The sequence below is a fragment of the Arvicola amphibius genome, chromosome 9 (assembly GCF_903992535.2).
Source record: "Arvicola amphibius chromosome 9, mArvAmp1.2, whole genome shotgun sequence".
NCBI classification, from domain to species: domain Eukaryota; kingdom Metazoa; phylum Chordata; class Mammalia; order Rodentia; family Cricetidae; genus Arvicola; species Arvicola amphibius.
This window is the reverse complement of record NC_052055.2, coordinates 72,215,139-73,173,633: the sequence shown is the minus strand read 5'-3', so window position 1 is coordinate 73,173,633 and position 958,495 is coordinate 72,215,139. Positions and strand designations below refer to the sequence as shown.

Here is a 958,495-nt window from a genome sequence, read left to right as displayed (position 1 = left end):
ACGAAGGGGAGGGGAGCCTGGAGAGACAGTTCAGGGGTTAAGAGCATTTGTTGCTCTTGCAGAGGAACTGGGTTTGGTTCTCACATCCACTTGGTGACTCACAACCATCTGCAACTCTAGTTCCAAGATCTATAATGGCCTGTCCTAACCTCCTTGGGCACACATACAGACATACATGGAGGCAAAACATACATACATATAAAATAAATAAATGAATAAATCTGAAACCAGTTGCCCATGCATCTTTCATTTTAAAGTATTTGGATTTATTTCATGCAAATGTCACCTGAACTAAACTAAAATAATCTGCTGGAGAAGAGTCAAGGCTTCTAGAATCCTATCCCAGAAGATTCATTGGGTCTTAACTACTTCATTTGCTAATGGGATGCTCAAGAAAAGCCACAGTTTGTTCTTTCTAGGGCTGTTCCAATGCCTAGCAGGGCAAGGTCTTCATATGACCTCAGGACAGAAAGAAAGAAAGAAAGAAAGAAAGAAAGAAAGAAAGAAAGAAAGAAAGAAAGAAAGAAGGAAGGTCACCAACCACCCAGCAGGCTGGAATTTGCTAGTGTATAAACTTCTCCTGGAACTGCCCTCTGTGAACCCCAAAGTGTCACTTGAGGCTCTTGAGACCACACTCATAAAAATAACGATAGACCTCATTACAAATCAGGAGTGCTTCTATTTGAACCAACAACTTCACTTCTTTCTCAGCCACTCTCTACCTAGCCGTAGGAAATCCCTCGGTCAGGCAATGAGGAACCTTCCTTGGCATGTGATTTCTGTCTCCAAAGGCCCTTGCCAATTCAAAATGAAGAGAAGAGAGATGTGGAGTGTGTGAACCTACAAATATTCAGAGGACAGGAAAGGGGCTCCTTTGCTTAGCCGAGTTGATTTGATACTTACAAAATGATCTGCCCGGCCAAGAATACTTTTACTTTGTGTCTACATAAATAGTCTTTATTTTTTATAGAAAGCACATCACTGGTCTCTAAAAGAAAATGTGGTTTTGATTGAACCAGACTCGAATTTCTATCTGAAGCCCGTTTGCTAACAATAGAACTGGCTTTCCCATTTGCCAAGATCAATGTTGACCTGTTTTCACCTAAATTTTATAGATGTCAGAAAAAGAAACTGTTCACTGCTCTGTGGTGTACCCTGGCCTTTTTCAGCCGCACTTTGCTTGCATTTTTTGCAGCTCCTTTAAATTCCCCTTGTCACAAAAACTAACAATAAGGTCAAGTATTTCAGTAAGAAATATTGAATTATTATCCAACATTGTCAACCAGCCAAGAAACTACGAAAGCTAACCACGAAATGTAGAAGAGAGAGGCTTAACCTCAGGCCTCTGAGTCCCGCCTTCATGGTGAGGGGAGGATTTTGGCACTGGGCGGGGGGGGGGGACGTTATGGAGGGAGGCGGGCTGGCAGATGGGTGGAAAGGGAACTGGACAGCTCGCAATCACGTCCAGACTCCTGTCCCTCAGGAGTGTCTTGTTGCACTCGCTTGCTGCTGCAAAAAGCCAACTTTGATTTTTCTTGGAAAGGACTCCGGGCACCCTAACATCTAAGCCATGCCAACAGCATGAGTCTACTGAGCTCTCCTGATCTCCTGGCCGTATCCCTGTCCATCAAGGCTAATTTCTGTGACAACATAAACTTCGCTGCCTAGCCAATAAACTCAAACCCGATGGAACTTGATGTGGCCAGGAAGAATGACAAGTTGGCATGATGTCAGGACTGGAAATAGAATGAGTTTCACCAGGCAGTGGTTTGGGAGGGGTATGGGTGGGTTTATGGATATGTACATGTGCTTTATTTGTTCTGATAACCCTAATAAACATTCCATTAATCAATAAACTGACTCCCATAGGAGCAGAATAAGTTCAAATAAACCTCAGGTAAAGTCAATCCCCCCGGCCCCGTCCACCTATCTAACCCTAACCCATGATGACTAAAGACACAAATCCTCTTATTTCAAGGGATCTGGACAGAGTGCTTGGGCAAGAAGGAATGAGGGTTGGTTTTTGGCTGGACAGGGAGACACAGCTCGCCTGTGAGGATGCAGCAGCTCCAGGTGCCAAAAAAGGATCTCCATGAAGCTCCCTACAGGGGCTTTGGAGGTGAGGCTCAAATGGCTCCCAAAAACTTCCCTTGAAATTCACTCTCATTCTTCCAGGGTGAGAGTTCGGACTAATTTATTTTTATAAAGGAGAGATCTGCAGCCCAGTCATGGCTGGGGTGGACTTGGAGGAGTCTGTGTGCAGTCTTGGAGGGCATGGTGGGCCTCTGAAGGAGAGCTCAGAAGTGTGGGTAGAGATGGAGTCATAGGCATGACACCTCTCAGGATAGGGTGGCTCAGCACATGCCCAACCATTCAGAGTACAGACTTATCCCAACTATTCATGCCCGTCACCCTTTCCTACTGAATGCTGAAGGCCTTTTGTGCCAAACCTATCCCTCATTGTCCCATCTGGGCTTTAAATAACCTGGATATAGGTGTTGGGTAAGCAACTAGATAAAACAATCCATGGTATGGGCTGAAAGCTGATTGATTTCTGCTGTCTATACCCACTTTTGTTAAGCATTAAAATCTTGCATTTATTTTTGTCATGTATCTTGGTTTTCAATTATTCGATCTGAATCCCTTACTTCCCAAGCTCCACAACCTATTCAAAGGGCTGGTTTGGCGCTGCTCATCCTGGGACTGCTGCATCTCTAAAGCACGGCCTTCCCCGCCCGGTTGAAGCCAGCTCTCGTGGTATGTGATTCCCCAAAGCATGACTTCTATTCCATCGCCACTCTTCTGCTGCACAGCTGAGTCTGTGCCCACCCCTCAGCCTTCACTCCAACCCCTTTGAGAACCCGTCCTGCTCTTCTCAGTGGAGTGGGGCACTGCCCCCCTCAGCCTCTTCTTCCTCTGGAGAGCCTTGATGCTCCAGGGCAGCACATCTTTATTCCTAGGTACTGTGCTAAAGGAAGGGTGCAGGGTGGGTGCTGGTTTAGCTTCAGACCCAAGATGGCATAAAACCACTCATCCAGATGAGGCTCACCTGCAGTGTCTTTCCCAGGAGCTTGCTGCTCCTGGTGTCCTCAGGCCCTTGGATAACATCTCTGTTATACCACCTGCTGTGCAAGGGGGGTGTCTCTATCTGTCGCTAGGGGCAGATCAGGTGCTCTTTATGACGTTAGGGTGTGTCTCGGTCATTTACATATCCATCCTGTCTTGAAAGTGTTCAACTCATATTTGAGTTTACTGAAATAAAAATGTAACCCCTCCGTTAAGATCAGACTAGGTTAGGAAATTGAGATGCAAAGCAAGAGTCCCTTCTTTTCTCAAGCTGTGGATAGGCTAAAGCTGGAGTCCTCCTGGCATCCCACCTCCTTCTCCGTAATGCAGAAGCTCTTGATTTGGAGAGCTTTTGGCACAACCACAGCGGGACTATCATTGAACCAGGAGGGTGTGCTACACCTAACTACATTGTAACTTCTGTCAGATGTCAACATTCGACTCCCATGAGCTCTCATTGCCCTGTTAGCATGCTCTGCCTCTCCTTGTTCTTTTAATTATTTATTTTTATTTTATGTGCATTGGTGTTTCGCCATGGGTGTCGGTTCCCTGGAACTGGATATTACAGACAGTTGTGAACTGTCTTGTGGGCACTGGGAATTGAACCTTGGTCCTCTGGAAGAACAGTTGGTGCTCTTAACCATCGAGTCATCTCTCCAGCCCCCTCTCCTGATGATTCTTAAATTAAAGAGGCATCAGCTGTAGGTTATAGGTCATACAAACAGAAAAAGGAAAACAAAGAGGTACAAGTGAAATGACCTTTGTTATCAGGTTAAGTGACAGCGTGGCCCCGCCCTAGGGACCAGCATGGGAAATGAGAGAAGAGTCTTCATTGCATGGCCCGTGAGCCTACCCTGAGCATGGACAACGGGAGCCTGGACTGAAAAAGCTCTCCTATCCAGCCCAGGAGAATCAGCTGCAAAAGCCTCACCAGTGGATAGGACAGCTTTGTCCAGCAATGAATGGCTTCAACGCTCTTCTACTGAATTCCAGACATGGCAGGCTGACTTCACCTTGCTTTTTAGAGAGCAAAGCTCCATCTTTAACATGATCAACTGAAGCGTGATATAGAGTCAGTGGGCTGGGAATTTCAGAAAACAAAATTTCAGGGGATCTGTCAGACTCAGTTTGCAACAAATGGAAATTAAGTTCGTGGAAACTGGGGAGGCCACTAAGTGCTTGGTGAAAATACAATGCCAACAATGTTTCTGTTACAGAAGTGACGGTCCAGGGGCTCCGGGAAAGAGACCTCCTCGCTCCTGATCTCCAGTCTTGCACCCACAGGGTGATCTTGCAGAAATGATTTCACCTCTTCGGGATTTCATTTCCTCTTTCTCTACAAAATGACCATTTTTTCCAGGGCCATGAGAAACAATGGAGCCCATTCTCTCTCTGCCGTTAGACAGGCTCTAGCTGCCTCTTAAATCTCCCCATAATTTCTCCATTTTAAAAGCCAATTCAAGGCTATAGGTAAACGTTGTATGGTCAACAGACCATCTGGCAGGCAATTTATTATTGTCCATGCTTAGAGAGAGGGTCAAGAGAGGTGAAGTGGCTCGTTCAAGGTCATGCAGCAAGTTAGGAGGAGTTAAAGACCTGGAACCCACATGTCTCTGCAGCCTCCTGCTGTCCCCCTTCCACTGACTCCCCAATGCAGAGTTGGCTGCAAGGCTGCTATGACAGGAAGGAGAAGCTGCTTCTGTGTGGAGCCCCGAGTTACACATGCATGTGGTGGGAACCAAGGTTTCCTGTGACTAAGATCAACGTTAAGTAGCCTACAAATGCTCAGCGCTAAAGGAAGTGAGCAAAAGGAAACGAAATTGGCCATAAACAAAAATCAAAACTACCTCAATTCTCTCTACAAAGGAACGGTGAATGCTTCCCCCCCCCCCCCAGTGTGTGTGCGTGTACATGTGTGTGTGTGTGTGTGTTTGCCTGTTTCTGTGTATGTAGGTGCTTGTAGGCATGATGTCTATGGGTGTGCATGCACTAGTACTTGTGTGCATGTGTATCCCAGGAGTTCATGCTTGGTGCCTTCTTCAGCTGCTCTTCACTTCTTAATGGGGCTTCTCCTGAAATGCAGAGGCTATCAATATCCCAGCTGACACGCCACGTCTGTCTCCTGAGCACTGGGATTACAGGCGGCTGCCACACCAGCCCAGCATTTATAGGCGTTCTGGAAAATGTGGGCTCCAGCAAACATTCTACCCACTGAGCAGTCTCTCTGGTCCCCAGACCTAACTTTTTAAACCATAGCTTTGGTCATCCTGACTGACTTAGAGTAAATAAAAGAGTGGCAAAAACATCTGAGGTGGACTAGAAGGTGTAGGAGTGCGCCTCAGTAGCTTTCTGGTGGTGGCGGCCATCTTACATACTATTCTGCCTAGAGCTCTGAACTGAATATGAATAAAGATTTGGAGAGAGAGAGAGAGAGAGAGAGAGAGAGAGAGAGAGAGAGAGAGAGAGAGAGAGAGAGAGAGAGAGAGAGAGAGATTGGGAGAAAGAGGGTCATTTGTGAACCGGGCTTCCCATTAACAGGACCCCAGTTGCTGGGAAGGTGTTGAAGATACTCAGAAGATGGGAGTGATTTAGGGCAGGGAGCACTCATAGTCTCAACTCTGGCTTCCCTCAGAACCCCAGACTCTGGTGCTAAAACCTAGGGCCCCCCAGGGGTTCCACTGCTAGCTGTAGCAGCTTTCATCAGGTCTGGATCCTCTAGGTCAGCTACCCTTCCCTCCACTGCATGGCTTCACCAGGTGTTCTCCTTTCCTCAGAGGTGGGGTGGGGAGACCCCATAGCCATGCATAGAAAAAAAGAGAATTGGAATTGACGGAGATCTCTTGGCTGTGGTCTTTCTCTTTTCTGTTAAATGAGTCAAACAACTGTCAAATTAAGTTTAATAATACTTTTTTTTCTCCCTCCAGTAGCGGTGTTTATATAAAACTAATGGAAAGCCTTGGAAGAGACCGCAGACACCTGGGGTCAAGTTAGGGCCACCATCTCTGCTCAGAACGTGTGGATGTGCTTTGCACTTATGTCCACTGTGACAGGACAGCTCTGTGCTCTGCAGGGACGGTGCCTCTGGTAAGGAGCTTGTGCCAATGTAGTTTTCATGTTTTATAGAAAAACAAAACAACACATACTCAGGTGATTTGAATCAGGGATTTAGCTCAGTGTCAGCCCTTGCCAAAGCAAGCACCGGCTTTGGGGTTCAAGCCCTAGAATCACATGCACATTTTCTTCTTAAAGAAAGGGAAAGGGGCTCGAATTCTATAGAAAGCTATCACTTTCAGATTTTTAAATGTCAGAATTGTATTTAAAAATCATCCCACTTGTGGCTCTGGCTTTATTGTGATTCAAACTAATTGAAAGTTTTTTTCGTATGCTTTTTAAAATAATCATCTTAATTATCATGAGTAATAATAGGTACCATCTATTTTACACCTATTACGTGCCAGACACCTTGCAAGGCATTTTCATATCTCGTTAACTCATTTACTTCTCATAGGCTCCATTATCCAGATGAGAAAGGAGATTGTGTGCAAATCCATGGCTTAGGAGGGCTGGCTTTGCAATCAGGCAGATCTAGGCTTGAGACTTAATAGGCCTGTAACCTGGGACAAGTCTGAACCCCAGCTTCCTATCTGTGAAATGGGAACAGAAACACTGCTAACCTGTCCCTGGGCTGCTGGGAAAACTGAGATAAGGGCCAGAGAAACCTTGCAAACAGTACCAGGTGCACAGGGCATTCTGTGACGGCCACCAGATCTAATTTACTCCCGGAGAGCAATCAAAGCAACGGCTTTCAAAGGCATCCTAAGCACAGAGCCCCTTGTGCAATCTGGGCCACCTGGACTCGAGGCCAGGGAGGAAGGAGGACAATAGAAAAGCGCCGGGAGAGCTTTTAGCATTGGAGGAAAAGAATGACAGTTGGGAAGAGGACCTTTGAGGTATGGAGGATGAAGCAGAAAGAACAACAAAGAGCCTCCTTGGGAGGGGCTGTGGGGTGAGCCTCCCGCCGATGCTGGGAGCCAAGTCCCAAGAAATCTAGAAAGCTCTGCATAGACCCGTGCCACAGGACACCTCTGTCTCCTGGAAATAACATCAGGCAACCTGCCTCCTCTCAGAACACGAAACTCCATACCATCTCTGATAGGTCACTGGGAACGAAGAAAGTCTGTTGCAAATGGGTCACATTCTAAAACAAAATAGTATCTGGCAGATTGATGGACTCCGACAGGGGGAAGAAGGAGTCAAAAAGACGGAACAAAGGTGCCGTTTGTAAAGATCGGCTCGCGGTCAGGATCTCACTGTTTTCTATGGCAAAGGAACCAGTGAAAAGTTCCTCCTACTGATGGATATTTTTCTACAGTCATTCAAAGTCCGAGGGCCCAGAGCTTCGGATTCTCCCTCTGGAGCCTGTCCCCTGAATAATGCGGAACAGGGTTACATGGCAAAAGCAAGAGGCTCCAGGGTCCCAGTAAGCAGCAGGACAAGGAACGGGTGCAGGGGGACACACTGTGTTTTCAGCTCGGATTCTGTGATCTTCCTGCCAAACAGGGGTTTACAAAGCAGAAGCTTCCAGAGAATTCTCATACTTTCTGGCTTATTCTCTCGGTGTTCTTCTTAACAGGAATCAGCTGTTTGCCTTCTCACTCATCCAGCATGTCGCTGGGGAGCAGTTAGCATCTGGTCTGGCTATTATTAAAAACAAGAACATCCCGCTCTGTCGGGAGAACAGTACCCATGTAATAAAAAGGCAGAGATCATCTGCATTCAGGACCAGGGATGTGGTCCATGAAGTGTCTGCTCTTCCTCCCCGCCAAGGCTTTCCAAAGCCTCCACTGTGGGTCTCCCTCTCCTGAAACACAGAGACAGGGCTTATGTTTTCCTTCCTGGGGAGGCAAGAATCTCTGGTCCAGAGCTCCAGTGTGATAAATCTGAAGTACTTTTTTTTTTTTTTTACAACTGCGGAAATGAAAAAGTAAACAAGACTGGAGCTCCGTTGGTATTTAAGCTCTAGCCTTTTGCTGTTGTTTTTGTCTTTTTCTGTTTTTGAGCACTGGGCCAGGAGCCTGGAGGAACCATATAATATAAAAAATCTTGAGAGGTTTTATTAGCCAATAAAAAGCCTTAGTTCCTATTAACCACTTAACTCCTTGCTCAGATTCAGCACTTGCTTCCTTCCTAATACTCCTCTGCCTCCCAAGGCCCAGAAGTGCAAGTTGGCCCAGTAACCTCTCTCTGAACAACCTGAGTTCATGCTCTGTTCTGGAAGGTTTCGGTAAAAACTATCGTCAATAGAAATCTTGGCATTTGTCCGCTGCCAATGCACCAAGGACAAGATGTCCACACTAAAACATGCTTTTTTCTTCCCATAGATCCCCACCCAATTTCCTCAGCACCTGCTAAAGAGACAAAGCCATCATGACTTTCACGATCTTAAATATTAAATATCAGAGGAAAGTTCAGGCCAAAGGCGTGACCAGCAGAAGCCATGAACCTCTCTCTCATGTGGAGCCGGGAGAATGGACAGAAATGAGAGAGAGAAAGTGAAACTGGTCAGTTGCTTGACTGGCTGGAAAAGATGACATTCTACCAAGTCAATGGCTTGGCGTAGGAAGCAGGAGGGCGTCCGAGGCATTTAAAGCCTTCAGGCACTTTGTGGGCACTCCCGCCCCTGTTAATGCTGTGCTGTGCGTTGGCTTTTTGCTGGCTTTAAAGAATAAATCTGCACACTTACATCAATCTATTATGCGATTCTGCTTCGAGAGCTCTTGCTACCCCTATCTGACACACCATCTCTTACTGCGCTAACCCCTCATTCAGGATAACTCTAGTACTTCCGGTGCCCCAGAAGGTTCCTAAGACCTGAAGAGCACACAGCCACTTGAGGACTGCTTTTATTTTTGTTCTGGTCCTAACTCAAGTTGCATTCCTTTGTTACTTTGCCTTCCGGTAGAATTCTTTGCTGGAAGTTGTGTTTGCTTGCTTTTGTTTTATGAGAATGGCAGGTGGAATGCTTCACTTTCTAGCAGCTCGAGTGGACCAAATGAGCTTGGAAAAACACACAGCCAGAAAGAAATGAGCGGTTGGAGGTGGCTTGTTGGGTAAAGTACCTAACTCAAAATCATGAAGACCAAGTTGAGTTTGCATGCCCAGAACCCACAGGAAAGCAGGCAAGTGTGGTGGACTGCTGGCCATTCCAGAGCTTTTTGAAGGTAGAGTCAGGGAAAACAAAGAAGAAGATCCGAGATGAGCTGGCGAGCCAGGATGGCCATCTCAGTGAGCCCTGGCTTCGAATGAGAGACCCTGCCTCAATGAACACAGTGCGGAGTGATTGAAGATGATTCCCTATGTCAACCTAGGGAACCCCACATGCATGCACATCTTCCCCATGTATGTGTAGGTATACACACTCAAACAACACTTGCCCACCATGCCCACACACATGGAGGTGATAGGAAAAAAGAAGCAACATTTGCAATGCGAAAATGAATACATAAAACAAGTTTAAAAAAAAAAAACCCTGCACTAAGTGGCCAGACATCACTGTGACATAATAAGAAAATGAAGAAGTCTTAGTAAGGGTTAGGCAAGTTTCCCAAATTGCATCTTCCTGCTTTCTGACTGGCTGAGCCTCTCTGAACAACAGGGCTGGATTGAGTCACAAGAGACATTTGAAGGAAAGCTTTACAAAAATTAGTAATGACCTCTTCTTAAAGGTCATGCCCAACATGCCTTGTTAACCCCAGGAGCCTGCTGCTCCTTGTTCATGTGAAGAAGAATTAGAAACTATGGGGCGGTGGTGCTTCTCCCAAGCCCCTGAGAAGTTATAGCCATGACAAACACCTCAGGCAAATCAATGCCATCCCCAGGAGTGGTTCGCTTCAATTTTTTTAATGGCTTGCCATCCTCTCCCTTCCTCCCTTCAGGTGTGCCTGCATGGACCCACCACCACCACTTCCACCTCCCAGGTCTATTATATCTTCACCTAATCTAAGTTTTGAAAAAACCCTTTTAAAACTCCTTTTTCCCAAGGTCTCCAGATTGAATAGCTGCGAAGTCCCTAGGAAGTCCCAGCAAGGCTGATCAGGATGCATAGGAAGAATGCAAGGAGGGAGGAGTCTGTTGCCTTTGCTCAGAGCCCATAATAAATGGCAGTTCCTACCTGACCTTTCTTAAACAACTCCAAGACCAAGGAGAGAGCCCAGAAAGGACAAGGAGAGCCATGGGTGGGGGGACACATTGCATTGTGCATAGATGAGCAGCCCTGGGGTGGCAAGCAGGGTAGACCTGTCCTTCAGCACGGGCTCTAGGAGCAAATGTGTAAGGGTTCATGGTCTTGCATAGGGTACCTGGTGAGACCACTGAAATCACAGGAGTCAGCCAAACAGTCCTCCACCTTCCCTGAAAAAGCAACACCTCAGGCTGTAACACTGTTGTCCTAAGTCACCGCTTTTTCAGTGCCCTCCATATTCTCTTTTCTAGAATGGTCTCTAAACTGATTTTCACAGACCTGGGACTGCGATGGAGGCCACAGATCCCTGCCTCTGACCTGACAGCACAAATAGAGGCGGTGGCTTAACTCACAGGAATTAATCCCCGCTTTCACAGTGACTCTTGGTTATATCTGTATTGTGTCTCATCCATTCTCAGAAGAAATGGGGGGGGAGGGGCAGAGAGTCTGCATTGCTGTAAGACCTGTGCTCACTGTGACCAAGGGCTCCCCGACGTCCTCCTTTGCTTTCCAGACTGTTTTCAAGTCTCATAAATACAAACATGTGGCTCTTCAACCACATCTGTAGATAATAACTTCAGGGGCTTCCTGTTTACATGGCGATACCCATTGCCCAGCCAAATAAACTCTGTAACAGAGAGCTAAGGTGTTTATTGGGCCAGTCTCGGCTGGGATTGAGTTAACAGGAAACTCCCACTCTCACAGAAATGTCTCATGGTTAAATATTTGGGACACGAGGGGTCAAAAGCACTGGAGAACTGACTTTCCTCTTCTGCCTGCTGTTGCAGAGAGAAAACAGAGCAGCCAGGGGGAAATGCCGGCCTCAGGGCAGCCTTCAGATCAGCTGAGAGGCGGCAGAGAGGAGTACAGCAGGCGCATTCTTCCGCTCGAATCAATCCCTAGGTCCATCGGGTGAAGAGATGGATAAAGGCCCTCATGCATAAAGGGAAGCCCTTCAGCCTTCTGCTAGTGACCTTGGCTTAGTGGGCAGCATCCCTTCCCACCAGCTCAGTTATAGCCTCATCCCAGTTCCACAGAAGACTTTAGGCAAAGCCTCCAACCCATGGAGATGCTGCCCATTTGGTAATGCCTAGAGGTATTTTTGGTGGGGGGGGGGGACTGAGAGGTTCTCTTGGCATCCAGTAGGTAAAGGTTGCTCCTCAAGACTCTGGGCACAGCAGAGAATTCTGAACAGAGAACAGAGACACATGTTTGTATTCATGAGGCTTGAAAACAGTCTGGAAAGCAAAGGAGAATGTCAGGGACATGTCCACCTCAAGGTCTAGATAGTAAGCAAGAAACTCAAGGTTCAGAGGAGTGAAGGGATGTGGCAGGGGACAAAACAGGAGAGAGTGCTTCTGTGCCCCTCCCCATGCCTTTAAAAGCCACGGGAATGTTTAATTGAAATAAATAAATATTCATCTTGAAGGAGTTACAAATTCTCTGGCCATAGCTCAGCCATGTTCTTCTAGGATGGCTCTTCCCCTAGAAATAATCTGCTTCCAAGGTTTCTTGGGGAACAGCCCTCTTAGGGGAAATCACTACCCTATTGGGATAAAGAAGCAATATGGCCAGTGACCTGATGTCTCTAACCAGGGTCTCTGGACCCCTACATTAGAACCTTGGTAAGTCAAAACAGACAGACCATGAAGCAAGTAACTTCTCAATCTCATGGAAAAGGAAGGACTTACCAAAAATAAGCACTGGCCAAAAGAAAGAACAAAACCCCCCAAATACAGTTAGGTTCCCTAGCAGAAAGCGTCTGAGGCCAAAGTCCTTCAGGCCAAGGTATGTTTTAATCATCACTGGACTTAGGTTTTTATTTCTGAAGACCCAAAAGGAAGTATAGGAAGGAAAATGGACAGCTCCCTCTATCTGGGCTGCCTGGGATCTGACTAAAGCCGGAAGAGGGGTGGTCAGCTGCTGGGTCCCATTCTTGTCTCAGAGGTCTATACACCCAGGCTCATCCAGACCTGGATTCAGGGGCTTTGCAGGAGAATGGCATAGGCACCCCATTCTTCAGGCTCGGACGCTAAAGACATGTTGATGGCTGGAGTTTCTGTCTACTCCTCCAGAAGCACGGCAAACAACAGCACAGTGCTCACTATGACGCCCCCCCTCTCACAAGGAATAAAGAACCTCTGCTTTTACCTAGCTCTGGTACATCCTGGAAGGCGTAGGCAGGAGTAGATGTCAGACACGAACGAGAAAGACCCAGGATACACACATAACGAAACGAAAAACAAACAAAAAAGCCTTTTTATTGAAAATTAAATTCAAACTTCAAATTAATATTACAATCATGAGGGAAAAATGCCAAATAATTCAATTTACAGTTGCAACATACAATACAAATAGTCCCTTTGAAGTCCAGAGTAAACTCATCCACAATCATGACCTGTGGCACAAAGCAGAATTTGTACAATACGTGCATGGGAAGCAAATCTCGGGCAATAGCAACCAGAAAAATAAAAAATAAAAACAAATGCTGTATTTACACAAAATGCTACAATTTTTTTTTGTTGTTCCACAGAAATCTAAGAATGGTAGGCATATCAGAAGACATGGAATTTTATTCAGAATACCTAAGACATGACTGTAAGTTATGGTTTTGGCTGGTATATTTTTAAAGTACTGCATTACAAAGCAAACAATTATTTGTAAACATGAAGTAAACAGACAGCTATGAAAGTTCTCACAAAGGAAACAATCTTTGTTTTAGATGCATTATCTATTTTAAGAACAACAAATTCAAAGTTTGGAAGAATCGTCTTTTATTGTTTATTATTCTTTTCAATATTGTGGCTATCATTGCTTCTACTAATGCTCTTTCTCTGTAGGTTTGTCAGTCCCTTTCCTTGGAGTAGACGGAACCCCCAACATGGCTCCTCCCTTCTGAATCTACCCTGGACAGTCTCTAAGGGTGTGGAGATGGTTCTCTGTTTGTTTCCCAAGGGTCTCTGGGTAAAGGAGGAGACAGTTTAGAGAGCAAACAGTAGTTAATCTGTTAAGTCTCTCATTCCCTAACCTAAAACTAAAACCATGGTACCTGATCTGAGCTATGGCCTAGGTTAAAATTTCTGAGACACTGAAGAGTGTTTTTCTAAAATCTGGCTGTGCCGGTCCTATGTAAATCCCATGAATGTTTGTGCTCCTTTGAGAACTCTCTCTCTCTCTCTCTCTCTCTCTCTCTCTCTCTCTCTCTCTCTCTCTCTCTCTCTCTCTCTGTGTGTGTGTGTGTGTGTGTGTGTGTGTTGGGGGTGGGGAGGGCATTGGTTAGTACACATAGATGGTTCCAGAAGTAAATAAGACATTGCTTTGGTCTTAAAACCAGAAATCATACATGTGACCCAGTGCAAATGGAGTGTTAAAGAGACAAGGGAAGAGAAAGGGGATTTTAAATCCTAGCCGCACCCCCCCGAAAAAAAAAAAAAAAACAGAAGAAAGAATGGGTTCTGAGTAATGGGAGCCACCCAGTGAGGTGGCCGAAAGGTGGAGAGAAATACTTGAAATTTTCTCAAAGGGGAGGCAGAGGGAAACAACCTGTTTTCAAAGTGTCTCAGGGTTGCTGCCTGCAGCCACTACAGTAACATTTGGGCACTAGCGCATCCCCTCTAGTCCCTTAATATGTGTATTGTAAACTTTAAGAAGCCCTTTAACATTAAGAAATAATGTACAAATATAGTACCCTTTTTTTAAAAAAATTAAATAGGGTGCAGCTGGCACCGATGGTAACATCTTCATGTCAATTAATGCAAGCTGACAAGTGTGACCAGACACTGGCTTTTGTAAGCACTGCTGAAGTGGAGTCAAACACACACATGGACGGTGGTCTGCTTCAAACTACCACATGCGACAATAAATAGCATCAGTTACGGCTTCCCGCCTGAGAAATACAAAGTGGCTTATCTATCTGAACATACTTGGTACACAGCCTTTAGAAGGCAAAGTGTTTTGGTTCAGTGGGGGCTTTCTTCCCCCCTCGATTTGTATCAGAAGGAGTTAGGAGGGATTCTAAGGAAAACCCAGACTGGAGGCACACACAGGACCACCTGCGCCCAGACTGTCCCACATTGTGACAAAGGTCAACCTGAGAAAGGACAGAAAGCAAGGGAGTCTAGGGGGGGCGAAGGCAAGTGTCTGCAGAGCTCTGCTTAGGAGGACTCAGGATTCAAAGGAAGGGGGTTCCCACCCCACCCCCTGGCATTTGCCTAGTGATGTCATCGAAGAATCCCTGGCTTGGGTTAAGGATTCACACTCAGGGATTGGCTGCAAGGTTCCAAGAATGGTCAAAGTGCATCCTCCAGGAGGGCTGGGTCTCAAATGCACACGCAGTGGCGGACACCAGTTGGCACATGGGCTTCCCTGCTCCTGGCCCTTCCTAGTGACAGCTGCTAATATCAAGGGATTCATGGAGGTTCTCACAGGCCATGTCTACTGACAGCAGCCACGGTGGCCATGACTTGAGCTGACCAGCTCCCCTAGGACAGTGGCTTCATTCTGCTCCTTGGAAGGCCGCTGGAGGCCCTCCTTGGCTAAGGCACTTTGGGTTCCCATGAATGACTGTGTGGTAAGGCTGACAGGGGCAGAGTCCTGGTGTGTCTGAGCTCCCTACACTACACATGTCGTGATTGAGCCTTTACCACATGTGTGGCTTTCAGCTGACTAGCTTTTCAACCACGAAGCCTGCGATTTAGAGTTCTGCTTAACTCTGAGACCACAGAACACTTTTCTGCAGTTATTCACTTGTTTTTGGCTTTTTAATACAACAAGAACCATAAAGACCATGCCACCACCACCACCCCCAAAAAGAAAGGAATTAGGAAACCACATGTCTCCAGCATTTCATGCTGCTAAAGGGACCACATTAAGTGTTAAAGGGCTACAGGTCCATGGGTATTTTGTTTTTTGGTTTTTTTTTAATCTTTAATTATTGCTTTAAAAGGTAAAAAGCTGTATCAGAGGCAATCAAAGACCTGAAAGAATGAAACAGCATTTCCTTCATACATCACAAAAACAACTACATCTAAAATATTTGGAGATGGAAGTTATCTTCAAAAACCACATTGTGCCTGAAGGAATTGAAATTGCTTAGCAATATTTCAGATATGGCTCTAGCCCACTGAAGAAATTTGTTATTTAAGAAAAAGCACTTTTAGAGACCGAAGTCAACATATCATTACACTAAGAAATGTTCCAAAGGTCCAAATGTCATTAAATAATTATAAATATATCTTTAAAGTTATATGACCATTCACGTTAGCAAGTTACCTCAGATTTTACACATATTCATAATTTAAAAAAAGAAAAACAAATAACACACAGCCAACTCAAACACTATATCATTATGGCTATAATAAGGTATTGCCATTTTCAGTTTTGCATAAAGGGAGAAGGGGAAGGAAAGGTGGGGTCGGGAGGATTTCTTTTTGGTTAAATGGGGGAGATGGGGGAGTACAAAAAAGTAAAATAAAATAATCTATCCTGATCAGTATTTCTGAAGTCACTTTCTTAAAGTAGGAAACAAAGGTAATAAGTGAACTCAAAAGTTCAGACGAGTGCCTACAGCAAGTCTGAAGGCAAACCTTGGAACAGGCATTCAGAATGGACAGCCCTGGATGCGGCATTCATGCTACCTCCGCCCTTTCTGAGCGAGCGCACCACACAGCCGGCTTTGCAGGCTGGTCTGCAGAGTGCACGGGCCCCTACACAGCCAAAGCTGTGGTTTCAAAGGACAGGGAGGAAGTGGCTTGGCTCTTCTTCCTCCTGAACCCGGAGTCCTCCTCTCTGAATTGGCAAAGGAACAGGTTATTTATGAAAACAGACCAGACAACAACACCTTTGACCATTTGTTCCTTGGTAAAGGGGGCATCTTAAATAGTAAACAACATGAGACCCAGTTATGACTGTCTCTACCCTCTTAGGGTTGCAAGATCATGACTAGGGATTGACTGAAAAATCTTCTAGATAGACTAATCAATATACATATATATGCACTCTTTTTATATATGTATATATTAACACATGTGGGATGTGACCCCTGGATGCCACTGGGCCACGGCTGAGGAATTTCAATATGGTCGCCAGACAGATTCATCCATTCTGCCACTAGAATTCAAAACGGTTGGGGAACTGCTGTGGCTTCCATCAGCGTCAACACCATCATTCTGGTTAGGCAAATTTGGATTTAATAGCGTGCTGCCATTCGAGGTGGTGCATGGCGGAAGCATTCTGGAAGGAGACCGGTCTCCTCCCGGTACCACGGGGAACTGATAGGGCGCTGACGAAGTGCCATAGTAGAGATATGGAGTGCTGCTGGTCTGGAAGGGTCCACTCTGGCTTTGGGAAGAGCCGGGGTAGGGTGGTGGCAGGTAGGTGTGGTAGTGAGTGGTGGCAGACATGCCGAGGGACACGCCTGACGTGACGGGCGGGGTGTAAGTAAAGGTAGCTGGATAGTGCATTCGTGGGTTGGAGAAGCGGCTCTCAGTGAGGGATGAAATGCTTGGGAACTGCCTGGGGTCTGAAAAAGGGCCCAGTTCTGAAGCACCTAAAAATTATAACAGAAGATGGGGAGGGGGGGGAAACATCTGTAAATATCAATTAAAATGGTAGAATTTTTTTTTTTACAAGATTTAAGAAAAAAAAAAAAGAAAGAAAACTTTAGCTTTCTCCCAAGGAACAGCAAGTCACAAACAGATTTTCAAAGGCACTGCTCACCTCGGGCTTGGCTTTCCCCACGTTACAATCTTAATGACATTTATCCTTAAGTTCTCCAGCCCCGAAAATCCCAAAGGACTTTTTAAAGCCAAATGTATGGTAGGCCCTGTGTGGAAGCCAACCCAACACCCCAGTCACCGGATCTGTCACCAAACTTTAAGACTGGATCTTCATCGACAGTTCCCACCCCACCCCATCTCTCTTTTTGTTTCTTATTAACACTTCGGGTATCTGACGTGAAACTTGTACTAAATCAGACCAACTCATTTTTCCTAACTCAGTGTAAACAAATTCTAAAGATTTATTATTTTACCCCCGGGGTGGGCTTCTTTGTTAAGATAAGTACATCAAACAGATTCCCTCAACATATTCCTCCTAATTCTTTTTAAAAGAATTTAAGACCTTGTTACAATCCTCATTGTATGTAGCCATGGTAAAAATCAAAGCAGACTTCAATGTAATCTAACACTATCTTGCTTCTCTGGGGGTGTTGGGGAGAGTCCTCAGAAATTCTCCCTTGAGTCATAACTAAGTGAGAAAGTATTGAAGGTGGGGTGGGGTGGGGTGGGGTGGGGTGCGTGGGAGGGTAGAGGGGGTGAGGACCTAGACAGTCACTGCCTTTCAGAGTCTTGGTGAGTGACACAGAACCGGATTTAGGTCGGGTGCCCACGGCAACTTTTGTAAAGGTTTCAGGCCGAGGAGAGATTAAATGGAGGGCTCTCTGCTGACTGCCTGAACCTTGCACTAAAGTGGGCTTTAAAAGTTTTGGGGGGCTTTAAAAGCACAGAAGCAGATACGGCTTCCCTCTGGAACTTCCGCATTTGAAGCTACCAGTGTGCCTCCTTAGCAGACACCTCTGCCGTCTACCTCCTGAAAGCACAGCTAGAGACTTTGCCCATGCAAGCTAGTCTTCTGAAATAGATAAAACTCATAGCTGTGATCTTGGGGTTCCTTGTAATTTTCTAGAATTGACAGAATTATGGCAAGCCCCTTGGTAACATCAATGTCGCCCGCTAAGACTATGACGCTGAAGCTTCCTTTTCCTTTTCTGATTTGGCTTTTCTGTATCTGCTTTTGCCGCAGGTTTTAGCTTTGAGCGAAAGTCCCTCGGCCCAGTTGGTGTTCAGTCTTTCTTCTGGGATCGTCTGATGTTTACTGAAGGGATCATTCAAATAAGTGTCCCGAATGGGCCTGTTGGCTGGTGGTTGGTGTTTGTAAGAATGCACACTGCTTGTACCTTCACCTGGAGCTGGGATTCAGGCATGGAATGCATTTGTCATACAAAGTAACTGCTTGAAAGCAACATGGGGTTAGCAAAACCTTTCTCTCACAAACCAGAAGACAGCCCAGCCCAGCCCCCCAGCAGTTGTGAAGTCTCACCTGCCTGGCTCTTCTTGCTGAGAGAGGAAGGCCAGAGGCAGAAGTCAGAGGTGGCAGTGTCATCATCTGGAAAAGGAGGGGACGAACTCTAAGTTCCCTTCCAGCGCTAGCATTGACATCTGGTCTATGACATTAATACCAAGGCGGGAGGAGAAAGAACGGCCTTGGGGAGTGTGGGGGGTTCCCATCCCTCATTAGTGCCTTCCCAGAACCCACGGGCCCATCTGCAGAAGGCACACAGCAAATGAACTGCCTCCAACAGGAGAAGCAAACACTTTCAAGATGACAAACTGAAATGCATGCAGCCAGGAGCTTAGGGTCTGCTCTTTATAAACCCCTCCCTCCCTTGCCTGTCCTCTCCCTAAAGGAGAGTTGGATAAGCTCAAGTTTTAGGCGATGCTGTGCAAATCAGAAACGGGAGCAGATGAGAGTCCCCACCTCCCTGCCCTGTATTTATGGCCCACTGCAAACAGTGCGGACCCCAAGCAGAGGCCACAGGTGGTCCTCAGCTGCCTTCTTGTCCCACAGCGTCTAGATGGAGTGGGGGGGGGAGGCGCAGCCTAACAGATACAGGCAGCCACTTCCCTGTGCAGGAAGTTCAGTACCCAGAGCACATGGCCAGAATAACTGTAGTCATTTAAAAAGGAAAGAAGTCACACTTCAAACGTCAACATTCTCCCCTCCAAGCAGCGCAGACTTCACTCACAGATAGGCAGGTTAATGTTTTTTTTTAAAGGCTTCTACGTGTTTTTATTTTTCCTTAAAACTACATTTTAGGAATAATTAAAATTCCATATGGCTTTACTTATTTGGATGCAGAAGTTTTTATTAAAACTCTTTATGGGGGACCCTGCTAGTAAAGTCTGATAAGGCTTTGTGTTTTCTCCATCCACACACCACTATTTTAGCTGCTACATTTTGCTGATGTTTTTATTGCTTGGCGGCATATGCCAAGATCGCTGTAGTTTTGGAGTTTAGAGACATTAACTAACACAAACCGACAGTCACCTTCCAATGGGTGAGGTCTGGTTGGGGTTCATTTGGGGCAAGTGCCTGCTGGGGTCACAGCACGCTGACCAGCCACTTTGAGACTGTGACGTCTTGAGGACCAGCTCTTTCTTCACTGAGTGAACTAAAGTAGACTTGAAAGGGACTAGAAGAGATTCCTTGAAATCTATGAACAATAGTGTTTTCCAGAATTTGCTCAGTCATTTTATGTGAGGAGGTGTTATTTCTGAAGCTGACTGCGCTGTATTGGGTATGAAGAAATAAGAACTTTTCATGTAAGATGGGCAGGTGGGAAGAATCCTAATAGAAACCCCAATTTATTTACAATCATTGTTCCAGAGGGAAGAAAGACAACTACAGTTTCTCTCCCTGACTAGGTCTGCACCTGAACTTGTCATCTGTCTTATATGAGTGCTGTGGGATTTTTTTATATCTCCTTTTTGGGTAATTTTTGACAATGACACTGCTCCTTTGTGTCATCAGCCACATTACAGGCACCAACTTTAAAAAAAAAAAAATTAAAAAAAAACACATACTGAATTGACTATGGGAAATGTCAATCTGACTTGTTAAAAAAATGCCCACAAGACGAAAGCCTGGAGTATTCTAAAAGTACTGGTAAACCCATCTAACTTTGTGCATGTAACCCCTCCTCTCTGGTGACAGGCCTGTCGCCTCAGGGCAACCCAGACATCTTAAAGCTCCAGCAGCTGTCATCCACTGAGTAAATGAAGCTAAGGTCATTCTTTGTGTTGTTGGCCATAAATGATGTTGACCATGTACAAGGTACACTAAACCTACTGAAAAACGGAAACAGCCAGGAAATTGAGGGTTCTACTAACCACATGAGACCTGGTTGGAAGAGTCTCAGAATTAACCTGGGGTGCAGTTAAGTCTGCAATCCAGCACCAGAAGGCTAAGGTAGGACTATGCATGTTTAAGCCTGGACTACATAGTGAGTTCCAGGCTAGTTTGGGCTACAGGGCTGAGATCGCTATCTCAAAACAAAATCTAAGCTTCAAAATGGTGTTTCAAGTGCCTGGTGGCTGACAGAAGTCAATGGACCTCCAAGATGATGCATCTTCCTGATAGGCTAGCTTGACTCGACCTGGGAATGGAAAGACACTAACACAGTAAACCTGAAAACCGTGGCGGGGGGAGACTGCACCACTTGGGTGACTTTTTTGGAGGACTAAAAAGGAATTCCACAAAACTTTGTACCTATCAGCTGGGCAGTGCTGGTGAGTATCCTGGATCCCAGCACTCGGGAGGCAGAGGCAGACCAGGCAAATCTCTGTGCGTTTGATACCAGCCTGGTCGACAGAATGGGTTCAGGACAGCCAGGGCTGTCTTGGGAAGAAAAACAATGTGCCTATGACACTTTGTGCTATGTCCCCTGGTCTCCCAAGTTAGCCATGCATCTCCTGCTGGTCGAAGCATGCTAATGGGAAAGTCTAACCTTCCCATGGATTGCCGTCTAATCCACACTTGACAGCTAGGGGAGTCCAAGTCAGAGAGGAGTCCTTCCCTCAATCAGCATCCCCACACAGTGAAGCACAGCGAAGGAGGCAGAGCCAGAGACAGACACCCTGTGACTGCTAAGAGCAGACAAGCAGTCTGTTCTACCCTTACCCATTACAGCCCTCCTCCCCACTTCACTCACTTTGTCTAATTGGAAACTATTTAAGTAGACTCTTTAGGTATCTCAGTGTCACCCCAGTGATAATTACCACTTGGGGAGACCCTCTTAATGCTCCACTCTGGCCACATCGTTGATCTAACCTGATAAACAGCAACCGGTTCCAGTTGCTCGGGGTACAAGAAGAATGGAATCCAGGTCAAGGGCTCCATCCCTTGGGATGCCCTGGCTTCCTACAGATGTGCTCTGTTCTGAAGCTGCTGTCTCCACTCCCAGCCACAGCTGGACAGCATACAAACAAACGCAACCACCTTAAGGGGGATTTGTAAGTCTTGCTGTGGAAAGCAGCGGCAGGAGCCCCTCACAGGCTCACACAGACTGGGAAGGATACATTCATAAAATGCATGAGGCCCAAATAAAAACAAAACCAAAGTTAAAAGTAGAAAAAACCCTGCCTCTCCCCCACAAGGTCTGTGAGAGGAAAGCCGGCAGGCTCTCCTTAGCTAGTGAGGTTTCTGGAGTCTTCAGAGAAGGGGAAAATGTGTGAAACCCGGGCAGGAGGAATACAGGAGAACCTCGGACTTGGACTTAGCTCTCCGATCGCCTACCACAGCTCTTTCATGATCTGCTACCCAGTGCTGCTTACCCGGATCATGTCTGACTCACAATTAAAGACAGCTGTGGAACGCACAGATTACTCCTGTCAGGGCTTACGAATGGGAATACTCAGTCTTCTCTTTTTTAAAAAATTATTTACTCCGTGTGTGTGTGTGTGTGTGTGTGTGTGTGTGTGCGCGCGCGTGCGCACGCTACACATGTGTGGGGACCCATAATGGCTGAAAGACATCATTGGCACTGAGCTATCTTTCTGGCCCTCCTCTCCTTTTTGGAAGTACTGGGGAATCAAACCTACAGCTTCAGGCATGCTAGACTAGCTCTCTGCCACTGAGCTACTCAGCTACAGCACAGTAGCTAATAATCGCCATTTCTACGCCCTGTCTTTAAGATACATATATCATTTAGTGGACGTCACTAAACAGTTGTTATTGAAAACAGCAAGGAGGTCTTTACAATCAAAGGAAATTGGAGTTTGGGGATAGTAAAGTACTTGTTACTAAGGGGTGTCAGCTGGGAAACGGGGCATGTTAGCTTCCTGACTAAACAGTAAGCAGAACCGACATGACCCAGCCGAAGGAGCAGACAGAGGCAGAAGAAAAACAAAGAGCCTTGAATCTAACTAAACATCGGCACATTCAGAGCCCGTCCGTGCGTGTAAGGACACCACTGTGCCACAGGAAAAGCCAGCAGCCTGGCAACTAGGTGTTAATTTCAGAGATACTTTGGGGGCAGTTACATGGCAGGAGTTATTGCTTCAACAAATCTCAAAAAAACCTCATGAACTTTTTATTAACCTAAGACATCCTTCCCGGGCACACAGACCACACAAGACCCACCCAGGACTGCTGTCCTCTGCTCTGCAGAGGCTCCTTCCACTTCAATACTTCAGCTGCCCCATCCCAACTGCCCGCGTATGGAACAACATCCTATTTGGCTCCTCTTCCAACAGGAGTCCTCTGCAAAGCTCTTCCGAGTCCTTGCTTGCACCTCCGCTGACTTAGTAGCTGTTTCTTAGTCTGTTCTGCCTCACTAGAGTCAGCTTTGGATGGCACAGGATTGATTTTATTTTCCTCTCACATCCCTCCCAGAACCTAGTACATTGTAAGAGCCTCAAATGAATATATGTGTATGTATGTATGTATGTATGTATGAGCGGTTGGATGGAAAAACATGTGAATGAGTTTAGTGTCCGCATCTCTGTGACATGGCCAGTACACTCACAACACAGTAAAAATCAGGCATCAAAAGCCCTGGCGAGGGCTGAAGAGGTGACTCAGCATGTAAGAGAGCCCACCTGTAACTTGGTTCAAGGGAGTCTGATACCCTCTGGCCTCTAGGGCACCTGCATACACATAGCATGCGCCAAGTCACGTAGCCACACAGTTTACACATAAATAAAAGTAATAATTAAATCTGTTTTAAACATGCTTTGGGTGGCTCATGTCTGTAATCTCAGGACTCAGAAGGTTGAGGCATATGGAAAATCACCATGAGTCTGAATTCAGAATAGACAACATAGTGAGTCTGAGGCCAGCTTAGCTTAGGCTAAGAGAGTTACATAGAGAGATACTGTCTTAACAAAACATAAAACTATTAAAAAAAAACAAAAAACAAAACTAAGCAATGCTGACACCCAACCTAAAATGTAATTTAAGTGCATTTCATACCTAAAACCTTGTTAAATGCTCTTTAAAAGGGACACCAAGCTACTCGCAGTATGATGCACTATGCATGCATCACCTGACCTCACACTGCAGATGGAGCGCCTGCCTGGCAGCATTTGCAACAAATGTCCCTGTTTCTCTAGCATGCTAGTCCTTCCTTCCTGACGCTGGCCCTACCTCAGAACCAGCATGCATGCAGCTGTAGACTGGAAAGACCCTGGGGAAGAGATGAAACCGAGGGATGGGGAGACTCAGATCAGAGATGCAATGCGTGTCCTTCCAGCCAGTTAGTGCATTTGTCCCTGCTCGTGAGCTTGGGCCCGCCCACTGCTGCCTTTAAAGTCATGGTATTTATTTGGAATCAGTAAGGTAATGGGGACAAAATTTGAAACTTTCTGAATGTCTGCACTTGTGTAAACAGCCAGCATTTCAGAGTCATTAATCATCATTGATGGGGGTTTTAGCTCAATCAACAATCATTGGTGGGTGTAGCTGGATGGTAAGAGCACTTGTCTCCCTCGTAAAGACCCTCAGTTCCATGGCTAGAATTGGAGGGATAAGGAGAGAGAGGGAGGGAGGGAGGGAGGTAGGGAGGGAGAGAGAGAGAGAGAGAGAGAGAGAGAGAGAGAGAGAGAGAGAGAGAGAGAGAGAGAGAATCATTGATGCATTGATGGTCTTGACACGTAAGACATAGGGTCTCTGGATCCATGAGAGCCAGGGGCAGCAGGGACTCCAAAGTGTCCTCCCGCCCCACACCCAACACCCTCCCTCCCTTCTGCTGCCTGATGAGGCAGAAAGTGTGGGTGGGGAAGGACACAGAATCTGCACTCTGTAGAAACACCAGGGAGAAGGGACTCTTTTGCCTGCAGAGCTCCCTTTCCGAGCCAAGGCAGCCGAGCTTGAAAACCACGGATGGCCACCCTTACCATGTGCAGACAGCTCTACCACCTCTGGTGAGGCACAGCTGAGTTACTGTGCAAAGAATGTGTGAAAATGAGAAGGAGCCTGAGCGTGCATGCAGAGTTACTTTCCACACGCAGACACCTTGTCCTTCAGCCCCTCGGGATGCATATGCTTCCTGCTGATATGACACAAACTTGGGGCTCGTGGGTGGGCTACGCTGTGGCTACCCCCTCAGGGTTCTCAGACCAAGATAAGCAAGCACCAACTGCAGAACTTATGGCCAAAGAAGAACACCCCCTCCCACAGTGTGCAAATTTGTACTTTGTTCTTATCAAGCATCCCTTGAATATTTGTGTCTATAAGCTTGCCATGCTGTTTAGATTAAAGCATAGCTGTTGGCATTCGCAATGTTTTTAGATAGGTATTTTTATTTTGAAATGACCCAGCTGTTTCTCTCCTGGGTGTACACCACAGCATTCTCTCTATACTCTATCATACCCCATATTTACTGTTGCCTTATTCACTATAGAAAAGAACTGGAATCAGCCCAGTTGTCTATCAACAGATAAATGGATAATGAAACATGTGTGTGTGTGTGTGATATATCACATATCACTTACTTAACTCTAAAGAATAAAGTTAAAAATTTGTAAGAAAATGGATATAGACTGTATATTGTTAAGGAAAGTCACATGATCTCAAAAAGAAACTATTTGCACTCTCATATGTGGAGTGTAGCCAACAATATGTGCATCTATGGAAACAAATGTGCATACAGGTTCAGTATAACATGAAAGAAAACAAATTAAATACGAAGCAGTGAGGAAGGACAGAATGCAAGCACTGGATGCGAGTCATAAAATAGAATATAAAGCTTTTATAAGTCTAATTCTATTATGGATTTTTTTGTTTTTGATGGTGGATAAGTGCATAAAATTTATTCAGTACTAAAAGTGTAACATTTAATGTGAAGCTTCACAGCTTCCATTCTGAACATCAGTTCTAACTATCTAGACGTTCACTGAGTTGCATAGACCACAGGCCTGGTTAATTTTGGTGTGCAATGTTTTTTACTTATTTGCAAAATTTTTTTACAATAATGTTTATTTTAAAAAGTTGTTTTGTTAACTTAGAAAAATAAAGCACACTAAAGAAATGAACTCTCTCTTGGTGTGTGTGTGTGTGTGTGTGTGTGTGTGTACAAGCGTGCAGGTGAATATGCACGCCTATAAGTGGAAACCCAGAGATTGGAGTTCATCAATAAGCTTGAGGAACCCACCCATTTCTACCTCCCCAAGTGGACTTTCACATGGGTGCTGGAAATCTGAACCTGGGTCCGGAACCCCATGCTTCAAAGGCAGGCACTTTCCCAAGTGAGCCACCTCCCCAACACATCCTTCCTTTAGACGGTATCTAATATGTCATGGAAAAGACAAGTGTGTCAAAGTCCTGCTGAGCAAGTGAATGCGAATTTAGTCTCCAGAAGACATGATACAAGAGTCAAATTCAGACTATACACAAAACACTACTCTGCATGGTCACACCTAGATTTGTCCCTGAATTAATGCCCTCATACTAAATACGACTAAGCAACACAATGTTTAACTTAGCTTCATGACCTCATAAGCAGGAAAGCACACATTTTAGGGAATGCAGAGGAACACACTGAAGAGAACAGCAGAACGAGAAATGGAAGCAATCTTTAAGACAATAAAATGACTAGCAAGCGCCATAGTCTTAGGCATTTAAAAAAAGTGCCTCTAGTCTCCAGTATAAACATTTATTTTCAGCATTGTAATAAACTGTGCTTCCTACAGCATGCTCCCAAATTCAGACAGAGCAGCTGATCCTAAGGCTAAGAAAGTCTGTTACACGGAAGGCAGGAGTAGGGCGAGAGCCCAGCCCTGGCAATCTCGAGAAATACAACTATGCTTTTAAACCCACCCCAATTTTAAGGATATTGCTGGAATAATACACTTCCGCTTTGTGGAAGGGGAAGGGGCAGACGGCAAAGACGTGTGAGCCTGTGTGGATGGATCCCGGGACCCAGGGCCGAGGAGAAGGAAGGAGCCAAAAGCCGCGAGGGTGGAAAAGTGGGACGACGGGAAGAGGGGAATGATCTCGCTAGGCCTTGATTAGGAACATTTTAAAGGCACGGTGGATAGTCTTTGAAACCAGATCCACTGCAGGAAGGAGGCCAGCACCCAGGACACCCTGTCTTTCAGAAGGGGCCACCCACGGTGCCGCGAGTCATATGACTGCTCTGTCACATCCTGAAGCCATTTCCAGCCCATGCACACGTCTGAGCTCCCATTTAGAGAGGATGGGATATATTGGGAACACACATATGGAAACACTTTCAGAGAATCAGTTTCCATGAAATTCATAATGAGCCAAGTGGCTTCAGATGTGGTTGCGTTCCTCCGATTAGCCAGGAAAAAAAAGAGGAGGGAAAAGGGAGGAAAAAGGGGGCAAACCCACCCTTTCAGACCCTATTTCAGTTTCAGAAAAATTAAAAACCACTAATGAGTTATGGCTACAAAAACATGGAGCCACGATTAAAACGGGAGGAACTAGGAAAATGAGGCAGAGAGATCGGAAAGCAATAGTCTTTAACCCCTAAAAATAACAGCTTCTATATCGGTAATCTTATCTTGAATCTGGGGCGGCTTTCCTGTGATGGTATCTACCCCGCGCGGCATAATTAATTTTCTGACATCCTGGCAGAAGCCAATGCAGTGCGCATGCCCACACTAAGGAGCACGAGGAGGAGGGGAGCAGGGGCGGGAGGCAGAGGCTGCAAGACCAACTCTTATTTGATAGCACATGTGGTCAATTAAGATTATTTTTAAAACTGCAAGTAAATGATAAATTGTTCCTAAGAATTTCTTTCTTTGAGCTAGAACTTAGAGAGGGTAGTCTGGTACTTTGCCGTGGTTTGAGCTACTGGTAACATGGACTGTACTGAAAGTAGCGATTTCTGAACTGGCTGACAGGTTATCTATTAGCCACCAAGGCTCAGCTGATCAGGAGAAGGAGACAAATAGGGAGGTTTCTTACAGGACACCTATGTGATATTAGTGAGGTTAAACATATTAAAACAAACCTACAAAAACTTCACGTGAATTTTTAGATAAAACATGAGATTTGAAAATACTCTGCTTAGGGGGAACTGTGGATGTTAGTCGGCTGGGGGAAACATGGCGAAGGAGTCCTGGGTTTTCATTTGCCCTTTGGGGTGCTGCTGTGGAAAAATCTGAGCAGCATTTCTTTGAAGCCTGGTGGTAAGCCCAAACCCATGGTGGAAGAATGCTCTGACCTGTCATTGCCTAGTTGATGGGCTGGCAATCAGAGCTGGTGATTGCTTAACCAACCAACCTTTGCTTTTCCCCAGCCTCATATGTCCCTCTAAGAGATGTGATATCCACAGCAACCCACGGGGTGAGCGGAGGCTGGCTCAGAGGGAAGAGCAGCCAACCCACGGGTGAATGGAAGCTGGCTCAGAGGGAAGAGCTGCCAGCCCAGCAGCTAAGACACAGCTGCCACAGCAGCAGATGGGATGGTTTCTATGAAACCCCTGCCACTTATATTATGTCATTAAATCCACGAAGGAGACAGTGTCACCCACCCTATTTTCTGAATGACAAACTTTTAAAGTTGCAGATGAGTTCAGAGTGGCCCAGAACCTGACCTAGACCTGTGTGGCCCTGGTGCCATTCAGGAACACTGTCAAGTCATCTCTGACAGACTGGCTAAGGATGAGAGAGGTCATGGTAGACTGGGGGTGGAGGTGGGGGTGGGGGCAACCGTGCGGATGGAGCCAGGATAAGTGTGCTTGGGGAACTGATATCCTGATGTCTGCCACCTTCCGCCATACTTGATCCTGCCCTTGAATATGGATATTGTCCATATTGCTGATGTCCTGGAGTTGTGAGCCGCAGTAAATCACACTTTATAAATCTTAGGCTGGCTGGCTCTTGTCATTGGAAAACAGTAAAAGCACACAGTGAAGAGCAAGCCTCTCTCTCCTTACCTCTTACCTGTTGCCAATTATCAGGTGCAAGCTGAAAAACCCACAAATCAAGACTGAATGATGAAGTTCCTGATTAGCCCTCACACTCAGTCCCAGGATCCAACAAAAATCTCTTCTAAAGACCCTGCCCAGAAAGAGAGATTCGTGGGGAAGAGAGATGCCCGGGAAGAGAGATTCATGGGAAAGAGAGATTCATGGGGAAGAGAGATGCATGGGGAAGAGAGATGCCTGGGAAGAGAGATGCCCGGGAAGAGAGATGCCTGGAAAGAGAGATGCCTGGGAAGAGAGATGCCTCGGAAGAGAGATGCCTGGGAAGAGAGATGCCTGGGAAGAGAGATGCCTGGGAAGAGAGATGCCCGGGAAGAGAGATGCCCGGGAAGAGAGATGCCTGGGAAGAGAGATGCCCGGGAAGAGAGATGCCCGGGAAGAGAGATGTGTGGCACAGGGAACGGGGCTAATTTCCACACCCTCTCCCCTGTTGCAAGACTGTATTTTGGGGATAGATTTTGACATCTTTGTCTTATAAAGTGGCACCTCTATATCAAAGCCCAACCCAGCCTCAGACTAGACCTCTGGGGTGGTTTGAATTAGAAGTCTCCCATAATTGTCAGGCATCTGAATACTTGGTCCCCAGTAACCCGTGCTGTTCTAGGAGCCTTGTGAGAGGAAGTGTGCCACTGGAGACAGACTTTAAGGTTTCAAAAGCCACATGTCACATTCCCAGTTAGCTCTGTTTCCTGTTTGTGGTCTGAGATGCAAGCTCTCAGCTTCCAACTCCAGCCGCCATGTCTGTTGCCGCCAGTATGGACCATACCCCGCTGGAACCATAAGGCCCCAGATAAACACTTTCTTCTCCAAGTTACCTCAGGCACAGTGTTTTATCATAGCCATAGAAAATATCAAAGACACCTCCCAACAGACCTCACGCTGACTCACAAGACAGGCCAAGGGAAGGAGGATCTGGTTCCAGATGGCAGAATCACACAAATCCAATCTACACTTTTCCAAGACAGACTAAGAGAGCTTAGTGCATGCAGCCCAGCCAGTCCAGCCCAAGCTGCCCACAGCCCAAACTCAGACCCTGAGCCAGGTGACCACCATTCTCATTCTCATTTGCAGCTCATGTGCTCCAGGTAACACAGTCAAACTGGACCCCTTTCCATTTGCTCTCATGCCTACATCTTCCCGTTTCCTTTGCCTTGGCCTCCATCCTCCCCACCCCTCTTCCTCAGCACTGGGGATTGAACCTAGCTTCTATAGATAGCTAGGCAAGCATGCAGCTATCTATCCCTGTCCTCTTTTATTTTATATTTTGAGACAGGGTCTCCATCATTCACCTCACTCTGCAGGCTCCTAAGGAAATGGAACTTGATTCTCCTGAAGACTCCTGGCCCTCGGCCCACTGGGCAGTTAGGATCACAGGCCTGCTCATCTGGTCCAGCTTGCCTTGGTTCAGCCTTTAAAGTCTTTCTTCTTGCAGCCTCCTCTTCTCTTGAAATTACAAGCAGCCTTTAAAGCCTGCCTCACAATCCCATCCTACTGGGAGCTCCCCCTACCTTTCATGGGCTCTAGCAACTTCACCTTCCTCCATGCTTCTTGGAGTCTCCACTTGTACCCAGCAGAGGTATGCGGAGGGACACAGAGGGACAAAAGCCACCTTGCCATCTCTACTGGCCTGCATTCTTTTGGAATTGGAACCCCATCCCACTTCCTGTGAACACCTCGAAGCCTTTCTCGGAGCAATGGGTGAACAATGTCACACGCGCGAGGGTGAAGAGGGTGGCCTGCAAACCCTTGTGCTGCGGCAATTTGTGTGACCCTTCTGCCTTCTCCTGTGGAGCCAGCAGCCGTGCCTGCAGTAGTGCAGCTGTGTGGTCCTGGGCCACAGGACTCGCTAGAGGTAGCTCTCACCCGCAGATCTCCTGCAGCCTCCGGTCCCACAGTGAATCTCTCGCCCTAATCCCTGCTCCCTTATTCTACACATTTCATTATGGGCTCTCACTCATTCACCTGCTTTAAAACCTTTCACTGTTTTTACGTACATCTGACTTAATCTTCACAAAACGCCTGTGAGGTAGGCTTGACAGGCAACAATGACGGAGAGGCTTTTTGTCAAGAATGGAAGCCCCCACCACCACCACCTCCATAACCCAACTAGTTACTGGTGGGAAAAAATTGTTTATGCCCCCTTTCCACACTGGGCTTACCCTACTGGCATCTAGTACTTCTGTGCAAATAGAATTCCTGATTGGAGATCACATAGAATTTCTTTCCAATCAGGCATCCTCGCTTGCTTCCTACTGATATGATAAACACCATGGGCAGAAGCATGGGCACGGAGAGGAAAGGGTTAATGTCACCTTACAGGCTACATTCTATCAAGTCAGGAACTCAAAGCAGGAACCCGGAATCAGGAACTGAAGCAGTGACCAGGGGGGAACAATGCTTGTATCCCATAACTTGCTATCCTGCCTTCTTAGACAACTCAGGACCACCCCGCCAAAGGTGGCACCACCCACAGTGAGCTGGGACCTTCTACATTAACCATTAATCAAGACAGTTCTCCCACAGACTTTCCTATGGGCCACTCCAAAAGAGGCATCATGCATGTTCTTGATTGAAGCTTCTTTTCCCAGATAACTCTAGCTTGTGTCAAGCTGATGAAAAAAGCAACCAGGACAATAGGGAACCAATTAACCGGGCTTGGTAGCATACGCCTATAACCCTAGCACTCAGACAGCTGAGGCAGGAGGATAGCAAATTGGAGGGAAGCCTAGGCTATCTAAATAGACCCTGTCCCCCCAAAATGAAACAAAACAAACACCAGGAACAACCAATTTTTTTCCATGAGTGCTGTTATGGCTTCCCATGTGACTATGTCGATACAATGGCATCAAAAATCAAATATCACCTTCTATTTAACCGAAAATTGGACTTAATCTGAAAGGGTTCCTTTCCCTTTGTCACTAAACATTAGTCTAAAGCCAGGAAGAAGAGGCTGGGACAAGAGGCTGGGACTACCGCAAGCCTTATGTAACCTCGGAAGCTAAGTGTGGCATTACTCTAACTAGTTCCTCTGACTGTCTCAAAGGTTTTCCACTGGAGCCCTGAACACAGAATTAACTCAAAACTTCTGCAAGAAAAACGTCCCTTTTAGAGTTTGATTTGGCATCCATTTCAAAGAACTGTTTGTATATTTTAGAATAAGGAGACTTCTCCTTTGATTGAAACCTTTCTTTTAACAATGGACAAGAGAAGATTTCCCCTCTGAATGACTTAAACAAAAACAAACACATCTTAGTTACATAGACCCTTGTTCTCAGAGTGATCTTTTTTTTTAATGAGAAATTGAGTCCTACAGATTGTTAAGCATTTGGCAAAAGCCTTCAAACAGCAAAAGTTCAATAATGAACTTCTCCCTTTTGTGGGAGATAAATAAATAGTAGCCTCCAAATGGAACTTTCACTTTCTCTTCACTTGCTAGCATTCCAGTCAGTACACACGCCACACACACACACACACACACACCACACACACGTACCACAACACACACACACACCACACCACACACACACACACACACACACACACACACCACACACACACACACCACACACACACACACACCCACACACCACCACAGACACACCACACCACACCTACACACACACACACACACCACACACAACACCACACACACACACACACCACACACACACACACACACAACAACACACACACCACACACACACCACACACACACACACACCACACCAACCACACAACCACACACACAGCCCACACAACACACACCACCACACGTACACCACACACACCCACCACACCACTACCACCACACACACCACACACACACCACCACACACCACACACACCACACACACATACACACACACACACAGACACCACCACACCACCCCACACACACCACACCACATACCACACACACACACACATACACCACACACACGTACCACACACACTACACACACCACACACATACCACACACACACACACCACACACACGTACCACACACACTACACACACACCACACACACGTACCACATACACACACCACACATACCACACACATACCACACACATACACCACACATACACACACACCACACACCACACACATACACACACACCACACACACGTACCACACACACTACACACACACCACACATACCACACACACACACACACACACACACACACATACCATACACACACCCCTCCAGAGGGCTTCATTCAGTGTTTATTCTTGGTGCTGTGGCAATAAACTTACCACCAATAAAACCATCAACATCTGTTGGTGGCTGCTCCTGGCCCCCTTGTGTGTCTTTGAGACATGAAACCCTCTGCTTCCCAATGATAAAGAAACGCACCTAACGGTGTATTGAGGTGCTGCTTGTTTTAACAAGGAGAAAAAGAGGGTCTGGTGTATCTTGTGGGGTTGTGGGATAAGAGAAGTGAAAAGCTGTCTAGTCACGGCGCTTCAAACAGTGGGCAATCTCTGTGTGCTGACATCAAAACCCAAGTCCCCTTTCTCTCAGAGTCAGAATCATTTGCTCTGAGCCCACATTAGACCTAGACCCAGACAGCCCCAGAGAGAGAATGTTACCAACCACAGGGCAAATAAATGTTTCTGAGGCTATCAAGAAGGCTCAGTGTGTAAGAGTGCTTGTTTCGTATGTGTGAGGAGCCAGCCGAGTTCAGATCCAGAGCCTCTGTAGATAGCCAGCTATGGTCATGTTCATGCCTATAACCCTAGCGCTACAGGGCAGTGGGGACAAGGATTCCTGGGGCCTGTTGACTTGCTGCCAGCTTAGCTCCAGGTTCAGTAAAAGACTCTCTCAAAGCCGGGCGGTGGTGGCGCACGCCTTTAATCCCAGCACTCGGGAGGCAGAGGCAGGCGGATCTCTGTGAGTTCGAGACCAGCCTGGTCTACAAGAGCTAGCTCCAGGACAGGCTCCAAAGCTGCACAGAAACCCTGTCTCGAAAAAACCAAAAAAAAAAAAAAGACTCTCTCAAAGGCACGAGGTGGGGGTGATAGAGCAAGCCCCCACGAGTACACACATTCACACATGTGCATGTATAAACCACATGTCTTCACAAATTTTCCTGTCAGGATGGAGAACAGTAAGACTGGGCTAATTCCTGGTGAGGTGTCTCTCTTCGTTGGGTCAATATGTCGTGTTCAGCAATAGAGAGAATGCCCATGGTCTGCAAGGGTGGTCCAGCACAGATGTGGGCTCTGCCCAAACAAAGGTCAGAATGGAGGGGCCCCTGACTCCAGGGCTCCCGGATTCTTCAGTAGGAAAAGGTGGGGATTCTTCTTTGCTACACAACAGACAGCTGTGAGGCTCCCCAATAATCGGCAGCTCTACCAAACACACCGCCCTTGTCAAGAATGGCCCTCATTTACTGAAAGCGGTACCAACATTTCAGATGAGGCAATCAACTAACCACAGCTATGCTGTGCAAAAAACACCCAGGTGTTCATCCTACAAAATAAGTGTGTAACACAGGCCAAAAGAAAATGGGAAAAGGAATCAGAGAGATGGTTCAGTGGGTAGAGGTCCTTGCTGCCAACAAGGCTAATGACCTGAGTTGTATCCCTGGGCCCCACATGGTGGAAAGAGAGAAGAGATTCCTAGAAGTTGTCTAATGCATTATTCCTTTTCTAGGGAAACCTTTCATAGTTAAATGTAGCACGGAAACCAAGTTCTATGGGTGCAACACTGTAAGCCATTCCTTCTCACTGTTCTATGTCCTTTAAGCGATCTCTTTGTCTCTTTGATTAGAACTATTTAATTTTATGTCAAGGGTCTCAACTCCCACAGGGACATATGTGTGTGTGTGTGTGTGTGTGTGTGTGTGTGTGTGTATGCACATATAGTGTTATGCATAATAACACATAAAAACATAGACTTTACAGCTTCAGGTTTCATTCATATGTATATTTTAAACCTTTTCAGCTAAATATCATGTTTACAAAACCAAGAGGCAGATTATTTTCACCACCGTTTCTGGCTAGAGACAAAGTGAGTCTGACCCATTTAAGGGTCCTGGAACCCATTTCTCACGGGACCATGGGCTACTTTCCGAGCACTGCAGGTGTAATCCAGGTGCGGCCTGGAAAAAAAAGGAGGATGCCAAGCCCCCTAAGAAGCTGCCCTGGAGCTGAGGCCTCTCAGTAGTGTGGCTCTGTGACTGGGAGATGTCTCAGACACTGAGTACTCACCTCACACTCACAGGGACCTGATTTTGAGTGCCCATGTCAAGACAGGTGCAGTGGTATGTGCTTGTAGCCCTAGCAAAGGCAAGAGGGGAGAAGGAACCACGAAGATCCCTGGAGCTCACTGGCCAGCTATTACAGCGCTAAAGTTCCAGGCCAATGAGAGATGCTGTGTCAACCTAAAAGGGGACACTGCAGAGTGGCAGAATGATGTCTGAGCATGCATGTGTGTGACTACAATACACACATAACCCCCCCCCACACACACACACACAGGCATTTAAGTCTGAAATGGAAACTCCTTTGAAAAAAAAGAATAGTAGGAAAAAGCACATTTGAAACCTAAGACTTTTTGCTGTATCTCGATTCTCCTTTGCTGTCACTGTGTAGCCCTAGACAAGTCCCTTGAGGTCTCTGAGTCCTGACTCCCAAGTGGGATTATCCAGACTGTGCGGCTATCAACACCCCAGGAAACTGCTGTGCTGACCCAAGGGAGTCATGTCTAAGAAAGGGTTTTCTACATATTTGGGGCACCATGTAAACAGAAACGCACTTGGTCCTCCCCACCCATTGGTCTGCATCCATGCAACAAAATAATGCTATTTTCATATTTTATTTTTATTTAGTTGTATGTGTGCCTGCTTGTCAGGATGTATACCATGTGTTTGTGGGTGCATAAGAGGCCACCAGTTGGAGGAACAGGAGTTTGTGAACTGTTTGATATGGGTGCTAGGAATCAAACCAGGGTCCTCTGCAAGAAGCAAATACTCTTAACTGCTGAGCTACCTCTCCAGTCTCACAGGTTTTATACTGTATACATAGACTTCCTTTTTGCCACCATTTTCCCCAAATACAGCAAAAACAATTATTTATACAGCATTTACATTCTACAACATAGTACAAGCAATCTGGAGATTGCTTACACAGGAACACGTGAGCAGGTCACATGTAAGCAGCATACCACTTTATGTAATGGAATGAGCATCTGTGGTATTCACAGAGGGTTCTAGAACAAACCTCTTGGATACCAGGGGCTAAATGTACTAAGTTTTCTATGCACTGTGTGTTACTGAGCTGCTATGATGATTCTTCCTATTTTTCTCTACATTTAATTTGTCTCAGATGCCTTGTACTTATCTCTAAGGTTTACATGATTAAAAACAGTATCATTTTTGATGGTCTGAGTGTCTTGGGACTTTTCAATTCTCTAACTCTATAGAGTTCCTAAATTGAGGTTAAAAATGCCTCCTCCTTCCCAGCAGATCCTTAGACTCTTTCTTCAGGTTCTGCTGTACTCCAATCTCTACCCCTCCTGACTGGACCAACTTTGGGGAGCATCCCCAGATGACAACAGCTTGACAGACTGCCAGAAAGTGCTTGCCAGTGGCCTCGTCAAGAGCAGTGTGATGGGTTTGAGCACATAAGCAGGATCTGTATCCGTCAGTCGTTATCCTTCCCCTGATTTCCCTCCATGCTCATCTGTGTTCAGCTAATATGACTTGAAACCGGCTACATTTGCCTGCCCCATTTTTTCCAAGTAACTGTTCTCAACACGAATGGCTCCAAGTTGGGTTCTTCTGCTACACTTTTATCTGATTTGTTAGAACTCCGTTAGAAAGATTGTTTTCAAACCTTTAGCCCTAAGTTCTGTATCTTATGGTTTGAACTTCAACCTCATTTAAATGTTAGAGAGATACTTGGAAGAAAGCAAAATGATGAAAAAAGAGAAAGATGCAAGGGCCCCTCCCTCCTGGGGGGACCTGCGGTCGGGGGACCTCCAGGGGGAAGTCACCGCTCTACGAGGCTACCGCCTACACTTCAAACAGCGGCTTGTAGACCTACAAGGAAAGTGCCTGCCAAGCAAGCATAAAGGCCTGAGTTTGGATCCTCAGCACGCACGTGCAAAGCCAGGCACTAGGCCTATAATCTCAGTGCTAAAGGCAGGGGGAGGGAGACACAGGCAGGTCTCTGAAGCCCCCTGGCCTGTCAGCCCAGCCCAGCTATGAGCTTTCCCATCTCAAAAAGACCGAGGTGAGAAAGGGGATGATAGCTGGAGGGGTTCGAGAGAAGGGAATGGGGTGAAAATGAATAAAATGTATTATATTAATACATGAAATGCAAGCAATAGAAATTTTAAATAAAAGTGAGGAGTGATTTTGGAAACACCTGATGTAAACCTTGGGTCTCCATACACACCCCATGCACAAAATGCGCATGTTCACACGAATAATCATACAACCACAAACACATACATACACCTTAAAAAGTAAGAATAAAAAAAAATAAAGTCTTGAGGGCTGGAGAGATGGCTCAGAGGTTAAGAGCACTGACTGCTCTTCTAGAGAACCTGAGTTTAATTCCCAGCAACCGCATGGAGGCTCACAGCCATCTATAGTGGTATCTGATGCCCGCGTCTGACATAAACGTAGAAATACAGATACAGCACTCATACATAAAATAAATAAATTAAAAACATAAAGTGTTGGAAGAGTGAAGCACAACGCGTGCTCAGCTCCCTTCTTCTGGGCTCGTCGACCAGGTCTTCACCTATTCCTTCTACACTGACACAATGAGAAGGGGTCAGTCCCAAAGTCTGGTGGCCAGGGTGAGACTCAACAGGCCAGTCCAGGTCCCCATCTTAGGAGGAGGGAAGCTCACACTCACAACTGCACCAACAACCGTTATACATCCTGGCTCCTGGGGGGGGGACACCCCTCTTTCCAGTAGATCATCCAGGCTTTCCATTTTGTTCTGTTTGCTTTGGGTGACTTTATCTGCTATCTGTCATCCTGGTTTTGCCTCTACTTTTTCTTGTTTATTTTTTTCTTTTACAATGAAACTCTGGTTCACTGCCTTGGATGATTAGTTCTGATTGTAAACTTGGCATGTCGGCCTTGACAGGCTCACCGAGATGCAAAGCTCTGGACATGTTTGTGGGAGAGTTTCTGAGGTTAAGATGAAGAGATCCGTCCTAACTGGGGGGTGGGGGTTACAACGCCATGTGCTGGGGTCCTAGAGGAGAAAGTAAGCTGAGCACCCGCACTCATCTCTGACCCCTGAGTACAGAAGTCATGTGACCAGCTGCCTCTGGCTCCTCCCACCACATCTTCCAACCACGAAGGAAGGAATCCTTAGGAACCATGAGCTAAAGTCGGGCCTTTGTCACAGCAGGGAGAAAGCAACTGCTGAACCCAAAACTGAAATTCTCGGAGAAGAATAGTTTCCTGTTTTGTATCACATTCGTGTGTGTGTGTGTGTGTGTGTGTGTGTGTGTGTGTGTGTGCGTGTGTGTGTGTGTGTGCATGACAATGGTTCAGAAGTGGCTGTCAGAGGACAGCTTGTGAGAGTCAGTTTTCTCTTTAACCATATGGGGCCTGGGAATCAAGCACAGGTTGTCAAACTGGGTCACAAGTGTCTTGGCCATGAAAATTTTGTCATCATGAGGAAAATCTCTTTGGGGCACAAAGATGCTGAGGAAGGAGCATAGGTTTAGTACCAGGACAATGGCGACAGCCCTGCCAACCCAAACCTTTCTCCTTTCATTTTAGCTTATGAGATCCTGCTTAGAACAAGGTCCCAACTCTTCAGAGTTCAGGGCCTGTCTACCGAGTACAGAATTTTTGAGTCCTATCCCCTCCACTCACATGACAACACTCACCCTGCCTGGGTGCTCACCCTGCTGTGACTTTCTCAAAGGGAGGATGCTATCTCATGGGCCTGAAGCCACTAACCACTCCCTACCCAGGGTTCTCTTCACTTCCTGAGTCTTGCCCTATGCTCCCAGCATGGTTGCCTGGTGAGCACAGGCAGAAGCAGCTTACTCACACCTACGTGCTGCTCTTAAAGGCAGCCAAAGGAACCTGTACGCAAACCTATGAAAGATCTGAAAACGCACAACCTGCCTTTTAAGAGGAAGAGCACATACAACACCATTTCTGTCCCAGAAGGCACCTTGTCAATGCCTTCCATTGTGCTGAAAGCTGGCCCTACCGCTGCTCTGGTGTGAATGAGCTAAACATCCTCAGCATGATAATATCCAGGGGAGGATTCCCAGGGCTGAATCACTGCCCCCTCACAACACAAAAGCTCCATGAGTTGTTCTGCCTTCTTCATCAGTTTCCCTCCTATGAGTAGAACAGGGTCAGTGGATGAGTGAATTACCATTGGTAATAACCTATGTTAAGGAATCTTTTTATGAGACTGAAGTGTTTGCTTAGCAGTTAAGGTGGCATGCTGCTCTTCCATGGGACTCGAGTTCTGTCCCCAGCACCCTCAGCAGGTAGTTCACAACTCTCTGTATTAGAGGTACAAAGGGATCTGGTCTATGGTCTCCATGGGCACCTGAACACTGGTGCACACATGCACACTCGCAAACAATTACATTCAAAACTTTTCAAGAAACATTCTACCACCAGGAAGTGGTGGTGCATGCCTTTAATCTCAGCACTCAAAAGGCAGAGGCAGGCAGATCTCTGAGTTCAAGGCCAGCCTGGTCTACAGAGCTAGTTCCAGGTCAGACAGGGCTACACAAAGAAACCCTGTCTTGAAAAACCAAAAATGAAAGAAAGAAGGAAACATTTTACCATGTGACTCTAAAACACTATAACACTGATGAGTCATCAAGAGGAGCCGAGTTGGGATTCAAATAATACTTTTTTTTAACAATAGCTAATTTCTAGCTAATTTCTTTAATAGAGACTTGTCTTCTGTCTCATTTATTCTTTGAGATAGGGGTCTTACTATGTCACTCAAGCAGGCCTCAAATTCGTGGACTCAGATGGTTCTCCTGCCTCACCCCCTGGGCAGCTGGGGTTGGAAGAGGCTCCGCTGCCCCCGGAAGAATTAGCTGTTCTCTCATCTCAGACACACTCATTCTTAAAGTAAAAATGGTGAGCACGGGTCGGCTGCATCAAGTCATGTAAAACAGAAGTAAAATTAAATTCCTCAATTAAAAAATTAAATCTTCAGTGTTCAGACACATTGTATAGTCTGGCATAGGAGGCCCTAAAGCAGGGGTTCAGCTGAGGTCAGGGAGCAAGGTCTGAATGCTCATGGTTTTTGGTATTAATTAACCATCATAATCAATTAATATATCAAAACACAGTTTTCCTTAACATCCATGTGTACTCATTAGTGTTAATTGAGGTTTTGAATGAATTACCACCCCTAGCCTTCATGGTGATTATTGACAGAGTATTTGGTCTGTCACACTGATGATTATGATATCTTTCCCATAAGGAAAAGCCTACCCTTTCCTGTTTTAATTTACACATACCGACATTCAAAGCTCTATGGTCTTCCTTGGAAGAAACCTGTGCCCAACAAATTCTGTTCACGTGTGAGGAAAACTAAGACCCACAAAAATTCAGCAATCAATCCAAGAACCCGGAGGCACACCCAAGAGAGAGGTCCTCAAATCCCAGCCAAGTCCTGTGCTCAGTACAGTCTCAATGATGCCATGGTTGGTCAAGGGATGTGCTATGTGCCTGGGCCATGGAAGAAATGTTTGCCTGACAAATCCCATCAACGTGATCTGATTGAGGTCCTGATGCTGGCTCGATGTCAGGTCCAGTATCCTTTGGGAGGTGTTACCCAATCCAAGGCTTCAGCCACTTGTCAAACTAAAGGGACCCGAGGAAGTCTTATTAACTCTTCAAAGATCATTTTGACACCTACCAATTTTTAAGGTCAGGAAACTTTTATTTTCCCTGTTAACTGCCTGGAGGACAAAACTCTTTCCTTTCAGAATCATGTGGTCAGTTCTCCGTGTGCCTTTAAATCATGATAATTAAACAGCGTTTTCCTAAGGAGCTTTTGGGTTGTTTCCTTAAACGATGATGACCACAACACTATTATGAACTTTTTACTTAAGTCTGTTTTCATTTCTTCACAGTTTTTTTATTTAGAAAGGGTTCTTCTTAATTATACATGAATTTACTTAATTTACTTAATTATGCATAGATGAATTGGTTATTGATTCTGTGCTCCTCTTGGCGCAGGGCAGGATTATTTATAGTCATCCTTTTAGCTGTTATTATCATTTCATTAACTATAGCACTATTACTAATTGCACAGACAGCTGGAACCATGACCACTTTGGCTGGAGAGAGAGCTCTAAAGTAATGTGAGACAACCAGTCTCTACCACAATCTCTACCGGCCGTGAGCAACCCCTGCTTCCACAGAGGTCAGTGCTCAGTGAGGCAGTGGGTGATGCCATGAGCAAGTAAGTCCAGTGTCTCTATTGTTTCTAAAGTACACGGCCCTGGTTTACACTTACTAAGATAACAAACAATATTCCTTCTCTTCTAGGTCAACTGGACACGGGCTGGAGTGCCCTGTGGAGACTCTGTGTGGGAAGAGAGAACCTCATCTGAGGGACTGCCTCTATCAGATTGACCCACGTGCAAGTCTATAGGGCCCTTTCTTGATTAATATTGATGTGGAAAGACCATTCCACTGGGAACAGTGTCACCCTTGGTCTGGTGGTCCTGGGGTGTATAAGAAAGCAGGCTGAACAAGTTATGGGAAGCAAACCAGTAAGCAGCACCCTCCATGGTCCTGCTTTAGTTCCTGTTCTGGTTTCCCTCAATGATAAACTGCTACCTGGAAGTGCGTGGTGAAATAAACCCTTTCCTCCCCAAGCTGCTATTGGTCATGGTGCTTATCACACCAACATAAAGCAAATCCAGACACATGTCAAGAATAGTTGCGTGTCTGTCCAGTGCATGGTGAAATAAACCCTTTCCTCTCCAAGCTGCTATTGGTCATGGTGCTTATCACACCAATATAAAGCAAATTCAGACACATGTCAAGAATAGCTGCGTGTCTGTCTATTCTAACTGTAGGAACTTAGAAATGGATGTGCTCATGCATGTTAAATCATAGTGCAACCGTGTTGTTTCACCTTTCACGTTAGCTGATTCCACAGTGTATCTCATGCTGGAACATACATATGTTTACAGAATATGAAATTCAGGTAATGGCAACAGTTGGTCATCTCCCACAGGACTCCACCTCTGGATGCATTAACATCTGGATAACCGTCAGCATGGTGAGACCCTAGGTTTGCAGCACTGGCTTTTGGGCAGACTTTCCCATGACCATATGGAAGCAAGGTGTGGACGTTGGAATTACAGAGAGAGAAAAGGATTGGGGAGCCAGGCTTGAGGCCTAGGGGAGCTTTCAATCTATCCAGAGTTATAGAGAGATAGCAAAGGATTAGAAGCCTAGGCCCCGGGCTTAGGGGACCTTTCAATCTAGCTGAGGAAAGATCCCATAGATTCCTATAAGATATTAAAACCATTATGGAAAAGAATCAATATGAATCCAAATGTCAAACAGGCCATTTTTAAAGTTAAAAATGTAATTATTGAAGCAATTCAGAATAAAAGGATAACCTTTTATTATGAAAAAAAACGAGTTTTTTAAATTTCCTAAAGGAATTGGCTTTAAGTTGGTTACAAGTATAAGTTAACAAAGCAGAGGAGCAGAAGAGGTCTCTCCTCACTAAGAGTCTGAGCATCCGTGGCTTCTGCTGGCCTAGCCTGGGCTGCATTCCAACATGACTGGATAGCTACTAGCTGGCCCTGTCGTGTCTTCTAGATGAGTGGCTACCTCCCCAGCACAGACTCTGTCATCCCTCGCCCGCCGTCACACATTTCAAGTGCATGAGAACCACTCAATGAGTAGACCTGAGCTGTCCCTTCTAGGAAAAAATTAAAAGGCTAACAGGACACAGGGTATCAGCCAAATCGAAGGCATTCTTAGCAGGCAGAAGCCGCCTGAATTAAACAAAAAGCCTTTGTAGCCGGCAAGCGCAAAGGCTGAGAATAAAGATGGAGTTTGACTATGAGAACTAGCCATAAAGAAGGACACAGACAAACAAAACTCAGAGGTCACTAGCTGGGACAACAGGGTGACATGAAACCTTATCACACATGAAGGCACGAGAAGCCAAGGAGATACATCAGGGAAATTCAGGAGGGTGAGGCTCGTGAAAAAGGACAGTAGTCGAGAAGGGGTCATTTGCTTGTCCTGGAAGAACAGCTTCTCACTCAGTTTACAGCTGAGTCCATGCACCCTTCCATCATTTTCTCAGAAAGGCCTCTGACACTTTATTGCATGATGGCTATAATTAATGTCAGACTTAAAATTAGAAACCAAAAAATTCTATTTGATCCTTTGGTTTCAAGTTGGACCTAGAGTATGTTTTGGCATGATTACTAACTGTTAGCAGAAAGTTCTGGAAACAGATGTAGTCTTGATATGTGCTCTAAATATGAAACACATTGCAGAAAGAGTTGGAGATAAAAATATATACCACTTATGCACACTCTGGCCGTGCCATTTCCTGTCCTCACCAGCAATAAAGTCTCTCTCGTTTACCCTTCTTTTGTTATTCCAGGTGAACAAAATCCTTTCTTCTTTTTCCCCCTTCTTTTTTCAAATTATAAAGTCATTTATTTATTTATTCATGTGTGTGTCCGCATGAATCCCCCCCCCACACACACACATACGATGACACACATGTGGAGGTCAGAGGACAATTGGCAGGAGTCAGTCGGTTCTGCCCTTCCATCATGTAAGTGCCAAGGGGTGTCATGTTTGTGGCAAGAGCCTTTGCTCTCTGACCTACGTCACCAGCCCTTCTTGTCCTTCTCTGTCACGCTCTTGTTTGTTTGTTTCTATCTTCTTTATCATTCTTAGTTATTTCATTGTGCTATATTAAGCACTAACTACATGTCAGAAATCGTGGAAGGCTACGATGATCGGAGAATATGTAAGACATAGCTGCTGTCCTTGAAAACTTTGCCCTGAGTGAAAAGAAAGCCACATGTAACGTAATCCCAGAGCTGGCTTAAAGTAACCATGAAGCTTCCGTTATTTTGCGAGAACCAGCAGTGAGGGACCACTGTTTCCTCCGAAGCTGGTAAGCACACATCTTCTCAGAAAGACATGGACATTGGAGAGGCCCAGGCAGAGTACAGAGAGGATGCGGGTGCAGTGCAGATAAAGGAACAGCTTGCTAAGAGCAAAGTGCTGGTTGGAGATGAGATGCCTGAGAGGAAGCCACAGGGCCCTGCACAGCAGCTCTGAGAGTTCTTCAGAAATGCCAGCGTCTGGAGAGATAGGGAACACCAGTCCCTAGGAGTTACGGCTAACACAGAAGGGCAAGCGCAGGAATGGACCGTGATTTTTAACTAGTCTGTTCTGTGTTTGCGTCCATGTGAGTGACCCCTAAAGGAGTTTGTCTACAGGCCAAATTAAGAGGAAGGCCTCTACGGGGTGCGTAGATATGTGGTTTGTGTGGTATGTGTGTGCTGTGTGTCGTGTATGTGATATGTGTATGTGAAGTGTGTTGTGGTGTGTGTATGTGTCTGCATGTATCCTTGTGTAAGAGCATGCACAGGTGTGTGGGGAGTATACATGAAGATATATGCATGACGATATATGGAGGGCAAAGAACAACCTCAGGTGGCATCCTCAGGAGCCATCCACCTTGTTTTTGAGACAGGGTCTCCTACCCAGTCTAGAACTTGCCCATGAAGGTAAGCTGGCCAGCTAGAGAGCCTCAGGAATCTACCCACTGCCTCCCCTTGGGCAGGGTGACAATTCCGTGTTATTGTGCAATGGTGGCCATGATAGGATTGGCAAGGCCACAGAAGGTGCGGCACCAAGTGTGAAGGAGCCTAGGATAGGCTGTGGGCTCGACTTCATAACAGCGATCAATACTCAGTTGTAACAATGCCAGGCGTAAAGATCAGGAGTCAGTGGGTGGCGGCTGGAGGATCTGCAGGCTGTGAGCGCCACTTAGCCTTCCTGTAGAATCGGCAAGGCTGCTGTGAAATAAATAGTAACTTAAATAGTGTGTGTGTGTGTGTGTGTGTGTGTGTGTGTGTGCTGTGTGTGTGCTGTGTGTGTGCTGTGTGAGTGCTGTGTGTGTGTGCTGTGTCCTGTGTGTGCTGTGTCCTGTGTGTGTGCTGTGTGTGTGCTGTGTGTGTGTGCTGTGTGTGTGCTGTGTGTATGCTGTGTGTGTGTGCTGTGTCCTGTGTGTGTGCTGTGTGTGTGTGCTGTGTGTGTGGTGTGTGTGTGGTGTGTGTGTGGTGTGTGTGTGTGGTGTGTGTGTGTGCTGTGTGTGGTGTGTGTGTTGTGTGTGTGTTGTGTGTGGTGTGTGTGTGTGTGTGTGTGTGCATTTTCTATTCTTTCAAAAGTAATATGCAACTTAGTTTTCTGGCTGACATTCATTGGTAAGTCCTAATGTCGTCTTACTCTTTGTAAAATTCTGAGATACAAGGACAAGCAATTTTGAGTCCCTTCACTCCGTGGGACCACTAAGGCACAAAAAACCATGTGATGGGTCTGAGAACAGTAGGAAGAATCTTTAGCGACCCTGAAACTAAAACCAGGTTTTCCTCAATTAAATTGTCCCTGTGCTCTTCCTGGATCACAGCAGCCGCTGTGCCCTGAAAAAATCAGGGCATCTGGTGAAAGCACAGCCCACTCTGGTGAAAGCACAGCCCACTCCTGAGTGGATGTCTACCGAAGGAGGCTGCGTCATATCTTACGGGAACATCTGTAATCATGTGCCTGACATCTCTGCCTAAGCATGACCCCTCACTTTAACCACCCTACGTGTGGGTGACTGCACAAGTGTCAGAGGTAAATCCCACCCACACCTACACCCCTACCCTGCCCTGGCAACAATTGACAAGATACACGTATTAAAAAAAAAAAAGCTCAGAGCGAAACCACGTACATAGGTTACACTCTGAGCTGGGGTACGTCAGGCTAACTACAAATAACCGCAATTAGCCATGCAAACAGGCTGAGTCAGCCTTACGGTCTGGGCCAAGATTTTCCAACAGACAGGGTAGGATTGAAAACCAATCTTTATTCCCAGTACTTGCGTAAACTGAGGTTCAAGTGGGATTAAATCACATCTGCCCTTGTTAGGAGACAGGCTATTTTTAGGGAAAGCAAGATGAACTCTGACCTACAAATTTGAAAATGCCTGGATCAATCACCATTGGTATGATGAGAGGCGTATGGAGCATGCCATTGTTAACACGTGGGACGTGTCTTTGTTTAGGGGCCATTAAATTTAATAACTTCCCTCTTTAATAGGGACCCTCTTCAAAATAAAAGTGGCTCCATCGAACTTAATTACTTGCCTGTGGCTGCTGCGGAGGGGCGAGCTTACCAAACAGGTAGTACTTACTATAGGAGTGGGTCTGCCGGGGGGGGGGGGGGGGGGGGGGGGGGGGGGGGGGAAATGGAGGATCTCCAGTAAGTTGTCTTAACTTTCTGCTTTATTAGTATTAATTGCTGGGGCTTTCTTTTTAAACTTCCTGAAGGCATTGCTCCCTCCGGGGGTTTGAAAGCTGTTCTATAGAAATAAATGCTCACATGGATCTAGCACACCAGAGCTACTTACTTCAAAATCTGAACTCAGGAGATTTGACAGGGACCGGGTCATGAAGGACATTTCTGAATGAGCTGTTTCAAACACCAGTGGGTTTTAAATGACATGGACTGATCCTCCTGACAGATCTCAAGTGATCAAATGGGTCATCCTCCTGCCCCCAGCAACTTCTATATTTTGTGATAGTGATAAAATCATATTTAGTGACTTTACTTATTAGGCTGATGTCACTCTGCTGACTTTCAATTTATTATATAATTTAACTTTTTCTTAATAATTTATTGACCTTTTTAGCTTAAAATTTAATAACATAACTTTAGAAATTCTATGAGCTACATATCGCATGAAGTGAACTTCATGAATTGTATGATTTTTGAACTACATGGGAGGATTAATTCATTTAAGTACTGAAATATTCCAAGGCATGTTTTGTTTTTAAATATGTTCTGTAACACATTTAAAAATACCAAAGTGGATATCCATTTTTGTTAAACAAATAATCTTTTAAAATTTCAGTTTCCTATTTATTTTATTAATTTAAGCCAAGCTTTGCCTGCAAACGACATACAGATATACAATTTTTAAAACAAGTTTAGTTTCAACATATCAGCTATAGTATGTCGCATATTGTGTGTCAGGTGTATCCTAAATATTTTACATTCTCCCAGGAATCCTAAAGGATCATTATTATGTCCCAATTAACTAAGTTTTATAAGCCTAACTTTTAGACAGTTGAGGAACTTTTGCCTGATGTTTACATGAGGTGCGAATCTGGGTTGGAGCCCTACTGTTTTTCTCCAACACCACCTGCAAGTGTGTTGTTTATCCCTTTGGGCAGAGAGATATGAGCTGAAAGCATCTCAAAAATGACATTTTGGGGATGGTAATGGAGATTAGCATTTGAACTGCCCATGTTACAGCCTAATAGTGAGTGGACAAGAGAGCTAGGTATGACAGACTAGAGGGCTGGGTATGACAGACAGACGAGAGGGCTGGGTATAACAGACAGACTGAGGGCTGGGTATAACAGACAGACTGAGGGCTGGGTATGACAGACAGACTAGAGGGCTGGGTATGACAGACTAGAGGGCTGGGTATGACAGACAGACTGAGGGCTGGGTATGACAGACAGACTAGAGGGCTGGGTATGACAGACAGACGAGAGGGCTGGGTATGACAGACAGACTAGAGGGCTGGGTATGACAGACAGACTAGAGGGCTGGGTATAACAGACAGACTAGAGGGCTGGGTATAACAGACAGACAAGAGGGCTGGGTATGACAGACAGACTAGAGGGCTGGGTATGACAGACAGACTAGAGGGCTGGGTATAACAGACAGACGAGAGGGCTGGGTATAACAGACAGACTGAGGGCTGGGTATAACAGACAGACTGAGGGCTGGGTATGACAGACAGACTAGAGGGCTAGGTATGACAGACAGACTGAGGGTTGGGTATGACAGACAGACTGAGGGTTGGGTATGACAGACAGACTAGAGGGCTGGCCAGGGTAGACAGACCAGAGAGCTGTCTACAGCCACAGTACACATAGATTCCATCCAAAGAGTTTTATTTTCTAAAGAAAAAACAAAACCTTCAAGTCTTGCTTGGAGGAAGGTCAGTCTTGTATATCTTGAGAATGGTTTTATATATTGAAGAGAATAATAATAAAGTAGAAATTGTGCCATTTGATCCCTGGAACCCTAAAAAACAATCATCTCCCTAGCATAATCCCCAGGATGGGCCCCAGGTTGTGGAACAGGCACCCACTTCTGGTCCATCAGGTAATGCCGGGGTGCATGGCTCCACAGGCAAGAGCCAGGTCAGGAGTTGCAGGGTTCCTCCTGCTCCTGACAGTCCCCAGCTGCCTGTTCCTTCCTGTTTCTGTACAGGCTGACAGGAGGGATTTTCTGTTCTCTTTAATGTTTATACAGAACCTCCCACCTTGGCTCCATGTTATTCCTTTACCAGTCACAACTCACAGAGATGCTCAGAGAGGAGGAAAAAACTGGACGAAGCTGAATTTTAAACCAGTATAAAGCAAGGTCTCATTTCTGCCTTTGGCTCAAGATCAATACCCAGCTGCCTAGCCAGTCGGTTTCTGTTCCCACCACCTTTTCTGTAGAATGGAAAGAACTAGAATGTCATTTCATGGAAATGCTTGAAGCGACAAGATCAAAATAGCCTTGTTCCACATCACGTGTGTGAACGGTGAACACTGAGGACTAGCCCATTGGGTAGTCATCTGCTCAACGTTGTTTACAGCAGTTTCCATGGTGAATTCAGGTATGAACACACCTCGACAAGAAAATTCTGTAGGCTTGTGTCTCTACAGCTACAATTGTCCTCTGGAACCCTTTCTTTTAAAGAAAATAGTTTACTTTTATTTTCTGTGTGTGTGTGTGATTGTCTGAGTATATGTATGTGGACCATGTGTGTGCCCGACACCCATGGAGCTCAGAAGATCCCCATAACTAGAGTCATAGGTGGTTTTGATCTGCCCAGTGTGAATGCTAGGAAACAAACCTGTGCCCTTTGCTAGAGCAGCAAGCGCTTTTAATGGCTGAGCCATCTCTCCATCACCACTGGGGCTTTTTAAAGAAACAAAAACCTGCTTTAGCTACAAAGATTGGTCAGATGGAAGCCCGAAGGGACCCTAAACACAAGCAAGCCTGCACACGTCTATTCTAAGAGTCCCACTGGCTCTATGCAAATTCATTTCGTCCTATGGAATACAGATGAAACGATCAAAACTAACTCAACTCCATCAAACACTGTGGCCTCAGCACCGCGCTAACTCTCTCGCTCCCCTGTGTGTCTTCCTTTTCCTCTCCCGTGTCCCTGATTGATGTGCTGCCTAAAGGAGATTTCACTCGAGAGATGAAAAATATACGTCTAGACTTGGCCCAGCTCCCAAGAGATGTCATGTGATTCATAGGCAAGGACAGCAGTGGTCAATAAAATGTGGTAACATGGTTATCCAGAGAACCTTCCAGCTCTCCCCACACCCCTCTCCCATCCCTACTCACCCCCGGGAGTCCATCTGCAGCAGAAAATGTGAAGGCACTAGGACCAGAGAGCCCTTTCCTGCTACTCGCTTGAGAAACAAAGCCTTCCCTCCTCCCAAGTTGAAAGAAATAAAGGAGAGGAGACTAACGGAAGCCTGCTGGCGGAGCTTCAGCTTGTCAGTGACGGGACTCAGCGCAGAGAGTAACGGCTCCGAGCTTTGCAGAAAATTGATAGAGGGAGAGAAACGGAAACAGAGACAAAGAGAGAAAGAAAGGCATTAACCTGGCCAGGAGTCAAACAGGTGCTTGGGGCCCAAACGCTGACACAAGATGACATGAGATACAGTGGCTGTGTGCCCCTGCGGAGTCATATCTGATTATTAATATGAGCGGGGTGTATATCAGGGCGAGTGGAGAGATTTCCCCCCTTATTTATGAGACTCATGTGTTCGGGTGAGGGCCTTTAGCTTCTTGTTACATGTCTGCCTGGAGGCTTATGTGAAACTCCCTGACTCCCTCTGCTAAACTCTGTTGGATGGAGAAGAAGGTGGCCAGGTCACTTCAGACATACCCTTCCACTATGATCATAAGCTTTGGGTGTCTTTGGAGTGGTGGATCTGTGAGTACCAGGGCTGCCACCCAGAGTGACAACGTGCCTTAGTGTGGAGCTGCCGCATGCTGCCTTCCAAGCTCCTCTGGGTCTCACTGCGCTGTGAGTGACTAGGTCTCCTAAGCATCCTAATCTTAGAAAGGGTTACTGCGGAGCCCAGGCAAGAGAAACAGGGTGGTGCCATCAGTCTGTTCTTTGACTTATACGCAGAGGAAGGCCTGGGGCGTGACCTTTGGGAGAAGGCTCTAGGTGTAAGACCACCCCTCGACTGGGATACAATTCAGCAGGCCACTAATGAGTATCATTAAAGGTCATCTTAAGAAAAGCATGCCGTCTCTGATGGATTTTCACTCTTGAATTAAAAATGTTCAAATGTTCAAGTGTTTGATAGTCCCGTAAATTCAGAAGATCGGGTGCCTAATGTCGCGTGCCTCCAATAGACAGTGACTGTGAGCATAGATAAGCCAGGCTTGTTCCATCCCCACCCCCAATCCCCTGGCCCTGTGCAGGAGTGGGCTTCTCGTTAAAGTTTGGTCTTTACCTGAAATGCGTCTGGGCACGTCGGTGATGGCAGGTAGCCCAGTGCCCCGTGTGGAAGACAGCGGCGTGGTGGAGTGGATGGATGGGGACGTCATCTGGCTCAAGTATGAGGGGTAAGACTGGTCGTAGGACCACGGTGGGGAAGATTGTGCCTGCCTGGGATCTGGAAAAAAAAAGATAAAAAAAAAAAAAAGCAGTTCAGAATTCCAGCTACTGCAACCGTAGAAACATGCAGCCCAGAACTTAGAGCACAGAAACAGAGGAACAAGACTACAAAATAAATAATAATAATAAATATCTCCCACGGCCTCTCCCTCTTAGGCCTTAAATAACCCAGAGCTCTCTAGACTTGATGTCTCAATGAACGCGACAAAATGAGTGTGCATAAGGTCCATTTGTCTCTCTTATGCATAAATATTTCTATTTGGAAAGTCCAGTGGCCATTTAGAAAACAATCCACTTTGCTTATTTTATGAAGTGGAATTTATTTTATTTATTCTCCATATTTTCTAAAGCTCCTTTCCTGAGCATACTTTTTGAACTCTATTTTTTCTATCAATTAACTTGTGTAAGTTTGCAGGAAGATGCAGGCTTCTCCTTTAACTGTTGTTTCTCTGGGTCCATGCTTCAGTGGGGCTCTTTAGATCTAAACATGTATGACTCTGCACTTCCCTTAGAGTGGCCTTTCTTTCGGGGAGGGCCACTGGATGCCATCTAATGGAATAGGGGGGCAAGGATGGAGGTGGGCATGAGAATGGAAGAGGTAGAAAGGAAGAAAGCAGTATGCACTATCTCACAATAAAGCTAAAACGGAAAATAACCTTTGAGAAAAGACAAGTCAGCTTTAAAACCGATTGGGATTGACTATAGAAAAGCTTCATGGCTGTACAGGCTCGATGTCAAACACACGAGTTCAGTGGTGGCAGGAAGATGACCCCAACCAGGAGAACAAGACAATGGTTTAACCCCACTGAGATCTTTTTTAAAAGTGTCAAGTGTTTGGACTGTGGCTTTGTGTTCCCTGTAGCTGCTGATAATAAAAATAATGGGCAGAAAGCTGCTCAAGGTTAATTGGCAAGAGCTGACGATGCCTTTGATCCATCTCCACGGGGTCTCTGAGGGGTGGAAGCTCAAGGTTGTGGGGTTTAATAACAGGTCATCCATTTGGGTAAGGAAAGAGAAGGCAAGTGTTTTGTCTTTCTTTGTTTTCCCTTTGAGACTACACCACCTGGTTTTCCCAAGGGGTCACCCATTCAAGTACTAAGTAGGCCCAGCTCTGCTTGGCCTCCTGGGTCAGATGAAACCGGGTGTGTTCAGAGTAGTTTGGGCAGAGATGAGAAGGTAAACTTATTACTACTTCCAAGAAGACTGTGTACTGTCTTAATCTTACTCAAAAGTTAACAGAATCATCAACAAATTTAATTTTAAATGCTAACTTAAACTTTTATGTTAATTTAAAAAAATAATAGAATTGGGTCTTACCAGATATAATCTGAATATAGATGGGCTTTGGAGTGCTTACAACTAGGTCAGAATTACCTCTGAGACTTCCACTCTCTGAATGGCCTTGGCCACACAAAGCCTTGGCTTCCTCTCATGATAACCCGATCACAGGAACATGAGAGTAAATGAAAAACTATCAAGAGAACAGCACAACAGCAGACTTTCAGTACAGGGCCATGAGCTTTTTAAGATTACTCTGCAAGTATATATGTCTTTGTGTGTGTGTGTGTGTGTGTGTGTGTGTGTTTGTGTGTGTGTGTGTGTGTGTGTGTCCAAATGAGTGCAGGTGCCTGCAGGGGCCAAAAGAGGGCATCAGATCTAGGACATCCCCTAGAGCTGGACTTCCAGGCAGCTGGGAGTCATCCAGTGTGGGTGCTGGGAACTGAACTCCTGAACCCTGAAAGTACAGCACATAATTCCAATTTCTGAGCCATCTCCCCAGCCCTCCTTCTTACATTCCTAGCTTAAAACTGAACAAACAAACAAACAAACAACAAAATACTCTTCATAGCAGATTGTTCCATCCTTAAAACACATTTGAGGCATTTGAGGTGGACTACCTTTGGAAAAGGTATAACATTCTCCCATTGACTATTATTGCTTGAATATTAACAGCTTACTTTTTTAAAAAAATGTATCTGAACAGTCAATTCAGGTTTATTTCTCAAAATAAAAATGAATACATAATAAGACAGATTTTTTTTCCTAGGCTCCTTCCTCTTTTAAAGCTGTTAGGGTTTTTATTTCTATGCAGTTCAGCTATTTCTTGCTTATTTGTTCAGTTTGGAAACAATTTATTTAAACACTAACTAAATAGAACATACTTCCTTGAGTGGAAATAATTAAATACATCTGGATATTTATCTGATGTTTACTGACATTAATAGATATGGGGAGGCACCCAATTCAAGTTTAAGGACCATTTACCTGAGTTTGCAATTCAAGAAAAGGGTAGGGCTGTATTAACATATTCTTTCCTTCAGAAATCTAAAAGATACTGGATGATTAAAAATAATGAATTTCTATGCTTTAAGACTCTCAAGGTTGAGGCTGTACAGATCGGCAGCCTTTCAGCTCTGAGTGGCTGGTCCTTGTTATCCTCAGATACTGATATATTCCTAGCCTTCTGCCACAAATGTAAGTTACTATTTAGAGAAATGGAAAATCATCTTCAGATGGAGAGGGATTCGTTCCTGACAGAGCAGGAAGACTGTCTCGTAAAAGCAAGGGGCTGGACTCGAGCACATTTTCAGCAGATGAAAGAGACAACTGCCACACAGCTACAAAAATGGCTTCCTGCAGGAATAAAAGCTGGGCTTGCATCATCCAGATTGAGCTGCACCAGACAACTTCCTGAACAAGCAGTTTGATCTGTGCATCCAGTCCTCAAATGCAGCAGCATATCAGTGGGCTAGTCCACCATGCCTACACTGGGGGAAATACAACGAAATGCAAGGAATGGCTATAATGATTAAACATATATGAAACGGAGTGAGGGTGCTTAACTTGGTTGTAACAAGCAGCCTTGGACATTCCATTTGTGCAGAGAGACAGCCTAGGACAGTGGGAAATGAATGGGCCTTCTAATGAGAGAATGTGGGATGAAGGGTCACCCTACTATTTATAAGCTTTATGACATCAGCTGGGGAGCAAACTCTCTGAGCCTCCAATTTCCTCGTCTGGAAAATGAGACTGCACAGCGTGCTGAAGTGACTCTGGCCAAGTGGCTGTACCCACTGGCCACGAAGACAGACTGAGGCTAGTCTTACAGCCCCCACTGTTTGGAGTAGGTCACTTGAACTCCTTGGCCCAATGGTTTATCTGTAATGTTGGGATAATGATCCTGATTGGGTTTTCATGAGCATGACATGAGCTATGCCAGATCTGATCATCTATCTGCCTCTCACAGGCCCTATTAAGTAGATAAGGACAGTGGTGCTAGCTGTAAAATGAACACAATCATAACTACGGGCATGTTTGGGAAACCAGGCAAAAATGAAGCATTTGATAACACCTACGATCTATGCTAAAACTATCATTGGGCTTTCAGTGCATGTGGGCAGGCTCTACCATGTGACCTGGGATGTCTTTCTTAGAACTGCTGGTGTCAAATGAAGGTGGAAATATCATCTCTGAGTTAGGCCCCCACCAATAAAATCTAATAATTCACAGTGAATGGCAAGTCAGCATCATTATTCAAAGAAATAAAAATCTGACTCCACATTTTCTGGGCTACCTTGGTGTGTGTGTGTGTGTGTGTGTGTGTGTGTGTGTGTGGCTATGAAATAATTCTGAGATCAGATGGTATAATTAAATATAGGCCTTGAGCGGACAAGCTACCCAACAATGAACTTACAGGTGGCTTGAATAAATACCAGAATAATAAAATGTCATAATTAATCATTCTAATTTTCTCTTAAGCCATGAAAGAGTTATTATATCAAGGAAGTTTTACATAAAATTTCTGCCTGCCAAATATTAACTTGATCGGTCTAATAAAGGACAACTCGGCTTTCAGTAGAGGCTTTTCACAAGGATGCTCTCACCAACACTGAGCAAAGAGAGGGTACTTGTACTCTGTCTCCCGGAGGGTTGGCTGTAACCCAGCTGGTCTCTTTCAAGGTCCTCGTCCTAAGACTGTATGACAATAGTGGGGGAGACAGGAGAGAGACTAAAGAAAAATAAAATATAAAGAGTGCCACAGTGTGTGCATGAGATCAGGTGTGAGCGACAGTGACCTTGAACTGAACGCGAGTGGTCTGAAAACCCCAGGCCTTACCTATCACTAAGTGAATAACAACAGACCATGGCTCTCACAGACACCATTTCTGGGCCACTGGCTGGACAAAGGACGACCTGTCTAAGCTTCCATTTCATCAGCAACATAGGAAGAAAAAAGACCTCCTCCTCCTAAACTTATGAAGGCTAAGCGAGAGTGTAACAGAGCTTAGCATGGTGCCAGGCTGCCTCTTTGCCCATCAATAGACGTCATGAATTGACTGTCTTTAACTTGGACCCTGTTCTTCTTGGACTTGGTTTCACCTCAAAAAGAGAAACTCCCACATTTTCAAATAGCTTATCCTCCAATTTTTCAGTCGTGTGGTGGGAGAAAAATGACTAAAATAACTTAGTTTCCTAAGAATGTATAAGCCTAACTTAAATATATAGTCACAACGTGTTTGTGTGTGTGTGTGTGTGTGTGTGTACGTGCGTGCGTGCGTGCGTGTGTGTGTGTGTGTGTGTGTGTGTGTGTGTGTGTCACAGTTATTAATGCCCACAGTGGAGAGAAATCAAGGACCTGGCTGGGTGGTGGTGGCATACGTGTTTAATCCCAGCACTTGGGAGGCAGAGGCAGGCAGATCTCTGTGAGTTCAAGGCCAGCGTAGTCTACAGACCTAGTTTAGTTCCAGGACAGCTAGGGTTGCTACACAGAGAAACCTATCTTGAAAAACAAGAAAGGAAGGAAGGAAGGAAGGAAGGAAGGAAGGAAGGAAGGAAGGAAGGAAGGAAGGAAGGAAGGAAGGAAAAAAGAAAGAAAGAAAGAAAGAAAGAAAGAAAGAAAGAAAGAAAGAAAGAAAGAAAGAAAGAAAGGTAGGTCAAGGACCTAGTGCATGGTTTCTGAACTTCACTTCCTGAAGAAACCTGAGCCTTCTCTAAACTCAGTGAGTCAGAGCAGGTATTGCTAAAATCACCACAGAGCGCCTAGCTCCACAACAGACCATCGAGTTAACCATGATCAATGGGAAACTCTCGTCAGTTAAACCTTGGCTTCCTTTGCTTAATCTCACTGGAGCTACCGAGCATGGCTTGTCTTTCTAGGTCTTCAGAAACGTGAGTCAAGCATCAGGAGCTGTTTCTCCAAAGTAGGAATAGTCTTGATTCTGAAGCCCCAAAGCATGGAAGTTTGGAGATTATGTCTTCCGGGACCAGCATCTACCCAAAAGCATCTACAGTCTCTCAGAAGATATCAAAAGAAATCAAGCCTGCTACTGAAGATCTTAAAAATTATTTTTAAAGACTTTTAAATTTATTTTCATTTTATGTGCATGGTGTTTTGCCTGCATGTGTGCATGTGCAAGCAAAATGTTTGTATTCCCCAGGGAAGTGAGGATTCCCTGGAAGTGAAGCTGCATATGGCTGTACATCACCAAATGTGTGCTGGGAACTAAAGCTGGGTCCTCTGGAAGAGCAGTAATGTTCTTAAACACGGAGCTACCCTCCAGCCCCTGATTTAAACTTTTTATATTTTTATGGGTCTTTAAAACTACAATTCATTCTTTTTATGTGGCGACCTTCAAAAACAGTATCAAAAGCATCTCCCTGTATTACAGAGGTGTAAATGTTTTTACATCAATATGGAAGCTTCAAAGCAAAACCTTTAGTGCTATCTTTATGTGCATACATTCTTTAGTGTTTGAGAAACCTGAAATACTAAGTTATCACAAGCATATTACTCCTTATCTATTTCTGCACAAACTTCTGCCACCTAAATCAAGGTCTTAGCAAGGAACTGAAAATCAAATTTGACCTGTAACATAAAGTTGAGAGAGAAAAATTAGGTCTTTCCAATAATGGGCCTCACAGATAGGATGTGATAAGTCATAATGACTAAATGCGAGAGAGGAGAGAGCAGCAGAGACTCCGTGGATGAACCCAGAAAGGAGAGCCTCCACATGCCTCCACATGCATGAGAGCAAGCTCTGAGTCGCCACCAGGCATGCACAGTGGCCATGTAATGATCGGAACTACTACGATCATGTGTCCAGAGGAAGCCACGGCTTCCTTCGTGAACGCAGCTACTAAGAGCACAGGTTGAACTCTCATTAAAAACTAGAAAGAAGAAGACAAAACCAAGCACTGACATAACGAGGCAGTCTATCCCAAGCATGTATTTGTGTTTTCGAGAACACGCCAAGGTTAGAAACAAGCCACAGAGTACCAATGCTTAGCAGTTTTTCTAAGTGCTCCACCCCCAGTAGCATCCCTTCATCTCGGACTTCTAAGCATGGACACTGCCTTCCTCCCTATAAACCCCAAGCACAGCAGCGTGGAACACTCTGCACCCAGGATGCTAAAGGAGCAATGGGAAAGTGACAACTCCAGTGTCTTAAGCTGACTTCCCTCAGGCACACTGGAAACGGCCGTTTATGCAAAGGTAAGGACACCAGGAAAGCAGGCAGTGTCCGTGGAGCCAGACAGGAAGGTGGCTGCACACTCCTAAAGGAGGTGTGAGCACTCTCTGACTTTATACTCACAAACAAGAAAAATGACAGAAACAAAAACTCCACGTCTGTGTGACTGAACATCAGACACTAAGAACAAGAGCGGCAGTACTGAAAACGGCCTGGTGCTGGCATCAAAACAGACAGGAGGACCAATGGATCCGAATCCACACAGCTACTACTGAAAACAGCCTGGTGCTGGCATCAAAACAGGCAGGAGGACCAATGGATCCGAATCCACTCAGCTACTATTGAAAACAGCCTGGTGCTGGCATCAAAACAGACAGGAGGACCAATGGATCTGAATCCACACAACTACGAACACCTGATTTTTGACAAAGAAACGAAAAATATAAAACGGAAAAAAGAAAGCATATTCAACAAATGGTGCTGGCATGACTGAATATCAACACATAGAAGAATGAAAATAGATCCATATCTATAACCATGTACAAAACTCAAGTCCAAACAGATCAAAGACCTCAACATAAAACTAACCACACTGAGAAAGTGGGAAGTACACTTGATCACATTGTCACAGGAGACCACTTTCTAAATATAACTACCCAGTAGCACAGACATTGAGAGAAACAATTAATAAATGGGACCTCATGAAACTGAAAAGCCTCTGTAAAGCAAAGAATATGGTCACCAAAACAAAACAGTAGCCTACAGAATGGGAAAAGATATTCACCAATCCCACATTGGAAAGAGAACTGATCTCCAAAATATACAAAGAACTCAAGAATTGGTCATCAAAAGAACAAATAATCTAAAAAGGGGGGTGGGTACAAACCTAAATAGAGAACTCTCAACAGAGGAATCTAAAATGGCTGAAAGACACTTAAGGAAATGCTCAACATCCTTAGTTATCAGAGAAAGCACATCAAAACAGCACTGAGATTCTATCTTACACCTGTAAAATGGCTAAGATCAAATACTCTGATGACAACTTAGGCTGGAGAGGATGTGGGGAAAAGAGAACACTCCTGCATTGCTGGTGGGAATATAAGCTGGTACAACCTCTTTGGATGTCAGTATAGTGATTTCTCAGAAAATTAGGAAACAACCTACCTCAAGACCCAGTAATACCACTTTCGGGTACATACCCAAAGGATGATCAATCATACCACAAGGATATGTGCTCAACTATGTTCATAGGAGCATTATTTGTCATAGCCAGAACCTGGGAACAACCTAAGTACCCCTCGACCAAAGAATGGATTAAAAAAATGTGGTACATTTCCACAATGGAGTACTACACAGAGGAAAAAATTAACAACTTCTTGAAATTTGCAGGCAAATGGATGGATCTAGAAAACATCATATTGAATGAGGTAACCCAGACCCAGAAAGACAAATATAATATGTACTCATTCATAAGTGGCTTTTAGACATAAAGTAAAGAAAAAGCAGCCTACAATTCACAGTCCCAGAGAACCTAGACAACAAAGGACTCTAAGAGAGACATACATGGATCTAATCTACATGGGAAGTAAAAGAAGACATAATCTCATGATGTAAATTGGAAGTGTGGGGATCATAGGAGAGAGTAGAAGGGGAGAGGGGAAGAAGGAAGGGGGAGCAGAGAAAAACATATAGCTCAATAAAAAAAAAAAAGAAGAAATTCCAGAGAGCTCCACTATGAACTGGCTATAGGAAAAATACATGGAACTTCTTTCTGAATGTCATTAGGGTTAGGGTATGAAAGGCAGAGAGCTTTGGCAAAACCTCATAGAAGAAGGATAAGGGAACCAGGGGTTGCAAGCCTCTATCGATTAACACTTGGGTCATGCGTGAGTGTGGATTTCCTAAGAATCACTCCCAAGGGGACACACCACGGATGTGGTGCCAGGCTTCACAGAGATGGTAGGAACTGGGGTGCCATGGTCGAAGACCAGAGAAGCACATAAAAGCACTACCAGCAGAACTCTGTCTAAAACAGGACAGCTGCAGAGATTTGCCTTCGGTGTCTGCAGTGCCACTGGCTACAGATGCGGAGTATAGTGAGGGCTTCTCAGCGCTGCCACCTCTTGCCTTTATCCATTTTCCCTGTGTGAAGCTCAGGTGATCATTGGGGAAAATGGACGACTGAAGCTGCAGCGTAAAGAGATTCCACACTGCTTTAGAGCCATACCGCTGGAGCACTCACTCCAGGGTCAAATACAGCCACCTGCGTTAACAGCTAAGAGGATACGCGTATCGTTGCCTGTCCTCTTTCCGGCACATTGCTGTCGTAATACACATTGTCACGACCATCCATGCTTTCATCCATAGACATTCCTAATTCAAAACAGTGAGCCCGGAATGTTCAAGGTTATATGCTATGTGTTCTTCAAAACCCCTTTCGGCTAGCCTGGGTTTTTCGAATGAGCTTCCTCACTCTGTCCAGACCCTCAAGACAGATGGGTAGAACACGAATAAACTCCTTCACTTAACCATGCTGCCACAGACCAGCAACTTGCATTATCAGAGACTTGTTCTCCTCACAAAATAAGAATGGCTCCGTCATGGTGGGAAGGATTGCCGTGGAAAGTGAGCCCCTAACACACAGTCTTTCCTGGAGAGAGCAGTTACAGCGGAAATGGCAGAAGCCATGCAGAGCTGACTTGGGATGACTGTGAAAGCCAGTTGAAGGAAAACGACACAGAGAGGTGCTTTCCGCCACAGGACACGGTGGCTCATGCCAGGAAAGTCCAAGAATAGGATTCTGGCTTCTCATCTGGTCCCCAAACAAAGCAAACAGAATCGCTCAGTAGGAAGCCATTCCAACTGATTCACAGAGCCAGCCATGAACAGAAATTTGAGAAAAGAGCAGCAAGCAGGAAAAAACTGGGTGCTGTATAGGCATGACAATGGCTTATGAAACAACGGAAGGGAGGCTTAATAAATCCCAGGAGATAATAGCAAAGAAGAGAATAAGAAATGGTGGGTGCCATCAAAGGTATTGTATCCTACAACATGATCTAGAAACAGGAACCAGAATCAAGCTGTGCATCTAAGCAGGAGATGCCAGGGCTGTCGCAGCGACACCAACCCCAGACTGTGTGGGACTCACAACTGTCTTACAGAAAGGAGGGGCTGTTTGTGTGAAAAGAAAACCCCAAGACTCAGGAGGAGCTGGCCTTAGCTCAACCTGGACATCAGTGGTAAAACAAGGAAAGGCATAGGGCGCGAAGCAGTGTGCTCAGAATTTGACTTCTAATTGGAATATGGGGCTGGCCGAGGGGCATCACACTAAGTTCAAGCCAATGCGGTCAGAGTAAGTCCACACTCAGATCGGGCTAGTGTCCATTATGCTGGTCAGGCAGAGCACCTAGAGTGTCACACCCAGGGCACAGGAACACTTACTATCCGTTGGATGATGATTACCCAGGATTCTAAAATTTGTCCACCAGGCATTCATCATTCATTGAAAACTATTCATTCTCTACTATGGTGTTGTATGATGGATTAAAAACAAAACCACCAAGCCCAACTTTCTGGAGTTTGCAGCTGGATAGGAGAGACTGGCAATGACATCGTCATCTAACTGTGATAAGAAGGGGATATCCATGACACTTGGGAATGTATAGTGAGAGAAACCTGGGCATCGGGCATAGCTTCCCTAAGGCCATGATGACTGAGCCAAGACCTGGTGAGGAGGCAGAAGCCCAGATGATGTTTGTGTGGGGCTAAGAGGAGGCTGGGCAAAGGGATGGCAGGTATCTAGTTCCTGGGAAAGAGACAGTATCGTCTTTTTGAGGACCTGACAGACAGTGTGTTTATGGGGACTGGCAAAAGCCTGAAAGTGGAGGAGAATGCAGAAGCGGCAGGGGGGAGGAGCCAGGTGAAGCGGAAGTTGCTGGCCGGTGCTAGAATCACGGGTCTTCACACTAAGTGCAACAGAAGGTCATTCCAGGTTGGGTTTTTGTTCTGCTTTATTTGTTTAATAGGGTGGCACAGCCAGTTGTGCATTTCAAAATCTCCCTCTGACAGCATCATAACAGAAACAGGGCAGAAATCCAGCCAAGGGGCAGACACAGGGAAGGGCATGCAGGGAAAACAGCAGCTGAAATCAACACAAAGGTGGAGTCCAGGGGCCGCATTTGGGAAACCCAGAAGCTAGCGGAAGACACTAAGTGGCCTTAACCGATCATCTGACTATGGAATGGGGCTCCTCAACATGCTCCAGGCTGGGTCAGGATTGGCCCTGGATGGGCAAGGTTATCCTGGGGTGCTCGACCAGGGGCATTTTTGTTGATCTCACCTCCTACACTCTGATCAAGGTTGAAGAACACTTTTAACAGGCTCCCCCACTGATAAACAAAATGCACCAAAGTTGAGAACAATGGGCGTATTTTTTTCACTTATGACAGAAGGGAAAATTACACTGCCTCCTTTGGATTTAATCTTCCCTATCAAGAAGAATGTTTTCAAATAAAAGAGAAGCACAGACACACTGAAGAGGAAATGAAAGCTGAGCGAGGCAGTGTGATTAGGAGGAGCAGCTTGCTTCTTTAGGTGAAGCCAAGACTCTGCTCCAAAATAAATTATGTCTCGGGATGTTGCAAGAATTTATGGCACCCATAGGCAAGGGGTATCTACTTGACAGGGCAGCGTCTAGAAAGTTCCTCTTTAGATGCATCAACTACATCTCTCAATGACGCTATTCGTTGGCGATCTTCACTTATCCTCAGGGGGTTACTACTCCAAGGTACAGAAGGATTTATAACTCTTTATTCTACCTTCTTTCTTCTGAAAATGTCTTTGCTGTTGGTAAACATCTTATATCTGACTAATATTTGGTAGCCATTGCGAGTGTTAGCATGCAAACACTTAAAGCCAATGTGCAAAGTGCACTTCAGTCTTGATCTCCGTGTGACTCCGTGGGCAGAAGAGGCTCACTTTTAACTTGCCCCCAGGACTCCTAGAACAACCAATTAGTAGCAAGTTCACCTGCCTCTTGTGTACCTGAACCTCGGCAAGATAGATGCTTCCTCTCTAATGCCATGTATAAGCAGCAAAGAGGCCTACCAGGAAGTGGCCACTAATACAGACCATGGCCAGCTTTGAAGATAGCATCTAACAGCATTCCACTCCTAAATCTGTCTGTTAACTTGACCAGAGTCTAGAAGGGTGAGAAGCAGTCTTTACAAGCTCTACAAGGAGGTACAGTTGTGAGAAGTAATGACTGGATGAAGAATTTGAACCATAAGACAATCGTACAAACACAGACAAGGATAGGAGAGGGACCTTCTGAATAAGTACGCAAGGACAGGCTTGCTCTGGTCAACTGCGAGACAAGATGGATGGGGGTAAGTCCAACAGCCGAGTTTTCCACACACAGTGCAAATCACTGAGTGATGTGATCCCCCAAAGTCACCACAATCAGTAATTAAAAGTCAACCCTTACTTTAAAACCTCAAAGTCTCTTTCCTCTCCATTCACTCTGATGACATCTCTGAACACAGAAATTAACACTCCTCCCGAAACTTCCCACCCCTCCCCCACTTAAAACCACCCTGTCAATTTTCTCTTCCAGAAACATAGATTTCTGGTTTCAGCTCTGTGGATTTTAGAAATCTCCTCAGACCCCAATTTTTAGCCACGAAATAAGGCTGGCAATACTAAAAACCTCTGCCAAAGTTGTGTTAAATACCATTAAAGCAAATTGATTCCAAACTGTTAAAAACTGGAACTTGATGGAACAAAGCCCTAAAAAGATCAACTAGATGTTCATAAATGAGAATGGTCTCATACAATTTTATTCCTGGAGTGTGCTTTCGTATATTAAATGATAACATATTACATGCAAATTAGTATCGAATGTTACATATAGTGTGTTTGCATATTTTGTATGTTCAATATAGTAAATTAAAAGTGGCTTAGAATACGTTTGAAATTATATAAATAAATTGTTGTTATTCTCTCCCATAGGCATGTCTCTGAGAAAAGCCCCAGAAACTTAACCATGATGAAAATAATCTTCAGAGCACCCAGGACAGACACACCAGAGCCCTCTCCTGGATCTGCTGTCTAGCTGTGTATTTCCTTCTAATGTCGTCTCCTGAGCCTTTGGCCTACAGGCCATCACCGAAAGAAAAAGAAAGTGAGAAAGGTTCCTGGCAACTAATAAAGAGGGGTGGCACACATGTGTTTGTATATGTACATTACATACATGAACATAAAACCAACATGAAACTATAAGAAAACAGGATGCCTTGGGAAAGAATGGAAGAAGGAAGTCAATGCTTTCTGGAAAAAGTCATAAGACATTCAACCAGGATGGAGCAAACAGACTCCTCTCATCACAGCTAAACACCAGCTATGCATCTCCTGGTCCAGAGAGAGGAAAATACAAAGAAGAGTCTTTGGAACAAGAAATTGATTGCTCTCAGATAACTAGCCCTCCCTGATTCTAGAAGCATCCTCAGAGACTAAGGAATGCTACCACGCAATCAGAGCACTTCCTAGAAGTTCATATGTGGACTTCCCCGGCAGGCTGAGCAACAGCATAAACCTGTAACCACCACCCCCTTAATGGAGCCCTGCTCTCTCCAGACGGCAGCACAGCCTTCGCCGCAATGGTGCTTTTTACCTCAGAGGCTGCCCCCAAACCTAACAGACGCAGACTGTGTTCACACACAGGATTTGTGTTCTTTGTCTAAAAACGCGGACTGTGATTAGCAACTTCTCCAGTGAGGTTTCCAGTTACACACACGGGCAATGAAGCAGCCTATTCACCTGAACACCCTGCCCAAAGACTCTCAAAGGAAGAAGCCAGGGCAGGCTGGCCAGTGACTTCAGAAACAAGCTCAGTGCCACCAAAGGCAAACAGGATTACTTCCAGTGGTGTGTCTTTGAGTTGGAGGTTTTTTGAGTTGGAAGTTCCTTTAAGACCCATGATAGGATACATAGGCTCTGAAGCCTGGGCCCTCGCTTACTCCCTGCTGGTGGAATCCTGCAGCCACTCTGCCTCTCTTGGGTTCCTTCCCTGTCACACTTAGAACCGCTATCACCACCCAGACCCATGTCACCTCCCAGCTTGCTTCCTGTTACAGAACCATGTGGTCACTCAGCACTTAGAGAATGGTAACTTGAGACACACACTACCCAGCTGGGTTTTCCTGTTTCTGAGAGGATTATGCTGGGAAATGCCTCAGGACAGGCACAGTGGACGAAGCCCAGGACAGCCAGCCTTGCACAGACTGATTCCATGGGCATAGTTGGCTGCAGAGTGTTAACCCTTTTAGAGGAGCTTTGCTTGCTCAAGGGAATACAGAATCAGACTGGAGTGGGGAAGAGATGACTTCATCTCCACTAAGGTAACTAATCCTGAAATTTATAATACCTCAGACTGTCTGGAAAACTGGTTTTTTTTTCCAGATATTCTTTTTTAAAAAGTATTACCATGAACACAAGCTTTATATAATTGAACTTTAGTCGTTAAGCCTGATAATATTGCATATTAAAATACAAGTCAGATATTCCTAATGTTTCTCTTTTAGGACACTATCTTCCCTGGGAATCCTAAATACCCAGTGGAAAGAAGAAAGAAACATTCACACAGGACAAGTCACAAAGATGGTTAATGACATGTGCAATGTAATCGAGGTACAGGTGACTGCCCACCAAAAATCCGGAACTCAGAAATGATGAATGCAGCAATGGAACTGGACTCCAGTCACCCACAAAGTACTTTTTTTAGAACAATCTTAAGACATCAACAAGAATTTTAAAGACAAATTAGACACTTCTGAGGTATCCCTCTAAGAAAAGCATCTTCTCTGGCTACCCAAGATAATATCCAATCAGGCTAAAGAATGTCATGGGCATGTGGCAATTAAGAGCACAAGGCTGAAGCTATGTGCATCTTTCTTAAATCCTATATTTAAAACTAACCGGAGTGGGATCCTGGGTGAGTTACTCTATTCCTTTGGCCCTCAGATTCTACCTAAAAGACCCATTGTGTAAAGGGTGTGTGACTTGGAACAATGCCTGGCTCATGATATGCAACAATAAATGACAGCTAATAGGATTCCAATCAAATAGGAACTACAAAAATACTAAGTCTAGGATAATACTGAATCACACTTCCTGAAGATATTAATGACCTGTTTAATTCACTCACTGCCAAACCAAAGTCACCAAGCCAAGGGCTTTCCTAAAGACAATAGGGACACAGAGATGAATAAAACATGGCCTTCGACTTTGAAAAGAGGGAAGTCTGATGCAAGATACAATATGTATACATGTAATTGTCCCCACAGGGAACGTGATGTAATGGACTATCGCACAAGGTGGCACGGGGACCTGACTTGGAGAGTGGGTCAGAGAGGCCTGGCAGAGGCCAGACGGGGCAGAATTGATCCAAGTTTGTAACAAATAATGTCTCTGGTAAAACTATGAACAGAAGAATGTGCTAAATAAAGAAAAGTATTATTGCAATGACATATTACTAAAGAAACCGTGAGTGAAATGTCAAATGAGGGGCATGCACATTCCACAAGGATAGCACCACAGCCAGTAATACGATGGCCCATCATTTAGTAGATGTTCAACAATCTATTCCTGGCTGAGGGACCACTGAAAATGGAAGTCAGAGAGAAAACAAACAAACAGACAAACTCACCACTATCCTATATACTTTTAGCATCCACATGTGTGGAAAATTAATGTTTATTAAACATTTAACAAACAACTTCCCCAGTCTTCCCCATGTCACTATCCTCTAGCTGACTAGGTCGAAAAGCCTCAAGCTCTGTATTCCCCTCGGTGTCGGCACAATCAGCTCTTGGAGCGGCATCTTGACCACACGCTTTCTACTTCTGGACCATTGGACACAGCCTATACAAAGCACCTACACTGGTGCCATTTAAACATGTCCATGATCAGAAAACGCCCTTCCCCTGGTTTCCATCCCTCAGCAGCACCCCACTACACACAGAATCTCCCTGTGAAGGCCTTTAAGACTCTCTGTGGCTTCACCGCCACCTGCATTTCTGAGCCATCCCCTTTGCATGAGCTCTCCCATCGCACAACCCGCTGCTGTTCCTCACAGGCCAGCAGCCTCCAAAGGCTGTTTTTTCAAAGGCTCCTCGCCCAGCTTTGAGAAGTTAGTCCCTTCCCTTCCTAAGCTGCTCTGCACTGGGTGCCTCGTTTTATTTTCTCGGGCACTTATTATTTGAAATGATCTCTGTGTACTCTTTCTGCTCCTTTATTGCCTATAAATGTCAGGGAAATGTAAGCTAATGAGAGAGAACCAGGCTCCGTTATAAAAACATCGCCGTACAGATGATTACATGAGCTCGAATGCAGATATGAAGTACTCCAAAGAAGTCATAAAATCCATAGAAAAACGGCATCTATTCGATTCGCTTCCGATAACTCCCGACAGGCACTAAGCATCAATCAACTCTTGCATGAATGATTAAGAGAATAGTAGTACATACAGTCCTCCCCGTGATGAGATGAACATTCCATCCCACCAAACCCAAGGGCTTGAAACACTAGAAATTACTTTTATGGAGAGCTGTGTCATACAGAGTATTTAAAGCAGCAACTGTCTGAAGGGACGGCATCCTCACCTCTGACATCCTCACCTCCACAGCCAATTGCCAAACACTGAATCAAAAGGGGTTGATGTTTGCAACAGACTAGGTGTTTCCTGATGCCAAGAGACAGGCAGCAGATGTCAGAATGATAAAAAAAAGAGGTGGGGAGGAAGCAACTTCCTCAGGAAACTGTGGGGAGGCCCTGATCCCTCAGGCAGAAAGAACATGAGCCATCAGAGTCTTCAACAGAAGGACACCACCAGCCGGGTACTGCAAAGAAGCCAGCCCACCACATGGCTAGACCCTCTGGCCCTATGAACTGCAAGAGATGTTAGAAAGAGCTAATGATGAAATATTAAATGCTAAGGATTTCCTTGAATTTCGTTTTGCTGTTCTGGGACTTAGAAGTCATCTGCCTCTGATGTTGGGCAAGACAAAGGACTGTAGGTGACCACACAACCGTGGCCACCGTGTGCTGTTTGGAGCTGATAATTCAAGAGGGCCAAGTTAAAGAGAGAGAGCCAGGTCCTGTCATAAACACCTCTGAACAGAGGATCACGTGAGCTAGAATGCAGATACCAAATACTGCACAGATGTTACCATTCCAGGCAAGTCTCGAGAATGTAAGTTATGCAGCTCCTTGCGGTGTGAAGCCAAATGGTTGAACTACATGGCGTTGATATAGAAATGTGATTTCTGCCATTTTTTCACCTTCAGGAAACAAGAAGAGCCTAGCTAAGAAATTAGAAAGTGCAGCCCGTGCTAACTAACCATTTTGGCACCAATTTCTTCTCAACTGGATTCTCATTAAGTGAGCAGTTAGTGAGACTCGACTTAGAAGTTAACAGTAGCCAGTAGAAAAGACAAACGCACTTAAGCTAGGAAACAGGGCCATCCCTACAAACACTCAGATGATGGAGAAGAGCCTCTGGACAAAGTTCTTCCCCAGGGGGATAATGAAGAGACCTAAGGAGGACTTCACGCTCATTAGCAGACAACAACTGGGAAAAGTACAGTGTGTGAGAGCTTCTTTAATTAGACCAGAGGAAGGACAGCGTTTTCCTCCACCCTCGGCACCGCCAGAGACGGGAGCTCTACATGTGCTCGCAGGCACACGTATTAAGTAACCAAGAAGATGAGTCCTGAGATTAAATCTGCCTACTCATCGTGATGTAGCTACTGTCCTGGGTGCTCCTGGATTTCCTACTTATCTGGGTTCAGAGATCCATTGTTATCCTCGACTACATAAAGGTATCCTTGTTGCCTCCCTAACAATGTGCATTTAAAGGAAGGTAAAGTTTACCCAACCAAGGCAGAGTGTGTCACGGATATACATGGGTAAAGTTTACCCAACCAAGAGCAGAGTGTGTCATGGACATACATGTACACCTTCATGTTTGGGAAGCTGCAGAAAAGCTATTGTGGTCACAAGATGGATGAGGTGGAGAAAACCAGCAACAACACTGATCTATAACTAATTCCACTGATACCATATCACCTAAATGAAGAGCTAACATTTTATAGGATGAACTTCTATGACGCTATCAATTCTTTCATATTTTTATTTTAAGAAATATACTCAGAATATTCATTGTCCTTTCATTCCTGACCTTCCCAAGAGGGTGGTGGAGAAAAGTTGCTAACTGGGGCTAAATCAGCTCTACAGAGGGGGCAGTCACACTCCTGGCCTGCTCTGATGCTCTGACCCCTATACACTCCTGCGTTCTCAGAGGTCATTCTTACATCTATGCATAGGAATGCTGCTAATGCTAGCTCTTCTCCACCATCTTTCCAATCTCTTGTTTAATGGTGCCTAAACCATTCAGGTTCTAAACTTCTGGAGCCTCCATGGGATGTCCCTTTTAGATTTAAACGTGCTAAGTGAATCAACATTAGCCAAGTTCAAAGGACCATTGTGAAGACCAAGAGTAGGAGACTGGAGAGATGGCTCAGCAGTTAAGAGCACTTGTTGTTCCTACAGAGGATCTGAGTTTGGTTTCCATCACTGTCTGGTGGCTCAGTACCATCTGCAACTCCAGTTCCTGGGAATCTGATGACCTCTTCTGGGCTCTGAGAGCACTGCATGCACATGGTACACATACATACATGCAGGCAAACATGCATTCACATAAAACTAAAGAAACTAAATATTAAAACCATTAGCCATTAATATATTAAAAATAGTTAAAGATTAGAACATAGAAATAAGAAATTAAAGTAGCCTAGAGGTTACTAAATTATACAATGTATTATGAATGTATATAAAATTATTCACAATTACAAATAATATATAAACACATACCTTTCTCTCTCTCTCTCTCTCTCTCTCTCTCTCACACACACACACACACACACACACACGATGTAAGAATCACTATAAGATGGCTATTTCGAATGTTAATCAATAATGAAGGTCCAGGTCTTTAAATACATAACAGTCGCATGCTAGTGTGCATTTCCCCCTTGCACTTTGATCTTCCGCATGCCTGGCACATGCTTCAGCCTTTTGCTTCACACACACTGCGAAAAGTTCCAGGTAGGTTCAGCTGTGGCCGTTCATCATGGAGCACTAACATTCTCCTATAATGCAGATACCCTGTGCTCGCCAAAGTACTGGTGCATGCTATTTTTTGCAATTCTGCATTACTTTTTAAGTGCATGCTCATGCAGGCATGTTCATTTACTGAACACACCCACAGGGATAAAAAAAAGCTGCTCTAAGGAGATATCCAGGAACAGAGCCGGAGAGTAGAAAGAGCTAGGCTATGGACATGTATGTTTTGAGACCACTGTAGATACTCAGATCTACCCACTACAGAGGAAACCCAGCCATGGAAAACATTTGCAATCTAGGGTTTATTACATGTTTGGTTTTGACATGTTTTCTCACTAGTCTAGTCCACCTCTAGCAAAGACAGCAAGTAGATGATGTAATATTCTTTGGCCTCTCAATATTTTTGATATGCAAATTAAAGATCTACCATGATCCACATATTCTTGTGACTGGGCCTCAGAGTCGCAATACTGGTCCTAAAAAACTGGAAGATCTGTTTTTGCACCCGTGGGGCAGAACACAAAAAGAGCTGGGACCTTAATGCATCACACATGAGTGATGAGATGATGCTGACATTAAGAAGAAACATAAAGTGAACAGCTCAGTGGAACATATAAAAAGAACACAGTGTGGAGAACCGGAGCTAAATGTGCACTCGAAGTGACTTCTGTCTACCTAAAGAGCCACTCATTGGCCTGCCTTGTAACTACCAATCAAGGCTTCCTGCTAGCCCTGGGCAATTTTGAATCAAACTAAATGAAAAAGTTATCCATGTAAGAAATTTAAACTCAAATCAGGGTCGGTGACACTAATCTTCTAATAGCACGGGTGGGATGTCCCCTGGATCACCTGGATACAATATAGAATTCTGTACACATTTTCCCGGAGCACAGTTCTTCCCATCCCGCCGGAGTGCACATAACACCACTGCAAAGCACAGCAATAGCAGAAACCATCTCCCAATTTTTATCCCAAAGTGACTGAATGTCAAAATGGTCTTAATGAAGGAAGAAATCAATATCTTCGCATCTCAATTCTTTAACAAGCCAATCCGCAGCTCCAGAAGTCATGAAATGAACACATCTTTTCTGTTAGCCCCTCACCCCCAGCCTGCCAGACTCCAAGTGAAACCTATGTGTCTGTCTTACCTGTAATCTGACTCTGTCCTTGTGGATTAAAAGGACTTGGTGCAGAGTTCAGGGAGGGCCGTGGGTTCTGAGGCGGGACACCTACTCTCATACTGGGATGAGGAATGCGCCCTAAATCACTGAGGCGGTCAGAGAACAAACTAGGTTTAGAGTCATCAAGCTTCTGTCTGTGCCCTGGAAACAGCAAATCATAAAATAAAAGCATATTAATTATCTGAACAATTGACCATGCTAAATAGATATGTGAACATACATACTGGGTAGGGTAAGCCAAGGAATTATCAATACTGATATCTATTATGATGTGTCTATGCAAGCTGCTCTTCGAACATTGTAAGGTGGTGAGCCTTCCTAATTCTACTGATATAGAGAGAACAGCGGGTCCCAAGGATGAAGTGGAGTCAAGAGCTCAAGAGGAACTCTCTGGGTGCACCCCCCCCCCCGGCCCTGTCAATAAAAAGATGAGAAAATGAGTGTCACCTTCTCTAGGTCACCTTTCTAATTTCATGATGGGGGTTCCCCATCTGAAAGCTCAGGGAGCCTGCTACACTGTCACCAACCTGGGGCAGAGTCAGGGGCAAACACATTTTTTGAAGACCAATTTCCATAGTGGCTACAGCGACTTTTTCTTTCTTATGCTACAACTACGTACCTACCCTTGCAGAAAAAAATAAAACTCAAAAGGGAAAACAGAAATGAAGAGAAAGGAAGAGAAAAGAAAAGAAAGCAGGAAAGGAGGGGAGGGGAAGAAGAAGGGCAGAGACAGAACAAAGAAAATGGAATTGTCAAAGCAGAGTTGCATGGTGTGAAATATGCCGAAGCCCCAGAGCATGCAATGAACCCGGGTAAGTCACACAGAATATGTTTCATTTTAAATACACTACTGTAGTTTTATATGAGGAAATGGAAAATATTGGTGGGCTAAATGTAACCATCCATTATGAGAGAGAGAGAGAGAGAGAGAGAGAGAGAGAGAGAGAGAGAGAGAGAGAGAGAGAGAGAGAACTTTTCTTCTGGTTTATTTAAGTTGTAAAGCAACAAAAAACTGAGTGTTAAAGAAATGTGCAAATTAAAATAGGTGCACTGAAACATCTTCAAAAGTCACCAACTCATCCATTAGAAGGAATGTAGTAGTGCCGTGACCCAGGGACAGAGCATGGCTGTGCGCCTAACTTGAGAGCCGAGCTTTGTGTGCTAGGAAGCCCCTATCTGCTGCTCAGCACTTTGGAATGCATACTCCAGCAGCTGGTGTGAGGAACGTCATTGGAACAATGGCTAGATGAAAAAATGCAATCGCTAGCAAAACTGAGGGAATTTGTATTATTACTCATCAAAAAAACCCCACTGAATGTGGATTGTTAATAACCTGGGGAATGGGTGTCTGCCACTACTCTAAGTGCTGGGACATTTTACCTTCCCCTTCACACAGGGCAAGGGGAATGAATGTGTCAGGAGAGGGTTAAGCTGAACATTAGAATTCCCCAACTATACGCTGTCTTCATAAGACAAATTCCTTATTTTATTTGCCCCAAAATGTATTTTCCTGTCTCCCTTTTCATTGCCTACCCAGCCCAAAGAAAACAGACAGGAAGCCAAGGCTTGGTAATATGAGTGTAGCTGTCTCCACAGCCAAACATGTTCCAACTGAGCCCATTAACTGAAATGCACCCACCACCCTATTTCCTGCCAGTGTGTGTTTTGGGCATTGGCTGTAACAGAAGGACTAGACCTAGTTGAAAACATGATCAGGAAAAAAACAAAGGAAATCCGTTGTTAATTGTTGTTTCCCCCCACGTTATACAGATCACAAATAGATTTTAGAAACGTAAGGGTTTTTAGAGGTGACCTGAAACAGCCCCTAGACCCCAGCTAATAGATTGTGCACAGATGAAGCGACCTAGGCCGGCTCAGGCAGGGTAACAAGGTCGTGGCCCTTCGTTATTGGCTAGCTTGGCGAGGCTGAGGCTCCAGCCCTAACTGTATGAGGCAAGCTTTCCATTCCTTGTGAGGGACCATCAATGTTGCTTTCTACCTTCCCCTCTGAGTTGTCCCTAGTGACTCAAAGTGCCTAAAACACTTAAGAAGTCAGCCCATGAAGTATCAAGACTAGTTTTCAACATAAGTAGCAAGAGTGGTCAATTACAAAAATAACTTATTCGTTATCAAAAATAAATGGCTGAAGCTTAAATACCGAACTTCTATCCGTACAGCTCCCTGGGTCTAGCTAATTTCACAACAGAATTATTATATAATACTTGTCACAGTCAGATGCATATAATCTTTCTGTCCCTGTCTCCTCCCCCATCTATAATTTTTTGACACAGCAATAAATGCCTATGGAAGGGAAACCCTGCCTCGAAAAAAAAAATGCTTATGGAATTGTTTTGTAAGTTATTTTTTAATGAGCCACTTTTTGGAATGGCGAATTCCCTGAAGGTTAGTGAGAAGGCTGTGTGATCTTCCATGGACGCTTGTACACTGGGATGTGAGTTCAGTGTGCGCAGGTGTGGGCACATTTTTATTTACTATTAGCCTAACGTTATGCCTAATGCTTGCCTACCGCAGGCAAGAGGAAAGGGCTTTGAATAGCCCTTCGATGTGAAAATTTGCAAGAGCAAGAAAAACTTTTAAGTTTCAATGACTTTTTAGAATCATCCCCAAAGACAGCTACCATGAATCTACAGACAACCTAGAATAACCTATAGAGCTTCTAACAGAAGATGCCAATGTATAAAAGCGTTTATATGTAAAATGCATTTTCCGTGTGTTTCTCTACCCTCTCCTAGCAGCCACCACAACTAAAACAAGATTCTTACAGCACAAGGCCAAGCAAAAGCCAAACAGGTTCTTCATCTTTCAACCATGACAAATAGCGGCTGCCGCTAAACCACATCAGGGTATACTCCAATGATGGATGAAAGATGTGCTGGAATCATCGGCACCCAGGCAATCCTTTCAGACACTCAGAACGCAGGGGACAAAGGAGTCACAGACTCAGACAAGGACAGAGTAATTGGTCGTGTTGTCTGGAGGACTGAACATTACTCATCCCCAAGGAGAGGCTGTTCCAATCAGGAGGCAGATGCAAAGAGTGGGCAGCTTTTAGACGGCTGCTCTAGGACTGGGAACTGGAGCGGGGGCTTAGCTCGGTGGATAAAGCACCTACCTGCCATGCAAGCATTAGGACCAGAGTTCAGATCCCAGAACCTAGGAGTGTGGGTGAGCATGAGGGCCCACATAGTTCCAGCACTCAGAAGACACAGACAAGAGATCTCTGAAGCAAACTGGCTAGCAAGACTACCCTATACTGGTGAGCTCTTGGTTCAAATGGGAGACCCTGCTTCAATGCATTAGGTGGACAGTAACTGAAGAAGAAACTTGACATCAACCTCAGACCTCCACATGGACACACACACAAAGACACACAAGAGCACACACATGTACACACACATGAAAACTGATCTGCACAGCTCATTCAAATCACACACATATATGGGGGGCACTATATAAAAGCATGGTCCTGGAACCTCTCATATAGCTGAATCTTCTCCTGACAGAAGTCACCCTTCCAGACTGGCGGAATAGGAAAAAGCTCCCTCCAGCTCTGAATGATATGGGCATCTAGATCCCAGAGTGGGTTAAATTAAATTCTTAGGGTAGGTTATGGAGGAAAGTTACCTTTTTAAAAAAAAGCTTTGCATGCTCTAATGTACAGGCAGGGCTGAAAAACCACTACTCAAGATAGTCCGAGATCCAGCACGAATGCTAGCCATCTACACCAATGATTTCTCCACTTCCAGACGGAGCCCTGTCTTCGGTCCAGAATTCCAGGTTTCTATCTCCCATTGCCTCCTTGGCAGATCCCCCGGGATGTATCACGGTATCTTAAATGCAGTATGCTCAAAACAGAATTCTTGAGTCTCTCTCCAAAGCGTCCTATTGCTTCAATGGAATGCCTAATATCAATGGCCATCACTTGCCACTCGGTTGCTGGCAGTCAAGAACAGAGATAGTCTCCTTAGTCCTCACTCCCCATATTGAGTCCACCATCACGTCCTGGCCTTTCTGTCTTAAGACTCCATCTCCTACCTATTCAGTTCCCTGCATTTCTCCCGGCACAACCCTAGCCTCAGTGCCTACCTAACTCTCTCTGAGTGTCTGGCATTGTCTTCTTTGAAGTTTCCCATATTCCTGAGATAAAAATCTTCTTGGTTTTTCTGTATGGCCCACTCCTTCTTGCTTAGATCTAGCGTGAATACCATCTCCTTTGAGAGTCCTGGCCTGCTTCCAATAACCAAAATATGTTCCCACCCTTTTGAGCACAGCCTTTCTTTATTTCCTTTGTGGCAGTTGTCACAATCTGTAATTATCTGGTATATTTATTTGTCCCTCCGCAGAGATTCCAAATCCCATGAGAATGAGTGCCCTGACTTTTGGGTACAGCTGGATTCTCACAATCTACTCAGTGCCTGCCATACAGTAGGTGCTCAATGAATATTTATGAAAGCAAAGAAAATATGAATATGAGAAATGCCTTGATTAGGAGAAAATTTACTGGTACAGGGTATCATATTACAACACTATCCCTAAGAAATGCATCGTAGTTTTCTGCAGCGTAATGAAGCCAGTAGGTAAAGCCTTTATTTAGAAACAGTCCTGCTTGGTGCTTCCGGGAAAACTGGACTAATGGGCCTAAATTTAGGCAAAAGCTCATTCGCTCTTTGAAAATTTCTTATTTTTCTCACTGTAGTATTTAAGCTTTGTTAAAGCCATTTAGAATTGGGGAGATTAAAAGAGTAACAGATGTAAGCTGGACTCTACATTTTGAAGCAGTGCACTTCTCTGATGGGTGAGGACCCTGAGTCCCCATGAGGGAACATGCTTCCTCAAAGTCACATGGTTAGTGGTGGGACTAAGGCTTGGATTTCCTGGTCACTGGTCCAATGTTCTTTCCTCTCCCGTTGCTGGCCAGCTTATTTTAGGACATAACAGTAAGGCAGAGCTCGTTCAGGGGAAATCGTGACCAAAAAACAAAAAAAAAAAATGAGTTTTAAATGGAAACGAAAAAAAGGAGTAGTTTTTCAGAAAAGATCTCTTTCAAAAAGTCCCAGTGTGCGTGGGTGAATATGACTTTTGTTGCAATAAATTCAGGGGCACAAGAAGAAATCATGAGTAAAAGGTCACGGCATTCACACATGCTTACAGCAAAGACACATGAGGAACTAACTGCTCAGCCCCTGGGCCACAGGGCAGCCAACAGCCCCACTGATCCCGACACACGAGACTCACAATCGGCCAGAGCCACCTCTGCCTTCAAACACAGGCATCAGAAATGGGCACGGAAAGACTAGTGAGTGTGGTGTTTGGACAGTGAAAATGACCTCCTTTGTAAAATTAAGACACTGAGCGATGCCCCACAGCTCCCGAGAACAGCTTTCCCCCAGCCAGGACCTCCCCCTGCATGCAACTGTCTGGCCACATGAGTCACACTGGCCAGTGAGACAGCTACTCCTCCAGGAAGCCAGATACACTAGGAAAAGATGAGACGGGATATTTTCCTGTATTTTTAAAACATTTGCTGTCTTTTCATTTAATTTAATTTATTTATTTGGGGTTTTTTTTTTGAGTCAGGTTTTTCCTTGACTGTTCTGGAATTCCCTCTATAGATCAGGCTGGCTACGAACTCAGAGATCTGCCTGCCTCTGCCTCCCAAGCACTGGGATTACAGGTGTGTGTCACCACCACCCAGGATATTCTTCATGAAGAGCGTGCTGAACAATATCTGGTCCACCCTCGCATGGACCAGAAGAAGCCACATGACTAACCGCTGTGTCTGTCATGGGTTTATCTAGTCTAGTCGGTGTTTAGTACATCTCTAGCCTGTGTGATTCACTCCTGGCATCATAAGGAGGAGGAGATAGGAAAGAACACGAGATAGCATCTTTGCCTTCGAGGAGCTCACAAAATAGTGAAAAAGGCAAGCCATTCCGTGTGACAGGAGAACATCCAAGGTGAGGGTAAGCGTGAGTGTCTAGCATAGAAGTCAACTGAGAGCATTAGACTAGGGGCCGCTCAAAATATTAATGAAGCCATTCTTTGTGTGATTCTCTTTGTCTTGTGCTCTCAGGAGAACTGGCATATACTTAAGGGTCACATGTCATGGTATCTAGTACTCAGTTCAGCTAATTAATAGATGAAGCAAGCATGGCAAAATAAACATATGAGATGCTAAGCAGATATGGACATATTAGATATGATATTTTCATGCATGTTTTTATGCTCTTTCATTATAAAATGAGAAAAGATAACAGAGGTCAATGTGGAAATCACATGGGAGTAATTGGTTTTGACTAAAAGGAAGCATGCACTGAAGAGAGTCATGCCTGTTCTAAGGCCAAGAAAGATGCTGATAAGCACAGAGGCAGAGGACAGCTAGCTGGAAGGTGCGTGACAAAAACACGGTCACAAGAAGAGGGGACAGCTAGGAATGTGCGTGACAGAAACACGGTCACAAGAAGAAGGAAGGGAACAGCTAGCTGGGAGGCACGGGACAGAAACATGATAACAAATATCTTGTGAGAACAGATGACGTTAAACATTTATGCGATGTTAATCTAACCCCAGGCACACCCTCCTTCATATAGCTTAATAAGTGGACTAGGCGTTGGCTCTTAGCTACACACAGCAGTGTAGAGAGCTGCCCTTGAAAGGCAGGTCTCCTGACCTACAAAATGATGTTTGGCAGCCCACAAACCTCCTCTGCCATGCCTGTGGGCTTCCCTGGAGCAGAGAAGCGACTGGGGAGATGTTAACTAATTATGCTGTCACTAAGTATGTTACAGAATGAACTCCGCTCTGATGCTAAGAGGTCTGAAGCCACAGGATGCGACAGATGGGACAAAGATCCTCTAAGTGAAAAGGGAAGGCTTGCATCTTTCTTCCAGAGTAAATTTGCTACCACAGCAGTTCTGGGGCAAATTAAGAAGCCCTTTGATTGTAATCCCCCTATCCTGACAGTGGCACAACAGGTGTGTGCCTGTAGGGGGTGGGGGGGGGCGCTTTTAGAGCTTCCTGTATTTAGTGCCATCCTGTTGTTGGCGTATTTATTATCACCTTTGGGCCGCTCACCTTACAGAGAGCTCCGACTCCACACGGCTTATCGGGAAATCTGTTACTGAGAAAAGAGCTTGGCTCTGTGTCTCTTAGCATTTTGGCTGATGGCTTTTAGCAAACACAGGGAGGGGTTCACAGGCTATGGCCCCTGAGGTTAAGAACTTTGACCTTCGGCACGCCTACACGGATGTGAAAATGGAGAAGCCCTTGAGAAAAGCGAAGCTGTCCTCCGCCTGCATTCAGAGGTCTCCATTCACCCGCGCAGTGAGGGTAGAGATGGGGGACTCAGGTCCTTGCACTGCCAAGTTAGCCTCCACCATCCGAATCGGCTCCATCTCTGATCTCTGCTTCTGAGACATCACTGTCTGCTAGTCTTCCACGTCCCCAAATCCAGCCTCCATCACATCACCAGAGCCCATGTTGTCCAGGCCAGGCCGCTCCTACAGCATCCAAAGGGAAGGCCATCTGTTTGCTGTCCTCACCGGAGCCACTCCCTAAAAGTTGTGGCCTGAGGCTCAGACCTCAGAGCATCAGTAGCAGCCTAGGACATTCAAGAGGACACTGATTGCTCATGGGCCCCCAGGAAGGGACTTTGGGACTTACACTTCTTCACCTACCACAAATGAAAGTATGAGTTTCCCTAACCCCTAATACAATTTCTGCTCCCCAACCCCAAATCTCAAGTTACTCACCTGCTAAGATCCCATTCAACTATCCAAAGAGACACGGCTCCACCTTACCCCCTCAAACCCAGCAGAGAAGAACACTAGAACAGGGTTCTAGTGTGTGCTGTTACTACTATTTGCGGTGGCTCACACTGATCTACCCTCCACTCCTCAGGTAAATTTGGTGTCTTTGTCCAAGCTGTCCCCTCAACTTAACACACATTGCACTTGGAAAAATCTTCTCCCTGGCTAGACTCAGTCATCACAGCCTAGTGTTTCCTGTATATGTGACTCCCTCCGGTTTCTATCTTGGTAGCTGAACACAGGCCCAACTGAGTGTTATGTCCAGGGCACATGGTTACACTTAGGTCCTAGAGGCATTCAGTGAGCATTAGCCTTCTGCAAATTGACATAAAATATTTATTCAGAATCTCAAACCCTATTATTCTAAACGTTCTTCAACTTGATTAGTCACCCCTTAGAGATGGTTGTCATATGTTATATCTACAACAATCTTAATGCATACAAGCACCAATTGACTTAACAAAGAACCGAGATAAATTTAAAATTATCTCTCCTTTTGTCCAGTGGAAGACAGGGAGGAGGGGGAGGAAAGCTGGGAGGCATTTCCCACGGTAAAACTGATGATTCGATCACCTCTGTTGGAAAGGCTGCTGAGTCATCCTAACCGTACACTGGCTGGTGTAGGCCAACACTATTGCGAGACTAGAATAATGAAAGGAACTTAGACATCATTTTCACAGTTAAGGCCTCTAGCCATGCTGAACCGCTGATAAGAACAGCTATGCAGGACCAGCTATGCAGGAGCGCTCAGGAGCAGAGACAGCCCTAGAGCCATGTTAGTGAGCAGCTAGAGACAGAGGACCCCAGATCAGAAACAAACCAGGAGATTCAACTCTCATGACATTTCAAAAGTGAGCTTCTCTTTCAGGGACCCTCTTAAGATATAAACCAATTTCTTAAGGAAAAGCGATCACAGTCTCTGCCATGTATCTCTAAACGCCCCCTCGCCCCCACACCGAGTCAGGCGCAGGGAGTCAGAGAAAAGACAGGAAGAATCGCTTCACCCAAGAAAGGACTGAAGCTCTTCCAGCCTCTTGGGTAAAATATAATTATGGAAAAGAAAAATATAATCTACTCTAGAGACATAATTATAGAGCTAAGCCATAGACTCCATAGAAATATTCTAGGAACTTCAGTTCATTTTTTTAAAAATGTTAACGTTTGAATTCGCTGCCTTTTACTGCGAAGCACCAGTCTAGAGCAGCAGCAGAAAGTTTCATCTCCTTATTACATCTGCAAGCATTTTTTAAAAATACAACTAGTTAAAGTGAGAAATAACCGAGGGCCTGCCAGGTCAGCTGCCTGTTTCCAAAGCTAGGCTTCTGAAAGTTGAGGAGTTCAAGATCTTTCGAGAAATATGCAAATCAAAGAGCTGGGGCAAAATTTGCATGAATATAGATTCGAGTTCTTTTATAACTTTTACCTTCTGGGGATGTGGCAAACACAGCGACCAAAGCCTAACTAACATCAGGGGGAAAGAAGAGACAGGGTAGAGCTGTGGAGATAGTCCCCTACCAGTCCCACCTCAGGAAGAAAGCCCAATAGAGGAGCTTAATGCATGCTCTCTTGTCTTGGGATAATGGACTCGAAGAATTTCATATATTTACGTAGAAAGAAACTCCTGAGAGGTTAAACAGAGAACAGGGCTTTATTTAACTTCTGTCTCCTCTCTCTCTCTTCTCCTCCCTCCACCCATCCCTCACTCCTCCCTCCCTGCCCCAGTCTCTCTCTCTCTCTTCCCCTCCCTCCACCCATCCCTCACATCCCTCATTCCTCCCTCCCTGTCCCAGACTCTCTCTGGTGATCAAGCCCAGACCCTTCCTGGTGCTAAGCAAGCAGTGGACCACTAAGTCATGGCTCTAGATCTTAGAAGAAGGATTGTAACGAGCTAGAAAGAGCAGGCAGTCTTGACCACAGCTCACAGTGTACATATGGGAGTCAAAGGACAACTTGAGAAGTCCATTTTCTCACTTCTATCCTGTGGGTCCTGGGGGTTGAACTCAGGGCCACAGGCTTGGCAGCAAGCTCCTTTAGCTGCTGAGCCATCTCACCGGTCCAGTAACAAACTCTTTACCTTTCAGTTTTCTTTACACAATTAATTAATTCCCAGAAAAACAGGCGTGGTTGGCTTATTTTTCACTCCTCTGCCCTGATACAGTCGTCATTTTTATAGGCCAAATGCCACAAAAGGGAAGACCAAAAGAGAGAGGGAGCAGGGGCTGGAAGAAAGAGAACTTGCTGATATTACACTGAGCCCTACTGATTCGTGGACCATGACACATCTCATCCCACTAATGACACCTCAGCATCCATCACCATCCCTGGCCATCTGACTTTAACTTTCTGGGAAATGAACAAAAGGTCCCCTTCTTCTCCCTGCCTATGGTTAGCTCCATCATGTGGTGTGATGCTGGAGGCAGGCCCTCTGAGTGCTGTAGTACGGTATAGTCACACGCACCATGGTTCTTTGTGTTACTGACACTCGCAGAAACCCCAGCGAGAAACGGAAAGTTACTCTCCATGGTAAGATGGTTCCCAGGGTAGAACAAAAAGCATTGCTGTTTGTTTGCCAGTGACTCAGCTGATCGTGGATGGCATTATTCTTCAACGTGTCTGGTGACAACCAGCCCACAGGCTGTTGTCACACAACCCCTGGATCCTAGGCTTGGTTTCCTTCACAGGCTTACTGTTTCTCTTCCAGGGTTATGGTTTGGTAGGTAAGTTTTGGGAAGTGCTGGGGGTGGGGGGGTGAGGAGGAAAGATTAGGAAGTGTGAAGCACTCATCTTAGAATTGCCACCCAGAGTATAGACCATCATCCTCAATTTTCCCATTTCTGTGAGGGGTCGAGAATGTTAAAAAGCAATAACCAAGTGCCCGCAGCCGAATGGCAGCGGAGATCCCAGAAGGAAAAGGAAAAGATTGGGAGGGGGTGGATTTCTTACTTAAGCTGGACCTGTTCCAGCTGGCAAGACGAGGTGATTTTCTTAACGCTTGCAAAACCTGATTACTTTTTTAAAGGAATGAAGAAGAGAGAGATGTAAACACAGCCATTAAAGCAGATTTGAAGTACTTAGTTCTAAGCTAGTCTAAGGCTCCCCCAATTGTACACCGCTCTGCACTTCTCTGCTTGTGAGCCGTCAAGATGACACATGGGGTCTATGTCAGTGTCCTCTGACTGGCAAATTAGGTTGGCCGAGCTCTGCTGTGACCCTGTCAGGTCAGATGTGGACGAAAGAGCACCTTAAACAATGATAGATGTGTCTATCAGAAGCATGTGCGACGCCCGAAAGATTCTGTTTTACTTCATCAAGGGCCCATTGTGTTTATATCTATGCAACAGGTCTTAAACAGACTGTTTAAACATGATTAAACAAGAGCTGTCTTTGAAATAAACCCCTAACAAAACTCAGACGGCTAAGAAGCTGAACAACAGTCAACAATACAACATATAAATTATTTCTCTCGAAGCTGCAAGGGTAATACGCTATAAACTCCCAAATAAAAGATGTTTTATAAGTGAAACTCGAAGGATTACTGCATATATCAACACCTTCTTGCAACGGAATAGCATTTATCCACCTATCCATCCACTCCTCTTAATGCTACTGCACACTTTACTCTCCATGATAGACAGATAATTGCTCTTGTCAGCCGTGTGTAATGAAGGGAGTCTGCTGTGCTAATCCCGACATTCTTATCTTCTGTGAACCCTGATTAAGGAACTCAAAAGTCTACTCCTCCATCCCCAAACTACTGGAGTTTTCTGCTCCTGCTCGGATCTGCTAAAGTGTTCTTACATTCCACTCTGTCATGAGAGGTGCCAAGTGTTTTGAGTAGGATCAAGTCAGAGTTTTATAAAAGGGACTTTAGCACAGTCTTCAAGGGTGTTAGGTGGCAGCAAGCTTTGCCGCCTTTCAAGACACAGAATATCAGAAAAGTATGTTATTTGCAGGCGAAAGCAAAAAGTGGGCTGAAATTGGTTAATATTTGTTTAAAACTACCAGAACTCTTTCATTTCAAAGGCAAGTTAATGCTGTGGATTCCTGTCTGCAGGTTTCATGTTGAATCATCATTTGTGACAGTTTGTCCATAGGAAACAGAATGTATGCATTTTCCAGATATACACATGATGAGTTAAAATTCCTATTACTCTACCATACCCATGTATGTATATGGATGGATGGAGGGGGAGTCCAGTTAAAGGGACAGAAACGCTACTATCCAAGTTCTAGGTCATTCTAGATATCACTGCAGACAGAGATACCATTCTCTCAAGGCTCAACATTCCCTGAACACACACCAAGAAACCTCTGCCCCCTAAACATATCTTTCCTTCTATATGAAGTCCCCAGACTTTAGTCTGACTAGATGTCTTTCATTTATTTCAAAAATGGTACATGCTCACTGGAAAAGCAAAAGTGGACTTGTCAACTGAAGAATTTCTCATGGTTTGACTATTCCTTTACTGGGTCCTGTTTGTTTCTCAGACTTCACACCAACAATGTTCTCAGAATTAATATTCCTCCTTCTTGGTGTATTAACTGGCCTAACAGCTTAGCAGACCTTACTAACCATCCTTAAGATCACACACACACACACACACACACACACACGCGCGCGCGCGCGCATTTCCAGTTAGTTCCTGGTGTGGAACTGTGCCTCAGAATGGACAACTGCTCAGAATATGGGAAGAGAAAAAGTAACTAAAGGGGGTGGGTATCAGTCACTAATGGGCAGACAAGAGCTTCTCAAGCCCAGAACTTCTAGCAAAGCAACAAACTGACTTCCAGTCTAAAGAATCGGTGAGGCTGGGGACTAACTTCCTGATAGCATGGGTATACACACACTAACCATGACAGTGTCACCTAAACAGTGAGGAGGCGTGGGACAGGAAGGGAAGTCCTGCTCCTAACCCTGGGTCTGACTGTACAGAAGCATGAGAGCCTGGGGCTCTGTGCCTATTGACTTTGGGGTCAGGCTGCAGACAGTACCCTCTCATCTCCACGACTCTACCCGCTAATGTGTCAAATGAGGATCTTGGAATCTGTACCATGAGAGGCCACCAGGACGAAATGCATGAGAGGAGACGAACCGCACTGACAAAACCACCAGGCAAGATTAACACGACTCACCAATGACCATTTCCAGATAATGTATCCTGACTACAACATACCGAGGAATAAACCAGAATGAGTGGAGCAGTGTGATCGGACGGTAGAGAAGACGAATAAACAAACCATAGAGGACTAGAAAAACATGGGCTTAATGTCCAAGAGCGGTGGAGAAGCCTTCCCAGAGGAGACACCCTCGGTGAAGATTTAAAGCGTAGAATTCCGTCAAGCAGATGCAGAAGACACCTGTCTCGGGGGGGAAAACAATACAGAAGGCATTGCAAGCAGAAGGAACGGCAGGTGCAAATGCTCAGAGATAAGGAAGGTACAGAGTGAAGCAATTAGGCACTGGCTGGCACCGGGCCACAGCGCTGTGGGTGGAAGGCAGTTGGGCAGATCGGATGCTGAAGGGCCTTGTCATCATGCCACGGTGTCTGAACTTCATCCCACAAACAACAAGAGCCGCTGAAGTATTTAAAGCAAGGGCGTACCACATGCTGCTTAGAGCACAGGGAGACCATGATGTTCACAGGAGAAGAGGGATAAATAAGGGAGGCATGAAACGAGCTGGGAAATCACTTTTTCTGTTACAGGCCAAGAGGGCAATGCTGTGTTCACTGAGGCAAGGGAGTGCCCGTGAGACAGGAGTATAGACGCAAGCACACTGAAATAATTAGATGTACAGAGGAGCGAATAAGGTATGAGCTCCATGGTTGGCTGAACTCAAACCTGCAAAATCTGACGGAAGTTCATGTTCAGGGAGAGAAGAGCAGCCTCGGTGGAGGCTGGGAATCCCAGATGCATATCTTCAGATATGTACTTTAAGTATTAACAGAACTCGCGCAGTTGGAGACACCAGGAAGTGAGGGGAAGTGGGTGTCTCGGGCGCAACTCCCGGAGTCGTGCGCACGTGGAGCCAGTGTGTGTCTCCGGCGCGTCTCCAGGACCCATGCGCACATGGAGCCAATGTTAGGAGGGAGAACCCTGAACAAAATGGGTCGAGAATGGGTGGGAGTTTCCTGTAGGGATCCCTATGGAGAACAGACACATAGGTGGGCACCAGAATAGTTCTGAGTCACAAAGGAGCTTCCTGAGAGAGCTTTTTACCTCAGGTGCAAGGATATGAAATTAATTTGGTCGCCATGGTCAAAAGCAAGCTTCTCCCCCGCCTCTCTGCCCCCCGCCCCGCCCCGCCCCTGTCACTCCAGACCCAGTTCTCAAGCAACCTGGTTGATACCAATGACTTCAAGTTTGCGAAACTGTCAAAAGTGTAAGTGGAGTCTCTCCCAACCTCTAGAGTCACACTCTAGTTGTCTCTTGGGCTATCCTTCTAGGGGTGGTAATGAGTGTGCCCAGAGTTCACCACGGCCATGCTGTTTTAAGGAAATGGAAGAACCTGGCCGGAAAACCTTCACAAAGACCCAGCAGTCAGTCACCAGTGAGACCGCGGCTCTGGACCTCTTGTTTGCATGAACAGAACCACTCTGGCCTAAATACTACACTGGAAAATGTTGAGCTCAGAGTCTGCATCCAGGAGCACACAGGAATCATAAAGTGATAGCAAAGTCCCTAAAAATGCCTTTAATCCCAGCACTTGGGAGGCAGAGGCAGGTGTTTTTTCTGGGAGTTTGAGGCTAGCCTGGTCTACAGGGCTAGTTCCAGGACAGGCTCCAAAGCTACAGAGAAACCCTGTGTCAGAAAACTAAAAAAAATAAAAAAATAAAAAATACCATCTCCCCCACAATGATTCTTGTAATTTGATGGCATAGTTTATCTGACCACCTTTTATTTTTTTTAATCTTTGAGATTATAACTTAATTACAACACTTCTCCCTTTTTCTCCCTCCAAAACTTCCTATATACCTCTTAATGCTCTCCTTTCAAATTCATGGCCTTAAAAAAACTATTACTGCATGAATATATATACATATATGTATATAATATATCTACACATTCATAAATATAACCTGTTCAGTCCATATAATGCCACCTGCATGCATGTCTTCAGGACTGGGCCATTTGGCGCTGAACACTCTGGGGAGGGCCGCCTCCTCCCGTTCTCAGCTCCCTCCGTTGCCTATAGTCTTGATGGAGAGTTGACTGTGTGGCCTTTTCCCCATCCATTTGGTATGTCCGTCGGCGTCATCCTGGTTCAGCTCGCCTCTTATCCGACTACTTCCTATCCTACTGTTTGCCACTCTGATACCCCAAAGGGGAATGGGAACAGGTAACAGTCAATCTGTCTTCTCTCCCTCCTCTTCCTGGTGCCCATCAGAAAATGATCAGAAGAAGGAAAAGGGTCTGTCCGCAGTGGGTGAAGACAGGACATGGATTCGAGGCAAAGAACATAAGCAATACCATTAACAAAGCTGCCAACTGAAGCGAGAGAGCCACATACAAGCGGACTTGGAAAGAAAGTCTGAGCAGCCAAGTTGGCATGGAGATTCTCGGATCTCCTCCTTTTCCCTATATGAAAACAAAACTCCAGCATTTGCTAAATTCTAGAACAATCTCAAAACTAATGATCTCTTCCTTCTTCCTACACGAAAACAAGACTCCAAAAGGTTGCAAAGTTCTAGAGCAATTTCCAAAACTCCTTAGAAAATAAACAATTATTTTTACATAATTATTTTCTATACACTTGAAATCGGTCCCTAGACTGGTCTGTAATTCCGTGTACCTCTTCACAGTGTGTTTGTATTCCTTAATGCTCATCGTGAAAATCAATTCAGTGTGTACAGAAGGGCCAGACTTCATTTGCTGATCTCTCTTATTCAGATGATACATGCTGGATATGTCTACAGTGTCCAAGTATTATCACATCAGCACTGGTGCGGCCCAGGATTGCAACCAAGATTGTGGCAGGATTTGAAGTTCCCAATGAACGTTAATGGGTCCTATGCTAATCGAGGGGGAAACAACAGGTGCTAGAAGGAACCACCTGAGAGTAATTGAAAACATACACCATTCCATTCTCACGTCATAACTTCCATCCACAGACCTGAAAAGGGAGCCAAAGAAAAGATGGAGGTGGGGAGCCTCGGGTCATGAGAATAAGGGATATGTAGTCTACCCACAATTCTATGCCCCAAATTCCTGTCAATAAGTCAAATTACCGATATTTGGGATTCCCCTCAAATGCCTTCCTATCTTAATAAAAGCCTCCTGTGAGCTCCCAAACTAAAGAGAAACCGCTCCTGAATGCCCCTGCCCACTTCAGCCTCTAGTTCTTATGGGCTTTCTCGTTTTTCTGTTTCTTTCTGTCACATGATCACAAGGTCACTAATATCTGCAGCTTATCTCTCTGAGAGTAGATTTCATGAGCTTCTTTTAAATTCAACTTCTTTCTGAGGCAAGCAATGGGTTAGAGATGACTAGGTTTTTTCTCAATTCCTACAGCACTTTTGAAACTACGCATGGCAGGTACCCTCTGAATGCTTGCTGAGCAAACAAAGGTTGACTCCAGAGTTTGCATCAGTGAATGGAGGCGTCTAGTTGCTAGCTGCCATTTAATCAAAAAAAAAAAAAAAAAAAAAAAAAAAAAAAAAAAAAAAAAAAAAACGATCGCCACAAAATACCCATGAAAAAGAAACCTTCTCAGCCACTCACAGAGTTAGGAAAGTTTGCTTTCTACTTAGATATGGGATAATAAAGCTGGTTTAGCCAAGTGCAGTGGCTCGCAACTCTGAATCCTGTCATTTGGAAGGCTAAGACGGGAGACCTGAAACTTTAAGACCAGTTTGGGCTACTTGTGAGTTCTAAGCCAGCCTAGCCTATACAGAGTGAGGAAAGGAAGGGAGGGAGGGAGGGAGGGAGGGAGAGGAGGAGGAAGAGGAGGAGGGAAGGAAGATCATGTTGGACTTTGTATCTATAGGCAGCCTAGGGGGTCTGATACTGCTCTTGGGGACATTTCAATTTTCTACCTTTGCCAACAGCCTGAAGGAACCTCTATGGATTCTACTAAGATTCCAGGTTTGTGAACAGACAGTAACAAGTATCAGCAACTTGCTTATGATCCTCTTGCCAGCAAAAACTAAGCAGGAGCATTCCCCAAAAAAGATAAGGTCCTAACAGCTCATCCCTATGCTCGCCCTGTGCCATGTACTTAAATACATGCCCCAAACTGCAAAATGGTCATGATTATTTAATAGAGTTCCTACCTCACTCGTCCCCAAATGTTCCCCAGCCATGACACAGCTAGCTGCACGTCACTCACCTGAATTTCCACTCCGTCAGAGCTATCTAGTGGGCACACTAGCTCTGGGGGGTGGGGGACACTTCAGAGAACGGTTTTGTGTCATTGATGCTGGGCAAAGGCAAAAATCAATAAAAACAACTGTGTCTGCACCTAGGGGTTAGAACACTGGTTCTCAACCTGTGGGTCCCACGTGGCCACACTGGCAAACTGCTATCTCCAAAAATTTTTACATTACACTTCATAATGGTATCAAAATTACAGCCATGAAGTAGCAACAAGAATAATTTTACGGTTGGGGGTCACAACAACATGAGGAACTGTATTAAAAGATTACAGCATTAGAAAGTTTGAAAAACACTGCTTTAGAAAAAAAAAGACAAGCTGGGTTTCCAGTGTTGACAAATCACATTTCACTGGATTAATGGTGATTTTTCTTTTCTTTTGAGAACAAAATCCCTTGGCCCAGATAATAATTCAAACGTTTATACCCAGAGGCACCAAGCTACTCCTGCTTAGCCAGCTTCTCTTCAGGGGGACTTGATTCCAACCCTGTGACCACAATGGCATTTGTCAAGGAAACATCTGACTGTCACAGCTGAGAGGGTCTGAGGGGCAGTGGATGAAAAGTCAATGCTCACATACATTCACGACTTCTTTCAGGAACTCCTGACTCAAAATGTCCAGGGGAAGTGGCCGGGTGCAAGCATCGCCTCATCTCTTCTGAGAATAGAGCCATATGGTTTTAACAGAGGTCCGTTTCCTGAACCTAAAGAGACTGCTGAATCTCAATCCAAGTAAAATAATTATGCAGACAATTCCACTCTCTTACTTGCAGTGAAACCCATTCTGTGTGGTCCACACACGCCTGCTCACACCTTCAAAGAAATATTAAGCCATTTTTATGTACCATACCCTTAATGGGTGGAATGCAAGGTAAATTTCCTGTACAGTTAGCACCTGCCTGATACTCAAGGTACCATTGCCTCCCCCCTTTATTTAGCTACACACCAACACAGACACACACAAACACACACACACAGCAGAGAGAGAGGGAGAGAATCTGAAATTCTCCATCTCCCAAAGTCAACATTGATGCTGGGAAATCCTTCAGACACAATTGGCAGGTGAGAGGACTAGAGAGAGGGGAGGGCAAGGGGAAACAGGGACCCACACTCCCTTGTGTAGATTCTAGAACTCTCAACTACTAACCTTAAAATAATTGAGAGAATAGGAAAATAAAATCCCTTCTGCACAAAAGCCAGGCAACACAAATGCTGTGAAAATGAATATTTAAACCGAAGAACCCAACTATTAAACGGAACTCTCAAAAAGACCACCCTTTGGGCCTGAACACTCTCTTGCGAACAGAATGTGCTAACACATGCCAGATTGCCCCTGAATCTGAATTTTAATACAGCAATTGGCTACAAAACAAACTAGCTCTCCCTTACAGACTATTGAATATCAAGTCTGAAAAGGAACTGGTGAAAACCTTTTCATTTTGCCAACATATTTGGCGCATTACAAAAAGAATCCTCTCTCCCCGTCAGAAGATCTCTGCTTTCCAGTACCCACCCGCCTCTCTTTGAATCAATATAAAAGCACCCCTCCTCAAAAGGACAGGATGGAAAGGTGACGTGTCTCTAGATGGGCAAAGGAATTTCACTAACGTGAAGCACAATCACACACTCCCTCTTAAAATGAAAAACTGAGACAAAGTTCATAAGGAAAGCAGAGGCCAGGCCGCCAAGGTCAGAGCGCAAAGCAGATACTAGCCAGGCCAGGACTAACCACAAGGCAGGCCAGAAGCCTTCTCTGGTGCTGTTTTCTTTAGACTGCCTAAAAGTCTTGCCAAGAAACAGGGGGATACCACTGAACAGATATCTTCCACAGCTGAGCATCTGAGGACTGACAGACTGCCCTGCCTCTGTGTGTGTGTGGCCTATAGAACACATGGAGTGGCTATGCCTGGCAAAAATGGGAGAAAACCGAAGGGCGCTTTTTCAGGTGAAAATAGAACAGAATTCTAACTTCATACACATCTAATAAAAACTCTCCCTAGCCCCTCACACTCCTGTCTCCCCAAAGATCACTTATTGATTAGACAGGAAACTTTCTGCCTGCTTTCATTTTCAGTAAAACTTTTTTTATTCTATTTTATTTATTTCTAATATATCCCCATCCACTTCTCCTCTGTCCCAGTTCAGAAAGGGGCAGGGCCTCCCCTGGGTATCAACAAAGCATGGCATATCAATTTGAGGCAGGATCAAGCTAATTTTCAATAAAACTCTTACACTTTGCTCCAGCCCAAACCAGAGATATTTGTGTATTTATTTTTAGCAATCTACGGTTATTTTATTTTTATTTAAGCAATCTATGCTTAAATAAAAAATAAACTGATAATCTTGAAGCCAAAAAATGCAAATGCTGTTGCCATGAACAAGAACTATGTTACCAAGCAAGTTTTGGTTGGATTGTCTTAAATGATTGAAAAACGTATCTACTTAACCTTCATTTATCAGATTTCTTTTCATCAAACATTCAATAGCAAAGTTTAAGAGCAGTGGGCACTGGCTAAAAGCATGGAATAAGGACAGAGCTCTAGGAATAGAAGGAGGAGAGGAGAGGAGACAGCAACTAAGGCTATATAGATGGCTCAGCGGTTGAGACTGCCCTCTTGCAGACAACCCGTTTGGTTCCTACTGTCTACATCAGGTGGCTCCCAACCTTCTATAACTCCAAATCCAGGAAACCCAATGCTTCTGAGGTCACCTACACACACACACACACACACACACACACACACACACACACACACACGTAAACCAAATAAACCCACTTCCGCCCCAACTTGCTTTTTGGTCATGGTGTTTTGTGGCAGCAATAGAAACCTTAACTAACTAAGACAAATAGGTACCAGGAGTCGGGTGTTGCTGGGACAGACCTGATCATGTTTTGGGGTGGATTGTGGAAAGACTTTGGAATTTGGGGCTAGAAACGTCACGGAGTGTTGGAAGCTCGGGGAGCTCTTCTGGAAGAGCCTGGAAGATAAGAGAGTTGAGAGCAGTGCAGGAGATGGAGGCCTGACTTGTAAAGCTTCGGAGAGAAGTTTAAAGACTCTAGCCAGACCATTTGCTATTTTGAGTTGAGATTCTGTCATTCTGGTCAGCTGGGGCTGAAGAGTCAGCTGTGATTAACAAGAGACCGGCACCATTGAAATGCAACCTTGACGTTACTGGGACAAGGAATGCTGGTCAGCTGGAGCTAAGAAGTTAACACTGATTGGTAAGAGACCAGCATCCCTGAGGCGACCACTTCTGAGAAGTGTTTGCTCCGGGTCTGCACACAGGCTGGGGTCCAGAGGCAGCCAATGTTGTGTCTCATGGTGGCAACCACGCTTGAGAGTGGAAGATTCGTCACCCAGGTGGTGCTGGTTTTGAAGGAAGGGAGAGCAATTGAAGCTTGGCATTGTCAGAGACTAGGAGAGGCCATTGGTGAAGGTGCAGCCTCAGGGGCAGTCGGAGGCCCAAGACGAAAGGGCTCATGCAGAGTTCAGGTTTGGAGCCATAGAGAGAGCTGTGAGAGGTTTACTGGTGAAAGTGCAGCCCAGTTGCAGCAGAAGACTCCGGTGTTTCGGAGATGCCAGCACCGTGGGATGACCACCAGGGACAGCAGCAGCAGTGGAGTGGAGCCAGGCGGAGCCTAGAGGACAAGCTGCGTGTGCTGCTGGGGGCGGGGTCTTAGGAGGAGCCCAGAAGATCATGAGTGAATTACAGATAATTGGATATTGAGCTATTTATACTGTTGGATATGGCTTCTGTTTGCTTCACATTGCGACTGTGCCCTAGTACATCATTTCTCCTTCCTGTCTGGTTTTCCCGCCTGTACTTCCTGCCTGGCCAATCAGCGTTTACCTAAAACATGATTGACAGAACACAGACAATTCTCCCACACCACTTCTCTCTTGAGGAAGGTATTTAATTTAATTTAATTTAATTTAATTTTGATTTTAGCAGAATCCACAGGTGAAAGACTTTGAACTTTTGACAGAAATTTTAGACTTTTTAGAGAGATTGGATATTTTAAAGAGACTGAAATTTTAATATGTTTAAGTTTATAAAGACAGTAGAATTTTTTAAAGTTATTCGTGTTTTTAATGTGAGCTCTTGGGGATGGATAAGTAAGGAAATGTGTGGCTTAATGGTGATGTGTTTGTGTGTCAAGTTGGCAAGGGGTTCATTGTGCTGGGTAGACACACGAACTTAGTTATCTGAAAGGAGGGAATCTTAATTGAGAAAATGCCTCCATAAGATCTGGCTGTAAGACATTTTTTTAACTAGTTATTGATGGGGAAGGACCTAGCCCATTATAGATGTTCCTACCCCTAGGCTGGTGGTCCTGGGTTCTATACAAAAGCAGAGTGAACAAAGCATGGGAAGTAAGCCAATAAACAGCACCCCTCTATGGCCTCTGCATCAGCTCCTGCCTCCAGGATCCTGACCTGTTTAGTTCCTGTCCTGACTTCCTTTGGTGATAAACAGCAATATGAAGTATGAACCAAATAAACCCTTTCCTCCCCAAGTTGCTTTCTGGTCATGGTGTTTCATCACAGCAATAGAAATCCTAACAAAGACACACACTAAAAATAAATTGTTAAAAAGTAAAGAAAACTAGTTCAAATGGAAAGTCCCTCAAGTAAAGAAACAGAGCTCACTGGAGAGAAGAAAGGGAAATGAGCCTGGAAAATTGACCATTATAACAAAGCCCACCTTCCAAACTTAACATCACATCAACAGGCCCACGAGATAGATCCATGGGTAAAGGCATTTGCCATTTAAGCCTGCCAATCTGAGTTCCATCCCTCTTGTAAAGTTACAAGAAGAGACCCAACTCACAAAGCTGTTCTCTGACATCCACACACTAACCGTGGCATGCACATGTACATATTTGCAGGAATATCTACACACGTATGTGTTTGTGCACAAACACATCAAAACAATAATCATAATTAAGTAAACATTTTTTAAAAAAATAGCAATCATCTTCTTGACCAGTTTAATTAAAGGCTGAGATTATAGCTTGGTGTTGTACTTTGCTTAGCTTGTAGAAGATCCTAGGTCCAATCCCTATTACCAACGAATTGCTTTGAAGACAGCAAGGATGGGGGTATAGGTACTGCCATAGTTCTGCAGGGCAAGGACAAGAAGAAGGAGAAGGGAGAAGGAAGAGAAGGAGTGAGAGGGGAGGAGGAGTGAGAAGGGAGGAGGAGGGAGAGGGGAAGAGGATGGAGAGGGGAGGAGGAGGAGTGAGAAGGGAGAATGAGGAGTGAGAGGGGAGGAGGAGGAGGAGTGAGAAGGGGAAGAGGAGCAAGAGGGGGAGGAGGAGGAGTGAGAGGGGAGGAGGATGAGTGAGAGGGGAGGAGGAGGAGTGAGAGGGGAGGAGGAGGAATGAGAGGGAAAGAAGTGAGAGGGGAGGAGAGGAGTGAGAAGGGGAAGAGGAGAAAGAGGGGAAGAGGAGGAGGAGGAGTGAGAGGGGAGGAGGAGGAATGAGAGGGGAGGAGGAGGAATGAGAGGGAAAGGAGGAGTGAGAGGGGAGGAGGAGGAGTGAGAGGGGGGGAGGAGGCAGCAGCAAAACACAAAATATTCTCCATGAATTTAAAAATAGAACAATTCTGATTTATACCCATAATTGTTACTAAGGACTATCAGTTCAGAATAGTCATATGTCCTCCTTACAGCTAGGGACCTCCTTTGTTCTGGGGGTGTGTTTGGGTGACAATCACGAGTACAAATTGCTCCATAAAATTTTAAAAGTTGAAGAACATTCGCTAAAGACTTGGAGAAACCTTGGCCATAGTTTCTTAGTCCCATTCCCAAGCTGCAAGGGTCCTGGCTTGTGCAAGTGACACTGGGCTTGGTTTTCCTTCCTCCTTAGCACCAACTAGAGAAGAAACTTCCATTTTCGTGACTACTAGAATATCACCAAGGTTTGGTTTTGTTTTGTTTTTGAAGCTGAGAATGACTTTGAACTACTGATTGTATACAGTGTTGGGGACCAACCCAGGGCTTCCTGCTTGCAAGGACGGTGGAGTGGGTTAAAACGAACCCTTGTAACTTCTGTGGAAGTGAATTGCTTTCCCAAAAGCCACAGGCCCTCTCTGTGTCTTCAGCTAACAAATATAAGAATACAGTTAATCTTCAGAGAAGTGTTCAAGTTGAAACCCCAAACCTGGGAAAACCAAAATGCCCCTCAAATTTAAAACTTTCTGAATGCCTACTGATACTTTTTGAGTTTCACATTTTGAAATATGCATTTCAGATTTTTGAATCACGAATGCTCAACTGTTAATATGTACAAAAATATTCCAAAACTTACTTACTCCAAAGTCTGAAGCCCCTCCAGCCCTGAGAAATGAATAGAAGACTCTGACTTGTATTGCAAAGGGAAAGAGGCCTGGACATGAGACATTAATATCCATTCTTGGTACTCTAGGGGGCACAGTTCCTGGGACAAAAGGAAAATCCCATAGAAAGTCTGATAAATGTTCCAGATACTAGAGACAGGATGATCTGATTGTAAGGCAGTCCTGGAGGAAACCCACATCACTGCGGACCCTCTCTGTGGTGCCCTATGGGTATCACTTTCTACATCCACACACACTCCTTTGCACTCTCTGGCAGGTATTTCCGAATTCCTTGGCTCTATGTAAAGTCTCTGAAAACAAAGCATATCTTTGTGCTCAACATTGTCTCTTGTGATATAGAAAAAGTTGGTTTTAATTGAGCAAATCATCCAAAGACTGGATTTTTTTTCTATCAAGCTGAAGTCCTAGCAAAGCTTAAATGTATCTGAGGCAAGAGATGGAAAGAGAGTAATGAAAATTAATCATGTCATTTGGTCGTATCATTTTCTTGGCTCACTTTAGGAGGCCTTGATATTCAAAGAGAAAATACTTCCTACTTCAGGGAAAAGAACTAAACAAAGAGCTGTTAAGTTTCTTATCATAAACACTCACAATATGTGCATTGACTAGCACCTAGCGTTTAACACTTTAATACATGAAGACAGCCACAGAAGCTGCACACTGTCGAAATGCTGCAGCTAGATTGACGGGGGATAAAAGCTAGTATCTGCTTTTTTCAGTGGCAGCGGTAGTGTGCAGTAGCTTAAATATGTTTTTCATTGTCGAAGGGGTCTGATTTCTCTCAGACGGATATTGTTAGGGAGCTGAGGGCTGGTGATGGAGTTAAGATGACAGAAAGTGAAGCCGTGGCAGGAAAGACTGCGCGGCCGCTTCATACTCCCCTCGTTAGAGATGAAAGGTGGGTGGGGTGAGCTCCAGGCTCTCCTAATCATGTCACTGGAGAGGGATGCTCAACAGTATTGAAAGCGTTCCGTTCTGGGAACGCTTCCTGACTCTTTAGACTGGATGTGTGAGATGCAGATCTTGAGGGAATTACCCACAGTGGTTTTTGAGGTTTCTGAATAAAGTCGGGGGGACGGGAAAACTGCACAGGCATCCTGATTGACTTCAAAGTTGATTTTATCTGTACCTTTCCGAACTGAACGAAGGAGAGGCACTTTAGTCACGTTTCCCCTCCAGTGTTGGAGCGCTGGTTTCATTTTGCTCCAAACCCTTGCTAGGGAAAGAGAACGATCTTATCTTTAATAACAGTTCCTAAATGATTACATATTTGTAAATATGTATACAGACCAAGCTATAGGTGCTTCTTCTCTATTAATTTATACTATTAGAGGTTTAGGTCATGAAGATCAACAAGTTTTAAATGCTAAAATGAAAACCAAACTTTCCTTTTGTTCTCCCACAAACGCTCTCTCTAGATGGTCAGTTCATTTACTTACTCAACACCTACCAGGCAGGCAAGAGACTTGTTGTAAAACATTAGAATATATACCCCCAAAGTACGCGTTGTCTACTCCAGGACCTGAAAAGCTCGTAGGTGATGCAATAGCTGTACATAGCAACTGCCGTGAAGCAATGTGTGCTAAGAACTGTAAAGGGTCACAGCCACAGTAACTGCAAAACTTGAGACAGGCAGACACCCCTACTGAAGAAAAATACTGCCCTGTGTACCATTTAAACTAGGAGGTGGGGTTTCCCAAGGGTAAGGTTTCAAAAGGTGGATGAAAGAAGCCTTTTCGAAGCGGCAGGCACAGCATGAAGATAGATGTGCAACAAGAGATTGTTCAGGAGAGGAGAGGACACTGGCTAGAGCCGCACTAAGCTCTTTCCTGGCTGGCACAGGTTGTTCAAACTCCCAGGGCATTCTGCGTCTCTGAGGAGGCAATGTTTGTTGTCACATAGTAGCTACTCTGCTTTAATCTGGTGGGTAAGGGCTGAGGACCGTGATTATACTGTAATGCATGGACCAGTCCTACAGAACGGGAATGTTTTCCAGAGCTCTCACCACCTCTGCAAAGGCCCCAACAGATAGTCAAGTAGGATGAGTTACTATGCTCTGAGCTTAAATCCTAACACTTCTCAAATATAAAGGACTATTTTGTCATATAGTTTTAATTCATTGGGTTTTCTAGAATTAAAACTATCTAGAAACCAAGGAATAAAGTTCTACATTTCAGAAAAATCTTCACCAACAACTGCATCACCTTTGGCATTTGAACCACTAATACATGCCTGCATTAGTTTGTAGCCACCACATTCGAGGTGGTTCTGCACATGTTCACACGCCTAGTTTGTCCAATTATAGTTTTCAAGGCATTGACTATTCTTTTCCAATATTTAGGTATTAAAATGAGTAAATAAAATTCTATTTATGATGATGTTCCTTTCTTTTCTTTTCATATTTAAGTCATAAAATTACATTGATCTTTTGAAAAATTGTTTAGACAGATATAAAATATAAAGATTTCATCTTGGGATAACAAAGGGGCAGTAATATATATGATATTTTATATATATGATATATATATACAGCAAACATATATATATGTACATACACACACATACACACATAGAAAGCTGCTGCTTCTAAAACATTTAAAAACCACCAGACTGTGTCGAGTGGGTGGACAAAGATAAGATTGAGCTAAATTGTTCTGAGCCTAGGGAAAGAGCCAGAGAAGCCTGTCACTGATTGAGTAATGTGGACACAGGGCACCTAGGGGATTTCACAACATGACATCCCTGCCCCATGGTGACATAATCAGAGCTGAAACTTCAGAAAACTGAGCTGTGGTCATGTACAGAGACTGTTGAGGGGACAGACACACACTGGTAGCCTAGGCAGCACCAGGAATCCTGGCATATTACAGTTCCCTGTGTCAAGGCACGGGAAGGGGAACTTTTACGGGGAGATTATTTAGAGATCAAACAGATTTTGAGGCATTCATTTTAAGGATAAGACAGAGGTGGAAACTGAAGATGGTAAGGATGAAAGAAAGGGATTTGAGAGTTGTTTACAAAATCAAAGCGACTGCTCATGGGCCGTATTTTAAAGGAACAAGCAAGGAAGCAGCAGCGAGGCAGAGAGCCAAGTTCAGGACTTTTGGTAACGTCCACATAGGTGGGAGTTGAAAAGACAAAGAGCAAGGAAAGCGGGGAGAGGCTAGACAGGCAGGCGGTATCAGAGCGGGGACAGCGAAGACAGGCCTTTAAACAGAGGAGCTAATCAAGGGCCAGAGGCTGCAGAAGGGACAGGATGAAAAAGCCCAGCAGAGGAGCGTGGGCCACTGCTAGCAACCTTCAGGGAAGCAGTCTGGCTGGGGGAGTGGGAGCCAGACTGCAGGAGACAAGGAGGGAGTGGGCGATGAGGAAGTGGAGGCGACTAGTCTGAGTCTTTCTAGAAACTCAGCGGTTAGGAAGGAGAGGGAGAGAAATTAGATATTAGCTCAAAAGAGCAATAAAAGAAAGGGATGCTTGTGGGCCGCAAATCTGACCCACTGAACAAGAACACATTACAGGGACTTGTCTGTGTGTTTCCTTTGCTGTCAAATAAAATAATAATAACTGAACCAAAGTGGCCTGCGTTGTTACTCTGAAATTATATGGCAACCTGTTCAGGTGGGCAGACTATATTGGTTAAATATTGACAAAAGCATTTCTAACAAAAATTTGGTTTGTAAAATGGGTTTTATCTCTCCATGAGATAAATAGGAGAAAAGATAAACTTTTGACTCTTTCTGTAAAACACTAAAAACTACAAAGCCTTGGAATCCTTAAAGGGTCACCAGGGCAACCTGTGATGAGAAGCCAAGTCACCTACCCTTCCTGGGATCTAAAAGATGGCTCTTCAATCATGCAGGGCTGTATTCCAACCTGGCCAGCACCCAAACTTGGACCACAGTGCTGGATTACAGTCTGGCTCTGAGACTCACTGGACCTGAAGACTCTGGTGCATTATTTAACTTCTCCAGGCTTTTGGCCTCCTATGTACATTAAGATTACATTCTTACCTATTTTATAGGGTTATCACAAATGCTTTTTTAAATTTTGCGTGGTGTATTGTGTGTATATGTATGCGTGTGTGTGTGTGTGTGTGTGTGTGTGTGTGTGTGTGTGTGTGTGTTTCAGAGGACAGTCCTCATATCCTACTTTGTTTGAGATGGTGCCTCCTGTTGTTTTTCCGCTGTTACCCCCAGACTGACTGGGCAGAGCTTCTGGGAATTTTGCTAACTCTGTTTCTCATATTCCTATAGGGATGCTGGGGTTACAGTCACTTGGGCTACACCCTTGACTTTTCCCTGGGTCCTAGGGATCTGAGTTCATGCTGTTTGAGGAAGTGCTTCTACCCACGGGCTAATATCTCAAGATTAAAGCTCTAAGTGGCTTTCCTCAGTCTCTATAGACACAAAAGGCAGATCTCTAAGCAAAAAACACAACCATACTGACTAACACCATCTGCATTGTTTCTGTTTTTGTTTTCAAAGCCCAAAGAGGTTCTACTAGCTCAGCTTAAGTATTGATATTATACAAGGAAGTATGGCACTAAAATTAGTGTCCTTTGAGAATAGAACTCTCATGACCAATAATATTTACCTGTTGGCAAGTGCCCTCAAATATAATATAATTCACTGTGAAAGGCTCCTATTACAAGAGAAAAAAGTTCAAGTCATCATGTCCTTAGGTGATTTTGTGTCCTTAGATGATTCTGCTGAGCTCCTAAAGGATCCTCAAGGGCTATACCAGAATTCAGACATTTCCTGAGTTTCTACAAAATGTCTATGAGAAACTTCTTGGGCAAGACACACAAGCATGTAGCTCCCCCCAGAGTCACTGGATAAATTATAAGGAACTCTGGTAGAGACAGAGAGTCACATTTAAATTCTAAAGACTGTCCTCCGCCTTTAAGTCACAGAGAACAGCAGCGAGTCTGATTTACTCAGGGATTAATGTCACAGCCTTCGCTGTACCCTTGCTTCACAAGCAGTGTAGCAGCTGTAGCATAGACCAGCCTCCCCGAATGCAGGCTGCCACCATCAGACTGTGCAATGAGAGACAGTGTGAGTCACGACCCAGGCTCAGCCGATATTTTGTCCAGACAACTTAAAAGACCATAGACGGGGCTGAGGCCCTGGTGGGTGCCTATGCTATCAAAAGGGCATGTTCTGGTGTGACTGGCGGTGTGGGGGGTGTTGATCAGGGGAGAGTGAGAAACAAGATGAGGACCTGTTCAATCCTGTACAAATTCTAAGACAAAACTCCTCCTTTTCCAGCAAGAAAGTAGGATTGGATAATGCTGAGACACTGGCCAAAGCTGGTTTCTCCAGCTCCATAAAGAGCAAAGCAAAGGACTCAATAATCTGGTTTGAGGCAGCGCTTACCACCCAGAGCCTCTTTAGAAGCAGCTTTGAAGCACTGACCTTCGGCTAAATGAAAGGGGGCGGGGCCTGGGTTTCGGTTTCCACAATTCTTACTTCTTCATCCTGTTCCACTAAAGAGTGTGTGTGTGTGAGAGAGAGAGAGAAAGAGAGAGAGAGAGAGAGAGAGAGAGAGAGAGAGAGAGAGAGAGAGAGAGAGAGAGGGAGGGAGGGAAGGAGGGTGGGAGGGAGGGAGGGAGGGAGAGTATCTGCATGGATTTATGTTCACCACGTCCTTATAGGAACCTGAGAAGTCAGAAGACGTCAGACCCCTGGAACTAGAGTTACAGGCCACCATGAGCCACCATGTGAGTGCTGGGAATTGAACCCAGGCTCTCAACTGAATCAGTAAGTACTATTGACTATAAGCCGTCCCTGAAGCTCCCCAAACCACATTTCTATTTAGGGCAAGTCTTGGAGTTGGCAATCACTGAGCAGATCACCTTTCCATCTGAAAATGATGCAATTACCAAGCAAGGGAGAGATGCTAAGTTGTGAGTTTGGGCATCAAGGTGAGAAGACAGTTCTTCCGGCAGAGAACCGAGAAATGGTTGTTTAGGAGTGATGCTATTTCTCTGGTTCGGAATGCGATGCACAAAGACTCCAAGTCTTTGCTTGGTAGCTCCTATCCCATGAATTAAAAAGCATGGACATATTCCCACTGACTTGCAGGACACAGACCCAGAAGCAAATGCTTCACTCCACGGTCTCAAACATCCAGATTTAAACTCACAAACTGAGGCAAATTAAACAGAAAAGGGTGGAGAAAAGAAGAACTTTTAAAATTTTTTTAAATAAATTTTCGCATCACTGCATAGGTAGCTCTGGTTTCATCCTATGATACTTAGACAGAGAAAGATCTGCCACTTTTAACTCTACTGGCAAGATGGAAGGGATAAAAGAGATAGGCCAAATAAATAGACATTAATATCAGAAATATTTTCTCCTCAAGAGAAAGGAAGTATTCTCTTTTCTTGGAGTAATAAGTGCACTTAAAATATCCAACAGAGCCAGTTGTGGCTCACACACTTAATCTCAGCCCTTGGAAGGCAAAGGCAGGCAGATCTCTGTGAATTCAAGGAGTTCCAGGCCAGCCAGGAATACACAGTGAGATCCTATCTTTAAAAAAATAAAGGAAAAAGAAAACACAGCCCTGTGGCTATAATGTGACTTCTATCTTAGCATTATTTTGTTTCCGATATTTACCAGACCATAAAGAACAAACTAGGACCCTGCCTGGCCAGGGACCCTTCTCTTAAGAAGCTGCTAAGCAATATTAAACGAGTGTCTGGCTGTGATATGTGTCCCTCGCTTCAATTCACACACCCAGGTAGCGTCTGCTCTGCGAAGCTGCTGGGCCCGTGTGTGTCCACCATCCCGACTCCGATGCCCAGGACTGACGCCTGCTGCGTCAACGAATGGCTGCAAATCTGGGCTTTTTCAAGCCTTCTCTTATGTAGGCATGCAGAGAGAGAATGTTACAATAGAGATTCCACAAAGCGCGATCATTGGTGAAGCTCTCCAGCCGGCGGTGTCAGAATGAAGTTAGCGCTAATGCCCACACGCTCAGATTTCAATCATTCGTGTTCCAATTATTTGCTCTGGAAGGGAAATGTTTACTCTTGTACACATTTGGGTTTTAACCTCTGAAACCATTGCTAGAGATTAATCTCAACCACTGAACATCTGCTTCAAAACCCAAACTCGAGTCCGTCATTTCAATAACATTACAAATACACTAGGCCATTTTCAAGATTCCACTGAGCTGGGACATCCTGTTACCACACAAGTCATTACAACCAGAGCTAGAGCCCTGACGAGGGGTCCAAAGTGACAGCTCACACAGCCAGTTGATGGTGAGAGGAAGGCGCATTTATTCACCTGTCTGTTCATTACATGGAAATCTACACACACAATTTCATGTGATCTTCTCCCACCTACTTTGCAAAGAAGCCCGGGAAACCTACAAGACCGAAGGTGTCAAGGAAGAACAAAACAGAATTACCACACCCATTAGCTTAGTGCAGAATGGGTGTTGGTACAACAGCCCCACCCACTCTGGTCCCCTCTTGTAAGGATCGGGCACCTGCCACATGATTAGAAACATAAACCCGAGTTCCTTCACATGACAATATGAATAACTGTAGTGTACCTGTGGACTCTAAATACCTGCCTGTAAATCAATATCCTTAACAAAATATCCTTAACACAGACTCGAAGGATCCCCTCCCCCCCCCCCCGCCGGGTTTTAATTAAAGTTTTCTGTATGTTCTTTTTTGCTTAATGTCTACATCTGAATATTGACTTGTATGAATGTCACCAAAGTGTCTGGAATGGCCTGGGTTTGACAGTCTGCTTTACCAGTCAGACAAGCCAGGTCTAGTCACACATTCCAGACACAGATGCCCCAGGGACAGTTTTAAGGCTTAATTAAATTACAATGCCTATCACATTTTTTAAAAAGAAAAACTAATATTTCCAATTCATTTACTAAATACAACCAATTCCATTGGCCAACCCTGTGATAGGCACACAGCAAACTGCAAAAACGTTGCTCAGGAACCAGAAAGGGCCATCAACTGAGTTCTGAAATGGTTCGGCCTAGTCCGATAATGGTTTCTAGAAACCCAAACTAAGCATAGTAGGGGACACCCTTCTGCAGCACACAGTCCCTTGCTTTCTGGACATGACACTATTTGGAGCTCTCCCTGTCGCTCTGGCTGCACCTGCACAGTGACCCTCACCAGCTCTTTGTCCTAATCTAACTTCAAATCTTGGGGATTTTCCCAGATCTCTGTCCTTGGCTTTTTCTTCCATCTAACATGATTTCTGCCGGTCTACAGCTTTAAACACCACTCCAAACTTGACATAGTTGACATTCTGGCATTGCAACAGGACATTGTCATCTACAAGGTCCACACTCAAGGTCCCCACAATCACATTACTAAAAAACAAAAAAGAAAGAAAAAAATATGGATGGAAAGACAACACCTAGAATCACTACCTAGACATTTGAGGGGACCCAAGTTGGGTTCCCAGCACCTACATTACATGGTCCAAAACTGCCTGTAATTCCAGTTCCAAGGGTTACAAAGCTTCCTACAAACCTCCAAGGGCACTCATACACACGACGTACATTCACGCACACTAAAAAAATTTTTTAAAAAAATTAGAGAATATCTCTTTGTATTTTAAGTGGGTTTATAATTTTGTGTGGGACTAAATTGGTTGCCAGCCTGAAGCACGTGCAGCCTGTGGACCAGGAGTTTGACATACCTGAACCCTACGTGACCCAGGCTTTCTGGTACCACTTCTATGTAGGTCTACCTCTGAAGCTTCAATGCCAACCATTCACCCATTCAATCGCTCTGCTGAAACAACCCTTGTCTCCTGACTGGGCTTCAGTGAGTCAAAGGGTTTAGTGAAAATGCCTGCTTTTGACATGCAGCCTAGCTCCTTCCCCTAGATACTTACAAAAGATTCACTTGTTAATGAATCCAGGTCTAGGCTTAAATGTTGCATCTACCTGTCTCCATTAGCTTTGCTTCCTTTCTCATTTTTTATAAAACACTTAACATCATATATATTTGAATATTTATTTATTTGCTTATTGTCTCCTATTTCCAATATAGTGAAGGAAAGCAGGCGTGTTAACACATGAGTCCCTGTCACCTTATAACATCTGTCCTTAACTAGTCAACATGCAGAAAATAAGACTGTGGAGTGGTCTGCCTTAAATAGGACATTTATATCACATCTCTACCCCTACTACAAGGCAAGGCGGGTAAATGGCATGGCTGCAACAAAATACCATGTCCAGATGCAGCAGTGCATGGCTGCAACAAAACACCATGTCCAGATGTAGCAATGAAGATGCACATGTGAGCTCAGTGGTTACAACAGCACGCCCAAGACCTGTGCAAATCCATGCCAGAAAGAATTGCAAGGCTCCTCAGCATGAGTGTTGGGGCTGATCAGGGGGCCCCACCCCTAGGTAAGGAGCGATTCCCAACTGACAGCTGCCAGGAGAGGAGAGTGAGTTTGCTTTAAGGGTGTGGCCCCTGCTAAGTCAACCAAGCTCCAGCACATGGCCCCACACCCTAGCACAAACTGGACTTCACTGTTTGTGTTTGTTATTAAAGAGAACACAAAGCTGAGAGGGTAGGGAGATAGGATCTGGAAGAAGTTGGGGAGGGGATGAAATGTGACCAAAATACATTATATGAAAATTTCAAAAAAATAATAAAATATTTAAAAACAGTTTCTGACCAATTATAGTAGGATAATGGGGCTCAATAAACACTTGTTGAAAAACTAAACATACAATAGCATCATACAACTGAATATTCATTGTGTTAGTTATTAATTGCCTTGCTGTCTTCTGAACCATATTTCAATGCCTTCTGAGGAGAATTGCATGCCTTTAATTCCCATCTGTACACTGCTGGGATAGTCGTATGCAGAGTGGTTCTTAAAGCCTGTGCTACCTGGCTGATTCGAGCAATGGAGAGCCAGAATGAGCATCTACATACAGTCAGCACACAGCTGTGCTTTTGCTTTGCTTTGCTTTGGTTTTCAGGTAATTCTACATGGAAAGATTTTAATGAAGAAGGCTAATATACTCACTTTCTTATGAGAATAGTTTTACGGTACTGAAAACAAAATCAATGTATATAAACAGAGACAAAATATAAATAAAACCATAATGTCAAACAATAAATGACATGGCAAGCCCTTGGAGCCAAGAAAGCAAGCTGGGGTAAATTCAGCAGGAAAGTAGAATAAGAACTGAGAAGGAAGAAAGAAGGTGAGGTTTGACCTCAGGGAGTCGGCACAGAGGCAGGGACTGAACAAAGTCACCAAGAATGAAAAGGGGGAATCATCAAGAGGAAAAGGGAGAAGTGAGTGCTTCAAAGCTGCAGGGCATGGCCAGGTTTGAGGAACAAAGACTGTGGGAAGCATCTCCTTCAGCAAGGCTTTCCTCAGAGAGTAGAACTCAGGCCTTGAGATCATCAGGGTTTTTTCCCTTTGCAAGTTGTTATTGCTACCTCCAGTCCAAAACATTAACAACCTAGCAGATCTAGACTCTCAAGATGTTAGAAGTTTCTAGAACATCTTTAAAGCCAACTTTTTTTGGTCCTGTCACATCTGAGTGTTACTAAAAGTCAATATTTAGACCTTGCCTGGATCACTGAGCTAAATGGAAGATTCTGCCAGCACTTTGTTTGTTATATATTTGTGATTTGTGATGAAAGTTCTTGTGATAAAGAAAGGAATCAGTATTTTGTTTGCATTTAAAGTCAAAATAATGCCTTCTCTTTTTTGTCATTACTAAGATAAACCAGAAAGTAATGAAGAAAAATGTCTTATATAACAAAAAGTAAGAAAGAAACGAAAAGAAGAATCAGCATTTGTTTGTTGACATAATTTACAGAGCCAAAGGGATTGGAAAACGAAGGAGGTGACATTGTACTCACCAGCTGACACACATGGGGCTCTAAATGAGTGCACACTTGAAGCTGGCACAGCCGGTTCTCAGAGGCCCACTACTGCCTTCCGATGTTCCAAACTACCATAGTGAAGTCCAGGCTCTACTCAGCTTCATCAAGAGATGAAGATGCTGGGCTCAGGAGGTCGCTCAGTAGAGCATTTGCTGTGCAAGCAGGGGACCTGAATCCCATCCCCAGAACCCAGGTGAACACAAATAAACAGTAGGTAACTAAACAGCAAGGAAATGGCCCAGTGTACTTTGAACTCCTGCACTGGCGGGGGGGGGGGGGGTGGAAACAGGCGGATCCCTGGGGTTTGGTAGTCAGCCAGCCTGATGCAAGGGAAGAACTCTAGGCCAATGAGAGATTCTATCCCAAAACAAACAAGAAAAGGAGGAAGATACCTGTGGACCACTCCAAGGCTGCCCCTGGCTGTGCAACACAGAGAGAGAGAGGGATGGAGAGAGAGAGGAAAGGAGGGAGGAAGGGAGGGAGGGAGGGAGGGAGGGAGGGGGGAGGGAGGGGAAGGGAGGGAGGAGGGAGGGAGGAGGGAGGGAGGGAGGGAGGGAGGGAGGGAGGGAGGGAGGGAGGGAGGGAGGGAGGGAGAATTTCAGATGTTAAGTTTTCTGCATTACCATCCTTGTCATTAACTTCATACCTCAGAACTCACTGTCTCTGTTTGGAGTCCAGAGTCTCTCAGGCACCCCCATCCACTGGCTTTATAAATTGTGAAGACATGCCTCAGAACCCCAAAACACACACTTAGACAGAGCATTTAAGCTCAGTGGTTCACTGGGCCTCCAATTCCACCCACCTCAGTCTCAGACCCCCCAGTCTAAGTCACCCTGCACTAGTCTGTGTGACAGACAGGCCCGTTTCCGGTCTCCACTCCTTTTTCTCATCTTCAGTTAGCCTCCCTGACACTAAAATCAAACACCTGGCTGTGGTGGTGCACACTGGTAGGGCATGCTGCAAAGACAGAGGCAGGAGGATCATGAGTTTGAGGTCAGCCTGAGCTGCGCTTTTCCCTCCCTTGACTTTGCTCTGTAAAATAAAAGCAAACCCTTCACGGCTGGTTTTCTTTCTGAAAGCTTTCTTTTCCAAAAGCTTTTCCGAAAAAAAGCAATGACAACTTAGTTTGCACTTGTGGGCCGATTTCACGGCATTTCTTCTTTAAGGATTTGCTAAGACAGACCCTTCTCCCCGGCAACCTTTCCAGGTGTCCTGATGAACAAACCTAGTCCAGAATCTGCACACTGCTCTCACTCGCCTGCCTTTCCTTAAAAGACATCATCTGATCTTGCACCTTCCCTTCCCCGACCCGATTTCTAGACACCCCATCTTCTGTGGAGATAAGCCAGAGAGGAAAAGAACTCCTGCACTCATGGGGTTGGTTACCCTAGACCCAATCTGTAGCCCTTGCTGTGGGGGGACGGGGCTTAACCAACCCTTTGGTTTCCAGCCCCAATAAGGAGTGAGGAGTGAGTTATTGTGACCAGGCAATCTTTCCTATAGACTTTGCCCTTTGCTCCATTAGAACAAAAAAAAAAAAAATAGCAAAACTACCAATACTTAACTCCACACACTGACTTCGATACTCTCACTTCTATATAGTTCCTGCCTACTGGCACACAAGCACAATGTTAAAGCAATCTTAAAGCATTTTGATTATTGGAATTTAGAAGACTTTCTACATTTTTCTTTATATTCTTTGTTTTGAATCTCAATGCTTGACTTTAGTCTTTGTTGCAGCAAACCATTTCTAAAGCATTCACTAGAGATGCGTGGTGCTGGTAAGACCTCAGCTCTGTTAAGCTTCTTTCTCACTGGCAAGATGACTTCTTCCCTGCCGAGCCCACAGAGTTATTATGATGTCATTAGTATTAGGGTGGATTCTGTAAATGACACAGTGAGGCCAACAGGACAAGCCTGAGCATCCTGGCTAGGGCACCAAAGCACCCCTCGGAAGGATGCCACAGGCAGATAGAACTCTGAAGAAGTTCAAAGAGGGGAGCCAAGAGGCCCTCTAAGCCTGCAGGGTAGGGTTTTGTTAAGCATACTGAGCATGTGGAGAGAACCCCCTGAAACAGAAGAGGGTGAAAGGGGAAAAGAGACAAGAAAAACGAGACAGCTCAGCAATGTCAAGTCATGTTCTGAGGCCAGCAGCAGGACAGGAAATGACTAATCCAGTCAGCTAGGACATTCTGAGAGGAATGAGGATAGGAGATTTCTTCACAGCGATTTTTGGAAGGTAATTTTCAGAATCTTTATCAAAGCAGAAAAGTTCTTATTTTGAAGGGGACAATCGGGGGCAGCCTGCTACTGCCATCAAAAGACAAAGTCAGCTCATGAAGAGACATATAAAATACAAAGGGTGCCCAAATATGTTCATAGATATCAATAAACTTATAGAAGCAGATACTAAAGGAATTTTATCTAAATATGAAATGAGTTCTCTACAATGCTGTGTTTGAAATGGCCTGTTTATGCTTTCGGAATTTTCTGCACTTTTTACAAATGTTTTTCTTATATAGTAATTAAGTGCTATTTAAAATGTAAACAAAGGAACTAGAAACACTACACATAAGACATAGGTCTTTGTTACTAGCCCCACAATTTTGTGACTTACAAAAATAAAACATTTTCCACAGGATCTACCAAAATTAGAAAGCCCCTCAACAGCAGCAGCAAATTGATCTATGAGATCTCAAAGAAAAATGCCCTATATGATAGGTGAGGGCATTCATTTCTTGTGACTAATAATCTGTCCAGTGTCCCTAAGTAGAGAAAGTGGACTACCAGTATCTGGAGGGACCCATGGATGTACACTGTTTCCCATGATGTCTTCTCTACTGCAACCCTACACCTTGTACCTTAGACCTTCATACTTCATGTTAAACACAGATGAAATGATATTTGGGTCTCGGAATTAGTCTAGACTTGCCCTAACCTCTGCTATACAGCTTTTCCCCCAGAACTACCCCAGGAAATTCAAGCTGTAGAGCAGATACTAGTCTGAAGAAAAAAAAAAAGCGGAGTCAACCGTCTCTCATTAAGGACAATGCTACCAAGTGTCACTTCCGTGTCCCCCTTTATAAAGAGACTTTATTGGATATAAAGAGTCCAGTGGAGGCTCACATAGACCAGCAAACCTTACCCTGTATCCTCTATCCCCCACAAAATATCCCTTCTCATTAGAGGAGCTTTTCATTTTGCTCTGTGTGGAACCTGTGACGGCTAATTTTGACTGCTAATCTCATTGGATTAAAAAGCACCTATCCAGGACAATAATGAGGCTCATCCTTTGGATGTATCTGTAAAGGAGGTGCCCAGGGAGGATTAGCTCAGGGGACAAAGACCTGACTTGAATGACACACACCATCTCCTGCAGTCCCAGACTGAACATAAAGGGAATAAGATCACTTACTGACACCAGAACTCCCCTTTCTCTGTTCTTTGACTGGACAAGATGTGCGCAAGCAGCCTCCATGGCCACTGACAGGAGCCGCTCCTGTCCTTAGACCTTCCCACCATAATGGGCTGACTGAGCCTTGAGCCAGACTTACGCTATTTCTTTGCAGGTGTTTAGACACAACACCAACAAAATAACTAGTCCAGGAATGAACTTCAAAGTCAAGCGTGTGGAGGGCCCCTCGATGCCAGCCAAGACAGTATTCCCCTGCCCTGGCCAGGCAGTAGGTATGGCGTCTCAAGGAGAGAAGAAAGCAGAGAAGGCACACAAACTGAGATGGGGAACGGAAGCCGGATCATCAAGGATAGAGCAGACGTCCTAAAGACAGGGCTAGAAGCCGCTCAGTGTGACCAAGGCCGGAGTGGTTGGCAGTGCTGCAGGACTTAGGAGGAGTGTGCTCTTAGACGGTGTTAGAAATGAATTCGGGAAGGCATGTTCATTTCTCTACAAATTAAGCCCTAAGTGACCAGGCATTGTATGAGTGGGCCCTCCTCTCAGTTTCATTCCAGCTCTGCTGGTGTCCTTTCCAGTAGGTTCTCAAAGCCATTTCATCAACACTTGGCATTCAAAGGCCCCAAACCAGAGCAAGTCAAGGATGAATGCTTGCCCAATTAATATGCATACAAAGGATAAGGACATGTTGTTAAAGCGGCTTTCCTGTCTTAAAGTTGACTTATTTTCATTGCCAAAGTCACAGAGGTTACAAGCCTGATGTAACTATCAACAGTCACTGAGATCCAGTTCACATCAGCAACAACAAAATAGAAGGAAACATTAAAAGAGGGGATGGAGTACATAGCTCTGGGTACTCCTTGCCAAGTTGAGAGAAGGCTTAGGAATGCAATCCTAATACACAAAAACAATATTTTGAAACAGTTACACTAAACGACTGGCAAACCTTATGCTCTTTAGCAGCCTGGCTAAAACGTGCCATGACTTTTTCCTGAAAACCAACTAAATCAACCCTAAGATCAACCCGCTCAGGGATGGAACAAGGTGAGAACGAGGCCACTATCCACCTGTGGGAGCTCTGTGCAGTAGCAACGGAACAACAGAAGGTATGGTTTTCAAACTAGGCTTGGTGGCTCACTTCTATAAACCCAGCCCTGGGGAGGCTGAAGCAGGCAGAGTGCTGAATTCAAGGCAGCCTGGGACACATAACGAACACCGGGCCAGCCTGGGCTAAAAGCAAGACAGTATTATACATGAACAATGAATCTTTTGAAAAATTTTTGGAGGAATGGGTTCCAGTTTAAAAGGAACAAAAGGAGGCAAATACAAATTAGCCAGACATTCTCGCTACTTCTCCCAGGGCAAAGAGTTCTGCCTTCCCTGTAAAGTCTTTGCTTACAGCCATAAGTGACTCACTCTGCCCTTAACAAGCAGCAAAAGTGGTCAGAACCAGAACCATCTATCTCGACCATCACGTTTCCTTCCTCTGGTCAGTTTGTGCCACAAATCTCATGGGACAAAAGCTACATTTCATCTCTCGATGTCAGATTTTTTTCCCTCCAGTTCAGTTGCTATTTTTTAACAAAGTGGAATGAGGTGGTAGGTTCACATCCCGTCATGGTTTCCAGATCTGTGACTGACAGTGAACAAAGCGACCCTCAGCAAAGATGTATGCTTGAGACCGTTCATCTTGCGAAGTCCCTTTCTGTTAGTTCACGTCCGCTCAGTGTTTCCCCTGGGCTACTAGATGACAAATTGATTATAATTAAACAATTTCTTTGCTTCCTACCCACCTTTAGCCCCTTTCTAGACAGTTAAGGAAAAGACATCCTTCCTTCCTGTGTCATTCAGGGGCCACCAAGGAACTGCCATACAAGGTGTCTAGAAGCAAGGAGTGTTGCATAGAAAACAGATCAAAAGCATAGGTGGGTGGGGCTGTAGGAAGCCGGTTCCGTTCTTAGAGCGTTTGCTGTATGAGCGTGACAACTGGGTTCCATCCCCAGCGTCCATGTAAATTTCTGGGCATGGTCGCACAGTAGCACACTCTAGTAATCCCATTGCTGGGGAGGAGAAGACAGGCAGAACTGTGGGCTTACTGAGCAGCTAATTAGGGTGCTCCAGGTTTAGCAAGAGACCCTGTCTCGAAAGAATAAAGGAAGTGAATGGCTTTCAAGGAATGTGTTTTGATGGCTGGCCGCTACCCTCCACATATACCTGCACATGCATTGGCCTGCACACACATATACCTGTAGACACATTGACCTGCACACACATCCACCTGCACATCTGTACACACACTGACCTGCACACACATATGCCTACACACATACACCTACACACACATTGACCTGCACACACATATGCCTGCACACGCATTGACCTGCACACACATTGACCTGCACACACGCATCTGCACACACATTTACCTGCACACACATACGCCTGTACACACACACATACACCTGCACACACACACAAGCACCACTTGACCTGCACACATATATGCCTGTACACACACATACACTTGCACACACACACATCTGCACACACATCGACTTGCACACACACACTTACACACACATTGACATGCACACACATACACCTGCATACACACTGACCTGCACACATATAAATCTGCATATAAGCATGTGCAGATACACAAATAGGTATTCTGCACCTTGGACTATGTTTTCCTTATTATTTAGAGACCCAGAACTCCCAGCCTTAGACAATGTCCTGTAAGTCTGTTCCACCAGTGTGAGGCTGTGTAAATGGCCAAGGGGAGGTCAAGGAAGTCCTGAAGAAGTGTCACGCAAGGCCTTCACTGACTGACTAAATCATCCACTGTTGATCCCTTTGAGTCTCCAGACTTTCACTAAATCCTTTGTCCTTCTAGGCTGAAATATAGACATTACTGTGGCCATGTGTCCAACTTTCTGGAAGACCCTGCCCCGAAAGCTCCTATTCGGACCTCTGCCATATCCCCAAGTAGAGCAGAAGATCTGCTTCACAGTGTTTCTCTCAAAAGGTGTGGCTGGGAAAGAAGAGTTCATCAGAGAGCAGACAAGCAAATGACTCCGTGCAGTGTAGAGGCCTCTGAGAGTTCAGAATAACCAGTATGTATTCAACCTCATTGCTTATTCCTCAGAAAAAGTCAGCTTCAGTTGAGGATGTGTCCATGGCCCTCCATTGCCCTCCATGTGCGCAACAATAAAAGAGGAAACAAAGTTGTCCTCAATAAAAACTGACAATAGTGTGACTCCCTAAAAGCAGTGACCCAGGCCTCTCTCTCTTCACCTGGCCTTCTTTCCAACAGACCCTATGTTGACCTCAAGAGCAAAGTTAAGGCCATTAATCCCTTCCAGGGTACCCCAGCTTGAAAATAAGCCACATGGAAGGGACAGGGTAGAGCCAAATGTGGAAACCACAAAAAGAACTAAAGACTGGAGGTACCAGGGCCACTGGGAAAAGTTCACAGAGAAGGAAGCAGGTCAGCCACAAAAGTGAAATGGGATGTGACTTCTGTCCCCTATTGCCTGTGGGTGGCTCTGTCATGCGGACCTTTGGTTGGCTCTCGGGTCTAATGATGATCAATGATCCCAGAAACCCAAGTCATTTTAGAAAGAAAGAAAAGTATGTTTTCAGAGTATCTTTCCTTCCCCTGGTCAGCACCACGCCCACTCAGCCGCTTCCACTGTCACCTGCGTCAAAGCCTGCGCCTTAGCTTCATTATTGTTTTCCCTTTAGAGAAAATTGGACCCATGTAGTTCCTAACAAAGAACTCGTCTGCAGACTACATGTGTGTGCGCTTTGTTTTCCAGTGTTTCATCGGGAAGGTATCCTGGCTGCCTAAAGGAAACCATCTGCAGACATGCTAATGTGTTATTACAAAAGGGGTTTAGGAAGCTATACCCAATGCAGAAGAGTGGATTAAAGAATAAATACAAGGCTGGAGAGGTGGCTCGGTGGATAAAGCACTTTCCAGGCAAGAGTGAAGATGTGAGTTCAAATCCTGGCATACAGGGGTGTACCTGCACCCCTGGTGTTTTACAGCAAAATGGAGCATAGGCACAGGAGAATCCTCAGAAGCCCATGCGCCAGCACAAACAAGAAAGACACTGTCTGAAACTAGGTAGAAGGTGGGGGCCAATGCCTGAGGTTGATCTCTAACCTCTACACTAGCTCTATGGCTCGCCCTCATTCACATGAGTACACACACACACACACACACACGAGAGAGAGAGAGAGAGAGAGAGAGAGAGAGAGAGAGAGAGAGAGAGAGAGAGAGAGAGAGAGAGAGAAAGAGGTACAAGATAAGACACATGAAACTTGGCTTCTCCTCTGAGAAAACAAGGCAATTCAGCAAGCAGTGTTCTCGGCTTCCTGGCAGCTCCAGCCTTGAGCTAGAAGAAATGATAGGCTCAACCAGCCTTTCTCAGCTCAGCTCTGTCCAGTGCCTCCATACTTCTACCAGCTTTTAAAACCATGGAGGTTTCTGGTTTGGGGAAGCAGATCCTACCTACTTCCTTGCTCCTCTCCTCCCTTGTGACCACAAATTCCTTGAGGGTGATTTGGGGGATCACATCTCTCCAGATCCGTGTTAAATGAACTTTGGTGTCACTGGGAAATGCTTTTCACTTTTTCCAGTAGGAGAAAAATTAACCAACTTCCCAATGTACTACCCTTGGTCCCTGGAACACACAGATCAAATAAACCCCAATTTTAATGCCAAGAGACCATTCTCACCCAAAGTCCTAAATTCCTCATAATGGATCTTCTCTGGTTATTAATAGAGATTTTTTGGATCACATGGCAGATCTGTTCCTCTTTTGGGCCATATTTTTCTCAATTAAAGATTCTAATGGCCACTGAAGCAAGACAAATTACCCTCATCATTTATGTCTACAAACCCCTGTGATTCTGAGCCTCAGAACCGTAATGGGAAACAGAAATCAGGCCTTTGATTTTCCAAACAGAAAGGTGGCATTTGGCTGCCCGTCCTAAGCACACAAAGGGTTGCTAAGATGGACGGAGTCTGCGGAGTCCCCCTTTGCAATCCTGTCTCCAGGAACCCGCTCTACCCAGCAATTCCCCCCAGCCAGTGCGTTCTCCTTTAAATCTCACCCAAATCCCTTGTGCACCAGTTAAATGACCTGCTCTTCTTTCCTGACTTCCCCAGAAACAAAACAGCTGGCCACCATACAGAGCTTAATAAGTCTCATAATTTCGAAGTCTGTTATTAAGTCATTTTTCAGTCTCCTCGTCTTGGAGCTAAATAATCCCAAGTCTTTCAACTTATCCTTACAGGTTCTATTTTACAGCCTTTAATCATCACCAATGCTCCTCGCCGAACATTCTGAAGTGTTTCACGCTGCTCTCATGTTCTGAAATCCAGCTCACCTTTGGAATGACTTGGAAATCATTGTCCAGAAAAGCCCTGGGTCTTTATGTGTTACACGTAGTCTGGGGCGGGGGGGGGGGGGGGGGGGGGGGGGGGGAATTTACCCCAATAGGTAACTGACTGCTCTGTCTGGTTTATTTTTAGCATAAGCCCGCTCCCCACATGCTGCCTGGGACCCAGTCATCCAACCAACTGTCAGATGCCAGTGAACTATCCCAGCTCGACCAGCACCCACTCCATTTTCCTCAGCAGAGTACTTCAAGGTCTCGCTTAGCATACTTCCCCTGCCGAGTCCGGGCTCACGATCCTCTACAGCAAACTCGGAATCTAGTTAAGCTGATCTGGTCCACTTAGTGTCATCAGCCAAAAATGGTGCGATGCGTTATCCTTCGCACGTGACGTCTGCAACGCACGCCGCCCTCAGGGCCTGCACTCCCGGCGTGAAGCTCGGAGATCGGAGATCTGCTAAGAATGCTAGGTGGGACCCCTGAAGCCAGGGGAGAAAGGGTGACTCAGGGTGTCGCTGGATTTTCTTCAGATCACACTCCACCAGCGCCAGGGAGATTACGGAACCCACACACCACTTTGAGGAGCATGATGTCTACCTACTCTTTCCACCCAGTGTCCTCCTTCTCAACCCTCAGGCCCTCTCCTGTCAAAATCAGATGTTCGATTCTGATATTGATCATGGTCAGCCTCGTCACACAACAGACACTTTGCCCTGAAGACTCTTCACCAGCTTGCAAGTTGGGCTCTCCTCATCCTTCAGGCTCTGTACCCAGTGTCGCCTCCTTGAAGAGCCTTTCCTGGGGTCATTCAAAAACGAGTTCCTCTCCTATCCCTGCTGGTTTTGTTGTTGGTGGTGGTGGGGTTTTCTTGTTTGTTTGTTTAATTACTTATGGAAGTTCTCTTTGTGGCCTGTATCACAGTTTGCAAACAGATGTGGGGATGGGTGCTTTTTCTTACTTCTGACCTGTCTTGGCTCCTCAGAGGAGCCAAGACACACATCTGCAGCACCGATAATCACTAATTTCTTCTTTTTGGCTGTTCAAAAAAGTATTTTATTACTTTATGTACCCAGGTGTTTATGCCTGCATGGATGACTGCATGCAACTTTTGTGCCCAGAACCTGAGAGGCCTGAAGAGGATGTTGGCTCCCCTGGAACCGGACTTACAGATGGTAATAAGCTGTCATGTAGGTGCTGGGAATCGAACCCGGGTCTTCCGGAAAAGCAGCCACTGCTCTTAACCATTGAGTCATCTCTCTGGCCTCTTCTTCTGGTGTTTATTTTGTAATGATTTTTTTTTTTTTGGCCACAAATGTACTTGTCTACATTTTCTATTTGTGTAATTATTTAAAGGTTTGGACGTTTTCAAGTACTAGCTTTATTTCAATTATTGTTGGTTAACTTCTACAACTCATTAGCTTCTTCTCACAAAATGCAAGGCTTTTAGATACTACATAAACACTCCCCTGAGCGAATACAGGGTGTGCTAAATACACATGGAGACGTGTGCACATGCAATCTCATGCTTCTGTGTGTTCCCTTATCCCTTAGACTTCTACTCCATTTGGCAAGGCTACTACCTAATCAAGCTTGCCTCTCATAGCGCCTCCTTCTCGACAGTAACGAAGACTGCGCTGGGCTCAGCCCCAGGAGCGTCCGCATTTTCAGTGACACAGATGTCAGCGTGTTCTCGTGGTGAATAACTGAACAGGAAGAGCCCTGGGATCCTTGCCCAGCCCTATAAATCATCTGCTGACTTGCAGAGTGACACAGGGAAAATTAGCTTTCAGGTGCCCGTGCCTCAGTTTCCCCGCCTGTAAAATGCCCGATGCTTTCAGGCCAGCGCTGTGAAGACAATCGATGAGGTAATGTCTCAGCGTTTGGGAGTCCTTGGCAGCAAGGCGCTACATAATTACTGTTTGGTATTCACACTGCCCTTTATGTGTGCCAAGCACTTTATGATCCTTCCTCGGGAGCTACTCCCAGCTACTGTGAAGTTGCCTTCATGTCTGTTTCCATTGAAAGAACGAAGGAGTAGAACCACAGAGACATTTGGAGATGCGCTGAGGGTCACAAAGGTGGCTCCCAGGTTTTAAAAGGAGGGTCTTCCACACTGTCCACGTTCCTTCAGGACACGCAAAGTCACACCTTCCTCTGAACCAGCCCAACAGAACACTTCCCTACTGAGTGACTCAGAAGGTATCTTTGGGGTGCCACGCATAGCCACTTGCCTTTTCAGGTTGGACCAAACTATAAGATGGTGAAACCGAAACCAGTGTTCTAGAATTAGAAGCCTGGGCTCCCCCTTCTTGGCCTATGCATCTGTCTTTCTCCTCACTTTCTGTCCAACTGTCTGCCTTGGGTGCCTTGGCCATTGCTTGCAGGAGACGGGTTTTACTGCTATTCATTTCCAAGCCGTGAGGAAGCATAGAGAACAGTGCACACCATCTTGAGCTTCCATCTACCCGATCAAAATATATGCTGGCGTATTTATACCCCAAGTGTAGTTCCTGAACATTAGCCTCACAAAAGCAACAGTGAAAGAGATGGATACACATAGAGCGGAGAGTGCATAAGCAGTTCAGGGGTTAACAGGAAAGTAGAAAATACCAGAACGCTACCCAGTCATCTGGCCTCTTCCTCACCAGCCACTTCCTGCTTCCAGGGAGAGATACACCAATCGACAATGCAATCACTCCATGTACCTTGCCCAAAGACAGCTCACCTTAGAGTATAGTCTCTTGTCTCTCAGAAATCATGTCTCTCTGGTCCACATGTTCACTTTCTGGCCTCCCTTTCATTTGATCCACTTACATATAAAAGAAGGATCCTTTCGTTCTGAGGCTATACTGTCATTAAAATGACCAAAAGCATATGGCATAAGCACGTGACCATGGTTACTCTGGTGGGTCGGTGAGGAGGTAACATCTGACCCTCAGGTATAGTCATGGAGTTCCTTAGCATAAATTTGAATAGAAAATTCCGAAGCAGCAATTTCATTTTTCCGTAGCCAGGAAAAGAAACAGAGAATTTACTTTCGCTCCGGTTCTCTGTCTCCTCTTAGAGAATACTCTTTCCCACCTTCTCCTTACACACTGGTGAACTCTGCAGAGCTCAGGGTGGCAGGCAGTTAAAGCCCTTTCCCTTCGTCTTTTCCAAGATGCTTTATCGGCCTCACATTCCACTCTCTTAAACTCTGCTCTAGCTAGAAAGGGCCTGCGGGTCTTAACTCAAGGGACCCTAGGAGAGAGACTTTTGGGCACTCGCAGCAGACAGGCTCAACCTGGTGCCTTCTTTGCTTTGCAGGAGCCAGTGCACCCATTGGCCGGCATTTCAGGAACAAGAGCCGGGTGCTCACGGCCACTAGTTGTCACCAAAAGAAAAATTGAAGGACCTAGATCAAGAGAAAGGAAGCCGAGGCCAGAATGGTGGGTGAATGTATCAATAAGTGTCATGGGTAATGTAAGCTTGGTATAAACGGGTTAAAATGGATGCTGCTGACTAATCCCGAGAGTCTGAAATAAGGGTAAGCTTAAATATCACACAGCAGGGGACAGAAGGGAACTGCAGTTTAGAGTGTGCAGACCTTTTCACAAGGACAGACAGTGCGATTAATTTCACTAAGGTGAATATGAACATTAACTGGTAAAGATAATCAATAAAAGAAAAAGAAAGTAGAGGGTGTTTCTCCTCCACGGAGGGGAAGGAAAGTTACATGTATCTAGAATAAAACTAGACAAGGAAAATTCTGTGACAGGAAAGCTTTGCAAAAAGGTTAAGTTCAAAATATAGAAGCCTCTGAAAAGACTGTTAAGCTTAAAACTGCAACAGCAAAAGTGCACTCATGTTTGGTTGCCAAACCTACGTGCAACCCACTGCAAGAGGCAACGTGCAACCAACTGTGGTGCTTAATGTCGGCGTCCACATCTCCAAGGTGGGCAAAGACTCACGATCTGGACACTGTGTCTCACTGTTTACCTTCTACCCCTTACTCTCCAAGACCTTGACCAGTGGAGAGAGATCAGAGAGTTTCCCTTTCTCCCAAATCAGCTAAAATCAGCTCCCACAGAAGGATCCTATTTCATTTATTTTTGCCCATGAATGTGAGTCCAAGGTACTTTTTCTGGAGACAATTTAAGCAAAAGCCTCCATCTGCAATTTAATGGAAAGGCTTTGGTCTACTAGCAAAGGGTTTTAAGTACCAGTGCGCAGCAGAATAGAAGAAACTTCCAGAAGGACGCATGCCCTTGCATTTCCTGCATGGCACCCCACTCCAAATAGCCTCTTATTCTAGCCATTGCCTGTAAGATTGTATTAATATTTAAAAACTAAGTGGTTTTTATGTTCTCTTCATTTCCCAAATCACTTGAAAGTCGAGAATAATTCTTGTTCCATCAGCTGCCCAAATTGAAACTTCAACTTGAATTTTATGTGGAAGGAAAACTGTGATTCTGTTGACATCATAAATGTCATCCTATAAAGATCCTAGTTAGAGACAATTCTGACCACAAAAAACAAAACAATGATTCTTTCCCCCTTTTGATTTGTAAGTATAAATTATTCTACCCAAGTCCAGTTGCCCTTGGATAAAATACTGCAGGACACGAAACAGAAACAAGGAATCTTTCTGTGATCTGTCACAAATTGTCTCTCAGCAAAAGGAAAAGTCATTTTCTTAAACAAATAAGAGGTTCCCCCCCCCCGAAAAAAAGAAATCAATCTTTTTTTTCTGAGTCCCTAGCACTATTTTAAGAATGAATCATTTCTGACCTACATTGAGACACAAAATCCTGACACTATTGGATGGAGCCTGTGTGGAGACTTAGAACACATGTATTATTTGAAAGCCTGCCGTCCTAAGTTTAGTTAGGAGTAAATACATCAACCTGGATGTATACATATGGAAAATGGGTCACTATGGCAAAGGCTCCTGCTAGCAGGAGTCCCAAGCCATGAGAAAGCACACTGAGAAGGAGGAAAGCCAGAGGAGGGCACAGGGGGGACACGAGCATGTTTTAACGGCTGCGATAATTTGCCATGAAAGGATGTTAAGGCCATGGCTCCTTGCTGCAGCATGCCATGCGCTCCTGAATTAAATTACTGCCATGCAGTCTGCTAGCAAAGGAATGTGTAAACAGGCCATATAGCCTTGCATCAGTTCCACAGACTGTTGCACAACGCGAAATGCCTCTCGATGTGTCATTTCCTTCTTGGCCTCCTTCCCAGCTCCTGACAGTCAGTCAACAACAGAAAAAAGGACTGAAAGAGATTTAAAACTGTTCTTCTAGAGAGCACATTGCTCCAAAGTCTACCAAATACCAGAGCCAACCTCCACCAGCACCGCTTGTCTCAAAGAAGTGGGGATTGGGGGCGGGGGTTCTTCCTGCCGCTATTAAAATATTTAAATAATGTTTATATACTAGGGGCTGAAGGGTTGGCATCTATGACAAGGAAGCTGCTGCTTGTATATATGCACGTTTGTAAATATGAAAATGTGGACTTCGTCTGTAAACTCTGTTCCTTGGGGACTTCGGAAAACAGTGGCCAACCCAGGTGAAAGTCTACAAGTCAAAAGCTTAGGATTGAGGAGGGGCTTTGGTGAGTAAAATGCTCACTATACAAGCATGAGGACCCGAGTTCAGAGCCCCAGCACCGCAATGTTTAAGGTTGAGCACAGCCGTGCATGCCTATGGCCCCACAGCTGGGGAGGAAGAGGCAGGGAGATCCTGGAGGTTTGTCAGCTCGTCATTCTAGGTCAGCATTGAGCTGTGGGTTCAGTGAGAGACTTTGCCTCAAAAAATGAGAGGGAGAGTCATTCAGGAAGACACCTGATGTCAACTTCATCTTCACACACATGTTCATGTGTGCATGTGCAAACACACACACATATGTACACAGACACACAGGCACATGAGCACACAGACACACACACACACACACACACACACATAAGCACACACGCACAGAAGTTAAGGAGTTTTTCTTGTTGGTGTTTCTCAGGAAGAACTAAACTTCAGGGCCCGGGCATCAGGAGGAACACAAGACCTATGACGGTTTTCTCAAAGTGGCTTCATAGACAGCAGGAATGTGAATATAGGAAGTGTATCCAGAAATATCAAATAACCTTAATGTTTTTCTACTCTCCGTCCATACAACACAGCTACCTGTCCCCCACCTTTGTTCACATGTGAGACCGTGCCCTCAATAGTCATCTACCATGGCTAAGCAAGCAAAAGTCATGGCCAGTCATCATACGAAGCTCAAGGAGGATACAAAGGAATGGCAGGAAAAAAGTGAGCAACCCCAGATGTTCTCTGGAACGAGGAAGAGAAAATGTCAAGCTCTCTGCTCACCCCACCCTCACAGGCCTGGGAAACAGTCCCAGAACTCACTAGAACAGCAGCAGAGAACAGTGAGATGCTACTTCAGGGTAGGAAGGAAGAAGTGCTGCCACCAGACATGCCTCGAGACGACGAAGGAGGAGCTGGAGAGATGGCGCAGCGCTTAAGAACACGGACTGCTCTTGGCGGGGACCACATTTGGGTTTTCCAGCACCCACATTGGGAGGCTCACAGCCCCAGTGACTCCAGCTCCAGAAGGCCCAGGGTCCTCTTCTGGCCTCTTCAAATGCCCACACCCATGTGCTCACACCCAAGCACAGACACACACACACACACACACACACACACACACACACACATAAATAAAATCAATCTTAAAAAAAGAATGCAGAAGAGTAACGCCTCTTTGGAGAATTTTGAATTTGTTCATGAATTAAGGACCAGTGAAAATTTGTGTACAGGGGAAGTGGATGTTTTGTATGTAGGGCCCGGGTCATAAGGCATGCCATCAGGGTACGAAGTACCCTGTGCTTCCTTACAGCCTCCCAGACACTGAAGAGACCAGCAGAGACGCTGCCTTCATGTGCCCTGTACCTGCAGGAAAGGGGCTGGAACACTGTGGGGAAGGCAGGGCTTCTCCATTTTCTCAACCTATCTGGGGCAGGTGGTTGGCCACCACAAAGTGCTGCCGCATAGACGTGGTCATTGTTAACCTCTTTTTGAGAGCACCTAGTTTACTTCCTGGAAGTTCAACACACAGAAATGCTTAAAGGTTCACTTACACATATTACATGTTATATGTCAGAATGTTCCAGACTGGATAACGTAAGCTACAAGGTTTCCAGGCATGGGCTCTCTATGGGTTTATAAGACATTTCTGCTACAGGGTACTGTTACCAAGCAAGGCTTGTAATATTGTTTTCTTCTTCTTGCCTATGGCTATTGATATGGCTCACTTTGATATTAATCTACTGATTAACATCAGCACCATATGATTGTAAGGTGCAGTCTCTCCATAGAGGTTTAAATAACCCCGATTTTAAGTCAAGGGATCTTTCTGAGTATGAACCTTTGAAAACAATCCCACCCCACGCCCACCTTGCAGGTGTTCCGCAGCTAGTCACGTATGCAAGCCCATCATCACCCAGGTGGTTCGGTGAACCTCTCACCTGTCACTCATGCCTTTGTATCATCAGTATCACCAGTGTAATGAGTGTGATCGCTTCCTCTTCGATCTGGGCTTCATCTGTGTCTTGATTTAACCAGGAGAGTGTAGAGGAAGCAACTCCATGCAGGCTCTAAGCCTGAGCTTTAAGAAGGTCTGGCAGCAGGCAGCCCCTATTCTGCACCCTCAGAAGCCCTGAACTGCCATGCAGGGAGTCCGTCACAGCTGGTGAGAACTTCTGGAGAGGCCCTAGAGTCCCACGAGGGAGGGAAGACCCCTTTTGCTGGGGTCCCTGCCAAAGCAGTAGACACAGGAATGAAACCCTTGTGGACTGCCCAGTATTGGTCCCCATCTGACGACAGTCACATGTTAGACCACACACAAGAGCATAAGAAACTACTCTCCAGTTAAACTCTGTCCAGCCCATGGAATCATAAGAAATGCTTATTAAAAAATAGGTGTTGTCCTTGCATAGGGGTCATGTCAGAAGATGCAGCACAATGATTCTAGCTAGAATGACTTACCTTTTCAGGTTCTTCAGCCTGTATCTATTCCCATCAGTCCTCTTCCCTAATTCAGAATCACTCCTAGAGAACATGGCACTGCTAACTGATTCCCCCCCCCCCGCAGAAATCCTTTAAATCAGACTAGAGTTGGAGGCAAGTGCATAAGCAGACCAGAGGATCTTAATAGGGAATGATGTGTAAAAGAGTTAGAAATCCAAATTCATTCCTGCGGCTGCTGACGCTGTCCTGGCTTCTCCTGCTGGTGAGCATACGGCACTTGTTCTTCAAAGCTAGCTTGCCAGCAGAAGGTCAAAGCTCCGTGCCTCCGTACAAGACTTACAAATTTGGGATCTTAAGTATGATGTCATGTCTTAAAATGATAAGCTGGGCCAAGGAAAGAAACGTGCACCGTTCTAGTGTTTACGCTGCTTAAGATGAAGGTCCTAGTCAGGCATGGGCTATGTTGCTTTAAAGGGAAGTTTTATAACTGAGATGAATCACAACTGCAGAAGATCAAAGTTGAAAGACATCAATGATGCCATGGGGTACTTTTTAATCTTGTAATGAGTGATGATCATGTGCTCTTATGAAGTGAGTCCAAACTGCCAACGCCAGATGTGTATATTAAGAAAGGGAGTTGTTTGGGATGCGACAGTCCTGGCTCAGCTGCCAGAGACAAAAACACACAGAAGGGTGAACCCTTTCGGTTTGGACTGAACAGCAAGTCTTGGCAGATGTGTTGGTAAGTAGGGCCTCCGCGTGGTACTGGCGTGTCACATAGCACCCCGTCCAAGAGTTTGTAGCACACAAAAGTGTTGCTCATCAGTTCTGCACATTTCTCCCCAGGCGGTGGGACATAAACAGCTGCTCAAAGCACAGCTTAGAACGTGGATCAGTGTGATTCACACTGATCGTGCAAAAGTTAGTAAAGTTTCACTCAAGAAAAAAAAAAAAACAACACAGTAGAGAGCAGATTGGGTGGCACCTGGACACATACATACAACTCTGCAGCAAACTCATGCCGGGGCAGCAATCGCTACCATCTGATGAACACTTACTACACGACAGCTACCACACTATCGAGTTTACATACCATGTATTGCCTAGCATTCTACAGCAACTGTGTGAAAGACAGTATTTGCATTAGTCTTTAAAAGATGAGAAAAGGGAGACCAATGACAGCTAGGGAATATGTCTGTCTGCAGACACCTAAGCGATGCTGGCTTTGGGATTTCGGTCCAGGCAGTGTGACAGACACAACCAATGAGTTTATTATGTGTCCTAATCCAGTCATCTGGGCCTCTGGAAACAATGATTTCAATATATACGCAGGTCTTTAAGGAGAGGGCAGGGAAGACCCCTGGCAAACAGGAATAATAACACCAACCCCTGGACTCCTTCAGGACACTCAAGTAAGAAACAGAAATACGCCACTTTGGTGGCAAGTCACAGCTCACTCAGGAATTACAGTTGGGAGGAAAAGCGACTGAACCAGTTGTACTGATTGTCTTTTCCTCTCTGTTTACGGAAGCCTTTTATGAAAACCTCTCTCTGCTGAAGGTTGATAAAATAAGCCACTCTGAAATCTAGAACAGGGATGGAAAACAACTATAGTTTTTGGTCACATACGGCCACTACTTGTTTTTACAAAGCTTAGGGGTTTTTATAAAGATATCTTTATTATTATTTATGTGTGTATGTGTGCCTACATGAGCTTATGTACACCATGTGTGTATGTGTGCCTACATGAGCTTATGCACACCATGTGTGTATGTGTGCCTACATGAGCTTATGTACACCATGTGTGTATGTGTGCCTACATGAGTTTATGTACACCATGTGTGTATGTGTGCCTACATAAGCTTATGTGCACCATGTGTGTATGTGTGCCTACATGAGCTTATGTGCACCATGTGTGTATGTATGCCTACATGAGCTATGTACACCATGTGTGTATGTGTGCCTACATGAGCTATGTGCATCATGTGTATGCAAGGGCTCACAGAAACCAGAAGAACTTAGGTCCCCTGAAACGGGAGTTACAGGCAGTTGTGAGTCACCTAATGTGAGTGTTGAGCACCAAACAAGGGTTCTCTACAAGAGCAGTTAGCACTGTTAATTGATGAGCCATCTCTCTGGTCCTGTAAATAAAGTTTTATTTAAATATACCTGTGACTACTTGTTTGTGTGTTGGCCTAGACTGCTTTTGCAGGAATCCTTAGGACATAGTCGGATCCTTTTGACAGGTGACAAAGAGCGAGGTAGAAAGATAGAACCCAGCAGAGTCCAAGCTCTGTAGGTTTAACTAGTTACTGATACCAGAAACAGCCTACATTCAGCAAGTAACCACACAGTGTGTGTGTGGTGGTTGCGGGGGGAATATCATCACATTTTCAGACGGTATTCATTTCATAAGAAAAGCTATCTGGATATGAAGGCGCACACCTTTAAACCCAGCACTTTGGAGACAGAGGCAGGCAGATCTCTGTGAGTTCAAGCCCAGCCTGGTCTACAAAGTGAGTTCCAGGACAGCCAGAACTGCTATGCAGATTAACCCTGTCTCACAAAACCAGGGCTGAAGGGGGCGCGGGGAGAGAGAAAGAAAAGAAAAGAAAAGAAAAGAAAAGAAAAGAAAAGAAAAGAAAAAGAAATGCTACAAAGATAGTTGGCCTTGCAGTGCCAGATCTGCGTCTACTTCCTACCCTCGCTCAGGACTACCCAAAGCACAAACTCAGATCACATATGCAGCGTGCATCTTCAACTCCAAAACTTGCTCATCCTTCAGGGCACTTGTCTGTCTTCACAGGCCAGTAGATCTTTGAAATGAGATACTACCATACACACTGGAATCAGAAGGAGCTTTGGCAAAGCTACCAGCCTGCTCACCTTTTCCCAACTCTTTTAGAAGGGGGCAGCACCAACCCTTCCCTGCCTCTCCCCTAACCATCAATTCAGACGCACCTATCTCCACTAGAAATACACATACACCCAGACAGACAGACACACAATAATAGCTTCTCTGTGTACTGAAGAAAGCTGCAGGGATGAGCAGGAACCATGTTTCAAAGGCAAATATTAGTAGTGTTGAATAAATATTAAAAGGCTATTTGTTGTCTTATACACCAAGGACTGCCTCTTCATCCACTCAAGGGCTTGTCAGGTAAATGGTTAGAAGTCAGAAGAAATCAACCCTGACTTGTGGCGATCCAGAAAAGACTAGCAAAGTCCTAGCTAGCCAAGACATCCTTACTCTGATCTCTTCCCCTGTGCAGTACGACCTCTGACCCTTGAAACTTAAGATTTGGAAGCTCTCACACACACCACACATGAACCAAACCACCTAATGGGCTATTCCCAGACTAGACAGGGCGAGCACTGACCCAATATTAGGAATTGGGAAAAAGACCATACACAGGAAAGGAGGGGGACCAAACCTCACAGACTTCTTTGGGAGGCAGGAAGCCTTGGTCACTCAGGCAAGCAGTCAGCCTTTGTAGAAAAAACAGCGGCAAAAGGGATGGGGCTACTGTATGAGCCCCTCGCTAAAAGGCAGGAGGTATGGAGAGAGCTTTTGCCTCTGTGGACCTCCTCTCTTAACTCTGGGGGAAGGAAGGAGCCCACCCTCACTGTCTGGGTGGGGGAATCATCTTAGAACTTCTATCAGCTGCCCACCCCATCATAAGCCAAATTTAACTTCCTACAAGCAATGCCTTGAACTCCAAAATACCCAGCCAGCAAAGGCAGAGCTTGATATAATGTTTATATCGTATTATATGGCACAGAACTCTTCACACTTCAACTTCAAATAACCTTTTCTCTGCAAATGTGTTTTAATGCTGCTATGCCAAGCTTGCTCAAAACGCGGTGGGTGGCAGGAGCACGGGGTGGAAGCCAGTCAGATCTGCTTCAGATTCAGGAAGAGAACAAATATTGGCCCGGACAGAGGAAGTACACTACCTTCAACTGACTGCTGGATAAACCTTCTGGATAGACAAAGAAGCCAACGTGAACTTAAACCTAGTTTGTATCGTTCTGCTACAAGGAGCTATCTAGAACACTTACTAGAAGAAAATGACCGTACACAGTGTTGTAACAATGAAGCAAGTTATCATTTGCAAATAAATTCTTTGTAATTAAGCCCTGTGCTCTTTATAAAGGGAACTGAGTGGGCGAGCTAAAATGCATTCTTGGGCCATGGGAAACACACACAAATGCTTTTTGACTAAGTTTAAGATTTTTAAGTTTATAATTTGCTTCCTAAGCCTCATTGGTCCCTTTGACCCTGCCCACTGCACAGAATGGATGAGCAGAGTTTCTTAGCTGAATGTCTCCAGGATGAGTAGCTATCTGCTTGTTCCCCAGCATCTTAAAGCCTTAAGCAAGTCTGTGAGGAAAGTGGCCCTATGTTTTTTTGTTTTCTAGAAGCTGTTAAGTTCTATTAACAGCTCTTCCCTAAAAATCCATAGTGGCCTGGGACTAACTCCTTCAGAACAAAGGCTTCACAGGGTCTCCACAGACTCCATTAGCATTGACAACAGAAAGGCAGGTACTTACTTCTTGGTTCCCGGGGACCGTCCACTGTCACTTTAATCGCTCTGTGATAAGTGGCCACTTGGGGAGGATTTGTGAAGACTGTTATGGTCAAGGTGAAACTCTTGCCTGCAGATGGAAGAAGGGAAAGCACAAGTAACTATAAATGGCTGGCATTGATGACCCTACAATAATATATGTTGACATCCAGATTTCACCGAATCATCTCTTAGGGCGCAACCAATCAGGAATCCTTCCTCTGAACCCAAAACCCACTCAGAAACACTTCTACTTTTGTTCCTGATTAAGATCTGCCCCGGAATATCTCCTCAACCATGAGAACAAAACCCTGGGGCCACCTGAAGAGGCGGCTCTACTTTTCCACTTTCTCCAACAGTCAGGAGCACAACCCTGCCTGCAGGTTGACAATTGAAGAAGTCTTTATTTAGGATCAGGTCATGACCCCTTGAGAGAACAATAGTAAATTACCATTGGTGATGCTATTTCCTTCACATGGCCTTAGCATCACATCTGCTTAAATGAACCGCAAGAAGATGAGTGAGGGAAGCTGTTATGGGAATCATTTCAACGGTAGCCCAGGTCTCCTGTCCCAGACTTAGCGCGCCTGTGGTATATGATTTCATCATGGAACGGTTTTCTCTTCCCAGCTCACGCCTCCCCTGACATACATCTCATAGCTAAATCTTGAAGGAGCTCACTATAGTAACTTATAGTAACTTAGTTTTGGCTAAGCACAAAGTTTTACTTTTGGAAGAGATTCTCTGCAATGATACATTCCTTCCTTCTGATGCCTCAAATTAATGAGCTAAAAGTGATGAATCGTGGTGTGGGGGCAGGGCAAAGTGTGGTAACAGATCTGAATGTATGCTTTCTCCAGAAGATACTGCTCTCTGTTCTACAGACTCACTGACAGTTGTAATCAGTTAGATTTGCAATGGTTAGTCATGTCAGATAGTCAAAACTGCAGACTGTTACAAGACAGGAAGAGGTGGGCGTGAAACAGTGACTCAATAAAACAGCAGCGGGCTGCGCTGAGAACCCGGGCGTCTGCCCCTGGAGCAGATAAAAAGCTCCTTTTGTGTTGCTTTGTTTTTTCGGTCAGATTTTTCCCCCTTCTACTGAAAGCTGAGAGTACTAAATCAAAACACAAATCTTAGACAATATGTAGCAATGTGAAGTTTAATACAATCTTTTCATAGCTTAATATGGAACAGGTTATGCGCCAGGCTTAATGGAGAACAGGTCTTTGGCTGTCAAATCTACTGAATGGCTTTTCTTTTCAAACCAGACCATGTAAGTTCCTAAAATCTGGTTAAGAAACATATCATTTGTTACTGTGTGTGGATAGTCTTAAGACTCTCGACTGCTTTTCCATAGCTAAGGGGGTTAAGAAGGCAAGGCAGGAATGTGGGGATAGAATTAAGACAGATGAATATTGATTAGAAACTTATTAAGCTCCAGCCACATCGACCACATCACCTCACTTAACCTTCCCAAGTGAGAGTCATCACCCCAACTCATGAAGAAGGAAATCTTAGCCCAGAGAAGCTCAGTAACTTACCCAGGGTTCTGCAATTAATGAATGGGGAAAGTTGGGAACTAAACTCAAATCTTTCTGAACTAATATCAAATATTCCAGGGAATATAGAGATGGGTAGCGTGTGTAAGGCCCTGGGTTTGATTCCCCACATAGAAAAGAAAAAGGAAAAGGAAAGAAGGGGCAAAGGAAGAGGAGGAGGGAAGGAAGGAAGACAGGGGGGGAGAACAGAATGAAGGGAGGGGAGAGATGAGAAGAAAGAAGAGGGAAATAAAAAGTTTCCCCTGTTTTACCATAGAATATGAAAAAAACAGGTAACTTACTTCTAGGTGTGTCCCAGTTAGCTCCCTGTGCCCAGGAAATAATAAATATGAATAGATTAGTAATGGATGAAATTGTCTATTTCTCAATATTACTGATGTATCACATTGTATTACTACACACTAGATATTACATGGAATTGAGAATTTAATTCAGTACAGAACAGAGGATTTATTGTAAACATTAATGTTGGCCGGAAGACTAAGACAGCCAGGAGTCTAAACTAGTCCTAGAAAACTCAAAGTCAACAGAAATGGAGATCAAGAAGTTGAGTGGGAGTCCTAGATTAAGAACTCAAAACAATGGCCAAGTCTCCGGATTCAAAGTTAATTTGCATTAAGACATTTCAAAACACCATTCTAGAAGAGATCAGTGGTCCACAGACTTGGGGTTACATTTCTAGCAGTGGCTCCAAAGGCCATGGTTGGAAGACAGCATCCCTGGTGCCAATATTAATACATCAAAAATGCCTATGGTTTGCTATTCCTTACTGTCTCTGCACGACCTGCTAGTGAAAATGCCCATGAATGTATCATGACTGTTCTGGGAAGCGTTCCTATTGTGAACATTTACAACCTGCTTGGAAAATAAGTTCTTTGCTCCTCTCAAAGTCAGAGAAATACACTTCATATTGAAACAGAACCAGATACAAAATTCTGAGCATCAAAATACTCAGAAATGAACCAATTTTCCCCCTTAAAAAATGCCTTTAGGACTGGAGGCCCAGTGGTTAAGAGTGTTTATTGTTCTTGTAAAGTACCAGGGTTTGATTCCCAGCACCCACATGGAGGCTCACCACCTAGACACCAAGCATACATGTGGTACACAGCACATGTATGACATGCGTGACATGTGGTCATGGCACTCATACACGCAAAATAAAGCAAATCTAAAAAGTATTAGTGAGTAAATATATAAAATCATAAAAAATATGATTTTTATAGGAAAGTTATAGAGTTATAGGAAAGCTGTCATCTGTCATCTTCCAGAGTCGATTCCTATGCCTCAAACTGTGCTTTCACAATGAAAGCATAGCCAGAAAATGCTCTTTGCACTTCTGACTAGCCCCTGTATGCAGTGTGGAAGAAACTTCCAGAAACTCTGACCTGACTCACTAATTAGTTCACCTTATAATAATGCATTTCCTGAGTCAAATGTAAAATTTATGTGGGCATTTGTGACTTCCTTAACTTAAAACAAAAAGTTTTCCAAATTCTACTTTCTAAAGAGATCAGTGATACATGGATCCAGGATTGCAATTTTTTACATAATTTTATGTGCATGGGTGTTTTGCCTGCAAATAATGTCTGTCCACCGTGTGCATGCCTGATGCCATTGGGAGGCAGAAGAGGGCATCGGATCTCCCTGGAACCAGTGTGACAGACCATTGTGAAGGGCCATGTGGGGGCTAGGAATCAAACCCAGACTGGTCGTCTTGAAGAGCAGCAACTGCTCTTAGCCACAGAGCCATTTCTTCATTGTTAACAGTGGCTGTGGTGGACAGAAACCATCTACAGATGATCTAATTCGAGACTAATTTAAAACTAATCTTACTTGGGCTGGAAAGGTGGCTCAGTGAGTAAAACAGACTTAAGGTCAAATTCTCAGTACCCATGTTAAAAGGGGGGGGGTGGCAATGTGTGCCTGAAACCCCAGCACTGGAGGGCAGTAAACAGGAGAATCATGGGATACAGAGTCACCCAGTCTAGTTGACACAGTGAGCTGCATGAGAGACCACGTGTGGAAAAGAGACTGAACACGTCATCTCAGCATCAACCTCTGACCTCCACATGTACTCACACAGGCACAGCTACCAACACACACATGTGCAAACACATTCATCACCCTCTGACACACAGAATCCAAATCCCCCTTAGGCAAAGCTAATTATATCATCTACAGTTTTATCTAGAAACTTGTCCTGTGGCACTACCCAGGATCAGATCACTTCTTAGACACAGAGAGGGACTATCACTGAAAGACACTTCAATTTAGCCTTAAAGGCTGACAGGAAGGGCCAGACGGCAAACAGGCTTATGTCCTAAAATGACAAAACACCATGCTTTGTGCACTGGAAATGCTTTAAAAGGCTTGTAAATTAAATGCAGCATGCTTGATGTCAAAAGAGAGGAAGCAAACGAAAGGAGGATGAACAAGGAGAGAGGGGAACACACAAAAGAGGACGGACAAGGAGTGGGGGTGGGGAGCACACCAATGGAGGACAGACAAGGAGTGGGGGGTGAGCACACCAAAGGAGGACAGTCAAAGAGTGGGGGTGGGGGGGGAGCACACCAAAGTTGGACGACGACGAGGAGGAAGAGAACGAAGGAGGAGAGGAAGGAGTGGTCAAAGACATTTTAATCACTTCTGTGTAAAATATTAAGGAGAAACAATTAAGAAATATTAAGGAAGAGACAATTAAAAACCATGACTTCATGCCAGTTTCATGGATGCTGAACTTTATCTCAGGCACTGAGTGTCGGGTCCTGAAATGATCTAGGAAGCAAGAGTGAATGGAAGCTTGGATGCTTTGTAAACCTAATGTTCAATTGCAGAGAGTCTATGTTTCCACAAGCGAAAAGGTTAAAAGAAAGATAATATTTATGGAGCTTGGTTTTTGTTTTGTCTTGTTTATCTTTTAAACATCACCGAAGATACATTTTGTAAAGTTGCGAGAGAAAAATCCATCCACTGGGCAAAGCATGCGGTGAAGACTTAGAGACAGAGATGAAGACCTGTGAGACTCAAAGAGGAAGCTGGGGACAGACTTGTAAAAAGCAGGTCAGGCTTGAGGGTTTCCTGCCACCGAAAACCTGACTCATTTCGTCGAGAGCCGTCTCTGTCTTCTCTCTCTCTCTCTCTCCTCCCTCTCTCTCTCTCTCTCTCTCTCTCTCTCTCTCTCTCTCTCTCTCTCCATTTTAGCTTAATCTTATTGCTTCCTCTCATTCAAAGTAACACAGTCATATAAAATCTATTATTAGTGATAAATCAATTTCTCTCTCGTTCTCTCTCCACCCTCTCTCTCCACATGCACCCCCCTCCCCCGGTCTCGAAGACAAGTCTGGACCAATTTCTCCATCCTGCCTCTGGCAGCAGACTGGAGCACTTCAGATCCTCCACCACGTCCCAGCTGCTTCAAAGGAAAAATCCTACTTTCTTCAGTTAAGATCATAAGAAATATAGGGGGAGGGGGTCAGCTCTGTTTGGACATAATTACACTTCATCAAAAGAGGCTTCCTTCATCTTCCATGCGTGAAAAGTCTGCAAGCAGTTAAGTCTGTCTTTTTTTTTTAATATAAAAATTGCTATTTGGGAAACCAGCCAAAACTCCGAAAGCCAATATAGTAAAACAGCACACACCCTTTGCTTCCTTTTGAAGTTTCTTAAATAAATATGTTGAGGGTTTGCAAAGTATACTATCACTCTGCTATAGTTTCTAGTCAAATTGATCAGAAAAAAAGGGTGAATTAGTGTCTATATAACACAAAAGTGCAACAAATGAAAACACAAGTTTGGATCTGTAAAATAAAATTAAGAGTAGCAGTCCATCCTTTAAATATTAAAATTCACTACTCTGCTCACAGTAACCTAATAAGAAAGATACAATTTAGGCGAGTGTCCAGGTACATCGTCATGGTTACATCCAGAGTACACAGGTACCTCGTTATGTTTACCTTTTTTTTTTTTCAGGAGAAAATGGGAGAGACAACTGTATTGTGACTCTGCAACAGTAACTAAGAAACAAACAGAACCACGAAAAGAGTAGATGAAAGAATGAATGAATGAATGAATGAACCAACGCACGCATGCCCTCCAAATCTAACCAGTCAAGCTGCGTCTTCTCATTCTTCTAATGAACAGAACCTGTTCCGGAGAAGAACCCTGCCGTTCCCCTCTCCCAGAGGCTCGGCACTTCAGTTTGGTCCAGACAGCCTCCAGTGACAGCATCTCATTAGCGTGCTTTCTTTTCTTTTCCTTAAGTTAAAAAGTACAGCTTCTTGGCCCCATTCCTAGAAAGTAACTAAAACCTACTCATCGGAAACAGTCTTGCTTAAATTTCCCTTATCAAGTTTTTACAATGGTAATAATTTGACATATGACCCAAACTAGAGAGTAATTATTAGACACGATTGAGAATGGGTGTTTCTCATTTCCTGATTCAAACCTGGGCTGCAGGGAGCACACACGCAGGTGTCATGGTTTTACTTCACCTCAGTTCTAAAGTGCTCCTACTTTTTTTCTCTTAGTGTAATACTTAAAATGGAAATATTAGATTCAATAAATTGAATGAACATAATACTTCCAACAGGTGAATAAACAGTAGCAGTCTTTCTGGAGAACAAGCAAATAAAAAGCAAAGTATTGATTTTCTTAGGAACTCCACCAAAAAGATAATTCCCTTTCTGAAATCCTTATAAGGATTATCTCCTGTTTCGTGACTCCCCTAAATGCTCCTAATATCTAAATGCGATTTCAGATGATTGAACACCCTAAAGGCCATGAGGCCATTGGGGTCCTAAGCATTGCTAGGCAATGTTATAGTCACTCTAAGTAAGTAATTCACTTATTCAAACAAAAAAGTCTTCAGGCAAGCTTGGTGGCCTTTAACCCAGCACTCTAGAAACTGGAGCAGGCAGATCTCTGTGAGTTCGAAGCCAACCTGATCTACATAAAAGTTCCAGGCCAGCCAGGGTTACATAGTAAGACCATATCTAAAAATATACCCCCTAAAACAACCTAAACAATTATTTTTCAAAGATTCTTATTATCAGACTAATTAAGTCATTCAAGGGTGACGACGCTCAGGGAAGACATTGTTCTAGCTGTCCCCATTTCCGCTCCGGGCAATGCTGACACTGCGGGAAATGCTTCCAAAGCAATCACTTTCCTGTTCCCATTGCCTTTCAATCTCCTCAAGTCACGTGACTCCTCCCACTTCAGAACTTGATGCTCCAAGCATCCTTCTCTCTACTGAACACACTGAACCCTGTGAAGTTCAGGAGCTAGTTCTTCTGAGAACACTGTTTGACTCTTCAATATCATAAAACAAATGAAAACGGCCTACATACTCAGGAGAACACTCCGGGGCATCTGGATCGGTTTACAGAAACCTTCGGTGGTTCTGTCTCAGTAAGAAGATGCTGGGTTGCACACAGACAAGTCCATGTTGCATCGGAGAGCTAAAGTGTTTACTCCACGGCCAGCATTAAAAAGCAGAGACCTACCTCGTCCACTGCGGCCCACAAATCTCAGATCGTTGAACCTTGCTACTTGGTTTTTCATAACAGCGGAGGCATTTCGGAGCTCAGCAGAATAGTTCTCGTCATTCCCTGCCATGACAGTAACCACAGTCCCATCTGGTACCTCTCCGAGGGCTACCACCTACATGAAACAGGAAACACAGAAGGAACAGGGGCACATCAGAAACACTTAAGGACGGAGAACACATGCTCACTGTAAATGTCTTATCGGAACCCAGTGTGGTGGTCCAGTGTTGGCAGACCACAAGGGAAGCATCTGTACTGGGGCTGTGACACCTCTTCAGACACACTGATGTCTCCGGGTCCACCCATTTTGAAAGCAAGCTAAATTTCCCTTTATTTATTGTTCAGTCCTCACAGAATATATGCACGTTTTTATTAAATCCCCATGTTAGACTGTCTGCAGGAATTACACTCCAGAAAGAAGGCTGATACCCATCTGCAGATTGCACCATCCATATTACGGTGCCAGCTGTCTACAGCTCCAAGAGCCCTGAGGTGTGGTCTTAAGTCAGATCTCCAGCTAAAAGCAGAAGAGTATTTAGGGGCTCCAGAGACAGCTTAGTGGGTAAAGCACTTGCTTTGGAAACATGAGGACTTGAATTCAAATCCTCAGCACCCATGCAAAAAGTTGGGGGGTGGCAGTTTGTACATGCAGTCACTGCTACAAGGTGAAAAACAGACCATCTTGGGGGCTTGCCAGCCGTCCATCTTAGCCTAATTTGCAAGCTGCAGTCCCCAAGAGAGGACCTGTCCCAAAACCTAGGGTAGAGGGGAAAAGAGATGGCTCCCTGGATTAAACACTTTCCACCAAGTTTGGCTTGAGTTAGTCCCTGGGACCTACAAGAAAAGAGAAAGTGCTGACCATTTGTCCTCTCACCCCCACATGCACAAGCATGTATGTGTGTGCTTACATAAGAGATAAGTGCAACTTCAAAACAAGGCGGAGAACAACTGAGGAAGACACACCAATGGCCTCCAGATGCACTCTGCCAGCACAATGCACATGCATGCATGTGTGTGTGTATGTGTGTGTTCATGTGCGCACGCGTGCACGCTCACACACACACACACACACACACACACACAGAGAGAGAGAGAGAGAGAGAGAGAGAGAGAGAGAGAGAGAGAGAGAGAACCTAATTAGCTCTACGGAAAAAGGACTTTTCAGTGATGTTCCTACTTCCTGGATACAGACCAGGTGGGGGCAGGTGTCTCACAATTCATCTCCCTACACGGGACCCATGATACTGTGAGTGTGCGCTGCACACCATATTCCCAGCTGCAGGGCCCCGTGAGATAGCCAAAGCTATCAAACGAATAAAGTCTAGGCACAGAAGAAAGGTCTACCCAAGGCAGAAAACGATCATGACAAACAAGTAGTACAATCAAGAACTGTGCCCTGAGCTGGGGAGAAAACTTGGTTGGGAAAGTACTTGCCTTGCAAGCGTGTGGCCCAGAGTCTGGTCACTGGAGGAAATGAAAAATGCCAGGTGTTATGGCATATGCTTGTAATCCCAGCTCCGGGGAAGCAGAAAAAGGAAGATTGGGGTAGATCAGCCTCCCGACCCTAAGGACAAGTCCTAGGACCCACAGAAAGCCAAAACAAAACAAACAAAAAACCAACACTTAGTGTTGTTGACCTCTGACCTCTAAAAATATGCACATGCACCCGCACCTAAGGAAGCACACACCCATACCCACAACCCCATTTTATTCCTTCTGCCATGTTGGAATGCCACATTTACCTCACTGTGGTCTTCAACAGTTAATCTGAAGCTTATCAATTCAGGCAAAATACAGGCTAACCCATCTCTGAGGCAAACTCATTCAGAATCACTTCACCCTAGGTCTGCTGTGTACCTTGAGTTAACATGGAACCTTGTTGAGAGAATGCTTACCATGGGGAACCTTCCCTGTCACATACAAAACATTCTGTTTCCAGTCCACTAAGAAGACCTTACTTCTCAGGGGCAGTCCCTTCCTCTCCAGGAGCTCCCAGGATCCTCTGCACGGCCTATTTCCATTTCTTTACTTAGTGCCAAGATATCTTACGATAACGCGGCAAGAGCTGCAGCGGAAGTGGCCATTCCAACAAAGTACCCCTGTGCATTTGTCCATCTAACAAACACCCCACTCTGTCTTTCCCCACTTCTGCTTCTGGGCTCCCATTTGTTAAAATTTTCACACAACAAATTAGATATTCCCGAACATACTCGGTATGGATCCTCCTTAAAGTGTATTTCCTGTCCAGTGATACACAGGTACTATATTTTGGGACTGAGTTATCCCTGTCTGTGATCCCTACCCCTAAATGTCCCCATGATATTTTCTCTCCCAGCCAGGAAAACAACCAAATGAAATAAAGCCTTGCCAAGGTGTCTGTCACTCTTACTTGACTCTTAGGCTGTTTCTCAGTCTCTTCAAATTCATACCTTGTTCAGTTCAAAATCAAAACACTTTACTTAAACAGTAGGGCTCACATTCCCAGTGTCCCACTGTGTCTAGTTACCCTCCTTTTTTCAACACAGAAATTGATGATTAATATCTAATTTGCCCAAAGTTTAAAGAATGGCCTTCATTTCGTCTAGATTTTTACATGTCTCAACTCCCAAAACAGTGCCTGGCACCTTAGGAGGGAGCTTGATGGGTATTTAAAAAATAATAGGAGACAGAAAGATGGCTCAGCAGGCAAAGCACTTGCTATGCAAACATGGGGCTGATTTCAAACCCTCAGAGCCCACGGGAAGACTAGACACGAAAAGATGCAGGGCTGACATTTGTAATACCTGTACCCTTACTGTGAGATGGGGTGAGAAGAAACATATGAGTCATTTAGCCTGGTACCCAGCAGCACAGCAAAGAGACTGCCTCCAACACGGTAGATAACAAAGACCAATATCTGAAGTTGTTCCCTGACTACCACATGCCTGCCATGGCACTCCATAGTCACACACACACACACACACACACACACACACACACACTGTGAACGAGAGGAAAAGTATATGTGTGCGCGTGTATGCATGCGTGTGCGTGTGTGTGTGTGTGTGTGTGTGTGTGTGTGTGTGTGTGAAACAAGTAAATGAAAGAGTTCCATAAAAAGCACTGTTCCCAGCAGCCAGCAGCCTGTGGGCTACCAGCTAAAACGCTGAGAGGACCAGTTGTAGGATGACTCAGCCTCCCGCAGCAACAGCCCAGTGTCCTTGATGCAGACCGGTATTGCCTGGAGTACACAGCTATTCTCAACTCAAGAAGTCTCCTGGGTCAAAGTAAATCCCTTGAGAACAGACTTCCTCTCTGCCACCGTGGTCTAGCAACCCGGGTGGGGTCAGGGGAGTTTTCTAAAACCAGTGCTATACTCCTGAAGGTGAGGGTTTCTCCGAAGCCTAAACTGCACATTTGAAAATACAGAAATAATTGACTTCTCTGCCTGGATTTATCTGAATATTAAGGCATTTTGTACATTCGGCAGATTGTATTTTAACATCTGCTGCCTGCCTTTCTATCTCAAAATACATGTTAATGAAGGTGAGAGAAAGCTAAGTAACGTTTTTAGAAGAGACTTTATGCACTGAAAAGCAAGAGCCACCACTTCCCCTACTCTTTCTTCCTACATATCTACCATGACCCTTACACCAATCATTTCCTCTCTGAGAACCACAGTTTTCCAATAGAAATTGAAAATAATTTTTAATTCTGTGAAATGCAGAAGATGCCACATACGCAGAGTGTCCATACAGTGATGAGTTGGGAAAGGTAAGGAGACTGGCAGTTCCACGTCTGCTGCCTGCTAAACACAGGCTTTTCGTGACAAACATTCTTTAAGAGTGCCACTGAGTATGTGACCCTTCTCTTCATGGCCTCAAATGTTTTGCAGTATTGTTGAAAGATAAAGGATGACCCCTTGCGGGTTTCACTCCAATCGTGAGGAGTTTCAGAAAACAATAATAGTAATAATAATGAACTCTGCCTCAGTTGAAAGTTTTTAAATAGCTTGAGACATTATTGTTCTGTTACATATTTTTTAACATAATGGACTTTTTTAAGTTAGAAGAGAACAAAAAATTGATTCAATATGAGAAAATGTAAAAGAAAATATGCCTAAGAGTGAAATACATAAATCCACTTTCCTAAAGCAGCATAATAATGGTCATATTAAATGTGGGTATGTTTTACATATCATATTTAGCAAAACATATGGATTTTCATGAGTTGTGTGAACCTTCTATGAGGCTTAGAACTGGGACTGGAGAACATGGCAACACACACAGTGACAATCTTTCTATTAAGCCTGGACTCTAATCCAATGGCTAAAATAAAGTATATTTTCTGTTATTCATTCTATCAGATCAGACTGACCAATGTTTTTTTTTTTTTTCTGAGAAGGGGGCGGTACATGTCTTGGGAAGGGAAGTACTGTATTTAACTGTATATCACTCAGAAGTATAATTACATGTTTGAGACTTTCTAAAGTAGATGTCTAAGGCTTAAAAGTTTCCTTTGAATATTCTCAACCATGTTTATCTAAAAGAAAACCAAAGAATGAAGAAATTTTTACACATTTCATCTGTACCAAACCTAAGCAATGGAAAAACATTTTAAAGGGGGAAAAAAACAAGAAAACATTTTTTTAAAAATCACTCTTTAGCTGGTTAAGCAGAAGCATGAACTGAATTTTTTTCTGATGCTACCCAACACAAAGCATTGTTCTGCAAAGAATAATTCGTGATGAAATCCTAATAATTACATTTCTAGGTGTTCTTAAAATATAATAATTACAAAGTCAAGAAAAGCATGAGAAAGAGAGAAGTCACTTTCTGTTCTGGCTTTCCAGAATTGAGAAAGAACTCCCTTTAGTTAGTGCATCCCACTGTAACCAGCATTTAAACCACACAACATACAGCTTGTACAAAATGAACTTAAAAAGTATTTAATGCTAGTGATATTGAAATTATGTCTGAGACCCATTCTGACTAAATCTGGGCCTCACGCTGAGGCAGGAGCGATAGGGAACCTAACGTAGACCCCTGATCCTGTGGTCTTACCACACTGGAAGTTTGAAATTGCCCATGACTTTTCCATGGACAGCAGTTTAGTCTAACCTAATCAATTACTGTGACAGATTAACATTATTTTGGCATATTGCAATGCAGTAAAATGAAATATAATTATTTCCAAAATAGAATCTGATCATCTTTTCCTTTGTAATGAAGAGAGGAGGCAACTTAATTATTACAAGAAACAAAAACAAAAGAAAACTGTATCTTTTACAAATTAAACTATGAAACATTTCAATAAATACTTCCGTGTGGCTTTAGAACTTAAGCCAGGAAGGCTTCCTCAACTACAAAAAAAAAAAAAAAAAAATGAATCCTAAAAGAAAAATAAATACAATATATCATCTCAAAAATTTAAATAAATGTCTAACAGAAAAATGGTGAATTTTTTTTCAGTTTAAGCTAGCAATCGTGTGCCACAAATCACAACGGCTTAGGTCAGCTAGCAGTGAATATTCTGGAACTCTGAAAATACACAATCAATGATGCCAAAGGAGAAAGTAGGAAGAAGGACGCCTACCATACCTTTCCTCCGACATAAGTTTTCCAAAGCTCAAAAAATTATATATTTTCTATCTGAAATTTATTCTAACTTACAATAAGTTATATATTCAGTCCCACAATATATGCCTTTAAGTGAGTTTTACAAAAAAAATGTATCTTGTCTTCACACAACCTGATGGACTAAGATCGACATAACCGCAAAAACAGTAGCGCTGGGTTAATAACGCTTGACAAGCTCAATGGTATTTTCCCGTATTAAACCACGATTATATTTATATATATATATAAAAATCTAACCATTAAACACTTAAGAAAACCATAACTCCCTATCACCAAGTACGTATAAGTTGCAAATTTGCATTTGAAGGGAGAAAACCTGACAATGATGTCAACAAATCCGTCTCAAATAGAAATTGCCCCATCATTTGGAAACTTTTCATCAACACTGAAAGATGCAATTAAAAAATATAAAATTAACTATGAGTACTTGATCGTGTATCTAAATATGCTTTCTTCTACAACACTGCTAGAAAAAAAAAAGTGACCTTGGTGAATACAGATGGTCTCGTGTTCTCTAACTTAAAACAGTGATATGGGCCTATCCTGCTCTGAGTTTTAAGATATACATCTGGATGGCAACATAGTGTTTCAGCTTGAAGCTATTTAAGTCAACTTAGTTATGAGCCCTGAACAGCAGGCTTCACAGTGAAGATGCTGACAGGCCTCTAACTCAAAGGACGCTCGCTCCTGGAGGCAGGGGTCGCCCATTCTAGCCACTCTGCCCACCAGACCAACCATCAGCTACTGAGCTGAATTTGTAAATTGCTTCATCCTGTCACTAAAATCATCTGTGACAGAAAGGGCCTAACATCCTCGAATAGGAGCCCTAAACTATTTTGGGGTTTTAGTGAGATACACCTGAAAGAAATGTTAAAAATATTTATTTCCATTTCCTTGACACCTGGAAGGACTGTCTATTTCAAAACTACAGAACTTCGGTAAAAGTACAATGGTGACAACTAACTTTGCATGGAGACCACTAGCTGTTTTGTGGGGTTTTACGTGTTGAATATAAATTAAATAATTTTTATTTATTCTTTTTTAAATGCCCAAATTATATCACATGAACAATACCAATAGCTTCTGTACTTTTTAATATAATCCACAGTCGATATCATGTTGAAGCACTATTTAAGTCATCAGAGAGCAACACAGTCTACTGAATTCACTTCTGGCCGGCTGCAGACAACTGTGTCACAAACCTGAAGAATAGGCTCAGTAAATATTGTATTGATTTGAATACTAGATTTCTCAACAATTGTGTCCTCTCAAGGGTGGGAGCGTTTTAAGGCATCTACCGCTCTGCTTTTTACCTAACAATGCTATAACTTATTTTGTACATAGCTCTGCATATGATAGCCAAATTGCTGTCACCACTTTTGAAACGGGGGACTTCATACTATTTCTTCACTGCAGATGTATTTCATTACGTTGAGAGAATAAGACGTCTGTTACACTCATGCGTTTACTCCCTCCCAATGCAAGTTATTTTTAAAAGGCTGTTGTTACATCATTGAAATGAAAATCATAAAAGTCTCTGTCAAAATGTGTACCTTCAAATATCCCTAAACATTTTAAGCAGAGAGACCAAATTGTTAGGAGTGAGCTTCAACTCTCACCCACTCTTCGAATGCCGTTATACAGAATGGGAAGTACACGAAGTCAAACTCTAGGTAAACCCAAGGTATTACTAATTTAAATATTACAATATGCCCTATGCTATCAATGCTCTGTCTGCTGGTTAAAATAAGAAAAATGCACTCTGTAATTAGAATGCCTAACGGCAAAGAAATTCATTTCCAAAGAGTTTTAGAAACTAGTTAGAAAATCCAGCTTCAAAATCCAAGAAAAGTTCAGATTGAACGGCATTCCATCTTTATACCCAAACCCTTTCCCTGCAGAATGCTTGTGCTCAATATCAATTCAGCATTTAAAACGAACAGTTCAAGACAATTATATCCTAAACACACTCACACTAGAAGATGCATAGAACTCTAGACAGTGAATCAATTAAGTTAAATTCTTACACTTTAATGCATGGCTTTGCATAGACAAAATATCTACTGATTTGCAATTTCCCCTATTTTCATTTAGAAAATTTTGGAAATTTTCATTTGGAAAAAGACTTTAGCTTGGTTTTTATTTTTTTTAAAAAAAAAAAAAAAGTCTACCCTCACAGAGACTGCTTAGAAAATTCTAGGCCCTTGGCTGATAAACATTGTAAAAGATACCTCTAATACGAAATATCATTTTCTACAATTTCACCTATATCTGACCTTTTCACATCACAAAGAAAACATTAATCTACAAAATGGACGCTCTCAAAGAGGAAAACAGCCGTGTGTGATTTTTTAAAGAGCACTACTTGATCCAACTACAAAAGGAAACTTGCGAGAGAGAATGCAACACACACCTCTTCAATAAGAACCCGTTCAGATTGCTGCTCAGATAGAAGACCTAAAGAGATAACTGCTCCAATTGACCTGGGCTCCTCCTGCCACCCCACCCACACGTGGAATCTGAATTGATGCGTGGGGTACCGGTAATCAACAACTGGGAAATGCAAGGGGCCCGTGGGAGTTTGGCACCAGAGTGAAGGATGAAGGAACTGGCACAATTCCCCCCTTTCTTACCTGCCCCCCCCCACGCCTCCCGCTTTCTTTCTTTCAAGATCATACTTAACCTGCTCTCCACAAATGCTGGGTCCCAGGCCCACCCCCTAGAACTGGAGGTGCCTTTGGATTCATCTTCCTGGCTACCTCACCCCCTCCATCCCTAGGGTCTAGACCAGCGAGAGTGGATAGTCATCAATCCAGCAGTCTCTTCTGGTGGGGGTGTTCCACGCCAACAACACCTTCCCGGATAGCTCCAGGAATCCCAGACTACACCATAGCTATGGCCAGAGGCTGAGGACCCGAACACCTTCAACCTGCTGGCGTCTGCCCATGACTCCCACCGCTACCGGTGCTGGCAAGCTAACGGACTCTGGCGGAGGAGGCCGCGGGGGCGCACCTTGGCGCCCAGGCCTCCGGCGGAGCCCTTCCCAAGTAGATGGGACTTCTGGGGTTCCGGCTCTTTCAAGGCAATAGAGCAAATCTATGAATTTCACCTCCGTTTTCTTTCTGACCAGCCAAAGTTGCTCCACTAGTTTCTATCTTCCTCCCAGGCGGAGCGCGGCGGGAGAAAGCAACCTAAGCCCTGATCCCCCTTCCCCGAGGTTCATCCATGCATTCGGGATCTAGTGCCATGAACCCCGCAGCTGCCAGACCTCAATAAAAGCGGGGACCCCGGCGACACCACCTTCCTCCGAGTAACGGGAACCGGAGCCCGCCAAGGAGGGCTTGAATGTCCCCGTCCGTACCCATTACCACGCATCCCCAAGTTTGCTGAGCACCTCAACCCTCTCGCCAAGGCTGGCACCTCATCCCGCCCCAGGGGCAAGCATCCTTTGGCGCCGGCACCCCGCGGGCACCAGGCCCGAGTCCGGGAGCTGCCGGGACTGCCAAGCAGCACCCAATCCGGGAAGGGGACGCCTAGTCCGGAGTAGCGGCCTGCGGCTGTGGGGGAGGCGGGAAGGAGAGCACGGAATCCTGGAGAGAAGGGGCGCGGGGATGAGTTTGGGGAACCCGCGCCACGGGGGAAGGGGGCGGGGTGGAGCTAGGGGTTTGGGGTTCACAGTGGGCACCTAGGATCGTCTGGGGCCGAGGGACTCCAGCAGGGGAATGGGCAAGAACCGAGACCAGGAGACAGGAAGGATGAACAAGCAAGGAAACCTAGGCTGGGATGGGAGTGGTCGTGGGCACAGGTGACCTCTGCGGGGTATGTTGACCATGGCCACCTCGGTCCCTGAGTCAGAGCCACCAAGACTGAAGTCTTGGAGGACACCCGTGGGCACCGAGACCGCTGCGGGAAGGTTCCACCGAGCCCGGTCAGGGTCTAAGGGTGGCCAGTCTCTTACCTTGAAGGCCACGGGCAGGGTCTTGTTGCACCGCCAGTGCGAGGGCAGCACGGAGCACAGGAAGTTGGGGCTGTCGGTGCGAACCAGTTCGGCCGGGTGGTCGGCGATGATCTCCACCATGGTGCGGTTGTCGTGCGGCGGCCTCAACCGGGGCACTGCCGCTGCCGCCGCTGCTGCCGCCGCCGCCGCCGCTGCGGCCGCCTCCTGCTGCTGCTGCTGCTGCTGTTGCTGCTGTTGTTGCTGCTGCTGCTGTTGCTGCTGCTGTTGCTGCTGCTGTGCAGCCACCACCGGGCTCACGTCGCTCATCTTGCCGGGCTGCAGGCTGCTGGAGGGGGGGCTGAAGCGCCGGCTGGTGCTCGGATCTACGGGAATACGCATCACAACAGCCACAAGTTAGCGAAGTGGCCGGGGGAGGGGGAGGAGGGTGGAAATGGGGGGCGAGGAGGAGGAAATTGAGGGGGTGGAGGCGAGACGGGGGTAAAGAGGATGGAGGTGACGGGACTGAAGAGGTGAGAAATCAAGTTCGAGGAAGCCGACTGCCGGGCGGAGTCTGATGGGGGCCGGCGGCCGGCGACCAGGCACAGTTGGGTTGGCGGGTGGGGACACCCGGGAAACGCAGATCTCCGCCCGGACGCTTGGGAGTCCCGGTGGCAGCTGCGAGAGGGGCGCGGGGGCGTGTTTGGCCGAGCCGAGTCAAGGGACTTGAAGTTAGCAGCTTGCAATGGGGGGTGGGGGTGGGGGGAGGCTTGGGGCACAGCGTCCCGGGTGCACGGGCGCCCCCCTCCCTGTTCCAGTTCGGTAGTGGAGCCTGGCACGTTCAGCAATCCATCTCAGCGGTCCGTGTGGCCCCGCGCTGCCCGACACCGCCAAGCCGAGCGCGGCTGCCCAACTTCTGGCGCCGCCGCCTGCCCGTGCCTCCTCCTCCTCCGAGGCCGCTGCGCGCTCCCCTCGCCGGCTGCGCGCTCCGAGTCCTCCCGCCGCCGCTTTTTCCTCTCCCCGCTTCTCCTCTCGCCCTCTCACTCGCCGCCTCCTCGCAGCCACGTCCTTCCTGCTCTTTGCAAATGCCCCTGGCCCCCTCGCGCTTCAAGGTGCCGGGAGGTAAGTGGGGGCAGCGGATCTCGGGGCGACAGCTCCGGAGCCTGTGGATCGCAGCCGCTGCCGCCGCCCGCCGGCCGCGAGAAGCGCCGGCACGCTGCGCTGGGCTGCGGATGCTGGAGGGAGGCGGTCCCCGCCTAGGGCATCCGTGCCTGCTCCTTCGGCTCCCCCCGCATCCCCAGGACCAGGAAGCCCCTTCTTGGTCTGACCACGCTGAAACTGAGAAGCTGGAGAGCCGCAGGCTGCTCCTGCTATCGTTATTTTTCGTTGTAACTTCAAAAGAGGAGGAAGGAAAGTTCTCGAGTCCCCTCGTTGACGTCTGGACACTTTTCACCCTCCCCCACCACCCCACCCACCCAACCTCGGCTGGGGCGGGGGGGTGGGCAGATATTTACAGGATTCGGGGTTGGTTTTTATTTTCCTCCTTAGGTGACACCAAAAAATGGGTGACAGAAGAACTTGTCAAAATAGTTCTAGAAATTCAAGTGGATGCCTGGACGCTTTCTTCTTACTTATTCATTCTTGTCATTCTTGGACAATAAGGATGGGTTGCTTTTTTTAAGAACTAAAAAATGACAGCTTGATAATTAAAATAAGTTGTAAATTGCAAAAGCACTTGCTGAGAGGGGAAAATGTAAATAAACAGCGGTAATCTGTGAATTTTCAATCGTTTATTAAGCCGAGTCTTCAGCTCAGTCTAAGTCTTGACATTCTTCCTAATCACTTCCCCCCGGGGGAAGGATAAAATAAAAAGTTTTTTTTTTAAAAAAAAAAAAAGTCTTCAGTAATTATTTATTTATTTATGTATTTGTTTCCGACATTTTTTTTAAAGGCGATTTTGGAATCCCCAAAAGGTTGTGGTCGAGAGATGAAGGAGTGCGGAAAAAGGCGGCAGTTTTTACCTAAAATGTGGTTTTTGGAGGCTGGGATTTCTAATGATTAGGTTTTTGTGGTTTATATAGACACGACTCAAGCTAAGGCGATCATTAAGCTGATGGGAGACAGAAGCACGTGGGTGTCTCCAACCAGCCTCCAATTCTGAGCCTTCAAAACAAATCAAACAGATTGCGCGCCCACAGAAGCCGGGAAATCCGCTGGAGGCTGCTACACCCTAAGGACTAGGCAGCAGCAACATGGGGCCGGTTCACCTCTCGCGTGATGTTCTGTTATGTCTATTTAACCGATTTTAAAAACTTCCAAAGCTTCCAAATAAAATTATTTACCCAAGTCCCGATGCTTCCTAACAAGGTAGTTGACACAGTCGCGACTTCGTGCAATCCATGAAAAATTGGAGTCCTCCCTTGAAGGACTAAGGTAGAGGGATAGCTGGATACCCTACCTCTATCTCCTGTCTTGTTTAAAGCTCTTCGCGTGGCCATTAATTAGAACTTTTATTGGGGGATGCAAATGCCTCCCAAGTTCTTCAAGAGACCTGTCACGACCCTCCCTATCGATTTTCAAAGCGCAGCTGCCACTCTTACCCCGAGCGCCCAGGGAAAAGGTAACCAGGACGCGAAAGAGGTTGTTTGCGCCTCTGCAGGACTCAAGAATCTGACAAGCTTAAGACTATCACGGATCTCTGTGCCCAGGTGACCTAGGGACCTGTGTTCCGGTGCCTGAGAGGCGCTGGGGTCCCAGAGTGGACACGGATGAGAGGGACTGTGCCTTCTCACTGGCGTAGAGATGAAACTGGAGTACACTACTATGCCCTTCCTCTTTGTGTCATTATTTCTGCCTCCCTTTTCTGCTCGCTCCACTTACAACCGCCTTGTAGGTGTTTCCTTGTCTCTTGCTCTTTCCGGATTCTTCCCCTGTATCCTCCCCGCAGACCCGAGCCACCTCCCCATGCCTCTCAGTTTCCCTCTTCTGCCACCGCCTGCTCCTCCACGCCACCGAAAAGCAACACCTACTCCCGACCCTGCTCCTCGCACCTGGTGGCCTCCATGCCCCTAGCGCTCGGCTCCAGGACCACTGAAGTCACTCATCCCATCGCACTACGGATGCAGCGAGTTGCTGAGTTATCTCCCAAGGGTGCTACTTTTAATAATCTTTTTGATCACAGGGGAGAGCTCTAACTCTGAGTACAGCTGCATCGCGTATGCCTGCTAGCATCCCCATGCCTAAGTGCCAGTTCAGTAAAGGAATGCCCGCTTCCTTACACACGTGAGAGACTGCACCCACCACCCACCTTCCTTACACACTCACTTGTATTCTCACATGCTCACACACTGGCATTACAACACAATTACATGCGTTCCTCTCCTCTCTTTAGTGGGACAGTTTTCTTTGGGGACACATCTAACGGAGATGGCTTGTTTGCCCTATTCCCCCTTTTAAGTGTCTGGGGACTACTGACTAGGGGAGGAGTCTCAGGAAATGAAATGATTCTGTAGTCATAGAGAGATAGAAAGTCATTGGTAGGTGATATTGCCTCCTCCTCCCAGGAAACCCACAGAATAGGGAACTTTAAAAAACTGACAGACACTGAGAAACAGTCCGTATTTCAAATAGGGGCTCTCAGAGAGGGGCTTTTCAACAAGAAATTCTAGGGTCGTTTGAATTTAAGAAATCCTATCTGGGGACTTTTTCTTTCCTACCATTGCTGATTAGTTACCACTACCACCACCACCACCTTTTTTAAAAAACTTAATGGATAATGAGACAAGCAGTCCTCAATGGTTGGAGATTTTAAGGACAATTTAATCAAGGTGAGATTATTTATTTTAATTAATCGTATCCGGTAATTCGGCTTTATAGCCTTCCTGGACACCCTCTCTCCATTAAACATTTTGGTAGAACTAATGTAAGCAGCTCTTGGAAGTTCCCAATCTTGGATCCCTTAAAATATCCTACAGTTATTTATAATGTGGAAATGAAATTTTTCACTGAATGCCCTAACAACGGCTCAGGTATCTGGCAAAGAGGACTTCGGTCCCCTTTCAAAAACACACTCTCGCTGAACACTCACACTCTCAGCTGGAACTGATGGAGCCCTGTACTGGCCAGGACTTGGCTCTGAGCATTAAACTTCAGTAGGAAACATTTCCACAGCCCCTTCACTCAAACCTCTCCTAATAGTAAGCACAGAGGGAAATTATGAGCCTTTTGCTTATGTCTTTGGTGCTATGGAATGCTTGATCTTACTCCTCGGCTTCAATTTTTCTTCTACAGGAAAATGCTCTAAGCAGAGGCTGAGAGCAGAGCTCATTTGGTAAATGCTTCCTGCAGGAGCGTGAGGTCCTGATCCCCGCCCCCTCCCCAAGAAGCAGAGCCAGAGGTACCTTTGAAATCCGGGTGCTCAGAAGGCCCTGAGACTTGCTGCCTAGACAACCCAGCCTATTCAAAGGGCTCCAGGCCAGTGAGAGCCTGTCCCAGAAGACGAGGTGGACTACATGTATGACCTTTGTCTTCCACAGGCAAGCATGTACACACACACACACACACACACACACACACACACACACACACACACACTTCTAAGCAAATCACCCATTGGATTCCTTTCCAGAAATATTCCTTTCAGTTACATCTTACAGTGCTAAAAAATGGATTTTGTTTGTGAAGATCTAACTACTATGAAAGATACAAGCACAGCCGTCTCCCTCTACTGTGTCCTTTAATGTTTAAGATAACTGTTAAGTGACAATACCTAGCAATTCTAACTTTTCAAAGTGCAATGTGAAAGCAATCTTCTTCCAATCTCTCTCTCTCTCTCTCTCTCTCTCTCTCTCTCTCTCTCTCTCTCTCTCTCTCTCTCCTCCCAAAACAGGAACAAAATTCAGGGAATTCAGGCTTCTTTCGCTTTGGTTTCTAATCCTAACCCCTTCTACATTATTTTTTATACTTTTCTCATGATGAAAAGTGGAGAAAGACCCTCTAAAAACTTCAAATAGGGCTCAATGAACCAGCTAATAAAGTAGGATAGCCACTGGAAAATTATGACCATCCTGAGCTCTGTGAAGGTGTGTGTGTGTGTGTGTGTGTGTGTGTGTGTGTGTGTGTGTGAGAGAGAGAGAGAGAGAGAGAGAGAGAGAGAGAGAGAGAGAGAGAGAGAGAGAGAGAGAGAGAGAGAGAGAGAGGAGACTTTATAAGCAGAACTCTCTGTGGAGACTTTTCTTTGAGGTTGACTGTATGAGGTTAGCCTGGAGAACCAGCACTACCACCAAACCAACAGTTATCATACTGGAGCCTATGGACTAAATCTGACCTAATGACTCTTTTTGTACTGACCTACAGGCAGTGGTCTTCATGAATGCGTATGCACGTTTGCATATTTGTGGGCACACCTCGTAGGTGCATGCAAGTGAGTTTGTATGAGATGCCCTAGGTTGATACTGGGGAGTCATCCTGGATTGCTCTCAAACTCACCAGCCAACTTGACCTGAGGATCCCCAGGCTTTGCTTCTGAGACTGGCAATGCAGGCTGTCCCAACAACCAACATTTCCATGTGTTCTGCGAATCTGAACTCAGAACCTCTGTCTTACATGGCAAGAACTTTTTAAAATTACATATTTATTCATTTTATGTGTATGGGTGTTTTGTCTGTATATATGTCTGTGTAACACTTAAATGTCTGGTACCTTCAAAGGACGGAAGAGGATGCTGTATCTCCCTGGCAACTGGAGTTATAAATGGTTATGAGCCACCAATGTGCGTGCTTGGAAACAAACCCAAGTCCTCTGGAAGAGCAGTGTTCTAAACTGCTGAGCTTCCAGCCTGGGGTAGCATTTATACCACGGAGCCACACACACACACACACACACACACACACACACACACACACAGCTAATATTTTGATAGATGTGTTACCTCTGTTTCATTCATGGTTCCACAGGAACACAAATGAACACACCAAGAACTTTCTGGTATTCCGTGTGTTAACAAGGCTTATATACACTTTCCAGACAGCTTAAGAACTTACGTGATGCAAAGGCCTTCTGACATAGTTTTCCACTTTAATTTCTAGACAGTTAAATGCTGTCTGATTTGTTTTAAGCTCGGTACATTTTCCCCGTTGTCGGTGGACCTATAACAATGTGCCTGGCTGTAAAAAGAGATGAACTGTTTGTAGCTTAGCATCATAAACCTCTCCTTGTTGTGCTAGTTAACATTCCCATGGGCCTTTTTCAGACATTCATAAGAGTGCAGGGTTGTCGTAAAAAGGGTGATGCTTGCCATATGATCCTTCAGAGCTGCGTTTACAGAGCTCCTATGTAACCGCTGTGCCCTTAAAAGGGACTTAGGATTTGTGCGACTAAAATACCAACTTCCTTAATAATATCCTAGATACGTGAAGACCAGTATTCTAAAAATTAGTCATTTCCCAGAATTTAGAGACGTAGAATTAACTTTTTTTTAAATTATCCCTCTGGTATTTCAGGTCAGCTATTGGTCCATGGCAGTAGCAGTGATCAGCCATGGAATGTTCTATATAAAAGTTTATGGGGGCTTGTGATGAAACTTCTGAGAACCCCTAAAATTAAAAGTTTCCTGGAGTAACCCAATTATCTTATCAAAACGTTCTCCTCTTCCCCAAGCACAGCAGAAAAGGCTCTATTCAATTCGAATCCCACTGCCTTGGGTGGTAAGGCCTCTCTCTAGACCTTGGCAAAGACCACAACTCATGCCCCTTCAACGGGCGAAAAGCAAACAATGACATTCTTGGTCCATCTAAAAAAGTACGAAATTCATTGTTTTCACCAGGTCAGAAGTTTCAATTACAATCAAGAAGTGGGAAAAATAGGTTAGAAAGACAAACTGAACGTCAAGAGCCCAAATCTTTGCACGCGCCAACTCTTGCTGTACACAAGCCGTAGATTGCCATTCTTGGTGTTTTGTGTCTGTAGTATTCTCCCTCAGAAATGGCTGGGTGTTTCCCCCTAAGCTTCCATGAGCTAGACTTCTATCAGAAAACAAAAACAAAAACCACTTACTTATTCCGACCTAGCTATGATCAAGTTCCACAAGCAATGATTCCTTCATTCCCAACTTTGAATGACTGTCCTGGCATACCTTTTTAATGGCCAGATTGGCACGGGGCAATTGTTTGGATGGTTTCCATAAGCCAGTTGTGATTATTTCATTTGTGAATAAATTAAAATACAGTAATTTTGCTTTTTTAAAAAAGTGGTCAGACCATTCTGGTCAGTGGCTAGTCTTGTTGCAGGGTCCTGGCTCTCCCTTGTAGGTTTCACTTAACTTACTGAGTCTCAGCTCCAAATTCTCCCATTTTATTGTGTGGAAATGGATGGGCCCATTGACTATTTCTCTTTACCAGCTGACAGGGACATTCATCGGAACTGGAAAAGGAAGAGAACTTGTAGGAAGAAAGAATTTTTGTTCTGGTTCCCTTGTGTCAATAGCAATTTTCTACAATGTAACTAACACACATGGCCCCTGCCTCTGGCAGTAACACACACACACACACACACACACACACACGGTGGGGGCGGGGAGTGGGCCGGGAAGAGAATTCAGGCATAGGTGCTACAGAAAGCTAGCTCATCTGGCTGTCCAGTGCTGAGCACAAACAGCATTTATCAACCAACAGCAGCGTTAGCAGTCAGCAGCTATCCGCAAACCACACATATAGAACGTCCCTCCTCCAGGATACTCATAAGACTTCTCTAAGGAAAAAAACCTTTTCCAGAAGCCTGCAGAAAACTTTTCCATCTTCCAGTATCCTAAACTGTGAGAGATCTGGATCTCAGTTTTGCAGGCACGGAGGGAAGGACCCTTCCTTGGTTGCCCTATTTAGCTGGAGAACCGTATGTGGGCTCTGTGAGTCCTCTCTGTCTTGCTTGCTTTCAGCCCCAAGGATTGAATTTAGGCCCTCGATCATTACCACACCACTGGGTTATCTTCTCAGTTCTTTTTCCAATTGTATTTTGTTTGATTGTTTGGTTTTTTAGACAGAATCTTGCTAAGTTACCCAGGCTGACGTTGAATTTACTCTAAAACCCAGTCAAGCCTGGAATTTGAGGTCCCCCTGCCTCAGCCTCCTGAGAGAACAGAATTGTGGGATTTTGCCATCAGGCTCAGGTTGCTTTTTGCAGGGGCATGGGGAGGTTGTGTTGTGTGTATGAATGTAAGGTGTTTCGTTGGTTTTTTTGTTTTGTTTTGTTTTGTTTTGTTTTGTTTTTGTCTGTATGTACATAAGTGCACTAGGTGCCTGCAGTGCCCCCAGAGGCCAGTAGGTGGCATTAGATGCCATAGAACTAGAGTTACAGATGGTGGAGTCGTGCTTGAAACCAAACCCTGGTTCTCCAAGTGCTTTTAGCAGCTAAGTCTTCCCTACTTTCTGAATTCTTTAGACTTTGTTTTACCCCTTTAAAGTCAAATCCTTATTACTTCAGTCCCATTATAATAGATTATTCTTCAGATTAAACTTTTCTTGCTCAAATTATTGTGTGACATCTCTTCACTGAACCCGGATATACCAAAGCTTCCATGTTCTAGCCCCCAGCATGTCCTTATTCACACTGGTTTCCACTCGGAACACTCCCTTTGGGCCACATGATGAGCACTTCCAACACAGCATCACATCTCTAAATGATTTATCTCCTCCTGCTAGAGAAGTGTATAGTTAGAGGATACCCGTATTCAAGAGATGACGATGCAGGCAGAAAAAAAATTAGCTATTTTAAAGTATGGGGTGAAACCACTCAAGATTGAGTTGTCTTTATAGCTTCCATAAAATCTTAGAGTCCGCATGTTAATGGAAATACATATAAATATGAGCAAAGCTAAGTGGAGTCAGTGGCTGAAAAGAGATGTGTGTGTATGTATATATATATATATATATATATATATATATATATATATATATACATACACACACACACAAATATATACATATCAATGTGCTACAGTAATAATGATCTAGAGATCCTGTGTCTGGGAGTGGGCGGGCAGGAGAGGAGTGGGAAGAGTCTGGGAAGGGGTGGGAGTGGATGGGAAGGGGAGGAGTGGGAGAAGGGTGGGAAAGGCTGGGAAGGAATGGGAGTGATGCCCTGGCAGTACTCCTGTACAAAATTCTAAGAAGAAGGAGGGGGGGAGGAGGAGGAGGAGGAGGAGGAGGAGGAGGAGGAGGAGGAGGAGGAAAGGAAGGAAGGAAGGAAGGAAGGAAGGAAGGAAGGAAAGAAAGAAAGAAAGAAAGAAAGAAAGAAAGACAAAAGATGTTGTTTAAAGGTATGCAAATAAAACCACAGGCAAAACTCCAAAGCTGACCCACGCCTAGATCTAACAGAGAGCCAGTGGCAGAGAAGGATACTCAAGGGAGCAGAGAGGCACAGTGCAAGACACGGGCGAAGAGGCGCTGCCTGGCTGCAGTTGAACGTGGGACCTGGCAAGGCTATGATTCTAGGAAAAAATAAAGCTAAGACAACAAAGGATTAAACAAAATAAATGGATTGAATATTGGCAGTTTTCTCCAGGCTTTTAATATGTTGCTTACATCTTCAGTCTCCATGAAAGAAATGTTAAAACGGTGTTTAAGAGCTTATTTAATTACTGCTTTTAAAGAATTATAAAGGTCTGTGAAGTTTATTGGGTTTTGTTTGTTGTTTGTTTGTTTTAATAGTAACTGGACACCTGGTAACCAGCATCAAGCCTTCATAGACACTTCCCTCAGACACACACACACACACACACACACACACACACGAAGGTCTGGCTTCCAAATTCTCATCACAGAACCAAGTGTGCAGAGTTTCAAAGCTGAAACCTAAACTTAAAACCACTAGCCTAGGGGCTGGAGAAATGGCTCAGAGGTTAAGGGCATTGCCTGCTCTTCCAAAGGCCCTGAGTTCAATTCCCAGCAACCACATGGTGGCTCACAACCATCTGTAATAGGGTCTGGTGCCCTCTTCTGGCCTGCAGGCATACACACAGACAGAATATTGTATACATAATAAATAAATAAATATTAAAAAACACACTGATGTTTAATTCATTATAAAAAAAAACAAAAAACAAAATAAAGCCACCAGCCTATTCATCTTCTAATATCTCCTGCACCCAGCTTGACCATTTTCTCTCTGTCCTTCAGTGCAGTTTGTGCTAACCTCCGTTATCACACTCATCACCTAAATTTGCTGTTCACGTGTTCTTCCCACATAGAGTGTATGTTCCCTGAGGACAGGAATTGATAGTGGTCATTTCATACTTAGCAATTAGCATAGTATCTGCAATGCAGTAAGTGCTGATAAATGTTCATTAAAATTTGTCAGTAAGGGGCTAGAAAGATGGTTCAGTCATTTAAAGCATATATTGCTTTTGCAGTAGACCTGAGTTTGAATCTTAGTAACTACATCAGGTGGTTCACAACTGCCTATAACATCAGCTTCAGGGAATCCAGTGCCCTCGTCTGGACTCTGCAGGCACCTGCAATCATGTGCTCACACACACAGAGACATACATGTACCACCCACATTATTAAAAATAAAAACTACCCTGGTCTACAAAGCTGGTTCCAGAACAGCCAGGACCATGACACAGAGAAACCCTGTCTCAAAAAAACATTTAAAAAATTAATTAACAAATCAGTGAGTTAATACACCTACTTAAAATTATCTTTAAACCTGGGTTTTTAATCTTCTTGAAATATAAAGTTTTTCTGTTATTGAATCCTACAGTTTTAACTCAAATTATCAAATGTTGCTAATACTTCCAAGCATCCTTTTACTAGAAATGTGAATTGGAGAGCATGGACTGGGGAGAATCGTTTAGCATTATCTACCAAGACGGAAACTCCGAGGGCTGGAGAGGGAGACCTTTACTTACTATTATGAGCTGCACTTGGACATAAGAAGTCTCAGCTAAATAAATAGCCATGAGGATCCCAGGTCCAGCTGATATATCTACAACACAACGTGAGCCCCTAAGGTTCAGGGGACATTGTAGGATGGGTAGAAGACTATAAGAACCAGAGGACCTGGACACCTGCTGCTAGATAGTGTCTCGTAGACAAGACAGGGAAGCTGTGCCCACGAAATCTCAACAAACAAGATTTGCATAATGACACCAGTTGACATGCCAATATGGATGAAGGAAACTTCACAAGGTCCCAAACCTGGAGGAGTAGCTGATGATTGCAGAGAGAGGGAGCACTTAGGTTTCTCCAGGGATGAACTCCCAGATAGATTATCCAATTCCTAAACACACATATGAGCAACACTGAATGGACTCAAGAAGTAGAGTGTGTGTGTGTGTGTGTGTGCGTGTGTGTGTGTGCGTGTGTAAAAATGACTGAAGAAGAGACTATAAGTCTGGAAGGGCACTAGAGGTAACAGAAGGGGCTGTAGAGAAAGGAGGAGGATATCATGTAAACACAACACTCACATATTAAATTCCCCAAAAGATTAAATTAAAAGATACCTCTTGCCTGCCATATAAAGCCTGAATTAATCAAGATACCAAATACACCACTTCATTCAATGCCTTAAAATGCCCCCCAAAAGGCTAAATATTTACAATATTTATCAGAAAGTATAATGCACTTACATTTTCATCAATTGTATACTGTAGCAATAAAAATATAATAACTCAAAACAAAACTTTTTAAAAATTGTCTGTAGTATATCATATATGTATATGTGTTCATATGTGTATAAAGATCCATGTAGAGGCTAGACAGTGGTCAGAACCAAATGTCTCCCTCTGTTTCTCTCCACCTTCGTTTCTTGAGACAAAATTTCTCAGTGAACCTGGAGCTCACTGACTTAGCAAGTCTATCTGGCCAGAGAGCCCCAGGAACTCTTCTCCCCACACCCCCCCCCCCCATGCTGGAATTACAAGCGCACACTACCACATCTGGCTGTGGGGAAGGGCATGAACTCGGGTCTTCATGTCTGCAGGGCAGCCACTTTCCTAGCCAGACCATCTCCCTGATGCCCAAAGATTGTTTTGCTTTGCTTGAGACAAGGTCTGAAACACTTTATATCCCTGGCTGGCCTACAACTCGCTCTGTAGACCAGGCTAACTTTGAACTCACAGAGATCCACCTGCCTCTGCTTCTTGAGTACTGGGAGTAAAGGTGTGCCACTTTTTAAAATACCCTGGAGTATTCCAGTCAAAACTTACATAACCTAAGGCACTTAGCAAGGTTTGGTTTCAATTTATGTACTTATTTTTTTCATCTGAGAAAGTCAAATATGACTAATTAAATATGTAAGGCACAAGATATATAATATAAAAATGTATTGTGGCCGGGTGGCGGTGGCTCACGCCTTTAATCCCAGCACTCGGGAAGCAGAGGCAGGAGGATCTCTGTGAGTTCGAGACCAGCCTGGTCTACAAGAGCTAGTTCCAGGACAGGCTCCAAAGCTACAGAGAAACCCTGTCTCGAAAAATCAAAAAAAAAAATGTATTGTGTCAGAAGTGTAATAGAAGTGGTATAAAAATAAGTCAGGTAAATGTCCTGAGTGGCAAGATCTTCTCCTATTTCTGGGGAGGACGAAGGTGACTTCAAGGTCTCTGATCACTGTGGTGTTTAGCTTGTACTCAGTGAATCTAAAGGAGGGATGCATCTGTTTTAAGTGTCAATTATTATAATAAACCAGAAATAGCATCCTCTGCAACTGTTTAAACATATGCTAGAACCTGTTAGCTATTTTATAAGTCAAGTATAATGGGAAGGAAGTACTAGTTCCAGGTTCTTTTTAAACATTAAGAATCAAATAAAGTATTAAAGATTATGCAGAACTGAATAATCGATTGGAGCTATAAAGTGACAAAGGTTAGCAACAGCTGGAGCTGCTCCCAATCCAGGACTGTAGAAACATCAGGATGAGGTAGTATTCGAACCAAAACTCAGAAAACAAGGCTGCCTAGGAGGTGGAAGCATTATGGGATCCCCACAAGGAAGCACATAGAAAAGATATCTAGTGTAATATAGACCCAGGGAGACAACCCAGTCACTGATGGAGGTGGGCTCTGCAGAGAGCCTCTGGCTTCTCCTCTACCCATGTGCTCAGAAGCCTTCATATCAGGGCTGAATATGTCCCCATCTGTATTTAAATCTCTGATAAAGTTGCATGTATAGAGGTTGGCTGTATAGCTCAGTGGTAAACCTGGTCTTTTGGAAAGTCCTGGGTTTGATCACAAGGGAAAAAAGGATGAAAGGAAGGAGGGAGAAAGGGAGGGAAGGAGGGAGGGAGGGAGAGAATAAAGATTGAGAAAGCCAAATTAAAAGAAATAAGAATAAAATAAAGGAAGCAGCGGCAGAGATTCACAGTGGAGCACTGGACTGAGCTCCCAAAGTTGAGTGGAAGAGTGGGAGGAGTGAGAATATGAACAAAGACGTCAAGACCATGATGGGTTCACCCACTGAAACAGCTTAGCTGAGCTAATGGGAGCTCACCAACTCTGGACTGACAGGAAGGGAACCAGCATAGGACCAAACTAGGCCCACTGAATGTAGGTGACAGTTGTATGGCTGGGGCAGACTGTGGGGCCACTGGCAGTGAGAGCAGAATTTATCCCTACTGCTTGTACTGGTTTTTTGGAACCCATTCTCTTTGGAGGGATACCTTGCTCAGTCTAGATACAGTGGGGAAGGCCTTGGTCCTGCCTCAAAACAACGTGCTAGATTTTGTTGACTCCCCATGGGAAGCCTTCCCTCTGGAGGAGTGGATGGGGGTGAAGGGGAGGAGGGAAGGGAGTGGGAACTGAGATTGGTATGTAAAATGAGAAAGGATAGTTTTTTAAAAATAATTTTAAAAAAGAATAAAATAAAGCCATAAAAGAAGGCTGACATGGGAGTTAGTGGCCAATAGCACTGGGAATGTGATTTCCTAAAACATAGCAGAACCAGAAGGGAAAATTGACAAAGGGCTGGTAAGGGCATCAACCCAAACAAGGGCTAGTGGCACGTAAAAGAGAAAAGTCCAGAGCCAACTTCACACCAGCTGCAAAAGTCAAAAGCCAAGGTGTGAAAAACAGAACTAGAAATCTCAAAGCAAACAAGTACACCTTTCTACGACTATGGACCGGATAGTGGCTTTCAGTTTGTAGATGCCATATCCAGAAAATAAATGACTAAATAAAAATAAATCAGATCTCAAGCTTTAAAATACTTGAGTTTCAAAAGCCACTTTGAAGAAAATGTGAAGACAACTTATGAAATGAGAACAAATACAGTATTTGCAAATCATCTATGGAAGAATGCAGTCTCCAGAATATATAATGATCTCTTCCAACTCAACAGCAAAAAAGACAACTCAATTTAAAATTGGGCAAAGAATCTGAACAGGCATTTCTCCAAGAGAAACTCTTATAGCCGACCAGCATATGAAGAGGTGCTCACCATATTATCATTAGACAAATAAAGATCAAACTTAATCTGAGATATTACTTCACGGTTATTATGATGGCTACAGAGATTGAGCATTTTCAATAAAAAAAATCGAAACTCTGAAATCTCTGAAATCTGAAACTGCTACTCTGAATAGAAAATTCCACACCTGAGCTCCTGTGATAAGACAGTCAAGGACAGGTACACGAAAAGAGGCATAACTATTTATTACATTTAGGTCAAGTACATGAGGTCTACATAAGGCACAAGGGAATGCCATGTTTGCAGTTGAGAGGTAGCTCTAAGTTATCGTATATATTTATAAGTATTCCAAACTCCAAACAGTTCTAGCCCCAGGTATTTTGGATAAAGAATACTACATCTATAAGAAGCAAAGATAGATGTTTAAAAAAAATGTTGGTTGCCGGGTGGTGGTGGCACACACCTTTAATCCCAACACTCAGGAGGCAGAAGCAGGTGGATTTTTGTGAGTTCGAGGCAAACCTGGTCTACAAGAGCTAGTTCCAGAACAGGCTCCAAAGCTACAGAGAAACCCTGTCTCGAAAAACAAAAAACAAAAAACAAAAAGAAAGAAAGAAAAGAAAAGAAAAATGTTTGAAGTCAGGGATGGTAATGCCTCCAGAAGTTCCTTTATTGTATACGATTGTTTTGACTATCCTGGTTTTTTTGTTTTTCCATATAAAGTTGATTATTGTTCTCTCAAGGTCTGTGAAGAATTTTGTTGGGATTTTAATGGGGGTTGCGTTGAATTTATAAATTGCTTTTGGTAGAATTGCCATTTTTACTATGTTGATCCTACCCATCCAAGAGCATGGGAGATCCTTCCATTTTCTGGTGTCCTCTTCAATTTCTTTCTTCAATGCCTTAAAGTTCTTGTCAAATAGATCTTTCACTTCCTTGGTTAGAGTTACCCCAAGATACTTTATGCTATTTTTGGCTATCGTAAAAGGTGAAGTTTCTCTGAATTCCCTCTCTGCTTCTCTATCCTTTGTGTATAGGAGGACTACTGATTTTTTTGAGTTGATCTTGTAACCTTCAAACATTTCTTCTGTAAACATAAAATAGTTCAGCCACTGTAGCAGTTTTGTTGGGAGCGTCTTAAAAAGTTAACATAAAACTAACATGCAACACAGCAATTAATGCCTATGCCCTTACCCAAGAGAAAAGAAAATTTACATTCACAAATGAGCAATGCTAAACGAATTCAGTAGCTTTATGTACACAAAAATGCATATGTATTTAAGTTCACATATGCATATATATAACAATAGTAATTAAAAAGAGGTGGTCATAAATTGGGAGCACATGGGAGGAGTTGGAAGTAGGAAGGGCGGTTGTGAGTTATGTAGATACAATGTTCATCCATGACAATCTCTAAAAGTTTTTTAAAAAGCCTTGTGCCTCATATGTAAATACTTAAATAACATAGCTTAAAATAAACAAAATGTGGGAAATACTCAACTGAGGAATGGGTTAAAATTGTGGAAGATTCCATCCACAGAATATTAATAAGCCATAAAAAGGCACAAACTATCTGGGTAGTGGTGGCACACACCTTTAATCCCAGAACTTGGGAGGCAGAGTCAGGTGGTTCTGAGTTCAAGGCCAGCCTGGTTTACAGAGTGAGTTCCAGGACATTCAGAGTTGTACAGGGAAACCCTGTCTTGAAAGTGGGGGTGGGTAGGAACAATTGATAAATGCTATGCACGTTTGAGTTTTGAAAACATTGCAGTGGATGAGAAAGATGGCCCTGTGGTTGAGAACACTTCTGCTCTTGTAAAAAAACACAAGTGTTGTTCTCGGAACCCATGTTGTGTCTTACAATTACCTTTAACTCTAGCTTAAGGGATCCAATGCTTTTGGCCTCCATGGGCACCTGCACTTATGTGCACACACCTACACACAGATACACACACATAATATGGTGGTTTGACTAGGAATGGCCCCCATAGGCTCAATTATTTGAATGCTTGGTCATTAGGGGGTGGCACTACTTGAAAGAGATTAGGAGGTGTGGCCTCATTGGAGGAAATGCATCACTGTGAGATTTCAGAAGCCCAAGCCAGACCCTGCTGCTCTCACTATTCCTGCTCTCTGTGAATCCAGATATGGGACTCTTGGCTCCCTCTCCAGCACCACACCATGTCTGCCTGCACACTGCCATGAGGCCCATGATGATGATAATGGACTAAACCTCTGAACTGTAAGCAAAAGCCAATTAAATACTTTTTTCTAAGAGTTGCTATGGTTATGGTGTCTCTTCACAGCAATAGAACATAATTAAAAATGAAATAAGTCTTTATATGCATTCTATTACATCAAAGAGGCCAGACACAAAGGACTGAATATTATTTGTATCCATTTGTGATAAATGTCCATGTCCTTCTGGTGTAGGAGGTCCTTCTGTATTTGCATTGCTTTCATTGGTTGAATAAAGAAACTGTCTTGGCCTTTTGATAGGTCAGCCCTTAGGTGGGCAGAGTAGACAGAACAGAATGTTGGGAAGAAGGGAAGTGTGGCAGATGCCATGAATCTTCAGCCTGAGACGGACGTAGGTTAGAATCTTGCCGGTAAGCCATAGTCACGTGATGATACACAGATTTATTAGAAATGGGTTAAATCAAGATGTGAGAGTTGGCCAAGAAGAGGCTAGATATAATGGGCCAGGCAGTAATTTAATTAATACAATTTCTGTGTGATTATTTCAGCAGTTAAGCTAGTCAGGCAGCCGGGAGCTGGGCAGCCGGGAGCTGGGCAGCCAAGATGAAAAGCAGGCCCGTGCCCTCCTACTACACTCTTCTATTACTGTGATAAGACATCATGACCGAAAGCATCTTCAGAAGGAAAAGGTTTGATTGGCTTACATTTCCATATAACATCCTATCATTAAAGGAGTCAGGACAGGAACTCAAGGCAAGAACTTGCAGGCAGCAGCTGAAGCAGAAGCCATGGAGGAATGCTGCTTGGTGGCTTGCTCCACAGTTTGCTCATCTTGCTTTCTTACATACACCACCCAGGACCACCTGTGCAGGGACGGCATTGCCCACAGGGAGTGGAGCCCTTCTTCATCAATCATAATCAAGAAAATGTCTCACAGGCCAGTCTAATAGAGGGATTTTCTCAATTAAGATTCCCTCTTCCTAAGTAGATCCAGTTTTGTGTCGAACTGATAAAAGAGAGATAGAAAAGAAGGAAGGAAGGAAAGAAAGAAAGAAGGAATGGAGGGAGAGCAATCACAGCCCATAACAGATATCCATGAGACAGACAGTAAATTACTATTTGGTAGGGACTAGTGAACCAATGAACGCTGGTGAGTATAGGATGCTAAAAAAATGGTTCTGGCACTATTTAACCCTCACCAACCTTCGGCATATGCTTAAAGCTATCAAATCATATACTTCACAAATTTCTAGAAATGTTATTTTATTCTGAGTTATTAACACCTGCACGTACATTAGATGCACTGCATGCATGCAGTACCCGTGGGTGCCAGAAGAGGGTATCAAATCCATTAGAGTTGAAGTTACCTTGCCAGTGCTGGGAACTGAACCTGGGACCTCTATAAGAACAGCAAGTATGTTTAATCCCTAAACCATCTCTCTAGCCCTTGCAAATAGGATAGCTTAGTGAGTAAAGGTACTTGCCCCAAGCCTGGAGATCCTGCCTTCAAGTTTCAGAACCCACATGGTGGAAGGAGAGAACTAACTCTTCAGGTATGCCAAAAAGGCACACAGAGAATTTCCAGTAGGTGGGCTTCCAGATGTGTAGGTCCTACTTTGGTCAGGATACCTACCTGGCTGCCTCCCCACCTTTTTATAAAGTCGTGGTCTCAGTGAGTTTCCACAGACTATGTCAGTAAGTAGCAATTCCCATGGCCCCAATCAGCTCTCCATTCACTCCCCAGTGTTTTCTCCATTTTTCTAATGGTTCACCATTTGCTGTATGCTTTTGTGTGTTGTGAAGATGTGTTGATCTCATTGTTAATAGCAACCTGACTGGCCAATGGCTAGGCAGGAAGTGTTTAGGTGGGAGAGACAAACTCAAAACACTGGGAAGAAAGGGGGTGGAGTTCCCAGCCTGATGCAGAGGAAGCAGGAGCTGAACAAGCCATGCTGAAAAATGGTGCCACCATGTGGTAGAGTGTAGATAAGAAACATTGGTTAATTTAAGAAGTAAAAGCTGGTTAGTAATAAGCCTAAGCTATAAGCTGAGCATTTATAATTAATAAAAGTCTCTGTGTGGTTATTTGGGAGCTGGTTGGTGGGACAGAATAGTACTCCTACAATTATATATTTACCTGATTTTATTTATTTGTTTATGAACTCTCTTCTCCCTTCCTCTCTCCTCTCACACTTGGGCTGTCAGATCAGTGAGTTTCGTGTGTTTTGTCTACTGCCAGACACTTTATGCTCAGAATGGTGGTCATCCAACAAGTATTACTTATTACTTGAATACAAGTATCTGAAGCAGATAATCAAACATAACAAAGGGGTTCTAGACCCTGGCTTGAGCCTTCACTGCTGGTCATCTGGGTTAAACAGACCTCTACTAGTTAAAAATCAAAATGATAAAGAAACTATGGTTAGTCAAAATTGATTAACTGCTGAAGATAAATAGAAGTTCTTCAAACCTATTTTTCTAACAGTAGACTTACTGAAATGACCAAAGGTGCTCGCTATAATCAGTTGCTGTAATCATATCTTGTGGCTTGATTATTGACTTACTTCTAGATTGCTGGGGATTGAACACAGGACCTTATGTATGGTAGGATATGCTGTATTCCAGCACACATGTGAATTTTATAAACTTAGAGGGGAAAATGTGCTGTGAACGTGGATTACTCTATTCCATTGTGCTGCTTCCTCTTCCAAAATGTTTTACTCTATGTATCAGAGAGGCATTTTTTTTAAAGTGTTCCTTTCTCTAGCTTTTATAAAAAGGTGGGAGCTATTAAGTAGCTTTTTAAGAAATGACTGTCATATCCAAGATTTTAAAACCTCTTATAACCGGGATTTGGCATTGTATAACATGTTCCATAAAACTTCTAAAATAGCACCTGAGAAATTTATGCAATATTAATAACTATCAACTTAGGTAAAAGACATCTCAAAGGTCTTTACAGATAGCTTTCATTTTCCATTTAAATGCCAGTTTCAAATGTGTTTCACTAGAAAACATTCTGACATTGAAATATCTTCCCTAATTCAGCTTATGTTGCCTGTTTTTGCAACTTTTGATATGAGAAAGTCTATAAAATTTTCCAGTAGCCAAAGCAACAATTTGTTTTAAACTGTCCATTTATACCAGCATCAAATAAGGAACTAGACAAGTCAAAGAGGATAAGAGATGTTTAAATTATTTTCTGAAAGTGGTTTTAAAAAAAACAACTTCAATGGACAAAGCAAATTTGAAGAGAGACAGATGAACCTTCATAATGAACTACTTCTGCAGACTCTAAGAGCATCACTGACCGACACCCCTTGGTATTCTCTAATTTGTTTCTTATACTCTCACAGGAGGCTGAATGATACACTGCTCCATGCTTCCCAAATGACTGCTAGAACCCACGGCGCTAGTGTCCCAAGATGAAGACGGTAGAAGACTAGGTATTTTTTAGGATCACTGCATGGAAGGACAGGGAGACAGGAGTTTTGTGTGACAAATGGGCTCTGGAGAAGCTGGGAACTAGAGTTAGCTAAAGCATGTCTTATTTAACGGGCTTGCACACCAGGACTACACGTGGGCATGGGCATGTCTGAGTTTCCACATCAGGCACCTTAGAGTGTCTGTTGCTCATTATTGGGAGAGTCAGGAGCCCCCAACAGTCAGGCCCCATCCAGTTACATAAACAGGTCCCGCCCTCTTTTCATTATCCAATTATTCAATTACTGGTTACAGTTTTTAAAGCTCGTATTATCCAATGTAATTCCTACAGAAATCTAGTGAGGTGGGCAAGATTTAAGAATCATACCTCTTTTCTACATTAGGTAACTTGGAAATGGTCTCTGAGAGGTTCAGGATCGTACAATCAGTGGACAGCCACAACTTAAAACAACTTCTTTGAGCGTTGAGTGTCCTGTTTATTCTCCTGTGCAACACAGCCTCATGAGAGCATCCTACACACAACACTGTTGAAAGCATCACAGAATGTGTGAATGTGGAGCCAGGCATGGTGGTCACACCCTAACTGCAGCACTTGGGCGATAGAGGCAGGAGGGTCAGGAATTCAAGTCCATTCTTGGCTGTGTAGTAAGGTGAAGGCCAGTCTAGGTTAAGAGAGGCTGTATCAAAACTAACAGGTGAAAACAAAGAATGCGTAAATGTATATGAGCCTTGCCCTTACAACTTAAGGAGGCCTTAACTAGTTGAGAAGACTTCAAGCACCTTGAGTGAGAACCCAGAAATGGTATGGTTAAAAGAAAACACAGCTCAAACTCCTTTCAAATTTCATTAGAAATGGAAGGAAATTTCATCAGAGTCCCCATGAGAAGATAATCTAGAAGAGAAGAGAGTGTGGGAAGGAGGACTGGAGGACTTGGCAGACAGGCTGAAGGGATTTATTTTTGTTCTTGTTTTTTTTCCTAATATCTTATTAGAAATTGCAAACAAATTACAAAACTGAAAGTTAGATTGTTACTATCATCATGATCCTCCTCCTCTATTATTTTATTTATTATTATTATTATTATTATTATTATTATTATTATTGTATGAACATTCATGCAGTGCCTGGGAGGCCAGAAGAGGGCATCTGATCCCTGGAGCTGGAGTTACAGCCTGTGGTAAGCCATGCATAACAATGCAAGTACCAAAGTAGGACCCTCTGCAAGATCAACAGGTGTGCTTAACCACTGGCCCATCTCTCCCACCCTGAAAGCTACTTTGACTGCATATACACATCTAGATATTCACCACCTAGATTCTACATGAATGCTCGCTTGCATTAGTGTTCCATTTTGAGTTGTTTGTGGGGTTGCATTGAAATTCCTCATTCCCCTTACCTTCAGTAAAGCTTACTATGCACAAACCCTTGAGCAAATGGTATTTTTAAATTATAGGAAGTAAGGGGAGTGGAATGGATTCTATGCATAAAAAGATGCAGAGGTTGAAAGAAAACAATACATAGTCACCACCCGCCACCAACATCTGCATATTGGTTGCAGGACCCTTCTTGGATACCAAATTTTGTGGATGTTCAAGTCTCTCCTAGAAGTGGGTTATCTAAGCAGTGTTTGCCTACAACCAATACATAGCCTCAATGTAAATGTTGCATGGCTTCTTACTGTGTGTAAATAAACGATAAAAACTCAGTATATGTTCTGCACAGACACGTTTCCTGAAACACATCGTAGCTCTCGGGTATTGAGTGCTTTCTTCACAATTATAAAGGATAGTATTAGGTAACTCCCAGTTTAATGGAGTTAGGAATCAAAAAGTAGAGGCAAGCCGGGCGGTGGTGGCGCATGCCTTTAATCCCAGCACTCGGGAGGCAGAGGCAGGCGGATCTCTGAGTTCGAGGCCAGCCTGGTCTACAAGAGCTAGTTCCAGGACAGGCTCTAAAAAAGCTGCAGAGAAACCCTGTCTCGAAAAACCAAAAAAAAAAAAAAAAAAAAAAAAGAGCTAGTTCCAGGACAGGCTCTAGAAACTACAGGGAAACCCTGTCTCGAAAAACCAAAAAAAAAAAAAAAAAAAAAAAAAAAGTAGAGGCAACCAAAATATTATTAACCCTTGGGGATTAGAGGACCTCTGGAAAGGTCAGAAGATTTTACACATGGCAGGAATAGAGATCTGAGTTTTATTTACCAGTATCTTTTAAGGACTAGCCAAATGTCAACTGACAAACAGATTGCCATCTTTTAGGGGTACCATTTACTGGAACTAGAGGTTTTCTACCACTATGGACAGCACTGGTAGTGGGCTGGAGAGGGGGTGGAGGGCACAGAGGGGAGGGAGAGGACCAGAGGCTCAGACACTGCCAGGAGTTGTCCCCTCTTTTCTCTACCTCCTCTGATATCCGAGTCCATTCCCTTCTTCCGTCTTCCTGCTTCCATCCTCTCTTCCCCTCTCCCCCTACTTCCCACTTCCTCACCTCCTCTTCTTTCTTTGAATGGGGAAAGAAGGAGCAAAGTGGAGATAGAATAATGAAAGAAAGAAGCAAGAGGGAACGTGAACAGAAGAAATGGAGTCACATTAGAACCGGGCATTCTGCCTGCTTCCAATGGGGTCTTACTCTATTTCTACTGATTCTATTCATTACCAGAGAGAAAGGCGAAGGGGGAACAAAGTGGAGGCAAGGCCCGTAAAACTATAGGAGAGAAGAGAAAACCTCATGTGAGGTGTGTTATTCAGTTACTATATTTTCAAAACGCCCTTCGTATCCACGGAGATCTCAAATTCCCTCTCAGCAGCTCCACCCCACAACACAGGCAGGCCAGTGATTTCTTAGTTTGCTTTTGTAGACACAAACTTTAAACCATTCTTCTGCCAAAAGAGACACCCCTGGGAGTCACCAGACACTAGACTCAGCCTGGACTTTTCGTTTACTGTGATAAAACTTGGGAAAATAGTCACACCACGTCTCCATTTTCATGTATCTAAATTGAGACCAACAGCGATGCTTTCTTAAATTGCTGGGTATATTAAAGATGAGGTGCATTGGACCCCAGCTTCTTAAGCTGGGGGTTGTGACCCTACTAAGGGTCAGAGAACTGAATGTGGCTGCTGTGAAATTTTGGCAACAGTGAGAGATTTCTGAATGCACAGTGACCAAATTTTAGTGCAAAATCAAGCATATAATCCTAGGTGTTTCTGGCAGAGCTCACCCATGTTGCAGCATGCAGCTCCACTGCAGTCTTGGTTCTAGATATACACTGTGAGCGCTTTGCTCTGTGCATGCTGTCACGGCACACAATGCCACGGAACCTCGGCTCAGGCTCAAGACTATCACACGCTATGGCTTACAGTGTTGCTACTGTACATACAAACTTCTCTCCTCTTAAAGCAACAATGATTTAACTACATCCACTCTCAATATTTTCCTACCATTTTCTTTCATTCGGTAAAGTATCAAATTAGTGTATTTTTGAATGAAATATATTAGAATGTTTGATTTTAAAATTTTCTGTTTGAGTTAGCGATTTGTATTTCATTTAAGAAATGTTCAATGAGCTGGGAATCACCACACATCATAGTCTCAGCAGTTGGGAGGTAGAAGGCACATGAATCTCTGAGTTGGAGACCAGTCTGGTCTACATGTTGAATTCCAGACCAGTCAGAGATAGTGAGATCTTGTCTCAAAGAAAATGTATTTGGCCTTGGGATTAGAGTAGACTTTTCAACAATTTCTGAGATGGCCCTGAACATCCTACTTTGTTTGGTACTACATATTTATAAAAAGTGGTGTGAGTAGCATTTTTCTTTTTGTTCTTGCTATTTATTTGTGAGATAGGATCTGGAACTTGCTATGCAGACCAAGCTGGCTTAGAACACACAATGACCACCTCCTACCCCTTGCATGTGCTCTGCCTCCCAAGTGCTAGAATTATAGGCATTCACCATCAGGTCTGGTAGTGCTAATGATTATTAAAATTAGCCAACTCTAAAAATTGCTGAAGATGCTCCAAGTTCCACAGTGTCAAATATTCAGCCAATATTTAATTCTGTATATAACTGTAAATAAGTGTATATATCTTAATATTATGCAAATTTGATCTCATCTTTAACCAATAACAAAATTATATGTATACCAAAATTAGCTTAAGATTTTTTTTTAGGATTTATTGTTAGTAAATGTTCGATTTTTTTGGTACTTTTTTATCTTTCCATACCTATTTTAAATACCTATAGTAATGGTTAACCATTGTCAGTTTGATGGAACTTAAAATCACCATAGAAACAATCTCTGGGCATGTCCGAGATGGCTTATCTACATTAGGTTAATTTGGTTAATTAGGTTAGTGTGGACTCTTGGATTCCAGACTGAGGAAGAGGAGGAAGCAAGCAGAGCACCAGCCTTCATCTCTGTCTGCAATGGGAACAAGTGACTCAAGCTCCGGCCCCCAAGACGCTCCCACCACGGTGGACCAAGCCCTCAAACTGGCAGCCAGAATTCTTCAAGTTTGTGGGTTGTGTCTTTTTTTCTTTTTTCTTTTCTTTCTCTCTCTCCTCTCTCTCTCTCTCTCCTCTCTCTCTCTCTATCTCTATCTCTCTCTCTATCTCTTTCTTTCTTTCTTGTCAAGTATTTTTTTTGTAGCAAAGAAAGATACAACTATATGCCCAGGGCCAATACAGACTTCTTGGGTAGAAAGGGATGTGACAGGGGACTGTTTACAAAGACTTCCATTAGGTCGTATGCCACAAAGCATGCAGTAGAAGAGATTAATTAATGACACAGGGAGTAAAGTCCTAGGCTGGGACCATAGATGACAAAGCAATTCAAAGGCCAGAGGAGCTCCTCTGGGGAACCAGCTGATTTACAAGAGTGACTTAGGGGGATTTATAAAAATCATTCTTTTTATGTTTGGGGATGAATGCAGTTACGCTGGGTGGCATTTGAAAATGGATAATGAAGATACCACCTTCTGTATACAATTTTGTTAAAATCTTCTTATTCATGTACTTTTGCATACTCATAATGTTGAAATAGGAATTGGTTTCTAAAGAATGTCCATCAAGAATGTGTGTGTGTGTGTGTGTGTGTGTGTGTGCACATGCATGCATGTGTGTGGTGTATGCATGCATGCCCATATATGCATGAATGGGGTGTTTTCATCCACATATGTGTGGAGGCCAGAGGTGGTGGTCAGAATGTTTTCCTTAATCCTTTTCAACTTCACTTTTTGAGACAGTGTCTCTCAGTGAACTTGGAGCTATTTTGACTAGACTGACTTTGGATCCCTGGGGCCCACCTGTCTCTGCCCCCCAGTGCTGAGGGTTGAAGACACACATTGTCACATTCAGCTCTCTATCAGGACCTGGAGATCCAAATCCACGTCCTAATGTTGTGCACCAAGCGCTTTACACACAGAGTCATCTCTCTAGCTCTGCTTGTAAAAATACTTTAAGAAACAGAATAGCTAAGCAACCTCTGTAAATCAAGCTATAGCTGAGATCTGGCAGCACAGCCCCTTAGCTGCTGTGATAACAGCTCATGTTTGCTAGGCACTGACTACAACTAGGCGCTGTGCTCCAAGCTCTGTGTGGCTACTCTTGCCTGCTTCTCCCAACAATGCTCTGCAGGTTTAGTTAGTAGGTGGGGAAACTGGAGCCTAATGAAAATGGGGAGCCCTTCTCATCTGCACACTGGTAGAAAACAGTGAAGTTGAGCACTGGACTACAAGCAGACACCCAACATGATTACAGAAAGTGCCACCTGGGAAGCAAATCAATGGAACTACTGGCAAAGTTCAAAGGAGAATAGGTTCCTATAGTCTAGACTTCCAAATATGAGTATAGAAAAAACATCACCTGGACAGTGAGTATGTTCTAGGCACAAGGCTAGGTTCAATGTTAGATGCAGGGAATACTAAATTCAGGTAGACCCCAGCAGGTCAACACTGATGTCTGATTGTGTTCTTCATAGACAGTGTTTCCACTGTGCCTATAGTAAATGAACAAATGCATAAAACAAATAACAGAGATCAGTGAAGCAGTGAAGCATGACTGTGCTCTAAGCTCTGTGGGAGGCTGAGGCAAAAGGACTGAGCACAGAAGTTAGGCAGGCATCTTTGTTAACTTGGCCAGACCTATCTTAAAAACAACAATAACAGCAAAAATCCACAAGCACCAATCAGATATGAACAACTTGGTGATGATTTTTTTAAATTTTAGCTCTATAAAATAGAAAAAAAGGATTTGAACAGACGTTTTACTAAAAGAACAACAATGGCATTCTTGAAATATTAGGGAATATCATGAGCCTGGTCGTTAGTCTTTGGGGAAATGCAAATGATACCACTAGGAGATGCCATTTCCCATCTGCTAAGATCCCTGCAATCAAATAGACAATAACAAATGCTGACAAGGGGTGTGTAGACAGGAAACCCCAGACACTGCTGGTGGGGATGGTAAACGGTGCGGCAACTTCGGGAGACATTTGGATTGCTCCTTTAGAAGGGAAACATAAATTTACCATACGAAATCAGACATTCTACTCCTAGGTTTGCAAAGTGAAGTAAAAGCATGCATCTACAAAACTCGCAGCAAGCACATACGACCATTATTCATGCAGCCAGAAACTGGAAACAGCTCCATTGTCTATCAGTTAGAGAATGGACAAACAAAATGTGCTGCATCTAGTCAATGGGTACTGCTATGCAGCCATAAAACCTGAGAGAAACTCGGGTATATTTCAAAGCATCAGAACATGGAGGAGATTGTGGTAAGGAAAGACGCCATGTTCAGATAGCCACGTATTGCATGTCTCTCTGCCATGGGTAGTCTTAATTGGCAACAGGAGAGGGCGGAGAAACACTGCAGAGATAAACAGAGCACTCCTCTAGATCTGAGGCTGTTTGCAAAGAAACTGCCCATCCTGATTGCGCGTGGTACCAACCAACGGTGGCCAAGAGCTGGTGGGCCAAAAGGAGGAAAGCCATTGCTACCTGCGTTCACTTGGCAGACATTTTTCAAGCCAGTGTGAGCTGTTCTGCTCCACCATGCCTTCTCTACCATAGAGGACTGAAAATTCTGAAACCATGAGCCCAAACAAATCCTGTCTTCCTTCTCTCATTTCCCCAGAGATTTTATCCAAGAAACTAGAAACTAACCCACTTCGTTTATGAGCTGTCCAGAATTGTCAAATACACACAGAAAGAAAGTAGACTAGTGGCTGTCTCGGGCTGGCCATGGAAGTGGGGAGCAATCATTTATTTGGGCACAACTGATCTTCCTGAGGCCATGAAGATGCTTTAAATCTCAGTTCTGGTGATGGTCACCCAGCTCAATAAACTGATCAAACCAGTGAATTGTACAACCAAAATGGTGAACTTATGGAATAACTGTAGCTTATGGTTTATTCATAATTATAAAAATTAGACTTTTAGTTACTTTGTATGGAATAGTTTCTTTTTTATAAGCTCTTTTCGTTCAAAAAATTGTTCTATAATATCTGTTAGAAGAGGTTCTTATTTGAAAGCATTTGCATCTGTCAAGAGGTCATACCTACTCGGGTTTCCTGTCTTAACTTTAACTAAGAAATCTCTTCACAGCTAGTCATAATGGCACAGGCTTATAATCCCAGCACCGGGGAGGATGAGACTGGAGGATTGTGAGTTCAAGGTCAGCCTGGATTGCATATGCTAAGATTCTTGTCTATGAAAAAAAAAACCCAAATCCTCAAAATGCACTCCTAAACCAAAAATAGCACCCCAAAAATGAAGAAAACTTTCCATAAAACAAAGAATCTTTTTGAAGTAATGTAATTGCTATTTCTCTAACTCTAAAATTATTTGAGTTCCATTGTGTATGACTTATTTAAAATGTTTATTTTTACAGGTTGTAGCATACGGTAAAGAATAACAGAAGTCACCCCCTGAATTTTGTGACACTCTTTCCTATTTCAAATGCTTGTCACATGTTCTCCCTCCCTCCCCTAAACCCACGTTCCAGGATGAATGGCACAATTCCTGCTTTGCAGACCAGGATCAAAGGTGTGGATCAGTGGTAGACTTCCTGCTTGCATGAGCAAGGTTCAGGTTTAGTTCCGAAGAGTTCCAAAGTAAAACGAAAGAAAAGAAGTATCTAAATTTTGTATTTCAGAATAATTCTGATGTTTTCTCCAAAAGATGTGCGTCCCTTGCTTCACACACCCAACATCCTTAGGGACCTGCACTCCCAGCAACCCTCCTTCTCCAATGCACAGTTTATATCAGTGGTTCTCAGCCTTCCCAATGCTGTGACCCTCTACTGCAGTTCCTCATTCTGTGGTGATCCCCAGCCATAAAAAAATATTTTCATTGCTACTATATAACTGTGATTTTGCTACTGTTGTGAATTTTAATATGGATTTCTGATATACAGAATGTTTGAGATGCGACCTCTGCGAAAGAGTTCTCAGAGGCTGAGAACCACTGTTTCACATCTGTTTCCACTGACTGCCTCTCCCACCCTCCTGCCCACCCCTCTCCTTTCCACGGCAGGGAGAAAACCTTACAGCTGCCTTTCCATTTACCAGCGTCTCCTTCCACCTCCTAACTCGCTAAACTTTTGAAATGAGTGATCCGCTTCACCCGTTCATACTTAACAGCCTAGGAAGTCATCAATGCTAGTTAGGCCAGTTACGGATTAAAGGCCTGGAGCCTCTAGGTTGCTGTGACAGGCGCCATAGATCTTTAGAGGGGTGAGTGTATCAGGGCTTTTTAGGTCACTGGAGAATATCCTTGAAGGAAACTGTGAGGAACTGGCCTCTTTTTCTTCATTTCCTTTGCTACCTAGTGAAGAGGACCAGTTGATCATCGGCATGCCCACCAGAGACTTAAATCAACCAACCTGCCTAGTCCTGGATTGGAACATCCAAACTATGACCCCAAATAGATATTTTCTCTTTACAAATTAATTGTTCCAGTATTTTTTTTAAATATAGTTATGGGACACTGGCAGATACAGCAAGTAGCTGGGCTGGCTTGCTGCTGCAGAGGGGGTGCCTAAACCCCTCAGAGTGCAATTCGGGGGTTTGTTTCCCCACTCTTACCAGGCAACTTAGCCCTCCTGTAGAACAAACTCCATGTATAGGCGATCCAAATAAAACCCAAACTGCTGAGTTACTGACTTACAGTGGGAAAATGCAACCTGCTGTATGAAACGAAACTTTCTAATGCAGTTCATCGTCATAGTTGGAGTAAAATATTATTCACAGAAATCATTCCATCATTCTTGGAATTAAAAAAGTAAAATGTAAAATTGCTTGGTCACAGGAAAGTCAGGTTAAGGGGAGTTAGATGCCTAATTTGAATTTCAGAGTACTGGGGCCCTGAAAACTCTACTCTGTGTCTTTCCCACTCAACTCTGTTGGAATGTGCTAAGCTGATGTGCTGAAATGTGTTTTTACAATGTTTCATGGCAATGTTTCTCCTTATTTACATAGTGCCTTAATCAGGTTATAATTGTCTTGCTCGTTATCCTTCCTATGAGTCATTATTTGCTCGCTCTACAAATTCACTTGGAGAGCTCCGTCTTATCTGTAAAAGTAATTGGGGGGATGTCTCATTGCTTTCTGCATGCTCACATCTGGTTTTTAAATATGAATTTCTCGATGCCATATTTCTTTACGCAAGGCACACCTGGATAAGTCAGCTTGCTCACCCACATATACATTTAGCTGTATATAAATTCTTAAAATCCTTCTTGGCTGTGAATCTGTTGCCTTTTCCATTGTTTGTGGTAGTCAAAAGCACATTCCCTAGGTAGCGACAGTGGTTCTAAACTAACTCTAAATATCTGAGCAGTGATAACATTGTTGGAACAATGGTAGAAAATGACTTTATTACTGGTACGTAATAAAAAAGGTTCACTTGTGAACATGCATGTAATTACACACACACTATTGAGCTATGCTTGACTGGCCATATCCAAGATAATTAATAACCACTTCCTATTTGCTCACTTATTTTGTCATATGCCATAACTTGCTGCCAGGTAGACAGTAGCCAGGATCAAGACCTGAAGATAAATTTATGGGAAACTTAAAATTGAGAAAATTTCATTCATAACTATTTCCCCGTTAGAGCTGATCACCATCACTTGGACTGACCTGTCAGTGCCGCCCAAGCATAATCCGAGCCCTGATATTACAGTGCGGGGCCCAAGAATACTTTTGATGAAGTGAATGACAATTTCATTATTTCTCTATTATAAGTTTAAAACTTGAGTAGAGAGGCCCTTTTTGAAAACAGCATTTGCGTTGTACGGTTTAGATGAAAGGACTCTCTTTGTTCAGACTTCGCAAACCTTGCATGACACCCGTTTCCACATAGATTCACAGAATCTCTAACATGCCAAGTAAGTGTGCTTTATACTGTAATATGGAAAATATTACTAAAAACTGCCTAGGATGTGGTTGAGTATCAGAGTTTGTACTTCGTCATTGCTTGTTGCTTGGGGAAGCCACAGATTCCGAGGAAACTCTAGACAAGCATTTCCCCGAGAGGGTCTACTTCAAAACCGCCTAGGGGCTTGCTAAGGCAGACCCCTGAGTCTGTCCTTGGGGGTTTCTGATTCTGTAGGTGTGGGGTGGGGACCACATATCCCTTTCTGATAAGAAGCAGATGTTGCAATTCCTTATTAGAACCACTGCTCTGTCCTGGCTAGCTTCGACTCGACCAGCCTCCTGGGCTCCCTGCTGCTCACAGAGGCTCAGCAACCCCGAGTCATTTCATAGAGGATTTATCTTGGCACCCACCTTGTCAGGCAAACAGCTTCCTTTCTACAGTAGGAAAAATCGGGGTCAACTTGCATGGATAGCTTCATGTTCGTTTCTTTCTCTAGTCTAGCTACCTTCTCTCTTCCATGATAGGTCTCAACCAGTCTTGGATTCTAGTAGAGGCTTCTGCGGTATCTCATGGGACCCGATACTATCCACTCTTGCCAAGACATTTATCATCAGCTTTCTTCTCTCTTAACTGTTCAACATTTTTCTCTTGGCCAGTTTCTTCTCCAAACCGTGTAAGCAGGCCCAAGAGTCTTTAACTTTTTTTTAAAAAAAAAAAAACCTATTCCTTGCCCCTAAATAAGTTTCTAGTCACCCTGCTTCTTCTGGGCAAGCAGTTCTTGGAGAGAATAAGGATTTTCTTTATCCACTTCTCCCATCTTAAGTCAGAATAATCAAGTTTCTCTTCCTAGCTTCATAAAAATTTATTTTGCCAGAGGCCATCTTGAACTGGCTAAGTTCAGTTCACATTAACATGTTAGTATCATTAGTATGACTCTTGGAAACTATTCTCCTGCATAAGGAAACTACTACTTTTCTCAGTGGGCTTTTTTTTTTCTGGTTTTGGTTTTGGTTTTTTGAGACAGGTTTCTCTGAATAGCCTTCGGTGTCCTAGAACTCATTCTGTAGACCAGGCTAGCCATGAACTCACAGAGAACCCCTGCCTCTGCCTTCTGGGTGCTGGGATTAGTGTTAAAAACATGCACCACCCACTGCTCGGCTTCTCAGTGTTCTTTAAGACAATCTGCCTCACCACATCGCAAATGTTGAGGACCTAACTTCTGACTCACTTCTCATTGTTCTAGAAACTCCCTTGACCATTTCATTGTTTTCTTTGGCTTCTGTTGTGTCCGCATGGATCCTAGTAGAACATTTTTTTAGGCTGAATATAGGGATGGTAAAAAAAAAAATCATACCTGAGTGATGTGTGTAAAATAATGAATTATGTAAGCATCAGGTTCCTCAAGCTATGTATCCATTGCTGTGGTTTGAGAATCTCGCCATTATATTAGATTTTGAATGCTTGGCTCCTGGTTAGGGGTGCTATTTGGGTAGGTGTAGGAGGTGTGGCCTTGCTGGAGGAAGTATGTCACTGGAAATAGACTTGGAGAATTTAAAGACTCCAACCAGTTCTAGTTCATTCTCTTTGCTTCATGCTTGTGGTTCAAGGGGTGAGTCCTCAGCTCCCTTCTTCTGCTACCATGACCTAACTATGCCATCACAGACTCTAGTTCTCTGGAACGATAAGCCCAAATAAACTCTCTCATCTTTGTTACTTGGGCCACATTTTCTATCACAACTAGAAAAATCATGCATCCATTTAATCTTGTAGCTTTAGACTTTAGTTTAGACTTTGCTCTAAGTGTTACCTCCACCATTCATTCTGTTTGGTTATTCCAGTTGGCTATTGGTTAGAGCTATTTGGGATTTTGTGCAGTTACCTGAAAACATGGCACATCTAAAACTGTCACTCCTAGTCTTCCTTGTCTTGATAAATGGTACCACTACCCATTTGGTAATTGAAGAAATCTTGAAACCATCTGTGAGTTCCCTGGTTGAACTGAGATTGTGTGTGTGTGTGTGTGTGTGTGTGTGTGTGTGTGTGTGTGTGTGTGTGTGGTGTGTCTGTGATGTATAGGATGTTCAAATGTGTGTGTGTGTAGGTCAGAAGATAACCCTGAGTGTGTGCCCTTGCTTTCTACCTTGCTTGAAATAGGTTCTAAATTCTTTCTTTTCTTTTGTAGTTGCTTATGGCATGCTAGGTGGCCCGTGAGCTTCAAGGGATTATTTGGTCTCCATTTCCCATTTCGCCATGAGAACATGGGGATTATAAGCATGCACTACCATGCCCGACTTTCTATGTGATTTCTAGGGATTCCTTAAAGGTGTGTGGCAAGTGCTTTCCCCAAAGTCCTGATCTTCACATATTACCAGGGAGGAACCAGATTCTAGAACATTTCCCCTCCTTCCTATTTCTGCTGTTATCTTGTTTCCCACTTCACTGACTCAGTGCTTCCTATTTTATGTCTTTACTGAACTATTAGCTTCTTCCAGTTTTTCTCCTAACTTGTCTTGCACATGACTTCCATCTTTCTAATCATGACATCACCTTAAAAACAATTCCAACACTCCCAATTTCTAACTACATAAAGCCTACATTCCCGACCGTGAGGCCCAAGATCCTGACAAATGTCTTTGCAAACTCTGTGGTCCATCATGCTGAGCTTGTGATTCCCTTTAATAAATCATACCTTTCCTAACGCTGTCCCATCTGCTTAAATCATCTTTTCCTATTTTGTTCACCCTTGATTTACTTTCAAGAGTGAGTTTGAGTCATCTTCTCTGCAGTAATAATGACAAATATGAAAACCACCATTTATTAAGTGTCAGCAATGTGTGAGGGTCTTCACATTCATTCCCATGCTATACCGACATTAATGTAAAAGTTTATGCTGCTGTGCGCAGTTGAGGATTGAAACTATTGAGACGCGGAGTGGCTGCCCGCCTTGACATCTTTTTCTGTTCCCACATTTACAGCTCTCCTTGACTACTTCCTGATTTTCTATCTTCTACAGTTTGTACACAGAAATGGAAATACTTAATATTAGAGTCGACAGTTGTAAAGGAAATGAACTGCAAATTATTCAGAAAAATACAAGCAGCGGGTGGCCAGGTAGCCTCAAAGACTAGAGTTGCTAGAATCTCAGTTGTTGTTGTTTTAAGAGATAACCAAAATACTCTCAGAATTAGCAGTGCATAAGGGCATAGGACTGTGTGGGTAGAGATTTGAGCGGAATGGTGAAAGGGGCATGACACCAACTCATACTCATGCAATGGGAGGTCTTCTAAGAGCAGAATTCACATGGAGCTGTGGCTCTGTAGTGAAAAACTCCTTCCATCATCTCCAAACATTAGTTTGCTGCGCCTGTATAGAACTCTATGGAAACACATGAGGGTGAAATCTAGGAATCAGGTTATGGTCATGTCTGAGTGGTTGTTTGCGAAGTGAGGACACACTTAGCAGTTGATCCATAAACTGCACAAATTCAGTGTCAAGTGGAGTCCAGTGCCATAGGAGGGAACATTGGCTCCAAAGAAACATGAAGAACTGTTGGGTTGGGCATAGGGCTTACAGATGAGGTGGATCTTGACCTAGAGGCCAAAATTCAAGGAGAAATCAGCTGACAATATGTATTGTTCCAATGCCTTTGACTCTACTAATTCCAGTAGCAACAGGCAGGATCTCTGTTGCAAATCTTTCTCTAGCGCTAAGAATGCTTTCTGTGACTACTGGAACCTCAGTACATATTTGTCCCATTAATGCAGGACTTGGTGGTGTATTCTTGCAACCCAGATGCTGGGGATTGATTGAGGCAGAAGGATCATGAGTGCCAGGCTAGTTTGGAGGCCAAGTGAGGAGGACCATGAATTTGAAGTTAACATGAACTACACAGTACAGTGCTATTTAGAGAAAAAGAAAAAAAAAAACCAGAACAACAACAACAAAAAAAAACTGTCAAGTGGACATACATTTACTGTATTAGCAGAAATAAACCCTGGTACTTGAGATAAAGTTTCTCTTTATAGTCCCATGTCTAATGCATGGCAAGATAAAGGTTATCAGATTTTACTGATAGCTCATTAAAAGCTGGAATATAAAAATCACTGCACATTACAGAGCATTTTCAATTGGTCAGGACTTTTCCATCTAAATCCTGTAACAACACTACTTTGCAGATGTTCTTTCCCTGATGTATAGAGGATGATGCTTGCGTTCAGAAAGACTGAGTACCACTACCAGGCTTCTGTGGCCAATATGTGGCACCAGAGCCCATCTGTTTTACACTATATCTGACTGAGTTAATGATGTTGTTTAAAAAAGATACTAGAAAAAGGAAAAAAGAACATATACATCCCTATATCTGTAGAATGCTAGAAATTAAGCCTGTTTGTACATTCTTTGATCATTATTTAACAATTGATTCGAGCATTACTTAGTCAAAATAGGTTTATTACAACCAGCTTTGGGGTGTGAAATAGGAAGGACAGGTTGCATAAACCACACACATGGTACCAATTAATTTTGGCTCCATTTCCACATGTAACAGAAAGGGAAATCAGTTATTAAAAATTCAACAAAATGCATCCAATTTTATATCTAAATATTGTGGCTAAAATACATTTCAGAACTGGATATTCTATATATTGGTCTCAACTTGATCTCTGTCTTATTTTCAAGTACTAATGTCCCCCCAATATTTTACTTTGGTTTTGTTCTTTTATTATTTTAAATAAAAAGGGTCTTCAATTTCCTCATATTTCCTTAAAAACACAATGAAATACACCTGTCGCGCTTTGACTCTGCAGTGTCTTCTGGAGTCTCCCACTGAAGGCTTAGCTGTGGGCTCGGGGGCTTTGGGAAAGTCATTTTATTGGGCAGATTCTTACCTTATTGGTGGTTCAATCTGCTGACAAATTCATAATTTGATAACATGATTGGGAGGGAGTGGGAACTAGAAGATGGGGTCTAGAGAAAGAAGGTTCCTGGAGGTGTGTTACTGGGACCTTTCCTTTGTCACATGAAAGGTGTACTGCTTCCTTTACTCTCTGTCTCTCTCTAACTCCAGTCTGCCTTGAGGTGGGCAGCTTTCCCGAGCTAGACCCTTCTGCAGCGATATTTTGGTCTTTCTACAGTCTTAGTCTTATGTAGCCAGTTAACTGCATATCTGGGACACAGTGACCAAACATCTGTAGACTATCTCCTTAAGGGAGGAAAGCTTTCAGTGAAAGAGGGATTTCAGCCTGCCACAGTGGGAAGGACACAGGGGTGTGGTGGGGATCCTCTCCGGGGAGCAGTGGTTTTGAGGCTGGAACCATTCATAGGCTGAGAACGCAGGCCAGAACCAGAACAGGTACAAACCCTTAGTGGTCCACTTCTTCTAGGCAGGCACCACCTCCAAAAGCCTCCATAGACTTAGAGCTTTTAAAATAAAAGCCTGGATCTCTGTGGGTTCAAAGCCAGCCTGGTCTACAAGAGCTAGTTCCAGGACAGTGTAGAACTGTTACACAGAGAAACCCTGTCTCATAAAAAGCAAAAATAAATAAAAATAAAAATATAAAAGCATCTTTGGCCATTTAATGCAATCATCACAAAGAAGGGAGGAGGCCTCAGAATGCACACTTTGTACTAGTGAGTTTGTCTGAAGATGATCATGCCAGAGATGTGTGGAAGTTGACACTAGCAAGCTTTATTTTCCTTTAATGACACCAAGAGACGGGACGTCTGCAGTCATGGTGGTACACGGCACACGCCTTTAATCCTTGCGCTAGGGAGGCAGAGACAGGCGGATCTCTGAGTTCGAGGTCAGCCTGGTCCACAGAGAATTCCAGGTTCCAGGACAGCCCAGGTGCTGTTACACAGAGAAATCCAGTCTCAAAAACCCAAAATGGGGGGTAGAGGGGTGTTTGGTTTGTTATAGGGGTGACGTGACTTCACTTGGTCTCCTGCTCTATTTCCCCTGGTTGTCTCCAAAGCTTTAACTTCAGCAAGAGTTTGTTGTTTTAGTTTTGTTATTTTATAAACCGAGGACATGGCCTTTACAAGGTATGGTTGAGGGGAAGGGTTTTCTTGTAGATATGATGGAGAGTACAGTCAGAGGCATCTGGAAAAGTCTAGAACAGGGAGGAAGCATCAGCCTGAACATGGCCAGCAGACTCACCTGGCCATGGGAGGAGAGATGTGGAGAGCAAGAGAGGAAGACAAGGAAACGCTTGCAAGGGAGGGGAGCAAGAGAGCACAAGGCTGAAACAGCAGGGTTATAAGGGATAGGAAGAGGGGCAGGAGCTGGAGAAGTTTAGGGTAGGGGCTCGGGGAGAAGACCTGAGTCTTGCCCCAGGGAACTGTGACAGAGGGAGCCTGAAGGCCAACCTGCACTTTGGTAACCTGATAGGTACCATGAATCTATCCTGATTTTTGTTTTTTTTTTTTTGGACCTGACAGTTATACTTTGTTTATAAGTCAAATTCTGGTCTTTATCTTTGGAGGTGAAATGCCTGTGCAATGGCATCTTAATTAAAGTGATCCACCTGCAATTTTATTTTTTTATTTCTTTGGATACTCTGTCTCTTGTTTCCACAGCAGGTTTTTTTTTTTTTTTTTTTGCTTGTTTGTTTTTAAAGAAAGGTCTGATGTAGCTCAGGGTGGTCTTAAAATCACTATGTAATCAAGACTGACCTTGACTTTTCCAATTCTGTGCCAGCCCTATCCCTTACTTTCTTGGCCATATACTAAGATTTGTCTTTTCACCTACTGCATATAACCGAATCTTACTTTTTAAAAGAAGTAATGACAATTTTGGCTACTTTCCCATACACTGGTACACTCTGCCTAGGATGAGTAAGCCTGGATTTACACTTACTTCATGCTGAGTCTCCACATCCTAAATAGACTTTTGCAAGTGTATTTGACGAATAGTGAAGTGTCTGGCAATTAGACACAAGACGACTGCAATCCACAAAGAAGATAATGAAATGAATGGCTGTTAAAGAAGCTAAGCAAACAGGATCATTTCAAAACACATACATTCCTAAGCAAGACGTTAACGGAAGTAGTAGTGCTTGAAAAGCCCTGGAAAAGGTGAATCACTGGACACTTATTAAGTAATATTTGAAGTGGTAGGATTTGAGTGTGGATAATGTTTTCTTTCTTAAACGGCTGAAAAAACTGCTAAAAATATAAACAACAGTTCACAAGCGCCATAAAAGTCAGGAGACCCCACTGTCTCGATGCTTTAAAGAATTGCTTCTGCGACCATCAACCGCGAGAGGAGGTCACATATACAATTCAATACAGGTGGTGCAAGAGGAAAAATGACCACGCCTTGCTTATAAAGCCTCCCAGATATCGCAAGTTATCAACAACAAAAGCGTGCTCTTTAAGTAATTAATCTTAGTAGAAACGAACTGGAGGAAACTTTGCAGATGGGCTGTCATAGGCGGGGTGAATGAAGCTGGTGTTTCAAGGAACCCAGGGTCAGCACACAGTGCTTCTCCGAGGTGCAGGTCTTTCCGAACTCTGTGCCCCTTTGTCATTCGAAACAGGATAAGATTCTAATCACCCCGACCCCTGAAGAGAAGCTTGCACGGACAAACTTCCAGTGTAGACACCGACTCCTTAAAAAAAAATCCTAGACCCACAGGCTCACTCCTGCAGGCTGCGGAGTGTGTCTGCAAAGGGTATACCCGGTTCCTCAGCCCGACCGGCTCAGCAACACCATCTCTGAGGCCGCTGCTCCCTCCGCCTTGGCGGGAGCACGACGCCCCGCCCCCGGAGTGTGGCGGAAGTAGAGAGAGCGGCGCGCGCCACCTCGCCGGCTGCGCATGCGCTCTCCCCGCATGGGTTGGCGCGTCCGTCTAGTTAGCTCAGTCTCCGCTACCCCCGCCCCTCATAGTGGCGTTCTCGCCATCTTGCACCCCCTCCAGCCTAGCCCAGTCACCTTTTCCCTTTCCACAATTTCTGTCCCCCCTATTCCCCACCCCCTGCCCATCGTGTCCCGGGGCCGCCGCTGCCGCAGACACCGCGCCATCTCTGTCCCCTCTCATTCTCCACGCGGGACGCGCAGACGTGCTTCCACGTGTCCTTAAGCAGAGGTTGTGGGGCGCGTGGGGGCGGCGGGGAGTGGGGCGAGGTCATGGGAACGACAGGGACGTGGCAGCCAGAGGTCAGGCCCAGGGCTGCGGGCCCAGCCGGGTGCAGGCCGCCGAGTGTGGGGTGCGCCATGGCTCCTCCCCGTCGTCGGTGGGCGTGGGGCGAGGGGATCCCAGGACTGGGCGGAGAGGCACCTTTCGGGTGTCACCCAGGTTGTGTTGGGGTGGGGAGACCTTCAAAAAGGAAAGCTCTGCTTCATGGAAGTTAGGTAGCATTAGTGGAAGTTCAGCGTGCCAGGAGAGACCCAGAGGACACAGAGATGCTGCTGTCACCGCCCGCCTCTGGGACCCCTGGAGAAATCATTTAGGTCGTGTTGTGGGGTGTAGATGGGGATCACCATAGCCTAGCTCAAAACTCAGGTTTACGAGAGAATATTTGTGTACTTAAAGCTTACTTCAACGCCAGCAGAGTTCTCCGCTGTGATTACCTATGAGTTCCATGTTAAGAAATTGTCACCTTGCCTTCTCTTAGGAAAGTCAGGACAGTTGGTGTGACAAATGAGAATGGAGTTATGGGGATAGTAAATATATTTGACGTTCAGACAGTGTCCCGGAAGCAGTGTCGTTATTGTAGACCCGGATAAATTAACATCATGTCCCTGGAGTTTAGTGGGAACTCAGAAAGAAATGGGGACATGTTTATCTGGGAGACACTTGGGTCTCCCAGATCACCGTTAAAAGATTACTTGAAACAACTGGTAGAATTTCTGTGTGTTCCAGAGAGACAGAATTTGACTACTAAAGGGTTTCTTGATAATACTTGATAAAACCAGAACATGATGAGTTATGCTGTTGTGAGTCGTGGCCCCTCAAATCCCCTCACGCACCCTGGGGGCCTTTAAGTACATTAGGTCTACCCTGAGGGCTGCGCTGCCTAGGGGAACTTTCTGTCAAGCTGAAAATGCTATACCCTGTGGACTTCCAGCATGGTAGCTATCAGGTGCAGGTGTCTCTTGAGCAATGGAAATGTGGCAGGTGCCGCTGATGAGTAGCAAATTAATTACAATTTAAGTGGCCACCCATACGCACGGTGGTTGTTGCATAGGATTGCACAGGTCTGCAAAGTTGAGAGCTGTTGCTGTCTTTGATTTGGTGGAGTTTTAAGTCAGCTCAGCTTTTGGAATATTTATGCTGTAAGGATTCATAATTATATCCAAATATTGCCTTTCATTCAAAGCGTGGGTCTGCTAGTATTTATTTACAGCTTGGCAAATTAAAGCAAAACACTCCTTTGACTCCTTGGTTTGAAAGCTAGCGCCAGATTTAGCTGGAAAGAGAACACTAGCTGGAGTTTTCTTTAATCAGTGCTGGCTTCCACCGTCTTTTATCACTGAGTTCTTCGTGAAAGGTTGCAACTCTTTATTGCTGCCGTTTGTTTTTTTCCTACCATCTTTGAAAGCTGGTGCCTCCCCTTTTAACCTTTTGTATAAGACAGTTTAATAAATTATAGTGGCAATCTTTGAGCCATTTTAGAAGTCATTTTAGTATCCATATTCAAACTTCTGAAGAGAAAAGTGAAATTTGGTGATCAATGTGTCGTGAGATTACTTTCTTTGAAATATGCCTATTTTTTTGACTGAGTATTTGTAAATCTTGAAAATAAAAACCCTCTCCTTTTTCCCTTTTTCTTCCCTCTCCCTTCCTTCTTCTTCCTCCCTCTTTCTTCCTTTTTTTTTTTGTACTGGGGATTGAACCCTGGCCCTCCCACTTACTAAGCCGTGGATCTGCCACTAGGCTGTACACCCAGTCCTTGAAAATAAACCCTGAGAAACAGAAACAAAACGAAACCGTCACGGTGTCATGGTAGCTGTACACCCTGAACTCCAGCCTGATATTTGTCAAACGTTGCCCTTGGCCTCAAGGCTGGAGATAATCCTTGGTTCTGGAATGACAGTTTAAAGCTCCCGTGTTACATCATCTGCAGAGACTAGTTCATGACTTGCAAATCAGACTGAGCTGGCCTCGAGTGGACAGACTATCTTAAGTTTTCTGGGACAGTCTTGTCCCAGCATACCTCCTACCAGAAGCAGTACCCCTTTCGTACTGTCAGAAATATTCCAGTTTGGACTGTGCTAACGTGGCCACACTTTTTAAGCTTGTCAGAACTCTTAGTCTTGGAAGGATTAGCTATTTTGCAGTCTCCAAAATACACGTGCTGAAAGCAGTGACAAAGCCCATGCAGCTTCACTTGTGGGGTGTTTGGAATAAGGCCAGATAGTGACTTGGTCCCTTTAGCCACTGACGATTTAAACGTTTTACTTTGTATAGAATTCTCGGATAATACGCTTGTTGGTCCCTTTTGGTGTAAAGGGCTACAAATATGTCGGTACAGTAAAAATAGTGAGATCGAGTCATCCTGTTTTCCTTTTGAGAACGGGTGTTTTGGTGAGGTCAGAGAGTAAATCAATCAGAAACCTGCTTTTCACGTATTAGAATGTCAGTGATTTTGCTTATAGTTCACTTACATTATGAGAAGGGATTCGGCCATTGCATTACTGTGTTAACTGAATTCATGTTAACTGAAGGGAGATGAGCTGTTCTGTTTGCTATTTTAAATGTTGATGGCCATGCCACTGAGCCATGTGTGTCTTCTGTAGTCCCACTTAGTTTAGCCTTGAACAGACTGTCACACTCACAAGCTGCCCTCTTTGAGCTTGCTCAATGTTAAAACCCTGACGTGTTTGTAAAGCGCTGTGCCTTTTCTTATGGTTATGCTCGTGTTTCCTGTGTCACTTTCTGTGTACCCTTGCTTAGCCGTTATCTCAGGAACCCTGGGAGAGAAGTACTTTAAGTTTCCACCCTAGAGGAACTGAGGGAGAGAGAGAGAGAGAGATTGAGAGAGAGAGAGAGAGAGAGAGAGAGAGAGAGAGAGAGAGAGAGAGAGAGAGAGAGAGAGGGGTGGCCTGAGTTGCCCAAGGTCACATGATAAGCCTCAGAGCCTGTGTTTGAACACCAGAGCTCAGCGCTTTCCTGCTACACTGCCTGAGCCTAGGCAGAGAGTTCACAACCAAGTTCACTGTGACAGACTCCTTGTGGAAAGGTCTTGTGAGTTAATTATGATCCACTTTTATTTGTGTGTTCTCATTGTGTAGAAGAAAGGATTCTGGGCGAGGAGTTAGGGGGACCTCAGTTTTAGTCCAAGCTTGTGTCACTAAAAAGGGGTGTGTCCTTGGGCAGTTCAAGAAACCCCTCTGGGCTGCAGTTTCCTCACCTGAAAAATGAGGGATTTGGATGAAATCAGTGATTTTCAAACTGTGGTTTGAAGTCTGCTCACTTCTTGGCCCCTCCCACCGGTTTGCACGGTTCAGTCGGCCTGTTTAGTCCTGGCCTATGGTCTCCTTTAAACGAAGACTATCTGGACGTAGCATTTAATTTACTAGACTCTCAGATAACTAATGGCTGTGTCAGCCCCTGACTGCAATGATTGTAGCTCTGATAATTTCATATTACTTTAGAGCATCTGGAGATAGGCATCTTTTACAAATGAAAAATCTAGGCATTTTAAAAATTGATAATTTTTTGTTAAGATATATGCCTACATAGATCAGGTTATCAGCTACTTGAGATCAAAGCCTCCCCCTTTTTTTCTTTTTAAAAAGATTTATTTTAATTCTATGTGTACACACACATCTCTGTGGGTACCAGCAGAGGCCAGAGGTGTTGGGTTCTCCCGGGACTAGAGTTACAGCAACTTATGAACCTTTGATGTGGGCTCTGGGAACCAAACTTGGGTCCCCTGGAAGAGTAGTGTGTTCTTTTAACTACTGAGTCAGCTCTCTGGCCTAAAGCCTTACATTTAAAAAGAAAAAAAAAAATAGGTCTGAGACGTTTAGCCAGTATTTTTAGTTTCCTCATCATTAGTGGGAAAGTACTGGCCTGGTAGGGTGATTGTGGAAAAAAAACAGAAAAAACAGAACAAAAAGTCTGAGTTAGTGCAGTAGAAGACCAAGTAAAGCCAAGACATTAATTCTTCATGTACATGAATTAAATCGCCATTGACCGCACAGGCTGTGCTGTAACCACGTCATTAGTTACCATCGGTGAATTGTATATGCTTAATATTAGATGACAATAGATTTCTTATAAGGATGACTATTTATAAAACATGATTGTAGGCTAGAAGAGAATTGTAATGTTTAAAAATACCCACTTGTTGAAAAAAATCCTCGTTTTCTGCTATACGACTTACTATTAGGATTGTTAAGTGATGGCTAAATTTCCCAAATACTTAAAGAAAACCCCATAAAGTCATTGAATTTTCTGTAAAAACAATATTGTCAAAAAGTGAGTTTGCTATGGGATTTGCCAGTATGGATGCTGTGTGTTTTCGGCTGAGTTGTTAGATGTAGTCTACAGTGCATTTTTTTATGTATACGTTCAGTAAAGAATAATTTTTTTTTAGAACAAAATTTTAAAAAGCCAATAATGGGCATTAAAGCACATGGAATTTTAGGCTAATATGAACCTAGGGGAAAATATAGTAAGATTCTCCCATGTTTGTGTGACAGAGAGTTCTAATGTCTGTAAGTTAACTTATCATTAGGTAACAAGGAAATGAAATGTTTTGTTATTTTGTGTGTGTGTCTGTGTGTATTGTATTGCATTGCTGTTTATGAGCTTATGACTTATGCATTTAAGGCAAGAATTCTGTTGCTGAGTGATAGTCCTTCCCATTTTATAATTTTTATTTTCAATTCAAATATATTTTTGAGTCCTTATTATATTGTGGGCTTATTCTTTTGTATTTTTTTTGTTTTTTTTTGAGACAAATTTTCACTGTGTAACAGAGCCCTAGCTGTCCTGAAACTCACTCTGTAGACCAGATAAACCTTGAACTCACAGAGATCCACCTGCCTCAGCCTCCAGAGTGCTGGGATTAAAGGCGTGAGCCACTGCTGCCCAGCGCTACCTAGGAATTTCAAGGCCAGCCTGTGTACACAAGGCATTGTACCAAACCAATGCTAGCCAGACCAAATCAAACCAACGAAACTCCCTTCGCCATGGTGTTACCTTATAAGGCTTGACTCTGTCAGCCTGTAACAGTCCCTTCTTTCTGAATCTCACAAAGCTTTGTGGGTGCTCCTCCCCAAGTGTCTGATCATTGTCTAATACATTCTTAACTGGAATTGTGTGGACTTTTGTTTGTTTGCTTCTGTTGGTCTCATTTCCAAGCTTCCTCTTTTTTTTTTTTTTATCAAATAATAGCATAGTTGTGTTGTTAGTTTCTGAGGTCAAGCCTCTGTCACCTTTGCTCTTCATACATTGCCTACTCCACCTGCAAGTTAACTCGACATTTGTAATATGTTCTTATTTCCACTTGTTCCAGAAATCAAAGGCACTGACCTCTCTTGTCCATACAACTTAAGTAGCTTCTGCTTTCCTGGGTCATTCTGCAACTATCCTTAAAAAATTCCACGTTCAAAGTTCTCCAATAGCTTAGTATTTTCCTTCAGTAAAAATTAACCTCTGTTGGCCTTCAAGGCTTTCTAGTATGCTTCCTCCTATGATCAGATCTCCCTTTCTGTTGCTTGCATCTTCTGTTCACTGCACTCTGCCCACAGTGGTCTTAGGGGCAGGTTCTTGAACACTGCGTCTTGCATTTTGTTCAGATCATATATGGTCACCCTGTAGGTGAAATTCATTTGTTTGCTTTTTATCACACTGCAAATTGTTTTTGTCTGAGTTTTACACCTTACCCTATAATGGTTTTTTTGGTTGTTGGTTTAGTCATTATTATATCCTGAGGCCATAGAAGACCATTTGGCTTTCAGTCAGTGTCCAGTAATTATGAATGAATAACCAAGTGCTGAACTACCCTCATTCAGGCTTTTAAAAAGTCATTGACAGTGTCTTTATGATAAGAAGGGGAATAGAAGGCATGCTACTTCTTATAGGGGAGAGTGAGGGGAAACCAATCAGTGATGAGTTTCTGTTTCTGTGTCATTTTAGAGATGCTGTCCTCTGCCAGTAGCTGGATGAGGGATTCAGTTTGGGACAGAAGTTTGAAATGAAAGTAATGCACATTCACTAAGATAGTATTAATCAGTTGTGGTGGTTGATCTTCACTGTCAGTGGGACTGGACTTAGAATCATCTAAAAGACATATGGGAATGCTTCTGAGGGTGTTTCCAAAGAACTTTAACTGAGGAGGGAAGACCCATCTGAATGTGGGTAACACAGCCTATAGAATCAGGTCCCAAACTTAATACAAAGCCAAGAAAACACATGAACCCCAGCGTTCATCTGTGTCTGCTTCCTGATAGTAGATCGTGTGACTAGCTACTATCACCAATATGCCTGCGTCCTCTCTAACTGTGAGACAAAATAAATCCTTCCTTAAGTTGCTTTCATCAGGCATTTGCCATAGCATTGAGAAAGAAAGAAATACAGAAATAGAGAAAATTGGTTTTTGCTGTGACTATCTGACCATTGTAGGCCTTTGGAACTGTTTTGTAAAAGGAATTTGGAAGAATTTGGACCTGTGGGCTAGAAAAGCCCTAGAGTGCCATAAGCCATAGACATCCGACCTTTTGACATTGTGGTATGATGCCATCTATAAACCAGCTGGGCTGCATTCGTAGCTTTGCTGGGCTGCATGTAGTTTGCAGACTGAAGGTTGGATGTGACTGCTGTGAGCAGAACTTAAAGGGTGCGGTATGGGCGGCTGGAATGCTGAAATGAAAGAAACTAATCCTGGCTCATGGGATTTCAAATGGAAAAGAGGGACTCTAGCAGGACCTGGGCTAGAGGCTGCCTGTGCTGTATTCTGGAAAAGAATGACTATGTTTTGCCCATGGCTAGAAAACTTGTATTGTTATTCTACATGCTATAGACGTTTTATAGATGCTTTTACACCTTTTGAGTTTTTGCGTTTGTAGTGATTGATCTTTTGGTATTTTTTCATATCAGTAGAAATTTAGTTTATGATGTAACTTGATTTTTTTTTTAACACTAAACCAAAATGGAGCATGTAATAATGTTGAATTACCTATATTTTTCCTGCTTTTGGGGTTTTATAAAACTATTCTAATTAAAAATTATTTATATTAGATGTCTAGGTTATGAAATATTAAGATTGAATCTCTGTAGATGTTTGAGTAAGTACATGGATCTGACTTAATGTTCCTCACCAGTAATAAAGCAGAACTAGTCATTTCCATTATGTTTCTTAATTGCTGGTTGATTGATAGACTTATAGCCCAGATTTTGATATTACTTCTAGGATATAGAAACTAATAATAAGTCTCAGTTCTTTGAGGTGTATGATGAAATGTTGTTCATGGGATGTCTTCTTTGGTCATGTTGTCAACAGAATATGTTCTTTAGTGGATACCCAGTAACATATCCACTGCATTTTGTGATATCTGTCTTTACCCTTTACTACAATTGGAACTTTTTGTGTTTGGCAGCAATACTTTCTAATGAAAGGGATTTTGCATGCATATATACATACATACACATGTATGTTTAGATGAAATAAGCAAATTTTTATTTTCCAGAATGGAAATATGGTTTAGTGATCAGGTTAACGCAATATTAATCAGACATGAACTTTTTCCTGGGGTTCACTTTTAAGCTGGCATGTTGAAATGATCTGGGGCTCAATCTGCACATCTGAATTCATTTTGTAAAATATGGCAAGCAGCTGCATCCCTGTGGAAGCTGAAACAACTGCAGGACATTAACCCATTGAGAAGATTACAGTAGGGTTTCAGTTCCATGTTAACTGTATTTATTAGTGAAAATTGACTTGAGTGCTTCTGCTTTTAACAGACTTTTTTATGTCTAGAAGAAAGGAAATAAAGCATTGGAATGATAGGACTTTGATGTGTAAAGAAGTTAATGTCTAAAGAAGTAATTATCTAAATCAAACAAAAGTGGGTACAGGAAAGAATTATTTTGGAGTCTAATGAGCTATCAGCTCATCATGTCAAGAAAAATGTTCTTCACCTGTTTGATTTAGAAATTAAGTAACTTGTCTGTGGAAGACTGGTTGTGGTTGCAATAAATTTGGATTGGAACCCCTTACCTCTTACCAATAAATACCCTTGATAGGAACCATTTCTAGTGGGAGACAACTGAAAGAAAGCTGGGCATCAAACCAGGGCTTGGCCCTTCGTATAAATTCGCTGTATGAAATCTGTCCTCTTTAGAGAGTTAAAGCAGGGTGACTGGATTTGAACTGAAGAAAGGGACAGATTGCTTCAGAGGTGCCTTGCTCACTTTAGGCCATAGTAACCCCACACAGTGCTGTGTGTATCAAATCTGAAACTGCTCAACTCAAGGCCTGATTTGGGAGGTTGGGGTTTATACACAATCCTAGAGGTTAGTATTTCTCCAGGTCTTGTGTTTGAACCACTAAAAACACTGGGTGTGTGGGGTGTGTGTAAGTGGTTCTTGAAAAAGGGAGGCTGTGTGTTCTCTTTCTGATGGTCTGGTTCTAGAAATCTGTAGTTCTTGTTTTCTCCTAGTCATAGACTGGTGGGGTAAATTTTTTTTTTAACCCAAGTTTCAAGCTGGAGTTTTATGGCACGTGCCTGAAATCCCAGCACATGGGAGGTGGAGGCAGGGAGTCTACATAACAAGTTCATTGCCAACTTGGAATATTAAGGGTATCTCAGAACTGAAACAGAACAAGGCAATGTAGGTAGTTTTCCTTACTTTGTTTGTAGAAAAATAGTAATCATTTCAAAAGTTATTGTGAAAAACAGAGAAAATTTAGGCTTAAAGGAAAGTGACTTTTCTTAGCATTTGATTTTTTTTAAGTGTGTTTGGGCATTAGTTTCGGTTTGAGTGCAATGGTTTTGTTTTTTAGAGTGTTCATGTTGTGTGCCTTAGTTAGTTCTAGCCTGCTCAGCATAGGCCAAAGGAATATCAGGGTATTTTAGACATTATCACATTTAAGTATCGTTACATACTTATTATGGCATAACTAAGGTGCTGTTCGCCCTAGAGCCCTGTGCCGTGTGGCCTTTTCAAAAGCTGCTCATCTTGAGTGCCGTAGCTTTTTCTCTAGCTAGCCTCATGGACCCTGTCCTTGAGGAGTGCCCCTGGTCTAGATCCCCTTGGTGATTTTTATCATTTTCCACACATTTGGTCAGATTAAAAGGGCGTATTATGAAAATGAATTTGACAGCCATATGGCGAGTGACCTGAGCGTGAGCGAGAGAAGAGTTAGTGGAGGGCTGTCGTGTAGAGAAAGGGGCGGGGAGAGGACCTTGTCTTCCTGTACATCGTGGATACAGAGAGGGTGAAAGATAGGAGATTTTTAAAGTTAGGTACTCTAAATTGATATAAAAGCTTTTGTCAGATCAAGATGGGGTATTTTAAATATCTTTATTTTAATAGCTAACATTTATTGTGTACTTACTGTATCAAGATTGTTCCAAATTGTTTTCTGTATGAGTTCATCTAATTGTCACAATAATCTTTAAAAAGCAGGGCTATTATTCACATTTTATAGATGAGATAATGGAAGCAGAGAGAAGTAAAGTAACTTCTGTAAAGTCTTAACAAAGTAACAGAGCTGGGGATTGAACCCAGACAGTCTGCGTCTGAAGCCAAACGTTGAAATCATATCTTTATGCCCAACTCTAACTTCATCTCACACTTTCCACAGAAATCAGGTGAAGCATGTTTTCTGCCATTACTGTGAGCCTGGCAATCAGCAAGAGGGCCTCAGGAGATAGCACCCTGTGTAGACATTGTGTGATTTGCCAGAAACTGTGTGTGTGGGGAACTAGTTAGTGACTCATAGCCCAAAGAGATAATATGCTCTGCCTTTGAGATGTGCAGAATGGGAAAATATCTGTAGGCTGCTGAGAGCTGATGCACAGGATTGGGCCGCGTGTCTCCACTGGTGGGAAGCCTGTCTCCTGTTAATATGTAGTTTGTGACCCTTTAGACTGTCTCTTCAGGCCAGATACTCCATCCTAGAAAAGTTCTTTCTCTGCCTGGGCTTTGCCTTCTGCACTGATATCAATGACCAGTCCTTCTGTGTGTCTCCAACTCTAGAGGCTGTCGTACAATTAGATTATTCCTGGACTTCTCTCAACTGCTTTAACATGTGCTCTCAAGTTTGGATGTTCTTCCACAGAATCTGCAAAGTATTTCTAATTCCCACCTTAGGGAAAAATGATGGCATTATCAGATTGATATAAACATAGGGAGTAATATTTATTATGTGTATCATATGGTAATTAGTACTTACTTTGATGACCTTTATGTTCTTTTAACTAGTTCTTGTTTATTATTTAATTTAGTGCCATGTACAATAAAAATACATGCGTTAGATTTGGCTAGTTTCCATTATATATCAGCCTGATTTGATAGGAAAAATGTCACATTTTAAATTGAGCCAGTTATTTGCTCATAAGATTATAAAATATAATGCCCACTTCTGATCTATTGATTTTCTACCATAATTTAGCCTTTGGTTCAAATGAGAACTAGATTATGCTGTGGTTTTCTCATTTTGTGTATTATATTTATAAGAATGTCTTTAAATTCTTATCTGGTACTCCTAAAGTAAGTGTGTGTGTTCATGTGTGTTCCTGTGTGTGCGCACATATGTGTGTCCTATTTGTGTGTGTAGCATATATGGAGGCCAGAGATTGACATCAGGTTGTCTTTCTCAGTCACTTCTTCACAGTAATTAATTAATTATCAAAACAGTATTTCTATTTGAAAGTATCCAAAGCAGTTGCTACATTCTATCCTAGATGCTTAAGTTTTCAGCAATGATTAGGTATGTTGTGTCATGCTAGATAATAGATCAGCAGATCTATTATCATTTTATAGTAATTCAGCGTAGGTCAGTCCTCAAAGTCATTCCTCAAAACCCAGAGCTCCCTGTTTCAGCTAAACTGGCTGGTCAAAGAGCAGCCAGAATCCAATTGCCTCTCTCTCCCTCAGGGCTGGGGTTACAGGAGTGTGTTGTTGTGTCAGCTTTTACGTGGGTGTCGGGATCTGAACTCAGGCCCTCATGCCCACAAAGTAATCGCCATTGCTACAGCCAACTCCCCATCTCCCAAAGTGACTTTTGTTTTGTTGGTCTGTGTGAAATAGGGGAATATGTGTTAAGGGGCTGCTGGACACTCCCTGAAGAATTGCTAATGGGACTTTGGGTGCTGTGCAGCACTCTGGAGAGCTACCAAGTGATGCCAAAGTAGTTGATGAGTATTTCTGTTCCAGTACTTACTGTAGTGTAGATACTGAATGTGTACCAGCCACGTAGGTGATTCTTTGATACCTGAGCTGACCAAGCACTTTTCTCCCGCTGTACTACTTTTCATTTGAATAAAGACTTTAAACAGAAGACAGTTGGATTTACTACAAAACTGAAATTATCTGAAATTTGAAGATTTCTGTACTTTTTGAAGTAGTTTAGAATTGCTTCTATTTTGTGTACTTTTTAATAGCTAAATATGTTTGTAAGTTTTATTATTTTTTCCTTTTACTTTAGATGAATAATACTGCAGCTAGCCCGATGTCTACTGCCACTTCGAGTAGTGGAAGAAACACAGGGAAGGCTGTAAGCTTTGCTGCAGAACTGCAGAGCATGATGTGAGTGTGTCTTTACATGTGTTACTGTTGCTGTTTTACCCTGATTAGTGTTGAAAAAGGAAACGGAAATAAAATGCATAAATCTTAGCTTCATGTAATTTGTATTTAAACAGAAGTGCTCTCATTTAAATAGCTGCAGTAAGACCGCAGGATTGGCTCCGAGGGCTGCACTGGTGCACTGCATCTGCACTGGGCGCCAGCTCATCTTCTTTGGACAGTCAAAGTATTTTCAGAGAAGGTTGCAGTTTTTCTTAGTTCTCCTAAGTCAGTGAACCTAATTTAAAGTAGTTTTTAATTTTGGTAATATTTGAACCATTGCATTTCAGATTATTGTGAGAAACACAAAGCATTAAAAAATCACAGGTATTGAATCTTTGAGAAATTGTCCATTTGTTTAAGAATTCTTCCCAGAAGCTATCCTCAGCTTGCAGTGAATGAGACAATTTATCTTAGTTGGGTAGGGAAGCAGATTAGTTAGGGAACCATGTAAGCACTGAATTCTTTCCTAGTGGTTCAGGAGACCAGTATCCACAGGAAGAGGCAATGTTACTTCTTTCCCAGTGGTTCCCAGTGATTGCAATGATCAGGGAGTTTAAAAGAATATTTCTCTGGAAAGTTTAAATGCCTTCCTCATGTGTATATTGACAGCCTTTAGAGTGGGTTGATTCTACTGTGTGATAATAATAGTTCAAAGCACAGTTTTGATAAGTTTGATCACATTTGATAGTCTCTCAGTAGACATACTTCAAAGAAAGTATTAGCATTGAGAGCGTTAATGTCATAGTATCTCAGACTCTGTGCTTTCAGCTTATCTTTATAGTCTTAACTATTGAGGATCTTGAGAACTTTGGTTGTATGGATCATCTATAAATACTGAGTTCTTAGAATTTAAAACTGAGAAATAAAAATTTATGCTTTCATTTGAAAAATAATAAACATATGTAAATATAGTCTATTTCTTTTAAAATAAGTTCTAAAACCAAAAATTGGTAACTTGTGTTGCTAAGATGGGGATAAACACTAATGTAGAGCTGAGTTTTGTGAACCGCCTATATTTTAAATTGTGGAATGCTTTAAGAGTCTATATGTTTGTTACATGTTTGAGTTTTTCATTATAGTTTAATGGACTTTTTGTTACCAAACTTTTGTGTTATGTTAAAGTAATTATATTTAAAATATTAAATATATACTTTATGATAAGTTGATAAATTTCATTTTTTTCCCGTGTCACTAAATTGATTTACTTGTAGTTTTTAATGTGAATTTGAACATGTTCAGAGTCCTTAAATTATAATATAATGAACCCCATGTATCCTTTATACAAATTTAACAGTAATTTCCCTTTCATAGTCTTATTTGACCTTTCTTCCTAATATCCATTAAAAAAAAGAAATATTCTAAAGCTAATCGCATAGGATTTATTAAAACAATATATATTAGTAGGTAAAACACTGGGTGATGTGCAGCGTGAGGCAGCAGACTATAGCCATGTAACCCGTCTCAGCAAATGAACTTTCCTTGAATGTCAGTGATGTTCACACATTTATCTGCCACTCATTGCTGTCTTCAGGATTCATGGCCAAAACTAGTATTTATAGCAAGCACCATGTGGACTGTGAAGCGGAAAATATTTACTATCTAGTTTTTTTTTTTTTTTTCAGAAATTGACCTCTGAGTTATAAAACCAGCTCTATAAAAGGAAAACAGAAACTTAGAGGTGGTTCTGCCTAATATTTATTTCTGATATACCTAAGACCATTTAAGAAAGTTGAGCAAAAGAAAAGCTAAATTCAGTACTTTGTATTAAATACTTTTGCACACATCTTCCCAAGCGATCTACCTAAGCTGGGTTCGGAATGTAAAGGTTATTGTTGGCTGTGACTCTGGAATAAGTGTGCACTTTTCCTTCATTTCAGACCTCAGGGAGAGGCCACTCCTAATAGTACATTCAGCATGGAGAGACTAAAGTTTTTCCCTTCATGAATTTTTCCTCAGAAAGGGAACTAGAGTCCAAATGAGGGGAATTGTTTTAAATTTGTCAGTATATCCTATTGCTTTAAAAGTTTCAGGCTTTAGATGCTACATGAGTGAAGTCAGTATGCATGTCATGCTTGGTCGTGTGCGGCCTTTCAGATGAGCAAGTGCAGACTTAATCCCCTGCATACTGTAGGAATTTCACTCCAAATCCTTGCTGCTGCTGCTGCTTCATAGTTAAGCCTGTTGATGTTGTTGTTTCAGTCCTCTGTTGCTGCCATCTTCCCTATCTATTAACTAGTAGTAAGGTGTTTGTCTTTTGGCTACAAGCTGTCTAACTGTGGAACATTACTTAGTCTTTTTCTTTTCAAGGATTGGTCTCATTGAGAACTAACTAGTTGTCAATCACAATGAAAATCGTCCAGTTCAGTTAATAAATCCAAAGTGGCAGCCTTAATAAACAGAAGAGAAAGAGCCTGGGGGCAGCTCCTGAGTTCTGTGAGCTAGAGGAGGTAGAAGGCTCACACAGCCAGAGGAAAGGAGCGGTCTACTGTGGCCCTTGCCAAGGGCAAGTTGTGTACCAGGGGTGTGGATGTATGGGAGCAGATTCCTTGTGGTTCTATTTTGTGTGGGGGGGTGTTTTGTCTGCAAGTCTGTCTGGGCACCACTTGTTTGCCTGGCGCTGGAGAGAGCCAGAGAGGGTGCTGGATCACCTGCAACTGGAGTTACTGTTGGTTGTGAGCTACCAGGTAGGTGCTGAGACTCTAACCTGGGTCCTCTTAAAAAGCAGTCAATGCTCTTAACTGCTAAGCCATCTCTCTATTTTTCGCTTTCTTCTGTTTTCGTGGTTCTTAGTAATCTGTAGTTACTACTGACTTTTGTAATGACTGTCTTTTGAACAGCGTGTGTGGTCTTAAGCTTTATTAATCAAGTTTTTTAGTGTTACCAAAACTATGAAATAAAATATTGGCACCTATTACCTTAAAATCAAAGAAGAAGTTTTTAATTTAATAACCTTTTTGGTACTAACTTTAATTTTCCTTTAAGGAAGCTGAACTGATTTACATTTTAACCTTATTCTGAGAGACGACCCCTCCTCACCCATCAACATGGCTTTGTGTTGTCAAACTGCTTGGTCACTGAGCTTCAGCATAGTTGGTCACTTACATTTCCTATATGTGTTTTTATGTTCTGATTCTCAGGATTTTTTTTTTTTTTTTTTTTTGTCTTTTTAACCAACATCTTGGGTTCCTGTAGTTTATTAAGAACTTTCAGTGTCTTAAAAAGCTTTCTCCTTTGAGGATCTCCCTTGGCATTCCCTTCTCCCAGCATTTGGGAGCACCCTTAAGGTTGTTTAGTGTGTGAGTTTTCCTTTTCTTCTTCCTTTTAAATGTAGCTTAGTCAGTTGTACGCTGCCTGTTGCTTCTGTGTTTGACCTGAAGTCCTCTTAATTTCGTGCACTTCCTATATTTCAGGTTTTGGTTTCCACAGTTTAATATTAATCCATTTTGTTGTTCTATATTGTCAGGGAGGGGTCTACCATCACAAATTACATAAACCTTCCTTCCTTCACGACTGAAACGCTACCTTTATCAGATAATAAATGATCCCTTTGCCTCTGCTTTGTTCATTGACTTTCTCTTCCTTTGCCAGCACTGCATTACTGTAGTTATTAGAGCTTCTTAATGTGTTTTAATATTTGCTGTTATAGTTCAAATCCGTCCACATAAGTTTTCTCTTTTAAAATATTTTTGGCCCCCTTCTTATTTTTATGCTTCCAGATGAATTTTAGGAATCATTTCAACAAGCTCCAAACAAATTCTAAGTGCAAATTTTAAGAACTTTCATTTTTTGTTTCTTTTTATGCCTTTTACTGTATTCTCAGATTTCAGACATGGGTCTTTTCAATCCATTTTACTTTTAAAGTTGATTAATGAAGTAATTTTACATTTGGAAAGTTTATTTGAAACAACCCCTGATAGAAACAGTAAAAACAACCAGACTAATGAGTGGGCTGCTTGGCTAGTGTATGATTAGAGACCAAACCTTCTCGGTTTTCTTTAATATTTGCTTTTCTTGTTGAGTGTAGAATTGTGCTGTGACTGCAGTATGCAAAAATCCAGCCAATTTATCACCTTAATTTTAAATCATGGTAGTGATTTTCTTATTTTTGAATGACAGAATTGGTCAGTTTTAAGTGGTCAGTTCAGTTTTTAAAAATGGATTTCTAAGATTGCATTCTGACTAGTAGAGTAACATACATCAGTGTCCACTCAGTAGAGTCCAGAGAGGCGGAATAGATTTAATGTATTCATTTTTGAACATGAGAAAAGATGATAGAGTGGGTCTTCCTCTGACTACTTCAAAGAAGGTATTTCTGCAATAGATCAGGAGTGTGGATGCGTAGTGAGAGTACAGGCAGATAGAATGCGGTGAGATTCACTAGAGTCACATGCGGTCTGTTCCTATGATAAACTGTTCCTATGATAAACTGTTCCTATGATAAACTGTGCTAGTTTTTTTTTTATAATTTATCTGCTTGTGTAGTTTTAATTTTTTTCACTCTTTGGTATTTGCTGATTTGTTGTTGTTCCAGACATCAGCAGTGCTTTGCTACCATGCCACTTGGAAGGCATGGCAAGGCCTCTGGCAGTGACGGGTAGGGACGCTTTGAGAACAGTTAGTGAAGGAGGTGGGCAGAGAAAACTGGTTGGAAGTGTTCACTGTGGCATGAACTGTCAGGACTTAGCTGAGGCAGGTGGCCTGCTTTTCCTATAGCAGTGCTCTGCTGCTCTGCATAGGCCTGGGAAGTCAAGGCATTTGGGTGGATGTAGAATTCTGAAGGGCAGATGGTATAGCAAGTTATTAATTTGACATGCTGGAGGTTCTAGCCTACAGGTGAGGTATAAAATACAATGGAGTTGATCAGCATGTACACAAAGTATGGGAAAGGATTGGAGCCTTCAGTGCATCAGTATAATTATGTAGAACATAAGCAGTACCTATGAGAGCGTAGAGGGTCAGCCATCTGACCTGTTCTCCAGTCTACTCTGACTTCCTGTGATGTCCCAATTTGACGCCTTGCTTTGTTTCTTATAAATGACCTCATTTTAGTTTTTTACAGTGCTGTATTTGTCTGAATCTAGTCCCTGATCCCAGGGCTTTAAATCCTTTTCCTGATGTGCTCTATCTGGCATTTTGTAGGTGCTGGTAAGTGTGAAGTTGTGATCGTACTGACATAGTATTTGGGAGGATAGCCTTCAGGGGAGGGCCCAGCTATTGAAATCTTAAAAGTTTTCCAAATAGAAGGGGTAGGGAATAGGAGCCTGGATAATCCTTATGCTTTCCATATTTTTTTTTTTGTCTTACATGCATGAAAATATTCTCAAGTGTAGCTTTCTGTGTTTAGGGTTTTGATTTACTTTAATACCTCTTCCCTGCTTCCTTGACAATTCTATATTTATAACTACATATAGATGATGGATAGAGGAGGGGGTAGTAAAGTTTGGCCAATAGGATACGATCCATAACTAATTTTAAGTATTTCTGCAGTGTTACAAGATGCAGTAGCAATATTCATCTCTAAGGTGGATAAGTCAGATGATGCATTGCAAATCATTTACATGTATCGTAGTTGTTCAGTTAGAACTTGATGTAAATGCCTTGCCTTTTAAATTAGTCTTTGTTGGATTATAGGAATAGAACTTAATTTTAGCACTTTTATTTGTTTGTTTTTGTTTTGTGGACCGCTGATCAGGTATTCAGAAATAAAGGAATCTATCTTAATAATGCCACTGAAGAGAAATCTGAGTGTCTTAGAAATGGATTAGGCCAGTCTTTTATTGATTCATGAAGAAGTAGAAAAGGACTAATTTGTCTTAGGGTGGTTTGTTGGTTAGTTGATTTGACCCAGGGTAGCTAGCTGGTTAGTTGATGTGTCCCAGGGTAGCTAGTTGTTAGGTGATGTGTTCCAGGGTGGCAAATTGGATATTATGGGTTCAGTACTTAATACCTGGATTCTTAATATCCATTTCCCTATTCCTTTCTAGTGTCTCTCTGATATAAATAGTGACAGGTCTTATTCTTCCTTATTCTTTTAAACTGTCAGCGTTTCTTTAGTTTTTCATCGTATGTTTATATTTGAGATTAGCACTACAGTATTGGACTCATTTTAGAATGATGACCGGTGTATATCACTTGACACATTTTCAAGGCATAATCTTTTTATGTGCTTTAAGTTCTACATTACTGTAGATATAGAGTGTTTACTGAAAATTTTCATTCATTTAAACATTATGGGATGTTTTAAGTTTAGACAGTTTTGAAGTGACAAATATTATATATATGACATATATAGCTGACAAAACTACATTTCCTTTTCAAGCTTTTGTTGCTTTCCTGGTCAAAGACACAGTGATGTACTTAGAGTCACTTTCCAGCACTTATCTATTTTTATAAGTAATTCTTTGAAGTTAGCTCCCCCTCCCCTATTTCTCCAGTCTCCTTTAAAGTCTTAACAGTTAGACTAAAGCAGTGTGACTCTGGGTAGCCAACCTGTGTTGTTTGCTCACTATTGGTCAGCCCACTTTCTTCCTGTGATGACGGTGTCTGCAGTGCTGTGCAATGGGATGCTCTATAAGGCTTACCCTTACAGTGTAACAAATAGTTCCGAGACCATATCTGTTCTAGAGTACTCTTGTATCATCCTGCTTTGTTTTTTCATTCAAAAAATAGCCTTGATTGTCTGCTATGGGATAGTCAGTGTTCTTGGGCTCTGCAGATCTATCAGTGGATACAACATACGGGATCCCTAGTTTTGTGGACCTACCTTACATCCCAATTTTGTTAGAAATACTTCATTTCTCTCTCTCTCTTTTTTTTTTTTGAAAATACTACTGCTTCTGGAGCAAACCATGTTCTTGGAAGTTTACAATACTGTACATTAAAGTCTTTGACTTAATTATATATACTTTTGCGTTATGGTGGTGGCATTACTTTTGATTGCAGTTTTGGCTCAAGACTTGTTTTTCCTATGACATATGAAACCTTTTAAAATGCAGTGTATTGGAGTCACCTTCTAGTTTTACTTGAAATTAGTTTTTTAAAGCATGGATATTTTTTTAAAGGTAATAATCAGAAGAAATTAATTTCCAATAAAAGTGAATAGTAGCAACACGAACTGATTGTGTATTGAAGGACTAGATATTAAGCAGCATTTTCTGTTTCCTATTTATAGAAAACCCTTTGCCTAATTATAGACTATTTTATAGTTCTACTGTAAATATTAGAATTTTAATATTTAAATAAAGATTGGCATGTTAAATTAATGAAACCCTAATACATAGAACAGGCCGAACACTTAACAAGTGTCTAACTGTCATTTTCCAAATTTTTGTATGCTAATGTAGTGGTTTTGAATAAGAATGGCCCTCACAGGCTCACAATAAGTGCTAATGAACTCTTCCATACAATTAAAGGATGAGGAGATGTCGATCTTGGAGTAGGAGTCTCACTGAGGGTGAGGCTTTGAGGTTTTAAAAGCAATCTCTCTGATCAGGATGTAGCTCCAGCTACTGCTCTAGGGCTACACTCCCTGCCATGATAATGGACTAAGTCTCCTAACTATAGGCAAACCCCCAGTTTCAATGCTTTCTTTTATAAGACGGTGCCTTGGTTGTGGTGTGTCTCTTCAATAGAACAATTAGAACAGTGAATAAGATACCAAATATGTACAATTATTGATAATTAAGCATACAGTCTTAATAAGTCTACATCTGCCTTTGAACTGCTTTTTTAAAAAATCTCATTTTTAAGCAATGTCACTTTGTTGTGCTTATTTATTTATTTATTTATTTATTTATTTATTATTATTTATTTGGTTTTTTCAAGACAGGGTTTCCATGTGTAACAGTTCTGACAGTCCTGGCTGTCCTGGAACTCATTTTGTAGACCAGGCTGGCCCCACACTCATAGAAATCCACCTGCTTCTGCCTCTGATGTGCTGGGATTAAAGGTGTGTTGCCACCACTACTGTGTGGGCTTGACATATGCCAATTCCTTTTGGTCCATTTATGTTATTGTGTTGTATGTCTGAGGTATTTCTTTTGTGCCACATTCTATTATTCAAACATTATAAATATAGAGTTGAAAAACTTTACATTTACAATGTGAGAAAACATGGTGATATATCTTTAAAAGAAAATTGAGACAACATTCCATAATAGATATAATCAATCAATGAAATAGAATTATTAAAAGCAGTTGCTTACTGTAGGTTAATTTATCTACATTAATCCTAAACTGCCAAGTGTTATCACATTATCTGGTTAATATAGTGATTAATTCTTTTTGTTTTTTTAAAATTAATTAATTTATTTAGGTTTGTGTGTATGAATGCTCTATCTGCATGTATGCCTGCAGGCCAGAAGAGGGCATTAGATCCCATTATAGATGGTTGTGAGTCACTATGTGTTGCTGGGAATTAAACTCAGGACTTCTGGAAGAGCAGCCAATGCTCTTAGCTGCTGAGCCATCTCCAGCCCTAAATATTTTGTGGTGTGTGTGATTACTTCTTTAATGTTATCTTCTTTTTTGTTTGGTCATAAACTCAGAATTTATGAGATTTTTTAATGAAAACATGTTTCAGCTTTTTTTTCAAATTATATAATGTTTCTACCACTTTTCTTTATTCTAATCATAATTGTCATTTAGAAGTATTTTCCCTTTTTTCCTTTTTTCCCTTTTTCATATATATTATTTCTTTTGTGTGTTTTTCTTATAACTTAAGTTTTTTTACATTTATTAAGTAATTATGATTCATTCAGCTACTCACATTCAAGCTACATTATCGAGTTCCTGTGGTATGTCACGCCTGAGCTAAATAATGTGGAAGAGGAGAGGGAATGGGATTTTTGTGTGCTTATGTTGCTTAATACAATGTAGTTTGTATTTCATGTGTCTTATGATCCTTTGGTCATTGCAGTTTCCCTTGTTTCTACTGTAAATATGTGTTTAGGTGCGGAGACATTAAAGATTTACACAGAAAATTCAGGTTTGGTTTAAGTTCCCAAGGTAAAATTGACCTCAGCATATCTAATTTTGTATAAACACTGCCTTTGTGTATGGGAGACAGGTGTATAAAAATAAGTATATTCTTGTTTTCATGGAGAGAAGAAAACCTTAGTGTATTTTAAGTTCTGCTTTGCAGGGTGTCTGTGGGCTGCTCAGGAGGTGTTGATGAAATCCTCCCAACCCCCCCCTAGGGCTCCTTTACAAAATCCACTTCATTTACTAGCTTTTTCATAGCATATCATGAGACAAATGGATTCTCCTAGAGTCACCAAAGTAATAATTAACTATACTTACGTATGTGTGTAAGTAGAATGAGGATCCTACCCTCAGACAGAAATTGAGACAGAATGACAGACAGTTGAGAATGTAAGTATGTAAAGAAGGTTATTCAAGTCCTTCTGTATACAAGTGGGTAAGAGGGTTTTCAACTCAGAGGACTGAATCTTATGAAATAATGCCATTTTATCTCTTTCTTTAAGACTGGGTTGCTGTTTAACCCATTGCTAAATTTGGGGTAAGGTAACAGGATCTGGTAAGAAACATCACAGAAAGGAGAACGCGGTATCAAGACCTGAAGGTAGGAATGAGGTTGTAGCAACGTTTAATGTATCTAGAAGGAAATTTGTTTGTAGAAAATACTGATAAAACTGGTGATAATGTAAATGTCAGAATGTGGTAAATTGAATGGCATGACTAGGATACTAATATTTACCTAGGGATAGTAAACCTTTCAAAGGTGTTGCCAACTTGCAGGTATGGTTGCCTTGGCACTGAGTGAGGAAGATGTGGAAAGAACGACAGGAGCACGGTGACTGTTGTCTTTGTGAGGACACATGGTGCCAGGAGAATGAAGCAGAGGAGACAAGCTCTAACAGACATTGCACAGGCCAACTTGCCAGGTCTTGGGGACTGCTGGGAATCAGGGACTAGTATAAAAGAAATGGTTCAAGGTTACATTCCTATCCTAAGAATGGGACGTCTAATGATATTAAGTTGAACAGTGAAATTTATCATTTGTATCTTGATTCCAAAAAAGATTTGAGGCATCTGTCTAGAATTAGGATATTGTTTACAGCAGGATTATAATACAACAGGAAGGGGCAGGGAAGGGAAATGAAAGTGAACCCCAAAGCAGTAGGTAGAGACACACATTTGAGAAATGCATATGGTGAAGTCCTCTCACTGATGCTAAGATGGGAGTTCTTATTATTCTTACCAACAGCCTATAAAAAAATTAAAAAAAACCATGTCACTGTGTACTGTCTCAACACAAATTAGAGTAGTCCAGTAATTAACCATATGCCAGGTTTTAGGAATATCCACCATGTTTTGGAGGTGAGGCATGAGATACATTTCCTTCCATGGCAGCCTATGGGGACACTTTATTGTGTAGTGAGCAAAACAGTATTGCTAACTGTATGTCCCTAGTAAATAATTAAAATCCACATTGGTTGAATTTGTTAAGATTTAAGCTGGGGAAAAAAAGCACTATTAGTAGAAATACATTTGATTTGTTTTTTAAAGATGATGGTGGCAAGTCTGATCTTAAAATTGGTGGTTTTAAATTGTGCTCACTAGAAGAATTTAATCATGGGCTCTAAAAGCCCTTCCCTTCATTCTCTCTGCAATGAGAGCTGCCCACACTGTGTCTGTTTGAGATTAGTAGGTACATCTTTAAATTTGGTGTTTGAACAGAATTGTAGCTCAGAAATGTTTGAACACCACTGGTACATAGTCCTAATTCCCAAAGTAAAGTTCAGGAAAAAAATCAATTAAGTAATTGATTATTTCTAGTTTTATGAATAATATGATGCTAAGATGAATGATGATGCTAAATCAATATTACGTACATATATGATACTTTTGGACATTTATAATGCTTACTTATTGCCATTTTTTGTGCCTAGGATCTATGATAAAAAATATGTCCCACTGAGCTTGAGGAATGGATAGAGTAACATTCCAATGATTTTAAATAAATGAACATGATTTTCATAAAGTTGAGCCTTTAAAACTGTGGTAATCTGACTGATTTTCACAGTTTGATAAAAAGTTTGGACTGCCCCCCGAAACCTTCCCTGCTCTTTTAATGACATGTTGATGATAGAAAACAGTACATGGTGGGAACTTAGCTATTCAGTTACAGCCTCAGGCATAGGAAGTTTTACCTGTGTCTCTTTGACTCACTGTCTCCCTGTTCAGGGAGTGAGTCAGACGTGAGTCATTTGCTTATTTCTGAAGGTTGCCCTCCTCTCTCTTTCCATTTATTCTTACTTGTCTTAGGCAGATTCACCTTTCATATTTAGTATTTTTTTTCTCCTTGGGCCTTCCTAGTCAAAAGCAAAGTACATGGTTTATGACAATTTCTATACCAAAATATTAACATGCTCTTTGATATTCTTACTTTTCAGTGATTTTTATGATGTGCGTCTAAGCATGTCCCTTCTTTGTGGGCTCTTACAAGACATTGGCCAGATTTTCATAAAACTACTAAATGCCCTGACTGGTTACACAATTACACTAGACTGCTTTTCAAAGGGAAGGCTCCAGATTTTGACCTCTTGTTGGAAATTAATTTAAGAGCTAGGGCAGTGCTACAGTTCATAAATGAAACAATAACAGTACAAGTAGGCATAAATGGACAGCAAAACATATTTGCAGTTAAGGACAGATCTGTGTTATAAGGTGTAAGCATAGGTAGCGTAAGTTCAGGTCAGTGAAATTAGGGACTTTCTGGAATTCCTGTGTAAAGCAGTTGAGCTAGAGGTCAGCACCCTCCCTTTACTGTGGACCACAGGGACAGTTCTCTACTGCAGGTTAAAGGGGATTGGAGTCCCTCTTTGACAATTGTCCTATTTACATAAGCATTGTTTTCTTCAGTCAGTAGGCAGGTAGTAGTGGAGGAGGGGACGGAAGGGCACTCAAGACCAACATTGTTTACCATAAGAAAGTGCTATATAAAGCCTGCAGTGGTGGCATATGCACTTAATACCAGCACTCCGGAGGCAGAGACAGGGCAGCTCTGTGAGTTTGAGGCCAACCCAAGTTCCAGGATAGGCTTCAAAGTTACACAGAGAATAGAAACTCTATCTTGAAAAAACAAACAAAAACAAAAAACCAACAGGCAGCAAAATAAATAAATAAAATAAAAAAAGGTAATTGCTGTAAAATACCCAGAAGAGGACTTGTTGCTTGAGATCTCTGTGGGTCAGAGTTTGGATGAGGATTATGAGAGTGGTTTGTGAGCATCTCGACATACTAGGGGCAAATACTAATTTAAACAGCCAGCCATGTCTCACAAATTCTTAGTCTATGCACTGCTAGATATTTGAAGGAATTTTGAACCTGAACTTAGAAGCAATGTGGGGAGAGGTGAGGCACGGGAAAGATTGCGTTGTGTATGTGTAATCTGCCCCAGAATGGAAAGACATACATGGATGAGAATGTTCATGATTGTATATTACAACTGAAAAATAAGCAAAAACCTTTTCATGCATCTGGAAAATATATAATATATGATGGGATATTGTTGATAGCATAGATAGGCCAATAGCTGACATCATTATGCAGTGTCACAATCTGTAGGATTCTTGAGGGAACCATTGTGCAAGTACTCAATCATTGTGGGGAAACTACAGGGGTAAGGGGATAGGAGTTTCTCTTCACATGTTGAAAGTTGTGTTTGGAAGTAGAATTGGGTTAAATATTTTCCTTCTAGGCTCTTGAATCCCTCAGAATGAGAGATTAGTAGGATGCTACTGGATGCTCTCCTCAGTTTGAGAAGTAAGCAGTTGGTCTGCAGTAGGCCTAACAAACCAGGACTTCCCGCAGCAGAGGTGGAGCCAGGGCCTACACTTTTAACAAGCTTTTCAGGCCCATTGCTGTTGCTGCTGCTCCTGCTGGACTGTGAACCCCATCATGAGAGATGAGAGTCAAGTGTATTGCAGAGAACTGAAGGACCAGAGGGCTGATTATACATAATAACTCTGAGTTTTGTCAGGTAGGATATAGGCACTTTACTTTTTATTTCGTTTTCATGGGAAACTTTGGGGATTAGGTGCTATGCTTATAGCTGAGGGAGTTCAGACAGTGCGCTCTCGCTCAAGGTTTAGTGAGAGTATAATGGAGATTCAGATCCTAACTTAAATCCTTGATAGTCTCTCATGTTCCTTGTTCTTTTCTGTTTGCTTTTTATTTTTTTCATTCCCTCCCTTCCTTCCTTCCTTCCTTCCTCATTACTTCCTTCCTCCTTCCTTCCTTCATTCCTTCCCTTCATTCCTTTCCTTTCGTTTTTTTTCTGAGACAAGGTTTCTCTGTAGCTTTAGAACCTGTCCTGGAACTAGCTTTTGTACACTAGGCTGGCCTCTTGAACTCACAGGATCCACCTGCCTCTGACTTCCTGAGTGCTGGATTACAGGTGTGTGCCACCCACGCGCCTGGCCCAGAGATCTTTTCTTAGAATATGATTTATCATTGGAGATCTTTGCTCTATTTCTTCAAACTTTATCATGGCAGAAATGAAGGTTTTATGTAGATTCAGAGCCCACTAAATGATTTGTATAATTGTAGTGTACGGTTCTGTCTTTTAGGTCTAAGCATAGCTGCTGTTACCTGTTTGGTTCCTCAGGTATATATACATGCATACATACTTATAATTTGCAGTGATGGGATTGTAGCATATGTAATTTAGCATGCTGTTTTCCCTCTAAACACAGCTTTAGCGGTGACAGCTCCCTACACTCTGCCAGATTCCTCAGTCATTAGCACATTCAGGAACTCTGTCTGGGTACCATCCATTTTCCTCCCTCTCCCAGAGCTCTGCTGCCAAATTCTTCTGCTAGTTTCTTTGTGATATTTTCAATTTAACCTTTTGTTTTTTTGGATGCTGGGGATCAAAGGGCCTTATCCATCCTAGGCAAATACTCTATCATTGAGCCAACATACATCCCTGGTGCCTAGTCTTGTTATATATATGTTATTATATATGGGCTTATTATAAATATATATATGTAATATTAGTGTTGAGTCACTTTTCTTTTTAAGATTTATTCTCTGTTTCTTTGTTTTGGCTGCACACAATTTCTCTGTCATTTTAGTGGCTTCTGATAATGTAAGGGGAATACATGTGGGGTTACATTGCCTTATCTAACAACCACCTTTCCTTTCCTATGCCATCCTTTTCTAATTCCCTGCCTTCCTGCATCCATTGACAGGTAGGCTAGCAGAATCAGAACAGATAAAAACTTTATCTGTTATTCAAAGATTAGTTTTGTATTTCCACTGTTATTTGCCCATTTCCTTGATTTCTAGTGCCTTGAGTTATACATCTTAGGGAAAATGTCATGACAAACTAACTTCTAAGATTCTTTTTTTTTTTTTAAATTGGATGTTTCTAATTAAAACTAATATGTAAATTTATGTTTTCTTTTCTAAATGGTTTCTAAACTGTTATACCTATGATTTTTCATTTGTATATTTACTTAACATGTGAGTTTTCTTTTTTTCGACATTAAAATATTCCATGACAAATGAAATGTGGGTGCATGAATGCTGTTGACATTTTGAGATCCCCAGACAACTTTCTCATCTGGGTTCTTTGTGTCTCTAGAAATGTGAACTGTTCAACTACCTCATGGCCATCTGGGCAGGGCATTCCCCCATGCCCCAGTGGCACTGAGTAGACTAAAACAATAAATGTATCTCCAGCTCTACTCCAACCCTGTAGAGAAAAAAAACAGGAGCTAGAGCGTTTTTTAAAAAACTTTCTGGAGATTTTGAAAACATTAAATCCTGGATGAAATTGGGCGAATAGGACATGGCAGTAGTCCTGGAACCTTGGCATACTCTCTGTTGGAAGACAAAGTGTCTGGGTATAATGATTTTAGTGGGTAAATTCTTGTATAAGGTGAATTTTAATTTCTGCTGATATTTTTAATCATGTGAAGGTGGTGTGGACAGGCACAGACTACTAAGTATGATGACTCAATGGTCAAGTTTCTGATCAAACTCAACAACGTCTCCCTTTGATAACCTTTACTTTGTTTTAATTGCTTTGACTCCCTGATCATTATTATGAAAGCAGTGGCCTAGAATAACCTGAAGATAACAGAGATGGCCTGTTTTGTGTTTGTATTTTGTCAAAGTTTGCCAACGTTAGAGGACTGTGCTTGAGAACCAGCACCTTCATAGAGAAATGAAGGACCAGGAAGTGACTTTATTAAGGCCAGTGTATAATGCACTAAAGCAGCTGTCAAGAGTAGAAAGGCGGGCTAGCATGTCACTTACTCAGCTTTGTGACGGGGCAGGTTTCATGACTGCATCCCTTTTCCTTATCTGAGTAATTTAAACTACTCATCATACAGTTGTGAGGATATAAAAGAAAGAGTGTTACAAAGGGTTAGCATAGCACCTGATGAGTAAATACTCAACCCAGAAAGCTAATGGATAAACAGACTCAACCAAGAAAGGTCCCAGATAAAACACTACAGTTTCAGCATCAGGACCACAGGCTGCATTGGGCACTCAGACTCTTCAAAGTTGTTAATTTAAAATACAAGGTCGGGTATTAGATTGATTATATACTTAAAAACATTGGAGAAATAAACATTAACTTTTTGGTCTACTCATTTTACTAAGTGTTTATGTTTCTTTATTTCTTTTTAAATTGCCTATGGTTACACACAGCTATAGACCAAAATCTGTTAGGAAAAGAAAAAAAAAGAAAGAAACTGTAATGTTTTATTGTAAACAACTTTACAAGAAAAATTGTTTTTTGGGTGAGGAGACAGTTTTTTCAGTGAATGTTTTGCATGTTCATCCTGGCTTAGCTTATTTATGGACATAAATTTGTTAGACCAGTGACTCTCACATTTTAATTTATGGAGGAAGGAGAGGGAGGGTGTGTTGTCTTGTTTAAAAAGGCACCATGGCTGGCTGTTGATAAACCAGATTGGGTGCCATTGGACCACAGTAGCCAAGTATCACTCTCGGAACAAGGTGTGGTGTGTGTGTGTGTGTGTGTGTGTGTGTGTTGTGTGTATATATATATATATATATATACTATATATATATATATATATATAGAGTAAGGCTACTTAGTTTTACTTTGCATGATAGTTTCAGTAATACCCACATTGTGAACTACATGCACCTTCTCAGGATTAACAATTGGTTAGAGATAAAGTGATTATATTTATTTTCTTATTGTGTTTTTTTTTTCAATATAATCCTTTCTATAAAGCAAATATAAAGCATGCCCTAAGTGCATATATATATTCTTCCTTGAGCATTTTATTCTTGTATTAGTGTATCTTTGTGTTTTTCTGTTACCTGGCTTAGCACATTGTTTATGCAGAAGACCCTATTAACGAGTGCCCTCTCCGGTTGGCACCAGGCCCTGGGTGGGGCAAACACAACACAAGGGAGCATCCAGATTAGCCCTCGTTTGAGGGTTGTAGGAGATCCTTCCGCGAGATTTTCACTCTCGCACCTCCCCTGTCTCCACTGTGTCTCAGCCTTACTGTGGAGAAGTAGGCTGCATATAAATGACTCTTGATTTTCAATTAGCATAGTCTCATGCATGCTTAGACATTTTATATAAAATATTTATGACCAAGATGAAATAATGTAGTTGAATTCAAGTTATATTACTTGGGATTAAAAGTAAGTTAACAGTTTGAAAAAGTAAACAGCACTATGTCTTTATTCTTGCACGCTCAATGGCTGCCAGAGCTTTAGAAAGCCCCGTTCAGCAGAATCTTGCCAGCTCCTGAAATATGCTGCTGTTTTACCTACTGGCGGCTACCTGCTGCCTGTGCTGGTAGCTACCGTACACTGCTTCATTGGAGACATGTTCCTGTCAGCTCTTACTTTAAACACACAGATGTTCGTTGAGTGTAGTAGCAGTGAGTCTAGTTTTATTATGCTGTTATTTAGAATTCTTTGAGAATTTGTCTGTGATGTGTGTGTGTGTGGTGTTTATATGAATTGTGTGTGTGTGTGTGTGTGCGCGCGCACGTGTGCTCGCGCGTGCTCGTGCGCGTCCGCTACATCTGGAAATGCTCAAAATTTGTTTGCATTTTTAAAAGAACAGTCTGCAGTGAAAGTAGAACTTTTTGAGAGGTGAGGTTCAAGTTAAACTATGAGGGAACACTAGTGAGGATAGCATAATATTGTACGTTATTATTTGGCAAATGTAGCTAATGCAGGCATTAGCTGTGTCTGCGTTTGTAAAGGACCATGCATAGGGAGCTAGAGAGATAGGCTCCACAGAACTTTCTCTGTAAGCCCCAGAACGTAACTAGAGCAGAGCTTTTAGTTATTAGTGAGGACTAATTTCTGTAAGTTTTAGAGTGATACATGTGTCGTTTTCATCACGCAATGTGCATTAGAGTGTAAAAAGAGCCTTTATGGTTATAAATTTGTCCATCATTGCAAGTTAGGAGTTGTATTTCTTAAAGTTAGAATTTACTTACATGCACCTTCTCTACTCTGAAACAAATTTTTATTCCTACAGAAGTGTGGCCAAAGTAAGTTTTCCCAAAAAGACTTATTCCATATTAGGTCCACTGATAATGTTTCAAATAAAAATGAAACTCCTACACAACCAAGGGTGGAGGACTGTCTAGATGTTGTTTCTAGCTTTCTTTTTCATGGCTTTTCAGAAGTGTATCATATTATAAATACATTCAAAATGTTTTGCTCTGAGGATATGTAGCATTCCTGTAAAGGTTAAGTCAATAAAAATGATTTGGATACATTCCTCGGCCTGGCTGGAACAGGTAGCCCGTTGTTTTGGGTGCCCTTGAGCTTCTGCAGCACATGGCTATGGTGTAGCCTGGAATCGACTAAACTTGCCTTCAATGCATCAGCTTTAAAAACCAAGATTTTCTTGCCTTCTAGAAGCGAGTGATTTTAAAGCAGGCCTGTATGTGACTCAGTTCTTTTAAATGTAGCTGGAATTTTGGAGCCTTTCTGTCTCCTCAAATGCCGAAGATAGACTGTAATGGACAAGGAAGAGGTGTGGGCGGGAAAATGCAATGGCCAAGCCTTCCCATAGGGCTTAGAAAGATTGGCGGTTCTGGGGTTAAAGACGGTAACACACGTTATAATGATGGCTTTAGATGTTAGACCTTCTCTCCTAAACAAGTTTAGGAGAAAGTTCTATGCCCATTGGGTGGTTCTGTTCAAATTAAAGCTTGCTGTTTAAACTGCTCAAGAAACTTTTGTTTTAAAAGTGTATGTATATTTCTTATGTCAACAGTGTTTTCTCATTCTTCTTAAGTACTTACATGATCTAGTTTGTATATTTTGTTTATTTCAGATGCTTCGATAGTGACTTTTCGGGTCTTATTATTTTTATAGCGACTTTTCAAAAAATATCTGTCAGTTTATGAGCATGAATAAGGGCATTTTTCTTCATTGTTTCCTTTAAGGAAGTGCAGTGATGGTATTAGGTATTTCTGCATTAAAAATTACTGATCATGTATCTGCATAAAAGTAAATACAAACTTAAATTGCATGTTTTAGTGAAGTTTTATTATGGAATATTTGTTTTTTGTACATATAATATACTTACTTTGTAAATAAACACTTAGGACAAAATTTAGTGTTTTTTTTTTTTTTTTTTTTGTGGGGTAGTACACAAATTTCATGCCAAGGAAATAGATTGGGTTCATCTCAGTAAGAATTGATCACGTATATGAGAGATTTAAACCATTTAATAAGTAATTAGCAATTTAAGACATATTTTGCTCTATTTATGATTTAAGTTTTGCTAGATAAGAATATTTTGATAGATTAAAAATGCATATAAAGATTAAAAATAAGACTTTTAGTCAACTGGTTGCGTTAAAGCTGTCTAGGTGATTGATAATTAAAATATATTTGCCAAGGGCCTTTTCTCTGAACACTGGAGCACTCAGCTCTTCTGTAATGTGCTTTGTATGACATAAGAAACTTGACTAGTGAATCTAGAGTAAAGTTCATTTGAGAATACTTCTCATTCATATCTACTTTAGATAATAAGATTTCTAAATGAGGTGGATACGAGTGGTAAAAGGTTTTAAAAATAAAATTTCTTCCTAAATTATTGAGGCAGAGATAGGATATGTGTGCACATGTATGTGTGTTTAATTTCACCAAGTGTGAGAGTGTAGAGAATTTTGTTTGAATCCTGGCGGTCATGAGCATGTAAGGAAGTAGTTTCTGGTGTGGATTAATCATCAAAAGTTGGATTACACTGAATTTTTTATTTATATTGCTTACTAATGTGCTGTAATGCACTTTTTAAAAAAGTAGTATTTACCTAATTGTTTTTTAAAATATTGTGTGTGTGTGCGTGTGCATATGTACTTTAGTGTTTCTAAGAACACTAGCAAAATTTTAATGCTTTTTTTCAAAAGCTGAATCACATAAAGGTTTACAAGTTTCATGACAGTAAACCTTAATTTTACTCGCTTACCTTTTGTACTCAGTTGTCTGCTGTTGGGGCACAGCTGTAGAGGGGAGTTTCTCATAGGCTTCTCATAATACCCCTGAGTGTTTGGGGCCTTACCAGGAAATGCTCACATAGATTTTATTTTCTCTCTCCTTTGTAAAAGAAAAATGTGCTGAGGAAGGAAGCCAGGACCTTGAACATGTGGCAAAGGCTTTAGCCCTAGCCCTGACATACATTTATGGTTTGGTACCAGGTTCATAGAAAACTTATTTATATAATGTGGATTGTTACTGTAAATTTTTTTTCTGTGTGCTATACTATTGTTGTATATAACTCTTGTATGGTAGAAGTCTAGGAAACAAAGTAAGAATTGTTTTCTCAAACAAACAACCAAAGAAGAAACTCCCCCAAGTTCCCCCTTCACAAAAAACAAAAACAAAAACCACAAAACCCAAAACTTTTAAAAGATGTATTCACATAAAATATCTAAGAGAGTCTTTACCTTCCCCCTCTTGATGCTCAGGCATCTGTGCTCTGGGGTCTAGTTACAGTGATGAAGTGGAGGGCTGGAGCACTTAACTACATAATGTGCATTATTATAGATTAGAATAGAGTGCACCTGATGAACTATTTTCTGCTCAGATTCATTGAAATAATTCTAAATTATGTATTAGAAATAATGACTATTACTAAATATTCATTAAAGAATATCACTTTGAGAGCTAGTTCCAGGACAGGCTCCAAAGCTACAGAGAAACCCTGTCTCGAAAAACCAAAAAAAAAAAAAAAAAAAAAAAAAAAAAAAAAAAAAAAAAAAAAAAAAAAAAAAAGAATATCACTTTTCACTTAAAGAATATCTTGGGAATTTATTCTTAAGTTGAGAAGTTTAGTACAGAAATTTAAAAAGAAAATTGCAGTTATTATTGATAAATAGCAGAAATAAAAGTCTAGTGCTTTAATGACTTACCCAGGTTATACGGGCAGTGAGTGATGTAGATGTGTAGTGCCAAGCTTAGACAGCCATAAGTAAGGACCTCTCAGCAGATTGTTAATGCTCACATTTGCATGTGTATACTGAAACGAATGATCTTACTATTATCAGTGACTATTTGGATTTATAACTGGAAAACAATGTCTTTGGATTTTATAAGCATATTACTGTTTAATAGGATGTTTCTTCATAGATGCCTAATTTTTATTTTTATTTTACAGATTGACTTTTTTTTGCAGTGTACAAAGTATTGTCAGTCTAGAAAATAATTTTTCCCAGAAGATACAACAGACCCTTAGTTATATAATTTAGTTATTTTTCTTGCTTTATAATCATTATTCCAAGTTTCATAGTCATTAGTGTATATACACATGTTTATACTATATGTAAAAATTTAAAATCAGACTAATAACCAAAAGGAATTAAAGTCGAGTATCTGTGGCAGGTATTTTGTTTCAGTGAAAAGTATGTCTGTGTCCATATAAAGGTTGTGGAACACCACAGCATCATTATTATAATTTTTACAAAGAAAGCCTGTGTATACATATGTTTTTAAAACTTTATTGGTAATTGTTATTTGGTTTTGGCTAGTGTTTTCCCTTTATTTACTTTTTGCTTTTATTGAACCACAAAATAAATTTAGTTGTGAGATAGCTGACCATAAGGAATACATAAATAATGGTTTGGCACACTCAAGTCTCATGTAATTTTAAGAGGACCTATAAATGTGTATTTAAGCTTTTGGAGTTTTAACTTAATCTTTTATGTAAATATATGTTTATAGTTGGTGGTGTAATGATCTAACAGACATCTTTTGTGTACAAAAGTTAATGTTACTGAGAAGCAAGTATGATAAAATTAATCTATTTGACTTTGTAGTCAAAATTAATTGCATTACATAGACTATTTAGATCTATCTTGTTGAGAATGCCTTTAGTTTAACATCACTCTGTTGTATAATTTCTGAAGAGAAATGACAGTAGGATTAGTAGCATTCACAAAATTTTTAAAGTAGTTTTCAAAAACTATAGTAAGTACATTTTGGACAAGAATATTAACTTGGTAAATTTTCTAAAATCAACATAATAATTTTTAACACGCTTCAGCATTACAAAAATTGTGTTATGTCTATCTGTCCTTTTTTCTTCTAAACAATAGACTTAAAGAATTTAAACATGGTTAATTATCACTTCTTGTTTATTTGCAGCAGCCATCCTTATGCTTCATATGTCTTTTGTTACTTGGATGTATATTGGATTTAAAAATTATTATCATTTAAAATTTTTTTTGCTAAGGATTGAACTGTGGTCATTGGGTTTGTGGGGCAAGTATTTCATTACTAAGCTACACTCCTAGCTCCTATATGTTGGATTTTTGAGTATTAATAACAATTTAGAATATTTATAGGAAGAGAATGAATAGCACATTTAACACATTTTTCTTTCTGTAGGAATATTAAGCACTTTCATAGCAACTAGCCTTTAAACTGAATTCTGTAGTTCATCTCATTTGGGAACATTACAATAAGGGCTATAGTTTCTGTTTTCTAGGGGAAAATATGCCTATGAAAAAATAGGCTTTAGAATTAACTCCTGTTTAATAATAGCACGAGCTTGAAATGTTTTATAGGGTGTTTCTCACATCCATTCAACAGTGTTGCAAACTTTGAATCCCTTGACCTTAATAGTAGTATATGGGGAGGAAATTCCTAAGAACTCTGTGTGAGCTGGAGATATTATAAACAGCATCATAAAGGAACATTTCATCTAGAGGCTGCTGTAGATGTCTTAAAAGTTATATGGTCTGCTTTATTTGTGTTTTCTTTTGAATGGACAAAAGTTTGTGGTTAACTGTGGTTAAAATTGCAAGGAAACTCCCTTTGCATAAGGTATAGAGTTTCCCCATTTTATATGAATTGTAACACATTAATCAGACTTCATCTCCAATAAATACTGTTGTCCTTTTGAAATGATAAGAGGTTATTTTAAGGTGTATAAATCATGTGTAAAACTTTATAAAGATCCATTTTAAATCATTAAACATTTTGTACACTTGAGATAATTAGAATATTTTACTGTTTAGAAAATATCAAGTATTAGAGCTTACTATTTTCTTTAATATAGGAGCTTAGTGCTGGTTTTGGTTTTGCCTATTTTAAATCTTGAATTGAGTTATACAACTTTGGTTCATTGGTATAGGAGAGGAAAAAAATCCATTAAGGTAACCTGTTTGGAAGCCTCTGCCTAAACTAGCATTGGGTTGGCCTGTGTCCATTTAATGACAGGTCTGGCCAACTGTGAGAAATAGTCATGTATTGTCACAACCATGGTTTTAGCTTCTGCCATAGGATTTCTGTCACCTTGGATTGATGGCATTTATTTGGCCACATATGTAATATTTTTGGAAAGACACTGCAGAGGTTTACCGTTTCAGTGAACCGTTTATATAAACACGTCTCTAAAGACTTGATAGCATTTGCAGTCTCAATGCCTGTGATGAACTTGCGCAGCCTTTCTGCTGCCCTAGACGTGCCGGACACTAGTGTCCTGGCACGGGTCTTAAAGAGCATGGAAGTCGGTACACATGTGGTGTGGAGAGGACTCTGAGATGTCCCTTTGTTCTGCTGTCAGTTTCTAAGTGTGCGCGGGGGCTTCATTAATCATCGGAAATGCAGAAATAAAGAATCCAGTCCCATTGGAGTTTTGATATGAATACTTACCTTTTCTTTTTTTTAATATATATACAGTTGAGGTATTTGGGTAACCCCTAACCTTTTGCTTTAACAAGGAAGCACAGTATAAAAATATTACCACAGTTTTCATGCAAGCAGCTCTTGAGGGGTGGGAAGAAAGCCCTCTAGATGAATATTTTTTTTTAAAGTTGTGATACAGAATGTCTTAACTTAACCCAGTCTAGTACTTGCGGACCACCAATGTGTAAAATTGAAAGCACATGAGCTCTGAAGCAGTAGAGAAGGTTTGTAATTGATTAGCACTGCTTGAAAGTATTGAAGTACAGTGAGATTTGATTTGTGAATGGTTCTATTCAATAAAGATTAATTCTGTGTTCTTGATAACATCTTAGTCCCCTCCATGAGTCAGCTCCCACCCCCCAGTTTGCTTAACCATGGTATATTTCAGTATTCAGTCTTCTCTTAATGAGCTGGAACATTTCTACCTTACAGAGTTCAACTTAGACTGACTGAAGCAAGTCCGACCATCAGTGATTATTAGCTTAAAGGATATAATTGAATAAATCATTTTTCTTTTATTAAAATAATTAAAATATATTATAATGTAATGTGTATATTTCATGCCTTTTTCGTGCTTTAGAAACTACCAGGAAGCTTATTCAGACTTAACGGATCTTTTTCTAAAATTCCATTTACATTTCAAAGCGAATCTTTATTATTGAAAAGTGAAATCTGTATTAACCTTCTAAAGTGGATTCATTTATTAAAATACATGGTAGTCTCTTTGGGTATCACTTGGCAGTTTTTTAGCTTTTACTAAATATTAGAGTAGCTGGCCATGTTCGTTCTTTTTAGTTCTTCTCTTTGGTTTATCGAATTTATCTCTATTATTTGGGAAGCAAGTTGAAAAACTTGGTCACTAGGGAATCTTGAAACTACAAAATGATTATTGTTGATATAGACCACAACTATTGTTTTGGAAACGACTGTTTACACATTGTGTGTTATCTGTGACTTTGGTCTGTTAGAAGGATTATGTGTAGAAATGTAATCAGCTAACTTATGTGATTTCACAAGCGAGTCCCTAATGGTGAGATACTTGTTGAGTCAATCTGCTGTTTCAACAGGATTTATTCATATTAAGTAATGATTTCAAGTAACACAGATTGAAAACCTTGATTAAAGTGCAGAGATCAAGGACACTGGGGCTCTCCCCGCTGTCTGCTGTTCCCTTACGCCCCTTCCCTCATCGTGACTGAGGTGAGATAATCATAAGTGCATGCCTTGTCCCTTACCCAAACTGTAAGCATCTACAAAATTGGCACATGCACTTAGGACACTGCGTTAGGTGGTTATGCTGAGCACTATAAGAATTTAACCGTGAAAAGAGGTTTTAGCCTTCACATACATAGTGGAACAGAGAGACATGAGATGTGATGAGAACCTGGAACGATTGTCCACCCCTCACCTGTAATTAGTCTGGTGTAGTAGGTTCACGTTAAGCTCTCTAGCCTTTCCTAAGGTATTGTTTGGAGGAGGGGTAGGTAGGGAAGGTGAGACTCACCTTCCAGAAGAGAAGGACCGGTTATAGTGTGAAAAGGTACTGCATGCTGAAGAAGATGACTTTGATTGTCTTTTAAACTTGGTCAGGTCTTGGAAATTTTAATTTAGAATGGTCATTAAGACCCACTGCCACCCCTATAGGATAGAAGTTCATACAGTGTCTTCTTTGGGACAGTTCTGCCTCTAGTGCTGAATGTTCCTAATTGCTTACTGTGCCTGCCTGAGTAATCCTTCATAACAATAGCTTTAGCATTGTTTTTACCCCCTTTTTTGCCTCCTAGTTACTAAAAACAAATCTTCTTCTCCTGTGAGAACTGTACTTATAATATGGAGTGTGCTGATATAGTGCAATCTAGTTGTAGCTACTCTCTGCTTCCTAAAGCAGAGATTTTTAATGTAATGCTTATGCCCACTATTAAAATTATAAAAGAATCTATGATTGTTGCATTGCAACTGAGGTGGACTTACTTTTGGCTACTATGGGAGTCATTACAACAATTTCATTTATTTTAAAAATAAAAACATGAAGTATATTTCTTTACCCTTTAAGAGAACCCCTTTCCCCTTTTCAGGTTGACTTATTTCTCTTTAACTTAGGACGATCCTCTTCTAGGAGCCAGTTAAGATGTGTGAAGGAGGAGGAGTAATGGGAACTCCAATCGCTAGTTTGAAAATTCTGCAGCTAAGTTTATATGGGTACACACAAGCAAAGGATTTTTTAAAGGCTAAAAGACAGTCTTTAAAATCTGCCGTGTAGTTGGGACATGTTGGATATCATAAAGAGAATCATGTAAGTGAACATTTTCCTAAATCCCATGACAGTTGGTCAGGATTGAAGTCATTTACATATCTGTATCAGCACCCACTGGAAACTCAGTATTAAGAGACTGCATTACGTTTGTTTTATTTTAAAAGTCTAGCATGATTTCGTCGGCATGGCTCTTTTAAATCCTTCAGGGTATCCTTGTGAAGTTTATTTTTCATGAGACTAAAAAAACGGTATTCATTTTGGTAGGTCTAAGAATGTGCTCAGAAGAATCTTAGAGCTTTCAGTGTTTGCTGTATGTTTGCAATGAGTTCTGTGTGGGACTAATAGCATGTAAATATAAAATTAGAATTATTTAGAAAATTGTAGTTTCATGTAGAGTAAAAGATTTAAACAGTCTGTGTCCTGAGCTACTGGAGATCTTTTCAGAACAGCTCCGATGTCCTGAGAATGCTTCTGTTCTAGCTGAATGTCTGTCTCAGTCACAGAAAACACTTTAGAAACAAGCTAAGAGAGATATCTGAGGGCACAGTTTCAGACAGTAAAGAGAATTCTTTCAGTGGAACTGCTCTAAATGTTAACTTTCCTCCAGCTTTATTTCTGTGTCATACACGCTAGACCATAATGTTTCGATAATTCTGTGGTCTGCTGTTTTGTAAAAATTGCTTCCTTTTTAAAATTTGTTTCAATATAGGGAACTGCCGAGTCAATAACTTAACAATACTTAGATTAATTCAGCGTCCAGTTTATTCTAGTGAAGTTCATGAGGATATTAAGCTTTTACTGTTTTAACATCTTTGTTTCTGTTACTCTGAAAAACATTTTGATTAACATGAGCTCATTTAATTTTGTCGATTTCAAGCCTTTACCCTGAGAGTTAGTTACACAAGCCAAGTGCAAATATTTACAGCAATTTCATTTTTCAATTTGTAGTGCAACAAAATAGCATCCTCATGATCTTTAACATGCTATGACCTAGGAAAGCCAGCAGCTCGTCTAAGACGGCCCTTTATGCTCAACAGGTTCATAGGGAACAGGATGGAAACATGGTGACACTTACCCCAGAAGAAGTTCTGCTGGCATGCTGTCACTGTGCTGAAGAGGCTGTTTGATGCCATAGTCCCTCCTTTTTCTTCCAGATAGAGCTTGTGCCCTCTCTTGTAAATACTGCTTGCAGCCTTAGACTGAAAACACAAACCATACCCAGTCCTTGTTTTAGTTGTACAGTATGCCCGGAGTACATAGACTTTATATTTATTTTTTTCTGTCAAGAAATTATGTATCTGGTAACATGTGAAAAGCAAGGAAACAAAACAGAAAAGAATGAGCAAATATTTGAAGGACCTACTATTACTGCATAGACTGTGGTTAGGGCACTCACTGACTCGGTTGGTCTCGGTGGCTGGTAGTGACCTGCGGAGATTAACCATTTAAAAACCAAAGACTTCTTGCTGTCCTCCTGGAGAAAGTTTGCACCGCACTTGTGGTTCTGTGGTTGTTTGTGAGGCGAATGAAGCATTCACACAATCCAAAAAAGCAAAAGCTTTAAAACTCCTATTTTTTGCAAGCACTATTACTGGAGAGACAGAATCATGTGGTTTGTGACCTCACAGTACTCAAAGGAAAGTGGGACTGCCTACCACTGTGGCTTTCCCCCTTGCTTTCTCTCCCCCCTCCCTCTTTCTCAATCTTTTTCCTTCTTACCCCTCCCTCCTTTCTCTTCTCTCTTCCTCTCCCTTTCTGTCTTTTTGCTTATGGGTTCCCTTTCTCTCTCCTCCTTGCTCTCTCTCTCTCTCTCTCTCTCTCTCTCTCTCTCTCTCTCTCTCTCTCTCTCTCTCTCTCTCTCTCTCTCTCTCTCTCTCTCTCTGACAAAAGGCTTGTGGTAAGGCCTTCCTGGCATCCAGAAGGATATAGCTTTTTAATTTTTGTGACTCATGAGGATTTGGATAGAATACAAATGCTGAAGGAGCCCACACTCCTGTAAGGTTAAGCATTTGGAGAACAGAACTCTGCAGCTAAGGATTTCCTTTCTCCCACCTCCCCACTCCCGCCTTCCCTCTGCTTTTTTCTTCTCTTTTCTCTACCCCCTCCTTTCCCTTCATTATTATGTCTATGGAAAAGTGAACAAAATTGGCTCAAGCCAGCCTGTGACGTTCTGAACAACAGTGCTGATTTACAGTAATTTACATCTTGTATCACATGCAGAGCTGCTTCAGGTTTACCAGGGTGACCGATCCCTTCTGTTTGCCTTTTGCTTGTCTTCCTAAACTTGTGAATCTGTAACTCATTGTAAAAAAGTTTACCTTTCCAAAGCTCCGCTTGCAAACTTCTTGCTGAGATTGACTGTAATTGGCTGTCACAAAAGTGTTAGCCTGGGGATTCCTTTACAAATATTAAATCATGGCTGTCTAGTTGATTTTTATTAGGTGGCGGCTCTTACCATAAGGATTAAATGTAATTAGTATCATTTATGTTATTTTTACTATCATCTCATGGCTACTTAGAAGATCTTAAAAAAACAAATGTTAAGAATTGCAGGATAGTTTGTTGGGATAATGTTAGTTTTCTGTATGATTGGAATTTATCTTTCACAGAAATGTGTTTTGTGGAATTCTTTAGTCAGCTTGCACATTGACTTTCACAGGGTTTTGGATTGCAGATCTTCTGCATATATAGTGGAATTCTCAGTAGCTTCTACAGTTCAGCACTGCATTTTACAAGCTCAGAACAGAGTGGGTTAAAAGAAACTGTATTTTTTTTCTGTTGTTTATAATGGAAGCTTTGAAATAAATTACAAAATGCTGTGTGTAGTAAGGAATAATGCACAGACAGAGTATGTTAGTCGTCTCGATTTGCTAATTCTGATTCAGAAGAAAATTGAAACCATCTTTGGCAAACTATCTCTTCTTTTGCCCTCTTGGACATGTATGTATAGAGCTCATTTTCTTATTAGGATGATTATATATCATAGGCAGTGAATTTCACATTTATGAATAGAGCTTCCTGTTTTCATCAGTTGGGAGCGATGGAGGATTTTTCAACAAACATTATAAAGGCGAGCAGACCAATTTCCTAGGCATTTTTTGCCATTTATCCACGCCACTCTGAATTTGCATGTTAGATTTCTTTCTAGTGTGATGGTAACCAGGAGTGGCATGAAATAGATGACTGAAATGGTGGGTGGGGACAGGGAAGCCCAAAAAATTTTGGGGGGTATACAATGGGGACAAGAGGGAGTGACTCACGAGGTGACAGAAGTAAAATACCCTCGTGTCTATTCATTCCAGCGTAACTCACTATCTGTCTTTGTTACTTATCTATGAAATCATGTTCATAAGATTCTTTAAATTTTTTTCTACACACACTAGAAAGATATAGGAATGATTTTAACCCCTTGTTTCTCAAATGTCTAGAACTTTTTTCCAGAATGAACCTTTAATGACAAAACCACAGAAATACATTCTGTTGTCTGATTTTGAGGCGAGACGCATACTTTACTGTAAAACAGATTTTACATTGAAGTTTTCATTTGGGTCATTACTCATGCAGAGGAGAAAAAAGTCACTCTGTTATCCTCTTTCATAAATACAATGTGCCAGTGTGATCTTTATCTCTGTTATCCAAAGTAAATAAAAGAGGGTTTTATCCACATAATTTGTGGAATTTCTGAACTTAATTTCATATTTACATGTAATAGCAGCACTTGCAGTTGAAGATATTTTCTCTGTCTAGAAAAACTATACATATATATATGTATATATATATGTGGCAACTATCTATAAAAACAAATGCTTTTCTTTTAGAATGTTCAGGTCTTTTAAGCCCTATTTTTTTACAAAAATATTTTTTCTTGAAATATTTCTTAAGGTGTATACACTTTTATTATTCAAATTTACCTGAATGAATTTGGATAATTTTACTACTGTCTCATCTGTCTTCCAGTTACATGATCTCTGTTTGCAGGTAACCTGTCTGCTTGTGTCAAGCTCTCTTCCCACAAGTCTAGGGGAGACACTGCTAAACATGGCTTCTCTATACTGTGGGAGGCTCATCAAATTCTGGCAGGATTTAAAAAAAGGGAAGTTACACTTGTGGTTTAAATTTGTGTACTTATTGTCCACGTACCCTTCTCCCAGTTCAAGTTGGCCTCTCTCAGGAGCGAATAGTACATTGTTGTAGAAATTCAAAAGCATCACTGATGAGTGGTGTCACCTTTGATTCTGACTGCAGTTCATTAGAAATGGTCCTGGTGATGGAGAGCCAGCCTGGCGTAGTGAAGCCATGAGAGAGCTCCTGTATAGAGATGTCTGCCGTGCGTGTGTGCAGAGATGGAGATCGCAGACTTTTAAATCCGTTAGCATGCAGGCCGTCTGGGGTATGCTAGCAGTTGCTTGAAGCAAGCAGCAAGTTCAGGTTTACTCTGTAAATTCTGTATTGTAGTACTACAGCAATGAAGTACAGCTTTAGATTTGAAATCAGTCTTTTAAAAGTCATGAAATTGGTTTCTTGCTTTATTACTTTACAATTTAGCATTTTTTCAAAATTATCAATTTTTACATGACAGTATAGTAAGGTTTTATATGCTATTCATTTCTTTATTGTTATCATTTGAGTTAATTATTTCTCAACTACTGCTTGAGTTTTAATACAATTGCTTTATCAATACCATGCCAATATCTATCTTTTTAAAAAGGATCATTTAGACTCATATTTGCTGCTTTTCTCTTCTTTTAATTGAAAACAGTAAGAAAAAGAGTAACAAACTCTAGATGTCCACCCTGACTTAAATTTTCTGATTATTAAACTTGTGCTAGGAACTTTCTTAATTTATTTTAACTTATTTGGTAATTTATGGTTTTTTTGGGAGGAGTTTTTTTTTTCAGATTTGATGCTTAGCTGTTTAAACTTATCTAGCTAGCACTTATCAGACTTTTATTAAAGACAAAATTTTTCTGTGCTTGTAAAGTATTATAGCTTTATATTTTAAATTATGGTTATGAGAAATTAATTCCTAAGTCTTTATATATAAAACAGTAATACATTTTCAGTTGTGAGTACAGCCTATTATTTTGTACTTTGTTATGAGTTTTTAAATTAGGTAATATTTAAAAAGCCCATTGCCACAATTTTCTTGTTACTGATTTCATGTGTGTATTGCTAGCAGCTGTCTTTCTGAGTATGGCATAATATGCAGATTGGCTATCCAAAGAGAATCTCTTAAATCATTGTCTACTCTTCCCTGCTCTCCCTCCCTCCCTCCCTCCCTCCCTCCCTCCCTCCCTCCCTTCTTCTCCCTCCTTTTCTTCCTCTACCTCCATTTCTGTCCCTTGCTTTTTTATCTCTACTCCAACTCCAGGCTTTTTTGTTTTCTTTTCCCATGCTTTGACATTTCTATATATTAAGAACTTTGTAAAATGTTTATTAAGGAATGTTGTCATGTTAGTACTCATTAATGAGTACCTGGTGGGTCTGAAATACAGTCCTCTGTGTACACTGTTGTGTCTTGATCTATTGGCATTTCTTTGTGGGGATTTTTTATTTCTTCTAATCTGTTCCTTGAATCTTTGCTTTATACTGATTCAATTAAGGGCATTGCTCTGCAGGACATCAGCACTTTGATTGTGAGGCTCACTTTTGTTCTGGGATTATTTTTGAAGTGTGATGATGTACACTTCAGTAGTGTACCTGTATAAAGTGTTTATCTTTCTTGTAATTATTAAAACACTTCATCTTTGAATTCTGTCATTTTTGTAAGATTTTTTTTTTTAAAGGGGACAATTTACACAGAATGTGGGAAACATGCTCATATGACAGCTGAGGATGTGGCCAGACTAAAGCAGGAAACGACTACCCACAATGCAATGTTACGTACACTGCCACTTAATAAAATTTATATCAAACATGATTCTGACCAAACCGAAGAAAAATAATATCCTAGCTATGCTAGTTAATGTATCTAGGGAAAAGCGAAACTAACATCTGTGCTTGCACAGTAAGTGAAAATGTGGGAAGTCTAGTACAGGGGAGTCTTGCTGTCACTTTGTCCTTGTGGTTTAGGACTTGAGTGCAGGTGACATTATTCTAAAGTGAGAACTTTATGCCACTCGTCTTGGAAAAGACCCCATAGGCCACTGTTCCCATGTTTACTTGAGTTGTTTCAGTATTGACTAGTTAGAGGTCTTGCCAACTACAAGGGAAAAAAATAACAATTTTAGATATGGTTTGGCTTACCTAAATTTTTTATAGAGCCAGGTGCATTTTTTTTTTCTTTTTGCAGTCTGCTTTATCCTTTGTTGTCAGTGGTCAAGGCTTGAATCAGTCCCACCAAGGCATACTTCTTTCTTGAGTAATTGTTCCACATCTTCCCCTTTCAGTCCAGGACTTGAGGAAGTCGGGTAAAGCAAAACTGAACTGTTACATGATGTGGTTAAAAAGGTATTAATGCATCTTATGAAAAGATCAGCTTAAATATATTTAGTGTTCCCATTTGTAAATCTTCAGCTATTGAGCTCTCCGCTGTCAAAATTCAGCAATTTTGATGAATTTAATACCTTCACAATTTAGATGAAATTTAAGATTTTACAAAGGAGGTTGGGGCACATAAAGTTTTTAATTTGGCAAATAATGTAGAGATTTTATTAGACAACTATAAAAGGCTGTCAGTATCACTTACAGTTGGTCCCATCTGCATATTTCAGTATATATAAATGGCAGTGTTTTGCTTTGGAACTGGTGCAATATTGTCGTCTCAGCATTTAGATGTAGATGTTATTGTCTGTATCTCTATTAAGGATGATTTGCTTAATTGTTTGGAGGTTTTCCCCCTTAGAGGATGCTTATCAATAACAGCTGCTGCAGTGTGGCTTTTTTCCATGGACCCATGGTGGTCTCTGGAAGAGTGTTCCTCAGGTTTGACAGGTGAGACAGAGGCTCTCCAGTGCCACTACTTTTGGATGAATCTGACTGTGGTCGGAGAAAGTGCATCTTGCCAAAATATATGGGTGAGACCACACACAGCCTTAGAATAGTTATTGTAGGGTTATTTTAGGAGTGCATGTCTTGACAGTTCTTTTATCTGCATGCCAGTTTCATTGCTGTGTATAGGTTTTTCATTGGGTTCAGAAAAGGCTATTGTGGATTGAAGTCTCTGTTAAGCTTTATGTATAATTTATGGTGAGTTCAGGCATAATTAACAATACAGAAAGAATATTGAATATGAAGCACTGGAATACAGATCCTTTTGTTTTTACAAATTTGACAGTATTCCCACTGGAAATCTCAATTTCTCAGACATTTTAGTAGTTAAAAATTACTCTATTTGAACTAGAAGATTTAAAAAAATTAGAAATATTAAAATATTTATATCTCTGATTATATTAATATTAGGAAAATTACTATTTCTCACAATAAATTTTAAAATGAATGTTGCTTATAAACAGAGTGTTGTTTAAGCATTGAAATAAATTACCAAAGAAGTCAGTTTCTAAATATGTAGGAACAATTTGTAGGCTACCAGTCTTTTATGAGATGATTAAAGCTTTGTTCAAAACTAAAAACTATAATTAAAAGTATGTTTTTTTAAGAGAAATATTTGTAGCTTTAAAAACTGACAATTTTAATGAACAGTAGCAAACTCTAGACTTTCACAAAAATGTTTCTTTTAATAAAATGATGTATTTGGATATGTATTCATAGTAATTATTTGTAATAACTATTAAAACAATTCACAAGACTTTTTACTTGATTAGTGAGTATATTTAAATATATGTTTGTGATAATTCTACCTCTCTCCGATAAGTCGGTTTCGTTCCTGTTTTTCTAACATAGTTTGCAGAAGCAGTTGATTCCTGCCCCGCTGAGACTGATGTACTTCCTGGCAAGAAGACTGCTCTGTGGCTTTCTCCATGAACAAGTATAATAGAGAGATGAGAGCATTCTATATGCAGATAGGTCCTTTAAAAAGGATTGGTATTAATCTTTCAGATGTTAACCGTATCTGTGGACCGCAATTGACTGCCATGTACAAGCTCTTTCCGACAGCTTGAGGAGATGTGGGCATGGACTCTGTACCAGCGAGTGCTACTGAAGGGTAGGTAGCGAGTTAGGCTTGGTTGTCACAGTGTTACCACTGACTTAGATGACTTATATAGAAAAAGTCCTTATTCTTAAAAGAGGTACGTGGTGAATTACTAGAATGGAGTCAGTAGCATACTTGAACAAATACATACATAAAAATTTGTCAGTGTTGGCTGTTGAATCTGTGCAAAGGGATAGAATGGCATTTTTCTACTTAAACAGTGACTTCTGAAACATAAAGCATTTTGTGTTTCAGTGACTTAGGAATTAGTTTTAAAATTGAAATAAAATAGCTGGAAAATTCATTTGTGTGGTATATAAAGAATAAATTAACTGTATGGTGGGCACTCACACATTTAGTTCCAACACTTGTGAAGCAGAGGCTGGCAGATCTCTGAGTTCAAGGCCAGCCTGGTCTACAGTGCCATTTCCAGGACAGCCAGTGCTATACAGAGAAACCTTGTCTTGAAACAATAAAATTAAAAATGGATGCATGGAAATAGATTGGGCTATACTTAATAATTTATGGTTTTAACTTTTATTCTTAAATATTATTCATGGAAAGACTTTATCCTTAAATTTTATTCATGGAAAAGCTTACATATAAGGCAAAAACTTGAGGACACCTGTAGTGGAACACAACAGGCTTGTGCTGCTGATGTGTCTTTTGTGTTTAAGTTGGACATTCCTGGAGTATATAAGAATACCCTAAACGGTCATTCATCCATGCTAGGCATGATGATATAAATCTGAACACCAGGCATGCTAAGACAGGGGCATCAGAGAATTTAAAGTCAGCATGTACTATATAGGCAGAACCTGTTTCAAATGGCAAAGCTAGACTGATGGCTCAGCTTTGAAAGGCACTTTCTGCAATTGCAATCGCCGGGTTCTGAGCACTCACATCGAGGTTCACAACCATCTTTAACTCTTAGTTCCCGGGATCCAACACTCTCTCTGGCCTCTATAGGTATAAAAAGTATGCATGTGGGACACAGATGTGCATGCATATAAAACATCCATATATTTAAAACAAAAGTAAAGTTAAAACCAAACAGTTCATTCACATCAACTAATTTACTATTTGCTTATGTTATTACTGTTAAATCGTATCTTTCCAGAAATTATTCTAGGGAGTAGAAGCCTACATCTCTATTTCAGAGTTACTGAATCTTGAATTTGTTTCATACTAGTTGATAGTCTATCAAGGGCTGACATACCTTTTCTATAAAGAGGCAGATAAATATTTTTGACTTTGGGGGTTATAGACTTTCTGTCAGCAACTCTGCTCTGGTTGTGCTCTCAAAGCTGGCAGTCAGTAAATGAATACATGTGTCTGCATTCCACTAGGACTTTACCCACAAACCAGGCTCTGGCTCCTGCACCTGTACTGCTCCTTGAGAGTGGTGTGGTCCAGTGGATGCCAGCTACAGAAGAAGCAGCAGTGAGTTGTAGTAGTGATCAAGTTTCTTATTCTTATATGGTTTACAAAATCTTTTATTGAAAGTATGTTTTCATGTGGAGCATTGTGTCTATGGTGCTTCATAACCATCTGTTGTATTGACCCAGCTAATTACCTTGTAGTACAATTTCTTTTTTATCTGTAAATTATTACATTGTGTATATCTATGAAGTATCTTAGAAAACTTTTAGGTCTGAGGTTGGAATCTAAATAAATTATCTTGACTAGAGACATTTATACATTATATGTTCTAGAAGCATTCTTAAATTATTGTAAGTGTTGATATTTAACTGTTCATTATCATTAATAAAAAATGTTAAGACGGAAGATCCTATGCCCTTTAGCCATAAAAGTATTTCTTCTTTGAGAATTCATTAGGCTTGATGCCCATGAAGAAACTATTTACTTCAAATATTATTAATAATCATGATCAGTTCTTTTTCCCAATATCATTTGGGTGTGTATAGTATATGTGTATGTACGTGTGTGTGTGTGTGTGTGTGTGTGTGTGTGTGCACATGCATGCATGCATGCTTGCCTATGTATGCATGTGTGGAGGCCAGAGACTGAATCTGGGTGTCTTCCTCAGTTGCTGTACCTTATTCTTGAGACAGGGTCTCTCACTGAACCCCAAGCTCACTTTGTTCAGCTTGACTGGCTGGCTAGCAATCCCCTAGGGTTGGCCTGTCTTCTTCAGTGTAGTTAGCTAGGCTTCATTATTTATTGGGTAATGGTTAACACTAAGCAGAAAAAGAAACTATCTTGGGCTGGCAAGAGTACTCAGTGGGTAATGGTGCTTGATGGGATTCACAATGCTGGAAGGAGAGAACTGACTTACAAGGTGTCCTCTGACCTTCACATGCAGACCTAGGTGCACACGTGCAAAGAAATAAATTAATGAAGTATCTTAAAGTAATAATACTTATGTAGTTTTATGGCTAAAGAGCTAATGAACTGTTTTGATCGAATGTCAGAAGTTTGCTATATTAAATGATATATATATGCATATGTGTATCAAATGTATATAAATTGACTTTCAGTAACAACTCAATATTTCATATTTTTTAAATGTTATTTAAAATGTTATTTTTTTTCTCATGGTTTATTTTTTTTTATATTTAAAAATTTCCATCTCCTTCCCTCCTCCTCCCCCCTCCCTCTGCTCCTCCTCCCCCTTCCTTCCCCTCCTTCTCCCCCTTCCCTCCCCTTCCCTCCACCCATACCTCCACTCCTTCCCTCTCAAGGCCAAGGAGCCATCAGGGTTCCCCACTCTATGCTAAGTCCAAGGTCCTCCCAACTCCCCCCAGGTCCAGGAAGGTGATCGACCAAGCTGAGAAGGCTCCCACAGAGCCCGTCCATGCAGAAGAATCAGAGCCCAGCGCCATTGTCCTTTGCTTCTCAGTCAGCCCCCGCTGTTGGCCACATTCAGAGAGACGGGTTTGGTCGCATGATCCATCAGTCCCATTCCAACTGGAGTTGGTGATCTCCCTTTAGTTCTGTCCCACCGTCTCCATGAGTGAACGCACCCCTCACGTTCCTGACTTTCTCCCTCATGTTCTCGCTCCTTCTGCTCCTCATCAGGACCTTGGGAGCTCAGTCCAGTGCTCCAATGTGGGGCTCAGTCACCTTCCCCATCTGTCGCCAGCTGTAGGTTCCCTCACAGTCCTGACTTTCTTTCTCATGTTCTCTCTCCTTCTTCTCCTCATCAGGACCTTGGGAGCTCAGTCCGGTGCTCCAATGTGGGGCTCTGTCATTTTCTTCATCTATCGTCAGGTATGGCTATAGGAACTGGCCTTTTCAGGCTCCCTCTCCTCAGCTGCCCAAGGAACTAACTGGGGGCGTCTCCCTGGAAACCTGGGAACCCCTCTAGGGTCAAGTCTCTTGACAACCCTCAGGTAGCTCCTTAAATTAAGATATATGCTTCCCTGCTCCCATATCCACCCTTCCTATATCCCAAGCACCCCATTCCTCCGAGCTCCCCCCATTCTCCCCTTCACACTTTTCTCTCCCCATCTTCCCTTGGCCCAGTCTCGCCCAACCCTCAAGTTCCCAATTTTGCCTGGCGATCGTGTCTACTTCCAATATCCAGGAGGATTACTATATCTTTTTTTGGGAGTTCACCTTCTTATTATCTTCTCAAGGATCCCAAATTTATAGGCTCGATGTCCTTTAATTATGGCTAGAAACCGATTATGAGTGAGTACATCCCATGTTCATCTTTTTGGGTCTGGGTTACCTCACTCAGAATAGTGTTTTCTGTTTCCATCCATTTGCCTGCAAAATTCAAGATGTCATTGTTTTTTACCGCTGAGTAGTATTCTAGCATGTATATATTCCACAGTTTCTTCATCCATTCTTCCACTGAAGGGCATCTAGGTTGTTTCCAGGATCTGGCTATTACAAATAATGCTGCTATGAACATAGATGAGCATATGCTTTTGTTGTATGATTGGGCATCTCTTGGGTAGATTCCCAATAGTGGAATTGCTGGGTCCTGTGGTAGGTTGATCCCGAATTTCCTGAGCAACCGCCACATTGCTTTCCAAAGTGGTTGCACAAGTGTGCATTCCCACCAGCAATGGATGAGTGTACCCCTTACCCCACAACCTCTCCAGCAAAGGTTATTATTGGTGTTTTGGATTTTAGCCAATCTGACAGGTGTAAGATGGTATCTCAAAGTTGTTTTGATTTGCATTTCCCTGATAGCTAGGGAGGTTGAGCATGCCCTTAAGTGTCTTTTGGCCATTCGAACTTCTTCTGTTGAGAATTCTCTGTTCAGTTCAGCGCCCCATTTTTTAATTGGGTTAATTGGCATTTTACCATCTAGTCTCTTGAGTTCCTTATATATTTTAGAGATCAGACCTTTGTCAGTTGCAGGGTTGGTGAAGATCTTTTCCCAGCCTTTGTGTCTTAGTGACAATGTCCTTTGCTTTACAGAAGCTGCTCAACTTCAGGAGGTCCCATTTATTCAATGTTGCCCTTAATGTCTGTGCAGCTGGGGTTATGCGCAGGAAACGGTTCCCTGTGCCCATTTGTTGTAGAGTACTTCCCACTTTCTCCTCTATCAAGCTCAATGTGTTCAGATTAAAATTGAGGTCTTTAATCCATTTGGACTTGAGTTTTGTGCATGGTGATAGATATGGATCTACTTTCATTCTTCTACAGGTTGACATCCAGTTATGCCAGCACCATTTGTTGAAGATGCCCTCTTTCTTCCATTGTGTACTTTTGGCTCCTTTATCAAAAATCAGGTGTTCATAGGTTTGTGGTTTAAGATCCGGGTCTTCTATACGATTCCATTGGTCAACTTCTCTGTTTTTATGCCAATACCAAGCTGTTTTCAATACTGTAGCTTTGTAATAGAGTTTGAAGTCAGGGATGGTAATGCCTCCGGAAGTACCTTTATTGTATAAGATTTTTTTGGCTATCCTGGGTTTCTTGTTTTTCCATATAAAGTTGATTATTGTCCTCTCAATCTCTGTGAAGAATTTTAATGGGACCTTGATTGGGATTGCATTGAATCTATAGATTGCTTTTGGTAGAATTGCCATTTTTACTATGTTGATCCTCCCAATCCACGAGCAGGGGAGATCCTTCCATTTTCTGGTATCCTCTTCAATTTCTTTCTTCAAAGACTTAAAGTTCTTGTCAAATAAATCCTTCACTTCCTTGGTTAGAGAAACTCCCAGATATCTAATGCTATTTGTGGCTATTGTGAAAGGAGATACTTCTCTGATTTCCCTCTCTGCTTCCTTATCCTTTGTGTATAGGAGGGCGACTGATTTTTTGGAGTTGATCTTGTAACCTGCCACGTTACTGTAGGAGTTTATCAGCTGTAGGAGTTCTTTGGTGGAGTTTTTGGGGTTGCTTATGTATACTATCATATCATCTGCAAATAATGAAAGTTTAACTTCTTCCTTTCCAAATTGAATCCCCTTGATTCCCTTATGTTGTCTTATTGCTATTGCTAGAACTTCAAGCACTATATTGAAGAGATAAGGAGAGAGTGGACAGCCTTGTCGTGTTCCTGAATTTAGTGGGATAGCCTTGAGTTTCTCTCCGTTTAATTTGATGTTAGCTGTCGGCTTGCTGTAAATAGCTTTTATTATATTTAGGAATGACCCTTGTATCCCTAATCTCTCCAGAACTTTTATCATAAAAGGGTGCTGAATTTTGTCAAATGCTTTTTCAGCATCTAATGAGATGACCATATGGTTTTTTTCCTTCAGTTTATTTATATGATGGATTACATTGATAGATTTTCGTATGTTGAACCAGCCCTGCATCTCTGGGATGAAGCCTACTTGATCGTAGTGGATAATTTTTCTAATGTGTTCTTGGATTCGGTTTGCCAGTATTTTATTGAGAATTTTTGCGTCAATGTTCATGGTTATTTTAAGAATTCTAGTCATCATATACAGTAGCTAAAGATAAGATAGTTGAAAATTACTGCTTTTTGCTAATACTTTTGATGTAGAAATGAAATCTGCCTTCTTTCCTTTCCTGTTATAAACTGGTTATTGCCCATTTGCTCTCATATATGGCAAAATTCAGCATAATTATTTTTAAATCTATCCCATATCCTCATTATTTAAATATTTTAAGAATTAGTGTGTGTGTGTGAGAGAGAGAGACAGAGAGAGAGAGACAGGGAGAGAGAGAGAGAGAGAGAGAGAGAGAGAGAGAGAGAGAGAGAGAGAGAGAGAGAGAGAGAGAGAGAGAGACCCACTGAGTTTAGAGACTAGGATGGAGCTGGGCTTATAGTGGGTTGTGAACTACTGTACTTGGGTACTGGGAACTAAACTCCGCGAGAGCAGTCTATATTCTTAATGACTGAACCATTTCTCAGACCCTCATTTAATTGGATGACACACATGTAAGTCATTGTGAGTAGTGATTAAGATAGCTTGTCTGGTAGGAAACCACAAAGAAATGCTCAGACACTCCAGCAGCAGCATCATCCGTGATCTTTCCACATAAGGTTGCATTGCTTAGTGATAATGCACTTTAAAAAGTAGTCACTGTTCTTTCTCTAGAAAAACAAAAACAAAACAAAATAAAACACCCCAAATCAAAACAGACAAACAAAAGAAATAAAAAGACAAAAAAGAAAAATGAAAAACAAATGCGAGAGGGTAGAAGGGGAGGGGTGAGGAAGGGAGGGGAATGGAGAAAACAAAACAACAAAACCAAAAACCCCCAAACAATATAAAACATGAAGTTGGATGGGTAGGATATTAGGGGTATTGGGAAAGGGATCAGAATATTATCAAAATGTATTATGTAAAAAAATTTAAAGAAGCAATACATCTACACAAAAGGTATCATTGTGGTGTAGTGATCTATACCACAATCTAGCTGTCTGGAAGAACATTATGGTAATCACACTTTAAATGGTTAGAAAATGCTTAATCTTTACATAGGGAATATATCTAAATCAATAAATTAGAAGTAGTTTCAGCATTTAAAGTTTCAATATTCACTTAGTCAGAAAGCAAAAAGCTCGCAGAATGGTTTGCCAGCTAACATCAGTCATTGCGGGAAATCTATATTCTTTATCTCTCTGTGGCTATGTGAAGTCCTTAGGGTTCTTGTCCTTTCAGTTATAAATTCATTGTTTGAACAAGTCAAACTCCTAAAGATTGTATAGTTCTGACAGTTTATTTATCTTTGGATATAAATCTTATTGCTGCATTCAACTGTTTAAAAATGAAAAGAGGTATGTGTGAGACAAACCATCTATATGACATTTTGAAAAAGCCAAAAACAGCGAGAATGTTTAAAAGATTAGCAGGTAAACGAAATATTTGGTGTATACTTATGAAAAGTAAATCAGTAACAGTAAAAGAGGGGAAAGTTGTTGGGGTTGGAGGCCATACAGGCTGCTCTGCACGGTACAGCAGTGTTGCACACATGACGTTATTTATTGGCAAAGTGTACAGAACTGCATCGCACAAGGCTTTGTTTCTAGAGGCGTTCTAATGATCATACTGTATCTGTATTGGCTCATCAGTTGTGACACCTTCAGGCACCAATGCAAGCTGTAAGTAGATGGTGTCCTGCAGGAGCTTATAGGAACCCTGTACCTCTGTCTAGTCTTTTCTCTAAGCTGAAGACTACTGAGAAACACCATTACTTTGCTGAAAACAGTTCTTAAGATTGACCTGCCTTAGGCTTCCCAGTAGCAGGAGTTACTGCTGTGCCACCAGGTCAGGCTTCCTATGTTACTAGTCTTAAAGGCAAAACATCCTAGTCAAGTGGACTGACACTTCCCCTCCACACTTCCTCTCCTGTTATTCTTCCCTTCTTTTTTCTCCATCCTTTCCCTCCCTTAGTTTATTGAAAAGGCTTTAGCCTGAATGGTGTTAGATCGTATCAAATTCTTTTCCTGTTTATCCTTAATGGGATAATATGACTTTCTTGAGCATATTTTATTGGGTGGTTTAGATCAGGAAGTTTTTGAATGTTGAAAGCAGCTTGTGTATCTGGAAGAAGTTGCACTTGGTTGGGGTATATAATTTTTTTTTAGACTTTATTGAAGTTGATTTGCTAATATTATATTGGTGATATTTACATCTGTGTTCTTGGAAGATACTATTCTGTAGTTTTCATTATTTGAATTTCTTTGGTTTTGATATTTGGGTACTATTGGCTTTATAAGCATGAGTTAGGAAGTGTTTTCTCTGCTTGTATTATCTGGAGCAGGTTGCAGTGAACTGTCATCATTTTTTTCTGAAATATTGGCTAGTATTTATTAGTGAAAACATGTAGACGTAATGTTTACAATGTCTGCATGGTGTGTAGTAATGTCCTGGACATTCACATTCTCTCAACATTCACCATCTCTCACAGAGCGGTTTTCAGTGCCCTTAGCTCATTCATCCTAGGTGTCTGCAATGGTTCTCTGTACTGATAGATTTCACTGCCAGTCATCTGTGAAGAAAGGAGTGCCCAGCTCAAACTGGCCTGGTTGCATGTCTGTGGAGGAATTGTATTGATTGGTGATGGATGTGAGAGGGAACAGCGCACTTAGGAAAAGCACCATCCCTAGGTAGGTTAGCCTGGGCTGTATAGCTAGCTGTAGGAAAGCTAGCAGAGGAAGCCACAGAAAGTAAGCTAGTTTCCTGTCTTGATCTCCTGCCCTGGCTTCCTTCAGTGGTAGACTGTAACCTGTAAGCCTATAAGTAAACTCTTTCCTCCCCCAAGTTGCTTTTGGTCAGTGTTTTATCATAATGACAGGGAAGAAAACTAGGATAGTATTATTATTTAAATCTTTTATAGAAAGATTATGCAAGTTTTAAAAGATACTCTCCCCTTTAGATGTTTACATATGTGTTTAACATTGTGCTAAAATCCCCTACTGTATTTCATGAAGTATCATGATCTTTATGTTTGTAGCCCAAGATGAATAACAGGCTGACCCATATAACCTTGGTGTACTGTAAGATATGCCCTTGGGACTTGATAACTATGCTTTAAAATGTTCATATAATAATGAAATTCTAAAACAACATGTTTTAAGAACTTATTCTCATCTTTAAGCCATGCACAAATATAGTATGAAATATATATATATATATATATATATGTATGTATGTATGTATGTTTGTGTGTGTATCTGTATCTATCTGTGTGCACATGTGTTTGTGGAGGACAGAGGTCAGTGTCAAATGTCTTTCTCAATCACTTCATCTGTTTGTGAAAATAAAAAAAGATCTCACTGAACCTGGAACTCGCTTGTTTGGCTGACCTAGGAATCCATGTAGTCTGTCTGTCATTCATCACTAGGTTACAGAAGGCTGCTGCCAGTTTATCTGTGGATGTTGTGGATCCAAACTTGAGATCTCATGTGATTGCAGCAGTTTTTTTATCCACTGAGTCATCTCCCGAGACCCAATCTAAAACACTTTTAAATCTGAGACTCATTTTGTGCCTCAGGATTATTGCTATAGTTGGATTACCGTCATATTGTCACTCACTGTGCATTGCCCTTAACCTTTTTCTTCTTTTCTTTCATTTCCTTCTTTTCATTCCTTGGTTTTTGTTGGGAGTTTTAAATAACTCCATTTCTCTTCTTCTAGTCTATCACATATACTTTAGTTTCTTTTTACTTGTCTTAGTTGTTGCCCTAGAGTTTGGGATATATCCATAACGTTAGCCCGAGTCTACTTTGAAATAATGGTATATAACTTCACAGGTACTATGGATACATTTTTAAAAAAAAATCCCTCGGCATCTGACATGACTCGGTGTAAGAGCACTTGTTCTTCTAGAGGACCTGAGTTTGGGTTCCGTCACCCATATCAGGTGGCTCACAGCCTCTTGTAACTTCAGCTCTGGGGTGCACCCTTTTTGCCTTGATAGGCATTGGGTTTGATGGGCTTGTGCACATATGAGCACACATGCGCGCAACACAAACACACACAAAATTAATAAAAAGTATCTCAAGTTTTCTTCTACTTCAAAATTTTGTTATTCTTTATGTTACTTATTATAAACTGTAATCATTGAATATAGTTGCTCTTTGAATTAAAACACAAACTAGATCAGTTAAAAATAAGAAAAGGTTTCATTTTTTGCCTTCACTTATTCCCTTTATAGTGCTGCTTATTTATTCAGAACTGTATTTCTGTTGTATATTTTTCATCTTTGATTACATCCTATGAACATTTTTTAAATAACAGATCTACTGATAACAAATGTACTTAATTGTTTTTGGTATATATGAATCTCTGTTTCTGAAACATAATTCCAAATTGATGGGATGTTTTTGTTTCAACATGACATATTTTACTTACTGTATGTTTTTTGAAGAGAAACCAATATGAACTATTAATCCTTTGTAGGTGAGATAGATTTTAATTTTAACTCTGGCTTCTTTGAAGATTTTTCTCATTGTTCTTAGATTTTTCTGTAGTTTGAATAAAATAGGGGTTTTTTTCTTCCTTTTTTTTTTTTTTTTTTTTTTTTTTGGTAATGATACTAGTGTGAACATCGTCCCAGCAGGTGCTCTTATCATCCTGCTATGTATCATTTGGCCTTCTTGGAATGGTGGTTTCATTTCTGTTATTAATTGTGGTTAATTTTGGCCACTGTTACTTTAAATATTCTTTTCATTTTACCTTTTCCTTTCTCCCTTACATCAACTTTATGGATGTCATGTTTTTAGGGGTCATTTTTCCAGAGTTCTCAGAATATTCCTTTTTTCTTTCTTCTTTTTTTTCTCAGCTTTGGAAGTTTCCTCTGACATTTTTTCAGCTCAGTGGTTCTTTCCTCTTCCATTTCTAGTCTCCCATGGAGCCTGCCAAGGCATTCTTCCTTTTAAGTGCTTGAGTCTTTAGAAACCCTCCCTTCTTCCTTAGCTTTTCCTTTTTGTTCTCTCAGTTCTCTTCCCTGCTTATACTCCTACCTCACAGCTGCTGTTTTCAGTTAGTGCCCTGAGCACACTGCTGGTCAGAATTGTTTTCAATTTCTACTATAGTGATTTAAAAACATACAGCATGCCTATTTTGGCTCCTGATGGCTTTTAATTTTTTTTTTTTTTTTTTTTTTGGCCTTTAGGAAACTTGTAATTTTTGTTGACCCTCTTTGCGATATTTCAGAAGATCTATGGTGGGTATGTGAGGTGTTCTCTTTACTCTGCAGAGTTTTGCTGTCAGAGACTGTTATTTCCTCTCTTGACCTTAGGTCTACTTCCTTACTGTGTCTGGGTCTCCCTTGAGAACCCGAGGCTTCTCTGTCTTTGAGCAGCAGTCTTGATATATATATATAGGCAAACTTCTGCATGAAGGAATGCTAAACACTGTGTAACCTCAGTCTTTTAATGCTCACTAGCCTGGATAGGACTTTCTAAATTTCTTTTGATGATGCATGGTTTGTATATAAAATCCTACTGGTTTTTATATGACTTGTTTTCTGCAACTTCACTATATTTGTTCTTTGTTTCTAATAGAATTTTTGTTGTTGTGTTACTGTTTTCTGTTTGCTCTGGGATGGGAGTTCATGTAGCCAAGGCTGTCTCAAACTTTCATTGTAGCTAAGGATGCATGACCTTGAGCTCATAATTGTCCTGCTTCCACTTTCCAAGTACTGGCATAACTGGTACGTACCACTACACTTGGCTTGAAACGAAACATTTTTAAGTGGGATCTGTATGCTTTTATAAGTAGGTTCATCTTCTTCCTTTCTGACTTGCATGTCTTTTATTTTCTTCTCTTAACTAAGTATTATTCTGCCCAAGTCTTTCAGTACTTTGTCCAAGAGGTGATAAGAGTTGGAATCCTGTTTATAGAAGAAAACATTGTATTCATTGTTGAGTCTGGTATTAATTATGGGTTCATTCTATATGGTAGCCTCTATTTTGTTGGGCTATGTTTCTCCTATACTTAATTCTTCTAGTGTTTTGTACTTCTAAAGGGAATAGCATTTTGTTTAATGCCTGTTCCGCATCTATTGATGCCATCATATCATCCTTTTTGTTGATATATCACATTGACTTGTGTGTTACACCATCCTTGAATTCCAGTGGCATTTTTACTTGGTTATTATCTGGGTCAGTGATCTTTTAACCTGCTGTTTAATTTGTCTTGCTGTTGTTCTGTTAAGGACTTTTCATCCTTTTCCTCAGAGATACTGGACTGTAATTTCATATCCTTGTAAGTGTTGGCATTGCTATAAATATGGTCTTATAAGAGGGGATCACAATTTTTTCTTTCCTTTTTCTTCTTTTGTCTTTTTCTTTAAAAATTTTTTTTTTTTTGGTAGAACTTGGGAGTGAGGTAATCAAGTCCTGGACTTTTTTTTGATGGGAACCATTTATTACTGATTCAGTCTCCATGATATTGGTCTGTTTTGATTTGTATGCTTTCATGATCAAAACTGTTGTATTTCTCTGGTGCCAGTGTTAATACCTCTTTATCTGAGTCTTTTCTTTTTTCTTAGTTTAGCTCAGGGTTTGTTCATCTTTTAAAAAGCAGTAACTCTTACTGTCATTTTTTTTTTAAAGTCTTATTTACTAGTTTGTATTTCTGTTGCAGAAATTTAAAGATTTCATTTTTAAGATAATTTATTTTTATTTTTTAAAATATATCTGCATTTGTGTTTTGCCTGCATGTGTGTCTGTGTACTGTGTATGCCTGGGTCCCAAGGAGTCCAGAAGACGGTATCAAATTCCCTGGGCCAGTTACTGACAGTTGTGAGACACCATGTGGTTGCTTTCAAGATAATGACAATGTAAAACTAAGTAGATATGTAAAATCCCAGATATGAGCAGGGCCTTTGCCTCCAGAAATGAGAGGGAAAGGGAGAGAGAGAGACAGACAGACAGACAGACAGACAGAGAGAGGGGGGTAGGTAGGCGGGGAGAGGGAGAGAAAGAGAGAGCAAGCACATTGTCATTTGTTACATAAACTGGGAGTTTGGCAATGAAGAGAAATGATGGCCAAGATTGTTTGTGAAAGTGAAGTAAACAACCCTATGTTCTTCTTCAAAACAACCAACCAACCAAAACATTCCTAAAAGCAAAGTCTTAAAACAAAGGAGCCTAAAACAATGATAGAAGAATAAACATGGTTCAAAAAAGGATAATAATGAAGACCATGCTGTGTTTTTGCAGCTGAACTCCGCAGCGGTGGAATGGGAAGGAACCTGAGTTACAGGTAGAAGTGTGGATTTTACATTCCCATTGTCACTCTGTGACCCTAGATAAATCATGCCGTTTTCTAGGGTTGCACTTCTTATGTTCCTAGTAGATGCTGCTGCACAGCCCACCATATCTTCCTTCCCTGTCCCTCTCCTGTAGAGTTGGTGACTCACAGCTCTCAGTATTGCTGCATTCACAGAGCTGCTGAGATAGGAAGTTCTCACTTGCTGAGGGCGGAGCGTGACTGGTATGTGAGGTGTAAAGTTTGAACTTGTTTCAAAATATGATGACTCTCTGGTTCCACTTAGACGCCAGAGCTCACCCTGAGGTCAGTTTAAGGCCAGACTCGAGTTGACCCCACAGCTTTGTTACCCATATCCTTGGATTGTTTGTCTGAGGAATATTCCCTCAGTCTTGCAGATTTGTTGTCTTAGGCTTCATGTCTCAGGAGCTTAAATCTTCCACTTTTAAAACTACTATCAAATACAAGTAAGTTTACAGTAACATAAAATTTACCATTAAATTGTCATTCAATGAAGTTACGTATATTCACAATATTGTTCAAATATTCGCTATCTAGTTTCAGAACCTTCTCTTTTGGGGCAAGTTCCAGTGGGCCCAATTTTAAATTATTAAATTTTCATCCCCCCCATTAAAAAAAACCCTCCAAGATTTTACCAGCCATGTTTTCTAAACCCACTGTTAATGGTAGAACTGGTCCCTGGTGGCTAGGGGTATCAGAATTTTCTTCCATTTTTACTAAATAAAAATTGCATATTTTTCAAGCTTCATTAAAAAAGGGGGGTGACTTTCTTATGTTCTCCTCCTCAGCATCCACTTGTCAAACCATAGCAGCTTGTATTTTATTAACCCATCACTAACCAAATGTTGAGGTGGGGTGAGTGGTTCTAAGGACTTGTTTTCAGAATGTGATGGCGTTAGCTTGGCCAGCTAACATTGTGCCAGATACTCTTGTACTTGATTAGATCGAGACAACTTAGCACAAAGCTCTGAGTGTGAACTGTCAGAACCAGAGCTTTTCTATCAGTCCATACCCTAATCCTAAACCCAGTAAACAGCCCTTCCAGTCTACCCTGATAACCCTCAAACAGGCATGCAACACACCCATCCCTGATGTCAGCCACGGATGATACCAAGAACCAGAATTGCTGAGTTTATTGTTTTGAGGGGCTGGCAGCTATTTTCCAAAGAGGCTGATTAACTTTGTGTGTCCACCGGCAATAAACTAGGGTCACCATTTAGCTGGTCGAGGTTTTTTTCTTTTTTCTGTATTAGGCAAGAAGCCTTTCAAATGCTGGCATCTTGCAAGTGTCCTTTTCCTGGGGTTTGGTAGCAGTAGGCAGAGGCATCGGCAGGTGGGAACAGCAAGTGGTGCCTCCCTGTTACAGTCCTGTGAAGCACTCAGGTCTGAAGATCTTTGACAGTAGCCAGTGTTGTGGCTCCCAGGGAAAGATGTGAGATACTCAGCCCATGTCTTGCCAGCTCCGTGGGACTCCTGTGGTGCCCAGGGCCTTCAGGTTCTCCTCTCTGGCTCCTCGTAGTCTTTTAACAGCTTTTTGCTAGCCTCTCCTCTCTGTTCCAGCTTTTCTTCTTGTTCCGGCTGCTTTTGAATTCTTCAGCTGTCGTTCTGTTATTAGTGACCGCTGTCAGGATGACTTGGGCTGCCTGCCTATAACAACATTCAGGAGCTGGGGCATCCTTAGGATGGCTGGGATCATTTAGGTGAAGGTACATACAATCCTCTGCTCACCCTCCACCCCCGTTGAAAGAAGGATCCCAGTGGTTAGATGTGAATCTTGAAGCAGATGCCTGACTATGGGTGGTGCCTGTGGGTGGGTTTCCACCTCTTCATCTATTAAGAGGCCATGCCAAGAGCTCCATCCTGTTGCTGCTTCAATTGCAAGCAGTTGTTACCTGGTATTTGCATTTGAGAAGCTGGGCCCTGGGACTTGTCGCAAGTAGGGATGTTTGGACATTCAATGCTAGGTGTCAGAGCTGGGTTCAAGCTTCTGGGGTACCTCCATAGCCTCTAGGACTTTTCATCTCTCAAACTCAGAAGTCAAGCATCAGGATCAAAATTACCAGATATAGGGCAGCACTAGGCAGTGTTGGATTTGCATGGTTCCAGATACTCTCATATTCTTCCAGTACCCATGGAATCTGCAGCTCTCAGCACTAATGGGTGTGCACATCAAATGTGCACAGTCCCCATGTGATGTGTTTGTTCCTAGGTACCGCTTCCTTATGTTGGTGCTTGTTCAGTTCTCAAGCCACCCCTGTTTTTACTGCTACTGCTTTGTGATTCCAGCTCAGCCTGTTCTACTGAAAGTAGCCAAAAACAAGACCACATAAGACAACTTATTAGATCTGATGCTGCAGTACTACGGGAGATGTGCCTAGCCAACTCCCCAAATGAGATCCTGTGACCTGCTTATGTAGCCCCACAAAAGATGTTTGGATTCCATCACAGATACCTCTTTGGCCAATCACAACTATTCTCTTCAGACCAATCACAGTCTGGCCAGTAATCATTGTTACTCCACTGGGGGAAGTGGTCTTCTTCAGGTTAAACTTTAAATGGTTTATGTAGGTTTATGGTTATAAAAAGAATGATGCAATCTGCTTTAAACAGCCATGAGTAGGCCTGGGTCTTTGGGAGCCAGGGCAGTCAGCTGGACTTTTATGCAAAGTTGTGCCAAGGCATCATGGCGTGCTTAGAGTGGCTGGTGCAGGCAGGAGGGTGGTCTGGCTGTTTGACTACCCTTTTGCTCAAGACTACAGGGACAAGAGAAATATTGGTTATTGGAGAGTCAAGGTGCTCCACCCCACCATCTTTGTTAATTTACAGGAAAATGATTTTAACAATGCTTTCAACAGTATTTTGCCCCACCTAATTCCCTGGGGGGAGATGGAACCCTCTTTTATCTCACTTGGACTCTGCTTCTCCACATGCTTGTAAAACTTACTGTTTGCCATTTTCATTCATGTGGTTGTGCACACACTCTTGTTGGAAATTGAACTTATCCCAAGATTACTTTGGGAGTCAAATAATTTGGCAGATAAAATATTTGGGATATTATAAAGCACCATGGAGATGCTTTTACATGTTTAAACTGAAATCATAAACTTAATGATATGTTTGTTCTACCTTAGTTGTATCTAAGACCTGCCTTGAAATGAGGTTCTTTTCTGATAAGCCATGTTGCAGACTGGGGAGATGGCTCACTTGGGAAAGTGTTTGGCATGCAGGTGACCTGAGTTTGATATCCAGAACCAACATGGTGGATAGAGAGAACCAACTTTCACATGTTCTACTTTGACTTCCATATATGTGTAATGGAACCATCCATGTACACATACATATACATACACACAATGATATTGTAATAATAATAAAAAAGCCCATAGAGCTATTCATGATGGCTCATGCCAATCCCAGCACTCAGGAGTCTGAGACCAGGAGAATTTCTGTAAGTTTGAGGCTAACCTGGGGTATATGGCCTTAACTACATAATGAAATCCTGTCTCAGAAAACAATAAGAAAACCTAACCAAACTTAAAAAGCCCATAGTTTTGAAAACCCATTACTTTAATCTCTGGTATGTTATAGAAAATTTTAAATATAAACCAAAACATAATCATTATGAAATTCAAATGAAATAAAGATGATAGGGCTGGTGAGACGACTTGGTGGGTAAAGGCACATGCTGCCAATTCTGACAACTCGAGTGCCTTCTTATGACCTCCATGGAAGAAGGGGAGCACTACCCCAAGTTCCCTCTAACTTGCATATGTGTCATTGTACTTACACACACACACACACACACACACACACACACACACACACACGAATAGTTCTGGGGATACCAAAGAAGCTGACGCTAGGAATTTCAAAGAAAACATACTGTTTAGTCCTGTGAAGGCATGAGAGGCCGTGGTGCTCTTAGGTAAACTAAGTTCTGTATTTGGCACTTAACCAGTATATGTGAATCATACTGAAGCCAAGGAGAAATAGTTAATAGAGTCAAAAGCCAAAAGTACTGCCCTCCACTGTTAGAGCAGTAACTTGTGCATCAATTCAGTTGACTACTTTTAGATTAAATCCCTTACCCGTAGCTTAACTTCTCATCATGGAGTAACAAGGTGATAGGCTATGAGCATGTTTCCACTGGAGTTTAGTATGTAGGGGTTTGAACAGCATCATAGGGCATTTGTTCCAGACTCTGAAGCAAAGCAGTGACATGATGTCAAGGTTTATTTCCTCTGTGTTAAAATAGATGATAGCAGGCCACTGGTACATTGGGCGCCCTGTTAGAATGGAGGCAGTTCCAATTTTCAAGTGAGAGCTGGCTTGGGCCAGGGCAGTAATACTGCAAGTGGCTGCATGACTAGAATCTGGGTGTATTGAAAGGTGGAAGCAGAACATAATGCTGAGTAATTCAGTGTGGGCTTCGCAAGGAGAAGAGGAGTAAAAAAGTGCAACGCGCAGTTGTACTGCCCGTCCAACTGAAGGGGAGGGGCGGCTGTCAGCTGTCAGCTCTAGAATGGGCCTAGGACAGCAGCTCTGTCAATAATTGGGTTTCTTTCAAGTAAACTTTGAGGCACCTATTACATGTTCAAATGGAGATATCATTTGGACAGTTAAATATGAATATGGCCTGGAGATCACAGCTCAATACTGTGAAAGATTTTGTACATGTATATGACACACACATAAGTGCAACTTATTGTTTCTCTTTTTTCATTAAATATGAAGATTTTGTGTGGACCATGAATATTCTCTCTAATGCCTTGTTTAATGGCTGTGTAGTATTCCTTTCCATGGATGTACTATAAATTGACTTAGTCAATTAATTTTGGTTAATATTTCAAAGCAGTTTTAAAGTACTTAAAATAATATATGCTACTAAGCGCAAAGAAAACCAGACATTTTAATTGTGAATTAATCACAAGTTTAAATCGGCACTTCTTTCCCATTATACTTGGGATCTGAGAGTTTTAGATTTTATTAATTATTTTTAAAATTTCCAGAAATAATATTCAGATATTCCTTTTGAAATAAGGTAGCTATGAAAAGTTGTGCATTGCCTGTCATGTTTACGGGGCTGAAGATCAGAATAGGCTCTTGTTTACTGCCTTACTCACTGGTGACTTCCAGTGCCTCTAAATGTGTCTGCCTGTTGTCCAGGAATTTCCCAGTCAAGCTTTTCCAGTCTGCCTCCTTCCTCCTTTATAATCATCCTTGCTGAGCAAGGCATAAACTTCTCATTGTATTCTCCTCAATACAATTTCTTGTTCATACATTGTGATGCTTTGAAGAATCATTAGTCCTTTCAAAATGACATTGTCTGCAGCAGTAGCAGCTGTGACTCTATGGGCTCCTGTTAGTGGCTTTGGAAGCTGGTTGGTGTGTAAGCTGTCATGAGGTCATTTTCCAGAAGAAGATGAAGTCATTTGCCATCTTGTTTTAGTCATAGAGGGCTTTTCTTTGCCCAAACATTTGAAATTACACATCCCCACCCACTTATTTTTACAGTTTTTGTGTTTTACAAAATAGAAGATGATACAACTTTTGAATGGTCACAGCACTCAGCATGATTAGTGTGACTTATATTTATATGAAGGCCAGTATATGGATTTGAATAGATTAAGGACCACTGCCTGTTTGAATGTTGCTAATTTATATTTCCTATGGGAAGCAAAGTAGTATCTTGAATCTAAGCCTAAGTCTCTTCATACAGGATATGGAATTCTGGCAGGAATAGAGATGTGCTTAGTGAGAAATAGAGCAGAGAAAGAATTGTGTGAGGATTAATGTTCGATAAAACCAGGGGAAAGAGAGAGCCTGTCTATTCTGGAAGTGCCTTCATCTCTCTGGGTAGGAGTTAATTTCTGACATGGTGAACACTAAGAGAAACAGCCTGAGATTATCGTTCTGTGGTTCACAATGTCTACCTTTGGAGACCGGATTAATGTCTGTGGGAAATACTTGGGTATTTACAGAAGGAGAATTTACATGTCACAGTCTTGACTTTGAATCTCTGTGCTAAACATTTGCTCTTTGCTCTGACATTTCTTATCCCTCTCCCCATTTTTTGCTGCATTTGATGTTTTGTTAATGATGGTGGCTTTTTCTAGGATATCAAAATAAAGTCTGACAGGGCTTGTTGGAAAACCAGTGTGGTTTTCCAGCATGGAGCACCAGAATTTGAGACCAAGTGCTTTATTCATTCAGGCCACATGGAAATCCTTGACTAGTCTTCTCATAGTGATGGCATGTGTGTATAAAGATATGGAGACTGCCTTGGGGTCTTTTTGACCCTTCATGCATTGTATATGGCTCAGATTGTCACTGATTATTCCATGTTCTGATCTGTGGTCATTTCACTAGGGAAAATAGGGGTGGCGATGGAGGAAAATGGTTGGTTATGTGCAGTAAAATGGAAAACTGGAAGAACTGCAGAGGTGGATTTCTGGTATTCTAGCTTATATTATCAAAGTCTTTATAGTTTACAAATTATCTATGTTCATGTCTAATTTTATTGTTCATTTGTACCTTATCAAAACCTCATGAGGCAAGCACATTAGGTAGCAACAAATACACTTTATAGATTTAAGGGGTGAACCTGATTTAAAATGTGCATCTGGCTATTATGTTTCTGCCCTTACGCCATCTCCCATCCTCTCCCCAGTCTCTGGCTCAAGGTGGAAAAGCTGGGGCTACGGACTGAATCTCACAGCAGAAGTGCGAAGAAAGCACTACTAAACACTGGAAAGAGGAAACCTCTGCTCTTCGGTGAAGTTTGTTCCTGATTTTATTTTTTTCAAAACCACCTGCTTATTAAAGGGAGGAAAGAAGCAAAGGCAGAAAGATAAATACTGCGTGAGCCACCTCACTCCCATGTCTACGTCTGAGCTCACTGTCTAGCTCAAAAACAGACATCCAGACAAATCCCCTCACAACATAGCATGAGTAATGGCTAAACTGAAATGTAATAATGTGTATTTGTTCCAAATATCTTTATCATAATTTAGACTGTGTTGGTGTTTCTATGCAAACACTTTTCTCAGGCTTCATCCTCCACTATTCCAAATGTGCTTTTTAGCAGTTAACTTCTTTACTCCTAAACCCACCTATCTGCCTGCCTGCCTGCCCTCCTTTCTTCCTTCCTTTCTTTTATTTTCATTTATTATTATTATTATTATTAGTTTCTCAAGACAGGGTTTCTCTGTATAACAGCTCTAGCTGTCCTGAACTTATCTTTGTAGACCAGGCTGGCCTTGAACTCACAGAGATCCGCCTGCTTCTGCCTCTTCAGTGCTGGGATTAGAGGCGTGTGCCACCACTACCCTGCCCAAACTTTTATTAGACATTATTTTTTTTCTCCAGTGCCTTTCTTCCCAGTCCCAAAGTTCTGGGGTTCTGTTGTGCCAAGTGTAACACTGTTCTTCAATTACTCATGTTCTCTCTGACCTATTGTGATAGAGGGTGTTTCATGCTTTAGAAGGTATCCTATTTGAAACTGAGCTTTTGATGCTTAGCTTGGGGCTTAACAAGTAAGGATGCTTAAGAAAGATTCACTGGATAAAGTAGATGGGCTAACTGTTGTCATTGTGTTCACAACTCACAACCCAGATGTTGTATTTTGGATCCTATAGCTATTCACGTAAAGTTTTACCCACAGTATTTATTAGAGCAAAGGTATGGTTTGTATTTTTCTAAAGTACATTGTACAAGGTTTTCTAGACAGCTAGAGATGATGAACTGTATTGGAGCAGCCTTACCTCTTTAAATATTTCAATGTTTGAAAATAATGGAAAGTAAAAATGTCTGGGAATCATTATATGTTTGCAGTAGAGTAAAAATATATTTGTTTGAGATGTAGACATTTCAGTGCCTCAGTGTAATCTTATTAATATATTAACAAGTTGAGCTTAGTAACCATGTTTTGGTCATGAAAGATGAATATGCTGTAGAGGGAGACTCTCCTGGGAGAGGGTTAGTGCTGTGATGGGGAGAGAGGGTACACTGTGATGGGGAGAGAGGGTACACTGTGATGGGGAGAGAGGATTAGTGCTGTGATGGGGAGAGAGGGTACACTGATGGGGAGAGAGGGTACACTGTGATGGGGAGAGAGGATTAGTGCTGTGATGGGGAGAGAGGGTACACTGTGATGGGGAGAGAGGGTTAGTGCTGTGATGGGGAGAGAGGGTACACTGTGATGGGGAGAGAGGATTAGTGCTGTGATGGGGAGAGAGGGTACACTGTGATGGGGAGAGAGGGTACACTGATGGGGAGAGAGGGTACACTGTGATGGGGAGAGAGGGTACACTGTGATGGGGAGAGAGGATACACTGTGATGGGGAGAGAGGGTTAGTGCTGTGATGGGGAGAGAGGGTACACTGTGATGGGGAGAGAGGGTACACTGTGATGGGGAGAGAGGGTACACTGTGATGGGGAGAGAGGGTACACTGATGGGGAGAGAGGGTACACTGTGATGGGGAGAGAGGATTAGTGCTGTGATGGGGAGAGAGGGTACACTGATGGGGAGAGAGGGTACACTGATGGGGAGAGAGGGTACACTGTGATGGGGAGAGAGGGTACACTGTGATGGGGAGAGAGGGTTAGTGCTGTGATGGGGAGAGAGGGTACACTGATGGGGAGAGAGGGTACACTGATGGGGAGAGAGGGTACACTGTGATGGGGAGAGAGGGTACACTGATGGGGAGAGAGGGTACACTGATGGGGAGAGAGGGTACACTGTGATGGGGAGAGAGGGTTAGTGCTGTGATGGGGAGAGAGGGTACACTGTGATGGGGAGAGAGGGTACACTGTGATGGGGAGAGAGGGTACACTGTGATGGGGAGAGAGGGTTAGTGCTGTGATGGGGAGAGAGGGTACACTGTGATGGGGAGAGAGGGTACACTGATGGGGAGAGAGGGTACACTGTGATGGGGAGAGAGGGTTAGTGCTGTGATGGGGAGAGAGGGTACACTGATGGGGAGAGAGGGTTAGTGCTGTGATGGGGAGAGAGGGTACACTGTGATGGGGAGAGAGGGTACACTGTGATGGGGAGAGAGGGTTAGTGCTGTGATGGGGAGAGAGGGTACACTGTGATGGGGAGAGAGGGTACACTGTGATGGGGAGAGAGGGTACACTGATGGGGAGAGAGGGTACACTGATGGGGAGAGAGGGTACACTGTGATGGGGAGAGAGGGTACACTGTGATGGGGAGAGAGGGTTAGTGCTGTGATGGGGAGAGAGGGTACACTGATGGGGAGAGAGGGTACACTGATGGGGAGAGAGGGTACACTGTGATGGGGAGAGAGGGTACACTGATGGGGAGAGAGGGTACACTGATGGGGAGAGAGGGTACACTGTGATGGGGAGAGAGGGTTAGTGCTGTGATGGGGGAGAGAGGGTACACTGTGATGGGGAGAGAGGGTACACTGTGATGGGGAGAGAGGGTACACTGTGATGGGGAGAGAGGGTTAGTGCTGTGATGGGGAGAGAGGGTACACTGTGATGGGGAGAGAGGGTACACTGTGATGGGGAGAGAGGGTTAGTGCTGTGATGGGGAGAGAGGGTACACTGTGATGGGGAGAGAGGGTACACTGTGATGGGGAGAGAGGGTTAGTGCTGTGATGGGGAGAGAGGGTACACTGATGGGGAGAGAGGGTACACTGATGGGGAGAGAGGGTACACTGTGATGGGGAGAGAGGGTACACTGATGGGGAGAGAGGGTACACTGATGGGGAGAGAGGGTACACTGTGATGGGGAGAGAGGGTACACTGATGGGGAGAGAGGGTACACTGTGATGGGGGGAGAGAGTGTACACTGATGGGGAGAGAGGGTACACTGTGATGGGGAGAGAGGGTACACTGATGGGGAGAGAGGGTACACTGATGGGGAGAGAGGGTACACTGTGATGGGGAGAGAGGGTACACTGTGATGGGGAGAGAGGGTACACTGTGATGGGGAGAGAGGGTACACTGTGATGGGGAGAGAGGGTACACTGATGGGGAGAGAGGGTACACTGTGATGGGGAGAGAGGGTACACTGATGGGGAGAGAGGGTACACTGTGATGGGGAGAGAGGGTACACTGATGGGGAGAGAGGGTACACTGATGGGGAGAGAGGGTACACTGTGATGGGGAGAGAGGGTACACTGTGATGGGGAGAGAGGGTACACTGATGGGGAGAGAGGGTACACTGATGGGGAGAGAGGGTACACTGATGGGGAGAGAGGGTACACTGATGGGGAGAGAGGGTACAGTGATGGGGAGAGAGGGTACACTGATGGGGAGAGAGGGTACACTGATGGGGAGAGAGGGTACACTGATGGGGAGAGAGGGTACACTGTGATGGGGAGAGAGGGTACACTGATGGGGGAGAGAGGGTACACTGATGGGGAGAGAGGGTACACTGATGGGGAGAGAGGGTACACTGATGGGGAGAGAGGGTACACTGATGGGGAGAGAGGGTACACTGTGATGGGGAGAGAGGGTACACTGATGGGGAGAGAGGGTACACTGATGGGGAGAGAGGGTACACTGATGGGGAGAGAGGGTACACTGATGGGGAGAGAGGGTACACTGTGATGGGGAGAGAGGGTACACTGTGATGGGGAGAGAGGGTACACTGATGGGGAGAGAGGGTACACTGATGGGGAGAGAGGGTACACTGATGGGGAGAGAGGGTACACTGATGGGGAGAGAGGGTACACTGTGATGGGGAGAGAGGGTACACTGTGATGGGGAGAGAGGGTACACTGATGGGGAGAGAGGGTACACTGATGGGGAGAGAGGGTACACTGATGGGGAGAGAGGGTACACTGATGGGGAGAGAGGGTACACTGTGATGGGGAGAGAGGGTACACTGATGGGGAGAGAGGGTACACTGATGGGGAGAGAGGGTACACTGATGGGGAGAGAGGGTACACTGATGGGGAGAGAGGGTACACTGATGGGGAGAAATTGCAGTGTTGCACTCTCCTTTCTTCATCCTCATTGTAAGTTCCGTTTATGGAAGAACTTAGGGAGTAGAAACCCAAGTTAAGTTGGCTCGTGGACTTTATCTCCCTTTTTCAACCACAAACTAAAAAATGTAAACACTATATAAAAGAGTTTGATTTAAGACCTTTCTATAAGTACAGCTTTATATCTTTAAACTAAGTAATAATTCAGTTGTGATTAATCAGTTTTATATTTAGTAATTAATTCAGCATTAGTAGAATTCTATTTTTCATCTATTTCCACAGTGTTTGTGGTAGTAAAATATGATCAATATTTTTTCAGTAAGCTGAAATTGCTTACTTGATATGAGTTTGGGTTTTACTTTATGTTGGATGGAAAATATTTAAATAGAGTACATAAAACATTTAAGTGAAGCTTACTGGTACTCCATTGTATATAATTCTAAAGTAGCCTTTATCTTTCTTAATGGAATATGTATATGAAATCGTTTCTTTTTAACAGAAAATAAATTACAGTCTATAATGACACTCTGGAATCACCATAGTGATTGTGTAGTGGTCACAATTGTATGTGTTGGAAAAGTGCACCTGTTGGGAAAGAAGGGACTGAGTCTGTGTCTTTTACTAAACTGGAGGCTGCTGGGATCCAAGCCTGGTGTTGGCTTGCTTCGTCTTCATATAGCACATCAGTGGTCTCTATTGTACGCTTCTGTGGCCCTTTGATTCAGTCTCTACCCTTCAAAACCCTATCCCTTTCTTAATCCAAGTCAGATTTTGTTTTCTAAAGCAAAAAAAAAAAAAACTTCAGCAAAGGGCTAGGATATAGTAAAGAAGCAATCAAAGTTATAGGGTTTCAGCCATCAAATACACAGATGCCACGTGGTTTGGGTGGGACTGGTGCTGTTGGGTTATCATTGCAATGCTTCTTTAATGTGGCCAGTGTGAAGGATGGAGGAGGTGGGAAAGGCAATCAGGCCAAGAAAATATAGATGCGAGGAAGAGCTCAAAGCAGGGTGCAGTCGTTTGTCACTGGTAATTGTGAGGAAGAGAAGAGGACACATCTCTGTCCTGGTCACTGTGGACAGACTGGCTGGTCTTTCCCTTTGGACTTCGGTTACTCCTCTACTCCTGGGGAACACTGCTAATGCTGCAAATCTTGGTGAAAGTTCTGACTCTGTATAAACCTGAAGTTTGCAAAGAAGCAGAGACACCTTTAAATACCACTTGTAATTGCAGGTCATCTAGTGTTCCATTTATTTGCTTGAATCTCTTTTTGTTTTTCCTTTGAAACTTAGGCAAATATATTGCCATATGCACCCTAATAACTTCTTCACTTCTGGAATCTGTGCTGTTATTCTCGTCCTTGAACACTTCCTCCAATATTAAGGTTGTGGAACAGGGTGCAAGAAAAATTATTTGCTAGATCAAGAGTGATTGTTTTAATATTTTGGTATAGTTAACAATATCTTAAAAAGCACTAATGACAAGCTAAATTCTATTTTAAATATGTAAAATTGATGGCAGCTGTTTAGAGTTTTGTAGATCCGGATTGCATTCTTAGCTACCTTATTGCTGTCTGAAGATGCTCGCTGTTATGTTACTTCTGTAGATCTATTTACTGACCTGTAAAATGGGGGAGGGTGGGTTTTAGACATGGATTATAAGGGAATATCAATAACCTCTATAAAATAAGTAACATACTTCCTCGCACAGTGAGTATATGTTTTCTGTTTTCAAGTTAGTTTTAACCTTTTCTTATTCTCGTCTCTCTTCCCTTCTTCCCTTAAATAACGAGTGGATTTTAATAAGACATTGGTGTGCAAATAATCTGTGCTTCTGTGCTTTGTGACAAGATCGAACTCAATCCTTCATGAAAAAGACTTACTATTTAAACACCTATTTGCTTGAACTTACTTTTAAAGATAATTTTAGTTTCCAGCTTTGACTTTATGTTGTTGTAAACATTAGCCAGCTCACTGGGTGTTTTAGGTGACGAACTGTGGTTAGTTTTATCTGCTTAGAGGAGAAGTTTTATACAAAGAATAGGACTGATACCCTGTGTGCTGCATCCAAAGTCTCTGACTGATTCCTTCATGGCCACTTGGTTAACTCAGTTACCATGATCATATATTTCTCTACTTTGAGAATAGATGTTACAGTGTGGTGTCTTATTTGGTTGGCTTGCTAAGAACTCTTTGTTTAGAGATGTTGTTGAATATAGGTGGCCCCCATATTGTTTAATCACTTGAATGAAAATATAGAGACAAAAGATAATTAGCTTCATTAAGAGACCCCAATATTAATAAGTGACCTATTAATTTTGGTACAATTTAGATATGACTTATCTTTTAATGAACAGCTGGCAGAAAATTTGTCTTTAGCTCAGTTTTCCAGAGAAGTGCTAGCTTTAGAGGTGCGCTGATTATGGATGACACGCTGAGTGTGCAATGACCTTGGCAGCATTGGTCATGATTATTTAGGTAAACCACAACTAATTCATAGAGTGCTGTAGACCTTTTAATAACTAGCAAGAGTGGGAAGGCTGTCAATGTGGAAGTTTCCATCTGAAACATATTCTTTCACTTGGCCCCTGAAAAACTCTCGGCAGTACCCTGCATGGAACTTAGTTTATTTACTGAGAAGAAGGAATGGTTGAGTCAACTCACAGGAGATAAATCTGTGGTAGGTGTTGTAGGGCTGATCTTTAAACCACACAACATTTTGCTCTTTTCATTTATTTTACTTGCTAATATGTAAATTTTATTGATGAAGCCAGCAGTACTCATCTAGAGGTATTTTAGACTTTTTTTCAGTGAAGAAAAACAGTGGTTTTGTTAGGAATAGTAAATTAGTTTTGCCAGAGTTAACTGAGTTCAGAACTTTTGAAAGGAGATTAAATTCTTTATTTAATCTGTGTTAAGATATGCAGAAGATACTTATCCAATGTTAATTCATAGTTCAAGGCTTAGTATACAGTGTTGATTTGAAATACCCTGCTTTCTTCCCTCAGATGAACCGGAGCAAACCTGTCATTTTTAGGATCAGTTTTGAACATTCTTGTTACACTGCCTTTCATGGAGGAGATCTGTGTTGAAATGTTCAGGTTCTAACCCAGGCCCAGAGCAGGAACCAGTGATACTGCTTTTCATGTAGTTTGAATTTTGAAAGAGGAGATTCTTGTGCAGTAAAACTTTCTCTTTTCGGATGGGCACACTTCCCAGCGAAAACATGATACGTTTTACTAATCAGAGTGGAGTCTCAGCCTGTGATGGGACTTGCATTTTGGGCTTTTCACCACATCATTGCTGTTTTCTACGTGGTCAAAAATAGATATAGAGTAAACCAACCCCACAGTCAATTACAGGGTTTATAGTGATGTACTGTGAAAAATTTGGTCGTGTTTTTCATTATGCAGAATGTTCTTTCCAAAGACATAAACAGAAAAAGCACATATGTTTGATTTTAAAAATAACTCTGCTTAGCTCTTTAAAATGCTGGAGTCATTTTGGATACTTGTAAATGATCATCATTATAATTACATGATAAGCCCTCTCTACCTAAAGCAGGCCTGGTTTGTAATTATTTATTCAATTGCCTGTTCCCAGTTTTAAAAACATTTTCTTTTCTTAAATGAGGAAGCAACATGGATATGTTGGAAGTATTTCTGGTGCAGAGTTAAATGATCTGCTAAACTCGTCTCATGTCCACATCTCTACTGAAGAAGGAAACACTAAAGTATGCAGTATCACTTTGTGTCACATAAATACTGATTTACACATCTTGTAAAAGTATGGAAAATCAAAACCATTTGTCCATTATAAATTAATTCTGTGCTTAAAATATGATTTATAAGAACCAAACTGCTAATATAAATTCTAGAGTGATATGAAGTAGTACTCCGTTTTCCACTCATTTTATACATTTTTAATATTTGTTTCTTTATTTTACATTATGTGTCTGTCTGTGAGTATGTGCATGTGAATGCAGGTGCTCAGTGATGCCAAAGACATCAGATCTCTTTAGAGCTGGACTTCTAGGCAGTTGTGAGCTGTAGGATGTGGGTGCCGAGCCCCAGACTCAGATCCTCTGTAAGAGCAGTATAGTGTCTTAACCACTGAGTCATCTCTCTACTTCTTAAACATTATATCCTTAAGTAAAACTTACTGAGCCTCATAAAATCTGAAAAGTTCTGAGAGAAGGGTGTGTCATAACAACTTACTTTGATGCACTTTCATTTGAAATCTTGTTTTTTATTAGTGATCATTTGCCATCTTTTGAGCTTTGAACTCATTTTTGTGTGTTTTGGAGGTATGTTCTTATTTGACACTTTCCTCTGACAGTTAAGCTCTTGGGTGAGATTCCATTCTCTGTGGCTTTTGTGCTCTGTTGAAATGGTTGCTCCCTTAGTTGTTGCTCTGATTATTTTTTGTCAGCTTGACACAAAACTAGTGTTAACCTGGGAAGAGGGGACCTCAAGTGAAGAATTGCCTCTTATCAAATTGGCATGCCTGTGTGGCATTATTTTGATTAATATTTGATGTGGTAGGGTCCAGAGCACGTCATGTAGGTGATGGCACCCCTGGGCTGGTGGTGCTGGGTGGTATAGGAAAGCCAGCTGAGCAAGCTGTAAACAGCACTCCTCCATGGTGTCTGCTTCAGTTAGTGCCTCCAGGCTCCTGCCTTGAGTTCCCGTCATGGCTTCGCTTAGTGACAGATTGGAAAGGGTAAGATGAGATAGACACTTCCCTCTACAAGATGTGTTTGGTGAGTGTTTCTCACAGCAACAGAAAGCAAACTAGAATAGGTGTGTCTCTTATGCACTGACACTATTTTTTGCACACTCATGCAAATAATATCATCCCAGTGGTAGCTGAATGGTAGCTCTTTTCTACGTCTGGCCACTTACATCATTTCCGAGATTGCATAATTATTGAAAAGTAAAATTTGTTTTTTCATTCATCTGTAGCTGTCAGATGAATTGACGGATCAGGAGCTGTTTTGTTTCCTGTCATCTGCTGCCTCTTGCTTTTCTGGCCAAGGAATCTTGCTGCAAGAAGGCTTTGATCCCACTTTCCCAGGAGTAATCCCAATGCAATGCTCTGTTTTTTGCCTTGCTTTCTTATTTTCTGATGTATGATGCTTCCCACTAATAAATGTGATTTGCATGATAGAGTGCTGCGCAAGACTTTTGTTTCGAACGGACAAATGAGTTCCGTGAGTCAGTGTGTAGGACTCTGTTCTTTTTTTTTTTTTTTTTTTTTTAGGTTTATAATCACCATTCATTAGATGTTAACTCTTTTTTTGTTTGTTTGTTTTTTTTTTTCTCATTTTTTTTTATTAAAGATTTCCATCTCCTCCCCTCCTCTTCCATCTTCCCTCCCCTCCCTTCCACCCATACCCCCACTCCACCCCTCTCCAAAGACAAAGAGCCATCAGGGTTCCCTTCACTATGTTAAGTCCAAGGTCCTCCCAGCTCCCCCTAAGTCCAGGAAGGTGAGCAACCAAACTGACAAGGCTCACAGTGAGCCCGTCCATGCTGTAGAGTCCAAGCCCATTGCTGTTGTGTTTATACATTTATTTTAGTATTTATTTAGAATTCCTGGGATTCGTTTCTCCTGATTATGATGAATTACTTTTCACATTTGTTGCATTGGAGTGTCTATTATTTTATATATAATTTTGCATTATTATTTATTAGCGAAATGCTTATGTGATTCATTTCCTTGTGTCATGTTCTTGATTTTGGTATCGAGACTTCACTGATCTTATAAAGCTGTCTGGCCTTGCAAAGACGTCCGTCTACTTTTCAGCCCCTTGGGCATTGTGTGTGTGGCCTACAGTGATGTCTGAGAAAGCGATAGATTGACACCTTAACTGTACTGACATTTCCAACTCCTGAAACAGGATATTATTTTCATTAAAAAAAGTTCTACTTTTTTCATCAGATTTTTGTAAGTGTTGGTATTTAGTTTTTGCATAGTTTGTAAATTTATTTTTATGGCACTATTTAAATACTAATACAAGTTTTAGTTCTAGTTGTTCAATGCTTGTATATAAAAATTAGGTCTGTGTTTGCACTTTCAGCTTGATTCTTGCAATTTTGCTAAACTCTCGTATTAAAGGCATGTGCCATCTCATCCAGCTTCTTTTAACCGTGTTGTCTGGTCTAGGATTTCTTACATAGAACTTGTAAACAGTGGTAAGAGGAGCCATTAGTGCTTTTTCCTCCAGCTTATACATTAATATTACCCTTTGTCATGAAATACAAATCATGTAACTGTTAAATTTGTCAATTTCTTTTTCCATTTCTGATAAGGGCATGCCAATTTTTCCTAGGTGTTAATGCTTTAGATTATGGTGTTTGATATTTAAGTGTTGAGCTAACCAGCCTTACCTCCTTGATTTCGGCCCCAGTTGTTCATTTAGTGATATATTTATTTGTATCTGGATTTAATTTCTAATGTTGTATTGAAAGCTTTTTATCCATGTTCCTAAGGGACTTGTGTTTGTGATCTTCTTGCTTCTCAGGTTGCTGGGTATTAGAGTTCTATGACCTCAAACTCTATACCTTGGTTTTTCTTTGTAAAAAATTATTGCATAGATCTTGTCATTTAACTAATTACCTGGTACCTGCTTGACTAGCTATAACTAGTCAAAGTCTAGCTCCATGAAGGAAAAGGAGATGTGTATATGCACATACAAAGCTTCTGGGGATGCTTGTCAGTGCCCAAAGAAGGCTCATAGCCCATGGTGAACATGTCAGATGCAGACTCTGCAGCCAGGCTCTTCTAAGACATGTCAAGTTCAATAGGTAGAGTCTAAAACACAACATCCATGTTCCTAAAGATTTATAGTTTGGTGTGCTTTCAGGAAGTGACTTAAAATGCATCCATAGTTATATTCATATATTTAGAATGTATCCTATTAATAGCCTTTTGGCTTCTGTAGGGTCTGTTATAGTAACTCTTGTTGCTGACTAATCTTTAAAAGAAATGGTTTCTGGTCTCATTGAATTTTGTTTATCCTTATTTAGAGTTTCATTAATTTCTGTCCTTTATTGTTTTGATTGATTTAGATTTACCTCTTTCACTTTAAGTAGGCAACTTAAATTCCTCATTTACCCTTTCTAATGTGTGCAATTTTGTTACAGTTTTTCTCTTAGCACCACTCTGTGGATATAAAACAAATACTGATATGTTTTGTTTACATTTTCACTTACATAAGTTTCTTTTGTAAGATTTCTATTTCTTTATATGTATTTACATTTGTTTTATGACCTGAAATATGTTCAATCTTGGTAAATTTTTATGAGCTCTTGAAAAGATTATGGAACTAGTTCTTGTAGACCAGGCTGGTCATGACCTTACAGAGATTTGTCTGCCTCTGCCTCCCAAGTGCTGGGATTAAAGGCGTGTGCCACCACTGCCCAGATATAAGTAAATTTTATAATCAAATTGTTTGATATACTTACCTAGTCTTAGATAGCCTTGCTATCTAAGTTTTTCTTTTAGATTGTACTTGTAAATGAAGGTATATTTTTTCTGTTTTTGTTTTAAGATGTTTTAGAATTAACTAGAAATTGAGCTTGTTGCTGAATTCTTATTTTAGGATGTAGTTGTAGTTAGATTATGCCACTGGACCGTAGTATCCAGGAGGTTGTAAGAAAAAACCCAGTGTATTTCTGGGAACCATAACCATGCTGTAAGTTCTGAGCCTGGAGTAAACTCCTTTATAGTCTCCATCCCAAAGGCTCCTACCCAGTTACCCCTAGATTAAGATTGTTTAGATCACTGATGGCTTTGCTAGATATTTAGGGACATTAGATGTTTTTTGGGAGGTATTTTTTAAGTAAATTATACAAAACTCAATATTTTCATCCTGATGTTTCAAAATTATTTTACATTGACATTAAAATAATGACATTATAGCCTGCTTAAAGTAGACCCTGAATTCAGTGGTATGTACCAATACGTTATTGACATTTTTATTGAATGAATTTCCTGGAAACATGCACATCATTAAACATACTATAATAAATATTTCTTGATGGTTCTGATAGTTTATTTCAGATTTTCAAATGGAAATACCAATATTTGCATAATAATTTTTAAAAGGAATTAATTTACCTTTTTATAAAATAGGCTGTATAATAGTTACCAAACCTGCCTATTTTACTTGTCTTCTTTTAGGTCATACTACCCTTAAAAATGGTTAAAATGCCACTTACATCCTGATGACCAAAGTATAGTGTCAGTTTATCTTTCTTGAACTCTAAACTACTGAATATAGTTACCTACTTGATATATTGTTGACTTCCATTTATAATAGGTTAAAACAAGAGTTTTGGTTACCTCCTTCATATATTGTTTTTTTTCTGTTGTCTTTCAACAGAATATCTGTTATTTAATATCTGATTGGTAAATGTCCTTGTTTTCTTTGTAATTGACATTTACTCTATCCATCTGTCCATCTATCTATTTTTCCATCCATGTATCATTGAAGAGTTTTTTTTTTCTTTGGAGACAAGAGTTTTCCCATGTAGTTCAGGCAGGCTTAGATCTTGGATAGCTTGACATTTACTTGGTAAAAATTTAAATCTCAACAGCATTTTTAAGATTTGCTTATCACAGGCAACTGCTCCCTAACACTACTCTCTGCCTAGACTACCAGTTTCACTTTTTGACATTTCTACTTTGTAACATGAGGGCCGGCTTGTTGGGGTTTCTGTCCCGCCCCGTACTCCACTGCTGGCAAGTCCCAAAGAAAATCACACTTAGGTCTCCACAAGATTATAAACTGATTGGCTCATTAGCTCAGGCTACTTATTAGCTCTTGTAGCTTATATTGACCCATTATTTTTATCTATGTTAGCCACATGGCTCGGTATCTTTTTCAGCGGAGCAAGTCACATCCTGCTTCTTCGGTGGTCTGGGCAGGATTCTGAGGAATGGGGAAAGGGAGCTTTCTGCTTCCCAGAATTCTCCTCTTCTCATCACCCTGCCTTCTACTTCCTGTCTGGTTGACCCACCTATACTTCCTGCCTGGCCAATCAGCGTTTATTTCAAACATGATTGACAGAATACAAACAATTCTCCCACATCACTACTTAGGATTCAGCTTGAGTATATATAAAGAAATTGGATTGCGTAGGTTAAAACATCAGTTGTATAATAGTCTAGTTGTGTGGCCTGTGGCAGTTTATTTTTAAAATCACCCTTGTGAGCCATTTTTTTTCACTTGCAAAATGTTTCATATGATTGCTATGAAAATGGAAATAATTAAATATGTTTTAAGAATAGTTTGGTACATGGCAAATGTTTTCTATGCTATTACTAATTAGAATATCCATATTCTTTGATTATTTCTCTATGTAATGGCCATTTTTATAAAATAAAAATTAATTGAAAATAATTCTTTTGTTCAAAGACATTTTATTGCCTTTCTTTCCTAAGAAGAGTAAAACCCAAAAGTTCTTGTGTATTTTGATGTCCTAGATTACACTGTCTTGGCTCCACCTTGGGCAGTTTCAAGAAATTCCTAATTATATTGATAGCTTACTAGCCTACTTAAGATTTATTGCATGTAGTAAACAAATTTCTACTGTCTGCATTTTTTAACTTCTTTGTTTATTTCATGTCTACTTCCTAGGATGTAAGTTCCCGGAAACCAGGGATCTTATGTGTTTTTACATGTTGTCTGTAGTGCTTCAAACATGGAGAACTTAAATATTATCACATGAGCGATAAAATGAAACAAATCATTTGATTTCATTTCCTGGACTTTATAAACCTGAAAATCCTGGAATTTTCTGTTTCTGTTTAAAATAATCATGGATATTTAGAACTGGAAGAGACATTTGAGATCATCATTTTTTATTCCTCTCTTTAGTGCTAAAGAAAACGAATAGAGACTGAGTTAGACATGCCTATCACATTCTATGATTGTTCTTTGCTGATGCTCCTTTCTGAACCATGTGATGTAGAGTCGGGGCTGACATCCCATTTTGGTGTTCTGCTCTCATAGGAAGTGACAGTCATGTTTCTCCATTTAAACCTGCCTCAATTTATTTTTACATACTGGTCGGACTTGACATAAATATTTTCTTCTGTTAAAAGTAAATATCTTTATTGTTTTAAAAAACTTAGAATTGATTATTTTAAATTAGTTATACTTCTTATTCTGATAATATGCATATATGTGAAAAAGAACATTACTCACATATTTTCCTATCTGCTCATCAGTTTTAATCATTAATTACTGTGTGCTTCGTGATAAAATAATTGTAGGAAAAATTGCCCATTTATAGACTATTCCAATGAAGATCTACCTTTTCTCATAGGGTGAGTGTGGTTGCCCATGGACTGTTTATTTGGGAAGATGGGCGATTGTATTTTATATAGATTGACAGTGGAAGAGCTTAGATTTTGATGAGACTTTCATTTTGGCCTGACACAGCATTTTTAAAAATTAATACTTTTTTTTCGAGCTTTGCCCTCACAGCAAAATAGCCCATGCAGTATCAATAGAGTTTAATAGATTTCTAGTATAAATCTTTTTATATTATAGGCTAGTAAGATACTTATTATTTTGAAAATGTGGTGTCTTACTTTTGGGTATATTTCACAAATTGCTTATGTCAAAGACAAATAACAGTTAAGGCTATAAAAGTCAAAGAACAAAAGAACAGAGAAGAATATTCTTTTTTTTTATTTTATTTTTTTCCCAGTTTATCTATTTTTTATTAAAAATTGCCATCTCCTCCCCTCCTCTTCCCCCTTCCCTCCCCTCCCCTCCACCCATACCCCCACTCCCTCCCTCTCCAGGCCAAAGAGCCATAAGGGTTCTCTACACTATGTTGAGTCCAAGGTCCTCCCAACTCCCTCCAGGTCCAGGAAGGTGAGCAACCAAACTGACAAGGCTCACACAGAGCCCGTACATGTCGTAGAGACCAAGCCCATCGCCATTGTCCTTGGCTCCTCGGTCAGCCTCCACCATCAGCCACTTTCAGAGAGTCCGATTTGGTCGCATGTTCCATCAGTCCCATTCCAAGTGGACTTGGTGGTCTCCCATTAGTTCTGTCCTGCCGTCTCAGTGGGTGAATGCATCCCTCATGGTTCTGACTTTCTTTCTCATGATCTCTTGATGTGGGAGAGTCTTCTGTTTGAGTTGATTTCATTGGCTAATAAAGAAACTGCCTGGCCCATTTGATAGACCGCCCCTTAGGTGGGTGGAGTAGACAGAACAGGAAGAGGAAGTGAGGTAGAAGGATCAGTCAGATGCCATGCCTCTCTTAAGTTAGGCAGACCGCTGTGCCTCTCCTCAGAGAGAAGCCAGACGCGATGAAGCTCCAGCCCAAGATGGACGTACACTAGAATCTACCTGGTAAGGCACCACTTTGTGGTGCTACACAGATTATTCGATATGCTTTAGTCAAGATGTGAGTAAGAGGCTGGAAATAATGGGCCAGGCAGTGTTTAAAAGAATACAATTTGTGTGATGTTATTTTGGGGCATAAGCTAGCCGGAGGCCAAAAGCCGGGCAGCAGGAATGCAGCCTGCAGCTCTTCACTACAATCTCTCTCCTTCTGCTCCTCATCAGAACTTTGGGAGCTCAGTCCGGTGCTCCAATGTGGGGCTCTGTCTCTATCTCCATCCATCGCCAGGTGAAGGTTAAGGCTCACAGTGAGCCCGTCCATGCTGTAGAGTTCACGTTCATTGCCGTTGTCCTTGGTTTCTCAGTCCTCCTCCACCGTCAGCCACATTCAGAGAGCCCGGTTTGGTCCCCTGTTCCATCAGTTCCATTCCAACTGGACTTGGTGGTCTCGCGTTAGATCTGTCCCACCGTCTCAATGGGTAAACGCACTCCTCTCGGTCCTGACTTCCTTGCTCATGATCTCCCTCCTTTTGCTCCTCATCGGGACCTTGGGAGCTCAGTCCGGTGCTCCAATGTGGGGCTCTGTCATTTTCTCCATCCAATGCCAGGTGAAGGTTCTATGGTGATATGCAAGATATTCATGAGTATGGCAATAGGATCTGGACATTTCTGGCACCCTCTCCTCAGCTGCCCAAGGACCTAGCTGGGGGCGTCCTCTGGACACCTGGGAACCCCTCTAGAGTCAAGTCTCTGCCAACCCTAGAATGGCTCCCTTAAGTAAGATATATAATTCCTTGTTCCCATATCCACCCTTCCTATATCCCAACCATCCTATTCCCCCAAGCTCTTCCCATCCTCCACTTCACACTTTTCTCGCCCCATCCGCCCATCCCACCCCACCCCCATGTTCCCATTTTTTGTCCAGCAATCTTGTCTACTTCCAATATCCAGGAGGATAACTATATGTTTTTCTTTGGGTTCACCTTCTTATATAGCTTCTCTAGGATTTTTACGAATTATAGGCTCGATGTCCTTTATTTATTTATGGCTAGAAACCAATTATGAGTGAGTACATCCCATGTTCATCTTTTTGGGCCTGGGTTACCTCACTCAGGATGGTGTTTTCTATTTCCCTCCATTTGCATGCAACATTCAAGATGTCATTGTTTTTTACCGCCGAGTAGTACTCTAATATGTATATATTCCACACTTTCTTCATCCATTCTTCCACTGAAGGGCATCTAGGTTGTTTCCAGGTTCTGGCTATTACAAATAATGCTGCTATAACATGGTTGAACAGATGCTTTTGTAATATGATTGGGCATCTCTTGGGTAAATTCCCAAGAGTGGGATTGCTGGTTCCTGGGGTAGGTTGATCCCAAATTTCCTGAGAAACCTCCACACTGCTTTCCAAAGCGGTTGCACAAGTTTGCATTCCCACCAGCAATGGATGAGTGTACCCCTTACTCCACTCCTCTCCAGCAAAGGCTATCATTGGTGTTTTTGATTTTAGCCATTCTGACAGGTGTAAGATGGTATCTCAACGTTGTTTTGATTTGCATTTCCCTGATTGCTAAGGAGGTTGAGCATGCCCTTAAGTGTCTTTTGGCCATTCGAACTTCTTCTGTTGAGAATTCTCTGTTCAGTTCAGTGCCCCAATTTTTAATTGGGTTCATTAGCATTTTAAGGTCTAGTCTCTTGAGTTCCTTATATATTTTGGAGATCAGACCTTTGTCTGTTGCAGGGTTGGTGAAGATCTTTTCCCAGTCAGTAGGCTGCCTTTTTGTCTTAGTGACAGTGTCCTTTGCTTTACAGAAGCTGCTCAGCTTCAGGAGGTCCCATTTATTCAATGTTGCCCTTAATGTCTGTGCTGCTGGGGCTATATGTAGGAAGCGGTCTCCTGTGCCCAAATGTTGTAGAGTACTTCCCACTTTCTCCTCTAACAGGTTCAGTGTGTTCAGATTGATATTGAGATCTTTAATCCATTTGGACTTGAGTTTTGTGCATGGTGATAGACACGGATCTACTTTCATTCTTCTACAGGTTGACATCCAGTTATGCCAGCACCATTTGTTGAAGATGCTTTCTTTCTTCCATTGTGTGCTTTTAGCTCCTTTATCAAAAATCAGGTGTTCATAGATTTGTGGGTTAAGATCTGGGTCTTCTATTCGATTCCATTGGTCGACTTCTCTGTTTTTATGCCAATACCAAGCTGTTTTCAATACTGTAGCTCTGTAATAGAGTTTGAAGTCGGGGATGGTAATGCCTCCAGAAGTTCCTTTATTGTATAAGATTGTTTTGGCTATCCTGGGTTTCTTGTTCTTCCATATAAAGTTGATTATTGTCCTCTCAAGATCTGTGAAGAATTTTTTTTCCTTTTTTTTTTTTTTTTTTTGTAGACCAGGCTGGCCTCGAACTCACAGAGATCCGCCTGCCTCTGCCTCCCGAGTGCTGGGATTAAAGGCGTGCACCACCACCGCCCGGCAAGATCTGTGAAGAATTTTGATGGGATCTTTAAGGGGATTGAATTAAATCTATAGATTGCCTTTGGTAGTATTGCCATTTTTACTGTGTTGATCCTCCCAATCCAAGAGCAAGGGAGATCCTTCCATTTTCTGGTATCCTCTTCAATTTCTTTCTTCAGAGACTTAAAGTTCTTGAGAAATCTCTCAGAAAAATAACCAAGCCACCACCTGGTTTCCCTACAATAAAAGTCTACCTCACATACATTTGTGTGTGTTTGTTTTGTAAGCAGTGGGGCCTAAATCTGAGACAAACACAGACAGACACACAGACACACAGACACACACACACACACACACACACACACACACACACACACACAGTTTCAGTTCTCTTCCAATATTAATTTTAACAGTCTTAGTAACTTGCCCAGCCTGACCTTTGAACTCACTCTATAGCCCAGACAGGCTTTAAACTTCTGATCCTTCCTGGCTTAGCCTCCTAAATCACAGAGCTCGGTCCTCACATCCATTTTGATATCTCATTCTTCCTTGGTTAGAGTTACCCCAAGATGTTTTATGCTATTTGTGGCTATTGTGAAAGGTGATGCTTCTCTGATTTCCCTCTCTGCTTCCTTATCCTTTGTGTATAGGAGGGCGACTGATTTTTTGGAGTTGATCTTGTATCCTGCCACGATACTAAAGGAGTTTATCAGCTGTAGGAGTTCTTTGGTGGAGTTTTTCAGGTCGCTTATGTACACTATCATATCATCAGCAAATAAAGAAAGTTTAACTTCTTCCTTTCCAATTCGAATCCCCTTGATCCCCTTGTTTTGTCTTATTGCTATTGCTAGAACTTCAAGCACTATATTGAAGAGATAAGGAGAGAGTGGACAGCCTGTCGCGTTCCTGAATTTAGGACTCTGTTCTTGAGGACTCTCGCTGACAGCATTCCTTTCCCTTTCACACACCTATTTGTGTTCTACTGTAGAGCTCTTGAGTTGTAGAATTTCTACGTTTAGACGTCTGCTCTGGATCTAAAATTCTGTTGGAAAAGCTGTAGCCTGGAAGCGTTTTTCCGAAATAGTATGAAGGGAGTCAGTAGACAATGAAACAGATGAACAAAGTAGAATACAGGACAGTGTGAGAACACCTTTTACCAGAATCTGGTTTGCTTCGTGGTCTTTGTAGAACCACTACAGGCTTCAGGCCATCAACAATCCATTCAAATTAGAGTTTCAAATCACATTTAAACTGTGGTAGAAATAACTCGGGACAATTCTGTGGCAAGTTACCACGCCCTCATTAACCGTGACCTTGGGTACTACATTTGACCATTTGTGGTATAACTTAGTGTCTATAAAGTGGGACTAATATCCATTGATGATGGGCACTGAGGAAAATGTCCACAGAATAATATGTAGCACATTGCTGAGAATAATATATTTGTGTGTTTTTACCCTTCCTAATGTGGATCTGAGATATCCCACAGTGCCCACAGTTGGCACTAGAGAGAGAGGGGTTGGAGCCTCACCAGAGGGTGGTAGTCAACCTGTCCTCAAAGGGGGTTGTGAGATATTGCTCTCCTCTCCCTCCTGGCAATGAGATGAATAACCCCTTTGCTGCAGTCTTTCTTCAGGATAATCTGCCTCACCACAGGATCATGATAATGGATCCATTTGTTATGGGCTGAAAAAGTCTAAATCTATAAGCCAAACAAACTCTTCTCTTGTATAGTTGGCTTGTCTTGGGTATTTGTTATAGTGGCTGAGAGCTGGCTCACTTGTCATCTGTTCCTTTCCTTTGGGACATAGAGCTAAATTTGAGCATGTCCTCTCACCTCCCATCAGCTGCTTATTTTCTCCAGTTTTCCCCCTCTGCTTTATTTATAAAACCCATGTGTCTCAGAGTAACTTATTGAAAATGAATGCTTAATATAATGGCCAGATTTTGTTCTTAGAGGCTGCTTCATTTTCTTGGTGCCTTATCCCCTTTGTCTGTTTATGTAAGCTGTTGGAGACCATATGACCAAATGAAGAGTAATTCACTCAGGTCTCTGGCTTTTCCTAATGACCAAATGAACCTGGTTTTATTATGTGAAAATATATTGAATTTCTTTTGAGACATATTTGAGTTCTGAAAATATTAGTAGTATTTTAGTGATACATACTTTTTTCTACCCGAAAACTTGATCTTTTCAATCTCACCTTTTACACTCTAACTTCCTGATGATCCTGTTATTAAGAGATGAGTTTAGGGCTGGAGCACTCTGGAACATTCTGTCATTACATTGCTGTTCAGATTGAAACTGACAGCCCCACATTTCTTCACAGTCCCCCATGCCTTGGGGACTTCCCACAGTAAAATTTTGATCTTACTTTGACTTTCTGCTGGCATTGAATGGTTGTCTTGGCAGATCCCCTTCATAGCCACTTAGAATATGTCTGGAGAAGAAACTAATTTGTTTTAGAAAAATGTAATTTAGATGTTGACTATTGTTGAAAGATTGTACATAACAGATTTCATTGCCAAGCATAACAGTGAAGAATGCAGACATCCACAATCCAGATGATGTGTGTGCATCTCATAGCATTTGCTGGTAGACTTTAGGTGCCACATCATTTTCTGTAAATTTTGTTTCACTCCTTTCTACCTTCCATCGTTGCTTGAAAGGTGTTCCACTTCGTCCCGACCCCTAGTGTCCGGAGAGAGGGGCCTTACACCCTGTCTTGCTGGGAGTGTTTGAACTTGGAGTGTTCGCGCTGTTCTATCTTTCTGTTGGAAATCTTTCTTTATTATTTCTGTTATAGTCTTGTTTATTTTTTTGTTTTTAATTTTTTAGGATTCACTGCTCAATAGTTGCACATATTGAGCTAAATTTTTTATTTATTTTTAGATTTTTTGTTTTGTTTTGTTGCTTTTCAAGGCAGGGTTTCTCTGTCCTAGCTGTCCTGGAACTAGCTCTTGTAGACCAGTCTGGCCTCAGACTCACAGATATCTGCCTGCCTCTGCCTTCCAAGTGCTGGAATTAAAGATGTGCACCACCACTGCTGGGCTTGAGCTAATTCTTATCATATCTATCCCATTTTCCACCCTTTTTTGTTCTTTCTCCTACATTAATCTCAAATGTATCCTTTAATTTTCATTTTTTCCTAGGTATAATTTAAATTCTAGAGTATCTTTTTTTCTTCCATGAGTGTTTCCTTAAATACTTTGCACTTGTTCATATGTAAGAATGAGATATCAAAATGGATGTGAGGACCGAGCTCTGTGATTTAGGAGGCTAAGCCAGGAAGGATCAGAAGTTTAAAGCCTGTCTGGGCTATAGAGTGAGTTCAAAGGTCAGGCTGGGCAAGTTACTAAGACTGTGTGTGTGTGTGTGTGTGTGTGTGTGTGTGTGTGTGTCTGTGTGTCTGTCTGTGTTTGTCTCAGATTTAGGCCCCACTGCTTACAAAACAAACACACACAAATGTATGTGAGGTGGACTTTTATTGTAGGGAAACCAGGTGGTGGCTTGGTTATTTTTCTGAGAGATTTCTCAATGTCATCATTAAGTACAGCTCCCCCGCCCCGAAACTCAGTATTTCACCAAAAAAGTCTTTGGTATCTAGAGCTTATAAGCTTGGTAATGAATATTTTAGCAGTTGAGCCTGAGATAAAGTTAAAAGTTTTCTCAGAATGTAGATGTCAACTTTTCCTTAAGCTTTCTCTTTTAGTGTGACACATCATGATCACGATGCCTTGACCCTGTCTATACTTGCTGCTTCCCACCAGATTCTCCTGAGTTATTTCCCAAAGATGGAAAGTTCAGTCTCTTGTAGGTGTAGTGAAGTGATAGTGGCAAGTCTGACCTGAGGTCAGGACGCGGACCAGGGACCTGCTGTCTGTGCACATGTGCAGTGCGCTCTAGTTGTCAGTCCCACTAAGGCGCCTTGCATTTGGTTCCTGTCTTATGAGCTTTATTAACGTGGAGGCAGAAGACTAATAAAGCAGGAAAGGGTGTATTTTGACTTTTGAGCTTTCAGTCCAGGATTCCTTGCAGCATATCATGACAGGAAGCATGTGGTGGATAAGCTGCCATCTCATTGCATCTGGGAAGCAGAGATGTGGGGATGGGGAGAGAGGGAGGACAGAAAAGAAGGCATAGGTGATATAATCCCCCAGAGCATGTGCTCAAGGATCCATGGCCTTCAGTGGTAGCCAATCTTCTAGGCCTCTCAGTAGTCCATCAGATTATGACCCCGTCTATGTTTTTGCTTGTTGATGAGCTCAGAGCACTCACGAGCCAGCCACTTCCTATAGTTCCACCTCGGAACCTTGCAGCACTGGGGACTAAGCCCTCAGAAATGTTTGTTTTTTTTTGGGGGGGGGCTTGGTTTTAAATTATTAAAATTTTCAAATTTTGTCAGAATTTCTATGGCATAAAATTCTTGATTTTTGTTTACTTATTTCCTCTGGATTAAGCTCCCATCAAGAAAGATAACTTTCTGCCTTACATACATTCTTTTTTGTTGTTGTTTGTTTGTTTTTTGAGACAGGGTTTCTTTGTAGCTTTAGAACCTGTCCTGGAACTAGGTCTGTAGACCAGGCTGGCCTTGACCTCTCAGAGATCAGCCTGCCTCTGCCTCCCTGGTGCTGGGATTAAAGCACTGCCCAGCTATGTGCATTCTTAGAGACCTTGCCTCCTGTCTCCTCTTGTCCTTTGTATCCCTTTAGTACTCACAGTAAAGTAAGACTCCTGTCTTTTCCCTTTCATTTTCAAGACAGAGCAGAGGTAAATGTCTTTTAACTAGAAAAACTGTTTCTTCCTTAAATTACACTGTGCGGTGCTTACATATGATTTTATCTTCATAATAGACATTGAAATGAAGTATAAGAAAATACAAACAACATAACAGTGCAGGATGTAAGATAGTTATCTCTAGTAGTAATGTGAGGAGAGATGAACGTAATACAGTCGCAGGCTGCTATGCAAACCTTCTTCCCACTGGGAGAGACTACCTTCTATTGCTCACCCATTGTTGCTGTGGGACTTCCTAGGGGCAGATTCCTAAGCCTGGAATGCCAGATCACATAGTAGTGTATGCTCAGTTTTTATAGAAATTATCAAGTCATTCTGTACATGGCTCACACACTTTACATTCCACTCAACAGTGTGTGAACTTCTAGGTCTTCAGCAACCTGAGTGGCACTTGTGACTGCTAGGTTAATTTAGGTTTTGGTGGTTTAAAAAATCTTTAGCCATTTTAATAGGTATGTGGCATTAATATGCTGTGCTTCTATTTTACAAATCATTAATGACTGATAATACCACAGGTCTTTAACTTGTGCTTATTTGCTATCTGTAATGAGTTTTGTTGTTGTTGTAGGCCTGTTTACTGTTTTCCCATTTATTTGATTAGAGGGCTGAGTTTTAACCTGTGAGGTTTTTAAAAAAATACATTCTGGAGTTCAATACTTTAGAAATTCTTTCTCTGAACTGCAGCTGACATTTCCTCTCAGCCTGTAGCTTCTTTTTATTCTCTCGGCATCTTCTGGAGAGCCAAAGGCTTAAGTTTTGTTTAAATCTATTTTTTTCTCCATCTCCTTTTATGTATCAGAACTTTGGAATTCTGTTAAAGAATTCTTTGTTTAACCAGAGCCCAGAAAGATTTTCTTTTCTTTTGTTTCAAGACTTTTATAATTTCTTGTTTTAGATATAAGCCTATGGTTGTTTTGAGTTATTTTTGTGTAAATTATGATGTATAGGTCATTGTTGATTTCTTTTCAAGTTTATTTTATGTGTGTGGGTGTTTTTCTTGCATGTATATCCTATGTGCATGCAATATCTGGGGAGGTCAGAAGAGAGCATCGGATTCTAGGGAACTAGCATTGCAGATGATTGTCAGCTCCTCTCTGGGTGCTGCAACTCAAACACAGGCCTCTGCAAGAGCAGTAAGTTCTCCTAACTGCTGAGCCAGCTTTCCAACCCCTCATGGGTTTTGCATATAAGAAGCCAGTTGTTCTGACTTGACTTGTGTCAAGTCTGTCATTTGTCTGTTGCATCTTTATGAATAGTCATCTGAGCATATTTGTTTGCCCTCTCTTCTGTTCTACATCTCTTGAAATCTAGCCTTTGGCAATCACCACACCATCTTGATCACTGTAGCTTTATGGTAAGTAAGGAAATGTCTTTGGATGAGCTTTTTAATTTTAAGAAACTATTTGAGCTATTGAGCTACTTGTTTTGAGCTATTCTAGTTTTGGTTTTACCTTAATAAATGATGTTTAGAATTTGTCTTTGCCTACAGTGATGTCTGAGAAAGCGATAGATTGACACCTTAACTGTACTGACATTTCCAACTCCTGAAACAGGATATTATTTTCATTAAAAAAAGTTCTACTTTTTTCATCAGATTTTTGTAAGTGTTGGTATTTAGTTTTTGCATAGTTTGTAAATTTATTTTTATGGCACTATTTAAATACTAATACAAGTTTTAGTTCTAGTTGTTCAATGCTTGTATATAAAAATTAGGTCTGTGTTTGCACTTTCAGCTTGATTCTTGCAATTTTGCTAAACTCTCGTATTCTGAAAGTTCTGGGGCCTAGATCTTTTATAAACAATTTGGGGTTTCTTTATTGAAAGTTGTGTTTTTTATTCCTTCTCCTTTTACCTGTTTTCCTTCTCGTTTTTCTTTCTCCTTCTTCCTTTTTCCCCCACTATCCCCCTCCTTCATGTGTTATCTTCTCTCTCTTTTTTTCTTGGTTTTTCAAGACAGGGTTTCTCTGTGTAACCTTGGCTGTCCTGGAACTCACTATAGACCAGGCAGGCCTCAAACTCATAGAGATCTTCCTGCTTCTGCCTCCTAAGAGCTGGCATTAAAGGCATGTGCCATCTCATCCAGCTTCTTTTAACCGTGTTGTCTGGTCTAGGATTTCTTACATAGAACTTGTAAACAGTGGTAAGAGGAGCCATTAGTGCTTTTTCCTCCAGCTTATACATTAATATTACCCTTTGTCATGAAATACAAATCATGTAACTGTTAAATTTGTCAATTTCTTTTTCCATTTCTGATAAGGGCATGCCAATTTTTCCTAGGTGTTAATGCTTTAGATTATGGTGTTTGATATTTAAGTGTTGAGCTAACCAGCCTTACCTCCTTGATTTCGGCCCCAGTTGTTCATTTAGTGATATATTTATTTGTATCTGGATTTAATTTCTAATGTTGTATTGAAAGCTTTTTATCCATGTTCCTAAGGGACTTGTGTTTGTGATCTTCTTGCTTCTCAGGTTGCTGGGTATTAGAGTTCTATGACCTCAAACTCTATACCTTGGTTTTTCTTTGTAAAAAATTATTGCATAGATCTTGTCATTTAACTAATTACCTGGTACCTGCTTGACTAGCTATAACTAGTCAAAGTCTAGCTCCATGAAGGAAAAGGAGATGTGTATATGCACATACAAAGCTTCTGGGGATGCTTGTCAGTGCCCAAAGAAGGCTCATAGCCCATGGTGAACATGTCAGATGCAGACTCTGCAGCCAGGCTCTTCTAAGACATGTCAAGTTCAATAGGTAGAGTCTAAAACACAACATCCATGTTCCTAAAGATTTATAGTTTGGTGTGCTTTCAGGAAGTGACTTAAAATGCATCCATAGTTATATTCATATATTTAGAATGTATCCTATTAATAGCCTTTTGGCTTCTGTAGGGTCTGTTATAGTAACTCTTGTTGCTGACTAATCTTTAAAAAGAAATGGTTTCTGGTCTCATTGAATTTTGTTTATCCTTATTTAGAGTTTCATTAATTTCTGTCCTTTATTGTTTTGATTGATTTAGATTTACCTCTTTCACTTTAAGTAGGCAACTTAAATTCCTCATTTACCCTTTCTAATGTGTGCAATTTTGTTACAGTTTTTCTCTTAGCACCACTCTGTGGATATAAAACAAATACTGATATGTTTTGTTTACATTTTCACTTACATAAGTTTCTTTTGTAAGATTTCTATTTCTTTATATGTATTTACATTTGTTTTATGACCTGAAATATGTTCAATCTTGGTAAATTTTTATGAGCTCTTGAAAAGATTATGGAACTAGTTCTTGTAGACCAGGCTGGTCATGACCTTACAGAGATTTGTCTGCCTCTGCCTCCCAAGTGCTGGGATTAAAGGCGTGTGCCACCACTGCCCAGATATAAGTAAATTTTATAATCAAATTGTTTGATATACTTACCTAGTCTTAGATAGCCTTGCTATCTAAGTTTTTCTTTTAGATTGTACTTGTAAATGAAGGTATATTTTTTCTGTTTTTGTTTTAAGATGTTTTAGAATTAACTAGAAATTGAGCTTGTTGCTGAATTCTTATTTTAGGATGTAGTTGTAGTTAGATTATGCCACTGGACCGTAGTATCCAGGAGGTTGTAAGAAAAAACCCAGTGTATTTCTGGGAACCATAACCATGCTGTAAGTTCTGAGCCTGGAGTAAACTCCTTTATAGTCTCCATCCCAAAGGCTCCTACCCAGTTACCCCTAGATTAAGATTGTTTAGATCACTGATGGCTTTGCTAGATATTTAGGGACATTAGATGTTTTTTGGGAGGTATTTTTTAAGTAAATTATACAAAACTCAATATTTTCATCCTGATGTTTCAAAATTATTTTACATTGACATTAAAATAATGACATTATAGCCTGCTTAAAGTAGACCCTGAATTCAGTGGTATGTACCAATACGTTATTGACATTTTTATTGAATGAATTTCCTGGAAACATGCACATCATTAAACATACTATAATAAATATTTCTTGATGGTTCTGATAGTTTATTTCAGATTTTCAAATGGAAATACCAATATTTGCATAATAATTTTTAAAAGGAATTAATTTACCTTTTTATAAAATAGGCTGTATAATAGTTACCAAACCTGCCTATTTTACTTGTCTTCTTTTAGGTCATACTACCCTTAAAAATGGTTAAAATGCCACTTACATCCTGATGACCAAAGTATAGTGTCAGTTTATCTTTCTTGAACTCTAAACTACTGAATATAGTTACCTACTTGATATATTGTTGACTTCCATTTATAATAGGTTAAAACAAGAGTTTTGGTTACCTCCTTCATATATTGTTTTTTTTCTGTTGTCTTTCAACAGAATATCTGTTATTTAATATCTGATTGGTAAATGTCCTTGTTTTCTTTGTAATTGACATTTACTCTATCCATCTGTCCATCTATCTATTTTTCCATCCATGTATCATTGAAGAGTTTTTTTTTTCTTTGGAGACAAGAGTTTTCCCATGTAGTTCAGGCAGGCTTAGATCTTGGATAGCTTGACATTTACTTGGTAAAAATTTAAATCTCAACAGCATTTTTAAGATTTGCTTATCACAGGCAACTGCTCCCTAACACTACTCTCTGCCTAGACTACCAGTTTCACTTTTTGACATTTCTACTTTGTAACATGAGGGCCGGCTTGTTGGGGTTTCTGTCCCGCCCCGTACTCCACTGCTGGCAAGTCCCAAAGAAAATCACACTTAGGTCTCCACAAGATTATAAACTGATTGGCTCATTAGCTCAGGCTACTTATTAGCTCTTGTAGCTTATATTGACCCATTATTTTTATCTATGTTAGCCACATGGCTCGGTATCTTTTTCAGCGGAGCAAGTCACATCCTGCTTCTTCGGTGGTCTGGGCAGGATTCTGAGGAATGGGGAAAGGGAGCTTTCTGCTTCCCAGAATTCTCCTCTTCTCATCACCCTGCCTTCTACTTCCTGTCTGGTTGACCCACCTATACTTCCTGCCTGGCCAATCAGCGTTTATTTCAAACATGATTGACAGAATACAAACAATTCTCCCACATCACTACTTAGGATTCAGCTTGAGTATATATAAAGAAATTGGATTGCGTAGGTTAAAACATCAGTTGTATAATAGTCTAGTTGTGTGGCCTGTGGCAGTTTATTTTTAAAATCACCCTTGTGAGCCATTTTTTTTCACTTGCAAAATGTTTCATATGATTGCTATGAAAATGGAAATAATTAAATATGTTTTAAGAATAGTTTGGTACATGGCAAATGTTTTCTATGCTATTACTAATTAGAATATCCATATTCTTTGATTATTTCTCTATGTAATGGCCATTTTTATAAAATAAAAATTAATTGAAAATAATTCTTTTGTTCAAAGACATTTTATTGCCTTTCTTTCCTAAGAAGAGTAAAACCCAAAAGTTCTTGTGTATTTTGATGTCCTAGATTACACTGTCTTGGCTCCACCTTGGGCAGTTTCAAGAAATTCCTAATTATATTGATAGCTTACTAGCCTACTTAAGATTTATTGCATGTAGTAAACAAATTTCTACTGTCTGCATTTTTTAACTTCTTTGTTTATTTCATGTCTACTTCCTAGGATGTAAGTTCCCGGAAACCAGGGATCTTATGTGTTTTTACATGTTGTCTGTAGTGCTTCAAACATGGAGAACTTAAATATTATCACATGAGCGATAAAATGAAACAAATCATTTGATTTCATTTCCTGGACTTTATAAACCTGAAAATCCTGGAATTTTCTGTTTCTGTTTAAAATAATCATGGATATTTAGAACTGGAAGAGACATTTGAGATCATCATTTTTTATTCCTCTCTTTAGTGCTAAAGAAAACGAATAGAGACTGAGTTAGACATGCCTATCACATTCTATGATTGTTCTTTGCTGATGCTCCTTTCTGAACCATGTGATGTAGAGTCGGGGCTGACATCCCATTTTGGTGTTCTGCTCTCATAGGAAGTGACAGTCATGTTTCTCCATTTAAACCTGCCTCAATTTATTTTTACATACTGGTCGGACTTGACATAAATATTTTCTTCTGTTAAAAGTAAATATCTTTATTGTTTTAAAAAACTTAGAATTGATTATTTTAAATTAGTTATACTTCTTATTCTGATAATATGCATATATGTGAAAAAGAACATTACTCACATATTTTCCTATCTGCTCATCAGTTTTAATCATTAATTACTGTGTGCTTCGTGATAAAATAATTGTAGGAAAAATTGCCCATTTATAGACTATTCCAATGAAGATCTACCTTTTCTCATAGGGTGAGTGTGGTTGCCCATGGACTGTTTATTTGGGAAGATGGGCGATTGTATTTTATATAGATTGACAGTGGAAGAGCTTAGATTTTGATGAGACTTTCATTTTGGCCTGACACAGCATTTTTAAAAATTAATACTTTTTTTTCGAGCTTTGCCCTCACAGCAAAATAGCCCATGCAGTATCAATAGAGTTTAATAGATTTCTAGTATAAATCTTTTTATATTATAGGCTAGTAAGATACTTATTATTTTGAAAATGTGGTGTCTTACTTTTGGGTATATTTCACAAATTGCTTATGTCAAAGACAAATAACAGTTAAGGCTATAAAAGTCAAAGAACAAAAGAACAGAGAAGAATATTCTTTTTTTTTTATTTTATTTTTTTTCCCAGTTTATCTATTTTTTATTAAAAATTGCCATCTCCTCCCCTCCTCTTCCCCCTTCCCTCCCCTCCCCTCCACCCATACCCCCACTCCCTCCCTCTCCAGGCCAAAGAGCCATAAGGGTTCTCTACACTATGTTGAGTCCAAGGTCCTCCCAACTCCCTCCAGGTCCAGGAAGGTGAGCAACCAAACTGACAAGGCTCACACAGAGCCCGTACATGTCGTAGAGACCAAGCCCATCGCCATTGTCCTTGGCTCCTCGGTCAGCCTCCACCATCAGCCACTTTCAGAGAGTCCGATTTGGTCGCATGTTCCATCAGTCCCATTCCAAGTGGACTTGGTGGTCTCCCATTAGTTCTGTCCTGCCGTCTCAGTGGGTGAATGCATCCCTCATGGTTCTGACTTTCTTTCTCATGATCTCTTGATGTGGGAGAGTCTTCTGTTTGAGTTGATTTCATTGGCTAATAAAGAAACTGCCTGGCCCATTTGATAGACCGCCCCTTAGGTGGGTGGAGTAGACAGAACAGGAAGAGGAAGTGAGGTAGAAGGATCAGTCAGATGCCATGCCTCTCTTAAGTTAGGCAGACCGCTGTGCCTCTCCTCAGAGAGAAGCCAGACGCGATGAAGCTCCAGCCCAAGATGGACGTACACTAGAATCTACCTGGTAAGGCACCACTTTGTGGTGCTACACAGATTATTCGATATGCTTTAGTCAAGATGTGAGTAAGAGGCTGGAAATAATGGGACAGGCAGTGTTTAAAAGAATACAATTTGTGTGATGTTATTTTGGGGCTTAAGCTAGCCGGAGGCCAAAAGCCGGGCAGCAGGAATGCAGCCTGCAGCTCTTCACTACAATCTCTCTCCTTCTGCTCCTCATCAGAACTTTGGGAGCTCAGTCCGGTGCTCCAATGTGGGGCTCTGTCTCTATCTCCATCCATCGCCAGGTGAAGGTTAAGGCTCACAGTGAGCCCGTCCATGCTGTAGAGTTCACATTCATTGCCGTTGTCCTTGGTTTCTCAGTCCTCCTCCACCGTCAGCCACATTCAGAGAGCCCGGTTTGGTCCCCTGTTCCATCAGTTCCATTCCAACTGGACTTGGTGGTCTCGCGTTAGATCTGTCCCACCGTCTCAATGGGTAAACGCACTCCTCTCGGTCCTGACTTCCTTGCTCATGATCTCCCTCCTTTTGCTCCTCATCGGGACCTTGGGAGCTCAGTCCGGTGCTCCAATGTGGGGCTCTGTCATTTTCTCCATCCAATGCCAGGTGAAGGTTCTATGGTGATATGCAAGATATTCATGAGTATGGCAATAGGATCTGGACATTTCTGGCACCCTCTCCTCAGCTGCCCAAGGACCTAGCTGGGGGCGTCCTCTGGACACCTGGGAACCCCTCTAGAGTCAAGTCTCTGCCAACCCTAGAATGGCTCCCTTAAGTAAGATATATAATTCCTTGTTCCCATATCCACCCTTCCTATATCCCAACCATCCTATTCCCCCAAGCTCTTCCCATCCTCCACTTCACACTTTTCTCGCCCCATCCCCCCTCCCCCCATCCCACCCCACCCCTATGTTCCCATTTTTTGTCCGGCAATCTTGTCTACTTCCAGTATCCAGGAGGATAACTATATGTTTTTCTTTGGGTTCACCTTCTTATATAGCTTCTCTAGGATTTTTACGAATTATAGGCTCGATGTCCTTTATTTATGGCTAGAAACCAATTATGAGTGAGTACATCCCATGTTCATCTTTTTGGGCCTGGGTTACCTCACTCAGGATGGTGTTTTCTATTTCCCTCCATTTGCATGCAACATTCAAGATGTCATTGTTTTTTACTGCCGAGTAGTACTCTAATATGTATATATTCCACACTTTCTTCATCCATTCTTCCACTGAAGGGCATCTAGGTTGTTTCCAGGTTCTGGCTATTACAAATAATGCTGCTATAAACATAGTTGAACAGATGCTTTTGTAATATGATTGGGCATCTCTTGGGTAAATTCCCAAGAGTGGGATTGCTGGTTCCTGGGGTAGTTGGATCCCAAATTTCCTGAGAAACCTCCACACTGCTTTCCAAAGCGGTTGCACAAGTTTGCATTCCCACCAGCAATGGATGAGTGTACCCCTTACTCCACTCCTCTCCAGCAAAGGCTATCATTGGTGTTTTTGATTTTAGCCATTCTGACAGGTGTAAGATGGTATCTCAACGTTGTTTTGATTTGCATTTCCCTGATTGCTAAGGAGGTTGAGCATGCCCTTAAGTGTCTTTTGGCCATTCGAACTTCTTCTGTTGAGAATTCTCTGTTCAGTTCAGTGCCCCATTTTTTAATTGGGTTCATTAGCATTTTAAAGTTTAGTTTCTTGAGTTCCTTATATATTTTGGAGATCAGACCTTTGTCTGTTGCAGGGTTGGTGAAGATCTTTTCCCAGTCAGTAGGCTGCCTTTTTGTCTTAGTGACAGTGTCCTTTGCTTTACAGAAGCTGCTCAGCTTCAGGAGGTCCCATTTATTCAATGTTGCCCTTAATGTCTGTGCTGCTGGGGCTATATGTAGGAAGCGGTCTCCTGTGCCCAAATGTTGTAGAGTACTTCCCACTTCCTCCTCTAACAGGTTCAGTGTGTTCAGATTGATATTGAGATCTTTAATCCATTTGGACTTGAGTTTTGTGCATGGTGATAGACACGGATCTACTTTCATTCTTCTACAGGTTGACATCCAGTTATGCCAGCACCATTTGTTGAAGATGCTTTCTTTCTTCCATTGTGTGCTTTTAGCTCCTTTATCAAAAATCAGGTGTTCATAGATTTGTGGGTTAAGATCTGGGTCTTCTATTCGATTCCATTGGTCGACTTCTCTGTTTTTATGCCAATACCAAGCTGTTTTCAATACTGTAGCTCTGTAATAGAGTTTGAAGTCAGGGATGGTAATGCCTCCAGAAGTTCCTTTATTGTATAAGATTGTTTTGGCTATCCTGGGTTTCTTGTTCTTCCATATAAAGTTGATCATTGTCCTCTCAAGATCTGTGAAGAATTTTGATGGGATCTTTAAGGGGATTGCATTAAATCTATAGATTGCCTTTGGTAGTATTGTCATTTTTACTATGTTGATCCTCCCAATCCAGGAGCAAGGGAGATCCTTCCATTTTCTGGTATCCTCTTCAATTTCTTTCCTCAAAGACTTAAAGTTCTTGTCAAATAGGTCTCTTTCACTTCCTTGGCTAGAGTTACCCCAAGATATTTTATGCTATTTGTGGCTATCATGAAAGGTGAAGCTTCTCTGATTTCTTTCTCTGCTTCCTTATCCTTTGTATATAGGAGGGCGACTGATTTTTTGGAGTTGATCTTGTATCCTGCCACGATACTAAAGGAGTTTATCAGCTGTAGGAGTTCTTTGGTGGAGTTTTTGGGGTCGCTTATGTACACTATCATATCATCTGCAAATAACGAAAGTTTAACTTTTTCCTTTCCAATTCGAATCCCCTTGATCCCCTTGTGTTGTCTTATTGCTATTGCTAGAACTTCAAGCACTATATTGAAGAGATAAGGAGAGAGTGGACAGCCTTGTCATGTTCCTGAATTTAGTGGGATGGCCTTGAGTTTCTCTCCATTTAATTTGATGTTAGCTGTCGGCTTGCTGTAAATAGCCTTTATTATATTTAGGAATGACCCTTGTATCCCTAACCTCTCCAAGACCTTTATCATAAAGGGGTGTTGAATTTTGTCAAATGCTTTTTCAGCATCTAATGAGATGATCATATGGTTTTTATCCTTCAGTTTATTTATATGATGGATTACATTGATAGATTTTCGTATGTTGAACCAGCTCTGCATCTCTGGGATGAAGCCTACTTGATCATAGTGGATAATTTTTCTTATGTGTTCTTGGATTCTGTTTGCCAGTATTTTATTGAGAATTTTTGCATCGATGTTCATGAGTGAGATTGGTCTGTAATTCTCTTTCTTGGTTAAGTCTTTGTGTGGTTTACGTATCAGGGTAATTGTAGCTTCATAAAAGGAATTTGGCAATGACTGTTCTGTTTCTATATTATGAAATACCTTAAGGAGTATAGGTAATAGGTCTTCTTGGCAGTTCTGGTAGAATTCTGCATTGAACCCATCTGGTCCTGGGCTCTTTTTGGTAGGGAGGTTTCTGATAACAGTTTCCAATTCTTCACGACTAACAGGACTATTTAGAGCATTTACCTGGTCCTGGTTTAACTTTGGTACATGGTACTTATCTAAAAAAGTGTCCATTTCTTTTACATTTTCCAATTTTGTGGCATACAGGCTTTTGTAGTAAGATCTAATGATTCTCTGAATTTCCTCTGTGTCTGTGGTTATGTCCCCTTTTTCATTTCTGATCTTATTAATTTGTGTGTTCTCTCTCTGCCGTTTGATTAGTTTGGCTAGGGGTTTGTCAATCTTGTTGATTTTTCTCCAAGAACCAGCTTTTTGTTTCATTGATTCTTTGGATTGTTTTCTGTGTTTCTATTTTGTTGATTTCTGCCCTCAGTTTGATAATTTCCAGTCTTCTACTCCTCCTAGGTGAGTCTGCTTCTTTCTTTTCTAAAGTTTTCAGGTGTGCTGTTAAGTCTCCAATGTGTGCTTTCTCCGTTTTTTTTTTTTTTTTTTTTTTTTTTTAAAGTGGGCACTTAGTGCTATGAATTTTCCTCTTAGCACTGCTTTCATAGTGTCCCATAAGTTTGAGTATGTTGTGTCTTTATTTTCATTAAATTCAAGAAAGGCTTTAATTTCTTTCTTTATTTCTTCCTTGACCCAGCTGTCGTTCAGTAGTTGACTGTTCATTTCCATGAGTTTGTAGGCTTTCTGGGGGTAGCATTGTTGTTGAATTCTAATTTTAATCCATGGTGATCTGATAAGATGCAGGTGGTTACTAATATGTTTTTGTAACTGTGGAAGTTTGCTTTGTTACCGAGTATGTGGTCAATTTTCGAAAAGGTTCCATGAGCCGCAGAGAAGAAGGTATATTCTTTCCTGTTTGGGTGGAATGTTCTATAGATGTCTGTTAAGTCCATTTGGTTCATTACCTCTATTAAGTCTCTTAATTCTCTGTTAGGTTTCTGTCTGATTGTCCTGTCCATTGGTGAGAGAGGAGTGTTGAAGTCTCCCACTATCAGTGTGTTTGGTTTGATGGCTGTCTTGAATTCTAGTAATGTTTCTTTTATATAAGTGGGTGCTTTTGTATTAGGGGCATAGATATTCAGGATTGAGACTTCATTCTGATAGATTTTTCCTGTAATAAGTATAAAGTGTCCCTTTCCATCTCTTCTGATTGATTTTAGTTTGAAGTCAACTTTGTTAGAAATTAGTATGGCCACACCGGCTTGTTTCTTAGGTCCATTTGCTTGATAAACCTTTTCCCAACCCTTTACTCTGAGTAGATGTCTGTCTTTATGGTTGAGGTGTGTTTCTTGTAAACAGCAGAATGTTGGATCCTGTTTTTGTATCCAATCTCTTAGCCTGTGCCTTTTTATAGGTGAATTGAGTCCATTGATATTAATTGATATTAATGACCAGTGGATGTTAACTCCGGTTGGCATTTTTTATTTGGTAGTAGAGATTGTGTTTCCTTTCTTTGCGATGTGCTGGTGAAGGGTCGCTAGATGTCTGAGTTATTTTGGGCAATGCTGGACTCCTTTGTTTGTGAATTTCCTTCTATTACTTTCTGTAAGGCTGGATTTGTGGCTATGTATTGTTTAAATTTGTTTTTATCCTGGAATATTTTGTTTTCTCCATTTATAGTGAATGAAAGCTTGGCTGGGTATAGTAATCTGGGCTTGCATCCATGGTCTCTTAGTTTCTGCAAAACATCTATCCAGGACCTTCTGGCTTTCATGGTTTCCATAGAGAAGTCAGGTGTTCGTCTGATAGGTTTACCTTTATATGTTACTTGACCTTTTTCCTTTGCAGCTCTTAATATTCTTTCTTTATTCTGTATGTTTTGTGTTTTGATTATAATATGGCAAGGGGATTTTTTTTTTTGATCCAGTCTATTTGGTGTTCTGTAAGCTTCTTGAACCTTAATAGGAATATCTTTTTTTAGGTTTGGGAAGTTTTCTTCTATAATTTTATTAAATATATTTTCTGAACCATGGAGCTGTATTTCTTTTCCTTCTTCTACGCCTATTATTCTTAGGTTTGGTCTTTTTATTGTGTCCCAGATTTCCTGAATGTTTTGTGATGAGGATTTGTTGGATTTGCTGTTTTCTTGGTCAGTGCATTTATTTTCTCTATGGTATCTTCAGAATCTGAGATTCTTTCTTCTATCTCTTGTATCCTGTTGGTTATGCTTGTTTCTGTAGTCTCTGTTCGTTTACATAGATTTTCCAAATCCAGCTGGCCCTAGGGTTGTGTTTTCTTCCTTGCCTCCATTTCAGTTTTCAAGTCTTGCACTGTTTCCATCATCTGTTTGATTGTTTTTTCTTGGTTTCCTAGGATATCATTTACGGATTTACTCAATTCTTCAAACTTTTTGTTATTCTTCTCATCCATTTCCTTAAGGGAGTTTTTCACCTCCTGTTTAAGGGACTCTATTACTTTCATAAAGTCAATTTTTTCTACTTCTTCTTGATTAGTGTGTTCAAGTCCTCCTGTTATAACTTCGTTGGGTTCTGGTGCTTTCATGTTGTTTTTCAAATTGTTGGAGGAATTCTTGCATTGGCGCCTGCCCATTTGTTCCTCTGAATAATCCCCTTTGGGTCTTCTTTTAGAAGTTCAATTCACCCCAATGAATTAAATTCACTCACCCCAATGAATGATGGATACTCTGGCAGACTGTCAGGTCCCCTTGCAGGCCAAGCAGCTCTCTGACAAAGGCCTACCTTGCTGCAGGCAGGCTAATGTAGGAGGGGACCTCCCACCGGCCTGGGTGCAAGCAATTCCAGGTCCCCAGCGCCCAAACAGGCTGAGCTGTGGGATTTTGTGGCCCCAAAGACGGGAGGATGAGGCAGGGGGGGGGGGGAGGATTCTGGGTGCAAGCTGGGAAGGGACAGGAAGAGAGAGGCAGTATCCGGGGAGAATAACCCCTACAGGAAGAGCAGGAAGTGTGCGGGTGGCGTGGGGGGGGGGGGGGGTTGTGGAATGTTGGTGGTCCCTCTCTGGGCAGCTGCCGTGGTTCGGGCACTCACTCCTCACTCACCCCAAAGAATGATGGATCCTCTGGCCGAGAATATTCTTAAGATTGAATTTGGTTAGGGTTTCTTAGACCAAGACTCTAAAGAAAATGTAGACAAATACTGAACATGAGAATTGCTTTTGTATGTGAAGAAATCTTATCAGGAGAGGGAAAGAATAGCCTGCAGAGAGAATATACTCAACAAACATCTGGACAAGGATGGCTTTAATACCCAGGACACACTTGTGTTTAGAGATAAAGCTCAACACTAAAACCAAACCGGGGTTGGGGGTGGGCATAGCCTTGAGTGGATACTTCTCCAAAGAAGCTGTAGGAGTGACCACTGCAACTATGAAAAGCTGCCCAGAGAAAAATGCCTCAGCGAAATGCCAGGGCTGGGGAGATAGCGCAGATAGTCCCAGTGAGACATTGTCTCTAAAGACAGGGTGAACAGCTCCTGAGGCGCTACACCAGAAACTGACGCGGACATGCACGGTCTGGAGCATGCATACCTGTAAGAGCATGAATGCTTGCACAGGGGCAGATTGGGGACCTTTGCCTAGTGCTGTCAGAGTTCATTTGGGGGGATGACAGGAGCCCACTCATTTGAATGTACTTAATGCCATTGAGTTGTACCCTTTAGAACACTAAACACAGTAAAGTTTGTGCTGTAAATATTTCCTGCACAAAGAAAAATTGACTTTTACCTGGAAATCAAAATACTTTTCCATAGTAATGGTATTAATTTTTAGCTAAGATTACCTGGTTAGCCAAAGTGAATAACGCCTGGAAAAGAAAAAGAGGAGGAGGAATGGGGGAGGAGGAGGAAGAGGATAAATAAAAAGAAATATCTGGAATAGTGTACATTTATAAGGAAAAGATTAGGTGCTAGTCACAGTTTTGTTTGTTAATTATAGTCTTACCAATATTGAAAAAATATTCTGAATGCTTTTGCTAAAACGAATATAGCTAAAACCAAATTTTTTAAATACTAAAAAATGATGGTGTTGGACTACTTTGTGCCTTCCTAATATTCATTGTTTTACTTTATTAAGTCAATTTTTAGCCTAAACCATCAGTTAAAAAATATGCATTACATATACCCATTCCAACACTTTTAAATATTCAAAAATGAAAAGTGGGGAAAATACTGGGAGGGTAGGGGAATGAGCATAAGTCTTGGGGGAAGAAATAGAAATTAGATTAGTATTAAAGTGCATTGTGGTTAAGAAAAAAGCTAACAGTAGTAATAGCAAAATCCGAGGAAAAAGAATTTTAAGAAGCTTTAAACAAAATGGTAGTGTGGTAAGCATCATCTCTGTGTAACATTAGTGTAGGAAGGAATTTGCTAAGTTGAGTTTTGTGCTGTGTGGCAGGGTCTTGTATTCCACTAGGGATTACTTTGAAAATGCTATTCTGGACAGGATTCAAATGATGGATGGAAAGTGTAAATTTGGAAAAATTAGTACAGTCCATTCAGAAAAATGATGTGCTTCTGGTCGAGACAATTTGTGAAATTAATTGTTAGGGGTGTAGATAAGGCTTGGTGGGTAGGTTTTAACTCTACCCTCAAACTCATTTGGAATCTGGATATGGTGGCACCTGCCTGTCACCCCAGCAATCACGAATTGGAGTCTGGGGTTATTGTTGAGTTCAAGGCTGTTCAAGCTACATAGCAAATTCCAGGCCCACTTGGTACCCTGTTTGCAGCACATGATCCCTGGTGGGATCGGCTGAAAGCATACATAGCCAGTGGCTCTGGATATAGTAAACCATCCGTCCACGTGACCCCTGACTTCTTGTGTAACCTTGCATTTTGTCCTCAAAGGAGCCTGTCTGTTCTTCATTCTTGCATATTCCTAATTCCATTATCTTTTAATCTGTTCCCCTTTGCTGTTGGTTATTTTTTGTCTTTTTGTCTGCTGACTCTGCCTTTTTCTTTGCCATCTGTTTTTTACCCTGTCTCTATGATGAGGTTTATCTGCTCCAGCTCCTTATTCTCTGTTTTATGGTTGCCTGACTCCTATCTACCATTGTTGTGGTACCTGGGACCCAACGTTGATTGCTTTTCTCAGCATATGTAGAGGGTATGTATCTAGGCTTTTTAAGTTTATAGTGCATAATGTAGGTACGAAACAGTCACGTGTTTGCTAGCCTTTTTGCGAAGGAAAACTTAAAACAAATTTTCAGATGGATTGTATCATTTTACCACAGTTGATCTGTTTTCTATCAGTTTCTCCACAAAAATGATAATAGTGTTCATGGGCTAAAGCAGCATAATGTAGATAGCACAAACATTTAGAAGATGACTCCAATTTTCCTCTGAATATAAAAGCTAATCAAATTATAGATGATTACATTTTCTATTTCTTAGCAGCTACCCTTTATCCTTAATAGTATTTAGACTAGTGTGTACGAGTTTGGTTCTCAGTAATGTCACTTGAGCCACCCAGCTTTCAGAAGAGAATTTATTCTGAATGTTAGTACTTTAGTGAGCATAAAGATATGTATGTGGAGAATGGGCGCACATGGTCTTTTATGGATAGTTTAAATAGTGCACATTTACTTATCTCTCTCTATCATCTGTGCATGCATGAGTGCACACATGTGCGCATGTATATGTGTGTGTATGTCTGTGTGTGTGTGCGTATGAATTGTAGAGGTCAGAAGACAGCTTGTGGGAGTTGGTTCTCCCTTTACACCATGTGGATCATGGGAAATGAACTGAGGCCTTCATGCTTGGCTTTACCTCTGAGCCTTCTTCCAGGTGCTTAAGCTCTTTATCTACTGAACTGTTCATTAGTGTTTATGTGGTAGGGTGAGACTAATTAAATTTAAAATGTAGTTGAAGAAACTCCTATATTGATTCAAAAACAACCAATAAGAGAGTGTGCCCCCTTGCTCCATGGTAATTGGATCTCCTAGAGTAATATTTCACGATGTATCTGAGAAGCCATTCCCATCAGTCAAGTTTATGCCGAAAAATGACTCTTCTAGAACAGTGGTTCTCAAACTTCCTAATGCTGTGACCCTTTGATACAGTTCCTCATGTGGTGACCCCAACCATAATAATTGCTTTGTTACAACTTCATAACTGTAATTTTACTACTGTTATGAATCATAACACAATTATCTGATATGTAGGATATTTGAAATGCAACCCCTGTGAAAGGGTCATTTGACCCCCAAACGGATCACAACCCACAGGTTGAGAACTGCTGTTCTAGAAGGTAAACAGAAAAAGATAAACAGCCATTGTCTATTGGAGATCTGGTAAGTTAAATGAGTTCAGTTGTTAATACAACCATCAAAATAATTACAAATATAAAACAATTTCAGAAGCAAGTATAATTTTTCTAAGTTTACTAATTTAGTTTTCAGAATTTGTAGCCCACATCTATCTAAATGTTGACACAATTCTTTTTTCACTATTTCTTTCTCAATTAAGCAAGGTTGATATTGTCTAAGAGGAGAAATTATACACACACACACACACACACACACCACACACATATATTCCTTATGAGACTGTGTTTGTTTGCACTGTAGAAGGTCTATGTCTGGCTGGACTAGGTATTTCCAGGTTCTTGGAAACTTTAAAGAAGCACAGCCCACAGTTGGCAAAGCAGCAAGGGACTTTTCTCAAAAACAGGGTCTAAGTGCAGAATAGATACTCTGTAAGGGAGCAATAGGCTCTGAGCAAGATTTACCCAAGATTCCCCTACTTGTACCTCTGGTCTCCTTACAAGGAGGAGATGTTTGTTTTCTGTTTGATTGATAAGCCTGGGTTATATAAACCTGTTTACGGTTCATGTTTCTGGTGTTAATCATATGCATGCCCCATCATGTGTAGACCTTAGATTAATAAATAGGGACCCAGTTTGCTTATTGTGTATGTATTCCAAACTAGCTCAGGCCAAATCATGCTATGTTCCAGGATTTGTCTGACCTCAAAAGTGGGATGGAGCTTAATAGGGGGGCTGCCAGGGAGCTGAGGCTAGAATATACAGGTGGTTTGTTTAAAGAAGGTCCACGTGTGTTCCTTAAGCAGGTGGGATCCCAGGTTTCTAAGCTATCCTTACAGAGTACATTTGGAGCTTGTATAGTTCATGATGGCCCTGAACTAGGCCCAAGCATCAGCCTTCTGCGTAGTGGGGTACAGGCTCTTACATTGATCTGACTGGTTTCATAAACGCAACTGGGAGTTTATGTGTACTGGCACATACATCCCTTTGTCATTAAACCTAAAGTTAGTTTTCTTTATTCTGGTAAACAAGTTTTATTTTTATGTAGCAAAATATATGTATTTAAGTAGTGTCTGCTTAGCGGTGGCTAAAAACAATTAAAAATGCTTCAACTAACTTAAAATAGGATTTTTCTGAAGCAAAATGTACAGTTTTAATATCTCAGTGGAAAGACACCAGTATTTCCTGTATTTGTTCAGAAACCATTGCTATAACATGCAGAATTAAGGAGAAGGTAAAGCAGCCGGTAGATGAATATCAGGGTGCCCTTCTCAGTATACTGTAAATGCTCACTAAGCACACGGTCTGCTCTGCCTTGGCTGAAGATCACATGTTGATGTCTTCTGAGGCTAACTTTGTCTCTGTCCTGTTATCCCTTCACCCCCTGCCTTTGTGTCAGTCGCCAGATATGTATCGCTGACAGCACCACCATTGTGGTGACGGGGACAAAAGGTAATAACTTCTTGTGTCCCAAGGGATGGTTTTTGACATGTGGGTTTAAATGAGGTTTTCAGACTTAAGGAAGAAGTAGGTTGAGAAGGAAATAAATAATAGTATGTTGAGAAGGAAATATAATAAATTGTGTATTTTATTTAAAATATCTCTGTGAAAATGTAGATTTTTGTTTACTTTAAGGTGAGCCATAAGACAAATGTCTAGCATACTTTCTGCTTTTGAGGGGAAAAATCCACACAGCTGGCTTTCTTTATGTAGCTTCTACTTTGCACATTTGACAAACTGTTGCTCAAATATTTAGGAAAAAATTAGATCTGTAATGAGTATGGTTTTCCTGTTACTCTTTGACATACAGGTATTTAACAGGTATGTTGTGTTATGTATTATGAGTGATACTTAAACTAGGAGACTTAAAATATGCTGGAGGTTGTGTATGTGGTGTATGCCAACACCGCCTGAGTGTAGATGAGGGACTGTGTCCCTGGAGAGTGACAGTGCGGTGGTGGGCCTGCAACCAGCCCATCTCCAGAACGTCAGTCCATGGCTCTCTGTGGAGAAATGGACAGAAATGTTCCTAACCTGAATGCTGAATATGATCACATGTAAGAAATCCATAAAATACGTAGATTAAATGAGGAAGCTATGTTTGACATGGTTCTTTTGTCTTTATTAGCAAAGAACATAAAACTCTTCCTTTACATTTCTTTTCATTATTGATTATATAAGAGCATTTAGCAAAAAGCTACACAACTGTCACATATATGCTAAGGGCCTAGGTTGTTCCTATGCAGACTCCCTGGTTGTTGGTTCAGACTCTGTTTTTCTCTGAGCCAGGTTAGTTGTTTCTGTGGGTTTTCTTGTGATATCCTTGAACCCTCTGGGTCCTACAATCCTTCCTCCCTGTCTTTTGCAAGATTCCCTGAGCTTGATCTAATGTTTGCCTGTCTAATCTCTGCATCTGTTCCATCAGTTACTGAATTAAGGCTCTCTGATAACAGTTGGGGTAGCCACTAATCTGATCACAGGAGATGGCCAGTTCAGGCTCTGTTTCTACTGTTTCTAGGAGTCTTAGCTGAGGTTATCCTTGTAAATTAATTGTGTCTCTATTTATTATTTTGTCAAATTATAATACATCAAGATTTATTTGGTCTTTGTCATCTGTTGGTAGTTAGATGCATACAATGCAATGTCTTCATACTATTTTTTTTAAATGGTAAGTTCTGTGTGTGGATTGTTCCAGAACCACATAGTGCGAAATATTCCTTTAATGTGTCACAGTTTGTTCTGAGCCAGCCACGAAAAGCTATAGGTCCTGTACTGATCCAGTTGAGAGAATCTGCACTCCTGTGGGGTGGACTTACTACTGTGTCGGTCATGACAGCACCTTTAAGTGAGTTCTGCAACTGAAATAGGAAAACCTCAATAGTGAATGGCAGGAATAATGTTCATTAGCCAAATGACACTAAATTACATTTAAATCTGAGGGAAATGTTAAACGTGATAAATTACATCAACAAATAACAATAAAACATGTAAATATGAGATGAATAGAATATATATCAAAACAGGGTATGTGACAATACCGTATCAAACAAAGTAATTTGAAAACTCCATGAGAGGCAGTACCTTTTAAGTTAGAATTTACTCACAGGATTGATAAATCACACACCATTTCTAGGCACACACAATGTAAATACTATTAAAATTAATCAATATTAATGTTTTAGATTAAGAAATTTAAAATAAAATAGAAATTTAGAACTTTATAAGGCTTTAAGTAGAACCCCAAATTTGAGTATATTAGTGTATTTATAATAATTGCATCATGATTTGATAATTATAGCAATGTATCTTTGAAGTTAAACTTAATAAGGATAACACCAATAGACATGTTATGGTGGAAGGGGCGAAGTCCAAAAGGTACTAAACAAAGGACTGCAGGAAGCTAGGAATGCTGAAGGTAGGAGAAGTTGTCATCTGTGAGGAAGAACACAAGCACCCCTTGTATCCGATACCAAGCTGTCAGCTCTGAAAACATACATATGAGTAACATTATATGAACTGGACAGGATGTGTTTATATATTTAGGAATGCATGCGCGCGTACACACACACACACACACACACACACACACACACAGAGAGAGAGAGAGAGAGAGAGAGAGAGAGAGAGAACAACAATGAAAGAAAATGAGGCCATGAATTGAAAGACAGCAAGGGGGAAGAAGATTTAGAGGGAGGAAAAGGGAAGATGAGATGATATAATTATAACATCACAAAAGTATTTAATAAATGATCGAAAGTATATATTTAAAGTTTCCCAGAATTTGATTCACCTTGCAGCCTCACTTTTCTTTATCTTTCTCTATATATTTTATATAGGAAGGTGATGTCCTAGTTTGGTTTCTGTAGCTGTGATAAAACAGACTGAAAGTCACTTGGAAAAGGCAAAGGGTTATTTGGCTTATAGGTTAGTCTTGCCATTAAGAGAAGCCAACGGGGAGCTGTAGCAGAAACAACACAGGAATGCAGCTTAAGCACCTGGGTGCCCTGGCTTGCTCAACTGTCTTTCTTAAACAACCCAGGCTCGCTTGCCCAGGGATGGTACTGCCTATAGTCCTACATCAATTAGCAATTAAAAAAAAAAAAGGTTAGTCTGCTGGAAGAAACTAGGATCAATTAAGGAAATACATCAAATTAAAGTGTGATTTGTATATGTTGTGTGATATAAACAGTGTAAACTCTAGAGACTTTGTTTGGAGGTTCAGCTAATGAATTAGGGGCTACTCAATTTAGGCATTGTTTTAATTTTAGGACTCTGATAGAAATTAATAATTAAATTTAGGAAGATTTGCCTTATTGAGCTTTTATATCAATCAGTCTTTCTTTTAGTTACTTTTTAAAAATTAAACTTGTTATTTTGAGTCTATATAATAGACTCAAGTATGGTTATAAGAAATAATTCAGAGAGATTCTGTGTGTCCTTTCTCCAGTCCGCCCGTCAGAACAGTATGTAGAACTACCGTATGTATACTCATGCAATTCGGATGCAGACTGGGTAAAGATCCTTAGTCAAGGTTGGTGGTAGTTGTGTGGATACTCTTCATTTTGTATTATTCCTGGAGCCATGTATCTGCTACTGTGGTTCAGATCCAGGCCTGTTCCTTCCTCCTAGATCCTTTCTTTTCTTTTCTGGTCTCAACTCAACTCTGCTATATTATATCTCCTCTCCCTTGATCTCTTTAGAGCCACTAATTTTCTAAAGTCCAAAATCATAGAAATAACCTCTTTTTCATTCTTAATGTTTGTGACTTTTTTATTACTTTTTTTTGCCAGAATTTAAATTTTTTTTAAAAATTTTTTTCTTTGTGTTCTTGTATTTTCAGATTTGTATCTTCTTATCCTTCTTGACTCTCTGTATTTATTTGTTCCCTTATCCCAGTTCTGTGGGATGATTTATGTTAAAGGTTTATTTTTATTTCTCTGTGTATTTCTGTATGTATGGCACATGTGTGTGGAGGCTAGAAGAGGCCATTGGATCCACTGGAGCTGGGATTACAGTCAGCTGTGAGCCTCCTGACATGAAAAATAAACCCAGGTCTTCTACAAGAGCTCCGTTTGCTCTTAAACCATGAGCCTCTCTCCAGCCCATACCATTATTCGAAACATTTTTCTTTGTGCTCTCAGCTTTGGCTGTGCAATTTCCTGACATGTACTTACTTGAGAAGTTATATTTTAATTGTAATTCAGTTTTATGCATTTTTAGAATTTCTTCATGATTTTCTCTTTACCCCTGAAGTATATATATAGAATTATCCTCTTTAATTTTCATGCGTTCAGGTTTTTTTTATTTTCTCATTTATCATTTCTAGTTTGATTCCATTATGAATAAATAGGTGACTGGTTAAATTTCACTTATTTTAATTTATTGAAAATTTGTCTTTAGCCCAGGATGTATAATTAGGGAGCCTCCTGCAAGCATTGCTGTTGGGTGAAGTGTTCATTATGTTTCAATTGGACTCTCTTGGTATATGTTTAGAGTTCCTAGGTTCTTGATGACTTTCTGAGTGCCCCTCTAGCACTTACTGAGAAAGGGCTGTTAGAATCTCCAGTAGCTTTAATATTGAAGACTCTGGTGTTGGTTAGCATCTATAGAATTTTTCTGTTTTCCTAGTGAACAAAGGTATTGTACTTAATACCTTTCTTTGTGTCTAGTTATTAGCTCTGAAATATAAATTGTTTGCCTTAATATTGCTACTCTGTTTTTTATGTATTGGTATTTTCATGTTATATGTTTTCGTTGCTTTTGCTTTCAGTGCCCACATACCTCCCTTTCCTTCTTCCAGGGGAGTTTTATTAGAAGAAATTACAGCAATAATATATTGTAGAGGGGAGATGCATTAGCTACATTCATGTTTATGGAGTTGGTGTGTTATTTTGATACATATAGATACTATCAAATACAGAATCTGGGCAATTAGTATACTTTATTATCTTAGACATCTGTTTCACAAAGGATTATTTTTAGGTACATTGCCCAACCCTGTCTATTTAAATGATATTTGAATTTCCACTAAGATGTTATAGATTTTTATCAATTTTTTTTCTGTGTACTTTTCCTGTCTTTTATTCCTTTCCTTCCTAAATGAGTACTTAAATGTTTTTTCTCTTTTGATTTACAGTAGGGTTTAATGCATTTTTTTTAGTTAAGTATAATTTGCATATTTGTTGCTTTGGAAATTACCTTATGTGTAAGTGACTTAAAGTTTGTGATGTCAGCATTTTAATTCTTCAGATGAAGCCCTACACTCTTATTTTTACTTGGGTTACCTTAACTTACTTTCTCTTAAATGTTATCTTCATCATTAGCTTTATTGATTGATTGACTGATTGATTAATTGTAGTTTTTGTTTTGGTTGTCAAACATGACTTTAAATCATGGAAGAACAACATTATATAGCATTTAGCCAGCATTTCAGTGTTTTGTGTTTTGTTGATAAATGATTCTAAGGTACTTTCCCCCCAACTTTCTCAACCTTTCTATAGCATTTTTAAAGTACAAACTCCTCAATTCATTTAAAAAATATGAGATAGAACAAAATTATTCAAGTAACTGTGCTATATACCCAGGACATTATCTGTCTCAGCAGTTTTGAATACATTCTAGAGCCCTAATATAAATGAATATCTTGTTCTTTGTGTTAACGAGTGACATGTTGGTTTGCCATCAAACACTGAAGAGCAAAACAAATACCATTTCAGATGTAAAGTCCACGGTAGCAATGCTTGAAAACTGTTAGTTGTATTTTTTCAACCCTTAAGGAGCTAAGGGCTAAAACATTTTAAAAATCACAATTAATCTTTATATTCATATTTATTAAATTCAGTGTGCATAGGGGAGATGCTCATGTGCATTTGCTGTGGCATGGATGGAGAGATGGGAGGACAAACTGCAGGAGTCACTTCTCTTCTCCTGGCACAGGAGCTCAGACTTCAGTTTGACAGTTGTCCACTCACTGGTGCCAGTTAGTACGGTGTGTTCAGTTTGTTTGGGATGTCAGAAGCAATTATTTTTTTTTTCATTTTTCTTAGGATTTTGAGAGTGTCTCATTATGTAGCACAAGCTGGCCTCCAGTTATTATCTTTCATCCACATCTCAACTGCTGAGACTGTAGGCTTAGTGAAGAGTTCCATGTAAATGTTGTTACCTCGCAGGAAGTTGGGGTTGTTTGCGCTCTCGGTACTTGATTCTCTACTTTGTTTTATGAACTGGCACTTCATATCTAATAACTACCTTTCATGCCCTCATAAATTTGTTTTTTCTGAATATTCGTAAGTGGTGGATTGGAGCTATCTCATTTTAAGATAATCAGTTCTCTATGTGGCATATGAGAATATGATCCATATTCTCATAGAATGTCATACAGCATATTTTCAGTGTTTTACCTCTATAGAGTTAATCATTAGACAGAAATTCCTTCACCCTCTTCCACAGTTGTTGGTGTTAGAATTGATTTCCTTTTCCCTTATTTTACTGTCTTTAGTTTTTACTGCTGTCAATCACATGTCTTCCCTGTTTGCCATAATTTATTCTTTTGCTTAAGTTTTAGATAATTTTCCCCAGTTACTTTTCTCTCTTCTCTAACTGCATGAATTGGGCATGTGTGTGGTCACATTTAAGCTTTTTCCTAAGGTTCTTTAGAGAACTGCTTTCTCCCTTCCGAGCGAGCTGTTCTGAACTTGGGTGGTCACTGCCCCTTTGATACTGTGTTCTGTGCTATGCTTGCTCATTTATACATTGCTTTATTGTTTTAATCTCTTCCTGGAGTTAATTGCTTTCAATATATTAACTTTTTTCATTTCAAAATCTTGGAATTATTTTGAATGCTAATGACATTATTGGCATGGCTGTTTACATTTAAGTAGTAACTTATGTAAACTGAAATGCATTGTGGGAGCTTTGAAGTATTCTTTTTTAGCACCAACTTTCAAAGATCCACATAGTGTATTGCGTCTCAGAGGAGAATTTAGTAAATCTTCTGTGAAACATAGGGAATTAGTGATTAAGCCTATTGTCTTAATTCTAAGTTTCCTTTTTTTCTAGGATTTATTTTCATTTTAGGTGTTTGAGTGTTTTACCTACATGTATGTCTGTGCATCTTGTGCATGCCTTGTACCCTCCAAGACCAGAGGATCCTTGAATTATAAGAGGTGTGAGCTGCTATGTGGGTGCTGAGAACTGAATCTGTGTCCTTTTGTAAGAGCAGCATGTGCTCTTAACTTTTGAGCCATCTCTCCCGCTCCTGCATTTTCTCTTCTATGATTAAGGCAAAAAATATCAGACGTTTATACTGTTACATACTTCAGAAAATCCTGCCAACACTCTATCAACTTTGTTTTTAATGACTTGGTCCAAGATAGTTATAGACTTCAGTTCTATAAGTGAAACCAGAGTTTTTGTGGGGTGGACATTTAGAATTATAACTAATTGTTTTAGTGTGTGTGTTTGTCTACTGTGTGTATGCATGTGTGTGTTGTGTGTCCATATGCTCCTGTGTGAGGGTGAGTCCAGAGATTGGCATTGGACGTCTTCTTCTATTGCTGCCTACCTTATTTTGTTGAGACAGATTGTCCTACTGAACTAGGAACTTGCCAATTTATCTAGATTTGATTATCCAACAAGCCTCTGGGATCCTTACATGCTTGCTCCTTCCTGACTGTGGTATACAAGCACAGGTCGTCACATCTGGCTTAGTTTTTGTTTGTGAACTGTGGGAGCTGGGACTGGGGATTGGACTCCGGTCCTCACGCTTGCTTGTGCAGTCATCACTCTATTGACTGAGTCGCCACCTCAGTTCCATTATCAAAAAGTTTAGTGACTATTCTATTCCTACTCATTAACAGTGGCTATGAATGTTTCTTTCTCTGGCAATGTGCCAATACTAGTATAGTAAGTGGATTTTTATATATTAACAGAGTTAACCCTTTCTGTTTGTTGTACTCTTTGTCTAATAGCCACCTTAGGATCAGTTGAACACTAGAATGCTTGTGTTTGACAAGTGGATCTGACTTCATTCAGTGCAGTGTGCTGAGATTCTCAAGCTAAGGAAACATGAGAGCACTGAGGCAAAATGCAGAAAAATCAAGGGGAGGAAAAGGTCAGAAAGCTTAGTGGTGGATCCAAGCCACAGGCCTATGTATGTACATATACCTCCAAGGTGAGTAGCTGACCTGAGACCACGGGAAGAGCAAGTTCCAGGAAAAGGGACACCTTGTAGTGGAGCCATAATTATGACCTGATTTCAGCTCAAAGAACACAGCTAGCCTGCCTGCCTGAAAATTTACACAAGAAATGCAGGAAAGAAACATGAACTATGCAAAACAGCATGATTTTAAGTCATCAGTGGAGTTGAAGACAAGAGTATGTTAAATCTTGCTACTAGAATGTTAGCCTAAGGATAGCTGGATAAATATAGACCGTAATCATCATCATCATTTGTTTTGGGCTGTAAGGTCATTTTGTGGCTCAGATACAGGCAACTTAGATGTACTTAAGGGACAACATAATAATCTTTTATGTGCATATTAAACTTGGAACTTGCTGATTGACTAGACTGTGTGGTCCCATCTCCCCAGTACTGGGATTGCAGGTGTGTACTGCCACACCTGCATGTTTACCTTGGTGCTGGGGATCTTTGAATCTCAGATCCTCATGCTTGCATGGCAAGGACTCCACCAGCTGAGTCCTCTCTTTAGCACTCAGGCTTTGAATCCTACTGATGAAGAGGGAATGGTGTGTGTCTTTCAAAGAATTGATGGTAGAAACTCCATTCGTGTTACCATCATGATTGGAGGAGGTGATCTGAAAAGCCCTGTGAATTGGATGAGTGTCACTCACAGAGCCATAATCAAGGAAGTGGATAAGTCACTACGGGAGGTTTTCAGGCACACACTCGATGTGTGTGTGTGGTGTGTGTTTGCCTGTCTGTGCTATTCTCACCGCTTCACTAAAGTACTCAGAACGAGGGGCAGATACCTAGGACCTTGCTGTTTTCATTGCACAAGAGCTGTAGAATGTTAAGAAGTGAAAGTGTAAGTTTTAGAAAAATTAGCATTTTTAGCCCTCATTATGCATACTTACAACTTTTTAATTTATTCTTATTTTCAGTGGTAGCTATTTATGTTGGAAGATTTCTAGCTCTTTTGAGTTTTCCCTCTTTATACAAAAGGGTGAACATAACAGTACATTTAATATATAGTTCTTCATAGAATGATCAGTGAAAATAAACTTCACGGGGGTGGGACAGTTCAGGGGACAGTGTATCAAAGGACTTAGCTCAGCTGAGGCTCGTCTCATTTTCCCCTGGGCTCTTGAATTTGCACCTGATAGCAAGCTATAACAGCCGTTCTGGAATCACAGACCTTAATATATTACCAAGACCTATCAAATAAATACCTTACTATTGTCCTCACTCCTCACCCTACTCTTCATGTGACAACCAGAGAAACTTCAGAAATCCTAGTGACATTCCTTTACTGCAGTTATTAGAGTAAAAGCCATGTGTTTCATCATGGACTGATGGCCTTGTTCCTGTTTTCTGATGTTTGTTCCTAGTGCTGGCAGCCCCACTCTTAATTGTCAGCTATAGCCGTACTAAGAATACTTTAACTGAACTGCCTTAGGGTCATTCTGCAGTTTAAACTCTTTGGAATCTTTTCTTGGAGACTCATGTACTCCTTCATGCCCTTACCTCCTTCACAGCTTTGCTCCGTGATAATGCCTTCATTGAAGGCCTCACTAGTCACCTCATTTGAAATGGCACCCATTCCTCTAACTAGTACTGCACCTCCTATCTGACACTGTATGTTAAGTTACATGTTTGACTGTTTGCAGCAACTCGTTAGTCTCGCCTGTTAAGACAGACTCTTCTCAGCTCATGCCAGAGTCTCGGCAAATGTTCATTAAATGAGGGCATCTTGAACAAGCAGAAACACAAATAGCTAAAAGTCAATATAATGGAATATTAATTACATGTTATTACATTTGTATGGAGAATCCTGTTTTATAATTGTTGTACTAAAATGGCTCCTGTGAAGACAACTGTACTTTTAGAAAGAGGTGAGGGATGACATAAATGACCACCAGCACCACCAGCAGTGCCACTGCTGCCCGTGTCACCTTGAGCATGTTGCTTACTGTTCTTCTGGAAAATGTGTATCGTGGGTGCCACCCCCCCCATAATGGACATACAAACTATAGAAATGTGGGAAGAACTAAAAAAACATTTCTGTGGTTTAAGTTTTCAAAACTGCCTAGTGGGCCTCCATTCTTGAGTCTGCAACTTCCGGTTGTGTAGAGAGGAGTGGAGAGAGGCTAGCACATGGGCTGCAGTGAGTGTGTGCTTTTGGGGAAACTGAGGAGCTCGATCAAACAGAGCAGGAGGCTAATATTTTGAATCTATGGTTTGCACAAGTTGTAGAGCAGTGGCCCTCACTCTTCCTATGCTGTGACCCTTTCATATGGCTCCTCATGTTGTGCTGACCCCAGCTATAAAGTTGTTTTCATTGCTACTTCTTAACTGTAATTTTGCTACTGTTATGGATCATAATGTAAATATCTGATATGTGACTCCAAATGGGTCACAACTCACAGGTTGAGAACCCCTCTTCTAGAGGAAGATTTTGTTTTTTAAACAAGTGAGGGAATTTTGTTTGGTTAGGCTATGAAACCATAATCCCTCACCATTTTTTATTGGTGAAATGACAAGACTGAGAAATATGAATCCAGCATGCGTGTATTTCAAGAAGGAGTTACTGGAATCAAATGAGCTGCTTTAAGAAGCTGCTGATTAATTCCAGGAACAAAACGAATCCATCTATTTAAGCTGGCAGCAGTGCTAACAGACAAAAGGGAGGAAGAGAGAAGCAGCAGCACTCATGACCGACTGGCTGGATGTGGAGAGCAAGGAATGGCACTGCAGTGCTTTGAGATCAGCTTGGGTGGCTGGAGTACCACTTGGTGTTAGCAGTGCTAGCAAGAAAACAGAGAGATGATCTAAGTATGGAGAGAGTCTATCTTGGTCTGGAAATTATCCAGCATAGAGGCTTTCAAACTGTTCTTTCCCTCCTCAGTGGAGTGCTATATGAGAGTCAATATGTAAAAACCCCGAGTGTGAAGTGTGAAGCTGATTTGGTTGAAGCAAAGATGAAGGGGATGGGTGGTAGGAGTGTCAGCAGAAATCAGGGTCATGTGTGTGTTCAGAGTGTCGTCTGAGTGCCTGTAGCCTGGGTCTTCATATCTTCTTTCTGTTTTCTTGTAGCAGTTAGTGAATATTTATTCTTTTAAATGTTTGTCTCGAGTTTCAGGATTAGTAGAATGTAAGAGAGACATAAAATTCCTCCCCATTGGAACTTAGAGTTTATTAAAGAAAGCCACAGTTTGAAATAAAGTTAAAAATGAAATCATTGTAATATCCCCATCCTATAAAAGCCTTGTGATAGAGAACTGTTGCAGAGGGATGGTCAAGGACATCTTTCGGAAAGTTGTCATTGAGCTCAGAGGGAGAGGAGGGAGAAGAGGAGGAGGGAGAGAAGCAAAGAGGACAGGCACAGCGAGGGAATGGGAGGCTGAAACAGTGAGGTTGAGATTTACTAGGTTTGGATGCCTAGCTCCTTCGTGTCTTTTCCCACGTTGTCTTCACATTCCAGACCACCAGACAAGACATCCTTTGTGGAGTCTGCCATCAGCAGGACCTTATTGTTGTGTGTGATATTCTTTGTAATTTGTATGTTATACCTATATTCATAAACTGTTAGATTTCTCCAATTTGTATTGTATTTTCCTTCGAAGTGATAAATATGTATACCTGAAAACCAGAGTAAAAGAAAAACCCATCATCTACTTTGTTAATTTTCTATGAATGGAGATTTCTTGCCTCATCCTGCATTTAATAGAAAGACTATTTCATGGTAGGGATTTTTTTTTGGAGGAGTTGTGATATTGTACATTTTTATAGTGTTAGCTATTAAGGAAAGTTTATGAACAAAATTATTTAGGCAGTCTTTCTAAATGGGACATTTGATTGTTCAGTACAAAAACGACATTGAGTAAAACCAATCTAAGTTTCCATTAACTTTATTAATGGTTTGAATTTTCAATCAGATAAATAGAAGATTAAAATTGTGTTGTCAATATCAGATTTTTAAATATTCCGCTAGGAAATATGAAGGCCTTTTTTGTTTTCTCTACATTTTTAATTCTCTTCTTATTTTTAAAATGATTAATTTGAATCCTTTTAATTTTATTTCTGTAATCTTAATAGGTATTTGCATTCTTTTATACGTGTTCAAGAATTCATCATCACCCATTAGAGAGCAGTTTGATACGACACTAGCATATGATTTGTTTTAGTTTTTTTTACTTTAATTGATTAATTAATATTTATTTATTCATTTATTTATTCATTCATTCATTTATTTATTTATTTATTTATTTATTTATTTTTGTTTTTTGAGACAGGGTTTCCCTGTAGTTTCTAGAGCCTATCCTGGAACTAGCTCTTGTAGACCAGGCTGGCCTCGAATTCAGAGATCTGCCTGCCTCTGCCTCCCGAGTGCTGGGATTAAAGGCGTGAGCCACCACTCGGCCTTATTTTTAATTTCTAATTATTGTGTTGGTCTAAAAAAAGGAGAAAAACTGGAAACTGTTAGCACTGATTTTTGACAGTTAGTCTTATAGATTTCATCCTCTTTAGGGAGGAGGCATAATCAAATTTGTAATTGAAAATTAAGTCACCTTGATATTAAAATAGGAGAATATATGGCTTATATCATTCTAGGAAGTTGCATGAAGGGAAATTGAAAGCAAGTGAAATTATGAAAGCCTGAAAAGTCTCTGATGGAAACTGTCGATTAGGGACATACTACCACTTTCTCGTATGTAACGTAATTTGGAAATTTGAACAGCATTTTATTAGTTTAACTAATTGTAAATGGAAGCAAAACAAAGTGGTAATATTTTACAAAGTAAGTAAAAGGCTTAAGGACACAGCTGTTTTTGTTGGAGCAGACATGAAGGCATATTATTTTAAAGGAAACTGAGGTCTGTAGGTATCTGTTTGGGAATGTCTTTTAGTTAGTTACAGTGGTGTCCACAAAAGTTAGATCTGAGTGAAGATCTGGCTAGCAGCTCCCTCTGTCCTTCTCTGTACTTGGTAGAGTGAGTAACATCATGTGTGCAGTATATTTGTTCTACTGCAGTCCGTCCTGGGCAGCTGACACCCTCTGAAATTAGCTCCATTATCCTTTTTACTTTCACCTAGCTATTTTAACATTTATACAAATGTTAACTTATTGTTTAAATGGGAACATGGAGTAACTTAACTCTCATTATAGATAATCACATTCTGTTGGTGGTTGTGACTTCCCGTATTTATCCAAATAGGAAACATTATTCATTGATATAAATCACTTCTTCTTAGTGAACAACAAACCAGCAATTTAAATGAATGTCTCATATTTCAGTTGCTGAATGAGAATATTTTTGTTTGCCAATTCTTATAGCTAGTTGTAGATTTCTGTTTTGATTTTAATGCAGAAGACAGTTGCAGGGTAACTTTTAGTTCACAGTGAAGTGTAATGTATGGTTATGTTATCCGTGTTATTATCCACTCAGTTTAAGTATGAAAATTTCAATAAATTAAGAATTAATGTAGATATTTATTTTCTAATATATGAGTTACTTATCAGAACAACCATTTTATCTTTAATTTTAACAAGTTTGGTTAGATTGAAATCTTCATCTTTTCATAAGACAGTGACATCTCTGTACTTGTCTGAATATTTAAACATGATTATTTAAGACTAATAGGTCACCATTGCATTTTGTTATTTCTAATGTAGGTTGTAAAAGTACAGAATGAGCATTTATTACATCTATATTAATTTTGTTGAAGGCTTGTGGATAGTCAGCTCAAATAAGAAAGTGTTACAGATTTGGTTAAGAATGCCAGAAAAACCTACATTTTATCTTCCAGTTTTAAAGATTCCTGTATTGCCGTGATGTGTGTACAGGGAGGCAGGCCCTTTAAGCACGAGCCTCTTGAAGCCCGCTGCCTACTGCTGTGTGCCCTGTGCTGCTGCTCAGTTCTTTAACTCTCTGCCCCTCCGTTAAGTGCAGCATGTTTGACTGCTAGATGCGTTCTCATAGCACATTCCTGGTATGTTCCCTTAGGATGTATGTGAGATAGCTGTACTTCACACAAAAGTACATGATTTTAGGTTATATGATATTATATGCTACAGCTGTTTTACTAGACATTTTGGTTGCGGGTTAATTTTTCATTGATGCATTAATTCTTATTTTCAAGTTACATTGCAATTTTAACGTTTATTTAATATTGCTAACATTTTAGAAATATGTAAAATATATGTGAGCATTTAATGAACAAACCTTGTACAATACCACTGAGGAATTTCTAAATGTTTATCGTATGGAGGGGTCCTGGTATCATAAATCTGGTACTCACCATATTCTCATATTTTGGCTTTATTAATAACTATTTGCTGGCTCCCAAAGTGATGTTGTACAAATGTTTACATTTATGATCCATTGTAATTTTAAAAATTATAAATGTTTTATTTTCTCTAGTTTGGCTTTTTATTTTAGTCTCAGATTTCATTGACAAAGGTTATAACATTGGCCTCAGTGCCTTTCCTACACACGTTTATATCGGTGGATGGACGCTAGCTTACGGCATTTCAGACTCAAACTAACTGACTTTCCTTGGAACAGAAAAATTGTTTTCAGTTAAGCCACAGACTCCCATAAATAAGGCTCTGGTCTTAAAGAAACACAGCATTTAACTGATTTTTGAAATAGTCAGAGTTCAAAGTCATGCAGTGCAGAAAGGGAAACAGTTTCTGAATTGTGAATGCTTCCGGTGCTGCTGACAAACAGAAGACAGACAGACATCCACAACAGGGCTAGCAGAGGTCTGAAGGAATGTCAAAGCCATGCTGCTGGGAGCTCCTGCAGAGTCACCTCCTCACTGCTGAATTACCTGCCTTGCTGATCTTCAACCCTCGCAAGGCTTTGTGGCCTGCCCATGGTAGAAGAGAAGTCTGTTGGTGTTCCTGTTCCTCTTAATATATTCTTTGCTCCCAAAGAAGTGACTTTTTTTTTCACGACAAAAAGCCCAGGAAACAATCTTAATGTGGAAAATGATTTTTTCATAAAATTAATGTGTAAGTGACCATGGAAGTCATAATTGCTCATTCCTCAGGTAACCAGACAGAGGGTCTCAAATTACAATATTTGTATATGATTAAGTTCTAAATGGTATAAAAATAGTTAAAAATGAAGGTAATTTTTGGGGGAGAGTGCAAGAAAATTAAACTTACTATATTTGAAATAACTATTAATCATGTGTAGATATTTAATCCAGTTAAACAAGAACATTTAAAAATTATTTTAAAATAAATGTAGGTCATTTCATTTTAATAAAATTTTCCATTTCTGATTTAAAGGAGCTTGTCTTCAAACATCTCAGCATCCTTCTTAAGTGGTACTGTGATGTAATTACTTGTTAGTATTTAACAATGTGATGAAGCAACAGCAGTTTCTAGAGGATGACACTGTTGTAACCCGCCTGCTGGAACTATTTCCTCACAGTTCCCTGTTGTCTAGAGCTTACATCAACAGTGATGGTAGCAGTTAGTGTGTCCTCTCTGAGGGACAGATGACAATTGCATGGTAGTAATGAGTGTGTTGGTATCACCAGTGCCTTAATTTCAGATCACATAGACTGGATGGGGCTGTTCGAGACTGTAATCAACCCTTGATCAAGTGAGTTTTCTCGATATCAGTGCATCCCTCCACTAAGAGACGGAGGGCTGTGTCTTGTCATCTATGAGGCATGGCTCACTGCTGTGTGCCATTCCCAGGCTCTGAATCTAGATTTGTTTCCATAAGTTAAATATTCAGCAAATCATTGTAACATGTTGGCAGGGATATTTTTTTCTTTTCTCTATGTTCCTCATGGTTAATATAAAGGGAAAATGTTCTTTTAACCCAAACTGACTTATACAGTATCAGGAGGAAGCTCTTTTCGTTTTAAATTGCAAGGTTTGTATGTTCCATTAGCTGCAAGTGTTGAATTCTGTATTTCTTTCCATCTCAGAACTTATGATTATAGCAAATGAGGTAGACGTTTATACTTTCATTCTTTATTCTCTGCTGTTCTGAATACAAAATAACATTCAAACTTGTAAAAAGCGATCTTGTTTCAAATCAGAAAACTGCATCACTAGACTATAAATTTCCATTTGGAAAGCCCTTTGAAAAATATTATTCTGTTCCTGGCTTTCATATTGATTAGATCCACTCTTATTTTAGGAAAATGTGATTAAATGACATTCGAAAGCAATAATAGGCAGTTTCAAACAACTAACCTTTCTTATAATATGTCATTGAACAGACCAAAAGATTTAGCTGCAAACTCTGAGACTTCCAGATATCCCCTAGGTCCATGGCTAGGCTATGCTGTCAAACCTGTGTTACCTACACAACATCCAAAATAGGGTAAGACTAACCAAGAAAGACTTTATAGATTATATTCTAAATCAGTGCTGGTGGGGATGAGAGAAGCACACCTTTATCTTTCTCCAATTGGTATTATTTGTTCCTTCCACTTTTTTTTTGTATTTGACTTGGTACTTACAGGTTCATTTTCCAGATCACACATTCAACATCATCTGGCAAAATCATGTGCTTGGAGGGGGTGGGAAAGAGGCACTGCTTAGGGAGGACCTCAGGACCTCAGCATGCCTGCAGTTCACAGTCTCCATTTTGTTTTCAGTGAGTTAAAAAAACTAATAAATTCCATTTTTTACCAGTACTCAAGAACATTTTTTTAGTTGACTTTCTCATTCAGTTGACCTTAGTTTTGTTTCTTTGCACAATTTGATTTTTCATTTTCCGTAGTAGTTTACTGAACTTTTATAAGAGACATGAATACTCTCATCCAGTGAAAAATCATGTACTTAGTGAATCTGAAAATGTTTATCTATAAAGCATGAGTGATAAAAATTATATGATTAGGGCCCTTAAAAATAGCTTGTTAGGTTTATTTTCCTTCCAACTCATTTAAATAAGTAGATTGGAGTGTAGAATGTTGTCGTTAATCTTTGTTCCCTCTTGAGAATGGATCTCATTATGCTGCCCAGACTCGTGAGTACCTAAGCTCAAACGATCCTTTTGTTTCAGACATATGCCTCGAGACCCCAAGACACCAACTTTTGGATTATTCATTAAGAATTTTTTCAATAAAAGCAAATATATAAATAAATAATATAAAATTACCAAGTGCTATTTTTCTCCATTTATTTAATCATTTAATCATTTGTCCTTTTAGTGTTAAATTCTGTAGGTTCTAAATCTTTTAGTATTCCTTGTTTAAATATGTAAAGGAAGACATTTTAACAGAGGTAAGAAATAGATTCTTGAATATTTATTCCATTGTAAAAACTTACTTCTTTGTTGAGTTTAACATTAAATATTACTTATTTTTAACAACCTTTCACACCATGAATGTTTTTATTTCTCGAACTCCTACAAGCAGAGAGTATGTTATTTTTTATATACTCATAACAGTGAAAATCCGTTCAAGTTCATGCTGTGGCTCTTTACATGTTTCCTACTGTTTTGTTTCCTTCTTTCAATTTGTATCTACACAGTAAGGCAGTATGAACTGTTTTGTATTCATGCCTTTTCTCCATATTTTCACAGTATATTTTATAGAACTAAATATCTAGTAGTTGAAATGCTCACACACTTTTGAGAAATTCTAAAAACACAATTCTGCTAGTTAATGATATCCAGAAAGTATCCTATTCTGGAAAAAGATCATCTCTTCAGTGCATGTCCAATTAAACACCCAATTCGAAAGGATATCTAAGGTGAAGGATGTTTGTGTAATGCTAAACATAACCAGAGACACTGTGGTTTTAGCAAAGGTACCATTGCTCTATTTTATCAAGTGCCAGAAGCTGCATAATGAAAGTCTTTCAGCGAGTGAAAATGTAAGTGAAAAAACATGAAAATACCACCCAGCTGGTAGAGATCTTCCTAATTTTTACCTGATTGTATTTCTGAAGAAATATGGCAGGCTGTCATAAATTTTCAACATGAACTGTGTTTTTGTTGCCAATTTCCATATCCTTTAAAAAGTGCTGAAGCGTGCATTTGCTATTTATGTTTGCAGTAGACTGAGTACACTTTTACTATTTGTGGTCTGAGAAATTGGAAACAACCAAACAGTGGTGCTATGGTCTAAAAAAAAAATAAATTTTAAACAGCTGCGGACAGTATTTTTAGAATGCTAGAGTCCTAAAGCCGTGCAAGTACCCCCTACTCCTTTTTTTTTTATTGAAAATGGGGGCTGTGTCACCCATAGAAAGTCAGGCTTTCATTGTCACATCCACAATAGATTAAAAAACTAAACTCAAAGTCTGCTTTTGACTAATAGAAAGCACGGCTAGCATCCCTGTGCCAGCTGTTTGCCAGAGTGTAAATGTTTGTTGTTATATGCCAAGTGCCAAGCTTAATCAGTTCATAATTCTTATCATTCCCCAACCATCACACGGATAAGACTATCATACAAAGGAGAAAACTGAGTAAGCAATGAGTCAAGGTAAGTTGCCAGCATCCCAGAATTTATCAACAGTAAATCTACAATCCAAGTTACTTCCCCTAGCTACAGCCCACTAACCCAATTTGTTGGTTAAGCCTCGTGTTTTGTGAAATGTGGTTTTTCCTCATAATGTTATTAAAACATGTATAAATGTGTTTCTAAATAGAAACTCCTGAAAATATTTAAATGTAATGAAATTATAAAGTCAAAAGGGTTATAAATTAAAAAGAAATCCATGACATCATTCACAATCAAAATGAAGGTTTTCATTTGATGTTTTGTTTCTCTGTCCTGCAAATAAGTTTTCTTCCCTGCAAAGCTATTGTTCATGAGGTTGTGAACAGCACAGTATGGGTACTGAGAACCTGTACTCAGGTCTTCTGGAAGAGGATCAGTAAGTGTTCCTAACTACGAAACCATCTCTCCAGCTCCTTAATCTCATTATTTTTTAATGTTACTCAAGTTTCTGTGGTCCAATTATTCTCATTTTAAAGCACTATTCACACCACCATATTTTTGTTTTTACATAGACTTTTGTTTGGATAAATCAGAATGTGATGGGACTTTAATCTCCTTCAAAGCCTTGATTTTTTTTTCACCCCATAAAGTCAGTATCAGAAACAGGATCTATAATGCAAGACTTAGAACCTGAACCTCTCTGCTGTAACCAGAGCACAGATTACCCATGTGAGTGGCTGCAAAAAAAAAAAAAAAAAAAAAAAATCTGCTCCAGGAAACTGAAAGACTTTGGTGGATAGGAACACTGAGCTAGGAGTCAGGCCTGGCTTTGTGCAGCAACTGGCTGTGAACCCTTTTAGCCTTTTTTATTGCTCTCTTGGACATCTCAGTCCTTTTGATATATTTTTTTCTCAGGAGAATCAGTGAATATGAAAGCAGTGCAATAACATATGTTAGAGACATAGAGGTCTCAAATCTGAGGGCACCAATTTCAGAAGCTCAGTAATTTGATTCTTATTTTCTCACAACCTTCATTGTTCTGTGTATCATGTATGCCACGGGAGCATTTTCCTGCTTCTACTGGGGCAGTGGCATGCATGCCACAGGAGTGTTCTCCTGCTTCTGCAGCGGCTGTGGGCATACATGTTACAGGAATGTTCTGCTTCTGCAAGGACAATGCTACAGGAGTGTCCTCCTCCTTCTGCAGGGGCAGTGGGCATGCATGCCACAGGAGCATTCTCCTGCTTCTTGGAGCAGTGGGCATGCATGCCACAGGAGCGTTCTCCTGCTTCTGCTAGGAGCAGTGGGCATGCATGCCACAGGAGCGTTCTCCTGCTTCTGCTAGGAGCAGTGGCATGCATAGTTTTAAATTAGCCTTAACAGAATTTGTGCTTTGAAAAAAACTGTTATGAAATTTAAATATAGATAACTTTTTCATTACCAAAATGCCCACATTTTAGTTTTATAGACGTTAGTTATCAGTACATTGTCATGTTGCAGAAAAGCTCTTCCCCTGTACTCCATCCTCCATTGCTATTTGTCTCCTACTCCAGTGTCAGTTATAGTTGGTGAGCCAGTATTTGTCATTATTATTTGAAGCCAAAGTTCGCATTAGGAGTTGGACTCCAGTTCACATTCTGTGGACTTGGACAAATGTCTATAGTGATGTATTCATGATGAGAATATAGTATAGATGTATAGATAGTTTGATCTCTTTAGCAATTTATATGTTCCACTTGGACCACTTTCTTCCCCTCTGAATTCTTAGCAGTCAGCATTTATAATTTCTTCATACCTTTGCCTTTCCTGAGTCTCATAGATTTAGTCATATAGCTGAGCATATTTTCATGTGTGCTGGCTCATTTTTTTTCTGTCAGCTTGACACAAGCTGCTTTCATCTGGGAAGAGGGAACATCAGTTATGAAAATGCCTCCATTATATTGGCATGTGGGTAGGTTTGTGGGGTATTTTTTAATTTTATATTCCTTATGGTAAATGCTAAGAAATTTGCCTGCAGTATTGCATAGTAACAGTACATTTAATTTTCTTTCAAATGCATAGCAGTCATATTGTAAAGGTTTACTGATAAACCTTTGTGTTGGGTACATTAGTACTTTGTGTATTGATCTTCTCTGTATGCTTCAGTTATCCATCATCTAAGACTTTGCTTGCTTCTGAAGAGGACAGTCAAAACCTGTTATCTGTATTGGATTGAATAACACTGTATGTTAACTGTAAATACCAACAATGCTCTAAACGTAGCAGTCATCCTGTCTGGTCATGGTTTGTACTCCTGCATCCACTTCTCCCTATTGCCCTCTGCTTTCCCCTCTGGCTTCTGCCAGCCATTGCTCTTTCCGCTTGTTTGTTCTCTGAACTAAGCCTATTTATATTCTGCTTAGGTGGAAACCTGTGGTGCTTTATCTTTTCCCTGTCTGGCTTACTTCACTCAGTGTCTTCAGTTCCACCCATGTTGCTATAAATGACAGAATTTTGCCATTTTGTGTCCCTTAATGGTAAAAAGTAACAGCTAATTTTCATTCTCAATCCCCTAATTGCACTCACTGGGCATGCTTTCATATAGGTATTTACCACCTGTCCTTCATCATCATCATTTTTTTTTGAGACAGCCGTAGTATGTAGCCCTGGCTAGCCCAGAACTTGTAGATTAGCTGTCCTTTCAAATCCACAGAGATCTGCCTGCCTCTCCTGGGTCTAACAGTCCCAAGTGCATGACCAAAAGTCACTTCATAGATGTTTCTTCTAATGAGGCTCTTTGGCCTCTAGTTAGTTCAAGTTTTTCTCATTGAGTTGTAGAGTTGTTTGGCTATTTTCATGTAAGTCCTTTATCAGATAATTAGGTTTATCTTCTCTTAAAATACTTGTGTTTTTAATCTTACCTTACTGGCTAAATTAATTTTTCAGATCTGTTTTTATTCTTTCTTGAAGATCTACTCCCAAAATCAATACAATGGTCCAAATGAGAGACTGACCGGAAATCCTTACAGTTTTACCCTTACATGCTTAACAGAAAAGATTGTTTATAGAAATTAAATATATAAAAGTACTCCTAGAAATTAATGGTCATGCTTGAAGGCATTTAGTGTGTTTTGCATCAAGAAACTGCATTCAACTCACTTGGTTTCTTTGGACAAAATGAGAATTCTTCAGTTATTCAATATTTAAAATGCCACATCCCAAGGTGTTCCTGGAATTTGACTTTCTCAAGAAATGTGCAGAATTTTTTTAATCCACTATTTTTTTATTGTCTTGTCCCATTTTGAGGAATCATATTCTATGTATCACATGGATTTTTTAATTATTTTAAAACGCTAACTAGGTTCCCCATTGAAGAAATCTATTTCAATTGTTTTATGCAAGAGGTTAAGTTCTTTAAAACAAAACCTGTTATTTGCTGAAAGCTTCTAGAACTTTACCAGTGTCTTATGCAGAGCAGTAGTAAGGAAGTGAGGCCAGAGGGCCACATGATGTGGGAAATTCTTGGCCTACTGCCACAGGGACGTCTGTTAAAAAGTTTAAATTTTTTCTGTGGTATTTTTTTCAGAAAATATTTCCAATTCCCTACATGTTAAAAGTGACCATTTGTGTTCCCTGTAGTGAGACACAAAGAAGCAAGGGGTTGCTGCAACTTAATGGTTTTCTAATCAAAATAAAATTGTTGTGCTATTCATCTGTAGAAAGGGGTCTGCAAGTATGATTTTTGGTTTATTTTGTAAACAAATTCTTCTGGAAAGAGCATTGTTTGTGTTGGTGCTGATGACTATGCTTATTTCCTTAGCTTTCACTGTTGAACACATCTTTGGGTGGTCTTTTGCCTGGGGGCATGATACAAATATTTGCCTGTCTTGACAAATAGCCACCGCCCTTCTATTTACCCCCACCCACTACCCTAACGTCCTTTTTGAAATTGGCCAAATGAGTGTGATTGGCTCATGTACTTCTGTGAGGCTTGCCTTTAGAGAATTTAGCTTAATTAAATCTTTATCATGTTTGATTAGCTGAAATGATTCTGAAATATATTCCTATTAAAAATCACATTATTTACATTTTAAAGACTGTTTCATAGGATTTGTTTCCAATTTAAGAGTCTGATTTTTTCATGCCAATCCATAATTCATGAAAATAACAGACGATAAGTATTTTTCTTTTGGCCTTTACTTTGTTCTTAAAACATTTTGTGCATTCAGATTTTATAGTTTAAATTTTATCTACCTTCCTGAATCCTCTTATATACATATCCTTTTTCCTTGACTGTTTTGTTTTTGTTGTTCTATGGGTCTACAATGCATAATTTCATAGTGTAGGAGACTATTAAGGATGGTTTGTGCTTCCATTTTTAAGAATCTTTATTAAGAGAAAAGCAGAATATGAAGAATAAAGTTAAACTCCCCCTTTTTTAAAAAACAAAAAAAGAGAAAAGATATTTTATGTGTAGTGTTTTGCCTGCATACTTGTTTGTGCACTGTGATATTGGTGCCTGTGGAGGCCAGCAGAGGGCGTCAGATCCCCTGGAACTAGAGTTACAGATGGTTGTGAGCTGCCATGTGGATGCTGGGAACTGAACGTGGGACCTCTGCAAGAGCAGAAAGTGCTCTTAACCACTGAGCCATCCTTCTGTACTTTCTAGTTCTTTTATAAGGAAGATGGACTTCCAGAGTTACTGTATAATCTCCAAATGACACAGCACTTCTAAATTCTAAAAATCTTTATTAATGTCTGGTACTTTTTTTTCCACAAAAAGCACTTAAATTTTACTGATCTTTGACTTTTCGTACATGACTTTTCAAAAAGGGTGGGAAGGTCAGGAATTTCCTTTGATGAGGCTTTATAACCGTTTTCCGTTCCTCTCTTACCTGAGACTTCTCAATAAGACTTTCCAGCTTAATTAGACTTTTACTGCGTAACTCCAAAAGCGGGTGTGCGTTAGCCTTTTCGAAGTCCCTCATCTCTTTCTTTACTCTCTCCAGCTTCTCTAGTGAAGGGAGTTGACTCTGGCTTCTTCTCAAGAGTCTTTCCTTGAGTCTTTGCTCTATCAGCTCCCTCCCTCGAAGCATGCGCTCCTGGTGGTCTTTGATTTGCACCTGTTCCCTCTTTTTGACCTGCTGCCGCCTTTGTGCTGTCTGGCCTTCATGCACAATTCTCGGTAGCCTTTCATTGGGAAAAAGTCTACACATTGTGTTCTTAAACTCTCTGGCCTGGCCTGTGCGGTGGGCTTGCCTTTCCATCTGTTTCTTCTCTTTCTCGGATACCCAACAGTATCGTTTTCGTCCCTCCATGCTGCGTTGCTTCTGTCCTGGTTTCACAGCACACTCCTTTCCCCTCGTCCTTTCCACTGTTTTTTCGTCATGGTAAAGCTGCGTTGGCAAGCTAATAGTCAAGAGAACACGCTCACTCTCTGGTGCTGTATATTCCTTTGGTTACTCAGTAACCCAATGTCTTTGTGCTGTTGTGTGCATGCCACCCAGGTTCCAGAGTCAGGACCTTTACACCAGTGGAGACTCTTGACTTTTATCTGACTAGTACCTTTAGATGTGTTTGTCAAACCAAAATCTTCCAACTGCTGAGAATCGCTCCCAAAGAAGATGAGGGAGATTAACTTGTGAGGAGTGGCCACCGAAGGTAACTGGGCCCAAGGATGCCGAAGAATATGTAACTCTGCTTCTAGCCACTGTGCAGCTGCAAAGACAACAGCTTCAGGAGCAGTGGGGGTTGTAGGACTCTTACTCCGAAGCCTCAGAGTCAGTAAGTATTCAGGAGAATTAGCACGGTGGCGTTTCTGTTCCCCTCACCTCCTGTTTGTAGGTTTTGTAGGTTTTGAGATACAGGTGAAAAAAAATATTCTGGGATGGGGTCCAAGCTAGAAAAGCAGCCATAGACCCCTTACTACTTGAACTAATAGGATGTCACAATACGTGGTTGAAAATACCATGGCAACCTAGACCTTTCTTGCTGAAAGGTTCTGTTCCCTCCCTGAAGCTCTCAGATGAAGTGTTCCATTCCCCCCTCTGTTTTAAAGACCAAAATTTGTTTGCATGATATAGTTGAATTGGTAAACAAAACACATGCTCGTTCATTTATTTTTATAAAAGTTCTTTCAGATGGTCTTGGTGGCATTGGCCTGTAGTTTAAGTGTTCACCTGAGCCTGGATTGTAAGACACCCCTCTTAATGTAAGAGGAGAAAATGTTCTAAGAAAACAGATGTGATCTACTTATCTTAGCACTCTTATTATTTAGTGGCCGTGTTTCTCCCTAGAAAGTAGAACGATGATTGCCCTGATTTGTGTTCACAGTACCTATAAAAATGGATGTCATGACATCACGTGTTAGCATTAGGCAGAGGTTGCTCCCACAAGAAGAGACCTGGAGCATGGACAGTCCTTCTGGGGTTTTCTCTCCAGCCTATCCTTATCGGTATTTTCATGCTCTTACTCAATTTTCTACTAATACATTTCTTGAGATCACTCCCCTACAGCTCAAACTTACCCCTTGTCATCTGGTTGTACTGCACTTATTCCTGCTTGTACTAAAAACTTGAGACTTTTTTGTTGTGAATATAAAAGTGCTGTAAAAATAAGAAAATGAGCTTTTCTTCTATGTTTTTGGTAGCAGTAGAAGTAGTGAGAACTCCTTCAGGATCCATAATTCTGAACAGAGGTTATTCAGTCCTGATGTGGGATTCCCCTCTGTATGCTATGAATATGTTTTATTACCATTGGTTAATAAAGAAAGCCACCTCGGCCTCTAGCAGGGCAGAATATAGCCAGGCTAGAAAAGATAGATAGAGATAGAGAGTAGATGGAGTCAAGGAGATGCCATGTAGCTGTCAAAGAAGAAAGATGCCAGCCACCAGCCAGAGCCTTAGAGGGAGGCCATAGCCTCATGAGGATACACAGATTAATAGAAATAGGTTAATTTAAGATGTAAGCGTTAGCTAGAAATATACCTAAGCTATTGGTCAAACAGTATTGTAATTAATATAATTTCTGTGTTATTATTCAGGTCTGGGTGGCCAGGAAATGAACAAGCAGACTACCCAGTCCTGTCATCTCACATTGTACATTACTCTTGACCGCATTTGCTAAAGTGACTCCAGTGCATAAAGATGTATTACAGTATAAGAAAGGGATGGAGAGGAAAAAGTAGCCTGATGTTATATCCAGGGAATAAAAAGATTTATTCCCAGCTACTATTGGGCCTTCAGTAATACAGCTATGACTGTATTATACCCCTAAGCACACATTTATGTAGACTTTTTCTAAAGTCAGTTTCATTAGATAAAGCAGACTTTAACCATGATCTTGAGCCTTTATGAAAGTCAGATCCTGTTATTAGGAGATACTAGTTGAGAATGCTCATTAGGAACAAGTTGGTGAGTCCTTCACCTCAAAGATTGAAATCCTAAAAGCAATCTACTAGTCAGGTTGTGTTTATTATAATCTCTAATATGAACCCAATATCTGAAACAGAAGTTTTAAATCACAGAAGAACTTATCTGTTTGTCAAGGAAGATTCCTCATTTTTATTTCAGTCTATGAAAATTCTGCATATAGTCATATAGGAGTTTGAGATCTGTCAAAAGTTAATTGCCCCAAAGTATAATATCTTTCCTATTATTCACATCAGCTTCAAAGTCTTCTACTGTTTTCTTCATAGATTTGCTAGTGTATATCAAGAGCTTGTATATGAGACTGTAGAGACAAAAGGGTTGGTAAGAACCCACCTGTCTTCTCTGGAAGCTCAATCTACAGGGAAAGGTTATATGTACACACTCAAAGATATGAACACATGTCCAATAAACAATTTTGATTAAATGTTAAACTTATGGTAGGAAGTTCTATGTGGGTAAATATCTTAGGCTGACTTCTAGACAAAAATCTTGGCAAAGAAATGATGTTTTAAGATGAATCATGTCAGGAGAAATAAATGAAGATTTCAAGGAATGTCTGATCACCAGAAACAAAGCCTATCTGCTAAAAGACCTAGAACAGTAGATGAGGTGGAACCCATTTATCACTGAATACATGAATTATTAGGTTAGATTCCCAATATAGCCATCCTTGCTATGATTTGCTAGAAATGTGGCATGTGTTAATAACTTTGTGTTACTAGGCTCAGTGAGTAATAGAGGGTGGTAGAGAGGGCAGAGAAAGAATAGTAATGGCGCTTTATGATTGGTGTTGCTTTGTAATTGTCCGTTTGTAGTCATTCTCCTCTGAGGTGCATAGGTGGCCCTCTGTGGCTTAATGCCAACCAAGTTCTCCCTCCATCCTCAAATTCCATGCCCTCATTGAAAATCTGAGGCTTGCAGGCATTGGTTTAGAACTTTAGAAAGAAGGGAATCATCATATGTTCTGTAGTCTGAGGGATGGCAGTGACAATAGCCCTCCACAGAACCCTGACTGCACTATAGTTAGTTCAGAGGTCTGCTCTGGAGTTTTGTAGACCCAATTTGTTGAAATTCCATACATACGTAGGCAATACTATAGTTAATATGTTGGAAAGTAGGTAGAGATGTAGCACAGTGCCTGTTACTAACTCGCTAGTATCTGCTATTTATCAATAAATGAGTCTTACATTGTGTATGTAATTGCAAAAATTTAACAGTTTAGTAAATGTTAAATCAGTGCTAAATTTGTGCTTAAAAACTTGTTCCATTAAAATTTATATAGACATATATTCAATAGTAACCACAAATTTAAATCTGTGTGAAGAAGTAAGAACATTCTGATTTTGGTAAACAGATATTAAACTGCTTTTCTAAGAAATCTACCAGGAATTTACCCATGATTCCTCAGTTTGTGGCATCAGGAGAGCGGTCTTCAGTTGTTTACAAGTCCTTTCCCAATACTTGGAAGTCTCTCTGCTCTGTGTAAATCCCATTTCTTCAAGGCTCTCTACTGATAGCTTCCCTGCTGATTTTTAATCACATCTTTTATTTTTTGAACAATTGCTAATTTGGTCTCTCAGGTACTGTTTGTGTGCCTTGCATTGGAGTTTTAACTTCCCTTTGTTGTTGCTTTGGGGAACATATTGGGGCCAGATGTAATCATAAGAAAATTATAATCCCTAGCTTCAGGAAGTTTGTAATCTGAAATACCGTCAGTATAGAAGCATGCAAAGGTAATGTAAGAATGGTATCCACAGGCAATACAAATGAGAAAATAAATACATATAAATTACTGTTCTCCACTGGAATCCCATCTTTATAAAAGTGAAATATTTATGAATGCATTACCAGGAAGGGATAGTTTGATGAAGTTTCTAAGTTTTATGATACTGACATACTGGTATTACATTATATTATCATCTTTTATCAACCTTGAAGTGACTTACTGTTCAAATTGGGGACACTGGTTTGAAAGGTCCTCTTCAGTCATAAGCCATAAAAATGCCATGGCGGTTTTGGGGTTTTGGCTAAAAATAGCTTGTCCTAATTCTGTGTTGGTGTGCTTACCATATTTGTTTATATTTGCTCAGTGTTGGTACTGCCTTTATTTCCAGAAAAAAAATTTAAATGTATTTATATCTTGTTTGTGTTTGAAATTCTGAGCAAACAAAATTGAAGATGTAAAATCACACACAATTTGCAACATTAAATAAGGTATCTATTTTAGACAACACCAGCATCTTTGCCTGTCTTTCAGTTGTTTTATACTTACTAAATTAGAGCTCCACATGTGAAAACTTGCTGCTGTCTTCATCTTCAAACTCATGATTGAGTCTAATATAGATAAATACTTCTGAAATCCAGATAAGCTATCTAATGCTTATATAATACTTAATATTTCTAAAGCTTTGAAAGGATAGGGTATTTCTGTCTTTCCTTTTTAGCTTTTTGTTTTATTTAAATATAAAATGTGCATATGAATCATCTATTAATTTTCTTAAAATCTTTGTATTTATTATTATCTTAGTGTGTTTGTATAGTGCATGTGTGTTATGGAGCACTTGTGGAGGTCGGGGGCATCTTAGGTTCTACATATCCATCTTGGTCAATCAAGCTTACCAGCATATTTGTTTTCATCCCTGTACGGAGATTAGTGACTCTGATGGGGAGATTAGTGACTCTGATGGGGAGATTAGTGACTCTGATAGTTATTTCGGCTGGTCTTTCCACCAAAAAGCGCTCTTAGCACAGTAAGATGTGTGATTTGGCAGACTAGGCCCTTGTGGGACCTTGTGCCTTTGTTGTCTTGGGACTTCCATTACCAATGCTGTGCATTAGATCTGACCTTGAATTTCTCTACCCCCTTTAGATGCTTCTGGGTTTTCTTCACTTCCCTTACTTTTGACATATCAGCAAGACCGGTGCCAGATGAACCCGCTCAGACCTCACAAGATGTCAGACAACTGCCATGATGCTGTGTGGAAGGCAGCTCCCACTTCCTCATGCGGTGCCAAAGAAGGGAGGTCTTACTTAAGATTTCACTGCTACTGGATCTTAAAATTACTTTTCACCAGTATTGGGCTCATGATATTTTATACACTATCCATTTTTAAAAAGAAAATTAAAGTTATAGCATCATTCTAATGTTAATGAAAATAACAACTATGGAGTTTCTGGGGAAATGCTAGGCCAAGTGGAAATGAAAGCATTGTAGGATTATTTTTAAGTAAAATCAACTTACCCCCCCCCCCCCTTTTTTTTGAATGCAGAAGTAGGTGAGGCTATCAGGTCCCAGATTCTATTTACTTACTTATTGGAAGGAACAGAATTGGGTTTATTAAGTAAAATGTGGGGTTTAGTTAGAAAAGATAGTACATCTTTAGGTTTTAATAGGGGAGTAGGCATGACAGGGTCAGCAGAAAGAGAGGAAATGGCAATAGCAGTGTGGTCTTCTTGAGAGTTTGCCAGATTAAGGTTTTTAAAGGAACGTAAAATAAAATTCAACAGTCTGGGCAACACAGTGAGATCACCATCTCCAAAATAAATGAATTAAAGAAAAAAAATAAGTTCTACAGAATCAGAGCTTGTCCAGAGCTTTCCAGAGCTCAGAGGTAACAAACACCAACAGGAGACTTTATAAGTGCTGTGAATGGAAGCCCGATGAGGGCATCAGATCCCCTAGAATTTGAGTTACAGACTTTGTAACTGTCATGTGGATGCTGGGAATCAAACCCAGGTCTGCTAGAAGAGAGTCAGTGTTCTTATCTGCTGAGCCATCTCTCCAGACCTTAAATATAGTCAGTTCTTACTATTTGTTATAGGATCTCTAAGATTGCCACAGATGCTAAGTTACCAAATAGTGACCTGTAACTGCTAAGTAAATAAGTACCTAAGCATACATTCTGTAGATTATAATCTTATATCCTAAAGGCAAATAATCCTAGTGGATTTTGTTTTCTTTACTTAACAGCAGCAATAACAAACTGAGATTCGAATGCTGATGTGTTGTCGGAGGCCACTTGTTTGTTCCTAGACACCCAGACCTGAAATAATCACACAGAAACTATATTATTACAATACTACTTAGCCTATTAGCTCACACTTCTTATTAGCTAGTTCTTATATCTTAAATTAACCTATATCTATTAACCTGTGTATCTCCACGTGGTTGTGGCCTACCAATAAGGTTCCATCCAACTTCCCATATCTGTCTTGTGCAGCGGCTACATTGCTTCTCCTTGACTCTGCTTACTCTTTCCTTCTCTATCTGCTTGGAATTTCTGCCTTGCCCTATTGTGCACTGCAATAGGCCCAAAGCAGCTCCTTTATTAACCAGTGGTATTTACAGCATATAGAGGGGAATCCGGCATCAATGATGGACTTTCGGAGGCTGTTTTCTCCAGCCAGATTCTGAGTTAAAGCCATTGGCAGTCAGCTGCACTGCCCACTATATATGCTCTTGCATTAGCTGCTTCTCCTCCAGCGACTAGACTCACCAATAAGCAGTGGAAGGGAGGAAAGGTTTATTTGCTTCAGAGTTTCAGCCCAGTCTTGGTGAAGAAGGTGTGATGAAGATGTTGCGAATGCCTTGATCTGTGGCAGCAGGATTGATTGTAAGGCTTTTTACTCACAATTCCGGTGGATCAAGAAGCAACAAGAAAACAGGCAATGGGGCAGCACTAGGCTGTAAGACCTTGTTTTCTGCCCTCACCCTTCCATGATTTCTTTCTTACAAATAGGTTTCATTTTCTTATGATTCCATAACTACCCCAAATATGGAATAGCTACAAGTGGAGGACCTAGGGTTCATAGCCATGAACCTGGAGGGAGGGTACTTCATAAGTAACCATGACTACCCTCTAGTCATTACTTAAGTGAGCTGAAGCAGGAGGGCAGTGTGTACCCTCAGAGCAGCTGAAGGAGGTATGCACATGGGCAACTCATTTTGTCATAGTTTTATTTCTTATAAAGATCCTGACCACTTGAAATGTTCCAAGTATGCAGTTTGCAGAGGTACAGCAAGTCACTACAAAGTTGGAGGACCAATAAATAGTATTTAGTTTTGTGCTCTTGCCTAAGAGTTGGGAGTGTGTATTTGATTGTAATTGGGCTAAAAGAAATAGCTAAAATGTGATGAAAAGAGCTTTCATTTTTCTTGATCAAAGTGACAATTCCCTGCTTGGTGCTTTCCCCTGGTTCAATGTTGATTTCAGTTGAAATTGTCTTAGAAGTCCCAGTGAAGAGAAGAGGAAGAAGGCACATAATGGTGCTTAGATGTGCAGTGAGCAGCTAATCCCATCAAAACAGCCACCTACCTGCATTTGTCTTAACTGAGAAGAATACTTACATCATAAATGATTAAGCTTCCTCTATTTTACAGAATGCAAAATTGATGGAGCCAGCCATCCTCCTTTTGTGTAAATTTTCCTGGTTTTGTTTTATTTGGAAAGGAAACTCAGGTCCTCTGAAACAGTAGCAAGTCTCCTGAATGCTGAGCCTTCTCTTCAGCCTTTTCACTTAAAAATTTAAGTTATCATTACATCATTTCCTCCTTTTCTCTCTCCTCCTTTTAACCTCTACCATGCACCCTGATTTCACTCTCTTAAATTCATGGCCTCTTACCCCTTATTAGCTGCACATACAACAGACACTGCTCAGTCCATGTAATGCTACTTGTATGTTTGTATGTGTTTAATTTCAGGCTGACCAAGTGGTATTAGATAACCAACCAGGAACTACTTCCTGAAAACTTTTCCTATCTCTCAGCATTCCTAGAGGTGTGTGTGTGTGTGTGTGTGTGTGTGTGTGTGTGTGTGTGTGCGTGTGCGTGTGCGTGTGTGTGTGTGAAGATTTTATAGAGGTCAGAGCTCTCTAGTGGCTGGCTGCTTTACTTTTCTGATCTTCAGCTTGAACCCCAATATCTGTCTTTGGGTTTTTATCATTCAGCTACACACTCCCAACCCTGGCTTTTGGATCTGGATGCTGGGGATGTGAATTCCAGTCCTTCTGCTCTTACTGACTGAGTCATCTTCCCATTCCTCTCTGCGAAGCATTTCTAGCATGACTTTAAACTATTGTTCTTCTGAGGCCTAAGAGTCAGTTTCTTAACGAAGACCTGGCAATTGCTTTCTTCTGGACAGCATAATTTATCAAGCTTCGGTCCCCACTACAGAGGCATGAAAGTGCCTGTGCTTCTTAGATGGTTTCATGTGGAGCTGCATTCTGAAACCTAGAGTCTGAGCCCTGGAAATGTAGATTAGTGCAGCACAATTTGCTTCCCCGTGCTTTTACTGTGTTTATTGCTTGTTTCCCTTGACACTTTAATTTCTCATTCTATTTTTCCCATTTAAGCATTCAAATTGTACAGATTTTTTAAAATGTCAATTCAGTCTGCATTTCAGGCAGTTAGGAAACACCATAATTCACTTACATATAAAAATGTTTTTACCAGCTAAAACAATATTTTCAGTTTTAGGTTTTGCCTTGCTTGCAGAATCTGTATGTGTTATACTTGTTCATTTTCATGGAAAATCTTTATATCTCTACACTTGAGCCATAGTGCTTATATTTTTGGTCATCTAATTTTAGCCTACTCTCAAGAAATCACTCGTTCATACATTTGACACATTTTCTTTTTAACCCGAAAGTTCTACGATGGTGCTGCTTTCCTATTCGCCCAGATCCTTTGGTAAATCTCCTTGAATATTTCAGAAACCTTTAATTGCCTCCTTTGGAGATCTGCTTCTTATTAATAATTTTTAGAGTATACTTTATTTTAGTTATTTTGTAGTTTAATTGATAAGAATATAAATATGAGTCACATCTCAGTCAGCCAAATGGTGTTTTAAAGAAATATACCAGTGTTATTGTAAATGACCTTGGTTTTAATAACTGGGCTCATATGTTATTAATACCTCAATAGCTTTTCTGATACTTCTTTCAAATGGTATTTTAAAGTTTTGTTTCATTTCTATGTTAACTATGCTTCAATTTATTTTTTAGTTCCAAACTTCTTTGATGTATAATTGTCAACCCTCACATACTTTTCTGTAATGTGGAAGTACCATCAGATTTCTACTTTCGGGAAAAAAAAGATCAGGCTGATAATTGTTTTTTGAAAAATTTCTGACATTGCCAAAATGAAATATATTAACATTCCACTCTTACAATTTAAAACATCAAAATGAATTGAGATCAGGACCAACAAACAACAGCAAAGGAACAAAAACCAGTGATGTGCTTCCTGAATCTCGGTCTCACTGCTCATAGCAATGAAAACATTTTAAATTTATGAACATTTTTCTTGTATTTATTTTTTTGATACAGGGTTTTATATAGCCTAGACATTCCCTGAACTCACTATGTAGCCAAGGAATACCTTAGAGGATTATAGACCTTTTACTAGCATGTTTAATTTTATGGGGTGCTAGGAGTTGAACTCAGGATTTCATTCCTGTTGACCAGCACTTTAACAATTGAACTGTACCCCAGCCTTTTGTTTTATTTATTTATTTACGTACTTACTAACTTTTCATCTGTTTGTTTGTTTGTATTTGACAGGACCTGGTGTATCCCAGGCTTGCCTTGAACTCCCTTTGAAACTGAAAATAATCTTGAACTTCTGATCTTCTTGCCTCTAGCAGCTGAGTGCTAGCATAACAGACATATGCCTCCTCTGCCTTCATATTTGATTTATTCAGTACTGGTGACCTAGGGCTTTCTTTATGGTACACAAACACTCTAATGACTGATCCTCATCCCTAGTCCTACAATTTTAAACTTATGATAAGGTCATGTAAAAACTGTATCCTATAGCCTCCTTAAGAGATAGGATCTCAGGGCTTCACAGATGGTTTGGCCGTAAAGAGTACTTTCTGTTCCTCCAGGGGACCTGAGTTTGGTTCTTAATACACCCATGTTGGCAGCTCACAACTGCCTATAACCCTAGCTCTGGGGGATCTAATATCTTTTTTCAGCATATATATGTATCTTCACACCCACCCACACCCACATACCCACACCCACACTCACACCCACACCCCCACACCCACACCCCCCACAGAGAGAGAGAGAGAGAGAGAGGGAGAGAGAGAGAGAGAGAGAGAGAGAGAGAGAGAGAGAGAGAGAGAGAGAGAGAGAGAGAGAGAGTTGCAGGGAGGACCTGCTTGTTTGTCCTGTCTGCCCAGAACCAAAATAACCACACAGATACTGTATTAATTAAAACACTGCTTGGCCCATTTGCTCTAACTTCTTATTGGCTAACTCTTATATCTTAATTTAACCCATTTCTATTAATCTGTGTATTGCCACGTAGCAGTGGCTTACTGGCAAAGTTCACAGCATCCTATCTCTGGCGGCAGCCGCTCCATGGCATCTCCTGACTCAGTCCTTCTTCCTCCCAGAATTCAGTTTCATCTTTCACACCTACATAAATTCTGCCTCATCAACAGGCCAAGACAGTTTCTTTATTCCTTAATTCTAATGAGAGAGAGAGAGAAACAGAGACAGAGACAGACAGAGACAGGGACAGATAGACATAAATTTTAGAAAAGGAAGAGATGAACTCTTTCTGGTTTTTTTTTTTTTTTTTTTTTTTTTTTTTGTTTTTCGAGACAGGGTTTCCCTGTAGTTTCTAGAGCCTGTCCTGGAACTAGCTCTTGTAGACCAGGCTAGCCTCGAACTCAGAGATCCGCCTGCCTCTGCCTCCCGAGTGCTGGGATTAAAGGCATGCGCCACCACCACCCGGCTCCTCTTTCTGGTTTTAAACTAAACAAATGAATTTTGAATTATGACTCAAGCTGCATGGCTCTGTCTGGTCTCCATGATCCTATCCTTGCAGAAAGCTTGCTCTTTAAATGTTGGTTGAGACTCTGATGGCATTAGAACCTAAGACCACACCTACCTGTTTATATAGCTCCTTTCCCTGGGATATTTCCCACCTGTGCCTTGGATCCTACTAGTGCTGATTTTTGAGGCGTTAATAGTTTGGAATTGTGACTTGGTGAGATATCATTTAAGCAGAATCTTATCGATACGTCCAGTCGTAATTTCTTACTTCTGGAGAGGTGAAATCACCATGGAAAATGATCCCTTTGCTAACCAGTGCAGCTTGATCAAATCTGGTCAGTGGAGTAACACAGTGTCCTTGTATAGGTAGAGCCTGACCATTTGCAAATGTGACTGGAGAATGAAACAACTTGATTGTCTCTTCAGTGGGACTTAAAAAATGTGGAGGTGAAGGACGGGACTCCCCGTTCAGCTTTCCTTTTGACATACTCCCCTGTGGAATTTGGAATACAACAAATAGTGAAGGACAGTCAGTAACAATAAAAGGTATGTTTCATACTCTTTAGAGTTGAATTCATTTGCCCTTCTTTACACTTCCCTCATGAGCAAAACCCATTAACTAGCAAGGACTGTCTTCTGCAGGGTAACTTGAAGGGTGTCAGATGTCCATTTCTTATTATCTGCATATGCCAACCAGCTTGTGTTTTGGGGCATGTGTTCATATTAGGATCTGACCCATGATGCGGCACCTTCATAATGAATTATAAGGGAGTCACTATGGTAGGTGAGAGAAATATTTCTGGGTGCTTGTCATTTCTATACCATAGCAGTAAGCTATACAGGGTGAGTCCCTATAGGCCACTACATGTGTGGCACTAATATCAGGCGATAGGTACTGCTCTGCATCCTTCCCTTAACAGAATTCCAAAGATAAGAACTCTAGACAGGTAATATTCTGCATAACTCTCAGGTCTTCTGAGATGATTGTGGTCAGGCTGTAATTTATAACATGGCTGCAAACTAGCATTTTTTCTCCTAGGTTCCAAGAGTCAATTTTATAGTCAGAAATAGCTGATGCTTCTCAGAGACACCATACTTTGTCAAGTTTCCCAAAGACACCATACTTGGTTGAGTTAAATATTATCTGATTTTAGAATGAGCAGAGGCCTGGACTAATGTTTGGGAAAACATGGCTTAATTAAGAGCTTTACGTTGTAAGTTTTACTAAACAGCTTTGTAGAGTTTTAGAAATACAAATTTTAGAATGCTGATTATGATGCTGAGTAAAGATCTTCAACATTGGCTGTACATTAAAAGACCGGTTGAGTTGTAGTTTCTTGTCTGGTGCTCAGGTACTCTTGTGTCCTTTGGTATGTGAGGGCTTCTAATGTGCACCCAAGGATGACAAGGACTGCACAAAATAAGGTGGTGTCTGGTATGTAAAATAGATAGTAAATAGAGTTTTAGAAATTTGTTTTTAAATGAGTGCCTTATAGGATAACACAGCATTTCAGTATTAACCCTGTATGTCTTCCCATTTATTATGTCATTGCTGAAGTCTTTGCTGTATGATATAGAGAAAGAGTAAGACTGCGCTGTCGTCATGGGTGCTGACAGACAAGCGAGGCTTCTTCCAATACTTTTAGTTGGAAGCCGTGTTTCTGTCTGATTCTTGCGTGGCCAGGGACATTTATGGACATTTCAATTATTTAAGTTACTAACACTTTTGATTAAATCAACAGAGTTCACTATAAATGGCATTGCCAAATTCTTGTGCATTTGTATATGCACATATATATGTGTGTCTTACAGGTATTCATGCATGTCTATTACATATGTGTGGAAACCAGTCCAAACCATAGGTGTGTTTCTCAGCAGTTTTTTTCTTTTTTGAGATAGGATCTCTCTCTGGCCCAAATAGATAAGGCTAGACCAGGTTGACTAGAAAGCCAGCGCCAGGGATCTGTCTGTCTTTGCTTCTCTAGTATTATGATTACTCATGCAGTACACCATTCCCAGAATACTCAGGTACTCTAGCTTTCAACACAAACACTTTCATGGCTGTTACATTCTTTACCCAATTTAACTAGATTATCTGAATTAGCATTATTTTCACTGAGACCATGGGAATAATGTCTTTAATTTTGTAATTAATTCATTAAAAATGTTTAATCCTGAAGCAGTATAAAGTATCTCTAAAAGTTATTATAAAAATTATACTTTTCAAAAATAAAACTAAAAACTATTCCTATCACTGTATTTTATGAGAATAACAAACTTTTTACTAAATATGTATTTCCTTGTGTTTTAAATTTCTGTAACATAATTAGAACATTAAAACATTTTTTGTATTAGTGAAAAGTATTACTATTTTTCTACCAAAGCTGATATCAACTTATATTTATAAGTATAAAACCCAAAGATATTCTTTTCTCTATTTTTTTTTAATCCCCCTAAAGGTCTGATTTTTACAGGGTCTGTCTGGCTGTGTAGCCCAGGTGGCCTTGAACTTGTAATTCTCTTGTGGTCTCTTTTCTCAGCCCTTATTGTTCATTGATTTCAAGCATGCACCACCAAGGTGAGTCATGGGAACTTTTAGAAAACAAAGTTAATCATGTAAGCATTAGAGGAACAAAAGTAGCTCAGAATGGTTGTGTTTTGAAACTTATGATCTTGAGCCTGTCTCTTTAAATGAAACAGCCAAGTTATCCTAAGAAGTGTTTGCATTGAGTCTTTTGACCACTCTAGAACTCAGGATGGACGACACATCATTTTGTTAGTTAAAAGGTACTATACAAATGTTGAGGATGTCCATGCGCCATTAGGGGATTGAAAGCATTTTGTCATCCTGTGATAAGAACGAAACCAGGTGGCTCTGTCCTGTGGCTTAGGATGTGGGTTCTGCTAGTCTTAGATACTGAGGAAAACAAGGCATGTATGCAAATAGCATGGACTATTGCTTTTAAAACTCCATGTGTTTTCATAGCATAATTACTGGTCCTGGGATCTTTTATATTTTTCCTGTGTGTTTCTAATTCTCTGTATTAGATAGTCATGAGGATGAATTTCCAATTATGAAATTATTGCTTTTTAAAACAATCTAATCATTGATAACTTTTTCTTAATTTTGTAATGTCTTTACAAATATATAATTGAAGTATCTTGTAATATGTATGAACATGACATTATTGAGTAATATGTGAAGTTGAATACATGTGTACATGTGCTTACCTTTAATCCTTGTTTATTTGAATGTCAGATAAATTGCTTGCTGTAAATGTGTATTTCAGAACTGGGAATTTACATACTCCTGGGCAGAATACACAATCGTATGTGGTGTTCATTAGGCATGGCTCCTAAAAAACATTCTCAATTATTAATAATGTAAAACTGAGTTTTCTAAAATCTTTATGAGAAAACTTTATGTTTTTTATATATGTATGGAAGTTGGAAAGAACCACGTTAGCCATATATTCTGATCATTCCAGTAAGGTACTCTTTTTAGCTTATTTGTTTTATTTTAATTTTGGTGTGCTGTCCTTTTCAGAGTCACATGTGTCTACTTTAAAATGCCTTGACTTCTACTCTTCAAATCATATAGCACAAACAATACCTTCTCCATGAGAAACATGTATTAGCTGTCCGTCCTTATACCAGGTTTTTAGGCATGCTTGCTGTCTCATATTCCTTCCAGCTTCCATACATATTTTTAGTTGTTGGGGTTTGAGTCATGTGCAGAAGAGCACTGATGTACAGGAGGGCAGATGAGTGTGCGGATCCTCTGGAACTTGTGTTTCAGGAGGTTGTGAGCTGCCTGATATGGGTGCTTGGTACTGAACTTGGGTCCTCTGAAAGAGCCGAATGTGATTTTAGCTTCTGAGCCATCTCTCTGACTTCAGTTACCGAAGTCATTCTTTAAAATTTTCTTATTTATTTTTTGTTTTCAGTTGGTTTTTGTTGTTCTTCTTTGGAGCAGTGTCTTTCTATGTATTGTCAACAGTCCTGGAAATCGTATGCAGACCAGCTAGCCTTGAGTTCATAGAGATCTTCCTTGTACATCCTGGGATAGAAGGTGTGGCCCAGCAGACCCATTTTTAGTAATTTTTATTTTTAAAGTAATAGTCTCTAAGCATATCATTCAGTCATCTAGTTTATAAAAGTTCCATAATCTTTGGTCTATAGTAAATGTGAATAAATATACATCTGTATTTTATAGTGCTAGGGTTTGAATCCTCAAGGCCTAAAAAACACTAAGAAGATACAAATAAACTAAGTCCCGAGGTAAATATAATTTGAATGAGGGAATGGATAATACAGATATGAATGACCTGTGTTTTGTTCCAGATAAGACTTTGATTGCCAGCTAATATTGTTAAGACCTTGATTCTAATAATTGTAAAGGTAGTAAAATATTTGTAATGAAAGGTTGCCTTTACCTAAAAAAGTTTCAATTATGTTTTATGTTTATGCTTTCTTGTGAGGAAGACTTGAAGACACGGTCCAGTTGTTTAGCAAATAAAAGAAAATACAGTAAGCTAGCTGGTCAAGATAACCTTCAGATCTGTTCTCCCCACTTACTATCTTCTTGGAGTATATTCTTATTCTAAGATTGCCTGTAAATATGAAGATAAAAAACATATTTTCTTGATGTTTAAATTATGTGAAAGATAATATTTTTCCACATCCTATCAGCAAAAACTTAGTCGATGAATTATGGGTAAATGGTTCTCTCTTGGGTACCTATTTGAGTACTTTCTGTGATGTGATTGGTGCTGATTAATGAAAATGTATGATTGGACAAAGCTGGGGTGCAGAATAATTAGTGTCTCAGTTAAGACACAGACTAAGCCTAATGGAATGGCCTTTTAAAGTTCTCTTTTAATTACAATTTGAAGTCACAGTGCTTAGGAATGTTAGGTATAACCTTTTGACCTTTGGTAACACAGATATGTACAGTCATTTTCTGTTTAATTTTCAGGAATGAGTTTTGTAAAAGTATTAATTTTACTTTATTATTACAAATTATTTCATGAACATGAGAGGCTTATTAAGTGATTGGTTTCTTGTTTCTGCTCATGTCCTTCTTAAGTACTTACTCATTCTGATTGAGTGCATACAGTTTACCTGAGACATTGTTCTGCCCGTTCACGGAGTTGCTCCCCAGAGTGAAGTTTCTGTACAGTGAAGCTCGCCTAGGCAGTGGGTAAGAGCATGTGTGGGCTAACCTAGGAATAAAAGCTGTAAGAAAAAGATAGGATAGAAACTGATGTTTTCAATGTGGTGACCAAAAAGCCATCAATCTGAAAGGAACAATTGGAGCAGAAATTTGAATGAAATTATGTTAATATCTAGGGAAAGAGCAGTTTCCTCTGATGGATAGCAAGCATAAAAACCTGTAGATGATAGAGTATGTGGTCTGTTCCAAGAACATCAGGAAGTTATTTGATAAAGATGCATAGAATACAGTAGATGAGGAAACAGAAGCCAGCTCTTGTTGGACATAGGAATTAAGATTTTATCTAAATGGGTATAAGCTTTGCCGTGTAGTGCATGTTGGCTTGAAGCTTGTGATCCTCTTGTTTCTGCCTCCACTCTATTGGCGATTACAGATGTGCATTCCCACACCCAACTAAATGGATATATTTTCCTTACTGGAGGATTTAGGTGAGGAGACTGTTACTAGATTGGACAGGATTGCTGCAGAGGCACATGGGAGGACACGAGACCTAGGTGTTGCAATGGAGAAAGTAGAGAATCAGGTAGAACCCGTGATAATTGTTCTTGCCAGAGGGGATGGCTGTTTGGATTGGGGCAATTCCAGAATTATAATTCTGTGAGAGGGTAGAATTAGAGCCAGAATCTAGGACCTTCTGTGTGGTAGACAAGAAGTCTACTGGTGACCTTCACCTCCAGCTCATCAATTCTGAAAATCTTTTCAGGATAGTTGAATATTTACTGATGGATCTGAAGTGGAACACAAGCAAAAGAAGAACTTAGAAATAATTCTGAGGCCTTTATGCTGGATAATTGGGTGAATAATGGTGCCAGTAAGATCTGATGTCCATATGGTAAAATAGGGTCTAAACGATGGGCTGATAAGTAAAGATCAGAAGCAAAAATGGGATTTGGGGTTTGAAGTGTTCTTTTTTGTGGTGCTAACTTGGTGACAGGAAAATGCTGGTAGCAGTCAAAGCAGAGTCAGTCCGAGGACTGACCCACTTGGGAAGAGTTGTTTTCAGGAAAGAAGAAAAAAGCCACAGGAAGTGAGCTGATGCTGCCATGGAGATAAAGGAGAACCAGTAGAGGGTGCTATCCCAGAAGCCACTAGAAGAAGTGTTTTGTGTTGAAGGCTGGGCAGATACCTCAATCATAAAGGCCCTGACTTTGATCTCTAGAACCCACTTTTAAAGAGCCGTGGATGGTAGAAGAAGTTTATATGCCAGCACTGGAAAAGTGGAGACAGAGCTCGGGGGGGGGGGGGGGTGGCTTCCTGGCTAGCCTGCCTGGCCAATTTCAGGCCAGTGAGAGACCCTGAATCACAAAAAGGTTGACAAAGCCAGAGGAACAAAATCTGAGGTTATCCTTTGTCTTCCACATACATGCGTGCATTAGTACACTTGTATCCACACACAACTTCACCTATGTACACATGTATGATGCATACATAAGTACACATGCATCCACACACAACTTCACCTGTGTACAAATAAACAGATACATGCATAAGTACATGTGCATCCACATACAGCTTCACCTGTGTACACATGCACAGATGCATACCTAAGTACTTGTGCATCTACACACATCTTCATCTGTTTTGAAAAATCTTATTGTTTCATGATTAAATATTTTGCTTATTTTTGACATATTGCTAACTACTTTCAGGCCTAATGTAAGCATTTGTTTGCATATGAGTAGTATAGTCTCTATGTATTGATTTTATCAGGATCTCAGCATTTCCAGGAGCATAAACTTTCTGAGCATTTGTTGAAGTGTACACTATCTGAAAATGTTTTTTTTTTTTAATATGAGCATTGTAATATGTGAGCTTCAACCACCTGTTTCTGTACAGGGAATGTTTACTAATAAAGAGAGGTGGAGAAATAGCTCAGCTTCTAAAAGCACTTAGTCCTTTTCTAAAGGACCTAATTTTGGTTCCCGGCACCTGTGTCAGGCGGCCTTTGGTCATCTAACTCCAGCTGCAGGGGCTGTGACACCCGCTTCTGTCTTCCATAGGCACCTGTACTCAGTTGCATATGCACCCACGCATAGGCATACAGATATACATAAAAGCTTTTGTTTTTTGTAAAAAGTAAATTGGTGGGGATGATAAGATGGTTCATTGGTTAAGAGCACTAGCTGCTTTTCCAGAGGACCCGAGTTTGATTCCTAGCACTGACATGACAGCTCACAACTGCCTTTAACTCTAGTTCTTAGAGGTCCTGTCCCCTTCACTGGCTTCCTGACACAAGGCATGCAAGCAGTGCATGGACATACATATAGACAAAGAACTCATATGCTTAAAATAAAATGTAAAATGAAGCAGTAAGTTAGAGTAGATTTTCCTGCCGTGTTGAATTGTCCATTCTCAATAAATAAAACTTTGCTATCAGTACTGAATTTGCTAAAAGATTATTTTTAGCTCATTTTGTTATTTAATAATTTTTCATTCCTTAAATATTTAAACAACTGACAACTGGGGAGCCTGCATGGGACGGAATTAGGCCCTCTGAATGTGGGTGACAGTTTTGTAGCTTAGTCTTTTTGTGGGGCCCTTGGCAGTGGAATCAGGATTTATCCCTGGTGCATGAACTGACTCTTTGGAGCCCATTCACTCTGGGGGGATGCCATGCTCAACTTTGATGCAGTGAGAAGGGGCTCAGTCCTGCATCAGTGACCTGCCAGACTTTGTTGACTCCCCATGGGAGGCCTTACCCTCTCTAAGGAGTAGATGGGGGCTGGGAGCTGTGGTTGGTATGTAAAATGAATAAAAATATTTAAACAATTGTGTCCTATAAATGAGCCATGTATGTTACCAAATTTGAAAAAATGTGTCTTAACTTTTTTATATTTAAGAATTTTTTTAACCATCTGGTTATATTTTTCCTGTCATTGGAAGTTCAATATTCAACATAAGAATGTTGGAACGACTCAGATAGTCCATCGAATTGCCAATCTGTATGTGCTTGTAAAAAAGGGCTTCTGGCGCAAGTTAATGGAGGCAGAGTACTCTCAGCTCAAAGATCACTAACATCACTTTAACTGACAGTTCTTGAAAGCCACATTGGGCTCCTTTGCCACCTTGGCAGCATTCATCACATTCCTTCCTGCCCTCACTGGACAGAGGTGGCAACTCCATAGGCTTGTACTACTACACCTCCAAGTTACTACATCGTAAGAGCGGCTGACTTTGGCGGGGCTGACATTAGTGTTGCCAGCAGGTTTGTCAAGCTGTGTATTTGAAGGAATCACAGGGGGTTTCTTGCTGTCCTATTCAGCAGCAGTAGTTGCATTGCAACTAAATCTTTAGTGACCTAAAATTATATAAATGTAAATTATAATCAGCTCAGGATTGCTTAACCACCAACTTCTTTCTCTGAATATTTAATATTTTGAAGATTTCTACTGTTGAAGATAAAAATCCAGTTGGCTCATATTCTAAATCACACTGGAAATGCATGCATTCATTTGTTTCTCAAGTTTAGAACATTGACAAATTGTTTTAATTTGAATTTGTCATAAGTAGACTAAAAGGTTAAATAGAACTGGCAAAGTAAGCAGATGAAAGCAATAATGGTTAAGTGTGTGTGTGTGTGTGTGTGCGCGCGCGCGCGCGCGCGCGCACGCGCACGTGCGTGCATGCATGTGCATGGCATGTGTGTCGAGGTATGTATGTGTGATTGTGTGTGTATGCATAGGTGCATGTGTGTGTGTTCAAAATTGCAAGATTATTGTTCTTTGCTCCATCATTACCCAAGTTGTATCTGGACAGGAGATTATACTTGCTCTGTAAGAACTCAGGGGGTGACTCAGACTTTAAACACTTATCTCCTGGGTTCTTGGATAACTCATGTGACCCCTGGATACTATCTTGCTTTTTGTAAAGGAGGCAATGCTAATACTGTTTTCTGTTTTTCTTTGTGAATGGAATTTTTTCTATTCTTACATTTAGCAATTTCTAGACTAACCTTTCTGTAGACAGTCGTCTCCTACTGTTGAATCATTTTTGAAGTAAATATTATGTCTAAGAAAAGCAACTTTTTCAGAGTGCATTCATAAGCTTTCATACTCACTCCCATCATGCTAGTAAAGCATACCCTGAGGCATTTGGGGCTCCATTAACAGTCACCAGTAGAAGTAAAGAAACAAGAATTTGGTGAGGTTCTTTTTATCAGAATTATTTCTTTAAACTTGACAGTCTCTGAGGTAATTTAACAAGGAAAATGCAGTGGTCTTAGGAAAGGTTTAGTAATTTTTTGTTCAGTGTTATATTTGTATTTGAAGTCATCTTTTGTGCAACTTTGTTTTGGAAAATGAAACTGAAAGACCTTACTGCTGCATGTGGACTGTTCCGTGTGTCAGGGTTGATGAGAGCCCTGTGGACAGTGTGAAGGAGGAGGACTTCCTGAGCAACAGTTGTGTTGACTTGCAGAGAATGCGGGAGCCATTTTTAGGGGACATTTGAAGTATCCAGCACCCGGGATCAACCTGGCACCCTCCCAGGCAGTCTGCAGTGCCTGCTTGCTGTAATCCCAGCGAAGGAGAATTTACTGAAGCTGTGATATACCTGCCGTTCTAGGGCATGCTACTTCTTGGGAATATTTGTTTCTTTTTTTTTCTCATTTTTTTTTTATTAAAGATTTCCATCTCCTCCCCTCCTCCTCCCCCTTCCCTCCCCTCCCTTCCACCCATACCCCCACTCCCTTCCTCTCCAGGTCAAAGAGCCATCAGGTTTCCCTTCACTATGTTAAGTCCAAGGTCCTCCCAGCTCCCCCTAAGTCCAGGAAGGTGAGCAACCAAGCTGACAAGGCTCACAGTGAGCCCGTCCATGCTGTAGAGTTCATGTTCATTGCCGTTGTCCTTGGTTTCTCAGTCAGCCTCCACCATCAGCCACATTCAGAGAGTCCGGTTTGGTCGCCTGTTCCATCAGTCCCATTCCAACTGGACTTGGTGATCTCCCGTTAGTTCTGTCTCACTGTTTCAATGGGTGAACGTACCCCTCACGGTCCTTACTTCCTTGCTCATGATCTCCCTCCTTTTGCTCCTCATCAGGTCCTTGGGAGCTCAGTCTGGTGCTCCAATGTGGGGCTCTGTCATTTTCTCCATCCAACGCCAGGTGAAGGTTCTATGGTGATATGCAAGATATTCATGAGTATGGCAATAGGATCTGGACATTTATGGCTCCCTCTCCTCAGCTGCCCAAGGAACTAGCTGGGGGCATCTTCCTGGATACCTGGGAACCCCTCTAGAGTCAAGTCTCTGCCAACCCTAGAATGGCTCCCTTAATTAAGATATATAATTCCTTGTTCCCATATCCACCCTTCCTATATCCCAACCATCCTATTCCCCCAAGCTCTCCCCATCCTCCACTTCACACTTTTCTCTCCTCATCCCCCCCATCCCCCTAGGAATGAAGCCTACTTGATCATGGTGGATGATGGTTCTGATGTGTTCTTGGATTCAATTTACCAGTATTTTATATAGTATTTTTGCATCAATGTTCGTGAGTGAGATTGTTCTGTAATTATCTTTCTTAGCAATGTCTTTATATGGTTTGGGTATCAGAGTAATTGTAGCCTCATAAAAAGTGTTTGACAATGTTTCTTCTGTTTCTATTGTGTGGAATAATTTGAGGAGTATTGGTATTCGTTCTTCTTTGAAAATCTTGTAGAATTCTGAGCTAAACTATCTGGTCCTGGGCTCTTTTTTTGGGGGGGTGGGGAGACTTTTGATGACTGTTTCTATTTCTTCAGCAGTTATAGGTCTGTCTAATTTGTTTATATGGCCTTGATGTAATTTTGGTAAGTGATATTTATGCAGAAAGTCGTTCATTTCCTTTAAGTTTTCCAATTTTGTGGGGTACAGGTTTTCAAAATATGATCTGATGATTCTCTGTATTTCCTCCATGTGTGTTGTTATGTCTCCCTTTTCTTTTCTGATTTTGTTAGTTTGGATATTCTCTCTCTGCCTTTTGTGTAGTTTGGTTAAAGGTTTATCTATTTTGTTGGCTTTTTTTTTTTTTTGATCCAGTCTGATTGGTGTTCTATAATCTTCTTGTATCTTCATAGGCATATCTTTCTTTCTTTTGGGAAAGTTTTCTTCTATGATTTTGTTAAATATATTTTCTGTGTTTTTGAATTGAACTTCTTCTCCTTCTTATATATCTATTATTCTTATGTTTGGTCTTTTTATGGTGTCCCATATTTCCTGAACAATTTGGGTTAAGCTTTTGTTATATTTAATGTTTGCTTTGACTGATGAGTCTGTTTCCTCTGTTGTGTCTTCAGCACTTGAGATTCTCTCTTCCATCTCTTGTGTTGTGTTGTTTGTGTTTGCATTTGTGGTTCCTGATCATTTTCTTATGATTTCTGTTTCTATAATTCCCTCAGCTTGTGTTTTCTTTATTGTCTCTATTTCAGTTTTCAAGTCTTGAATAGTTTCTTTCATATGTTTGATTCTTTTTTTTGGGGGGGGGGGGAATTTGCTGATGTCTTCATCCAGAATTGAACTCCAAATTTAGAATGGGTACAAAGAGAAAGGAAAAGGCTATCTTAAGAATACTCTAGCAAGAGATCTCAGATGACGACATCATTTTTGTCTTTTCCTCCATTTCTTTGAGGCAATTTCTCATTTTCTTTTTAAGAGTTTCAAACATTCTCCTGAAGTTATTTTTTAGTTCATTTTCTTCTGCTTTGTCTATATTTGGTTGTTCAAGTCTTGCTGTTGTAAGGTCTTTTGGTTTTACTGGTGCTGTGTTGCTCTTCATGTTGTTGCATGTCTTCTTATCTTGTCTACTCAGCTTTTTCTTTAATAGGTGTGTTTGGGGCTGTCTTTGATTCTGTTGATTAATCTTCTAGGTGCCAGTGAATACAGGGCTCAGATGTTTTTTCCCCGTGGTACAGTCAGTGCCATGGTTCTAGTTACCCCGTTGGTCACTCTGTGTTCCTGTTGATTGCTCAGTGCTCCCGGGCTTTGTTCAGATCCCTTGGAGTTTTCTGTCTCAGGCCTGCTCTAGCCTAGGTTGTCGGCTCAGACCTTTTTCTGTAAATGTCTATGGGCTGGATCGGTTCCTACAGAGGTCCCTGACTTGAGGTTGTTGTTGTAAAGGACTCTGGCCCTGATCCACTGCCTTGGAGTTTTCAGGCTCTGGTGTGTCCAGACCAGCAGAGGTTCTGGCTCAGGCATATTCCCTCAGAGGTCACAGACTCACGCCTGGACCATCTGAGATCTCTTGTTAGAGTATTCTTAAGATAGCCTTTTCCTTTCTCTTTGTACCCCTTCTAAATTTGGAGTTCAATTCTGGATGTGTCCATTGTGGAGCAATGTGAATATCTTTTAAAGCCCTTGACAAGAACAGGGAAAAGGTTCCTAGCAAAGTTTCCCTCTAGGCCCGTTGTTGCCAGAGTTTCTGTCAATAGTAATTGCCATGCATCTATTCTAAGTCACTGGTCCTTCCCTCAGAGGGCCAGTATGCCACCCTCACATCTCTGATGCTGTCATTCATATCTTTTGGGGGAACCTTTAATTATCAATCTCAGAACATCCTATAAATCTTCATTAGGAAATTCCTTATGAAGTTTTGCTGAAAAGTAGTTACTGTGAGCTGTGTGTGCAGCAGCTGTTTGCCTAAGTTTTAAAAAAAAATGACCGTTTTAATTTGTTTTAAAAATATCCATTGGCACCGGTTCTCATTACAGATGTGTGGTTGTAACATTTCATTTTTAAAATGTGTATCCATCTTTTTTCAGTTCCAAAGGAGTCCAAAGAAACCATCTCAAACCTTAAAAATAACCACTAAACCTACAGTGTTTTTGGTTTTTAAAAATTCTCAAGGGAGGACATTTTTTATCTTGGACCGAAGCTTCATGCAGGGTGGCCCATTTAAAAGAGGCCCTGTGCACAGCCACGTTATTAAATGGGAACGTCTTAAATGGGCCACCCTGTAAATCAGGCTTTCTTCAGTGGGTATTTACTCCCTGCACACTGGAGAGTTTGGTGCAAGTTTTCAGTCGCTGTGCTTGGTAAACAACCCTGCAGCATAAATGCGCACATCCAGGTGATATGTTGTAGTGCAGATCTGAATTCAGACATTGGGCTGAAGCTCCAAGTTCGTTCTGTGCAATGTCATCTTTCCAAGATCTTCTGGAAATTCTGGCCAGCATTACGCAGATCTCCTTTTTAAAAAGCTTTTTAATGGATGAAACACAAGTATACTAGGAATAACTTTTGATTTAAACAGTAATACAACTTTGGATTTTCTTTTACTGGAAATCTTTTAAATCAGGACAGACATCTTTCCTTAAAAATACTATAGGATATGCCGTACTTGATATTTTTAATCTAAAGATTCCCAACATATTATTCTTTTGAATTATATATGCGTACACACACACATGCATACACACAATCTTTTCCAGAATAATATCTTATTTGAGCAGTAATCTTTGTAATTCAAATTTGGTGAAAGCCCATCCAATTTTTTAAGGAAAGAATATAAATTGATGTCTGTATATTATATGTTATTCCAAGTTCCTCAAATCACAAATCAAAACAAAAAGAGAAGCAAAAGAATGGGCAATTGGCACTGTATGAAAAAAGGCACTTTGCCAAGCCTTCCTTAGTCTATTATGTCCGTGCTGGGCGAAGTGGTTTGAGACCCTCAACATTCCTGCCATTTAACCTTCCACTGCCCAGAGCAGTGCCCCTTTTTCACCTGCAGTAACACAGCTGCATGCTTTGTGATGTTCTGTCTTTTGTTTTGAGCTTCCTGGGGTGTTTTCCTTAGGACCTTTATGGTGTCATGAGATGAGAAATTTTGAGTATTGGGCAACACTGCCATTAATGAGTGTGGAGGTTTCTGTGTTTATGACTTTAGACTCAGCATAGGCTTCTCTATATCATGTACAGATGATGGTGTTAATTAACCCTGCACACTTGATTGCATAGTTGATTGACTGTAGAATTTCTATCAAAGGTATCTGAATCTCCAAATTGTTCCTGGTGTTTCTCTAGCTTACCTACAAGGGATTTAAAAAAAAATTCTATGGGTCATACTTGTTTGTTTTATTCTTAGAACATTTTAGGCCATTACAACTTGAGGATGCTGGTTAACAGCTTCCTGTAAAAAACAGCTATCCTATTTTAATTCTATATATCATGGAAACTAGAGCCTGGAGGGCAGATGAGAAAAAATTCCTAATAAAGAAAGGGTTTTGAAATAGGAATCCCAAGAAGGTAGAACAAGGTGTCATGATGGTTGGTGTGGTCTAGGCCGATCATTTTCCTCTGGAGGAATGTAAGGAATTGCAAGTGAGAAATAAAGTAGGCTGTTTGTTCGTTTGTTTGTTCGTCTTTGTAGACATGCTGCGCTCACATCTTTAGAAGTGTGTTCTTTTAAAACAGAGTACAAATAATTTGAGTCTGTTTCTAAAGTCAGTGGTTTTCATTTTAAAAAATTTAAGTCAGTGATTCTGAACATGATAACAAAAAAAACCATGTCGCAGCTCTTGTAGGCAACCTCATGTTATTGTCTCACCTCACGTTCTATAAAATGTATCAACTAAACAGTGTCTCATTTATTCTTCCCTCACCCCGTAATGAAGTGACATTGTGCTACCAACTTACTAACTGACCACTTAATGAATGTGTAAAGGTGTAACTAACAAAAATATAGTTTGTTTCCTTAAAATTTTTGTGTGCTGTACGTGTGGTTATGTGTGCACAAGTTTGCACACATACGGAAGCCAGACAAGAGCATTGCGTGTCTTTCCTTCTCACTCTCCACCCTGTTTCCCAGGCAGTGTCTGTCACTGAACCTGAAGCTGACTTACTAGCCTGGTTCAGTGAACTCCCTGGATACTACTCTGTCCAACCCCCAACACTGGGGGTTGCAGATACTCATGGATATGACTAGCTTCGGAGTGGAAGCTGGTAACTGGAATTCATGATCTCATGCCTTCAGAACATGTTCTCTTACCCACTGAGCCATCTCTCCAGATCCCCCTTTTCTTTCTTTTTTTTTTTAAATTTTTATTATTTTCTTAAAAATTTCAGCCTCCTCCCCGCCTCCTACCCGCCTCCCATTTCCCTCCCCCTCACCCCACACCCCTCCCTCCCTTTCTCCTCCCTCTCCAGTCAGAAGAGCAGTAAGGGTTCCCTGCCCTGTGGGAAGTCCACAGTCCTCCCCTCTCCATCCAGGTCTAGGAAGGTGAGCATCCAAACAGGCTAGGCCCCTCCCAGAAAAGAACACAAAAGTGACATGGATCTAAATGAAGTTTTCACTTGCCTGTGCCCCCTCTGTTTGAATAGATGGTGATCTTAGAGGTCATTACCTGACTTACTCAGGACCAGTTAGAATTAATGCCCATGATACCTTTTGGATATTGAGGATTCAGGATTTAGTTACTAAGGGGACTCATCTCCTTCGGTCAGGATGTTTTCATTTTACACCAAGACAAGGTAGGTAAATAGGCCTGTCTTTCCTTCTGCCTATTAGCCATTGAAGGCAGAAAAAGAGAGTTTGTGGCTGTATCATGCATAGAAAGTTGATACAATTTTAGTGGTGACACATGCCTGTAATTCTGGCACTTGTGAGGTGGAGGATTAAGGCCCAGGAATTCAAGATTGTGCTAGGCTGTGTAGCAGTTTCTAGGTCAGCCTGGGCTACATGAATTCCTGTCTCAAAAAAGTAAATGAAATGAATCTAGATATAGTGTTTCAGGGAGAAGCTGCATTATTCTTCCTGCTCCGGTTTGACCGTGGTCCTTGGCTTTTGGCTGCTTGACTCTCGTCACATTGCTTTCTTCTTATAAGTGTTCATATTGTTTTTAATCTGTGTCTCTTGTGCATTTTTTTCCTTTTTAAGTCAGGCTACTTACTGTATTGGATCAGAACCTACCTGATTGTCAGTGTCTTACATATTCCTTTATAAAGATCCTGTTTCCAGGGCAATCATACTCCGAGGTACTGGGTGTCTTAGTTTGTTTTCTATTTCCATGATAAACACCATGGCCTAATACAGCTTAGGTAGGAAAGGGTTTGTTTCACCTTACAGCTTTACAGTCCATCATGAAGGGAGTTCAGGGCAGGAACTTGAGGCAGGAACTGAAGCAGAGGCTGCATCGTGGCTTGTTCTCCATGGCTTACTCGGCTTGGTTTCTTATAGCACTCAGGAGCACTTCCCACAGTGAGCTGGGCCCCCCACATCAGTCATCAGCCAAGAAAACGCACCACAGCCTTGCCAACCAGTAAAGGCATTTTCTTAACTGAGGTTCCCTCTTCCAAATGACTTCAGCTTATGTCAATTTGACACACAAATATCCAGTAAAGCTGCCTATATTTGTCCAGCATGTTTAACTAAGAATGCATTTTTCATGTTTTTTTGAATTCTTGTGAAATATCCAAAAGAAGAGTAGTATTTCATGACTATACTCTTCACATTTTAGAGTCCATTCACACAGTTGAACTGGACCTTGACTACTCCTACTCATGCGTTTCTGTATTGCTGCTTCTGCTCTATTGTGAGCGGTGGATTCACAGCAAAGGCTTTATGATCTTGTTCCAGAAAAGCGAGATAATAAATGACTCCGGAATTGAAACAGGGGCTTTCCCCCTCATTTATTAAAATGGGTTTTAAGTAAATGTAGTAATATATTTTAAACATGTATAATTTAAAGTACATTCTCTAGACTTTCATATATTCTGTTGTCTCCATACAGTTTTATGTTAGACCAACTGAAAATAAAACTTGTGCAAGCACTTAGGAGTGCCCTAACTGTATGTAGACCGACGGTTCGGCTTTTTTTTCAGTGTTGTATGAGAGAATACTGCTGAAATTAATTAAACTGCTATATAGATTGTGGTCAACATATATAAACGTGCACACACATGTATGTAGTCAGCATTGTAGTTGGGAACCCAATTAGGAAACAGGGTTTCAGTGTTGGCAGGTACACTTTTGGAGTTCACCTCTATAGATAGAAAACTTAGCTAATAAGGGATGCTTAACCCCACATCTCAAACATGTACACATCTAGAAACTATATACTCCATTCACTGCTCCAGCATTAGCATATTTGAGAACTTGAAGGTTGTAGACAGTTACTGCTCACTGAGTGAAAGAATAGTCTAACTGGAATTTAAATCTAGAAAATGTTCTTGAATTTAAAAAACTCTCCTTTGGATCTTCAACAGTCCTCCCAGTCTTCCCTCTCTATCCTTAGAATAATACCATTTTGTGGAGCAGAAAGGATGCTCTGGAACTGTTGTTCTAGTGCCGGTATGCTGATTTATTCTTATTTAACTAAGTGAGTCTCTACTTTTGCATTTACATTATATTATAATTACATAATTTTACTTTTCCCAAATCCACTTCTTTTTTATTTTTATTTTTAAAAGTTTTTTGCTTTTGATTTTGGATTTTTTGTTTGTTCGTTTGTTTTTATTTTTATTTATTTTTTTTTTTTTTGAGACAGGGTTTTTCTGTATAGCTTTGGAGCCTGTCATGAAACTTACTCTGTAGACCAGGCTGGTCTCGAACTCACAGAGATCCATCTGCCTCTGCCTCTTGGATTCTGGGATTAAAGGTGCGTGCCACCACACCTTTTTGACCACTTGGTATTGGACAGTCCTTTAGGTAGCTCATCCCTGAGGAAGAATAATTCTCCTTTTCTCGTCAATGGTTAATTTCCTGGAGGTCTTCTTCTAGGCGTGGGCACTAGAAAATCCCCAGTGATTTTCTACCTACTTTATTAGGAAAAATATAACCTTGGAAATGAATGGAAATGTCACACACTAAAATTAAGCAGATCCAAAGATTATACACCATAATGAGCTTCTGTGCCATTAGAATGGCATTCAGAAAGATTTGCTCATAAAACTTGCTTTTGTTCTCAAGTCCTGTTGATAAAGTTGGGTGCCAGGCAAGTCTGCGACTTGGTTTCAACTCCTCTAAAGCTCACTGTTTACATGGAAAGCAGATCAAGGAAAACATTTAAGTCAATATTGCATAAAATTTTTGTTTTTATTGTAAAGTTATGGTGCTGCAAAATCACTATTAAATTTCACTTTTAAAGAACCTTTAAAGAAGCTTTTAAAATCTTGTTTGATTTTACAAAATAATTACACTGAATTAAATGAGCATTTTTTTCTATTGTAGTAAAATTGTTACACAGAGCATTGTTGGTTTTCTTTTCCCTTGCCCATTCCTACCCCACCCTGACCCCAGATTACTGCAGGCTATTTTGTTTTAACAGCATAGTAAAAATGACAGTGACAATTATGTGAAAATATAATAACAGTAAATATATCAGATTTTCTCTTTTGAGATTGAAACTTATATATGTAAAAATACATAATCTCACTTTAGTTCTTTTGTTATTTTTGGTTTTGAAAAGAAAAACTCATGTTTACTTGATTGATTTTTTTTGTAACTTGGGAAAATCAGCAGGTAGAGATGACCTGTATAAATTTGTTGTAGAATGGAATAATAGGTTATGAAGATTTTAATGTGAAAACTCTGTTTTGGATCTTGTGGTTAAGACTGATAGGCTTGGACAACACCTAAACTAAATACATGGGCTTTGAAAGTCTGGGGAGTGGGCAGAAGGTGAGGTGTCCCACCAGAGAGAACACAAGTTATGTGATACTCTGGTTCTATATAGATACAGTGAGAGACAAGTTGTTCACACGCAGGTCCTGGACTTCTCTTGGACCCAGGATATATGGCCACACACTGTTTCCTCAGAGCTGAGCAAGTGTTTTCTCTGTAAAGAAGAAGTAGCATTCTCTGACCGAAGGGAATGTGTCCATGACAGCAACACTCCAACCATTACTCCTGTAGACTCTTATGGAAATCGGAGATACAAACAAGATCTTTGCCATCTCTGAGATCTCGGAGATGCTTCTCTGCCTGTCCTCTATACATGGACTAGGAAAGGCATTCATGTATTAAGCTGCAAAAAAATATACCCTCAATATTAATAATAGTCACATACCTAATTAACTCATTTCCTAGTCAAAATTTTAATCTCTGTAGTACCTGTATTGTGTTATTTTATTGGTAATGTGTTTAGTCTTACACTTACTATTGTAGGGTTTCTAGAGTAAATTGTTTTTTAAGGTAATTAAAAAGTTTGTGGGTGTGCACCTTGTATGCAGGTGTCTTAGGAAGTCAGGAGAGAGTGTTAGATCCCCTGTAGCTCAAGTTAAGGGCAGTTTTGAGTAAACCCAAAAAAGTGGGTGCTGAGAACTGAACTTGGATCCACTGGCAGAGCATCAAGCATTTTTAACTGCTGAGCCATCTCTCAAGCCCCATTACTGAAGTATATTTTTAACAAGGTTTTAACCTAGGGAAAGTTTTGCTATTACCGAGTGGTGTCTAAACTTGGTCATGTCCTTACCTTACAAACCTCTACTACTGACCTGCACTCACTCAGTGGTTCAAGTCTCAAACCCCACATAGAAGAGACTGTAATGTGGCCTCATTCCAGCCTGCCCTCTCATTTCTCCTTTTCCCCTCTACCCATACTCATCAACTCTGAGTTTCTCTTGTTTCTATGTGATTTATAGGTAATAGTACCATGATGGCATGTAATTTACTTAATTCCAATTTTTGTTTTAATTTATTCTTCTCTCATACAATACACCCCAGCCACATCTTCTCCTACTTCCACTTTTCCCAGTTCCATCCCACCTCACCTCTCCCCTAGAATCAACTCTCACCTATCTCTCCCGCTACTCAGGGACATGAGCTAAACATGGCACAAGTTACAATAATACCAGTCATAAAGCTTCATATCAAGGCCGGGCAAGGCAACCCAGTAAGAGGAAAAGGGTCCCAAGAGCAGGCAAAAGAGTCAGACACCCTACTCCCACTGTTAGGAATCCTTCCAAAACACCAGGCCAACAACCATAATATATGGAGAGGACCTAGCAGAGAGCCACGCACACTCCACATTTGCTGTCTCAGTCTCTATGAGCCCCCCATGAACCTTGCTTACTTGATTAACTGGCCTTGCTCAGGTGTTTTCAAACTCTCTAGCTCTTTCATGGGGTTTCCAGAACTCCCAAGGGATGTGATGGAGACCTCAAACCTGAGCGCGCTCTCTCTCTCTCTCTCCCTCCCTCCCTCCCTCCCTCCTTCCCTCCCTCCCTCCCTCCCTATGTCCCTCTCCCTCCCCCCCCCCCCACAGAATGTTTGGCTCTGGGTCTCTGTATCTGGTCCCATCAGTGCTGGGACTGTTAAAATATGTTCTTGAGACTTTTAAAAAGCAATGTGACTTTCGTGTGTGTGTGTGTGTGTGTGTGTGTGTGTGTGTGTGTGTGTGTGTGCGTTGCATGTACAAGCCCGAGGTTAATACAGACAGCCTTTATTGTTCTTCACCTTGTTCTCTGAGGCAGAATCTTTCTCTGAATCTGGAACTCTTATTTATTCTAGTCTAACTATTTAGCTTGTCCCCAGGAACACCATCTCCTCCTCTGAGGGCTGGCAATACAGGCTGATGCCATGCCCACCAGGCTTTTATGTGGGTGCTGCAGATCCTGAAGCCTATCTGTCATCAAGCATGTTGCTCACATTAACCATTGAGGGAGCTCTCCTGACGCTAAACTCAACTAAGTAGAAACAAGTCATTTGTTTACATGACTTTAGAGATAATTCTTAATAATGTGCTTAATAATGTGAAAAGCTTTGATTTTTACAGTGCTTTTCCTCTCCCCATTATTAATTTAGCTGCTGTGTTCTTTACACAAGATTTGCATTTCTTCATATCCCACATTTAGCTGTCAGTATGTCTTCCAGAAGCCTACTATAAGCTACTCCATTTGTCATCTGTAACCTCATTTCATTGTTTTCATTGTAGAAGCTGAACTAGCCTAAATCTCTAAGTATTGGTGAAACATCATATTATGAAGTAGTCAGGAGTTCATTTTTAGAGCTTGTAGAAAGAATGCTGGGAGTGGAAATCCATCTGATGCCATCCATTGACTATTCGCCCTTGGGCCATCTAGACCTGGAATGGAAATAGTAATGGTTACGTAAAGGTTCTTAACCAGATTCTCATTTACTGTGGTGATATAAATCATTATTAATACATTTCCTTGAAGTTAGTATCTGTGACGATGACGATATGTATACATGTATACTCTGGTAGTTGCTAAGTACACAGAACAGTTGGCCCTCTACATCCATGGGTTTCCTATCTGTGGATTCACCTTCAGACTCTGGTCATGCTCCTAAACAATGCTGTATAATAATTCTTTCTGTAGCATTCACATTATAGGAGCTAATCCCACAAAGGGCATATCCAGGCTCTGTGCAAATGCTGTACTTGTTTTGCATAGGAACTTTAATTGTCCTCACATCTTTGTGTCTATGTGAAGCCTGCAACTAGTACTCTGCAGATACCCAGGGGCAACAGTATGTTTTTACTGATATTTTAGTATACTTAGATGCCCTCATATGTGTCATGGAAAGCTTGTTAAAGTATTGACAAAGCTTTCAATGGTACAGCTTAATAGATGATTTTAATGATAATTTGTGTAGACTTGTATAAAAAGTTATTTATACATACCAAAATTTGAAATTCTTGTCTATAATCTAAAATGAAACCAAAAGATCGTTTAATATATGCTGTATGTTTATTCTCAATAGAATCATAACATATAATTATATCTTAACATCTTTCTCATGTCATCACTTTTTTATACATGTTCAGAGAATAAATTGAAACTGCATTTTTTCTGGGTATACTAAATTCCATTTTGATTTGAAGAATATTGTTGAGACTAGAGATAAATGTTTTCTTTATTTTCTCTGAACAAAAGTGACTGATCATTGTCTAGTTTACATATTCTATAAAGACAGTTGTCTTGTATGCTTTATGATTTAAATTGAATCCTTTTCTGAATAAGCAAATGGAATATATTATGTAGTACAACTGGAATATATTATGTATTTTCCTTACGGCAGTCACAGATATTTGTACAATTAATTTTTAAATTTCTTTAGTAATTCTACAATGACTTTGCAGTGCTTTCCTTGTCTGTATCTTCATTTGCACACCCTTGTATTGTGCTGGACTAATGCTTTGACTTTTGTGAATAAAATTACCAGGAGAAAATCTATGCATGGCAGTTTTATTAATTAACTGATGTTAGAAATTATGTACTTTTTTTCTAGAGTGCTGCTTATAAGAAATATAATTACATTAGGATTTTGGCATAATTTTGCCTCACTTTTAAAATTGTTGTGGGAAGGATGGTTTTAGTAGGAGACACTTTTAAAAAGATGATCAGTTTTTTAACTAATTTAAAATTTTTTGTTTGTTTTGAAACAGGGTCTCACTCTGTAGACCACCTCAGCGATCTGCCTGTCTATGCCTCCCGTGTGCTAGGTTTAAAGGCGTGCACCACCACATCCACATTGATATCTAAAGTTATCAATCTTAAGAAAATTCTGAATGTCTAATTATTAGGGACTTGAATGAGTTCACAGTTCATAGATAATTTGTCTTCATCTGGGATGATGCCATGGCATGGGGTAGAAATTTCAGCAGGATGTTGCATGTCATATTACATGCCGCCTTTATGGACAAGATGGAGAAATGACGCAGTCAGTCATAAAGCTGGCTCACTCTTCACAGTCCACAGCAGTATTGACTGTGGGATCCATTGTCTGTATTTGGCTTGTTCTCCATGTAAGAGGGCTGTTTTGTCTCTGTTGTTATTTATTTATTAAAATCTGAGGAACTTTTCTATTCAAATCAAAACTTAAACCTCAATACATAACCAAATGAATACTAACCGACTTTGACTAAATAGAGATTTGACAGTGGTGGTCTTTGGGAAAGTCTCCCCAAGGCTGTAGCAGTTATTCTGAGACCTTGTCTTGTGACTCTTCCTGGGGAGACATAAACAGATTCTGTTCACTCTAGAAAGGGCACTGACTACAGGCCAAGAAATAGTTCGGCAAGTCTAGGTTGTTGGACTTGAGAGCTTATTGAGGTTACTTAGGAGCATGGCTGACTCCAAGGCCGCTATGTCAGTGGCTGGTTGCTCCAGAAAGCCACACTTTGGGGTTGTCTGCACAATACACAGGCCGATCAGCAGTAGAGCGTCAGGGATTGCCTTGCTTAATATGGTCTTTTGACACTCCTGACTCCCTCAAGTCCGTGCCTGGTAATGTACATTACCCTCACTTGTCTTTCTAGGAAGGCCTGTTTCAGTTCTGGGAAATGGCTATACAACAGACCTGCATGCTAAGAACTGAGAAATGTTGTACCTTGACAGGAAACATGAGGTCTGGTGTCAGTTAGGTCCTTGCATAGATTGCCCTGGGCAAGGGATGGGAATAGGGGGTTATTGTCAAAGGACATAAAGTTTTTGGGTACAGGAGAAAAGTCCTAAAACTGTATTGTATAGATGAGCATACTACTCTGTAAGTTTACTCAAAAATCATAGGATTGTGTACTTTAAGCAATCAAGTTTGCAGGCTATGTAAATAATATCTCAAGCTGGTTTTTAAAGATACTCTTTAGCAGACAAAACTTTTGAAAACAATGCTTATTCAAAGTTTTGAAAGTAGGATTTTATATTTTCATGTAAGCTGATGTCTGGAATGAATTCTACTTACATAGAGAGCATCTCCCCAAAAGGCAGAGGACAGGCACAGTAATGGCAGCTTAGAGAGCAGTAGGTTTACGTGGCACAGTGCACATAATAATGCCGGGCACATGCAAACCTCAATGCATATTGGTGAGTTAAAGGAAAGTAAACATCGATAAAGATGTGTCTATAAATGTTGAGTTTGAGAGAGAAAGAGGCATGGGCACTAAGATATATGCAAGTGACTTGTACAATTCTTTGATTTTATCTGTTGGTTAAAAGTACCTCAGGATAAAAATGAAACGAGAGGGATAAGGCTGACTAGGTTTATGAGAACAGGATTCTCAAACACTGTATCAGAAATATTGAGATTATCCAGCACAGGAAATCAAATCCATTGTTTCTTCCCAGGAACATACTTGTAGGAAGTTTCTTGGAGGTGAAGATGCTTAATTTCCTATTGTGAGAAAGCATGGCTGTCCTGTATTGGCATTCTGGAGATTGGCATCCTCTATAGAAAAATATCCTTGAGAAGACACACTGTTCATTATTCAGAGATGTGTTTATTGTAAGGCACCCTTCCTGGTTGACTTTTGAGTGGTCACTGCTTAATACCATGGCAACTGAAAAACCAGTTGTTAGATTATGAGGTAAAAGAGTCTGCTTCCTGGTTTGTAGGATTCTCAGCTAGTGTAAGAAAATGAGTGCCTGACACGATATACATACACAAGAAATATTTGTTGGATACTCAGTGGAATTCTTTAAAAGCCCATTGTTTGCTCTTGTTACCCTCATCATCTTATTGTTTAAAACTGGAGAACTTGGCTTGAAACTTCTAGCATCTTAGACTGCAGCTCATTTGGAATCCTTTTGCCAAAGGCCTTAAGTCATTTGGAGTCTTTTCCTCCAGGCAGGGTTCCTAAATTGATGATGCTCAATGTTGTATAATTAACATAGCTTAGAAAGATAATCATGTACATGGCAAGTATATTGGTGATCACGTTTCTTTCTTGAAGAATGTCTCAGAGCATGTGATAGGGTGGTAACGTGTGTTTCAGTTGTAGACAATAATACTAGGATATTTCCAAATTCGTTTAATTGAGAAATAAATTGTTTTTGAAAAACCAAGAGGTCTAATAGACCAATGGTTTTCTTGAAGTGATTGATTCTCTCTGCAAAAATCTTGTAAAAGATTTAATTATACAAAGTAATTGAACCAGGAATCCTTATGTTAATTGTTAATCTTCTTTTCTGATAAATGATTGCTTGTGGTTAAGTTCTTGAGTGTCTTAGAGTTTTGCTCCTTTAATACTGCACCACACAGAAAGACTTCACATATCGAGTTCCATCTTTTGCGTTTGACTGGGTTCAGGACCATAAGCTGGTTGTAAAGCAGAGTGTGTGACTGGCGTCAGCACCAGTGATTGTCGTTTGCCTTTACCATCTTTTCTATTTCCCAATAAAGTATCTTATAAAGGATATTAGAACATTTGATCCGCAACTTGTTAGAAGTTCATTTCAAGGAAAGGTGGATCTTAAGACATGAAGCAAGCAGGAGAAACATTTATTATAAAGAAAGCTTTTGTCTCAGCTTTGGTCTGATAGATGGCTTAACCATTACTTTGGCTTTCACAAACATTTGTTTAACAAGTGTATGTCTGAGAAGTAGATAAGAAGAAATTGTGGAACTCAGAAACATCAAAATTGGAGAGTAAGGTAACTGGCCTATATCCGTGACTCTGATTGCCCAAATCTCTCCTTCTGCCCGTTGGACAGTGGGCATTCGGTCTCAGGGTCTGTCAGAAGATGATGGAAGGCGTCGCATAGCCCGATGATTGTGCTTTGCATGTTTTCCAGTGCCAGATTCATGGATTGGGCTGCGTGCTAGGGCTGTAGGCTGTTCGTTCATTCCATCCACCTGGGAGCAATCCCTGGGGATTATAATGGTACCTAGCCTAGGGAAGTATAGTCAACCAAGGGCCCGGAAGGTAGAAAAGAAACTTTGGTCGGGGCTGCAGTCAGTCATCCAAAGTCTTCTTTAAACCAAGGAGTTGTCACACAGTGTCCATTACAGAGTAATCTGTTACCTGATGTAGGGAAATGTCCCAGAAGACCAGAGCTAAGGGGGAAAAGTTGACTCCGTCACAGCATCAGCATAACACAATACATTGTGTACATTAACATCTGCAGCCATTGTAAATATTGAAGCAACTAGCATCCAAGTAGACACACACATGAAGCTTCTGGTTCTTGTCTTGTGGACTTGGTTCCTGGCACGACAGTAGACATATTCATATACCGTGAGTTCTTGGGTCACTGGCTCAGCGGTCTGCCACAGACTATTACTGTACTTTTCTCCTCTGCTGCCTTTGCTCGGGAGCTTTCCGTTCAAGGTAGTCGGCTCTCCTTTCTGTAATCAGAGTGTGAAAATGTGGAAACAATTATTTGAACTAGAGGAGTGACCTGCTAGATGTACTAAACAGAACAACATAAAACCACAGAGCAGTGTCTCCAGCCTTCTAGAGTAAATATTTTAAGGGAGGAGATGATTCTTGGAAATGACTTCCATGTCTAACACCAGAAATGAAATAAAGCTCTGCTCCCTCTTCAGATTGTTTACATTCATGGGTTTCAGTTTATGTTATCTACTTTCTAATTTTCTGTCTTTTTCTTATTTCAGGATTATTGCTTGATTTATTATGTAGATTTCATCATCGTGTAGTTTTGCTCACTCCTACAGGTGTTGTTCAGGACTTATGGACTGTAATTCTCATGAACTCAAATCTGCACCTGCAAAGGCTTTTTCAGTCTTTGTGGGTTTGAGGAACCTCTGACCCAAAGTGACTTAGGTTTTAGTACCACAGAGCAGCAGATTGGGGACTAAAGCATCTTACCTGACTTCCAGAATATTTCTCTTTCATCAGGCAGGGATGCTGTGCCCCCACTCCCATGGCTGGCCTCCCCAAAGCCTGCCATGCCCTGGGGAGCCAGGTGTGGGAATCTGTGCCCCACTGTTCCACAGCCCCCATCTGTTGTATAATGGGGCTATGTGACCTACAGGTTTTCTAGACTCAGGAGTTTCGTGGCCACATCATTTGTTGGGTACTTCCCCTCCCCTGACTTAGAGCCGTGACACCAGCTGAGTCTTTACTTTGATTGCATTGAGGGACACATAAGGTCAGTGAATCCACCTCTGGCATGGCAAAAGGCATTTCATAAGACTGTACGGTGTGATCTGTCTGACCAAGTCCATGGTGTTTCACTGAGGGATTCAGTAAGTGAATAGCTTACCAGAAGATACCCCCCACACACACACCCAGGGAGATTAGGACACATCTATTTGGAGAAAGTGGTCATTAGGAGTCATTCAAGGTTGCATCTTGCTCTGGCCTCTTGTTACTCTCCCACTGTTTCATATCTGCCCTGAAATGAGCAACTCTGCCCTATCATACCTCCCCACTCCCTGCCTTCCACTAGCCCACTGAACAGGGCCAGGCAAAAGGCTGGGATGCTAAAACTGTTAAAATGTTTCCATTGTTTCTGTCAGGTATTTCTGTTTAACACACACATGCATATGCACACACACAAACACATGTACACATACAAATACATGAACACACACACATACTCCCATGCAAACACACATGTGCTCACATATATACACAAATGCACTCACACATAAACATACACACACACACACACACACACACACACACACACACAAAACACCACTGTGGTTTGGATGGGATTCCAGTTTTGTTATAGAAACAGTATTCGGCTGTGTGGAAAAAGACTTCCTTTCATCTTCATGAATTTACTTTTTATGTACCTTGTCTTTCCTTAACTTCAGCAGTCTTACAGGTTCTAGCTGGTAAGCCTTTTGCCTATTGTATTAAATGTATTACTTTGAATTTTATTCTTCCTGATTCTATTGTCAGTGAACATATTTTGTAAGTTTTCTTCAGATTTTTAATTTCTCGTATATAGGATTGTGAGCTGCCTGCTGTGGGTATAGGGAACCACTCTTGTACTTTGCATTTTGACAAAGCAATTCCCCCTTACAAATACTTTGTAAACCAAGAAGGGATGCAGATAATAGTATATTTTCTTTGGAAGATACAGTTTGTAAGGAAGACATTTATTTCTTTAGTCTAGAAGTTAGAGTGGATTGTTGTAAAGAACAATAACCTCTTTATTCAGCTGATTCTTACAATGAATAGGAAGCATATATGTTTGCTTTACCTAGTTTGCAGCATTAATAATGGTATGTCTTAATTTTTTTCTACAGGTTTTCTTTAGGGGATGCTAGGAGGCCTCTCCATGAAACAGCAGTTTTAGTAGAAGATGTGGTTCACACACAACTAGTTAACTTGGTAAGATCACATATAACCCCATTTGCTATCTCTTTTTCATTCTGTTTTTATTGTACTTCCAACTGAACACATTAAAAAATTTTATTTACAGCTAGATTTTTGGCTTTATTGACATATCTATATAATAATACCCACTTAAGTATATAATCTGATACATTTAATAGTGGGATGTTGCCATAACAACAGTACGTTCAGCTATCACTGATGTGCCCAAGAGGCTTGTTAGAATTCTTTAAAACCTGTTCACTTTAGGATAAAGAATATTTGCACAAATGGTGTGAAGAATTCTCAACTGTTGTTCTTCCTCTGATGTCATTATCATACATAACCATAACAGTTATGGAAACCTGGAAATAATCCTGGCACAATAATTTTTATAGCCTCATTCAAATTCCATCCTCTTTGCCACCAGAGACCCAATCAAGGACACCACACTGGCTGTTAGATTTAGTTGCTATACCTGAGCTGTCTCATTCTGTCTCTGCTAAGCCTGCAGTATTTTCTATCCTCTCATAATCTGAAAACTTTGGAGAAGTGGAGTGTCTTCTGGTTCTTTGGACTGCTCTTATAATTAGAATATAATCATACATGTTGAACACTATTTTTCATGAAGTGATTGGATCTCCTCAGTGCTGCATAGCAAGGATGTCCTGTCTTACTGTTGTGTCTTATTTTTACATTTCTTGGATACATATCGAAGGTGGAAATGCTGAGTTATTTTATTGTATAGATATATTTGTTTGATTGGTTCATATTACAGGTCAAACCCATGGTTTTGTTCATGCTAAATGCCTGCAATAGTACTGAGATATACTCTAAACCCATGTTACTGTTTGTAGTGTGGAGCTGCGGGCGGCTTCCCGCCGCCCTGCTCTCGGCCACCGGCTAGCTTAAAACCCAAAATAACATCACACAAATTGTATTCTTTTAAATACTGCCTGGCCCATTAATTTCAGCCTCTTACTCACATCTTGACTAACCCATATCTAATAATCTTTGTAACACCACGAATGGTGTCTTACCGGGAAAGATTCAGCATGTCTGACCTGGTGGCTGGCTTCATCGCATCTCTCTCCCTGAGGAGAGGCATGGCAGTCTGTCTAACTTAGGAGAGGCGTAGCATCTGACTGAGCCATCTACCTCACTTCCTTCTTCCTGTTCTGTCTACTCCACCCACCTAAGGGGCGGTCTATCAAATGAGCCAGGCAGTTTCTTTATTAGCCAATGAAATCAACTAAAACAGAAGACTCTCCCATATCAACTGTTATTTTAAATATTCAAGTTAGGTTAGTAAAATACATTGGGACATATATTTTTATAGCTATGTAAATATTTTCTTTTTGAGTATTTTTTAACCTATTAGCATTATAACTTATCAGGAAATTTTATAAAATTATTACTATAGTTTTTGCACAGAAGTGATTTTTCTTTTCTTTCTTTTCTACTTATTACTTGGTTTTCTTCTTAATTGAAAAGCTTTCCTGCACTGTTTTTGTTACTTTTTGGGGTTATCAGGAAAGATATTTAATATTTAAATTCTTTCCTAGATGTTATTATCCAGTGTCATCATTATTCTTATTACTTACGCTATTTTAGGGCTACCCACTAGGAGCACATCAATTAACTCATATCCCACATACATTAGTGACCTCAGCACCTGCTCTATGGCATATGGCACAAAGATATTCTTCTAGTGTGTTAATTTTATCAATTTTTAAACTTTGCTGTTAAAAGATTTTGTTTGGCTTACAATTATTTTTACTATATTCAGGGACATCAATCTTTATTGATGATGAATTTTGAATCATAATTTCTTTTTATATAATAACATTGAGGAATAATTCATTTATGTTACTTTCTAGTTTTTTAAATTATTTCATTGTTTCCTTTATATCCTTAGTTCTTAATTCTTTTTGGATATATGGAATCAATTTTGTCTTTTGTTGAATAGTCTCCCAGTTTTATTATAAACATTTGTTAAATGCCTACCTTTTCCCAGTCATTTAAGCTACCTTCTTTATCAATATAGGTTTATCTGTAGCAAGAGTTATAGCTCTTGTACTCTGTACTAGTTTGTCTGTTTTTGTACTCAGGTGATATTTGCTTTATTATATAAGTCTTACAGTGTGTTCTAGAGATTTTAGGGCTGTATTACCGTAACCCCTCCTATTTTTCTAATGTATCTTCCTGGTCTGGTATCATCATACCCCTTATCTATGTTTTCTTTTTCTACAGCCAGAAAATATTAAATAGAGAATTCCAAAAGTGAACAATTAATAAGTTTTTAATGACAATCCATTGTGAGTATTATGCTGAAAATACACATCATCTTATCTGGGAAGTAAATCTCTTTGTCCCAGTATCTGTGTCACATGTCCCACCTCCCTTACTGCTTCCACAGTTACCAGACTGATTGCTGTTCCCTAGCTTCTTCTGTACAAGTCATTCATTTGAAGAAAAATGTTACATTTACATAGCTTTTCTGTAGTATATTGTTTTTTAAGATTTATTTAGTGTGTGTGTGTGTGTGTGTGTGTGTGTGTGTGTGTGTGTGTGTGTGTAGACTGTGTGCACATGATTGCACAATTGGAGGTGCCCTAGAGTCCAGAAGAGGATTTTACATCACCTGGAGCTGGAGTTACAAGTGGTTGTGAGCTGCCTAACATGGGTGCTGGGAACTGACTTTGGATCCTCTGGATACTGAGCCATATTTCTAGCCCCTTCTATTACATTTTTTTTTTTTTTTTTTTTTTTGGTTTTTCGAGACAGGGTTTCCCTGTAGTTTCTAGAGTCTATTATATTCTTAAAGTTGATTTTTGGTTGTTGAACTCTTACCATGCCTAATTTATAGGGTGAACTATAGATGTGTTTGCGTAGAAAGAGTTTAGTACACACAGGGTTTATACTTTCTGCTGTTTCACAAATCCCTTTGAGGCATTGGACAGAACCTAATACTACAGGATAGGGAAATTATTTACTCACTTTTAATGTAAATATTATTACAGTTGCTGCAGGAGCTCCTTCCGCTCCTTCAGCCAATAACCTTTAAGATACCAGCCTACTTGGGCGTGGTCTCCTTTGCTTTAAAAAGCAGTGGTAGCCATGTGCTTGCTCTCTTGCTTCCAGCTCCACTTCTGGCTATTAGATACTTTCCTGGTTGTGCAGAGGGCTGTTGTCTAGGACGGTAATCTGTAAGTTTTTCCTTTTCAATAAATAACCCTTTTATTAATCATAATTCCAAACTGGTGTGGGATTGTTTTGTGACTTACGCCTTCATACCATCTTGTCTAGCATGTATAAAATGTATTAGTATGTTTACTGACATCACATGAGTTTATAATGTAGAATTGCATTGCTAAAGTATTGACTTTTTCTTTGTAACAGTCAGGGGTCTGTATAGTTGTTAAAGATTGCTGATGCCTTTTAGGGAATTTCTTTTGGCTTGCATATTTCTTGTTACATTACTTCCTAAGTACTTTGTGTTCTTCATTGGCTTTATATGTGGGGATTTCCTTTTGTAATTGCATTGTGAACACATAAGCCTGTATACTCAAGATGCAGAGCAAACTCCAAATAGGATAAACCAAAGAAATATGGGTTCAAACTGCTAAACAGTCATAGCATAAATTCTCAAAATCAGTAGACTTTCTTAACCAGTAGCTAAAGGTGTTATAAAGGTATTGGAGTTCTTATCAAAACTCTACAGTCCTGAAGTGTTATGGATTTGTGGGTTAGCAATAATTTTTTTATCTTCTCCCACTGTCTTCAGTTGCCTCTGCTTTTCTCTTTTATAGGGATTCAAGTTATATATATTAAGTAGAGTTAGATTTCTGAGTGCTAGGGATTACAGGTGTATACCACTGTGCCCATCTTTTTGTTTTGTGCATGGGTGCTAGCAGTTGAACTCTGGTTATCGTGATGCGTGGCAAGCACTTTGCCCTCTAATCAGACCCATGATAGCAGCTGTTCAGATTATGTTGTTTGATCTTCTTCATATTCCACCATTCTCGATTCCTCTGAAGATTCAGTATTACATGTCAGCTTGGCTAAGATGCTTTGTAGACCCGACAGAAATGCAGATTCCCAGTCTGTATTTCCAGAAGATTGTTTTGTAGTAGGAGGCCATGGCCAGGATCAGAGCTGCTATTTTAAATATATCCTGAAGATCTTTGTTATCTCAGTAGTGCAAAATTCAGCTTTGAGTGAATCAGTTTAGAATAGTAATTTAAAACTTGGGCTAGATTGTTTTGTGAGATTTGTTTGTGTTGCTGTCTGATACTGCTAATAGAGTCAGATCTAGGTTCATAGGGTGGAGTACACACTAAACTGGCCAGAATGGATCATAGAATTTTATGGCCAACTGAGAGGAAGCTAGATGTAGGAGGAAGAGGTCTAAGGATATGCATTTTTCCCTAGTGGGGGAAGTAGAGAAGAGAACAGGCGATCATTTCTCTGTCACTCCATGGATCTCTCATTTAGCTGCTCCTATACCAGCTGTTCTAGTGTTTATAATTTTTTTGATGTCAAAGGCAATTGTTCCATCCACATAGGTTTGTCAGATGACTATTTTAAAGGTAGGGCTGTTGGTACCCTTGAAAGACCACAAGGTGTTGTGTCCATTTAATGTACAACCTGAATGGCTTTTGACTGTTCTTGATAATATCTTTTAATATTTCTTTCAGAAGCATTCTTTAATTTTGATTTGTTTCTGAGATTGGAGGAATGTTAATCTGTGTTTTTCAATTCTGCAACAAATCATGTCCCCATAATTTCATTGCTATGTTAGCCACATATGGTTTTAATTTTTCTGTCTGTCCTCTGACCCTATATACTTGACCCATCCTGCACTTTGTTTTACATGAAATAAAGTTCCAATCCCTAAAAGCTGGATATTTACCTCCTAAGAGGCCAATCTGGATGCCAAAATTTTAGTGAAATTATTGTTACATCTGGACCTGTGTCTTGCAAACCTTCAATTAGAATGTCATTTATTCACCTCTTTTTCTTTGTTCTTTGATCATTTATAAAAGTTTGCCAAAGTACTTGTTTTATGATCTCTTTCAAAAATTTTGTTTTGTTTATTGAAGCTTTTCTATTATCCAGAGCAGTATGGCTTTTAACAACAGGCATTAGGTCTCCTAATTGCTCTGTGGAGGAGTTTCCCTAATGCTGGCAAGGAATGATTGAACCAAATTTGACATTGGGGCCTGGCAGAGGCCCCATAAGGCATTTCTCAATGGCATATGGTTATCTTACCTATCCCTGGTTATCTGCATTCATTTGTCCAGTGCTGGCCTTTGCCACACCTTCTGCATATTCCGTAAGGCTGGGGCCTTCTGTTTGGATGATCGCTAGAAAAAACATTGTTTCTAGGGACATCTTACCTACAATCCCTTTTCAAACAACCATGTTTACCACAATTAGAACATCTGAGATTTTTATTTTTCTTAAAATTTCTAGAAATTACTTCTTTCAAAACAGCAACATACGTGTGAGATCCAGTATCAGGAATCTTTCTAATCCATTCATCTATTGGTGTTGATCTTGCCTTAAAAGGCCTAATAATCACCTTTTTCCATTCTTAAATAGCATTTTCAAAGGCCAAAAATCCAACTAATATTTGACTTAACTTCTGGATCTCATATCATTTTGTTTATAACTGAAGTCTATCTTTGTAAAACATCAGTAATATCTTCTTTGGGCCTTGTGTAATTTTCGTAAATGACTCAGTCCTATTTCCAGATTCTTTAACCCTGTCCCAAGTATTCAAAGCTGCTATAAAACATAGCGTCAAGCTGTGATCATCAAACCAAGGCTGTCTTTGTATATCAGAATACTGGTCTTCACTGAGAACCCAGTCTTGGGAAATTTCCATACCTCTAGCCCTAACTTGTTGTTCTATGACCCTAGTTTCCTCTCTCCATGTTTTCCATTGTAACACTGGGCCATCTCCCAATATTGCTAGATAGATCTTTTCAGACTTGTAGAATAATTCTTAGTTGCCCGTGAATTTTACGTCTGCTTCACATAGGATGAATGCACACTATATGAAATGACTGATTTTTAAAATCACTTCAAATCTAAAACTTCTACATGCTTCCAGTTAACTTCTGCATAGGCTTGTGGGATGCCTAATCTGGTGGTCATTCTTTTTTTTTTTACTTTATTTTGTAAGATTTCCATCTCCTCCCCCTTCCCTCCCCTCCCTTCCACCCATACCCCCACTCCACCCCTCTCCAAAGACAAAGAGCCATCAGGGTTCCCTTCACTATGTTAAGCCCAAGGTCCTCCCAGCTCCCCCTAAGTCCAGGAAGGTGAGCAACCAAACTGACAAGGCTCACAGTGAGCCCGTCCATGCTGTAGAGTTCATGTTCATTGCCATTGTCCTTGGTTTCTCAGTCCTCCTCCACCGTCATCCACATTCAGAGAGTCCGGTTTGGTCCCCTGTTCCATCAGTCCCATTCCGACTGGACTTGGTGGTCTCCCGTTAGATCTGTTCCACCGTCTCAATGGGTAAAAGCACTCCTCGCGGTCCTGGCTTCCTTGCTCATGATCTCCCTCCTTTTGCTCCTCATCAGGACCTTGAGAGCTCAGTCTGGTGCTCCTATGTGGGGCTCTGTCATTTTCTCCATCCAATGCCAGGTGAAGGTTTTATGGTGATATGCAAGATATTCATGAGTATGACAATAGGATCTGGACATTTCTGGCACCCTCTCCTCAGCTGCCCTAGGAACTAGCTGGGGTCGTCTTCCTGGACACCTGGGAACCCCTCTAGAGTCAAGTCTCTGCCAACCCTAGAGTGGCTCCCTTAACTAAGATATATAATTCCTTATTCCCCTATCCACCCTTCCTATACCCCAACCATCCTATTCCCCCAAGCTCTTCCCATCCTCCACGTCACCCGTTTCTCTCCCCATCCCCCCATCCCCCCATCCCACTTCACCCCCATGTTCCCATTTTTTGTCTGGCAATCTTGTCTACTTCCAATAACCAGGAGGATAACTATATGTTTTTCTTTGGGTTCACCTTCTTATATAGCTTCTCAAGGAGTTTTTACGAATTATAGGCTCGATGTCCTTTATTTATGGCTAGAAACCAATTATGAGTGAGTACATCCCATGTTCCTCTTTTTGGGCCTGGGTAACCTCGCTCAGGATGGTGTTTTCTATTTCGATCCATTTGCATGCAAAATTCAAGATGTCATTGTTTTTTACCGCCGAGTAGTACTCTAATATGTATATATTCCACACTTTCTTCATCCATTCTTCCACTGAAGGGCATCTAGGTTGTTTCCAGGATCTGGCTATTACAAATAATGCTGCTATAAACATAGTTGAACAGATGCTTTTGTAATATGATTGGGCATCTCTTGGGTAGATTCCCAATAGTGGGATTGCTGTTTCCTGGGGTAGGTTGATCCCAAATTTCCTGAGAAACCTCCACACTGCTTTCCAAAGCGGTTGCACAAGTTTGCATTCCCACCAGCAATGGATGAGTGTACCCCTTACTCCATATCCTCTCCAGCAAAGGCTATCATTGGTGTTTTTGATTTTAGCCATTCTGACAGGTGTAAGATGGTATCTCAGCGTTGTTTTGATTTGCATTTCCCTGATTGCTAAGGAGGTTGAGCATGCCCTTAAGTGTCTTTTGGCCATTCGAACTTCTTCTGTTGAGAATTCTCTGTTCAGTTCAGTGCCCCATTTTTTAATTGGGTTCATTAGCATTTTAAGGTCTAGTCTCTTGAGGTCCTTATATATTTTGGAGATCAGGCCTTTGTCTGCTGCGGGATTGGTGAAGATCTTTTCCCAGTCAGTAGGCTGCCTTTTTGTCTTAGTGACAGTGTCCTTTGCTTTACAGAAGCTGCTCAGCTTCAGGAGGTCCCATTTATTCAATGTTGCCCTTAATGTCTGTGCTGCTGGGGCTATATGTAGGAAGCGGTCTCCTGTGCCCAAATGTTGTAGAGTACTTCCCACTTCCTCCTCTAACAGGTTCAGTGTGTTCAGATTGATATTGAGGTCTTTAATCCATTTGGACTTGAGTTTTGTGCATGGTGATAGACACGGATCTACTTTCATTCTTCTACAGGTTGACATCCAGTTATGCCAGCACCATTTGTTGAAGATGCTTTCTTTCTTCCATTGTGTGCTTTTAGCTCCTTTATCAAAAATCAGGTGTTCATAGATTTGTGGGTTAAGATCCGGGTCTTCTATTCAATTCCATTGGTCGACTTCTCTGTTTTTATGCCAGTACCAAGCTGTTTTCAATACTGTAGCTCTGTAATAGAGTTTGAAGTCAGGGATGGTAATGCATCCAGAAGTTCCTTTATTGTATAAGATTGTTTTGGCTATCCTGGGTTTCTTGTTCTTCCATATAAAGGTGATTATTGTCCTCTCAAGATCTGTGAAGAATTTTGATGGGATCTTTAAGGGGATTGCATTAAATCTATAGATTGTCTTTGGTAGTATTGCCATTTTTACTATGTTGATCCTCCCAATCCAAGAGCAAGGGAGATCCTTCCATTTTCTGGTGTCCTCTTCAATTTCTTTCTTCAAAGACTTAAAGTTCTTGTCAAATAGGTCTCTTTCACTTCCTTGGTTAGAGTTACCCCAAGATATTTTATGCTATTTGTAGCTATCGTGAATGGTGACGCTTCTCTGATTTCTTTCTCTGCTTCCTTATCCTTTGTATATAGGAGGGCGACTGATTTTTTGGAGTTGATCTTGTATCCTGCCACGCTACTAAAGGAGTTTATCAGCTGTAGGAGTTCGTTGGTGGAGTTTTTCGGGTCGCTTATGTACACTATCATATCATCAGCAAATAATGAAAGTTTAACTTCTTCCTTTCCAATTCGGATCCCCTTGATCCCCTTGTTTTGTCTTATTGCTATTGCTAGAACTTCAAGTACTATATTGAAGAGATAAGGAGAGAGTGGACAGCCTTGTCGCGTTCCTGAATTTAGTGGGATGGCCTTGAGTTTCTCTCCATTTAATTTGATGTTAGCTGTCGGCTTGCTGTAAATAGCCTTTATTATATTTAGGAATGACCCCTGTATCTCTAATCTCTCCAAGACCTTTATCATAAAGGGGTGCTGAATTTTGTCAAATGTTTTTTCTGCATCTAATGAGATGATCATATGGTTTTTATCCTTCAGTTTATTTATATGATGGATTACATTGATAGATTTTCATATGTTGAACCAGCCCTGCATCTCTGGGATGAAGCCTACTTGATCATAGTGGATAATTTTTCTTATGTGTTCTTGGATTCTGTTTGCCAGTATTTTATTGAGAATTTTTGCATCGATGTTCATAAGTGAGATTGGCCTGTAGTTCTCTTTCTTGGTTGAGTCTTTGTGTGGTTTAGGTATCAGGGTAATTGTAGCTTCATAAAAGGAATTTGGCAATGACTGTTCTGTTTCTATATTATGAAATACCTTAAGGAGTATAGGTATTAGGTCTTCTTGGAAGTTCTGGTAGAATTCTGCATTGAACCCATCAGGTCCCGGGCTCTTTTTGGTAGGGAGGTTTCTGATAACAGTTTCTAATTCTTTGCGACTAACAGGACTATTTAGAGCATTTACCTGGTCCTGGTTTAACTTTGGTATATGGTACTTGTCTAAAAAAGTGTCAATTTCTTTTACATTTTCCAATTTTGTGGCATACAGGCTTTTGTAGTAAGATCTAATGATTCTCTGAATTTCCTCTGTGTCTGTGGTTATGTCCCCTTTTTCATTTCTGATCTTATTAATTTGTGTGTTCTCTCTCTGCCGTTTGATTGGTTTGGATAGGGGTTTGTCAATCTTGTTGATTTTCTCCAAGAACCAGCTTTTTGTTTCATTGATTCTTTGGATTGTTTTCTGTGTTTCTATTTTGTTGATTTCTGCCCTCAGTTTGATAATTTCCAGTCTTCTACTCCTCCTAGGTGAGTCTGCTTCTTTCTTTTCTAAAGTTTTCAGGTGTGCTGTTAAGTCTCCAATGTGTGCTTTCTCTGTTTTTTTTTAAGTGGGCACTTAGTGCTATGAATTTTCCTCTTAGCACTGCTTTCATAGTGTCCCATAAGTTTGAGTATGTTGTGTCTTTATTTTCGTTAAATTCAAGAAAGACTTTAATTTCTTTCTTTATTTCTTCCTTTACCCAGGTGTGGTTCAGTAGTTGACTGTTCAGTTTCCATGAGTTTGTAGGCTTTCTGGGGGTAGCAGTGTTGTTGAATTCTAATTTTAATCCATGGTGATCCGATAAGATGCAGGTGGTTACTAATACGTTTTTGTAACTGTGGAAGTTTGCTTTGTTACCAAGTATGTGGTCAATTTTCGAAAAGGTTCCATGAGCTGCAGAGAAGAAGGTATATTCTTTCCTGTTTGGGTGGAATGTTCTATAGATGTCTGTTAAGCCCATTTGGTTCATTACCTCTATTAAGTCTCTTAATTCTCTGTTAGGTTTCTGTCGGATTGACCTGTCCATTGGTGAAAGAGGAGTGTTGAAGTCTCCCACTATCAGTGTGCTTGGTTTGATGGCTGCCTTGAGTTCTAGTAATGTTTCTTTTATATAAGTGGGTGCTTTTGTATTAGGGGCATAGATATTCAGGATTGAGACTTCATTCTGATAGATTTTTCCTGTAATGAGTATAAAGTGTCCCTTTCCATCTCTTCTGATTGATTTTAGTTTGAAGTCAACTTTGTTAGAAATTAGTATGGCCACACCCGCTTGTTTCTTAGGTCCATTTGCTTGATAGACCTTTTCCCAACCCTTTACTCTGAGTAGATGTCTGTCTTTGTGGTTGAGGTGTGTTTCTTGTAAACAGCAGAATGTTGGATCCTGTTTTTGTATCCAATCTCTTAGCCTGTGCCTTTTTATAGGTGAATTGAGTCCATTGATATTAAGTGATATTAATGACCAGTGGATGTTAACTCCGGTTGTCATTTTTTATTTGGTAGTAGAGATTGTGTGTTTCCTTTCTTTGAGATGTGCTGGTGAAGGGTCACTAAATGTCTGAGTTATTTTGGGCAATGCTGGACTCCTTTGTTTGTGAATTTCCTTCTATTACTTTCTGTAAGGCTGGATTTGTGGCTATGTATTGTTTAAATTTGTTTTTATCCTGGAATATTTTATTTTCTCCATTTATAGTGAATGAAAGCTTGGCTGGGTATAGTAATCTGGGCTTGCATCCATGGTCTCTTAGTTTCTGCAAAACATCTATCCAGGACCTTCTGGCTTTCATGGTTTCCATAGAGAAGTCAGGTGTTCGTCTGATAGGTTTTCCTTTATATGTTACTTGACCTTTTTCCTTTGCAGCTCTTAATATTCTTTCTTTATTCTGTATGTTTTGTGTTTTGATTATAATATGGCCGGGGGATGTTTTTTTTTGATCCAGTCTATTTGGTGTTCTGTAAGCTTCTTGAACCTTAATAGGAATATCTTTCTTTAGGTTTGGGAAGTTTTCTTCTCTAATTTTATTAAATATATTTTCTGGGCCATTGAGCTGTAATTCTTCTCCTTCTTCTATGCCTATTATTCTTAGGTTTGGTCTTTTTATTGTGTCCCAGATTTCCTGAATGTTTTGTGATGAGAATTTGTTGGATTTGCTGTTTTCTTTGATCAGTGCGTTTATTTTCTCTATGGTATCTTCAGAATCTGAGATTCTTTCTTCTATCTCTTGTATTCTGTTGGTTATGCTTGTTTCTGTGGTCTCTGTTCGTTTACATAGATTTTCCATATCCGGCTGGCCCTCGGGTTGTGTTTTCTTCCTTGCCTCCATTTCAGTTTTCAAGTCTTGCACTGTTTCCATTATCTGTTTGATTGTTTTTTCATGGTTTCCTAGGATATCATTTACGGATTTACTCAACTCTTCAAACTTTTTGTTATTCTTCTCGTCCATTTCCTTAAGGGAGTTTTTCACCTCCTGTTTAAGGGACTCTATTACTTTCATAAAGTCAATTTTTTCTACTTCTTCTTGATTAGTGTGTTCAAGTCCTCCTGTTATAACTTCGTTGGGTTCTGGTGCTTTCATGTTGTTTTTCAAATTGTTGGAGGAATTCTTGCTTTGGCGCCTGCCCATTTGTTCCTCTGAATAATCCCCTTTGGGTCTTCTTTTAGAAGTTCAATTCCCCCCAATGAATTCAATTAACTCACCCCAATGAATGATGGATCCTCTGGCAGACTGTCAGGTCTCCTTGCAGGCCAAGCAGCTCGCTGACAAAGTGCCTACCTTGCTACAGGCAGACTAATGAAGGAGGGGACCCCCCACCGGCCTGGGTACACTCAATTCCAGGTCCCTGGTGCCCAAACAGGCTGAGCTGTGGGATTTTGTGGCCCCAAAGACGGGAGGATGAGGCGGGATAGGGGGTTCTGGGTGCAAGCTGGGAAGGGACAAGAAGAGAGAAGCAGTATCCAGGGAGAATAACCCCTGCAGGAAGAGCAGGGAGTGTGCAGGTCTGGGGGAGAATTGGGGAATGTAGGTGGTCGCAGCTGCCTGGTTCAGGCACTCACTCCTCACTCACCCCAATGAATGATGGGTCCTCTGGCAGACTGTCAGATCTCCTTGCAGGCCAAGCGGCTAGCTAACAAAGGGCCTGCCTTGCTGGATCAGGCTAATGAAGGAGGGGACCTCCCACCGGCCTGGGTGCACTCAATTCCAGGTCCAGGGAACCCAAACAGGCTGAGCTGTGGGATTTTGTGGCCCCAAAGACGGGAGGATGAGGCAGGGTAGGGGGTTCTGGGTGCAAGCTGGGAAGGGACAAGAAGAGAGAGGCAGTATCCGGGGAGAATAACCCCTGCAGGAAGAGCAGGGAGTGTGCAGGTGGGGGGGAGAATTGGGGAATGTCGGTGGTCCCTCTCCAGGCAGCTGCCGCGGTTCGGGCACTTGCTCCTCACTCACTCCAAAGAATGATGGATCCTCTGGCAGACTTTCAGGTCTCCTTGCAGGCCAAGCAGCTAGCTAACAAAGGGCCTGCCTTGCTGGAGGCAGGCTAATGAAGGAGGGGACCTCCCACCGGCCTGGGTGCACTCAATTCCAGGACCCCGGAGCCCAAACAGGCTGAGCTGTGGGATTTTGTGGCCCCAAAGACCCTGGTGATCATTCTTGTGTGGTAACTGTATAAAGTAAAATTGGTTTTGTAATAGCCTTGGACTGCTTACTTCTCTTCACTGTTGTGATAGGTTCTGCTCTAAATTCGTCTGTCTGTGTCTGGATATTTTTTTATTGTCATTATTAGGTCTTTCTAAGGCTTGTATCTTAACAGTTTTAAGTCTTTCTAAAGCTTGCATTTTATCAATATTAAGTCTTTTTTAAGGTTTGTATCTTATCATTCTAATTTTAATATTCGGCACAGTTATCAAACCATTTTTTAGAATAAAATATGAAATACAAAACTGTAAGTAATTGAAGTCAGTATTATGTCAATACCAGCTAAGTGGCTTATCCCTTCATTTATGTTTTCCATTTGCAGGCCATCTTTAATAGCACTAAACAGAGTACTAACTTTCTGCATTGTGATATTTCCTATTATTAACATGGGAAATAGCCCCCTTTTTTTGAAAACCTAATTTTCCCTTTAAGACTTCCCAGGTGTCTCACCAGTTCTGCTGAGGCCCACAGCATAGGCAGAGCTGTGCAGCTGTCTTCAGCTGTGGTGACAATGCAGGGAACCAGGTGTGGCTGTGTGTTCCACGCCATGCTCATTGCATGCCTGGGCTGAGGGCCACTGTGGCGGTCTCAAAACACACACACCAAAACCAAAACAAAAACAGTGCAAATAGCTATATACATTAATGTACATTTAAATGCTGAAAATCAAATGGAATGATTATACATTTGTATTAAAATAATGTCATAATTTGCACAAATAATGTATGTTATCAAGTTATAATCTATATTCTCTTCATTTTAGAGATAGGAATAATAGAAGTTATGGAGACTCTACAATTTAGTCATCAGATTTAAACTTCCATCATAATATACCAATTACAATAATTATTGCTTTATTTCAGGGCTTGATGTTTGTGTCCTAATTATTCACTGTGAAAGATTAATGCTGATTCCATGGCCTACCTCTTGTTTCATGCAGAGTTCTTTTATGCTCATATTTGATCTGTTTGTATGGTATCACCTAGCCAGACAAGGGAAGGAGTTTGATGTTGGTATTTGTCATAAATTGCCTCATCTCTTTTGCCCTATGTCATTGTTGAATAGTCTGTTTTAACAGTCATGCTTTTAACCTCTTAGGCTTTACTTTTTGTATTTTTTTGTGTGTGGACTGTCAATAGTTGTTTAGAATAGTGCCTTCAAGTAAGAAAACTGTATTTTCAACATAGTACATAGAAAAACATTGGATTCTTCTTTCATTATAAAATCTGCCAACCAGATTATTCTTGAAGGTTGGCGTGTCTCTAACTCTAATGTTGGTAGATTAAAATAACCAACATGTAGCTACAATAGCAGAATAGCAGTGCGTTCGAGAAATACTTTACAGCAAGACTGACTGCAATTAATGTCCCATGAGTGGTGGTAGAAGCAGCATGATCCCAGCTCAAAGGTAGGGTTAGGGTTACAAGATTAAAGTTTGGGGTACAGCCGGGCGGTGGTGGCGCACGCCTTTAATCCCAGCACTCGGGAATCAGAGGCAGGTGGATCTCTGTGAGTTCGAGACCAGCCTGGTCTACAAGAGCTAGCTCCAGGACAGACTCTAAAGCTGCAGAGAAACCCTGTCTCAAAAAACAAAAAAAAAAAAAAAATAAAGTTTGGGGTACATAGAGAATCCCAGTTAAAAGGAACAAAGGAGGAAGGGAGGGAGGGAAGGAATGAAAGCGTGCAATGAGCTATATATTAAACTTAAAAGTTTTTCCCTAAATCTTCCCCATCTCCCTTTTTTATGTACAGTTCCCATGCAATCTTTTGCCCTTCTAACCCCCAATTCTTATTCAGTACTTTAATAAGACATCCTCCATTCCAAGTAATATCCCCTTTCTCAGTTTAGCTTAGGAGTTACAAATGGTTTAGCATCATTGGTTGCTTTTTGATGGTTTCTGCGTATAGGTTATTAAATATGTTAACTAATGAAAATATGTAGTTTAAATGCAGAAAATCAGTTGATTTTAATCCTTCTAAACAGATTAAAATAGCAAAGTAATAGAATTTTGCCATGTATCATGTGTTTGTCACTAAAGACAAAAATCAAGACCTCTAGCTCCAGGCAAGCAGTCTTTCACTGCATTCTGCACACACTTTAAAGTTGATCCGTACCTCAGAAATCATGCTTGTTTTCACAAGATGAAATGACCATTTTACAGGTTATGTTGCTTGAATATTGGGTATTTCGTATGCCTCAGGAATTCAAATTAGAACTCCGCAGAGATAAGAAACCCTGTAGCCGCCACACTTTACACCGTGGTGCCACGCTAGCACCTTCTGCATGGTTCATACAGAGCATCAATCACGTCCCTTCTCTGTGTGACAGCTAGTACTGCTGGTTGTTGTGGTCGAAAACAGGCCACTTCTGATGTGATTTAGATAAGAAATGGATCAAAACTACCCAAAGATGTAAAACTTGTTAGCTTTTAAGCTCCCTCTTCTTTCCCCAGGCTGACCCCCTCCTAACTTCCAGTTAATAGGGATTTGTGAACTTGTGTGTGACTTTATATTATTATATTGTCAGTATTTCTTCAAGTTCATCCAATCTGATTTTTATCCCAATATAGGTATTTTATGTCTCTTAAGCCCAGATTAATTACAAGATTAATCCCTGCATTAACTACTTTGTCACAGCTGTGACAGAAATCTGACACAAGTATATTACTGGAGAAAGATTTATTTGGCTCATAGTTTGGGTTGTTCAAATAAGCCAGCAGGATCAGTTTGAAGGAAATTTCCAGTATTCTCTGCTGTTCTTACATTTTCTTTCATTTTTTTCTATTTATTTTATTTCACTAATATTCAATTCATTTTTAAACCCTTACCTCATAAGTGGTCTCTAGCTGCAGTCTCAGTGGGTCTCATGTTACTCAGCATCTTAGCTGAGGTCTAACATAGCAAGGTTTCTTCCTAGTAAGCTTTTTTCTAGAGTTCTCACTGGCTTGCTTTCTGGTTTGTTCAAATCCTCCCTGATGCATGGTAAACTGTATGGTACTGTATCCTGGGTACTCCTTGATGCTGTCCGTTCTGAATGTTTTCTTTCTGACAAACTTCTCATGGGTTTCTTGGGTATTCTTTATTCTCTGAGTAAACCAGACGAACCTGCGTGATCCAGCACTTTGCTGAAACTCGCTCTCCGGGTTGAGCTGCACCACATAGTACAGATGGGGAAGAGATGTGGGTAACGTTGGAATGATGGCACACTGTTGGAATCATCCTCTAGAATAATACCTGGTGGCTTCTAGTGGCTATGTAACTGCTTTCCTTTGATCTTTCAAAGTCAAAATCAGAAATCTTTCCTTGTTTTATACATAAAATACAATTCCTTAACATGGCATTTAAAAATCATACTGAATTTTCAGTATATGACTCTACAAGCAACCAGTCAGACATTTAATTTTCGAATGGCTTTCATATGTAATCATAGTCTCAGGATTTGTGTCGATATTGGTAATAACCCTAACTTGTGGAAAGGATTGACAATAAGCTTCAGTGCGTGAAGACAAGCAGCCGTCACTCACCATGGAGGTTACTGTGTGCACTCCTTCTCTCTTCCTTCCTGCCTGGCTTTGTGTAAGTCACTTTGTTCTTTCTCCTAGTACTGATTAACTTCAAAAACATTTTCCAAGTCCTACATTCACCCCGAACAAATTCTGTGTTTCTTTCTGTATGTAGAAATGCTCCCATTGTTCCTCTCTGTCCCCTGTGCTCTCCTCTAATGCTGAACTAAGAGTTATTTCCAGGTTTTCTATATCTTTTCCACACACTCTGGAAATCTCCATTTATAAATAATTCTGCATCTTCTTTTCCCAATGCTGATGTTATTCTTGCTAACACGGAGATTATAAAGAAAAAAGGAATAAAAGACCTTTAATACATGTTCAGCCAGTCTGCTAAAGATTTTTTTATATTAGTTAATTCTGTGTGGGTGTACACACACATACACAAACACATACACACACATACACACACTTTCCACATTTTAAAATTATTTATATGTGGGATGACAACATAAAAAATTTAGCCTTAGTTTAGATTTATTATGTAAATATAATTAAAAGCTTTTATTTATTCCTCAGATCTCAATATTTTATTTTATACTTATATAACATTACCACTTCTTTAAGTTATATATTTTATTCATTTATACCATGAAATGGATTCACATCATCATTATTTTTTATTATGGTTTTTATACTGCATTGTGATAATTAGTAACTTTTATTCTGATGGTTTTTATCTTTCTAGTCATTTTTACATCTGTCGATGAATTTATAAATCACATTCTTTGTTTCATAAGAAGATACTAATTTTCCTTAGTGTTGTCTCTATGCTAAAACATAAATTCCAAGTTGTATATGTGATTGTACAACCTGATATCTATTTTTATATACCTATATAATGTGCATGTTATTTATCACTTGAAATTAAAAAAGTATTATTCATATTAAAAATTCTTACCATAATCTTTATTTCAAATTTTTAATCTTAATTTGCAGAAGGAGAAATGGCAGGCCACTTCCCAGCTCTCGGCCGCCGGCTAGCTTTACACCCGAAATAATTACATGAAAACTATATTCTTTTAAATACTGCCTGGCCCATTAGTTTCAGCCTCTTATTCTCACATCTTGCTTTAACCCATAGTTAGTAATCTGTGTAGCACCACGAGGTGGTGTCTTACCGGGAAGGATCATAGCCTGCGTCCATCTCAGAGATGAGAGCTATGGCATCTGCCTGAGGTATCTGCCTGACTCTGCTTTCTTTCTCCCACAATTTTGTTCTGTCTACTCTGCCTGCCTAATTTTCTGTCCTATTAAAGGGCCAGGGCAGTTTTTTTATTGACCAATGAAAGTAACACATAGGCAGATGACCCTCCTCCATCATTAATTGGAAAAAATTTTCTTAAGCATGTCAGTTTGTAAAAGCTTAGTTAAAAAGTAAGTCTCTTGAGGATGTTTAACGGGAAGTTTTGAGATGTTTATCAGTGAAATTTTACTGATATTGAACGTCTACTTCTACTGAAAATTAAGTAATAAAGTTGGAATGAGTTTTCCCCAAATCATGCTTATTACTTGAAGTGTGTTTAATCTAGCTTATCTGCTTTTTTCTGTGTACTGTAAAGAGCAGAATGAACAGGGCCATGGTAAGTTGTTGCTAAAGGAGATGCTGATAGGACACAGCATGAAGTCATGAGGAACTATGATAAATGATGACTAAAAACACCAATTAACAAAGGTAGAGGTCACCTACCTGGTTTGCAATAAAATATGTATTTTTTTATTAATTTTTATTAATTATTATAAAATATGTATTATATCCTGGCAAATACATACTGAAATGCTGAAAGCCTCCTGCTACCCCAATACTAGAAACTGAACAATGCATTGCACATAACTGAAGATAGCATCCACTTTGTGGATCCCTACACAGAGCTGATTAAATATAAAGTACAAAAGATAGATGTGTATATGTATATACATGCACACACATGCATACACATATGCACATATATGAAAAAGATACTTGAACTATTGTGGACTTGTTTAGAAACCTATAATGTCACTTGCTTTGGTATTGGCTTCACAAGAAAAAGGCCTAGTGGAGTTTCTCTTTAAGTACAGAAGATCCTAATTTTTATTAAAAACTTTTATTAGAAATATCTCAAGATAGTAGGATTTGATGAGCATTAAAAATTATAATTGTGTTCCTAGTAAAGTTTTGCCCACATACGTGTTGACTACTAGTCCATGACTTAACTTGTCTTCCCATGAGGAAAGCCTCAGCATTATTCCTTCCTGAACACACCAGCGTTTGATGCTGTTACTGAGAATAAGATTGTTAGAGCATATTGTGTTACGAGATACTTTTTTCTATTTAAAAACAAAATAGTTAGGCAATATTATTTTATTAAATAACTGCAGTATTTAGCCAGAGCCAGCAATAGTCTGTTTTCAAATGTCTTTGTAAGAGAAACATTAAAATACTTCATCTATACTTTTTTGTTTTAACATATCTGATTTCTTCTCTCTTAAGTTAGTTAGAAAATCAGTTTTGTGTATCATTAGGAGTCATTTATCTATCCCAGTTTCCAAAATCTGAACCATAATTAGTAAATCATCCTTTTATTTACACTTGATTTTCAAAATGAACTCTTTCCTTGTTTCATCTAAGTCTTTATGTTCTCAAAAGAAGCTGCTTTGTCACTGCAGCAACTGAATTTATGTTGAGATGTCAGAATGGCTTTGAATGGTGCAGTAAGAGTAGACTGCTTATTTTTAAATGTCAAATGGGTTGTGTAGGCTTTATATTTTATGCCAAGAAATCAGATCTATCCATCTGTATGAAGTCACCTCTGATGAAGCCCAAGTTTGTACTTGGAGCACGAGCGCTGTTTCCTAAGTGTACACTGGAGATGAGAGTGAGAGAAAAGTGGGACCAGATTTCCAAGATCATTCAGTTTCAAACTGGGTAATATTATAGGGAGCTGGAGGCAGTTGCAAGTTTTAGATAGGCAGAGGCAGAAAAACAATACGTGAGTTTTTTGTATAGATCGTGAAAATTCCAATGTCATTGGCAGAGGTACATAAAAAGGCTGTTACAGTATTTAGACTTGGATAGTGATCAATGCCAAATGAAAAGTTTAGGACTAGGAAGCACCAGAAGGAAAGGAGAGGAGAGTAAGAGGGGAAGGGAGGGAAGGAAAGGAAGAAAGATGGGAAGCTTGAGAATGTAAGGGATGACACAACTGGGAAGCATGGGTGATGCTGAGCAGAGGGCAGAGGGCAGAGGGCAGAGGGCAGCTGCCTTGGTGGAAAGACCCGAAAAAACAGCTATTAGGGAGAGATTATGGCTTTAGAAGTGTGTGTCTGCAACTAAAGGGACTGAAGGGAAAAGATCTTAGAACACTGAAGGGCGTCATGCCTGGGCTGTGCTGTCTGCCTGAGAAGGATGTGAAGGGACAACAGGCCAGGAAGGCTGCAGCATCACCGGAATGACTGAGAAGTCTGGGAAGGAAAAATTGATGCCTAATCCTGGGGAGACTGGAATGCGACAAAACTACTGACAGTTTCATTCTCCCTTTGCATCTGTAGTTAGTCAGTTAACTTTCACATACGCACAGGAGTAGTGAGGTGGTTCAGCAGGTAAAGAAAGGCACCTACCTGCATGTTGTAACTGTGATCATCTGAGTTTGAACCCAGGAACCCACATGTAGGAAGGAGGGAACTGACTCCCTCCATCCATGTGACACACACACACACACACACACACACACACACTCCTGTTTTAAGGCAGAATAAAGCAAATGTAGACTGGACTTGTCAAGATTTTGTGATAAATGGTACTCTTCTAGCATAGATAAATTAAAGCTAAGCATGTGTTCTTGTTGCTCTTTTCCCTCTTTGTTTGATGCTTGAGATCATATTGTTGAATGTAGCTTACTCTACTGAAGATCAGTAGTACCAGATTCCATGAATTAGTATTATTTTCTTAGTTTCAGCTTCTGCTTTTTATGGTATTTATAAATACTAGTCTGACTATAAACTTAACCCTCTATCCATAAGAAGAGACTGATTTGAAGGCATATGCTTTCATTGCTACTGTGACAGCATCAGTGTTCCTATGGGTATGGAGGAGGTGGAGATACAGACTTAGCACATTCCATGTGTGCTGACCCAGTGTGTTCATGTTTTAAGAATCATCCTTCCAAATGTGCCTGTCCTTGTTATTTCTGCCCTAACCACAAATGCTAGCAACTCTGCACCATGAGCTGGGAAGTGCTGGTAAAGCAGAAGCTTCGAGGACACACATTGCTGGGTTTGAATTTTGGCTTCCTGGTTAGATAGTTTTACAGTTTTGAAATTCATCCCTAGGAATTTTTGTTTACTAATCTATTGAAGTTTACCAACCTCATAGTCATTTTATTATAATATATGTAAGTCACCTAGCACTGGCCCACACCATTTACCAATGGATGCAGGCAGCATTTAATTATTGATACCCAAAATTGTAATCATGGCATTGTGTGTCAAGGGCAAAGGCACAGAAAAGTCAGACAAACCTTAGATTCCTGTGCTGTATGTATTTGGGGCTGCTTTCCTGCATTGGAATTTTATACCATGTATAGTTTTGTTCTCTATTTCTTGTGTCTCCACATTTCATTCCCTTTTTCCTTATGTATCTTGCAACATTCACACATACAGAAAGTTATTTTTAAATCACCTCAAATATTTCTGCTTATCCAGAAAATCCTTCAATGCTTTCTCATGCTTTTGAGTCATCAGAGTTTATGTTTTAGTGATGACTACTATGCTTATTTTGCTTCTTTTTCAACAATAGTTTTCAAAATTTGTGGCAAATCCTCCCAACATGTTTCCAAACACATGAATCTAGATTATAAATGAGCAATGATGTTAATGTACTTTAGAAAATATGATGTCTTATGTTGATATTATCTTTTTCTTTTGTTAAAGCCTTTACCCTGGAAAGGCTGCTCAGAAACTGTTGATCTATAATTTTGATAATGCTTTTCCACTCATGCTATTAACATTTGTATTTTATTGTATTTTATTTTTTGTTGTTATTCTTTTAGACTGTGGTTCACTCTGTATCCCATGCTAGCTTTGAATCCTCAACATCCCACCTACTTTTCCTCCCAAGTGCTGGGGATACAGGTGGGAAACATCATGCCTGGATTATTTTAGAATACTCGAGTTGGGCAGTGGTGGCACACACCTTTAATCCTAGGATCAGGAGGTAGAGGCAGGCAGTGCTCTGTGAGTTTGAGGCCAGCCTGGTCGACAGTTTAGTTCCAGGACAGAGCTACACAGAGAAACCCTGTCTTGAAAAACCAAAAATAGAAAGGAATTACCGGGATTTAGGAAGAATCTATTATATTTTCAAGACTCATGTGTTCTGGTTTGTGGATTATCTTTCAAGTGTCTTAACTTTGGTTTTGCTTTTAGTTTTAAATAAAAAAAAAATCACTGATTTTGAGATAGGATCTCTGTAGCTCATGCTGTTCTCCATCTCCTACCCAAGTATCTGTAGTGCTGGGGTTACAGGTGTGCCCTTACCCAGAGCGGGTTATCTTTTAATACCTGGATATTTGTGTGGAGGTCTTACATTCATGAGAATGATTTCAATTCAGTATTTTGGGGGTCTGGTTTTGCCGTAGTGGTGCTGGAACCTGGAGCCTTTCGTACTAGATGCGTGACGTTCTTTAAAAACTACCCAGCAATATTTTTAATACTTTACTACCCCAAATCATACAGCATAAAACTTTTAGTCCATACCTTGGATTAAACACATTATGCATTTTAAAAGCATTATTTCTTTACAGTAAAATTGTTTTTAAATAATATTCTTAGAAGTAAAATTTTCCTGCGCCTTCTATAGTTGAGGTCACAAATCACCTGTAACATCTAATAATCAGCTCAACCTGATTCTACACTCTTGATGGTTTTAGAGCAGGAACTTGTGTAAAAGGAAGATTGGCTTGTTAGCTGAATTATGTAATTATAAGTAAATGCGGTCGCAGCTGCTTTTGATATTCTTTGTTATAGACCTGATTGAAAACAACAGGTTTTTAAAAATATTTTTTCATTTCTTACACTGACACCTAGTGTTCGCTGTTTCTGATATCAAAATATTAAATTCTAGTTATTAGTAACTATGAAACTAGATTTCCATTCAACAGAGTTTTAGAAATGTGCCTGAACACCGATCACTCCGTCCTATTTTCTACACTAGAGTCACAGTTTACCTTGGTACTTGTCTGACACCACTATAGACCACCTGGTGGGCTTCATTAGATTTGACAAATCTAGGGAGCATGGATCGATCAAAAGAATTGAAAGAAGTTTTTAATACAAATTTTTAGAATCTGCTTTGTAGTGGTGTTGTGTAATATGCATAGTTCCTTCAGTCCCCGGCTCCAGTGATGATTTCATTTGTGTGAGATTGTTCCTTGGGTCGTCAAGATAACAAACCCACATTCAGTTATGTGAGCAATGAAGAAATGAAGCAAGGCTATGAACCTCGCTTCTCACTTGTGGGGTAGGATAAAGCAAGACCACTTGGGAGATCTGAAGTGTGGCTTCTGAATTCCTGAGGGTCAAGGATCAGGGCTTCTTACACTTTACCTCCATCCATGATCCATTTTCATCCAGAGATTTTGTACATGATCTCACCTGTGCATATATGGTATACAAATCAGATATTCACCAACAATAAATCATTAAAAATTCAAAGCAATTCTTTTATATTCATAATTTTACCATTTATTAAAAAACCTCAAACTAATGAAGATTCGTTGTGCTTTTTAAATTTTACATAAATAATTAAATCAGAGGACTGTCTATCACTGCATTCATAGAACATTTTTCAGAGATGATTGATACTATACTTTTGTAATCAATGTTGAGAACATTGTTTGCATAAATATGGGGTACAAAATGGCAGTTATGTTTAGAGCTCTTGTAGAAATTATTGGAAATTATATTCTAATTCTAAACCAAAATTCATTTATGAACTCAACTCAGCAATTTTTTTTTCTCATGGTTTTTTTTATATTTAAAAATTTCCATCTCCTCCCTTCCTCCTCCCCCTTCCCTCCCCTCCTTCTCCCCCTTCCCTCCCCTCCTTCTCCCCCTTCCCTCCCCTCCCCTCCACCCATACCTCCCCTCCCTCCCTCTCAAGGCCCAGGAGCCATCAGGGTTCCCTACTCTATGCTAAGACCAAGGTCCTCCCAACTCCCCCCAGGTCCAGGAAGGTGATCGACCAAGCTGAGAAGGCTCCCACAGAGCCCGTCCATGCAGAAGAATCAGAGCCCAGCGCCATTGTCCTTTGCTTCTCAGTCAGCCCCCGCTGTTGGCCACATTCAGAGAGACGGGTTTGGTCGCATGATCCATCAGTCCCATTCCAACTGGAGTTGGTGATCTCCCATTAGTTCTGTCCCACCGTCAGACAGCAATTTTTAAAATCAAGCATTTAACATAGTACAGTCCAAAGCCCAACTGATGTGACGCCCACTAAGGAGAAGTTGTCAGGAGATAGTAGGTTTGTTCGCCATTGTTAAAGCACCATGCTTCCGGAAGAGCAGCAAGTCACTGCAGCGCTGATGCTACAGTCTCCAGTCTGAGCCGACCTGTTCCAGGCGGTGTGACAACAAGACGACTCCAGAACCTTGCTTAGCATGAACTGCACCATAGAGCATCAGTGAGCACAGCCAATATTATTGCAAATATGGCATCTATTATAGATGTTTCATGCAGGGTGCTGACAGACTATCAATGTATAAAAATATATTATTTGTGATGAGTGGTAAATATAGCAAAATAAGGGTACCTGTCCACACAGAAAGCGTTAGCATGGGAAAGACATGTAGAGTTCTACTACAGTGTGAGGTCACTTAGGAAGACAAATGAATGAGAGGAAACAGAAGAAACTTCAAAGTGTCCCATATGGTGTTCTGCCTTCCACAAACTGAAGAAAAGATGACCCAGTCCATGAGAAGTGAGGTGACCTGGTTATCAGCTGAGCCTGCGTCTCCAGTCTTGGAGGCTGGCTAAAATGAGGGCAATGAAATGTCACATTAGGTGTGATAGTTACAGTAGGTGCAAATCAGCCATGAGCATTCTTCTTCGTGGTCGCCATTGTTCTGCAGTCTGCTTAAATGTAATTTTCTAAACTGAAAGCTTCCCCTTATTGCTTACAATCATCATTTATAATCTAGTTAAATAATGATAGTGTTAAAGTGACTGTACACAGTGAAGTTATGTTACTGTTCTCCAATACACATTTTTTAAGTTAGCACATGCTTTTCTTTCGTTTTCTGTATGTGTCCCTATAGTTATGAATAATATCTACATGTGTGCTTCAGTCCCAGCATATTGTTGTTTTCTGAATGACATTCAGAAATGACATTGCTCCTTTATACCAAGATTATTTTTGAGAGCTTCGCTCTGCCCGCAGCTGTGCTTCCCTGCCCAGCACCCACAGCTTCCATAGGTACCCCACCTGACTTTCAATGCCTGTCACTACAGATGTCACAAGTACTGATAGGAGTCTTGTTCCAGTTGTCTTTCTTCTTAAGAATGTTTCCCTCTTGTTTCCCATATCTTATTCCTGATTTATTCCACCAGTGTCCTTGGCTCTTAAGTATTTCAGTGACCAGTGTGACCACTAGAAGTTCAAACCTTATGCTGGATGAAGTGAATAACTTTCTTATCGTTTTGTTTCTCTTTTTCCATATCACCAAGGTCAGTTTATTCAGCATTAGGAAAAAAAGATTTCCTTTCCAGCTTTAGACTGTAAAAAGCTGGACATTCTGTCTGTATCACTTTAAAAAAAACAATGCAAAGAATATTTTGCACGCAGCAGCTGAAATATTCTATCTTATCTTTAAGATAAAGTCTTAGAACTAGACACATAGGATTGAGGATGCACATGTTCTAAAAGGTTTTTGACAGCTTTCTTAAGGGTTTATAAACATTAGATATACATGTTAAAATAAGTTTTCTTGTTTTTTTACAACTGGCTTTAGTATGGAAGACCTTCTACATTTTCCAATAAAAAACAAAGTAAATATGTAAGAAGCCCTTGATTTGCTGCAGTAGCTACTAGCATGTACTCCATTGTATGTAAAGATGCTTACTTGGAACACTATACTTTGAGGTTATTATGATTTTTAACTAATATTAATATTTAATAAACAAGAGCCTGTGTGCCTACTTGCTCAAATTATGAACATTGTGTTTCATTTTGCAAAACTTACCCATGTTGAAGTTTGAGTAAAAGCAATTTCCACATTGTCCCTCTTCCTGCTAATTGACTTGTGGCAGCTGCACGGACCCGGATAAATGTCTTAGCTGATGTTTAAGTCACAATCCTGGAAAAATGGGCTTTTTTGAAGGCTGAAATCAGAACGCTTAAATTTTATTTGTATTAGCTAATTAAAATTTGAACTTAAATATATAGTGTCTTATTCATACTCTCGAGAGTTTCATGCGGTAGTGTGTTGTTTCCACTGTTCTTGTAGCTCTCTTCATTTTGATTTTGACACAGTGAAAGTAGCTTTTTTTCAGTGATATCAGTACACCTGATCACTGTAGTGTACATAAAAAACAAGGAAGAAAAGTCATCAGATTTTAAAGTAATATTCAATTTGACATCATCATTAACATTTTATGTTCGTCCTTTGCCTTAAGTCATGATCATCATGTACTTATATAAACTGTCATTTAAATAAATAGATTATCATATCATTGATATCATTTGTGGCCACTCTGTGTGTGCATGGCGGTACATGACTATGTATCCACTAGAGTGCAAAGGTCAACATTAAGTGTCTTTTTTTTTCAATTGCTTATTCTACCATAGTTTTTGATACAGTGTCCCTCCCTGATCCTGGAATTCACTAATTCCGGTAGATTGGCTGGCCAGCAAATGTAATCTTCCCTTTCCCTCCTCAGCACCAGAACTGGGGACTGATTTTAATGTGGGTGCTGATTATCCAAATTCAGGTCCCCATGCTCCCATGACAAAAATACACTATTTCCCTAACACTGTTTTCTTTATTATCTTTCCTTTTCTGCCCCTTTCTTTCTCTGTAACATTCCATACCACTCTCCTCAAATGCATGTCAAAAGTTATGACCATATAGTGATCTTTTGTCATTGTCCTATGAAATTTGAATCTTGTTATGTAAATGTTTTTCATATTCTGCTATTTGCTTCTTGTTTTAACATCATGTTATTATCACATTCTTTTTCCTTGCTTTCTCATTTTATTTTATTTTCATTAATTAATAGTACATCAGAGTACAGATTTACTATAACTTAATCAGCTGTTTTGAATGGACATTTATTTGTAGTCTTGTTCTACTTTAAATAAATGATGCTTCCAGAGACCGCCTGGTAGCACATAGCCTTTCCTGGAAGATTTCCCAGAGTGCAACTCTGATTAGTGAGTATGTTAATAAATATTACCACATCGCTCTTGAGAAGCACTCTGACCTTTAATCTGCACCAGATACCTTTGTACCTAGGAGTTGTGTGTACCCTACATTTTGCCTAAGCAGTGACTTTTTGTGGGGCTTTTCTGCTATGTTGATTGAATGTCACTAGCTACTAGTGAGAAAAATGCCTTATATATCTTGAGCCATATGAATAACCCACATATGTATAGCCTCCAGAATTATTTTCTATGAGATTTTATGTATATTTTAGTTATATTCATGTGGAAATTTTTGGTTTTGTTGTAAAGGGCTTTACGATCTTTTTATTAAGAGGTATATTAGTTGGTACTAAATGGAAGGAGTTTGCTTTTTTCTGATTTCTTAGAACTTTTATTTAGAGACTGCTACATTACATACCCATTTTGCTGTCAGAGGGTTATGATTATCAACATGCGATTATTTCCCCTTGACTCTCTTTGTTTAGGGTTAATACTGAAATTTTCTTGTTGTCCTGCACTGCCTCCATCTTAATATATAAATAATATAGTATTTGCTGGATTCTAATTTTTAATGCTTTAGTATTTAGTATTTTTATTCCTGTATGTTTGTCAGATCCTGTTTGTATATGTGGAAGTATCTATGTGTTCTTGTAGATGTGCACACATGTGCATGTTGGGTGAGTGTGTATGGTGCACATGTTATGTACATATCAGAGTTTGACATAATATTTACTCATTTGTGTTCTCTGGGTCTCTCATTGAACACTATGATTTGGGGTTCTAGACATTTTACCCCTATGCCCAGCTGTCATCTTTATGCTGGGCATCAAAACTCAGGTACTTATACTTGTTTTGTCAATATATATAATTAATTTTAAAAATCAGTATTTCTTTTTTTCATTGATTTTTGTTGAACTCTACATTTTTCTCTGCTCCCATCCCTGCCTCTCCTCTCCCCCTTCAACCTTCCTCCAAGGTCCCCATGCTCCCGATTTACTCAGGAGAACTTGTCTTTTACTACTTCCCATGTAGATTAGATCTATGTAAGTCTTTTTTAGTGTCCTCATTGTTGTCTAAGTTCTCTGGGATTGTGTTTTTTAGGCTGATTTTCTTTGCTTTATGTTTAAAAACCACCTATGAGTGAGTACATGTGACAGTTGTCTTGCTGTGTCTGGGTTACCTCACTGAAAGTAATGTTTTCTAGCTCTATCCATTTGCCTGCAAAATTCAAGATGTTTTTTTTTCTGCTGTGTAGTACTCCATTGTGTAAATGTACCACATTTTCCTTATCCATTCTTCGGTCGAGGGGCATTTACGTTGTTTCCAGGTTCTGGCTATAACAAACAATGCTGCTTGCATTCCCACCAGCAATAGAGGAGTGTTCCCTCTTCCCCACAACCTCTCCTGCGTAAGTTGTCATCAGTGTTTTTTATCTTGGCCATTCTTACAGGTGTAAGATGGAATCTTGCAGTCGTTTTGATTTGCATTTCTCTGATGACTAAGGATGTTGAACATTTCCTTAAGTATTTTTCAGCCAATTTAGATTCCTCTGTTGAGAGTTCTCTATTTGGGTCTGTACTCTATTTTTTTCATTGGATTATATGTTCTTTTGATGACCAATTTATTGAGTTCTTTGTATATTTTAGAGATGTGGGGTTAGTGAAGATCTTTTCCCATTCTGTAAGCTGTCATTTTGTCTTGTTGACCTTCTCCCTTTCTTTACAGAAGCTTTTCAGTTTCAGGAGGTCCCATTTATTAATTGTTTCTCTTACTGTCTGTGCTGTTGGGGTTATATATAGGAAGTAGTCTCCTGTGCCAGTGTGTTCAAGTTCTATAAGGATCAGTGTGGCTGGCTTTATGTTGAGGCCTTTGATCCATTTGGACTTGAGTTTTGTGCATGGTGATAGATATGGATCTTTTTTCATTCTTCTACATGTTGATATCCAGTTATGCCAGCACCACTTGTTAAATATGCTTTCTTTTTTCCATTTGATATTTTTTGCTTCTTTGTAAAAAATCGGGTGTTCAAAGGTGTGTGGATTAATATCTGGGTCTACTTTTTGATTCTATTGGTCCTCCTGTCTGTTTTTATGCCAATACCAGGCTGTTTTCAGTACTGTATCTCTGTAGTAGAGTTTGAAGTCAGGGATTGTGATGCCTCCAGAAGTTCTTTTATTGTGCAGAATTGTTTTGGCTATCCTGGGTTTTTTGCTCTTCCATATGAAGTTGAGTACCATTCTTTCGAGGTCTGTGAGGAATTTTTCGGGATTTTGATGGGCACTGCAGTGCATCTGTAGATTGGTTTTGGTAAGGTTACCATTTTTTACTGTTAATTCTGCCTACCCAAGAGCACGGGAGATCTTTGCACTTTCTGGTTTCTCTTTAATTCCTTTCTTTAAAGAATTAAAGTTCTTGTTATACAAGTCTTTCACTTGTTTGGTTAGAGTTACTCTGAGATATTTTATGCTATTTGTGGCTGTTGTTAAGGGTGCATATACTGTCTAGCCTGTGGTGGAATCAAGTAGTGAGTTACAGTTTTGAAAGTGTTTAGTATGGCTAATAATCTTAAAGTTATGTAACAATCTATTTGTTCAAAAAATTATTCCATACTTTATCTCAACTATACATTTTTCTAGCACCTTAGTCTTCCAGTTTAAAGTTTAGAATGCTGTGATCACAAAACAACTCACGTGGGAAAGTGATGCCCTCTGTGGTCTGCTCTCCCATTCCCAGCCCCCTCCATGACAAAGTGTCTAATAATTGTGTGTGGATACATGTTTAGATCCAGGCTCAGGCTAAGGCCTACACATGCTTGTAGATGATCTGATGTATCAACCAAGCAAAGAGCCTGCTCAGATCTGCCCAAGACTGAGAAGAGCCTTGTGAGGTTCTAGGGACACACAGCTTTTGGGAGCACGAGCTCCTGGTCTTGGGAGTCAGTTGTTCACAGGCTTTTGTCAGTTCCTGGGGGAACATTGATTCCTTCTGAGGTCCGTCATCAGATTGCTGGCTCCACTTTGCAGTTTGCAGCCTCCCTGGAATGGATCCTTCTTACCTGACAGTTCTTTCTTTCTTATGTTTTAAATTGTGGTTTTTCAGTCAGTTCTTCTACCCATATGATTTTATTTAATTTTTGTCTTTGAAGAATTCCTCAAAGTTTCGGCTCACTATTGGCTTTTTTTTTAATTTCTATCCAGGAGTGTTTTGATTTCTTCTTTTCTCCCCCCAAAATACCTCTTTAAGTTGCATGATGTTTTACGCAGAAAGATAATTATGTCACTTTTAATCTCATCTTTCTTTAATTTTAAGTTTATGGGTTTTTCTACCAATAATACACCATTTGATTACATATACAAAAATATCCTTATGTATTCCATACTGTGTTGGCAATTTAACCCTTGAATAAATAACAGGATTTCATTTATTTACTGTTTTAAGATTTATTTATTTTTATTTTATATATATGAATGTTTTGCCTGCATTTGTGTGTGTGTGTGTGTGTGTGTGTGTGTATGTGTGTGTGTGTGTGTGTGTGTGCATAAGGAAATCAGAAAAGGCCAGTTCTTCTGGAACAGGACTTGTGGATTGGAGCCTCCATTTGGGAGAAGGGAACCAAACCAGTGTCCTCTGCAGGGAAATTTGTGCCTTTAATAAATGAGTCATCTCTTTGGCCCCTCATTTACTTATTATTAGATATACTTCTCCAGCACCTTTAGTCATGAAATTCTGTGTTAGGACTATAGAGACTGACTTCTGTCCCAAAGGAGAGAGAGGTTCTGATCCTTAGTGGAAAAGTTCTGTTTACTATTAATCATGCTTATTTCTGGAGACACACTATTTGACAGTGTATCACAGTGGTTCAAGAGTGAGAAATGTCATCTTGCAAGTGAAAATAGGATGTGGAGGGAAGAGGTGTGATGCTGTCGTCAGACGTAGGCATCACTAGACAGAGACTTGAGACAATGCGGAGACCTCAGAAGGCACAAGCAGGGCAACAGTTCCAGTCAGCCCAGACAGCGTGACCGTGGTGAAAAGGAACAAATGGAGAGGAGGATGAAAGAGCAGTCAGAGCACACTTGGTGCAGGGGAAAGCTATTTAAAGTACTGAGTTCAAGTTTCACCTTCTATTTGTAGATGATAGGCTAGTATCAGTACAGAGATTAGTTTGGGGACAAAGAGCTATTTCCGGGGCCTGCCAAGACATTGAACACATAGGGTCCCAGGACTTGATAGGAGCTTTGATTTTATTCATCGGTGCTTACAAGGAATCATTTGGAACTGAGGAGGCTGCTACGTAATCATTTTGATAGCACGGGGTTAATTTGAAAGTGTTGAATTTAGTGTTAAAAAATCTTTAACCAAACGCACTGTATTTTAAGAGTACAAAAATGGGGGCTGGGAAGATGACTTGATGGGTAAAGTGCTTGATGAAGTGTAGAAATGATCCCTGAAAGTATAGTCTTGGACAAAGTGCTTGACATAGAAGAATGAGGAGCTGAGTTCAATCCCCACAATCCACATAAAAAGCCAGCCATAGTAGTACTTGGATCCATAATACCCACGAGCAAAGCTGAGTGTGGTGACTTATGCTTGTAATTCCAGTGCTGGAGAAAGACAAACAGCTTATCCTTGGATCTCACTGGTAGCTCTAGTTCAGTGAGAGATCTCATCTCTCAGACATCAAGTTGAAGACAATTGAGGAAGACACCCTTGTCAACCTCTTGTCTCCACATGCATACATTGAAGAATCTGCTGGCCAGTGCAGTTGGGAAGAACCTTTGTGCCACAGGATCCTCCAGAATCTCCTGCCGAGTTGTGCTTTTCTCCTTCTTTCAGCATATTAAATTCTTTGTGATGTCAGACCCAGTAAGAGAAAGAGCGTCTGGCAGTCATTACCTGAAGGATGTGTAACTTGTATGTGTCTTCTGGAAGTTAACTTTTAATGTTAAACAAAGGAAGCCAATCAAAACCAGCTGTAGGACCACTGCATAGTTCATACTTTATACAATCAGCATTAGGTTACCGTGCACATGTCTATGTCTGAGTTGAAAAAATAAGGTAAATCTTTTCCTTTTATTAAAATTGATGTAGTCTCAATTTTATAGTTAACAGTCCTTTGTTTTCCTGATAAGCAGGAAAATTTAATGCAATTGACATCATTATATCTGCATTTTATATGTTTTGGAAAAATAATGGTTCATTTATTGACTTACACTCTTAATATATTTTAGATGTGGTTAAATAAAAACAATAAGTTGAAATATAATTTTCTGACTTAAAATTACAAGGTTAGTAAAGGTAGCAGCAACTTTCCAGCTTAACATGTAACAGGCTATTAAATATATTGTGTGAACTAATTATATAGATATTGAAAATTTATTGAATGTTACTCTGGTAACATTCGCTCTGACACATGACCTTCATTATAAGCCTAGATACACGCAAACAGTATAATTTCACATCCTCATTATTAATGGTAAGGAGCTCCATGTTTTAGATCCAGAAGCCCCCTCTTGAATTACATTTGGAAAGGCTGTGGAAGTTGAAACAGTCAGGGCTTCGTCCCCTAAAAGACAGATTGTCTATTGAATAGTCACTTTTTCTCTATCCCCAACATGCTCACACACTGGCAGGACAAATTGTCTATTGAATAGTCATTTTTTCTTTTTCCTGGAAGCAGAGAGTTACATAAATACTGATTCTGAGATGACAAAACCACACAGCTTTGTGAAGCATCTGAAATATTGCATTACTGAGGGCTTTTATCACAAGGTGGAATTTCATGGTGGGGAGGACACCAGATAAAGCAGTGACTCAGGCCTAACAGTGCAAACAAAAGGCGACAAGCAATTCTTTCTCAAGTGTATTTTGAAAGTCAGTGGTTCTTTCACAAATGCTGAGTACTGTTTTGTTCCAGTCTGGAGAAGCTTAGGTACCGGCCATAAATACAGTGTAGGCAGAGAAGCCAAGGACACAGCTCTGGTCATCTTGTTACAGAATCAAGTATCACTATGTCTTATCTCTGCATTCAGCCTCATGAAGTCACAAACTGTAGGAAGGCATTGAAAATACATAAGCCAATAAATGAGAAATAACTGAAAACAAGCAAATAATTTTCAATACATTGCTATTGTAGCTTTCATTTCTCACCTGAGAATTAGCAAACTACCATTCCTTAGGGAGATTCCAAGGGCTAGATTACTCTGGGCCTTGTATTGGTGTTGCAGCAGTTAGGTTAGTTTCAGACATTAATTACAGATATTGAAAATTACTCTAGCAACACTCACTTTGACACATGGCCTTTATTATAATCCTAGATACACACAAACAGTAATTTCACATTATCATTATTTATGATAAGAAGGAACTCCAAATTTTAAGTCCAAAAGACTCTAAACACAAAAATACATAGAACAGACGTCATTAAGTGCACACTTACTAAATCACTGCACAAAGACTTAGTCCTATTTAACACTTTCCTATGGACTCTGTGTGTTTGTGTTCACCTTATAAATATTCCCATTTGTCTTCACAAAATTAGCATGCACATTGAAGGTTTTAGGTGCTGGCTTTAGGGAATATAGGTATATACTCTCTTTAAACCACTGTTCCAACCATAGAGTAACTCTCTCCACCCTCCCAGATTCACAAGGATGGATTACATAGCTGCAAGGTACTCTCGTGTAGGTGACCCCTTCCTTTCCTTAGTCACTTTCAATACTCATCATTATAGTAGAAGTGATGATACCTTGTTGGGTTGGTATTTGGGTCGTTTGTTTGTTTGTTTGTTATTGTGGTAATATGGAATAGTCACAAAACACAGTGTCTGCCAGGGTACCAAGGCTGCCATGTGAACACGTAGTAGCTGACCACATCTACACTGAATGCTGGGCTTAAGACAGGTGATCTTTGTCTTTTCTGGCTGCTGACTTATCATTGACTCCAAGTATGGAAAGCTTAAATTTCCAGGTTCCTGATGTTTGTATATATACTAGAGCAAGGCAGAGATGGGGGGCATAAAGGAAGTGTTTTGGGTTCTTTGGGTAGATGCCCCACCTTCAACTCTTGTAGTTTTTTTAAAAAGATGTTTCTGATAGATGGTTTGGAAATTGAATTAGATCTTGATTCAATAAATTAGATTAGATCTTGTCCTTGAGAATCATCTGTTTGTGTCCTATTGAGGGAATAGAAATCACTCAGATGAATGTTAAACTGCTTGTATCATTCATCTCTATCAGTAAATTTGAAATTCTTTTGCAGTAGTAGCCTGCTTGGAGTGAAGATATTTGTCTAGTATTATGCTCAGTGTTTCTTCATTTTATGCTTTCTAAAAAGACAAAATCCTGAGAACGTTTCAAATCCTATTCATATTTATTTTAGCTTCGAGGACAGTGAACATAGTGGTTGTACTTGGAGTAAAATACAGCAGAAAACGGGCAGAGCCGGGCATTCACTCTGTGGCCTGGGCAGTGTCAGGTGTGTGCTGCTGCGTGATGAGCACACTGGGATTCAGTGCTGGAGCAGTGCTCCACACCGCCGCTCACACTGGGAATGAGTGCTAGAGCAGTGCTCCACACCGCCGCTCACACTGGGATTCAGTGCTGGAGCAGTGCTCCACACCGCCGCTCACACTTGCTGCCATGCCATCACCGCAGCTCAGAGGAAAAAATGAAAGGACTGTGCTTTTCCAGCTCTTGCCTATTCATCCAACTCCTTCAACGGAACACACACCTCAAATGCTGGTGAAGTTGCAGTAGACCCTGTAGCTTCCAGACTCCTTGTAATTCTCATACAGTTCCAATTGTAATAGTTCCATTCTTGACAGTCAATCTTTAGGTAGCTTGAGTTTGTTCAGTGACAGATCTCTTTCACCTTAAATTTCCACTTCATGTAATATAAATATAATGTGGTAGCATATCAAAATAATTATGCTGAGAATAGATAGAGTTCCTTCTGTGCATTGGGACACCTCAACTCAGGGTTAATGAGATAGCCTCTGTGAATGTAACTGATGTATTTGTGCATGGTATTGATCTGTTGTGCACCGTGTCACACACCCGTGTTAAAGTAAGCACTTTTGTGGACGTAACTGATGGACTCATCATGGCAGTGATCTGGTGTCCACTGTGCTGCACAGCTGTGTTAAAGTGAATAAAGCCACTTTCTCCTCTCAGCAGTAACAAATGCTGCTGTCGGTCACATTTGCTAGTCATCAGTCATATTTACAAATTCATTTATTTTTATTTTGTGTGTGTATGCCTTCATATGTGTATGTGTGCCACATTCATGCAGTGCCCATGGAAGCCAGAAGAAGGCAATGGATTGTCTGGAACTGGAATATGAACAATTTTGAATTGCCATGTGGGTGTTGGGAACTGAACTCAGTCTACTGAAAGAGCTACACATGTTCTCCTCTCCCCGAGTCCCCTCTCCAGCTCTTCCAGGCATATTTTAAACAGTTTAAATATGAACTGAGCCTGTAACCCCAGTAATTTCCAAGACTGAAGAAGGAGAATCAAAAAAATTTAAGGCCTTCCTAAACTGCAGAGTTCAGGAAGTTCCTGAACAGAAAGAGTTCAAGGCAACCCTGTCTCAAAATAAAAATGAAAAGGGGAGAAACTGAGGATATATGTGATTTCTGGTACACTTGTCAGTATGCATGACAGCCTAGGTTCAGTCCCCATTATCAGTAAGAAATAAAAAGTAAATGAAATTGAAAAGTGAAATGTCCCAATTGTCTTTTTCCTCCATGTGAGAGAAGTTGTGCCAGACCTTCAGGAAAGATGTTTCTATATTAACCTAGAAATACTTTTCCCCCAAACAGAACTAAGTCGGTGACTCTTTTTTAAAAAATAAAGTTTCTCTTAGAATGTCATTTTATCAAGTGAAACTAGATTTTTTTTTGACAGTTTCCTTCTCCGGTGTTCATATATTTCTCATACTTTTGGTAGAATCCCAGGGCAGTTAATCTTCAAAGCTCCTCACAGGAACTCTCTAGGAAACAAGGCGGCAACTATGAATATACTGTTTCCTTCCACTGCTTGACATATACTTAGATGTTTCCCCTTCCAAGCACTTGCTAAACCAAGCCAAGTGTGCTGTACCAATTTATAGGCGCCTATAAATCTAGGACGTGTTAAGACTGGATATCCATCTTTTTTCCTTACTCGCTCCCTACAGCTTTGACATTAGCCTGTCCAAACCTTCACTGCTAGTCCTTCCTCTGTCATCCTTTTCTGCCACACCCCACTAAACCCAAACACAGCTTTTCATCTTGTTACTTCTCCTGGCTTGGAACACTTCTAATGTTTAATACCCATCGCATTAAACCTTGGTTTTTCTAGTTCCTCTTAACTCGTGTAAATTTTTTATTACCCTGTTTCCTAACTTTGTCAATTCTTGGTGACAAAGTCACTATCTTTTAATTCACTGGTTTATACCATGCATCCTGCAGGGGATTTGCCAGCCCTCTGCTGTGGAGTACCCCGGGAGTCCGGAGTGCATGCCACAGCTCACATGCCTATGAAATGGCATCTGATGCTGCCTTTCCTGTGGGTGCTGGGTCTGCTCTTGTTGTAGTCTACTGTGGAGGAATTCATCTCAGAATTGTATGCTTGGGAAGTTCACCATTCTGCCCCCAGTTTATCTTTTAAAATATCATTTTAATTTCACCATTTCAGTCTTTTATAATGTTCTTTAAATTGATTTTACTTTGTAAGTTAATTTGTAAGAAACATGTTTTGAATTTTTCCTATCCTAAGTACTATATAAAAACTTTTGTTTTCCATTGTCCATCTTAAATGACTAGTTTGACAGTGGCATCTGTATACTTTGACTACACCCTACATGTAACATAGAAGTATATATTTGTATAAAGAATTTTTGCTTATGATATATTTACTAGTGCACTAATTTTGGATGTTATTCAAACTGCTTAAGAAAATTTGGATATCAAATAGCACTTTACTTTTCCTGATGTGTAAGTGTTCATGCAGTGCATTGTTACTCCGCTGAATCCCTTACATTTGAATCTGGGTTCTTTGTAGATGCATCGGATCAAATGATTTTGGGATGTAACTCTGAATTTAGAACAATGGATACTGTTTTAAATTATAACATAGTTAGAATTGCTTCACACATGAATATCAACTTTAATATTAGTCTAATATTGATTTATATATTCACATGTAATATCCTTCTAGACTACCATATAGCGGTAGGTCCTGGGCTGTGAAGTCATTTACCAAGACACTGGGGAATTCCTAGAACTAGATGTAGTCCCCAACTCTGTGTGTGTTCTGTTTTCCTGTACATATGTACCTGCAATGAAAGTTGATATAAATTGTGTACATTAAGATATTTACAGTAGCACTAAAACCTGAAACAGTTACAGCAATTTACTGAATAAAAGTTGTGAATGCCATCTTTCTCTCTCAGAGAGCTGAATGACTTCTTCCCCTTTTCTCCTCAAGATTTTCCATGGTTTTGGTAGCTCCGTGTTGAGGTGAAGGATGCCGGGCAGTTGACATCAGTATTCTAATGTAGAATTCGCCTTGTACATAAGGAGACTTGAACATGAGTGCTGAGCTGACACAGCACCCAGTATGACAGTCAAGACAGTCAAGTAATAGATCAGTGACTGACAGCAAGGCACCTGGGTAGGATGAGGCCAGCAGGAGCATTACTCAGAATGGCACGTGTTTTAAAACTTGCATACTTTTGAAATTTTCCATTTTGTACTTTGAACGAAGCATATCTGAAAGTGGATAAGGTGAAAATGACAGATAAAGATGATGACTATATAAAACACTGACAAGCTTAAAATTTTAATACTTATGATATATTATAAATTTTTTAAATGCATAAATAATGCTTAATGTCTGAATAGAGTATTTTCTAATGCCAGACTCCCCAGATTGATTCCATACACTACATAAGTCACAGGGCTAAATGAGGAAGGAAATAAAGGCAAAAATGAGAAAAACACAGCCTTGCCCTTCTGGTGCTTCTTATCTTATGTCCATGAAATGCCATTTATGTAAGTACCAAGTATGAAATCCCATATACTCAATGAAGGGAGAGAGCAAATCTACCTAAACGATCTGGCTGGAATACATAGCTCAATGATAGCACACATGCTTAGGATGTACAGGTCTCTGTATCTAGTCCTGGGGAGAGGGGGAAATCAGCTTGTAACTCACTTGTAATATTCGTGTGCTATAAATAGGTTTTAGATGTGGTGGTGATGAGTGAAGAGAGAAGTTACTCAAAGCCAAAGGTAGCACGTGATTGTAGACTGACACATGGACAACTTCGGAAAAAGCCAGAATAGGATGGAGTTTGACTAGACCTAAGTATGAGAATGAGAGGGTGGGGGGAAGAGAGTACTGAGGCCACAAAGAGAGCTGAGGTTCCACTCTAGAGCAGTGTTTCTCAGTCTTGTAGCAGGTACAAGGAAGCCCCTAGAAGAAAAAGAACGAGTGCAGTGTATGTGAGCATGTGAAGCTTAAGGTGAAGACCCCGCGAGAGCATTTGCTAAGATGGCGGGTGCCTACCTCAAGATAAACATCCCTGCAGAAAAACCTCTGTTCTCGATGCAGACACAGCCCGACATGTGTTGTTCAAATGTCTAAACAAGGTTGAGCATTGTGTATTCCCTGAAATTCAGAAGGCAATCAGTATATGTATGTGGAATGAATAAAGTTTCAAAACTCAATATAAATTGTAATAATATTATTCCAATTTTCCAGATGGTGACAGAGGTACAAAGTTGCAGTGTAAGTGATAATTAATAAAGTGAAATGTGCGTGGTATATGTACAGAAATGGCAGGTGGCTGTTAGGGTTTGTGCAGTGTTAGGGGCTCAGTTCTCAGTTGGTTGCTTTTCATTTCCCTTAGTCATGCCCTTGCTTCAAGTCTACTTATCTTACTCTTTCCTATTACAAAGACTTTAAAAACTGGATTTCCTTCCTATCCAAGTATTCGTAAATTCACATTAATTTTAAGTACCCTATAATTTTCATACATTCATTTGCATTTCCAAAAAGGTAATTTGACCCAAGATAGCTGACTCAGATCACTCTAAATGGCATTACTTCATGGGCATAATTTTCAGGCGATTTTTAAGTATAACATGTTCAGATAATAACCATTGAAAGTAAGTTCTGTCTGGAACTGCCTTGGCTGCCAGTTTGCTTAAGTAATTTTTTTTCTTGTTTTTCTTTTTTCTTGTTTTGGATCCTGGTGATTAAAGCTATACTTTTTCCTTCCCTGTGGGTTTCTCAGCAGTTTGTCAACAGATGGTCTTTCACAAATCCAGCCTTTAGGAATGTTGACGCTCTCCGCTCATAGACCCAGTAATTAAACCTTCTATTCTGGGCTCTGTAAAATATTTAGTTATCAGTCATCCAAACGTTCTTTTTCATCCACAAATAAGAGACACACAGCTATTGAAAACAACTAAGTTACATTAAATAGAGGAATGAATACTGCTGTCCTCTCAATGCCTTTTTGTTCCAATATTTTAAAATCTTAATTTTCAAAGTGGGTATTCCAGAAAACTTGGCTCTGTTTTATTTATTTTTGTGTTGGTCTCATGTTTATTAGCTCTTTGATAATATTATACTTTTATCCCTAAAAAATAGATTAAGGGCTATACTGTCTTCCTATTATAAAATATAGTACTGGGTCAATTGGTTTGATGGCTAGGAAGAGCTGATGCAAGATTGGGTCTCTAATGAGAAAAACAGCATCAAAGGAAATCCTTTAAATTTTGCTTGTTCTGACTTGAAGTGGCAGCTGAGATTTCTCATGCATTCCCACCTGTTTTAAATAGCAATGGATTTTCGCTTTAAACTAATTGGCTGAGTTTCTCTAAGATGCCCTTTTCTGTATTAATAAATGCTTTTGTCTTCAGGTATAGGGTAGTGTTGGAGCTTTATAAATGTCCACGCTAATGCATCCTTTAAGTTTATGAGTAATAGATTACCTCAAGTTTTTTATTTAAAGTAGATTTCCACCCCCCAACTCCTCCTCCTCACCCACTCAAATCCATACTCATTTTTTCTCTCACAGTAGAAAACAAACATCTAAAAATACTAATAATAGTGATTAGATAAAATAAAAACAAACAAATCAGACTAAAACAAGACAAACCATCAGAATTCTAAATTTTTGTTGCTAGTTGAATGTATGAGCCCTCTCCAGGTTGCTTTCTGTTGAGAAGTTTATTACCTCTAGCATTTTTTTTCTCATTTTTTTTTATTCAAGATTTCCATCTCCTCCCCTCCTCCTCCCCCTTCCCTCCCCTCCCTTCTACCCATACCCCCACTCCACCCCTCTCCAAAGACAAAGAGCCATCAGGGTTCCCTTCACTATGTTGAGTCCAAGGTCCTCCCAGCTCCCCCTAAGTCCAGGAAGGTGAGCAACCAAACTGACAAGGCTCACAGTGAGCCCGTCCATGGACAATGGCAATGAACATGAACTCTACCTCAAGCATTTTTGTTTACTTATGACATGGCTGATTTTGTAGAACCTGTCTTCACTTTGATATGCCAATATCATCTAATCTGTTGTTCACATCTTGCTTTTATTATTAAACTCAGTTTCTCAGTATTAACCATGTGTCAGCATACTTTAACATTCAACCTGTTACTAGGAACTTTTTATGGCCGCTACATTTCTCCATGCGTCATGGTTCCCATTCAGTTAAGGCATTTTTGTCACTTGACCTTTGCTGTGTTTTCTTCATAGTCACTGTGGTATGCACAGATGTCACCTGTGAGTAAATAGTTACCTAAAGGCCTTTCTTATTTTTCGTGATTTTGCCTATGGCCATCTGCATGTGTAAGAGAGCTCATACAATATAGTCTCATCTTCTAAAACTCCCTTTGGCTGTGGAATGGCAGACAGCATTAATCTCTTCCCTAACTGTTGCAAACTTCTTGAGTTCATGGTTGATGCATCCATAATAAAAAACAAACAAACACACATTTATCTAATACATGTCATAAGAGCCTTCGTAAATGAAGGCCCAAAGATGAAGGGAGTGTGTTGATTTTTAGTGTGTTTGCTGAAGAATGAGCAGAGTAGAAAACTGACTGGCCCAGGAGGGAAGACGGTCTATCATGGTGGTGATGATGCGGACAGTCTCAGCAGAGCTTTCCTATTCAGGTTTTCGGTGGTCTTGTCCTTCTTCCTTCCTTCTGAGGGAGGGAGATCAGAGACTGACATGCCTAGGGTTGATGACCTGTGTCAGGGAAGAAGAACAAAGAGGTGAGAGTGGACATTTCCATTCTCCACTTTTTCAGTTTCTAATGCCATTCTTGAGGGTAACGTGTTCTGAACCCGGTAGATCTTTTTTATAAACTGCCACTTTTAATTTTTGTTTTGTTCCTGTTGTGGTTTGGTGCAGTTTGTGGAAGGACATTCTTGCCATGTTGTGCAGTAGGGAGAGTTATAATGCTGCAATTCCATATTACTTCCACCTGTTGCTCCTGTTTCTGCTAGCACCCATGAGCAGGCTTTCCACAGCTCCATGATAAGTCTTTTACTGAGAGCAGCAGTATGATATCATAACCTGTTGAACAGCAGGAGAGGGGCTTGGTTGTATTAACATATGACATGCTCTGCTGTCATTGACCCTGGTGCAGTCTTGTTCTTGAATAAATGCTTTTCAACTTACTTATTTGTTGTGCTTCTTAGTGCATTGTTCTTTAAGTCCTATTGTTTACTATCTGAAATATTAGTGTCATTTGGGGTGAGAAGAAGAATGTCATGAACCCCCACCCTAGTTCTCACCTTGCATTGTAGAGTCTGATTTTAAGGCTCCCTTCTGTATCTGTAATTAGTTATTTGTAGTGCAGATTCCTTTGTACATGCTTCAGTTAGACCTAGGGGCTGGAAAAGAGTGGGCTCTTCAGGGGCAGACTAAATCCTTGGAACTTTGTCATATCTACAGAGAGAAACCTCTGTGAAAACCCTTATGGAGGAGAGGAGGGGTAGACTCTCTAGTTAGTGAACATGGGAGAGTGGGCTTTGGGATGAAGGGAGATTTTTTTCCCTCTGCCCTCTGAAGGCCCACTGAAATTAACTAACAAAGATGATTAAAGGGGGTAAAAGGCCTACAGGTTTATTAATATGTAAAGCAGAAATAAAAAAGAAATAATAGGCATATCTTCACTCACTAGCTTCTATCCCTTCTAACAGGGAGAACAGACTTTTTTTTCTATTTTTATTTTATTTTAAAAAATTTCTTTTTTCATTTCACATATCAGTCCCAGTTCCCACCCTCTCCCCTCCTCCTGTTCTTTCCACCTCTGCCCCACCCACCCCGTGCCCCATCCACTCTGCAGTGAGGGTAAGGCACATTGCTTTGGGGAAGGTCCAAGGCCCTCCTCCACTATATCTAGACTGAGCAAGGTATCCATGCAGAGAGAATGGGTTTTAAAAAGCTAGTACAAGCAGTTGGGATAAATCCTGGTCCCACTGGAGGGCAAACTTATAATTCAGGGAATAGTAAAGGACATAGAGAAGCTCCCTGGGCTCATCAAGCACACAGTGCTCTCAAAGAACATTGGGCCACAGACAGGCACTGGGTTGTAAGTAATTCTCTATAGGGATGGAATAGAGGACAGTGTGCATGACAAAAATTTGATGTGGTGGCAGATGTCACCCTTCTTTCCTGTTCCAGAGCTGAATCTTCTCATTACTGAGATTCCAGTTAAAAGACTGAAGGCTGGGCCAGCAAGATGGCTCAGAAATAAAGATAGTTTTTATTTACTCTGGTGACCTGAGTTTTGTCATTGGGACCCACATAGAGGGTGGAAAACCAACTCCTGATAGTTGTTGCTCACCCCTATACACATTGGGATATACCTGTGTGCATCCCCCCCACCCCACCCCTTGCTTTATTTAAATAGAAAAGAAATTATTGTGGGGTTTAGTTTTGGGTTTGTTTGTTTGTTCATTTGTTTAATAAAAGTCCCTGATGCTTTTTTTCTGGTGAGCTAGATAAGCAAATAAAGAAACATTTTACAAAGTCCTATGGTGAGCCTAGGGTGAGTCCAGAAAATTAGGAGTTTTTTAAAGTATGGCATGCCAGTAGAAGCAAAGAGAAAGGTAGGGTTAATCCTCTCCACAACCATGTTGCAAACAGATGCTGCCTTATGCCACAGATGAAGAATATCAGGAAGAGAATTGTTAAGAGTTTGCTGTTTGACAGCTCTGTAGGTTTGTATAGTGAAGTGTAGTGAATTGTAGAATTTACATGTAGGCAGGTGTGGCAGTCTGACTTCAGCAGCCTTTGCTCAGAAATTCAGGTCATCGAGTAAGTGCAAATGAGGAGAACTCAGTTGCAAACTTCTGCCTCTCACATACATACACCACACAGCCATTTTCTGCCCTTCCACCTTGCTGATGTCTCTGACATACCCTCCTCCCCACGCCACTCCTCACCCCACTGTTCTTCTTTTGTCTCACACATTCAACTACAGTCTACATAAAGATAAGGGTCTAATCATATTCCCAACCTCTGCTTTAGTATCTAGAATACACTCAAGATGTGAAGTTTTTACTTCTAATGACTATAGGACTAAGGTAATGTCTGTTACTAATAATGGGACATTCTAAGACCTGTGTTTATGTAGAAAATGTGTTTGCAAATTGAAATTGGGTTACATAAGAGTGTCTGAGTCAAAGGTGTTTAATTATATTGACTATCGTCATCCACTGAGAAATGTACATTACCCAGAATTCCTTTTGTATGATTTAACTTTTGCAAAGATATTTTAAGATACACCCATGGTGTAACTTTTTGTATTCAGCACATTTCTCCAAAACCTTTCCATGAAACTTACTATAGTTGTCTTTTTCTCTTTACCTTCTGATAAAAATTGCATGTCCTTAGTTAATATTAAATTAATGAATTATTTATCATGACAAAAATCACCATACTAATCTTATTTTTTCCATTTTTTAATTAATTTATTGTTTTTATTGAGCTACACATTTTTCTCCATTTCCTCACTTACCCCCTTGTCCCCTTCTACCCTCTCCATTGGCCCCATGCTCCCAATTTACTCAGGAGATCTTGTCATTTTTTTTCCTTTGTATGTAGATCCCTGTATTCCCTCTTAGGATCTTCTTTGTTGTCTAGGTTCTCTGGGGTAGTGGACTGTAGTCTGGTTTTTCTTTGCTTTATATCCAAAAGCCACATATGAGTGAGTACATATGATATTTGTCTTTTTGAATCTGGGTTACCTCACTCAATATGATGTTTTCTAGATGCATCCATTTGCCCACAAATTTCAAGATGTCATATTTTTCTGTTGTGTAGTACTCCATTGTGTAAATGTACCATATTTTATTTTTTTATTATGTATACAATGGTCTGCCTGCATGTGTCCCTGCAGACAGAAGTTGGCACCAGATCTTATCACTGGTGGTTGTGAGCCACCACATGGTTGCTGGGAATTGAACTCGGGACCTTTGGAAGAGCAGTCAGTGCTCTTAACTGCTGAGCCATCTCTCCAGCCCCCAAAATATGTACCGGCATTCCACATTTTCTTTATCCACTCTTTACTTGAAGGGCATTTAGGTTTTTCCACATTCTGGCTATGACAAATAATGCTGTGAACATAGTTGGGCGCATGTCCTTGTGGTACAATGGAACATCCTTTGGGTATATATCAAACAGCTAGGTCTTGAGGTAGATTGTTTCCTGATTTTCTGAGAAATTGCCATACTGATTTCCAAAGCAACTGTACAAGTTTGCACTCCCACAAGCATTGGAAGAGTGTTCCCTTACCCCACATCCTCTCCAGCATAACCTATCCTCAGTGATTTTGATCTTGGCATTCTAACAATTTTAAGATGGAATCTCAGAGTTGTTTTTTGCATTTATTTGATGCCTAAGGTTGTTGAGCAGTTCCGTCAGTGTCTTTAGCCATTTGAGATTTGTCAGTTGAGAGTTCTCTTTTTAGGTCTGTATTCCATTTTTTTATTGAATTATTATTATTATTTAATGTCAAGTTTCTTGAGTTCTTTGTATATTTTGGAGATTTGTCCTCTGTCCGATATGGGCTACCTTTTTGTCTTGTTGACCATGTCCTTTGCTTTACAGAAGCTTCTCAGTTTCAGGAGGTTCAATTTATTTATTGTTTCTCTCAGTGTCTGTAGTACTAGGGTTATATATAGTAGTTTCTTGTGCATAAGGCAGCATCTCTCTACATCATGGCTGTAGAGAGGATTAACCATGTTAACATCTGGGAGGGACTTAAAGCACTGTCAGAGCTGGGCAGCAGAGATGCCCAGTGGGTAAGAGCACTTGGTGCTTTTGCAGAGGACCTGGGTTTGGTTCCCAGCATCCATGCTAGTTGCTCAGACCACCTATAACCAACCTCAGCTCTCCCAGACACCCACACAAATGTATGCACACTCACACATATACAGACACACTTTCCCATACAGAAAACTAGGACAGTTAGGAAAACAACTCAGACACATGAGTTACAGCATTAGAATGTAAGGTCCACGAAGGTCACAGTCTGTTTCATTCCACAGAGATATTGCCAGCACCTAAAACAGTGTTTGGTACTCATTGTTTAATGCATGGATGGGAAGATAAGTGAACGTCCGTGCTGTTATTAATACTGAAAACAACCAATGACACTTACATAGATGTGGATGCTAGGAGATATGCATACTCCTTTAAGTTTAGACTTGCATTTAAAAGAAAAATTCTACTTGTTAATACTTGAAAATAACAAATGGAGGGTTTTTTCTTTCTCATTAAACAATTCTCCAACCTTCTGGATACTAGGTGGGTATCCAGTGAGGAAATTCAGTTCCGACTGACTACTTGGACCTAGCTCAAACCCCATATATTCCATGGAGGAGCCTTAGTCAACTGGAGGAGCCACATGGAGATGTATAGTGGGCATCTCCCTCTCCCTTCCCACCCATCCTCACAGTGTAGAGGATGAGAGCCCAAAAACATGGCTTAGCTCTTTCTTTCCTTCCTTTCTCCCTCTCTCCCTCCCTCCCTCCCTCCCTCCCTCCCTCCCTCCCTCCCTCCCTCCCTCCCTCACTTCTTCCCTCTTTCCCTCCCTCCCTCCCTCACTTCTTCCCTCCTTCCCTCCCTCACTTCCTCCCTCCCTCCCTCACTCCCTCCCTCTTTCCCTCCCTCCCTCACTTCTTCCCTCCTTCCCTCCCTCACTTCCTCCCTCACTTCCTCCCTCACTCCCTCCCTCACTCCCTCCCTTCCTTCTTCCTTCTTTCCTTCCTCCCTTCCTTTCAGGAGATGGTAATGCCTACGTCGTTATTGGGAATTTCTCTAGAGGTCTTAAGATCAGGTTGGCGTTCTGTCTGACCATCATATTGCTGTAATAATTCTTGGTCATTTGGGTGGCCATATACAGGATCCTATTAGTCCTCTGAGTGGTACAGATTTCATTCCCTCTCTTCCTACCCCACCACTGTTATCCATCTTACTTCAGCCATCAATTCCATAATTACATGCTAGACCTGCGTAATTAACAGTAACTGGGCTCACGTAACTTCTGTCGAAAGAACCCTTCTCTTGTCATCACCTTCTGTTATCCCACACTTAGTTTTGATTCTCTGGTCAGTAATTATTATCAGTGTCCTGCATTTGTCTTTAATTCACCTGGCAGAGTCCAGTGATAGGGAAAGTCAGCTCAGCCCGCACCAAGAGCCTCCTACTGCTAGAGCAGTGTGGAGTGCTCTCACCTGCCCCTGACATTAGCTTTGAAAGGGTTGCTGGCCTACAGGGGAAATGCTGACAGCCCCCCTCCCCACGCCCCATGTCGTTCACTTTCCTATTATTGTCTGGATAATATGTGTTTTCCTTTTTGTTTAGATTTCCATCTACTTTCATAACCTACTCAGAGCTTTGTTGCTGCATGTGTTGTGAGTTTTCCTGGGGAGATGTTAGCCAGTCTGTTTATCAACTCACAACAGAGCCGAGTAGGTTATACCTGACCCCACCTGGGTGAGCCAGTGGATGGTGTGGGGAGCACTGGGGTCCTTTTAAGAGCATGTATAGCATAGAAGCCGCTGGATCTTCAAAGAGCCCAGTCCAGCATGAGTGACAGGCATGATAGCTTGAGTTCTTGGTATGACTTACAGGGAGCTCCACAAGTCAGAGAGCCTCCTCTCCCCGCTGTTTGGTGCTGGTGTGGCCTTAAGAAGTGCTCTTGAGTTCTGTAAGTCTGCAGAGCTTTCTGAGACTCATGAGTCCTAAGCACTCTCCCTCCAGCATGGGCTGTTTCAGTTTGGGAAAAATCACCACACCACATCTCAGAAAGTTGAAGCGATTAGAAGAGGCTTTCCTTGGGCTTCCACAACCTGTTCTTTTTGCTCTTCTCTTGTAGCACATGCGTATTGTTCCTCCCATTACTGTGACATAACTGTCTAACAGCCTTAAACCAGATTCTTGCATTAGTCAATTTATTTATGAGTTCAATTTATTATTGTGCTTGCCTACTCTTTGCACAAAAACAAAAATTTCCTTAATGGAAAACCAAGTTATATTTTTATTCTACTTTTTAATATTTTACTAACTTATTTATATTTGTGTTTTATATGTAAAATATTTTTGAAAATAATGTTCACATCTAAAGATGATCTTAAAGTTTTTTTTTTCTTTTTGGTTTTTCAAGACAGGGTTTCTCTGTGTAACAGCCCCTGCTGTCCTTGAACTCATTCTGTAGACCAGGCTAACCTCAAACTCACAGAGATCTGCCTGCCTTGCCTCCCAAGTGCTGGGATTAAAGGTGTGCACCACCACCACCTGGTTAGATATTCTAGATATTTTTAATGAAAATATTTTCGCTCTCTCCCTCTCTCTCCCTCCTGTTCTCCCCCTCCCTCCCTCCCCTCTCCTTGACAGGGTGCTTGTTAACCCATAAGTATGCAGTGGCTGGCAAGGTAGCTCTCAGAGGTCCTGTTTTCCTCTGGGAAGCTGTGGTTATCAAAGCCTGCTCCCTTCAGGGGCTTCAACAGCAGTCCTAAAGGGATAGGCATGACTCTGGGGTGGACTCAAGACATGATTTGCTCAAACTGATTTGTTTGTTTAAATATGTTTCAAGCAAATGGAGTTCATTTATAATTTCCCTTTCCCAGAAGGTAGCTCTGCCTAAAAGACTAAGTGCCAAATATCTTTTCCTGTCAAGTGTACTTATTGTGGTTATTAGCATTTGTTCCTGTTTCATCAACAGCTGTATTTTCTTTATTATAGTTATTCATTTGAATTGTATAAGTGCTTCAAGAGCTTATTAGCAGTCTTTTTAACTCAGAGGCAGTGCAATTGGGAGAGCTGCTGCATTCAGGATTTATGTAGTGAAGAGTAATCGTCTGGAAGGAAGTAATTGTTTTCCACTTGCTTTTATTTATGATGTTTCCCTCTGCATTGGGCAGTGAACAGGAAAGGGGTCCAAGGAGACTCCAGTGTCTGTTGACTGTAACCATGCCCCTGGCCTTACTAGAAGCTGTCTTAAGCCCTGAATTAACCTTACTGTGGTAGGTTGGGATCCACTGCCAATGGGCAGCAAAGAGAGTGGGCAGGCAGGTAAGGCAGAAATGTCACTCTCAATCCTACAAATTAAGAACTTTAGAGAGAAAAGGTACCTGTAGTGCTAACTGACATTTTATACCTCTTGGCTAGTATCTTCCTTAGGGCCCCCTCCTTAGCTTCCTGTAAACACCATTCCATTCTCTACATAATTTCAAGATTTTTATACCAAACGTGAGGGGAAACATACACTGTCTGGCTTACTTCCCTTAACAGGAGGTCCTCTAGGCTTATGGAAACGTTATTGTTTCCATTTTGCAGGCCCAATAGCATTCTACAATGTGCTATTGCGATTTATTCAGTACACTACCTAAACAGGAAGACTGAAAATAGTTGTTGCTGGGAAGGATGAGATCAGCAAATGTCATAAAATCACTTCTGCATTTTATCGTAAACATACTGTGACCATGGAATCCTACAATGCCACTGTTATTTATTTATTAAGAGCAATCAAAGCCCATTAAAAAGTAATCTTGAGAAAATCCCATTTTTTCCAAGTGTCTAGGTATATGTGTTATAATGTTTTTCATTCTGTGACTAAGTATCTGACAGGAAGCAGCTTATGGTATGAGGAAGGACAGTCCATCACAAAAGAGACAGCGTGGAAATAGGAGTTTGAGGCAAAGGAAAGAGTGCAGATAGTAGACAGGTTTTCTCCTTCAGTGTCCTTTCTGGGCCCCCAGCCCATAGGATGGCACTGCCCACCTCTTCAGTTAAACCTCTTTAGAAGCAGCTTTACAAGCATGCGTATCCTAAGATTCTCCAAAGTAATTCCAAATCCAGCCAAGTAGCCATGAAAAGTAGCCATGAATATGTATGTATACTTACAAATATCTAATTGTATCTTTGTATAGACACAAACACACTCATCTTATTTACTCGTGTATATATACATGTGTGTCTCTCTGTGTATGTATACTTATCGGCATAAATATATACACAAGGATAGTATTTTTATTTCCTTTTGTATATTTAACACTGCATCATGGAAGTTATTCAAGCATCAACTTGAATCATCTAGGGCAAGAGTCACAGTGAGGGTCTGTGGGAGTTATCTTAAGTTCACTAATGTGATAAGACTCACCTATTGTGGGTGGTGCAGATCTCCTGGCAGTGAATCTGTACTGTGTAAGAGTGGAGGCGAATACAGCTGAGTATAGACGTACTTGCATCCATACATTGCTGTCTGTTCTTCGTTTTGGATGTCATCTGACTGGTTGCTCCAGGTTCTTACTGCTGTGACTTCCTACAGCAACAGACTGTAACCTGAAACTGCCATCTGAAAAAGCTTCTGGCACCCTTAAGTTGATTCTGTCAGTGTTTCATCAGAGCAACAGAGGTGAAGCTGGAGTGGAGTATGCAAGTCTTGAATACTTTTTTCAGCCTGTTTCTGTTGAGTTGAGATGGATTCTAATACGTTGGCATTTCCATTTAGTGTTTTGACATTTATTAAGTAGAGTTTTCCCTTAGTAATTGGGAATGCCAATTTAAATCATTTTTACTGAGTTTCCATACTTTCTTGGATTGACTTCTCAATGGTCTGTGCTTCTGTTCCTTCTCTTTCAAGGATTTTCTCACTACTGTTGCATGTTTGGTTTCCTGGCACATAGCCATCATGCAGTAAATATTTGGGTATTTTACTATAAAGTATCCATGCTGCTCTTTTTCTGAGGCTTATAAATTGACTGAACAAGTAGCTGCAACAGTCCCTTAGTAATAACAGCAGTGTAGATGCAAGGATATGTCTGTTTAGATAGACTGTTTTAAAAAACACATTGGTTTGGTTGTATTTTTTGCATGCTGACATTCAGTGTAGTGACATTATTTCAGGCACAGTCTTAATGAGGAACAAGAAAACAGTTGGTATTTCTACAGTGAAATGGAAAACCTAAGCATGTGTTTATATGTATATGTCATGTACATGTGTGTATAGTCATAAGTGTTAGGCATTCTTGACCTCATTCAATTCTAGTACATGGCTCCCGCTGAACAAGGTAATTTGGGGATTATGACAATGTTTTAGAAGAATTTGGAGGGCTTAATTCTTTGATATTTTTGGCTTTAAGAAAGGACCTCTTCCCACACACACACACACTCACACACAAAGGAAAACCTAAGTTCCTGAGTTACTGAGGAGGAAGCAGTTTCAATTCTTCTAATAGTGATTCCCAGAGTGTGGTCCCCACAGACCACAGATGGTCTCCCAGGAGTCTCTGGGTGGTCTGCCAGCTGGTTTCTTAAAATTCTAGGGTTTACAATATGAACATGTCTATAGTCTGTTTTATAGCATGGATTAATAATTTACTCGTGACATTTCTAAGTGTTTTCTCAGATGCCATTCTTCCCATGAATAATGGTGAGGTCTTTTTCCGCTGGTATGGTGGGTATAGGTACAGTTGGTAGTACTCATTTTTCCTCTCATGAACTAATCCGCAATGTGAAATTGAGAACCTCTGTCTCAGAGTAATCAAACTGTGTTTATATGATTATAAAAGCCTGAAGAAGTGCATCAGTGGCAATTTGAAATACTAAAATTATTATTTATTTTAAAACTGAAACCCCAGTTTGCATGTTTTAAAAATGAGTCTTTATTTGGCCAGAAAGCAATGGTTCTATTTCCAAACTGGAGATGATGCCATGCAGGAGCCTAGGACCAATGAGCCTCGTCTAAGATCGTGTTTTTCCGCTGGCAGTATGTACATACCTGCCCTGAAGCCAGGCCAGGAATTTTTTTTTTTTAATTCTCTTGTCTACTAACTGTGAGTCTGGATCAAGATATTTCAATCTCGTGCTCTTCTTATTAAGATGTTAGAAGGTTTGTCAGTCCATGATTAAGTTTTTAGTGTAGTATGGGCACTGTGGCACATTTAGTTAATAAATATTACATTGAGTGAGAACTCTCAAGCTGGTGTGAATGGCAGTGTGCATCTAACTCTGACTGCAAGTAATTTATCAAGTAAGTGATAGAGCTAGGAAAGGAAATCTAGCGCCGTCATTTATTTATTCAGTAATGCTCTGGGGAGCTTCGAGTGCTGGGGTACACATGTAATGCCAGCATTTGAGAAGTTGAGGCAAGAAGACTGAATTTGATTCCAGTCTGCACAATATATGTCTCAGAAACAAAGTGTTCTGAGCCTTCTGAGAGCTAGAAGTTTGGAAAGATTTCAGTGAGGCCTGTGTTATGTGTTAAAAGCTGATTGAAATTAGCATGACAATTTTGTAAAGATTATGCTAGCCTGATAGGACAGGTCACAAGGCCAAGCTTTGGACCTATAGCAAGGAAAATCATTAGATGAGAAGAATAGGGGATGATGACACAGTTTTGGACAGAAACATAAGAGATAAATCAATAGAGCCTGCCATTTTCTACCAGTAAGACTGGTTCTTATATTTACTATGAGTAGGTGAGTGGATGTTTCAATGAGGGAAAGGAGATTTGAGCTTGCGCTATTTTCCCCAGAGGTAAGGAAAGCTACTCTGAGCAGATCCTATAGAAATATGAATAAAGGCTTTCATTTTGTGTGTTCATGTTTGTGTGCATGTGTGTGCACAGTTATGCAGCCACATGTACACGTGTATGTAAAAGTCAGACATTGAAGTTGGATGTCGTCTTCAGTTGCTCTCTCCCTTATTTTTTGAGGCATGTTTCCTACTGCCTAATAATGTTATTTTAGCTATGTATAGAACAGAGATATTTTTGTCTGTTTCCTAAGTAAGCTAATGGAAACAATTTTAGGACAAAAACACCATAGTAAAATAATTTTAATTCCCTCCTTTAAATTTAGCATCTTACTGTTTTGTTTCTTTTTCTTTAAAAGTTCATACCTTACTTAAGTAGATTGAAATGTTTGCACAGTGTGTACACATGTCAAAGTCATCTCTAGAGGAAATGGAGTACTGTCTTCTTATGGAATGTTGTCACTTCAGTGTGTCGTGCCTGTCTACCTTTTGATCCAGTGTATTTAAATAATAGATTTTATTTCATTACTTTCCTGAGGCAATAAAGAGAAAGTTCTGTTCCTCAGACATGCTTATTTTGTCTTGTGCCTTCCGAGGGTTTAAATGGGACCTTTTTCTCAACACCAGAGAGACGTGAAGCAGCCCTTTCATGTCAGTGGCCTAGGCAAGGAACATTAAGTTAAAAACTACACTTTAAAAAATGGAAGCATGGTATTCTCTAGAAATATCTAAGAGGTAAATCTGGCATAGGTGAAATTATACTTTGGAAATAGAGGATTTTAATAGCTATTTGATTATTTAAAGATCAGTTCCATGAAAAGTATACACACAAGGGAACTGTAATTTAATATATTTCCAACTTGGTCTTTTGGTCTTCATCAAAGAAATTTTGTTTTTTACGCCATGAATAACTATGTGCATGCTTGTGTGTGCGTGCATGTGTGTGTATACACATGTGCATGTGTTCGTGTGCATGTGCATGTTTGTGTGTTTGCTTGCAATGCAGCCATGCATTCACATGTGAACAGAGGTAAATGTTGAATGTCTTTCTCTGCCACTAGCTCTCTACCTTATTTACTGAGCCAGAACTTCTCACTAAATCTAGAGCTTGCCATCTTGGCTGACCAAGAAGTCTCAGGATTCCTGTCCCCACAAATCTGCCCCCTCCCATGCTGGGATTGCAAGGATAACAATGTGTTTAGCTTTTGCCTGGGTCCAAATTTAAGTCCTTATGGCTGTACCAAAAAAAAAAAACATTTTACGTGTACAGTTATCTCCCTAACTCTTGATGTCAGCTGTAGCCTTCACATGTGCACATACGCATCCATACTCATATGTGAACACACATGCATATATACTGTCCATACTCACATATGTGAAAAAGAAAAGGCAAATCATACTGTTGAAAGGTTATTTTATGAATACTACGCTCACATGCACGCGCACACATACAGAGAAAGAGAGAGAAAGAAAATATCTCAAATATGTCAGGCATCCTGTAGTGTACTCAGCAAGTTCTAGTTTATTCTTGTTACTTGTTATTGGTGCTGCCCTTTCTTAAATTAACTCTTGGAATCTGGAATTACAGTTTCATCACTGGACCACATTGTTTATTTGGTAGCGGACACTTCCCACCCATTTCTATTTTTAAATTCTCTGAACAGAAATAATTTTTAAAGGGAGTGAAAAACATCCTACTTTAGGTATGGGGGATGGGTGGCCTTGAAGAGCACGGATTCTGGATCTGTCCATTTCATCCCCCACCTCTCTTCATCTTTCACCCGAGAAAATTCCTCTCAGTAGATCCCTCTTGTCTTCTGCTTCTCACTGACTTTGAACCCAGAGAGTCACCAAGGGTGATCTCAGAGTGAATGACTGCCTGGTCAAGGTCTGCTGTACCCCTCAGGTGACTGTCTCTAACTTCCAAGCTCAGGTGATGACTACTACCTGCCCTTTGTCCCCCTAAGTCTAGGTTTGTTGCTGTTGTTCAACCTGTGTGGTGTACGCTGGGCAAAGCTAGGCGGCCAGAGCATCTTCTTTGGCCTTTTTGTGCAGACTTTTAGTTGCTCTGGTCAGTTCTTTGCCAGTGATCTCTACTGTACTCTCTTTTTCTCCAAAACTCTGATGGATAAACACGCAAGCAAACAAACAAACAAACAAATAAATAAATAATGTCCTTTATGACGACAGCCACACTGTTGTGCCAGACACACAAAGATTAGTTTGGATTTGGCCAGATAAAATTTGAAAACTGAGGTTTTTTTCAAATCCTGGTTAAAGACCAGGAAACACAGTTTGGTTTGCTCTTGGGGCAGAAATGCATCAGCTGGTCTCACAGAATTTACTTGGAATAAACAGGGATGCTTTCTGGGGACAATTTAAATAGTCTATAACAGTGTCTTGAAGAATTTTAAAATCAGTCACTTCAATAAGGCCTGTCTCCCTTGAATAACTTTGCAGCCCTGTGAGCTTAATGCATCTCTCCACACAGTATAAGTTCTGGTCATTGACTCTCAGTACATTGATTTCTAGCACAAGCTCATTCAACTATCTTATTTTAGAGTATGCTTTTTATTATAGTTATAGTATCTGCCATTATGCATTTTACATCATCAAAAAAGTGATCAGCCTTAATCTTTGTGAAGGTTAGAGAGTATATTTGGATTTCCATTTTCCCCTAATTTTCTTATTGATTCATGCTTACTTCCTTTGCTTTTCCTCTAATTAACATAATTTTTACTTTACAGTGGCCTGACCTGTGTTTTAGGTGCTCAGTAATTCTATAGTTTATGAACAAACCAGAGACAAATGTCCAATTTAACAGAACATGGCTTTTAACCTGCATGCTTACCTATTTCATCTTAGCCCATCCGTAATACTGTATTTGAAGATTCACCCTGCTGTCAGCTCACTTCCTTGATAATCCAGGAAAAGAAACAAACTGTGTTGGTTCACTGTAAAGTTTTAGGCATTTTCCTTTCTCTACATTTTTTTAACTCAATCATTTACTTTAACACTCCTGAAGTGAAACAGGTCCTGGGGTGCTTAGTTTGCCCTGATAAGTCACCCAGTCTGCATGCACAGAGGACCCAGAGTGGGATTTAAAGATCTCTCTCATGCTTTCCTGGGCCTGTCCCCTGCATCTGCCTCACTCTGTTAGTCCTCGTTGTCCCTTTTTCTTGGTGCCTAAATGGAGGTTTGCTTCACTTTTGCATGAGGCAATGAGAGTTTCCTCCTGGAAGGGAAGCCTTCTACTTTAGAGAGATCCTTCCAGTGTGGACTAGTAATGCTGAGCTGGCTGACGTCTTTCAAGGCACCCTGGTAGCACCAGAGACTGAAGGTTGAATTAGAGAAGTTTTCAGAGGATGGGACCCCTCCCTTCTATCTCCGAGGGCAGAGGGAAGCTATCTTCTGTGTGACGGTGTGGACACTGTTGGGTGGATTTAGCATTATATCCTGTTTGAATAAATCTTACAACAACATCCCCATCTTGGTTTTCATTACCCAGAAATAAACATTTTCTCAACTTCCATATTATTAGTGTATTTTTTTCCCCTTTTTTTTGTGTTCAGTGCTGCTTCCACATACCCCGACTAAGAGGGGGCCATTGCTAAGCCATATCTTGCACTCTTTGCTCACACTGCATTCTTGCCTTTGATCTTCACAGTGATCAGAGCATTCTGTTCTCTAACCTTTTTCACCCCCACCCCTAGAGTCCTTCTTAGTGTCTGAATGGTGAGGTGAGGCAGGGCCGGCATCCCAAACCTGGCTTTTCATAGCTTTACATACACTGCATGTAATATGATGAACTATATACAACACATATCACTTTTCCTATTCAAGCAGTCTTTGGATATGAAATTTGCATAAGGGCTACCTTCTGAAAAGGAAGCATATGCAAATCACATCTGTCCATCCAAAGCTGAAATCAAAGGGCAGGTGGAAAGCAGAGACCAATCTCTCATTCAGTAGGAAATACAGTGCCATGATGCCACTTTACAACTGTCTTTGGCTTTCAAATTTATCTGGAACTATTGGGTAGGGTCCTAAAGTAATTGACTATCACCTGCTGATTTGTGTATCATGGTAAATAGTATACCTTCACTACTAAATAAGACCTAACCCTGTGCTTCCTATTCTACTAACACAGTTAATTTGGTTGGTTGATATTCACACTTCATGGCTAAGTAGATTTCACTGTGACCATTGAGTGCCGTCTGCATCTCACAAAGTTCACTTTTATGATTCTTAATTTCTTCACTCATTGATGCAAATATTTAATTATAGAACCAACTGTAAATTATACCCTATAAATATATGGTTTAAAAAATAAAAGCAAAAGACTCTTTGAAGCTCCTTAGTATTCATCAGTCTTTAGTTTCCACTTGCCAAACCTTAGGATCAGAAAATTTTTCTACTTAAAAGTAGAGCTACAAAATTATATGCACATTAAGTTGTACATTGTATTTCATGGAAGGTGATTTACATGAAAAATTATTACAACAATTACTTCTTTATCAAACTGACTCAGTATAATTTCCCTTTAAATTTAAATTATAGTTAATTTATATATTGTAAGCTAGAGTTCAAGCCTGTACCATGTGTATATGTTTATGTGTATGTGTAAAATGATAAAAAAAATTCTCACATGAATGTACAAGTATTTTTACATTTTTCCACATGAGGTCTTTTTTTTCCTTGTCTATGGTAAGTGAAAATGTTCCATTATAATCCAGCATGGCTTTTAGTCTATGAATGCTAAAAGTTAGAAACTTCTTATGCTATCTCATTTCTAATTTCTAAATAAGCATATGACATTTATTTGAAGCTTATTGTATGAATGGCTTTATCTCACTTAACCATCAAATCACAGGTATTTATAAACGATTATAGCAGGATAAATGTCAAGATGGTTTTGAAAATCTTAGACATCTGCCTGTGAGATGGATTTGTGCATTGTGGTAGTGGAGATGCCCCAGTGAGTTAGGCCATAGAGTTTAAAAATCAATAACCTCAGTGTTCTGTGGTGTTCCTCAGGACATGCTGTACCAACATGGTAAGCCACATTGGAACTGTGATGTCTATGCAGGCTCTTAACCCCGCCTGAAACTGGTGCTGAATCTCAGCAGCTAAAACTGCTCTTCCAAAGTCTAAAATTGACACTTTCTCCGTATATTTTCCCAACAAGAAGTCAAAATTATAAAGCAGAATTTGCTAAAACCCAAAGGAACAGCAATGCAGTGTCTGAGATTACCTTCCTCCTTCCCGGGCATTATTCTTTAATGCCACTTTACTTTGCCATTTGGTAAACTCGCTCAGTATTGTATTCTGATCGAAAGACCACATGGACCTCTGTGTGCCTTGAACTTTCTCAAGTGAACTAAATCAGGCTGTCTTGTGAAAACCTGCAAGTGCCCCGAAAATGAAACAGCCCTAGTTATACTCTTGTCCTTTGAAGACATAGCCGCAGCTCTGTGTCTGTGCGACTTTAAAGACAGGAATGGGATGACTGCAGTGGGAGCACCTGTGCCCAGAAGAGTAGGCCGCCAAAGAGTTTGGAAATGTGAAGAAATGAAGTCAAATCTGTGTCACCGGGGATTCAGCGTGCATCACTTTACAGTTACTGCGTAGCCCAAAGACAGCCATAAATTACATTGTATAAGTTCAGGGTGGACTTGATCTCCTTGAACTTCATTATGTGCTACTTTAAACAGCAAAATCCTTTTAATTTTATTTTTCAACAGTTAAATTTTTAAAAGTAATAACAGAAGCTGCAGCGATGTCCCTGCAATTAAGAGCACTTGCTCCTTACAGAATACCCAGGTTTGGTCCCCAACACCCACACAGCAACTCCCAAATGTCTGGATCCAGCATCCTTTTCTGGGCTCCATGGGCACAAAACACACATTTGATGCACTTAAATACACGTAGGCAAAACACTCATTTACATAAAATCAGATAAATAAATCTTTTTCTAATTAACAACATTAAGTTAGTATAGCATTTGTCTTTGTTTCATTTGCTGTCCTGTTTTTGCCTGGGAAAAGCAACTTCTGGGAGAAAAGGTTTGGGGCTCCTAGTTAGAGGTCACATTTATCACTGTGGGAAGTCGTAAAGCAGAGAGCACTGAGGCAGTGCCATATGCTAGTGCTCTATTTCCCCTCTGCTGGACTCAGTCCAGGCTCAGCCCGTGGTGGACCTTCCCACCACAATTAACCCAAAAAGAAACCCCCTCACTTATGCGCCCACAGGTCAGCCTGACCTAGACAGTTCCTCACAGAGGCCCCTTCCCAAGTGATTGTACATGTGTCAGGTTGACAGGTGACACTAAGTGTCACTATTTGAACTGAAATCCAGCTTTGTGATGGAGCATTCGAGTTTTAGTGCTCAGCATACCATCATATATTATCAAAATAAAATGGACTTTGTTACTTTTAACACTTGAAATAGTTCTAGAATGGTTTAGACTTGAAGTTTCTTATCAATCCCTCATTTGCGAGATAAGAAAACTCTGATGGTACTGTCTGCCGACCTACTTTCACTCTTAAACATGAGCAGCCAACGAATTAGCTGTGTCAAGGCTGCTGTCTTCACATGATAAAAACATAGTCATTGCTGGTTGTAAATTTTCAGATCTTTGTGGACCCATATGCATTGTGGCTTGTCTATTCCTTACTTTAATGTATATGTGTGTTTATACACATATACTTACATATAAATTCCTCTGGTCCCATGGTACTTAAAATTATAGCTTCTTCATATTGTTAAACATTTGACTTAACTATGTTTGACTTACTATTTCTCTATTCTGAAAAGAAGAATAAAACTCTAAAAATTTAGATACATCCTTCAACTTAAATCTCTTTTTTTAAATGTTTCAAAGGCCTAAAACCAGTTACCAATGAAGAAAGGGAGATCCTGTGATGTGAAATTATTCAATATTTTGTTTGTAGTATTCTGAAGGATAACTTTGTTTAGCAGTGAATATGATTTTTTTCACATACTTTATTCTCAGTGCTTAGGCTGTGTCTATGGGTATCACTAAATTGGAGGTTCCGAGACACTATTTTTTTCTTTCACCAGATGTTGTTTCTACTTAAAATAGTTGTAGCTCCTATAAAACTATCAATAGTTGAAAATACTTGTCACATAGTTTACTGAGCATAGTAGCTTCACAACACAAGCCAAGATATAGGCCGAGTTATAGTATTAGCTATTCCCCTAAGATCAAAGTGGTGACTGAGAGCTGTGGACAGCTATTGTTGCCCGACAAGCTACATACTAAGTTCAATTTCTGCAGGGTGTGTAGTGATTTCACACCAGTATAAAGTTGTATAATCATAAATCGAACACTGTAAGTCAGGTCATGTGCATATTTTTATGGGTATAGTCTTTTCTACGCAAAGAAGGTGTACCTATTACTAACGGTTTCCACTGCTGTAACAAATAATCTTAAAGACACATTAATCTATTCGAATGTCACATTTTAATTACTTAGAGTCAAATTTTTTTCTGTCAGACTTCTCATTTATTTGTCATAAGGACTAAATGATGTAATTCATAGAATACACGAAGAGTAGAACAATTAAATGGGGAGCCCGCTTCTGAATTAACACATGTGTTGTATGTACAAACTTCTCTCTGGGACTGGAGAGAGGCCTCAGCAGTTGAGAGCACTGCTCTTCCAGAGGACAGGAGCTGTGTTCATGTGGAGGTCAGAGAACGACTTGTGAAGGGCCTAGGGATCAAATTCACATTGTCATGTTTGGCAGCAAGTGCTCTTAATCACGTAGCCATCTTGCTTGCCCTAGATAAAAGCATTTTCAGACAGTCACATCTTTAAATATTTATTTCCTAAGGACCCTTTCTTCTAAACCTTCCCAGGTATTTTCCAGCTCTAACTAAGCACAAGAGAGATGGGCATTATGATTTGTGTTTGTTTGGATTAACTGTCTGCTTATGAAAGGGTCACTATTTTAAGGAACATACAATCAGAGTCCTGAGAGTCTGTCAGTCTCAATATCTGCTAAAATCGCAGATTACTGAAAAATATGAAATGCCAGCAAAGCATAACTCATACTCAAGGGGAAAAGTCAATAAAGATGGCCTTTTAAATGCAATAGACGCTGAACTTAGTAGACAAGGATTTTAAGGCAGCCATTATGTCTGTGCTCAGAAAGTAAAAAGGAATCTTTCATGGATGTGTCCTATCCAAATACGGGGGTGAAGTTATAAAGAGCACAGTGAAAATAGAGCTCCCTGCTTAGGTGGAGAGAAGTCTAGATGCTCCGAGGCAGCAGCAGGCAAGCACCACAGAAGGGGAGAGCAAGTGCTGAGGAGTGCGTGTCTCCCAGGTCTTACATGAGATCCTAACATTACCCAGGGGTGTGGGCCTCCCAGGTCTTCCATTGGGTCCTAGCAGTGCCCAGCGGTTATAGCCTTCCAGGACTTGCATGGGGTGCCAGCAGTGCCAATGGGTACATGGTGCCCAGGTCTTGTATGCAGTGCTAGCAGGTTCACAGAATAGTAAGCCAGGAAAAGAAAGGGAGACAAAGTAATTATTAACTTCAAGGGCAGCCAAGAAAATAAATTCTAAAGATAAATTTGATAATCTTGCTAAGCCATTGACAATGTTTATATAGTAAATGAGCAAGTACTAGCTTTATGTTTAACTGAAAGGCAAAATCTGATGGAGAGGAAGATAGTTGTTAAATTCGGAGACTGAGATCACCAAATCGTCAGCCTCATAGTAAGTTAGTTTATGATACTTAAACTGAAAGTAAAGCCTTGTAAATGTATTTCAGTAGATTCAGTTTATTTCTAATGAGAGCAAGAGTTGGAAGTTGTTGCGAGTAGAAACTCTTTGACTGCATTTGACTTTTTCGGTCATATACTTTCTAGAAAAAATTTTAACTAGAATTTAATATTTATACTTGACACAATTTCAGAATATAATAACTACACTACTAGGAAGATGGTTGTAGCTAGTAGATCCATGGTGTATGATTATTTGGAGACACTGAAATGTAGAAGCCGGGCAATAAGAATCCCCCACGGCCTGAAGTAGGGTGAACACTGTGGAGTAGAATGCATAGTCCCAGCCCTGGGCAGACCAATAAAACATCAAGCTTTGCTGAAAATGTTAACAAGTGGGAGAAATCCCACATTAGTGTCATTGGCAATAGCGAGAGTTGAAATGTTTGTTTATAGGATTAAACTTGATGTGGCATATACCAACAATCCCCAAACCCAGGAAACTGAGGCAGGAGGATCAAGTTTAAAAGCCAGCTTTGCTTTGGAATATGGTACTTATCTAAAAAAGTGTCCATTTCTTTTACATTTTCCAATTTTGTGGCATACAGGCTTTTATAGTAAGATCTAATGATTCTCTGAATATCCTCTGTGTCTGTGGTTATGTCCCCCTTTTCATTTCTAATCTTATTAATTTGTTTGTTCTCTCTCTGCCATTTGATTAGTTTGGCTAGGGGTTTGTCAATCTTGTTGATTTTCTCCAAGAACCAGCTTTTTGTTTCATTGATTCTTTGGATTGTTTTCTGTGTTTCTATTTTGTTGATTTCAGCCCTCAGTTTGATTATTTCCAGTCTTCTACTCCTCCTAGGTGAGTCTGCTTCTTTCTTTTCTAGAGCTTTCATGTTTGCTGTTAAGTCTCCAATGTGTGCTTTCTCTGTTTTTTTTTTTTTAATGTGGGCACTTAGTGCTATGAACTTTCGTCTTAGCACTGCTTTCATAGTGTCCCATAAGTTTGAGTATATTGTGTCTTTATTTTCATTAAATTCTAGGAAGACGAATTTCTTTATTTCTTCCTTGACCCAGGTGTGGTTCAGTAGTTGACTGTTCAGTTTCCATGAGTTTGTAGGCTTTCTGGGGGTGGCATTGTTGTTGAATTCTAATTTTAATCCATGGTGATCCAATAAGATGCAGTTGGTTACTAATATGTATTTGTAACTGTGGAAATTTGCTATGTTACCAAGTATGTGGTCAATTTTCGAAAAGGTTCCATGAGCCGCAGAGTAGAAGGTATATTCTTTCCTATTTGGGTGGAATGTTCTATAGATGTCTGTTAAGTCCATATGGTTCATTACCTCCATTAAGTCTCTTAATTCTCTGTTAGGTTTCTGTCTGATTGACCTGTCCATTGGTGAGAGAGGAGTGTTGAAGTCTCCCACTATCAGTGTGTGTGGTTTGATTGCTGCCTTGAGCTCTAGTAATGTTTCTTTTACATAAGTGGGTGCTTTTATATTAGGGGCATAGATATTTAGGATTGAGACTTCATTCTGATGGATTTTTCCTGTTATGAGTATAAAGTGTCCCTTTCCATCTCTTCTGATTGATTTTAGTTTGAAGTCTACTTTGTTAGAAATTAGTATGGCCACACCGGCTTGTTTCTTAGGTCCATTTGCTTGATAAACCTTTTCCCAACCCTTTACTCTGATTAGATGTCTGTCTTTGTGGTTGAGGTGTGTTTCTTGTTAACAGCAGAATGATAAGTACTATATTCCAAAGTTAAACCAGGACCAGGTGAACAATCTAAATAGTCCTGTTAGTCCCGAAGAATTAGAAACTGTTATCAGAAACCTCCCTACCAAAAAAAAGCCCAGGACCAGATGGGTTCAATGCAGAATTCTACCAGAACTTCCAAGAAGACCTAATACCTATACTCATTAAGGTATTTCATAATATAGAAACAGAACAGTCATGTATGAAGCTACAGTTACCCTGATACCTAAACCACACAAAGACTCAACCAAGAAAGAGAATTACAGGCCAATCTCACTCATGAACATCAACGCAAAAATTCTCAATAAAATACTGGCAAACCAAATCCAAGAACACATTAGAAAAATTATCCACTATGATCAAGTAGGCTTTATCCCAGAGATGCAGGGCTGGTTCAACATATGAAAATCTATCAATGTAATCCATCATATAATAAAACTGAAGGAAAAAACCATATGATCATTTCATTAGATGCTGAAAAAGCATTTGACAAAATTCAACACCCCTTTATGATAAAGGTCTTGGAAAGATTAGGGATACAAGGGACATTCCTAAATATAATAAAGGCTATTTACAGCAAGCCGACAGCTAACATCAAATTAAATGGAGAGAAATTCAAGGCCATCCCACTAAATTAAGGAACACGACAAGGCTGTCCACTCTCTCCTTATCTCTTCAATATAGTGCTTGAAGTTCTAGCAATAGCAATAAGACAACACAAGGGGATCAAGGGGATTCGAATTAGAAAGGAAGAAGTTAAACTTTCATTATTTGCAGATGATATGATAGTGTACATAAGCGACCCGAAAAACTCCACCAAAGAACTCCTACAGCTGATAAACTCCTTTAGTAATGTGGCCGGATACAAGATCAACTCCAAAAAAATCAGTTGCCCTCCTATATACAAAGGATAAGGAAGCAGAGAAGGGAATCAGAAGCATCACCTTTCACGATAGCCACTAATAGCATCATATATCTTGGGGTAACTCTAACCAAGGAAGTGAAAGATCTATTTGACAAGAACTTTAAATCTTTGAAGAAAGAAATTGAAGAGGATACCAGAAAATGGAAAGATCTCCCTTGCTCTTGGATTGGGAGGATCAACATAGTAAAAATGGCAATTCTACCAAAGGCAGTCTATAGATTCAATGCAATCCCCTTTAAGGTCCCATCAAAATTCTTCACAGATATTGAGAGGACAATAATCAACTTTATGTGGAAAAACAAGAAACCCAGGATAGCCAAAACAATCTTATACAATAAAGGAACTTCTGGAGGCATTACCATCCCTGACTTCAAACTCTATTACAGAGCTACAGTATTGAAAACAGCTTGGTACTGGCATAAAAACAGAGAAGTCGACCAATGGAATCGAATAGAAGACCCGGATCTTAACCCACAAACCTATGAACACCTGATTTTCGATAAAGGAGCTAAAAGTACACAATGGAAGAAAGAAAGCATCTTCAACAAATGGTGCTGGCATAACTGGATGTCAACCTAGAAGAATGAAAGTAGATCCATATCTATCACCATGCACAAACATCAAGTCCAAATGGATTAAAGACCTCAATATCAATCTGAACACACTGAACCTGTTAGAGGAGAAAGTGGGAAGTACTCTACAACATTTGGGCACAGGAGACCGCTTCCTACGTATAGCCCCAGCAGCACAGACATTAAGGGCAACATTGAATAAATGGGACCTCCTGAAGCTGAGCAGCTTCTGTAAAGCAAAGGACACTGTCACTAAGACAAAAAGGCAGCCTACTGACTGGGAAAATATCTTCACCAACCCCACAACAGACAAAGGCCTAATCTCTAAAATATATAAGGAACTCAAGAGACTAGACTTTAAAATGCTAATTAACCCAATTAAAAAATGGGGCACTGATCTGAACAGAGAATTCTCAACAGAAGAAGTTCGAATGGCCAAAAGACACTTAAGGGCATGCTCAACCTCCTTAGCAATCAGGGAAATGCAAATCAAAACAACGTTAAGATACCATCTTACACCTGTCAGAATGGCTAAAATCAAAAACACCAATGATAGCCTTTGCTGGAGAGGTTGTGGAGTAAGAGGTACACTCATCCATTGCTGGTGGGAATGCAAACTTGTGCAACCGCTTTGGAAAGCAGTGTGGAGGTTTCTCAGGAAATTTGGGATCAACCTACCCCAGGACCCAGCAATTCCACTCATGGGAATTTACCCAAGAGATGTCCAATCATATTACAAAAGCATTTGTTCAACTATGTTCATAGCAGCATTATTTGTAATAGCCAGAACCTGGATACAACCTAGATGCCCTTCAGTGGAAGAATGGATGAAGAAAGTGTGGAATATATACGTATTAGAGTACTACTCGGCGGTAAAAAACAATGACATCTTGAATTTTGCATGCAAATGGATGAAAATAGAAAACACCATCCTGAGTGAGGTAACCCAGGCCCAAAAAGAGGAACATGGGATGTACTCACTCATAATTGGTTTCTCGCCATAAATAAAGGACATTGAGCCTATAAATCATGATCCTAGAGAAGCTAAATAAGAAGGTGAATCCAAAGAAAAACATATAGTTATCCTTTTGGATATTGGAAGTAGACAAGATTGCCGGGCAAAAATTGGGAACTTGGGGGTGGGGGAGATGGGGGATGGGGAGAGAAAAGTGTGAAGTGGAGGATGGGGAGAGCTTGGGGGAATGGGATGGTTGGGATATAGGAAGGGTGGATGTGGGAACAAGGATTATATATCTTAATTAAGGGAGCCATTCTGGGTTTGGCAGAGACTTGTCTCCAGAGGGGTTCCCAGGTGTCCAGGAAGATGTCCCCAGCTAGTTCTTTGGGCAGCTGAGGAGAGGGTGCCAGAAATGTCCAGATCCTATTGCCATACTCATGAATATCTTGCATATCACCATAGAACCTTCACCTGGCGTTGGATGGAGAAAATGACAGAGCCCCACATTGGAGCACCAGACTGAGCTCTCAAGGTCCTGATGAGGAGCAAAAGGAGGGAGATCATGAGCAAGGAAGTCAGGACCGTGAGGGGTGTGTTCACCCATTGAGACAGTGGGACAGAACTAACGGGAGATCACCAAGTCCAGTTGGAATGGGACTGATGGAACAGGCGACCAAACCGTACTCTCTGAATGTGGCTGATGGTGGAGGAGGACTGAGAAACCAAGGACAACGGCGATGAGCTTGGACTCTACAGCATGGACGGGCTCACTGTGAGCCTTGTCAGTTTGGTTTCTCACCTTTCTGATCTTAGGGGGAGTTGAGAGGAGCTTGGACTTAACATAGTGAAGGGAACCCTGATGGCTCTTTGGCCTGGAGAGGGAGGGAGTGGGGGTATGGGTGGAAGGGAGGGGAGGGGAGGGGGAGGAGGAGGGGAGGAGATGTAAATTTTTAATAAAAAAATAAAAAAATTAAAAAAAAAACAGCTTTGCCTACATGGTTGGGGCTAGGGCAACCTATGATGCAGAGAACCTATTTTTAAAAAACAAACAAACAAAAAACACACTTGATAGCATGTGTGGGCCATTGTACCCTTTAATAGGATCAGCCTCCTAATAAAGTATTCTGAACTACTTACAATATAAACATTGGTTAGGTGAAGTTTTTTTTTTTAATCTTTCCAATAGTTGTAATGAGTATAACCACCCCTTTTCTTAGCAAAAATCCTGATCTGAAGAGATTGAAACACCTTGATTGAACTACACTCATGGTAGAATTATATTGTCTTTCTGAAAAATAGTTTACTAAGTTCCCAAGTACCAATTTTGCCAAGTTAAGGAAAGTCAATTGATTATTAAACTAACCACTAGGCTTAAAATATTGGTCTATGCCACAATTTCTAGCCTATTTTGTATAATTAAATATTTGTTGTAAAAATGGAAAATGTAGTATTATTTCATAGTAGTTTAATTATTGCTGGAAAAAATTAACTTCCATTTATTTTTGCAAATTAAGAATGCAAATAATTTAGAGTAGAGGATCATGGGCCAGTTTAATGGCTCAGCATGGGAAGGGCCTTGGCCCCAAGACTGACACCCTGAATTTAATCTCTGGAGCACATGTGGTGGAAGGAGATAATGAACTCCTTCAGATTGTCCTCTAACTTCTGCATGTGTGCCCACAAACACACACACACACACACACACACACACACACATCCTGTGTGCCCACATTCTCACACACACACATATACATATCCTCCCGTGTGCCCACATTCATCCACATCCTGTGTGCTCATATTCACACATACACACAAATAAAAAAATAAATGGAAAACATTGCATTTTATCCTAATTAACACCCATTTATTCAAATATACATGCACACAACGCTGACCAGGAATTGTGTATCAGAGAGAACATGCAGCTTTTGTCTTCTGAGTTTGGGTCACCTTGCCTTTATACTAGAAAAGAGACCAAGAGGTGGTAAAGAAAAAAATAGGTGATGAAGAAGGATGAGGGTAGGAAGATAAAAGAGGAAAAGAGACTTGGGTATGGAAAAGTTATAAAGCGAACTTAGAGGCAGCAGAGAGATGGGGAAGAGAAACACTGAAACACATTGTTCAAAAATGCATAATGATATCTAATCCCTTGTATGCTAATTTTTAAATTTTTTAAAAATATATATTTATAAAATTTTAGAATGAGTACACAATCAGCTTTCTTTTACATTGAAACATTAGGAACATCCTGATGTCAGTCCCCTGTGTTCATGTGGATTCAGTGACCATGAGCTGTGCACCCATGCATCTGCAGTGCCAAGGTGCCAACTTGTACTTCATACCACTTAATGAAGATTGAGTTTCACTCATGTTGGTAGACATAGAAATTTTAGGAAGGTAGGCCAATTTGTAATACATATGTTCATATGATTTACTTTAATAAGCCACTAAATTCTTCTTCCTTACTGGAGAAGAGGTGAGCATTTAGGAGAGGTAATTCTAGAGCCCAGAACATATCAGTCCTAAGCAGGTCCATACTGTAGGGCCAGAGGCAGTGGAATGCTCATAGTGTGAGTAGTAGAAAGTGTCCCTTAGATGAGGGAAGTTAGAAAAGCCCATGGTAGTGGCCTAAGTCTTTAATCCCAGAATTCACTAAGCAGAAGCAAAGGAACCTCTGAGTTCAGGGCCAGCCTAGACCAAAGTAGGCCATCCAGGCTACATAATGAGACCCTGTCTTTACAGGGAAAGAAAAAAACATATATATATATATATATATAGTTTCTGAAAAATGGTACAAAATGTTCAGCTCTTCTTTCTTTATTACATTTCTGGTTATTGTGTTTGCAATCTGACATTTTAGAGAGTATTATAGAGATCATAGTGTATGGATAACCCTTGACTTCCTGGGGAACCTATTAGAGACACATATTTCACCTGTTCCTGTGTTGGCATGAATATCATTTCTAATGTCGATAGTTTTTCATGTAGGCACCGTTTCTTCATCTGTGAAAATAAAAATATATTTATGTGCTGTTCCCCAGTTCTCTCTGTATGTGTCCAGAGAAATGGATATGTATCTCATAGTCGCCACACTGCCTGAATGCATCTAAGACTGTGATGGAAATATTTTTATTTGAAAAATGGATATATAAACATTTCCTTGACATTCTAACAGTTTTCAAGGGGAAAGTGTGTTCATGGTAAAAACTGTTAAGTTTCTTTCAGGGGAGATATATCATCTTTTCAACCCCTTCCTTAGGTTTCTTCTTAAATGGCTCACAGTTAAATTTAAATTCTATATTTAGATAGGATTCTGTTTATATCCCAAGTACCAGTATTCAGGAAATCCATTGGGAAAGCCAACACAGGAAGAGTTGAGAGCCGATCTCTAGTCTGCTCATTCTGAAATGGCTGGAAGCTTATTTAGTGCGCAGAATGGCTTAAACATAAAAGCAGAGCTCCTTCCGCACAGATGACCATTTAATTTCAGATGGCGACAGTGGCAGTGTGTGGAGTTCTCAGGGGTGTGTGTTGTTGCTTTACTCCATTCAAAAGAGGGCATATGGTGGGGGTGGGAGAGCAGCTTTCATATGTAAATATGTTTATAATACTTAAGATGGGGGAGTCGGTTTTGTGCAATCAGCATGGTTTGATCAAATTTGGAAGAATTTACAGGCACATTTTTCTCACATGTGCTCCAGCATCTTGATTTTTTTCAGATGGACCTATTTTATGTTCCTTCCAACTAATCAAAATAAGAAACTGAGTTTGCCTTTGCCAAAAACTAGAACTATCATTTTTCACATTCTTTTATTTTCCAGGTCATTTTCAAGTAAGATTATGTTTCTAGGGCTTCTGAATTCCTGAAAACTCTCAGCTTTGCAACTCCGAAGGCCCAGATGGACATTTCAGGGGATCTAGCTTTTCAGGCGGTGTGTTTTGCTTTGTGCATCCCAGATACAGTTCACTTTTGTGTGCGTGTAATTAGTGTGGAAAGAAATTAATGCCGTCCAGTATTATGATTTATGGACTGAATCCTTTAGCCACTGAAGACTTGCCAAAGCGAAAAGTATTTTTTTTCCCTTTGGATATTAGAAACAGCTTCTGTTTTTGTTGATCTTTAAAGTCCTGAATGGGGCTATTTCACATCATACCAGCATGGGAGCTCAGATTAATAATATACTTATTCAACTAGTGATACTGAGCGAAACCATTGCACACATGGGTAGGAAGGATGAAATTTCATAAAATTATTTTCATGTGTATTAATGTATTTCTGGAAGCTGCATATGATTTTTCTTTTGTATGAAAGAGATGACGGATTTCTGTTTGTTGTATCTATTACAGGTGGTCTCATAAGCTAATTTAATTGCATTTTTGGATATCTTAAGGCATAGGGAATTTTGCTTTAAAAAGCAATAACATGATTGCTGAATTATTCCCCGAGGCCTTTATTGTAGTGGATTTATCTCTCTTGAGACATTATGATTGTACCATGTGTAATTTATATTTCTAAGACAATTTCTGCATTTTCTTTGTTATAGTTACAGCAAGCTGCAGAAGTCTCTCAACTGAGGGGAGCAAGGGTGATCTCTGCTGAAGATCTTCTGTTCTTGATGAGAAAAGATAAGGTACTATAAAATAATTCCATCGTATTAACCATGAGGCCTGATCTTAATTGAACTTACATAAGGAAGTGATGGGCCCTTGTTACAGCTTTCAAATGAGAATTGTAACCACTGAAGCAATGTTTAGCTTTCACGATGTACACAACAGAATGCATTTACTACAAAAGTTGTTTATTTTTTACATGAACAGATCTTTGTTGCCAATACTGCACTGCAGTTAATCTTACTACTCCTTGTACTTGTTCAGATATTTTCACTGCCGTCTCATGTCCCCTAGGTACCAGCTAATCTCTGTTCTTATACACAGGGTCTCTCTGAGCAGCACATTTCCTTTTCTTCTCAGTTTGCACCTTAATACTAATAGAATTCAGACTTTAACAGAATTGATTTTAATTTGAAATACAAAGTTTATTCTCTACACTGACTTATAAAAATAAGCAAATTAATGCAAGTAGCTTAAAAACTATTATCATTTTGCTTTCTAAATGAAAACTCTGAACTCTGGATATTAAGACATTAAAGCTGATATTTATATGTTTATTTATGTCATAATTTTCCTTAAGTAGCTAGTTAATAAATTCTGTGCTACTTTACCTGTTGTAATCAGCCAACTGTTTATTAATATGAAGAATATGTAAAGAAGAAAAAGAAGTGCATTCAATATCAAAAAGCTTGGAGTCTGCTTAAGGCAATCTATGTGATATGCTTGAAGCATATAAGACTTGGAGAATTTCATGGGTTGGATGATTAGAAGGAGAGGGAGGGATGGTGCAGTGAAGGATTATGACAGAGGTAAGGTTTCTGAGGCCTTATAGAGCATAGACTAAAGACCAGGATCCTGACCTTTGCATAGATACTATGGTGGCTTTGGGCATGGCTGGGAAAAGGCACCTTATGGAGACATAAAGAGGCTTAGTAGTAATTGCCAGTTTGTTCTGTACTTGGAGGGTCCTTAAGAAGAAGCAGCCATCAGCACCCAACATGGGGCTGCATCCAGGGAGTCCTGAAGGCTGCTGGCAACAATAAGCCCCTTAGGAATGGTTCCTGTGGGAGCAGCCAGGAAATAACAACACGGATTAGCTCTCCCTAGCATGCTGTGCCTGTATTTCCTTTTCACTGACAAAAGTAAAGAGAGAAGCTCTCACAGTCCACACTGGCATTCCTTCCCCTTGTTAGGAAGATGGCCATTTATATCCTATAGAAACTTCTGAAATATATGCCACTTGATGGTGCCTTTCTGGTGTCCAGAACTCTTACCAGAATATTTTGAACAACCAACAACATATTTATACCAGAATTGTTGTTTGTTGCCTCATCTTTCTCAAATTATTTTATTTGCATTCTGAAGTATTCCAAAATGAATGTAAACTAGCTTATAGAGGGAAAATACTAAGCAGAATAGAACTAAAATGATGGGTGTGCTGAAAGGGAAGAGGAAAGGAAACAAATGAAAACGAGTGCCCGTGGGGTGCAGTCTGGCTGTCCCTTAGTAGCTGGAGTTTGTAGCCCAGTGTTCTACCACCTGCAGTGCCTTAGAGATTTTGGAGTGAGGTCTCCCCCAGTCTTTCATGACACCTGGGCAGCAGGCCTGTGAGGTGGGGTCTTTCCTTGCTTTGCACATGACAGAACTGACTCCGAGGCTGTCCTCCACTGCAGCCCTGCTGAGCTTCCCTCATCAGTCTGTAATTCGCCTCAGGGTCCCTCCATAAGAAGAGGCGCTAGATTTGTTTCTGACTCAGGGAGACTGAAAATGTTGAGTGATATTTATGTAAAGAGCTTTGTACAGTGTTTCCACTGTTAGAAATCTGAAGCCTGGAGATCGTGAACCAGAGGTTATACATTTTAGGGTCAACACAGAATACATTGCAAGGCATTATTAGTTTCTTAAAGTTAAGTGCTACTATCATCCTCTTCTAAGTCCCCAGAAGACCATCGTTGAAACCTACCAATCATTCGCGGGCTTTGAGTTTCCTAAAGATGGATTTCTCAGCTTAGAGGTACTTTCCATAACTGTCCTATGAAAAGATTCTCAGGCCAGGTCTACTGGTGCATGCCTTTTACTTCAGCACTAGGTAGGCTGAAGCAAGATGATCACAAGTTCAAGTTCAGCCTGGGCTACACATGATCTTATCTCAAAAATTAAATATAAAAATTAGTTGTTAAAAACTCCTAGTCTAGATGTTTATAAATCAGTTTTACATAACTTTTGTCTTAGAGTATATTCAAAATTCCAAAGTATAAGTATACTTGGCTTACCAAAGGGAATATGGTATTTATTGAAATCATCAAAAGGAATTTAAGATGTTTTCTAAAATATACAAATAGTATTATTGTGATTATGGAATGTCTGGATGGATGTATGTGAGAATGCCTTTATAAATCTTACATCTTAGCTGTCATTGAAGGGCTACAGTTTTGCTTATACTATTAAGCTAATGATAGTTCTGTTTTCTCCAATGATCATCAGATAATAGCTTATTAAATTTAATTTTTAAAGCGATCTTTTATTAGTAAAGAAAATGTATTATAAACTTTTTACTTTATATCCCAATAGAAAAAACTTAGAAGACTGCTAAAATACATGTTTATCCGAGACTACAAATCAAAGATCATCAAAGGCATTGACGAGGACGACCTCCTGGAAGGTAACTAAACAAAACACTCGCCCAAAAGAGTCAGTTCAGGCACCCAGAGGATGTGTGAGGAAGTTCTTCTCATGGGTTTCTTTTCATTAATACTGTTTGGCACTTGTTGCGATTTAACCTTGTGATTTTCTCCTCTGGAACCTCATAGGGCCCAGGTATCTCAGCTCCTTCTTTTCATGGTGGACACTGCTTTCCAACTGGTTTAGTATGCTACCAAGGTTCAGCACAGAAAGAGGCAGACCATAAGAGCTGAGAACTCTGCAAGTCTCCTTAAGGAAATTCTTTGGAGCAGACCATGTGGAAGTTCATACCTAGGACCTCTAAGTGGAAGTTCTGGCAGCAAACTAAAGGCTAGGAGATCCACTATACAGCAACAAGCAAAAGAGTGGCCAGCTCAACAGAGGAGACAAGGAAGTATAACTAGGAACAGCAAAGCAAAGGGATCAACACTAGCCCACTAAAATGTGGAGATTTTACTCCCAGAAGTATTAATCAAAAGCAGTAGCTCAGAGGCTAAGAGCACTTACTGCTATGTCGGAGGACCTGAGTTTGGTTCACAGCACCAATGTCAGGCAACTCACAGCCACCTGTAACTCCAGATCCAGGGAACCCAAGGCCTCTGGCCTCTGAGAGTACCTGCACTCACATGCACATACCCACATGCAGGCATACACAAACCTACATAGCATGTAAAATAATAAGTCTCTGAAAGCAAAGCATTTGTATCCAGCTTACAATTACTGGGAATTAGCACCTCTGTGTGGTGCTCTGTCAGATCCGCCCAAAGCTTTATGGGGAGCTTGGAAGTGAGAGCCAAAGGCACTGTAAAGCTAGCGATGGAAGAGAATGCACATGCACGTCAACACCATGGGGGCAGTGAGAGACATCATCACACTAGAGAGGGATCTCTTGGCCCTGTCTAGCCAACTCACTAAACAAAGAAACAATCAAGGACAAGCACACCAAAAGAAAGAAATGGTTGACTGAGTTACTAAAATGTCCATTTCAACCACAGCAAAATCCTAGATGTGTAAAGACATGGGAGATATGATCTTAGAAGAAAAAAAAGAACAAGAAAAGTAGATAACAAAAACTGCCTTCTGGGAATCCAGATGTTGGATTTAACAGGACAAGAAATTCAAGCTAATATTATAGTATGTTCAAATAAATAAAAGAAATTGTATTCAGAGAATAACAAAGTATGAAAACCATGCCTCACAAAATATACTGTATCAAGAAAGATTAAATATATAATAATGGAGTTTAAATGTAAATACAGTAAGTAAGATAGCTCAGGAGGCAAAACTTAGCACCAAGCCTGATAATCCAAGCTCAACCACATGGTGGGAAGAAAGAACAGATTCCTGGTAGTTAATTTTCTGATGGAAATGCCATGGTGTGCACATATACAGTCCACAAACAAAATTAATTAATTAAAGAACAATAGGAAGATGGAAGCTAGCACAACAGAAGCTTTGAACTGGCAGAAGAACCAGTGAGTTTACATTAAAAATTATATAATTTAAAGAATTGTAAAAACTAATAAAGTTGACAGAGCTTCAGTGAAATGCAGGGCACTATTAAGTACATCAGCAAATACTATATCAGAAGAGAAGGGTATACAGTACACTATGCATGAGCATATGCTATATCAGAAGAGAAGGGGTATACAGTACACTATACATGAGCATTTATTATAGCAGAAGAGAAGTATACAGTATGCTAATACATCAGTATATATATATATATATACAGTACATTAATACATCACTATAATGTATCAGAAGGAAAGGAGGAGGAGAGAGGGAAAACGAATGAGAGAGAATCAGAAAAAATATCCCAAGAAATAGTGAGTAGAAACTTTTCAGATTTAAGAAAATTGTTAAACACATATTCAAGTATCTAAACAAACTAATAAATTCCATTAGGACAAGCTCATACTTACTGTACTGATAACACAGTTTACTAAAGGCAGAGCTGATCATGAAAGCCATGAGAGAAGATATCTGGGGGCCTTTTGGAAGTTGTTAGATCATAAAAGGAGAACCCTTATGGTTAGGATCATTGTACTTCTAAAACGAGATACCCAGAGCCATATCCTATCTGTTAAAAAGAGGCCTTTGCTAGATACCAGGTCACCTTGACCTAGGTGCCACAGCCTGTTTATTGTTTGAACTTCCCAGTCTGCAATATATTTTATAATGTGGGAGGGTCTTCTGTTTTAATAAAGAAACTGCCTTGGCCAGGCCTTAGGTAGATGGAGTAGACAGAACAGGAAGAAGGAAGTGAGGTAGATGGCTCAGTCAATTGCCACGCCTCTCCTAAGTGAGACAGACTGCCCTGCCTCTCCTCTCTGAGACAGACGCGATGAAGCTCCAGCCCAAGATGGACGTACGCTAGAATCTACCTGGTAAGGCACCACTTTGTGGTACTACACAGATTATTAGATATGGGTTAATCAAGATGTGAGAAAAAGGCTGGAATTAATGGGCCAGGCAGTGTTTAAATGAATACAGTTTGTGTGTTGTTATTTCGCGTGTAAAGAAAGCTAAGCATGCGGGAGCAGGGCGGCGGGAAGCTGGCCCACAGCTCCTCACTACAGAATGGCGCCCAACGTGGGGCTCAAACCCACGACCCTGAGATTAAGAGTCTCATGCTCTACCGACTGAGCTACAATTTTATAGCAGCTTATACTGACAAAGAAAACCCAGAAGGAAACAGCACATTTACAGTGAAAGGCTGGATTCTTTCCTCCCTAACATCAAGAATGAGACAAAAATATGCACTTATTTCTCTTCTATCCAATATTGTACAAAGGTTTTAGTGTATGTTTTTGCAGAAAAGGAAATGAAAACACCCATGTTAAAAAGGAAGATGTAAAGCTATTTATGCATCTGACACGGTCTTTATATAGAAAAATGTCTTAATCCACTAAAAACTGTTTAATTGGTGGACATATTCATGAATTTTCAGGATACAAGATGAATATGTAAACAAAACAAATGAGTTCACATTCCTTATACAATGCCATGTATAACACCATCATGAAGAATAAACTATATTAGAATAAATTTCATCAGTGACCTACAAGATTTCTACATAGAAACTAGAAATCTCTGTTGAGCAAAGATGGAGAAGAAATACAAAAATAACCAGTGCTCACACTTAGAATGGTTAAGGCAATAGCCACCCTCAACTGTGGAGCTATATATAGATCTCACCAGCTTCTGTTGAGATGAACAAGCTGATTCTGTCATTCGTGTGTAAATGTCAGATTCTAGAAATGAGAAGATTCATTTTCTAATTTGTACATGATCCAGAGTAGTCAAACCCATCTCAACAAGCAGCAAAGTTAAAGGACTCAAACTTGCTGACTTCAAAACTGTCTATAAACCTGCCCCAATATGCACAGGATCCATGCTGGTCAGTTGATGATCAGAGTTCAGGACATAAGTGGGACTCACAGAGTGATGGATGCTTGACAGAGCTTGCATAGCAGTGCCTTGTAGAATCAACAGCTCCTTTACCTGGAGACATTGAGGCATCTGTGACATCTAGAGAGCTACATAGAAAAGAAAGAATTTGATCCCTTCATGGTACAATATGCCCCCAAACCAAAACAAGAGAATACCTAAGTACAGATCATTGAGAATCCACTGTAGCAGCTCAGAATACAAAATTCATCTTTATTTCCATTATATCTTTATTTACTTGTTTTATATAAGCATGTATGGGGTTGTGTATTTCATGGTGAGTGAAAGAGGTCAGAATTCAATTTACAGGAATTGGTTCTCTCCCTCTACTATGTGGGTCCTGGGGTTGAACTTAGGTCATGGGTTTGATGGCAAGCATTTTACCTATGGAGCCATTTCTGGCCTGTCAAAATATAAAGTTTTTAAAAGAAAAACAGAACTGTTGATAACCTTGTATAAGAATGGTATTTTAATCAGCCTGGTCTACAAGAGCTAGTTCCAGGACGGGCTCTAGAAACTACAGGGAAACCCTGTCTCAAAAAACCAAAAAAAAAAAAAAAAAAAATGGTATTTTAAATACATGACACCAAAAGCATAGTAGCAAAAGAAACTATTAAATTAGAATTGATCAAGTTTAAGGACTTCAGTGTTTAATTAATTGAACACTGTGATGAGCGTCACAGTGGTTTGCTCGGTCACCTGTAGGACTCAAGGAAAATAGTCCTTTGAATTGACATGGGGAGCATCCATTAACATTGACTACAGGAACAGATAAAATTAAGAGTTTCTATAACAAGAAAAAAACAGGAATTGAAACATATAAAAAGAATCAGTTCAACCAAAATTAATGAATTCATGCTGCTTTAGCTATATTTCCAACAACATCTTCTTGATATCATGCAAAAATATTATATAGCTTTCCTATAGAGTAAGAAATGCCCATATATGCTTTGGAAAAGTAAGACATAGAAGAGGAAGTATATATATGCATCCTGTGGTGTCATTGAGGACTTTATATATGGAAGATTGGCACAAGCTAGAAAGTCCAAGAACAGAATCTGAGACTATAGTGAGGAGCTGCGGGCCGCTTCCCGCCACCCGGCTCATGCACGGCTAGCTTTACACCCAAAATAATTACACGGAAACTGTATTCTTTTAAATACTGCCTGGCTCATTAGTTTCAGCCTCTTACTCACATCTTGACTAACCCATATCTAATAATCTGTGTAACACCATGAGCGGTGTCTTACCGGGAAAGATTCAGCATGTCTGTCCTGGTGGCTGGTTCCATCACATCTGGCATCTCTCTAAGGAGAGGCATGGCAGTCTGACTAACTTAGGAGAGGTGTGGCATCTGACTGAGCCATCTACCTCACTTCCTTCTTCCTGTTCTGTCTACTCCACCCACCTAAGGGCTGGCCAAGGCAGTTTCTTTATTAAAACAGAAGACCCTTCCACATCATTTCCCCTTTTTCTGTTTAAACAAAAAAGAAGGCTTTAACTTTAACAGCAAAATTACATATAACAAAACAGTTATCAAGTAAGAATTACAGTTACAATATTTATATCCATTTTACCTTTTATCATAACAAAGGAAAACTATAACTATCTATTCTTCAACACAGAAATTTGAGGTATGACAAAATTTTAAGATAACAGGAAAACATATTAGTGGTGCTGTAATATATATTTTAAAGATACTAAAGAAGAACATATAGTGTTAACTATATACAAAATAAATTCTAGATGCATAAAGATGAAAAACAAAATGAAGGAGACAGTAAATCTGAAGAAAAAACTTGAAAAATGTAACTTAACGCTGTGTGGAAGTAGAGAGAAATCAAAAGCTAAAAAGAACACTATAAACCTTAGATTACTCTGTAGCAAAGGGTGCTCTGCCGCAGACAGGCAGAGGATGACAGGGCAATGGGAAAGAGCTCTTGTTAGCATAGATAAACACAGATGGAAAACAGGCGACAGACATGAGAAGATGTTGAAATCTCTTGGTGAGTATGGGGTTAGCTTTACAGTAGTTCACTTTGGTTCATCAGACATTTGCTGGAGTTCTGAGAAGAAATATGGGAGAAAACAGCATCAGAATTGCTTTCATGAAACTTGAAGTTTCTGTAATATTTCTGCTTTTAGAAACTTGTGCCATGAGAACAGAGCACACCTATGAATGATATACCTCTTGAGCATTTCCCCAGTGCAAAAAATTGATACAAAGTCTCAGCCCATCAACAGAGAATGGGCATGAAAGCCATGTTAGTAGATACTATAGGATATAGATGATTATGCAGGCCTTATAAAAGAATCAGACTTTACCTACAAAGATGGAGAGATCTTTCTCTGTTCTTAACTAGGAAACCTGGACAGAAGAGAGGATAAAGAACCTCTCTTCATAAAGAAATGCTGTAGGCGCCTATTTTTAAAGAATATGAAGAAAGCACACGTGTAAAGAAATACATTGTGGATATGTTGTCACAGACAAATTTCTAGTGGTACACGCAGATGGCCACTGTGAGCTGGGGATTGGTGGAAGCATAAAGAGAAGGGAGGAAGGGAGGGAGAGCAAGGAGGAGAAAGCAGTACATGTAATATTGTTGGGTATGTGTATTTCTGTCCCTTTTCCCCCCTGATGTTGGGGATCTGACACAGAGTCTTGCACAGCTACATCCCCAGCCGTTGCTGTGAGTATATGTGGACACTAAAATTTTTATTTTAGAAGAAAATGACTTGAAAAATAGACTTCCTTGATTCTGTGGGTGCTAATGTATAGGTGCTGAAGCACTTGTATTTTTTATGGCCTGAACCTAAGTTGTCAAATTTTGGAAGAAATGCATTCAAGTATCTTTTGCTGATTACACTGTTTAATAGGATTCCTTTTGCAGTATTTTTCCTTGTTATCTTGGTTCTGTAAAGGTAGGCCTGTTAGTGTTCATTTTCATTAGCTAATATTTAACGTCTGATGTAACAGTTTGGTCACAACTGTGTTTTCTAACATTAATAGTTATGAATTCTGCTTTCTTTGCTTGTGTTTACCTAGCACACTCTCTTTCCTACTTGTGTTTTATTTCTCCTGTAAGTACTATGGAATAGTATTCTTTGCCAAACCTGAGAGCCCCTCTTCCTTTCAAACGGGATTCAGTCAGCCCTTTTACACTTACTATGGTAATTAATAATGTGATTTTATTTTTTATTTTGTGATTGATTTCTGTGTGACTTGTTTTAGAGATAAGAGTTTTCTCTATAAAGATGATTGTGAGTGAATTTCACATGTACTGTTTGCTATGTATGCTGATTGATGCCAATGTACCCTGCTCAGTACCTTTTGTTCTCTTTTCTAACCTTCATGAAGAAAAACTGAGTGGCAGCAGCAGTACAAACAAGAGACAGAAAATCGCTCAGGACTTGATCAACTCTATTGACCAGACAGGAGAGCTTCTGGCCATGTTTGAGGACAATGAACTTGATGATGTTAAACAGGAGAGAATGGAGGTATGGTACATTCCTGTTTCCCAGCAGTAACTGCCCAGCATAGTGCCTGTGGTCCCACCTTCTTGTCCTTGACTTTTGCCTGACAGGTCAGATCAGTGGCCTTGTCTGGGCAGTGTACTGAGGAGCCAGCCCTGGGAAGGGAAGCTTTGCCTCCACACTTGGCTTTGAGAAACATCTTGAGTTTTGATTCTCTGTTTTCTTCTTTGGAAATAGCGAGCATTCTCTTCTCTGGATCTGACATTAACTGTTACATTTTATTCCATCAGGCTACTTTACATTAAATATTTACTTAACTTTTTTTTTCTCCAAATTATCCAGTTGCCTCCAAGGCAAAGGTAATTCTTAGTGCTTTTGTCTTGGCACAGAGTGGAGAGCTGCCTTTCAGATTGCTGTTGGCAGCTGTGGCTGGCCTCACTGACTAAGGTGGCGTCCAGGGAAGCTACATGCTTTACATCACTGTCACGGAAAGCAAGTGACATATTTGCATTCAATATACATGTTTTCACAATGAATATAAAAATTGTATGTCTTCTATTTACCTTAGCTATCTATACTTCAAATCACTGCTTCTTTAAATACACTCCAGGAAAAATGAAAGTCATGATTGATTTCATTTGAGTGCCTTCCAAAACACACAGTAGTATTCTTAGTTCTCACTATGACTGTTATGCTTTTACATTCAAAAAGGAGTCTCAGTTTCCCCCTTCTCCTTAAATTGGGCACGAGAGGTAATTCCAGAATTCCAAGGGAATTTTTAAATGCCTGTCTCATTGTGGTCTCTATGTGTGCTAAAGTGGGGATTATTTCACATTGAGTCTGGAGGAAGCCCTGTTGACATCCATGCATTGTAAATTTAACAACCTTCTTTAAAGAATTAGCATGCCTAGATCTTGGGCTATGATCTAAAGGCAGTACCCTCTTAGGTATCAATTACCTAAGAAAGTGTGGTTATCTTGCTTTGAGGCAGCTACAAATGGTTTTACTTCAACTTTGCCGTGGGCCAAAAATATGCTAAGTTGTCTAAAGCAGATGATAAACACATATTTCTGATGCCATTATGGCCTCAACAGGATATGATTTTTGTAGGGCATGGTTTCACTTATGATGTGTTGCTTAGGGAGCAAAGTGTACTTTAGTTTCTAATATTTCATATCATGAGATAAGCGTGTAGACAGCCAGTAAAGGAGGATCCTACCAAAATTATATGTAAAGTGGAACACCTGACTCTTCAATTTCACTAGGACAGATCTCAGCTAAATCAGTAAATTGCCTGAAGGCCATTCCACAGTTAAGGGAGGGAATGGGGTGGAACATTCTGTAACCCTAGGCTCCTAATAACAGAGTAGAGCTGGAAGGACATTGACTCAGTAAAGTCAGTCAAGACTCTGGAAGCAAAAACAACTCCAGTGCTCACGCATAGGAAGCACTTTCTGGTATTGTACTATACACTGCATGTTGTCAAGCAGGGCAATGAAACAGCAGCAAACTCAGTCAGGACACTTACAGTTGAAGTCAGCCTTATCTAGACAGCAAGTCCAAAATTGACTGTTTCTTTAAGCCTACAACATGCTAGAATCTTCTCCTGCCAAAATGACAAGTCGTTTCCAGATTTTACTCATCCAAATGGCATAGTTGAGATGAGTAAAACTGATAGACTGTAGGCAGAACTGTAGACTTAGACGTAGAAAGTGGGGCCTTTGAGAGCAGAGGCCTTGCCTGCTTCTAATTTGACAGGTTATAGTTTCGAGAGTAAACCGCAGCTGTGGCGTCCATATGAAACCACTTTGGACTCGAGACAGCAGTCTCCTGCCTCTAAAGCACAGTAGAGTAATCGGCCCCGCCATCATCCATGGTTTAATTTTCCTCTAAGCATCACTTATGCTTGAAGAAACCATGCTACCTTTCCTCCTAGAGCAGAGGAATTGGTGTAGACCCACCAAGGGAACTGCACTGGGACAGGTGCTCTCTCCTCTCTCTCTTTGTTATTCTCTCTCTCTCTCTGTCTCTCCCTTCCCCCCTCTTTGTCTCTCCCTCCCCCCTCTCTTTCTTCCTCCTTCCTTCCTTTTTTCCTTCCTTCTTTCCTTCTTCCCTCCCTCTCCCCCTTCCCTACTTCCTTCTTTCCTTCCTTCCTTTTTCCCTTCCTCCCTCTCCCCCTTTCCTTCCCTCCTTCCTTCTTCCCTTTCTCTCTCTGTCTCTTCCTCTTGCCCCTTCAGTTCTCATGTAAATGCAACTTTGAATAACAAACTTCTACAGATATAAAGACTTGGGATCCTAGCTTATCCTGAAAGCACCCAGTGGGTATGTGAAAAGCTTGTTCTTTGCTGTAGTTTTGAGCTGATGTATGTACCTGACTCTGTGTTTCCTTAGAATCTACTTCATTGCTGTGAAATATTTGGGGACTAGAAATAAGAAAATTGTCTCAAATTTTGCATCCATTTTACCTTTATGGTTCACCTTCATCATAGTCTATCCTATCAACCTGTTAGTTCTCCAGCACCAAGTTTACAGCATTGACTGTAGCAGAGCTCCATGGATGTGATCTGTGAAGTTCCCTCCAACTTAGCAACAAATGAATGTCTGAATGAATGAATGAAAATAAATGCGTGCACCTTGGTTGTTTTAGTGTATTTAAGAGACATGAAGCACGAAAGAGGGAAATTGAAAGCATAACCATCCAATTGAATACAACCCACTTCTAAATGAGGCAGATGTGTTTTAATGTTGATAACCGTTTCTATGTTGAATCTTTTTTTATTCTAGTCAACTATGTGTGGCTAAGTAAACCAGAACCAGGGTAGAATCCCTAAAAGCTGGAGATAGATTTGGTTTCTCTTAGCAAAAGCCCTCTGACAGGAGAAGCTCAAGTTTATCATTGATCAAGTCAACCATTCTATTCAAGGTGAAGAAGGGCCTGTAAAGATGATCGCTTGAAAACTCAGGTGAGCTCTGCCTCCAGTCTAATCTACAGTAAGCTAAGCTCCACAGGAGACCCATGAGGAGAACTTACCAGAGAGAACCCCTACAGGTGACTGTTATATTTCTGCTGTAATCAGGTAGAATCTAGTTAGAAAGCAGGAGAGAATACATATAAAGCAGCTTAAAGTTTTATTTTAAATAAGCTTGAAAGTGAATGAGATCTCAAGTGCACTTAATTTGCTTAAAGAGGAATAAATTGCCCTTAGGTTTTGCAGAGAACAGTGTCTCCTGAAGGCTGAATAAGAGACACACATCACCGTCGTTAACCAGCCAACTCTCAGAAGTCAAGTTCTAATCTACAAGAGCTCTCAGTCCAGACATTGTGGTTTCTGGAAACAGACAACTAGAAACCTCACTGAGCAGTCAGAGCACACAAACTCTCTGTCTTCTGTCTATAAAGGGTATTCTTTCTACTTGTCCCCAGTTGTTATAAAGGAAAATAAAATTCCTATAAAACTAAGAGTCTGTAAACACTTCCAGTAAAATCTAACATAAAAAAGGAATAGTATGGGAAGGGCAAACATTTATAAAGACAATTAAACCCCCAATCCCAATTTAAAAAATTAAAAAGAAAAAGCCTTTCACTACATGTTTAAAATGCCAGTGAATTTGGGTTGGGAAATGAAGACAGGTGTGAGGGTCAACAGTTATGTCAAGGTCTTGGGTTCATTCTTCAGAATGGCAGAGAGAAAGCGGTGTGTGCGTGTGTGTGCGTGTGTGTGTGTGTGTGTGTGTGTATCCATCCTAGAAAGCTGTATTTCTACTCTATAAGTATAAATGCATGCATGTTTATTTATTTATGCATGTTTATATCTATCTGTAGGACTAGAAATATATTTTACTTGTTGCTTTTAAAGGTAAAATAACTACCTTAAGTATATGAGACAGATCCAGTTGCTAGGGATAATAATATTGTAAAAAAGAAAATTGAAGTAGAAAATGAAACAATGAGGCTGTGTTAGTAAAAGGCGCCACCTCTAATGAAGATGCAGTAAGTAGAAAATGCTCATCATCCACTTCCAGTGGCTGCGGACATAATGGTTGTACGAGAAAAGTCAGCCAGCAGAAGTACAAACATGTAGGAACTAGAACAGTTCATCTTCAATTCTTAATCAATTAATTTAGATGAAGAAAATATTTATAATAAATATCTATCTAAAATTCATATGGATGTGACCATATTAACAGTATTTCATTAAATCCCAGAATCAAGCCACTTCCATTTCCAGAGTTCAGGGAACACTAATCAATAAAGTAAAATCTTCACCATATTCAGGTGTTAAAAATTACTGTGATGCATATGGAATGTCAAGGTTTTGCTTAGGTAAGCCTTGATAGTCAATCTTAAAGGCATCAAAATTAATAAAATAAAGGTAGATTCTGATTTTAAAAACTAGCTCTTCCCAGAAACTGCCTGAGCATGCAAATGAATAGAAAGACAATGTGCAAGTCTGCAAGAAAACGTTACCTGTGACAGACTTCATGTCAGCAAGAAGCACAGAGAGAGATGTAAGCAATGTCCCGAGTACAGGAAGCATGAAGCACATAATAGAGGAATGCATTGCAATGTCATGGGATCTTTGTAGCAGAATTTTTAAAAATAACATTGAATTTGTCGTACATGATTAAAAAAAGAATAGAAAACTGTAAAGGTTTTATTAAAGAGAAACAGAAGTCAGAGTTTGGTTTGCCCTGCCTGGCCTGTTAACATTTCCTTACCCATTAAAAGTGTAAGTGTGTGGCATAAATGAGGGTCAAGGTGATGACAGAGATCATCTCAGGAAGGCACCAGAACGGGTCATTAAAACACTGAAGCCATCTCTTGACCTTAGAGTTCCATTTAAAAGGAATTTCAAGGAATACTGAATGATTTTCTATAAATAAAAACTTTTTTAATAGAGGTAAATATAATTAAATACCAATTGGCATATAAAAGGACTTTTTAGGCTTTTGTTTTCCAGGCTTTTTGAAAAATTCTACTAGTCTAGATGTCAACAAGTACAATAGGCAGACTGAGAGGGAGAAATTGCTGTCTTCAAATAAGATTATAACTTAGTAACAAAAACGCACAGCCTTCTCTTTAGAGGCTCTACAGAGGGTTTGTAACATTGGTATACTATATGAATCGTTCAACAAAAATAGACTCTTTTTTAAAAAAAGTTTTTGTAAAGATGCTAGGATCTCAGTTTGGAAGAAGAAAATGACAAAAGGAGTGACTATTAAGTTCTGTTATCTAGGTGCTGTGTCTGTCAGAACAAATGTGGGGCACAGGCCAGTGCCATGGCTGAACAGCCTGCTGCCTAGCCCAAGGTCCTGAGTTCAGTCCCCAGCACACACATAGTGGAAGGAGAAAACAGACTCTCCAGTTGTCCTCTGTCTTCCACATATGCAGTGTAGCTCATAAATGAACACACACACGTAATAATAATAAAATAATAATGATGATAATTTAGATGTAATTTTTAAATGAGCAATGCCCGAGCTAAGGGAGAGGCTCTGTGGTGACTCGGTTTCTGACTGGAAAGTTCTCCCCCACCCCTGCCTGTGTCTTCTGCCTGCAGAGCCATCCAGACTCATCATCACTAGTTCTGAGTGAAGTTTAACTTCTTGCCTCGTTCCTAAATCCTGCAGGGAGCATAATGAAAGGAACCACCTTGAGACTGAATCTGTGCAAGTGCTCCTTTCTCCTCCAAGTCAGAGGACACGTGGCAGAAGCAAGGTCCCTTGTCTTGGTAAAAGAATACGTTCTAAAGTTCAGACTTCATAAAATACAGGGCCAAGATGACTGTTCATCCCCCCTTTCCCAGCTCACAGAAGTGAAACAGCCATGTGTCAGGGTAAAGATGGACACCAGCGCTCTCAGCTGTAACATCTAATGCTGCACTGGACACATGCATGTACACGTATGGCTGGGCTGCTGGACTAACTCCTGCATCAGTGTGTTTATTAAGCACATAACTGCTTATAATGTTCAATTACAATTTTTAGAACCAATATTTTCTGTCTCAAGTAATTTTAATTTGATCTCTTTTAAATGAAATGCTTCTCTTAGAGATCAGTCCACCAACTTGTTTATAAAACACCTTGGCAGAAAAGAGTTTTAAAATATCATTGAATTTAGGAACACCACAGGATTTACCACTAATTTACATTTAGTGTTTATAGTTCTCAGATTGTGGTCGCTGTAATAACCAGCATATTTTTGCCTTGAATATTTTGTGGATTATATTTCCCTATTCTTTCTCCTTGACCCACATTCCCCACATTAGGTGGGCAGATTGTTGTTATATAGTCTGGTTTCATTTATCGTCACTGGCTTAATCTCAGTAAGTTATTATTTCTAAATATGAAAATAAGTTTATTCTGTGGCAAGGTTCCTTAGTGCCTCAGTTTGTACAGTGGAGTTAGCAAATTATTGCTTATTTGGTATAGAAACCCCTCCCCTTCTCTCTTTGCATCTGTTCTGAGGACCCAGCTCCTTACGGCTACTCCCTGGTAGATATCAGCTTATTTCCACCATCACATTCCTCATGTAGAACTGCTTGTGTTAGGTTCAGCTGGAAGTGTATTAGTGATTAGTGTGTTCCATTGTGTTAATGGATCTGTCTGACACTTTTCTTGGCATCAATTTAAAGAGCAGGTGAGAGCCAGTCAGGCCACTGCTTTGTGCCTTTCTCCTTTTTCTATGGGAAAGCCTTTTAGTATGCATCTTTAAGAACCTTGCTCCAGAAGTCTCTCCATCCTCAATGCTCACCCTCCTACTCTTCTCATATGTTCTGCCAGGGCTCACATACACTTGTACAACACGTGAGCTCACACACTTGCCTTCATCCGGCAGTATCTGTTCAGATAGTTCAGGATGTGAGCAAGTCCAATAGCCACTGTGTGTGACTAATTTAACTTGCTAAATGAGCTCCCAGTGAACATGCATGCTTCCAAACCCTGGAAACTAAGTGTTTGTCTATACATGACGAATAGCATAGCTAGAATAGCATAGCTATGCTTTTAGCTAGATTGTTAGTTATTTTTCTCATCACTGCAACAGAATGCTTGATAAGGAGCAACGTAAGTAAGGATTTCCTTGGCCTCACAGTTTCATGACAGAAGATAAGATGTGGTGGCTGTCCATGGCTGTGAGAACAAGAGACAGCTTAATAATATGCTGGTGAGCAGGACAATGAGTTTGCCTGGAAGAGAGCCAGACTGGAACCCTGAAAACCTATCCCTCTGTGGTCCAGTTACTTTACCTAGACTCCAAGCAGGCCACAGCATCTCTGAACAGGACTTCCATTTGGAGACTGTGTGATGTGTCACACTGAGCCACACCAGTGGTCTATGCTGGTGCTAGTATCTGTGACTTTTTAAAATACAGTTTCCAAGTACAGAAAGCTACCCTCTTCTGAATGGAAAGACTGGGGCTATACAGGTACGCCTCTGTGAACTCGTTCTGCCAGGGCTCTTCTCACCTTAACTGCCTACTTTACAGTTGTGAAAGGCTGTCATTGTTTGACTGACTTCCTGTTGGAATCTTAGTGATGCTGTTTTCTTAGCTAGAGGTGTCATCGATTGTCCCTACCCACACCTACTTCCATGTTGACTTGTACTGACCCAAATATGTCTGTTGGCAAAGCCAGGCACCAGTCACTTCTGGCTTTAATAGCAGATTCTATTTTTTTAGATGGAGTGCTACTGTGACTGTAGTTATTTCTGTCCAGAAACTTACTCTGAATATTTGGCAATAAGGAGTATATACTTTTCATTTATCTGCTGCATTTACTAGACTGACAGACCATAAGAATGAATTATTATTAAAAGCCATATTGTCTCTGTCATTGTTACTGTAATATAGCTCCTATAATTAGTTACAAGGGACACTGTTTGCCATGTTGTCAAAGTCCTGAAAATGTTATACTCATACAATTACTGTAGCCATAAAACAGAAAGGACACAGGGGAATAGCTGAGAAGCAATTAGTGGAAATAGAAGGGACAAAAAAAGTAATGAGGTTGAATATGATCAAAATGCATTATATCTAATTATGAATATGTCATAATGAAACCATTGTTATGTGTAATTAATATATGCCGATATAAATGTTTAAGTATGCCGTTTAATTAAATTTTTAGTCACTAGGATTTGCATATTAACAGTCTGGTGTTTTATCTCATTCTATTAAAATGGTATGAGCTCTTCTACTTCTTGCAATTACTCTGTCCTACAAAGAGTAAAAGGCAGAGATTATTGGTAATAAGATCACTGACCTGCTCTGAGTATGGAGAAAACAGAAGTCAGAATGCAGAATAGCTAAGTAGTCATTTTCATGCTGAAAGAAAACTGTAATCGCACTCCCAGGTCACCATTGTTCCTTCTAATAACTGAACATAGTTCTTTACCAAAATGCATGCCACATTAAATATCTCCCATCTTCAGAACCTTCCCAAGCCATGGAGAAAGAGAAAGATGGAAGAATATGAGAGGGAGGAGAAAACAGAAGAATTGGCCCCTTTTCCTAGAAAATAACTCTGTAGTTCCCTTTCTCCACTCATCTGAACAGGCATCCAAGATAACAGACATTAACAAAAGCCAGTGTACACTGAAATACATACGTTATTGATTGAAAGAAACCGAGAACATAAATAACTGGAAAGGTAGCCTGTGTTCTTAAATGGGAAGAATTAGCATTGTTAGGTGTCTGTGCCACCTAAAGTAGAGTTCAAATTTAGCACCACAGCTGCCAGAACTCAGTGACATCTCCCACAGAAACACTCGGAAGCTTTTCTAACTTGGTTTCATTGTTCATTGCGGTGATTCACAGTAGCCACCGTACAGAAACAGCCTGTCATTTAACAGACCAGTAAGCAAAGGAATTGTGATATTGCTGGACTCAGTAATGCCTGCAATCCCATTACTCAGGGGGATCTGAAGTTCCAAGGGTAACCTGGGCTACACAGTGAGACTCTGCCTAAGAAAAAGAGAAAAAAAGGAAGTGTGTGTGAGAGAGAGCGACAGACAGACAGAAAATAGCTACTCGTTGCAAGAGGAAGAAATTAGGCCAATGATAATGACCCTAGAAGATATCCATGCTAAATGAAAGAAGCTAAACATAGAAAGAGTAATATTAGTAATCTCATATATGTGTAATATAATTTGAAAGTGATATATTATCTTCTTGCCTGGAACTTGCTTTATTTGAGATAGCCCTCAACTCAGACTCATCAAATCTTTAAAATTCTTGTATTGTTGTCTCATAGTAGTGTAGATCATTTTATGAACTTATTCAATCTTTGGGTACTTTTACACATGAAGCCTAAAGGCCAACTAAACTGTAGTTTAAAGCAGTATGATATCTGGGGGCCAAGAGACATGTGTAAGAAAATTTATCTTCCTGACTTATTCTCCCCACCCCCACAAACCAAATCAAATCTGGAAGAGGAGAGTCATACTTTATTTAAACTAGAAAATATGTTTTGTTTACATTGCACCAAGAATTATCTAGTTTACATGGGCTCATAGAAGTAGGAAATTCTTTAGAATAATCAAAACCCAAGTTGTACTAGCTACCTGGAAATACATGTAATACACTAAGAAGGTCCGACCCTCCTCAGATACTCCTTATTCAGCAATTGCAGTTCTAAATACATCCTGAGGAAGTTACAAGAAGTTTATAAGACAAAACACTACTACAGCGACACCTTCAGAAACTCAGAGCTGCCGGCACAGCTTCTAACAGCCTGTGGGTTTATGCAGTGATTCTGTTATTGTTTACAGGAACGTGCAAGTGTTTTGTAATTGACCTTTTAAATTGCCCTTTGGGCTAATTTTTGTAGAATATTTTCCATGCAGAGGTACACAGTTTCCACGTGACTGGGTGTTTTATTGCTTCCTTTTTTAGGTATTTCCGTCATCTTATTCATGTCCCTTTTATCAAGTCTCTAAAACGCAAGCTCTCACCAGCTAAGTCTGAGACACTGACTGTTAGGGTCCCCCTCATTTGGAATCTCAGAGACACTGCCTTTATTCTGCTTTCTTTTGTCATCTCCTTTCGTTCCTGAAGAGAACCACGCCGTTAGAGTAGGTTTGTCATATTCGGTTTACAAAAGTAAAACCTCACTATTTCAAGTGCACAACTGTTAACCATAGGTGAAAAGATATTACTCTGTCTTCTTCAGATAATTTCAAAATATTTGAAAGACCAAGGTTATTTGTTAATTTATGTATTAGCATGAATTGGATTTCTTATCTCTTACTCATTAGCTGAGACATTTTGTAAAGAATTTTGGTGCCAAGAAATACCAAGTGATTTTGCACCTTGAAGAAATTTGACTAGTAAGAAACATTAAGTTATATGTTGTCTTGTATAGTGTGGGAAAGAGAAAATTTCAGAGATAGGTACCAAGAAATTTAAAAGCTTTCAAAAATAAGGAGACTATATCAAGGACAAACTCGATGTTTTCAAAAAATTTGCCCAATACTAGTCCTTGTCAAAAGATGACAAATTTCTCTTTCTCATATTCTCTTTATTCCCTCACTCCTCTCCCCACCCCAACCCTGTTTTGTGTGCCTGTATATGTGTGTAGCACTATCACTTGTGCATGCATGGGTGTGCACATGCATGTGAAGATCAGAAGCTGACATCCCTAGTCTTCCATTAGTTGCCCTCCACCTTAGGATTTTGAGATAGGCACTCTCACTAAATAACCTGAAGCTTATTTAGACCGGTGGCTCTCAGCCTTCCTAATGCTGTGACCTTCTAAAACACTTCATGTTGTGGTGACCCTCCTGCCCCGCAACCATAAAATATTTTTGTTGCTACTTCATAAACTGTAATTCTTCTATTCTTAAGAGTCATAATGTAAATAGCTGATCTGCAGGATATCTGATATGAGACCCCTGGTTTAGACTGTCTAGGCCATGAACGTCATATATCTGACTAAGTCTCACTCCTACCCCCTCTACCCTGCCCCCAGCAATGAAATTACAGCCATGTACACCTCAGAAAGAGTACTGATGTTCTATGTGTTCATGGATCTGAACATAGGTCCCCGTGATTGTTTTTGGAGGCACCTAAATTAAGCGTTCTCTCCACACTTCTAGCTGATACGCTTATAAGGTTATTTAGAAAGATCAGATTTCCTCCTGAGTAAAGAACTTGGCCATAATTTTTAAGTTTTTGTATAATTTATATTCAGGGTTCTGACAGTGCTCAGATGGCAGTCATCTTGTGTTAATTAAAAGAGATGTCAGTCATGCTACCACTAAGTAATATGTGTTACTTGTGTAAACTACATCACTTTTTTCAGTATACTGATACAGATAATGTTAATATCTATTACCTCTGTGATTGGTATACAGACTGTGTAAGCACAGGCATCATAGATTCATGAGTTCACGTTAGATGCTGCAGATCACATGAAGATTCAATTACGTATTCTCCTGAGATGCATTATTTGGTGTGCTTAATTCCACAGAGTAATTTCTCACGTTGGAAGATTTGTGGCTTCTATACATCCTAAAGACAGAAATGGATGTGCTGAGCCTTGGAGTCTGAAACACCAAGGAAATAATTTTGTTGACACTTAAAAACGTACCCTCTGGTTTCTGGTCTATGTTGGCTTCATGTTGTTCATCCTAGTGAGCCATGTATTTTTGTTGTTCATCCTGGAGGCTAGATAACATGCCACAAGCAGTTCATATGGTGAGTGTCATCACCTTGAGAGAAGCAGGCCACCTCTGCATTTTCAGTCTGAAATCTCAGGAAGCGGCCACTGTTTGACCTGGCATTGTGACTAGAAGGCAAGGTCATGCTGTACCTCTGTGACCTCAAGGAACTGTGGCTTCAGTAGGTTAAGCTTGCATGGGTGGAGACAGTAAAGGAAACAGTGCCTGAGCTGCATACCATACAAGATCATTCTTCTCTTCACCATGTGTAATACACAAGCACACACACACACAAACACACACACAAACACACACACACTTGTGTTGATCTTGCAACTATAGGTGCTTTATTTAAATAATGACTTTAACATTATAAATGTAATTTACTTTAAAAAGTTGCAAGGAATAGTGCTATCTTAGACTTAAAGGACATGGCTTGTGAACATAAATATAAACTCCCACTAAAGTCCACAGAATATAAAGAAAGTAAAATCTGCTTCCATTAAGTTTTTTCTCCTGAAAAAAATTATTCTTTACAAGAACTACACCACATTTCAAGAAAAATGTTTCTTTAAATGTATTAAACACTGTGGTACTCTGGCAAATTTTTAAATACTGTATTGGTTTCTCTGCATACTTGAATTTAATTTTCCTGTTAGTCAAGATAACAAACCTTCAAATCCATTTTTTATTTGCCAGCTTAAATATTTCATTTTCCTACAGAGTGTGTTTTTTAAAGTGTCAAAGGCATACCCGATCTGATTTATTTTCAGGAGGAATCCAGTGAGGGCTATTTATTATTTTGTTTTATTTATCTATCGGTTTTAACCCCCTTCGGTTAGTGGGATAGGACATACTTCTGATAAGGTGATATGAGGGTGTGGTGACATGTATTAGGATTCAGGCCTTGTGCTGGCTTTCCCTGACACCTGTCACCTAGCAGAATGAACTCAGACAGTACCCTGTTCCTTTAAGAACAGGGTTTCTCTGTAGCTTTGGAGCCTGTCCTGGAACTCTCTCTGTAGACCAGGCTGCTCTCAAGCTCACAGAGATCCGCCTGCCTCTGCTTGCTGAGTGCTGGGATTAAAAGCGTGCGCCACCACCACCTGTCTTTCTCCCCACCATTCTTCTAAAGAGGCAGCTCTCTGCCTCTCCCTGCTCTCTCTCTCTCTCTCTCTCTCTCTCTCTCTCTCTCTCTCTCTCTCTCTCTCTCTCTCTCTCTGTCTGTCTATGTGTCTCTCCTTTCCTTCCCTCTACCCTCCCAATACCCAATACCCTCTTCTTAAATAAACTCTACATTCAGACTCTCTTCGAATGGCATATTCAGTTTTCTCGCCCACCATGGGGCCCACTGAGGCCCTTCTTCCTCAATACCTTTATTACTATTAGAAAAGGCACATTAAACTTCTAAAGGGAGTTTCACTCTTGTCTGCTGAAATGGCAGGCACTTGAAGGCACACAACAGTGTTTATAACCAGAAAGCCAAGACTCTTCTTGTACTGTACAATCTCTACTTTTCCCTAACATCACTCAGCACATTCTGCTATGAAGAAAGGTGTAGGGTTTACAAATATCTGATACTGTTTGATTGTAGATGTTCTCTTTTTCTTCTGCTCTTCCATGCTTATGTGACACAGACATCAAACTTTTTCACACTTGTCTTCAAAGGGCGTTGATACCCGATTGAATACTAATATCTAGATACACTTTTCTCAAAAACAACTGTTTGCTTGAAAGTTTCATTGCAACTTTTGTTTATTTTAAAGGGCCAAGTGCATCATTTTGCCTTTGTGTGATTCACCTGGTAGTGTATACCATTCACATAGCTCTTTGGTAGGTCCTATATGTCTCACGCTTAGACCGTTCACATAGTTCATTGGTAGATCTTATATGTCTCATGCTTAGACCATTCGTTCATGTGGTTCACTGGTAGATCCTATATGTCTTACGCTTAGACTGTTCACATAGTCCACTGGTAGATCTTATATGTCTCATGCTTATATCGTTCACGTAGTCCACTGGTAGATCTTATATGTCTCACACTGGACCACATTCACTCCAGCAGGGACCATGTAGAGGAGGAGCTCTGTGAAGCCATAATGTTCCTGGCTCTGCTCTGTTAAATTTCCCACTTCCAAGGCTATCTGAATTCTCTCCTTTCTTTTTCTATTATGAAAACATATATTCTTTTTTTAATTGTTGATTTATTTTTATGTGTATATCATTTGCCTCTCTATGTACCCTATGGGGGCCAGAAAAGAGCATCAGATCCCCTGAGACTGGAGTTATAGACACTCGTGAGCTGTCATATGGGTACAAAGAATCAAACCCAGCTCTTCTGGAAGATTAGCCAGTTCTCTTAACCATTGAGATTCCCTCCAACCCTGAACACACAGATTCTTTAGACTCTCTTCCATTATAAATGTTACAGACCTCTTGATACCTGAAACTGAAGGAACAAAAAGCAACTTGACCTCTGAGGTACAGTTGAGAGATGGGGAAAATAGGAGAAAGTCATGCCGCGCATGCCTGTATCATTCACATCACACTATTGAAACGTGTATCTCCCAGATTTAAGACTCCGATGTGGGGCTGGGGAGATCCCTCAACAGTTAAGAGCACTGATTGCTCTTACAGACGATCCAGGTTCAGGTCCCAACTCCCAAATTGTGGCTCACAACCGTCTGCAGTTCTCAAATCCAGGTAATTCAAAGCCCTCTTCTGACCTCAGTAGGCACTACATACATGTGGTGTACATGCGAACATATAGGCAAAACATCCTTACACATAAAGTGAAAATAGATCAATCTTGAGGAGTCTAATAACTTCTTGCATTAAAATTGCCATTCTTTCTCTACAAAGAATGGGTAGAAATAAACTGAGATAATTCCAGTGTGGAATTGAATGGACCCATAACCGTCAGTAACCCCTAAGGCTCTCAGACTGAGAAGCAGGATGCAGACAGAACCCAGGAATGTTAGATCTGTACTGAGGAAGAGAGAACGCAGGCAGAGGTGCCTCAGGGAGTGACTTACCTAAGCATTCTCATCGTGTGTCAGACAAAAGCCTGCATAGGGACTTCGGTTGACTCATGTAGCTCACTGTTCTTTCTCTGATGGCATAGAACACTGCAAGTGTGCACATTGTGGTTAAAATTCAGGGACACTGCTCAGCAGTGATGGCATTTATATAACGATGCCTAAGCAAGCATGGCAAAGTGTTAGGTAACTGTGAGAGTAGTCATTTGTTAAGGCACCTTTATACTACGTTCCCTGAGTTAGTGTTAGTATAGAATATATGTAGCTTGGACTGGAATTCTGTTAGCCCTGTTTAACACTGTCTAGTCCTCTGAAGATATATTTTGAATACCATGATATATACTTTTTCTTTATAGACTTCTCAAAATTAAAATCTCTTTGATGAAATTGAAATCAATGTGCTTCCTTTAGCTTTATCTAGGCTTCTGGTGAAGCACTAGAATAGAGCAGGTCAAGAGCATTTAGGATAATGTACATAAAGGAAAAGAGACAGAATATTAGGTATCTGTGAACTACTCATTTCTTCAGCTCCTTTTTTTTTTTTTTTTTTTTTTTTGGTTTTTTGAGACAGGGTTTCACTGTAGTTTTAGAGCCTGTCCTGGAACTAGCTCTTGTAGACCAGGCTGGCCTCGAACTCACAGAGATCCGCCTGCCTCTGCCTCCCAAGTGCTGGGATTAAAGGCGTGCGCCACCACTGCCCGGCACTTTTTTTTTTTTTTGGTCTTCAGCTCCTTTTTATATCACTCCCCTTCCCTGAATTGTTCTGTTAAGCATCAGGAAGTCTATGTCTTCCTAGACTCATGCTTCTTCATCTTCTGTAGTTAGGATCGTGTTGATGCCACTTGTCTGTCTGGTGTGGCCCTTTCTCATCCCCTAAGAAGCCATCATGAAGTTTAAAAATATGTAAACTTATATTTTTAAAATGTTGATAAGCAATATTTTCATTTGAGACTCACTATAGATCTTTATGACTGCAAAACTTAGTTCTGGAAATTGGTGAGTTGGGACACATAAAATTAATGTATTTCTTCCTCAATCACATACTATGGCAGAGACAGCTGCCTGACACCCAGAATTTATGCTCTTCTTTCTGGATTCCAAAACCCTAACTGGTAGCTAGATATTTTGCCATATAGACAAGCTGCCACATTTCTCTTCTTACCTCCAGCTGAGTTTGGTGACATGATTTGGTCATGATCAATGAAGGGTTCATAGAAACACTACATGGGACGTCTGTGTAATTTCTTTAAAGGTAAGGGTATCTTTTTATTCATCTCACTACGTGAGTATGCAGGCTGGGAAGCCAGGGTGGATCACGAAAACAAGGTCACAGACTAAAATGTCAACAGGGATGCCGGAGGAGACTGAGGCCCTGGTGACCTCAGCACATGCTTGTGTCAAGTCTAAAGGTTAGCACCAGTGTTCATTTATGTGAGGGAAGATGAACTTTTCTCTAAAGAACCCTAATTGGAGTTAGGATAAATGTAGGTTGTTTTCTTAATGCTCTCAACTAGTAAAACCCTATCTTGGTAAATTAAGAATATAACTTCTAGTAGAAAATAAGTCATATTTTAAGGTAGACCTAGTTTAATTTTAAATCAAAACATGCAGTTGGGGATGGTAAATGGTTCCCAAATGCCTACCAGTGATTAAACCCCACATTTCCTGACACAAGGGAATCCGAGTCTCTCCTACGATTCATTTCTCATTGATGCGGGAAGTGGGCTCAGTTGTGAAGCATGCTTTTCTGTGCTGGCGCCTAGGAGCAGATCTTCTTAGCAGCCATGATATCCCCTGGTGCCCACTGTGGGGAACAAACTGTAGAAAGGTCGACAGGGGCTCGGGGGAGCCACTGGAGCTTTGCACTCGTGCGTTCATAGTCCTGTTCCCAAGCCACATCATCCTCCACCCAGGACATTGATTTCCCTCCCTTTAGTAATACTTTCTCAGATAATTGACGTACTAAGTCTATTTTTATTCTGAAGGAATATTGTCGTGGGCTCTGACTTCCAAAGAACAATCATAACCACAGGATAAGTGTTAATGTCTTAATGTGTCTCTGCTTGAGAGATGTTAATTTGAGAAGTTTTGTTCCTGAAGACTCAGTGACATCAAAAGGTTGAAGAAATCATCCAGTATTTATTACTGAGTTTCCTGCCTCTTAAGTTCCGGAAGAAAATAGAGGAAAGGATTTGATTTTGGGTCTTTATTTTTATTGGGTTTTTTGTTAATCAAAATATCCACCCTGCTACTTGTGAAATTAAAATCTGTGCTAGAGAAAATAAGTACCAGCTGGGCTGCATTTTTTTTTCTACCTCCTCTAGAGAACACTATGCAAAGGAGAGTATGCAAAGTAATAGGGCATGCTCATTTCACTGTATGTGTGCTTACCTGATGTGATACAGTAGATAATCCTCATTTCAGAGTGCTGGGACCAGAAACACAGTTTACAGAGGGTGTGACATCAGGTTACTGGAATGCCTAACAGTTTTGCCAACCCTTCAGAAAATTACTCAGAAAGTATAATCTGTAGTTTTAGTAAAGGGCTCTGTGTGTGTGTGTGTGTGTGTGTGTGTGTGTGTGTGTGTGTGTGTGTGTATTTGTGGGGGGGTGAGGGAGAGTCACACAGCAAGACTTTGTCTTTTATTAAATGATATGCTCATTTACATTGCGTTTCTCGGTCTTATTAAAACTACATGTTGCTCAGTTTGAGTGTTTCCCATTCTGCAAAAGTAAAAGCCATTTTCTTGTTGGAAAAAGAAAATTTCAGATATAATTTTCTAAGGTTGTTGCAAGTCTTTTAAGCCTCTACAGTTGCAACAGGGAATATTAATTTCAATGGGTTCTGGATGGTTTTGGTTGATCAGATAGAAAATATCTTAGCCAAGCAAGGAATATTCTAAAAACCGGTATATTCTAAGAATTTAGCCAGTATCCTGATCACTTGTTATACAGTAGGATTTAATGCTTTCTGGCAATACATCTTGATAAAAAGAAACTCTTATGTAAACACTACATCTATTTTATCCTGCATAACACACAAGATCAGCTAAGATATATGTGGTAGTTTGAATGAGAAATGTCCCCTGTAGACTCATGTATTTGAACCCTTGTTCTCCCATTAGTGATGTTGCGAACCTTCAGGGGGTGGAGCCTTGTTGGAGGAAGTAGTCACTAGGGGCAGGCTTTGAGGTTAGCTTCATTGCCAGTTCTTGCTCCCTGCTTCCTTTGTGCAGCAGATGACGTGCAGCCAACTTCTTACTCCTGCCAGTATGTCGTGCCAGTCCCACCATTATGGACTCCAGCTCCCTAAGCCAAAATAAGCTATTTCTTTCTTAAATAGCACAACAATAGAAAAGTAATTAATACAGCGTATTTGGGTAGTGATGCTGGATGAGAAGTGTGTAGGAATTCTGTACTATTTTTGTCATTTTTCTTTAAAATTATTTCAAAATAGTTCTATATTGAAAGCCAGATCGAGCCCAGGAGCACTAGTGTCTTCAAGCGGGGAGGAGAAATGAGGAAAGCTGACCATCCTCACTGGCACCGTCATTGAGAGGATAAGGCAACGCATCAAATTCAGCTGCTGTTCCATGCCGTGACACTTGTCATTTGACTTCACCCTCTTCCCACCTCTGGTCACCTCTTCCTTTTCCTGCCAAAGTTGTTCTTGCTTCTTTAAAGCTTTTGTGGTTACTTTATTTAAGGTGAAATGTTGCCTCACTGTTGCCAAGTCACTAAAACAATCCTCCTTTCTTCATTTCTCTTTGTAATCCATTCCACACCCTCTGGGCATGCCGTGGTTAAGCCTTCTTACCTAAGAGCTGGGCCTAATGGCCACTGACATTTAATCAAATAACAGTTATAATACATTTACTCATAAGTAAAAGTTGAATAAAATTTGGGCACTGACATCTAAGAGAATAGGGATTTCATCATCAAATATCTTAACAGAATCCATTTTGTTAAATAACCATAATTACAGGTTTTGAATTTATGATTCCAGAGGATTTTGCTGTTCTGCATTCTTTGAAGCCTCAGAGGCGATCATTGTGCTCCGGCTTCTGGAAATACCTAGAATGGCTCTAAAAACAGCCAGGGCTTCTTTAGAACATCAGTCCTTGGAAGACTTTCTCATCCAAAGGCTTTATGCTCCCAGTTGTCCAAGCATGCCTCCTGCATTCTGAAAACTGTCCTGAGACCTGAGGAGATAGCTTAACTGGTAATGTTCTTGCCTTGCAAGCAGGAGGACATAAGTTTATCCCTAGAGCTCACATAAAAAGAGGGGTGGTTTTGAATCCCAATGCTGAGAGGGCAGAGACAGGAGAATCCCTGGGTCTTTCTGCCAGCCTTGCCTTGGTGAGCCCAGGACAGTGAAAGACCCTTTTCAAAGAAGGAAAAGGAAGAAAATGGTGGATGGTGCCTGAGGAAGAAACACCAAAGCTTATATCCTTGAATCTCTACACATACATACATACACACACACACACACACACACACACACACACACAGGAAATACACGCATTCGCACTCACACACATACACACATGTTTGGAAATATGTAAATAAATTTTTAAGATGAGTGTTTAAAATAGCATTAAAAATGCTGGTTTTTCTGGTCATGTGAAGATTTGTGTTTCCCTGTTAAGGATTTGGAATGTTTTCTTTATTGACTTTGACACAAAACTACTCTAGAGTCTTGTGCCCCCTGCTCTCTTCTGACAGTAGTCATGTTTGGTGAAACCGCTGTTTTCTCTCTGTTTCTGTGACTAAGTCTTGATGTATCAGAAAATCATTTCCCCCATTATTTTGTGTTAACTCGAGCTTACAGCTGGTGCAGTTAGCTCATGTCTGACTCATGGCAGCAGCTCAGCTGATGGGGAGGGGAGGGAGCTTCAGAATAGCCAAGAGCAGCCCTTGGGGGATAAACAGCTTAACTTGGTTTGTTTTGTTCTAAGCTCCTCCTTAGTACATTGTCTGAAAAAGTGTTCCTGTGCTGGTGACTTCACATCGTCAGTGGCTCTTATTGTATAGACTTTGTTAGTCTCTATTTATAGTTTAGCTCTTGATCATGAAGCTGCTTTATTTTCTGGCTTTGGGAACTTGTTTTTTGCTGTTGTTATTTTTATTATTTTGTTATTATGTGTTGTATTATGTTTGCATTTTGTTTTGTGAGACAGGGTCTTATTCTGTAGCCCAGGTTAGCATAAAACTCACTGTATAGCCCAGGTTGGCCTCACATTTACTACAATCTTTCTGCCTTAGTACTCTAAATGCTAGAATTATAGACATGAGTATCATCCCTGGGCTTCTCTTTGAGTGTTTTAAGCATCTGTGATTCAGATTTACTGTAAAGTTGTCTGGTAGCCCCATTTTTAATGAGGAGGATGGTGAGAGCCGCTGAACTGACACCCTTTCCTCTTTGTAGGGTTTGAAAGTATCAGTCTTTCCCAGCAATAAAGCCCAACTCACCCGGTTCTCAGGCAGCCCAGCCTAGAAAGAGTATACCCATTACAAAGGCGGCGTGAGCCGAATTCCACACTGCAAATCTGTGTGCATATCACCCAGGCAGCAAGCTCATGTTTTACCTACAGAGACCAAAATACCTAATGTCATCCTTTTCATGTTTGCCCCACCAGAGCTAGCCATGACAGCCCATCAGGGTACTCTCCAAACCTCTGAGAACCTCCAGGAATTTTACCATAAAAGACCTCTCCCATAACTTAGCCAGGAGCCATACTTTTTGATAAACACACCCCCACCTGAAAAAAGAAAAAACACAGATAGATGTTACATTGTCCTCATTTAGGAAAGGGACAGCTGATGCGCCTATCACTTCTTTAAAGAGCTGGTTTGGAAAAACATTTGCGTGGATTTCATTTTGTCCACATCATGTTACAGCTTCAGGAGCAGCCATAAAAATTAATACTAACTCTAAATTTGGATTCACAACCAAGTATGGGTGAACCAAGTTACTATTGTGGTTGTTTGTTTGTTTAATAGTAGCCTTTCACTAAAGAGGACATTTCATCCTAGAAAAGTATTATTTTACTGTGTATCTAATTTTTCCCACTACTAGCCTAATAAATTCAAATGAAAAACCTTAAACAGACATTTAAAATACATCCTTTTAATTTTTTATGATTGTGTTTGTTTTTCATTATAAAAGTAATTCATGACTATTTGCATAGCTAAAAATACATAGAAAAGAAAAAAATTCAAAGTATGTTTTGATCCACAGGTATAGACCAGAATTGAAAAAGAAAAACCAACTGAAAGAGCTTGGCTGTACACTAATGTGACAAATACACTCTCTGTATTTAATGGATTTTCTCAGTCAGGGGGCTTTGTATTCAATCACTCATTTACTCTCATACAGAATTCCTTCTAAACCTCCGATGCCCTGGAGTCCACAGCTGTTCCTTCAGGATACATCATATGATGCTCTAAATCATTCGTAATGCCTTTTACATGTGAAATTGCTATATTTTAAAGGCCATTCTGGGTGAAAAATTAATACCACTAGAGCCCATTGTGTGTGTGTGTGTGTGTGTGTGTGTTTGTTTTTTTTAAACAGGTCATGAAATATAATGTACACTGTATTTTTATTGTTCTATGAAAATTGTGGGTCAAACAAGTCAACTTTTGGTTTCAGGACTTTATCTTTCAAGAATATATATGTTACCATAACTCTGTGTGTGTGTGTATGTGTGTTTTATGACTTCCATAAGTAAAGCAAAATTAGCTCAAAGGGAAAGATTTCCTTCTAAAAATCTTGCTTTCATTTATATATTTTATTTTATCTATGTATTTTCATTATTCTTATTTATTTTGCTTAATTATTTTTGATTACTGGGCATGGTGGGACATAACTATAATCCCCTAACCCTAGAGGCACAGACAGATGTTCCAGACTTGCATTGTCTACACGTGAGACACACTCAAAACAGCACAAACAAAAAAAAAAAAAAACATTTTTTCCTGGTTGTAATTCAAGAACAGTGAGTGCCTAGGTAGGGTGGCCCAGGGCCAGATAGGTTTGTATTGGGAGGGGTGGTAGGTAGCCATTTGTGCTTGAATTTGATGTAGTGTCAGTTGGGCACTTGTTTTATCTTAGGAGGCAGAGCTTTGAGTTGGGCCTGTGGATGAAGGAGAGTCTCTGCATTTACCAGGGCATTCTATATACCAGGGACTTGTCTTTATGTTTTTATATAAAGTGGTTATTCCAGGATAGGTTGTGAGAGGAAAGACTTGTGGGTGGAATCAGCCACCAATTACAAAAGATGAGCATTCTGAGAAGTGAAAAAGGAACTCTTGCCATATGTTTTAAGGGAGTCTTGTTTGATGTGGTAGGTTACCTACTCAATGACAAGCTGATTCAGCAAGCAGAATGCACACATGCATACGTACATGAGAGTGCACACAGACACTAGAGTTCTGAGGTTTCTCTCCAGCTCCTGAGATAAACATGCCTGTCAGACAGTACCTTGCAAATGATCTAAGAGGCATTTCTTCAGTATTGGGTGTGCTTTATTGCTGTGTCCTTCTGCACACATACCACAAACACACAGATTGTTCCATGTATTGCCATGTTGAATACTGCCACCAACCACTGCAGTTGGGGTTTGCAAGTTAGTCGTCTGGTTCTGATCTCATGTAAGGGAGATTGCCATGAACATGATACTTTTCCACTCAGAAGGGCTTTGCTTTCAGTTGTGCAAGTTCTGAGAGTAATCAAAATAAGAGATTTTTAAATGTGTGTTTTTGAGATAGAAACAGCAACAGATAAACTTTTATTTGGGTATAAAAGTTATGTTCTATGATCCTGAGTTACTCAAGACAAATAGATGTCATATGTGTTGAGAAGCTTCAGGAGATATGCCAGCACATAGCTTCTGTAACCTTTGAGCATGCTCCAGTGAAAGCACATGGAGAACTTGAATAGGGCTGTGTGCCACGTAAGTCATCCAGATGCTGGAGGCTGTGGCAAGCAGTGACTGCTGCTGCCCAAGGTGTTTTCAAAGACACGGGCAACTTGGCACTAAAGTGCTGTAGTATTGAGAGTCTGTTATTTTCAAGATACTGAAAATAATACAAAAACAAATTCTACGTAGTATTGCTTGAATGCAGATATTTGCTTTCCTACTTTCATGTAGATAGCATCCAGAAAGGGACCCCCATCTGGCGTGTTAATCGGCCTTCACAGTTCATAACCAGGACAGGCTGTAACTTCTTGGTAGTGAGATGGGTGGCTAGTAATATAACTATTCCTTTTGACACACACACACACACACACACACACACACACATATATATATAGTTAGATGTATATAGTCAGATGCTTAGACGACTCTAGTAATAACAACTTCAAATGCAGTACTTTCCAAATAGGCTCTTATTTTGTTCTCTAATAATACCACAAGCTTTAGTTGGAGGAAAAGTGAGTGTGTTGTGTATTTTTCTGGATTTTGGAGATTACCCAAGAAAATCAGGTCGTATGTGGAACTGACCTTGAGGATACCGAACTTGAGTCACTGAAGATGACCTTGTGCTCATGTGACTGTCTGAGCTAAAAAGAGCATTGTGTAACTTCCCCACCCTGTGGATAAATGATGATCTAAGCCAGCGATCATTGTTCATCAATACTCATTCAGGGTTTTGTGCTTCTAATATTCTAAAAACATTAAGGTTTGGTTTGGTGAGAATGGGTAGTTGCTTACTTAGCTTTTGAAAGAAGATCTTACTGTATCAAATTTGTGATCCTCCTGCCTCAGCCTCACAAACACTTGGATCACAGACATGTATGAGCATATGTGGGCAAAACAGATTTTTTTAAAAAAAAAATTCCAGTTTAGTGACCATATTAAACAATCAGTTAAACTTGAGAACTCCCTTTTAGAGAGACACCTTTAAAATTAAGCTTGCAGTTTGCCATTTTGTTCAGAAGAAGCCAGAACATGAATGGAGCATACTTCCTGCCATGGCTCTCACAGTACCCACAGGTCACTCTCTGGGAAGCATGTGCCTGAGTTGACCCATATGAGCCAAACTTATAGATGTAAAGGTTGCATTTTCTGTGTGGAGAAGACATTGTCATTATAACCATATCATTGTACTAAACTGGGGACTTCTTTTCCCAGATGGACTTTGGTAACCACATCAGTAAAAGGTCCATCCGTGTACACTACAGAATGCACTGGCATCCAAAGAGAAGCAGCGGGGAGGTGGAATTAGGGCACCACAGAAAACAAAAGCCATGATTATTTAATGTATGGACAGTCTCTTGATTCTTTTAAGTAGAACTTCATTTTAAAATCTACTTACCCTGTCTGGAATTCATGCGATTTGGTCATAATTCTTAAAATCCCTGGTCATAGGTCATCCTATAAGGACCTTGGAGTAAAAAATGTAGTATAGTCTAGACAAAGCTTTTGTAATGCAATTACATATGTTTCTGGCAAATTGCATCTCTCCTAACCTCAGTTTCCTTATCTTTAAAATGAAGAGGCTTAAACAAGATACACTTTAAGCTTCCAGTAGCTCTAACACAGCATGCCAATAAATCTTCACTGCAATCAGCCACTCTGCATTGAGTGTTTCCTGTGTGCTAGGCCAGGCGAGAGGTAAATGGCTTCCTGTGAGTGCCCTAGGGCCGGCTTCCTGGTGCTGCCTAGATCAAAGGGTGCTGCTTATATACTAAAGGAGCTGAAAGAACTAAGATGAGCAGCACAAAAGGAAGAGGCTCTAGCAAGAGTGTCAGAAAGTAAAGAAGCTAGCTGTAATAACGCAAAGCCCTGCGTATGTCTGTGAGTATCTTTAAAATGGCCTCAGATGATAGGCTTTGCAGGACAGAATCTCCCAACTGCCACATACTTTATTTAATTAAAGCTGGCCACCCTGGCAACCTTAATCTTTTAGGATAAGTTCTCCTCACGTTAAAAGACTAAAATTCTTAATTACAGACACACCAACTATCTTAGCATGTATACCGAAGCCAAATCTTGATTGCCAAACTCAGTAGAAGAAAGATATTAGGAATTCCTTTAGGACTGTTGTGTCTTTGTCTAAATGCTTTCTGTCTAGTCCTCTGTTGGGGGAATGTGGTGGCTGGGTTCAGGTTAGCAAGTAGATAGTGTGGGAGTCATAGCTACCGAGAGCTAGTTACATTGCCTATCCTCTTGAATAAAGGGGTGGCATTTGATTATTCAGAATGTTCATTGCTTATTTACTGTGTGTCAGGTATTCTTCTAGGACATAGATATTCAAACCTGGGAAGTCCTCATTATAATCACACACACACACACACACACACACACATACACACACCTGACCTGAGGGGTTCTTGCTATAAACATAGAGACATACATACATACACCTACATAAATACATAAGAATTATGCAGTGTTAAGTGTTGTCCGTGTGAGGTTTGGGTTTGGTTTTGTTCTGTTTTGTTTCTTTGTTTTTGAGTCAGGGTTTTTTTGTGTAGCTAACCCTAGCTGTCCTGGAACTCATTCTGTTCACCAGGCTGGCCTCCAACTCACAGAGATCTGCCTTCCTCTGCCTCCAGAGTGCTGGTATTAAAGGTGTGCGCTATCTGGCAGGGATTTTTTTTTTTTTTTTAGTAAACACATTAGTAACCCACTGACTTTGTTCAGAACCTAAATACTTACTTGTTTGCTTTTTATTTTCCATTAGCAAACAGTTATGAGTCCTATCATCCACATTAAGAGGCCAGTTTCTAGAGGAATAGTTCATTTGGTAAATTATTACCATGCAAGCCTGAGGACCTGTGTTCAAATCCTCAGTACTTAGGTACAACACTGGGCCTGGTGGCATGTGCCAGTAATCCCGGCAATGGCAGGATGGGAGGATGGGAGGATGGGAGGATGGGAGGTAGCGACAGAAATCTCTGGAAGCTCCTGGGCAAACCAGCCTGGACTGTGAGGAAGGTCCTAGGGATGCTGTCCCAAACTAAAGGGGAACGATGCATAAGGATCAACATCCCAAGTTGTTGACTGTACACACACTACATATGAGTAAATAGGTAGCTATGAATAACTAAATCACATGCAGACGTGTGTGTATATGTACGTGTTACCTGTGTATAATACTTGCTATGTGTATTCATAAGTAACACTTGAGCCAAGCAGGTAAATAACCAAAAGAAGTCTGGATTTGTGTTCACGTGATTGTGAGAATATTTGGTTGGGGAGAAAGTACAGAAAGGAAGAAAGGAACTTGTCCTCACTTCAGCTCCTCTGTCTTTTTTGCATTGAAGGTGACAAACCTGTATAATAACTTCTACTCAGACTGGACAAGAAAGAAAATGTAGTATGACCGTTAGAAACACTGTTCTTGAGTGCACACACAACTGTGAGAAGGCATTTCCTGAAAGTCCTCCCACTGCAGAAAAAATTGAAATCTCAGGGAATTTTTTTCCCTTTATTGGTCAGATGTCCCTTCCAAGAAGCACCAGGCTGCCTCATCTCAACCTGCTCCCCTTACCAAGGAAACGGAAGTGGTCAGTCTCTGCCACCAAACCATGGGTGAAGTCTAATTATGCTACCTCTGTGAGACAATGCAGGAGCAAACATCTGCAGGACTGAATCAGAAAAGCCACGAATGCAGCTAGCCCAAGCTGTGAATCATCCGTGGACTCAGATTAAAGGAGTTGTGTTGTGTTTACCTTTCTCCTTATTTTCTTTGTAATTGAGAAGACCGACTCTGTTAGCTCTGGCACTGGGATCTGAGGGGATATATGGATTTCAGGCATCGACTCCTGCTCTAGTGTTGCCACATCACAACTGTAAAGCAGATGGACGATGAGAGTGAATAGTGGGTTTGATGTCTGCTTTGTCCTCTCTGCACAGTTTGCTTTTGCTTTAAAAGGTCGGGATAAATAGAAAATGTTAGATGTGTTTTAACTAAGTAATCCAGTCCTTGAATTTTAGCTTCAATAACAAAGGAGAAGAAATTACTATAAGCTTTATATCCAAAAGAAATAAAGTTACAACTGCTGCTTTTTACTTTGTAATATTTCTCTTTTATTTGCAATTACATGTGTGTGTGTGTGTGTGTGTGTGCGCGCGCGCGCGCGCGCGCGCACGCGCGTACATGAATACAGTGCCAAGAGAGACCAGAAGAAGACCTTAGATCCTTTGGAGCTAGAGCTATAGGTGGTTATAGGCCACCAGATGTGGGTGCTGGGAGCCAAACTGAGGTCCTCTGGAAGAGCAGCACCCTCTACTACGGAGGCATGGCTCCAGCCCTAGCAAACTCTGATTGCTTGTCATGGTTGTTATATGTCTGTCACATACTTAATTGCTTTCTTAGATTAAGGCATGGAACATGGTAAATGAAGCCTAAGTTACTACTTTAGAAATGATTGTTAAGAATCTCTTTTCTTTAAAAACTTGGTTTTTATTTTTTTGTTTTGTTTTGTTTTCTTGTCCATTAGAGAGCAGAAAGACAGACTCGAACAATGGATTCAGCTCAATATGCAGAATTCTGTGAAAGCCGGCAGCTAAGTTTCTGTGAGTACAGATTTAACTTCACTTTTGGATGTGTAAGGAATTGTTTTACAGACATCCTAGACTGTGACATGTTCTCTGTTTTTTAGAGACCGATGTATTCAATATATGATGTTACAGAAACAGCATCTGCACTGGGGGAACCTGAAGATTTTGCTATGTTCTGCGGCTCTACAGTCAGTTGTGTTAGGAGATGTGAGAGCATACGCATATACAGACAGCAGTGGAATTATTCCTACAGCCTTCAGTCAGAACAGTACTTTAGTTTCTCATTTCTTAGTCATGTTTACTGAAGTACAGTATTGCTGACTGTACTGGTCCATAATGAACATTAATAGTCATGACATCTAAAAGCTCCCAATATTAATTATAAACCCCAAACTCCCCTTTATGCACACTCATGTTACCACAAAGTAGCATCTCAATAGAGTGTTTCATTTTGTCCTGAACCTCCTACTGTAGCATGCCCTGAGCGCTAGCCAGAGTCGTGAGTCAGTCCTCTTGCCACAGGACTAAGAGCAGAAAAGTCAGTGCCTTCCCACCACTGAACAGCGGTCGCCAAAAAGCACTTGCGACCTTATAACAGTGGACTAGATTGTGTGTCAATAGCCCAGTGACAACTAAAGTCCTTGGGGTAAAGGTCAAAAAGAAAGGGCAATGAAAAGTCCATTTAAAAATATGACAAAGTCGCGCATGACCCCGATCTGAGAAGTTATAGAAACAATGATGTCTTTAAATGAAAAGCAATTGTGTGGTCACGATAACCATGTATTTGATTTGGAAAAAGAAAATGAGAGCAGCATTTTAGATCATGAAGTGCAAATAAATGACACATTTCAAATAGCACTGCCCCATGCAAACATCAGTAAAATATAAGAAAACATGTTTTGGAAGATTTTTTTCCTAACAAAATATATTTTCCAATCTGACTAACAACTTGGCATCAGACATCTGTGAAGCATTAAGTAAATGACACTTCAGATCGTGGCAATTTCAGCAAATGAGAGGGTTTTGTATGGTAATTTTGGGGTTTAAATACAGCATTCAAGTATTTTATAAGCATAAATCTCCAGCTCATAAAGTAGCATTTAGTGCAGTTGAACTATTTTTTAAATCATATTTTAAACTGAATTTACAAGAAGAAATGAAGTGCTGTTGCATACTAAAACTGATGGCCTTAGTCTGGTAATGCAACTTTCATTTGAAAATTAGATTTTATTTCTTTTCTGCTGTTCCATTGAGCACAAAAAAACTATAGTAGATGAAGCTTAATATTTTCTACTTCTGATAAAATTACAGATAAAGTAGTATGTTATGCATAATTTTCTTTTCTGCGGGGTGGGGAGAAAGGATTTTGGCATTAAAAATATTTGCTCATATAGTATCTGTGGGAGCTTCATTTGAAGCCAAGGTGGAAGAACCTGTTTTCTATGATGGAAATGCCAAAGCTGAAAAGGCTCATCACAGCAGATCCAGAAGCCAGCCCTGTGCAGACAGAGTATTGGGCTGTTTGCAATCTTCTCTTTTTGATGAATTACCAGGACACTGGAACCATGACCTGCCATTGCCTTCTTAAGTATCTGGTTTTGGCAGTACCTAGGATCCCTGGTGTTATGTGTACTGGTTGACCTCCATATGCACATTGTGGCTCATGTACACATGACTCCCATACCTCACACAGACAGATATTTAAAAATTGTAAAGATTGGACCTTAGAATTTAACTAAAGAAATATATTTTTGCTGGGTGTTGGAGGCGCACACCTTTAATCCTAGCACTCAGGAGTCAGGGGCCATCGGATCTCTGAGTTCAAGGCCATCCTGCGGTACAAAGTGAGTTCCAGAGCCAGAGCTACACAAAGAAACCCTGTCTCAAAAAAAGAAATGAACAACACAAACAAGCATGATATAATCATTTGTGAATCTGTTACAGAAATAGGTGTGGCGAGTCTGTTGGCACCAGGTATTTTGCTTTCTGGTTGTGCAGCGGGTACTTAGACTTCTGCATTCTGAGCGCTTCCAGTCTCACAAAGACACTGCTAATTCTCTCCCTCATGGCTGAAAACTAATAATGACCCTTTTCTTACCTTCCAAATAAATCGCTTACAGCAGCTTCTGTGCTTTTTCTGTGCTCTAATGCTCTGTCAGAGGGAAATGGGCAATAAGTTCCATTTTATTGATCTTGCAAAATGCTGCCTCTTAACTTGAACTTCAGAAGTATTCCACAGATGTTGAACAAGTGTTTGTGAGCCGTTCCAGCTTGCTAGTTAGATGGAATGTTGCCTGTCAGAGTATGTGAAGACTGGTTACTTTAGAGAGATAGCTTTAAGGGGGATTATCATAATTCTGCCACATTTGACAGTTTTGGACATGTGCTTCAATAGCAGGACTTCATGTCTTCTGTGATTTATTTAAAAGAAAACTCTCCTGTATGTGGAATGTATGAGAATTCTAACTAGAGCCAAACAGCATGCTCTGGGTTGAGACTTTTACAGACTAGTAAGGCCAGAATAGTCAAAGGATGATCAGTGATCTTTTTTAGATTCCCTTGCAGATTTTATAAAAAATCTTTACCATCCACTTTTTACCCTCTAATTTACTAGTTAAATAAGTGATGGCTAAGCAAGGTTCTGTGTCAAAATCAAATTCAGCTCTGCTTAGTACTGGAACAATTACAGTGTTTGGTGGTTAGTTCTGTTTGTTTTTGTTTGTTCGGGTTTTTGGTTTTGCTTTTTTTTTGAGACAAGGTTTCTCTGTGCAGCCTTGGCTGTCCTGGAATTTGCTTGTAGTCCAGGCTGGCAGCAAACTTAGAGATCTTCCTGCCTCTGCCTCCCAAGTGCTGGGATTAAAGGTGTGCCCCCGCCCAGCCAATTACAGGTATTTAATGAAAGGTATGTGCTGCTTGGTTCCATATCTGCATGATACAATTAGGTATCCAGGAGCTTTGGGCATATTCTCTACTAACAAAGAACTAAGGTCTGAGAAATCTATGCACATAGGAAATATTTGTAGTTGTTTCCATAAATGATGTAAGACGTCTACCTTTGGCCTGGATGGTCAGGATTGTGTGGATGAAGAAGGGTGAGGGGAGAGCAGACTGGAGCACAGAGACGAGACTCAAGGCCAGCTCAGTTCCATGATGGTAAGGGCAGGTTGCAGTAAGTCTGGTTTGGAGAGTCAGGCCTAAGAATTCTAACATCTCCATAGCCAACAAAGACGTAATAGTTACAGGTTATCTCAGGCCATCAATGCTTTATTTAATTCTCAATTCACAATTTTGAGCCTATTTTAGTAGTAGGTACATGTTGAGGATTGGAGATGTAATTTCTTTCTCTGTATTCCTTCATCACAACTTCTTCCAGAGTTTTATTTCCATTAGAACTAAGTTGTATGGAGAAAGCAGCTTTTCTATGGTAATAATTAAAACTCTGGCCAATGGTAACATATTCTAGATCTCTGTGAGAAATACAAGGGTGAAAAGGTATGGTGTATCATGCCATCCACCATAGAGACCTGAGGTTAGAGGGTGAGATGTCCCATGTCATCCACCACAGAGAGATAAAAGATCAAAGTGCATGAGGAATTTGTAGAATGAAACCATGGTATTGCTTTTTAACCAAGGTTTCCAACTTGGATTTCTTAAGAAAAAAAAAAATTTAGACGTTAAGAGAACTTCCCAAACATTGTTTCCATGGGTGTTATTTGCAGTTTCAGGAGAAATATTTCCAATTTCATACAATCATGTGAAGGTTAAAACATGTTAAAAAGTAAAACATTTCTCTTCTTTTTAATTAATAGCCAAAAAAGCTTCCAAATTTCGAGATTGGCTGGACTGTGGCAGCATGGAGATAAAGCCCAATGTCATAGCTATGGAAATTCTGGCATACTTAGCATATGAAACAGTGGCACAGGTAAGAGTCTGAACTGTCAATCAACTGCTCCTGCTGATTTCTCCTCCCTGGGTCCATGGTCAGTTCTTTATTCCATCTGCTACTCTAGTTGGAATAAGAAGAGCGTAAATTTTCTTTTGAAATGCATCATATTCTGTAATTTAGCTCAGTTATGTTTCTTTGTATAGCTATTTCTTAGGGCTGTAAGTTTTTGTTTTGTGTTGTTGTTATTGTGACTTTTTAAAAGAATACTGTGTCTAGACCTGCACAAACTTAATGTAGTCTACATTCCAGCTCACATGTCCACTCCTACCTGTGGAGCTTTTGACAGTGATGGCTTCCAAGGGAGAGAGAGCCAGTTTTCTTTAAGGTTCTATCCCCTGGTAGGTTAACCATGCTCCAGTGGGTGTCCCCACTCCCAGGCATATAAAGCCAGCATAAATTGGACTAGGATTATTAAAACAGAAGAGGAGGATGGGGTAGATCTGGGAAGAACTAGAAGAGTTGAGGTTGAATATGAATTAAATACATTGTTGGCATGTATAAAATTCTTGATGAGTTTAACAAAAAAAATGTATTTAAAATGTCGGATCCTTCAACTTTATTGTAACTATATGTACAAGTGGGAATGCCCACTTTTTCTCAATGTTGAAGTCTTACATCCTCAACAGATTTGTTTAAAATCATGTGTCTGATTTTTGAAATAAGTGGCTGTCAAAGTCTGTGACCCCTTTTTTAAAAATACTTATTTATTTATTATGTATATAATATTCTGTCTGCGTGTATGCCTACAGGCCAGAAGAGGGCACCAGACATCATTACAGATGGTTGTGAGCCACCATGTGGTTGCTGGGAATTGAACTCAGGACCTTTGGAAGAGCAGGCAATGCTTTTAACCTCTGAGCCATCTCTCCAGCCCTCTGTGATCCCTTTTATCTCTGGAGATATGCAGGTGTAGGATCATGGCACTCCAGGTGTGATCCCCCCTGGGTATGGTCACTAGGGCCCAGGATCAGCCTCTTGTTAGCCCATTTTGAGAATGGAGACCCCCTAAACTAGCCTGGAATCCCAGGGCTCACAGTACAGAAATTCCCATTTAAAATGCTTCACTGTTGATAACAAAATGAAATTTTTGTTAAGCTACTCCCTTAGAAAGTCAAACTTGTCATTTGTGATTGTGGATTGGCCCAGTCACCAGTCAATGAAAGGTTGTGCTCACTTCCAAATGGAGGGCAGACAGTATTAATGTCAATAACATTCCGAGTGTGTTACTGATCGTCTCTTCTATGGCATTAATGATCATTTCCAGTTATATCACTTTATATTTGTTACTCTGTTCTTCAGGTAGTGGATCTGGCTCTTCTCGTGAGGCAGGATATGGTATCCAAGGCAGGGGACCCCTTCAGCCATGCCATTTCTGCAGCCTTCATTCAGTATCATAACTCGGCTGAGGTGAGTATCAGAAAGTCTGAGAACTCATCTATGTACTTGTTACATGTTGCCGTTAGTTCTTCTCTGGAAAGCGTTCTATAGGAATGCATAGTCTTTTCTTGGAGAATCTTAATCCATTGACCATTTACACAAATAGTGACTGAGCATTTCCTGTGCCAAGCCCTGAGGATCCATTTGATATGATGACTTTTTTTCCCTTTGACCCCTTTTTGTTTTTTAAAAAATAAATTAAATAATGAAATTTAATAAATTAAAAAAGAATCTTTTTTAAAGAATCCTTGTCTTTCCTAGCCCTTCAATGACAGACAGATGATTGCAGAACCTGTATTGCTCTGAGACATGTGAAGTGAATAAATTAGTCTGTATAATTACATGATGCTGGAGAAAGATATTTCTTTGTAGCTCAAATAATGAGAGTTGCTGTGGGGCTGTAGATCAATGGTACAATTCTTGCTTAGTGTACAAGAAATTGAGCGACCCTGGAGGGAACTGGGGATGTATTTTCATGTAACAATTCCTAACATTTATTCATAACTTTCCATTTCATTTAGTGATTTATCTAAACAATAATTTATATTGACATGGCTCCATCTACCTCAGTTTGCATATTGGCACCTCTTGTCTGCTCTATCTCCCTTGTGCTGCTAGGATGTTTTCAGTAGGAATTGGGAAATCTCAGCATGTGTAACCTTTGCATAACTGCTCACCACTTCCAGTTTCAGGCACGATGTGCCTGAAAACGAGAGAAGCAACAGAACATGTCAAATACATCCGTCAGCATTTGAGTGTCTTAGTAACAAACGCAGCAGTGTCGTATCATCTATTCTACGAGCCATAGGAGACAGAGTAGCTTCACATCTGCGTGTGCACTTATAAAGTGAGTTTAGGTCAAGTTGGCGAAATGTATATAACAACACAGCCAAGCCCATTTGATAGCGCTCATCTGCTTCCTGCTACTCTCTGTGGATGAGGATGGTAGCTCAGACCACTTCTAAAACACAGCTATGATTTGCTTTATGCCAAGAATTTTTTTTAATGTCTGAAAAAAACTATAAATCCTTTTCTGGATTTATACACATTTTTAGCATAATTTTGGGTTGTTCAGAGACCCTGAAGCCATTCTATTAGTCTGTGGACTCACCATGGACCCCAAGTTATATATTCTTTGCTATAATGTTTAGGATCTATGCTATGATATCTTTGTATATAGTGTCTTACTAACAAGCCAGAAGTCAACTCAACTTTTCTGATAGCCCTTGGAGAATCAGATTGGCTTGAAATCCAAGTAGGGATTGAAATGTTTATGGCCATTAAAAAGGTCATACATCATTATCAGTCAGCATGCTTGAAAACTTCCTAAAGCTTACTTAGTTGATTAAACACTCTTTATTTTCTTTATGTTTCAAACCCCAATTATGATGTCAAAGAGCGCCCTTTGCAATGTCTTTGATGCTTTATGAGTATGTGTATAGTGTGCTTTCCATTAACATCAGACAAATTTGTTGTAACATTTCTAATTGAGGAAATTTACTGTGAACATAACAACCCAGTTTTTCCTTAGCATTCAAATGATTGCTTGCAACTCTCAGAAAACACCCCCAACATCCCCATCCTTCTTTCTTGGTTCTCCGGGGTGGCCAAGCTACCCTGGGCAACTACTCAACAACCACAGGCACTTTTCCCAGCTAAAGAACAGCTGAAAAAAATGCCCTATGTGTAGTGGGTTTCCTGGGCTCTCTGGGAGTCGGGAGCATGAATCTCTGAGAGAATCCTGACAGACTGTCAGTGTCTGCCCCAAGCTTTCTCCTGGCCTGACATCCACCTACCCTCCCTCCCCTGTGACTGGTAGTCAAAGTAGACATTTACAGAGACTGTCGCCCTTCCTGCCCTTTATTATCTGCTAGAACAGAGATAATTCCATGCTAAAACAGAATTCTCACTCATCAGCATTGCAAATCAGTAGTTAACATGAAGGATTGTGCCAAATATGGGCCAGAGGGGCATCTGGAGAATGATAGTGGCTGTGTTCAGAGAGGCTGAATGATTTGTAAAACAAACAAGCAAATAGATGAACAAGCACAGAGCCAAGTTAGTGTATTATACTGACTTCCAAATGAACCACCTAGAGAATTAAACCAACTCTCATGTGAATGCATGCATGTCGACATCGAAGTGTTGAAGGTATGGAAACTGGCGTGAAAGATCATTCTGAGAGGCAGCAAAAGCCCATTGTACAGGACTGGGAGTGGGTAGCTCCGGTGAAACTAAAAACACCAAAGAGAACTAATTGGAAGTTCCATTTTTAAAAACTGAAAGCTTAGGATTGTGTCCTGTTACAGACTACTGAGAATTATCAAAGACTAGTTCAAGATCTCGGCTGAAGAATGATAAATTAAAGAGATGCTCTTAGGAGATCCTGACATCAGTACTAGCGTAAGATGACTGGGTTCATCTTATCTGAGGGGGCATCATCCTTAAACACTGACCACATGAGGAACCGAGCTGGTTAAGCTTGGGTTCCTGACTCTAGACTAGCAAACGTAATAGCAATGGTTTTCTACATATTTTTCAGCATATGGTTTACACACATGTAGACATGATCCCTTGGAGCTATGTAAATATTCCAAAATAGTTTTTTTTTTAATTACAAACTCTGAAACAAAACTGATCCTAAGCATTTTGAGTGAAAGATACTCAATCAAAATTAGCTTTATTGCTTCTTGTTTGGTGGTGTCTCCAGACAGTCTGATCAAGGAAATACTGTTGAGACCGGTACCAGAATTTCAGCAAGGGGTTTGCAAAATCTAACATCATTTCTTTTACTATATTATAGAGAGTGGTTGATCCACAGAGTGCATGGTTAGTATATAAGAAAATGACTCATAAATCTTTAATATCTATAAATTCTTAAAAGCCAATATTGTTTGAAAATGTTTTGTTATGCCATTTAGGGACCTTTCGTTCACAAATAAGCACTGGGGAAACCAGAAATGCTGAACACACAGTATTATCTCTTTAGAGGAAGAACTGTGCAACCTCTTTCCTCCTAGAAGGCTGGTTAATAGCCTAGATGACTTGGCTATCTCTAGGGTCAGACCACACCTCTCCCCCCGCCCCCCAGGCATTTACCTGCCAGTGCAGGGACCTGTTTCCTAACTCCATTCTGTAGGATGCCATTCACCCAGTGGGCGCATGTGAAGGGGAGTTAAGGGGGAACTGTGGAAGAGCTTAAAAGCCTGTCTGTGATAACTGGCTCAAAGAAGTTAGAGAGTCATTGACCATAGAAAAAGAAGATACTGAAAGGACAGTTCTTCAAATGATTGAGATGAAATTAATAACAGGCTTGTAGTCCAAATAAATAAAAGAGCAATATTAAGAAAGGAAAGAGGACATTGCATATAGAACAGACTGGAAGACTCGGTGATCCTAAAATGATTTTGCGCTATGGGGAAAATGCTGGCAGTCACTAACACACACAGTGTCTAAAAGCCATCCATCCAGTATGGGGAGAGTTTAGAGACTCTTTTGGAGACTTGTAAACTTAAAATACAAGCAAACTTTCCATGTTATCCAGCAAAGTTAACAGATTTTTTTTAAGAGGCAGTGCATGTAGAATTTTTGTCTGAATAATTAGGTTAAAAATTATTATAAGTAGAATTTTAGGGGGAAGACATCCATTTCTATGGAGTAGATAAGAATAAATTTTTAAGCTATAAATGGTATTAAGTGTAAAGATAATGTATTGCTAGGAGGTCTGGTCCATTCATCTCAAAGCCATGTCTTTGTGCAGGGGTCCTGTTTGAAGTCCTGTCCAGACTCTCCTGAGAACACACCGCCTGCTACACCAACAGCTCCCTCTTCTGGATCTCAGTATTCTGGGAGAGCCGCATCTGGATCCCTGGGGAATGGCAGTACAGGACAAGACTCTAGTAAAAGCAAGCAGAGAAAGAGGAAAAAGGTTGGTAGGTTTTGTTGTGGTGGTTGTTGTTCGTTTTGGTGTTTTGGGTTTGGTTTGACTTTCTTCCTTTCTTTTTTGATAGAGAGTGGAGAGAAAAATTTTGGGTTTAGGGTTTTTTTATAGTTATGAAAAAGTGGCGTGTGTGTGTGTGTGTGTGTGTGTGTGTGTGTGTGTGTGTGTGTGTGTGTGTTTCTCACAGCTTAAAGCTTAAGAAGCAGCCAGCTTAGGTACCCACAATCAATGACCTCTAGTCAGACTTGAAACAACTTGGGTGCTGTTCACTAGTCTAGAGGCAGTGGGACCTAGGGAGATGAAACCCATAAATGAAGTGGACTAAAGTCTCATGCAATAGCCAACTTTATTCAAGCATCAGACAGGTTATAGCTGAGGGTTAAGAGGAGTCACATGAGTAAAGTGTCCAATCACAAGGGCAAGTCACAAGTGGTAGGTAAGCCACATAGGGCAAAATCTTGTTTTTCCATGAAGGCATATAAACAAGCAGTAGCCAGTTGCAGTGACTAATCTGAAGTGAACTCACTCCTATCCACTACACCTGGGAGGGGCACAAAGGCATAATCTAAGAACAATTCCATGTTTTTAAAGAAACAGAGGTCACAAGACTCTTGTCTTGGTTTCTTAGAATTTCTTACAAGCACTCAAATCTACTAACACATCTCCATTCTTGAACCATTTTACTATGCCAACATTTATTATATCCATCCAGTCATCTTTTACTATCCTGCAATCTCTCTCTCTCTTTCTCTCTTTCTCTTCCCTCCCACCTTCTACCCTCCCTATCTCTCTCTGTCTGCTGTTACCACTGGCTTTACTTTAACCATTCTAATGGATTTTTCACAGGTAAGGAATTAATATATGTAGGGAGAAGGTAGTACCAATTTGTAGGAGTTCTATACACATGCTAGGTAAAAGGTCTGTTGTTGCATGCTACTTTACGTGCGCTTCCTCAGTTTGTGACTTACCTTTTGATCAGCTCAGTGGTATCTCTTTGAAGATAGGGTTTCACTTTATAGCCCATACCGGTTTCATAATCGCACAGCCTCTGCTCTGAGTGCTAAAATGACAGGTGCGTGCCACTGCACATCCCCTTAATAGTGTCTTTAATTCAACCTACGTTGAATTTCTGATGAATTCTAATTTATCCTTTTCCTGTTTCTGGGTCATGATGATATTCTCATTTTCTTCTGTAGGCTTTATATTTTACATGTAGTTCTATTAATGTGGGCAAAGTAATTTGTGTAATATGTTGTATAAGCTGAGGCCACATTCAGGGTTTCTTTTTGGTTTTTGTTTTTGTTTTTGTTTTCTCTATGTTACAGCCCTTGCTGTCCTGAAACTCATTTTGTAGACCAGGCTGGCCTCGAACACACAGAGGTCAGCCTGTCTCTGCCTCCCAAGTGCTGGTATTAATGGTGTGTGCCGCCATAGCCTAGCTTTAGGGTATCTTTTTTTTTTTAATTATGCATGTGTAGGTTTTGCCTGCATGTATGTCTGTGTCATATGCATGTGGTGTCCTCAAAGGCCAGAAGAAGGTGACTGATCCCTAGGAACTGGAATTACAGACCTTTGTGAGCTGCTAGTGGGTGCTGAGAATCTAACCTGGGTAGGAAGAGCATTCAGTGCTCTAACTGCTGGGCCATCTCTCCAGCACCAACACACTCAGTTTTTATAGACTGATTTCTAGTCACTTCGGAAATATAGCAGTGTGAAAGATACTTCAGTATGGAATTTTAGGTTGATAGTTTTGTCTTTCAGTATTTAAATTATGCCATTTCTCTGTTTTCTGGCATCCATTGTTGTACATTTTAAATCAGCAAATGTATATCATTGTTTTCATGGGCTGCACACTTCTCTGCGTACTTTCCAGAGTATGAGAAAATGAGTTGTGATTAGCCTCATAGTTGTGCATATGTTAAATAATTCTTCATACATTTGGGAACTCCAGGAATTTAAACACTTTCTTCATCTTATTAAAACTATTACATTTGGGGTATTTCACTGTCCAGGTTTTCTATTCTATGTCTGATTTCTCCTAAATTGGAAATTATTTGTACCAGAATTAATAATTTTTCATTTTAAGATAATAATTATTTCTTTCCATATATCCATACACAACTTTCTGTAGTCGGCCACTTGTTTATCTTGTCATTTTCTCACTGAAAACTTCAGTTATGGTTGCATAATTGTATAATTCCTTACACAGAAAAATAATACATTTTCTCAGGGATAGGGAACTGTCAGATAAGAGGAATAAATTACAAGAGACAGTTTCTACAGCAAATTGGCTATGGTTAAAGATTCTTGAATAATTTAAAATGTAAAAGTTACATGGTCACCAAAAGACAATAACAATAATAATTAATAATAGTAGAGCAGCATAAATTGTTTAATCTACCTTTACATTCCATAATGTGTATATATTTCACTGTATTGTCTCATGTGATAAAAACATATAGTGTAATTTCAGTAAAAACAGTGGATAAAATACAAATAAAATAATTAAGCCTCTAATATACATTCTAAGCTTTGTGTAATAGAAATAAAAAAAATGGATGTTTAGCCATCTCTGGCTTACTCCTTGTCTTCCTCCTATTATTAATGGGGTAAAATTGGAAACGTTAAGAACAGATGATATTTAAAATATTTGAACTTTTGTGACTGGGCATGGTGGTGCACACCTTTAATCCTAGCACTTGGGAGGCAGAGGCAAGCGGATATCTGTGAGTTTTAGGCCATCTTGGTCTTCAGAGTTCCAGGATAGGTAGGGCTGTTACACAGAGAAACTCTGTCTCAAAATAAATAAGTAAATAAATTAAAAATAAAAAAGTTGAATTTTTAAATTTAGTGATTCCTTTTTATCTTTACCTTGATTAACTTCCAGGTTCAATATCTGGAATTAAAGTTTAACTTCTCATATTTATATAGGACTACCAATCTAACAGCTTCCTTAACCCCTGAGATGAGAAAAGTTGCTTTGCTTTGAGCCAAAATATATCCACCTTGGCCTCAGATCTCGGGAGGGTGAAGCCCTGAGAAGGTCTCCTGCACAGTACCAGGGAAAGCACCCCTGTTCACATTATACAGATTACATGTTAGTGAGCTGGCCCATGAACCATGGATCTTTCTTTGGAAAGTCTTCAAACTTAGCCTGAGATCTAATCCACCTTTGGGAGAGAATAAGAAAAAGTCTGAGATTCAAGGTCCTGAAACCATGAATTATTCTAAGTAAGAGAACGACTGAGAAACACTCCTTTGTCCAGATTTTTACAACTTAGAAGAATCAGAACCGGTATAAACATGGCTAGAATTCAGGGTCAACAGAAGTTTCTATCTATTAATAATTTCTATCTACCACCCTTGAGAGTTCAAACTGCTAAGAGATTTGTGCAATAACTAACAAAGACCAACAGAGGCAAGAGTCAGTTCAGGAATGTGGAAGACTCCGTCTGATGCGTGAGCATCCACTGTTTGACATCAGTCCGTGGATGAAGAAACATGACATGAGAACACGGAGTATGTGTGCAGCTGAGAGGAAGAGGAACTGAAATGTGGACTTTACCAAGTCACCGAAGGAAAGGCAGCCATAGTGTTGAGCACAGACACTTCTGCTAATGTAGGCAACAGGACGCTATATTCTGTCAAAGTATGTTGATTTTACTTTTGAAAATTTAAACAATACCTAAAATGTGGGGCTAATGAGAATGGAAAAAATGAATTGGTAAATCTAATGCTCCTTGAGGTATATATACAATTCATGGAAACAAAGAACAAATACCTTTAGTGTTAATTTTTTCTAAACAACTTTGAAGATTAGAAAATACCAGAATCACTACTAAATTAATATTTCTAAATGTGGAATATTTCTTTAATTTGAAAAGATTCTAAACACCTTGATAAGGGACTGCTTATTGACATAAGGTGTTTGTTGAGATGAAAAATATTACTAGTAATATAAACTTTTAAATTACAAATCTCTCTTCTGATGAACTTGGTGGACAAACCAAGAAAATGTAGAAGTGCCCGTGGTAACTTCATTCATGTTAATGCTAGCAGTTACTAATAATGGCAGACGAGTATGAACTTGGCAAAATGGAAAATTGAATGTCATTTTCATGAAAAAAAAAAGTATGTATTTAACTTTTATAAAGGTGAAGTTAACTTTATTTTTTAAAACGATGTGTCTCCCGGTGTGTCTTGTCTCCATATTCACAATCAGAAGGGCTGGAGATGGCTCAGTATGTAAGAGCACTGGCTGGTCTTGCAGAGTACATAGCAGATAACAGCCCTCTGCTACTCTAGTTTCAGGGCATCTGATGCTTCTTCTAGCCTCTGCTGGCACTGCATGCTTGTGATGCAGATATATAGGCAAGCGAAACACCTATACAAGTAAAATGAAAATTAGTAAATCTTTTAAAAAATGAACAAGCAGAGGTCATTTCTAGTTTATTATTCTACCATAGTCCATTCAGGTTACTTCAGTAAAATGCTATAACTTGTGTGATTTACCAACAAGAAATTTGTTTCTCGCATTCCAAAGACTAGGGAGTCCAAAGTTAAGATGCTGGCAAATTCATTGGTTAGTGAATGTCTGCATATAATTTCCTGCATAAAGTCATCTAGCCTCACATAGGAGTAAGAGTGAGGGTCTGCCCTCATAATTGTATCACCTCCTAAAGCCCTTGGACATTAAGATCTGAACATAGGATGTAGTGAGAGCTGCGGGAAGGCCTGCTTTTCATCCCGCCCTGCTCCCGCACGGCTAGCTTTACACCCGAAATAACAACACACAAACTGTATTCATTTAAACACTGCCTGGCCCATTAGCTTCAGCCTTTTACTGGCTAACTCTCACATTTTGATTAACCCATTTCTAATAATCTGTATAGTACCACGAAGTGGTGTCTTGCCGGGAAAGATTCAGCATGTCTGACCTGGTGGCTGGCTTCATGGCGACTCTCTCAGAGGAGAGGCATGGCATCTGACTGAGCCATCTGCCTCACTTTCTTCTTCCTGTTCTGTCTACTCCACCCACCTGTGCTCTAACCTATCAGGCCAAGCAGTTTCTTTATTAATTAACCAATGAAATTATCAGATAGATAGAAGACACACCTACATCATCTCCCCTTTTTCTGTTTAAACAAAAAAGGCAGGCTTTCACTTTAACATAGCAAAATTACATATAACAAAACAGTTATCAAGTAAGAATTACAGTTACAATATTTATATCTATTTTATCTTTTTATCATAACAAAAGAAAACAACTATAATCTCTCTATTCTTCAACTCCATCAAAGACTCCAGAAGGATATAATATTACCTGAGTAAATGAGAAGTAAGCAACTTACAAAACTCTAGAAATCACAGAGACATCTCGCTGCCTGGACAGTCACCCAAAGTTCCTCTGTACTGTTGGGGCATCCATCTTCAGCCTACAGGCCCATAGTTTCCAGCAGATGTTTCCATGAAGCAGGAAATTTCAAAGGCAGTTCAGTCAGTATCTGCTGTGTCCTGCAGAATGTGTCGCAGACTCTTTCATGAATCAGGAACCCCGAAAGATCATCTCACCTTTAGGCAAGTTCAGCAGTCCTCTCTCTGAGGGTTCTCTGTGTCCAGTTTATGCAATAGTCCAGGCAAGAGCAGTTTCTTGCCCAAATGGCTATCAAACTCCATAAGGAGCCTCTTTGATGCCCATCTTCCTCTTGAAGTAGCTGGTGCTGCCAGGAGCAGACATGTCTCATTGTCATGAAAAGCCCTAAGTTATTAAAACATTTAAAATGCCATATCCTGTAGTCTTTGAAAGATATGAAGAATGCCTATTTAACTGAAATATATCTCTCTATATATAGAAAATCTAACATGACTACAAGCTTGACTATTATCAGTGATTATCCATTAACAACCTATATTTCCTGATTATACATTACATTTTTAAATGAACTACACAATCACAATACCTTAATCAAGATCAGAAATACATATACATATAACAAAATTGACCTTAAATTTAAATCATTAAAGCAAAATACATATCAATGCAAATTATTCATATCTACATCATATCCCCCCTTAAATGTAAAAGAACACTTATAAACAATATTTGGGAATATGGGCGCAGTTATTTCTCTCCAAACTGCTTCCTGCTGAATGGGGCACTGTTAATCAGATCTTTCATGGTGTAACCTGTGTGCTAGGTTCCTCTCAGTCGGCAGTTGAGCAAAGTAATTTTTTGAGGGTATTCATAGCAACCTTTCAGGAGGGCGTGGTCTATCATACCATATTGGGATAGAAGCAATCCATAGGGTCTCATTTTCTGTAAAAACAAAAGAAGAAACTCCTTTCCAAAGCATCATGTCCTTAGATCCAAATTTTAAAGTCAAGGTATTTTCAAAATATCTATCTTGGATATCAGCAGCATTTGTAAACAAATATCTTTTAGCAGCTGTTGCTCCTTCCTCAGCATTCAAACAATTCAAAGAGAGCAAAATAGCATACAGTATCAAGAGTCTCTGTGTATTTTCCATCTTTATGCGGCTTTACTTAACCTCTATTTTGTTTATTTTTACTTTTACTTTTTTTTTTTTTTTTTTTTTTTTTTTTTTTTTTTTTTTTTTTGGTTTTTCGAGACAGGGTTTCCCTGTAGTTCCTAGAGCCTGTCCTGGAATACTTTTACTTTTTTGAGACAGGTTCTCTGTATATCTTTGTCCTGAAATAACTCTGTAGACCAGGCTGTCCTTGAACTCAGAGATCCGTCCTGTCTCTGCCTCCCAGACACTGGGATTAAAGGTGTGTGCTACCACACCTTGAAGTCACAGAGGTCTATCTGCCCCTGCCTTCCAGGCATTGAGATTAAAGGTGTGTGCTATCACACCTTGAAGTCACAGAGGTCAATCCACCTCTGCCCCTCGAAGTCACAGAGGTCAATCTACCTCTGCCTCCCAAGTGTTGGGATTAAAGGTGTGTAGCACCACACCCAAACTACTCTTTCTTTTTTTTTTTTACTTTAAGAACTTTAACTTTTAGCCTGCATATACTTTTTAACACACTGTAAATCATTTAGAGGTTTTTTTTCTTTGAATCTCTCTTTACTGTATATCTCTCTTTTTCTAACTATATGAGTCTAAGGAGAGGATTAAAGCCATGGCTTTCACGGCTGGATCCAGCCCATTCCTTAGCTTTCCAGCCTCTTGGCGGAGGTACCCACAGGAGCCATGTTTATTGCCACAACTCTATGGCATTTCAAGGTCCTTGCCAGCAAACAAGCTGCAGCATTCTGCTCACAGCCCAGAGTCTGTCGGACCACCTGCCTGAAAGAGTCAGAGTTTGCCCTGGCAGGACAGCCCAGAAAGCCAGCATTTTAAAACGGCACAGCTTTTTTCCTGCTACTGCTGAAAACTGAAAAGCATGCAGTCAGCTTTTCATCAACACTGTTTAAGTGTTCTGTGGCAGGACCTCTTAAAAAAGGTGCAGGGTTTTGCAGCTAAAGCTGAGTCAGGAAGCCTCTCTTAGACGAGAGCGCTTGCTTGCCTCTAGCAAACAGAACAGACCCGAGAAATTGCTGCCACCAAGAAAACATGCTTTACTCTAATTTTTCCCAAGCTTTCTCAGGCTTTCTGTAGATTCAGTTATCCACGTGGGTGCCAAAATGAAGGGGCGTGGTTGATCGGCAGTTTGATTAACCAGACTAGCTTTAATATATAATATTCAGCTTTAATAAAGGAAAGAAAAGGGAACTTACAAATCCAAGGTTCCAGTGAGGAGCAGAAAACAAAGAGAAGGTGGGCCGCACACCCGCAAGATTTTATAAGTAAATATTAGCCTATATTACAAACAAGGTGATTGGCTGGGCTTCCCCTTCAGTAGGAATCTGGAGAAGACAGGTAGTTTCAGACCAGATAATCTGCTACTTCAGTTCCCCATCCCATCGGATTGCCATTACAAAGCTAAGAGATTTGGGGCAAAACCTTCTACAAACAATCAAATCTATTGACAAACTTAGCAAAAGTCTTATCTTTGCCTTGAGTTAAGAAATGAAAACTAATACAATTGCAAGGAGAAAACGATGAATTTAGGGGAGTTCCATAGAGGAATTGTACATAGGAAGGGCTTAGGACTTTATATTGTGCACAGGAAACTGACCTTGGTCTTCTTCACTTCCTCCTGGGTTCCTTCCAGAAGAGTTTCTCTTTGGATTTTAAGTTCAGCTCACTACTCACATACATTTCTACTAGTGGAGAGGATCCTGCCACCTCCTTGACAGGTATCGACTATAAAGACAGGTGTGCAAGTCACAGAGTAAGACGGACACACTAAAGAGACTTTGCCCACATCTGGGGACCTGATGGTTGTATTTTATTCATCTGTGTTCCTTCTAAGGGTGAAATGAAATGGACTGAGAATTGAGAAAGCACTCAGAGAAACAATGTATACCTTTTCATCATTGCCAAAGTGAAGGTTAAGATAACTTAATCCATGTTGATGTGGGTACAGAAGAGGTAGAGAAAGATCCTCCATGAGTTCTGATTTGGCTTATTTCAACACTTGTTATAACAAAATAGTCAAGAGCTGCTTTGTTTTATGCTTTCAGTCTTCCTTTAGGTTCAGCTTGGAAAACTAGCAGATATTCTCGTTTGGCAGGGATTTCCATTGTTTTACTCGTTTGTACGTAGACTGAAAGTGTATTTTCAAAGTTCAGGAAAGAATATCATGAAAAGTAAGTCTTCCTCTGACTCCTGTCTTCTAGCCAGCCACTTAGCCTGCTCGAGAGCTGTTACTTTATTCACTGAACCCTCATAGAGACAGTCCATGTTTAAATGGATAAGCAACATTTGTCTGTGGCTGTTCTGGAACTCGCTTTGTAGGCCCGGCTGACCTGGAACTCAGAGATCCTCCTGTCTCTGCCTCCAAGTGCTGGGTTTAAAGGTGTGAGATGTGTACCACTGCACCTGGCTTAGTCTTTCTTTTCAATAACCAGTAGCACAGGGCTGAGAGATTGAGTGCCTTGTCTTTTTTAGACAATGTATCTTAGGAATCACACTGTAAGAATCATCCCAGAAGGGACCATAATGGGTGTCATCTTTTCTGTTTCTTTGAATGATATGTTTTTATTTGCCCAGTCCTACTGGTAAGCATTTAGTTGTCAATCCAAATAGTACTGGATTAACTATTCATGTGTCTATTTATGAAATGTATCATTAGGAAAATTCTTAAAGGAAAAATTGCTGAGTCAGAGAGTCTGTGCCTTTTCATTTCAGTGAAATCGTCTAAAACTGTTATCCAAGAGGTTCTCCATGCAGAAGTATATTCCCTATGGGTAACCATGATGTCAGGCTTGTGACAGTTATCAGAACAACTGCAGTGTCTGTAGGCTCGAGAAAACAAATGACGCTAATTGGGTGCCTGAGTGGGTTCTAGAACACAATTACAATAGCATATAGGCGGAGTAGTTCTTTATCTATCAGTACAGTTTATGAACTGACATCTGGTGCCTACTGTGCTTTTAGTTGGCTTACTGTGTCGAGTAAGTGCTGATCCCATTTTTGATCCTTAAATAATAATCTGATCCCAGCAATAGCATTATAGCTTGTCACTGTAACTCTAAGTGCTTTGTATATTTCAAATCATTTATTTTCACAGCCAGCCTGTGAAGTACTTAGAATTATTATCCTAACTTACAGGTGAAAAAAATATCCAAGGCCCAGAGATATTGACAGGACCGGTAACAGATGGGCTCCAATCTGGACCCAAGGTCGCTGGGCCCAAGGCTGACCTTGCAGACCTGACTAGGACAGTTCACTGCCTCCTCTTAATGAACTGAGAATTCAAAGAGTATTTTAATTGTTTGAAGTTGTATCACACACATACATATATACACATATGTACATGTGTGTAGATGCACATATACATGTATATACATACATATATATAATTTCTTGAGTTTGTGCTAATGCTCTCCTTGCATATAATCTTTCTTATGTCTTTTTGTGATTTCAAATATGGCTTTCATATATGAGATAAAATAAGAAGGTTTTATTTTACTTCATCACAAGGACACCTAAATATTAGGAATCAAATTAAACAGTCTTCTAAGACAGTCCCCAATATGACAAACATATGGCCATTTTACATTTCTTCATTTTAATTCATGGCTCAAGTCATTTCAAAAATAAGTCCAAGAATCTCCCAAGAAACATTATAAACTTTTTTTGAAAAGAGCTTCCTGTGGGTCTTTCAACAAGCCCCTGTGACACTTTTCGCCGGCACACAAGTGGCTGTACGCTCCTACCTGACATGCAGGCTTGGGTGAAATATTGAAGGCATAAAAACTGCATTTGGTAGGTCTGCTCGGATGGGGTCATGGAAAAGTCATCTTTGATTTGTTAATGGAACTTTCTTTTTAGATGTAGTATATGGCAGCAGTGATGTGCGTCTTGAGGGGAAAATGGCCCATTCTATAAAGGTTTATTTTCATATTTTATACACTGTAGTCTGTTGTGTGTTTTTGATTTAGTAACAATTTATGTGTTTTTCTGTCCCAGAGCACCGCGGCCTGTGGTGTTGAGGCTCACAGCGATGCCATCCAGCCCTGCCACATCAGAGAAGCCATTCGACGCTACGGCCACAAGATTGGCCCTCTTTCCCCATTCACAGTACGTAATAACAGAGTTATAAAAAGTTATATTTATAATCTGAAAGAATCTTGATTTTCAAGTGGTCAAATGAAGAAGCGATGGAATTGTTGAAAGCAATTTGTGGTGGCTGTAATTTTGTTGTATAAAAGTAGCATAATTCTCTTGGGAAATAAAAGTTAGTCATTTTTGTCTCTTTTTGGAGGGGCAACTTTTTTCTACAAAATATTATTTTCTTTCAATTACATATTAAGCTTTTTGTTGGAGCTTATAGTTTCTATTTTTTCAAAGCTTCAGTTTACAAAACTTTTCGTCAAATTATATGTATCCAAATGTTGCTAGAAGCGTTTTGTATTTAGAGTTGGTTAGACTGGCACAGCCACTTCTATCAGATGTCCTTCTCCTAAACATACTTTGAGTTGGAAGAAGAAGAAATGATTTCTGTTCTGGCTTTGAACAGGGCTCAACTGCAGACAGGCTTTCACATCTTTAAATGATTTGAAAGCTTATAATCAGGGCTTGTTTTTAATGGAGAACTGAAGACTTGATATTTCAGCGGCCTTAGGAGTGAGTGTGTGTTTGTGTGTGCGTTCTAATTGAATGCTCATCTTATAGCCCTTGCCTATATTTTTATTTATCTTAATTGAAATTTCCCCAACTCCTTCTGCTTCCAACAAATAGGGTTTGACCTTCAGAAAGGAGACTCAATTTGCATAACCAACAAACAATAAAACTTAACTTTCTGTACATTAATTTTGTGGATACTTCATATTGACTTGCAGTGCAGAATATGCAAGACAATATCTGATTAATAAACAAATGAATAAATAAGGCAGACACAGCATACATTTCTACCTAAGTACAACTTACTAGCTTTTAGTCTAGGGGTAATTTCTTCTAAATTATATCATGTCCTTTTTTTTTCTTGTGTCTAAAGATTTTAATTCTGTATTATAATTAGTAACTGAAAATTATGTGAATTCTCAATGTGGCAGCAAAATACATTTAGAAATGTCTCCTGAAGTCCTGTAACATTGACCATCATTTTGGTATTTAAAATCTTTCCTATAATTGTTTATGTTTGATGTTGAGTATTAGATCCAGGGCCTCACACACATGCTAAGCATACATTCAATCATTGAGCCAGAACATGATTTTAATTCTGTTGATTATAGTCACAGCACCAACCTCTGAATATTTTTAAGGTCACATAATGAAAAAGAAAAAAATAAATAAAATTGAGTGTCTTTTTTAAACAGGATTAGTTTAAGCAATATGGCAAAAGAAAAACAGAACTCCAAAATGTGAAATTTTGAAAGTAACAATTTTAAAATCAACTCAGATAGAAAGAACTATCCTTTAATAAGGGATTGAAAATATAAACGTATCAACTCCTAGAAAAAAGCTAAACAATGCCTGGTGAGGTGGAAAGAAAAGATGATAGCCACATGCCAAAGATCCAGATGCACTTGACGGGCAACAAGAGGAAACACGATTTGTGAGAAGATCCTAAAATAGTACCTGAAAGTCATGAACAAAACTTAAAAAAGAAAAACATACCTACTGCAAAGGGGAGCTCATGACTGTTCCAGGCCATCAAAGGCAGTAGTACTGCTTCCTTTACTCATGGAACTCTCTGGTGTCAATAATGAGGCAATTGCTGGAGGATCCTCTCAGTTGATGACGAAATCACGTGTGTGAGTTGATGGCCTCAGGAAAGTGGATGTGGGTAGGACTGCTGAGAGCTCACGGAACCCTGGCAGAGAGAACGGCTCTGCTTCTTGCTGTCTGACCTTGCACAGGCCGCTTCATGTCCTCTAAAGCCCAGGGATCTCGATGCCAGTGACACTGGAGCTGCTGCTCCGAGGGTGACGTCTGCCAGGGAGTCTGGGAGCCGCTGCAGCCCTCAGCCGCTCTACTCCTTTATTTCTCTTCCTTTCACATTCTCTCTTAGAATAATTTGAAATTGAACACAGTATTGACCATAGTAAATTTCTGATTTCAATTGTATTTGACCTAAAGAACCTACAATTTCACATAATTTGACCTAGTAAATTATAAAACTGAGATTTTATCTTCTCTCATCCCATTCAGAATGAAAAGCAATGATATTAAAAATAGCATATTTATTTGGAGAACATTTAGTTTTAAACCAGTTTTATATGCTAAATGTGCCATGTTAATTATTTTCTGGGAATCAGTAGGATATACATATCCAAAGAATATAATATATGTGTGTGTGTCCTTTTCTTCAGTCAATAATGATTTAGAACTCCCAGAAAATTTATTGAGAAAAAATTGACTTTCCATAAAAAAATTTTAAGTTTCTACCCAACTTCTCCTTGTTATTTACATTTGTAAAATATTTGCATATTTAGAGGTAATTGAACATTCAGACAAATCTAATGTCCTCGGGTGTTGATATTCATTTGTGTAAAATTCTAAGTCAAAATAGTCAAAGTGGGGCTAGGAGGCTGGCTCAGTTAATAATGCACGCATTATGCAAGCAAAAGGACCTGAATCAACTCTCCAGCACCCACATGAAAATCTGGGTGTATCGGCAGACACCTATAATCCCAGTGCTAGAGAGCCATAGACAGGAGGGGGAGCTTGCCAGCCAGCCTGGTGTAGCTGAATCTACAAATGCCAGGTTCAGTCAGAGACCCGGTCTTAATACATAAGGCAAGGAACAATAGAGAAAGACATCTGAAATGAACCTCTGGGCCTGCACATACTTGCACAACTACATATGTTGACATGTATACTTATGAACACAGACACACATAAATAGCCCAGTGTCACATGCCATGTAACTTTTTCTTTAAAACTGCAGTGGGAGGAGTTGCTACACGGGATTTTCCATCCCTACCTATTAACCTAGGATGTATGGACATCTCTCAGTAACTAGTAATATTAGACTATACCATCCTAAGATCCGCTATATATGTATGTATATATACAAATATATATATGAGTGTGTGTCACAGGTGTGTGTGAATGTGCATGTGAATGAGTGCATGTGTGTGCACATGCATACATATGTGCATGCTTACATGCATCATGGTAACAAGATAGAATATGCTTGCAACCATCAAAGGATGAACTCCATCATGTACTTGCAAGGTGTCTCAGGGAATACTGAAAGCCTTTCTCTAGGTCCACACTCTCAAGCTCTAACAAGCTGTAAGAAGCCTTGATTCTACCTCAGCAGTTAAGACAGCTAAAAGGGTTTTCTTCTAGGGACGCACTTGGTTATTTAGGCTAATAACCATGCTTATGTGCAGAATTTATTCTCTCATACTCTAGCTCCATAGACAGTTACCTGATCCTATGCAAGCTCAGGGAGTTAATGCATTTTTCTACGTGACTATCAGGAGAAGCTAAAACAGATGTAGGCATTACACATGGGATTGTGTCGTCACACTCAGTGGACAGTCCCTGGTTTTCAGAGTTGCAGAGCTGGTTCCATATGAACCATTTTCAGTCTATCCCACTGTGAGCACAGCTTGAGCTTGAAGCTAGGTGGCCAGGGGCTATGTGGGTGCTGCAGGGGAGGGGCTATGTATAAGAGTGTCTACTGCAGCAGGCTACAATACCTTTGTAGGTGTTCACAGTGGGACTTACAGAGCTGGGTAACTGCATCTCCTATATCCAGAGCCTTCTACCTCAGGGTATTCTGTTCAGCAGTTGGAAGTGTGTACAATAGGATGGCCACAGTGCTGTGCTCAACATATATTTAAGGTCATATGCAAAGTAAAAAAAAAATGTACACGAAAAAAATCATTCCTTGTTTTCCTGGCTCGTGTTGTAATTATGATTTGATTTAAACCAAATCCCCTAGGCTGCGTGTGTGTGAACTGAACGTTCCACCCCCTTCACGAGCTCAAGCTGTGAGGAGAGAAAACTTAGAGCCCGTATGTCAGTCAGATGTGAAGCCTCTGCTCGGCAACTGGGCAGGCTTTCCTACTGGTTGGAGTCACTTGCTGCTCTGGGCATGGACCCAGTCTGTGGAGTAGGCTCCAGGTCTGGAAAGATTTCAACTGATTAGTTGACAGAGGTCGTGAGGGAGCTCCATGTCAGGCTCTGAATTTGCCCAGGTGCATTCAAGGTGATAGTTGGACCCCCTGCCCCTGGGGAAGTACTATGGAGGGAGGTTTTGAGTTCCTTCTCTGGCTCCTGAAGTTCACAGCCTCGCCTACAGGTTGCCGTCAATTCCAATTTAAACACTTATACAGACTTCAGGGTTTCCAGTGGGGAAGTAGAAAAAACTCCGTTTCTGGCTTTGACTCATTCTGCATTCCTGGTCCAACCCCAACACCTGTGATCGCATTCAAGACTAATTAGGTAAGCACTTAATAAGTAAATACATATAGCTGACAAACTTCCTCATCCAAGCAGGCTGTCCGTGAAGAGGAGGGGAGGAAACGGGAACAAAACAGAGAAAGCAAACCAGCGTTCAGTCTGTATTGAGCTTCTCTCAGAAGCCATTGTCTAGTAAAGGCAGTGTGATGGGCTCACCTTGCACTGAACTCCCTTCACTTCAGTGTTGATGGTTAGGCAGATGATGTCCGACATCCGCACAGTGCATTCACAAGTGACAAAATAAAAAAAAAAATGAGGCAAAGCCATTCTGTACACTGCTATGAGTTTACTTTGTCACTTACCAGAACTGGAACAATTCAACACTGTACCTTCCTGACGGAACACAGCTCATTTCATGTATCTTTAAAGCGTAGCACTTGCTATCTGAGTATAAGGGCTGTCACCTTGCACTATTAGAGCAGGTACTTCTACTGAACAACACAGTGGAAGGATCAGTGTTAGCATCCTCCATATCCTGAGCTTCCTTATAGCTCGGTATCTCCAATTGATTCAGTAAATATTTGCTGCAAATTTTGTTAAAAACATGTATGTTAAAAACGTGTATGTTAAAAAGTGGTACCCAGGTGTCCCTGTTTGCTGCTGAGAGCGAAAGGCAGACAGCCTATCTCAGAATCAGAAGAAAAGAGTGCTCAGTCTGCCAAGCCCAGGAGCTTTTGGAGGGTCATTTACATATGAACCAAATTTACCAGAAAAAGACAAATGAGTGGCAGTTTTTAAAAGGCAGGAAGAACAGAAATCAGGTGGAAAAGAGTGAGCTGCAGGAAAGTAGCGTGGCTGCTATGGCAGATGTGAGAATCAGCTTTGACAGGAGTCTGGAGAAGGTGCTAAAGAAGCTTTGTTTGCTTGCTTGTTTGAGATAGAGTCTGAAGCTGGCCATAAACTTCTTATACAGCCAAGGGTGAATTTGAACTCCTGACCCTCCTGCCGCCTCCTCTCAAGTGCTGTGACTGCAGGTGTGCTAACAACCATGTCCAGTTGTGTGCTGCTGGGGATGAAACCCACGACTCCCACATGTTTGGTGAGCGCTCTATTGGTGAACTACATCTACAGCTCCAGGAAGATTCTAACCAAACCCGGTAACCTGGGCTTGCTAGATCTTATCTGGAAATTTTAGATAGCTGATGCCGTCAAGGAGATATTTTAGTGTTCTGATTTTTTTGTTTGTTTGTTTTGGTTTTTTTTGGGGGGGGGGTTGTTTTGTTTTTGTTTGTTTGTTTGTTTGGACAAGGAGTAGATTTGGACCTCTCTACATTAGAGAACATAATTCTGATGGTAATGGGGAGAGAGACTTGCCTGAAATAATGTGGTCAACACCAAAGAAGTGGCCACTGCGTCATGTTGCAGTAGGAAGCCATAAGAGTCTCTCCTTGGGTAGAGGTAATTCAAAGGAAGAAGACACATGCATTCAGGAACTGCATGGCACACAGAGTAACCACAGCAGCACTCTCAATGAGAGAACAAGGCGCGGCAAGTATGTAATGTGCGCCACCACACAATTAAAAATCTTCTCCAGATTAACGTTGGTGTTCAGCAGCTTGCTGAGATCTTGAATTTAAAGACTCACTCAATACAGAAACCGATTTTGGAGGATTCCCTGGGTGCTTGCTAAGGAGCATGAGCTGCACTGAATGCATAAGTGACCTGAACATCATAATGGAAAAGACAGTCCTGCTTTCTGTTTTATTTTATGGATATATTCATTTCTGACCCAAAATCCCTACATATTATGCTAGTTAAATTAACAAATTGACTTTCTAGTCCCCTGGTAACTCTGGTCATGTGTTGTGATGGTTGTGATCTAGCCAGGTTTTGAGTTTAGTATTGAAGGTGTGTGTACAGCGGCTTCCTGCTACTGTTCCTTCCACAGCATCCTCCCCCCAGCTGTCCTTAGTTACCTGTGTGAGTCTATTGTCCCAACCCCCAGCCCCCAAAAGAAACTCTAAAGGTAGCAATGGCAGCACTGACGGGAGTCTAGGTTTTCTAGAACTGTGGAGGACACACTAGCTTGTGCTTCTGGGTGGAGAGTGCTGCAGAGCTCGCCCTGAGCTCCGAGTCACCGCTCAGCGAGCACTTCTAGTCCTAAGGGGCTTCGTCTCGGTCTTAGATTTTTTTTTTCTTGCCCTTTCTGCTAAAAGTCCCTCCTTGAGATTTATGAAAGAAAACATTTCTTTCTGTGAAAGGGTTTTGTACACCCGCATCTGGAAGTGTTTATTTCAGTGGCATGTAAGCTATCTGTGGATTTAGTTAGCACCAGACCCCCTTTTGTGTACTTCTGCCTTAGAATTTTTATAAATGATCTTATTGAATTTGTGCCAGTGTGCACATGGCTTGGCTGATTGCTGCATATATCCTTTACCTGCCAGTCACCTTTGATTTATGTTCCTTCTGCTAAGCTTTTGCCTTCCAAAAATGGTGCCACTGAACTGTCCTCTAAATCATCTTATTGGTTAAATTACTCCAAGATGAGCTGGTATGTTTTCGGTTGCCTACAGACAGAAGAATTTATATTTTTCTGCCCATACCCACTTCTAGCAAAGCCACTTACAGAGGAGGATTGGACAGGCTATGTCATCGATCTCCTTATTCCAAATGAATACCATCTGAAACACTGTGCCAAGTTAAGAGCAAAGCGATAGAGAGAAGGGCTCTTTGGCATCCACGGCTGTTGGGAGCCCTTCTTTTGCAAACAGGGCTATGTCTTGAGCTGAATCTGATGGGGAGACATCTTTTCATTTCTCAGACAGAGGAAAACAAGGCCCTTCAAATTAAAATAAAATAAAGCAAGTTTTTATCAGAAAGATTGAGTTTTGAGAGTGTCAAACAGCTGTCTTGAGAGTTCCCTGGGACAGAGCAAGTAGCTTGAGGTGGCTGAAGGTGGCTGTTGGTGATGATTTTGAAGTATTTCCCATTTGTAAAGAGCCAGTTATTAAGTATCACAAAATGAAGCTGTGCTCTAAGCCCATTTTCTAAAAGTTCGTTGGTTATTGAACATGCATTTAAACTGATGTTGTAGCTTACAGGCTATACCACTGAGTTATCTTCAGTCCATGTACCTAAAAAGTTAGTTTGCTGGTAAGGAAAACAATTTATATACTAGAACTTGATGCCACCAGTGCAATTTTTTAAAATCTGTTTTAGGTACTCAAATGTCTCACTTCAGAAACCTTGCATCTGACTGCTCTTTTTTCCATTCTCTATGCTAGTAGAGGAACATTTTTAAATAAATTGTGATTATGCATAAAATGCAGTGGAAGCATTTAAAGTACTTTGACTCCACAAACCTCAGCATCCTAGTTCACAAACGATTGCAGGCAAAGAACAGAATGAGACTGGTTGGCAGTGGTCCCACCAAGCCTGGAGGTATTTATTCTAAAAGAACTCCCAGGTCTCATTTAAAGTCCTAGAAATTTATGTGGAGCGCCCGTGCTCTGCCCAGGTATAGCTGTCAGTCAAGCCTGCAGCAGGCTCTTCAGAAAGGCAACACCAGTAGGGCTTCTGTTGTTAGAAAATCAACACCAGAAGCATAAGCACTGGCTTCCCATTGAGATCTTAAAGATAGATGTAATGTTCGCATATGCACGTATGTATGCATATGAATTTAGTCTCAAAGAGATTATTCTAAACAAGCCAAAATTTTAATAATGTCATTTCATATAGATTACTGCTTCACATTCTATCGTCTTTAACGGGTTTTCAGTATTTTGAGTCAACTTGCTTTAGTATCAGTTTTATCATTTGTGAAAATTAACAAGCTATAGATAAATATTAGTAACAGTATTTGAAAGCTTCTAGCACAATCCCAATATGTAGAGCATACTAGAAAAAAATACCTATGAGCATTTCCCTTCAAAGTCATTGTCCTCCAGAAGTATAGATTATGTAATAGCTTGCCAGTGATGGGCTCCTGAGAACTGCGGAGGGAGACCCCAGATTGACCTCTGAGCGGGGATGGGGACCCAGACCCACTGGTTAGCTTTTTTATGACCTATAGGAAATTTTCTGTCTCTGTCTTTTTTTAGCATGTATAGACTGATGATAACTTGGTTAAGCCAAAAATGTACAGAGTGTTAAGATCTGTAAATGCTAGACTCCTTTTCTACTCCACATGTTTGCCTTTGTGTGGGCAAGCATGTCCATGCTGAGTAAAGTTTCACTTCCGGCAGTGGTGGCATTACTGACCACATGTGGGGAGCCAAGCTTAGAAGCAGAAAGGCTATGGTAAGAATATGAAAAGCTGCAGAAAACTGTGGGTTCCAAAAGTGACTGCCGGAAGCTTTTCCAGGAATGAGAGCTTTGAGGAGTTGGAAACATTAGGCTAAAAGGAAAATTTGAATGATGAAATGCATTGGCTTTAATTACAGGTTCCCAACTTGGGATGCAAAAGGCTCCTTATCTGAAAGCAGTTCCTACTGCTACTCTCACTGAATCTTGGGATTCTACTGGTAGAACATCATTGTCCAATCTTAAAATGCAATTTGTACCTGGGAAACTGTAATATTTCAAACAAGTAAAATCCAACAGAATTGTCTAATAATAATACTTAAGCTAGTAAGTAAGATGACCTTTAGTCGGCTGAGTTAGTCTGTTTCAAGAGGACCTGAAGTTCCTCAAGAAGGGTTTGGATACTACTCCAAATCTGAGAATGTCGTGAAATCTCTGCCATCGCGTACTTTCCTAGCGCCTGAAATTGAAGTGTTCTTGGGCTCCCTGGTGGAAAGAGAAATACTGTGCTGTTATGAGAACAAACGCTCTGAGGCCATTCCTAGTGTCAGCACACCATTTCTTGACTACTTAGTTGAGAGAATTCTGCCACTGTTAAGACAACACGAATCTAAGACAGTTTCTGGAGTGTTCGTACTTCCTTTACAAATCAAGGTCTAGAGAAATTCTCTTCTGAAGACTTAAGTTCTGTAGACCAGGTACTTTGTGGTAATGTGTTGTTTACAGGAACAAAACAGATTCCGTCCCCTACCTGATTGTCAGATTATGAACCATTTTCCCTCGAATCTAGTCCTAGTCTTTGACCAACTCAATCTCTCTAAAATATATTCCCTGGTCTGATCCAAGCCTGCCCTCAGTACGATAAAGGAAGTGCATCCAGTCATATGGTGCCTCTCTCTGGAGCAAACAACACTAGGCTTCATTTTGCTTACTTTGGATCCTAACACAAAAGACAAATAAATGGATATATAAGTTTACAAAGTGAGAGATAAAAAGAAAAAGCATCCAGTATCAGAATCCAGTTTTAAGCTCCCTGATTACTTTTAGGCCCCCAATTTGGCATGGCCTGTGTAAGTGGCAAGCCATTTTCAGATAACCACAGGACAACCAAAAGAATGACTGAATGCTCTGCCTAGCCATCTGTGGGTATCCTTGGGCGTGATAGCGGTTTAACAGTAAGATGTTCATGGTGAGCATGGTGAAGGAAAGGGACCAAGCCTCTGCTCCTCACCTTAGGCTGCAGTCTTAACTGAGTAGCACATGCCTGTCAGAGTGACTTCATACTCCGAACCCCATTCGCCACTAAGAACAGAGCTCCTTATGTTCAACCATAGGGAGGAACTGCGCTGTGAGGTTCCAAGGCTTCTAGATGAATCCTTAAACATCACTGAGGAGACTATTGTTTTGTAGGTGGTTGGTATTCATGGAATTGGAGAATACATATGAAATGTCTGATCTCCATGATTTTAACTTTATCACAAAACTTATTTCCATATTATTCTTGGGTGCATTTTTCTTCATATTCAAAGTGAACAAAGTGAAAGTAGTTTGGGTGAGAATATTGTTCTTTGTAGTATTATCAATTAAGTAATGCTTCATTCACGTGGCCATTTTATAAGCCATAAGTTTTAATTTTTTATTTTTTTTAACTATACATTTTTCTCTGCTCCACTCCCTTCCTTTCCTCTCCCCTTCTACCCTCTCCCATGGTCCCCATACTCCCAATTTACTCTGGAGATCTGTCTTTTTCTATTTCCCATGTAGATTAGATCCATGTAAGTCTCTCTCAGGGTCCTCATTGTTGTCTAAGTTCTCTAGGATTGTGAATTGTTGGCTGGTTTTCTTGGCTTTATGTCTAAAAGCCACTTATGAGTGAGTGCATAGGATGTTTGTCTTTCTGGATCTGGGTTACCTCACTCAATCTGATGTTTTCAATATCCATCCATTTGTGTACACATTTTAATATGCCATTGTTTTTTCTGCTGTGTAATACTCCATTGTGTAAATGTACCACATTTTCCGTATCCAGTCTTCAGTCGTGGGGCATTTAGGTTGCTTTCAGGTTCTGGCTATGACAAACAATGCTGCTATGAACATAGTTGAGCACATGTTTTTTGGTTCAACTATGTGCTCAACTATTGAGCATCCTTTGGGTATATACCCAAAAATGGTATTGCTGGGTCTTGAGGTAGGTTGTTTCCTAATTTTCTGAGAAATCACCATACTGACATCCAAAGGAGCTGTACTAGTTTACACTCCCATCAGCAATGGAAACTAAGAAGCTTCTGTAAAGCAAAGGACACAGTTAACAAGACAAAATGGCAGCCTACAGAATGGGAAAATATCTTCACCAACCCCACACTGGACAGAGGGCCAATCTCCATATTATACAAAGAACTCAAGAAACTTGACATCAAAAGAACAAATAACTCAATTTTAAAAAATGGGGTACAGACCTAAACAGAGAACTCTCAACAGAGTAATCTAAAATGGCTGAAAGACACTGAAGGAAATGCTTAACATCCTTAGCCATCAGAGAAATACAAATCAAAACAATTCTGAGATTCCATTTTACACCTGTAAGAATAGCCAAGATCAAAAGCACTGGTGACAACTTATGCTGGAGAGGACATGGGGTGAAGCCATAAGTTTTAAACTGAAAACATACAGTGGGAACAAGAGTTCTATTTAACTGTCACTCATTAAAGGCCCTGTTTTAAGTAGAAAACTGCACTGCACTGCGGTAAGAACCGAAGCAGCACAATCGTTCTTGAAGCTCTTGTTTGAAAAATTGTCAACACGAGAAAGCAGTCATTTGGCAAACAAAATTTGAAGAACACCTATTAGCAAAATGATTTTAATATTAACACATTCCTGTTATATATCACATAGACAACCCTATTTTTTCATAAAAGTGCCTTTGTTAATGGTATGCCCCTGTACAATTTCAGACACATTTTTATGATACATTTTTATGCATAGCCATCAATTAGGAGAAAAGTCTAGACATCTTGTTTTCAAACTCTTGGAAAATTACCCCACATGCTGCTACAAAATATTTCAGGTCCTTACACACGTAAGTTGTCTGAATTCTAAGTAAGGTGTTTTTCTCCTGCCTACATTAAGAAAATTCCCAACTTTTCGTATTATTTGACATGTGGCTAAAAAAGAAAAAAGAGCCAGATAACAGCAGGTTGAAGATGAGGCTCCGCAGGAAAATTCACTTTTTTCTTCCCAAGAAAAGCAGCTGTCTACAGAGATGCTGTCATTCTGTTTGCCTTGGGGGAAATAGGGGTGAGAGGGCGAATCGCAGGATATCAGCTAAGAAACACTATAAAGGGATGTGTCCCTATGTGCCCTGGCAACTGGAAGAATGGTTTTAGCCTTGCAGGCAAATAGGCAAGACTTGGGAAGAAGCCTCTCCTATAGCCGCAGGCAGGAAGCTGGATTCTCAGTGGCTTTCTTGCTAGGGGGTGGGGATGTGCTGGTTGCTTCTTCCTGCTGCCCAGAGAAATCAGTCTCCACTTAGAAGAACAATGAAAACATGAGGATAAGCAGAGTGATGTAGACACACATGGAGAAGTGCTGTGTGGCTCCACCCACATAAAGTTTCTAGAACAAATTCAGTATAACTGAAGAGTTATCAGGTATGGAGGCAGCAAAAATAATTGCTCTATTAGCAACACAAATTGTTTAGTCAGGGTGAAAGAAAAATTTTGGAAAATAGTAGTAGTGGTTGTGCTCATATTTTAAATGTAATTATTGAAATGTCCACTCAAAAAAGACTGGCACAGGGGCACAACACACTTGTAATCTCATCACCAGGGAGGCTTAGCTAAGGCAAGAGGGGCATGAAAGCCCAACCTGAACTACACAGCAAGATCTTGCCCCAAAATAGAATATAATTAATTACAAATGGCTAAGCTGACAATTTTCATGTTAGAAGTATTCTGAATACATCCCATCCACTGAGAAAAGACAGCTGTTTTGCATGTCCTGGAGGTTTGCGCTTGGCCTGCCCCAATGCTCTAGGCATTGCAGTGTAGCTAGACGCTGCTTAGGAGGATATGGTGTCAAGCTGTTTTTCAGTGCTATATTCCCATTCTGGTTTCCAGATACACTCTTGATTAACACGGTGTCCACAAGAACTACATATAGTTGCTAAAAAGCATCAAGAGTTCATACTGCTATTAAATCTGTATATTTGTAGATCCACATATAAAGTTAGTAAAGTATGATATCAAGATTCTTTATGTTTGCAGCTAGTTAGTTGGGCATTCAACATTAGAAATGCAGATGCTTGTATTTAAGATAATGTAAACCCAGGGGCTAGAGAGGTGGCTCAACCAGTTGCTGCTCTTGCAGTGTTTTCTCTTCTCAGCAACTGCATGATTGACATCTGTCTGTAACTCCAATTCCAAGGAATCCAATACATTCTCCTGGCCTACACAGGTATCAGGCATAAACATGGTGTACATACATACATACATGCAAGCAAGCATAAGCATAAAAATAAATCTTTACAAAAATATATAAAATTTCTTTTAAACTTTAAAAAATGAAAGTAAAAGGTAAGTTTTGTTTATATGATTAAAAACCACCTCAAAGGTAAAACCATCATAATAATGTCAATAAAGATAAGAAATACAAACATGCCAAAATTTTGGCATAGATTTCAGAGTATATTCTATGCCTTGCTTCAGAGCAGTAGACTTTTGAATTTGTTACTCCTGAGTCAAGGTCACAGATTTTCCAGTTAAGTGATGTCATTTTTTGAAATAATCTGAAAATGTATTATCTTATTTTCTGGGTCTGTCCAAAGAAAGAAAGAAATTTAACTTTGCAACCAGTCAAATTCCTAGTGTGAGAATGTTGACTAAAATCTGTTTAAATTATTTCATCTAACTCTGAGGAGATGGAAAATACAGTGCAAGAGTTACAACAGCAATAGATTCTTGGATAAACAATAAACCATGGACTTGGAGAGAATTAAATCAATTTTGAATTACATTGTCAATAGCTGGTATAAATAACATTAGCAAAAACTAACCAATAATGTTAGCAATAGCTTACAGTACAAACAAACAAGAAGCTTACCACAATTACCTCTCTGCTTGGCTATTTCACTTACAAAAGAAATAAACTCTTTTTTTCTTTTTTAGTTTAGAAGAAAATGTCTTTTTTAAAATACAATTTAAAAAACTAACTTGAACAAGGAAATTAAAACATTTGCCTAACTGTGAAGAAGGAGGTTCACACAGTCTTAAATCCTGTGTCTGCAGAGAATAGTTCACAATCATTATAAATCAATGTACATTGTTGATAGCCAAATTTGGTAAATTATTTTGGGATTCAAGGAATTTTACTTAAATTCTATGAAGTGAGCAGGAAGGTATACAGTGTTTGAAAAGTTTCCATTTTGTTGTCTAAGGTTAATTGAAAAATGAAAACAGAGCTTATTAATTTTGAAATACAAACTGTAAGCACTAAGCAAGCCTGAAATGGAGTCTAGAGCAGAACGCTTGCCTAGCGTGCATGATGCTGGGGGTGAAATCCCTAGCAAGAAACACGTGCGTGCACACGTGAGCGCGCGCGCGCGCACACACACCTGTGAAAGTGCTAGAAATCATGGTTGCTACTAACCTCAGACACAGTAGAAAAACAGTGGGGAAAAATAGCAGGGTGGGAAAATGGTCTGAGGAAAACAAACCACAGCTAGCATCAGAGAGAGAGGTGGCCTCATGAGGCGTTTGCAGCTATGGAGAAAATGGGAAGGGAGGGAGGCTGTACAGGTAGGCAAAGAAATGATGCATGACCATGATTATTCCAGGAGAGTGGTGAAGGGGAGCGTCGGCTCAGCCCAGGAGTGCAGGCAGCAGCCGTCCTGGAGAGCACCTGAGGCCTTCAGCTTGCTGCTGAGTGCAGCTCAAAGGCCAGATCCAGTTTCTCTGCCTCAGTTGGGGCTCCAGATATCACTATATATTTCAGTATTACCATGTTTTGAACATGAACATTAAAGATTCAATCATTTTCTGGTTTTTCTATCTTTTTTTCTTTTTTTTTTTTTCTTTTCTTTTCTTTTTTTTTTTTTTTTTTTTTTAGACTCCCAGCTCAAAAACTATCCACCTGGTTTCAGGTGGTTTGGGGGTGATGGATGGGTGGACAGATCTTCTGCTGGCCTGGAGCTTTTCAAGGAGGCTGGACTGGCTGGACAGCAAACCCAGGGACCTGTATCTACTGCCCACTGTTGACATTACAAGCACACACCACCATACCTGCCTTAAGTGCCATTTCTCCCAGCCCTCGGCTAGGTTTTAAGGACAAGTCTATGAGTTTCTGCTCATCTGCAATGTGAAAAGGCCAGCGTGTGTGTGTCCTGCTTAGTCCTAAAGTAAGTAAATGTTAGAGAGGATGAATGCTCTGTCACCAGCAGTTGTAAGACTGTTTGTTGGGGGGCTGGAGAGATGGCTCAGAGGTTAAGAGCATTGCCCGCTCTTCCAAAGGTCCTGAGTTCAATTCCCAGCAACCACATGGTGGCTCACAACCATCTGTAATGGGGTCTGGTGCCCTCTTCTGGCCTTCAGGCATACACACAGACATAATATTGTATACATAATAAATAAATATTTTTAAAAAAAGACTGTTTGTTGGCAGTTGATGTAGCATGTAATTGAGTTAGTCTGGATGGGATGAGCATAAAGTTGTATCTCTTCTAATTCTAGTTTATGAAACTCAAAATTGGAGGCAAAGAGAAAAACTTAATAGGTGATTCAAAAAAAATCATTAGAAGCCAAGTATGGTGGTGTATACATGTAATCCCAGCATTCAGGAAGTAAAGAAAGGAATATTAGTTCAAGGCCAGCCTCGGCTTCATAGTGAGTTCAAGGCCAGCCTGTGCTATGAGACCCTGTCTCAACAAAGTCAAGCAAAACATTTACTAGATATCAAGTGTGGTGGTGCACACTGTAATTGTAATTTCGGCATTCTAGAGGCTAAGGCAGGATTTTGAGTTCAAGGCTAGCCTGGGCTACCTACTAAAATTTGAAATCGACCTGGGAGTATGTATGTGTGTGTGTGTACACACACACACACACACACACACACACCCATATTACAAAGCCATTTCAAAAAAGTTTTGTTTTTCACTAAAAGTAAGACATACAGGACTAGTCAGGAAATTTCCTAGAAATCATAATTGTAGGGATTCTTCATTAGCCAGACCCCACATTAAAACACAGTCTAAAGTTATAGTAATATTTATTAAATAGTTTAACCATAAATACAGCAAAATACAGGTGTTGCGTTGGTAATGGCCACCTGGCTGTGACAGAATACCTGACATAGCAGTTTAGGGAAAGGGAGGTTTGGTTTCCGTTTGACTGTACAGTCTGTCGTGAGGGGAAAGTGGTGGCGGAAGCTTGAGGAGACCAGTCAGAAAGCAAGGAGAGAGAATACTGGCGTTCACTCACTTCCTCCTGCTGATGTAGTCTGGAAACCCAACCTGTGAAATGATGCCTTTCACATTCAGTTTTCCTCCTCAACTAAACCTGTCTGGAAACTCCTTCACAGATAGCTCTAAGGTGTGCCTCTTAGGCAATTACACATCTAGTTAAGGTGATGATAAAGATTAACTCTCATGGATAGTGAGTTTAGTATATGACAAACATCAAAATATATTGTCAACCAAACAAAAGAACAGAAGACTAAAGTATAGGGTGGCAGAAAATATATTGTAATTCTATTTATATTGAGAAGGTTCATTGAGAATATTACAGTTATTTAACACAGTCAACTTATAATAGAGTCATGTTCCAGTAAACCCATCAAGTTGGGCACTGGAGCTTAGCAGCACAATAGTACACCAGTTCTTTCCACTATTGATCATGTAAGCTTGCAGCCACGGCCCAGCACCATGAGAGAGCATTGTTTTATGCATCAGCCAGCCCAAGGAAAGAGCAAAATTCAGTTTCAAGTATGGTTCCTACAAGATATATGTCAGTTTTTCTCACCCTAAAACTGAAAGGGAAAAAGATAAAGAAAAAAACATGTAAGTTAACCACGGAATGGTTTGTACCATGCACATAAGTGTGTGCCTTCCATACTTCCACTAGTGTGGCTGGACCCATCAATATCTGTCAGGCTTCCATTTCCCCACATGCTTGCCACCTTTTGCTGTTGGCTGTTCTCTACATGGTAGCGTTTCTGGCTGGGAGAGAGGGTATCTCCATGGAGTTTCAGTCTGCATTCCCTAGGGGCTAATGATATTGTAATGCTTCATATGTTTATTGGCCATTTTATGTCTTCTTTTGAGGACTCTGCAATTTGCTTGCCTATGTACTGATTTTTTTTTAATTGTTTAGGTGTTTGTATCATTTGGATATTGAGATCCTGTCAGGCTACAGTAACAAGGGTTTTCTCCCCAGTCTGCTGTGTCTCTGCTCTGGTTGCTCCTGCTGTTGTGTGGTGCTTCTTACTTCCTGCAGTCTCATTTGTCGCCTGCTCCCTTCTCCTGAGCTATGGAGGGCTTTTCAGAAGTCCTTGCCTGTGTCTATATCTTACAAAGTTTCTCCTTGTTTCTCCTAGTTTCAAAGTTTCAGGTCTTACACTAAGGTGTTTGGTTCATTTTGGGTTTTTGTGCAGAGTGGGAGGTTGGTCTCTACTCTGTCTATCCAGTTATTAAATGAGTTTGATTATACTGGTTTTTTCCAACCTCATTTGCTAAAGAACTGATCTTTTTTGTACAATGTGTTTGTACCTTTGTCAGGAATGAAGTAGCTTTTGTTGTGTTAGTTTACTTCTCAGTCCACTGTTGTTTCTTTGGTCTGAATGTCTGCTGTGTCGGCACCATACTGCTGATGCTGCTATGGCTCTGTGAAACCACCAGGATGACCATTTGCTCAGGGCTGCTTTGGCTGTTTTGGAGCCTTTTATGTTTCTGAATGCATTTGGGGATTGGTTTTGTTTGGGATTGTTTTGTTTTATGTTATATAAAGAATATCACGGGGATTTTAATAGGGTTGCAATGAATCGTACCTTGCATTTGATAACGTGGCTAGAAGTAAGGACATAGATGCTAAGAAATGAAGGAGAGGCTTATAATTTAATATTCTCATTGCTGTGCTTAAGAATTTTTAAACAGATTAAAAGAAAGTAAGAGATGTCTTAGAGTTAGGAATATTTCCAGCTCTTCCAGAGGACCCAGGTTCAGTTTCCAGGTCTTATTACCCATAGTTCCCAGGGTATCCACACTCTCTTCCAGCCTCCACAGGCATGCACAGGTGGCTCAAATGCTTGCACGTGCATATGTGCACGCACACCCACACACAAACACCAATACCAATCTTTCTCTCTCTTATTATTTTAAAGAAAATATCCTTTGGTAAGGCTAAACCAAAGGATAGTTCTTGATGCTTTTCTTAAACCTTTCACTCAATTGTTTTGAAGTCTTGCACGTATGATATATCAGGAGCTGTGTAAACTGACCCTTCCCTGGTCGCGTGCAGAGACCTAGGCCCAGAGCTGGCCTGCAGTGAAGCCTGAGAGGTGTAAAGGAAGGTTCCTTTTTCATGGAGTGGGCTAATTTAGGAAGCAGGACTGCACAGTTGGCAGTCTTCTTAAATACTTTCCCCGCACACCAGTGTGAAATAGCAGCTTTTGGCAAGCAGACAAGCTCCATGAATCCATGTGGACTGTTTCTCTTCTCTGTGTAACTGAGATCCAGTGCCCAGTGCCTAGCTTTTTGAAAAAATGATCTTTCTAAAAATCTTGCTGTATTTTTGTGCTGGTTGAAAATAAGCCCTTTGCACATATGGAAAATTATTAAGATTCTCTTCCTGAGAAAATCACTGAAACGGATTTTGGCAAAGACATTTATTTTCTCGCTGCTCTGGCAAATTTGCCTGTTTTAGACCACCGCTTTCCCCAAAGCTCCTTCATAGCCGCAGTATCTAACTTACCTTCAAAAGTAAGTAAGTTTTCTTTAATAGCTTTTTTGAAAAATATAAACTATAAAATATAAACATACATTACTTTTTAAAGCAAATGATGGCTTTTGCAAGCATGTAAAGTCAGCATTTACAAACAACAATCACCATATTATGTCTGTGATCGTCTTGAAAGACTTCCCTCCCAAAATAATGATGCCAGCACAGCAAGGACAAACAGATCAGAGTATGGTCATGTGACTGTTGGCATCTCTGATCATTAGCAAAAGTCTAGTCTATAAAAACTGATAGCTGGCTAATTGTAGGAGAATCAGTAAACTGTTGAAAGCTCTTGTGGTTGGTTGCTGTAAGCATTATGTGTAGTATTGTATTGTGTTGTTCATCTGTAGTAAGTCGCCCCAAAACTTAGTCTGTTAACACAAGAGTAGTTGCTTATTGTCTTGTGACTTCTGAGAGTCAAGAACTTGGGAGCATCTTGGCTGGGCGGTTCTGGCATGGAGTTCCCCATAGTGTGTTCCCTGAGGTGGACAATTCATCCTGAGGTAGCTCACTTAACATGGTGACAAGTTAGTTCTGGGCCTTGTTTACTGAAGTGTTCCCACTGGGTGGAGGCTGACTTCTCCCAAAGGAAGCAATCCAAGAAAGCAAAGTAGGACGGCCAGTGCCCCAAAGGGTGTAACTACCAAAGGCAAGAGTAATAGAAGACAGCTCCAAGAAGGTAGAATTGGGAGCCAACAGGGCGTAAAAGGCTTCCGACAAGGGAAGGGTTTGAAAATGAACTGTGCTGGTCTCCTTGAGGACCTGGGTCACGTGCTCACCACAAGCAGCATCGAGGAGGAACTTTTTACTGATGGATGCTGAGTAAAACCATGTTTCTGGGTCGTGGAGATTGTGTATAGGGAACCACACAGTTGACATACTGGTCTTTGTGATAGTATTTCATGACCGTGCTTCCCAGAAAACACAGTGCTGCCTGCAGCTTCATCCTCTCTCCATGGCTACAGATTCTGGGCACCAGACTTTATCACTGTACTAACTGGTGGTTCTTAGAAAAAAATCCTATTTAACAAGAAACACAGTCAGAGTCCTGAGCATAGTTTAATGTTTCTTCACACCCAATTTAAGTGACCATTTTTTTCTAACATTGCATTTCTGTAGGATGATTAAATACTGTAGGACAATTCAGACTTTTTTGTTTTGAGGGGGGTTTGGTGTCTAATGTGTGTGTTATCCACTTTGACAAATAAGCCTGAGACTCTGCTGAAAGAGTTGAGGTTAAACCCAGCTCTTCCCAAAGCTCCTGAGAACCTGTGCTTGCCATAGAGAGATTTGCAATTCTTTGTCTAGCCCGGCTTTCTCCCTAATCTGCTTGACCTTCAGCTAGTTCTTTAGTAAGACTTTGGGGTGAGTCACTACAGCTAGGCTTTGCAGTCCTGACTCCAGAAAGTCTGCCTTTTCTGAGCCTCGGGCTTAGCCGGTCTTTGACTTTCAAACTAATGGCATTTTAAATCATGTACTCAGTGATGAAATTATCTCTAAGTGAAATAGTGTGGATAAGGTGCTCTGGCCCTGTGACCTAAAGAGATGTGTGCAATAAATGAGATGGCCCCACAGTGTCCTCGTGCCCTCATAGCTGGCCAGAGCCATCTTTCTAGCTACTCTACCTCCTATCTCCGAGATACTCTCAGTATTCTAATCTGTTGCATAAACGTGGAAAACACAAATATCTTTCCCATCGTTTTACTCTGAGGAATTGCACAAATATACACACACATACTCTCACACAGTGATACATGAAATTACATAGAGAAATGGAACATGGGACAGAAGTGTTTCTGCATTTTCCTTGAAATAACGACTAGAAGACCTAATTTAATGTCTGCTGTTCATCTATTTCTGATGCTCCTTAGAGACCTCCTGTTTGTAGTTAGAGCTTAGACTCTATCATCTGAATGGTCCCTTCTGCTATAGTTGGGATCTGGAGTGGCCTTTAGAGGTTCTCAGTCTCAATTTGGCACTGTTGGAAAGTGGTAGAACTGCCAAGTACTAGGCCCTCTGGATCGCTTCTCTTTTTGCCTACTAGTATCATGACGGCAACAGACTTGTTGGACCATGTGCTCCCCACTCTGATGTGCTGTCCTGCCACAGCCAAAAGCAGTAGGGTGAGGGCGCCTTGCATACTAGTCATTTTACTGATTCAGTGCTTAGCCCTCTAGCATTCTGTTATCCTTGGGCAAGCTACTCAACCTCTCTGAGCTTTAGTTTCCTCATGTATAAAGTATTGGCAAATATAGTGCCTTCCTGTGGAGCTGTCTGGATTGAGTGAGTTAAAATTTGTGCAGCCCTTTGCAGTCTATAAGCATGTTAGGTGCTGTTGGAGGAGGAGGTAAAGCTTTTGCAAAAGAAGCTGAATTCGTTCAAGCTTCTTTTCTCAGGACAAAGAGTGATAGAGGTAGAACTTGGGTTCCCAGCTAAGGAGTCACTAAAATATGTCATTTGCATGGGTGTCATTTGAACATGTTAGCTGCTTTTAAGATAATAACTATTACAGCTTCTAAATAACAGTACTCTTCATCATAGGCTACTAGCTTTTTTATAGGGTGTATTCTAGAAAAGGGTAAAGAATGCCAAGTTGGGATATTGCCTTTCTCTGTGCCTCTGAACATCCATGGACTATGACAATTAGCCTTCTTTAGAACTAATTAAGTCCCATTAGGGCAGTACTACCTAGATCCTGCTCTACCTGGGAGACTGCTCATAGCCAGCTCGCCCATTCTACATCACCTTGCTAGTGTTCCCATGTTCCCACATACTTAGATAAAGAGATTGAACTTCATCTTAGATTGGATAGCACCTATGAAAGCAATAAAACAATGGTTTGGTTTTGGAATAGATTCTTGTCCCCCAGTCTTTTCCACTGATCATGGTTCTTCCTTGAGTGAGTAAGAGATAAAAATCTCCCTCCCTAGTGGTGTAGCATCTGCTCAAAATATTTTTGAAATTAATCCTCTATTATTTTGAACTTGCGGCACAGTTTTGGGATAGACTAGTGTAGTGTAGTGACAAGCAATGTCCCTATTCTACTGTCATATTATACAGCAACAGGACCAACCTATCACTGACAGAAATATGAAACAGAAAAATTACAGGATGGAGTTCTTTGTGGAACCTTCCATTCAGTGATAGAGTTCTTTGAATCAAATTGAAGGAGAACATTTGAGAAATATTACAGACAAATGTTTGCATGCTAATAATAGGTCACTAGCATTGTGGCTATCATTGGCATGCTTCCACAGTGCCAACATCATTAACAGTGTTTATCTTCATGCCCGCTAGCTTTACCTAATGGAAAAGTGAAATAAAAATTTCTGTAAGAACTGTTTAAAACAAAATATTGTTCAATTTTTATACTTCATATTATTTTTTAAATGTTATGAAAATGTATTATTTTATTACCTTATAAAGCACACATGCTTATTAATCTGGTTTTCTTGGTCTATTTATAAAGATGTTTTATCAAAATTGACATTTTAAATATTATAAATATGTAATACTTTGCTAAATTAGACTATAAATGATTAATTTGGAAAGAAATACATTTTAATTATTTTCTAGAGTGCCTTTGTATGTTATAAATAGGTAGCCATTAGGAAGCAAGTCACCCACGTGAGTAGACAATGCCTTTGCATACACAGGCCTCTGCTATAAGTTAATAATTGAACCGACATTTGCCTAAATTTGTGTCCCATTTTGGGGGTCTGCAGTTCTCCTTTTGTATCTTACATGCGTTTATACTTATTCACAAGATTTCTCTTTAATATTTTTGCTATGTGGATAAATTAATTTATGGTTTTAAAGTATGAGTAGAGGAAAAAAATGACATTCATAAAAATGGAGCTGAACTTCTAAAAGAAATTTTAGTAAAGGGAACGAAATTGAAATATTGGCTTCTCACCCTTGCTTGAAGGATTGCTGAAGCCGTGCAGTGTGGTGGAAAGTACTGAAGTCGAGAGGCCTGGGCTCTGGCCCTTGTCTCTACCACAAGTCTTTCCGAAAGCTCTCAAACCAATCACGTGACCTCTGTGGGACTCTGCCTGCTCGTGTGTGAAGGGAGGCTTGACAGCTTGATTGCTGAGCCCTTGTGGCTCTAGCAGTCAGTCTCCTCATTCAGAACTGGTTTCAGTTGTCTGCAGCCTGGACGTGAATTAATTGCTCCAGCGCTCACCCTGATGATATAGCATGGTCATGAGTGGGATGGCTTTACCTTCAGTCCTCACAGTTCAAGAAGCTGAGATGCCCCAAGATCAAGATGCTAACTCGGTGAACTGCGGTTGACTCAACCTGGCCTGGGGACAACCAGTTTCTCACAATGTCTGCAGTGGCCTACCCTCTGTATGTATGTATAGAGAGCTTTCTCTTTTAACACTACCCTTCCTATAGAGTTAAGACCTTTAAACTCAATGCCCAAATAGAGCCACGCTGGGGCTCGGTTACCTTAGTTACCTTAGGTGCTTCCCTCTAGAACTTCTCTTCCTCACAGTGCTTGTACTCAGCATCCTCCTTTCGGGGTTTAGACAAGAAATAGCTAAAATTTCATGAGCGGCAAAACCCAAACCAGTAAATACAATATCAAGAAATTTATGTTTTAAAGTAGACATAGGAATAGCATTCTTATCACACTTCCCCAACATTTTATCTTAGATGCTTTGTAACATTAAAAAAAAAAAAAAAGATAATAGATGGGGCTGGAGAGATGGCCCTATGGTTAAGAGCATAGAGCGTCTTGCAGTGGACCTGAGTTCAGTTCCTAGCACCCACAGTGGACATGACCTGCAACTCCAGCTCCAGGGAATCTGACATCTCTGACACCATCTTCTGAACTGTGCAGGTACCAGCCTTCACATGTACATATTCACATACACACAGACACACACACGCACACACGGGATAGACGTTTACAGGGAACACTCACAACCTGTTCACACCTCTCAGTTTCTTTCTTGTTTTGCTGAAAGTCTGGCCATCCATTGTCAGCCGTCCTTTTTTTCCTATGTGAACTCTTTATGTCAGGGAAGATACACAGAAATCTAACCACTGAAGCCTCTTTAATTACACAGTTCCATGATGTTTCATATATTCACAGTGCACAGCCATCACAGATCCACTTTCAGAGTGTATTATCCTGAACAGGAACTCTATATACCCTTTAAACAATGACTCCCCACTCTTTCCCAGCACCTTGTAACCTCTCCTTTTTGTTCTTGATGAATTTGCCTATTCTCAGTATCTCCTCCAATTGGGATTGCATGATAATAGCGTGTTCCATCTGGCCTCTTTCCAGCCAGCATAGTATTTTTAAGATTCATCTGTCTTGTAGTATGTTGAGATGTTTTTCTATTATAAAATTAATATCCCCTCGTACCTATATACCGCATTTTATTTAGCCCTTTATCCATTGTGTGACATGTAGGTTGATTCCCTCATTTGACTATTGTAAATATTGTTACTACAAATACTTTCTTTAATTTTGTACCACTCACTTATTGTGTGTGTTTGTACTTCAGGAGGTCAGATGACAATTTGCAGAAGTCAGTTCTCTCCTTCTATTATTCGGCTTTTGGGCATACAGCTAAGGTCACTGTTGCAAGTGCTGCTCAAACATCTTGCCAGCCCAAAATTCATTTATGGTGTACGTATCTGTCTGTGTGTGAGTACATACACACATGCATACACATGTATAGACAGAGACAAGAAGAAGGTGGCTGGTCCCTTGGAGCTGGAGTTACAGGCATTTATGACGTATGTTACTGGTGCACCAGGATCTGAATCCAGGCATTCCAATTTTAAGCCTATGTGACAAATTTCCATCTCTACACTATGAGTTTCAATGCATAAGTCTCAGTTTGCATTTCTACTTTCAATTCCTTAGGGTGTGTGCCTAAAAGTAGACTTGCTTGTCACATGGTTGTTCTATATTAAGCATTTTCAGTAGCAGCTGTACTGTTTACAATCCTTTTGGCCACATCCAGGGTTCTATGGCCTCATCAAGTGGAAGGTTTGAAATAGCAAGGACTTTGTATCTGTAGCAGGGTCTTTAGAATGATATGCTATATACCAAACTCTCCATTATTAGAGTCGTCATTCTTCAGAGGAGTCCAAATAAAATGCCTCCAAGAAAATCCTGTCTTATAATTCAGGGTAGAAGATGGGAAACAAATAGCACCTTATCTCTGAAAGAGGTCAGGTTCCACCAAGGGCTGGGCATGCATGAATATTCATATAGGAGCATGAGTTCAACTCAGTCAGTGTACGTCACACTGAAAAGTTCATCATAGTGATTGATACTCCTGATGCTTACATTATATATGCAACCTCAGAGACATTTAGAAAATGCACATTCACACACACACACACACACGCACACACGCACGCACGCACGCAGGCACTTTCTCCATAGGTATGAATGTGAGAAATTTTTATTTAAGAATGTTCACTGCTGGACTGTTAAATTAGTGAAAGTCTGGAAACAGTTTCCATTCCCATAAAGAGAAAGAATGGTATAGCCATGCACTGGGGGATTATTCTGTTATTAAAATATTTTCAAAAATATATAACATTTAGTGATCAGCATATTATAATGAATAAAGGAAACTTGGTGACTTTACATAGAATAAAATCTGATCTTTGCATGGAGTAAAATCCATAGGCATAAACCAGAAAGAACTGCTAAAAGTCTCTAGATTTTTTTTTCTACTTTCGTTAAGGAATAAATTGTTCCATTGAGTACATTTTAGAATTGCAAACATTAATATCTCTATTTGCATTTTACTAACTGTAATTTAATAACTGAGTTTTCTTTCTTCCAAAGTGAAATTGCCATGTGGTGCAGTACAATATCTTGAATGTACCACACTGAGGAAAGTCTTTATGTTCAAGATTGAAACTCTTGCTTCAGCCTTTGTACATGTTAGTTGAAAGAGCTGTGTGGTAGGTGAAGGCAACACTGTTCTAGCCACAGAAGCTCAGATCTCTGTAGAAAACACACTGCTTAGCAGATTAAAGCAATCCACTAAGAAGAACAAAGTAGGACGTGAGAGAGTGGAATGTGAGGCTGAAGACTGGTTGTAGACATTGGAGCACCACACACCTTCCTGCTGCACTCTGCTTTCTGCCCTGGTTGTATAATTTTGAATATGGGATAGAAAAGATACAGTTCCCATCTCTGCTTTTACATGTAGTAGAGAGCACTGGAGGTCCTGCCATATGAATGACACCTTGTTAAACACTGACAGGTAATAAATAGTGCATGTAGGGACTTCCTGACCAGTGGTTCCGTTATCTCTTCTGTGGATTTCAGCAGTGTGCTCTCCAAAAGTCTTAGATTTGGGGCAAGTTGTAAAAAGAATTTTTCATTAATGGATATAATAAGTGTTTTAGAATTCTCTGCATTTAGATAGAATATGGATGGGTGGATGGATGGATAAGTTTTCTGAGCATAATAGGAGGTTTTGCCCATAGGCTGTTCCTGCTAGTCCCTGAATGATTTGCTGATTCTCAAAACAAGTACAATAGAAAGTCTGGCCACTTCCACAGAGTCCTTAGTTTCTTTTGGTGGTTTCTAGCTCAGTTTGCTTTTCACTGCTTAGAATTCTCCATTGCCTTGGAGTCGCCATAGCGAGCCATATCCATATATTTTCCTAGTGCCCCTAGAAGTAAACACTGGAAGGAGTTGCTGCTGCAGAAAATTAGCTGGTACAGATAGGTTTTTTTTGGTACCACCACTCCCCTTGTGGGGTGATATGTCATTTGCCTTTTCATGGGGCCATTATTGAAGGTAAAGGACACAGCAACCTCTTGGAATGTTGAGAGTTGCTTCCTCAGATGGTCTGGATGGGAGCTGGTGCCCAGGGATGCTCATGCTGTACCTGTGTGGAGAAGGACCTAGCAGCACTTCCCACTGGCATGCCAGAATGGCTGAGTGGGCATTGGTAACCTGTGCCTTCTTTCATTCAAAGCAATATAGTGACAAAGGAGAGTCAGAAGGAACACAGGGCCCTGAGTAAATGACCAGTTTGAAAGCACAGGCTCCAAAGACTGCAACAGAGGGTCTGTGGCTGTGATTCTAGTCAACAACAGGCACTGGGAATTGATGAACAACCTCCCATTGGGAGCGCAAGAAGTGCTTACTTGAGAATCCAACAACAGGCAGAGCAAAGGCACTCCAAAGAGAGGAACTGGGCAGGAGTCAGTAGTGATGGGACCACCTGTGGACACAAATGACTCCAGGAACCTCAGGAACAGAGCCCTGGGAGGGGTGCGGAACAGCTTGGGTGGTCCTGCTGCAGCAGTCAGACTTAGGAGGCATCAACAGGGCAGAGCCCAAGCAGAGAAGGACATCTGCTCACCTTGTCACCTAGACAGAAGTGCTGTGTGACACAGCCCCATCCAGGCTGCCCAGTGGTGACATCATCCTTAAAAGACTAAATGGATGGTTCCATCCTTAGCAATTTTTAAAGCTATAATTATTGAGGCAAGAAAAGGGGTTTTGAACTTGGTTTTTAAATCTTACTTTACATTTTCCTGGGGTTTAGTTCTGTTTGCTTCCAGCGTGGCCCAAATACCTACTTCAAAGCAAACATTCTAACAAGAACTTGTTAGAAGGAAGAGAAACCAGCCCCTGTGGCTTCTTGTACACCAGCTATGGAGGCCTCACAGAACCACGTTTGTGAGCTGAGTGTAAATGAATCCGAAACCTACAAATTAGATTTCCCTTGAAATACACATGGGCTTAAAACCTTAACGGGAAAAGAACTTGGCAAATCAAGTCTGACCATATTCAGCAAAACCCCACTAATTTGCACTAATGACCAAGAGACCCATTGAGAATTAGATGAATTTTTGTGAGTGTGTTTGCATGGGAAAAAATACCAAAACGGGAGGATGGAGATGGGGGTAATGAGAGTGGAAAGGAAGGGGGAGGAGGAAAATCAAAGTTCTAGCATGAAACAAGCATACTTTATGGTACAATGAAGAATGTATTTGAACGGTTACTGGAATGAAACCCAATAGCTTAATGAGCGCCTTGCTGCGGTGCGCCTGCCGCTGGGGAGGCGGCCATGCCATAGGCCCGCCTGAGCCAGCAACTAATGTGCACTTGGGCAAAGAGGCCTTTGCCTGATTGAAAGCTTGGGGGCTGTGGTTTGTGTAGGGGTGTAAACCAATGAGATTCTACCGTGTGTTCTGCACATTTGTTATGGATGCTGTGATTGCAAATCAGAATCATCAGTGAGATTGCTTATTACAGCTTTAAAAAAATAAGTAAAAATGTACTACAAATAGCAAAGAACGCCAGAATTCTCACTAGCTGCATCTTCTGTGGATATAGTACGTTCTTCCTACCATAGAAGAGACTCAACTTAAAGTTTCCTGAATTGAACCTTAACTATCTGGTATCTTCTATTGTAATATGAATTTTATTTAAAAAATAAAAGCACCATGTTTACAAGAAAATATTGAAAGTTATTGGGTTTTCTCATTATTCAGGGCCCAAAATTCATAATAATGACTTTCTCTCTGGTTGCTGTTGAGAAATAAAATACTTTTTAAATTTTATTTATATGTATCTAGGGTTTAAGGGGATCTATGTATTAAGTGCAGTGCACATGCAGACCAGAAGAGGGCAATGGTCCCCTGGAGTTGGAATTACAGGTTGTTTGTATTTTGAGCCATTTAGCATGAGTACTGGGAACCAAACTCAGGTCCTCTGCAAGAAGTATATGCTCTTAACCCCTGAGCCATCTCCACAACCCCTAGAATACAACCATTAAAATGAATGTGAATACAGACAGAGATGCCCCTCTTTGCCCTCTCCACTTAGCTTTGAGAAAAGGGCTCCATGTGCTGTGTGACTCAGGGATGTCTGAAGGAAATGCCCCTTCCCTCTGACCAAGGAACAGCCGTGGTCAGAATGAATTGTGTTTCTACTGATTGAGTCACTCATTCAGACCTGTCTTCCTGGAAGCTACCCTTTACCAGCTGAAGAATCATTTAGAACTGCTCAACCACCTTCAAACTGGAGAATAATAAATGTGTCCCAAAGGTTTCTCAGGATATAATTTTATACAAATAATTTTAGGTCTTGTACTGACCCTGGACCAGAAAAAGAATCATGACACCAATTGGTGCATAAAAGGCCAAACCCATAAAACACATATTAAAACCCAAGATTGCTGTGTGAGCTCCTCTGGCCAGTAGCCTTTAGATACCATTATACTATAAATGCAGCTGTAAAGCCTGTGCTCACTCCTGATTCTGGTTCTCGCTTCTGGCTGCAAGACTCTGTTCCTGTTCTCCATTCATGCAGAGGATTGTGATCTAGGACAGTGACCTGCGAGTTTCCCCTAAATAAACAGCCCTTTATTATATGTAATTTTGCGCTAGTGTGGGATTATTTTGTAACTTCTTCCCTCATCATCTGGCACCCAACATGGGGCATGAACCCATGACCCTGAGATTAAGAGTCTCATGCTCTACCGACTGACTTATATTAGCCCATAAAGCTTGTCTGTGTTAGCCACATAGCTTGGTACCTTTATCAGTGAGGCATTTTCATCTTGCTTCCTCTGTGTCTGGCTTCTTCTGTGTCAACTGTAAACTAACTTTTCCTTTTTTCAGAATTCTCTTGTTCTCATTGCCCCACCTATACTTCCTGCCTGGTCGCCCTGCCTATACTTCCTGCCTAGCTACTGGCCAATCAGTTTTATTAAAATACAACTGATAAATCTTTACAGGGTATAAGATCATTGTCCCACAGCACATGATCTTTAATCTTTCCTTACCTTTTCTTTCCACAATTAAGCAATGAGCCATGATTCATCCAGACCTTTTGGGCCATCCCTCCATCAAGCCAGGAGTTGAGGAAGTAATAAAATCAAGAGGCTTGTTTATTGGCGCCCCCCCCATAGGAGTCATGCCAGTTATTCATTCTCCCAAAAACAGTGGAGAAACTTCTTGCAGCAGAACTCTGTAGAAGGTTAGCAAACATTCTGCATGATCTTTGTGCTCTAACTTAGGTGATCTTGCCCCTTACAGCCTCTCTGAACTCATTGCCATCCCCCTGCCTCCTGTACCTTTGGCTGCAGCCGTGCTGCTCTTGGTCCTGTGCCTCAGATCTTCCACTCTAGCTTCCTCAAGGTTCTTCCCTCGTCACCTCATGTCAGTGTAGCTCACTCCTGTGCAGTTCTCTGACGAGCTGTTCTCCTGCGGGATAGGCCTTCCTGACCCTCTCAGGAAATGGTGACTGGCTCTACTCTCCGTTGTCTCTTCCTTGCCGTGTGATTGACTGCCATCTGCTGTGAAACAGGCATTGGGCCTGTTGTGCTCACAGGTGTCCTCCCAGCAATAATAAGTAATAAATAATTATCTGCAGAGCAAATAATTTGTGAGTGGTGATGGAAAGAAATAACATGGATATTTACAGATATTCTATAAGGATATGTTACTTCATTTTCTTCTTAATTGATAGTCTTTCTATTTCTTTCTTGAAAGGAGTTTTTATAAGTGCTTTCAAATGGAGTGCTGGTGTCTCTCCATTGCCTGGTTGTTTCATCCCAGACAGCTAGGACACCATAAGCCAAATACTGTCGAGACTCATTTCTCAACTTGCCTTGGAATTAAGATGTATCTTTAAAGTATAAGCCTCAAAATGTATACACCGTGCATAATTACAGCTTTTTTCCAGGATTTTTGAAATTCAATAGTTGGTCACATTCAAGGTGTTTTAATTGTATTTTTCATCAAATCTTTAATAAACTTTGAATTATTAATATTTTAACAGATATATGACAATTGTAGCCTAAAAGAAAGACATGGAATAGAATTGTACTGTTTCTTTATAATGTACAGTTGTTGTGGTGATCTTTCTGGGAGCATAGAGAAGGCGCTGTCATTGGAGGGAGGGGAATATTTCACACAGGAGTCTCCCACTCTCGTTACACAGGTGGAAATAGTGAGATAAAGAAGAAAATAATCTATAGTCCAAGTTAGAGGAAGCTTTGCAAAAAGGGATTGACTTGGCTGAATTTAAAGACTAGAGGAGGTTAACCCAGACAGGAGGGGCTTGAAAGGGAGGAAACACAAGAAGAAGCCAAGTTCCAAGGAGGAGGTGGGAACAGCCTGGTAAGGCCAGGAAACCAGCCAGCATTGGGAATGACTACAGCCTAAGAGCTGGGTGAGGAAGGACTGGCTATGAGAAGGCAGGGAGAGGTGGGTACTAGTGTCAGGGGAGGCTCAATTTTAGGAGCTTGCATTTGGTGGTCTTTGAGAGAGTCTAAACTGGGCAGTGACAATCAGAGATATAGGGGGCATTACCTTTTCAGAGGATTTTAACTTTGGCCATATAACCGTTTTTCGAATAAGAACTTACCTACTGCCATAGGAGCAGATCAAAGCAAAACTACCGTGTGGAGATCAGAATGGAAGTCAGACTTCCCAGCGCAGCTTCTCCTCCTTTGTCTACTTCCGCTTTGCTCAACAGCCGTAACACCTGTCACACTAGGGCTTTTCTCGGTTTGCCTTGTAAAAACAGCCCCATGCTGGGCCTTCTGCCAACGTGGCGCAGACTAGAGTCACCCAGGAAAAAGGAAACTCAGTTGACTCCATCAGATTGGACTACAGGCAAATATGCGGGCATTTTCTTGGTTAATCATTGATATCAGAGGGCAGTGCCAGTCCTTGGCAGGGGGCGCCGGATGGTATGAGCAAGACAGTAAGCAGTGTTCTTCTATGGCCTCTGCACCAGGGTCTGCCTTGAGTTCCTGCTCTGGTTTTCCCTCACTGTGGACTACGATCAGTAAGTGTAAGACAAATAAACCCTTTCCTCCCCAAGCTGCTTTTGGTCGCTTTTGGTCACAGTGTTTATCACAGGAGTAAACAGCGGTAAACTAGGATTATCCCTTTTCCTCAGAGATAAGAAAACTAAGGTTGAAGGCCACAGTGTAGCCTTGATTTCCAGTCTAGTGGTTTTTAGAATATGACACTGGAGAAAGAAAAAGAAATTTCAGCCGGGCAATGGTGGCACACACCTTTAATCCCAGCACTCAGGAGGCAGAGGGAGGAGGATCTCTGTGAGTTTGGGAACAGCTTGGTCTACAGAGTGAGTTCCAGGACAGGCTCTAAAGCTACAGAGAGACCCTGTCTCAAAAGGAAAAAAGAAAAGGAAAAAAAGGAAATTTCTACTTTCACAGGTATAGTAGATAAAAGAAAATATGAAAGCTAAATATTATATGCTGAATATATACTCATTAACATTATTAGTAAAGGTTTTCTTTAGCACACTCTACTCTTTCTAGTTCATCTTGTTTCTGGGCCTCTTCATGCCACTGTGGAGCTACCCCTAACCCTGAATTTTAGGGAGTTCAGTACAGAGTTCTCTGCTAAGGGCTCTAGTTAATGGACTCCATTCCCATTAAGTCTTGACGGTGCCTGGTTGACTGGCCCTGTTCTAATAGTGTGTCATGGCTGGATCCCGTTCTAATGGCAAAAGCAGCAGAATTGGAGAGTGGAGACCTGGTTGTGCTCCCAGCCCAGCCATCAAGTGGCTGAATAACATTTGGAAAAGTCACTCAAGCTCAGCTGTACAATGAGAAAGTTAAACTAAATTACCCCTCAGGCCCACTCTGGCTCCTGCAGTCTGTAATTCCAATCATAGCATACGTTGTGCTTTATCTATGAACATCGTAGCATTTAATAGTCTGCTATAAGCTCTCATTTTTGGTGGTCCTCAGGACTGAGGAGAGTTTGGTACACAAAGCACTTGATTATGATACCGCCAAAAAGATGCAGGAGTGTCATTTCCTCCCCAGGGAAGAGGGTACATGCTTATGGGGTGTATTGTTTACCTGTGATCAGTCCCAGTCTGGATATTTGAATGAAAACTTCCCTGAAGTTTTTGCAGCAATGTTCCCCATCATCTTATCAGCGGACAGTGCATCTGTGGAGACCTCTGTGAAGAACTCCCTGCATGCCAGTGAGCACTCTTGTATTCTCGGGGCTGGAGATAACCCTCGCAGGCATTCCTGACTCCCCAGTGAGTCTTTGATTTTCCAGTCTCATATTCCGGCAAAAACCCTTCCCGGAAATCAAGCCCTACTGCTTTAAGAATAAGTGTGATATAACAAACAATGACATTATTATATTGTAAGGACAAGAAACAGGAGTTAAGTTATAAAGCAGAACATTTGTATTTACACAGGCATGTTTTAATAACCAGCAAAATTTTGGACGAGAACTAGAAAAATAGTTAAAAGATAAATGGACTTATGTTTCAATGTTATGATTTTTCACATACACTACAGTTCATTTTTACTTTTTTTAATCCTTGAGTTTCGGATAGGACCCTGGGAGAGTTGTTGGCATCCTTTGGTCAACACGTTTGTCAAGGTATTTTCGTTTTTCAATGTCCTTCTAGGGTTCTGTTAAGCAGTAACCTCATTAGCAACACAGTCGGTGTGGTATAGTATGAAGCTTTACCACAAAGGGGTTCTGTATTCCAGTTGCCAGGACTTAACACTCTTGTGACAGGGGAGAAAAAGAAAACTTCTCAGAAGGGGAAACTGGGATGCTGTTTACTCTAAATATTGGACCTTTCCATCTGAAGGTTTACAGAGGCTGAAGAATTGTTGAATTTGGAGATTTGGAAATAAAAATCTCCAGCAAACTCTAAAAATGTTTCCACGTGAAAAACAAACTGTTCCTTTCTGTGAGCCTTTGCTCTGCATAGCTCTGGAGCAGCCCTGAGCTCCTTCTTCACAAGTGCCCTTCAGGGAGAGCGGCAGTCACCCTCTTCTGGAGGGGACAAAGCGTTTCTGGCTTGGGCTGAGAGGGCTGGGAACAGACTTCTGTTGATCACTTCTGTTGATGGGCGAGTTCTTGTTCCCTCTGCAGATCACTCGCTCTCTAAACTGCATTGGCTTAGAGGCCCAATCAGAGCTCACTGTGGCAATGTGCCCGAAGTGCTGGGAACATGCAAATTTAAATGTGTTCAGCTCCAAATTCTTCTTTCCTTTACCTTTAGCTTCATGTTATCAAGGTGCGAAAACATGGCCTTAATGATTTTATCTCTTTTGGAACCCTTGGCATGATCTGTCTAAGCAGAACCATTGTCACTGTAAGAGAAGGGTTACGTATCCAGCAAAGAGATCAATCAAGTCTCAAGCAGTAATAGAAGCAGACTCCATTGACAAAGGTATTTTATATATATATATATAAAATCTTGTACTTGATGCCTTCTTAGGTCCCCATCCAGGTGCCTGTCACTGTCCATCTGACATAGACAGAATACAAGACTGTGCTGTTCATTCCAGTTGTGGGTAAGCTTATAGATGAACTAACCTATAAACCAGTTCAGATCATGAGCTTGAGCCCTGTGGGAGTGTGGTGTGTGGTGTGTGTGTGTGTGTGTGTGTGTGTGAGAGAGAGAGAGAGAGAGAGAGAGAGAGAGAGACATGTAGTGACTACTAAGCTTCATGTGGCTTGACCTAATTATTGTTTAAGTCTATCACCTAGTATGTGTTTTTCAACTTACCTTTGTTCTCAGCACATACCTAAATTCAGCTAAACTGATAAGCTGATATCAGAACAAAGAAACTCAAAAGACCCAGAAAGTTCTCTACATTTAGCCATAGATTATAAAATCATAAAAATATTTTTAAAAATAACTTCTTCTGAGCTGAGAGATGAATCAGTGGTTCAGAGTACCTGCTGCTCTTGCTGAAGAGCTGAGTTCAGTTCCCAGTATCCACATGGTGGCTCACAACCCTCTGTAACTCCAGTTCCCAGGATCTCACATCCTCTTCAGGCCTCTACAAGTACCAGGCATACACATGGTACACAGACATACATGCAGGAAAGCACTCACACACATAAATTCTTTTTAACTTCAGAGAGATAATGGGAAGTGGCTGTAGTCAGTCTTAGAGGAACAATGAGGATGATAAATGAGTTTTAGGAGAAATTAATGATCCCAAAGAAGAGATGGTATCTTAGGGCTAATGATTCTGAGCTGTGGTGAAGGCTGCAGCACGCCATAGCGTGAAGACAGATAGGCCCTCACTGTGAGAGAAGTCTCTTTGTGGGCACCGTGACCTTTATCTCTCTTCTCTGGTCCTTTGATAAAGTTTCTAAGGAGGAAGTTTGAGGCAATGTGTGTTTTCTAGAAGACAGACCTTTGATTATAAGGGAACAAAAGCTTGAACCCCAACAATCATCAATAAGAAGGCTAAAATGACTTGATTCTAAGGTATTTCATAGGCCTTCTGCTTCCAGGTCCCCTTCATTCAAAGTGTCATATTTTATGGTATCATTTTAATGAGCCCAACAAGGACTTAGAGTGGTGCTTAGCACATAATAAGCATTTAATCAATTGAGCCTTTACTAGCATTGTCACCATTACCAGTTTACTACCTAATTGAACAGGCTCTCCCCTTAGCTACAACAGGGACAGTTATAGGGTAGTGAGTTAGCTTAGCGGGTACTGTGGACTTAGCACACTTAGGTAAGGTCTGCCTTTGTCTTTACATCCAGAAAAGGTGTCATCTCTCCTGGGCCCTAAAAGACTAGTGGAGTTTGAGGAGACGAAAAACAGGAGAAGCAAAATCAGAGCACACACACGCATGCTATGCACGCTCAAATCAGCTCAGTTGATCTGGATTTTTTTTTTCTTTACAGTAGTGGAAAACAAACCTATGAATGCAAAAGATTGAGAGCAGTGTCGGGAGTGCTGCTCAGTTGGTATAGTGCTTTCCTAGTGCATGAAGACCTGGATTCAGTTCTCAGCTCTGTATAAGCTAGACATGATGTCACATGCCTGTAGTCTCAGCACAGGGAATAGGAGCAGGATGATCAGAGGATCAAGGTCATCCTCAATTATATAGCAAGTTTGAGGCCAACTTGGGATATGTGAGATGTTGTCTAGGAAAAGATGACAGCAATCAGCTTTTCAGTGGGTCTGCTCCCCCAGGTGAACTCCATTCTCTTCACATCCTGCATGGACTCAGGGGTGGTCTTCGGTCTTCTGCTTTCATCTTCATTCTAAATTAGAGCTTGCATGCCATGGCAGGGGTCTGTGTTTCATAAAGGGACCGTAAGTGCCCTCCATCTCTTGTTTTGTCAGCACATCACATAGAGTTGACAATGGATGCGTATGAGAGGACAGACACTCAATGAAAGCAAAATCAGCAAGGTGTGTCCCACCAAATACCTGGATTTTTGATACAAGGATATTTCTTTGAACCTAAAATGGCTTTACTGCTCAGTCCGAATGTTTTGGGTTAGTTAGTGGCATTAAAAAGTTATAGAATTGAAATATATATCTCTCTCTCATATAATAACACACCTAGTTCTCCACTCATGAATGTTAAAGTGACCGTGACTTCTTTATTGCAGATTTTATTCTCATTTATGAGTTCCATGTTAAACTGTTAAATCAACGGAATCATCACCTTAGCCTTAAATTATGGCAGCACGTCATTAGGAAAAGCAGCACCGTGCATTTAATGGCCACTTTGAAAAGTTATGTCATGTTGTCATGCTCTACGTTTGTGCTCATGTGTTACTATGTTTAATTTATAGGGAGTTTGTTTAATTTACAGCGAGCTCCTGGGCTGTTTCCTGTTGTGCACTGGCTCCCTCAAAGCCCAACTATTTGGCCATAGCAGGGGCTGTTGTCCTGTGACAACTGAAATCATGTAGGATAAGAACACAAGTGCCAGAGAGTTCGAAATCGAGGGAACTGCCTCCTGAAATGTCAAGCCACATTCCAGAGCACGTTGACTGTATTTCCATAAATGCATGAGGGAGTTATGTTGCAAATACTTGAAGCTGTTTATTTTCATTTTTGGCCTGATTTTATAGCATTGAAGAAACCATGTCGAATGATCTTGAATATTCTTTTTAAAAAAGCAATTCTACTTTACATAATGGTTTGCATGTGTGAGCTCCCTCAGGCAGAAGCATTATAATTAGTGTGTAGTCTCCCAGAGAAGAGACGATCTGTCTTAAAGCTGTGATAGCTGCATTTGACAGAGCTCAGGGCAGAAGGCTGGGATGTTGTTCCAGGATAAAAACACCACCTTCACTTATCCATCCTCTCCTCACTGCCTTGGCTCAGGCTGGTGAGTGAAGGAGAGCTAAGTACAAACAGCTTCCTTCCTTCCTCGCTGAGCAAAGCGTGGGGAAAGAACTTGGCTCCTTGACACCAATAACTTTGCTTCAGCTCTGCCTGGAACTGTTTGGGCAACTTTTCAAAAATGGAAAAGATACAGTAAAGAGGACCCAGCCTCTCATTTTCCTCATAAAGTAGCAGATTCAGCAGAGACTTGCTCTCATTGGGGGAACAGCTATGTTCCTCCCTGGAGACCTAAGAGTGTGGAATATCACTTCCTTGCACAGCTGTCACTAGACTGCTACAGACAATCAGCTTGCGTGGGCATCGTGGCAGACAGTATGGAGTTTTTCAGTCTTGTTATTAAACAAGAATAATGAGAGGATAAATGCTTGGCTGCTTTTTAGACAGATGAGAAGGAGGGGGGACCTAAAGGCTGTCCTTGAACCAAAACAGGAAAAATAAAATCCACATGTGCCCACAGTAATGGTTATGTGTCTGTCTTAGGATTCCTAGTGCTGTGATAAAAACATCACGACCAAAAGCACAACTTGGGAAGGAAAGGGTTTCTCAGCTTACAGCTTTCCGGCACCCTCTGTCACTAAGGGAAGTCAGGGCAGGAACTGAAGCAGAAGCTGCTTACCCACTTGTACCCATGGCTTGAGCCACTTGCTTTTTTATACATTCCAGGACTGCCTGCCTATGGAGGATACCGCCCACAATGGGCTGGGCCCTCCCATATCAATCATTAATCGAGAAAATGCCCCCATAGCTTTGCCACCAGGCCAGTCTGATGGAGGCATTTTCTCAACTGACTACAGCCTATGTCGACTTGACATAAACGAGCCAGCACAGTGTGAGACCTGTGGGTGTAGCTGATGCATATACACAGCTGCTCCCCAATCACACCCTCCCATCACAGTAGCCTTTGTTTTGTGGTACTTACTGCTTGAGTCACTCCAGTATCTAAAATATGAGTTACCTGCAGGTCAAATAAGGCACGTTCAGGTCAGTGTCATTGGCTGCATGGTAAAAGCACTTGGAGACTGCAGAAACCATTCTACAAATAAAGGAGTGGTCTCATTAGGAGAGCAAAAGAAGACAGGCCATGCCTTCTGCTTGTGGGTTGTATCTGCTTGCATTTGTTCGAGTACCCTGGGGACACACTGTTTGCCTTCCCTTATCTGTTTCCACGGGGAACGGAAAGGCTAAGACCTGAAAACCTACTACTTCATGAGAAGCATCTGCTAGTCCATCTGCCTGCTCCAGAGAGAGACCTCCACAACAGAGCCTCTTGAGAAGGGAGCAGAGAGCCATTGCGTGGGCATCAGTGACCCTCCCCAGAAAGAGTGGAATGTTCAGACACAGTTTTGTGATGGGAAGAGCTGTGAAGTCAAAGAGCATGCATCAGTCCATGACAGTGGGCTGTTTTCTGGTCTCACGACAATGGGATAGTTAGCAATGACGTCCGTGCTGGTTTTCATTCTAGCAGGTACCTTGACAAAGACATGTTAAAGTAAAATTTATGTTTTTTCTTCATGCCCATGCACACACACTTGCCAGAGCACATGTGTGGTCAGAGGACTGCTTGGGGAAGTCAGGTTCTCTCCTTCTACCATGTGCACCCTGAGGCATGAACTCAGTTTGCCAGGTATTTAGCAAGTGCTTTGCCCACTGAGCCATGACATTGGCCCAAGGACACATTTTTATGTCCTCTTCTGTCTTTTAGAGAGGGAAGTACTGTGTTTTCCTCTATGGAAATCTTGGGACTTAAGGAACAGAGATTATAAGATTGTCTCCAATGTGCTTGAAGACATCACATTTCTAGATCCTACACAGGTCTTTGAGTTGAAAGACATATCTAAGTGGAGATGTCTCTGTATATCTCTCAGGGTTAGTAATAGTTAAAATCCCATGTTAGATGTATTTGAAATACTTGCATGTTTGCTTTTACATGTTTACTAATCTCTTGTGCAGAAATTAGAATATAAGGGCATGCTCACTGAACGGAACACTGCATAGAGCTGGGCTCGCAAGAGGAGTAGAGAAAGGGCAGGAGGATTCTGGCTGGGGGTGGACTACTAGAAGGCGAGGGCCCTCAGCAGAGGGTGTGCTGTCTTGTGCTCAGAGCAGTAATGTGTGGCTCTCAGTGTGCTTTATGAAGGTGGGTGCTGACCAGGCATTTTTCAACCAAGCCTAAAACATAATTAAGAGGGGGGAAGAAAGGAATAAACTTAGCAGAAGAGGGGATCTGAGCAGAGAGAAAGCAAGACGGAAAAATGATGATAGGAGGACATTTGTCTTGTGTCACGGCGATCGTTTTTCCTCTGGGCTCATCTACTTCTGAGCCTCTTTCTCCCTCAGCAGAATGCACTGACAACTAGAAGTGAAAGTCTCGCCAAGACTGAGAAATACAAGATACGGTGTCTCTACCATGAAGCGTCCTCTGAGCGGGATGCATTTTCCATTTCATTTGGCACCCAAACTTAGAGGAAACCCATTAGGGCCTCACTTAAGCAAGTAGAGGACCTTTGGATAATGACTGATAAGTCAGAGTTATCTAAGTCTGTTTTTATACTGTTCCCCTAGGAACAGTATTCAGTGGGGGCTTAAAATCTCGGCCAAGAGCGTGAGGCACAGTCTTTTTCGCAGGAATAATTCCAGGTACATTTAGTCAACTAAATCAAAGAAGACACTACAATATTTCATAACCCAAGCTCTATGTATATTTTTACTCTAAGGTCAGACGTGCAGTGAATCAGTAGCCCAGGCCTGGATGGTGCTGCCAGTCATGGAAGAGTCCCCCTGCCAACAGTGCTTCTCACCCTCCCTAATGCTGCGACCCTTTAGTACAGTTCCTCACATTGTGGAGACCCCAACCGTAACAGTATTTTGTTGCTACTTCATAAGTGGAACTTTGCTGCTGTTATGAATTGTAGTGTAGATATCTGATATGCAGCCACAGGCTGAGAACCACTGTTCTAAGAGTGCCTGTTTACTAGTGAGCAGGTTCACCTCCAGCTCACTCAGCCAGCTCACAAAATTCACGCAATTCTTTAGCTAGTGATTTGGACCTATACTTACATAAATAGTAAATGTCATCTACAGATGTCTCAACACATTTACCTAAAAGGCATTCTTTACAGGTATTGAACATTACTAAAACAAGTTCTGTCAGGAGAACTACAGGAGATCCTCTTTCTCCCTCTGGAGAGAGGGAGACATGGGTTGGGTGTGGAAACTTCCTTCACATGAGCTCAGTTCATGCCTATGTGTGCCACCTCTCTGCTGCCCACAGCCACATTATCTTGAGTTCCCACCAAGGACGTGGTCCCAAGGGTGCAGCTTCCACACCAATTTTTAACCATATTCAGAATATGTATCTCTACGTAAACTAGTAACTTACTATTAATAAAAGTAAGATTGCTTACAGTTGAAGGAATTGGAAGCTGTGAGGTAGATATAGCAACATGCACACATACTATATATGTATGAATGTATACATGTTCTGTATCTTACACACATAATGGTACATTAACTGATCCATATCTAGATAGGCTGAGGACATATAAGACCCAGAACAAAATAGCCCTAGCTTCTCCTGATGAATGATGGAAAAAAGGAAGTTCAATATTTTAGTCATGAGTTCCAAAATGTGTTTCTGCTTGCTAAAGAGCAGTCGGAGTGGGCGGATCATTTTATTTGGATTGCTTCTCCAGCACTAGCCCTGGGGGACAGACTTGATGATCTAATGGGTCTTTTCCATCTCTAATATCTATAATTTTGGCTATTCTGTGGCAGCTTCTTATTGCTTTAAATAAGCCATCTTAATTTAAAAAACATACATCTGGATTTGACCTGCCTAATATATGTCAAGACGTGTGTGTCCTTCTAAAGTCTCTCCAGGGACCCTCTGGGAGACTTAAAGAAACTGAATGGAATCAGAAAGCAAAAAAAAAAAAAAGAAGAAGAACAAGAACAAGAACAAGAAGAGGGGAAAGAGGCTATGAGTCAAGCAATTTTCTGTTTATTTTATTTAAGTTTTTATTTTTCAGTAATGAGACTATCCCCTAGGCCTCCTTAAATCATTTATTGGTTAAAATTTAATCTGAGCCTTGGTGTATTCTTTCTTTAGCAATTTTTAAATTTCAAATTCTGTTTCTTGGAATCTGGCCTTCTACTACGTAGCATTTTGGTTTCTAGACTCCAGTCACCCTCTCTGGCCGACTCTTGGCCTCAGCTCCACTCTGCATCTTCTCAGACTCCACTGTCCGAGAAGGAAGTGCCATCTATGCATTGTTCCAGATGTCAACAAATGATGGCTCTGGGCCAGGCCTGCTATGAGGATCATTACAAATACATAATCACAGCCCATTTTTCCCCCAGCTAAAGACCTCACCATCACAATTCACTGGCTTTCATACATGTACCGCTGTACAGCTTCCAGCCCTGCTCAGGCCTCCATCTGTGCAGTCTGCAGAAGAGCTAGCCTTTATTTCTTCTTGGCCCATGTTGTTTGTTTAACATGGAGTTCTTTGTGAGCTGTTTTCAGTTAATATTGTCTCCTGTGCATATATAGTTACTGCCTGAGATGATTCTGCCAGACAGGAAAAACGCAGGGCAGTGTCTGTGTGTCTTGTCCATCAGTCTGTCCTTGTCTTCTCTGAAGATGAATTCAACCTGAATACTTAATTACATTCTCCAGGCTTTTCCCTAGGTTATTCCAGCTAGAGGCAGATCAAACCAAGGTAGCAGCTGAGGTTCATTTGGAGGACTCATGCACACTGGCATGAAACAAGTACAGTACAATCTTGTACACTGATTCATTCAGCGAGTACTTGCTGGCCACATGCCATATCCCAGGCACCTCATTAAAGTACATTAAGCCCTTCCCATGTGTGATGCCTAGAGTGTCAGCTACAACTTAGTTTGAGCTGAAGTTAGTCACAAGGCATCGTTTGTCTCAGTTATTTAGTCATTTAGACTAAAACGACCTTTTAAGGAAACCCGGGCATGTGAAGACACACCTGTAATCAAAGCACTGAGGAGTCTGAGCCAGGAGCATTGTGAGCCCCCACACAACCTGGACTACACTGTGAAGCCCTGTCTTAGAAAAAAAGGGGGGCATCCCGAGTTCATTTGCTTGATATTCCTGCAGAGCACAGGCTTGTGAACTGAAGTAGTGGGAACAGCGGGGAACTGGTTTTGTGTCCCAGCTGTCAGTGAGAGTTAGACAGCCAGCCTTCCTGAGCTACTCTTTGCTCACCTGCTTCCCAGACTTACGCCAAACTCCACATGAGATGAGCCTTGTCAGCAGTAAACCACTGTGGGAAGATGCACAGAAGTGTGTTGCTGTTGATGCCAGCCAAAAATGTTTCAAAAGCTAAGTCGTCGGGACATCTTTAATACCTCGCAGTCCAGCTCACAGGCAAGCCCTAGTTTGAAAAGACTGGTTGCAGCCTAGGGGTGGAACTAAATGGTAGAACACTTGCCAAGCCATAGGTTCAAGCCCTGGCACTGGACAAATCAAAGCAAACTCCAGTTACAGAGATCACTCAAATGCACACACAATGTTACGATAGTATTTTCTTACCATGAGGAATAAAGACAACAGAGAATTAACCCTGGAAATAAACTTGAAGGATAAATGGTAGTTGGATATTTTTAACCAAAATCAGTTAAATTAAATAGGATGCCTTGTGGGCCTTAAGATATTTGTAAATGCCCCAGGTGACTCTAATGTCTCACCAGCCACTGTTGGGATAACTGGCTTGGAGGGAGGGAAGGAGGGAGGGGAAGAGAAAGAAAGAGACAGAGACAGAGAGCGACAGAGAGACAGAGACAGAACCTCCAGGAGTCTATGAACTGTGTGGCACGAAGTGATTGTCAGTTTTAGATATGTGTATAATAAAGTGGTAATGAAAATGAATGAGACCCATAGGCCTTTGGGAATAATACAAGCCTTTGACCTTTGCAAATCAGAACAGGAGGAGGAAATAGAGCAGGCATTTCAAACATTCCATTATTACGACATTTCTGTTTAGAAACTGAGCCCAGCTGCTGTGATGGCCGGAGGTGGGTGTCATTTCACCACTCTTGTTCTCTGGAGCATCTCTGTAATGCTGGTCTAGGTTGTTGTAAGCAGTCAGCTCAGTGCCTTCCATGTACAGATGGTCACTCGGTTTGTAATCTCAGGTCATTTCCAAAAGTTCCCAGAGAGGGGTAAAAGAAAACCTTCAGCAAGGAAGACAGTCACATTTTAAACCTGGCAAAATGACTGTCATCTACTGGAAGAGTTTGCAGCCATTAACACACACCCCAAAATAGAGAGGAAGAAATGGTGTGCGGCCTGCCATTGTGCTGGGGTCCACTAGCATTGTATCCATTGACTCCCAGGGTTTAATCTGTTTTCTTTCGTTTTGTTTGGGGGTTTTGTTTATTTGTTTGGGTTTTGTTTTGTTTTGTTTTGTTTAGAAAGTGTTTCTCTTGTGTAGCCCTGGCTGTCCTGCAACTTTCTCTGTAGACCAGGCTGGCATTTGCACTGATGGTGAGCTCGGAGCAGTCAGAGTGGTATTCTTGCTCTGTCCCAGTCCTTTGGGGAAATGCTCCGGCTGCCGCTGTCCAGATGGATGTTAGTATGGGCTTTTAGTTGTCTTCCTTTCATCAGAAGGAAGAACACCATTGTTTTTGTCTGTCTGGTGGGTGTATGTGTCAATTTGGGATTTCTAAGGCTTCTCCAAGTATATCATTTGGAGCCCTAATCTAAAATAAATTATAGTTTACTGCTAGTAAGAATGTCTTTTTAAGATTTATTGTTTTGTTTATGTGTGTGGCTACATGAGTTTGTGTGTACAAGTGCTAATAGAGGCCAGAGGGCATGGGATCCCGTGGAAATAGAAGCCGTTGTGAGTCACTGGTGTGAGTGCTCCCAACCACACTCAGGGCCTCTTATGACCACTGAGCTATCTCTGCTGCCCCAAGAACACCTTTTTAAAGACTCACCAAACTGTCGGTCACAAGACTGAGCTTTTATTTCTTAATATTTCTAAAACTTCTAGTACTATGAATACTTTTTATCTTACTCAGCCACCTGTCGTTTGGATGTATACCTAGGTAATATTTTTCCTTCTATATAACAATGTGTTTTGCTGGATGGTGGTGGCACATGCTTTAATCCCAGAACTCAGGAGGCAGAGGCAGGTGGATCTCTGTGAGTTCGAGGCCAACCTGGTCTGTAAGAGCTAGTTCCAGAACACGCCTCAAAGCTACAGAGAAACCCTGTCTCGGGGTGGGGGGAGGGGATGTTTCTTTTCTAAAGTCGGTAGGCATGTGTTAATTTATTTATTTGATAGTTCCATACATGTATATAGGGGATTTTAGCCATTTTCACTCCCCTCACATATGTTCAGGTCTGTGTAAGAGAGAACCACACACTGGGTTTAACAGGAGTTGCTTGCAGGAACATGGGTGGAAGGTTATTTACTGGCTCATGGCCTGCTTTTCAATGGCTCCCATCTCTCTTCTCCTGCCATTCCTCCTCTTGTGTTAAAATGGTCCAAGACCAATTACATGGCCTCATGGCATGACAAGTTTGTCATTAAACAATGCCAGGTACTTATCTTTGTAGGATAACTACTATTATATTTGTATCTAAACCCACGTTATTTTCATAAGACTTTACTCAATCTCAATGTCTGTTGTTCTCCAGTGTTCCTAAAGCCCTTGGTGTTTCTTATTGGAAGAGTTCCCTTTGCTAAAATAGCTTTATTTTTTAATTAATTTAATTTAATTTAATTCCCTTTGCTAAAATAGCTCCACATAGGGTGTCAGAACTAGAGAAGTGCCAAATGGCCTCTTTGGTAAGGCACATAAGCTTGAGGACCTGAGCTTGGATCCCCAACACCCACATAAAAGCTAGGCACATTGACCTAAACCTGTAATCTCAATGCGGGGAGACAGAGACAAAAGAATCCCAAGGGCTTGCTGACCAACCAGTCAAAACTCCAGGCTCAGTGAACAAACTTGTCTCAAAATATAAGGTGGGAAGTAATTGAGAAAGATACTCAATATTGATCTCTAACCTCCATACCCACATGTACACACACAAACCTATACACATGTACACTATACATACATATACACACAAAGAAGTTTCAAGTAACACATAATATCTAAGTGGCATAGAGATACCCTTAAAAATACTATTTGTATGCTGCTGCATCGAGGCCAATAGTGAGAATCATTGCCCCAGATATACAGAGCACATCTTGATCCCCCAGGTGACTCAGAGATGGTGGCATTTGTATACCTCTTCCCCTGTTGACTTAGGGATAGCTAGATTCTAGGCGAGGCACTGCTGGTTTAAAGGACCTTTTAAGGGAAATACATCAAACCCAAGAAAGAAAATTTAACCACTTTGACCGTATCCAGAGGTTATAAAGAGAAAATGGAAGACTTGTTATGAAATGGTTCATTTCTACTTTTAAGTAGAAATGAGTTAGGCTCACACTCAGCTCTTGCCAATGAGAACATTAGCACAGACCTCTAGACTATTAGATAATCCCTGTATTTGGCTTGAAGAAGGCATGCCTGCTACTCATTTGGAGTGGAGCTGTAACATCATTCTGGAAATGGTTCCCTTTGTGTGTGCAGAATCACACATGTGCTCTTTCTTGTGTGTGCACCTGTCCACACAGACTTAGCATGCATAAAGCTATCCAAGTATGTCTTTCTCCCTTTCCCTATTACATTGGCCCAGAAAGAGGCTTCTGTGTAGTAAGAACCGTGACTGTTAATGATGCTCCCGAGCCTACTGTGTTCCGTGCATAGACAGGATGCACAGGAGAGTGAAAGTTCTAGGGAACGGCTCCCTGGCATTCTATCATCCTTACAAAGACTTTTCCTTTGAGATATGATTTCAGTTTTGCACCCACATTCTTTTATTGAGTTTGTATGCCATAACCACAGGTACTTACACTTTGGTGTCTGCATGGCTTCCTCCCTTCTTTCACTTTTGGGTTTTTTTTTTCTTGTTTGTTTGTTTGTCTGTTTGAGATAGGATCACTCTATGTGGCCCTGGCTGTCCTGGAACTCATTGTGTAGACCATCCTGACCTATAACTCACAGAGATCTGCCTGCCTCTGACTCCCGAATACTGGAACTAAAGGGGCGCATTACTTTGAGTGTCATCTTGTCAGAGAGGCACCAATGTCCACCTATCTCTGTCCCTTTCCTCGGCAGTATTTTTCTTCATAGCACTTATCTGCCCTGCATTTATACCTGTGTGTGTATCAGCCCACTAGAAATAAGAGCATTTGATAATATATCCCCACTCTCTTTATGGCTGCCAAAGGCACTTCATCAGTAATTCTGAATTAATGAACAAGCTTATAATCAGATATCAGCGAGGAACACATTTGAACATAAATGTTCCTGGAGCAAGAAGCCTTGTAGTAAGAGTGGGGCATTCCCAAACTCAAACACCTCCTGAGTCCTGTATGCAGAGGGAATACATATCTTGGATGTTTTTCAATGATAAGAGAAACTAGTGTGATTAATAAAATTCAATTAATCATGTTACTGAAGACTTTCACTACATACTTTCTGTTTGTGGCTACCAGAAGGACAACTATGCCAGTGAGGGTGTCCATACATTTTTCCTCAGATATCATTTTTCACTATTATGTAGTTTTTTTATTTAGTATTTTTTTTATTAAAAATTTCCATCTCCTCCCCTCCTCCTCCCCATTCCCTCCCCTCCCTTCCACCCATACCCCCACTCCCTCTCCAAGCCAAAGAGCCATCAGGGTTCCCTTCACTATGTTAAGTCCAAGGTCCTCCCAACTCCCCCTAAGTCCAGGAAGGTGAGCAACCAAACTGACAAGGCTCACAGTGAGCCCGTCCATGCTGTAGTGTTCAAGCTCATCGCCGTTGTCCTTGGTTTCTCAGTCCTCCTCCACCGTCAGCCACATTCAGAGAGTCCGATTTGGTCCCCTGTTCCATCAGTCCCATTCCAACTGGACTTGGTGGTCTCCCGTTAGATCTGTTTCACCGTCTCAATGGGTAAACACACCCCTCACGGTCCTGACTTCCTTGCTCATGATCTCCCTCCTTTTATTCCTCATCAGGACCTTGGGAGCTCAGTCCGGTGCTCCTATGTGGGGCTCTGTCATTTTCTCCATTCAATGCCAGGTGAAGGTTCTATGGTGATAAGCGAGATATTCATGAGTATGGCAATAGGATCTGGACATTTCTGGCACCCTCTCCTCAGCTGCCCAAGGAACTAGCTGGGGGCATCTTCCTGGACACCTGGGAACCCTTCTAGAGTCAAGTCTCTGCCAACCCTAGAATGGCTCCCTTAATTAAGATATATAATTCCTTGTTCCCATATCCACCCTTCCTATATCCCAACCATCCCATTCCCCCAAGCTCTCCCCATCCTCCACTTCACACTTTTCTCTCCCCATCCCCCCATCCCCCCATCCCACCCCACCCCCAAGTTCCCATTTTTTGTCCGGCAATCTTGTCTACTTCCAATATCCAGGAGGATAACTATATGTTTTTCTTTGTATTTACCTTCTTATTTAGCTTCTCTAGGATTTTTTACAAATTATAGGCTCGATGTCTTTTATTTATGGCTAGAAACCAATTATGAGTGAGTACATCCCATGTTCATCTTTTTGGGCCTGGGTTACCTCACTCAAGATGGTGTTTTCTATTTCCATCTATTTGCATGCAAAATTCAAGATGTCATTGTTTTTTACTGCCAAGTAGTACTCTAATATGTATATATTCCACACTTTCTTCATCCATTCTTCCACTGAAGGGCATCTAGGTTGTTTCCAGGTTCTGGCTATTACAAATAATGCTGCTATAAACATAGTTAAACAAATGCTTTTGTAATATGATTGGGCATCTCTTGGGTAAATTCCCAAGAGTGGGATTGCTGGGTCCTGGGGTAGGTTGATCCCGAATTTCCTGAGAAACCTCCACACTGCTTTCCAAAGCGGTTGCACAAGTTTGCATTCCCACCAACAATGGATGAGTGTACCCCTTACTCCACATCCTCTCCAGCAAAGGCTATCATTGGTGTTTTTGATTTTAGCCAATCTGATAGGTGTAAGATGGTATCTCAACGTTGTTTTGATTTGCATTTCCCTGATTGCTAAGGACATTGAACATGCCCTTAAGTGTCTTTTGGCCATTCGAACTTCTTCTGTTGAGAATTCTCTGTTCAGTTCAGTGCCCCATTTTTTAATTGGGTTAATTAGCATTTTAAAGTCTAGTCTCTTGAGTTCCTTATATATTTTAGAGATCAGACCTTTTTCTGTTGCGGGGTTGGTGAAGATCTTTTCCCAGTCAGTAGGCTGCCTTTTTGTCTTAGTGACAGTGTCCTTTGCTTTACAGAAGCTGCACAGCTTCAGGAGGTCCCAATTATTCAATGTTGCCCTTAATGTCTATGCTGCTGGGGCTATACGTAGGAAGCGGTCTCCTGTGCCCAAATGTTGTAGAGAACTTCCCACTTTCTCCTCTAACAGGTTCAGTGTGTTCAGATTGATATTGAGGTCTTTAATCCATTTGGACTTGAGTTTTGTGCATGGTGACATCCAGTTATAGCAGCACCATTTGTTGAAGATGCTTTCATTCTTCCATTGTGTGCTTTTAGCTCCTTTATCGAAAATCAGGTGTTCATAGGTTTGTGGGTTAAGATCCGGGTCTTCTATTCGATTCCATTGGTCGACTTCTCTATTTTTATGCCAATACCAAGCTGTTTTCAATACTGTAGCTCTGTAATAGAGTTTGAAGTCAGGGATGGTAATGCCTCCAGAAGTTATTTTTTGTATAAGATTGTTTTGGCTATCCTGGGTTTCCTGTTCTTCCATATAAAGTTGATTATTGTCCTCTCAAGATCTGTGAAGAATTTTAATGGGATCTTTAAGGGGGTTGCATTAAATCTATAGATGGCCTTTGGTAGTATTGCCATTTTTACTATGTTGATCTTCCCAATCCAAGAGCAAGGGAGATCCTTCCATTTTCTGGTATCCTCTTCAATTTCTTTCTTCAAAGACTTAAAGTTCTTGTCAAATAGGTCTTTCACTTCCTTGGTTAGAGTTACCCCCAAGATAGTTTATGCTGTTTGTGGCTATCGTGAATGGTGACGCTTCTCTGATTTCTTTCTCTGCTTCCTTATCCTTTGTATATAGGAGGGCAACTGATTTTTTGGAGTTGATCTTGTATCCCGCCACGATACTAAAGGAGTTTATCAGCTGTAGGAGTTCTTTGGTGGAGTTTTTGGGGTCACTTATGTACACTATCATATCATCTGCAAATAACGAAAGTTTAACTTTTTCCTTTCCAATTCGAATCCCCTTGATCCCCTGTGTTGTCTTATTGCTATTGCTAGAACTTCAAGCACTATATTGAAGAGATAAGGAGAGAGTGGACAGCCTTGTCGTGTTCCTGAATTTAGTGGGATGGCCTTGAGTTTCTCTCCATTTAATTTGATGTTAGCTGTCGGCTTGCTGTAAATAGCCTTTATTATATTTAGGAATGACCCTTGTATCCCTAACCTCTCCAAGACCTTTATCATAAAGGGGTGTTGAATTTTGTCAAATGCTTTTTCAGCATCTAATGAGATGATCATATGGTTTTTATCCTTCAGTTTATTTATTTTTTTTTTATTTCTTTTTATTTAGTTTTTTTTTTTTCGTAAAAATTTCCATCTCCTTCCCTCCTCCTCCCCCCTCCCTCCCCTCCTTCTCCCCTTTCTCTCCCCTCCTTCTCCCCCTTCCCTCCCCTCCCCTCCACCCATACCTCCCCTCCCTCCCTCTCAAGGCCAAGGAGCCATCAGGGTTCCCCACTCTATGCTAAGACCAAGGTCCTCCCAACTCCCCCCAGGTCCAGGAAGGTGATCGACCAAGCTGAGAACATGAGGGAGAAAGTCAGGAACGAGAGGGGTGCGTTCACTCATGGAGACGGTGGGACAGAACTAATGGGAGATCACCAACTCCAGTTGGAATGGGACTGATGGATCATGCGACCAAACCCGTCTCTCTGAGTGTGGCCAACAGCGGGGGCTGACTGAGAAGCAAAGGACAATGGCTCTGGGCTCTGATTGTTCTTCATGGACGGGCTCTGTGGGAGCCTTCAGTTTATTTATATGATGGATTACATTGATAGATTTTCATATGTTGAACCAGCCCTGCATCTCTGGGATGAAGCCTACTTGATCATAGTGGATAATTTTTCTAATGTGTTCTTGGATTCTGTTTGTCAGTATTTTATCGAGAATTTTTGCATCGATGTTCATGAGTGAGATTGGCCTGTAATTCTCTTTCTTGGTTGAGTCTTTGTGTGGTTTAGGTATCAGGGTAATTGTAGCTTCATAAAAGGAATTTGGCAATGACTGTTCTGTTTCTATATTATGAAATACCTTAAGGAATATAGGTATTAGGTCTTCTTGGAAGTTCTGGTAGAATTCTGCGTTGAAACCATCTGGTCTTGGGCTTTTTTTGGTAGGGAGGTTTCTGATAACAGTTTCTAATTCTTCGCGACTCACAGGACTATTTAGATTGTTCACCTGGTCCTCGTTTAACTTTGGTATATGGTACTTATCTAAAAAAAGTGTCCATTTCTTTTACATTTTCCAATTTTGTGGCATAAAGTCTTTTGTAGTAAGATCTAATGATTCTCTGAATTTCCTCTGTATCTGTGGTTATGTCCCCCTTTTCATTTCTAATCTTATTAATATGTGTGTTCTCTCGCTGCCGTTTGATTAGTTTGGCTAAGGGTTTGTCAATCTTGTTGATTTTCTCCAAGAACCAGCTTTTTGTTTCATTGATTCTTTGGATTGTTTTCTGTGTTTCTATTTTGTTGATTTCAGCCCTCAGTTTGATAATTTCCAGTCTTCTACTCCTCCTAGGTGAGTCTGCTTCTTTCTTTTCTAGAGCTTTCAGGTGTGCTGTTAAGTCTCCAATGTGTGCTTTCTCCGTTTTTCTTAAGTGGGCACTTAGTGCTATGAATTTTCCTCTTAGCACTGCTTTCATAGTGTCCCAAAGGTTTGAGTATGTTGTGGTTTTATTTTCATTAAATTCAAGGAAGACTTTAATTTCTTTCTTTATTTCTTCCTTGACCCAGCTGTCGTTCAGTAGTTGACTGTTCAGTTTCCATGAGTTTGTAGGCTTTCTGGGGGTAGCATTGTTGTTGAATTCTAATTTTAATCCATGGTGATCCGATAAGATGCAGGTGGTTACTAATATGTTTTTGTAACTGTGGAAGTTTGCTTTGTTACCAAGTATATGGTCAATTTTCAAAAAGGTTCCATGTGCCACAGAGAAGAAGGTATATTCTTTCCTGTTTGGGTGGAATGTTCTATAGATGTCTGTTAAGTCCATTTGGTTCATTACCTCTATTAAGTCTCTTAATTCTCTGTTAGGTTTCTGTCTGATTGACCTGTCCATTGGTGAGAGAGGAGTGTTGAAGTCTCCCACTATCAGTGTGTTCTAGTAATGTTTCTTTTACATATGTGGGTGCTTTTGTATTAGGGGCATAGATATTCAGGATTGAGACTTCATTCTGATGGATTTTTCCTGTAATGAGTATACGGTGTCCCTTTCCATCTCTTCTGATTGATTTTAGTTTGAAGTCAACTTTGTTAGAAATTAGTATGGCCACACCGGCTTGTTTCTTAGGTCCATTTGCTTGATAAACCTTTTCCCAACCCTTTACTCTGAGTAGGTGTCTGTCTTTGTGGTTGAGGTGTGTTTCTTGTAAACAGCAGAATTTTGGATCCTGTTTTCGTATCCAATCTCTTAGCCTGTGCCTTTTTATAGGTGAATTGAGTCCATTGATATTAAGTGATATTAATGACCAGTAGATGTTAACTCCGGTTGTCATTTTTTATTTGGTAGTAGAGATTGTGTGTTTCCTTTCTTTGAGATGTGCTGGTGAAGGGTCACTAGATGTCTGAGTTATTTTGGGCAATGCTGGACTCCTTTGTTTGTGAATTCCCTTCTATTACTTTCTGTAAGGCTGGATTTGTGGCTACGTATTGTTTAAATTTGTTTTTATCTTGGAGTATTTTGTTTTCTTCATTTATAGTGAATGAAAGCTTGGCTGGGTATAGTAATCTGGGCTTGTATCCATGGTCTCTTAGTTTCTGCAAAACATCTATCCAGGACCTTCTGGCTTTCATGGTTTCCATAGAGAAGTCAGGTGTTAGTCTGATAGGTTTACCTTTATATGACTTGACCTTTTTCCTTTGCAGCTCTTAATATTCTTTCTTTATTCTGTATGTTTTGTGTTTTGATTATAATATGGGAAGGGGATGATTTTTTTTTGATCCAGTCTATTTGGTGTTCTGTAAGCTTCTTGAACCTTAATAGGAATATCTTTCTTTAGGTTTGGGAAGTTTTCTTCTATAATTTTATTAAATATATTTTCTTGGCCATTGAGCTGTAATTCTTCTCCTTCTTCTACGCCTATTATTCTTAGGTTTGGTCTTTTTAATGTGTCCCAGATTTCCTGAATGTTTTGTGATGACAATTTGTTGGATTTGCTGTTTTCTTTGATCAGTGCGTTTATTTTCTCTATGGTATCTTCAGAATCTGAGATTCTTTCTTCTATCTCTTGTATCCTATTGGTTATGCTTGTTTCTGTAGTCTCTGTTCGTTTACATAGATTTTCCATATCCAGCTGGCCCTCGGTTTGTGTTTTCTTCCTTGCCTCCATTTCAGTTTTCAAGTCTTGCACTGTTTCCATTATCTGTTTGATTGTTTTTTCTTGGTTTCCTAGGATATCATTCACGGATTTACTTAATTCTTCAAACTTTTTGTTATTCTTCTCGTCCATTTCCTTAAGGGAGTTTTTCACCTCCTGTTTAAGGGACTCTATTACTTTCATAAAGTCAGTTTTTTCTTCTTCTTCTTGATTAGTGTGTTCAAGTCCTCCTGTTATAAGTTCGCTGGGTTCTGGTGCTTTCATGTTGTTTTTCAAATTGTTGGAGGAATTCTTGCATTGGCGTCTGCCCATTTCTTCCTCTGAATAATCCCCTTTGGGTCTTCTTTTAGAAGTTCAATTCACCCCAATGAATTCAATTCACTCACCCCAATGAATGATGGATCTTCTGGTAGACAGTCAGGTCTTCTTGCAGGCCAAGCAGCTCACTGACAAAGGGCCTACCTTGCTGCAGGCAGGCTATTGAAACAGGGGACCTCCCACCAGCCGGCCTGGGTACACTCAATTCCAGGTCCAGGTGCTCAAACAGGCTGAGCTGTGGGATTTTGTGGCCCCAAAGATGGGAGGATGAAGGGGGGTTCTGGGTGCAAGCTGGGAAGGGACAGGAAGAGAGAGGCAGTATCCAGGGAGAATAACCCCTGCAGGAAGAGCAGGAAGTGTGGGGGTGGGGTGGGGAATGTCGGTGGTCCCTCTCCGGGCAGCTGCCGCGGTTCAGACACTCACTCACTCCAATGAATGAACTATTATGTAGTTTTGTAATGTCCCATTATACTCTACAAAGATGGAGTTACTGATTCTAGGTATAGTAAGAAAAAAAAAGATATGGACTTGATCTTACTAACTGATGTAAGTCCATTATCAAGAACTTCACTTCGAGGCTCAGGATGTAGCCTAATTTGTAGAGTGCTTGACTAGGATGCATGAAGCCTTGGGTATGATCCCCAGCATGGCATAAAGCCAAATGTGTAATCTGCACATATAATCCTAGCACTTGGGCGGTAGAAGCAGGACCAGATAGTTCGAGACTAGTCTGTACCTACATGAGACCTGGACTCAAAAAGAAATTGCTTTTAAAACTGCAGGCTTGCCGGGCCGTGGTGGCGCACGCCTTTAATCCCAGCACTCGGGAGGCAGAGGCAGGCGGATCTCTATGAGTTCGAGGCCAGCCTGGTCTACAAGAGCTAGGTCCAGGACAGGATCTAAAAGAGCTCCAGAGAAACCCTGTCTCGAAAAACAAAAAAAAACAACAAAAAAAAATTAAATAAAACTGCAGGCTTTCCTTTGGAGTCCAAGAATTGGTACTGGCTCTATCTTGAAGATAGTGCTGTAGGGTCTTCCTTCCAGGCTTATCATTCAGTAAAATGTTTTTGTTAATGCACTTTGAAAAAAACAGTCTTTGTTTCAAGTGACAGTGACACCCTCACCCTACTGTAAAAGCTAGATGGGAAATGTTTCTGGCAGGTAGAAGTAGAGCTGATCTCATGTTGATCCTCTCATCCCAAGCACGCATGCCAACATTGGCAAGACATTTGTTTCTGATTCAGGATCTGAGGGCTTCAGCAATGGCCTCCACTTCCAGGCTAGCTGGATTGAAGCTGGATGCCTTCTTGCACATCACGCAAATCTGTACGAGGAAATGGTCCGAGGAAGTAGATGCCATTGGGATTAGTTTTCTAGGACCACTGTGACACAGTAGCACCCACTGAGTGGCTTAAGCCAAAGATAACATTGTCACACTGCTCTGGAGGCCAGAGGTCTGAACCTATGCTTGGCTCTTGCTGTGAGCTGAAGACAAATCAGTCCATGCCTTTTGTAGCTTTCAGTGGTGACCTGTGGTTCTTGGTATTCTCTGGCTTGTGAATGAAATCACTCCAGTCTCTGCCTCTGCCCTTCCATGGTGACTTCCTGAATCTGCCTGCCTCTTCCTAAAAGGACACCAATGGTGTCAGGACTACCCTAATGACCTCAGATTAATCAAATTACATCTGAAAAGAGCCTATTTTCAAATAAAGGCACATTCACTAGTGTGAGGGACTGGTATCTTTTTGAAAAACCTGTTGAAATTATACAATTACCATTCTATCAAGCCACAAGTAAGATAAGCTGCCCCACCTGCCACAGTACTGAGAATAAATGCCCTTAGAATGGGATATCCAAATCATCCCCTCCAAAGCTTGGGGAGCACTGCCAGTGAAGGGTCAGAAGGAACATGAGGACCCCGAGCAGGGTGGAGTGGTGTAGAACCCTGACTTCAGACATGGTGTGACTGTTGCAACTCTTCAACACACAGCACCTGTGATCAGCTGCATACAATCTGTGCAAGACGGAACCCAATTGTGGAGGAGGTGGGGCTTATGTGACCCCTCTCCTCTCTGAGGATTTAGAGACATTAATGGTTGGTGGTTTCACTATTTGTTCCATGATGTAGTCCCAGGGAAGGTACGCATCATCCTGTAAACAAACCCTCACCCTTGACTCTGTAAACAATGCTATTGAAACTCACTGGATCACATACACACCCGAAAACATGAAAGTAGAAGAGTAGCCTTGGTAGGAAGGGGATAGGGATCAATGAGGGGACTGGGGGAGGGGGGACAAAAAGGTAACAGGAATGATACGAATATAATGAAACCCATTATTATATATAATTAATGTATGCTAATAAAAGCATTAGGAGATTATCAGCAATATATGAACCATACAAGTAGCCTTGTTGAGTTTATCATGATGAAACACACTGAAAAAGGAACAGTTCAGTATGACACTTGTCAAGTGATAGGTCCACAAATTTGCCATCGTTGCCTCTTTGTTATCAGCAGAACAGAAATTTTTGACATTTTTGAAAAACATTAATTACAGAATAACTGTAGAACAATGACTGCATAAAATGAAGTGGGGATCAGGAAGCTGATCTTTGGTACCATTTCACCTCTACACTCAACAGCCAGCTCTCAAGACACCTGGGATGAGACTTCATGCTGGAGACTTTTTTTTTTTTTACTTTTTTATTTTTTATTGTTTTTTATTTTATTGAGCTATACATTTTTCTCTGCTCCCCTCCCTTCTTCTTCCCTTCTCTTTAGCCCTCTCCCATGGTCCCCATGCTCCCAATTTGCTCAGGAGATCTTGTCTTTTTTCTACTTCCCATGTAGATTAGATCCATGTCTGTCTCTCTTAGGGTCCTAGTTGTTGTCTAGTTTCATTGGGATTGTGAATTGTAGGCTGTTTTTTTATGTCTAAAAGTCAATTATAAATAAGTACATATGATATTTGTCTGTCTGGGTCTGGGTTACCTCACTTAATATAATGTTTTTGTAGATCCATTTGCCTGAAAATTTCAAGATGTCATTATTTTCTTTCTGCTGTGTAGTACTCTGTTGTGTAAGTGTACCACATTCCCCTTATCCATTTTCAGTTGAGGAGCATTTAGGTTGTCTTCAGGTTCTGGCTATGACAAACAATGCTGCTATGAACATGGTTGAGCACATGTCCTTGTGGCACGATGGAGCATCCTTTGGGTATATACCCAAAAGTGGTATTGCTGAATCTTGAGGAAGGTTGTTTCCTAATTTTCTGAGAAATCACCATACTGATAGCCAAAGGGGCTGTATCAGTTTGTACTCCCACCAGCAATGCAGGAGTGTTCCCTTTACCACACATCCCCTCCCATGCTGGAGACTTTAGAAGCTCAACACTAGCTCACTGAGTCCTCTGCCTTTGAACAGCAGGATCTTGTCATACTCTACTAGGATGGCCCACCCATGCTCTGGGGCATGGCCAGTGTGATTCATAACTATTTTAGATTTTATTATATCTTATTATAATTATAATCAAAAATAAATGTGTAATGCAAATACATGTGCTTGATGCTTACTCAGACCTTGCATTTTGCCAGATACTTCCATATTCCAAACTTAAATTTCTCCAGAGTTAAGTCATAGTATCATGTTTTAAGATATTACAACTTTCATTGATTTTCCACTAAAGCCTTACTTTCTAATGTCTGCATATAGTTATGCTTATCTGAATTGGAAAGAAGGCAGAGTCTCCATATGTTCATTTCAGCGTGGGTTGCTAAAGATAGAACAGTCAGTGCCTGAAAATGGCCTGGATTGAGTAAATTAGCAGAATCACAAAGGGAAACCACGATAGGAAATAGTTTTACACACGTAATTGCTGAAATCCTCTAGTGAATGTGTCAGTCTGTACTAACTAAATAAATTTGTTTATAGACATGCTCTGTATTAGCTTCCACTCTTTTACAGCCCTTTGCCAAACAAAATTCCACTAGAAGTAGGATGTTCACACCCGACTAGGGGTTTCTTGGATAAATATTTTTACTATATGGAGACCAAAACCACTTTTACAAATTTCAAACTTTGATTGAAATACTATATTTCTTTACGTTTTGGTATTTTTCTCTCTCTCCCATCTTTTCTCCTGGCATCTCTGTGTATGAGCTTCCCTCCTCTCACTTCCCACAGCTCTGGTGTACAGGATGCTGGCTGCAGTCGCAGGAGGACAGCCGGGCTGGTGAATGGGGGACTAGTCTGCCTGTCACTGCCATCAGCAAATGATCTGGAGAGGCACAGACAGGTCCATTCACAACCTAGCTAAAGTGGTTCTGAGTCCTTCCAGGGTGGAGCCTGTCCATCCTGAGGCTGTGCTTTGTGGACTACTGTTTCCCTTTCACTTGAGGGCTGCATGAGCAGCATACAGCAAGGGAGAGTCTTCCCGGCTTCCAAGATCTAGTAAAAGTTCATGAAACGTCAGACACGATCTTTTGTAAAAATGACTCTGATTCCGCCTTGGCTAATTCGCTCTAGAATTGGTGCTGAATTTTGCATAGGCCTTCTAAATACCTGTTGTTGACTAATGAGATTACATATTTTGAGATTATTCTTAATTAGAATTATCTCTATTAAAATTGCAACTAGGCCACTTGTTTTCTATAAATACAAATCTCCTTGCTGTCTTTAAAATAATATGATCAGTACACAATTGATTTAGACAATGTCATGACAAAGGGGATCTAGGCCTATGCAAGAACTTAATTACTGTGGACTCCAAAAGCTCAGCTATAGAATTAACCAGTACCTAATAACAATAGCACTGTCCTACTGCACCGCATTGGAGACTCCCATAAATACTGTTTCTCTCTTGAGATGATTCCATGGACCAGATTATTTGGTCATTTAACCTGAGATAGCTCTGTTCAGAGTAAGCTTTCACATATAGGAAACTCTTTGTTTATAATATTTTGGATGTAAAACTTCAAAATGACTAAAGCAAACTGTACCTGCTCATGGTAAGTTCCATTGGCTTCAATGTGTTAGAGAAATATAAGGGAATAATATTTGCAAATTAAAAGAATATGTTCTAGTGCTTCCAGAACACCTAAATCTGGGCAAAGATGTGAGGGCTTGGGAGAAGTGTGCCCTCCATTGTCAGTCCACAGCTGTTTGTTTAGTTTTCAAATAAATGCCGAGGAAGTAGTTTAAATTAACATAAAGGATTTATGCTATGTCCTAAAGCAGTGTTTCCAAACAATTAGTAGAATGCTGATCTATCAAGGATATTTCTTAGGTGACTTTGTTAACCTTCTCATGCAGACATTCTGGGTTGGCGTCTTCAATTTAATGTGTGTTCACCATAGATGACTAATTTATTATTTTTATTGTACATGCATCGGTGTTTTGCCATGGCTGTCAGGTCCCCTGGAACTGGAATTACAGAAAGTTAATGAGCTTCCATGTGGGTGCTGGGAATTGAACCTGGGTCCTCTGGAAGAGCAGTCAGTGCTCTTAACCACTGAGTCATCTCTCCAGCCCTATAGATGACTAAGAACAAAACAATCAAGCTGTTCCTTGGAATGTAACCTAGAGCATTTCCTTTCCCCATTTATCACCTTTCATCCATAGCTCAGCACTCAGCTGTGTCACTTCCTTCCAGAAGCCTCCTTAGCCAACACCATCCACCTCTGCTGCTCTCTAGTCTGATGACTGTTATTCTCTAGTGTGACCATCATCATGTTTGCCAACTCTTGTTCAGTATGTGTCTCCTGCATCAGACTGATCCCCACAGGAGACAGAACCACCCCTGTGGCCTTGCTCTATCTGCCATATGGTGCAGGGTTCATTAGATGGATGGGTGGATGGGTGGGTGGATGGATGGATGGATGGATGGATGGATGGATGGATGATAGGTTTATATATAAGCATGCCTTTTCATATGGCTACCAAATATAATCATAACTATTGTATTTTGATATCTCTTAATCTTTAGTTTTCATTATCTTCAAATTTTTTTGTGTTCATTATCTTCAAAAACTTCTAAGAGCCTGAATTATAAATGATTTGTTGTTCAATGAGGTTGGTATCAACCATTGGCAAGCAGGTTCTGACTCCTTATGTTGTGGTTTCTGATTGGCACAGGCCACTAAGGTAGTGTTTTAAGTTTTTGTTGTTGTTGTTGTTGTTTTGTTTTCTGTTTGTTCATTTGTTTGTTTTTCTTTCTGTCTTCTGCTAGGTATAAAGCGATAGGGGTGTTTGCCCTGATGGATTTCAGCCTTGTTTCAGTCTGCTTCTTTTTTTCTCTTCTCCTGCTTTCCTGTATCTGAATGAGAATGTTTACTGTGTGAAAAGGTTTACAGTGACATTCTGAAAGCATGATACTTGGTTTTGATTCTTTGTGGCCCACAATTGAGAGTCTGCCTTGCATTTCATGATCCACTTTGAATAGTGTTGAAGTTATTAAGACTCTGAGGACCCTTGGAGAAGGACAAAGGTACTTTGCCTTGTGAGATGGACATGAGCCTTTGGGCCAACAGGGATGGAATGTGGGGATTTAAGGCAATGTATGTGGATGTTAAACTGACAAGAGTGGACACATGATGATTAATCTTGTCAACTTGATTGGACTAAGAACTGCCTAAGAGATCAGTAAACATACCTTAGGGTGAGTCTGGGATTAACTATATGAAGGGACTCTCTGAATGTAGGCAGCACCACCCACTAGGCTGGGATTGTGCAGATAGAATAAAAGAAGGAAGTGGGAAAGTCCAGCTGCAGCAGGCATTTTCCATCTGCTTCCTGGCCAAGATAAGGAGCGTGGTCTTTGATGGCCCTCTGCCATGATGAACTGAATCCTCCAAAAGCATGAGACAAAATAAACTGCAACCTTTTAACTTGTCTTTCTCAGATGTCACAGCAAGAGGAAATCAACTCACATGCCAGGCCTACCGTATCTTGCTTACCATGACATCCTCACATTCTATACGTTTTGCTGGAAATAGCTAGATTTTATTTTGAATTAATTACCATATGAGGTGAAAGATAAGAATCTTGTTTCATTCTTCTGCATATGGCTACCCAGTTTTTCCAGGGCCGCCTTTCCAAGAGGCTGCCTTTTCTTCAGTGTATGTTTTGGACAACTTTGTCGAGAATGCATTGGCATACATGGGTGTTTTTGTTTCTATGTTTTCTGTTAATGTTTGTATGTAGGTTGTACCAGTCTTGTGCTGTTTTGCTTACCATGGCTCTGCAGTATTTCTTGAAATCAAATATTATGGTGCCTCTAGCTTTGTTCTTTTGCACAAGCTCTTTAGTGTCTTTAGAGTTTGCCTATGAATTTCAGAGTTGTTTCTCCAACTCTGTGAAGAGGAGGAGTAACACTGAATCTGCAAACTGCTGTGTTAAAATGTGGACATTTTAACAGTCAGCTCTCCCAACCGTGAACATGGAATCCCATTCTGTCTTTGAGTATCTTCTTTGACTGTTATCATTGTTTTGTTACTTACACTATAGAGGTCTTTGTTAAGTTTCTTCTTGTATAGTCTAATTTTTTATTCTGTCATGAATGGAATTGCTTTTCATTTCTAAACCAACAAATCATTAGTGAAGCTATTTTATATGTTTATTTTGCATCTGCTACCTTAATGAATTTATTAATTTAAAGGGTTTTGTGGCATAATTAGGTTTAGATGCATATAGGATCGTATCATCTGCAAACAGATCACTTAATATCCTCCTTTCCTATTTTTATGTCTTTTTCTTGCCTAATTGCCAAACTCTTAGTGCTGTACCAAATAAAAGTGAGACTATCCAACCTTGTTTGCTGTTGATGTTATGATATTGTCTATGGATCTTTTCTATCTAGCCCTTATTTGATGAATTCTGATACTGTAGATGGAATTTTCTGTCTCACCCAGTCTCACAACCATTCAGTACCAAATAAACCACAGAGGCTTATATTAATTATAAACTGTTTGGTCTATTGCTTAGGCTTATTACTAACTAGCTCCTTACAACTTAAATTATTCCATAATTCTTATCTGTGTTTAGCCATGTGGCCTGGTACCTTTTCACACTAAGGCTTTCTCATCTTGCTTCCTCTGCATCTGACTGATGACTGCATCTCTGCCTTTCCTCTTCCCAGAATTCTCCTAGACTGGTTGCCTTGCCTATACATCCTGCCTGGTTACTGGCCAATCAATGTTTTATAAACCAGTATAAGTGACAAATCTTTACAGTGTGCAAGAGCATTATTCTACAGCATGATATGCCTGTGCCTACTTTCTTTTTTATCATGAAGGAATGTCGAATCTTATCAAATGTTTTTTCTATTTAACAAGATGATTGTTTTTATCCTTCATTCTTTTAATGTGATATGTTATGTTTGTTGGGCATGTGTTGAATAGCCATCATATCCCTGGATTGAAACTATTTCCATTGTAGTGTATGATCTTTTTGATGTGCTGCTGAATTCAATTAACTCCTAAGCATTGGTTATTCCCTGAACACAGAAAGATAAATCAAATAGCAAATCCATGCCTTCAGGGGGCAATTGGTCAATTAAGAGAAATGAGAATTAATGGATGATAGAACTGAGCCCCCTCCCATTGATTTTTCTGGTAAGAGCTCCTGCCAGTTTGGCACTTTTTACATGTATTATACATGTGTTTGCTGCTTGGGATAATGGTAGACCTCTGTATTTTGATTATGTATAAAGTAGCTGAATAGAAGCTTCCTATTAGTGGCATTAATTATTAACTTTTAATGTGTTTAAGTACATACTGTATTATGGAAAGACTGGTATTTACATGGGAATTATATACTTTTTCATCCCATCAAATTTATAAGGTTGATATTTATAAAAACCTTTTCTGTTCTAATATACAATATGGCTTATATCCGCCACTTAATTAATTTGCTTAATAAGAACAATAACAGAAGAACTAACACATTTCTTATGTAATTTTAAGTGACTTGGGTAATTAGGAATGATAACATCTAATAACTGCATTTGGAAAGTTATGTATTTAGAAGGCCAAACCAAATTGGCAATATCCCAAGCATTAGACCACAACCCTCACAAAATGACAAAAATGTATGGTGACACAGACTTGTAAGCCCAGTGCTTGGAAGGCTGACCCAGAAGGATAGAGTCTGAGGCCAGCCTGAGTTATAGAGTAAGACTCCTCCCCAGAGGCAGGCCAGCAAGTCCTTCTAGGTTTATAAGGCCCAGAGTACTTACAATAGAAAAGGTTTTAATGCTATATCTTTTTTTTCTCATTTTGCCAGTCAAAGAAGACTTCTTATTTAAAGGGCATGCTCCCCTGCTGCTCTCAGATCAAGGCTATGCCATCTGACTGGGTCCCACCATGACTTTCACAGGTATCTGTAACAGGAGGGAAGAATAGAAAAGGAAAACGTCTAATGAAGAGTTGGCACATTTACAAAATTATCCATCATATGGTTCATTTTAGATTCTCTGAAATATCAGAGTTGGAATGAAATTATCAAAAGGAGAAAAGTCACATGGCAGTGTTGCAAACACTGATTTATTCATTATAATTAAATCTCTTGGCCATAGGCATTCATAGAGCAGCAAAGAAAGGAGGCATATTTTATCTTTTAAGAAGCGATTGCTTAGCTTTGATATGAAGTCCCAGAGCTTCAAAGATTATTGTATTAAAGCAAAGCAATATGCTCTCAGGACAGTCATTTCCTTAGGCAAATGTAGGGACCAGGAAGGGACTCAAATTTTGAATCCAGCAAAGCCACAGGGGCATGGCTGAGTCTGAGCATATGGGGTGTGTAGATCTGAGGCAGTCTTTCTCAAATTTGAAACAACTTGATACGATCTCCAGTATTGCTTCCAGAGGGGAGATAAAGAAAAGGCTAGTTCACTCCATAAAAATGGAGTTTTATTCAGTCATCCGGCAGTTGCAGGAAACTGGAAGGATCTGAAGATCAGGCTAAGCAAAGTAAGCTGACAGATGCTGGATGTTTTCTCTCATGGACAGAGTCTGCTAATGTATAAATGTGAGTGGATGTGAAGGACCAGCGAAAGGGGACGGTGATGGGCAAGCATTAGCATACACGTGGATCTGTATGAAAACACAAATCTGATCCTTTCTAGGCTTGCTAAGCCATTAATGAAAATATTAAAAACTGAATGAAAAAAGTGTTTTAAAGGAAAAGATTGGTGGTGGACAAGCAACCTGCTTACTGAAAGGTGGAGGTAAGGTGGGACATAAAAGAAGTCAATTGTGTTGACACCATAACATGTAAAGCTCGGAAATTACCTACCTTCATAGCCTCAGCTCAACTGAACATTTCAGTGAGCCAAACATTAGTAAGGTCTGATGAAAACCTTTGCTCCCAGTTCAATCCACTGCCTCCCTGACATTCCCAGCAGAGCAATGCAGAGCTATAGAAGCCAGTCTCACCCCTGTGGAACAAAGCACTCAGGAGACCATCCATGGCGTAAAGTCTGCCCTACATTTAGTAAATGTATATTCCAAACCTTTTCTATTGTCACCAGCTTTCAGACCAATCAACCAACTGCAGCTGACCCAAGCAGGCTGTGGCATGTGTCTACCCTTGAGTCAGACACCAGACACAGCCTTGGTAAGACTTCATCAGAAGCACGAGTGTCTCAAAGGTCCCAAAGATACACACATTCACTGTGCAGAAGCCCCGTCCAATGATAGCTTAACTGTTTGGATATTTCATCCATTTATCAAAATTATGACTTGCAGCACTCAGGGGTGGAATGACCTCCCAGCATTGTGAATCCTGTACAAGAGTCAGAAATGGGGCAGAAGCTTCCAGCTTCCCTCCTGTACTGCCTGGGGCATTAAGTCTCTACCCCTGACTCCCTCTACTTTTGTTCTACTCCCAGGGGCTCTTAACCTAGAAAAAGCATTTCTTTCCTTACATCTATTTTCCCTGTTGAAGATAAACACATAGCTGGACAGAGTCAGGAGTGTGTACAAAGAGCCCCAAACTGGATCGGGGTCCCCAGGCTCTCCCTACAATGCCGTGGATGGGTCATTCCCTTTGGGCATTACCGTTTCATCTGCTAAAAATTGGGCTGTAAAAGTTCACACAGATACAACTTAATTCCAGTACTATTGTTCCTTGATTCTAAATGTTAGCAAAGGGTTTATTCAACTTAGTTTCACAGGCTTATTTTCTAAATCCCTTTGTATATGGTATTAACATGTTGTGGCTGGCAACCTAGCTGTGTCCCTTAAGGGTGGCATTTCAGCATCTGGAAAGGGAAACACAGTGAGTAGTCTGTAGACAACTTAAAGTAAGACACATTACACAGAAGTAAAGTAACACAGTACCCAGTCGTCTGGGGAGCAGCCGTACCGTGAGCACTAAGTTCATCAGATCTCATGTTGGGTTATCACTGAGAACTACTGTTTATTGCCTGATCACAACAGATTCTGGAAGTGGCCATTTGTGGACAAACCATCTTGGGTCCTGTTAATGATATAGTCAAGCTACGACCTTAGCAGCCCTCACTTCGTCCACTTTTTTTTCAAGGCAGGTTTCTCAATAGCCTGGGACTCACTAAGCAGCCAAGGGTAGCTGAGGACTCACAAAGTAGACAAGGGTCCAGGGATCTGCCTGTCTCTGATTCCCCAGCACCAAGGTTACAAGAACCTACCAACATGCCCTGCTTTTCTACTGACTGAGCCCTCCCTCCAGACAATATATTGTCCAACTTTGAAGACTTATTTGGTTTTGGTTTTTCTTTAAGCTCTCCAAGTGATTTTCATGTAGTTTTTTACATAGTATTCTTCATTGTAGCCTGGAAAATAAGTCCTGGTGGGAGTGCTTCCAAGCTAAAGGTGGTTGACCTCCAAGAACTGACCCTGCTCTCTTAAATACTTTTTCAGCTTGATAGACTTTAAATCTTAATTTACCCATAGGTCATGTTTAGCAAGAATTTTGTTGTGTCAATAGTAATCCAGATAGAATAAATTATGCTAGATTTGGGGATTGTTTAACTCTAAGACTGTGGAATATGGAAAGAATGTGGTCCCGTGTCTAAAATCCTGAAACGACCACTCAGTAGTCCTACAGTTGTAGAATATGCGACCCCTTGAACTGCCTGTGGCAAGGCTCACATTAGATGTCAGACATGGAAGCGCTTCATAAACCATAAAACCATGGATCCACACATTTTTTAATTTCTTCCCCTATATACTTTGAGAAATATAAAAAATCTCATGCTTTCTTATTTTTATTTAAAATTAAATATTGTTTATATTAAAAGCAAACAAAAAGGCCACTGTGTTCTCTCCTTTTCCTCTTTGAGAATGGCCCTTCGGTCACACATTTTTGAAAGCGTTGATGTGCAGTTGGAAGCACAGTGACAGCAGGGCTGTCCCAGTTGTGTCTGTGTCCTTGCACCACCCTGCATAGTGTGGTGCACCCAGCGCGGAGCTCAGGAAAGATCAGCCAAAGTCAAATTAAGCAAATGTATAGGAACTCAGTAGAACCCAAATCACCTCTGTTAGGCCTGCGAGAAGTGAAGTATTTGTAGGGGGTCAGGGCCTAGGACAGAATTATCACTCTTTTGTATGAAAAGTTTGAGAAGCAGAGAGCCATGGATATGAGAAAAAATGAAATCTAAGACTGAGCTAGGAAGAGGCTGGGGGAGGCTGGTCTGCAGTTACTGACCTGCCAAATGTGTGGTGCACAGATGTATTCAACAGTGAGTACGGAACTGCTCTAAAGACAGAAGTAAACTAATATAGAAGTTAAGTGTTTCACCAGCTTATCCATGTACAGATAACAGAACAGCATACTCTTCCGAAAGTGCAGCTCACACTTGTCAAACGCCCATGGCAATCATGCATCAGGGACTGCATACCAGGAAGTGTTTCTAGCGTCAGAAGCAGGATCCACTGCATTCTCCATTTTTAAAAAGGGTAAAAACAACCAGAAGTTTAAAAGGACAACTTGTAATTATAATCCTCATCTTAACAGCCCACTTTGAGAGATGCTACATTTACTTGAGCTTTCAAGAGATTTACAGAGTAGCAAGTGCCATTGAAAACAGCTTGATTTGATGAAAATGAAGCTCACAGGGTGGAGAGCAGGTGGCAGCAGGTTGGCTGGGGAAGTCTAATACTGTGGCTGGGGTCCTGGTTGTCTAGGCAGTGAATTTACAATCAGAAATGTGTGTAAAGATACGGGCCTGGGACTCATTCCTAGGATCTCACAGAAGTACGCTACAAAGCAACTCGTGAGAAAGTGTGTTCTGGAAGGCCTCACACCAGCAGTGTTTAAATTTAGTTTCCACATTCACAGCAGAAATACATGAAATTCAGTGACACAGAGGTGAGGTGTCTCTCTCCATCTTCCTGCAGAGTTGCTTTCTTTATGGGAAAATATGCCAAACTTGGGACGTTCCCATGCTTGGCCTCCATGGCTACAGCCATCCATCACACATCAAAAGACCAGAGCAGTGGTTCTGGGCAGGGCCCCTAGGGGGTGGGCTGGCTGACTTGTCCTTGCTGATCCCACATGCTTGTTTGTTCCTCTGTGTTAGAACCAGAAGAGAGCTCACAGGAACCGGGCTCAGCTCTAAGCCTGGCTTTCCCCTAGGCCTTGGCTGCTGGAGGAGCTTTCATTAAAGCCTGTGGTCTGTCTAATAGTGATAAACCAGATGTGAAGTGATTAGTGTCAGGAAAAGCCCCTTCCGACACTTAAGGAGCCACTCCTTCCCCCCACCTGGAAAGGTAAACCTGCTCCTTCCCCAGATAAACTAGCCAAGACTCCATCTCCCACTGAGCCTCCCTCCAGAGCAGAGGAGACCATGCAGCTATTCACCTGTAGGAAAAAACCTGCTTCACTCGCAGGTCCCCACATCTCCCTGGATGTTTCAAGTGTGAGGCTATAGAGGGGCTGCCATGTGTCAGTAAAATGTAAACTATCAGAGTCAAGAGCTGAAAGTATCACTCTGCCTTAAGCCTCTTGGAGGCACCATTGCTGGGCTCAGTCAAGGCTAAGCCCCTGGCCTTTGATGCTTTCTGTCCCTTCAAGCTCAGGGTGGCTCCTCCCAGTCAGTGAGCATGTTCTCCAGCAGTCTAGGAGGCAGACCCAGAATGTTGTATTTCTCATTAGAGTTTGCTTCAACTCAGAAACTTTCTGCCTCCATCACAGACGAAGAGAAAGGAACACACAGAGAGAACTAGGAGTGAAACTTAGAAGGATTTTTTTTCCATCTTACTAAGAAAGTTGTTGATTTGGTGTGAATTATGAGTAGTCTGTGTATCACTCTGGGTAACAATATTCTTCTCCATAAACATTTTGTCTCAATTTCTACTCTGATCTGTCTGCCTTCCTCCACTTTTGGGGTTAGGGTATTCTGGTTCCTCTGCATCCTTGAGGTGAACTGTTGGGGTCTGTGTGAGGTGTCTCTGTTGTTTTGAGGTGGAATTTGTTAGTGCCTTTGCTGACTTCTGTTGCATCCCTCTTGTTTGGTGTGTTGTCGTTTCCATTTGTTTCCGGAATGTCCGTTTCCCTCCAGCTCTTTCAGTACACTCATTGCTTGACGTCTCTTGTATACTCTACTTTCTTCCTGGTGATTCATAGTTCTGGTTATTGGCGTCTGAGCAGATAATATGATTTCAAGTTTTTTAAGTGTATTATGACTTCAGTTCTGATACAGCAGATGATTGGCCCTGGAGATTTCCAAATGCTGATGAGAGGAATGTGAATTCTGCCTCAGTAAAGTGTTCTGTAAATGTCTGTAAGATCCATTTACTTTACAACATGAGTCAGCTAAGATGTTTCCTTGTTGTGGAGCAGGAGGAACAGCCCAGTGGCTAAGAGCACTTTCTGCCTATGCAGAGGGCCTGGGGTCAAGTTCTCAGCACCCATAAGGCAGCTCATAACCATCTGTAACTCCACTTCCAGGGTGTCTGACACGTTCTTCTAGACTCAGAGGACAGAAGGCACATACATGCATACATACATACATACATACATACATAGATACAAGCAAAACTTTCATACACATAAAATAATGTTTCTTTAAGATTTTAAAGCCTTCATCATTGCCTGTTGACAAAGTGGAGTGGTGAAGTCCCGAAAAGTATTGCCTTGCAGTCTATTTCTTCCTTTATGGCTAATATAAAGGAATGCCAGGCTGCATACATATATATTTAATTGTGTCTTCTGACTGAATTTATCCCTTCACTAATATATAAGGACCTTCTTTGACTTTTGGCAGTTTTATTTTTTTAATTTAAAGTCTGTTTTGTTCTAATGATATAGCGACGCCTGCTGACTTGTTTCGTGTTTATTGTATATCTTTTTCCAATCCTTCATCTTTACTGGTGAAGTGAATTTCCCATAGGCAGCATATAGTTGTATTTTTAACCCACTCAGCTATTTTCCACCTTTTAGTCGCTGAATTTAATTCATTTATCATCATGGATATTATTGACAGAAATGAGATGTCTCCTTTTATTTTTATTTTATTTTACTCAGTTGTATTCTGGGGGTAGTTTGTTGTCAGTTATTCTTTGTGTGGTCTGGTGAACCTGCTACACTGAAGTTTGACTCTGCTCTTCTGTGTTCTAGTACTGGTTTTTTTAATATTTGCAAGTTTTTTATTTGTTGCTGTTGTTTTAAAGATTCATTTATTTATTATCTGTGTGTGTGTGTGTATGTGTGTGTGTGTGTGTGTACATGAGTTTACATATGTGCACTAAGTGCATGCGGCACCCTTGCAGGCCAGAGAGGGTATCAGGTCCCCTGGACCTGGAGTTAGGACTGTTTGAGAGGTGCCTGCTGTGGGTTGGGGAACTGAGCAGAGCACTCTTAATAGCTGAGCCATCTTTCCCGCCTGGAATGTTAGCGGGTTTGTGTTGGTAATTATCACCCTTTAGTTTCTCGTGGATGACTTCCTTAAGTGTCTTTTGTAAGGCTGATCTGATAATGGTGATTTTCTTCAGTGTTTGCTTTCCTGAAGAACATTTTGTTTCCTCTTCATTTCTGTAGCCCAGGCTGGCCTCGAACTCGTGATCCTCCTGCCTCTGCCTCCTTCAGCAAATCCTACCGGCGTGCGCCACCACAACCAGCTCCTCTTCATTTCTGAAGGGTAATTTGGTTGGTTATAATATTCTTAGTGGACAGGGTTTTTATTTATTCTCTCAGTCTCTTCTGACCTATGAAGGTTCTATAGAATGATCTGCTGTAAGTGTAATGGGCTTTTCCTTTTATGTGACTTGATGCTTTTCTCTTGCTGAACTTCAGGTTTCTCCTGGTCATGTACTTGTAGCATTATATTACCAGTTTTGATTAAAAATATATTTTCTTTAAATGCAGTCAGACCATATCTCTTCGAAGATTTTGGGCCTTTTTGACTATTATTTAGTGATAAGTTTTTATGATTTTTTTCTATATTCTTCATTTTGTGAAACTCCCATAATACAAATACTTGACATAAATTTGTTCTATAAGTTTTGTGGGATTTTCTCATCTGATTTTTTTTTTTTTGCTGACTAGACTAATTCTAAAGTTCAGAAATCCTTCTATTTATTTTTTTTACATAAGTTCTCTACTTTATCTTTAATTTCATTAGTTAAAGCTTTAGCTCCAAAGTTTCCGGGTGGTTCTCCTTTATAATCTCTATGCCTTTGGTGAACTTCTCATTCATATCCTAAATTATTCTTGATTTCTTCATAATATGCATTGGTAGTTACTTTTATCTCAGTGAGTTTACTTAGGGTCATTAAATTTGGATTTCTTAAGGTCTTGTAGATTTTCTTTAAACTGGAATCTATTGTGAAGAATTATTTCTTTGGAATGTCATGTATCAACATTTCCACATTGATATCTGTACATCTCGTAATAATTTGCCTCTAATTTTATGAAGTAACTCTTCCATGAAGTTCTGAGACTTGGTTTTGCTTTATTTCTCATTTAAATGGGAGGTCAGATGCCAGATAGACGGATGCTTTGGTGGTGGCATCAGTGCTATGAATTTGGTTATATTGGAGCTCAAACAGCTGTGTCATTTCTTTGCCTTTGATGTCATCCATAGTCTATAAACTGTAACTGCTTAGAAAACATTTCAAGAATGTAGTTGTAAAACTCCACAATTAACTTAGACTTCCAAAGGTGTGTGTCTTCAGACTTTGCACAATCAAACACTGCTAATACCGAGCCTTGTAGTCATGGCTATAATATTGTGGAATATGTACCTGGATGGAATCACAGGAGACTCCGAGTCAAGTCACAGTATGTGAAGGACCCTCGGTGTGTATTGGGGATATGACAGCTGGTGTCTCTGAAACCACAGATCAGGATTGTACTTTCCCCAGGTACCATAGGATGACTCAGGTGATGCTGGAATCTATGACACGAGTAACCATAGGCTCAAGATTGTACAAGACAAACAAGACCTTCCCTAGGTCCTGCTTGAGTTGGGGAATGGGACAAGTAGCACTGTCAGACAACTTCACATAGCCGTGGATGATCTCCTGGCCCCAAAGGATGTACATAATCATCAGGGTTTTTATCACCAGCTGTGGTTCCAAGGCAATGGGCTGTGGAAGAAATCACCCCTAGGTCTCCCAAGACCTATGCAGGTAACATTTGGGCCTATGGCACATATATCCACACATCTGGAGGCATAAGAGGTGGAGGAGACCTTCACTAGACCCCATGGGCTGAGCAGAGTAGTCTGATATGTGACTTTGCTATCTACCCTACTAGAGCACAAGAGACATGGGCTCGTCCTCAGGTTGCAAGGAGAAAGCTCAGCTGGGGACAATTTTTGAAACATTGATAACCACAGCTCTATATCTGCAAGACATGGATGTGATCTGCCCCTAGAAGGACAGGCTATGGGCTGGGAGAGCAACCTGCCATAGTTTCATCTGGGTTTACACAGAGGTACTAGTGGTTAGGCTGCTGGCAGCTGCATTCCTGGAGCTGTACCTGAGCTAGAACCTTCCTAGATCCTATTGGACAGGTGCAGACAGAGCCTGGAGTTTACAACAACCACCTCAGCCACAGTGCTGTGGGTTGAAAAGAAGACTCGCAGCATGGACTCAGATTGTGACTGTCGTAGTCTATGGTCCTGAAGCCTCAGGGCATTGAAAGGACAGTCTTCCTCCCAATAAAGGATACAGCAAGCCAAGTCCTCTCATGGTGTCAGGGGATTGCCTCTGTCTAGCCGTGGCAGTTTGGAGTGGTGGGGAGGTAGTTAGAGAGTCCCTTCTTGGGGTCAGAGCAGGTTCCAGGAGTTGCTGGCACTCTCCCAATTCCCTGCTCTCACTCTGCCCTGGAGGGGTCAAAGGTGCACTTTGCTTTCTTCTTTTCTCTGGATTCCTTGCCGATTTTCAGACTTTAACTCTTGTCCTGGCTCTTGTGGCACAGCTGTGCACAAGGACTTCTATTCAGCCATCTTGGCTGCTTGCCTCCATGATGATTTCCTCCGAGATGACTGCTGAGAGTAAAGGTGGTAGGCTAAAATGCAGGGACCCCAGGCTAGCCCGAGATGTTGCTTTCAGAGGGGCAAGAGGTCCTAATATGAGGTTTTTGTCATTTTCCCCCTTTTTCTAAAAGTACACTTTCAAAATTAAAGATACGAGCGTAACTGTTGCCAGCTAAATGCTGTGTTTCCTGCCAGTGAGAGGTTCTCGTGCTCAGTCCTCATTCTTGGCTCTGCTCCTCTTCAGAGCCATGGGAGGTTGGCCTGGTCTTCCCATTTCAGAATTCAACTCCTTAGCAGGAGATGAAAGCTGCAGTGTTGCTCTCCTTACCTGGAATACATTGTGTTATTGCAACTAGCATCTGGTTCTGAAAGTGGCGATTTATCCTACCATGAGCATCCTATGTCTGCCTCCATGTGCGTCTGCAGATAGGAGTTTCTAAAAGACTTGAGTTCTCCATACTGCCAGTCACGTGCAGTGTGCCCTTAGAGCGCCACACTGCAGAGAGGAGGAAAGGCCTCCATAGTGTCTGTTCCCACAGCCTCCCCTCCAGACTATAAATCAAGCCTGGGAAGACAGTAGTGAATCAGTAATTTATAGACTATTGCGATGCTTCATTAGAACTGACTGTGGAGCATGCGGAATAGAGAACACATGTTTCCAAAAGACAAACAGACCCAACACATCTCTTCCTTGGCTGAACCAACAGCAATCCATTAACAGGACAAAATGGGATGCCTTATTTTGCATATCACCCACTTCCCAAAAATAGACTCCCTAACCACTTGTTAACCACACTGACTTTAATGCAGAATGGTCGCTGTAGCTTTGCCACCAGAACTATTCATACTAAGCATCCTAATAGCTTGTAGCCAGCAGTCTACAACACAGGAAGAGAGCCTCTGCTTCCTCTCCTTGTTCGACTTGATGTGATAATTCATTGCAGATTTCTTTTTCTTTGACAGAGTGCCTACCGAAGGAGTGGGATGGCTTTCCTGGCCTGCTGAGGGGACCATGGCTGTGCCTGCTGCAAAAAGAGAGGGAATGGGACACCAAGGTTATTCTTCCCTGTGCTGGATGAGAATAAAATGTGGGTTTACTGTCTCCTGCCCTAGGGAGTGGCCTGCTTTGTTTTTGACTCTCCACTGTCTGACTCCAGCTCTTCCTCAGCCTCCTTAGCCTTGTTTACTGAGTGGGCCATTTGCCTAATTAACGGCAGGATGTTGGGTGGTGTGTAGGTGGACAAGAACGCACATCACACAATTCTGAATTCTGAATTTGGCATGGATTTGCTGCCCTCAGCTCATAAATCTTAAAAGCAGAGTTGTGCTTTTTTTCCCTCCAGTGTTTAGTCTGCCTTTTATAGGATGCATTTTTATGATTCAGATTGGGACAAAAGAGACAAATGAGTCACTCTCCCTTCCCAGTGACCCACCAACTGTGCTTCCATTGTTGATAGTCTCTGCGTGTGTTCTAGAGATACAGTCATTTTATGAACATGCACCCATCAAAGATTCACCTGGCAGGACAAAGCCACCTGTTCCCCTCTTCTCCAGTCACCCCACTCACTAAAGGGCTCACCTTTTCATGCCTTCTTCCTTCGCTTCACTGAACTTGCCTCAGCCATCTTCACTGCCTTACTTTTCCAGCTGAACCTCCCCCGAAACCCCCCCCCACACACACACACACACAAAGCTCCCATGCCTTTTCAGAAGCAAAGTCAAAAGGCAAGAGCACAGGGGTTCTAGGATTCACCTAACCCTTCAGAGCTCTCCCCCTGGCCTGGAATCCTGTTAATACACTGCCTGCTGGGAGCAGCTGAGCTGCCCTTGTGGTGTCTGTTCTATCTCCAGTAAATGAGGAAGTAGAACTCTTGGGAACAACCCAAAATATAGCAGATGCAATGGTTCCTGATTAAATACGAATTGCAGAGGAGGAAGTTATGTCTTTAATTCTGTAAGAGTTTTGGGTGGAAGAGAGAAATAAGAAGAGCAAACCCTCGAGTGGCCACATGCTTGTGCCATGGTGTCCCCACTGTCATTTACCTGCTGTGTAGTAATCTCAGGGAAAATGTGCATGCTTGGAAAAACGCAGATATTTAATATCAAAAATCGCCGAAGGGTTTTGATGTTCTACCCATGCCTGTTGAAAAGTATGATTAAACCGTTCTTTTTATCCTCATCCCTATTTTCCTTGGCATCCCTAATCATGGAAAATTATAACCCTGCAGTAAACATCCCTTACTTGGGAGATGGCAGCACTCGCTGGATTTGGTTTCCATCTGCCAGGCTTGTAAGCGATCTGACATTTTCAGGGGCTAATTTTTCCTATTGAAAGCCCATCTCTGACCCACAGTATATATTTTAAGTAGCACGAGGCAGAAAATGCAAGGCTTTGTTTCCCCCGTCGTCCTCATCTACCTAATCTCCTTGTAGTCCCAGGGAAGGAAGACTCAACGTACATTTCTCTCCGAAACACGACAGCTCTGTGTTTTTGTTGGTCTGGTGTATGTTTGTCTATCTTGAACCGTCTGGCAGGTAATTATTTATAAAATCTGGTTTGCCCAGCAAGTTCACATAATACCTTTCACTTTTCATCCCGAGCCAGAAAGCTGAATTTAGAATCAAACAAGGCCGTTTGTGTCTGTCCTGAGCCAGCCTAGATGTGCCCATAATTGCTCAATACTAATATTTTAATTCTTTTTTTCTTCCCTACACTCAAGTTCTCTCCCTTACCCTTAAAACAAGACTAAATTTGAAGTAAAACAAAATTTTCTGAACAGTTATATAGATACAACAGAAGGAAAATCTTAGAAATGACACTTCAATAAACTGTCTCCTAAGATTAAAGTATCAAATATTGTCATAGTTAGGGAAGACCACTGTCCTCATTTATCCTCACTGTGTCATTGGGAATTGTCACACACTTGACAGATGAAGAGGAACCTGGCCTAGATGGGGGAAGAGACCACGCATGATAACCTATGGTCTCACTCTCAGCCCAGTCCACCACTTCACTACCCTATTACAAAGACACACTAGCCTTTTCATATTTATTCCAAACAATAAAGTGAAGTTAGTCTTAATGATACTAATTATATATACCCTAAAACATAAATGTGAAGTCATATAAAGAAATCTTAAATTGACTATGCTATAACTGATGGTTTCTATACATGGGGCTCAACTCTAAAAATCATGTATGAATACCCAATTTCTGGATGAGTTTTTATTATTATTATTACTAATCTCTTGCATTTTAGAGATCAAACTTGAAAATAAATAAACCCAATAATAATAATAAGGAGGAGGAGGAGGAGGAGAAGAAGAAGAAGGAGAAGAAGAAAGAAGAAGAAGAAGAAGAAGAAGAAGAAGAAGAAGAAGAAGAAGAAGAAGAAGAAGAAGAAGAAGAAGAAGAAGAAGAAGAAGAAGAAGAAGAAGAAGAAGAAGAAACTTTGCTTTTGGAAAATTGATGTTGCCCCCTAGACTAAGGGTAAAGGAAACCAAACTACATCTGCACCTAAGTTTTGAAATGTGGCCTTCTGGAAGTTCCCTCTACAGGTCATGGCACTGACCTTTCCTGCCTTCATACATGACAGACAATAGTTGAGATTCAAAAGTAATTTTCTACTGTTAGGGGCTAAGGATTTTATTTAAAAACCATCAGAAGTGCAAATATTTTCCAACAGTCTATATCGTCCCTGTGTTAGTCTGTTCTTTGTCTTTAAAAAATAATAAACAGCCCACATCAATGTTTACCACATAGAAGACACGTAAACAAAACTGGTGGTCTGTGGTCTGGAAGAAAACAAGTTTATTTGTAGAAATTGTAAAGTTCAAATTTATGAATTTTTTCAGTGTAACTCCAAAATTAGGCATTGCTTTCAGGGTCATGTAAACCCTGTGTGAAGTAAATCACAGAGAGTGCGTGTTCTGTCTGCCCTCCGGACCTCAGATAGTCCTGCTCTTTCCGCCCTCCGGATCTCAGATAGTCCTGCCCAGGTTGCAGTTTAAGTTCTCCCATCAATCCTGTATACATCTCATAAAGTCATTTACGGTTTCCTGTGTGTTCTGACCGAGCATTTCATGGTGCATAAACACTTGTACGAATAATATAAGGACGGCGAGCCAGGTGTGTCACGGCAGCACCTCCTCTGCCAGCTGAGTCCCCAGCAGCGTTCTAGCCCATTTGGAACCCAGGCTGAACTCTTCTGTGCTTTGCACCGAAGTGGTGAGGAGCAGGGACTCTGGCAGTTTCCGTGGAGTTGTGTTTCGTAAAGGAAAAGCTCCACAAGGGCATCCAGCCAAGCGACTAAACCATGCCATGGGAGGTGGATGTAGATACGATGGTTAAATGAGGACCAGATGCCCTGGGGAACTCCATTATCAAAAGTCATATCTCTTAAAGTGAGTCTCAAGTGCTGTGAACAGGATAGTGGGACCATGGAAGGGGGTGTTGGTTTTAAGTATGAAACAAAACATCAAGCATTCAAATTATCCTAAGTCATGGAAATTTTGGCATTTGGAGCATAATTTAAAATGGTCAATTCTTACACGGGAACAAGAACACCACATATAAAACTGCTGTAATTCTTTTGAGAGCCTGGGATTCCTGGTCCCTTTCTGCTTGTAACCTCCCAGCTGTCCTCATTCTCACCGTGTTCCACTAAGAGGTAAATACAGAGAAAGATGAGAAGGAATGCGTGGAAGGACCGACGCCTCTTTGTACACATCTACAGTATGTGGGCCTGGGAAGAGCATTTTCTGTTTAACAGAAGGACCCAGCACCCTGCAGGGTGACTCTCGGGTGCTTCTGACTCCAGCTGCAAGGGATCCAGTGCCTCTTCTGGCCTCCGTGGACACCCAAACACACATGCATACACTCATGCTAACGCACACATGTGAATATGCTCATGCAGATGGACACATAGACATAGGTAGTAAGAACATCAAAATGTGAAAATGGTGTGTCAGTGTAGAAAGGAGCGGCGGGGCTGCGTCCCGCCACCCGGCTAGCTTTACACCTGAAATAATTACACGGAAACTATTCTTTTAAACACTGTCTGGCCCATTAGTTTTAGCCTCTTATTACCTAATTTTCACATCTTGTTTTAACCCATATTTAGTAATCCGTGTAGCACCACAAGGTGGTCGCTTACCAGGAGAGATCTTAACCTGCATCCATCTCAGAGAGAAGCATGGCGACTGCCTATGGCTACTGCCTGAAGCGTCTGCCTGACTCCCTTCTTCCCAGCATTCTGTTCTGTTTACTCCACCTACCTATGTTCTGACCTATTTGGCCAAGCAGTTTCTTTATTAACCAATGAAAGTAACACATAGACACTCCTCCATCATGTCAGTAGGTTCATCAGTGACATGACAATCAACAGGCTTCCAGAACTGATGCTTCATGAGTCACCTTGAAGGCTCACGACACTCTGTGAGCTGCACTCTGTGTGGCCCAGAGGCAGGAGAGGGAACTTGGCAAGTTAAGTGCTCTGTGCAGTTACCCAGAATGGAACTGACATTTGTACTTTGACCACACTGTTAAGTAGCATGGAATATACTGGAAGCTTCTCGGAACACAGTGAAAAGGAAAACCTTTCTCATGTTGAAAACTTGATTACAAGACAATTTCACTGTAGCTTAAAACAGTCTTTATGTATACATCATGTAAGTACTATAAAACAAAATGTATAATAGAATGCAATTACATATGTAGCATGCCAGTTCCTCTTTAATGTTTCAAACCTTAAGGTAACTGTGTATAAATAGTGTAATACATTTTAAGAGTATGGTAGGAGTGGGGGCATAGTTGCTGAGGAGTTGGCTCAATGGGTAAGAGCTTGCTGGGCAGGAAAGAGGACCTGAATTCAGACCTCCAGCACCTTCAGAAAGGAACAGATGCATGTCTGTCACCCCAGCAACTGGGGGTGAAGGGTGTAGACAGGAAGAACCCTGAGGTTTGCTGACTGCTGGCCAAGCCAAAAAGCAAGTTCAGGGAGAGACTTGTCTTCAGAGAATAAGCAGGATGCCCAGGGCCATTCTCTGGCCTCCACGCAGGCACACAGACATGTACATACATAAACACATCATGGTGAATCCAGACTATAACAAAGCCTCAGAAACCCACATATACTCCCTCTCCTATCTACATGATGACCATATCCAGAAGGGTGATTACGAAGGCTACTATTGTATGCCTTCACACAAGTTATCCGTGTTCCAGAATAAGTCCCATCTTGTTCACAGGTGCTTGCTAGTGTTCAGAACGCGCCTGGAATGGTCTTTTGAAGTATTTGCTCATCAGTTATGATGCAATAGGCCTAGTTTCTCTTAGTCTGACAAGTTTGTGTGTGAGTCTCTGGGGGCTGACTGTACAGCGATAAACAGGAAGTGGAAAGAGAGCAGCTACATGTAATTTGTGTTACAAATGATTTTTTTTCAGTTCCATCCATACTTAGCAACTTTTCAATTCCACTTCAGAGGCTAGAGGAGTGGCTCAGAGCTTAAGAGCACCGGCTGCTCTTCCAGAGGAACTGGGTTCAATTCCCAGCATCCACATGGTAGCTCACAGCCATCTGTTACTCCAGTTCCAGGGGATCCAGTGCTGTCCTCTAGCTTCTGTGGGCACCAGGCATGCATGTGGTACACAGACATAGATGCCGGCAAAATACCCATACATATACTGCTAATAATAATTTTAGTTCAACCCTTGGTCTGCTGTGCCTCGGGACAGGTCCCTCCTTGGCCTCTGTTCGGAGGGCCTTGACTTCCTCCAGTCACTCCCCTTTCAAGGGTTAGGTCAGCTGCTGTGGGTTCACTGGCCACATCCTGTCACCTTCCACAGGCCTGTGCCTGCTCATCCATGAGGCAGACCCTAACCAGCAGCAAATGATGCTGTCACCGGCTTAGTTTGCAGCAAGTCCGTAGGACCTGCAAAGAGTCAAGGAGTTCCAGATGAGCAGGACCCAAGGTCCATGTTCCTAATACCACAGGAGGATGCCAAGACTGAGGCAGGAGGATGCCAAGACTGAGGGGCCAGATGACAGAAGAACCAGGTTGGTGGCGGACTCCATGTCAAGGAGTTGGGCGCAAACTCAAAACTATAGCCAAATAGCTGTATCCACACACATAGGGGGTAGGAAGTTCTGGACCTTGCTATGGAAGTCAATATAGAGAGTCCTAACACACACACGCACACACACACACACACACACACACACACACACTAAAATGAAACTTCAATGTGAGCCACCTTACAGCTTCTGGTTATACCCAGATGAGTCCAAACTAGCATCACAGAGGTTCTTGCACAGTCGTGCTTCTCATTGCATTATTTTCAGAAGCCAAGCTATGGGACCATTGTTTATGCCCATCAACAAATGAGTGGTTAGAGAAAATATATACACAGATTTTACTGAGCTGTGAGAATAGTGAATTGTGTCATTTGCAGGAAAATGGATGGAAACAAAGATCATATAAGCAAAACAAACCAGGTTCAAAAATAGCCAGTGTTCTCTTATAAAATGCGTAGATGATAGATAGATAGATAGATAGATAGATAGATAGATAGATGATAGATAGATAGATAGATAGATAGATAGATAGATAGATAGATAGATGACAGATAGATGTGCTTAATGGTTTTCTCATGGCTTGCTCAGCCTGTTTTCTTATAGAACCCAGGACCACCAGCCCAGGAGTAGCCCCACCCACAATGGACTGGGCTCTCGCCATCAATCACTAATTAAGAAAATTTCCTACAGGCTTGGCGACAATCGACCTTATGGAGGTATTTTCTCAATTGAGGCTTCCTCTGATGACTATAGCTTGTGTCAAGTTGACATAAAACTAGCCAGCACAGTGGATGTTTGTCTTCTAGATAATTAAAATCCAGTCCTGTTGACAATGAACGAACCCAGGTCCCATGTATCAGGTTTCTCGGGGCCTTTGTGAGCAGGCCCTGGGGCTTTAGTCTTGTTGGCTGAGGGTAAGGACCTCCTAAAGAGACAGCCTCAACCACAATTGCACTGCTGCAGGCTGGAGAACTTTGTGTGCCATCTGAGCCTGCACATGCTTAAAGAAAAATTGCACACTGCTAAGACACAATGCTTTTATAGATGGCTCGTCTTGGGATGTGTCTCACCTTTCCCAATAATTTACTGTAAAGACAATAAGTATTTTGGGTGAAATTGCATTTACTAACAGTGATAGGACATATTCTCCGAACTTAACTAAATATTCAAAATTAGGGCTGAAAAGGAGAGGCTTGTGACTGGAAGCTATAGGTTCCCACTAAAGAGTACTTGCTATTAAAATGTCTACATCCATCCATTCACTCAAGAGCTCTTAAAGACCTATGCAAACAAATCTATATGGAGCAGTACCCCAAACTGTAAGTACAGGACCCAAGGGGGCCTGTGGAATTGTACAAAGAGGGTCACACTATCACTTAGAACAGCTTCTCTGTAGAGTAAATAAAAACACGCTTTGCCCAGACAATTGTCACCTTATTTTAAATAAAGTCATATGTGCCATTGTGACTTATGTAATATGCATTCATTTAAAGGCCATTCTGAGGTGGGTGATACACTTTATTGGTAACATTGTTTGAATAACATTGAGGTTCCATCTCAAACCCCTTGGGAAGAAAGATACTGCATCATGGTAGTTAGTTAAATATATTTTTAATTTAAGAGATAGTAAAAGCTTGCCATGTGTGGTGGCACATACCTGAAATCCCAGCACTCAGAGGCTGGATAATACCACACATGTGAGTTGGGGAGATGGCTCACTGGGGAACTGGTCCACATGCGAACTTGGTGACTTGGGTTTGAATCCTCCCAGAACCCACATTAAAAAGCCAGTTTGTAGCACTCACATGACAGCTCACAACTGTCTGTAATTCTAGTTCTGGAGGATGTAAAGCCTTCTGCTGACCTCCATGGGTACCAGGCAGGAATGTGATGCACAGACATGCATGTAAGTAAAATACTCATGCACATAAAAAATAATACTTTTAAAAATCAGATGTAGTAACATATCTGCATTCTTTGCTCTTGCACAGCGATAGGGAGGCAGAGACAGAATTCCCCATAGTGTGTGGGCAGACAAGAGACCTGCTTCAAACATGGTGGAAAGCAAGAAGCAACACTGCAGGCTGTCCTCTGATCTCCACCTTCACACGGTGGCATGTGGGCACCACCACCCCATACACACTCTGTGCATTCAGGGTAGCCCTGGCTATAAATGGCCCTGCCTAAGAAAGAGGGAGAACATGAGCCAAACAACTTTGTTAATAAGTGATTCTCAAACAATCAAAGGGAACCATTGCCTGAATTCTCTGGGGTGTCTGCCATTGTCTTCCCAGATCTCCAATATCGGCTGGAGTATGTCCTCCGAAAGCTTTGGGCTACCTTAACTTACACGGAAGAGGAATTCCTTTTTCTATCGACATGAAGTATCACCTGGACTTTTTTCATGCGTCTTATTTGGGGGGGGAATTTATGACATTTTTAACTTTAGGAAGTTTTGCTTTCCTTGACATTTTATTACTTTGCATATTTGAAACATTTCAATCCCAGACAATAAATATTATGCGATTATTGTTTTCATATGAACAGGCTATTTCCTCCTGAATTTTCTAACCCCCTTTTCCCAGCTTATGATACTAAAAATTTATTAGTAACAGCTTTTGCAGAATCACACGCAGTGGAAATGGAAAGGAAGGGGTGTGTGAGAGAAGAGGGCCAGTGGTAAAAATGAGCTGAGGTGTGTGGCTTTCTTCCTGATGAGTCTCAGCTTTTTCTCGTTCGGTTGAAATGAAGATTATATTTATTCTATAAATCATTTTTATGATCTGTCATAACCAGTTACCCCTAGTCAATGGCATGCTTACATCATTATTGGGAAACGAATGAATCTCAGTAAGCTGGATGGAGTTAGCGCACCGCGAGCGACTCTTCCGGGTTAGAAAGCGTCTCCCCTCAAAAGCCAGCGTCAAGTTTTCAGGCCAAGTATCCCTCCTTCAGAAAGAGCTCTCTGGCCACTCTGAGTGCCCTTTCTCCACCCAGTTCCTTCTTCACTTACTGTCTTCTAACAAGCCATTTCACCTGTTAATTTTACCGTCGCCTTCATCCGGAATGTAGACTCTGCACTCCATAACCAAGGCCCTCCCTGCCCGCTGCTGTTTCCTGCCACGCAGAGCTGCCGAGTACCAGAGTGTCTGTGCAGTCAGCATCTGCTAAATGAAGGAGAGAATGTTCAATACTCCTGCAAATCCCGTTCTACCTCGGCTCCCAGCGGTAAACCTCCCCTCCAGTCCTCAGAGCCTCTTCCACTGTATTTCAAGAGGACTTTTAAAACAAAATCTTTTGTATTTTGGGGAACAAGATGGCTCGGATGGTAAAAGTGCCTGACACAAAAGCCTGAGAAGCTGAGTTGGATCCCCAGAGCCTCCGTAGGAGGGGAGCCGGATCCTCACGCCTGTCCTCTGACCTCCACACACGCTCTTGCGGCGTGGGAGTGAGTGATCACACTCACACGCATGCACAATAAAGATTAATTTTTTTTAAGTTTCACACTGAGGGACTGGAGAGAGTACCCAGCGGTTAAGATCATTTGCTGTCCTTGCAGAAGACCCAGCCTCAATGTGAGCACCCACATCAGATAGCTCACAGCCATGTGAAATTCCAGCTCCAGAGGTTCTGATGCACTCTCTGGCCTCCTGGGGAGCCCGCATGCCCATGCTCCACATCGGATAAGCAGGCACACACATAACGTCTTAACAACTTCATAAAATTGTAAGTTAATTTTAAAAAGTCTTTACAATTCTGATGCTTCCTAAGTCACATTGCACCTTCGACAGTAAGAAATAAGGCCACTGCAATTAAAGTTATGATGTAGGTGGGCTTCCAGCAATGCTATATCAAACTTCATATCCACACTGCATCTCGGTGCTTATTCCCACTGTCATTTTATGACAGCGTCGGGCTAGCATTTGAAAAGTACAATTCAATGACTTTTTACAAATGAACAGTTATATAAACAGCATCACAATCAAGATACAGGTCCCAGGTCCCTTTGTAATTGATCTGCTCCCCTGTCACTCACTCCTGGAACCGCTGCTGTTTTCTGTCCCTCTGGTTTTACCATTTCTGGGATGGCACACAAAATACAATGATTCCATGTGAGGTTGACTTCAAGACATCGGACTTCTTTTACTTAGCATCATGGCTCACCCATTGTCTTGTGTATCAGCACCACCTTACTTCTGGCGGCTAATATTCCACTGTATGGAATATTATATATGTGTATTATGTATGCTGTTTGATTATTTGTTACTACCAAGCTTCAATCCAGATAGCTTCCAGTTTTTAGTTACTAGGATCAAAGTTGTGATAGCTGTGCCTAAACAGATGTTTGTGGGGACTTGTTGATAAAATCCCTACCCTGGGGGAGATGTGAACAAGGCCCCTTCTACCTAAAATCCCAAGGACAATCCAAAGTATAATTCCACCACAGCTCACCCAGAAGAACCAAGGAGTCTATTGAGTTTACAGAACGTGGGTAAAGGCTACTTAAAGGAGCATTGATGACTCCTAAGCAGCCACACCAGAGAGTCTTCACCCAGCACAAACAATGGCTTCCCTGTGGTTTTAGAGGTAGTGCCCCAGAGTGCTGGTCCTTCCCTAGCCTGTAGGCTTTAGCAGCACTCCTAGACTCAATTAAGGCAACATTGCATACAAATGGCTGGATACCCTGGCAAGGGTCCAATGATCTCCTGTCCCCTCCTTCTAGAAGATAATTGTCCACATTATCAGTCCACAGACTGATTATGACTGATTCTTAAAAGCAGACACAACTGATCTCATGAAGATGGTAGCAACTGGACTCAGAAGACAACACCACACAACAGACTGTTCATTTGAATGGACTAAATACACAGGACTAGGAAGGAGTCACGGCAAAAGAATATCTGAAATCATTACATGTCAAGGTAATACTAATGTTATAAGAAACTACTAAAATTTTTGCCTAGTAGTGTTTGGCACTCACCAGAAACATGATACTTCTTACTGCTTCATATCCTTGAGGGTATTTGGCATGTAATTTCATTTTAGCCCGCCTTTTAGGCACTAGACTGAGTGTCATGGATTTCTCTGGGGACTGAGGATATTAAGCATCTTCTGTGTGTTCCTTGTCACCCATATCTCTTGAAGTGTTTGTTCACATACATTTCTCCCTTGGAAAAAAACAGTTGTCTTCATATAACAATGTGGGTTCAATAGAGAGCCTTTATGAGAAATATAGTCTCCACCTGTTTTATCATCTTTGGATTATTTTTTTCCTAAACGTTTCTTTGGAAAGGCTGAAGTTTTAAATTCTGAAGATGAGTTTATCCAATTTTCTTATTTTATGGCTTGTGCTTTTTGCATCTAAGAAACCTTTACCTAGTCCAAGCACACAAAGGGTTTATCCTGTTTTCTTCTTGGTCTTCTACATTTTAACTTTTAGATTGCTGATTCATTATGAAGTTTACTTCCATGTGTGGGGCAAGGGTCTAGAGCAGCATTCCTCAACCTGTGGGTAGTGACCCCTTTGGGAGTCAGCCTTTCTGTAGGAGTCGCCTAAGATCATTGGAAAACTCAGGTATCTACAATACAATTCATAACAGTAGCAAAAATACAGTTATTAAGTAACAAAATAACTGTATGGTTGGGGCCAGCACAACCTGAGGACCTGTATTAAAGGGTCCCAGTGTTAGGAAGGCTGAGGACACTGGACTAGAGTCCTTTCTGGCGGTGTATTGGTGTCTATGTCGAGACCATCTCTTACGACGCATTCGGTGTCTCTTCACCGGCCTGTGTGTGCTGCCCTTGTGACAGTGCATCTTCACCGCTGTGGCTCTAGACTAGGTTGGGAAATCAGGCCCCAATAGCCCTCACTCTTTATTTTCATATTTCTACAAAATATCCCTAGGGTTTCTGTTGGAGTGCCTTGAATCTATGGCCAACATGGGAAGAACTATCACGGCCATTAATCCTAGCACGTGGGCATGGTGTACCGCTCTCCACTTGTCCAGATCTCTGCTCGCACCGCTCATTGCTGTTTGATGACCTTCAGGATATAAGCTGAGTCCCTCTTGTGTTGATTCATGCATGACTGCTTCATGGCTATTGTCCTAGGGTGAGTATTTCTAATTCACTGCTAACATATGGAAATAAATTATTTTAGAAAAAAAAAGTTTTTGTATATCACAATGTTATGGTGAAAGCCTACCGAACTCACTTTTATTAGCAGTAATTGTTTTGTGGGGTTCGGAGTAGATTTTCTAGGATATTCTACAGAGATGGTTGCTGTTTGCGAGTTAAGGCAGTTTTTGCTCTTTTGTAACCTGTATGCTATTTAGTCGTTATCATATCATAGCGACAAGCATCCCCAGTACAGTGTTGAGCAGCCATGGGAAGGAAGGACAGTTTTGCCTTCTTTCTGAGTTAATGCTGAAGGCAGCCAGGCTTTTACCACGCAGTTAGCTGTCAGATTTTTATAACTGTTCCTATCATGTTGAGGGCATTCCCATACTCGCTGAACGAGTTGACAAATACTGATCATACTCCCTAAAATGTTTCAAGAAGGTCTGAGACATTTGGGCTGGGAGGATGACTCAGTGAGTAAAGAACCTGTCCGGTTGTGCGGACCTGAGTTCCCATCCCTAGAACCCATGCGAAGAAGAATCCCCATCAGCTAGCTGGCCCATTTTCCTGGCATACACAGTGACAAACAGCACATGGGCTGGAAGGAGAGGCCAGTGCCTACACTCGTTCTCTGACATCTACACGGGTGTCACCACACGCGCACGTGCACTCGTACACACACAGAGAGAGAAAGAGAGATGGAGAGAGGGGCTAAGAAACTGTCAGAGCTGAGAAGAGCCTAAAGAAACAGCAGAAGCGTAATGTGGTTTCCTGGATATGACTCCAGAATGGAAAAGGAAATTAGATAAAAATTAGTAAAATCTAAGTAAAGCGGTCTGTTAATAGAAGTCATTATAGTATTATAATAAAATAGTTAATAAAAACATCTGCATTGGCCGGTTCACTGAGAATAAGAGCTAACAGCATTAGCCCATTAAATGTTGCTGAGACAGGGAAAACATGGGTAGCATGGAAGGGTGGCTTGGGCTGTAGGGGAACTGCACACTGGCTTCAGTTTTCTGTAAATATAAAACTTAATGAAAAATCTGTTTGGGGTGTAATGTTTAGTCTTTTCTGTGACTTTCACTCCCCCTGTAATACCCTGTAACCAATAATGATACACACGGCTAGCCACAATTGATCTTGTGTTAACAGGAAAGAAATGGGGATGGGAAGAAAATTTTAAATGTAAATTGTTCCACACCTAAGTAACTATGCTGAATTAAAGTGAAGAAGTACTCATAAGCTCTACTGCCGTCAACCGTTGATTGGCCCAATGCCATCACTAGTATTGATCACCCCACTAGCCAGCCCATATTCCATTTGCCTTCTGTGAATATTTTTGCTAGCATGGTTCCTTGCCTAGAGGATGACCCTGCCTATTTACGCTTTATCTTTTACAGTGAGTATCTTTTTCCTGATTTAAGAAGCCACCCTAGGGGTGGAGAGACGGCTCAGCAACTAAGGACACTGCTTGAGATCAATTCCTAGCACCCACGTCCAGTGGCTTACAACTGCCTATAACTCCAGATCCAGGGTATCTCGCACCCTCTTCTGGTTGCCTGCACACACACACACACACACACACACACACACACACACACACACACAACAATAAAACAAATCTTTCAAAGAAAACACCCTAAATATTCTGAGTTAACGCAACATGATTTACTACTACCCTTATAATTCTGGAGTCAGGATTCCTACACGCTTTAACTAGATAGCTCTGCTCCACTTGACTTCACTGGGTAACACTTCACTCGACTGCCTTCTAGCAAGCAGCCTAGGTGGGGCAGAAAGGTCCAAAAGGCTCTCCTCATCTAAGCGGCACCTTGGTGGCTTCCTCCACATGGCTTTGCCTCCCACTCAGCATAGTGGACTCAACGTGATTGGCTTACAATACAACTGCCTTCCAAGACGGGGAAATGGAAACTGCCACGCCTCCCAAGACCACAACCCCTCTTCTGCTGCATTTTCCAAACAGAGCTAATCACAAGCCAGGCCAGATTAAGGAGACACAAAATAAAGAAGTCATGAATGAAAAGAGCAGGAATGAGTCTGCAGCCATCTTTGCGGCACAGCATGGACAGCAGAAATCTTTGTTTGCTTCCTGTCCAAGTTAGCTTTAACCACACACTTGACACAGCGTAGAGTCATCTGAGGAGGAAGTCTCAACTGAAGGACAGCACAGATCAGATTGACCTGTGGGCATGTCTGTGCAGGACTACCTTGACTGTTTATTAACGCCAGAGGGCCCAGCCCACTGTGGGCAGCACCATCCCCTAAATGGGTGATTGGCCAGCAAGCAGCATTCCTCCAGGGCTTTGGTTGTGAAGTGAATTCCTTGGCCAGAAGCAATGAACATTATATGGAATGCAATAGCAAGCAGGCCTCTTTTTAAATTCCTGCTTTGGATTCCTGCCTTGACTTCCCTTGATGATGAACTGTCACCTGTAAGCTGAAATAAACCCTTTCCTCCCCTAAGCTGCTTTTGGTCCTGGCGTTTGTCAAGAAGGAAGGAACTAGAAAAGTTACCTTGGGTTAATGCCTAAGTTTGGAATTGATGTATATCTTAGGTATCCAAGTCACTCTCTTCAGATCTTCAGACTTTGCATGCTAATAAGTAATGCTTGGAAATCAGCCTCACTGTGCCTTTACCAAGTCTTGATGTTTTCCAGAGATCTTTTCCAGTTTGATCCAGGAGGGTGAGCATTGCATTTGTTTGTAGTTTTGAGCAGCACTGAAGTAGAACTTGCTTCGTGTGTTCCTTGGCCCAGAGTCGATGTTCCTTTCTGAATTGCTTAATCATGTTCTTTGCCCATTCTCCTCTTGGATTGTTCCTGGTTTGAATGTTGATGTTCTTCTGAAATCTGGGTCATTAAAGTTTAATTGACCTCAGACAACCCTGATAGACTTTTAAATATTATAAATTTTTCTTGCTTTTAAATTTTATGAATTATGCTTCTTTGGAATAATTCATCTTTGTTTCCACTGATTTTTTTTTTTTTGAGAAAGGGTTTCACTGTGTAAACCCATACTTGGAACTCACTCTGTAGGCCAGGCTGGCCTCAAACTCAGAGATCCACCTGCCCCTGGCCCCCAAGTGCTGGGGTTAAAGGTGTGGGGGGGGCACCATAGTCTGGCTCCCACCAACTTACTTTTGATTTCCGTAGATCATGCTGCATTTTTCAGTGTGACCTCACAGCGTTTGGTGCTGCAGGTGGCCTCATTTTTAGGCAAGGCCACTGGCATGACGAAGAAGGGATTCTGTGCACAGACACTGGTGTGAGAGTTTGTCGGGGTGCATCCAGCTGCTTTGCAGTAAGAGCTGTGTGTTCCCTGGGTCTGACACTAAGAAATCCAAGCTAAGGAGCTGAGACATGGCTCACTCGGTTAAGAGTCAGCCATGCAGCCGCGAGGACCTGAGTTTGGATCCCCAGCACCCAGAGAAATATCTAAGCATGGTTGCCTGTGTCTGTAACACTAGCTGGGGACAGAAGGGAGCCAGGCAGGTCCATGGAGATCACGGGCCATCCAGTCTATCCAGATGGCAGGCACTGGGTTCAGCAAGAGAATCTCTCAGAATAAAGTGAGAAACAATTAAGTTACCTGATGTCAACCTCTGACTTTTTACACAAACACACACACACACACGCACACAGACTCACACACACACACACACACACACACACACACACGTGCAATCCAGCCATATATCCCATCCCTACCCCAGCTAGCTGTGTGGTAGCTTTAACTTTGGGCCTTGGATCCCCTATCCACAAATAAAAAGTGCTCGTGTGTTCAGTGGCCTTCAGATGAGTTGCTCACTGTTGAGATTACTAACGGGGGCTCTTATGAAATGTGGATGAAGAGGGAGCTGTAGTTAGAAGTGAAAACTGTTCAAAATTTATTTTAGCCCTCAATGTCTTGTTTTTTAAGGAAACTTAATCAAAACCTTTTAAAAATAGTTTGTAATTACAGTTTGGAAACTTCTTGTTATTCCTTATAAGTTTCAGAAGCATGAAAATAATCTCTCTCTCTTTCTCTCTCTCTCTCTCTGTCTCTCTCTCTCTATCTCTCTGTCTCTGTCTCCCTCTGTCTCTCTGTCTCTCTCTCTGTCTCTGTCTTTCTCTCTCTCTTTTTCTGGGTCAGCTCTGTGCTTTCCCAGTTCATAAATACAGGTTTTTATTTCTCTGTGCCTCTCAGAATAAACTAAGCCAGCTCAATACTTCCTGTTTCTGTCTTCGTCACAGGTATAAATGTTGACCCATCTGCTCCCAAAATAAGCTCCCTACTTTAGTTCCTCGGTGTCTGGCTAGGCAACCGGACTGCTGGTGCCTGGACAATGGATCACTTTGGCTCCTGAGCCCTATCTCTGTCAGACATTCTTGCTCAACCTCTTCACAGTCTCATCAGATGCTCCTTACTTAGGGGCATCACGCAGTCGAGTTTGAGCTGAGACTGCAGGACATTTCTGCTCCTAACCTGGGGCCCCCTAGCAAGCATGAGAACAGCACACACCAATTTCCTACAGAGGCTCTTGGTTCAATAAATGTCTCCTTTTGAAGGAAGAAGATTGAGTTTCATCTGTATTGAGTAAGAGAACTGTAAGCTTAGAGGTATTTTATGTTTCCATCACAATTTATTCTGTTTAGCATAAATCACCAGAGCCAACCATAACTTCCCACTTACTGGAGCTTTCTCAGAGTCAGTCGTATTCCACGCATGTCAGAGACACCTTCCTACAAGTCCCTCATGGTCCGTAGTTTAGAAACGCTGGGGCTTTCCTTCCCTTCACCCACTCAACACCTCCGGAAATATATGCTAATTGGAACCGAAACAACCTGCCTGCCCAACAGGGTTAGACCCCTCTTAACACAAGATTAATGAGAACGGAGTTTAAGGAAAAAATAACATTTCTTCAGTAGCCCAAAAGTAGACGCCAAGTAAAGCCAGCAATCCCAATCGTCTACTCAAGAGCTCCTCTTTCCTGATCCCATACATTCAGGCTGGCGTCAGCCCCTCCTGCCAACCTCCGGCTCAGCCCTGTTCCCCGGGGCAGAAATGCTGTCATGGTTCATTTTAACTGTTGTCAACTTGATGCAGTGTGCTGTCACCTTCCAAGAGTCTCAGTGAGGGATCACTGGATGACATCATCACTAGGCAAACCCGTGAGAGCTCACTGATCTGGGGTGACCCATGCTGAATGTGGGTCTCACCGCTCCCTTCATGGGTCCTGAATTACAGAAGAGTTGGGAAAGTGAGCCAAGCAGTGGGCACACACGCAGCCCTTCTCTTTCTGCCCTGCCTAGCTGCTCCGATTTCCCGCCTTGACTTTCCCGAAATGACAGCCTGGAACTGTAAGAGTAACAAACCCTTTCTCCCTGAGTTGACTTACCGTGGGGTGTTTTATCACAACGACCCAAATGGGACGAGGACACCCCCCCCCCACCCCGTGGTTTAGTTAATGTCTAAATCAGACACAGTGGAGGCAACAATAGACCAGGACAGCGACAACATGCTGCACTAAAACTGCCATCACCCAGTAAATAGGAGATGCGTGAAAAGATGCCCCTGTGGCCCTGACTACGGAGCTGGCAGCCAGGACAGCTGCTGGGCGGTCAAGGAGCAGGTCCATCAGCGTGGTCACTCTAGAAAGCTGATGTACATAACCCAGCCAGGACTGGATGGGACGGCATGAGATTCAAGATACTCAAATTGTATATACTGCAAGCCTTAGGAAATCTCTCTAGAATTTTCCATTTATCTCAGCCTTTAACAATGAGATGACATCATGAAAAGCAAACGCTCTTTTCATTATTTGGAATCAAATGGTTTAGTACTTTTATTTTTTTGGCTTCTATTTCATCTTTTTGTGGTCCATGCTATCAAGAAACAACAGACAGAGGAAGTTCATTTATTATAGTTTAAAGACTGTCTCCAACAATAGCAAACTCTTTGATCTCTTTTAAGTAACATTTTGGTCAAAAAGCCTAAAACGGTTCTTTTTATTTGGGAATTTTCTTCCTTCCAAAAGCCAGAACAAGCTGACCCTAAAGCATACGGCGGGCACATGGGGACCGAGCGCCAGGTGCTTCAATTACAAGATGACTGAGAGTTGGGGACATCAAGAAGGAGGTAGTAACAAATCCACCCGAACTCTGGTCCCTTCCCCAGGAAACACGGCCATCCTTGCTGCAACTCTTGTTGTCCATATAAATCAGTTTCCCCGGCCACGATGCTTGGTACCTAAGGCAGGCAGGATGGCAGGGTCAGAGAGGCGGTGGAGTAAACAGGACGCCCAGACAGTGCTGGCTCAGCTGGGCTCGCAGCCACCTGGTTATGTGATGCCCCGTAGGAGAGCAGACCGTAGTCAGACGCTAACGTGCACGCCCGCGACCAACCAGCTCAGACCTCTAATCTCACTTTATGACCAAACTGTAATTACATTACAGCGATTACTTGGATATTACATTTTTATTGCAGCTGTGTCGTGACGTCTACAAGGAAAAATATATGCCTACTTTAACCAATAAAATTCTTAATGACTCAGTTAAGCCGTGTCTACATGAAACCCATGACTTAAGCACTGGGGTCAAAATAATTTTTAGGGCCTGGGGGAAGTAGAGAGTTAATCGCCATCAACCTGACTGCCTCGGCCTCCAGAGAAATATCCATGTGGCATGTACTTCTAGAGGTTCGAAAGTTCCGGGCAAGGTGGATCCGGGAGTTCTAAGTGTTGTGTTTAAAAGTTGAAAGTATAAAGCCATCAATTCCTTATCTTCAGTTGGCCAATCCAGCTAGTAACAAAAAGGTAGACCTGGAGTGGGGGCAGGGCTGGAGAAAGGGCTCAACAATGAGGGGCTCGTTCCTGCTCTGCTGGAGGGCCGGACTTCTTCCCTGCTAACTCCATCTCTGGATCTGATGCCCTCCTCCGATCTGTGTGGGCGTTTCATTCACGTACACAAGTGTACACATGCACACACACACACACACACACACACACAAAGGGGTGGGAGAGATAAAATAATAAAATTTTTTAAGTAGAGTAAGGAACAAAAGAAATACTGGTGTCTCATTCTATCAATGTTTAAAAGCCTATATATATATATATGTATATATATATATGTATATATATATATATATCTCCAACAGGCCAGTGGACCCAGAAATGGCCCAAAGATTTTTATAGACCAGCTAGGCTAGGCACTGTTGTTATTGTTATTGTTGTTTTGTTGTTTTTAGAAGCCATTGACACACTAAAGGACACACTAAAGACACTTCTAAAGTTACTTCCTGGTGCTTCTTAGACTCTCAATCCTCACAGTTGCATCTGAGCTCGTTGTCTCGTTTGCTCTAGGCCAAACTTTCTGAGAACTCCAGGCTGTCAAATACTGCATAGTTCTTGTGCATATATTCATGTGGAGTGGGCATGGGAACCTCTCCGGGCGTGGCCACCCTCTTAGCCATTCCCTGTGTGTCCCTTTCCCGAGCTGGGCAGGCCCAGACCAGCACAGCCTGCTGACTGTCTCTGGAATAATTCTAGACTTCAAAAGCCAGATGCTTGAGTCTTGAGGATTTCCCATCTAAGCTGACAGGAATGAAACTAGCCAGATTTAACTACTTTTGAATTTTTTGCCTACATATGTTTTTATCCCCAAATTTGTGGAGCATTGATAAAACAAACATTTCCTTGTAAGAAAAATGAAGTGGCTAGCAGGTTTTGCTAACAGGTCTTTGCTAACAGGTTTTCCTGAGGTAAACCATGCCCAAAGCTTGGTTTCTGCCCCACTGGAAAAAGAAAATCCTTCTGGCAAATATACTGTCCATGACTGGGCAGCGTTCAGGGCTGAATCCTAAGGTTCTGTATCTGTCAGACATGCACACTGTTGAACATTCATGTCTGCCTACAAATGGGAAGATTATTACCAGGTCTGTTTTTAACATTGTGTTGGCAAGGCTGTCACTGTGGGGGGAATACCCATAGGAATGTAATGAGAAAGCTGAATGAATCTTCAAAACATGGTGATTGTCTGGCTTAGGAGGTGGTGATGCTACAGACACAAAAGGTAAGGACACAGGAGACTCACGCCCTTGTCAGCCGGCTCTGGAGCTGCGCAGCGTGGAGGCCTGCTGTCTGGAGTGAGGTGGCCTTTGAGCTGTGCCTTCCTTGAAGCTCAGAAGGTTACACGTGTCTCTGGCCTGGACAATACCTCACACACTAGAGTAATCTCCGTGAGCCTACTTTTGGAAGAGCTCACTGTTCACATGGCTTTAAAAAAAAAAGATCTGCCTGCTATCCTTTTCTTTTTCTATTTCTTAGAGAAAAGAGCCCCTTGTTATCTCCGAGAGAAAGATAGGGCTCCTCCAACTCACCTGGTGCCCTCAGTCCCTTAGGTAACAAGAGGCAGGCAGTTCAAAGAAACCCTTGGGTGTTGGTCCGTGCCCTCTTATCCACCCCCCCCCCGATCTCCACACCCCCCTGCAACTCTGCTGGAGTCCTAGTCTTCCATGACTTACAGGAGCAGGGCAGAGTGTGGGGCTCACCTGGAGCAGGCAAGCTATGCAAACAGGAGGCCGGGCACACACGCCTGGCATGTCAGATCAAACAGCCAGCCCGTGCCCCGCTTGTGTCCTGGCATGGGAGCTGTGCCAGCCAAGATACTCCTGAAAGGGGGGTTGTTTTCTAATCTCTCCACCAGGGAGAACTCTCTGAAAAGTGCCTGCCCTACACTGACATGGTTTTCTCTGTTTGTGCTGTGGGTTCTCACAGGAGCCCCGGGGCTAGGCCTGGAGGAAATGAGACATGCGCACAAAAGGCCGATCCTGTCAGGGTAGGAGTGGTTGTATCGAAATTGTTACTTCTGTGGAGAATGTGACAGAGTAAATTTTCCAGCTTAGAAGGGCATTGCTGACCCTCTCGGGACTCACACTCAGCCCTAGCGTCAGAAACAACTGCCGTGGAGCCTGCAGAACCGCCTCTACAGACACTGCGGTGGGTTTCACCCCTCCCAGGCCCACTTACGGTTCCGAACTGATGAAAGTTAAAGGCAAAGGGTGGCCCAGGTGCTCTTAACGACGCCACAAAGTGACCCAAGCACCACAGTCTAGAGCAGAAGATGTGGTGGGCTCTCGGAGATCCCCTCAAGACCCAGAGATGGACCCAGGGACTCTCTCTCCCTGCCCCACAGAAGCAGTCCTTCTGTGATCTGCTCTTCCCATCAGGACACTCAGTCAAGTGTGTCCAACCTGCAGCCCCAAGGACTCGTGTATCCCAGGACAGCTGTGAATGCAGCCCAGCACACTGGTGGGTGGCAGGACCTGGCCACAGTGTCGAGAGGCTAGACACCCCTCCACCTTGGAGGATGGAGATTTCTAGAGCCCGCTGCTAACTCACTGCTGTCCACACTGGATGATTCGATGCTCTACTTCTTTCCATTCTCCCACACCTGCTGCAGGTTCCCAAAGCTACCCCCGCTATGAACTACAGCCTGGTCCAGTCCCTGCTCCCATCCCAACCCAACCTCCTATGCTGCCCACTTTTATTAGTGCCCAGAGAGTCTGTATTACTGCACTGTGTGCCTTTTCTGCACTGAAATGATGCAAGGACCTTTCCTGCTGCTCCTCTTTGTCCCTTCAGTGTCACTCTTATTCCCTGCCCCTTTAATGGGGGCGTGGCTGATGGGGGCGTGGCTGCTGGGGGCGTGGCTGCTGGAGCCAATTGCCCGCTGACTTGGTAGCGCAGGCTCCAGCACAGACCCAGAGCCTGGAGCCCTGCTCACCATATACTTTGGACGTGATCAGCTGATGCCCACTGAGACGGCCCTCCATTTCCTATAGCTACCCAAGCCCAGCACTACACGAGTCCGTTACTTCCTTCCTGCTCAGCACCCCCAGGGAAGTCCCAGCCTGCCTCCCAGCTCAGTGACTTGGAGATGACATGAGGCACCTGAGTCTACTCTTGGAAGCATCTCTGGCAAATCTACAAATCAAGAGAGAGGAGTCTCATTCCAAACATTTACAGCTCTGTGCTGCTTTAACAGAACCCAGAGAGGGAAAAATTCACTTATTTTTGCAATAAATTATGGCTTTTTTTAATCCTCAAACAAGCATTGCTTTTCTGTTAGAGATCACCTCTCGCACACTAATACTGTGTAATTCTGGATTCCAAGTCTACTTAAGACATGACTAGCATGCTGTTTGTGTGTGCTATGCCATCTTCCTGCTCCAAAAGCATGGCCAAAAGAAGAGCCTCCCCGGCTTCCTCATTGTGCCTGATTTTATGTGTTGTTGACATAGTCTACGGCTAAGCCGTGACTTTGCCCTTAATGATTAGTTTTGACTGATTGATACTTGCCAAACTCCTCTTCCAACTCTGTGCCAATTAGCTCTTACCACCTAACAACCATTCTCAGACTCAATAGCTCCAGCACAGAGCGGCTCTTTCCTTGGATGAGTGCAGAGATCTGCTGGTCTTGGACCGTCTCGTCTGTTGAGAGTTCACGTGGCTGTGTCAGGTTTTGGATGGCTGCAGCTTAGACACGTGTGCTCTTTTCCAGAAATCAGCCTGGCAAGATTTCATAGGAAGAATGGGAAGTGGAGGAAGGCACACCAGGTCTCAACTGATACAATGTCACTTGGGCCACACTGTTACAGTCTGCACAAACCACGGGTGGTTAATGAAAATTAACCACCAAGATGCTACTAATAGGTCTCATATTATTTTCCACAATACCCTCCTCCCACTGGAGGAGGTCAAACTTCGAATGGCCAAGAGCTAGTGATGAAATTGTACCAGGATTAGAATCAGGGTCTCCTGATATCAAGTTCACAGTTTGATGGAAGTTCCTGAGTTCTGTGCTCTGATGATCCAGTCAGTAGCAAAATTACAGTTATGAAGTAGCAACGAAAATCATTGAATGGTTGGGGGGCAGCACAACACGAGGAGCTGTATTAAGGGGCCGCAGCGTTAGGAAGGTTGAGAATACTGCTCTAGTCGATGACCCCCACACCCCTGAGCAGCACAATTTGGAATCAGGAGGCTGAGGGAGGGAGCAGGGGAGGAAGTGAAGTCGGGAGAAGGTACCCTGGACCTGAGAGGAATGGGAGCAAATGTGACCAAAAAACAATCTATGCAAGTGTGAAGTTCTCAAGAAATTGATAAAAATATGGTTTGGCACAGAGGAGGATGGAGTGCTTATGACAGGGGCAGGAGTGGCCTCCAAATGACCCTGATGGAGCTGGGACCCAACTTCTTGGTGTCCCCATCTTCTTATTGCAGTGCTAAAACACCAAACACACTCACTCACAGACACATACACCACAAGCTCACACACTCACTCACACACACATACACACACACCACACTCATACACACATACACCACAAGCTCACACACATACACACTCACTCACACACATACTCACACACACACACACTGACTCACACACATTCACACATACACACACATACACACTCATACACATACTCACACATATACACACTCACTCACACACACATACACACACCACAAGCTCACACACACATACACACTCACACACACTCACACACATACACACCACATACTCACACACACATACACACACATTCACTCACACACATACACACATACACACACACACACACACACACTGTGACTGAGTACATCCCTGTTCACAACACCCCCAGACCCTGTGTTCCACACCACAGCTTCACAAAAAGCCTGGTATCCCAGACAGCCCCATCTTAGACCTGTCTGCTTCCAGGACCCCACTTCAGCCTCCAGGTACCCATCCCAATCCCAAGTCGGGGTGCCTGTGCTTTGGATATGTGTCTCCCTCCTCCCAGTGGTTTCTAGACATCTCAGATTTTGGGGTTCCTTCCCAGACAATTTTTACAGGACCAGATGGGGACCTCACACCTTCCCTGACCATGCTGCGAAGAAGTTAAGGCAACCGGCAGCCTGGAGTTTCCACAGGAAACTTGACCGTAGAGTTGCTCCTTCCACAGCAGCTTGGTAGGGTCTCCATGCCCGCTACAGTGTGGCTTCCCTCTGGCCTCACAGACTATAGAGGTCTCGGGGGGGCCTGTGAAGTGACTCACTGGGAGATAGTCTGTAGCCAAGGCTGATGTGCTGAGTTCAGTCCCTGGAATCCACGTGATGGAAAGAGAGGATCAACTCCTGCAAGTCCTCAGAGCTCGGCATGCACACTACAGTGTGAGCCCATCTGCCCAAACATGAAATAAATGAACGAGTAAATGTGGAGGGAAAGGGTTACAGTGCAAATAGCAAAGCAATGGCTTCTGCATGCCTCGTGGCTCTTCTCCAGCCATCCTTACCCTTCTTCTTGGTGTGTCTGTTCCCCTGAAGTCTCCCGCGAGGAAGCTAGGGATGGAACCCACTTAGAATGCCTGCCTGGCACACACAAAACCTGGGATCCCATCCCATAACAGCATAAACTGAACCTGTAAGCCCATAATGTAGAAGGTAAAGTCAGTAAGATCAGAAGCCAGCTCTGGCTAGAGACCTCTTTAAAAGCCCTCTGCATAGGGTTTGCTGAATCAGGGGCAGAAAAGGGACAGATGTGAGGGGAAGCAGTGACGGGTGGGGTGGCTCCAAAGTTGTCCTCACCCAGTGCCGCATCCCTGGTTATGGCCAGTCTCCAAGCCGAAGTCTCTAGGGTGGTGGCAGACAAAGAGAAGCTGACTCAGAGCTTCCCCTGGTCTGCTCTTTTCTTCCCAGAACCAGGCTTAGGTTAGACAACTTAATCATTCAGGACTCTATATGACTATCTTCTGCTTCTAGCAGCTGCGGTAATGTCTCCCCTTATGGGGGAAAAAGGTGCATCTTTGAGACTTGTTTAAGATGGTCCAAGCAATGGGTTTGGCTGGTTCTGCATGAGGAAATCACAGCTTCTCAAGCCTGAATCCCAGGCTCTCTGACAGCTGAGTGAGGAATGAGGACCACTTGTTGGTTTGGTGTTTGCTTGGGGCTTAGAAACAAACAAGTCTGAATCCCCCAATAAGCAGCAGGTTCTCGAACCCCAAGATGAAGTGCTAGCCTGCTCTCCTGAGCCCCAGGCCAGCTCTCCAATCAGCCTAGCTCAGGGGCAGATTGTGAGAGCACAGTACCGAGCCTCGTGCCAAACACCTTCTCTGGTTTTTCCCCTCTACATTTTGCTAATCCTCGGGCGAAACAGAATCGCAGAGAAATGTTCAAGGCTGGACACAGCAGGGAGGAGCTCTGCTCTGGCTCAGGCCCAGTGGAAATAACATGCCGCTAGGTTCCACGGCAGGAATACAGATGCTAAACAAATACAGTCCCCAGCCCGCCAGAGCAATTGCTTGTTTTCTACAGAAGGCCTGAATTTCCTCAGGTGGGTCACCCGACTCCAAGGTTTCATCACCTGAGATGTTTTACAAGACAAAAAATGGGCTGGGAAGCCAACCCAGCAAAAACTCCAACCAGGGAAAGAATGGAAAGAGAATTAGGTCATTTATTCCCCTCTAGGGCAAAATAAAAGTAACAACAGTATTAATATGTCATAAATATATAATTATACATTATAATTAAACCCCAGCCATTTACATTCATCATTCTCTTTTGCTTTCTCCCAGGCCAGAGGAAAATGCTTTCCCACGTTGCAGGTCCCGACCGTGTCCTGTCGCTACGTTCTGATGATGGAGCGGCCCAGGAAACCGGAGCTTGGGCTTGGACCTTCTGGGGTGGAAAAAGCAAAGGAGGGGAGGTCTAAAATGACTGAAGCTAGGACAGAGAGGAACTGCATTCACATTTAAAGTCCATTCAGTCTTTGCCAGAGCCTCAGCAGAATGATATCACTGCTCCTGTTTTCTAGATGGAAACGTAAGGTGCAGAGCGGGTTAGGGCCACACAGGCGGAGTCCTGGGGACATACAGAGATCCACAGGCTCCAGACAAGAGTGGGACTTTAAGAGTAACCTGGATATGTTAAAAAAAAAAATGGTTTCCCCGGGGCCTGTGCAGATAGCTAATTCAGTAAAGTGCTTACTGTGCAAGCATGAGAAGCTGGGTTCTATGCCCAGCACCCACACCAGATGATAACCAGATGTGGTGGCAACCTTGTAATCCCAGCCCTGGAAAGGCAGAAATGCAAGAACCCTTGGGACTCGTTGGCTGGACATCCTAGCCTATCTGTTAGGTTGGAGGCCAGCAAGAAGCCCTGTTTCAACAAAGGCAAATGGTGTCTGAGAAAAGACATCAAGGTTGTCCTTTCGTTTCCATGTACACATACATGTGCCCACACATAAGCATGCACCCACATACATGCACCAAGGCACAATACACAGACAGACATGGGCACACATAAGCACACAGCAACATCTATCTACTTGCCAAGGGCAACAAGGCAAGCAAATAATAGAAGATGGCAAAGTTCTAGATGGAAAAGCTGAGAGCGCGCTCAATGGTGACCTCTGAGACGTGTGAGGTGGGCTTGCCTATACGCACGTCCAAAACTGGTGCTGAAACCACACCTGGAACAAGCCTTCCCGTTACTGTTGATCCAGTGCTCAGAAAGTAGATGTGATGGGACCGCCTGGGAATTAGCATCTGGTCAAGGAGTGGGCAAGGGAAAATGGCAGCCTCTGCTGCTGAGCCACCTGCTGTGGGTCCCAGGAAGCTCCTATCACACTTGCTTGGGAGGTCTCTTGCCTCTGGAAGCCAGAATGGTTTCAGATTCTGAGTCCATGAAACCACTGACCCCAGATCTGGCTCCTAGGGTTCTTAGAGACTCATGGCAATCAGTCCCCTCTTCTGTGTATTATACAGGACAGGTTAGGAGAAAGTCACCAAGAGTCTCAATCTGCCAAACCCTCGGCCACAGCACAACACAGGGCAAACAGGCTCTTTGTACTTTCTCAACTGAGGAGAAGAGAGCTCGGCTCTGTAGATCCACTATTAAATGTGGATTATCTTTTTTTTTAAATTATCTTTTTTCTTTTGTAAGGTGTATATGTGCGCATACATGTGTTGGTGTTCCTGTAGGTAGATATACATGTGTACATACATACATGTGGAAGCAGATGACAACCTTTGGATATCATTCCTCAGGCACTGCCCACCTCGGTTTTTGAGATATAGTCTCTTCACGCCATGTAACTCACTGACTAGGCTAGGCTGGCTGTCCAGCAAGCCCCAGGAGGCCCCCTGTCCCTACATCCCTGAAAACAGAAGATAATCAGGAAGAAATGATCATGCCCACTTCTGACACTATGACCAAAAATCTCAAGACTCCAAAGCCAGAACAGTCAAGCAAAAGAGAAGCAAAGGAGACGGCTGAGTTCCTAAAATCAACTAGGGAAACACGAGAGACAAACATCTGAAGATCCCGTATGCCACGATCCTCAGACAAGGAGAAGATGAAAGAGATCACCAAACACTAAAAATTGGTGATGTTGCAGGCTGGGCAATAGATGACACAGAGCGAGCCTCTTCCAGGGACAGGCATGGCCAGAGGATGGACGTGGCTCTGTTCCCTGGACCAAGTTCCCTGTTCCCTGTGACTAAGGCAGCCTCCTGTGCCCATGCATACTGCTCATCCAGCCCCCTCCCCCAATTGTAAATCTCATTGCAGGTCAGTCGCCTCTCACGGGCAGCAGCCTATACACACCCTGGTGATTGCCACAGCCGGAGGGATGCTTCACGATGCAGCACCCACTGCAGGAACATGGTGCAAGAGCAACGATCACCCCCAGCAGAATCAGCACACAGAGAAGGAAACGGTGTGGGAGAGGGATGCTTTACGATACAGTATCCACTGCAGGGACCTGGTGCAACAGCAACCAGCACCCCAGCAGAATCAGCACACAGAGAGGGAAACATATGGGGGAGAGGGCCCCAGCACCTGCCCTTGCATGAGAATGAAGACGGTGCTTGTGACGGGTGCCCTTGATTACCAATAGGACAGGATCTAGAATCACCCAGAAGACAAGTCTCCAGGCATGCCCATGTAGACTTGGGTTAATTGGGGCAGAAAGCCCACCCTAACTGTAGGTGGCACTAGACCATGGACTTAGGTCCCAAACAATAAAAGAGAGCAAGCTGAGGACCAGTGTGCACCTCTCTGCTTCCTGACTGCGGGTGAAATGTGACCGGTCACCTCAAGTTCCTGTCTCATCCCTCCCCTATCCTTACGGGTAGTATTCTCAAACTGAGCCCAAATAAACCATGTTTATTAAATATTTTGTCATAGTAATGAACAGAGTAACTTAAATCTCTGACTTCTGATATTCAGCATGAAGCAGCACCCGTAGATGCAGAACCCACTGACAGTTTGACTAGAGTCTAAATCCCAAGTTCTCTATGAAGTAATGGATCCAGTCCACTCAGGCCAAATGGAGGATGCTCTGTGCGCATGTGTGGCGGAGTGGAGCCATGTGGCCTGCTTCCTCCTCCCTAGGGATTATAGGACACACACTTTAATTCTACCCACTCTAGATCCCATGCTCAGAAGCTTCCTCGTTGCTTGTGGAAGTCACCAGTGGCTGCACCACAGAATGTGGCTGTCACTTCTGGTTCCTCCCCCAGCTTCACAGAAGCACTTGGCACAGCTGGCCTGCCTCTTCCTTCCTTCTCCAGCCTCTCCATCCCGTGACATCACCCTGTGCTGGCTGGTTTTCCCACATGCTCTCTCAGTCTCTCTGGATGACTTTCCCTCCTCTGAGCAAACATTACATGTTGAAGTTCAAAGTTGGCTTTGGATCATTCCTACCAGATCTCTCAGCAGAACACCTTCAGACCCTGCCTTCTGCGTGAGTGTCACACTGATGAATCCAGCTGTTCCCATGACAGCTCCGTTTCTACATCCAATCCAAACACCCATAGCCAGAAGACAACTTCATCTTCTCCACATAATTTTTTTCCAAGTGTAGTAAATGAACCCAACATAGTAAATACACCCAATGCTTGGAACTCAAAACTTAAGAACTCCTGAACCAACATTGCTCCCTCTAAGAGCCAAAGACTAGCTAACAAAAACCCCAAGACCAGTTGTGAGAAGCCTCTTCTGAGTTGTTGGTCATGGTTATCCAAGAGACTCCCCAAACATTACAGACTATTGCTAATTGCCCTTGGTTGCCCCCAGAGGTGGAAGATAAGTTCCTATTGCTAAAGCCACCATGCACTTCAGACACATGGCCCAGAGGTCCCTGAGCTGGAACTAACCGGAATGCTCCCTCCCTGGGGACTAGCTTTCATGGTACCAGAAGGCACAAGTAAAGCTTGCAAAAGAGGGGAGCAGGCAGCAGCCTGCCCAGCTATGGCAACTACCAACCACAGCAATGACCACGTGACATGATGACTCTCAAGGTGCAGGAGTGGCACACAGATCTTGGCACTAACCAACAGCTCTCTAATTGAACTGAATGACCAAGCAACAAGAGAAACCATGCCTGGTGCTGGAAACATAGTAGCCAACTACCCAGGGTTAGTGAAGTCATAGATCTTGGAGAAAAACCTATAACCAGCACTTTACCAAACCAGGATAATCCTTAACTACACTCTAAATATCTGTTCTTATTATACCCACAAATGGTGTAGTCCTCACCCTCATCAAGAAAACTTCTTTCGACAGACAGATGCTATTACAGAATACTCTAACCAGTCAAATGCAGACTTGTGGAACCTAGTCCCGATAGATACATCCACAAACAGCTCCAGCATCCAAGGCTCAGAGAACACTGTAGGAAAGGGCCAGAAAGATTGTAAGAGCCAAGAGATCAATGACTTCGCTGTGAGACTGCATGAGTGTGTGTGTGTGTGCACACGCACGTGTGTGTATGTCTGTGTGTGCATGTGTGTGTGTGTGTATGTGTAAGAATGTAACAATAATTAATAGAAAAAGAGGCCATGAATTTGAGAGACAGCAAAGGAGCATATAGGAAGGTTTGGAGGGAGGAAAGGAAGGGGAAATGATATAATTATAAACTCAGAAATAAAAGAAATAATTTCTAAAATGTACTCTGTCTTTCTCCCAAACCTCACATCCAGTACGTCAAGCCCCAAAGGTGCCCGCCCTATTCACCTCTGCATCGTCACAGCTGTCTCCCAGCCAAGACTTGTGAGCTGAAATCATCTCGTGAACTTCCTGTGGCTTTGCCCACCTCCCTACAGAGTTGTGGCTCCGCCCACCGTCCTACAGAGTTGTGGCTCCACACAGTGCCCTACAGAGAGTGTCTCACTCCTTCTCTCAGTTCGAAGTCACCTCCTCCCAGAGAATTTTCTGCATCAGTGTTCTCTGCTGACCTATGCGGCCTGTCCCCGTCATTTTACATCATTCTAAATTATGTTATTAATGAACTGATCCTTTTCTACCAGATCCCAGCAGAACATAAAGGATGAGAGCGGGAGTTTTGCTCCCACAACACCTACCTCAGAATCAGGAATTCAGGAGGTATGTAATGATTAAAATTTACACTTCTGCATAGCAGGAGAAAGTGTCTCTTTCCCCAAAGTACGGTTTATACGCATGGAAGAATGCACAGAGCTAGACCTGCTTATGCCCGACAGCTGGACCTAAGGACTTTAAAAAGAGCTAAACCAAAGTGCCGTGAGCTCAGCAGATGACACATTCAAGGCACAAGGCCCTCCGATCGCCACAAAGACCCTCGAGGGAAGCATAAGGACTCTCTTGTTTTCTCATCAGGAAGCGAACTGTCAATGATCCACCTGCATGGAGAGAGCCATGCACCCCATGCTGCAGGCAGGTCCCTGTTTTGAGGACTTGAGCAGCTGGCTTGAAAGAGATGCCAGACAAACCCCTTGGCCAGGGTATTCTGTCCTGGCCTTCCCTTCCTCAACCTCACTGACATGCTCAGAGAGTTCACGACATCATAGCCCAGGCTTCCTTCATTGTCAAAGCTACCTTCTAGATCTTGCAGCCACGAAGTGACACTGGGTAATCAGTACTGTGGGGTCTTTTCATCTATGTACCTGTTGGGCTGCCTTCATACCTGCCTTGCAATGCAAACCTTCTATTCTACAGGACAGGGACTGAGAACCAAACCAGAGTGTGGCATGCCCAGTGTCACATGGGGACACACAAGAGTGTGGCAGGCCCAGTATCACATGGGGACACACAAGAGTGTGACAGGCCCAGCATCACATGGCGACACACAAGAGTGTGGCATGCCCAGCGTCACATGGAGACAGAACTGAAGTACATCCACGTGCCCTGGACAGTGGAAAATATCATAATATATCCACTCTCTGCATCTTAACCAAGAACGGCCATTCATTTGTTTGAGACAGGGACTCGTGTAGCCCAGGCCAGCCTCAAACTTACAGTGTGCCAAGATGAACTTGAACTCGAGACTCTCCTACTTCCAGGCTGGGATTGCAGGCCTGTGCCACCATCCCTGGCTCAAACAGATTTCTGCGTTTTCAAATATTGTCTGCTGTTTTTGCCACACAATTTGTGAGACATTGGTCATACTTCTGCTAAATAAATACACGACCCAGCTGAATATCTGCCACATTCTCCCAGAGCCCTGTGAAAGTCCCCTTCACGACTTTCCAGGGCACCACCACTATCGACCTTCACATCAAAAAAGATTTTTTAGCCGGGCGGTGGTGGCGCACGCCTTTAATCCCAGCACTCGGGAGGCAGAGGCAGGCGGATCTCTGTGAGTTCGAGACCAGCCTGGTCTACAAGAGCTAGTTCCAGGACAGGCTCCAAAGCCACAGAGAAACCCTGTCTCGAAAAACCAAAAAAAAAAAAAAAAGATTTTTTAATTTTTATTGATGTATATGTCTGCCTGTATGTGAGAGTCTATGCTACATGTGTGCTTAGGGTGTCCATGGAAGCCAGAAGAGGACACTGGAACTCCCAGGGCTTGAGTTACCAGCAACTGTAGGTCACCCAGTATGAGTGCTGAGATCCAAACCCAGGTCCTCTGGAAGAGCACCCGGTGCTCTTAACCACTGAGCCATCTCTCCAGCCTCAGCCCATCTTTATTTGCTATTTATTTATTTATTTATTTATTTATTTATTTATTTATTTATTTTGTGTGTGTCTGTGTGTGTGTGTGTCAAAGGACTACTCATGGGGGTTGGTCGTCTCTTCCACCATGTGAGTCCAGGGATCACACGCATGCCAGGCTTGGCCTTTACCTGCTGAGGCATCCTCATCGTTTTACACTATCCCAATGCACGTGTGCATCTAGCAACAGTGTGTGGGATCATTTTGTGGTTTTTCAAACTTGATGCAAACACCGTTAGATAAGGCCGCTCAAGCCCTGCAAGCTGCAGTTGTCTCTTGAGGCTGTGCAATGTGGATGAGGGCCATGCTGGTTCCTTCAGGGAAGTCTCGCTGCCATGGTTCCTTTCTCTTTACAGGGACTGCCTTTTCCTCCCTGCGCTTTCGCCGTCCCAACTCTGCAGTGTTTGGGGGACACAGCCTCCTCGTGACCCCATCAATGGTCTCATTTTCCCCCAGTGCGTGGCCGTCTTTGACAACACTGCAGTGTCTTCTAGTCTCTGGGGAGCTGGGCTGGGAAGGGGAGCCACGAGGCTGCAACTTTACTAGGCATTGCCAATTTGCTCTCTGAAAGTGCGCGCACCAATTTACACTCCCACCCGGTTCGGTAACCTTCCCGCTGTGCCAAGCTGCTGCCGCATTCTGCTCCCAATTCCTTATAATTTATGAAAGGAAAATATAAAAGAAGCGCTATTACCTTATTAAAAACTCCAGCTTCCTTTCCCCTGCAGAAAGGAGAGGAGAGAGAAGGGTGATTGCATATTGGATTAGGGCCTGGCACGCATTCATCAACTTTATAGTAGCGCGGGCTTGGAATTCGGGTCTCCTGAGGGGAGAGTGGGGCCACTGGAAACAAGAGCTACTTTCACCACAGCCTTCTCCAGGAACGCAGGTATAATTTACTCTAAGGTACAAAAACGTTTGCTCTTACAGCCTCCCTGGTTCCAATCAGGACGTGAAGGAAAGTGCCAAGACACCAGAGAATAAGCCAGCTCTCATAAACCTTCCAGCCAAGGGCTGCAAGCACTGGGAGGGGAATCGGGACTGGGAATGAACCTGAGTGCTCAGGCTGGACTGGCTCTGAGGTCTTCTGAGCAGTGACTGCTGGCCCTTGCCCCCCTCCCCATTCCCCTCTTCGCCACACAGATGACCCTTGTCCATCACAAAGCTCACTTCCACAGGCCTGCCCCAGCCTTCGTCTTCTTCCCCTGAAACTTTATCTCGGAGAAGGGCTGTAGTCTGGAGCCCTTCTTTCCTGGCAGGAAAGAAGCCTGGGACACTGTCACCACTATGTCACAGTGCTTAATCTCCCTGCCTGGATCCAGATTTGTGAGAGGCTCCTGTCAAGGACCAAGGTCCCCTGAGCAGGGATTCCATCTTTCTCACCTTGGTACCCTACCTGGTGTGAGCCCACTGTTTGATTACAGGAGAAAAGACAAGCGAACAAGCACTCAGCAACAGTTCCGGGCCTGTCTTCGCACTCCATCTGACTCTCTGCCTTAGCTCTCCAGGCTAAGCTGTGCAGTCCCAGGGCAGGAGCCACGCTGTGTTCAAGGGCTGTGGTTGGCGGGTGGCACACAGTGTGTGGGCACTAGGCTGGGCAACACCGAAATTCCACTCTCACCTTCAGATCCTACCGGCCCCTGGTGTCTAATGAGCTGGAGGTATCTCATTATTGGTGAAAAGAATGGAAGAATTCGCTCATTAGAGGTTGGGGTAGAAGGAAAAAAAGCGTGAGACTCCTGCCGACGCCCAGGATGAAGACTGACCAGAGCAAGCCTGGAGGGAGGTATAAAGAGCCTGTTTTAATTGGAAGGCCTTTTCCCTCCATTTTCTTCTTCATGTTTTCGAGCTCTGACTTGGACCCTAGAAATTACAGCCTCTTCCAGCATCGCCCTGCGGTTGGAAAAATTGCACATTTCACTTTTATACAAACAATGGAAAGTTCCTTTTAAAGGCAAAAGAAATCCTATTAGCACGAGACCAAGGAGATCTGCCGAGGCTCTCAGTCAGATATGGAGGGTTTGCCCACAGCAGCCGCTGAGATGGTCCCTGAGGACAGCTTCAAGACAGAACCTAGGGGACTACTTGGCATCCTGGAGGGCTTGCTTCCCGGAAGCGCTCACCCCTCCTGCCTCCCACCCCTCCTGCTGGAGCCCTGGGTCTGCGGAAGACCTCACAGGGAACTCACAGGAGGAAACCGCTCAGACATGAAAGGCAAGGAATATCCTTTCCCCCAAATAAACAGCCCGAGGTGGCTGCAAAGGGAAGCAGGTCCCATCAGACTAAGCCGCAAATTAAGATCACAAGATGCTGGGCTCTGGGTGTGGGCTCTGTCTTTAAAATATCTTCCAGGAAGCTGCCCCTGGGGCAACCCTGTCACGGCCTGGTCTCCTGCTAGTGGGGCCTCAAGAGGCATCCACATCTGTGTTGTCACCAGATGGAGTGGAGGGGCCTGGGCAGGTTGGGAGGCTGGGGACAAAAAGAGGCCTAGTTTAGTATGAGGGGGACTGTGGAATGAGGAGAGAGGGCCCTTCTGGATTTGGGTGCCACAGGGTAAGGGAAAGGAGCCTGGGGCCCCAGCTAGCTCTGCAGAGCCCCTTCCTCACAAGCAAGGCTGCAGAGGGGGACACGGGCAGAGACACCCAGGAATTAAAGCTCTTCATCAGCACGGCAGGCAGAGCCCATGTCTGTCTTCCTTCCTGGCCATCACACACGCTGACAGTCAGCTTGGCAGTCAGCTATGGGTGAGTCCCGGACTTGGGTCTTCTCTCCTGATGCCAGCTCAGCTTGAACAGCGAAAAGAGCAGGGAGCATCCCATTGCCTTCCAGGCTCAGCTGACTGTGTCCAGATTTGTGCAGACAAGGACTGCTGGAGAGGTGTGAACTGGTACATCCACAGCAGAGCAGATCCAGCACTATCTACAGGGAGCTTAGCCTGGGTTCCCCAAGGCCTGGGAACTCATCTACACAGTTTGTTAAGGGGCCACACACAAAGGGATTTGTAGGTGAGAGGAGGTGGGCATACCCAAACACCGGACTGGCAGTGGGCGGGCAGCCGGAGGTGGGCATACCCGAACACTGGGCGGGCAGCTCGAGGTGGGCATACCCAAACACCGGGCGGGCAGCTCTTGATCAGACAGACAGACCCCTGTGGCATACAGCTCGGAGGCAACTAGAGTATCTGGAAGGCATTTCATGTTTACTTCAGAAAGTGAGAAGCTACTGAAACAAATGGGACAGCTATTCAGCTTAAGAAATTAGAGGAAAGAAGAAGAAGGAAGAAGACACGGCTCAGATGGTAAAGCGCCTGCTGAGCAAATATGGCAAGCCACAGTTGGATCCCCAGAACTTACATAAAAGGCTGGGAATCGTCACATGGTCTGTGACCTCACACGGTCACAGGGTATGCTGATCCCTGGAGCTTGCTAACCAGCCAAGAGCCAATCGGTGAATGCCAGATAGCCTGCCTCAAAGATGAGGTAAAGAGTGGTTGAGAAAAACACTCACTGTCAACCCCTGGCTTTCACATACAGGCGAGCGCGCACACACACACACAATCAGTATACTGTGAAAAATGTGTTAGAGGAAATGCTCAGCGACACACTTGGAATCCTGGCACTTGGGAGGCTGAAGCAGTAGTTAAATTATTTTAAGTTGAAAAAGTATAAATTATAAAAGAAAGTATAAATTACAAAATATATAAATTTATAAAAATAAAATATAAATTGTAAAAGGAAGGAAATAGTAAGGCTTGAGGCAGAAATTAGAGTAGTTAGTAGACTTGAGAGAAACGCCAGTCCTTTGAAGAGGAAAGGAGCCCTGGAGAAGGAAAGACGCCAAAGCCACTGAAGCTGGGATTGAAGAACGTGGAATGTCCACTGCAGAGACTGGACAGACAACCACCTCAAAACAGAGAGGAGGGAAAATGATCCGTTCTCAGAAAAACACAGCCTCCAAAAGCCTCCTCAAACACAAGAATCTAAGTAATGACATAATTGCTAAACTGTATCAGATTTCCAAAGGAAATAAAGCCACCCCAAGAGCTTTCCAGTGGCTGGACACGGTGGCAGATGCCTATGGTCCCGGCACCCAGGAGATGGTGACAAAGGGCCATCCTCAGTGACATGAGGAGTCTGAGTGTGGCTGGAGTCCATGGGATGGGGAGACAGAGTGTGTTTAACAGTTGATAATTCTAGTGTAAATCAAGAAATAGGATGAAAGGGTAGTATTGCCTTCTCTCTAAGGAGACTAAAAAGGCTGTGGCAGTTTGAATAAGAACAGTTCCAAACATTTACGTATTTGGATACTTGGTCCCTAGTTGGTGGAACCATTTGGGAAGGATTAGGAAGTGTGACCGTGTTGCAAGAGGTGTGTCACTGAGATGGGCTTTGAGATTGCAAAGGTTTATGCCTCCCAACCCCTCCCTCCCTCTTTCTCTCTCTATCTCTCCTTTCCTCTCTCCCTCCTCACTCTTTCTCTCTCTCCCTCCCTCCCTCCCTCTCTCTGCCTTCTGCTTGTGGATCAAGATGTGAACTCTCAGCTCCTGCTCCAACACTATGCTCATGGGAGAGAGATGGGAGTGAGAGAGGGGGGTCATGGGCAGAGTGACTAAATATATGTGGGGCTGTCAAAGAACCACAATACAAAGAGTCAAGATACATACAAAAGGCAAGAATGATAATTAAATAAAACATTTTAATTCTAAATGGGAAGAAAAAAAAGGTGTTTGCAGAGCAGGACTAGAAGGACATCCTTGAGCCTGTCAACGAATCGATCAGAGTTGCAGCAGCTGCCCTGCTGTGGAAGTCTTCCCTGGAATCCAAACTCCATGAACACACCATTCCCACGGCTGGTCCTTGCTGCCCTACTCATCTCCAAAGGACAAGAAGGGAAGTGGGAGGTCGGAGCTGGTCAGGAACACCACTTTTTCATTATTTGTAGATAATTCTGCTTTCTGCTGAAAGCCCAAAGGAATCCAAATTAATCACGTTTTCTCATTAATGCAATCGGTTCCAGTGTTTAAAAGCTGACTTCCTTTCTGCACACCAATAGCAGTTTGCTAAATGGTTTAGTTCTTAAATGCTACACATCATGGGAACAACGTCTATCCAGAGGTAAATCTACCAAAGTCTGGGTCCTCCGTGGATAAAGATACTAACATGCATAGAGCAGATACAAAGAGATGCAATTAATTAATTAGACCTCGTTAACTTGCATACAAGCCTCGGACAGAATGGGTTGATAGTGTGGTTATGTCAGCCTTTTCCCGTCGCTGTGCTAAGTCTTATTAGGCATCTCAACCCCATTCTGGCTGAGATGAAAGCAACTAGATAAGCTGCTTCTAAATTTAAATGGAAGAACAAAAGCCAAGATTATCTGAGGAAAGGGGACAAAGTGGAGGGACATTTCCCACTAAAAATCAAAGCTGTCAAATTAGGATGGTGAGAGACAGGAAGACCAGTGGGCGAGACTGGCGGACCCCGAACAGAGCAGGCATCTTGGGTTGACACATTTATTTATCTGGGGCAAAAGTGGCATTAGATCCTCGTCTCAGATTCCCCCTTAAAAACAAAAACACCAACTTTGATGGAATAAACATTTGTAAATACAAGTTGACATCTTTAAGAAGACAATGGGAAAAGATGTCATCATGATCTCAGAGTAGAGATGAAATATTTTAAGAAGAAATGAGAGCTTAAACTAGAAAGAGTAATACTGATCAACTTACTATATTAAAATTAAATTATAATAAAGAATAGTAAATAGTAAAGGAACAATGAATTAAGGCACACTTAATCACGTGGCTGTCTCTCAAAAGACAGCACTGCATAAAAATATGAAATGAAGCAAAAAATGATAGCATATTTTAGTTTATTCAAATTCAAGGCACATATACAGAAAACACTGCACATTTGACAAGAGATCATTCACACTGAAGGATACTCAGTCCAGTACATGAGAGCCAATCCTGACTAAGTGATGTGGAACTCCCCTCTGTATGCTGTGAAGATGTTTTATTACCATTGGTTAATAAAGAAACTGCTGGCCGGGTGGTGGTGGCAAACGCCTTTAATCTCAGCACTCGGGAGGCAGAGGCAGGCGGATCTCTTTGAGTTCAAGGCCAGCCTGGTCTACAAGAGCTGGTTCCAGGACAGGCTCCAAAGCTACAAAGAAACCCTGTCTCAAAAAATAAAAATAAAAAAATAAAAATAAAAAAATAAAAATAAAGAAACTGCTTTGGGCCTATGTCAGTGCAGAATAGGACAAGGCAGAAATTCCAAGCAGAGATAGAGGAAAAAAGAAGGCGGAGCCAGAGAGACGCCATGTAGCTGCCAAAGGAGACAGACCAGAACCTTACCAGTAAAGCACGAGCCTCATGGTAAAATATAAAATAATAGGAATGGGTTAATTTAAGATGTAAGAGTTAGTTAATAAGAATCCTAAGTTAATAGGCCAAGCAGTGTTTTAATAAATACAGTTTCTGTGTGATTATTTCAGGTCTGAGCAGCTGGGAAGCAAATGAGCCATCTCCTTCTACAACTGAGAACAAAATGAGTATGCACAGCAAAGAGGGGGAAGGAATGACCAGAGAAAGAGGCTGCAAGCTGAGGAACTCGGGTACCATCACTTGGCCATACAGGAGGAGAGGTAGAAACTCTCAGTGTTCCAGCCACCATGAACTCCAGAGTCAATATGTGGTCAATTCTTGGCCAGCTCGAAGTGAACGTGTCTTAAAACGAAAGAGTGAGGTTGCACATCCTGTGTCAGCCAGCCTGCTTAGTCACTCCTGGCTTTATCTGCCTGCACCACATCCCACCCCAGGCTCACCCGAGGGACTCATTCTGGGCCCAATCCAGTCTGCAAGTGGAGCCAGAGAGACATCTTTGCAGCTGATAGAGACCATTACAGAAAGACACAACCAGTCAAATTGCAGAGAACAAGCGGCCATGAGGTCCCCAGTCCCAGCTGATGTGACAACCCCCAAACATCAGGCTCAGGGAAGGGAAGGGAGAGGGCGAAAAGCCTGATGATCCAGAGGACCAGAACGTCTGCTGTGAGACTGTCTCTTCATATACAACAGGGAAGCTGCATCCAGAAAATCTGAATACTAATGACACCAGGTGACATGCCAGCATGAACAGGGAACTCTCGGAAGTCCCTGTGCTGAGATGAAGAGCCACGGGTACGTAATGACTCTGAGGGCAGAGAATCAGTCTTCCCCAGGGATAAGCCCCATAATGCCTTTCCAATACTAAGTCATCAGTCCCAAGACATATTCATACAGACAACACTACACGGACCCAGCAGGCTCTGTTTATATACGTAACAATAATCATCAAAGAAAAAGAGACAATGAATTTGAGAAGAAACATGGGGCAAAGTTGGAGAAGGATGGGGGAGGGATGTCGTAAACATAGTACTCCTAAATGAAATTAAAATCTACCAATAACTAACTATATTTTGCAAAAAAAAAAGCACCACTTATAGTTATGGGTGTTCTCGGTTGTGTTTTCTGGAAGCAGAACTGAGATAAGGGTTGTGTGTGAAGATCTTATTGAGTGAGGAAGGGGCAGGTGGAGAAGCTAAGCAAAGATTGGAGCCTTTAGCCTCAGGTTGGTCCCCACAGGGAGTCTGGAGTTTGAATGACACGAAGAACTTCCACTTGCCGCTTAACCATGGAGACTAACCTTGTGTCTCTCTGTCAGTCATGGGTGCTGTAGATCACATGCAGGGTCATTATGACCTCCTGGGCATTTCTCAATGGGGGACTCTGATTAAGGGGACATCTCTTCTCTCTTCGAGGCTGGTTTTCATTGTCTGTCCTCTTGCTTCCCCCTAATATGCACAGCCAAGCAGATCCTGAGTAGGTGCGGTCCCACCCACGATGACTCATCATTTTCTGGGCTTCAGTTCTGATGTGCTTATATAATTATTCTTTAATATTAAAAAATCAGGAGTCAGATATAGGGGCAAGAATCATAATGAGCAGAGAATGGTGACCTCTTATCTCTTCAGTTCCTCCATACAAAAGGACTGAGAGCCTCTGTAGGCCCTACCTTACTATTTCCTGTCTATCTGTCCTTAGTCCTCCAAAACCTTTGTGCTTAATTTTGGTCAGCTAGTGGCTAGCTCTGCCCTCTGACTGGAAGCAAACTGTATTGTCAGAATGCAATCAAAGCATCACATCACAGAGTTCCATCATGTAAGGTGGTCTGGCAGTCCCTAGAACTGTATGCCATACCTTTCCGTTCCTGGGTGGTGCCTTCCCCTTCTTCCAGCATGAGATTTCTGGAGGAAATTCCCATTTCTTTGGGGTCCACTGTTTCTATAGTCTGCTAGTCAGACAGAGAGACACAAGCGTCTCTTTAGCACATCTTCATTTCTGCCAGGCTGCCTACACTCTGAGGACTGTGTGGTTTTCCCCCACGCTGTCCTGTCAGTAGAATTTTGGAAACCCGAATCTGTCCATTTGTTTCGTTCAGTCCCTGTCCCTTGCAACCGAGCTAGAAGTAGATTTGTTAATATCGTCATCTTCAGGACTGTGTGGCTGTCCTACGGGTGTCATTAGCATCTTCTCCATCAGACAAAAGCTACACACTCAGATGTCCTTGAGGTAAGTCCTTGTCTGTCCTGGGCTTCTCCTGCAGGGGACACACTTACCAAAGCTGCTTAGAAACCTATTGTGTCACGGTGAGACCCATGAGACACCCTTACATGTAGCACCTTCTGTCTAACTGAATAGTTCTCTAGGGCCTTCCGTTCCATCTTTCTGAAGTCTTGACCAAGGGTCTGATTGCTACATCCTCGGTTTTAGTTTTGAAGTACATCTTCCTAGCAGGACTTTAACGTCACCATCATCTGGCGTCTGCAGTTACAGGGAAGTGTCAGACTCAGCAAGTTTGGCCCCTTGGTCAATGGTTTTTCCTCTAGCCTGTGTCCCTCCTGGGCATGCCGGGATAGGCATGGTGGTGGGGTGGGGAGGTTTCAAGGCTGGCTAGCTCACACATCTCCTCTGTGCCTTTCCATATAACTCCAGGCGAGCCTGCTGCTGAACTTACCGCCGTGCACGCCAGGATCCCCTTGATCTAGTTCTAAGAACGTGTTCCTCATTTCCCACTAGGCCCCTCATCTAGCCTCATGCAGACCATCGAAGACTCCCGAGAGTTCTGGAACATGCCCTTCCATGTCTGTTTAGCTGCTACCTACCTCCTCCTTCCAAAGTAACCTTGTAACAGACACTAAGAAGATGTCGCTTCTATCAAAGAACTAATTCCTTCTTGGGCTCACAGACCAAGAGCAGGACAAAGGCCCAGCATCTGCCTTTGCTCTGTGCTGCCCCCTTGACTTTGGCACAGCCTTCTGCTTTACTCTGCATAGTCCTCTCCAAGCAATGTCTGTCCACCTGACCCACCTCAACCCCCTCCAAGGCTGAAGGCACAAAGATGTCACTGTCCAAATGCAGGACAAACCACCCAGACTCAGATGAGGGCAATTATATATGGTGGGTGGACTACACTCTGGAGGAAAGCATCTTGCAGAAACCACAACGGTTCCCTCAGGAGAAAAATGCCTATAATGAATAACTTAATTGTTTCTGGAATCACCCTGCAGTACTATAGCTGAGACAATAAAAGGCGGGGCCACACCTTGACCAGGGCTGCTTCATTATGCAAACCTCTTGCCCCTGGTCTCAATCATTCCTCTACTTAAAGCCCACATCAGCACCCCTAAGATGAGCTGGAGATTATCGGAGTGGGTTAATCTCCTCTCTGTGTGTTTCCTTACTAGGACAGTGCATTGGGACAGGTAGTTGAGCCTAGCTCATTGGGCCTGCTAGTATTAGGATTCTTTACCCCAAGACTCTATATACACTTCTATATTCATGGGAGAAGACACCAAAAATCTTTATCATTGTTGGGTGTTTTGTAATCATTTATCCCTCAGCACATACCAGTTTTAGAGGTTCAACCTCAGCTGAGAAATTGACCCAGGGTCTCTTGTGGAGTCATTGGGAAGTCATCTTGAGCTAATGTCAGAAGAGGGCTTGACCAGGCTGGACGATGGCTCCCTCACACAGATGGTGGTGAGCCCTCCCCAGAGGCTGAGCATCATCAGACATGGTGACTAACGTCCTTGGAAAAAGTCATGAAGGGGGCCTAACTTTATACTCTAAGCAAAATTATTCTGGTTGTCATGTAAACAACAGGCTGCAGGGGACCAAGGAAACAGGAACTCATGGGGAACAATGATGCAGGCGCCAAATGATGGGGGCTTAGACCAGAGAGATAACAGGAAAAGTCAGGAGGAATGGTTGATACTTTGAAGATAGTTTCTCGTAAGATGTGCTGGTAGATAAACGACCTGAGAGAAAAGCCAAGAAGAGCAACACTGAAGAGAAATCTATTCTATATTTTGTGAATCCAGAGGCGTGTGTGGTGGGCATAGTGTGTGCTGTCTGTGAGTGCACACACATGGAGGCCTGAGGTGATGCCCTGCGTCTTCCTCAGTAGCTCTCCATCGCCCCCTTATTTTTCAAAACAGATTTTTTTTTTTTACTGAGCTCATGAATTTGGCAAGATCCACTTCCAGGATTCTTACCTGAGTGCTGGGATTCCAAATTCGGATGTTCATGCTTGCAGGCCAGAACCCTATTGACTGATCAGTCAATACAACCCAGATCCAAGTACTGTATTTGTTTGTTTTTGTTGTATGCTGGAGCGATTGGACCCAGGAACTAGACCATGGAAGTTAAATGCTATACCACTGGGTTACATCTCAGCCAGAACAATATGGTTTTGACCCACCTGGAGAGAATCACCATTATATAACATCTGCCATCTGCAATGACTTGGGCACTCAGTATTTTACAAGGGAGGAAAGTGAGTTTGAATGCTTAAATAATTTGTTGGAGGTCGCCAAGACAGTAAGAGATGTGACCTGGTGGCTTTTGACTATTGTGCACGGTTGTCTGTGGAGCCAAGAATAGTACTACATGGAATGCCTTGTCAACACCCTCTCCTAGAAGCTACTGGCAGACATCTGGGTGGCTTCCAGATGTCTGGCTCAGCGGTAGGGGCAGAGGCTCTGAGGGTACACTCGTCCCAGCCCTGCCCCATGGCCACCCACTGCTCACGCCCATTGGTCACGGGCCCCATAGGCCTCTGCTGAGGGTCTGGAGCCCCGTGTGTGCCACTGGTTAGGCCCCCAAACATGCATCCAGCACTCCAGGGAAAAGGTGGAGGTTAGGGGGAATCTGTGCCCCACGTACCACCAAGTCCCACGGAGTCGCCTGCTTTTCCAGCTGGCAAACATTACCACCACCACATGGGGCACCAAACCAGCTCCCGGCTTTGTTGTCAGCCATGCTAAAGGCTAGAGTCTGAGCATGAAGTCAGGGCCTTTGAGGCAGCCGTTGCTGTAGCTTCCCACATCTGGATTGCCAGGGGCATCAGACTTCAGTTCTCTGGTCCGGATTCCGTAAGAAGCAGTTTGGGTTTTCTGCTGCTTCTCTGATTCCACTCCCATCCCTACCCCTTAAGCTACATTCCAGGTCCTGAGGAGAAAACGTTGAGTGACTGTCCCGGGGAGGGGGGGATCCGCTTCTGAAGCTCTCTGGCCTCTCTTAGCTCCTCACTTACAGTGTAGGACAGCGTTTCTCAACCTGCCAGTCACAACCCCTTTGGGAGTCAAACGACCCTTTTGTAGGGGCCACACATCAGATATTTGTGTTATGATTGGTAACACTAGGAAAATTACAGTTACAAAGCAGCAACGGAAATAGTTTTAAGGTTGGGGTCACCACAACATGAGGAACTGTATTCAAGGTCACAGCATTAAGAAGGTTAGGGATCACTGATGTGGGGGGGGGGGGGGATGCAACCGCTTCCTTTTCTCTTTCCTTTGCTTTTCCTTCGCTGTAGGAAAGATCTCATGCATGTCCCATGTACTCGACAATACTGATGATTCAATCCCTCCACCCCTGAAACACAGTGATTTGTTTTGTCTTATATTAGAGGGAAATCATGCAAGGGGGAACCCATGTAACACTGCAGCCATTTCACCCTGGGCTAATTCGTGAGACTTTCCTGTGGGGGAACCTGGTGGTAGAGTGTTGGGGGTCTCCTGCTGGTCACAGAAGAGGTCTTGGTTGACAGCAGCTTTTCATTACCAACACAAAATTCAGAAGAGATTCTAGCTACCAAGAGTCCCTGTTTCACACAAGGTGAGGAAGACTGACAGTCAAGGCTGCCCTTCCTCCACACACGGGGAATGACGATGCACACCCAAGTTCAAATACAAGCAAACCTAAGGACCACAGGCTTCAGGACCTTGAGACACCAAATTTCTTCTGAACAAGGTCCAGGCTCACCCAGAACTAGAGGGGAGGTGATGGCTTCCACTCATCAGACCAGCAGGAATGTTTCAAGAGAGCGAATCTAGCATCCATGGTGATCTAAGGAGACACAGGTTCCGAGGTGGGCAGGAGAAGGAAGGAATTGCTCCCTCCCAGCTCTCTGTAGTTTACAGAGCATGTCCAAAACCTGCTAATAAAGCCACTCTTCAAGACTACAATTGTGCGTGCGTGTATGTGTGTGTGTGTGTGTGTGTGTGTGTGTGTGCTATGTGTATGTTTGTGTTTGAGTTTAGGTGTGCATTGCCTTTCCCCACATGTGAAGGACAGAGGGCAGCCTCAGGTTTCAGCTCCTTCCCCCTCACCCCCACCAGCTTTCACCTTGTCTAAGACAGGGTCTCTAGCTGGTTTGCTGCGATGTAGACCAGGCTAGCTGGGCTGCGTGCTTCTGGGGGCATCTCCCATCTCTGCCTCCCATCTCTCCATAGGAGCCTTGGGGTTACATGTGTATTCCACCACACTCAACTTTATGTGTGCTCTGGAGATCCAAACACAGGGCCCCATGCCTGCACAGCAAGCATTTTACCAGCGGAACTATCTCCTCGGCTCCCACAAACCCTGTATTTGAGACAGGGTCTCTCATTGGTCTGGAGATCACTAATTCTCAGTTAGCTAGGCTGTCCAGCAAGCCCAGGGGCTTTGTCTTCCAAACACTGGGATTGCTAACATGTGCTACCATGTCTAGTGTGTTGTGGGTTCTGGGAGTTGAACTCGGGCCCTTGTGTTTGCAAGGCAAACACTTTACTGACTGGGCCATTTGCCTAGCCCCTCGAGCCATCAGGTCACAAACAGTAGCTTACTGTAGAGAAAATGTGTGGCCATGTACCCAGGACTTTAGCTTAAAAATAAATACTTACTGGTGCTTTAGAAACACAGACAGGAAATTGATTGGCAAGTCATCAAAAAACATGTCTTAAGAAAATATATTGTAATGTAGGGAGATGGATATCTTATGTAGGCAAATGAGAAAGCAAGCTTTAATAAGGGCAGAGCTGCAAGAAAAAAGCTGTATCTAAAATCAACAACAGCATAGCAGAAAGACTAAGATTAAACTCAGTATTCTGATAGCCTGGCCAGTCACTGAAGCCTCAGTCTTCCTGCCTGCGAAATGGGCGTGAAAGGCCTCTCTTCACACTTACAATGCGAACACTTTTGCTTCCAGCCCTGTCTCCCCAGCCCATCCACCTCATGCTTCTTTTCCTTAACTTTTATGTACCTTGGTGTATCTTCATGTTCGCTATTTCAGGGGGTTAGACTGAGTCTGTTGGCCTCTTGAGTGTCTCGTTGTGCTTGCTTTCATTAAGATATCACCAAATAAGAGGCAAAGAACACGTGGGGAGATAAAAAATTACCTAAGAAGCCGGGCATGCCTTTAATCCTGGCACTCGGGAGGCAGAGGCAGGCAGATCTCTGTGAGTTCGAGGCCAGCCTGGTCTACAAGAGCTAGTTCCAGGACAGACACCAAAGCTACAGAGAAACCTTGTCTCAAAAAACCAAACAAAACAAAAAAATGGCCTAAAAAACAAGTTTGTAGAATAAAACTATAAATATCACCCAAACATAAAGAAATGGCTGACCTCCTACATGATAAGAGACAAAATCCCATTAAGGTATGGTTTCTCAACTGTCAACTGTCCAGCTAGCCAAACCCCAAAGGTTTGGTGGCACATTACCATGGACGCTGTTAAATATCAGGGTACAGCCGGTTAGAAAGGACTGACACCCACTCCGTATCTCCTCTCCTAATTTGGACCCTGCAAGCCAAATCTCAGCTTTGCCACTGGCTTCTGTTCTGCTCTACCAGTAAGGGGCACCAACGAAGACCACAAGACGGGAGGAGAGGAAGCTAACCTCCACCTTCCTACCTTGCTTCCTGTCCATCAGCTTCCTGCTTGTTCCTGAGCGGGTAGTTCTGGTCACTGGCTGACAGCATTGGGAAAGCTGAAATGCAGTATCTAATTAACTTACAAGCATAGTTATCTTTTGTCCCAGGAACCAGGCCCTCCTCAGTCCAAGTGGCACATCTATTACAGTGCTATTGGAAATAGCAATAATTGCCCAATTCCAAAAATAAACTATGGCCTGTCTATAGAATAGACATCTTATAGCAATAAAAGTAAAAAACAGAATATTGCTAATTAAAAAGAAAAATGTATTACCCTAGTGTTCTGTTTTCAAAAACCAGGGAAAATATGAAAGTGCATTTACATTCATGAATGGCTGTGTATTGAGTCACTAGAAGCACGCACGTGAACTGGTTAGGATGGTCATCCAGCTGGTTAGGTGGGTCAGGTCAGTCTCCCCAGACCTCCAGATGGAATTTTCTTAAAGATGGCTCAGAGGAATACAGTTCTGATTGCAGGAGGAAGAGAAAGGAAGAAAGGAGACACACCTGAATATGGCCCTTCCTGGGGCCCTGGACTGCCTAGTTTTGTGTGTCAACTTGACACAAGCTGGAGTCAGCAGAGAGGAAGGAGCCTCAGTAGAGGAAATGCCTCTATGAGATGCAGCTGTAAGGCATTGTCTCAATTAGTGATCAATGGCAGAGGGCCCAGTCATGGTGAGTGGTGCCATCCCTGAGCTGGTGGTCCCGGATTCTGTAAGAAAGCAGACTGGGCAAGCTACGGGAAGCAAGCCGGTAAGCAGCTCTCCACCATGGCTTCTGCATCAGCTCCTGGTCCAGGACCCTGCCCTGCTTGAGTTCCTGTCCTCACTGACTTCCTTTGGCGGTGAACAGCAACACTGAAATATAAACTAAATAAACCCTGTCCTCCCCAGCTTGCTTTTTGGTCGTGGTGTTTCCTTGGAGCAACAGAAACCCTGACAGGAAGGACATCACAGCAGGATCCCCAGCCCTCGGGACCAGGCAAGCAGGGCAGGGCTATTAAGATCTTCCTTATTACAGAAATCTAGGTGTAAGTCTGGGACTTGGAGGGAAGCCAGAGACTCAGCAAGTCGCCAGGCCACCAGGTCTCATTCAGTCAGGAAGCAGCCAGGGAAAGATGAAAGTTTGCCAAAGAGAAAAGCAAACAGAACTGATGTGCGTCTACAATCCCAGCACTCAGGAGGCTGAGGCAAGAGGATTGCTACAAGTTCAAGGACAGCCTAGGTTCTTGTGAGTTCTATGCCAACCATAGCTACAGGATGAGACCCTGGGTTTTGGTTTTGGTTTTTAGGGAAAAAAACTACCCCTACCAAAAAAAGTCCATCCACAACTCCAAACAACAAAGAGAGAAGGAAGAAGGGAGAGAGGAAGGAATGGAGGGAGGGAGGGAGGGAGGGAGGGAGGGAGGGAGGGAGGGAGGGAGAGGGGAGGGAATTAGAGAAAAGTTTCTGTAGAATATGTCCCAAGAATGGGACAGAGGACACACAAACTTGTCCTTTGCTTCAACCTCCACTCTGCCTGGGGCCCCTGACCCAGCATAGCCCAAGAATCTAGATTTACGGAGCAAAAACAGCAAGCTGCAAGACCTCTGCCCTGTGGAGCCCGAGCTACTTACTTCTTAGTACTTCAAGCCTTGGTCCTACTCTGACTTTGCACCACCTAAGTGATGCTTCTCTTGGAGATGCTGTCAGCACCCTGGGGTGCTGGCCCTGATCCCCAGGGGAACCACCCCTCCACATTGTCTTTCACCCGTGCTCCCTTGTAAGAATCCCTCTGTATTGATATCAGGTCAGTGAAGGCTGGGAAACGGAACTGTCTCCCGGTTATCTTCAACCCCAGCCTACACCGAGACCCTACAGAGGAGCAGAAGCCGGGAGCTTTCCACTCGGAACACAGAACTCCCATCCTGTGTCCCTCCTCAGTGGATCTCTCTGCAGCCTTTGTGCTGGGTCACTTCAAATGGCCCGGACAGTTAGCGGCTGCTGCACATGGAGGCTCCACAGAAGGCTTTACCTGGGACAAGGGAGGGAAGGGCTCCTTGAACCTGACACTGAGGAGCCCTTCCTGAGTCCTTGGCATTGAATGGCACTCCCTCCCTCCCTCCCTTCAGACCAGAGGGTTTGCCCCTTAAAAGACATACTGCCTTAAATATTTTCAAAACTTCTAGTGCAGGAGCCTCAGATATCGGCATTCGCTGCCAATGACATAAGCAGTCTGTGATTTAAGACACTTCTGGGCAAGAACAAAACTCGGCCTTGACAAGGGATGCTGATTAACTGCAGGGTGAAGCTTCTGCCAGAGGATGTTGCACAGGTCCAGCGCCTGGGCCAGGGCCAAGGAGAAGTGTGCTGACTGAGGCCAGGGAGAGGGAGAGGGAGGAAAGATGGGTCTGGACTCTTTCATCTGCTTAGGAAAACAAGTGGTTTTCTCACCCCTCGGCCCTGACTGTTACCTGTAACCAACTGCTATGCTAATTCTGCCTAATTCTTCTCCGTGCTCCAAAGAAAGCCTCAAATGCTTGCCAGCAGCCTCAGGCTCTGTCTGTTCTCAGAAGGAAAGCACAATATATATGTTTTCTTTTTTTTTAAAGTGTAGGAGGAAAGGGGCATGTGGTGTGTGTGTGTGTGTGTGTGTGTGTGTGTGTGTGTGTGTGTGTGTTCGCATGCGGTTTTGGTGTGCTTTTTGAGACAGGGTCTCCACTACATAGCCCTGGCCGGCCTGGATCTCTCTAGGTAGACTAGCCTGGCCTCAAACTCACAGACAGAGATCTGTCTGCCTCTGTCTCCTGAGTGCACCACCATGCCGAGCCCCACACCTGCATTTTCACATGCATTCTGGGGATCAAACTCGAGTCCTCCAGCTCACCTCACAGGCCCTTTACTGGCTGAGCCATCTCCACAGCCCCAGACTTCACATCACTACGGAACGTGACGTCCTCAAGCACAGACTGTAATATTTCTATAAACCCCATCTCTTTCCAGTCGGCACTCTGGGCAGAGTAAGGAGGAGCCTCCCTCGGAGGACGGGTGGTGTCCCTCTCAGGTATGCTCGTTTTCAACATGACAGAAGCCTCCTTATGCATCCAAGAAAGGTCTCAAGGCTTCCATAAGCTTCCTGCTCTACTCCTACACACCCCACCGTCCCCAGTGGGTGACAGGCCTTAGCTCCCTGCTGCCTCGCTGGGGCAAGAGTGCTGTTGGACTCAATACTGAGGTTGACACTCAAAGCAGTCTTCCACGCCAGCTGCCTTCCCACAGCCAGGGCTATGGCTCAAGACCAGGAGGGGCTGTCTGGGCAGCTCTGACCTCTTCCCCAATAACAAGCAGACCTGGAAACCCCGCCTGACCTTTTTTGTTTTGATGCTGTGTCTGACTCAGAGGCTGTCAGGATGCTCAAAGAAAGAAGCCCAGACCCCAGCTCTGCACTGAGTGCTGCCCACCCGGAAACCCTGTCTAAATGCTAACTGCCAGCATCACACCCTTTTGTCTGAGGTAGAATCAGATCTACTTCTCTATCCTTGAAATACAATGGCTGGATGTCAGCCTTACCTGTTGGCAATAATCTTGAGAGAGCAGAACTCTCTGATCTAAATCTAGGGACCTTTGTTTGAGGTAGAAACACAATAACCTTGAAGGAATAGAGGTATTTTGGGGCCTCCATAGCTCTGACTCCACCCCATATGGTCCTTCACCCCAACACCACCCAAGAATTCCTTCTGGCCACTACTACCACCTCCTCTGCTTATGCACAGCCAGACCTCAGGAAACCAAAAATGGTTCTGCCCTGTGGAAACGTCGAGGTTGTGGGCTGGAGGAGGCTCAGCGGCACTAGCTGCTCTTCCAGAAAGAAGGTCAGGGTTTAAATCCAGGCACCTGCATGTTGGTTCACAACCACCTCTAACTCCAGTTCTAGGGGATCCTGTGCCCTCTTCTGACCTCTGGGTCACCAGGCATGCACAGACATACATGCAGGCAAGACACCCATACACACAAAAGTTTTATTCATTTATTTATTATTTGTTTACTTAAAAGGAAAAAGAAATGCCCTCAACACCAAAGACTAAATTTTAAAAAAAAAGAAAGAAAAAAATAACACCAGAGTCACAGTTTCACATGGCCAAAGCCTTGTCACAATGCAGGAGGACAGCTCAGGGCTGAGCCCACAGCACAGAAGCCTCGGGATGAGGCCCAGACAGTGAGCAGGGACCACAGGCTCCTGATCCTATTTGGATCACCATGTTCATCTTCACGGGCCCTTGGCCAAACTCTTCCATCAAACGGACTCCATGACTTACTCCCTTCATTCCTCAGGGAGGCTGGGGGATCAATGAAGTACAAAATCGGATGTGCGCTAAGCCGCTGCGATTCAAAGTCGGGCAGATTCGCTGTGCCCCGCTCGCCTGTGCTTGTCAAATGGCTCTGGGAGCTTTCGTGTGGGTGAGAAGCACATTTCGCAGCCTAATTCTGAAATGTTCTCTGCAGGAGCACATCATCTGCACAGCCCTGAAGTGTTTTGACAGCTCAGCCCGCTGATGCTCACCCCTCTGCCTGCCCCCCTCACTGTACCAGCAACCCTCATGGCTGCCATGGGGAAGAGGGCCACCCATCACCACGCTGCTCAGAAGTCACATTTGAAGGGCTTTTTCTTGCTTGCTTTCTTTGGGAATCCACAATGACAATGACTTCATTATCCAGCGCAACAACTCTTAGCCAGAGGGATGCAAAATTTCAGCCTACCTGGATTAGGTCCATGTGTGACAGACAGGGCAGCCTTGCAAACAGCAGGTTGGGGAAGAGGGGGGATGATCAGGCATCCTCGATGTTGTCACCCCTCCATCCACACTGCACCCCTGTTCTTGTCTGTGGGCCCTGCCCTTCTTTGTTCTCAGCCTCTCTCTCCAGAGTTCTCACTCCTCTCGGTTCCCCATGTGAGGAACTCCTCCTCGTGACAGCCACCATACCCCAACTGACACCGTTCTTCATTCCTGCCTGCTTTTCCTTCCCCTGGTCCAAGTCCTCTTCTCCAGAACATCAAATACTTAGAAGGGTAAGAGAACATATACCCTCAAGGGGCTTTACTTCTAAACAGGAAGCAATCTTAAGATCACTGTGAGGTAGAAGCTACCCCAGGATGGCCCCAGGTTAGCCGAGATTAGCCAAGGTTAGCTTCATGCATCTTTCTTCCTGTTCATTCCCACACTGAGAGGTCTTACTCATCTGAACCAGAGCCCAAAGTCATAGCAAACACAAATAAGAATCTAGGAGGGGCAGGCAGACCTCCTCACAGCTGCTCAGGAGGAAGTGGGTCAGGACCCCTGCTCTCAGCCCTCCTAGAGAGCCACCCTTTGCTTTAGGGGTTTCTGTCTGAGGCCGAGGCATCCTGGGGTAGGACTGGGTGCCTTTGGCATCCTCCACTGTCTGTGCCCCAGCCTGAGGTAACCTTCCTGTTCCACCTGCACTCCTTGGAAACGACGTGACTGCCAGCAGTCAGATGGCTCCTGACCAGCCCAGGAGGAGAGCTCAGTAGAGCTGAGAGAGTGTGGTGTCTACACAGAGATACCACACAGAGGTCATGGAGTGCCGACCGAGCTTAAAATGCGCGAGATGTGCTTTGCTTCCTCACTAACCTGATGCAAAGAGTGAGCATTGAGTGTAGTGGTACATTATTTGTATTGTGATAAATAAAGCTTGCCTGAAGACCAGAAGGTAAAACTAAGCCACTAGAGGCCAGGCAGTGGTCACATACCTTTAATTCCAGAATTAGGAGACAGAGGCAGAAGGATCTCTGTGAGTTCAAGACTAGCCTGGGTTACACAAGATCAGTGTAGAAACAAATCCAGGTGGTGGTGCCTCACACCTTTAATCCAGATCCTAGGGATTAATCCCAGCACTGGAGGGAATATAAAATGGGAGGAGAGAGAGGCTTAGGATTCTTAGCTGCTGTCACCGAGCCTTGGTTGAGGTAAGACTTCTCTAGTGACTTGGCTGCTTTGCTTTTCTGGATTTTGGGTTGGACCTCAATTTCTGTCTCTGGGTTTTTATTATTCATGCTACAATTGAAATTTTTGTTTTTGTTTTTGTTTCGTTTTGTTTTTCGAGACAGGTTTTCTCTGTAGCTTTGGAGCTTGTCCTGAAACTAACTCTTGTAGACCAGGCTGGCCTCGAACTCACAGAGATCTGCCTGCCTCTGCCTCCCAAGTGCTGGGATTAAAGGCATATGCTACCACTGCCCAACTTAATTGAAATTTAAAAAAAAAAATCTTTGTGTATGTAAGGTGTGTGTCTGTGTGTGTATGTGTGTGTGTGTGTGTGTGTGTGTGTGTGTGTGTGTGTTTAACTATGGGTGTTCACGGGCCATGACATGTGGAGATCAGAGGACAACCTTGGGGGTCAGTCCTCACCTTCTATCTTGTTTAAAGACAATGTCCCATCTTATTTGGGATCAGTTTGGGGGTGGGAGGTAATGATTTCACTGAAAGGGGAATACCCCAGGTCACTGAGCTATCCTCCCCCGAGATTTCAGCTCTCAAAGTCAGGGGCTTAGCATCAGAGGGAAACCCTGGGAGCTGTGGCATCTCGCTTAGATTGGATGTGGCTGTTAGCATCAGGGGGACCTTGGGAGCTGTGGCATCCCGATTAGATTGGGTGTGCCTGACCCTCACATTCATACTTGAATCATTTGAATTTGCAGCTGGTCTCCAAGGTCAGGATCTAGAAGGAGCATAATGTCCTCAGCCTGCTGTCCCCATCAGAAGTTCATGTCTGTAACTCCAGCATTGAACAGAGGCAGGCAGATCCCCAAAGTTCACTGGTCAGTCATCTTAGTCAAATGGGGAGCTTTGGGTTCACCGAGACACCCTGTCCCAAGGCAAGAAGATGGAGAGTGACAGAGGAGATGCCCCCTGTCCTGCTCATCCTGGATTCTCAGCCTTGATTTTCACTGTGCCCATGCTATCTCAAGACTGTGTCTGCCAAATAAGCCACCCAGAACGCACTGACTCAAATCAGTGACGGGTTCCTCTTCCTCAAGAAGCTGTGAGTCACCTGGGCTCAGCTGAGTGGGTTAGTTGGGCTTATTTACTGTCTACCTCCACTTGGGAGTTTGGTTGGAACTAGAGAAATGTCCAAAATGGCCTCCTTCGGTGCCTGCTTCCAGTGTTTCTTATTATCTAGTGATCCAGCTGGATTGGTGGGTTCTAAGAAACAATATTCTGAAAAGACAAGTCTACACTGTAAGCATTTGCCAAGATCCTGCTTGTGTCGTGGTTGTTAATGCCCCAATTGGTTCAAGGAAACCACGCATCCAATCCCAGAGTTAATGTGGGAGGGACCACCAGAGTGTGAATTCTGGGAGATATGGTTCATTGAAAGCCACAACTGTCTAGCATAGTTGCTGGAGGAGAGTCATGATATACCCAGGGCCACCCTGCACTCTCCTGGGAACCTAGACATAGAATAGGTTTCTCAGCAGGGGAGATGAGGGAGTCAAGCCACCTGCTCTCGAGGTAGGCGAAGGTTTCTCGAATTCCTTTATGATGTCAACACTAAAACCAGGAAAGCAGATTCGTGAAGTTTCTGCAGTAACAGGACAAAGAAAGTTGGTTTTTGTTTGGTTTGGTTTGGTTTGGTTTGGTTTGGTTTGGTTTGGTTTTTCGAGACAGGGTTTCTCTGTAGCTTTGGAGCCTGTTCATACTGGAACTAGGTCTTGTAGACTAGGCTGGGCCTTGAACTCACAGATATCCACCTGCTTCTGCCTCCTCAGTGCTGGGATTAAAGATGTGTCCACTGCCCAGCAGGACAAAGAAAGTTTTAAATCAATATGCTTTTCAACTACTCTGGTGGGAACATCAGAGAGGTACTTTGGCAACAAATGGGGCAAGCCTCAGCTACATGCTGTCTGATGACCCTCTAGCTTCTGGGTTGGTAGAAGCTAGTGGCCTGCTAAGTTAATACATTCCAAAGGAAAGTTGATATTCTGTTTGTATGTTCCAAATGGTCACAAACTTGTTGGGTCGGGGAGCTATCAACGACTCTTAAGAGGGCTAAAGATGACTCAAGATAATTTGGCTCTGGACTTGCAACACTCAAACCTATACACAAGGTTTGGTTTGAATGTGTAGCTTTTTTCTGGGAACTTTTGTTCACAATGGTAACATTTGAGTCTAGCAAAAATAAATGGGTGTTGTTTCAGATCCTGGGAGACAAAGGAGGGATTTTCCCTTGCATTCATTCATTCACTCCCTCATTCATTCATTCACTAAATGCAGGCATCAGGTGACCCCTCCTGCCAGGTGTGAGAGCAAGCACATCTCCTCCCCTGAGTGCTCCAGTCACAGATAAACCCCCTTTCTTCCCAGGGGAGCTGCCGTGCCCTGCAGTGGTTAAGAGCACGGACCCTGATGCCAGATGCCACACAGCAGCTCCGCAAACACAGATGCTTGCCCAGCCCTTGACCATCTGAGTTCCCCTGAGGGGAACAACAGTTCATCCATGGAAAGGACTTGGAACAGAACCTGGCATAGAATAAGCACCAGGCAACATGTGCCAAGGTTACTCGTGTTGAATCCTTAGATAAAAGAACCTTGTGGGGGCCAGCAGAATGGCTCAGCGGGAAAGGGCACTAGCACCCCAGCCTTCTGACCTGAGTGCAGTCCCAGAGACCCACATGGTAGAAGGAAAGAACTGACTCCCCAAAGTTATCCTCTGGCCTCCACAGACATGCCAGGGCGCATGTATGCGTGGATGTGCACACATGAAATAAGCAAAAACGCGATAAATTTTTAAAAGAATTTTGCTTTATCAAATATTAAAACTAATATAAACAATGAAATACATAGCAAACCAGCTTGCAGTATATGAAAATGAAATAAAAATAAACTCCTTCACAGGATCCCATCATGCCAAGAGGATCCTTACTGCCTCACGTGTGCAGGATTTCCTCTGAAATCTACACACATATCCATTCTTTCCTTTGCAAAACAAAATCTCAGTCCACCACACTGTGACCTTCCAGTGAAGACCTAATGATTTGTCAAGGTCATGAATACTAACGTCAACTTCTCCAGTTTGCCTTCGCTGCCTGCATTTTCCTGCGTGACTTATCTCTTCCTGAGGGGGATGTATAAGTAAGGTTGTGATGAATGCCCCCCCCAAACCTCAACTGTGACCTCTTTTCCATACCGATCAAAGCTAGAGGCACCTTCCGAGTCCTGTGTGCCTGACCTACTGATCTCTGCATCTTCTCCTGCTTCTCCACACCCAGGGCTTAACCTCTAGCAGGCCCTCCAGCAGCGCACCCTGCTCTAAAGGCTGGCCTCGGGCCTCTGCCGGTCTGTCCCAAGCTACATGTGATGACACGTAGCCCTGCCTAATTCTTCCTCATTATCTGCTTCCCACAACCTCTGTCTAGGAGCTGTTTTCAACCTAGTGTTCAACAGTGGCTGTGCCCTCACCTGTGGGCTTTTGTGTTTACTCTCCTGGCACCAGGGCTCTATTTGGGAACCCCAGGCATCTTTCTCCTCCCAGGGTCTCGGCTGGCACAGAACCTGGACCCCTCTTACAGCCGTGTTCTTTTGTGCACATCCATCAGGCAGTTATCCAGATTTCTCCTCACCTGCCAGCACACAGCCGTCTTGGAGAGATGCCCAACTGAATAATAAATAGTACATGGGTCCCCAGTGCTCGTGGACTGTATGATGCTCTTTTTCCTTGTCGCTAGGAAACTCTGTGATCCCCCATGAAGGAGCTGATATGCTGACCCAGGGAAAACTGGCTACATCACTCAGTGAGGAGTCAGCTACTAGAAGATTCCTCTTGTTATCCCCTTAAGCCACCGAACTCTCCCCGAGGATTCTGGGCTGAACTCCTCTGACTGGCTCTGGAAGGCAAGCTAACCTTGTGGGCACTGCTCATGCAAAGGCCTTAGACCACATGTTTGCTTTCCCGAACTGTAAAAAGTTTCTAGGGGGCTGGAGGTCTTGTCCAGCACCAGGCTCAGAATTGCTACCACATTCCAGAGGGTGACAGAGGGCTCCCTGTTAGCCCTACCCCACCCCCAGGGGTGAAGGAATAGATAGGACGCAGCTGTCCAGACCCAGTAGGAAGAGCATAGAACATGGGACCAGTAGGCAACAGCGCTTCTGGCTCACAGCGGAAGGGAAGATGACCAAGATCTGGGAGCTGTCGAGACCTGCAGCGATACCACACAGTCAGAGTGCCCAAGGGCATGCTGTTTACCAGCGTTCTCTCTCTGCTGAGGTCTCTCTTTCTTACAGAATAGCCGTAAGGACATGGAGTCCACAGAAGGATCCGAGCTGGTCCCCACTGAAGTCTGCTTTCAGACACAGCTCCTGGATCCTAGAGCGCGAGGCCCCAGAACCTGAGCTGAAACAAATGAGGTGAAGGCGCTCATCCACCCCTCCCCTCATCTCTAACCTGCCCCGTGTCTCGCAAGAACCGGAGGGCACAGTATCACTCAGAGCTGAAGCACCAGGACCCCTTCTGAGACACTGTGTGGTTGTTTATATTAATAACTTTTCTCATGGCTCTGACAAAATGCCTGATTGAAGCGGCTTAAGGGAAGAAAGATGTATTTGGGCTCAGTTTGAGAGGGTCCTGTCTATCAAGGTGGGAGGTATGGTGAGCGCCATCCATGGTGAGCGCCATCCATGGTGAGTGCCATCCATGGTGAGCGCCATCCATGGTGAGCGCCATCCATGGTGAGCGCCATCCATGGTGAGCGCCATCCATGGTGAGCGCCATCCATGGTGGGGTCCGTTGTGGCTCAGCTTACGCGGTGGCTTGAATGAGAAGTGCCCCCCCCCATAGATATTTGAACACTTGGTCTTCAGTTGGTGCCACAGTTTGGGGGAAGTTAAAAGAACCTTTAGGAGATGCACATGCTGAAGTAAATACGTCACAGGGTGTGGCTTTAAGGTTTATAGCCTCACCCACTTCCGTTCACTCACTGTTTCTGGTATGCTGATGAAATGTCATCAGTCAGCTTCCTGCCAGGCCACCTGCCAGCACGGACTCGAGCCTTCTGAAACCATACACTCACAAACCTTCTTCCCTAAGCTGCCTCTGGTCATGGTTCTTTATCACTGCCCCAGAAAGGCTTGCTCCATGCTGGCAGGCCAGGCTGCAAAGCCCGCCTGCCTCTTAGTGACCTATTTCCTCCCAGTAGGCACCGCCTTTTAAAGGCTGTAAGCTGTGTGTGTTACCTACCCAGGGTCTGTTTGCCCATCTGTAAAATAAAGACAGCCTCACAAAGTATATAAGCACAAAATGTCAGCACAAACTGTTCCCAAACAGAAAACCAAAGTCCTTGTCTGTGTGTGTGTGTGTGTGTGTGTATGAACCAGCCTGCCTTTATCTTAGCCTTAGCCATATTATAGTAAAAACAAACTAGGTTCTTTTTTTTTTTTCTTGGTTTTTCAAGACAGGGTTTCTCTGTAGCTTTGGAGCCTGTATTGGAACTAACTCTTGTAGACCAGGTTGACCTCGAACTCACAAAGATCCACCTGCCTCTGCCTCCCGAGTGCTGGGATTAAAGGTGTGTGCCACCACCGCCCGGCAGGTTCATTCTTGTTTGTGATTAAATCTCTTTCTCAAAGATTGGGCTGTGCCCCGCCTCTAACCGTAACTAAGAATGGTTCTCTGCTGCCTGCTCCAGGAAACAGCTGCCATGTCTTTGTTTCAAAAGGTTGTTATAATCATCTTGCAAACCCACCTTTGTTTCAAAAGGTTGTTATACCTACCTGTTGTTTGACTATCCTGCAATCACGTCTTTTTTTCGGGATGTTCTTATGACTAACTTGTTGTGCTCATATTCTGCGCCTGTAACCCCATCTATTTTGCCCTTCAAGTCCCCATTTGGAAATCCCCTACCCTTGAACTATAAAAACCTTGTCTTCCTCAACATCTAATGCTGATCTCTTGAATCCTACTTTTAGAGAGAAAAAGCCTATGTTCATGAATTTAAAAACAAAACCGCCAAAATCTTGCTTTAATTAATTTGGCCATGATGGTTTGGGTCAGTGGTCTTTCTCTTCGAATCATTGAGATTAGCAACACTTTCTCTGGAACTATCATTATGGGGGTTCCAGATTTCATCTCAGTTCTTCCTCCTTCCCACTTTAGTCCAAAAGAGAGATGTGGGCAAAAGAGTTGAGGTCCCCTTTCTGTTCCCCTCAGTCTGCATTTGGGGGCTTCCGTCTTTGCTGTCTGCCTCCTCAGGAACATCTAGGCTAATGACAAATTTGAAGCTGCCATTATTCAGCAGAGGTCTGACCTGGACTCCCGTTCTCTTCCTCTCGGTTTTCTCCACACAGCCTTCTCCATCCATAGCGGGAACCAGGCTTTGCTCTTCCGCACACCCGAGGGCAGACACAGACCTTGCTCAGCACGTCTGTGTTCTCAAGGGTCATATCTGTCCCCCACAGAGAATAGCACCAGGGGTGAACCCTAAAGTTATAGAGCTACATGCACAAAATGCATCTAATGTTTAATCCTAACCCTTCCCCATAGTTCTGCTCCACAGCTTGTTTCCTTTTAAAGCTGAACAGTGTGTGTAGCACTAGAGTAGGATTGTTTCTCCCAGGTCATATTGCTTCCCTACCCTTGAGCATGTCTCCAGGGAGCACAGCCTTGGATTGCGAGACCTCAGGTCTCCTCACCACACACCCTTCTGATTGCCTTGAGAAGTCCAGGGACCCCATTCCAGAATAATGTTTTAAATGCACAACATAAAACACTTAAGATTATATAGGGAAAGTGCCTACACCAAAATATAATTAAGATTTTCAAAATATCTTAATTTCTGAGACACATTAGAGGGGGATCTACCTCTTCCAGAGGTACTGAGGCAGGAGTGGTATGTGTGTGCATATGTGTTAAGGTGTGTGATGTTGTGTACATGTGTGTATATGTATGTACACATGTGCCTTGTGTTTGTGTTCCTGCATATATGTGTATTCATGCATGTATATTCAAGTGTATGAGGATGTGCACATGTGTGTGCATGTGTGTTCAGGTGAGGAATTTTGTGCACATGAATGTGTATGTTATGTGTGTATTTATGTGCCCTGCATGAGGGACTGCTGCAACTGGTCCCTTCACTTATAAAAGGCTAGTGTGAATGGGGTTGGTGTGAAGCCCTTTGGAAATATTGTTTGGAGGGCCCATTCTTGTCTCTGATATTTGGTGGATAAGGAACCTAAGCAAATGCTAACATAATAAACTCCTTTAAGCCACATCCAAGAAACAGTTCAGGAAAACGAGAGCAACGTTATACCAGACTCCAGAGGAGCGGTGGCGGCACCTTCCTTGTGTCCACTCAGGAGAGTCTGTCTACTCAGCACTTGCAAAGAGAATCTCCCAGAGACTTGCTATTTGAAAGCCGAAAGGGCTCTGCCCTGTGCTCATGGCTACTCTCATCTCCACCAAATTCTGAGGGTACCAATCTGGGTACAGTTTTCTCAGTTCAAGTTTTCCATCACTAGGGACTCACTGAGGGATGGCTTGCTGTGAACGCATAAGGGCCTGCGCTCTGATACCCAGTCCTCAAGTAAAGGAGGGTGTAAAGATGCATGCCTGGAACCCCAGCGCTGGAGCCCACAGAGACAAGTGGACCCCGGGGCTGTGCAGACCAGCCAGTCTAGCTTAAACCAGAAGCCCATGGTCAGTGCAAAGACTGTCTTAGAAATGAAGTAGGCAATGGAGGAAGATACCCAAAGGCAACACTGACCTTTACCTGTGTACTCACACAGTTTTCATTAGTGTTCTGTTGCCGTAATGAAATACCGTGACCAGAAGCCATTTATGAGATAAAAGGTTTATTTTGGCTTCAGGAAGCCTGCACCAAACAGCACCACCTACCGGGAGCCAAGTATTCAAACACACAAGCCTATGGGGGATGGTCCTCATGCAAATCACCAAACATAAAAACAAACAAAAAATAGTTTTTAAATTTCTATCATTAGCATTAAGGCTCTAAGAAATACCCCAACACTTGCACCAAAGACATACATAATTTAAGATGGCTTCTCATAAACCCCCACTAGGTGTCAGACACCTGTTTTAGGAAATGGGGCCTCTCTGCACTACAAAGTTGCGTATCCGCCCTCTGACAGAGGGGCTCACTTCACTTCACTCAATAGACCCCGTAAATAGACATAATTCTCAAAGTGCTGTCTTAAGCCAAAGTACCAAGTCTTTGCAACATTCCAGAGATTGCTTCCAGTGTAACCAGAGGTTCCAACACACTAAAACTACAAGTTATTGATTAATTAATGAAACTAACTTCATGGAGATGGAGAAATTGGCAAAGTACTTGTTTTGCATGCACGGGGAGCTGAATAAGAGCCCCAGACCCACATGAAAAACAGGTTATGGTTATGTATTACTTGTAACTCCAACACTGGAAGGCAGGAAGCATGGATTCCTGAGGCTCCGTGGTCTGTCAACATAGCCTAGGGCAAGCTCCAGGCCTATGAGAGATCTTGTCTCAAAAAACATGGACAATAACTGAGGAACACCAAGACTGTCTACTGGTCTCTATGTTTATGTGCACACACACACACACACACACACACACACACACACACACACGAGAGAGAGAGAGAGAGAGAGAGAGAGAGAGAGAGAGAGAGAGAGAGAGAGGGGCACAGAGGCAGAGAGACAGAGTGGAGTCGCTAAAAGACAAATCTTGTTGAGTAGTTCAGCTGGCAAAGACATCGCTGATGGCCACACCTGGAATGCATGCTCTAAACGTAACTCTATCCAAATAGGTGGGAATCACATCTTCTCCTCTGCAGTGACCTGGGAAACAAGCCTGAAAGTGCACACATTTGGCCATTGCCAAAAGGTCCCTGAGAAAGGCAGTCATAGCCTCCGCTTCTGTCAGCTGTTCTGTTCTGGGTGTCACTGGAGGAAGCCACTCCAGTTAATCTGTTTGATCTGTAGAGCCTCCACCACGGCCATATGCTGGTTCTGGCATGCACCACCTGTCACTCTCATGAGACTGTCTCGTGTACTTGGGAGAAAATTCGTCAGGTCTCCGCCAGAGTCAAGCCCACGGGTGTCCCTGCTACCAGGACAACATAATCACCCAGTGCCGCGAGCCCAGTCTTCCTGCGTGGAAAGTCGGTCCTGCTCTGCTCTGGCCTCTGCCGCCTGAGCTGTGTTTGGCTCTATGGTGGATTAGTTATTTGTTACTTGCTGTCGTGACAAACACCTCACAGAACGCAAACTCAGAGGACTTACGTGGCAGCGAATTATGACACCAAAATAATAGTGGAGCGGACTCTGCCTCCTGATACACATATGCAGTGTCTGAGCGAGAAATAAACCACACTGGCTCCTGTAGACACCTGGTCCCCAGTGTGTTTGGTAGTTCTGTTTGGCTGTTTGGGGAGTTATGGAACCTTTAGGAGACAGAGTCCTGCTGGAGGAAGGGCATCACTAGGGGAGGGCTTTGAGGGTTTATAGCCAGCTCCCCCCCCCCCGTCTCTCTCTGTCTCTCTGTCTCTGTGTGTGTGTCTCTCTGTCTCTGTCTCACTTTCTGTGTCTCTCTCTGTGTCTCTGTCTCTGTCTGTCTGTCTCTGTCTCTCTGTGTGTGTCTCTCTCTCTCCGTGTGTGTGTGTGTGTGTGTGTGTGTGTGTGTGTGTGTGTGTGTGTATTAAATGTGTCCTTTCTACTTTTTGCCCCTACTGCTGCTGTCGTTTTCCCGACGGTCTGCATTCTGGACTCTACCCCTCTGGAACTGTAAGCTGAAATAAACCTTTTCTTCCTCACGTTGCTTTTGGCCATGGCTCTTCATCACAGCGACAGAAACCAACACAATACAGCTACAGTACGAAAGTCTAACTTCACATATGCAAATATAATGCAAAAATCTGCAACTGTGTTCTAAATGATAAAGACTACCTTCCAGGGACCAGGGAGACAGCTCTGCAGCTAAGAACACTCGCTGCTCTTGTGGAAGACCAGAGTCCAGTTCCCAACTAGCACCTTCTTCTGGCCTCCACAGGTACCTGACAGATGGGTGAGGAGAGAGGATGACGTGATGAGCTCACTGTGTGTGTGACTATGACAAGACAGAATGACCCCATGAGGAAATGCCTGTCCTTTACTTCATTTTCTTTCTCAGTCAGTAGATGGACCCCAGGCTTGTCATGAGTCACCGGCCAAGGCCTGCAAACCCACTGTGCTAACACGTTGCACCCTCTACACTTTCGATTCCTGTCTCTGCGTCTCAGAGCCTTGGTGTCCAAATGCTCCCGCGTTGTCTCCCGTGGTCCCTTGGAGATTTTGCTTCAGAGGAAGGAGGGGGTTGCTAACTACAGATCCCCACCCCTGCAGGCACCAAACCACCATGGGGGGAAAATGAGGCTGAACCACATGGGCTCTGCAGTACCCCAGAAGTCTACCACCCAAGCCTCCAGGCCTCCTCCCACACCTCCTCCTAGGCTTTTTCCTGGGCCTCCTCCCAGGCCTCCTCCCGGCCTCCTGGGCCTCCCAGGCACATCTTGAAGCATTTTGACTATCAAGAAGGATCTACATGCAAATTTCAGAATCCATCTGTCAGTTCTCTTTGTAAAGAGTGTTGGGACAATTGTTATGGAAGGAAATCCAGAGAGACAAGGTAATGGGTGTGGGTGACTGCTAATGGCCCCTCAAGTCTCTGGACTGTCAACCCCGCTTCCCATAAGCACACGTTTGGAGTTCAAGTTCAGCAAGGTGGACTTGCGTTCTGATTTGTTGATTTTTGAGAGAAAAAGAAAATGAAATCAATTTTCTTTGGGGAGTTGTGTATTTTAGGAAAATCAATGGTTTAACCATTCATGTATTCAGGAAGGGCAAGGGTTGTTTTCAGACACTAGATTGTGGGAGACGTTATGAACAATTTTCCTCATATGCTAAAAATTATTTCTCTGTGCTCTGCCACACACCGTATGGGCTTGATAAGAGAGAACAGCATTGCCTGTGAACAGGGGGCATTTCTTACGGTTTCTGGCACTGTTTAATTTTTTGCCCCTTGTTTTGTTGTTGTTTTTGTTTGTCTGTTTTCTTTTCTCTCTTCTAGATGTGATATCAACTTTGTAGGAGAGAGATCGGAAAAGGTGACAACAGCGGACCCAGTTGAAGTGTCCACACCCTACAGCATCTCAGAACGGCCTTCCGGAGGCTTCAGTCTACTGAGTTTTTCTTGCAGCCCACACTTCCTTTTACTGCTGTTTTCTTGAGTTAGGAACCCAAATGATGGATCTCCTAGCTCAGGAGGAAGTTAGGAAGTCCCGCCTTTATACCGGAAGCTCTGTGGTCATCATTAGCCCCATCAAGGTACTCCGCTGCCTTTATTTCAGGAGATTGGCTGAGCCCTCGTGTCTGTCACCTGTAGCCCCAGCTTTGAACTTAACCCTGCCTCTTGACTTAACCCTGCCTCTTGACATCACTAGAAACGACGGTGGGGTTCCCATCTTAATTTCCCCCAAAAGCTACTGAGTTCCTTATGCAAATTTGTTCACATCTTACAGTAAGGTTCTAGCCAATGGTGCAAACTCCCAGGGGAATCCACCTGCTGTTGGCAGCTCATCAGTTGTCTGCGGCTTAGTAACAATATGATTGTTCAAAGCAAGAACCACGTAGTTGTTCACGATTCCACAGTCTGAAGGTTGGACCAAGGCGGAATATTTTTTAAAGTCTCAGTCAAACCCTTCATCGCTGGGCTGTTATGGCTGGAATAAACAAGAACTTTGGGGACATATTACTCCAATAGGGTGGTCTGTCCTATATGAGACGTCTCAAGGCTCCACAGTAGTTGAAGCTTCTAGTCCTCTGGATGCCTGGGGTCAGAAGTTCTAGAATAGCACACTCAACAAGATCAGCCTGTGCAAAGGGAGGAGTTGTAGGGTCTCAGTGCCCACGGGGATGGAAAGAGCATTATCAGCTGCCTTTGAAGACAATCTAGTCTTACCCCTGGACACAGGGCTGTGGGCGTCATGAGGTCACATGGACGGCTTGCTACCAGCTTCACTGGACAGGACACTGGGACAATTGTGTGGCTAAAGGAGACACAAGGGAAGACACCACTGTGTCCCAGGGTCTGCAGAGCCCCATCCCTCAAGTCAGACCCCAAACTAAAACTGAAGACAAGGACAACCCCTCAAGGGTGATGGAAGCCTTCTCATGCTGTGTGAACTACTGCCTGAGACTAGGTGACAAAACACAGCTTTGGCCAGGTTGTCAGCCCGACCAAAGGCAGATTGGGCCTCCACTGGTCCAGGCTAATTCTCAAATAACAACGACAGATAAATGGAGAAAGCCAGCAAGCAGATGGTGTGACAAAGTTAACAGTGTTTTGGCAAATCAGTCTGCCGTCTACGGAAGACTTCACAGACGATGAGCTTAGTCCTTGTGAATTTGTGTGCCTGGTTTAAGTCCGCCTCAGAAGTTGAACTTATCAAGTATGAGCCATGCTCAAGTTATGATATTTTCATTTATCCGGTGACACTGTTTCTCTTAGGAGAAACAGGGTCCCTCACTTGGAATTCGAGCTTGCATGAATGTGTCCAGAAGCGTGTGTAGAGGGCATTGCAGATGGACGTGTGGACGAAGGAATGCGTGAGAGGCAGAGGGATGCACAGGCAGCTACACGAGGCCAAGGGGAACCAATCGAGAAGACACACCGTGGTCAGGGGTAGCCATAAATGAGCACAGTGTTTGAACGTTTTCCCCACTCTGGATTGTCACCTGTGAAGTCTTAAGGAGCAGGAAGATGGAAAAGAAACAGAAAGAGACACTTACCTAGCAAGGTCTGTAAGAGCACACTGCTGAGACTCTTCAGCAGCCCCAAATTCAAAAGGGAAGGCGTGTCTCCTGGGGCTCAAATCCAAGAAACGGTTGCAGGACATCTGCAGGTGTGTGCAAGTGAGAACAGTAGATGTGGGTTCTTACAATTAATGGGGCTTCCTTGGTGCGAAATGAGGGAACTGGGATGCCAGGAGAGACTAATTAGCATTGTAAAGAGAATCACAACACATTTATTTACTCAGTGCTCAGGGTTAGGAACCTAAATCCCCATTCAGTATTCGGGGTACCAAAAAGGATGTTTGAGTGACAGGTTTCTGTTGATTTGCAGACTTAAGGGATATAGTTAATGGCATGCCTGCCTTCCCAAGGTTGAAGGAGTCCTGGGGGTTGGAGTGGGAATCAGAAGGTTTCTCCAGTGTTCTTATGTGTTATTAGGTCTGTTGAGAATTTATATGTGCTCCCTAGTCTACAGCAGTGGAAAATACAAGCATAAAGTAGTATTTTAGTGAATGAGCCCAACATTTTTTGAAGTAATATTATTAAAGTAATACTGCAGCGGGTGAGACCAATGTTTTCTGAAGTGTACACTGGGTAACTCCAGCATTTTCTGAAGGGATATTTATTACCTGAAGTGATACTGCAGAGGGAGGACGAGACCTTTTCTGAAGTGACATCTTATGGTGGGAGAGGCCAGCGTGTTCTGTGTGTTCGGTGGCTCTGTGGCTGGAAATGAAAAGTCCTCAATGGCCATAAACTTAGAACAAGAGTCTGCCAGACGTTCAGGTTGAGATGGAACTCCGCTGCAGGCTTTTCTGTGCCTGTGGCCTTTCTGATAACACATACATTGTTTACATACAGAACACAACAGCCAAAATGTCCCTAATCCATGTAACAAGGACAGGGTCCTACAGGGTGAGACAAAACTCTAACCCTGGAGTGTTTTGAGAGGCCTGCAGCCTACCGTTTTCAAGTAGCTTTTGACATAGAGTCCAAGGCCAAGCCATTCTCGGTGCTTGCAAGTGTGCGGAAGGCTGGCACCACTGGTCCTGCTCACCTGATGAGCAGCACAGAAGATAGCTACTGAGGCCAGGCTCTGGACAGAACCAAACTTTCAGCTCCAACCCAGCCCAAGCTGCTCCCGTCAGCAAAGGGCCAAAACAAACCCAAATGCTTTTTTTTTAAAGATTATTATTCACCAGACCAAAGATTTTTTTTCCAAAAGCCCAGCAAATAGAATATTGAAGAAAAAAATAATGAAAATAAAACCTGAAGAAAAATTAATGAAAATAAAACCTGGGCCTGGAAGAAGAGCAAAGCTAAGAAGCTCCCTTCCCTGTGGTAGATGGCTACTTGGTTTGGTTCCTGTGTCTAGTCTGGGTCTGAGGTGTCGGATTCAACCTGAGCTAATCTATCCACTGTTTGTGAAAAACGATATGCTCCAGCTAGTCATGTGACTTACCTTGCTTTTATTCATTCCGTTCTCTGGATAAATTTCTCTCTCTGTCTCCCCTTCACCTTACAGATGAGGAAACGAAGGGAGAGGGGACCTGTCCCTTGCCTGCGAGCAAGGCAATAGGAGCTGAGACTTGGCACCCATGAAGTCCCTCCACTTGGGACAGTGGCAGCTTGTGAAACTGAACAGGTAGTCTGACTTGGGGCAAGAGGGTCCTTAGTGGAAACACGGGCATTGAGGAAGCTTTCTCGGAGTGAGAAATACAAAATGGTGTTTTTATTGTCCTGTCACTGGTGGGGACTCCGAAGTTAGGAAGCCTAGGAAACGGCACCTTTGTGATACATGGTTACGTGGACTGGCATCTTTGGGAGACCTCTCAGCTCCATGAACAAGGCCATGGCCTCTCTTCTGGGGAACTGAGAAGTCTTGCCGCTGTGCTGGCCGCCTCTGCCCATCTGCTCCCTCTGCCCGCTGCCCCCACCCAGCAGCTATGACCGGTGGTGCCGAGGAAGAGCAAGGAGCAGCCCAGAGCCCGCTGCTGGGACCTATCATCACCTTCAGTTCCTCAGTTTCCAGGGTTCGAAACATGTGGAATACATACGGCTCTGGTCTGCGTGGAAGTCCTGCATATTTCAGAGAAATCTGTAACGGATTTGTGAGCTCGGCCTGCCCTGAAGCAACTTCGTCACAAAGTACTGGATTTTCACATTCTTGTCGAAACCACTGATGTGTCTGCCCCCCCGGGCTCAGCACGCTCCCACACACACATCAAGCTGTTACAGAGTGGATGCCAAAGCCAGCAACTGGTTATCTCTAAAATAATTTCCATCTTCCATGGGGCCTTGCACTCCAGGCGAGTGGTTAGGAGAAGGTCTCCTGTCAATTAGAAGGGCTTGTTTTCAGAAGCTGTGCTTCAGAAACCCGAGAGCGGCCCCACGCTCTTGATAACTGTGTCCCCAGAGTCCTCCAAGTTCCTTGGCCCTGGCCCCGAGCCTCCCAGATGAGCGGCTCCCATCAGTCAAACAGCTCAGCCCCTTTTTTATGAAAACCCCAAATGCATTCTGCCCCCACCTTTTCCCTCTGGGTTGAAATTTTGTGTATTTCAGAGAAGTTTTACCCATCTGTTTCGGATTCATTTACTTCATCTCATCATGATATTTGTTTTGTAAAAGAGATTCAACGGGGACAAAAATTACTTTGAAGGTCCTTAAAGAGAAAGGCTCCCGTCTCCTACTGTACCATCCAGACTGGTAAATGGACCCAAGTCTCCAAAATAGTCCAACACCGGTCAGATGAGAAGCTAAAGATGAGGAAATGGACGCTGGAATCTGGGGCTGGGAAGGTAGCTCAGTAGGTAAGGTTCTGGCCTAGCATGCCTGAAGCCCTGGGCTCGACCCGCAGCACCGGGTAATTAATGCAGTCGCTCGCACCTGACATCCCAGTGCTCCGGATCATTGAAAGAAGCGCAAGGCCATCCTCTGCTACGTAGAGAGTGTGAGGCTAGCCTGGGATACTCCAGACTCTGCATAGAAGAAAAATAACAGGGAGGGGGGGGAGAAGGAGGAGGAAGAGAGGAAATGAAGCGGAAGGAAGGGGGCAGAGGAATCTGGTAACAGGTACCTTCCCCATTCTGCCAAGTCTCCACTGTGGAAACAAACATGGTAGGCTTCGTTCTAAGGTTCAGAACCGGAGACAAGGACACTTTCCCCGATGGTCATCTGGAGCCACATGCTCCATCAGAGTGGCTCTGAGGAGCTGGGATGGCAACACAGCCTGAGGACTGTCCTGGCAGAATGGTCACTGACACCAACTGAGGACACCCAATCAGTTGGACACCCAATCCATTCTCCCAAAGACTGACTGAGATATGGACTTTAGAATGGGTCCCTTGCTTTGGTCAGGATGGTTCTTGGGCTGCGAAGGATCCAGAATGGTCCAGATGCCCGCCCGTGGGGGTAGCACAGGAAAGGCAAAGGCTTCTCTTGAGTTAGGAGTGTACATGCCTAGCCAGGGCCTCGCCCCCATGAAAGCAAGACTCAGCAGACCTCAGGGGCATGGCCACGGGCACTGCTGACGAAGGGGATCCTGGGTGGGAGTTGTGCCTTGGTGGTCCCGGGGTGAGAGGCAGAGCCAGCCACCAGGAGCCTAGCCATGCTGTGAAAGTGAGAGGCATTGGCTCCAGCCGCTCATTTCCATGGTGGTCACGGGGTCCTCCAGTGTCAACGAGCCAGACCGCCGGCTGCATCTGGCTGTGGCCGAAAACCCAGGGATGAGGGTCCAGCCCCTGACACGGTCCGAGGGTCTGGCAGGCCGGGCAGAGGCGCGTGGGGGAAACACCAGCGCTGGGGCCCAGCGGGCACCATCTGGGAAAGATTAGAGGTTGCCTCTTATCCTGGGCCTCTGTAAACCATCCATCAGGGAGGCAGGGAGGAAAACACAACTTTCTTTCCCTTTTTATTTATTTATTCTCTGCTTTGTTTATAGTGACAGCGGTCACAGGTTCCCTGAAAGGAAATCACTAGAAATTACAGGGTGTTTGGTTGGGCTCTTTAAAAATTAATTTCCTCTATTTTTGTACGAATCTGATTGGCTCTCATTCCTGTCCACTAACTTACCCTTTCTGAGGGGGAAAAAAATCTCTTTTGATTTAATGTGGAAAATGCTGGCAGTTCTGCAATATGATTGGAAAAGATCTGAGGAGCACAAACCCGGTAGAACTTTCTGGGGCCTTCCAGAACCCAGGAGACCATCTCTAACAAATGCAGCCATAGTTAAGGGTTTGCCCACAGCCTAGGGAGCCCTCAACTCCAAGCCCTTCCCACTGGAACTACAGTACAGACATTTATGAAGCGCTGTCGATCTGGGAATCAAACCAGAGTCCTCTGGAAGAGCAGTCAGCGCTCTTAAGCCATTGAGCCATCTCTCCACTCTGGCTTTTCCCTTCTTAATAAGCATCTCTGTTATTGTCTTGCTCTAGGATTCAAGACGCTGGGAATTTTGCAGGTGCCCTGGGACTCACATTTGTGTCTATAACAACACACCAAGCAAAGGCTGAGTTACCAGGCCTTCTGCAATGACAAAATGCCCTTCTCCTGTGGGTTATTCATGTGTATACATGTGTGCTCCTGTGAGTGTGTGCATGCACACCATATTCATGAAGGGGCCCTTGTTGGCCAGAAGAGGAGATTGGATTCCCTAGAACTGGAGTTATAGTGGTTGCAAGCCACAATGTGAGTGCTGGGAACTGAACCCCAGTCCTGAAAGAGCAGTAAGCGCTGGCAATGACTAAGTCATCCCTCCAGCCAGCCGCAGTTTCTATTTTAAAGATGTTCCCTGTGCTTATCCTTCATTATGGGATGGCGTTGCAGGCTGGTGCCCTTCCCTCCCTCAGAGAGAAGAGTGGCAGATTCCTTTGTTTTCCTGGTAAAGGATTCACTTCTATCGTTTAAAACTGAAGAAAGAGGTCATGAGTTTGAAGCAGAGCAAGGAGGGGAGCATGGGAGACCTTGGAAGGGGGGAAAGGAAGGAAGGAACGTTTCAATTAAATTTTTTAAAAAAGCACTATCCTAAACTAGTGAATATTCCTTTTCTCCTTACAAGACAACTGACTTAAAAAGAATGGTGACTGAGGACTGCCTTCAGCTGCTGGGCCACTGTTTTCTAGTATGTGTTTATATAAGGTTATATAAGTATGTGTGTGTGTGTGTGTGTGTGTGCGCACACACACACACACACACAGAGCAACAGAGAGAGACAGAGAGAGAAAGACACACACAGAGAGAGAGCGACAGAGAGAGTCACAGAGAGACACACAGAGAGAGAGACAGAGAGAGAAAGACACACACACACACAGAGCGACAGAGAGAGACAGAGAAAGACACAGAGAGAGAGTGACAGAGAGAAAGACACACACACACACACACACACAGAGAGAGAGAGAGAGAGATTTTAGTTCCTTTCCTCCAAAGCAGTATTTTATAGATCAGCAATAATTAATTAGTTGATATTTCCTAAACTTGATTTCTTCTTGCATTCCCTGCTTTCCTTGCCATGTTTCAGATCTTTGAGTGGGTGTCTGAGAATCGCGAGTGTTCTTGAGTCTTTGCACTACTGTAGGACCCAATTTTCTTGGAGTATACTTTAGCTAGGCAAAGAATTTTAGATGACCAGTCTCTTTTTCCCTCAGCTCATCTGGGATATTGCTGTGTTTTCTGCCTCTCCTGTTGCTGACAGGATGATTATTTCGGGTCTAAGCTAGCGGGGGTGGGGGAGTGACCAGGAACCAACAAGCCACCCTTCTTAACTACAATAGGAAGGCTGCCGTGGGCTTCTCACTCATTTAGGACTCACTCGTCCTCCCTCTCTGTCACCTTTGGTGTAAATTCTTTGTCTCTGGTGTTGTGGGGTTGACTTATTCTTATTCTAGCCTGCTTGGAACTTTGAATATTTGTGCCTGAAATAGAATCATGGCTATTTTAACCGTTATCTCCCAGTGCTCTTCCTCGTTTTCTGTGCTGTCTTTCTTAGTAGCTCCTATATTGGCTTCGAACTTCCATGACTTCGCTTTTCAGTTCTCACAGTAGAGAACACTGAGGTCTGGCAGATGGAAAGAATTCCCCCAAATCAAGCAAGCACTTTCCACGGAATAGATCTCCAGCCCAGTCTTCTATGATCCTTGGTCAGTTTTGTAGCCATGGCTCTGCATAATTTTCAGTCTGCGTAATTTCCTTAACTCTGTTTCCAAATTCTTTCTTCAGCTTTATCTAAGCAGTAAGCTTAACCTGTTTGGAATTTTAATGCTTTATTTCTACAAATTTTAGTTATGTCAACACTCAAAGTGATTTTTTAAATATCTTGTATTTTTGATATGCTGCTTGCAGGGGACACTAGAAGATGTTTATATATTATTCAGGCAGGGGATGCCATACCGTGGAGTCTCAGATGCTGGTTCTTTGGTTTTCTCACTTTAAGTGATCTTCAAGTTTCAAATCAAACTGTGTCTGTGCTCGGCTGACCACCCCTAACCACAGCTTCCGGGTGAGCTTCCCCGGTCCACAGCATCTGGGGAGCCGAGTACAGCACCTACCAGACCTCCTGTCAACCAGAGTTCTGAATGATCATTAAGATCATCCAGTTGGGCACAAAAGACGCAAGTTATCTTCTGGATGTCTGTGACTGTTTGCTGCAGGTTAGAGAGTTTCTGACGTTAGAGAATTCTGTTTTCCTGGGCATGAAGAGACAGTTGACGCACTGGGGTGTCTAGCCACCCACTTTCTGGGTTGAAAGCAATCTTGGTGTCAGGGATAACTTGTTTAGGTGACTGAGTTGGCTTATGAATTTAATGGCTTCTGTGAAGAGGTCCTGGTGTCCAAATCCTACACATCATGTGATAATGTCGACAACAGTATTACACACAGTTAGGCTCAAATGCCTTTCGTACACAGCCATAGAACGAGCAGGTACTTTAGAGTGGCTGGGGGAGGAGCGGCTACTAAAACTCAGAAGCCAAGAAAATTTACAAGGCTCGGGGCTCGGAAAGTTCTGAGTCATGCAAACCTTCACTTCCAACCCTATGACCAGGAAAGCCGTACACCCTCCCCCCCCCCAACCCCAAGACAGTTTTCTTCATACACCCATGTATAATGTGGGTGCATACGATCCCTTCACAAGTGTGGAAAGTCGAAAACAAGAAAAGGGATGTGGCAAGTTTTAGAAAGAAATCTTGAAATAACATTTCTTTGAAGCCAGATTGTGTGTATATGTCTCTCTCTCTCTCTCTCTCTCTCTCTCTCTCTCTCTCTCTCTCTCTGTGTGTGTGTGTGTGTCCTTTGGCATGTAGAGGCCAGAGGTCAATGCCTTCTGTCTCCCCACATTGCTTTCCACATTACTTTGCAACCAGGTCTCTCACTAAGCCTGGAGTTCGCCTGACTGCCCTGACCGACTGGTCAGTCGGCCTAGAGATCCTCCTGCCATTATCTCCTGCCAGCACCGGAATTTCGGGTATCTCTATTATTTGTTTGTGTTTTATTTAGAAGCAGAGTCTGATGCAGCCCAGGCTGGCCTTGAATTTGCTGTGTAGCTGAAGATAATGTAGTGTCTTAGAGTTTCTACTGCCATGAAGAGACACCATGACCACGGCAACTCTCCAACGAGGCCACACCTCCTAATAATGCCTCTCCCTTTGGGGGCCAATTTCTTTCAAACCACCACAACCTAGAACTCCTGATCCTGCTGCTGCCTTCTTCCAAATGCTGAGATTACAGATTAGGCCACCATGGCCAGCTTGGGTGCCTTTGCTCTCCCTCCCTCCTCTCCCACTTTTCTTTCTCCTTCCTTTCCCCCACCCTCTTTTTCTGAGACAAGGTCTCCTGCAGCCCAGAAAAGGATGGCCTTGAACTTTTGATCTATGCTTTCTTTACCTGGGTGCTGGATTACAAGTGTGTCTGACACTCTATGCACTGTTCAGTAGTGAGCCCACAGCTCCCTGTATGCTACGCAAGCTCTCTACCAATAGAGTTATATTCCCAGTCCTCTGCATCCGTGTCTTTTTTAGATACTTGTGTTGATGAGGCAGGAAGATCACAAATGTAAGGTCACCTGGGTAACTAATGAGCTCTTGTCTCAAACTAAAAGTAAAGGACTGCTGAAGAGGTAGCTGAGTGGTAGACTACTTGGTCCTTGCCTGGCTTCATGACTATAGACTGGTTCTTCTGGAACATACACACAAAACACACAGCACACATCCACATTCACACACGACACATACACTGACTCACACATTACACACACATACCATATACACACACACAGCACATACAAACTCGCACATATAACACACACACATACATGCTCATACATCACACACATTCACACACTATACACACACTACACACTATACACACACCATGCACACACACACACACACACACACACACACACACACACACCACCACCACCACCACCACCACCACCACCACCACACCACACCACACCACACATTCACACCAACTTCCAGAACCTCTTCCCATTGATGAAGTCTTTGGAGACTGTCCTCAACATTTCCAGAGACCTACCTACAGATTCATGATCGATTAAAATTCATCGCTTGAAAACCTGACCAAGCCTCAAGGAGCGGCTGTTGGGAGGAGACCCCCGTGAGGAAGGCTCTGTGACTGTGGATCACCCCATTCTGCCAGCAACCTCATGGCAGACTTTTCAACCGCTAGAACGTAGGTAATAATACATGTTTGCTGTTTACAACCATCCCGTCTATAGTATTTTTGTTCCTGATATCAGAACACACTGAGATAGATGGAAAACTCCTTTAGTAAGGAAACGGACACTCACTCAACACCAGGCACCATAAGGACAGCGCTCAGATTCGGTTTCTGATGCTGTGATAAACACCATAGCCAAAAGCAACTTGGTGAGGAAAGGCTTTATTTCGTCTTATACGCCCCTGGTCACAGTCCCTCATTGAGGGACGTCGAGGCAGGAGCCCAGGACTGAAATCATGGAGGAATGCCACCAGCTACCTTATTCTCTGGACTGCTCTCAGTCAGCTTCTGCACACAGCTCAGGCCCACCTGCCTAGGGATAGTGTTGCCTACAGTGGGCTGAGCCCTCCCATGTCAGTCAAGGTAATTTCTTACAGGCATAGCCACAAGCAAATCTGACACAGGCAGTTCCTCAGCTGAGGTTCCCGCTTCCCAAGAGACTCTAGGTTGTGTCAAATTGACAATAAAAATTAATATTAACCAGAACAGAGAGAGCTTTAAGTCATTACGTCATTCAACTCTTCACATGCCTGATGGGTAGGTTTTGTAATCCTCATTGTATGAATGGAGCAATTAAAGGTCCGAGCAGTTAAATAGCTCACCACGGTCCATAGTGTGTCTTCGGACATGCTTCTGCAATGCTTTGCACGTATACGTGGAACATGTATGGAGGTCGGAGAACTACCTCAGGTGTGTTCCTCCCTAGGTGCCAACTGCCTTGATTTTGAGACAGAGTCTCTCATTGGCCTGGAGCTTGACAAGCAGATGAGGCTACCCCACCTTTGAGTCCCAGGTATCCTCCTGTCTCAACCTCCCCAGCACTGGTGTTAGAAGCATGCGCTACCACGGCTGCCTTTTCAAAAACATTGGTCCTAGAACTTGGGTCCTCACAGTGAGCGTTTTTATGGACTTAGCTACATGCCCAGCTGTCCTTTATGCTTTTGCGCAAACAACTGATACATATGGACATGGCAAGAGAGAGAAGCGCAGAGACACAGCCGTCTCATCTCTCTGCTTAGCGACATCACTCACTCTGAGCCATGATTTCCTTTTCTGCATCCCTCCAGGAAAGCAATGACTTTGAAAGGACCTTATGGCGTTTGGGTCCAAGAAAACATCACACTCTACTTTACACTAAATTCCACCAAATTCCTCTTGCCCAGAACCTAGTGACCCACATGGAAGAGCCCCCAATTAACAGCCGGGTGTGGATGAGCGACTTCACAGGGCACCCGACCAAAACCATCCCCACAGGCAAAGACCACCAGCATGCTCTCCAAACCTGGAACAGAGCGGCTGGCCAAGACATAAATCTGCAATTAGCTGTTTTAATCCCTAAAATAGCTCAGCTACCATTGTATAGAGTCGCATAGGAAAAGAGAAAACCAGGGACCACCACAGCAAGGTCAGGGGGAGCTGGGGACCCAGACCTCTGAGGGCCAGCCTTCCATTTGAATTGTGTGTGGTTCCAGATGAGGCTGTGATTTCCCGGGAGCTGACAGCTGGGATGAACGGCTGCTTAACCTGATTAGATATGCCTCGGCCACAGACGCTGGGGCCACAGACAACCGCTCATTTGAGATGCATGCCACTGGCACCCGTCTGCAAGAATAAAGGCCGGCCTCAAACAGACAACACATTCTTGGATGCAAACCTTATGGATGCTGCTTAGTGGAGGGGGGGAGAGGGTTGTAAGTGCCCAGGGTGCACCAAATGTGCTTTCTTGCAGAGTGTTCAGCACTCCACTGTAATTGAAGCTTGTCATTTGGGACCTAGTGGTGTATGGGGAAGCCCTAGGCAGAGGAAGGGTGAGCTCCAAGAGCGCCGAATTCCTCTGCTGAAGCTACTGTGTCTTCATAGTCCCTGCTTCAGTCAGGACCCGAAACGGTTGGGAGGCGCAGCTGCTGCTCCTGTTTCCCATGACCCACTCACTCAGCATCTGCTGTTCTGGCAGAAGTACTTGCTTGTGGCTGTCCCCTTGATGTACCAGGGCCCCTGCTCAACTGTGCTGCTTCTAAGCACAGTAAGGCTTCTTGGGCATCTCCAAGAGCCTGTCGGTACTCCATAGGAGAACACTGGAAGAGCCAGCCGGCTTCATCCTCAGGCCTTCTCTGTGTCGCCTAAATGCGAGTAGTCCTCAGCCTCAGTGAGCCTCCAGTTCAATCCCAACGTAAAATTCAACAGTATTAGCAGCATCAGCTCTTGGACCGGTAAGATGGCTCAGTGGTTAGAAAGGTGCTCTCTGTTTGAAGCTGACCAATACCCTCCACCCCTCACAGTGACAGAAAACTGACCAATACCTTCCACCCCTCACGGCAGTAAGAAAACAGATGGAAGCGCCCAACTTTGACGCAAGCATGGAGCTTAGGTAAAAATGCTGGTTCAGATGGCCCTGTGATTTGGCAGCTTTAAGTGCCAGCCTGACACAACCCAGAGTCACCTAGGAAGAGTGTATCAGGGAGGGGCGTTAGACCTGTCTTGGGAGGGAAACTGTCTTAACTAAGTGATTTGGGAAGAGCCAAACCACTATGGGTGGTACCATTCCCTAGGCAGGGCCGCCTGAACCGATTGAGAGTAAAGGAGGCCAAGGGGACACAAAGCAAGCGCGTTTGCACTCGCTCTCTCTTCTGCTGACGGTGGATGAGATGGGACCGGCTGCCTGAAGCTCCTGCTGTGGTAAAGACCCCCACGAGGAGGGACGGTAGCCTGGAAGTGTACACTAAATAAATCCCCTTTTCCCTCCGAGTTGCTTTTTATTAGTTATTCTATCAAAACAACCGAAATGGGTCTAAACTAGACCTTGAATTGGCCTTGAATTTTTGTGGCCTCATGCATTTGGTCACGTTGTTTGCCTTATAGCCCCAATTCCACTTCCTCTTTACCAGCTTTTATTCATCCCTCAAAACCCATCTCAAATTTCCCTTCCTCAGCAGCATAGTCCCAAAGTCAACAGTCAAACTGATGACTGCGTTCCTCTCATCGCCTATAACATTTTACCTCCATTCAAGAGTCAGAAAGTATCTTGGCTTTGGAGGTCATTGTCATACTTTGGACCGTGATCTCTGTCACTATTATGCAACTGTGCAAAAGCATCCAAAACTAACATCTACAGAAACATCCCAGTAAAACCTCATTTATAGAAACAGGTGGTGGCCAGGTCTGGCTCTCAGCCTGGGGTTCGCTGACTGTCCTCTTGTCACTAACGGTGACAGCTACAAAGCTTCCTTTGCGTGTGGCTGAACCTCCCCTCTCACCTTCTAGAATGGAGGTTTCATGTTGCCATCCCTTACAATGGACGGGCAGAACTGACATCGTATATACGTGACAGAAAGATCAGAAGGCAGGAGAGTTGAGCACACACAAAGACAGGAGACCGCGGCTATCAAGAGCCAGAAAGCAGAAAGTTTACAGAGACAGAAATCCCAGCATGTGGACCCGCAGAGCAAATAGCTGAGACAGTCCAGTGCGAGGGAACAGAGAGTCGGAAGGGTGCCCCCAGGTGGGGTGCTCCTCCACAGCCCCCACGTAGAAGCAGTTTGCAAGGGGAGCATGGGAACAATTTTGCTTGGCAGAAGTGAGTGAAAATGAGATTGCTGGCTCCTGTCTGGTGTGGCTGGTGTCATACAAAGAAAGGTGTCAGGGATGTATGGGACTATCTCACGCTGACACAGCGAGAGGGTGGCCCTTCTCAGGCCAGGAGAAACTGTGGGAGAAAGGGCCTGCCCTGCTGACAGCTTGAGCCTGAACTTCTAGCCTCTCGGAATGTGAGAAAATAAATTTCTGCGGCTTAAGCCACCCAGCCGGTGGCATTTTGTCATGATAGCCAGAGCTGACTAATACACAGAGAGGGGTGGCCCTGGGAAATGGGAACTATTCCAAAATCCTTGCCTTCTGTTTGGTGAAGAGCGGAGCTCTCTGGAGAGGTTGGAACTGTATTGTGCCTGGAGGTGAGGCCAGAGGAGGATCCGAATGGATTCATTTCTAAGTCCCTGTTTTCAGTTTGTGGCTCCGGGCACTCATTTCTTACATCAAGTCCTGATGGTCCTGACCGGCACCCTCTCTCTCTCTCTCTCCCCCCTCCCTCCCCCCTCCGCCCTCCCCCCTCTTCCCCTGCCCCCCTCCCTCCTCCCTCCCTCCCCCTCCCATCCCTCCCTCCTCTCTCAACTCATCGCTCTCGCCCCCCCTCCCTGCGCCTCCCCTCTTCCCCTGCCCCCCCTCCCGAGTCCTCCATCAGCCCCTCCCCCCTCCCTGCCCTCCTCCGATCTCTCATCAAAGCAAGAATGCCCCCGACTCACTCCCTCCCCCCCCCCGCATCCCCCGTCCCTCCCCCCCCGACCTCCCGCGCTCTCAGATACCCCTCTCCCTCCTGCTCCGTCTCGTCCCTCTCACTCTCTTCTCCTCTCTCTCTCTCTCTCTCTCTCTCTCTCTCTCTCTCTCTCTCTCTCTCCTGGCTACTTGTTTCAGAGTTCTCCAAAAACGTGTCTTATATGGCCACTCAAACTTACTCACTACATGCCTGCCATTTTGCCTGAACTTTTGACGAGTTCTGTTTGCTCTGTAGAGTTTAAGCAAAGCATTTGACATTTTTTTCTATCCTTGTAAAACTCTAGTTGGGAGAAATAATTTTATTTTTCCCTTCTCCGTTTATTTTGTTGAACTACACCCACTAGAAAAGTCTTCAGTTTTACATATTTTTCCCCTTCAGTCTACTTGCAAAGTGTGCTAACATGGTGGTTGAATTTCAATGGTTTGAGTGGTTTTGGATGACGTCTGTGTTTTTGTGGTTTTGTTTCTGATTCCTCAAATACCAGTTGCTATCTAGGTGACCAGGTGAAGCACTCCCCCAGCTATTTCTCAGGGGATGGGGACGTGAGCATATTGAGGGAAGTTGAAACCTGGCACCCCCATAGGTCCAAGCACAAGCTGTGTACCAAGAGACTGGGCCACCAACATTTCCTCCTACCACAACTGACTTGAGGACCTCCCGAAGCCAAGGCCGTAGGGCACCTGCCATGACCCCGAAGTGTCACACCCTGGGCTGAGTCAGTGACCAAAGCCTCCTGGAAGAGGCTAGCAGGGTTTCACTAGCGGATGCTGTCTGGAGACAAAGGTAATACGGACGCTTCCTGTGACTCTGAGGTGCCCAAACCGGATTCCCAGGCTTCATTCCATCCTCTTAGTTGTCTTGAGGACTTAGATGTGGTATTTTTTTTACCCTCCTCTCCATTATACAGACAAAGAAATGGAGTCACTCGGGGTTGTTGAGAGCTGCCTCATGGTAAGTTCTTTATGTCTGTCCATTCCCTGCCAATCAAAAGCTTGTTGATGGAGTCCCAGTGGGGAAAATCCTGAATCCTGTTGCTTCTTTGCGTCTCTTCTTGGCACCTTCTAATCTTAGAAACAGCGTATTATGATTCTCAGTGGCTTTTCTCCCTTAGTAAGATTCTTCTGGGTATGGTGGCACATGCCTATAACATCAGCACCCAGAAATCAGAGACAGAAAGGTTCCTACAAGCTGGAGGCCGGCATGGGCTGTGCAGTAAGTTCCAGGCCACCCAGGGCTAAGTAACGAGCTCCATTCTCAACAAAACCTGACTTTGGGGCTGGAGAGATAATTCCACAGTTAAGAACACTGGGTATTCCTCCAGAGGACCCAAATTCAATTCCCAGCACCTACAAGGCGGCTCACTTCTGTCTAGTGTCCAGTTCTAGGGCACCCTACCTCTTCTTCTAGCCTCCTGGCAAGCCAGGCACACTTTTGGTACACAGATAAACATGCAGACAAACCACTCATACATATAGAAATCAATAAAATTTAAAGGCAACAATAGCAACAAAAATGTTGATAAAAAACTTAGACAAAACTACCAAGATATTAAGAAAAATAAAATCCTTGACTGGGAGATTTTGGGGATTGGAGACAAATAAAGGAGGGAGGGAGAGAGGCAGGGAGGGAAGGAAGGAGGGAGGAAAGGAGGGAGGGAGGGAAGGAGGGAGGGAGAGAAGGAGGGAGGGAGGGGGGAGAGAGAGAGGAAAGAAGAGAGAGAGAGAGAGAGAGAGAGAGAGAGAGAGAGAGAGAGAGAGAGAGAGAGAGAGAGAGACAGTTCCTAAAATCCCACTGCCACAGCAAGGCAGTTAATCCTGTGTCTCTGAGAAGGCAGCAGGTTGGAGGGTGGGGGGGCATGAAAATCTCCCAGGGAAGCCCTCCTCTCCTAGAAAGAGAAGCACTCTGTGATCACACCATCACCCCCTGCATGGGGGCTCCAGAGGGACTGGACCGCCCACTCAGCTGCCAACCAGGATTTACTGAGCTCTGTGGCCAGCTCAGAAGGCCCCTACTCTTGAGGAAAATAGAGTCGAGCTCTCCCCAGCTTGCCAGCTTGTGGGTACCTGGGACTCAATGCTACAGAAAGAAATCCTGGTTTCCTTGGAAAGCTCCCCCACCCTGCCTTATAGTGACTCAAGGGGACAGCGCGCTGTGCCTGCCCTAGGAGGACATGGGCCGCGCTCCCAGAAGCCTTTGCACCTGCAGCACCATGATTTAATGAGGGCTGTCAGGGATTATAGAGTGAGAAACCCGCTAGCATCCGCCAGGTTCTCATGAATGAGGCGTTGTGTTCGGCTCCCTCTTGCTTCGTGTTTCTTGGAGCCAGCACAAAGGCAGCTATTTTGGGCCAGGGTCTAATATTTGAATACTGCAGGATGAAAATAGTGGGCCTCGAGTCTGTTATTTTGGTAACTTTCCTTTTTGTCTCTTCCTCCTGCCTCTCTTCACTCCACCGCCACTCCCACCCGGGCCCCCGAACCCTGCAGGGCCCCTGCCTGTGGCTGGCCCTGCTCCCTCAGCTGGGTGTGAGTCACCACTCCGTCAGGGAAACAAATACCTGTAGCTACAAATCCCGGATGAACGGTCACCGGAAGCCGGGCCTGCGAACCAAGGGCTGCAAGCCAACTCCTGAGCCCCCTGAGCCAGGCAGATTTAGCATCCGACTCACACCGAATCCTTCTTGATCCGAGTTAATTTTCTGAGGGCAGTCTAATGGGGGGGAAAGGCCTTATGGTTTAGTGGTATTAAGGGGAGGGGTTGAAAAACATTCATCTAGAAAAGAAAATGGTGGCCTGGATAGACGGTTACTTTCAGCTGAGGACATATCGGTCACCTTGCAAGGGAGGCCCTCTTAATTGTGAAATGGTGCCCAGTGCCGAGTACCCCGTAGACGAGTTTCAGTCATTCCCATCATTAGCAAATATAAGCAAGGGTTCTTTACCCCAAGCCCAGACAAATGCAGAGCCCTCTACCCCCCGCCCCAAGAAAGAAACCACTAGCAGTTTTCATCAGTGATGAAAAGTTTATTTCATTTTAAAACAAATGTCTGTGCCTGTGGAGGCCTAACATGTGTGGATCCCTCCAGTCAGAGTTCCAGGTGATTGTGAGCTGCCTAACGTGGGTGCTGGGAACTGAACTGGGGTAGTCTGCAAGAGCCGTGTGCTGAGCTCTCTCTCTCCAGCACCATGTTTAAAAACCCCTTTCTCACAGCAGCCTTGCGTGGAGCTGTGCACTTCACAGGATTGTCTGACACACGTTCCAGGCAGAAGGAAAAAAAAGCTATTGTGAGTTAAACCTCCCCAAAGTTAACATTGTTTCCCTGTTCGCACTGTGAGGACTTATATTGTTCTAGGAGGGTTTCTATTGTTCTCAACGCCTGCAGCGTCTGAGCCCCCTGAAGGAACCCTGGAAGTGAATGGAGATGGAAAGACACAAAGGTGGGACCCTGGAGGCGCCCAGGTAGACGTGTGGAGTTGATGTTCACCAAACAATGTTGAGCAAGACAGCTTTCAACACAGTAGGTCTTTGAGGCCGTGAAACACTGTTCTGAAGAGAATCTACCACAGACCACAGGGACATGCAGCTGAGAGGCTTGCGGAAGAACTAAAACAGGAGCCCTGGACTTTGGAGCCCTCCCACAGGCTGTGGCTGCAAAAGATGGGCATCCGGCCTGACCCTAGAAAGCCCCAGGGAGACACTTCCTGGAGCTGACATGGGAGCCTTGGCTCTGCTGACAGGGTCTGGTGTGCTGGGGAAGGGATGAGTGTGGCTCTGAGCAGATGGCATTTGTGGCTTAGCTGCCTGTGATTGCTACAGATGGAGTTGAGTTGACCGTGGTGCCATACAACCAGGGACCTCAGCCGGCCATCCCGGAAATGTGAGGGTAAAAATAGCCGTAGACCCGCCAGCCCGGGCTGTCCACCACAGTGGATGGGAATGGGGGCTGGAAATGCCAGTTTCATAGTCTCCTCTTACTTCCGGTGGTGGGAGCTTCTCTGAATAAGAAGATCTGGGATTTGGATTTCCCCCAAAAGGTTTCTTGAAGCTTCCTGGCCCTGCTGACTCAGCCTTCTTGAGTTTGAGCACCTCTCAGGGAGACCGTGGTGTTTGAGAGAGGGGTCAAGAGCAGCCAGTGGCCAGGGGAGGTCACCACTGAGAGTACTCCCTGGTTACCCACATCCCATGGGCACAACATCCTGTCATCAAAGTAGACTCTTACGGGACAGAGCGTCAGCCTGTCTCTGCCTGTCCAGCTTCCTCCTGACTCTGTACTTTGCTCTTTCCTGACTAACACCTTCTCTCCACAGTCTTCCTTTCCTGCCAAGTCCAGGGTCCAGGTCCCCCTCATGGGGTGTCGACCCATGCACCCTCCATCTGACCAGAACCATGAATCACTCTATGCCAGAGTTCCCATGTTTGTCTGGTATGGTTTTTGCGAAAATGTTCTGGGAAATGTGAGAACACGCACCCTTTCCATAGCTGCCCAGCAGAAGAACTATGCTAGCTTAGATTTAGACAAAGATCCATTTGAGCCATATGCAAATCTAAGTTCTAGAACTCTCCAGAGGGGGAAATCTCACCATCTCAAGTATTCAGAGAATAGACTCCTGGAGGCTAACAAAAGTTGGCGGGAGGTGTCATGGTGATGTCTCTGTAATCCCAGCACTTAGGGAAGCTGAGATTCAAGAGTTCAAGCTCAACCTGGACTGAATGAGACCTGTCTTTTAAAGAATACAAGAGCTGGGTGTGTTGGCACATGCCTGTAATGCCAGGACTTGGGAGGTTGAGGCAGAAGGATTGTGAGTTCAAGGAAAGCCTTGGCTACATAGTAAGACCCTGGGCCAAAATAAAACCAATAAATCAATAAATAAATTTAAAAAGTGAGGGCAGTTGGAAACCTCTGGGAATTCACATTAATGATGTATAAGGATGGTTTCGGTCAATAGGTTAATATTTCAAATGAGAAGTTGTGGTGGTTTGAGTAGAAATGGCCCCCCATAGGCTCATGTTTGAAGGTTTAGTCAGCAGAAAGCAGCAATGCTTGAGAAGGATTAGGAGGTGTGGCCTTGTTGGAGGAAGTGTGTCACCAGGAGTGGGCTTTGAGGCTTCAAAAGTGCAAGCCAGGCCCAGTGTCTCTCTCTCTCTCTGTGTCTATGTGTGTCTGTCTCTGTCTCTCTCCCTCCCCACCCCAGTGCCTGAGGCTCCAGATGTAGAAAACTCAGTTGCTTCTCCAGCACCGTGTCTACTTGCATGCTGCCATGCTCCCGCCATGATGAGAATGTGGTAAACCTCTGAAACTGTAAGCAAGGCCCAACCAACGGCTTTCTTTCAAAGAGTTGCCGTGGTTGTGGCGTCTCCTCACAGCAATAGAACAGTGACGAAGGCAGATGTGTTTTAGAAAGAATGGGTTACTGACTACAAATGGTTAAGTTCTCTGGACTTTGCCAAACCCAGTTTGTCCCCCATCTTCATCACATTCACGCAGACCCGAATTTTTAATGTTTTATGTGTTGTGTGATATGGTATGTGTAGTGCCTATGTCTACTATGGTTAGGCTGGCCTGAAAACTCCCTCTGAAAGCAACAGACAGATCCTTCTCCAGCACCTAGTAAGTGTACAAAGTATCTATTAAATTGCACAGACTGCGTGAGTTAAAGATTCCTGACCGTATTCACTTTCTCTTCTCAGGTGAGTTCTTTCCTTCCAGACAGCAGTAAAAACACACTTCTCTTTCAGTCCTCATCCAAATTCCAAATGCCATCTTCTCCATCCGCCATTGTCGCTCAGTGACGTTGGACTGAAGACCTCAGATTTGGGTTTATTTCTTATTCCAAGGAGGACCCAGCCTCAGGCTGCTCCAGTCCTTGGGAGAGAGATAGCTAGAGCCACACAATCAACTCAAAGGAACATCCTTCACGCTTGACCCAGTTATTACGCATGCACGCAGATTCAGAGTACAGGTCAAGTTGAGAGGGTCCCCTGATTCCTACACATGGAGGCAAAACACGTTACTTCTTGGGTTCCGGCACCCATCTCTGTTTCAAATGGAGACAATCGCAGCTTATCTTAGAGTTTCTAGTGCCATGATGAAACACCATGACCAAAAAGCAGGTTGTGGAGGAAAGGGTTTCTTCAGCTTATACTTCAGCATTACTGTTCATCACTGAAGGAAGTCAGGATAGGAACTCAAACAGCAGGATCCCAGAGGAAGGAACTGATGCAGAGGTCTTGGAGGGTGCTACTTACTGGCTTGCTTCCTCTGGCTTACTCCACCCACCTTCTTATAGAACTCAGGGATGGTACCACCCACCATGAACTGGACCTCCCCCATTGATCACTAATTGAGACAATGCCTTACAGCTGCATCGTATGGAGGCCTTTCCTCTACTGAAGCTTCTTCCTCTCTGATGACTCTAGCTTGTGTCAAATTAACACATAAAACCAGCCAGTACACAGCTCACCTGTGTGTACCTGTGTGTACCTGTGTGGAAAGAATTTGGAAATAAAGTCTGCGTGGTGATTAATTACTATAATGCCTTTGGTTACAAAGAAAAGCTTTGCTCCCAGGGGTAAACCACTCCATCTCCGCAAAGGACAATGATGGAGGAGAGTTATCTGTCTATGTTACTTTCATTGGTTAATTAATAAAGAAAACTGCCTTGGCCCTTTAAGAGACAGAAAATTAGGTAGGCGGAGTAGACAGAACAGAATTGTGGGAAAAGGGGTAGCAGGCAGTGGGGAGACGCTTCAGGCAGTCGCCACAGTGAGTCTCCATGCTTCTCCTCTCTGAGATGGACGCAGATTAAGATCTCTCCTGGTAAGCCACACCTTGTGGTGCTACATGGATTACTAAATATGGGTTAAAGGAAGATGTGAGATTAGCCAATAAGAAGCTACAGATAATGGGCCAGGCAGTGTTTAAAAGAATACAGTTTCCGTGTAATTATTTTGGGCAAAGCTAGCCGGGTGGCGGGACACAGCCCGCCGTTCCTTCTACAGGACAACACGTTTAGCTAGAGGCCAAGGAGGTGTTGAAGAACCCGGAGGTCCAGGCTTCTTTCTAGCAGAGAGGTTAGAAAAGACTGGCGTCATCAACATGAGTCCAACCCCCACTGCACACCATGAAGTATGTATGGCTAAGGCTCTGTGTTCAGCCTTCACGTCTCCACATCTTCTGCCTCCTAAGGCCTCTTGGGCACCTTAGTCAGGTTTCATCACAGAAGGACAGACACAGGTCTAAAGTGAAGGCGTGGGCAGCTTTACTTGGGCTGCACAGAGGTGAACGCAACCTGATTATACTCCTACTGAGGAGACAGAGACCTGCAGAAGTCGAAAGCAGCTCTCATCCTTCAGGAGACTGTGCAGGAAAGAGCTGAGGCCAAGCTAGCCCTTCCAGGTGAGGCGGAAGAGGGTAGGGACAAGTGTGGTAGCACCTTGTCAAATCCAGGGCACCCTCTGCCTGACTCGTGGTAACAAGTTTTCAGGGGTTGGGGGTGCAGAGGAAGAAAACCAAAAAGGATAGAAAAATATAAGTCCAATTTGGAACCTGGCGCTTCATTCAGGACTGACCAGAAACCGCACCTCTCTCTGCTTGCCAAGTCAAGTCGTCATCCTCAGGCAGAGTGGCATCTTAGTCACTGTCTGTCCCTCCTGTGCACAATGACAAGAATTCAGTGATAATCTCTCCCTGCTTTACATCTCTCAACTTTTATTTCCCAAGTTTTCCAGAATTTTCCCTCGTTAAACAAGTCCACCCTTCGCTTATCCCTGAGCCCACGCCAGCCAAAAAGGCTTTTCCAGATATGTCAGTGTCTCTCCCCTGCTTGATTCCATTATGCAGATCAAAGTCACAGAGCAGAGTCCTGGGGTTTTGTGTCAGCCTCAGCAAGATCAAAAGGCCCTTGGAAGCAGGCAGCCAGGAGGAGCTGCAGGCCAGCCATGCTCCAGGCTCCCAGCATTTACTCTCGGCTGGAAAGACAGAAGAGCTGGACCCAGAATAGCTGCCTGCCAGGGTAGAGGCTCTCACCCTATGAGGCATAACCCAGTGATGGCTGCACTGAGCCCTCAGAGGGTAGGAGTGTCCCAGTCCACCACAGCTGGGCAACTGGCCCAGGGTACAGAAGGGAGCTTAGAGTCCATGCCATCCAGATGAGAGCCGCGTTAACTTACCAGAACCCCACAGGCACAGCTCATGTGCACATACATAACAGCACACATACACGTACATGCAAAGACATCAGCACTCATATACACACATGCATGTACATACAAACAGTAACACACGTCTGTACATTTGCCTACACACGCACTGGGTGAAGACGAGAGACATGGAGGTTTGGGCAAGAATGGAGGCCTTGAATATGCGGACTAAGAACTCTGCTTTTAGGGATTCTGCTCCACCCTGCTGAGTTCAGAACACAGTGGTCTGAGGGAGAAGGACCAAACAGCAGGTTGTGGAAGGCCTAGGATGTCTTCTCCCTCTTCTGCCTGTCCCACAGCGTATTGGTCCCTTGTCCCTGTCTCATGGCGTGTTGGTCCCTTGTCCGCACAGCCCTGGACTTCTGCATGGGAGAATATACTAATGTTCCCTCCTGACTTTCACATGTCATAACCTGACGCTGGCATTGCACTTGTGTTAAGCAGAGTATACTGCCTATAGATGGTGACACCTCGGGGGAGTGCGCCCTTGTGTGGTATTTAGGACTGTATATTGCTGTAACACACACCTCCGATTACTGCTTCCTCACAGGGGTCTGGAGGTGAGGGGCTCTGTCCCCAGGTCACACAACACACAGGCTTCTTTTACCTTGTTCTGCCATCTCCTAGACAGCTGTCCCCAGCGGTTCATCTCAGCATTGCTCCTTGCAGGAGTCATAGCAGCGTAGACCTAGAGATCCCATTTTCAACTTCAGCAAGCGGCAGGGAAGTCGCATGGTTCAGTTCCGTTCGCAGCCTGCTAGGGAGAGCAGAACTGCGCGGTCACACCAGCTACCAGGCAGGCTGTGTCTTCCTGTGGTCTGCATATCATCTATGGATCTATCGGCTTATCCAGCTGCTGTCTATTTCTGCTGAGAATATGATGAAATGTTTGGTACAAAAGACAGGTTTAAGCTACCAAGTAAAACAACCACTCGTTCATTCATTCAACATTAGCCGCGTCCCTGCAACGATCAGTGTCTGAGCCAGGTAAAAGGGACACACATACAAAGTATGGGAGTGACAGTCATCCAGCCATTGGTTTGTAAACTGTCAGTCCACTTTAGGTCAGAGAAAGACTGAGGGAGGGAGGAAAAGAGAAGGGGGGGGACTTGTATTTAAATAGACCTGAAAATGTTTCCAGGCTTCTTGTGTTTTACCTGAACAGTCTGCTAGGATTGCAATTGCATGCATTGTTAAAATTGGCAAAACACTGTTTAAGCATTGTTGCAGGCTAAGATGTCAGTCTGTCACCTGGATCTGCTGCGCTTAAATGTTTAAAACACTTATTGGTGGCTGTGTGTGTGTGTGTGTGTGTGTGTGTGTGTGTGTGTGTACATGTGTGTGCAGATGCCCATGAAGGCCAAAGGAGTGCATCCAACCTGCAGTCGGAGCTACAGTGGCTGTGGGCTGCACAAATGGGAGCTGGATGAGAGCTCAGGTCCTCGGCAAGAGCAGCAATTGCTCTGAACTTCTGCACCGTCTCTCCAGCTAGGTCTACTGCATTTGGAAGTCACTCGTGTCTGCTCACAGGCATTAGGATGGCCTCAGGGTGATTGTGGTCACTACTAGATGGTGGCTAATGCTGTAGGAAAGGCCACTGGGGCTGAGGGAGAGCTGAGAATGTAGACTGCTTGCCCTGGCTGTGGGCCTGAATTTGATTCCCAGAACATGCGCGCGCGCGCACGCACACACAATACACACACTCAGATGATGACTTCATGGGACCAAAGTGCAAGGGAGAAACCGACTGGGGAGGATGATTGCTTTCCCCTGCTGTAGGCCGGTCCTGTCTGCCCATCAGGCAAGGCCTCACAGTCATGGTCAGGACCATCTCCAGACAGCTGCCTACCTCACCTGTGTGTTACCTCAGCCTCACCTGAAACGGATAAGTCACACCAGGAGCAGGTGGCTCCACCTCCATGAGCTTGCCCTGCCTTGCTCTCCTGCAGAGAGACTAGTATTAGCATTAGAATTAGTAATTAGAGACAGCACTCTGGTAACCCTGGTCCCACCTTCCCGTGGGGCTGGCTGCTCAGGGTAGGGTGCTGACAGCTGGCTTAGCGGAGAGCCCTCTGCAAAGCGCAGCCTTCGCTCCGCAGTTCGAACTGTCTCTGAGCCTCCTCGTGGGGCAGCCGCGGCTGACACTGTGGTTCCTCAATGGCTGATGAATTATCCCGTGGCTCTGGAGAGTTACCGGAGGCTTAGAACCGTCTGCCTCCTCGCATTACCCACCCCCCCAGCTGCGTCTTCCCAGAGAATTCCCTCCAGTGTACAAGGATGTCATCATTACAGCCACATTAAAAAAAAGTTTTTTTTTTTTTTTTTTGCAAATGGCATTTTCCAAACCAGAGCATGACAGATATGTGACTAAGTGAGAGCCCTGTGAGGCTCTAAGCCCCAGATCTATCTAACCCATCCTTCTTGCCGCCCAGGAGGCTTCCCAGAGGAGGAGGATATAATGAGAAAAACTCCTTTGGGACCTTCCCCCTGCTTAGTCCTGGCTGTGGAGAACTTTCCCCTTAAAAATCCTTCACCGTAAAGGGGAGCTGCAATGCACGGAAGCCTGTGGGAGGAAATGCACATGATGCCAAGGCCTGCAGGCAGCACCCTGGGCCCAGCTGGCAGCACTATACAGCTCTCCTCTGGTGTGTTTTATCCACAACCCAGAATGCTGCCCTTTGATGTCTCACACCTTTTGCTCCTTTTGCTGACTGGTCCCTGCCTCATTAGACAGGGCAGCAGCTCCCACAGGACAAAGCCTTCCCTGGCTCAGTGGAGCCTCCAGAACAAACCTAGCAGATGTTCAGTGGGGATACCACTGTCTCCAGTAAGTATGAGGAGTTAGTTTCCATGTGACTCTTATGGAGGGTAGTGTGGTGGTTTGAAAGAAAATGGCCCCCAAAGGGAGTGGCACTATTAGGAGGTGTGACTTTGTTGGAGGAAGTGTGTCACTGTGGGGGCGGGCTTTGCAGTCTCTTTTGCTCAAGCTTCCCTCAGTGTGACTCAGTCAGCTTCCTGTTGCCTGCAAGATGTAGGACTCTCAGCCATTCCTTCAGCTCCATGTCTGCTCGCATGAAGCTACGTCCCACCACAATGATACTGGACTGAACCTCTGAACTGTAAGTGGCTACCTCAATTAAATATTTTCCTTAGAGGAGTTTCTATGGTCATGGTGTCTGTTCACAGCAATAGAAACCCTAACTAAAACAAGGAGTGGATTGCTTAGCAAGCAGGGCTGCCTATCAACCAGAGTTCTGCTCCAGGGGCCATCTCCACGGTTGGGTAGGATGTTCCCCCCAGCCTTGCACATGCCCAGGGCAACATTAAAGATGGAACACCACTGAAAGAGGCAAGGTCGTAGTCAGGGCTACTCAAGAATGGCAAGAAGAGAGAAATGTCTGCAGTCATGTTCTTTCTAGAAGTGAAGGGAGCAGGACAGCTGCTCCAACTTTCTCTGTGGTCTGCCGTGACCCCACTGACCGCTGCAGTGCCCATCACTGGGATGGGCAGCTGTCTGCCGTGACCCCACTGACTGCTGCAGTGCCCATCACTGGGATGGGCATCTGTCTGCCGTGACCCCCTGCCCTGCTGAGATGCCCATCACTAAGATGGGCAGCTAGAGCCCTGTCCATCTCTCCCAACAGTAATGGTGGAATCAGCATCTCTCCTCCCTATGCCCAGGGAAGGAATAGCATAGAAAAAGCCACCAGGTCTGTTCCCTTGACCAATTTCTTAACTCTCTGAGAAGCTCTGAGGTTAGAATTCAAGACCACACAATGAAGAAAAAGTTGGAAGCTTGCTTTGTTCAAGAAACAAATCAGACGGCTGAATTATATTCCTCTTTATTTAAATTCTCCTTTATTCACCTGGTGGCACAGGTCTTTGATCCCAGCACTCAGCAGATCTGAGTTCAGGGTCAGATTGGTCTACAGAGTGAGTTCCAGGACAGCCAGGGCAGTTAAACAGAGGCACCCAGTTCTCTCTCAGAGACTGCCAGACTCTCTGCGATATAGTACAGATTTACAGAACAATACTGCTTTTGGTTTCTTTTAGTCACCCAGGTCTCTATAACTGAAAGAATCACACCGTTTTATTTATTGGAGTAACACTCGGTTGGCCTGAAGTTATTAACTACGCATGGTTAGCTTTTTGTCAACTTGACGCAAACAAGGGTCATCTAAGAAGAGGGACCCTCATCTGAGAAAACACCTCCAGAAGACTGGTCTGAAGGCAAATCTGTGGGGCATTTTCTTGATTAATGGTTGATGTGGCAGGGTCCAGTCCTCTGTGGATGGCATCACCCCTAGGTCCTGGGGTCTATAATAAACAAGCTGAGTAAGCACGAGGAGCAAGCCAGTAAGCGGTGTTCCCCTATCTTCCCTTCATGGTGTACTGTAAGCTTTAAGCTTTAACCCTTTCCTCCCCAGGTTGTCTTTGGTCATCGTATTTTGTCATAGCCATGGAAAGTGAAGTGGGACACTCTTGTTTCTCTTCAAAGGAGCTGTCCTTGGCCAGGGCTCCAGACTCAGAACTTGAGAAAATAAGCAACATTTTTTTTTCTTTTGGCTTTTAATAAATGTATTTTCTTTTCAAATAATCAAGCACTTTTTGTTACTGGAATAGATTTTTTCCCAAATGGTAATACGTATCAACTCGGGTCCCAGCACATAACTGAAGGGATGGATACCCAAGTAGGGACTAGAGGGACAAAGGGTGGGGAGGATAGAAATAGGTCAAAAAAGTCCCCAGGGCACAAAGTCAAAGACATCAGCAGACCTCTGTTAGAGGAGGGCCTGCTCCCAGGAGGGCAGTCTGGCAGTGTCTTTGACCCTATAGTCTCCTTCCTGGAGCCTCGGGATGGAGCTAAGAAGAGCCAAGTCTGGCTGGCTGGCAGTTCCAGGGACACCTATTAACCTCTGCCAACACAGATTTCTTCTTCTGTTTCTGTTCTGTAAGTTCTACTAGCAAAAAAAAAATTATGCTAGTAATTGTCCCCAAATTAACCACACCAGAAACTTCCAAAATGCTTTCTTTTTTTTTTAATTTATTTATTTATTTATTATGTATACAATATTCTGTCTGTGTGTGTCTGCAGACCAGAAGAGGGCAGCAGACCTCATTACAGATGGTTGTGAGCCACCATGTGGTTGCCGGGAATTGAACTCATGACCTTTGGAAGAGCAGGCAATGCTCTTAACCACTGAGCCATCTCTCCAGCCCTGCTTTCTTTTTCAAAAAGATTTCTATTTTTGCTAGGATGCCGTATATTACAGTAGAATCTCTACAAGCAGATCATAGGCTGGAAAGATGGCTTAGCAGGTAGGGGTGCAGGTCATACTCTGTATTCACATGTATCTTGAGATACCAAGGGGAACCCCAGAAAGAGTTCTCCATGTAGAAGAGGGTTGCTGCTGGTTGCCTATCACAACACATCGAATGGATGTGCCCACGCAGCAGTAAGTCCCAAAGGGCTAAGACAGGCAGACACCTCTGCGGAACCGACAGAGACTACGAGCAAGTTAGAAGTAAGGAATGACTGTCGTAACTGAGGAATCCCTTCTTAGAAACCAGTCTAGAAGAATTGGTTCCTGGCATTCGTTCAGGAGTTTAAGGTTTGTAGGGCAGAGGTCTCTACTATTTCCTTGGCCCTTCCCTCATTGGTATAACATGGCTGCCAGATGTCTAACTACTAAGTTCAAATTCCAGTTAGTAAAAATATAAAATCAAAAAATGGTATGGAGGAAGAATAAGCAGTTTGGATATTAGAAGAGCAGGAGAATTTCCTATTTTGTTTATGATCTATCAGTCAGGATCATCAGTGACCTTTTAGCAGGACAATGGCTATTCTGATAAATAGGATTCTATTCACATAAAGAATTAAGAAGACACTGAGCAGTGGTGGCACAGGCCTTAATCCCACCACTCTGAGAGTTCAAGGCCAGACCGGTGTACACAGCCAGTTCTAGGACAGCCAGGACAGTTACAAACAAACAAACAAACAAAAAACACTGGAAATGTATGTAATCAGCCGAAAAAAACAAGCCTCGTTTTAGAGAGTTCAAGCAAAAAGGGAGTTGACCTGGGGAAGTGTGTGCACACAAGACTGCCACAGAGCTAAGGAAGGAAAGGAAGAGAAGAGGGGTCAGCTCCAAGACATCAGATGTCGGAACCATGGAGAGAAAAGCTACTTACAGCACAGAGCAGACAAGTCGCAGGGAAAGACAGAGGTGACAGCGGAGTCACATATCTGTCAAAATCCGCGTGGCTGCCCACTGCTGCTGCAGTCCCCTCCTGCTGCCCAGTTCTCAGTGAGCACGGATGCCTGCCTGCAACAAGTCCTGGGAATTATCCCTGAACTTCAATCCCTGAACTACAGAAAGGGTAGGACTGAATGGTGGTGTCACAGAAGGTAACCAGCAACCTTGACACCATCTCTGTGTGTGGAAGGCCTGGGAATGTCCCCAGATGACCCTATAATGGGCCACCCATGAGACTTACTTCTCTGATGGAAGAGACACAGATACATACAAAAAACTGATGCAGAGGTTGTTTAAAAAGTAAGGTGGACACCTGTGTCTACCTCTGTCCTTCGCATGCAGGTACACACAGATGCAGCCTATGTACATATGCACACATGACCAAGTGCACACATACACACATTAAAAATTAGCGCCATGTTACAAATGATCCATGGCTAGTGTGGCCTCTTTGTCCCCTCTTGAAGACAAAGACATTATTCTGTGAAGTGGAGAGGCGTGACCGTTGTTGGTGGAGCTGCACAGGGGGCTCGTCTCAGGCTGAGGAGTCTGGAGAAGCACAGATGGGTTTCAGTTCCTTTCTTTCTGAGAGCTTGAGAGGGGCTGGCCTACACTGCTGCCTTCTGTGTTTTGAAACCTTGAACATATTTAAAGGGGATTTGAGAAACACTTGCTCCGCGGTCGCAGGGATTTCCACAGAAGCATGTTGATGAGCCAAAGGCCTCGGCCTCTGGAACCCCCTTGATCCGCGGGCTGCAGCTGGCCTCAGAGCTGGGGTAGAGAAGTGGGGACCTCCTGTGGGTGGGACCTGAGCCCAGGTGGCCTCTCTGAAAGTCTGCAGGCATCAGAGCACCATTAGGGAAATATGGAGCGAGGCTTTGCAGGCAAACCCTAGCGGGGCTGTGAGCCTTCCAGCAGAGGCAAAGGAAGTGCGGGGCTTTGGAGAGTGATGTCACAACCAAGCACAGCTCAGCTGGGCACAGCAAGGTCACTGTGTCCCAGCTCAGAGCTGGGAGTATAGCCTGGCCTGCAACTCCAGAGTTACTAGAAAGGAGAGGGCTGAAGAGATTCATCAGAAGGGAGGACAGACTGGGAACCACACCCAGCAATCTGAATCTGAGACCTGCAACCTGGGTCCCTAAAGTGGGCTGTGTTGGCAGCCAAGTCAAGGACCGTGGCATCTGTGAGGCAAATTGGGCCTTTTATGGCCCTTTCTGGACAGGTGGGGACTTCATGTGCCCAAAGGACCAATAAAGAGCTTAATGGGGACATAGACGCAAAATGGAAGGGGCTTCTTCCAAACAAGGTCTTCCAGAGTGTGACAGGACCATGATGCACTGCTCTTATCCCAGAGCCCCACAGCCGGGGATTGAATTGTTCCTGAGAAAATGTAGTCATCAAGAGTTAGCCCTCAGGAAACCACAGGGTGACCTAGGTCTGAGAAGGGTGTGCTGGGACCAGCTGGGGAAGAGCTGTCATACTGGGGACTCTCAGAGAGGGAACAAGCTGGGGGAGCAGAGAGGCAGTGCAGTGGTGGAGTGTAAATCCAACTGAGGATTCACAAGGAGGAGATTCTAGGGCAGGAAATGAACCGGACTCAGAGGATGCGTAATAGGACCCAGATGACCAACCATGGCTGCTGAAGGACCAAAGCAAGCAGTGGGGGAGACTGCTGCTAAAAATAAGGGAGGGGCTCCTAGCTATCCAATCAGCTACTGGCTTCTCCATCCAGATGTTGCTGTGCAAACCTACTGTGTGCAGAACCAAGGAGCCTGGCAGGTAGGGCATGAGGGGAGCACAAGGAGGAGGCCTCACCCATCTGCCAGGGGCAAAGGCAAAGCTGCTGGTTGTGGCAGAGATACCCACCATGCTGCATAGCGAGACTCTCGGCGCCTCGCTGGGGTCTAAGAGAATTGAGAAGCCTAGTAGGCAAGAGCCGGAAGCCTGAGCTGAGCAACTTCCTCCCTATATCCCTGTCTAGCTTGGGACAGGAATGTCACACACACACACACACACACACACACACACACACACACACACGCACGCGCACGCGCACGCGCACACGCGCACACACACACACTCACACCAAAAAACCTGCTCCGATCCCAGGAGTGCGTGTGTAGGGGATCGGAAAGCAGGGGCCAGTTGAAATATCCTTTCTAGAAGCCCTTGCTGTTTTCTTGATCATAACTTATTGGGGTGTGTGAGTGGTGTCTGCAAGAGCCCAGCCTCAATCATCCCATTTTAAGGACAATAAATGATTCTGAGAGTAAAGTTGACAACGCTCTCAGTTTAAGGGACAAGTCTGGGGCTGTGCCTGGACCTGGTGGCTAAAGGGTTGGACAGCCCACAGGTGCCGAAAAGCACACCTGCTGGACACCAAAGACCAGGGCATCAAGGACCGTAGAATCATGGAAGGCTTCCTGTGCAAGGGGAAGATCGAAAAGGAGTTGGAAGCATGAGGCACCTGCCTCCTGAGAAGGTACGAACTGGTGCAAGAAGGAAAGATGGACTGAGGGAACTGAAGGTTCTAAAAGTGAGGCCATAAACTAGGAACTGGGAAATTGGTTGCCCTTTGGAGCAAGTGTTCTGACGAGGTAGTTGAGAGTTGGGCTTGGCTGGAGTGCACTTTGTAGTCAGAGAAAAACTACAAAAACCAGGGAGAATGGGTAGCGGACCTTGTGTGCTAAGCGTCACTGACATTTGATGCTATCGCATGCCCCTGGGTGAGATGCAGGTTGCTTCCCAAAAGCGCACTTGCCCCACGACCCTCTACAGGAAGAGATTGGGAGTTATGGCTCCCTGGTGTTTCTGAAGGGGGTGCCTGCAAGGAGAATCTGGTGTTCAGTGACTATGGGCTCCAGCTTCAACAACTCCCCAGCCACCCCCTTTTGCCCAGCTCATCCTGAAAGAGCCCTGTCCTGGCAATGGCCCATTTTTGTGATGTAAATGCTCTACTGGGGCTCATTCGACAGCCTTGGGTGAGCAGAGTTGGCTCCAGGCTCTGGCAGATGCCCCCTGCCTGCTGGGCTCACACTAGCCCTGGCTCTAGGCTTTTCACCTCCCCAGCCTTCTCCACCTGTACCCACTGAGAGCAAAGTCTTTCAGACCCACAGTACGGATGGCAAAGGGTGAGAACACACTCATCCGCATGATCTTATGACCTCTGCCTATAGTTATAAATTCATGAAGGCAGGGGTGTATCTCTTCATCTCAAACACAGTGACTGACCCTGATGCAAGACTGACATATAATTACGTTTCTATATTTGTTCTGTGTTTTGAAGCAGAGGCTTATATACCCCAGACTAGCCTCAGTCTTGTTATGATAACTTTGTTACCCTGGTACTGGGATTGCAAGCACCATTGTGTCTCAGGGATTTGTGCATGCCAAGTGTGGTGGTGTGGACGAGAACAACCCCCATAGGCTTGGGCATTTAAACCCTCCGTGTCTAGCTGGTGGCACAGTTTGGAGAAGTTTCAGGAAGGTGATACAGTCTTGCTGTGTAAGAAAGTAGAACAGGCCAGCGAGTTGTGGCTCTGATCTTCCCTGCCTGGGGACAAAGCAGCTTCTGGAACGTTCAGCTGTGTGTCCCTGCTGGTACTTCTGTTTGCCTTGGCAGCCATGCTCAGCATCATCAGCCTTGGTGCCCCGGGAGGAGGGTGTAAGGTGCAGAGTAACGACCACCATCTTTGCGACAATGAGAAACCTGATGTGGTTAAGCTGTGGATGACAGAGTAGGGTGCCGGGGAAAGCCTGGGTCTTGTGACATCACTGAGTCACTACATCCTGGGATTATCTTCTGAGCGTCTCATTCTTTAAGGGAATGTTTTACACAACGTGGGCATCCTGCTATGTACCAGACTAGTAACTACATTTCCCCGAAAGGAAGAGTCCACACTTGTGTTAAACGTCCTACAAGGTCACTTGGCTGTTTGTATGGGGTTTCAATGTTACAGATTGGGAACCAAATTTATCTTGAGCTGGGTTTGAGCCTATAAATAGTCATTTATTGTCCACCTCTGTGTGTGACCTCACATCCTTGTGACAGTTGGATTAAGTCCTTTGGGGATATACACACAGACCTCTGACGTCTAACAACCCAAAGGTCAGGAATGTCATCGGATAACACTGGAGGCCTATAGCAGGGTGGTCCTCTGTAACCCTCTTACCTGACATTTCCATAACGTATTTGAAAGTGGCTTGATGACTTTGTTCTGTTTAAGAGACAGGTGGTACTGGGCTGAAGCTGTGTTCCTGGCTACAGAACGTACTATCTCTTATTTCATTTGCGGTGAAATCTGTGGTTTTGCACGTACACTAGCTGACATGTTTAGTGGAATCAGATGCTTGGATGATAGGTGGAGCTGGAGGTGCATGGAGCCCCTATTTGTGTATGAGGAGAAATGTCGCATGTGTGCATATGTCATAGTGCCTGGAAAAAGAGACTGTCTGTGTGACAGGGTCCAGGAGAGAGGGTGACAGAGGTCCAGGAGAGAGAGGGTTCCGGAGATTCTGAGCCCAGACTTATCTCAGGAGATCAGAAAGGCAGAGGGCCTAAGGGATGCAGCTAGCGGGCAGTGGGAGGAAGAGAGATTCCAGCATCAGTGGCCCTGCTTCCCCTGCTCTAGGATTACAAGTGCCCTCCGCCATACCTGGCACTTTTAGCGAGTCCTAGGAATTGAACTCTGGTCCTCATGTTTGCAAAGCGAGCACTTTACTGGTTGAGCCACCTCCCCAGTTCATGCTGTGCCAGAAGTGTGAGGTAATGAAGGTGTGTCCTCCAACCTGGTTTGCCCCTGATCTTATTTCTTCCCCTCACTACCTTAGAGAAAAAAAATGTTCTCCTCCATGCTCCTTGGACCTTGCCCTGGCCTCCTAGCCTGTTTCCTGTTAACACACAAATAGCAAACGGAGGCTGAGGCTTTGGGAGGATTTTCCCCGAGACTCTCCAATGGCTTATGGAGGACACCATGCAGGCAGAGAGAACATGACTGACTCTTGTCTTGACCCAGCCCTACTTACGAGTATCACGGCTGCTGCTGCTCAGAAGGGATCCAGTCACAGGAAATGGCCTGAAGGCTGAGCCGCCTCTGGGGCTGACTCAGCTAGGGGTCTTATGGGATTTGAAGCCAAGGCTCCAGAGAGTCTAGGACCAGGACAAGCAACCGCAGACTGGCCTCCCTGACAGCCCCACCCAGGTCCTACCTGTACTGGCCCTGCCTCTGTTAGGAGTGGTAGCTTTTCTCTCTTTAGAACCACTCCTTGGCCCTATCCCTCTAAGAACCCCCTATTAGGAAGATGGAGCTTTGGGGTGTCTTCACTCGTCCCTCTTGCACCCAGGTCACTGAGGAAGTGTTGGCAGGACGTCTGGTTCCAACATTCTAGGTGTCTTGGAACCTGAGACTAGGATCATCCTAGTGCCATGTGGTCATGCCCATCCCCTGCCCATCTCATTCCCATGTGTGTAACTGGCAAGCAGCCCTGTATACCATATGGGTAGATGTTCTCTAGTCTCTTCCAGAAGCTCAGACTTTCTTGCTACATCCTCAGGGCTGGTCCTGGCAGGACGTCTATCCCCAGAACACACATTCCCCCTGAAAGACACTCACCTGCAAGGCAGTGAGATGTAGGGGTTAGGCACCAGGCAGGTGGGGATCTAGGCTCTGCTGCCTCCTGCCTGTGTGGCCTCAGGCTCACTCAGGAGCCACTCTGTCCCTTCCAGTCACCTGAGGGTGGGAGCCATGAACCCCCTCTTCCATCGCAGCATTTTGGGGGTGGGAAGCTCAACAGGATTACACAGCTCACGTGTTAATTGTTTCTTTCCTACTTGTATTAAAAGTCCTCACCTCAATAATCCCTTCTAGAACCTTCCACGGGGCTCATGATCAAGATTGTTATCTCTTTGGGGCTGAGTATTTATAGAGAGCAGGCTGTGTCCTGCTCTAAGTCATTTCATGTGGCAAGGAACAATGGCTTTTAGGCTGGCTCTTGCCTGAGCGACATCATCTACAAAGCAGCATTGGCTCCATTTTGAGAACAAATGTTGAGGCAGAAGGATTCTGTTTTCTGTGTGCACAGAGACTCCACCACCTGTCCACCATGAGCCAGGAATCCAACTTGTTCACATACGTAACAAATTACCATCTATGAACTTGCCGGAGCTGATTAGGAACACATGACATTAGAGCAATGAAACTCTTTCAGAAAAGCCAGACCCTTGAACTTATCAAACATACAAGACCAACAAAGGAACGTAGGTGCCTACCAACTGTCTTCTGACTGCCTGGTGCATTGCCATGGCAACCATCAATGGCGAGCTCCCAACCACCCCCAGGGTTTCAGCTCTGTGCCGCCCCCTCTGAACTACAGTCCATCCGGACCCAGGCAGCTCCGTGCTGTGCTGTCTTCCCTCGCCTCGTGGTTATCCACTCTCCCAAAGTGTTGCGCTGGGCACCTACAGTAGGTGAGCTTCTCCTTACTCCATCTCAGGGCTGGAGACTGAGTGTAGGGTCTCCCACATGCTAGGGGCGTGTTCTACCACTGCGCTATACTGAGTCTGAGGAGACTCTTTGCTTTCTTTTGAAACAGGGTTGGTCTTGAACTCATGACGATGACCAACCAGGCTGTCCTTATACTTCTAGAATGGCTGAGATCCCAGACCTGTGCTACCAGGCCTGACAACTTTCATTAATGGGCCAGCTCCTTGTCTCTGCATTCCCTAAGGCCCCTAAGGCCCCTCTGCAGCCTCTTTAGTTCTTTTCTTTTTTCTTTATTTTTTTAAGATCTATCTTTATTTATGTGGTGTGTGTGTGTGCGCACGTGTGTGTGTATGTGCGTGCATTATGCATACAGGCATTCAGGTACCTTCAGAGGCCAGAAACGTGTTGGGTTCTAAATGGTTCTAAATAGCCCAGTGTGGCTGCCATGAACTGAATGTAGGTTCTCCAGAAGAGCAGCAAGCACAATAGATAGATGACAGATGAATGGATGGGTGGTGGATGGAGATAGATAGATAGATAGATAGATAGATAGATAGATAGATAGGTACATACATGCATAGATACATAGATAGATAGATAGATACATACATACATACATACATACATATAAATGGACTGATGGATGAATTGATGCATGGATGCATGGATGGACAGATGCATGGATGGATGAATGGATGGATGCATGGTTGGACACATGTATGGATGAATGAGATATATTGCTATGCAAAGTATACTGTATAATCTCAGTGTTAATATTAGTAACTCAGATTGTATTAAAGGAGCCTACAATTACCAACAGCAACACCGTCAAGTGAAATCAGGATTACATGGTGAATTACAGGCTAAGAAACTAAAGCAGCTTGTGAATTCGCTGTTATTCAATAAATTATAGTGTAGAAAGACATGAAAGTGTTTGTTTCTGGCACAGGGCACAAATGAAATATCCATGAGTGCCCCACCTTCTCGCTGGGCAGCTGAAGCTCTGCTGAAGGGTGTGAAGGGTTATTTTAGAAATCAAAAGCTACCTCTGTCAAAGGCTGGGAGCCATGCTGAATTGAGGCCAGCTGTGGATGACGAGCAGTCTTGAGCTTGGCAGAGGTGAGCTGAGATGCCCCGCTGCTCCCCCCCCCCCCCAGCTCCCTGGTGAGTGATGCTGTCTGTCTTTCTAACCCTGAGTTTAGGATCAACTCATGCTTGCTCCATTCACACTCTTGGTGGGAAGAAAGGACAGAATGGGAAATGGCATGAGCCAGTAAGATGCTCAGCAGGTGAAGGCACTTGCCACCAAGCCTGTAGACTTGAGTTCCATCCCCCTAGAACCCATATGGAAGCAGGAAAGAGTTGACCTTCTGTATCTAAGTATGCGCATGAACCTGTATTTGCAATAATAAACGCTGCAATTTGAAAATAAGAATGGGCAGTCACAGGAAAGGTTTTGGCCCATGTGAGAGAAGCTCACATTTCACTCTCTTTGTGTTTGTTACTGAACTTGTAGTAATTCTCAACTTCTTTTCCCCAGAGCAGAGCTACCTTGGAAATTAAACTCTGCTCTCACCGGTGCCTCACCTGGCTTCCAGCTCCAGGTTTGGGTCTGTGTCCACCACTCAAGCCTTGAGAGTGGTCTACACTGGAGGCAATAACCTTGTCTGACTGCCCCCCAGAGCAATGATGTCTTGAAGAGGCGAGACAGATGATCTTCCTATGACCTTTGTCCTCAGAGGCCCCTGCCCCACCCTGGCTGATTCCTCTGCATAGGAAGGAGATTTGAAAGCTGAGGTCATATAAATGACTCAGGGCCTCTTGGTCCAGATCAGAGAGATTTGCATAGAGGCGGTGTGGCTACAGGGGCTGAGGGCTATTTAGAAGTCTGAGGACCTGTTTCAACAGGCATCCTTCTGAGGCTGGTTGATACTCCCAAGCGACTGCTGCCTGGCCGGGTTTCATCTTCCCAGGGCTTTAAGCAAATTTTCAATATTGTCACCCCACAAGATTTCAAGCACTGGGTTTTCTGCCCCCTGTGGACATGAGACTCACCAACCTACCTCAAGAGCCAAGGAGCATCCTTGCACCAGGGAGAAGCTGGGCTTCTTTCCCCTCCTCCCTCCACCCTCATTCCTGCACCTGCCATTCCCAGCTGTGTCTGAGTATCCACACACATGGAAGTGTAAGGACCAACAAACAGCCTGAGCAGAATACTGTGAGGAAAGCCTTCCCCTGGTCCAGTATACATCCCAGCTTCTCCTGTTCCTCCCTCCAGGCCCTGCAGGCTCTTGAGTGTGTTCTTCCTGTTTTTCCTGTCATGCTGCTGTGCCCATTTCTCTTCCATAAAAGTTCCAAGAAGGACTTTCTGCTCCCACAATGCCTCTGGAATCCATTCTCCTCCAAGCCCAATTATCCCATTCTCCAATTGCACACATCCGGGTTTTTGTTTGTATAGTCAGGGAAGGATTCGAGAGGAGGAAGAGAGGCTGAGATCCAGAGTCAGGTATGAGGCAGAAGAGGGTGAAGAAGGTGAAGAATAAGAGACATGAGCAATGAGGGAGGTGAGGCAGGGAGGTAAAGATAACGGTGGGGGAGATAATGGAAGAGATAACGGGAAGAGATAATGGAAGTGGGGGTGAGAGGCCAGGGTGAGGTCAAGGAAGGGGAAGGTGGGAAAACTGAGGCTGAGGAATGAGAAAGGGAATGGTGAGGAAAATGAGAGATGGAAGACTAGAAGAAGAAAGGAGAGGAAGTGAGGAGAAGGCAGAGTGCGCAGGGTGAGGGGCTGAGCGACTGCAGGGAACGCAGGTACGGAAGCTGGCAGAAATGGACGGCTGCAGCTCCGAACTTCCAGTCCCGACCCTCAGCTGCCAGCCGAGCCGATCCCGCCTGCCCAGAAGAGGCGGCCTGGAGAGGCCCAGAGCCATCGGCCACCACAAGGGACAGAGCAGTGCCATTGGCATAAACACTTCCCTTTAATACACTGTCCTGGGAACGTGACCTGGGAAGGACCTCCCCACCTCAGAGCAGCAAACAAGCATTCCCACCTCTTGTTTTGTACAGGGAGTCCAGGCACTCAGTAAAGGAGGGGTCTGGCAGTGTGCACACAAGTCCCTGTGTAATACAAGGAGTTAAAGAAAGCTGAGGACAGGACCAGGTCACTAAAGGCTTGTGTCAGTAACAAAGTTGGTTCTATGTCAGTTCCAGAAGTAGGGAGGGTCCTGGGACAGAGGGATGCTCAGCAGATAAAGGAATCTGCCACCAAACCTGACCGCCTGAATTCTATCCCCAGGATGCCTATGGGGAAAGAAGAAAACCGATTCCTTCAAGTTGTTCTGACTTACACACACACATACACACACTAAACAAAATAAACCAACATTTTAAAAATTCTTAATGAATATGCCCCTTCTACGTTCTTATTTTTAGATGTATGACTGTTTTGTCTACATGTATGTCTGTGTACCACATGTGTGCCTGGTGACTGCAGAGGTCAGAAGAAGGTGTCAGATCTCCTGGAATTAGAGCCGCCATGTGGGTGCTGGGAATGGAACCTGGGTCCTCTGCCAGAGCAGCCCTGGCTTCTAACCACCGAGCCATCTCTCCAGCCCCGGGTGTGGGCCTTGCTAAAGACTCCACCTGTGCTAGTGGTGTGGCAACTCCTCCGGGGTCCGGCCTCAAGCCGGCCTTCTCTCTCGTTCACGTCCATTTCTACTGAGGTTGCATGGTCAGAATCCCTCAGAGCACCCCAGGCTGGCTCGCTGGGTGGAGCTTTCTCAGAAAACACTTGCCTTTCTTGGCTCTTGTGCCAGACCCTCGCCCACCCAGAACCTGTAGAGATGAATGGTGTAGGAAAAGCAAAACCCGTGTCCAAATCTAGCCGTGTAGTCTGAGCTCTACCACGGTCCCCTCTTGGTGGGCACAGCTATGACACAGGCAGTTGTCATGGTAGACGAGAATCTAGCGCAGCAAGCAGGGAGATCCATCCAGTACTTAGCTGAGGACAACAGATCTCTGACTGCCTATTGCGAAGCCAAGCTTATCATAAAGCATTTGGGAGCTTATGATGTCTGGAAAGCCAAGGACCTGAGCCCAGAGGCCATACAGCTGCTGTGTAGCCGTTTCCTCCAGAGGGCGGGATGCTCACAGGGCTCAGGACACTCACAATAAACTCAGATTCCTCCATGACGGTAACATAAGCAGCAAACAGCAGAGGAAGGGGGGCTGTAGCATGAATAATAGAAACCCAGAGACAGATGCTGGGGTTCAACCTGAAGATCAGAAAAGCAAAACAGTCAAGCCACTAGAGAGCTTTTACCTCTAAGAAATCCTCAGACTGGAAGAGAACAAATTCCTGCCTCATCCCAGCTTATATTTCTCTCTAGTGCTGGGGTTAAAGGTGTGAACCACCACCACCACCTGGATCTGCTTCTGCATTGATCTTGTGTAGCCTAGGGTGGCCTTGAACTCACAGAGACCCATCTGCCTCTGTCTCCCAAATCCTGGGACTAAAGGTATGTGACACCACTGCCTGGCCTCCAGTGGCTTAGTTTTACCTTCTGATCTTCAGGCAAGATTTATTCATAAAACATAAATAAAATATTACTATATTTCTCTTTTTGTCTAAAATAAAATAAAGGCTATAACTAATATAATAAAAACTATATACAATAAGTACAATAACTATATGCAATATATAAAGCTATAAATACACCAACAATGTCTAGTCCATTTGCATTTGACAAATTCTGAGAGAATAATAGTCTCCAACAGAGGGCAGCTTGTGTAGTTGCCTGCAAACTGAACAGGGGACTCCAGAGATGCAGCTTTTGTGACTCCTCACCCATGCTAAGTGAGCTTTTGGCAATTCAGATGTCCAGAGCTCACCCATGTTCCTGGAAACAGCTCTGCAAATCATTGGTGCACCAAGCTAAACTCGGGTGGAATCCATCCACCCATCCATCCACCCATCCATTTACCTATGAATTCTTCCTTCCTTTCTTCTGTCTCTGTCTTGTTTTGTGACTGAATCTCATGAAACCAAGGCTGGTTTCAAACTCACTATGTAGCTGAGAATGACATTGAACATCCGACCCTCCTGCCTCCATCGCTCAAGGATTTCAGGAGAGTACTTCCATCCCTAGTTTTTTAATGCAGTGCTAGAATTCGAGCCCAGGGTTCTGTGAATGCTAGGAAAACACTCTACTGACTGAGCTACATCCCCTGGCCCCCTGTGTTGATCTGATGTTGTCCTCTCTACCCGGGTGGATAGACACAGTCTCCCCAGCAAGAAGGACCAATGCCAACTAGAATTCAGTGGTACTGCAGGACTGTTTGTTTCTCGGCACATACTGCACAGCAGAGGTACTGGAGGCCAGTCAGGGTGGTTCCAGAAAGAATACACACCTTCTCAGGGGGTCAGATGCCAATAACAGCAGCCACACACAATGCTCACTGTCATTGCACATGCCCCAAGTGGAGATCAGTCCCTCAAATTCGGGAGGGCCAGAGTGTAGTTAGAAGACATTTACTGTGCCAACCCCCGGGGCTCCCAAGCCCAGAGAGAGCCAACCATACTTCTAGCCCCAGCCCTGGTCAGTGGCCGGTAGCTACCACACGCAGCCTCCACCACTCTTCACCTGGTATCAGGGCCTCCCGGAACCCAACCAACCTGGCCCTGTAACCTCACCCTCTGCCTCTTATTTAACAGGACTCCTTTCCTCCACCCATCCCAGCCTGCTTGCTGCCCCCGCCTTCTGAGATCCGAGGGGAGATCTAGGGACTGTGGAGATGCTGGTGATCTTAGTGGAATGGGGTCTTTGCCAGCCTGGTTGGGTATGACTATGGACCTGCGATGCCAGATGCTCGTGGCCATCAGAGATAATCAGAGACAGTGGCTTCAAGGTTTCTGTCTCATACCGAAGAAAATTAAAGGTGTGGACCCTTGTGGGAGTATACAAAGCAGAAGCAGGCTTTATTAGGAATTAGCACAAGAGCTGGAGCAATGACTCAGTGGTTAAGAGCACTGGCTGCTCTTCCAGAGGACCAGGGTTCAATTCCCAGCACCCACACGGAGGCTCGTACACCATCTGTAACTCCAGCCCAAGGGGATCTGATGCCCTCTTCTGGCCTCTGGGGGTACTGCATGTATATGATGTGTATATACATTAAAACTTAAAAAAATTATTCTAGAAAAATGAGAAATGTTTTTTAAGTGAAAAGTCAAAGAAAAGTAGGAGAAACTCCCATGGTTGGGAGGAGGAAAAGGCCACCAAATTTCCCTTGTCTGGGAGTTTTGTAGATTGATGGCAGAAGCTAGGCAAAGACTGAGGTTATCCCTGAGATGGCTTAGCACTGTGGGCTCTCATGGGCCAGTGAAGGGCTCACACTCTCTATGTATGCCCCCTGACCCAACTAGGGGGAGTTATGCATTATTCCTGTGCTGCCCATGCAGCCAAGGGTAGCTGAAGCCTTGCTGTGTCCATCTCTGACTTCAGCTTTGACCTGACAGTCCTCTGATTGCCATTCACTTAGCTCGCGTTTCCACCCTCCGACCTAGCAGGGACCTCCAGGCTGCTAACTGCAGTAACCTCTTTGGTCTTACATTTCAAGACCAGCTCGCTGTTCTCCCACAGCAGACAAAGTCGTAGCTGTGGTCTTCCTGATTGACCTCATACATAGCCCCTCGACCATGGTGCAGCCTGGGGTATCTTTCCAGAGCTTACTAGAAGCCATCCTTGCCATTTAGTCTGTATCGATGAGCTGTTTTCAAAGCAAGAATATATGAGGGGATGGTAGTGCCCCACACGTGCTCGTCAGAGGCGTCAGAAGTGTGGGGCGGTCACCCACCTGCCCTCACTAGCCCAGAGCCCTGATGTCCTGTCTGTCATGGTTGTCACACCTACCTACAACCCTCTTGTTCATCTCTCCCCTGCTCTAGTGCTCCCGCCATTCACTCTCAATCTTCCGTTTACCACGTGTGATCAACCTGTGGGTTTCTTCGTAGGCCCTTCCCTTTCCCTTACTACAGACAGAGGCTAGCGCCTGCCTCCCAATGTGCTGCACAGAGGCCCACAAACTGTTGCTTCCATAGCCACTTCTGCTGGCTTGGTACTATATGACTAGGTCTCAGGACCTGGGTCTCAGCCCCCAAAGCCCTCACTTACAAGTAGACAGTCATGAAGACCCTTCCTCTGCTGTGAAACTCCAGAGAAGGGCCCGGCAGAAATGCCTGGCACGTGGTAGACTGTTTTCCTGCTGCACAGAGTGGCCTCATACGCAAGGCTCGGCACCACGGTGACCTCACCTGACGACCCTGCTTGGCTTTCAAACCTGCAGGATTCAACCATGCTAGGAATCATTCTCCGGTCTGCTCAGCGCTGTTGGAAAGAGCCTTCAAAGATGGCTAGTTCTCACTGAAGGGTTGATCTGATATTTCAAGGCAACTAAAAACCATTTGAAGCCAGTCCCAGTGAATTCGGCAAGTAATAGACCTGGCTAATAAAATTTTTTGGTCAATAATGAGGTGGAATGGAGTGGTTTGGTTTGGTTTATTTCTTTTCCACATGGCCCACACAAATGGATTTGGAAGTTGTTCCAAACGAGATGCCACAAGGTACTTGAGCTCTGTGGCTGCTTTGCTGGGCCGGGGCTGCAGCTTTTCCGGTGGAATGTCTTTGGAGTCCTTGACTGTTTGCTGAGAAAACACCGCCATTATTTCAGAATCACAGCTTGCCTAAACATCAGCTTCCCTCCCCTGGCTTTGAAACAGCAATACATAAACAGTGTTCCCTCAATTTATTTTGAGAAAATGACCGTACTCAACAGGCAGGAGCTTATAAAGACAGAATACATGTATGTAGAGTTTGGATGCTTTCACTGAGTCAGGCTGACAGCGAAGTTCATCGGATGCATGTTTGATCACCTGCAAAGCTGCTTTCTGTGTAGCTGTGTGGGAATAAAGCATAAATGTACTCTCCTAATTTTGGCATAACCCATTTATGCATTTTAGACATTAGCCAGGAAAAAAAAGAGGAATGGAAGGAGGCTTGGCTCTCTGGTTGCCTCTCTTTGGACGCCTCGACCCAGCAGGTTTCCTGGCTCCTGATGCTGCCCACGACTCCAGCTACAATAATCTTCTAATACCGAGCCACGGACCAGGGCTCTGTTGCCAGTTCTGTCTTCTGGAAGAAGAAAAATGAGTTTAGGTTTGGGAAAGGGCTTCTGGGGCCCAGAGGGTGGCCGGCTCCTGCTTTGCAGACTAGCCAATCCACATGGCCAAGTGCCTCCTCCTCTTCCGCCTGCTAATTAACCTCTGGGAGCCTGAGGGCAGTCTGTGATGACATCCAACGGCAGGGCTCAGTGGGGCAGTCAGTAAATTGGGTACACAGTAGGTGTAAAATAAGTCTTATTTTACCAAAATTGGGTCCCTTTTTTCCTGTGTTCCCTGCAAAGCTAAGTGGTCATAGAGGTCCAAGGGCACCCAGTGGGCAGGACCAGATTGTCACTTTGCCATCTGAGAGCATGAACAGTTCCCTCCACAGGGAGACTGTATGTCCAGGAAGAGGATCAGCCACACTGTTCTATACAAACTTCACACTGGAGACCCTGCTCTTTCTCCATTCCCTCTTGCTGGAGTGATAATTCCTATGGAGGTGGTGGTCGCATAAGGACAGGGGAAAAGCGAAACATGTCCAGAAATAACAAGAGAACACGGCCTCCTTGCAAAGTTCCCAGTGGACACACGGGACCTAGAACAGACATGGCAGGGCAAGGGGGTCCTGAGCACACGACAGATTGGGGTACTGGGGTGGGTGATGAGGAAAGGAGCATGCTGGGAGGTAAACCCTTGGCTGGTTTACTTTTATTAGGTAGGTAAGGTGTGTGGGGTGCCCACCAGCTTCTGCACAGCCAGAGGCCCTGGGAACTGGCCTGAACAACTTTGCGTTTAACTGAGTTTATTCAAGTGGGCAGTCTAGTCCTAGTGGGAGGAGGACAGGGGGGATAAATATTCAAATAAATTACCTTTTCTTGGTATGAATGTGTGGTGTGCATGCATGTCCACCCGTGTGTGGTGTGTATACATGTGTATGGATACATGTGTGTACATGTATACACAGGCTCAAGGTTGATATTGGCTATCTTCCTCTATCACCCCCTACCTTGTGTACTGAGTTGGGGTCTCTCACTGACCCCCAGACTCCCCAATTCTGCTAGTCTGGCTGGCTGCCTAACCCTAAGGCTTCTGTCTCTACCTCCCATGAGCCGCCATGATCACTTTGCTTTTTGTGTGGGTTCTGGGGACCCGAACTCCTGTCCTCACGCTTGCGACCAACACTTCACCCACTGAGCCATGGCCTCAGCTGTGAGTTAGTTGCTTACTAATGGGAGAAATCCTTCCTCTGGAGGCAGACAGAAGAGACAAACAGGAACAGCCAGAGACCATGGGCTGCCAGCGCCCAGCCCTCCCTCCTCACTCTCAGAGGCATGTTACAGGCCTAAAGACAAGCGTGACTCATTCATTAATTTGGAGAGAAAACAGGATAAAAACAACAGAACAGCCCAGACGCAAGCATTCTTCTAATGCTTTCCATTCCCCAAACACACATTTTACAGCAGATTCTTTTGGCTTCCCAGAATGTCTTAATTTTATGCTTTCATGAGTGATTAGAGAGAAGAATGCTGAGCCCTACTGTGGAGGCAGCTAGCATCAGAGTGACTTAAGGGTGGCTGCACTGAGTCACAGGCAAATGTCATCCCAGGTCCCCAGGCCAAGGAACCTGGGCCCTCACCTGGTGAACCCCGGTATCAAGGGACTTGTCCGGGGTCAGCCGTCCGACCCATCTCCCCGTCCCCAGTGGCCCCTTTCTGATCTTCTTCCTTCCCTTCTAATATTCCTTGCCTTGCCCACTCTTCTTTTGCTCTGGGTTTTCCTTAAGGAGTTGGTGAACTTAGGTCAGAAGGACACAGCTCCTCCCCTTGTCCCATTAGCTCTGTGGTCAGTCATTGTACAACATGGAACATGCTTACCTGGCTTTTATTTGTTTGTTTGCTTCTGTTTGTTTTCAAGATAGGGTTTTTTTTTTTTATAACTTTGGATCCTGTCCTGGCTCTTACTCTGTAGACCAGGCTGGCCCTGAGTGCTGGGATTAAAGGTGTGCGCCACCACCACCCGACTACTTACCTGGATTTATACATAACATAATACACTACTTTTTTTTTAAAGAAATACTCGGCTGGAATGTTGTGTGTTAGGGGTGGGGTGAGCTCTGTTTTTGTTCTTCCACTTTTGAAGCACCGTCTTCTTCCCCCCTTCTGCATCTCACCTCCCCATCCTGCTTTGTCTTAGGTGAGGTTTTTCGTAGCTGACACCTTTAGTAAGCTAGATTGAGATCCATGCCAGTCAAGTGGGAACTGCACAGAGACACCAGGGACAGTGACATCCTCACACCTTAGGAAAGCCAGACTTCCTGCCAGAAAACAAACTGTACAGCTTCCCCCTGCCCCTGTCCTGCCGGGCCACCCCCGGCTCCTTCAAACACTAAAATCAATTTAAAACTTCAGTACCCAAAGTTAAAACCTCAGTATGTGAAGCAGGCAGAAGGAACATCTTGGAAACATTCAGGTGGTAAGTTAAAATAAATTTCATTAGTGTATACTAAATATGCAAAACGATGGGTTTCATTATGACATTCTCATGCCTGTATATAACGTGCTCTGATCAAATCAGATGGACGCTGTTTTTAGGTTCTCTGGTTCTGGTTTTGTTGGGGGACGGGGTCTGATGTTAGCTCTAGCTGTTCTTGAACTCACCGTCACTTTGAGATCCTGACGCTCCTGCCTCTACCTCCTAAGTGCTAGGACTGCACACATAGCACCATGCATGGCTTATCCAGTGGATATCAAATCTTGGGCTTGTGTGTGTTAGGCCATCACTCCACGGGCTCGCCGTATCCTGAGTCGGGAGCAGGGAGGAGGGGGTTCTTAAGAGCAAGATTCAGGGTGTGGGGCGTGTCCCCTAGCTCTCTTCTCTAGCCTGCTCCAGGCTCTGCCAAGACACCCAAATGTGGTCACCTGTGGATATGACAGGGCTCAATCCTAGGTCATCACTAACAGGTTTCACCATAGAGGGACGGACCCCTTCCCTCCAGCCTCAGAAGGCCCTTGAAGCCGTCTTCCACAGCCTGCATGTGGGCCACTCTCAGTCACCTGTAATAAACCAACAAACACACAGTAGAGAGAAAACAGTTTCCATAAAACAAAAGGTAAAACAAGCCAGGCAAGCATGGGGTGATGTGAACAGGCGAGTCAGCAGAACATAAAGGGGCTGAGGAGACGGCTCTGTGGTGCAGGGCACTGGCTGCCTTCTAGAGGACCTTAGTTCAGTTCCCAGCACCCACACCAGGTGCCTCCCAATTGCCTGTAATCCCCTCCTTCAAACGTGTTCCACACAGGCAGACAGACGGAAAGAGAAAACAAAATAAATCCTTTGACAAGCTAAACAGAACACTGGCAGGTTGTTCTGAGCAGGAGAGGACATCACAGACGGTGTCCACACGTGTGCATGCACACATACACACATGCATACCCCATACCATTACAACGGCGAGCTTTGTGCTACGACTGAGTACATGGGTGTATCTTTATATTTTCTCTAGGTGGGAATTGCTAGGGGAAATAGGAGCGTGAACTTCAGTTTCAAGAGAGGTGTCGCTGAGAACGGCCTTGTGACCCAGGGCCATGTTCTCTGTTGCTCCCCCAAAAGGACCCTGTGAATGGAATGGGGTACCTGGGCTGCTGTCTGGGCTCTGTGACTTTTGGCCCTGCATCCTGCTTTGTGGTAGATAGAAGGAAAGGCCTGCTAATCTCGGGAGCTCTTCATCCGCTGCTTGATAGTGGGGAATCCTACTTAGGCACAGCTTCCATTCCTTTGTAATTGACCCCTCTCTGCCCTCTTCCAGCCCAGCCTGGCCCTTTGCCTTTATGGTTTGAAGTAGGCATCATGCTGGTAGGTCTCTCTGAGAAGTGGGGGGGAGGAGTGTCACTGGGCAGCCCCTGAGGGCCACACTGAGCCAACCAACCCGGGTCCCTCAGTGTCCCAGAGTGGGCACAGCCTCTAGACAGGGCAATCTATGGTACAGATTCTCCTATCTGGTACTAAAACTTCATGTGTGTAGTTTTAGGACAAACACGCAGCTCAAACCTGGGGACTCTTCCGTCTTGAACTTGAGTGTCTACATTGGGGTGGGGGGTCCTGAGCTGATGCTCACTCTAGCTAAGTGAGCCCCTTCTCTTTGGCTCCAGACACATGTTCCAAAGTCAAGGGTTTACACATAGACATATCTGTTTGCAGACAATTTGTCTGAGCCCTTATTATCCTGTAATTGGGTTAAATACTGCTGTGTAGGCAACGGCATACCAAGGCAATTGCCGAATCCCTGCGAGGCCTGCCCCCCTCCCTCCTTCCTCCAGCAGGCCTGTTGGAAGAAAAAGGTAGAGACATAAATTAAGACAGGACGAATATATTCCTTTCTTGGAATGAGCTATTTAAAGAACAAGCCAGATGTGCAAATAGACAATTTCCCCTTGCTCACTACATTTTTAAAGGGGTGTGTATTTATGTGTAGAAGAGAGAAGAGAGAGAGGGAGAGAGAAAGAGACAGAGAGAGAGAGATCTTCTTTTCTTTAACAAAAAAATATAATCTGAGGATCTGGTTAATTTTGGCATGCTATTCTTTTTTGCTACTTTTTATAATAATGTTTAATTTTTTAATGATTAGATTTTTTATTACTTTTTAAAAAAATTATGCCCATGTATGCGTGTCTGTGTATGCCTATGTGCACAAAAGTGCAAGTGTCCGAAGAGGCCAAAAGAGGGTGCTGGGTCTGCTGAGTCAGGAGGTACCGCTTCCTGGCGTAGATACAAGGAACTGAACTTGGGTCCTCTGCAAGAGTGGTATACACGCTTAACCACAGAGCAGTCCCTCCAGGCCCCACACTTCCTGAGGACACCATCACACTTGTCCATAAGAGTCACTGGCTAGGGGGTCTGCTGTCACCAAGTTATGTTCAGCAAAGATCCCATTGCTGGGGGCACCATGGTGTAGGTCTGAGGCCACCCACACTGTCCTATCTCGAAAGCTTTTTACCATCCCTTGTGACTTCAGGTTAGATGCAGCCTTTTTATACATACACTCACATATACACAAACATACACACACACACACACACACATACACACACACAAACACATACCCGCAAACACAAACACATACCCGCAAACACATATACACACACATATACACAAACATACACACACATATACACAAACATACACACACATACACACACACAAACACATACCCGCAAACACAAACACATACCAGCAAACACATATACACACACATATACACAAACATACACACACATATACACAAACATACACACACACACACACAAACACATACCCGCAAACACATATACACACGCATACATACACATGCTTATACACATACAATACATACACACACGCACATGCTCGCACATACGCATACACACACATACATACACATGCAAATAAACACACACAGACACACACATGCATACTTGCATACACGCGCGCGCGCGCGCACGCACACACACACACACACACACACACACATACACACACACACTGGGTCTTTCCTAGGGAATAGGGAGAACTTCTTTGGAGCTCTTGTCCCCAGTGGTTGGGACATAAAACTCATGATAGGATTCCCACTTAGAATCAAGATACTAACTCCATTGTCCCAGGCTCCCTTACCCCCAAAGCTCCTGCCCCGAAAGAATGGATTACTTGATTACTTGATCTTTCTCTTGTTTTTTATGGTGTCAAAGATAGAGCCTGGGTCCTCGTATGTGTTAGGCAAGTGTGCTGCTACTGAGCCATTTTAACTGCTTTATGGAAATCTTCCTAAAACATGTGATGCCCTGGGGAAGGATGCCCTGGGCAAACTGTAAGCAATGTAAACCGGAGTAAAGCGTATGGCACCCTGGGAATGTGGGACAGGCTTTGCTCCAGAGTCACAGGGCATTGCTTACCATCTGAGACCTCGGTGGTGCTGGGGGTTCCCACCCCACAGAGAGAAGCCTTGGACCTTCTGGGCTGCAGGAGAAGCCTGGGGCCCCTTTCCCTTCCTTGTTGCCTGCACTACCTCATGCTTGTGGAAGTCTATGCCAGCTTCTAAACAAGTCTCACTTTCCTCTCCTCTGGGCCCCTCCTGACACTCTTGGCCAGAATAACCTTCCCCAAATACAAATCTGATTATGGCTGTCTCCTGCTCAGTCTTCAGGGTTTCCTGTAGCTCAGGTCCTGGGTGTTGAGGGCTTGGTTTGTGGCTCACTCAGCGCATTCTCTCTCAGTCCTGCCCCACCTCCCCTACCACCTGTACTCCCTTCCCACCACTCCCCAGGCCATGCCCTGGCAGGTCAGAACAGCCATGTCCTCTGTCCCCATCCTACTTGGCTCATTTCAATTCCTCTTGGGTTCCATCCAGCTGTGGGCTCCTCCTGGAAGCTTTCCCAGACTACATTAGCTCCACCTGCACTGTGTGCCCCCATTCATGGAAGTCGTGTCACCCCATAAATCCTTCCTGTTGGCTCACATTAACCTTGCAAGGCTGGGCTTATCTGTTCCCCCGCTCCCCCACCCGTTCCTTTAGGACGGAGAGCGGGAGTGGCGAGCAGCCGGTTCTCCATCACTATCAGTTCATTGTCCCCTTTCCTGGCTCTTGATGACATAGGCAGTGTCCCCACCAATGACTGAGATGAGAGTCTTCAGGGCTGAGGCTGTTCGTTTCCACCAAAAGGTGCTCCTTCTGCTCATTCTGGAGTCCATCTCTGCTGGCCGTGTGTCTTGCTGTCGACAGACTCTTTTTTTTTTTTTTTTTTTTTTTTTTTTTGGTTTTTTGGAGACAGGGTTTCCCTGTAGTTTCTAGAGCCTGTCCTGGAACAAGCTCTTCTAGACCAGGCTGGCCTCGAACTCAGAGATCTGCCTGCCTCTGCCTCCAGAGTGCTGGGATTAAAGGCGTGCGCCACCACCGCCCGGCTGTAACAGACTCTTGTGTGAAGGCCTCCCTGTCTTAAAAGCCAAGTCTTGGGGCTCTGGACTGCTTTATTTGACATGTAGGAGTCTTACTCTCTGCCTTTGTCTCTCTGTCTCTCTGGCTTTGTCCTGAACCATCAGAGTGGCAAGCACATGGATTTTGGGAAAGTGGGCAGGGGTGCTATGTGTATTAAGTACGCCATGTAGACATGGGGAGGTAATTGAGCAATTAGCATGAAGACAGTTTCTGGTTGTTTCATGAGATCATTTATTTCACTTTGTCAAGTTCCTCAGTGTCCAGTTAAAACCACCAAAGAAAAGGGAAATTTTTCTCAAACAGTAGTAGTAGAAGCTAAGTACAACGTCCATATGATAGGTTCAAGTAGATGTGTACAAGGGCCGCATGGAGAGGGCAAACGGTGTGAAGTCCTGCGGTACACAGCTTCCTCTAGGCACACCCTACCTGTAAGTCCTTCAACGTCAACACCCAGCTAAGGCAGCGGATGCGCCCCTGAGAAAAATGCCCGGGGTTGGGAGATCCCAGAGATCCATGTTGGGGAGGCATGAGCAATCAAGTCCCTGAGTTCTAGGAACTGGCCTAGTTCAGAGGAGAATGTATGAAAGGAGAGAGTTGCTGGACAAGACAGCGCCACAGGACCCAATGTCACTGTTCCCCACTAACCATGTTCAATGGAAGAGTGAAGCCTGCAGGCTGTCCACAGACCCGAGCTCTGCCTTCCTCATTTTAGGGTGAGGTTTGGGGAAGCTACTGCAGCTTATTTACAGCCGGATCCACAGCCGCTATCAGACACTCTAGCATCGCTGCCCAATGTGACAACTGCCCCCTGGTGAGACTTGAGAATCCCTGGAGCTGGATATGCAGCTCAGTCGGTAGAGAGTTGACTTAGTATGCATGGAACCCTGGGTTCAGACCCCAGCACAGTACAGAGCTAGGCATGGTGATGAGGACCTACAGTCTCGGCACCGGGACATGGAAGCAGCAGCTAAGAAGGCTGGTCGTCCACAAGGAATGTGAGGACAGCCTGGCTTTCACAACATCCTGTCTCAGGCAAGCAAAAGATGGTGAAGATTTTAGCGGTACCAGGACCTTTGAGTATATTCTTAAAACTCCTCATCGTTCAGAGATATCCGTCCACATATATAATAAAATGATATGAAAGCCAAACTTCCTTCCAAATACTCCAGGTAGGGGCAGGGAATGAAATGAACTTGAAAGAATGGCCTTGGGGTGGAAAGATTGCTCAGAGTGTCTGCCTCTCAAACCTGGCTGCTAAGTTCCGTCCCAGGAACCCAAGCAAAAAGCCAGATGTGATGGCATGAACCTATAATCTCTGGAGAGATCGAGATCAGAGAGAGAACCCCCTCAAAGATTTTCAAACCCACCAACGTAGCAGAGCAGCCACAGAGACCCTGCCTTAAAGGAGACCATGGATTCCAGGAAATTTGACCTCTCACCTACACATGTGCGTTCTCTCTCTCTCTCTTCTCTCTCTCTCTCTCTCTCCCTCCCTCTCTCCCTCCCTCCCTCCCTCTCTCTCTCTCTCTCTCTCTCTCTCTCTCTCTCTCTCTCTCTCTCTCTCTCTCTCTCTCTCTGATGTAAATAAATCTTTTTTTAAAAAGAGTACTCGTGCCAGGCGGTGGTGGTGCACGCCTTTAATCACAGCACTCGGGAGGCAGAGGCAGGCGGATCTCTGTGAGTTCGAGGCCAGCCTGGTCTACAAGAGCTAGTTCCAGGACAGGCTTTAAAAAAGCTACAGAGAAACCCTGTCTCGAAAAACCAAAAAAAGAAAAAAGAAAAAAAAAGAGTACTCGAGAAGATATTGGGTGCTAGATGGAGCTCACTGCTCTTAGAATTCCCATCTGAATAGATACTTGTAATGGTTTGCATTTTAAAATGTAAAAGAACAAAAGAAAGTTAAACGATTTTGCAACTAGTGACGGTTTTTCTCCAGCCTCCCCTTCTCATGGCAGGAATCCTGTGTCGGTAGCCATTTGTCACCCTAATAACCTCAAGCTGCACAAAGAAAAGTCCCATTGGGCTAAGCTGGCTGAGTCATCGCTCCTTGAGAATTTCCATTACATATGTTATCTGTGTGGCCCATCTGGCCCAGGCAGTCCTCTCATGTAATATGTTCTGGCACTATGAGCTAGGCACGCCACAAATGGCTTTGGCGTGCAGGCATATATGAATGCATGCATGGTGAGTGGTCAGAGTTCAAGGTCACCATAAATAAGTCATGGTCCCTGCCCAGAGGAGCTGGCTGTCTACTGGATGCTAGAGACCTTTAAACAACTGATCCGAGAATAATTCAGAATGAAGTCAAAGCTTGGAAGACTCTAAGCAAAGTGACAGGGCGTGGCCAGCTTCCAAGGATGACGAGGGCACAGCCCCAGCGAAAACCCTGGGGACCCATCTCAGAAGCAGCGGCACGAATCCTGATGACATCCAATTGCTTGACTCCATTCTCTCAGTTGTGAAGTCAGAAGAAGAAGAAAAACCCACCTCCCTGCTTTAACGGCTCCACTAGGGATTTGGCTCTCTCCAAAGGGGGAACGTCTGTTTACATTAAAGGGGGGGATGTGAACTACTGCAAGAAAACCAAAAATCAGAAAAAGCTGTCGATGGCTTAATACGCTCTTTAGTGGCTTCAGAAGGTCTGAGTCACGCCTCTCCTTTAATGTCTTCCCATGTCAAAATCCACCACCTCAAAGGGAAGCGGAAGACGGTCTTAAGGAGCCCGTGCTGTACTCCGCCGCGGCGACGGGTGCCAACGTGTTAGCTCATCGCCCCAGGCGGGAAGTCCTGGTAGGAAATTGATTTTCCTTGGATCAAGTCACTTCCCCTCTCTGCACCTAGTCTCCTCCACTGTGAGATGAAGCAGTTGAATGCGCTCGAGCACTGCAAATCTGTGGCCCGCTCACTGCTCTCTGCTGCTCCGAGCCCACAGCAGGCACAGCTAACGATCTGAGTGCCCTTTCCCGCCGTGCCCTGAGAACTCCAGGCACCCATCATCCATCAGGAGGGTTGCCCTGAACCTATGCATCCTCCATCCTTCAACATCCCCAGAACTCAGTGCATTAACAGTGGTTCCCGATGACGAGACTGGGAGATGTCTCGGCGGCTACAGTTCTTGCTGTGCGAACACAAGGGCCTGATTCAGATATCCAGAACCTGATTCAGATATCCAGAACCTGATTCAGATATCCAGAAGCCTACATGAAGATGAGGTGGACGAAACCTGCCTATAACCTCAACCTTGGAAAGGGACACAGAAGATCCCAGAGCAAGCTGGCTGGTGATACTAGCCATATCCCTTGGCTCTGGGTTTGGATGAGAGAGCCCGCCTCGGGGGATAAGGCATAAAAACAAAGAAGACTTCTAACACCAAGCTCAGGGCTCCATGTGCATGCACATCTACACACATATGTACCCACACACATAAGAAACATGCGAGTTCACACGCATACCTGCACATGAAAAATGGAATAAAAGAAAAGGAGCACTTATCAAGATGGCTCAATGGTAAAGACAGTTGCCACCAAGCCTGACTGGTCCAAGCTCCATCTCCAGAGCCCACATGGTTGGAGAGAGCCAACTTCTATAAGCTGTCATCTGACTTCCACTTGGATGTTTTCTCACACACGAGAGAGAGAGAGAGAGAGAGAGAGAGAGAGAGAGAGAGGAGAGAGAGAGAGAGAGAGAGAGAGAGAGCAAACTAGGCTAGGGAAGCTGAGGCAAAAGAATTTTAACTTCAAAACCAGCCTAGGTTACATTGTCTTAAGAGGAGGAAGAGGAGAAGGAGAAAAAGGAGGGACAGGGGGAGGAAGAGGAGGATTAGCACCACCAGAAGGGAAATCCTCAGTAGAGATGCTGCCCCCACTGAATGCTGTGGCAGCAGCTGGAACTAAGACAGAAGACCTAAAACACCCACTGTTTTAGCTAGGATTTCTATTGCTGTGAAGAGACCCCATGACCACAGTAACTCTTATAAGGAAAACATTTTATTGGGGTGGGTCACTTACAGTTCAGAAGTTCAGTCCATTATCAGCATGGTGGGACATGGTGGCACGCAGGCTGATGGTGGTGTTGGGGAAGTAGCTGAGAGTCCTACATCTTGCAGGCAACAGGAAGTGGTCTGTAACACTGGGCGCTTTAGCATAGGAAACCTCAAAGCCTGCACCCACAGTGATATCCTGCCTCCAACAAGGTTACACCCAGCTACCCCATCATCCAACAAAGCCACACCTCCTAATAGTGCCACTCCCTATGAGCTTATGGGGGTCAATCACATTAAACTACCACATTTAACAACCCAACCAAAACCTCTGCCATCACCCACCCCTGACCACCACCCACCCACCCTTTACTATCACCCACCCACCCCCTGCCATCACCCACCTACCCCCTGCCATCACCCACCCCTGCCCACCACCCTACCCCCTCTGCCGTCACCACTCACACACGGGGCTTGCGACTGGGCCAGAGAGAAAGGAATTCTAAGGAAATACACAGACAAGCCAGGTGCCACCAAAGGCCCCATGAACTACAGGGACAGCAGGGCTGTACATGTTGCTGATGGAGTTGGTGATGGCTAACCGTGGTTTTTCAACTTGAGACACCTGGGAAGACGGAACCTCAGCTGAGGAGTCACCTCCCTCATTATAGCCTGCCAATGTCTGTGGGACATTTTCTTGATTGCTAATTGACGTTGATGGAATAATTTCTATAGTATTAATGACCATTATTAATATACTAATGTAAGTATTCCCTAGTATACCCACAAAAAACATTTTCTAGGAAGCAACTAGAACCATCTCAGTTGCTACGGTCCCTGCAGGCAAACAGCACTGCCTTCTTTCCTCTCACCTGATGTGGTTACAGACAGGTGGGGTGGGGCTCTGGCCTGAGCATCCCAATACTGGGACATACCAGGGTGATTGACAGTGGGGTATTACAGAAGAACTGGGCTCACTAGTCTCTCAATCCCTCCCTCCTTAGGCAGTGGAGCTCAGACTGTGGAGTGTCCACTGCATTCGAGACCAAAAGGTTTCAGGAGCTTGGACCCAGTCCTTCACCAACCCAGGCAGGGTAGGATCTGGAATGCTCCATGCAGCCCTGGATGGAAACTCACATATGCAGCAATGTGTGAGCCCAGCTGGCAGGCGATGGCCTCTCACACTGTTATCCCTTTCTGAGCAATAATGTTTAGGTTCAGGAAAGAGTTCCAAAGTATATAGGAGTCCTCCTGCTGAGTAAGGGCTCTAGACCCCACCCGCTGCTGCTGGGAGCACTGCCGTCTCCAGGGATGTTATTACCCTAGCACTGGCCATGCACTGGACACGGGAGTCTCTCAATGTCTTCATTATGTGCCCTGTGCTTCTCAGGTCATGTGACTCAGCTGTAAAAATCCGCCCCTGGCTGCCCCTGGCTGCCCCTGGCCTAGGAGTGGCGCAGAGGGTGGGTTTAGTTTAGTTTATTTTTGTGAGTTGCTGTCAAAAATAAATTTAATTTTTTTAAAAAAAAAAAGGAAAAGAGAGCTTGCGACAGAAGCTATTTTAATTTCAGTTATGGAGAGAAAGGCGCGGACAGAAGGGCTGAGGGTCTGGTGTTTTTATCTTGGTGTGTCTGTGTGTGCCCGGGTGTGTGCTTTCACAGGCATGTGGGTCACACACACACACACACACACACACAAGCACGCACGCACGCACGCACGCATGCACGCACGCACGCGGGCAAGGCTTGTTTCTCCTCTAGAATTTAAAGCCAACTTTGTTTATTAGCCTGAGATTTTCCAGGTCGTTAAGTTGTGATGGGGCTTGGCTGACACTGAGCAGTACCCGTTTTAAACACGCACACACAGGTACACACGTGGACAGCAGCTGAGCCACTGTAATTAGTAGCAGCGCCTGCGGTAATTAACTTTAAACGAACATTTCGGTGCCTGCCCCCCCCCCCATGCTTCCCTTAGTTGATTGTTGTATGAGCTTCGTCTAGCGGTCTAGTAGGTTTGGGCTCTGGAATCCAGGTTACTGAGATGAAGAGAAAAGAGGCAGGCCAGGACGGAAAGAGAGCTCAGACAATAGGTGGCTTCTTTCCCTGGGCAAACCTGTGTGGGAAGGAGATACAGCATGTTAAAGTGGTCCTGGGATCTGAATCCAAGCTCAGCACAGTTAGCCCAACACAGTTCTGGCCCACTAGTGATAGGGACGACCCATCTAGGGGATGCTATACCAAGTGTGGAAATGTTCACTGTTTGGAAGGAAGTCTGAGGATGTCTACAATTGATTATTCCTGGGAGGCCTGAGTTGGCTCTAGTCAGTGGGAGTGAAAAAAAGAAGGAACAGGACAAACCATCTTTCCCCGCAGGGAGCTGAGGGAAGGAAGGCCTGGTCTGAACGCCAAGCTCCTGTCTGGGTTTTGCCTTCAGGGACAGGAGCCTGCCCCACCCTTCCATGTCCTGGGAGCCCTGGCACAGGCCCGTGGGCACCGTGTGGAGACCAGCTTCGTCACCCTGACTCCTGCCCAAAGCCCACGGACAGCAGAGAGCTCGCCTCTGCTCCAGTCCCAAAGTTACCCACAGTAGCAGCTGCTTTGGCCTCTGTTCCTAGGAAATCAGACCCCATGCGGCTCACCCTTGTGCCCGACTCTAGCGCCACCTACTGTCCATAGGGGTCCCTGCGGGTAGATTCGGCAGGATCCAGGCGCGCTCAGGGGCTTTGCTTGGGCCGTTTTCCCAACTATTCTTTTAGACTCAAACGCTGTATGGGGAAAGGTGACATCTCTCTGCCTTACAGCTCTAAGCAGGCACCAGGGACCCACAAAAGCCATGATGTGAGCTTTGAGAGCCCTCAGCCAATGTTGTAGGGCTTTACTTGAAGGAGGGATGGCAGGTAGAAGCTAGCTAGCAGATGGATGAACAGTGAAGGACAGACGCATGGGTGAATGAGGCATAGATGGTGGATAAGGGGATAAACAGGAGGCTCAGAGATGAGAGAGGGGGGAAAGTCAGGCCGTTTTCTGACTGACCTCCACCTTTGTGGGATGTGCAGTTAAGCGTGAACTAACTGCCCCAGGGGTGCCCAGCCAGAGGCAGTCTCCGCCCCACAAGGTACATCTCCAGGTAATGAGCACCCACTGTGGTAGAGTCTCAGCCAGTAGGCGTTCCAGGAAGATGTCACTCCGGGCCAGTAGCAATGTCCCCATGCTTCCGCTAAGGAACCAGGCTGGTGCGTCTCAGGCAGTACGAATCCAAATCCTGCCTCTCTCAACATCCTCTTATGTTGATAGCCCCATAGAGGTCTTCTTATGGTCTGCTCTGACCCAGCCAGAATCAGCTCTTCACACCAGTTACGGCCCCCAGCATAAATCAAGTCTGGGTTCCTGCCCCTGGGTTATTGATTGTATTCCCAGCTGTCTTCCGGGTGGCTCCTGGTATGTGGCTATATTAAGAATGTGAACCATAACATTAACACATTTTTAAGGCCAAAAAGAAAGAAATTCCCTGAAAAAGCTAACACTGGGTCCAACCAAGGGTCATAAATCAATGTCAGTAAATTTATAAACAGATCATGAATGTAAGTGCTTTTCCCGGGGGGTTGGTGTTGTGTCTGCGGAGGAGGAGACAGGAATTCTGAGAATCCCCCTCCGTCCTGTCCTCCACTTGGCAGCCAACCATTCAGTGCTGACGTCCTGGTGACCACTGCATGAGGGTAAGAGAACCAGCTTAGGTGGCAGGTGAGCTGAGCCCTGAGTTTGAACTGAAATAGTGAAAACATTTTCCCCCAAACTATGACTATTCTTTAGGGTTCTTTGTTTACTTTTCTGAGTAGTCCCCTCTTTGGGGCTCTGGTGAGTGTGGTACCATGATACAGAGAACAGGATTTTTTGAACACAGTCTCCTTCACTCTTGGATGGTGCCACAGCCCGCGCCTCCAGTCCACTTGGAGTCCTTATGATGGGGATCGGGCTGGGATTTCCCCACAGTTCTCCCCAGCAGCTCAGTTTCCTGGGGCTTCAGTTCTGGGCCATCTTAGAAGCCATGGGGCTTGGCTACCTCAGCACACAGCCAGGTGGCTCATTGGTAAAGGCCAAGAATGTCAGGTGTTGACCCCTGCCCTCAGCCATGTATGACTGCACTTTACGAGATCAAGACCCATAGATCCTTCTAGAGTGGCGCATAATAACATCAGCCACACAGACCCGGTGCTTTCTGGAAGTTTCTCTCACCTCAATTCTGGAACATCTTTCTAACTACACGCATGCTGTTCTTTTGGTGAGCCTTTTAGAACTGTGTTTGCTCATTCTTGTAGAAGGAGCAGCGGGGCTGCGTCCCACCACCCGGCTCCGCATGGCAAGCTTTACACCCGAAATAATTACACGGAAACTGTATTCTTTTAAACACAGCCTGGCCCTTTACTTTCAGCCTCTTATAGGTTAATTCTCATATCTTGCTTTAACCCATATTTAGTAATCTGTGTAGCACCATGAGGTGTTCGCTTACCAGGAGAGATCTTAACCTGCGTCCATCTCAGAGAGGAGAAGCATGGCGACTGCCTTTGGCGACTGCCTGAAGCGTCTGCCTCACTGCCTTCTACCCAGCATTCTGTTCTGTTTACTCCGCCTACCTAATTTTCTGTCCTATTAAAGGGCTGAGGCAGTTTCTTTATTAACCAATGAAATTAATACATAGACACGCCTCCATCACACTCTCAGGGTTCATCTTTCTTCTCAGCTTGACAGAATCTAGAATCACTTAGAAGACACACTCTGGATATGTCTGAGGCCTTTCCTGAGGAAGGAAGACCCACACTGAGTGTGAGTGCCACCACCATTCGATGGTCTTGGGTCCTGAGCAGATACAAAGGAGACAGTGAGCTGGAGCCAGCATTCATCTCTCTCTGCTTCCTGACTTCAGGGGCGCTAAGGCCAGCCTCCTCACCCTCCCACCATGGCCTCTCTCCTGTGATGGACCATATCCTTTCAAACCATTTTTTTTGGTCAACTATGTTGCTGCAGCAACCAGAAAAGCAACTACTATATACATTTTTGTTAAAGTTTCTCTAATATTCTATAATCTGTACCACTAGTTCCTGGGAGACCCTGGTCACTACACCCTCTTCAGGAGGCTGCTGGGTTTGACAGTCACCTTATTTGGGCAAAACTCTCCATGGGGGCTGGGGAGAGGGATCCCTTAGCTGACTGCTCCTTCCCAGACCAGCATTATACAGGGATTTCATTTCTTCAAAAACTAAGTATTAAATGTGTCAGGTATAGGAAGTGAAGTGTAATGGGACCGGTTCCACGCACAGTTCCAGGTGTCTAAATCCCACTGATGGAGAACAGAGCGTAGCTGGGGCAGCACAAAGGGGGTCCCGGGTTTGCGGGCGGAAATTACGCTCTTGACGGATCTTAGCTGGCATTCTAACGGACATTCAGTCAAGACCGTTAAACCCAGAGGAGCCTGGAGTTCCTGGGGCTGGGCTTTCTGTGCTTAAGCTATGGTTGGTTTCATGCTCCTCATCTTTCTCCTGGGGCGGCTGGTTGGTTTGTTTGTGCCGACTCGCAGTAAACACTGTGATTTCTATTTTGAGTTTGTGTTTGCTTCAACTCTATTTGAGCCAAGTTCTCTGAGAAAGTAACCAGGTGCTCGGTAGAGGAAATCTGTCTGTTAGGGAAAGAGGGGAGAGGCCCCAGCTACTGAAACAGCATTTTTCTAGTCTCTTTTCTTTCTTTGGGATTTATTTTTAGTTATGTATATATTTGGGGGGGGGGGGTATATGCTCATCAGTGAAGTGACCACAGCAGTCAGAAGGTGATGGTCCCCTAGAACTGAAGATATAGGGAGTGTGAGCCACCCGACATGGCTGCTGGGAACCCAAATCAAGTTCTCAGGGCAGCAAGGGCTCTTCATGGCTGAGCTGGTCCATGGCATTTCAGGGGTCACTGCTCAAGTACAATCCCAGGCCAGCAACACAGACATCATCTGGGAACTTACGAAAAATACCCGTGTCAGGCCCAACTCCAGAACTACTGAACCCAGACCTGCATTTTAACATAATCCCTGGGCGATTTGTAGGCACAGTACAATACAAGAGGCCCAGATTAGGGAACAGGCTTTGGATATGACCTTTTCTTTTATGCAAACTTACCACCGCATGCTATCATAAAAATTGCTAGGATTGGCTAAGACAGGCGCTCCTCCCTGACTAGGAACCAGAATGATTACAGGAAGTTTTTTGTTTGTTTTAGCAGAGCTTTAGATGAGGGTTCCTGAATGGTTGTACTATGCAGGCTAAGGCTCAGGGGTTCTGGGCTAAAATGTTGCAGCAAATGACTGGATTTCCTTGGGAACAGGAGGATGTGGCTTCTGATCTTCTCCCTCATTCACAGGACAAGGACAATACAAAAATGGAGCCCACCCTTGCACTCCAGGTCCTTTCAGACGGGAAGCATGGGGTACTACTAGCATGTGAAGGAAGCTGTTACTGAGGAGAGGGGAAAGGCGAGTTGCTGTGGTGGTTGGTTCTAGGGGTCACCCTGAGCCTTGGAAGAGAGTTAAAATGAGCAATCATTTTGGTTGGTCTTTGAGCACGCCTCTGAGGGACTGTCTTGGAGACCCAGTCCACTTTGGGCAGCACTATTCCCTAGGCAAGGGTCCCTGCGCTGTGTAGAGAAGGCTGGCTGAATACTAGCCATGCTTGCATTTACTTCTCCTCTGGCTTTGTGGCTGTGACGTGAAACCTTGACTTCTGTGCTATAAAAGATTATAATCTGGAATCCTGAGCTAAAATAAAGCCCTTCTCTCTTGGGTGGCCTTTTTTTCCTAAGTATTTTATCACAGCAACAGAAATGAAGCTAGGGCAGCACCCAACAAGAAGTAAGAGATGCGGAAGAGACCTGAGAAGAACTGAGTCACAGAGACATAAAGGACAGGTCTGAGTGACACAGCCCTGTCCCATGTCAGAGCAGCAAGGACTTTAGCGATCTTATATTTTGCCATAGAATACCATACAGTAGGGTTTCAATCAGTGCTATTAATGTTCACAGTCAATAATTGTGTGTCACAAGGCTTTCCTGTGCATGGTAGGGTGTGGAACCAGTTTCCCTGGCCTCTACCCACCAGATGTCAGGGGTATGCTGTAGATGGAACGGCGGGCTGCTTCCTGCCACCTGACTAGCTTTACACCCAAAATAATTACACGGAAACTGTATTATTCATTTAAACACTGTCTGGCCCATTAGTTTCAGCCTTTTATTGGCTAATTATCACATCTTGAGGTGACCCTCCTCCATCAGTATGCCCCATCCCCTTCCCAACTGTAACAACCAAAAATGTCCCCAGATGTTGGCCAGTGTCTACTGATGGCAAAATCACACTTGGTTGAGAGTAAATGCATAGAGTAATAAAGAAAAATGTCTCTGGGTCCTTAGAACTATCATGGAAGGCACAACAATGTGTACCAATAATAAGAAGAAGTCAATTGCACACAAACATAGATGCTGGTCCCACAAGAAGGTGAGGGCCTGCATGTGCATCCGGGTAGTTAGAATCGATGCTGGAATTTCTTCCCTCCTTCAGCTGCTCTCCACCCTGGCCGACATCCTTAACCTCCACATGCCTCATTTTCTCCATATGTAAAAAGGGTCTGACAAGGTCTCTCTCAATGCACTGTCCTGAAGATTAAGTTTGGCCACTTTTGCCTAAGTATGGCCATAGTTCCTGATAGAAAATACTTGAAGGAAGTGTTTTGTCTCAGAATTTCAGGTTCAGTCCATGACAGTAGGAGGCATGGCAGGTTCTCTCCTGGTGGTGGGAATGTGTGATTAAGCCTCTTTACATCATGACAGACCAGGCGTCAGAGACCAGGACCAGAAGTGGGTAGGAATAACATCTCCCTAAGAACTTGCCCCCAGTAACCTACTTCCTTCATGAAGGCCCCACCTTCTTAAAGATTCCAAAACAATGCCACCAGCTAGGTGGCAGACAATCAAAATATGGACCTGTGGAGGAAATTTCAGAGTCAAACTATAATGTTTAACATTATCAAAGTGCTTCTGGCCCAGCACATGGTAGATAGTTCTCAGGTTTGGGCCCCGATAGCCAATTTTTGACTCAGAATGTGAGATTGGGTTGGAAGCTAGAAATTTCAGAATTTGTTCTTTTTGTTTCACTGAATCTTACACAAGGAGAATGTATTGATCCATTATTTGTATAATAAAACACATCCAAAGAAGCAAGAGGGGGATGGGGGAAAGGCTCAGCTAGAAAGGTTTGCCGCACAAGTGTGAAGAAGGAACTTGGAATCCCCACACCCATTTCAATGCCAGGGATGAGTGGTAGCCTGCGTGTAGTCCCAGCAGGTTCAGAAGGCAGAAACAGGGCAAGGTGACCCTCTGACCAAACTGGCAAAGTCTGGATTCAATTGAAAAACCCTGCCTTTGTACATAAGATGAGAAATAGAGAAATAGACACGGTGTTAACATCTGGCCTTTGCATGCAAACCAACACACATGTGCTCCCCCAAATCATACATACCACACGTGCTCAGAGAAGAAGAGAAGGTGAAGAGGAGGAGGGGAAGAGCAGGAAGATGTGCTCAGGGTTAACCTGCCTCCTCCTTTTAAGCAAACTCTTGGTTTGGGGATTGTTTCAGGCTCAGTAAAAGCATGTAAAGACAGTTGAGCCGTCATCCCGTCTCCTCTCGGCCAGTTCCTTTCCCCTAACGTTATCGCCTTAAATTTCTGTGGTACAGTTGTCAAAATGAAAAACCATTGGTTTATCAGTGTTAACAAAATTCCGGGCCTCATGTGGATTTTTCCAGATACTTCCCCCACACACACACACCATGTCTTTTTCCTGTTCCACAGGCCCATGCTGGGTATCACCTTTCAGTGAGTCATCATCACCCCATCTCCCTAGGCTCTCCTGGGCCATGACAGCTCCTCTGTCTCCCCTTGTTTTTATGGCCTTGACACCTCTGAAGAGTCCCAGTCAGGTATTTTTACAAAATGACCCTCAATTGGATGTGATGTTTCTTGAGATTAGATGAGAGCTATGGGTTTGGGCTTGTGGGGATGTAAGAGATGAGATATCTCTCTCATAGTGTCATGACAGAGGGTCACTACTATCAGAATGACTTATCACTGCTGACATCACCCTAGCCACAGGAGGGCTTGCAAGTTTCTCCATTACAAGTGAGACCACTCCTTCTTTGGAAGCAAGGCACCATGTAGGAAACCATGCTCCAGGGAAGGGGAGACATAGCTCCTTCTCTATGAGAGAGCATCTGTATAACTTTGAAATTCTCTGAGGTTTTGTCTCTTCTCCCTCATCCATTCAATTAATCATTTATTTATATTGATATATATACATATAATATATGTGTGTGTATATATACATTATACACACACACACACACACATAATATCACCATGGAGTAGCAGATATTTTAGACTACTTTAGGACCCAATTCAGTGCTCTCTGTTATTCAAACAAACCATTTTAAGTTTTTAAGTTTTCATTTTTGTTAGTAGAAAGGTCTTTGACTGGGAGTCTGAGGGGCAGATTTGTGGAATGGAGAAACGAGTGGAACAGAGAAAGGGGTGGGATGGAGAAAGGGGTGGTGAAGTTGGGATCTTTGATTTTAGGTTGGTCTTGAATGCCACAGTCAGAAAGAAAAGAAGCCAAGAGCACAGAGCTCTGTGGCTTCTGTGGAAGATGCAGAGATGAGGAATTGGTGCATAAAGGCCTAGGCCAAAAGGGTGAAGTAGGGCCTGGGTTAGAAATCATGGAACGGAATCTCCCAAGACACAGAACCAACAGGGGAATCAGGTAGGGCAGTGCGTGCTCGTGTGGTCGCTGAGAGCACACGAAGTCCCAAGGTCAGCGGCCAGCAAACTGGAGTCCCAGGCAAGCCTTGGCTTGAGTTCCCGCCTCTCTCAGCTTCCTATGCTGCATTAGAAGGAACACACCATAAAGGAGGAGCTTTGATTTCACAGACTCAGTCCGTCGTGGCAGGGAGGGCAACTCTGTGGCAGCGGAAGGGTGTGGTGAGGATCACACACATCGAGGCCAAACAGGAAGCAGAGAACAAGATTAGAACCAACAGAGGACACAATCGTGAAGACCCGCCCCTACTGACCTGCTTCTGCCAGCCAGACCCCAGCTCCTGAAAGTATCGCAAGCTCCCAGAACACCTCCAGTAGCTGAGGTTCAAAATGTGCACCTGGACTGAGGAGCTGGCTCAGTCGTTAACCCTTGCCTTCAAACTGTGAGGACCTAGGTTTGATCCCCAGACCCATGTAGCAAGGTCAAGTGTGGTGACACACCACAGGGAGACAGAGTCAAGTGGATCCCTGCAGCTCCCCAGTCCAATAGTCTGTCTACCCTGTCTCAAAATCCAGCGTAGTCAGCACCTGAGGAAGAACAGCTGATCGCGTATGTGCAACATAAGTCTATGGGGACCATTTCAGATTCAAACCATAACAGTCTAAAAGCCAGAAGACTTGAGATCCCCAAAAGAGTCAGCGTTCCAGTGTACTGCCAGTCTTGACTGGGGGCAAGCGGGCAGAAGGAGCTAACTTCCTTAAGTCTGCTTTGTTGTTCTGCCTTCGACTGTTGGAATGGGCCCACCATGCTAGAGAGGGCAGTTTCTTTATTTCTTCCACCTAGTCAAACATCAAACTCATCTAGAAACATGCTCATGGGTGTCCCCAGAATAACCTTTACTCAAATCCCTGGACCCCTTTCTCCTAGTACATATAAAATTAAACTACCACACATGGAATTAACCCCCTCAGCAGTGGCCGGGAGTCTGGCCCAGGGGCTCCCAGGAGGTTACCAACCATGTGGGAACAGGGATGCGCAATTTCAAGTCACTTTTAATCTGTGAACTCCTGGGGAAATCAAGGTCATGATGTAGTTGAGAAAGTGGCAGTAGGTGCCCACCACTTTCTCAAGGCTCCGAACAGAGCTTAGGGTCTGGACAGGGAAGGCAGTGACCTGGAATGAAGGATTCTGGGTCAGGATCCAAGTCTAGAGGATTTTGGCAGTGGTCCCCAACCTTCCTAACGCTGGAGCCCCTTAATACAGTCCCTCATGCTGTGGTGACCCACCCAATCATAAAACTATTTCGTTGCTACTTTATAACAATAAATTCGGCGTGTGCACACGCCTCCCCTCTCTTTCTCTCTCTCCCTCCCTCTCCCCCTCTCTCCCTCTCTCCTTTAATAAAGCTTTATGTCAAAAAAAACCCAATAAATTCGCTCTTGTTATGAATCACAATGTAAATATCTGATTTGCAGGATATCTGATATGTGACCCCCGTGAAAAGGTCGTTTGACACCTCCCAATGGGTCAAGACCTACAAGTTGAGAAGCACAGCTCTAGAAGTTCCTCCCAGCTAGCAAGAGTCAGGGGTTTCTCCCAGACACCTTCCCACATGCCCAGGACAAGCGCAACGCACAGTGGAAGAAGAGGTGAGTCAGGGGAACAGTATCCTGGAGTGGGGAGAGCAGATGACCAGCCGCTGGCCCCCTGGTTAGCCCAACTCCCACGCTGCTGGGATAGCCTTCCTGGAAGTGGACAGCTCTAGCCAGAAAAATTTTTTTCGTACCAAAACGAGCCAGATGTGGATCCCAGGACCAGATGTGGATCCCAGGACTCAGCCCATTGGAGGAAGGGGAGGGGTGAGAAAGTCCAGGAAGAGGCTATGATGCCCGCACACTGTCCACAGACCAGCTCCGGAAACCACCGTGGTGACATGACATTGCAAAGGACCCGTCCTGGCAGCTCCGGTTGGGAGGGGCTTCTTCCGATCAGTTCCATGGTGGGAGAGGAAACCAAGGAGCTTGTGCACCCATGCCAGATGGGTAGCAGGCAACCCATATTGGCTGAACCTTGTCCACCAGCAGGCGGGGTCAAAGCCTCCATGGGACTTGGAGTCAAATTTTGAGGAGACAGGTCTGGCCCAGGAAATGGCACAATGCTGGGAACCACAGTGTGGTTAAACTTCAGCATAGCCATTCCCAAGGAACCTGCCAACTTCAGCCAGGATGACAGCCACATTGACTGACCAGGAAAGGGACCCAGGGAGGTGAAGGCGGAGGCAGGGGGGAGGGTGTAGACAGTTTTTTAAAAAAAAATTCATGGGAGATGGTTCTGTTAGTAAAGTATTTTCCTTGAAAGTATGAAGTCCTAAGTTTAGCACCCCAGAACCCGCCAATGTGGGTAAAAAGATGCCAACGTGGAGGTTTGCCCCTGTAGTCCCAGCACAGGGACAAGGGACTCCTGTAGTTCACTGGCCAGCCAGCTCCGCCTACTTGGCTCATTCCTGATTGGTAAAAGATCCTATTTCCAAAACAAAAGCAAACAAACAAAACAGCAGGTGGAGCCTGAGGAGCAATATTAAGTTTGTCCTGTAGCATCCGCAAGCATGTGAACACATGTTCACACACATACACATAACATGTACACACACACACACACACACAACTGAGAGAAGTACAGTCTAGCAGGAAGTAAAGAGTGGGAAGGACAGTCCGTTAACAACTTTTTAAATAGACTTCAGAGGGCCTTGGGGCCAAATCACACTAACACAAATCCGACCTTCAACAAAGTGAACAGCCATTACCGCCTTGGGTGACATCCAATTGTCCCATCTGGCAACCTGGCTTTTGCACTCACCTTACTTCTTAGGCTGTTATCACTGTGGGAACCCCTGTTAGCCACAGTCAGGTGAGACACCTGAGTGCCTCAGAAGCCTGCCTTCTCTACTGTGCTCCCAGCATGCTTCCATGAGGTTGAGCCTAGCTAGCGTAGATGCTGCCTCCAGCAAAAGGCTAAGAGCACAGCTCCACTCTGACTCTCCCCGCTCCTCTCCTAGAATTGCAGCTCCCGCCCAGCTTCTTCCCTTTCCTGGCCACAGGATGCCTGGCTTGGAAGACCCACGACCTAGGATAGGCTCTAAGCCCCCAGACTCAGTACAGGAAGGGAAATCATCTTTCAACCCCACCCAGTGACCATAGAAAAAGGGGAGCTTTGTAGCAAGGCACGGAGGCCCCTGGGGACCCAGGACGTGCAAGCCTTGCCTGGACAGCTCCCCAGCATTGAGGCTGCACCACCAATGGAATTCACGAGACTAACGAGACAGACGAGCATGAGATGCGTATTTCATTGGACAGCAGGTAATTGAAGAACCCATGGGACTATATCCCATCTTTCTGCCCAGCTCCATTTTTTTTTTGTTTTTTGTTTTTGTTTTCTCCTGTATTCTTAATTTTTTGACTCTGGTCCTGGTGGTAGTTTTGCGGTAAAATTCTCCAACCATGATACCTCCACCCCTGAAAATGGTGGCTGTTCTCTAAACATCTCTCTGTACAAACCAGCTCCTGGGCTGGGGGCTTTGCAGGCCCTAGCCCAGTCCTCATGGGAACGGTGTAAAGAAGGTGATGTCATTCCCATTTTATAGATGCGGACATTTGGTAAAAATGACAGACAGTAGATCCTGCAAAGATGTCTCGTTCTTTGAATTATCAAAGACAGAATACAACTGTTTTCAATGGGTGGGAGAGTATACTTAAGATATGGGTAGAAGGGAAGCATATTTTTAAAATAAACTCAATCCTTGAGTTTTTTCTTTTCTTTGTTGTTGTTGGTTTTGGGTTTTCATGGAGTTCTTTGTTTTATTGGTTTGTTTGCTTGCTTGCTCTGTTTTTTGTTTTGTTTTCTTTTTTCTGAGGCAGGATACCCAACATCCCAAGCCAACCTTGAACTTACTAAATATAGGAGGGTAAGCCTGAACTGCTAAACCTCCTGTTCCCGCCTCCTGAGTGCTGAGTTTACAAGCACACAGCACTACCCCCAGTTTAGACGATGCTGGCAATCAAGCTCGGGGCTCTCCTACATGCTAGAGACAAGTTCTCCAACTTCTGAAACAAAACTCCTTAATTATGAAACCCTGGAGTAAAATAAAACAGAAATTGAGACTTCAGTGGATATGTTTAACAGAGAACTGCTTGCCATAGACTCGGGGGACTGTGGAGAGAACTGGAGAAATAATGTCGAATGCAGCCAGAGAGACAGTGAGGAGGAAAGCCTACGAGGCCAGAAGCTATGGCTGATGGACTGAGAAAGGCCCTGTGTTGTACCAGAGTTTCAAAGATGACGGAAGGGAGGCTGGGAGATGCTCAGCTGAGATGAGGAAGAGACTGGGAGATGCTCAGCTGAGATGAGGAAGAGACTGGGAGATGCTCAGCTGAGATGATGGAAGAGAGACTGGGAGATGCTCAGCTGAGATGGGGAAGAGACTGGGAGATGCTCAGCCGAGAAGAGGGAAGAGAGACTGGGAGATGCTCAGCTGAGATGAGGAAGAGGCTGGGAGATGCTTAGCCGAGATGAGAAAGAGACTGGGAGATGCTCAGCTGAGATGAGGGAAGAGGCTGGGAGATGCTCAGCTGAGATGAGGAAGAGGCTGGGAGATGCTCAGCTGATAAAACATGGACCCTGAGCCTCCAAACACAGGCCCTCACACATGCAAACAACTAAACCAATATGTACACACACACACACACACACACACACACACGAATGTGGAAAGAGGAAATATGGCAAAAGCAATTTAAAGCTTCAAAGATATAATGACAGAGAATATTGCAGAACAGTCAGTGAGTGTGCAGTGTGAGCTGGGAGAAAGGGCTAGCATATTGTCACAGAATTTCTAATATATTCTTTTCTGAGACAACTTCTCACATAGCCCAGGTGTCGACCTCACGAAACAGATGAGGATGACCTTGAACTCATGTCCCTCTTGCTTCACCTCTCGAGTGCTGAGATTACAGTCTCCAAGCTCCCAATAGGTTGTGTGGGGAGCATGGGGGTGTAGAGAGTGCTGGAGGAACAGGCCCTGGGGAGCTGGGAGAATTGGGCGTGGCAGAGAGTTGAATTACCCTCAAGGCAGGTTCTAGTCAGATGGAGGAACTCTCCTCTCGGGCAGAGAGAAAGGTGCCAGAGCTAGATCCACTGAATGCATTAAGGGACCAAAGCACAGGTGATGGGGGCAGCGGGGTCAGAGCTCTTTCTGACAGTCCCTGGGGCCCCTGGGTGACTAGCACAGCTACCCTAGTTTCCCAAACACATTGTCATCAGCAACGGGAGGAGACACTGCCACCACTTTCCAAAGCAAGATCACACACAAAGAAGCAGCTGTGCCGCAGTCTCTTGGGCTCAGATTTACAGCCTTTTCCCATAATCAAAGTCCCGGACTGCATCTCCACCTGATAGCTTAGACGGACTTAGATTACAGTGGCATCCGTGTGAGTGACACGCACATCCCTAAGTGTGGGAACCAACACATGACTGATGCGTGTTGTCCTACATTCAATACAGTGTCAGAAAGAGCAGGGCCAAAGAATCCAGCCCCTCCCCCATTGCCCTCTACCAGTACCTCCGTCATTCCAAGGTGCTTGAGTTTGAAGAACAGGTCACAGTGTCAGCATCTAGGTATCCCAAAACCAGACTTTCATAAGTCATTTGACATCTCTAAGCCCCTATGTTTCCACTTTCATAATGGAATTCCACTACTTCTTAGAAGATATGTGTCTTGGAACATTTATCAAAAATAACAAATATTAGTATCCAACTAGTACAGTATTCCCACATTATGACTGAGCTTAAAAAGTAAAGAATTCAGTTTACCTATAATTAGACAATGCTTCTTCCGACTTAAGATTCTGAAAGAAGATTTGGAAATTTCTGTGGCATTTCTAAAATGAACATCGGGACAAAGAACACAATTGCCTCCAGGGGTGGGGTGTGAGGGCGAGCTGGAGAGTTGGCTCAAGGATTAAGAGTGCCTGCTATTCAAGGTGTTCACACTGGGTGGCTCTTAACCTGTAACTCCAGCTCCATCCATGGGTTCTGTGTTTTTTTCTGGTGCTCAAAGACGCCTGTATTCGCATTACATACACAGACACACATATACATAATTAAAAATAAATAAAATTTTAGAATTAAAAATAGTCAGATTCCCACAGAGACAAACAACAGAGGTGTTAGAGGTTTCTTGTACTTGGAACTCTATTTGACAGTAATGCCCAAGTGACACAGACACTTTCTGTTGCAGGGACACTCTCCGTAGTTCCCACTTTGGAGTTCTCCTTACTCCATAGGACCAAGCTTGACTTAGGGATTTCATGAAGACAGTGGGAAATTTATAGAAAGATGTGTGATGAAGTGGGTGTACGAGTGCAGGTCTGTGTGTGTGGGGAGGTGTGTGTGGGTGTGTCTGTGTGTGTGGGTGTCTGTGTATGTGTCTGTGTGTGTCTGTGTGTGTGTGTCTGTGTGTGTCTGTCTGTGTGTCTATATGTGTGTCTGTGTGTGTGTGTCTGCATGTGTGTCTGCGTGTGTCTGTGTGTATGTGTGTGTGTCTGTGTCTGTGCGTGTCTGTCTGTCTGTGTGTCTATATGTGTGTCTGTGTGTGTCTGTGTGTGGGTCTCTGCATGTCTGTGTCTGTGCGTGTCTGTCTGTCTGTGTGCCTATATGTGTGTCTGTGTGTCTGTGTGTGTGTCTGTCTGTGCGTGTCTGTCTGTCTGTGTGTCTATATGTGTGTCTGTGTGTGGGTTTCTGCGTGTGTGTGTCTCTGTGTGTGTGTCTTTCTGTCTGTCTGTGTGTCTGTGTGTGTGTGTGTGTGCAAGAGAGAGACATGTGCACTGAAGATGCAGTGACATCAAAACCTGAGCCTAGAATGTACCTAGACCCAAGGAAAGGACCCCAGTTCCCAGAGGCCATTTCCCACATGTCCACAGTCATTACTGTCAAGATTCAAAAGCATTTCACAGACCAAATAATGCTGGGAAGAGCGGCTCTCACACGCGGGAGGAGGCTCAGTGGGTGGTCTGAAGGACTCAGAATGTGCAGTAGGAGAAGGAAAGGGAAAGTTAGAGTCAATAAAAGAGAAAAATTCCTTCTCTTTGGCTGCTGTGTAACCGCTCAAGGGAACACGGTACAACCTGAGTCATTGAAACCTTGGCTGGGAAAAGCCATGGAGGATGTACGAGAGACAAAGCTGGAGTTTGGATTAGTCTGGTGGTGGGATCAGAGGGCCCACTAGGTGATCTTAATGGGCACGGCTCTGACTCACCAGACACCCACTTCTGTCAGAATCTGATGAGGGCTGGAGCTCCATGGTGATGGATGGGGCTTTGGCATGTGATGGGGCCTGCATGTACAGGGAGGTGTTTTCCAAGCTTCTTCTGCCTCGTGTCCTCAGACTGACTGCAATATTTTGAAACAACATGCTCAGCCTTACAATAAACTTCATGCGCCTTGCAGAGTTTGTTTTTTACATTAGATTACAAAAAAATGGAAGCAGGAAAAGTATATTCCATTTGAATTTGCAGGAAATAATCTTTTTAATTAGAAGGCTGCCACATATTTCAGATTTTCCATTAGTGCTTGAGTTAACTGCTGTCATGTACATGCATGTTTTTGTTTTATTTAAAAACACACTAGTACCATTTGTTTTTCCTAGATAGTACTGGTAATGTGCGTGAGTTCTATGAAACTGTACTGTTCTGTGATCAATATTTGGTCAGATGTCCTGTTCTGTGGATTCATAAGGTTGTCTGAAGCCAGGAGCTGTACACTTGATATAAGTCAGATTTATACTCAGTCCAGACTTAGCACAACTCTGGGTAGATTGAGATCTGGGTAGATCTCAATAACTGCTTGCTGACTGTTTGGGAAGTTGCCTGAAGTAACAGCCCTTCCTAGGACTGTGCAGAGAGCAATGCGGTGTGTGACTAAATCCAAGCCACATTTTCAAAGTCAGTTTGCTTTTCATTTCAGAAACACACTGGATCCCAAGGGAAGAAGCAAAATCAAATTGGAGTTTCCATCCGTACAGCTAGATTTGAGTGCAGTGTCTGCGGTGCCTGTTGACCACGCAAAACCTGCTCCTGCCAGCAGCAGCCAGACTGAGCTGAGTCACCTGGTGTCACCCTTCATGCGATGTCCAGGAGTCCACAAGTGGAAACAACATGGTGACTCTAAAGAGGAAAGGTCACAGTACCCCCCAATCAGACTCAGATGGGCCATCCAGTGTACGAGCACACAGGACAGAGCAATTGGGAACAAGGTGCCAGAGGCAGTGGACCTTGGCATCCCCCAAAGGCATACGCATTAGAGGCTTGTTCCCCAACCCAGGCTATTATTGGAAGGTGGTGGGAACTTTAAGAGGATGCAAGGGAAAGTTTTAGGTCATTGGGGTGTGTCTCCATAGGGGAATACAGGTCTGTCTTCTCTCTTCCCGTTCCTCTATGCAATGAGTAGCTTCTATCATGAGTCAAAGAAAAAGAGACCATGAATTGGGAGGAGAAGATAGTGGGGGAGGGTTGGGTTGGAGAGAGGAAAGGGAAGGGGGAAAAGATACAATTATATTTTAATCAGACAATGAAGAGTCAGAATGCTGGTTAACGTGTTCTTTGTGCTAGTCAGTTTTCCGCTACTATAACAACCACCAGAGATAAACCAGTTTACACAAAGAAAGAGCTCGTTGTGGATTGTAGTTTAGGAGTTTTAGCCCAGAATCAAGTGGATCCATTGCTTTCAGGATTTCAGGGGGAGGAAGTTTCCCCCACCCTGGGAAGTGCCTCGGTCCCTCTACATTTCTAACAGAGGTTCAAGCCCATCCAAATGCCCAGAAAACCTCTGCTGGTGTTCCTTCCCCATGTCAGTGACTAGCTCCTCTCATCCCACCTCAGTTCTGGTCTTCGTGAACACTCAACATCTACCATATATGACAGACGCATCTGGAGGTGTTTCTAGCTTGTCTCCTCACACTGTGGGGTTTGCCTTTGGGAAAATGGGGGACATCAAACACATAGGGAGGCTATGCAGGGGTGGGCATCCTTGGAGACCCCCCTGAGATCTGTAGGGAGGGTGTGCAGGGGTGGGCATCCTTGGGGACCTCCTGAGATCTGTAGGGAGGGTTTGCAGGGGTGGGCATCCTTGGAGAGCTCCAGAGACCTGTAGGGAGGTATGCAGGGGTGGGCATCCTTGGAGACCCCCCTGAGATCTGTAGGGAGTGTGTTCAGGGGTGGGCATCCTTGGAGACGCCCCTGAGATCTGTAGGGAGTGTGTGCAGGGGTGGGCATCCTTGGAGAGCTCCAGAGACCTGTAGGGAATGACAGAGGGTGAGGAGTCAGTTCAGATGAGGGGAAGGAGACAAGTGTGAAGGAGAGGCTGTGACAGAAAGGAATGGGGGATAGAACTTGACTAGCAGGCGTGGACAGGAGGAGAGAGTGGCTGAGGTCACGGCAGAGGGGACTGACAGGCCACAAGCCCTACATCACAAAATGCCTGTCGCCTGGTTGTCTGCACCCCTTCCTTCCTCCTGGTTGGCAGCAGCCCTGCTAGGCTGCTCAGAAGAAGCCATGCTTCATGAAATTGGCAATTCACAATCGGCAGGGGGCACCCAGATCTCTCGCTCAACAGTCATTGGTCCTGTCTTCCCCCGCCCCCCAAAAAATTCTCTTCTGCTGTGTGAGCCAACACACCCAGAATTTGCTGGCAACAAACACTTGTCATGTGTTGTCTTTGGAGCCCTTTAAGAGTTTGTTCCATTTCACTTCCATCTGGTCTAGGAATATGCCAACTAGGATTCCTCTGGATTTTTATTTTTCTTATCCCTGGGTTGTAAACTAAAGGAGTGGAATTTAAGACCCTTTGGGTATCAAACTCATGGCTCCTCCTGCAACAGCCGCACCCCCTCACCACTCCCTGGACAGCTGGACACTCTGTCCTTCTAGGTAGAGTACTGACATGTGCCCCCTCAAACGGAGCTCTCAGAGACAGGGTTATTAGAAATGCACAGTTGAACTTGCATTGAAAACTGGGACTATGTTTTCTTGGCAGCCGCCAGGACAGGCTGTGAAAATTCTTTTAGTGTTGGATTTCTTTTAAGGAATGGGGGTTTGTTTTAGCAAATGTGCAGGCAATGGAAACAGTGTGATTGGAAAGCCAGGTTAGATGTGGAGACGTCAAAGAACAATGGGTGGAACTACAGCCACTGTTTGAAGGACATCTATCTGCCCCACCTCCTGGGGGCAGCCCCCTAGTGACATCTCTATCTGCCCCACCTCCTGGGGGCAGCCCCCTAGTTAGTTGCTTCACTGAAGACTGGCTAGAAGAGGAGAGCCAGGGGGGAATTAAGTAAAGAAAGTAAGAGAGCACTGCTAGGTTTGCCTGCAGTCGTCAGGCCTGTAATTCCAACTATGTGGAAGACTGAGGCAGGAAGATCACAAGTTCAAAGTTACCTGACTACCTGCCTGTCTGCCTGTCTGCCTGCCTGTCTGCCTGCCTGCCTACCTGCCTGCCTGCCTACCTGCCTGCCTGCCTACCTGCCTGCCTGCCTGCCTGCCTGCCTTCCTACCTGCCTGTCTGTCTGCTTGCCATGCCCTGCCCTGCCCTGCCCTGCCCTGCCCTGCCCTGCCCTGCCCTGCCCTGCCCTGCCCTGCCCTGCCCTGCCCTGCCCTGCCTGCCAGCCTGGGCAATAAATACAATTAGTACAAGGTCATTCTGAACAATTTAGTGAGACCCTGTTACAAAATAAAACTTTAAAGGACTAAAGATACGGGGATGTAATTTAATAGTGAAGTCCTTGCTTGATTTAGCGTGCACAAGGCTCCAGGTTCAATTCACAGTAACAGGGCTGGGAGGGGCACATGAAAAATTAGAGCCATCTGAAGGCATACCCCCAGTTCCTGGAAATCCACCCCAGGAGATCCCACCTCCCAACACTGTTGGATTCAGTAGCCAACACAGAAATTTGGGAGAACTAGGTGCTGGAATGTGCTGCTCAGTCTTTCCAACTTTGCTTGGAATTTTGAATTTCCTCCACAATCAGCGATTGTTTAAAAGAACCAAAATAAAATCTAAGTGTCTCAGTGACTCTTTTCAGTGCTGTGGAAAGATACTGGACAGTGACAACTAGCAGGGACGAACGGCTTATTTGGTCTCGAAGCCTATGAGGACCTCTTTAACAATGGAATAAACCTCAGGTCCACCTGCCCTTACTGTTAGTCCAATAGGAGTCCAGAGAACAGGGACCATGACAAACTCACTCCTAGGTCACCAGTGTTCTGTGTGTTTATGAATGGCTCAGCGCTATTGATGATCTGGGAGGTACCAGACTCCTTACCCCTCTCATCTCAGCGTTTTCTGCTTGTCTATCAACCTTTAGTCTATACAGAATTAGAAGAGATACCTCAGGCTCTGCTGCCACACCTAGATATACCCATAGTCCCTTGTCACAGCACAGGACAATTTCTCTGGCATCACCAATGACTCACGGTTCCTGCCATCTAACTGGTATTAAGCTGCACCTTGGGTACACACAGCTTATATCTTCTGTCGAGCCACATCCTGATATGCTCGTCCTTGGTGGGGGAAGTCCTTCTGTATATGTGTTGCTTTTATTGGTTAATGAATAAAGAAACTGCCTTGGCCTGTTTTGGCCTGTGATAGGGCAGAGTAAAGCTAGGCGGGGAAAAACTAAACTGAATGCTGGGAGAAAGAAGATGGAGTCGTGAGTCGCCATGGAGCCTCCAGAGGAGAAAGACGCTAGCTGCCAGGTAGAACCTTGCTGGTAGGCCACAAGCCTCGTGGTAAAATATAAAAATAATAGAAATGGGTTAACCAAAGATATGAGAGCTAACTAAAAATATGCTTACATTACTGGTCAAACCATATAACAAATAACGGTTTCTGACTGATTATTTCAAGTCTGGTTAGCCAAGAACGAACAAGTGGCCTCCCCCAATACATCCTGAGTCCCCAGTTTCCCCATCACCTTGGCCACACTCATGATACAGTCACCATTAGTGGCACTTCCCACTGGATGCTTGGTAAATTCCTTGCCTTTCTTTTCATCTCTTGTCCCCAGCTCAGTCTTCCCATGCCTGCTGTGACCCTGAGATGAATATCCAGCCATGTGTGCCAGTCCCTGCAAGGCCTTATAGCAATCTCCTCTGCAGTGCCAAGCACCACAAACAGGAGCATCTAGGAGCTCTGCAGGAGATCCTGCTCCCTAACGGCTGCCCTGGTTTCTACTTCACCACAGGCAGCCCTGTTACCAGACTACTTCCTCAGTCTCTCGAAGGCCAAATGCTATGGGATTGACCCTCTCTTTTAATCCAGTGATAAAGGCAACCGTGCTTCTGTATGGCAGAAGGACTTACAGGGGTTTTACTTAGAGGACCCTTCCATGCCGGAGCCCTTGTCTCGTAAACAGCGTAGGCCTATGGACAGAAAGTCCTGACCGTTTCCCAAGCCCTCCTTCCTCATCCATTGTCTTCTGAAACATATATGAACATTCGCAGTGTCTGTACCCTTCATCCTTTTCTACTAGCAATTCCAATTCTAGACCCCTACTCCTCAGAAACACGCAGTTGCACTAACGCATGTTCATGTGATATTTTGTGCTAGTGAAATACTGAGTAAAACATGCTTGTCTATCCACCAGGGGATCATTATATAGACCAAACTAAATTCTTGTGATGGAACAAAGATTTATTGAAACACAGCAATGCTATTCATTTACATATGGTCTGTGGCCACCAATGTACCACATCAGCAAGAGTATGTGTGACAAGGACCATATCTTTGATTAGACTTTTACAGAAAATGCTTGCCAGCCCCTCTGCTCTCTGCCTTGGGAGATCTATACTAAAAGAGGCTGCTCCAGAACAGGAAACAACTCTAAAGAGATAGTGAAACCGTTTCCTACCTGCAAACAACAGATCTCCTTTATCCTTAATATATACTTCTCCCAAACTATGACATTTTATTTATAATAACTATGCAAATTAATAGAAAAAATATGGAAGGATACAGCCTACACTGTTAATAATGATTTCTTATGAAAGAGACAATTGGAAGGAAGGTTGGATTAGAGGAGATAATATATTTCATTATTTACAGTTATAGTATTTAATCTTTTACTGAACTTAGGGCTGTTATTTTCAGTGGTTACAGTCTAAAAAGTCACAAACAATGGAAAGAAATATTGTCTGCTTCCAGTGAAATGCAAGAGCAGGCTACCATGAGCCTCCAGCCATCACATTTTTGTAAACTGATCAATTTATAGCCTTACTTTCATGTGTTTCTGCTTAAAGATATTGGGGGAAATGCCTTAAAGGAGTAGGGTTAGTAGGCTAAGCTAAAGAAGAGGAGAGAGAATATGAGGGCCAAAAAGGTTTAAAAACAGAGGAGGGTAATCAAAATGAATGGTACAGAGGCCATATGAAAATTTACTATCGTGTAACATAATTAAAAATATAAAAGAGACTGACGTGAGATACTGCATGCCTAGATAATGCTGCTACTCAACAGAATTCCTAGCTCCAGGTGTGGAATACCTCCAAAGGAGTTGCTGGTCAGGGACACCTCAAAATAGAGACTCCCAAAACAATGCAGGTTCTTGTCTGTCCTTTTGATTGCCCACCAGAACTAGAGGATAAGGCCCTGTTACTGAAGACATCACACAGCTCTTCTGGAAGATACAGAGAAAGCAAGATTAACCCAAACAGGAAAGTTCCCTGCTGACTTTTAAATACCAGGCAGCTGGTGGAAGAAGGTATCAGTGATCCTATGCAGCTAGGAACCCTATGAATTACACAATCAACATGTATGATTTACCTACCCAGGCAATAGTGGCATAACTGTCAAGGGAGGCAACCAATCACCCCCTCTTCAGATCTGAGGATCCATGGCTGGTACTGTAAGCCCAGTAAACCCATGTCTGGGAAAGTCATAGGCCAAAGTGGGGAATCTCATATCAATGTGGTACCAAACTGCTTTCTAAATATCTATGTTTATACCTATGAATAAAAGCTATTCTAACCTTAACCAAGAGGCCTCTCTACAGTGATAGAGAGGTAAACGCAGAGACTCATGGCTGTCCAAGATGCTGAGATTAAATGATAATTAAGAGCCAGCCATAAACAAGGCATTCATATTACCACCTCTAAGGCTCAGGGAACACTGATGAACAGAGGTCGGGAAGAATGTACGAGTCAGAAGACAGAGAGAAAGGCTGTGACGCATCCAGACCTGACACAGCCATTACAAGTATGAGCTCACAGTGTGGTTACCAGGAGTGGGCTGGCCCCTGGTTGACCCCATTAACAAGGGAAGAGTTCATGGGCCCTAACCCTTACTACTGAATGTTTTACTAGGAGAAGGGCATCATGGTCTTCATTTGTGTGCCCACTGCTGAGATCACCAGTCCCCAGTAGATTGCTCCACGCACATGCACATGCACAGACAGTCCTGGCTAAACTCAGTAGGTCACAAAACTAAACAAGTAGAAAAGAAAGTACAAAGGAGGTCTGTGAGGAAGGGCTGTGGAAGAGACATGGGTGAGAATTAGAGTATTCATGTGCCTTAGATGTCTGTATGAAATCATCGAAGAACAAATGTATTACTTTTTTCCCACAAAACGGTGTGGGAGGGACACAGGACACGGACACACACAACACACGTGGGACACGGAACCGCTCCGTGACAGAATCACTCACACACGGGATTCAAACTCGGGAACACAAGCACTCACGCACTCGCGCGCCTTACACGCTGAACCACCGCCCGGCTCACTCAAATGTATTACGTTTTAAGGTATCTTACACATCTCTGTAAGGCACATTGGCCCCTCTGGCTTAGGGTGTACCAGGAGTTCTTCAGCACTGTGCCTGTGGCCATTTTCAACAGTGGAACCAAGAGTGAAGAGCACAAAAATGTCCCAAACATGCACTAAATAGACCACAGAAGGGACACTTGCTTATGCAGAGAGCTGGGGCAGCAAACAGAATGTCACTTTGTTTGTCCACAACTGGGAATGTACCCATTAGGTGACTCAAACTTTTGCCACTCTGCCTGTTGCATGAATGGTTGCTAAAGCAACATCCGTGCTGGTCTCAGGTACTAATGAGTGTTAACGAGTATGCAAATCCACAGACAGATTGGTCAACTAGTAACATTCATCTGTATATGCTTCTGTATTCATGCACTGTTTTATGCATAATCAAAAAAAAGTGTGTTTCACGCTCATTCCTCACAAAGCTGCTGCCAGAGTGTACACCTATGCTGCACGGGCACTGTAGAAACACTCATTTTCCTGAAGAGCCCCAGCTGCCCCACAGCTCCCTCACAATAAAGCGAAGACTGCAGCAAGCAGAGAACGCACTAAGACTTCCCCACCGACGTGTCCTCTTGTTAGAGGGTTGACTTCTCGGGTGTCTATGCAGAGCTGCTCCCTGGTGCCTGGCAATGTCACATGACCCTCTGCAAAAATAATATACACACACAGTCAGGCTGAGCAGGGGCACATGGTGAAGGACTCGCCTCTCCCCAATCCAGCTTCCATTTCTTTATTCACTGATTCATCCACACCTTCTTCCACCCAACCATGCTTCACTTACTCACGCATCCTAAAATCCTTCACACATTTCCTTTATCTGCACCCTTTTCACTCATGAATATTCTCTTATTCACACCATCTGTTCATTCATACCATTCCTTTATTCACACCATCCATTCACTCATTCATTCAAGCCCTTCTCTCATTCACACCATCCATTCATTCATACCATTCCTTTATTCACACCATCCACTCATTCATTCAAGCCCTTCTCTCATTCATACCATCCATTCATTCATACCATTCCTTTATTCACACCATCAGTTCATTCATACCATTCCTTTATTCGCACCATCCACTCATTCATTCAAGCCCTTCTCTCATTCACACCATCAGTTCATTCATACCATTCCTTTATTCACACCATCTGTGCATTCATACCATTCTTTTATTCACAGCATCCATTCACTTATGCATTTATTCAAGCCCTTCTCTTATTCACATCATCCATCTATTCACACCCTTTCTTTATTCACACTATCCATTAATTCACACCATTACTTTATTTGTGCCATCTGTTCCTGAAGTCAATACAGCTGTTCCCTTCTTGCATGAACCTTCATCATGGAAATTTTGAGATGCCTGGAGTCTTATCTGTTTTGTACTTCTCTGCCCTGGCATCACCGTCCATGGCCAAGACGGAGCAATGACTACATGATCAGCATGATGGGAACGAGATCCTGACTGGCCATCCAGAAGAGCGTCTGGCAGTGCAGTGACCAGCAAAAGGGAAACTATGGCAGTGGTGGGTGTTTTGAAGGTCCTACTCTCCCACCCAACTTTCCAACCCCTTCTCAAAGTTGTCGACCAAGATACTCCAGGACAGCCAGACGTGACCCCAAAATAAAGAGCGTGAGTTTGTGAGGCTCCCCGAGAAAGCACTGCCCAGTTCAGGTGATGATGTTTCCAGATGGAAAGTCACTGCAAGCCTCCCCTAAGATGGACTAGGAAATTCAACATCACCAGCATATCTAAGACATTGTCTAGTAACTCCTCTCCCTACTGGCTTGTAGAACTGTGTTGTCCTGTCCATCTCCTGCAGAACTTAAGGCATAGCTAAAATGGAGAGGAACAGGTTAGAACCATTCAGTGACAACAGGTTAGAACCATTCGATGACAACAGGTTAGAACCATTCAATATGAGCAGGTTAGAACCATTCAATAACAAACAACAGGTTAGAACCACTCAATAAAAACAGGTCAGAACTGAGTTCAATGAAACTAAAAAGGCCCACTTGCCCACACTCAGTTAACACCCAGACCACGCGGAAGACACTCAGGGATGCTCAATTGTCACGCTAGGGAGGGACAGGAAGTCCAATCCTCAGAGAACAGGACCCACCCCTAACCCCAAGCATGGAGCTCGGGCGAAGCTCTGTTGCCATCTTGTGGTGGATGAAGGTGAGCTGTTAAGCCCTGGCTGACTCCTCCATCCTCCTCTGGAGTCAAATGCCCCAAGCCCACACTCTCAGGCTGTTGGTACCAAACACCTCCGCTGGGAGACCGGGCCCTCAGAGATGGACTGTGTGCCTCAAACAGAGTCTTTGTGGGCCCTGAGCCATCTGACCTAACTCTGCAGGGCCATCCAGGCTCACGAACCCCAAGCTCCTCTCTGAGATGCTATTTTATAAAGACTTTGTTTTATACTAAGGCCCAGAAAAAGAGAGACCAGGGCGGAAAGCAAAAGGAGCTGCTTCTTCTCCTCAAAGCTTTCACCATCTGGAGGATGTTGAGGGTACAGCGGCTGTCTTCATACACAAAGATGGAGAATGGTTTGTATATGCAGAGTCCAGAGGGAATACACAGACCAGGCCTAGGAGAAGGTCTACTGGGGGAGAAGGGGGTGCCAGTGTCTCGGGGAATGAGAGTTTGTGTTTGACTGTTTTATATGGCTGTGTGTGTGTGTGTGTGTGTGTGTGTGTGTGTGTCTGTGTGTCTGTGTGTCTGTGTGTGTTTCTGGGTGGGTATATTTTAATATCTTTTCCACACAATAAAAGACAAACCTCAAACAAGACCTGGAGGAGGGAGCGGAGGAGCTCCTGGACCAGGGGAAACAGCGAGGCTTTCTTCTATGAGCGAGGAAGGTGGAAATGGCCCGTCTACCTCCCCAGGTGGCCCTCAGAACTCCCACCTCATTTTCATGGTTGTTCTACATGTGTACATGGGAGCCAAGGCAGAGTGTCCACCCCAGGACTCCGAAGCACATTCTCTTCTCCCAGAACGCTCTCCCCTCTCTGGCTCCTACCAATGTCACTCCATCCCAGTTCCTCCTGTCTCGGGCACACAGCGAGGCTTTACCCCCAAGACTTCCTTGGGCATCCTCCAGAACTCCTGAAGAGGTAAGGGTATGAGTTCGGATGGGTTCCTACTCACGAGTTCAACACCATCTTTTGGGTCCAGGTGGCTCATACTCCATCGTGTTAAGTGGAACCATGATTGGCAGTTCTAGAGAAGTGAGTGTTCATATCTTCCGTAGAGAATGTCACCAAGGACAACTTAGTTCGCAGTGGCATTGGGGAACAGGGACGTAGCAGGGAGCTGCCACTGTTTCCATGCCACTGTGAGGGAAGGCCAGTCTTGGGTTGGCTGGCCTAGGTGGCCTTTGGGGTTCATTCGTGAGAGGTGTGTGTTCTTTGCAAAGTGATCCCCATATTGTGTCCATTCGACCGGAGGGAAAACTGAGATGTGATTGTGTGTTTTGTACACACGTGTATTTTCAGCTTGGCTGTAAACATCTGGATCCCCATCAGTTCTGAGGACCAGAAAAGTCGAAGTCTCAGCCTTGGCAATTTCTGCTTGATCGCCTACGATAACTGTTGGTCACTTAACAACGGTCATTTCCAACCTCCTGGCAGAGTCCCCAGGCCCAGGCCAAGCAGAAAGGTGGCTCCAAGCTTCTTCCTTGCATTGGGCTCAGAACCCTGGATAGGCCAGTGAGCCTACGATGTGAATCTAGTGTTTGCAGCTGGCTAATCAGCTGTTGTTAGTTAGGGTGGGGGGTTAAAACAGTCCTTCAAAACGAAGGGAGGTTTGCTCCACTGGATGTGCCTCCGGCAGCCATCTTGCGGCCTTGAGTGAGGTCAACACAAGATGAGCCATAGCAGACGTTTAGATGGTGCACTACCTGAGGCCTGGGCTCTGGGCTGTGGTAAGACCAAACATCTTTGTTCCCTGAACAAGTCGGTGCGAACTGACTGTTCCTTGTACCCAAAAGTCTCTCATAGGCACATCTGGATTGATACACTCCCCCACTTCTGCACATGTGGATAGACACACTTCCCACTTCTGCCTCAAACTTCTCTCTTCCTGCCAGACCCTGTCAGAGCCAAGTCAGCACACATCGAAAGGGCCAGAGCACACTAAACGCGTCCCCTGACCACCACAAATGTCTCTTGTGGTGTCTTAAGATGTTAAAAGCCATGCAGGGCCCTGCGGCCTAGCTTGGTCCTGCTTCCCATTAGGATAAACACATCCCTCCATGGAGGGACCCGGAACAGCTCCAGAAATAGCTTGCCCACCAGAGAAAGCACGTTTTATCTGACAGGCTTCCCACAGCATGTCATTATCATATAATCTCTTTTATCCACCCCTTTCTCCTGCCTGGAACTCAAATTGCATCTTGAAAATGTCTAAATAGCAGTTTGGTTATCTTCGGAGATTCCATATCAGTTCTGAAATGGGAAAATCAACATCAAAAGCCCAACTTGAGAGAAGTCAGGGCAAGGACTGAGGGGTGAGGGTATCTTAATATTGCTTTCTGGGAAGCAAGAGAGGTCAAAAATACTCAACAATGGATTTAACTTGCAATGTCCAAAAGTCCCACCCTCAGCTTCTGGGTCAGCCACTCAGCAGACTCCGCCTGAGTGCCAATGTATGTGACACTCTGCTGGCTAGTGGTCCACAGTGAATCTTCCTCCTGCCCAGCTGGCGTGGCCATGCGTGGTGTACCTGCACCGGGGAGGGAGGTTGGCTCTAAGATAAATCAAGCATGGCGCAGAAAAGTGTGTCAGGAAAGAAATGAGTGGGGGGTGCCCGAGAATGCTGACTGCTGCCGCTATTCCCATGAGGTTGCTTAGAGCAGTCAAAGGCTGCCTCCAAATGCATCTAGTTAACTGCTTCATGGAACACAAGCATTCGCACTGGGGGAGCTGAAGACATCTCGGTCCACTGTGTGGCTTACGGTTGAGCTCTACTTAGGGGTCTGGCCCAACGCCTCCTGCCTCGGCACCCTGAAAGGACAGGGCCTTTGTATTCCTTCCCTTTATTGTAAACTTAGTCAGATCCTTCCTGGGCCTGGGTGACAGGGGTCTTAGGGTAGGGACTTTCTGTAGTACCCAGAAGCACAGATCTGCAGGAGGGTGAGGCAGGAGGGCACAGATCCCAACACTAGTGAGCTGCAGACACCCACAGCCTCATGAGAGCTGCAGCCCAAGATCTCCATGGCCCCCTAGCAGAGGCCAAGTCTCTACGGGACTCCAGGCCTAGCTTATTCGGTCACCTACCCCGCTGGTCTGCTGAGGGTCGGACAACTCAGATCTTACTTTGGTGATTTTATCACCTCTGAAACAGACCTGGGGAGCAAGGGGTATAAATTCCTCCCATAGAAGGCAGGATTAAGCAGGATGAGCTATCACAGGGGGAAAAGCAATATGGATTTTTCGGGAAAGCTGCTGAATGTCTAAGCTCAGAAGGGTCATTGGAGAGCTCCAGCTTTCTCTAGGTTCTTGTCTTTCTGTGCTGGTGTAGTTACTACCACAATGTGCAGCCTTCTGTCAGAACCACGGCTGATCGGCCCCTCACCGATGTTTCTGTCCTTCTGATCCTGGGATCCCTACTCAGCAAGATGCATACACACACACACACACACACACACACACACACACACAATCTCACACACATCACACACACACATGTGCACACACATCACACACACATCACACACACATCACACACGTGCCCACACACATCACTCACACACATCACACACATGTGCACACACATCACACACATGCACACGCATTACTCACACATATCACATACATGCACACATGCATCACACACATGTACACACATCACTCACACACATCACACATGTGCACACACATCGCACACATGCACACACATTACTCACATGCATCACACATCACATACACACATGCACACATACATCACACACATTACTCACACACACACACACACACACACACACACACACACACAGAGCACTCCAGACACACACACAGAAAGAGCAGCTACTTTCAAAGTCAAAATACAGGTGCATATGTAATTATATTTTCTTCTAGATTTCTGAAATCTAAAAACATGTCTAGGGCTGGATGTAGCTCAGTGGTTGAGCAATTGCCTAGCAAGTGTAAGACCCAGGACCACACACATACACACAAGTCGTCACCAACACTACACTTCCAGTTGAGAAATTTTTCAGTCGTCACAATTGAGGGACATGGGGACGCTAAAGATCAATTTCCAGAGACCAAGGTTTGAGAACAGTGGTTCTTCTGGAGCCCCCAAGGGTCCTGGGCAGTGGTTTACACGCAAGCGTGTCTGGGCATGGTGTTCCTGACTCCAACACATGGACTCTGTGTGCGCAAGCCCGTGTGCCGTGGCTTCCAGAAGCGCCAGTGCCTCTGGTCCAGTCAGATAGGCAACATAAAGTCTGCATTTAATTGCAAATGTTGTAAAAATAATCACAGAGAAGACCAAGCTATCATGAAAACGAGGCAGCCTTCACTTAGTGCCTGAGCCCGGGACATCTTCTGACTGAAATGCTTACAAAGTCGTAAACTGAAAGTCAAAATTTCTTCAAGAACGTGTCTTCTCTCGTTAGGATGATTTTAACTTCTAAGAGTGTTCCCAGCCTTTTCTGGGAAAAGGCGATGGGGGTGGAGATGAAGGAGCTGTGCAGGGAGGGGGGGAGGGGCAAGCCGCCTCAGATCCGTCTTAAAGATGTCTTTGTTTTTAATTATCCGTGTCTTGGATGACAGTGAAATCAGCCTCTGTCTCGAGTTTTAAACTCAGATAAAACAAATGCTTTGCACCGTGGCCTTCGCTCTACCTCCCAGACGGCAGCCTCTTCCCATTTGAGGATTATTTATTGCTCTGCAGCCATCCTTCATGCTGCTAAATGATTCTCTGTACTGAGAGGAGCAAAGAGCCCAGGGGAAGCTTCATCCCTCTTCTCTGAGCACTGAGCTGTCTCCTCCCACATCTTCCCAGTAAGCACTCAGACAGGACAGTGTACAGCAGGGCTCTCAGTTCTGAGCACCTCTGTGCCCTGGACTTAAGGGAAAGACCCTGAGTCTCCTGGTGGCGGCTGCTTGAGCCTGCACTACTGCAAAGGAGAAAACAAACTCCTTTTAGAAGCTCCTGGGAAGGCGCTCAGCTCAGTCCCTTCCAACTTCCCACCCTCAGAGATGTCCAGGAGGTGGCCACCCTGGGGGACTTTAAAATGCAAACACACCCAGTCGGCTAGCGCCAACCTCTCCCAGCTCCCCACTCAAGTCCAAAATCAATTCACACCTTCTCGTTTTTGTCCTATTAATCACCATGTCCCAGGGAAACCGCACCAGTCAACTCAGGCCGGTGCGATGGAGCCACAAAACCCCTGTTTTCAGATATTTTTTGAAATTAATTTCATTTCCTGCTCGTATTTTTAATTTTGCTTCCATTACCAGAATGCAACTGGGCTGTACCTCGTGAAAGGAGAACTTTAAACTTTATAACTAGACTTTCCCTTTCTTTTATTTTCCTTCAGAAATTTCAAGGCTCTGTTTTACAGGCTACGCGCCTCCCTGTTAGGGACCCTGGAGGGAAAGGGTGACCCGCAGCCTCTGCCCTCCTGGCAAGCTGACTCTCATGCGCTACCTGACTCCCGACCCTGCTCAGGCAGTTCTCAGTTGCCTTGAGATCCCTGCTTCTCAGAGACTGGCCAGCCAGACCTGGTCTTTGGACTGGAGGCAGCCTCTCCTCTCTTGTCCTGTTTCCTCTAGTCCCCTTTGGTTGCCTCTTCTTCCCCTAATCTTCTCTGTCTGTTCTTGAATCTCTTTAAAATTAAAATAAAAGAAGAGGCAGGGAGTGGCTCTGTTGGTGAATGCTTACCACAAAGCATGAATTCGTGACTGGATTCCCAGAACCAGAGTGAGGAGCCACAGCCAGCACTTGCCTATAATCCCAGGGCTGGGGAGGCTGACTGCTGGGGCTCAGTTAGACAAAATACCAAGATTCGGCGAGAGGGTGTATCTTAAAAAAATAAGGTAACTGCCACGTGCATGTCTTTAATCCCGCCACTTGGGAGACAGAGGCAGGTGGATCTCTATGAGTGCAAGGCCAGCCGGGGCTACAGAGTGAGTTCCAGAGCAGCCAAGGCTACAAGGGGAAACCCTGCCTTGAAAAACCAAAAAGAAAAAGATAAAGAAGGAGGAGCTCAACTGAGAAAGATACCCAGTGCCTATCTGACTGCTATGTGAACAGGCACACACGCACACACAGTAACATGCACACGCATGCACAAGTATACATACCAACACATACATTCAAAAAATTGTAAAAACTTAAAAAAGACAAAAATATTTTAAATATATAAATTCTTTATATTAAATTAAATACATTATTATGCTTGCTGGATAGTTTTCCAGGTCCAGCCTGTTAGAAACGACAAATTAGAAAGAAATGAACCAACCTTAAATTGATATGAAGGAAAGCCATCAAATCACACCCAACATGTCTGCAGGAAACATGGAAATGCATTTAAAATTAGTCTAAGGAAAGGCTAAATTATCATTTTATAGAAAAATAAGCATAATATACAATTAGCTTTACACATCACAACTGCACATAAAAAAAAACCTCAAAACTATTAAAAAATGAGAGGTAAACAAGAAACACACCAAAATGGCCTTTCCCCATAGGAATTGTCTTTTTCTTTCTTTTTTTCTTTCTCTTTTTTTCTGAAACGAATATTTTCTAATGAAATGTTCAAGTAAACTTCAAAAAGATAAATAAGGAAAGAGGAAGAGAGAAAGAAAGAAGAGAGAGGAAGGCAAGTTCAGGTGCAGGGCAGTGTGCTGTTGGCCACAAGGCAGGGGAAGAGAAACTGCTGGATTCCCACCCCAGAAGTCAAAATGGCACCCAGCCTCCGCAGGTCGATTTGGAAAAGCCAATTGTTGTAGGTGAAGCGGTCTCCGGTCGGTATATCCCAGATAGTCAACTGGCAGCTGAATCGATAATTACTGTTTGTTCACTGTTTACTCTTCCCATGCCAGCGCTTTCCTTGCGGTGTCTCTTGGACACCATGAAGGAGGAGGCTTATCCTTAATCTGCCTACGATTAAGAGGGCCAAGGTTTCCCACAGAGAGCCCCAAGTTCCCTGGAGGAGAACTGACTGGGTCATACCGGAAGCCTGTAGTCCAGCTTGAACCGGGAAATCACTGCCCTGGATCCCCGCTTGATCGCACTCCAAGCTGCCCTGGGCAGAATGAAGTTTGTTGATCTTCCATAGCCGGCCTGATGCTCCCGCCCAGAAGGGAGCACGCTTCTCACATCCCGGTCTACCCTGCTCCTTGCTGTGGGCTCCCAGGCCACGACCTCCAGCATCTCCATCTGGGGTGCATTGAGATAAGAGGCCAGAAAACAACCTCCCTGTAAAGCCCAAACCAGAACAGACCTCAGCCCTGGGTTAACCAGAATCTTCACCCTACCCAAATACGGGACATTCTGCCCAACCACGCAGGAACTGAAGTCTCTCAGAAAAATTCCTTTTGAAGCATTGGGAACCAGAACCAAATGGATATTCTTTCCACCAAGCTAAGGGTGAATGCGCCCCAGGCTAACACTTTCTCACCCCAGGGATTCTGCTTTTGGCCTCCAGTGGAGTATCGGTGGAAAACAGAATGCCTGGGTTAGGAAGGAAGCCTTGCTCACTGAGCATGGGCATGCACCCCTCCCTTGGAAGCTCTATCGGGGTATCTGAGACTCCTGTGGGGGTAGGGAGGTCACAGAGACCCAAGATAGAGCCACCTGACCTCCATGGCACTGGTGAAAACAGACAGATATTGTCTGTGTTTGGTGTAAATTGTTGCATGGTTAAGAATACTAACTTGAAGAAACAGCATGGAAAAATTTACACATTCGCGCGCGCACACACACGCGCACGCACACACGCACACACACACGCACACGCACACGCACACACACACACACACACGCACACTTATCAGAAAGGTAGGAGTTTAGAATCTACCAGCTGGGTACAGTGAAGGTAAGACAGACACGAGTACATTGTGTCAACCCTTGGGATGGTACCCAGAAACATCAACATATAATTTGAGCTCACATTTTAATTCATCTGTCATTTTCCAACTCAGTTGTCCTTCCCTCCACTGAGATCACACGCTCCCTCAGTAGAAATAGTCCCCAATCTAACCTGGCCCAAAAGGACAGCCTTACTTCTCCATAACAGTGAGTCCTGCTGCTTTTGTGGCCAGCGCCCCCTGTGGGCAGCTTGAGGAACAGCATTCTGCCTAGACACCCACCACCACCACCACCACCACCACCACCACCACCACCCACCCACCCACCCACCCTCTCCCCTCCTACTCCCACATGGTGCTTGTGAAAGGATGAATTCCTCAGGTTGTTTTCCCTTATGAGTCTGTTTTCTCAGGTTGGCTTCCACAGATGGGCTAAAAAGGAGTCAAAACTCTACCTCCGTCAGACAGTACTCTGTGAGGACCATCAGACACAGTACCATCTGTGGAGAGTCTAAGGCTAATGAGAATCTAGAAGGAGGATCACAGCTCTGGGGTCGTTGTGGGACGGTTCAGGTGAGCTGATCCCTGTGGGAACACTTTGGACTTCCATCTGAAAGGTATCTTCTACTGAAGTTCTAGAAACCGACAGATAGGCCATGCCCCAATCTGCCCCATCCCTGTCTGTCTCAGGGATATGAATGCTGGTAGCTCCACCTTCTTCCAGGAATCGCTTGAGTACCAGGCTCCTCTCTAGCATTGCCTGTGTTATGAATGAAAATCCCAAAGTTCAGAGAAGTCTCCGGGTCACACAGCTGGCACAGGGAGGCCTGGGGTGTATAGCCAGGGCCTTACTCAGGTTCCTACATTTCTTCTGCAGTGGCCATGGGATGTATGTGACTGGACTCCAGTGGTATCCCTGACGTGGCTGGGGCTTCCAGTTAGGAAATCCTAGAGGACAAAGAGAGAGGGATGAATGGATGGATGGACGGACAGACACACAGGAGGTGAGTGAGTTGATGGACAAATGGTGAGAGAAGGAAGCAAATCTCTGGCTTCAGATTCTCCTGTTTTTTTTTTTTTCTTTGTCTGTTTGTTTGCTTTTTCTGCACCAGTGGCTGTCACACGCTAAATCACATTGACAAACCCTGATCGGAGAACAGTAAATTCAGAAAAGGCTGCCCTCTTTCTGTGATTCCCCCTTAGTATACTGAAGCCCTCACCTCCGGCTGTCCTCTCTCTGTGGGTGAACTGCAATCTCTCCTAGTGTGCTGAAGCCCCCACCTCCAGAATAGCATCCTATTTGGCCATGAATGGGGTCGTTGCAGATACAGTCAGTTAAGATGAATCCCTAACACAATAAGATTGGTGTCCTAATAAACAGAGATATTTACACACACACACACACACACACACACACACACACACACACACACACAATGTGAAGCTGAAGGCAGAACTCTGCAGGTCACCAACAGAGAGGAGTGGAGGGTCTCCTCCAGCTGCCTCAGCCAGCTCTGCCAACACTTTGACCTTGTCCCTCCAGCCCCCCCCCCCACCCGAGCTATTGGCCACAATCTGCTGCTGCTGAAGCTACCTGGCTGGTGGTCCTTGGTTAAAGAAGCCCCAGCTGATAGATGGTCTCTTTCTTTCCAGAAATATGAGGTGAAAGGCACGTGTGAATGGAATTCTAAACCCGCCCCATGTCCCTAACTCCAACTTTTAACTTCTGTGGGCATACAAATTAGAGACCTACGAGTCAGGAGGCACCAGAATGGCAAGAGACCTAAGGGTACTGACTGATGCCGGCCGGCACCTGACTTGGTTTTTATCTGAATGTCCTTGTATTGGACACAAAGCTTCTTAGCTCAAACCACTGGTCTCCAGAGGTCTTCACTGCTTATTAACTTGTTTACTTCCAAGGCATATCTGACAAAATCTGAAGCCAGAGCTCTGGAAATCTGGTGGGAACACACGTTCTCCGGTGTCTAACTCTGTGATTGAGCCACCCTTGAAACCTGATCCGTGATCCATGAACACTGGTCCAGGGGGCGACTTCAGTCAGGGAAGGACAGAAACCTGAGGGTGGCCACCAGAACCTACAGTCCATCCCAGGATACGAGATGGACAAGTATCACACCGTAAAGATTCCCACTGCAATCCCTTCAGGCAAGCATGCCGGAGAAGCCTCAGCAATGACCAGATCGAAGACAACAGCTGGGGGGGGGGGGGGGAGGGCTGGAGAGAGAGAAGGAGCCGTTGAGAGAAGTCGGGAAAATGAGGGCAGAGAAATCCGCCAAGGGCTTGGATGTCAGCCTTTGCCAAGTCATGGGGAACTTGAAACTCCAGTCCCCAGATCACAGCTACATTTAGAGCTGGGCTTGTTAGCGGGTTTGAAACCGGGCCAAATTGCCTATTTGGGGGGGGGGGGGGCTTCAAACTTCTGGATATATTTGAAGCTACAAGCACAGTATTTCTAAACAGAGGAACCAAAAGTAGAGGAAACAGCTGGGTGAGGTCCCTCTCCTGTCGTTAATGCCCTCCGTTCTGAGCAGGCCCTGTCCCCCATCTTGAGGTCTCTGGGTCCCACTCACAGTCAGGAGCAAGGTGGTGGGGTGGGGTTACCCATGACTTCCTGTGGGCTGAATGCGTGAGAGTTCCAGCCATGCCCTTAGACTTCAGGAGTCTAAACCACACACAGGTACAAAAGAGCAAGGCCACACCTGCAGGATGGAGTCACATCACAGATACAGAAGCTCACGGCACCAGGGGTGACTGCTGACATACCGGGTTGGCACCCTCCTCCCCACAAGGTGACTAAACCCTTAATAGAGAACAGAGAAATTGGGCGACTTGACAGTGCGCTCCTGAGGACCCACTGTGGTACCCTCAAGCAGGAGCTGATTTGGCCTTGTGGAAGAGTGAAATCTGAGCAAATAGAGGAGTGAAAGGGGCTGTGACCAAAAATTACCAACGGTGACAATCTGTGTGATGTGTGTTCTCCAGGATGTCCCACATCCTCACACAGAGAAGAAGGTGGACCCCAGCGCGTCCACCAAGGCTGGCCTGGGACCAGCAGGGCCTCTCTCTCCTACTTCAGTGTCTTTAGGGACACAGAGCATCCAAGGAAATGAAACAGAGGGGCTAGAAAATCGGATATAACAAAGCCAGAGTAAGAAATTAAAGATGGCTCAGTTAACCCTCCTTAGTACCTTAAAGGCTGCTTTCAGAGGGGCACACAATTTGGGGGTGCAGTAAAAGTTATACCCTCCTTTTTCCAGCTCACCAAGGCTACAAAGGCCTTGAGGAATCAACCAAGTCAAGAGGGCCAGAAGATCACGCCCATGTACCTACCATTTATACAGTCAGGTAACTAACTGGCTTGGCCATTTCTTCCCAGAGGATAGGTCCACTCAGAAATCAGATCCCTAAGATCCAGAGTCAGTGGAGAGATGAGAGACTTCAACCATGCCTCTGCTTGTTGTATGTGGTGTGTGTGTGTGTGTGTGTGTGTGTGTGTGTGTGTGTGTGTGTGTTGCTCACATGCAGGTGGAAGTCATAGGACAACCTTCTGGGAGTCAGTTCTCTCCTCCCATGTGAGTCCCAGGGGTTGAAGTGAGGTCATGGAGCTTGGAAGCCATCTTGCCAGTCCCTCTGATTCCTTTACCTGTAGCGTTAAGGAGCTGAGTTCTGTGCACTCTGCGGTCCTTTCCTTCTCATATCTCTGCTTCCTCCCTTCTTTCTCTCTCTAACTTACAAGTGGCAGAAATTGCCGGCAACTCTAGAGTCTGGGACACCTAAGATCAAGCCCCTCAGGGCTGGCACCTGGCGAGTTTGCTTCCCCGCTCATGGCAACCCCTCACCACAGCCTCACATGTGCAAAGGGCTCCAGGGTCTGTCCAGGAAAGCTAATGCCTTTTCCCGGGACCACAGCTTCACTGATGGCCTGTATCCTCTCTGTGACTGAGAAATATTTGCAAAATCAGGCAATGGTGTGTGAAACAAGCCCACTGTGGTGCCCTCAAGCAGGAAGAGTCAGGCTCCAGCCACTGCTGCCATTTTCACAGGCTCCTGGACCCCAGGTCAGAAAACAGAGTGGTCTTGCTTTCAATTTTTAGGCACTCCAGTACAATCTAAATTTTTTTAAAAAAAAAAGCATCAATTTTTTTTTTTATCAATTTCTACTTCTGTCTCCACTGCTGCTCTGGAGCATCAGCAGACAGCGGAAGGACAAGGGCAGTGTGCCCACGGGGATAGGCTCATCCAGTACTCTTGCACTCAGGAGACAGCATGGGCTCAGTGTGGTCTTCTGTCACCTTGTACTGTGATAGTAACCCCATACCTCGGCGACTCTGACGACAGTTACGGCTTTGTGCCACAAGAGCCCGTGCTGAAGGAGCTGTGCCATCTGGGACATGCCCTCCTTGCAGCAGAGGGAAAACAGCCAGCCTAAGAGTGCTTTAAGAGTGCTGTCTTATCCTTCCAGGAGCTAAGTGTTTCCTTTTTCCCCCTTAACGTCTACTTATTACTGTGGGCTGAGGATTGGAGCAGGCACATGCCACAGCATGTGCGTGAGGTCAGAGGACAATTTGTGGGAATTGGTTCTCTCCTTCCTGGGGTCCTGGGGATTTAACTCAGGTCACTGGGTTTGGTGGCAAGCATCTTTACCCTCTGAGTCATCTCGTCAAACCTAGGAGCTAAGTTTTCTTAGCCAGGTCCCTCCTGGGAACTAAGCCTTTTTTCTCCTATGGAATCAGCTGGCGAAGTATCCATATAGCTTTTCCGCAGGCAAGAGTCTGGTGTTGCAGGATATTTGATCCCACTGGGATACCCGAGACTGTGTTAATAAAATTAGCCTTGATTCAGGGGGTGGGGGCGGGGGCGGTGGCTAGTTGACAAGAGTTAGTCATAGAGAATGTGGAGGACCTACGATAGAAAGAGTGGCCCAGGAAGGAATAGGGAGGGACTTGGAGATTCATTGACTTTTCATCTTTTCTTTGGGGTTTAGGAAGTGTGGAGAGAAGGTCAGCTGACCACTCCTCCAATGTTTCTTTGATTTATCAGGTTTTCACCCCAATATCTGACTCCTAAGTCTTATTGGCAATAGAACAACTTATATAAACACAATAGTCCAGGAACAAAAACCTACAGCTGGTACTGAACACACTGATTCACTAAGAGGGTGTGGGTGACATTTTCTATTCCTCCTTGGGGGACTACGCGGTCTATGTCACAGCTATGCGCCAAGACTTTACTGACCAACACATCAGAATAGATTTGACTATTTTGTCAACTCCTTGCTTCTTGTCCTGTCTTAACACATGACTTTGTCACCATGCTTGGCCCATCGCTGTTATCTCTAGCATCACCTTTTGAAGACCTTGCTCGATCCAGCCTGTGACTTTCATCTGAACGGTATTGGCCCACACCATATCACCTGATCGTCTCATATCACCTGACACACACACCAAAACAGTCAGAATTACAATGTTTAGAATATCAAAGAAACCCACGATTTATTGGGGAGCAGGCAGAAAACCCAAAGGATAGATGGGACACAGAGCAGGCAATGAGCAGTGTGATCTGTGAGCTGGGACTGTATCGTGCTCGCGCTATGAATCCCAGCACCCATTAGAGCACTGGGCACATGGGGGAAAAGAGGAAGAGGAGGGGGAGGGGGAGGAAGAGGAAGAGGATGGTAACCACTGGTGAAGACTGCATAGGTGACTCAGGGTCTGAGCTGGTTGGCTTCAACTCGCTTGCTTAAACCCAGGGAAGCCTCAGTACCATTGATTTTCCATGGTCAGCGTTCAAACATTGTATCGATGAAGTGAAGCCACTTGTTCACGGTCGCTAGTAGGCTGTGGTGGCTGAGGTTCTGACCCGCACAGACCTAGCCTCACCACACCTAGCCTCATGGCCAGGATATGTATGGGAAGAGACGGGCTGAGGCAGCCCCTGGCAGCCCTGCCACTCTGCAGACTCTGGTAGCGATTGCTCTTTGCCCAAACTGAAATAAGGTTTCCTGTGGCTTTCTCCTCCTACCCAAGCCTGGGCTCCGGTTACCGTCCTTTCCAATTTCACTCTTTCCGTTATGCTGACCGTAGTTTCCGAAACAGAAATCAGGGCACATTTGTCTGGCACCGGTCCGACACATGGTCTCCCAACCAGCGTGCTGTTTGAAATTAAGATTTCTTTGGAAAATTTTGGGATGTGCAGCAGCCATATCATGGTGGCCCTGAACTAGGGATGTGGGTCCCACACAGCCAAGACACAGAACCCGAGCCACCATCCCTGATCTAGGACTGAAGTTGCAGGGCTGGGAAATGCTCACAGCTGCCTCAGCGGAAACCAGGGCGTGCTGTGTGAGACACACTGGGTCTCCTCATCCTCCCTCTGCTCCACTCTGACCTGTGAGTGCTATGGCTAATCTTGAGCAGAATTCTGACAATTTAGGAGCACACTTTAAATTCCATTTGATGAAGGGGTTCACAAAGTGAACAAGATGTGATCCCAGTTCCCTAGAGAACACACTGTTCATTGTCGGCTGGACGTCTGATCTTTCCTGTTCTCCCTCTGCTAGCCAATCAATCACAGGTTTGTTTGATATCCTTCTAGAACTTGTGTCACCAATTTGTGTGTGTGTGTGTGTGTGTGTGTGTGTGTGTGTGTGGTAGAGACAATCACATGACATGGTTTGGGTCAATAAGATACAAATGGAAGTAATTAGTCATAGAAAACTTTCCTGCAAGCAGATCTCATTTGTCTCTTCTTCCTTTTTTTTTTTTTTTTTTTTTTTTAAAAAAAAATCACTCTTTCCCCTCAGGTACACACTTCTCTTTTACAACTGATAGGTGACACTTGCCAACCCTCACAAGGTCTAGTGCCAGCCCAAGTCTGAAGATGTCTCTTTGCCTTGTCTGCCTTTGACCCTGCCAGGGAGGCCTGAGACGGTGCCGTTTTAATCGGGTGGCGGTAGCCTGCATCAGGGGACTTGGAGGGAGCAATGAAGCCATACCTGTCCCCTTATTCTCTAAGTCTCCACTTGCCCCGTATCAGTATCCCAGCATTGCATCCTGCCTCCAGCAGAGGGCCAGAGACCAATTCATGCTCCAGACCAGCAGTTTGTGTCGCTGTAGGTACCCAATCAAACAAGTCGTCAATCTATAGGTGGTGAGGTCATCCAACACAGAGCCGGACTTAGGAGGTCCTAACCCTTGCCAAGTCTAGGAGAAGAGAGATAAGAGGTTCCCACCCCAGCCCTCAAGCAAGAACCTTACACATGCCCAGGTCCCTGCTTGCCCACAGGGATGCTATGGCAACCCCCAGAGCTCAGGCACCGTGTACTTACTTACTGCCTAAAGGTCTCTAAAGGACTCAGATTGGGAGGTGATAGCTCAAAGAAGCTCAAATCAACTCACATGTATTGGAGGACTTCCTTGAAAACCTACAGTCAAGGGACTTAATGAGGAACGAGGCATGACCATGATCCTAAATGGCCAATTGAAATAAGACACTGACCTCTCAACCTTTACAAACCCAACACCCATGGTGCTTTGCGTGCAGCTCCAGGGGTCACTCTTTATATGGTGTCCCTCAGGGCTGACTCCAGAGGGTACCACCTCCATAGCGTACATACATTCAATGGCTCATATTGGTGCCTTCTGGACCGCCCGCTGAGGGTGCTCACTTTAACCTACCAGCACCTGACTAGCAGAGGGGGAAATGATTCACTCCACTTCTTCAAAACCCTTAACTGCAGCCAAGCTTAACTTACTCTCTCGTTCCCCAAAGCAGAGCTGCTCATTGTTCCAGCCAGCCTGTGAACTCTCTAGTAGCGTTCTGTGCTGGGGACCAAGTACACTATTTTGTTTCCTAAATCAGTCTTGGCGATTCCGAGATTGAGGGGTGGGGAACGCCAGCCGTGGCGGTACATACTTGTAATCTCAGAACTCAGAGGGCTGAGGCAAGAGGAGCCTCAAGTTCCCGGCCAGCCCCAGCTACATAGTGAGACCCTCTCCAAACAAAATAAAACTAACAACACAAAAAGAGGAACCTTTGCACGTTACACCAGGATACCAGGTGCAACCCATAACTGCCCCAGATAAGCAGGGCATGTGGTTTCCCAATCTACGTTCTTTCTGTTTTCCCCCTCTGGACCTAGCCCAGAGTGTTTCCCATACGACACGTTGAAAAACACAGAATGTTTCAGCACTTGCTGGATATACTTCCCTTTTACCCATGGAGCCAACTTCTGAAACCACCGTTGTTTGAAAGTAACCCACTTTTCAGAGTCAAAGAAAGTTGTGGCTTCATTAATCTCCCTCAGGCATCGAGTTGATTTCTCCAGTGGACAAAGAAAACCCAGGTCACTGATACTTTTATCAACTGAGAGCATGAGAAAATGTTGAGCAAAGAGCCTTCCATCTTGGAATGTGCCTAACTCATTGCTTACTGGGCCTTGTTTCTGGTTCTGGGCTTGGGGAAGATGCAGCCCTATAGAGCACGGTACACGTACAGGTAAGAGCTATCAGGAGGCAAATGGGGAGATTACTTCCTTAAACACCCTACACATTTTAAATCCACACTCAGATGGCCAAGAACCACCTTGCTCAAGTCGGTGGAAGTGGTCCTTACTAACTCATAATTTCTACAAGAACCTGCTGCTCAAGACCATCCCCCACGCCCTCTCCACGAATCAGAGCTGTAGATATTTCTCCCCACTGTCTCTGCAGCAAAGGTGCCCAGTGCTGCAAGCCCACATCATGAGCCTAGACCCTGCTGCAGGAAAAGCCCGCCTGGTTCCCAGGCCTTCCTGGAGCACACTTTCCAACAGGAAACAGAAAATGACGAGGCAGAATTATTTCATGTGCTACGTGAAAGCCCAGCAGACATAAACAGGGCAGGAAAGTCAGAATAAGTGCCTGGTTACGGTGTTAAGGATGGTGGTCGGGGTGGCGCTCGGTGACTTGTGATTTGAACCGGGGATAATTTAATATAAACTTTCCTGTGAACTTGTCAAACCAGACTTCTCAGTGGGGAGGCACCTCCGGATGCTAGAAGAGCAATGGGGAGATGCTGGAGGACCAGCCGGTTTCAGCATTCAAAGACTCCCCACAGCCAAGCGCAAGGCACCGCCTGTCCACCAGGTTCGGCCTCAATGAAACCGGAAGAGACTTCGGAACCTTGTCCCGTGCCTTAGGAATCGGTGATGAACTGTGTCATGTGGGTCGCCCTGTCTAGTCAGCTGTTTGTTTTGATAGGAGCCCTTGTGATCGTAACACATTTCCCCAGAGGAGATTTCTATTTCAGGCTAAAGGAAAGCTGGGCATATTAGAGCCCTTCAAATTACATCCTACGTAAGTGGACACTTCTCTGCTGACCCACAAAGCGCAGAGGACAGAGGCCAAAGCCACCGGTAGTTGGAAACCAGTGTTCTGAGGCAGTGAGTCGTGTTCTCTGGTTTTGTTTGTGACTCGCATACAGACTAAGGGCTTGAAGCTAGACCTCCCGTCATCCTGCGGCTGGAGTCTGTGGGACAGTTCCCGCCACCGAGCCCATCAGAAATGACTGACAGAGCACAGCACAAGGAGATTCTTGGGGGTCTGGAGGGTGTCTTTTGGGGGGTCAGAACACATGCTTACAGGCATCCTAGTCCTTGAAACATCTAAAGGGAAAGGGGACAAAGAAAATCCATGGGAAGGGTTCCGTATCTGCTGGATTCTGGCCAGCAAGGACAGCCGCTCCTTACCCTTCCCATCAGCTGTCTTCACAGCTGTTTTTATTTTGCCAGATGTGCAGGAATTTGAATGCTGATTAGAACCTGAGCCTCAGTTTGAGGCTTCAAACAGGACTTGCCCTCTCTAATTAGGGGGTGCAACTCACCAGCTGCTCAGCAGGCAGCATGTGGTCACCACTTGCCTGACTGCAAAGGCATCCAAGGACCCACCTCCCTGCCTGAGTCGAGGCCGCCAGGCCAGTGCCCCCTACTCAGCCATCCCAAGGGCCTAACTGTTGAAGGAAATCCTGCACCCCAGGGCTAGACCACCTCAGCTCCTCTGGCAACACCTCCTCTTCCCTGCATCAGTGCTCTTACCCCAAATACCAGAACTTTCCTGAACTTTCCTGTGTCCCTCCAACCTTTCCAGGAAGGAAGGTAGGTGAATAGCTGTATATTCTATACACTATACTATTCTATACACTCCACAGAGGGAAAGGTCACTTTCTTCCCTTGGCACAGAGCTAAGATACAAAGGTCAAGTTGAAACCAGAGTGCTCTGCAGTAGAGAGAAAGGTTCTCTTGGGACTTGAGAAGAACCTGCTGCAGGAAGAAGCCTGGGAGAGGAAGCAGAACCCCAGAAAGGTGGAGAAATCTTCACAGCATCTTGGAACCCTCAGACTAGCTGGGCCTTGCTGCCTGACCAAGGTCCTGGGCATGGCTTCCTGGTACCCATCTTGGGCTACATTACGTAAGCAGCTAGGACAATCTGCACGTGGGGTCACCAGGCCAGAAGCAGGTGCACTAAGCTATGGTCCCTGCAGGGCTGGCCTCGTGCTGTTTACTTTACGTTAGGTAACTCAGGCCTCACACGGAGAGGGAGACATTTCGGGATACACCCCAGCCCTGCTCCTCAGCTGGTCTACAAGATGTTTCCACTCTTGATTTTCCCTCAGTCTCCCATCTTGGCCCAGGTTCTAATCCCTTCTGATAAAAAAAAAAAAATCAGGGCATCAGCAGCCTCTTTGAGATGCGAGGGGAGCTTGGAATGCCCAGGGTCTGAGAGGGTGCTGACAAAGCACACGGGTACTCCCGGCATTTCTAGATGCACACCATCTATCCCAGTCAAAGTTGAAACTGAGGCCATTGCTCTCCACTGAATGGGCTATAATATGCAGTGAGTGAGATAAAGCAGGATGGCAGAGAAATCTGCCTCACCCTCTGCTGTCCCCCCCACCACCATGGTCCTCCTCCTGCTGCACCTGGGGCTCGGAGGCAGGCTCCCATCAGGAGGTCCCTCTTTTTCTCCTCCTCCTCGGTGCTTTGCCCTGGCCTGTCCTTGTAGTTTCTCTTCCTCTGCCTGCCCTCAGATCTCCCCACAACCCTCAGCCCTCCACACTGGCCTCTTTCATTCTATCTTTATCCAAAGTTGTTGACTTTCACTTCTGGGTATTCTCTGCTCTCTCCTCGCCTCCAAACCCCCTTTCCTGGGTGTTGGTAACCGGTCCCTTTCTCGCTCAAGTTCCATCCCAAGGCCACATGAGGTTGGTAAGAGCAGACCTTGGTTCAGAGGGAGATGAGGGGAAACCAGGAAGGTTCCTATGGTTACTGCAGAAGTGAGAAGCTGAATCAGCCTCGGACCAGGAATTCTCCATCACCTCAAGGCCTTCCATCTGTAAACAGGACTAGAACTGCTGGAGAGGCAAGTCAAGAGCCAAGGTCACTGAATCGCGTGATGGGGAGGGGTCACTTTCTCTCCACCAACGTTCGAAAATAATGAAATTCCAATAAAGAGCTAGTATATGTTTTTGAACTGTTATCTGATTCAAAATTTCACATTGAAAAATTCAGACAACTCCAGGAAGGGGGAGAAATGAAGGTCCCACCAGACACCAACAGCTACTTGCTGGTTTGAGGCACAATACTGGAACATAAGTAGATCAACAGGGGGCACAAGGGGAGAAGGAGCAGAGTGGTCCCCGAGAGGTAGGTAGGCTTCTGGCGTGATGTAAGTGCGATTATCCAGCTTTTGAAGGTGCTGAGACAGAGGAGGAGCTCAATGTTATCCTCAGCTACCTAACAACTTCCTGTGGTAGATAAATAAGATCCTGTCTCAAAACAGAAAATACGTATTTTTATTACTTTAAATATTTCAGGGTATGTTAACGGTACAAAGCAAGCGGTTTCACTGTGACATTTCCAGCCATATGACAGGGTTTGCTTTCACGTCCCCACCTCATGATTACCGTGCCCTTCCTCTCCACGCCCCCTTTCCTTCCACAACCCTAGTCTGTTCTTCTGCGATACTAAGAGGTGGAAATCTAATATAAATTTTATACATATAGCCAATGTCAATTTGCAGTAATGGAGAAAATATGGAATTTGAGGGACAAATTAACATCCTCAGAAATTATAACTATCTGGAGGGGAAAGGACTATGTCCAGAGATCTTAGCAGCGGGCTAGGTGAAAAAAATATGAACCCAAATAGAAAACTCAAAATTGATAACAGAGGGAGTAAAACTATCAAAGTGCTAAAAAGAAAGAAAGGAAGGGAGGGAGGAAGAGGGAGAGATCTCTCTAAATCTCTAGAGGGATACCCAGGTTATCAAAAACGGGCAATTTTAATACCTGGAAAATAAAAAAATTATTTACGTCAGCTCCAAAAAATCAACAGCAATATCCAAAGCATTCTTAAGAAAGTTGTGTTTGTTTTGTTTTGTATTTAAATTTCTGTTGGGGGCGGGTTGTTCGTTTATGTGCAGGGGTGCGGGGGGAATAGGAATTATATCTGTAGGTGCAGTGCCTGCAGAGACCAGAAGAGGGCACCAGACTCCCATGGAATAAGGTGGTTGTGAGCCCTGGAAGTGGGTGCTGGGAAGCTAGCTTGAGTCCTCTGGAAGGGCAGCTAGTGTTATTAACACCTAGACATCTCTCCAGACCAAAGGAGAGTATTTTTATAGAATAAATAAACATCAAATGGGAGGAACTGTTGTTGTTTCTTAACTCTTGATAAAAAGAGAGTCTCTCTAGTAGATAATAGGGGAAAGGTGAGCAATCCAGTACAGAAATCAGCAAACTATAGGAATAGGTTATTTATGTAAAAAATGCAGATTTCTTTACAAAACATTTGAAAATATGTACAGCCTCAGTTATGGCATAAAGAATATGAGTTAAAGGGCTAGAAAGTGGCTCAGCAGTTAAGAATACATACTGCTGGGGTTTGAGAGATGGCTCAGTGGTTAAGAGCACTGACTGTTTTTCCATAGGTCCTGAGTTCAGTTCCCAGCAACCGCATGGTGGTTCACAACCATCCATAATGAGATCTGGTGCCCTCTTCTTGGGTGCAGGTACACATGCAGGCAGAACACCAAATACATAATAAATAAATAAATCTTTTTAAAAATGCATACCTCTCTTTCAGAGGACCTGAGTTCAGTTCTCAGCACCCACCTTAGGCAGCTCACAACTGCCTGTGACTGCAATTCCAAGGATCTGAAGCCCTCTTCTGGCCTAAAGTCACCAGCACACACGGTGTTATGCAGCGTACCTCTCTGATTGCACACACAGTATACCTCTCCTATTGCACACACGGCATATCTCTCCCATTGCACACACAGTGTACCTCTCCTATTGCACACATGGCGTATCTCTCCCATTGCACACATAGTGTACCTCTCCTATTGCACACAGCATGCCTCTCCCATTGCACACATGGCGTACCTCTCCATTGCACACACGGTGTACCTCTCCCATTGCACACATGGCGTACCTCTCCCATTGCACACATGGCGTACCTCTCCCATTGCACACACGGCGTACCTCTCCCATTGCACACACGGCGTACCTCTCCCATTGCATACACAGTGTACCTCTCCCATTGCACACATGGTTTGCCTCTCCCATTGCACACATGGCGTGCCTCTCCCATTGTACACACGGCGTACCTCTCCCATTGCGCACATGACGTGCCTCTCCTATTGCACACATGACGTACCTCTCCCATTGCAAACATGGTGTACCTCTCCCATTGCACACACACATAATTTTTTAAGATTTTTTTTGGTTTTTCGAGACAGGGTTTCCCTGTAGTTTCTAGAGCCTGTCCTGGAACTAGCTCTTGTAGACCAGGCTGGCCTCGAACTCAGAGATCCGCCTGCCTCTGCCTCCCGAGTGCTGGGATTAAAGGTGTGTGCCACCACCGCCCAGCTTTTTTTTTTTTTTTTAAGATTTTTAAGTAAATAATGAATGAAAAACTTCTATCAGAATGACAAGTCTGAAAGTTTGAACACAAATACATTTTGTTCTTGGGACTGTGGGGATTTATTTATACACTGCTAAGAGGAAACTCCATAAACCCTTATAGAGGCCAACTTTGTATCAACAAACCACTGAAGTGTGAGCCTATGCAGGGAGTGAGGGAACTAGGAGAGGAGGCAGCAGAGGCAGCTAGACAAATGGCGAGCATTCCTCCTCAAAGTGCCGTCCGTGCTCAGCTGAAAATGAGTGTGAAGAGTGGCTCCTGTCTCCAGCAGGCCACAAGGCTCCAGGTGAATGATGGAAGCCCATGCCAGGAGCCACTCCTTCCCGCCTCCGGTGGAAGCTTGAAGGTAAAGCTGTGGAATTCACTCATCAGCCTCCTATCTCAAACATCGCCCTGAGGTTGGGGCTTCACACAATAGCCTTTGATGGGCTGTAAGAAGGTAAATAGGAAAAAGCATGAGGTTAGCAATTTCCTCCTTGCTTGACACAAGCAGGTGACGTGCAATGCACAGGTCCCAGGTTGGCATCTTCCTGCAGTTTACACATGCCTTGCAGTGGAAGCCTCAGAGGATTAACGCTTGAGGCACCCGGTTCTTCCTTCTCTCTGGCGCTCACCCTGACCCTCCAAGGCATTGCTTCCTGTCCCAGCTTTACTAAGCGCTTTCCTACCCTTTCCTCTGCACTCAGGAAGGCACTCGGGGAAGACCTTAACCTTGGGCTGCTTCTACCAAGAACCACGGTGACCCTCCAGTTCTCCAGTAACACTCTGGCCCAACAATGCCATTTTCTGCACGTACCCTTGAGTGTATAGACAAAGCAACCATGTGTGGATGTTTAGGAACAGCCCGGACATCTATTAATGGGAAATTGATTGAGAAAAATCATGGCACATCTTTCTAGTATAATATTTTGAAAGTAGCTTAGGGGCTGGAGACGTGATTCGGTGGTTAGGGGCATTTGTTGCTCCTACAGAGGGTTGATGTTTGATTCTCCTCTCTCCTCCTCTCCATCTCTCCATTTCTTCTTCTCTCCTCTCACAAATAAAAGTTTAAAGATATCCTGCAATATACTGTGGCGGACTTTCTGAAGAGAAGAAAGACTAAAGTACAAAAGTAACACATGTCTCAATCGTTTTGCAAATTCATAAGTAGATTCTGTATGGAAACAAGGAGCAGCAATGGCTCCCTGTGAGGTACGGGGAGGGGGAGCCTTTCACCCTACACAGCCTCTGGATATCGAGAGAGAGAGAGAGAGAGAGAGAGAGAGAGAGAGAGGAGAGAGAGAGAGAGAGAGAGACTTTCTACTCAGGATAAATTTAAATCAGCCTAAAGGAGAGAAAAAGAACCATCACTTAAGTGGCTTAACCATAAAGGAAGTGGCTGGTGAGTAGGCCTGTCCCAAAGAGGACCACAGCCTGGTTGGGCAATGACAGCCTAGTTAGGTGGGTTTGGCACTCTGCACAAAATTGTAATATTTCAGCCACTCACTTCCTGTCCTGAGAACACCTAGGACCACGCACGTGAGATCACACCTAGGACCATGCACGTGAGATCACACCTAGGACCATGCCCATGAGGCCACACCTAGGACCATGCTCATGAGATCACACCTAGGACCATGCACATGAGGTCCCAGAGTGACAATGAGTGGTCCTGCCTCCCTAACACAGGGAACTCCTCCCACTTAACTTCAAAGGGTCCTAAATCTGCCCTGAGACTGAGGATGGGAAGATGAAGCTTATGTCCCTAAGGCCTTGTCTTTGTTCCTTCGTTCTATCCCCCACTCAACCTGTTTTCCTCTCAGGCTCTCTAAGCCTGGGGACCTCTTCTCTCACCGTTTGTCACCTCCACATTTCAGCTCAGCTCCCCACCGTCCTATCTGCTTACTCCAGCAGCAAGTCCCTGATGCTCCGTCATCTGTAAAATGGGAAGGATGGGATCTGTTCCTCAGCGTGGTCGTGATGATACCCTGCAGGGTGATGGGTGAGGAAGATTGCAATCTAGGGAGAGAGGGAGAGAGAGGGAGAGAGGGAGGGAGGGAGAGAGAGAGAGAGAGAGAGAGAGAGAGAGAGAGAGAGAACAACACCCTCTCACCCCAGAGGCTTGCTTCCACTCAGGCAGACAGGCTCCCACTAGCAATCAAGCCATCAGGACCTTGTGGTCTCCAGGGTTACCAGGGTCTGCTGGGAAAGAGGATGTGGAAAAGGCCTACTGGCCTTAACAGTCTCAGGTCAGACACAAAGCAGAATTCTGTCCCTGGACAGTAAGAATCAACCCCCAGGGAGGGGGCATAAACAATGTCTAACCCTATTCATAAGGTTCCTGTGACAAATCAGAATATGGCCCCCACAAACTTCACCTTGAGAGGCCAGTGAGTTTATGGGCTTGTTTACAGAGCATAGGTAAAGTCGCTTCCTGGAGCAGGGGTGACCCAAAAACAGCCACACTGGAAAGCTTCATCCAGCATGAATGATGGCTTCCCTGTGACCTCACAGACAGATGCTGCTTCCATTACCTCCAGCCTGTATATTCTAATACCTTGAGCAGAGCCTCAGACCATACACACTTGGGGCAAATTTCATACACATGACTGAGGAGTGGCTGAAATCTCAGGTGAGGGTCCAATGGCGCTCCTTCCCTGTCTTTCTAGAAGGGGACATCTGTAGTCAACGAGTGTAGTGGCATCTCATTTGTATTTTAATAAAATCAAGCATGTTTGGGGATTGGGAAAGTAAAGCAGTCACACTGATCTGCCTTACAGACCAGGCAGTGGTGACACACAACCTTTCATCCCATTAGCCACACTAGTTTGCCATAGAAACCAGGTGGTAGTGGTGCACGCCTTTAATCCCAGAGCTAGAGAGGATTATAAACCAGGAGGAGACGACTCTCAGTCTCAGTCACATTCTGAGATTCCTGGAGGCAGGATCACCACTTTTAGGTAAGAGCCAGTGACTGGATGCTTTGCTTTGGTCTTCAGGTTGAACCCCAATATCAGTCTCTGAGTTTTTATTCATTGTGTTTCACGAGTCCTGTGAAGAGCCTTGGCAAGCATGCAAGTCTGGCCCAATGAAGACGAGGGTGGAGTTCTACAGCATGGCCTGAAACAGCCGATGACCCCACCTTTACCGCACAAGATCCTGGGAAATGGGAAGCATTGCCCTGGCCTTCCACCTAACTCCCTGGGGTTCCATTAACCCCATAACTACCGGTTGCATGCCTTGCTACCCAGAAAATTTCTGCTCATCTGGACTGTTCCCAGGCTGGATGGAGTCATGCATGTCACAGTGTGAAGCAAGCGATGGCAAAGTCCCCAGAAGTCCCACACTAGTCCCCGGGCTATGTGTATTGCCCTGGACTCATTTCCTGCCACCTCCAGCTTGTCACATTGTCCCACTGCTAGGAAATCCTGGAAAGCTGGGTATGCGATCTCAGAGTCAGGTCAGTGGAAACAGCGGTGTTAGGAGCAGAGTAGGAAGCAGCTGGGATTCTTGGACCTCTGACCTCTGATTTCCTTGCCCAGAGTGGCTGTGATCACCTGAAATTTCTACAGGACCATGTGATCCGTAACGGGATCACCATACACCCAATCGCATTCTCTTTTCTACCCAAAGTACCAAATGATTTCCATTAAATGTGAACTCGTAGTCTTTTGTGAGAACCCAGTTGAAGATACTGTGAGGTTGGGGGAGGGAAGGCTTCTCGTTAGGATGTTGCTATCTCTTTCTGTCAAGACCAGTGTTCCCTCAGGAGACCAACATGGCAGTGAAGATGAAAATAAAAAACTCGCAGGACTGAGTGTACGGTTCTGTCTGTGAAGCGCTTGCCACACAAGCATGAGGCCCTGAGTTGGGATTCCCGAGCATCCGTGTAGAACGTTCGGCACCCATAACCCCAGTGCCGTGGAGGCAGACAGTAGACTTCCCGGACCTGCGGGCCAGCTAGCCCATCCCGATCAGCGAAGAGAACGAAAGAAAAGGAGAGAAAATCCTGTGCTGTGGGGGTAATATGGATGCCGAAGTAAATTCTGTTTCCTACTCCACCCCATCTCAGCTCAGGCCTCACATCCTCTCCTGCCCAAAATAGCCCGGGTGAGGGGAAAGGCGGGGTGGGGAAGACAGGCTCTTTCTCACTCACAGACCTGCAGCTGTTCACTGGCCCAGGATGGCCAGCTGCGAGGGGCTGCTTCCTCCCTGCCCACCGCTCTGGGCGGGCAATGGTTTCTGTCACCACATGTGAAAGGGGTTCCCTCCCTCCACACCCCAGGTGATCCTCTCTGACCTCCTACAACCCAGACCACCCAGTCCCGTAAGCCTCTAGGGACCCCCTTGCCCTTTCATTGCACATGGAGCGGCTCCAGCCTCAGCCCACAGGCATGTGGGAAATGCAGGTTCTGCCCTAAGATCCCAGGAGTGGGGAGGTGGCTGATCTCCCCAAATGCTTGCCCTGTGTTTCTTTCTCTCCTCAGCATGGCACATGAAGACAGCTTGGACTGAAACTGCCTCAAGGCAAAAACACATCAGGCCTAAAATGCAAGTCAAAGCCAGAGTCTCCACTAAAGCCTTGGGGAAGGGGTAGGGGTGGAGTGGGGAGGGGGAGGGGAAGGGGCGGGGGGAAGGGCGGGGGAAGGGGCTGGGCTTCTGGCATCCTGAATAGTGCCTCAAGCTACCCATTGTGTGGTCATTCACTGCACTCAGCAGTTCCTGGCAAGATAAGAGTTCCATAAACGGTAGCAATGACTACCAGACTCACTACCGGATCTGACTTTCCTCTAACCCAAACTTCATTAAAAGTAATAATTACAGCAGGACTATCAACCTGTTTTGCTAAACTATTGGGAAGTCTCTCAATAGTCTCCCTTTGAAACTTCTCAAAACAAAGCCTGAGACTCCTCCGCCATCCCACCAAGGCTGTGTGGGTGGACTGTCATGTCTCCACTCCATCCCCTTAGCAGCTGGTCTCCTGATGTGAGCCCCACCCCCATAAAGCTCACATAACCGGGAATTTAGGACATGGCGTAGGCTGATCTTAAACTCAAGATCCTCCTGCCTCAGCCTCCTAGAAGTCTTGGCTTTACAGCTGCACTGGGCAATTTCTGGTGAATTCTTACCATGTGCTCACATCCATGAAACTAGTTAGCTTCTCGGACATTTTGGTATCACCCTACTAATTTAAGACTCCCCACTTTCACCACCTTTTTAGAGCCAGGGTTGGCTCCTTCCCTGCAGACCCCAGACAGGAGGTAAAAGGCTGTTCCCTCTGTGGCTCTACAGGGGGTGGGGCTGCAGTGAAGACTCCATTTCTGCTCTCTGAGGTGAGGCTACTCAGCCCTAGGTGGCTTTGTTTGCAAATTAGGGTTAATTTGCCACAGGACCAGGAGGAGCAAATTTACTTGTCCAGAATTCTCTCTGCAATGGGTGTAAAGAAAACATCTTCCATGCAGTTTGAACTACTAAGTCCTTGTCATTACAAAGTAACAGAATCCTTTCTCAGAGTCATCTGTGTGCACAATTTCATCTAGACACTCAACAGCCCCATCAAGAAAGCAAGCAGGGCATATCATCCCTATTGAAAGGAAAGGAACACCAAATCCTAGAAAAATTCAAATTTAACTATTATTTTTAAGTTTGTTCTGCAGATCAACTGTCAGTCCACTGTCTCATGACATCTCGGGGTGTCTGCACCCCAATTGTAGATGAGGGCAAGTGGCTCTGAGAAGGGCAGAATCTTATGCAAGGTTATTCAGCTCCTTAGCATCAATAATGGGATCTGAATCCGGCACCCTGACTCCCAAAGCAAGGTTCTTTTCATGACCCTCATATTCCAGGGCGTCAAGCCACATGTGAGAGAGTGGTTTAGAGGAGAAGGGGGATAATTCTACTTCCAGTCAACTCTGTGAGGGCGCTTTTCCCCAAGGAACTTCCCTATCTGCCAAGTGAGCCTGCAAAACATTGGTTCCCATGGAGATGGGCAACCAATCAACACGCTTGGCCGTTGGGGGTCTGGACCAAACTCCAACAAGGATGTAAAAGAGCCATGTAAGCTGGAGAGAGCTGGGTGACTGAAAACTGTAATTTCTATTACTCATTAATTCATCGGAAGATCAAGTATGATTCCTGCTTCACAAGACAATCGGAGTCCACAACCTAAACTTATTAGATTGTCTTGTATTACTCACCCTGCTGCCATGACAAAAGTCATGGCAACAGCGACTTAAGGAAGGGAGGCGTCATGTCTCACAGTCTGAGGGGCTAAGGTCCACTGTGCCAGGGAAAGTGTGGTGGCAGGTGAGGTGGACACATTGTATCCGGACTTGGTGGCAGGGCGAGGTGGACACAGTGTATCCGGGCTTGGGAAGCAGAGGGGTCTTAATATAGAGGTCAGAAAACTCCATCCCTTGGAACAATGATGCCCAAGTTCAAGGTTGGTCTTCCCTCCTCAGCTAACCTTCTCTGGAAACACCCTCACAGACATGACTAGAGATGTGTTTTCCAGATAATTCTAAATCCAGCCAAGTTGGCAATGAAGGCTGAGCATCAAAAATGTGGAACAAAGGTCACCCGACCCTGGGTTTGGGACAGACCCCTATGCAGTTTCACCGGCAGACTTTTGCCTTGGTTCTCCTGCTGGAGAAGCACAACTTGTGGCCAGCTTTTATGCTGCGTTTTCTAGCTGCGAGGAGGCCCTGTACATTTGCGAAAGAATACAAAAGATGGAAGCTTGCACTGGCATTCCATCTCAGCTACTTTGAATGAAGTGACATTGAGCAAATTCTTTTCTCGTCTATAAAACAGAGGATTGGGCTCTGGGCTCTCCTATTCATGTCACAGGTAGTTGAAAAAAAGGGATATTCTTTTGTCTATAAAAAATAACTTCTTGGCCTGGCGGTGGTGGCGCATGCCTTTAATCCCAGCACCCGGGAGGCAGAGGCAGGCGGATCTCTGTGAGTTCGAGACCAGCCTGGTCTACAAGAGCTAGCTCCAGGACAGGCTCTAAAAGCTGCAGAGAAACCCTGTCTCGAAAGACAAAACAAAACAAAACAAAACAAAACAAACAAAAAAAAAACTTCTTTAATTCTAATGAGGACACTTGAGAACCATTTCGGGACGTACTTACTCTGTGGTCTTTAGCATTTCCAATGATGAAAGTGTTTACAGAGACTCCAGCATCCCAAGGTCCATAGACCCCATGAGAGCGCAGCTGGAGTCTTGTGCTGAACAAGACCATAGGAGAGTGGTTAGCCTTGCACGTGGCTTTGAATGCAAACCTCTTGTAACAGACAAGGTGATCCCCATGATTGCAGTGACTTCACCAGAGCTTCAGGGGAGAACTTTTTGGGGAGAAACTTCGGGGATGTGAGACTGAGGAACGATGTGGAATCCAACATTCTTGAAGTTCTGAAGTCTGTCCGGTTTTATTCTAAACCCTCCTTACCCCCTGTTGGCTTGCTCATCCTAGCTACAAGCTTGCCTATTGGGTAAAGAGCAATGTGATTTAAAGGGGACGTGGAGCTTCAATCACTGCTAGGGTTTTAAATTAACCACCCAATTGTCTTAATTTTTACTTTGCAGCCTGAAAATGGAAAGTATAGGTAGTTTCTCTTTTTGGCATTGTTTGATTGAAGTCAGGTTGACAGTTTTCTGAAATCAACCATGGTGTGTGTGTGTGTGTGTGTGTCTGTGTGTCTGTGTGTCTGTGTCTGTCTGTGTGTGTATTCATATGTGATGTACCTTCTTGCATGCATGTTTGTGGAGGCCCAGAGTGGACGTCAGATGCCTTCCTTCCTCACACTCTGCCTTCTACACTGAGACAGGCTCCTTACTGAACCAGGAGCTCCCCAGTTTTCTAGTCTAGCAGACCTGCTTGCTCTGGGGATCTGCCTCCTATGCACTGGGATTACAGGAGGGCCACCATACCCTCTTTCAGCTTTTACATGGGCTCTGCCAGTTCAAACTCCCATCCTCATGCCTAAGCCACAAGCGCTTTTTCCCCTGAGCCATTTCCAAAGCTACTGTCTGCTTCCCATGTGTAATAATCACCCAGTGCTGAGCTATAGCAAAACTGCCCATGCCCCTGATGGAGACCTTTTACATTGTTGATTTTAATTTCTTTCATGCCATAGCACTCCGGCCTCAGAAGAGACAGATCTCAGACTCTGAAATGCTGTCAGTGTAAAGGTCTCACAAAAACAGCAAAAACAAAAAGACTGGGCCTGGGGAGGAGGCTCCGTGGTTAAAGCACTTACTGCCCAAGCATCAGGACTGCATTGTGGATCCCCAGCACTCACATAGATGTCAGGTGGGAGATGGCCTACCTGTAATTCAGCCTCAGCCAGTGGAAACAGGATCTCTGCAGTGAGGCTTAGCCATATCAGCTTTGAGAGGATAATTCCTGGCATCAACCTCGGGACTCCACATGCGTACATACCCACAGGCACTTACACCAAATGCACATGCAAACACAGAAACACAAATAGAAGGGGGAAAATGAAATAAAAGTGTCATTTCATTTGCCTTTAAAGCAATAGAAGAGGAAAAGAAATTAGAAGTGAGAATTAAAGACAGAGTGTGTTGAGAAGAGCAGATGTTTAAACGGCGTTATTACTCTGTCCATTGCGGAAGCTGGAAAGGTGATCAAAGGCTGACGTCCCTTGGCTGTATATAAACCTTTACAGAACGAGCAAGCCCAGAGCTTGGGGAGAATCAGATGACCTTGCTTGAGAAGAACCATCAGGACTGACTCAAGCTAGTGTAGCTAGAAAATTCTGGGATCTTCCAGTCCCATATCACACACTACTTTGCAAACAGGGTGTCGCCTGGAATAAATGGGCAGCTGTGGAGAGCAGGAAACCTCTGTGGTTTGGGGATTTCTGATCTTACTGATGTGGGTGATGACAGAGGCCATGATCTAGGTCATCCCTTGGGAAAAGAGCGCCCAGATTAGGCCAGCGATGCAGTGTTGTTCCAAAGGTGTCCTGGGAGCTTCGCCCTGAGTGCCTTCCGCAGCTCTTCTGAGAAGTCTAGACAACATCCCTCTTCTGAAGAGAGTACCCAGAATGATATGGTTCAGTTGCTCCCAGCTGAGAACCATACATTATACACATTTGATCTTCATGGGGTGGATTGGAGCATGGTGGGGAAGGATGTACCTTTCAAAGTGACTGCTGTTACTGCACACATGATCTTGTTAGATGGCTTAAAAGGCCCATGAGCGAGACACTACTGCATCCACTATTCAGATGGGAAAATTCATACCGAAGGTGTAGGGCAGCCTACCCCAAGTCACTCAGGCTCCTACTTAGGGTTACTTTGGTGAGGAAACACCACGACCAAAGGCAAGTTGAGGAGGAAATCATCCATCATTGAAGAACAGGACAGGAACTCAAACAGGGCCAAAACCAGGAGGCAGGAGCTGATGCAGAGGCCATGGAGGGGTGCTGATTACTGGCTTGCTTATCAGGGCTTCCTCGGTCTGCTTTCTTATAGAACCCAGAACCACCAGCCCTGGGATGGTACCACCCACAGTGGGCTGGGCCCTGCCCCACTAATCACTAATAAGAATGTTCCACAAGCTTCACTACAGCCTGATCTTATGGAGGCATTTTCTCAACTGATGCTCCCTCCTTTCCAATGTCTCCAACTTGTGTTAAGTTGACATAAAACTAGCCAGCACATGCAGCAACTGGGAAAGACTCCAGACTGAAGCCTGAATCCAAGGCCTGTCTCATGTGCACTGTTCCAAAGATTCTCATACACATCCAGCGACTAACTTCATTGAAAGCTCATTTTATTGTGTTTTAATCTGACTTTAACTTTAGTCTGGAAGACCTGAGGAATGTCTGTGTAATGCTCTGAATCTACATGGCCTTCCCTTAGCCATGTGTCTGTGTATGTCAGGTCTCTTGGAACAGTGGCTGGGCACATCAGTCACTCAGAGCACACTACCTATCTGTCCTGTGTTGTGGGGGTTTCTGTCCTGCCCGATTTCTGCAAACGTTAAGTCCCAAAGAAATCACACAGAAATATACATTAACTATAAACTGATTTGCCCATTAGTTCAGGCTTCTTATTAACTCTTGAAACATAAATTAGCCCATTATTCTTGTCTATGTTAGCCACATGGCTCAGTACTTTTTTCAGCAGGGCAGTCACATCTTGCTTCTTCTGTGGTAGGGCTAGGACTGCATCCTCTTCCCAGAATTCTCCTGTTCTCTTTGACCTGTCTCTACGTCCTGTCTGGTTATCCCACCTATACTTCCTGCCTGACCAAGCAGCATTTATTTAAAACATAATTGACAGAATACAGACAATTGCCTACACCAGTCCTGTGTCACCATCCCCTAGCTCACACTTCTCCTTTCTCCGAGGTGCATCCTAAGCTGTTCTCATATATTTTTCAGGACCTGGGTACCAAGGCTGGCACTGAACCTGACCTCTTTACCAAGTGTGGTGGTTGGAATGTCAATTGGCCCCCATAAGATCACAGGGAGTGGGACTGTTAGGAGGTGTGGCCTTGTGGGAGTAGGTGTGGCCTTGTGGGAGGAAGTGTTGCCATTTTGGAGGCGAACTCTGAAGTCTCCTATGCTCAAGCTATACCCTGTAGATCAAGAGTAGAACTCTCAGCTCCTCCAGCACCATGTCTGCCTGCATGCCACCTTGTCCCCAAGATGATAGTGAGCTAAACCTCTGAAGCTGTTAAGCCATTAAATTCTTTTCCTTTATAAGAGTTCCTATGGTCATTGTTGGTCTCTCCACCAGCACTAGAACCCTGGCTAAGACACCAAGTTCTCAATTAATGTGAATGAATGACATGAATACGAATGAATGATGAATGAATGAATGAGTGCGCAATTCCCCTGAGGGTTTTCTGTATTGAATATCACAATGCGGAAGTAATTTGGAAGATCTTGATCTCTTCTCCTAAGAGCCCATGAACGGCTCTGAGATGCAGGATCCTAGCCAGTCTCTCCTTAGCGTAGGGAAAGAGGACGTCAGTTATGAGAGCAAGGAGCCGGCGCAAACTTTTTGGGAGAAACCTCTTTCTGTGCTAATTTCTGTCAGCGACCTCAAGCTGGGATTCTGGCAGAAGAAATAGGAGCTGGTGGAGAAGTACCAACCCACCCTCCCTGGGGAAGCCCTCAGGTCATCATTCACGTGTACCCCATAGGTATAGATATGTGCATACATACGTGTGAGTGAGCAGAGGTACATGCACACATATGTGAGAGTGAGCGGAGTACATGCACACATACATGTGAGGAGTGAGCGGAGGTACATACACACATATGTGAGAGTGAGCGGAGGTACATACACACATATGTGAGAGTGAGCGGAGGTACATGCACACATACGTGTGAGTGAGCGGAGGTACATGCTTTGGGTAGTTCATGGCTAATAAACCGGGTGGTTGACAGCCCTTCAGATGAGAAAAGAGACGAGGAACAGCAGAGCCATTACCACTGTAGAGATGATGAGAACTGTAGTCTTCCCAGTCTACCCATTCTGGATCCACCCAGGTGGATATGGCAGGGCTGGTGTTCTGGATCCACCCAGGTGGACACGGCAGGGCTGGCATTCTGGATCCACCCGGATGGGCATAGCAGGGCTGGCATTCTGGATCCACCCGGATGGGCATAGCGGGGCTGGCATTCTGGATCCACCCGGATGGGCTTGGCGGGGCTGGCATTCTGGATCCACCCGGATGGGCATAGCGGGGCTGGCATTCTGGATCCACCCGGATGGGCGTAGCGGGGCTGGCATTCTGGATCCACCCGGATGGGCGTAGCGGGGCTGGCATTCTGTATCCACCCGGATGGGCGTAGCGGGGCTGGCATTCTGGATCCACCCGGATGGGCGTAGCGGGGCTGGCATTCTGTATCCACGTGGGTGGGCATGGCGGGGCTGGCATTCTGTATCCACCCGGGTGGGCACGGCAGGGCTGGCGTTCTGGATCCACCCTCATGCTTTTTCATTCCCACAATCTCTGATGGTGATGCTGTCAAGTGGGTACTGTTATAGTTGTGTATCCCTCTCTCATCTTTTGTGGTTGCTTCATCTAATGTGCAGAGATTCTTTGGAGATGAATGGATGGCTTATTTTCATTCTTTGTCTTTTTTTTTTTTTTTTTTTTTTTTTTTTTTTTTTTTTTTTTTTTTTTTTTACACAGGGTCTCATACAGCTCCAGTGGCCCCTCAAACACATTATGTACTGGACAATGGTCTGAACTTCTGACCCCTCCTGTCTCTACCTCCCCAGTGCTACCATTACAAGTATGTGTCACCATGCCTGGCTTATGTAGTGACAGAGATTAAACTTGGTACTTTATACATGCTAGGCGAGCACGCCACCAACCAAGCTATAACCCCGACTCTGCATTTTTCTTGAGTAATAAAATAAATCAGTCTAAATCTTGTAGTATACCTCAGAGACCACCCTATGTGCCCTGCTTCTCTTTAAAGGAGGAAGAGATTGTGTCACGGAAGAGAGAAGTCATTCTCCCCAAGTCGCAAGTCACACTGCTGGCAGAAGCAGGCATTGAACCCAGGTGTCTTGACACCAGGTCTAGGGTTCCTGTCACAACACCACAGTGCAGCCCCCCCAGGATTGCAAAACTTGATTTACACCCATCACTTGTAGGTTTTACCGTCTCCAGGCCTGGGATTCCCAGCACCCCTCACCTCACACACGTTGACCTTCAGCAACACCGGCCCGCTGGGCCGCTCTCCATCAAGCCGAGTCTCCCATTGTGAATCATCTTTTAAAAGAGTTTTACATCTGCTGCAGGGAAATTTACAGGCCCCAGGTTACCAGCCATAATTTCGGTCATTTGGGGGAAATAATGATGCTATGGTCGTCACTTTCCAAATGTTGCAGGAAACCTGACCCCAATCAAGAAGTCTCTCAATAAATCAGCGTCAGAAAGAGAAAGAAGAAACAGCCTCCATTTCTTGCCTGCTGTGAGAAGGTCGAAGTTCTGAATTCAGTGTCTGGCCTGCAGAAAGCGTCCAACTCACAGTCGAGTCTAGATTTTCATAACAGCTGCCATTGTTCAAAGAGGGATTCATAACTCTCCGTGGACTCCAGCCAACAGGCCTGAGCCAGACTCATATTTATGTATGTTTGCTTGTACGGAGTGCTCCAGTGTTCAGGAGCTGTTCTTGTTCAGGTCTCCTCTCCTGGCCCTGCCTGTGGACATCACTTCACACCAAATGCTCCTGCCTGACAAGCTGTTATACATCTCTTTGGCCCCTAATTATGTTCAGATGGCCGGGATTCATTGTACAACAAGACAGAGGTTATTAAGAGCAAAAGCAATGGGCCAACTGTTTGGGAGCGACTGTGCTGAGCCAGAGCCACTCATTAATTCACACGCTGCTAAAAAACAACCCCACGAGAAAAGTGTTTCTTGCTATCCTCACCTGAGGAAACTGAGGCACAGCGTAGATAGGTCATACACTAATACTCAGAAGAGCTGGGGGTAAGAGGCCAAGAAGTCTGGCTCCTGTGACCCCTTCTTTAAGAAAAGTGATTTATTGGCCTATAATTTACATACCATATAACTCACCTCTTGAAGTATAAAGTTCAGTGTGTTGTTAGTATTTCCAAGCGGGCAACTGTCATCACTATTTAATTTCAGGATATTTTCATCACCCTCGGGGAGACCCTGGACACATTTGTAAGCATCCCATAAACCTTGCTTTCTATGGCCCATGGCTTGTCACAAATCTGTTGTCTGTCCTTTCTTTCCTGGACATTTCACAACAAATGGAAACATGCAGTATGTAACCATTTGTATCTGGAAAGTTCTTTAAGGTTCATCTATGTGGTAGTATGTACCAATACTTGATTCTTTTTACAGCCAAATATCAATCTGTTGTATGGAGACCGCATGCTTTTATTTATCCACTGATCAGCTGATGGTACGGGTGTTTTCCACTCTTTTGCTCTGAGTAAAAAATGCTGATGTATTGGATACTTTTCTCTTTTTTAAAGGTGTGTGTGTGTGTGTGTGTGTGTATGTGTTTGAGTAAGAGAGAGAGAGACAGAGACAGAGACAGAATGTCACATTTGTGCAAATGGTCACAGAGGTCAGAAGAGGGCACCAGACTCCCTGGAGCTGGAGAGAGAGGCAGTTTGAGCCACCCCATGGAACTGCTGGGAACTGAACTCAGGTCCTTTGAAAGTGCAAGAAGTAGCCGGGCGGTGGTGGCGCACGCCTTTAATCCCAGCACTCGGGAGGCAGAGGCAGGCGGATCTCTGTGAGTTCGAGACCAGCCTGGTCTACAAGAGCTAGCTCCAGGACAGGCTCTAAAGCTAAAGCTGCAGAGAAACCCTGTCTCGAAAAAAACCAAAAAAAAAAAAAAAAAAAAAAAAAAAAAAAAAAAAAAAAAAAAAAAAAAAAAAAAAAAAAAAAGATGTGCAAGAAGTGCTGTTGACCACCGAGACATCTCTCCCATCTTTGGCTATTTTTATCATTGCTATGACAAAAACTACTTGGAAAAAGGCTTATTTAGGCTTCCAGTTTGAAGAGAGAGCTTCCTTCATGGTGGAGAACTCATGGCCACAGAAGCATGTGTCAGCTGCTCACATCCATAGGAGTGGGCAAGTGGGGCTGGATTCCAAACCTTCCAGGCCTCCTCCCAGTGGCTGCCTTCCTTCAGCTTGACCTCAAGATTCCATAACCTTGTGAAACACAGTCACCAGCTGGTATTTGAGTGTTCAAAGACATGAGTCTGTGGGGGGTCATTTCACCTTCAAAAACAGCTGGTAGATCACAATACACCAATTTATTCCAACCATGAAGTGATTTCATCTCCATAATGACCAGTGATGGTGTTGACTATATATATATATATATATATATATATATATATATATATATATCACCCTTGGAGAATACCTATTCAAATTACTTTCCTACTGACGTGCATATTTTTCTGGTTAATGCTGAGTTGCAAAGTTGTTTTAAATATATATTCTGAACATAAGACTACATTAGTTAGTTTCCTCATTCCTCTGACTGAAAACCTGAGAGAAAAATTTAAAGGATTTATTATGGCTCCAGTGTTAGAGGGTTTGGTCCTCGGTTGCTTAGTTCCACATGCTGGAACATCATGGTAGCAGCAGCTTGGAACAGAGTAGGTTCTTCACTTGTGGTGACCAGGATGAAGAGGAAAAGGACCAGGGCCAGACATAGACTTCACAGCACAGCCCTACTAACCGACCCTGCAGAGAGACCCCACCTCCCAATGTCTCTCCTGCCCATAACAAAGCTCCATTGATTTGGGACAAAGCATTCAGCACATGAGATTATGTGACTTTTCACATTCAAGCCATAACAGAGTCCCCCATTGGTCCCTTTCTTGATTGATGCGGTATGTCCTTCTGTATATGTGTTGCTTTTATTGGTTGGTGAATAAAGCTCTTTCAGCCAATGACCAAGTAAAGCCAGGTAGGAAATATGAACAGAGATACAGAGAGAATAGGTACAATCAAGTGGCTACAGGCCAGCCGCCGAGGAAACAAGACATGTAGAAAATGAAGTAAAGCCACGGCCACGTGGCAATAAATAGACTAATAGAAATGGGTTGATTTAAGATGTAAGAGCTAGCTAAAAATATGCTGGAGCCATCGGTCAAACAATGTTGTAACTAGTATAGTTTCTGTGTGATTATTGGGGTCTGGGTGTCTGGGAAACAATAGTTCAGTCTCTGTTTATACTTGGATTGTATCTCCTGAAGCACAAAAGTATCCATCTCCCAAAGTCTTAGTTTCTCTCCTTTGTGTCTTGCTTGCATATGTACTTGGTGTCAAGCCTGAGAAGGCTTTGCCTAGCCCAAGGTCATGAAGAAATGCCCTGGTTTTTTTCTAAGACCTTAAGATTTTAGATTTCATGTTTGGGTCTACATTCCATTTTGAGTGAGACTTTCATTCAATTTGAGTTAAAAGTCCAACTTTATTCTGTGCGCGTAGGCATTCAGATGACACAGCACTGATGTTGTTAAGGGATGTGTGTGTGTGTGTGTGTGTGAGAGAGAGAGAGAGAGAGAGAGAGAGAGAGAGAGAGAGAGAGAGAGAGAGAGAGAGATTCCTGGCCTCTCATTAAACCCCTCAGGTTTCTAAAAGCCTAGCCAATAGTAAAACAAAGGGAAGATTTTCCATCTGCCCCAGGAAGCCAAAATCCATCCCTGCGGAGATAAGGAGTCTGACTCATGTTTTTGAAACAGGACTGTCACAGGAAGACATAACACAGGGAGAAAATGCTACTGGCCTCAGAGATGGGATCTAGTGCTCTCAAGACACATTTGAGAACGTGTAGTATGAGATGCTATGTGGGTGATGAGACTGGAGTTTCTGAGCTGTGCTCATTTCTTGGTCCTCCCTCTGAGATCTTGGGGCTATTCTTTTCTTTGTCATGGTTGTTAGCACAAGAAATCCCTACCCCTCGGGGCAGACTTTGGCCATTAGTGATTCACAGTCTCTAACTCCTAGCCACTCCTCCAGGGCACAGACTAAGGGAGGGGAGGCTATGACCCTGTTCCCTCAGGGAGCATGTCTTCAGCCTCAGTAGGTCTGGGATGGGATCCAGTTAGTGACTTAGCTTTGCTTCCCCAAGACAGCGACTCACACAGGGACCTTACACAGCCATGGTTTTCAGGAATGACTCTTTTGGTGTAGGATCAAGACAGCCTGAGGAAAACAGAACACTGGAAGGAAATTGCTTACAATGGTCAGGCCCCAATTATTCTTCCTTGGAGAACCCCAAAACAGTTTACTTTCTTTCTTCTGTTTTCATCAAGAGTTACTTCCTCATGTCACCCCTAGAAAAAGCAGGGCAAATAGCACTTATTGTTACAAGCTATCCCCAAAATGTTCCAAGGCAGCGAGCAGCCTTCCACGTGGTCATCCTACATCCCAGGTCCTATCGCCTTGTGTCTCTGCAATATTGTCTGGACTCAGATTCTCTGCTTGATCCTTTCCACACATCCACAGTGCAAGAAGAGGGGCCAGAGCTGAGTGATGTCACATTCCAACAGTTGAAACTGAGTCAGACGGATATAATTGGCTTGAAAGAAGCTAACTAGGTGACAAGGTCTTCTGTGCCCAGAAGATAAAGAAAATATGAACTCATGGCAGTTTCTATGACAAACGTGACAGATATAGATTACATCACCATAATGGCACATCTTTATGATCCTTCCAAGCTACCCTAGTGACTTCACAAGCACTCTGTCTCCCTAGTTACCTGCCCTCAGGAAGTGTGACCAGATTTTTTTTATATATTTACGTTATTTATATATGTGCATGTAGGTGTATGGGAAGAAAAATACCATGGGGGTAGGTAATCATGGAGGCCAATAGAGGGCATCATCTCCTGGAGTTATAGGCAGTGAGCACCCCAGTCCTCAGCAGTATCCGCAAAAGTTCTTAATTGTTGAGCCATCTCTCCAGGCCCTACTGTGACCAGATCTTCAGTGAAGAGGCCTGAGGTGGGTTTGTGAGCTAGACAGAGGTGAGGCTGTCAAACGAGATCTCTAAACTTGGTTAAAAGTCAAGCAAAGCTTCCAAGGGGCTGAGGGAATGGAGTCTGGCCATGGAAGAACAAAACAGCCAGCTCACTCCCGAGGTTGAACATAAAGGTAATACAAGGTGCAAGCCCTGGAGCAAGGTCTGGAGATGTCATCGCAAGCCTGAGGAACTGACTCAGATTAGGAACCAAAGAACAGTGGCCACGGGTCACAAAAGAGAGATGTCCCGACATCATGGGATTCCTGGAGTACAAAACACGTTGCTACCCCCAAACCTTAGCTCCCAACTAATAACACCCCAGAAATATACAAGCTGGAAACCCATACTCAAAGGTACCATGAGAATGTTCAGAAAATCTAGGCTATGAGTCTGATGCTACAACAAATTCAAGGCAAGGAATAAAACAGAGGAATTACTAACCAATTGGCAGTACTTGTGGATGTGTGCTTGTATGCTTTAAAAAAAAAAAGCCAGATGTCTTAGTTAGATTTCTATTGCCATGATAAAACATAATGAACAAACAACTTGGAAAGGGAACTAATTAGAATATTTATCAGGTATGTTATACACCTGAGCCTCACAGTCCACCATCAAAGGTGGTCAGAACAGGAGCTCAAGACAGGAGCTGAAGTGGAGAGTCTGTAGGATGCTCCTTACTGGTTTGCGCCCCACGACTTGCTCAGCCTACTTGTTTATACACCCCAGGACCACCTTCCCTCAGAGGTGACACCACCCGAGGACTGGGCCCTCCCGCATCAATTACCAATCAAGAAGCGGACTTAACTACTGGCCAATGGGATGGAGGAATCTTCTCAGTTGAGATTCCTCTTCCCAGATGGCCTAAGCTTGTGATGAGCTGACAAAATCTAACCAGCGCATACACCACGCATGCTGTAAGAAATAAAACAAATCCCGTGATCGGGACCACCCTGACTTGGTAAGCTAGACAGCTGGCAGCACCAGGGAGTGACGCCAGAGGAGGTGCTGAAAGAGGGGGTGGGATTCCCCAAGCCAAACAACTGCTCAGCGTGACTTTCTCTACGGTCCGGCCCTTCTGTCTGAGGCCATGAACATTCTTCTACTAGAAACAACTTGGATCAGTGACAGTCATCCAATGCCCCACATCTGCTGAGTTAGACAAAGGCTCCTATGCCTTGCACGTGGCTAATGGGCACCAGTGGGATGCCCTGCAGGCATGAAGGAGACACACGGGGTCCATAACCGAAGATGCCAAGCAGGTCCAACTGACGCCAAGGCATTTCTAAATGCTCAGCACCCATTTGCAGCGGGTCATCGGGGAACCTCGTGCTCAGGTAGAGAGATGATAAAGCTTGCGTGTGCGAGGTTCTGCATTAAGGAACCTGGAACAGACCCCTTGGGGGGGGCATTTCTTAAATCCTTTCTTCACCACAGAGCCCTCAAAAGATAAAGTATTTCTCCGTGCTTTGGAAATAGAAGCTGGGATTTTGGTTTTTTTCTTCTTTTTTCCTTTTTCCATGTATATTTGTGTATGGCATATGTATGTGTGCTCTTACGGGGAGGGGGTCCACATGTATATGTGGGGTTATGTGTGTACATGCAAGTGAAGGCCCAAGGTTGGTCCAAGAATCTTCAATAGCTAGCTATTCAGCCTCTCAGTCACACTTAGACCTTATGGCTAAAGCTAGTCTTGCCAGATTTCTCCGGGGTTCTCTCATCTTTGCCTTCTAAAGCTGGAGTTACACATGAGGGGACATACGCATGCACACACACACACACACACACACACACACGGCATTTATATGGGTTGTGAAGAGCCAAATTTCGGTCCTCTTGTTTGTGAGGCCAAAGTTTTGACCAGTGAAGCATCTCCACAGTCCCTGGAGCCTGTTTTCCAAGGTTCTTCATAAACTCCGTGTGCTCAGCTGTTTTCAGGGAAGGCTGATCTATAACAGATGTCAGCTGTCCAGTCTTCAACAGGGGATCGGAAGGTAGAGAACACACAGTTATACAGTGTGTTAACATGAACTGTCTGGCTTACCCTTGGTGGACTTAATTCTGTTTATCTTTGGATAACCCAAGCACAGACACTAGATAGAGATTCTTCTGGGCCCTCAATTTTCTTGCCTCCAACTGCCCAGTGCCATGAGGAGGCCTCTTGACAAGACCAGTTTTTCACGGATTTCTTTTTCTACATAAGAAGCAAGGGTGGAGAGCTATGGCTTCTTCATTCCCAGGAAGCTATGCAACAAAGCAGGCCTTGCCACTAGAGGTGTCTCAGATCAGGGCTGCAACAAGTTCATCGTCACACACAAATGAGGGCTTGACAGCCTGGGATGGGGAGTCCTGGAGTAATTTATCAGTCTGGTGTCCCCTCCTTCCAGAGGCCTCGGGGGCACCATGTCACAGAAAATGATATTCCAGACGCTTTCCAGATAGGCCCTCTTGACCACCATGCAGCTTGAATGTAGCAGGATCCACAAGATGATGTCAGAATTTCCTACCTGAGAGTCCTCTGCTGTGTCCCCAGGACGTTAGAATAACATCTCAGCCTTCCTTTCTGTGACAAGCCTTGGAAAAACTGAACTGAAGGCTGGCCGAAAGGAGCAACATGAGCCGCATCCAAGGCCAGGTCTGGGAGGAAGCAAGAGAGAACAGCCAGTACCTCCTTGTCCTCCTCCTCCCTTCTCCTCCCCCCCCCTCCTTCTTCTCCCTTCTCCTCCCTCCTCCATGCTCCCTCCTCCTCCTCCTCCTCCCCATCCTGCTGCTGTTCCTGCTGCTGCTTCAGGGGCTCCTGTTTCCTCAGCACCACCGGCATTTCTTCTTTCCTAGCCTGAATTGGGTGAGGAATTATGGAATTGCTATTATTACCCATCCAAGGCTTGATGGCTTCTTGCCCTGGCAGCTCCAGCCCAGAGAAGAGCAACTGCAATGACAATAAGCAAGTCCTTGGCAGCTGGAGGCCTCTAGTCTGTGCGCCGGGGCTGACAAGCGGGATTGGAAGCCAGCTCCAACTGCAGCTCCTTGGGAAGTCTTGGAGCTGGCCCATCACCTCCCCTACATCTGGTTCCAAAGGCATTTTTCAGCCCAGCTCAGAAGACCATGACAGTCCAACACGGCTTACTCCATTAAACCTTGAGAAATGTACGTCGGAGGCTCAGCCATCTAGACGGAGAATCTTCCGGAAGGGAAGGAAATGAGCTTTCTTTTGTTTTGGCTGTCTTTGTCAATCAAACCAACAAGCATTTCTAGAGCACCACTGCACACAAGGCCATGGCTCAAAACTCATGTGCTCAAGACATCCTTCAAAAGCATCTACTTCCTGTCAGTCCCTGTGCTTAGCACCAGGCTACAGCCATGGCTAGAGGACACAGAAAACCCCACCTGCAAGAGAGAGGAGAGCTGTGAGGGACAGCTGCTCGCAGCTGCGGAGGACCGCAGGCCCCACTGGACTCTCCATCAGCTGCAAATGAAGGTTTTCACCGTCCTCTTGAAACACCTGAACTGGTTTCATCCACTCATTCCACCAACAAGGCTTTGCCACCAATTGTCCAACCAGGGACACTAAGTCCACAGCAGGATAGCATCTTGCTTTGGTGGCAAGAGAAGACTCTACGCTGTAAGTCAATGGTTCCCCTACCCTCCTTTCTCGCTCATCTTCCTCCTTGAAGTCTAATCACAACGCCCGAGAAATCACCCCTCTTAATTTTACTATTTCCCTAAAGGCAGAAGGAAACAATAGCCAGCGGCCAGATGCACCAGGTGGAAGCAATGTGAGCAGAGGGGTGGCCCAGCTGGGAGCGGGAGTCTGTGAGACAGAAACATGAGTCCCTTGAGCCCCAACTCTGCATCAGAGGGCTGTTGCGGTTTGAATACAAAATGTCCCCTGTAGGCACATGCGTTTGAACACTTGGTCCCCAGTTGGTGGTGCTATTTGGGAAGGTTATGGAGCCATTAGGAGGCGGAGCCTGGCTAGAGAAACTAAGTCACTGGGGGTGGACTTGGGGGGTTTACAGTGTGGCCCCGCTCTCGAGTGTGAGGATGAAAATATGGCCAGCCAACTTCCTGTTCCTACTGCCATGCCGTCATCTTCCCCACTGCTATGGACTCAAACCCTCTAGAACCATAAGCCAAAATAAACCTTTATGTCCTTAAGTGGCATTTGCTCATCATATTTTATAACAGCAGCAGCAGATAAGCAGCTAATACAGAAGTAATGTTAATCCCTGTTGCGCCCCATCTTGCTTTTCAGGCCAACTAATGTGCAAGAGTGTAGACAGGATGTCTCTGTCCACCAGATTTGTCCTGGCCTTGAGAGTGGAAGAGAGAGTTGAAAAACCAGTCGCCTTGGGAGAGAAGGGCAGACCTTGGGGGCACCCGCACAGCCCACCACCTGGTCGTTTCCCACTCCACTGCCCTCCTCCCTCCCCTTCCCTCGAAGTAAGTCCAAAGGCCTTCACAGCCGGGACTTTTCCCCAAGCTTCCTCTTGTAGCACAGACACCCAGGAAGTGTGGAGCTGAATTGGGAAAACTGAAGAAGAGAGGGGGTAGATGGAGCCCACGCGGGAGACCATGAGTAAAGAGGTATTTCCTATGTCACCTACAGTTCACTCCTGTTGAGACGTTGAAGCCAAACCATAAATGCAACATGGCCTAGTCAAAAATATCACAATCACACGTTATTACAGGAATATCATGAACAGGAAGCGAAGGTCAGAGTTCAACAGTTAAGAGCACTGGTTGTTCTCCCAGAGGACCGGGGTTCAGTTCCCAGCACCCACACGGTGGTTCACAACTGTCTGTAACTCCAGTTCTGGGAATCTGATGCTCCCTTCCCATCTCTGTGGACACTGAACCCACTTGGTGCACATACATACATGCAGGCAAACATACATAGATATAAAGGTTTTTTTAGATCTTTTAAAATAAATAAATACTTTTTAAAAGAAATAAACGTTGTGTAGCACCCTATTTTACTACAGAGACCTTCTGTCCCAGCCAAGCGGTGCCGCCCAGGGCAGAGGCTCAGCACAGATGGCTCCCAGTGGTCCTCAGGGAGAGAGTTCTCACTCTCCAAGCCTGGGCAGTACCTGACAAGCTGACTCAGTTTCCCTGCCTGCCTGGAGTGAGAAACAACCTTTCTTGGTGTCTGTCTTGCGTGACTCAGACTCTCCAGGACACATGAGAAAATTTTTTTGGGGGGGGCAGCATCTTCTGAAATTACCACTGGCAAGTTTTTGAAGTCACTATTTATTTTGAAATTTCAAAAAGCATTGAGGAAGATGGAGAAATTCCACAAATGAGCCTGCTCTGTCCAGGGCACACTCCCTGGGCCCAGACGCACGTGTGGAATGCAGAGGTTAAAAAAAGTCCCTTCTCGTCATACTTCCAGTTGCCATAAAGACGAAGGGCTCCTAAGCACATCAGTTAACCCTCTGTGGTGGATCACAGCATCTCTGGGAATATCTCGGAATTCTGAGCTTGGAAGCTAAACTAATTGAGCCACTCTTCACCTCAGGCTACCGCGAGGGAGGCACACAGCTCTGCAGTCGGCTGCTCCAGAATGGCTCTCACTAAAAGCTTTGCTTCCAGGAGAAGCAAGGTGGCCCAGATGGAAGAAGTTGTTCGTTCACCCCGTCAATGCGAGAGCAAGATTTGAACTCGGGTCTCTGGCCACCACGTCATATAGACCCTCCTCTGTCCTGTTTCAGAGAGGAATGGGGAAAGGGGGGGGGGGACCAGTGTGGCAGAACACTCTGCCCTAACAACGCTGTGCCAGCCCGCATTCACACAGTCATCTCAGACACCGTAACTGTAGTTCCGGTGCTTGTGTGCCATTTTCCCACCTGTAGGTCAGACTGCATACACAGTCAAACATGAAGGTCTCAGGACCACTTGGTAACTGCATCCTTAAAATGGAGGTAACCACATATGTTACTGAGGGAGCTGGAGAGGTTTTGAACATGGCCTCTGTGCCTGCATCAGAATAGCCCCACCATCTGTCCTTGGGAGTCATCTTTCTGCCCTTATGGTGCACCTAAAAAGAGATATGACGTGCCACTGATTAGTGACTTCAAAGTCCCCGAGTCCTAGCTGAAAGTTCAGCCCTGCCATGGAAATGAAACCCGTCTGTAATTATCACCCTTGTCCTCCAGAAGCACAGGGGAATTCCATGAAGAAACACAGCCCGAAGTGCCAGTGCCCGTACAAACCCACTAGGAAAGACCCACCCTAGAATTAGGTCAGGCATCTTATTTTCCAGCCCCAGTGGTACGTGTGGCACTCGCTTCTCTACAAGGTCTGAGGCAGGCACTTATATCTGTCTGTAGGGTTGCGGAGGGTGTTGCTAGGACACCAGAATAATCCCACAATGTAGCCCCTTAGCCCAGCTGATCAGAGGTGAGCGCCTTCTGTTCTTGTTTTGCTTTGCTTTGTTCTTCGAGACAGGGATTCTCTGTGTAATCCTGGTGGTCCTGGAACTTGCTTTGTAGACGAGGCTGGCCTCGAACTCAGAGATCTGCCTGTCTCTGTCTCCCTAGTGCCAGATGTGTGCCACCACACCTAACTATAGAGTATTGTCTTATCCTGACATTCACACTGGCATTCTGATCCTCGTAGCCAAGCCAGGGCTGCAAGTCCGTGAGGAATCCAAGCTGCTAGGCAATAGTTCCACACTAAGCAATGAGTAGGAAGTCAACCCACAGTGACAACCCACAGGCCACAGAAGCTCACTCTGCGTTCAGCCTCATGGAATAGGGAGTGCAGTAATGTTTATCGCTTTCTGATTCATCAATTCCGTATGATATAGGCGGGGGATTTCCAGCTACCAAAATAAGAATTTTTACTTGGAGAATCCCTGCCCCACTGACTCAACATTCCACGGCTTGAGGGTTTCCAGTTCACATAGTTTCCTTCCCAAATACACACACACACACAATGCCTTTCTCTTTGTGGGTCCTTCTTGGTCCTTGCTCATTGGCAGACAGGAAACTCCCAGACATTAGGGAAAGGTTCTCATGGCTCTGGCCTCATAGAATGCATACAAGGGTTCAGCTATCTAGAGACGGTGGCTGTGCAGCTGAGCAGGTGTAAGGGCTGTAGTCCTTGCCTGGAGCTTCTGCCGTGTAGCTTTGAACAAGTTACCAGCCATCTCTGAGTCTCAGTCTCCTAAGCACTAGAGTCACTGTTGGAGGCAGAGTCTAGCCAGGATTCTCCCTTGAGTGCTGTGACTCAGGGGATCATTTCTGTTTTGTGGGGTGCAAGAGGCACCGCAGCACAAGCATGGGACTCGGGAGACGGTTCACTGCAATAGCTCTCCCCATCTACCACGTGGGGTCTAGAGACAGAACTCAGGACGTCAGGGTAACACAAACACCTCCACATGTGGAGTCACCGGGCCACCCTCAGTAGAGGATCTATAGAGAGCCCAGTTGGGAACTGGGGTAACCTGGGCGGGGGGTGGGGTGTCATTTAACCTCTTAGTAGCTAAATGGCACTAAGACGAAATAATGCGAAGGCCCCCTACCTTGGGTTTTGTCTCGGGGACCTGACCAGGAGCATGGGGGTAGCTTAGCAAGCTCCTAAAGGAAGCAGCACATTCAAATAATGACTGAAGATAACTTTAGCTCTTAGCAGGACAAATTAAAGGAGAAGGAAAATCAAAGTGCTGTTCTCCTGTTGGGTGACAGACGTATTCCCTGACCACAGCCCGTGGAAGTATGCGGAAGTGGCAGGCCCACTACCACCCTACTTCAACTCCTCCATCAACTTGAAGCTCAAGGTCCACAGTGCTCAAGAAAGATTCAGCCCTAAGTCACTGGCCTCTAGCCTGACCCATAAGAGGAGCTGCAGAAGAAAGGTGAGCATCTGCGTGGGGTTCTCCTGCCTTTCCCTGCTTCGGCCCTTTAGACGCTCAGTCTGGAGCTCAACTGGGCTGCCCCATCCCGGTGGGTGGAGGGCTTGCAGCAAAACCACCTACTTCCTTCTGAGAAAGCCTGGAATAGGAGAGGAGTGGAGGATGCTGGGGCCCCAGGACCCCCTCTGCTAATCCACAGCCCTGGCAGCTCCCCTCTTGCAGAAGGAAATTTATGAGCAGAGGCTGAGGGAGAGCTGGGGTTACTGAGACTTCATTACTCTTACAAAATATACTATGGGACATTTACTAGTGTCCCGTGAAGTGTGGCCATAAATCAGGGGCCCCAGGGCTCCTGTCAGGAGAAATGAGGAAGGTGCGCTTGCTCACACCCCCTGTGGCCTTTGACCGGGAGTCAGTCCCTGAGCAAGGCTGCAGTTGGGCACAGCCACCCCACTGTCCACCCTTCATTGCCCTCCTGACCTCTGGGCAGGGGGCAGGGCTGTCCCCAGTCTCACGTTCTCAATGAAAACACAGAGCAATTTCAAATGCACACGGATCGCACACTAAATGTCTCCTGGAAATAATATTTCCTCTGCCAATTTTGCTCTCCCAGCCCTAGGGACCTACAAAACTTCAGCACAGTGTGATCGTGTTTCTAATATATATATATGAAGGAAATACACCCGAAGGTTAATAGTGATTTTCTCTGGGTGGAACAATTACAGGTGATTTTTATTAACTTCTTTATACCTACCTGATTTTCCACACTTTTTAAAAAATAAAAATGTGTTACTTTTATAGTCAGAAAAAAAAAATACAACTTCTTAAAGAAAAAAAAAAACAAGAGCAATCTTAGAGGGAAATGAGTGTGTTCATACAATTTGTCAAAGGTAGATTGTCAGTCCACATCATCCACAATTAACCACAACGGAGCATCACGGTCCTGGAGAAATGCGCAGATGATTGAGACGCAATACTTAGTTCTTAAAAGGCAACGGGGCCTATGTGTTATGTATTTCCTGACTAATAGTACATAAAAACAGACGACAATCATGCCTACAAAGAAAGGTTCTCGTTACATTAAAGTGTGGGATTTGGGAATATTTTTTTTCTCGTCTGTGTTTTCCAAGTTTGGTTCTGTTCTGTTGGTAATGGTTCTGCTGGAATTTTTAAATGGTGGAAAATAAACTGCAACCAGGGTCTGCGTTCCTGCTCGCTCCTGCCCTGGCAACGCACACACACACACAACACACACCAACACATACACATACACACACATACACACACACACACACACACACACACACATACACACACACACATACACACACACATACACACATCCCACACCACACACACATACACACACACATACACACCACACATACACATACACACATACACACACACATATACACCTAACATACTACACACACACACATACACACACACACACACACACACACATACACACATACACACACACATACACCACACACCATACACACACACACACATACACACACACATACACACACACACACATATACACACACATACACACACACACACATACACACACACATACACACACACACACATACACACACACATACCACACACACACACACACACACACATACACACACACCATACCACACACACACACACCCACACACGCTCGCTCCTGCTCGCTCCCGCCCTGGCAAAGCAACACACACACACACACACACACACACACACGCTCGCTCCTGCTCGCTCCTGCCCTGGCAACGCAACACACACACACACACACACACACATACACACACACATACACACACATACACACACACATACACACACACATACACACCACACACACACACACGCTCGCTCCTGCTCGCTCCTGCCCTGGCAACGCAACCACACACACACACACAACACACACACACACGCTCGCTCCTGCTCGCTCCTGCCCTGGCAAAGCAACACACACACACACACACACACACACACACACACACACACGCTTGCTCCTGCTCGCTCCTGCCCTGGCAAAGCAACACACACACACACACACACACACACACACACACACACACGCTCGCTCCTGCTCGCTCCTGCCCTGGCAACGCAACACACACACACACACACACGCTCGCTCCTGCTCGCTCCTGCCCTGGCAAAGCAACACACACACACACACACACACACACACACACACACACACACACACACGTGCTCTTATCACGTGTAAAAGTGGGATTCCCAGGGTGCCCCGGTGGGCTCAGTGCCATTGGGATGATCTAAAATGATCAGTTTCCCCCATGAACTTGATGGAGTTTCCAACTTTGAAGCTGTGTAATGAGTCTTGGCCCCTGACCAAGCCTCGGAATGTTCAAAGTGACCTTCCCCTCTCAATTAGCTAACCGGAGGCCTCCGAGGTATGTCAGCAGGTAGCCAGCCGCGGGTTTACAGATTGGACAAGGAGGTGCCCTGCCTGCAGCCAGGCAGAAGGCCAGAGACCTGGATCTTGCCTACAGTCGACTCTGCAGTCTTCTCACAGGGCCTCCATGGTTGGGGACAAGGCCTGAGAAGAAGGGGAATCCACAGGAGTCTGAGCCATCTTCTTTCCGACATTATTCTCCTGACTGAAGGAGGTGGGGTGGTTGGGGCACCTCCTTCACAATAAAAAAAAAAAAAAAAAAGCTGGTCACAACACCCGTCCTGGCCGGTCCTCTCAGCCCTCATTAACAGGCCTGAGGTTGACCTCTCTTCATATAATGTCCAGAGTGAAACTGGATTATCCCTCTCCTCAGACCCAGCAAAGACGTCCCTCAATCCCAGGAGAGGGGGTGTTTGCCAGATTTGGTTTCTGCAGGTTTTGTGGGCTCATCCACCTACTTCTCACAGGAAGTCACCGTCCCGTCCTGGGTGGGAGCGGGGCTGAAGAATCGCTGCCTCCACCTCCACTCCCACACACTGTTTCTCCTTCACTCGTCTGCGTTTTGAGTGGGTCCTGCCATATGTGAAGTTTCAGTAGCATTTGGTTTTGATTTTTAAAGAAGTTTTCAAAATAAAATCACTTTTAGCCTTAAGCCATGTGTTCCCATGGCAGCTGAGTGGGGACTGGCACTGTTAAGACCATTATCAGCAGGGCTTGGGAAGATGAGCTGGTCGGCTGTGGTGTGTTTAGAAGCTTAAAAAACGGCAGAAAGACAGAGAGAAGGTTTACAGAAAGGGGGCCTGGACTGAGGCTAGGGCGGCAAGCTCTCCAGATCTACTGAAAATTACAAGTCTGCGCCTTTAAATTTTCTTTCCCAGAACAATGTGATCCATTCAGTTCCAAGGCAAACACTGAGCTCAGATCCTCGAGAGTTTGGGAGAGCAGGGCCTATACCTGTCAGGGATCTGATTAAACACATATATCTTCATGGCAGCCATTGGCAGGTCATGTGGGCTACGAGGGGAGACAGGGCACTAGCCCCCACGTGCCTTCAGGCCTGCCCTGGGCGTGCTAGACTGCCCCTTTCTTATAAACTGGGCACTGTGTGTTGTTCCAATCTGATCTTGAATCTAGAGAGCAAGGAGTCGGATCAGAGGAAATGCTGGCAATCTGAAGGGCACCAGGAAGGGAAAGAAGTTGCGCAGGGGTTGCTTGAATCACCTTCAACGTGACATTTAGAACAGAGAGGACTCGATGTGGGGAGAAACATGAGCCTCAGGCAGTAAATCCAGCAATCTGCTGTCGGCGCTAAGAATATGGAAGCCCGTTTCCTTTCTCCTCAGGGAAGACTGCTTAATTAAGACCTCTCAGGGTAGTTGGCTTTCCTCATAAATTTCAGGGAGCTGTAAAATTTGTGTGTGTGTGTGTGTGTGTGTGTGTGTGTGTGTGTGTGTAAGTGTACACATGCATGTACCCAGGGTGCGTGGAGAAAAGAACACCAGGAGGTCTGTTTGGAGTGGCACTCACACAACTGTCCTCCTCAGTCCCCTACTGCCTCAGTTTCCCCTCTCTGGGAATGGCAATGGCAAGGCCACCTCTCTCAGACCAACATGCAGGCGAATGTCAGGGCATCAGTCAGCAAAGGCATTCTGAACAGAGGGGACAGATTCCCTCGCCTTTGGGGAAGAGGTTTAATCGCTGCCTGTGTTGAGGGACTGTGAACCCAAGTCCAGGCTCCGGGTGACAGTTGCGGACATCTGGGGCAGCTGCCATCCTTCCCAGCCACATCCCAGGGCACCCTGTTTTCTCTGGTGAGGTCGCCTCAGAAACTGGAGGCAAGAGCCAGAGCCCCTGCTCTCCTCTGAGGAGGATTTAATTGCCACAGTGCAGCCTGTTTCTCTTCCAGAAGAGTCCACCCCCATCCTGACTTATCTGATGGTGGTTATTTTAGGGAGCAACTTGTTACCCATCATGTTCCACAGAAGCAACATTAACAGTTGGGGAACACTGGGGCGGGAGCGGTTACTAAGGAGCCAGGGATACTACGATCAGAAAGATTGCCAGCCACATACAGCAGGGAGGACCAACCAGTTAATCCCAGAACCTTGGAATTCCGGTAAACTCTTCTTTGCATGTGAAGAAAACACTTTGGGGTGGTGTTTTCTCTCTTCAGTGTGCTTCCCCTCTCCCGGAGCCTGGACCTCACAATATCCTACCAAACAGAAAGGCGGGGACTGTTGCTCCACCTGGCAGAGGGGACGCAAGAAGAGCACTTGTGAGTCTGCCTCTGCCAGTTCTCACAGCTCTGGGTCAGCCAGGGAAGCAGCCCTGAGAGACGAGACGCTCAGAAGGGCTCAGGGGCCCCGCTTTTCACTTCATGTCTGTTGGTTAGTGGCCCCGTTGGACAGTATGTGACACATGGCAAAGTTGGATGCCTCTCAACTCACTTCTCCCCCTAAGCCCTAGACTCCATGTCTAGGTGGCTGCTGTAAGGGTAGGTAGAGAGATGAGCGTGAGGTAGGCACACTGATGCCATTCCAACCCACAGCCCACAGGCTACACTGGCCAAGGATAACTGTGAATGGAGCCCAACACAAAATCATAGCCTTACTGAAAATATTAGGAGCTGCAGTCTTTGGTCAATTCATGAGCTTTGGAGAAGACAACGCCATGTCTCAATGTGAAAAGGTCATGTGCCCCAGATGGAAGGTCCGGCTCTGATCTTACCTGAATCTTACTTTTCCGAGGAAACAGGGCAGGAAGCTGGTTCATGCATGAGACTTCTTCCAGGACAGGAACTGTCTCAGGTCCAGGGCTACAGAAGTGGCTGAATCTCCAAAGGATGCCAGGCCCTAAGCCTCTGTTCTTAAGCCCAGGGCTCTGTAATGACACTGAAGGTTGCTGGGTTGTTGTGTCTTCCTCCTCTTATCTGTATTTTATTTCTTTTCTACAACAAATATCCATTATTTGATATTGGATAGTAAGACATGAAACAATAAACTGAGCATGGTGGCGCACTCCTTTAATCCCAGCACTCAGGAGGCAGAGTCAGGCGGATCTCTGAGTTTGCCAGCCTGGCCTACTACAAAGCAAGTTCCAGGACAGCCAGGGCTATGCAGAGAAACCCTGTCTCAAGAAAACAGCAAAACAAACAAACAAATAAGAAACAATAGAATACATACAAGAGGGGTCACAGTGCCATCACTCCTATTTTATATACCTTGCTAAAGCTATTCAAGTGTGTTTTAAAGTAAGATTAACTTCATTAAAAGTCCGTAAGACAAAACCTCTTCATTGGTCACATGGCTCAAGGAATGATAAACGACCCCTTGTGGGCCTCGGGCATTGTGCCAAGTGTTGGTGACATCAAGATGAACAAATCCGTCTCCCCAACCAACATGGCACCAATAGAGCTCTGCATGCCAGCGTCATCTACGTCCAGAATGTGGGAGAATAGAATCCTAACTGACCAAGGAAACAAATTCTGGAAAGGCCTGATGCAGAGTCGGGGACAAAAGCTGCAGACCTGAACCCTTATAGCTTTGGAAGAAAATCCTCTGGGCCTCAGTTTCCCTATCTGCACAAGGGATTCGTGTAATATACTTCTTTATTTTCCCCAGCTCTGTGGTTCTGTAATATAAAGCCCCCTCTTTCCCAGATGGAGTCTTGGGCTTCCCCCACCTGCGGTCACCAACCAGGCCCGAGGCTCATCCAGTCACCCCACCCAGCCAGTCTGGCCAGTGACCTGAAAAAGATATGACTGGCTGTACAGGTGTGAGCATCATCTAGGGTCAGGACACACTGAAGCCTTTCCAGAAGGTGAGGGGTGAGTGGGCCTCCTCACCCTCTCCACCCCACTGTGCAGAATGAAGGAGCAAGGGAGGGCCCCAGGTGAAAGCCATCTAAGCCTAAAAACGCTCCCATTTTAAAGAACGTCTGAGTCAGAGGCCGAGAGGAGAGGTTCTGCCCTGAAGACTAGGGAAATGGGCTCAGAGTCTCAACGAGACCTCCACCCCAAATTTCTGCATCTAATGAAAGTAAAAGATGGGCTCCGAGCGGGTAATGTGCCTTTGAACACGTGGCAGGCTGAGCGGAGAATGTGCCTTTGAACACGTGGCAGGCTGAGCGGAGAATGTGCCTTTGAACACGCGGCAGGCTGAGTGGAGAGTGTGCCTTTGGATGCTTGGCAGACCTCCACCTCTGAAAACACAGCCCTGATCAAGCCCAGTAGTCACATATGAGCAAGAGAAGCAAGGTCCTCGTCCCAGGTTCCGCTCCCTCTCTGGGCCTCCTGGGTGTCAAAGAACTCACTGAGGTTCCTTTGCCCCCACATTGAGGGAGACTCTCACACTAATCCTCGTGGACCTCTGAGGCCCTTCCAGCCCCGACTGCTGGACATGGGGGCACTACCTGCTGGTAAGGCTGACTCTGACTGTCTGCCCAGGGGTGTGGGAGAGGGGCCCCTGTTAACCTCCAGGGATGACCACTCTTTCTGGGCAATATTATGAGGTGGTTCAGGGCTCCGCTGATTTCCACTTCATATGTTTCAGAGGGTCCCTGAAAATCTTTGAGGGAACCAAAGCCACCCCTCCATCTTACGCTGGTAACCTCTTAACCACAGCAAATTGTTTGTCAGAGAGCTGGGGAGGTGAATCAGTCACTACAGTGCTTGGCTCACAAGCATAAACAACTGATTCCATTCAGAACCCTCCCCCCACACACACACAAACCACAGGTAAGGTGCTCACACCTACTATCCCAGCACTGGAGAGGTAGAGACAGGTGGGTCCCTGGGACCCTCTAGCAAGCCATCCTAGCCTACTAGTTAAGTTCCAGGCCAATGAGAGACACTTTCTCAAAAAAAAAAAAAAAAAAAAAAAAAAAAAAAAAAAAAAAAAAAAAAAAAACAAGGTGCAAGGTGGCCCATCCACATATTGGCAGCACTAACTGGCCTTAGTGGATATATATATATATATATATATATATATATATATATATATATATATATATATATATATATATGATGCAGCAGGGTGGATACGACCAGATCTCATTGTAAACTTGCATAGAATTTTCAAGAGTAAAGAACAGTTTTAAAAGCACAATCTGAGTGACTTTTGAGGAACAGTATTTGAGGTTGTTCTCTGGCCACCACACACATATGCATTCATGTGCACCTGCACATATATACACACACCAAAAAAGCAGCTATAAGAAAGGCTTAAGATCCCATGTGATCCCAGCTATTTTTGCAGAGGCCCAGCCGCCCTGTGGCTTCCCACGGCCGCGTGCAGTGGGCATGCCCACGTGTGCTCCCATCACCACATGGTGACAATAAGCGCCAACACCGTTAACATTCAAATGTGACCCAGTAAATAAACAAGTGGGCCTTTCCATGGGACAGAGTGGCATTCCTAGGTGTGTGTCCCTTCATGCTCCCAGCTCACAGGTACGAATCTGCTGTAGACCAAAATACAATAGAGCTTTTCTGGCCCTGTCTAGTCTGCCATTCCCTAATCTGAGCCAGCATTTCATTTTCTTAGGAAGCAGTGTCTCTCAGAGGTACCAGTCCCCACACCTTAGCATCTAGCTCTCTCAACCAGCAGCACCTAAAAGCTTGCCCAATGCACATTCCCAGGCCCTACCCCAGACCCAGGTCAGAGGTAACCCAGGCTTACAATGCAAGGGAAGCAGGATCTGCTCAGAACCATCAGAGTTACAGCACAACTCACGGTTCTCCAAGACTCTTCCCACCTCCTTACAGAAGGAGACAAGTGACAAGTGAAGTAGCTCTGCCCCTCAAGGCACTCTGAGATGAGACCTACTTCCTTCCTGCGGGCATCTCATGGCCTAGGGTCAGGCATCTCAGGCGCCTTACCTGGGCATAAGGTACAGACCTGGTAGCCTTGCAATCTCAGCAAGGCCTTTCCTCTTCGGAGCCTCAGTTTCCTTCCTACAAGCCCTCACCCCACCCAGTTCCCAGTAGAAAGATAATGCATCCTGCTCTCACTGGTACCTGCCCTCACTGGTCCCTGCCCTCACTGGTCCCTGACTTCCCTGGTCCCTGCCCTTACTGGTCCCTGCCCTCACTGGTCCCTGCCCTCACTGGTCCCTGCCCTTACTGGTCCCTGCCCTCACTGGTCTCTGCCCTCACTGGTTCCTGGTCTCACTGGTCCCTGGCCTCAGTGGTCCCTGACTTTCCTGGTCCCTGCCCTTACTGGTTCCTGTCCTCAATGGTCCCTGCCCTCACTGGTCCCTGCCCTCGCTGATTCCTAACTTCACTGGTTACTGCCTTCACTAGTTCCTTGTACAAGTTGTTCAGTCTTTCTAAGCAAACTTTTCTCAACTGAAAAACAGGAATGGTAATACCCTGCCTCCGCAGGATTGTGCGGCTTAAGTGGGGTGTCCGTGAAGCGCCTGTTCAGTTGGTCTTCAAGAGTCCCTAGTAGAGTTGTAAACTGGAGATGATGCCATCGAGTATTGTGTTTTTCTTTCTTTGTCTCTGAGTCACAATCTCATCTTCAGTCCACAAAGGTCAGTCTCCTATTAGAGACTCCATTTGTTTGGTTTGAATTTTCCTTCCCGAAGGGCACTGCTTCCTACTGCCACTAGATCAGGTAAAGCTAGGACACTGTGGGGCAGTGCAGGGGTGTTTGCTGTTTTAATATGGAGGTCTCCTCTGTGTAGCCCAAGCTAGCCCTGAGCCAATAATCCCCCTGCTTCCTCCTCCTGAGTATGTGGAATGACAGACATGTTCCACAGCCAAGCTGAACCAGCTTCTCTTTTTCACTTGCTTATACGTGTGTGTGTGTGTGTGTATTCACAGGTGTGTGCACACATGAGGGTCAGAAGAAGATGTTGGGTGTCTTACTCTAACATTGTTGGCCTTATTCCCTTGAGACAGACCCTCCCTGAATATGGAGCTAGGTTACCAGCGGGGAGGCTCAGCATCCCTGTATCACCAATCCCCTGGCCACCACTGCAGTGACGGGCTTGACCGTGACCATGCCCACTTTTCACGTGGATGCTGGGGACTCAAACTTGGTTCCTTTACGCTTTCACAGCAAGAGCTGTTCCCACTGAAGCAGCTTCAAGAGAATTTAGTTGTGAGGCTATGCACAGCCTATAGAAGAATCAGGGAAGCCCAGATCTCAGACTCCAGCGCACAGGACCAGGCAGAAACACCCCCACCTCTGTAGAACAGAAAGGCTGGGCAGGTACAGATTTCCTCTCTACTCAACTCCAGATAGCTGTTCTTAATGAGAACATGAACAGAGGGTTGTCATGGTACCCGTTATCCATAAAGAAGCCAGAACATCTGGATGTGATATTTCCAGTGGGTTTTTTTTTTTTAAAGTGTCACCATGTGGAGCATTTTGTGGAGAAAGACACTAAAATAACTCAACTTAATATCTATTCAGCACAATCCTAGGAAATCGTTGCCACAATTATCTCAGCTTTATGTTGAGGAAACTGAGGCCCGAAATCATCTAAGCAGAAGTGGGGTGGGGAGGAGCACAGCACAGGAGGGGTTAAAGCAGAAACTATAGACCCTTGTGCTGAATAAAAGGAGACAGAGCCAATATTTTCTACCGTAACAGTAAATTGGCCCCAAATTAAGCCAATACCCAGTTCTTATTGCTTCTGCAAAGAATTAATAAACCATGACATCTTCTGAAATGGGGGAGGCCATCTGCTCAGGGACATGTCAGAAAGCTTTTTACGGGCTTGGAGATGCTCTGCCCTAACAAGTTAAAGGCATGCACCGCAAGCACACAGAAAGGGAAAGTCCCCACTCCCAGCTGGGCTCAGAACTCTGCCCACCACGAGGAGCCAGGCCATGCAGTAGCCGGCTCTCCGGGCGTTAATGGCTGCGGCCTCCCAGAGAATACTCTGGAATATTTTAGGTTTATATTTTCAGATGGTGTGCCAAGTCCTTCCCTCGCTCTGCCTATTAGATGGCTAGTTTCCTTTTCCTAGTTAAAGGATTAACTAGAATTATCAGTAATATAAGCCTTCTCCCACAGGCAGGTCAAAGGAAATGAACGGAAACTGTAGCAATAAGGACGCGGGGCAGCACCACAGACCGCCTGGCTGGAGAACTGGCCCTGGCATAGCTGTCAGGTAGAGGGACTTAGAACCCAGCATGGAATGCAGGCTGCGCTGGGGATTTCTGCCGGGCTCAGCTTAGAGCACGGCTTACAGGCAAATTCTCAGAGAATGTTAGGGAGCCAGGTGGGATATTTGCTATGGAAAGTACCAGAAACTCAGACTTGAAGGGGTGGCAAGGGTGGAGGGAGGAATCTTTTAAATATTAGAGCCTGACTCCTTTATTTCCAAGTGAGGGTGAGGAAATTGGGAACCAAAAGTGGGAAGCAACTTCTGAAGGGCTGTCGAGCTCAGTAACAGTGGAGCCGAAACAGGTCCCAGTCTTGATGCCCAACCTTGATCTAGATGTGGTCCCTAGAGATGCTCGGGTTCTCAGTTCATCGGCCTATAAAATGGGAGCCTGGCCTCAGAACAGCACACTTGGATCACCTATTTATGTATCTATTTCTGGGCTTCCCTGAGGGAAGCCAAATGCTCAAGGATAAAGGCCATGACTCTCTTGTCTTTGTAGTGGAAAACCCTCCACGTGGGCTCACACCTCACTGGTCTTGGTAACTGTTGAGAGATCCGGAGATGACTCAGCTCTAAAGGGCTTGAGAAACCTTATATATCTCCTTATATATCTTATATATCTTATCTCCTGTATAAACCATCCCTGCAACATGTCGGACACGAAGCTCCTTTGTCACAGGAGTGTGGGGCCAGTGCCGTGGGACCTTGTTATGAAAAGGGACAGCGGCAAGTATGCAGGCTGACGGCGTGGCTCTGAGTACTGCTGTCCATGGCACAGCGCTCCAAGTTCAAGGCCATGCTTGATATGTAGACTTTCAAGCCCTGGGCTGCAGCAGAAGGGGGAGTGGGTAAGCAGACTCACACACGAGGCTCCAGTAGAGGCCTTTCTGCTTCCCTCACTGCTGAGCTAAAGGATGGTGCTCCTTCCTTGGGGGCGGGAGGAAAAGCACAGGCAAAGTGGCACAGAATCACTCCAGAGGAGCAGTGGTTTCAGAAAAGGAGACAAAGAACAGAAACAGAGGTAAGATCTGTGTGCAGAGAACACCTAGATGTCGCAAATGCATCCCACTGCCTTTACCAAGCAACATTCAATCTATTCAATCAAGAAGACTGTCTAATTTTAAAGAACTATGGAGAAATAATAGGTGCTCCCTGCCCTGCCCACTGTAAACTGCCAACCATGTCCCAAAAATGACAGAGTGAGCAGGAGAGAGAGAAGGAAGCTAACGTTGCTGTGGATTTAAATTTCCAACATCTCACAGCCTCAGCTAAATGATGCAGGGCGTGGGTTTTGCCCAGGACCCTCAGGAACTGGCTATTCTTCCTGTGTAGAGCCAGAAGTTGCCCGGCGCCTGTCTCCCGCCTCTGGCTTCAGGCTTGCTGGAGACGGGGAACAGCTGTTTGCTATTCAGAGTAGAGCAGCCTTTCATATACTTGACGACATGTTAAATCACCCCATAATGACGGCTGGGGAGGCTTCTCATTTCAGCTACCGCGTGGATAAAAAGCCTGGGCCAAATGGCACGGGTGCTAAATTCATCTGGGCTGTGAACATGCAGGCACAGGGCAGAACCTGAAATAGCCCTGGTTTTAACACTTGAGCTTCAACAATGAGATTGTTTAAAGATGTACATATCTCCTAAAGACTGACATATTGGCAACACAGCACGATAGATCAATTTTATTTCTGTATTCTACATTGTCTACCACATCATGAATAGTCTTTGAAACCAAAATAAGTGATGTCCTGCAAATATCAGTGAGTTTTGTCATCAGGCTGGACGTGCAGACCCCAGAAGCTTTGAGGAAACACTGTTCGTGGGATGGAAGTGAGAAGCAAACAGAAATAGGAAGGTAAAGGTGAGCGGTCAAGAAGGAGGTAACAGATTTTCCCCACAAAACACCTAACTCAAAGCAGGCGTCCTGCAACGGCCGGGGAGCGCTATTACTTGCCAGTGTGCGTTGAATTTATACTAACCCTTTACTTCGAGAGAACAGTTGACAGACAGTCCCTGCATCTCTGGAAGGAGTTTTAGCAGGATCAGTGCATAAGAGCCCTGTTGATTCTTAACACCCAGTTTAAGAGTGTCGTTGGCTTCTGTAGTATGACTGCGGTTTGAGGGGGCGGTGTCCACATTTGCCCGGGAAGGAAGGAATTTCTCAACCACGAGTGTGCACCACGAGTGTGGCTACTGGGGAAATGTCGACGATACAAGGTTAAGTGAACAAAGCAAGCCACAGGGTTCTGTGACCACATCTACGGAAACCCTGTATTTAGGGAGATAAGGACTCCAAGAAATAAGACATTTGCCGTGCTGAAGTAGGTAAGCTTTTCCCAGGGTGCTCTTGGTGTGACTCTCAGCTTTTCAGAAGCCTTTGCCGAGCGTTTCGTTATGAAATTTTTAAGTACAGCATACTTGGAGGAATTTCATATCAACCATGTGTTACTTCTTAGCTGCTGCCGTTAGTACTGTCGGGTTTTGAAAATCTCTTCTGTTCCATGGTATCACATTAGCAGTGAATAAATTATAAAGCCCAATGATCAATAAATATCTCAGGCATCAGAGTGCCCCCTCCATGACTGTGCCAACGCTCTCTCTGGTGTCCACCACAATGCCCTTCTCTCCAGAGTGCCGCAAATGCCCGGAAGTGGGGTCCTGCCACTACCTGCTTTGTCTGTTTGGCAGATTTTGTCTGCAGTGGCTAAGGGAACAAGAGTAAATTACAGAAACAAGAATCTCTACCACCTCAACTGCTTCCCACATCAGCAAAGATATGTTTCTCTTCTTTTTCCTTTTTCCATTTGTGCGTGTACGTGTGTGCATACATGTGCATGTGTGTATACACGTGCGTGTATGTGTGTATACATGCATTGTACATGTATGTACAGGTGGACCTGCTTGTGTGTTGATGTAAGTATGTCTTCTATCTATTTGTTGTTTCATTGGTTAATTAATAAAGAAACTGCTTGGCCTGATAGGTCAGAACATAGGTGGGTGGAGTAGACAGAACAGAATGCTGGGAAGAAGGGAAGTGAGAGGCAGATGCCTCGGGCAATCGCTATGCCTCTCCTCTCTGGGTCAGATGCGATGGAGTCAGCCACCAGGTCAGACATGCTGAATCTTTCCCGGTAAGACACCACTCGTGGTGTTATACAGATTATTAGATATGGGTTAGTCAAGATGTGAGTAAGAGGCTGAAACTAATAGGCCAGGCAGTGTTTAAATGAATACAGTTTGTGTGTTGTTATTTCGGGTTTTAAGCTAGCCAGGCAGCTGGGAGTTGGGCGGGATGAAAAGCAGGCCTGCCCGCAGCTTCATACTACAGTGTGTGTGTTGTATGCATGTGCATGTGTGTATATATGTGCGTGTGTGTATACATGTGCGTTTCTGTGTATACATGCATTGTACATGTACGGGTGGACCTGCTTTGTGTGTGTTGTGTGCATGTGTATATATGTGCATGTGTGTATACATGTACGTGTGTATATACACGTGTATATAGACATTCATGTGTAACATGTATGTATAGGTGGACCTGCATGCATGCACATGTGTGTGTGTGCATGTGTTGTATACATGCACATGTGTGTGTATATATGTGCATGTGTATACTCATGTGTGGAGGTTGGAGAATCAAATACTGCTTTTCTGTTCAATTCACTGAGGCAGTCTCTCAGTGAGATCCAGAGTTCTCTGTATGACTCGTCTGTGTAGATGGAGTGGCGGGCTGTGTCCCACCACCCAGCTAGCTTTACCCAAAATAATTACACAGAAACTGTATTCATTTAAATACTGCCTGTCCCCTGGCCCGTTATCTGTAGCTTCTTATTGGTTGATTCTCATATCTTGCTTTAACCCATATTTAGTAATTTATATAGCACCACGAGGGGTGGATTACCAGGAGAGATCTTAACCTGCGTCCACCTTGGAGAGGAGAGGCATGGCGACTCACTATGGCAACTGCCTGAAGTGTCTCCCCAACTCTGCTTCCTTTTTCCCACAATTCTGTTCTGTCTACTCCGCCTATCTAATTTTCTGTCTCTTAAAGGGCCAAGGCAGTTTCTTTATTAATAATGAAAGTAACACATAGACACTCCTCCATCACGTCTGCTCCAGGAAAGCCATCTCTACCTTCTGAGGCTGGAACTAGAGCTCTGCTATCACCACATCCGGCTTTCTGTGTGGATTCTGTAGACCAAATTCAAGGCCAGGCCTGCACAGCAAGCGCTTTGACCAGCTGAGCCAACCACTGGTCCTGTGTTTCTGTCTTACCGTTTCATAATTTCATGCTTGAGTACTATATTTACATCTCTTCCACTCCTCCAGCTCCCCCTCCAGCTCCCTCCTGTCCCTCCTTCCATATGACCCCCCTCCCTCTCAAGGTCATGATCTCTTCTTCCATAACTATTATTGTCTCTCTCACACAGACACACACAGTCTGAGCTCGTTTAGCATTGCTCTTATGGTTACATATTTGGCGTGTACATAACCTATTGGAACTGGATGGACCATCAGGGCTCTTCCCTGGAGGAGACTGCTTCCTGGCAGCTGTTGATTGCCTACAGCTCTCCATCCAGAGTGGATCCTTCTGAATTTTCCCCTCCACTGTCGTGTCAGCCGGTGACACTGTGCTGATCTTGTATTTCACTGTCGTGTCAGCCGGTGACACTGTGCTGGTCTTGTTTAGGCAGTAGTATTTTTTAGATTTCACGGGTGCAGCTTCCCAGTCATATATATTTAAAAGACACTATTGCAGCAGGCACTCTGGTCCTCTAGTTCTTTAATTATTTCTGCCACATTTCCAAATGTTTCCTGATCCTAAAGTTTAGGGGTTGTGTTGTAGATGTACCAACTGGGGCTGGGCACACCATGGCCAGTTATCCTCTGCATTGTGGTCACAGGTCCTATTTTAAATAAATGGTAAGATTATATGTAAGCCCAAGCTTGTTTTATAATAAATACTTTATAGTTTCTTATCAGCGTGTGCACCTGTTGGCCCAAGGTCACGTCAACTGAAGGAGGTTCCTGGGAGGCTCCTTTATGAGAACTCTGCTGTAGCCTGGAAAAAGTCTGTCATCTTCAAAGTCTTTGAGATAACAGAAGGAATCTGGAGAATCAAGAAAAAAACTGGGATAAACCAGTGACATGCTGGGGGACATCAGGAGCCTGTCGCCTTTACTCTTGCTACAAGACCAAGATAACAGGATGTATTTTAACGCTGTCCTTAGAGGCGCCAGCTGATAAAAAAGGACGAGCATCCAGAGACCACTGTCCTCATGTTAGGAATGTAGAGACAATGGTTGTCCTTGAAGTAATAATCAGATGATAGGCTTTCAAATTTGAAAAAAAATGGAGAAGCACCATTCATGGTACCAGATTGATGCACAGCGCCCTCAGGGAAAGACAGCCAGGCGGAGGGAGTTATCACTCGGGCCTCATGGTGACAAGTGACAAAAACCAGCCTAAGATGGCTTCAAAAGAAGAACAATTTACCAAGAAGACACTGGGCATCTCAGGGAATCATGGGAAATGTTCAGAAAATGAGGAAGAACTGAAAGATGTCAGGGCCTAACTGTGTCATAAAACAACCAATGCCATCTCTGAACATATCCCGGGCCTAGAGTGGCTGTCACCACTGCTGGAAATATCCCATGGTTCTTCATTGTGACCCAGTTCACAGTTCTGGGTAGAAGAAGGGCCACGGCTGAGGCTGGGTTACAGGTCAATGCCCTGGTTCACCCCAGCAGAATCAAACACTTGCCCTTCAGGCTTCCTGAGGTAAAGTGTCCCAGCTTACCGACAAGAGCTAAAGACCAAGGAGAACATTAACACATGTCCCCCAGAGTAATATTATGCTTGAGACTGAATGTCTCCCTCGGGCTTGTTTTACTCAGTCCTCGCGGATAGAGCTGTGTGGGGAAGAGGCTCACAGCCAGTGACCCTTGGGGGGCTTATAGTCAGCCTCTGGCTCCCATTGGGTCTGTGCTCCCTGGTCCTCCATAAGGGAAGCCTCCTTCACGTGTTCCCACCACCCTGATGTCAGCTGCTCTGCCAAGACCTCCCGTCACCATGGACTTAAGTCCTTTAAAACTGTGAGATCAAGCCGGGCGGTGGTGGCGCACGCCTTTAATCCCAGCACTCGGGAGGCAGAGGCAGGCGGATCTCTGTGAGTTCGAGGCCAGCCTGGTCTACAAGAGCTAGTTCCAGGACAGGCTCTAAAAAAGCTGCAGAGAAACCCTGTCTCGAAAAATCAGAAAAAGAAAAAAAAACTGTGAGATCAAATCAATTCTTGTCCCTGTCAGTTATAACAGCTGGGCAAAGGTGACCAATAGAGGTAAGAATTGTGGCCGCCCTTGTTTCTGGATGCTTCATCCTTCTCTCGCGTTCTCACTATTTTCATGGACACCGAGTGAACTCTTACAAGCAGCAGTGAAGATGCCCCCAAACTGGGCGGTAGTGGTGCATAAACCTCCACACTGGATGATGTGATCCATCAGTTCAATTTTCATTTGGCATGGTGCTACACTGGATATTTTTTTTTTAATTATGGAAACTTGGCATCCTGGACATTTCTGTACATACTAACCACCTAAGGACCTTGTAAAATTTTGAGTACACAGGTCTGGAGACTCCCCTCACCACCCCCACCACCCCACCACCCCACCCCCATCTACACTGCAGTCAATTCCCCGGAAATGCTGATGCCGCTGGTCCAGGGACCATGCTTTGAATAGCAAACATTTAGAGGATTTGTGATAAGGATTGGGAGCTATTAAAGTTCTTAACCTGCATCGTATATCTGTATTCACAATAATGTCTCATTACACGTATTTAGTGTGGGAGCGTGCCCAGGAGCTTGCCCCACACAGCGTGTGTATAGAGGTCAGAGAGCAACTTGTGAAGGCACAGTATCGAGCTCAGCTGGCACCTTTAACTGTTGAGTTCTCTTACCAGCACATCTGCAATGCACTGATGATGATTTGTCGACAAGGACTGTAACACAATTGAAAGGGTTTTTTTTTCTTAATTTGGTATTTTGTGTTGTTGCTTTGTTAGGTCTAAAGCTGGATGTTGGAGGAGTATGGTGTGGCTCAAATGAAGTGGCTCTTTCTGAACTTTTCGTTTGCACCAGAGATACATACAGCGGGCAATACTGTAGGAAGCGGCTCTTTCTGAACTTTTCATTTGCACTGAGAGATACACATAGCAGGTCATACAGTAGCCGGCCGAGTTTGAGATATCCCACTATTCCTCGGAAATCTGCCAGTCATTAAAACAGGAATTTCATAGGTGACACATCTGAGCGCGCAGTCCAAGAAACGCATAAGCTATTCTCTTGTTTCAAAAGCAAAGCCTCCTGGGACGACATGGAGGAAGAGGGAAAAACAACGAGAACTCCCGTGACATGGGAAGCAAGGTTCCAGGGGCAGCAGTCAAAGCTGAAGAAAGAGCACAGGGAAGTCAGCAAGATGATGCGCCCTCGTGGAGCGGAACCTGGACCAGTGCCTGACTGGAACGAGTTCCCTCCCACAGGGCTCGGGGGATGGAAGGTAAATGAATGGTGAGACAGTGGAACAGATTAAAACAACTGAAAACCCCAAAGAAATCAAAGCGGGGGAGCTCATAAACTACCGTCTGTCTTCTTGTGAAAGTCAACAAAAGCAGAGGAGAAAGAACTGAAAATAAACCAAGGATCAGGCTGAGCAGGGCCGCATGCGCAGAAGGATGCTTCCGGGAAGCCTTGAAGAGCAGCACCCGGAAGAGAGAAGAAGAGAGCTGCAGGGGCAGCCGATGAAGGGGCCACAAACTCAAATTTCGCTAAGCCAAGGGAAACTGGAACCCGCAGTTCTCAACAGACACGTTGAAGATTATTCTTAGGAATTGCTTTTCTGTTGCTAGAGGTGGCGGCACATGCTGCTTAGGCAGACGTTGAAAATGGCGAGGGAGGAGAATGACAAGAAAGATATTGTCGTGGTTTCTTTCGTCTGGGAACCCAAGGTACATCACTGATGTCACCAAAAACTTGAGCTTTTAGAAACAAGAAAAAGGAACCTGTTGCATCTTCCAGGCTTGGTGGACAGGAGGGATTGCTTTCTGGGGCGTTACTACGTGTCAGGTTTCTTTCTCTTTTCTTCACCGGAAATACCTTGGTTCATGTCAAGGTAAGGACGCCTCAGTGGAAATGTTTACATCCATAAATGGCAGCCTCAGCTTGGGGAGAGTGGTCCACTTGCTGGTTCTCATCACTTAACAGCTAACTTCCAGTTCAGAAAGTTCATCACCTGCAAACCCGAGTCATGAAAGCATTTTCCCTTTGAAGAGCCTGTATCTTTCCCTGTTCCTTGTGGGAAACAGCCTTCGGGGTAGCCCTGTTCTGCCCTAAGGGCCAGACTTAAACACCAAGAGTGCTATGATACACTAAGGTGTATCTCACGTCACCTACTCTCCATGACACTGTTGACACTGTTGTAGCTTTCTCTTAGGGCTGTCATTCCAAATAAGGTCAGACTATTGGTCAGTGGTGGCATTTGCCTTTAATCGCAGCATTCAGGAGGAAGAAGCCAACCTGATCTGCAGAGTGAGTTCCAGGACAGCCAGGGCTACACAGAGAAACCCTGTCTCAAGAAATAGAAGATAGATAGATAGATAGATAGATAGATAGATAGATAGATAGATAGACAGATGATAGATAGATAGATAGATGATAGATAGATAGATAGATAGATAGATAGATAGATAGATAGATAGATGATACCTAAAATATCCCCAAGAGGTAGATTCCCTATACATTACATATTTATGTTTCAAACTAAAAATATTTTATTCCATTAGAACTTTCCATTTCCTAAACCACAGAGTTTCCCCCAAGACTTGAATTTCTAGAACATCCAGACTGGACCCTTATACTCACCATACCACAGCTACCTAGGATCCCAAAAGGTCTGATGGTCACTTACGGTCATAAGATACATATGTGGGCATCATGCTTATTCTTTTAGCTAGTCTGCGTTTTTTTCCAGAAGCTGCCAGAACCTTTAAGATTTTATTTTTAAGTGTGTGTGTGTGTGTGTGTGTGTGTGTGTGTGTGTGTGTGTGTACATGAAGTGTAGGTGTCAGAGGGGACCAGGAGAGGGCATTGGGTCCCTTGGAGATGGGGTTGCAGGAAGTCGTAAGCTGCCCAGTGTGGTGTTGGGAACTGAACTCAGGTGCATCTTCTAACTACTGAGTCATCTCCAGTTCCCTGGTGTCTCCTTTCAATAACTACAGGGGGAAGGAGGAAAAAAAGAAAGCAAGGGAAGGGAAGAGAGATAAATAAGCTTAATAATTCCTTCTAGAAAAAAAGAAAGAACAGCCCTACTGGCACTTTGCCCATCACCTGATATATCAGACACAGGGATGTGGCTTTAATGAGGCTGTCATAATTTCTCACATGTGCCAAGGAAGCTGTGGGTGGCCAGAAAAGCTCTATCCACACAACATTCAGCAAGGCTTCCACCAGGTGCGGGAATCCACATAGCAGGCCTGAGAGTGGAGAACATGGTCACGTATGGTTTGAATCTGACATGCAACCTCAGGCTCGTGTTTTCAAGGCTGGGTCCCCAGCTTGTGATGTTGCCCGAAAGGCTGTGCTGCCTCGATGGGAAGGGGCCTGGACAAGGAAGCAGGTCTCGAGGGTGAGCCTTTGAAGGTCATCGTGCTACCCTGCCTCCTGCTCAGTACCACCGTGCTCAGCATCACCGTGCTCAGCATCACAGTGCCATGTTGAGTGGACACCTCTCTGAAACCAGGAGGCAGAACAAACCTTTCTTTCCTTCCGTTGTTTATCAGGTATTTGGTCAAAGCAGCACCAAAGGAAAACATGGCCCCTTCCAGAAAACGTCAGGGAAAATGCAGCCAAAGCTGCCTCACCAGCTTTCAGGGCCAGGGCACATCCTTGGCTCTGACTCTGGTGAGTGCTGCTGCAGAGGTCAAGCTGACTGTGTGAGGGTCAAGCTGGCTGGCTGCTGTGTACAAGAGCAGCTTGTCAGTGGCTGGGCCAGGTGAATTATGACTTGGGAGCCCGACAGTCCTGCCTCTTCAAATCCCTCCCACACTCCCAAGGAAGCCATATGTCTGCCACCCCAACAGAGGTCCACTTCGGGGGAAGAGCGCTTCTAAATTATGTCACTTTGATATAAGAGCCTCGGTCTCACAGTTGCAGGGTGAATCATGGCATGCTTGCCTTGAACAATATTGAGGTGGGCGGCCACGTCCCCTGAGTGGCTCACTCTGGGCCTGAGCTCCCATGCATTGATGACATCGCTGCCGATGTGAATAATGAGTATAATTTATTTGTTCAGGCTTCAAGTCCCAGATGAGAGTGGCTCATAGAGCTGACTACCTGCAAACTGAAAACGCCACGAGCAAAGTGTGGGGCCGACTTACGGAGAACGGTTAAGGCTACCTCTCTTCACAGATGCCTCTGCAGCAGGGACTGTTCTTGCCAGCCATCAAAGCCCCACCTGCTACCAAGAAAGGTAGAAAATTAGGGCCTATTGGTGAAAGTACTCTCAAGAATGCCATGCCACTGGTACCAGCGTCACAATCTGAGGCACCCTCATCACTGCCCGTAGCTCACTGCACATCTGCCATCGTTGCCTGTCAATCCCAACACCATCATCTCTCATCCCCATCTGTATCGTCCTCACCTTCACCATCCCCAGAAACAATCATTATCATCCTCTCTGCTGCCCGCATGACCAATACCACCAAAACCTTCTTCAACAGCTTTCATCCATACCCGTTCCCCGTTCCCCAGCCCTCTGTCACCCTGCCCTCTCTGGTATGACTAGGCTGAGATGGGATGGGCCATGTTTCAGCGCCCCCACCAGGGGACCGGCCTTCACAGCACTATCCCCGACTCACCAGCCTAGGAACCATGTGGCCGTGGAAATCACATGAGTGATTCCAGCAAGGGTCCCACACACTCTCAACGGGTTGCCCTGTGGCAAAGGTCATCATTGGCTGTTTTTATCTGCCTACCTGGTCCGCACTTCTGACCTGGTTACTAGCCGATTCGTTGACCTGTCTAGGCTAGCGTTTGTGTTACTGGTATGCATAACGCATGTGTGACTTTGCCTGGAGATGTGTCTTAGTTACTCTTCTTGCTACTGGGATAAAAAACCCTGACGGTTCCTTCTTCCTCGGCGCTACCTGCGAGGTGGCTGCCATCTCCTTTGCGGCATCATGGCTGCCCTCCGGCCTCTGGTGAAGCCCAAGATCGTCAAAAAGAGGACCAAGAAGTTCATCCGGCACCAGTCAGATCGATATGTCAAGATTAAGCGGAACTGGCGGAAACCCAGAGGTATTGACAACAGGGTGCGGAGAAGATTCAAGGGCCAGATCCTGATGCCCAACATTGGTTACGGGAGCAACAAGAAAACCAAGCACATGCTGCCTAGCGGCTTCCGGAAGTTTCTGGTCCACAACGTCAAGGAGCTGGAGGTGCTGCTGATGTGCAACAAGTCTTACTGTGCTGAGGTTGCTCACAATGTTTCCTCCAAGAACCGAAAAGCCATCGTAGAAAGAGCAGCGTAGCTGGCCATCAGAGTCACCAATCCCAACGCCAGGCTGCGCAGCAAAGAGAATGAGTAGATGGCTCGCGTGCACGTTTTATTTGTGTTTAAATAAAACCACAAAAACTGCAAAAAAAAAAAAAACCTGACGAAAGCAACTTAAATGAGGAAGGACTTACTCTGGTTCACGGTTCAAGGGTACAGTCCGTCATGGCGGGAGGTTACATTGTGTCTGCACTCAGTAAGCAGAAAACAATGAATGCTGATGTTCAGCTCACTTTCTCCTTTGCACATAGAATCCAAGCCTAGAGACTGGCACTGCCCACCTTTAGAGTGAGTCTTTCACCTAAATTAACCTGGTCAAAACCCTCATTGGTATGACCAGATGCCAACCAATTCTAGACCATCCTTCATAGGCATGTCCAGCGGCTTGTCTCCTCAATGATTCTAGAACCTGTCAGTTGGTATTCACCATCACAGGAAGCACGGACAAATGTCTGTTCACCCCAGACAGGCTGTGATGGTTTGAATGAAAATGGCCCCATAGGCTCATAGGGACTGGCACTATTGGGAGGTGTGGCCTTGCTGGAGTAGGTGTGGTGTTGGAGGAAGTGTCACTGGGGGCGGGCTTTGAGGTCTCTTCCTGCTGCCTATAGATCAGATGTAGAACTCTCAGCTACCTCTCCAGCACCATGTCTGCCTGCATGCCACATGAGCATTTCCAGCTGGTGCTCAAATACCTTCATCTCCACCCACAGCAAAGTCCAGACATGATTCAAAGACCCATGCCTACTGCCTCAGTGACCATGCCAACATTCACCCCAAGATCTGAGGTCCGCACATGATCCCAGGCTCCCAGTGCATCTGCTTGTCAGACACCATTCTGTCCCCAGTTGAGCGGAGAACACAATGATGAGCAGATGCGAAAGCCAATGCCCTAGAGTTCAACATTCTTCTATCCCTCCCAACGGCAGGGAAGAGATGTTGGACTCCAGGTTCTGTTCCAACCTCTGCTGCTCACTAGCTGTGGCTCTCGAGCAGTGTCATGCTCTACGAGAATCCTGTCTGTGAAACGGAGACAGGAAGGTGGACATTGCAGAGGTGAAGACACAGCTCCCAGCATGCCTCTGCATTTCCGATATCCAGGTCGTCCCAGAGGCCCATGTGTTAAAGGTGTGGTCCTTGGTTTGGCACCGCTGTGGTGGAATCTCCTCTAGGTGGGTCCTAGAGAAGGCCTGTGGAGTCTGTGGCTCCCTGAAGCACAGCATTGAAGGAGATCGTGGAACCCTAGCTCCTTCTCATTGCCAGTCAGGAGCGCCAGCTATGCTCTGCTGCCTGCTGCTACTGCTACAGGCCCAAAGCAAAGGGTAGAACGGATTAGGTTGTTACACTGGGAACCATGAGCCTAGAAAGTCTTTTTCTCTTTGTAAATGACTACTTCAAACCTGTGGGATCATGTCAGAGAAGGGTTTATGTGCCTCAGGGATACATCACTACCCTGGGCTCTGAAGGTGCCTGCAGCAGCCTCCGGCTGTGGCTTCCTTCATATCTGGTTGTGCTGAAGAGAGCTGGTCCTCCCTCAGATCACACTCTTCCAGGTGAGGGTCCTCCCTCAGATCACACCCTTCCAGGTGAGGGTCCTCCCTCAGATCACATCCTTCCCAGGAGAGGCTGCATCTACCTTGGAAAACAATAGAGATAGTCCCACCATTTTGGCTCCTCTTGGTCAGTTTGATGGGTAGAACTCACTCAGCTTGCTCAACACAGGTGACCGAGGCTTGAGAGGACTCTTCTCTGCCTACCCTGCCTTCTCCTCTCCCAACCACTCAGGTGCTTACCCCTCCTCCAACCTCTCTATGTGTTGACCTATAAAACATTTTATGCCCCAAACTCCATCTCACGGACTCCAACATGTGGCAGAGTGAGAATTATACTTAGGATCCAGTGAGGCGGGCTGAGTAGAAGACTCCCCAGAGAAGTAAGGGAAGCTCAAGAATTTCTGCATATCTGTTCCTGAAGAAGCCAGGCATGAATCCTCCCACCAGGGCCCAAGATTAAAGACTCAGAAGAGGATTCAGATGACCAGGAAGTTGGGAGACTCCACCCTGAAAGTAGTAGCCAGGGCTAAGTGGAAGTCTACACCAGAATTAATTTCTTCCAACTCCTGCAGCCCCTGTGCCCTGTGCAGACTTTTGCTGTCTGTCCAACATTGCAGGGTCTCTTGGCTGTGAGGAGTCTTTCCTACACAAATAGCCCCAGGCTGTTATTCTTTGTAGTGTGAAGTGGAAAATGACCTAGATGAGGCTTCATGTGAAGAAGGAGCTGTCAGAGACAGCTGTGAGAGCTGAGCAGGAGCAAGAGGCGAAGCAGGTTGTGAGAAAAACAGCGAAGCAGTTATAGCTGGCGTCCGCTGTGCGGGACTCTGAGATTCCATCTCCCCAATCTGAATATGGAGGGCGGTTCTGTCAAGGGCCTGATGGAGTCCCAGCAACCCAGGGAGAAAACACAGCTAATGCGTGATCCCCTTCAGAGCCAGGCAGCTCTCACCCAGCCTCAGCTCGGACTATGTGACCTTAGGCAAGTTGTATATCGTCTCTAAACCTCAGCTGGCTATTCTTGTCTGTATTATTTTCACCATGAAGAGTCATAATCGCTCAGTAAAAGGATGGGAATGCTTGAAACTAAAGCAAACCAGGTGAGCAGCCCTCAGGGTTAGCGGGGACTAACAGAGGCTGGCTGGACAGTCACGGCAGACACAGATGGAAAGGCAGCCTGGGATAGGCCTGGAAAGCGGGAACAAACAGGAGCGTGGGACACGGACAAGACCACAAAGGCACTAATGGGTACCACAGGCTTGTGTGGGGGGGGGGGTACCTAGAGGTAGCCTACCACGAAGGGGAATGGGAGTGGGGTTGTCAGGGAGGAAGAGGAACCCAAGGACAGCAGAAATCTGTGTTACTAGGAAATCGGGATTTCTGAGGGCGAGGACTCCTACCCTGGGCTCCTTCAAAATGTGGTGAGCAAACCAAGCTGCGACCCCTCACCTAGATGATTATGTCTGCACCCTGTGTTTATTCAACTTCTCCAGAAGACTCGCCCACCTGGAAGAGGCCAGTCCTGAGCCACCTCCCCTGCGCTCACGCTTGTCGTCATCCTCAGGACCAAATGCATTCCACATGGCAGTCAGCCCTGCACCACCCGGGAGAGACGGAGGCTCTGGCTAGGGTCCTTTCCCCTCCCTCTGAGTTCCAGAACAATGCACCTCTATCTGTTGCATGCTGCCCTGCAGAGGGAAACCACTGGTGTGACACAGTCACAGCCATTGTCACCTCCTCAGCCCCTGTGACCTGCACCACCAAGACTTTCAGCAGTTCCAGTTCCCCAACCCCAGATCCAGGAGATCCCCAAAAGTAAAAGAGCCTTGAAATTGCAGGGCTAGAGGTGAAGTGTGGATACCCCAAAGCTGGGGTAGGAGATAGCCCGCTCCATATTGAGTTTATCCCCAAGAAAGGATTAGGGTCCGTGGGGATGCAGAGACAATTCGGAGCTTCACTGGGGTGGGAGCTCAGCCCACACTGCAGGACTGTGGGACCCTCGGATAGACCAAGCATGCCCTTACCGCCCTCCCTGTAGAAACATCCCCACCTATAGGACAGCCCAGCCTCTGAACTAGCAATGACTTGCAAGCCCAGTGGCTAAACTAACCCTGTCACCCTGAGCCACATATGCTTCCATCTGAGCAGAGCCTGGTGATCAGAGAGAACAAGGTTTGTGTTCCTGGGAAGTGGGACCTCGAGTGGTAGAGATTAAAGAGTGTCACTCACACCCTCTTCATGGAGGTGGGACCTGTACCGCAGTGGCTAGACGTGGTGGCAGTGGATAACCAGCCCCTCAGCCAGGGCCTCACTGAAGACAACAGTCTCTCCTAAGCAGTCTACATCCAGTGTGATACGTGAGAGCCGGGAAGGACCATCCTGAGGAGGGAAACACGGGGAGCAAGTTAGTGGCCTGGGACCTTATTGGTTTCCGGTTATGCATAGACCATCTTGTACAATGCACTTAGCAGCACAGATCTTTTCCCTCCATGCAATATGAACACACATTCCTCTCCAAACCACCTCAGAATCCCTCAGGCCCCACCCGCTTCAGGTTACACATATATTCCCTCTCTGAGCAATAGTGTAAGTTTCTCTGTCCTTGACAACCAAACATAGACAGTTTTTACCCATGCTTAGCATGTGCAAGACCCTTTGTTCAGTCCCTATCACAAAAAGAGAAGAAGAGGGGATAGAGAGAGGGGGAGGAAAAGGAGAAGAAAGGTCCAATATCCAGTGGTCCTACACCCAGAGGGAAGCGAGAATGATACCGAGACAGCCATAAGCAGACAGACTTGCGGATCAGATCAGAGCCTTGGGTTCCACCCACACTTGTGCACAATTGGACATTTCTTCAGACTTGCCTCTTTGTTCCCTGAAGGCTCCTGTGCTGTGTGACCCTAAGCTGATGATACGGTCCTCTTGTTGATCTGCCTCTTTCTGTACGGGTCTTCATGATGGATGAAGATACCACATGTCCTCCTTACAAGGGTCTGCATAGTATCCCAGGGTTGCTACTGATGGGCAGATCTCAAGAGAAGGACTGATATCAGCAGATATGAGGGTGCAGTGGGGACCCACACGGATTTCCAGTTCTTGTAGCGTAGAACCAGGAACTGAGAGCAACAGTAGCATTTAAGAAAAATAATGCTTCTAAGGGAGAGAGAAAGTTAGAAGTCTACAGCCCCGGGAACAAAGAGTTGAGACTTTATAGGTCACTTGCACGCCACGGGCCTTCTCAGTTTTGAACTGCACAGAATTCCTTACACACGCTCTGTCTGTGACACGGTGGGGGACAGTCTTCCTCTTTGCCAATAGACTTTTGTATTAATTTTTTTTCCATATAAAGTCTTCTGGACCTTGCTCTCCGTTTCTCCTGCTGCCTCAGGAGAGCTGAGTGGAAGTCCTTGCTTTGATCCACATAGACCTTGACACGCTATTAGCATTTAGGTTCCCTTCTCTTTCCATATTCCTAAATGCCCACCTCCTGGCCACAGGGCAAGTGAGAATCAGGAGATACTCTGCATCTTTCACCTCTTACCTCTCTACTTTCCATAAAAAGGACTTCTCAGCACAGGCTTCAAAGAGAAAATGGAGTCCCCTGTGTAGCAAGAGTTAGAGAGTGCAGCGACTGTGTAACAGGCTGCTCCTCCCACCCCACCCGGACCCCTTCACCTCCCACCCACCCCCACTCCCACCTCCCATCCCCACTCTCCACCCCCCACCCCCGCACACACCTCTACCTGGGGTAGAGCTGGAGAATAGAAGTTGTCTTTCTAGCCTGGTCAGTGGCCATAATGGGTCCCAGGATGTGTGCTGTTCCAAGCACAGGAAAGTGAGCCTAGCCAGGGCAGAGAGGGCTGAGATCAGGCTGGCCCATGAGACAAGAAAGTGTATCTCCCTGCCACTGCCTGTCAGCGTCACCAGCTGTGAGGACCCCAGAATGGGAAAGAACAAGGAGGAGGGGGGAATTAGAGGTAAAATATGGACCTCCTAAAACTGCTTTATCCAATCAAACTCCAAAAGCAGCCACATGCCACAGGGCAGGCTGGGCTTGTTCTGACTCTCCCCTCTGGCTAATGACCTAATAGTTCGCAGGGCCGCCTGCCACTTTGTGGTTTGCACATTTCCCACCGCTTTTTACCCAGCCCAGCTTCCTATACCATTCTCCTCTATTCCATCCTCATCTTCTGGAGCCTGCCTCCCCCCAAACAGGCTGGGTCTGACTCCTCTTGGTCAAGGGGATGCCAGGTCATCAATAGATACCTTGTGAACTTCATCAAGTGAGCAAATGCTTTCTGGGAGAGAGCAGGGATGTGGACCATCTCCTGGAAGCTATCTTTCAAGATGAGCCTGTGTGGATTCCATCCACTGGGACAGGTGCAGGTGTCACCCAGACTGGCTGTGTGTTGAAGGCTCTGCCGGGAGTGAGCACAATGTATTATAGAGGAACAAAAGAGATCTCCAACTCTGACCCAAACAGCTGCTGGCCCAGAGCTGGGAGCTGTAGGACATGTTGACGCTGAGAAGGATGTGGAAGGATGTCTCCCAGGAAGATAGGGTTCACACTGAGAAACACATTACATGTTAAATGAAAAGGGTAAAGGGAGAGGGATGTGAGTCTGGGCCAGGCAGGAGCAAGTCCTCATTACCAGCTTAAGGCCAAGACAAAGACCCAACCGGAGCTGGCAATGGTCTGATTTGGGATATGGTACCCAACAGACTTGAGTCTTGGGCAGAGAGAAGATACTGTCTGGGGCTAGGCTCACTTAGAAGCAAATCCTGAAAGAACAGTTTTGTAACAAGCCATTTCTGTAGGTGAGTCTAGGGAGCATCAGTAAGAGAGCAGGCTGGTGACACAGATATAGGAAAGACAACAATCAGGGCAGGTGGTTACTGCTATAGCCGTAGTGCCACTACTGCAAGGGGACTGTAGCTTGCCCAGCCAGCTGCTCTTATAGTTCATAAAGTTCACAGCTGGGTAAGACCACTGATAACTTTTCTCCCCTCGCAATCTGAGTAGCACCTCTGGGACTCTGAAACTTGAGAGAATTTGTTTCTCGCTCAGAAGACCCAAGTTTGACTTCCAGCACCTGCGTGGCAGCTCACACTCATCTGTAACTGGAGTCCATGGGATCCAGTACCTTCTTCTGGCCTCTGTAGGCACCAACCGTGCAAGCGGTGCAGAGGCACACGCACACAGTCAGGACATCCGTACACACAAAATAAAACAGAATAAAGTGCTCAGCATCCTTAGGCGTCAGGGTAATGCAAATCAAAACTACTTTGGAATTTCATCTCATCCCTGTGAGAATGCCTACCATCAAGAAGTCAAATGACAGCAAATGCTGGTGCCTAGGTGGGAAAAAGGAACCCACGTGCACTGTGGGTAGAAGTAAAAACTGGAAATCACTGTGAAGATTTCCCCCAAAATTCAAGAAATAGAATCCCCATGGGACCCAGCTAGACACTCCAGGGCATATCCGCCAAAGACACTACATCCTGCTGCAGACACACTTGCTCACACATGTTCACTGCTGATTCTTCACAAATAGTGAAGAAATTAAATCAGCCTCAATGGCCCTCTTTCCATCCTCATGCTGCTAAACCCCTTGCTAAGTGTTTAGTGGCCATTTGTATTTCCTCTCTTGAGAAATCTCTGCTCAGGGCCGTGACCCATTCTTAATTGGCTTCTTTGTTTTCTTGACGTTTAATTTCTTGAGTTCTTTGTATATTCTAGATGCTAATCCTCTGTCAGGAGTACAACAAGCTCCCCCATCCGTAAATTGCCTCTCTACTTCATTCGGTGATTCTTTTACTGTGCAGAAGCTTTTAGTTTCATGGAGTCCTGTTTGTCAGTTTCTGACCTCCTGAGAAACTGGAGCCCTATTTAGTGAGTCCTTACCTGTCCCTGTGTGCTGCGGCACACTCTCTGCCGTCTACCTGTCCCTATGTGCTGTGGCACACTCTCTGATGTCTACCTGTCCCTATGTGCTGTGGCACACTCTCTGCCATCTCCCTGTCCCTATGTGCTGCGGCACACTCTCTGATGTCTACCTGTCCCTATGTGTTGTGGCACACTCTCTGCCGTCTACCTGTCCCTATGTGCTGCGGCACACTCTCTGCCGTCTACCTGTCCCTATGTGCTGTGGCACACTCTCTGATGTCTACCTGTCCCTATGTGTTGTGGCACACTCTCTGCCATCTACCTGTCTCTATGTATTATGGCATACTCTCTGCCGTCTACCTGTCCCTATGTGCTGCGGCACACTCTCTGCCGTCTACCTGTCCCTGTGTGCTGCGGCACACTCTCTGATGTCTACCTGTCCCTATGTGTTGTGGCACACTCTCTGCCGTCTACCTGTCCCTATGTGCTGTGGCACACTCTCTGCCGTCTACCTGTCCCTATGTGCTGCGGCACACTCTCTGATGTCTACCTGTCCCTATGTGTTATGGCACACTCTCTGCCGTCTACCTGTCCCTATGTGCTGTGGCACACTCTCTGATGTCTACCTGTCCCTATGTGCGGCGGCACACTCTCTGATGTCTACCTGTCCCTATGTGCTGTGGCACACTCTCTGCCATCTACCTGTCTCTATGTATTATGGCATACTCTCTGCCGTCTACCTGTCCCTATGTGCTGCGGCACACTCTCTGCCGTCTACCTGTCCCTATGTGTTGTGGAACACTCTCTGCCGTCTACCTGTCCCTATGTGCTGTGGCACACTCTCTGCCGTCTACCTGTCCCTGTGTGCTGCGGCACACTCTGCCGTCTACTGGTTTCAGAGTTTTAGATTTTACATTGAGGTCTTTGATCCATTTGGAGCTGACTTTATGCGGGGTGGAAGATGAAAGTCTAGTTTCATTCCCCTGTGGGTTTCAGCTTTTCCCAGCACCACATATGGAAGATGCTGTTTTTCCGAGAGTGTATTTTTGGCATCTTTGTCAAAACTCAGGTGGCTGTGTGTGACCATCTACCGAGCTCTTCTATTCCATTCCACTGTCTGTACTGTGCCATTTCCTTTGTCCTTTTCATTTCACAAACGAGGAGGTGATAACCTGAAAGGAAGCCCCAGATGTTGGAGAGGTGGAGCAGCCTCCAGCTTCTGTACTCCTGGTCCACGGCCCAGCCTCCTCCCATTCTACCTTACTGAAATAAACAAAACAATGTTTAATTATATCATACTACACTTGTTTAATAAAAAACCTTATTCCAGGTGATCTACACATGCCCCCAGTATTCCTAATTTTTTTTCATTTTTATTGTTCTCACTATGTAGCCCAGGCTGGCCTCGAACTCATGCCTTGGCCTCTCAAAAGCTAGCATTACAGTGTGCATCACTACATCTGAATAAGTTCCCTAAGTTTTTAACTCCCTCATGGAACGGATCTTTCACCTCCTCGCTACTGATCTCTGCAGCTGTCACTTCCTCTGAACCCTGGCAAGTAGGAAGCCTTCAACCTCATACCCCATGGTCCTGCCTTGGAAGTGTTGACAGACCTTCTTGTTGTAGTCCATCTTGCGGGCAAAGGCAGAGACTGCTTTGATTCCAGACCTTTCTTTCAAGGTGCTTGTACACTGACCACACATAGAAGATAAAGGTGGAACTCATAAAGATAATGTCTCCTTCCAGAGCAAAAGGCAATCTGACTTTCTTCCGTTACAAAAGATTCAGAGACCCTAAGTTCAAGGTTCCTCTCCTAAAACATGACCTGTTTGCTTCATGTGCAAGTGTTAGTTCACCCTCTCTGCTTCCGAAAACTGAGATTCCCTGTTCTGCTCCTGACCTGATAATGCAAAACAGTCCTTTGGCTCTTACCCAGGAATCTCAAGTCTTCTGTCAGCATCTATGAGATGTAGCAATTGACCCATAAATGGCCCAAATCCCAGATTCTTCAAGGTTCTTGTCAAAGAAATGGACCCATTCTCTCGATTCTTCAATGCCTTCCCCTGTTCCCTTCTTCCCTTCTTCCCTCTTAGAGTTCCTACTCTGGACACCAGAAAGATACCTCAGGCAGTAGAGCGCTTCACACATTAGCACAAGGGCCTGGGTTTGCATAACCAAGCCCACATACCTGTAAACCAAACTCCGGGGAAGTAGAGGCAGGAAGATCCCGGGAGCTTGCTGGCCAGCCAGCCTCCCAATTACAGAATTCCAGGTTTGGTAAGAAATCCTGTTCCAAACACTAAAGTGGACAGCGGTGAAAGAAAGCACTCACTGTCAACCTCTGTCTGTCTCCATACATGTGTGCACATACAAACATGTGCATACACGCGTGAACATATACACCTCATATGCTCATGTATTCCTTACTCCACTGTGGCTCACTGGCCATCTTAAGTCTCCATCTCAAAATCACCTTCTGAACGTGCTCTCGTCCAGGGAGACAGTACACACCTGCATTCCCACCCAAAGTCCTGCGATTCTGTACAACCTCAGAGTCCACATGTGGCTGGGCCTCAGCCCAGTCAAACCCCTCCCCTTTCTGCTCCTCAGTCATTTCCCCTCCTCTGGATGCCTCCTCCAGGCCAGCTCAATCACACACTGTCGGTGGCCACATCCTGAATAAAGTCAATGCAGTAGCTGCTCTACCTTAGCTCAGAAACAAACATCGTTCTCCCTGATTATTCTGCTCTCCATCTGTAAGAGTTCTACTCCGTTTTCAGCTCGTTCACTGTGACCTCCTGCAGATGCTTTCAGGATGGTTTTCGGTTCTTTAGACATAGCAGACACAGTGCTCTCAGTTAGTGTCTGATGATGGCAGTGTTTGGAGTCTGTGAGGCAGCTACATCTGTTGGCTTCTAGCAGTATTTCACTGTATGCATATTTGGTTGTCTGTGTGTTGAGCATTATACTCAAAAAAATTATTTATACAAGATATGTGTCTGGAAACCTTAATTTAGAAGCCACATTAATGTAAAACCAGGGCCTGCGTGTCTCTGGACCACCCAAATAGTGCAAGTCTGAGCTCAGGGAAGAACTGCTTGAATCCATCCCTCCAGCTTTGATGAATTAGCCTTAGGAAGCCCAGCTTACAGCGAGGGCCTCCAATTAGACACCACAGTCTACACTGGCCTTTGACTGTGATCTTGGTAGACAAAACAAAAGCTCAGATTTGCTCAGAACTCAGGTTCTCTCAGGGCAAAAGCAGACTCCATGTTCCTTGACTTTGATGGCTTCTCTCCTCCCCTGAAGTATTGACCTGGAAATTGCTTCAACTTTTCTGAGCTCTCATTACTCGTAAGATGTTCTTTTGATTTTATGTGGGATCACTTGGTTATTCCTAGCAAGCAAGTAGCCCAAATACTGTCACCCACAGTTCCCAGGAACTAAAGATGTAATGGCCCATTCTGTACTGAAGAGCCTGCCTTCCAGTGTGTCTTCTCCACCCATCTTATCTGCATTTTGCCTTATTGAGAACTCCAGACCAGGTGGCTATATCACAAATCCCTTTTTTTCTTCATGTGTCTTCTGTCTCCACTCCCTTCTTTATACACTGTCCTCGTTCACTTTCTAATGCTGTGATAAACACCATCACCAAAAGCAAAGTGGTCGGAAATGGTTTATTTCAACTAACACCTTATATCCTACCACGAAGGGAATCAAGGTAGGAACTCAAAACCGGAACCTGGAGGCGGGAACTGAAGCAGAGACCGGGGAGGATCACTGGTTACTGGCTTACTCCTCTGAATCACTCAGTTTGCTTCTTATACAACCCAAGACCACTTGCAAAGGGGTGGCACCGCCCATAGTGGGCTGGGCTCTTCCACGTCCATCATTAATCTAAAATATACACAGACTAGCCAACACTCCAATCCAATGGGGGAATTTCCTCAGTTGAGGTTCCTCTTCCCAGATGATTTTAGCTTATGTCAAATTGACTGCACACACCCCACGACTCATAGCTCAGGTGTTTATTACCAAGCCTCCTCATTTTCGTATCCTATATTCTCTCTCTTATATTAAATTTTCAGTTGAGCCAGACTTTCTGTTCTGTACACTTAATGCTGAATACTTGTGAGTAACCCCCTACCCCCACTCTCTTGGTCCCTTCTGACCACGAGGTGGCCATCACCTCTCAGGACCCACTAAGCACGATGCTACTTTTCTTCAGGGCTTTGTCAGTGTCCCCTCTTGTGAATCCTGTCACCTTCTCACCGTGTCCTACACAATCAGAGGCTTTGTACCTCACCCACTTCTATGGAAGCAGCTGTGTCTGGCCCTTTTCCCCCTTGGTTTCTTTCTCCACCAAAGCCACGCATCTCTGTCCATCTTCGTCTCATCTTTTGGACAGGCAGATTCTCCATCCTCCCTTAACTCCCATGTCCCTGCCTGGCTCCATCTTCTCCCACTTTCTTGAGAAACTCATGCCAATAACTGAGCTAGATCTTTCTCTTCTATGGGTTCCATCCCAGTGGTTCTCAGCCTATGAGTTGAGACCCCTTTGGGGGGGGGGTCACATATCAGATATTCTGCATATCAGATATTTACATTATGATTCATAACAGTAGCAAAATTATAGTTATGAAGAACCAATGAAATAATTTTATGGTGGGGGGGCCACCACATCATGAGGAACTCATTAAAGGGGCTCAGCATTAGGAAGGCTAAGAACCCCTGGTCTATCCCATCATGTAAACACACACACAAACCTTCCTGCATTTAAAATGAGATCTAGGAGTGGAGTGTGGCTCCCAGACTGCCCACCTAGCACACACAAAGCCTTAGGTTCAATCCTTAGCACCTAAGGAGCTGGGCATGGCACACATTCCTACAATCCTAGTACTCAGTGGGTGGAGGACAAAGAATCAGAAGTTCAAGGTCATTTTCAGCTATCGGGATAGTTCAAGGTCAGCCTGGGCTCCAGGAGGCTGCCTTCAAAGCAACAACAATAACAATAGGCTATTTTCTCCCAACCCTCATCAATACAGGATAGTCACAGCAAACAAGCTCCCTCCACACACACTGCCCCCAATTCAAGTCTACTTTCTTGTACTGTAATTCTTCCCGCAAAGACAATGACCTCCTTGAGGACTGGAACATCACCATAATCACTATTGAATTTTCAACACCTAGCATAAACATCCGCAGAAGAAATGAAAGAAGACCTGAGGTCATCGTTAAGACCCCGCAGTCCCTTTGGTCACCAAGTGCTCGTTACTGGGGAGTTGTGCTTTGATGGGAGGCCAGCTGGCAGGGTGCTAGCTGTCCTGTGCTCCTGATGCCGTGCACTTCTCAGTGGGTGGAAACTCTGACTTTAGCCAGCAGCTAATTTGTGAGCTAATGAGTCTTTATCTGGAGGTCTGGGCGCACAGTGTGAGGCTTAGATCACCTTTCTCAGATCCCCTCCCCCGGGCTCTGGGCGAGGAGGGATGACTGTTTTGAGGCCACTAACTGTGCACAGGATCAGTGAGGGTGTATTACTCATTAGGGTTTATTTACCTTTTGTGGTGGCCTAGAAAAAGCCAGGCTTAATGAAGTGGTTACCAAAAACCTTTAACATCATATTTTCCACAGAGTTCATAAATATTAACTGACAGGGGACTTAACTACCACGTTGCATCTTCCAAAGAGATGAACAAAAATCACATTAAGCTTATTGATTTACTGTTTCTTTGTTTTTAAAGTTCACATAGCCAGAAGCCTGAAATGATCTCCAAAACTGTCCTTCCTGTGGATGAGGAGTGAGCTGGTCTCAAGGCCATGGACACACTGCTGTCCCTCTCTGGTCTCAGTTTCCACAACAAATAAACACAGATTCAATGAGCCTCCAGTTGCGTCTGTTTGAAAAGAGAATGGGCTATTCTTTCTAAACTCACTCCAGGACTGAGTGTGTCTTTGCTGCAAAGAGAGACATAGTGAGGAATATTTTCTGATCTCAAAGATGCCCGCATCCAGAAGATAAGAAAAAGCAGTGCTGGTCCCCAAGTGCCATCCTTGCAAGGTTTCCTGATGCCAGCCTTTCTCTGTCCCTTGCCTGAGCCCAGTGGGATGGAGCCCTCCCCACTATCCTTCCTTCCTCCCATAATCCTCGGTTGGACTACATCCTCTTTGGTCTCCTGGTAGCCAGAAGAGACACATGAAATCACCAACATGGGAAAATCAGGATACCATCAGGATAGAGGGAGTTCAAAATGGATTCCTGAGCCCTACCTGAGTCTCCATACTCTGGGTGTCTGGAGTTGGAGAGTCAAGTCTCATGATATGTGGAAGCTGGTGAAGCAATGGTCCTGGGCACCCACTGCAGACTCCCCCTGAACAGTGGTGACCATGGGGCGTTAAGACTGGCCTGGGTGGGGACAGTTGCACACACACGTACATACGCACACGCACACACGCACACACTCACACATACACATGCACATATACACATACACTCACACACACATACACACACATGCACACACACATACACTCACACACATACACTCACATACACACACACTCAAACACACTCATACACACATATACTCACACACACACATACACTCACACACATACACTCACATACACACACACTCAAACACACTCATACACACATATACTCACACACACACATACACTCACACACTCACACACACATACACACACCTGGGTGGTGAAGACCTGCTCTATTGTCTCCTTGTCACCAGGCCTGTGCCTCTGTCCCCTGCATATGGCGCGTGGTAACTGTCAGCCCACACTGAGTCTGTCTTGTTCGTCATCGTCATCACTGCCATCAGGTATCATCGCTTCAATCAACCGCATTAGCATCATGATGCTCACTTACACCACCTTTCTTCCCCCTCTCTTCCTTCTCCTCCTCCATCATCAGCATCACTATCACCATCGTGGTCCTCAGCTGTTGAGCCAACTTGACTCATAAGTAGAATCTGCTCAGACACCTGGGCCTCACCAAACCTCAGTTTCTTCGCCTGAAGAGCAACATTGATACAACTACAACTTTCACTGTATTTCTGATGCTGTTCTTAGTTCCTGACAGGGGAAGAGTTACGCTCTTGCTATCTCCATTTTACAGAGAAATACAGTGAAACAGAAAGGTTGAGTGACTTGCTTGAAGTCACCTAGCTTGAAAGTGACTTTTTTAAGGGTACAAAGTGACAATAGCATTGATCCCGCACCACATGTGTGCAGACAACTGAGGGTAACTGGCTTAAGCACCTCCCACCAAGCAGGCACATACCCACCTGAATTCTCAGGCTTCCCAAAATGGGTGGGCAGTACTTGCCCTGGGCAGGAAATTACTGCCCTGCCAGAATCTCTCTCACATCATACGTATTCATTCTCCCTATTACTGAAGCCTGAAATCCCAGGATAAACTGCACTTCCGGGAAGCCCAGAACCTTAAGGAGGGAGGAAGAACTGGCCTTCCCCCATTTCTAGCCATAATCCCCTTCCTGGTCCCCGCCCTACAAGTCCACAATCTTTAGAAATGCACTCACCTGTCTGGAACAACACTGGACTCATTTGGGACTAAGCTGATGGGAACTGGGGTCTTGTGGTGGGATCCTGGGCTTCAGTGCCTCTCAAGTCTCCCTTGGATAGGGTACCTATACTGGCTCAGACCTGTAGGTTCAAGCCACCATCCACCCTCCTTTTTTTGTCAATAACAGAACTCAATTATATTCAGGTGACACCACTTTCAGTGGCTGAGGATGAAGAGTATTTGAACTAAACCCATTCCTCTTAGCCTTTTCCCTTTGCAGAGGCAAGAGGATGCACCAGCCCCTGCTAGGGTCTGTTAGCCATCAACGGAACTCTTGTTATATTTCTCAAAGGCCTTTTCATCTCTTATAGAAGAGTAATTGTGCCTCCCATCCCTGACTTCCAGCTCTAGAAAGCGCTGTTGCCATAGAGAAAAGTGGGAACCCCAAAGAGAAAGCTCTGGGGATCAGACAGGACAACTATGCACCCTGGTGTCACTGACCTCCAGTCAAATCCAGAACGCAAGGCTTTCCAGGACAAGATGGCAGAAGAGTGCAGATGCTGGAATCCTAAATACCTGGGGCCAATCAAGAGCTGGCTTTACCACCCACTTCTGGGGGCTGACCAAGAGCTGGCTTTACCACCCACTTCTGGGGGCTGACCAAGAGCTGGCTTTACCACCCACTTCTGGGGGCTGACCAAGAGCTGGCTTTACCACCCACTTCTGGGGGCTGACCAAGAGCTGGCTTTACCACCCACTTCTGGGGGCTGACCAAGAACTGGCTTTACCACCCACTTCTGGGGGCTGACCAAGAACTGGCTTTACCACCCACTTGAATGGAGCAAGATGCTCCCTCCCCTGCATGCAGTGTGGAGACTGTGCTCCCTCCCCCAAGAGCTGAAGGCAGGACCAAGAGCACAGGCACTCAGAGAGCAGGAATCACAGAGGTAGTAGTAAACAATACACGATTTGCTACTGCCCGGTGTAGCGGTGCAGGTCTGTAACTCCAGTACTTGGAAGACTAAGGAAAGAGGATCACACATTTGAGTCCAGTCTGGGTTATATAGACTGTCTCAAAAAATGCATAGATAAGCAAACAAATAAATAGATAAATAAAATACTCACTATTCTTACATGAGATCATTAAATATCTTTATTATTTAATTTATGCATGCTGAAGTGTGGTATATGTGCATGATGTGTGCATGTATGCAGGTGCAAGTGTATTGCATGTACATGCATATGGAAGCCCAAGGTCAATGCCCTGTCTTTCTCTAATCTCCACCTTCATGTTTTGAGACAGAATCTCTTACTGAACCTGAAGTGGGACTAGGCTGGATGGCCAATGAGCTTCAGGGGTTTATCTATCTTCTACCTTTCCCTTCAATGTTAGGGTTGCAAACCTGAGTCATGCTTGGCTTTCTACATGAGCTCTGGGTGTTTTTACTCAGTCCCTATTTTCAGCGCTGGGGGAGGGGCACTTTGCTGAATGAGTCCTCTCCCTAACCCTCAGCAATGGGAACTTCTATTCTTACAGGCAAATGCATCCTAACTGACCAGTGTCTCTAAGGACTGTTACTTATGACTTTATTTCACAGTGGATAGTAAGAGAGGCCTGAAGATTATTTCTCTGAAGCTGAGTCCTTTTAGTTAACCAATCAGTAACTATTTATTGAGATGTAACCAGAGACTGGAGCCTTTGAAAGATCCAAAGACCCATCTAACCTGGTCAGGGGAGGAACTCACTCATATTAAGGGGTGGCCCTAATGGGTACCCAGGAAAGCTGCCCAGATACTGAGGATTCACACATTGTCTAATCACTCTTCCCACAGTTCCCCTGTAAGCACACTGGGAAGAGCCTGGCCACTTTCCATCAGGGAGACAGGCCAAAAATGTCTTCACATAGATAGTTACAACCACATTGCTGAGACCAAATGACTAACAAGAATCAACTTAAGATAGGAAAGTTTCATTTGGTTCACAGTTCAGGGGATACAGTCCATCGTGACAGAAAGGCATTGTTCTGGTGGAAGCTCCATCCCAATCACCCTCCCCCTCTCTCTCCAAACCCTGCTGCATCTCAGAAAGTCTGCCAAACGATGACCCCTCCCCCAGAGATGCTCAAGACCACTCCAACAGGGTACTTAAACTGCCCCCAGAAAACAGACATGTGGTTTTCTGGTCTTTTCCATCTCCTCTCTGGGGGGCTGGAAAATCATCTAGCAGTATTTTTACCCACTAAACCTGGGCTTTTTCTAATTCGGTTTGATTTGGTCTGACTTGGATTGCTGTGCCCATGGAGATGCTTATTGAGGTGCAGAAACTTCTCGGACATGGCGGGCAGTGGGGATGTGAGGGTCCACAGTCAAAAAGCAGAGAGCGGTTGGTACAACCGCTCGGCATGTTGGTACTACCCATATTGAGTGGAGTGGTATGCCATACCTGCATGGATCTGCCCTACTCAGTTAAACCTCTCTGGAAACTCACCCACAGACACACCCAGAAGTGTGTTTCCCAGGTGATTCTAAATCGAGTTAAGTTGACAAAAAAATTCACTGTCACCCTGGAGAAGCTATCTTAAGAAGGGAAATATTCAAGAGAATCAAGAAATATTACATCATGAGGAAGTGATATTTAACCCAAGACCTAGAAGGCCAGAGGTGTAAGAAAAGCAAGGACACTTGGGAGTGTATTGCGGGCACGGGAAACCCTCTGCCAGGGCTCCAAATGGGAGATTGTCACATTTGCCTAAGGAACCCACACAAAGCCATTGTGTGTGAAGTCTGGAATGCAGGGGAGAGCTGAGAGTCCACGTGAATAGCTTAACTTTTAGCCCAGACTGATGGATTTACCAAGGAGAAGACAGCTGGTCCCTGGGTACACTGGAGATAAAAAGGAAAAGCTGAGCTGGGTGTAGTTACACAGTCCTGTAATCCCAGCACTTGCGAAGCTGAGGCAGGAGGATTGCTGGTTCTAGGATTACAGCCTAGATTGCCTAGTAAGATCTTGTCTCATCATCATCATCATCATCATCATCATCATCATCATCATAGTTATAATCATAATAAATCCTTAGGTGTGCAGTCTCTGACTACTACCAAGAACTTGTGCATTTGTTGCTAAAACCCTCCAACAAGCACAGGACTGCAATGGTCAGGCTGGACTAAAGCTCCCCTTCTGTTTAGGAAAATCCTCAGAAATGCAAATCTCTAATTAAAAACAAAACAAAAGGTACAGTGGAATTTTAGGAGACTTTAAACAGCTTGCAGGGTTACAAACCACCCTCAAACCCCACACCCCCACATCTGCTAAGTGTGGTCTGGAAAGACTGTGTGAAAACAGTGCCTGGTGGGAGCGGCAGAGGTCAGCTTAGCTTCAGGCGGCATCCACAGGCATCCAGATAGGACCGTGACACAACCAAACTGCCCTGAGAGCCTTAGAGCAAGTACCTCTCCCCACAGCCAACACCAAGGCTTCCACACCACCTTGCCTAAAATGCTCAGTCAGAATCTAAAGTTATCCCACATGGAGTCCAGGAAGCTGAGTAAAGTCGGCCTTGAAAATGAATCACAGACCTTTGCCTGTTAGTCTTGGTTCCTGCCTCTTTCCAATCAGACCCTGAACTATAATCCATCTTCATTATGCCCCTTTTAAGGCAAAAAGAGTCCATTTCCGCAAGTCTAATTAAGGAAGGAATGTTATAAGCCTTAGATCATGAATCTCCTATCAAAACTCTGTTTCTGTGTCCATTACAATCATATACACAAACGCATATGTACATACACACATGTATGCAATGCACACATTTATGCACATGCATACGCATACACATATACACATGTGTACATGTATGTGCACACATGCACATTATATGTTTATAGATGACGTGCATGTACACGCAGAGATATATACGTACACACATGTACACATACATATGTGCATGCATATATACATAAACACATATAGTTATACGTGCACACATGTACATGCACATTTATATTTATATTCACACACGTACACAAACATGTATACATACACATGTGCACACACATACACATACATTATGCATGAATATGCATATATGCATACACATATACATGCGTGCGTGCACATATGCACATGCATGCACATAAATATATAAGTGCACACAGGCATATATACACACACATATACATGTGCACATATTTATACATATGCATGTGTATTACACCCATACACATATGCACAGGTGCACACATGTATACATGCACACATACATATGTGTATGCACATATACTCATACACACACTTGTACATGCATATACATATGCACATATGCACAGCCACATGCAGAATCACACAGATGTACACAAATACACACAGTTACACACACACACAGGCTGCTTTGAAGGAAGGCTATTCACAAGCCCAAGAATAGATGAAATGGCAGCAGGAGCTATAGCCAGTGTCACTAGCAATAGCAGCCCCTCTACCTAGTTGTTCCCATCGTGCATACCCTGTGAGAGTACACACATCTAATGGGTGCCCAAAGGGGTGGGGAAGGCCTGCCTGACTGGCGTCTGCACAAAGGAATGAAGCAGGCATTGACTGAACTGAAGTGACCATCAATGCTCTTTGACAGATGATGGTTTGAGAATGGCATTTGACCCGTTTAATTCACTGGTTTGGTGAGGCCAACAGGAATTCTGTTCAGAGTTCTTATGAAGATTCTGTCTGGTGGCAAAAAGGACAGGGTGCTAACCGGAGCTGGGTTATGTGGTGGTGACATACCTTTCTCTGCCACAGACAACATGGTAAAGAACTCTTAGCCACAGAGAAGACTGTGACCTGCTTGCTGTACTGCCTGTAGGGTAGGGAGCATTAGGATGAAACTGTGTTAGCCCTGAGCTTGGATGGCTGCTGCCAGGGGCCTGCACAAGCCTGACTTCAGGTCTAAGGCTGGGAAGATTCGAGCCCATCTGTGAGCTGCAATTAACTTTGAAGATGGAGATTAAATTGGGACATATTTGAGAATATAGTGACATTTACCTTGAAGATGAGAACCAAGTTTGAGGATTTGGTGACAAATGTTTTCCAGATGGGTCCTCCCCGTGAGCACATTCCTCACCCTGCTTCCCCTCACCACCCCCAGCCCAAGATCAATCACAAGGCAGAGCTGAGTGTTTCTGAGTGTCAGCAAGTGAACGGCTCCTGCAAGATTTCTTCATCTTCTTCATCTAAGTACATGAATCTAATGACCATTTCAGGGCCTCTGTGTTCATGTAGACTATCTCTGGCCCCCATCCAATTACCCCATCTTATGAGGGATTCCCCTCTGTATGCTGTGAATGTGTTTTATTACCATTGGTTGATAAAGAAGCTGCTTTGGCCTATGGCAGGGCAGAATATAGCCAAGCAGGAAACCCTAATGGAGATAGAGAGAATAGGTGGAGTCATGTAGCTGCCAAAGGAGAAAGACACCAGAACCTTACCAGTAGGCTGTAGCCTCGTGGGTTAATTTAAGATATAAGAGCTAGGTAGGAATACGCTTACACCATTGGCCAAGCAGTGTTGTAACTAATAGAGTTTCTGTGTGATTATTTGGGTCTGGGCGGCCAGGAAATGAATGAGCAGTCTCCAGTCACACGCATCTCATCCCCAATCCTAATATGGTTCCTCCCAGGCAAACCATGCAAGTGTCTCTAATTCCAGTTCTTTAATTATACCAACAATTATCAACATCTTGAAGAGAGACATACTAACCATTGAATTTCCTTTTCAGAATATTTAAAAATCCAGTCAGACGATTTCTACACCTTACAGAACCATCCCAGTGCAGCATTAGGGGACTGGGCCAGCCCATCTTATTGAACAGACATTGCCACTGCAGTTTAGATGACGCCAGAGGAGACTGTAGTGCGGTGGAAGAGCATTGCCTAGCAGGCACAGGTTTGTGGCTTCAGTAGGTGCTCTGTGTGTGTGTGTGTGTGTGTGTGTGTGTGTGTGTGTGTGTGTGCGATCCTCCCAGAGCATAAATATACATGTACATACTTGTGAGTATTCACACGCTCACAAGCAAGATTTGAGACCCGGCCAGGAGTCTTCAATCCTGCAATGGGGGAGGGAGCTGTTAAGCTGCCCCAGCTGGTGAGTTCTGTTGACTTGAAGGGATCTTAGAGATCAGCAGGATTAGCCTCCTCTCCGTGTAGATGAGAAGCTAAATCCAAAGAGGAAAGAGTCTTGGCTGGAGGACCAAAGCTCTGGGCTTAAAATAAGTGAAAACAAGTGAGTTCATGTGGTGTTACGGATGCTATTTTCCTATAGAGCAGAGTGTGGAATGCTTTGTACACTACCCACAACCAAGACCTAAGGTGCAGTGGATGTTCCCAGAGACCCCTTGGGTAGCTTACTGGAACTGTTTATGCAGGGTGGACACAACCATACTTTTCAAAGTAGGTCCAAGGTCATGTCTCTGCTACATGCTCCCACAATTGGCCGTGACTGACTGACCATGGGAGAAGGCATGGCCAGTTGGCCAGGCAGTCTGTTCGCCAGGAACTTGACATCTAGCACCCAAATGGGGCTTTCCCTTAGGCTCTAGCTTCTGAATCTCCACTCCTTTTACAGCTGAACGTATCTTGCATTTCTACCCAGCTAAGGCAACAGCCACCTTCATGCCTGTTTCTACTGATTCCAAACAGCTGCCTGGAAACCTGCAGGGAAAAACCCAAGAAGACGGAGCATCCAAGCAGGGATGCCATGAGGTGCAAATGGCAAAAGGCCTAAAAGATCCTAGAGAAAACAAACAGAGCATAGGTCCAAATTCTCGAGAACAGGAGAGCCACGGCTGGATGCCCAAAGAGAATGAAGGGGAATAGTCTTCACCCCATTGTCCTTGCTCCCTCCCCCCAGAGATCTAGGTGACATTGGGATTGGTTTACTCACAACCTCAAGCTGCCTGGTGCCTACATCAGGAAAGAGAATATGCCAGCCCTGACCAAGTGTTCCTCAGTGCCCCGGGCAGCCACTCTGACAGGCTGTAACTGTTTGTAAGATATAAGGAAGAAACACACATCTGCGTTCCTAGTTTCCCTGCTCACCTTCAGTCCTGCAGGTGAGACCCTGGTTTAGGGTACCATGTGCACTGGGTGACACAAATCTGCCATGGCATTGTTGGCATGAGAGAGCAGTGCAAGATTCAGGCCAGAAGAAAGGACCCGCATTCCCTAGTAGAATCCATGCCCCCAGTTAGATACTGGAACTCAGGGCCTCCCAGGTTCTCACTAGGAGTAGAGTGGAGGGGCCCCACCCAGGATATGAGGATTAGTCTTCGTTCATAACTTGGGTGGATTTAGAATTGTCTAAGGAGCGTATCTCTAGAGGCATGCCTGCTTCCAAGCAGGGAAGACTCAGCCTAGATGTGGGTCACACCATCCCATGAGTTGATACCCCGGACTGGGAAAAGGGGGCACAGCACCCATGAGTCAATCCAACCAGGTACAGCCTAAGGACCATTCCCTTTGTGGACCACCCAAAAGTAAAGGGTAGAAAGAGAGAAAAAGAGTGAGCAGAGTCTGTACATGGAGACATTAAACAGCCTACAGGGCACCCACCTTCCTCTGCTGCAGCGCCAACATTTTCAGAGAGCCCGTTCCCTGACAGCATCATCCAGAGAAAAGGTCACAGCTGCCTCACTTCATTTCTGGGCTTTACAGCAAATAGGGGAACGGGTCTTCCATGTGTATCGTGTCCCAGGTGTGCAGTAAAAGCCGCCTGCACATAGGCACCTGTGCGCTGCATCTTAGAAGCTCCGGCCCTCCTGAGCTTCCGAGGGTCTGCCAAGTGTCATAAACCAGATGGTGTCTCTGGGCTCAGGAGCACAAGGAGAACCTCACAAGCAGCCAAAACAACATCCAGAAAGCCGAGAGAATAAATTCCACACCAATTCCATGTCAGTCTAGGGCAGTGGTTCTCAGGGGGTGTGCCCTGGGCTGGCACGAAAGCATGGCCTAAGAACTTGCTGGAAATGCGCATTGCCAGGCCCCATCCCCCCACCTGACTTGATGGCTCCGGGACCCCACTGCAATTTGTTTTATGTCAAGGACTGTTTGCCATCCCCCCAGGGAGGCTCATGCACACAAGGGACTAGGAACCATTATTCCACTCAGGTCCCACGACAGGGCAGAGTCCTGTGAGGCAGGAGAGGTTCCTACCAAGACGAGCCCTTCTCAGGACCTGCGGGCAGTACAGACTTGGGGGTGAAAGGACTCGAGGGTGGTAGATGGAGCCAAGGTGAGGGGACCTGAGCCTGAGAAAAGTTACAGCGACAAGGGGCGAACCTCTCCATGCATCCTCCAGCAAAGGCTAAGCGCGAAGGCAGACATAACAGGAGAGCATGGGAGCAGAAAGAAGGCAAAGCCACGCAGAGGAGTTCCCAGTGCCAGCAAATGCCAGTGACGCACCCCCATTCTTTCAGAACATCTGCGCCAGCAGGGCAGAAAGCCTCAGAGTCCCTCTCTGCCGCTCAAAGTCAGTGATCACACAGCCCTTCACTGTGCAGCATTCTGCGGCGCAAAAAGAAAACTAGGAAAAAACTGGGCTGCACGGGAGGTGAGCCAGGTAGGCTGAGAACGAACAACCTTCCGCTTCCAAGAAGCCACCCTGCTTCTTCCTATCAGGTCCTCTGTCCCTCCTAACATCTCATTCCCCAGCCCTCTCTACGTGAGCCTGAGTGCTCCTTCAGGGTGGTCCCTGGACAGAAATACCTCTTATGTGGCAGTGGTTTGTTCGCGCTCTCGGTCTGAGAGTGGGAAGGCACGGGAGGAGCAGAGGCAACTGCAGTCGGGGAGCAGAGGGAAGTGATGTGCAGGGGCTCGGTTCACCTTCTCCTTTCCCCTTAGTTGAGCCTCCATGCTCCCACACTCAGACTGGGTCTTCCCTCCTCAGTTAATCCTTTCTGGAAACACCAAACATAGACACACCCAAACATATGTTTCTATGGTGACCCTAAATCCCGCCAAATTAACTATGAGGATTAACCATTTCTTTTATGTGTATGGGTGTTTTGCCTGTATGGATGTATGTGAGTCACATGTGTGCCTAGTCCCCAAGGAGGCCAGAAGATGTGTTGGATACCCTTGAAATGGAGTTACAGATGGTTGTGAGCCCTCATGTGGGTGTTGGAAGTCAAACCCAGGCCTCTGGAAGAGCAGCCTGTGCCCTTAAACTCTGAGCCATCCCTCCAGCCCCCACCCCCACCCATTGCTTATTTAAATAGAAGTGGAGAATAAGGCCAAAACCCACCTTCCACCATCTGCCCAAGGGCTGCCCCTTTAGGGGAGGACGCAGCGAGGACTCTCCAGATGCCCTTGTCAGCTGCCCCTGTGGAGGCTCAACAGCCCTAGGGAGCCGCTATACTGTCTTCCGGAGACAGGAGAAGGGCAGTTCCTCCTGGCCTCCTCCCTGGTTATAGCAGGCCATTTGTAGATATATAATAAACCTTTCGACCGGCTCCATCCAAGGCCCCAGCACCAAGGTGCTATAAAGCGGCCTCTGAGTCAATGAGAGGCAGCTGGTTGAAGCGTTTCCCAGCTTTTCACATGACTCATAAATTTGTTACATGGTGAGGAAATTCCCTGAAGGCCCTTTGGCAGTCTCATCCAGTCTGACCAGTAGCTAAGAAACACATAGCCTTCTGGTTACGAAAACACACTCGGCTTTGACTCAGGCCTTCAACGGAGGGTCACTTGACAAGCTCTCCTTGCACGACGACATTCGCAGCAGCTTTCTTGGGGAGAGCAGGGATTTATTAGGAAGATGCACCGCAAAGCAGCCTTCCATAGGTCAGAGGGAGGTTCTGTGTGGGAGAGCTCACACGTGCAGTCACTGCTGCCACAATCAAGCCCTGGTTAGGGCAGACAGTGATTGCCATCCCGCATCACCAGCGAGCCTGCTCCTCACTTCTCCCCACAGGCAAGTCAATGTGTTTGTGCAATGGATTCCTGACACTAGCCAGTTCCTCTCCTAGGTACACTGTCCACCTTTGGGCTTATGTGACAAGATGGAGCAGAAGCGAAGGCCACATCCCATTTCCTCCCAGCTTCAGGCAAACAGTGTTGCCATACTAGGACATGCTGGGTGTCTCTTAAGAAAGAGAGTGAGGAGGGGAAACCCCGGAAGTAGTTCTACTTCTGGGTGGTTCTGGGTGGCAATCAGTGGTGTTTGCTTTGTATTGATCCATCACGGTTTCCATCACCAAGTGGAATGGTTCTTTGTCCTGTGGCAAGCTGCAAGCTGCTAGGCATCATGGTGACACCCTGACTCTGTCAGCCAATTGCATCTCTCAGCCTCGCGAGCATTGTCTTCTCCATGAGATAGACATGCCTCTCCATAGGCCTGTAACTCTTCAAAGTTTATCTCTTAAATATTAGCTTTTCACCAGGAGCCTGGATGCACATAACTAGAATTCCAGCTACTCAGGAGACTGATGCAGGAGGACCACAAGCTGAAGGCCAGCCTAAGAAACTTAGTGAGACTTGGCCTCAAAACTTTAAAACACAAAGAAGAAATGGAGCATGTAGCCTAGTTGGTAGAGGGCTTGCCTAGGAAGCACAAGGCCCCAGGTTAGATCCGCAGCACCACATAAAACCAGACATAGTGTTGAATGCCTGTAAACCCCAGCTCTGAGAAGGTGGAAGGGGGTGGATTAGAAGTTCATGATCATCTTTGATTATACAGAGATCATGACTAGCCTAGGCTGCCCAGAATCTTTTCTCAAATAACTTAATGAGATCTATGATATATAGATAAATGGATAGATAGGTAGATAGAGAGATACATAGATATACAAATGCAAGATAGATAGATAGATAGATAGATAGATCTCAGTAGTAGCAAGTAGATACTTGCCTAGCATGTGCAAGACCCTAGGCTCAATCCCCAGCATTACACACACAAACACATGTACCACAATATATATATACATATATACATATATATAACCTTTATATATGTCACACACTAGATGTATATTATACATGTATTGTATATTATGTGTGTATAATATATATTATATGTGGGTATATTATATAATATATATATATATATCGCTATATGTGGGTGTATCACCTTTTCTAGCTGAACCTCAGTTTCCTTACCTGTTAAACAAAGTTAGTGGCAAATGCCAAATGAACATGTGGTAAGTAGACACCAGCACCTGGGGAGGCTGCCTCTGACAAAACGTATTTCCTTGCAGATGTTCTTTGATATGATGAGATTGTCACGGAAAGCCATGGCTTCTGCTCCCCTGCCATCTCGTCGACCCAGTGATCACCTCCAACATGTCTATACCTTGTGTGCATTTTTATTCTTTCTTTGCTCTAGAAAGACTAGATCGAGGGAGAAAGGGGAGAAGTAAAGATATCTTGATAAATGTCATCGTCTTAAAGAAAAAAGTCCTTGATGATCCAAAGTTGCTAATGCCACCTTGGACACAGTGAGGAAGTCTACTGAGAGAAACATCTAGAACGGTGGGAACAAAGACAGGCCTAGAAAGCACACGAATCAGACGGTGAATAGGCAGAAGCGGGGAGTGAATGGTGGCCCATGTCACCGGAGCAGAGTTTCTCCCTGAAAGCAAACACTGTTGTAGGGATCAGTGAGATGGCTCAGCAAGTCAAGGCACATGCTGACTGAGCCTGGAGAACTGGAAGGGAACTCATTGACTCCTCAAGTCGTCCTCTGACTTCCCTGTGCACACCATGATACACACGTGCCCACATACACACCATGCACACACACACTTATATGCACACACACAAAATAATAAATATGTAAAGAATTTTAATGCACAAGTAGAAATATAAAGAGACCAAGGTGAGAATGAGCAATGGTGACCAAGCAAGAAAGGAGGGCTGTGGCTTTGCTGACTCCCATGAGAGGCCTTACCCCTTCTGAAGGGAGGAGAAGTGGATGGGGGGAGGCGTAAAAGGGAGGCTGGAGAAGGGGACGGGAGGCGAGGAGGGAGGTAAAGCTGTGGTTGGTAAGCAAAATAAATTTTAAAAACAGAAACAAAAGAAAAGAAAGGAGGGCTGGAGGAGGGACCACAGGACACTCAATGGAAGCTCTAGAGAGCACAGTAAGGAGTTAGATTTTCTTTTGAGAGCAAAGGGAAACCACTGAAGATGGTGAAAAGGTGAGGATACACTCCCAGGACTTCAAATTCTAGCCACTGTCAGTCATGTGAAGTATATCACACGGCCAAAACTTCATCTCACGGAGTGTGATTCTGTACCTGTAAGCGAGTCCCCCACGCACACTTTGCTTTGCATGTGAAAAGAGAAGAAGAGAGGAGAGACTGCAAGATTTGGGGGGGTGGAAACCAGCTAGGTAGCTGTCTTAGGGTTTCTCTTGCTCTGACGAAAACACCATAACCAAAAATCCAGCTATGGAGGAAAGGATTGATTTGACTTCCGCTTCCACGTCACTGTCCATCACGGAGGAAGTCAGGACAGGAGCTCAAACAGGGCGGGATTCTGGAGGCAGGAGCTGATGCAGAGGCCATGGAAGGGTGCTGCTTACTGGCTTGCTTCCCCTGGCTTGCTCAGTCTGCTTTTTTATAGAATCCACTAGCCTTGAGATGGCCCCACCCTCCACATAAATCACTAATTGGGAAAACGCCCTCCAGGCTTGCATTATGGAGCATTTTTCTCAACTGAGACTCTCTCCTTTCAGAAGACTCTAATTCGTGTGTCAAGTTGACACGAGACTAACCAGAACAGTAGTGGACAATAAGCCAGTTTGGAGGACAGGAATACCTCAGTTATCTATTGCATATAATAAATCCACTCTAAACCTTAAGACAACCAAGATTTATCATGATTTCATACTGGCTAGAGGAGACCTCTGATGCCTTTGTCTAACAACAAAAAGGAACTTCACTCAGCAGGAGAGATTCCCCAACCCAAAGCAGATCAGGGCACAGAGAAGAACTTACAGGGTACGTAGACAAGAGGGGTGGAAGGACATTAGGATGGCCAAGGGGCTGGAAAGAGAACTAGGAGGAAGCCAGGTCCTGGAAGCTTTCGTGTGGTCAACAGGAGCACATGCAGATGGTCATTCAATTTCTTGGGGTGGGGGAAAAGGATAAAATGGGTGGGTGTGCTTTTTGGTAGAACGCGTGGCCTAGCACTCAGAAGCCCTAAGTTCAGTCCCTAGCACCATATGAACTGGTCATACCGTAACCCCAACACTGAGGAGGTGACAGCAGCAGGGTCAGAAGCTCAAGGGCATAGCTACATAGCAAGTCTGAGGTTGGCCTGGGATCCATGAGACTGGATCAGCGAAAGAAGGAGGGTGTCTCAGTTAGGGTTTCTATGGCGACAATAAACACCATGACAAAATATCAAGTTGTGGAGGAAAGCGTTTATTTGGCTTACACTTTATAGTCCATCATTGGAGGAAGTCAGGACAGGAACTCATATAGGGCAGGATTTCAGAGGCAGGAGCTGACACAGAGGCCGTGGAGGAGTGCTGCTTTCTGGCTTGTTTGACATGACTTGCTCAGCTTGCTCTCCCTTAAGACCAGCAGACCAGGAATGGTACCACCCACCATGGACTGGTTACTCCCCCGTTGATCACTAATTGAGAAAATGCCTTACAGCTGGATCCCATGGAGGCATTTCCTCACCTGAGGCTCCTTCCTCTCTGGTGACTCTAGCTTGTATCAAGTTGACACACAAAACCAGGCAATCCAGGGAGCATAGGCACGGTAATCAAAAGCCCCTAATGGTTACAGGAAGAGGATTTGAATCCAGGCTAAGAGCAGACATTGAACTGCTCTAAATGGGGAACCCAACAGCCCTGAGTCTAAGCATGGATGCTCAGGGCACACGGGTGCTCAGGACACACGGGTGCTCAGAACACACAGGTGTTCAGGACAAACAGGTACTCAGGACACACGGGTGCTCAGGGCACACAGGTGTTCAGGACAAACAGGTACTCAGGACACATGGGTGCTCAGGGCACACGGGTGTCCAGGACACACAGGTGCTCAAGACGTGGATGTTTGAGGCACATGGATGCTCAGGACACATGGGTTCTTAGGGCACACGGATGTTCAGGGCACACAGGTGCTCAGGGCACACGGATGGCATGCACCCATGAAGGCACATGTAACAGAGCTTTGAGTAAGAGCTTTATTCCTCCCACCCGCCCTTCACCCATGTAACCTGCTTTGGGCAGCTGGATGGGTAGCTATCCATGTGGTGTGTCACATCTGAGCAGAGACTTGAGCCATGCAGGCTCACACAATCGTTTGCCATTCCCCTCTGCCTTGGGAACAGCATGTCCCGGGTAAGAGGTGAGGGTTATGCCTCAGTCCAGAGCCCAGAAAGTGTGCACAGTGTCTCGGCCAGAGTCATTAGAGCAGGTTGCTAACAGCCAAGCTAAAGCTGACTGGTGGGAGCTCAGCAAATGTCTGGGGAGCTGCAGTACCTAGAGAGACAGGGATGGACAACAGAATTAGGAGGGTGAAGTTATGACTGAGATAGTGGCCGAGAGGGACACCCCAGGGAAGCAGGGAAGAGACCATTGCACAAGACCAGGAAGTATGGCTTAGAGAAGCAAGGGAGGTGGTATGTTAATGTTCTTATAATCAAGGCCATGCACTCTTAGACTCCTTGGCACGCATGAATTCTACATAAGAACTTTCTAGTTCCTAAGCATATTTATTTAATAGTACATTTTTATTTATTAATTAATATAGTTAGTATTTATTTAATAGTAATTTGGTTTGAAATATGCTTCTAGTTCTTCTCATGGAAATAGGGACTGCATCTCAATGGCTTGGTCCACCTCATGCAGAGGCTGTCCAGACAAAATAGGAGTTTCACAGCAGAGAGTGTAGAAGGATCCAGAAAGAACTCCAAATTCTTGCCTGGGAAGAAACGTGTCTTATTTTAAGAGGCAGATATTTGACAACCTGAAACCCTCAGCCATTTAAACCCAGCTCCCCGCAACAGGTGGACTATGATGACATCCAGGGGGAGGGGCTGAGGTGGGCTGCTATGCCCAGCCCTGGGATTCCCCCCTCCCCTCTCAGGACAACCACATCAGAGCTACAGTAGGGAAGGCACACAGAAGGCTGGAGCTAAACACTCAGGAACCCAGAGCTGTTCCAGGTCGGAGGTGCGTGATGAAGGGTGATTGTGTGCACATGTTTGTGCGAGCACACACGTGTACACGTTCACTACAGCAGAGGAAGTCAAGGCAAATAGTTCAATCACAGCCATCCCTTGGGGCAATTTCGGATCATTTTCTCATTAGGAAATGCAGAGTGTGGTATGACTAATGTCCAATCAGCCTGTAGTCCCAGCGCCCTCGCTCACCCCCATTACAGTCTGATGAGTGGGGAGGGGCTTCCGCCTTCTGCTCCAGAGCTGCTTGTTGGCCAAGCCTAGTGATGGAGGAGAAGGGCTCATTTTCAAATATGAACATGAGGCAAACCCATTAAATCTGGGGAACATGGCCACCTCCTGAGGGAGAAGAGACGAAGTTCCCACACCCACCTCTTTCTGGGCACACCGAAAGCTTCTGTTTTTCCTCTGCCCATCCCATTGCTCTTCCCGTTCACTTCTGACCCCTCCATCTGTTTTTCTTTTCCACTGTGCTGCTGTCCCTCGGTCCCACGGAGTACCCCGTCATCTTCCACTTCCCAGGGTTCTTCAACATCCTTTCCCTTCATTACATGAGCCGCCATCTGTATTCCCTTCTTTCTGCCTCTTCTCTTCTGACCTGTGTGCATGTATGCATGCATGTATGTGAACGCAACCCACCTGTGGAAACAGGACATGGTTCTTTTGTGGAAGACCTCAAACGTAGCTTTAATTTTCCAACCTCAAATCCATAGTCAAGGCTGTGCATGCTGAAAGGGCCCTCAGACGTTGTAGCAGGCATAAGCCCACCTCCTCACACCTCGGGGATGTTCTAGCAGACATGCCCCACCTCCTCACACATCAGGGATGTTCTAGAAGGCATGCCCCATCTCATCACACATCATGGATGTTCTAGAAGGCATGCCCCGTCTCCTCACACCTCGGGGATGTTCTAGCAAACATGCCCACCTCCTCACACCTCGGGGATGTTCTAGCAGACATGCCCACCTCCTCATACCTTGAACCTTTCTGGTCTAGCTTGTTTGCAAAGGCCCTGGCCAAAGTCAACATTGAAAGCCTCCTCTGCAAAGTAGGGGCTGGTAAGCCTGCTTCAGCAGACAGTCCTGCATCCTCCACCACTGCTGTCCCAGCTTCGAGGAGAGGAAGGAGAAAGCAAAGAAGAATGAATCTGAGGAGTCTGATGTTCACATGGGTTTTAGTGTTTTTGACTAAATCTCTTTCGTTAATATGCCAGGAAGCAAAGGCAGCACTCGGGAGGCAGAGGCAGAGGCAGAGGCAGGCGGATCTCTGTGAGTTTGATGCCAGCCTGGTCTACAAGAGCAAGTTCCAGGACAGGCTCCAAAACTACAGAGAAACCCTGTCTCGAAAAACCAAAACAACAACCTTAATCCTAGCACTCAGGAGTCAAAGGCACCAAGTTTGGTCTACAGAACAAGTTCCAAGGATACACAGAGAAACCCTGTTTCCAAAAAAAAAAAAGACAGAAAGAGAAAAAGGAATCTAAAGCTTGCCACTCTGTGTGTGGCATCTTGTAGCCTGACAGGAGATGGCTTCTGAGAGGATGGATGAATGAGTGGAGGTTCTGTAGCTGGGACACAGCAGGAAGGAGCTATCAGGAAAGGGTAGAGGTGCTGACTGCTGAGCCCAGTGAGCATCCCCACATCACCCTCTCCGTCCTGGCTGATGCAGTCCAGCAAGGGAACACAAACCAGAGGAAGCCCTGCCCACCGAAGGGCCATGCTCAGCATCTTAACTCTGCTAGGCCCACTGTCTTCTGCATCCACCGCCATGCAGGCTCAATTGTGAGACACAGGAAGAAGGCACCAGACAAGGATCTGATCCAGGACCCAGAAGTGCCCATGTGTGACAATCTTTATGGGCTTGGAAATCCCAGCCTCTGGTTCAACCCTAGCTCATGGGCACCTTGGGAAAATCAGTCTCCCCTATGGCCCCAGCTTCTAAACTAACCAATCTTGTGGGGCCTTTCTCCATCCAGAACCAGGAAGGGCTAGGAGTGCATCTACCCGGGGTGCTTGCCATGATTGTGGTTAAAATGCCCACCAGATAAGGGGCAGGTAGAGACATTGTCCCCTTTTACTGCCCCCCTCTGCCCTTAAGAAGCCTGGGATACACGCTTTTAATCAAACTAAAGCCTCACTCCTCGAAGTACAGCACAAACCAGCACCCTGAGCTCCCTCGGAGCTTCGCAGAAATATAGACTCTCAGGCCCACCTCAGACTTGGCAGCCAGGCCTGATCCCCAGAGTGAAGGCCCACATACCGAGGTACATGGAAAGTGCACCAGCCTGGGACCCAGCCAGTCCTTAGGAGCCATATGCCCCAGCAGCCTCTTGCCAAGTGGTGCTCTGTCAGTACACTGGGCTTGACCTCCTCATGCTAAAACGAGGTGGAGGGATAAGGAGGTGGCTCAGTGATTAATGGTGCTTTTCACGGAGTTCAGGCCTCCAGAACCCATGCAAATGCCGGATGAGCATAAAGGTTCATATCTCTGAAGGCAGAGACAGAGGACCCCCAGTGTCTACCAAGAGCCACCATACCTGCGAGCTCTGGGCTTGACTGAGAGACCATGTCTCAAAGAATTCTCAAAGAATAAGGTGGAAAAGCAATTGAGGCCTCCACATGTATGCACATATATGCACCTTCTCACACATGCAAAATCATGCATGCATGTCCATGCATACATACATGGAAAAAAAGAAAAAAAACAAGTAGAAAAGCATCTATCTGAGTGTGGTAGTTTGAATGTAATTGGCCCCCATAATCTCACAGGGACTGATGCTATTAGGAAGTGTGGACTTGTTAGTGTAGGTATGGCTTTGTTGGAGGAAGTATGTCACTGTGGGGCGGGCTTTGAGGGTTCTTATGCTCAGGATACTGCCAGTGTGTCAGTCGACTTCCTGTTGCCTGCCAGATGTAGGACTGTCAGCTCCAGCACCCCATCTGCCTGCACACTGCCATGCTTCCCGCCATGATGATGATGGACTAAACCTCTGAACTGTAAGCCAGCCCCGATTAAATGTTTTCCTTATAAGAGTCACGTGGTTGACAGACAGTTAAATGACGTATTTTGGAAGGAAGAGAGCTTAGCTTAGCAAGAGGTAGCTGGAGTGCAGTTCCCAGATGTCTTACGGATGGCATCTCTAATGCTGGAAACATTCTCTACCTTTGGCCTGCAGGATTGCAGAGGTTCTGTTCAGCTGTGTGGTCATCATGTAGTTTTCCAGTGAAAGAGACCTTTTCAGAGGTCAGAGATGGAAAACATACACTGTGAGTTCTGAAAACAGTGGCAGGGAAAGGCTGCCCTTTCCTTAATAAACGATGCATGTGTTTTTATACAAGAAAAAAAGAGTTGCCATGGTCCTGCTGTCTCCTCCCAGCATTAGAACCCTAACTAAGACACTGAGCTCACAGAGGGGAGTTTTCTAGAGTAGTCCGTGACAAGGGAAAGACTGTACACAGACTCACTGTGAATTGAAGAAGGGCTACAGAAACCAGGAATCACAGCAAATCAAGAACAGCAAGAATGGGATTCAGAGTACAGCTCTGTCAAAATGAAAACTCTCATTCATGTTTATGAAAACATGGAAAAGTCTAGAAGGCTAGAGCCCAAACTACTAACCATGGCAAAATGAGACATTCAGGGATGAACTGGGAGCAGAGAAGAAACCATTGCTTCCTCAAATCATCTTAGACCTTATTAACCTTGAAGGAATTAGCAGGCTGTGTAACCGAGGTATCCAAGTTTATCCGAAAGGGGGTACCTTGCTCTTAGTGTCTCCAACACCCCTCAATCAGGATATCTCGGGGACATCCCATGGTCCTGAGAGAGTCTCCAACTCAGATCCCAGAAGAACGGGAGCAGCTGCTTCTGTGGAACAGCTGCCAGAGAAGGTACAGCTTTGAATGTCACCATTCCCTTTGGGTGCATTCATCTGTGCTAAAAAAAAAAAAAAATGCCACAGACTCCAGTAAAGGCTAAAGCAGCATCTTATTTAGAGCAAGAAGGCACACGCTGTCACACTGGGGAAAGATTCCTGCATCTCAGAAGACCACTCCTGAGAAATAAGTCGTGGGGTTGACTCTGGATTAATATGTACACCTGCAGATGCACTAACACGTACATGTACACAAGCAAGCATGCACTCATACGTGCACGGGGACACACACACACACACACACACACACACACACTGGCCAACCAGCCCAAAAATTTTTTAAATAAAAATAAGGACTCATGAGCCCCACCTCAGATGGACATAACAAGAGCCATGACCCCTAGAGGTCAGGATACCAGTGCTCTGCCCCTAACCATCAAAGTGACTCTCTGGACCCTTGGGTCCCCAGGATACCAGTGCTCTGCCCCTAACCTCCAAGAATCAAATGTGAGAAGAGGACTTCTGCCTTGAACAACTTGGAGCTCACCTGACTCTGTGGGCCTTGCTAGGTAGAAGTGAGTCTAGACTGATGCTCCCTTCCATGCAACTTCGCCTTACTCAGAAAGAAATGAATCCCCGTGGCTCTGTGGCAATCGCCTTGCAAGTGTCACAGGAGGCAGGGCCTTGGACATAGTCCCCTCCATAGTACTCCCTGGCTTCCCCACTGGGAAGCAGTGACAGCCAACTCCAGTGAAAGGCAGCTGGAAACGTATCTATGATCTAACAAGCAGCATCTCTGGAGCTGGGCTGAGGCTGTAGAGTTTAGAGTCCAGCTGGGGTGGGGGAGGGCAACTGAGCAATCTCAGCATCTTGAAGCACTTGCTTCACAGACTGGAATTCAGAGCCCCAGCATTCAGGTAAACACTAGCTGGCATAGCAGCCTGTCTGAGTCCCGACCTTGGGAGGCAGAGAGAGAGAGAGAGAGAGAGAGAGAGAGAGAGAGAGAGAGAGAGAGAGAGAGAGAGAGAGAGAGAGAGAGAGAGAGAGAGAGAGATCCCCAGAGCAAGCTGGCCACGTAGACAACTCAAATCGGCAATCCCTGTGTTCATCTGGGAACCCAGACCCTCTAAAGTTCTAACAGGTCCAGCCCTGCTCTATTTAGCTGAAACTCCCTCTTAATCAATCTCTTCACCCGAAGTGTTACCCCTCAGTGGGCAGGACTTGGCTCCATACAAAACCAAAAGAGATTAATTCACACTAACAAGACTGGCTGAGGAACGAGGCTTGTGATCACAGGAAATGGGTCAGCCAAGAAGCCGGTCCTGGCTCCTGAGCTCCACCAGGCTTGGGACTACTGTGTCCCTCTGAGAGGGGTGGAAGACAGCAAGGTGGCTCTGGATGGCAAAACCGCCCCCAGGAGACACTGGCAGGCAATTACATCAACACAGGACGCCTTTGTCTTGAGCTCAGGCTGGGTTCCCACAAGCGACTGAAATAAATTAGAGCCTTTTCAACGAGGGCGGTTGAAAGCAGCCCTCTTGGAAAAATCTCAGCAGCTGTGCTTTATGGGATTATAACTAGTAGCAAAACACCCCAAACCACACAATCGCCTGCAAAGGGGGAAATCAAATCAAACTCAACATTGTTGCAGACCTGGAAAATGTCTCCCCAGGAAGCCAGGCCCGGGAGCCTGCTCAATGTTTTGCTGCTTGGTGGCTCAGAGAGACAGGCGCTGCTCTCAGGGGGTCACATATAGTTTGTACACAACAAGCAGCCAGAGCCTCCAACTGACACCACACACAGGCAGACTGGAGCCGGGGACCTGGCCCAGTGCAGGACACTATCACAGGGATGTGCTGGGCGCTAGAAGTCCCTGGGTGCTAAGTGGCACAGCACAGATAGCAATGTACAGGAACACTGACTCTGTATTGACAAGGTTCTACAATGAGTGGGGAAAGAATGGCCTGCTTAGGGGGCAAATGTGCCCCCATGGTGCGTAGAGGCAGATACAAGCTCCACTCCCTAGAGAGCTGCTGGAAGCAACCACCCCAGGATGGATCTGTAATCTAGCAGAAGGCTAACATGGAATAACAGAATCAGAACTGAGCAGCCAGATCCCTGGGTAGCTCCATCTCTGTGAGAAATAAGGGAGCCTCTGTTTTCCTGTCCGTAAAATGGGTATCTGCATGTTCTCTCTTTTTCTAAGATAGGGATGGGGGTTGGTAAGACACTTCAGATGAGAAGCAAAGGAGACAGAAATCAAAACAGGACTGTGTATGGGAGCAAGATGGTCTGGGAAAGGGCAAAGAATTTTCCAGACTGATGGAAATGTGCTGCATCTTGACTAGAGGGGGCCAGATTCTTGCATACGTATATTAGTCAACATTTATCCAACTGTGCATTAAGTACACTCTACTGTATGCAAATTCTATTTTTGTTTTTAAAGCTAGGAAGTGAAGTTTAAGTACTCAGAGCATGAGAGGGCCATGAACGGGGTTCTACAGCTGCTGTGACCAGGACACACCAATCCACAAAGTCTCACATCGCCTCGGGTGGGAGATTATTTTGAAGTTCAGGGTGAATGGTTTTAGAAAACACATATGTTTGTGTCTAGTTCAAACTGGTTTGGTAGGTATTTAAGAGAAAACATTCGTGGGATTCGGAGTGCAGTCAAAAAGTAATAATATTTGGGTTCAGTTTGGGGTTTGGTGAAATGGAGCCGTGTTTTCCAATTTGGGATCATGGTTCAGTTCAGTTCAAGCTCTTGTTGGGACACCCCAGTGCAGGGTAACACCCCCCAGATCACTGCATATTACCCTCGCTGCTGGCAGCCCAATGTGGGGTGACGCCCCTCCGGACACTATTTACATTCTGCCCTCCCTATAGATAGCACCACGTGCAGTGAACCTCCCCGACTCCTGGACACTGTCTGCACACTGACCTCCCTGTAGCCTGCCCAGTTGTGTGGTAACACCCCGGAGACACCATCTGTGTACTGCCCTCCCTGCCCAATGGGCCCTTCCCAGATTTTCCAGCACCTTCTGAAAGAAGTGGGAACTTCAGAGGAAAAGAAGAGACTCCAGTCCTCGGTCACACCAAGGGCCACACCCCAGTACATGGGTAAAGCAGAATTTGGTCTTTGAGATGACTCACCCACCAGGTGGAAGAGAGCCCGTAACCTATACCTGAAGCCCCTGGCTGGGGGCTGCTGTGCCCTCCTGTGGGGGAGGCACTAAGAAAGGATGGAGAGCTTGGCCCAGGCCCAGGTCAGGGTCAACCCAAACACCCAGCAGAGATGTAAAGGCCCTGTGCAAGGCTAACATTCTCCCAGGCCACACGCCGGTTGTGGTGCTTGTTCCTTCCAAGCCTTGTCATAATCCTCTGTCCCTAGGAGCCATAATCCTCTGTCCCTATGAGCCATAGTCCTCTGTCCCTAGGAGTCTTCTCAGCATGTATATGGAGCTGTGACTTTTCTCTTTGGAATCCATGACTCCAAAGAAAAGTTGGAACAATAGACAGAAGACAGTTCATAACACACAACACACACACACACACAATTTATTCATTTTTATTTCATGTGCATTCATATTTTGCCTGCATGTCTGTCTGTGTGAGGATGTTGGATCCCCTGAAACTGGAGTTACAGGCAGCTATGAGCTGCCTTGTGGGCACTGGGAATTTAACCTGGGTCCCCTGGAAGAGCAGCCAGTGTTCTTAACCACTGAGACATCTCTCCAGCCCCCAGCTCAAAATTCCTGGTGGAAGTTTCCAGAAAGAACCTTGGTGTCACATGGGAGTAAACCTCCAGGAAAGGCTGTGAGCTGAAGGAGTCACCTCCACACCTGGCCTCCACAGCTACTTCTGCACTTGGGCCTGGCTCATTCTGTCCTGGGCCAGAGGCACAAGAAGTCAGCCCCACCCATCCCAGCCCCACTTCCCTGTCTTCTGTGGTCTGTACTGCCATTGAATTTTCCATCTGCCTCAAGCGTTTAACACCCTTGTGCACGGGTGAGTAAGTTCCTTCACCCCTGTGCCTTGTTCTTCTGAGTAACAAGCCTGAGTGTTCTCCAGAAGGTGCTGAACACTCCGTGCAGAGGGCACTCACTGGGAAAAGTACCACCAGGTCAGAACGCCTCCAGCTCACCTTCCTTTCTGATCAATCCTTCCCTGAAGCTTAAGGCTCCTTTATAGCAAAAGGCAACTGTCAGTAGGAACAGCCTGTACCGTGTTGTGGTTTGTGCACTAAGTAAATGGGTCAAACTAAGTAGGTCGGTGCCGGCAAGGCTCCTACACAGAGCTGCGCCCATCCAGAGAGGGCATTTTTAGCAGTAGTGGCCCTGACCAGACCACATGGACACAGGAGAAGAGTGGGCACATTTGCCATCCATCTTGATAAACACATCACAAATCCTGACTGAAGGGACTTGCTGAAGAATCTGTCAGCTGTCCTTAAAACAGGGACCAACATGCTGGACTGACACTTGACAGCAGCCCTGGACACAACACCCAGCTTGGGCAGCTCACCAAGTGCCCAGGGCTGATTTTACAGAGTAGGTGCCTGGTGAGTCTCTTCATTCTGAACTCTATGCAGAGTGTCAGCCCAAGGACACACAGTGTCCTGGATCCAGACGTCAAGTTCTCCTTCCTGCTGCCTGGCTGAGAATGTTACCACCAGCGTAACCTACAGCAGAGGGACTGAAAGTAGCTGATGCCCAGACAGCTTGCCCTGGGAGACAAGGTGCTGGGAGCCTCCGCCGCTGCACACTGTGAGGACGCAGCCCCACAGACCTCCATGAGATCTTTTGGGGGAGACGAGGAAGGGGGTTCGCTCGTTCTCTTAGTCAGAAGTGCAGAGTGGGCAGGATTTTAATCTGTTGGAAAAGAAAATTTCCCAAGATATTCAGAGCTCTCTGCCTCCTGGGCTCCAAGGTCCCTGCGGCCTGGGCGCCGTGCGCTGGGCAGGAGCGACCCCTGCTGGCCATAGGCATGGCAGCCCTGAGGAGGCCCCCCCAGGGGACCACTAGCCCATCTCTTCACCCTCGGAGAAGCAAAGATGTTTTGGCCACTGCTCCAAACTAGTAGCAGGAACCTTCGCCCCCATTTTTTTCAGGGACCCACAGAGCCCCAAGAACAGATCCCACAAAACTGCCTTCAGAAACCGTGGCTTTTCCCAGAACTGTCATTTTTCTCCGCTTCAATCAGATAGAACTTTTCCCTCCATAAACTGGTATTTTGCAGCTTATAGGCATGATGGGATGTGCCTGGAGGCCATCAGCTGCCTTCCCAGGAGCCAACTCCCCAAACTTTACAGGGATGAAATGAAGGAAGCCAGCCAGGGAAGGCGGAAGGCAAAGCACCCAGAGTCCCTGACCGTTTCTAGCCTTAACGGTAAAGGGAAAGGTCTGTGTAGGAGGGTCACTAACAGGAGCAGGGACCCCAGCAGAGGAGAAAGGGAGCCCAGAAGAGGGATCAGTGTCCCAGTGGCACTTCCCAACCACACAGGGCAGCAGTAAGGGATCCCAGCTTCAGGGCTGAGGTAGGAGCAGGAACTGGGGCAGCCTAGGCAGAGTGGGGGACTTGAGGATTCTAAGGACAGATGCCAAGGAACTCGACTGTGACGGTGTTCATGCTGTGGGGAGGGACTGACATTGGGTTTGTATTCATACACTGTGTGTCCACATGTCCTACAGCCCAGTGAAAACCACTCTCAGTAACAGCAGTGCTCTGTTTAGGGAGCAGGTCTGTGGAAGAGCCCCATGCAGGGCTCAGCGGTCTGGATGCGTGTTCTCACCTCCTTCAAGAAGCCCTGCCCCAGAACTGGTGGGGAAGCTAAATGACAGAGCACTTGTCTGGTACATAGGAGGCTTGGGTTCCACCCCCAGCATGGAAAACTAAAAGCAGCAAGGATGGCCAGGAGAGGTGGTTCCATTGGTACCGTATCTGCTGAAAAAGCATGAGGACCTGGGTCAGTCTCCAGAACCCATGTGAAAGAGCACACAGCAGACCCATGGGAGCCCAGTGCTGGGGAGGTGAACACAGGCAGATCTTGTTGGCCCTCCAGTATAGCTGAACTGGTACCCAGTTCAGTGAGAGACCATGTGTTCAAACAGTAAGGTGGAGAGCCATGGAGGAAGATGCCTGACGTGACCTTGGGTCTTCACATGCACGTAAACACACACATACCTCATGCAAGCATAGAACACATAGTCGGGGCTTGGGATCACAACCAGCTGCTCTGCTAAGCAGGGTGACCTGAGATGTAAGGCAGGTAATGCCCTTTTCAGGTGGTGGCCTCGGTCACCTCACCCACCAGCACTTTAAATAGCAAGCATCCTGTAAATCACCCCGGGGAAGCAATGCATCAAGCCTAACACCCCGGTACTCATAACTTTGTAAACGTTTCTCTTTTTTTCATTATTAAAAAGGAAAAAAAAGTTTAAGAAGAACCCTGGCTTCATTTCCTGCCCTCTCCTCCATGGCAGGGGCAGGAGACATTTCCTTCAGGGTCGCAGATTCTGTTTCCATCTGGGGGAGACAGGCCTCGTGGGAGCAGCGCCCTTTAGGACTTTCCATGGGCTGAGAAATCTAATCCAGTGTTTTGCAGCCATCATTCAGCAGAGAGTTGTCATCTGGGTGGTTTGTTCAAGCCCCATGCTGCCTCCACCTCCCTCCCTCCCAGTCCCTGAGGACCAACTTGGTGACTCTCTTCATAGTTATGAACTAGCAGATCTGCTAAAACTTAGGAGGCCTAGGCTGAACTAAAACGTTTTTCAAAGAAACACTTTCCAGTCGAGAAAGGTAATATCCTAGAGGCCTGCCTGCCTTCCTGCAATTAACTAGAACACCACCCAGCATGGCTTTTGTTGGCTGCCACTTCCCATGGAAATACCTCAAATGCTTTTCCTCAGCCCTAAAATGGAACCTTTGTCTCTTTCCTGTTCAAGCCACAGAACAGCAGTGGAACCAGGGAGCCCTTCCTCCACCACCCACGGCAGCCAGGGCCAGTTGGCTAGCTCCCGGGTGGGCTCCAGGACCAGGACCAACCCCCAGGCCAGAAGGGGTGCTTGCCTGGAGGAGGGCCCTAGTGCATTCAAACCGAGCCTTGCCAGACTCTCCAGCTCTGGGAACTTGACCCGGGGCCTGCACCTTCCCAAAGCATAAACTACCACCTCCTGGTCTGTTCCGAGAGAGGCGCAGAGGCTGCCGGGTAGTTGGAAAAGGCGATTGTGCGCAAACTCCTGATGCACAGTAGCTGCCTCCCGCTGACACGTGGTGAAGCACTTTTAAGCAGAAATTCCGGGGAGTCCCACCAGAGGGAAATTTAGGTTCCCTCTTGGATTTCTTAGTCCAAAAAAGGAAGATAGAGAAGAAGAAGAATAAAAAAGGCCAAGCAGTTTGAGTCAAGCTGGTGTAGAAGTTGGCAGGGATGGAAGGAAGCATCAGGGAAAGTACGGAAGCCAAGGCATTAGGGAAAGCACACTTAGATAGGAGATGAAAAGACTGGAGAGACTGGAGGACTCGGGTTCAGTTCCCAGCGCCCACATGTCAGCTCACAGCCTCTGTTACTACAGTTCCAGGGGCTCCGTCCCCACTGGCTTCCCTGGGAACCTGCACACACACACAACATGAATAAGAACAAATAAATAAATCTTTTTTTAAGTTGTTAATGGCAAATAACACCTTAGAAGACTTTTTGCTACATTTTTATTTTTTCCCAAATGCTACACAGTCAGGCACAGTGAACCCAGAACTTGAAAGGCTGAGGCAGAAGACTTGTGAATTTGAAGCCCATTTGAATTTGAATTATGTAGCTAGTCCCCATCTCCAAAAAAAAAAAAAATGTAATTAATCAATCAATTAATAAAATGAAATAACTATAATGTGATAATCAAATGTTATACTGTTGAGTCTTTCAAAAATATTTTAGCTAATCCCCATTTTCTCTGAAGAATCTTTAGAATTCAAAACAGAGCCCGTGAAGGGACCTCGCTAGGGCCAGACACGACGGCGACACAGCAGGCAAAGCTCACCCGAAAATTCCTAAATTAGCACAGAATTTGGAAACAGTAAGATTTAACTGAAGAACATGTATTGTGACTTAGAGGATAAAGGAGAATACATTTTCATTGCTGATCACTTGCTAGAGTGTTGTTTACCATGCTGCTGGACTCTTCACAATGCCCAGGAAACAGAGGCAGCCCAGAGGCCCATAAGCCAGCAAGCAGATAAAGAAACACAACAATTTAATCCAGCGAAATAATAACATCTGCAAGAAAATGGAAGGACCTGGAAATTATTCTATTTTTAAAAAACTGTTTTTCGTTTATTTATGTGTTTTATATATGAGTGATCAATCTGCATGTATGCTTGCATGCCAGAAAAGGGCAACAGATCCCATTATAGTTGGTTGTGAGATGCCATGTGGTTGCTGGGAATTGAACTTAGGACCTCTGCTGAGCCGTCTCTTCAGCCCCCTAGAAATTATTCTTAAGAGAAGTATCCCAGACACAGAAAGGCAAATAGTGCAAGTTTTCTCTCACATGCAGATCCTAGACTCACTTTTCGCATATGTATGGGTGTCCGTGTTTCTGTGTGGTTTTGTGTATATCTCTGTCTGGAGGTATATATGTGTTTACATCTGTCTGTGTATGTCTGTATCTCTGTGTGGTGCCTGTGTATATATCTGTATGTATTGTGTATGTATTTCTCTGTGTGTCTCTGTGTGTGTACCTATGTGTATGTCTATGTGTGTATATGTGTGTCTATGTATTGTGTGTACTTATCTGTGTCTCTGTGTGTGCCTGTGTGTATGTGTGCGTCTGTATTTCTGTGTGTATCTGTGTATATATCTGCATGTCTATATGTGTCTATTTCTGTGTCTGTCTGGGGGGGCGGTGCAGTGTAGGGTATCTGTGTATGTCTGTATATAGATCATAAAAGTAGAAAGGAGTGCATTAGAGATGATTTTTTTAAAAAAAGTTCCTTAGGAAACATGAAAAGAGAAAAAGAAGAAAGTGATTGGGTGATTTCATTATCATTTCAGTTAAATATTAGAACAATTTCATGGTACCCAATAAAGAAAAAAGTGTCGTGTGTGAGGAGTTTTAATTATCATGTTAAATGTGTCATTCTGCGTCCTCTTCTTTTTTTATTTTTATTTATTTATTTTTATTTATTTATTGAGACAAGGTTTCTTTGTGTAGCCTAGAACTCACTCTGTAGACAAGGCTGTCCTTGAACTCACAGAGATCTGCCGGTCTCTGCCTCCTGAGTGCTGGGTTAAAAGAGTATGTTGCCACCACCCAGCTCAGCAGTACCTTTTAATTGCTGCAGAGAGGAATCTTTTTTATTGATATTTATTGAGCTCTATATTTTTCTCTGCTCCCCTCCCTGACTCTCCCCTCCCTCCTTCAATCCTTCCCCAAGGTCCCCATGCTCCCAATTTACTCAGGAGATCTTGTCTTTTTCTACTTTCTACTTCCCATGTAGATTATATCTACGTAAGTCTCTCTTAGTGTCCACACTGTTGTCTAAATTCTCTGGGATTGTCGTTTGTAGGCTGGTTTTCTTTGTTTTATGTTTAAAAATCACCTATGAGTGAGTACATGTGATAATTGTCTTTTTGTGTCTGGGTTACCTCACTCAAAATGATGTTTTCTAGCTTCATCCATTTTCCTGCAAAATTTAAGCTGTCTTTTTTTTCTGCTGTGCAGTACTCCATTGTGTAAATGCACCACATTTTCCTTATCCATTCTTCGATTGAGGGGCATTTATGTTGTTTCTAGGTTCTGATTATGACAAATAATGATGCAATGAATATAGTTGAGAACATGTCCTGTGGCACGATTAAGGACCCTTTGGATATATACCCAAAAGTGGTATTACTGGGTCTTCAGGAAGGTTGTTTCCTAATTTTCTGAGAAATCGCCATACTGACATCCAAAGGGGTTGTACCAGCTTGCACTCCCACCAGCAATGCAGAAGTGTTCCCTTTACCCCACAACCTCTCCAGCATAAGTTGTCATCAGTGTTTTTAATTTTGGCCATTCTTACAGGTGTAAGATGGAATCTCAGAGTTGTTTTGATTTGCATTTCTCTGATGACTAAGGATGTTGAATATTTCCTTAAGTGTCTTTCAGCCATTTTAGATTCGAGAGGAATCTTTTGACACTCCTCAACATCTTATTCATCCTTCCCCTCCTGATGAACACCCAGGCTCTTTCTAACATTGAGTGATCCTCCTAAAAACAAGCTAAAGAGTTGCTTTAGGGAGGCAAGATGGAAACAAGATATCAGCATCTCCCATCTCACAGAACTCTGGTGGATGACCCTCAGCCATGTACCTGTCCATCATTTCCCTTTTATGATCTTGATGCTTGGTATTGTTACACTTTCATTTTGTCTGATGAATAAAAATAACATTTCAGTGTTGTTTTGCTAATTTTGGCAGTTTATTGGTTGTTCACTTGCTTAGCTGCCTGGTTGACTGAATGGCTGAATGACTGAATGGTTGTGTGGCCAGCTGGTTGGTTGGTTGGCTGGCTGACTGGCTGGCTGGCTGGCTGGCTGGCTGGTTAGTTGGCTAGCTAGCTTGTTCATTAGTTGGCTGCTTGGTTGGTTGGTTGGTTGGTTGATTGGTTGGTTGGTTGGTTAGCTGGCTGACTGGCTGGCTGGTTGGTTGATTTGCTGGTTGGTTGGTTGGTTGGTTGGTTGGTTGGTTGGTTGGTTGGTTGGTTGGTTGATTGGTTGGCTATCTGGTTGATTAGCTGGTCATTTGGTTGCTTGGCTGGCTGGTTGATTAACTGATTGGTTGGTTGATTGACTGGTTTGTTGGTTGGTTGGTTGGTTGGTTGGTTGGTTGGTTGGTTGGTTGGTTGGCTTTTTGAGACAGAGTTTCATTCTGTAGCCTAAGCTGTCTTGAAACCTACTGTGATCTCTCTAACCCATAGTGATCCTCCTGCCTCAGTCTTCCAAGTGCTGAAATTACCACACCCAGCTTAATATTTATTTTCCCAATGACTGGTGCAACTGAGTATCTTTCCTTTGTGCCTTAGCCACTGAGATTTGCTCCTCTGCAAACTTGCGGTTCACCTTTTTTCTACAAGGACATTTGCCTTTCATTTCTCAGATGCTACATTTTGCCATCCTGAAAATTAAATCAATCAGACTGCTCTTGTCCTTTGTGGTCAAGGGGTGAGGAGTGGGGGTCTCTTTTTAAGACCACCTCTCTGACTGAGATCTTAAAAATAGTTTGCTATTTTTTCCTAATGGTTTCAGGGCCTGTTTTTCATGTTAAGTCTTTAAAACCACTGGAATTTGTTATTGAGTATGGTGTGATATAAGAAGGTAAAAGATAATAAGAGGAAATTTTAGAAGGCAAGATAACAGCAATTCAAAAAATAATTTTTTTTAAAAAAAGTGCACTTTTATGAAAATGTCTGAATGTGATAGAATCTCACTTTGTAGCCAGGCTCGCCTGAAACTCTTGATCCTCCTGCCTCTGGCTCTACCTCCTGTTCCACCACCCTAGGGCCCAGCTATTCGTCCTCTTTATAATTATCACTGTGCTGTGACGGTTTGAGACTAATTTTCAAACCTGGAAGACTCCCCCAGAGTCTGGGGCAAGAACTGCTCCCAGGCCTGCATGTATTCAAAGAGTTATGAACTTACTGTCCAAATGGAGATGTGTGGCAAGTGTCAGGAGCCAGCTATGTAACTAAGTCTTCTCCAAAATGTCTTCATAGTGTCCTTGGTGTGGTTGACAGAAAAGAGGGAAAGAGAACAGGCAACGCCTCCCCTTCCTAAACTCCTTCTCTCCTGTGGACCAGAACTTACACCCACGGGTTATTTGTTCATTATTGTTGTAGTTGCTTTATTTGCTTGTTTGTTGACATTGGAGTCTCACATTATAATCCAGAACGGATGGCCTCAAACTCATGGCAATCCTCCTGACTCAGCCTCCCAAACAAGTGTGCCACTGTGCCTGGCTCACACAGCTTTCTTTAGGTGGGCAGCACCATGGAGGTCAGGGGCACAAGGGACAGGAAGACAGTGGAGCAGGCCTGTTAAGAGGGCACAGAGTACAGCAGCTGGAGAGGGCTTGAGGTAGAGAGACATGGTGTTCCATTGTCTGTGGGCGCTGCTCAGTGTAACTCACTGGTGGGCATTTGGCTTCCTCCCCGCCTTTGCTGATAGTATACTCCATGTGGATTTCCCCTTATTGGAACATCTCTAGACTGACCTAGCTATAGAGCTACTCCAAGAGTGTTCCCTAAGTGTTTCAGATACACCCTGTGTTGCCGGTTAGGTAGAATCTGTTGCCCTGTTTATGTCTGTCTTCACTGAACAGAGACAGCCCAGAGTCCTTTGCAACTCAGTAATGTAGTTATTTGCATTCTGGCTGTATACCCGAAGAAACAAGAGAGCAATCAAGATCAGCATGCTTGTCCCTACCAGTTTCAAAAGCACTGGGACACAAGGTCAATGAACCCCACATGGACTTACTGGACAAGTAAACAACCCCTCTCCACTGCTCCTCTCTCCACTGCCCCTCTCTCCCTGCCATGAGCTTTGGGGAAGTGCCCAGGTTTCATTTCCAGGGTTAGCTTAAAATGGTATAAGGAGGTGTATTACCCATCCTCAGAAGGAACAGAACAGAAGGAACAGATGGGTGGGTATGTATATTAAAAGGGAAATACTAGATTGACTAGGATGTGGTCCAGGTAGTCAAAAAATGGCTGTCTCCCCATGGAAAGTGAGAAGTCAAGAATCTAGTAGCTGTTCATGAAGCTGGATATCTTGGCAGACTCACTGTGGTGCTGGATTCCTATATGTTCCTGGAGAGCTGCCGGTCTTCAGCCTCCATTGGAATCCTGAAGAAGCTGGATTTAATACCAACCACAACAACAGGACAGATGAACTTGCCAGCAAGAATAGGGGAAAACAGGCAGAAAGCAAAAGCTTGTTTCTTCCATGTATTTTTTATTTAAAAAAAACAATCTTTTTTATTTTACATACCAATCTCAGTTCTTTCCCCCTCCCCTTCTCCTGCTGCCTCCACCTTCCCTCTACCCTACTCCCCATCAACTCCTCAGAGAAGGGGAGGACTTCCATAGGGAGTCAACAAAGTCTGTCACATCACTTGAGGCAGGACCAAGGCCCTCCTCCCTGTACTTAGGCTGAGCAAGGTATCTCTCCATAGGGAATGGACTCCAAAAAGCCAGTTCATGCACTAGGGATAAATACTGGTTTCCTGGCCAGTGGCCCCACAAATTGCCCAAGCCACACAACTGTCACCCACATTCACGGGGCCTAGTTCAGTCCTATGCAGATTCCCCAGGTATCAGTCCAGAGTGAGCGAGCTCCCACTAGCTCAGGTCAGCTGTTTCTGTGGGTTTCCCCTTGGTCTTGACCCCTTTGCTCACAGTATAGCTCCTCCCTCTCTACGACTGGACTCCCAGGGCCTCAGCCCAGTGTTTAGCTGTGGATCTCTGCATCTGCTTCCATCAGTTATAGGATGAAGGTTCTATGATGACAATTAAGGCAGTTAAGGCACCCTCCTCTCCACTAATGCTTTGATTCTTAGTTGGGGTCATCCTTGTGGATACCTGGAAATTTTCCTAGTGCCTAGTTTCTCGCTAACCCCATAATGGCTCCCTCTATCAAGATCTATCTTTCCTTGCTCTGCCCCTCTGTCCTTTCTCAGTTTGACTTTCCCAATCCCTCATGTTCTCCTCCCCTTCTCCCTTCCCAACTCTCCTCCTTCTTCCCCCCTTCCAGTTTACTTAGGAGATTTTGTCTAGTTCCCCTTCCCATTGGGAATTCATGTTCACTTATGTCTCTCTTAGGGTCCTCCTTGCTACCTAGCTTCTCTGGGGTTGTGGACTATAGGCTGGTTATCCTTTGCTTTATGTCTAATATCCACTTTTGAGTGACACTGTGTCTGCCTTTCTGGGCCTGGGTTATATCACTCAGGATGTTTTTTTCTAGTTCTATACATTTGCCTGCAAAATTCAAGATGCCATTGTTTTTAACCACTGAGTAGTACTCCATTGTATAATCTACCATATAAATAAACTGAAAGAAAAAAAAACATGATCATCTCATTAGATATTGAAAAAGCCTTCAACAAAATCCAACATCCCTTCATGACAAAGAACTTGGAGAGATCAGGGATACAAGGAACATACCTAAACATAATAAAGGCAATATACAGCAAGCCAACAGCCAACATTAAATCAAATGGAGAGAAACTCAAAACGATTCCACTAAAATCAGAAACAAGACAAGGCTGTCTACTCTCTCCATATCTACTCAATATAGTATTGAAGTCCTAGCTAGAGCAGTAAGACAACAAAAGGAGATTGAGGGGATACAGATTGGAAAGGAAGAAGTCAAACTCTATTTGCAGATGATATAATAGCATATATAAGTGACCCAAAAAATTCTACCAGGCAACTCCTAGGGTTCAGTAATATGGCAGGATACAAGAATAACTCAAAATAATCAGTAGTCCTTCTATATACAGATAATAAATGGGCTGAGAAAGAAATCATAGAAGCATTCCCCTTTACAATAACCACAAACAATATAAAACTCTAACCAAACAACTGAAAGACCTATATGACAAGAAATTTAAGTCTTCGAAGAAGGAAATTGAAGAAGTTATCAGAAAATGAAAAGATCTTCCATGCTCTTGGATAGGTAAAATTAACATAGTAAAATGGTAATCTTACCAAAAGCAATCTACAGATTCAATGCAATGCCCATTAAAATCCCAGCAAAATTCTTCACAAACATTACTCAATATAATACTCAACTTCATATGGAAAAACAAAAATCCCAGGATAGCCAAAAACAATCCTGTACAATAAGGAGACTTCCGGAGGCATCACCATCCCTGACTTCAGGCTTCCATGTCCTTTTAAGCGGCTGCCAGCAAAAGGTAGCAGATTCAGGGAGGGTGTTTCTGCTTCAAGTACTCTGATAATCCATGGAAAATCCCTCTCAGAAGCGGCCAGCAGCTTAGGTTTTAGTTGGTCCCAGATGTGGTCAAGCACCAAGATTAGCCATCACATGAGGGAGGATGCTGTAACCAAAACCTGCATGTTCCCAGACAGACGCTACTGAGACCTTGTGGCATCTGACAGAGCTGACCTGCGCTGCACTGTCCTAACCTCGTCCTCAGTTGTCCCTGTGTTGGCACAGTAGCTAAGGCACACGAGATCAACTGAGGCTGAATCACACTGGAACACACTTTCAAAGACCAGTGCCAAAAACACGTGAATCCGTGTCAGGATACTGATACTTACCTGCACACAGACAGGCAGCCTGCAGTGTGCATGGACAGATGGAGGCCTTTCTCCTGTTGATACCGAGGAAAACTACTAAGAGCATGTGCACTGACTTTCAGCAAGAAACTATATGCACATTTTCTCTGTGTAAACCCTTCATATAACACAAGGAACTATAGACGCATAGTTCTATGTCAACTGGACACAAACTAAAGTCACTTGAGAGGAGGGAGCCTCGGTTGAGAAAATAATCTAGTACCCTGCATCACAACCTGGTGTGGATATATCAAAAGCTTGTACCCCAGGAAGGGTGCTTGCTGTTTTACTGGCAGCACAGCGGCTGCACCTGAACCCACCGCTGCTTCCGCTGCTGACTATAACTCCATCGCTGCTGCCATCCTGCAGCTGAAGCTGGAGCCGGGGAAGCCTTCACCTGGCTGCCACCATCTCTACTGCTGCCTCCACCCAAGGAGGCAGATGTTGGTTTTGGCTGAGTCTCCTGTCTTATTTGACCAATAAAGACTCAGGAGTCAGATGCTGGGGTGAAAACCTGCTAGCTCGGAGAGGCAGAGAAAGCAGCTGGCTGACACCTTCCTCCTCTGTGGCTGCCCCAGAGAGCTCTCTCCTATACCATCTGAAACAAAACTCCAACAAAATGTCCCTCCCTCCTCCTCCTCTCTCTCTTTCTCTCTGACCTCCTGACTTCCCCTCATTCTCTATGGTTACTTCCAGTCAACTGATTTCTTGTTCCACCTCTTGACATATGGTTGATTTTACTTAAATAACACAATCTCAGGGTTCACAGTATGATCAAATATGCTGCAACAGGTGCTATTTGGGGAAGATTCTAGAAACCTCAGAAAATGGGGCCTTGCTATAAGTGGGTAACTGGGGGCATGTCCTTGGGAATTGTGTCTTCGCCTTTCCATCCCTGCTTCTGCCACATGCTTCTGTGGCCTCCATGAGATTCTGCCCCACCACAGGCCAATAAGCCACAGGGCCCAAGACTATGGACTAAACTTTAGAAATGAAGAGCTGAATTAAATCCCTTCTTGTTTCAAGTTGTTTCAGGAATTCTGTCACCACAATAGGAACATGGCCACTAAATGACTTTCCAAAGAACACAATCCAACAGAACTCTCCGTGATGGTAGAGAGGCGGCTAGGGCGAAACTGGACATTTGATGCTACTTAAATTAGATGCCCCTCTAAGGTGCACATAGCTAGCAGCTACCCTGTTGGAGAACACACTTCCCAAGAGCCAGCAGCTTCTTGGATCTGTCTTCCCCACTGGGCTCTTGGCCTCTTTGTCAAAGCACAGAAGTGGGGACTGTGGGCAGAGCTTGTCTCCCTGCTTTCAGTCCTCTTCCACCCAACGTATCTAGAGTTTTCCAAGGCCAAATATTATTTCTAATAACAGAGCTTTCTCATTCCAGGTATAATTACCAACCTCTCTGGGGAGGTCTTACAGACCAACAAATAGCCTATCCAAAGTTTCAGAAATGACTTTTTAAAAACGCTTTGGAGTGGACGACCCAGGGAAATTAAATAAGTATCAGGTTGGTTTGAGTAAGTTATCACATCTGCCTGTGAGCTGCAGGGCATGTTTGCAGAAGGCTTTTTCACTAGTTCCAAAGAAGGGACAAATTGTTAATAGGCATGATCGAAGAAAGGGCAGAGCAGGAGCAGGAAGAGCTACCATGGGGAAGAGAGTATTAATCAAAAGTGAGGGGCAACCAGAACAAACACATACTTCTTTTCTACAAGTGCTGCAGCTCCTAGGTGAGACCTGGTAGCCTTTCCCAAATTTTAATATGCATATCACATATGCACACTCATGTGGACTTGTGTTAAAATGCAGGATCCAGGGCTGGAGGGATGGCTTCATAGTTAAGAACACTTGATACTTTTGCAGAGGACCAGAGTTTGGTTCCCAGCGTCCACAACACGCATCTCATAACTACCTGTGACTCCAGGTATCTGGCTCCTCTCCTGGCCTCCAAGGACACCTGGAAGCCTGTGTCCAGACACTGGGGTGGGACATGGAGTGGACTCACTAGTCCCAGCGGGATGTAGCAGGGCCTGGAAGCCCTAAACCACAGGCAGAAGCCAACCAGAATGGTGGCCTCTGCACAGAAGGTTGGGTCCACCTCTCCATGTAGACCACAGCAGCTTTTATGAAGGAAAGTATTAAGTTGGAACTTGCCCATCATTCATGATGATCGGCAAGCAGATATGGTGCTGGAGAAGGAGCTGAGAGTTCTACATCCAGATCCACAAGCAACAGGAAGAGAGCGAGCCACTGAGCCTGGGTTGGGCCTCTGAAAACCTCAGAGCTCACCCCCAATGACACATTTCCTCCAACAGGACCACACTTAAGTCCTTTCAAATAGTGCTATTCCCTGGTGATCAAGCATTCAAATCTATGAGCCTATGAAGGCCATTCTTATTCAAGCCACCACAACTTCCAAGTACAGAAGCACACACGCGCACACACACACAGAAAGAGAGAGAGAACAATCTTCTGTGTTTCCCATGTTCTGTAGACACCAAGGTGGCAAGGTCAATGCTGCCTACCCTAATTCTCCCCACATTGGTCACCTCGGCTTACCTCTCAAATCTGCCAATGACTCATTTACCAATGCCACTGTCCTTGAATACTAACTTCGTCATTTGGGCAAACACTCCCTATTGAGATACATGCATCACTTAACCTGTAAATGAAACTTTCTTATTATCAATTGCTTAGGGTTCCCCCTGAGCCTGTGCATACCAGTCCTGAACCAAGATAGAAAAATGAATAAATCAAACCAAAATCTAGCTGGCTACTTCTACCACTTACTCAAATTGAAGAGTCTCAGAGACAGACAAGGAGAGAATACGAAAAGGAAGCTAGAAGGCCAGGCGGTGGAGATGCATGCCTTCAAGCCCGGCACTGGGGAGGCAAAGGCAGGAGATCTATGAGCTCAAGGCCAGCCTGGTGAGTGGTGAGTTCCAAAATAGACAGAGCTACACAGAGAAACCCACCTGGGGTCAGGGGGGTGAGGGAGGTACTACAGGGAGATTCGGGGAACTTGAAAAACTACAAAGGAGTCATGTGGTAGGGCATAACTTTATCCCCAGCACTTGGGAAGCAGAGGCAGGAGTATCTTTGCAAGTTCAAGGCCAGCCTGGTCCCTATCTCCAAATACACCAAACTTAAAACCTACAATGGAATGCACACAGAATGAAGAAAGGAAAATGGATACTTCTAAGGAACAACTCTCAGTGATGTACCTGTAGGGCATCAGTCTGTTACATATTTAAGCTAACTTCAAAAAAAAACTTTTAAAATCCTTAAAAAATGTAAATCCTTTGAGTTTCATACAATATATTTTGATACTCACTCCCCTCCAATTCTTTCCAGCCCCAGATCCACCCCTTTACCTATCCACCCAACTTTGTATCCTTTTTTTTTAACCTGTAAAGACCAATTTATGCTGCCCAAACATTCTTGGATATGCTTCTTCCATCAGAGTATGGTCAACTTACCAGATGCTACACTCTCAGGGGAATAAAAAAAAAAAACTGTAGCCATCCATTGCCTCCAGCTCTTACACTTCCTCCCCCTCTTCCAAAATGATCCCTGAGCCTTGGGAGGAAGGGCCACAGTCTATATGTTACATTTAGTGCTAAGCAGTTTGCATTCTTTCTCTGCATCTTGATCAGTTATGGGTCTCTACGTAAACCACCCTCTATTGGAATTAGAAGTTTCACAGAGAAGGGTTGAGTGCGGGAGAGTGGTCCCAGGGCCCCAACTCCGCATCTTAGAAAGGTGAGAAGTCAGGAGAATGGAAGAGCCACACTGGACAAATGCTAACCACAAAATGACTGAAGAAGGTTTCAGAACAAAGAATGTCACCAGCAACATAATGGCTAGGGGACATTTCCTCAAGACATAATAATCCTTGCTGCACATAGACTTTGAAGCTTCGAGCCATCTGAGAAACTCTGGCACAACTGCACATGTGCAAATACAGAACAGTCTCTCGGCAACTCACAGACTAAATGGACAGGAAAAGCCAATTGCCAAAAACTCAAACTCTACCCATCAATTTGACTTCGACCTTATTCTATTTAGAGAACACTGAAGCCTACAAAATAGACATTATTTCCAAGTAGACTGTATCACCAAGATAGAACATATCCCAGACCATAGACGTTTTGATCGTTTAAAAGCACTGAAGGACTCAGGAGTATGAGACAAGAAGATTGTCATGAGTTAAGACATAAACCTGGACGATAAGTTATGGTCCAGTCTGGAGATCATTTCTCAAATAAAAATAAAATAAAATAATCAGGAGGCTAGAAAGAAGACTCAATGGTTAAAAAGAACTTGCTGCTCTTCCAGAGGACCCGGGTTCAAGTCCCAGTACTTAAACAGCAGCTCAGAACCATATGTAACTCCAGTTCCAGAGGACTGGACACTCTCCTGGCCTCCGTATATGTATTGTATACACGTGGTTCACAATACATACATGTAGGCAAAATACTTATATGCATAAAATTCAAATCAACAAAATTATTTTAAAAAATCAAAGGACTGAAATCATGTAAAATCAAATAAGGAATAGTCTCAAACCATAATGCAATCAGAACTCAGTAACAAAATATTAGAATAGTGTGGTACAGGAGATAGAGAATGCAAGCTGCAAACATCATTTTAAAATGTTCTACCATCCACAAAAGGGGGAAAGACATTCCTGAGCCTGTTTATTCAGCATAACAAGTCTAAGTATCCTTTTTCATGCCAAGTCTCCAAAATCCGATACTTGACAGTTAACAGTGCGTTTCCATTTGGAGCAGCCCTGCTCAAGCACCCACTACCTGTACCAGCTAGCCGGACAGCACAATTCTACATAGTAAACCAACATGTGACAGTCACTTTCTCCTCACCTATTAGTAAGTTGTTACTGTATCTTTCCTCAAAGGGAAAAAAACCTTACCTTATGACCTAACAGGACTCTTGAAACAGTTAAGCCTCCCTGACAGAATCATTCCACCAATGGATGTTGCTAGCCTGTCTTCAAACTCTTTTCTCACGCACTGTTAGAAAGGGCAAATGCCATGTTTTCAGTCACAGTTCTCACACGGGTCCACAATGACCATGAGCACCTGCTGGCTACTCTGGCATCCAGTGGTCTTTAGGCTGCCACTCAGGGCACTGCTATGCCCCGCCTGCCTTCCCTACACAGAAACAAGAGACACGCCAGCCTTGGCCCACGGAGGTTTATGTCATCTATATCACATTATGTTTATACTTCCTCCACTGGCCACATCTCCTAATAGTGCCACTCTCTGTGGTGGCCATTTTCTCTTAAACTACCACAGCTGATCTGGGCCCTCAGTCCGTGTTTCAGTCCATTGTGATGGGCTAAGAAACAGCAGCAAGAGCGGGCAGCAACTGGGCATACCGCAGCCAGTCAGGAAGCAGAGACAAGTTATCTTCAGTCTTTTTTCCTTCTTAAACCCTCCAGGATCCCTAACTAGGGAACGGTGCCACCCCCACAGTGGGAGGGCCTCTGCATCTCAATTAATCTAATCAAGATAAATCCCCCACAGGCCCACCTCCCAGGTGACTGTAGATCTCATTAAGGGGATCATCACCTCTGGGAACGATATCTTCACAGTTACCCTTTTGCCTTGCTTGGTCTCTAAAGTCTAACTCAGAAGCATTCCTACTTTGCCAAAGATCTCTCTGTTCCATAGGGCCGCAACAGCTACCTGAAACCGGGTAGTGTACAAAGAAAAGTTCATTTCTTACAGTTCTGAAGGCCTGAGGTTCAAGGTCAAATGGTCACCTCAGAGGTCACATTATCTTGCTGGCCATCTCACAGCAAGAGGCCAAAGGTCCAGAGAGCACACACAGAAGGACAAACCCATTCTTATCCTGAGCCCATTCTTATCTCTCCCTTTCTAGAAGCATGAATGTGTGCATGAAGGCAGAGTTGAAAAGCCTATCAACACTGTTGCAACAGTAATTTCACCACCAAACCCTAACTTTGGGAAATGCACTTATACCACAGCATCAGGGATGTCAGGCACAGAGGAATACTCCTAGTGGAGGAGCCTTCAGTTCTCCCAAAAAATCACTGTCCACATACAGCTTTTCTCTGCACTGAAGTAAGGCCCCTCAGAGTTCTGCAGGCCTCCCAAAAGGCATCAAAGACCATCAGCACCCTAGCAGGCTCCTCCATCTGCCTGCCCATCCTCTCCAATGAGATGTGATTTCAGTGGGGGGTGGGGTGGGGCTCTTCCAAGCCTGTCCTTCCTGGGTCCTCTCCCAGTCCATCTGCTTTGCCACAATCTTCAGAACTGGTTTTGCCTCCTTAGCAGTTAACTCTCTGCTAGTAATCCTTCACACTGGCTGGTCCTCAAATTCCCACTGTGGTTTCCAGGTCCTGAATGGATCTTAAATCCTGAACAATGCCTGAATAATTATTTGAGAAGTTTAAAAGAGGATGCATTGTTTCCTAAATCACAAGAAAATTAAAGCCAGGAAATTAGAGTTCATTTAAGAAACAGGGAAGCTGGTGAGAAGGCACACATCACAGAGGACCAGTCAACAATGAACAGAGAGCAATCGGATCAGACAGACCCTAATGAAGCACAGGTTCTCAAGTCTTTAACAAACTGTCCTTTGACTGAGGTGTTCATGCCACCCATCTCAATCTTGGGGAACAAAAATTGGGAGAAAAAAGAAGCAAACCCGAAGAAGACAAACTCCCATCTTAAACCTCTACCCTAAAGGGATCAAAACAAAACAAAAAAGTAAGGGAGGCAATGGCAGAAAGTCCGCGTATGGGCAGGGTCCTGGTCAGCCAGCGGTCTTCTCTTCTCTCCAGGGAGCCTGGCAAAGCACTCTGGTCTGGAACAGGAGGGTTTCTTGAGCCTCCAAAGAATTAGAGAGAGGTAGAAAACCAAAAAGGGAGGGCAACAGACACAAGGCAATCCTAAGAAACTGAAATGCTATATGAAAGTTAAAGAGGACAATTAGACAAGCCATCATAAACATGAGAAACTGTAGTATTGAAGCAAAACTCAAAGCAAAAAGATAATCCACAGAGCAGTATCAAGATACACAGAGCACAAGCTCTAGCTAAACAGAAATAGCTACAATAGATCTTAAAATTGCACTATTAAGTACATAATCTTTCAAAAATTAAATCAAATTTTGATAAATAAATTGAGAAATCTCATGCTCACCCCATCTCGTGTAAACTGAACATACCTTCATTTAAAACATCCACAGGGGCCAGTGAGATGGCTCAGCAGGGAAAGGCACTTGCTGCCAAGCCTGAAGCCCTGAGTCCAACTCCCAGAACCCAAGTGGTGAAAGGAAAGATGAAACTCTCACAAGCTGTCCTCTGACCTTCACATGTGCTGTGTATGCGCTCTCCCCTCTCTCTCTCTCTCTCTCTCTCTCTCTCTCTCTCTCTCTCTCTCTCTCTCTCTCTCTCTCTCATACATACACACGCACACAATAAAAAAATGTTTTAGATAAACCATCCACAGAATACCACTCAAAGATTCTAGGTCCCAAAATCTCAATAAGTTCTAAACAAGCAAAAATTACATAAGCCATATTTTCTTTACACATTGTAAATCGTACAAGTAACAAAATAGCAAAATATTTTTAAAGCTAGCCACACAGAAATATTTAAATATTCTCAATTGTTAAACCAATTTTTAAAACACAGTGGTAAGCTTTTTAGAAAACAAAACAACAGCACACGAAAATGACCAGAACGTTCACACTATTCAGATAAAACTCAAAGCCTTCAACACAGTGGTTTGTAAAAAAAGAAAAAAAAAACAGAAAACAAAGTGAGAAATATATTTTAAAACAAAGCCACAATAAAGCAAAACACCAGCTTTCTGAAGGAAAAGCCCATCTTACCCAGGCTCATCAGGTGAGCTGGGATTCTTTTTAGACTTTAAATAGGTGCATTTGACCAAATTCTAAGGATAGTGAATCTTTATTAATAGAGTGACTATTTAGCCCATGTACTTTAATGTCTACAGAAAACACAAATGAACTATGAGTCATTCCGTTTCATATGAATCTGATTCCAAAAGTACAGAGATGGTTTCACATTGGATGATTTACTAGCTTCAGAACAGCACTGGGTGAGAGAAAACGGCAAGGCCATCTTTCCAGCTTTTTTGTTGCTATTGTTTGTTTGGATTTTTCTTTTGTTGTATTTTGTTTGTTTTGTTTTGTTTTTTGAAAGTTTCTCTGCATAGCCCTGACTGTCTTGGAACTTACTCTGTGAATCAGGCTGCCACCATTGCCCAGCTATGTACAGCAAGGCCATCTTAACAGAGACTGAAGAGCTCCCTCTGACAGGATTCCACAACCTTCTTCCTAATTAAACCTTCTAAAAAAACTAAGAGCAAAGGGAAGTTACCTGTCCATATAGCATCTATGTCAAAACAGCCAACTTAAAGGTGAAACAGCAGACAGCCCCATTAAAACCAGAAACAGAACAAGACTGCCATTACTTAACTTAGACATAGACATCTTAACATAGACATCTGAGCCAACAAAACATGCAATAAAATTAAAAAATAGTATCACTATTCAAAGATGGTATCAAATATTCCCTAAAAAAAAAATCATGAGAGCTAAGCAGTGGTGGCACACACCTTTAATCCCAGCATTCAGGAAGCAGAGGCAGGTACATCTCTGAGTTTGAGACCAGCCAGGCTTACAGAGCAAGTTCTAGGACAGCCAAAGCTACACAGAGAAACCTTGTTTCAAAACAAAACAAAACAAAACAAAAAAACCCAAAACCCTCTAGTTCAACACTGAAGATGCGAGAGTGATCATTTAAACATACACATAACATTAACATAACAGTGATCAAAACCAATCAGGCGTGGTGACGCACACCTTCAACTCCAGCACTAGGGAGGCACAGGCAGGCAATCTGTCTGTCCAAGGCCAGCCTGGTCTATAAAGTGAGTTACACACACGTGACTAGATATAAAAACTCACGGTCTAATCCTGAGGAGGCAAACTGTTATGTCCCCTGTGGATCTGCATCTCTGCATCCCATCCTGACAGGCATCCTCCCAGCATTGTCTAGATTACTGCATCTGGCTCCTACGGTGGCTTCCTGACCTCCACCCAGGTGAAACATTTCACAATATGGCCACAAAATGAATCAAACCCACAGCTGACCTGTCATTCCTCTGCCTATTCTCATGGCTTCTAATATTTAAAATAAAGCCCAGTTTCTTCCTGCATGGGTCCATCTGGTCAGGCCCCGTATTAATGCCATTCCTGACAGTCAAGCCACACTGGCCTCCTTTTGCTCCCCCATCACATAGCGGCAGCATGGGGCTGGCAATCCTCTATGGCAGGATGTTCTTTCCCTGGATCTCACAAGGCGCTGGCTTTCTAAAATGGCAACCTCTTTAATCATAGTCATGTCACCTCTTAGTTTCGTCACAGAATCTAAGATTCGAGATGCTTCTTTCCCTGTGCACGTGAGTATCTCCTAACTAGCGTCAGCAGCAAGAGCGCTGCTATAACCAACGCTCTTCTCCAACACTCAATTTTAGCCACCTGTCACAGGGTGCATGGCAGCTCACATCTGTAATCCCAGCACTCAGGAGTTGAGGGAGGAGGATCATATTCCAAACCAGCCAGGACTACAGAGCAAGACCTTGTCTCAAAAAAAACAAAAAGGTTATATCATTCTCAAGAGACTGGCTGTTACACTCAAGAAAACAGGACAGAGCCTCTTTTATCCATTGTTCTAGCTCCAGGACTCTAGCACAGGATTAGGAACTCAACAAATCCTGGTCAATGAATGAATGTTTCCTTCTTCCTTTGGTCCCTAATAGTATACGGTTAGGCAAACATTTCTGCTAAGTCCCATACACTGTTGGCCTACACTGTTGTCTCTGGTTGTTAGTTTTTTGTCTGTTATTGTTGAAGCAGTCCCTCCATTACCCCACCCCCAGGTGTTAGGGTCAAAAGCCTGTACACTCTGCTACTAAGTCTCTTTATAGAAATTAGGAATTATTATACAGTTAGGTCTCCCTACACCTACCCACCCTCTAAGTTCCAAACTTATGGAAATGACATAGTAAGCTAAATGCAAAGCTTTAAATAAAGCTTGATGACCTTGTTCAAATTTGTCTTTAAATGTCTTTTTAAAATTCATGTAAAACATTAGAAGTAAAAAAAGCAAATCTTTCAAGTTATAATCCACAAACTTTCATGTCAGTAACCAGCAGAAAAGAAACATTCCCTAACGTGATACTTGGGGGGAAAATGTTAGGTTTTAACAAGCCCGTCCATCTTGCCAGTGTAGAGAGAGAACCACAAAGGATTGCCTCCTAAGGACTTACACCGAGTCGATCATCGTTCAGTTTGCCCAGAGGTGCTCATTAAATACGGCACACAGTAAGTACAGCTGGAGGCTGTGGGCACCCTAAGTATCTAATTACTGCAAGCAAAGGCTACGCTCTCAGTTTTTCACATGTTCTTTTTATTCAAGGGTTTACTCACAGGCAGTATTTAAAGTCAGGCTTTTTAAATTAAAGGCCTAAACTACGAAATTTTGCAAATATGACTGGCAAAGAATGAGCGTCTGGATAATTTAAACCCTCATTATCCTGGAGTCCAAGTCTGTAACACGGAACGCGCAAGATCGGTATCATTCAAAACAAACAACTGAGAAACCACAGGTGCTGGGTAAATTTGTCAATGAAGAGAAACGTATAAGTTTCAGGCTTGCAGAGTATGAAACCAGCAACTAGTTCTTCTGTGGCAGAGCATCAGCTGTGCTTCAGAACTTTGCCTGTAAAGTCTCTTTCTCCATCAGCAAATCTGCGTATCTCTGCTGAAGCTCTTTCTCTCGTTCCTGCTGCCGCTGCACGTCTTCTTTTAGACACTTAAAGAGAAAACAACATTCCAGTTACATCAAACCTGATCTACTTATGTTTGTCTATCTTACAAACAGCTGGTTAGCTCACAGGACTCAGAAAGGATACATTTCCCAGAGAAACGGTTGATATCTTTACTACGAAATGAATACTGCAGTCATTCTTTACTCTGGTCAAGTGATTACTATCTTATAAAACCACTGCTGTTATCCCAATAAAGTCACTACAGTCTTCTCAATACTCAACACACTGCAGATAGTCCTGACTGCCCCTGAAAGGGGCAGGGCAAGAGTGCACACGAAGGAGTTCAATCTAAACCCAATGTGGCCAAAGGATCTGATGTCCTGAAATGAGCAGCTAGGCTCTCAGCATCTTCAATCCCAAAATTAAAGGAAGCTGCTTTAGTTTCCCCAGAGCCACATAAATAGTAAGTCACTAAGTTTCAGGGGAACTAGTTACAAGATTGAGTTATCTATCCTTGAAAACAAAACAGAATGAGAAAAGCCTTTCCAACAGCAATCATTTGTTTGTTACCATCTACACACAGACAGGTCTAGATTACAGAGTCAAAACCCAGTGCTTGCAAGGACCAACTTCAGAGATAACCTGCTAGAAGGAAGAAGGGGAGGCTGAGCAACTATCTACAGCTCTCCTTCTGAGCAATGAGACAACACATGGAGTTACCTCTAGCCTCCGGGGAATAGCAGAGTCTTCGTGTTTTTTGAGTTCTTCAAAAGTGCGTAGCTCCAAGTGAGCCTGTTCAATTTGGTCCCATAAGTCATTCAACTGTTTCATGAGCCCCATAGCACGAGACTGGTAACCGCCAAGCAAAATTTTCATCTTCTTTTCCATCTTTGCAGCTCTCTTGGCTTCTGTTGTCATATGACCTCTGTTTATCTGGGGGATTGGGGAGGGAGTGGAGAATCACATCAATACACATGAAAGGGGCAGAGTAACAGAGTAACAAAAACAAAACACACCAGGGCTCCTCTCACTTCACTGATATATAACACAAAATTGGCCTTAACAGGAATTACCTTACACCCAAACACTCCGTAACTTCACCCACAATTCAATCCCAAAGCAGACTAGTTTTGGAGCAGGGGAATGCGTCTGCCTGTGCATGATGTCTTCAGCCACAGTCACTCTAGACTGCCACCTGGCCATTGTCGCCTTCTACGTCTCAAAATCCACTTCAGAACCACACATCTGTTCGCCTTTTATACTGAATAATATTCCACTCACGTACAGAAGGCCCACTGGAAAAGTATTTTTATACCCACTTACCCCCAGCTTATTTTATTGGAAGTCAAGAGTCAAGTAAGTCACTGGGGCAGGTACATGTATGTACCTTGGAACATGAGGTGGAGCTAAAACTACTTTAAATGAAGCTCCTTTAAACCCATCATTCTTTTCAACATTTTATACAAGTTTTTATGCTTCTGCAACTGACTTGAACCCATGTAAATGCTGTTGTTCCTTATTTTACTCTCGTGGGTAGTAAATCAAGTAAGTTCCACAGCACGACATCTGCCAAGAGGACCAACTACTGGTGGGACAGGCAGCATGAATGTGGGTAAGAACCACTGGGACTACCCAGCATGCCACCCAGCTGTTGTGATGGATGGAGCAAACTATCTGGCCTCTTTGCCTCCATTTTCCCATCAGCTTAGTAAAATGGCAGTCACTGCTGACAGCTAACTATGAAACTTAAAGAGAATAATGTATGTAAATGCTCTCAGACTCCCAGAACCTGGCAGAGAACAAGCAATCAACAACTGTGAGCTCTAATTACAATGACTGCTTTATAGATATGAAGAGTCCAATCATTTCATTCCTTTCTAATCATTAAAGAGATGAGGGAACAACTTAAAGAACCCTAACCCTAACCCTAACCCTAACCCTAATGTCCTGGGGGGGAAAAAAGCAGAGAACATCTGTGCTTTCTTTAAGTGGGCAATGTGCCTTCTGCAAACCACTATATCAAATGCCATACACCGGACCTCTGTACTACAATGCAGTGTTATCAGAACATGAAGTCTTGGTACTTCTTTGACTTGATGAGGTTTTCTAACCATGAAGTTCAAACGAGGTGAAGGGTTCCTGAGTACAATGAACCAGCAATTTTCTTCCCGGCATATACCCAAGTGAAGACATGCCATGGCAAAAACATATACACCATGTTCATAACACTATTCAGAACCCCATCATCTACCTACTGTACACGGGTAAACAAAGTGAGTTATTACCTACACTACAGAGCAGCACCCAGCCATAAAGAGCAGGGAAGTACTAGAACATGCTACAACTCAGTGAACTTGCAAGACTCGACGTTTAGCAAAAGCAATCAATCACAAATGCCAACACATTACATGATTTCACTTCCATGAAGTACCAAGAACGGATAAGTCTATAGCATGAAAAGCAACTGCTGCTGTCTACAGCTGCATAGGTTAAGAAAACGGAGGGACTGCCACGGGTACAGGGTTTCTTCCTGGGGTGAGGAAAACATCCTAAAGGTAACTGTAGTGGCATCTACACAGCTCTGTGAATACAGGAGAAACAGCCATCTGTTTCCCCTCAGGAAGCTGTCTGGGCTGTGAGATTTTCATCTTAAAGAGTGTCCTAACAGTGGAAAGATTGTTCCCAAGTGAGAAACAATCCTCACCATTAGTTCTTCTCCATATAACAGAAGAATCTCCCCTGTCCATGAAGAAGAAAGATTTTTAAAAAACTATTCTCATGGGCCTGGAGCAAATGACCCAGCACCCAAGTTAGCTCACAACCTCCTCTAATCCCATCTCTGGGATACCCAACTCTGGGATGCCCAATGCCTCTGGCTCCTGGAGAAACCTGCACTCAAGTGCACATACCCGCACACAGAATCAAAAATAAATTTTAAAAAATTTAAAGCTTCTCATAATTTTGTCTCACAACACAGTCAAGGAGAGACAGTATTTTACAATCCCTCTCCCACATCGAACATTCTTGGAGCAGATCTTTCTAAACTACTGGTTTCGACCATGGCTAAACTTCTAATTATTTGTGAAGCTTTTCAAACTAACAAGCTCCAGATTCTGATCCAATGATCTCAGACCACTGTCTCCCAAGTCCCCAGAACGTTCTAATGAGTAGCCAGGATGGAGAATGGACCCAGCTGGGACCAGCAGAGAACTAGTGTCAACTGTCTTCTCAGCCGTGCCCACTACACAGTCCTCCTTCCACAGGAGCTGAGCAATGAACTCCACAGCTACATCAAGGTCTATACTGTGTGAAATGCAACCCGATCCAATACCCATATTAGACTCCACTCACACATGGATTTCAATACATACTCAAAAATCCTTAAAAGCATTGAATTTCAAGTTAGTGCAGTGTGTCTTAAAAATTAGTTATACAAATTAACATTTTCATTGGTTAAGATATTTCAATTAGCTTTACATTGACCACACTCCATAGATACTCAGTTTCCAGCTTGGTTAACAACTTAATACCTATGTGCAGAAACCATTTAATTAGCCATCGTGGTACATTTAGCACTGAGTCCCCTGTCTCTGGGAATTACCTCACTCATATAGTTCAGCTGTTTATTATTCCCAAACCACCAGAGACTTTAAAACTTCAAAGCTGTTAGTTTTCAGTTATTGCCAACAATTACACTTCATTCACCTCAAGTTTTATAAAAACTTCTGGCTTAACTACAGGTTTAGATAAAATAAACTGAAACACAAGAAAAAGATTATTGTCACTAACTATAGTCATCAGACAAAAAAATGAAAGACAGCGATAAGACACCTGTTATCTAATTATTATACACTGACATATGTATATAACTGTCATAATAAAGTTCATTACTTTGGATGCTTAGTTAATTTTTTTAATTAGACTTAATGAAATTTATTTTGAATGACAATACTGGCTTAAGGAAATAATACACCCTCTTGTAGCTGATTTACCATGTTCTTCTAAAAGGGGAAGGGGAGTAGGCTTTCAAACCACTACATCTTTTTTGTTTGTTTTTTTGTTTTGTTTTGTTTTTCAAAACAGGGTTTCTCTGGAACCTGTCCTGGAACTAGCTCTTGCAGACCAGGCAGGCCTCGAACTCACAGAGATCGGCCTGCTTCTGCCTCCTGAGTGCTGGGATTACAGGCGTGTGCCACCACCGCCCAGCCAAACCATTACATCTTAAAGACGATTTATACTGCCAAATGTGATGGCACACAGAAGCAGGTGGATATTTGTGATTTTAAAGACATAGTAAGTGTTCTAAGCCAGCCAGGCCTACACAGTGAGTCACTATATTTTAAAAAAAAAAAAAAGCCACTCATACTTATCAACATCTTTCAAAACCTGCCATTCAAGGGGGCTGAAAAGATGGCTCAACAGTTAAAAAGCTATTGACGCTGCTTCAGATTCAGAGCACCTGAGTTTGGTTCTTAACACCCACTTAGGGCTCACGTCTACCTGTACCTCTATTCTGGCCTCTGTGGGCACCCATACATGTACACAAACACTGACACACATATAAAAATACAAAAGCTGACAGGCAGTGGTAGTGCACACCTTTACACCTTTGCCTTTAATACCAGCACTCGGGAGGCAGAAGCAGACCAATCTTACAGTTTGTAGCCAGCCTGGTATATAGAGGGAGTTCCAGGACAGCCAGGGTTACACAGAGAAACTCTGTCTGAGAAAAACCAAAATAAATAAATAAACAAACAAATAAATGTTTTAGTACTATTTAATTATTTTTAAAGGATAAACATCTTCTATCTGAAAATATAAAACATAAAATGTTCTAAAATCTAACAAGTACTGAGCACTAACATTTACCTCAAGTGGATACATTTAACCTCATTTGACAGGTCACAAAATTATTTAAAATGCCATATTATAAAAATTTAAAAAATAAAATTACCCTCATGCTATTTGCATAAGGAATATAAGAAACACACTGAAGCCATCCCAAGGCTTCTCACTATGCACATGCAGAGACTCCACACTCTGCAGGTTCTTAAGATAAGGGGCACTCAGCCGGCATGCAGCAGGAGCAGGGGAGAAGCACTCTATTGATGCCTCGCTTTTTAACCTCATGCCCTATCTCCAGAAGTCAGGTGAAGTTCGTTTTCTTTCACCTCAGTTCTGAATTTGGTGGTGGACTTTTTGGCAGCTGCCCAGCCTGTCTGACAGATATATGTCAGAAACTGCCCGTGTACAAATTACTCAAGACAAGAAAAGCCCAAGTAAATAATGGTTTTTGTCCTTGAGGTCTGCATCTTACATAGCCAATTAGGATCCCATGTGCAGGTGGGCCAGGCTTCCACCTGTGAGAAGGTGCCTTCCTCTACACAAACCACCACGCAGGCTCCCTAGAAAAAATAAACATGGAGTGCAGGCCCGTCAATCTTCAGGAAAGTATTCTAAATCTAAAGTCAACCTGAGTAATTCAGAGAGACCCTGTCTCAAAAAGAAAAAGGCAGGCTGGAGATGTGACTGTGGCAGAGCATCTGCCTAGCAAGCCTAAGGCTCTAGTACCAACAATCCCTAGTACCAACAACATGAAGACGAATATGAACAATAGGCTACCCTCTAATCAGCCTGCCCCCCCTCAGCATTCTCACTATCTAACTGGCCTGCACTTGAGTACAATGTTGAGCACAATAAACCAGATGTCCTCTGGGCTCAAATACAAACATCCCTGAAGAAATTCACACTGGGAAAGTGAGTGGCTTGATACCACCAGACAACTCCCTTAAAAAAATTCCAGACACATAAACAAGACATGAACTTGTATGTCCCCCACATAACAAGATTTCAACGCTTGAATGAAGCTATTAATATTTCTAATTCTTTTATTCTAAACAAGCTATAAAACTATAGAAAATACCTGAGATGGTTCACAGGATTAAATGGTTACATTTTACAACCTTTTAAGCAGCAGCAAACAAATATAATAGGTGTTTATCCAAATGTTACAAAAGCTACACTTTCCCGTAGAGTTTAAATGGTGAAATTTCTATTTGCACTATGAAAAACATGGCATATAATTTCAACTTAGTTTTAAAACTTTCCTTTCCGTTGCATACTGAGCTTACACACTGAAAGGTTGCGGGTACGGCTGGAGAGACAGTACTGCTCTTGCAAAAGACCCCAGTTTGGTTCCCAGCACTTACAGGGAAGCTAACAACCATCTGTAACTCCAGTTCCCGGGGATCCAACACCCTCTTCTAGCCTCCAGGGCCACGAGGCACACACATGGCACACATTATGCAAACAATCAGGTGGGTGTGCATGCACCCACGGGTGCATGCTTGCACACAAACCATAAAATAAAAATTTTTTAAACATAAGAAGAAAAGTGTATGTGTGCACACGTGTGTACTGTACAAAGTCTCAGGTGACTACATATAGAGAGCTGGCTTATGAACAGTAAGTTTCTTCTGTAGTTTTTCTAATTCTCTCAAATTTTCTACAAAGCACAGGTATTATTTTTAGAAAAACGTCTAGAAGTGTTATTTTTAAGTGCATAGAAGAGAAACTGTCTAAAAAAGACTGGCCAGAGACCAATGGAAAACTGATGGTCCCCAGGAGATGAATCAGTGGACCGTAAGTGTTTCCTCGGGTCATTACAAAGGGAGCTGTATGGGACTTATAAAAGTGTAATTGTTACTTTCAAGCTCACTGAGTTTGTTAAGGTTACTAAGCTTAAGTTAATTCCAAAATAAACATACTCTCCTTGGGTCTCCAGTAGTGTCTGCAGTTTAAGTCCATTCCAGTGAGGTTCAGAGGCATTCAGAGCATCCTTCACTGAAACTTGCTTAAGGGCCAGAATATATAACCTTATATAAAAAGAGATTTAGGGACACCCAAAATAAACACACAGCGGACGGCAGCTCACTACCCAGTCTATCACTCAGCTAGATGATTCTGTCACAGTGAGGATGCAGTTCAGTCACAACAACACTCACAGACAAGTCAAGAGTGCCTCTCCTCTCATCACCATACTCCTGACTAACATCAAGTTTTTCCAGCGACCCTCCCTTCTACTGATAGATATGCAGGTCCAAGTAAATGACTACAGTCAGCATCCATCAGACTTAGCAGGCGTCAGACTACATTCCAATGAAGCAAGCTAACCATAAGGCAGTCACCTGGTAGAGCAACACAGAACATGTTGCATCTGCATAGATTAGGAAGTGAAACACAACCTGTAATGAATTCAGTTCATGCCGAGGAGGACTAAAACGGCTCTGCTGCTCAATCTCCGACCCGAGGCGTCCAGCTCTGATCTGAGTTCTTGTCGGAGAGGCAACTAAAAAATCTGCCTGTGCCCCGAAGGGGCATGACAGCAGAATATGGGAAAGAGAATTACAAAGGACTGAAGAGCCCTTCTCTGTACCTCATGCCACCTATTCCAGCTGTGCCAGCCTCAGGAGAACAGAGACAGCTACAGAGGTATTTCCAGCAGACTTCTCCATCCAGCACTGCCCACCAACTTAATCCTTAGCCTAAGTTTTTACTCTGAAGTATGAAGCACATTTTTCCCTGTGTTAAAATACCTGCCTTTATAATGAAAAGCACTGAAAGATGAGATTCACGGTACAGCCAATTCTGATGAAATATAACCCTCAGGAAAGTCGGGGTCCTTGGCAGAGTTTTACAAATACACTGAGAAAGGCCTTTAAATTGCTATCTGTGTTCTTTAAGCCACTTATTTCCAAGAAGTCAACATTACATAATATTTCTTGACTACATTGACTGTGCCAATAACATATGGAGAACAGTGTCCCCACTGGGACTGGTTTCTACCTCTGAGGAAAGCCTTTCCATTTTTATAACTAACATGACAAAATCCACTTTTCAGCCAAGCTTCCTCAATACAGCAGTTTAGTTATGATCTCAAATACTATTAAACTTAATGGCAGGACCTAAATTCAGACTTTTCATTTTGCTTCTGCACCTACTGGAAATTGCTTCATTCAAACTAATTATGTCTTCAGATGATTTCCTATTTCCACTTGAAGTGGAAACAAATTAGAACACTTCAGATTCTCTTTGCACTTCCCCAATACAGAAATGACTCTGGGCCTAGCATCATCCGAAAATGAGGCCCTCTACTAGCATTTTCCAGATAACTGAAGCCCACAGAGCTGCTGTGTTCAGCCTAGAGCAGTGACTTGAACACAGCCGTATCTGGTAAGACTCACTAAATGTGTGAGTAAATAAGGGGAAATTATTTTATTTTTAAGTCTGATGAAGTTTTTTTCTACAATGAATGACAGCCATCCCTTGTTTTCTAAGAGTTATGCTCGTAACAGAAACTGAGTTGCTCAGTTATTCTGGGGGAATCACTAGAAACAACAAAGCTCTAATCTCCCAAAGGAGTGTATAACAGCCCAGGCACAAGACTTTCTGGTGCATGCTAAAATGCCTTCTGTAAGCTGGGCTTGCACAACTTTCCTAGGCTCTCATTTCTGCTTGCGCCTTTACAAGCAAATGTCTAACGAGGTTCTAGTTAATTCTGCCTCAAAGCCGAATGGAATCCCTGCATTTGGTTACAATCCAGAAGTCTTTACCACTTCTGATCTGTAACTACAGTGTGTGTGTTTAACAGGCCCTGCAGTGCACCAACACATCCAACCACATTCCGTATCAAGTGAGATGGTTCTATTAGTTTTAAGTATCTTACTAATTTTTTATTTAAATGCTAAGATCCAAATATTAATCATGAGTGTGGCTCAAAAACTACCCACAGTATAAACTTTAGAACTTATTTTTTAGTATATTTAGGAAATACCAGCCATGACAACTTTTGATGTCATCTTGCCTGATGGGCTTGAGATGGGGCAACAATTTGGAATCACTATTCCAAAGTTCAAGGCTGCAAAAGTCAAACACTAGCAGCCACAGAACACTGCTTACACAGAAAGCTCTCCTCCCTGAGTCTCAGTGAAGGCTTAGCAGTTAGTTTACACCATCTAACTACACCACCCCTCCCACGACAAATTCCGAACGATGTTTATAATTTAGCAATCAATTTAGAAGATGAATCACCACACAACTAAAATAAAATACTTATGTATTTCAAACCAATACAACTGTGTCTTCCGAAGCTTTGAAAAATCTGTGAATTACCAAAGGACATAAAAGATGGAAGCTTTATTTATTTGGATCTCTGAGTTGCTTCTTCCTGAAGATTTAATAAACTCTCTTTTGAAATAAGTTTACCAATTGAAGGATTTATATTAAATATTCCTTAAAAGTAACGAGCTGGGTTAACAATGAGCCAAGTTAACCAGGAGTGAGAGAAAAATTACTCAGGCTGTTTTACTAATATTCTTCCAAAATCACCAACCCTTCAACAAAAATAGCTCAACCGAAGATTTCAGTTCCTGGTACTGAATTGAACAAAGAGAACCACATGTTTTTAATGACTGCTCATAAACGACCCAAATAAATCTCCAACGGAGTTAGCAGAGGCTCTTTCTGTACTTTTCCCTTCAGAATTCAACGGACTGATCTGACAGCAAAGAAAGAATTACGGTACTTTAACGCACCACTCACCCTGGAGCATTTATTTGCTGTCGCGAAGGGTGGTGGTACCTCAACAGAGTCAATGAGATTCAGGGGGGAATTGTTTTTTCTAAACAGTACAAAATGTCCTTGTCATTTGCAGCAGAAAAAGTTTACCCACCTCCAAATGAGAAGATTTTCAAACTAAGTGAGAGATTGAAGTATTTATATATAAATGTTACAAGGAAGCATTCCAAACAGCCTACCAATCAATTACAAAGCTGGCCTTAGATCAGGATTACACTACCTATCATTTACAAGAAACTAAAGCCTGCACAACACAAGTATAACCTACAATTTAACCGCTCATGTTCTGTCTCCAAGAATTTTTAACTATGAATTAAAACAGAGCAATAGTACCACCTGCTGGAAGCTAGAAAACTACAACACTCAATGGCCCTGGCATTGCAAGAATTACTTTAGAAAGACTAATTTCCTAACTCAACAGGCATGACCACAGGTGTCTTATACATGTGGTTGTAAAGGTTAAATTAAGATGTTCATATTAAAAGATACTGTTTTTTCCTGTTCGTTTCTCTGGTTCCACACAGTCCCAACCACCCCAAGTAATTCTAGTATATGGATCTAGGCCTTAACAAAAATACTCTCAAATTTAATTTCTGTAAAGAAAAACTGACAATCACATGAAAGAGGAATCTTAGGCCATTTTCTGCATCCAATGATCTAAAAAAAAATCCATTTTTCCTTCCCCATCCCATCATGGCTTCAGAGATATCTCTAAAAACCACCACTAAGAACCCACAAGGCATGCAGGGTATAACAGTACAGTATACATCTTCAACCCCAACACCTGGGAGGCAGACACGGGTAAATGTCTGAGTTTCAGCCCAGCCTGGTCTACACAGTAAGTTCCAGGGTCAGTCAAAGTTACATAGTAAGACCCTGTCTCAAAATTAAAAATAATAATAATAAAAAAGACCCCCACAAAGCAGCCTGGTATGCTGTGAACCACAGTTTACATGCCACTGTAAAATATCTACAGATATTCTGGAATTCAAAATATGCACATTATATTAAGAAACCACATGCCATGAACTGCTGTTAAAAGACTTCATGTGGGCCGGGCGGTGGTGGCGCACGCCTTTAATCCCAGCACTCGGGAGGCAGAGGCAGGCGGATCTCTGTGAGTTCGAGGCCAGCCTGGTCTACAAGAGCTAGTTCCAGGACAGGCTCTAAAAAAGCTGCAGAGAAACCCTGTCTCGAAAGAAAAAAAAACAAAAAAAAGACTTCATGTGTTACAGACATGGGAGATCACAGAAGCCACTGTCTACAGAACAGCTCCCCTCTAACTCTGGACATCAAGAGACACAGAAATCTACTGAAGGTCTGTAAACGCTCTCTGGGCTACAGGCTCACACTCCCACTGCTGAGATCTCATTGACCTCAACTGTCTTCACAACCAGCATCACTTTAGTATTTCTTTCTTTTTTTTTTTTTTTTTTTTTTTGGTTTTTCGAGACAGGGTTTCCCTGTAGTTTCTAGAGCCTGTCCTGGAGCTAGCTCTTGTAGACCAGGCTGGCCTCGAACTCAGAGATCCGCCTGCCTCTGCCTCCCGAGTGCTGGGATTAAAGGCGTGCGCCACCACTGCCCGGCCCACTTTAGTATTTCTTCTGCCTGTGTAAAGGTTCTGACTGACAGTGAAGTTATCAAGAATACCAAAGCAATCAGCTGCCTGGGCCAAGTTTACTGAAGTCACCACAGGTATTACTTGGTTCACAATTTCAATTTAGGTACATCTAGAATTTTAAAGGGATACTAGAAGCAATGGAATGGCTTTTAGTGCAACCATGGCAACCTGAACCCAAGGCAGACCCACTTAGAAGGGAATGAGACAACTTACTCCACAAAGCTTTCCTTTGCCCTCCACTGAAGCTTGAGCACCCACATACATATCATGCACACAATAATAATAAAATATTAAATATATAAATAAATGGATACCAACCTCTAGTCTCTTTTCAAGAGATTCTATTCTGTCCTTTTTGCTAGCAAGATTAGCCCTTGTGTAGCGGCTCTGACCAGGAAGATACAGGACTTGACTGTAGCATTCTTCCCACACCTGGTTGTAAGCTTCACTGGAGAGTTCTCCGTGGCTCATTCCTTGTTTTACCACTTCCATCTCTTGTACCAGAACATCCTGGGCCTGTTTACAGTAATAATCTAAGTTGAAGCATACAATTTCCACCACCACAAAGCTTAAGACTAGTTTATTTCCCTCCTTCCTTAAACCAATAGCAAGGTTTAGTTGGTCATTTTCTAGAATGGAATGGACAATACCTAAGCTAAATGGATAAAGAAGCATCTAAGTAGGGACTAGGGAGATGTCTCAGTGGTAAGAGTACCTGCTTTGTAAGCTTGAAGGCCTGAGTTCAAATCCCTAGTACCCATGTTTTGAGGGTTTTTTTCTTTTGTTCTTTTCATGTGTATGGGTGTTTGCCTGCAAGTGTATCTGTGAATCACATGCATACAGTGCCTTCAGAGGCCAGAACAGAGCATAGGATTCCCTGGGATTGTATTATAGACACTCGTAAGTGGTGCCAATTATTGAACCAGGACTTCGGGAAGAATGGCCAATGCATATAACCACTGAGTTATCATCTCCAACCCAGGTTTGCTTTGTTTTGTTATTTGAAGAAAAGATCGGACATAACCATGTGTCTGGACCCTCTGCCAGGCAGCCCAGCCAAAACAGACAGCTCCTGGTTCAGTGAAAGACAATATAGGATCTATCCTATGTCTCAAGGATACAGGGCAGAGAGTGGTGGAGAAAAATACTTCATGTCTTTTATAGACATGAGCATGGGCACATATACATACAACAAACACATACAATCACACACACAGAGAAGGCTCTAGGGCTCTAAGATGCAAGCTGATTTTCAAAAGTCAAGCGTGGTTCTCCAAGAGTAAAACATCTATTGTTACTCGACATAACAGCAACACATCTTAGGTATGTTCCAGTTACTATGGGCCAGAAACTCAGTTCAAAAGTACAACTTTCATTACCTCCAAAAGTCTTCCACCATGCCAGGTGTGAAGCAGGTGGATCTCTGAGAGTTCAAAGCCAGTCTGGTCTACATAGCAAGTTTCAGAGTGGCCAAGACTACATAGTAATTACTGAGTTTCTCTTTTAAAAATAATTCTAGACACCTTACAAACTAGACAATATTGACTTTAAAGCTGATGAAACTAGGGCTCTTGTCTAAGACTACACCACAAATAATCAGATGAGGCGGAATCTAAGCCAAGGGCACCAAACGCTGCCTTACAGGCAACTCCATTCCAAGATGAAGGGAACCCAAGCATCTTTGACACAAGGCTTCTTCTCATTCTAAGGAACATCCCTGTATCCAAAGAGTAAGCCTGAAGGCATAAGTAGGTAATGGAACTATATCAGTTATATTTCTCATACTAAAGAAAAAGTTTAAGGTGGCAGAAGGAGAGAGAAGGAACTGGACAGGCCAGGCTCAATCACAGCTTTCCTGTTTAAAGCAGCTGCCTGCAGTGCTTAACTCCTCTGAGCCCAATTCTCAAACGACACCTGTAAAGACTGCCCTTAGGTAAATGGACGGTAGACATGAAAAGCCTAGCCCAAGCCCAGACAGAGTTCTGTGAGCATATCAAAAACCTGGTCCAGCCTTTCCCATGGCTCACAAAAAACTCACAACCTATGTCTTTCTTCAGTCTTTCTACTAATACTGAAAATAAACAATCAAAATTATATTAAGTCCAAAGCGATTAACTGAGAAACCAAAAAGATTAGTAAAAACTGAAAAATCATAACTACAGAGTTAAAGACTGGATATTTTTAAGTAACTCCTCTTAAGAATAACAATGGAAACCAGCCAATTTTAACATAATAATGTTTATTTAATCTTTGATTTTTAGAGATGGGGCTTCACTGTGTAGCCCAGGCTGGCCTTGAACTTAAACCCAGCTACCTTAGTGACATTCTAGAACTCATAGTAGACAAAGTGCTGGCCTTGAACTTAAACCCAGCTACCTTAGTGACATTCTAGAACTCATAGTAGACAAAGTGCATTTTATTCAGATATTATGCACAATAAAAATTCTACAAAGTTCAGCTTTTGCCATGAGAGTTATCTTTAAAGAATCAGGATAAAGACTCTGGGCTACAAGACAGTTCAGCAGGGCATTAATAAACATGACAATCAAAAAAGGGCAAAACCAGACAACCTGAGTTCATTAACTATCCCAACGTAGCGAAAGAGGAGAAACGACTCACACTAAGCTGTTCTCTGACCTCTGCATATGAACCATGGCACGTGTCCACTCATACACACACACGATTAAAAAATTAATGTAGTTTAAAAACTGAATAAATATGTTTAACTTAAAGAATTTCCAGGGGCTAGAGAAATGACTCAGTGCTTGGGAGCACTTACTGCTCTTTCAGAGGACCTGGGTTTGGTTCCCAGCACACTCAGGGTGGCTCACAACCATCTTCAACTCTAAGTTTCAAGGGACCCCATGACCTCTTCTGGCTTTCACAGGCACTGCACACATGTGGTATACAGACACACATGCAGGCAAAACACATATAAAAAGTAAAACTTACCAAAAAAGCCTGGCATGGTAGCGAACACCTTTAATCCCAGCGCCTGAGAGGCAGAGGCAGGCAGAACTGTGAGTTTGAGGCCAGCCTGGTCTACAGAGTGAGTCAAAACAGCCAGAGCCACACAGAGAAACCCTGTCTGGAAAAAGAAAGAAGGAATCTGCTCAAAAGACAGCTGCTCTAAACTCTTTGTGGAACAAAGAGGGATAAAAGCAGATAGAACACAGAATATCTAATATTATTGGTTTCAAACAATCCCAAAGTAATTAGAATTATTACTTTCAAACCTTATATTCAAGTTTATTCCCTATAGGAAGAACCTTAAAAAGCAACATGTCCAAATGTGCAATAAATTTTGAAAAATTTAATTCCTAAATTTCTTTTCTCCTATTTTCACTCTGAAAAAAAGGCAACAGCAAGTACTGATTCTGGAGTCCAATTCTCAATCCCAGGCCAACAATGAGATGGCACTGCCCTGTACAACTTGACTAAAAAGAAGTAACTCAAAAATCACACAGAAGTCAGGGCCAGTTCTTAGAGCTTCCTCCCTTCACTGTCTAAAAACTCTTAATATGTGTTGCTTATGAATAAAGAAAACTAAAAGAAGAACTGAGATGGGGCAGAAAGGGGTATCCAGGAGATGAGAGAGGAAGAATCTTGCAGTGCATCAAGTGTAGCCTATTCCCTATCTGTCACTGCCTTCAAGGCTGCATGGGGGAGGAAGAAGGACATAGGCCAGTGCTTTTTCCTGTTTCAGACTATTTTCCACTGCTATTCCAGGACCACACATAGGGTAATTTGAAGGTCAGGCAGTAGAAGATCAAGGATCACATCTAGTGAGGACCTTCTGACTGGATCACAAAGTGACAGAGAGCATCACTCACGAAAGAACTAGCTCATTCCAGGAACAACTAACCTATTCATGAGGATGGAGCCCTTGAGAACTAATCACTTTTTGAAGCCCCACATCTCAATACTGCTACAATGGTAACCTCAACAGGAATTGTAGAAAGGATTATCAAACCATTAACTGCTTCCAACTAGAAACTGATTACTTATTATATAAAATAGAAATTCATGCCTTTGGTATTAGTCTAAATAACACTTAAGTATTAAAGGAATTCAAAGGCACAGGAAAATGATATTAAAAAAAAGAACAACAACAAAAAAAACACCCTGTCAATCATGCTAGTAACACCCAGGAATCAAAACTACCTTGCCACCAAAGCTTCTAAAACAGCAAAGAGGGTGTACAAAACATATCCTGGAGGCTAGGAAAACAGCTCAGTAAGCAAAATGCTTGTTGTACAAGCACAAGGTATTGAGTCTGAAACTCCAGCACCCACATAAGCTGGATGCAATAGTGTATCCCTGTAACCCCAAAATGGCAAGCCTCAAGTCTGGTAAGGGAGAACCTGTCTCAAAAATAAGGTAGAGAGCAACAGAGGATGACATCTCCTCTGGCCTCTGCACATGAACACAGGCTCAAGCACCCACCCACACACACACACACCACAACACAGACAAAAAGAAAAACAACAAATCCTTCTCAAAGATATCACACGACATTTACCCCCAGCCATACTACCTTTGTTTCTGAGATGCAGCAAGGTAGCCATGTAAGCTCTGACTTTGTGACACACAGCATCTAACAAGTGCTTAAATCTTACCATGTAGATGTTCCTGTTCAACCCTACCTTTTTCAGTTCTTCTTTGGAGAACTTCTCATAAGGGCTATGCTCAAGATAGGTAATGTGCTCAGAATTGTTGGTAGCAAATCCAGCAGTTTTTCCTTTTTTATTCCCAGATGGCTCATAGGGGTGATGTAGAAGGTCATAATGAAGCATAGTAATCATTTCTTTTTTGATCAATTCTTCACTTTTCTGTAAATCTGTTAGAGGTGGTTCTACATTTAAAGGTCTTAAAATAGTTTCATTTACCTAAAATTTTAAAACAAGTAAAATTATCAGACATATCTATAATATATTGTGCCTGCTTTAATAGCATGAACTAAACAGCAATTTCATATTTTCAAGAGTGATTTCTCCTCACTTCTACATCCCTCCCACTTCTAAATTCAAAGTGGTATTAGTGCAATGTATTAAAAACTGATTTTGAGAACTACTGTGTACTATATTCCAGAAAGCAGATGAAACTTTGTGATAGTCTTTATGATTGAGATAAATAAGCACTAATACCATATAAAGAAACTAACTTCCTAAATCAGAGATTTCACTTACTTCAGATGGTCTTGGTAGATCCTTCTGAACAGCTTTGTGCATTCGCTTCATTTCCTTCACACGCTCAGCATCTCGTAAGGCCTGAAAAGGGGATTTATATCCATTACTGGAGCTATACAGCAGCTAACATCAACTATTTTCAAAAGCTTAAACTATTGAAATCTGTGTAAGGATGTAAAGAGATAATGTCGAGACCCAGGAAATCAATTTATTCATTCTCATTAGACATCAGACACTAAGACAACTGAAGTACACTAGAGTGTTCTCCAGATTTCCCTGGCTCTGCCCACCATAACCACCTTTCTTGTCTAAATGGAGTTATAAACAGCAAAGAGACTTCCCACAACCCAACTCACTTTCATACAAAGTTAGAGTCAGCCAATGTTCCTTAACCCTCCAGTTACAATGATGTGGCAATACATGAATATTCCATGCCACTTCTGAGAAAGTGAAGTAAATATAACTGAAGTAGCTGCAAGAACAAAACAAACACAGAAAGTGTCCACTTCTGCTCCCCACATCCACACAGTTCCCTGTAAAGTTAAGGAGCAATCGCCACCTCAGCTATAGCCCACAGGCACTGAAGCATCTGGGGTTATAACCAGGGATGACAAAGTTCCAAATGATGTGGAAGAAATCAACACAAGAGGAAATTTTAAAAAGTTGTTCTCTTTCTTTTAAATGATAGTATACAAAGCAAATAATCAGAGGAAGCATGTAGATCTTGGTGGGTGAAATCTGTGACAATGTAGAGGACCCCTACACACCTTTTTGTGAAAGTGCCACCATTGGCTGACTGTCAGAATACTCTGTATAATGCTATATGGACACCAATAAGTCTAATAAGATAGAAGAAATATTTATATTCTAGGCTTCTAAAAGTACACCATATAAAGGTTACATCTAAAGATGCCATTTAAAAGAAATTTACAGGCTGAGTAATTAGCTCTGATGACCAGCTCTTGGGTATAAACCAGGCAACAACAGAGCAGTTTTACTTGAAATAAAAGTTATAAAAAATTTATCAGGTGCCATTGTGAACCTTAGGAGACATCATCTCTCCAGATCAGCCTACTGCAGTAGTACTGGAGTCTCTGTTTTTGTTTGTTTTCCCTCTTCACTCAGCCCTTTCAAGAACGGAAGGAAAGAGATACAGCACACAGCCTGGCAATGACTGCCACTAGACTGAAGAACTAGTAATATGCTTTGCTCAAATACACACTGCAATTAATGTGAATGTCAATGTACATGGCTTACAATAATGCAAAAGGCAAACTAAAAATGTCCTCAAAGTATTAGCCACTGGTCAAAGTGCAAGTTTTCAGTATTCTTCAGAGGAAGCCTTGACTACAGTTCCATGAAATTCTGGAACACACAGGCACCACCTGGCAATCCTATTTCTGACACGGCAGCAGCAATAAAACAATATGCATTAAAAAGCACTTTTTTAATAAGGGTAACCCTCAAAGGAATGCCAATTAAGTTTGGTTAACCATCCTATCAATTCATCACAATGTCGGTGTTTCTTTGACCTGTAGAGAAACAGGTGTGGGAGCTAACGCTTTCCACAAGTTCCATGCCTGAGCAGGTAGGAGCCTGACGTTTACCATGTACCAAAACTAACAACAGGGTCAGTTCATTCATCATGGCAGTTTCTGTACTAAAGCTTTATCCAACAGTTTAGTCCTCAAACACTGCACCCTCACATCTGCCCTGTTGCAAGAAAATCTGCAGCACGTTACAGGAAAAAAAAAAAAAAAAAAAAAAAAAGGCATGATCTCCAGCGATGCTACTCTCACAACCACCCTGAGACTAAGGCTGATCAAACCATCCTGAGACAACGTGTGACAGAACAGCTGAAAGGGGCCGTGCAATCTCTGGAAAAAAAGGAAAGCTAACTCAAAGCCATTTTCTCCTTTCAAATGGAGGTAAAACCTGCATTACCGGACATGAATGGATGAGCAAGCAATTGTACGCTGTATCAGTGTAAGAGGGTGGTAATATTTTCTGACACACTCCAATTTCCAAGCCCAATTTTTATCAGTCTATATTGACCTAATACTACTCAAAATGAATCCAATTTTTATTTGTCTTTAACAACTAGATTGAAGCAATGTTTAAAAGGCTAATCTGTGCGTTACTTGGAAAAGCATAATGAATGTCAGTGTTTAAACAGAAACACACATGCATACAAACATTTTTTTAAAAACCCATTAAGGTATTCTGAGTACACAAACATTCATACATGTGAGCATATTATTGTTAAATGACATAATTTGAAGAATTTTGTAAAGATATAAGAACAACCACTCCTCCCTCTAAAGCAGTGGTTCTTACCTTTCCCAATGCTATGACCCTTTAATACAGTTCCTCATTTTATGGTTAGAACCCGCAACCATAAAATTATTTCACTGTTACTTCATAATGTGGTTTTGCTACTGTTATAAATAGTAATGTAAATATCTGATATGGGACTCCCAGAGGAGTCAAGACCCACAGGTTGAGAACCACTGGTCACACTGGTGATGCTTTCTAAGGAGCCTCACCTGCTTTCGGGCATCCACATCCGCAGCATCTTCAATGTAAGTATCATCTATTTCACGTTCTTCCAACTCTTTCTCAGCATTTTCTGGTAGTACAATTTCAAAATCATTCTTAGGCGCAGGGAGGCCCAACAACCCTAGACGGAGATGTTCACGAGATTCTCTTTCCTGTAGAAAGAATCGGTTCTTCTCAATTCACATCATTAAATATTGACTAACATTCTGTAAGAATTTACAGAACACCAGGGCATGGTGGCACATGCCTATAATTACAAAACTCAGGAGGCTGAGGCAGAAGGATTGCCACAAACACAAAAGCCATACTGTACTGGCTTTTGGTTTTGGGTCTCAAAAACAAAACAAAAAAGTTTCTGAAAACAATGGCTTGGGCTAGTAAGATGGCTCAGCCAGTAAAAGTGCTTGCTGCCAAAATAGATCATCTGAGTCTGATTCAGAGGATGCACACAGTGGGAGGAGAACCAACTCCTGCAAGTTGTCCCTCTGACCCATATATACATAACACAGTATATGTGTACCACATAAACCACATGAATACACACTAAATAAGAGAATAATTTGTAAATGTTCAAATGTATAAAAATAAAACAATTAAGAGTAGTAATGACTCTAGAAAAATGACCCCAACTTCAGAAATGTTTTGTTTATTCTCTTATCTTCCTAAACAAGATCAAACAAAATCTTGACTGTGTATTTTCTGTTTCAAAATGTATCAAAACTCTTCAGGGACAGAGAAAAAAGTTGTTAGGACCTACATTTGATTTGATAATACAAAAAAGCAGGGGGGTGCCCAGAGAGATGGCTCAGTGGTTAAGAGCACTGGCTGTTCTTCCAGAGGCCCTGAGTTCAATTCTGAGCACCCATGTGGCAGTTCACAACTGTCTCAAACTCCAGCTCCAGGGGATCCAACACCCTTACACAGATATACATGCAGGCAAAGCACTAATGCACATAAAAATAAAAAATTAAAATTTAAAATTTAGGGCTGAAACTGACTCTCAGTGCAGAGCACCTGCTTAGCAGATAGAAGGTCCCTGGTTCAATGCTTAGCACTGACTATATAAATATAAAATAGAATTGACACTTACCATCTGCTTCACATAAGAGGGATCACTGTAGTCTGCCATTCCATCTTCAGGATTAATGTTTAACTTGTCTCTAAGTGGTGTTCTACCTGGGGTGGCATTAGTAACTGGTTTGGGGGTTGTTCCACTTCGGGGAGTCAGCCCTTCAGCTCCATTAGAAGGAGTCCTAAACAAAAAGAAATCTAAGTCATGATAAATGCATAAAATAAGGAATAAAAACACCAAAACCTCTATCTTGCTTTCAGTACATTTTCTAGACTGAGATAGAAGTTTGGTCTAGTGAACATAGCATTGACACATACTGTACTGGCTTCTAAACTAATAGCTAGTATTTGCCTTCCTGTATTAGATCCACCAAACACTTTTCGACTTTAATGAGTCAGGGTAACCGAGAACAGGCAGCTGGCAGGGAGGGTGGCCCCAGGCACTAAGGGCCCGTGATGCACTCAGTTCAGCACACTCATCATTTATTGCCTCCCTTAAGTCTTTAGCTTTCCTGTCATATTCATTCCCATCAAATGTGCACTTTAAGTTTTTAGGCCTTTATATTTTGTTTGGAAAACAAACACCACATTTTTAGAGTCACATCTAAGTGTGAACAGGCTCTGAGTTTAGACTCTCTTAACAATAAAGTCCAGGAGCAACTTATAATTCAAGGCCTTTCTAGTTTTGGGTGCTTACTTCCTGTATCTTGGCTGTGTTCCAGATTGATGATACTGCCAGACAGCTGTTCCCAACAGGTGCGGTGTTATCATTTAAGACATGGTCCCTGCCCCCAAGGAGCTTACAATCTATTTGAGAGACAAGATATGCACAGGAAAATAGAGATTAGGCTCTCTCTAGCCTCACAGGAAGCAATAAATATTATACAAAAACTAGCTTCCGAAGCTTCTTGAGTCTGCTGTCATTAGAATCTTGAGTCTGCTGTCATTTAGAAGTCTAATGAACTGTGGGAATTTCTTTCCTAAATAACCCATAAAGGGCAGAGCTACCACCTAAAAATAAATACCTGGCTGGAGAGATGGCTCAGAGGTTAAGAGCACTGACTGCTCTTGCAGACAAGACCCAGGTTCTAGCACCCACATGGTGGCTCACAGCCATCTTTAGCTCCAGTTCTGTGGGATCCATTACCCTCTCCCAGCCTCCAAAGACACCAGGCACACCCAATTAGGAAACATCAGAAAAACAAGTTGAACACTATTTAATCTATTAACTGTCAACATTACTCCAAAAAAAAAAAAAAAAAAAAAAAAAAAACCATGCTAACCAGGTCCTTAGACTCAAGTTTTTCTAAAAATATAAAACATGCTATAGTCACAATACCTGAAAGGGGTAGACAGAACCGTGTTTGGAGTCTGCACAACCTGCCGCTGTGGGGTCACACCAGAGAAGTCACTCTCATGCAGTGGGGTATTAAGCCCACCTTTCAATGGAGTGTCCACATTGGTCAAGGCCATGAGGTTCTGAGCTTCCTGAAGAAAAAGGAGAGTGCAAAATAGTTCAGAAAGGCTAGCAGAGCCTTCCTTCTGGTCCTACTACACAAACCTTGACACAGACAGAATTTGTACACATTCTATCGGTGAAAACCAAGAGAGTGAATACTCTTCCATGTGGATCTCAGCACTTTCACTCCTCTGTCAACATCATACATCACATCAGTTCTGAACACAGTTTACATGTTAAGATAAGCTACTGTCACCAGATGCGGATGCCACCTGCCCATAATCCCAGCACCTAGGATGGAGAAGCAGGACAATCTGTATGTTCTGCATACTGAAATCTTCCCACAAGCTCCCTCCCCTATAGTTCATCAAAGGCAAAATGAAGGTAAGAATGCACTAGGAGGGAGCAGCTGCCATTTGTGGGAGGTGCTGACTCACAGATCCTTGCACTGCTCTGCTCCATGTCCAGTGTTCTGAGCCAGCCCTGGGGACCAACAGCAGCAGCTCCACCAAGTTTCAGATACAGTGGCCACCAAGAGTCAACATGTGGAGGGGAGAGCTGAAGAGATGGCTCAGAGAACAAGAGCACTGGCTGTTCTTGAAGAAGACCCAGGTTCAGTTCCCAGCACCCATAAGGCAGCTCACAACTGTCTTCAACTCAAGTTCCAAGGATCCACCGCCCTCTTCTGACCTCTGCAGGAATCACACATATATGGTGCACATACACACATGCAGACAAAACATCTATACACACAAAATTTATAAACATGACACTGTAAGGCCTGCACCTTCTTGACAAAGACAAAATGAAGAAAGAGGGTCAGGTCAGGCCAGCTCCAAAATGCTGTGAATAAACAAACAGTCATCACTGAGCAGGCTGCTAGTTCAGCTTCTGTACTATAGAAGTGTTCCGGGATCAAGACTGGTTCAAACGGGCCTTACCCATATACAACCAAACCATGTGCTGTCCTCCACAGTGACACTTATAAAAAAGATCAACATGAAAGGCTCACTATACAATATGCCAACATACCTGCAGAATTCTGTCTTGGGAGGCCGGTGTCCGTGGTGTTCTCAGAGCGATGCTGTTGTTGGTGACATTGTACTCAGACAGGAGAGTGCTGGAAGCAGAGTTTGTGATTCCAGACTCCTCTGCAGTCTGCCGAGCAACTTCACTGGCCTGACCTACCTTGACAACTTCCTGGAGTTCTGCATCTGAAATCTAAAGGACACAAACAGCCTGGTAAACTCTTCCACAGAGAACAAAGCACCATGTTTCAGAGGATGATTTACTGGAGCTGGGCCAAGGGCAGACATCACTGTACCACTTAAGTTTGCCCGGCTTTAAAATTTCTAAAATAGCCGGGCAGTGGTGGCGCACGCCTTTAATCCCAGCACTCGGGAGGCAGAGGCAGGCGGATCTCTGTGAGTTCGAGGCCAGCCTGATCTACAAGAGCTAGTTCCAGGACAGGCTTCAAAGCTACAGAGAAACTCTGTCTCAGAAAAAAAAAATTAAGCCCCTCTTTTACTATGAGGGAAAAAATTTCACATTATAAACAACTGGCCACAATAGTTATATTTCTGTACTTAAGTGTTTTAGTATTTTTATTCTTTCAAAATTCCACACAATGTTTTCTCAACATATTTAACACCCTGAGTTCCTCCCAGATCTACTCCACCCTGCCTACTTACCCAGCTTCATGTTTTCTTTTTAAAATATGGAGTGGATCATAAATTTGTACAACACCCTCGCACAGGAGTCATGCTAATCTCTGTACTGCATGTGCTCACCATACTTAAAATGTTTTATACTAATATAGTAAAAGACTGCTTGCACCAAGAACATAGTACTTGTACAAAACTATTAATGAGAAGAAAATGCTACTGGAAATCATTATTTGCTCAATATGACATACACATGTAAAGTCACACAATCACAGGCTTATCCAGTTACCTGAGGAGCAGGTAGCACCAACTTGCTTCTCTTTTTAGTAAATTCAGAGACACCACTAGTTTGAAGAATAGCTGATGGCAAATCAGATTCTTTTTTTCTTTTTAAATGCTGTTTGTCTTTTTTTCTATCTCTTCCTTCTTTTTCACTTCATCGTAGACGAAGACAGAAAAAAGATTTTGAGTTACACATAGGCAACAATATCAAAAGCTACATAAATATTAAGACTTTAAACAATTTCATTTCTAAGAAAATATTTTTTAAATACAAAGACAATGTTAGGCTGTCCTGATTTAGAATATCTGAGAATACAAACTTAACAGAATTATTAACAAAACAAAGGTTACTAACTTAAGTGTACTAAAATTTAAAACCTAAAACTAGAAAGATAAGTAAAACATTATGTCAAAAATACAACAACTCACCAGGCAGTGGTGGTGCATGCTGTAACACGTTACTAAAACCCCAGAGATAGAAATTGGGGTTCAACCTAAAGGTCAGAAAAGTAAAACAGCCACTGGTTCTTACCTCTACCTCAATCCGAAAGGCGATCCTGCCTCTAGGAATCTCAGAATAAAACTGAGACTGAGAGCTGTCTCCTGTCTTTTATTCCTCTCTAATTCTGAGATGAAGGGTGTGCACCACTACTGCCTAGTTCCTATGGCAAGCTAGCATTGCTACCGGGATTAAAGGTAGCATTGCTGCCTGGTCTGTAGGACTGGCCAGTGTGGCTATTTTACTCTGAACTTCAGGCAAACTTTTATTTATTAAAATACAAATGAAATGCCTCTACAGAACGCCTTTAATCCCAGCACTCAGGAGGCAGAGGCAGGCAGATCTCTGTGAGTTCAAGGCCAGCCTGGTCTACAGAGTGAGTTCTAGAACAGTCAGGGCTGTTACACAGAGAAACCCTGTCTTGAAAAAACCAAAATAAAAGTACAACTCTACTATGTTTATATTCATATAGAAATACATGTGAATGTATAAAAATGAAGAAATGATGAAGAAAAAGATAAATGAAGGAGACAGAATTAAAACACATCACAAATATTTGAATCGCCAGTTATTAAGTTATTTTGATTTTAAAAGTTCATACAAAATTTTTTAACATTTTATCTATTTATTTATCATTTATTTGGAGGTTGGGAATGCACTCATGTGCAATAATACATATGTGGAATTCAAAAGACAAATGGCAGGCCTTGATTCTCTCCTTCCATTAAGTGAGTCCCATATAGTGAACTCAGGTCATTAGGTCTGACAGTAGGTCCCTTTACCTACTGGGACATCTTGCTGCCCAACTAAAGAAAAAAACTATTAAGAGTATGTTCACAATGACAAATGCCACCCAAAGGTTGTTGAAAGCCTAAACCTGCCTCAGGCAGTATTTTAAAGTTCTACCTGTTTTCTTCCCTATCCCAGTCAGGTCTACTCCTTCCAAATGACCAGTTTTCTTCTTTTTCATCTATTTGAAGAGCCCACATAAACAAAGGTCCTAAACACTCAAGAAAATTCCATCTTATAGTAGTCAGAGAATAAATACATATTATAAAGTGTAATTCATATTATATGCTATTATATACTATATAATGCATATTCTGATTTATATTGGTATAGCTAACTAAAATTCCTATCAATAGAAACAAAACTGATCTGAGTAGCAAATAAAAACCCTCTGATGATCACAAAACCCACCCTACAACATGCCAATAGTTTTAAGACTCACAGGAAGACCCAAATATCTCTAAAATGGCCAAAGAGAAACAAAACATAAACAAATTAAGTACAAAAATTTGACTGAAGCAAACATTTCTTCTTTTCTTTGAGAAAAAAAAAAAAAGCTTTTTTGTGGTTTTTCAAGACAGGGTTTTTCTCTGTAGCTTTGGAGCCTGTCCTGGAACTCACTCTGTAGACCAGCCTGGCCTCGAACTCACAGAGATCAGCCTGCCTCTGCCTCCCGATTGCTGGGATTAAAGGTGTGAGCCACCAACACCCAGCAAGCAAATGTTTTTTACTTTAAAAAAAATAAAGGCCAGACAGTGGTGGTACATGCCTTTAATCCCAGCACTCAGGAGGCAGAGGCAGGAGGATATCTGTGAGTTCGAGGCCAGCCTGGTCTACAAGAGCTAGTTCCAGGACAGGCACTAAAACTACAGAGAAACCTTGTCTCGAAAAACCAAAAAATAAAAAATAAATAAAGGTTAGGCAAATGAGATGGCTTAACACAAAGGCATTTGGCACATAAGCTCAATGACCTGAAATGATTGCCAGAACAGAGGTGAAGGAGAGAACCAATTCCACAAGACTATCTTGACTGTGACAGCCACACATACTCAAGAATGAACACACCCACAAACTTGAACTCCTAGAGCTAAAGAGATGGAGTCAGGCGGATCCCTGGAGCTCAAAGACCAAATTGGTGAGCTCTAGGCCAATGAGAAACCTCATCTTAAGAAACAAGGTAAGAACTTGACAATAATGGGAGGATACAAAGAAAACAGCTGCTAAGGAACAGCACTCATAGTTGATCTCATCTCTAAATACACAAGCACACACTCACATGCACCCATCAACACAAACACACACCCATACTGGAACAAATACAAATGATTAAAAAAAATAATAAAAAAACCCAGACTAGATTTTGTAAGATTTCTTCAGGACATTTGCAAAACATCTAACTTGTTTACCAATGTACAAAAATAGTAAGATGTCATTAGCAATAATAATAATAAATAATATCGATGTTTAATCTCAGCACTAGGAAGGCAGACGCAGACAGCTCTCTGAGTCTGAGGACAACCTGGTCTACCTGATCTACATAGTGATTTCAGAACATCCAGGGATACCTAGTCAGATACTGTCTCAAAAAGAAAAAAGAAAAAGGTAAATAAACAAACAAAGATGTCATTATTAATAGTAATCAGGCTGGAGAGATAGTTCAGTCATTAAGGGCATTGGCTGCGTTTCCAGAGGACCCTAGTTTAATTTCCAGCACCCATTTAGTGGTTCCTAAACATCTGTAACTCCAGTTCCAGAAGATTCAATGTCCTCTTCTGGCCTCCATGAGCACCAGGCAAAATACCCACGCAGACTCAAAAAAAAAAAAAAATATCACCAGAGAGTAAACAATCTACTAAAAAACGAGGAATAATTCAAGAAACATACATCAGGTAAGTGAGATGGTTTAGCAGCAGGTAAAGTTACTTGCCTCCCAAACCTGACAACCCCATGACCCACATAGTAGGAGAGAAACTACCGTTGTCTTCCGACCTCCATGAGTGCCATGACATACATGCCACATACATACATACAGAACACATACACAAATACAACAAATAGATAAATGTTTTGTTAAATAACTGCATATCACATTGTATACTAAAACCATGAGAGCCTAGGTTCACTGACTTTCTCACGAAGGTAAATCCATTAAACAAGTAAGAGCATCAGGAGGCCCCATCACTCTAATGCTTAAAAACCCAACTGATGAAGTAAAGGTCTTCCCAAAGCCCCACTGCTCCTATTTCCAAATTCAAAGGGACTCACGATCTTAGTTCCCCATCAAGATCCTGCTGCCGTAATTTTCTGAAATCTGCATCAAGGGCCTGGTAATTCTCCTCAGAAGTATCATAAAAACCAAGAGCAGGCTTTTTTTCGAAAGGAATTTCAGCATTATAATCAACTCCTCTCTTCTTTTTCCTTTTCTTCTGAATTTCTATGCCAGCTGCTCGAAGCTCTCGTCTTTTCTGGAGGGCAGCAAGGCGCCTGGAGAAAAAAAAATGCAGAATCACTTTGAAAATCAACACTGCCAGGTAGGGATGGGTTAATCCAACAGTGTTAAGAAAGCCATCTGGTTATTTGAAAAAGAAATATTTACTCAAGCCATTAGCTCACACTATTTGCTAAATTCCGGCTCTGATTTAAAAACACAACAAAGCAGAAAGGGAAAGCAGAGAAACTGTGAATGAATTGCACCTTCTCTCTCTTGGAATAAGAATATAGTTACTAAAAAGTCAAGTAACAAATGCTGAGATTTAAATTTTGTGACTGCATCACAAAAAATTCATAAAACAAAATTAAAAAATACTTGCTACTAATCAAAATTGATTAAAATAGTTTATGTACAAGGTGGACCTGGGAGGAATTGAAAGTGAATACAATCAAAATATAGTGTATGAAATTCTCAAAGAATAAAATACTATTTTTAAAATTTATGTAAACTTTTAAATATTTTTTTTCCCAAGAGAGGGTTTCTCTGTAGCTATGGAGCCTGTCCTGAAACTAGCTCTTGTAAACCAGGCTGGCCTCAAACTCACAGAGATCCACCTGCCTCTGCCTCCCAAGTGCTTTTAAAGGCGTCTGCCACCACTGCCTGGCTTATTATGTTTATTTATGTGTGTGTATGTATATCTATGTGGGTGGATACTATATGCACACAGTGCCCAAGGTGGCCAAAAAGGGTGTTAGAACAAGTGATTGTGAGCTGGGAACAGAACTGTGGTCCTCTGAAATGACAATGAGTCCCTCTCAAAAAAGGAGGGAGGTGTCACAGGGAGAAAACAGTCTCCAGCAAAGGTAATGAGAAAATCAAATGGTTTTCTTCAAAACAAATTTAGAGCCAGTAGGTAGTAGTGCACACCTTTAATGTCAGCAGCACTCAGGCGGCAAAGCCAGGCAAATTTCTGAGTTTGAAGCCACCTTAGTCAACAGAGCAAGTTGTAGGACACCAATGGCTACACAGAGAAACATTGTTTTAAAGTAAAAGAAAAAAAAGGCAAAAAACAGAATTTAGAGATCCGCCTGCCTCTGCCTCCCGAGTGCTGGGATTAAAGGTGTGCGCCACCACTGCCCGGCCTGGTCTACAAGAGCTAGTTCCAGGACAGGCTCTAATTACTACAGGGAAACCCTGTCTCGAGAAGAAAAAAAAAAAAAAAAAAAAAAACAGAATTTAGAAAGATACATTAAGCCAGGTAGTGGTATATACCCTCAATCCCAGCAGTCGGGAGGCAGAGGCAAGCAGATCTCTGTGAGTTCGAGGCCAGCCTGGTCTGTAGAGCTAGTTCCAGGACAGCTAGAGCTGTTACACAGAGAAATCCTGTCTCAAAAAAAAGAGAAAGAAAAAAAAATTACATACATACATAACATTTTTCATTTTTTTTTTTTTTTGGTTTTTCGAGACAGGGTTTCCCTGTAGTTTCTAGAGCCTGTCCTGGAACTAGCTCTTGTAGACCAGGCTGGCCTCGAACTCAGAGATCCGCCTGCCTCTGCCTCCAGAGTGCTGGGATTAAAGGCGTGCGCCACCACCGCCCAGCTAACATTTTTCATGTTTTTTAAGTCACTTCTCTGACTTCAATCAAGAAAATAAATCAACACAAGCAAGAACTTAATCAGAAACTGTTTTGCTGACACTGGCCACAATCTAATTCACCAATAAGAATTAAATTTACAAAAGATGTAAGGCAAGTCTTTACATAACTTCTGGAGTATGTAAATTCTGTATAATCTTGAGAAAGCATTTTATACAAAAATTTACTCTTACACAAAGAGGTCTACAGCAGAGTCAAGTTAAATGGACAAATAGAGAAGCATGCAAAAAGTTACATGCATTTCCATCAGCCACTGTGAAGAAGTCAAGGACAGAAATATGAACACTGGCAGTCAATGGAGGGTAAAATTCCATTTTTTCCTTTGTATTTCCCAATGATGCTATAATTTTAGTGAGTTAATGAGAAAACACATTCACAAAGCAGCATGTACACTAGAGTGACTACCAATATTAAAGCACAAGAAACGCAATAAACACACTCCTGAGGGGAAAAAGGTCATGGCAAATATATAAACATTCAAGAAAATCTACCTAAATGTGGTGAGAAAGACAAGCAGTTGAGATCATCTCCCTTCTACCCATCATCTCCTAGTAGAGGAAACCCTACAGAGGTACAGCCAATAGCATGGCTCTCTCTCCCTGACAGCTAGCAGCCATAGGTTGTCAGTCCAGAAGAGCCAGAACAGGATGGATATCAGCATTTCTCGCCCTGCCACCAGACACCCAGCTGCAGAGACTTCTTCCACTCAAACAAGAGTTCTTCCCTGGGCACACTAGCTGGGAATACAGCCCTGAGAGCTCTTTCTGCTCCAGCTTCTGGAATGAAGATTCCAACCTAGGAGAGTGTCAAGAACTGCCTACTACCCCTGCTCCCCAGCACATTCAGCTCCTTAAGCAAGAATGTCAACCAGAAGTGTACAGTCAAGAGCCCTGGAGAAGAAGCAATACCTAAAAGCACTGACTTTATCTACAACATGAAAACATGAACTCCAGTTAAAGGAGAATCTTTCAAAAGCAGAGGAAGCTATGGCAAATAGCAACCAGGAAAGGGAACAGATTCCATGTAGACTGTGGGCCCCCACTTGATAGAGACTGAAAGGGAGGATAGAGCTCTCCTGAAGTCAGAAGAAATCTCAAAGGCTGATCTCAGAACTATCTCTTCAAAGGACCACCAAACTAGATCAGATCCATTGTCAGTACAATTCATAACCCCAGAACACTGCTTAAGCACTACAGCAGACAGCTGGGTGCCATTAGGAAAAGGTATCAACAAGAAGCCTTCCCAGTGACTGTGGGATCCAAGACTCCCCTTCCCTGAGCATGAACAGCAACAGCAGAGCTTGCTCATCTCTCGAGGGGAGCAAAAGAACAGGTTTCACTAAAGTAATGAAGCTGGTCTCATAACAAATAAACAATAAACTGGATGGAAAAAGGGTACAGTACCCACAATATTATAAAGTTACCATATATAAAACATCAATTTTTAAGAAAAATATGAGACTTGTGAAGAAATCAGACAGTTACAGGGGAACCCCAGTAAGATTAACAAATGACTATATATAAGATGTGTCTAAGGAATGATCCAATTACGTATACATGTTAATGGGTTTACAGACATCTACAATGAAAGAAAAGTCTTGAAGGATGTATTCCAAAAAGTAAATTACATTCTTTAAATGACAGAAACAAAGACTAAACACATTAGAGAACATTCCCAACATCATGCTAAGTGAATCTAACAAGAGCATATGCTATTGTATCAACCACATCCTAAGATGAAAATATGAACAGAAGTAGAAAGAAAAGCATACTCGTGAAAGTGATTTTAAGCTGTAAGAAACAGATAAGCAATTTAACATCTGGAGTACTCTTGTACCACACTTCACACACAGGTCAGTCCTACCTGTTGCAGGACATATGCAGTGCACAGTTTACATAAACACACAGATGCTACAAGAAATTAAAATCTGCACAGACGTACTTCAATCAACCAATCCTAACCAAACTTAAAAGCCTTTCACAGATACACTTACTGTCTTCTTTGCCAATTCACATGAGAAAAAGGCTTTCAAAAAACTGGGTTCCCAAATAGCCTTAAACAAAAATGGAAAAGTTTTCCAATCTTACATTACTTAACCCTCAACAGTATACAAAACCGGGAGGTAGCTGGAAATAGAACGCCTCCTCTTAGTTTCTGATCATTCTCCGTGTGAGTCACACTCCCATCAATCTGATTACAGTTAAGAAATGGTCAGCTACACCAAAAAGCATCTGCCATCCCAAGCTTCAGAAACTGTAAATATGAACATAGTTTTTTTTTTTTTTTTTTTTTTTTTTTTTGGTTTTTCAAGACAGGGTTTCTCTGCAGCTTTTTTAGAGCCTGTCCTGGAACTAGCTCTTGTAGACCAGGCTGGCCTCGAACTCACAGAGATCTGCCTGCCTCTGCCTCCCGAGTGCTGGGATTAAAGGCGTGCGCCACCACCGCCCGGCATGAACATAGTTCTTACTACCCACCAAGTCAAGAAGTAATTTCTAGACAGCCCAGGAGCCAAAAAAAAGGCCCTGCGTAAACTGCAGGGTGAGAAATTAGTCCAATAACCAAATCTCACAAGCTAACAAGCTGCACATAACAATGTTACCATAACCAAATTTATCTTGGTTTCTGGGCAACAGAATAATATTAATTATGAATTTAACCAGAAGGAAGCAAGGAAAAGGTAGGGGAAAGCCTGAATAAAAGACAATGCCTAAGCCGGGCGATGGTGGCGCAGGCCTTTAATCCCAGCACTCGGGAGGCAGAGGCAGGCGAATCTCTGAGTTCGAGGCCAGCCTGGTCTACAAGAGCTAGTTCCAGGACAGGCTCTAGAAACTACAGGGTAACCCTGTCTCAAAAAAAAAAAAAAAAAAAAAAAAAAAAAAAAAAAAAAAAAAAGACAATGCCTAACGTAGTTCACACATTTTTTTAAATGAAAATTTCTGAGAGCCTAGAATTTGGCTCAAGGCTCATTTACTCCCACTCTGCTCAGCTGGGATTCCTGCCTCACACCCAGTACCTGCTCAACACTTATCAAGGAGGGTGAGGAACTGGTAACTGACAGTCATGTAAAAGCCACCTAATGCCAAAATGCTACAACAGATCAAACATAGTACGCTAGGTCAAATGCCATGCTTTGTAAAGTTTTTTTTAAGTGTATTTTTCCTATAACTACTCTGAAATGCTTACGGAGAATATACAAAAGTTGTTTTTTTCCAGAACAATAAATAAACTGAAGAGTAATAGCAAAAGAGGAATTGGCCAGTTCAGAGTCACCACCAGAGCTGACAACTATGCAGTTTTCCTGAGGACGCACAACTAATTCTTGGACATGGAATGAAAAAAACATGCCTTGCTTCTTCCAGCTGTTTCTCTCTTGCTTTCCTCTTAGCCTTCTTTCCTTGAGTATTAGCTAGGCGGGCTCGAGCCTCGGAAAGCATCTCAAGTTCATCTGCAAAAGTAAAGACAAGGAAACGTAAATTCCTCTCCAACATCAGCAGTCAAGCACACCTGAGTGCTTACAATGACAGACAACAACATGAATGCCCTTACCACTGGTACAAGATGAAGAAAACTTGTGAAATCAAAGAAAGTCAGGTTACAAATCATCCCATCACTAACTTGCTAGCTATGTAAGCATGGTTCCGTATTTACTCTGTGAATGTTTCCCTTTCAAAAAAGAATAAGGCATCCTACTTCAGAGATACTGAGAAGAGCTAAGGAAAATGAAGCTATCGAGCATGCAGCAGGTATTCACACTCACTGGAAGCTCTAATATAACATCCTTATCATCAGCAAACTGCACATAACAAATAGAGAAACCTTGTAATAACTATTCATGGGGCTCTGACAGCCATCCATGCAACAAGACTGTGGAGGCCTGAAAATGTGAGCCTATTTCCACCTAGACCAAAGGTCAAAGAGTTGGAACTTACCTCTAGTTCCTTCAAGGTTATTGTGTTTCTATCTCAAAAGTCCCACCTAGATTTAGATCAGAGAGTTCTGTTCTCTCCAGATTAACTGTGGATGTAGCCTGAGACCTTCAATTGGCATGTTCATTTCCTAGCATTGTGTTAATGAAGTTTTTTGTCTTACTCCTACCTTTTGGGGTCAGGGGTATTTAAAGCAATTGGAAATTAAATGCTGGTAAATTTCAGTTCTCACTGGAATTCCCTCCCGATACTACTCTATATGTTTCTCCGTCTTATTATTTTCATATTTTTACTATATTCCTAAAGCCCCACGCCTCTACCCTGAAAAGAGGTACTTTTGCAAAGCTGGTCCCCGACACACAACAAGACTTAAGATTCCACCCACATCACTGTCCTCCTCTACTCTTCCCTCAGTAAGAACATGGGAGGGCCTGGTGCCTACAGCTTAAAGGTTTCCTAAGTCACAAGGATGTCTACAGCTAGTCACTGACTAGTTACCCTTGAGAACTGCTGCATTCAGACTTTTAAATCTGAAAAACTACTGTATGCCTGCAGAAAGGTGAAATAGATAACTACTCTCCACCCGCAACAGGGGCGAATCAAGCTCAGAGAGCCTCTGTGACTAGCTGAGGTTAAACATATAGTAAACAGTAAGGGGAGATCCTCTACTCCTGACTCACTACCTCACAGAACTGCAGTGTGCCTCCAGCAGTATCTTGCAGTGCAGCCCTTAAGTGGAGAAGAAATCAGCCTGAAGTCAAAGAAACACTGAGGTCCAATACGCTAGTTAGTTCTCTCTCTCTAGAAAGAGAATGAGAAACAGGATCCTGAAAACTCACCACTCATCTCTGGGACATCTGCCTACTACACAACTCAATTCATCAAATGAAATGAAGAAATGGAAAGTAGTATCAGCCAAAAAACCCACAGTTACTCTGTAATTTTAGAAAAAAAGGGAGGGTCAGACATAAATAGGGAGAAACTTAGAATAACCTCTGATAAAACTGGGATTCTAAAAAGTCAGGAGTTCAAGCAGAAACTACAAAGAGTAAGTAGGCCTGAGTCGTCGACAGTTAAAGTGCTTCCAAGCATCCACTTACCCTCATCCATGTCAATAGGATCGGGCCGAGCTGGTTTTGTTTCTGGATTTGGATCGATCTCTCCAGGTTTTAGTTTCCGGGGGTCATCTATTGTTTCTTCTTCATTGTCCCTTTGGGCAGTTTTGTCCCTGGGCGGGGGGGAGAAACACACCAAATGAGTTAATCACCATATCACACCATTTGGTATGAGAATTACCAAGGTGCCTAGCTCTGGTACTCTTTCTTTGCTGAAATAACCAAAAGATGAGCTTTATGAAAAGTAGCATCTTTACTAATGCTTCACATGAATAAAGTAGCATTAAAATTCTCTAATTTCAGTGAAATTCATGATGAAAACAAGCAGCCCTTACAAATGCAGAATATTCAGACAAAAAGACATTACTGGGACAGAGCAAAAACATCCTAATAAATCCTCAGCAGAGTTGGTGCCGGGTGACCCTTATGACCTCACTCGTTCTCTCACTTTTCTGAGGTGAGATGGCTTGAATACTTTTTTTATCCTTTTAAAGGGGAAACAGAAGACATACTATCCTCAACCATGTGACATTTGGAACACAGAATTCAATGTCTTTAGTTTCTCTGGCTTTAATCACAGTCATAATTAAGTTGGAAGTGCTGTTAAGTTTGTTCAACACAATAACACATGTCCATATTCTTCAAGATGCTCTAAGAGGTCCACTTACAGGAGGAACTCATAGTGTTCCAAGCACTGGGCTGCTGTTCTTCCAATAATGGGCGCGATGGTCCGCCACTGCGTTGGCATCAGCTTGGCCAAGTGCAGGAGTTTTTCCTCCTCTTCTCTAGACCATTCAGTTTTTTTAATACTTGGGTCCAGCCATTCATACCTATTAGAGACAACATTTCAAACTAAATTAGTAGGTTACCCAGACTAAATCTCCAGTTTACACATTAGATGTACTGACTGTTAAAATCACATGCTCTCATCCTTCAGTTACTAACACTAGTCTCTCTGACAAGAGAATATTCACTGTAAAGTTAAGCTTACTCATCCTCCCCTCTTCATATTACAGTGTATTTTACATATATAAAATTAGTAATACTTAAAAATCTAATTTGATTGAAATGCAATCATACATCTTCTTTTCCAACTAGTACTTCTTTTTATTTGTTCTTAACTTTCTCCTGGTTTTTTTTTGGGGGGGGTGGGGGGTAGACAGGGTTTCTCTGTGTAGCCCCAGCTGTCCTGAAACTCACTCTGTAGACCAGGCTGGTTTTGAACTCAAGATCTGCCTACCTCTGCCTCCCACAATAGGATTAATGGCTTCAAGCGCCACTCTGCATTTGTTCTTTTCTGGAAGTTCTGAAATTATCTAGAAACAAGCAGTACCTTGTATTTTCTATATTACAACCTCACTGTACTTTCTATGTCTGAGTCTCACAATGCCCTGACTACTTCTCTAAGAGTCTGGCTTAAACACTCAATGTTTCAGCACTGTGTGCTTTCATCTGCTGTACTTTTAAATTTAAAGTCAAACTACTGTATCCTCCGTCTTCTACTGCCCGCTCCATCTGCCTTGTCTATCACATGGTTAGCTGGATGAGAGTCTATCCAAGTGTCTAAGTCCTCTCCACCACTGGGCTGGAGCTGGAATGGAGAAAAGGGAATCAAACTACTGCAACCTGAGAACCACTTTCCTTCTGCTCTGCACCTGACCCTTCCCACCATCCAGAAGCCTGAGAAACGGGGTCACTTCATACAACCCAAAGAACACAGGCTGCAGCTGGGGCCTATTCATTCAAGCCCAGAACACACACTGGTGTCCACTACTCTGTGACTTAACAAGGTAACACAAGTGGAATGCTGGCATCTGTTGCATTTAATGTAGCAAATATGCAATATTGCAACCCTATTACAAGGAAACCAATCACGACCTGACCTAGAAAATCAAGCATTGTTTAGTATTATTATTTCTTCGGGAAAGCAAATCCTAAAACAACCAATTTATAAACTTTCAGAACACAACTCATTCACTGAGCTGAGGTCCAGCTATCTCTTTTATAAGATTTTGTATTTTGTCTCACAAGGAATTCTCAAATAAATACACAAACTCACTTAGACAGGGCTCCACAACCTATCAGTTAGTACTAAGTATTACTATGCTAAACTGTGAGAAAACAGACAAGGTAAAAGAGAGAAAAAATGGTTTGTTTAAGACCACATAGGAAGCCCATCTCTCTCCATACTTCCCTCTCTATCACAGCTCTTGCTCTTCACAGGATGTTTCAAAGAGACCTTTCATTCCTCACACTCAGGATCCCGTTGTTTTCCACTTACTGGCTGGTACATACCATCTGGCTTTGCACTGTTTTGCTGATTTTCTATGCAGCAACGAGGCAATCCTAGACCACTGGTTTTTTCCATATTTCATTACCGCTGCTTTCAGAATTTCATCCTAAAAGAGTTGCCAAAGAGAGTACGTTCAGTCACAAGCCTCCAAATGAGAAAAGACAAAATTTAAATTAACTCCTACAGATTTGCTATGAAGATACACACAATCATTTAGAAAGGGGGGGGTGTGAAAACTTCATTAACAGTTAATGATAAATAGCATAAAAGAATCAGAAGGAGATGACTGGGGAGCTAGCTCAGTGGTTAAGAGCATGCAGTTCTTTGCAGGAGACTGACGTCAGGCAGCTTACCAGCTCCAAAGACCCAAAGCCTCGAGCTCCTGAAGGCAGCTGTACTCATGTGAACATGCCCATACACAGACACACACTTATTTTTAAAAAAAGATTTATTTACTTATTATGTATACAACATTCCTTCCATGTGTGCCTGCAGGCCAGAAGAGGGCACCAGATCTCATTATAGATGGCTGTGAGCCACCATGTGGTTGCTGGGAATTGAACTCAGGACCTCTGGAAGAGCAGCCAGTGCTCTTACCCACTAAGCCATCTCTCCAGCCCGACACACACTTTTTTTAAAAAATGAAAATAAGCTTTTGTGGAGGCTTGAAAATGTGAGCCTATTTCCACCTGAACCAAAAGGTGCTCTTTTGGGGTCAGGGTATTTAAAACAATTGGAAATTAAACACGGGCAAATTTCAGTACTCACTGGAATTCCCTCCCGATACTATCCTATATGATTCTCTGTTTTATTATGTTCATTCGCATCTTTATATTCTTCACTATATTTCTAAATCCCCATGCCTCTACCCTGGCGAGAGGTATTTTTGTCGAGGTTGGTCCCCAACAATCTTTGTTTTTTAAGAAGAAAAAAACATCATTTGAAGGGCATTTTACTTGCCCCCCTCAATAAATTGGAAGTAGGAAGTCAGTGCTGAAAACACTACTTTATGACAGACTCATAGAAATTACCTATCAGCGTGCACCTATCATTCTCTTCACAAAGGTAAAGTTCGCATATATATATTTACTCAAAAAAGAAACAAAGAAAGAAAAGAAAGAAAGAAAAGAAAAAAAGTTTTCTGAATATCTACCTTGAACCAGGTTTTGAGTACTCCGGGAAAGAGAACAAAAGGTGTCCTATCCAGGCCTCAAGAAGCAACCTAGACTGTGATTCAACATGACATTTCCTCTCCGGCACCCTACTTACTACAACAGCCCAGGAATGCATGGCTCCTTCTATCTCAGTCAGTTCTCCCTGAGTACTCCAATCTCCAAATGCTCTTTCACCGGGGTACCCAAAACACATCCCAAACCAGGACAAACTGCCAGGCGAACTCAGACACAGAGTTCACACAGTCATGATGAATGCAGCTGAGCACTTTAGTGTCGGGTTTTTCCACAAGGAACTTGAACTGCAAGCCTTGTCCTTGAGCCTCTCCACTCCATCTTTCACTGCTAGTTGGGAGAAGGCTCACCTGGTATGCATGAAGTCCTGGGTTAGAGTCCCAAGAGACTATGCATGGTGGTACACACTTGTAATCGTTAGCACTGGAGGTAGAGGCAGGAGGATCAGAAGTTAAAAGGGTTCTCCTCATCTACATAAAAAGTTCAAAGCCACTCTGGGCTCCATGAGACCATATTTTCAAAACACACACACCTGCAAGGTTTTGACCAACACAGGAATCCTGCTGCTACTTGACTTTGTGATTCTGCTTCTGCCTCAGAAGTCATCTCTACTTTAATTTAAATAGACTCAATGCAAACAAGTCCCTTCTCAGTGCCTTCATTTGTGACTTTAATGAAGTTTTTCTATACTTCAACCTATCCCTATCCCACAAGACTGATTCCCAAACATCACCAAGCAACCTTCTTCATACTAATTCTACAATACGAAAGTCTGGTCCTCTTGCAGTGATGTCTGATGAGGACAACAACAACCCGTTTTTACTGAAAGTCTACTAATGGACCAAGCAGTGTTCTCAATATTTCAAACTACTAACTCACTGCAAGAGGTAAACAGTGGTATCTGACTTATTTTAAAAAAAAAATGAGTACACTGGAGCCAGGCGGTGGTGGCGCACGCCTTTAATCCCAGCACTCGGGAGGCAGAGGCAGGTGGATATCTGTGAGTTTGAGGCCAGCCTGGTCCACAAGAGCTAGTTCCAGGACAGCGAGAGCTGTTAACACAGAGAAACCCTGTCTTGAAGAAAAAAAAATTGAGTAAACTGAGACTGAGAGAAGCTAAACTCCACTGAAGTGCTTACAAAAACAAAGTAAGCTGTAGCAAATGAAAATGGGTGCCTGGAACTAGCTCTTGTAGACCAGGCTGGCCTCGAACTCACAAAGATTTGCCTGCCCCTGCCTCCCAAGTGCTGGGATTAAAGGTGTGTGCCACCACTGCCCAGGGACATCTAACTCTTAACAGGACAAAGACTCAAAAGAAGTGTTCTGAGCTAAGTTTGGAGGATGGTCAGAAAAATGGCAAGCAATAGGAAGATATCTCAATAAGGCACAGACATAGGGTATTCATACATTCAGTCCATTTGATCAAATGCACGAAAACTTAATTTCTATTTTATTTCCTTTCTTATCCCGTTCCGCTCACCCGTGGCATGATATACTACATTTCTGGAAGCAAATACGTAGTTTGTCCTAACTGGCTCCTATCCCGGCAAGGGCGGTGCAAGGTAAGAGACAAGACCTTGGGATCTGCAGAGCGGACAGATACGCCCCCGTATCAGAGAAGCAGAGAGGTGCGGGCGTAAACGTGCCACCTGCCCCACTGTAAGGAAGTCAATGAAAAACAAAAGTTGCAGCCAAAGCGACTTCTATCAGAGCGAAGCACTGGGTAAGAGCCAAGAAAGAAAGGAGCTGGAGAAAAACTACGCTACCGCAAAGGTCTTAAAAACCACGCTTCCGCAAAGGTCCAGTCTAGGCAGCCACGGGGTACCAGGGGAGAGTGAGGGGGCGCGTCCCTAACTGAACAAATAAGTGTCCAAAGGCCTAGCAGATGCCAGGCGGCGAGCGAGGGGCGACAAGTCGCGACCTCGCCTCCCCACCCGAGGTGCGCAGGTGAGGCGCGGCCGCACCCACGCAGGGCAAGGATCCCCGGGGGCCCGCACAGTTGCGGTGCCCCACGGAGACCCCGCAGGACAGCCACGGCGCCCTGGACCTCCCCGCGCGTGCGCACACGCTACCGGACCCGGCTGAGGGCAGCAGACGGCGGGAAAAACTGACTTACCTCGGTATTCCTCCATACGCCTCCTTTGATCATAATCCGAGGCATCTTGGCGGCGGAGTGTCCCGGCAAGTGGCCGAGAGGAGCTTCGAGAAAGTAGTAACGGCGCTCCGGTCACGGGACGCAAAGAGGCCACTTCCTCCAAGAGCGACCTTCGGCTTTGAAGAGGTCTGCGCAGGCGCGGCGGGGGCAGCCCGGTAAATCTCGCGAGATCTCAATGGCCGAAGGGAAAAGACGCGGCTTGTTTGGAACCTTAAGACTGACAGAAAATCATCAAACCGCTGGGGCCAAAGCGTCCGACGTCGCGCGCAGGTCCGAGACAGGTTGGAGGAAAACAAAACTCTCGCGAGATGACAGAGGTGGACCTTGGCTGGGAGCGCAGGGATGGGATTGGTCCTGGCGTCGCGCGGGGGCTGCCAGTGGAATGTCAGGGGCGTGGCGTTCCCACCCCGGGTGGACCCGCAGAGAGCGTAGTTAAGTTGTTTAACGGAGCGCGGATCGTGCCCGGCGTCTCGGCGATCCTCACGGGTCCTTCGCGGGATCCTCGGGGAAGCACAGGCAAAAGGGCCGAGCGCTGAGTGCGGGACCGCTTGCTTCCGTGAGCTCGTCCATCTGAGCGACGTGACTGCTCCCCCAAGACGTCCCTCGCCCTTCCTGGAAGGGCCACGCAAACTTGAGCGCAGCCCCCGAGGGGCTCAGAAGATGGCCTAGAACCCCTCGGAAATGTCACGCCGGCGTCTTTCACTCGTCGCTCGCCGCTGGGGCTCGGTCAGTTGCCCGACTCTTGCCCCTGCAGTCTGGGTCGGCGGCGGCTGAAGAGTGAGACGAAGGACTCGCTTGTTCGTAAATTCAGAGCCCGGCTGCGAGTAACCTCGGTAAGGTGTACATTGTCAAACCCTCTGCCGTCTCCTCTCCCTGTTCCCCAAGCAGACTTCTTCACTATTCCAGAGCAGTTATTTGACGCCACCCCAGGTCTCTAGGGAAAAATAGTAGCTCTGGTTTGGGTTGTTGTTTGTGCTTCCGTTTGCCTCTTCGAGAAGACATGACGAATTTCCTGATTCGATTTGTTATTTTTTTTCCTTGAAATAAGAAATTGTATCAATAAAAAAAGCACTGCTTTCTGTTGGAAGGGGAGTAATGTATTAGGATACACATGGATTTAGCCAGCTACAGTCCCATTTCACTCAGCTCTGTCAACTGGCAGTATGGCTGGTGAGAAGCTGTTTTCCGCCTCTGGGACTCTCTTTGCAATGCTTCCTTGTAGAGATGTGTAACCCTTCGCTCCTGCCCACCATACCAGCAGCACATCTCTCAGGTATCACACCCAAAGGCACGCGTGCATGCGCATATGCACACCCGTTGGCTGACCAGGTCAAAGCAGAGCTAAAGACACCTCCCTGGGAATTTTTACACCAGGATCCAAAAGAAGGCAGTGTACCTGCTGACCTATGAGTCTCTAACCTCCCATTAGAGATTGTCTGTCGACTGCCTGTGTTTTTGAACTATAGAGACAACGATGGGAAGAAAGGGCATCACAGATACAGTGCAAAACAATCAAAACACCAACTCTAAAGACTTAGAAGTAGGTTTTGACCTCAGCATGGTCCCCTGGATCGAGATCATTCTCAAGTCGTAGCTGCTTCCACTGCCCCCTTTTGGATTTAGCCACTGGAGTTAAGTATCCAATATTTGCAAGCAAGATCCCTTAATAAATCCACAGCTGGGCCAGTTCTTTCCCAGAACACTGGAGTAGAATATTCCAGAGGTCCATGGTGATGGCTTCTTTCACTCAGGACCACCTCCATATCATGGGTCATCTTTCTGACAACTTGGAAAGGGTGCCTCTCCTATAAGACATGTTAATATCACCTGCTAGTCAGTTGTCTCAGAGGATTGGTGTTTTGAGAACAATACACTCTTCTGCAATCAGATCTACCATGTCTGTGGTCAGAATCTGAGTCAGATGCACCAACACTGCCCCTTTTATTGTGTGAATTGCCTCCAAGTGATATGCTTGCCCCTTCTGAGCACAGCAGCTCTATCAGCTGCCTTTGAACACCTGTGAACACATAGACTCTGTGTCCCCTCAGGATTCCATAGATGGAAAGTTGGAACCCCTGAGATCAGAGCCCCACATCCAGAAAAACCACACATAAATCTGCTATCCTCACAGTACCGCTCCAGCCTCATTAGTCAGAATGAAATCCCAAAAAAGGGTTCCTCCAGCACAGGGACTGTCACCATCAAGTAGCCAGCCTTTTATCACTGTGAACCTTCAGCAAAGCAAGCGGCCACTTCTAAAGAGAGACTAAAGAGAACGGCTCCATATCTTATCCAACATACTTTTCCTCAAATGTCCCTCAGAAAATCAGTCACATGGAAAACTCCATAAATATGTTCCAGGATTTCACTAAAAAAAAAAAAAAAAGCATTCCCCATTCTCCACTTTACCAAAATTAAAGCCAATAACAAAAGCTGTACATGTTAACATGTACATTTCATTTGGAAATACTGTAGAATCTTCACACATGTGATCAAGTTAAAATGAGATCATACTGGTGTGGACCTAACTCTAGCCAGTGAACAGAGTCCTCACCAGAAAAGGCCCGTGCATGTCTAATTCTTATCCCATTCACCAAACTTCCTCTTATTACTTTGTGATTTTAAGGTTTTTTTAAGTGGCATGGAGGAATCTGCTCTAAAACAATTTACTTATGCCAGGCAGTGGTGGTGCACACAATCCCAGCACTCAGGATGTAGAGGCAGGTGGATCTCTGTGAGTTCAAGGCCAGCCTGGTCTACAGAGCTAGCTCCAGGATAGCTTACGGCTGTTACACAAAGAAAACCTGTCTTAAAAAAAAATTACAATTTAGTTATGCACCAGAACATGCACATATGAAGAAGTTCATTGGAGTGATTCTTGCAGATATCATAGCTGCCACAGTTACCACTCCAGCTGTTCCAGTGGCCTTAACTCCTAGCCAAACCATAGCAACTGTAAATTTCTATTTTCAGAATAAACACTTTAAGATGGTGGTTAGTAACTGACAACCCTTCTGTGATTTTCAGGACTTGATAGCTATTCTTGGTTATCAACTTGACTGTATCTGGAATGAACTACAATCCAGAAATGGAGGACGCACCTATGAGAGATTTTCTGCTTGGTTTGAAATGAATGAATCTGCTAATCCAGGCCTTTGAGATAGGAAGAAACACACCTTTGATCTGGATCTCGAGGCTGGAAGACACAGACCTTTAATTGAGATCTTGAGGTGGAAAGGCACACCTTTAATCTGGGCCACACCTTCTGCTGGAAATCTAAATAAGGACATAGAAGAAGGCAGCTTTTGCTATTTGCCTGCTTACCCTCGCCTAGCCCATCCATTCTCTCACTGGCATTGGAGCATACTTCTTTGGGATTCCAGCGTATGCAGAAGACCAGCTGAGACACCAGACTTGTAGGATTGAACGACTACTGAATTTAGACTGTCTGTTCACAGCTAGTCATTGTTGGAGTAGCTGGACTGCAGTCTTTAAGTCATTCAGAGAGAGAGAGATTCGTTCTGTAAGTTCTGTGACTCTAGAGAACCCTGACTAGTACAGATTTTAGTGCCAGCAGTAGTTCTAGAGAAAGAGAAGTATAAAGATGAATCTTTTAAGTATCTGGAGTAGGCTTTTCAATTCACCAGCACCTTCAGCTACAGCCACTCCCTCTCCTGGGATCTTGGAGAATGCTGAAAGCCCATGGTGCGAACTATATTACAAACTTAAAGAGATAGACGCTTTTGATTTTCCTGATTCACCAGTTGTAAGTGACAGTGGATTTGACAACCTTGTATATGCAACTTTTGACAGTTTGGGAGAAAATAAGGAAAATAATGCTGCTGGTTGGTTTCTCTTACTATCTCTGGATAAACTGATAAAGGATAGGAATGAGCTCCGTGATAAAATTAACCAACTTCAGAAAATGAAGAAGGATAATGAAGAACTTAGTGACAAAAATGACGAGCTCCAGATGCGAATAAATAGTCTAAAGGTTTCTAAGTGTGCCCTGGAAGAGAATTTTCTTGCCAGCAGCCACAGAGCTCGAGTTGTGGAAAATCAAACTGAAGCCCTCATTATAAGGTTGGCAGAACTACAGCGAAAATCCACGTCTCAGCCTCAGAGAGTATCAGCGGTTAAAGTAAAGGCATTAGTTGGTAAAGAGTGGGATCCTGTAACTTGGGATGGGGATGTGTGGGAGGATCCTATTAAAGCTGAGAACTTTGCACCCTCAGATTCTCAAGGGCTTATCTCACCTCAGGAAATAGTACCCTCTGCCCCACCCCTTGAAATACTGCCTTCTTCACCCTTCACTGAGGAAATTAATCCGTCATTGACGGCTAAGCCAGCAATGACTTTCTCTGAAGGAGATGCCAGTCAAGTCAATACTGATGTCCCTCAGAGCCCACCAATAGTTGCCTCTAGATGTATAACTGGACCTAAAGCAAAGCATTCTTCTAGAGGGGAGGTAGAAAGTGTAGTCCGTAAGGAGGTGCACTACACTACTAAGGAGCTTAACATGTTTGCTCATTCATTTAAGCAGAAGTCTGGAGAATATGTGTGGGAATGGGTTTTAAGGGTGTGGGATAATGGTGGAAGGAACATAAAACTAGATCAGGCTGAGTTTATTGACATGGGCCCTCTGAGTAGAGATTGTAGGTTTAATATGGAAGCTCGCACAGTTAAAAAGGGGGTCAAAAGTTTGTTTGAATGGTTGGTTGAAGCATTTATCAAAAGATGGCCTACTGAAAAGGAGTTGGAGATGCCTGATCTCTCCTGGCTTAGTGTTGATGAAGGGATTTTGAGGCTCAGGGAAATTGCAATGCTAGAGTGGGTGTATTGTGTAAAATCTAAACCTTCTCAATGGGAGGGTCCAGAAGACATGCCCTTCACTAGTCCTATAAGGCGCAAAATGGTGAGAGGGGCACCAGCACATTTGAAAAGCTTTGTGGTCGCCCTGTTCCTCGTGCCAAACCTTAGGATTGGAGATGCTGCTGCTCAGTTGGATGAATTAAATGCAATGGGTTTAGTTGAGCCCCAAGGTAGCAGGGACCAGGTGGCAGCACTTAATTGCCCGAGGCACAATGATCATGATTATCATATCGGCAGCTTAGAAAAAACAATGTTCATAATGGCCTAACCAGTAATGGTCAGCACAGACAAAATGAATTTTATTTTGGCATGATTTGTATGGACCTTTGGTATTGACTAATCAATCATGGTGTTTCCAGGCATGACATCAATAAGAAGCCTACTGCATTTCTCTTTGATCTGTAAGCAGAAAAATTCTCAAACAAATGAAAGAAAGGCTATACTGGACCTTGGCCAGTGAATCAATTTCCAGACTTGAGTCAGTTTGCAGACCGAAAACCTCTTAAATAAAGGAATGGCCAGGTTCCCCTAAGGAAAGACCCTGATAAGATAGCTGAAAGCTTTACAGTTAGTCTTTCTCCAGGCTTCCCTGCAAGGGATCTACGGCCTTTTACAAGGGCAACTGTACACTGAGGGAAAGGAAACAATCAGACTTTCCAGAGTCTATTCGATGCTGGTCCTGAATTGATGTTGATTCCAGGAGATCCCAAGAAACACTAGCCCTCCAGTTAAAGTAGGGGTTAATAGAGGCCAGGTGATTAATGGAATTTTGGCTGAAGTCCAACTCACAGTAGGTCCCCAAACTCATCGTCTAGTTATTTCCCCAGTACCAGAATGTGTAATTGGGATAGATATACTTAGAAGTTGATACAAATATCACATTGGTGAGGGGTATTATGATTAGAAAGACTAAATGGAAGCCTTTAGAATTTCAGAGGCAACTGCCAAAGAAGATAGTGAATCAGAAACAGTAACATCCCTGGAGGAACTGCAAAAACTAGTGCCACCATCAAGGATGTGAAAGATACAGGGGTAGTGGTTCCCACACATCTCCATTTAACCCTCCTATCTGGCCAGTGCAGAAGACAGGTATAAGTTATCATGTAAGTGCTCACCAAAAGGTGACTTCAGCTGAGGAGGAGTTCAGTAATCAAGTAAGTAGTAAGACCCATTCTCTGGACAGTTAGCCTATTTCCCCAGCCATTCCTGCCATTGCTCAGTGGGCTCATGAACCAAGCAGCCATGATGGCAGAGATGGGAGTTGTGCATGGGCTCAACATGGACTTCCACACACCAAAGCTGACCTGGCTACTACAGCTGCTGCTGACTGCCAGATATGCCAATAACAGAGACCAACACTGAGCCCCAGATATGGCACCATTCCCCAGGATGACCAGCCAGCCACCTGGTGATAGGTTGACTACATTGGACCACTTCCTCTGTGGAAGGGACAACGCTTTGCCCTCACTGGAGTAGATACTTATTCTGGTTATGACTTTGCCTTTCCTGCACATAATGCTTCTGCCAAAATACCATCTGTGGACTTAAGAGAATGCCTGATCCACCGACATGGTAGTCCACACAGTATTGCTTCACCAGGGAACTCACTTCGCAGCCAGAGAAATGCAATAGTGGGCCCACAATCAGGAATCCACTGGTCTTAGCATGTTCTCCACCATCCTGAAACAACCAGCCTTATAGGTGGAAGAGCCTTTTGAAAACAGTTACAGTACCAATTAGGTGGCAGCAGCCTGGAGGACTGGGGCAGGGTTCTCCAAAAGGTGATACATGCTTTTGTAGTAGGAATGGCGGGGCTGCGTCCTGCCACCCGGCTAGCTTACACCTGAAATAATTACATGGAAATTGTATTTATTTAAACACTGTCTGGCCCATTAGTTTTAGCCTCTTATTAGCTAATTTTCACATCTTGCTTTAACCCATATTTAGTAATCTGTGTAGCACCACGAGGTGGTGGCTTACGGGGAAGAATCTTAACCTGCGTCCATCTCAGAGAGGAGAGCTATGGCGTCTGCCTGAGGCGTCTGCCTGACTCAGCTTTCTTTCTCCCACAGTTTTGTTCTGTCTACTCCGTCTACCTAATTTCCTGTCCTATTAAAGGGCCAAGGCAGTTTCTTTATTAACCAATGAAAGTAACACATAGACAGATGATCCTCCTCCATCATGTTTTGAATCAACTTCAAATATATGGTACAGTTTCTCCCATAGCGAGGATCCATGGATCTAGGGATCAAGAGGTAGAAAAGGGAATAATTCCACTTAGTATCACCCCTAGTGACCCACTAGGAAAAAATTTGTTTCCTGTTCCCGTGACCCTAAGTTCTGCTGACCTAGAAGTTTTGGTTCTAGAGGGAAGAGTACTCCTGCCAGGAGCCATAACAGACATTCCATTGTATTGAAAGCTCAGCTTCCCTCTGGTCACTTTCTGCTTCTAATGCCCTTAAACCAACAGGCTAAGAAAGGGGTAACAGTTTTAGGAGGGTGATTGATCCAGATTACCAAAGGGAAATTGGATTGCCTCTCTACAATAGAAGTAAGAAGGATTCTATCTGAAGTACAGGAGATCCATTAGAGCATCTTTTGGTGCCACCATGTCCTGTGATTAAAATCAATGGGAAACTTACAACAGCCTAATCCAGTCAGAATGACAAGGGATACAGACACATCAGGAATGAAAGTATGGGTCTCTCCTCCAGAAAAAGAACCAAGACTTGCTAATGTGCTTGCCAAGGGTGGAGGAAATACAGAATGGGTAAGAGAGAAAGGTAGTTATAAATACCAGCCAAGGCCACATGACCAGTGGCAAAACAGGAGGATTATAGTTGACATGAGTCTTTCTGCTGTATTTTGTTAACACGTGTACAGATATTTGTGTTTTCTTTCAATTCCTTATGTTGTAACATCAATTAAAAGAACACTAATAGGATGTCTCCCAAGGGACCTTGCCACATATTTTAAATTTATAATGTGTATTATGTGAGGGATAGTTATGTTAGGTGTAATTATGACCTGGTTAAATATATAATAAATGTGTTTGTGATTGTACATGAGATAGTTATAATGATTAGTCATATTATGACCTGGTTGTTTTCATTTGGAAATTAATCATGACCTAAGAAGATATGATTGCATGTCAAGTTAACAAGAGGTGGACTTGTAATGGCTATTCTTGGTTGTCAACTTGACTATATATGGAATGAACTACAATCTTGAAGTGGAAGGCACACCTGTGAGAGATTTTCTGCTTAGTTTGAAGTGGATGAGTACACTTCGCATCCAAACCTTTGAGGTAGGAATCCACCTCTGTTCCAGATCTTGAGGTGGGAAGGCACACCTTTAATCTGGGCCACACCTTCTGCTGGAAGTCTATATAAGGACATAAAGGAAGGCTGCTTTTGCTATTTGCCTGCTTACCCTCACCTTGCTAGCTCATCCATTCTCTCACTGGCATTGAAACATACTTCTTTGGGATTCCAGCGTATGCAGAAGACCAGCTGAGACACCAGACTTGTAGGACTGAGCAACTACTGAATTTGGACTGTCTGTTCACAGCTAGTCATTGTTGGAGTAGCTGGACTGCAGCCTGTAAGTCATTCTAATAAATCCCCTTTCTATAGAGTGAGATTTATTCCATGAGCTCTCTGACTCTAGAGAACCGTGACTATGAATACACAAGGACTAAATCTCGAGGTGTGATCTTTTACAGAGGTAGCCATTCTGATTGTCTTCCTTCTCAAAGTCTTATCATGCCTTTGCTAATGTTTCAGAAGGAACCGTGAAGGAAGTGGTGCAGATTTTAGGCTGGCCCTACAACACACCATGCCTTGAGTTGGTCAAGTGACCATTGAAATCTACATGCTTTTTCTTTAATAAAATAAAAAGGAGGAACTGTCGCAGTTCATTGATAAAAATAGCTCATATTCTAAGAGAATGGAGCTTTTGCTGGACCTCACAGCCAGAGTTAGTAATACACCTTGAGGTCATTTGAGACTGCTGTCCGACTATGTGTTCAGCCTATTTGTTTACTCTGCCTTTAAGAGAACAGTGTAAGAGCCAACTTTACTTACCTTGAATTTCCCATGTAATCAACTTTGTTGTTGTTGTTCGGTTTGGTTTCAGTTTAGCAGGGGAGGAGGTGTTGTTTTTGAGACTGTGTTTTTATGTAATCCTGACTGTCCTGGAACTTGCTATGTGGACCACACTGGCCTCCAGTTCACAGAGATCCTCCTGCCTCTGCCTCCCAAATACTGGGATTAAAGTGTGTACCACCATGTCCAGCCCATATGATCAGCTTGTACAGATTAAGCTAATACATAGCTGTAATCTTGAGTTATCTACTCTTTCATGCTGCTGACCCAAGAATCATGCATGTCTGTTTGTACATGTGTTATGATAATCATTTACTGGAAATAGCTATAGGCTGAAAGGAATCTTACAAAATGAGTATCTACAAATGTTAAAGGCAATATTCAGATATTGCTTGATAAAAAAGAAAAGGAGATGGCGTGGGTTACCGCATAAACAGTACGTGAAGAATGAGCCAGCAGTGGAGGATGATGGTTCAAAGACAAAGAAAGCACCTAGTTTTGCCAGCAAACAATAGAGCAGTGGTTCTCAACCTTCCTGAGGCTGTGGCACTTTAACACAGTTCCTCATGTTGTAGTGACCCCCAAACATAATATTGTTTCTGTTGCTTCTTCATAACTGTAATTTTGCTGCTATGAATCGTAATGTAAATATCTGTCTTCTATGGTCTTAGGTGACCCCAAAGGGTGGTGACCCACAGGTTGAGAACTGCTTCACTAGCGGTGAGAGAGTTATGAAATGCTCTCTTCCCTGAAGAGCTGGTTCAAAAAGGACCCAACCCTGTGAACAACTTGTTTTCTGACTCCTGCTTCTGAAGTCAGGAGAGAATCCATTTCTCTTTTTTCAAAAGTTTTTATTTTTATTTTTTTAGCATATATGGGTGTTTTGCCTGCATGTATGTATGTGCACATTTCTGTAGTACCCGAGGAGGCCAGATGACAGCTTTGGATTCCCTAGAACTGAAGCTGCACACTGTTGTGAGCCACCATGTGGGTGCAGGGACCTGAACCTGGATCCTCCAAAAGATAAGTCAGTGCTTGTTACAGCTGAGCCATTTCTCCAGCCCAGAATCCACTTTTTTTATGCAATGACAACTTAAAGATAATGTACTTTTCTTTTTCCTTTTTAGATTTATACTTTTTTTTATTTGACACAGATGGATGATTTGCAGGCATGTTGGATGCCCTGAAACTGAATTACAAATGGTTGTAGTTCACAAACACGGGTCCTCTATAGGAACAGTATACACTCTTAACTGCTGAGCCATCTCCCTAGCCCCTCCTTGTTTTTTTAAGAAGTTCCAAGTTGCTCTGACATAGAACCCCTTTTCCACATAATACCTATTGACATGCAAGACACATAATTTGGAAGAGTCTGACTCCAGAAAGACAGTAGTGGTCTACCTAACTTACAAAGGGAAGTTTAGGCTACATCATTCTCCATTTTGCCACCATAACCCCTTCTGGAACTGGAGCTGCCTGAATTGACATTTGCTTACCTGAGGAAAATACTTAAAATATCAATTTCTATCTCACTGCTTTGTTGTTTTACTATTTTCATTTGTATTTATTACTGAGGAGTGGTATTGCAAGCCACAGCGTACATGTGGAGGTCAGAAGGGAACTTCCAGGAGTTGGTTCTTCCCTTCCACCATGTCTCCCGGAGATCAAATTCATGTCACTGGGCTTGTGCAGTGAGTGCTTTCACCGTTGAACCATGTTGTCAGCTCTCACCTATCTTTAACACCAAGAGACTACACAGAAAAAGGCTAAGACTAAAATTAGTCAACAGCAACATCAAGGTATAGTTGGGAAGAGTATTAGTTACACCCATAGTCCTCCTAATCTCCCTCAGATAAATGTACTCAATTTAAGACAAGCTCCCTAGCTCCCCTCAACTCCCAGACTGGCATTCCTAGATCCCTCTTCTCATTTGTTCGTTAGCCATCACTGGGAAAACTGGTGTTCTGGTATCTTTACTACAAAATGAATCGCATGCACCCTACCATAGTAATTAATACCATATTGCAAAACATTCTTTAAGATTTATTTATTTATTTATTTATTTATTTATTTATGTGTATGTGTGCGTGAATATGTATGCAGCACATGTGAGGATATCCGACGAGGCCAGAAGAAGGTTTCAGAGCCCCTGATGCCGGAGTTACAGGGAGTTGTGAGCCTCCCGACTTGGGTGCTGAGAACTGAACTTGTTTCTCCTGGAAGAGCAGCAAGCAACTTTAACCGTGGAGCCATCTCCCCAGTCCCTGCAAAACAGTTTTAGTCACCTAATCTGGCTTGAGTTTCAGCCGCCAGCACTTCTTTTGTGGTGGGTCCAATTGTGGTTTTTAATTTTTTTCCGCAGGAATTCATCTTTGCGGGTCTCGTTTCTAGAGAGTTACCTGTGCCTTGAGGTGGGCAGTGTTCCCAAGGAGCATTTGCTCTTCCTCGGGCCCCAGGAGCTCAAGAGTCATTTGAATTCGCTGCTCTGTTTGGGACCAATATCCCAATCTGGTCATTAAAACTAGACCCTGAGTCCACATGTCTCACAGATTTTCTTTTTCACATGCATGTGTTTATACCCAGACTTCTATGCCAACGACATCACAGGCCCTTTCATCAGTATGTGTCACGGGCATCTGAAGCCAGTTTTCCTGATATCTGTTGCAAAATATTTGTCTAATTATATAAAGATGTGTTGCTGTTTTACCTTGTCTGCCTAAAGCACCTGATTGGTCTAATAAAAAAGCTGAATGGCCAATAGCAAGGGAGGTGGTGTAGGCAGAAATTCCTGGCAGGGAGAATAAGTACAAAGAGGAATTTAGGCTTGGAGGAGAAAGAAAGGGAGAAAGAGAAAGGACACCAGGAAGATGCCAAGGGCCAGACAGATGCTGAGGAAACAGGAAAGTAGGACATACAGGATGAAAGAAAGGTAAAAAGCCTGGAGGCAAAACACAGATGAAGAGAAGCCGGTTAAGTTAAAAGAGCTAGTGGGGCAGCCTAAACTAAGGCCAAGCACTCAGAATTAATAAGCCCCTGTTTCTTTCTTTGGAAGCTGATTAGCGACCCAAAGAAAAATCCATCTACAGATGTTGACCTCCTCCTAGAAAACCTGTAGTTCCACATGAATTTCTTATTTAAGGAAACAGTACCAGACTGATATATGTGGGGATGTAGGAAGTTTACTGAATAATGGGCAGATAGGGGTTGAACTTTGGTTTACAAAGAGTTCACTTGTACATCCCCCATTTGTGCCCATTGAGAGGGCAGTGTGTTTTGTTTTCTGATTATACAATTGTGCCATATGGGCTACAAGGGGCCCTATCTTCCTATGACCACTTTTTCCTCCCCTCATCCACAGCTACATCATCCCAAAGGCTCCCTAGTCCCTCCATCTCCTGTGTCCCCTCCCTTATGGTCAAAGGAAGCTGCTGAATAAGAATGCAGAATTCTGAGTTCTATTTGAAATCCCATTAAAGAAGAACTCATTTTAGAGCAACTAAGCCCTGGCCATCCATTCTGTCCTCGTTTTCTAGCAGAAGTCTCTTTTTACTCCATCATTCACATCCATAGCCAAACAATCATGCCGCCATGCCGCACTCACACCTCACTACTGGGGTCGAGCACGCACGCCACAGTTGTTGGAGACAGACATTTTTACTCAGAAAAATGAGGCATTGAGCTATCTGGCTGCTGATTTGAGAGGCTCATAGGCTGGACTCCATCACTCCCAGAAAGGTGTGCCTTTCACATACAGATTCGGGGAAGGAGCCTCCCAGATACTTAGTGTGAGATTAGACCATCACCCTGCACTGGAAGGACACCAGCCATCTCTTGAGTTCTCTGTCCTTTTCCAAGTCCACTGAGAAGCTGGCCCATACAGGTCACTAAGAAGTGCGCCACCCATGTCTGGCAGATTCCTCAGTCAGGGTGGCGGTGTTCGTGTGTTCAGATAATCCTGTCTTGATTGTCCTTAGAGCTGCTGCATGACCCTGAGAGTAAAACTAAATACTTTGCCATGTCAAATTCTCAAACAATGCCACAACCAACCTAACTTTTGGGAGCCAAATATTCAAGATCAAAAGGAAACAGTCCTACCAAACTAATCTCTCACACCATAAATTTGGAAAGTACTGTGGGATGCTACTGAATATCCATAAATCTTTTATGGATTTTGAAGTTTAGTATTGCTATAGTTTGGATATGGCCTGGTCCCTGTGGTGATTGACCATATTGTGGTGATAGATTTAGAAGATTGTCTGTGTCTCTGAGGGTGTTTCCAGAGACATTTAATGGAGAAGAAAAACCCACCCTGCATATGAGCAGTATCATCCCATGTGCTGGGGTCACAGATGAAATAAAAATGAGAATTCCAGCTGAACAACCTCTCTCTCTCTCTCTCTCTCTCTCTCTCTCTCTCTCTCTCTCTCTCTCTCTGTGTGTGTGTGTGTGTGTGTGTGTGTGTGTGTCTCCTTTCACAGTTGTAGATACAGTATGGCCTGCTTCATATTATTGTTGCCATACTTCCCCTGACATGATAGACTGAATCACCTCAAACTGTAAGTCAAACCTTAAGTTGCTTCTTATCTGATATGACAATGAGAAATGAAACTAATATAGTCCCCAACACAAAGACGTGGAAAATTGATTAGAGGTTTGCATCACTATCACCCAGAGGCAGGCAAATATCTGAATTCCAGGACAGCCAGGGCAACACAGAGAAACCCTGTCAATGGAAGAAAGCAAGCAAGCAAGCAAACTTGATAGGATTTTGACAGTGCATGGCATAACAGAAGGTGAAAGGTGATCGAGTGGCAAGTGTCCATGTAAAAAGTAATGCTGTTCTGGTCTTTCAGGAGAGGATTAGTCCTTTAGGAGGGGGACATCAGGGAAGGAAGTGGGTCACTGGGAGCAGGCCTCCTAGCTTTATACCCTAGTCCTCCTTCCTGTTCACATTTGTACTGTGGATACAGTGTGATCAGCCATCCTCCTGCTTTTACCTCAGTGCCTTCCCTGCCTGCTGCTGTGTCTTCTCCACTATGGCTGACTGTATCCCTCTGGCTCTGTGAGCCAAAATAAATCTTTTCCCTTAAGTTGCAAGAACGCAGTGCCTCACAAGATACCAAATCCGCCAGCATCTTATCTTAGACTTGGACTTCTGGGCCTCCAGACTATGATTAGGAAATTCCTTTTGTTTATAAACTACCCAGTCTCTAGTATTCTGTCATAGCGGTCTGAGGAGTCTGCCTGTTAGCAATGACCTGCAGGCATTCTTCAGAATAAATGTGAGCTGTAATTGCTGTCAGTGCTAAATACCTCGCACTGGAAACTTGTATATACTGGGTACAGAGTACCCACCACTTAAGAGACACATGCTTGAGGTATGAGGTCTGAGGTGGAAAGGATTATGATGTGTTTCACTAGCTCTCAAGTGGCCCAAGAACTTGAGAGAGCACAAGAAGTGGGATAAACGCTGTCAATGGTAGAATCTAGATGAAAGATGTGATGATGTCTACTTTATGATTTGTGCAGCTTCTGTATACATTTTCCAAGTTTTCACAGTTGAGAGTTAAATAAAGCAAATCTTAATGACTCTTCATTAGAGTCAAATTAATGGTTTAGGACAGAGACAATGTCAAAAACAAAGAGTAGGAAAAACCCAGCAATGGCAGAGGCTGGCTGGAGGTCAGTCAGTGCATGCTTGGGGGTTCGTTTCTGCTCAGGGATGTCTTGGAAAGATGAAAGTACCTGTGGATAGAGGTAGAGCATTAAAGAGTGTGTTCCCTTCCAAATCCAACAGCTCTCAACCAACACATGATCAATGCATGTGAGGACCTCTGCCAGAGGACCCTTGGAGCAGAAGACACGCCCACTCCAGGAGAGGCTCTGCCATCTTTGAGCTCCACATGAATCCCCCCAAAAGTCTGCTCTTCTGAACTCCAGATTTTATATTTTTTGAGATTTCTTTTTTTTTTTTTTTTTTTTTTTTTTTTGGTTTTTCGAGACAGGGTTTCTCTGCAGCTTTTTTTTTTTTTTTTAGAGCCTGTCCTGGAACTAGCTCTTGTAGACCAGGCTGGCCTCGAATTCACAGAGATCCGCCTGCCTCTGCCTCCCGAGTGCTTTTTGAGATTTCTTGAACCTACCAGAGAAGAAAACACTGTGTAGGAAGGGTGGCGGTGCCTGCCAGTTATCCAACTCCTCGACTTCTTTTATCTCATTCTTCAAGTTGTTGGCCTTCTCCTTCTCCCAGAAAGGCAAGCTGGAGGAAGAACACAATCCTGCTGAGTTTGAATGTATGCCATGTTAACTTTACAAATACCACCGATGGATAAGGCACTGCACACCACAAAATGAAAGAGGCCTCCACCTCAGGGCTGTGGAGATAGCTCAGTGAGTAAAGTGTAGTAGGACTTTCCTTTGGGCCGTCAGCTCACAAATAATGACATGGAGATTTGCTGTTAATTATGAAAGCTCAGCCTTAGCTTGGGCATGTCCCATTAGCGCTTATAACCTAAACTAACCTGCTTTTATTAATCTATGTTTTACCATGTTACTTTCTACCTTCCTTTCATTCTGTATGTCTGACTCCCTCCGTGTCTCATTAGCATCTCCTCATGCCTTGATCATCTCCTCCTACTTCCTCTCTCTGCCCAGAATTCCCACCTATGCCTCCTCCCTAGCTACTGGCCATTCAGCTCTTTACTAAACCAATCAACAGCAATATATCTTCACACAGTGCATAAATATCCCACAATATTTCCCCCTTTTGTCCAAATAAAAAGGAAAGGTTTTAACTCTAACCCAGTAAAACTGTATATAATAAGAACAATTATCAAGTAAGAATTACATTCACAATGTCTAGCTCATATATATTTGGCAAATTCAGAGAAAATACTCTATTATCTATCTTATCTTAGTGAGTCCAAAGTTTTATACCTAAACCATTTTCTATCATAACTTGTATTGCCATCCTAAAAATATCCTTTTAGACTTAAAAACATCTTGGATAAATAGCTTAAACTTCTATGTTGCTCAACCTTATAAACTTTATATCTCTTATGTAAGTTTTTTTCTGAATTTGTCAACAAAGAAAACTGTATACTATTTAGTCTTCAATCCCCATTTTTAAAGACCCAAGAAAGATATATTACCTGAGTAAACAGGAAGTGCAAAATAAGCAGTTTCTAAAACTATATAAATGACAGACATCTGGCTGTCTGGACTGTCACCCAAGGTTCCTCTGTATGTTGGGGCATCCATATTGAGCCTACAGGCCTAGAATATCTGACAGACTTTCTTATGAGGCAGGAATTTTGAAGGACTGTCCTACTTTGTCTTGACAAAGTTTGGCAATTACCTTCTTTTGTGTCCTGCTCATCCAATTTGGACAGTATATTGTCAGCAGTCAAGGCAAGGACAGTTTTTTGCCCAAATGACTAGCCTTGCTACATTAAAGGCAAACCCCATATGGAGGTTCTTTGATGTCTGTCATACTTTTTTGAAGTAAATTGGTGCTGCCAAGAGTATATGTGTCTCACTGTCATGAAAAACCTTATTATGATAAAGATAAAATAGATTTAAATATTGTAATTGTAATTCTTGCTTGACAACTGTTTTGTTATATGTAATTTTACTATGTTAAAGTTAAAGCCTTCCTTTTTCTGTTTAAACAGAAAAAAGGGGAAATGATGGAGGAGAGTTATCTGTCTATGTGTTACTTTCATCGGTTAATAAAGAAACTGCCTTGGCCCTTTAATAGGACAGAAAATTAGGTAGGCGGAGTAGACAGAACAGAATTGTGGGAGAAAGAAAGCAGATTCAGGCAGACGCTTCAGGCAGTCGGCATGATGCTCTGACCTGAGACAGACGCCATGGAGCAAGCCACCAGGTCAGACGTGCTGAATCTTTCCCAGTAAGCCACCACTTCATGATGCTACACAGATTATTAGAAATGGGTTAAGCAAGATGTGAGAATTAGCCTATAAGAAGCTGAAACTAATGGGCCAGGCAGTGTTTAAATGAATACAATTTGTGTGTTGTTATTTCGGGGCATAAGCTAGCCAGGCAGCAGGGAGTCGGGTGGTGGGATGCAGCCCACCACTCTCACTACAAAACATCTTTAATATCATATTCTATAGGTCTCTTAAGTGTTTGAAACCCATCTTCCTATCTAAAATATTTTTAGATAAAATATTTAGATAAAATAAAATAAAAGTTTGACTATAAAAACATACCTAATGTGGCCACAAATTTGATTGTTAGATGACTAGCTACTAACCTGTATTTCTCTAATTATCCTAAACAGTTTGTAATAATAACTTTCAAGGACTAGAAATTTACTTTACATTTTTAAATGAGTTGCATAGGTACAATGCCTTAAACAAGACTAGAAACGTATATACAGCATAACCAAAAAGACTTAAATTTGTATTAATATACAAAAATCCATAACGCCAAGCAGTGGTGGCACACGCCTTTAATCCCAGCACTTGGGAGGCAGAGGCAGGTGTATATCTGTGAGTTTGAGGCCAGCCTGGTCTACAGAGCAAGTTCCAGGACAGGCTCCAAAGTTACAGGGAAACCCTGTCTTAAAAAACAAAAAAAAAAAATCCATACCAATGTAATATATTTGAGATTAGTGGTTGTTCAAAAGCAGACTCAACAATCCACCCTTTTATCCCATCATTTCTGTATTATATCCCCCCTTTTTTCCTTTCATAAAGAGATCCCTAATCTAATCTCCTTTGTCCAGCTTTTCATCTGACTATGACCAACAGCAACTTTTAACCAATCCCCCTAAACAATAAACATCCATAATCCATTGAACAACTAAAACTACCCACCCCACTTCTTGGGAATGTGGGCATTGTATTCTCTGTTCTGCTTCCTGTTATCTGGGGCAACAGCATTTTTAGGGAACCCTGAAAAAAATGGGATAGTGGTCAAGTCCTGGGAGAGCTGGCTTGTCTAGTCTTGGTGTGATGGGAAAGTCAAGGTTTATCTCAAGTTCTGCCTGGATAGCCTGCAAGGCCGAACCATCTCCGCTAGCAGCTTTGAAGTTGTTCTGCATGCGGAATTTTATGGAAACTGCAACAGAGGCATTCTGAGAAGCCAGATCACCTGGGATACTTGTCTTTATTGGTGTCAAGTTCTTTTTTCTGAAAACCCATAAACTTTTAAAGGTGACATATATATCTGTATTAACAAACATATGGATTATGCAGTGTATACAGGTCAGCTACAGATGATTTTTGTTTCATGTTTGAGATGTCAACTTTTTAAGTTTGTTTGGACTGTATAACCAAACCTCTATCCATGCCATATGAAAGAATGGCATGTAATAATAAGTCATGAGGACTCTGTAGCCAACACGATTTATCACGTCTCATCCAGTCTCACAGCTGTTCCCATGTAGAGGGATCAGCATGTACAACCTGTCCTATAGTCTTTCTTGGTTTTTTTGTTATGTCTGTAGCCAAGATTTTCAGGAGGTCTCCCCCCAATCAAATTGGATCTTAATTGATTTTGAAGAGAACCATAGCTTTTTGTTTCTTATGGAAACAAAAGCATAACCTGTCCCCCAATGCAACATATCTTCTGACTTCCATTTTGAAGTTAAGATACTCTTAAAATATATAGGTTTAATTTGTCAATTTTCATAATCCAGTGTCTCTCAGCAGCTATTTTTTTTGTACATTAGCATTTAAAAATTCAAAGTCAACAAAGCACCATACAGGATCCAGACACACTGTATATTTCCCAACTTTATGTGGCTTATATTTTTTATTGCTTTACTCTCTCTTTAACGACTTTGTTATTTTCAAACTGTGTATTTTTTTCTATGACTATCTGTACCCGCTTTTTACTGTACCTGTTTAAAGGTTTTCTCATTCTGGGTTACTTTAGTGCACACCTACAGCATTCTCTGACCACAAGATGAATGTGGCTCTGACAGCTGGCTCTGCCTGCCTCAGTTCCCTGAGAGCCCACCTCATGCTGGCATGTTTACCACCCCAGCTTTGGGAAGCTGATGTGTCCATGATGTAGCCGGCATTTTTACCTAGCATCCCAGCTGTTCAGGTGCTCTGCTGCACAGCAAGGTCCCTTAAAAGAGCCTGTGCCTCTGTATGTTGAGTCTGTGGTCACCAGGAAGCCACTTTTTCAGAACATTTTTTTTTAGCTTTCTCACATCTTATGTGTATATATGTGGCTAGACATTGGGTGCCATGTGTAGTCAGAGTTTTCTTTTGGCCAGCAGCTCACAAATAATGACATGGAGACTTAATTATTAAAGCTTGATCTTAGCTTAAGCTTGTCCCACTAGCTCTTATAACTTAAATTAACCTGCTATTATTAATCTACATTTTGTCATGTGACTTTTATTCATTCTGTATATCCGACTCCTATGTCTCGTTGGCATCTCCTCTGTGCATCAATTATTTCCTCCTACTTCCTCTCTCTACCTGGAAGTCCCACTTATACCTCCTGCCTAGCTATTGGCCATTCATCTCTTTAGTAAATCAGTCCCAGTGATATATCTTCACATAGTGCACAAGTATCCCACAACAGTAAAGTGCTTGCCATCCAACCACAAGGACCCAAGTTCAATCCCCAGAACCCACATAACAAAGCAGGATGTGGTGGTGTGTACTTGTAATCCCAGCACTAGGGAGGCAGAGACAGACAGATCCTCATGACTCTCTAGCCAGCCAGCCTAGCCCAATCAACAAATCTCAGGAGAGCTGAGAGGCCCTGTCTCAAAAACAAAAAAGAAAACAAAAGATGGCCAACACCTAAGCTCTAACCTCCATATGTACACAATCAAACATAAGCACACACCCATGCAGATGTAATAAGTAATTTAAATATTCATATATATGTATATGTATATAATATATATATAAAGGCAGACCTAAATACAAAGTGATTCAGAAGCAAAATAATGACAAGATATATCAGCTAACTGCAAATGAAAGAGAACAAGAGTTATAATCTTAATATTTATAGATGTGGCCAGGTGGTGATGGTGCAAGCCTTTAATCCCAGAACATGGGAGGCAGATACAGGAGGATTTGTGTGAGTTCAATGCCAGCTTGGTCTACAGAGTGTGTCCAGGACTGCAGAAAAACCCTGTCTTGAAAAACCAAAAAAAAAAAAAAAATAGATAAGGATAATGAGAGTTATAGATTATAGATAATAATGCTGTTGTATAAAACCCATTTATCCAGTAACATTGGAAATAAAAGGCCACCTGCAAATTTTGTTTTATATTTTTGGAGATGGACAATCCAAGGAGAGCACCATGTTCTCAACATGTCTGAAAAGCCAGAGATAAGTCATTAGAGAACCTTCGAGGCACAGAAACAGCAGGACAAAGCTGTGGGAAAGAAGGAACTACACAGAAAATGAGCTTCCTAAATTTATACAGCAGACCCTTGAGTTTTGCTGGATGTTAAGACATGTATGTATAGGGCGGGATGCCGGAACAATAAAGCTGTCTGTTGTGAGCAGTGCTGGCTAGTTTTATGTCAACTTGATACAAACTCACATCGTCTGAGAGCAGGGAACCTCAACTAAAAAAATGTCTTCCTAAGATCGGGTTGTAGGCAGGCCGGTAAGGTGTTTTCTTAATTGGTGACTGATGGGGGAGGACCCCCAGCCCATTCTTGGTGGTGCCAACCTTGGGCCAGTGGTCCTGGTTTCTACAAGAAAGCAAGCTGAGCAAGCCATGCAAGCAAGCCAGTAAGCAACTCCCCTCCATAGCCTCAGCATCAGCTCCTGCTCCCAGGATCCTGCCCTGACTTCCTTTGGTGATGAATAATAATATAGAAGTATAAGCTGATTAAACCCTAACTGAGATATAAGTTGAATTGTTTCCAGCTCTCGCAGAAAACTGAAAAACCCTCCTAGATCCCACCAGCTAAGTTGAAGACTCTACAGTGATTACTCCAGGCACTTGGTAGAGACTCTGAAGGGAATGGTTAGTTACTCTGAACTATCCTTAGAGAAGTCCTAACAATAGTCAAAACATCCTCAAAAGCATCACACCTTCAAAATATGAATATCAAAAGATCACACCAAACTGCAAATGATTGTCAGAATAAAGCTGAACAACTGGGCAGTGGTGGTGCAAGCCTTTAATCCCAGCACTTGGGAGGCAGAGGTAGACAGATCTCTGTGATTTCAAGGCCAGCCTGGTGTACAAGAGCTAGTTCCAGGACAGGCTCCAAAGCCACAGAGAAACCCTGTCTCGAAAAACCAAGATAAAGCTGAACAATCTTTAACAAAACCCAGACACTCAACACCATAAAATAAATGTTCCATATTCAAACAGAAATCACTAGTCTTGCCAAGAATTAGGAAACTGTGATCAGTAATCAGATGAAAAGAATCAGTCAGTAACAACAGACCCAGAAATGGCAGAAATTATTCAGCAAACAAAAATACTAACATGGCTATGATAACTATGCTGAAATAGTTAAGGAAAATGAGGGAATCAATAATAGATTTTTTAAAAAATCAGATGGGGATCAGTCAGATAGCTCAGTCAAACAAGGGCACTTGCCAACAAGAGTGACAGCCCAGGTTCCATCCCCAGGACCCACAGGATGAAGTGAGGGCCACCTCCCAAAAGTTGTTTACTCGCACACATACACATGCACACATACCTAACCACAATAAATAAATCAGTGTAAAAAGTCACATGCAACTTCTAGAAATTAAAAATATTAAGCCAGACATGGTGGCGCATAATTCCAGCATTCAGGAGGCAAAGGCAGGTGGATCTCCTTGAGTTTGAGACTATCCTGGTCTACAAAAAGTGTTCTAGGACAGCCAGAGCTACACAGAGAAACCCTGTCTTAGAAAAAAATGTACTAGTGCCAGCTGGAGGTGTAGCTCCATTGGTAGAGTGCTTCTGAAGCAAGCAGGAAGCTGTGGCTTCATTCCCAGCACCACATAAACCAGGCATGATGATGCCTAGGTCTTCCTTGACTATGTCGTGAGTTTGAGATCAACCTGATCTACATGAGACCCTGTCAAAGAAGTAAAAAAAAAAAAAAAGTCTCCAGATAAGATTTTTCAACAACCGTGTACTGAGGGAGTGGGAGCTAAATCTAAGAAACAGTAAGTAGTAGATCCAGCTCCTGAAACTGGAGCCCTTTAGCCTCCTGACACGATCAGTTGAGCAGATGACTTCCAGGTCAAATTGCCATGAAGAAAGCCCAAGTCTCCTGATTCATAGATTGGCCTCAGTACAAAAGAGCATACTAGTCTGTAGTGCTTTTTCTTTTAAAAATACAATCCCGTGCTTGGGATATAGGAAGGGTGCAGGGAAGCATATATCTTAATTAAGGGAGCCATCTTAGGGTTGTCAAGAGAATTGACTCTAGAGGGGTTCCCAGGTATCCAGGGAGATGCCCCCAGCTAGTTCCGTGGGCAGCTGAGAAGAGGGAGCCGGAAAAGGCCAGATCCTATAGCCATACTGATGAATATCTTGCATATCACCATAGAACCTTCACCTGGCGATGGATGGAGATAGAGACAGAGCCCCACATTGGAGCACCGGACTGAGCGCCCAAGGTCCTGAGGAGGAGCAGAAGGAGGGAGAACATGAGAAAGAAAGTCAGGACCATGAGGGGTGCGTTTACCCACTGAGACGGTGGGACAGAACTAACTGGAGATCACCAAGTCCAGTTGGAATGGGACTGATGGAACATGCGACCAAACCGGACTCTCTGAGTGTGGCTGACGTTGGAGGCTGTCTGAGAAGCCAAGGACAATGGCGATGGGCTTGGACTCTACGGCATGGACGGGCTCTGTGTGAGCCTTGTCAGTTTGGTTGCTCACCTTCCTGGACCTGGGGGAGTTGGGAGGACCTTGGACTTAACATAGTGTAGGGAACCCTGATGGCTCTTTGGCCTGGAGAGGGAGGGAGTGGGGGTAAGGGTGGAGGGGAAGGAAGGGAAGGGGGAGAAGGAGCGGAGGGGATGGAAATTTTTAATAAAAAAAATGAGGAAAAAAAACATAATCCCAGCACTCGGGAAGCAGAGGCAAGCAGATCTCTGTGAGTTCGAGGCCAGCCTGGTTTACAGGGCAAGTTCTGGGGCAATCAGACCTACATAGGGAAACCTTGTCTTGAAAAACCAAAATATAATATAATATATAATATAATATGTTAGAAGAACCATACTGCTTGGTATTTTATGATTTATACATATAAATATATTTACAAAAACTCAAACAGTTGGGTGGATTGCGAAGATTAGATGGTTGCTGGTATTTTAAATATTCTAGAATAGTGTTTATAAAAAAGAAAGTACAGACATGAGAAGCCTAATTGTATGTTATAGGGAATAATGAAGCATAATGAAGGCATGAGAGGTGCCAAGTAAAATAAAAAGCTTTTATTCCCCCGAGCTCTGAGGTTTGGTACTCCCACTGAATCCCAGTGTGTGAGACTCGGGAACACGCACCCACCTCACCGTACTTAAAGGAGTACAAAATAGAGAGGAGAGGTAAATAAATGCATGAGGTTCAGATGGCCAGAGCAAAAGTGTGAAATCAGGGGGCTGGAGAGATGGCTCCGTAGCAGTTAAAAGCACTGGCTGCTCTTGCAGAAGACCCTGGTTTGATTCCCAGCATCCACATGGTGGCTTGAAACCATTTGTAAGTTCAGTTCCAAGGAATCCAAAACCCTCTTCTGGTGTCTCTGGGTATTAGTCATACACATGATATCCAGATATACATGCAGGCAAAGTACCCACACACATAATTTTTTTTTATTTAAAACTATTTAATTCTATAAGCATGGAATTAGGAGCACTGAGATGGCTCAGTTAGTAACGACTTCTGCTGCCAAGTACGAAAACCTGAGCTTAGTCCTCGAGACGCCCAGAGTAGGGGAGAACCACCTCCTAACACACAGCAGGTGCGCCTCCATGCACACATCTTATGTTATTTTAGTATAAAAACAGGAATAGTCCTGTTCCAATACACGGTGTTCTGTTGGCTTTCTCTTTGGTTTTGAAGCTCCAACCAATTCCCCAGCTGCAGTCATTAAACATGCGCTTGTCTTTCCCAGAACACTCTAATGTGATAAGGCTCTTGAGAATACGGTGTTATTAGTCTTTTTGCTCCGTGTAAATGCCCCTCCTGTGCATACCCAAGCACACCTTGGAGTCTGTCAGTTAGCTGGTGTCATATGTAGAATTTGTCCCCTTCCATTGCCAGAGGCCACAGGCCCTTAACCGCTGTGTGTCTCTCCAGCTGCACTGACCCTGCTGCTGGGACACAGATGGTCCCCATGGTTTGACTGCCTACAGGCTCCTCCATGGGAGAAAAGGGTGTCATTTTCTCAGAGATCAGACCATAGAAAACTTGGTGAGAAAACTCACTTGGGAATTTGGGGAAGTGGCTCCAGTGGAATAAATGTATCAAATTTTTTCTCATAAGGAACCCTGAAAAAAAAAACAGTAAAAACAACCATAAGATTGCAATGACCTCTTCAAGCATGGAGAGCAAGCAACACGTCATCCTTTCCAAAATCACCCCACCTTCTGGTGTCTACCCTCAGATGTGGGCTTCAGAACTGCACAGGGAATAGCGTTTAATTTTTTGTTGTGTTTCATCAAGACCATTGACTCTCACGTGACTGGTTTTCTAACCATTTTCAATATAATATGACAGCTGTTTTCCTCTTAGTTGAATGACTCTTCTCTTTGATCGTATTTTCCTAAGTTCGCCTCCACATTTGATACCAACCTATATACTAGTCACTAGCAATCAGACTGGGTATGGAAGTGTTGAAGCCTTTAAGTATGTGGTAAGAGAAATCAGACCAACAAACAACCCCTTCCTTGTTTGTCTATCAGCTTTTAAAAGTACAATATAATGGGATCCATGACTTCTCTAATGTGTATCATTGGAGCTGGCTCATAGTCAACCCTCTATCACCCTCTCATACTCCCTCCCCACTGTTCCTCCTCCTTCCCCCAAATTGTTTCCTCCCAGTGATGCATTATATATAACATATATGTATATATGCATATGTGTACATATGTGTGTGTGTGTGCGTGCATGCTTCTTTGAAGTATAGTGGGGTTTTTTGTTGTATTGAGGTTGAAATTAAGGTCTTGCCTATGTCTGCACAACCAAGAAGCTCTATCCCCAGCCCCTCTTGTGTCTTGTATTATTTCAGTTCCATGGTGTGTATAGGCACAAATTAACTAAATAGGAACTTTCAAAGGAATCTTATTGCTGTCCACCCCTTTAAAAAAATAGTTTCTATACAAGGACTAGGGAAATGGGTCAGTAGGTATAAGACTTGCTATGAAAGCAATAGGACCTGAGTTTCAAGTCCCCAGAACCCACATAAAAGCCAGGCACAACTGTGTGTACTTGTAACCCCAGCACTAGGGGACAGAGACAGGCAGATCCCAGGAGCTCAGTGGCCAGCTGGCCTGGCCAAAATGTCGAGCTTTGGGTTCAGCCAGAGAGATCCAGTAAAAGCATAAGGTGAACAACAGAAGAAAATCCTCAGAGTCCTCCTCTGGCCTCCACATGCACATGCGTGAGCGAGCACACTTGCACATACAGGTGCTTATAACACACACACACACACACACACACACACACACGCACACCAAGATACATAACTAAAATAAATAATAAGTTAAGTCTTTACATACAGCAAGAAGAGACTCAATTCCTTTACAGTTAATGAGATTCCCCTGGGATGAGCACGCACTCACAGTGAGAAGTTGACAGGTGGCAGAGTTGCTCCTGCTTTGAAGAACGCCTTACTCTGCTCAGGAAACATGTATGGGTTATCCCCTGGTGTTAACATTGGGATTCCATTTCTGGGATTAATATCTGTGGGAAATGTTTGGAAACATGACACGTAAGGCTGAAACCAATGCCCCGTTCACTGTGAGCAGCAAAGTAGTCACGTGACAGTGAAGATCACACATCTTCGTGCTTAGTGTGGGAAGTTCTGTCGCCCTGCCTTAGGAAATTCAAGTCCACAGTGACATTTTCCCTACACTATGCTGTCAGATATGATTATTTTAAAACCTGGAGGGTTGAGGAAGAGAGAATAGAAAGAAGGTAAGAGCCAGAGGATAGGGGGAGTGTTGTGAAATACCCTCCCCTGGACGTGGCAGGGCTGTTGCACACATGCACTCACAGCATCTGTGCAAGATTTGCACAAGGTCAAGCCAATTAAATTTCACATAGATTGGGGGCAGCTTCTGAGGCCATAGAGCTGAGAATCTATTAGCAGTTGATAGCTGCACGGGGAGGGAGAGTCATCTTTATTTAAGAGTATGGACCCAGAAGGTTCTCCCCATTCGTGGATGACCTCACATAACCTTCAACTTCAGCCCCAGCTGAAGGTTAAAAAAAAATAACTAGAAATTTTTTTTTTTAGTTTTCAAGACAGAGTTTCTCTGTGTAGTCCTGGCTGTCCTGAAACTCACTCGTAGGTCAGGCTGGCCTCGAACTCACAGAGATCCACCTGCTTCTGCCTCCCAAGTGCTGGGATTAAGGGCATGTGACACCACCATCCAACCTAAATTTTTAAAAAATAAAAATTAAAAATAAGGTTAGGAATATGTGACGGGGGGTCTAAGAGGATGGGAGGTGGGGAGTGAGGTGAGGGTATGATCAAAATACACTTAGTGCATGTGTGAAATTTTCATAATAAATAAAACTTTATAAACACAAACATGGAGGGCTGGGAATATAGCTCACTTGGCTAGCATATATAAGGCCCTAGGTTCAATTCCCAGCACACACACACACAAAAAATGAAAAGATATCTGGCACATGCCTTTAAGCCAGCTCAGAGGCAGAGGTAGGCAAATCTCTGTGAGTTTAAGGCCAGCCCAGTCTACAGAGTGAGTTCTAGAACAGCCAGGGCTATACAGAGAAACACTGTCAAAAAAAAGAAAGACAGACAGACTGACAGACAGACAGAAAGGTGTTCTATCATTATAGATTATAAAACATTATACACAGTTATACACAAGCCAGGGATTGGTAGCACATGCCTTTAATCTGAGCACTCCAGAGGCAGAGGCAAGCTGATCTCTGAATTCAAGGCCAGGCTGGTCTGCAGAGTGAGTTCCAGGACAGCCCGGGCTACACAGAGAAATCCTATCTTTTAAACATATATATTTAAAATATATATATTTAAAATAGGATTATTTAAGATAGGATTTCTCGGGGGCTGGAGAGATGGCTCAGGGGTTAAGAGCTCTGCCTGCTCTTCCAAATGTCCTGAGTTCAATTCCCAGTAACCACATGGTGGCTCACAACCATCTGTAATGAGATTTGGTGCCCTCTTCTGGCCTGCAGGGATACATGCAGGCAGAGTACTGTATAATATATATATATATATATATATATATATATATATATATAGAGAGAGAGAGAGAGAGAGAGAGAGAGAGAGAGAGTATACAGTACTCTGCCTGCATGTATCTTAAAAAAAATATGCCGGGCGGTGGTGGCGCACGCCTTTAATCCCAGCACTCGGGAGGCAGAGGCAGACGGATCTCTGTGAGTTCGAGGCCAGCCTGGTCTACAAGAGCTAGTTCCAGGACAGGCTCCAAAGCCACAGAGAAACTCTGTCTCGAAAAACCAAAAAAAAAAAAAAAAATATTAAACACATTTCCTTGGTGGGTTTTTTGTTTGTTTGCTTGCTTGTTTGGTCCATTGGTTGGACATGCAAGGTGTGTAACTTTTGATTTTTTATTATTTTATTCTTTTGTGTATATGAGTGTTTTGTCTACATGTCTCTCTGTGTACCATGTGTGTGCAATGCCTTCAGAGGCCAGAAGAGAGTGTCAGATGCTCTGGGACTATGGTTACAGATGACTGTGATCCCAACTTCATGTACTAACTTTCTCTTTAAACACACACACACACACACACACACACACACACACAATGGGATCTAATTCATGCTGACTAACTCCTAAGCCTGGGGCCGGCCCTAGAGTGTGGTTGACATACCCACTGTCACTCCATTGAAGAAAACTGATTTCCCCTCTCCCAGCAGCTTCTTGGCTAAGGGTAGGGCTTGTGCCCACTTCCCCATCTCTGTATTGTCTGGCCTGAGTCTATGCCGGCCATGTGTATGCTGTCTAGTCTGTAAGTTTATATTCCCTTCTGCCCTGTTATGTCAAGAAAACGCTGCCTTTCTGGAGCCATCCACCACCTCTGGCTCTTCGTCTTTCTGCCCCCTTTCCCCTGAGCCTCGAGAGGAGTATATGATGGAGGGATCCCCCCTAGGCCTGAGCACTGCACAGTCTCGCTCTGCGCTGTCCAGCTGTGGTCTGTATGCTAATTCCTGTATTACTTCCAGAATGTCTCTGATGAGGACTGAGCCACGGTGTGACCTGAAGTTCTAGGTGGAACTCTGAATTCGTCGGGACAGGGTTTCGTGTAGTCCAGGCTGTCCTCGAGCTCACTATGTAGCTAAGGATAGCCTCTAATGCCTGATCCTCCTGAGGCCATCTCCCACCTGCTGGGATTAGATGTGTGCTGTCACATCTAATGTGTGCAGGGGATGGAGCCAGGCTTTGCCATGCTAGGCAAGCACTCTACCAACTGAGCACCATTTCACTCCATGATTTGTATTTTTAAAACTAAAAACAGAAAAGTGGTTATCGTGAGGTATTGAATTTGCTAAGCGTGCTGACTTCGCGACGTTCTGTTCATTTATGATGGTGGTCCTTGTGTGTAGTACTCTCGCTTCCACTCTGAGTAACAAAGAGAGTGAAATATTTGAGCGAGGAGAAGGAAATTGTATACATTCTGTATCTCAATTAAATGTCATGCACTTCCATTTCTACATGTATTTGGGTATGTAGTATATGTACATACATGTTTGTGTGTGCGCACACGTGCACATGGGTGTGCAATGTGCATGTGTGATCTTATATGTGGACGCCAAAGGTCAATGCTAGATGTTTTCCTCAACTGCTCTCTACCTTATTTTTTGACTCAGTCTCTCACTGAACTCATTTGGCTATAGAGGCTGGCCAGTGAGCTCCACGTATCAGCCTGTTTCAGCTTCCCCAGTTCCGGGGTTACAGGGACGACCACTGCATCTGGCTTTTGTGTAGGTGCTGGGGATCTGAACTCAGGTTCTTACTGTTGGGCAGTAGCCCATCTCCCTAGCCTGCACTTCCTCTGATTGGTTTTTTTTTTTTAATTTTTATCTGTATGAATGTTTTGACTACAGGTATATCTGTCTGTGTACTACATGTGTGTCTGGTGGCCTCAGAGACCAGAAGAAGGCATAGGATCCCCTAGAACTGGAATTACAGGCAGCTGTGAGCCGCCTTATGGTGCTGGAAATAGAACCAGGTCCTCTGCGAGAGCAGCCAGGGCTCTTAACCACTGAGGTGTCTCTGCAGCCCTTCATTTCCTCTCGATGAATAGGAAGTTTAGGATCTGGGCAAGGCATGGACTCCAGTAAGGATCCCACATCAGTGGCCATGCTTGCAGCTTCTCTGGGATGGCTCTTTTACCCAGATAAATCCAAGCCTCAATTTGAAAATCCATTTGTCCTTTACATGAGTTTTACAAGAGAAGTTGCTAGTTATTTCTCTTTGCACAACTTCTACAAAAACCTTATTCATCACCGAGGTGTTGGCTGCCTCCTCCTACATGGGTATTTCTATAAGAAAGTGCCATAAATGGCCCTCTGGTGCTCAGCAACCTCTTAGGATCTCTTGAGAAGTCTATTCTGCGTGAGTTGGGGCAGAGAACTCGCCCAGGTTACAAACCAAGGTGACACATGGATTTAGATATGGTATGTGTGCAACATTTCACCTTAGTTGCCTTTAATTAAGTCAAAAATAACACTGTATACTTCGTGCCAAGGCTTACTTTAAATGTACGTGACAGGTGGCATCTAACTGAAACATCCCTGATTTTCTTCGGACTTCAATGAGGCTTCTACTATAATGATGTGTAGTGACTCACTTGGTGACCTAAATGTCACATTAGCATTTCTGAGAGCTAGAGAGAGATGCAAGTGTGGATCCGCGTGCATTCCAAGCCCTTCATCAAAAGTTGTCGCCTGTGCACTGGACTCTCTGCCTTCCTGTCTTCCTGACTACTCTGTGAGCAACAGGGTGACCCTGCAGAGCTGTCCCCAGGCAGAGAAAGCAGAGCCCATGGAGCCACAACTAAGGGCTTCAGTTCATGCGTTTCATCTTTGATGGAATGAGACACATTACCATACTTCTTCTTCCCGAGGCTCTTGTCCAGTGTCGTCTCGGCCTCAGACCTCCTGTTGCCCCGGAAGACCCCATTGAAGAAGCACTGCTTTCCAACGTGGTAGGTGTGGATATTGCTGCTAAACCTCGGATAAAATGTCCACTCAGGACGGTGCCCATCTTCTGCAAGACATCAGAAACCTTCCCGTTAGCCCTGCTCCCTGCCCACAAGACAATGAGAGGACAAGATATCAAAACTCCCAGGCTCTGTTTGTCCTACAGCCTTCTCACACACGCACTCTCAAAAACATGTGTAAGCGTGTTTGTCTGCAAATATGTATGTTCACCCCAGGCATGCAGTGTCCACAGAGCTGGCGCCAGAGGGCCTGGGATCTTCCTGGAACTGGAGTTACAGGCAGTTGTCAGCCACCATGTGAGTATCAGGAACCAAATCCGAGTCCTCTGAAGAGCAGCCAGTGCTGTTAACCACTGAGCCGTCTCTCTGGTCCTCACACTCTTTTGGCTGTTAGAGACAATATCACTATGTAGTCCAGGCTGACTTGAACTCTTTTGTAGGGTCTGTGTGTGTGTGTCTGTGTGTGCACATGTATGTTCATGTAGGTAGACATGTGTGGGTGTAGGTGTGTGTTTCTGTGCAAGAGGTCAACATCAATGTCTTCCTCGTTTGCTTTTTTTTAATCTTTTTTATATTTACTTTCGTTTTTATTTGTGTGGGTGTTTTGCCTGTTTGTATGTCTGTGTACCACGTGCATACCTGGTGCCCATGAAGTCAGAGAAGGGCATTGATTCTCCTGGAACTGGAGTTAGAGATGCTGGCCACCATGTGGGTCCTGGGGATTGAACCTAGGTCCTCTGGAAGAGCAGGCAACATTCTTAACAGCCAAGCCTTCTCCGCAGCCTTTGCCATCTTACTTCTTGAAACAGGGTCTCTCTCTGGATGGAAGTTACTACCCATTTGACTAACTGGAACCTTCTTACCCTGGCCTTCGTGCTGGGATTACAGGCACAGGCTCTCACGCTCAGCTTTTTTACATGGGTGCTGGGATCTAAACGCAGGTCCTCATGCTTGTGTGGCAAGCACTTTGCCATCTTCCCAGCACCTCCACCCTATCCCACCCCAATGAAGGAAGTGCATTACTGGGGGTTATGACTTTGTCCTGCTTCCTGTCTCCACCCCCGCTGCTTCCTTTGTCTGGGTGAATGTGACCCCCTGCCTCCGGCTCCTTGACTCTCCCATCACGCTCTTTCCCCACCATTCTGGAGTCTGTCCCCTGGAACTGTAAGCTGTGATAAATCTTTCTCCCTTAGTTGTTTGTGGTTATGGTATTTTATTATAGCAGCGAAACATAACTAATCCTGGGGCTGGAGAGATGGCTCAGTGGTTAAGAGCACTGACTGCTCTTCCAGAGGACCCAGGTTCAGCTCTTGGCACCCACATGATGGCCTACAACCATCTGTAACCCCAGTTCCAGGGAATCTGATGCCCGCTTCTGGCTTCCATGGGTACCAGACAGAGACTAGGTGCTCACACATCCATGCAAACAAACACTCACATATATAAAATAATAACTCTTTTAGGAAAAGAACGAAAGCTAACAGTCACATGGCCCTAAAGCATTGCTGCGGGAAGAGGTTCTGTGATCTATGCAGCCATTGAGGGAAAATACATTGTGTACCACAACTCAGTTATTCTGCATCTGTCACTTGATGACTTTGTTCTTCTCTGAATACCACAGTGTGCTTGCACAGACCTACAAAGAGGTCAGTGTCAGCTTGATAGGGTCTGGAGTCACCTAGGAGACAAATCTCTGTGCGCATCTGAGAGAGTTTCGGGATTGGGTTAGCTGAGGTAGGAAGGCTGGGGTGTGGGCTGAATCCTGGGTTGAGCAAAAGGAGAAACAAGCTGAGCACCAGCCGTTGCCATCACCCCCATCTCCTTCCTGACTAGACACAGTGTGAGCAGCCACCTCCCACTCCTGCCGCTGCCACGTGGACTGTTGAGTCAAAACGAACCCTTCTTTGTTAAGTTGCTTCTTCACAGGTATGATAAGTAATTAGTACAGTTGCTCACTCCATGTGGTTTCTTGACATTATCAAGAGATGTCCTCCCATCCAAGTACTAACCAGGCCCGACCCTGCTTGTGGCGCACGCCTTTAATCCCAGCACTCGGGAGGCAGAGGCAGGCAGATCTCTGTGAGTTCGAGACCAGCCTGGTCTACAAGAGCTAGTTCCAGGACAGGCTCTAAAGCCACAGAGAAACCCTGTCTCGAAAAACCAAAAAAAAAAAAAAAAAAAGAGATGTCCTAAACACCATGTGTGAGGCTGCAGTATAGCCAAGCATACCGTTGTATGGTTAACTGTGTATTTTGTGCGCACATGCACACATACATGTGGGTTGCATCACCATGGTGCGGGCCCCGAGGGCAAGCGACTTCCAGGAGTCAGTTCTTTCCTTCCACCATGTGCATCCTGGGGGTCAAAACTCAGACTTAGGCACAAGGGCCTTTGCCTGCTAAACTGCCTTGCCCAGCCCCCTTAACTTCATGTAATAAGTAGAGAGAGTACGCTTTGTAATGATGGTATAGTGTCGTATTCTAAATATCTAAACCAATGGTATAGTGACTTATCATTATCAGATATGATGTGTGTGCTATGCTTTTCTTTAACTGGCCACCAGCATCACCACAGACACAGCCACATGTTAGCAAACTTATGACATCACAGGCAGTGGGAGGCTTTCACCACATCATGTTTTGGGTGAACCACTGTCATATATGCAGGCCACTGTTGGCCAAAGCTGCATTATATAACATATGACTGCTTTTCTATGTATGTATGGACGTAGGTGTACATATTTCAAAATTCAGCTCTTTACAGCTGTGGGGAAGAATATTGTTGGAGAATATTGAATAAGAGGGTTTATGTCTATACACTTCTATGTTGTTTGATATCTTTTATGGCACTTACACTAGGCCTTTCATTTATGAAAACCATATGGCCATACATATCTCCCACAAAGCCATCATGAGGACCCAAGAGGAAGCGTGCCAAATGTCTGACACTGGGCAGGGGAGGTCTTCCGGCCTCTGGAGGAAGGCCCAGGGTCTACTCACTTGTCTGTGACTTAAGCAGGCTGAGTTCCTCAGGGTATTTTTCCTTCTGGAACCCAGGCAGTGAAACTTGAGAGGAGCGACTAGACCGTGCGGAGGAAGAGGAAGAGGAGGAAGAGGAAGACCTCTGACCCATCTCCGCTGCTGTGCTGGAAGGCAAGTGGCAGGCTTAGGTTCACCTCCGTGCTCAAACAGCAATCACACTGATCGTGAACTGGCAGTACACGCGTTCTCAGCAACAGGACTAGCCTCGCTTTCTATAAAGTCCCTATAAAGTTTCTATAAAGGGTGTAGTTTACTAACTCACAACTTGAAGGTACTAAAACTTACTCAACAGATCCATGCTTTAAAACAATCAAGTTAGCTGGGCAGTAGTGGTGCTTGCCTTCAATCCCAGAGGCAGGCGGATCTCTGTGAGTTCAAAGCCAGCCTGGTCTACAGAGTGAGTTCCAGAACAGTCAAAGCTACACAAAGAGAAACCATGTCTTGAGGAAAAAAAAAGATTAGCCAGGCAGTGGTGGCGCACACCTTTAATCCCAGCACTGGCAGAAGCAGGTGGATCTCTGAGTTAAAGACCAGCCTGGTCTACAGAGTGAGCTCCAGAACAGCTAGGGATAAACAGAGAAACCCTGTCTTGAAAAAACAGATAGATGATAGATAGATAGATAGATAGATAGATAGATAGATAGATAGATAGATAATAGGTGGATAGATAGATGATAGGTAGGTAGGTAGGTAGGTAGATAGGTAGGTAGGTAGATGGATAGATAGATAGATAATAGGTAGGTAGGTAGATAGATAGATAGATAGATAGATAGATAAAGCAACTGGGTAAAAGTGTTTGCTGCTGAGCCTGAGGACCTAAGCTTGACCCCTGGAAACCCATGAGGCAGAAGGAGAGAACCAACTCTTGTTAGTTGTCCTCTAGCCTCCAGCCACACACTAAACTAATTAATTGTAGTTTTTAAAAAACAGGCTGACGAGATCACTATTCGGTTAGGAGCACTTGCTGTTTTTATAGAGAACCTGGATTCAATTTCCAGCACCCACATGGTAGCTCACAACCACCTGTAACTCCAGTTCTAAAGAATCTGATGCCCTCTTCTGGCCTCCACAGGCACCAGGCATGCATATGGTGCATATACATACATAGATATTTAAACCAATTTTAAGAAAAAACAGTCAAGGTACTAAATTCCTCATACAGTACAACATATAGAATTGCTCCATGATCCAGCAATTATATTCTTATGTGTATTCCAACAAGAACAGAAAACAGAAACTCAGGCAGGCACTTGTCTATGAGTGTGCACTGCAGAATATGAGTAGCTCTAAGCATCCGTCAATAGTCGGTGAACAAATGAAGTTCGGCTTACACAAAGGAATATAACTCAGCCTACAAAAGAGTGGAGTTCTGCAACATGCTACCACATGGGTGAGACTTGAAATAATTATTTGAAGTAAAAACTAGCCAGACAAAGAAGGACAAATCAGTATGAGTCCACTAATGCAAGGGCAGAGAGTGGCTGGAAAGTTTCTAGGAGCTAAGCCGGGCAGTGGTGGCACACGCCTTTAATCCCAGCACTCGGGAGGCAGAAGCAGGTGGATCTCTGTGAGTTCGAGGCCAGCCTGGTCTACGGAGCGAGTTCCAGGACAGGTTCCAAAACAACACAGAGAAACCCTGTCTCAAAAATCAAAAACAAAAAACAAAACAAAGTTCCTAGGAGCTAAACAGGAAAGAATTCTGCTCAAAGGATACACAGTTTGTGTTTGATTGATTGAAAATAGGCAGTGCCAAGGCTGGAGGGATGACTCAGCAGTTGAGAGCACTGGCGACTCTTCCAGAGGATCTGGGTCCGATTCCCAGCAACCAATAGGCAGCTCACAAGTGTTTGTACCCCCTGTTCCAGGAGATCTGACACCCTGACACAGACATACAAACAGGCAAAAACACCAGTGTACATAAAATAAAAATAAATTATTAAAAAAACAGATAGTGGCAGTGGTTTGCAACACTACGAATGTAATTAGTGTCACTTCGTGGTGCACTTAAAAGGGACAGAATGCCTTTGTGTTAGGTGTATTTTAAAAATTTATTTTTTTGTGTATGAGTGCTTTACTCGCAATGTAAGGGTACCATGTACCCACAGTGCCCATGGTGGCCAGAAAAAGGTGTCAGATTCCTTGGGACTAGAGTTCCTGGTGATAGTGAGCCACCTTATGGGTTCTGGGAACCAAAGCCAGGTGAGCCATCTCTGTACCCCTCTGTGCTGGAACTCTTGGGTCTTAGCCAGTGAGAGACTTCACCAAAGGACAGGGGAGGGCTCCATTCTCTTCATGTCCCCTTATGTCCTCTTACTTTTACCTGTCTTCCCGTGTTACCTGAAGGAGGCACGGGAGGTGGACCCTGGAGGTCTATGGTCTCTATAAGAGGCACGCGTGCTTCTTTATCTCTGATTTTATCTTTTATCATTTTTAAAATGACAGACCCCAGTCGGACCCGGGGCCTTGGCAGTCTGGCAAGTAAGTGTTCTATGCTGAGCTACATTCTCAGCCTTAAGAAGTTTGTTGTCTTGTTTGTTAGATTTATTTATTTATTTTCTGTATATGAGTGCTCTATGTGCATTTATGTCAGAAGAAACCATGAGATCCCAATACAGATGGTTGTGAGCCACCATGTGGGAGCTGGGAGTTGAACCCAGGTCCTCTAGAAGGGTAGTCAGTGCTTTTAACCACTGAACCCTCTCTCCAACCACATCATTGTGATCATCACCATCATCATTATTAGTGTGAGTAGGTGTGTGTGTGTGTGTTTGTATGTGTGTCTGTGTGTGTGTAGTATGTGAATAAGGGAATGTGGGAACGTGTGTCAAAGCACATGTATGGATATCAGAGGACAACTTTGGAAGAGCAGCCACAGTTCTTAACCACTGAGCCATCTCTCCAGCCCAGTTAATCATACTCTTGACAGTATCTCTTAGGATGCTCGTTCTTTATTTTCTTTCATCCTTTTGATAGTGTGTGTGTGTGTGTGTGTATGTAACTCTCTCAAGTTATCTTTTGATCTCCACCTGTTCGTAGTGGCATGCATGCACATACATGGGGGGGGGGGTAAATAAATAATAAATAAATGTTAAAAAAATACAATTTGGTCGAACTCACACAGATCATCATTGGAGGAGTTGGGATTTGAACCTAGGTAGCCTAGCTCTAAAGTTGTTGCCTAGCAGGACACACACACACACACACACACACACTTACTCTGAGTGAATCAACACTCCAGGGGGTCCTGGAGGCTCAGTGACTCTCCAACCTACTTCATCAGAAGACGAAAGACTGGTCCTTCCATCAGAGGCCATCCTGCTGGCCAAGGAACCCCTGGACTCTAGAACATCACTGTGCTTGGCACCTGCAACACAGATGTCACCATTTAAGTATATTGCTGAAATATCTGACAGCCTATTTTATTTCCTACATTACATTTTTAAAATGGGGGAAGGGGTCTGGTGAGATGGCTCGGTGGGGAAAGGGGCTTGCTGCCAAGCCTGACAACCCGAGTTCAATCCCAGATCTCACAGGTGGAAAGAGAGCCATCTCTCCAGCCCAGGTAATCATACTCTTGACAGTATCTCTTAACATGCTCGTTCTTTATTTTCTTTCATTCTGAGGGTTGTCCTCTAACCTCCACATGGGCACCATGGCAAAGCATACCTATAGGCACACCCAATAAGTAAAATTTGAAAGCAGCTAGTAATTAGTATTTACTGTGTCCTGAGGGTCGTGTTAACCCCCGCCACACACATTATCCCATCTAGCTCTTGTAAGTGCTCTTATGTGCATGCATGCATGTGCACACACACACACACACATACACACATGCATGCACACACGCACGCACGGTGAGGAAACAGGTTCAGAAGGCTATGCCCTTGCCTACATTCAGAGAAAAACTAAACATCCAGGCCCAAGCTTGTTGACAATATTGTGGTGCCAGAGTCTGAACCGCAGCCACTAATCTGGACTGCTTGTGCCTCCCCATGGCTCACCTGGTCCAGACTGCGTGTAGAGAGATCTGAAGCAGCTAGGTGTCGCTAGTCACTGTACACTGTACACTGTACACGGACACCGTGGCACAGCTCTCCAGAGAATTCTCCATCTCGTGACAGGATGGATGAGCGCAGCCGGCGACCATGGCCTCAAGAAGCGCCTTCAGAAACTTCCATACCTCACATTATTGAGCCACTCATTCACAAACATAACTTTGCCACCACTGGTATCTAAAGTAGCACCTGGCATGACTCAGATCTCAAGCAGCACTTGAATAAACAGATGCGAAGAATTATATGTAGCTCAGTTGGTAGCATGCTTGCGTGGTGTACAGGAAGCCCTGGGTGCCGTTTCCAGCACTGAAGAAAGCAGGCATGGTGGCCCATGCCTGTGATACCAGCACTTGGGAGGTAGGGGCAGGAAAATCAGAAGTTCAAGGTTAACCTCAGCTACATAAAGAGTTCAAAGAGGAGAAAAGGGGGAAAGAAGAAAATAATTCTAACCCTCCAAGCCACTGGTAATGACAAAAGAGTCCTTTAAGTCTGTGGCTATCATATGGAGAGATGAATCATTATTTTTAGTTTACTGTATGATTTATATCTTATGAAAATCAGTCTGTTCTTTACCATCTTACGTTATCATGTGCCCTGTTAAATTACTTTCTTAAGATTTATTTTTGTTAGCGAGCCGTGTGGTGACTCATCATGTAAGGCGCTGACTCGGCGCGTGCGAGCGAGTGCGTGTGTTCCCGAGTTCGAATCCCGTGTGATTCTGTCACATGTGTCGTGTCTATCCGTGTACTGCTTGTGCGAACAGTCTCTCCCACGGCTTCTTGTGGGAAAAAAAGATTTATTTTTGTTGTTGTTAATTATGTGTAAGTGTGCATGGCTGCATGCCTGCATGTCTGTATGTGTACCACATGTGTGCATGTGCTCATGGAGGCCAAAAGAGGGCATCAGATCCCATGGAACTGGAGTTACAGATTGTTGTGAGCCATCTGATGTGGATGCTGGGAACTGAACTCTTCTGCAAGAGCAGCCAGTTCTCTTACTGGCTGAGCCTCCTCTCCTCCAATTATTTATTTTAAAGGCCAGATGAATAGACATTGTATTTCTTTGTGCATAACTTCATAGAGCACAGAAGCTCAATAAACACAATGAAATCGTTTGTGATAAGAAATTTGTACAGGCGTGGTGGTGCATGCCTTTAATCCCAGCACTCAGGAGGCAGAGGCAGGGGTGATTTCGAGACCAGGCTGGTCTACAGAGTGAGTTCCAGAAAAGCCAAGGCTACACAGAGAAATCCTGTCTCGAAAAATCAAGAAAGAAAAAAGAAAAATCAAGAAAGAAAAAAGAAAAATCAAGAAAGAAAAAAAAGGAAGGGGGAGAGAGAGAGGAGGAAGAGAGAGAATGAGAAGGAAGAGGAGGAGATGGGAAGGGAGGGGAAGTGAAAGGAGTGACCACAGCCTTCTCGGGATTATGTTTTTGATTACAAACTTCGAAGGTTAGCCAAACTACTTCCTCTCTTCAAAATTCTCCACCCCATTTTCAGGTTTTCTGGAATGTGGCACAGGACTGAGGCCTGCCTGTGACAGCTACAGACTCCCAGAAGTCTGGGAACCAGAACCCAGGGCGACCTTAGGTACAATGAGGCCAGTGGTTGCCAGAGGTAGGAGCAGCTGCAATAAAGTCAAGGCCGTGGAGATGGACAGAAAAGGGACAGAGCTGTGAGGAGGGCAGAGCAGCCCCCAGCAACCAGAGAAGGAACCATCTTTATACTAGGCCACGAAAGAGCCAAAAAACCGCATATAGACTCCACTTCCAACGCAACGTAATTAGAAATCAATAATAAAGACAGCCCCAAGCGAAAACCCCACCGTAAGCTAGGGAGCTCAAACCACACTGCTGAATAATTCATCAAAAAAAAACATCATAATGGAAATGACATTAGCATCCAATGAACTTAGGTGCTATACATCAAAGCCTGCGGGGGTTCAACTAAAAGAGTAATTAGAAACTTGGATTCTTAAATGCAAATACTGTATTTCACTGAATATAGGGCCTCAAAATGCCTCTCCTGGATTGATATTTCATTTGTATTTTAATAACTAAAGCTTGCATGAAGGTCAGTGCAAAGCAGGCACACTCGTCAGCCACAGAGGCCAGGCAGTGGTGATGCACGTCTTTAATCCCAGCACTAGAGAGGATATAAGGAAGAGACAAGACAGGAACTTGCTTCATTTCAGTCTGAAGATTTCAAAGAGTTCTCTAGTGGCTTGGCTGCTTTTGCTTTTCTGATCTTCAGGTTGAACCCCAATATCTGTCTCTGAGTTTTTACTAATCGTGCTATACTGCCCTGCCCAGGCACGGGAAGAGTGCCTTCTGGACTAATGGCAGCAGTGCTCTGAGGAAGTCAATTACCCCACTGCCAGCTCACGCCACCCCTTGCTGCCTAGCTCAAAGGCTGTGGTGAGGAGTAACAAGCTTAGGATGCATTCTCTGCTCCAGAAGTTCACCATTCATTAGTAAACCTGCTCTAATGAATGCCAGATAAGCTATGCCTCTCTAAAACACTGTAGGATGAGAAAGAATGACATACTCTAAAAAAACCAAAGTGGGGATTGGAGAAATAGCCAGGGGTTAAAAGCCCTTGCTGCTCTTGCAGAGGACCTGAGTTCATTTTCCAGCACCCTCTGTAGGAGCCTCAAAACCACCTGTAACTCCAGCTCCCTCTTCTGGCCTCCATGGGTGACTACATTCATGTGTACATATCCACACACATAGACTTTTTTTGTTCGGTTTGGTTTGGTTTTTAAGACAAAGTTTTCTCTGGGTAGCCCTGGCTGTCCTGGAACTTGCTCTGTAGACCAGGCTGGCCTCGAATCAGAGATCCACCTGCCTCTGCCTTCCAACTGCTGGGATTAAAAGTGTGTGCCACCACTGTCCAGCCAAGCCATATTAATTTTTAATGGACATTTTTTTAAGACCAAAGGAAGGTTCTGGAAACCAGAAAGGAATTCATGGAGAAAAAGAGTCTGGAAGAAAGTCTATGTCTTTGGTGCGATCTGTAAAACTCGAGGAGATTTTCACATCTTTGGGCAGGAATAACACCTTCCATCAACGAAGTGTGTTCTCACACATGTCTTGGCTAATGCAAACCCCCTCTGTCTGGCAGGGGGAAGGATAAGTCAGCAAACTATGTTGGCTTAATATGGTGTGTGTTCAATAAGAAAAAACCTCAGTTCCCTACTTCCTGCTTTTTCTGCTCAACAAGCAAGCTAAGGATCTAGGGTGGGTACCTACAGCAGTAAGGAGAGTAATGGGCGTTCCCTGCTGGAAAAAGGCATGTACCCAAACATTGTACAAGGGGCTAGCTTAGCCCTTTCATCCACATGACCTGGACTCCCTGTTAAGATGAACCTTAGATGTGTCTCCTGAGAGGATATGTTGAGAATAGACCACCCAGTTAAACAGTATGGGTCTTCCCTGGCTCACCCCTGAAGTGGCTTCCTCCTTATTCCAAACAAAACTGAAAAAAAAGCCCAGAAAGTTCTGGAAGCTTAAAGCTATATTCCCAGGGATTGGGAATGTAGCTCAGTAAAGCTCTGGGTTCAACCCCAGCACTGTGTAGGACCAGATATGGTGATGCACGCCTGTAATCCCAGACTCAGGAGGTGAGAGGGACAGGGGTTCAAGGTCACCCTCCGCCACATAGTGAGTTTAGGTTAATATGAACTACATGGGACTGGGAAGGAGGGAGGAAATGGGGTTGGAGGAGTAAAGGTGGGATCCCAGCACCCTTTCCTCCTTGCTATCCTAGCCATGTTGGGCAGTTGATGGTTCAAAACCCTCCAGCTACTTCAGGACCAATTTACAGCTGAGGCCTCGGACCCTCCCACCTCTCTCTAAGTTATGAAGGAGAATCAGATATGAAGACACGGGACCTAAGAGACTGGGGACAAGGTTCCACTGGGAAAAGATGAGACCTCTCCAGTTCCTTTTGCAGCACACTGGCTACTACTGAGCTACAATCATGACACTTGAGCCTGGATTCACCCTGAACAGGTTTTTGGGAAACTGTGGCTGTCCTCTGGATTCTGTGACCTCAAGAGAACTGTGCTTCCGTCCTTCTTCCTCCACCTTAAGAGCCAGTACTGGAGTAAGAGCACTATTGTTATTTAATTTAAACCCGCCTTAGAGTGCTAACAATTTCCACCTGAAGTGCCCCAGCCAAAAAGCAGTACCGTATATTGACTAATAGCTGAGCAAGAAAAAGAATAGATGCAGACAGGCAAGCAGAATCAGACCAAAGACCAGCCTCAGTATTTATTAACCAAAGCTCAAACCTCTGTCCCCTTCACTCATTTGGAATATACTTCCCAGCTGTCTGGAGTTCCAGTCAATAACATATTTTAATCTCTGCTTTGTCTTTGTTGTTGAGACAGGGTCTCCTGCAGCGGGAGACTGACCTCAAAGTTGCTGTACAACTGAGGATGACCTTGAATTGATCCTCCTGCCGCCACCTCCTGAGTGTGGGCATTGCAGGGATGTGCATGCCAGTTTTAGCTCCTCCTTTTGACGGTATTCTCTGCCAATCAGATCTTGAATATAGACATGACTTCATTGTGTATGTCCCAAACCAGCTCCTGTATAGCTCAGACCTGGAATGTTCTCCAAAGACCCATGTTTTGAAGACTTAGTTCCCAGTCGGTCACACTTTTGGGAGATTGTGGGAGAGGAGAGATGGCTCAGCAGTTAAACACTGGCTGCTCTTGCAGAGGACTGGACTTCTATTCCCAGTACCCTCATGGTGGTTCAACGTCAGTTCCAGGGGACCCTCTTCTAACTTCTGCTGGCACCAGGCATATAAACAGTACAAATGCATGCAAACATGCAGGCAAAAATATACACATAAAATAAAGACAATCTCTAGACAGGCGGTGGTAGCACATACCTTTAATCCCAGTACTCGAGAGGCAGAGACAGGTGAATTTGAGACCAGCCTGGTCTACAGAGTGAGTTCCAGGATAGGCTCCAGCTACAAAGAAACTCTGTCTCAAAAACAACAACAACAACAAAAAAAAAACCCACAAAATATAATCTTTTAAAAACAATCATCATTTCTTGACCAAAGTGGAAATGCTTTGATCTGACATATGATGTCACTATGATATGTCACCAGAGGTCCAAAGCAAATGGACAGAAACTAAAGCCATGAGCCAAACCTGGAATGACAGAGGCTTGTAATCCCAGCACTTGAGGGCTGGAGGCTGGAGGCTGGAGAAATTCAGGCTAGCTTGGGCTACATAAGGAAGTAGCAGTGGTGTTCAATCAAAAAAAAAAAAAAAAAAAAACTATAAAGCCACGAGCCAAGGAGTTATAAGCCCACCCAGAACTCAACTGTATTTCCTGTCCACCTTGGTCATGCCCAAGTCACTGTTCTCTGGAACCTTCTCCAGCTCTCTAGTACAAGCCGCTCTTGGAATGGAAGGAAGTTGGCAGCCGGATTTGCCGTTTCCAGTACTCATGGGCTCACCTGTGCACGCGGTGATTTTAAATGAAAGAAACCGGAGACAAACAAAGGGTCTTGTTAGAAAGGCTGTTTTTCAAAACCCAACATACCCCATAAGCCTTTGAAAGGCAAGAGGCAGAGCTGGGGTCTCTTTGTAGTGTTCCTGGGTTTGAATGGCAACTCCCCTCGCCCCACCCAACCCCCAGCCGCCGCCACCTGCCCTCCCTCCCGACTCAGGGCTCCAGATACTCTTATCCTACCCCACCCCAGAGTCTCCTGAAACCTCCGAGTCCTACACCCACTTCCCAGGGAGGGGGAGCCCTTGATCTACCCTTAGACGACTCCATGGAGTTTATAGCCCAGATGAACGCACCAACTGGCAACGGAACTTCCGAATGCCAAGGATGCAAAGCGAAAGCAAGGGCGCCTACCACCGCCTGCAAGGCTCGGTCCAGGGTTGCCAGGACAACCTGCCACTTCCTGCGGGCTGGCGCGCTAGTCCTGATGCGCCTCTCTCCCAGAACCTGGCGCTCCGGCCTGGGCTGAAGATGGGGGTCTCAGGCGGAAGGGCTGAAGAACCTCAGAATTTTGTTTTAGAGCTTGTGGCTTTTCCAAGCAGCTGTCACTGCCACTCCTGTAACCTCCAGTGGCCGTGAACGACGCCTCTCCACAAGGCTTGCAGATGCAGGTTTAGAATTGGCCCTGATTAGGCAGAACTCACCCACCATTTAGGGCGCCTTTTTCTGGGCCAGGCTCCCTGTTGGATGCTATCTTCCTTCAACAGCCAGCTGCGTTTTTCAAAATAGAAAACTGACTCTGAGCAAAGGCTCACTCAAGGTCACCCAGAAAACGGATTCACTCCCAAGTTTCACCCTTACGAACCTATTATCCTTTCCATGGTATAGATTGAAATATATCTTTCTAACCCTTTCTGTATTAAATCTTGCATGGAAAATTGTTGGGGTTTTTTTTCTCTAACTCAAGCTTAGTCTTTAAATTTATATTGATACTTAGTTTCTCCTATGGTTAAGTGGGAAAAATACGAGTGTTTTAATTAATTTAAATACTCATATGTGTGTGTGTGTTGTATGCATGTGTGTGCACGTGTGTGTGAGGCACACTAGCCTATGCACGTGCATGCGGCGGCCAGAGGTCAATGTCATGTGTCATCCTCCATTGCTCTCCTTAGTTTTGAAACAGGGCTTTTCTTTGAGCTGGAGCTCACTCACGGTTACAGCTGGGCTGGCCGGAGTCCCAGGTCTCTACCTATTTTTGCTCCACCAACTTATAAACCTGGCATATGGCTCTTAGTGGTCACTGTGGATCTGAACTCAGGCCCTCACACCTGTGCAGCAAGTACCTTACCCACTGAACCATCTCCACAGAGTGGTTTCATTTTTAATAATTATAAATAATTATTGATTGTAAAAGAAGCGAGACTGGAAATCTTGATGCTGAGCCAGCTGAAATTTGCATAGATGGGGGAGGTGCTCTCCAGACCACGCCCCTAATTGAGGAGCTATCCAGTAGTTCGTAGGGGCTGGGGTTATGAAAAAGACTGAAGGGCCACCTGTGGGGTCAAATGTTGTTGAAAAGAGTCAGTTTGGGCTGGAGAGATGGCTCAGTGGTTAAGAGCACTGCCTGCTCTTCCAGAGGTCCTGAGTTCAATTCCCAGCAACCACATGGTGGCTCACAACCATCTGTAAAGAGATCTGGCGCCCTCTTCAGATAGAATACTATACAGATAATAAATCTTAAAAAAAAAAAAGTTTCACAGGAGTGGGTTTTAATAAATGTTAGCATTTAATAAAATGTTAGAACTCCTAGCAGGGTCCCCAACAGGGTCAAGGGCATGAGAGAGATTAGAAGCTCTCCCTGGGGCAGAAGCTAAGCATCCCTTTTGGGGGCCAGGGTAGCTTGATTCTTGTTTTATTGTGGCAGGGTCTCACCATGTAGCCCCGGTTAGCCTGGAACTCGCAATGTAGACCAGACTGGCCTCAAACTCAGGCTTGCCTGCCCCCGCCTCTGTGTCCCGAGTGCTGAGCTGAAATCCTTTGTCTCCCCACTGACAGGTGTGGCTCTCTCCCAGGAGCCCTGACTGCTTGATAGGACTGCTATCCATCCACAGTCAGGCAGGCTGCCCTTCTGCTGGCAGCAACCACTGACACGCCAAGGTCTTGAGGAAGCTACCCAGCTACCCACCAACTACCGCAGTTGCTGCTGAAGTTCTCTGGCTTTTGGAGGTGCAGTCCCACCATGACCGCTTCAAACAGCTTACACGGAACTCACTGTCAGCAAAAGCTAAATGATGTTGCTTCTCCCACCCAGACCAGAAGAGAAACACTTCGCCAGCAGCCCAGCAGAACACCTGTAGCCAGTGCGAGCATAGCCCTTCATGTGCGTGAGAGTTGGCTGTGATTGGTGCAAACATCCTGTTTCTGGCTGTGTAAGCTCGGTGAACAGATAGGAAACACTCTTCTGCACTGCCTCTTGGGGTTGCAATGGTAAGCCCAATATAAAGGGTTCTCTCAAGTGACCTTTTCCTATGTGTGTGCATGTGTGTGTATGCATTTATGTGTGTATGGGCACGCACAAATGCTCACACATGTATACATACATGTGGAGACGGTGGTCAATTGCAAGTGCTTTCTGCAGTCACTCTCAACCTTATTTTCTCTTGTTTTTGCTTTTTCCAGACAGGGTTTCTCTGTAGCTTTGTAGCCTGTCCTAGAACTCACTCTGTAGACAAGGCTGGCCTCGAACTCATAGAGATCCGCCCGCCTCTACCTCCTGAGTGTGAACCACCACTGCCCATCTTTCCACTTTATTTTTGATAGAGGGTCTCCCACTGAATAGTTTACCTATTCAGCTAGATTATCTGGCCAGCAAACCCCAGGGATCCATTCATCAGTGCCTTCCTGGTACTGGAATTACAGGCACCTTTCTCCAAGCCTTTTGAGATGGGCTCTGAGGATCAGACTCGGGCTTGTGAGCTCCCCGCACACGGAGCCATCTCTCTCGGCCTTCTCGCCACCTCCCTTAGCAGAGCGAACTCATCCGGGGACTGAGAGAAGGAAGACTAGGATGGCCACGCAGGCAGCAGTGGCGACAGCAGCAATAAATCAAGAAGGAAGGCTGGAGAGTTCCAGAGAGCTTCCAAGCCTTAAAAGTCACGTTTCCAGAGAGCTGGGGAGAGCTAAGATTCCAACTTCCTAACACAACGCGCATGACACGAGTTGCTGCATGAGCAAGGGTCCCAGAACCTGAGACCTGTACGAGGACTGCAACCCTAGGAGGTGCCATCCTCCGCTGCTCCCTGCCGTCTGCTACCCTCCTACCAGAAGCGAAGGGTTCCGAAAACTGCCGAGGGCTGACCCACCGATGCTAAACTTAAGCCTCCAGCCTGAGAGTTGGGAGTCTTTGGCTTCTAAAGGACTTTGAACTCTAAACCTCTGGGCCCTGGGCACTCTGCTCCGTCTGCCACGCCTATAAGATACTGTCCCCCAACATTCCGTGATTCCTACAGGGCTCCTGCCATCTTGATAGGGGGCAGAGAGAGGAACTGACTTAAGCCTGCGTCCTTGTCCTTCACTCTGTGGGGCCTAGCTTCGTCAGTCCAGTGACCTGGAGTTTGGCTCCAGGCAAGAAAGCAGGAGCTGCGGGCCACGTGTACAGCTGCAGACCCTGGACGGGGACAGCCGCTGCTGATCTTTTGTTTCGCACACCTCCTGCAACCCCGCAGTTGAGAGAAGCAGGGGCAGCAGTAAGAATTAGGTGTCTGGGGATAAGGTAACAGATAAACTCTTCCTCTTCTCTCACGGGTCTTGGCAAACAGGAAGTGATGGTGTGAAAAGAAGCCTGAGTCGGGCATTATCTGATGGCTGAGGAGTCGCATACATTGGTAAGAAGCCCCTGTGTTTGCTCAGGCCCAAGAGCTGCAAGCTAAATCGGGGGTTGGAGGCACAGCTGCACTCCCAAAACCCCTACGTTGAGGAAGCCTTTCTTCCTCAATGTCAGAAAAGGGTCACCCGCGGCAAATCATCACTGTGCCCTTTTGTACCATCAATGTCCATCAGAGGGCAGTGTAAACCCAGGCATGGAGAAGAAGCAGCCAGCTCGACTATCACAGCCTGAAGGCTGAGGCCTCACGGAGGGGCGGGGGCGCAGGCTGGGAAGGGTGTCTCAGTAGACGGGAGCTGAGAAATCAGAGATGAACGACCACTGACAGTCTGCTGAACCTTCAGTGGCAGGCTGTTACAGAAAGGGGGTGAGAGAGTATGGCTGTCCCCAGATCCAGCCTCCAGACATATCCCAGATTTACTATCAACTCAGGTCAGGACACATAATCCCATACCTTATGCGTTCCAAGAACAGTTCTCAGAGCAGAGACCCAAAAGTGAGTAAAACACAGTCTTGGGAGCTGGTGTGATGGTTCAGGCAGCAAAGTGCATACTCCCTACGCATAAGGACTCGAGTTTAATTCCCAGTACTCATGTAAAAGCCAGACCTTTATCTTCTCACTTCAGAAAGAGTCAGACAGGGATGGGGTTGGGGGCACAGTGGGGTGGCCAGTCCAGTTAGCACCTGGACTTTAGAACTCATCTTCCTTGCTCGTTTTCGAAGTGAGCCCGGGTCGTTGCTTCAGTCCCACACAGTCCCAGGCCTTCACATGTGTGCTCTCTGCAATGAGGGGTCCACTCGTCACCTCATCACCTCAGTACCAACGAAGCCATCATCACTTCCATTACTGACTGATAGCCGCCCAGCAGAGATCTGAGATCTGAGATGGTGAGAATTCCCAGAAGTGCCAAGAAAGGGAAGGAGGGAGAGAGGGAGGAGAGAGAGAGAGAGAGAGAGAGAGAGAGAGAGAGAGAGAGAGAGAGAGAGAGAGAAGATAGATAGATGATAGATAGATGATAGATAGATAGATAGATAGATAGATAGATAGATAGATAGATAGATGATAGGTAGGTAGGTGATAGAGATTTATTGACCAAACTGGGTAGTGGTGGAGTACACCTTTAATCCCAGCACTCGGGGGGCAGAGGCTCTATGAACTCAAAGCCAGCCTGGTCTACAGAGTAAGTTCCAAGACAGCCAAGGCTACACAGAGGAAACCCTGTCTCAAAAAAACAAAAAAAAGGAAAAAGAAAAAAATCAACTCCGTATGGGGGTTCTTTGATGCCCATCATCCTTTTATGAAGTAAATTGGTGCTGCCAGGAGCAGACGTGTCTCACTGTCATGAAAAACCCTATTTTATTAAAGCATCTTAAGTGTTACATTTTGTAAGTATCTGAAGTGTTTGAAGACTATCTATCTAAAATATATCTTTTTATGACCTTGAAAACATTCCTAACATGACTATAAGTTTGTTACAGATGATTAACTATTAACCTGTTATTATTATCCCAAATAGTTTTCAAGGATTAAAACTTTACAATACATTTTTAAATGAGCTGTATAAGTACAATCTCTTAAACAAGAATAGAAACATATATACAGTATAACAAAATAACCTTAAATTTGTATCAACACTCAAAAATTCATACCAGTGTAAAATATTCGAGACTTTTATTCAAAAGTAGACTCAACAATCCACCCTTTTACCTCATCATTTATATATTATATCTCCTTTCCCTGCAGAAAGAGACCCTTGAGTCTAATCTCCTTTGTTTAGCCTTCTCCCTGACTATGACCAGTAACAATTTGTAACCAACCCCCTAAATGATTACAAATGTCCATAACCCACAGAACATCCAAAACCACCCATCCCATCTCTTGGGATGTGGGCATTGTGTTCTCTAGACTTCTTCCTGTTGTCTGGGGGTGATGGAATCTTTGGGGGACCCTTAGAATATTAGAACAATGGTCAAGCCCTGCCTAGACTATCTGTGAGGCTGGACCAGCTCAGCCAGCAGCCATGGAGCTGTTTTGGATGCAGAACAGGAAACTGCAACAGAAGCATCTGAGAGGCTGGATTACCTGAGCCACCCGTTTTCATTGGTGCCTGGTCCCCTTGCTCTGTCTGAAAACACATAAACTTTCAAAGGTAACATACATATCTGCATTAGCACAAGCATGGACTGTGCATTGTACCCATCCAGCCAAAGATTACTTTTTTGTTCTGTGTTTGAGCAGGTAAAACATATGTTACCTGTTTTGTAGTTTTTCTAAGTTTATTTCTTTCTTTTTTTTTTTTTTTTTTTTTGGTTTTTGGAGACAGGGTTTCTCTGCAGCTTTAGAGCCTGTCCTGGAGTTAGCTCTTGTAGGCCAGGCTGGTCTTGAACTCACAGAGATCCGCCTGCCTCTGCCTCCCGAGTGCTGGGATTAAAGGCATGCGCCACCACCGCCCGGCAGGTTTTTTTCTTTATGTATGTAGCCAGGAATTTCAGGGGGTCTCCCCCAATTAAATCTGATCTCTATCAACCTTCAATGAATCCACAGCCTTTAGTTTCCCGTGGAAACAAAAACATAACCTCTTCCCCAGAGTAACATTTTTTACTTCCATTTTGAAGTTAAGACATGTTAAAAATATGCAGGTTGGTTTGATTTAGTAGTTTTCATAATCCAGTGTGTCTCAGCAGCTATTGTTCACTCTACAACACCACACAGGGTGCAGACTCCCCGTGTATTTCCCATCTCTACATGCCTTATCCTTTTTTATATTGCTTTATTTTCTCTTTAAAGACTTTATGCTATTACTTATAAACTATTTTCTCTATGTCTGTCTATACCCACTTTCTTTCCTTTTTTTAAGCCTACACACATTTTTTTGAAACCTTTTAGAGGTTTTTTTTCCAATCTGGATATGTCTTTCCTACATATCTGTATAACCTTTTCTGTCTGTATAAGTGAGACTTAAACCATCACGCAGCTTAGCTTAGCACACGGTGCTGGCAGCTGGCTCTGGCCCACGGCAGTGGCCAGTAGCCAGATCTCTGTGGCTGTTGAGAACCAGACCACCTGAGAGACTGCAGGACTAAAAGCTATACCTGGCTCTTTGTCCAGAATTTTTTGTTTGCTTGTTTTTTCAAGACAGGGTTTTTCTGTAGCTTTGGAGCCTATCCTGGAACTAGCTCTTATAGACCAGGCTGGCCTCGAACTCACAGAGATCCACGTGCCTCTGTCTCCCGAGGGCTGGGATTAAAGGCATGTGTCACCACCACCCAGCCAGAATTTTTTTATTTTTTACTTTATTTTTTTGCTTTCTCGGGTCCTATGTTTGGAAATTCAAGCCCCTATATTGGATGCCATTTGTAGTTAGACTTTTTCAATGGGACCATCAGTTCCCCAATAATGACACAGAGACTTCTTAGTATGAAAGCTCAGCTGAGAGCTTAGGCTTGTTTCTAACTGGTTCTTATAACTTAAATCAGCCCATTTCTATTAATTTACTTTCTGCCTCACGGCTCTATAGCTTCATCTCCATTTTTGCCCATCCTACTTGCTCTCTGCGTCCCCTGCATCTCCCTTTCTTCTTCCCAGTGTCCTCTCTACCCCCAAAATCCTGCATAGCTATTGGCCATTCTGCTTTTTATTAAACCAATCAAAGTGACATATCTTCACAGTGTACAAAAAGATTATGCCACAAAAGAGTAAGGGTTTTTTTTTTTAAGGCAAAACAAAACAAAACAAAAAAACCACATCCTGGCATCTCACTCAGCAGCTGCATGGGGAGGTTGCACAAACGAGCAGTTTAACAGTAGCTAAGATAAATTAGACGGGACATCTTGACCCCATGCTCCTAGAACAGAGCTGGGTAATTTTCCAAGGGGCTTCCCACCAAGGAGAGCAAATCTTAGTTAAAGCTAGTATGGCCTCTGAAAGAAGACAAGATGGAGGGACCTTTGTCAAGATGGAGGGACATTTCTCAGCCTGCCACACTAACATCATGTCTTCCCTTGCCATAGCAGATAAAATTCCTTCAGTCTGTATCTAAAATAAACCCCTCCTCTTTAAAAGTCACTTCGTGTCAGATATTTGGTCACAGCAAAAAGTCCCTAATCCAGCCCTTTTGCTTCTCTGCTGGCCTTAGTAGAGTTGGCTTTACAAAGGAGGTGAGGAACACTCCTTCTTGGGACAGGTGGGCTTCTGCACACAGAGTCTGAGAAAAAATGCAAAGTGGGCTGGACAGGGACCTCAGTGTGGGATAGCCTCAACCTAAAGAGTGCAAAGCTGAACCCGTGCAAAGCTCAAGAGAGGAGAAGCAACACGCTAGTGTAAAGGCATCAGTCCAGCTAAAACTGCTCCAGTCCAGGCTGTGACTGAAGTTCGCAGACACCAGTGCAGTGGAGTGGTCACCCGGAAAGAGCGTAAGAGACTGTGCCCACAGCCCACGCTGGTGGTAGGATGGGATGACCTGCCAAGCTCTGGGCCAATCCCAGGGCCAACTCTGCCTTCTCCTACACAGTTTCCCTGAGAATGAGGCGCTGAGGGAACAAAATGGGGCTGCGCCAATGAGTCCAGACTACACTGCAGTCCATTACATTCGACTTTTGTCTACGTCCAGTGTCTAAGCAGGGAAAAACCCAGCATCTCCTCCTCTCCGTTATCTTTAAGGGGAAATCTGGACCATCATAGGAATCAAACTTCCCCTCTTTGGAAACCTCTGATATTGGCAATGCTGGTCAAAGACACCAGACAGGTGCCATGTTCACAAATGACGGTGTCCTGGCCCTGCTGCTTAGCCCCTGAAGGAGCTGCGGCATCAGCCACCACTTCCTGTTTGCTTCACACACCAACATCGACTTCACTTACCCTCTCACTTCTGGCTCCTGTCGTTTGTTCTGTGTATTAGTCAGCTCTGACCACAATGATGTTGCGTAACAAATACTCCCAAACTCAACTGCCTACAACAGCAAGCAAAAAAATTTCCCATTCCTGAGTCTGGAGATGGTGAAGACCAATGGGCTAATGGCAGCCTGGACTCTGGGCACAGCTCAGATTCAGGATAGCTCCCTGGATTTGTTCACTCTCCTGGAAACATCAGCCGCCCAAGAAAGGGTGTACTTATATCAGAGGGCAAGGGCAGGAGGTGAGCGAAACAGAACGCCTGGTGATTCAACTTTCTGAAAATGTCACAAAGTCACTTCCCTCTAGGCTATTACTCAGAATCACATGGGAAGAGACCAAGTTGGGGAATTAAGAACATAAACTTCATCTGACAGGGCAGAGAGAAGAAAATCAAGAAGCTATGGGAAGGGGAAAGGAATCTGGATGACGTCTCTCACAGGCTGGGAACCAACTCCAGCACCATTTGCTGTGACATAGAGACAGTGTGTCTTCACTTTCTAGTCGATTCAGTGTATGTGCAAGTGCATGTGTGCCTGCACTCGTAAGAGTCCAAAGTGGGCACCGGATCCCCTGGCACTGGAGTTACAGGCAATTGTGAGCCATTTCTCAACCCCCATCCCCATACGGATGTTTGGAACAGAGCTTCCGTCCTCTGGAAGAGCAATAAGCACTTGGAACCGCTGATCCATGGCTACAGAGGAGGCCCCTCTCTAAGCTGCGAATGTGTTTTGTTACCATTGGTTAAAAAAGAAGCTGCTTTGGCCTATAGCAGGGCAGAATGGATCTATCCAGGAAATTCAAACACACACACACACACAGAGAGAGAGAGAGAGAGAGAAAGAGAGAGAGAGAGAGAGAGGGAGAGGGAGAGGGAGAGGCAGAGGGAGAGGGATGCTAGCAGCCACTGGAGAGTAAGAGACCAGAGTGTTACCGGTAAGTCATGGGGCACATGGTGACACACAGATTCTTAGAAATGGGTTAATTTATATGTAGAGCAAGCCAGTAAGAAGCCTAAGCCATTGGCCAAACAGCTTGTAATTACTATGAAGTCTCAGAGTGGTTATTCAGGAACCGGAGCGTGGGAGGAAAACTCCAGTTACAATCCATCTCTTCAGTCATAAGGACTTTTTGTTGTTTTATGTTTGTTTGTTTTATTTTATTTTTTTTTTTTTTTGGTTTTTCGAGACAGGGTTTCTCTGTGGCTTTAGAGCCTGTCCTGGAACTAGCTCTTGTAGACCAGGCTGGTCTCTAACTCACAGAGATCCGCCTGCCTCTGCCTCCCGAGTGCTGGGATTAAAGGCGTGCGCCACCATCGCCCGGCCTGTTTGTTTTATTTTTGAGACAGGATTTCTCTGTGTAACCCTTGCTGACCTGGAACTTGCTCTGTAGCCCAGGCTGGCTTTGAACTCAGAGATTCACCTGCCTCTGCCTCCCGAGTGCTGGGATTAAAGGAATGTGCCACCATCCCTGGTATGACAGTATCTTTTTAGGAATGTATAAATAACCACAAATCAGGAGCAAAGCCCGAGTGTGTACGGTCTCAAGTGTGGCCTCCCTCCTTAGCAGAGTTCTCTGGGTACCCCACAGACAAGGCTGTCTAGTGAAGACAGCCTCAGTGCCTGCGTCTCTACCTAGCCTGTCGCCTTACCCATCACACTGTCAGGAGCCATACAGACTCCTTAATAACCCTCTGGATATAATAGTTTCAAAGCTCACCAGAACTGTGGCTGTTGTCATTGTGAAGACAACGGCGTGGGACACTCCTTCAAGAAGCCCACCCCAGCCTCTCAGGGGCACCCCACTCTTTTAACAAGCTCCACTTTCTATTAAGCCCTGTTTTTAAAGGCCTTTCAATAAACGCCTGATTCGTATTGGCTCACCATGAAATTCTTTTTGGTAAAGGATCCAGCTTTATCTGAGTGAAGGACTCTAAAGGACAAAGGAGCTCCTCGGGCTGCTGGGGGCAACCGTGTGGAGCAGTATGTGTCCCCATGGCTACGGTAACTCCACAAGCAGGAGGAAAAAAAAAATGCAAAGGTCACGTGACCCAGGGAGCAGCTATTCAGCTCTCACAGTAACGAGTTAACAATGGTAATCCAGTGAGTTTTCCCTTCTCGGCAGTGCACCCCAAGACTGGGCGAGAAACAGGTTCTTGTCAGTGTGCAAAAAGAGAAAAGCCTCCCCTTCTTCTGCCTTCTGCAACTCCCAGGAAGGAACTGAGGGTCCACAGTCATGACTGCTGCCTGGCTCCCCCTGCAGGGCTTTGGGGTAATAAGTACTTCAGAGCCAGCATCCTCAAGACTCCTGAGTCCTGGAACAGACAGGAACACATTCTCCCCACACACTTAGGTCTCCCTGGAGTTTAGTCTGCTTCTTCATCTCCCAGGAAAGCCTCAAACCAGATGTGCCCCATCATCCACATGAGGAAGTGAACCGGGGGGGAGGGGGGGCTAGAGAGATGGCTCAGTGGTTAAGAACATTGCCTGCTCTTCCAGAGGTCCTGAGTTCAATTCCCAGCAACCACATGGTGGCTCACAACCATCTGTAATGAGGTCTGGTGCCCTCTTCCGGCCTGCAGGCATACATGCAGACAGAATACTGTATACTAAATAAATAATATATATATATATAAAAAAAAGAAGTGAACCAGGGAAAGTCACAGCAATCCTGACCAGCAAAACCAACTTCAGGTGTAGGTGAGAGAGGGCAAAGAGAAAGAGGCCTGTTCAACGTTCGTTTTTAAGGTAAGAGTTATTTTATTTAGTGTGCATGCATGCCTACATGCATGCATAATTTCCTGTGTGTGCACGTGCACGCGCACGTGTACATGCACACAGGAATATTCATAACCATCTGTAACTCCAGCTCCCTGTGATTTGATCTGGCACCCTCTTCTGGCCTAATCACACATATGCACCTCTCTCTCTCTCTCTCTCTCTCTCTCTCTCTCTCTCTCTCTCTCTCACACACACACACACACACACACACACATGTGGTGCTGGGAACTGAACTGTGGCCCTCTGCATGAGCAGTAATCACTCTTAACCACTGAGCCATCTCTCCAGCCCCCAACACTTTTTTTTTTTTTTTAAGCACATGTTTGGGTAGAAGGCCTACCAATCTGGAAAGAAATCTTTTGGAGAATGGCCAACGAGATGGCTAAGCAGGTAAAGATGCCTGATAACTGAAGTTCGATTGCCAGAACCCACATGGTGGAAGGAAAGAAAACGCTCCAGACAGTTGTCAGCTGCCTTTGATATACATGCTGTGGGAGAGAGAGAGAGAGAGAGAGAGAGAGAGAGAGAGAGAGAGAGAGAGAGAGAGAGAGAGAGAGCTTCCAGAGCAAAAACAAAGACTCCGAAACCATCCCTGCAGAGGCAGCAGCTCCAAACAGCTTTCGTGCCTGAGATTCCGTGCTCACTGAGCAGCCCCACCCCCACCAGCCCCATGCTGTCCGCTCACTGCTATAACCAGCAGAAAGTTCGCTATGAAGTTGGCAGTTCCTATTACATATGCTAGGGACCATGGTGGGCGTCTGAATACTAGCTGACTATAGTGGCTTCTCCCAGTGGTGACAGGTAATGAGAGAAAAATCCACAGGAACGGCCATGAAGGTGCCACGGCTGGCTGCAGACTGGCATCACACAGCTGAACACTAATTAGCTTACACCAAATATAAGGAAACCAGAGCTGTGTGGTGCCTGGTGTTCAGGGTAACAGCCGGTCTATACTCCACATCACACACCCATACCTGGAATGGCCACGCTGACAGAGACAGAAAGTGGACTAGTGGCTGTCAAGGACTGCGGCGTGTTCAGAGGGCACAGAGCCTCAGTGTGGAGATGGAAAAGCATGACAGCGGCACAATAATGTGAATGGACATTTTAAAGTGATAAAACGGGGACTGGAAAGATGGGTCAACAGTTAAGAGCACTTGCTGTTCTTGTAGAGAACTGAGTTTGGTTCCCAGCACCCAGGTGAGGTAGCTCACCTGAAACTATAGCCTACAACTGGTGACTATATGAAGCTGCTGGTCAGTTCAGGGGATCTGACACCCTCTGCTGGCCTCTTTGATCACCAGCATTCACGTGTGCATGCACACAGACGCACAAATACACAGTTTCAATTTTAAGCCAGGTGTGTGGTGGCACACACCTTTAATACCAGCACTCAGGAGGCAGAGGCAGGTGGATCTCTGTGAGTTCAAGGCCAGCCTGGTCTACAAAGCAAGTTCCAGGATAGTCAGGGCTACACAGAGAAGCCCTGTCTTAAAAAAAAACAAACAAAAAGCACAAAGCCCTAAGTTCAATACCAGTACACTTCATAAATCGGACAATCCCAGCACTCAGAGGTGGAGACAGGATGATCTGGTTCAGCTACATAGAGAGGTCAAGGTCAGCCTGGCCTACTTGAAACAGTCCCTCAAAATAACAAAGTCATCATCATCATCATCATCATCATCATAATAATAATGTTGGTGATGGCCAATGCTTGTAATCCCAGCACTCAAAAGGTAGGAGGATCAGTAAAGTTCAGGGCCAGCCTAGTCTAAGTAGTCAGATTTTTAGGCTAACCTTGTCTCAAAAAAAAAGTTAAAATAGTACATAAATAATTTAATTTTAAAAGTTCGTGATCACTAGGAAATCCACCCAAGGGTCCACGTAGGCACCTTCCTGCCTACTTTGGTGGCAACTGGGGTGGGGGTGGCGGGGTGCTCATGCATGGGTCTAGAGAAGCCAGAGGAAGATGGAGGCCTTCTTCTCTCAGTTTCTACCTCATGCCTTTGAGACACGCTCTCGCTGACATGGCATCACTATATGTGTGTGTGTTAGTGCATTCACTCTCTTTGGAGCAAGTATGCGTACGTGCTCAAGCATGTGTAGGTGTGTGGGGGTGAGTGTTACACTGTGCTTGTGTGTGTTGAGTGCATAGATAGGCCTGTGTGTACCTGTGGAAGCCGGAAGTTGCTGTTCCATGTGTTCTTCCACTGCCTTCCATTTTATTGAGCAGGGTCTAGGCTGCTCTGGTTAGTCTTGTTAGTCAGCTTGTCCGAGGAATCCCCACCTCCCACCCCCACCGCCCCGCCCCGCCCCGCCCCGCCGAAGCCCCCGCTCCGCCGCACCTCCCACTGCTGGGCTTGCAGGGAGGTCCAGGCTCCCTGACTTTCACGTAGGTTCTGAAGATCTGAACTCTGGCCCTCGCCACAGCAAGTGGGTCATCCACCGGCCTACCGCCCCAGGCCCTGCCATTTTCTTCCGGCTAAGCTGGCAGTCAGCAATCCCCAAGGATCCTCCTGTCTCCGTCCCCACTCCCTATCCAGCAGTGAGATATAAGCACACACACCCGTGCCCTGCTTCTCATGTGGGCGGTGGAGCTCTGCACTCTGGCCTCATGCCTAGGCAACTAAGCATCTTCCCAGCCCTGCCCGCCGTGCTTACAGGACAGAGAAAGAAATCTGGGGATGAGGAGGGGAACTAAGCTCTAAGAAGAAAGGGAAGCTGAGTGTGTAGGGAACAGAGGCGGGAAAGGCAGGGCTTAGCCCTCTCGGGGCCCTGGGGACCATGTTATGAATTTAATTTTCCTATGAACATCAGGAATTGAGTATACTTATTGTGGATTAAAAAATCCAAGTACTGGATATAATATACTAAACACTGATGGCTCAATATACTTACCAATATACTCATTATGTCAAAGAGGACCATGTCAGTTCCCTGGGGATAAACTGCAGGATTTCTCATGCAGAGAAGTTAGATTTTAATTTTGGCCATATACAGGGGTTTTCATCTTGCTATGTTATAGTATAAATTTTTAAATCTGCTCACAAAGTTTTGCATGAAAAGTAATTCTGATAAATTTTTTTTATTGAAAGTCAAATTAGGGCCTGCAAGATATCTCAGCGGGTAAAGAAAGACACCTGCTGCCAAGACAAACCACCTGGGATGTTCCCTGACACCCATGGTAGAAGGAAAGAATTGACCCCTTCAAGGTGTCCTCTGATCTCCACACATATCACACACACACACACACACACACACACACACACACACACTCACACACAAATAAATAAATGTTTAAAGCCTAAAAATAATTTAAGTCAAATAAAGGCTGGGGGATGTAACTTACCATTAGAATGCTTACTTGGCAGCGGGCGGTGGTGGTGCACGCCTTTAATCCTAGCACTCGGGATGCAGAGGCAGGCAGATCTCTGTGAGTTCAAGGCCAGCCTGGTCTACAGAGGACAACTTGAAGGGGTTAATTCTTTCCTTCTATCATGGGTGTCAGGGGACATCTCAGGTTATTAGTCTTGGCAGCAGGCTCCAAGACAGGATCTAAAACTACAGAGAAACTCTGTCTTGAAAAACACCCAAAAACAACAAACAAGCAAAAAAAAAAAAAATGAATGTTTACTTGGTAACATAAAGCTCAGGTTCCCTGTGAAAAATAAAAGAGAAAATCAAGTGGATATGTGCACACACATGTGTGTATATCTGTGTGTACATGCATATGTGCATGCATGTGTATTTACATTATTTTATACAAAGGAAAGCAATTTTCCTGAAAATAAAACATAGACAGTTTTTAAGCTCATGACCACCTGCTGCTGGATTTGGCTTTGACTTAAAGCTTGGCCCAAATCAGCTCAGCTCTTATCTCTGCAGACTAGAGAAGGCCGTGAAGTCGCCTGAGACTCCAGGAAAGCCAGCTCTGTGGGAAAGCGCTCGCCTGGCTGAGCTGCCGCTGTTCTCGCCTTTCCCTCTGTTTCACCTCCTTCTTCCCAGCTGCCAGCATCCAGACTCTTCCTGAGTTCAGCGTCTGAAGGAGAGAAAAATGTCAAGTGTCTTGCAGGCATCGATGTCTCCGCGAGACTGTTCCAAAGTAATTCATTTCTGGCTTTTCTGTTTTTTTCCAGCTTCCCAAGTGCCATTTAATACCTTCAATTTATCATTCCCTGCAGCCCCTGCCTGTGGAAGGGCAACATCATCATCCACAGGCCTGACAGCCAGGGTTTTTAACTTGGCATCTATCTGCCTGTCACTGCAGGGAGGCTGTCCAGTGCTGTTTCTGTCCCCGAGGCCCCACCCCCCGCCCCCACTCTTACCACTTCCTAAGGATGGGGAGGAAACTGGATTTTAGGGTGCATACTGTAGTCCCAGAGCTTGACAGGGGGGAGGAGGAGGGAGCAGGAAGGATCAGAAATTCAGAGCCATTCTTGGAGACACAGAAAGTTCATTACCACTGGACACGGTGGCGCATACCTTTAATCCTAGCCCTTAGGTAACACAGAGGCGAGGGAGCTCTGAGTTTGAAGCCAGCTTGTCTACGTAGTGAGTTCCAGGCCACTAAAAAGAAAGAAGGAAAGGAAAGGAGGGAGGGAAGAAGGGAGGGAGAGATGGGTCAGGGAGGAAGAGAGGGAGAGGAGAGAAGGAGAGAAGGAAGGCCTGGTCTCGAACATGAGACCTTGTCTTTTTAAGGATGGAGGAAGAAAGTAGAGATGAATGACCTTCTGCTGCCCAGAGAGCTGCTGGAGGTGACACCTACCAACCAAGAGCCACACGGACACCTTCAAGTCTGCAAGAATCTATCTCCATGGGGGAGGACCTTAGAACAAAAGGGAAACTGAGGAACTCAAGATGGAAGTTTCTGTAGCCACATGTATTTCTCTAGACAGCGGAGCCCTCTGGCTTCCCTTCTATAGAACAGGAATAAACCTTTATTTAAGAGAATTTCTGTATCACCTTGCAAAGAAGGTCTCCGAGGCCCAGCACAGAAGTCTGGATGCCACCAGAATCTTCTTTTTCTTCAGTATCTAATGTAGCCCAGACTAGCCTAACCTAGCCTATGTAACTATATAGCTGAGAATAACTTTGCACTTCTGATCCTCCTGGCTATGACAGAGAAAGGGATAGACAGATCTGTGTCTACCACCCAAGCGCAGGGACTACAGATGTGTACCATCACATCTGCTTCATGGGATGCTGGGGATCCAGCCCAGGGCTTCCTTCCTTCATACTCTACCGGCTGAGCCCACAAGGAGCAGCTTGGTCCCCAGATCAGAGTCACACTCTGTGCCCCACAATCACTGACCTCTGTTCGTCTCCACATGCATGTTCTTTGGGCTGCACCATGGTAAGGTTCTGGCTTGACCTGAGCGCGGTCACATTTCTCCACCTGCTTCCCAGAGCTACAGGCAGACAAAACTGTGGATGGGTTCTGTAAAGCTCAGTGGGTGGACACTGGTGCCCTCGGAGCCAATAATGTGTCCGGTGTCATCTTTGATGTGAGCTTGAGATAAACCAGGTGCACTGCAGTCCAAAAGGAAAGTCATTTCTGTCCTCACCACAGTAGAAGTCCCCTCCTTCTGACCCATTAGCAGGGATCCAGCTGTCCTGCTGCTACCCTTGACCATGCCTCTGCCAGCAGGTCCCCAATAAACTGTCCTCTGTGACCCTAGATCTGTCTCTTTCTTCTGTCTCTTAGCATCTTTGGAATCAATTGTTCTCCACTGCGTTTTCCTGGAACACCACACACACACACACACATACACACACACACGCACACACATGCGCACACGCACACGCACATGCACATGCATGCACACACACACGCATGCACACACATGCACATACACATGTGCGTGCGTGCACACACACACATGCACATACATACACGCACACACACACAGAGCTCCCTAGGGGCATGGACTCCATCATCCTTGCTGAGCATACAGTAGTCACTTCCCACATCTGCAGAACTGAATGAAACTTATGTACGCTCTTAATCCTATCAACCAAACAGAACCCAGCCCTCCCTCTTCTGCTGTCATTGAGGAATCTTCCAAGGACGCGTCTGAATCACTGAGGTGCCCCTGCTGATCCTTAGAACTCCCTGGGTGACTGCACTTGCTCTAATATGCTTTAAATATTTTCTTGGCTTGCTTCCAAAACGGGGCAAACATATCCTAATCTGTCTTTTGCCACCTACGGTGCTTCCACCAGCCTGCAAATCTGTCTGTGTGGATAGAGACTTAGACGATTCAGACAAGAAAGGCTGTGCTTCTCACCTGTAGCAATGCAGTACGAGACTTCTACGTGACTGTGCAGGGTCAGAGACGTGGGTCTTTCCATTCTTTTTCTCTGACATGGCCAGATGTGGCCCTTCCCATCGAGCCAACCTGTAGGTCTGTGTCTCAGCCTACGAGGAACAGAAGGCAGACAGAGTTTGTATGACCTGGAACAGATTGCTCTGATCCCATCAAGGGACAGCTCGGAGCTACCTGCCTGTGCCTGGCAGCAAGAAAATTCAGCTGCCATGGTCTTTGGTAAAGTCTTCACTGTGAAGAGTGGGCTTTCTAGTGACCCTCTGAGAATTAGGATCAAGGATACATGGACTTCTGGAATTGTGTGTATTACACACACACACACAGAGTTAGCAGTGTATATGTTAGCCAGGCTGTTGAGTTCAAATCCCCTCTCTACCACTTATGGCCTGCATGTTATTAAACATATCACTCAACCACTCTCATCTGTAAAAGGTGGTTACTAACAGCTTAACGTGAGAACTAAATGTTACTGCATATTAAAGCATGTCACCAGAGACTGGATCTGCACAGTCAGTGATGGAGAACTTACCTAGCATGGAGGGGAAGAAAAACACATCACCTGACACACACCAGGTGCTCGGTAAAGAGCAGCTGTTGTTAGGAACACACGTCCTCTGCTGAGCCCCAGGTCCCCAGTGACGATGGCAGACAGCCTCCTGGAACTGGGCTTCCTAGGCTATGGCAGCCCTTACCAGTGCTTGGCGGCCCTTTTTCTCCACGCTCATGTTCTGCTCTGGGTTGTGTCCCAGATGGCTGGAAGCCACTGGAAGCTGAAGGGCCAGGGAAATGGAGTGCCACCATCAATTAAAATCAACTTGTATTTTGATATGCCCCATCTCGCTCACATCCTGAATGCATTTTTAATGACATCTCGAAGGGTAATGGGTAAGCTGATAGCAAATTAAACTGCATTTTGGTGAGATCTTCAATTCTATGTTTACATATCTGCTCTCCAGACGTCCTAACAGACAGACAGAGGCCCCATTTCAAGAAGGGATAATGGAGCCCTGTGTTCTGATTTATTAAATATTTTTTATGAGAGAGCTTTCTAAATCAAAACCATAGTGACTGCCTCCAGTCATGACAGATTAAGGGACAAAGAAGGAAGCTACAGGGACATCAGATCCTGGATAAATGAACCCATTTGAGTGTCAAAAGCCACAGGCATCTCATGATACCTTCTCAGTAGCATGTGTTCCAAAATGTAGCTCTTTTCACACCCCAAATCCCACCTTTGGGAAAGGGGCCCAGCCAGATATCTGTAAAGGGGGAGGGATCTGATGATTAACTTCCTTGGGAAATGAGCAAACGCTGCTTCTGATTCTTTGTTCTTGTGCTTCGTCTAATTTGGAACAAGAAAGCAATTGCCTGGTTTACAAACCCGGAAGCTACAGAAGCAGAGCAGGAGAGACGGCACAGCTTGTAAAACGCTTGCCATGCAATCACAAGACCCAGGCTTTGTATGTAGCCAAACTGTCCAGCTCCAGTGAGAGACCCTGTCTGCAAAACATATGGTGGAAAACAGCTGAGAAAGACACAGATGCCAACCTCTGGCCCCCGTGTGTATGCATACTACACACATATGCACAGACACAGACACGCAAACACACACACACACACACACACACACACACACACAAATAAATACCTATAAAAAAGCTTCCAGAGGAAGCTTCCAGAAACCCCACCCATCTAGCCTAGCCCCACCCCTTCCCGTTCTGGAAGCCTTTGCACACAGTGGCAGCACCCGCCACACCAGCAGTGTGCTTTTCTTCACTTTTGCAGGTCTGTTCATAACGCTACAACAGAATGACTTTCTCCCAGACTTCCCTCAGAGAGTATGCTCATTTCTCTTGAAGAAAGCAACATGTAGGCTTCCTTGTACTGAGCAGAACACTCTAGAATACAAAAGAAACTGATAATAAAATAAAATAGAAATTTAAAAGCAGCCAACACAGTATTGGAAAGCATCCCTACTGCCTGTGCTACTTCATTTTTATTTCACTTGACTATGGTATGTTTGATTTCGAGATAGACTCTAACCATGTAGTCCAGACCAGCCTGGAACTCATAGGTAGCCCAGGCTGGCCTCAAGTTAAGGCAACCTTCTGATTTCTACCTCTCCTATGTACTAACTAGGATTGTGGGTGTGTATCACCAAGCCCAGTTTAAATTATAGTTTTGAAATAGCATTTTGAGCTGGGCGGTAGTGGCACACACCTTTAATTCCAGCACTCAGAGGCAGAGGCAGGTGGAACTCTCTGAATTCAAGGCCAGCCTGTTCTATAGAGCAAATTTCAGAACAACCAGGTATACACAGAGAAACCCTGTCTTGAAAAACCAAAAAAGAGGGCCTGGAGAGATGGCTCAGTGGTTAAGAGCACTGGCTGGTCTTCCAGAGGATCTGGGTTCAGTTACCAGCACCCACATGGAAGCTCACAACTGTCTGTGACTCCTGTTCCAAAGGATCCAATGCACTCATACAGACATACATGCAGGCAAAACACCAATGTATGTAAAATAAAAATAAATTATAAAAGAAAGAAATAAAAATCAAAAAGAGGGACAGAGGGAGGGAGAGAGAAAAGAAGAAACGAAGAGCATTTGCGCCTGAGACTTTTAGAAGTAGCTGATTCCAGGTCTAAGGCAAGAAATATATAAAATACCCAGGCATGGTGGCTCCTGTAATTCTAGTATGTGGGATTTAGAGGTATGAAGATCAAGAGTTCAAGGACAGCCTCAGCTACATAGTCAGCTGGAGGCCAGCCTGAGCAACAAGAGATCCATCACATTAAAAAAAAAAACCTGCCGGGCGGCGGTGGTGCACGCCTTTACTCCCAGCACTCGGGAGGCAAAGGCAGGAGGATTTCTGTGAGTTCGAGACCAGCCTGGTCTACAAGAGCTAGTTCCAGGACAGGCTCCAAAGCCCCAGAGAAACCCTGTCTCGAAAAACCAAAAAAAAAAAAAAACCACAAAAAAGAAAAAGAATGTATCAAATAAACCATAAGTATAGCAGAAATTTTTTTAAAAAATCTACTACTAATTGAAACCAACAGTAGTAATAATTGGACTAGATTACTAATCATTCACAAGGACCCGGGGTGCTGGGGAACTGGCCCAAGGATAAAACACAAGCGTGAGCACTTAGACCCCCAGGACCCCGCATTCAGCCAGATGCAGTTGGGCACATCTGTAATCCCAGCACTCTTACATGGAGATGGGACACAGACACAGGAGTGTCCCCTGAAGTTTGTGGGTCAGCTAGCTTGGCATGAGCAGCGGTAAAGAAAAGGCCTCTTTTCAAATAAGGCAGATAGTGAGGTCCAGCACCCGTTGCTGTTTTCTGACTTCCACATAAAGAGAGAAATGACACATTTGCCTGTTTCTATGTTGACTATGCTACTGGCTAGCCAACAAGTCAGGGGAAGAGTTTCCTCATAATAAGACTCCAACTAAACGACAGTGAGGAGAAAGAACTAGAATTGGTCATGTTGCAAATTCTAGCAAATTAATTGGAACAGGCTGGATACTATGGATGTCGATAAGGGGACACAAAGACAGACATCCATGTCTGCATGCCCTGTCTGGAATAAGAGCATCTACAGGGGACTGGGGAAATGATTCACCCAATAAAATGCACACTGAGCAAGTATGAGGAGCAGAGTTTGAAGTTCCAGTATCCACATAAATACCAGGCAGGGGTGGCAGCCCACGTGGAATTCCAGGACTCAGTGGGTAGAGTTCCCCAGAGCAAGATGGTTAGCTAGACTAGTCATTCCAGTGAGCCCTGATTCAAGTGGAAAACCCTGCCTCAAAGAACAGGGTGGAGGGGCTGGAGAGATGGCTCAGCGGTTAAGAGCACTGCCTGCTCTTCCAAAGGTCCTGAGTTCAATTCCCAGCAACCACATGGTGGCTCACAACCATCTGTAGTGAGGTTTGGTGCCCTCTTCTGGCCTGCAAGCATACACACAGACAGAATATTGTATACATAATCAATAAATCAATAAATAAATATTTAAAAAAAGAACAGGGTGGAGAGCAATAGAGAAAGATTCCCAGCCAGGCAGTGGTGGCACATGCCTTTAATCCCAGCACTTGGGAGGCAGAGGCAGACAGATTTCTGTGAATTCGAGGTCAGTCTAGTCTACAGAGCGAGTTCCAAGGCAGCCAAGACTGTTTTGCAAAGAAACCTTTTCTCAAAAAAAAGAGAGAAAGAAAAAAGAAAAAAAAAAGATTCCCAAGGTCAGCCTCAAGCCTCCACACACAGGTATACACAGTATACACAATGTTAACACACACACACACACACACACACACAAGCACAACACACATTCAAAAGGAAAACAAAAAAGCATCTTTAGTCTTCCCAAAGGGACCCAAACCTGTACCTAAGAAATCTCCACAGCCAGGTGCTAATTTGCATGAAACAGAGAAGACAGAGGAGCATCAACTGAATGTTGAATACAGGCAACAAACACCCAGACTGAGAAACAGCGCAGGCCAGATGTGCCTGGCTCTGCGTGGGGTTACTAGGAGGAAGAGGATGAAGCAGAAGCCCCTGTATGGAAGGACATAATACATACTAAATCATCAGGCCAGCTGTGGTGCTCCAGGTCAACAATCCCAGGAATGCTAGAGGGGCTGAACGGCAAGGACCACTATAGAGTAAGAGTTTGAGATCTAGAGACCAGCAGTCGTGGCGAACACCTTTAATCCTAGCACTCAGGAGGCAGAGGCAGGCAGATTTCTGAGTTCAAGGCCAGCCTGGTCCTCAAAGTGTGTTCTAGGACAGCCAGGGCTACACAGAGAAACACTGTCTTGGAAAACAAAAACAATAAAACAAACACAAAAGGAGTTTGAGATCTGGACTGGAGAGGCAACTTGGTGGTTAAGAGCACTCGCTGGTCTAGTAGAGGACCCAGGTTTGGTTTTTCCCCAGCCCCTAGATGGTGCCTCAGGACCAGTTCCAGGAGGTCCAACAACCTCTCCTGGCCTCCCCAGGCACCAGACATGAGCATATATACATGCAGATAAAACATTCATATACATAAAATTAGAATGAGAAGAGTTTGAGACCAGCTTGGGCATAACTAGGACCCTGTTTAAAAATATGAGGGGAATGACGGGATACTATAGGAGTTAAAAAAATGCACATCTGGCTGATAAAGGATAGCAAACCAGGGATGGAGGTTGTAGCTCCTTTGGTAAAGTGCTTGCCTAGCATGCTCAAGACCCTGGTTCCATCCATAACATAAACCAGGCACGGTGGCTTGTGCCTATAATCCCAGCACTCAGGCGACAAGGCAAGATCAGTAGCTCAAAGTCATACACAACTACATAGCAAATTGGGAACACTACCAGTCTGCACAACCTGAGACCTCGTCTCAAAAAAAGTGCAAATCAAATGCGAATATGAAGGTACATTATATACATATATCAAAATGTCATAATGAAGCACAGTATTTTGTACAATTAACATATTCTAATAAATGACCAAGTATTATTACTACAAAGTAATAACAACTAGGAGTGTCAGGGTTTGGATGCCTTTGAGAGGAGGAAAGTGGCTTGGGGTTGAGGCAAAGACACAGAAAGCCCCCAGGGTAACTGCCAAATTCTATTCCACATCCAAGATGTAGAGAGAAATGCTGATTTATTTTATGTGAGGGATTTTTGTTTATTTTTATTTTACTTGCAAGCTGGAGAATCAAACCCAAGGCCTCATAGATACTAGGCAAATGCTCTCCCTGTGTGCTACCCCAGCCCACGATACTGGATTTATTTTTTAATGTATACAGGTGCTTTGTCTTCATGTGTGCCTGCAGACCAGAAGAGGGCATCAGATTGTGAGCTGCCATGTGGGTGCTGGGAATTAAACTTAGGACCACTGGAAGAGCTGAGCCATCTCCCTAACCTGTGTGCTATATCCCAGCCCACGATATTGATTTTCTAAATATTAAGATATACATTTGTTTTGCTTGAGTTTCTACATGATGTCTAAATTATTTTTGTTTGTTTTATTTTGGCTCATTTTGTTTTGGAGACAGGGTCTCACTATGTATTCCTAGCTGACCTAGAACTCAGTATGTAGACCAGGCTGGCCTAGAACTTACAGAGAGGCCTAGAACTTACAGAGATCCTCCGAATACTGGATTAAAAGCGTGCACCACCACTGCCTGGCGTGATAGACTGAGAAACTTTTAAAAGGTCCAGATTTTGCAGGCTAGGTGGCAAAACTGAGGACATTATACATGCAATTATATAACCATTTAAACTTTTTTAACACTAAAGATGTCTGTAGTATTAGATGCTTGACTTTGGGGGGGTCCACTACTCCATGAGCTCCCAATCTCTGGTGGTCCCTCCTGGTGAGCTGCACACAGTGTCTCATGTCTTGCCTTTCCTCTGCAGGGCTGCCAGCTACATCTTTCTGTCTCTAAGCAACGGGAGACAAAGCTCTCAGGCAGGCACAACCATAGGACTAGCTCGGGGCTCCACCCAGCTGCTCAGAAAAAGCATGGAACATGACTCCCAAGAGAAAAGATAACCTAGGCTCACCCAAATATTAGGCCCCAAATAGACCTGTGTCTAGACTCAAGACCTCTACTTTACCTTTGTCGGTTAAGGTGGAATCTAGAAGACTAGCAACGGCATCCCCTGAAAACCTGCTAGAAATCGCAAGACCCTGGTCTGGTGAAACGGCCTTGGGGGTAAGGGTGCTCACTGCCAACCTTGAAAATCTGATCCCCAGACTCCACATAGCATAGTGGGAGGAGAGAACCGACTCTTTCAAGTTATCCTTTGACTTCTAGACACACTCTGCAGCATGCGTATGCCCACGTTAATATGATACATGATGCTGGGTGTGGTGGCGCACACCTTTAATCCCAGTACTTAGGAGGCAGAGATAGGTGGATCTCCGTGAGTTCCAGGCCAGTCTAGTCTACAGAGTGAGTTCCACGGCAGTCAGGGCTCTCTTACACAGAGAAACAGTGTCTCAAATGAACAAACAAACAAACAAACAAAAAGAAAACCAGGATAGATGACAGACAGATAGAAGATAGATAAGATAGATGATAGACATCTATCAAAGAAAAAAGAAAGGCAGGATCCTGCTAGAACCAGGCAACAATGACTCTCTTCCCTCTGGGACCCATCCCAGACCCAACCTGTCAGTGTCTGCACTTTTGTAGGAGTCGGTGCGTTGTAGGTGATGTCTGTGTGTGTGCCTCTGTACATGTATGTGCCCCTGACTGGAAGCCTGAGGTCAACTTTGGGTATTATTTCTCAGGAAATAACTTTTTTGAGACTCTAGGACCAAGAGATCACCCAAATAGGCTAGTCTAACTGGCTAGCCCACCCAGGGAGCTTCCTACCCACCTTCCCAGAACGGGGATTACAGGTACTTGCCACAATGCCCTGATCTTTATGAGGGATTGGGGACCAAACCCAGGTCCTCACGTGCCAAGGACTTTACCGACCGAGATAAAGCTTCAGCCTCCAGCATCTTCACCTTTAGCCATAGGCTAGTAGACTCATTTTTCACACCCAAGATGAGACAACTGCATGATAAATACATCACGCAAAGAGGCTTCTTGGAGACTGAGCTTTCAACGCTCAGGCCTCTCTAAGAGGGAGTTGTCAGAGCTGGTTCTCTAAGGGTGAAAAGTCCCTCTTCTGGCTCTGTCCATCAGTGCAGGACAGACCTTGAATTCCTGCTCTCAGAGCAAAGGGGAAATCAGAAAGGACACATCCCATCAGCAGGCCAAGGGTGTAACTTCTTTTAGACAAGTGAAACCGAAAGGACAGGTGTCAAAGACAGACGGACGGACATGTGCTTTGAATCTTCCAAGATAAGTAGGTCAGGTGGCAGCACAAGAGAAGTCCCTTGAGAAGAAAAAGCCCCACGTTTTTTTAAACAACCATGTAGGCAGTACCCAGTGTGGTGTTCATGAAGCTCCAGCTGGGGAATGACCAGAACAGTCTACATTTTCATTTTGAACCACAAAGTGAAGTTCCTCTAAATAATACTAAGATAGTGGAGTGGTTCTCCCAAGAGACATTCCCAGGTCGGGAACTTCCTGCCTAACAAGCTCTTCCAGCTATCTTGGGAAGGTACAGATCTTTGGTTTAACTTCCTCATCACGTGACAGTGGCAAATCAAAACAACTGCATTGCCTGCCCTAGACAACCTCTTTGCTTCTCCAGGAAATACCACATAGAACTCCACATTCAAATAAAAGAAAATAATCACCTTTTAACAGCGAGGGTAAAATAGTAAGAGGGGAGACCCTACTTCAAATAGAAACAATAAAAAATGCATTTCTAAGATCCATGATACAGGCTCCCCATTAATGAATCCTCAAAACATTAAATGAAAGAGGCCAGTGGCGAGGACTGGGAGAATGGCTCAGCAGTTAGGAGTGTGTGTTAAACCTGAGAATTGTGAGGACAAAGACCAGTTCCATAATTATACAATGAAAGCAGGCTTTATTAAACGCTGGCCAGGAAGGGAGACACTGACTGGGTCCATACCTGAGATCCCCAGAGAAATGGTGCTGAATCAGGTCAGTCAAGAGCCTATAAAAGCCAAAACCCACAAGGCTATGGTACTTTCTGCCTTCATCCAATGGTAGGTGGGGGCAAGCACACATCTTGACATACTTTCTGCCTATGTCCCTCTTACATGTACCTCCTACAGACCTGCCTCTGTATGTGCCTCCGTTTGTGCCTATGTGTGATCAAACACAGCTGTGCAGCTGGGGCAACCAACCTTGTTTATTGTTTTGGGGGTTGTTGCTGTTGTTGTTGTTTTGGTTTTTCGAGACAGGGTTTCTCCGTAGCTTTGGGACCTGTCCTTGAACTAGCTCTTGTAGACCAGGCAGGCCTCGAATTCACAGAGATTTGCCTGCCTCTGCCTCCCAAGTGTTGGGATTAAGGGTTTGCGCCACCAAAGCCTGACTCCAACCTTGTGAAATCATGTGAATTGTTATCTTTCAAGAATAACAGCCTTCAGCATTCCCGGAAGTTATCAGTCCTTGAGTAAGTGGGACTTAGGAGTTAACTTTAGCCTTTACAGTGGCGTCTTCCAGAAGACCAGAATTCAGTTCCCAGCATCTACATCAGGTGACTCACTACAGTCTGTAACTCCTCAAGCTCCAAGGAAATTCAGCACCTCTCCAGGCACCTGCATTCACTTGCATACACACACACGCACACACACACACACACACACACTTGCATGAATGCACAAATAATTTTTAAAATAATAACTTTAAAAAAAGAAGCCATCCACAAAAGGCCACAAATAAATGAAGCTATTGATAGAAATGTCCACAGTAGGGGCTGGAGAGATGGCTCAGAGGTTAAGAGCATTGCCTGCTCTTCCAAAGGTCCTGAGTTCGATTCCCAGCAACCACATGGTGGCTCACAACCATCTCTAATGGGGTCTGGTGCCCTCTTCTGGCATGCAGGCATACACACAGACAGAATATTGTATACATAATAAATAAATAAATAAATAAATAAATAAATAAATAAATAAATATTAAAAAAAAAAAAGAAATGTCCACAGTAGTCAAATCTATATAATGACAAAAACTGATTAATGGTTACCTGGGGCTTGGAAGGAACAAAGGACCGGAGGACAGTGGTCAAAGATTGCAAGGTTGGTTTCCAAGGCAATGGCGGTGAAAATGCTAAAAGTTTTGTTCACTCTATGTGGGTTAATTGTATGTGTGTGTGGATTTTCTTGGTTGTGTGATGAATGTGCACGTATGTCCGTACATCCACAAGTGTGGAGGTATGAGGACAACCTAGGGTGTTGCGCCTTGCCTTGAGCCTCTGAGGCAGGGTAACTCTGCTGACCCCAGGAGCTTCTGGGAAGCTGTGTCTGCCTCCCACCTCAATGTAGATGTGCGCACCAGGTGCCTGGCTTTACGTGGGTTCCGAGGGTCTGAACCCAAGCCTTCACGTTTGCATAGCAAGTATTTTGCCCACTGAGCTGCCATTCTAGTCCTAAATTCTATTTCAGTAAAATTATTTTTTGCCAGGCAGTGGTGGTGCACACCTTTAATCCCAGCACTCAGGAGGCAGAAGCAACCAGATCTCTGTGAGTTCGAGGTCAGCCTGGTCTACAAGAGCTAGTTCCAAAACAGCTAGGGCCACACAAAGAAATCCTGTCTTGGGGAGGAGGGGGATTATTTTTTTCTTTGCTTGTTGAGACAGAATATTTCTCCCAGGTTGGCCTAGCACTGTCTGTGTAAACAAGGATGACTTTGAACCTCCCATCCTCCTGCATCTACCTCTGGAGTGCGGGAATTACAGGTGTGCCTCACGGTGTCCAGTTTATGTAGTGCTGGTAGGGGAACCCAGGGCTTCATTAGATGCTAGGTAAAGGCCCAATTATTAGGTCTCAAACCTGGGACAAATTCTAACTGAGGTGTCTATTTAACATATCAAAGTAGACCTTGCCCGCCAGGTTCTCCCAGCATCCTCAGTCCCTACCTGTAACAGGGTATGGCGGCCACCCGGTCTTAACATCTCTTGAACTTCTCCAGCCCTGGGGTTGGGCTGCACATCCCCCGTTCCCCTTTGCTATATAACCCAGCCATTTTGGTTATCTGGTCCTTTTTATCTACCCTTTACTCTCTGAGCCTCATGGTTTCCTGGTCCCCTGGTCTCCTCTCTCCCCTCCCCCTCTCCTCACATGACCAGGCACAGGGTCCTGCTCTCTCTGGACTCTCCCAGATGTCCCTGCCTCTGACTATGCTCTCCCTCATGTCTATAATGAACTTTTTCCTCCACCATATCTAGGTCTTCTTTTTTATTTCTTTTTTTCATTCACCAATAAAGCTACCTTTTTTTTTTTTTTAATGTGAGACAGGATCTGGTCTCACTATGTAGGTCATTGAAAGTCCTGGAACTCTGTATGTAGACTAGTCTGGTCTTGAACTCACAAAGATCCACCTGCCTATGCCTCTCCAGTGCTGGAATTAAAGGTACAAGCCATTATGCCAGATCAACAGAAAAAAAAAAAAAAGATAATTCTAAAATTCTAGTGCTGGGGCTGGAGAGATGGCTCAATGGTTAAGAGCGCTGACTGCTCTTCCCGAGGACCCAGGTTCAATTCCCAGCACCCACATGGCAGCTCACAACTGTCTGAAAATCCAGTTCCAGGGGATCTGACAGCTTCACACCAATGCACATAAAATAAAGTTAAATAAATCATAAAAAAATTTAAAAAAAATAAAAATAAAAAAATAAAATTCTAGTGCGACACAAGAGCCAGGTTAGTCTCAAGTACAGATTCCCTCCTCCAGTGACTGTGGGTAAATCAGAACCAGCCTGAGGAGCTCCTCAGAAAACCAGTCTCATGGAAGGAATTTCAGTCTTTTTCAAGGTCACCAATCTCAGAAATCCCCACCTGTTCCAAAAACACTGGGGGAAACCAAAACAATACCTTTAACCTACACGAAAAAGGGAGAAAAACCGAGGAGCATGGGGTAGATCTGACAGGCTTGCCAGAATTCACTACCACTACAGAAACTCAAGTCGAAAATAGACTAAGCTTTCCCAGCAAGGAAACTGTCCTTCAAAAGACGCAAATAACACAGAAAGACTGATGGCCAAAAGAGCCCCCGGGTGGCCAAGACCATCTCCCTGACCACAAAGACCTCAGTTCTGTTTCCTCTATTGGGTCTTACACTTGGAAAATTCCTTTCTCCAGACCTGCTTAATTTCCCAGACTAAAGGCCAAGGTCATGAGAAGCCCCTGAACTGCTCCCACAAGGCCTATGGGTGTCTCAGTTACTGCTGCCAAGGAAAGGAAGTCAAGGGCACTGAGCCTAGGGGACAGGTATCTACCCTCAGCAAACACACAGAACCTCAGGGCGTTGGGAGGCCTCTGGAAAGCCTTCCTGCAGCTTTTAGCCACCAGCTTTGTCCTGACCTGGCGACCTGAAATCTCTCATCCCCGAGCAAATTAAAAGACCAAATGTCATTAAGCAATTAATAATGGAGCAGATGCAGTTTGGCTTCTGTGTCCACCAGCCTTCTGTTCCAAAGCACCTGCTTCAGTCCCTAAGGACAAAGTGGCTCACTCCAAAACCCGGGGCAGAGGAGGAAATGGCAAGGTCTTAGAGCAGTTGGCACTTAGGCAGGGTTCTGTACTTATTGACCAGTTGAATCCTGAATACTCATGATCCCTTGGCACTCTCCGGCCTAGAACAGCACAAATCACACGGAACTGCACCCACACCTGTTCACTGCAACCCAACAAAACCATAACAAAACAACTGTTACTACCAGAATATAAACTTTGGGAGCTGAGGCATTGTGTTAATCTCGTTACTAACGTTCAAAATAAAGCCACATAATGATCCTTTTATGAATATCGGTTTAATACTAGATGATTAAGAGACTGCTATGTGCAAAGCGGTATGTTGCACCGCTCGCGGGGGAGGTGGGGCGGGGGTGCCCTTCTTGCAGAATCACTTCCACTAGAAACTGAGGCTTGACCACCCCCCTAAGTCTTCCACCCGCCAGGAGCCGCTGTGGGAAACACTAGGCTTCCTTTCACGCGTCACTCTTTGCCCCTGCGAAGCCGTTGCCCGGAGCTAAGATGGCGGCGTCGGTGGCTGCTGCAGCCGGGAGGCTGCGGCGAGCCATCGGGAGGTCGTGCCCATGGCAGCAGTTCTCCACCGAGGCCCGTCCACTGCATGGAGCGGCTGTGAGGGACGCCTTCCTGAGCTTCTTCCGGGATCGCCATGGCCACCGGCTGGTGCCCTCCGCTTCCGTGAGGCCGCGCGGCGACCACAGCCTGCTTTTCGTCAATGCCGGCATGAACCAGGTAGGGGCGGGGCCTCACCGATCGGGGGCGGAGCTCGGGGGTTTGCCTGAGAAAGGAGCTTCAGGATTGGGCGGAACTCAGAGCGCCTGTGGATGAGGCACTGGGTGCGATGATTAGGGGCCTGGGTAAGGCTTGGGAAATTAATTTGGAGACTTGTGGGGAGAAATTAAATGTATTATCCTGGACAGCAGATGTGGAGCCGCGAGGGTCAGGCTCAGAGTGGAAGACTATTTAAATAAATATAATTCATCCGTTAAGCAAGTGTTTATTGCACGCTTGCTATGTTCTTTGACTCTGTCCAACCACTTCTTATCTATAAATTTTGCCACCTTTACTAGGCTTAGGTCTTTGGCTTGGGTTTATTTACCTCTTCTCTGCTTCACACACACCAGAGATGCCTGCCTGAGCTCCTGGGTTGCCCCGGGCCAAAACCGCATTGCCCCCTTGGATTACAAATAGCCTTGAGTTTGAACAGCCATCTTCATCACTCCCCCTTAACCTTTTACTGAGGAGCCCCCTCCCCCACTTTTATGTGCTTCTAGTTCAAGCCCATCTTCCTGGGCACAGTGGATCCACGAAGTGAGATGGCAGGCTTCCGGCGCGTGGCTAACAGTCAGAAATGTGTGCGGGCCGGAGGCCGCCATAATGACCTGGAGGATGTAGGCCGAGATCTCTCGCATCATACCTTCTTTGAGATGCTTGGCAACTGGGCTTTTGGGGGCGACTATTTCAAGGTGAGTTTCCAGGGAGCTATGCTGTGCTTGTAGATCCCCCAGAACTCACATAAAAAGTGAAGGCCAGTAGTGTACGCCTATAATTCTGGAGCTTCCAAATGGGAGGTGGAGACAAAAGGGTCCTTGGGAGTTCACAGGCAAGCTAGTGTGGCCTACACTCTAAACTAATGTGAGAGACCCTGTTTGAAGCAAGAAGTGGAAGGCACCTGAGTACAGTCACCCATAGCTGTCCTTCCAGTTTCACGTGTACATACCCACACCTGACGCACGTGTGCACACACACAGAGACACACACATGTGCACACAGAGACATACAACAGGAAGGAGTGTAGCTCACTTCCCTGATTGAAGAGAGGGATCGTGGCTCCTGCCTAACGGCTGCGTGACAGTTACATGAACAGATGGCCAGACAGCAGTGCTGGGATGGTCACTGGACATAAAGTCCCCAGGTCAGGTGGGTGGGCTTTGTAAGAGTGGAGACACTCTCTGGAAAGAAAGAACTCAAGGCTGAAATGACCACGTCTCAGTCTGAAAATAGGGTGGGTAGCGAGGATGGTTTTGTCTTGGGTTCCTGAACTCAAGTGGTCTCACGGAGACTCCACCCTGGTTTCCCCCGCAGGAAGAGGCTTGTAGCATGGCCTGGGAACTGTTGACTCAGGTCTATGGGATCCCTGAGGACAGGTTATGGGTCTCCTACTTTGGTGGTGACTCCAAGACAGGACTGGAGCCAGACCTGGAGACCAGAGACATCTGGCTCAGCTTGGGGTAAGTTAACCCCTTCGTCTGTCCGCCCCAGACAATAGGAAGACTGGAAAGCAGACTATCAGTACAGATTCCTGAGCTGAGCATATGTGAGCCTGCTGTGGTTCAGCCCTGGGACCCCCTCTTCCTGAGCTGGACCTGGCTAAGAGGCTGTCATAGCAGAGGAGGTGCTGACTCGTAAGCGTGCCCATCTCCCAGCACTTCTCTGGCTTTCTCCCCAGAGTGCCTGCCAGCCGCGTGCTTTCCTTTGGACTCCAGGAGAACTTCTGGGAGATGGGAGACACTGGGCCCTGTGGGCCCTGTACTGAGATCCACTATGACCTGGCTGGGGGAGTGGGAGCCCCTCAGCTGGTGGAGCTTTGGAATCTAGTCTTCATGCAGCACAACAGGTAATGGCGGAAGCTACCGTTAGTTCCTAGCTGAGCTCATGTGCCCTTTTTAAAATAGAAACTGACCTAATTCTAGTCCTTGTCTGTGACAGTTTCAACTGGTGGTTGATGCTCTCTGGCCTCTTGTCTTGTCTTGTAGTGGAGTTGAATTTAGTGATCACTGAGATTTTCTTCTAACATGTTTTGACATGCCTCTCTAAAGACAATGAATCTGGCTTAGTAGGCAGCCTGGGTCCAGACAAGGGCCCAAGCAAGAGTAAGGATGGAGTTAACCTTTTTTTCTTTTTTTATGTGTACACTGTTCTGACTCCATGTATGCCTGCAGGCCCGAAGAGGGCACCAGATCTCATTGCAGATGGTTGTGAGCCACCATGTGGTTGCTGGGAATTGAACTCAGGACCTCTGGAAGAGCCGTCAGTGCTCTTAACCGCTGAGCCATCTCTCCAGCCCCTGGAGTTAACCTTTTTGAGAAAGGATATGACCCAAGGCCTTCATCATTTTCATTTGTGTAGGGAGGGAACTAGGACACTGTCCTGCAGGTTCCTGCTACCCTCAGCCCCTGGGTCCTCGGGCTTCTGCTGAACCTGAGTATCCGCCTCATACCTGTCAGACCCAGCTGGCCTCACCTTGCACCTTTTCCCTGGCCAGAGAGGCAGACGGAAGCCTGCACCCACTGCCCCAGCGGCACGTGGACACGGGAATGGGCTTGGAAAGGCTGGTGGCTGTGCTGCAGGGGAAGCATTCCACCTATGACACGGACCTGTTCTCGCCGTTGCTCAGTGCCATCCACCAGGTGAGCGCTCCTCTGCCTCAGCCCCGTCACTCTGTGTGTGTGTGTGTGTGTGTGTGTGTGTGTGTGTGTGTGTGTGTGTAGGGGTGTGTAGGGGTGTGTGGTCCAGATGACAACCTTGGCTGCCATCTTTAGGAACCATGTCTGCCTTCTTTGACACAGGGTGTATCGTTGGCTTCTGGCAGGGGGCTTGCCTTTTTCTTTAAGGTGGCTGTGCAGAAGGGCATGGCTTGACTAGCCCACTAATCCAAACCTTTATGCTTGGTACAGAGGATCAAAGTAGAAATGGAGATCACCTTCAAGCATGAGTGAGTGGCAGACAATAAATCAGTGCGTGAAAGAACAAGATCATAGCTCACAGATCCCAGGAAGGCAACAAGCGTTGCAGATAGTTGCTGGTGGAGGTGTTACAGGACCTTAGACCACTTGTGTGCTGACAACTTGCCAGGGAGATGACCTTTGATCTAAAACCTGAAAGGAGAGTCAGCACAGAAAGCTTATTCCAGACAGATGGCAGTGGGTACCATGGCAGGAAATGCTTGACATACGACATTGTCAGCAAAGGCAAGGAGATGCAATCCAGCACCGACCCCTTAGGAACTCCACCCAGATAAAGCAGGATCCTTGACTACATCACAGGAGGTCAGAGTGAAGCAAAGAGTGAGTTTATTAAGAATTTAGATGGAGATATAGAGGAAAAAGGCACTCAAAACATGCGTGCAGGCTTCCTAAGAGAGCTGCGTTTCGATGCCTTCACAGTGGCTGTATTTATGGCTCTGTGGTTTTCTAAGTTATATTTCTGAAAGGATGTCATTTGCAACAAGGTTTAAAGATTAATCAAATTTAAAATATAAACTGGTTTATTTTTTTCCAAAAATTCCTTCTGCAAATGAAATTGTCAGGTGATTTTCTGAAGTGACTTGTGTACACTTAAGGATGAAATAAGTGAGCTGGGCGGTGGTGGCACACGCCTTTAATCCCAGCACTCGGGAGGCAGAGGCAGACGAATCTCTGTGAGTTCGAGGCCAGCCTGGTCTACAAGAGCTAGTTCCAGGACAGGCTCCAAAGCCACAGAGAAACCCTGTCTCGAAAAATAAAAAAAATTAAAAAAAAATGACCAAGGATGAAATAAGTGTGCTAATAAAGTAAAATTTACTGCCACAAATATGTATATATCCTGGACCCAAATTAACATAGTTTGTTGTGGTTTTTGTTTGAAGTGTGTGTTTGTGTGTGTGTGTGTGTGTGTGTTGTGTGTGTGTGAAGGTATCTACAGAAGCCAGACAAAGGCTGGGCATCAGATCACAAGGAACTGGAGTCACAGGTGGTTGTGAGCCACCTAGTGTGGGTGCTGGGCTGGGAACCAAACTCAGGTGGTCAGGAAAAGCAGCAAATACTCCTGACTGTTGAGTCCCCTCTGCAGCCCCTAGCGTGTGGCTTTTAACAGCTTTGTTTGAAGCGTTTTGGGAAGCCACGCACTATCTCCCGGTGGCTTCAGTTTTATCAGTTGTACTCTCAACCGACAGGAAATACAAACTAGATCCCTGGCTAGGGGCCTTCTTCCCCTTTCCAGGCCCTTTTAATAGTTTCTGCCTTTCGGGGAGACAAGAAAGACAGCCAGGTAGCTGCCATAGAATCCTGAGCGATGTGGGTGGGGCCAGAGAGCTTTCACTGTGGGTACACCAGTGCTATAAGGCGGTAATGCGACCCCATCCAGGAGTCTGTGGGCATTGGCACAGGCCAGGCCACCTTTTCTGGGTCATCTTTTTGGTCTCGCGTGAGCTCATCCAGACATCTGTGGTTGGGCACAAGGCAGCTCTACTTCTAGGCACTGGCTAGGCACTGGCTGGCTGGCAGTTTGGGGCAGTAGGGCGGCTAAGCCATGTGTCTGCTATCATCTAGCTCAGCGTACGCTTGTTCTCATCCCAGCAGGGTTCCAAGAAGGAGAGCAGAGTGTAGAAGGGTCCTTCTTCCTTATATTCTTTATCTTTTTGAGCTGGGACCACTTAGGCCTCTGACTTGCTGCATAGCCACAGATGACCTTGAACTCCTGATTCTGTTGCTTTTACCTCCTTAAGTGCTGGAATGACAGGCATGCACCTCCACACCAGAGTCTCTCCTAGTTCTGTTGACCAGAGATGCTATGCTATCTGGGAAATGGATGCTATCTGCTGATGGGAAGCGGCTTTAGAGCCCTATGGTAAAGTGGCCTGTGCTCAGGGAAAGGACATTTTTACAAATAGTTTCCTGCAAAGACGGTAGCAAGGGTCCCATCTTGTGGGTCCTGAAGATCAAAGAGAGCCTTTATTCTGCGCATGCACAGAAAAGCCCAGGTGGAGGGGATGCGGGATCTGCCACGCACTCCCACAAGGGCAGTGCTGTCGCTGTGTGGAGGATGAGCTGGGACCAGAAGACAGTGAAAGCCAGAAAGCCACTGCTCTGTTATCAATCCAGGCAAAAGCCAGGGGAGGGGTGCAGCTTAGGTGGTGGCAGATAGATGACACAGAGGTCAAAGGAGAAGACCCATCAGTGGGTGGGGTTGGGGGCGTGGCTTAAGCAGTATAGTGGGTAGCAGGACATCTAACACAAGCCTGCACTAGAGTATGTTTGGAGCTATGCAGATTAAGTGGCCCACCGTGGTACATTTAAGTACATGTATATCAGCTTCCCCCCACTCCACTTCCTGGCCCCTGACCTACCTCTAGGATGATCAGAGAGGCAAGCATGGAGTCCCACCAGCCTAGTTCAGATTTCACATCTGCTCCTAAGGAGCTAGTGGTCTCACATAGCTTTATCCGTTTGTTTGTTTGTTTGTTTGTTCGTTTGATTTGGTTTGGTTGGTTGGTTTTTTTAAGGTAGGGTTTCTCTGTGTAGCTTTGGAACCTGTCTTGGAACTCGCTCTATAGGCCAGGCTGGCCTCAGACTCAGAGAGTCACCTCCCTCCACCCGCCTCTTTAATCCCAGCTGATGTTAAAGGTGTGCACCACCACTGCCCAGCTACTTTTATTTTTTAATTTTTTTAAATTTTATTTGTTAATTTTTTTTCATTCTTTCAAGACAAGGTTTCTCTTGTACCCCTGGATGTCCTGGAACTCACTTTATAGACCAGACTGACCTTGAACTCAGAAATCCACCTGCCTCTGCCTCAGCAGTACTGAGGCTAAAGGCATACACCACTATCACCACCACTGGGCTGTTCTCTATCTCTTTTTAACAAGACAGTCTCTTGTATCCTAAGCTGGCTTTGAACTTGGCAGGTAGCTGAGGATGGGTTTGAACTTCAGATCCTCCTGCCTTCCAAGTTCTGCGATTAGTGAAATATACCACCATACCCAGTTTTATGTGGCGCTCAGGGGTTGAACCAGGGCTACATGCATGTTAGCTAAGCATTTAACCAACTGAACCACACCCGCAAACCCTGTTTCCTCTTCTTTAAAACGAGCATTGAAGCCAGGCATGTGCAGGCTGATCCCTGTGAGTTTGAGGCCACTTTGATCTGCATAGCAAATTCAAGGCCAGCCAGGGATACATAGTAAGACCCCGTCTCAATAAATACATAGTAAAGCAAGCAAGGGTGATAGTGCCCTCTAAAGAGGCTGTTTAAGGGATGGTTGGTGTCTTGGGGTTTCTATTGCTGTGATAAACTCTGAGCGTAAACAGCTTGGAGGGGTTTATTGTGATTCTTCTTCCAATCAGTCACATCAAAGGAAGCCAGGGCAGGAACAAAGCAAAGGCTGCGGAGAATCACTGCGTATTGCACGCTCACTGTGGCTTGTTCAGCCTGCTTTCTTAGAGGACCCAGGACCACCAGCCCAGAAGTGGCTCTGCCCGCAGTGAGCTGAACCCCCCACATCGGTCATCAACCAAGAAACTGCACCACAGCCTCACCACTATGGTGGGGCGTTTTCTCAATTGAGGTTCCTTTTTCCAAAACCGACTCTAGCTTGTGTCAAGGTGACATAATTCTAGCCGGCACAGATGGCATGTTCCTCTGCTCTCACAGTGGAAATTCAGCAGGCCATGGCCACTATGGGCCTTTTAGCTCAGCATGCACCCCCACAGGCCAGCAAGTCCTAGCCCACCATCAGCTTTTCCTGAAGGCTGTTGTGTTTGTTTGGTTTTAGGGGTTTTGGTTTTGGTTTTTTGAGATAGGGTTTTTCTCTGTATAGTCCTGGCTGCCCTGGAAGTAGCTCTGTGGACCAGGCTGGCCTCAAACTCAACAGAGATCCACCTGCCTCTGCCTCCCAAGTGATGGGAATGCCATTCTGGGTGTCGTTACCACTCTCTTTGGTGGCGTGAACCTGGCTGACTAAAGCCTCATGCAATAGCCAACTTTATTCAGAACGTCAGACAATTTATACTTGGAGGGTTAAGGAGAGTCTCACTGTATAAAGTACACAGTCACAAGGACAAGCCACACACGGAAAAAAATGTATTTTCCAGAGGTAGATAAATAACAGCAGCTGAAGTGAACTCACTCCTGACTGCCACACCTGGGAGGAGCACGAGAACACACACCAAGAACAGATCTGTGTTGTGAAGACTGAGGTCACAAGACTCTTATTTTCCCTGGGTTTTCTCATAGGCACTCCGAATTCTCACATGACTCCATCCTTGGATTGTGTTCTGATGTGGTCAGTTTTAGAGCAGAGACGGGTACCTGCCTGTGCATGCAGGGGCAACAACTGTGCCTGTTTTCCTGCTTTCCAGGGCTGTGAGGTGCCCCCTTACTCTGGCCGGGTAGGGGCAGCCGATGAGGGACGCATAGACACAGCCTACCGAGTTGTGGCCGATCACATCCGCACGCTCAGTGTCTGCATTGCTGATGGTGTCTCCCCAGGGATGTCAGGAGCCCCGTGAGTCTGGAAGGGCAGGTGCTGCGGGGTGGCAGGGTTAGGAGAGAGGGGAAGGGGGAGGTGAAGAGAGGTCGAGCACTCAGAAGGCATAGGGTAAGCACCACTCCCCGTTTTTCTGCTCGGATGACGCTAGGAGTTCATACCTGGGCTGTGAACCCCCCTAGGCTAGTCCTTCGCCGGATTCTCCGCAGAGCTGTGCGCTTCTCCACAGAGGTCTTGCGGGCCCCTCCTGGCTTTCTAGGCAGCCTGGTGCCAGTGGTGGTGGAGACATTGGTAAGTGCAGAATTTCCTCCTTTCTGCATGCCTCCTGGGCCCTTGGGAGCCTACCACAGAGCCCCGACATGACCACCCTCACTGTCCAGTCCTGCACCACATCAAGGAGGCTGAGAAGGCTGGTCTTGCTCACGAAAAGAGGAGACCTTGGAAGAATCCTTGCCTCATGCTGCTGGACCTTTGACACTGGGGTTCCCTTCCACTTGTATGCCTGCCCCCCTGGAAAACCACTTCTCTGAGTTCTCCAGTTCTCAGAGCATCTTAGCCTCCGGGGCAGGTGTCCCTTGATGCCGGGGTGGGGAGGAAGGGTGGGCTGTTCACCTCCTCCACATTCTCCTACACCCTAGGGAACTGCTTATCCAGAACTCCAGAAGAACTCAGTCCAGGTACTGACTGGCTTGGGGAGGCAGGGGCTGCCTGTTTCCAAGGAAACACAGCTCCACTCTGCCCTGTCTTGGTTCAGATAGCCAGCCTGGTGTCCGAGGATGAGGCAGCCTTCCTAGCCTCTCTGCAGCGAGGCCGGCGGATCATTGATCGCACCGTGAAGCGCTTGAGGCCTTCTGATTTGTTCCCTGGTGAGCTGGGATCCTAGCTAAAGCAGAGACGCAAAGGCAGCAGCTTTCAGCCTGCCAGGGGCCTAGAAGTTTCTTGCAGGTGCTTGACCTGACCACGACAGAAGCCCTGCCCTGACACCCCCTCTCTTAACTGTCCATCCAGGTCCGCCTCCCATCCCCTGTCTCCCATGTCAGCTTCATACTTAAACTGTTAGGCTCCCTTTGTCTGACCTTGGAGCCTGAAGCTTGAAGGTGGCTCCTCACCTGAGAGGACCTAATATGGGGTGGGGGGCACTGGCGAACTGTGTGCTCACTTCCTCCCCCATCCTCAACATTCTGCTCTCTTTCTTCAGCTGAGGTAGCCTGGTCATTGTCACTGGCTGGGAACCTGGGGATTCCCCTGGATCTGATGAAGCTAATGCTGGAGGAGAAAGGGGTGCAGCTGGATGAGACAGGACTGGAAGAACTAGCCCAGAAGGAGGCTCAGGTACAGACTGCTGGACCCCGTGGTGACCCAGCCATCCCCCTCTCAGCCCTGAACTGAGCAAGATTTACAGTTAGGCATTGAATTGGAAGCTGAGGTGGGGTCTGTCCTATCATCTCAACAGGAGAGGGGACAGAGCCTCAGCCCCACTTAGTCCGTAGAGAGGAACATCATTCCCAGAGTCCAAACAAGAGCAGAAGAGAGGTCAACACAGTGTCCTAGAGGGGCTCCCCAGGGGTGGTTGTGGGCTAGGAGGCCTGCTCACACGCACACACACGCGCGCACACACACACACACGTGCACACACGCACACTCACGTGTGCACACACTCTCTTGTCCTGCAGCACCGGGCCCAGCAGGCAGAGCCAGTTCAGGAGGAAGGACTGTGTCTTGATGTCCACGCACTGGAGGAGCTGCGCCGTCATGGGGTACCCCCAACTGATGACAGCCCCAAGTATAACTACTCTCTGCGACCAAACGGGGATTATGGTGAGAACCCAGACCCTGAGTCACAAACTTCCCTGACCTTGACTGGAAAGGAAAGGCATGGTACTCACCAGCTTCCTGCATTCCCCAGAGTACCCAGCAGGGGTCACTGCCTCTTTCATCTGGAACCGCCTTCCCTAGTTCACCCTCCAAAGTTAAATGCCTTTCCCTCAAATTCCAAACCCGTCACATCCCCAGGCCATAACACTGATAATCCTTATGCCTCTGGCAGAATTTGGCCTCTGTGAGGCCCAAGTGCTACAGCTGTATTCAGAGGATGGGACAACTGTGACCTCTGTGGGGGCAGGCCAGCGCTGTGGCCTCCTGTTGGACAGAACCAACTTCTACGCCGAACAAGGGGGTCAGGCTTCAGACCGTGGCTACCTTGTTCGTACAGGGCAGCAGGTGAGCATCCAGCACCTCGGCCTGATTTCTGTGGGAGGCAAAAGCGAGGCTGGGGGCATCCAAGTGGAGGGATGACCACAGGCAGTCACTATGGCACCTTGGCCTTGTTCTCCCCAGGATGTACTGTTCCCTGTGGCCCGGGCGCAGGCCTGTGGGGGCTTCATCCTGCATGAGGCCATGGCCCCCGAGTGCTTACAGGTGGGGGACCAAGTGCAGCTGTATGTGGATAAGGTAAGAGCCCTCCCTCCCCCAGCTACTCCCCCTCCCTCCCCACTCCCGCCCTCACCCAGGACCCTGGGTGACAAAAGTGTCCCAGGCCTGGCGAATGGGATGCATGGTGAAGCACACAGCCACCCACCTGCTGAGCTGGGCACTTCGGCAGACCCTCGGGCCCACCACCGAGCAGCGGGGCTCCCATCTCAACCCTGAGCGGCTGCGCTTTGATGTGGCTACCCAGGTAAGCTGGGCACAGAGAGGCATTATGGGAAATGGCATGCTGCAAGACAGACAGGAGGTGGGTGGACTGGTCTGAGGGCCTGGGTCAGCACCACCATGCTGTCCTGTGGAACCCCAACCTCAGCCAGTTCCCTCTACTCAGGACACGGCCCGTCACCTCTGGCCACTCCTCACCTTCCTTGTTCCCTTGTGCCACCCCCAGGCACCACTGACCACAGAGCAGCTCCGGACAGTAGAGAGCTACGTGCAGGAGGCTGTGGGGCAGGATAAGGCTGTGTATATGGAGGAGGTACCCCTGGCACACACTGCCCATATCCCCGGTCTTCGCTTGCTAGATGAGGTAAGCGGTAGAGGGTGACCCCAGAGGGCTTCCCCTGCCCTTCGCAGGCAGCTAAGAGCCCTTGTCCTGCCTTCACCTCAGGTGTACCCAGACCCCGTGCGGGTGGTTTCAGTGGGCGTTCCCGTGGCCCATGCACTGGCACCAGCCTCCCAGGCTGCACTGCAGACTTCGGTGGAGCTCTGCTGTGGGACGTGAGTCACTCTTCCCACCCTGTCCCGGGACCCTGGGTCGTCACCACCTGCCTTGCTTTGGGCTCGGACTTCTCCATTCTTTCTCTCCATCATCACCCCTTTCTCCACCTTCCTTATAGGCACCTGCTACGTACCGGGGCTGTGGGGGATCTGGTGATCATTGGGGATCGACAGCTGGTCAAAGGCATCACTCGCCTACTGGCCATCACTGGGGAGCAGGCCCAACAGGTTAGAAGGCTAGAAGTCCTGGGGACCTCTGGCTGTGGGGAGTGAGGGACACAACACAGCTGACTCAGGCTCAGGCACGCCCAGTGCTGTAGCCAGCATCCCTATACACACTGCTGTGCTGTAGCAATGCTAGCCACTGCTCATGTAGGGCTGGTGCCCCTGCTGGTCAACATTTCTAACATGGCCCTGATTGCAGTGAGATAAGAGACCCTGTCCTGGGAGCCGGTAGGGTAAGTCTGGGAGCCTTCACTTTCTTGCGCCCTCCCATAGGCCCGAGAGGTGGGCCAGAGCCTGTCTCAGGAAGTCGAAGCAGCCAGGGAGCGGCTAAGTCGGGGCAGCCGGGACCTGCCAGAGGCTCATCGGCTATCTAAGGACATAGGCCGTCTCACTGAGGTCAGACCACCCTCACCATTGGACTCCCTGCCTTCCGCCGGCCCTGTTCCTTCCCCGTACTTTCCCGGATCCTTCCCGTCCTCTCTCTGAAGCTCTGGCAAGGGTGACACACAGCTCTGGCCATAGGTCATAGACTCGGCTCTGATGCCTCAGTGGCAGCGGCAGGAGCTACAGACCACACTGAAGACACTACAGCGCCGTGCCAACACTGCCATCCGGAAACTGGAGAAGGGCCAGGTGAGAGAAGGGGCAGCCGTGCCTGGTACTCGGACATCACCGCACCAATCCTAGGACGCTGCCAGAACTGGGATAGGAGTCAGGGGCAGCTTCCTACTTGATCTGCTACCGAGCACCGTATCACCAAACCATCCCCACCTCTGCCCGACCGACCGTAGCTCTCCCCCAGCCCTTCCCATAGGCAGCCTCCCAACTCGAATGCCAGGTAGCTTAATTGCTCCTTGCCTGTCGGTTCCTAGTCCCCTCCCAGTCCATCTGTGCCATCTGGCCTCCCTCCTCTCTCCTTCAGCAACCTTTAAAAGGCCCTATAACAAAGTAGAACTGGTGAGGCCATTGCAGGTCACAGATGGAACCCAGGAAAGCAGGTCAAGCCAGGCAGGGCCCTGCCACCTCTGTTAACGGAAAGCACAGGAAGGAAGGGGCTGCTAGACAGGTCCCAGTTCAGAAGTTCTTCCTGCCCCACAGGCTGCAGAGAAATCCCAGGAGCTGTTGAAACGGCACTCGGAGGGGCCTCTGATAGTGGACACTGTCTCCGTTGAGTCCCTCTCAGTGAGTACTGTGGGGGGAGGGGGTGGCCTGCGGAAGACCAAGTCCTGCCTGGGCATCTGGTGAAGGGTAGATCGCTCTGTCGTCCTCACGCAGGTGCTGGTAAAGGTGGTGCGGCAGCTGTGCCAGAAGGCCCCCAGCATGTCTGTGCTGCTGCTCAGCCCCCAGCCCACCGGCGGTGTCCTGTGTGCCTGCCAGGTGGCCCAGGTGAGAGGGTCCCAGGGGCCCACCCTAAAAGGCCCCTCACTGACTCTTGTTCCACCTCTTATTCCTTCCAAGCAGGAGATCTAGGGTAGGGGGAATATAACCTATGACAGGAATAGTGATCTCTCCTTGTCCCCGAAGCCACTCCCTCCCTTCCCAGAAGGCATTGTGAGGTTTCTTAGTCACCTGCCTCTCAGGCCTCAGTTTCTTGCAAATAAGTCTCAGGCGCTCATCACTTCTGCACACATTCCCAGTCCAGCCCTTTCCTTACTGCCTCACCAGGTGCCCCTGCCCCATGCTCAGCCTGGGGGAGGGTGCTCATTGCTGGTGACTACAGTCCCAAGGGTCTGCTGAATGGATAGTGACAGCAGGGACTGGTCCACATGGCTTCCCCTCCGGATTCTCTCCCCAGGATGCCACGCCCACCTTCACAGCAGAAGCCTGGGCACTGGCCGTGTGCAGCCACATGGGAGGCAAGGCTTGGGGCTCTCGCATGATAGCCCAGGGGACTGGACACACTGCTGACCTGGAGGCTGCCCTCGGGACAGCCCGGGATTACGCACTCAACCAGCTCTGACCAGGCCCACCCAGGACCCAAACGAATGAGGCAAGCATCTGGAGCCATCACGGAGCCACATGGCCTTCCTGAGGCTGAAGCACAGGAGCAGCAGCTGGAGGCCAGGTACCTGAGCCGAAGAGGAGCACCTGGGTCGCTTCACACCAGGAGACTCAAGGAAACCAACGCGAACTGAGAAGCAGCAACCTCAACAAATATGAAGGTCTGGGCTCTTGTAGCCGAGAGTGCCTATTAAAGTGTTTCACTAGGCTGGAGGGTTGGCTCAGTGGTTAAGAGCACTTGTTCCAGCAAGGCGGACCACAGACCTTTAATCCCAGCACTTGGGAGGCAGAAGCAGGCGGATCTATGTGAGTTCCAGGCCAACCAGAGTTAAGTTCCAGGATGGCCAGGGCTACACAGAGAAACCCTGTGTCAAAAAAAAAAAAAAACAAAAGCAAAACAAACAGAAAAAGCACTTGACCCTGGAAAGGACCTGGGTTCAATTCCCAGAATCTTCATGGAGGCTCAGGCACCAGGCATACATGTAGTGCACAGACATACACACAGGCAAAACACTCAAACACACAAAATAATAATAAAAAGAATTAAAAATATTTCACAGAAGATTAGTAGTCCTGGAAGATTCTGATGTTTAAAAAAGAGTGGCCTGGTCACACAGTGGTGGCAAGTGCCTCAGGAGGCAGAGACAAGCAGATCTCAGAGTTTGAGGCCAGAGTGGCCTACATAGTGAGTTCCAGGACAGCCAGGACTATTAGAGAAACCCTATCTTGAAAAACAAAAGAAGTGACCTGCTCAGCCACTGAGAGTACTCACTGCAACTGGGTGGTGGTGGCAGCTCACACCTTTAATCCCAGTACTCTGGAGGCGAAGACATGTTGATCTCTGTGACTTTGAGGCCAGCCTGGTCTACAGAGCAAGTTCCAGGACACCTAGGACTGTTGCACAGAGAAACCTTGTCTCAAAATAAAAGAATCCTCACTGCTCTTGCAGAGGCCCAAGTTCAGTTCCCAGCATCCATGTGGTGGTCCACACTCACTAACTCCAGCACCAGCACACCCAAATCCCTTCTCTGAATTCTGTGAGCCCCTGCAAATCTATGATACACACACACACACCCAGATGCAATGTGAGAATGGCCTTCATCATGCGTACCCCATCACTAATCTGACCACTCCCCCTCGTGGAAAAGCGTCTGGTACCTAAATCTAGATCATCCAACCACCAGAGTGTTCAGATGGGTACTGTGGGCCAGGATTGCCTAGGTACCAGGAAGGGTCTCCTGGTTATCAAGGCCCAGAGTGTCATGTGACAATCAGAACAGCAGGGCACACACCCGTGTCACTCGTTTTATTAACAGTGACTTGTTTGAAGTGAGGCCACAATGGCTTGCTGCCTGGTCAACAGACAGTGACAAACCCCAGACGTTCTCCGCTGTGGAACGTGTTTCCAGGTGGGGGTGGAGAGAGGAGTGACGGATGGAAAAGGAAAGAGCTGGCCACAGAGGGACAGGACCGGCTTCACTTCATCACTGAGATAAGGTGTCTGAGCTGGGCAGCAAAGGTGTGAGCCTCACTGGGATGGCCAGTGATTGCCCAGGCTGTGAGGAAGGATTCAGAGGAGCCACGTGGTCAGAACAGTGATGGACTTCTTTTTACTTGACACAGGGTCTCCATATATAGCTATTTGGCTCGCCTGGAACTCCCTGTGTAGCCAAGCTGGCCTCTCACAGAGGCCTCTGCCTCCCAAGCACTTAGTTTGGGCACATACACTACTATGCCCAGCCAAAGACAGGCTTTTAAAAGTTAACATAGTACCTGCCCCAAGGCAGAGCTGACGCACAAGGCAGAAGCTGGGGCTGAAGAGGTACTGCACTGAAGTCCTTGCTCGGCAAGTGTGGGGACCAAATTCAAGGACCAGAAGCTACATAAGCCACATGTGGTGGTATGCCCTTAGGATCCCAGCTGTGCTGTGTGGGCAGGGATACACAGACACAGGCAGAGCCCTGGGTTCCATGAGCCATCTAGTCTAGCCTAGTCATTGAGCTGCAGGGCAGTGAAAGACCCTTTCTCAGCCTACCTCCATATGTGCGTACACACGTGTGTTCCTATCTGTGTCATTCTCAACCTACCTCCATATGTGTGTACACACGTGTGTACCTATCTACACCATCATTTCTCAACCTACCTCCATATGTGTGTACACACGTGTGTACCTATCTAAACCATCATTTCTCAACCTACCTCCATGTGTGTACACACGTGTGTTCCTATCTGCATCATTTCTCAACCTACCTCCATATGTGTGTACCTATCTGCATCATCATTCATCATGTATGCCCCGGCAATGCTAAGCATACACGGACAGCCCATTTATGGCAGTTCTCCAGTTGTTCCTGTCCTGGGCAGCCCTAGATGCTTGTATTATTGTCATACCTAAGGTTCCACAGTCTGTCTTTATGCTCTGTCCAGCGTTTTCTGGGCCTTCCTCTTTGCTTTATCCTGTGCACGCCTACAAGTAGTGCTATCTTCGGGTATCTGCCGTCATTCATTCTCATAACACGGCCAAAGCATCTCAAGCGCCATTGCTGTATCCTGTAGTTTACTTCCTTCTGTAGATGGAGATGTTTCTTAATGTCATCATTGTGCAGCCTTTCTCTGTGTGATGCCTAGAGTCCTCCTGAGACGCGCTGTCTCAGACACATTCAGCCACTGTTGAGGAGCGTTTCATTGTCCGGGTTTCAGAGTTGTAAAGCAGGCAGAGCAAGCACCTATCTACACAGGGACACATGTACACAAGTAGCTGAAGCTGAAACGTGGCATTTGAAGCCGGATGAAGCCAAGGAACATAAGGAGGCCCCTCCTCTACAGGAAAGAGTGAAGGGTGGGAGTGGGGGTGCACATCTTCAAAGCAAGGGTTCCTCCACACAGTTAATAAAAAACCCAGTAGGCCTGCATGACACCATACTGCCACACTGTGACTCATGCGTGGTCATTTGGGCTGGGGATATAGCTCAGGTGACAGAGTACCTAGCATGTACTAAGCCCTGGGCCTGATCCCCTGTACCACATAAATCCAAAGAACCAAATTACACCCCTGTAATCCCAGCACTGGTGAGACAGGAATGGCAGAAGTTCAAGGTCACCCACAACTACACGGTGAGCCTTTGTAAGTCACTTGTGAGGGCTTGAAGGGACTCAGCAGAAGCTTGGCTCCTCACTGCTCGGCTTGACCTCCGGAGCTTGCTAGTAGGCAGTCTATAGTGTTTTCCACAACCCAGCTCCTCCATGGCCATCAAACTGGGGAGCTAGCAGAGGTATCTGACCTGAGAAGCTAAGCTTTGCCTCCCTGGGACCCCTCAACCTGTCTGCTGTCCCTCTGCTCTGGAGGACGATTCCTCTTACTATATACAGCCAGACCCCTGGAGTCGCGACAGCAGCCCTATCCTGTCATGCCAGGGCTGGAAGCTTTGGAGGCTCCAGACTTCAGACTGAGTGAAGGAGCATTGTGGAGGCTCTGGCCCTTTCTGTTTCTGACACTTGGTTCGTGTGGGAGAAAGGCGAAGAGGCTCCTCAGCAGAGTTGGCGTCCACAGCTCAGCCACAGGGGAATTCCAGTGACTTAAGTACTGCCTCCTTTGTTTTGCTTGGGCCTTCTCCCCTCCCCCACTCCTAACCCATCTTCTTCTCCCCGTCAGAAGCTTCTGCATCCCGAAACACGCAGTCAGAAATCACAAGCAGAGTCCAAAGCCATAGGGTCGCGAGCTGAGCACTCGAGGAGGGAGGAGTACGAAGTGGGGGAGGAAGAGTGCGGAGGAGGAGCCAGTCAACGCCCAGAGCTCCAGAGCGGAGGGCTCACGGCCCCGCCCCCTGGCGACTTAGGCGTCCCTAACGACCAACAGCGCCAACCGCGAGTGAGAGCAATCTCCTGGGTCCCCCGAGCAGGTGAGGCGATCTCCGGGCAAGGGGATGCTCAACTCTGGTCTCCCTTTTCAGATCCCACACATACTGGTCTAGCGCGAAAGCCCCACCAGCTCCTGCAACCCACCCGGGTCTGTGGCTCTGCAGCCACCATCTTAGCCTCACGTTTTCTGTAATGAGTGGGAGAACCTGTTCTGCGGCTACTTAAGGCCCGCAGCTCATCCCAGTCTTGTAAAGGTGGGACCCTGCCGGCTCTGCATCCCACACGGCGACTATCTGTAAACTGGTCCAGAGGCCTAAAGTTGAAGTAGAGAAAGTGGGGGACCTAGGAAGAGGAGGGTCTCCAGTTCTCAGCTGAGGTTAACGCTGCAGGCGCAGTGGCTTCCGCACCTCCCTCAAGTCCCCCATGGGCCTAGTCTCTCAGGGTTACCGAGGGGAGGAGGAGGGACTTGCTGACCTCTGAAGCTGTGCTTTCCTGCTGGGGTGGCTGAGGAAGCGCGGCTGGAGCCCTGGGGAGCTACTGCTAGTGTCCCTTTCAGTACAGCAGATAAAAGAGCCTGAGCTGGAGGAGGGCCCAGGGATTATGAACAAGATATCTCTCTGGACCAGACCAAACCGGGGCTCTCAGAGAAACTTAAAATAGATAGATGATAGATAGATAGATAGATAGATAGATAGATAGATAGATAGATTAAATCTTTCTTTAGTCCCAGAAACTGGGAATTCAACAGGAATTTGGGCGAGAAAAGAGAGGTTAAGGAAGATATAAACAAAAGCCCAGGGCCCTGAAAACAGGAACCTGAGGCCTGAGATGGGTTCTCTTTGGGGTGACCCTGGGGTAAGTGGTGAGGTAACTGAGAAGGCAAGAGTGGTTAGTGGAGACCCCAAGCCCCCAGCAGAGCATCACAGCTACACTTTGAGAGGACCACGGGCATGGCAGGGATCTTCACTTTCCTGGGTAGGTGACAGGAACCTCTCTGACATGGTCGGATTTTACTGGGGACTTGAGGAAGGATGAAAATGGAATTTGCTGGAGATCCAAGCTCGATCCAGGTCTGCGAGCAACACGAAGGGCAGCATGAGCAGGGCGGAAGAGCAAAACTGCGATAGCCTCTGGGCCCTGTGGGGACCTCAAGCCAAGGTGTCAGCGATGATCTGGAAGTTTCTAGTGCCAGTAATGAATTGGGGTAAGGGTGCCGGGCTTGTGACAGCTGGCTCCACAGCAGTGGACGGAGAGCTCGCAGGTGGGAGAAAGTGGCAGAAGACTGACTAGAGAGGGAAGCTGGGCCACTGCAGGGACGGCGCACGCCTTTAATCCCAGCACTCGAGAGGCAGAGCCAGGTGGATCTCTGTGAATCTGAGGCCAGCCTGGTCTACAGAGCAAGTTCCAGGACAGTCAGGGATACCCGGAGCAACTCAGTCTTGAAAAACCAAAAAGAGGAAAGTAAGCTGCACCTCGGGGAAGTAAAAGGGCTCCCTGGACAGACACACACGAGAAGTGTGGCTCTCACTTTCTGGCTAGGTGACAAGACGTTCCTTCAGCCTTCTAAGCCTCCATTTCCTCCTGTGTAAAGTGGGGACACTGGTTATAATGACAAGCCTCCGCTATGACTCAAAGAGCTTAGTGAGTTTCACATAGTGCACTGTTAGCTTCTTCTAATGTCCATGTCTTGAGTACTGGCTCTAGGCCAAGCCTGCATGAAATGCCACACCTTTTAGTTCCTTAACAGTTTACATGAGTGGCAGGTGATAGAGGTAATTACTATCCCATCTGACAGATGATGCCGCTGAAACTCGGTGTGGTTAAGTCCTTGCCCAAGGTCTTGCAGGAGTGAGAGACGGAGTTAGGATATGACAGTCCACAGCCTGACACTCAGCCAGCCATTGTAGCGCCCCTAGTGGGCATCTGCTATTGATGCCCTGCAGTGCAATGAACCACAACTATACACAACCAAGGCTTTAAGCCGAGACCACCTGCCCACCACATACAAGCCATCCAAAATGAGGGCAACCCTAGCCAAAGTGGGACACCATTTTTTTATTACCTAGACCAAGGCCTAGAAATCCCCAACCCTTAGAGTTGTGACCTTGTGTGGATGTCACCTTCTGTGGTTTCACATCCCTCCCCTGGTCCTGAGGACATGGAGATGGAGTCGGAGAAAGGATTGCTTTCCCCCAGTAGTGATACCGGTTGGCTGTGCTTGGTGCTGGAGACACAGCAAGGTAAAGTCCGTGGGCCATGAGACAAGCCCCAAGGTGAAAGTAAACTATGCAAGTCCCCACCCTCTCACTTCCCCACTCCAAGTAGGGACATCACATAGCAGAGACACAAGACACACACATTTCTGGTGGCCCCAACTTCTCTGAAAGGCCAAAGAGATCCCTGCCATGGAGAAGAGAGTGGGACCTCGAACACACTTGTAGTACTAACACCAATGCTCTCCCCACCCCACGGCTCCCAAGGGAGACAAGGCTCTAGAACAGAAGTTCTCAACCTAAAAGGGTCAAATGACCCCTTCCCAGGGGTCCCCTAAGCCCATCTGTATATCAGATATTTATATTATACTTCATAATAGTAACAAAATTAGTTATGAAGTAACAACAAAAATAATTGTATGGTTGGGGGCTTGGTCAACTGTATTACAGGGTTGCAGCATTAGGAAGGTTGAGAGCCACTCATTGCTCTACAGAGAGGTGGTCTGGTCTCTCTGTCTCTTCTGGAACTGTCTCCCTCCTGTGAGCCTTTGGGAGTGTCTGGTTGCCCCATGGATCCCTAGCTAATGGGTTTCTATCCATCTCTGCAGAGTCCCAGGGAAGAAGATGTCACTCAATACCACCTCAGGGCAGCCTGGCGACAGCCAGCCAGACTAAGCCCAACTAGAAAATGATGTAAGTGACTAGCCTGTCTCTCCCTTTCCTCTGGTTCTCCCCATCTTCCTCCCTTTTTCCTTTCTCTTTTTTTAATTTCAATAGGGCTTCATGTAAGGCCAGATCGACTTCAGAATTCCTATCTAGCTGAAGATGACCTTGAGCTTCTGATTTAGGAGTTCTCTGTTTCATTCCCCAAACAGTGAGCAATGCTCAGGACCCTGTGGTCCCAATGGAGAAAGACAGGGACCTGCAAGGAGGCTGCTTGTCGAGACCTGTGTGCACCCTGATTTTCATGGCTGCCGGTCCCTACCAGGTTTCGTCCTCTGTTGCGGCAGATAAGCTCTGTACAAGTCAGACACAGTGACTCCCAGCAGTGGGGCTCCTGCTCCTTCAAGGACACACAGTCGTCCTTCCTTCAGTCAGCCTCTACTTGAACAAATCCGAAGAAAGTCTCTGATTGGTTGACTTTAGGAAGCCATGCCCACCCATCGCTGGAGCCAATAGGATACTCCTCAGAATCTATTATTAGAAGCAAACAGGGCAGACCCAAAGCAGCTACCTGCCTAAGGCAGACCTGGCACAGGGTTTGGGGATGCAGAACCAAGATGCAGAACTCTGCTGTAGATTGGGGCACAGGGTTCTGGGACACAGGTCTTGGGGTGCTGAGGCTCCAGCAAAGGGGTTGATGGGGTGGGGTGGGGTGAAGAGGTGGTGATTTAACTAGTCAGGGATGGAAGTTTGTCTCTTTCCTAGGAGAAGAGGGTAAGAAAGGCATCCCAAGTTTAAGGAGAGATTCCAGCAAAGGCCCGACTAGACTTCAGTGTCCTGGATGAGAACAGATTTCATTTCAGAGAGCCACCAGTCATGGCAGAAGGCCCTTGTCCTCTGAGGGGCTGAGGGAGCTGACTTGTGTCCTCAGGCAATGGTGGGCCATTGAAGAGGCCGGCCACCACAGCTGTGCAGGGCTGTCTGTGAAGGACCAGCCTGGATGCCAGGGCCAGGCACCAAGCAGCCGGAGCTGTGTGTGACAGGTACAAAGTGAGGAGAAAGAGAACTAAGAGGGGACAGGCCTGCACCTGTGTAGCCTGCAGGAGAGGCTGGCTCCCTGCTTTCAGCTCCATCTTCCGTGTAGGTTGAGTCAGAGGGACTCAGATGGAAGCCTCAGGACCTGAGTGTGAAACTCTAAAGAGATTGGAGAGTGATGGGCAGAACCATGGAACAGTGCCTGACACATGTTCTGCAGGCATCTTGGAAACATGGGTGGTGGGAGGCGGAGAGCCATTGGCTCAGAGGTCAAGAGCACTGGCTGCTCCTCCAGAGGACTCACAAATGCTGTAACTCCAGTTCCAGGAGATCCAATGTCCTCTCCTGGCCTTCTCAGGCACCAGGCATGCATGCGGTACACAGACATACATTCAGGCACTTATACACATAAAATTTAAAAAAAAAATGGCACGAGAGGCAGAGGAAGAGGTGGGAGTGTCACAGCCAAGGGATTGTTTTCTCACCGTTCTACCAAGGGTCCTTTGAGGTATTACCAGTAGATTGTTTTTCTTTCTCTTAGAGCTTGGTTTTTAATTATTTATTTATTTTAATTTTATGTGCATTGGTGCTGTGCCTGCATGTGTGTCTGTGTAAGGGTGTCAGAACCCCTGGAACTGAAAATACAGGCAGTCACGAGCTGCCATGTGGGTGCTGGGACTTGAACCCCGGTCCTCTGGAAAAGCAGCCAGTGTTCTGGACTGCTGAGCCATCTCTCCAGCCCCCCTTGCTTTATTTTTAATTGTGCATCTTTGTGTGTGGTATGTACATTCAAGTGCAGGTACCCTCTGAAGCTAAATTTGCTTGTGTTTTATCCCCCTGGAGATGGAGATGGTTGCAAGCTGCCTACGTGGGCTCTGGGAACTGAACTCTGCAAGAGCAGTATACACCCTC

General features: G+C 43.6%; 8 protein-coding genes across 18 annotated transcripts; 4 read left to right on the top strand and 4 right to left on the bottom strand.

The window, feature by feature from the left end:
* Positions 1 to 13,804: 13,804 nt before the first annotated feature.
* Runx2 (RUNX family transcription factor 2) lies at positions 13,805 to 219,408 on the bottom strand. Of its 4 annotated transcripts, XM_038342148.1 has the most exons (8): positions 219,336 to 219,408; positions 142,675 to 143,036; positions 133,057 to 133,213; positions 125,977 to 126,081; positions 70,079 to 70,252; positions 50,117 to 50,278; positions 18,404 to 18,469; positions 13,805 to 16,853 (listed from the first exon to the last, which is right to left on the bottom strand). In XM_038342148.1, the coding sequence occupies exons 1-8, from the start codon at positions 219,391 to 219,393 to the stop codon at positions 16,378 to 16,380; spliced, it is 1,560 nt and encodes a 519-aa protein (XP_038198076.1). In that variant the 5' UTR covers positions 219,394 to 219,408; the 3' UTR covers positions 13,805 to 16,377. The 4 variants fall into 4 exon arrangements, with proteins under 4 accessions (XP_038198076.1, XP_038198077.1, XP_038198078.1 ...); XM_038342149.1 differs by lacking the exon at positions 18,404 to 18,469 and having other exon boundaries at positions 219,336 to 219,393; XM_038342150.1 differs by lacking the exons at positions 70,079 to 70,252; positions 219,336 to 219,408 and having other exon boundaries at positions 142,675 to 143,052.
* On the top strand, positions 180,933 to 548,916 carry Supt3h (SPT3 homolog, SAGA and STAGA complex component). Of its 7 annotated transcripts, XR_006020875.1 has the most exons (14): positions 180,933 to 181,158; positions 192,680 to 192,780; positions 350,035 to 350,119; positions 419,769 to 419,855; positions 422,407 to 422,497; positions 429,329 to 429,468; positions 456,598 to 456,673; positions 460,468 to 460,580; positions 461,904 to 462,011; positions 465,802 to 465,969; positions 476,523 to 476,633; positions 510,453 to 510,528; positions 538,637 to 538,729; positions 548,778 to 548,916. XR_006020875.1 is itself a non-coding variant. In XM_038342152.2 (13 exons), the coding sequence occupies exons 2-12, from the start codon at positions 192,680 to 192,682 to the stop codon at positions 512,869 to 512,871; spliced, it is 1,143 nt and encodes a 380-aa protein (XP_038198080.1). In that variant the 5' UTR covers positions 180,933 to 181,158; the 3' UTR covers positions 512,872 to 512,905; positions 548,777 to 548,916. The 7 variants fall into 7 exon arrangements, 6 of the variants coding, with proteins under 6 accessions (XP_038198080.1, XP_038198085.1, XP_038198084.1 ...); XM_038342152.2 differs by lacking the exons at positions 510,453 to 510,528; positions 538,637 to 538,729 and adding an exon at positions 512,809 to 512,905 and having other exon boundaries at positions 548,777 to 548,916; XM_038342157.2 differs by lacking the exon at positions 538,637 to 538,729.
* On the bottom strand, positions 310,500 to 311,024 carry LOC119822673 (putative uncharacterized protein ZNRD1-AS1). Its single transcript, XM_038342159.1, has one exon. It carries the CDS (start codon positions 311,022 to 311,024, stop codon positions 310,500 to 310,502), a length of 525 nt encoding a protein of 174 aa, XP_038198087.1.
* Positions 548,917 to 763,049: 214,133 nt separating the features above from the next.
* On the top strand, positions 763,050 to 763,447 carry LOC119823424 (60S ribosomal protein L32-like). The gene has a single exon (XM_038343433.1). The coding sequence runs from the start codon at positions 763,097 to 763,099 to the stop codon at positions 763,445 to 763,447; it is 351 nt and encodes a 116-aa protein (XP_038199361.1). The 5' UTR covers positions 763,050 to 763,096.
* A 59,864-nt stretch (positions 763,448 to 823,311) lies between these two features.
* On the bottom strand, positions 823,312 to 863,481 carry Cdc5l (cell division cycle 5 like). The gene is made up of 16 exons (XM_038341224.1): positions 863,185 to 863,481; positions 859,884 to 859,987; positions 858,257 to 858,418; positions 857,574 to 857,701; positions 855,893 to 855,992; positions 850,728 to 850,946; positions 847,182 to 847,326; positions 846,261 to 846,449; positions 845,109 to 845,257; positions 843,789 to 843,951; positions 842,686 to 842,850; positions 840,140 to 840,220; positions 839,597 to 839,839; positions 835,269 to 835,466; positions 824,414 to 824,626; positions 823,312 to 823,737 (listed from the first exon to the last, which is right to left on the bottom strand). The coding sequence occupies exons 1-16, from the start codon at positions 863,227 to 863,229 to the stop codon at positions 823,633 to 823,635; spliced, it is 2,409 nt and encodes an 802-aa protein (XP_038197152.1). The 5' UTR covers positions 863,230 to 863,481; the 3' UTR covers positions 823,312 to 823,632.
* On the top strand, positions 863,383 to 868,405 carry LOC119822234 (Friend virus susceptibility protein 1-like). The gene is made up of 2 exons (XM_038341225.2): positions 863,383 to 864,056; positions 866,251 to 868,405. Exon 2 carries the CDS (start codon positions 866,828 to 866,830, stop codon positions 868,361 to 868,363), a length of 1,536 nt encoding a protein of 511 aa, XP_038197153.1. The 5' UTR covers positions 863,383 to 864,056; positions 866,251 to 866,827; the 3' UTR covers positions 868,364 to 868,405.
* A 5,863-nt stretch (positions 868,406 to 874,268) lies between these two features.
* Positions 874,269 to 906,468, bottom strand: Spats1 (spermatogenesis associated serine rich 1). Of its 2 annotated transcripts, XM_038341226.1 has the most exons (8): positions 906,453 to 906,468; positions 899,825 to 899,972; positions 896,567 to 896,712; positions 893,453 to 893,614; positions 888,950 to 889,070; positions 887,594 to 887,656; positions 878,342 to 878,457; positions 874,269 to 874,465 (listed from the first exon to the last, which is right to left on the bottom strand). In XM_038341226.1, the coding sequence occupies exons 1-8, from the start codon at positions 906,466 to 906,468 to the stop codon at positions 874,269 to 874,271; spliced, it is 969 nt and encodes a 322-aa protein (XP_038197154.1). The 2 variants fall into 2 exon arrangements, with proteins under 2 accessions (XP_038197154.1, XP_038197155.1); XM_038341227.1 differs by lacking the exon at positions 887,594 to 887,656.
* Positions 906,469 to 936,630: 30,162 nt separating this feature from the next.
* Positions 936,631 to 950,027, top strand: Aars2 (alanyl-tRNA synthetase 2, mitochondrial). Its single transcript, XM_038342468.2, has 22 exons — positions 936,631 to 936,868; positions 937,411 to 937,602; positions 938,222 to 938,367; positions 938,586 to 938,753; positions 939,402 to 939,546; positions 944,254 to 944,399; positions 944,564 to 944,672; positions 945,020 to 945,058; positions 945,136 to 945,247; positions 945,580 to 945,713; positions 946,055 to 946,199; positions 946,429 to 946,601; positions 946,719 to 946,832; positions 946,918 to 947,058; positions 947,260 to 947,397; positions 947,479 to 947,588; positions 947,708 to 947,816; positions 948,087 to 948,209; positions 948,336 to 948,446; positions 948,912 to 948,995; positions 949,089 to 949,199; positions 949,609 to 950,027. Exons 1-22 carry the CDS (start codon positions 936,641 to 936,643, stop codon positions 949,771 to 949,773), a joined length of 2,943 nt encoding a protein of 980 aa, XP_038198396.1. The 5' UTR covers positions 936,631 to 936,640; the 3' UTR covers positions 949,774 to 950,027.
* The last annotated feature ends 8,468 nt before the right edge of the window (positions 950,028 to 958,495 follow it).

Bases quoted from the DNA above. Each gene is read 5' to 3' on its own strand.
- Supt3h (XM_038342152.2), top strand. From the start codon at position 192,680: ATGAATAATACTGCAGCTAGCCCGATGTCTACTGCCACTTCGAGTAGT. The intron at 419,856-422,406 runs GTACTATAAAAT...ATATCCCAATAG, and splicing joins TCTTGATGAGAAAAGATAAG to AAAAAACTTAGAAGACTGCT. The intron at 460,581-461,903 runs GTAAGAGTCTGA...TCTGTTCTTCAG, and splicing joins CATATGAAACAGTGGCACAG to GTAGTGGATCTGGCTCTTCT.
- Runx2 (XM_038342148.1), bottom strand. From the start codon at position 219,393: ATGGCATCAAACAGCCTCTTCAGCACAGTGACAGCATGCCAGCAGAAC. The intron at 70,253-125,976 runs GTAAGTACCTGC...TGCTGTTTCCAG, and splicing joins CGGTCCCCGGGAACCAAGAA to GGCACAGACAGAAGCTTGAT. The intron at 18,470-50,116 runs GTAAAGACCAAA...CTCCTTTTCCAG, and splicing joins CGTGCCCAGACGCATTTCAG to ATGATGACACTGCCACCTCT.
- LOC119822673 (XM_038342159.1), bottom strand. From the start codon at position 311,024: ATGGAGGGACGAAAACGATACTGTTGGGTATCCGAGAAAGAGAAGAAA.
- LOC119823424 (XM_038343433.1), top strand. From the start codon at position 763,097: ATGGCTGCCCTCCGGCCTCTGGTGAAGCCCAAGATCGTCAAAAAGAGG.
- Cdc5l (XM_038341224.1), bottom strand. From the start codon at position 863,229: ATGCCTCGGATTATGATCAAAGGAGGCGTATGGAGGAATACCGAG. The intron at 858,419-859,883 runs GTATGTACCAGC...TGTCTCTAATAG, and splicing joins AAACAGTGCAAAGCCAGATG to GTATGAATGGCTGGACCCAA. The intron at 823,738-824,413 runs GTAACTCCATGT...TTTCTCTTTAAG, and splicing joins CTATTCCCCGGAGGCTAGAG to TGTCTAAAAGAAGACGTGCA.
- LOC119822234 (XM_038341225.2), top strand. From the start codon at position 866,828: ATGAATCTTTTAAGTATCTGGAGTAGGCTTTTCAATTCACCAGCACCT.
- Spats1 (XM_038341226.1), bottom strand. The intron at 893,615-896,566 runs GTGAGTAGACCC...GATGTCTTGCAG, and splicing joins CCTGCTTAAGTCACAGACAA to AAGATGGGCACCGTCCTGAG. The intron at 878,458-887,593 runs GTGAGTTTTCTC...TTCTTCCTCCAG, and splicing joins CCACTTCCCCAAATTCCCAA to CTTGCCTTTCTGGGAGAAGG.
- Aars2 (XM_038342468.2), top strand. From the start codon at position 936,641: ATGGCGGCGTCGGTGGCTGCTGCAGCCGGGAGGCTGCGGCGAGCCATC. The intron at 944,400-944,563 runs GTGAGTCTGGAA...GAACCCCCCTAG, and splicing joins CCAGGGATGTCAGGAGCCCC to GCTAGTCCTTCGCCGGATTC. The intron at 947,589-947,707 runs GTGAGTCACTCT...CCTTCCTTATAG, and splicing joins GTGGAGCTCTGCTGTGGGAC to GCACCTGCTACGTACCGGGG.